The sequence below is a fragment of the Sminthopsis crassicaudata genome, chromosome 1 (assembly GCF_048593235.1).
Source record: "Sminthopsis crassicaudata isolate SCR6 chromosome 1, ASM4859323v1, whole genome shotgun sequence".
Taxonomy (NCBI): Eukaryota; Metazoa; Chordata; class Mammalia; order Dasyuromorphia; family Dasyuridae; genus Sminthopsis; species Sminthopsis crassicaudata.
The window spans coordinates 371,634,228-372,787,660 of NC_133617.1; the positions used below are offsets into that span (position 1 = coordinate 371,634,228).

Here is a 1,153,433-nt window from a genome sequence, read left to right on the forward strand (position 1 = left end):
TTCTTGTTTGTTGGCTGCCACCTACAAACTCCAGGACTCTCTGTGGCCCTAGGTTCCCAATTTACCTTTCCTGAGCCAGCTTAGTCCCTCTTCCAAAATTTGTTCCATGTTCACCTCCTCCAGGATCCCCTTCTGGAATACATCCATGCAGCTTTTACGTGCCTCAGCTCTTGTAAAGCTTCAGAATGTTACTGAGTCCTACATTTAGAGTTTAAAGGGACTCTAGGGATTAAATGCTTCTTGACTGAATGGTCCAACCCTCATTTTACAAGGGAAGAAGCTGAGACCTAGAGGTCACACAACTGTATGTTGTTATTGAGTTGTTTCAGTCCTGTTCTATTCTTTGTTACCCCATTTGGGGTTTTCTTGGCAGAGATATTGGAACAGTTTGCTGCCATTTCCTTCTCCAGCTCATTTTACAGGATGAGGAAATTGAGGCAAATAGGGTAAAGTGACTTGTCCAGGATCACACAGTCAGCAGATAGCTGACGCTAGATTTGAACTTAAGTTTCCTGATTCTAATCCTGGCATTCTATGTACTAAGGTGTCACTCTGGCTTCCGTTAATTCTACGCAAATGTAAAATGTCTAATTTTGAAGTTCTTTTGTGTGTGAGAGACAATTGGGTTTAAGTAACTTGCCCGGGGTCACACAGCTAAGAAGTGTTAAGTGTCTAAGACCAGATTTGAACTCAGTTCCTCCTAACTCCAGGGCCAGTGGTTTATCCACTGAATCATGTAGCTGCCTCTCTGTCATTCCTCTTGAGAGGATTGCACTAAGGCCCCTTCCAGCCCTAACAGTTTATAGAGCTGGCCCTGGAGAAAGAACACTGAATTTGGAGTTGTGAAAGCTGAGTTCATAATCTAGTTCTGTGCCCATTGCCTATGAGACACTAAATAAGTTGTGTTAGCTTTCTGGGCCTCAGCTTTCTCCTCTGTAAATGAAGAGTTTAGAATCCATGGTCTCTAAAGTCCTTCCCAGCTCTAAATCATATGAACCTTTCACAGAAGGTAGAATGGACAATTCTGGTTGCATAAAATATAAATAATCTTGCACAAACAAAAACAATGCAGCTAATTAAAAGAGAAATAAGTATATGGGGGAAATCTTTGCAGAATGATGAAGGTTCAGTTTCTAAGCTATATAGAAAACTGATTAAAATTTACAAGAATGAGAACCATGTTTCAACTGGTAAATAGCCTAAGGAAGAACTCTAAGTTATCAAAAATCATATTTTTAAAATTATCAAAAATCACTAATAATTGGAAGAATGTAAATTAAAATAACTCAGGTTAAAATAACACCAATTGGATTGGCAAAGTTGATTAAAAAAAAAAAAGGAAAATGACAAATGATGGAGGAGTTACATTTGGCAGGATTTGAAGCTTAATACATTCTCTTGGAGAGAGTCCTTAATATTCTGTCCACTGTGTCAGAATGCTACTATTTTAAGTATTTTGAGGGTGGGGGACATAACACAAACACATTGGAGAAGGGGAAAACATCCTGGGGCATTTATGGAGCTGTGAACTAGTCCATTTATTCTAGTAAGCAATTTTGAACCTAACCCAAAAGCTAATGATCCACTGATACTACTACTTGGTTATTGCTTCTAAAGAAATCAAAGAAAGAGGAAAAGGATCTAGAGGTACAAAAATGTTTCTAGCAGCTTCTTTTGTAATGGCAATTGAAAGGTGTCCATCAATTTGGGAAAGGCTAAACAAGCTATGATATATGAACGTGATGAAATGCTAATATGGTATAAAAAACAATGAAGGGGATGGTTTCAGAGAAAACTGGGACAATTTATATGAACTAATGTAAAATGGGCAGAGTGAGGAGAACAAGTTCTACAATAAGAATTTTGTAAAGACAGACAACTTTGAAAAGTTAAGAATGTTCATCAACACAATCACTAGCCATAACTATACCAGAGGACTTTTGATGAAACATCCCACTTCCTGACAGAGAGATAATAAATTCTGGAGGGGTGTGTGTGCATTGATTGCATAGACATATACACCCATGTGAGCATCCACATACCTATACAAATGTAAGTATATATACATATATGCACATGTGTATATTTGTGTATATTGCATAGCTTGCAATATATGTGCATACATATATACATATATGTGTATATACATGACCACTGACTGTATTTCTTGATCATAAATGTTCATAATTAAAGTTTGTTTTTCTCTCTTTCTCACAAAGTTGGGAGAGAAAAGAGGAGTTAAGTCTGAGTTTGTTTAACTTTAAAAAGAAACCCACAAAATTTAATTTTTAAAAGATCTATTTTTTTGGCAGCTAGGTGAAGTTGGGCCTGGTTCAGCAGTGAGTAGATAAAGCAAAGCTTTCTTGAAGTTGGATCTGAAACTCTCTGCAAACAAAAAAAGGATGCTTAATAAAACAAATGTAAGTTGGCTTTTGGAAGATATGAAAACCCATTACTGTCTTTCCTGTATTTGTTTTTCCCTTACTTTCTTTAACTACACAATTCATCTATTAATCAATCACGAAATAATTATCAAGCACCTACTGTGTGCCAGGCACTAGACTAAGCCCTGGGACACTATGAAATAATCCCTGTCCTCAGGTAGTTTACATTCTACCAGAGGACAATGTGAACATAAATAAGTAAATATACATAAAGTATTGAGCCCAGCACTAACAGTTGGGGGGAGGAGGTCAGGAAATAGCTTATGGAAGAGATGGCATTAGGTCATGTTTGCTTGCAAAGTGCTTTAAATACATTATCTATCTTATTTGATCCTCCCAAGGACTCTGGGAGGTAGATGCTATCTTGAACTCCCTTTTATAGAAATAACTGAGAAGATTCTGAAAGATTAAATGACTTAACCATGATCACATAGTCAGTAAGAATCAGAAGTAGGATTTCACTTCTTGAGTCCAAGTCTAGTACTTTATTACTATCCATGCTTTCTTTCTTCCTTGGAAGTACCAGTTCCAGCTAAGCCTGGGAGGTAGAAGACTCCTGCCTCTACCTCCCTATTCCTATGCTATCTTCCCTCCAAATACCATCTCTACTTTATGGAGTTCTCTTAATTACTAAGTAAGAATTTCCCCTAAATATGAGGAAATTAGTAGAATAATCTCCTTGAGGGCAAACATTATTTCATTTTTTGACATTATAGTTCTAGTATCTAGTACAATGCCTGAAATTGGCCTTTAAGAAATGTCTCTGAAATTGAATTGAGTGTAGTGTTGGGTCATTTCTGTGTCCTTCAGTATCTCCATTCTGGTCAGTGGACATCTTACCCAACCCAACCCTGCTTAGCCTTCTCTGATCTTGCCCTAGCACCTGGGCACATAATAGGTATTACATAAATTTTGTTGATTGGTGTTTGACTGAAAGTCATGCAAGCTAGAGCACAGAAGACTGTAACCCATCACTAGGGGCTCCACATAACATTTGATCTCTATGTAGACAATTCTACTCTGAGGGCTGGTCACAGAAGTACCAAGATGGGGAAGCGGGCTGACTTCTAGACAAAAACTAAAGGAATTCTGTGGATTTCTGCATCTATAAAATGTGAGTAAGAACACAAGTAAACCTAGGAGCAGCTTCATGTAATACTTCTTAAGCGTTAGGATCTCATGATGTGGGCAATGTCTCTGCCACGATAGACGGCAGTCTCTGCCATGCTTTGATAGGATTGATTAGTTCCTGATACCAAAAAAGAAATTCATTTCATGGCAGCCAACTCTTGGCAGATGGCCTTCTCTACTATTAACTGGACAGGTCCCCAGAGGAAGGCCCTACGGTTCCCTGCTATGCTCTGGGAAAAGTCATTCTAGCTCAATAGGACCTGCTACAGCTTGACTCCACTAGTATTCCCACACTTTGTTGAGATATCAAAGAAGGAAATAAGAAAGAAGTTAAGAAGGTTACAAAAGTTAGGTATGATAGATCTTTGGAGAAAATTGAATGGAGAGAGAAAGGAGTTTACTTTTTTTTCAGCGGTTCATAGAATCTATACAAAAATTGATTATGTGTTAGGGCACAAAATCATCAAAATCACATGCAGAAAGGCAGAAATTGTAAATGCCGTTTTTTCAGATCATGATCTGAAAAATCATATACAATATAAGGCCAGGAGAAAATAGACCAAAAAGTAATTGGAAACTAAATAATCTCACCCTAAAGAATGAATGGGTGAAACAGCAAATCATAGACACAATTAATAATTTCATCCAAGAGAATGACAATAAGACAACATATCAGAATTTGTGGGATGCAGCCAAAGTGGTAATAAAAGGAAATTTTATATCTCTAGATGCCTAAAATAGAGAAAGAGAAAATTTAGATGCACAAAATAAAGAGAAAATCAATGAATTGGGCTTGCAACTAAAAAAGCTAGAAAAAGAATAAATTAAAAACCCAAATCAAATACCAATCTTGAAATTCTAAAAACAAAAGGAGAGATTAATAAAATTGAAAGTAAAAAAAAATTGAGATATCAGAGAAGGACTTCGGTGAAGAATGGTGCAAAGTATCTACATAAAAGTTGAGAGAGGCAATCTAGAATAGTGGGTAGAGAACTATCCTTCAAAGCAAGGAAGTCTTATCTTGGAGAAAACTGGCTAAATGATCTTGGGATTCTTCCTTTCACTTGAACACTTAGAGGCCATTTAAGGTAATTAATTGACCTAATTTCAATATTGTTGTGTCTCAGAGAAAAGGAAGACCTGAAGAGGGGGAAAAAGAAAGAGATCAAATGGTTAGTCAGGGAAGCAGTTAGAATACATAACAACATTTATCAATTAAATTCACCATCTTATATGGATGTGTTCTATCAGTTCTTTCTCAGGGTATGGATAGCATTTTCCATCACAGGTCCACAGGTCTTTTGGGATTATCTTGGTTCATTGTACTGCTGAGAAGATCTAGCTCCCATTTTTTAAGATTTAGCTAACCCAAGCATGTGGCCCTCTGAAACTGCCAATGAATCATTCACTTCTCTTTTACATGGTTCCAATGGGACATTGGGCACCCTAGCAAAGTTTGTGCCTTATCTAATGGACATTAACAAAAACCAGAACAAATTCTCACAGAAATCTCAGAGTTGGAAGAGAGCTCTAGATCAACTCATACATTGCACATATATACCTATATCAAAAATTGCTTACCATTTTAGAGAAGATGGAGGGAAGAGAGGAATAAAAGTTTGAAACAAAATTTTGAAATGAATGTTTAAAATTGCCTTTATATGTAATAGGAAAAAAATAAAATACCATTAAAAATCCACACATTAGCAATCTCTAAACAAAGCTTTATAGCTAATTATAGCCTGAAGTGATCAACTCAGAGATGGAATCACAGATCTGGACCAAACCTCATCTTAGTCTAATCCCCTCATTTTCACAGAGAAAGGAATGAAGAGAAATTAGTAGTAGAAAGGCAAAGGACAGTCCCTGCTCTTAAGGAACTCCCAAAGTAATGGAGGAGACAACAAGCAAACAGCTATACACAAACAAGCTATATATAGAATAAAAAGGGACTAATCAAAAAAGAGAAGGTACTAGAATTAAAAGAGTTTGGGGAAAGTTTTGAAAAAGACAGTGGGATTTAAGCTGTGGTTTAATGGAAGTCAGGGAAGCTAGAAGGCAGAAATAAAGTTGGATAGTGAGCCAGCAAAGAAGACCAAGAAGGAACATTCAGACATGTAGGAGGAGAACCAAAACATCAGTATACCGGAGCCAAGACAGGAGAGAAGGGAGCCAGCACTGGCAAAAATGCAGAGAGGCCAAGAAATCAAATCTAAGGAGTTTTGTGTTAGGAGCTAAGAGATCGTTTATAACTTTGGAAAGAGGAGTTTAAGCTAAGTGTTGGATTCTACAGTCAGATTAAGTAAGTAAGATGTGGGCAGGAGATGAGAAAATAGAGATTTGATGTAGCACATCATTTTTTAAGAGTTTGGCTGTGAGATGAAGAAGAGATAGATAACTAGGATGATAGTTTGAGGGGAGTGCAATATCAGGTGAAAAGTTTTCAAAGTGGAAGAGACTTAGGAATGTTTATAGATAGCGATCACAGATGCAAGATTGGATGTGAGAGAAAGAGAAGTCTGAATCCAGAGGGCAAGATCTTAGGGAAGATGGGAGGGGAAGGGATCAAGACTATCATGGAGAAAGCACATGGAGAAGGCTTGGTGCTAACAAAAAGTCTTCCTCAAAGACCAAAGCAAAAAAAAAAAGAAGAAGAAGAAGAAGAATCATATTCATACTCTTCCTTTGTACTCACCCTCAATTAAGGGAAAATAAGAAAATGCTACAACTACTTACAAGGTTACCATTTCCTTGAATTAACCCAACATATGGGTCATTTACAAAATTTACAACAGAAAACATTACACACAATATCCTCCTGATATGGGCTGAGAGGGAAACGTTTATATAGGAAGAATTCAAAAGAAATAATGCTGACATTAATTTCTGCACAATACAGCTGAGCCTCTTGTGGCCCTTGACTGATGAGAATAAGGTTTAAATGAATGTTTCCCTAATTAGGATATCAGAGCTGGAAGAGACCTTAGAGACCATCAGAAGTGCCCAATGTCTTCATGTTACCGGGAAGAGAACTGAGGCCCACAGATGAAACGAACTTGTCAGCCAGCCAACAGAGCCAAGTCCCAGCTCCACTCTCTGTAGGCAACCAGTTATTGCTGTTAGTCTTATTAATACTTTGTAATAGCATCAAATTGCTATTTTCAAGGACTTTCACGTATCCTAAAGAGTGGCTCTGTGAAGGAAGAAAAGGCATTTTTACAATTTACAGGAAGGGAAATGGGGCTAAGAAAAGTTGAGATCTACCAAGGCTCATATGGTAAGTAATTGGGAAGGATTTGTAAGATCATAAAAACTTTGATTTTATAGAAATACAAATTAATTATATTTATACATATGAAATAAATATCTGTTTAATAATATAATTTATTTAATTTCATAATAAAATATATAAAATAAAGTATATATAAAATCTCTTTATAGAAGAGATTTTAGAAGTTGAATCCAATACCCTCCTTTTATAAATGAGATAACTGAACCTCAGAAAGGTTAAGTGACTTATTTAAAGTCACATAGGTACTAAGTAGCATTCCTTTCTCCTTAGCCTCCTTCAAATATAGATAAAAGTTCACCTTTTACACAAAGCTTCTCTTTTACCCTTTTTAATCTTTTCCCCTAGTCGATTATTTTCTATTTCTCCTGTTTGTAGCTTACAGTTTTCTCTCTAATTAAGATTGTGAATTCCTTGAGAACAGAAAATGTCCTTTGCCTTTCTTTGTAGCTTCAATATTTAGCCTTGATGAGTTAAGGGATGTCTGCCCTAAGCATGTGAAGATTTTTCTCAGTGGATTGCCTGTCATCTAGGGGAGGGAGTAGAGGCAGGCAGGGGAAAATCTGGAAAAATGAATACAAGGGATAATGTTATAAAAAAAATTACTCATGCATATATACTGTCAAAAAATGTATAATTATAAAATTAATAAATAAAAAAAAAGATTTCTCTCCGTGGAAAGGGCAGATAAGAACTATTTGTTTCAGCGACCATGAAGGCAGGTGGAGAGGCTCCATAGAGCATTTAGAGCTTAGTTATGCATCCACCATGCTCAGGTCATCCACTGCATCCTGAGCCAACCCAGACAACCTGATTTTTGTCTTGCTACTGGACTTCAATACCTCTAGGAGAGAGAGAGAAGTTGACAACTTTGCTCAATTTCATGCACAAGTTAAAATATCACCCCATGATGTCATTGGTCCTTTTCAAAAAACAAAACAAAACAAAACAAAACATGAAGGATAAACAACTGACTGACTGTCTCCCAGAAGTGAAAGCGATTGTTCATGTTTACTATTCTCACCAAAGGATTTCCATCTGGTCCCAGTTTCGTCTCAGAGCTACTTAGATACTTGGGAACTGACCTGTCTGTGTTTAGATTTCTCCATCTCTGGGGGAAAAAAACCTGATTCCTGCTTCCTCCCAGCTTCGAGTCTGGATTGAACCACTGGATTTGACATTGATACCCTAAACTAACAACATGGAGGTCAATGAGCGGGTTCAATCAATGTCAAAGTCACAGAATTGATTGTTTTTCCTTGCCATTTGGTCCAAACTAATTTGTGGCTCTGCAACAGTAACAAAACATTCTCCAAGTGTGATAGAAAGTTATTGAACATTTTAATCCTCCATATCCCAATAGACATTCTCCCCCCCACCCCACTCCAAGCCTGTGCTTGGGAGGAGAGGAAATTGAAGGGCAAGATATTTAATTTTCTTTTTCAACCTTTTTTCTCTCCCAGCTGGTCCAGATGCCAAGGAAACAAATCACTTGAGGGCAAGTGTGAAAGCCTTGTGGGTTCAGAATAGCTCCAGGATTTCCTTCATCCCACAAGATCCTTTAGGAGCCAAAGGAAAGATGTGTGGTGAGATACCAAAATCACAGGGAAGAAAAGGGGAATATCTTAGGGACTACGATTTATCCATTTCACATAATTCTAAGAATTCTAAAAAAGAAACAAACCAATTCATTTTCTTTTCTTCCCCCTAGAACAATATTCCTATCTAGGTGGTATTTTAAAGTTAATAATTGTTTCTAGTTCCCTTATGTTTGTTGTTTTCTCTATTAGAATTTAAGCTTCTTGAGAATAGAGGTGGTCTTCTTTATTTCTATTTGTATCTCCTAGAGCTTAGCCCAGTGCCTCACAAATAGTAAGCATTTAACAAGTTCTTTATCTATCTATACATCTATCCGTGTAAGTATCTTTCTATCTACTTATCTGTTTACCTACCTATTATATCTACCTATAATCTATCAATCATCTAACATCCCCTTATCTATCTACCTGTCATCTACCTATTACCTACCTACCTATTAATCTATCATCTAGCTAGCTACTTATTTATCTGAATACCTATGCATCTGCATACCTATCTCTCATCTATATCTATATCTTGCAACAACCTTGTAACACAGGTCATACAAGCATCAATAGCCCCATTTTTCATTAAATGTCAAAATTCAAAGATGTGAAGTATATTTCTCCTTTGTGATTTTGGACATGGGATTTCACTTTTCTGGACATCAGTTTTCTCATAGGCGAAATGATGGGACTAGAATACATAAATATATAATAAACCTTTTCACTTGCCTAATCATCCAATTTGTAAGAGGTAGAATCTATAGATGAGCCTCGTCTTTCTGATTCCAGGTCTAGTGTCCATCCCATTGCACAACCTTGCCCTGTGACTCACAAGACTTCCCATCTCATTGTTCACAGGCATGGATGGACCCCAACTTGTCTGGAAGAATGTCATTTGGCAGCAAGGGTATTAACGCATTTTCCCCAAAGCTCTCCCTTGATCTTAAGAAGTCATGCATTGCTTCAATATAAAATCATAAGGCAACTCCCCCATTTCCAACACTGAAACTAATTTCCTGAAATGTTCTTTCCCTTAATATTGTGTGTTTATAGAGGCAATAAACAATTTTAGCCACAGTTTCTAACTGGTTTATATGTTATCATCTAGCTGATTCATGTGTTTCTGACAAAAGCAAAGGGTCAAATTACCGTCTTCTGTTTTTGTGATGAGGATTACAAAGTAAGCAAAAGACCCTTGCCATTTCTGATCATGAATGTACTCCTACCCATTATCACCACCAAATTTCATCAACAGAAAATGCTTTTAGACTAATAGATTCCTCTTTTAAAATATAAATGTCCCTCTCAAAAGTCACTCACAGTTTAGTATAAATTATTCTAGTCAGCTAATCATATTTTTTCATAGCTGTTGAGTAGAGAGATGCTGTTAACCTGTAAAGGATATTTAAAAAAAGATTTTTAACTTTTTTTAATATAATAAATTCCTTTGGAAGTCTGATAAAATCCATAAACATCTTCTTTGAATGATGCTTTTTTAAAAATAATAACTTTTAATTTTCAAAATACATGCAAAGAGTTTTCAACATTTACCCTTGTAAACCTTGTGTTCCAAATTTTTCTCCTTCCCTTCCCTTTGCCCCCTCCCCTAGATAGCAAGTAATCTAATATAGGTTAAACACAAGCAATTCTTCTAAACATATTTCCACATTTATCATGCTCCACTGAAAAAATCAGATCAAAAAAGAAAAAAAGAAAAAAAAAGGTGAAAATATATGTTGTGATCCACATTCAGTCCCCATTGTCCTCTTTCTGGATGCAGATGTCTCTAAGTCTATTGGAATTGGACTGAATCACCTCATTGTTGAAAAGAGCCTAGTCCATCACAGGTGATTATCATATAATTTTGTTGTTGTTGTGTACAGTGTTCTTTTAGTTCTACTCACTTCACTTAGCATCAGTTCATGTAAGTTTCTCCAGGTCTTTCTAAAATTATCCTGCTGATTATTACTTATAGAACAATAATAGAATAATATTTTAAATATATAACATATTTATATATAATATAAATTATATTCTATAACTATATAATATTATCTAAATTATATAATATAACTGTATAAGATTTATATCATATTGTAATATAGTTATCATTTTTTTTAAATGAGTTTCCTAATACCAAGTAAAAAACCTCTCATTTAAGACACACACAATGGTAAAAGAACTTAAAATTATACTTTAAAATGATACTTTGAAGGAACTAAGGATCTTTAACCCAGAAAAAAAGACCAGATCAGACTTAGGGAAGGTGTGATATTATCTTTAAGCATTTGGAAAATTGCTTGGCCCCAGAGGGAAGAAGTAGGAGCAATGGTCAAAGTTACCAGAGGGCAGATTTTAGCTCAATATAAGGATATATTTATTTTTTTCTTCAATAGTATTTTATTTTTCCAAATACATGTAAAAATAACTTTTTACATTAACTTTGTAAAAATCCATGTTCCAAATTTTTCTTCCTTTCTCTCTTACCTCTCCCCTCCTCAAGACAGCAAGTAATGTGATATAGGTCAAATATGGGCAGTTCTTCTAAACATATTTCCATATTTGTCATGTTGTGCAAGAAAAATCAAATCAAAAGGGAAAAAACTAAGCAAACAAGCAACAGCAACAACAAAAACCATGAAAATATTATGCTTGGATCCACCTTCAATCTCCATAGTTCTCATCTGGATGAGGATGACATTTTCCATCTCAAGTCTATTGGAATTGCCTTGAATTACCTCATTGTTGAAAAGAGTCAAATCCATCACTGTTGATCAATGCACAATCTTGTTATTATTGTGCACTGTTCTCTTGGTTCTGCTCATTTCACTTAGTATTAGTTCATGTAAGTCTCTCCAGACTTTTTTGGAATCAGCTTGCTCATTATTTCTAATAGAATAATATTATATTACATTCATATATCCTAAAGTGAAGTTGTACCTATGAGTTGTCTCAATTTTCATTTCTTTAATCAATAATGAGTTAGAGCATTTTTTCATGTGAGTAGGAATGGTTTTAATTTCTTCATCTGTAGTCATATGAAAGAGTGTTCTAAATCACTATTGATCAGAAAAATGCAAATTAAGACAACTCTGAGATACCACTACACACCTCTCAGATTGGCTGACAGGAAGAAATAATGACAAATGTTGGATGGGATGTGGGAAAACTGGGATACTGATACATTGTTAGTGGAATTGTGAATGGATCCAGCTATTCTGGAGAGTAATCCGGAACTATGCTCAAAAAAGTTATCAAAGTGTGCATACCCTTTGATCCAGCATTGCTGCTATTGGGCTTATATCCCAAGGAAATCTTAAAGGAGGGAGAGGGACCCACATGTGCAAAAATGTTTGTGGCAGCCCTCTTTGCTACCCTAAGTTATGGTATATGAATGTTATGGAATATTATTGTTCTGTAAGAAATGATCAGCAGGATGATTTCAGAAAGGTCTGGAGAGACTTACATGAACTGATACTAAGTGAAATAAGCAAAACCAGGAGATCACTGTACATGACAACAACAAGACTGTACGATGATAATTTCTGATGGACATAGCCATCTTCAACAATGAGATGATTCAGGCCAGTTCCAATGATCTTGTGATGAAGAGAACCATCTACATTCAGAGAGAGGACTGTGGGAACTGAGTATGGGTCACAACTTAGCATTTTCAGTTTTTGTTGTGGTTTTCTTGAATTTTATTTTGCTTTTCTTTTTTTCTTGTGCAGCATGATAATTGTATAAATATGTATACATATATTGGATTTAACATATATTTCTACCATGTTTAACATATATCGGACTATTTGTCATGTAGGGAAAGGTGTGGGGGAAGGAGGGAGGAAATTGGAATACAGGGTTTTGCAAGTGCTAATGTTGAAAAATTGTCCTTACATATGTTTTGAAAAATAAAAAGCTTTAATAAAACAAAAAAAAATTCTTCATCTGAAAATTGTTCATATCTTTTGACCATTCATCAATTGAGGAATGGCTTGTAATTTGAGTCAGTTCTCTATTCTAGAAATGAGGCCTTTATCAGAAACACTGGCTGTAAAAAAATTTTTCTCAGCTTTCTGCTTCCCTTTTTATCTTGGCTGCAATGGTTTTGTTTGTGCAAAACTTTTTTAACTTAATATAATCACAATTATCCATTTTGCATTTCATAATGATCTCTAGTGATTCTTTGGCCATAAATTCTTCTCTTCTCCATAGATCTATCTTTTGTTCTCCTAATTTACTTATAATATCACTCTTTATGTCTAAATCATGAATCCATTTTGACCTTATCTTGGATTAAGATATTAGATGTTGGTTGATGCATAGTTTCTACCATATGATTTTCCAGTTTTCCCAACAATATTTGTCAAATGTGAGTTTTGATCCCAGAAGCTTGGGTCTTTGGGTTTATCAAACATTAGATTACTATAGTTATTGTGTTTTGTGAACCTAACTTATTCCACTGATTCACTACTTTATTTTTTAGCTAGTACCAGATGGTTTTGATGACCACTGCTTTATAATATATTGTTAGGTCTGAAATGCTTAGGCTTCCTTTCCATCTTTTTCATTAATTACTTTGAAATTCTTGACCTTTTGTTCTTCTGGGTGAATTTTGTTATTCTTTTTCTAGCTCTATAAATTAATTTCTTGGCAGTTTGATTAGTATGACACTGAAAAAGTAGATTAATTTAGGTAGAATTGCTATTTTTATTAGATTAACTTGACCTACCCATGAGCATTTGATATTCTTCCAAATATTTAGATCTAATTTTATTTTCGTGAAAAATGTTTTATAATTGTGTTTATATAGTTCCTGACTTTGTGTTGGCAGATAGACTCCCAAATGTTTTATATTATCTACACTCATTTTAAATGGAATTTCTCTATCTCTTGCTGGTGAGCTTTGTTGGTAACATACAGAAATGTCAATGATTTATGTGGGTTTATTCTATATTTTGAAACTTGGATAAAGTTTTTAATTACTTCTAGTAGTTTTTTTTAGTAATAGCTGTTTTAAACCTAAAATTTGTATAATACTTTAAGATTTATAAAGATTTTGCCCATATTGTGTTTTTTCTACAACCTGTTTGGAGAGATCAGTGTGTTCTTAGTGTTCCATAGCTGCCTCCATTTGAATGAATGAATGTACATAGGTTTCCAGTATGAAGATCAATTGTAAATTTCAGGATCCTGGATGATGCTCAGTTTTCTAATTTGTGTTTTCTCAATATTGTTCCCCTCTCTCATCAACCCTGGCAAGGTCATTTTCTTCATAAAATTCTGGCAACATTGTTAGAATCCATCAATCATCCAATATTTACCAGCCTACCACTATGTGCAGTATTCTGTGCAAGGAGACCCAGTGTGAACAAAAAAGATATTTAGATTAAGCTTCTATAAAGGGGAGTGGGATATTACATGAGGCTGAGACTGAGAATGAGGAGTGTTGCTGTAACTGATCCTTTCCTTCCATATTGCTAGAAGACAGAGAGGACCCAAGTGGCCAAAATGGAAGTATTGATTTTGGCATCAGGGTCCTAGGCTGAACCAAGAAAGGAGTGTCAGATTGCCACCCACAGAAAGAAGGTGCGTGGGCAAGCTGAGCACAAAGCTGGAAGGGAATGTTCCCCAGGAGAGTAGAGTGTGTGAAGGCGACAGACAGATTCAATGTATGTCTCTGTGCTGAGATGGAGAGTTCTCTAACAAAAAACAGAAGTGAGGAGAGGGACAAAAGCAGGCAGAGATAAAGAAAGAAACCAACACAGAGAGACAAAGATAGAAAGAGTGAGAGACAGAGACAGAAAGGTTCATGGAGACAAGGACAGCAGGAAGAGAGGGAGGGTGGAGGTCTGGCTAAGCAGAAGTGAGACAGACAGACAAGCTCACAATCCATTTATGGGGGTGGAGGTGGAGATTTTGAAAGACAGGAGGAGAAATAGTAATTTCTGTTCCTTCTGGGTAACTTATCTGGCATTCTTCCACTCTTTTTGGAACTAATGCAGTCTTGCTTTCTGATGTTTGTCCATATATACCCTTCGATGCATACTTTCCCTCATCCTCTGTTCTCCACTCTAAATTTTCTCAGTTCTTTCAACAAATCCACCACCCTTTATTGGGTCAATACTGCCTCATGCTTCCTGCCTCTATTTAAAACTAGACCTTCAGTCTACCATTCCTTGAGAGCCTTACTATCTCCTAAATGGCAATAAGTAGTAAAATGTGAATCAGATAATAAATCTTAGGATCTCAGAGTTCTAAGAGACTCAGGGGCCATCTACTCCATTCTGGTACAATCAATAATTCCCAGTGAGGAAACTCCCTTCACCAAGGTTAATTTACTATCTTAAAGAGATACCTAAGGTACTAAAAGGTTAAATACTTGCCAACAGTCAAATAGCCATCATGTGTCTGATTCCTCCTCTCTGACTTTTTGGATTCCCATATGGGGTTTTCTGGACAAAGATACACAAGTGGTTTACCACTTCTTTCTCCAGCTCATTTTATAGATGAGGAAACTGAGGCAAACAGGGTTAAGTGACTTGTCCAGAGACACATGGCTGGTAAGTGCATGAGGCCAGATTTGAATTCAGGAAGATGAGAATCTTCAAGCCTGGTTCTCTGCCCAGTACATCACCTAACTGCCCCTTATATTTGGGAAGCAGTCCTTCCTAACTCTGAAGTTAAGAAGCAGGCTTTCTACCTCCTATGCCATATGGCCTCTCACCATATGAGTCAATATAAACACAGGAAAAATGCATCTGGCCAGGGATTTAAAGAGTCCATGTGAGAAGGAGAATTAAAAGTCAATACCTTCACCTTCAAAGACGGAAAGACAGACAGAGACAGAGAGAGCAATCAGCGAAGAAGAAAAAGGAAAGAGAGGGAGAGAGGGAGGGAGGGAAGGAGAGAGAGAGGGGGGGGGAAGATGAAGAGAGAGAGGGAGAGAGGGGAAAGGAGGGGGAGGGAGAGAGGGAGGAAGGGAGAAAGGCAGGGAGAGAGAGAAGGAGAGGGAGAGAGGGAGGGAGGAAAACAGGAAGAGAAAAAGAGAGGGAGAGAGGAAGGGAGGGAGAGAGGGGGGGAGGGAGAGAATGGCTGTTTAAATCATAGAGGATCCAATGTGAGCCTTGGAGCCACTTCAATGCTTAATACATCTAACTGGACTGAACTGCAGCTGTAGTGGGACTGATTCTATAGGGGAAACTTCTCCCTCTTTGCATTCTCACCCTACCCATGGCCCAGCCAAGGCAAGCATAGGCTGGGACAGGAGGAACTCGGGGAGGGATGGTGGGAAGGGGCAGCTGGCTTGTGCCTGACTTGGGTGAGAAAGAGGAAATGCTTAAGAAACCAAGAAAAACAGAGAGAAAATAGCCCCTGAGGTGGCCACAGAGTAAGCCTAGGGCTTTCAGTTGGGCTAGAGGGGAGGATGTTGTAGAAGCAGGTGCAAGTCCTGCACTTTGGCCCTTGAGCCAAAGCATCAGAACAGGCTGACTGACAAATAGGTGGGGAGTTCACAGAATCAGAGATTTCTTAGATATCATTGAATTTTACCCTTTTATTTACAGAAAGTTAATTAATTTCCAAAAGATACCCAGATGACCAAATTGGATCTAGTCACCTGACTTATGCTTTCAGCCTTTACTCACAGCCCACCTCAAAGGAGAAGGCTCAGAACCTTATATATTGCAGTGTGGGCAGATGGAATCAGGTAGGAGACTGGCTCCAGAGAGAGCCCTGGAACCTTCTAGTAGGAGATGTTTTACCTTTTAACCAACTGACTAAGTTGGAGGTCCCATAGACTTAGTAAGACCTTGTAAGATTCTACTCTATGGAGAAATGTTTACCATTTTGCTAGCAATTCATTCATAAAATAAGATTCAGGAATCATCCAATTCAATTCTATTCCTTTCAATTCACCAAATGTAGACAAGTCACTTTCTTTCCTATGTTTATTTATTCTTTTCTCTCTGTGTCTTTGTCTCTGTCTCTGGCTCTCTCTTTCTTGGCAAACCAAGTTAAGTGACTTGTCCAGAGTCACACTGCTAGCTCATGTCTGAGGTCACATTTGAATACAGGTCCTCCTGATTCCAGGATGAATTCTTAATCAGTTTGAAAGGATCATAGGGGCCTTGTGTCTTGAATAAAGACACAATTCTTGAATAAAAAATAAAGAAAGATGGCACCACACAGGAAATATCTTGTAATTATTTAAAGAAGATCAAATTGTGCTTCTTGGAAAAGCTACTTAACAGCAAACTAATTTAAAGTCAGGTAATAAACTGGGAAAGGATTCCAAATCTAGGGAGATGAGCATTCCAGGATACTCTTCCTCCAAGAAATTTCCTTTATGGGGAAGAAACTATTCTTATTTCTCTCTTCATTGACCATGCTGCTGGCGTATGTGGGGTATTCCAGGAGATCTAACACCTCTGCTGTAAGGGAATGACAACCCTTTTTCACAGGGCTGCCCATGTACCATTGGTGTTTCCTTAACATTCAATTTTCACCTATGGCTCTAAGAAGCATGCACAGCAATCATACTCCAGTAAAACCATCTCAGCAGAAGGGCTAAACCAGGCTGAGTGGAACCAACAGGCTTCAAACCCATTGGTGAGTTAGGGGGATTACCTAGCAGAAGACTTCCAATAGATGGCTGAAGCAGGAGCTATGGAGCACTTAGAGCTTAGTCAGGCTCTGGTCATCCACTGCATCCTGGGCCATCATCAGTCATCCTTGGGCCATCATCAGTCTTGTCAATGGACTCTGAAAAAAAGAGTAAGGCTGGTGACTTTTTGTGACTGCCTCCCTTAAATCTACTTCCCTCAAAAGTCAAGACATGAGCCTTTGATTTCATTGTTTCTCTTAATATGGACGAATAACAGCAACATAGAGATTGGACTAGTAGGGAACAACACATCCATTTGGCAGAAACAAGTTGAAAGCAAGCAAGTCTTTCAAGAAAAGGTAACTGAGTGTTTAGAAAAGAGAGGACCAAGTTATGGCCTTGTGTACTTTGAATGATCAGAATGTCTGGTGGACCCCTTAGCACCAGTATCTACTAGAGCTATAACACTGTTCCTAAAGCAATAGTGACTATGCAATAATAGCAGTTGTGTCATCACTCATCAGTGGTCAAGAGTCATTCCAAGGATCAGCTAAACATACTAAGGAAAAGCGGTTTCAAAACTCTGCAAGGGCTTTACCCCCACAAAGTTCAACAACTCAATTCAATAAACATTTATTAAACATTTACTATGTTCTAGGTACCGTGTTAAACCCTGGGAATACACCAAGAGCAAGAAAATAGCTTTTAAAAAGTTATTTTAAAGTAGGCATCACTTAAATACCCTGCCCACAGTGGGGACAAATTTTCCTCTTGTATTTAAGTTGTCCCTGGAGAGAGTGGACTCAAACTTATAATTAAAAAAAAAAAAAAAAGGTTAGTGATAGGAAATGAAGCCAGTTTGTTCTCTCCCTAAGGCCAAAATTCCACTTTGAGACCATCTCCCCCAACTCTTCCCTGATTTTATCCTTCAAGCATCTCCCCAACTCCTCCTGAATTCCTTCAAACATCTTTTATCTCTCCAATTCTTTTCTGGTTTTTCCCCCACTTCCTTCTGTTTATAAAAATTGCACCTTCCCAAAGCATATCACAAAATCATATCTGGATTTTGTCCATGACTTTTTCTCATCAATAAAAGTCCTTTCAGGAGGAAGAATGCCTCACTGTGAATTTTTCACAATCTTTGTGCCTTGACTTTTAAATCAACTGCTTTCCCCAATCATATCATCTAGTGCTCTGAAACCTGCTGGCCTTCTCCTTGCATAACAGTAAGTTCCTCTTCTCCCCCCACCAATTTTAAGTCCCATTCTTCCATGTAGCAGGGCCCTTGGTGAAAACCCAGTTTTTTTCCCAGGGTGCTGGCTAATCTAATAGCATAACTGGGCTGCTATCAATTGAACTTATTCAGGGAATTTTTTTTTTTTTTTGGCTATTGCTGATCTGGATCATACTTTCCTGGGATGCTATATCTATGAGAGTTGGCTACTTGCTACTTGGGGAAATTTAGGCTGAACCAGCTTTAGAGGGAAACCCCAGAATGATCTTTATTTCTTCCTTCTCCCTCATCCCCTTTATCCAATCACTTGTAAGGTCTTATAGGGAGGCATAAGTATAAGGAATCCATATATCAAAGGAATGTTACAATTCTTGGTTTCTAGAAGTCCCTTTATGAAGTCCTTGTAAGTTCCCCTAGACTTTTCAGCTCATTCTACATTTTCCATCCATAGTTGTGCTTGATTTGTACTCTGCTGAACCAGATGCCCCTGGTGTATTCTTCCCCCACTTTCCAGCTTTCTTTTGTGTGTTGTCTTCCCCCCTTCTCCCATTAGATTGTAAGTGTAAGGGCAGGAACTACTTTAAATTTGCTTAATAATCAAAGGGAAACACACTGGTGGGAACTCACGAATGACAACACTAGAAACCTCAGGGACCCTCAGAGTTATCTCTAGAATCCTGGGAAAGAAGAACAGGAGCTGCCCTTTATTCCCCAGACCCACCAATGCAAGTAGGAGTTGGAAAAATGGGCATGGAAAGATACAAAATCTCTGGAAGGCTTCACTCCCAGAGGAGATCAAGCTAGAGGGGAAACATGAAGATCAAATAGGATGCAATGAAGATTAAAGATCATTGTAGGCAGGGGACACAGTGTAAGCAAAGTTACAGAGGTGTGATTAAGGATGCTGCATTTGATGAAACTTGCCTGAGTAGAGTTGAGAGTCTGTACTGAAAAAGAGGGAAAGGTCCTTCCTTTCCTGTATTTATGGGTCAGTTGGAAAATTGATTTTTGGCAGTTGTAAACTCTGACACTTGTCTGTCTAAAGACTACTTCAGATGGGTAGCTAGGTGGCGCAGAGGATAGAACACCAGCCCTGAATTCAGGAGGACCCCAGTTCAAATCTGACCTCAGATACTTAACACTTCCTAGCTGTGTGACCCTGGGTAAGTCACTTAATCCCAGCCTCTAAAAAAAAAAAAAAAGAAAGAAAGAAAAAAAGAAAAGAAAAAAAAAAAGACTACTTCAAATGTGGGAGAAAAATCCATATTTTATTCAATTACTTGATACTCCTCCTCAACTAATTTATTCTGGATATGGGTAAAGAAAGGTTCTGGGGGCAGCTAGGTGGCGCAGTGGATAGAGCACCAGCCCTTAAGTCAGGAGGACCTGAGTTTAAATCTGGCCTCAGACACTTAACACTTCCTAGCTGTGTGACCCCGGGCATGTCACTTAACCCTAATTGCCTCAGCAAAAAACAAACAAACAAATAAAAAAGGTTCTGATTTACACTCTTTACTCCCTTCTTCCCATCAAAAACTCAGAAATAACCAATATGCCCCTAATGTGGAAGAAAAGCAACAGGCTTAAAAAAAGAACTTCTAAATAATCAAAATTTGGGGATCATTTTTTCTGAATCTGCTGGTGAATTTAAGGAATGGGGAGGGGAGCAGAAAGAATGATTAACTTCTACCTGGATACCTTTCAGAATTGGCTTTAGAGTGGGCATTTTTTAACCTATTTTATATCATTGATCCCTTTAGCAATCAGATGAAGTTCTTAGAAAGTTTTAAATGAATGAAACAAAGCACATAGGATTATAAGTGAAATCAACTATATTGGATGCAATTATAAGAAATTTTTGTAAACAAATTCATGCATAAGACTCTATATGATCATCCCTTACATTGCAGATGATGTTTGCATTATATTAATTTATAACTGGTAAACTGTTATTCAATAAATATTTTTCCAAATAAAAAATATATTTTTCATTTTCTCTCCCCACCTTCCTAGAAAGACTTGAAAGGACCTGGAAGGCAAGGAATTTCTCCCATTTCCTATGTATCATTAATCCCACCCCTTCCAAATTATCCCCTTCCTTCCTCCCATGTTCACCACAGACTTCTGTCTACCACCAAATATAACAGTGTTTCTCAGTTCTCTTAAGGGGCTTTATAGATCAATTAACCAATAAATAAGCATTAATGAACAGCCTTCCATATGCTGGCACTGTCCAAAATGCTGGGAATAAAAAAAAAGAGGCAAAAGACAGTCCCTGTCTGCAAGGAGTGTATAATCTAATAGGAGTTTGGGTATGATACCAACCAGAAAAATCCATTTTATGCAAACTATTTACATTGTGAAACCATATATGTAAGTTAATTACCAAATGTTCTCTACTGCAATACTCGGTAAGCCATTCTCCAGGAACTGATAACTTAGTTTTAAATATCAACAAAGTGAACAAGTCTGGCCACTCCTAATCCTGCTGGGTTTCTTTATAGCCTCCAGCAGCCAAGCTCATTTCTGCAGCTGGAAGGAGGGAGATTCTGCTTTTCTAGAGGTCCTGAGCACTTCTAGAGCTAAATTAGTCCCAGATCCCACTGGGAACTTCCTCCGTCTATATGGGAAGCATTCAAAACCTCCTCACTTGGTCAGACATAAGTATAATCAGGAACCAATCAAAAGTGAGGAAGTAGAGAAAGGGAGGAAACTCAGTTACACAAGGAACAAAGCAACCCTTTTGTTAAATTGTTATTATATCAAATTGTTATATTAAATTGTTTAAAAAAACAGCTTGGTTTGTCTTCCCTTAGCTTGCCCAACACGCATCAGTTACATACAATGATAACATTATGTAAACAACATTTCAGGGAGGCAGCTAGTTCTACAAGAACAATGTTTAAAATAGGAAGTGCTTGACTCAGAGATCCACATACTAAGCACATATTCCTAAAGAGGTCATAAGGAAAAGTCCCCTTTACATCTAAAGTATTTTTGTAATGGAAAATTTAAAAAGAAATAAGCTAGATATCTACCCATCAAATGGAGAATAGCTAAACATACTACAGAAAATACATATAAATAAAATATTACTATGCAGTAAGAAACAAATATAAAGAATTTAGAAAAGCATATGAAGATTTATAGTAACTGGTACAACATGAAGTAAGCAGAATCAGAAAAATGTCTACCATATCATTTAGAAATGTTATAGAAATAGAAAGAATGAGGGAAAAAAAGAAAACAAATATTGGAAAGTATAATGACCAAGTTCAGCCCCAAACAACAATAAAAAATGCTCTGTCTCTTTTCTTTGCTCGGGTAGGTATTATGTATTGGTATGGTGGTCAATTTTGCTTGATTGCCTTTTCCCCTCTTTTTAATTTTTTGTTGCAAAGAATAATCTGGAAAGAGGGAATAAGAAGATGAAAATGACAAAAATTAGTTTATCTTTTTTAAAAAAATACATATTTAAATACATTACTTGAGGACCAAAATTTGAGCTACAAAAGGTTAAAATAATTTCCTATAAGATCTTAACAGAAATGCAAGATTAAACAGAGTTTATGGGGAGAGCCAAGCAAATCTTTTCTCTAGCAATCATCCAAAGGATGCTATAATGGAATTTTGCAATGTTTTGATGGGAGTTGGTTAAAATATGTTAAAAAGATGATGTTGTGAAACAGAGATTAGAGTGATAGAATACAACACATGCCTTATTAGGCTGAGATATGTGATTCTAGTTCATACTCAGTAACCTTGGACTTGACCAGAAATATTCTAAAAGTCAAACAGTGGCTATGCCTAACCATCTTCTATGAGACCCTCCCCATTTCACTTGCTGACTGAAGAAACTTAGACTGGACCAGCTCCAGAGGGAGATCACAGAGTCATCCTCATTTCTTCTTTCTCCCTCATCTAATCACTTGCCAAGTCCTGCTGACCATACCTTACAACCTAGTGACCCTTCTCTATTTAGATATTTCTTATCCTAATAATAGAAAGACTTGACGGTGAAGTAAATAAAGCAACCACACAAATTGACACCAAAAGGAAGTAAAACACAGAGTAAGGGTAAGGGTAGTAGCCGATGTTACTTCCAGAAGACAGGTGACAAAACATATCTCCCTCCTCTGGGAGAGATGGGACAGGATGGGTACCCAAACATTCCAATGCTGACAAACAAGTCACTGCATCAGTAGCTTTTGCTTGATTGCTTTTCTTCATGCCAAGGGAAGCTCCCACTTCCACACACACACACACACACACACACACACACACACACACACACACACACACACATATAATGTTACAGTTCTTTGGGGTAAAAAGGAATATTGGGAAAGGTCTGGGGTATAAAACAATTGATATTAATATAATTTTTAAAAGGAAAAAAAGGTAGTTAAATGAAATTATCTCTAAGGTCCCTTCCAGGTCTAACATCCTAAGCTTCTAAAGAAAAACTTTCATCAGGGTGGAGTTATTAATTACTGGGTGACTGAAGGAAGTATTTTTAAGAGCAGTGGAGGTTTTCCTCTGGTCTCAAGAGATGGTAGTAGCACAAACTTGCCTGGAGACATGGAGCTAGACAAAATGACCCCTGATTCATTCCCCCCCCCATTTCCCCAACCAGATATCATTCTGACCTCCACTCCTTCCTCCTCCCACACAAGTGGGCCTGGGAATTACCTGAGGGAAACAGGACTGGCTACAGGTACCTTGAGACAAATATGTAGCTTGTCCAGTGAGGCCACTTTTCCAAGAGAGGGAGTTGGTCATTATTTTAAAGCTTCTCTGTAAAGGCTACTACTATTCAGCTGGGCCAAGGAGACCCTCTGTAGTTAGAAGGTCCTGTTCTGAAGGCCAGCCACTAGTCCCAAGAAGACACCAAGCTCCTCCATGATATTCCTAGACTCTGTTTCCTCCCTTTCCACCACCACTATTCAAACTGAGCTTGGTTGTATCTTTGCCCAATTGTGCCCATCTTTCTTAAATGGTTACTCAAAACAAATTTACTGGGCTTTGGAGATTGCTCTAGTAAAGGAATGCAACTGTTCATCATGCTGATAGAAGAAATAGATTCCTTTTTGAAGTTCTTTGAGAGGGGCACACAAGGAGTAGTGAGAAAGGAAGACTGAATCAAAGTTCAGTGAGATGCTAAGTGTCACAACCAAACTGGCTTCATGTGATTAAAGGGCAGCATAGCATAAGGGATAGAGAGCCTCAGATTTCCCTATATAAAAAGAGGGGACTGATTTAAATGATCTCCAAGTTTCTTCCAACTCTAAATGCTACGAGCCTATGAAAAATCACTATAACTGAAGCAAATGAGGCAACCACAGAGAAAGTAGGCCCTAAAATATTATTTGAATAATGGGTAGAAGGAGAGAGAGGAAGAGAAGGGCACAGCAGATGAGAAAAGTGGCTGAATCAATGTGTTCAGGAGGAAGTGTGTGTGTCGTGTCTATGGTACAGTGAATAGACCAGCCAGGCTGGCAAAGTTGAGTTTTTGTGAGGACACAGTGGGAGATGAAGCCAGAAAGGAGCCCTGTTGGGAGGAGGAGAGGGGGAGAGGAGAAGGAGGGATTAGGAAGAGGAAACTGGCAATCAGGGAATAGGCCAGCTCAATTCCAGTGAAGTCCCAGGGAGTTCTCAAAAACCCAGCACCAGGCCCCTTGTCCCCCAGCCCAGCCCCAGAGGCTTCTGAAGCTCCCCACCCTGGGTGGTACCCAGTACCAACAGGACAGGGCCAGAGGTCTTTTCTCTACTCTGGGAGCTCTGCTCTTCTTGCTTTCATCAAAGGTTCTTGAAGCCCTCTGCAAACACTAATTAGGCTGCCAATTCCCTCCTGGGATAATTACAGGCCCGGAGCAGAAGCGAGCTACAGCAGAACAGGGAAGGAGGGGCTTAGATCCAAGATCTGTGATGGGCAAAAGGGAGGTGGAGGGAGGGCCCTGAGCCTTTCCACTTGGGAGAATCACCCTGAAGAGAGGAAAGGCCCGAGCCAACAGTGAGCAATTGAGAAGGGGAGGGGCTGGTTTTGGTTTTGACTGAGAGGGAAGGGTGTTGCCAGGTAGGGTCCCAACACAGCCAAGCCACAGGGAGCAGCACCTTCTGGTTCAGGTTTTTGGTTTGGTCTAATTTTACTTATTTATTTTATAAAAAAATTATTTCCTCTCCCACATCCCCTTCCTAAAAAACAAAAACCAAAATCTTTGTTAACAAATATGCAGTCAAATAAATCTAATTTCTACATTAGCCAAATCCAAAAATGTCTATCTCATTCTGCATCCTGAGCCTATCTTCATTCTGTGGGGAGGTGGGTAGCATGTCCCATTTACCTGAGTCAGTTAGGTGGTACGATGGACAGAGTGATAGGCTTGGACTTAGGAAAACTAAAGTTAAAATCTTGCCTCATACTTAACTACTTGTATGATCTTAGGCAAGTCATTTAACCTTTGCCTCAGTTTACTCATCTGTAAAATATAAATAATTACATGCCTTCCCTCCCAAGGTTGTTATGAGGATCAAAGAAGATAATAATTGTAAAGCACTTAGCCCAGTGGCTGATACTTAGTAAGGGCTATATAAATGTAGCCATTATTATTATCCCCTGGAATCATGGCTGGTCATTGCCTTAATCAGAGGTCTTAGGCCTTTCAAAGTTGTTTGCTTTTCCAAATGTTATTGTTATTGTACAAATTATTCTGCTCATTTCACTGGGCATCAATTCATACAAATCTTCCCAATTTTTTCTGGAATTGTTCCTTTCATCATTTCTTACTGCGCTATAATACTTCATTACATCCCTATACCACAATTTGTTCAGTAATTTCCCATATGATGGGCATTCCCATAGTTTTCAGTTTTTTGCCACTATAAAGAAATATATTAATATTTCTAGATGTATAGATCCTTTGTCTAATAGCAATAGCTACTTTATCTGGGTCCTCTGACTTTCAATGTTCTTTTCTCAGAAAAAGTGGAAAAAGCATTCATTTCAGGTTGAGCCTTGAGGCAAAGGATACTTCTTCCCTTTGTCCTTCACTCCGAGGCTGGCTTTAATGTATGTAGATATGAGGCTAATGGAAGAGTAAAATACTCTTCTCATTCTGAGGGATCACTCAGAGCCTGGACTGATGCCCCTATAGCAGCAGCAGCATCTCACCCTAGGGAGAGGAGTTTTGAGCCAGTTGCACACATCTGGAAGGGGATCCATAATGTAGCCTAAAGGATACACAGCTTGGGGGAGGAGAGAGTAAGGCAGGGGACCTTGCATAGCCCTCCCTCACCTAAATCCAATTCACTTGCAAATCATGGCATCACCTTCCTGATGCTACGGTTCTCTTCAAGAAGAACAGACAACAGCATCACAGCTAGTAAGCCCCATCTCTGCCACATATGAATTATATGGAGACAATTGATTAGAGCACCAGCCCTGGAGTCAGGAGGACCTGAGTCCAAACTCAGCTTCAGACACTTAACATTACTAGCTGTGTGACTCTGGACAAGTCACTTAACCTCAATTGTCTTTTGAAAAATAAAAATTTCTTGAATAGAAACAATAATTTCATCCAAGGGAATTATAATAATGAGACACCATACCAAACCTATGAGATGCAGGGGAAATCAATAAAATAGAGAAAGAGGAAATCAATGAATTGAGTATGCAACTAAAAAAAGCTAGAAAAAGAACACATTTTAAATTCCTAATTAAATATCAAATGAGAAATTCTGAAAATCAAAGGAGAGATTAATAAAATTGAAAGTATGAATTATATGACCTCAAGCAAGTCATTTAACCCCCTTGAGCCTCAGTTTCCTAACTTGCAAAATGGAAACAAGGATACAAGGATACTTCACAGGGTAGAATGGTTGTGAAGATGAAATAAGATGATATGCTTGAAAATACTTTTGGGAACTACAAATATGATATGAGTGTAAAATAAAATTATCAACAACATCATTATCATTCAGGGTATCACTGTACCTCATCTTTTAAAATATCTTATTTAATATTTTATTTTTCCTAATTACATGTAAAAACAATTTTAATAATCTTCATTAAAATTTTGAGTTCCAAATTCTCTCCCTCCCTCCCCACCTCCTCTCATCAAGAAGGCAAACAATTTGACATAGGTTATATATATATAAAACACATTTCCATGTCTTTCATTTTGTGAAATAAAACACAGACAAAAAATACAAAAAAAAATAAAGAAAATGTATCTATTATCTTTATTCAGGATCTACCAATTCTTTCTCTGGAGAAAGCATCATTAATCATAAGTTCTAGCTAAGTTATTCATAGTAGATCAAACAATATTGTTGTTACTGTGTAAAATGTTCTCCTGGTTCTATTCATTTTGCATCACTTCATATAAGTCTTTCTATGTTTTTCTGAGAGCATTCTGCATATTATTTCTTAAAGCACAATAGTATTCCATCACAGTCACATACAACAATTTTTTCTTATTTCCTAGTTGATGAACATTCAATTCTCTGCCACCACTAGAAGAGCTGCTATAAATATTTTTGTACACACAGGTCCTTTTCATTTTGTTTTTTATCTCTTTGGATAAAGTAGTAGTGATTATGTAGTAGTGATATTGTTTGATTAAAGGGTATGCATGGTATTATAACCCTTTGGGCATAATTCCAAATTGGTGTCCAGAATTGAATTGAAAGAAGTAGTAGAGCCTATGGTCCCCTCCCTACTTTCCCCAAGTTCCCCTCCACTATAAAATCTTCTTCAGGCCTCTTTATATCAGATAACGTATCCCATTCTATATCTCCCTTCTTCATTCTTTTATTTCATTTTTTTAAGATAATCATATGATCACATTCAACTCATACCTCTGTTTTTGTCTCTATACTCCTTTTAGCTACTTTAATAATGAGAAAAATTTTAGGAGTTATAAACATAATTTTCCCATAAAGAAATATAAAAAGTTTAACCTTGTCAAATTCCAATTGCTCAGTTCTAACTTATAAGGAAATATTTTCTTCAGTGAGTTTTTGTACCTCCTTTTGCATTTGGTTGAGTCTAATTTTTTAAGGAGTTCTGCTCTTCAGTGAATTTTTATATTTCTTTTTCCATTTGGTCAGTTCTGCTTTTCAAGGCATTCTTTTTTGCATTGGATTTGTGTATCTCTTTTATCATTTGACCTATGCTGTTTTTTAAGTTGTTATGTTTTTAGCATTTTTTGTACCTTTTTTATCAAGCTGTTGACTTTTTAAAGGGATTTTCTTGCATCACCCTCATTTCTCTTTTTTTCCTCCAACTCTCTTACTTGATTTTCAAAATCCTTTTTAAGCTTTTCCATGGTCTGAGACCAATCCATGTTTTTCTTTGAGACTTTGGATGCAGGAATTTTGATTTTGTTTTCTTCTTCTGAGTATGTGTTTTAATCTTGTCACCATAGTAACTTTATGGTCAGATTTTGTTTTGATTGTTTGCTCATTTTCCAGCCTATTTCTTGATTTTTAACTCTATCCTAAAGGGGAAGGGGCACTGTCCCAAGCTTCAAGTTTTTTGTGCAACTGTTTTCAGAGGTAATTCGGAGGACCTGTAAGAGCTGTAAGCTGGTATGATATAGGAAGAGATGTGTTTCCATTCTCCTGTACTGTACTTGTGCACTGATTTGTGAGAGACCACAAGCACTCTTTTCAACCCTGCAACTGTTACTGGAGTCCTTGGTCCTGATGGCTACAAGCTCTAATGTGCTACTGCTTATCCTTGAAGTGTGAATAAGACCCAGGATTATGATCTATATCCAAGTATAGGCAAAGGGACCCTGTATGGTTCCTCTGACTCATTTTCCTATCTCTTTATCATCTGTGGACTGAGAGATCTGGAAACCTCCACTGCTGCCATTGATTCAGTCACCATAGGCTAAATTTGAACTCAGGTCCTCCGACTCCAGGGCCATTACTCCATCACTGTACAAAATAGGCAATTATTCATAGAGCAAATAGTGAAGGAGGGCAAGAAAAGAGAGAACAGGAGAAGTTTTTAAACCTTGACCACAAACGTTTTATCTAATCTTTGATTTAAGATTCTCTAAGATGAGGCAGCTAGGAGGTGCAGTGGATAGAGCATCAACCTGAAGTCAGGAGGACCTGAGTTCAAATCTGAACTCAGAGACTTAATACTTCCTGGCTGTGTGACTCTGGGTAAGTCACTTAACCCCAAATGCTTTGTCCCCCCCCCCAAAAAAAAAAGAATCTAAGACTCTCTAAGCGGTCTGGGGAAGGACTAAGATGCAGCTACCTCCCCCAGAAAAGAAGGTAACTGTGTAACCTGGGAAAGAAGAGTCTCCATAAGAACTTGGAAGATATTGGGCAAGTCTCTTTCCTCTTCTGGGCCTCAATTTCCATCTGTAAAACAAGAAAGTTGAGCTAGATATTCCCTGTTCTAGGGATAAATTCTTTATTGGTAAGATGACAGTACTTCCCAGGGTGGAAGAAGCATTTAATTGGGGCTTCCAGGGAACAGGAAACCCTTACACTTAACCCTATCATGAAGCATTGAACCATTGGCTCAAAATGCTGTGTAGAAGCAACATCTCCCACGTGGACTACAACACTAAGCTCCGAATTATTCATCTTGCCTCAAATTTTTCCCTTTCCAATCCATCCTCCAAACAGTCACCACTTAGAAGCTGCATGATCTGAACAAATAACCCATCCCTAAAGCCCAGATCTGGCCCCATCACTACTTAGCGTGTAAAACTCCACAGGCTCCCTTTTCTGCTATCTCTATTTCCTCCATGAAGCCCCTCATTACCTAGTCTCAGACTCTAACTTTCCAGACTTCCTGTGTGTTATTCCCTTTCATATAAGATAGAGCCAAACCAGCTTACTGTTAACCCACATGTAACATTCCATCTCCTATTCCCATGCCTAAAATGTATTCCCTCTTCACCATTTCCCATTAGAATCAGCCCAAATGCCTTCTACAGTATTCCTCAGTGTGTATGAGGTTATCAGATTTCTACTCTTAGAAGGTTCCCATGAACTTTTAATACTATCCCCAAACCCAAATAAAGGGCAAAGGAGAAAGAAATAGAGAGATGTTAAACTTTGTCAACATTATGATTCAACAGAAGGCCCGTATTTAGGAAGTATCTTTGTATTCTAATTCATTGGGAAGGCCTCTGGTTGAGGGATGAGAATGAAAGGTAGATCTTTCCAAGAGCCACCATCCTTCAGTAGAAGTTGTCTGTTATTGCTACAAGTCCACTATGTTCTACCACAGGACTTCCATTTCCCTCCTACATGGAAATCCTTTACCGTCATGGTTTCTGCAACAAAAACCTACTTCCTGTCTGTCTGTCATATAATCCCTGTAATTCAAGGGTCAAGAGATCAAAGTGATTTTCCCAAAATATAGGTCTGACTATATTATTCCTCATTATTTAATAAACAGGAGCTCCCAATTGCCTCTGGGATCAAATATGAAATCCTGTTTGTCATTCAAAGCATTTCATAACCTAATATCCTACCCCCTAGTTTTCCAATTCTCTTATAACTTACTTTCCACCATAGATGCCAGTGACATGGATCTTCTTGACCAAATTCCATCTCTTGGCTCAGGGCATTTTTCTTGAAATTACCCATGCCTGAAATATTCTTCCTTCCTTATTTCTGCCTACTGATTTCCCTGGCTTCCTTTAAGTTTCAATTAAAATTCTATCTTCTAGAAGAAGTCTTTCCCAATCCCTGTTACTTTTAATCCTTCAAATCTCTTAATTATTTATTTATTCTGTAAATAGCTTGTTGGAAGCATTTATTTGCTTGTTGTCTCTCTCATTTGATTGGGGGGGCAGAAACTGTCTCTTGCCTTTTTTTTTCTCTCTCCCCTAACACAGTCATTGGCACATGATAAATATTTAATAAATGTTAATTGATTGACTGATCATTGTAAGAAGTAAAAAAAAACTAGAACTAAAAAAAAAAGAACTAAAAAAAAAATTAAAAAATTTTAAAGTATGATAATGACACTAAGAAAGAACCAGCTTCATTCTATGTCACTGTCCTTCAAATCATGTCTCCTTTCTTTCTTTCAAAAAGATAAACTCTTCTCACCTACCACCCATCCTAAGTAGGACCTTAAAGTCCTCCTTTTATAATCCCCTTTCCTCTGAGAATCCCTCCTAATAATAACTTATTTTTATAATGGTTAAAGCTTTAGAAGTAGACTATAAGCACCCTGAGAGCAGAGACTGTTCATTATTATACTCTAATTCCCAGAGCCTGTCATAATATCTGCACAGAGTAAGTATTTAATAGATAGTGTCTGATTGATTAAGTAAAAGACTTTTCTTCTAATAGATCTTGAGAGGCAGGAGTGCTTGTATTATGATCTCCAGATCCCTTACAAATGGGGAAGTTAAGTGATTTATCAAAGTTCATATAATATCACAAAACAGAGATCAAATCCCAGAATCCATTTATATCACACTGTCTTTCCTGGTAATATTATTATCTTCCTTTCCTTTTTCAACTTCCATAGATCAGCTGCTCACCATCATTTTACCTGGCATCATAAAACATTGAGTTCACTACCTCAAAAGGAAATAATAGCTTAGGGAGCTCCACAGTTGTTTTGTACCTGGTGACAAAAGTGAAAATAACCAGAACATCTAAAGACCCTTCCAGGTCTAGCTCTATGAAACTAGAATCCTGTTATAATTCATACATGCTCCCTTGCTTCTACTCAATCTTAACATGTTTATAGAACAAAGGATGCATTTAAAATATCCATCGCATATAAGTACCTATCATAGTTAAGTGGGACTATACTTTTTTTCTCTTTTAAACATTTTTTTATTTTTCCCTGATTCCCTTGTAAAGACGATTTTTAACAATTTAACATTGATTTTTTTAGTTTTAGAGTTTCTACTTTTCCCTCTCCCTCTCTTACCTTTCCACTTCCCTGAGACAGTAAATAATTTGATATAGTTTATACATGTTCAATCATGTAAAACATATCACCATTAGTTATGTTGTCAAAGAAGACAGACCCAGAGGAGAAAGGGCACAAAACATACACACAATAGTGCAAAATAGTATATTTTAACCTGTATTCAGATTTCATACTGGAGGTGGATAGTATTTTTCATCACGAGTCCTTTGGAATTGTCTTAAATCATTGATAAGTCTATCATAGTTGATCATTACACAATGTTGCTGCTACTATGTACAATGTTGTTCTCCTGGTTCTGCTCACTTGCATCAGTTCATATAGGTGTTTTCAGATTTTTTCTGAAATCTGCTTGCTCATCATTTCTTATTCTTATACCAACCCATCAACTATCTGGGAGGCAATCTTCTGAAGCAGGAAACAGGAACTATTTGAAAAACCTTCCCATGATTTTCAAATATTTGTCACAAAGGCTGATATCACAGAATCTAAAAATGGCAGAAGTGAAGATGAAGGGACCTTCATCCAAGCCATTGAAGAAACTGAAGCTGAGAAGAGTAGCCTGCCTAGAATCCCACACTGGTAGCGTTGGGACTTGAACCCATGTCTCCTGACTTCCTAGTCTCCACTCTTACACTTAGTACCCAATTTTCTCTGTAACTTTCTGTTCCAGAAGCTTTTATGGGGACCTTCTTTGTCCTCTGTCTGGGAGATGCTAAGGTCAGACAAAGCTGAGGATGACTTGCTTTCTGACTCATCAGTCTCCTAGATAAAACCTCTAGTTCCCAAGAACACCTGCTCCTTTTAATGCATGACTGTCCTTAAAAGAGTAAAATTAGCATTTATAGGGAGAGGCCACCAATCAGCCAAGGAAGCTGACTTTAAGCCAGCAACACCATAGCAACCCTTGTCCATGCAAAGAACACTAGGAAATCCTTGGGGACCTTAATACTGATCACTTTTTCAGCATATCCTCCTTACCTCACTAACTTGCTCCAGCCTGGCTGGGAGTGTTCCTTTCCTTCATATTTGATACTCTAAAGGCAAAATGATAAACAAAAGCATGACAGTCTTAGGAGAAGAGACTCAAGAATGCTAAAGCCCCAAATGAGCTAAGGCTGGAGCAGAATGCTAATAATAAAAATAGCATTTTAACTCTATTGGGAGTGGGGAGGGAAGAAGACCAAACACAGGACTGTTGGTTGGGTGATCCAAGTAGGTGATTGATTGTGAGCTGCAAAAGATTTGAGCACTTATCTAGTATAACCTTTTTACTTTATGAGTGAGGAAACTGAGGTCCAGAGAGGAAAATCAACCACTTTAAGTTCCAGAACTGTGATTCAAACCTAGCTCCTTTGACATGAAATCCAGCATTCTTTCTACTGTGCCATGTTGTTCCCATGAGAGTACAATCCACTCTTGGAGACAATAATAGCAGATCATGGAGAAGAGACAGAATGACTGACTCAACTCTTATTTTGTTTCTGTGTCTTTTTTTCCTGCCTGGGAAAATAATCTTTGGACTAGAAAGGACATAGCAGAAACTGTAAAATATGATTGCTGAGTCAGTGTTCATGATCTTTGAAAGACTATGATCATTGCGAGAAGTACAGTAGGACTGGAGAACAAGTGTTGATTTGATTTCCAAAGAAGAATGAGAGGGAAATCCATAAACTACTGATTGTTGCACTTGGTTTTGTTTGTTTTTGCTGAGGTGTCCACTACCACCTTCATTATCTTAAGTCAATTGTTTCACTTCTCTGGGCTTTCCTTATCACATCTTCAAAATGAAGAGGTTGAATTATATAGTCTCCAATGTCCTCCCAACTGTAAAGTTATGATCCTTTAGAACTCTGAGAAGTCAGTTGACTTATCAAAAACCACACAGCAAGCACATGGCAAAGTCTATACTAGAGCTGAAGTCTTCTACCCTTCACTAAACCTTTCCACTTTGCACTTTCATAGTACGATTAGAGAAGCAGCAAGAATATTCTTACTTCTACCCTCTAATAATTACTCTTCCCCTTCCCAGTTTGTCATGGATGTCTGGAATTTATTCCTTTGGGCTAAGGTTTTGCTCCCTGTTAAGTATAAATATTCCCCAGAGGAAATAACAAACTTGGTTTCCACCAATCATTAACATCTTAGCATAAATTAATTTATTGGAACTTTTCCAAGGCTTTGAGTGCAAGGGTTTTTTGTTTTGTTTTGTTTTTTGTTTTTTGTTTTTTCAGGGAAGGATAGAAAAATAGGTACAAATCATGGGAGACTGCCTGGCAAGGGCAGACAGGTGTGGTAGACCCTAGACAGTCAAAGCAAAATAGCTAGGGAACATTGCATTAAGCTGGTGGTGAGATGAGGAAAGGGAAGCAGGAGGAGCCAAAAGACTGGTGGGGGAGGAAGCACTAAAAGCATAATTTATTTTTGTAGTTTGTTGAGAAATGTCAGCAAGCCTTGATGTTAGTATAAATGTTTCTGTCTTAAAGCATAAATGCAAAGAGAGGAAGGGCTGGGTCAATATTGAGTAAGAGAAAAAAGTAAGATTTGCCAGCACCTAGATTCTCAGAAGGAAGGATGGTAATTAGTTATAACATTTCCTCAAATGTCTTGCTACATCAGTCAGGAGGCAAACCCCTTGCTGGATGCTGAGCCCACTGTGTGCTCAGCACTGTGGGGGTTTTACAAGGATCTATCAAATATATTTTATTTATTGATTGATAGGGAATCCTCTTTAATGCTTAGCAATTCTCTGACTCTTGCCTTTCAACTCCCACATCCAATCAATTGTCAAGATCTGTTCATTCTACTTTTCTTTGCTCCTCTTCTACACTTGCCCTACTATCAGCCTAGTTCAGACCCTCAGACTCTTTAGTCTGGAGTGCTCTCATAGCTAGTGCCCTTGGTTCTAGATGCCTTTCTCCAGGCCACACTTCACACCACTTTTAAAAGCAAACTCCTTTCTTTACAAATCTGCCCCATCACGCCATTCTCCTGCTCAGAAACCTTCAAGTAGTACCCTATGGATCAAACACAAACCCAAGCTGGCTATCCCTTTCCAGTCTTATTTCATTCTACCATCCTGGATTTCTACTTGAACTAGGCTCCTAGATTCTTTGCCCCACATTGAATTCCCTTTTCAAGGAGGAAGGAAATCATACCTTCTTTATTTCTCCCTGTTGGAATCTTTTCCCTTGCACTCTAAACTGGGATATACATATAAAAAGGAAAATCTCTGTCCTTTAAAGGTTTACGATCTATTGGAAGACAGCACACTTAAGAGAAACTGAAAGGAAGGGGAAGGGGAAGAAAACTAAAGGGATATAGAGATGGCTGGTCTGGGAGCCCTCTTTAGATGAAAGTTTTAGGAGGAGTTCTTGACTCTATTCTCAATCCCTCTAATTATAAGGGTAGAAGCTGCTAATGGTACTGATGAGATGTGGATTCCAAAGTTGATCTAGTCTCAAAGGACTCCTGGGAATCTCCTTAAATTACAAGGTTCTTAAAGGCAGAAACTATAGGCTCATAAATTTGGAGCTGAAAGTCCATATAAGTCATTGATACCAATTGTTAATTACAATTGAAACTAAAATTTGGGGGAGAATGGAAAGTTATCCATATTTAAGTAATGAATCGTGGTTTGATTATGAAGCTGCTTAATCACTTCACATGTTCGAATTATAGCTTTTTGCCACTGTGAACATTAAAACTTTGTAAAATGCTTTACTGTATAAGTACAAATAGTCATTTTTAAGACTTCAGTCACATTCAATTGACTGCTAAAACATCTTATTCTCATAAAAGATTAATTTGTGTGGATGAAAGACCAGAGGATTGTGTATTTTGCAACAACTGTCTTTTTTTATGATATGTAAATTATGTAGAGCAAAAATTGTTTGAATTCTTGTTATCTTGTATACCATTTCACTGATAAAAATCAATTTTTTTTAGAGAGGAGGGGGAAAGAAAACAACTTCCTCATTTGCCTGGATTTATCTAGGAAGTACTGAAGAGACCTTAAGTAAGGCCAGAGTTGGTCTAGGAAAATTCAGAGTGATTCCAGAGGCAGAGTCCAGGCTTCCAGTGGGGAGGAAGTAGAGAAGATGGTCCATGTAAAGATGACATGACTTGAATCCTCAAATCAAGTAACTTCTTTATTGTCACACAGCTGGGAAGCATTTGAGGCAATATTCAAACCCTGGTCTTTCTAATGCCAGAGTCAACATTCTATCTGCTACATCATGCTGCCTATCTTGTTCTATGTTCTTGACTGACTGATTGATTGTTTATAAACAGTACCCAGCCAGGGGACCCTGATTTTATCAGATACTTATAGCAAATGGGTTGAATTTTTTAAAAGTAAACCCATGTTTTGAATTTGAAAAGTGTTCAATCTATAAGAGAAGGAATGCAATTTTTATTACACTCATTTACAGATGGAGAAACTGAGACTCAGAGAGATTAAGTAAATAATCACAAAGCTATGGAAGAAAATGCCAGATCTGGGATTCGGTTCTTTTGACTCCAGGATCATTGCTGTTTTCGCTAGCACCAAGCTGCCTAATTTTTGTGAAAGGAAAGAATGTTTTTCCTAACACTAATAATTAAATTTTTTGTTGTTGTTGCTGGTTTTCTTCTGCCTGTGAGACTGTACATTATACTTTGGTTGTTCTTCAGATAGCTAACTCAGAGCAGATGGGATTGTTTAGAAAGCCCCACCTCTAGCAGGGGCGCTGTGCACCATAGGCAACAGCCCCAAGAGCTCAGGCCCCACCCTGGGTTGGAGAGAGAAAAGAGAACATATATCTGCCAGAATGGCTGCTTTTATAGAAAGGTCCTGGGATCCTGGACATGGTGTCTGAAGAAAAGAAAGAGAGATGGCTGGAGGGGAGAGAACATGAGAAAGCTGCTAGGGAAGTAAGAGCATGAACTTTAATTCTAAGATTTGATGATCATTGAATTCTACTGTATTAGATTGTCATTCAGGACTTCTTTAGCATGGTTCTAAGAAAGAATTCCTGGATCCAGGACAAATAAAAACTGGGGGAGAGGGGAAGGTGAGGATGTGTTAGCACAGTGCCTAGCACAGAGTAAGTGCTTTAAAAAAGTTTATTGAAAACTGGGAAAAGATTTTTACAGTCAAAGGTTCCAATAAAGGCCTCATTTCTAAAATATATAGAGAATTGATTCAAATTTATAAGAATTAAAGCCATTCTCTAATTGAAAATGATCAAAGAATATGAACAATTTTCAGATGAAGAAATTGAAACTATTTCTAGTCATATGAAAAGATGCTCCAAGTCATTATTAATTAGAGAAATGCAAATTAAGACAACTCTGAGATACCACTACACACCTGTCAGATTGGCTAGAATGATAGGGAAAGATAATGCAGAATGTTGGAGGGGATATGGGAAAACTGGGACACTGATACATTGTTGGTGGAGTTGTGAATACATCCAGCCATTCTGGAGAGCAATTTGGAACTACACCCAAAGGACTATCAAACTGTGTATACTCTTTGACCCAACAGTGCTACTGCTGGGCTTATATTCCAGAGATCTTAAAGAAGGGAAAGGGACCTGTATGTGCAAGAATGTTTGTGGCAGCCCTTTTCGTAGTGGCTAGAAATTGGGAATGAATGGATGTCCATCAATTGGAGAACAGTTGGGTAAACTGTGGTATATGAGTATTATGGAATATTATTGTTCTGTAAGAAATGACCAACAGGAGGATTTCAGAGAGGCCTGGAGAGACTTACATGAATTGATGCTGAGTGAAGTGAGCAGAACCAGGAGATCATTATACAACAAGACTATATAATGATCAATTCTGATGGACATGGCTCTCTTCAACAATGAGACGATTCAAACCAATTCCAGTTGTTCAATAATGAAGAGAGCCATCTACACCCAGAGAGAGGACTGTGAGAACTGAGTGTGGACCACAACACAACATTTTCACTTTTTCTGTTGTTGTTTGCTTGCATTTTGTTTTCTTTCTCAGATTTTTTTTTCCTTCTTGATCTAATTTTTCTTATGCAGCAAGAAAACTGTATAAATATGTATATACATATTAGATTTAACATATTTAGCATGTATTAGACTACCTGTCATCTAGGAGGCAGATTGGGAGGGAAGGAGGGGAAATTTTGGATCAATGTTGAAAAATAACCCATGCATATGTTTTGTAAATAAAAAGCTTTAATAAAAAATATTTTGCCTTAAAAAAAAATGTTTATTGACTGATTGACTTGTGGCAATGGTGCTACCACTAAATTGGGGTCATGCCTATGCATGGTTGAATTGAAAGGAAAGGAGAAACTTCAGGAATTCCAAAAGGGAGTGAGTGGACAACAGTGGAAAAGAAGACCATGTGGCACAGTAGAAAAGCACTGCCTTTGCAGTTGGACAACCTGGATTCAAATCCTACCTCTTACCTATGTGACTTTGGTCCCAGATTCCTCAATTGTAAAATCAAGATGTTGGGCTACATAGTCTCTAAGTCCCATCCAAAACAAGGTCTATGAGCCAGGTACTGAAGTTATTGAGGAAGAGGGACAGTGACCCAGAAGTCCTAAAATGGCAACAAGAATCTGGACAGGATTGAACAGAATAAATTTAATGGGTCTATAAGTGAGTCTGTTAGAATACATGGATGTTCAAGAAGAACTAGCACCTCTAACATAGGGCTTGCCAAGTTCTTTCCAGGGCTGCTCATTTGCCTTTGGCGTCTACCTGGCACTTAATTCTCACCTGTGGCTCTCAGAAGCTGTAGCATGTACAGTGGCCACACTCCAGTAAACCATCTTGGCAGATGGGCTAAATCAGACTGAGACAAACTGAAAGACCTCCAACCTATTGGTGACTTAGGGAGTGACATCCCCAAGCATGTGAAGATTTAGCCCAATGGAACAGGCAAAAGAGAATTAACTTGTTCCAGCAACCACAAAGGTGGCTTTGGATGCTTAGAGCTTGGTCAGACACTGAAGAAGCCAAGATCATCCACTGAATCTTGGACCATTTCCAGTTGTCCTGACTTCTGAATTACCATTAAACTTCTATGGCTCTGGAAGACAATGAGTTTCTGCAATTCTGTCTCACTTAAATCCAATTCACTGAGAGTTAAGACAGCACACCAAGAGATACAGTATCTTTAAGAGAAAAGTAGATTTTAATGAACATCAAAAGATGGAAGGAATGTGACAATCAGAGATCTAGGATCACATACTCCTAGATAGAGCTTGTAAACTGTCTAATCCAACCTCCTCATATTACAGATGAGGAACCTTGAGGTTAAGCTCATATAGCCACTAAACAGAAGAATCAATATTCACACTCTCACAATTTTCACTGCACCACAATAGAAAAGATATTCCAGAAGATTCAATGGGAAGGGAGAGTTATGGGAGGAAGGACTAGGACTGAGCTTACCATAAGGGTAGCAATTCCAGATGGCTCATATCTCCAGGCTGGGGGGGCTATATAAGTGCCCTTTGAGTTGTGTCCATTTTAATAAATGGGGACCCTAAGAAGTAGCAACTTGAAAACCTTATAAGGGAATAGGAATGGTCAAATGGTCAGCACTAGTTGGGGTGAAGAAGTAGTTTGGAGAAAGTAAGGACAAAACATTGTCCCCACAGGAGGAATTTCTCTCCCCCCACCCTTGGGATTTCCACCTTTAGGTCAAAACCTCAGATGCCTGGTGCTTGTTAATTATTAGGTCACCTCAACAACCTAGAGAGACAAGTAGAAAAATTATTATTATTTATTTCCATGTTATATATAGGGAAACTGATGCTCAGGATGGTGAAGCTACTTATCCAAGTTTCCACAGGTAAGTAAAAGCACAGCCTCAAACTTGAAGACCTGTGATCTTTCCTAATATCTCAAGCTAAGGGATTCAATGCCCACTCTTTCCATGGGTGGTCTCCTATTTCCCCTGACCATCTGCTTAGTCCCCTGCAGCTATTAGATTCTGATCTTTCCCTAACATACGGGCATGTATAATTTCATTCACTGGACAAATGTCATTAACTGGCCTTTTCACGGGTCATCATCAAAGGCTGCCACCTGAGATAAGAGGGCACTGAGGAAACTACTTAGAGCTTTTGCCTAAATCCCCCTGACCTGTGGAATGGGAAAGGAAGCAGGAAAAGATAAAGAATTTCTATGGGACATCTGTTCCAGCATCTGCCTTATTTAATCAAGTTACTGAGGCCTTCTTCCCCTTGAGCGGACCACAAACAGACTTTTTGGACTGGCAGGAACGGTTCCTCCAAATGACATTCAGATTTCTTTCCAGTGGCTGGGAGAGGGGGGAAGGAGGAGGGAGGAGGGAAAAAGCAGGGAGGGAGGAGGGAAAAAGCAGGGAAGGAGGAGGGTGATTTCCATTTTTCTGAAGCAAAGACAGTGGCTGGATGCCTTGGAAATTCTACTCAGAGGCATCCTGAGAACTGGCCCACTCTGGAAGAGATATCTATCCCTGCTAATTAGCTGTTTTCAATCTGAAAGTCTGTAGGATTTGCTTCTCTGTACCTAGAGAGTTTGTTGAAAGGAATACTAAACCAAGGAAGAAAGAAGACCAAAAAATCTCTGAAATTGTTTCTCTTAGAGGTCAACTGTCTACTCTGGTCAATTTTAGCCTGAGAAAGACTAAGGAGACAATTCTACCTATGTAATGGGGGATTGGGGATCTAGCACTAATGAATGTTGCCATCAATATCCTGAATGTTATATCTAGTCACCAGTCTTTTTTACAGCAAGGGTATCCTGTTCCTTAGAATTCTCTCCCTGCTCTTTCTGTATCTCCAATTCCTCCCTCAGCATTTTCAGCTCCAGTTGACTTCTTCAGGCCTCTAATCTATGACACTTTTTAGGTTAATCTGACCCACACTGACTTCCCTTTTTTCTCCACTCCTACTGCTTAATTAAATATAATAGAACACAATGAACAAAAATAATTAGTCCAGCATATAAATCCTCACCTTCCTCCCCTACACAGACATCATGATCCAGACAACTTCTTCCTTAATCACCTCCCACTAATCCATAGACAGTAGCTGCCCATCAGTGTTCATTTGAACTAGATTTGGCCAGCATCAAATGTTTAAGGTGGGGCAGAGGGAGGGAGAAGAGCTCCCTCCCATCTTCACATTGTGTGATTTCCTCTGAACTAGAGAGGGATGACCTTGAAGAGGGATTTTGGCAGGGCCATTTGAAAGATGAGGGGGTTGGGCTGGATGATGGTTAAGATCTATTTCAGCTATAACAATCTGTTAATCCAAAGCACCTCAGTGGGCCTCTTGGTAGCAGGAACCAAATTAAGATGTTAAATGGGAAATATTTAATAAAATAAATAAAAATACAATTAAAATGGTTAACATTACATTTTAAAACTAAGTCGATATGTGGTCCACAGGAATTCTAATGTACTTGGCCCCTATTTCTATTTGAATTTGATATTGCTGTTCTAGATACAAGTGTGTGTGGGATTGATCAGAAATTCTGTCAGAGAGAATTCTGCCTTGGGGGAAAGTAGGAGGAGGGAGAGAAGATGTCAAAAATAGACCTGAGTTCTAGTTCCATCTCCAAAAGGGATTTTGGCCAACTTGCTTCACCTTCGGGTCTCAGTTCATTCATCAGTAAAAGTACTACTAATAAAAAGAGTCATTTTATCCCCTTGTACACCATGAATATAAAAGAATAATAGCAAAATAAAGACTTATCCTGTGACCTTTTCTTATCTCCAAAAAACACTTTTAAAAGAGAAGTATGAGGTAATAGCAATAATCATAGGAAGGAGAAAAATGAGAAAAAAGAACAGCATAATAGATCCTATTCACATAATTCATTTTAAGAGTTTATAGAGCATTTCATATAAATTACCCAATTTAATATGATCCTCACAATAACTCTTAAAGGTAGGGGTTATTGTTGTTCCCATTTTACAGATAAAGAAGGTGAGGTTCAGGTTAAGTAAATTCCAAAAGTCCCACAAGTACTAATTGTCTGAGGTAGAATTTTAATTCATATCTTCCTGACTACAAATCCAATACTCTATTAGGAACATGAATAGGTGCAAAGACATCAAAATATATAATTTTATTATGTATTATATGTGACATGTTATACCATATTTTATGTTATGTTATGATGTTATATAAGTTATCATTATATAACATATTACAGTATTATATAATAGATTGTATGTTATATAATTGCTTATTATTTTATATATAAAGTATATATTTTATTTCAGATATTATTTACATCATTTATTTATTTATAAGAACCCTATATTTATACCAAAATAAATGATAGCAATACTTTATGGTTATAAAGAACTGAAAGTAGCCGCTCCCTATACACACCCATACACAGGAATAACTAAATTTCAATACATGAACATAAGCTGTAAGAAGTCATGAATATCATAAACACAGAGAACAGAAATACATAATGAACAAATGCAAAGTGAAGTAACAAGAACCAAGAAAATAATTTAAAGTCTACACAATGTAACTAGATGGAACAGCATCCAAAAACAATACAAAATTAATGTTGCAAACTTACAAAGGACAAGCTTGGCCCAAAGAAGAAATGGGAAACCACCTCCCCTCACTACTTTGCAGAGGTGACAGGTAGTGAAGGATTTGTGGATGTTGAATATTGTGTATGTTATCAGATTTAATCTGTTTTACTGAATTGTTTCCTCTTTTTTTTTTTTTTTAAAGAAAAATTATGCTATGAGATAGTTTTCTAGGAAGGGAAGCAACTCCTCAATTTCTGCCTCTCAACTGCCTCAATTTCTTCATCTGTAAAATCCACAAAATAGTTGTATTACCTATCTGAAAAGAGTGGTTGTATATATACATGTAAAGTTGTTGTTTTTTGAAATATGTACAGTTTTGTCTTTCTTTGTGTTATATTTCTTTTGTTTTAATCAGGACTATCTCAGACTCTATGTTCTCCACCAGGCAAGGATCCATCTTGTTACCTAGCATTTCACTAGAGCCGTAGGTGAATAGTTGCTTAATATTTGGTGATGTATATACTAGAACAAAGACTTGAACCCAGATATTCTGCCTCCAAGACCCAAACTTGCTCTCTAACAGAGTAGTTCCAAAGCCAGGATCTATAGACCCACCTGAGCTCTCTGCTAAGATCTCAAGATGTTCATAAAACTTGAATTGCTGAAAACATTATTTTCACTAGCCTTTTGGTTCACTTTATTAATCCTACATATTTTAGTTTTTGCATTTTAAAATATTATTCTAAGTGTGGCTTGTTAGCTCAGTTGCTAATAAAAACATTATTCTGAGAAGAGATTCATGGTAACCAGGGATCTATGACCCCCCCCAAAAAAAGATAAGAACCTTTAATCTAACCATTTCACAAAAGTACCTTTATCAATCTTATTATTTGTGGTCCAATAAACCAAACCAATCCAACAAGTATTTATATTGCGCCTACTATGTGCAAGTCACTGTTCTAGATGTTAGGGATCAAATGGCAAAATGAAAAACAGTCCCTGCCTTGAAAGGGCTTACATTCTAAAATGTAAATAGATAAAATGTAAATACAGCATAATGTGAAGAGAGAATACTAACAATTTGGGAAAGCAGGAAAAGTTTCCCAAACATATGAACTGAGCCTTGAATGAAGTTAAAGAATCTAAGAGTTTGAGTTGAAAAGGAAATACATTCCAGAGACTGGCAGCAGTCTGTGCAAAGGCAGAGAGGCAGGAGGTAGAATGTTGAGTGTGGAAACAACAAAGAGGCAGGTTTAGCTGTAAGAAGAACTCAGAAATAGAAGCTTCAGAAAATAGGCTTTACATAGATTCATGAAAGTCATTTCATGGTAAAATGAGGAGTATGTTATTTCAGAGGCAACAGGGAGTCACTGAAAGCTCTTGAGGAGTGTAATGACATGGTGAGATGTGCTTTAGGAAGATGATTTTAATAGCATTTTGGAGGATGGTTTGGAGAAGGGAATATCAAGAAAGATTCCACTTAGAAAACTATAGTAATTGTCCATGAGAAAAGTGATAAAGTTTTGAATCCCTTCATTACAGAGAAAAGGACAGAGTGAAATGTCTCTTAGGTTAAATTGATAAAACTTGAATAGTATATGGAAGTCTACTAGCTGTTAACATCTCTCACACCTCAATCTAGAATCTTAGGTTTAATAAACATTCTGGTATTGTTTGCATTTTATTGCATTTTCTAGTACTGCCATGGCCATATGATTCAAGGAGTAATCAGCTCAAAATGTTTAAGGATAAGAAATAAAGAGCTGAGAACAGAGGCTAATTAACACAATTTACATTTTAGAAAGCAATGGTAACAGACTGATTAATAACTACTCCAAAATAGAGGAAAAATGCTAATAATTTACACCTAATAATACACTGAGAGGTGGTTAGACAAATATCAGGGGGAAATTCCTAAGAATTAGAGGAGTCTCTTCAAATGAGAGGAGTGGGCCTCGGGAGGCACTCCCAGTTTTTAAAGACTTTGAATGACCACTTGTCAGAGATGTGGTGGAGGGCACTCCAAACCACATAGAGCTGACCAAGACTCCAGCTGACCCTTTCAGCGCTGCTACTAAAACCTGTGTGAACTTGGGAGATCCACTCTTGTGAGTGACAATTTCTTCCTCCTTAAAAGGAGTGGATTGAAATCACTACTGATCAGAGAAATGCAAATTAAGACCACTCTGAGATACCACTACACACCTGTCAGATTGGCTAAGATGACAGGAACAAATAATGACAAATGTTGGAGGGGATGTGGGGAAATTGGGACACTGATACATTGCTGGTGGAGTTGTGAAAGAATCCAGCCATTCTGGAGAGCAATCTGGAATTATGCCCAAAAAGTTATCAAACTGTGCATACCCTTTGACCCAGCAGCGCTACTACTGGGATTATATCCCAAAGAAATACTAAAGAGCGGAAAGAGACATATATGTGCCAAAATGTTTGTAGCAGCTCTTTTTGTTGTAGCTAGAAACTGGAAGATGAATGGATGTCCATCAGTTGGAGAATGGTTGGGTAAATTGTGGTATATGAAGGTTATGGAATATTATTGCTCTGTAAGAAATGACCAGCAGGAGGAATACAGAGAGGCCTGGAGAGACTTAGGTCAACTGATGCTGAGTGAAATGAGCAGAACCAGAAGATCACTGTATACTTCAACAACAATACTGTATGAGGATGTATTCTGATGGAAGTGGAAATCTTCAACATAAAGAAGATCCAACTCACTTCCAGTTGATCAATGATGGACAGAAATAACTACACCCAGAGAAGGAACACTGGGAAGCGAATATAAATTGTTAGCACTAATATCTGTCTGCCCAGGTTGCATGTACCTTCGGATTCTAATGTTTATTGTGCAACAAGAAAATGATATTCACACACATGTATTGTACTTAGACTATATTGTAACACATGTAAAATGTATGGTATTGCCTGTCGTCGGGGGGAGGGAATAGAGGGAGGGGGGGCAATTTGGAAAAATGAATACAAGGGATAATATTATAAAATATATATATAATAAAAAAAAAAAGGAGTGGATTGGATTAGATGATCTTTATATATAAGATAGTGAGAAGCAGTATAACTCAGTGGACAGAGAATGAGTCACCTAGTAGGGAAGATCTGGATTCAAGTCCTGCCCGACACAGACTGTGTGAATCTGGCCAAGCCACTTTTCACCGTTCAGGAGTCGAGGCAAGTCTTCAGGAATATTAATTCACGGAAAGATGCTGTTAGGAATTTTCTCACCTGAGAGTTACCTCAGGTTAAAAAAATAAATAAATAAAAATGTTTAAAAATCCAATTTGATCACTATTTTTAAAAAGTGACTTTACAAAGCTTAGTGCCTCTGAGCAAGTCGTTTCCCTCAGGAGCCAGGGAAAGCTCTGCCGGGGGTTGGACCGCCTAGGAGGTGGAGGTGGAAATGTGGAGGCGGCCTAGGATTTGGTTGAGTAACGGGGCGAGGAGTCCTGCCCGTTTCTGTCGCTGACCCCATCCTTCCTTGGTTCTCAGCCCAGGGCTTCGGGCACTCTAAGTGCCTGGTCAGTGCTCTGAGAGCCGACCCACCTAGCGGCTGGGGATTGGCAGGGGCCTCGGCGAGGCCGCCAGCTATCTGACCTGCCACCTTCGGCTCCTGGTTGGCGCGTCCTGTCGGGGCGTCGGTTCCCAGACAAGCCTCCGGGCTCCTGGCAGGCTGCAGCCATCCATCCATCACCGCCAGACACCGGCTGCGCGCTCGAGGACGCGCGCCCCTCTCTCTATCCCCCTCCTTCCAACCCCCTCCTTCCCTTCTCCTCTCCCCTCCCCCAGGAGCTCGAACTAGATCCCGGGTCTTGGACTAGCTCAGGCCAGACGCACTATCTTTCCTCCCGCCGCAGGGAAGCCCGGCTCAGCCTGTCACATAGATCACCCCAGGAACGCGACGCCAGACCCGTCCAGAAAGAGGCCAGAGTGGAACAAAATGTACAATTTTTTTTCCTCCCTCTTTCCCCTGGGGGGAGGGGGAGGGGAAGGATTAGGCCTGATGCCTAGTTGGGGGTAGTAGGTGGAGGGTGTTCAGAGAAAAAGGATGCTGGCTACCGTATTTACCAGAATACGCGGCACAGCTTCTTTTAATGTCCCAATTTTCACCCCTTCTTCTGTCCAAGGAAATACTAAATTAGAATCATGACATTCGTTTAAATCAAACCCAGTCCGTCCTAGAGTAAAAATGTCTGAAAAGTACTTTTTTCCCTTCTGCAAAATAAACAGAAATCCAGGAGTTTGGTTTAGAAACGACCTCAAAGATTCTTGCTACGAATCTCGTAGATCCGTGGGATTTGTGGATTAGAACAGCTTTGCCACCAACTAGTTGTGAGACCTCGGGCAAGCTGAATGGGAGACTTTGAAGATCATTAACCCCTCCCCATTCCCACCTCCACTCCACCCCCATTTAGAAGGCAAACAAATAATAAAACAAAAATTAAAATTCTTGCCTAAAATCCGCTGGATAGTGGCAGAGAATTTGAGTGAGAAGGCAACTGAGGTCCCAAAAAGCTTCTTGTGCAAGGACATCCTTCACTAAGGAGGGGGACAAGGTTTGGAACTCAGAGCTGCTGGTTCTAGGTTAAATGTTCTTTCCCCCCACCAACTCACAAGCCCAGAGTTGGAAGAAGCCTCGGCCAGGATCAGAGACTCCAAGTTTGCGGACTATTTTATCTGATAGGAAACTCCTCTACACTGTAAATTCAAACCTTTGCTTGAAGACCTTTAGAAAGATGGCTAATTAGCCATCTCTTTGGGGTTTCTCCCTTAGGAACTTTTGCCTTATGTGGACCCTAAATATTCTACTTTACAATTTCTTCCCACTGAATGTTCCCAGTTCTGCCCTCTGGGGCCAAGTAACAGTAATCTAATCCCTTTTTCCCATGACAACTCTTCAAGTCTTGAAAACAGATATCTTGTCTCTCCCCTCACCCCCAGCCTAGTATTGCATTAGCTTTCTTGGCTGCCACATCACTTTGTGGCTCCCTATTGCCTCTAGAATAAAAAACAAACTCCTCTATGTCGAAAGCCCTCACTACCTGGCTCCGACCCCTCTTTCCAGGCTTATTGCACATTACTGCCCTCTATAGCCTAGCCAAACTGGACTGCCTCATCTTCCTGGTACACAACATTCCATCTCCAGTATTTGTGCATTTGCACAGACTGTCCTCCAAGCTCAAAATGCTCTCCTTCCTCATCTCTGATTCTTAACAATCTCTAGCTCCAGCTCCCATTAAAGCTCAGCTTCAGGGCTACTTCATAACATGAAGTCTTTCCTACTTGTGGGACCCTTTCCTGTGACATATTTACTTTATATCTTTGTTGTTCAGTCTTTTCAGCTGTGTCCTAGTTTCAGTGACAGCATTTAGAGTTTTCTTGGCAAAGATACTGGAGTGATTTACCATTTCCTTCTCCAGCTCATTTTACAGATGAGGAAACTAAGGTAATCAGGGGTAGGTGACTTGCCTAGGGTCACACAACTAGCAAATGGCTAAGGTATTTGAACTCAACTCTTCCTTACTCCAGACCTAGCACCCAACCCACTGCACCACCTAAGTGCCCCACATTATATATTTTTTTATTTATTTACATGCATATGTCTTTTTTCCTTCAATACAATGTGGGCTTCTTGAAGACAAGAACTTGTTCATTTTGGGGGTTTACTGCCTCCCACAGTACCTGGTACATAATTAAGTACTTACTAGCTGCTTGTGGAACGATTAATTAACTTATATATCAAACTTGCAGTCCACTAAAACTTCCAATCTTTTTTTAGATATGCTTCTGCCTAATCATGCTTTTCCCACATTATACTTCTGAAATTGATTTTTTTTAAACTACATCTAAGACTTTATGTTTATCCTGTTCCCTATCCTCAATTCCTTCATTTAGCCCATTGTTCTCTGACCTTTTAGCAGCTAAATGATGAAGTAGATAGAGCTGTTTTCATGAGTTCAAATACAGCCTTACCAGCTGTGAGAACCTGGGCAAGTCACTTAACCCTATTTGCCTCAGCTTCCTCATCTGTAAAATGGATTGGAAAAGGAAATGGTGAACTGCTCCAGTATCTTTGCCAAGAAAACCCCAAATGGGGTGACCAAAAATGGGGTGACTGAACACTAACTACCTAGCTTCTTAAGGTCCTTTTGAATCTATAATGAAAAGAGGCATCGAGATACTTTGCAAAAAGAGATTAATTTATTGTCAGAGGGCTTGAATTCTAGTTCTGCTATTTGCAAAACACCGGGTCAAACAGATCCCTGTGTTCCTTTAATGGAGACTTCCTTCCCAGTTGATATCAAATCACTTCAATCTGCTCCAACTCTAAGGTTCTACCATTCCAGGTTGGAGATTAATTACCTCCAGTTTGCTATTTTAAATTGCAAATGCCCACTAGAAGATGTCAGTTGTTCCTGTTTTTACTAATCATTTGAATTCATTTATCAGATCTTTTTATCCAAAGCAAATGGGGCCATCCCAGCAAAAGGACTTTTGTTGCCTATTTGGTATAAAATCCAAGATTAATGTGTGATTTCCACTATTAGAATTGAAATTAGGTGTGTGACCCTGGGCAAGTCACTTTCCCTGTTCCCTCCCTCTCCTCCCCAAAAAAAGGAAGAAAAAGAAATTAATTTAACTGTGTGACTAAACAGATAACATAACCCATATTAACATCCCCCCAAAAAAAATATGAAATTAATTAGAACAAGGAAAATAATTTGCACAATAATGCAAAGGAAAAATAATGTTGAAAATTACTTCAGATCTCTGATCAATTCCTGGTTCAGTCAGGACTTGATAGGGTTAAGGGTGGATTATCATCCCAGTAGGGAATTGGTAAACTAGAACATTTCTGGACTGAGAGGGAGGCCTAACAATTTGCTATGATTTCAGCTCAGAAGATCCTGGATAGAAATAAATGATAGTGAATAATTGGGTTTATCTTCTATAATTGCAGCAAGATGACAGACTTTTGCTGAAAAATCTTGGTGTTCAGATAATATAATCTATCACAACCATTTGTGAACCACAGGAATTATTGGGATTCCCTGATGAGAAGGAGGATAAAAAAGATGGGCATTTAGCTAAACAAGCTCTGAGGATGAGATGGAATCACACAAGAACTCAGATGGTGATCTTCCCTTGGAAAAAAACAAAAAAAAAAGATGCTATATTACAGAAATTTGCCTGGCTGAAGGACTTGCCAGTTCAGGCAAAGAGGAAGGGCTAAACCCAGAAGCAGTATCTTTTTAGCCTAGAACCTTAGCAATAGAGACCCCAAGGCTGCAGAGTCTATCCATAGAGCTTACAAATACAAGTTGAGACATATATTCTCAAGCATAGTCATTGTAGTGATTTATTTTGCTTCACTACACATTTTTTATGAAAAGATATTTGAGGGTTTCAAGGAAGTCAGCTGTGACAGAAATATAAAAAAAGAAAAGAAAAGAAAAAGCATAAGTAAAACATTTATTAAAAATATAATTGATTTTCAAACTGTGGGACTTTTTTTCTTTTAAAAAATTATTCATTAAATTCCAAGCTTAACAAAAATAAAATAAAATGAGCATTTACAAATGCAAAGTAGAAAAAAAAACTGTATTTGAAACTTTTAATCTCTATTACATACATCTCACTTTTCCTTTTAAGTTTATAATAAATTCAACATGTTAATTTTCAAAATAAGTTTCTTTCTGGCCTTCCATCTGATCTCTGTTGTGCATTTTAAAAAAATATTTCAATGACCTCCTCCCCATTTCTTTTTTGTTTTGTTTTGGGGAGTTAAAAATATCCCCTCTTCCTCACATCTCACCTCCTCATTTGAAAAAATAAGAACAAAACCCTCACAACAGATCTGCAAATATGCATAGTCTGTCAATATAAATTCCCACATTGACCATGTCCAAAAACATATGTCTCCTGCACTTTGAGCCTATCATGACCTTTCTGCCAGGAAGTGGGTAATATGCTTCCTCCTGTCCTACAGATTCATGATGGGTCATTTCATTGATCATCATTGTATTTCCAAGTCATTCTTCTTTATAATATTGTGATTGTATGAACTGTTCTCATGATTCTGCTCATTTTGCTTTTTGATCATCAGTTTTTGAAAGTTTCTCAGAAATCATCCTTTATGTCATTTTTATAATATTTATAATTATATTTATATTTTTATAATTATAATAATAGTTTATAATTATATTTATAATAATATAATAATATTCCATTGTATACATGTCCAATAATTTGTTTAAGCAATCCTGAATTTATGGGCACCACTTTCATTTTCAGTTCTTTGTTAATACAAAAAAGAGTTGCTACAAATATTTTTGTATATATGAGTCCTTTTCCTTTTTTAAAAATTAAAGCCATATAAATCAATCAATTAATCAATAAGTATATCTTAAGCTCCTACTATGTATTAAGCACTGTGCTAGGCTGTGAGGATACAATTATAAAGAAACATTTTAAAGGAGGAAACAAATGCATATAAAAAGCATAAGTAGAAGATGAATAAATGTGTATGTGTATATGTATGTGTAAGCGACAGATTTTGACAATTTTGTCTAGAATAGCGTTTGGTAGGACTGAACAGAAAAAAGATAAGAGGACACTAGGGAAATGTTTCAGAGAGGAAGAAAGGGTGTCATATAAAGGGAAAATGGATCTCTCCTCCTCTCCCACTTCTACTCCAAAACAAATTTTTCTGGCTTCCCAATTTTACCATGAACAGAGTCTTTGAGGCATAAGTAGACCATGGATAAGATATCCTCAGTAATCTCTAGGGGATAATTCTAGTGCTTTTTCTAGTGCCTTTCTGAAATTAAAATTATCTTTCTGCCTCCACTATAGCTGTCCATATCACCTTCTTGTTCCCAGGTGTCACTGTCCCCACCTCACATTCAAGTATGTAGTTACTTTATATCCCCCAAAGGCATAGAGGGTGATTAAGTGGAACCATGTGGTATGGTGGGAAGAGCATGTGTATCTTGGTGAATCTTGGATCTCAAGGATCTGAATTCAGATCCTGAATCTTCTCTTTGCTACCTATGTGAATTTAAGAATTATTTCACTTTTCTAGGCCTTAGTTGATTCCTATATAAAAAGATGTTGGACTAGATGACCGGTAAGGGCCTCTTCTAGATCTAGTTGTACATGCCCTAAATCCTGTGACAAAAGTCAGAATCACAGAACTGAGACCCAGGCATTGGCTGGATGTATTCTGTCACAAAGACTCAGACTATGTCCCTACTTCTAGCCAATCATCTCACATGTTTATGACCTTGCCATTGTGGGAATTTATTTTGCTTGACTGTACCTATTTGTTTCAAATGCATTGTTTTTCTTTTCTTTTCTTGCCCCTCCCCACCTAATGATCAAGAGTGCATAGGGAAAGGAAAGCAATTTTTGTTCATTGAAAAAATAATTAAGTTTTCTAAAATGCGTGCCCTTGGTGAGGATAAGTTTACTTACCCTTCCTACTTAGTTCAAGGGCAAAAGGGTGGAAATAGAAGAAGCCTTCATGGACTGCCAGTTGTTAGATAGACAAGACAAATACAACTACTATTCCCAGTGAACAATGTTCACAAGCAAGGGAAGTATTCCTGAACTTTTGCTGCCCAGTGGAATACAGCTTTTGGCCTTTCCCAATCCTAAGCAATAAGCCACTATTGGGAACCAGTGCTAGAACCCAAGGTGATGGGTGATGGACCCAAGGAAAACCCACCCTCATCCTTGGGGAGACAAATCAAAGCTTATGCATACTAAAATAGCTCAGTGGTGCCATTAGTCATACAATGATAGGATTTTTGGAATTAATGTTATTGTTTATTATTGGTCCTCTCAATACTGGAAAGAATTATAGGTATGTATGATTGAACTTTGATGTTTAAAAACAAAAGTATTTTTGGCTCCTCCAGGGTGAAAGATAGTATATGAATATGTGATACAGTTCATCCTCAATTACAAGTATAATTTGATTCAGAGTTTCTATTCCATATAATAGACCTAGAGCCAGAAATGATTTCAAAGGTCCTTCTGTAGATGTGGAAACTGAAGCCTAAAGAGAAATTGGAAAACGTCAGAGGTGAACGGATCTCAGAAGTCATCTTGTTCAGTATCTTCAGTTTAGATGGTAGACACAGTAAGTACCATTGAAAGTTGATAGGGCAGACGTTCGAATGGATCATCGCCATGTGTTTCTCTCCAGAATCGAACCCTGATTCCCCGTCACCTGTGGTCACCATGGCTTCATGAAGGCAAGTCCCCTGTTTAAATTCTACTTTGCTCCTCTTTGTCTTTTTATCCCCATTGCCTACAGAGTGCATGGGAAAATTGTGGGTATTAGAAAATGGTGGGCACATTATTATTATAGCTAATATTTATCAAGCATTTGAACCTCACATCCCTTTGAGGTAAGTTCTGTTTAACAGATGAGGAAACTAAGACAAACAGAAGCACACAGCTTGTTAAGTGTATGAGGCAGGATTTCAACTCAGACTTCAGGATCAAGGCTCTGTCTATACACTGAGATTCTCCACAGATCAGTGAGTCAGACACTATGCTAGGAGCTGGGGAAACACAAGACAGGACAGTTTCAAAGATCCTCAAGTCTAACAGGAGACACATTAGTACAGAAATCAAATAATACAAAGTAGACATTTAAAGTGCTTTAAGAAATGATGAGCAGATTGATTTTCAAGATTAAATACAATATAGCAGCCTTTTGTAGTGGCAAGGAACTGGAAACTGAGTGGATGCCCATCATTTGGGGAATGTCTGAATAAGTTATGGTATATGGATCTTATGGAATATTATTGTTCTGTAAGAAACGACCAGCAGGATGATTTTAAAGAGACCTGGAAAAATTTAAATGAACTGATACTGAGTAAAGTGAGTAGAACCAAGAGAACATTGTACACAGGAACAAGATTATATGATGATTAATTGTGATGGATGTGACTCTTTTCAATAATTATGAAATTCAGGTCAATTCCAAAAGACTTGGTATGGAGAGAGCCATATGCATCCAGAGAAAGGACTGTGGAGACTGAAAATGTATAGAAGTATTTCCCCCTTTATGTGCGTTTATTATTTTTTTCATTCTCATGTTTTTTTCCCTTTTGATCTGATTTTTCTTGTGTAGCATGACTAATATGGAAAATATTTAGAAGAATTTCAATATGTTTAACTTATATCGGATTGCTTGCTGTATTGAGGAAGATGAAAAAGGAGGAGGAGAAAATTTGTAACAAAGTTTTGCAAAGGTGAATACTGAAAACTATATTTGCCTGTATTTGGAAAAATAAAATATTATTTTAAAAAGATTATAGCAAAAAAAAAAGAAAACTTGAGGAGAGAGTGAAGAAGAGGAGGAAGAGGAAGAATATTTGCAATCATGCTTTAAGTTTTACAAAGCTGTTTACATGAAACAGTGTGATCTTCACAACAAAACTAAGAGGCAGATATTATTATTCTCTCCCTTTTACAGATGAAAAAAAAAAGAGACTGAAGGAGGTTAAGTCACTTGCCCAAAGAGCTAAGTGCTTTATGCAGGATTCACACTCAGATCCTGGGAACTTTTAGCACTTCATACATTTCAACACCTAGCTGCCCCCTTTCAGCAGCAATTAATGCAAATGATTTTTTTTTTTTATTAATTTGAGGGGTTGGGGTGGATGAAAAGGGAAACATTTACTTTTCTGACCCTAATCTATTATTATTATTATTATTATTATTATTAGTGAAATTAGTGAATATTAGTGTAAGTTTACATTATCTTTGTTTATCCTGTTGGGGGATAATGCAGGGAGGAGGGAGGAGACAGCCATAGGTCCAGCATGCAGAAGGACTAGAGCAGACTTAAATGTTGCCAGGGTCAATACTCAAGAAAAAACAACTAATAAAACCTTGAAACCTGTAACATAGAGAAGTGAAGGCAAAATGGTGTGCTAGAAAGCGGGAGACCTGGTCCCTGCTCCCAGCTTTGTCTCTACCTCTCTGTTCAGCTTTGGATAAGTGACTTCCCTTTCTGGATCTCAGCCTTTTCCTCTCTAAAAGTTGGGAACTGGACTTAGGTGAACATCAAGGCCTCTTCCAAGGCCGATATTCTTGGGCTCTAAGAAAGATCTTTAACTGTGTTTCCAGAGCCTCCTTGGGGACTCCCACCCTGGATCCTGGGCTGGGCTGGGCTCGGGCTTCCTCCCTGGGACCCTTGCTGACCTCCCTTGCCCTTCTAAAAGGAGAGGAGGTGGAGGTGGCCTTGTCAGCAGCAGCAGCAGCAGCCACAGAAACAACTTTCTGGGAAGCACCCTCCCACCCCCCGGAACCGAGCCCCAGCAGGCTGAGGAGGCCCCGTCTCCAGCCCATTTCCCTTGAACTGAAGCCAAGCAGTCCTTGTGCATTACTCACTGGCTAGGCGGCCCTGGCTGGAGGCCAAGGCAAATATACCCTGCAGCCTGGCCATTTCAAGCTGGTCACTGACTGAGTGCAGGTGAGGAAGACATCTCTGGGTCTCTAGGACACACCTTCCCCACCCATCCACCCTTCTCAGATCCTGCTCCCTCCTAGCCAAAAGGCAGCACCCAAGGTAAGGGGATAATTCCCCATCCAGACGACGGGGCTGCCTCAGGTCTAGAAAGGGGCAGCTGGCATGAGCTGCTGAAGCCCCAAATGTCTTCATCCTGCCACTGCCCCTCCCTTAGGAATATACTTACAGACCTGGAATGTGAGTTGCTAGGGCAAAGCCAACATTGGTAATTCCCCTCATGGGCTCCTTGCCAGGCAGAAAGCAACGTTTCCTGCCCGGGACCTTTTAAAGTTCAGTTCAATTCATTTCAAGGAGTCTTTATTAAGAGCCTACTGGGTGCCCAGTATTGGGTACTATGGAGTGATAGCCTCTTAAAGGGAGAAGAACATTCCAGTCTGGTGGGACAAATACTTCCTCTGTGATGTATGAATTTCCTTTGTACCATCTCTTCTGGAGAGAATATCATCCATCCTCCAGTGAATACTCCTAGCCATAAGCTGGGGAGAGAGTGAGTTCAGGTTACAGGAAAGGCAAAAAAGGAATATATTCCCTACTTCTTGGTAGGAGTTTGGACTAGATGATGTACTATATTCTAAGAATCTGTGGGGCTCACTACTAGGTCTATATCTCAAAGAGATCATAAAAAAATGGAAAAGGACCCACATGTACAAAAATGTTATAGCAACTTTCCTTGTGGTGGGGAAGGAATTGGAAATCGAGAAGATTCCCACCAAGTGGAGAAAGAGTGTACAAACTGCAGGATATGAATGTAATGAAAAATTTTTGTTCTGCAAGAAATGATGAGCAGATGTAAGTCTGGAAAGACTTACATGAACTGATGCTGAGTGAAGTGAGTAGGACCAGGAGATCGTTGTATATAGTAACAGCAACATTGTTTAGATTTTTCAGCTTTGTTTGATATACTTTGTTATTCTCAGCAGTACAATGATGTAAGGCAGTTCCTATAGACTTGGGATGGAAAATGACATCCGCATTCAGAGAGAGAACTATGGAGACTGAATATAGATCTAAAACAACTCCAAAAGACTCATAATGGAAAATGCTATCCATATCCTGAGAAAGATCTATAAAAGATGAATGCAGATCAAATCACATTATTTTCACTTTTTGTTGTTTTTCCTTTCTCATGATTTTTTGCTCTTGTTCTGATTCTTCTTTCACAATATAGCTAATGTGGAAATGTTTAATATGATTGCACGTGTATAACCTATATCAGTTTGATTGCCATGTTGGGGAGGGAGAGAGGAGGGTGGAAAGAAGAAAAAAGTGGAAATCAAAATATCACAAAAATAAATGATGAGAACACATTTTAAAAGATTCTGTGATTCTTTGTCTTCTCTTATTTAACTATATTTATCCCTACCTTTTGTTCAAGTGTAGGACCTCTGGATTCAGTTGATTATCCACCTTGTTCAGGCTTCTTGAGACTACTCCATTTGCCATGGTCTTGGCCCAGTGCCTGCACTAAAAGTCCCCTGCTCTTGCCCCAAAAGACTGGACTCTGAAAATGCAGCAGGGATAAAATATCTTCTATAGAGCCCATGAAGGCTAGAATCCTTCTGACCTGGTTTTCAGACTCTGAAGAGTCTCTGAGCAAAAAAGATGAAAGCTTTGTGTTAGTGAAGTTTTAACTCCTGAGGGGCTCAGACCAAGGAGGAAAAAGAAAAGAAAGAAGAGAAGGTCATTAAAACATACTCTTGAAATGTTCAAAGAGCTAGAAGAAAGACCCAAGGGAATCAGGCAAACAGGACAGTTTTGAAAGCAACATGTTGAATTAATGATATGTGTACTTAAAAAGAAAAGCAATGTCTATATCATAGAGATTAGCAATCTCTCTGTTATATTGTGGATATAGAATAGGTTGTTTTGGTTAATAGTTATACAGTTCAGAATTTTTTTAATGGGGAAAATTTTAAAATAATTTTTGAAAAGAGGCATCTGAATCTTAGACAAAATAGACCTGAAGAACTGGTACTGAAAAGTACTGCCTTTCACAGGTCAGCAGGTCTCTAGTGATGTCATCAGCACAATTCACCGCCTATAGAGAGGTCTCAATGGTTGCTCCTCACTAGAGGCATCATTGGCCTTCCTGCCCTAGCTCTCCTTGAAGAATAACTCTTCTGTCTGCTTCTAGCATCACCCATTGGCTGCACTGGTAGGATCCATGGCCCTGGGTTGCCTTGCCTTCCTCCAGGTTCATACTTCTACAATAACCTTCTCAAACATCACCAGAAATCTGTAACAGCCAACCTCAGAGACATTGCCTTATCTTGGTTTCCTATTTGTATACTGGGTACTTGCACATACTAGTCTGCTCTTCTGGTAGGCAAGTCTCAGAGTCTCTGCCTTGTTGGTCCTGGACCAAAATGACTCTTATCCTTCTTACAGATGCCTGACTGACTCCCCCTTTCTTTCTAATATATTATTTGTCTAGTTCCACTGTAGGTCTTTGATTAGATCCACTTCCTTCTTCCAAAACAAGCAGCTGACGAGGAGAAGAGGATATGGAAAGGCAAGGAGGTAGCCTCCCTCACAAGAACTAGTATTTATATAGCACATTCAGGTTTGCCAAGTGTTTTACATATGCTGTCTCATTGGATCATTACAACCTTGTGAGGTAGGTGCTATTAAAATCCTTGTTTTGCAGATGAGAAATCCAAGACACAGAGAGATTAAATGACTTGCTAGAATCACAGGTCGTAGGTGGTTAAGGTAGGATTATTTGAACCCTGATCTTCCTGACTTTAACCCTAGTATTCTCCCTACTCTGCCATCTACTTCTTAGTGATTTCTACCCTTCTAATCTGTCTGGAGGTTTTTGATTTCGTTTGTTTACTTCCTACCAAGATGGTCTCACATCCTATCCCAGACCCTCCTCAATATTTTTTACATATCAGTTCTGCTGTCTATTACCTGTCCAACATTTGTTCAGGGAAGATGACTCCTCAGATTTGGCTATGTGATCCTGGGCAAGTCATATAATCTGTTTGTTTCAATGTCCTCAGTTGTCAAAAGAGGATAATAAGAGCACCTAATTCCCAGGGTGGTGGTGAGGATCAAGTGAGATTTTTTTTGTTTTTGTTTTTTTGCTGAGGCAATTGTAGTTAAGTGACTTGCCCTGGTTCACACACCTAGGAAGTGTTAAGTGTCTGAGGCTGGATTTGAACTAAGATCCTCCTAACTCCGTGCTCTATCCACTGTGCCATCTAGCTGCCCCTAAAACGAGATATTAATACTAGCACTTAACATGGTATCTGGCCCGTAGTAGTCACTATGTAAATGTGTACTCCCTTCCCTTCCCTTTCATCTCTTTCCTTATTAGCCTCATTTCTTCACTCGTCTACATATTTCTCCAGAGAATACTCAATTCCATTTTAGAGATTGTAATAACCATGACAGGAGGCTGTGAGCTACAGAGGAAATTGCTTTGGCCGTGGAGTCAAGAGACTTGGGGTCCTTATCCTGTCACTTACAGTGACATACCTAGTTTAATCTCTGAGTCTTAAATTCCTCATCTGTACAATGGGAATGATGAAATCAAACTTAGTAATGAACATAAGAGTTCTTTGTAACTTTAAAATCTAGAGAAATGTGATTTGTTCTAGTACAAGGTCACACAGATAATTAATGGGAGAGCCATTAATGGACTTTTGGCCCAGGAATAGATGAGTATTTAGCTCTGTTGCAATCCTGTGGGACAGCTTTACTAAATGGAGCCCTCCCTCAAAAGCTGTCTGTCCTCTGTAACTCACCCTGAAGGAGACAGTGAACAAATGATAAAATTGGAGACTCAGAACTGGGATTCTTATGTTTATTACTGGTCATCAAACCTCCCAATTCCTCCTATATGAAATAAGTGGGTTGGACTAGATGAGCTTTAGGGTCTTTTCCATTTCTAACCCTATAATCCACAGTGCATACTAACATGTTTCTCCAAGGATATATGAAGCTGCTGTTCAGGGAGGGGGTCAGGGACAGAGGTGAGAAAAGACCATGTGTTTTACTTTGTGTATACCCACCAAGGCATAGGGCTGGGTACAAAAAAAGCACAGAGTGAATGAAAGAATGAACAAATGGATGAATGACTATATGATTTAGAAAAATCTTGAAGAGTCAATAACATCATCCCACTCGCAGTATTTCCCCTGATTCATACTCTGGCCTTAGGCAAATTGCTCCACCTCAGTCTTCCCAGCTGGGAAATGGGGACAGTCCCCAGTCCCACCTGACCACAGGAGGACCCTCCCCAGGTGTAATTAGATGTTGTATGATATTCACTTTGAACTTCGTGGAAGACAGGCCACTTAGTGGGTAGAAAGAACAACAACACAACACCCCATCTTGTAATAAAGTTAACACCCAGTATGACAACCCCACAAACAATAACACCAGGCAAAGAGTCTCCAGTATCTCTCCTGGCCAAAAAAAAAAAAAGCCACCAAAATGAAACATTAAACTAACATTAGACTTGACTGATGTCAGCCCGGGAGACCTTGTTACATGCAAACAACCTTTATTGATTCTCTACCCACTTCTTTCCCTGATCCTGGGTCCCCATAGTCTTCCCTTTGTGAGCTGGAGCTTGGCAGCTTTACAGGAGCTCAGGAACCACACCCATGGTGTTGTCAAACACCGGAGCACCCAAAGTTGCCTGTAGGGTACCCACAAAGGGGAAGCCAGAAGTTGGTATGCTGGAGAACAAGCACACCTGAGGAGCTCTCCCATGGCAGGGTGGGTCTTGGAGCCTCCAGAACCCTACAGGATGTCCTGTGTTGGGTCCTGAGTCTGTAGCATTTGCCAACTCCCTATTGATCTAACTGCCCCTAATAAGGAATAAGCAGTTACTTAAAACTGGAGCCTGGATGGCAAAGGGTGGTTTGAAAATATAGCACCATAAAATGTCAGAGTCAGAAAGAGTCTTAGAGATCATCAAATCTAATGGCTTATCTGACAAACAAGGCAAAAAGAGATGTAATAGGTTTCCCAAGATCCCAAGACCAGTTGACACTGATAGTAAAACTTGTATCTAAAACCAGATGTTTTGACTCCATGTCCAGTACTCTTTCTTTTATTTTTTTTAATTTATTTCATTAAATACTTTCTTAAAAAAGGAAAGAGAAACCATGAGAAATCCAAGGGACTGGGTTCTACACAAATAAGTCTGTCATGATTTATTTGTATGTCTAATAAGTTGCCTCTGGTTTCAGTCAAATGGATATAATATAATGGAAATGTTAGGTTCTCTATTCTTTTTTCTATGGAAAGGCTTATGTTGAATCAGTTTCCCAAGTTAATCACAACATATTAAAATAAACATATATGTTTAAAAGAATGGAGATAGATATGAACAATTTTCAGATAAAGAAATTATTTGACTTCTGTATCCCAAAGAAGTCAAAAAAGAGGGAAAAGGACCCACATGTGCAAAAATGTTTGTAGCAGCTCTTTTAGTGCTGGCAAAATTTGGAAAATGATTAGGTGCCCCTCAATTGAAGAATGGCTAAATAAGTTATGGTATATGAAAGTACTGGAATATTATTGTTCTATAAAAAATGTTGAATAGGTTGATTTTAGAAAGGAAATATTTACACGTGAATTAATGCTGAAACAAGCAGAACCGAGAAAACATTGTACACAACAGCAAGATTGTGTGATGATCAATTATGATGGACTTGCTTTTTCTCAGCTGTTCAGTGATCCAAGATAACCCCAATAAATTTTAAATAGAAAATGCCATCCAAATATATAGCGAGAACTATGTAGACTTAATGTAAATCAACACATGCTATGTTCACTTTTCCCCCCTTTTTTCTTCTGTTCTTTTTTCTCTTGTTGCTTTTCACTTTTGTTCTGACTTTTCTCTCCCAACATGATTCATAAGAAAATGTTAAAAAAAAAAAAAAAAAAAAAAAAACGCACACATGTAACCAAAAAAACAAAAAAAACAAAAAAGATGTTTCTACATGTAACTGGGAAAAATAAAAATTACAAAAAGTCATTTACATTAAATATGTATACACATGTGACTCTTCATAATATATGTATATATATAATTTTTAAAAGGATGGAGATAATAAGATCTGCTCTCTTTTTCTCCTAGGGATTGTTGAGATCAAATAAGCTGAGGAAAATGAATCTTGTTGGAATGAATAAAGCACTATACTCATGTAAAAGAGTTTTTATTCTAAGGGAGTCAGCCTAATTTGGAACCTAGGAGAAGCTCCCTCACTCTAACATCAGCTAGAAGCATATCTTGGGCCAGTTGTTCTTAACCTTTGGAATCAAATCAGTTTGTCAAGAGAGGCAGACATATGGGGTAGAAAAGTCCTGAACCTGGGAATGGAAACTAGTGTTGAGTTCTCACTCTTTACTATCTGTGTGCAGGGATGTTTGAAAATGTAAGCTAGACTTTCCTCATGACCACAAGGCATCTCTCCCATTTCATCAGAGTGGGAGGGCTTATGGCTTCCCCTTCTCATACAGGTCCCATATTTCCTCTTTGTCTGTCTCTTTCTCTTAACTCTCTTGAATTCTCTGAGTCTCACTTTATAAAAAGGAAATAATAGTACTTTCAACAACAATATAAAACTAGGTCTATATCCACCTAAACAGAGTAAAAAAAAAAAAAAAAAAAGAGTTTGTAAAAGACAAAAGTATTTACTGCATCTCTTGTGGTGGCAAAGTATTGGATACTGGAGATGCCCATCAGTTGGGGAATGGACAAACAAAACATGACTTGTGAATATAATGGAACACTGTTGTATTGTAAGAATTATAAGGACAGTTTCAAATCTGGAAAGACTTGCATTAATTGCTGTAAAGTATGATGTAATAGAACCAGAAGAAAAAATTTAATAAAACAACAGCATAATAAAGACAAAAAAATTTGAAAAGTGTGAGAGCTATCATCAATGCAACCAGTGTCTCTAGAGGACCCATGAAACATGCTCCTCACCTTCAGAGAGAGAGACAATGGACATGGGGTGCAAAATGAGATATATTTTTTAGATATAGTCAATGTGGAAATTAGTTTTTCTTGACTTTTTTTTTATTATTACATTTGTTTCTTTTTGTAAATTCAAAAAATTAATTAAAAAAAAGAAAAGTTAATTGGTAGTTAAAATGGATAAAAAATAAATGTTTGTTAACTTAAAAATAAAATAATTTTCAAAAGAAAAAAATAATATGTGTGCTGTCTACTTTATTAAACTGTGGCAAAGAAAGTGCTTTGTAAAATTTCAAAGACCATAGATGTGAATTTTATTTCTATGATGTAAGCCATTTGTGTGTTAAGCAGAAAATGCTACAGTACCTCAGGAAAGACATAAATCTTAAAACAAGACAGCATATAAATGAGAGTTAAGATTACTCTTGTATCAACAGAAACACACCCAGAGAGTCTATAATAAAATTAATATTCACATTTCTATAGTGTTTTAAGTTTTACAAAGTGCTTTCTTCATACTCATCCTATGAAGTAGTTAATATAGTATTATCCCCAATTTACATACAGGTAAGAAAATAATCCCAAAGTTGTGATAGAGTCATCTGCATCCAGAGAGAGGACTGTGGGGACTGAGTGTGGATCACAATATAGTATTTTAGCTCTTTTTGTTGTTGTTTGCTTGCATTTTGTTGTTTTTCTCACTTTTTTTCCTTTTTGATCTGATTTTTCTTGTGTAGCATGATAATTGTGGAAATATGTGTAGAAGAACTGCACATGCTTTAACATTAAAAAAGAAAAAAAATAGTTTCAGAGAAGACTAATGACTTTTCTTCAGTCATACAGCTAAGTAACAGTATATGCACCTATTCACACTCACAAATACAAAAATATAGAAACCCACAGACTGGAAAAGCCACAAACTCAGACATACTACCCCCTACCCACCTAATTATATATAGAGAGAAATACAAACAGATCCCTACTCATTCCCTCACATATCCAAACCTGCTTTCTCCAAGTCCCATTATCATTACCCCAAAGGAAGGCCCATATGTCAGAAAAGGATCTGTATTATTTATCATCATCATCATCATCATCATTATTTTTCTAAAAGTCAAAACTCAGCACAAAAAAAAAAAAAAAAACATCAAACATTGGACAGCACCCTTTGATAGCAGGTGATTTTCTTCCAGTGCAGAGTTGTCTTCCTTTTTGCTAAAAATGACTTCTTAAGCTGCAATTGAAACTGTTACAATGCCATCACCTTGCAGAGCCTTGTGAACAAGTTGGAACAGGGAGAGGGCTTGCAGGGATGTTTGAAAATGTAAGCTAAACCTTCCCCAAGATCATAAGGCATCTCCCCCATTTCATTGGGGTGGGAGGGCTTGTGGCTTCCCCTTCTCATATAGGTCCCATGTCTTCTCTCTGTTTCTGTCTGTTTCTCTCACTTTTCTTTTTCTTCTTCTTCCTCCCTTCCTCTTTCTCTTTCATCCCAAAGTCCCTATTTCCCCCTTTTCTAAGGGATAAACATCCTTGAAGCAGGATATAGAGCCCCCACCCAGATCCCATGAATAAGGGGCTCAATTCCTAACAAAGAATATTCATCAGACAACCTACAGTATCATTAATAGACCACATGACATTCCCCTAAAGGCATCACTCCCAGAAGTCAAGGGCAGCAGGGTAGCCCTTAGAGCCAAGGGAGAAGCTAACTTGGTTGGAAGAAAGTTTTCTTGTGATCCTTCTCTGTCCTTCTTTACATGCTGCTCGTTCTTAGCTCTAAAGAGACACAGATAAGATCGTCAGGTAGTCAGTTATACTATTTTAAAAAGCAACAGATTTGAAGAATTCAAAGAACTTAGGAAGCCCAGGGAGAAGTAACAAGAAATGAACAAAGCTGAACCAAAGGATCACTGTACACAGTGGCAAGGACTAAAAAATGAAGACTGCCTTAGGCAGCAAACAAACACAGAACAAAAACATTGGACAATATTGGGACTGACATATAAAGCCCACACTCCTCTTTTCCATTATCATATGGGTAACTCCTAACACTTCTGTATTATCAGTCACAACCCAATTTTGAATGGCTGTGCTTTACCCTTTTCAGGGATTGTATGATGTACAGGATTTCTCCAGGAATCTATGGGATCTTGTATGATGTTGAAACAAAAATTTACTAATAAAAACAAAGATTCATTTGCTTTTGAAAGAAGTCTCACTAGAGTGTGTGTGGGGGGAGGGGGGGGACAGAAATGTCATCAGAATCAGTTTGTGGGAAGTGGTTGTTTTTCCTGACCAGACATTATCTCTTGCTGTTGCTTCATTAAAATTCCCTTCCCTGCAGCCAAACTGGACCCCAGACTATTTCCTGAGCACAACCTTCTTCCTGTTCTTATCTTTGAGTTTTGCTCCCATCATTCATTCTTCTCTAGATACCCAGACTCCTCTCTCCATTTATCATAATCCTGCCCACCCAAGTCTCACCTCCTCTTCCTTGACAATTCATTCTGCAAATCTATCTTCCTCTGAACTGAAATCCTTAATTGGCTCTCCTGTTGTCTTATACTATTTGATTAGAGATTCATGAGCATCCCTTCCTCTTTCCCAATTAGAAAAAAGTTTCTTGGATGCAAAGACTCTACCATTATCTTCTCATATCTCCTACAGAACTTACTTAATAAAAATAGCTTACAGAGAATATCGATATTATATGCATAATATCAACATTACATGTAAGCTACTTAATGTAAGTAGCTTACATATATGTCAATAGATATTATTCTCATTCTACAATTGAAGAATCTGAGGCTTGCTCAACCAAAATATTGCAATTTTTCCTCAATAACTAGTTACAGAACCACCAAACATGAAATTATGATTAGTGTTTCGGAGTTGACAGAGAAGATGTAAGAGGAAAATGGTGGCTTGAGATCCTACCAGGAAATCTTCTAGACTCAAGCATTCCCCTTTCCTTACAGATTCTGTTGTCTTCATTCTCCAAAGTAGGAGAAAAACACTGACTCTAGAATCAGAGGATTTGAATTCACATCTCAACTCTGCTACTACTTAAGCTTAAACTTAAGCAAAAGTGTCCAGGTGAAATGGTTTGCCTAAGGTCACACAGGTAGTTAACATCCGTGCAGGGATTTGAACCCATGTTCTCTGACTCTAGAATAAATAGGTTTTTTCCACTCTTGGAGTAAATGACTTCTGAGATCCATCTACGTCCATGATCCTATGTTTTCCTCTTCTCTCAGCCTGGTTGTTCAAAAGACATGCCTAGACTTGAAAATTATTGTCTGAAGAAATATGTCTTGATCACATAATAGATTTAAATCTGGAAGTAACCTTAAAGACCATCTTGAACAATCTCCTCAATTATAGATGAGGAAACCAAAGTCTAGAGAATAAAGGAATTTACTCAAAAACATATAAGTTGTTGCTGTCTTGGGGATGGGGGGAGGGTAGTGAGGGAAGGAGAAAAATTTGGAACTCAAAAATCTTACAAAAGTGAATGTTGAGAACTAAAAGAAAAAAAAAAGAATATGTAGGTTATCATTGGAAAAACTAAAATCTAAACTCATTCTCTGATTCCTGATCCCTGCTTCCTTCCACTGAATCACCCTTTATCTAGGCTCTACAACAAGCAAATCTGAGAAATAATTGCGACTTCTGGTAACAAGAATAATAGATTCTAATCTCTTTTGGTATGGAGGAAGGAGAAGGTGGAAGAGAGAGAGGGAATAAGGGATTAAGAGGAAATTGTTGACTTACTAGAATTAAAAGACAAGAAATACTATACTAAATAGTAGATAGAGAGATGACTTCTATCTCAGGAAGATACTGATTGTAGTTTCAATCTACTATCTGACATATATTGATGAAGTCTGTATAACTCTAGGCAAGTCACTTATCCTTTCAGTACCCCAGGCTATTTTTCCAGACTATAAATTATAGAGCTTAAGATGTCTAGTAGAAAAACTTCATTCTTCTCCTTATCTTCAAATTTCTCTGCTATTGTGGAGGTCCCTGCCAACTTCTTCATCCCCTAGAGCCATCCTCTCAGTGTCATCCTCACCCTATTTATACAGTCCATTGCCAAATCTTGTCAGTTCTACCATCCCCACATCTCATATATGTCTCTTCTCCATTCACAAAACCTCATGGTTTCAGAAAAACCAGGGAAGACTTATATGAATTGTTCAAAGTGAAGGGAGAAGAATCAGAACATCACACATAGTTACATTATAATGATGATCAGTTTAAAAGACTTCGCTATTGTGATCAATATAATGATCCAAGACAAATCCACAGCACTTGTGAAAAATGCTATCCACCACCTCCAGAGAGAACTGATGAACTCTGACTGTAAATTGAAGCATATTATTTTTCACTTTTCCCCCTGCAATATGGCTAATGTAGAAATGTTTTGCATGACTTCACATGCATAATGAATATCATATTGCTTGCCTTCTCAATGAGCAGAAGAGGGACTGGAGAGAGGGAGAGAATTTAGAATTCAAAAAAAATTATTTTAAATAAAGTTAAACTCATGTATTGGTCAACCTGCCATCTGGGGGAGGGGGTGGGAGGAAGGAGGGGAAAAATTGGAACAAAAGGTTTGGCAATTGTCAATACTGTAAAATTACCCATGCATATATCTTGTAAATAAAAACTATAATTAAAAAATAATAATAAATAAATAAAGTTAAACTATATCAGACTACTAGCTATATTGGGGAAGGAGAAAGTAAGAGGAGGGAGAAAATTATAGAACACAAAGTTTTATAAAAATGAATGTTGAAAACTATCTTTACATGTATTTGGAAAAATGAAATACTATTGGGAAAAATTAATACTAAAAAATTAATTTTTTTAAATGTTAAAAATAAATAGCTTGCAGAAAGAAAAAAAACAAAACCAAAAGCCATCTTTCCATCATCCTAATTCAGGTCCTATCCATCTCTCTTTAGGACTATTGCAATAGACTTCTAAAAAGTCTCCTTATCCCATTTATTAAGTATTGACATTTTTAAGAGCAAAAAAAAAAAAAAAAGTTTCCTTGTCTCAAGTCTCTCACCATTCAAGTCCCAATATAATTTTTCTAAAGTGTGAGTCTAACTATTTCAATCAACTCAGTGTGTTCTAGTGATTCCCTCTTACTTCCAAGAAATATTAAATGTAAATTTCTGCTTGACCTTTAAAGCCTTTCATAACCTGGGCTCTTCCTACTTTTCCCATCTTATACCTTTCTTTTCTCCATGCACCTTTCAATCCATCAGTGCTTCCTTCTTGCAGTTACAATATTCCATCTCTCACCTCTGGACCATTATACATGGAGTACCCCATAGCTGAAATGCTTTCCCCCCTCACCTATAGCTCTTAATCTTTGGCTTCCTTCAGGAGTCAGCTTAAATGCCACCTTTTATAGGAAGCTTTTCTTGGCCCGCCTCTACTATCCCAGCTGCTAAGTTTTTCTTTCTGATTTCCTTCAGTCTAATCTGTGTGTATGTATACACACACACACACACATATGTGTGTATATATATATGTATATATATATATATATACACATATAGTTATTTATTATGTAATGTTAATTTATATATATATATAGTTAATTACATACTAAATAACTCCCCCATCAAACTTTGAATTCCTTAAAGGCAGAATAGATTTTTTTTTTTTTTTGCCTTCTTTTGTATCCTCAAGGCTTAGCACAGTGGCTGGTACGTAGTAAGCCCTTAACAAATACTTATTTGACTGACTTTCAGGACATTGCTGATCTCCTTATATCAGTTAATTAAATCAATAAAATCACAGCTCCAAATTAGAAAAAACAAACAAATTTTAAAAAAAGAAAGTAAGTAAAGATACAGTCTAAAAAGTTAGGCAAGAATCAATTCTCCAATTCTAAAACATAGTCCAATGTGCTGATCACTTCCTTGCTCACTATGGAAATCCAAAGAAGCCTCAGTATCATAGTTAAGTGTTAAGGCTGCTGGTTATCTGGCATTGTAATATAATGAATAAAGCTCTGGACTTATGATCAAGGAGATATGTGTTCAAATCCTGACTTAAAGGACCTTAAAGACCAACAACTCCAATATGGAAATATGTTTTGCATGACTGCACATGTATAATCCTTATCAAATTGCTTACCTTCTCAATGAAGGGAGAGGAATGGGAGGAAGAGAGAGGTTTTGGAACTCAAATTTTTTTTGAAATAAGTATTTAAAACGGTGTTTACATATAATTGAGAGGAAAATAAAATAAAATAATTAGAAATAAAATTTCACCTGATAAGGGGGGGAGGGGAACCATCAACTCTGACCCTAATCTTAATACCACCTTTTTTTCTCTTACTTTTCTTGGATGCCATTCATTACACCACTTCTCCTTCATATGAGAACTGTAGCACATAGCCTAAGACATAGAAGGTATATAATAAATGCTTATTGATTCATCCTTTCATAATTATTTGTTCATAATATGTTAGTCTGTTCAGAATTTTTAGAACCAATATTCTTCCATTAATATAATAGAGCTTCAAATCATGGTAACTATGTTTTATGAATAAATTAATTTTTAAAAAGATTTATTAACCACTTACTATATGCTAGGTATTGTGATAAGCACTGAGGTACAAATAAAAAAAGACAGACCTTATCTTCAAGGAGTTCACATTTTAATAGGAGACAGACCACATATCATTTTATGTTTAATTCAAAAAATTAAAACCCTAAATGGGTGATCTTCATCAAGTAATTTAAAGCCTCAGTTTCCACAGCCATAAAATGGGGAGAGATACTATGTATACCATCTACATCACTGACTTTTCTTCATAGATTTCATATATGTTCCTTCTTATGGCACAATAATATTCCATTATGTCAACATACTATAGTGTATTCAATTGTCTCCCAACTAGAGGCCCTCTGTGGAATTTGTCCTTTTTTTTTTTTTTTTAAATACAATTTCTTAATGATAAAAGTCCCCAGAAGACAATTGATTTGCAGAATTCCAGATTCCAGAAGAATCAAGATTCAAACCAGAAAAGAAGAGAATCAGGGAAAGAGAGAGTAGTAGAGAATTAAGAAAACCCGGACTTAGTGTAGTGAGCCAGAAACAAAAGAGAGTTTACAGGAGATAAAGCATGAAATCATTAACACCTTACTGTGAATTAACATTTTAACTCACTCTCTAGAGACCAAGAGGTACTGAAGTGGGGGAGGGAGGAAACTGAAGGAGAGGGCATCCAGAAAGAGACACTGTGCAAAAACTGTTCCACAACAATTTTGCCTGGGGCAGGCTGTTAAACAGCTAGTCCAGTAAGTACAAACTCCCATTTGCAATTAAAAAAAAAAATTATTCTGGTCTTCCCTTACAACCAGAAACTTGCAGACAGATCATTAACATAATGTATTTTTTTTTTACCACTACAGATATTCTCACTATCCAGACCACCAAGTCTGGTCTGGCTTGTGTCCTCTGTAGTCAGCCTTTGAGTGCAAGAAGGACCTGTAAAATGCCATTCTGATAACATCTTAAGGACTCCCCTAACAACAGACAAGCAGATAATCTACTCCTCCATTTTTGCAGAACTGGTGAATTGGTGCATACAACACTCCAGGGAAGTGGGGAAACTATGACAGAGAATGAAGAGAATTCATGTCACTCTTCCCCACTATTCTCACTCTACCACTGGACTCAACCCAACACTCATCCTTCTGTCTCAGGTTCAGACTTTGGACAAATTTTTGAAGTAGATAGATTTTTTCCGTCCCAGTCTCCCAGCTCTGAGCCCATTTTCTATGCTCCTTAAAAATCATTCTCTCTCTGCCTCTCTCTGTCTCTATCTCTCTCTGTCTCTGTCTCTCTGACTCTCTCTGTATCTCTATCTCTGTCTCTGTCTCTCTGTCTCTCCTCTATCTTCTCTACCTTCTCAATTCTATTCACACTGAGATATGACTGATAACTGTTTTTAAAAGCACTACTTCCAGAAGTCAGATCTATAAAAAGGGAGCAGGATCATCTTTAAAGGATACTAGTTCCAAAAGTCACACTGTCCACCCTTCTTATCCAGAAAAAAATTAATGTCAAGAATAACATAAAGATTGGAAAAAAGTAATCCCACCCTTTCCCCTTTTACCTGAGTGATTTAGTTGATGAGGATTGAGAAATATTTTATAAATTTAAATGCGCTGTCACTTGGTAAGTATATATTTCAAGATAATATTACTTCATCATCAAGTGCTTTTAGGTCTAATGCAATTTCCCTGTTTAACTCTCTTTACATTATTTTATGTTTGTTGCCTTGTCTGAAATCACAACTGAAAGTATGAGAATTGTCTGATGTATGGCAAATTTTTGTTCGTTTCTTCATTTTAATCCTTTATGTATCTTATTATTAAAATGTATTTCCTATATACAGCAAATGCTAGTGTTTGTTTTCTTATTGATTCTGATTTTCTCTTTTCTTTTTTTTTAGGAGTTTAATGCAGTTGCAATTGTTAGGTTTATGTTTTCCTCCATTTAATTATTTTAAATTCATCCCCCCCCCTCTTATTTCATCATCCCTTTATCCTGGTGACCAATTATACTTATATTAATTTGATCCCAGGCTTCTCTTCTCTCATAATTTCTTTCCCTCCCTCTCCTACCTCTCATTTCTCTGACTTATCCCAAGTTCTTGATTTCAATTAAACTATTAATCTTTTTCCTTTTAATATATTTTTCTTTTTAACCTTTCCCCCTCCCTGCCTCCCAAAAAAGCATGGTTCAGAATTTTACATCCATCCATCCTCCTAATTTAGGTAACATTTGTTTATTGTCTCATTTTTAAAGAAGCATTCATTTATCAAATATCCCTCCTTATTTTTTTTACCATTTGATTATTCTGAAACCTTTCTTCCATTCATGTTATAAATCCTCACATGTTCTTTCTCATTATAAGTTCCTTATCCAAGATAAAGCTTTCAGAATACAAAAGATTTGCTTCTTCCTCTATCCCACATTAGCAATTACAGATCTTAACTATCCCTTTCTTCCCCATGTTTTCTTTTGTTCTGTTCTGTCCATATTCTGCAAACCTCATCTTTACAATTATCATTTCATGAAATAATTTGTGTAATATGATAAAAATAAGTTGCTCTGTATCCTAAATCAAGGAACTCCTTCCTAGTTAATCTGTTAGCATCTGGGATGTTAACCTACCCAATAAGAGTATCTATTGTCTTCTTTCTGGCCACTCTCCTACCTTCTGTGTCATAGCCCTGTCACCAAAAACAAAAAAACATGAGATTCCTCCTCCAAAGACTGAGGGCAGACAACCACTTAAGATTTTTCCAGGGTAAGTAGAACCAGGAAAACATTGTACACAGTATCAGCAAGATTGTGTTGATGATCAACTATGACAGACAGCTCTTCTCAGCAATACAGTGACTTGGGATGGAAAATGTCATCCACATCCAGAGAGAGGATTATGGAAATAGATTGAAGCATATTATTTTCACCTGTTGCTGTTTCTTTGCTTTTTCTTTCTCTTGTTTTTTTTCTTTTCTATTTTGATCTGATATTTCTTGTACAACATGATAAATATGGAAATATGTTTAAAAGTTTATTTAACCTATATCAGATTTTTTTCTGTCTTGGAGAGGGGAAAGGTAAGGAAGGAAGGGAGAAAATTTGGAATACAATTGGAATACAATATAAAAAATGAATATTATGTGTAATTTGGAAAAATAAAATACTATTGAGGGGGAAAAAAAGACCTGGATTCAAAGTTGTGGCATATGAATGTAATAGAATGCTATTGAACTTTAATAAATGATGAACAGATGGATTTCAGAAAAACCTGAACTGATGCGGAGTGAAATGAGCAGAACCAAGAGAACAATGTATACTCTAACAGTAACACTGTGCAACAGTCAACTATGATTAACCTAGCTCTTCTCAACAATACAATGATCCAAAACAATTCCAACAGACTCATGGCAGAAAATGCTATCCACATCCAGAGAATGATCTAAGGAATCTGAATGCAGACTAAAATATACTATTTTCATTTTTCTTGCTGTTTTTGTGGCTTTTCCCTTTTCCCCTTTTCCCCTTCCACAACATGACTAACATGGAAATATGTTTACATGATTGCATATGTATAACCTCTATCAGACTGCTTGCCATCTTGGGTTGGGGAATGAGAGGGAAGAAAGGAGAAAAAATTTTGGAACTCAAAACTATTGTATAAAAGTGAAAGTTGAAAACTATCTTTACAATAATTGTTAAAAAAAATATGTATATATATATATATATATATATATATATATATATATATATATATATATATATATATATATATATATATATATATATATATATTTTTTTTTTTACCAAAAAAAATTTTTAAGAATTTGTTTCAAATCCTCATTCTATTACCTTTGGCAAGTAAATTTCTTTCCTGGGCCTCAGTATTTTTGAATATAAAATGAGGAGGTTAAGAACACTATTACAGACAGTCACTATAACCATGTACATGAAAAGGTTATAGAAAAGGAAGTTGAGTACCTGAAAAGCCAATAATGATTCTGGAGAAGAGAAAATAATACATACATTTTATCCTTCCTGGGAAAGGTAGTTCTATTTGGGTGTTCTATTGCAGTTCTACTAGATAGCATGGTGCATCCATGCATTTCAGACCACATATGACCATCCTGCTCTTTTCCTTTAACTGCTTTTCTTTGTTACCAGGGAGGTTCAAGGGAAGGAGGGAGTGGGATATCTGGAAATGACTGTGTTGTAAAAACAAAAAGCATCAATAAAAACTTTTTTAAAAATTTAAATGAGCAGGTTGAAGCTTGTCTCCACAGAAGAGTTGAGAAAATGCACCTCCCTCCTTTCATAGGTGGGGGCTATGGGTGTGGAATGTTACATATATTGTGAGACACATAGATGATGCTTGGGTTGGTTTTGCTGAACTGGTTTCTTTTTCTTTTTGTTAAATCTTTGTCACAAGTCTCCATGGCAAAGAAAAAATATGTTCAGAAATGAGGGTGATACATACATAACCTCTATCAGATTGCTTACTGTCTCGGGGAGAGGAAAAGGGAGGGAGAAAAATTTGGTATTCAAAATCTTATTAAAAATGAATGTTGAAAAATTGTCTTTACGTGTAATTGGAAAAAATAACATGCTACTTAGATTTCAAAAAAATAAAAAAGAAGTGAGGATGAAAGAAAAAACTATCAGTTAATTTTTTAAATTAAATTCTTAAAATTTTTTCAAATTAATTTTTTAAATTTAAGTGAGAGCTAGAATAAGTGGTGTCTAAGGTTCCTACCTATTCTAAATCCAATGACCCTTGAGTACAGAGAAGTCAAGAAGAGTGGCCTGAAAGATTGGAGGGTGCAAGATTCATCCCATCCCTTTCAGTGGCCAAGGAAAAAGTCCTTTTCTGAGTATTCACAGTTGTAAATAAAGACCACTGATTTTAATTCAGTCTGCATTCTCCCTGCTCTGTCTGGCTAAGACCATTGGTTTGAGCATTTCTTACTTGTAACTCTGAAGCAAAAAACAAAACCAAAAAACTCTGTATTGGCCCTTATTTTATTACATCCTCCACAGCAGGGCATCACTAGAAGATTTAGAGAACCTGGGAGTCCCCAACAAAACCAAGATTACAGGTCGAAACAGGAAAAGGGTGATGTGATGCTGCTTTCCAGGAGAGCCATGAGACAATTCTTTGGCTCAGGAATCTTGGGACTCCCAAGGGCTCTGACTTTACTTCCCCTCTACTGGTCCATTCCCTTCATTCCCAAAAGATCAGAGTGCACTCAATACCCATTCCGTAGGTCTATTGCTCTTTTAAATGTTTGTAATGGGAGTTCCAGATTTCTCAGATGATAGCTGATGGGAGAAATAATCATGGAACCACAGAGTCAGAAAAGACACTTGAATTTCAATCTATTAAGTGTACAGATAGGGAAACTGGGACTTACACCAGATAAGTGACTTGTCACAACTTTTATTTATTGTAGCTCTAGGGCTTAAACTAGGTTTCTTGACTCTCAACTTTCCACTATAGATGGGAACAAAAGCAATGAGGCAATAAGAAGCAATCACAATTATTATATGATATTATTCAAGGAAATCACTAACAGCCAGGCAAAAAGATCCCAGGTCTAGATTTTAAAAGGCCAAAGAAATGAGTCTGATAGCCTTCATGGAATGTCTTTCAGGACTGTGGATGTTGAAATAGTATAACTTCTCTTCCTTTCCCACCTGTTCTCAAAACATTCAAAAACTAGCAATATCAGAGAAAGGGATAGGGAGAAGAAATGGGACAGGAGAAAGAAAGAGAAAAAAAAAGAAAGAAGGCATGAAAGAAAAGAAAGAAAAAAGGGAGGGAGAAAGGCAGGAAAGAAGGAAGGAAAAGAGGGTGGGAAGGAGAGAGAAAAAAGGAAAGAAAAAAAGAAAGAAAGAAAGAAAGAAAGAAAGAAAGAAAGAAAGAAAGAAAGAAAGAAAGAAAGAAAGAAAGAAAGAAAGAAAGAAAGAAAGAAAGAAAGAAAGAAAGAAAGAAAGAAAGAAAGAAAGAGGAAGGAAGGAAAGGAGAGAGAGAGGGAGGAAGGAAGGAAGGAAGGAAGGAAGGAAGGAAGGAAGGAAGGAAGGAAGGAAGGAAGGAAGGAAGGAAGGAAGGAAGGAAGGAAGGAAGGAAGGAAGGAAGGAAGGAAGGAAGGAAAAAGGAAGGGAGGAAGGGAAGGAAGGAAGAAGGGAGGGAGGGAGGAAGGGAAGGAAGGAAGAAGGGAGGGAGGGAGGAAGGGAAGGAAGGAAAAATGGAGGGAGGGAGGGAGAAAGGGAAGGAAGGAAAAAGGGAGGGAGGGAGGGAGAAAGGGAAGGAAGAAAGAAGGGAGGGAGGGAGGGAAGAAAAAGAAAGAAGGAAAACAGGAAAAGAGAAAGGAGAAGAGAGAAAAAGACAAGAAAGAGAAATCTCTACAAACTACCCAGGACTACTTGTGAATAAAAATTTCCCATAGAATTTTAACTCCTTGAGTAAAAGACTTTTTTTTATTTTGCCTTTGTAACTCTAGTGCCAGCTCAGGACTAATCTCACCAGACACATTTAGTAAATGTGCGATGAATAAATACTGGAACTCATGTGGGTCCCAGACTTCTCCAGAGGAGAGATCTTAGAATAGTTTTATTACAAAATGATAATCATAATTTACACAGTAATTCCTGGTTTCCAACTATTCGAACAAGCTCTGAAGTAGACTGTATAGCTCTTACTACTTCTGCTTTGTGATGGTGCTACTGCTGCTGATTCATTTAGAGAGAGCATTTCAGGGCTAAATTTAGAGAAATGACAACAAGAACATCAAATAATCAGGGTTTGAACCTTGGCTTTGTTGAGTACTATTTGTGTGATCTTGCAAATCACTTCCCTTTCTCTGGGTTTCAGTTTATTAATCTGTAAAATGGAAAGGTTGGCTGATATGATCTCCTCAGCCTCTTCAATCTCTAAATTATATTTCTAAAAAGGTTTGGGCATCTTAATGACCCCATTTTACAAAGGAGGAGACTAAGACTTGAGTGGTCCAATAACTGAGCTAGAATTCACCCATCTTCTTGTTCTGGTTCTCACTAGGGAAACTTTCCTTTCCCAGAAGCACAAAAGGGTACATACGGTTGGAGGAGACTGAATGGGGTGAGGGGGGTGGGAGAGAAGCAAAGGCAACAAAAGAGCCTTAAGTTGTAAAGGGCTCTGGGCTCCCTGGCCTGGCCCCAGGGGCCCGCCTGCCCAGTGCCCAGTGGAGCCCTCGGTCCCCAGGCCCAGTCAGGCTCCAGCACAGTCTGGAAGCTGCCCTCTCTCCCCTGGGGCAGCCTCCTGGAGGAAGGCACGCCCACGTCGAGGCTGGGGAAGGCCTGCTCGGCAGCACCCGGCTGGCAGGTTGAGACAGGAAGTGAACAATGCCACATTCAGTCAGCAGTCGCTGGAGGAATCTAGGCAGGGCACATGGCAATTACCCGAGCAGGACTCTGGCCAAGCCCAGGGGGCTCCCACCCCGGCCCTGCTCAGGGGATGCCGGTGGGGCTTTCCCAAGGGACCACTCTGGCTCTGAAGATTCCCAGTCAGCTCCTCCGTTCCTCACAGAGGTGATTTGCTCTTCGCTCTGAAGTCTAGAGATGCCTTTAAACCTATTGCAATTCAATTCAGTTCCATTTAATTGATCTCAACTTGCTTCCACCCAATTTAATACAAGTATTGGAAAGAGTTCTGATTGGAGTAGTGAACTTTAGAATCATAGGTGGAGAGCTAGGATGTATCTTAAATCCATAGACTCACAGATCTAGGATAGACCTTTGAGATCATCTGCTATAATACCCCTTGTTTTATAGGTGGGGCAACTGAACCCCAAGGGCAACTAAGTGGAACAGTGGAGTGAGTGCCAGATCTGGAGTCAGGAAGACCTCAACACTTACTAGCTCTGTGACCCTGAGCAAGTAACTTCATCCTGTTTGCCTCAATTTCCCCATCTGTAAAATGAGCTGGAGAAGGAAATGGCAAACCACTCTGGTATTTCTGTTAAGAAAACAACAAATGGAGTCATGAATGCTTGGGTACAACTGAAAAAATAACTGACCAACAACCTGGAGTGCCCAGAAATTAAGAGAATTTTCCCAGGTCACAAGTAAGGTTTGAACTTACCAACCTGCTCTTCATTACCTCACAGTTCCACCACATTTTTCCTTTCACCTCTCCTGTCTTCTGATTCTTCATCTATAAAAGGAGGGGGTCAGACTAGATGATCTCTAAAGATCCTAAGTTACATGCCTTCCCACTTCTGAAGTCCTTTCCAGCATTTAAATTTGGTGACTTATTCTTGTGAGCCATCTACTTGCTATATACACAACCCTCTGCCAAGGGCCCTGCAGGCAACAAAAGAGGGGTTAACAAGACTTAAATTCATGGAACAAAGAACAATACAAGACAGGATGTAACCAAGTGACAAAATGTGCAGGACAGATAATAATGGCTGTGGGAGGGTCAGGATGGGAGCCATCAATGTGGGCTGGAACTCTCTTCATGTGAAGAAGAACTTGAGCCAGAGGGCAGAGCTAGGAGAAATAGGTGGAGGTTACAGGAGGGCAGATATCTGGAATTAAGGGGAAATCTTACTAATAACCAGAGCCAACCAGAAATTTGAATGAAAGGCGTTATTAAGACATCGGACTCTTAATTGCTGAAGGTCTTTGAGGAGACTGAATGATTACTCTCTGGATTCCTATTAAATGTCAAAGAATGTCATTCCTATTAAAGGCAGCAATTTAAATGGATAACCTTAGATCCTTTCCAATTTTAAGATTCTGTGAGGAGTCAAGAATTGAGATGGATCTAGATATAAGCAAAAGGTATTTCATGGGAAAACTGTTCTTCACATTAGAGCACATTAGGTTACAAAGAACTTTAGATAAAAGATCTTAACAGGACAGTCAATACTCCATTGTTCACACACAGAGATAAATAAATGGTAAATGTGTCTGATTGAAAAAAAAAAAAAGATACTTGTGAGGTACTACCTTAAACTGTGAATAAGCAGTATTCTGAAAGTCAAAAACCTTAGGTTTCAAATCCTGAAGTACAGGGATAAAGATTCATTATTTAACAGTTTCAAGGAAAACTGGCAGAAATAGTTATAGATTAGCACTTCACACCATACACCATGATAAACTCCATATGACCTAGATATAAAAGGTGACATCATAAGCAAAATAGAAAAGCAAGGAAGAAATTTGCCCATTAAATCTTTAATAGGGAGAAAATTTGTGACCAAATAAAAGATAGAGAAAATCAAGTGGATAATTTTGATTATATCAGTTTAATAAGTTTTACATAAATAAATCCAATGTAGTTAGAATCATAAGGGAAACAAATAACTGAGGGAACAGAGGAGAAGGCAAGCAATCTTTGTTAATTCCTCTGATAAAGTTTTCATTTACAAGGTATATAGAGATTCAAATTTATAAAAATAAAAATCATTCTCCAATTGCTAAATGGCCAAAAGATATAAACAGGTAGTTCTCAAAGGAAAGAATCTGAACTACCAGCTGCCATATTAAGATACTCTAAATCACTAAAAAGAGAATCATAATTTATAGCAATTTTGAGGTTATATTCTACACCCATCAGATTGACAAAGTTGAAAAAGACAGAAGGAAAGGAAGACAGAAAGACAGAAAGAAAGAAAGACAGAAAGAAAAAGAAAGAAAGAAAGAAAGAAAGAAAGAAAGAAAGAAAGAAAGAAAGAAAGAAAGAAAGAAAGAAAGAAAGAAAGAAAGAAAGAAAGAAAGAAAGAAAGAAAGAAAGAAAGAAAGAAAGAAAGAAAGAAAGAAAGAAAGAAAGAAAGAAAGAAAGAAAGAAAGAAAGAAAGAAAGAAAGGAAGGAAGGAAGGAAGAAAGAAAGAAAGGAAGAAAGGAAGAAAGGAAGGAAGGAAGGAAGAAAGGAAGAAAGGAAGGAAGGAAGGAAGGAAGGAAGGAAGGAAGGAAGGAAGGAAGGAAGGAAGGAAGGAAGGAAGGAAGGAAGGAAGGAAGAAAGATTGGAAGCACCACAGGACAAAAAGCATATTGACTCATTGTTGGTGATGCTATAAACTGGTCCCACCATTCTGGAAAACAAAAACTCTATAAAGAGAGAGGTTGGTCTCCATAACACTACTATTTGTGTGTGTGTGTGTGTGTGTGTGTGTGTGTGTGTGAGAAAGTCATGAGAGGTAGAATAAGGCAATAAAATAGAGAACCAGCATTAGACCTAATGGCCTGGGTTCAAATCCCACTTCTGACACATGCTGATTATGTGACTAGGGAAGTCATTTAACTTCTCAGGGTTCCCAGCCAATGGTGTCCAACTCAAATAGAAACCCAGGGCCACTAAACCATACATAAAGATAAGTGCAGGATGCATATTGACTTAGTTTTAAGATGTGATATTATCTGTGTTTTATTATATTTTTATTTATTTTGTTAAATAGTTCTCAGTTACATTTTAATCTAGTTCAGGCTACACTCAGGAGTGTTATGGGACACATGTGGCCAGCTACTTGTTTGTCTGACACCTCTGCTTAGGCATCTTTCTAAGTCTGAAGGTTGCAGAGAACGTACCCACCTCCATGGTTATATGGGAATTTTTTATCCAAGAATGCTCTCTAACAATAAATCTAATCTTTATCTCTATACAGGTCTAAAATAATATGCTCCTATAATTTATTTCTTGTAAATGCAATAATAGAGAAACTATTCTAGAAAAGCTTGAATTGAAAATTCAAAAGAAATGTTTACAGAGTAAATCAGTACTTCTTAATTTAAGTGTTTTGTTGAGAAGGATCCATTGCATTCAAAGTCAGGAGACCTAAGTTAACTCCCAGCTCAACCAATAATTAGCTAGGTGATATCGGACAAGTCATTTGCCCTTCTGGCCCTTGTTCTCCCTCGTTGTAAAATGAGGGAGCTAGACTCGATGATCTCTAAGGGCACTTCTAGATGTGAATGCTATGATTCTAGATATGTCCAGATGTTTGTATTTTACATTTGCTTAAAGAGAGGCTCTCTTAGCTATGTTAATACATGGTCTGTGAGGATTAGCCTTAGTCTGATTTGACTGCCTCCAATTAAGCCATAATTCTCAGTACAGCAGAACTTCATTCTCCTCGTGCTCTGTAGTCTCACTCACCCAATCCAGGAGTCACCCTAACCCCTGCTGCTGATCGTCAGCAGATATTCACTGAATTAATCAGAGTGTCTTCTCTAGTCCTAACTGTTCTGGGGCTTCCTCCAGTGACCAATTTGTTTTAGGTGAATTAATTACAGCATTGGGCAGGGGGAAAAATCAATTTTTTGAAAATCATTACTTTGAAGAGGGGGCTCTTTATCGTAGGGGTAAAATGCTGAGTTAGCATCTCTGGCTGTCTCTATCCCAGGAGGAAGCTCTGCAATAAATTAGTCTTCTTCTTGGACAACAGGTTCCCTTCCCTTTGCTAGGACTAGGGGAAGGCTGACAGGAGCATTGTTTCCCAGTACACACACACACACACACACACACACACACACACATACACACACTCACACTCACTCACTCACACACACCATCCCTTTACACCCTCAGGATTTTCTTACTGGACCTGGGTCCCTCCAGAGTAAAAGTGTCTGATAAATTCATTCACACCCCACCAAAGTGTTAGAAACTTAATATACTCTTCTTGGAAGATTTCGATTCTCAAAGGGAAAAAAACCCCTAGACTACACAGAAGGCAATGTTGAACCCAAAGAAATGAATCATAAAGGCAGGAGGATCTTCTCATATCTGTCAAATCATCCTATTTAGGCAGCTGGCTACTCCATCCATGCATAAAGCTGAGCATACCCATGATATATCTATATTTATGTGATGAGGGGAGCTGCTATATTCCAGAACTGTTGCTTGATCAGTCAATCATCAAATATTTTTGAGCACATACCATATGCTCTATTATTAACCCCTACAGATGGGAGGTGAACGAGAGTCAGAGGAGTGTCAGACAGCTTGCCAGTGTCAAGAAAGCTGGTTTGACACCTTCCTAAACATAGCTTGCCCTCTCTCTGCCCCACGGAAACTCACTATATGCCAGCCTGTGGTATCCTTCCTTTTGAAAAAAATTTGTATATATACGTATATATACATATTCATGTCTATGCATATATGTGTGTGTGCTTTTTTATTATGAACTTAATAGTCATCACCAAATACAAACACTTCAATATGCAAAGGAAAACCTATGAACCATGAACTTCTCTTAGGTGTAGTTTGGAGGGAGGGAAGGGGATTAAGTACATATTAAATTTAATAAGGGAGTAACAAAATTGATGTCGAGTTTAATCCCGGGTCCCTGCAGCACCTTCTCTTCCTTACCTTCCTCTCCCTTTTCTATTTTCTTTTAATGTGTTGTCTTATCCTTACAACATATGTTTAGAATGAATGTAAGCTGCATGAGGTAGGGAGTCTCTTTCTGCTTGTATTTGTATTCCCAGTGCTTAGCCCAGTGCCTGGTACATGGTTAAGTGTTTAATAAATGCTTGCTGATAAGCAGATTTCCCAGAGAGAAGGAATTGATTGCTTCTTTCTGTAGGAATTTTCCTCCTTTGTGTGGAACTGATATCTTTAAGCAAGGTCCAGATCGAGTCCCTTCTACGCTGTGTGGGAAATGATACTTATCCACGTTTGTCTCCTTTTCTCCTACTAATTAGAAGGTCCAGGAGGGCGAAGGTCATATCATTGAGACTTTTGTTCTATATGGACTCAAAAAAGGCCTTCTAAGATAATAAGAGCTTTATTAATCCCAAATTATTCTAAAGGTGAATAACACACAAAAAAGAAAAACTTTCTGTCCTCAAATTGTTTACATTCTCCTAAAGTAAGCATCATGTGCACAAATTAGTAAGTACATTCATGGATGCATAAGTGTTAACCAGACCTATGATTTAACTGGTGGAATTCCTTCTTCTGTTGGTGATGGACTAATGCTCCATAACTTTTATTCTATGAGCATTTCCAGGAGCAGTAAGAGCTTAAGTGACTTGACCAGGGTCACAGAGCCAGTATGTGTCATAGCCATGACTTGAATCCAGATTTCCTGACTCTGAAGCCAGCTCTCCATCTACTATACTACACTCTATCTTCATGCTTCTGGCATGTATACATATGTAATAATTTTCATTTTGAATATTTTATTTTTCATAATTACAGTTAAAATAATATTAACATTCAATTTTAAAAATTTTAAGTTCCAAATCCTTCTCTCTCTCTCATCCCTAAGACAGTAAGCAATTTGATATAGATTATATATGTGCAATCATATAGCTAATATTGAACATTTTATTCATTTATTAAAGCATTTTATTAAAAATTGTTAAGCAATTATGCTAAGTGTTTTGCAATTATTATTTCATTTGATCTCCACAACAATCCTGGGAAGGAGATGCTATTCTTATCCCTGTTCTACAGATGTTCTGTTATTATCCACTCCCTTCCATATAAAACCTTTATCTTTATTCCTGTGAGATGAGGATTAGAATGTTCTAATTATGAAGCCCCTTTATATCTGGGAACTATGCCTCTGGAGCCATGGAAGACCTGATCTAAAGACAGAAGACCTGATCTAAAGACAAAGTATCTGAAGACCATAAATTTAGAACTGGAAGAGACTTTAGAGAGTTCTCATTTTACATAAGTAAACCATTGCTCAGAACTCTTATGTAATTTTTATGTAATGTGAATTTGTCCCTATCCACTCACAACACTTAGCCTATATAACAAAAATGTATACAAAATAATGCCTTTTGCATGTCATAAAATTCACTAAAATGCAAACATTAAATACTATGTTATGATAAATGAAATTATGAAATGAAAGATAATGTCATTGATAAAATATGCACAGTACTTTAGTAAGGTTAACATAGGTGTGAAGGATGTTGCCACTTCCTTATCCACCGCATTAGGCTTTATCATTGCGAGCTGACTGTGCAACTTTTTTTTTTTTTTTTTTTTTTTTTAACAAAGCTATGGAGAGATTTTTGGATAATGGCTCATTTTTTTTCTTTTTACATCTGATAATAATGAGCAATATTATTCTCTTTTTTCAAAATTTATATTAGTATTTTATTTTTCCCCAATACATGTAAAGATAGTTTTCAACATTTATGTGCGTAAAACTTTGTATTCCAAATTTTTATCCCTCCCTCCCCTACTTCTCCCCTTCCCAAGATAGCAAGCAATCTGATATAAGTTAATTATGAGCAATTCTTTTAAACACATTTTCATATTTGCCATATCATGCAAGAACAATCAGTTCAAAGGAGAGAAAAGTATAAGAAAACAAAAGCAAAGAATAACAACAACAAAAAGGTAAAAATACTATGCTTCAATTCACATTCAGTCTTCATAATTCTTTCTCTGAATGCAGATGGTATTTTCTATCACAAGTTTACTGGAATTACCTAGAATTGGAATTGTTGAAAAGAGCCAAGTGCGTCACAGTTGATCATCACATAATCTTGTTAATTGTCTTACAGAATTAATCATATCTTGTAGTCTTTGCTAGGGGATCAAAATTATCAGAAGTGCTGTCTCCTTGAAAGAAATAAAAGTTTCCCTAATTACACAAGGACAGACAATATATTTTTTGGGAATGGCACCAAGTTAATTTATGGGACTTAAAGATAACAAACCCATATCATGGAAATATTACAGGACTACCACTATGAGAAATAACAATTTTTCTTTTCATTATGATTTTACACTAACTCAGAGGGAAAGATAAATTCCTGAGCTCAACTCAAGGACATGAAAGAATAACATTAAGAATCAAAATAGCATTGATTTAATTTTCTTCACCATAAAGTTGAATTTGCATGATGTGAATTTATATAAAACAAGAAATGTCTGTATATAGATTTTGGGATAACGGTGGAATACAAAGTCTTACAAAAGTGAATGTTGGAAAATATCTATACAAATATCTGGAAAAGTTAAATGCTATTGAGAAAAAAAATTAAGCAAAACATTAACTATAGGAAATTTATCTGACAATGTATACACTAGTCTGTTCTCATATTCCCTCATCTCTCTTCAGGGAAGGGAAAGGTATGTCTTATTATTTCTTCTCTCAAATTTTCCTTGGCTTTTCCATGACTCAGAGCTCAACTTCTTTTCAGGAATGTTTTCTTCTACGTGGTTGTAATCATTGTTTTTTCTTATTTTGTTTTGCATCAATTCATAAAAATCATACAAATCTTCCCACTTTTCTCTGCATTCCTCATATACTTCATTTCTTCAAACCAAACAACTCTAATAGGAAATTTTTCCTAAAAAAGAAATAGGCCTTTCCCCAACTTCTACCCGTGACTCTTTGTACTGCTATTTGGAACCAATCAGAACAATTATAATCTCCCTCTCACATGATAGCCCTCCAAATACCTAATATATAATTTTTAATTCTATTGTTTTCTAAACTATATATCCCTGGTTTCTTCAGTCAATCTGCACATGGCATCATTTCCAATAACCTCACAGGCATTTTTTTTTAATTTTTTATTTTATTTTATAATTATAACATTTTTTGACAGTACATATGCATGGGTAATTTTTTACAACATTATCCCTTGCACTTACTTCTATTCAGATTTTTTCCCTTCCTCCCCCAACCCCCTCCCCCAGATGGCAAGCAGTCTTATATATGTTAAATATATTACAGTATAATTTAGATACAATATATGTGTGTAGAACCGAATTTTTTGTTGCACAGGAAGAATTGGATTCAGAAGGTAAAAATAACAGTTTACATTCATTTCCCAGTGTACCTCACAGGCATTTTCATTGCCTTCCTCTAAATGCAACCAGTTTGTAAAAACTTTTCCTAAAATGTGATACCCAGAACTAAAAAAATAATATTCTAGAAGATTATCCAAGGCAGAGAATAGAAACACTGTATCATAGGCACCCAGGTGGTGTAGTGGTTACTATGCTAAGCCTGGAGTGAGGAAAATCTGAGTTCAAATCTGGCCTCAGACACATGCTAGCTGTATGATCTTGGGCAAGTCATTTAACTTTCTGTCTGCCTCAGTTTTCTCAATTGTAAAATAGCGATAACAATAGCATTTACTTTTAAATTATTGTAAAAATCAAATAAGATAATATTTGTAAAATATATACCAAAGTACCTTCAATGTAGTAGGTACCACATAAGTGTTGTTGTTATTAACTCCATAGTCCTGGGCACCATGTCTTCTCTTCATGTAACTTAAAATTACATTAAACATGTTGTCTGTCAATTGTCTGTTGACTCACATACAATTTCCAGTCTTGCAAAATACTCAGATCTTTTCTCACACAAACTAATGTCAAGCAGGGTAATGTTGATATGATTGTGTTACTTTTAAAACTTATTTATTGAAAACATTTTAAAAACATATTTATTAAAAAATCAGCTGTATGCAATAAAGATTCGTGTCTCATTTATATTCCTCTTTGTAGAAACATACACCTTTGTAAATGAAATCGATTAAAAAATTAATTAATTTAAGAATTAAAGAAGAAAAATAGAAAAATATAGTACTTTGAAGAAGTTTTTTAAACTACCCTTTGTCTAGTGACACATTTCTTGTCATTTATGTGAAATTAACTTTTTAAAAATCAAAGTATTGGATTTTATATTCTATTAAATGTCCACTTATTAAAACAACGTCCTAGGTTGTCAAAGTATTATTGGATTCTGATTATAAAGTATCTCTCCTAGCTTCATGCTATCTGCAAATGTGATCAGTATGCTATCCATTCCTTCAGCATCTGTCATTGATTTAAAAAAAAAAAAATGTTGAACAACCAAGGCCAAGGCCAAAATCATAGGACATTCCATTTCCCTATGTAGGCCCATTAATGATGATTTTTTGTTCACTTATTCAGCCTATTCTTTATTCCCCTCTAACTGTACTTTCATCTAAGCCACATTTATCTATCTTGCCCATACATGCAAGAATGCTAGTAACAAAACAAGGTGAAATTGAAACCCTAATACATTTGAAGGCAGCAAGGTAGTTCAGTTGGATAGAACACTGGGCATGGAGACAGGAAGAATTGAATCCAAATTTGGCCACAAACACTAGCTGTGTGATCCTGGAAATCATTTAACCTCTATTTTCTTTAACCCACTGGAGAAGGAAATGGCAAATCACTCTGTGACCTTTGCCTAGAAAACCCATATGGGGTCATGAAGCATTGAACACAACTAAAAACTAAATAACTGAGCAATATCTGTATACAGAGATCTCATGTCTAGAGTTGTATCATTTGGTTTTTTTTTGTTTGTTTGTTTGTTTTTTAATTGTCTCCTGTGTGTTATAACTTCTCATTACCACCATTCTTCTTCATCTATTATGGCATCTGGTAGGCACTATGTATTCAAAATATAAATCATATTTATATAGTCTCCCTATACTGACTACCACTTTACAATTTTAATCCCTCTCAGTTTCTCAAGAATCCAGACAAATCTATATGTGAGTGTATGTGTGGGGGGAGTGCTGTTTTAAACTGTCCCTCATTAAGTTGCTGTGGTTCAAAAATTCAAATCCCATTTTCAAACAACTTCTTCTGAATTTGCTATTCACTTCCCAAATCTGTCTTTTTCTTCTGATGTTTTTCCATCCAATCAGCAGTATAGATGAAAATATTATCTATGCCCTTAATATTCTCAATTTCTAGCCCAAGCCTCCCTAAGCCCTTCTAAAAGTATTCTTTGTCCCCACAACAATCACCAACAGTGGGTAGTGATCAATAAGTTCAACAATTCTTGGGAGACTTTCCCATACCCTCCATAGATGTGCCCTGAGAAGGCAGCAGATCACTGTATTTTGTTTATATTAGAAAGAGAAATATCAGCCTGAGTAACCATTTGCAAAAAGTCATCATCCATCACTTCTCTCTTCTCCATATGCTGTTCATTATCTCCAAGATGATGTCTTTCTGCATGACAACTTTGTATCCACATCATCACTCCTTGAAATATAATAGGCTTCTCTCTCCTGAGGAGCTCTTGTATCTATTGCCTCCAAATGTTCAATGATTCTTTATTTTTTCCCTTCCTTTAGATAATTATCTGTATGACCCTGGGCAAGTCATGTAACTTTATGTGGGTCTCAATTTTTTCATCTGTAAAATAAGGGAGTTGGACTCAATGGTCTTTAAGATCTCTTCCAGCTGTAGTTCCATCTGGGATCATGTTCTCTGTGTCACTTTCTTGCATCCTCCAACCTCCTGATACAAATTGAAGTGTCAGCCTTTTCAGATCCTTTTTCTTTTCTTTTCTTTTTAAAGCATTTCCTTTACTCTTTCAAGGAACACTTCATTCTGCCTGGTAACCTACAAAGAAGAGAGTCATTTATTTAGCTCTTTCAGATTCTTCTCTAGGAGGAAGATCAGTCTGTTCCTTGTGCATATTGCTTGGTACTTGATACTGTCAGAAACACAATCCATTGCAAAATGCTGCTTGCCCTTCATAACTTATAGTAACCAAGAACCCCAGAGCTCTTTGATTTATATGGATAATTCCCTGGACTGAATTGCTTATTCCCATATGAATGCTAGTTTGCTCAGCTGCCTTTGATTAGCAATTAATAGATTCCTATAAAGCCCTATTGCAAACAGAAATTGGCCTGGGCTTTCTGTCCTCTATGAGGTGGTCTTGAGCAGAAATACAATGGCCTAGGAGGATTTAGACGGTTAGTCTAATTACTTGCCTCTTTTCTCCTCTTCCCAATGATCAACATTAATTATCTATGACAACACTTTTAAGGTCTTTTGCTTCCAAGTCTAATATCCTTTCCAATATACAATGAAAGTAAAGAGGTGGATATAGCTAAAACACAGTTTGAAAGGTATCTTTCCTTGAAGAATATTATCCTCCAGAAACTAATAGAATCTTAGTTACAGTAAAGGGCCCAAATCTTTTCTAATTTTTTTAGGTTGATAAATATTGCTCAAACATACCATACAAAGTATACAAGTCCTCATGATTAAGTTCCCCACATTATGAAATTCCCCCCCAAAATAGTTATATTTAACAGCACAAAAGAATGGTTTGTAGTGATAATACATTCATAGCAGAGTGGGAAGAGTGATATATTTTGGGTCAGGGTACTGTGTTTGGAATCTTACTACCAATCACTACCTTTATTCTTGCTTTTCATAGTGCCTGGCAAATAGTAAGGTTATTTACTTGATTTATTTAACTTCCCCAAGTCTCAGATTGCTCAGACATCAAATTAAGGGACTGCATATTTGAGATCCCTTCCCCAAAGTGACCCCACTAAAAATCTATGATCCTATGAACCTATGAAACCAGTGGGTTTCCATTTACTAAAGAAAAGACAGAAAAGTGCCTCAAAGAGCCCATCACATTTGACCCAGCCATAACACAATTTGGTACTTATCTTAAATATTTTAAAGATAGTTATTAAATTAAAAAAATCTATATCAAAATATCCATAGCAGCACCATCTCCACAAAGAAATAGAAACAAAGTAGGTGTTCATTAATTAGGAAATGACTGAAAAAATATGCAATATAAATGTAATGAACTTACTTATTATAAGTAAAAAAAAAATGATGACTGAGGGATTCAGAGAAATATGAGAGATTTCTATGAATTGATACTAAACATATGCAGAAACAAAAGAACATACACAATGACTGTAAACATATAATCAGAAAAAATCACTGAAGTCCCAAAGAAGAAAAAATGAAACAAACTTTGTTTTTTATTGGGGAAAGGAGAGAGGTATGATGTGCTACTAGAACAGACATTACATGTATTGTGAGGCAAGGTTTCTGTTTGTGATTTTTTTTTCTGAATTATTTTCCTTAGTTTAAAGGGAGGGTTCAATCATGTTTGAAGAGAGTGGGCAAAGATTGTGATATAAAGACAAAAGATTTCAATATGATATGTTTTTAAAAAACATTTACTGGAGGAAAAATAAAATTTAAAAAAAAGAGTAAGTGTGTGATTTAAAAGGTAATACCAAAGATTTTTATCTATTTGGTTGCTATTTAAAGTTTCATTTATCTAGTTGTAGTAATTATGTAAATTGTTCTTTTGGTTCCACTTTGTTTGCACTGCATCTACTAAAGTGCATATTGATTTGCATATTCCCATATTTCTTTGAATTTTTTATATTCAGCATTTAGTACCACATAATAATATAGCATTTCTTTTCCACATCACTATTTGGTCAGCCATTTCCCAATCCTTTGGTACATGTTTTCTTTCAAAATTTCTAGATGTTACAAATAATACTACCATATTTGTTTTCATAAAATGGGTTTCTTGTTATCACTTACCTCCTTAGTGAAGAAAGCCAATATGAAGATTACTAGGTAAAAGAGCACATTTTTTTTTACATGCATATAACAACACATCTATTTTACCATATTAGAATTTTTTCACTTTCAACAATTTGATGAGTGTGAAGTGATATATCAGAGTTATTTTCATTTTCATTTCTCTGATAATTAGACATTTGGAGTACTTTTTAAGATGATTCTTAAAAGTTTATTTTTTCTTTTAATATGTATTAGTTCATATCATTTGATCACTTATCTATTAGGTAACAGCTCTTAATCTTACAAATGTTTGGCATTTCCCATTAGATCTTGCATGTCAATCATCAATAGAGATATTTCATGCAAAGTCTTTTTATCCCATTCTATATCCTTTCTTCATATTCTAGCTGTATTTATTTTTGTTTTTGTTTTTAATCATTTCAATCAGTGTTGTCTTTTATAATATTCTTTATGTCATGACTGGTTATAAGTTGATGCTCTATTCAAAGTTATGAAAATTTTAGTACTTTATACTCGAACAAGCTGTTCAGGATAGAATTTCTCCTGTATAGCTTGTTTAAATATTTGGTATTTGTTATAATAGCACATGCTACAGTTAAAATGCTGATTTGAATTTCTTTTGTGTTAAACTGCAATTCAGCCTCCCAATATTTAAAAATATATATATTTAGCTAGTTTTAAATTTATGGTATAAAGCAAATATTTCCCTAACATAATATAATTTTTAAAAGATGATTGTACATAAAACTATAAATGTATTATGTACAGCTTACTATTCTTTTTAAATATATATTAACATTATTATGTGAATTTATTTTTTTTCTTCCCTCTCCCCACACCAGAAATGGCTCCTATTAGGCACAAATATGTATATGTGTATATGTGTGTGTGTGTGTGCATGTGTGTGTAAAATCAACAGTTGCTGCTTTCAAAGAGCTTCTATTCTATTCTGGTTTTTACACTATTTCATTCTCTAGAATTTTCTAAATAAACTATTATATCTGCAAATAAATAATTTTTGCTCCTTTTTACCAATGATTATTCATTTCTTTTTTTTATCTTATTAACATGATTTCATAGGTATGGGAATCTCTTATTGATACAGATCAGCAAATTTTCTGTGACTTACTACTATGTTAGAGAATTGTCTAAGGTTCTGAGAAGTTAAATGATTTGTCTATATAACTACTTTGAGTCAGAGAGAAGACTAGCATTCAAGTCTTCCTGATTCCATGGCCTGCCCTTTGTCCATAATATCATATGGCTGGTAAAATCATAGGTCTATCTTTCTCTCTTTTTTTACACTAAAAACAAATAAACAAAAAACATGATGAGACTAGCATTTCCAGCATTATACCAAATAATACTGGAAACAGTGATCATCTTTGCTTCAATTCTAATCTTATTGGAAGGCTTCTAGTGTTTTTCCATTCCATTCCATAGCAAGTAATGCTAGCTTTAAATATTAGATAAATGCTTTGGATCACATTGAGTGGTATGTACATTAATTCTAATGCTTTTTAATTATTTTAATGTAAACAAGGGCTGTATTTTGTCAAAAAAGTCTTTTCTGCATCTATTAGTGCAATCATATGGTATTTGTTATTAATATGGGTTATGCTAATTGTTTTTTTAATTTTGACTATTTCTTATATAAATTGAAGTTACACATAATTAATCATTTGGGAGTATACTGCTCTAATATCTGCCAATATTTTATTTAGAAATTTTACCTTTCTTTGGGAGCAGTGGTTAGAACAACAGTCCTAAAGTCAGGAGCATCTAAGTTCAAATCTGGCCTCAGACACTTAACACTTTCTAGCTGTGTGACCCTGGGCAAGTCACTTAACCCCATTGTCTCAGAAAAAAAAAGAAAGAAAGAAAGAAAGAAATTTTACCTTCCTGTAATTTAGTGGCATTAACCTACAGTTTTCTTTCTCTGCTTTATCCCTCCCTGATTAGGGAACTAGAACCATACCTCTTTCATAGAAATGTTGATAAATGTCTTCTCTTATCTCTGAAAATAGTTTAATAGCTTATATAGCATAGATTCTTTAAATATTTGAAAGATTTTATTTCTAAATGTATCAGGATTTATAAACAGAATTTTCTTCCATAGAAATTAATATCTTGCTTAATATTTCTTCCTGAGTATGGGTTATTTATGCTAATTATTTTTTGTTGATTTTGCTCTTTTTGACATTTTCAGTTCAATTGACATATATAATTCAGGAATAGTGATTTCTAATCATTTTCATTGTTTCCTCTCCAGTGGCTGTAAATTCTCGCTTTTCATTTTTTATTTTGTTAATTCTTCCTTTCTTTTTAAAAAATCAAATTAGCTAATAGCTTATCAATATTTTTACCCTTTTAAAAAAAGAATTGTCATAGTTCAAATTGTTTTTATTTTTTAATTCTATTGATCTTTTAATTTTCAAGATATTTTTATGCTTGTTTGAGGAAGATTAGCTTGGTTTTCTAAGTTTTGTAAAAATTGAAGGCTCAATTTATTAATCCTTTCTTTTGTCAGCTCTAAAAGATATTCCATTGAATGCTTATTTAAAGCAAAATAGAGTGATTTTTTAAAAAACAATTTCATAGAAGTCCCTTGTTCCAACCCATTCCTATATTCCATCTATAAAAGGAGATTATTGGGGATATTTGCCAAATCAGAGTTGGGAATACCTTCACCAAGACCTTAATACCTCAGGCAAATCAAGACAGAATTTTTACTATGTTTGCAAAATGTCCAAAGAATCAAAAATAGGATTTGATTAAATAACAACCAAGGTCAATGGCAGATAGATTTTGGTTTAGTGAATTTTATAATAAATGGAGCTACCCAACAATGCAATCAGCTGCTTCATGAAGTCAGAAGCTTTCCATCACTAGAAGTATTCAAGAAGGGGACTGTTGTAAGTGTTGTAGAGGGGATGCTTGCATCAGAAGAAGGGGTGAACAAAGTGGCCTTTTGGGTCCCCTTCCAACTCTTTAGAAAAGCCTTTGCCATTACTGGAACATCTAGAAGAAAAAATTCAGTTTAGATTTGGATACAGGCCTCATCATCCATCCCACTGTAAACTCCTTGGCTATCAGTGTAAATTATATTATTCATGCTCTCTGATGCTCTTGTCTCCAAGCCTAAAGTTTTTCTTCTCTGATCAGTCAGTTAATAAACAATTAGTCAATAAACATTGACAAATAGCCTTCAGTCCTTTAGTCATTCCATTTAAATTCGAAGGAATCAAAAATTAAGAGCCTCTTGGCCAGGTACTAGAGCATCACAGGTGCTTAATAATAAATGTTTGTTCATTGATTTTTTTAAAAAGAAAGTGATTGTTACTCTGATTATTACTTATTAGTTAAAAGAATGATGATCTTTTGTACTTAAAGAATAAAATTTTGAGAAATAAAAAAGTTTATTGGCCTTAAATTCAGAGGAGATCCAAGAGTTGAGTTCAAAGCCAAGATCTGTTAATTATTGGCTTTATGATTTCAGCAAATCACTTAGCTTTTTCAAGTCTCAGGCTCCTTAATTGTAAAATGGAGATAATGGTACCTAAACTACCAACTTCACAAGTTTCTTTAAGGGAAAATTTTGTAACAATAAAAATGTTATAGAGATGTGAATTATTACTATATATAAGGCACTCTGCTAAATACTAAATATGCAAAAATTTAAAAAAAAATGTCACTGTGGTTGTTCTAGAGAAGCTTACAATTTACTGGGGGCAAGAGCAGGTGATACGGGAATATGGTATGTATACAAAGCAAAGATGATTAAATTTAGAATTTGATAAGAGGGCTCTTCCTCTAAAAACATTTGAGGAAGAAGAAATCAGGTTTTATGTAAGGTTTTATAAAGTGTTGACAACCTAGATTGAACCTTAAAAGGACAAAAATTTATATTCATATTCTTTTAATCAATAATAGGGTGGATATTTAAAATATGATTACATTCATTTTGCAAATAATGACAATCAGGCATAGAGTAAAAATAGAGTTGAATGGATAGTGAATTTCAAGTCAGGAAACCCTGGGCTCAGATCTGACTCCCTCATCCTCTCCATGTTCCCAGGCAAATTTCTAAGACTATAAAATACTGTGGGCAATTACTTGGTCCAGTGGATAGATTCATCTTTTTGAGTTTAAATCAGGCCTCAGACGCTTACTAGCTATGGGATCCTGGGCAAGTCACTTGACCCTGTTCATCTCAGTTTCCTCATCTGCAAACGGAAATGGCAAGCCAAACCAGTGTCTTTGCCAGGAAAACCCTGAATAGGGTCACAAAGAGCTAGACGCAATCAGAATGACTGAACAACAACATAAAATAGAGACAGATCACATAAATCAACATGCCTTTGAAAGATAAGAAATCAGTACATAGATGTAAAGTGAATTAAGGTCACACATGTCATAAATAACACAGCCAGGACTTGAACTCAGATCCAGGCCTATAGATAGTGCCAAAAAGCATTGTCTCTCCCCCGACACACACTTTGAGAGTTCTCAATAGGTCTAGCTCAATCAATATGATCACCTAAAATGAGTATGTTTCTAGTGGTTCAGGAAAAAGAATTTTCGGTAAAACTCCCTTTCTTTTCAGCATAAGCTAAGATACCATGGGAATATGCTGTATGCATTTTTCAGTTAACAGATCAGAGAACTGGTTTCCAGCTATTGACCAGATTCTTCACAGCATCTGTGTTTAACAGTTCTTCTGAGTCTGCGTTTATATTTGCTTCCCCTGCCTCTTCATGCCCTTCAATCAAAATACTTTTACTTCTGATGTTCCAACCGTTTCTCCTAACAGAAAGCTCTAAGTATTTCTTTATTCTCTAATAACAACTGACTTTCATAGAATCCTTTAAAGTTTGTGAAACTACATGTGAGTACATGTGCACATGTGATAAGTAACATACATACAAAACACATACATACACATGTACAAAGCACTTTGTATTTATATTTATGAAATTTCATTTAATCTTCACAGCATTCCTCTGAGATATCTTCCTATTCTTACCAATCCCTGGCTTCTTTTAACCTCAAATTCTACCGCCTATAGAAATCTATTTCTGTCCCTGGTTGCTAGTGCCCTCCCTATCAAGAATGACTGTGCAACTATTAGGTGGTTACTTGTCCGTCTGCATAGTTCCCTTTCTATGGAAAGTAAGCCCTTTGAAGAATATTTCTTTTTTAGATTTTGCATCTCTAGTTTTAGATTTTGCACAATGTAGCACCTAGCATATTACAGACACTTCATAAATGCTTATTGAATGTTGAATGAAGATAGGTGATATTATTAGATAACCAATGAAGAAACTGAGGCTCAGAGAATCTAAGATAGGATTTGAACTCTGGTCTTCCTGACTAGATGCTAGAGGGAATGTGGGAAAATTGAGACACTAATATATTACTTGTGGAGTTGTGAACTGATACAACCGTTCTGGGGAACAATTTGTAACAAAGGACTATCAAACTGTACATACTCTTTGATCCAGCAGTATCCCAAAGAAATCAAAAAAGGAAAAGGGCCCGTATGTGCAAAAATGTCTGTGGCAGCCCTTTTTATAGTGGCAAGGAACTGGAAACTGAGTGGATGCTCATAAGTTGGAGAATGGCTGAATAATTGTGGTATATGACTGTTACAGAATATTATTGTTCTGTAAGAAACGACCAACAGGATTTAAGAGAGTTCTGGAGAGACTTACATGAACTGATGCTGAGTGAAATAAGTAGAAACAGGATAACATTGTACACAGAACAAGATTATGTGATGATCAATTCTGACGATGTGGCTCTTTTCAACAATGTGATTCAGGTCAGTTCTAATATACTTGTGATGGAGAGAGCCATCTGCATCCAGAAGGAGGACAATGGGGACTGAATGTAGATCACAATATAACATTTTCACCTTTGGTGGAGGTGTTTTCTTGCTTTTTGTTTTCTTTCTCTTTTTTTTTGATCCTTTTTGATCTGATTTTTCTTGTGTACCATAATTGTGGAAATATATATAGAAGAATTGCACATGTTTAACATATATTGGATTATTTTCTGTCTGTGGAGAGGGCGAGGGAAGGGAAGGAGAAAAAATTTGTAACACAAAGTTTTGCAAGGGTGACTTAAAAATTATCTTTTCATATATTTTGAAAATGAAAAGCTATTATTTAAAAAAAAAAAAAAAAAAAAAAAAGGAAATTTCACAAGTCCCATTTGAGGAAGCATTGATAGTTTTTGATGAACAAAAAAAAACCCTAGGGTTTTAAATTGAACTACTAGCTCAATTTGAGCTAGCAGTGAGATAGAAAGCTTATTCAACCTTCAACTCTATTATGTGTCCTTTATTATCAAAAAGGACTAATAACATCAGGAAGATGTCATGACTTGTAAGTGAACTAGATCTAAGTGAGGCAGGGCTGGGCAAAGTCACCAGCCTTGTTATCCCCACCAGAGCCATCTGGATCCAGTGGCAAAACACAGATCAGGGTGCCTGGGGATGGCCAGGGATGCAGTGGGAAACCTTAGCCTACACTGCTAAAGAACGACTTTGTAAGCAGAACTGGGAGGGAACGTTGCCTGATCTCTGTCCTGGTGATTCCACATCTGGAGTATTATATTAAGTTCAAAGGGCTCCCTACATTTTAAGGACACTGACAAAGTAGCCAGGATGGCGAAGAACCTTGAGTTCATGTCATTTGAAGAAACTGGGAATTTTTAGCCCTGAAAAAAAGATTTACTTGGGGGTGAGATTGAGAAATTATATCTTCTTATATTTGAAGGTCTGTATTTGAAAGATTTAACCCACATTAAACAAAAGACATTATCATCCTTCCAATTAATTCATAGGGTAGATTCAGGTACCTTTTCCCTCCAACTCATGAAATTGTTATTCTACAAATCACCTTAGTTTGTCATAGAATGGGATTCCCATAAATTTGGCCTTAGAATTCCAAGTTGCTCACTTCTCCTCTAGATACCTGATTGGCAAGGAGATTGTAAAAGGTCTGTTGTGGATAGTTTTGCACTTTACCTGAAGGTCAAGAACTGTATCCCTCACCTTTGGAGGGCTCATCAACCCACTCTACCATGCCTCCCCGCCCCATTGGGATTGACCCAAGTTTTTATGTCCCACCTCCCTCTGGTCCCTCAACATGCCCAGTTTGGGGCTTATGATCCACCTCAACCCCAATCAATGAAAGAAAAGCTGATGCACAACATCAAGTCAAGTGTACATTTTAAAAATTGTTTAATGGAACATAAACTCCTTTAGAAAAACATTCAGCTAGGTGATAACACCCATAGAAAAAACACCAATCTTGTGTTTATCTTTTTTTAATTTGGCATTTGTTATTTGCATTTATATTAAAGCAAAGTGCATCTTTCTTTATTTTTCTTGTTTATACACATTGCACAATACATAAATAATGATGCTTATAAAACGTCTTTGTATTTACAAGTAATAATATATTTATATATAACATAAAATACACTTTTTTCTTTAATAAATCTCAGTTTTTTTCAGGAGTCCTTTCTCTCTCACCAAGCACTACAATGCTAAAGTTCCAATGAGAATGCTTCTCTTGTTCATTTAAACCTTTGTAGTTAGAAAAATAGCTTATGTTAAGGTCTAAACATGCTCATTGAGCTAAGAACAGTGTAAAAGTATCATACAAGTGTATGAGTTGTAGAAGAAATGAAAACACAGTATTCTGGGACACAAGTGGTACCTTGATAACCGGCTTTGGGTTAAGATGGACCGTTGAGGGCTAGTGAAAGGGAAGGGGAGGAAAGGGGTGGTGCAATAGGGGTGGGGGGTTAGTTTCCATTCCATTCCTTCCCACTTAGGGAACTTCTCTTTCCCTCTCTTCCCCAACGCACTGGTCTAAACAGTGTGGTTTTGGGGAGGAGAGAGGCTGAGTCAATTTTTTCCTGTGGTAGGAATAGAAGGTCTGGGAAAATGGGCACTTTATAAGCAATACTTCAGGGAAGTCAAACTCACAGAAAAACCAAGATGTCCAAAAAATAGGAAAAAAAGAAAAAATAATAATTATGGCAGCAACGAGGGTAGCAAAAGGTTAGGATGACGAGGGTCAAAGTCTTGGTTCTTGTTCAGAATCTTCTATATTTGTTTCCAAGAGACCTGTGTGTGCGTGGGCCCTTGGCCTTCTATTCCTTGCCAATTAATAAAGGGGGAGAAGTACCTGGGGAGGGGTCAGGTCAAGAGGGCTCTACCGTGGAGGTGGCCTTATTATATGGGAACACCTGACCAAGCCATAGAACCTAATAGGGCACTAACATCCCGACCCCTCGAGCATTTCCAAAGGGCTAAAGAGCTATACACTTTGTCGCTGGAGGCTTCTTGCTGAAGCTCTTCCTTGAAACACCCTCCATCTAGACCACAAAGTCCATGGTCACCCCTTGCCTAATCGGCCCTCTCTTACCCATACAGACTGGACTTATGAAATGGCGATTTGGGACAGGGAAAGCGACTCCCCTCTACTCTCTTCTGACTCATTGGTCATTTATACCTTTTGTTTGGTGTTGTTGGTTTTTACTCCACTTTTGAATTCTCAAATTACCAGGTAGCCCTCCCCATCTTATTTCCCTCCCCCCCGCAAATAATTCTTTCCATAAGCTATTTCTCGAGAACAAAACAAACAGAAAACCATAAACAACAATTAAAAAATAAAACAACCAAAGAGTTTACATGAAAAGCAAGCACTCAGAAGGAAAATATTAGCAGCAAAGTAGTTTTAAACATCGTCTAGTCCCCTCCGTTCCTGTTGCGTTATCGATTGTTGAATATGACCTCCAACCAGCACGGGCAGCTGCTGATGAACTGCCTTGTGTAACACTGGCCCCAGCCTTTCACAAAGCTGATCTGCACGGTGAAGCCCGTCCACGGCTGCTGCATGAACTCATGGTCGTTGGGCCGCTGCAAACTGTACGCTTTCTCATAGTCAAAAGCCTTGATGGAAAAACCCGGAAACACCTTGTGCACCAACAACGTCCTGGAGTCGGGGTTATCCAGTGTGGCCGACTTGATAAAGATGGGGTAACTACTACGGTTATACACCCAAACGCCGTCTACTTCTCTAGTCAACTGGATGCCGCAGCCAATTTTGCTGCGGACTTTCTGTACCAGCTGACTCTTGTTGTCCGAATTGAGCTGTCCGAGGCAAAAGCCATTCCCCTGAGGTAGATCATAGAAGATATCCAAGGAGGGCTCCTGGACAGAGTAGAGCCGACCCACTCTTGTTTTCTCCTCCCAATATGCTACCACGCACCAGTGTGACTGATCCCCAGGCTCCTGAAGAAGTTGGGAATCTAGAGAAGAAAAAAAATCAGAATGTCAGAAGAGAATGACCTTCCCGAAACCAAAACAAACATTTAACTGCAACTTCATCTCTATCTAACGCCCCATTCGGGACAAGGCAACAGCCTTTGCTTTTGTACTCTTTTCATGATGAAACTCAATTTACTTGGATTCAATAAGCAATTATTGAATAATAAGTGTCGGGGAAGCTAGGTGGTGCAGTGGATGGAGCACCAGCCCTGAATTCAATCTGGTCTCAGACACTTAACACTTCCTGGGCAAGTCACTCTCCAGCCTCAAGGGGGAAAAAAAAAAAGAATAAGTGTCTGCTCATATTGTCCTTCTTGTATAGAGAGATATAGATTATTTAGATAGATATAAATATATCTATCCAAATTACATATACATACATACATATATATATATTTGATTTAGAATGTGAACTCCCTGAGGGGTAAGAGCCAGTGTTTTTGCCCTTCTTTATGTCTCCATAGCCGAGCATATTATACAGCACGTGTGAGAGACACACACATTATTTTTCGTGAGATGATTTTCCTTAATAGGGAAACCCCAAGAACTTTGATACAAATGTACACATAGCTAATTCATTCACTACTTGCTACCTCCCTCATTTCTCCATAGTCCCTTGTGAAAGTGTACTGAATCATGGAAAAGGAAGCAGCAGCTCATCTAAGCAAGTCTCCATCCTTTCCTTGATGAGAACCTACAAAGAAGATGTCAGATCCCTAGAGAGAGAACCAGAGGCAATCATCTCTGGCAGAAACCTCCAAACGGTGGGAGACAAAGTTCCCCCAGTTGATTTCCAGACTGTCAGGACTGATGAGCAAAATGCAATTGGAAGGGCCCTATCCTTACAGGGAGCAGCATGCTAAGGCATCACTTCACCCCGTCCCGAGAATGAAAGAGGACATCATTTGGGCTCTAGACAGACACACAACACGGGCACATTCTTATTTCTTCTAGAAATACACTAACATCTGGCTCCAAACCCAAATGTGATCCATATAACTATATGACTGATGAGGACACAGTTCTGGTTAGATTAAGAGTGTAGTTCACAAAAATCAGCTGCAAGGGACTTTTTTGTTTTATTCTAACTGAATCTCAGTCATGCATAGAACCTTAGAGACCATCCAGTGCATTTTACAAATAAAAAATTAAGAAGCTAAGTAATTTGCCCAAGTCACATGAGTAGGAAGTAGAAGAGCTAGGATATTACAATTCATCTAGTCCAATCTCCTCCCCTTACCAACAAGGGAACTAAAGCTCAGAGAGAAGAAATATCTGTTCCAAAATCACACATAGGTAATGAGTTAATGTCAGATTGGAGGCTAAAATCCTGGTCTCCCACAACAGTCGGGTGGTCGAGCCTGCCTGCCTGCCAGGATCCCTATCCTGGCCATCTAGTTGCTTCACCATCTATTTAGTCATGAGAGTTAGATGAGGATGTGTGGCTCCCCCAGCACCAATCCAGTCCCACTGGGAGAGAAACAACTCAAAGAAATAAATTCTATGCTACAAAGAAACCAGTAATTGTTCACAAAAGACAGCCCTAGAACTGTGCTAGGAAATGTTTTTGTTTTTTAAATTTAATCTGGACTAACTGAGACTGAAGATAGCATCCTATGGACTGAGAAGCTTGGTCTGTATCTCAGGAAGTGCACGCCATCGAAATGGCCTTCGAGTCCAACAAATCTCCCTGCGTAGGGAGGATGATTGGAAGGTCCAGAGGAGCAGCATTTCAACATTCAGGTTGCTCTCCCTCCATGCTTTGCTCCTTTCCTCCACCTCCTCTAAGCTCCGCCCATGGGCTGACATGAAGAAAGTTTCCTGGACCTCTCTAAGAAAGTCACCAGTCCAGGAGTGTTTCTGGTGTTTGGGGTGCATGTTTCTTTAAATAGATGTTTGTGCACATCAGAAAGGGGGGATCGTCCGGGTGGCTACAGCTGTAATTTACCTCTCCTCCTCATGCCTGGAGCTGGAGTAATAAATGTAAGGTTCAGACAGAGAACTATAAATCTGCCCGAGCTGCAGGAATAGCTGTGGTTTTTGGCGGCAGGGTGGGGACCGGAAGTTTTGTATTTGTTAACAAAAATTGGGAAGGGGGGGAAGTGTATAGTGGGTTGGGGGAGGGGGGAGAATGGTTTTTCCTTTAACCCTCCCTCCTCCCAAAGCCTTTTCAAGCAACTGGGGGAGAGATTAACTGATCATCAGCCAGACCAGACAGGAGGAAAAAAGGGAGTGGGTTCCGGTGCCCACCCCCCGCCCTTGCAAAGGACTATTGCCGGCAGGGTGAGGATCGGAGTGTAGTTCAGCCCAGTCAACCTTCTTCCAACTTTTACAGACATGTTAAGACCTGGGAACTATTCAGGTCTATAAACTTAAAAAAAAAAAAAAAAAAGATGCAGCAGCATTTAGCCTTGGATTTCAGTCCCTTAGGAATAAGTTGGTAATATAGCTTACATTCCAGGAGGCCTCAAAGGCACAGTATGAAGGGTCCGTCTGTCTGTGTCTCTCTGTCTCACATTGCCCCCAACAAAGGAACAAGCATGGTAGACGAATTCTCAGGACAGTAACTTGTTCCTGAAGAGCATCCATTGGCTGCCACATAGGATGGTGAGCATCCACCATCACTGCATTCTCAGAGGTCCACTTGTGGCAGATAACAAGTTATAATAAAAATACTGCTAGATGGCACATTTGTAGGCTAGTTTTCCCTTGGATACCCCAGTTCAGAAGGGGTGAGATGTGAGAACACAACCTTAGAAAACCAGCTCTCACTGGGAACCAGAGCTTAACCGTGGGAGCTCTGGAAAAGCAGAAGGATGTGAGAGTGAGTTGGAGGGTGAAAATGAGGGAATCCTCAATCTTAGTCTGACGACTGAGAGAAGACAGGAAAAGGAATGAAGAAGTGATTAAGAGAGAATACACAGCCAAGGAATGGGAGAAAATTATTTTTTCCTTTTGAAGGGGAATTCTGCCTCCTTTTAGATTGTTCGCCTTGAAACCTCCCCTTTTCTGAGCCCCACAATACTTTGTTTCATATACTTCTGTCCCACTGAAACCTGGCACCAAATAAACAGCAGGGAAGTAAAAAGCCTAGAGAGAGAGCAGGGGGAAAGGCAGGGAAGGTAGAGGGGCAGGCTGAGAGGAGAGCCAGGGATCAAATTACCTCCAACCCAGTCCTGTGAAACCACCTCAAGGGAAGTTTAGGGAGTTGGGGGTGGGAGGGAAAGATGTACACCAAAGGGAAAACCAGCTTCCATTTTAGAAAGGGGAAGGGGGCCCTTAACTGCATTCCACCAACAAGTCTGTCAGGTACTCTTTTTCTTAAGTTGTAAAGGGCACAGAACACTTTCTGCCTCCCACTTAGAATGTGTGTAAGAGACAGAGAGAGTCTTGCAATCTCAGACTGGATTTTCTTTGTAGACCAGCCAGTCCACCCTGCAATTTTCAGCCAGACATACCCCAGGAAAGGGAAGTTTCCCGATTATGTTAATAGCCTTAACCCAAATAAACTGCAGAGTGTAAGTTATCTGTCTGTTAAGTATAAAGACCTTTAAAGCTAATTCCCTCATGCAAAAAAAAAAAAAAAAAAAAAAAAAAAAAGGGTAGTGGTTATATGTGCAGTGTTGCTTTCTTCTCACCTGTTCCCTATTAAAGTAAGTTTTTGGTAAAGAGTCTCTCCTCTGACCTCTCCCCACCCACAAGAAAAACCCAAATTAAGCAAATGGGACTTGACTACCCTATCCTGGCCTGCCCCAATGAGCTTCTCTGTAGGGCGGTTTAGCAAATCCTTATTTGTATCAGCATTGACATTTCTCCCACAGTTTACAACTTTGGGGAAACCCAATACAGATCCTATGTAGCCAATTCCCTGTGCTTCCTCAGCTCGAATGGCATTTCCCACAATTTGCCTGATTCTCAGTCATGCTCGATAGTTGAAATAACATAGGAACAGTCCTGAAAAGCAGAATCCCAGACAAGGTGTAAGGAAAATGCTTGGCACAGTCTATACAGAGACCCAGCTCTCCTGCAGCAGCTCTCCAAAAGAGGATTTGTATAGAAATCACATCTGACAAGGGGGCTTCGAGAGTCCATTCCTGGAGAAGGCAGGTTAGTAACTAACCACTTCCACTCGACCATCTGCCTTAATACTGTTTTAGGAAGATCTGGTCAATTTGATTATTTCTTTCAACTCAGACCTCCCCTCCCTACCACAAAGAGGTATTGTTATTATTACTGCTGCTGTTTTGTAGTTGTTTTGTTTTTAAACTAGGAAAGAAAGACTGTGCTGTAAAAAGCGATCAGATGCCTGCTAACAATTTTTCATTTTACTATGGTTCAGGGAATTTTTGGAACACCACCAGGAAAATGCTGAATCTGACTGAAATTCCTTTAAGGTATTTTTCCTCCCCACCCCCCACCCCTTAAAATATAAAATCCCCTTTACAAGAAAAGGAAGAAGGGAGGAAGGGGAGAAGGCTATTTTACCTGTGTTTGCACTAGCATTAGTAACAACCACTTAATAAGTAGCAAGTCGCTTGCTCCCACTTACAAAGACTTATTTAATTGCCCTGGTCATGAATGAACAGACCTTTATAGAAGACCAAAAGTTCATGAATGAATCTCACTTGGGGGCTTTTCAATGACATGGGGTGACCAGACCTCAAGGCCACATTTTAGGCAAGGGAGTTGTTTTTCCTTTTTGTCTGATGGTATAAGGAGGGGAAGGTGGGGAGGAGCATGAGGCTAGCAAAGGAGCCCCCATCCCACCGCCACCAACACCACCACCACACTTCCAGAGGGGCCACTGAGATGGAAGCCCGGATGTTGAGCAGGAAAATCCTCAAAGTGTCCAGCCAGATCTCCCTCTCATAGTGCCAAAGCATGGGGCATGGGAAAAGGCTGTGGAGAGCCAAGAGTGGGTTCACGGAACTGTCACCCCTCATTCTCTATATATGCTCCTCAAGAACAACAAATGTTGACTGGGTTATTAATCTTTTGATGTGTCATTGTTCCCTTTGGCACTTTCTTAGAATATTAAAAAGCATAAAATAAAATAAATAAGGTTACAAAGCAAACAGTTATATTAAAATATATGTTTTGCTTGACTAAATTTGTGTGATACAGGGGCTGTTTTTTTTTTTTTTTTTTTTTTATGTGATGGAAGGTAGGATGATGGATAAAAATGGATGCTTGAAGGCAGTCGTAAACTGTGTCCCACAGATTATCCATGGAATCTCTGGGTGTCTGTGGACCCCATATTAAGAACTCCTGCTTTGGAAAGGCGTTAAGTTGTATGTAATCAAGGGAGGGGAGGATAAAATAATACCTGAGACTGGCGAGGGGAGAAATGAGGAATGTGTGAAAGTGAGAGAACCGGCAAATTGCCTATGAGACAAAGTATGTAAAACTCCTGAAAAGTTCAAGTCCACAAGCCTCCCAACCGCCATTTTTCTTTAGAAGTCCTATTCACCCTAAAGAGTACAGAAGGTTAAAGAGGAAACATTTAGTCAGGAAGATTAACTATAAGAGTCAGAGTAGACCCCAACCCTCACCCCAATTTGCCAATTAGTGTATAAAAGCATGAAAGAAAGCTTCAAGTCCACAGCCCTGCAAGTTGATGCCCAAACACAGAAGCTCCAGGGTTTCCCAAACTATACATACACAGGAATCACTTAAATCCAATGACTATTCTGCCCTTACTTTAACACTCACACCAAATACAATACAAATACAAAAACCTCAAAAGATTAGTATCTCCTCCCTTCCAAAAATAATCAGGAATGAGATGTTCTGTTTCACCCAAAAAAATCCACTAATCCATTCATCCAACCCACCAAAAACATTTAAATGTTTCACTTTTAAAATTTTACTCAAAGCACTATGGAATTAAATGCAGTGGAAAATATACAAGTGATGCAACAAGGCCCTTTCTTCAGGAAGCTTCCAGTCAGGTAGGCAGGTGCACACAGGTTATACTATACCAAGAAAGAATGTGAGAAGTTAATCAGTGAGGAATTTGAGGGGAGTTGGAAGCGTGTGGGAATGGAAAAAACATAGGATTTGGATTCAGGGAATTTGACTTTAAATTCTAATTTTAAAATGTCATTTCTACTCTCAGCTGCACATAGCCATAAAATGATCATTTGGCCAAGATGAAATGTAAGGGCTCTATTATTCTGCATTAGAATTGCCAACTTCCAAAGAATAATAATAATTCCTTTTTTCATAGCACTTAAAAAAAGGCTTGCAAATTTTCCCCTCTCATAATAATCCTTTAAAATAGATGTTTATATTCCATGATTGATTGAGGCCCTGAAGAGAAATGACTTGTCACACCAGGTCACCCAATTAGTAACTATTAGAACAAGGCTTCAAATCCAGGTCCTCTCCAAAAGATGTTTGTATAAAATAAACTCAATGCTAAAATTAGCCTGAACGTAACAAAGAGCTTTTAGGGCTCAGAAGTTACTTTTGATCTTGCTGTATTATGGTTAAGAGTCATCATCATCATTTATCACCATGTAGTATTATTGCATGAGGGGAGAAAGTGTGTAGGGGTAGGGGGTAAGTGCCCAGGATGGATATTCTTATATGGAATCCTAGAAGAGCTCAATCCTCTTTTCTTTTACAAAAGCAAAATCTGAGGTCCAAAACAGGTTAAGTTTACAAGAATGTCAGTTTATACTATAAAAGTTCAATCCAAATAAGCATAATTTTTGAAATCAAAGGAAGAAAACAAAATAAAGCTACTTGGGATCTTTCCTGGAGCTAAACCGGAATCAGGCCAATCTCTGCTCACTCTGTACTTCTCAATGATCATTGGTGTTTGAAGAAAGTGATTTCCCTGGAGTGTCTCCAAGATCCTCAAATCACCAGATTCTATGATATTATTAGTATACTCTACTTATCAAGACTGGAAAGTAGATTCCTGTTTTAGAAGTTTCCAAGAAAAGGAACTGGAAGAATCTTTCCTCCTGTGCCTCTTTGTATGTCCCCATAATGCTGGGTGAATATAGTGCTTAATATTTGAGGCCTTTAAATCTGACAGCCCAACACAACCTTGGACTAGCTTTCATTTACTGGTTTTCTTTGCCAAGAACAGGGTCAATAGAAATGCTTCTGGTCTTTCCTTCCTAGGCCCCTGTTAACCTTGAAGGAAGGGACTGCTCAGGACAGGTAATAAAAGGTTAATTAACTTGACCAAGATCTGATACTATAATAGCTTGTGACTTGGGGAAAGCCAATTTCCATTTCTGGGACTCAGTTTTCTGGTCTATAAACTAGAGGAATTTGTCTAGATGATCTCTAAGACTTCCCCTTCCTTCCTGCATTAACATTATTATTGTATTCTAATTTGTGCTAGATTTGTAATAAAGAATGTTGATTTCATTTATTTTACTACCTTGGCAAAAGGGAGGGGAGGAAAGAAAGGTTATATTTAACTAGCTATTTTAAAAAGTTATCAGAGGTAGCAGAGTTCTTGCAATTATTTACCAAAGAAAAGGTGGGAAGAGGGACTAAAAATGGATGAATAGCCACCAGGAAAGCGAGACATGTGGCTTTACTGCATCTTAACACAAAACAAAAACAAAAATAAAAAACTGTTACCGACATGTTTCTCTTCCTTGTCATTCATCATTCTCCCAAGAGGGTCCTAAGAGGAATTCCTTTCTCCCAAGTCATTACATCCCCCTCAACATTTCTCTCCATCAAATCATCCTTTTCATGTGCATTCTTTCACCCCAAAACTTTCATAAGCACAGCCTGAGTAGCTAGCAATGAAATCTAAGCTTTTGCCAGCAAGATTAATTCATAAATGTGACATTACGGCTAAATGTGATGATTAATCAATTATAAGAGCTAACAATTGCCATGTTCTCTCCCACTTCTCAAAACTTCTTAGATGTTCAACTCAAGGCTAAAGTCCTATAACCACCAAACCTTTGAGCCCCCCCCCAAAAAAAAACCCAATATAAAACAGTGCTTTATAGTCAAAGAATACAATTTAGAGGGGGAGGGGCACAAATCAAAACCGCCTGTCTGTCTCCAGTGGTTGGGCTGACTCCGGCTTCCTCTGTCCCAGCATTCAGCCCTCATCAGCCATGCAAATTATAGAGTGTACTGGCTGCTGTCTGAAGGCCGAATTCTGACTTAGCTCAGAGAAAGCCTTAAAGGAAGGGTGGGGACTCCAAAGTCAGCCAAATCCATTCATAATATTTACAGTAAATGGGCCTCTCTGGCTGTTGTTTTGTATGCATCCAGCTTAATTATTTTTTGAAGTCTGAATTTCAAGAATCTTCTCAGTCCTACCAAAGCCTCAACTTTTCTACCTATCCCCCTCTTCACACCCCCCCAACTAGAGAAATCTCACCGAGGTCTTCAGAAAGAGAGCTCCACCTTTCCACGTCCCCTCCTCACTCCTTCCCTCTCTGGATGTGCACTGCATTTGCTTATCTGGCTTTCTGAAGTGGATATGGTCTTGGCTCCCTATCTCTTCCTCTCCTCCCAAGAAAATAACAACCCCACACTGGAGAGATAAGCTCACAGAAAGCCAAAGCCTTCTTGATTCTGTCTTCCAAGCCAGACATTCTCCTTCCCCCCACTTACCCACTCACCCAGTATCTTTAAGTTCCCATTTCACTGTGGGAACAACTCTCTAGTTCCCATTCCACTGTTAAATAAAAATAAAATTGAAAATAATAATTCCACTGCTAAATAATAGAATACTAAATTTTATAACTTTCTTAAAATAAATTTCCAAATGCACTCCAAACAAACAACAAAATCCCAATACTTCTAGATGTAAGTCTTTCTCTTCTCTTTTGAAAAAATTGACAACTTACAGGTATGCTGGCTACATAGAAAGTCTTGTAAAAATTCTCAATAAAAATGGATGCATAAAAGACCAGTATTCCAAGTAGACAGAAGTCCAAGAGCACTGGACAATTTTTTCCTACATACCTAAATGCTTTCCATATAGCTGTTCTTTCGATGTGGGTTTTTAATAAAGCTCTGCACTGCACTGACCTACAGTACTCTGAAAGTTATTACAAGTCCAAAAAATAGACAGTGCCCTTCCCCCCCCATCCCCTCCGCTCCTGAAAAGAGCACGGCTCCAATTCAATACTATTTTTTCTAGAGGATAGGGAAACCATTTGAAGACGTGGAAAAATACAGTGAGAAACAAAAGTCCTTTTCATCTCTACCCTCCCCCGGCTCCTCTTGTTCCCTAACAATTATGAAAACTGTTTGGATGGGATGGCATTTTGAACATTTACTGCATTCCAGCCAATAAATTCCATTCCTGAATCTGATGGAAAAGGCGGTCCAGCAGTCCCCCTCCTCCTTTCCTTTCCCTCTCTCACTCTCTTCTTTTTCTTCCCTCCTCCCTCCCTCCCTCTTTTCCTCCTTTCCTCCCTCCCTCTCTCCCTCCTCCCTCTGCTCACTCCCCGCTTTCATTCCTTCTGTCTTTCTTTACAACCTAATACCCTGTCGACTGGAGGCCAGGGCTGTACTTACAGGGAAAAACAACAGAACGCCAGACTGGAGACAGTATGCAGACTGAGAAAGTTAATCATTACTTCTGTCTGCCTTCATAATCTAATCACTTCTATTCCTAAACTCAAGCTGTCCAGCCAGTTGGGCCCTCCCACCCCTCCACCCCTCCACCCCCAAAAGCACCCATGACCTCTTAGGACCAGACTCCCTCTCCACACTCCCACTCCCCCAGCCCCAAATGTCCATGACCCCAAATGAATGACAAATGAACTAATACCAGGATTAGGGGATAAGGTCACACACACACATACAAGTTCCCCCAGGCCACCAGAGTCCACCTGTTCTAGTTTACTGTGCTCCCATGTCCCAATCTCTCAAGGGAAAAAAAAACCCAAAAGCCCAAGCCTGGGAGCTGGGGCTAATTGTACACGTGGATTTCTTGCTTCTGCAGAGAAACACCTCTTTCTAAATACACAGCCACGATTTGCTCTGTCAGTTGTTTCACTCACCCTGCCATACAGAAAACCTCAATTCAGTGAGTCCTCAGAGCCATCTCAAATTCAGTTCAGTCCGAGATTAAACTTTGTCTGGCATTCCAAATCTGTATGGACACGTGGACACATCCCCTAACTTTGGAAATCAAGTCACACACACATTATTACTCTGATGTGCCAAGTTATCCCTGGAAAGCTTCTGCCTGAGGACTCCCAACTCTTAATAAACTTTGTACAAAATGTAATGTCAATTCAAGATACCCTCAGAGACTCAGTAGTCCTCTTCCCCAATGTTACAAATTCTGCAACCAAGTTACAAATGAGCAAATCCAGACAGGAGGGAGAAATTACTTCAAGGGTCACACATATCAGTTTGTACCTCTGCTCTCTCCCCTCAAAAGACCCCCCAGAAATCCATCATCAGAAGGAACGCAGTAGTCTTTGTGATCTGAACGTAAATGACAGTATAATCCTTATTTCCACCATGGGGCAAACTCTCTGGATTCCTTAGCTAAGGTCATGGGCTGCAAAGAATCTTCACTGACTTCCCATGATTCTCTTCCATGGATAGAAGGCTCAAATTATTTACAGATTATAAAGACTGACTTTCACCTCTTGCTGATGCTATATAGTACCTAGAACTGAGAAGCATCACGTTATTGCTGTTTTCAAAGAGTTCCAAGGGGACTGGGGGCTTTACTTTGGAAAATGCCCTTGACCAATCCCCATTTTAAGGAGCTCTTTTCTGGGTGATTTCAATGACCTAATGATGGGAGGGGAACAGAGCTAAGTTAAATCACTGGAAAGGGGCTGAATTATTTTGTTTTAGTACTTAACCTTTATCGCTAACATGTGAAATGGCAGGATTAAGCAATATAAAAGAATGATGCGATTTGAAGCTGGGGGTACAGGTTCAAGTGTCTAATCACCTGTATTATCTTTCTGAGCCAGTTTTCTGGGTTATAGAAAAAAGGGAGATGACTCCTCTTTAGCTCCTTCCAGCTCTAACTCTATCTGTGATCCTAATCACGAAGTCACCAGGAAGCCACAGGCCTCAATGTCTGAGTTGCACTGAAAAAGAAATTCTCAGCTAAGAAACTACCACAGAATCTTCTTGTCCGCTCCTAAGTGTCTTTGCCTCCCTTGTGAGGATTCTGGAGGGTGACTGGCTGAGTACTCACAGCTGTCATAGAATAAGAACTCAGGGCTTTTGTAAAAGGACAGCAGGAGGTGGACACAAAACTCAAATACCTTGCTGTCTTTTTGTCGTCTCCAGCCTGGAACAAACAGGTGGGAGGTCTTACAGGTTTGGTAGTAACTTCCAGAAAAAGGTTCTTGCCATGGAGACTCATAAATCTTAAAGCAAATTTCATCGCCTAAGAGAACTCCAATCAGATTTGAACAGTTGGACTCCCCAGGTCTTTTCCCTCCTCTCAGTCTGCACTATCGAGGCATTAAATAATACTGTTCCAGATGTTAATGAATATCCAACTATGCCCCATGACCACCACTGGGCTGTACATTTACTAGGATGAGGCTTAGTTCATCACAGCTCCTCACAAATTCAGCATTTAGGACTAATTCTTTTGAAAATAAATTATATTTATTTGTGGTCACCTGATAATCAACAAATGACAGACAGAAAAGAAAGAATGAAGAGGCAGAAAGTTCTGGTGTATCTCTATCTACCCGTCCCTTTACCTTCCCTTAGATACTAAATAATACTAAGATGTGTTAAGGAGCCTCCTCAGTTTAAGATGGAGAACCTAGAGTTTATACAACTCCATTTTCCCACCAATCTGATTAAGAGACCTGTTTGTCCTGGACTTGCAGAGGGGCCCAACATTCCCCTTCTGCTGCAGGGTCCCTTCCTTGCTACTAAAACCCTAGTAACTTAAGTGTCCTCCCAGATTTATCACTTTCAGGTTAGGGAAACTAAATCATTGTCATTCTAGTGATCTTCTTCCAAATGCTGCACAAAAGCATATCCTAAACCTTAATGGCAAATGGCATTTGTCCCACTGTCCCTTTTCCTGCCAGTCTTGACTTCCTTGGGGCCACCCAATACCAGTTTTCATACCAAACCGTGGCTTGGGCCAATGGTAACAAAAAAGCTGGCCCTCGAGGCCCATTTCCTCACATTAATTCTCACCTCATCTCCTCAGAGCCCTAAATGCCATGTTTCCTTGTGCCTTTCAACTTCACCAGGAAACCTACTGACTTCTGCCACTCACCTAGGAACTAGGGCAGACAGGGACCTTGGAGCTAATCTGGTCCAACCCTCTTATCTAACAAAGAAATTTGAGAGAGAGACGGGAAGTGGCTTGCTCAAACTCACAGGAAATAACAGGAACCAGAATTTGAACCCAAACAAATGGATCTACTTAGCTTTAGTCTTCATGCTAGAGTGGGACCTCAAGTCCTTCAAATCTCTCTCAAACAACTCCTTCCATTCTATGTCAGGGTGAATAAAAGCACCTACCTCTCAAGATCGTTATGAGGATCAAACAAGGTAACAGATGCAATGCAAACATTTTGCAAACTTTAAAGCCCTAATAGAAATGTTAGCTATTATTATAGAAAGCAATGACTACATACAGACTGCTAAGTACTCTTCCCACAACTACCCCAGGAGATATTCAGCAATGCTTTTATGTACAGATACCTTAAGGTTCTTGTTGGGCTGTGCAAATAAAAAAGCAAGGGATCCCAAAGCTGACCATGAGTTTAGTGACATGAGAATAAAGAACAGGGATTCCGCCAGCAAACCTCAGAGAAACTATCAAAGTAGAAACAACTGGGTTCTCACACCCAGTGATGTGTAAATTGTTCCTCCCTTCATCACTCATCTAATGGTGAAGACTCGGTTAATTGCAAATAGTCTGCTGCTTCCACTCTGACTGCCAGGCTTTTAGGTGGCTCCCCAAAGCCTCAGTGTACCCTCCTCATTCACTCCCCTAAGAACTCAAGAAATTACTAGGAAAATTCTGGAGCCCTCAAGGTTCCTTTTCAACTGCACCCCAGCTCTACTTGGAGCCCTGGAAAGACTCCTAGGAAACATCAAGGAAATACTGGGAGAAACAAGTTAGCAGGAAAGAAGCAATGTTTAAAAAAAAAAAAAATGCAAACATGCAAAACATAGAGAACCCTGCACTGAAGACAACTTGGAGGTGAAAAGGGTAAGGGCATGAGTGCAAACTCTTACCTCCCTTCCCCCCCCAATCATTTTTGCAAGTTAAAACCAAGATAATGACACTGGGTGGGGGACCAATTTTGAGGGCTGAGCAGCCAAACCAAAATTAGCTCCCAGCCAAGAGCTGGCTTGGCTTCACCATTGGGGAAGGAAGCTGGAAAAGTCATGAAAGATTCTTTAGTAAACTAAGAAATAAGGCTGCAAGAACGTTTCAACTGAAGGTGACCCTTCTAGGAAAATATTTTTTAAAATAATAAAAATAACATAAAGTCCTCAAACAGCCTCTTTCTTAAAGAAAATGACCTGAAAGTTCTCGTGGGAGTGAAGGGGAGGGGGAGAGGGAAACAGAAAGCCTTGCTTTCTCTCTGAGACTACCTTTCTCGAATAGCTGCCTTTTTTTTAAGGTCTTTTCTCATAAAAGGAATGATGCAATTTCCTGTCTTGTCCCAATGTTTCCTGTTAACTTACAAGGTGAAAGTTATCACCCTATATTAAAACACTGTCCTAAATGCAACAGAAAGTCCCTTTTTCCACCTATGTGCCCAGGACAGATAGCACCCCCTCCCCATCCCCACTAAGGTTTGAGACCATTTGTTAGATTTCTAACAAGGAGATAGTTAAAAAACACCCATTCCTATTTATACTAGACAAATATGTAGCATGGGGGAAAAGCCTCTACTACCAGTTACTAATCACTGTCCTAAGAATATTCTGCCACTGGCTCAGATGCTCCCAATGGAAAAATAGAATAGGTTAGAAGTGGGAGAGTAACCCAAGATTTGGGTAGAAATGAAGTGGCCCAAAAGGCTTTTTTTTTTTTTTTTGGTAACTTCTTCGTTCTGTTAACTAAATGAGAACTGTGCCCCAGTTGTTAATCATATCTTCAAGCTGAAAATAAGCTAGAAAAGGAAGCTACTTGTGACAGTAGGCAGGCAGCCCGACTGCTGGGTTGGTTATTCAGTTCAGAAAGGAGAAAGGGAAAGCTGGTCCTGCCAGCGATGACTTCCTAGCAGCCTGTTACAGCAATAGTACTCACTGGGCCAACACAGGCCACAAGGTAAGAAGGTTCAGCTTCTAGAGCCCACTAGAGACATTAGCACTGAACCCTGGGCCCTTGCTCTGTGCAGAAAAGGAGGAGGAGTTGCTGTCGCCCAATTTGAGGATCATCCTGACTCTGGGACTTTTGAAGATAACCCTTCTATTAACCTTAGTTAATGGTCAATGGAGGGCCATCGTCATTGCAGCATGGCCTGGGACAGCAGTGACCTTAAAACCCAGACCGGGCAGAGCTGGGGGGTGGGGGGAAATGTGGAGAAATCCATAAGAGAACAGAACAAAATCTGGTGAACTTCCTCTGGCAAAAAAGTTAGGTTAGAAAAATAAATCCAAGAGAACTTTCCTACTTCTAATGTCTGCTTTGCATATATCCGAAATCCCCTAAGAACACACAACCATCCTGCTCCTGCACTAAAAAGCCTCTCTAAGGAAAATCCAACAAAGAAATCATTTTATGTCTTCCTCACCTCACCCCTCCCCCAAAAGGGCAGGTTAATGAATCTCCTTTGAAAGACTATTGCTGTTCCCGGTGTCTCCACTGAGGTTAAATGATCATATTTGCTGATTTTTAAAAAGAATTATTCCAGCATAAAAACACTACCCAAAACCCCACCCATCCCAGTGTTTCCATTTTCCTTCTTCCCTTCTTCCCCCCTTCCCCAACGGTGCTGGTGAATTCTGGGATTCTGGCTGTTTTCAGAGACTGCTCTTTAAGAAGCCCACCCTGCCTCAGAAAGAACTCTGCCAAGAAAAAGGCCTGTGAGGAGGAGGAGGAGTTAGAATGAAGTGTCAGAGGCCAAAAGCTACACAGAAACCTGGCTCTAGCCCAGTAGCTCCCCCAGTTCACTGGCCTGGCTACATTCTGCCTTAGTCAGATGATGTGTGAGGAGAACTCTGATGCTCTAGTCTGGCCCAGCAGCTGGGTCTGCTCTAGACTCTTCACATGCTGTCATATGGCTGTTAACCCCTGAAAGTCCTACCCTTCTAAAGAGACAACAAGGGGAGAGGCTAATAGGCAAGTCCATGCTAGGAGAAAGAGCCAAATACAACCTCTGCTTCAAAAGGCTAACAAAGAAAAGGCCAAGCAGTGTCACCTCTTGCCTGATTTTCTTTCTCTGTTCAAAGCAAAGGTCTGGCTTAGTGAACTTCTAAGGTCCTTTCCAGTTCTAAATTTATGAGCAGAACCTCAAAATACCCTCAATTCAGCTACTCTCACCTTAAAAGTCCATCTATATATAATTTATCCTCAATAAATCACAACTCACTAGTTGGTGTCCACAAAGATGTACAACTGTGATAAAGAACTCAATTGACTTTATGCCAAATTATATTTTCAGTTTTAAAATTTCCTGTGATTCCTGTAAGGTGGTAGAGTGAAAGAAAACAGAAATGGACCTGAGATATAAAGTAGGACTCTCAAACAATCCTTCTCACTAAGAATTTCTGAGCCCTGGGTTCCTGGGGTTAACAAAGCCATGACCGAAAGCACTTTCCTTGTGAACTACTTTCATTTCTATGTAGTTTCTCATGTTGATATTGAAATATTCATACATGTGAATAAACATGTACATATATGTATATACACATACATGCATGTATCAACATACCAGTGAATTTTCAAAAATATACACACACATGGGGGCAGGGTGTAGTTATCTACCTGAAAGGTACTTCTCCTGAGTTGACACAAATACTAGTATGCCTCAAAGGCATAATGACATATTCCTGTCGTGTATATTGTGGATGAAATGCTGATTAGCCAGACTTGGGAACTTTTCTTCCAAAAGATGAAGCAAAGAGAAATGTACATATTCCATTCAAGAAGTCAGAATATTGCCTTGAATGTGAGAAAACCTGATTGCAGAAGTCCCCAACACAACCCACTAATAATACTTATCCATAAAATTCAAGTTCTACCCCTTTCACATATCCTTCCTTAAAAATCCATCAGGAACCTGTTAAAACACAGGTAACACAGATCTCAGTCTTTATAAATTTAGTAAGATGATACCCAAGCAGAAATAAAGGCTGTTGATTGCTATCCAGTTTCAGAATCTTGGAGATTTGAATAGGGGCCATACCACCTCCCAAATATTCTCCAAGTTGAACCAAGAAAATATACCTAGAATTCTTAAAATAAGAGGGCCCCATTTAACCATCCCCAGATCAAAGGACAGTAAATAATTGCTTGTACTTGTATATCATTTGAAAGGTTTACAAAAGTGCTTTCTTCCTAACATGCCCATCCATGGAGATAGACTAACCTAATGTTAGCAGGTCCCTCCTGGCACAGGTGGATGCAGATAAGTCTATTTTGAACATTGTTCCTTAATTAAGCAATGATTCAAGTGAGGGCTCCCAGAGAAAAGACTTTTCATTCCCTGATCTCGGAATTTAATGAAACAGCTTCCTGTGGTCTCTGGGCCCTCCCTCATAAGATGAGGCTTCTATAGCTGAGCCAAACGTCTAACTTTCCCAATGAATAAGGAGAATGTTCTCTGGAGTTTCCTGACTTTTTGAAAGATGACCCATCCCCACTGAGATGCAACCTACCTATACAGAAACAAGCAGATTTCAGGACTAAAATCCCACTCCCCTTCCCTAAAAAAATCCCTTTAAAAGTTGAGAATCTTAGAAGAGAAACTAACCTTGCTAACAATCTACCCATCCCATTTCTCAGAGGAAAATCTTTTTTGTGAGTGCCAAGTATCATATGTTTGCATCTCTCCTGCATAAGTTGAGCAATCTTTCTGTCAAAAAGATCTGTCAAAAATAAAAACCAACTTCCAGAATGGATGAATACATTAAAAGGGGGGGGCTTTCTCCCCACTAGTAACTTGCTCTCCTCTTTTTGCAATAATGGGTTTGCTGATGACTATAATTTGGGAAAGGAAAGGAAAAAAACCTCATGGTGAGAGAGGAGAGGATTTTCTTTTGAGGAATCTCAAGACAATGATTATTTTCTAAGAAAGCCATCATGAGGGCTGAACTGAACTGAATGAGCCTCCATGTGTAGGAAGGACCTTAGTAATAAATGCTATTAAAGTTATCTGGATATTTGAAATGCATTAGACAAGAGCTCTTTCCTCTGAGCATTACCTTTTTAAAGTGTCACATCCAGACAGAATGAAATGGCAAGAGCATTGACTGGCAGGTCAACACGAGCATGGGACTGCTCCTTTGTAAAGACCTCCCAAAGGCATTTCATTTTCACATTCAGCTCTCCGCACCCCCCTTACCCCCCCCTTCTTCTTCTTCTCCTTCTTCCTTTGCCAAAAGAATCAAGGCCCTGGCTCCGGCCTCCCCGACCTTCCTCCCACCCTGAACTGAGCCCCATTCATTAAGCCTGCTCACGCCTAGGCCAGGAAGGAAAACAGAGCACAAGGCATGTGAAAGAGACAGTCAGATTGGTTATTTCAAGGGTGAGGGAGGTAGAGAAGAACACTTACAGACAACTTTTTACTGCTCTCTCCTCCCTACAAAGCAGTCAACTTCTCCATTAAAACACCCCTTTCCACCCCCACCCCGAGTCCTTAAGATCCTAGGAGACATTATAACCAGGCTACTTTCCTCATCATCTGCAGACACACCCAGCCCAGTTGGAATGGAAAGACAAACTTCTTAAAAGGAGGAGAGGTTTGGGGTTTTTCTATTTGAAAGCACTCAAAGCCCTGGAGATGGGCCATTCAAACAATCTTTTTGATGAGTTCTGACTACTACAGTTTGTGAAGCTGAACTTTCCCCACCCCCTTTCCCCTTTTTAACCCAATAAGACCCATTTAAAAAGCAGTTTCTGCATCCCCATTACCAGCATAATTTTCTTCCCTCCAAAGCTGAGAAGTTACACTTGCAGTCATCCTGACAATGTACCTAATTAATGCTCTATCTCCCTAAGTAAAGAAGAAAGGTGGGTCTGAGTTGGAACTTTGAAGCCTTGGGAATTAGTCAATCAAGACCTAAAATTCAAAACAAGTGCTCTTTCATGTGGAAGCCCTCAGCTTTTGCCTTTGCTTTAAAATCCCCCAAGCCCCTGGCCCATCCCCCTTCTGAAACCCACAACTCTGGTATCAGCTCCTCATTAAACTAAATGGCTGCAATTACCTTCTCTGAGAAGGGAAAAAAAAAGTGGTTAATGATTGTTTAAAAAAAAAAGTTTCTTTGCTGGGTTGAAGAAATCCTTTGGGAACAAAAAGAGCACCAAACCCCCAGAGAACTGGGATTGCCATGGGGGGAGAGGGGGGAGAGAAAGAGGGGGTGGAGCAGCAGGGAGAAGAGATGGAAAATATTTGCTGCCACTTTTTTAAGATTAAGCAACCCTAGAGAGCCCCCTTATTAAGAAGGCACTCAACCAGCCAGTTGTGTCATTTCCTGTAGCCAGGGGCCCCCTCTTCCCCCCTACCCCCACCCTTTCCTTCAGCAGACTAGACAGACAAGATGTTATCAATAACACAAACCTCTCGAAGAGCCCCCTTTCAAAAGCTACTACTTACTTCCTTTGCTTATTTCATGTGGTCCTAGGGAACAGGGCCTCCTCCCTGCATATTTCATGATTTTAAAAACAAAATTATCTAACAACATCCTTACTATGCTGCCTTTTTTTTTTTTCTTTTTGGTCTTGGTTCTTTCTCCCTGGTTGGCCTTCTTTTTGTCTCTAGAGTCCTTCTCCAGCCTTAAAAACCAAAAAAAAGATCCACAAGCTGGATCTTTTACTTCCTTCTCTCAATCCCTACATAACCTACGATCCAATTGCTCCTGCTTTCCCTCCCTTTTTAAACTTCAGTTCTTATTAGGGTCTTTGAGTAAACAATACATTCTTCCCCCCTCCAAAAAAAAAAAAAAAAAAAAAAATCAGTCAGGATATATATTACAGAGAAATAAAAACAAACAAAGGAGACAGCCACACCAACAGCAATTCCTGAAAGAGACTTTAGGGGAGAATGATCCACTGAAGGAAGAGAAGTGTTGGAAGTAAGAGAAGTAGACACCCTCATCCTTCAATCCTACCCCAGGGCAATAAATAAGGGATAATCATGCAACAGAAATCCTGGCAGAAAGACAGGCTGATTGAAAGGGGGAAAGGGTCTCCAGGAGGTGCACTAAGTGGATTTTAACTTAACACACTTGGATCATGAATAGTTAAGATTCCCTTAAGACAGTGACAGGACTCTCAGAATACAAAGACCTGGCAATGCTGGTACTTGCTGCTGGTTAACTTGGCACTTGTTACCTTTTAGGACAAGCAGCTAATGATCTCTTATTGTCCTCTTGATTAATCTTATTTTTTGTCTCAGAGGCAGAGATTTACCAGAAAGTCACTCATAGAAAAAAACTTAAGAAATTGGTACTACACATCTAGGGCCTGCAATGAGTTTTCCCACATCAACATACACAGATAGGAAGATAGAGAGATAGCCCACTGAAATTCATTCTCTTGGGGCCAGGCAAGACAGCAATTATATATTTCCATTTCAGTCTAACATCTCCCATTCAAGAGGGCATCATTCCCCTTACTCTATTGGATCAAACACTCCAAATTCCAGACCACCAGGCAAAATATGTCAAAGGGCCCACCAGTGTCTCTAACCCAACTGCCAAGGATACTAGGCAACTTCCTTGACCAGTCATCTTTTCTCAAAATTTTCTCCCTTCCTTCCTTCACTCAGAGCAACAATGGAGATGGCTAACAGAAAGCCATCCATTTTGCCTTTACTGGACATCTCAAGTACCACAACAACAATCACTGATCTTCAATGTTGATGGGTAGGGACTCTCCCCCACAAACATTGGCAACATCTAGTAAGCTGGCTTGCAAACAAATCAACACTTACTAGAGAGCTACAACTTGAAGCCTCAGTTTCCAATATCTACAGAACTGGCCCAATGATCTAATGATAAAAATGCTCTTCATCACTGCTACCAGGTACCCATCCATCCAGTTAACACACTTAAAAATAAAATGACTAACAATCAGTCTAAGAACCAAAAAGACCATTCCACTTGTCTATTTTTTTTTCCAAGTGGGTCAGGAAATAGTTGGGTAAATAAGGTAACTGGTCTTACCTGAAAGCCCCCCAGGGGCCAGATAATTAGTTCCCCCTGTTTCAGTGGAGGAAGGCACAGCATCTGGACACTCTGCTGCATCAAGGGTGGTAGGAGAGTTGCAAAAAGAAAAAAGAAAGAGAGATTATTATTTTTTTAAGCACTCTCAAACAGTGTTAAAGAGAAACCATACATTCCAAACTGTTTACTCCAGGAAATGATGCTTATCGCTAATTATCTGCTTCAGGATCGCTGTACATCATGAGACGGACCACATTAGTTTGTCACCCCTGTCTGGGCTCCATGCTACCCAGTTAATCATTAGTCCAAGTCATGTAAAATTACAGACTGGCTGGAATCTCTTTTATTACAAGTTCTCCATTGAAGAAATCAAGTCGGCCATCTTTCCTTTTGAGGCCAAGGTCAAAGGCAGTTTAGACTGCTAGCCTCTATCTCTAGATATAGATGGGTACCCATTTCCAAACTACAACTAAATATTAAGTCTCTTCCAAAGGAAAACAGTGGCCTATTGTGCAGCTGGTCACTATTCTTGTGCCTAAAGTTACACACAGAACTCAAAGCTGTCAGATTGAAGCTTCTTTTGTCTTCCTTCTATCTTCTATCTACCTGGGGCCTCAGTTGAATTGAATGAACTATAAGCCCTTCGAGCTTTAGAAGAGAAAGTAAATGTGGGAGAAAAATTCAGTAGGCTTGACCAGTGAACAGATTCAAGTTTTCTCAATGTCTTATTGACAAATAGAGAAAAGATTTATTTCAGAAAATCTCTATACTATGTACACTGCAAAGCCCAACTCATTTCTAACCAAATTATTCTTTGTGAAGCTTTCCTTGGTTACCCCAGTCCTCCCCCTTCTTTTTTAGTCTCATAACATTTTATCAGATCCTGTCTTCACAAGTGTGCTTAATATATTATACAGCCTATCTTCCAGCTAAGATTGTAAACCTTTCATGCTTCTATGTATCCCAAGCGCCCAACACTAACACATTCAATAAATATTAATGATGATGCCAAAGTCACTTATACTTCAGGGGAAACTTGGGCAAAGATCCTCAAAGAAAGACATTCATTCATTAATAAGTGCCTACTGGGAGCTAAAAGCCCAAATTGAGGGACTGAATATAAATGCAAAAATTTATAGACAAACCTCAAAAAAACCTATACCCTCTCCTGTTCCGAACTGGAAAAAAAGAAGGGAATTATGAGTAACAAGGATGTAAGTCAGTGATGGGACCCAGACATGGCCAATTTATAGTTCAACTAATCCCAAATGCAATACTGACTCAGGAGAAATGCTGCAAGTATTAGGTGCCTGCTGGATACTATAGGCCCTCCAAAAAATCACCCCCCCTTTATATGGGTGGGTGATATTCCCAACTTGAAGTGCTGACTTCTGGCTAACAAGTATGATAAGGACATGCAAAAGGACATTACAAGCTCTAGGAGTGCTAACTGAGAATTCTCCACGCTAGGAACTGGGCTTTCCTAAGGCTGGCCCTTTCCTGAAGTACAGAGTTTAAACCCACCTCCAGACTAGAAAGATTACATGCTTCTTCCTCTCTCTCCACTACCCAGGGCTATCATAGGACTGGAGCAGTCTCCTCCTAGCCCACCACAAAGTTCCTTTTCAAGAATTCTCTCCTAAAAAGCAGGAGGTAGTGGGGGGAAGAAGAATGTGTGTGTAATCTCATTTTATCAGGGCAAAGTATAACTAGTAACAGGAATATACAGTTTAACAGGATACACTTAATCAAATGGAAAACAATAGGGGAGACAGGAAATGAAGTTACTTGTGAAATACTGTATACCCTACACTTTCTAAATGCCATAGGCATTTAGAGAGTTTACTATGTTCCAAAGAGACAGGCTCTTTAACCCTTTATAGACTCCCCCCAGACAGTTCTCAAAATTATATCTAGAAACCGAGCAATTCCAGATTTCCTAGTTTTCTTACTACATGATTCCATGTACATATACTACAGGCAAATGTGGACCCTTAAGCACTTCAGGGAAGAAGTGGTACCCTCCAGGGTGTCAACCATGTCTCAGATCAAAGGTAACCTGGCCCTCCACTGGCAAACCACAAGGGTTTTTATGAAATAGTATTTTGCACTTAGACAGCACCTTTGATCTCAGGAAGAGATTTACAAACGTTAATTAGTTCTCTCTACCACCCTGTGAAATAGCCAAGTATACCTGGTTTGACACACACCCTGAAGTAAACTGAGGCCGTAGTGACTAGCCCAAAGGGCCACCCAGTGAGTCAGAACTACAGCAGCTATCCGGACTTCCCACCCCATGGCTCTCTTCCTCTGGTTAATCAAACCAAACATATCACAATCTCTTCCCTTATATATTAGAGGATCATAGACCCAGAGCTGCAACCTAGTCTTCCCTTTGTTGTTGGTTCAATTGTTCATTGATGTTCATCTCTTTATAACCTCCTATGGGTTTTCTTGGTAAAGATGCTGGTGAGTTTTGCCATTTCCTTTTCTGGTGGATTAAGGTAAACAGAGGTTAAGTGACTTGTCTAGAATCATTAGTGAGGATCTGATGCCAGATTTGAACTCAGGTTTTATCCACTGAGACCCATAACTGCCTCACCTTCCCCTAACTCTCCCCATTTTACAGGTGAGTAAACCAAGACCCATGGAAGTCATGTGATTTGCTCACTTTGGAGAGTTCTAATCCAGGACCAGTCCATTCTATCCTGGAATGATATTAAGTTTTAGGTGTTGTCTGAAAAAGCTGCTTTCAAAACCCATACAAAATGGAACTCATACCTCTGGGTTCTCAAAGGCAAGTCTCCAAAGAAAAGCACTGACTTGACCTTGCCTGCTACTGCAACTAAGGACTATGGTCCCCCAAAGCACAATGAAGGTCTGTGTCACTCCTACCTTCAAAACAATCAATATTTATCAAGCAACTAATGTATACAAGAGGCTGTGAGGAAAATAGAAGGCATTTCCTTCCACGTGCCTCAACAGATCCTTCAAAATGCCCTGACCTCTCAGGTCAGAGGTCTTCCTCTGAAGGCAACAGGTCACAGAGGAAAACAGATTTCAGTCGAAGGAGTCTACTAACTAGCCTCTCTTCCCCCCCCCCAATGGGTACCACAGTAGACAATGATGTCTTTTCAACACACTTTCAAAACTTAATGAGAGAAGCAGGGGTCACTAGTTTCTCTCACAAAATTTCTTGGGAGGCCTGAAGAGAAACCCTAAAGCACTGCCAGGGGCAGAAATCCTCAAGCAACCTACAGGTCTATGCAGCATGGACCCAAGCTAGTAAACTAGGTTAATCCATAAAGGGATGTAAGGCATCATGAGCTCTTAGCTGCCTTCCCTGTGACAGCATTCTTCTGATCAGAGGATGCTCCAGTTTTAGCCATAGCAATCATCCTTTCCATTTGGAGAGAGAGGGAAGAGTGAGGATCCTGACAACTCTGGTAAAGAAACTCTTTGTTCCAGAACTTGAGGGTTAAATGACTATTTGCTCACACAGTCAGTCACATAGTCCCTAAGTATCAGAGGAACTGATGAAACACCTAAGCCAGAATCTCTATCTGTACAATTTAGCACACTACCCTAGGCCACCAGCTCAGTATTCTTTCCTTCTTCCCAAGTCACAGGTTTGAAACTCATTCCCTTACAACCAGGGATTAGCAATGAGGGCAAAGGAAAGAGAAATAAAAAACCTCACTCATTAATACTTCCCAACTGCCATGCCTCTACCTCCACTCCCAATGCAGTCCCTTCAGCCCTTCAGAATTCTGTTAGAGATGAAGCAAGAGGCAAGAGAGGACTTGCTCACTCTAGATACAGGACACACACCTGTGACCTTTCCTCCCATCTCATAAATTTAGCCATGCTAAGTAGGTGAAGCAGCCTCGTTCTCTCCAGATGGATGTGCCCAGCATTCCTTAACACCCTCACAACAAATGGCAGCCACCTAGGTTCTAATTCTGCCTCGGATGCCTAACTAGCTGTGTGACCTTAAATAACTCACTTTTCACTCTCTCAATGTCAGTTTTCTCATCTTAAAATGGGGTAAAAAAAACCACCTTGCCTCCCAGGATTAGAGTGAGATAACAAATGTGGTCGAAATTTAAAAGTGCTACATATAAATGCTGACTGCCCCAACACAGGCCAGAAAACTGGACACCAACAGAAGCTGCCCTGTACTCTAGCATTTGTGAACTGCAGTTGATTATTTTTTAACTATAGCAATAAAATGGCTTTCCCCAGCCTAGATGCCTATAGGTCTTCCAAAGAAATGCCTGTCTGCCTGCCTTAGCCAGGGCCCCAACCCTTCCCCCTCACCCCCCAACATCCTCTTCCCAAGCCTGAGTCTCCAGGGTAGGGACTCTTAGTTGTTAAACTGGTTATGATTTTAACAGTTTTCCATTGTAAAACCGTGTTCCTCGTTCTCACCTAGTAACCTAAGACAAACAAATTCAACCTAGGGCTTAGAAACTTAAGAATGTGGGAGAATGAAATTCCCAGGTCAAAGAGACTCAGGAATATACAAGGTGTTGATGAAACCCGGGGACAGCCTGAGCAGGCCAGTTCTCCTCCCCTTCTGTCTCTGTGTCCCTTCACTCACTCCCCAAGAGCTGTCAGTAAAAGGTCAGCTCCGTCCCAGAACTGCATGCCCCTTTAATGGCCATTTACAGTGACAGACCCTTTCATCTGGGGCTTCCCCTCCTCACTGTCACTGCCCCCAAATTCATATGGAATGCGTTCCCTTCTCTCCTTCCCCCCTCCAACTCTCTCACCCACTCTTTCCCTCTTTTTCTGAAAACTTTTTGGGTGAATAACCAATTGTTTTTGAGTTTCCGATTAGCAGAGTTGATTTCCTATTGGCTAATCTTGAGAACTCTTTCCCCCCCCTTTCCAAAGTAGCCCATTCATGTTCTTGTGGCTTGTCTGTTTACACACATTTTGCTACCTAATGTCAACACTTGCTAATGAATAAATGTATCACTCCACTAACTGAAAATGAGGTACTGGCAAAGCAAATTGGATACTCAAATCCAGTTAATAGATTTATCCTAGTCTTTTTGCAAGATGCCTATACACAGGCAGGCGATCACTCCTTTTCTAAAGGTTTATTCGGGCAGCTGCCCTTCCTTAGAAGTTTCAAGATGTTAGTTTGCCCTTTTGCAAAAGGAGGAGGCACACTAAGGTCAAATGGTGATGCTAAATTTTATTAATTAAAAAATAGCAAACCTCATAACCTCAAGAAAAAGCATGAGTGGGATACATTAGCAAAGTGTCCATAAATCTAATGCTAAGAAGGAAAAAATAATCTGAGTTAGAAGGAAAACTGAAGAGACAACACCAAGCGTTCTTTACGTTTTGTTTCAAGGACCTCTTTGGCAGGCATCAGAAACTTAGGTATCCTCTCTTACAAGGACGCTCTTAAAGAAAAAATATATATATAAACTAACAATGGGAACAAATCCCAATTCTACTAAAGTATACTTATCGGAATTATTTTTGAAAAACAAGGTCATGGACTTTAAATACAGAATCATTGACCTAGTGATCTAGTCTTCTGACAGATGAGGAGATTGAGGTTCAGTGGTGAATTCCTAGCACAATGTCACAAATCAAGTATGGGGCATATGAGGGATGAGAATCCTGGTCTGTTAACAGAAGTCCACAGCTTTTCCCATTATATCACACTACCCCCTGATTCTTGGGCACTTAGAAATTCAGTCAAATAACCTTCTTTGGCAAATCGGAGACATGAATTTCAGTTAACACTTTAAAGAATACAATGCTGCTCTGAGTTATCTTCTCATTAATGACCATTTATCTGCATTTTGTAAATCGAAAGCAAAATATCACATGCTTTGTAGGCCATTTATTAGAGGGGAGGAACGCCTCTCTAACTTGAGGGAGATCAGGAGGAGGAGGCCCAAGCTGTGGAATCTGGGCTTCAGGAACACTGTTCATTAAAGTATTTTCATTCATGACTACGCCTCAGCAAAACTTTTAATTAGAAGTTCCATCAGACAAAACGCATGATGTGGTGGAGCTGTTTTAATTCCAGAAGGTTAAAAGATGCTCAGAGGACTCTTTGAGACCTCCAAAGAGGTTGGCTTCCCCCTCCCCCAATTCTGCCCCTCTTCAGATCTTAGGAATCCTTTTCTCACATATACATACATTTGTTCAAGTAAAAGCTTGAAAAATTCCCAGCCTGGGACACAAGCACAAGGAAAACTGTGCTACAATCAATACTTTTAGCCAATTAATCTTCAGAGAGATATGAAGTGGCTCCACGAAACTGGGACTCCTCCCTGATGTTATCCACCATTCTTATTTCCCCTGCTCTTCTCTCCTTCTACAATGCCAGTCCTACTTATCTCCACACGGCCAAGCCTGCTGCCAACCAGAAGTTTATGCAGACAACCGCAACAGAGCTGGTGCCAGCTTCAAATGGGCTTCTGCCCTGGCATCCTGCCATTCAATTATAAAGCAACAGGCATGCAGGGAGAAGGCTGAGAAACTTTTACGGCCCCCACCAAGAATTCTTAAGAAAACATGGAGAAAACTGACTTACAGGTGACTAGGGATAGGAAGGAACACATGAAAAAGGGGAAGGATTTTGTTATTATTGTTTTCCTAAAGACTTAACTGGACTACAAATCACTTTTGCAAATGTAGAAAATAACATCTCCTCTGGCCACTTTGCTTACAAACTGTATCCATCAAAAAGAAAAGTGCTGGAGTCTGTGATCGTTTCTCTTCCCCCGTGTGCCCCTTTGGGTCCTGGCATTTTAGAAATTTGTGAATTCTTCTAACAACCTGTTACCTGTTGATTCCCTGACACTTTCTGGTGCATATCACATCCCATGCATTTAAAAACTTTTAAGTCTCGGAGTGCCAAAACACTTCGAAGGAACGAAATAATATAAGTCTAAAAACCAAACATAATTTAAAAAAAAAAAAAAAAAAAAAAAAAAAAGGCCCTCAGCTCTAAATTGCCGGGAAAAACCCAAACTTGCAAAAATGAGGAACACATTCTATACTCAACAAGCGTAACGATTCCCTGCTGCCCTTACTACACACCCGGCTTAACTATTCTATTCCAAAGACAGTAAGTGTACTTTAAAAATCATCTTACTCACCAGTTGGTTTGAGAAAATCCATTGGGTATCTGGAGTAAGGAGGAGGGGGAGACTCTGGAATTAAAAAAGTAAAGAGAAAATAAGGCAGAGCCATGAGAAAAAGAGATAGAAACTTATGATAACAGTGGCATTCTTTTAGCAAAACTGTTTGTCTTAGCTCTGGGGGTTGGAGGCAGGGCCGGGAGGCGGCGATTGCCTTGATATTTTGCTGTCAGATAAACAAAAGAGGCCGCCTGGCGCCAGACTCGCTGCTATCTGCTACCCTGACTGTCTGATCCGGCCTCCCTGGCTCAGCTGAAACACTCCAGCCCTGGAAATCACCACGGACTCAGACTGCAGGATAATCCTCCCGAGCAGCACGTAGAACATTTCACAGAAAAAAGGGAAATAAAGAAAATCCCCCTTCACTCTCAAGCCTCCCCGTAACCCTGCACTCATCCTTCCCCCAGTTACCCATCCACACAAAGAAAAAAAAAAAATTTCTATCGATCTGCCTGCTCCCGGCCGATATCCACTTCACAGCCCAACCACCCAAGAACAAGAAAGTTTCTAAGTTTCTAGGAGCTGCGCAAAACTCTGGGACTGCTTCAGGGGAAAGGAGGTTTTACATGGAAAAACTCTCCAAAATCCGTATGCCCCCTCGAACACCAAAAGCGACAATGGGGGAGGGAGTAGAGGACTGAATGACAGCGTACATTTATCGTATGGAGGATCCTTTCGGACTACATCTCTGTAAAGGGGCAACAAATGTCATTGATAAAAACCAGAGTCTATAATTGCATGGACTCTCCCTCCCTTTTGGAAAAAAGGAGGGGGAAATTGGAATCCCAATGTCCAAGCGGCTTCTTGTTCTTTCCTCAATCCAGATGGAAATCTATAGTAGAATCTGGATGCAGTTGGTTTTTTTTAATCCCCCCCCCAGCTGCCTTTGCAAGCCCCGTAGCCCAGTCACACAGATCAGACTTGACTTTCCTTATTTACCAAGGGCTAGGAGAGTCACGTCATTCGGAACACTTCCACTTCTCTTGGAATCAATTAGTCTGCATCCTCAGACATCTCACACTCCTTTCTCTTAAGGGGGGAGGAGGGCAAGTGGGAGCAAAGACAACTTTTTTTTCCACTTTCCCCCTTTTTGGGGCTCTAATTTTGAAATGATTTGCATTAATAAAATCGCTCCAAGTCACACTCACGGGCCTGAGCAGCGGAGAAAAGGAAGACAGTAGAGCTCAGTCCAGGACCTTCCCGGGGTTCCCCCGCAATGCATCCTCATTATAAACATTCTCCCCACTAGCTATGCCCGGTGCAAAGCATGCAGTCACAGCTGCAAAAACTCTACGTTCCAAAGCTGTTCGCTCCATCCCGGGGCCGGGGGAAGCGAGGGGAAACTCCTTACCTAGTTCGCAGAGCCTACTAAGGTGGTGAGGGTTGCAGCAGACCAGCTCCGGGTTGTTCTTCCCGTAAGATTCACAGCAACACAACCTCTTGACTTCCGAGGAATGCCTGAGATCTGGCCACCTGAACACTTTGCACAACAGCAAGGGGAGCGAGTAAGACGGCGGCGGCGACGGCGGCTGGGCAGGCTGAGTCTGGAGAGGGGACGCGGGGGGCCCGTGCCCCAGCGCCAGCCTGGAGTCCACTCTGCCCGGCAGGAGGAGGCAGGCGGTGCGGGTGCCCCCGCGGGACTCCACCGCCTGCAGCAGCAACTCCAGCTGCCGCTCCTTCAGTTTCTTCAACACCGAGTGGGTCAGCGCCTTCAATTCCGCCTCCGAGCCCCCGGCCGCGCCGGCGCCCAGAGAGGGGTGGTGGTGATGGTGGTGGTGGTGACCTTTGGCACCTTTGACCGACTTGCCCAGGCAACAGCCACCCCTACCAGCGCCTCCTCCTCCAGCCCCATGCGCCCGGCTGTCCGTCGCCCCTTCCCCCCTCGGCTCCCCTCCTCCTCCTCCGCCTCCGCCTCCTCCTGCGCCCTCCTCCTCGTCCTCCCCGCCGGGCGCACGGCTCCTCCAGAGACGCCGGACGAGCAGCGATCGTTTGGTCCTGAACATGCGGGACGAGGAGGCGAGGAGAAAAGTCGTTCCCCGGCTAAGGAGCGAACATGACCTCCGCACACCATGAAGAATTTGGGCGCCGAGTTGAGGCAGCAGTCGCAGGCGGCAGCAGCAGCAGCAGCAGCAGGAGCCCGAGCAGGAGCGGCAGTGGCCGGAGGGACGCTCCGTAACATGCGCCAGTCTCTCGGAGCCCGGAGGGAGTGGAGGGGTTTGGGGGGGCCTGGCAGGGGAGGGACCGCTCCTCTCCGGCTTCCCCACCCCGCTCCACTGGCACCCGATTCAGGGCGTCTCGTCCGGCCCCGCGGAGGAAACAGACCGAGCCGACCAAGGGAAGGTACAAAGAAAAAGCCAGGAAAACCGGGGGTTCGCGAGGAATAGTTTTCCCTTCTCTCCGCACAGCCCCCCAAACGCTGAAAGAAGAGGAGTAGCTTTTGAATGTCAACACCTCCAGCCTCAGCTCCTTACTGAGGCTCAGAATCTCCGGAGAATGAAAATTAAGGTTTTGTTTCCTTGATTGAATCCAGAGAAAATGCTCTTTTCTCCTCTAAGCAACTTAATTTGGGGGTGAGAAGCTGGCAATTAAAAAAAAAAAAAAAGCAGGCACGCGATTTAATTTTTTTTGCACTATATCCTTAGTAACCGGATCTCCACGAATTCCATCCACGCGAAGGTTCGGGGGAGGGGAAGAAAGTGAATTTCAACCCGCATGAGGTGCCTGGTCAAAGAATTATTTTTCAATAAAAAAACAGGGGGAAAAGCCCAAATATTCTAAATAAAAATTTAAAACAATCACCACCGCAAGGCGCAGCCCTGGAGACGTCCGGTTGTGTTGGAGTTTTTTTGTTTGTTTGTTTTAAAGGAAGGAAAAAAAGACGTTTACAAAGTATCACCAAAAAAAATTTGGTGGAAAAAAAATATATCCACGAGTTATCATCCTTTTTTTTCTTCCAGGAGCTCCTTTCGTCTTCCTCTTCTTTTCTTCTGCCAAAGATATATACATAAATGTATATCTGTCTTTTTTTAATCCAAAGAAAGCTTTGAATCGGCTGCTTCCACCATGCTCGTCTGATTATTTTAAGTGAGTCTCTCGTCTTTCCTACCTCCTACTCGGTACACCCCAGCGAAAAAAGAGGTGGGGAAAGCCACCCACTTCCCCCTCCTCCAAAAAAATACGCCCGCCCTCACTGGCTCTCCGGGTTTTCTCGAGGTGGATCTCCGAGATAGCCTCGCTCCCCCCGCCCCGACCCCGTCCCCACTTCCTCCAGGCCCCACTGCTGGCAGGAGGGAGACGAGAGAAAAAACAGATCGGAGGGGGGTGATGCCGAGGCTGACAGGAGGTGAGACTGGCGTCGGCTTCGCTCTCTAGCTCGCAGGCTGGCTGGCTCTCTAGCAAACGCTACTGCAGCCGTGTCTTCCTCCTCCCGGGGTTGCTTCTCGCCCAGGCTCCTCGTCTCGGCTGCAGACACGCAAGCAAGCAGGAGGAGGAGGAGAAGGAGGAGGAGGAGGAGGAAAGATCAAAAAAAGCACGGCAGGCAGTCGCTTGTCTGGGCTCGGGGCTCCCTCGAGGGTGGCTGCTTACTTTCCGCCTCCTTCTCTTCTCCTCTGGCCTCTCCGACTTTTATTTTCCTCCTAATGCGCCGGGCAGCGAGCGGCGAGAAAAAAGCTTAGGCTCCCTTCTTCTCTCCTGTTTCTCCTCCCTTTTTTTCCTCCTTCTTCTGGGAGGGAGGGGACCAGCAGGCTTTGCCTTGCAGGAGGCAGAGGGAATTTTTTTAAATGCGGGGTGTCCTTCTTCTCAGTCTTTGCCTTTGGCTTCTGGGGCCAGGCTCCGGTGCTTTGCGATCCCGAGGGAAGGATAGGACTCCGGCGGGGCGAGGGGGCAGAGAGGGATCCGAACAGCTCCTGCCTCCCGCCTGTATTGGCTCTCACCTCGTTCTACTCGCGGACCTAGCTCCCGTGTAAGCGTGTGTATGTATGTATGTATGTGTGTGTGTGTGTGTGTCTAAAGCTCGCCGCCTCCAGCACACTCTCCCTGCCTCTCTCCCAACCTCCCCCCTTCTTCTCTTCCTCCTCCCCCGCCCCTCCTCCTCCACCTCCTCCTCCTCCTCCTCCTCCTGCTCCAGCTCCTTCCCCCACACCCCCCTCCCACTTCTCCCTGGCTCTCTGCTTCGCTGGTTCCACTGCGCAGTGGCGCGCCCGGCTCCGGCCTGGACACGTGACCGTCTAGACACCCTGTCGCTTTAAAAAAAAAAAAAGCGATTGTGTTTCGCAAACAACAGATCGGGTTTCTAAAAGCTATTTCTTTTTCTTCTCCTTACCCCCCCCCTTCCCTTCCTACTCCCTGCTCCTTAATTCTGAAGAGAGAAGGAGAAAGAGAAACTGAGAAGAGGAAGAAAGGAAGAAAAGAGGAGGTGGAGAGGAAAAAAGGCTCCCTGTATGTGTGCGTGCGTATAGGTATCTCCATATAGACATACACATATACCTCACTTATATTATGTATATAAAATGAAGCCGGCTGGAAGAGGGACCGCAAAGACATTTTTTAAGGAAAACAAAAAAAAGTCGAGAACGGGGCCGCATCAGCAGGACTGGGTGTAGATCGCCCCCGTACTATGCAGGGTTGTATCACACACGCCCCCGCCCCATCTTCTCCCCCCCTCCCCCGCACTTCATTCATTTAAAGAGATCCTGAGTCCCGACCGTGAGATCCACTGGATTTGTTGAGCAGCAGCCTCCGGAGGGAGGCGGGGGGAGGGGGATCTCTGCCTTCTTTTAAGAAGACATTTAAAACGGGACTCGACCGAAGCCCCAGGAAGTCTGTCCCGGAGGGGAACGGGCAAAGCTCCGGCCCAGGGGTGGGGGCCGGCCGAGAATGTGACCTCAGTCCTCTCGCTCCCCCCGCGCTCTTGTTTCGGTGATTACAGGGGAAGTGTGTATTGTGAACAGCTCCGGAATGTGTGTAGGGTTGGGATGTGTAGAGTGGAGCTTGCCCTGATCTTGGCAACTCCCCGCGCGAAGAGCTGGGTGAATGGAGGGAGGGGCGCTGCGGGCGAAGGAGACCTGGAAATGTCTGATTTCGGGAGTAAATCTATAGACGCCACATCCAAACCCCTCCTCCCCGCGGCTTAACCTAAAGTTAATCGGCTGCCCCGCAGTGTATGGCGCTATAGGAAAAAATACGCAGCACACGCTTAGTGACATGGACGATGAGCTTCTCTGAGCTGTAGTGACGCCGAGGACCAAAACTTCCTCCGTAAGCCAGCTGACTGCACTTATTAAGCGCCTACGATGTGCAAGCATTGTGCCAAGTACTGCAGCCCCGGAGAACTGCACTCCCCGGGCAGCCCGCGCTAACTAACGCGTAAGCTAGAAGTGACGCACTGAACACTCAGATGGTTTTTTCTTTTTTGCACAGGACCTTTGATCGTATCTGGGGAAGGAGCTTCCTGGAAGGAACTCCCACTTCCAAAGCAGATCAGCACCTTCTCTGCAATTTAGAAAGTTGCCTGGGGCACTGAAAGGTTAAGCTGCTTGCCCTGGGTCACTCGGAATTCTGAGAATCTTAATAAAATGTTTACACAAGACCAAGGTTCTATTTGATTCTACAAACGTTTGCTCCGAATACATTTTCTAGGGGTCCTTAGGGTACAAAGGCAAATTTTAAATTATTTTCTGCCCTCCATGGGTTTATAACAACCAGAATGTACTTAAGGAAATACTAAATATCTATTAAATAATCTGGGCGGGAGGGTGTGGAGATGGGTAAAAAGTTTGGAGAAGGGGACCAGAAAGGAATCCTTTCGGCAGGTGACAGTTAAGTTGATATTTTCAAATTCATCTTGAAGTATAGAATTTGTTGATTTAAAAAAGAAAAACAAGGGGCAGCTAGATGGCGCAGTAGATAGAGCACCAGCCCTGAATTCAGGAGGACCCGAGTTCAAATCAGATCTCAGACACTTAACACTTCCTAGATGTGTGACCCTGGGCAAGTCACTTAACCCCAGCCTCAGGGGGGAAAGAATAATAAAAAAAGAAAAACAAACATTAGAAAGTCTGACATGGAATATTGTTGAACTGTCTGACTCTTCCTGACCCCATTCGATGTCTCTCCCAGAGATGCTGGAGTGGTTTGCCGTTTCCTTCCCCAGCCCATTTTACAGATGAGGATCTGAGGCCGACAGGATTAAGTGACTAGTCCAGGTTGACCCAGTTTATGAGTTCAGATTGAACTCATGAAGATTAGTCTTCCTGAGTCCCCGCCCAATGATTTTATCCACTGCTCCAACTACCTGCCCACTTGAGATAGACAGGAAATAAATCCCAATGTGAGTTTTTTAAATTTGAAATGGGCAAATTTTATCTGACCAAACAAGAAAGCTGTTATTAGAAAGCAGGAATTTTATATCTCTCTCATTAGCCTGTTAACTTCTTGAGATTAAGAGATTCAAATATTTTAGTAGTTTCAAATTGCCTTCAAAAAGAAGACTACATGACAGAATGAGATGTGAGTGGAAAAAACTCAGTAGTCAACACACATTATCCTTTTAGGTTGGTGATCAACCTCCAGCTGAAATCATATAATCACATTTCTAAAAGAGGAGTTCAAGAACAGGGAACTTATAAATAGGTAAATCAGCCTACAGAATGCCTAAATAGAGAACATATTTTTCTAAATTATGTACTTTGATTAGCTTTTCACCGAAAACAGGAAAAATATCCTATCATTGTGAAATGGATTTAGAATCAGAAGACTGGGTCACTTTGCCCAAGTCATTTATTTTCTAGATTTTTATTTTCCTCACTTGTAAATCTTCACAGTTTTTTCCAACTCTAACATCTAATGAAATACCTTGGCAAATATAAGGCACCTAGAAGGTGCAGTTGATAGAGCAATGGACCTGCAGTCAGGAAGACTCATCTTCCTGAGTTCTAATCTAACCACTGTCACTTATTAGCTGTGTGACTCTGGGCGAGTCACAACCCTGTTTGCCTCAATTTCCTTGTTTGTAAAAAAGAGAGAAGGAAATGGTATCTTTGTCAAGAAAACTCTGAATGGAGTCACAAAGCATCAACCACAAATGAACCCACAAAATATGTGTGAGTTTTAATCAGAAATCTAGTTAGGTGATTCACAAAGGTGAAGAGGGGAACAAAGAATCTGAACCTTGACAATTCAGATTTTTAGTTCAATCCCCTGCTGGTATTTACAAGAGTATTCTTTAGAATTATGAAAAGAAGACAAGAATACTATTCTTGAGGGTTCAGAAAAAAGAAATAAGGCAGGTTCATCTTCCAAAGGCAACCCATTATGGGAAAGAACACTACGTTTGAAGCCTACATTTGTTACTAATTAGCTGTGGGTTAGGCAAGCCAGTTCACCTATTTGGACCTTGGTTTTTTATCTACAAAATTAAGACATCGGTCTAAATTATTTCTGAGGTCTTTTCCCATCTCTAAGATGTTGTAAGGCTGGCCATCAGATGTTAGGATTGAATTTAGGTAAGTAGAAAACAAATGTCCCAATTCTAACATATTTCTTGGCTAACTTGAGAATCTTAACAAAAAATGTTTCCTCATTTCAAAAATTTTGGAAAATTGTGTTATTTTCTTCTTCTAATAGAAATATATATATATATATATATATATATACACACACACACACACACACATTTATGTGATAGGCAAGTTTCACAGATTTAACAAAAGTTTAATCTGATGTCATCAAGGTGGCAAAGTTCAGAGAGTCCTAGAGTTGGGTTCAGAAAGACCTGAATTCACATTCTACCCCCAGTATTTACTAGTTATGTGACTCTGAGCTGGTCATTTAATGTCTCTCCACCTCAATTTACTTATTTACAAAATGGGCATGATAATAGCACTTATTTCAGAGGGTTGTATTGAAGATTAAATGCTATATTATTAAATCAAGGACTAGACAGCTCACAGGTATTGTACCATTTATATGTAAATGTTTATATGTCCTGTTCTCTTGATGGGTTATTTGGGGAGGAAGGTTATAATTTTTTTTTTTTTTTGAGAGAGAATTTTATTTCCCTGTCATAAGAAATTCCTGATGGAGAAATTTCCACAATCAAAGTAAATTGGCACCTGTCCAGCGATTTGTAATCTTAGAGAGTTGTCTGGGGGACTAAGAAGGTGAGTAGCTTCCATGGGTTCACACAGTTCCCTGGGTTCACACATCAGATGTCAGTGCTGGGACTTGAATACAGTTCTTCCTAAAGAGTCATTTTTTGGACATTTATATCACACTGCCTTTCTTTCTAGTTTACACTGTGTTTTAATCCTGCCTATTTCATCCTGGACATTGCTTCTCCCTTTCCACTGAATTCACTGAACCAAAAACTTTAAAAAGGAATAGAATTATAAGGGCAGGCATCTGCCATTATTAATTTTCTACTCTTTCTACATCAATGAGCCTTCATCTTGATATTAACAATTTCAATTCTCCTCCCTTGTCTGTCTTTCCTCTCCTTTATGGTTCCTTTCAAAGAAACTGGCAGATAAGACAAAGATCTCAAACCAGAACTTTAGGAAACTTAGTGGCTCCCCTCCCCCCCCCATATTATGTATCTCTTTGAATAAGAGACTAAATAAGTGGATTAACAAATCTCAGTAAAGGCAAACAAAGTTTTAGATAGTCGTGTGAATAGATTAGTGGTATTAAACTTAAAACAAACAAGAAATTTGAGTCTGAAACTACTGGGGTAGGATAGGTCCTACTGCAGAGAAGGATTGATTTGTGTTAGTCCTTGGAAAGTTTCCTTTTCATTCTCATTCATAAATATAAATGTGAGGGATATGTGTACCTTTCCTGCTTCCTTTAGGCCTTTTTAAAAAAAGTTTAAAAGTCCCCCTAACAATTATGAATGAATTTGATTCTAATCAGTTGCTGGCAGGGAATATGGAATAAAATATCTCATTTGCAGTTGTTTATTTCCTGTTGTGGCTTCTATTTTCATCTTTTAGTCACTTTGGTGATAGTAATCAAACACTAATCATGGTACAGCCACAAGTCACAGAGACCAAAATAACTAGCAGCAGAGTTATGACAAACAAGGATGGAATCATCTAAAAAAACTGGCTATTTAATCTCCTATACTTCAACTACCCTAAGAAGAATTTGAGCAAGTATCCCATCCCAGCATTCATGGGTCACCAAGCTTCTGCTTCTTTTTCTCCTTTCTTTTTTTAAAAATTCACTTTTTAAATTTTCAGCATTCTCTTTTATAATACTTTGATTTCCATTTCTTTCTTCTTCCTTCCCTCTCCTCTAATCTCTCCAAATTGGCAATCAATTTGATATAGGTTATATACATACAATCATATTAAATATATTTCCACATTAGTTATATTATAAAAAATGAATCAGAATAAGAGCAGCTGTGTTTGGAAATCTCCCCTTTAACAGCAGCAGGCCTCTGACTCTTAAAATCCTGCTCCCAATTCCACCAGAAGGTTTCAACAGAGAGGTTAGGAAGCAAAAGGGGAGAGAAAATGGGACTCTGAAAAGCAGTGGAGTAAATACTGTAATGACAGGTAATGTGTATATTACAAAAATATTTTCCATATATTCTCATTTGAACTCTAAGGTACATATTATAGGTATTATCACCATTTTTCAGGTTAAGGAAACTGAGGATCAGGAGGCTAAATTATATTCCCAAGATCACATAGCTAGTGTCAGATAAAATTGGAAGTTAGTTTTGCCTTGATTTCAGTGTTTCTTCTACTATATATACCATGGTCACACAAATACTAAATGTCAGAGGCAGAATTTGAATTCAAGTTTTTCTTAACTGTGTTCATTGTACCTCACAAAGAGTAAGAAGGGAAAGGGATGGTTCTGGTTTTGGTTCTGGTTAGATGGAAAAAAACTATTTACAAAAAAAAAAAAAAATTAGAAAAATCCTAAACAACAGATTATAAAATGTTAATAACAAAAATTAGGCGATAGAATTCCTGATCTGCTTGCTTTACAATAAATAACTTAAAGAGAAGATAATGGACCAAAAAAAGTGTTATAAAATATCAACATTTATTGCACAATCGTTCACTGAAGCTATTTTATTCTGGCAATAATACAAATGAAAGAAATCATTTCAGAAAGGAAGACAATATTACTGAGACTGTGACTCTCTATACTCTTGACTCTGCTGAATAAGAACTGAAAGTGAATGAAAAATGTATCTAATTCACAATCAAAGCAAAATACTCCAAACCCAAAGTCATCAAATGCTTTTGCACTGCAGATAGAATAAGTCAATAACCACAGCTGAACCCTTTGACCAGAGTGCCCGTCCTAGGCACTTGAGGATATGAAAGAGATATGAAAAAGGATATGAAAAAGACAAAGCAGTAACAAAACTTGCTTTGTTAGTCAGTTCGAAGTTCCTTTTCTAATGGAGGAAATCAGAAAAAATACGCTTGAAACAGAGAAAATTCAACACAATCTCTCCCTCCATTAACAAACATTTCTTAAGGATTCAATATGTACCACATACTAAGTCACAAACAGTCCCTGCAGTCCCTGCACCAAGAACTTACATTCTATCAGAAAGGTGGATGTGTACAAGATGTCAAAAGTGTTGTTGCTGAGCCATTTTTCAGTTATGTCTGACTCTTTGTGAGCCCATTTGGGGTTTTCCTGGCAAAAATATGGGAGTAGTTGATATTTACTTCTTCAGTTATCTTTACAGATGAGGAAACTGAGGCAAAAAGGGATAAGTGTTTTGCCCAAGTTCACATAGGTAATAAATGTCTGGAACCAGATTTGAACTCAGAAGATAAGTCTTTCTGACTTTAGGCCCACCACTCCACCACTTTGGAGAAGACTCTAGTGATTGTAAGAAAGAAAATAAACTATTACAAATCTTCTAAAGAAGATGAGCTGAGTCTTAAAGGAAGCAGGAGATTCTAATCAGCACAGATAAAAAAGAACAATCTGAATGAAGGGATAACCAATGCAAAGTTCATTAAGAAGATCAAAGAATGAATAAATGGCTGAATAATGAATGAAAAAACAATCCTACTGACTAATACATAATAGAAAGTTGGAAACAGTCAGGATGACAACATGTGTTAACAAATTGAATAGAAAGATCCCATAATTCTTAAGGTGGAGTGGAAAAACAGATGGCAATACATTTTCTTTTTTAAAAAAAATTTGTATTTTGAATTTAAACAACAAAAAAAACCTTTTCTTTATATAGAGCAGAACACAAAAAAAGAGAATTATATAGGAAACTATAAATATACTTCTACTTGTATTTATTTTTAATTATGTCATACATTCCTATTATTTTCAAGACTGTCTTGCTAGGAACCAGGAGATCATTGTACACGGAAACATCAATATTATACAACAATCAATTCTGATGAATGTGACTCTTTCCAACAATGGGATGATTGATGCCAGTTCCAATAATCTTGTGATGAAGAGAGCCATCTGCATCCAGAGAGAGGACTGTGGGAACTGAATATGGATCACAACATAACATTCTCACTCTTTTTGTTGTTGTTTGCTTGCATTTTGTTTTCTTCCTTACTTTCTTTTTTTGATCTGATTTTTCTCCTGTAGCAAGAGAATTCTATAAATGTTTATTACATATTGGACTTAACATATATTTTAACATGATTAACATATACTGGATTGTTTGCCATCTAAGAGAGGGGGTGGGGGGAAGATGGAGAAAATCTGAAACACAAGGCTATGCAAGGGTCAAGGTGGTCAAATTATCCATGCATATGTTTTGAAAATAAAAAGCTTTATTTAAAAAAAAAAAAAAAAAAAAAGACTATCTTGCTAGTCTGTCCTTCTTTCTGAATTTGCTTCTGTTCTCCCCTCAACATTAAAAAAAAAAAAGTTTCAAAGGTCCTCCTATTGCTAATACCCATATTCTTCAAACCCCGCATACAGTCCTTAAGAAACAAAAAGAAAAAGAAATTCATAAAAAATAAGCAGTCAACCAAAATAGATCTATATAACGTCCATGTCCAAAATTGAATGTTCTCTGCATGCTGAATCCATTAATTCTCTCAGAAGATAGATAATGTGCTTCGTAACAGATTCTCTCGAGACACTGGTTAGTCATTACATTGATCAGAGTTTTTTTTTAGCAACTTAATTTTGTCAATTAACAAAAAGTGTGTATGTGTATGTGTGTGTATTTGTGTGTGTGCATTTATTCCACACACACCCATCCTTTCTACTTCCCATTGGGGAAAAAAACAAAAACAAAATTCTTGTAATAAATATGCACAGTTAAACAAAATAAATTTCCTCTTTGGCCATGTCCAAATATTTCAGTTTGTTCAGCCATTCCCCTAGTTTACAGTCAGCTGCTTAGGAATAGAAAGGAGGGTTACACCCCCTTGTGACTGGGGAATTAATTTTGCTTAATATAATGAGTATTGACGATACCATGTCTGTATATAATGTTGAAGGTTCTGAATGTATCATGGACTTTGTTAGTAAGGACTTCTTTTTTTTCTGGGGAGAAAAATTGACATTATCAGCTCCCATGGATTTAGTTATCATTTCTAGTTAGATGATTGCCAAATCTATAGTATTGGCCATGTCATTCTTCCAAACTCAACAAACTCCCATTTTATACTATCTCTAGGATCAACTGTAAACTCCTCTAGTTAGTATTTAAAGTTTTTGACAATCTGACTCCTCATCTTCCCGTCTTCTTTACTTACAACTTCCCTCTACCTAGTATGCCTCCAGACATATTAACCACTTGTTCCTGATCTATAGCACCTCTATCTTTGTACTTGCTGCCCATTCTCAACCCTCATGTCTTAAGTGATTTCAATTTTCAACTTAAATGCCAATTTCTTCATGGGACCTTTTTTAGTTCCTCCAGGATCACCCTAGCTAATCTTGTTTTTCCCTCTAAGGTTACATTTCATTTATTTTGCACATATACATATCTTGTATAAATCTAATTATATACATGTTTTTGCTTTCCATTAACAGATAAGCTCCTTGAGGGCAAAGACTGGTAATGCATTTTTGTTTGTTTGTTATGCCCCAGATATAAGCCCAGTGTCTGACATATAAGTGTCTGACAAATAAGCAATAAGATGCTTATTTGATGAAAAGAATCCTAGAGAAACAACTTGATAGAATATAAGTTCCTAGAGGGCAAAGATCATTTCTACTTTTATATTTAGCACCTAGTAAGTAGTAGGCTTTTGATAAATGCTCATTATTTTGATTGATTGATGTTGGGAAAAGAGAATTGGAAGGAGATTCAGGAGATCTGAGTTTGCTGGAGGCTCACCTATTTATTATCTGTTACTATGCACAACAAATCAATCAATAAGCATTTATTTAACTCAAATCCTGGGCTTGGCTCTGTGTCTTCAGAAGAAAACAAAATTACCTTAAAGAGCTTAGGTCCTATGAGAGAAACAACTTATACACATATAAGTACAAAAAATGTATACAAAATAAATGTAGGATAAGTCAGGAGGTGGAATAGGAGGGAGATACTAGCATCAGATAAGATCTGGAAAGACTGAAGATAGAAATATAATGGGTGATTGTTGAGCTGAGTTTTGAAAGGAATTAGAAATTCTAAAAGGCAAAAAGATGAAGAGAGTATATTTCAACCAAGATATATGAAATGTAATATTGTGTATGAGGAACAGTAAAAAAATCAAGTCTGACTGGACCACACACTTCACAAAGGGGAACAATATTAAATAAGCCTGAAAATATCAACAGGAATCAGATTGTGATGGACTTTTGTACTTTATTTTCAGTTCTATAGGAAGAAAGTCAGAACTTTCAGAATCAGAAAATGACACAGCAAATGCTATGTGCAGTGAGACTACATCCTTTTGGTAACTGTGTAGAAAATAGACTATAGCGGGAAAAGACCTGAAACAAGGAGCCCAATTAAGAGGCAATTCCTTTTTCTTTCTTTTTTTAAAAATACTTTTTTATTTTTCCAAATACATGCAAGGATAGTTTTCAACATTCACATTTGCAAAACCTTGTGTTCCCATTTTTTTTCTTCTCCCCCCAACCCCTTCCATAGACAGCAAGCAATCTGATGCAGATTAAACATGTGCAATTTTTCTAAACATATTTTCATATTTGTCATGCTGTGCAAGAAAAATCAAACCAAAAGGTAAAAGAAAAAAACAAAAGAAAAAAATAGACAAACAAGAACAAAAAAAGGTGAAAATACTAGGTTTTGATTTACATTCAGTCTCTATAGTTTTCTCTAAGAGGCAATTTCAATAGTTAAGGAAAGAGTTAATGGGGTAGAAGAGTGATATCAAACTCAAATAGAAGTTTATATAGAAACTATTATGATCCCTGACAATTGCATTTTGACTTTGAAAAACACATCTTAACATTACCTATATCCTAAAGTATTTTTATTTATTTTGTTAAATATTTCTCAATTACATTTTCTCCTAGTTCTGGCTGAACTTAGGAATGTTGCTAGTAACTTACTATATGGCAGAGAAAGCATGTTTGATACCTCCAGAGTTGAGGATAGTGGCTTTGTGAATGGAAAGAAAGGGAAGATGAGGGAAATACAGAGTTAAACTTTACAAGACTTGCAAATAATTCAATAAGAGGATGGTTGCTGTTTAGTTGTTTTTCAGTCATGTTTGATTCTTTGCAATCCCCTTTTGAAGTGGGTTTTTTACTTGTTTTGTTTTTGGCAAAGATATTATAAGGGTTTACCATTTCCTTTTCCAACTCAGAGATGAGGAGCAAGGAAGAATAAAGAGAAGTACATCCTTCTAGCTGGAGGATGATATTCTCCACAGAAGACAAATGAAGAAGGATGGGATGTTTGGGATAGATAGATAATCTTTCATTTAAATTTGTTTACCTATAAAATGAGGTAGCTGGACTAGAAATGACCCATCCCTCAGATTCCTTTTTAGTTTTCTGGTAGATCCATTACCTCTTTGTGATTTTAAATTTTAGCTTAAATTTTTATTTAGTTTGTTTTTTTAATGCAAAAGTGTCCTAATTAAAAAAAAAATTATCCTAGCTTTTCTCACTGGAGTCAGCAGGTATCGGTCAAAATATGAGCAAACTACTGGTTGAAGGAAAGCTGGGCGTCAAACTCCCATTGCACAGAGACCTCTTCTGTTTTTCTGGGGCAGTTAATATAGAAAAACTGATTACATCATAGTCTCCAGAAGGACAACAAGAGTGTAAGGTAGCTTGTCTTCATAGTCAAGACCCAACAATTATTAAAGAATCAAAGTTCACCAAAGAAGTAATTCAGCCCTAGAAATAAAGTTTAATAAAATTCAAAATGTGAAGATGGCTCAATCAAGAGGAGCCTGGACCCTTGATCAAACAGGTAGTTAGTTTGGCTTTCTTTTTGAACGAGAAGTGTTCAGTGATGTTAGTGACAGTGGTGAGAGAGGGAACAACAAAAAAGAATTTTTTTCTATTAGATTGTAGAGTCCTTAAAGGCAAGGACTGACTTTCCATAATTTTATCCATAACACTAACACAAGGTCTAGCACATAGTAGGCACTTAATAGATGTTTATTAATTATTTAATGACTACTGAATCAGTGTTTATTAAATATTTGCTAGCTCAACGCTCACTAGCCAGGAGTGCGAGGACAAAACCAAAGCATTTCTTCATCTCAAGGAGCTTACATTCTGTTCTTTTGGAGAAATAACATATACATCTGTGAAGTCAAACTATATACAAAATAGTTGAGATTATTTGACTATGTGCAGCAAAAGGGATCAGGAAACTCTTTATGTAAGAAGTGGCATTAGATCAGGCTTTGAAGAAGCTAAGAATTCTAAAAAGCTGGGGTGAATAGGAGTACATGCTGAGCACAGGGGAAAACCTTTAGAGAGAAGATGGAATTCTATGTGAATGGACCCCAAGGAGGAAGATACTGAAAACACATTTGACACGCTTTTATCTCATTTAATCGTCAGAATTCCAGGCAGTAGCTATTATCTATATTATTATCCCCATCATACCAATGAAGAAAATGAGACTCAGAGATTAAATTATTGACCATAGTTGTAATGCCGGAGAAACTGAACATGATAGAGATTAGAGAACAATTTAATAATTTATTAAATGGGAGAGATTTACTGGGACCAAATAGATCCATGGTTTGCTCCCAGGGCTAAATGAGACTATCCTCTCAAAGAATCCAGCAGTGAATGTCCCATACAAGATTCTTTTATAGGGTAACAAGAACAATAACATAATGGGGGAGGTACCTGGATGGGGATGGCCTAATGGGGGGAGGCACCTAGGATAACATGATGGAGGGAGGTACTGGAGAGGCTCCTAATATTCTAATGATGTCTAAAATGGATAAAGACCTTTATCCCACCAAACATTAAGAGGGAATGACTATAGCCTAAGGTCTATTATAGTGGTCCTCAAACTTTTTAAATAGGGGGCCAGTTCAGTGTCCCTCAGACTGTGGGAGGGCTGGACTATAGTTAAAACAAAACCTCACACTCTGTCTCCGCCCCTCAGCCCATTTGCCATAACCCTGTGGGGCCGCACAAATGTCCTCAGTGGGCTGCATCCGGCCTGCGGGCTGTAGTTTGAGAACCCATGAAAGTTATAAGACCTTTATCCTAACATTAAGAGGGAACGGTTATAATTTGAGGCAGAGTAACTGAATAGGACAATTAGGGAAACTGGGTCAGGACATTAAAAGGGAACTGTGGCACAACATAGTCACATAGCTATCATGAAACTAATGAAAATTTGAATCCTAGTAGAGAAAAATGAATCAAAAATGTGAAGGTTTGAGGTTAGCTTTAACACTGAAAGTTATTTGGATTCTTTGTTCTATGATAAAGGGAAAGGTTTCAGAAAAACTGAGACGACTTGTGAGTTAATACAGTAAAAAGTGAGCAGAATGAGGAGAACAATCTACACAGAAACAGCAATATTATAAAGATAACCAACTACATGGCAAGAAACTGGAAAATGAGTGGATGAATAAATTGTGGTACATGAATATTATAGAATATTATTGGTCTGTAACAAACAACCAATAGGATGATTTCAGAAAGGCCTAGAGAGACTCACATAAACTGATGCTGGGTGAAATGAGCAGAACCAGGAGATCATTATATACTTCAACAACAATACTACATGATGATAAATTCTGATGGATGTGGCTCTCTTCAATAATGAGATGATTCAAACCATTCCAATTGCTCAGTGATGAAGAGAGCCATGGACACCCAGAGAGAGAACCGTGGGAACAGAGTGTGGAACACAACATAGCATCTTCACTCTTTCTGTTGTTGTCTGCTTGAATTTTGTTTTCTTTCTCAATTTTTTTTTCTTCTTGATCCAATTTTTCTTGTGAAACATGATCACTGTATAAATATGTATGCATATATTTGATTTAACATACATTTTAAGATATTTAACATATGTTGGACTACCTACCATCTAGGGGAGGGGATAGGGGAAAGAGGAGATAATTTGGAACAGAAGGTTTTGCAAGGGTCAGTGTTGAAAAATTACCCATGCACATGTTTTGTAAATAAAAAGCTTTAATTAAAAAAAAAAAAAAAAAGATAACTAACTAAAAAAGTTTAAATAATTGGTAGACACAACAATCCACTCCTTCTAAAGGACTCTTGATAAAAAATGTTCTCCATCTCCAGATAGAGAACTGATATGGTCAGAGTACAAGATTAAGTTTTTTCTCCTTTCTTTCTTTTTCTTTTCTTTTTTTAAGAAAATGAATAAATTATGGTATGTGAATGTTATGGAATATTATTGTTCTATAAGAAAGATCAGCAAGATGATTTCACAGAGGCCTGGAAAGACTTACATGAACTGATGATAAATTAAATGAGCATGAGCAGAACCAGGAGATCATTGTACATGTTAACAAGAAGATTATACAATGATCAGTTCTGATGGGCATGGCTTTTTTCAACAATGTGATGATTCAGGCTAGTTCCAATAGACTTATGATAGAGAGAGCCATCTCCACCCAGAGAAAGGACTTCGTGAACTGAGGGTGGATCACAACACAGCATTTTCACTCTTTTTGTTGTTTGCTTGTATTTTGTTTTCTTTCTCATTTTTAAACTTTTTGATCTGATTTTTCTTGTGCAGCGAGATAATTGTATAAATATGTATGCCTATATTGAATTTAACATATATTTTTACAATGTTTAAACATATATTGGATTAAATGCCATGTAGGGGAGGATGTGGAGAGAAGAAGGAAATTGGAACATAAGGTTTTTCAAGGGTCAATGTTGAAAAACTGTCCTTATATGGTTTGAAAATAAAAAAACTTCCAAAAAAAAAAAAAGAACATGAATAATGTGAAAAAAAATTTTTATAATTTTATTTTGGTAATGGATTTTGTATTTCTTGCCTTTTCAATTGGTGAAGAAAAGTTGGAGAGAGGAAGAGAATTTAGAATTGAAAATAAAATAAAATTTAATGAAAAAAATGTTAACTTTCAAAAAAATTTTAGGGGGAAATTTGGAATTTGACATATGAATCTTAATAATAAAACTTATTTTTTGAGGAGGTGGCTAAGTGGAACAATGGATAAAGTATGAGCCCTGAAGTCAGGAGGATCTGAATTCAAATCCGGCCTCAAACACTCAAACACTTTTCAACTGTGTTATCCTGGGCAAGTTACTTAACTCCAATTGTCTCCAAATAATATATCTGCCTATACTACAATTAATATTATGATGTTATTGTCATTCTTCTGTCATGTCTCAGCTTTCTTGGAGAGAAGAGACTGAGAATGGAGAAGAACAAGAAAGGCTTCTTTTAGAAGGTGGGATTTTGAGTTGTCTTGGAGAAAGCCAGGTCAGTGGTGAAGATGAAGGAGCCAAGAGATGGATGGTCTTCTGGGAGAAACAGCAAGAAAACTAGAGTTGCTGGACAGTAAAGTACATTGAGAGAACGCAAGTGTAAAGAAACTTAAAAACCTAGGAAAGAATGAAATTGTGAAAGATTTTAATAGCAGGAGTTAAGGTGGGGGATAGGGATAGTATGAGATGAAGAATGGAGGGGACATGGAAAGATTGAAATATATATGGTAGATTTAGAATTTTAAGGGACTTTAGAGGTTATTTACTCCAATCTCTATTTTCAAGATAAGAAAAGTCAGAGTTCAAATGCCTTGACTAAGCTCACAGTTATGGTGGCAAAGTCAGAATTTGAAAACAATTCTCTTATTCCAAGCCCAATGATCTTTCTAAAAATTTGCTCTTTCTACTTTGGCAAGAAGAATTGAAGTATACACTTAGTTGAGCATAAGTAGGTACTTAATGATTGATTAAATAAAGGATTGATTAAAGTCAGATAAGGATCTTAGAATAGCATTTCCTAATCAATATGACCAATACTGTTGGTTTCCTCAGATTAAAGATCTTTTTAGTTGGTTTTTAAAAATTACTTATTAAAGCTTTTTATTTTCAAAACATAGGCATGGATAATTTGTCACATTGATCCTTGCACAACCTTGTGTTCCAAATTTTCTCTTGTTTCTCCCATTCTCTCCCCTGGCAAGCAATCTCTATGTATGTGTTATATATGTTAAAATATATGTTAAATTCAATATATGTAAACATATTTATATAATTCTCTTTCTGCACAAGAAAAATCAGATCAAAAAGGAAAGAAAATGAGTAAGAAAACAAAATGGAAGAAAACAACAACAAAAAGTGAGAATGCTATGTTGTGATCCATACTCAGTTCCCACAGTCCTCTCTCTGGGTATAGATGGCTCTCTTCATCACAAGATCCTTGGAACTGGCATCAATCATCTCATTGTTGGAAAGAGTCATATCCATCGGAATTGATTGTTGTATAATCTTGTTGCCATGTACAATGATATCCTGGTTCTGTTCATTTCACTTAGCATCAGTTTATGTAAGTCTCTCCAGGTCTCTCTAAAATCAACCTGCTGATCGTTTCTTACAGAACAATAATATTCCACAATATTCATATACCACAACTTATTCAGCCTTTCTCCAATTGATGGGCATCCACTCAGTTTTCAGTTTCTTGCCACTACAAAGAGGGCTGATACAAACATTTTTACACATGTGGGTCCTTTTCCCTACTTTAATATCTTTTTGGGATATAAGCCCAGTAGTAGCACTGCTGAATCAAAGGGTATGCACAGATTGATAACTTTTTGAGCATAGTTCCAAATTACTCCCAGAATGGTTGGATCAATTCACAACTCCACCAGCAATGTATTAGACTCCCAGTTTTCCCACATCCCCTCCAACATTGTCATCTTTTCCTGTCATCTCATCCAATATGAGAGGTATGCTGTGGTATCTCAGGGTTATCTTAATTTGCATTTCTCTGATCAATAGTGATTTACAGCACTTTTTTATATGACTAGAAATGGTTTTAATTTCATCTGAAAATTGTCTGTTCATATCCTCTGACATTTATCAATTGGAGAATAGTTTGAATTTGCATAAATTTGAGTCAGTTCTCTATATATTTTAGAAATGAGGCCTTTATTAGAACCCTTAAATGTAAAACTGTTTTCCCAATTTATTGCTTCCCTCCTAGTCTTGTCTGCATTAGTTTTGTTTGTGCAAAAACTTTTTAACTTAATATAATCAAAATTATCTATTTGGTGTTCAATTATGAGTTTCAGATCTTCTTTGGATTTATTTGGATTATTTGTCCTATGATAAAGGGAATGGTTTCAGAAAAACCTGAGATGACTCATAAACTAATGCAGTAAGAAGTGAGCAAAATCAGGAGAACAATCTACACAGAAAGGGTCTTAGAATAGCATTCCTTCCTTCTCCACAGATCTGAGAGGTAAACTATCCTATGTTCTTCTAATTTGCTTATAATATCACTTTAAATTTAAATCATGAACCTATTTAGACTTTATCTTGGTATATGGTATTAGGTGGGGGTCAATGCCTAGTTTCTGCCATACTAGTTTTCAATTTTCCCAACAGTTTTTGTCAAATAGTGAGTTCTTATCCCAAAAGCCAGGGTCTTTGGGTTTGTCATACACTAGATTGCTATAGTTATTGACTATTTCATCTTGTGAACTAAACTATTTCACTGATAAGACTATTCTATTTCTTAGCCAGTACCAAATGGTTTTGATGACTATTGCTTTATAATATAGTTTTAATTCTGGCACAGCTAAGCCACCTTCCTAGCATTTTTTTTTTAAAGTAATTCCCTTGAAATCTTGACCTTTTGTTCTTCCAGATGAATTTTCTTATTTTTTCTAGATCTGTAAAATTATTTATTGGGAGTTTGATTGGTATAGCACTAAATAAATAGATTAATTTAGGTAATATCATTTTTATTATATTCACTCCATGAGCATTTGATATTCTTCCAACTTATTAGATCTGACAATTAAAGATCTTCTTGGTGCCTTTGAAGAGAAGAGTAATCAGCATTGGAGAAAAAAAAAAAAACCTTCCAGAAAGAAATTTCTTGTCCTTTCAGTTACAAATTAATACCTCTTCAACCCTTCATTTTAAAATAAGGCTGACTGCTTGGTATTTTCTGTGCAGAGGGGAAAAGGCTTAAAGAGTTCTCCTTCTGTGTGTGTGTGTGTGTGTGTGTGTGTGTGTGTGTGTGTGTGTGTGCATGCGTGTTTTAGTAGCTTTAGAACATGGCAGCAGCAAAGAAGCCCAACTTGAAGGCATTAGAGAGACTGAAGATTCTCAAATGAGGAGCCATCAAATAGGAGGAAAGCTATGAAAACCTTGGGAATAAAAAGCAGCAGAAAGGGGTGATCAACATGGCAAATGATGATGAGGGGTCAAGCAGAGTGAGGGTTGTAAAAAGATCATTGAATTTAGCAATTAAGAAATCATCAACAACTTTTGTAGAGAGCAATTTCAGTTGAATGATGAGATTAGAAAATAAATTGTCCAGCGTTTAGAAGTGAATGAAAAAAGACGAAGAGATAGCTTATTAAAGCTTATTAAAGGAATTTTCCTGAGAAGAGAAAATGGACAATGACTAGAGCAGATAGTAGAATAATGTCCTGAGGTTTTTTAAAATATGGAGGGGACAAAGTTATGTTTTTAGGTATCAGGGAAGACAGAGAGAGAGAGAGAGAGAGAGAGAGAGAGAGAGAGAGAGAGAGAGAGAGAGAGAGAGAGAGAGAAGAAGAAGAAGAAGAAGAAGAAGAAGAAGAAGAAGAAGAAGAAGAAGAAGAAGAAGAAGAAGAAGAAGAAGAAGAAGAAGAAGAAGAAGAAGAAGAAGAAGAAGAAGAAGAAGAAGAAGAAGAAGAAGAAGAAGAAGAAGAAGAAGAAGAAGAAGAAGAAGAAGAAGAAGAAGAAGAAGAAGAAGAAGAAGAAGAAGAAGAAGAAAAGAGGGGATGGGATTAAGAGCATGTATAAAGAGGTTGGTCTTGGCAAAAAGAAGGGCCACCTTTGAATCAGTGACTGGAGTGGATGACAAATGGCATCTAGGTGGTGAAGTAATTAGGAAATTAGGAAGACATCTTTCTGAATTCAAATCTGTCCTCAGACACTTAATAGCTGTGTGACTCTGGGCAAGTCACTTAACCTTGTTTGCCTCAGTTTTCTCATCTGTAAAATGAACTAGAAAAGGAAATGGCAGCAAACCACTCCAGGATCATTTGCCAAGAAAACACCAAAAGGGGTGAAGAAGAATCAGACATGACTGAAAAATAATGAAACATGAAAGTAGGTGAGAATTCAAATTGAGGTACAGAAAAGGAGAGGAGAGGGAATTTGAGATTAGAGGATTTACATTTTTTTCAGGGAAGTTTAGAGGGTTAGGGAGAAAGTGCTATGAGAGGCTTAAAGAGAAAAGAGAAAGTTTGGAAAAATTAATGTGGTAAATAGGATAGAAAATCAATTAGGGAGGAATAGGATTGGCTTACTGCAGTGCAGGCACCATTGAGATTAAATAGCATAAATTTGTAATGGAACCAGTCAGTATGATTTTGTGGCTGCTTCCAACTTTGTTCAGCAGGATATGAGCAAAAGAGATAGATGGTAGGATTAATCCAAAGTAGGAGGTTGCAAAAATGTGGTCAGAAGTAAAGCCACAAAACAAGAGATTTGAGAATAGAAGATAGTATAAAGTTGAAATGGTTCACCAATCGGTTAAATTTAGTAAAGGAAAATAATATATCCAAAAAAGGATTGATAGGAGGGGGAGGCTAGGGGGAGTGTTAAATTTAAATTTAGAAGGATTGTAAGTCATGGTGAGAATGAAGTCTAGGTTTAGGAGTATTAAGGAATAGGGATAAATGGAATGGTTAAAGATTATGATTAAAGAAAGGAATTTTGAATATAATGAACATAGAAATAGAACTCCTGTGAGTGATGGCAAGATATGATTATCTTTATGTAGCTGAAGTAGAATGGAATGAGAGTTTAGTAAATTGAGGAACTAGAAAGTTAGGGTATTCCAGAGAATATCAACATATATGCTGAAGTTCATTAATGATATGATGAAGAGGCTGTTACCTAGGCACTAAACTCATTGAAAATGAGAAAGAATATTCTGGAGATCAGTGAATATGTCCACCAGGATCTGGGTTAGGTGATAAATTTAGATAGAACCTGAAAAGAGAAATAATGATGATAGAAGAGTTTGGAAATGCTCATTGGGAGCAAGGAGTATTCTGATTCCTTTACTGCTACTAGCCATGGAGGCATGAGGTACAATAAAAGATATAATCATTATTTCCAATGAAAGGATGACCAGGGATACAGTGTCAACACGGAGGTTACAAATCTCAGTGACTGAGACGAAGAACAGCGTTGTGACATGTGTCCCTTATTTTTCTCTGAGAAAGCAGCAGGGAAGGAAAGGGAAGAGGCTCTTCCTCACCCCCTATTGCCATCCCAAACCCAGACAATTTAGAATCTTGCAATTTAGCCACTTGCTCAGTAGGAAATAGCCAGGAGCAGAAAAAAACACAAAGACACAGAGTCAGGGGCAGGAAACACCTTCAAGAAACATGATCCTTAAGACTTACATGAACTGATGCTGAATGAAGTAAGCAGAAGCAGAATACTCTACATGATAACAAGAAGATTCTGTGATGATAAACTGTGATGGACTTGGCTATTCTCAACAATGAGGTGATTCAAAGCAATTCCAGTAGACTTGAAAGAAAATGCTATTGATATACAGAGAACTATGGAGACTTAATATATAATGAAATATAGTATTTTCACTTTTTTTTTTTTTTTGGTTGGTTGGTTGGTTTTTTTTTTTCCCTCATGGTTTTTTCCCTCTTGGTCTGATTTTTCTTGCACAACATGAAATACAGAAATGTTTAAAATAATTGCATATATTTAAATTTATATTATGTTGCTTGCTGTCTTGGGGAGGCAAGGGAGGGAGGGAGAAAAATTTGGAACACAAAATCTTTTTTTTTAAATTTTATTTATAAAAATTTTTGATAGTATATATGCATGAGTAATTTTTTTATAACATTATCCCTTGTATTCATTTTTCTAAATTATCCCCTCCCTCCCTCTACTCCTTCCCCTAGATGACAGGCAATCCCATACATTTTACATGTGGAACACAAAATCTTATAAAAATAAATGTTGAAAACTATCTTTATTTGTATTTGGAAAAATAAAATTCTATTAAAATTTTTTTAAAAAGAAGAAGTAAGGATGCTTGCTGAAGATAGTCAAATATGAAGAGAGAACTAGCTCTGACAATTAAGAGTAGAGATGTGGAGAGGAACAGATCCAGAGATACCAGATGAGTAAAGAGATTCTGTGTCCATAGAGAGTGGCATGAAGATTACATAACAGGAGAAAGAAATTCAAGCCCCTATAGATTTGGAGGTGAAGCTTCACTTGGATACATGTGCTCCTTATATGTATCTCTCATTCCATGGTACTCTAAGTTTGTACTCATTCTATATATATACCTTGGAAAAGCACCCCCCACATTTAAGAGAGAGAATGTTTTGTTGCCTTTGCATTGAATTCATTGTGACTATTAAAGATAAGCTTCAAACCTAGAATTAATACTAAACAGTTACCCTTACTCTTTGTAATTCTTCTAATCCAAGAGGATGGAAATGGAGAGTTGTTCCAAAACTCTTTATTTAAGAAAGTGACTCATGCCAATCACTGATTCATTTCCCATCTGGCTGTACTCCTCTGGACTTTGCCATCATTTTTTCTCTCCTTTCTCCTCACCCCCAGGGTTAAGTTAAGTTAAGGTTAGTTAAGTCACCCCCATCATTTCAGCTTCTTTTTGTTTGTTGTATTCCTGTGTTTATCTGTTCTTTCCTCTCTCTTACTCGGGCTTACCACAATGCCTGGTATCATGGTAGGCACTTAATAAACATTTATTAACTGACTCAATGGCTTACCACTGGAAGCTCATGAGCTATAGTTTTAGGAGTGTGGACCCATAGTCATTTTTCCCTTTTTGACAAGTCACAGACTCCCAGAATCTGAGTTGTAAGAGACGTCAGAAACCATCTAGTCCAACTTGTACCTGAACAGGAATTCTCTCTGTTGCACAACTGACAAGTATTCATCTAGTTTTGCCTAAAGACCTTCAGGTGAGGGGGAAATCTATCATTTCCACAGTCAACCCATTCCTTTTTAACTTAACTCTGATAACCAAAAAGTTTTTCCTTGCATCTAAGCCTCAATCTTCTTTTCTGAAGTTTTCCATCATTCAAAATCACAGCTAATACTTGAAGACAATTATAATGGTCTAAATTGTCTTTTTTTTCTGAGTTAAAAAACCCTACCTCATTCTTTCAATTATTTCTTGAATGCTGTGGTCTTTAGCCCTCTCACTATCCTTTGATCCTTCTTTAGATCTTTTGCAATTTATCTCTCTTCTCTTCCCTTTTCCCCACAAAACATTTTTTTCATTGCTCATGAAACATCTCCATTTCCATAGTAATGGGGGTGGGAGTGGGAGGGAATCACAGAACCCTATTCTCTCTCCTTTTTTTTTTTTTTTTTTTTTAATTATTACTTAGCTTTTTATTTTTAAAACATATTCATGGATAATTTTTCAACATTGATTCTTGCACAACCTTGTGTTCCAAATTTTTTCCTCCTATTATTATTGATCATTCTATAGTCTTGTTGCCACATATAATGATCTCCTGGTTCTGCTCATTTCACTTAGTATCAGTTCATGCAAGTCTCTCCAAGTCTCTCTAAAGTCATCCTGCTGACAGATCCATCCTTATTCTCAAGGGACACTCTAATGTGTTAGGAAACAGGACTTACACTCAGGGGAAGGGTTAATAACAGTACAAGATAAAATATTATCAAATGCTAAATTACATGGATATAGGTGTTCAAAAATAATAATCAAACTAGGTGAGAGTAGTTAGGGAAATATTAAGGGAGGTAGAAGTTGATCAAGCGTAGTTGTATGGCAGCTAGCTGGTGCAATGCATAACACGCCAGTTCTGGAGTCAGGAAGACTTATCTTCATGTCAAATCTGGCCTCAGATTCTTACTAGCTGTGGGACCCTGAGCAAGTCAAAATGAGCTGGAGAAGAAAACGGCAAAGAATTCTGGTGTTTTTACCATGAAAATCCAAAAAGGGTTGATGAAGGATTAGACTAGACTGAAAACAACTGGACAATAGGAGTTAGATTGGGGTGTTGAAAAAAAATTTGATAGATTTAGAAGAGAGTAGGAGAGAGAAGAGATAAATAGCAAAGACAGAAGGGACAATCCACAGAATGAAAATAGAGATGCTGAACTCCTCACTCTCACTAATCTCATATAATCAATTTGTTGCTAGATCTTATTGTTTCTATCTTCACAATTGTTATATATGTCTACTTCTCTCCACTTACACAGACAGAATCCTAATTCAGCCCTTCATTACTTCTTGCCTAGCCTTCTAAATGTCACCGTGTTCCCAATGTTTCTACCCACTACAATTTGTGTTCCACTAAAGGGCCAAAATAATTTTCCTCTCATGACCCTCTCACCTTGAATATTCTAGAAAACCTGCCAGGTTCTCCCACTGGTGAATTCCCCTCAGGGTTCTATTTCTCCCTATCCCAATCCCCTCTTCCCTTTGCCTGTAGTCTTCCCTCCATAAGATAATAAATACTTTGAAGGCAGAGAATGTCTTAACTTTTGCTTGTATTTGTATCTCTAGCACTTAACATGTTGTCTAAAACATCTTAAGGGCTTAATAAATGGTCCTTTCCTTAATTCCTGCTAATGAACTCCAAACTCCCTACAACCTCTAGAACCAATTATAAATTCCTCTATTTGCCTTTTAAAAGTTCTTCATGACCTAGCCTTTCCTACCTTTCCAGTCTTCTTTAATTTTACTTCCCTCTATGAACTTTTACACTAATCTATTTTTCAATTATGCTTACCTACTTTCTAATTTTCCCACAGGATATTCCATCTTCTATTTATGTGTTATTATACTACCTGCACCCCACACCTAGAATGGCTTTTAGTTTCCCTTGATTCCTTCTAAACTAAGCTCAAACCTCACCTTTTGTAAGAGGGTTTTCCTGATTCCCCCATCTACCCGAGCCTTTCCCTTCGAGATTGCCTTCCATCTATTCAGTATATGTTATATTTACCCAGCTATTCACATATCTACATATCTCAATTTGTTGTCCCCCTTGGTAGGTGAGCTTTTTGAAGGTATGAATTATGTTTTTGCCTTTCTTTTTATCCTCTCTGCTTAGCATAGATCCTGAAAAAGATTAATAAATACTATTGACAGACTGTAGAACTGTTAATACAAGGAAGCAGATGACTTTTTAGAGAGCTACCTCTGAATAAATGATCAGTATTCAGTGCATTGAGTCCAAAATCTACAGAAGGCTGGCCAACATCTTTGTTATAAACTCTATGATGTTAACAGATAACTCAAATTCTTAGTCACTTCCAAACCTTCTTAATAGCATAATTGCTCTTATTTCCCTCACATTTTAAGAGTTACAAAGTGCCCTCCTCACAACAACCCTGTGAAGGTCAGCAATGAAAGTCTTGTTCTACTTTTAGTCATTGCTAAGGAAGTATAGAAGCTAGGAACTCAGTAAAAAGAATCTATTAACTTAATTCTTCTATTCCCATCCCCCAGTCTTCAATCTTCCACTCCTCTCCCTCTCCACCTCCACAATCTCTAAACCACTTGGAGCATCAATTTCCTTTGGGTCAAATGCAAATAAGAGTATCTGCATATGTACTTCTCTAAATTGTTGGGAGGCTCCAAAGAGAATGTTTGGAAAAACACTTTGAAAAGAACGGATCCTAGTTTTGCAAATCCTGAAGCCGGGTCCAAACTAGGTCTCTTACTAACTATTTAACCTGGAGTCATAGAATGTGTGAGACTTGGACCTTAAAGACCATCTAATCCAACCCTCTCATCTTGCAAATGAGGAAACCCTAAAAGGTTTATAGGATTTGTCCAGAGTCAAACCCAAGTTAGTGAGAGTCATGGGCTAGACCCCACAGTTCCTGAATCTCATTTGGAAAATAAGTGAGGTCTATTCTTTTTTATCTTAATAAACTGAGATTTGGCTATTTACCCAAATGGGATGGTACTGCAGGATGTTCATATGGGCATCATATGTGTGTCATAGTGTCAGAAGGATTAGGTTTAAATCCTGATTGTTCCTTACAGGCAATTTGGCTTCAGTTTCCCCATGCATCAAGTTAAGCTGCATAAGATATTCCCTAAGCAACCATCTACCTTAAACATTTTATGATTTAAACTTCTATTGTTTCTCCCTTTCTCTTCTTTTTATGAAGGTTGAGGTTTGAAACCAATCACATTTGTTCAAAATTCCACAAAGAAAACTCAATCTTAGTATAAAACTCAGGAAAAATTACTTAGTACCAAGTACAGTCTGTGCAAAGATATAGAATAAATTTAAATAACTTCCTTAGTATGGGCAGTCCACCAAAAACAGGAGGTAAAAGATAGAAAACAGGAGGTAATGGAAGGAGCCATCATTTAGAATGCACATATTTACTTTTGCATCTAAAAGGTCCTTATTCAAAAAAGAGACTTGGAGCCCAGAGGCTGGGGTTGATACCAATCTCCTCTCCTCTCTTCCTCCCCTCAGCAGAGACTCCTATTTTCTTTAGCAGTCTGTAGCCCAGCCAGAGACTCCAGGCTTGGCACATCCCTCCCCTTCCCTTATCTCCAGTTGTCTGCAAATTTGCCTATCTTTACCTTTGTAGCTTTGCTGCAGTCTGCGACTACCTTGGCTCCACCTGGCTGAAATCCTTCCCCACCCAAGCTTTATCTTCCCCCTCTTTGACTGTTATTCTTACAAAGCTCTCCTAGCACCGCCTATCCTTTTCCTAATTCCATGCCTCTAGGCTCTACCTGAAAAGAGAATCAGATTTGGAGTTGGTAGGCTTGGAATCCTAGTTCTGATATTGACGAGGTAGGTAGCCCTGGGCTAGTCTTCTAACTTCTTTCAGCTTCAGTTCCTTCTTCTATAAAGTGTGGAAAATAAAATGTGTACTCCCTAGCAGGGTTGTCATGAGATAATGTAAATTTGGGACTTTTAGATTCATTTAAATGGAAGTTATTCTGTGCTCAGCAACCTGTAGTAATTACCACAGTCCATTTGAGCAGTCTTCTTTTTTTCTAGTCTAATCACCAAAATAAAAAAAAGTAGGTGTAAGGGATCCCATTTCAGGTCATTTCTATTGGTACTATGTGGCCCAGAGGGCAAAGTCAGGAGTTTGAGATCCACAAGTTTCATGAAATCAACCAACTGAAAGGTCTAATTCTTTCATTTTACATATAAGTGAATGGAGGTGAAATGAAATCATTTCCATCCCAAGGTCACATGGCTAGTAAAAGGCAGAGCTTGAATTTGATTGCAGGTCATTTGTCTTACAAGTTCCATTCTCTTTCTCCTATCCATACTACTTCCCAGTGAAATTTGTTCTACTCCATTGATTCTGGCTAGCCCAGAATGTCCTGCAGAGAAATGAGCGGGGTCAAGAGTCTCATTTTCTCATCTTTAGAGTAAAAAAAAAAAAAAAATCATTCAATCAACAAGGATTACTGACTATTTATGCAGAACGTCTCCAACTATAATGTCTCTTTGGAATCCTGATCTTACATCTCCAGATGCCTTTGGACATCTTGAACTGGATATCCTGCAGATTTTTAAAGCTAACATGTCTCAAACTGAATACTTTCTCTCCCAACCCCTACACCAAACACTTCCCTCTTCCTGTTCCCTATTGAGGGCACCATCAGTCAGCCAGGCTCACAATCTACTTATTATCCTCAAGTCTTTGCTCTCTCATACTCCCCCCCCCCCCCATAGCCAGTCTGTTGCCACAGCCTGTTGATCCTGCCTTCCCAACACATCTCTTGTACATGCCCTCCTTTCTCCTCTGAAACTGTCACCACTCTGGCACAGGCTCTCATCACCTCATTTCTGAACTGTTGCAATTGCCTGCTGGTGATGGGTCTCCCTTGCCTCAAATCTCTCCCAACTCCAATCCAACTTCAACTCAGCTACCAAGGTCAGTCTCTTAAAATGCAAGTCTAACAATGTTACCCCTCTATTCACAGAACTCCAGGCTCCCTATACTATTCAAGATAAATTATAGAGGCAGCTAGGGTGGCACAGTGGATAGAGCACCAGCCTTGAATTCAGAAGGACCCGAGTTCAAGTTTGGTCTCAGACACTTACTTCCTAGCTGTGTGACCCTGGGCAAGTCACTTAACCCCAGCAGCCTCAGGAGAAAAAAAAAAAAGAACAAGAAGATAAATTATAAAAATCATAAAATATAAATAAAAAAGATTGGTTCATCTACTTGCTCCACATCTTTAAACCCTTATAACACGGCTCCTTCCTATTTTTCCAGTCTTGTTACATACTACTTTTGTTTACTAGATACAATGATACTGTTCTTCCTAGAAGATAGTCTCCCAACCTCTATTAGACACAGTGACACAAAGCACTCTGTCTTTTAACTCTGAGTGTTTTCCCTGAAGTTGGGCTCTCTCCTCCAATTCCTGGCTTCCTTCAAGTCTTCCCTAAAATCCTACCATGTACCAGAAGTAAAGACCCCTTTAATTCCCTGAGACTACCTCCAATTCATCTTGGATATATCTTATTTGTATGGAGTTCTTTACATGTTGCCTCTCCCCTTTGACTGAAGTCCTTTGACAGCAAAAACTGTCTCTTACCTCTCTTTGCCTCACCAGGACCTAAGCACAATACATGGCACAGAATAGGCATTTAACAAATGCTTATTGACTACATGTAATTTGTCTATGATGTATCAGGCCCTGTGTTCCAATGCTACAGATGCAAAGATGGAAAGTAAATACTCTGGGCTCCATTAAGGGAAAACACTATGACCATTCTCTTTGCTCTCTCTTTAATTAGCCCCTTTGTGCAACTGCATACCAGCCTGACACTAAGTTCTCTTGGTTCCATTCACCTACCTCTTCATCATTATTTCACATTGCCTATAATATCAAAGCACCACAGGCTTAAGGATAAGACTTTGGAGACCTCCTCATTTTTTCCTCAATTTCCTTTGGGTCAAATGGGAATCATGGTTCAATAGCATCTGCATATTTATTTTCCAAACTGTTGAAAGGCTCTAAAGAAAATGTTTGGGAATGCACTTTGAAAAGAATGGGCCCTAGTCTTGCAAATCCAGAGACCAGGGTTCTAGTAAGAATCTGGAACTCCAGGTTCTAATCCTTGACTCTCCAACTAACTTGGAGTTTGACCTTGGACAAATCCCCAAAACTCTTCATTTTTTTCATTTAAAAGATGAGAGGATTAGAATAGATGGTCTTTAAGGGCCAAATCTCACCTTCTATGACCCTAGTTTAAACAACTAATAAATAGCCTGGAGAATCCTGTGGGAGAATCAGAAAGTAGGCAAGTGTAATTGGACCACAAAGTTAATGGAGGGGAGTAATGACAGGTGAGGATACAGTAGTTCCCAGAGATTTAAGTAACCTTTAAAGTCAATGGAACCAAGGTCACACAGGTAGTAAATGACAGAGTTCAATTTAAACTTATTTTTAAATGTTTATTTATTAGTTTTCAACATTTACTTTTATAATATTTTTATTTTTTTCCTCTTTTATTCTTTCTCTCCTCCATCTCAAGATAGCAAACAATATTATATAGATTATAAAAGTATAATCATATTAAACATATTTCTATATTAGTCATGTTAGGAAAGAAGAATCAAACAAAATGGAAAAAAAAAAACAAACATGAAAAGGGAAAAAAAGTGAAAATAACATTCAAACTCTATTGTTTTTTCTCTGGCCAAGGATAGCATTTTCCACCTGAATCTTTTGGGATTGTCTTAAATCATTGTATTATTGAGAAGAGCTAGATCTATCAAAGTTGATCATCTTGTACAATGTTGCTGTTACTGTGTACAGGTTCTCCTGGTTCTTCTTACTTCATAAATTCATTTCTTCTGACTCCACATCTACTTCTTCCTTTCAAAAACTCTACATTCCAACCAATAGAAATTATTACCATTTCTCTGAATAAAAGATGCCAATGACCTCAGGGTATTTACCATGCTTGGTATTCTCTTTCTCATTTGTACCTTTAAAAATCTTGACTTTCCTTCATAGCCCAATTCAGATACCACCCAAGTGAAGCCTTATCCAAGCTGTTGTCATTTTCTCTTTCCTCAAGAAAGATTTATCTGTCTAATTTTTCTTTATCACCTTTTACTACGCACCATCTTTTATACTTTTTGGGTTATTTATCTTACCCCATCACAGACCCCAGTAAGCATGAACTTTTTCATTTTTATTTCTTTAGCACCTGATACAATTTTTTGCCCATTATAGGTTTAATCAATGTTTGTTGAATTGAATTAAAATTGACATGGGGAGCTAGGTAGATAGAATATTAGAGTAAGGAGTAAGGAAAATATAAGTTTAAATATGGCCTTGGAAACACTGGCTATGTGATCCTGGGCAAATCACTTAACTCTATTTGCTTCAGTTTCCCCAACTGTAAATTGATCTGGAGAAGGAAATGGCAAACCATTCCAGTATCTCTGCCAAGAAAACCTTAAATGGGGTCAAGAAGAATCTGACACAATTTATATATATAATGGCCATTTCTGCCAACCTGTAATTGTTAATTTAACTATCAGATACATGGAGATTAAAAAAAAAAAAAAAAAAAAGGCAAGATTTCCCAAATTGAAAGTGGGTCTTTTCTAGGGAGTAATGAGGTCTAGGAATCCAGGTTTGGGAATCAGGAGACCTGGCTTCCAAAACTGACTCTTTCATGAAATAATTGTGATTTTTGAGCATCTCTCCAGTTCTCAGTTTCTTCATTTGTAAAATGGGAAGAAAAAAGGATACAAGAGCCTTTTGAAAAGTACAAAGTGTTATTTATATATATGCCACTGAAATGTATATGTCTCCACTTGTATCCAGTGGTACAAGTTTATCTACCAGACACAGTCCAATTTTCAGAAGGATTAAAGATTTCCTTTATCTTTTTGTAACAAGAATAATAAAGGAAAGCGTCTGATTTCTGAACTGAGTCATTTATCATGGAGCCAGCCATCTTTTCTGATGAACCCCACTGGAAAAGGTGAGAATAAGATGATAATAATGACAACTGACATTTATATAATGTTTTAATTTGTTTAAAAACATACATAAAGCATCCCAACTATGTGTAAAGCACTGTCTTATGAAGTAAAAAAACAAACAAAACTTACCTTACATCCATTAGCCAATTTGATCATGAAAGGGCAGTATCCAGGAGGGGGCTGAGACACAAGTAAATAGTTATAGGGATAGGAATAAGAGACTGGACCTGTCATTTCATCATAATAGGGAACTAACTGCTGGGTAATCTACTAATTCTGGTTATCAATCAACTAGTACTGATTAAGCATTTATTAAGTTCAATATGCTAGGCAGAAGTTGGCATCTTCTCCACAGTTTATAATCTTAAAAAGTTTCCTATAGCACTGAGAGATTAAGTCATATGCTTAAGGTCACACAGCCAATAATATATCAGAGGCAAGACTCTAACCCAGTTCTTGTAAGCTTCTTTGAAGCTGTTTCTCATATACAACTATAACATACAACATTATATTAATAGAGAAATTCAAAACAAAGCATTGTGTGAGGCATGAGGGGTTGGTTGTTGCCAGTGAAGAGTCAGAGAGGGCTCAGCATTTGAACTGGGGCTTTAAGGATAGGTATGATTCATAGCATCATAAAATTCTAGACCTGGAAGGAACCTTGCCTTTTGCCCTTGACTGGCCCCTACCTAGTCCAGTTCTATTTTCACTACACCCAACAATTAGATATCTGCATGGCCACACCTACTAAGCACTTCAGGTTTGTGGTTTCATCAATGTGGGTACTGTGGTGTCCGTCAGTACATTTTACTCTTCTTCATCTCTATAGATGTTTTTCATGATGTGTATGTACATTAATACATGCTTACATATATGAACATACACATATATGACCATATGCATATATTACATGCACAATGTAGATACATATGTTCCAGATCTGTGATTTTATCTGTGACAGAAACTCCCTTTTATGCAAATCAGTAAATAAGTGCAATTCTGCAATTAATAGTCTTAGACTATTAATTAATTAGACTATTAATAGTCAGGGGAGCATGGAGAAGCCAGAAAATGAGTTCAAGGTTACACAGCCAATATATGTTAGAAGCAGAATTTGGATTCCATTCTTTCTGACTCTGAGGTTAGCTTCCTATTCCCAGCCCATGCTGGTAAAGAGATAGGTATGGATATATATGCATATGTACACACACATACACAAGATACATTTATACATCAATCAGTAAGCCTCTTATAGCATCTACACTATATCACTGTGATAAGTTCTTGAGCTACAAAGACAAAAGTTCTCTTTTGATGACTCCTCAGGAACATGGAGATCATAGGCATTATAAATTTGAAGCTATCTCCAGCAACCCCTTTGTGTTAAAAAGGATGGAAATGAGGTACAGAGAGCTTTGCTAGTTGAGCCAAGCATGGTTCTGCCAAGGTAGAAAGGCTTCCAGTGAAGCCCAATGATATGCTCTGTTTCTGTGTCCTGAAGGCCAGACTAGCCAAATTCAAAGTAGTTTTTTTTTTTTAATAACTGCTTTTCATTTTCAAAGACTATGCAAAAATAGTTTTCAACATTCACCTTTGCAAAATCTTGTGTTCCAAATTTTTCTCCCTCCCTTCCTCCCACTCTCTTCTCCTAGACAGCAATATGTGTTAACATGTGCAATTTTTCTAAACATATATCCACATTATCATGCTGCACAAGAAAAATCAGATCAAAAAGGGAAAAAAATGAGAATTAAAAAAAACAAGCAAACAATAACAAAAGTTTCACATTCATTTGCCATAGTCCTCTCTCTGAATGCACATAGCTCCCTCTGTCACAAGTCTATTGGTTTGACCTGAATCACCTCATTATTGAAAAGAGCCAAGTCCATCACAGTTGATCATCACATAATCTTCTTGTTGCTGTGTACAATGTTCTCTTGGTTTTGACAGAACTTTTTCAGCCATAACTCATGAAGAGGTTGCAGTAGGAGATGGACCTACACTGATGAAAAGGTGCATTTTTGAAGTATGAGTTTGAGCATACATAGGAAGGAATGTTACAGACACTAACTTTACCAGCCAATAACCCTTTAACTTTCTTTCAATGGGATAAACTGAGGAACTGACTGCTAAATGGATTGTCTAAGGATCATACAGGATAAATGAAACAAAAAATCCCTTTATTGAAATATCTTGGTAGTTATATTAAAAAACAATCTGACTTAGTCAAAAAAAACATCAGCCTCAGAGGCAGAAGAACCTCTCAGTTCAGTCAACAAACATTTATTAAGGACTTAAATTGTGCCAGGCAATATGATAACCACTGGGGATACAAAGAAATGAAAAAAAAAAAAAAAAAAAAGAAAGAAAGGAAAAAAAAGGTTCCTGATCACAAGGACCTCATATTCTAATTCTAATGAGAGACAATCTGCCAAAATTTTTATCTACCTACAACACATGTACAATATAAATAGAAGGCAATCTTGGAGAAAAGCCTGGGGTGAGGAACTAACTAAAGGACCAGGAAAGGTCTGCTCCAGAAGGTGGGATGGGAGCTAAATCTTAAAGGAAGCTAGAAGATCAGGATGCATAGGTGAGGAGATAAATCAGGCATCATTTACAATGGTAAAAAGTCACCGTCAGGTAGTAGACTGTCTTTTGCAAGGAACAAGGAGACAGCATCATTTGAGAGAATAAAGCAGAATAAAGACTGGAAATAAAAATAATTAATTAAACTTTTTTTCATTAAAAAAAAAAAAAAAGAAGAAGACTGGAAAGGCAAAGGGCCAGGTTAGGAAGGGTTTTAAATTCCAAAGAGAGCATTTTATACTTGATTCTGGAGATAATTGTTGTTCGTCCTTCATTTCTCAAACCAGTAGAGTTATAATATGAAGAAGAGATATGTTAAGACCTGTGCTTTAGGAAGAGCACTTTGGCAAGGGAGTGGAGAATGAAATAGAATGGAGCAGAGACTAGAGCCATCGGGACTAAACAATAGGTTTAGCAATACAACTGCCTCCAAGAACTACTGTGGGTTTGAGCAGTTTTCAGTGGCAGAGGTAACTCTCCAAGACTATCAGTTGTAAAAAGTTAGAAGCATTTCCTTGCTTGGACTTATCTACAACAAGAAATGACAATTCTGGACCCCCCAAAAGTTGAAAAGCAACAGGAATTGGAGATACAAAGACCAAAAAGAGAAAGAAAAGAAACATCTCCTGCCCTAAAAGAGCTTACAGTCTATTTGCTGAGAAAATATGCACCCATATAAGTACAATATGTAGAAAATATATACAAAGAAAATGAAAGACCTTTTGGGTTGAGGAACACTAATAATAGATCAGAAAAATCATTTTGCATGTATGAAGGAGGCTTTAAAGGAAACTAGGGCTAGGGAAGTCAGAAGTGAGTCCAGCAGTTTGTACAAAGACACAGAGGGGAGATGACTGTATATGAGAAACAACATACAGTCGGGGCTGACTGTACAGGGAATGCAGAAGGAGCCGAGCCTGGAAGGGTACACTGTAGCCTCTCTTTTTTAATTGAGAGGAGCTATGTCCTCACACCTTCTCCTCCCCCAAATGACTCTGAGTTTGTGCCTATTCCTTTTGGTGCTTTGGTTGTACTGCAGACCCGCCCCAAGTGAGTCAGTGAATCAGTCAGTGAGGCTGGGAAAATCAGCAGGCAAGGCCTAAGGTCAGTCATCTGATCAATGGTAAAGAATACAGATAGATAAGAGAATTAGATCCACAGGTAGATATATACAAAGCTGCACATTCACAGAAGCAGAAAACTTACTAATAGTGAGAACTAGGTAGAGACTAAGAAGGACATTCACTCACTCTTGCAGTGTTCAAAGAAAAGTTTAAAAAAAAAAAAAAGGGAGGCAGGTTCAGGTAATCCTGTAATGCAGGTCTGAGCTAGTCTGGAAAGCACAGGGATTTTAGCAAGGAGGAGTGAGTTCTCCAGAAGAGGCCCAATTAAAATCTTTTAAATAAACTGTTCTCTTGACTTCTTTCAAAGTTTAGTTCTAATAGCCTCGTTCATTTGTCTCAGCCATCTCGCTCTCTCCCCTCCCCCACCTTACTCAGGTGAAATTTATTCCTTTACAGAGAGGCTCATTCCCGGTGCCGGGAAGCCGCCATGGGACAGGTCTGGGGCACGGCTTTGTCCCACACCCCTCGGGCTGTTCTCTCTTGTCTCATGGGGTGGGGGAGTTGCTTAGGGAGAGGGAGAGCAGGAGGAGAAGAGATCCTGAGGATGCAGTAAAGGGTTCATTTCCTGGCCCTGACTCGGGATGTCCACATTACTCAGCCGCAGTGGAGCCACGCAGGTGAGTTAAGGAGGCAGGCGCTCCCTGAGACAGGGCAATAAAACCTTTATGGCACTCCACACTATGACATACTTACTTGACATCACCTGTTGGTCTTCATTCTTCTCACCCTCTATTAAAAAAAAACCTTCCTCACAGTTCTTCCATTTGGGGATCGTGTTCATTTCCATGAGGCTTATTTAGCAGGAAAATCTGAAGCGTTTAAATGATGTAGGAAACCAGGGGGCTTGTCAGCAGAATGCCTTTCCCCAGCGTTTATAGGTGCTCTAGAAATAATGGATGGAACCGAGCAGAATGCGAGGGTTATCATGACCTCGTACCGGTTATAAACACAGCGTCTGTGCCTGCTTACCAAGCATGACGTACAATTCAGAAAGGCAAACAGCTTTAATTTTCTGTCATCTGCAGTGTGTTTTTCCTGTGTGTCCACCTGAACTTAAAGGGAAGCGAGAGGGGGACACTCGCTCACTCACAGCTTTTAAGGTGCCCCGTTTCCGGGGACCTTGCGTCTGGTTTCTCCCACATCACGCAGCCAGACCAGTAAGCGGAGGCACACAGTCCGACTCCGCACCGCTGTGGCCTGGGCCAGTGACAACTAGAATTCGGTACCCAGCCCCAGACAAGCTCAGCCGCCTCCCAAGAGCTCGGCTTTATTCAAGCTGATTTTCAGGGTTGCCCTGGGCCTTCGTTGCCTCTATCCGGGGAAAGACCTGGGAATTTGGAATAGTTTCTTAATAAGTATGTTCCCACTACTCTGGATTTGGCCAGACTGGGCCCCCAGCGCTCAGAAGACGTGTTAAAGGTCCCAGTGTTCTCCGTGCGGCGGGACTATTTTTAAGCTTTTAAGTACCGGTTCCACGTCCTGTGAAGACTGCTGACAACAGCGGCGCGGGCCGCCCCCAGGCCAGGGACCCAGCCGGCAGTCTGCCCCAGCGGGAAGTCTTGACAGCTCACTTCCCTTCCCGAGGGGGTGCTCACAGAACATTCCCTGTCTCCTCCTCGGGGTGACCCGGCTCCCACACAGCAGGCGGCACCAGCCAGTCTGATTACAGGCCTAAGCCTTGGGGATGGGATGTCCTCCGCCATTTCCCGGGGGCTCCCTACCCCCGCCCATCCCCCTCCCCATTACCCAAGGGACATTGGAAGGACTCGGGATAGAACGGCGCTGTGGTCAGAACTCAGACACAAACCAAACAGGAAAGTTAGCTCCCGGGCGGGGGGAGGGGATGGAGGAGCGGGGCCTGAGGGGGAGAAATGGCAGGGCGCGCAGTGACTGGGCTCCCGGCAGGCTGGGGTGGAGGAGAAAGGGTCCGGGTTGGAAAGGGAGGGTGACGGCCCCGGGAGAGAGGGATAGGGACGCGATAGCATCCGCAGGAGCTCACTTTCCTTCTCCACTCCCAACGCTACAAAGTGTCCAGAAAAGCACACTCCGGCCGCAACAATCCCCGGAGGAGGGGGGGGAAGGAAGAGCAAAGCCCTGAACCCTTGGCTGGGGGACCATGTGCGTGTTCCTGTGCGTGCAAGGATTCCTCCTGCGCCCAGGCCTGGGAATCACGTGCGTGCGTGTGTGTGTGCGTCCGTGTGCGCGCGCGCGCGCGCAGTCCCAAATGCCACATCCCCGGCGGCAGTCTGTCTGTGACTCAGCTCCGTGGCGGCAGCAGCTTCGCGGGCCCCGGGTCTCGGCGGCGGCGGCTTGGCTGCGATTACTCAGCTGCCGCAGAGCTTTCTCAATGCGCGCGCTCGCGCTCGCGCTCGCGGAGGCCCGGGAAGCGTAGCTGCAGGGCAGGGGAGGCTCCGGCTGATGGGGGCAGGGAGGGGAGGGGGAGCACGGCTGCTAGGAGGGGGCGGGGCCGGGCTCCCTGCCGAGCCGGTGTCCCCGCCTTCTAGCGCGCCCTCGCCCGCTCTGCGTGCAGCTGTATGAGCATCCCGCGCCGGCTGCGGGCGAGCCGGGCCGGGGGCCAAGTTTCCCCCCGCGCGAGGGAGGGAGAAGGAGAATGGGGGCGGAGCAAGCTGGGAGAGGGAGCGAGGGTCCCCGCCCACCCCCTTATCGCCGCGGGGCCGGGTGAGCTGCACCCAGCGACACCTTTCCCCCGGTGACCTAAGGACTCCGGGAGGAGAGTCGGACCGGGACTCGAGGACTTCTGAGTTCGGAGTGTCAGTGTCTGGGCGGGGGCCCCGCGGCGGCGGGCCAGTAAATGTTAATGACTGCAATCTTGCCCGGCTCCGGCTCTGACTCACCCCGTGACCCAGCCTCGAGTCACCTCCGCTCCTCCCTGCCGCCCTCGGGCCTCAGTTTCCCCAGCGGGTGAACAAAGGACACTTGTTAGCTCATCTCCCCGGAGCGCACTCGCGTTCTGTCCCAGTCCCCCTCTGCAGCCTCCGAACGTGGGGAGGGAGGAGTTGCAGGCACCCCCTTACCGGGGGAAATAATCCTCCCATCTAGGAGATCGGCGGGTTTGTTTTTGATGGGGGGGCGGGGGGAAGAGGGTTAGTATAACATCCAATCTCACCTGAGCGGAGTTGAGCTTTACTCCTTTCCCTTAAATCTAGCCGAACTTTGGTGTTTTATTTTATGTAATATTTATACATAATACATTAAAATCACGTCATATTTTTATTAATGCTTTACAATTATCACAAGAGTCACATGCTCCATAATTTCAACAAACTTGGACAGTCCCCAGGAGAGTTGTTCCTTTTTTCATTTTGTGGATGAAAAACTGATATTCGGGGAGATTTGGACTAATTCGCAGCTTCTCCCGCTATATGACCAAATGATCTCTGAGGCCTTCAGTCACCGGGAGAAGAGGTACCAGGGAACAGGCACATCCAGCGCCCCCAAGCACCGAGAGTGGCTGTGGGACAATTTTCCTTTTTCAGAACTGAAGATTCTGACCTTAGGAAAGATGGTGTTGTAATGGAACAAACACTGAAGTCGAGTTCGAGTGTAATTTACCTTCTACACTCATGTCAAATCACTTCTGCTGTGATCAATCCTTCTCCACTCTCCCACCCCCCTTGCTCCCTCTCGCCAGAGAACAAAATACCTTCAGGTATGGTCTGACTCTTTTTTTTCTTATTATTAATTAATTAAATTAATTTAAAAAAAAAATTATGCATGGGTAATTTTCCAGCATCGACAATTTCAAAACCTTTTGTTCCAACTTTTCCCCTCCTTCCCCCCACCCCTTCCCCCAGATGGCAGGTTAACCAATACATGTTAAATATGTTAAAGTAACAATATATGTATACATGACCAAACAGTTGTTTTGCTGTACAAAAAGAATCGGACTTTGAAATAGTGTACAATTAGCTTGTGAAGGAAATCAAAAAATATGGTCTGACTCTTAAAAGTGCCAAAGGCTTGTTTATTTCTTATGCAGATTATTTCCAAACCTATATAACATCCTGAAATTTCTTTCCCGAATTCCAGCTCTATGTTTCCAAATTCTTGCAAGGCATTCCATCCTAGCTATTCCAGGAATCTCAGAGTCCACATCTACAAGCCCACTGTTTTCCTCCAAACCTAGTTCTTCTAACTTTGCAGTTTTGTAGAGAGCACGACCATTTTCCCAATCACCCAAGTTCCCAACTTATATAGTTCTCCTCAACTCTTTATTCTCATCCTCTACATATCTAATCTCACCTTTCATCATCTTCAATTTACTACAAATATATCTTTGTTGTGATAGGTTTTTGCATGTTATCTTCTTCCATCAGACTGTGGGCTCCTTGAGAATGGAGAGTTTTGGTTTTTTTGTTTTTTTGTTTTTTTGCTTTCCCCAGAGCTCCACACAGTGCTAGATGTGTCTTAGTTAACTAAATAGTTGCTAAGTTTTGTTGATGTTGTCTCCGTATTTCTCACATTTATAACTTCCTGTTTCCTTACACACTTACCACCTTGGTTCAGGTCCTGTTGGAACCATTACAAGAACTTATTTGCTCTCCTTGATTCTGCTCCCTCCTTTCTACAATCCATCCTCTTCACTACTGCTAAATTGATAGACTTAAAACAGATCTTGTTATGCTGCTTCTCTACTCAAAAATCCTCAATGGCTCCTTAAGGCCTTTAGGGTAAAATCAAAATCCTCATCTCCACATTTGTCTTATCCACAATCCAGTTATTGTAAGAGCCTTATTCATTATTATACTCCTTCATGGGGCAGCTAGATGGTGCAGTAAAAGAGAGCAGGACCTGGAGTCAGGAACACTCCTCTTCATGAATTCAAATTTGATTGCAGACACTTTCTAGATATGTGACCCTCTATAAACTACTGTTTGCCTCAGTTTCCTCATCTCTAAAATGAATTGGAGGATGAAAAGGCAAATCACTCCAGTATCTTTGCTAAGAAAACCCCAGTCAGATACAACCAATTGGTGAAAAAACATTCTTTTGTGTATTTCCTATTAAAGTAAAAGGGGCCTGCTAGCCTTTCCCAGAAACCTCAATAGTCCATTAACTCTGCCTCTCTTGAAATTTTTATTACTTTGTATATATTTCATATTAATTTATCTATATTTATATGGTACTGTACATGACATTTTCCCAGTAGAATATAAGCTCCTTGAGGATGGGGTTATTTCTATTTTATCCTTGTATTCTGAGAACCTAGAATAATGCCTTTCACATAATTAGATGCTTAAGAAACGTTTTTCTGGGGACAGCTAGGTGGCGAAGTGGATAGAGCACCAGCCTTGAATTCAGGAGTTCAAATCCGGTCTCAGACACTTAACACTTCCTAGCTGTGTGACCCCTGGGCAAGTCACTTAACCCCAGCCTCAGGGAAAAAAAAAAAAAAAGAGAGAAATGTTTTCTGAATTGAAGAGTTTCATTGCACTATACACTTCTTGTTACAAACACTAACTAATTTAGTACTAATAACTTTGTTATTAATGCTTTGTCTGACTCTCCTTGATCCCATTTGGAGTTGGTTTTTTTTTTTTTTTTTTCAAAGAAAAGATACTAAAGTGGTTTGCCTTTCTCTTCTCCAGCTCATTTTACAGATGAAGAAACTGGGGCAAACAATGACTTGACAATGACACAGCTATTAAGTGCCTGAGACCAGTTTTGATCTCATGAAGATGAGTGTTACTGATTCCATACCCACTGCTTCACCTAGTTGCCTTATTAAATATGCAGCCTGAGATTAAATCAACTTTCTTGACTAGTGGTCCTCAAACTTTTTAAATAGGGGGCTAGGTCACTGTCCCTCAGACTGTTGGAGGGGCCGGACTATAGTAAAAACATAAACTCACACTCACCCCTCAGCCCATTAGCCATAACCCCAAGGGCCGCATAAACATCCTCAGTGCTGCATCTGGCCCATGGGCCACAGTTTGAGAACCCCTGTTCTTGACTATTATGACATATCTGTTCAATCTCTATTAGGTTTATAACCAACTGATGTCCATAGAGGGTTTTTTTTTCTTCCCATAATTTTTCAGTCCTGTCATTCTCAACTTGCAGATGATTTTCTGATATTAAGGACAGAAATCTGTATTTATACTTAAGAATTTTCATCTTATTAATAAGTAAATCTTTTCCACATTTTGAGATCTTTTAAGATCCCGATTTTATCATTAATTTATGTTAGATATCCACCCAAATTTCATGTCTTATATAAAAACTCAAAGAGCATGCCCTCTATGTCTTCAAGTCCTTGTAAAATTGTTGACTAGGTCAGGTCAAAGACGGAGCCTTGAGCCTTCAACTTGATATTGAAGGATTAAACAAAACTCATTAGTTGCAGTTGTTTAACTAGCTAGAACTATGACTAACTGTATCAACAGCCAGTTAACATTTCTTCATCTTGTCCAGAAGGCAATGATGAATGACTTGGTCAAATTACTTACAAACTACTGAAATCAAAGTATACATGAAAGGCATTTGTCTGATCTATCAGTCTACTTAGCCTAAGTGGGGAGTGTGTGAGGAGGAAGAAAATTAGGTTATTTGGGGATGGTTTATTAATTTTTTTTACAATTATACTTTAATTTTGACATTAATTTAAAAAATGTTTAAGTTTCAAATTTTCTCCTTCCCTCCCATCCTCCTTTGAGAAGCAATATCAGTAATACATGTGCTGTCCTACAAAACACTTTTACATACTAGCCATATAGAAAAAAAAAGAGACAAGAAAAATAAGTTTTAAAAATATAAACTTATTTGAATTCAGAATTCAGAACACTAGCAAGGGATATGGTTTTATCAATGGATATGAAATTTAAGAAGATGCATTACCCTTTCTTTGCTGTATCTTAAGAATTACAGAACTTTTCCATGCCCTGGTCTGAAACCTCCTATACAGGTTGTCTCACTAAAATATAAGCTCCTCAAGAAATGGAAAGTTTTTTTCACTTTTCTGTTTGTGTTTCCAATGTTTTGAGCATACTAAAGGCTTAATAATTAAAAAAAAAAAAAAGTTGACTCATTTATTCTTTTATTTAACCCACTTAGTGATTAATCCTTTCGTTTCAAAAATCAAATCAAGAAAACTGTTGTTCAGTCATTTTTCTTCCTGACCTCATCAACTCATATCATGCCAGGCCCTTCTGTCTTCCATTATCTCGCCGAAGTCTGTTGCACACTTTTGTTGTGGCTTCCATGACACTTAGGTATCCATCTTTTCTGCTCTTCTTTTTTTTCTCTAGCCTTCAATCTTTCCCATATCAAGGTATTTTCCAATGAATCCTGTATTCTCATCATATGACTAAAGAATTTAAGCTTTAGCTTTAGTATTTGTCCTTCCAATGAACAGTCTGAGGTAATTTATGTTTCCTGCTTTGATTTCCTTCTTGTCTAAAGGACTCTCAAAGGTTTTCTCTAGCAACATAGTTCAAAAGCATCCATTCTGTAGAACTTAGGTTTCTTTGTAGTTCAACTCTCATAGCCATACATTACTATTGGAAAAAGTGACTATTCAGACCTTTGTCAGCAAGATGATGTCTCTGCTTTTTAGTACATTGTCCAGGTTTGTACAGCTTTCTTTCAAGGAACAAAGTCCCTTAATTTCATGGTGGCAGTTACTGTTTGTGGTGATCTTTGATCCCAAGGATATAAAATCCAACACTTCATCTTTTCTCCCTCTGTTTGACAGGAAGTTATGGATTCAGTTGCCATAATTTTAGCTCTTTTTTAAAAAATGTTAAATTTTAAGCCAACTTTTAAACTCTCCTCTTTCACCCAAATCAGGAGGCTCCTTATTTTTTCTTCATTATCTAACATAAGAATGGTATTATCTGCATATTTGAAATTATTGGTATTTCTCCCAACAATCTTAATTTTGACTTTTGATTTTTCCATCCTGGTATAAAGTTAAATAAGTAAGGTATTATTGTAATTATCATTCATCATCAGTCAGTCAATATAAACATCAAGCACTGTGCTAAGAGCTGAAGATACAAATAAAGACCAAAAAAAAGTTCACAATCTAATGGGGGAGCCAACTTGAAAACATTTATGTACAAAATACATATAGAAAATAACTGAGGGAAGGCACAAGAATTAGGAGGGTTTGGGAAAGGTTTCTCATAATAGATGGGATTTAAGGAAGCCAAGAAAGCCAAGAGGCAAAAATAAAGAGGGAAGAATATTAGTCTAAGAGTGGAGGACAGCTAAAGAAAATCTCATCATGTTCAACTGTGATGGATTTGGTTCTTTTCAACAATGAGATGATTCCAGGTATTTCCAATAGACTTTTGATGAAAAGAGCCATCTATATCCAGAGAGAAAACTTTGGAGACTGAATGTGGATCAAAGCAGCATTTCCAACTTTTTTGTTGTTGTTCTTTGCTTGTTTCTTTTTTCTTTCTCATGTTTTTTTTTTTTCTCTCTTGATTTTTTTGTGTATATGTTCAGCATGATGAATATGGAAATATGTTTAGAAAAATTGCATATGTTTAACTTTTATGCTTGCGGTTCTGGAGAGAAGAAAGGAAATTTTGCAACACATGGTTTTGCAAAGGTGAATGATGAAAACTATTATTGCATGTATTTGGAAAAGTAAAATATGATTTCAAAAATAATCATCATTATTGTTAATTAAGCGATTTATTTCCTTTGGCCTCTGATACATACTTGTTACATGATCCCAAACTGTGCTCCAGGAAACTCCTTAAGATGATAAATTGTAGTAATTGCTTTGGGAGTGGGAATTTCCTCACCTGGGAACCCCCTCTGACTTTGAATGTACAAATCCAGAACGAAAAGGGAAGTGAAAAACAAAGTAATCATGGGAATTGAGTGGGACAAAAAAAGAAAGATGGGGGGAAAAATGGAGGATAAGATAGACTAGAGAGGGGCCCTAATTTTCTACCTAGCTCAACATCTTTCTGATAAAGACTTTAATTATCCATTTCATACCCTCATATACCTCTGTACCTTTGGGAGTAGAGGGAGGGAAAGATCATCAATCCTCTGGTCCAGGCTTTTTTTTTTTTTTTTTCCTTTCTGTCAATGTGTTAATAGGATTATTTTATTTTGCTAATCTTTGGTATCTGTATTGAATTTGGTTGCTTTGACTTCTTCTGGGAAGACTCTCATAATTTATATAATTCCAATAGTACCAGTATCCTTCACTTTTTTCTCTGTGACTGATTCTTCCATTCTACTACCTCTTTGACAGTAGCTTTGGTTTCCTTTTAATCCCTGAGAAATTTTTTTTCTTGGCTTCCTAAATTGTTTCCTTCATTGAATCTAAGGATTCTTCATTTTCTCTTGAAACTGGAAAGAGACATCCTTAAGGTCTTCTCCTCTTGAAGAGAGATCATCTAGCACCTGTTGCCCATATAATTGGCTACTACCTCAAAGAGGAAGACAAAATAACATGTATTTCTCAAGGTCAATGAAATAAATCCCTTGATATTCATAATTCCTGGATATCAAGCCGAATATTCTATTGAAACTTTAAGCTATTCTAAGATTTTGAGGATACCCTGTAACTTGCTGGAATGCTTACAAAACACTTTCCAAACATTATTTTACCTTATCTTCACAACAATACTGCAAGTATGTGCTACTTGTATTATTATCCCCAATTTATAGATGAAGAAACTGGTTCAGAGTGATTAAGTGACTTGCCTATCATCCTATGAGACTTTTCCTAAGAATTCTTATTAAACTACCATGGGCCCTTAATTGTGCCTGTCTCTTAGTGCCTAGCATAGTATCTATGATGTGGCCACACTTAATAAATTCTTACTGTTATCATCATTATAGTGTTATAAATGGTCCTGAGCAGAGTTTTTTAATTTCATTAACCCCATCTTTTTCTACTTTCCAATTGAGCTCCTATGAAATTTACCTAGTATATTTTCTCAAATTCAGAAACAAAACAACCCATAGAATTTCTACCTCTCAAGCATCCAATTCATACAATACAAGTAAAAATTGTTTTATCCTGTATCTTTTTGTTGTTGTTGTTGTTTCTCTAGCTGTTCCTTACTCTTGAATTCCTTCCTTCTTTATCTCTGCTTCCTGGCTTTATTTTTATTGTTGTTTGGTCATTTTCAGTCATGCTTTATTTACTCTTTGGAGTTTTCTTCATATAAATTGGGGATGATAATACCAGCAAGCATTGTTGTTGGGAGGATCAAATGAAATAATGTTTTGTAAACTTCCCAGCAAACACAGTGTGTCCCCAAAATTTTTTGGCCAGTTTCTAAATTTCAAGAGATTAAAACTGCATTAAGACTTTTGGGACATCGTGTATGTGTATAAATGTTAGTGATTATTGGTATTACACCATTCCTATCTTTGTCATAAAAGCCTTTCCTAATTAATCCAGACTTTTTCTGATTTCCTAAGTTTTTAGTGACATCAAAGGAATCGGGTGAAATAGCCTATCAATTCAATCTTAAGATTATTTTTTTGTTTGTCTGTTTTACCAAGACTTTCTCTTAGCTATGAGAGCAGGCCATCTCAGGGGTCAGCACCTATCTCTACTACCTATATTAGGATAAGAATGTTACTGATCTCTCCCTAAATGGCATATGTATGGATAGCATCACTAAAGCTTATAGATTCCAATTCCTTCAACTCACCCACATTCATAACATCAGCAAATTTGGGCAATTTGTGTCTTTTTATATGGTTCTTGGCTGCAAGAAAAAAAAAAAAAAACTTCTATATTGGGAGGATTTATTGTTTGAGTTACAGCTGGCATTCTCTCTGGAGTGAAAATATGTGAGAAGTCCAGTGCTGAGTCTCTGAGAACATGGGTCATCTCTATTGGCCTTTCTTCATCCCTGAAGGACACACCATTAACGTGGCTTTCCCTGATTCCTGTTGCTTCTCCACTGAGATACTTCATAGCAACTGATCCCTACATCCTATCTCTTCTCTTTCAAGTTGACTACTTGTTCCAAGCTAGATTACAAATTCTCCAAGCATACATAGGGAGCATGTCTGAGCCAGGGACTTGAACTGAATTACTGAAACAAAAACCTAAACCGGTCTCACTAATATACTGAACAGCCCATGTACAAACATTATTATTTTTTCTATCTCATGAAGGAGTCAAAATTTTTTCAAAAGCACTCAATGAAATCATAAGAGCCAGAATTGAATCAATATATTTTTTGAACTCAGGAAGATCTGGGCTGGTTAGGTTCAAATTCCATTTCAGAACTTGCTAACTGTGTAACTATGGGAAAATCTTAACCTCTCTGAGCATCAGTCTTCTCTTCTGTAAAAGGGAGAAATAATAGCCCATAGCCTGACAAGATTTTCATGAGGATGAAATGAGATGATGTGAAGTAGTTTGAAAATCTTAAAAGGCAGGAAAAAAAAAAAAAAGAAAATCTTAAAAGGCTAGATCATTCCTATATTATTACTACTATTTTAGAAATAAAATCTCTTTTCTTGAATCCCTGAGGTTTTATTAATTAGTTTTTTCTTGATATACTCCTTCCTTTCTTCCATTTCAAGAAATGGAGCCCTCCATAACCCAAATTAACTATAAAGGACTTATGAAGGAAGATGCTATCTGCTGCCTGAGAAATAATTAATAAATAGAACTGCTATAATATTGATTGGCAAATATATATGCACATGTATAATATGTACATATATGTATATGTATACACATATATTTGTGTTTAATGGTGTCTATATTTAGGGGTATGTGTGTGTGAAATATAAAAAACGAACTTCAAAAAATAAAAGAAAATGTGGAAGGAAACACAGAAAGCAGATTAAATTTGAAAATTACAACAGCATTCTTTCCTTATTCCAAAACAAAGAGTATATTTCATTTTCAGTTTTCTGGGATCATAATTCTAAACCTATATATTGTCCTTTAAAAAGAAGGACAGGGACAATATTAAGAATGTTTGTTCTTTAAATTTTTGTGATTGTTTTCCTGGTTCTGATTACTTCATTCAGATAACCTTGTTTGGTTAAGACCTCTAACCAGATGTTGTTCTTCTAAATTTTTGTGTTCCAATCTATCCTATTTGGGTTACATAGTGACTTTGACTTTTGGGGGGTAGAAGGTGTAAAACGCTGCAAACCTGTGTTTCCTAAAAGCAAATTGAACTTGTACAAATCCAGAACATCATAACATCTTCTTTTCTCTTTTTAAGTACTTGATGAAGACCAGCTCAGTTAAATCTAAACTCACACAAAGTTACTTTATAACACTCAACATTTCATTGAATTCAATGTAATCGGCTTTTATTAAGTGGAATATACAGAAATAAAAATGAAAAAAAAATCCCTCCCTCAAATGGATTATTTTCTACTATGTGGGCCATAAAACTGTGAAATATACAAAGCCTTTCTCTCCCTTCTGAATTTCAAAGTCTTTCCCTGGGTCTTCAAAAGTACATAGCCAAGTTTTCACTCTCACTTCTAGTTGTCTAAGAACAAAAGTAACCTGATCAACTAATTTCCTTAAGATATTAAAAGATCAAGGTATTTTGGCCTTTGAATTCCTTGGCTCTGTCTATTTAAGAGGAAGGAAGGAAGGAAGGAAGAAAGGAAGGAAGGAAGGAAGGAAGGAAGGAAGGAAGGAAGGAAGGAAGGAAGGAAGGAAGGAAGGGAGGGAGGGAGGGAGGGAGGGAGGGAGGGAGGGAGGGAGGGAGGGAGGGAGGGAGGGAGGGAAGGAAGGAAGGGAGGGGAAGGGAAAGAGGGAGGGAGGGAAGAGAGAAGGAAGGAAGGAAGACAGTTCCTGTCTTCCAAACAATGATTGCAATAATATCTAGGGAGGGATAATTTGGAACTTTGAGGAAATAAATTTGACATACTTTTCCTGGAACAAAGTTTATTGATTTGATTTTGGTTCCATAACTGAAGGTGAGGGAAAGGGAAAGAATGAAAAGACTGGTAAAAAGTAGAAGTAGAAGTGAAATAAACTTTAGAGGGTAACTGAGGCAACCCCAAATCAACATAGTAGGGCTCTCAGCACCGAAGCATTAAAGGATTAATTGTGGTCAGTTTTACTTTCTGGATAGGGTGTGAGGAAGCTCTATGGAGAGTGGAGAGAAAATGCAGGACTTCCTAATTATGTACATATTCTTCAACTGTCCCCACAAACCCTGGATCTGGAATGCTCTCTCTCTACATTTCTGCCTTCAGGCTTTTCTGGCTTCCTTCAAGCCCTGGCTAAAATCCCATCTTCCTCAAGAAGACTTTCCCTTTCCCTCTTAAAGCTACTTCCCTGATTATCTCCAAATTTATCTTGTTTGTGTCTAGTTATTTGCTTGTTGACTCCTCCATTAAGTTGTGAACTCTTTTAAAGTGGAGGCTTGTCTTTCACCTTGCTTTGTGACTCCTGAGCTTAGAACAGTGTCTGGCAAATAGTAAAGCTTAATAAATGCTTTTTTCCCCTTTGACTTTTCCTTTATCTACTGTCACTATATAGGTCACTACCTGCTGTGATGAATTAAAATTAAAAGCTGGATTCTGAACACACTTATCCTTGGCTCACTATGGTACCTTTACTTCAGCAACTCATTATTTTTTAAAACTCTTTTCAAGGAAATTAAACATTTAAAAAAATGACATTAATAAATATTAACAACAAATATTGCCTTACATAAAGCAATCACACCAAACTGCAAATAGCTATTACCTATAACTTGCTTTTTACATCCAAGATATAATAATTTTACAATATAACTTTTGGAACTGTTTTATTGTCCATTTATCTGTTTTTTTTTTTTTTTTTTTTTTTTCATTTAAAAAATGCTTAATGACTTTCCTTATTGTTTTTGACATCACTATCATTAGTCTACTTCAGGTAATACTTTCTATAAGGGGAGATTCAAGTGTTTTGTTGGGAAGTGTCTTTTGTATACAAACATAAAATTTCTCTGAAGAGAAAAGTCACACAGAAAGAGAGAGAAGTATATCCTATCAGTGGCAGGGATATACAACATTTGGATTCTTACTTCTCAGTACATGATGTACCATATAAAGAAAAAGAAATGAAAGCGAGCCTTACGTTACTGCATGGTACAAAGTTCTTCTTGTCATTCAGTCCTTAAAAGTTCTGTCTGATTCTTTGTGACCCCATTTGAAGTTTCCTTGGTAGAGATACTGGAATGCTTTGTCATTTCCTTCTCCAGCTCATTTTACAGATGTGGAAACTGAGGCAAATAGGGTTAAATGACTTGTCCAGGAACACACAGGTAAGTTGTATCCAAGATCAAATTTGAACTCAGAAAAGTCTCTTTGACTCCAGACCCAGCACTCTATCCATTATGCTGCCTAGCTACCTTGTTGCCTAATAAATGAAATCAAAAGGTGAATTTAAATTAAACTTAAATTTGTTTATTATTAAATTTAATTTAATGATGAAATTTAAGGAGATAAGGACTTATAGAAAACAGAATATAAAGTGTATGATGAAGCCTATGACTCACTATTGTACCCAAAAGAAATATTTTTTTCCTTGGGCCAAAGGGCAGTGGTCCATGTTCTCAGAACTCTCTACTTGGGGAAAAAAAGACATGGCATTACTGATTCTTTGCCCCATGATAAGGGATATTGCAAGGCATGGGTTAGGTGCCCCATGAATATTTGTGGATTTATTGCTTAAACTAAGGGAGGGCAAGAAGTGTTTTTTGACCTTGCCTTTCAATGTCTCACATGCTGAGGGGCACAGCACTCCACCCTTTAGGAAGCAGTGAGGATAAGGAATCCTTATTTGATTATGAACTACCTCAAGAATTATATAGTATTAGAAGATTAGAGCTAAAAAAGGTTTTCAAGATCTCCTAGTTCAGAGTCTTCCTTTTAGAGATAAGAAATTCTGGACCCGAGGGGAAAAGTGAATAGCTCCAAGTTACACTGATAAGGAGTAACTGAGCTGGAATTCTAACCCAACCCCTTGAATTCCAAATCTAGTTTTCTTTCTACTACACTGAGCTTTTTATTCTCCATGGCTAATTATCTAGATTACTGATAGTTTACATTGCCATTTAATTTTGAGTTTTAACTGAAACACTTTTAAAATATATCATATATTTCCTTGCCTTCTTAGACAGAATGTACCATTGGACATATTTAAATCCTTTTTTTGATAACTCAGTAATTATGAAGAGCTATTCTGTGCTGTTCATATAACATAGTTAATATATAGTGATGACTTAAAGGCATTTTTGGATGTATAGCATCCCCTGCACTAATTAACTTCAATTTCCTTATCTTTAAAGGTAGAGATTTGTGCTGGGTGATACCTCAAGTTCCCTTTCACCCTAACATTCTATATTTTAAAAAATTCATAAAATATTTTATAAATTGTGTATAATTTATTTCTAAATCTCATAAATATTTATATTTCATGGGGGTAAATCCTTCTAGTTATGCCTTTGCAATCAAGAGTCATTTATTAAGAAAAATAGGACAATCTGCAAAAAGCTCCCATATTCTCACATCTCCAGATATTCCTTCTTGATTGTCTCATTTACCATCTTCTGCTCCTGTTTCCTTCCCTATTCTTGAGACCAACTTATTGAAACTACATATGGAGACACAAAGCAAAGAAAATAGAGTAGTAGGAAGCAGGACAGCTAGCCCCCACCCCCAATTCTTCCAAATAGATCTAGAAAATGAATCTGAACAAATTCTGAGGGGGGGGAAATCTATAATAAACTTTTCCCACCCTAGCCTAGAACTTTTCATGAAGTAGAGAACTCTAAATATTCCTGTTGTACAGAAATGTTGAAGTTCAAACAGAGAAGTTGAGAAACATGAATGATGATAAAGGGCTAAATAAGGAAAAATTATTAATTAATATGTGGAGATGATAAATGTGTTTCTTCGAAGCCTTAGCAATGTCAGGGGTCATAAACAGAGTCTTATTATAAGAGAATTGGGAATGGTTGTTACGTTTTGATGATCTAAAAAAAAGAATGGAAAAGGAGAAGAGAAATATGCTAGAGGCAAAAGGAAAAAGAAAGGGAAAAGTATTACTCATCACACTTAACAAATATGAACATATCATTCATAAACAAATAGAAGTCTATATGGCTAAGGAGGGAAGAGGGAGGGCAATGGCAGACACTTGGATCTCATTTTTCATCTGAATTGGTCAAAGAGAAGACTACATACAACCTGTTGGGTATAGAAATACATTTCACTCAACAGGGAAATCACAGAAAGGAGAGAATGGAAATGAGGAATTAGAGGAAGGATAGATTAAGGGAACAATTAGTTCTAAGTATAACAAACCATAAGGCTATACAAAAATACAGACCTTTTTGAGATAGTAAAGAACAAGAATCTGAGGGAGTGGCCACAAATTAGAGAATAGCTGAACAAATTATGGTATGTAAATATGATGGAATACTATGGCATTATAAGAAATGATGAAGGATGGTTCAGAAAAACCTGGGAAGAGTTAGATGAAATATTACAGAATATAGTGAACAGTACCAGGAGAAAAATTTATACAGACAACAATATGTTAAAGACAAACAACTTTGAAAGAATTACAAACTCTGATCTGTATAATGACTAACTACCATTCTGAAGGACACATGATGAAACATACTACCTTGCTCTTGATATGGAGGTGAAGGATTCAAAGTGCAAGATGAGACATACTTTTTTTGGGACATAGCCAATATAAAAACGAATTTTTCTTGATTATATATGCTTGTGACAAGGGTTTTGTTTTTCTTTCATTCTCAATAGGTGGAGGAAATAGTCTTTTAGGTGGGTGGGAAAGAATTTTTGCTTATTGAAAAAAATATATAATTTTTAAAATAACTAGAATAATAAGTAGAATAAGTTATACAGTCTGTTTGAGGGACTTGAAGAGTTTCCTGTGAATAAAATGCAAGGGAGTTTGTGTCTCACTTTGGACTATTCAGAGGCTTCTCCTGCTTTTTTCTGGGTTCTTGGCCATGTCCCAAATAGGTGTCACAGTGACTGCAAAAACTGAAAATTGAAGCAATTTTCATTTCTGGGAATTTCAACAGACATTTCTCAGTTTTCTTTTGGGCAGAGAGAACTATTTTAGGTACTCATGGAGAATGCAATTTAATGCATATATATACAAACAACTCTAAAACACAATAATATATCCTATGTGGATAAAAGGCAAGCAAGGGTCTTTCCCATGATCTTCTACTCCTCCACAGCCATACACAGAAATGGTTGCATCTTTAATCTCCTCACAAGTATTTCAAATCCACATTCAAGAGCTCTGAAATTACAGACCACAATCTGTTGTCGAATGACAGCATTGTCATTGAGACAGAATTGTCTCACTCTGTGCCTTGTAACTCCAAACCCTGGTCATTAAGGTATTTAGTCCCATCAGCCTTTAATCCTTTCCTAGGCCAATACCCCCGTAATGGCAACACTCTCTTTCCTTCCTCAATTTACACCTTGGTGAACTAGTTCTACTGCACACTGTTGTCTCTCAAGTCCCTTGCCTTCTTTTTTGATTCAAGATCTTGCCTTGCCAAACCTCTGTCTAGAATCACTTCCACCATACTTGTGCTGCCAAATGAAACTGAAGAAAAATCATAAAACTGCTGACTAGATCCACTCACTACAAATTTATGTTACATAATCTTAACTGGACCCTCACTGCAGCAAGGCATTCTTTTACACCTCTCTAGTCAATTTACTATCCTATTTACCTTATCATCTTTCCCATTTCATCCCTCTTCCAACTTTCTTAGTTCCCCTTCCCCAATCCTCCCAACTGAGAATCTTGCCTTATATTTCAGTGAAATAACTGAAGTAATTCACAGGGAGCTCCTTTTTTCTCTTTGTTCATTTTAATATTATTGAGGCACCTATCACAACAGACTTTTCCCTTACTCCTATTAAATATGAAGTGGTAGCTATTCTTGCTACAAAGGCAAAATCCTCTATATGTATGAATGATCCTATTCCATCATGTCTTTGTTGGCAGATTGTTCTGTCATCCTAACTCTCACTAACCTTCAATTATTCTTTGTCTTCCAGCTGCTTCCCTTATGTTTATAAACTTGTTCATACCTTCCATATCCTCATTTTCTACATCTATACATGCTGGCTATCATCCCATGTCTCTCCACCTTTTTGTGGTTAAACTCATAGAAGTTATCTTCACTAAGTACTTTTACTTCCCTTCCCCTCTCTTCTGACTGTATTCTACCTTCCAACCTCATCCCTCAATTCAAAGTCTTCTCTTTAAAGTTAAGGATGATCTCTTAACTACCAAATCTAAAGGGCTTTTCTCAATCTTCATTCTTTTTGACCTTTTTAGAGCCTTTTACCGTTTTTTCCTCAATCTCCTCTCTAGGTTTTCAAGGTGCTGCTTTCTGCACAGTATATTAATTTTCTTCTTTTCCCACAGCCCCTCCAGAATTTGTCATCTTTCTTTTTTTTTTTTTTTTTTTTTTTGTCATTTATACATCTCTCTATTGATGGGTATCCCCTCAATGTCCAATTTTTTGCCACTACGAAAAGTATAAATATTTTTGTAATATATAGGTCTTTTTCCTTTTCCTTTGCTCTTTGATGGAATTTTCAGAAGAAGGAAGTGCCTAAGGATTGTCAAATTTAAAAGTACTCTATATCACTGATGATTACAGAAATGCAAATTAAAATAACTCTGAGGTACCACCTCATACCCATCAGATTGGTTAATAGGATTTAGAGCACTTTTTGATCCTGCTATTGATAACAATTAAGACAAAGAGTTACAATTCTGTATTGATAGATAAAAGTTTTCTCATCTGGAATTTCCCTTCATTCATTAATTCACAAGTCCAGTCTGGATCAAATAAGGTCATTGTATGGAAAGTTTTTGCTTATCATCCCTGGCTTTCTTCAACACCTAGTTTTAACTCTACTTTCTGCAGGAGGCCTTTTCCAGTCTTCACCCCCTTGCTATAATCTTTCCCGCTAAGATTATCTTTTCAACTACTCTATATGAACTCTGTGTGTGTGTGTGTGTGTGTGTGTGTGTGTATGTTTGTATATGACTTTTTTTTTTTAATACACATAAAGATAGTTTTCAACATTCATTTCTGTAAGATTTTTATGTTCCAAATTTCCCTTCCTTACTTCCCCTTTGCCCAAAACAGCAACCACTTGATATAGGTTAAATGTATACATTACTTATTTTGATTACTTGAAAAAGAAAAGGTTTTTGCATAAACAAAATTAATACAGTGAAAATTAGAAGGAAATTAAGGGGGGAAATTAATAGAAAATTTTTCTTTAAAGCCTTCATTTCTCAAATACATGTGGAATTGAACCAAATTTATAAAAATAAAAGGCATTCCCCAACTGATAGCCAGTCATAGGATATTACTGATAGAAGTAACTCAAAATGCTGTAACTCACTAATAATTAGACAATTACTAAATAAAAAACCTCTGATGTTCTGTCTCATACCATCTGATTTGGCAAGGTTGACTCAAAATTAATGCACTATTTGTGGAACTTTGAAATGATCTAGCTATTCTGAAAAGGAATTTGGAATTATGCCCCCAAAAGTTGCTAAATTATGCATAACCTTTGACCTAGCAGTATACCAGTAGTAGACCTATACTCTAAAGAGATCAAAAAAAGGGGGAAAGGATCTACATGGGCAAAAATATTTGTATTTTTTTAATATCACCAAAGAAATGGGAACTAAAGAGATGTTCATCATTTGGGTAATGGCAGAATAAAGTATGACATATGAATGTGTTGGAATGCTATTGTGCAATAAGATTTTGGAGGAACAGATTGGTATCAACTGTTGTAAAGTGAGCAGAACCAGGAGAATAATCTATACAATGATGAAATGCCCAGTCACCATTCCAAAGAACTCATAATAAAACATGTTCCTGTCTTCTGGCAAAGAGGAGCAATCATTATTAGTCTCTATATATCCCTTGCTTCCCATTCTAGGTATGAAATAAAGTCTATGTGACTTTGGGTGTTTTTCTATTGTGAATTTTCCTAATCCCTCCCACTTAAAAAAAATTTAATTTTGTTTATATCTATATGTATTTGTGTGTGTATGTGTATAAAATTTTTTCAGCAGCCAGTCTTTTAAGACTCAAGTTTTTGGTTCAAGTCTCAGCTCTATTGTTTATTACCTATGTGACCTTAAGGAAAAAAGGGGAAGGCTGCAAGTATTTTTAAGCACCTGTTATATATACCAGGCACTGTGCTAAGTGCTTTATACATTTCATTTCTTTTTATCTTCAAAATAACCCTATGAGGGGGAGCTGTAGGTAGAGTTCAAATTTGACCTGAGACCTTTGACATGATCCTGAGCAAGTCATTTAGCCCTGATTGTCTCCTAAAAAAAACAAAACAAAACTTTTTAAGGTTGTAATTATTACTTATTTTATAGTTGGAGATACTGAGGAAGAGGTGAAATAAATTGCCAGGTTACATAGCTACAAAGCTCAGACTCAGGTCTATCCTTACTGTATTGTACCATCCAACTACCTCTTTATTTAGGTCATTTAAACTGTCAGGTCTCAATCTCTTCAGCTGAAAAAGGATTGGCTGACTCTTCAAAAATAAATCAGTCCCAAAGTCCTATATAAATGCTAGCTGTTATGATTAAATTAAACTAAATTATTAAATCTGAAACCATGATGAACTAATATTTTTTTCTTCACCAATCTGACATCCAAAAACCATGATTCTTTTCTAGAAGAACTAAGAGCTTGAAGACATAGATAATAGAGTTTCCTAAGTTGATCATCTTCTCCAATGAATGTAAGATTTCTACTGAAGTGACTGACATTTTTTGGAGGAGAAATGAGGTAAAAGTGTGAAAGCAAGGGGAAGGACCTAACCCCAAATGGTATTTTAAACAAACAAGAGGACCCAACAGCTTCTGGCCTTGACCTAAAATAAATTGGCCTTTCTGAGTTTCTCTATTTCTTCCTCCCTCTCTCTGTTTTCACCCCTCCAAACCGGAACCTCTACTTAACGATTTTAAATGGTTTTAACTGGTGGTAGGAAGTTGATTGGCCGGGCAGTGAATTCCAAACCGTGTCCATATCCCACTCAGGCCAAGAGTCAATAGAACCTCTCACTGGGCTTCATGTTGCAGAAGTCTGGACGAGTCATGAAATATTTATTTTCTGTGGCTTTGAGCAGCCCTCTGCAGACAGAGTTTTTATTGAATCTGGCCCTAAAACTGCTGGGATTAGGGCTTGCTACTCAGAGAGAAATAAGTTCTCAGAAAAAAAGCTGCAATCTCCCAGCTCTCCTAGCCTCTTCCTCTTCCCCCTTCTCTGTCCCTGTTCATGTCGGTTTCTGTGTTTTAAAGTTTTCCAGAATTTGGTTTGTATTGAGGAAGAGAGTTCAGAAAAAAGCCTACCGAGGCCAGCTCTACCATAGAACCAGGGTTCAAAAATTCCCTCTGGCCAAGATGATGGAATGAACTGTGGATAGAGTGCTGCTGCCGGGCTCTCCCCAACAAATCCAGGCTGGGACTCTGAGATGCCCTTTGCCTAAGATGTGGTCCCAGCCTTCCAGAAAGATCACTTCGAGGTAATGAGACAACTTTGCCTTCTTTCAGTTTTCACAGACTCCCAGAATCTCAGAGCTGGAAAGGACCTTAGAGAATAACAGGGGGTATCCTGGGAGTGAGCACATGATAACACAGGCATCCTCTTTCACAAAGTATGAATTGATTAGCTACTTTCTGCAAAGTTTATAGAGTGGGGCTATGACCTCAAGGATCCTAAGTTCAAGAAGCAAACAACTCATAAAAGGAAATAAGTTCAAAGAGGGAGGAAACAAGTTATGTCTCATTTAATTCTTTTCACTTACAGATGTAGGGAGTGGCTTATAATGCTTAGCTCTCTGCTAGTCACAGTAGTAACCAAAAGCTATTAATCTGATGATTCCTGCCCTTGAGGAGCCTGTAGTCTATTGAATGGGGAAGTTGGTTTACACAGATAATTCTAAAATAGCATAATTCATGATAGCACACAACAAAGATAAAAGTGTAAGTCGTGTTGTATGAAAGGGAAGAGAACAAACATCATTATTTTTTTTTTTTAACATAATAGTATTTTATTTTTTCCAATTACATGTAAAGATAGTTTTTAGCATTCACTTTTGTAAGATTTTGAGTTCCAACTTTTTTTTCTCCTTCCTTTCTTTATCTCTTCCCTCCAAAGACTGCAAGCGATCTGATATAAGGCTATATCTGTACAATTTTTAAAATACATTTCCATATTAATTATATTGTGAAAGAAAAATCAGAACAAAAGGGGGAAAATGAGAAAGAAAAAACCCTGAAAACACTATGCTTCAATCCAAATTCATTCTCCATAGTGGCTTCTCTGGATAAGAATGGCCTGCTCTATCCCGAATCCATTGGAATTATCTTGTATTGCCACATTACTGGGAAGAGCCAAGTCTGTCACAGTTGATCAACACATAATCTTGTTATTATGTACAATGTTCTGGCTCTTTTCACTTCACTCAGTATCAGTTCTTGCAGGTCTTTCCTTTTCCTTTTCTGAAATCAGTCTGCTCATCATTTCTTTTTTTTTTTGTAAAATGCTTTTTAAAATTTTAGTGGAATATTATTTTTTCTACTATATGAAATGTTTCCAATATTCATTTTTGTAAGATTTTGAATTCCAAAATTTTTTCTCCCTTCTTCCTTTACCTGCTCCCAGACAGCAAGCAAGCTGATATAGGTTATACATGTAATCATTTTTTACTGTATTACCATGAGTTATGTTGGGAAAGAAAAAAATAGAATAAAAGGGGGAAACCACAAGAAAACAAAAACAGCAACAACAAAAACAACAACAAAAGGTGAAAATACTATGCTTCAATCCACATTCAATTTCCATAGTTCTTTCTCTAGATGCAGAGAAGAGCTAAATTCATCATAATTTATTATCACATAATCTTGTTGTTATGTACAATGTATTCCTGGTTCTGCTGACTTCACTCAGTATCATGCAAGTTTTTCCAGGCTTTTTCTCAAATCAGTTTGCTCATCATTTCTTATAGAACAATAATATTCTATTACATTCAAATACCACAATTATTCAATCATTTCCCTGCTACAAAATTTTTGCCCATGTGGGTCCTAGTCCCTCTTTAATGACCTTTGGGATACAGACTCACTAGAGATATTGCTGGGTCAAAGGATATGCACAGTTTTATATTCCTTTGGGTAACAAGCATTCTTAAGTGCCTATTACATGACAGGTACTGTGTTAAGTACTTTACAAATATTATCTGATTTCATTTCACAACAACCTTTGAAGGGAAGTGCTATCAAGATTCCCAATTTACAGTTATATCTGAGGCAGATAGGTCAAATGACTCTCCAAGAGTCACACAGCTAGTAAAAGTCTGATAGAATTTTAACTGAAGTCATCTAGACTCCAGATCCTGGGCTCTATCCATTGTCCCAGCTAGCTGCCTGAGGTAAGTAAAAGTGTGAAAACTAGGAGTCATTAAGGAAGACTGCCAGGAGTCAGTGGCATTTAAAGAATGTATACTTTTGTATTGAATAATCTGATTCATGATCAAATCCTTAATTATTGGCTTTACCCCAACACTACCCAAAACACAAGAACCTGTCTGGGGGTACCCACTTTAGCCTTTCATATTTTCCTCCATTCACCAATATCACCCACTCCTTGTTATCATAGCTCTTTCCCTTCTCCTACCTCCCACCCCAATCCCTTCTAAGGTGACCTTTAATTATCAGTGGAGGAGGTCTAGTCCAGTAACATGACTTCTTAATCAATCAATCAGTTAATCTCAATTAATCAATTAATATTGACTATACAAGAAAGAGGGAAGTCTGCTTAATAGATTTGGGTTATACTTCATTAATAAGGTGTATGACTTCACACTTAGTCACTGCTAATTTCTGAGCTTCAGTTTTCTTCCTAAAAAATGAAGGGTTTGGAGCATAGAGATGATCTTCCAACTTTCAAGTTCTAAGAGCTTTTGATTTAAATATTTATTGAGTAGGGGAAAGAAGAGACATAAAGATATAAAACAGTCTGTAATGGGCCAGAACTCTGGAGAAGTGTACTTGAAACAAAGATTCTTACAAGGTGTTAGTTAACTCAGAGGAACTGATAAGACAAGGGTTATCTAGTTTAGCATGGTGATTAATAGTTCTCTAGTTCAGTACATGTACTTAGTACTTAATATAGTTCTATGAGATTGACACCTACGATGATGTAATTATAATAGGGTATATAAGAGCCAACAAGGACTGGAGAGAGGCATTTCATCTTTGATCAGGCTCCTGGTGGCGCTCCTTCATTTCTCCACTGAAACCAAGTCCCGTCTGAAGGGCCTCCAGAAAGCTAGCCCAGCTCAAGGCAAGGAGACAGACTGTGAAGGAGACACCAAAAACCTCCAGAAAGCTAACCAGAACATTACAATAGTCCCTGCCTTCAAGTGGGTTATTTGAAATCTAAAACTGTTATAAAGCAGCAGTAATGAAAATTATTTGGTACTGGGTAAAAAATGGAGTGGTGGATCAGTGGAATAAATTTGATACACACAGCACAATAATCAAGGCCTATAGCAATCTAGTATTTGATAAATCCCCAAACTCCAGCTTCTAGAATAAGAACTCAATATTTGACGAAAATTGCTGGGATAACTGGAAAAGAATACGTCAGAAAATCAGCATAGACTTACCTCTCACACCCTATACCAAAATAAGATCAAAATTGATACATGATTTGGGCATAAAGGATGATACCATAAACAAATTAGGAGAATAAGGAATAATTTATCTATCAGATTTTTGGAGAAGACAGGAACTTATGACCAAAAAACTAGAGAACATTATGAAAGACAAAACGGGCAACTTCAATTACATTAAATTAAAAAGCTTTTGCACAAATAAAACCAACAGAAACAAAATTAAAAGGGAAGTACAAAGCTGGGAAAAAATCTTTACAGCCAATATTTCTTTTTTTAATTTTTTTATTTTCATTTCTTCTCCTTTTTCTTTCTTTTTTTTTTTTTTTTTTATTATAGCTTTTTATTTACCAGATATGCATGGGTAATTTTTCAGAATTAACAACTGCAAAACCTTTTGTTCCAATTTTTCCCCTCCTTCCTCCCACCCCCTCCCCCAGATGGCAGGTTGACTAATACATGTTAAATATGTTAAAGTATAAGTTAAATACAATATATGTGTACATGACCATACAGTCATTTTACAGACAATATTTCTGATAAAGATCTCATTTCTAAAATATGTAAAGAACTGTGTCATTTATAAGAATACAAGCCATTCCCCAATTGATAGTCAAAGAATATGAATAATTTTCAGATGAAGAAATTAAAGCCATTTATAATTATATGAAAAAAATGCTCTAAATCACTATTGATTATTGAAATGCAAATTAAAACAACTCTGAAGTACTACCTCACACCTCTTAGATCAACTAAAATGACAGGAAAATAATGATAAATGTTGAAGAGGAAGGGGGAAAACTGGGACACTAATGCATTGCTGGTGGAGTTATGAAATGATTCAACCATTCTGGAGAGTAATTTGGAATTATGCCCAAAGGAACTATATACCAAAGTATACATATCCTTTGATCCAGTAGTGCCATTACTAGGTCTATATCACAAGGAATTCATAAAGGAAAGAAAAGGACCCATAGGTGCAAAAATGTTTGTAGCAGCTCTTTTTGTAGAAGCAATGAATTGGAAAAGGAGTGGATGTCTATCAATTGGGGAATGGCTGAACAAGCTGTGGTACATGAAGGTAAAAGAATATTATTTTTTTCTATAAAAAATGATGAAAAAGCTGATCATAGAAAGGCCTGCAAGGATTTACATGAACTTATGCTGAGCAAGATGAGCAGAATCAGGAATACATCATACACAATAACAGCAAGAATGTGAGATGATCAACTATGAAAGGCTTGATTCTTCTCAGTGGTTCTGTGATCCAAAGCAATCCTAATAGACTGGACAGGAAATGCCATTTGGATTAAGAAAAAGAACTAAGGACACTGAATGTAAATCAACACTTAAGTTCACTTTTTTTCTTTTTTTTTAATCTCTCCCGTGGTTTTCCTTTTTGCTCTGATTTTTCTCTCCCAACATGATTCATAAAACAATGTGTATTAAAAATAAACTTACCAAAAAAAAAAATCTACTAGAAGGAGATGAAACCAATGAGAAGAATTCACTTAAGTAGAGCTTTAAAATTCACAAAGCGATTTCTTTACAAAGACTGTGTGAAGTGGGTAGTTCAGGTAGCTTTGTAACCATTTTACAAATAAGATTTAGGCCTATAGTGGTTCAAAGGTTGGCCAAGATCAAACAATTACTAAGTGGCAATGCCATGATACAAATTCAAGTTTCCTGAGTCCAAAACCATCCCACATTGGCATGGATTTGTCATACTTAAAAATACTGGTAAGTGTTAATTAACAGTACTAAATGTTCTAGTCTAGAAATTCTGAGGAAGGAAAAATAAGTACAGACTTCAGTGATCAAGGCAGGCTTCATTGAGGAGGTGTCAGACTGGTTCTTGAAAAACAAGTAGGGGTGATTTATTTTTAAAATATTTTAGATTTTTTTATTTACAGCTAAAAGGAAGCTAAGAGTCCATCCAGTATGAATTCCTGTTTTTGCAGCTGAGGCCCGTGGTGATTAGAACTTTGGGTTAAAGCAAGGAAGAGTTTAAATTCAACCTCACACACTTAAAAGCTATGGGATGCTGGGCAAATCACTAAATTATTGTCTCCAGTGTCCTCATCTGTAAATAATAGTACCTACATTTCAGGGTTATTGTGAAGATAAAAATAAGATAATCCTTGTAAAATGCTTTGCAAACCTTGACAACTTATATAAGAACTAGTTACTATTAATATTATGACAACCTTCAGGTTCAGAAAGTCTTAATAAATTGCATAAGGTCACACACACATGTAGAAAGTAGCAGAACCAAGGTTTGAAACCAGGTCCTTGGCCTCCAAAGGTATTGTTTTTCAAATGTGCCTTTTCTACTTCTCAAAGGTGTTTTTTATTTGTCTTATTTCCCTATAGACCACTCTAGTTCCAACCTAAATTAAACAGTGCATCATAACATCAGGAAAGCCAAAAGAATCTAATTCAAGGATCTACTGTGCCAATGTCTGCAGTGGTCTTCCCTCTGAGACCTCCACCTCTCTGCCAAGAGGAGGCAGGGAAGACCATAGTTGTTTTTTCATTTACCCAGAGTTTGACTTCCCTTTATTTCCTTTTTGGTAGAGTCACTTTATGTCCTGCTCTTTCTGTTTTTCTACTATCTTATCACTTCCTAGAAATCTTCCCATTCCTCTGAACCAAGAAGAGAGGAGAGAGAATCTCAGGTGGTTAGAACAGTTTAAGGAAAATCATGGAAGCAGGAAATAAACCATCCATCTCTGGGGGGACAGTGAGAGACAAACTCCAGAAGGAAGCTTTGCTGGGAAACCCAAAGCCACACAAAAGCATGTAGGTTCAAGGATGCTGTCTAAACCCAGTGACTAGAGGAAAAAATAGGTAAGCACTTTTCTTAACCTTGGGTTCCCAAATTCCTTGAAGAACTTTCCCATTTGTAGGGGGCTCTGCTCCTTAGGGGCTTTTACACTGTTACTGTTTATATCACAGAACGAGGGCCTCTTGGTCCTGGGTGTTTGAGATAGACTCTGTATGTTATTTGTTTCCTCTTTTGCCCACAGGGGCAAATTCCTCAGAGCAGAATGGATAAGATTATGTCTCAAATTCTTTCCATGGACTCCAGGCTTGGGTAATAGTTGACAATTAGTAAAACTTAATTTCTCTCCAAAATATTGACACTAATGCACAGCCTCCACTCTTTTATTCCCCTATCACAGAAATTTCTCCTGTACTCTGTGATTTTCTATCTTTACAACTCTAATTAAGGTTTGGGAAGGAAAGAGAGCTGAAGCAATAGCAGCAGGAAGAACACTTTACTTGGTTGTTACAGTTGTTCAGTTGTGTCTGACTCTTCCTAACCCATTTGGGGTTTTCTTGATACAGACACTGGAGTGATTAGTCATTTCCTTTTCGAACTCTATTTACAGAAAAAAGAGAGAGAGAGAGAGAGAGAGAGAGAGAGAGAGAGAGAGAGAGAGAGAGAGAGAGAGAGAGAGAGAGAGAAATTGATTTCCTTTTCCAACTCTTTACAGATAAGAACACTAAGGCAAACAGGGTTAAGTGACTACCCAGGATCATCTGAGGTTGGATTTGAGCTCAGGAAGATGAGTCTTCCTAACTCTTGGCTTAGTGCTCTACTTCACTATCTGGCTGCTCAGACTACCCAGACATAAACTAAGGGATCCTATCCCAAACTAGAAGGGCTTTTGTCAATCAAAGAACTTTGCAAGTTCAATCTTAGTTTGACAAGAGATAAACTCAGAGGAGAGTGGATTAGGGAAAGGAGCCAAAAAAAAAAAAAAACCAAACCCCCAAAAACATGCTATGAAACCAGTCTCTAAAGAGTTTTATACTTTCCTACCTTCAGTGCTTTGCTTAAGCTGTGTCCCCTGTAGACTGCCTTTGCCTATTCAAATCCTATCATTCAAAATTTAGCTCCACCCCTTTCTTTTTGACTATTTCTGGTCACACTGGTTTCTTTCTCTCTTTTTAAATGTTCTGTATTTTTCTTTGCCTTTATGTTTTTAGTTTTCTTTTTATGTGTGTATTTTCTCTAAGACAAGCCCATAGAGATATAATCCATCTGGTTCCCTCAGTAGTGGAGGGTATTTATTTCTTACTTAGTAAGTGTTCAGTCTGTGTTTGTTCATTAACTGTTCACCCCAGGATAGGCTAGTTGATCCTATTGACCCAGATTATTTTACTGCTAGTATCTTCCTTTACTTTTTAAAATTGAATTTTTTCAGCTGACATCTTCCCATCATCCTCTTTCCTCTCCCCTCTTTATCCCATTAAAAAGAAAAAAACATAAAATCCTTCTAATAAATGTGCTTAGTCAGGCAAAAAAGAATTCCTACATTGCCATTATTCAATAAACATTTGTTCTTCATTCTAAATCTATCACCTCTCTGCTAGGAGGTAAGTAAAATATTTTTTTTTACGAATCCCCAGGATTATATTTGTTCATTGGGTAATCAGAATTTTTAAGTCTTTCAAAGATGTTTGTCATTATAATGTATTATATATTTATATATTAAATATATATTATGTAGATTTATTACATATTATATATTTATTATGTTATATGGATTTATTATATATTACATATTTATTACATGTTTATTATATATTTATCACATATATGCATTATATATAGACAGATTTATTACATATTTATTATTGTATTATCTAGATTACTCTCCTGGTTCTGTTCATATCACTCTGCATCAGTCTGCCTTGGAGTCTCAGAAACTATGCTCTTAATCAATTCTCAGAGTACAGTGTTATTCTATGACATAAATTGGTCAGTCATTCCCAAATTGACAGGTATCCCCTGTGCTTTGCTACCACAGAGAAAACTGCTATAAATATTTTTTGTTCTTTTCCTTTTCATTTGATCTCTTTGGGATGCAAACTTGTATTGCTGGGTCAAAGGTAATGTAGAATTTAGTAACTTTTGGGGCAGTATTCCAAATGGCTTTCCAGAATGGCTGAACCAATTCATATTCCTACAAACAGGCCAACATCAGGTGTCCATGAGCTAGCACACAAGGTACAAAGGCCTTCTAAGAAAGTCAGTGTCTTTCAATCCATCCCAGAGTTAATTTTGTTCTGTTCTCTTCAGTGAAGATGCATTAAATGTTCACTATATGCAGAACACTATGCTAGGCTCTGAGGCTAGGGGTGAGAAAGTTTTAGATGCAACTTAATTGTCCTAGTTCCCACAAGTGCTTTTCACACCTTTTCCTTCATCATTGACTCAAAATCAGCAACAAATTCAGAAGACATCCTCTAAGAGACATCCTTTTAAACCATCTAGTCACCATATTTTGTAGGATTTTGTTAATCTATAAAAGAGAGGGGGATGGCACAAGTGGATTGCCAGAGATGGTGTTGGCTCAGGATTAGGGTTAGGAACTTGGACTTCTGTTCAAAATGACATGAATTGAAAAAGTAGCTGCAGGAGGATGGTCATAGTGATATGTACCCTAAACTAGGTTGTTTTTAGGAATTGCTAAAAAAAAAAAAAAAAAAAAAAAAAAGAGCCCATCTTATTCCTTTATTTGTCCTAATCAGATCTGTTCTAGACCTGTTTGTATAGAATTATGAGAAGCTGGAATCTATAGTTAATTTCATCTAAATGGTCTCCAATTTTTGAGATAATTTTGATGGGAACTCAATTTTCCCAGATTGTCTAGTAGCATCTTTAAAGACCATCACAACATTTCAATACACGATTTTGTCTTTCTCTAAGTCTTGCCTTTATTTCTTCCTTCTCCCTCTGAGCCACCAAGCTCCTTTCTCAGCTACTAAACTCCTTCCCCTTTATCCCTAAATCCTGCCCACTCCCTTCCCATCTTTTCCTCCTGGAGCTTTGAAATTTGTATCCCTCCAAAAGCGAATTACACAAACACTTTTGACTTAGCCTTGCTTTGTTGTGGTTGGTTTGAGGCCATGAACTATTCATGTAATGAAATAACAAATATTTGTTACTTGTGATGGATGTCTTGTCATGGTCTCTCCCTGTTGTGAACCAAATGTCTATTATGCTATTCTTATTCTTTTATAATTTTGCTCCCCCAAATCTATTTCATATTATTACTCCATTACCACTTCTGGTGCCTAGGTTACCACTTCAAAAGTACTGGGGCTGCCCAAGAAGAACTAAGTAGGGAATCTGCCTTGGTGGAATCATTTTAGGACAGCAAGTAATAAAGTTCAAGAAAATCAGCTGAAGGGTGATCACTAGGCCAGTAAGGATTCTTAAGCAAATTTTAGCCTGTTTTAGAATACCATGACACATGAAAGTTGTAGCCAAAGGGAGGTCAGAAGTCTGTAAATAAATTATGCCCCTAACTAAGACAAAGACATATGTTGGGGAAGCTTCACAAAGGGGAGGTTTAAAATAGCCTCTGCTGCCATGCCCCCAGCAAAGGTAGGGCTGATGAAAATTTTTTGGATTGATAAATCAAATTGGACTTTGTGATGAGTTCTTGGATAGAAAATTAGATTGATATTCAAGGCACTTATTCTTCAGTATTATTCTCTATTACTCTCTTATATGAGGTAGCTAGGTGGTACAGTGGAGAGAATGCTAGACCAGGAGTAAGGAAGACCTCTTCCTGAGTTCCAATCTGACTTCAGATACTTCCTAGCTGAGTAACTCTGGACAAGTCACCCTGGACAAGTCACCCTGGACAAGTCACTTAATCCTGTTTGCCTCAGCTTCCTCAGCTGTAAAATGAGCTGGAGAAGAAAATGGCAAATTACTTGAGTATCTTTGCCAAGAAAACTCCAAATGGGGTCAACAAAGAGTCAGACATGACTGAACTGGGACAATCAATGTCCCAGAACTGGGATCATAGGTCTATGGGATAAAATCTAAGAACATAAAAGGAGTTATAACCTCCCTCTAGCCCCAAGCTGCCAGGAAAAGAAACTATTTTCTCCCTCATAGATGAGGAGATTGACACCTAGAAAAAAATTCAGTAATTTGTATAAGGTCAAACAGTCACAGGGGAAGCTGAGATTAGAAGCTACAACTTTTGACTTCTAATAAGTTACTTGGAAAACCTGAGTTCAAATCCAGCCACAGACTCCAGCTGTGTGACTCTGGGCAAGTCATTTAACTCTGTATGCCTCAGTTTTCTCATCTGTAAATGAATTGGAGAAGTAAGTAAATGGCAAATCACTCCAGTATCTCTGCCAAGAAAACTGCAAATGAGGTCACAAAGAGCTGGACATGACTAAACAATAACAAGCTTTATGGGGATAGGAGTCATATCTTACATATTTTTGTATCCATCCATCTCCTCCTCCCAACATTTGTCATGGTGACTATTCTTCACATAATAGATATCCAATTTAAGAGTCAGCCTGGGCATAGTAGTTAGAATCCATTTAATAGATTCAAAAATATTTATTAAGCACTTCCTATGGATTTGAATCTTGACTCTGACCTTTGATTCTGGATAAACTTCTAAATTTCCTTATTTGTAAAATGGGGATAATACTACATCCAGGACTGCTGTGGTGGTAAGAAGCTATATTATGTAAACTATAAAATGTGAGCTATTGATTGGTTCTTCCTCTCAGCTGTCCCTTCCCAACTCTGTGATTCTGATTCTATGACTTGGACTCGAGGACTGAGTCTGGAATGAAAGCCTAAAGAGGCCGCTTTTATGAATGAACTGCTGAAATTCAAAACTGTCACTAAGAAGATGACAGCCTACTGACTGATGCTCCTAGAAAGAAAGGTGGTCTTTAAAGACCAAATCCCTCTGCCTACTCACCACTCACTGTACCTTAGCTTTTATATCCACATTTGTATGTAAGGAGTCCCTTTATTGTCTTCACTGTCCTTTGCCCCCACCCCCAGTCTACATACCCCTTCTTCCTGAGCCGCCCTTTGTAAAATGATATTTCTATATTTACTTAAACATCTATTTAAGGAGGAATTCCTCATAATTACTCAGCCACAGATAGATGACACTGTTTGGCTGTGTTTATTTAGTTTCTATTAGTGATTGGCAAAATGTCCACGGGGGCTTTAAAAAGCAGATCGAGATGAATGACTTGTTGATCATAAAATAAAATGTGATGAGCTTTTTAGTCCTCGTGGGAAATGGCATGTCAAGGGGACACATATCACCATCGCCTTCTATCATTTCATGATAAAAATACCAAATCCAATAGTTCTAACTGAGCTGGTTTAAGAAAGTATGTTTTTTCACATTTGGAAAGGACTTCACATGTTTGGATACATCTGTATATAAACACACGTATGTACTGTATTTCTATAACATTTCACATGTGAACACACACATATGTTCACAATTCACCCTGCCACACTCAGCAAAGGATAAATAGGTTGCTACCAATGGACTGAGAATAGAGATTAAGAAATATAACAAATATATTTTGTCTTGAGTGAAAAATTTTAATTGGCACTTAGCTTCTTACCCAACAATAAAACTAAAATAGTAACTGGCTTGAATAAAAATACCATCCCAGGAGCTTCTTTCTCCACCCCACAAAAGTGCAGCTCTTACAGGGAAAGTCCTGTTTTGACCAAACCCTGTGGGATTGACTGAATTCTTAACTATTGGCTGAAATTTGGTGGCTAGCAATGGGTATCTCCAAAGAGAGAGAGAGAGAAAGAAAAAGAAGAGGAAAAGAAAAGAAAAAAAACAAGTGGGTCCTAAAATCTCTTGTGATAGATTTTCAGGGTGATATATGGTACCATGGCTCTGTAGAAACATGATTATCATTTTAACTATCTTGAAGATTACTTGAGAGATCACATTTATAATTTAGGAAAGAGGAACAGAGAAGGACCTAATCTAATCTCTTTATTTTACCAATTTCCTTGAGGTTAAGTGACTTGCCCAAATCATGCAAGTTATAAATGGTGTAGCTCTGAATCTCTCTCTCTATCCAGAGCTCTTTCTACTCTTATTTATATCTGTCCATTCTCCATTTTTACCCTTTCTTCCCTGGGTTAACAGGGGAATAGGCAAAGATCCTCTTTTCCAAATCCTATCTTCTATCCTCAGACCCTCAACTCTAATTCCTGCTTCCTGCTTTCAACTATAAAACCTCATTTGTGAGGTTAACTCAAATGAGTTAACAAATGTAATTTGTTGTTGTTTTTCAATCATGTCCAGCTCTTCATGATCTATTTGGGGTTTTCTTGGCAACAATTTTGGAGTGGTTTGCCATTTCCTCCTCCAGTTCATTTTACAGATGAGGAAACTCAAGCAAACAGGGTTAAGAGCCTTCCCAGGATAACACAGCTAGTGTTTGAGATAGGATTTGAACTCAGGTCTTCTTCACTCCAGGCCCAGCATTCTTCAAGACTCTCAACTGCCCATCCTTTAAGTATAGTGCTTTGCAACTCTCCACTTTGGCTCTGGTTCTGTCCCATTCATCCCTATGCATCCTTTATATATCCCTCTCAGAAGACTCTCTTTGAGCCAGCAACTAGTTCTGGTTTCCTTTGTCCTAAAATAATTTTTTCTTTGTTCTGTCTCTGTCTCTGTCTCTCTCTGTCTCTCTCTGTCTCTGTCTCTCTCTCTCTCTCTCTGTCTCTCTCTCTCTCACACACACACACACACACACACACACACACACACACACACACACACACACACACACCATCTCTTAATAAATCTAGTGGCTCCCTATTACCTCTAAGATCAAATATAAAATTCTCTATTTCATTTTTAAAGTTTTTCATAAATTTTTTTTTCCCCATAAACTGTTTCTTTCCTACCTTTCAACAGAATTCTTATATTTTACTGTCCTCCACATATTCTGATCCACCAGCTGGCTTGCTTTGATATTCCTTACAAAAGAGATTCCATCTTCTATCTCCACCATATTCCCTGTATGACCTCCAAACCTAGAACTCGGTCCTTCCTTTACTCTGGCTCCTAGCTTCCCTAGCATCCTTCAGTTCTCTGCTAAAGTTTCTATCTTCAAGAAGGCTACCCCAGCCCTCTTTAATCTTAATGTCATCCATTGATTTATTTCCCCTAATTTTTCCTAAATTTACATCTTGTTTATATACCATAATTTCATCCTCTATAGTGAAAGCCTCTTGAAAGTAGAAACTTTCTTTTGCCTTTCTTTGTATCCCTAATGTTTAGCACCATGGTTCTCATTTGATAAACTAGATGACTTATTGACTCTAGTGATTTCCTTATCACCCAATCTCTTTCAAACCTAATCCTCCTTGATCTTTCTGCACTATGCCATTAAAGGCACTTTTTTCTCCACACTCTCTCCTCCTTTAGCTTCAGAGACTTTGAATTATGAGTTATATCTTTCTGTGGCTTTTCTGTTTTCCTCATTCTCTTCCCTTTCTTTAAACTAGGCAAGTCCTATGATCATGGATGCCTCATTGTAGTGTGGAGGTGACCCTGCCTTCTCAAAGAGTTCAAGCTCTGGCAGTTTCTGTCTGGAAAGGCTTTGTGTGCCGGCCAGTATGTCCTCTGAGGATCAGGTCAGCCAAGTGAAACTTGGAGAAGCAGCTCACCAGGTTGGCTTGGGTATGGATGAATTGATGAATTTTTCAGCCCTAGCAATCCTCAAAGACCATCTGTTGAAATTACAGAGAGCTCTCAATCTGCTTCATAAATGCAGTACTCACAGAGATAAAATTAATGCTCTTTAAATGTTGAATTGAAAAAGTTCCCTTAAGGCTCTATCCTCTGTTTTTATCCCCCTAAATTCTTTTCATTGGAGATCTCATCCATTCCTGGGTTTTCCATGATCATTTCAATGCATGTGACCTTCAATCTTATATCTCCATCTCCTGAGCTCCAGGCCTTCTATTCCACCTAGAACTTCTAGCAACACCTTCTAACCCTCTCTAATTTCTCTGTTTCTGTGGATGGTATCACCAGTCTCTCAGTCATCAAGGCTCAAAATCTTAGCTGCTTTTGGCTCTTCTTTGTAAACCCCCAATTCAATCACCATTACTTCCATGGTCATTTTTGCTCTCATCACCTCTCCTTTACATAATTGGAATAGCCTCTTAATTGCTCTTTCTTCTTCCAGGTTTACTCTCATTAACCCATCCTTCTTACCACAGCCCAATACATCACTCTAAATGTATCATGTCACTATTCAGAAGCATTCAATGGCTTACTATTACCAAATGAATTAGATATGAACACTTGATCCTGATATTCAAGGGCTTCTACAATCTGGCTTCAACATATCTTTATGCCATTTTTCCTCCACATACTACTTCACAAATTTTAGCTAAATTAGATCAGAGAACAGTAGATAATAATTTAGAAGATGGCCACTTAAAAAAAGAACACAAACCTTAGTCTCTAAACCTCAGTTTCCTCAGCTGTAAAGTGAATGAACTAGATGACATCTGAAGTCCCTTTTAGCTCTTCCCTCCTGTGATACTCTGATTCTCTAATTCTGTCTTCTGTTCTCATTCTGTCTCTTCCCATCCCTGTCTCCTTTCTCATACTGTCTCTCTGTGCTGGATTTAAGTTCTCCTATTACATTGGTTAGAATCTTATAATTCATTCAAGGCCCAAATCAAGTTCCATCTATTCCAATGAAATTTTCCTTCTCTGATCCCTACAACAAGATGTCATCTCTCCCTCCACAAAAATTTAATAGCATTTTCCCCTGGATTTCTTCTTTGTACTTATCAAACCTCTATCATGTATTATAGCTATTCATATATCTGGCCTATTAGATTGTAAACTTGTGGAAGATAGATAATGTAACTAATTTCATTTTTTTATCCTGGGTCCAATATCTTTCCTTGCAAATGGCAGGTGCCATTTGCAATAAACATTTTGGTTAAATGAATTGCTTGAAACATTTTTGATGTTTTTTTTTTTTACATTGTTATTACTTTTCAAGGCTTCCGGCTTCTTTCCCCACAAAAGAACCTTCCTTTGTGATGAAGAAGCACACTTGAGTCAAATAACTCATTGTATTGACCATGTGTGACAATATACAGCTCACTGCACACTTCTCCAATGGGAGGTAGGAGACACTAGGTCGTCTGAAACCATCACTGACCATTGCATTGAACAGAGACCAAAGTCCTTCCATATTGTTTTGAATGGGGAAAAAAGACACTGGCCTTGCTCTGCTTGAAAAGTAACATGCTTTCTACAGTGACATTTGACTAAATAAGAAAACTCTTTGGAGAAGAGAAATACATTCATCAAAGGATGATTTTACCATAGGAAAAGTACATAGCAGCTGTTGTGACAAGATGGCAAAATATCTCTTAGGAGAGGGAATTTTCTCACTGGGAATTCCCTTCACAAATGAAATCGCAGATCCAACTGTACTTCTCATCCCCAATCTCAATATGACTAAAGGTCTGGGACATAGATCAAATGGTTTTCTTTAATCATATTGAGGGTTAAAAAAAAAAAACAAACTTATTATGAACTAGATCATCAACAAATGTGAACTTTTCCATGTACAAAGAATTCTAGATTTGTATGAAAGTATGTATATTTTATGTACAGCTTAAAAATAGACAGTTCTATATTTATATCTATATAATCTATGTTATTTTAATATAATCCATATTATTTATATATTAGCATTTGTATATATATATATATATATATACATGTGTATATCTGTACACATATATTTATAAGTACATATTGTTATATGTATATAAACCTGTGTACACATGCACACATAAACATAGTAGTGCTAAGATTGCTTTGCCTGCCTGTTTCCCCGTCTGAATTTTCTTCTATTTTTAAAATGCTTTGTTGTCTTTTTTTAAGTTTCAATGTTTAAATAATGTTTCTTAAAAGAAAAAAAATTTCTATGTGTAATTTGAACATATTTCCATATTTGTCCTGTTATGTAAAAAAAATAAAATCAAAAGGGAAAAAAAATAAAAGAAAAGAGACAAAGAAACAAGAAAAAGTGAAAATATTTTGCTTTGATCCACATTCAGTCTCCATAGTTTTCTCTCTGGACACAGATGGCATTTTCCATCCCAAGTCAATTGAAATTGTCTTGAATCATCGAATTAATAGATAAATTTTGATGGGGGAAATAAAGGAGTCAGGAAAGTTCTGAAATTCAGGGTGGAGTTAGAACACTGGGGGGGGAAAAGCAGCATCAGGGGTGGCACAATGGAGAAGGCAGTAGAATGGCAGTCAGGAAAGCTTGGTTTCAACCTTAGATTTGTCACTATTTGCAATTGGTTGTGCAATCATAAACCCTTCTTTTTATCTTCTTCATCTCACTCCTTCTCTGGAAAAATACAGGAATTAATCTAGCTCTCTAAAAACTCTTTTAAATCTAAGACTGGAGGATTCTTTGATGAGCAGCATGGTGTGGAAGATGATGAAAAAGGAACCCAGGGATCAAACCCTGAACATACCTTTGGCTGGAGTTCCATTTTGCCCATTTTGCTAGGTTCCCCTGCTACCATCTCTTTCTCTCTTTTTTTTAGTTTCCAACATTCATTTTTATAAGATTTTGTATTCCAAATTTTTCTTCTTCCCTCCTTTCCCTCTCTCCAAGACAGGAAGCAATGTGATTTAGGTTAAATATGTGCAATTGTATTAAACATATTTTCATATTTGTCATATTGTACAAGAAAAATTAGACCAAAAGAGGAAAAAAAAAACACTAGAAGAAAAAAAGCAAGAAAACAAACAAAAAATATGAAAATATTATGCTTCAATTCACTCTCAGTCTCCATAGTTTTCTTTCAGATGCAATTAGCATTTTCCATCCCAAGTCATTGGAATTGTCTTGAATCAGTGTATTGCTGAGAAGAACCATATCCATCACAGTTGATCATCACATAATCTTGCTGTTATCATGTACAATGTTTTCCTGGTTTTGCTCACTTCACTCAGCATCAGTTCATGTAGGTCTCTCCAGGCCTCTCTAAAATCATCCTGCTGATCATTTCTTATAGAACAATAATATTCCATCACATTCATATACCCTAACTTATTCAGCCATTCTCCAACTGATGGGCATCCACTCAATCTTCAGTTCTTTGCCACTATAAAAAGAACTGCTAAAACATTTCTGCACATGTGGGTCCCCACCTCCCTTCCATGATCCCCCTGAGACACAGACTCAGCAGTGACACTGATGGATCAAAGGGCATACACAGCTCCAAAGCTCTAAATTGCTCTCCAGAATGGGTGGATCACCCCACAACTCCACCACCATGCACCAGTGTCCCAGCTTTCCCACATCTCCAACACCCACCATTATCTTTTCCTGTCCATCATTTATTAAGAGGACTTCTTGCTCTAGACCTTTAGATCACCTCTAGACTTTCTGTAGTCACTGATGATCCTACCTATCTTAAGGGGTGGGTCTTGTCTTCTTCCCTTATCTCTCTTAAGATGAGAGGATAGGACACACACAAGTCAGTTGAATTCCTTGAGCTAGCAGTAACTATTTGATTGGAAAATGGTAGGTGAGACGGAGGTTATCTAGGAGGGACAAATTCAATCCATGCAGGGCTTTCCAGTCACCAGCTGAATTAAGGGAAGATAGTGAGAAGATGGGCTGTACTACCTAGTCTCTCTTTTCCCCATCTCTACCCAGCATTGACTGGATAAAACTTCCCTGTTACATATTCTTTTGGCTGTGTAATTGATAGGACACTAGACTGGACAGGAAGATTGGTTCAAATCCTGCCTCAGAAACTTATTGTGTGATCTCAAGCAAGTCACTTGACCGCTCCTTGTCTGTAAAAGGAGGAGAGTAGACTCAGTGGCCTTTTAAGGTCCCTTCCAGCTCTAAATCTATGCTGTTACATCAGCTTCTCGCTTCACAGCTGCCTCTATTCCTAGCCAGTTCTAGGGCCATGATGTTCTCTCTCCTCCTGGGACCACATAGCTCCCACCTGAACCTGCTTCTCTAGGCTGTCTCCTCTTGCCTTTTAAAAGCCCCCTCCAAATATAGCTCAGAGGGTTTGAAATGGCTTTGAATAAATCTTTTATCCTATGGTATCATGGGCTAACCAACACCCAGGTCGAAGAGAGTTCAGAGATTCTTAAGGGAATATCCCCAGAGCCTCACAAAGTATGAGGTTCATGAGAATATTTGCCCCCTTCAAAAGGGATATATCTTTTAGGCTATAACAAAGCCCCCAAACTGTTAAACATTCTTTAATCTTTTTTTTCTACCTTGTTTTGTTAATAAGATGCTAAGCTAAAACAAGTTCTTCCTGAGCTGTGTTCTTCCATCCCAATTAGGAGATTGCTCTCTTTTCTTTCTCTCCTATCACACTTCTTTCTAAGCCTCATTCTTGCCAGTGGTCCTTAGGCATCCAACTTCATACTGTTGGGGGACCCTTGGAACTAAAGAGGTGCCTGGGCTCTGACTTAGGTAGTCTTTGAAGGTCTTTGCTGGCCAATAATTTTAGAATCTGGAGACCAGACCTTTCCTTGCTAAGCAACCATTGAAACAAACAGTTCATTCCAGGGCTTTCCTCTTTTAAATTGCCTCTGTTGTTTTGGGTGGGGAGATGTGTATACAGATAAGCTCAGCAAAATTATGACATCACAACAATCAAAAAAAACCCTCCATACCTTTTGTTCCATGCTTCTCTTCCAACATAATATCCAAATTAAGTTGAGAACAATTTTCGTTCTTACTAGCTGTAGGACCTTATTTGAACATTACCCCCCACACCCTATATTCCTTTCCCCCCAGCTGCCCTCCCCATTCAGATACTGCTTTCAGTGGGCAAATTTATTGTTAGCAGGAGTTTGGAAATATTTTTGTTATATAGAGTTTCTTTTATAAAGGTATTTGTCACGGTGGAATTTGAACAACAAAACTATTCCTATCCGGGAGCATTTTCTTCTGTAGTTAAAAGCCATGCTTTTTGCCTACTATGTTCCTTGACATTTATAAATGTTTGGAGAGTGAGGGGACCCTTGGAACCTTCACAAGATTCTGGAGTTGACACTTTTCAAACTTAACCAAACTGTGATTTATTCCCTTGTATATAGTGCCCTGTCTGATATTGTGTTTGCCTTCAAACTCTGGTTGCTAGGCAACCATCTATCCTATAGGAATTCACAATCATTCTTCTAGTGCCAGACTCATGATTGAATTTCAGACCCAGAGTGCTTAGTAATGTGTAGTGTTACCATCATCGGCATTCACCAAAATAGATAGAAGTACAGAGTCAAAAGTAGCTAAGGGAATTGATATCCACATTTGATCTTATTTCCTTAAAATAGCGCCCACCCCTGTTTACAGGGTTGCTCGGAGAGAGTAAGGATGGAAGCCAAGTGCTTGCATCTCTCTGCTTCCCAGAATGGTGTTTCCCTTCTCTGTCTATCACCTGAGACATTCTGGATGGTGGTGACATCAGAATGATGTAATACCCATTGCCTGAGGGTGGGTGGGGAAGGAGATCTTGTCATAGTCTTGGAATTTTAGGCAGGAGGGGTTTCTGGTGCCAAGAAATGCAGGGCCAAGTTCAGGTGCCTCTGAGAGCTGGATTCAGAATCTTTGGGATCAGGGAGGCTGAAATCTTGGAAATTAGTGATTCAGGAATTTCAACCCACACACAGATTTACTAGATACCATTGCTAAGGAAGGCTCTTTCCCCTTCCTGCTCAGTGCATCAATCACCATTCATAAAACCTACTGTATTCAGAGCATTGTCCTAGTCATCAAGAGAAGTATAAAGGAAAAAATGTTCCCCATATTCAATCTCCTTACTTGCTTCTCCACTGTAGTCTTCTCTGATTTATTTACCCAGTAATCTTTCCTCTCTGAGTTTAGTGTCCATCTAGTAAACTTTTAGTAAAACTTCCTAATTCCCTGCTTGATTAGTCTGTTGGTTTAAGGAGATTCTGATCAGGAGCCACCCATCCTACCAACTGGGTTCATTTTTGGTTCCTACCTTCTCTTTGTGCCTTAAGTTTTCTTTTCAATTAGCCCTAGTTTTTTTTTTTTTCCAACATCTAACAAGTGCCCAAGTATTGTGTTATAAGAAATAGAAAAAAAATAATAATCCCTGTCCTTAAGGAGGAAAGACTCTGATAGAAGAGATATAAAAATTAAATATGTAGAAAACAATGGCAGACATTGTCTAATAAAGGATGAGATTGTAGGGCATTCATGATAATTCACAAGAATTCCCAGAAAAAAAAATCATCAACATCATCATCTTAATTGTCCTTGAAGTTCAAGATGTGAGGAGGTAGGGTTGGACAACAATCAAGTGAGATAGTTTCATCCAAGGTGAATGTCCTGAGACTATAAAAGTAACTATAAAGGCTTGGCAGAAATCCTGATAAGGTGACCCGGGGACTCCCTTAATTCTACTGATTGGATTAGCATAGCCAATAAGATGAAGCTGCTTCCAGGTATCTAAGAAAGAGAGGTTTGGTTGGATTGCTCTCTGTTCCTTCTTTGAAACCATTGCAATGACCACCAGCTTTGGCTTTGAGGAAAGTGGAATGATGGCACTTCTTTGTACTGTGGTACCACAAAAAATCAAAATGCATTAGAATAAATCAGAAGTGCTATCACCATATCTGGTGAAAATGTTTCTGTGCAATTGAGACTGAATCCTAAGGAAAGCATATAACAAGTGTACAAGAATTAGACTGAAGGCATGAACACTTTCATTTTGAATTAATATTGAACCAAAATGAACCAATAAGAAACATTTCTTTCACTAATAGGCAAGGGCTTCACATTTCTTTTTGTCAGTAGCTCCTTACTCCAAGTCATACAACAATATTCCCAATACTCAGTGTAGGACAATGATTTAAAAACAACAAAACCTAACAAAAACATCATCCATAAGCCTGGATTAGACAAAATCAGAGCTGAAACTGAGGAAATCTGAAGAGTTCCCAACAATCTTTACTATATGCAAACTCCAGAAATTGTACCTGATGACAAGATAGCACCAATATTCTCTAATAACTTTGAAAAGGAGATGAGTATGTTTGAGTAGGATTTCAAAAAAACTCTTTTTGAGTTTAGTTTGAATGATTTCAACTGAGAAAATTCTACAGCTGGTCATTAAAGAGATGGTTAGCAAACATTTAGATAGCACAGGGGCAAAATTAAGAGCCAGCATGATTAAATCAAAAGTAGGTCATGCCAGAATAACTTCACTTTTTCAGAGAACTACTAATTTAGTAGATGAGAATACTGTGGATATAATTTATCTAGATTTTAGCAAAGCTTTTAACAAAATATCTCATATTATTGTTACAAAGAAAGTAGAAGGATATAGATTAGGCTATCCCACAATCAATTAGATTCAGAACTGGTCAAATGGCAAGATTCAAAGAGTAGTTGATGAATTTTGTACTAAGTAGTGCATGCCCCTTGTCCCAACAATACTACTACTAGATTTGTACCTATAAAGAAATTTAAGAAATAGGAAAAGATTATTATTGAGCAAAGAAATGAAAATTAAGACAACTCTGAAGTATCACTACACATCTCTCAGATTGGCTAAGATGACAGGAAAAGATATTGATAAATGTTGGAGGGGATGGGGGAAAACTGGGACACTAATACATTGTTGGTGGAGTTGTGAACCGATTCAACCATTCTGGAGAGCAATTTGGAACTACGCCCAAAGGGCTATCAAGCTGTGCAGTGTCTCTACTAGAAATAGTATTCCAAAGAAATAATAAAAAAAGGACCCATATGTACAAAAATGTTTGTAGCAGCCCCCTTTTTTTAAAAATTAAGGTTTTTTTTCTTTTTTTTTTCATTTTATTTTTTACTATAGCTTTTTATATACAAAACATATGCATGATTAATTTTTCAACATTGACCCTTGCAAAACCTTCTGTTCCAACTTTTCTCCTCCTTCTCACATCCCCTTTCCTAGATGGCAGGTAGTCCCATACATGTTAAATATGTTAAAGTATATGTTAGAAACAATATATGTATCCATATTTATACAGTTATCTTGTTGCACAGGAAAGATCGGATTTAGAAAGAGGGTAAAAATAAACTGAGAAGAAAAAACAAAAATGCAAGCAAACAACAGAAAGAAACAATGTTCCTTCGCTGGGTGTAGCTGACTTTCTTCATTACTGAACATTGGAACTGATTTGGTTCATCTCATAGTTGGAGAGGGCGACGTCCATCAGAATTGATCATCATACAGTATTGTTGTTGAAGTATATAATGATCTCCTGGCTCTGCTCATTTCACTCAGCATCAGTTCATGTAAGTCTCTCCAGTCCTTTCTGAAATCATCCTGTTGGTCATTTCTTAGTATTCCATAGTATTCCATAATATTCATATACCACAATTTACTCAGCCATTCTCCAATTGATGGACATCCATTCAGTTTCCAGTTTCTGGCCACTACAAAGAGGGCTGCCTAGATGTGACTCTTTTCAACCATTAGATAATTCAAGACAGTTCCAATGGATTTGTGATTGAGAAAGCCATCTGCATTCAGAGAAAGGACTATGAGTGTAAATCACAACATAGTATTTTCACTTTCTTGTTTTTTGCTTGCATTTTGTTTTCTTTCTCATTTTTTTCCTTTTTGATTTGATTTCTCTTGTGTAGCATGATAATTGTGAAAATATGTAAGAAGAATTGCACATGTTTAATATATATTGAATTACTTATCACTTAGGAGAAGAGTGGGGAGAAAAAGGGAGAAAAAAATTTGAAACACAAGGTAAAAATTATCTATGCATATGTTGAAAATAAAAAGCTATAATAAAAAAGAAGAAAATAAAAATTAAAAATTTTTGTTTTGTTTTGTTTTTTTATAGCCTTTAATTTACAAAACATATGCATGGGTAATTTTTCAACATTGACCTTTGCAAAACCTTCTGATCCAAATTTTCCCCTCCTTCTCCCTCTCCTAGATGGCAGGTATTCCAATATATGTTAAAATATATGTTAAATCCAATATATGTATACATATCCATACAGTTATCTTGCTGCACAAGGCTTATGTTTTTTTTTCTAAAAATCCAAATACATGTGCAATGTGCAACTGTGTGGGCCTCCCACTTTCATAAAAAAATAGTTTGGGATATTTTTTCATATCAATTCATTTGAGTCATCTTGATCATTTAAAAAAATGTAAATTTGAGTTGATTTTATTGTGTTGTGTTGATTCTATTTCCTCTGTTATATATTTATCATATGGAAAGCCTTTCTGGCATAATGAGGGGGAAGGATAATGAGAATAGCTATGACAATGTTAAAAACAGAAGACATCAATAAAAACTTATTTTTAAAAAATAATCTTATCTTATATGACTATATATGAGTACCAATAAATCTTTTGTATTTCTTCTTTATTTATGTGATTTTATCTTTACATTTATTTTTGTCCTTTATTCCCTCCATTCTGTAATTGTCATATTAGATAAATATTTATCAGTTTTATTAATTTTTTAAAAATAAATAGGAAAAGATCCTATATAAAAAAATATTTATAGTAGCTCTTGTCATGATAGCAAGGAATTAGAAACAGAAGGGATGCCCATAAAGTGGGGAATGGCTAAATAAATTATATGAATATTAAGTATTATTGTGCCATAAAGATATAAAGAAATATTTTTTAAGAAACTTGGGAGGAAATATTAACTATTACAGAGGGAAATAAGTAGAAAACCAGGAGAATAATATATATAATAACAAAACAAGGAACTTTGGAAAATTTAAGAACTCTGATCAGTGCAGTAACCAACTCTTGTTCCAGAGGATTAAGGTTGAAACATGAATTTCATCTCCTAGAAGAAAAAAAGACATATTTAGGGCATGCAAGGAGACATACATTTTGAAATATGACCAGTATCAGGAATCTGTTTTTGCAGTTACTGGCAGACAATAGACACTTAATAAATGTTTATTGATTTAATTGACTTGTTGATATATATTTATTTAAATTATTTTGTTTTTTTCTTTTTTTTTCCCCCAAGGATGGAGGAAGGAAGAAAGGAAGGAGAGAAAACAAATGCTTGTTAATTGAAATAAAATAAGATAAAAGTATTTTAAAATGTAGTAAGGGAGTTTAAGACTATGCTGTAGGAGGATTGTTTAAAGGAATTAGGGATGCTTAGCCTGGGAAAGAAAAGCTTTGGGGCACTCAAGTCTCTAAAGGGCTATATAACATAGAAGAGGAATTAAAAGTTTTCTGTTTGGATCTGGAGAACAGAAGCAATGAGTGAAAGTTAACAGGAAGTCATGTAAAGAAAAACTTTCCATTAATTAGAGCCCTTCAAAAATGGCATGGATTACTTAAGGAAAGAGTGGGTTCTCCCTTCTCAAGCTTCACTTGAAAGCTGGATGACCTTGTAAGAGATGATATTAATAGGATTCTTACTCAGGTGTAGGTCAGGGTCAGTGTTTCCTAGATTGCTCTGTACAATGTGTTGGTTAAAATGTGGTCTGTTGAAAGCCATGTGAGACAGCCTACTATCCATTAAAAAAAAAATCGGAAACACTCTCATCTTCCATTTTCTAAAGGAGTGCACTCATTCCTATTCTCTTCTTCCCTAAAAGAGTCTAGCAAGGAAGTACTTTCGCATTCCCATCCAGGTTCCCACCTGCAAACTGAAGGAAATAGTGTACCATCTTGGTAGCTGTCCGCTGTGCTCCTTGGTCATCATTCTGCCCTCTGTTGCAGCTCTCTTAGTGGTATTAGACAGTCTATGGTCTCTCTTTTACTCAGCTGCCTCACCTCACCACAGTGGGCATCCTCTCCAGAAATCCATCTGTGCCGGCCCTCTGCTTGATTTCTTTGCCCTCAGCATGTCAGGACTCCTCAGGAGTCATATCTAGTCATCTTCACATAGCTCCCTCTGGGTTTACTCCACTTCCTTTTCCTCTTCCCTAGGACTTCCCTCTCTTCCTAGTGATGAAATATTTCCTTTGCCTAGGAAGCAGTCCCCTGAGAAACAAAGTCCTGGCCAAGTAGGTTTTTATATCTGTTGCAAAGCCCATTGCTAAATATTAGCTTGTCATCATTTGTCTTTTAAAAAAAAGTCATTAAAAAAAAATAAGTTCCATATCCCTAGATAGGGAACCAGCAGTTTAATTTCACATTGAAAGGGGGATGTCAAGCAATAGCAGAATCCAGTAACATCACTACAAGTATAATCCATAAAAAGGATCTTTTTTAAGCCTCATTAGGACCTGATTTCTTTGCAAGGTGGCTAATAATTCAGTTTACATTTCACTTCCCCTGATCATATGGGATCAGCATTAAATGTCCTTTTTCTTTTGGGTGATTTCTCTGTGTGTGTGTGTATATCTTTCTCTTTGTCTCTGTCTCTCTTTTCCTCTTCTTTTTCTCTCTATATCTCTTTCCTTTTTTCTTTTTCTCCCTCTTTTTTCTCTTTCTATTCCTCTTTTTCTTTCTCCTATCTCTTTTTCTTTCTCTCCTTCATCTCTCCTTTTTTTCTTTTTATTTCCTTCCCTTCTTCTGTCCCTAGTTCTCTCACTTTTCTCTTTATCTCTATTCCTTCTATTTTTCTTTCTCTTTTCTGTCCCTTTCTCCCACTCCCTCCTCTATTTTTCCTTTTCCTCCTTTTGCTATCTCTTTCTATCTCTCCATTTTCTTTCCCCTTTATTTCTCTCTATTTTACTTCCTGGCTCTTTCCCTTTCTTCTTCTTCTTCTTCTTCTTCTTCTTCTTCTTCTTCTTCTTCTTCTTCTTCTTCTTCTTCTTCTTCTTCTTCTTCTTCTTCTTCTTCTTCTTCTTCTTCTTCTTCTTCTTCTTCTTCTTCTTCTTCTTCTTCTTCTTCTTCTTCTTCTTCTTCTTCTTCTTCTTCTTCTTCTTCTTCTTCTTCTTCTTCTTCTTCTTCTTCTTCTTCTTCTTCTTCTTCTTCTTCTTCTTCTTCTTCTTCTTCTTCTTCTTCTTCTTCTTCTTCTTCTTCTTCTTCTTCTTCTTCTTCTTCTTCTTCTTCTTCTTCTTCTTCTTCTTCTTCTTCTTCTCCTCCTCCTCTCTGTCTGTCTCTGTCTCTCTCTGTTTCTCTCTCTCTCTCTGTCTCTCTCTCTCTTTCTCTCTCTGTTTCTGCTGGAGAAACAGCTAACTAGCTGATAGCCAGGATGGGGAAGATAACAACTGCCTTTCTGTTATTTATTTTTTTCTTTTTTTCTTCCTTCCTTCCTTGCTCTCTTCTTCCCTCCCTCCTTTTTTCCTCCCTTCTTCCTTCCCTCCCTCATTCCTTCCCTCCTTTCTTCCTTCCTCCCCTTCTTTCTTTCTTTATTCTTTCTTTCTTTCTTCCTTTCTTCTTTCTTTTTTTTTTTTTTCTCTCTGTTTCTGCTGGAGAAACAGTTAACTAGCTGATAGCCAGGATGGGGAAGATAACAACTGCCTTTCTGTTATTTTTTTTCTTTTTTTCTTCCTTCCTTCCTTCCTCTCTTCTTCCTCCCTTCTTCCCTCCCTTCCTTATTCTTTCCCTCCCTTCTTCCTTCCTTCCCTTCTTTCTTTCTTTCTTTCTTCTTTCTTTTTCTTTTTTTTTTTTTTTAATCACTCCATGGCTAGCCTAGTGAAAAGGGACTACACAGGGTTGAGCACTGTTTCAAATTTGTGCTCATTTTGTGGGATGTCGTAGCCAATGAATTCATTCTCAAATGAATAACCTGTTGGTGAGAAGCTTCTAGTACTAAGCTAAGTTTTTCTTTTTTTGGAGGGGGATGGTTCCTCAATAATTTTTTTCTTTTCTTTTCTTTTCTTTTTGTCTTTTATAATAAGAGCTTTTTATTTTTCAAAACACATGCAAAGATAGTTTTCACCATTCACCCCTGCAAAACCTTGTGTTCCACATTTTTCTCCCTTCCTCCCCTCAACTCTCACCCCAGATAATAAGCAATCCAATATAGGTTAAATATGTACACTTTTTCTAAATGTATTTCCACATTTATCATGCAGCACAAGAAAAAATCAGATCAAAAGGGAAATAAATGAGATGAAAAACAACAAGCAAGCAAACAACAACAACAATAACAACAAAAGATGAAAATACTATGCTGTGATCCACATTCAGTCCCCATAGTCCTCTCTCTGAATGCAGATGGCTCTTCTCTCCATCATAAGGAATTGGCCTGAATCACATGACTGTTGAAAAGAGCCAAGTCCATCAGAGTTGATCATCACATAATCTTGTTGTTATTGTGTACAATGTTCTCTTAGTTCTATTCATTTCACTTAGCATCAGTTCATGTAGGTCTCTCCAGGTCTCTCCGAAATCATCCTGCTGGTCATTTCTTACAGAACAGTAATATTCCATAACATTTATGTACCACAATTTATTCAGCCATTCTCCAATTGATGGGTATCCACCCAGTTTCCATTTCCTTGTCTCTACAAAAAGGTAAGCGGTTTTTTAGAGTGCAGACACAGTCCTTGGTCAGTATGTCTATGCTGGAAGTCTGTCTAGTTCAGTAGAACTTGTCAGAGCTTGGGTTCCACTGGCATAGCCTCTGAGCCTCAGGATTGACTCCATGTCACAATGAGACATCAGAGTTAGATTCTGCAGCAGATTAATGTCAAGGATTGTTATTCAAGCAAAAGAAGAAATGGGGAAAGACCAGGTTGGAAGGAGAAGGAGTTGCTTGGACTCCCTGAACTTGAACTTTCCAAATAATTCAGTTATTCCTGAGCCGTGAAGTGTTATCGTAAGTAATTAAATCTCCATTGTACAGATTCCCCCCAAAGAGGTGCAGTGGGGTGGGTTTACGGGCAGGCTGTGCAGCTGCATCTCAGTGGAGCTTGTGGGTCAGTTCCTTCAGGGGCTCACTAATCAGCTAAATTGTATAAGGTCCATGGTGACCTCCAGCAGCCCTTGGGAGCTTCTGCTCCCAATAACCAAACCAAAGTTTATTTGACCCTGTACACAGATGCTGAGGCTCCCCTAGCTTAACCCAGGAGGCAGAGGATAGGGCCTCAACTCAAGCAGCTGTAGATCATGACATACCTGGAAACTTAGAGACAAAGGGTGGAACGGGGAACAAGTCTGTCCTTCCTGCCATGATGGGGCTGTTTTGTCTGCCTCCTTCTCCAGCCCACTCTCATCCCCAAGTACATAAACACACATTCACCACACACGGACACAACCTCCACTCCGTCACATTCCCACAGCACACACAGATGCAGCCCTCTTCCCTTCTCTTTCTCTCCCTGTCCCTCTCTCCTCTCTCAGCTGAACAATGGCGGAGGATCCCAGCATTCGGAGTCATACCGAAAAAGGTTTTGTCCAGTATCCCAATGGCTTCAGGCCCAGGTGGCGAGAGGAGCCAAGCTCCACGTGTTCCTTCCTGCTGCCTTGAGCACCTCTCTCTCTCTATACTAAAGAGGACCACAAGGTCTCAGAGGCAACACAGCCGCAAACAAATGTGCTGGTGCCCAGAGGAGTGCAGGGAGTCAGGGAGGAGGCTCCCGGGCAGCACAGATTGCCTCAAATTGATCACATTAAATTGTCTAGAAGACAAAAAAAAAGCCCGTGGAAAAACCTTGGAAGTGGAAGCCAGGAGATGTGGATTCAAATCCCACTTTGGATACTTGCTGTATGAATCTGGTGTCAAACACCAAGCTGCAAGGGACCTGCAATCTTCCCAAGTTCAGTCGGAAACTGATTAAAATGGAATTGGAAACTATTTAATAAGATGCAAAAAAATGAGAAGCATAGATAACATTAATTTTAATAGTATTTTTATTTTTCCAAATACATATAAAGATAGTTTTCAACATTCATTTTTGTAAAATGTTGTGTTCTAAATTTTTCTTCTTCCTCTCCCTTCTTTCCTCCCCAAGACAGCAATCTGATATAGGCTAAATATATGCAATGCTTAAACATATTTCCATATTTGTCATATTGTGCAATACAAATCAGTCCAAAAGGGAAAAATATGAGAAAGAAAAAAAGCAAATAAACAAACAAAAAGGTGAAAATACGGTTCTTCAATCCACATTCAGTCTCCATAGTTCTCTCATTGGATGCACTTGGCACTTTCCATTCCAAGTCTACTGGAGTTTCCTTGAATCACTTCATTCATTGTTGAGAAAAGCCAAGTCCATCACAGTTGACCCTCACATAATCTTGCTGTTACTGTGTACAATCTTCTCCTGGTTTAACTCACTTCATTCAGCATCAGTTCATGTAAGTCTTTTCAGGCTTTTCTGAAATCAGCCTGCTCATCATTTCTTACAGAATGTTATTCCATAACATTCATATACCATAATTTGCTCAGCCAATCTCCAACTGATGGGCATCCACCCAGTTTCTAATTTCTAGCCACTATGGAAAGGGCTGCCACAGACATTTTTGCACATATGGGTCCCTTTCCCTCCTTTAGGATATAAGCCCAGTAATAACAATTGGGTCAAAGGGTATGTACAGTTTGATAGCCCTTTTAGCATAATTCCAAATTGCTCTCCAGAATGGTTGGATTCTTTCACAACTCCACCAACAATGTATCAGTGTCCCAGTTTTCCCACATCCCCTCCAACATTTGTCATTATCTTTTCCTGTCATCCTAGCCAATCTGACAGGTGTGTCCATTCTAGGTTTTCTAAATTTCTATGGCCATTATCTCTTCTCAATCTCCAATACCCACAAGATTGGTCCCCCTTCACTCTTCCTTGATGATGTTTTGCTTCTGAGCTTCTAAATCACTAAAAGTTCTTCACTTAAGTCCTATCTTTCCACCTCCTCCACAGTCCCTTCTAAGTCACAATTATTGGCCTCTTTGATGCATCCTGTTTTCCCAGGCCATGTAGCTTTTATTTCATTTCTCCCCATCAGCTTTTATTTCATTCCGGTCATTGGCCCCTCCTTTGCTATTTTTATCCCTATAACTTCATCTCCTTTAATCTTATTATTTCCCAATTGAATGACATTCATTATCCTCTTAAGGTTTAGAAGCCCATCTGAATGTGAGCTGCCTGAAGGCAGGGCAAGTGATTTTTCTTTTGGTATCCCTGGTGCTTAGCACAGTTTCTAGCACATAGTAAACATTTAATAGACTGACTGATTATTACTTTGCAAGTTTCATTTATTCACTTTATTGTAGTTTTTAATCCTGTCTCTTCCTACTTCATTTTGAAAGTATTTTTATTTTATTTTTTTCTCAATAACATTTTATTTTTACAAACCACATATAATTTCGAACATTCATTTGCGTAAGACTTTGTGTTCCAAATTTTTCTCCTTCCTTCCCTTCCCTCCCCTCTCAAGACAGCAAGCTTTCTGATATAAATTAAATATGTGCAATGCTTTTAAACATATTTGTAAAGTGTTTTTAAGATATATTAATGCTTATTATTCGTATTAGTATGACCATCACTCTGAAGGACCGGAGTAATAAAGTCAGGCCTAGGTCTTGGAGAGAGTCTTTTGCAGCTGTTCAAAGGATGGGTTGGAGGAGAGACTGGAAGGAGACCCAATTAGGAGGCTATTACTGTACTAGGGCAAGTGCCTGAAATAGGTGGTGATTGTGTGAATGGAGAAAAGGAGGCTGATGCAAGGGATGTCTTATAGTAGAATAGACAGGATTTGGCAACTGAATGATGTGGGAGGGAAGGGTTTGAGTGAAGCCATTAAGCAGCTGCATGGCCTTAATTAAATCCCATCACCGCTTTTAGCACCTTGCCATCTTTGTCAAATGGAGTCTTTCTGTGACTCTCCCGCTGAGGTCCCACTCCATCCTTTACCATTTCTGCATACTAGTGCAGCACAAAGGCTGGAGATCTATTATCCTTTGTACTTGTCATTTAGGATCATGTTTAGAACCAGAAGGGACCTAAGAGCCACTCCAGCTAGTCTGTGAGAAATAACCACTCCAGGGCCTAAAGTCAGCAGGCCCTGACTGTACTTGTCTTGGTCAAATCTGGCTTTAGACACTTAACTTGGCAAAATCACTTAACCTCCCATCTGCCTTGGTTTACCTAACTGTAAGATGGGGACCATAAAATATTATGATACCTACCTCACAAGGCTATTGTGAGAAACAAATGAGATAGAATTGTAAAGCACTTAGCATTGTCCCTGACACATAGGAGGTACTTAATAAATGCTTCTTCTTCTTCCTTTAAAGGTCAGCTAATCTACTTTCTCATTTTATTGAGTCTTATTGATGAAGAATCTGATATTCAGGGATGTTAAGGGGCTTGTCCCAGGGGTCACATTGGTAGTAAATGACTGAGCCCACACTCAAATCTCGATCCTCTGAGATTCCAAATCCAGCTTTCTTCTAGCCACAGAATCAGGAACACCATCCTTCTGAGACACTAATGTTCTTGGTACTGTATTGTAACACTGCTCTAGGAGAGGCAAGGTGGGTAGTGGACTGAGCACTAAACGTGTAGTCAGAAAGACCTGGATTCAAATCTCACCTTGATGTTTACTTGCAATGCTAACACGGACAAATGACTTCATCCCTCTTGACTCTCAATTTACTCATTTTTTTTTTTAAAGGTGGTGATAGTGATAATTAATGGCAGCTGCCTCACAGGCTTGTTTCATGGACTGAAGGAGATGCTACATGCAAAACACTATTCAAACCTTAAAGCAATATATAAATATTATCATATTTATATTGTGAATTTATATAAATATTTATATAGTATATATTTATTCAATATTAACATATTATATAATAACATATAAATATACTTATATATAATAGACTTATATATGGTAATATATATTACAGAATTCAACAGAACCACAAATTTGACGTCTAGAAGGAATCTAAGCAGTTGGCAGTTAGCAAGTCTAACCAAACCCCAAAGGAATCTTTCTTTAACCATTACCTAAGGAAGGTACCTAACAATTGGTCATCCAATCTGTGCTTGAAGATCCCCGGCCTCAGAAGGCAGACTTTTTCACAGCTCAAATGTTAAGAAGCTTTTCCTGACATCAAATTTAAAATTTCTTTTTGTACACAAATCCTCACTGATAATATGTAGTGGGGTAATTTATTCAATCTTAATTCAGGAAATCTTTCTTGTGCTAGGAAAGAAGGAGGAGGGACAATAATATGGAGGGTTGAGTGAGTCAGTTCCTTCTTAGGATCATAGACATAAAATTGAAAAGAATCTGTAAGATTATCTATTCTAAACCCTTCATTTTATAGATGATGTAACTGAGATCCAGAGAGGTCAATGTCTGATATTAGATAGATACACTGGCCAGAGCCTCAGTGGTCCAATCTGTAAAATAGGACTAAAAGTAATAGCACTATCTATTGATAGGGAGGGAAGTCCTATGTAAATCTTTAAGGATTATTGAAATGTTATTATTCTTATGCTTGGCTTCCAGGGACAATATGAGGTTTTTGGGTATGGACTGTGGTTTCCAGCTCAATATTCTGAGTCCTCAAAATCTTTTTTTTTTTTTTTTTTAATAGCTTTTTATTTACAAGATATATGCATGAGTAATTTTTCAGCATTGACAACTGCAAAATCTTTTGTTCCAGTTTTTCCCTTCCTTCCCCCCACCTCCTCTCCCTGATGGCAGGTTGACCAATACATGTTAAATATATTAAAGTATAAGTTATGTATAAGTAAAAGTATATGTATACTTGTCCATACAGTTATTTTGCTGTACAAAAAGAATCAGAGTCCTCAAAATCTTTAGTTCCCTCCCAGTTAGTAGACTATTCCTCTGGACCCTTCCAGGCCCATGGACATGTATTGACATTTCCTCTTTTGTACTCATTTCCACCTAGGGCTGTGAAGAGTAAGAATGAGAATTCTTATATTCCTGGTCAGCTTCCCCCAGCCCCTAAGCATCCCCTTTTTGGAATTTGCCTCTGGTCTGCCTCTAACCAGACAGTCCATAGGAAATGCTACCTACTCATCCACTCCAGTCACAATCCTCACATCACTAAAGTCTGAGTAAAGGTGGATTCAGATTCAAATGGAAATGCACAGATAGCAGGTTCTTGCATATATCCCTATCTCTGTGCTTTGGAGTAAGGATAAAGGGGACTCTCCTAGAAGAAGGGCCCTTAAGGCCCCGGTTGGTAGAAATCCTACACAATTCAAGTATTTATCTGAGAAATGTATCGTCTGTTCTCCAGCCTGAATACACAGCGGTAGCAGACATCCTCCCTACCCAGACCATTTCACCAGATTATTCTGAGTGCCAAGTGACATAAGGTTGAAAGTGCTTTGTAAGAACCAGTGGGACTCCGCTGAAGAGAAAAGAGAAAACATCCCCATGCTATTCTTTTACTGAGGTGAAAGATTACACAAATTTTCAGATATTTTTGATGTAGTGATTATTTTGCTGATTTTTTTCCTCTTTAAAAATGTTATTTGTTATATGAAGTGCTCCTCAGAGAAGGGGGAGTTATTGGGAGAAATTTTGGTGATGTTAAAAAAAAGACATCAATAAAAACTATTTTTCAAAAAAGAAAGTCCTTTATAAAGTATAAAAGCACCATCTCAACATCAGGGATTATAAATAATGTGAAAGAAATCACTTTCCTTATCACCACTAGCAACAACTGCTGACAGTCAGTGACAGGCAGAGAAAACCAAGAACCCTGAGAGTATTAGGACACCCCAGGTCAGTGGTTCTGCCTCCAGTCCAGACTTCAGCCTTCATTCATCCCAAGGAGGTGGCTCTTGTAGAGGTGTCCATCAACTACAAACTAAGTGCCACTCACAGAACAGGCAAGTCAGCCTCCCTAAAACATTGGGGGCTTCCTTTGTTACCCATTTCTCTCCCAACACTGAACCCAAGAATTTGGGAATAGCTATGCTTCTAGACCAGTGCCCTCATCCATCATTTTAGGAATTATGGGCCATATCCTGTGGAGATGCAGTTTAGCAACTGTTTCTCCTGCAGGTACTATAATCACATCTGTTAAAGACCTAGAAAAGAAAGTCCTTGTCACTGTCAAATAGCTCATCATCAGAAACTATGATGCTTAGTAACCTATATTGGCTCGCTTGCCATGTGGAGGAGAAGAGAGAAAAATTTGGAAGAAGGTTTTGCAAAGGTGAATGTTGAAAACAATCTTTGCATGTATTTGGAAAAATAAAAAGCTATATATATGTAAAGGAACTATGATGCTATCAGCAAAATTATCAGATATGCCAAAAAATAATCAAAAGAAAAAAATCAGATATGATGTTATCAGTAGATATGACATTGAAGAAGATTAATTACATCTGCTAGACTTGCAGCTGAAACCTTCCCTATGTATTGTCTTCTTGATTAAAAATATGAGCCCGGTCTATCCTTTTCATTTCTATCACCAGGGCTTAGCACACACATTAAGTGCTTATTGTAAATGTTCAATTCATTCATTTAATTTGATTCAATGTTTTTTAACAATATTATTGTTATTATTAGCCACTGTCTTGTACTAAATCTTTAATAAATATTTATTGAATTAATACCTGCATTTAGAGGCAGGAACCTGGGGTCAAATTTTATAGATTTAGAGGTGGAAGGAATTGGAGGTCATCAATTTTAATTCCCACATTTTACTGAGAGATTATATGATTTGTGCAGTACTTTCACCTTTTTTTGTTGCCTTTTTTCCATTTTTTTTCCTTTTTGATCTGATTTTTCTTATGCAGCATTATAAATGTGGAAAAACATATAGAAGAATCATAGATGTTTAACATTTATTGGATTACTTGCTATCTAGGGGAGAGGGTGGGGGGAAGGGAGGGAGAAAAATTTGGAACACAAATGCGGAGACCTGTCTTTGCATGTATTTTGAAAATAAAAAGCTATTGTTAAAACAACAAAAACAACAACAGCAACAAAACCTGCTCTCTCAGAATGTAACTTCCCAGGAGGCTCCTTGATAGCTCCCTGCAGAATTCAGGCCAGTGTCCCTCTCAACTGAAGCAGGTACTCTCTGATTTAATTTTTATGAGCGCGATGTTCAAAAAGAAGTTCCATGATGGTCCCTAGTCATAGAATGCCAGATGAAAGGGACCTTGGACTCTAGGGAGTCCCATAATTCCCTGCCTATGGACTCTTGGCAGGCTGGAGAGTTCTTGGGGAGCTCTTCAGGCATTGTCATAGCTGGTCTTCATTTGGTTCCAATGCAACGTGCAACATGATGAGTAAACATGTTTACTATTGACTGATGAAATAACAATGTCTTACACATATTTATACAACTTTTTTTTCTGATTTTTTTCCTATTTTCTTATTTATGGTCAACATGACATTCCAAAAAATCCTCAAACATTTTAACAGAAAAAGAGGCCTGTGCATGAAATGTTTTAGTATTTTTCAACTTTATGTAGATGGTATTAACATGAATGGAGGACCAATTTTGTTAAAGACATTACTGAATTCATACCATAGAAAGGCATTTCTTGTTCCCCCCAGATGCTCCCCACCAAATGACCTTGTACTTACCTGTGTGCACTTTATATTTATTTATATGTACAAGGGCTACTTGCTTCACCTGCTAGAATGTAAACTCTTGAGGGCAGGGATTACATCATTTTTGTCTCTGTATTCTTAGATTAGCACAGTGCTTCACTTTTAGTAATCCCTAATCCCTAAATAAATATTTGCTGAATGATTGATTCTGTGTTTTCTTTATGTACACTAATAGTATAATTCCTATCACAAAATGCTTTTATGTTAAAAATGGGTTCCTGTTATTTAAAAAACTTGGGAACATATTGAAAGCAGAGAAGAATGGGAAGACTTCCATTAATTGATGCAATAAAGCCAGGGAAACAATATATATAATGACTATAAAATGTAAAAAGAAAAAACAAAAACTTCAAACCAGCTGAAAATAACATTGTAGAATTGTAAAGAACTAGATTGGCCCCCAAGAAAATATGAGAAGCTTCCTTTTGTAGAGGCTAGAGTGCCCATATGTGGGACATTATATTTAATGACAGGTTTGGGTCTTTTTTTTTTTTTTTTTAATATATTATTTTGTTGATTTTTTTTCTTCCTCTTTTTCTTTTTTCTTGTTTGAAAGAAGATTCTTTGGGAGAGGGAAGGAAAACATACTGGGACAAAATACCTCTTTTTTTTTTTTTAAAGGTGAAAAACACGGATCTAGTCCAACTTGTGTCTCCTTTCCAGATTTGACAGAGAAGAAAACTGAGTCACAGAGAGGAACAATGATTGGCTCAAGAGCATATATCTAATTAGTGTTAGAATCAGAGATTAAGCAGCTAGATGTTGGCAGTGATAGAGCACACACATACCACCCAGAGTCCAGAGGTCAAATGTGACCTTAGACACTTACTTACTAGCTGTGTGATGCTAGGTGAGTCATTTAACCTCACTTCTTCATCTGTAAAATGAAGGAAATAGCAAATTACTCCAATTGCCAAGATGGACAAAGAATAGGGTCGAGAAAAATTGAACACAATTGAAGAGCTAGAGACTAAAAGAAAGGTCTTTGAACCCAGACTAGCCCAGGGCTTTCCACTATTTCAGGTCTTGTAGAAAGAGGGTTTTTTGACAGTTAAATACCTCTTTTAGATTTTAAAACAGCAAGAAAAGAAACTTCCCTCCACTGTCCCCTCACTCCCTCCAAACCTCCACAAACCCAATAATCTCTCAAAAAAGCCACAAGACAGCTAAAAAACACTCAGCAGCTAGGAGCACACTGGAACTCTCCCTCAAGAGATGACAAAAGTCAAAGATCTCTTACTCCTAAGACATTCCCCATGACCTGCCCCTCCCTCCAGAAGAACATATGTTCCTTGAGGGCAGGCACTGTATCTTAATTGTGTTTGTCTGTGGCCAGTGCCCAGCCCAAAGAAGGCACTTAAAAAATGCTTGTTAACATACTTATCAATGAGATGATGGAGATGATAATGCACAAAACCAATGGCCCACCTAAACAGGAGATGTACAGAGATAAATACAGAGATAAATAAGCTCAACACGAAACTCTCTAGTGTGTGTGTTTGGGGGGTGAGGGCTCTGGGTGCTGAGACCCAGATCTGAGCTTTTAGACTAAGGTGCTCCCAGCTTTTTACCTGGTGTTCCCCTCTTATCCAGTCTCCAAGCAACAGCATCATCCATCAGTAAGGGGGAAAGCAAGGTTGGGGGGAGGGGGAAGAAATGATACAGTAATGAAATGTTAAAGAAACCTTTCCTAAAAATGATGACACTATCTTCTGAGCACAACCTGTCATAACACCTTCAGTATTGATAAGTATTGATCAGCTCGGGCCAAGCAGACAACGCCCAATGGCTCAGTAGGAAACTGGAACCAATGGGTCGGGTCCCTTCATCATTTACTTCTTTATCCTCCCTTCTCCTTTCTCCTCTTCCTTTTTTCCAGTCCTCCACACTTGGAATTCACCCAGTCTACAACTTGTCAACCAAGTATTTGTGGAGGATCCACTTGAACCAGCCCATCCTAGGAGCTCCTTGAGAGATACCTGGAGGCATCAAGACGGATCTGCCCCCAAGAAATTTAATGGAGACTGAGTGTTAGACTTGGATCTACATTCAAATCTTATCTCAGACTGCAAGACCCTGACTAGATACTTCATCTCACTGAAAACCAATTTCCTCATTTATAAAATGGGGATAATAATTGCAAATGGCTTTCCAAACATGGTCTCATTCCATTCTCCAAACCTAGGCAGTAAGAATTATTTTTATCCCTATTTTACAGATAAGGAAACTGAGGCAGAGAATGGTTAAGTGACTTCCTCATTGTTCACACCCATAGAAGCATCTAATGAGAGATTTGAACTTAAGTTAGTCACTTGACAAGATTGAAAAAAACAAACAGCATTCAAACCCTTAAGAACATCCATCAGTGTAATAGCCAACCAAGATTCCAAAACACCAATAATGGATGGAACACCTGACAAAAACATGATGGACTCATGGTTTACATCAAGGCATCTACTTCTTTATAACATTTCTTATAGCCCTAGAGCCTAAGAAATGTAGGATCATAGCAAACTTTAAAGAGGATAAATAGGAAATAATTAAAAGACAGAAATCAATGGAATTAAGGGAAGCTTGGGAAGAAGGCTTCCTGTGGAAGGTGAGATTTTAGTTGGGACTTAAAGAAAGGCAGCAGTTGGGAACCTTGCCGGCTTCTTGAGCAAGGGAATGAGATGCTTAAATCAATAGGAAAATTACTTTGGCAAGTGTGGAGGATGAATTGGAGAGGGAGAGACGAGGGATGAGGGATCAGTTAGGAGGTTATTACAGTTGTCTAGGCCAGAGGTAGGGAGGTCTGAACACGTATAAGAGAAGACTATGGATGCACAGCTAAACGGCTCAGAGCACTGGGTTCAAAACAGGCCTCAGAAACTTACTAGCTGTGTCACTTAATCCTATTTGTCTTAAATTACTGGAGAAAGAAATGGCAAACTTCTGTATTATCTTTGCCATGAAAACCTCATGGCCAGTATGGTGCCTGGGCTTGTGAAGAACTGGAAATAACTGAACAACAACAGCAGATGCAAGAGATGTGAAGGTAGAATTCATGTGACGTAGAAATTAATTGGATGTGGAAATGGGGCTGAAAGAAGAGATGAGGATGACATATAGGTTATAAATCTTGGTCACTGGAAGGATGGTAGTCCCCTTAAAAGAAATTGTGAAATTAGGCAGGAGAGGATTGGGCTGTTGTTTTTTAGGATTATGAGTTCTGATTTGAATGTGTTTGAGATACCTGTGGGACGCTGAGTTGGAGAAGTTGGGCTGTTGCTGATTAGAAGTCAGAGTAATATAATAAGCACACTGATTTCAGAAAAGCCTGGAAGAACTTATATGAATTGATGCTAAGCAAAATGAGTAGAACCATGAAAACATACATAGTAATAATAAGGTTATGTGATGATCAACGGTGATGGACTTAGCTCTTCTCAATGTGAGGTGATTCAAGGCAAATTCCCAATGACTTGGGATGGAAAGTGCCATCTGCATCTAGAGAAAGAACTATGGAGACTGAATGTGGATCAAAGCATAGTATTTTTACCTTTTTGTGTGTGCTTGGGTTTTTCTTTCTTTTCTTCCTTCCTTTCTTTCTTTCTTTCTTTCTTTCTTTCTTTCCTTCTTTCTTTCTTTCTTTCTTTCTTTCTTTCTTTCTTTCTTTCTTTCTTTCTTTCTTTCTTTCTTTCTTTCTTTCTTTCTTTCTTTCTTTCTTTCTTGTGTTTTTCCCCCTTTTGATCTGATTTTTCTTGTGCAGCATTACGAATATAGAATGATGTTTAGAAGAATTGCATGTGTTTTAACTTATATCAAATTGTTTAGTGTATGAGAGGGGAGGGAGAAAAATTTGGAGCACAAAGTTTTGCAAAGATGAATGCTGAAAACTATTTTTGCATGTATTTGGAAAAATAAAAAGCTATTTAAAAAAGTCAAAGTGATAAGGCTGCATGGATAGATTTATGAGTAACCAAATACAGGGAGTCTCATAGAACTGATGAGGTCCTGGGTCACTAGGTGGGGTTGGCAGAGAAACCTGACTTACTGATAAGATTACTCCCTGAAGCAAGCAGGGAAGGGCACTGATGGGGTCAGCCTTACAGTCCCACCCCATGGGGAGATGGTGAGTAACTCTACCTTATTGTATCTAATCAGAAAACCTAGGTAAGTCAAATGCCCAAGATTAAATTTCCCCTAGCGCCATCTTTGCTGAGCCCTTTTTGGGTTAAGCTCTCCTTGGCACTCTGCCTCCTGGTGCCCTTCTCCTCTCCCTCCCCCATACCTCATAGTATTTTTCCTCTCACCCCCTCTCCATCTTTTATTGTATCTTTCTGCTCAAACTAGCTCCCTCTCTTAGGGTGCTAAACTCCTATGGTCCGCTCCCACCCCAAGTTCGAGTCCCTTTCTCCTGGTTAATTGTCTTTTCCATTGTTCATTTTTATGTGCTCTCCCAACTCTATTTCATATTTACCATTCCTGGTGTCTGTCTTGTCTGTAACCTCTTCTAAATGAATGTCTCTTTTGCCAAAGAGAATGGCCATTGTGAATTCATAATATGAGCAGACCCCAACATTTGGTGACAATTGCTCTCTTAAATCTCATCATTTTATGCCTGAACATCAATCTCTCATCAGAACCGCTATTAGAGAGAAGCACAGAGAGAAGAGCATCTAGGTCAAAGCCTTAGGACATATCCACTGTAATGGGAGATTGAAGAGTGGTCAGATGGATTGGAAGGAGAATCAAGAGGGAGCAATGTGTCCGAGGCTTTGAGGAGCCAAGTAGAACGAGGAGGAGAAAAGGTCACAGGAGAGATGTAAGTCCAGGAGGGCTAGGGAAATCGCCGTAGTAGAGCACAGACTGAGAAGTGAGCTGCGGCACAGAGCCCCACCATCATGGCGATTTCTGCATCTTCTTGAAACTCTGCCCTTTGGGGGAGAATTATTCTAGGACCCAGGGATCCTTGGTTTTTTTGTTTAGGCTTTTGTAGGGTAGGTGGAGCTGGGGATAAAGATCTTCCATTTACCCATTAGACTAGGAATGGGAGTGGGTCACAAGTTAAAATTTCTAGGACTGCTTCTAAGATTATCTCTGTATCTCTCTTTGGGCTGGGTCCTAGGACTAAGAAAAGAGGAGACATGCTAATAGATTTTCCTGAAAGATTAGTCTGGGGTGGGGTGCCTGGAGAGGACTGACTCCAGACAGTTTTTGTGGGAGGGTTTGCCCAATTCTACAAATTTTAGAATTACTTTAGAAAGGGAGTTCCTTGAAGGCAGGGACTGCTTTACTTTTGCCTTTGTCTTTATAACTAGAAAAGTGTTTCTATACCTAATAATAATAAATGTTTGCTGATCGGTTGATTGATTAAGGACTTTGAACTAGGGGTGGGATGGAAAGGGAGGTGCAAAGTTTATAGAAAATGCTTTTTTTCTAGCCTTCTGGAAGCAACTTGTTTACTTTTTTTAAAAAAAATTTTAGCTTTTTGTTTTTCCAAATACATGCAAAGTTAGTTTTTAATTAACATTTACCTTTGCAAAAATTTGTGTTACAAATTTTTCTCCCTTTCTTTCCCCCTTCCCTCTTCCTAGACAGAAGGTAATCCAATATAGATTAAACATGTGCAAGTTTTCTTTTTTTCTCCCTACTTCAAGGAACTTACATTCTTTTTTTTTTTTTTTTTTTTTTTTAAATAATAGCTTTTTATTTTCTAAATACATGCAAGGATAATTTTCAACATTCACCCTTGCAAAACCTTATGTTACATTTTTTTCCCTCCCTCTAGAGTAACTTGCTAGTATTCTAGCAAGTAATCTAATATACGTTACATATGTGCAGTTCTTTACATATTTCCACATTTATCATGCTGCACAAGAAAAATCAGATTAAAAAAAAAGAGAAAGAAAAAAAACCAAGCAAACAACAACAAAAAAAGTGAAAATAATATGTTGTTATCCACATTCAGTCCCCATAATCCTCTCTGGATGCAGATGGCTCTCTCCAACACAAGTCTATTGGAACTGGCCTGAATCATGTCATTGTTGAAGAGGGCCAATGTCCATCAGAACTGATCATCACATAATCTTGCTGTTGCCGTGTAACATGATCTCCTGGATCTGCTCATTTCACTCAGCATCAGTTCATGTAAGTCTCTCCAAGCCTCTCTGTATTCATCCTGTTGGTCATTTCTTACAGAGCAATAATATTCCATAACATTCATATATCACAATTTATTCAGCCATTCTCCAGCTGATGGGCATTCATCCACTCAATGGAAGCATCTTCTTTGGAGAGAGTGAGTCTCTTCTTAGACACCCAGGGTGACTTGGGACTCGAGGTCACCTTCTCCCACCTAGTGATGCTTGGGTCTGACTTGAGCTACAGTTGAACTAATTTACCAGGCCTGTACCTTCTGCTTGGTGCCAGTGGGGTCATTATATGGAATCACAGAATCTCAGACTTGGAAGGAATCTCTAAAATCCCTTAAATAAGAGGGAGAGGGCTCTCTTTTACTTCCTCCATAGCCAGTCCACTTGAAGGCCACTGGTGATGGGGCGCTCATTCTACTTCCCAAATGCATCTTCATGGATGAAGGATGAGAGAAAGTTAAGGATGAGAGATGAAGATGAGAAAGTATTGGAGTGGGGAGATTAGAGACAAAAGTGTAAAATAGGGAATTGGGGAGGCTCAGTGTAATAGGAGAGAGAGTTGAGGGCGGAGAAGAAGGGAGGTGTAAGGTGCCTGGAGAGAGGAACAAAGGAGTGGTGGGCAAAGAAGGAGGAAGAGTTTTTAAGTATGAAAGGAGAAAATAGGGTGGGAGTATGGAATGAGAGGAGGGGGCCAATGGGGCATAGGCTGCAAAAGAGTGATTAAAAGTAGAAGAGCTACTGATCAAAGGTGCATCCAGGGGTGTACTTGTAAAGGTTTAGCAATAACTAGTATTCTGGAGGGGAAATGTGCCCACAACTCACTTTTAGGTTTAATTTGCATTATTAACATTTTTCTCTAGCATTTTCTTAAGGCTAGACTCAAGAAAACAATAAATCAAGTCCTGGTTTATAGCTCTTGCTGATTTCTGAGATGTAAATGCTCACACTGACAATGTCACACTAGCTGAGGTGGTTGCAGCATACTTCTAGTGCTAGTTCACAGCCTCAGTTTCCTTATCTGTAAAGTAGGATAACAGTACTTGCCCTCTCTATTTCATGGAATGTGGTGAGAAAAAAAAAAACAAAAAAAACTTTAAGATCCTGAAGAAGTGAGGTAGTATTACTTTTTAGCAGTATGAGAGCAAAGCTATTATTATGAAGCTTCTCCCCGAGCCAGCGGCCCACCTTTTTAACGCCAGGATTCTTGCAGTGATGATGGATGGCTGAGTCATAGAACACGACAGTCTCTGAACTATTAAAGCTAAGGATCACCCAAAGGTCAATGGAGAGGTCTATGGTGGATGAAGGAGGGTGAATGGGCTAAAACACATTCCAAGCAAGGAATTACAAGAGAAAAGTGGTGGAGAGAATACCCCCAATGAAAGGTGGGAGAGAAGAATATGGGTGTACCGGGACTAGAAGTCAGAGATAATTCAAGAGAGCCTGGGGGGCTACACTGGCATCTTGGTAATACAGGAGAACTAAAGAAAGACCTTTAGCCTTTTTTATGCAGTGAAAGAATACTCTGCAGCAAACTTAAAGGAGGAAGAAAAGTGAAAGGGGAAAGGAAAGGAGAGGAGAGGAAAAGGAAAAGGAAAAGGAAGGAGAGAAGAAATTGTTATTCAGACACTTTTCAATTGTGTCTGACTCTTCTTGGTCCCATTTGACATTTTCTTGGTAAAAATACCTGAGTGGTTTGCCATTTCTTTCTCCAACTGATTTTATAGATGGGGAAACTGAGGCACACAGGGTTAAGTAACTTGTCCAGCTAACAAGTGTCCGAGGCCATATTTTAACTCTTCCTGGCTCCAGGCCAGACACTCTATCCCAGGCTCTGTACAAAGCACTTCACAAAAGTTATTTTATGGTATTTGTAAAGGGGGGCGCTGGATGGCCTGTGACCTGCAAGGTTGGAGGGAATACCCTGCCAAGGAGATTTTAGATGCTCTGGGAGATGAGGGCCTGAGGATGGATCCATCTGGCACTCTTATTTCTAAGAAATGTGCTCATAGTCCTAAAACACAAGGAGATCCTCCCTTAGACTGCCCTGCTGGGCTTTTGAGAAATGATTGTATTGGGATCAGAATCTATCAGTCAAACTAAGTTTTCTTGAGTATCTATTACATATGAGAAGTAGACCAACCAGTAAGTAAGGACATTTCTCTGTAGTTTGTGGGGTGTATGTGTGTGTGGAGGGAGGTGGGGGGTGGTATGTGAATGAAGGAAAGGAGAATAGAAAAGGAAGTCTAAGAGATCTCCACGTGACCCTCCCAAGCGCTGATTCTAGGTGCAGAGGATCTGCAGAAGCATTTCTGTGGTCACCAAAAACCGGAGTCCTCCAGGGTTTGGGAACTTATGGCTATTGCCTTCCCCCGCTGCCTAGAAGGCAGCTGGGGGTACGACAGATACAGTGCCAGGTTGGAAACTAGGACGGTCTGAGTTCCAAGTCCTCAGACACCTTTGGTTTATGTAATCCTGGGCAAGGCCCTTAGCACTGTTTCCCTCAGTTTCCTCATCTGTAAAAAAGGAGAAGGAAACGGCAAAACGTTTTAGTATCTTTGCCCACAAAAAGTCAGATGACATCAGGAAGAGCTGGACCCTCCCCATGAGGTCAGATTTAGGGGAATGGAATGGAGAGAAGATTGCTGCTCCAGACTTTAAACATGCTTCAGAAGTCCTACAGTTAAATTATTAATGCTCATTCCCTAGACACCTCCTCTTTGCTCAATTGCAGCATGAACCCCCAACCTGAAAGAGTAGGACATAGGTTCTGGGAGTGAATATTTGGGAGCTGGGTCCTTGTGTAGTCTGAATGGCCCTTCCCATTCCCCCTCCAAGCCATCCTAGCCCCAGGGGTAACCCTTGCCCAGGTAGGGCTGGAGGAATGTCTAGAATGGAGGCGGCTTGGGTCCATGAGGGAGGCCTCCGACCTGCCCTGCTCTGCCCTCCTGCCCTCCACCGCCCCGATTTTGTTCTTTTACAAGTGGGTAAGAGAAGGGAGGGGAAAGGCTAGACAAGTTACAATTAGCAGGCCTGGGAGGGGTAGGGGCCTGCACATTCCATACCTACTGCTAAGCTGGCCAGATCCCGGGAGGCAGGGGTGGGGGGAAGGGACGGAGACTGATGGACAAAAGGAGACGAGTCTGGGGAAAAAGGACCTGCAAATCTTAGAGAGTTAGGAAAGTTGGGAGGAGAAAGAGAGACAGACAGAGAGACAGAGAGAGATAGAGGGAGATAGAGACAAGAGTGAAAGAGATGGAGTGAATCCTGACTCAGGAGGGAGCCTTATCTGGTCCAGCCTGTTTTTGCACTGGGGAGATTAATGCCTTAAAGGGGAAAGAATTTGCCCAATCCCAGTGGACAGTTGTACCTCTTCTGATGTCTCGCTCAGTGCTCTCTCCACCAAACCAAGCGGCTGAGCAGACAGTTTATAAGCAGTTTTTGCCCTGAGAATGGGACTGGTGTAATGATTAGCACAGGGGACTAGAAGCCAGGAAATCCTAGGCCAGTGGGCCACTTCACTCCTCTGGGTCTCAGTAGTCACATCTGCAAAATGGGAATGATAATTAATATCTTTCTTGCCTAAACAAGAACTTTGTGGTTATGGTAAGATGAAATGAGAAGCAGTCCAATTATTCACAAGATCATTGTCATTCCAACTTGGGAGCTCCTCTGGGGTCAGAATCCACATTTACAGAGCTGCTGGCTTGTAGAAGAATGTAGTTTCTACCCTGCAAAATGGGTTTGGAATCCATTTCAATCAGCTTGGAGACAACCAGTCTGCTGCTGAGTCTGACCAGTGAAAGACAAGATCACTCTGAGATACTCTCCCTGCCCACAGGGAGTTTATGATCTAGTTTGGGGATGGGAGTATTTAGACCTATATCTAATTTTAAAAAGCTGAAATAGCAGGCTTTTATTGCAACAACAGAGGATTTTATTGATTTATTTATTCATATTATTAAAGCTTTTTATTTTCAAAACATATGCATGGATAATTCTTCAATACTATGTTCCAAATTTTACCTTCTTCCCCCCACTGCCTCTCCTAGATGGGGAATCCCTTAGATTCAATAAATGTTATACATGTTAAAATATATGAGTAACAGGATTTTTTCATATATACTGTTTTCTGTCTCAAAAGAGACTGTAGGGGCAGCTTGTTGGCGCCGTGGATAGAGCACCAGCCCTGAATTCAGGAGGACACGAGTTCAAATCTGGTCTCAGACACTTAACACTTCCTAGCTGTGTGACCCTGGGCAAATCACTTAACCCCAACCTCAAAACAAAACAAAACAAAACAAAACAAAAAAGAGATTGTAGCTTCAAACTTCAACATGGCATTCAAAATAATAGTAAAAATTAAAAGTAAACATAGAGCTATATCTATCACACAGCTAACACTAGGGGCTTGGAGTCAGGAAGACCCATCCTCCTAATTTCAAATTCAGCCTCAGATTAGTTCACACAATTAGTTGTGATCCTAGGTAACTTGCCTCAGTTTCCTCATCTGCAAAGTGAGCTGGAGCAAAGAATCAGAAATGGCTCCAGCCTCTGCCAAGGAAACCCCAAATGGAGTTGGACATGACTGAATGACCACAAAAATCTACTTGAAGAGTCCCTAAGAGGTACAGATTGAGAATCTGGCCTCAGAGAAAGGGGCACCTGGAATGACCAGGGAAGACCTCAAAGGGAGAGAGGATCCTGGGGGGACTTTGAGCAAGGGGACATTTGAGACTGTGTCCAGGTAGAGAGCATCATGGACAAAGGTTTGTAAATGAGAAAAAGCAGATAATAAGACATGTTTAGTGCATGTGAGGTAAACCACCGGCTGCAGAGATCATGCAAGGGATTGATGGAGCACAGGCTCAAAAAGTGAGGTTGGGGGACCTTAGATGTCTCTGCCCGAGACACTAAACAACAATATCAAAGGCATGAAGGATCTGTGTTTTTTAGAAAATAGTATTGTATTTAATCTCGAAAAATATGCCCTCGCCAGTTCCAATAGACTTGTGTGGACAGTGTCATCCGCATCCAGAGAGAACTACGGAGCCTGAATGTGTTCAAAGTGTCGTATTTTTGCCTTTTGTTGTTGTTGTTGTTTTTCTTTCTCATTTTTTTATCTGATTTTTTTTGTGCAGCATGATAAATATGGAAATATATTTAGAAAAATAGCAAATATTTAATCTATATCAGACTGCTTGCTGCCTTGGGTGGGGGAGGAAAATTTGGAACACAAGATTTTGCGAAGGTGAATGCTGAAAACTGTCTTTGCATGCATTTGGAAAAATAAAATATTATTTAAAAAAAGAAGAAAAATATGTCCTCACTAGCTATTCTCTTTGAGCTTCAAAAAGGATAGTGAAAAGAGGCAAAGGGATGCATCACTGGTTTACATATGAGGAAACTGAGAGGCCCAGAGAGGTAAATCACCTTGCCTAAGGTCACACAGCAAGTCCTGGCAAAATCCAAGCTAGACCTGGCTTTTGGGGACTGACTCCTAATGCAACATCATTTTTCTCTATACAACACTGCCCCCTCTGGTCACTGGCCCACTGAGCCATCAATGTTCTCTTAGACCTCATTTCCAAAGTCTGAAGATTAGGTTTAAAGATCAAATATGCTAATTTCTGGGAAAGTGCTTTGTAAACTGGCCATCACTCTGCCTAAGTGAGAAATGGATATTATTACTCTGTCATTATTAGGTTTTTCTCCCCAGAAAATGCATTCATTCATTCGTTCATCTATCAGATTTGTCCCAAGAGCTTATTAAGCGTAAAGTCCTATTCTAGAATGAGAATTCAAGGAAAGAATAACCCCAGAGCCTGCCCCCATGGAGCCGTAAGTCACCTTCAAGGAAAATCTACACTGGCAACTTGGAGAGCGATAATAACTTTCAAGCAGCCTTCATCATCTTCATTTCTATTTCTTGTATAATAATTAAAAACAATCGATTAGGTTAATGCAGATTCTTCAAGTTAACAATAGAAAATGGATAACCTAGGACTGCAGCTGGAATAATTTAGCACCAAGCAAATACCTAGAAAGATATAACCAGAATCTGGTACCTTTCACAAGCTTACAGATATCAAATCTTGTATAAAAAATTTTGTTGTTATTTAGTCACTTCTGATTCTTTGTGACCTCATCTACCTCCAAAAGCCAGTTGGAGATGTGGGTCTGCAGCTCAAGAGAGAGATTAGGATTGGGTATATAGGTCTGTGAAGGAAATGTATAGAAATGATAAGTGGATTCAGGGGAGCTGATTAGATCACCATATGGAGTCACTCCATCTTCTGTTTGTCTCCCATGCCTGGAATGGCTTTCCTCTGCATCTCCTGAATCTTATCTTTCCTGTCCTCCTTTAAGACTGCTCCAATTTCACTTTCTGCAAGGAAGCCCTGGACCAGGCCTGGGGACACTCCCTATGTTGTGGATGAAGAACTAGCGAAGGAGGCTGACAAGTGAGAGGACACGAAGGAGAAAATAAAAGTATAGAGACAGAAATGTAAGGAAGTAGAGCCCCTTATGTAGATAGCTACCTTGCTCAAGGAATTTATCTAAAAAACAGTAAGAGAGATGTGGGACAACAATTACTGGAGATTGTAGGGTAAAATGACAGTTGTTTTTTTTTTTTTTTGTTTTGTTTTTACTGAAAACTTTAAGGAAAGTTTCATCATTTCCTTAAAAACAAAGCTGGTTTTATTGACTTTAATGGCACATTTAAAAAAAAAAAAAGTTAACATATTTTTGTTTCAAATAGGAAGAATTTTTAAAAACATAATTAACATAATAGATAACAGTTGTTGTGTACAGTTTATTTTGTATATGTACAGAACACTAATAAAGGTGAATATCCAAGGTGTTCAGTATCTCTTTCAAGATTAAAAAACATTGCCAAGATTGAAAGGCATGATTATAATGAGGCAATATTAAAAAAACAGATCAATGTACATGCTTTTAAAATATCTTTCATCCCCTTCACACCTTCCCTCCATTCTCCCACCCCCCAGTTCTTTTACTTTATTTCTATATGAAAGTTTTTCTTTTTTTTTTTTTTTGTTTGTTTCCTGAGGCTGGGATCACACAGCTAGGAAGTGTTAAGTGTCTGAGAGCAGATTTGAACTCGGGTCCTCCTGAATTCAAGGCTGGTGCTCTATCCACTGCGCCACCTAGCTGCTCTGTTTTTTTTTTTTTTTTTAAAGGATGGAGAAGTGTGTGTGTAGGAAGAAGGGAAGGAGCCAGTTGATAAAAGAGGGAGTAGGAGTGATAATCCAGAAAATTTGCTGGAGAAAACTAGAGGAAATAGGATTAAGGATGACTGAAATAAGCATTTATTTATTTTCTTCCTTTTAAACAATTTATTAGTTTTCAATATTTACTTTATAATATTTTTATTTCTATTTTTCCTCCTTCTTTCCCCTCTTCCCTCCCCAAAATGCCAATCAGTCTGATATAGGTTATACATGTACAATCACATTAAACATATTTCCACAATAATCATGTTGTAAGAGAACAATTAGAACAAAAGAGAAAAACCTTGAGAAAGAAAAAAAAAAAACCAACAAAAAAGTGAAAAAGCATTTAATTAACTCCTAATACATATGAGGCACTCTGTTAAGAGCTTTACAAATATCCTATTTGAACATCACAAAAATCTGTGAGGTAGATGGTATTATCATTCCCATTTTACAGTTTTAAAAAATGAGGCAGACAGAAATTAAGTGATTTGGACAGGATCACATAGATAATAATAGGTGTCTGAGCTCGGGTGTGGAGTTATTTCTTCCTGACTCTTCATCTAGTACTCTGTATGCCATTTCTTTAAGCATATGTAACATTTTAACATGTATAACAGATATTGGATTGCTTGCCATCTAAGGGAGGAAATGGGGGGGAAGGAAGGGAAAATCTGAAAATCCTATGCAAGGATCAATGTTGAAAAATTATCTGTACATATGTTTTGAAAATAAAAAGCTTAAAAAAATAAGTAGAAGAACTAACCTTGGCGAAGAAAAGGGCCCCTTCTTCACACCAGCCTAGAATGAAGAAGGAGATAGTTGGGGAAAATATTTGAATGTTGTAAGTTGAAGAAGAGAGGAAAAACATTTTATTTTTTCAATGAAATATCAGGCTGGGTCTTCAGCAGAGAGGTGGGGGATGGGAAGGAGATGGGGAAATAATGATGATGGAATGGGCAAGGGGAAGCTTCAGGAGATAGAGTTCTAAACCTCCTCATGTCTCCTGAAGAGAGTGGTCCCCTGGGAAAGACCTGAGAGAAGGTAGGACTAGAGATCACTGTGAGATGAAGAACAAGGTTAAAAGCACTAAGGCATAGGAAGAAAAGGAAAATTAAAAGATCATAATTAAATAAAGGGCTTTCAGAGTTCATAAACATGCAAGTGGAACGTTTGTGAAGGCAAAGTCAATGGTTTGTGTAGCAGAGAAGAAACTGGAAAATTAGGGGATCTGAAGGAATATTAAAATATATATTGAAGTCTCTATTAATATAAAGGCAAGAGTTGCAATGGAGAGAAGGAATAGGAGTCAGGTAAGGAATTCACTGGGAAAGAAGTGCTGAAAGCCCACCAGAATGTGCAGCCTTCAGGCTCAGATGCCAGAGCCCAGGAAAGCCTCCTGTGAGACAGCGTCTTTGTTTCTTTCCTTGGCATCTGGACTGGCTAAAATACTATATGTGTGTGTGAGGTCTAGAGGAATGAAGTTTCAGATAAAAATCTTTTTCTCTGCTTTTAGTTCTCCGCTTATCACCTTGTCCACTCAAGTAGCTTATCACTAAGCCCCCTTGGTCTGGTTTGGAAGGCTGTTGCAAGCAGCTATTGCTGGACCGTCTACCCATTTTCCACTCACACTACATGCTGGATGAATGGGTCTTCGGCTTTCTCCAGACGGCATAACCGCCCAATCTCTACAGAAGATCTGACCAAAGGTTGGGGGAAAGGAAGAACTGCTCTTGGTTTAGACTGAAAGTAGACAGCCACTGCCCCAGGAACCAGGGTTTTCTGCTTTCAATTCTTCTTCTCACAGAGAAGTGAAGCACAAATCCCAGAGGAGTGTCGTAATTCATAGCAGCTGCCTTTTCCTAAGCTCAGAGCCATTTGTCTTTAGGGGTACCGGGGTCATCCAGCCCAACTGAGTCAGTAGACTCAGCACTTACTGGTCACAGCCCTTCTAAACCTGCCTCAATTGTGTTATTAAACGGGTGGCTGACAGTACACATAACAACCTCTTCTTTCAGAATCTTTGCATTTTTAAAAAATGATTTATTTTTCAATTGACAGGTAATTGTCATTTTCTTTCTTTTCCAATGTCGTCCTCCACATTGGGGGAAAAAAAGAAAGAAAAATAAAATTTATAACATGCATAGTCAAAGCAAAACAAATTACCACATACACCATGTCCAAAAAAAAAAAAAAAAAAAAAAAAAAAGATGTCTCCTTTTACACCTTCAGTCCATCATCTCTCTGTTCTCAATTTTCTCTCCAATTTTTCCTCTACCTCTCTTATTTGATTTTAAAAGTCCCTTTTGAGCTCTTCCGTAGCCTGAGACCAATTCTTTTTTTGAAGGCTTTGGATGTAGAACATCTCTCTGTTAAGAAGTGGTAGGTAGCTTGGGTTGTCATCAGTCCTTTGGATTGGGAGTTATATGATCAGAGTTCTTCAGTTTTTCAAAGTTTTCAGAATCTTTGAAGAGAATAGTAGAGAAATACAGATCTGATGCTCAAAGCTTGACCCTGTGAAGTCCACACGGCTTCAATGTGAAGGCAGCCGCGCCTTCCGTTTCAGTGTTCTTAATTTCTCCTTTCCTTTCTGATGTTGACAAAGGACCAAATTCTGATACGGTTTTCATTTAATAAACTTTGTAGAATGAATTTCAAAGGAGCAGAAATGATAATAAAGGTAGATTCTGGAAGTGGCAATGGAAAGCCAGGAGCATTCTGACATCTCCCCCTCTCCAGTAAGGTGAGGAAGAAAAAGAAAGTAAGAATGAAATGATATAGAGGGAAGCGATTTCATCAGGAAAGAGCCAGGTCTCCAAGAATGCCAGAGGTAGGAAGGCGAAAGGAGGAGATTCAAGATTTAAAATGAAGGGAGGTTTATTTCTTATGATAAAAGCATTCCAGAGATCACACTGGAAAGAAAGGATGGGAAGATCTGAAGTGGAACATTGAGGCGCTAGGATTGAGATGAATGGGAGTAAAAGAATGGACAATTAATGGGGCTAGAGAATGGAGTTTGTATCTTGGCCATTGGAGGGTTCTGAACTACTGAAATGCGGAGAGGGTGTGAGCTTTTAAGGAATGAGTCTGGGCAGAGTATTAAATGTCTGCTAAGTCCCTGATCTCAGGAAGTTTATATTCTCCGGGGTGTTGATAAATTCCATCTTTATATTTAAAATAATTTCAGGTGGGAAGGAAATACTGAATACTTTGGGAGAGGGAGGAAAATCAGTGGAGGCCTTTTATAGAAAGTGACCCTGGAACTGAACCATCAAGAGGGCTACAGATTCCAAGTTGAGGGGATGGGCCAGGATGAAAAGGCAGAATTTTCAGACACAGAGAGCCATTGAAGCTACTTGAGCTGGGCAGTGGCAAGATCAAATCTGTGCATCAAAATATCACTTTGGCAACTGTGTGAAGGAGGGATCGAAGCGGGACAAGACCAGCTGGGGAGGTCAATTAGGAAGTTATTTCTAAGTAATCCAGTAATCCAGACCAGAGGTGAGGAGTTCTGAACCAGTGTCTGTGTAATAAGTATTTCTTGAGTACTTACCAAGTAGGATGCTAAATTGTAAGAGGGGAATACAGAGAAATTTTTTCCCCTGGTCCTTGGCCTTAGGGGAATTTACAATTTAGTTGGAATTTACAGAAAAGATAATGAAAAAAAAATAGCACTGCTTAACATGTAAGGCAAGTGAAATTGGGGAGTTCATTGGAAGCAGAGGTTGCTGAGAGCTAATGGAGGGGACTGGAGAGCATCCTGGAGGAAGCAGGGCTTTCGCTGTATCATGAAAGCTGGAAGGGTGAAAGCTAAGTAAGGTTTGGATGGGCTGAAGGAAGGAGAAGCTGGCATTCCACATGAGGGGCACAGTTTGGAGGCAGATTAAATACTCCAGGCTTAAAAAAAGTGATGATTTGAGAAGGATCTACTGAATAGTGTGGGAATTAATATTTGAACATTAGATTAGAAAGATAGAGTGGGGTGTCTGATTGTGGAAGGCACTGAACTCAAACTGAGGAGTTTAGACTTTTCTATAGGAAATAGGGAGGCTGAAAAAATATAGTTCTTAGAACTGATTGTGCCCCAGATGTAGAAAAACCTTCTAAGTCCTTACAAGCCTCTCTTAATGTTGCTTATGGTCAAGAGAGAGACACAGAGAGAGACAGAGACAGAGAGACACGGAGAGAAACAGAGGGATACATACAGAGAGATGGGGGAGACAGACGAGAAAGAAGACAGACAGAGACACAGACAGAGACACAGAAGGAAACAGACACACACACAGATAGGGAGAGACAAAGGAGACAGATAGACAGAGACAAGAGACAGAGACAGAGACAGAGACACGGAGAGAAACAGAGGGATACATACAGAGAGATGGGGGAGACAGACAGAGAAAGAAGACAGACAGAGACACAGACAGAGACACAGACGGAGACACAGAAGGAAACAGACACACACACAGATAGGGAGAGACAAAGGAGACAGATAGACAGAGACAAGAGACAGAGACAGAGACAGAGAGATGGATAGAAAAATAGATGATAGATAGAGACATGGATAGATAGGCAGAAAGCAACAATAGATAAATAGCTAGCTAGCTGTAGAGAGATGGATAGGTGGATAAAGAGCTAGATGAATAGATGATAGATAGAAAAAGTCTGCCTCTAGGTCTACTAGAAATCTCTCTAGGTGACTTTCAGATCTAGCCTTGTCTCCCTCCTCAGCTCCACTTCTGAATCATTACCTGCCTTTAGGATATTTTCAACTGGATGTCCTATAACTACATCAAATTAACAATATCCAAAATAGAGCCCGTTTATTGTTTTCCTTAAACCTCTCCTCTTTCCAAATTTCCCTATTCCTGTTACTGTCTACTCACCCAGCTCACAAACCTCTGTCATCCTTAACCCCTTCCTCTTGTTTACTTCACATATGGAATCTTTTGCTAAATGCTAAACAGCAATCTGGACTGAGACACTTACTAGCTATGTAGCCATGTACAAATCACTTAATCTTAATTTTCTGAAATGTATATATCTTGCAGGGTTTGGGGGAGGATTAAATGAGATAATATTTGTAAAAGCAAACTTTGTACACTTTTGTGCATGTTTGTTCTAGCCTCTCCAAATATAATGCCTGGCACATAGTAGGTGTTTTATATATATGCTAATTTTTTCCTTTTCCCCTACTTCCACATTTCTCACATATATCCTCTTCTCTTTATTCACACAGCCAGCTTCTAAGTTCAGGTCTTCATTGCCTCTTTCTTGTACTTTATCTGTTGACTGGCCTCCTTGCTTCAAGTCTCTGTCACTCCAATTCAACCCCCTCCACACAGCAACAGGTTTGATTTTTCTAAATCATAGGTCTGACCATGTCTCTCCCTTACTCAGTAGGCTGTAATGATTACCTCTTGCTCCCAGGATTAAATAAGAAGTTATCTGGCATCCAAAACTATTACAGTTAACAGTTCACTAATATGGGCATGAGAGGCATGATATCCCACAATCTGGAAAATGTATGTAAATGATTTTGGACCTCCTTTCGTACCAGAGAAGTCTGAATTTTTTTCCCTTGGTGCATGCCGTCACTATTAAAAAATAAAATATGTTGACATTATATAATATCATACATATATTTTATACATTTCTGAGTTTCTAAACTTTTTCTGTGTCATTTGCTGACCTTCCCATGCTAACACATCTATAGCTTCTGCAAAACTACCCAAAAATTCTCATTTATTTTCTTATACTAATCCATGATATATTGAAAGTAATGGGGAAAGTTGTGGTTTGGAAGGGATAACTGTACAAATTGGTCCCTTCCTACTTTTCTATTTTTCTTAGAAATTAGTACCCTCTCATGCTTTGAAGTTCACAAAAGATGTTCTATGGATCACCTTATCTGAGCTTCACAATAGCCCATTGAGGTAGATGTCATTCTCTTTATTAAAAAAAAAAGATATTAGTACCTTCTATATGCTCTACAATCCAGTCATGGTGACCTAATTGCTGTTTCTTTATGCCTTTGTATTAGCTGTCTCTCATTCTTGGCAAGCCCTCCCTCCTCACTTCTGCCTCTTGGAATCCATGGTTTCCTTAAAGATTCAGCTCAACCATCTCTATCCCAAAGAAATCTTTCCTGGGAGGACCAGGCTCTTTCCCTCTATTCCCTTGTACATAACTTGTGTACACACACATTTATTCATCTATCTATCCATCCATCCATTTATTTATTCATTCATTATCTATCTATTTATTCATTTATTTGTTCATTCATTCATTTGTTTATTTATTTATATAAAGCTGGAAAGAGCCCTTTCCTCTATTCCACTAGATTCTAACCCTTTCATTTTACAAAGAAGGATATTGAGTCTGAGAGAGGTTCATTTATTTCTTTATTCATTCACCTATTTATTTATTTATTTATTCATTCATTTATCTATTTATTTATTCATTTATTTGTTCATTCATTCATTCATTTGTTTATTTATTTATATAAAGCTGGAAACAACCCTTTCCTCTCTTCCACTAGATTCCAACCCTTTCATTTTACAAAAAAGGATACTGAGTCTGAGAGAGGTTAAGTCATACGCCCAGGATTTAGCTAGTTAAGTGAGAGAGACAAAGTTTGAACTTGGATCTTCCTCCTAGTCCTGTGCTCTCTCCATTGCACCGTCTATGTCTTCTCACCTAGATTGCAAGCTCCTTGAAGGCAGGATCTATTCCCCTTTCATTTGTGCAGTGTTTGACACTATGAGAGATATAGAATAAATGTTTGTTCAATGATTGATCACCAGCCTGTGAGAGCTACTCTACTGGTTTAGGCTTCAAGATCCCCAGAGTTACCTTAATGAAGAGGGTTTTAGAACAAAGTCTTGTAAAAACTGGATATTTATATTTGATGAATTAAATCGGTTAGTGTTCCATCTGTTTCTCTTAGCACTCTGCCCAGATCCCTCCATAGCACTGATCTCATTCTAGATCGCAGTATTTGGATGCTTGCCTTTTCCCTATTAGACTGCAAACTCCTTGAGGAGTTATGGGCATCCTCTGAATCCTGATCACTTGGCACGGTGCCTTGCATGTAGTGGATGTTTAAGGTGTGGGGTTTTTGTTTTGTTTTGTGGTGCTACACCGAGAATGGAGAGGGCAGCGTGGTTGTCAAAGTATGCTGGCTTTGGAACAAGAGACTGGGGTTAGAATCTTACAACTGCTGTGACATTGGGCAAGAAACAGCCTCGAGTCCTCCTAGTGCCCCTCTGTATAACAAGGGGTCCTATTAGATGGCCCCCGAGGTCCCTTCCAGCTGTCAATCTATCAGCCTAAGATCCAGAAATGGGGATGGGTTTGCACTAATCCATCATCCCCCCACAGCAACATATTTATTGAACCCCTAGCACAAGTCTGGGTCAGGTAGAGTGGTAAGTTTTGAGCTGGATTTGGAAAGGGGCAAGAGAAACAAATAGTATGATTAAAGGAGTGGGAAGGTAGGGAAGAGGGAGGTTTGGAGGTCAGAGTGGGGGCGGCGGGGGCTGTTGGGAGACTATCAGGAATGGGGGCTGGGGAGATGAGGTGCCTCCTTCAGCCACTTCTCAGTAGTTCCCACGCTTCTCACCCTTGGGGCTCCATCCTTAGGTTTTCTCTGGTCCCTGGAAGTCCAGCCTTCCATTCATTCTTTTAGAGCGACTCATGCTGAAGTCTCTGAATCTCTCAGTCAAGCCTGGGCTCTCCCTGGCCCTAATGAAGATAATGAGGATGATGATGTATTTATAGAGCGTCTTCCTGGTGAGCAGCTCCCAGTCATTCCCAGACATGACCTCACTGCTCTCCACACTGGCCCCCAAGGCAAAAGGGGTGGAGCAGCCCAATTTTCCAGAGGAGGAAACTGAGGTCCAGAGAGGGGGGAGGGCATGTGCCCAATAGTGCTGATTTATCTGGGTCAAAGTGGATTAAAATCTCTGTGAATGGGGGTGGGTGGGTGGGGAGCAGAGGAGACAGTCTGAGGCCCTCTTCTCATCCCTTGTATTCAGGTAGGGAGGAAAAGGAAAATGTCTTTGTCTAAGGACAGTATAAAGTTGCTGAGCCCCATCCTCCTACTTACAGGCAGCATCCCTCCTCACCCCTGAGCCTCATCCAGATGAACTAGGGAAACCTGTATCAACGCTGAAGACAAATGGTATGGCTAGCCCTGCTGTAGACATTGAGTGGGGGGTGTCAGAAGAAATAAAAGACCCGGGCCCAGCCCTGGACAAGTTGAGGGAGAGATCTGGCCCTGATCATGACACCATGACACCAAGGGAAGGGGAGGAACGTTACGGCCACAATGAAGGAGAACTGCAAACCAGGGCGGGGGGAGGATTGAGCATCGAGAAGCTCTCCCCATGGGAGGGTACCCGGTCCCCACTGCTCAGACAGCAGCTCAGCACACCCCGGTCATCACGTCTGCTGAGGCACTTGGGCCGAGAGGCTGAGCTGAGCCCTTCCGAGACCGTCTGTCCTCTGTGAGTGTGTGTGAATGGACATATACCCGCACAGTATCACCGCTGTATACACTCACATACATTATATACAACAACATATATGCTGTATGGATGGTGTATGTAGTTTATGATGCGTGCATGCATGATGTACACAATATGATACACGCACAGTACATTATATATGCATAGCATGTACACTGCATCGATGTACACACGTGCACACATATGTATGGATGGTGTACCCACAGTAACATACAATGCACATACATACACACTACACACATGTTATATACATAACTATGCACGCACATACACATCATTATTTATACGCCCTCCTCCCTGTCAGAATGAGAGCTTCCTGGGGCAGAGAACATAGTTTTGCCTTTGCTTCCCTAGCATTTAGTGCAGCATTTGGCACACGTTGTTCAGGAATTTCAGACAATCTGCCTCTTCAAAAGCCCATATTAGGTTTTCTTAGTCAAGATACTGAAGTGGTTTGCCATTTCTTTCTCCAGCTCATTTTACAGATAAGGAAACTGAGGCAAACTGCCTAGAGTCACTCAGCTAGTGAGTGTCTGAGCTGGATTCGAACTGAGGAAGAAGAGTTTTCCTGACTTTCAGGACCTGCTCTCTACTTACAGCTCACCTAGCTGACTGTAGTAAATCACTGTCAATGGCCTGGCTTTTTGCAGCTCTGGGGTCCCTGCACGCCCTGCATGGCAGGAGTATGGGGCGAGGCCCGCAGGCTCACATAAAGCCGTGATAGAGTGATAGAAGGGTCCCACGCTTACTGCCCAGCCCCGACCTTCCATGCGTTTCTCCCAACCTGCTAGCTGGGTGGCAGGCCTGGCGTGGGCAGCTCCGGGCTGGAAAGTTTCCTTGAAGTCAGCCAAGCTTTCTTCGGTACTGGCCATCTAAGCTTTAAGTACCTCTAGCTGCCAGGGAGAGGGTGAAGAAAATGGCCATGAGAAAGCTGAGTACAAAAGACTGAGGTGGAGGGCTCCAAGCACTTTACAAACATTAACTCATTTGACTCTCACAACAACCCTGGCAGGGAAGTACTGTTATCATTCCCCTTTACAGCAGAGGAAACTGAGGCAGAGATTGAGTGACTGCCCAGAGCCACATAGCTTGAGGCTAGATTTGAACTTAGATTTCCTTGGCTCTAGGCCCTTTACTCAATCTGCTCTGCCATCTAGCTGCCTCTAAAAACCCAAGGGTTGCACAGGCACTTAAATCCTGGACCCTCAAATTAAAAAGAAAAAAAATCTGATGTTCTCCCAATTGAGCTCTTTTTTTTTGCTGAGGCAATTGGGGTTCAGTGACTTGCCCAGGGTCACACAGCTAGGAAGTGTTAAGTGTCTAGACCAGAGTTGAACTCAGGTCCTCCTGACTTCAGGAGGACCCAGCTGAGCCCTCTAAGCCCTTGGGAATCCAGGCCTGCCAGTGGGATGTGAGGCCTCCCTCCGCTGAGCCGGGGAAAGGGGACATGTAGAGTGAGGCTCCTCGCTGGGAGCCGCCCTGCTCTCGGGCCCTCACTCAGGCTGGGCCTGGGGATGGAGTAAGGGGGCTGACTGGCCAAGCGTTCTGCCAGCACTGAGGACACGGTAAGAGGGGCAAAAGCTTGTCTGGATGGTCCTAAGATAGGACCTCCCAAGTGAAGCCCCTGGGGGAAGGAAGGAGCCTGTTAGTGGGGAAGGCCCACTGGCCTGGCAGAGCAGGCCTGGGCCTAGACCTTGCCACCAGCTCTCCGAGTCCCCATGCTGGGCCTCCTGTAGTCAGGGGATGGGACTGAGGAGCTCCCCTCCTGGAGCAGGGCCAGGATCCTAGCAAGAAGGATAAAGAGCTAGGATGAGTCAGGCGGGGAGAGATCCGTGGGGGCCGGCCTTGCTCAGGAGGCTTCAGAGAAGGGGTGGGACTGGAAGGAAAGCTGGAGCGGCTCCCCGCTCCCTCCCCCAGCCCGTACCCACCCATTCCCCTGGCTGTGCGCAGGACTGTCCTGGGATTGCAGGGTAGGGTCAGGCCTGCTCCCACCGGGCCAGAGGCAGGCCTGGGGCCGGCCGGTGGGAGGCAGGCAGGCAGACAACGGCAGCCAGGGTGCCCTCCGGGACCCTGTGGGCTGGGGGCAGGGGCGGAGAGCTGCTGGCAGGCCCCTCCCCGCCTGGCCCTGAGCTGGTCCAACTTGTCTGCGTTCCCTAGCTATAAATACTGGCTTCCTAGGAGCTCGCCGCCTTGGGCTGGGCTGCTGGGGAGAAAGGGAAAGGGAAAACACCCCTTCACCCCTTTGTGGCTTTCTTTCCTGGAGCAAGAATGGGGAGCTTAGCCCCGTGGGGCTGGGCAGACCAGGCCCCTCCCTTCCAGTTCCCCAAAAAGTGTCAAAGCTTTTCCCAGGTCCCAGCGGCACTGGGGCCACATCCCCGCTGGGCAGCCCTCCCACCCCAGCCAATCCCCTGTGCTGAAGGCCCTCCGGATCAGCGTCCTAGCGGTAACCTCAAAACTCAGCTACTTACAGCTGGCATGGAAAGAAAGGCAGTTCCTGCCCACAACTTAATGATATAAACCCTATGAAAACCATCGTTTCATTTGTTCTTTCTTTAAGTTTAGAATTTCTAAGATGTAGATTTTTTTTTTTTAAAGCATGATCGGCTGGATGGCAGTGGACAGAGCACCAGCCCCAAAGTTAGGAGGACCCTAAAATTCAGGCTCACACACTTAACACTTCCTAGCTGTGCGACCCTGGGCAAGTCACTTAACCCCAGTTGTCTCACACACGCAAATTATGGTGTAGAAAGTGACTGGGCTTTAAGATCTTTGACAAAGGACTTTGTTTCTCTGGGCCTTAATTTCCTGACATCTAAAAATGAATGGATCATAGGAATTTAGACTTAAATTGCAAGTTCATATTTGAAATCTCTGCTTTATTCCCATCTTCTCACTTTCACTCCATCTATCCAATGCAATGCCAGCTCTTGTCCCTTCCATCTTCACATTTCTGATTTATGTAAATGTCCTTCTATTCAAGGAGCAGGAAGACTCCTCTTCTTGAGTTCAAATATGGCTTCAGACACTTACTAGCTGTGTGACTTTGGCCAAGTCTTTTCCCATTTGTCTCAGTTTCCTCATCTATAAAATGAGTTTCAGAAGGAAATGGAAGAACAGAAACTCCCAAAAGAAAAAGAAAATGATATGTGTATTTGGAAAAATACTTTTAAGAAAAAAAAAATGACAGGAGAATTCATGATCAAACAAGGCTAAAAAGGAACATAGAATATAGGACAATTTAGATTACATAATGTTTAAATATTTTTACACAGATAAAATCAATGCAGCTAAAATTAGAAAGAAAATATATAAATGGGAGAAAATCTTGGTAGCAAGTTTCTTTAACAAAAGATCTCATTCCAAGATACATGATTCAAATTCATAATAACACCAACATGTTAAAAAATGTTCTAAATCACTAATAATTAGATAAATGTAAATTAAGCCAACTTAAACCCACCCTTTCATCAGAGTAGCAAAAATTATGAAATAAGGAAAATGACAGAAATTTGTGGTATTGCAGGAAAAGACATATTAATGCACTGTTACATGGGTAGAACTATGAATTGATCCAGCCATTCTGAAAAGAATTTGGATCTATGCCCTCCTTATTACTGTACTATCTTGTATACCCCTTTGACCCATCAATATTGCTACTAGGTCTATATTCCTCAAAGAGATGAAGAAAAGGTCAAACACATACATACACACACACACACACACACACACACACACACGAGGCAACTGGGATGGAGCAAATTGCCCAACATAACAGTGAGTTTTGTGTCTGAGGTCTGATTTGAACGCAGGTCCTTCTAACTGCAATGCTGGTGCTCTACCAGTGTGCCATCTAGCTGCCCCCCCTGTATAGGTTTTAAGAACTTGTCTTTTTAAGGGCGAGCTCCCTCCCATATAGGACAGGCCTCAGGTTCTGTTCCTTCCCTATGTGTCAAACATTCGCAGTCTGTCCCTTGTGTTCAGGCTGCATTTCTCACACTGACTATAGTTCGTTGCTCACGAAGGGGACCATATGGATGGAACTCACACTGACCATCCCCAAAGTAAAAATATACAGATCAGAAGAAAATGGCTTAATGGTATATCTCAGATTAATGCCATTATGTTTATTTGTTTTAAATATCTAACATGTATATATTAGGAAAAGTGGGAGCAGAGTTTATTTTACTCTGCATCAGTTCATACAAATCTCCCTTAATTTCTCTGATTTCTTCATCTTTATCACACAATAGTGATAAATGGCACAATAATATCCCATTACATTCACATACTGCATTTTGTTCCCTTACTCCCTTATTGATGAACACAAACTTTGTTTCCAGTTCTTTGCTACAACAAACAGTGCAGCTACAAATATTTTTGTATATATTTAGAGAGCCGTTCCAAATATAGTCTAATCATCCCAGCCCACCCCGTGGCATGCTGTCTCTTTCTGGACAAGTCTCTATCTCTTCCCCACTGATAATCTAGACCTTACCCCTAGATCCCCTGGCTGTCATAGGTTAAATTTTGTCTTACAAGATACCATTTTCTGGCCAGCTCCATAGTATGTTAATTCATGCATTTCCTTAAACCCCCTTCAAAATCCCTTTTCTATGCTGTGTTCTCCTTTGAAATAAACTCCTTGAGGAGAGAGACTATTATTTGCTTGTATTTGTATCTCCCGGGCTTAGCAAACTGGATGACTACTTAATAAATGCTCAGGCACTCTCTCTCTCTGTCTCTCTCTATCTCTGTCTCTTTTTCTCTCCCCCCTCTCTGTTTGAGAACTTTTTCTTTTTCTTTGACTTACCTAGTAGTGGTTATGTTTGGCCAAAGGGCTTTGACTTTTCAGATGCTGCCCTGCAAAACTCTCAAAATCTTAGACTGAATAATGATCAAAAAATCCAATGAGAACTACAGTAAATGACCTCTTATCACATAAACGCACACAATGTTACTCTTGGTCAGTAAGAAAGGGGGCTATCAGTAAGGTAAGCACCAGCACAAACACACTGATAGACTTATCAGATTGTGACCAACTTGTGATTAGAGACCTGTAAAGTTTGGTGTTCAGAAGCAGCTGGAATGGAGGGAAATGGAGAGAAAACGAGAGAGTTCCAGGGAGTCAGGGACCTTGGAAGGAACCAGGAATGACATGAGTGTATGTTTTCCCAACACACAAATAGTTTCATATAAAAATACCTCAAACTCAGCAGGGTAACAAGCTGGGATATATGGAGAGGGTGGCTAAGAGGGAAACTAATTCATTAATGCATTGTGGGTGGAGCTGTGAATTGGTACATCCATTCTGGGAAGCAATTTGCAACCATGCGCCAAAAGCCACTAACCTGTGCACTCCCAGGGATACCACAACCAGCCTATACGCCCAAATAGATCAAGCAAAGAGGGAAAAAGACTTGTACCTGTGAAAATATTTATAGCAGCCTTTCTTTCTTTCTTTCTTTCTTTCTTTCTTTCTTTCTTTCTTTCTTTCTTTCTTTCTTTCTTTCTTTCTTTCTTTCTTTCTTTCTTTCTTTCTTTCTTTCTTTCTTTCTTTCTTTCTTTCTTTCTTTCTTTCTTTCTTTCTTTCTTTCTTTCTTCCTTCCTTCCTTCCTTCCTTCCTTCCTTCCTTCCTTCTTTAGTTTATTTCTCTTTTATTCATTCATTTTTATTTATTTATTTTTTGCAATGGTAAAGAACTAGAAACTAAGGGAGTACCTATTGATGGGGAATGGCTGAACAAATAGTGGTATATTCATGTATTGTAATACCATTGTGTTGCAAGAAATGACAAAGGGGATGGTTTTAGAGAAGCCTGGAAAAACAGAAAACTAATGAAGAGTAAAGTGAACAGAACTAGCAGCATAACAACATAGTAGAAAGAATAATTTTGAGAGACTTAAGATGTCTGATCAATGCAACGAGCAGCCACAATTCCAGTGGAGCTATGATTGAGAGTTCTGACCTCCTCCTGCAAGAAGCTGATGGACTAAAATATGCAGAATGAGAGCATTTGTGGACAATTTAGCAATTTGTTTTGCTTGACAAAGCACATTTGTTAAAGAAGCTTTATTTCTCTTATTTTTCAATGGGAAGGAAAGAAAAGAAATACTTGTTCGTTTAAAAGAATTAATTTAAAAAAGGAGGCTGAAATTGGGGAATGAATAGTTGTAAGGAAAATAACTTTCTGATCTTGAAGGGGGATATGGGGAGTATAAAATGGATAAAAGGAAAAGCCAGAATCCAAAGGGAGGGATGGTACCTATCTATTGAGGAGTGACTGAATGCATTATGGTCTATGAATGTAACGTACTATTTTTGTGTTGTAAGAAATTACAAAAGAACTGAGTATTTTGGCATAGCCTTGTAATTTCTGCTACTGTGGAAGCTGAGGTTAGTGGATTGCTTTGGGCTAAGGAGTTCTGAGCTGAATGAAGTAAGACTACTGCCAATAAAGTTTCTGGAACCAATATGGTACCCCACAGGGACCACCGAGCTGCCTATGGAGGAGGAAAATGTTCCTGGGTGGGAAATGGAACAAAAGTTCCTGTGATAATCAGTGATGGGATACAACTGATAATGGCCACTATACTTCCAGCCTGGGCAAGATATGGAGACCTAATCTGAAAAAAACTTTGAAAGTGATGACTTCAGAGAACTCTGGTAGCACAACCTGTTGCAGACTAAAGTGAGCAGAATCAAGAGAACACTTTGTATTACTTTGAGAGATTTAAGTCATCTGATCAATAAAACAACCATGTCTCCACGGGTCCTGTGATGTTACTTTCTTCCTAACAGTTGTTGTATTCAAGGTGTAGAATGGGATGCAGTTTTTTGAGCTGGCTGCTGCACGGATTTGTTTGCTTCACTATTATTTATTTGTTATAAAGATGGGTTTTTGTTTCACTTTTTCTTTTTAATTAGGAGTGTTAGAGGAGGGAGGGCTTAGCATTAGTGATATCAAAAAAAGAGGAGTAGAGAAACATTTTAAACAAGGCACAGAACAGAAGTTATGAGGTAAGTACAGACAAGGAAAACAGTTTTACAAATAACATGTGGGATTTATTATATATTTTTAAAAAGCAAGTGTATATTCATAGTTTCTTATAAGACCCTCTTCTTGTGTTCAGTTTATATAGAAATGCTCTTTTTATGGTGATAAAGTTCACAATAAAAATGAAATAAGAATAAAGGATAAGTATAGTTCAGTGATATTTAAACTATAAATTGAAATTGTTTTCTAGAATAGTATAATTCACAGCCCTACTAATAACTCACTAGTGTGATAACCTTCCCATCATTTGTCATTTGTCATGCCAATTTGATAGGACAGCTAGATGGTACAGGGGATAGAGTCCCAGGACTGAAGTCAGGAAACTAAATCTTCCTGAGTTCAAATTTGGCTACAGACATTTAGTAGGTGTGACTCTGGGCAAGTCACTTAACCTTGTTTGCCTCAGTTTCCTCATCTGTAAAATGAGCTAGAGAAATGACAAACCACTCCAGCATCAATGCCAAGAAAACTTCAAATAAAATCAAGAAGAGTTGGATACAACTGAATAAGATACCAGTTTGATAAACGAGGCAGAAGCTTTGCTTTAATGCACATTTTTATAATTATTGACCATTTGGAGCATTTATTCATATGGTTGCTGTAGCTTGTATTTCTGTTTTTGAGAAATGCTCAATCATATCTTTTGATTACTAATTTATTATAGAGTAGCTATCTTAATATTTATATAATTATATAAAGATAATATATATATAAGGATTATATAAATTCTTTTAATATTTTGGAGATCAGTATTTTATATCAGTCATTTAATTTCTCTAAGCAGGCTTTTCTCCATCTCTAAAATCCATGTTGTAGTTGTCAGGGAAGAAGGGTGAACATGTACGGACCCCATGTTCCCCAAATGTTTGGGACCAAGAAAGGTTTAATATTGGAGTCTATCTTCTTTAGACTACATAGCGAGGAAGTTTAGTTAAGCTTTGTAATATGGTGGGGTCATCATTATGGATTCTGGGCAGGCTTGTTTAAAGTATGTGTAGTTTAAAAGACTAGGGAGTCTTTACGAAGTAGGTTTATGAGAGAACTGAGAAGAAAATGTCTAGGGTCTCCCTTCCTCCTCTTCTTCCTCCTCTTCTTCTCCTCCTCCTTTTCTTTCTCCTCTTCCTTTTCTTCTCTTCTTCCTTTCCCTCCTCTTTCTCCTCTTCCTCTTCTTGTCTTCCTCCCCTCTTTCTTCTCCTCTTCTTTTCTTTTTCCTCCTCCTCTTCCTCCTCCTTCTCCTTCTTCTTCTCCTCTTCCTCCTTCATTATTCTAAGACAGCTAAGGACAAGATCTCTAAGGATAGTCAATTAGATTGAGCAAGTTTTTATTAAATGGATAGATCAGACACAATGCTAAGCAATAGGGTTGCATATTCTAGTTAATGAAACTTCTCCTACCCTCAAGGATCTTATATTCAAATAATATTCAAATATGTTCAAATAATATTCAAATAAAACTCACAAGCACCAAAAGAAGAATTAGGAATTGGGGGAAAGGCCTCTGCTGAGGAGGTGAAGCGTGGAGAGTGAGTGGATGGAGCTGCTAGAGAGAGACTCCCTAGTCAGAAGGAGGGGCTCAGGCTGCTGCTGTCCAGGGATAGAGACTGGGGTCCTTTGAGCTGGGGATGCTTCACTTACACTCCCCAATCTCAGCTTTTACAGATGCTTTACTAAAGAGCTCTATTCAGAACTTCTCCCTTAAGGGAGGGGACAAGGAAGGGAGTTATTGGAAAAGGATGAAACAGTTCCTTGAGAAGGAGGAGGAGGCCCAGGGGATGGATCAGCCTGCCACCCCTCGCAGGTCCTCTGCCTCCTTCATTGGCCTTGTGCTCTCCCGGCCCTGTCTGGCCTTGGGTCTCTTCCCCATTCCTCAGTTGGACGAGCTCCCCAAACTGCAGTGTGGCTGCTCGGGTTCAGGCTCTTTAACAAGATCCCAGGGCCTTAAACCCACCGCCTCTCCTGGGAGTGTTTATGGTGAGATGAGAAAAAGGAAGAATTCCATCTTGGTGGGCTGCTGGGAGAATGGCTGCCTTGGGACCATGGATCAGCCAACCGCTTGGAGTGCGTATTCAAATGGCTGGTGGGAGGCAACCAAAGACAGATTTCACAATTTTAGAAAGAGCTGAAAGGGACCCTGGATGTGGGAGCGATGAAAGGAGTTAGGAAGGCCTCCCTCCCATGTGCTCGTGTCCCACTTTCACCGAGGCAGGAGGCCTCCTCAGGTCCCACCCTCAGACTGCTGCCTCCTGGCTGTGTGGGTGGGTCTTCCCTGAGCCCCTCCACCCCTCAGCCATTTCTTTTCAGCTCCAGAAAAGAAACAACTGACTTCAAAGCCTTAAGTCACATTCCGGCCCTCTTCTCCCCCCTCCTACCTCCAGCTGAGGCCACAGCAACCAAAAAGCCCCACAAACAAGAAATCCCCAGCCCAGCCACACACACACACACACACACACACACACACACACACACACACACACACACACACTCCCAACATGTCACCCATTAAAATTCCAGTTTTACAAACTTGTTCTAAAATTGCCCAAAGGAACATGGAACATAATCTGCCTTTGAAGATGTGTGCAATTCAGGAATGACCATGGCCCACATCTGGTTTCCTAGTTTCCCTGTTGTGTGGTTAAGGTTGTGCTTTAATTGTTTTCTGTCAGTGGCAGGGGAAGGGAATGGGGCACTAGGACATCCCCCAGACTTCTACCCCCACCCCCATTGTCCTTCCACGTGTCCACCCGGGCCATCCCTCACTTTCTTTTTCTGGAGACATATCTAACCAGAGGACTGGCAGATTGCTGCAGGGCTCCTGTAAGAGCAGACGCTCCGTGGGGCCAGACTCTGCTTGGGGGAAAAAATCTGAAGTGACTAGTGTGGGCCCAGCCTTCATGGAGTCTCCAACCTGCCTTCCATCCGGACAGCCTTTGGCCAAAGCACCCGAGAACACTTGCTTTTCTCCTAAAGAAATAGGAGCTTTCTTCTCTCTTCTTTTTTCTCCTCAGCCCTGAACTGAGCATATCATAAACGTGCCATAAATGCTTAATGAGGATAAATAATGCTACTTATTCCCAGCTGCACTTGCAGGAGATGGGGGTCTTTGGAATAAATGATGTGGAACGAGTTTTTTAGTCTTCTTCCTGGACTTGGAGCCCAGAACTCAGCACTTGGAAGTCCCTGCATGGGACTGCATGGGACAGCCCCAACCTCCTTGACTTCAAGTGTGGCTGGGGAGGGGTGGACCCAGATTATCTATTTTCCCTAAGCATTTGTAGTATCCTTACTCCATTCCCTGGGCTAGGGTGGGGGGAGATGAGAGAAGAGAGCATCCGTTTCTTTTTTTTTCCCCTTTGTTTTCAAATATTTTATTTTCTCAATATTTTATTTTTTCCAAATACATGTAATGAAAGTTTTCAGCATTCATTTTTGTAAGATTTTGTGTTCCAAATTTTTCTCCATCCCTCCTTTACCTCCCCAAGAAGCAAACAATGTGATGTAGGTTAAATATGGAGCACCTAGTTCTTCAGGAGATTACAATTTAGGACATTAGGCTATTGAGGCCGGGGCCATTTGGGTCTCTCCTCCTCCTGTCTTCAGGATCTCTATGTAGGCTGCTGGCCAGTACTGCCTGAGGATGGGGACTCTGTCCCACTCCCATTTTTGGTTGAGACTTGGGCCTAATCTCCATCCCCTACTCTCTGCAGACTCAGTAAATATTAATTAACATTTATAGTAAGCAGAACCTATTTGCTGTTTTCCTTAAGAAATACAAGGATGGCCTTTGCTCACAAGGAATTCTTTGCTGTTGTTTGTCCTTTGTTCTCGAAGAGGACCATGATTTCAGGGAGGTGATGCTATGACATGCAATTGAATTGGATTGAAATGAGGGAGGGCTATGCAAAGGCACCTGCCTCAGTTTCCCTTCTGCAACTATCTGGGTCCAATGGACAGATATAGAGTAGGACAACTGGAGATGGCCCTGGAGGCAGAGAGAGCTCAAGGGATTCAGAGACTGCTCGGAAAGACAACATACAAAGCCATGAAGTGGAGAGAGTCCTCAAATTTAAAGTCAATCTGGGTTCCAATCACAGTTCTATTAGTTTTCACAATTTCTGGGTCTCAGTTCCCTTATCTGTAAAATGAGATTGGACAAACTGACCTCTGAAGTCCCTTTCCGCTGTAAGTCCATGATGTACTAGGATTCTAATAGAAGACTTCTGTCTTCTGTTAGAATGGAATGAATAAAAACTACTCCCGAGTAGCCTTTTTCTCCTCTGCTAGCCAGCCTCTCTAACAACACTCCCACTGTTCTCTCCATCCCAGTGACACCTCCTCCAACAAAATAAAACAAAACAAAAAACCAAAGGGAGCCGAAGAGAAGACAATAAGATTAGTGACGGAGGTTACTGTACAATGAAACCGGCAAAGGGATCTCAGCCTGAAGACCTGGGTTAAAATCCCAGACCTTCTTGTTGTACACCCTCATTTCAAAGAGCACTTGTGGTATAGGGTCTAGTATGCTAAACTTAGTCAAGCAGACTCAAGTTCAAATCCTGCCCTGGACACTCACTAGCCATGTGATCCTGGATAAATCATTTAATCTCTGTCTTCCTCAGTTTCTTTATTTGTAAAATAGGATAATAATCATATAAGGTTGTTTTGAAGACCAAATGAGATGATATGTAAGATGTTTTGCAAACTTTAAAGTATAATATAGATTTTTGTTATTACTATTATTAATAAAATCATTGGGTTGGACTAAGCTTATGTTACTTTGATGCATTTCAGATCCATCCCAGACTATCTATATCTTCTCCTCCCATCTGTCCATGTTCTCCCATAAATCCTCCACAAGGGGTCAGCCCAGTGTGCTGGGAGTCTTCCCCAATTGCCTTTTTAAAATTTAATTTTATAATAATAGCCTTTTATTTTTCAAAACACATGCAAAAATAGTTTTCAACAGCAAAACCTTGTGTTCTAATTTTTTTCTCCCTCCATTTCTCCCTCTCTTCGAGAAGAAAACAATCCAAAATGGGTTAAACATGTGCAATTCTTCTAAACATATTTCCACATTTATCACGCTGTCCAAGAAAAATCAGATCAAAAGGAAAGAGAGAAAAAAAAACCAAGCAAGAAAACAACCACCCAAAAGGTGAAAATACTATGTTCTGATCACTCAGTCCCCATAGTCCCCTCTCTCGGTGTAGATGTTTTTCTCCAACACAAGTCTATTGGAATTGGCCTGAATCACTTTAACATTGAAAACAGCTAATTCCATTAGAGTTGATCATCACATAATCTTTTTGTTGTTATATACAGTATTCTCTTGGCTCTACTCACTTCATTTAACATTAGTTCATGTAAATCTGTCCAGGCTTCTCTGTATTCATCCTGCTGATCATTTCTTGTAGAACAGTAATATTCCATAACATTCATATACCATATACCAATTTATTCAGCCATTCTCCAACTGATGGGCATCCACTCAGCTTCCAGTTTTTTGCCTCTACAAAAAGGGCTGCCACAAACATTTTTGCACATATGGGTCCTTTTCCCTTTTTTATGATCTCTTTCTTCCCCTATGTGTCTTGACACTTCATGGGAACTAATGGAGTGCATGGACTTTCCATCTGTTAGACAATTCGACTCAACAAAAATTTATTTATTAAGTGCTGGCCATGTGCAAGGTCCGAGAATCCTCAATTTCAGAGTATGACTGCTCTATTTTCTTTTTCTGGTCATTCACGACTCTAATGATGACTTTTAAACCACTGATGGATAGCAGTTCTTCATTAAAAAGATACTTCTGCCTATTTACACACACTGTGAATCCCTTCCTTGCCTTTGGGTGGCCTGAAAGTTTTATTTTTTGTTTTAGCCACATAGCAAACCCAGGAAATTAGTAGTGTCAAAAAATTGGGTCTTTATTTTCAAGGAAAAGCATGAGGCTATTAAAAGCACTGGGTGACTTCCCAAAAGCAATATGGTCCACTCTTTCCTTCCTATTCCTTTCGAAAACCTTGTTTCTCTATAGTATCTGTCCATCCAATTGTATGTTATAATCTGGAAAAGGAAATTTTTCATCTATTTGTTTTGTTCCTTTGCAGTTTTGGTTGAAATGAGATCCATAATCAAACAAGCACTTATTAAGCACCTACTATGTGCGGAGTACTATATTAGATACTAGAAAAACCAAGACAAAAATGAAACAGCTATTTTCTTAATGGAACTTGCCTTCTTTTGGGAGAGAAAATATGCAAATATGTAAGTATAAACACACACACATATAATTACAAATCGGGTATAGCTGGGAGTTGGGGGAAGAAGGTACTAGGTATCAAATTGATGAAAAGATTCTTTTTGTTGGAGAAGGTACTTGATTAAATTTTGACAAAAGCTAAGAATTCTAAGAGGTGGAATTAAGGAATACATTCTAGTTATGAGGGACAGTCAATGCAAAGGCAGAGATAGGAGATGGGATACTTTGTGTGTGTGTATGAGACAGAGACAGAGGCAGAGAGAGAGAGAGATATAAAAGGGATAGATACAAAGACAGAGACAGAGGTACACACAGAGAGCTACAGAGGAATGAGGGAAGAGAAGGGGAGAGAAGGGAAAAGAAACTTAAGGAAAAGAAGGGGAAAGAAAAGGAGAAGAGAGTAATACATCTGGAAAAATAGACGAATCAGATTGTGAAAGATATTTTTAATACCAAATATTTTTTTCTTGGAGTCTAGAATTATTATTATTATTATTTTTTTTTAAAGAGGCAGTGAAGGAAAACCAAGCAACAAGAAGTTTGCAAAAAGCTGGAGCTTTTTGAAAGGCTTTGTCACATTCCAGGATTTGGTACCATCACCACACGCAAACAGCAGCAGCAGGAGAATCTCACTGTCTATAGCAAAGCATCCCTCTTCTGTTTGAACTTCATGCTGGGAATCTGACAGTAGCAAAATCCCTTTTGTTAAATAGGGATAACTCATGTTTTTCAAGGGGTGACCAGCAAGCTGCTCATTGCAGTTGTCCAGGTATGGGGTGCAATGTTATGGGAGGAAAGAAGTGTAATGGAGAGATGTTGCAAAGGTAAAATCAACAGGCATTGGCTACATCCTGGATATGATGGGTGAGGGGTAGTAGAGTCAACAAATAAGAAGCAGAGAGAGATCTTTTATTATGTATTTATTTAATATGACATATTTAATAATATCATATATTTATTATTATATATAATGGGAAAGGGACTTCACTGGGTCTGTGATTTCACTGGCTTAGGAAACCCCCAAGAGAGGTAACCCCTCTGCCAAAACAGGTTGGTATCTTCTGTGCTGCTTATATTCTTCCAGATGTGGCAAACCCACGGGCATCTTGTGGCCCAAAACACTCCTGACTGTGGCCTGAACCAGAATAAAATGTAGTTCCTCTCTGATTTTAATGTGTTGATGTATTAATGAAAAAAGAAATATATAAACATGTGTGGTTTTCTAAGTCAATATGAAGCCCACAGGGATCCTTATGTACAGTTTAGTGGCCCCCGTTTTTATTTGAGTTTGACGCCACTGGTGTAGACCAGTCTTTCCCAGATTATACTGCTAAGAACCTTAAAACACTCCATTTAAAAAAATAAAATGAATTATTTGTTGCTTCTTTTAGGCACTAAAATAAAATTTTTAGAGAATTTTACTAGAAATATTCTGCCAATTTTTTTATGATAGTATTTTATTTTTCCAGATACAAAAATTTTGTTTAAACTGAAGGATTCTATTATTCTCAAAAAGTTTGGAACAATTGGTTTTGTGCACTGAGTGGTTAAGTGACTGTCTAGGGTCACAGAACTAATCTATACCCCAGGCAGCACTTGAACACAGATCTTCTGGGCCAGTCTATCCACTATACCACATTCTGCAAGAACAAGTGTTCTTAATCTGGGCTTAGTTAATTTGAATAGTTATTTTTCTTTTTTGGCAATTGTGTTTCAATGTAATTAGTTTTCTTTGTAATTCTATGTATTTTATTTTATGCATTCTAAAGCATTATTTGGAGGAATCCATCAGCTTCAGAAGTCTCTCAAAGTAGAGAGAAAGAACCTCTGCTCTAGGATAAGATTTGCTTACTATTTCATTCATCATCAATGATACCTTTTGCATATGTGTAAATTATTCTAATAAAGATTTTGTATATGTAGAAAATGGCTGTTTGCTGTTCAGTTGTTTTCAGTTGTGTCCCTCTTAATGACCCCTTTTGGGGTTTTCTTGGCAAAGATCCTGGAGTGGTTTGTGCCATTCCTTCTCCAGCTCATTGTACAAATGAGGAAACCGAGGCAAACAGGATTAAGTGATTTGCTCAGGTCACACAGCTAGTGAGAGTCTGAGACCAGAATTGAGCTTTAAAAAGTGAATCTTCCTGACTCCAGGTTGTGCTTTGGGCACTATGGCATCACTTAGCTCCTTGTCTGGATCTGCAGTTACTGATATTTTCTTGGTCACTTTTTTTCAGCAAGAAGAGCACTGGTGATTTGAGCCTCCCTCATTTTTTTTTCCTGGTTTCTAGCCTTTCTTTCCGATAGTGTGTGGTCTCAGTGCCCTTCCCACTCCCCATCACTTCTATTTATACTGTATCTCGTCTCTTCCCAGCTTTGGGGCATACATGGGTTTGACTATGTTAATCATTCTCTCAATATTGATGTCTCCGAGATCCCACTCCAGTTTCTTTCCTCAGACTGAGTTAGATATCACCAATGATCTCTTAGACATTTTGAACCAGACATCCTGTTCTAAAGTAGTGACCGACTGCGGCAGAGCCTTCCTAGTCCCTATTGGTTTGATCAGCCACAGTTGGACACATGGTAACTCTACCCTAACACAGTGATAACATTTTGGTCCTCTTGAGAACAAAGGACGGCAACCAACCAACCATTTCTATCTAGGGAATCACTGTTCTTACATTCATCCAAGCTCCCACACTGTGTGATCTCCCCCTTCTCAGTCTCTCTCATCCCATATATCCAAATCAATGGCTACATCTTATTATCTCTACCTCTGGAACATTTCTTGCATACATCCCTATTAGAATGCAAGCCTTTTGAAGGCAGGGACTGATTTACTTTTGGGGGGGGGCAGTCTTTGTCTCTTCAACAACACAGCACAATATCTGACACATAAAAATGCTTACTCAGTTGTAGTCTAAATATAACAGCTTTACTGGGGAAAGTTTGCTGTCAAAATCTTTATTAATCTTTTCTATTTTTCATCCATAAACGACATAAGGATGATTTTTTTTTAATCTCCCATCAAGCTTTCTCTAAATTTGCTTTTTCTCTATCACTTTTTTTTTTTTTTTTTTTTGGTGGGTCAGTCATTTTCCAGTTGTGTACAGCTCTTGATGACCCTATTTGGGGTTTTCCTTGGCAAAGATATTGGAGAGGCTTGGTATTTCTTCCTCCAGCTTATTTTACAGATGAGGAAACTGAAGTAAACAGGGTTAGGTGACTTGCCCAGGTAAATGTCTGAAGCCAGATTTGAACTTAGATCTTCTTGATCCTAGATCTTATGTATTATCCACTGAGCCACCTATCTGCCCTTACTTTTTTTTTTTTTTTTTTTTTTTTTGGCTGAGGCAATTGACTTGCTCAGGGTCACATTGTCAGAAAGTGTTAAGTGTCCGAAGCCATATTTGAACTCATGTCCTCCTGACTTCAGGGCTGGTGCTCTATCCACTACATCAACTAACTGCCCTTGCCCTTACTTTTTTGGTAAATAAATATTTTATTGATGTCTTATGTTTTTGTAACACATTCATCTTTGAATATACTCTTCCCCTCCTTCACCTAGGAAGCTATCCCTAGTAATACAACTTTTAAAAAAAGGTATTCTTGCAAAGCCAATTGTATCTGACCTCATAGCTCCACACCCAGGGCATCCCATCTCTAATAATCTAATAAGATATTAGAATACAGGGGAGAGAATAGTGCCTTTGGGATTAGGGGTCCTGGGTTCAACTCTACCTCTTACAATACTTGTGTGATCTTGGCCAAATCATTCTCTTTCATGGGCCCTGATTTCCTCAGTTGTAAAATGAAGACATTGGTGGAAAGTTTTTGAGGTCCTTCCCACCTCTAGATATATAATTTTAAGGGCCAAGCTTGGTCTTTATAATTTATTTTACACATTCAGATTTCTTTTTTTTGGCTATTATTTCTATTTGCATTGGTGTAGTCATTGGTATATTAGTTTCTTGGTTCTACTTACTTTACTTTCTATCAATTCATACAAATCCTCCCATATTTCTCTGAATTCTTCAGATTTATTGTTTGTCAGAGACAATATTCCAATACATTTTGAATACAGTAACTTGTTTAACCCGTCTCCAAATTGATGAACATCTACTTTGCTTCCTCATCTTTATTATCACTAACAGTATTGCTATGAATATTTTAATGTACAGGAGACCTTTCCATTTTTGACTGCCTTAGGGTAAAAAGTAGAATCTCTGAGGCAAAAGGATATGAACATTTTAGTCACTTTCTTAGCATAATTCCAAACTGCTTTACAGAATGATTCTATCAACTCAGATCTCCACTAATAGTGTCTTATTAGTCTTCCTCCAATGACACTGTTTATTAGTATTCCTGTTTTCCCACAGCTTCTCCAACATTGAATTTTCTTATAATAAGCCTTCTTTACCAATTTTCTGGTTGTAAAGTGAACCTTCAGAAATTATAAGTGATTCTCCCCACTTTATCTTTGTATTCCTAGTGTTTTGCACATAGGTACATAATAAATATTCACTGAATTGAATTTTTTAAAAAGTAAAGTAAGGTTAATTTGACATTAATTATTCTTACTTTCAGAGTCTTCACTTTGAGATTATTTGCCTTTTATACTCTATATATAGTGTAACGACTTTTTTTTGTGTGCTGGGTCCCCAATTACAATGTGAACTCCTTGTGGCAGGAATTATGTTTTTACTTTTTTTTGAATCCCCAGTACACCGCATCTAGCACATTAATAAGTGCTTAAACAAGTTATTTACTCTTGGGAGTATGGGCGAGTTTAACATTATTTCTTCTCTGTATAATTTAAAGCTCCTTTTCCCATTTTACTTCTCCCTGTGATCCAGCTACATTGTTCCATTTGTTATGGTTGAGTCATGTCCAACTCTTCTTGATCCCATTTAGAGTTTTCTTAGCAGGGATAATGGAGTGGTTTGCCATTTCTACTACAACTCATTTTTGGATGAGGTACCTGAGGTAGACATGGTTGAGTGACTTGTCCATGGTCACAAAATTAATAAGTACGTGAGGCTGGATTTGAATTCAGACAAATGACTCTTCCTGAATTTAGATCTGACACTCTATCTACTATGCTGCCTTTCATTTCTTATGATTGATATATTCCTTTACATTCATATGCTATAGCTTGTTCAGTCGTTCTATAATTGTGGGGATTCTTTTGGTCTTTAGTTCTTTGCTATTACAAAAACTGTGATCATAAATATTTTTGTATATCTGGGACATTTCCTTCCATCTTTGATTTTCTTATGGTATATATCTAATACTGCTAACACTGACCAGTGGTCTTTCAATTGCTCAGATCTGAATTACTTTTTGTAATCTTTTCATTAATATTATTTTAGCTTTGGGGCAGCAGTGGATAGAATGCCAAACTTGGAGTCAAGGAGACTCATTTTTCTAACTTTTTAATTATTTTTCAAAATACATGCAAAGATTATTTTCAATATTCACCCCAGGAAAACCTTGTGTTCCAATTTTTTCTCCCTCTCTCTTCTCTTCTCCCTCCCCCAGACAATATGTAATCCAATATAGGTTTAATATGTGCATAACTCTGAGCCCTTCTCCCCCCTCTAATGCCTCTGTGTCTATTCTTCCTCTGTAGCTCATTTGTATAACAAAATGACTATTTTTACCTTAACTCTATCCCAATCTTTCTTTTGGGCCATCCTATTATTGATGTCATAAACATATGGTATTCATTTCCCATGTTAAAAAAACAAAACAAAACATAAACAATTTGTCCATGTTGAGTTTCTTGAAATTGATCTTTGATATTGGCTCTTATATGTTAAATTTTCTATTAAGTTTGGATTTGGTTGAAAGTCCTGAAAATCTGCAAGTTCACTGACTGTCCATTTTTTCTCATTCAATATCATAGATATGGTAGATCTGATATTTTTGGCCATAGGCTTAGTTCTTTTGATTGTTGGTAGTTTTAATTCCAGGACCTGCAGTCTTTTATTGTGATTACTGATAAGTCCTGTATTATTCTAATTGTAACTCCAGCATATTTGAATTATTTTTTCTTGTTTCCTGCAAAATTTTCTCTTTGATCTGGGAGTTTAGAAATTTGGCAATAATGTACCTAAGTGTTTTCACAAAAGATCTTGTTGAAGTGGTGATTGATGGATTTTTTTTTCCTGTTTCTCCTTTCCTCTCATGTCCTATCACTCCAGGACAAATTTCTTGGATTATTTATTGAATTATTGTGTCAAGGTCCTTTTTTTGGTCATAACTTTCAGGCAGTTCAATTATTCTTATATTTTCTTTTCTTGATCTGTTCTCTAAATCTGTCATTTTTCTGATGTTTCACATTCTGTTCTATTTTTTCATTCTTTATAATTTGGTTTGTTATTTCTTGGTCTCTTTTAGCTTCACTGATTTATCCTTGCCCAATTCTAATTTTCAAAGAATTATTTTTGTCTTTGGGACTCTGTATCTTTTTTCCCCTAATAATCTTGTTTTTATTGGATTTAAAAAAATTTCCTCAGTGTCTTTCATTTGATTTTTATATTCTTTTTTGAGTTCTTCTATAAATTCTCTCTAGGCAGGGAGCCATTTCACATTACTTTTTAGGATATAAGCTTTTTTTTTAACGTCATTGTCCTCCTACGAAGATGAACCCCTGTTTTCCCTATTCCCATGGTTCGTTTCTATAGTGGGGTTCTTTCTTCTTTGCTGGCTCATTCTTTTCTAATAAGAGGTATTAGTGTAAGCACCTCTAATTGTGGAGTAGGGAGATGGTGCCTCAAGTTTCACCTCAGCTCTCCCCTTTGACCAGGAAACCCAAACCAAGAGCTCCCTACTCTAGCCAGTGCCCACAGGCAGCAGTTTCCTTTCCCCACTGCTTCTGCACTTCAAGTGTGCTCATTTCTTTTCATACAGGATATAATATAGTTTTATGTCTGGTACAGCTAGGCCACCTTTGTTGCATTAAAAAAAAATTATTCCTTTGAAATTCTTGACCATTTTATTTTTCCAGATGAACTTTGTTATTATTTTTTTCTAACTCTATAAAATAATTTGTTGGTTTGATTGGTATTGCACCGAATAAGTAGATTAAGTAGAATTGCCATTTTTATTATATTAGTTCTGCCTACCCATGAGCACTTAATATTCTTCCAATTGTTTAGATCTAATTTTATTTGTGTAAGAAGTGTTTTGTAATGAGACTCATCTTCTTGAGTTCAAATCAAGTCGCTTAAACCTGTTTGCCTCAGTTCTTCAAATGTAAAATGAGCTGGAGAATAAAATGGCAAAGCACTCCAGTATCTTGCCAAGAAAATGTCAAATGGGGTCAAGAAGAGTCAGACTTGACTGAAAAGCAACAAAGTCTGCATGTTTGTTGTCTTGGTTCTATTTATTTTGCTTTGCATTAGTTTTTCACAAATTTTTCCAGTGTTTTTTTGAATTTTCTGATTTTACCATTTTTTTACTGCACAGGAATCTTATGTCAAAGTTTTTCAGTCAACCATACCTGTCCCTATTTCCCAGTTAATTGTGTGTGTGTGTGTATGTGTGTGTATATGTCTGAGATTTCATTGATCTAGGGAACAACCAGTGAGGAATCTCTACTACTTAGATCAGAAAATTTACAAATTAAAGAGTTGCAAAAGAAAAAGGGATGCAGTTATTTGACCAGGATCACACAGTCCCAATGAGTCAGAGATAGGATTTGAACCCAATTCTCCTTGATGTAGGAGCTCTGCTATTCCACACTGCCTTTTCTGAGTTTTTAAAAAATAATAATAGCTTTTTATTTTTCACATATGTGCAAAGATAATTTTCAACATTGACCCTTGCAAATCTTTGTGTTCCAAATTTCTCTCTCTCCCTTTCCTCCTACCATACTCCCCTGGAGCAAGTAATACAATATAGGTTAAACACGTGCAATTCTTCTAAATATGTTTTCACAAATATCATGCTGTTCAAGAAAAAGCAGACCAAAAGGTAAAAAAAATGAGAAAGAAAAAAAAAACAAGCAAACAACGACAACAACAAAGGTGAAAATTGTATGCTTCAATTTTCATTTAATCTCTATAGTTTCCTCCCTAGAGGCAGGTGGCTCTCTCCATCACAAGACCATTGGAACTGTCTTGAGTCACTTCATTGTTGAAAAGAGGCAAGTCCATCACCGTTGATCATCACACAGTCTTGCTGTTGCTGTGTACAATGTTTTCTTGGTTTTATTCAATTCACTCAGCATTAGTTCATGTAACCCTTTCCATAGGCTTTTCCGAAATCAGCCTGCTCATCATTTCACATAGAAGAATAATATTCCAATACATTTATATGTCATAACTTATTCAGCCATTCCCCAACTGATGGGCATCCCTTGCCACTATAAAAAGGGCTGCTACAAATATTTTTGCACATGTGGGTTCTTTCCCCTTTTTAATGATCTCTTTGGGATACAGACTCAGTAGAGACACTGCTGGATAAAGGGTTTGCACAATTTGATAGCCATTTGGGCATAGTTCCAAACTGCTATCCAGAGGGATTGGATCATTTTACAACTCCCTCAACAACGTATCAGTGTCCCAGTTTTCCCACATCCCCTCCAACATTTGTCATTATCTTTTCCTGTCATTTTAGCCAATTTGAGAGGTGTGAAATGTCAACTCAGAGTTGTCTTAATTTGCATTTTTCTAATCAATAGTAATTTAGAGCATTTTGCTGAATAAATTTCTTGATAGACCCTCTCTGACATACTCATAGTATAGGATCACAATACTTTATTCCCAGCTTCTACTAAAAGCCTGCTTTGGTACTCAAAGTCAAATGAAGTGAGTCAAAGGGAAAGTTGGGAAGATGGAGCACTTATTTGTTTCTATCCCTACTTTCCTTCCTTCCTTCCTTCCTTCCTTCCTTCCTTCCTTCCTTCCTTCCTTCCTTCCTTCCTTCCTTCCTTCCTTCCTTCCTTCCTTCCTTCCTTCCTTCCTTCCTTCCTTCCTTCCTTCCTTCCTTCCTTCCTTTCTTTCTTTCTTTCTTTCTTTCTTTCTTTCTTTCTTTCTTTCTTTCTTTCTTTCTTTCTTTCTTTCTTTCTTTCTTTCTTTCTTTCTTTCTTTCTTTCTTTCTTTCTTTCTTTCTTTCTGGCAATTGGGGCTAAACGACTTTCTCAGGATTATAAAGCTAATAAATGTCTGAGGTCTGAGGCCAAATTTTGATTTAGATCCTTCTGACTCCAGGCTAGTGCTCTATCCACTGAACCACCAAGCTGCCCCTTGTATTCCTATCATCTTACAGCTCCTCTGAAGTCTCCAGTCCTGCTGCTGTCCTGCACATATACCATCTTCAAGTTTTCCTGTCTAGAAAATTGGAAACAAAAAAAAGGAGGATCAAGGCATAAACCAAGGGGAAAGAATTGGGATATGACAGAATAGTAATATTAGTAATAACAATAACTAGCTTCTATACAATGCATTAAGATTTGCAAAGCACTTTACATATGTAATTTCATTTGATCCTGACAATTTGGTATGGAAGGTGTTACTATTATTCCCTTTTTAAAGAGGAAGAAGTTGAGGAATTAAGTGCCTTTTTCTAGGTCACATCAAGGGCTTCTCAGTGTCTGAGTCAGGATTTGAAATTATGTCTTCCTTTCTCCAGATCTGGCACTCTAGTTACTGTACCACTTGACTGCCTGAATTAAGAGGAGAAGGAAGAGTCTGAGTTGGTGAAGGAGGGGAGGAAATGAAGAAGCAGGGGAGAAAGTTGTGAAAGAGGGATATGGGAGAGAGGAATTAAGGGAAGGAAAACAAAGCAAGGAAAAATATTTAAGGGAAAAAAGGGAAGAGAAAATGAAAAAAGCAAAATGGAAGAGGGAAAATGATGAGAGAAAATGAAGGAAAGAGGGAGGGAAGAATGAAAAGAAATGAAGGAGAGGAACATGGAGAATGAAAGAAAGGAGATGGAGAAGTTGCATGGAGGAGAGGTATAAGTATTTAGGTTTTTAAATTTGCATTATGTTTTATTAAAGCTTTTTTTTTCTTTTCTTTTTCAAAAAAGCATTTTGCAAACTATTTTTTAATTAAAGCTTTTTATTTTCAAAGCATATGCATAGATACTTTTTAACATTTACCCTTGAAAAACTTTATGTTCCAAATTGTTTTTTCCCTTCCTTCCTGCCCCCATGTCATCTCCTAGACGGCAAGTGATCCAATACATGTTAAAAATGTGCAATTCTTCTACATATATTTCCACAATTATCATGCTGCACATGAAAAATCAGATCAAAAAGGAAAACAAATGAGAAAGAAAACAAAATACAAGCAAACAACAACAAAAATGCTATATTGTGATTTACACTCAGTTCCCACAGACCTCTCTCAGGGTGTAGACAGCTCTCTTCATCACAAGCTCATTGGAACTGAATCATCTCATTGTTGAAGAGAGCCACGTCCATCAGAATTGATCATCATATAATCTTGTTGCCATGTACAATGATCTAGTTCTGCTCACTTCATTCAAGTTGTAAGTATTGGAAGAGGAAGATCTTCCTTTTAATCCTAATTCTGCTACTCACTACCCATGCAAGCTCTGCCCATTCACTCACCTTCTTTGTGGGAGTTCAATTGGGTGTTCTCTAAGGCCCTTCCCAGCTCTAAGTTCTAGGAGGAGAAAGAACATGGGGGGGAAATGAGAGCAGAGGAAAAAAAAGTGAAGGAGTAAGGCAGATAGAAGGAAAATGGGGAGGAGAAGGAAAGAGAAAGAGAAAGAATATTTAAGGAGAAAGAAGTAATGAAAGGTTAGCAAAATGGAGAAAATAGGAGATGATGAAGGGAATGATAAAAGAACCACCTGGAAGAGAGGGAGAGAGAAGGGAAGCAGTCAGCAGAGGAAGGCTCTCTGGGCCGTGGACGGGCCTTCCTCAGCAGGCAGAGATCTTGACCGGCCAGTGACCTGGTCGGAGGGTGTCCACAGCAAGGCGTGGGTCTGATGGGGTGCTGGGTGTGCCCTTGGTGGAAACATGCTGAGCTAAGCTAGTTACTTCTGAGCCAGGAGGAATTGTCAGAGCTGCTCACAGACATGGAATCCAAAGGTCCCTGCCAAAGCAGAGGGTTATGTTTTTTCTTTTTCCTTTTTTTGTGTGTGATTAATAGTAATAATAATAATAATAAAGTCCTGTTTTGTTTCTTGAGGGGGAATGGATTAGCCAATCCATTGGCCCATTCTTTCTTGGACTGCAAGTTCTGGCTGCTTGCTGACGCTCAGGAACTACTCACAGAGTTATGGATAATGGACTTGGGTCCCAGAACGGTATGGGGGGCTGACTCCCAGAGGAGGATTTCCCGTTCCCTGAAGAAGCCGCTTGCCCGTGGCTCTGGAAGCAAGGACTGTGGCCAACCCCAAGGGAGAGCTGGAGCTCTTCACCAAGCGGGCTGCTGCCTACAGACACTTACCTCAGCAGCCTCCCGAGGGAAACTCAGAGCACTAATGCTAGTAATTAATAATCTCTTGCCATGTGTGCGTAACATTTTCCCCCCATCCTTTCGAAAACACTTTCACATCTTTGCAATGTCTCTATGAGGTATGGCAGGGTGGCTATTTCACAACCTTTTACAATGAGAAAGCTGAGTTTCAATGACTTGTCCAAGGCTACCTGGCTTATTAAGTAGCCAAATTGGGGTTGGAGCCCAGATCTCCTGGCTTTCTGTCCAGCAGAACCCCTGACCTGTCCTCAGCTCATAAGTGAAGTTCACTCTTGCTTACTTCTTTCTATTCCTTACACATTTTTTCTGTCTTTTTCCCCCAGTAGAGAACAAGTATGTCAAGGTCAGGGAGTACCCCAGTTCTGGTCCGGAGTTCTGTGCTATCCCTCCCGGTCTGAGGTTGGGGTAGATGGTGATGTTCACACCCCCCCCCCCCCTACTACCTCAGCATCTCAGTTCCTCCTTTTGCTCTTCTTACCCTATATCTAACGGCAACTAGGTAGTGGAGAGCACTTCCCTTTCCTCATGCTCTGGTGGGTGCTCCGTGCTTGAGTTAGCACCTCCTAATTAAAACCAAAGGCTGATTAGGGTCTTGCCCCACAGTGTTGAATTTGGAGGATACTGATGGAATTTGCTGTCTCTCACAAGTAACAGTTTCACAGCTAGTTGGTGCAAGTAGCTAAAATGGGACATCAGATGGCAGGCTAAGATCAACTCCTCTCCTGCCCCATGGAAGCTCTGACACCCCCATTCTAACCTCTCCAACATCAGTAGCTAATCCTGAGGTCTCTGTCTCTCTTCCACCACTGGATAATGTCTTCTCCTACTTACCCACTAAGAGTAAGCAACTTTCCTCTGTTCATGTTTTGTTTTTTGTTTCTCTATATCAACTCATATTATGGATCTTTTTTTATAATAACTTTTTATTTTTCCAAATACATGCAAAGATAGTTTTCAACATCCACCCTTGCAAAATGTTGTGTTCCATATATTTGTCCCTCTTTCCTCCCTCTCTTAGATGGTAAATAATCCAATAGATTAAACGTGTCTTTGGCTATCATTTGTGATTCCTTGGGCACAAACCAACTTCCTAGTTATGGCTCTACCTGAGATTTGAGGTTCAGAGGGATACTCCAAACTCCTTTTCCTTCTCTAGGAAGATTGCTGGCAAACTATCCCTACTATTTCTGAAAGCTCTGGGTTGGGGTGGGGAAGAGTCAAAGCCAGTTCTTCCTGACAAAGGCTTTGTGCCATGGGAAATGGGCTTCACATAAAGAGAGAAATCCTTGCATTTTCTCCTATTTCTCCTAAAGCTTGATACTTGGCTCATTTATTTCAGTTTTATGCTTCTCAAAGCATACTTTTACCTATCATCCATTTGATCTACTCAGCATAGTCCAAAAAATAGATGAAGCAGGTGTCTCCATTTTACAGATGACATATCTATCCAGATGAGACTACTTTCATCCAGAGAATAATTTGGTTGTGACTTTCTTAAAGTCACTTAGGTGGTCAGCGTCAGAGACAACTATGCAATTCACTGTCTAAACCTGGCAGTGGTGGGATCTGCTTCCTCTTAGGCCATGGCAAAAGACACTAGCAAAAGCACAGAGTCCCTGGTTCAGATGTTCAGTTGTTTGTTTGCCCATGCCTTGGCTGCTTGCTAAAAGACCCGGTCTATCCAGCAGGGTCAGGAATGGCTTTCAGGACCCAGCAGTGGATGTAAATCCCTTTTCATTTCCAGTCATAAACTAGGCCAGTGGCTGCCAGATGCTTTATAAAATTTCCTATTTGAGAATTTACAAGTTCGTTTCCATCCCAGGGAAACAGCTGGATTTCCAGAACAACTTTCTCATTAAGAAGACAGCTTACAGAGCTTTGGAGGTGCTCTGCAGTACAGAGGAACACTGGTGGGACTCTTCCAAAGGAGGATCTGCCAGTTCACAATGTTAGCTTTCAATCCAGGTGCTGTTGCCCTCAGAATCAGCTTGTGGAGTCAGAGCCTGCTGGTTTTTTCCTAAATTGCATCCAATGACAAGTGCCAGAGAAGAGGAAGAAGAAATGATGGGTTTATAGGTAGATCCACTTTTTTCTTCATCTTGAGGGATTATATCTATTATAATGAGATTTCAGTGTATTTTACATGACAGATGATTCATTTTTAAAAATTCAGTCAACAAATGTTTACTGAGGACATACTATATATAAGAAACTATGTTAGACCCTGGTGGAAATAAGCACAAGATCTGGTCTCTTCCCCCGAATGCTCTATCAGAGGTGGAGCTGGTTTTAAAGAAACTTTGAATTGATGCAGAGAGAAATGATCCAGAACAATTTATATTATAACATTATAAAAGCAATTCTGGAAGGCTTAAGAATTCTGATCAATTCCAGAGGACCACTTATGAGGAAGACTATGTACTTCTTGACAAAGTGGTGATGGACTAAACACAAAAAATGAGACAAACATTTTTAGGGGTGGCCTATGTGGAAATTTGTTTTGCTTCATTATGCCAATATGTTACAAGGATTTTGTTTTTTCTTACCCTCAGGGAAGTAAGAAGAAAAAGAATTCTTCATAATTGGGGGTGGGAAAGGAATTTATTATCTAGTTGGGAAGATATGTGCTTATGAAAAGTTAAAGAATAACATAAGAATTAAATGGCAATAAAAATAATAATGTAAATGTCTCTATGTGATTTATGGGTTTGGGTTAAGGGTGGATAGTGGGTAGAGACAATGGTGCTTTGGGTTCTGAGGAGGGAAAGGTTCCTGGGCTGAAGTGGTCAAAGAAGGCTTTGTATGTAATCATATGATTTTTGTTGTTCTTTAAAACTAATATGGTCAGTTATGCTTATAATATTGAACCAGTCTTGAATTTCTGGTATAAATCTCACTTGCTTATAGGATAGGATCTTTGTTACATATTGCTACAATCTCTTTGATAGTATTTTATTAAAAATTTTGGCAGCAATATTCATTAGGAAAATTGACCTATGGTTTTCTTTCTCTTTCTTGTTCTTCTTGGTTTGGGTATTAAAACCATATTTGTGTCATAAATGGAACTTAGTAGGACTCCCTTACCTATCTTTTAAAATAGTTCATATAGTATTGGGATTAATTGTTTCTTATTACGTTTAGTAGAATTGACTTGTAAATCCATCTAGTCCTGGGGATTTTTTCTTAGGAAACACATTGATGGCTTAGTCAATTTCTTTTTTGGAGGTAGAGTTATTTAAGTATTTTATTTCCTCTTCTGTTAATCTAGAGAGTTTATATTTTTCATCTATACAATATTTAGTTTATAGTTTTATAAATATATTTATATTTTTCTAAATATATTTATATTTTTCTAAATATTCATCCATCTCATTTGGATTGTCAGTTTCATTGTCATATAATTGAGCAAAATAAGTCTTAATAATTGCTTTCATTTTCATTAGTTCAATGATTTTTAAAACTTTAATTTTAAATATATCTCTCCTTTTGTCAGGATTTTAATTTTGGCATTTATTTAAGGATTTTTAATTTGTTCTTTTGCTATTTTTTAAAAAGTTGCTTTCCTAATTCATTAATCTGCATTTTTTCCCTTTTATTGATGTATACTTTTGTTGTTGTTGTTGTTGTTTTGGCTGAAGCAATTAGGATTAAGTGACTTGCCCAGGATAACAGGAAGTGTTAAGTGTCTGAGACAAATTTGAACTCAGGTTCTCCTGACTTCAAGGCTGGTACTCTATCCACTAATTCTGACTAATTTTTTAATCTATGCTTCCATAGTCTTCCAAAAGAAGATCTGCCAGTTAGCAATGTTAGTGCAATTGCCCTCAGATTCAATATAATTTAAGATAATTTTTATTGCATTATTGTCTGAAAAGGGTGTATTTAACATTTCTGTATTTTTTGGGTGAGGTTTTTACACCCTAATATAAAATTTTTTGGGAAGGTGCCACATATAGCAGAGAAAAGGATACACTCCTTTCTATTCCCATTCAGTTTTCTCAAAAGTCTATCATATCTATTTTTTTCTAGAATTCTACTAAGCTCCTTAACTTCTTCCTTATTTATTTTCTAGCTTTAAGAGGGGAAAGTTGAGGTTTCCCCTCCAGTAGTTTTACTGTTTCTTCCTGTAACTCATTTAACTTTTCTTTATGAATTTGGTGCATCTATGCCATTTGGTGTATCTGTTTAGGATTGGTGATTTTATTTCATTGTCTATGGTGCCTTTTAGGAAGATGTAGTCTTCTTACTTCACTCTTTTATTTGGGTCTATTTTTGGTTTTGGTTTTGCTTTGTTTGAGATCATGATTACTACTCCTGCCTCCCTCTCCTTTTTTAACTTCAGCTGAAGCATAATAAATTTTGCTTTAGCACCTTATTTTAACTGTGTATCTCTCTGTTTTAATATCTTTCTTGTAAATAAACACTATTTTATTGGATTTTTGTTTCTAATTCATTCTGTTATTCACTTCTGTTTTATGGGTGAATTAATCTCATTCACTTCATGATTATGAACTTCATGCACTTCCTTCCATCTTATTTTCTTCCCTTTATTTTACTTGTCCTTATTAAAAAAAAAAAATCTGTTTTTCTTCTGACAATTGCTTCTCCTAATACTTCCTTCCTTTTATCACCCCCTCTTTTTAATTATTCATTTCCCTTCCTATTTTCCTATTCAGTAAGAATTTTTTCTTAATAATATGTAAAGATAGTTTTCAACATTAATCTCTCTCTTCCCCCCCCCCCCCCCCCCCCCCGAGGCTGGGGTTAAGTGACTTGCCCAGGGTCACACAACTAGGGAGTGTTAAGTGTCTGAGATCAAATTTGAACTCGGGTCCTCCTGAATTCAAGGCTGGTGCTCTATCCACTGCGCCACCTAGCTGTCCCCCAACATTAATCTCTTCTTTAAGATTTTGAGCTCCAAATTTTTCTCACTTCCTCCTTTCCTTCTCCCCTCCCCAAGATAGCAAGCAATTTGATACAGATTATGCATTTACAAGGGTAAGATAGATTTCTATATCTGAGTGTAGTATACACTGAACACACACACACACACCACACACAACACACACAAACACATTCTTCCTTCTTTGAATCATTTCAGATGAGAGATTCAAGTGTTGTCTGTTCTTCCATCATTTTCCTCATATTTAAGATATGTCTCTTATATAAGGTAATTTCTTCTGTTTCTTTCCTTTCTCTTCCCCCTTCTCTCAGGGCATTTTTCTTTCTCACCCATTCTTTTTTTTTTTTTTTTTTTTTTTAGATTATCCTAATATAATTGACTCCCTTTTGTACTTTGTGTCTATGTAGAGTCCTTCTAACTGCCCTAATAATGATAAAAGTTCTTAGGAATTACATGGATCATATTCCCATATAGGAATGTATACAGTTTAAACTTATTGAGTTCTTTATAATTTCTCTTTCATGTTTACTCTTTTATGCTATAGTCTTGGATTTGAAAGTCAAATTTTCTATTTAGCCCTAGTCTTTTCATCAAGAATGCTTGAAAGAACTCTATTTCATTAAATATCTATTTTCCTTCCTGAAGGATTATATTTAATTTTGCTGAATAGATAATTTTTGGTTGTAATCCTGTGACTCCGCAATATTTTAATTTTTTTTTCTGGCTACTTGCAATATTTTTTCCCTTGACTTTCATTTTGGGATCCCTTACAGGAGTTGATGGGTAAATTTATTTTAGTTACAACACTGAAAATTTAATTTCTAAAAAATGAGGAAAAATGGATACAACAAAATTCCTTCTATGAGCAAAACATGGTCCCAATGACTAAACAAGGGAAAGATATAGAAAAAAATCCATTAAACCATTATCTCTAATGAATATTAATGCAAAATATTGAGATAAATAGAAGTAATGAAGTTACAATCATGTTAAGAATAATAAAAATTAAATGATTATATCAATGAACACAGAAAACACTTGTAAAAATACAAAACTTATTTATGCTAATAAACATTAAAAATCAGGAATAAATGTACCTTTTATTAATATGGTAAATAGTAGCTATTTAATTTTTTAATAGTCAGTGACTTTTTATTTTTTAATGAAGCTTTTTAAAACATGTGCACAGATAATTTGACAACATTAACTCTTGCAGAGCCTTGTGTTTCAGATTTTCTCCTCCTTTCCCTCACCCTCTTCCCTAGATGGCAAGGAGTCCAATATAAGTTAAACATGTTAAAATATATGTTAAATCCAATATGTATAAAATTATTTATACAATTCTCTTGCTGCACAAGAAAAATCAGATCAAAAAATAAAGTAAACGAGTAAGAAAACAAAATGCAAGCAAACAACGACAGAAAGGGTGAAAATGCTGTGTTGTGATCCACACTCAGTTCCCACAGTCCTCTCTCTCGGTAGAGATGGCTCTCTTCATCACAAAATCACTAGAACTGGTCTGAGTCATCTCATTTTTGGAAAGAGTCATGTTCATCAGAATTAATCGTTGTATAATATTGATATTGCCGTGTACAATGATCTCCTGGTTCTGTTCACTTTGCTTAGCATCAGTTCATCTAAGTCTCTCCAGGTTTCTCTGAAATCATCCTCCTGATCATTTCTTATAGAACAATAACATTCCATTAACATTCATATACCATAACTTATTTAGCCATTCTCCAATTGATGGGCATCCACTCAGTTTGATGAGTGAATTTTTTTCAATTTCCATTTCACCCTCTGGGTTTTGGTTATCAGGGCAGTTGTTTTTTTTAATTTCTTGAAATATGATGTCTGGGTTCTTCTATGGCTTTCAGGCAGCCAAATAATTAAAAAATTATCTTTCATCTATTTCCCAGGTAATTTTTTTTCCTAAGGAGGCATTTCATATTTTCTTCTATTTTTTTGTGCTTTTACTTTATTGTTTCTTGTTGCTTCATGGAAGCATTGGCTTCCAGTTGCCTAATTCTAATTTTTAAGGAATTATTTTTTTCAGTGAACTTTTGAACCCCTTTTTCCATCTGGCCAATTCTACTTTTTAAGAATTATTTTCATTAGTAAATTTCATATCTTTTTTGGACATTTGACCAATTCTGCCAATTTTTCCCAGTATTTTTTGTTCTTTTACCAAGCTGTTGTTTTCAAAATTTTCTTGTAGTGCTCTAGTTTCTTTCCCCATATTTCCCTTGAGTTTCAGTTTGAAAATAATTTTTTAAGCTCTTCCAGGAATTCTTGTTGGGTTTGTGTCCAATTCACAATTTTTATCTTGAAGCTTTGCTTATAGTCCTTTTGATGTCATTGTCTTCTTCCGAGTTTGTATCTTGCCACCAGAGTAGCTTTTTACGATAAGGTTCTTTTTTTAAATTTCTTTGCTCATTTTCCCAGGCTATTTCTTGACTTGGAACTTTAAGTTAAAGTTGGACTCTCTTTCTGGGGTTGAAGTGGCAGAAGGATGGTGGGAGGGATACATTGTTCCATGCTTGGGACTGTTTTGCACCGCTGTTTTCAGAACTAGTTCTGGAGGGTTGTTTGGATGTTTTCAGTACTTTCAAAGTGTGATCCAGGGAAAGGCGTGGTCCCTGCTCTCTTGGCTCTTGCCTCAGTTCTTACTCAGGAAGGGACTCTGATCCCTTGCAGCCACAAGCAATTTTACACCCCAGGGTTCCTGCTCCCTTGGGACCAAAAGCACTATTACTTCTCAAGGTCCCTGCTCCCTTGGGATTGAAAGTATTCCTCTTTGGCCTAGAACTGTGACCTGGAAGTGGGTATAGTCGATGGAGTGGCCAAAAGTGCCTTGTCCTGCATTTAGTGCTGCATGGGAATCCTCTGTAAGCTCTCTCTGACCAGGTGCCAGCTCCCTACTGCCCCTGGCTTGGGAGCTCCCCAAGCTGCCTCCAAAGCCCACAGTTGGTGTTGCTGCCAGGTTGGCACTATGCCAGACCCAAATTCCCAATTCGTTGTGACAGACCTCTTTTTTACTTCCTAGATTGTCTTAGGTTGGAAAAATGTCTCACTTTGACCTTCTCTTGGCTCTGGTGCTCCAATATTTGATTTGAGACATTATTTTAATGTTTTTGGAGGGGAATGTTGAGAGAGTTCACTGCTTCCTATACTCTGCCATATTGGCTCTGTTCTCTGAAGTCTCCAAAGAAGGCTTTGTAGGGAAGGCAAGAAATATCCTTAAAACATGAGGGGCAGCCAGGTAGTGTAGTGGATAGAGCACTAGCCCTGAAGTCAGGAGGACTAGAGTTCAAATCTGGCTGTGTGACCCTGGGTAAGCCACGTTCTCTATGCTCTCAGTTATTTGTGTTTATAGACACCTTGACTGTTTATGAGCATGAATCATACTTTGGATTCTGTTAGTTGGCTGTCTCCTAAGCTGTGGGCAATGTGTAGGAGGAAGGAGCTTTCCAGGGCGATCATGGAACCCTAGTGGGGATTGGGAGTGAAGTGTCCCAGGAGTTTGTTGCTAGATCTGTTCTATCCCACTTTTTAGCAGTGATTTGGATGAAAGTTTAGATGGTATGCTTATTGATTCTGCAAATGATACTAAAACTAATAGGGAACACACTGGATGACAGTTAGGATCCTCCTAAAGTCCAACAAGTGATACTTGGGGCTGATTTGAATATGAAATTAAACACGGATAAAGCAAAAATCCTATCCTTGTTGGTTAAGAAAAAAAATTAGCTGCACAAATAAAGAAGGGGAAGAAATGGCTAGACAACATGAAAACAAAACAAACCTAATCAAAACTGGGTGGGGATTTAGTCAATTGTAACCCATTGAGTTAGTGGGATGACATAGCATTCAAAAAGGGGATCTCAGGCTGCATGCACTATAGAAGCAGAGAAAGCATCAAGTACCACAGAAGTTAAGTCCCACCATACTCCACTTTGATGCTCCAGAAATGGAGCACTGTGATCAGGTCACTGACATTTGGAAGTCCATTCAGAGAAAACAGTGATAACTGGTAAGAGAATAAAAGCATTGAAAAAATTTAAGATGTTTCATTTAGAAAAGACTTAGGACATCATAAGAGGTCTCCAGTACTTGAAGGATTCTCATATGGAAGAGGAATTAAAATTTCTTTAGCCTGACCCCAAGAAGTTAAAATATGAAGCAATGAGAGGAAGTTGGAAAGGGGCAGATTTAAGTTCAATGTAAAGAAAAATCCAGAAAAATTGATATTAGGAAGTGAAACCAGCTGCCTAGGGAGGTAATGGATTTCCCTTCTTTTGCTGTCTCCAAGGAGTCTTTTGCTGTCCAGTCATTTCCAACTCTTCATGTCTTGGCAAAGATACTAGAACTGTTTCCATTTCCTTCTCCAGCCCATTTTGCAGATGAGAATATTAGGCAAACAGGGCTATGTGACTTGCCCAGAGTTCTATCCATTGTGCCCCTAGCTGGTCCTCCAAGAGAGACTAGGTCAGAACAATAATTAGGACAGAGCAGCCCCAGGATGCTGAAATCAGGAAAGGCTGACATTTGACTCTTTTTGTATCCCTAGCATTTAGCACAGTGCTTGGGGCATAGTTGGCTTTCAGAAATGCTCACTGACCCATTTAATACCTGTTTAGTAAGGATGATTAAGATAGTGGTCAGGTGGCCAATGCCCAGGTGAGTTTTTCTTGGGCCATAAGTATCCAGTTCTCTCTTCTGCAGTCTCTCACGGTCCTTGCAGTGAGTGCCCACATGGCTAGTTACAGCTCTGAGGATGTCTGTCAGTGGGTGATGGTAAAGTGAGATGCCTTTTCAGTGGGGATTAGAGTAGATTATAAAAACAGCTGACATTTGTATAGCCCTTTTGGTACCTGAGCCCTTTACAGTTCTCATTTGATTCTCACAACCACCTTGGGAAGTGGGTGCTATTATTATCCCTAGGAAGTGTCTGAGGCAGGATTTGAACTCCAAGCCCAGCACTCTCTCCACTGTTGGATGAGAGCAGTTTCACAATTTGATAATTCAGTATAGAAGTGACCTTGTCTCAAAGAGATGTGATGTATCACAGACCTCCCCCCAAATAGCTGGATTACTAACCTTGAAGAACGGCAGATCTGGCTTAGATCCTGTACTAAATAGACTCCCAAAGCACTATGTCCCTTCATAAGCATGCTTTTGAAGAAGTTCATTGAGTTTTTTATTTTTTCCAAATGTGTTTTTTTCTTTAGCTTGTGTTCCTTCTTTTTCAAAGCTTCTGAAGGGGGTGAGGGAAGGGGGAGGTGCGATACTCTACTTCCCCTCCACTTTCTCCTCATCTCATCTTTCTGGATCTTCTTCCTAGTTCTCCACTCTCACCCCTGAGTCCCTACTCTCTTACTAACTATTGCCAGTTCTGATTCCTCCAGAATCTCATTGATGCCTGGCTTCTTCATCCCTCCTCAGCAACATGTACTATGGATTCAGAGGAAGAAAACTTACATCTACCCAATAAACTTCTGATTGTAAATGGAATTCCATTTAATAAGCACAATATTACTAATCACATTAGGCTGCAGAGGTGAGTTGGTCAGAGCAAAATTTTGCTCTTTAAAAAAAAAAAAACAAAAAACACAAAAATGTCTTGAACTCTTGATAGGGACTGAGCTGCTGAAAGGGGAAGAAAAGGCATAAAAACAAATACTGTGCCAGAGTGCTGCATGGAACAAAAACTACAATCCATCATCACTTCATTCTCTTGGCCAAAATAATTCCCACCTGAGCACGAGAGCCCTGCCCAATGAAAGCAGTATAATTTTATTATCTCCTACTGTGTGTAAAATAAGTAGAAAAATTTCAACTGTTTCCACCCTGTCCTTCCCCCCTCCCCATCATGCACTGCAAGCAAATTGGCATATAAAATGAATACACGAGTAATCTGAGTTCCACCCCCCCTTTTTTTTTTATTTTGAGACAATAAGTCTCTCACACAGAGTATGGAAGGAAGGGTGTCTAGATGGCCAGTTTTTCAGAGCAGAGCGAGGGTGAGAAGCCGGACAGACTCATGCATCTTGGCTCCCAGCCTCCACCACTTTTAAGCTGGCAATGTAGCTCTGGTAATTGTCCCTCTCTCCTGCTTTAGTTGGAGGCTTTGGCCCCAGCTGTGTTGCTGGTCGGTTGAATCCCTCTACTGTGTGGTTAATTAAAAAAGAGAGAAAGATGATTTGCTGGGGCACCGACTTGCTCTTCTTAAGCTCAGGAGAACATCAGCTGGGGGAGGCCAGATGGCAGGGGGAGGGGAAGCTTGGCAGTCCGGCTGTGTCCTGCCTCTCTTAGCTCCTTAGCTTTAATGACCAGCAAGGCCACTGAGCTCCAGTCACGATTTGATTCCTTCTGAAGCCCTTAAGTAATTCTTCTCTTATACTTGAGTGAGGGCCCAACAGTCCCATTCAGGTGGGGTGGGGGGAGAGGTCGGTCTTGCCAAACTTCTTGGTGCCTCCAATGGGGAAAGGCCAAAGCTCAAACCACCACATCAGCCATTCTGCTCATCCTTTTCAAAGCTGTGAACCATTTTCTAAGTCCACCCTAAATGTACTTTTACTTAAGCTGATAATCAGAGGATTTCCTCTTTCTACAGTGAGAGGCCTCTTTCCCAAAGCTAGAGATCGAAGGAGAAAGTAGCTAAGAGCATGATTCTCCCACACATCAATACTATTCGTGCTTACCTAGCATAGGAGCAGGGAAGGAGCCTCGGCCCTTGAAGGGAGGGATGCTGGCTGACTGAGGCCCAAGTGAGGTGAGTGCCGCTGCCTCTGGTCACGCTCAAACATAATGATGCCCACCTGCTCTTAACTCCTGTGACTCTCCGGAGGCTCACGTTGGGGAAGAGAGAAAAGGAGTTTGGACAGCAGATAGAACTCTACGTGAATCTTAACTCTCACAATGTAGCTGATTTTTTTTTTTTTTAAAGTGGGGAGGGATTGAATGAAAAAAGCTGGTTAGAAGGTCATCTGAAAAAGCCCCAAGTCATTCTGACCTCTGATCCTGAAGGAAGGAGATGCTGTTCCCAGAAAGATACCAAATGAGAATAGGTTTGAAAAAGGAGACTCCCATATAACATTAACTGCCAGACATTTTGCTTTTTTCATTGAAAAAAACACAGCAAGTCTAAACATCTTTTAAGAAAAAGATACCAGTCTGGATATTTCCCCCCTTTTCTCCCAAGTCTATAGCTTCTGAAATGAACAAGCTGCAGATGGTAGAGGCTGAAGTTAGACGGTAGCCAAAAGGCCCGCCTCTGTCTCCTTCACCGAAGTTCCTTTCTGAGCATAGCCTTTCTGGCTGAATCAGCTCAATGGGAGGGGAGGAAGGAGGGAGAGAAGAGACGTACAAGCAAGAAGGCTTCCTCATCCAGTGGGAAGAGAAATACAACAGTCTCCCTTAAATTTCTCAGAGCCCTTTGTCTGGCACTGTCCTTTGTCCTTATTCTACCCTGACTCAGTTATCTGTGTACATGGCTGTTTTCCCCATCAGGCATGATCCCTAGGAGGTTGGTGGGGAGGGGAGGGGATTGTGGTAGTTTTTATTTCTGTAACCTTGGCCCAGCAAAGCACCTAACCTAGGGCTTAATCAATGGTCACTGAATTGAATTGAGCTCACTCCCTTCCTCCTGACTCCCAGAAAGCAACAAAATAAGTTGCCTTTAAAATTAACCTCTTCTCCCAATGCCCAATACACAGTAGATCAATTCACAGGCATTCCCCTTGGCCTCTATTTTACTTCCAGTTCAGAGAGCAAGGACAGCTTTAAAGCAAGGAATCCTTTTCTTTCTTTGAGAGGATGATTTGCATAGAAGCAAAGTAAAATAAATACACAAAGCTGGTTAAATAAAAGAAGGCCTCCTTGAAAGGTAACCAGATTTATATGATTTTAAGTTTCATTTCCTTGAATCCCTGTCCAGTCAGTTTGTTAACTTGGCTTTTTGTCATTTACCCATTCTTAGCATTAAAAAACCCCCCAAAACAAAAATCAAACAAAATACTCCAAACGACTTCTTCCCCCATCCCATCCAAAAGTCCCTCTGAAATTTGAACAAGTTGTAAGCAGTATTATGCTGAGTTCCTAAAGCATCAATTCTCTGGATAAGCTCTAAGTTTTCTGTTGAGAAATAAAATTAAAGGTCACATGTCATACTTTTATTCTTATTGTGTTTTTTGTCCTTTTCTTTTTTTGTGCCACATTCTATACTTGGTGCTTTCCTACTATCTGGTGTGAAATGTCAAAGTCAAAAACTATACAAGGGTAGAAAGCTCCATTCTCTGTAAGCCTCAGGTCTAGAGTATGCACAGGCCTATCTCCTCCAGGAATAGGTAACTAGAAGAGTCGCTTTGCATGGGGTGGGATGGGGTAGGGAGGGAAGAAGGCCGGGGTCAGGCCCTCAGCCTGAATCCATTGTGAATAACTGGATGTCCTGGGGGTTCCAGTATAGGGCAACAGCTGAGTTGTACACAAGAGACCAGACGTAGGGGATGAAGAATTCCTCAGGCTGTTCCTCTTCTACATACTTGAACTTCAGCTCTGGAAATTTCTGAAAATAGAACAATATAAATGTAATTCCCTGTTATACATTTGAATACTTTCTGTACCCCTCATCCCCTATAACAAAAACAACAAGAAAAATGACATAATACCAAGCTGTTCTATCAGCCGATGCACCCTCTCAAACCCTCCCTCTGCACAGGGACAACAGTGATGAGGAAAAGAATTAATCCTTTGTAATGCAAGGTTGTCACTGTGTGTAGGCGGAGTAGGCTGTAGCCTGTGTGATGTGACTTGTGGGCAGGACTCAGGCCTCCTCTTTCATTAGAAAGTTATTCCTGAAGATCCTTAAAGCATTTCGGTTTTCAAGCATTTCTGGTGAAAATGTAAATACCTTTGGAGGGATTCAATTACACTTTGCTAGTTTATAGAAGGCGAAATGGCCTGGAGTCAAGAAGACCTGAGTTCAAATCTGGCTTCATATGTTCACTAGCTGTGTGACCCTGGGGAAATAACTTAATTTGTTTGTTTCAGTTTCCTCATCTAGAAAATGAGCTGGAGAAGGAAATGGCAAATCAATCCAGTGTTTGCCAAGAAAACTCCAAATGAGGCGATGGAAAGTCAGACATGACTGAACAACAACAACAAAAGGGATTGGCTGACAGCTAGCTGAGAGCAAGAGTTTAGGAATGGGTACTAATGACTGTGTAGGTACTTTGGATGGGTCAGTGACAATACAAAAAATAGAATTATTGTCTCTCCCATTTGAAGTGTTTACATTCTTGCAGAGGGAGGATAAATAGGTGAATATAAAATCGATTCAGAACCATTCAGGATAATTAATATATGAGTTAATATTATATTCCCTATGAAGATGGGGGCGTCAGGAAGAGGCAGGGAAGTGCCAAGAAGAGGAAGCAGGTGAAAGCTCCAGTATATATCATGGATTCTGCAAGTTAGATCTGCTCTACCTGGGAGAGATGTTATTTAGGGCACAACTGGCCTGGAGTTGGCAGGTTTTCTTAGGTCTGAGCTCAAGATAAAGTTAATGTAAGTGTGGCAGTAGGTGGTAAGACTGACAGGGTCTCTGACACCCATCTAGGTCAGAGGCACCCTTGCTGCTACAATTCTGGGTGACTGAGTGGGACCAAAAGGCAGTGACCCCTGCTTTTCAGGTGGGAGGAGACAATCCCACTGCATGCTGGATGGCTGAAAGGGCTGGAGCTGGTAGAGGAGCTCAAAGAGAAATGATGTCCTCATTTTTCTGACAACCAATTTCCATGTGAAAAAATGTGCATCTTTCAGTTCCAATTGTCTGACAAGTGAGAATGTGTGAGGTATAGCAATCCCAAGGTAGTACTTGGGTTTTAGCACCTGATCATGATTTGGGGCTTTTGATTTTCTATTTTTACTGCTAACCTACTTCTGTTAACTGAGTAAAAACTAGAGCAGCTGGATTCCCAGGCCTGGAGAAGGTGGGCTTTTTCTCAGTTGTCTCATGTAGAGGCAGGCTGACCTATACCTAAGGATCTGGAGGACCAGGGGGAGGCAGCAGGGCTGTGGAGGAGTTCCAGGTAAGGTGAGGAGCAGTCCAAGTCACTTAATCTTGTTCCAGGCCCTGAAAGGTGGTGTAGTTGGACTGTTGTGGGTGTTTGTGTAGGTAGTTATTGGATAACTTAGTCCAAGGTGTGGGCCAGATCTTATTCTATTTAACTCTTTGTGGAGAATACGTAATTTAAAAATACTCCCCTAGATACAGAAAGAGAGAATGGAGGCAGGGGGAAAGAGAATATAAAAATGTATATGGTACCTATTATGTACTGTGCCACCAAATGTGGCACTGTGCCACTAAATGCTTTTGCAAATTTTATTTCATTTGATCCTCACAACAGTTGAGGAAACTCAAGGTCACATAGCTAGCAAATGATTGGGGTTGGATTTGAACTTGTGCCTACCTGATTTTATGCCCAACACCACTGTGCCACTGGCTACCTATGGGATGCAGAAAACTTCCTGTCTCACTTTGTGCTCCTAAGCACTTTTAGGCCTTCATTTAAGAAATGATTATGTCCTCCAAAATTCTAATGACTGTATAGGTACTTTGGATGGGTCAGTGACAATACAAAAAATGGGAATATTGTCTCTCCCTTTGAAGTGTTTACATTCTTGCAGGGGGAGGATAAATAGGTGAATATAAAATTGATTCAGAACCATTCAGGATAATTAAAATATGAGTTAATATTATATCAAATAGTGATAAATGTAGTGGGCACCAACAGTACACTATAAAGAATAACAATAGGAAAAACAACAGATAACATTTATATATGGCCTACTATGTGCTAGACATAATGCTTTGCCTTTTTACAATTATTATCTCATTTGATATGCACAATGATCCTAGCAGGTAGGTACCATTATTATCCCCATTTTAGAGATGAGAAAACTGAGGCAAACGGTGGGTAAGGCAAGGTTTGAATTTGGTTCTTCCTGGCCCACAGGTCTACCTGCTGCATCATGTAGCTGCCCTTTAGAATGGGGAAAAGCTTTCAAAGGAAGTTGTTTTAAGTCAGATCTTAAGGAAACTGGCCACAGGTTGCCAGAGAAGAGGGCATTCCAAGTGAGAAAAAAAAGACCTGGGTAGAGATGACCTCTAAAGTTCCCTCCAGCTTTAAAATCATGATCCTACCAAGTAGCAAGATGTATGTATAGTATGGAACTCTTCAGATCCCTAAGTCACATACTTTAGGAGTATCCTCGTTAATAGTAAGAGATAGAAGCAGGCTCTTCTGCTCAGCCACAAGATACTTTAGACTACAGTCCCAGTTCCTGGATGTGCTCACAGGCTTGGAAGCACTCTAGACCAGGGCTTCTTAAACATTTTCCACTTACAATCCCTTTTCACCCCCAAATTTTTATATGACCCTTTTTATAGGATATATGGATATATAAAATAGATATACAAATCAAACAACTACTGATAATAAATCATAATTTCATGAACTTCACTTTCAGTTACATGTTCCCATAAAGGGTCTCAATCCACAGTTTAAGAAACTTTGCTCTAGGTCAGTTCTCAAACCATGTACCTACAGTGTAGATGATCAGCTATGTAGTGGCAAGTGGGCAGTCACTTGTTCTAGAAAAGCCAGGATTGATTAGGGTCCTAGGTGAGAAAAAAACATACAACCAGACTTCTCTGTCCTGCCTATTGCCTCTACCTTGTAATAACCTGCTTCCACAGAGAAGAGTTCCAACCTGTTCCAATTGTTTGGCAGAAAACTCAACTCAAAGCTACAAGGTCACCCGAAGATAAATTGCAGTCATTTCATTAGTTATAAGGATATGGTTAAGACTAGAGATAAATGGTGCAGCTAGATGGCACAGTGGGTAGAGCACCAGCCCTGAAGTCAGGAGGTCCTGAGTTCAAATTTGATCTCAGATACTTAACATTTCCTAGCTGTGTGACCCTGGGCAAGTCACTTAACCCCAATCGCCTCAGGAAAAAAAAAAAAAAGAGAGAGAGAGAGAGAGAGAGAGAGAGAGAGAGAGAGAGAGAGAGAGAGAGAGAGAGAGAGAGAGAGAGAGAGAGAGAGAGAGAGAGAGAGACTAGGAATAAACTATCACTTGTGACTTGGAGTTAGATAAGGAAGAAAAGAGACTATGAATGGCAATGGAGTTCCTTCTGGCTTCCTGCTAGCTCAGTGTTTGTATAGCTTTTTGCTGGGCCAACAGCACACTCCTTTGACTAACTGGTATTCAGATTTATTTTTACATGGACTCCTAGTGCTTGTTTGTGCCTGAGGGAGCAACAAAAACATGGAAATATGTATTTAGACATCTTCCTTGTGCATTCATCCATATTAATTTAACACATCAGCTTAACACAAATAACACCTACCTATACAACTACAATTAAAACCAAACCCAGATGACTCTAGGTATGAGCTTAGAGAGTATTCTGTTAAGATTTTAAAGCTGGCCCACACCCAAGCATTCTCTTTGCCCCTATCTCCATTCTTCCTTTCAACATCAATATTTGCAAAACCCCGGGCTTTCTTTACCTCAAACAAGGTTATAACTTACTTCTTATTATGAAAGGTAAGACAAATTTTAAGGATCACAGAAGATTTTTAGGGAAATTTTAAGAATCACATTCGATATTGTTCTTTTAACTGCATTTGTTCAGGTATTCTTCATTGTTTTTAGCTTGCTTACTGAGAAATACCCATCAACTGTAGTATCAGCAAAGCCCCTCCCTTGAAGACCCCATTCACACCCTGGATTAAAGAATTTTTAGATGTTCATTGGTACCCTAGATTTTTTCTCTCTCTCCCCCTCCCCAACTTTTCAAGTGAGAATAACTTTTTAGGGCCAAAAAATTATTGCCAAATTCTGAATTATCACCAGTTATTACCAAATTCTGAATAAAATAACACAGATATAACCATAATAATGAGATCAATAAAGAAATCTTGAGGTATCCTACATTTGAAGAGGGCAAGTTATATTCCTGTTATAAATGGAAAGGTTAATAAGTGTTTTACTTTCCCCTGTACCTCAATTCTTCCTGTGAACAGGAAGTGGTTTTGACAGGCAATATGTATAGGGAATAAACTTCAATAGTTTTTCTTTTTCACTTAGAATATGAGCATCCTATAAATTCATAAATGAAAGATCCAAGAGTTTTCCTCCACTTCACACTTTCTTACAAGGTGTTAAGTCAGTAAAATTGATAACGGTTATCTAATTTCTCTAAATTCAATATTATTGATCTAATCTTACAACAAATAATGGTTTCCTAGTGATAGAATGATTGGTTTATACTCAGTGTAGAGCATATAAGCTGGGAGCTCAAGCTCTTGGAGGGTAGGAGAGAGATTCAGTTCCATCCTCAATCAGGCTCCTGATGGCTGGCCTCCTGCACTTCCCCCACTGAGACCAAGGCCATCTGAAAGGGTATTTAGAAAGCTACCCAGTCCCAGGCAAGGAGGCAATAAGAATCTGGACTTTAACACCTGGCTATTCTCGTGGTGATTACTGAACTGAAAAGAAGGCTGCTTCCAAGACCTCCAGAAAAACACTAAGAACACTACAAAAGGTATTTTTTGAAATGAAATGACTCAAGAAAATGAAAGATCTTTTCCATCCAGTGATATATTTGGGGAAGTTTCCTCTGAAGGGTTTTTTTCAAAGATGTGGGAAAACACATGTAAGCCTGCCATATGTAGTCTCCAAGAGCTGTAAAATGGGGAACTCAAACAATTTGAAATTGCTTATACAGAAATTATTTGCAATGAAGATATGTTAGCAGAAAATATTTAATGATCCAACATGGAAAACTGTTCGTGTTCCTTTATGATACTGGAGGAAACACTCATTAGCTAATTAGAAAATGCTAAATAAAAGTGTATATGAATGAAATATTTTCTGGATCACTAAAGATGGAGCATCTCTGAAAATAACTTCACCTCTCAAACAATTAAATTCTTCCAATATTATGGTGAAAAGGGAGGTGAGACTGCCTTACTCTTTACTTTGGCTTGTGTTTATATCTGAAATAATATTCATTTTACTATCTATGGATAGCCCACAAAGGGAAGGATACTTCTTAGCAGCAGCAAGAATGACTTCATGGCTTCATGACTGTTACACTAATCTGAAAGTAAATTACACATTTCACATTGGCTGGTTAAATAACTGCTATAGTTTTTTCAATAGCCAAAATCTTTTATGTTGGGCAGTAGTGAAAGGGACCTTTCTCCATATTACTTGGTTTCCACATTAAAAATTTTTTTAGAAAGTATATTCTAGTTTCCATTCAGTTTTATCTACCAGTAATCATCATATGCTGATTTTACTATCAATTCTTCACATTGATCAATGATGATATCTATGGCAGCTTTTCAGTGGTAATTTAATAATCAATTTAGTGATCATGGAAAGAATAGTGAAGCGGGAATCAAGAAATATGGGATCAAGTCCCAATTCTTACTTAGCTGAAAGAATAATACTTCTCTCGGTAGCATCAATCTTGTCTAATTGACAGTTTTGTGAGGATCAACTGAAAGAGCATATATGTGAACTTACTTGGAAAATTATAAAGCATTATTCACATATGAAGGGCTGGTGTAGTGAAAAAAATGCTGAGTTTGAAGTAGAGTTAGGTTTGAATATAATCTTTGGTAAATCAAAATCTTTGCGTCTCAGTTTCATCATTTGTAAAAGTTAGACTAGATGATTTCTAAATTTGAAATAATATGCCTAACATCCAAGATCTCCTTTAGGTTTAACTTCATGATGCTATGATCTTAAAGTAATCAAATTTAATGGTTCTGTTGGTTTGCTAAAAATTGTATCACAATAGTCTAAAAAATGAGGTATCCAATTTCCTATATTTTTCAAGACAGTCAAAGGTACATTTTGGCAGCCTCATTTGTACACCCGTGTGAATAAAGAAAAAATGACGGGCATGAATCTGGAAATTTCCTGGCTGAAAACTTAGATAAAAGAACTGAAGAAGTTTAAATAAAACTTCTTGTTTTGTTCATTTGTTTGCTTTCTTCTTAACATTCATTTAAAAAAATCTTTGATGTCAAATTCTCTATCTCCTACTCTCCCCCACCCATATAAGAAGGTAATCAATATGATATTAGAAATGTGAAGTAATGCAAAACATTTCTAATGGAAAAAAAAGGTTAAGAATCTAAAGAAAATTTAAAAAAATCCTTCAATCTGCACCCAGAGTTTACTGGTTCTCTCTCCTGAGGTGGAGAATATTTTTGATCACTGGTCTTTGGAATTGTCTTGGATCATTACATTGATCAGAGTAGCTAAGTCTTTCATATTTGATCACTGTTACAAAAATTTTTGCTATTGTGTACAATGTTCTGGTTCTCACTTTACTTTTCATCAATTCATTTAAGTATTTCCAGGTTTTTCTAAAACCATCCTGCATGTAATTTATTTTTTATTTTTATTAAAGCTTTTTGATTTTCAAAAGATATGTATTAACCTTTGCAAAACCGTGTGTTACAATGTCCCACCTCTTCCCCTAGATAGCAAGTAATCCAATTTATGTTAAACATGGTGAAAATATGTGTTAAATCTAATATACACATACACATTTATACAATTATCTTGCTGCATAAGAAAAATCAAATCAAAAAGGGAAAAAAATGAGACAGAAAACAAAATGTAAGCAAACAACAACAAAAAGTGAGAATGCTATGTTATGATCCACACTCAGTTCCCACAGCTCTCTCTCTGGGTGTAGATGGCTCTCTTCATCACAAGATCATTGAAACTGGTCTGAATCATTTCATTGTTGAAAAGAGCCATGTTCATCAGAAATAATCATTGTATAATCTTGCTGTCTGTCTGCATGTCACTTCTTAAAGCACAATAGTATTCCATTAAAATCATATATCACTTGTTCAGCCATTCTCCAATTAATGGGTATCTCCTCCTCAGTTCCAATTCTTGGACACCGCAAAAAGAGCTGCTATAAATACTTTTGTACACATAAGTCCTTTCCCCTTTTCTTTGATCTCTTTTGTATTCATAGACCAAGTAATAGTATTGTTTCCTCAAAGGGCACACATAGTTTGACTGACTTGGACATAGTTCCAAATTGTACTGAGGAAATCTAAAATAACAAAGTCATTTATACAAATACCTTAGAAAGGATAAAACTTTTCTAAAGGGTAAAAGATAAGTGAAATTTTGGTTTTGCTGTTGAATAAAAGAGGGCTATATATCATAATAATAACAATCAATTACATTTACATAGCACATTAATTATGTAAAGCACTCATTAATAGTAGCTCATATTTGTATTGCACTTAAAAGTTTACAGAGTGCTTTGTAGTAGGTAAAATAGGTATTTTATGTACAAGGAATCTGAGGCTCACAGAATTTCAGTGACTTCTGTGGAAACATACTAATGCCAGAATTCAGATTTAAACTCACACTCCTTTCTTTCTTTCTTTCTTTCTTTTTTTTTCTATGCTCTCTAGTATTTTTTTTTTAATACAGCTTTTTATTTACAAAATATATGCATGGGTAATTTTTCAGCATTGAGAATTGCAAACCCTTTTGTTCCAATTTTTCCCTTCCTTCCCCCCCACCCAATCCCCCAGATGGCAGGTTGATCAATACATGTTAAATATGTTAAAGTATATGTTAAATACAATATATATATATGTACATGTCCATAGAGTTATTTTTGCTGTACTAAAAGAATCAGACTTCGAAATAGACTTATATTCCTTTCTACTTCATTAATCACTTGGACTGACCATGGGGTATGAACTACATGTAAATTACCTTTTGGTGAGATTATGTGATACATATACAGAAAAAGAAGATAACTGAAGATAAGGAGCTAGAAACCAATGCACATTTGGAACTAAATAGTGAATTGGCAGTAAAGATGATGATTCTTTCACCTGTTGTCAACTGAAGCAAACCTTCAGCAGGAGCTCAGGGCCTAAGCTTACCATCAGGTGAGTGTGACAGAATTCTTATAAGAATATTCACAGTATTATTTTATATATTTTTGTGGTATTTCTTAATTTCTCCTTCCCAATAATGTTTGTTTTTTCTCCTTACCACATCTATCCTGACCCCCTCTGAATAACAACAAAAAAATAGAAAAAGAAAAAAAAAGCAAAAATACCACAATAAATATGCATAATCAAGTAAAATAAATTTCTTCATTGGTTATGTCTAAGAATGTAGCTTATTCTGAAAACTGAGTCTAACACCTTTCTGACAGAATGGTGGCACATATCATTAATATGGAACTATGGATATCATGTTTTGAACAGAATTCTAAAATCTTTCAAAGTTGTTTTCTTTGTAAACTTATCACTGGATAAATTTTCTTCTGGTTCTATTTGCTTTAATTTGTATTAGTTTGTAGAGGTCTTTACAGCTTCCACTGAAACTATCTGTTTAGTCATTTCCTATGATGCAACAATATTCTATTATATCCATATATTATAATTTAATTATTTCCCAGTAGGTGGATATCTCATTTTCCAGTTCTTTATCACTACAAAAAGAGCTGCTACACAGATTTTTGTACATTTGGGTCCTGTCCCTCTTCTTTTGATCTCTCTGGGGTCCAGGCTAAGTAGTGGATCAAAGCATATACATAATATAGAAATTTTGGGAGCATAGTTCACATTATTTTCCAGAAAATTACCAATTGACAACCTCACCAATGGTGCATTAAGTAACTGTTTTCTGAAGCCCTATTAAATATCTCTCATTTTCCTCTTGTACCATGTTTGCAGATCTGAGTTTCTTCAATTTGCATTTTCCTAATTATTAGTGAATTGGGGCATTTTGCTCATAGGATTGTCAATTGCTTGGATTTCTTCCTTTGAAAACTGACGATTTCATTGTTCTTATTCTTATATATTTTAATGAGTTTTTAATACAAGTTTGATATGACACTTTTGAGAAGCTTGTTGTAAAGATTTTTTCCCCAGGTATATGTTACCCTTTCTAAATTTAACCGCATTGGTTTTGTTTGTGCAAAGCTTTACATTTTATATAATAAAACTTTTTCATTTTATCTTTTATGATCCTCTCCACCTGGTATTATTTTTAGAAAAAACCAAAGACATAATATGTTTGTTTAGGATTTCAATATGATTTGCCTATTTTCCATTTACTGTCAAGATTCCCTACAGCTTTTTTCAAGTCCCTTGGTAAATAATTTGATCTTTCTCAGTATCAGGCTTTTTACCTGCAAAATGAAGGATTCAAGTCAGAAACAGCAGAACATTTATTGCGGTATGAAAACCAAAACTGAACAGAAAGTGACGGCCATCTGTTAGGAAATGGTTGAATAAACTGTGATATATGAATGTGATGAAAAAGTACTATTCCCAAAGAAAATATGAACATGAGGAATTAAGAAAAAGAAAAGATGTGTAGGAACTGATACATAATGAAATAGACAAAGTCAGAAAAAATTTAAATGATGAAATAAAGAAAAACTTCATAACTTTGATCAATACAGTAATTAATTTTGACTCAGAAGATGGACAGAAAAACCACGGCAGCATCTTCTTGGCAGGGAGATGGTAGACTATAAGTAGGGAATGAAATATAAACTTTTTTCAGACATGGCTAGTGGAATGATTTGTTTTGTTTGACTATCTTTTTTTTTTTTTTTTTAATTACAAGGGTAAGGAAAATGAACATTGGAAAATACCATTGAAGTTTTTTTAAAAAAAGGAAAAAGCATGAATAAAAATTAAAAAAATACCACTAGTTAACTAGCTTTTACCTACTCTCTTCTGCAACTCTGGTGTCAGCTTAATTTATTAACTTGTTATTTAATTTATATTTTAATTTATTATTCATAACTGCATTTGTTCAATCTTAATGTGGCGATCTTGATCCAGTGGGCAAGTTGTATGTGTTACATAGTTGTTATAATTACATGGTTGTTATATGAATTAATTGGCCACAAACTTCTTTAAAAGCAAAGAATTTTTTCCCTCTAAAACTTGAAAAAAAAAAAAAAAAGATAAAGCTTCCTCATCTATAAAATGAATGGGGTGGGGAAAGGTGGCCTTCAAGGTCTCTTCCAGATCAAATGCTATGATTCTATAGTTTTTGTATAAATGGTCTGTAGCTTGTTAACTTAGTTGTTTAGAGAACTAACAAAGCCAAAGTCACAAGTTCAATCCTTGTATATGCTAACTAGTTTTGGACTGTTCTCTGTTACTTTTAAGTATATCTTGCAAGTATATATCATGACTTACTTGACTAATGACTGGAGTAGTACCAATTCATCCTTATTTCAGAAAAACAACTCAAAGTTTGTGCCCTGAGCTTTGTTTAGGTCACAGTGCTACACTCTATTTTTACTTTCCCCTGGAAGAGTCCTAATGTGCTAGGAAAAGCTGTTTTTCCTGGATTTTTTTGTAAGGCATTTTTCAAAAGTATTTAGAACCATTAGGAAAATTCTGAAACAGTCCCCCCCCAAAAAAAAAAAAAAACAGAAAGGAAAAAAAAGACCCCAACATGCTCTCTGGGGTTAATCATCCAACTTTTGATGGCACAATGAGTTTGCCCATTTTTTTCCTTTTGCAACAAAGCATTTTTCAAAGGTGTGCCATATGCTTTTTAAAGTAGATATAAACTATTCATAATGGAAAAAAAATACTCTTTAGCTAATCTGATTAAGAATGCAGCTTTAAAAAAATTAGTTCAATTTAATTCAATTCAAGTAGCATTCACTAAATGTTTGGTATGTACTCAGTGTTGGGAATATGAAGACAAAATGAAACAGACTGCCTCCTGGGACCTTGCATTTCTCTGGAGGAGAAATATATATACTATATACCAAAAAATACAAAGTAATTTTGGGGTGTTGGTGTGACTATGGTGAAAGCACTAACAATTCAGGGGAATCAAAAAAAGCCAATTCTGGAAAGTGACACTTGTGCAGAGCCTTGAAAGGAGCTGGGGAGATGACATTTAAATACTAAATAAAAGCATCCTTCATAAAATTATAGGATTAAGTAAGAATTTGGGAAAATATCTCAAAGCTTTTCATATGTCCCAGGAAGTTGAAATGTTCAGAGGAAGAAAAAGACAAAAGCATTTAGACATGTCTTATCATAATGTTTCTCATGAAATCCCTTTATCTTATCACAGGATCATGGCTTTAGAGATCATCTAGTTCAATATTCTGCCTCCTCTCATTTTAGAGATGAAGAAATTGAAGTTCAGGAAGGTTACTGGTTAAGGTCATGCAGTTAAGTAGTAAAGCCAGTATTTGAATCTAATCTTCTGCTTCCAAGTCTAGTACTTTCTACTATACCATCTTGATAAAATCAACAAAAAGCCATTCTTTCTTTATTCTGTTCTTCAGCTCAGTTAAGAATAATGAAGCATGTCCAGGGATGTCTTTATCATGTAATCCTCTTAGTTCTTGACTACTGGTTTTATATGCTGGTTTTGGGAGATGGAAAGGAAGGAGGTCTGGTTTTGAGGGTGGGACTGGGGAGTTTTGATCTGACAGTTCTAAAGTAAGAATCCTTTCTCTAACTAATGGGGAAAACCCAGCATGTCTATTCCCTGCTACATTGAGGAAGTTTGCCCCAGGTTTCCCCAGCCAGTCTCTGTCTCTCTTCAGTGGGGGGCCTTTGCTTTATCACTCATCTCAAAGGGAAGATAACCCATCTCCTGTATTTGGTCTCAAACCAAAGCTATTTATAGTAATTTTGTTGTTCTGATTTTTGGAGCCAGAGGTAATGCTAGAATCTCAAGCTTAGGCCAGAAGATTTTATTAGCCTCAGTGAATCAACCTACCACAGTAGGACATCCTGACTCCTGTCTCATAGACAAAGCAAAGGTCTGATTTAGTGGTTGAGATTTTGATATAACAAGACAAACCAAAGGCTTTAAAGACTGTCTGTGCTGTCAATCATGTGATCAGATGAAAACCCACAGGAAGTTCAATGAACAGATGGAGAGCTAAACTGCAATAAGTTTATTACCATAAAAGTTCAATGGAGTTTTTCCTCCTTCCACCTAAAGAGTATACAGATAGCACTGGAAATTCTAGCAAGCACCTGACATAGCTCCAAAAAGTTTAATGCAATTTAAAATCAAATAGATATGTCGCACATTTAAAAAAATTGAAGACCAGATTAAGATCTTTTACTGACATGTTGATGGGTGATCCTCTGTGGATAGCAACCCATATAAACTAATGGCAGATCGTACTGGTTAGGATTGACTAAATAAATTACTGTAACTAGCAAAAGGGGAGTCTTATGGTATGTATGTTGGTACTTGCTTAAATGAAAAATCACAGTTTCAAGGTATTGCCAGAAAGATGACAATGTAGGTATTTAGATACAGCTAATTCTTGGTTATCCAGAGACTCGTTCTAATACTCTCTTAGGGTTCCTCAGCTGATTACTAGAATGCCAATAGAGAAGGTTGTGTTTCTAGAGGGAGGAGGTTATGAAGGCTGAAACTAACTTGAGTAGGAAAATTTTTGGATTATGAGAATTTCAATTATATCCATGTAATACTGCGCAAATGCCAAAACTTAATTATAAACGAAGAACTTCTACTTAGAAAATAGGAGAATTTCTTCAACTTCAAACAAGTTAAATAATCAATGATAAATGGAAACATAATACATAGTGTTCATCTTTTAGGAGAACATAAAGGATTAGTCACAAAAGCAGGGCAATTGTGATTTCAGTGGTGGAGATGGGAAGAGTGGTTATGTGAATGTCACATCAATTTTTTTCCCATTTCTAGTACATTAAAAAAATTCCTCGCTATTTATTATACATTTTTTTAATTAATAAAATTTATTTTCTCTCTTTTCCATCTATCATTTCTCCATTGGGGAAAAAATCCCAAACCAAACCCTTGTAACAACATGCATGATAAAAAACTCCAAATTTTCTTATTGGTCACATCCAAAAAAAAAATCTTATTCTGTGCCCTGAGTTTATCACATCTCTCTGTTAGGAGCTATATAGTGGGTAACATATTTGACCATACAGATCAATATATTTCTAAATTTACTCTGGACTGTCTGAAGAGGTATTATTAGGTTTTTGAAAAGATTTGACTAAGAAAATGAGAATGAGAAGTCTTCAGTAAAATTTGGGTATTAAGTAGTAACGGAGACTCTACCCTCAAACTTATCAAGGAAGATGAAGTGTTCCCAAACTGGAGAAGATAAGATTCAAAGAGTATAATTTTAAAAAGAAAGAAGAATCCAAATCAGAGTCAGGAGGACCAAGAGGTTACCAGTTAGATGAATGAACCACAGAGAATGAAGTAGGGAATATTGGCTTCGATACACAAATATAAGGTTCTTCCCAGAGAAGATAATTTCAATACTTACTTCTGAGTAACAAATAGCTTCTTGAATTCTATGGACATAGGGACAAACTAGAAAGTAAAATTGTCTTTTGCCAACTTCAAGAAGAAAAGATGGATTGTGGTAGTAGATGATTATGTTTAAAGTTGATGAACAACTGGAAAGTGTACTTGTTTTCTAAGTACATGCATTTAGGATGTGGCAGAGAGCTTTTTGGGACTTATTAAATTTTAGATCCATGATCCACTTCTGGGATTCATGTCATAACAAATGACACATCATAAGGAGATTGGAAATAATTTGTTGGGATATGAAGACCTGGATAGACAACAGTAAAGATACTGTTTTCCTTCCTGATCTTAAGGAAAGATAAAAACTTTTAAGGGAATGTAGATTATGGTCTGTGAATAGCTGGCTAGGAAGATGGCATTAGAAAATAGGAATTAGGATTCTGGTCAAAGATAGAATACATTTAAATAAAGCTGAGAAGACTGGCAGATTTTGTTTAAAAGGCTATAACCTGAAAAGGAAGGGGAAAAAGTACCTAGGTACAGAAACAATTCCATAGGTATGACATAGAAAAAATGATAAAACAATGATAAGAAAGAGAGGAAAGGAGTTGTATTTAGGCTTTTATATGTATGTGTGTGTATATGCATATATGTGTGTATAATACCACCCCTCCCTCAATATATAGAGTAGGGGTAATAATAAGATCAAGACCTTCAAAGAGATAAAGTATTGCTGACACTTGATGGGATATGACTAGAATATACCAGTGGAAAAATATATAGTGTTCCAAAGGAACAGATTACATCAAAGTTATTTTCTTATGTAGAAATCCATGAACTTACGATGGGGAAACACAAAGGTGAAGATCAAAGCATTAGGGATGAGTATCAAAGAAGGAAGATACAGAGCTTATAAAATGCTGTGAGGGTACACAATATCAAGGCTTTTAAAACTTTTTCCACTTGTAATTCCTTTTTTGCCCAAGAAATTTTTATATGACTTTGGGTATATAGGTATATAAAATAGATATAGAAATTAAATATTTACTGATAATCATAATTTCACAAACCTCACATTCAGTTAGGAGACCCTACCTAAATGGGACCATGACCTATGGTTTAAGAAGCTGGGTACAATAGGCATTCAGGCCAGCTGGAGGAAATTTATGAAATCCTTATCCAAACCACAAAGTTGAAATGAAGGCAGGATATTATGATGGAAAATTATAATTATTTGGACATCCACTGGCAAACTTATAGAACTGTCAGAAAGTAAAACAAACAAGTCTTTTATAAAGTTCTAGCTTCCTCTTCCTTGGATGTCTTCAAGAAAAAACTATTTGGCTATTTGTTGGATAGATTATGATGGGGATTTCTTTGGGTTATCAGTTGGGCTAGATCACCACTGAAGTTCATTCCAACTTTCAGATTCTGTGAGATCTCAGTAACTAGTGGATTCATATAATACCTGAAACAGTATTCCTACTAGGATCACTGGATCATAACTGGAAGGGAAATTTCTGCAAGGAAACAAATTCCTGGCAAATGATATTTCAACTTCTTAAAAACTCCTAGTGAGAAAGAACATTTTAGTTTTCTAGGTGACTCATTTTATATCATCAGGCTTATATTATTAAAATTTTTTTTTCTGATATCAAGCCATTTGCTTCTCTGCCACTTCCGTTTACTGTCTTTTGGGGCAGTGAACTCCTCCACATGGTAGACTTTCACATCCTTGAATAGAGTTATCTATCCCCCTAAACCTTTTATTTTTTAGGCCAAAAGCTTTTTTATCTGATCCTCCTATGACAGATTCAAGGTTCATCACTATCTTCCTTTCCATCTTCTGGACATCTAGCTTATCATTCTCTTTCTTAAGTTATGGTAGACATAATAGAACAGTACTTGAGATATTTTATAATCAGGAAAGAGTACAGATGGATTACCCTTCTAATTCTTGTAATCTCTACCTTTCTTGGTGCTGCCCAAGAACACAGTAACTTTTTTGATTGCCACATCATAGTGCTAGCTCATTGTGAACTTGCAAACCACTAAAACCACAGATCTTCAATTCCCCCAGATAAAATGCTCTCTTAACTATAACTCCCTCATTTTGTACATAGGAAATAGATTTTTTTTTGAGTCCAGATATAAGACTTTACATTTATCTCTACTGAATTTGATCTTATTACATTCAGCCCAATACTACTGTTTCAAGAGTTTTTGTTTTTGTTTTTTGATTCTGTCATTATTAGTATTATTCTTCCTGGCTTTGGGTTGTTTGCAAATTTATAAATATACTATTTATGAAGTTATCTACAGATCCCAATGGGACTTGATTCCATCCACTGAAGATCTCCTACCTGTCACTGAATTAAATTAAAGATTTCTTTGAATCTATTTATCCAAATAGCAGCAGCTGGATGCCTCAGTGGATATAGTCAGGGCCTGAAGTCAGGAAGACCTAAGTTCAAATACAGCCTCAGATATATACTAGCTGAATGACTCTAGGCAAGTCCCTCAACCTTGTTTGCCTCTATTTCCTTATTTGTAAAATGAGCTGGAGAAAGAAATGGTAAAAAACAAAAACAAAACCAATAACAACCCCTCCCCCATTTCAATATCTTTGTCAAGAAAATCTCAAGTGAGGTCACAAAGAGCCTGGCACAACTGAAACAATTAAACAACAACAAATAGTTCTGAATTCATCTAATTGCATTATTGTCTGTTCCACATTTCTTTGACTTTTCCACAAGGATAGTATGAAATGCTTTATCAGATGCTTTCCTAAAATTTAGGTAGACTAGCAGATCTGTGGAGAAGGGAGTAATTTATGACCAAAGAACTAGAGAACATTATGAAATACAAAATAAATAACTTTGATTACATTAAGTTAAATGTTTTTTGCTTAAACAAAACTAATGCAGCCAAGATTAAAAGGGAAACACACAGCTGGGGAAAACATTTTACAGTCAGTGTTTCTGATAAAGGCCTCATTTCTAAAATATATGGAGATATGACTAAATTTATAAGAATATAAATCATTTCCCAATTGATAAATGGTGAAAGGATATAGAGACAATTTTAAATGAAGAAATTAAAGCCATTACTACTCATATTAAAAAATGTTCTAAATCACTGTTGATTAGAGAAATGCAAATTAAGATAACTATGAGATATTATTTCACAGATCTCAGATTGGCTAAGAGGAAAGGAAAAGATAATAATAAAAGTTGGAGGAAATGCTGGAAAATTGAGACACTTGTACATTGTTGGTGGAGTGAAATGATCGAATTATTCTGGAGAGCAATTTGGAACTATATACTCAAAGGGCATATCCCTTTGGGATATATACATATATATATATATATATATACATATCTATATATCTATATCTATATCTATATATACATACCCTTTTGGGTATCCCAAAGAGATCATAAAAGAGAGAAAAGGACCAACATTGCAAAAATGTTTGTAGTAGCCTTTATTATACTGGCAAGGATGTGGAAATTGAGTGGATGCCCCTCACTTGGAGAATATCTGCATAAGTTATAGTATGTGGATGTAATGGAATATTATTGTTGTATAAGAAATGATGAGCAGGCTGATTTCAAAAAAGCCTGGAAAGACTTATATGAGCTGATACTGACTGAAGTGAACAGAACCAGAAGAACATTGTACAAAGTAATAACAAGATTCTGTGATGATCAACTGTGATGGACTTAGCTCTTCTCAACTATATGGTGATTTAAGGCAATTTCAAAAGATGTGGGATGGAAAATGCCAATCTCATCCAGAGATTCTGATTATGGATTGAGCATAGTATTTCACTTTTTTTTTTTTCTTATGGCTTTTACCTTTTTGGTCTCATTTTTCTTACACATGTGACAAATATGGAAATATGTTTAAGCGAATCGAACATATTTAACATATCAGATTGCTTGTTGCCTTGAGGAAGGAGGGAAGAGAGGGAAGGAGAGGAATTTGGAACACAAAGTTTTACAAGGATGAAATATTGAAGACTTATCTTTACATGTATTTGGAGAATAAAATACAATTGAAATTTTTATTTTTAAAAATTTAGGTCAACTACTCTGAAAGTATTTCTCTGACCTACTAATTTAGTAAACTGGTCAAAAAAGGGAAAAAGGGTCATTAAAAAATATAACAAGACCTGTTCTTGATGAAACTATGTTGATATCAAAGCTTCCTTCTTGACATCTTTCCTATTCTTTAATGAGTCAATTGAAAATTATCCTTAGAATTGAATTCAAGTTTACTGATTATTATAGTTTATAGATTCTATTTTCTTCTCCTCTTCCCCCATCCCTGCCCTTAAAAAATTAATTCATCTGAGCTTTCACAATACTGTAGTGCCCTCTTCTACTCTCTGTAATCTTTCAAATATCATTGACATTGGCTTTGTCAGCCAGTCATAAAATCAACATTTATTAATTGCCAGGCACTGTACTAAGTGCTGGAGATACAAAGAAAGGCAAAAACACAGTTCATGACCTCTAGGAAGTCACACTGTAACGGAGGAGACAACATTGAAAAAGTTGTACATACAAGAGGATACACAATGCAAATGGAAGATAATTTCAGAAGGAGGGCACTAGCAGAGAAGAGAAGGAAAATGAGGGGGAAGAAAGGAAAGGACTTTGAAGGTCTCTTGCAGGAGCTTAACGTTACCACTGCCAGTGCTTTCAATACTTTCTGATGTCTTTTATCTGGGCCAGACTCTGATTCCTCTCTTATAATCTCCTTACTTATCTGGATATTAACTGTCTGTTAGTCATTTGTATTTCAGCATTTCTAGCCTAAAAGGTCATTTTCCTTGGCAGAGACTAACAATCCAAAAAAAAAAAAAAAAAAAAAAAAAGCAAAGGATTTGGAACTGGAGGACCACTGTAATGGCTCTGCCACTTAGAGCCTGAATGACTCTGGCCAAAGTCTGCTCTGAGCCTCACTTCTTCCCCTGTACAATAAGGATGTGAGGACTAGGTGATGTCTAATCCACCCCACCCCGCTTTTTGTTGTATTAGTTTTCCTCTCCCAGTTGAGCTCATTCTGGGTGTTAGCACTCCTAACCCTACTCTTATAGGGCTATATCATACTCTTATGTTTACCCTCTGACACCTGTTTTTGTTTCCATCTTTTGAATAATTGTTTTAAAAAATCTAAGTTACTTGGTGAGAAATTTAGTTTCTTTAGCTTATTCTTTTTTTTATTTATCTTTGTTGAAATTATTTCCTTTTGTGTCTTCAGAATTTCATCTTCAAAAAGTTTATATCCTTTTTCTGTGTTGCTTGACTATATGTGTTCATAACAAGAAGTTTTGTTTTTCTCTCTTAACTAGGGTGGAGGGAGACTGTAAAAGGGAGAAAAGTTAGTGTTTTTTTAGTTTAGAAAAATAAACTTTGATTTAAAAAACAAAAAGAAAAAACAATTATGGGACAATAATGTATGTATGCACTATATCATAAGACATTCTCTGGTTGAATATATTAATCATATCATTGGTTCAAAAGGAAATATAAACTTTTAAAATAAAATTATCTGAGAAGCAAGAAAGGTATGCTAAAAACTCCCATGGGCATAAAAAACAACCCACTTGGAAACTATTGAACAAGAAAAGTCTATAGCAAAATGGCCTACCCTGATCAAAGCCTCTTATTCAGTTTCATACTCACAGCTTGTTCAAAATATGCAAAACCGAACCCAGGATATTGAGAATACTACAATATTTAGTGTCAACATGGAAAACTTCTCTAAGTCCTTAATGACTGTTGTGGTTCAGTTGTTTCAGGGCCTGACTTTGTGACCCATTTGGGGTTTTCTTAGCAAAAATACTGAAGTGGTTTGTCATTTCCTTCCCCAGCTCATTTTACAGAGGAGAAAATTGAGGCCAAAAGGGTGAAGCGACTTGTCCAGGATCACACAGCTAGTTAGTATCTGAGGCAATTTGAACTCAGGAAGATGAGTGAGTCTTCCTGACTCCAAGCCCAGCACTCCATGCACTATGGCGCCACCTAGCTTCCCCATTGTGGTTATACCAAGTCTTAAATGTATCACTGTTAAATATAACTATAGTCTCCAAGTTAAAGAGGTAGTTGAACCAAAACATCTTACAAATCATAATATACATGAATGACATCAAGTTAAAAATGGACTCATTGAAAAACCTGTTAAACAGCTCTTTCATCTTGTGAAATCTTTCTCTGATAATATAAAATGTTATTTGAACTAAATAAGTGTAAAATTCTTAATATAGGCCAAGGAATGATAGAGACTTAAAGGCTTTTGAGCTTGAATCTAGACGTCAAATTGCCCAATGGACAAAGGTGACAAGACACACAAATAACAAAGAGTTATACAAGCAATAAGGTGAGGATTAAGGTACATTTAAAATTGCAAAGTGTTTTTTACTTCATTTCATTTTATTTAATTTCACCTAATCCTTACAATAACCCTGAGAAGTAGGAGTTATTATTCTCATTCCTTTTTCAAAGATGAGGAAAACTGAGGCAGACAGAAAACTGAGACTTGCTCAGGGTTACATAGCTAGTAATTGGACAAGGCTGCATGTGACCTCAGGTTTCCCTAACTCCAGGTCCAGCAATCTATCTATTATGCCATCTAGCCATCAAAACAGCTTGAAAGAGATCAATTGGCACTTGAAATCAAAGCTTAAAGGGAAACATAAGATGGAATCATAACATTTTTATTCATTTACAAAAAGCAGTTCTTTTATTCACCTATACAACAAGATGCAGAATATAAAAGTATAATAGGAGAACAGCAATTTGTCCCAGGACTATTTCTATCTGAACTCCATCAAACAAGGTGAAACAAGATGACGATGATGGTGAAAATTAGTCCACAAAGCAGTTAAGATTGAATAGTAGAATCAAAAGGTGCTCTATTCACATGAACTTAACCAACAAAATTCTGACCAAGAGGCACTCAACAAACACCTGAGTCATACAAATTTGCTTATAGAAATGGAGTTTATCTATATCCATTCATATGAAAGTGTTCCAAATCACTATTGATCAGAGAAATGCAAATTAAGCCAACTCTGAGATACCACAACACACCTGTCAGATTGACTAAGATGAATGTTGGAGGGGATGTGGGAAAACTGGGACACTGATGCATTGTTGGTGGAGTTGTGAAAAAATCCAGCTATTCTGAAGAGCAATCTGGAATTATGCCCAAAAAGTTATCAAACTGTGCATACTCTTTGATCCAGCAGTGCTGCTATTGGGCTTACATCCCAAAGAAATATTAAAGAGGGGAAAGGGACCTGTATGTGCCAAAATGTTTGTGGCAGCCCTTTTTGTAGTGGCTAGAAATTGGAAGATGAATGGATGTCCATCAATTGGAGAATGGTTGGGTAAATTATGGTATATGAAAGTTATAGAATATTATTGTTCTGTAAGAAATGACCAGCAGGAGGAATACAGAGAGGCTTGGAGAGACTTACATCAACTGATGCTGAGTGAAATGAACAGAACCAGGAGATCACTATGCACTTCAACAACAATGCTGTATGAAGATGTATTCTGATGGAAGTGGATATCTTCAACATAAAGAAGATCTAACTCACTTCCAGCTGATCAATGATGGACAGAAACGACTACACCCAGACAAGGAACACTGGGAAGTGAATGTAAATTGTTTGCACTACTGTCTTTCTACCCAGGTTACTTATACCTTTGGAATCCAATTCTTACCGTGCAACAAGAAAATTGGATTTACACACATATACTGTATCTAGGTTATACTGTAACACATTTAATATGTATGGGATTGCCTGTCATCTAGAAGGGAAGGAGGGGAAAATTTGGAAAAATGAATACAAGCAATAATGTTGTAAAAAAATTACTCATGCATATGTACTTCAAAAATTATAATTATAAAATTAATAAAAAAAAGAAATGGAGTTTATGATAGTGTTTCAAGATCAGGACATTGCTAACAGAAATAATAGACAGATTATACTTAAGGCGCTCAGACCTACTGTTTGATGAGAATGTGTAATATAATAGCATAAAAACTGTGAAAAATATCCCTGTAGATTGCAAAAGTTAATCTAATATAGGAGGAATAGCTAGGTATCCATAAGATACTTAGAAAGTCATGATTAGGAGGCTAGAAATTATACAGTACAAGGTCACTACTTTTTATTAGCTAACAGATCTCCATACTACATAGACAAACCTCCAAATATAGAGTTCATCATAAACTATATTGGAACAGGTGTGGCATTGCTGAGAGAATTGTTGTCCACAAAAACCTGGCCACAATTGTGATCCATGAAAATATGAGAATAACATTTTTAATTTGATGTTGCCATTCTGAATACTCACAACCTCCAAACTGCATGGATAAAAAGTTTTTAAAATATAAAGACCTGGCAAATGAAATTAAAAACACTTGGGAAAAATTGAGTTACATGTTATCTTTATCAGTCTGCTTGCTCCAATAGGAGCAATAGGAGTCCCCAAAGATGCTTTTAGTGAATCTACAGATGACTTTACATCACCACTGCTAGTGATTTTTTGGGACTTCACAGACCATACTGTCAATGGATTTTCTTGGCAAAGACACTGTGGTTTGCCATTTCCTTCTTAGGTGTGTTTAGGCAAAGAGACAGTGTGAGAGGTCACATTCAAACTCAGGTCTCCCTGACTCCAGGCCCAGTGCTCCATCTACTGAGACATTAATTAATTATGTAAAGTAGTCATTTTGTTCACTTTAGCAATAGCATACAATATTAAATATAAGAGTAACAGAATAGTGACTTGATCTTGACCTGTTTCTCTCTTAGTTTAAAAAAATGAATACAATAGCAGTGATGATGATAATATTGTCATTTTCATAGTACTTTAAAGCTTGCAGAGTACTTTGCATAAATGAGTGGGAGTCTTCAATTGTTTGAAGGATTGCTAAATGGAAGCAGGATTAGATGAGCTACATAGCTTGGGGGGCAGAACTAGGATAAATATGTGGAAGATTCAGGAAAGGAAATTTTTGTTCAACATAAGAAAAACATCTTTTAAAAAAATAAAGCCATCTAAAAATGGAATAAGTTGTTTTGAAGAGACAGTGAGTTCTCTGTCACTGCAATTAATAAAGAAGAAAGATAATGGAAATTTTAGAGTAGAATTCATGTTTTGAGTGGGGGTTGAATAAGATTAAAAGTTCTTAACCTTTTTTGAGTCATGGAAGCCTATGGCAGTCTGGTGAACAATGTTTTTATATTTTACTTTAGTTTTACTTCCACTCATAGGCCCAGTCTTACTCTTGATTGGCATGAAGGCTCTGACCCATTTTGTTTCTGATTTAGATCTGTTTGCCCCTACATGGGTATCCTGGTGGTCCTCTGCTCTAAAAGCTCACCATGTTAGTACCGGCTTAGGATAGACTTAGTATCTATATACTGTGGTCCTACTGTAGCACAGTACTCTCAAAGAAATTATAGAAATTTCTCCCAAATTCAAGAAATCAACCAGCCTTGGCCTACCCAGAAGCAGAGGTTTCCAATGTGTACTACCATGTTCAGTTTAGAATAATGTTTGTTTGTTTGTTTGTTTTTTTAATGGATAAAATTACATAGGAAGCCAATCATATTGAAAATGCTATTATAAAAAATATTTTTATAAGTAGGTTTATGGACTCAAGTTTAAGAACCCCTAGGCTAGATAATTTCTGATTAATCTTATTATGTCTGATAATCCCTTATAATTTTGAAATTCTACTATTTGTAAAAAAGGCAATGGGTTCTTTTCTTTTTTTTTTTCCCCCCCTGAGGCCGGGGTTAAGTGACTTGCCCAGGGTCACACAGCTAGGAAGTGTGGCAATGGGTTCTTGATTGCTACTAGCAAGATGGAGATAAGAGAGTCTAAAGATTACAATATGCAGATTACCTGTATAGAAGGCAAGCCTGGGACTAATTCAGAATACTGGTGGGAGAGACATTTTTATTTCCAGAAATGAAAAAGTGGAAAAGACATAGAGTATAAAAAGGAGGCCTTTTTCTAATAGCAATCTGGACAGGAGAAGTGCCAGGTGAGAAGACTGTGAAAAAGCAGGATCTTTATGGCACAGATTCTGGATGGGAAAACAATGATTTAAGTAAATGATCTGTACTAAACAGATAACTTTGTAGCCTATGGCTAAATCTAGAATTCTGGCATGAAAAAGACATGAATAAATGCCCTGGGTTGTGAGCAAAAGTAGAATGACTTTGTACTGCAACAACTACAACTCTGGGGTTACCAGTAAGTCACAAAGATGTTAAAAACAAACTCCAAAGCCTATATCCAAAGATGTTTGCAAAAAAACAAAAAACAAAAAACAAACCAAAATCCCCCCAAAAACCAAAAAACACTCTCTTAGAACACTACAGCACTATTTCTACTAATTTTCAATTGTAAAAGGTAAGGGGAAGAGCTGGTTCCTTTTGATGGGAGTTGAGGTCCCTTTAAGAAACCCCCACCATGGCTGACCTTGATTTACAAATCCTGGTCACCGGGCTGTCCCAGCCCCCACTGGATCTGAGCTAACTTAGGGCATCACAAGCCCCTTTAGGTATAAAAGAGCCAAGCCGGAGCTCTCTCTTTGCAGGAGCCCTTCCCCCCAAACATGGTATCCTTCTGGCCATGTAGGGCTTCCTGCCTGCCCAGCGACCACCTCTGATCTACATAAAAAAGGGGAAAGGAACCACATGTGAAAAATGTTTGTGGCAGCCCTTTGTGTAATGGGAAGGAACTGGAAGCTGAGAGGCTGCCCATCAATTGGAGAATGGCTGAATAAGTTATGGTATATGAATGTTATGGAATATTATCGTTGTATAAGAAATGATCAGGAGGGTGATTTTAGAAAGGCCTGGAGAGACTTACATGAACTGATGCTAAGTGAAATGAGCAGAACCAGGAGATCATTGTCTACATGGCAACAAGTTTATACAATGATCAACTCTGATGGATGTGTCTCTTTCCAACAATGATCAATTCATTCAGATCAATTCCAATGGTTTTATGATAGAGAGAGCCATCTGCACCCAGAGAGAGGCCTGTGAGGACTGAGTGTGGATCACAACATAGTATTTTCAGCTTTTTTTGTTGTTTGCTTGGTTTTTTTCCTCATTTTTCCCCTTTCTAATCTGTTTTTCTTGTGCAGCATGGTAATTGTGGAAATATGTATAGAAGAATTGCATATGTTTAACATATATTAAATTGCTTGCTGTCTAAGGGAATCAATGGAGGGAAAGGAAAGAAAAATTTGGAATACAAGAATGAATGTTGAAAACTATCTTTGGATGTATTTTGAAAATAGAAAGCTATTATTAAAAAATAATAATAACTCCAATCTAGAACATTTCATTATTGATAGGAAATCCCCCTCATCTTGGTCTCTGTATTAGATCTGTCTTTTTATCCCCAGTACTTAGCATTTAATAAATGTATGTTAATTGATTAATCCTTTCTACACATGGCAAAAAAAAAAAAAGACACTTTGTCATCTTGAGCATCTAGTTGGACAGTGTCCTGACAGGTGAAGATGAAAATAGGGAAGTGCAGAGAGTGCCTCAGACCTTGCCACAGCACCCTTTGCCCTGTGTGCAATGTGGGTGTTCGACCTGGTTGCTAATTAGTCTCACTGCAATGCATGCCAGCATGAAGCAGGTGGTGATAAAACTGGAAGAGCAGATTTTTGCCTTTGTATTTCCAGTGCTTAGAACTGACACATAATAGATACTCAATAAATGTTGTTTGCTTGCCTAATATAATTTGATTTGAATTATGGGCATCTCAGCTTGCTTTTAGATTTCTGACCCTGAAGGAGAGTACCTGTCAGGTGGAGGGGGAATATAGTGTGAAGAAGGATGACTAGGAGATATGTTTCTTGCTCACTATCATAGTGAATAGTGATGATGGTGTAACAGAGCCTAGGGAGCAACTCAAGTACTTCTAGTTTAATATTGAGTACAGACTAACTTGAAAAGTTTAAAAAAAATGGATTTTTTCAAAGAAGAGAAACTGTGGATATGTTTGAAGAGTCTCTTCCTTGACTCTAGGTTTTCAGAATCCCACTCTCTCTTAGTTCTCCTCCTACCTGATTGCTTTTCCACTTTCTCCTTTGCTGGATCCACCTCTGGATCACATACTGTAATCATAGGGCCCTCTTCTCTTTTCTCTCTATACTATTTCCACTGGTGAGTTCATCAACTCCCATGGTTTTTAAGTACTACCTTTTTGGCCCTAACCTCTCAGTTGACCTCTGATTTCACATCTCTGCCTTTCAGACATCTTGAACTGGATATCACAGAAGACATCTTTAACTAAACATGTCTAAAAACTCTTATTCTTTCCCCTTAATCCACTCCCTTCCTATTTTCCCTATTACTTGGAGGGTAACACCATCCTCCCAGTCCCTCAAGTTTGCAATCTAAGAATCATTCTGGATTCCTCATTCTCTCCCCACACCAACTCAATAAACTCCAGTGGCTCTCTAATGCCCCCAGGAGCAAACACAAAATCCTCTATTTGGCATTTTTCAACCCCTTCTTAATTTAGCCACCTCCTACCTTTCCATTCTTCTTACACCTTACTTCTCTCTTTTTATTTAAACATGTTAATATATATATTAAATCCAATATGTATAAACATATTTATACAATTCTCTTGCTAAACAAGAAAAATCAGATCAAAAAAAGAAAGAAAATAAAATGAAAACAAACAACAAGAAAGAGAGGGTGAATATTATATGTTGTGATCCATAGTTCCCACAGTCCTCTCTCTGGATGCAGATGGTTCTCTTTATCATAAAATCATTGGAACTGGCCTCAATCATCTCATTGTTGAAAAGAGCCATGACCAACAGAACTGATTATCACATAATCTTCTTGTTGCTATATACAATGATCTCCTGGTCCTGCTCACTTCACTCAGCATCAATTCATGTAAATCTCTCCAGGCCTTTCTGAAATCATCCTGTTGGTCGTTTCTTACAGAACAATAATATTCCATAACATTCATATACCACAACTAATTCAGCCATTCTCCAATTGATGGGCATCTACTCAGTTTCCAGTTTCTTGCCACTACAAAAAGGGCCGCCACAAACATTTTTGTACATACAGGTCCCTTTCTTTTATTTAAGATTTCTTCGGGATATAAGCTCTGTAGAAACACTGCTGGGCCAAAGGGTATGCACAGTTTGATAACACTTTGGACGTAGTTTCAAATTGCTCTCCAGAATGGCTGGATTCTTTCATAACTCCACCAACAATGTATCAGTGTCCCTGTTTATCCACATTCCCTCCAACATTCATCATTATCTTTTCCTGTCATTTTAGCCAATCTGAGAGATTACACTTTACTTCTCAATACATACTCTTAGATTCAGTGACACTGGCTTCCTGGCATTTCTATCTCTTGGCCTTGGAAATTTTCTTTGATAATCCTCCATGTCTAGAATGCTCTTTGCTCTGAATACTAACTTTCTTGGCTTCTTTTAAATCCCAATTAAAATCTGATCTACAGAAAGTCTTCCCCAACCACACACTTTTTTCTTTTTTAATATGTAATATTTTCTTTTCCCCCCAATTACATGTTAAAATGATTAATTTTTTTTTTGTAAGTTTGAGTTCTATATCCCCTCTTCTCTGAGATGGTAAGCAATCAGATATGTTATATATGTGCAATCATATAAAACATTTCTATATTAGTCATTTTGTATAAGAAGACTCAAATAAAAAGAATGAAAGTGAAAAATAGTATGCTTTAGTCAGTATTTAAATAATATCGATGCTTTCTCTGGAGGCTGATAGTATGTTTCATTCATTATTAATCCTTTGGGATTCTCTTAGATCACTGTACTTCATTGTATAAAACTGCTGTTACCGTGTACAACAGTTTTCTGGTTCTGCTTGTTTCACTTTATATCAGTTCATGTAAATCTTTCCAGAAATGATCTTGTCATTTCTTATAGTAAAATAAAATTCCATCACAACAATATACCACAGCTTATTTAGCCATTTCCCAATTGATGGGTATCCCTTCAATTTCCAATTCTTAGCCACCACAAAAGGAGTACTATAAATATTTTTTTGTACAGATAGGTTCTTTCCCTTTTACAAATTTTACAAATAGATTCTTTCATTACACTACTCTTAATTACAGTGCCTTTACTCTTTTAGTTATTTCCTATTTAATCCTGTTAATAGCCTGTTTTGTATATATTATGTTGTCTGTCCCATTATTGTAAGCTCCTTGAGGCCAGAGACTGTCTTCTGCCTCTTTTTGTATCTCCAAAACTTAGCACAATCCCTGGTACATAGTAGGTATTTAATAAATATTTATAAGTAGAATGACTGAATAAAAGACTGAAGTTTTTTGAAGAGTCTATATCCTCAGGAATATGGAAGAAATGGAACTTAGAATTTCATAAGAATCATATATAAATTTTAAAAGAGCAAGAAAGTACCAATCACTTTAGTTCTAGCTCACTTTTTTTTTAAACTAAAGAGACTGAAGCCAAGAAAAATAAAATGACTTGCTCAAGTCATTGGCAAATGACTGTCTCAAAGAATTCAGGGCACAGGCAAGATCCAGCCCTCTTGAGTGGTGGAGCATCATCTTCTTTGGACTGTGAGGAAGGAGAGGATAGAGAGAGTCTGCACACAGTAGGCACTCAAATGTTTGCAGAATTACATGAATTGAATATGAGGAGACAGATAAAAGAGCTCATCCTGAATGTCTTCTCCTCCTAGTAATGGAGGATAAGGTTATTTACTTAGAATAAGTAAAAGAGAGCTAAGATGAAGGGTGGTATTTAAGAGAGGAAAATGTGTTCAACAGCTGCTGTGGAGAATACACTAGGAAATCAAAAAGAATAGATTTGTGATCAGTGGCAAGGGCATAGAATTGGAGAGCATGAGTAAATGATATTTTCTGCCATAAAATACTAGACCTATCTTTGTAACATATGACTTTCATCATATCACAACCCCTATTCGGAAAGCTTCCTATAACCTTCCTCTACTTCCTCTAATTCCTATAACCTATATTTTCTCTAATTCCTATAATTAGGCCTATTCCAAGCTCCTCATCCTGATAAGGTTTAGATTTGGTGAACCCAAATGAAATTAGAGTTTCTGGTGGTGAGGGAGTTAAATGAGGTCTAGTGGCAGATTTGGGGTTCAGGAAGTCAAATGGAACTCCCCTGCAACCCCTTAGGATTCGGTGCAAGGGGTAGGGAGTTTTGGGGACTCCCTTCTGGAGGTGCAGAAGTTCTCTATAAAGGAATTTACAGACCTGAAAATCTATATTGATAAAAGAGGTTTATTATGGGGATTGGAAGTAAGATTAAAGTCTGGTTAGGGAAATAGGTAAAGAGAGGATAGTACTGGAAAGAGTATTCCAGTGGACAGAGGCTCCTTGGGGTGCCAAGCATGGTAGGGCTGGCATGTTTAGAACCTCTGCAAAGAAAGGATTTTAGTTTGGCTCTTTTTATAATGAGAGATTTAGCTAAAGGGGGCCTGTAGGTGGCGTCCCAAGTTGGCTCCTCACTGGGTTTCAACAGGACTAGAATTTGAATTGAATTCAATGGGTTTCAGGACTAAGCCGACCCCACCCAGATATCAGATAAAACCGTTTGTTCTTGGGGTGGGGCAGAGTTGAAGATTTTCTCCTTTAAGGATTTTCAGAGTTTTGGGGTCCCCTCTTCAATCCTGGACTCTTTGTAATGTCTTTATTATATCCTGTCAATTTTATCTCTTGTTACTATACAGCATGAAATGTCTTCTCTACACACCATGCTCATTCTTCTGCCACAATTTTTGGCTCATTTTATTCTCCTCGATTGAATTGTCTTGGCTGTCCATCTGAAAAAAGGCCCAGATCAAATTCCCCTTTCTTCATTATGGCTTCTTGCACTGTTTTTAGTACACACTGACTTCTTTTACTACTAATGAACTTGGCAAAAATATTTAGGACAACATGATTTTTTTTTTTTTTTGTGTGTGTGCTTCCAAGCATACCTAAAATAAGCAAATAAGAGCACAAAATAAACACTTGTTGAATTGAATTATTTATAATCTCATAAGTGAATGAGATGAAGTGAGATCTTTCAAGACAGCTGTGAAAATCGAGTAAGGCTTCATCTACTTCAGAGTTTGAGTAGGCCTGAAGGACTTTGAAGATTGATTCAAGGGCATACTTAAATCCCCTTCCTGCTATACTCCCACTACATCATTTTCTCCCCATTTCAGTCAAATATGGGCAACTCTGTACTTATTGGTCAAGTTCAATTCCTTGGGTAATTCCCATGTTTAGATTGTAAGACCCTCAGCCAATGAGGATGAGAGTCAGTGGTGGGAGGGGATATTTGTGTTAGGGATTAAAATGTTAATCCTGCCCCAGAAGGTGCTTCCTCCCTTCTCCTGAAGGGGACACCCTTCTCACAAGAACATATAATAAACTTTGCTTTGCTTCTAGAGATCCTTCCAGCTTTTTTATTAAATGGTAACCCCTCACCATTTCTGATCCACACATAAGTGATAACTAGAAATAGGGAATAATGTTTAGTTGTGGTAACTGTAACATATACTGTGCTGCATCATAGGGGAAAAAACCATCAAAACCTATTTCTCATGGGGGAAAAGGGAGTGAGGAGAACTATTCCAGATTCACCAGAATGAAATTTACCATACAATCCCAAAGATGATGCTGGTGACCACAACTTTAATATATGCAATTAAGAATCCTTTGTGTGCTTATATTCAGAATACTCAGTTTGGGGTTCCAATTGGTTTTAGGAAAGGCTGCAATTGTTTTTTCACTTAATCTGCTCAAAGAGAGCTTCCCCCACCCTGCCATTTATTATAACTAAATGTCAGGTTGGTTTATCTGTTGCCACTGTTTCCCAGAAGTTCATATCTATGCCACAATGTGACCAAAAAAAAAAAAGCACAAATAATTTTACATTAATGCAATCCACTGAAATAGTATATTTGAGAATCTCAAGGGAAATAATTTCCATTCTCACCCTAGGAAAAATGTCTATCTAATAATGACTATGGGAAGGTAATGCAATTGGGATGCTTCTGATACAACAGATGAAAGCTGGTTGAAGAAAGGTTTCCCTTTGGAGTACTGGGAAAGCTCCTGAGAGAGCTTTATATACAACAAATAAAAAAAGCAGCAAAGCAGATGACTAAATGATTAAAAATGGCTCAGTTGCTACTAATCATTGACCTTGCTGGTGCCATGCTCTCCTGAAGCTGAAACTGACTCAGTGCCTAAACAACAATGTGAGTTGGAGTTAGGAAAATTATAGGGTGTTTGTGTGGTGGTTGGATGTTGGGAAAAAACCAGAGAATCAGAAAATCATTGTTGACATGGGGAAAAAAAACAACCCTTAACTGATGATTTACTGCTCCCTCTTTCCAGAAGTTTAAGTAGGGTGATAAAACTAAACAAGAAAAAAACCAAACTCCCATGGGTGTTTAACTCATGAATAGCTGTGAAGAGACTGAATTTAGACAAGACTGTATGTTCCAAAAGTAACACATGCTCCAGCCTCATTTATCCATCTCCTTTCTCTAGGATTGTTCACAATACCTAATCAGTTGAATAGGTAGCTAGGTGGTGCTCTCGATAGAAGTAAACTGGAGTTAGGAAGACCTGAATTCAAATCCAGCCTTAGACACTTAGTTAGTGTGACCTTGGATAAATTAATCTGTTTGCCTCAATTTTGTCAACTGTAAAAAAGGGATTAATAATAGCATTCTTCCAGGGTTGTTGTGAGAGTAAAATGAGATAATATTTGTAAGGCACTTAACACAGTGCCTAGAACATAGTAGGTACTACATAAATTCTAGCTATTTTTATGAGGCACGTAGGTGTTGCAATGGATAGAGTGCTTGGCCTGGAGTCAGGAAGACTTGATTTCAAGGCTGGCCTTAAGATATTCACTGACTGTGTGACTTTGGGCAAATTAATTAATTTCTGCTCCTCTCAGTTTCCTTAACCATAAAATGCAAACAATAATAGTACATCCTCTGCAGGCATGTGGTTGGCACTATTTAAATTCTGATTCCCTTCCCCTTTGCCCTTAGAACAGCAGTCACATACTAAAACAATGACTGGAATATAACACATTTAGAGACAGCAGGTCAAAAAAGGGCAAAGTGAGATGGTTGGGAGATGTATAATGACGCTAATGAAGATAATGTCAGTGTCCATGACAAGCTCCTTGAGGGAGAAAGACTGTTTTATTTTCATTGTGGCATCTCCAGAACCTAGCTCAGGGCTGCTGCAGAGTAGAAGCTAGATATGGGTTAAAATGGATTAAGTGGTGACAGAGCAGTGTGTTACAGTGGAGGATATTGGTCTAAATTAAGAGTGTGAGCACTATCTGTAATTATGGACAAATTAACATCTTTTTGAGTCTTTCTGTAAAATGAGAAGTTTTAACTAGGTAATCATAACATTCTCTTTTAGCTCTAACTTGCTAAGTTTCTATAAGGAATGGACTTGTAATGATATGGAACTCCCCAGGAAGTGGAAATTCTCTTTGCCAATGTAGGTAGACAACTTTTACATAACCTTTTCATCTTAGAAAATTGTCTAGAGCACTGAGGTGTCCCAAGGAAGGACCTGAATAACCCAGTTTTTCCTGATTTGAAGGCCAGCCCTCTAACTGTAACATCATACTGTTTCTAAGTTTATGAACATACATTTCAGTACCACTTATTTCCACAGGCAATATAGAAAAAGAATATTTGACAATGAATACATTAAGGATCATAAATTAATCATGTTTTAAATGTTGAAGTATATAATATGTGCTATACTATTTGTACATTTTTTCTGTTCTCAATGCTTTCATGTATAGAAACAGAAAATTTGCATTGCATTACATACTATGTTTTACAGTTTAAAAATCAGTCTCTTCAGATTCAACCATTCTGGAGAGTAATCTGGAACTATGCCCAAAAGGTTAGAAAACTGTGCATACTCTTTGACCCAGCAGTGACATTACTGGGTCCGTATTCCAAGAAAATCTTAAAAGACTTTGGCTCCACATGTGCAAAAATGTTTATAGTAGCTCTTTTTGTGGGAACAAAGAATTGGAAAAGGAGTAGATGCCCATCAATTGGGGAATAGTTGAACAAATGGTACATGAAGGTAATGGAATATTATTCTATAAAAAATGATGAACAACAAATATGGCCTCAGACACTTAACACTTTCTGGTTGTGTGACCCTGGGCAAGTTACTTAACCCCAATTGCTTCAGCAAAAATTAAAAATTAAAAAAAAAAGTAAAAAAAAAAAAAAGATGAACAAGCTGATTATAGAAAGGCCTGGAAAGATCCACATGAACTGATGCTGAACAAAACAAACAGAACCAGAAACACAGTGTTTACAATAACAAGAAAGTGCAATGACCAACCATGAAAGTATTGGTTCTTTTCAGTGATTTGGTGATCCAAATCAATCCCAATAGTCTTTGGATAGAAAACACCATCTGCATCGAGAAAAAGATCTAAGGAGACTGAATGTAAATCAATACATGCTATGTTCACTTCTTTTTTCTGTTTTTTAATCTCTTCCATGGTTTTTCCCTTTTACTTTGATTTTTCTCTCCCAACATGATTCATAAAGCAATGTGTATTAAAAATAAAAATAAAAAATCAGTCTCTTCTAAAACTCAATTTAGAAGTCTAAGACTTAGGTAACTTCTTAATAAGAACTCTCCAGGAAAGATTCATTCCCTTTCAATGAAGATAATATAGGGATAGAGCAGACCTACCTACAAATATATTTTAATTTATGTTGGCTTTTCTTAACAACAAACATCTCAAACTAACCTTTGTTATTTGTTAACATCACATTGAGTTTTTGCACATTCATGTGCCCAATACTGTTTCTGATTTGCTCAGCTCCCTTCCAGACTCACTTAGCTCAAGTTCAATGTCCTCTGGAAGGCATTTCCTCATCTCCTTAGGTCTGACCCATATTTCCTCCTAAAATTATCTTGTATGTATTCATGTTTATTTGTCTCGGGATATGAAGCTCTTTGCTAAGGTCAGGGACTATTTTGTTTGGGTTTTTGTAAATGCCTAGTAGACATAGTAGGTACCTAATAAATGTTTCCTGAATTAAATAGAAAGAGGAGAAATTTGATTACATCCACTTAAATTCCATTGGTTTGAATTTTTTATTTTTTTGGTAAATGAAACTTTAAAGTCTTACAATTTTACAAATAAATTAGAATTCTATAATCGAGCTGAAATAAAGTCAGCTAAGAGATGAGGAACTGTTCTGTAGTGATTCGAAGACAATGATGCCACAAAAAGGGAGCAAACTTAAATGTTGTGAAGGCTTTCTCCTACTTACTCCAATCTCAGCCAGCCACCCATCTATCACTTCCCTCTGGCACTCACAAATGGGTCAGGCAAAACAACAGGTGTAAATCCAAACGTAGTCTCGAAAACCAAAGAACAGAGATGTAGGAGAATCAGAAGAGGCAAGGCAAGAAGATCTTGGGTCACACTTGCTGTCCCCTCAGACAAGCATGGGCTCAGAGAGGGAGAACATGTAATATAATCATCATTTTGGAAACCTGGATAAAAATTTCCCCTTTATAATCAGGACTAGAGAAGGCAGGCATATGAATCTGTAGAACTCACTGGCCATTAAGCTCATATGGGTACTGATGTGGCACAATTTGTACTGTTACTTTACTTGTTATCCATGTAATCTAATGGAGTTTTTATGTCCTTGAGGTTAGAGTTTACGTTTTCTACCCTTCTGTATTGCCAAGAAAGTACATAGTACAGACGTTCCAAAACTATTTGTCGATGACAATAAAGTGAGTTCTATAAGTATAAGACTACTGCATTGGAAACCTGACAATATTTGACTCACACAAAAGGTAGGATGGGTTGAAGATGTGTAAAAGAGACTGGTAGGCCCAGTGTCAGTACATTGTCTGTGCTTTTTAAGCTGTATCACTTAGAGGTTATCAAGAACAGCCTATTTTGTGCCTCACAACTGTTGATGAAAGGCTATCATTAATAAGAAATAATAAGTGAGATAAATCCCCTCCCCTCCACTTCCCCCCAAAATTATGTGGCTGTTTTTTCAATTTTAAGCATTAGAAACGGAACCAAACATCTGTTAGTTGACATCATTTGAAGACCTAGGTCACCTGCAAAAAACTTGAATGTTCCAGAAGTAGATGCCTCATATTTTACACTGTTAAGTTTCTTTATATGGATTTAAAATGAAAAATAACAAACGGTATTCACATTTTATATTTAATAATCTGTTCAATTTTTCAGAAGACTCATCTAGTTATTAAAGATAACTCAATTTATGTGTACATCATAAGCATGAAAATTAAACAAAATCTAAATTTACCCTGAAAATTTTACAAAGCATGTTATAAAGGCTTTTCAATGTAAATGTAAATACCACACTATAGTGTAGGATTTGGGTACAGGAAATACTTGAATAATGAAAATGCTTTTCCATACATACGTATTTATTCAGAGAGAATGTGGTTTACATGCCTTTTCTTAAAAAACAACAACAACAACAACAAAAAAAAAACTCACGAGTTGGTATAAAGAAGAAAACCATATATTCAAAGTCTCATCTATAGACAAGTATTTTATATGATCAAAATGAAAGGAATGATAATATGTGAACTCTAAATAATTTTAAATACAGCTTTTAGAATTAAGATTACTTTTGAATACATAACATTTTTAGAAGAGAAAGGTAGAGAAGATAGGAAGATTGCTTACTGCAAAAATATCTTATATTGCAAAGCCATTTTTGAGGGTTATCCTATTGTGATAAAAATATATTCACAGATGAAAATAGTAAAGTTACAAGAGCCAAGCTTAGTTTTGCATTGGAAGTCCTCCATAATCTGGTTTCAACTTTCCTTTCTTCAGTCTTGTTTAAAAAAAAAAAAAAAAAAAAAAAAAAAAAAAAAAAAGCTTCTTCCCTTCATATAGTTTATCTCCAAAACTAGGTCCTCTTAACAAACATATCTATTTCACTTACTCTAATTCCCTGGGTTTGAATTAAGTTACTGTGCATTATGTTTAGTGCCCTTGCTTTGACTTCCTTTTGTTCAAATGTCTGCCTTACAAAACTCTTTTTCTGATTCTCACTCCCCAAGTCAGTATAGTGATCATATCCTCTTCTGAATTCTGATAGCTTTCTGTCTCTTCTCTACTTATAATTATATTCCATTTTGTTATATATGTGTGTATATTCATAAATGTGTGTGTATGTGTATGTATGTGTGTATATATATATATATACACACATATATTATTTGTAATTTTATATCTCTCCGATTGTTTGTAAACTAAGGGTAGAAGCTTCAGATGGCTTCATTTATATTTATACAACTCCTTCAGAACCTCACCTAGTATCATCTATATGATAGGTATCTAAAATAAATGTATTTCATTTACAAAATGAAGGAATTAAAAGATCACACTCTTCAACTTTTGCAAGCTGAACTGCTCATCCATGTGTCTTTCTTTCTTAGCTATTTATGCTATCACTATTATCACAGATACTTTAATATGTAATTTTACCAGAGATTTTTCAAAAGATTATTTTGCCATGTATGATCACTAAAACAGGATTGAGTTGAATAGAACAGATGACATGATTATCCAAGAATATTCAAAGACCAAACTAAACAGCTTAATCTTGTGCCTTTGTCCAAATATCCTGGTAGTTGCTGGGGCCCAAAGGTCTCACAATTAGTAAGGGGAAAGGAATATGGATTTAACATACAATGATAATCAAGGAACTAAATTTCTGATAATTGTTAATCAGACTTGTCTAGTATCGGTACGTGTGTGTCCCAAGTTGAAGGTGTCTTGAGATATTTGAAAAATAATGAAATCAGGGGTAAATCTTTGAAATGCAAAGGATTCATAAGCAAAAAATTTTAAAATGGCAATTAAAAAAATCTACTGTAGTTGGTAGACAACTTCCTCAGAATAGTTTCTCACAACAGTTATATAAAGTGAGTTTAACCTATAAGACAGAAACATTTAGTGTGGTAAGGTTTTCCACTTAAAAACTAATTTATCTTTTTTAACCAAACTTCATCCCTTCAAAACATTCCTTTCTTTTGGTAGAGGGAATGAAAGACAAATGACTTGCCCATCATATAGGACTAATTCTTTTTTTTCCAAAGAATCAACCAAATGTCAACAAATATTTAATCATTTATGATACACAAGGTACTATGGTAGATGACTCATGGGATTTAAAATGAAGGATTAAAACATGGTCTCTGACTGCAAGGACTTCAAATCTGACCAGAGAGAAAAGAAATGATAAAATGCAGAAATAAAGGTCTTTTTATAGCTAAACTTTATAATAAAAGGTAATCTAACTGCATATACACACACAAACACATACATATGCACATTTAATAATGGCAGGAATGTGAGCCAGGTGAGTAGAGAACAATGAACTGGGCTCCCTTGACTAGATTTTGCTTTGCTGCGAATTCATTTGCATTCTGGAAAGGATCTTAGAAAATTTTGAGCCTATATCAGATGACATAATATCTATTATAAAGAACTGTGTGCTATAGTTTTAGATGTATGAGATTAAGAAAAAAGCCTCTCTTCTTAGCCTAGGAGTCCTCTGTAAGTTTTTTTTTAGTAGCAATCTCATGGCCTCTAGTTATGACTAAAACACTGTTAATCTCACCTTGTCAGAAACTGACTTTTCAGACCTTATACCCTAGAGGAATAGAGCCAAGCTAGCTAGTATGTGCCCTGAACAGTAGGAAGTCCCAGGACAGAACATCACTCTGATCAACACAGCAAGGTATCCACATAGGAAGTAATGGTGACACCCAACAGGAATTAATAGAGATACTGGGATGCAAGACTATGTGCAAGACTAGTGAGAAGTGTGATGAAATTACCAGAATTCATCATGGTGGCCTTGCAGTGCTAGAGCTGCCCTTTGTGTGTAAGCTCTGCCATGTACTATCTATATCTTGCTACTTTGTACATACTTTTCACAATTGTGCTCCTGTGCATGACTGGTATGTGTCTAAGCTTCCCACTGAATTGTGTGTATATTTTCTGAAGAATGTCCTCCAAGTTGGGGGAGGGGAATCATGTGGTATGATTGGGTAGAAGGTGGAAGGGAGAGAATGTTTGATTACTGTTTCTCTAACTGTATAATTTCATTAAATGCTTCTGCATTTAAGTAATTGTATCTTCAGGTTGACTAGCAAAAATCAGTCTGGTAGAGGTTAGTGAACTAGTAGAGTGAATAGCATCTTTGAACCTACAATAGCTTTTCTGGAAGGATCCATGTGGGAGAACAGAATATCATATGGGACTACATTTTTTTGGGTTTGAGATATTCATTTTGGATATTCTAATACTTATTGCAGGTCTTATTGAGATTCCCCCCCCCCCCCCACCCTATTTCTTTAGGCTGTGATTAGATAGCAAAGTTTCTGGATGTGTGTGTGTGTATGTGTGTGCATGCATACATGTGTATTTATAGCTCAGACTCGCTACTGTAAAATCAATATTGTGCTATTTTGTATTAAATGCACTGAAGTGTTTTGTTTATCAACATTGTTGAATTGTTGGGAAGACTGTGACTGAGCATCAGGTTTAGTTTTGCCATGGATATTCAGGTATGACAAGTCTGGTGTTCTTCCAGTTGCAGTGAACTGTTCCAAGGACTACTGGTTGTGGGAGTAACTGTTAATCGTTGCTGCTGCTGACATTGTGTGGGCTAGTCTAATGTTGTACTGAAAACAAACCAATGAAATACAAAGTGGGGGCCAAGAAATGCAAGGACAGAAAAACAAGCAATCAACAAGTATTCATTAAATAGCTACTATATATATACACCAAATACTTTGCTAGATAATTAAGATTCAGAAATAAAAGTGAAATTGTTCTTGTCCTCCAGGATCTTATAAGTCACTAGGAAAGATAACATGCATATATTCTCAAAAGAGATGCAAGATTTTTTGTTTTCCTTCTCATATTTTTTCTTTCTTTCTAGATCTTTCTTGTGCAGCAAGATAACTGTATAAATATATATATGTACATATATATGTGTGTGTGTGTGTGTATATATATATATATATATATATATATATATATATATATATATATATATATATATATATATATATATAGTATCTAACATATACTTTACCATATTTAACATGTATGGGACTATCTGCCATCTAGGGGAGGGGGCGGGAGAAGGAAGGGAAAAGCTACCAGAAGGTTTTGCAAGGGTCAATGTAGAAAAATTACCCATGCATATGTTTTCTAAATAAAAAAGCTATAATAATAATACAAAAAAAGGATGCAAGATAATTTTGGGAGCTAGAGCAGTAACAGCCTGGGGAGGGAAATTAAAAACTTCATCATTTATTTGGCCATTCTCCAATTGATGGGCATCCATGTAGTTTTAAGTTTCTGGCCACCACAAAGAAGGCTGCCACAAACATTCTTGCACATACAGGTCCCTTTCCTTTCTTTAAGATCTCTTTGGGATATAAGTCCAGTAGTAACTCAGTACGCACAGTTTGATAACTTTTTGAGCACAGTTCCAAATTGCTCTCCAGAATGGCTGGATGCATTCACAATTCCACCAACAATGTATCAGTGTCCCTGTTTTCCCATATCCCTTCCAACATTCATCATTATTTGTTCCTGTCATCCCAGCCAATCTGACAGGTGTGTAGTGGTATCTCAGAGTTGTCTTAATTTGCATTGAAATTATATTTTCTAAGAATTACATGAACTGATGACTGAATGAAATAAGCAGAATCAAGAAAACATTGTACACAGTAATAGCAAGATTATGTGATGATCAATTGTGATAGATGTGGCTCTTTTCAGCTGTGATCCAAGACATCCAATAGACTTGGGATAGAAAAAGCCATCCAAATTCAGAGAGAGAACTATGGAGACTGAATATGGATCAAAGCTTAGAATTTTTTTTTAATAATAGCTTTTTGTTTTCAAAATATATATAAAGATAGTTTTCAATATTTAACCTTGCAAATATTTTCCCTCCTCCTCACCCCCTACCCTAAAGATCAAATAATTCAATATAAGTTAAACATATGTAATTCTTCTATACATATTCCCCCAATTATTCTGCTGCACAAGAAAAATCAGATGAAAAGGGAAAAAATGAGAAAGAAAACAAAATGCAAGCAAATCACAACAAAAAAGTGGAAAAGTTATGTTGTGATCCATATTCAGTTCCTGCAGTCTTCTCTCTGGGTGTAGTTGGTTCTCCTTCATCACAAGATCATTGGACTGGCCTGAATCATCTCATTGAGAAGTCATCTTTAATTTGATAGAACAATAATATTAAAAATATTAAAAATCTTTCAATTGCAAGTAAAGGGGGAAATAATAAATTACAGAATTTAAAAAAATCTCTACTTCCCCTTCCTCTCATTGTTGAGAGCTATGTCCATCAGAATTGATTTCATATAATCTTGTTGCTGTGTACAATGATCTCTTGGTTCTGTTCATTTCACTTAGCATCAGTTCATGTTAGTCTCTCCAGGCCTCTCTGAAATCATTCTGCTGATCGTTTCTTATAGAACAACAATATTCTATAACATTCATATACCATTAACTTATTCAGTCATTCTCCAAAAAATGGGCATCTACTCAGTTTCTAGTTCCTTGCCACTACAAAAAGAGCTGCTACAAACATTTTTGCACATATAGGTCTCTTTCTCCTTTCTTATGATCTCTTTGAGATATAAGCCTAGTAGAGACACTACTGGGTCAAAGAGCATACATACAGTTTGAAAGCCCTTTGGGCATAGTTTCAAATTGTTCTCCAGAATGGTTGGATCATTTCACAACTCGTCCAACAATGTATTAGTGTCCCAGTTTTTTCACATCTCCTTCAAAATTTATCATTATCTTTTCCTTTAGCCAATCTGAGAGGTGGGTAGTAGTACTTTAGACTTGCCTTAATTTCCCTCTCTCTGATCAATAGTAACTTAAGAGTATTTTTTCATGTGTCTAGAAATGGTTTTAATTTCTTCAAATGAAAATTGAATATCCATATCCTTTGACCATTTATCAACTGGAGAATGGCTTGTATTCTTATAAATCTGAGTCAATTTTCTATATATTTTAGAAATGAGGCCTTTATCAGAACCCTTGGATGTAAAATTTTTTCCCAGTTTTCTGTGAAGCAATTGCCCAATTTTTTGATGTTTGCTTTTTCTTTCTCCTGGTTTTCCTTTTCTGATTTTTCTTTCACATGACAAATATGGAAATATGTTAAAAATGATTGTACAAGCATAAGTTTTATATATATATATATAAGTTACATATATCATATATATATATATGCTTGCTGTCTTGGGGAAGAGGGAGGAAGAGAAGCTTAAGTGGCTCATATTCACAGCACTCTAGCAGAAGAGAGTCAAAGGCAAAGGTCCTTAGCAAATGAAGTGTATAAGCTGATAGCAGAAAATAATATCTAGTATAAATCAGGAGACCAGCAGAGTGACATGTAGAAAAGGTTTCAATAACTTGGCTCTTTTCAATAATGAAGTGATTCAAGGCAATTCCAATGAACTTGTGATGGCAAGAACCATCTGTATCCAAAGAAAGAGAACTATGGATACTGAAAGTGTATCAAAGCAGAATATTTTAATCTTTTTTTTTTTTTTTTTTTTTTTTTTTTTGCTGCTGCTGCTGGTGGTTTCTTGATTTTTTCTTTCCTTCTTATTTTTTTCTCCTTTTGATCTGATATTTTTCTGCAGCATGACTAATATGGAAATATGTTAAATATGTAAAAAAAAATTACACATTTAACCTATATTAGATTGCCTGCTGTCTGGGAAGAGGGGAAGGAGGTGGAAAAATTCATCTAGTTTGCAAAAATCATTGTTGAAAACCATCTTTGAATGTATTTGGAAAAATAAAAAGCTATTATAAAAAAAGAAGTTCCATAATCAGAGGAGGAACAGTTATGACACCTAGCAGGAGAAATGCTCTGTGACCCCAGTCTGTAGAGAGCAGTGTTCAGCAGGGAACATCACTTTCTACATGATGTTGATTCTTTCAGTTTTTATATGCCACGCCATTCCTTGAATTACTGATATGTATATAGTATCCAATGCAGTGCCTTGTATATAGTAGTGCTTAATAAGTGCTGGTTGAATTAAAATGACAATAAAAGAGGCTTACCCCCATTTTATACTATAATTTCAAAATTTATCACAGAGGAACCACTACATTTGAATGTTAATATCTCAGATTATAATAATAGGAGAAAGCAGAAATGATACTTATAGTGGATGAGGTTGGAGAGAAAAGATATATCTGATGTAATATGCACAGAACAAATTTATGTTGGAGGTGAATGAATTTTGATGATAATGGCAGATCAGTTTCTTGAGTTATCTCAAAGATAGGAAGATACTAAAAGAATAGAAAAATATCATTGGTTCTCCAAATTAAGGTGCCTGAGAAAATATCAATAATTATTGACTATTCTAGAATAGGGGCCGAACTCCCTATCTCGAGATCTTTTCTACTGCCACAATTTCTAGGGAAGGATCAATTTCAAGCGTCACCTTCTATATATTTTTAATTAATTAAATTAATTTTTATAAAAATGTTATGCATAGGTAATTTTTCAGCATTGACAGTTGCAAAACCTTTTGTTCCAACTTTTCCCCTCTTCCCCCCCCCCTTCCCTAAGATGGCAGGTTGACCAATACATGTTAAATATGTTAAAGTATAAGTTAAATATAATGTGTATGCATATCCATACAGTTATTTTGCTACAAAAAGAATCAGACTTTGAAATATTGTACAATTAGCCTGTGAAGAAAATAAAAAATGCAGGTGGGCAAAAATAGAGGGATTGGGAATTCTATGTTGTGTTTCATAGTCATTTCCCAGAGTTCTTTCGCTGGGTGTAGATGGTTCAGTTCATTACTGCTCTATTGGAACTGATTTTGTCACCTTCTATATTAAGGCATTCCTTATTTCCTTTGCTGCTAGTGCCTTCATCTCTCTGCTCCAGGTAGGCTGTAAGTGCCTTAAAAACAAGAGATTGTTTTGTATCTGTCTTTGTATTTCTTGACAGCCCTTCACATATGGCAGGTGCTTAATAAATAATTTTAAAATTGAAAGACTAAGAGTTATTAAAAAGAAACTAGTCTAGGACAGAGGAACTTGGCTTGTTTTTCCTTTTTCTGATGGACAAAGTGACCAAGGCTGTGAAATCTCCATGGCAACAGCAGTTTCAATATGATAAAGAGAAGAGATCAAGGAAATATACATGTGTATGCAGAGTGCATACTTAACAGAAAGAAAGCTGCAAAGGGAAATTATACAACTGACATGACATGTTAATTTTTGGTGTGTTTCAAAGTGGGTTCTCAACTACTGATTATTATGTTCAGAAAGATGAGTGTCTAAGTATCCACCTGTCATTTATTTAATTATTCCTTTCCCACCAATAACTAAGGACTAAAGATCTTATTCTATTCTCTCTTCTTCCTATTGACTTCATTCTAATGGATCCCTATCTATCTAATATGGTTTATTCCAGCTGGTTGGCATCTGGGAAAGGGGATCTGTTTAACTAACTTCATATTACTTTTACATTCATTTCATTGGTAGTTGCTGCTGAGAGTAGCTGCCAGTTCTGATATCTTATTGCCTCCAGAATAAATATGTTGCCTGGATAGCTTGCCAAATTTATAGTCTCTTGTCCCAACTTCTTAAAATGTAATAGAACTAGGAAAAAAAAAAGCCTGGGACAAAGTCTGTATAATTGCAGACGAAGATATGTTACTTAAATGTGAACATTTCAATCTTATATTGCCAATCTGGAAAGTATTAAATGTTAACGATGACTTAGAAAAAGAGACAGACTTATTGTCAACAATTGTTAACTTTTTGATAAGAAAGTCTAGGAAGTAAACTCTTATTATCTATGTTCAGTTCAGGATATGCAAAATAATGCCCCTATTCAGTTTCTGGACCTTTGGCTCTGAAGTCTTTGAGGGCTGGGCAATGCACACAGTTTCTGATTACTGTATTTCAGACCCCCTGAAATTATGATAAAATCTCAATAAATGATGAATTTTGTAGTTGGGGATAACTAGCTGCTCATTAAAATGCAAGATACAAAAATTAACTGGTATTGTGCTATAGATGGATGATGTCAAAAACAAAGTCTCAACTACCCATGTATCCTATATGTAAAAACATTCAATCAATGGTTGTATGCTTTGTTGGCATTTATCCCAGTCATTAACTGTCAGGATTCTTACAAGGTACTAAGTAAGTGGAATTGAGGAGACAATGATTAAATCTAGTTTAGCATTGATTTAATCCTACAACAAATAATGGTTTCCTAGTAATATAAGGATTGGTGTATACTTAGTGTGGAGCATATAAGGAGGAGTTGTCAGGGCCAGGAAGGAGAAGCCCACTAGAAGCTCTCAGAGCCTCAGCCAGGATTCAGTCGAGGAGATTCAGAAGCCAGAGAAGGTAGCTTAAGCTCTCAGAACCAAGACTACAGATAGACCTCTAAGAAAGCTAACTGGGCCTCTGGAAAAAAGACAAGACTTTGAAGGAGATAAAGAATTTGGACTTTAATCCCTGTGATTACTGAACCGAAAGGAAGACTGCCTCCAGAAGCCCCCCAAGAAATTTGCTCCCAGAGATCATTATATTTTAGAGAAGAACATTACAATTAACTTTTTGAAAAGCAAATGCTGGGGCTAATGGTTAGTATTTAGAAAGCATGAACTCAGTCAGTTTGCTCCTTCAGGTTCCAGAGACAAGGAAGACTATCCTGAGCCTTAAGTATAGTTCAGTAAACAAAAAATATTTATAACTTGCATGCATATATTCTGGGTCTAGAAAACCAAAATTAAAACTGTCTTTGCCTATCTTCTTCTGCTCTGTAGTGGAAGATTATTCAGTTCTTATTGCTCCACCAACTAAAGGAAAATTGCTAAAATCCTTTGGGCACAGACTTAGTCTGGAAGGGATATTAGAGGTTATATACTCTAACCCTCTCATTTTGCAGATGAAGAAGTGGAGGCTCAGGATGGTAACTTGAATTTTTCAAGGTTTCAAGGAGTAAAAATAGACAGAACTGGGATTTGAAATCAGGTACTATGACTTATCACTCTTTTCTTTGCACCATGTTACCCTTGATTATCTGGAAACTTTTATAAGACTTTTTTTTTTCTTTGAAAATGAAATGCAAATCAGAGAAAAAACTAGCCTTGGATAAGCTATTTATTGAATGAAAACAAAATGCTTTTGAAAATAAATGTACAGATCAAATAATTTTTAAAGTCAATTTTTTCTTTGTTAAACTTCACATTGTGATTTTATATTTCCAAAGGTAAGCATAATGTAGAGGAGAAAAAAACAGTATATTTTTTCATAATCTTCATTTTGAGGATCAGTGAAGACATTAGGGTAAGTTTGCTTTCTAGTACTTCAAATCCTACTTAAAACTTAAAAATAATAAAGAAACCTTTATTATGTCATTATATTATTAGTTACAGCAAATATTAAAAATCCTAAGCAAAAAGTAAAGTTAGAAATCAGGAAGGACACTGGGCCAAAATCTAGTTGAAAATTTCAGAAGCACAAAGTTCATTTTTGAAATGAAATTAACTTTTTTAGGCAGCCTTTCTGAAATGATCAAAACTGAAATAATTTTTGCCTCAGCTTCTCTGGTCTCTTTACCTGTAAAAACAGTTTTACGACACATATTCATTATATAGTTATCATAATGCCTTCTGGTAGCTATTAATTTTTCCTTAAGTCAATTTATGTCCAAAGATTGAAACATAACAAAACAGGTACCACATCACTGGGGGTTGTGATGCATATCTGTATATTTGTAGGAAATGAGACTTTTCTTAATCGTATTTTTATTGTATCTGTTATAGTACAAGATTGGCTATGTTCCTGTTTGAAAGTACTGAATAGTTTAAGCTATACTGAAAACAGTGTGCAAGTTAGACAAATCAATGCTAGACTAAATAGATTGATGGAATTAACCAAACAAAAGCACTGCATACAATTTTTTCTTCTGTCTTGGTCATTATAAGATGAGGCTTTTTCATGTATTTTACAAGAGTGCACATGTATATAAATTTATACATTTATACATGTATAAATTTATATCATATTGCTTAAAGTCTCAGGGAGTAGGAAGGGAAAAGGAGGAAGGCATAGAAATTGGAACTTAAAACTTAAAAAAATACCAAAAATTCTTTTTAGCTGTAATGGGGGTGTTATTTTTAAAAAGATAATTCTTTATTTTAGCACACTACTCAAAATACAACCAGAAAACTAGCTTATGATATTTGTACAGTTTGCTAAAAAAAAAATAGAAGACTTGTTTTATCTTTTTCCTTTCCCACACACTCCCTTTCAAAGGATTAATTGCTAACTTTTCATTCATTATGATGTTCTCTCCCTCAGTGTTATGGTAACATTTGCAATTACATTTAGAAATTTTAAAGACACAAAATAGTACCTTTTATGTGGGATGTGGAAGGGGAGGAGGCTTAGATGATAAGAATTCATGCTTCCATTTATGGAGGAGTGATTCTTCACATAGAAATTTCATTCACTAAAATTTCTATCACTTCTAACACTAGAAATTTCAGTCACTTAAAAAAAAGCATAATTCAAAATTGCTTCCCAGAACAGTTGGACCAATTCATAACTTCAATAAGTGCATTAGTGCCTGTCTTCCCAAAGTTCCCCCAGTATTGACTATTTCTATTTTTTGTCATTTTGCCAATTTGCTAGGTGTAAGGTGAAATTTCAGGGCTGATTTGCTTTGTATTTTTCCTATTAATAGAAATTTAGATCATTCTTTTATAAGAATGCTAATATCTTGAAAATTCTTTTAATTAGTATTTATTCATCTTTGCCTACTTAATCATGGTTTTTGGTCATACAGTTATTTCCTATACATCCTGGAAATTGAACTCTTATTGGAGACATCTGATGTAAAGAATTCTACACAATAGAATTTCCCTTTTAAAACCTAATTGATTAATTTTGTTTTTGCAAGAGCTTTACAACTTTACAAAATTTAAATGATCTATTTTGTCTTAAGTATTTTCCTGTTTCTAGTTTAGTTAAGAATTCTCTCCCTAGCAGTGTTACTACTGGGCTTATATCCAAAGAGATCTTAAAGAAGGGAAAGGGACCTGTATGTGCAAAAATGTTTATGGCAGCCCTTTTTGTAGTGGCTAGAAACTGGAAATTGAATGGATGCCCATCAATTGGAAAATGGTTGAGTAAATTGTAGTATATGAATGTAACGGAATATTATTGTTCTGTAAGAAACAACCAGCAAGTTGATTTCAGAAAAGCCTGGAGAGACTTGGGTGAACTGATGCTCAGTGATGTAAGGATGCAGTTCCCGCAAAACAAGAGAAGGGAATTGTAAGGGTCCTTTAAATGGGCGGTGCCACAGTGCATCAGGAGATTTGAGTTTCCCAGAAGTAATCTCTGTGGATATAGGACTGCCCTGTGGGTGGGATCCTGTCCATATTGAGATAGCTTCATAATGGGTGACGGCTCTCGCTGGTTGGCTGTGTGTGTGACCTCACAGGCCCTTTATAAGCCCACTGCCTACAGCAGTTGCTCTCTGGCGCTCTTTAACCTGGCTCCTTAGCCTGGGTGGCCAAGCCAAACTGATGGATAGCCGAGAGGTAAGGAGTTTGGTAGTGAACACATGGGTCTTCAGACCAGGTGTTCACTTGGGAACCAACAAGTCAGGGCATCAGTCAGGGCATTATGTGAGTAGGTATAATAAAGGCTTTTAATATTACACATGGCTGTTCTTGAGCATGCTACTGGTTATTAAACTATAGATTCAAGAAATCATGGCCAGAGACCTTCGAAGGCCTCAAGAGGAGGCGAGCCGGGTAGAGTTGACACTGCAAAGGTCAGTGGTCAAAGGTACTCTGTTGGGCCTAGGACAGACTGGTAATTGTAACTGCCAGGAGAGCACGTTACAAATGGTGCCTGAACGTGGATGCATCAGGAATTATCAGGTTTTGAAAATATTTAATATTCAGAATTAAGATTCTGAAAGATCCGGTAGAAACGCCACTTAGGAGGGAAGGCAGGCAATATGGACCCAAGTAACTCTGGGATTGGGCTCAAGGACACAGCTGAACATAATGCTTATATAAATAGGTTAAAGAGCCAGATGGAAGATCTTTTAACAGAGATCACCACTGAAGAACAGCAGGAAGCTTGTAATCAAGCTCCAAGAAGGCTATCCCCACACCCATTAAATATAGCTCGGAGAGGGAGCAACCTAGAGCTAATGTGTTTGTATGACAGTATAGAGTATAAAATTTGACAACTAGAAGTTGAGTTAAAAATATAACGACAAATAATTTAAAAAGTTACTGGAATTGCAGGTTAAATTACAGGTTGAGATAGAGAAAGAAGAAAAAGCTAGGTTACTACAGATAAAACAGGAAAAGTTCAAACCAGTGGCTGAAGCTAAGGAGGGAAATAAACGAACCACATGGACTTCAGTTGGAGAAATTCTTCTTAGCATTTTGTTGGTTTACCTTGTGTATTATTGTTTTAAGGAATTTATTGATTATTCTTCCATTGAGAAGAGGTTTAGTTCTTATGTGCAAAGCTTGGATTGGATTCTAAATCAGCCTTTGGGGAATTTTCCAATTCCTGACCCTCTTCCCTCAGCCCCACTTTCGTGGGCCAAGGGAGAAGGAGAAGGAGGAAAAGATAGGGCGATAATATCATCAGCACTAGCCATTAATCCATTCAAAACTCCTGTGTCTTCATCTCAAAAGACAGGAGTAGGCTTTATGGCCAAAGGCAAAAAGGAATTGTGGTGTATTGACTATAATATTCAGAAAAAAATTTAAAAATACAGTTCAGTTAATTTCTAAGAAACCTTACAAGGATAAGACCTTGCAGTTAGAGAGAGTGGAGTTTTATACTTGTAAAACTGCTAGAATAGTCTTTGGAGAGTTCGAACTCTTCTTTTCTTACCTCATGGAATTTTCACTTCCACAGGTGGGTGATTTCCCAACCCCCTATGAGTACTTATAAAACAGTGTTTATGTTTAGAATGGTTTGGAAAATTGCTGTTTTAATCACTAGAATAAATAGACAGTGTGTGATCTTTGATCCAGGAGGAAAAGTAATATCAGATGTATTGATTCACACTCCTGAAGTACAATTTGGTATCAGAAACTCAAACTTTGATTTTAGGCAAAAGAATTCAGGGATATAGCCGAGTGTTCTTTTTTCATGAACTGTATGAGTGGCAGACCACTGAAAAGGTATCAGCTCTTTTAAGAACTTCGAGAGTGAGTGAGAAAGTGCTCAGATAAATATTATACCCTACATGTCCATTTTCAGAGTGGACCTTCAAATCATTTACAATCAGGCTGTTAGAGCCTTATATTTGCAAATTGTGATAACTAAAGAGGAAGCTAAGAGCACGGCAGAAGGCTACACAGCATATCTTTCTCTCACTCTCCTATACTCCCTATAGGACAAAACCCTTATGGTTTGAAATTTAATGTTTTAAGACCAATGGACATTATGGCTTCATTCTAATCTGGAGAAGCAGCTAGACATGTGATCAACCATTTTTCCATTGTAGAAATTTCATATGTATTTAAGACAGTTTATGGATTGGCTTACAAATATTTTGCCTTTAGGTGTTTTTGCATTGAATTTGACTTTGCCCATTCCATTGGCATTTCTTATAATCCTACTAGTAAAGTCATTACTGCACAGACTATATCCCCAAGATCTTCTCTTCTAAACAAGAGAAGGGAATTTTGGGATATGCACAAGATGTGGCAATACATATATGTGATTGCTTGCAATTTTAAAATTTTGATTTTACATTTTTAAACACTTTTGATTTTATATCTTTAAAGTATTTTGATTTTACATTACTAAGTTATTTTAATTTTATATTTTAAAGTTATTTTGGTTTTACATTTTAAATCTATCTCAGTTTTACATTTTAAAATTATTTTGCTTTTATATTTTTAAATTCTTTGCATTTTACCTTAGCAATGCACTTCGGGCATACACAGAAAGTGCAGCTAAGTGACAGACTGATTTTTGTCTGACTTTGTTCATCTTTTTGACAAGAACTTTCCTTCCACTGTGATGTGGAAAGGCCTGGATGACATTTGGAAAGGCCCAGGGTTTGGGACCCCGAGTACATTTTTTCCTAGATGCTGATCCTGCAGCAGAGGAGTTGATCCCCACCAGAGACATTTGTGAACTGGGAATCCAAGAGAGGGACCAGACAACAGTCCAGAGGGACCAGCCAGATGTCCGCAGCCCTTCAGACGCTGATGGCAGCAATGCCCCTCCTGACCGTGACACCAGAGACACCAGACACAGTTCCAGTGTTGCAGCTGAAATGGACTGTTTTGGGTGATATGCAATATAAAGACTGTAAATGGACAATGGGCCTGCTTGCTCTTCCTGTGGCTACTTGCCATATGGTGGCCTGGGGAGAGGCTTTGCCCTATGCTTTCTATTGAAGGACTATGCTTTTAAATTAGTGGGTGAAAAACCAACACACCCACCTGCCATTGTTATTAAGACAATGTTACTGGACATGACTTTGCTTATGTGCACCTGTGAAACTAGAATTGTTCTAGAATTGTGAAAAATGCAATAGAGAATTGTGAGGAACTAGAATTGGTCCAGAATTGTGATAACTGTAACTAGAATTGTGACAACCTACCTCACTATATTTAATTGTTAACTAGAATTGTGATGTTTTACCTTGTTGACTTCCCACCTCAGTGTTGACATCCTACCTCACTGGCATCCAACCTCTTTGGCTTATTATCTCCTTGAGTATGACTTTAATGAATGGGCTGAACACTTGGGCCACTGTTGAGCCTAGTTCTCATTGTCATACTTCTATTTACTGATCTGCTGCTTTGTGCCTCCTTGGGCATAACACTGTCATCTCATGGATCAAGTGAACTATAGCTGATGCTAAAAGTTTAGCTTGATGAGATGTGCGGTTCCCGCAAAACAAGAGAAGGGAATTGTAAGGGCCCTTTAAATGGGCGGGCACAGCTCAACAGGTGATTGAGTGGCCCAGAAGTAATCTCTGTGGAGATAGGACTGCCCTGTGGGTGGATCTTGGCCATATTGAGATAGCTTCGTAATGGGTGACGGCTCTCTTGCTGGTTGGCTGTGTGTGTGAGACCTCACAGGCCCTATATAAGCCCACTGCAGACAGTAGTAGCTCTCTTTAACCTGGCGCTCTTTAACCTGGCTCTCTGAGCCAAGCAGATGGATAGCCCAGAGAGGTAAGGAGTTTGGTAGTGAACACATGGGTCTTCAGACCAGGTGTTCACTCGGGAACCAACAAGTCAGGGCATCAAGTCAGGGCATTATGTGAGTAGGTATAATAAAGGCTTTTAAGATTACACATGGCTGTTCTTGAGTGTGCCACTGGTTATTAAACTATAGATTGAAGAAATTGTGGCCAGAGACCTTTGAAGGCCTCAGAGGAGGCGAGCCGGGTAGAGTTGACACTGCAAAGATCAGTGGTCAATGGTGGGTCTAGGACAGACTGGTAATTGTAACTGCCAGGAGGGCATGTTACACAGTGAAATGAGCAGTACCAGGAGATCATTATACACTTCAGCAACAATACTATATGATGATCAATTCTGATGGACATGGCTTTCTTCAACAATGAGATGAACCAAATCAGTTCCAATTGTTCAGTAATGAAGAGAACCAACTACACCCAGAGAGAGAACTATGGGAAATGAGTGTGGACCTCAACATAGCATTTCCACTCCCTCTGTTTTTGTCCACTTGCATTTTTGTTTTCCTTCTCAGGTTACTTTTACCTAATTTCTAAATCTGATTTTTCTTGTGCAGCAAGATAATTGTATAAATATGTATACATATATTACATTTAACATATATTTTAACATATTTAACATGTCTTTAGTCTACCTGCCATCTAGGGGAGGGGTGGGGGAAAGGAGGGGAAAAGTTGGAACAGAAGATTTTGCAAGGGTCAATACTGAAAAATTACCCATGCATATATCTTGTAAATAAATAGCTATATTATATTTACATATATAATATATAATAAAAATTAAAAATAGCTATAATTAAAAAAAAGAATTCTCTCCCTAAGAAGGAAGGAATTTATGATCGAAGAACTAGAAAACATTATGAAAGGTAAAATGAACAATTTTGATTACATTATATTAAAAGGTTCTTGCACAAACAAAACCAACAGAAACAAGATTAAAAGGGAAATACAAAGCTGGGAAAAAAATCTTTACAGCCAGTGTTTCTGATAAAGGTCTCATTCTAAAATACATAAAGAACTGTGTCAAATTTATAAAAATACAGGTCAGAGAATATAAACAGACAATTTTCAGATGATGAAATTCAAGCCATCTATAGTCATATGAAAAAATGTTCAAAATCACCATTGATTAGAGAAATGTAAATTAAAACAATTCTGAGTTAGAAAGGCCTGGAAATATTTACACAAATTGATGCTGAGAAAAACAGGCAGAACCAGGAGTACACTATACACAATAATAGCAAGAATATGTGATGCTATGAAAGATTTGGCTCTTCTCAGTAGTTCAATGATTCAAAGCAATCCCAATCTGCATCAGAAAAAGAACTATGGAGATTGAATGTACAATAAAGAACATGCTATACGTTATAAAATTGTATATTATATTATATTTTTCTAATGTATTATGGTATAATAAGAAGAGTACAGGCTAGAACCACTGTATTCCTTCCCTTTCAGGAGCCCAAATTTCTCCTTGTAATTTGGAAGACTAGGTCTATGGAATTTAAAGTGCAGAAGATAGAAAGCAAGAATGTTATGTTAAATACCCTATCAGTGGTAGAGATAGCAATTACTACAGAAGTTTAGAAGTGATCACCAAGACAATTCCAATAGAATTGGTCTGGAAAATGCCATCTGCATTCAGATTGAGAATGATGGAGACTGAATATTCTCCCTTCCCTCCTTTTTTGTTTGTTTGCTTTTTCTTTCTTGTCCTTTTTGGTCTGATTTTTCTTGTACAACATGGCAAATATGGAAATATGTTTAAAAGAATTATAAATTTTTAATCTATACCACCAGATTGCTTTCTGCCTTGGGGAGGGAGGAGGCAAGGGAGAGAAGGAGAAAAATTTGGAGAGGAAAATTTGGTCTTACAAAAATGAATACTGAAAACTATCTTCACATATATTTGGACAAATAAAATATTGAGAAAAAAATAAACAAATAAACAAGCAAACACAAAGAAATAATCATTAACATTATTAAGAGATGGGGATGACTGAGGAAGGCCACAAGGAAGAGCTTAAGAAGAACTTAAAATAAATCCTGAAAGGTAAGATTTAGATGAAAAAAAAAAAGAGGTAGTGATGACATTCCATGTAGTTTACAAGCACATGATATGTTTGTGAAACAATGAGGAGGAACAGGAATCAAAACAATCTATACAATAACAACATTATAAAGCCTAACAGCTTTGATCAATGCAATGACTAGTTATGATTTCAGAGTATCAATAATTTCAGAGTACCAACTTTACACACCTCCTGAGAGAGAGAGGTAGTGAATTCAATATACAGACACAAATTTATGGACTTGACAATGAGGCAATTTATTTTGCTAAACTACGCATATCTGTTATAAGATTTTCTTTTTCTTTTTCTCTAGTAGTTGGGGGGGGGTAGCTGAGGGGATGGAAGAGAAAATAAATATTTATTCATTTAAAAATGGTTACGGGGAAAATTTGGTCAAGGGAACAATAGGAAATACAGCTAAAGAGGAAGATATGATTTAGATAACGAAGGCCCTGTATGTCAGATATAAATTGGAATTTGATCTTGTAGGAAATGAGGAAGGATTTCCAGCAGAGAGATAGGTGGGTGGCACATGGAAAGTGGACAGTATCTTCTGAATGTTGTGATGCTCATGATGTCAACATTACAATTCTTATTTTCTTTTCTGTCAAAAAGCTCAAGCTTCTAACAATTTGAAATAAATATCTTAATAACAGTACTGTATTAATTACTAGCTTATTTTAACCTATATAATTTTGAATACTAAAAAAAAATTCTTCAGGAAATAAAATCTAACTCTACAAATAAATGCATAATTGACATACCATGTGATGCTACAGTAAGAATGCCAGATTTGGAGGCTGAGGACTCAAGGTATTCTAGCTCTATCTAGCTCTATCACTTATTCTCTACCTCTGTGACCTTGGGCAAATGACCTTTTCTTTGTGGTCTCCATTTTCCTCATTTACTATGTCACAGATAACCTATGGGGTCCCTTTGAGCTCTAAAGTTATGCCTTCCTGATTAAATTTATTTTCCCATTGTGAATATAGAGAAATGTGGTCCAGCAGAAAAAGCAAAGCCATGACAGCTCAAGTCACTCATACTTTGTCTCTCTGGATTTCTATTCCTCATCTAGAAAAATAAGGATAACAATTGCTCAATCTCATTAGGGTTGTTAAGAAAGCACCATGTAACTATAAATTTCTATTATTAATGTTTTAATTCTAATTGAAAACACATTGGGGGTTTGAGGGAGAAAGTTCATAATTTTCATCCCACTTCATTTTGTCACTTAAGTCTGAAGAAACTAACAAAAATTTTCATAGATTGATATGCATGGGAATTCCGAGACTTCTCAGAACTATGAAAACTATGCAATTTCATTACCACACTGAACACTAGTTAACAAAATTAAATATTCATGTTATCAGTTTTTCTTATTATGATGGAAAACATGGCACATAGGTGTCTGAACTTGAGGAAAGAGGGATATAACAACTTACAATACAACTAAACCTAGGAATCAGAATGGAGAGACATTTACTGAAGCTAATTTTCTCTCTAAATTCAAGAGGTAAAATTCAAAAATTCTCCAGAAATCAAATATCATCAGTTACCAACAGAATATTAATTATATTGTATTGTAGATAGAAGTCTTTGATTCAAATAATTAAAGTTGGTCATAAAGGTATAAATTAATTGTTTTTTTACTGAACTGGGGAAGGCACTAGTACAAGAACAATGAATTTGAAGTCAGAAGCCACTTAGTCCTTATTATCTGTTACCTTAAGCAAATGATTTCATGTCTCTGTGTTGTGCCATAGTTCTCTTTTATTGTCCTGACTCAGTTTGCCTAAATTGTCCAGTCTCGGTTTCCCTGAATTGTTCTGCCTCAGTTCCTAATTGTTCTGCTCAATCCTGCAACACCAGCCCTCCCTTCTAATCATGATGATCCAGATAAGGAGAAAGACCTTCTATCTTAGACATCATCAAAATGTCCTTGGCTCTCCCCATTTTGTAATCCCAATTTATCAAAATGCCTCTCCCCCACGCTGTCAGAACCCCTTGTTAGTTCAGTTCAGCTCTCAGCACTCTGACTCCACCCCTGCCTCAGTCTACTCTTGTATCTGAGCCATGTGTATATATATGTCATTGAGAACTCACATTGTTTGCTGAATTCTTGGAGATGATAGTCTCATTCAGCCCTGGGACCAAACTATGAATCCATTTGGTCCCAGTAAATCTCTCCCTTTCAAATAAAATATTATAACTCTTTAATCTCTATCTTGCCTCAGTTTCTCCAGCATTACATCTGGACCTCAACCTCCTTAGCAATGAAATGAATAGTCTGGCTTTTATGATCTTTAAGGTCCCTTCCCTCTAAATCATGCCTCAAATACAAGAAGTCTCAAAGTGAACTTATAATCTTTCTTTCCTCTGTTCCTTATCCTAATTTTCTTGATTCTGTTCATGAGGACAATCATTGCTTTAGTAACCTCAACACAAAATCTTGAAGTCATTTTTACCTTCTCCTAAAAAACTTTCTTATCTTACCTCTTCAAGAGCTTATTAGCTGTTTAGTTTTGTCTCCTTAATATCTTTTATCTTTCCCCTTCCTCTTTTCTACTCCCAGGGCCTTTCTAAGGATTCTCCACTCCGGCCTTCTTATTATTCAAGCCCCTTATTATTTCTAACCTAGGCAATGATAATAGCCTGTTTATTGCTTCCAATCTCTCCCTTCTCTAAACCAACTTCACACTACTAAAAAATAAAAATCTCTCAGTGTGTAGATTTGTTCATATTCCTCCTCTATCAGAAATCTTTCAGCAAGTCCTTGCTGTCTATCAAATGAAACCCCAATTTTTTATTCTGGCTTTTTTCAGAATCACAGACTCTCAAAATGGGAAGGGACTTCAATGTCATCTGGTCCCACCTCTACCTGAACAGAAGTCCTGTCTTGCGCCCCATAACCTGCCTTCAAACTATCCTTTCTAGCTTAAGGTATTTTACTGGACCACTAGTTATTCTCTGATTTTGTTGTGCCCTCTGGCGCCTTTCTGAATTTTCATAGTCTGTCTAGTCCAGGATGGCTTCCTTTGTCTTTCAAGGGTCAGATTAGGTGCTATCTTTGTGACAATGCCTTGCTTAAGTCTGCAGCCAGAAGGATTCTTCTTGTCCACTCAGTACCTCATCTCTGTGTCACAAACTTTCCTAGGCATTTGTCATCCTGTCTGGTGTTCTGATTATCTATGTTCAAACTTTATCCCCTGTCTGCAAGCTCTCTTCATCTTTCATCTCTGTATGTTAAACATCCAGCACCCTACAGATGCTTGGTAAGTTTTGAATTAAAGCTAATTAATAAGAATGATTCTCCCATTCTGACTCCATAGAATAAAATGATATGTCCCATGAGTCACATGAATAGTCTTCCTCCAACTGAAATCCCCAAATCCATATAAATGACGCCATACCACTATCCCAACTGGAGATCAGAAAATTGGGCTAAAATGAGCATGTGTTCAGGGTTATTATAAAAAAGACAATTAACATCAGTATCTGCATGTCAAGAGAAAGTGAATAAGACCTCCATCACATTTGGAGGAGTCCTTGGGGTAAACTTATGCGAGGACTAGTGTATGCAATGGACTATCCCAACTGATTAGATAAAAGATCCACTTTAGCATCTGAGCATTCACCTAGGTAGTCGGAAGCTTAGCTAGAAGATGAATCTTGTGTCTGTATGTGAAAATGAGCTTCATCTTAGGCTTTAGATAATTACATACTCACTTAGAAAAATTAAATGTTCAAAACACATAGCTAAGGGGAAAAAAAGAAAGTCTCTATAAACAGTGCTGGATAGTTTTTTTTTTGGAGGGGAGAGGGAAGAAATAAGTTAAATTAGTAGGTAATTAGCATATAAGATAAATATCAAATTGGAATTACAAATCTATGAGTGAGGTTTGCCAGTAATTCCAAATATGCCTGCTAATTTCCATATTGAGTATATATGCATTTGTGCATATGTGTATTTATTTATCTTGATTCTTTTGTCTCCTTTGAACTATAAGCTTCACAAAGGCTGAGATAAGGGGTTCCAACAGGCATATATATACATAACCATGCCTATTACATGAATGTGTGATAAATGACATTATTGTTCAAATAAAACCTTAACTATCCAGAACCACAGAGTAATGAATTGCTCTGGGACAGTTGATTTTTTTTTTGGAAAGTTGATCTAGAAACTTATTTTAAATACAAATTTTTATTTCATTTTAATAATTTTACATGGAATCTTTTTCAAACATTATTATATACTTCTACAGAACATACATAATATTTTCTTCATGGCACACAGTATTTATAAGCATCTATTTTTACACTATCTAGTGATGTCTCAGAGTATCTTTAAGTGGTCAGGGTTTTGTTTTCCTTGTTCCAAATGGTCCCAGACTGTTGAGATTTTTTTATTTTAGGAGTTTGCCTTTTATAGATTTATTTTAGTCTCTTCCCTCACTATCAATCAACCATCATTTCTTTCTGATGTTAGTGTGTTTTGCTGTATGTTGACTTCTCTTAATCTGCTTGAAGATGTCAAAAGATCAAGCTTATCAGAATTTATTAGGACTGTGCATAAAACAAGAGTGAATATGAACAGAGGGAAATTCCACAGTAAAGTTACTTAACTGATTTTATGATATCTATTCTGGATGATGATAAGATTTTTTTTTTTTTTTTAATTTTCTTTCTCACCCTTGGTTCTGTTCTGGAATAGTTGAATTCCAAACAGGTGATATATGGAACTATCCACAGGGCTCTAAACCTTTATTAAATAATCTAACATGCTAAAATTAGACTACTGTCATCAGTTCTTCAAGAGAATATCAGACTGATATGAAATAGTATAATTTATGGGCTTTAAATGCTGGTTGTGTGAAGCATATTTTCTATATAAGGAATTGCTATTTCCTCACAATTACAAATTAAGGTGCTTCACGACCCTCTCTATCTTTGGCCCAAGTAAAGTTCTGTTGTCTCCAGAGATTGCTGATTGCTCTCTGGGAGGAGATCTGCTGTCTCAACTCAATCCCAAACTTGACCCTTCTTCCTCTAGAGTGCAGTCCCAACTCTGACCTAGAGTAGAGACTTCTCCTCCTCCAGAGTGCCGCCCTCTTTTATCCTCCCAGAGAATGGGCATGGGATAATGCAAGGGCTTGTGGGAAGATTACTTCTACCAATGAACTTGCTCCTTTTAAACTTTAAGCTCCTCCTCAGAAGTTCAAAGGGGTAAAACTCCCCTTAAAGGCCGGAACTAGAGAATTGTTAAATACCGATTTAGCACTTAGTAAGAACCTATCATCTCATTATCTCATTAGCATTTAGTAAGAACCTAACAGGCCCAATCCCAATTCTAACTGTGTATCATACCAGTTAAAATCAGTTACAGTTCTCTTAAAGTTACCCATAAGCAAAATTTGAAGAGAAAGGGAGGAAGGAAGTTTTTGAGAAAGTATAAGTTATCCTCTAGCAAGTATTCTTGAATACTTGCTTAGTGAATGGCAAAGAAACTTAGCCTGCAAATATTTGTATTTTTTAAATGAGGATTTTAAACGTCTGGATTTAGTTAAAATGCTGAAATAATTTATTCACAATGTTCAGATGTCCAAGGGCAGTGGGAACATTGTAAATAAATAGGAGCCCACACTCTTTCCTAATATAACACATTGTGTCCTATATGCAACATCCACAATATTATATTTGTTGGATTTTCTTCAATGGGGTTGTTAATCATGTCACAGTGTATGGTAGAATATGGGGAAATATATGAAAAGGGCTGGCATTAAAGTCTGCAAACTTCATTTTCTTGTGTCATGTAGGTCAGGGATGGGAAGCAGGCCACTGGAGATGAAAGCATCTCTATGCACTATTATTTTTTATGTCTAATAACAGGAAGAATGTCGAATGCACAGTGTTGATAAGACCTATATTTACTTGATAGAAATATTTGCTGCAAACAAATGAAAAGAAAGGATAAAGCAGTCTGATACTTTCATCAGTGAAATATCTCTCAAGTCCCTTTTTAAAAGACCCTGATTTAATTTCCAGGAATGTATTCTTTTGCTACGCATATATGAAAAGTGAATGGAAGAAAATGAGAGCACCCCAAAGGAAAATAACTATCCACTTCAATCTGGGAACATTTTGGGATACAATGGAAATCACAGATCCAATTCTCTGACTGCAATTGAAAATCATAAAAGCTTATCTTCCAGTGATGAATGGTGGGAATGATTCATTCTTCTACCCTTTATGAGACCAGTTTGTCTCTTTAGGAGACCACTGGTTTTCATAGGCTAAAGTTTGGTTTTGTGATTATAAAGGCTTTTTTTTTTTTTTTTTTTTTTTTAAAGAACTAAGTCTTTAAGAAGAAACCCTAAATGCAAGGTCTAAAAAGTTATAGAAAAATAGAGAATTTTTTGCAAACAGTAGTCCAAGAATTCTATTCCTAAGTATTTTTAATCCTGCTCATCAGATATCTCATAATTAATGAAAAAGAGAGAAAGAATAATAATTGTAAGATTACAAAGAATCTTGTTTACAGCATCTTGTCATGAAAACTAATGATAATTAAATAAGGCTGTTTCTAGTTGCTACTGCTATCAATTAACACAGCCACCATTTCCACACTCCTAATAGCTGCCACATGCAGCCTGGGTTACCTCTGGGCCTGTTAATTCCAAACATAGAAGCTTGCAGCTACAGATTGTACTGAACATAGAGATCTATAACAGAAATGCTCTCCTGTCATATTCTGTTTTACAGAATGAAATGATTCAATATGTCAGAATATTTTAGATAATTTAGCCCAGTTCCGTTCCTTAAACATATGAACTAGATTATATACTTCGTAATAATTTAACCTTCCCATACCCAAACATTCTGTGTTATTCAACTACATTCTTCTGCTCTTCATTTCTGTTCCTTTTACTTTCAGCATAAATTAAACAATGATCAATGGTATAAATTACAAGGTTATTTTGGCAATCACCTGACTCATTTTGTAGCAAAGGTTTTAGTTTTTATACAAATAAAATCAACTGAAACTTTATTATATATCAGTATTGTATATCAGACTGACACAAAAAAAAAATCCCCAAAGTTGTTCTTTGGAAATAACCCTTCCTCTATTCTCCTACTGCTCAAAACCCTATTAAAAACATGGGAGTCCATTGTCAAAGACATGAAGAGATGAGCAGCACTAAAGGGTTAATATGTCCTTGCTACTCCTGAATTTAGGAACAAACCATATTTCGTCAGTGAGGTTTGGCAATGTGAGAAATCCTGTAACCAATTTCATTTCCTGATAAATGAATGGTCCACAGGGGAAAGTCAGCCAGCGGGTTTCGGAACTGTCGAGTGCTTAGACATTATTGAAAGACTCCTTGAAGGAGCCAGCCTGTCTCTTGCTTATCACTGCTGAGCCAAATAGTACCATGCAAACAGTGGAACTGCCAGATTCCATTTACAGCTTTTCTTGAAGCACAACGTGACAGTACTTCACAAACATGTGGTATCTCTTTAAAAAAATGAAACTTCTTTAGTATACCCCTTCTATTATATACTTCAACCAGTAGAGCCAGAAACACATGGCTGTTAAAGTTATATTTAGAAAAAAAAAACCTAACAGTCTTCATCATTTAAACGTAAAAATCTAAAAAATTTGATTGTCTTGATTTAGGCATTTTTTTCCTACCCAGGTTGGAGTGTGTGCTGAACAAAAATAAATGAGATACCTAGATAAAAGAAAACTAAAAGTAGAATGTCAATTCGAGTGGCCAATACTGTTTATGAAAAGCCAAGACATTTCCAAAGGGATTTTTATTTAGTAATTTTAAAATGAAAGTAAAGAAAAACTCTACTTGAAACTTTAATAAACTAATTAATTGGTGAGATAATTTTACCATCTAAGAGAAGTTATGAACCGGTTTTACCAGTTAAAGAAAACTATTAGAAATTTCACTTTTATGTGAGGTTAACACATGAGGTCCTCACAAAAGTTGTCATTTGTTCTTCCATAAAGAACTGTATATATTGTTTTTCTGTAGTTTTCTTTTAAAATTTACTATCTTTTATAGGTGATCTCTCAATGGTCCATATTTCTAATCTTTTTTAGGGGACAACATGAACAAAAGTTTAAGATTTAAAATTAAAGATTTTAGTTTGTTAAACAGGAAAACAGGTCAAAGCACATTAAAAAAAAAAAAAAAACACCACATGATCCCTCAAGGAAAGGAAAAAAGGGAAAAATATTCTTGAATAATAGCTTCAGGCTCTTTGTTATTAAAACACACACACACACACACACACACACACACACACACACACACACACACACACACACACACACACACACACCCCTAAACCAATGAGCTTTTCAAGTGGCTTGCAGGCTTAGATTAGCAGGAAGGAATCTGCAGTTGATTAACTACACTCTTACAAACATATGTCACAGCAGCAGTGAGAAAAGCGCTGCAGGTTCTAGGGTATACAGGGAAGGAGAACATGAATTTCATCCTCCAAAAATAATGTTTAAGAGAAAGAAAGGAAATCAAAACAGTAAATTATTATGTTTTCTATTTAACTAAGAATCTGAATCCATTTTCTTTTTTCCTATGGTTTTGGGATGATAAGATACATTTTTTCTTTGCTTCAATTTTTGAATTTTTTGCTGATGATAAATCAATGTTTTGTTCCCAGGCCTAGACTGGGGAAATGACTGTGAGAACATGTTAAAGGTAAGGGTGGTGTGATTAAAGTGAAGTTTGCTTCATCAGAGTAAATAATTTGATAAACACAAGGAAAACATATAGAAGGGATAGGGAGTTTCCTAGGTTACTTTAAAATCATCTTAACTGTGACTGTGACATCAGCAAAAAAGAGAAGTAACTGCTTTGGTACAAAGGCCCATCTGCTGTCTCCATTTCATAAGAAAGGAATGAAAAAAAAAGGTTTACAGATATCATGATTATGAACTATAGAGTGTATTAATTATCCATAATATATAACATATATGCAGTCTTTTTAAATTCAGAAAATTTTCAAATGATGGAAAAATTATAAGTTTTAATTAAAAACCAAGGATCATTACTCATGACATGAGAATAATATGCTACTAATATAAATCAGTCTTGTTCATTCAGCAAAAACTGGGTTATTTAAAGGACCATCTTCAATCAACCTAGTAGCATACATGGCTAAAATGACAACCAACATAAATAGCCAAAAGAAAATTTTAGACCCTTTGCTAATCTCAAGAGTTATGTAAATATCTTGCAAAGCACAAGAGTTTCATATATAATCACCTAAAATACAAGTAAAAATTTTCCTCTGGTTTCTCTTCAGCACTGCCCCTTTTTAGCGACTCTCTAGGGAACTCTGCACTATAGTGAGGTAGGGGAAAGAGGAATACTGTAGTACAGAGGCAAAGAAGGTTGCTTTTAAGAGTGATTATTAAAGGTGTTTTTGGAAAAGTCCTGACGTGACTGGATTCATATAGCTCTGATAAGAGTTGCCGTTTTTTGTCTTGTGAGGGGAGGAAGCCAAGGTAAACGGGACAGGATTTCCCTTTGATGCACACCAACTAAAATCCCAGGCAAGTCAAGCCAGGCTTGAACATTAGTTTCCCCCTTCTAGATGTGGTAGGAGAAAACAGGGCTTAAAAAAATTATACATGGACAATAGATGAGGACCTATGATCCTAAGAGGCTGGACCATTAGATATTGGAGATATTTATAGAGAGGAGGAACCAGGGAAATTCCCTCTTTAAGTATGCTTTTCCTTGGCTCCACAGAGGCTTTTTAATCGTTCAGCCAAATTCTTGTTGATCAATGTGACTCACAACTGTTCCCCTGGCAAGGGTGAATCATGTTGTTTTCACAGAACAGAATTGCTGGCATAAGGCATATTAGGCCCAAATACTATTTTCCCCTTACCACTTCACCTTAATTCACAATTTCATACCTTTGTAGAAACTTTTATCAAAGCAGGAAAACACACTTTACATCTCTCTTCCGTTCCCCTCTCCCCAAAAGCCTATTAACTCACTTATGAAAAAATGGAGACACAGAAAGATTAAGTGATTTTCTTAAAGTTAAACAGGAGAGGCATAAATAAATAAATAAACAAACAAACAAACAAATAAATAAATAAATAAATAAAAGATTTCCTGGGCCTAACCACTGGAAACTGGCTTTCATAGATGAACTAAATAATTTGCATGCAATTTCATCCTCATTCTGAGAGAAGCGGCTGTAAAAGGAAGGTTATTTCTACAACATAGTAAATGCAAACCCTTTTATACTGAATCTGGGAAACAAGGAAAAGCAATCTAAGTGTTGGAGGGGGGCGGAAGGGGCGGGGGAGATGGCAGAAAGGGTTGAGAGACTGTTTACTTTTTTCTGTAAAGAAAAACTTTGATGAAGTGCTCTTTCCAGTTGAAGACATAATTATTATTTTCTGCTGGAAAACATTTTGGCTAGTTTACAGTAAGAATATGATATTACATGGGAAGAGTTTAAACTTTAGACACTTCAGAGCTTGCTAACACATATTTTCCTCTGTTAGTGCTGTAGTAATGTTTAGACTGTTTTGATAGGGAGGTGTCAGAAAAGCATTAGTATGTTTTTAACTTCATGCCAGGAAGACACATAAAATGAAAAGTGCTTTTTCCTTTCCCTGTTAGATATCACTGCAAATTCCTCCCTGATTTTCTTTATGCTTCCCTTCCCCTTTCCCATACTATGAAAAATATGCCAGAAGGAAACTCTTAAAATATGTTTTATTGAAAATGCTATTTTGATTCCACAAGCAAATGGTGGTTATGGTACAAAAGCAAACCCAATGCTTTTTTAGATTTTGAGACTACAGTTTGGCTTAGTGTTTTGGGAAGCCATTTTAGTTTTTCATGTAAAGAACTGCCTTCTGAAAATGGAATGTAATAATAATATAAAGTATATAGTACTCATAACCTAAAAATATCTGAGGAAAAGTGATTTGTACATCTCACTTGAAAAACCTCCTTGAAGGCAATTCATAAATATGGTATCAGTTACAACACTAATTCTCTTTGGGAGCTGAACAGAGAGGTAATGAATGTCACAGGATATACTGCTGCTCTTAGACTGGGTTGGCTTCTAAGAAGAAATAATATGCTAGAATGCTTTGGTACTACCACCTAAAGAAGCTCAATTATTGGAGTAGGGAGGAAGAAGTGAGTTGATTGGGTGTGAAAGATGCGGTTCTCAATTTCTGGTTCATGAAATATTATTAGAGTGTTTGGGAAGAGATAAAGAGTACTCTTAAATCCTTTGCACAAGCTTGGCTTTTATAATTCTTTTTTGAAAAAAAATCTCAGGTCCTTAAATTATGTAAATGTAAACTGGCTTTTCAGGTAGTGAAAATGACTTCTTTCTGTACAACTGGGAAGGTCCACAAATGTAAGCTTCCTTCTCTGCAGTGCCCTCCTCTCATTACTCTTCAATTTCTATAAACTGGAGAACACTTGTTAGGTACAAATAGCCAAAGTGATTTTAGAAGTAAATCCTTCCCTTTCTTTACTCTATAAATAGCTATCCAAGGACAAAATGTCTTGGTATTTGGAGTCAGAGGATTTGGATTCCCAATGCTACAGGATACTTGTGTGACCTCAGGCAAGTCACATAATTTCTCTCCTTTACTTTTCTCTGGTAAAATGAAGGGGTTTGACTAGATATTCTCAGATGAACAATCTCCCTCAAGAAGTTTATAATTAAGTAGGGAAGTGTGTGACAAGTATTTTAAGAGATGTGAGTAAAGGGCTTTTGGGAATCAGATTGGACCTACTTTTCCTTGGGAGATAAAAGAATATTTCATTGAGAAAGTGACTTTGGAAATGTGGGTGAGGTCTCAAAGAATGGGTAGATTTCTTTTTTTTTTTTCCTTTCTTTTTTTTAATTGTAGTAAGTTAATTTATTTTTAATACACATTGCTTTATGAATTATGTTGAGAGAGAAAAATCAGAGTAAAAGGGAAAAAACATGGGAAAGATAAAGAAAACAGAAAAAAGAAGTGAACATATTCTGATTTATTATATTCAGTGTCCTTAGACCTTTTTCTGGATGCAGATGACATTTTCTGTCCAAAGTCTATTGGGACTGCTTTGGATCACTGAATCATTGAGAAGAACCAAGTCTTTCATAATTGATCACTGCATAATCTTGCTGTTATTGTGTATAATGTATTCCTGGTTTTGCTTGTTTTGCTCAGCATCAGTTAATATAAATCTTTCCAGGCCTTTGTATAATCAGCTTGTTCAAAGGGTAAATTTTTTAATAGAGTTTAGGGCCAAGCCAGGAGGGGATAGGGGTGGGGTGGGGTGGGGTGTGTGAGGCATTATTCTAGGAGAAGGCAACAGCTTCAGTAAAGGCATGGAAATGCGGCAGCAAAGAGAATGGGAGCAAGGTCAGAGGGGCCAGTTTGGCTGGAGTGCAGGGTCATGAATAAGTGAAGAGTGGAAGAGAAGACCTAGGTCACCATCACTATCACTCAAAAATGCTGAAGAAAATATAACACCTTTTGGGTTAAGAATGTGGAGACAAATCCAAGTCATTACTGTACCCTAGATTAGGTTACCAGTAACTTGATTTGCCTCTCTAAATAAAAGAACTAAACTGTGCCCCCTTCTTTTTCTACGAGAACCCTAGAATTTCTGGATAAGAGGTACTTGTAATACAAGCAATCAGAACCACAGTGTTTTGTGTTTTTGTTTTTTTTTTAAATTTAATTTTTTAATTTAGTTGAGGACTTTACTATTTAATGAAATCTGTGGCAAATACTTTTGACCATTTTGTGACAAATAATTTCTGCCTAATTTGCTTTATAAGCGCAAATCTTTGTACATATTTAAAAGTGCTACGTTTACAATGATTTTGAAAAACATAATTGATATTATGTCATCCAAGAACTAAGAAATCCCCTGAAACATATGTTCTAACTGATAGTTTAAATTAGATTACGGCTAAAGAACTTGTTACTCTTTTTAACTTTTCAAAATACACAAGGTATCTGTGAATTTTTAACACAGATGATATAGTGGCCATAGATGCTTTTCATTTTCCTTAAAAGTCTTTGGAAATGCTGTATAGTACCTGTATAGTTCCCATTGCCAGGAAAAAGGAAATTATGTTAATTAATTATCTAAAACTCACTTCCAGGCATCAACAGTATTCATACTGTCTGTAGAGTCAGGCTATGCTCACAAGGATTCAGATCCTGAAAAACTAACAAATTTGGTGCCAAGAAACTTGTTACTGACAGAGCCGGATGCTTAAGGGCATCTTTGGTATGATTATTCATTCCACATTTTACCAGCTGCCCCCCAAATGAAACCTGGTACAAAGAAAGCAGTCATGTACACATTTTCCCTCTGTGAGCTCATTTTTATATATTCCCCCCAAAGACCAGTTTTGCAGCATGTAAAGAGCACATCTGTATTTTAGGTACCAGACTTGAGTCTCCTTCAAAGTTTGACATGCTCTGGTAAGTTTCTGGAAGCTTTGGGTAAGTGTGCTTGGTTAAGAACACCCCCACCAAAACAAAACCCACAGGAGATGGAAATTTTGTGGGGTTAGGTGGCTTCGAAGGTTTCATCTAATTCTAAAGCTTTTGCCCTATGGATGCAAAGAACACGTTTCACTCTAAACAAAAAAAGTCTGCCAAAACACCAAGACTCTCTAAGTTACAGTGGATATCAAAAGGAAAAATTACTTAATAGTGTCACACTTCTAGGAGGAAGGAACCATCATTTTCTAAATCTGAAGGAACTATCACCTTTTAGATATGAAGAAACTGTCACAATCTTCTAGAAAGAAAAAATTCTGATTTCTGCTGCTATGGAGGGCTGGAGTTAAGTAAATATATATTTACAAAGGCCTTTGTTCTCTAATTTATGCCCTTGGTTAAAGACTTGGGAGGAGAATTACTTTGTTAACTTGGGTAAATACGCAAATCATCACATTATATTAAAACTTATAAAATATAAAAATGAATATATTTTTTAAACAAATATGTTAAAATAAAAAGCTTTTATTTTAACTTGTCATAAGTAAAAAGAAGAAAGTTGGATTAGTTTTTCCTTTATTTTCTCCACGTGAAAGAAAATCTATAAAGATTTTTTAAAAAAATGACTAATACTGAGAAGCACAATGAATATAAGACACTCAAACTGAACATATTAAGGGTGGATATTACAAATATTTATATATATATATATATATATATTTTTTTTATCAATGCTTTTGAAAGTGAATACAACATAATGTCTAGCACAACTTCAAAGGGTATATACAAAAGAAGGCTCAAAATCTCTCAAAAGAAACAAACCATGCACAATATAGAATTAAATTTGGTTATTCATTATGTCAAACATCAATTTAAAACGACTTGTAGCAGATATAATTGATCTAGATTTTGAGAAACTTTAGTCATCTTCATTTGAATTCTTCCACAATCATATTTTAATGCCTCATTGTAGCATGGAGAAAAGAATAAGTTTTCAAAAAGTATGCCAATAGAGCAAATGTATATATCCTGGCTGGTTCAACCATATTGGAAAATTTTGGAGTATTGTTCCAGTAATTATAACAAATCTTCTATCCCAGCCTACTTAGGCACTAAGTATGGAGAGACTCAGCATTAGTATGGAACACTTGATTCTTTGATAAAAGCAACATATGAAACAAAGAAAAATATAAGACTAATCTTTTTCTGTGTGGTTCCCTTCTAATTTTACAATGATGGTAGCAGAGTTATAGAAGATGATGCAGAGAGTGCTAAAACACATTATTTTCATACAATTTGCAAACAATGTAGCTATTGGCATTTTAAATGTAAAATCAGTTATTTAATGATCAGTTAGTAGATATACTATTAAAGGAACTGAATCTTAGAAAAATTGATATTGTATCTAAAGTCAAAAGATAAAAGGAAATTGTAAGCCAGCTCATCAGTTTTCCTTGGTGAGACAAATAAAAGAGTTGATGGAGGTATTTTTTTAATTGCAAGAAGAAACAATTTTACAGGCTCTCTATTTCAAAAAACATCTTGATTACACCTCTCAGATTGACTAAGATGACAGGTTAAGATAATGAAAAATATTAGAAGGGATGTGGAAATGCATTGTTGGTGGAGTTATGAAAAAATCCAACCATTCTGGAGAGCAATTTAAAACTATGCCCAAAGAGCTATCAAACTCTGTGTACAGTATTGATCCAAGAGTATGTCTACTAGGCCTGTATACCAAAGATATCATAAAAGAGAGAAAAGGACTCACACGTGCAAAAATGTTTGTGGCAGCCCTTTTTGAAGTGGCAAAGAACTGGAAACCAGGTTGATGCCCATCAGTTGGAGAATGGCTGAATAAGTTATGGTATATGAATGGTATATGGAATATTATTATTCTATAAGAAACAATCAGCAGACAATTTCAGAGACACCTGGAGAGACTTACATGAATTGATGCTAAGTGAATAGAATCAAGAGAGCACTGTACACAATAACAAGAAGAATGAATGATGATCTACTGTTATGACTTGGTTCTTTTCAATAATGAGATGATCCAAGGCAATTTCAATAGATTCGTGGTAGAAAGTGACAGCCACATCCAGAGAGAGAGAACTATGGAGACTGAATGAACCAAAGCTTAGTATTTGTACTTTTTGTTGTGTTGTTTACTACTTTTTTTTTTCCTTTATGTTTTTTTTTTCCACTTTTGATTTGATTTTTCTTGCGTAGCATGACGAATATGGTAGAAAGCAGTAGAGCTGAGATTCAAACCTAAATCTTCTAAAATCAAATTCAGTACTGCTTCTTTATACCATCTTTTATCACATATGAGAAAGAAATAAATCCAGAGTAAAGGATGACTGAGCAATCTTTGATGTGAAGAGTTTGGAGAAGCAGGAACTAAATGAGAATAAAGGAAAATGAACTGAAGAATATAAAGAAAAGGGAAGACTTAGTGGTAGAGCCCCATTCTATCATCATTCACTCAGGAATTTGGGTTACAGATAAGTAACTGATGCTAAAAGAAATTCTAATTCTATAGAGAGAAGAATACCACTTAAAGCATTAGAAATTATGAATAAGTTCAAAAATTTCTCCTATTCTGATATAGTACAACTTTGAGTGGCAGTTGAAGGCCAAAGTTTGGAAAGAAACATTAATGTTTCGAAACATTGAGGGGAAATAAGGGACACTAAATTATAGTTGATTATAGCTGATATGATATTGGGAACCAAGATAATTAATTTTATAATTATAACATTTTTGACAGTACATATGCATAGGTAATTTTTTACAACATTATCCCTTGTACTCCCTTCTGTTCCGAATTTTCCCCTCCTTCCCTCCACCCCCTCCCCTAGATGGCAGGCATTCCCATACATATTAAATATCTTATAGTATATGCTAGGCACAATATATATGTGCAGAACTGAATTTTGTTGTTGTTGCAAAGGAAGAATTGGATTCGGAAGGTAAAAATAACCTGGTGAGAAAAACAAAAAATGCCAACAGTTTATGCTCATTTCCCAGTGTTTCTTCTCTGGGTGTAGCTGATTCTGTCCATCATTGATCAATTGGAATTGGATTAGCTCTTCTCTATGTTGAAGATATCCACTTCCATCAGAATACACCCTCATACAGTATCGTTGTTGAAGTGTATAATGATCCCCTAGTTCTGCTCATTTCACTCAGCATCAGTTGATAAGTCTCTCCAAGCCTCTCTATATTCATCCTGTTGGTCATTTCTTACAGAACAATAATATTCCATAACATTCATATACCATAATTTACCCAACCATTCTCCAATTGATGGGCATCCATTCATTTTCCAGTTTCTAGCCATTACAAAAAGGCACAAACATTTTGTCACATACAGGTCCCTTTCCCATCTTTAGTATTTCCTTGGGATATAAGCCCAGTAGTAGCACTGCTGGATCAAAGGGTATGCACAGTTTGATAACTTTTTGGGTATAATTCCAGATTGCTTTCCAGAATGGTTGGATTCTTTCACAACTCCACCAACAATGCATCAGTGTCCCAGTTTTCCCACATCCCATCCAACATTCATCATTATTTGGGGAACCAAGATTAAATAAACAATGACACTAAAGTTAAGAAAAGAGACTTCCCACTCCTCAAAAAAAAAAAAAAAAAAGCAACAAAAATTTTGAGAGCCAATAAAAATATGGAGTTTTAAAAAATGCCTGAAATTTCAGTTTAGCTGATTTTTGTGTTTACTTTGTAGAATAAAAATTTAAAATTCTCTGAGATGTAAAAATAATTTCGTATGAAATTGGCTACTGAATTTTTCTGAAAATGATGAGTGCATTTGATTTCTGAACTGAAATAATTTATTTCAAGTAATCAGTTAAGTTCCTATCAAGTTTTCCTACTTAATACAAAAGGGATTATTCTCCTAGCTACTAGTCACTGAAGATCAGGAGTTAATTCCCAGGCACCTGAGTATTACCTTTCTCACATTCCTAATCCTCAAACTAAATAGATGATTCACTAAAAGTGAAAGACTATAAGTGAAGTAAGTAAGTGAAAGATTGTAAACTTCACAAAAAAAGGAGGTGAGAGCAGTAGTGAAGAAGAATCAATGAGTACTGGGGGTCAATTTTCACATATCCTAGTGATTTTTAAATTGCTGTTAATAAACATAACAGGAGCCTGAATATACACTGCTTGCCTATAATGAAAACAATGGTATCTTTGAGATGTAGCTTCTATGTTAGTACCAGGAAGGTCCATTAGCTTCATCTATTTCCTTCCACAGACTAAGGAGAAATAAGCAACTTATGATTTCAGTGCCTGTTCTTTATGTCTCTATTTACGTAAGAGAGTCTGAAAAAAAACTACCTAGATTTGCCTGTCCAGGACTTTACAATATAGCAGTAAGAGGAAAATGTTTAAAATGATATTAATTCTATTTATTCTGAACAGCCAAGTTGTTTAACTGTATAGATGGACTTATCCAAAGAGAATATATTACTACACAGGAAATTATATAAATATTTTACAGGGTTATGTCAAATAACATTTGATTGAAAAATATTTTATTTGGTTGAAAGTCAATTACTATGACAGGGTCGTCCAAATCTTTTTGTTTATCTCCCTCAAGTTGGAAGAGATTCTTCCATGAATGTGGCTTCCAGTTCTCCAAGCTGAATGGCATTTAAAAGTTTTGGCAAATCTACTTTTAGTGCCCATCAGCATACCAATTTCTCATGTGTAAGGGGTAAGAATAATTCTCTCAGAAATCCAAATTGTGGTTGGAAAAACTTTGAAATTTTCCATGTTTAATTTATGCCCTAAGAAAGATTAAATCAACAAGCCATACTATATTCCAAACTTTGAAAGTAGTTTATTAAACAAGCATTTCCATTTTGAAGTTACTTCTCTTTTATGTGAATCTTACATATGAAGTTGCTACAATATGCTCTATAATCTTTTTTACTGATATGTTTTAGTTATTTATTAATAAGATTAAAGTGTTGATATGTTGGAATACTATAAACAGAAGGATGGAATAGTGGGAAAAAGGCTGATCTTGGGCACAAGAGAAATGTGGATTCAAATTTCACTGCCAATATCAGATCTAGAAAGGAAGGTCCACACTCATCATTTTTATAGGCCCAGAAAAGTGAAATGTCTTACGCAAAATGAGGCATACAGTAGTTAGCAGATGGTATGACCAGTAGAACAACTCAGGTTTTCTGAATTGTAGAAAGAGGCTCTTTGAATTAGAGCACACTTTGGTTCATATATTATATGTTGGAAGCTGTGTTAGCGGGAGAGACTGAGAGAAGACTAGGCAGGCAGGAGAGTTCAGAGAAGAGAACCCAGGAAGGAGAGTTTCTCTCCCAGTTCTACATCTCACTTTTCAACCTCCTTACCCATAGTCCTGTTCTCAGCATGGGAGATGCCTTCTCCATTTCTCTGGCCCACTTGGATTTTTGAGTTGCTGGCAAGGACTACCATTTCATGAACTATCCAGGCCATATAAACTCACTTCTCTCCCAGCTCTGCTGCTGATTCCCACTCTCTCCTGAGCAGCCTTGTACCACATGGGTACCCTCTCCCTCCATTCCAGTTCCCCTTTATATGTTGCTTTCTTCCAACAAAATATGAACTCCTTGAGGATAGAGATTATTGTTTTTGCTTGTATTTGTATTATCATTTCTTAATATAATGCCTAGTATATAGTGAATACTTAATAAATGTTACATCTATCTGTCTAGAAGAAAGGGATGGCTAATATTAAAGTGAGGTCAATAAAGATGATGAATGTTAAAGGTCACTGGATTAAATTAAAATTAAATTAATTAATCAAAAGATCATAGATAATATAGGGGAGAATAGTTTTTTTTGGTTAAATGGTGAGATAACCAACCAACCAAATTGGAAGTGAAAGAAGCGAGGAATGGAGACAAAGAATACTGTTTTTCCTGATGATGTCCTGAAAAAAAAGGAGAGAATATAGGATGATCTCTAGGAGGATTGTTAGGGTAAAGTAAGCACTTTTAAAGGATGAGGGAGATTTTACTATGATTGAAGATGGCATGAAAGAAGCCAGTAGATGGGAAGACACAAAGGATGAATGTGAGAATGAACTGAAGAAGACAAGCAGGGAATGGGACCAAAGGGCACAAGCAGATGGGAACAAAAGAAAAAAGGATAGGGAATAGTCAAGAGGTTCTGAGATAAAGAATAGGGGAAAAGAAGTTCAAATCGTTTCCTATAAGGTGTGGTAACAGAAAGAAAAGCAATAGCATGGGAGCCTGGGACAGGGAAGAGAAAAATCTGGAAGAGTCACTGGGAGGAAGTGTGAGAAGTGCAGAAGTACTGCTCTGGATCAGCGAGAGCCCAGGCAGCATGGCAGTCTGCCTTCTTCCAGGGGCATGCAACAGCATTTAAGAATGGACATGATGAAGGTCATCTGGGGTAGCAGCATGACAAGCTGTGAGCAATGCCAGGACAAGAAGGCAAGGCAACTCATGGAGAGAATTGTTCAAGAATGCAGAAAAAGTAAAGGGAAAGCAGAATGTGGGTAATGACCTGAAGGAACACTGAGGAATAAAGGAACTAGAGACCATGGTGTTGTCATTAATTCCCTTGAAATTCTTGACCTTTTGTTCTTCCAGATGAATTTCGTTATTACTTTTTTTTTTTTTTTTTTTTTTTTTTTTTTTTTTTAGCTCTATCAAGTAATTTCTTGGCAGTTTGATTGATATGGCACTGAATAAGTAGATTAATTTAGGCAGAATTGTCATTTTTATTATATTAGCATGTTGTTTAGATCTAACTTTATTTGTGTGAAAAGCATTTTGTAATTGTGTTAATATAGTTCCTGGCTTTGTCTTGGCAGACTTGAGACCATGGCAGTGTTAAAGAATAGGTTTAAGAATGAAGACTAGGAAGAGATGGAAGGATAGGAAGTTATGATTATATGAAGAATTTCAGAGTTATTGAACATGGAAACAAATATTTATGATGATGGTGAGATTAAAGGTATGACCAGTCTTGCTAAGGTGGAGTCAAAGTATAGGACATGGAAGTGAAAGAATCTGATAAACTTGGAGGACAGGATGACTGAAGGGTCATCAACATTTACCATACTGATGTTTTCAGTCTCTTTTGCTGGTTCATCATTAATATCTTGCTACCTAACCGTAGGTATTTGTCAAGGTTCTGTATTAGATCCTCTTCTTTTAATTCTACACATGTTCTCTCTTGGTGACTGCATTAGCTCTAAGCAAGTAACTCTCAGATGTATAATATAATTCAGTCTCACCCCTGAGCTTCTGTCTGGTGTTACTGACTGCCACCAGATATTTCAAATTATATATGGAAGATAACTCAAATTCAAAAGGTCTAAAATTGAACTCAATCTTTCCTTCCAAATCTACCAAATCTCTAAACTTCCCAAAGATGCCACCCATTCTTTCAGTCTCTCAGATTTATAACTAGGATATTATTCCTACCCTTTCTTACTCAAGCACCATAAAATGGACATCTGTCATGGAATCTTCACAGGTTAGGCCCTTACTATCACTAGTCTACAATACTGTAATAGCCTCTTGATTTTGTCCTTCAAGTCTTTCATTGCTCCAATCCATCCAATCAGTTATCCACATGATTTACCTTTGGCAAGGATCTGACCATGTCTCTGCCCTACTCAACAAAATCTTTGGCTACTTATTCCTTTTGGGTTAAAATAAAAACTCCTATTTGGCTTTTAGAATCCTTCATAACCTGGCTTCAGCCTGTTTTTCCAGCCTCTTTATACATTTCTCCTTTTCCTGTCTCTATGGTCTAACTAAACTGGCCCCACTCTGTTCTTCATATATGGCCTTCCATTCCCTGCCTCCATTGTCTTCATATTTGTATGCTGGTTTTCTTGATGTTCTTTACACTCTTGCAATATTTCAACTCTATACTATGAATTTTCATTGATTGTCACCTATATCTGGAATTCTCTTCCTTCTCAGCTCTTTAACCCTTTTTGTCTTATTGCAAGATCAAATTCCACCTTCTGGAAAAGGTTCTCTCTCCTTCTCTCACTGTTTTTCCTCTTAGAGAACTTTCTATTTGCACTTTCTTGTATGAACATAATTTTATGCATGCTGTGGTGGACTGTGAGCTGCCTGAAGGCAGGGAATAGTTTTTGCCTTTCTTTGTATCCCAGTGCTGAGCACAGTGCTTGGTCCATAGTAACAGACCTTAATAAAGGCTTGTTGACTGACAGACTAACTGCTCAAACACAAATATTTGCATAAATGTATCTGAACGAAGTTCTAATAGACTTTTTTTCTTTGAAAGCTTTTACCCTATTGTGGTATATGAAGGTTATGGAATATTATTGTTCTGTAAGAAATGATCAGCAGGAGGAATACAGAGAGGCTTGGAGAGACTTACATCAACTGATGCTGAGTGAAATGAACAGAACCAGAAGATCTCTGTACACTTCAATGTTGTATGAAGATGTATTCTGATGGAAGTGGATATCTTCAACATAAAGAAGATCCAACTCACTTCCAGTTGATCAATGATGGACACAAATAACTACACCCAGAGAAGGAACACTGGGAAGTGAATGTAAACTGTTAGAACTACTGTCTATCTACCCAGGTTACTTATACCTTCAGAATCTAATACTTAATGTGCAACAAGAAAATGGTATTTACACACATATATTGTATCTAGGTTATATTGTAACACATGTAAAATATATGGGATTGCCTGTCATCAAGGGGAAGGAGTAGAGGGAGGGAGGGGGTAATTTGGAAAAATGAATACAATGAATAAAAAAAATTACTCATGCATATATAATGTCAAAAAATTTACAAATGAAATTTAAAAAAAAAAAAAAAAAAGAAAGCTCTTACCCTCAGCCTGTCTTTGGGCAGTGCAACAGCTCCTTGCTTGATGATTTCCAGGACTCTTTCCACTGACAGCTCAGCTCCAGCCTGTTGTAGTCGTGAGCTAAAGAAGGTGATCACCTGGAATAGAAACCAACATGGTTTAAACAAGTTGATATAGAAAACACCACTTCAGCAAATATAACTCTACCTCTAAAGGAAAGTGATCTTTGCCTCATAATCCTGAAAGTATAGTTCTTTGGCTACAGGGCTAATGACTGAACTATGGGTTTTCAGATTATTCCAATAATCAATCTATCAATCAACATTTATTAAGGTCTTACATCTCTGGTGCCAGCTCTCCTTTATATCTTCATTTGTTTGGTCTTCCCCATTTCATTTTCCCCAGAAGGTAGGTAATAAACAAATGGGTTAATTTAGTGGTTCAACAGTAATTCCAAGAAAAGAAGCATAAGCTACAATTATGTTTTCAGAACTGTCTCTGAATTTTATTTTTTTATCTCCATCATTCACTCACATACCTATTAGAGTTAATTGAAAATTTTGGCAGTCTACATCCAGTATGAAGCAAAACCATACCAGAATTTGCTAACATAGTAGCATCCTATAAGCAACAACTCTTTCCTGATATTTTTTTTTACCTAACACAAATCATTTTTAAACAAAAGTCTTTTAAAACAACAACTTAAATGTCATAATTACATCATGGATGTAAAATTTTATTCAGGGGGAAATCTTAAAGACTTAGATGTACTATTTTATTAGGAAACACTAGATTCTAATGAGTAAAAAAGTTTATTTTTTAAAAAGTAGTAGCAATTTAATTTTTCATATAAACCCATGCAAATTGATACGCACAATTTCATGCATGTTTTCTTTTTAAACTTAAAAGGTTATTCTATTTTGAATATTAACTTTTCACCAGTAATTTTTCCCCAACGCCCATTCTAATAGAACAAGTGAACTGCATCCCATAAACTCTGTAGAAGTGCTTTTGTTCTGGAAAACCAAGAGACCCAGCTGGAGCCAGGGACCATTAACATAATTATGTCTCACAACTCCACTGCAGTTAGTGAAAACAAAAGCAGCTGATGGCTCGATTACTTTTGATTCTACTAAGTCATTCTTTTATCTTAAGCAATTTGCTAGCACCAGCTCCTCAGCAACGTGGGAGAGAAGTTTGTTTTGTCTACACAGTGATGGTCTTTCGATGTGGGCCAGTCATTACTGCTTTCCCCCATTTACCATAGCTCCTTTGGGTATGATATTGGTCTAGGATCATGTCCATAGTGTGTAGGACTGGCTATGTCTTGCCAGAAGTGGTTGACAAATTGTATATGGTATAACTGAAAAGAGAAGCATAATATAGATGAAAGATAATGTAATAATAAAAACTATCAAAATGTTGTCTATGATATCTAGGATTTCTTAAGATCTCTTTAAAGCAAAATTTTAATGATTAGTGTTATAATTTTATTTTGCATTTAATTTTTGGATAGTTTGGATATTTTAGAGGAGAACACACATATGGCACAGTTAAAACTAACCATTGCTTTTAAATGAAGTGATAAGTTTCTTGGGGGAAAAACATAACACCTCTGCTCAAAACTACTTGATTTGAATACAGAGATTGAAAAGTGGACAATACGAATACCAAAACAATGTTAAAAGTGAAATTTTATATTTTAAAGGTTTCTCTCTGTTTGAAGCTCATACATGCAATTTCTACATTTTTAAATTTAAACATTAAATTACACTTAAATGTAACAATAGTCTTAAGATACTCTTCAAACATCTTTTATGTATATTTTTTAAAAGTTAAAATTATCATCATTCATTTAACTGACATGAACTACACAGTCAAATGGATTGTAATGAACATTTTCTTGCTGAACAAAGTTTAAGGTAAAGCTCTTTAGATTTTTTTAGCTTAGTCAAAACATTTCAAATGGAGTAAAACTGTGAGGTCAGGATATACGTATCTAGCAAGCTCATTCATTCAAGGACTTCAGCCTATTTTTGCCAACCAAATCAGATATTGTAGACAACAGTAATTTTAGTGATTATAACAATACTGCTCTAGCTATTATCATTTGCCATAGCAACCCAACAAAACTGTTCAAGGAGGTCACCCCTTCCCTCTAATCTCCCCCACCTCAATAATTGCCAAGAATAGAAAAAATTTAAAGTAAAATGAAAATGAATGCTTTGTTAGTATAACTCAAAGCCCACATTTCAAAGGAACATACTTTTCCACAGTGGGTGTTTTACAACCTTCCTCTGCCTACCATATTTCAGAGCAGACCTTGGCTGCAACTCATGAAACCTAAGTACAGTACATTACCTTCAATTATCCTTTTGGCTTTGAACAGTAATTGTTCAATGTCATGTTCTGATTAGTCAGCTAGACCTTTCGAGTAATGTCAAAGTCACGTTTAACCCCCTGTCAAGAAACCTGTGGATGATGTTCACCAGATCACAGATTTACAGAAATGTGAAGCTTTGTGCTTTTCTGGGGAATGAGTATATATAAGGGAGGTTAGAACATGCCAGGCAAGCCCTCCCTCCTGGCTGGTAAAAGGTTATTTTCTCAATAGAGGGTTGGATATTTAAACAATGGTAGTGGAGTTTGGAAAAAAATGAAATGTTTGTGAGAGTTGTATCACTATTCTTTTCTTTCATAAGTTCTCAAATTTCATTGAACAGAAGTTTTGAGCACCAAGTCAGTTGTAGCCACTGTTCTAGTATGAAGAATTCCAGAGGTAGTTAGCATATAATTTTTATATATGTATTCCAAAGGTAGTTGGCATAAAGTGTGTATATGTGTGTGTGTGTGTGTGTGTGTGTGTGTGTGTGTGTATATGTATCCGATTGGGGGGAGAGAGAAGAGAACACAATGTGGGGAGAAGAATGGGACACAGAACTCTGCATCAAAACAAAAATGATGAAACACAAAGTAACATACAAACAGGTAACAGATGAGCACACTGATACACACCTTTTCATACTGAGACATGAAAGAGCTAGTGTTGAAAGAAATGAGCTTAATAATAAAGGTGATTTAATCTTACCATGGTACAACTGGGATTCTATTCAGAGGAAACTCATGAAAAGATGACACATAAAAACAGAATAATTCTGGTACTTAATGGCTCAATATACTAAAGAATGCCAGGCACAAATGCCTTATTTTCAAAAAATGCTAAAATATGTGAAAAATTTCTGTTGTTTAGAGTGCTCAAAAGATCAATGCATTTCAATGTTCCATTCTGAACAGGCATCCTTTAGTTTAATTTCATCCACTTGCCTAAATTAAAGTTTTATCTACTAGCTTAAATTAAACTACTAGGTTACTTTATATTCTACTTATTATCTTTACCTGAGGCCAGGACTTAGAGAATGTCTATTTTGATCATGGCATAAATGAGAACTTTATATAGGGTACAGAAGAAATAGTCCCTGTCCCTTATAGATAGAAAAATCAAAAGCACTGATTCCACATAAGGTTACCTTAAGAACTAATTTGGGAGAAGATAAGATTTTAATAGGATTAAGACCACTTTATTTTTTTGGTAGCAGGAATGGAAAATGACTTAATTTCTCATGGATTAATTATAAAATTCAGAATTAGTGTCATGGATTGAATGATGGGATTTGGAGTCAGAGGACCTGAGTTCAAAACCCATGTGAGTTTGTGTTAAATCATCTTACTTCTCTGGGCCTAGTTGCCTCATTTGAAAGATCAGGTCTGTAAGATCCTTTCTGGAACTGGAGTGATAATCCTAGAGTGGCTAACTTCATTTGGAACCTTATAACTATTTCGGGTATTAAGGACAATATACAATATGAGTATTGCTTCTACTAGCATATTCATCTATCCAAAATCATTTATTACTCAAATAATGAACAAATATTTATTAAATGATTATGTGTGCTAGGCACTGGAAGGCAAAAGACAAAAAAAAAAAAAAAAAAAAAAAACCCACAAAAAAACCCCCAGTACTTATTTCTTACATTCTCTATGGCAAGAAACATATATAAACATATAAATATATACAAAGTAAATAAGTAACTACAAAATAATTTTGTAGAAGAAAGCTTTGGCCACTGGAAGTGAGTGCCAAGATGTAAAAGATAGATACTACTGCCTTACATTTGGACAATGGGTTTTTTAGAAGAGTTTCAAAGTGCTTTTTCAGCTGATGTTATCTAGGGTACATCCAGGCTTGCGCTAGGAGTCATAAGAGCTAGGTCCAAATCCTCGTTGGGGCACTCTCTGTTTGACTATGGAACAGTCACTTATCTGCTGATCCTCAGAGTCTTTATCTGTAAAGGGCATAATACTGCCTGGACACCCTTCCTCACAAGGCTGATATAAGTAAAGTGTTTTGTAAATTATGAAGTGCTATATAAATAAGGTACGTAAAGAACCATTGAAGTATGATTGTTGAGGGCAGGTGATGGTGTCTCCATCTTTGAAGAAGACTAAGAACCATATTAAGTGATTTATTGGTCTCAAAGTTGGTGGGCAGTGGGGTTACCTCTAGACTCCTTCTTAATGCTCTTCTTAATACTTCTTGTCACCTCAGCAACCCCTCTAAACTGCGTAGTAACTATAGCCTATGGAAAAATATATTGGGTAAAGTGGTGATGGAATAAAGTGGAAAGCACTGGGCCTGGAGTCATGAAGACCGGAGTTGAAGTTCATACTTTGGACAACTACTACCTCTGTAACTCTGGACAATCTGCTTAGCCTTTCTGAACCATAGTTCCATCATCTGTAAAATAGAGAAAATACTTTTCTCAAAGAATTGTAAGGATTAAATGATATAATGTATTAGTAATATGCTTGGAAAACTTTGAAGCACTATACAACTATCCATTGTGATTATTATTATTATTATTATTTTAATTTCATTTTTAATCATCAGGAAATGGTAGTGCCCAGTGAATACAAATTGAAATTATCCCCTTTGCAAATGACAAAGACATCAAAAACAGTATAAGTCTGCACTGTTATAAAAACAGCCATAACTTGGAAAATAAAATTTAGATTAAAGGATATTTCTCAGGCTTATCTTTCTTGTCAAATTTAGAGGTAGAATGTAAATTTTAACTTAAAATATGGCTTTTTTCCTCTGAACTATCATAACCTTTTTACATGTAGTAAAGCTAAACATGTCAAATTCTATCTGATATGGTATATAAACTTCTTGGAAATAGGGTCTGGACCTGTGATTTCACTGGCATAGGAAACTTTCATATTAAAAAGCTCACTTTAAAATTACACAATCCTTAAAAAGGATAAACATTTTAAAAATGTTTTCCTTGAAGTATGGGATGCATTTTGAAACCACAAGATTCTTCAAATGGAGGAATAGACAATTATTCCTTCAAAGTGTCTGTAATTTGTAGGTTAACAATTAACTAGTGTACTATCTGTTGTTGGGATTTAGTATTTATTATTTTATAAGGCAGACTGACTTTTAAAAGGATAAGTCAGAAAAATTCAGCAAAATAAACTTTCTTAATTTTACTATTTATCTAATAGTTTATATAACATATGCCATCCTTAGAAGTTGTAAACCTCTCCATCTTTAAAAATATTACATATGTAGGCTTTCATATAATTCATATTGCACTGTCTGCCCATTATTTTCAGTTAATAAGGTTTCCTTGCAGTATTCTTTGCCTCCATTTCTCTTCAGCCCTGCTGCAGAATTCAGTTAGGTACTGAAATAATCTACCAAATTTTTCATCTGAGATAGATAAAATGGAGATAAACATTTTCTATTATCAACATATTAGTCACAATCTAATATTTATTGAATAGCAATTCTGTGTAATGTGCTGTACAGGATAAGACCTGGTTCTTATTCCATAAGCTTTATTGGTGATAAGCTGCAAGTCCTAACCATTCTATGGAAATGGCACTGCTACAGGCTGGATACCAAGAATGACAAAAGAGTCAAGGTTAGTAAGAAAATAAATGCAGATATTTTATGTCTGACTCTTTTAAGAGAAGTTAAATGTACTTCAAGGCTAGAGTAAGTATTACTGAATGCCTTAACTAGTAATGTCAACTCTCAACTTCCAATTGGCTAAAAATGATGGAAGACATTTGTCCTCTTCCACTACCCATTCTTTTCAAGGTTAGGTCTGTGAAAGAAGAAAATAGCCAGGGTAAACATAAGCAAACATTTCAGGGATGTTTTGAGGCAGAAGAAAATAAGGAAAATAAAGGATGAGAAAGAAAAAAAAGTGCTTGGAAAATGTTAAAGAAAAATAAATATTATCAGGAATTTTAGTGAATTGGATGTCACGAATGCTTGCTTATCTATTTTAGGCATTCAGAAATGATTGCTGAATTTTAAAAGAACTTTAGGCAGTTGGTTTATCACTTTTTGATAGCAACATCTAAAAAATATGCAAGAACTTATTGACAAGGATAACAACAACCAAAAATTAGGCAGAAGAGATGAAGACAATGAAGAACTTTTCTCAATTGTCTTAAGCAAGAGAAAGTTGGATATATGGAGATATAAGTGAAAGATATGGGTAGAACTGACAGAAAAAAATATCTAAGCCTGAAGTATAAGAAAATAAGATGATAAATTAAGAAAATGGAACTTTCAAAAGTCTTGAAGGAAGGAAGAAATCCAAAAGAAAGAACAGTTTTGACTAGTAGGAGCACAGGGGAAAAAAATCCTTTTCCCCTCCTCACAACGGTAATCTTCAGGGCAGACCAAGTAAAGAAGCTTTTTTATATGACTATTTAAGACACCTGGAAATATCAAGAACATGAAAATAGAGACTCGGAACATTATAGATTCCCCTTCTGGTATTGTTAAGCTGGCATTATGGTCTAAGATAGAAAAAGATATGTAAAATACTTTGCAAGTTTTATAATGCTCTATAAATGTTATCTGTTGTTATGATGACTATTTCATAAGAGATCTGGAAGAACTAATCATCACATATAACAAGGATAGAGATGCATGAATTAAAGCTATAGAGAGAAAAGTTTTTAGATTTGTTTTTAGCAGCAACTCAGCTATTGGCATATAAATGTGAGAACCTATTCAATGAATTTCTTTTGGATTTAATTGTAAGGGCCCTTTAAATGGGCGGACACAGTGCATCGGGATTGAGGCCCAGAAGTACTTTCTGTGGATATTAGGACTGCCCTTGGGCGGGATCCTGGCCATATTGAGATAGTTTTGTAATGGGTGACTCTCTCGCTGATTGGCTGTGTGTGTGACCTCACAGGCCCTATATAAGCCCACTGCAGGCAGCAACCGCCCTCTTTAACCTCCTGCTGTTCACCCTGGCTCCCCAGCTGGGTGGCCAAGCCAAGATGGATAGCCGAAAGAGGTAAGGGTTTTGGTAGTGAACACATGGGTCTTCTGACCAGGTGTTCACTCGGGAACCAACAAGTCAGGGCATCAGCTAGGGCATTATGTGAGTAGGTATAATAAAGGCTTTTAAGATTACACGTGGCTGTTCTTGAGTGCGCTACCGGTTATTAAGCTATAGATTCAAGAGATTGTGGCCAGAGACCTTAGAAGGCCTCAGAGGAGGCGAGCCGGGTAGAGCTCACACTGCAAAGGACAGTGGTCAAAGGTACTCTGGTGGGTCTAGGACAGACTAGTAATTGTAACTGCCAGGAGAGCACGTTACAAATGGCGCCCAACGTGGTGGACGCATCAGGAATTATCAGGTTTTGAAAATATTTAATATTCAGAATTAAGATTCTGAAAGATCCGGTAGAAACGCCACTTAAGAGGGAAGACAGAGAAGCAATATGGACCCAGGTAAATCTGGGATCAGACTCAAGGACACAGCTGAACATAATGCTTATTATATAAAGAGGTTAAAGAGCCAGATGGAAGATCTTTTAACAAAGATCACCACTGAAGAACAGCAGGAAGCTTGTAATCAAGCTCCACAAAGGCTATCCCCACACCCAGTAAATAGAGCTAGGAGAGGGAGCAACCTAGAGCTAATGTGTTTGTATGACAGTATAGAGTATAAAATGCCACAGCAAGAGTTGCTGGAATTGCAGGTTAAACTACAGATTGAGCTAGAGAAAGAAGAAAAAGCTAGGTTACTACAGATAGAACAGGAAGAGTTCAAACCAGTGGCAGAAACTAAGGAAGGAAATAAACGAATCACATGGACTTCAGTTGTAGAAATTCTTCTTAGCGTTTTGTTGGTTTACCTTGTGCATTGTTGTTTTAAGGAATTTATTGATTACTCTTTCATTGAGAAGAAGTTTAGTTCTTTTTATGTGCAAAGCTCAGGTTGGATTTTAAATCAGCCTTTGGGGAATTTTCCAAATCCTCTTCCCTCTGCCTCACCTTTTTGGGCCAAGGGAGAAGGGGGAGGAGGAAAAGGAAGGGCGATAATACCATCAGCACTGCCCATTAATCCATTTAAAACTCCTGTGTCTTCATTTCAAAGGACAGGAGTAGGCTTTATGCCCCAAGGCAAAAAGGAATTGTGGGGTATTGAGTATAGTCAGAAAAGTTTTAAAAATACAGTTCAGTTAATTTTTAAGAAACCTTACAGGGACAAGATCTTGCAGTTAGAGAGAGTGGAGTTTTATACTTGTAAAACTGCTAGGATCGTCTTTGGAGAGTTGGAACTCCTCTTTTCTTACCTCGTGGATTTTCCACTTCCACAGGTGAGCTTGATTTCCCAACCCCCTACGGGTACTTATAAAACAGTGTTTATGTTTAGAATGGGTTGGAAAATTGTTGTTTTAATCACTAGAATAAATAGACAGTGTGTGATCTTTGACCCAGGAGGAAAAGTAATATCAGATTAATTGATTCACACTCCTGGAGTACAATTCGGTATCAGAAACTCAAACTTTGATTTTTAGGCAAAAGAATTCAGGGATATAGCCGAGTGTTTCCCCAAGATCTCTTCTAAACAAGAGAAGGGAATTTTGGGATATGTGATTGCTTACAATTTTTAAATTTTGATTTTACATTTTTAAACATTTTTGATTTTACATCTTCAAAGTATTTTGATTTTACATTTTAAAGTTATTTTGGTTTTATATTTTTAATCTATTTTGGTTTTACATTTTTAAATTCTTTGCCTTTTACCTTAGCAATGCACTTCGGGCATACACAGAAAGTGCAGCTAAGTGACAGACTGACTTTTGTCTGACTTGTTAATCTTTTTGACAACAACTTTGTTTCCACTGTGATGTGGAAAGGCCTGGATGGCATTTGGAAAGGCCCAAGTTGGGCCCCGGGGACATTCCTTCCTAGGTGCAGATCCAGCAGTAGAGTTCATCCCCACCAGAGACATTTGTAACCTGGGGATCCAAGAGAAGGACCAGACAACAGTCCAGAGAGACCAGCCAGATGTCAGCAGCCCTTCAGACGCTGATGGCAGCAATGTCCCTCCTGACCATGACACCAGAGACACCAGACACAGTTCCAGTGTTACAGCTGAAATGGACTGTTTTGGGTGATACGCAATATAAAGACTGTAAATGGACAATGGGCCTGCTTGCTTCTCCCGTGGCCACTTGCCATATGGTGGCCTGGGAAGAGGCTTTGCCCTATGCTTTCTATTGAAGGACTATGCTTTTAAATTAGTGGGTGAAAAACCAACACACCCACCTGCCATTGTTATTGAGACAATGTTACTGGACATGACTTTGCTTATGTGCACCTGTGAAACTAGAATTGTTCTAGGATTGTGAAAAGTGCAATAGAGAATTGTGATAAGCTAGAATTGTTCTAGAATTGTGAAAAAGTGCAATTGAGAATTGTGATAAACTAGAATTGTTCTAGGATTGTGACAAATGCAATTGAGAATTGTGATAAACTAGAATTGTTCTAGGATTGTGACAAGTGCAATTGAGAATTGTGATAAGCTAGAATTGTTCTAGAATTGTGAAAAGTGCAATAGAGAATTGTGATAAGCTAGAATTGTTCTAGAATTGTGACAAGTGCAATTGAGAATTGTGATAAGCTAGAATTGTTCTAGGAGTGTAAAAAGTGCAACAGAAAATTGTAAGAAACTAGAATTGGTCTAGAACTGTGATAAATGTAACTAGAATTGTGACAACCTACCTACTAATATTTGTTAACTAGAATTGTGATGTTTTACCTTGTTGACTTCCCACCTCAGTGTTGACATCCTACCTCATTGGCATCCAACCTCTTTGGCATATTATCTCGAGTATGACTTTGATGAATGGGTTGAACACTTGGGCCACTGTTGAGCCTGATTCTCATTGTCATACTTCTGTTTACTAATCTGCTGCTTTGTTCCTCCTTGGGCATAACACTGTCATCTCATGGATCAAGTGAACTACAGCTGGTGCTAAAAGTTTAGCTTGGTGAGATGTGCGGTTCCCGCAAAACAAGAGAAAGGGAATTGTAAGGGCCCTTTAAATGGGCGGACACAGTGCATCGGGATTGAGGCCCAGAAGTACTTTCTGTGGATATTAGGACTGCCCTTGGGCGGGATCCTGGCCATATTGAGATAGTTTTGTAATGGGTGACTCTCTCGCTGATTGGCTGTGTGTGTGACCTCACAGGCCCTATATAAGCCCACTGCAGGCAGCAACCGCCCTCTTTAACCTCCTGCTGTTCACCCTGGCTCCCCAGCTGGGTGGCCAAGCCAAGATGGATAGCCGAAAGAGGTAAGGGTTTTGGTAGTGAACACATGGGTCTTCTGACCAGGTGTTCACTCGGGAACCAACAAGTCAGGGCATCAGCTAGGGCATTATGTGAGTAGGTATAATAAAGGCTTTTAAGATTACACGTGGCTGTTCTTGAGTGCGCTACCGGTTATTAAGCTATAGATTCAAGAGATTGTGGCCAGAGACCTTAGAAGGCCTCAGAGGAGGCGAGCCGGGTAGAGCTCACACTGCAAAGGACAGTGGTCAAAGGTACTCTGGTGGGTCTAGGACAGACTAGTAATTGTAACTGCCAGGAGAGCACGTTACATTTAATGGATATGAAAGAACAATAATAATTTATATAGTGATTTATAAATATTATTTCATTTGATCTTCACAATATCTCTATGAAACAAGCATGAACGTGTCCATTTTATGAATGAAGAAACTAAAGAAGACAAAGGTAAAGTTATTTGCTCAGAGACACATAGCTAGCTACCAATTGTCTGAAGCTGAATCCAAATTCAGGTCTTCTTGACCTTATGTTTAGTCCCCTATCCACCTCTATTCACCACTTAGCATAACATCTGAAGTAATTCAATTGCCTCAATTTTGACATTCTCAATTTAAATAAAACCAGACAACTAAAGAAAGCTGTAGCTAAAGAAAAGGAGGTTCACAAGTTCTTCTTGATGAGGCAAAGACATTGGAAAAATGATTTCATTGTGTGACCAAAGGCAACAGGAAACAGTTTGTGGAGTTTATGGTAGTTGCATATTGCCAGCCTCACTCTAAGTATCTACAGAAAGACCACAGTGAACACAATTTCAGTTCTCAAGAGGATGGATGAAGAGGAGCAAAGAGGAGGAACCAAAGGGCAATGAAGAAGTGCCTACTGGGCATGAATACACTGCAGCATGGGATGAATGAAGAATTATATAGAAGTAGTCTAAAGAATGTCATCAAATAAATGTTATATAAAAAGGAAGATAAGTTGCTCACATGTGAAAAAAAAGTGATAAAAGATGGCATGTGCTACTTTGTCTGATTTCAACTCTACCACCATCATCATCCCAGATAAACTCAACATTAGGAAATTCAGCCTTGATACTCACATGCCTCATCAGTACCCACATTTCTTTTCCTCTGGAGAAGGGAGCAAAAAACTTCTCCCAGAGCCTCTCTTTACAGAGGGCTCAGAATCCTAGTTGTCTCTTCTTTTGCCACCAGCTGTTCTGCTTGGTTTTGAAGTCATCATCATCATCACTGATGTAATATCCACATTAATGAGATCATAGATATGGATCACAGATCTATTTGAGTAAGATTTATAATGCACCTTCTTTACAACAACTTTGATATCTAAATAATTATACCCATGAGAGTATATTTTAAATGCTGGAATTTTTATTTTATCATAATAAACTGATAATAGAAATGGAGGCCCCAGATTACTTTTTAAAATTAATTTTTAAATTAAAATTTTTTGATATCTTTTGTGTTCCTATCATCTTTATTTCTGAATATAGCTCTCTTCCTTCCTTCCTCTGTGAATTCTCCCTTCTAACAAAGAATTAAAAAAAATTTTTTAAAAGCAGTTCAGAAAAACTAATCAACATATCAACTAATTCAACACTATTTGCAATATTCTATACTCATAATCTTCCACCTCTCCAAAGAAGGCAGGAAATTGTTTTCTCATATCTTTTTTTTCAGGGACAAGTTTATCAAGCTTACTTTTAAAGACTATCAAAGACAATTTTACTCTGTAGGCCAGTTCAAGTTTAGAGACCCCTCATTGGGAAATATATGGCAAGGACAAGAATCAGTGAAAATTTTTTTTAACTCAAAGGATTTCCAAGATGATAAATTCACTCATATTTCAAATAAAGGGTTTGAGATCCTGAAAGAAGCCACTAGTCCAGAGTCTCTTAACTCCTCATCTAGGTACAGCAAAGGTAACTGACTTCTCAGGATTACATAGCCAGTAAGGTGTAGAGCTGGGATTACAACCCATATTATTTGAACCCAAGACTGTTGCTCTTTTCAACATAACAATAATAGTGTGCCTGCTATTGTCTAATACTTCAAAGGCCAAATGGAAAAAGACCAGACTCATTACTGGTATAACTCTTTGTGACTTAGTCTATTAATTTAAAATATGTTTCTTGAGTTTGACATGGTGTAAGTAATGCTTAAGTATTATTACAAAAAATGTCAGAGTTCTTAATTCTAAAACAAGCTGCAATTTTTTTTAACCATTTGTCCTATTTCATTTAAAAAAAGGACAAAAACTGTTCTGAAATCCTTAGAGACAAGACACAATAATAGACTTATGGAGAATAATTATTAGTTTCTTGAAAGTGAGTTTTAAAATAGCAAAAATTAGACAAGTTATTGATCTCCTTTATTTATTAGCTTTATTATTAGTATGAAAGTCCAGTATAAAACCATTTTCAATTTAATAAAATTCATTTAGCTCAAAGAACAAATAATTGCTAAAGTGTGTTAATTTTTGAAAGGAATGAACATTGTTAAAATGGTCATTAAATCAAAATACTATTTTGTAAAAATGAAAAACTAACATCCACAAATATTTGTAGTTAAAAGTAGTTAGTAGTTAAAAGAAAATATGTAGTTAAATTTGTAGTTAAAAGAAAATATGAAAAATGCAAGCCAGTCAAACTATGAAAATTCACAAGAAAGACTTTGACTTTCTGCAGCTTAAAATAATCTGAAGGGGAATATTAAAAGTGCACCCAGCATACAGTATCATGGCTTATCATTTTACCTTGATCTTTTTCAGACATGAAATATGAGAAGAGAATTTGACAAACTAGTATGAAAGTGACAGAATGGTTTTGATTAATAAAGCAAAAAACAAAATAAAACAAAAAACCAACCGTTTCCTTGAGGCGATTGGGGTTAAGTCACTTGCCCAGGGTCACACAATTAAGAAGTGTTAAGTTTCTGAGACCACATTTGAACTCAGGTTCTCCTGACTTCAGTTCCCGTGCTCTAATCACTGTACCACCTAGCTGCCCCAAGATATGTATATATTTGTTGAAATATGTACTGTATAGTGCAGAGCACACTGGGGCTAGTATCTCAATAGTTTGGAACAGCATATTATCACAGTATAAAGCTGCATTAGTCTTATGGGTAGCCACTGGTTGTTGGTTTATGCTGAACTTGACATAAATAAAACAAAACAAAATTCTTATGTACAAGATTACACATTGTTGAAGTAAGCCATGTTTCTTCCACATAGCATTAAAAATATAACCAAGTATCTAGTTAAATAAGGAGCTTAGCAAAAAAATGAATTATAGTCATATAAGGACTGATTTTTTTTTTAGAGTTACTTTAAATAAATTTTATTTCTATGAAGAATTCAATAATTCTCTAATTATTTCTTGTGTGTTAGAAAATTCTTTGAGGGTCTCTGTCTTCTTTCTCCTTCACCTTCCACAATATCTTTTTTTTTTAAATTAAATTTATAATTATTTTTTTTGACAGTACAAATGCATGGGTAATTTTTTACAACATTATCTCTTGCACTCACTTCTGTTCTGAATTTTCCCCTCCTTCCCTCCATCCCCTTCCCTAGATGGCAGACAGTCCCATAAATGTTAAATGTTATAGTATATCCTAGATACAATATATGTGGGCAGAACTGAATTTCTTGTTGCACAGGAAGAATTGGATTCAGAAGGTTAAGATAACCTGGGACGAAAAACAAAAGTACAAACAGTTTACACTCATTTCCCAGTGTTCCTTCTCTGGGTGTAGCTGATTCTGTCAATTATTGATCAATTATATATATTTATTAGATCTTCTTTATGTTGAAGATATCCACTTCCATCAGAATACATTTTCTTATAGTATCGTTGTTCAAGTGTATAATGATCTCTTGGTTCTGCTCATTTCACTAAACATCAGTTCATGTAAGTCTCTCCAAGCCTCTCTGTATTCATCCTGTTGGTCATTTCTTACAGAGCAATAATATTCTGTAACATTCATATACCATAATTTACCTAACCATTCTCCAATTGATGGGGATCTGTTTATTTTCCAGTTTATAAGCTGGATCAAAGGGTATGCACAATTTGATAACTTTTTGGGCATAATTCCAGATTGCTCTCCAGAATGGTTGGATTCTTTCACAACTCCACCAACAATGCATCAGTGTCCCAGTTTTCCCACATCTCCTTCAACAGTCATCATTATTTTTTCTGTCATCTTAGCCAATCTGACAGGTGTGTAATGATATCTCAGAGTTGTCTTAATTTGCATTTCTCTGATCAGTAGTGATTTGGAACACTCTTCCATATGAATGGAAATAGTTTCAATTTCATCATCTGAAAATTGTCTGTTCATATCCTTTGACCATTTATCAATGGAGAATGGCTTGATTTCTTATAAATCAGAGTCAGTTCTCTATATATTTTGGAAATGAGTACTTTATCAGAACCTTTAACTGTAAAAATGTTTTCCCAGTTTATTACTTCCCTTCTAATCTTGTTTGCATTAGTTTTGTTTGTATAAAAGCTTTTTAATTTGATGTAATCAACATTTTCTATTTTGTGATCAATAATGATCTCTAGTTCTCCTTTGGTCAAATTCCTTCCTCCTCCACAAGTCTGAGAGATAAACTATCCTATGTTCCTCTAATTTATTTATGATCTTGTTCTTTATGCCTAAATCACGGACCCATTTTGATCTTATCTTGGTATGTGGTTAAGTGTGGGTCCAGTTAAGTGTGGGCCCATGCCTAATTTCTGCCATACTAATTTCCAGTTATCCTAGCAGTTTTTGTCAAATAATGAATTCTTATCCCAATAAAGTTGGGAATCTTTGGATTTGTCAAACACGAGATTGCTATAGTTTTTCACTATTTTGTCCTGTGAACCTAACCTATTCCACTGATCAACTAGTCTACATCTTAGACAATACCAAATGGTTTTGGTGACTGCTGTTTATAATATAGTTTTAGATCAGGTACAGCTAGGCCACCTTCATTTGATTTTTTTTTTTCATTAATTACCTTGAAATTTTCGACCTTTTGCTCTTCCATATGAATTCTGTTGTTATTTTTTCTAGGTCATTAAAATAGTTTCCTGGGAGTCTGATTGGTATAGCACTAAATGAAGTATTGTCATCTTTATTATATTCGCTTGGCCTATCCAAGAGCACTTAACTGTCTTTCCAATTATTTAAATCTCACTTTATTTTTGTTGCAAGTGTTTTGTAATTTTGCTCATATAATTCCTGACTTTCCTTTGGTAGATAGATTCCCAAATATTTTATACTATTGACAGTTATTTTGAATGGAATTTCTCTTTGTATCTCTTGCTGTTGGATTTTGTTGGTGATGTATAAAAATGCTGAGGATTTATGTGGATTTATTTTGTATCCTGCAACTTTGTTAAAGTTGTGAATTATTTCTAATAGCTTTTTAATAGAATCTCTGGGGTTCTCTAAGTATACCATCATATCATCTTTAAAGAGTGATAGTTTGGTTTCCTCATTACCTACTCTAATTCCTTTAATCTCTTTCTCGACTCTTATTGCCGAGGCTAGCATTTCTAATACAATATTGAATAGTAATGGTGATAGTGGGCAACCTTGTTTCACTCCTGATCTTACTCAGAAAGGTTCCAGTTTATCCCCATTACATGCTTACTGACAGTTTTAAATATATGCTCTTTTTAGTCCATTTATTCCTGTACTCTCAAGTTTTTTTTTAGTAGGAATCGATGTTGGATTTTGTCAAATGCTTTTTCTGCATCTATTGAGATAATCATATGGTTTTCTTAATTTGGTTATTGATATAGTTAATTATGCTAATACTTTTCCTAATATTGAACCAGCCCTGTATTCCTGGTATAAATCCCACTTGGTCATAAGTGCATTGCCCTGGGGATGATTTTCTGTAATCTTTTTGCTAATATTTTATTTAAGACTTTAGCATCAATATTCATTAGGGAGATTGGCCTATAATTTTCTTTCTCTGTTTTCAACCTCTCTGGTTTAGGTATCAGTACCATGTCTGTGTCATAAAAGAAATTAGGTAGGACTCCTTCAATCCCTATTTTTTCAAATAGTTTATATAACATTGGAGTTAATTGTTCTTTAAATGTTTGGTAGAATTCACATGTAAATCCATCTGGTCCTGGGGATTTTTTCTTAGGGAGTTGGTTGATAGCTTGTTCTATTTCTTTTTCTAAGATGGGACTGTTTAACCAATTTACTTCTTCCTCTGTTAATCTGGGCAAGCTATATTTTTGAAAGTATTCCTCCATTTCCTTTAAGTTATCGAATTTATTGGCACAAAGTTGGGCAAAGTAACTCCTAATTATTGATCTAATTTCCTGTTCATTAATGGCAAATTCTCCCTTTTCGTTCTTAAGACAAATAATTTGATTTTCCTCTTTCCTTTTTTTAATCAGATTTACTAAGGGTTTGTCTATTTTTGTTGTTTTTTTTTCAAAGAACCAACTTTTAGCTTTATTAATTAATTCAATAGATTTTTACTTTCAATTTTATTAATCTCTCCTTTTATTTTTAGAAATTCAAGTTTCATGTTTGTCTGGGGATTTAAAATTTGTTCCTTTTCTAGCATTTTTAGTTGCAAGCCCAATTTATTGATCTTCTCTTTCTCTATTTTATGCAAGTAAACCTTTAGAGATATAAAATATCCCCTTATTACTCCTTTGGCTGTATCCCACACATTTTGGTATGATGTCTCATTATTGTCATTTTCTTGGGTGAAGTTATTATGTCTATGATTTGCTGTTTCACCCAATCATTCTTTAGTATGAGATTATTTAGTTTCCAATGATTTTTTGGTCTATTTTCCTCTGTTTTTTTATTGAATGTAATTTTCATTGCATCATGGTCTGAAAAGGATGCATTTACTATTTCTGCCTTACTACATTTGAGTTTGAGGTTTTTATGTCCTAATATATGGTCAGTTTTTGTATAGGTTCCATGAACTGCTGAGAAGAAAGTGTACTCCTTTCTGTATCCATTTACTTTCACCAAAGATCTATCATATCAAACTTTTCTAGTATTCTATTTACCTCTTTGACTTCTTTCTTATTTATTTTGTAGTTTGATTTATCTAATTCTGAGAGTGCAAGATTGAGGTCTCCCACTATTATAGTTTTGCTGTCTATTTCTTCTTGCAGCTCTCTTAATTTCTCTTTTAAGAATTTAGATGCTGCACCACTTGGTGCATATATGTTTAATATTGATACTGCTTCATTATCTATGCTACCCTTTAGCAAGATATAGTGCCCTTCCTTATCTCTTTTAATTAGATCAATTTTTGCTTTTGCTTGATCTGAGATGAGGATGGCAACCCCTGCTTTTTTGGCTTCACCTGAAGCATAGTAGATTCTGCTCCAACCTTTTACCTTTATTCTGTATGTATCACCCTGTGTTTCTTCTAAACAACATATTGTAGGATTCTGGCTTTTAATCCAGTCTGCTAACCTCTTCCTCTTTATGAGGGAGTTTACCCCATTCACATTTATGGTTAAAATGACTAATTCTGTATTATTTGCCATCTTATTAACTCCTGCTTATGCTTTTCTCCTTTCCTTTTCCCTTACCCTCCTCCCCAGTATTAAACTTGTGAGCACCACTTGCTTCTCACAGCCCTCCCTTTTTAGTATCTCTCCTCCACCTTAGAGTCCCCCCTCCCCATTTTACCCTCTTTCCTCACAATTTCTGTATTCCCTTTCACTTAGCTTACTTCTTCCCTTTTCACTTTTCTCCTCCCACTTTTCAATGAAGTGGAAAGCGTTTCACCATAAACCAAATATGTCTATATTTTTCTCTTTAAGCCAATTCTAATGAGAATATGATACACACTACATTCATCCTCCTCCATTCTTTCTCTCAGATATGATAGGTTACTTTTGCCTCTTTGTTATATATGTAGTACCACCACTTGACCCTTTTTCTGGTACAATTTCCTTTTCACCTCTAGTTTCTAGTACAAATTATGCATGGGATTCTTTATATATCTTTATGGCAGAAATATAGTTCTCAAGATTTCTTTTTATCTTTTTAACAATCTTTTGAGTTCTATATTTGGAGAGCAAACTTTTTGTTTAGATTTGGTTTTTTCATCAAGAATAGATGGAATTCATTTATTTTGTTGAATATCCATCTTCTTCCCTGGAAAAAGATGCTCATTTTTGCTGAGTAAATTATTCTTGGCTGCATACTAAGTTCCTTAGCCTTTCGGAATATCATACTCCAGGCTCTTTGATCCTTTAATGTGGACGCTGCTAGATCCTGGGTTATCTTTATTGTGCCTCCTCCATACCTGAATTGTTTTTTTTTTTTTTTTTCCCTAGCAGCTTGCAGTATTTTTTCCTTCGTCTGGAATTTGGCCACTATATTTCTTGGGGTTTTGATTTTAGGGTCCCTTTCCATAGGTGATTGATAAATTCTTTCAATGTCTATTTTACCCTCTGTTTCTAAAACATCTGGGCAACTCTCTTTGATAATTTCCTGGAAAATAGTGTCCAGGCTCTTTTTTTCATCATATTTTTCAGGGAGTCCAATTATTTTCAGATGGTCTCTCCTGGATCTATTTTCCAGTTCTGTTGTCTTCCCAAGAAGGTATTTGATGTTTTCTTTCATTGTTTCATTTTTTTGGTTTTGCTTGGTGTCTCCTCGAGTCATTCAATTCTATTTGTTCGATTCTGATTTTCAATGAAGTACTTTCTTCACTCACTTTTTTATATCTTTTTCTAATTGTCCAATTGAGTTTTACGTGAGTTGTTTTGTTCTATGGAATTTTTTCCATTTCGCCAATTTTATTTTTTTAGAGAGCTATTTCCTTTTTCCAACTCAATAATTTTGTTTTTCAAGTATTTGATTTCTTTATCCACTCTATCTTTAAATGAGTGGGATGACTTATCCAGACTCTCTTGCCAAGTTTCCCTTTCCTTTTCCCATTTTGCTTCTAGCTCTCTCGTGAGAGCCTTTTTGATTTCTTCTATGACTGTTTTATGTACTGAGGAGCAGATCATATCCCGCTTTGGGGATTCCTCTGGAGACAATCTGTTTTTAGTCTCCTCAGGGTTTAAAGTCTGCTCTCTATCCATATAGAAGCTATCAATGATTAGAGTCCTTTTAAATATTTTGCTCATTTTGTTAGGTAAGAATCAAAGAAAACAAATTAACAAGAAAAACGCAGTCTGCTTTTGGTGGAGGGTTGGATGGTGTTACTGGGCTTCCTCTACAGACTGGGAGTGTTGGAGGGGCAGCAGCGAGGCACTAGCAGGACAGCAATGGCCACACTGCATCTGTGCTCTGAGACTCTGAGGCTCTAAGAACACACTGAGTCACTCTGGGAGGGGGGTGGCCAGATCCCCAGAGACACTAGCTTTTCGGGGTTATAGTCTTCACCTCCTGTGTTTACACCTTCTCTGCTGATTCTGGCTTGCTGCCAAGACAGAATATCCATACTATGGTAAAGGTCTTTCCAAAGAAATGGCAGAGATTGCACCCCTCCCCCCTCTGGTCTGTGCAGTGTGAGCTGTCTGCCAAGCTCTCACTGCTTGCCCTTAGCTGTGCCAGATCTGGTCGTCCCTGCCCCCAAGCAAAAACAGACCTTTTCTAGTAAATTTCAAGGATATCTTCTGTTGGTATTTATTTGTGGGTATTTTTTTCTGGTCAAGCACTAATTCTGAGACTTTTCATGAAATAAATTCTGAGAGAAAACGCGGAAACTTAAGCAGATGTGTGCCTCCTCTCTGCCATTTTGGCCGGAAGTCCAGGGCTGATTCTTATATGTTATTCTGGATTGGACTGTTGTTTTTAAAAATTTTTTTTTAATTTTTCGCATTTATTTTATTTACTTTTAATTCCACATTCTCTCCCTCCTTTTTTCTATTCTATTTTTTCCTGAATTACATGTAAAAATAATTCTTAACATTTTTTTTTCTAATTTTGAGATCCATATTCTTTCCCTCCCTAAGAATTCTTAAATAGATATCTCAAGAACCCCAGGTCCACATCACCAGAAGCTCAATACCTATGTATATTTTTTAATTGGCTGTCCTTTTGGAATCTCAAACCCAGCAAGTTGAAAACAGAATTCAGTTTTTTTCTCCCAAATTCATCTCTCTTCCTAACTTTCCAATTTCTGTTAATGGCACTAGGACCTCAAGCACAACCTTCTATGTGAAACCTTTCTTGATTCCTTCAGCTGTTTGAGCCTTTTCTCCCAAACTACCTTAATCTAACTACTTTATATGTATTCTCTACATACTAGTTTATGTACTTCTTGTCAGTCCTGTTAGAATATAAACCTCTTTATGAGCAGGGATTGTTTCATACTTTGTATTTGTATTTCTAGTGCCTAGCAGAGTGCCTCTCACAGAAAAGTCATCAATAAATGCTAGCTGATTCACAATTATTCCTTCTGGCTATTCAAGTTAACAACTCAGTCCTCTGCTCAAAAAGTTTCAGTGGCTCTCTTTGGCTTTATGATAAAATAAAAACTGTTTCGCATTGAAAATGCTTCACCATCAGCCCCCCTGTCTTTCTAGACTAGTTTTCTGCGTTGGCCATCTCTGCAATAGATAGAGTACTGGCCCTGAAATCAGGAGGACCTAAGTTCAAAAGCTGGGAAAAATTTCCCTGGGTTTCAAATTACTTTTAAATCCAAAGAATATTCTTAGGATAACAATGTTTCTAGGTAAATAAATTAATCTATAGATCAGAGATTTTGGTAGACAATGAATGTTTATGTTGTAAAGTTTGTTACATGTTTAATGCATTTTTAAAATGGTTCATTTCATTTGTTTTTTAATTTTATTAAATCTGCTGTCTGGTAACCACACAGTGTTCTTACTATTACAGGTCAAGGGCCCAGTTTAATGCCTAATGGACTAACAGTAAAAAGATTCACTTAATAGCATTAAATATAAAACATTCAGTTCACAGGTCCCTAGGTGCAATGGTGGCAAATCTAATAGAAGCCTTTGGGGGAAAATATGTTCTTTCTATAGTCTTTATTACAGTTCTGTTTTATCTAACTCAGTGCTTTCCAAGGGAGAACTGGGTACTCTTCTGTGTAGATAAGAAGCATCAGAAAATGCTATAAGGAAGAGGACCAATGGAGTAGAGTAAGATAAATACAGTAATTTACATGTGACAGGGTCAAATAAGATAGAAGAATAAGAAATTTATATATAGGAAAAATCAAAAGGAGAAAAAAAGAGGGGTGAATTTGTAAGAGACAGGACAGATGCCAAGCCTCTTAGGCAGAGGGAAGAAAAAACCGTCTGGAAACCATGATTCTACTTGATTCTACCTGAGTGAGCTAAAGGGACATAAAAAAAGACATTTCACAAATAAAGGGTAGAACACTACTGTGGTGAAATTCTTGTTTTCCTAGAATTGAAAAGAGTGGATGCAATGTCATTGCTATAGTTCTGATCAAGGTTTGCTAACCCAAACCTTCTTTGTAGTCTAAACATGTCTCCACTTTTAAAAATAACCTCTTGTAAAATGATTGCAAGCTCTGTTCATACTTACCAGGTCTATGTTTTGCATTATATCCTGAAATGAAGGGTGAGTTCGAAACTGTTCAAAGAGGTCCCGTTTGTAAAGCAACGCATATACCAGGTTTGGGTTGTGGTGGAGAGAATTTGTCAGGCAGGAATTGATGATCTCTAACATCATTCGAATCACTTCCTCAATCACATTCAGGTCCTGTGCCTTTGAAAACAAAAGGAAAATATTACAAGTTAAATGAAATAATCTTAATATTTTTTTTCCAAATATATATAAAGATAGCTTTCAACATTCACTCTTATTAGATTTTGTGTTCCAAATTTTTTCCCTTCTTTCCTTTTCTTCCCCTCTCCCCAAGACAGCAAGCACCCTGATATAGGTTAAATATGTGTACTCTTTTAAAACATATTTCCATTACTGAAGTGGTCTTTAAAATAAAGAGTTCGAAAGAATGAGAATAACCTTTTTATATGTAACAGCAGTAGAAAGACCATTTCGGAGAAGAATTTAGTGATTTCAAGTCCTTTTTTCAATAAACTTATAACTGGGGTTGTCAATTTTGGCTTAAAAAATAGACTTGTTTCATTCTTAAACTCAAAGTGGAAATAATTTCGGATGCCATAAAAATAATAAAAAGTCACAGAGTTGTGAGGAAACATACAGACCATCTTTTCTCATATTTTGTGTGTTTGAAAACTGGGTCCCAGAGAGGTTAAATGACCTAGTTAAAACCATGCAATTGAATAGTGGCAGAGTTCTTAGACTAAGACCCAGGTCTTCTGCCTCCTAGAGAAAAGCTCTGTATTACTCTGAAGGAGTTAAGTTCCTTTTTTGTAGAAGGAATTAATACTCATTGATGGGTAATGAGAAAGACATTTTCACATGAAATAATAATAAACTCACTTCCTCCCATCCCCCAAGTTAAATTAACTAAATCTCTACCTCAAGTAGGGCCAAATACAACATTATTATAATAGAAATAACATAAGTGATAACCAACACTTATTAAGCAATGATTCAGTGCCAAGTTCTGCTAAGCAATGGGGATATAAAAAGAGACAAGACACTCCCAGCCCTCAAGACACAATCTAATAAGAGAGACAAAACAAAACAAAAAAACCAAATATGTACAAACAAGCTATTTAGATGATAAATAAAAATACTTTTAAAAAAGGTAGGCACTAAAATTAACAGGGTTTGGAAAAGACTTCCTGTAGAACATGGGCTCTTAGCTGGAACTTGAAGAAAGCCAAGAGGTGGAGACGGAGAAGCATTGGAGACAATATGAGAAAATGACCATAGATGAAGGAGAAACCATCTAGTTTGTGGAACAGCCTGAAAGCTAATGTCATTGAAAAAAAAGGGCATATAGTAAGGAAGAAAAAGTAAGAAGCCTGGAAACACAGGAGGGGGAAGGGCTCTGAATGTCAAGCAGAGGATTTTGTATTTAATTCTGGAAGTAATAAGGAGGGAGAGTCATGAGAGAGGGAAGAAAAGCTTTGGGGAAGGGTGAAAAAAATGGCTATTGTGGAGAATAAAATAGTGATTTAACAAGCTAGGTATATAGAAGGATTATATAACAAGAGTGAGGGCTCAGTTGAGATTGTGTAACATAAATTGGTAGTGGATCCAGACAGAATGGTTGTATGATTTTTCTCTACATTCGTTAAGCTGCATCTGTGTTGAAGTAAAGATGGCAAATGGTAGGGGTGGTCCAAGGCCAAGGATTGGCAGGGCATAATTAGACAAACAATAAAGGATCTAGGGATTCAAGAAAGGAACACAGGCGAGAGCTGAATCAGTTCACCAACAGGTCAAGAGGAGAGAGTGGCTAGGGCAGGGAAGATAGCTTGGGAAAGATCAGATCGTGGTACAGACACAGTCAAGTTTTGTAAGGGAAGATGGGGAGCAATAAAAAGCCAACAGATAATGGTCAGAAAAAGGGCTTTTAGAATTTATGAACTCGTTAAAGGTGAAACCAATTTTTTGTGTGGCTAAAGTTGGGGGGAGGAGTGTAGATCACAGGAAGTAAGTAGGTATAGGAAGGGAATGGTCAGGTTAGTCAAAGGAAAAATCCTTGAGTATGAGGGCAGGTGTTGGGGAGGAGAGAAAAACTAAGTCATATCCTAGACTTACTGAGGAAGGAAAGCAAGCATGGACGTTTAGAAGGAATCCCAACTGGGATTCTGACTGGGTCACAATATATGAGTAGCCTAAAGGTGAAAAGTTACTAAATGATGGAGCATGGGGTAGGGAAGAACCTGAAAGTAACAACTGGGAGCCAGAAGTGTTTCGATTCCTCCATCTTGACCAATAAGACTAGGTAATGAATGGAAGTACAGTCAACAGTGAAAAGGATGGCTAGGGAGGTTGTGTCCTTGGAGGGAAGGTTCAGTAATGGCTAATAGATGGAAGAGATAAGGAAGGAAAAGAATAAAGAAGGAAAGTTGGTTAGTATCTGAGGTCAGATTTGAACTTGGATCCTCCTGACTTCAGGGCCAGTGTTCTATCCACTGTACCACCTAGCTGCCCCATTACTATATTTTTTAAAGTTAATTTTCATTAATTCTAAATTAAACATAGGAGCCTTAAAGAATACTATTCAAGGAATTTTTATTTTTTACTTAGTATTATTGAATAGTTGCTATCAGATGCATACAGATACACAGACATTCCTTCCCTTCAAAAAGCTTACATTTTAGTGGAGATTTGGGATTATGGTAATGAGGGTGGGAGTTGAGATGGTAATGGTCAATAATAATATGCTCTATCTAAATATTAATTAATTAATTAAATAATATAAGTAGCATAAAAGTTACACATGTAGTGTATTAGTAAGTAGAAATTTGAGGGAAAAATGTGACCTATATATAGATTAATGAAGAACATGTTAATAGCTTCCTTGCTATTCTTTAACTGTTATTAATTTGTTTGATTCATTTCTGGTTTATGCCTAAGTGTGGATGGAACTCTCTTTTAACTCACTTTGAATCCTTAAATTGAAGTTGGACTGTTCCCAGGATAATTCTGGAGTTTTAATTCAGTTTGGTATTAAAATGCCATAAGGTTGTTTTCCCACCTCAGAGCTAAAATCTGTTTAGGTTTTTAAAGCTAATTGAGGAGGATAGACACAGCCTTTAGATTAGCTAGAAGACCTATATCTTTTTTTTTTTTTTTTTGACAAAGTTTTCCAGTAAAAAACAAAAAACAAAACAAAACAAAAAAACCACAATCTCTTCTTTTTTGCATTCCCTCTCACTCATGGAAGAGAGTTATTAAAAGTCATAATAGTACAGAGCTAAAATCACTTTATTACCTCTGTTTAGGTTTTTAAAGCTAATTGAGGAGGATAGCCACAGCCTTTAGATTAGCTAGAAGAACTATATCTTTTTTTTTTTTTGACAAAGTTTTCTAGTCAAAAACAAAAAACAAAACCAAACAAACAAAAAAAAAAAACCACAATCTCTTCTTTTTTGCATTCCCTCTCACTCATGGAAGAGAGTTATTAAAAGTCATATAGTACATCTGTGTCATTCTCTTGTATACTTGGGCAAAGAACACCACAATTAATAATGAAAAAGATAAGAATGCTACCTTAGCTATTTATGTTCATTCCAATATTGACAGAAAAGTACTAAGTGCTCCTTCAAGTCTCAGAAATGATAGGCTGGCTGCCCTGTGCATACTATATTAGGTTAATGAATTGGTAAAGCAGAAGCCACAAATGGGTGCCCTTAGTCCATCATGGTAGTTTAGGAGACCTGATGAGATTATGGTCTAAGAAAATACAAATTATCAGAACTTATGCTGCTGAAGGTTGGGAGGAAGTTGAGGAATGAGGAGAAAGATGGATAGAGGATAAGAAAGAAAAAAGGGAGAGAAGAAAAAAACTGAAACCTCAAACCATTAAATTTCAGTGAAAATTAATGTTCAACTACATTTTTGCCCTATCTTGTAATCTATAGTACTTTAAAAAATAAAGGAAATTATATATTGTTATGAACAAGATGATAAACTTCAGAATTCCAACTGGTGAGCATTTAAGAAAATTTGCTGAGGTATTTTAACTGATTTCACCATTAATTAAGGAATATGTATACATATAATACACACACACACACACACACACACACACACACACACAAACCCTTAATTTTCTTAAAAAAATTGTTGACATCAACAGGATTTTTCCTCTTGCAGGACCTGAAAGATAATCCTTTTAAATCAAAATACTGATTCTTATTTCTCTGGCATAAATATAAATCTCATAGATATTCTACTTTCTCTTAGCACTTATTATTTTAGTTGATGGGTCTTTAAGAATTATATCATCTATGTTTTTAGGGATTGCAAAAGTTTTATCTAAATATTCAATCTCATAAACAATTCTTGTGACAAACTTTAGTTTTAGAGGTCTAGTCTAAATGTTTTTCTTAGTCACTTTTTATATGTAGTTTTTTTAAAACCATATAAAAGCAATTATCAGATCTGTGGTGTTATTTACCATTGAAAATGATGTGGTTAGACTATTAAAGGCATTTTATAAAATATCAGTTTTGTACTGAATACTGAGTAGCAAATTCTTTATCTTATTCTTGAAGAGCTATTTAGGGGAAAAAGACAATTTAAAATAACTTAAAAATTGAAAAATAGCAAAACTGTAATAATAAGTCTATGACATTTTTAATTGATGAGTATTTGATAAGTAAATTTAGATCACCAGGTACATACCCTCACATCACAACAACATCCTTTCTTCTGTAAGATTTCATTATTTTCTAGTTATTATCTACATTTATCTGCTATGAAATATATATATATATATATATATATTTCACAGAATGAAACAAAAAGTTTTCTCTAAGCTGAGAGAAAAAAAAAGGTCTATATTTATTGGCTTAATAAAAATATAAATCTTGAATACTAAAGAATTCAGTCTCGATCTATGTAGCTGGAACTTAGCATATCTATCCAGAATTCCAACTCAAACATTATTTCAGGTACAAATTTCCATACATTTGTAAAATCCCTAGAAGTGAGAAATGATTATCCTTTTTTAGCATTCCAAATAATCAGCACACAGTAGATGCTTAATAACTAATTGTTGAATAGAATCCATTTCTATTAGATCTCTTTCTACCTTTGTAACATCTTCTACATCTAATCTCTTCTCTCCATTTAAATCATTCTCTCTTTAGTTCAGCTTCCATCATTTCTTGCTTACATGATTGCAACAGCCTCCTAATGATGAGGTTAGTGCAGGTTCGGGGTTCAGGGAACCAAATGAAGAAGTTTGATTCCCCTAGGATTTGGAGCAGGGCAGGGAGTTGTGGGAACCCCCTTCTGGTGGGGCAGATATCCTTCATAAAGAAATTTACGAACCTGAAAAGCTAGACTGGTAAAAGAAGTTAATTATTGGCATTGGGAAGTCATCCTTTGTTATGCATGAATAGAAAGACTGGATTCCTTGTTGGCAAGGTCTTGACAGAGATGTAAAGTTTCTAGCAAAGAAATCCCAACAGAGAGGTATAAAGTCTTGTTAGGGAAATAGGTAAGAAAGATATAAAGAGGAGGTAACATTGAAAGAGAATATCATTTCAGTGGGCAGAGGGTTGTAGCTTATTCCAAGGGGAGAGAGAGGTTCCTTGGCATAGCATGGCATGGCATGTTAGGTCCTCTGCAAGGACTGAACCCCAAATTGGCTCATTTTATAATAGAAGCCTAGGCTAGCAGCTTTTGATGGGGGCTGGGAACAGTTTGAGCTGGAATCAGAATAGAAAATCTTGGAATTGAATGAGTGTCTCTGGGCTGATCTACACCTCAATTGGGAGCTTAATCAGTAGTGAGTGTTATCAATGGGGGTGGTGCCCATCTCTCAGGATAACAGAATGAAGCTGTTTATCCTGCTTCCCTTGGTCGGGGTCTTTTGTAGAGTCCAGAATTCAAGGAGACTTTCTCCTTGAAGGAGTTTCAGAGTTTTGGGGTCCCCCCTTCAGTTTCAGACTCCCCTCATCATTAATTGGTCCTTTTGACATCAGTCCACCTTATACACTATTGTCAAAGTAATTTTCTTAATGGGCAAATCTGATTATGTGATTTTCCCTATTCATTCAGTTCCAATGATATTTTTATTGCCTTTAGGATGAAATATAAATTCTTTTCTTTCCTCATGCCTGGAATGCATTCCTTCCTTACCTTCTAAAGTGCCTTTCTTCTTCTAATACAGCTTTCCCTACTAAACTACCTCGTGCTTAACTATTCTGTATTTAATAACTTTATATTTTTGCTGTTTGTATTTTTATTTATAAGTACTGATCTCTCATTAGAATGTTACCTCATTAAAAGTAGGGATTCTTTCTACTATTGTATTCTCAGTGTCTAATATAATAACTAACATATAACAGATCCTTAAAAAATGCTTGTTGATTGCTTGACAAAGATGAAGGTGCATTTCTATATTTAAAAAACACAACAGCTAATTCAATGCTATTATTCAAAGAGCCAGTTATTAATTAAATGCTAAACATTATTTTAGCATTCATTTAATGGGCAGTCAGAACTTTTGCTGACTAGTTTACTTCCTGTAAGGTGGGCACTTTGTGTAGCTACATTAGTGACCTTAATGACTGACTATAGCTACATTTATGACTTAGTAGCCTTGGTCAATTGTCACTGTAATGTCTGAAAATGTACATAAAAGAGTTAACTTCCTGAGGAGTAATTTTTGTGCTAGAAGATTTTGGTTTCCCAGGAAAACCCCATGTAAAAATTAGTTCTTGCCAGAGATAATTTAGACAAATAAAATGCAGCAACTCATTAAATAGTTTAGATTTGTTAAACTGCGCAAGGAATTATGTCTTTATGCTTCAGAGTATTCCCTTTTCAGTTCTTACAACTTTCATAGTATGAATGAATTCCAGATCAAATAGCCTTCTTAAGAAATTCACTTCCCTTTTCCCTTTCAGCTTATTTTAGTAGCCAAAAAAAATGCCCAAGAGAAAATGATCACATTTTCAGATGTTCCTAATGGCCCTTCTCTACATGTTGGCAATGCAAACCCTACATATTCTTTATCAACCTGTAATTTAATATCAAATAGACAAGTTGGCACTTGCAGGAATATTTTACCTTGTTAACAGCATTTACAATTGCTGTTCCCAATATCTAAACTTCCTTTTCCTTTTTAGAGGGAATTTATATAGTTAAATGATTTTGAATAATTTATTTTTAGGTACTTTAAGAGAAGCATATGTATCTTGTTTGTATTAGTTTTGGGAGAATTCCAAGAGAGTTGTCTAAATTTCCTGCATTTTCAGCAGAAAATAAAACCTTCAACAAAATTAATGGGACTTTGCCAAGAAGGGAAAAAAAGAAGGAGGAAATGTACAAGAAAGCCCCCTTTAAAGTTAATGCACAAATGGCCTCCAAAGCCAAGCATTTGAAATGTGCTGGAGTTCTATTATCTGTGGGTTACTAATTTGCTGTCACGAAAACTGCATTGTTCCGTGGTTATTTTACTCCAAAACAGGCCTGTATGTCAGCCATGAGACTGAGCTTCTGCTAGGAAGAAGATGCTTTATATTTTATGCAATGTCACATTTGACGAATGAATCCCATCACCTAATGGAGATAATGAAGGCTGCCTGAAAAATGTGTCTAGGAAAGGGAGCTACACTGGATAGTCTTCTTATTTTATGAATATCTCCCTATTGTATTTCCTGTGTCATAAAATATTGATTTGTGGAAAGGTTCAAAAATCTGTTCTGTTTCTCCCTTCCTTTGTATCATTGTTTATGACTCACTAGACTAAATGAGAATCTTAAGAAAGAAACTCTTGTCATCGAGATGATAGGAGATACTTCATTACAGGAGGTAAACTACTTGTGGCATGGCTACCGTATTTAAGTTTTAAATATCTCCTTTTCCTCTCAAGAAAGTTGATGAGATTTGTTGTGGTTCAGTCATTTCAGCCATGTCTGACTCTTTATGATCCCATTTGGGTTTTTCTGGGCAAAGATGCTGGAGTGGTTTGCCATTTCCTTCTCCAGATCATTTTATAGATGAGAAACTGAAGAAAACAGGGTTAAGTGATTTAGCCAGACAGGATCATACAGGTAATAAATGTTGGAGGGCTGATTTGAACTCAGGAAGATAAGTCTAAGATTCTTTCCTATTCCAAATCCTGATTCTATTAAGAATGTGAAAACTTTTTCCCTCAAGGAGCTAAGTTAGAAAATTCATATTTGAGAAAAGACCCTATAAGACCATAGGAAAGCCTTTCTAAATAGTTAAGATTTTGACACTGAAGAAGCTTTAGTATTTGCAGCTAAATGTGCAACCCTCTTTTTCTGTTCTGTTTTGTATATAGAAATGCTCATCTTATTTGGTGTTGGTTAAGAATAAAAAAAATTAAATTAACAAAAATAAAAAAGAATTGATAAGAGACAGATTCCATAAATGTAAAACATGATCAAGTATTCTCTTAGCATTCTAAGATTATAAAGTATCAAAGAATTCGTAACAGAAAGTATGACTGCAATTAATATGAGAAAACTTGCGGTTTCTTTTCAATCTTCAGAAAACTTCAGAGAATTCACACAATAGGAAGGGTCTCCTGAATGAATTTTTAAAGTGAAAATTCTTTTTTACAATTAATGAAAAAAAATCTACCTCCTTTTTCTATTTCCACTTCCCTAATGAGAAAAATCAAAAGCTATTTACAGACGTGCATAATCAAGCAAAACAAATCCCTTCATTGCTCATGTTCACAAAAGATGTCACTGTATTTTGAAAGGATGAGTCTTGTAGAAAAGATAAAAAGAGTCATTCTTCAACTCTAAGTTGGATATCACACACTAAAATTCTATAGTAGAAGTCTGCCCAGGAAGGATGGGAAACTCATAAGAATGTAATTCTGAAGATACAAAGAGAAAAAAAAAATTGGTGTGGAGGGAAAAAAAAAAAAAAAAAAAAAAGTAAGTTGTTTTAACAGACCAGTACAGATGCACAGGGAATTCATTAACTAGGTAACAAGTATAATTTATCCTTTAAAAAAATGCAAGCAGTGCAAAATAGAAATTCATGGTTTCCTATAGAAAGCTCTTTTATGTTATGCTGCAAATATGGAAATGCTCTTTTTTTTAGTGTTTTAGTTCAGATTACAAAAACTACTCAAGAAATGTGCAGAAGACTGAAAAATGGGTAGATAATGAAGGATGAAAATAAAAGTGTGACAGTCTTCCTGTAAGAGAAATGGTGAAAATATCCCTCAGAGTCTAGAAGAAGCATCACACAAAAATTGCAAATTGAACATACCTTCATTAAATTAATGAACATCAGGAAAGGAAATTCCAAAGTCAATAATAAAAGTTGTTTAAATACATGCAAAGTGAGAAACAAGCTTGAAAACTAGATAATATGATTTTCCTTTCTCAATGTGACTAATATGGAAATGTTTAAAATGATTATTTATGTATAACCTACATTAAATTGCTGGTTGTTTTGGAGAGGAGAAAGGGAAAGGAAGAAAAAAAATTTAGAACTCACAATTTTACAAAAATGAATGTTAAAAATTATCCTTATATGTAATTGGAAAAATGAAATACTACTGAAATTTTTTTTAAAAAAGATTAGAGAGTATCTGAGTGTAATGGAGGCAAAAGGTCAGGACACAGCAAAGAGACTGAATTTTTGCTTGACTTTTTGGTCCAAAGAAGATGTTACTGCTGGGAACTCCTATTTCCAAATAATTTTTCATTTGTTGTGAAAATTTAAATTAAGTTAAATAATTGAAAATTCATATTATGTCATGAATCTCATCAATAAGTTAAAATAACTGCAAATATTTCCACAACATGTTATGATTTTCAAAGTGTTTCCCACATATTATTATCTAGCCCTCATCACAACTTTTTGAGATTGGTACTATAGAAATTATCCATCTTTTTACACATCAGCAATCTGAGTCTCAGAGAATTACATGAATTCTTCCAAACCCATGAGGCTATTAAGTTTTAGGCTTTGACCCTTGAGTACAAGTCAAGTTCTCTATTCACTATACCATGCTCTCTCCATATATGTATATCACTAATAGTAAATAAATAAAAATTACTTATAAAATTTAATAACAAATAATAAATTACTTAAATAATTACAGGCTTATATAGAAATTCAAGAGTAAAATTTAGGAATTGTTATGTAAAATGTGTGAATGTAACCATTAGAAAATTCACAAATTCCTAATAACTTATTCTATTTACAGGAAAGGATTAATGAAACTCATGGCTGGGGGCATAAGTCATACAAAAAAAAAAAAATCAGAATTTGCACTCTCAGTCCATTCCTCTCTATTTGAAGGTGATTACCATGTTTTAACATGAATCCTCTGGAATGGTGGCTTCTCAGTCTTTCAAAGTTGCTGTCTTTATAGCATTGGTATTATAACATGTTCTTCTTGTTTTGATTTCACTTTGCATCAGTTCATATAAGTCTTTCCAAGTTTCTCTGAAATCATCTCCTTCATCATTTCTTACAGCATAATAGTATTCTATCATGTTAAGATAACCATAAATTGAACTGTTATTACACAATTAAAGAACACTCCTAAAATTCCAAATTTTTGTTCTCAGGAAAAGACTCTAAGGCCTTTTTGTACATTTGTACTCTAGTGTATTTTTATACATATAGGCCCTTTTCTTTTATCTTTTTGGGATGCAGACTCAATAGCAATATTGCTGAATCAAAGTACATGTAAGATCTACTAGCTTTTGGAGCAGATTCAAACTGCTTTATGGAATGGTTCAATTGGTTAATAGCCTCACCAACAGTGTAGTTGCTTTCCCATAGTTCTCTAGCTTTCATTTATTATTTTTTAATTTTGTCAACTTTGCCAATTTGATGGGTATGAGGTAGTGCCTCAGAGTTATTTTAATTAGCATTAATTATTAATGATGTAGAGCCTTTTTTTTTTTTTTTTTTTAAAGCATGAGGGGGGGGTGATAATGGAAGGCAATTAGGCTTAAGTGACTTGCCCAGGACCACACAGCTGGAAAGTATCTGAGGCCATATTTGAACTCAGGTCCTCCTGATACCAAAGCAAGTATGCATTTTTTTCTTTTACCTATTGATAGTTTCATTTTCTTTTCCTCTGAAAACTATCTATTCATGTCCGTTGGCCATTAGGGAATGTGTCTTATTCTTATATTTGAATCAGTTCCCTAAATACTTGTAAGAACTTTATCAGAAAAAGTTGCTGTAAAGATTTTTTCAATTTCCTGCTTCTCATTTAATTTTAGAACTTTTTTTTATTCAAATAATTTTAATTTTTTGCAACCAAAATTGTCCATTTAACCTACTATTAAGCTTTTTAATCTCTTGTTAAGTTATGAACTCTTCCCCTAGATTCAGATCCCACAGTTAATGTCTTCCATTTTTGCTGACTTGTTTTCAGTTGTGTCTCTCTATTTGGAGCTTTCTTGGCAAAGAAAAATTAGGAAGAGAATTGAGAGTGATGCAAAAGGAAATATAAAAAGCTAATGAAGGGAAGAATGACTTAAAAAGCAAAATTGGCCAAATGGGAAAGTAAATACAAAAATCTCACTGAGGAAAATAATTCTTTGAAAATTAGAATTAAGTAAATGGAAGCTAATAACTATGATAAATCAAGAAACAATCAAACAAAACCAAGAAAATGAAAAAAAAGTGAAATATCTCATTGAAAAAACAACTGACCTGGAAAATACATCCAGGAGAAATAATTTTTGTTTGTTTTTTTTTGCAATTCTTCTATATGTATTTCCACATTTATCATGCTGCACAAGAAAAATCAGATAAAAAAGGAAAAAGATGAGAAAAAAAAGGAAGCAACAAAAAGGTGAAAATACTATGTTGTAATCCACATTCAGTTCCCATAGTCCTCTCTTTGGATGCAAATGGCTCTTTTCATAATAAGTCTATTGGAATTTTTGTTATTATAGCTTTTTATTTACAAACTATATGCATGGGTAATTTTTCAGCATTGACCCTTGCAAAGCCTTCTGTTCCAACTTTTCCCCTCCTTCCCTCCACCCCCTTCCCTAGATGGCAGGTAGACCAATACATGTTAAATATGTTAAGGTATATGTTAAATACAATATATGTATACAGTTATTTTGCTGCATAATAAGAGTCGGACTTTGAAATAATGCAAAATTATCCTGAGAAGGAAATCAAAAATGCAGGCAGACAAAAATAGAGGGATTGGGAATTCTATGTAGTGGTTCATACCCATTTCCCAGAGTTCTTTCACTGGGCATAGCTCGCTCAGTTCATTATTGAATAAATGGAACGGATTTGGTTCATCTCATTGTTGAAGAGGGCCACGTCCATCAGAATTGATCATCATATAGTATTGTTGTTGAAGTGTATAATGATATCTTGATTCTGCTCATTTTACTCAGCATCAGTAAATCTCTCCAGGTCTTTCTGAAATCATCCTGTTGGTCATTTCTTACAGAACAATAATATTTCATAACATTCATATGCCACAATTTATTCAGCCATTCTCTGATTGATGGGCATCCATTCAATTTCCAGTTTCTGGCCACTACAAAGAGGGCTACCACAACCATTCTTGCACATACAGGTCCCTTTCCCTTCTTTAAAATCTCTTTGGGATATAAGCGCAGTAGTAATGCTGTTGGATCAAAGGGTATGCACAGTTTGATAACTCTTCGAGCATCGTTCCAAATCGCTCTCCAGAATGGCTGGATGTATTCACAATTCCATCAACAATGTATCAGTATCCAGTTTTCCCACATCCCCTCTAATATTCTGCATTATCTTTTCCTGCCATCCTAGCCAATCTGACAGGTGTGTAGTGGTATCTCAGAGTTGTCTTATTTTGCATTTCTCTGATTAATAATGACTTGGAGCATCTTTTCATATGGCTAAAAATAGTTTCAATTTTTTCATTTGAAAATTGTCTGTTCTGATCTCCTCATTGTTGAAAAAAATCATAGAGGAGAAATAATTTAAAAATTATTGGTCTACCTGAAAATGAAAACCATGATCAAAAAAAGAGCCTAGCTATCTTTCAAGAAATTATCAAGAAAAATTGCCCTGATATTCTAGACTCAGAGGGTAAAACAGAAAATTTAAAGAATCTACCAATTACCTTCCAAAAAAGAATCCCAAATGAAAACTCCCAGGGATATTATAGCCAAATTCTGGAACTCTCCGGTCAAGGTTAAATAATGCAAGCAACCAGAAAAAACAAAAACAAAAACAAAAAAACAAAAAACAAAACAAACAAACAAACAAAAAAACCAGTTCAAGTGCAGTGGAGCCATAGCCAGGATAATAGAAGATTTAGCAGCTTCTATATTAAAGGACCAGAGAGCGTGGAATATGATATTTTGGAGAACAATGGAACTAGGATTACAAACAAGACTCATCTACCTACCTACCTGAGTATAATTCTTTGGGGAAAAGGTGGAAATTCAATAGAGAACTTTCAATCATTTGTGATGAAAAGCCAAAAGCTGAATAGAAAATATGATTTTCAAATATAGGACTCAGGAGAAGCATAAGAAGGTAATCAGGAAAATGATATCATATAGGATTTAATAAGGTTTATCTGTTTACATTCCTATATGGGAGGATGATACTTGTAATTCATAAGAATTTTCTCATTATTGTGGTAATCAGAAGTAGTGTATATATATATACAGAGAACACAAGTGTAAATTGAATATGAAGGGATGACATCTAAAAAAGAAAATAAAATTAAGGAATGAATGAGGAATGTATTGGAAAAAGGGGAAAGGAAGAGTTGGAATGTTATAAATTATGTCCCATAAGAGGCCAAAAAAAAAAAAAGTGCTTTTACACTGGAGAAGAGAAGAGAAGGAAGGGAAGGAGAGTGAGTTAACCTTACTCTAATCAAAATTGGCTCAAAGAGGAAATAATGCATTCAATTGGGTATAACAATGTATCTCACCTTGCAGGAAAACAAGAGAGAAAGGGATATGGGAAGGGAGAATAGAAGGGTGATAGAAAAGAGCATATTAGGGAGAGGGAGTGGTCAGTAGCAAAACACTTTTGCTACTAACAAGGGGGGAAATGCAGTTAGCAATAGTAATTGGGGAAAGCATTTTGAAGCAAATTTCTCTGATGCAGGCCTCATTTCTCAAATGTATAGAGAGCTGAGTCAAATTTATATAAAAAAGATCCATTCCCCAATTTTGATCAAAAAATATAAACTATGCTTCAAAATCAATTAAATGCTAATTTTAATTAAAAGATAAATTAATCATTAATGAAGGTAAGGCATTACATTAAGTTGAAAAAATTTGATCAATGTAAATGTTGAGATGATAAATAAAACACTCAAAGTGTTTAGTAGGCCGCACAAACCCTTATATTATGCCTGTTACAGGATAACAAATATGGAAATAACTAAATATTTCAAATCTTCTGAGCATATAATTTACCACACATATTTCACTGAAGTAGTGAAAGTGGATACAGATGCAACATAATTTTTTTTTTTTGTTTCTAATAGTATGTCCATATATAGAAATATACCATCTAATAAACTAATATACTGGGCAAAATTAATTAAAAATATGTTGAATTAGAAGATGTAGTACATTTCAAATTAAATGCTGCACTTATGTGGTATGAGGTTTTACAAATGAATTATAACCCAATTATAGGAATTAAGTTGAAAAGGTAACAGTTTTTTTTATATTATATATTTTTTAATATTATTATCCCTTGTATTCATTTTTCCAAATTATCCCCCCCCTCCCTCTACTCCCTCCCCCCGATGACAGGCAATCCCATACATTTTACATGTGTTAAGGTAACAGTTTTTAAAGAATCTTGAATTCTTTCCATTTGCAAAGACACACTTAATTGTAGTACATGTGTGTGTGTATACATGTGTATGTGTGTGTTTTAAACAAATTGAAGGTCTGAAAATCTTGCATCAAGCAAGGGTTTTGGTACCATTTTCCTAAGAGCCTATGTGCATATTGTGTCTCTATCACATTTAGTTAATTCTTGCAATGTTTCAAATGTTTTCGTTATTTAAATTGGTATGGTGATCTTTGATATTGATTATTTTGGTGTACCATGAATCATATAAGACATCAAACCTAATTGAAAAATGTTGTGTCTGTTCTAACCACTCTACTGAATTGCCATTTTCCTATCTCTCCCCCTCATGTTGGGCCTTCCTTTCTCTAAAACACACGATATTGAATAAAAGCTTATAAAGGAGTGGAAGGATTTGAAGAAATTGATTTCAACTTTGAAATAAATTTTACTGTTGGTAAAATTCTATCAAACAGTATCACATGCTATAGAGAAATCTTCCTTTTATGGAAGGAGTAGTGAATCGATGTGGCAATCTTCATTGTTCTCTTACACAATAACTTCATTCTTCAACAACTACCACTCTGATCAGTCAGCAGCCATTGATATTGAGGCTAGACCTTCTATAAATGCAAAAAGATCATAATGATTAATTTTTTTAGCTTTTTTAGCAATAAATTATTTTGTAATGAAGGCATGTGTATTGTTTTTCTTAGATATAGCATTACTGCACACTTAGACTACAATAAATAACATAATTTTTATTTGTATTAGGAAACCAAAAACTGCGTCTAATTCTCTTTTCTGTGATATTCACAAAATATGCCTGTTCATTAAAAAAATGGTTGATAATGATCTGGATTGTTATGAAGGAAAACTAAACTGGTAATGAAAATCCTAACAAGATTTAGGTTGTGATTTAAAAAAATTTTTTTTACAGCAATAACTCCATTCTTATAAATGGATAGTCAAAAACCAAATATTTAAATGAAGATAAATGGCCATGAGCTATGAAAATAATAATTCAAATTTTAAAAAGATTAAGATACCACAACCTTAAAATTTAAAATTTCATATGACAAAATTATGAGACATTGGAAGATACAATCCTTTACTCATATGTAATTGGCTTAATGTTGATTAGGATTAGCTTTCCAATTATGCTCTTTTTGTTAATAAATATTAGCATGCTGATCATGTGACTGTCCTTCTGGGCATTCTGCCCTCTGCCCAGCTCTGACTCTAGGGCCCTACATACTTCTCATTGATGAGAGTTTATCCCCCAATCTACTACAATGCACTCTGACCATTTTTATGCTATATCTGCACACACTTTTGTCTAGCATTTGAAGTATTCCACAATTAGGCATTACTTTTCCAGTTTCATACTATATTATTTCTTTTCAAGCACTCTATATTCCAGGTAAGTTGGAATATTACTAGTAGTTCTCTGAATTTGAAAAACCAAGACCCATCTTTGGGTCTTCATCTCATGCCTGCAACATAATTCTTTCTTACCTCTGCTTTTCAGAGGTAAACTTAAGTGCTGTGGGTCTTATCTTCATTTCTCAGCCATACTGTTAACTTGAACCAAATTCTTCCTATAAGTGTTTGAGATTGGTTTTGCACTCAGATAAGAGGTGATGAGGAAGTGCACTGCAGGTATAAGAGACACCGAGGAAATAATGTATTTGCTTGTAAAATAGTCACACACATATACAAAAAAAAATAAAAATCAGTTTACTTAGAATCCAGAATATGTGAAGAGAAACAAGAGTATAAGAAGTCTGGACAAGTAGGCTGAGGTCAGATTGTAATGGAGTTTTGGAAGCCAGACAAGGAGCTTATTTTTTAAATAAAGAAGGAGCCATTGAAGCTTTGTAAGCAGGGAAGTGAAGTGATTAGACCTCTCACAGGCTTATCAATCTGGTGGCTAGAAGATAGGATAGGTGAAAATGAAGGCAGAGAGACCAATTGGGCATTACTGCAATAATCTAGACAAAAGGCAAAGAGGACGTGAGCCAGGGATGAGCAGAAAGAAGAGGGCAGATGAGAGATATAGTAGAGGGAGAATCTATAAAACTTGGCACCTGACCTAATATGAGAAATAAGGGAGAAGGAGTTGAGGATGACTTTTGTCATAAACTAAGGCAAATATAAGAATTATGGCACCCTTAAAAGGGGAAAAAAAAAAGTCAAACTAAGAACAGGACTTCAAAAATAAACAAACAAAAAAAGATAATGGGTTTTCTTTTAGAAATCTTTTAGATTGAGATATGTTAGTTTAGTATGTCTGATAAGGCTCTGATGGCATAGGATTAGAGCTCCAAGGAGACTGAGGCTAGATATACCCATCTGGAAGCAATGTGCAGAGATAAGAGCTGAAACCCTAGAAGCTGATGTGATGACCTAGAGTACAGAGACAGGAGGGAAGAGAACTAAAGACAAAGCTGAGATATACAGCCATAGGGAAAAAGTGTGACATGGATAGTTGTTGTGTCCTGCTTTCTAGAGCCCCCACGCTGAGGTCATCAAAATATACCTTCATAGAGGAGAAGTGATGAGGATGGTGGAAAAATGGAGTCCGTTTATTTCAAGGGCTTTCCCCTTTTTATAATGTAACAAAAACAACACTGTGCACGTGCAACCACATAAACAACTTGCTATAGTACGTAGTTTGCTACCTGGTATCCCTCTGCTTCAAATCTCAATACAGTTGTCACCACCCCTTGACTGCTCAGGAAGGCTGAGAGCCCTTAGAGGAGATGGGGAGCCAAACCAGCTATTGTTAGCAGGTTCCCTCTGGGCTGAAGGTTCTTATATCTTACCCAGAGTTCCCCCACTGCCTGTGACCCTCTACAGATAGTGGCCCAACAAAATATACTAAGGAACAGCCAGGTAAATAGGAACAGAGACAGGTGAGAGTGATGGCATGAAGAAGGGAAGAGATTATTAAGGCAGAGGGGGTATCAAAAGTCTCAATCACTATAGAGAGGACAAGAAAGATCGGGACTGAGGAAAGGCAATAGGATTTGCCAATTTAAAGATTACTGATAATCACTTGAAATGATGAGGTATGAAACCAAGGTGCATGGTGCTGACAAATGAGTGAAAAAGGAGAGACTATGAAAATAAACAACTTTTCCCCCCCCCTGGAAGTTTGGCTGTGAAAGGAAGATGATAGATAATTAGATGGATAGTAGGGCTGGGTGAAGTCTTTTGGTGTGTATGGGAAATGTGAGGATATTTATTTCTAAGTTATATAGAAGGAATTATGGAATAAGGAGGAATTGAAAATTAAGAGACAGTGAAGGAGTGACTGAAAGGGCATTCTTATAGTAAAGGTTGGAGGAGTTAGAATTGTGGAATCAAGTAGAGGGAATATGGTTTGCAAGAAGAGTCAATACTTTCATAGCATTGGAGCAAAAGAGGAAAAAATGAGGGATGATATTGAGGTGATATGAAGTACAAAGGTGGAGAGATGAGGGAATTCATTCTCCAATTCCAACAAATAATATACATTTCCACATAGCATCTTCTTTCATAATCACTCCAAAATCACTTGTCTAAAGACAAACTACTTTCCTCCATATTTAGTTCCTCCTCTAAAATTTACAATTGGCATTACTGTTACAATTCTCCAAGTCACTCAGACTTGAAATTTTGCAAACATGTTTGACTCATTACTTTCCTACATCACCAGAAACCAGACATTCAGCTCCACTTCTGTCCCTCTCATCAGTCACCTGTCTAAGTTTAATATTTTCCTGACTATAAAGCTTCTGGGCTTCCTTCAAGTCCTGCCTTCTATAAGACATTTTTATTGATCTTTCTTGATGTTAGTGCTTCACTGTTGATTTTCTACAACTTATCCTGTATATAGCTTGTTCGTAAACAGTTGCTTATATGTTGTCTCCCCCATTAATCTTTTTGAGAAGAGGGATTGTCTTTTGCCTTTTTATGTATTCCCAGTGCCTGGCATACAGTAAGTACTTAATTGTTTACTAACTGCCCTGACCCTCAGTTTTCTCTTTTAATTCAATTTGAATATCGCTGCCAGCTGATCCCTGCAACATTGTTAGGCTGCAACATTTTTTTAGGGGATAGGATGCTAAACATGGAATAGGAAACTCTTATGTTCAAATCCTCTCCCAAACACTTATTAGTCATGTGGGCCTCAGCAGGACATTAATCCATTTTATAGAGGAAGAAAGCTTAGTTTGGCGTTTGGACTTCATAATATCCAAAATATTTTTCTCCCTTAAACCTCTGAACTTAAGAAAGAATTCACTAAGTGACTAGTTCCATGCTAGACTCTGTTCTCTACTGTAAGATGAGAGTTCAATTGCTCTGCTCCTTAAGTTTATAGTCTTAGGTTTCAGATGATAACCATAATACGGAATGTTTCATTATTTGTATCTTCAATTTCTAATACAGTGTCTGGCACATAGTAAGTGCTTAATGAAATATACTTGGGCAAATGATTAAAGTAGACCCAAATACCTGATTTTGATGTAAAGACTGCTCCCTTGTGGGCCTAGAAATTGGAGGGAGACTTAGGACAGAAGACAGGGTTATATAATGTGTAAGAAGGGAGATCTGAAGCTAGGAGAGCATGAAAATATAACTTTTCTCTCTTTGGAAACTACCTTGATAAATCTGGGAAGAGGACGAATGCAGGCTATTCCAAGAGAATAACTACAGCCACAAAATGATAGTGGAATGTTAAAGTGTATTAATGCAAGGCTTAGAGTCAATCAGATTTGGGTCTTGCCTCAGACACTTAGTCTTGACATGTTACTTGGTCTCTCTGTGACTCAGGGAGGTGCCTAAAGCCTCTCTATGAACATATATACATAAATTAGGTTTGCTGAATAGAAATCATTTGTTTTCTGGTTACTTTATACTGCAAATGGTTCTTGTTCTAGTGTGGAAATAAACTGAAAGTTCCAAAATGAATTCAGAATTTTCAGAGGGAAGCTGGCCCACACATTCTACCCAAACTAACCCTTCTTCTGAAGAGTTATTAGCAATTTAGAAAATTGTTGAACTAGTCTTGGACATTAGCAATGTGCCTTATTAAGAAGCCAAACTCAAATCTTTTGAAGTGGCTACAAAAGCAAAATGCCTACAGGTATATCCTTGTAAAGGGCTGCTGATGTGGTTTTATTTCTTTACTAAAACCTTTTCACCTCTTCAAGCAGTCTCGGTTTAATTACACTTTTTTTTTTTATCATCTCAGTCAGGGACTGATTTGAAAAATAACAACAAAAGATAGACAAATTCCAATATTTCACTGTAGATCACAATGCAAAAACAGAAAAGATACGGAAGGGAGATTTCGAAGAGGACACATTTTTAATTAAAATATTGCAAATTTTACATTCTACAACCCTCTGTAAGAACAAGATCAGCATATTACAAAGAGGAATGCATGCTATTTACTTTTGAATGGGTTAATAACACATACCAATCAAAAGTCAAAGAGCAAAAGACAGATAACTTTCTCCCAAATCCAACTAAAAATTACTAGTACCAATAAATCAGTAAGACTTATAAAGCACTTACTCTGTGCCAGGAAGTGTATTAAGTACAGGGAATATAAAAAAAGGGGGGGGGAACCACAAAAACAACAATCCTTGCCCTGAAAGACTTTATAAGCTAATGGAACAAATAACATGGAACAAACAGGTACATACAAGATACACTCAGATTAGAAGGGAGCCCCAAACTAGAATGAGCAGGTGGGGGCTATCAGGAAGGGCCTCCTGAAGAAGGTATCATTTGAGCCGAGTTTTGAAAGAAGCCAGAGATTTCAAAAGGGAGAGATGAGGAGGGAGGATGGGGGACAGACAATGCAAAAGCACAGAGCTAAGAGGAGTGCTGTGTCAGGAATGGCAAGTAGGTCACTGTCAATCAACAGATCAAAAAGTACATGGAGGAGTGGAGAAGAGTAAAAAGTGAGAAACTGGAAAGGCAAGCATGGGCCTGGTTGTGAATTGTAAATGGCAAATATAGGGCTTTCTATTTAATCCTGGCCATAACAGGGAGCCCCTGGGTTGTACCTGTCCAGGGGTGAGGGGAAGAAGGGTCAGAGCTAGGCCATAAAAAAGTCACTTTTGCAGCTGGGTGAAGAATGGCTCAGGGTGAAGAGAAAGTGTGCAGGTGGAGGCCCATCTTCTCTTACTGCAGCACTCTAGGCTAGAATGGGTGAGGGTTAGCATCAAGGGTGTCTGTGAGTCCAAGGAAAGATGTACATTAGAGAAATTGTGAAGGGGGAAGTGTCCAGTCTGGCAACAAGCTGAGAATGTGGGATGAGAGAAGTCACAGCACGTGAGCCTGGGAACCAGGAAATGTTGTAGGATCAAAAGTAATGGGAAAATTTGGGAGAATGGCAAGTTTGGATGGAAAGATGACTAAGTTTAAGATGACTAAGGAATATACAATTTGAAATGTCCAACAGGTAGCTGGGGATACTGGAAATGTTTTTTTTTTTTTTTTCTTTCAAAATTTGTTTATTTTTATATGTATTTATAGTCTGTCCTTCCTATTGCTCTCCTCTATTAAGAAAATAAGGAAATTTAAAAAAACTCAATATACACATGCAGTGTCTAACAGAACAAATTTCCACATTGGCCATGCCCCCAAATATATGTAACTTTCTGCATTGTAAGTTCATCATTTTTATGATAGGAGGCAAATAGCAGGCTAAATCTTTAGTCGTATGGATTCATAGTTTATCAGTATATTGATCAGAGTTCTAAATTCCTTCAAATTTGTTTTTCTCTATAATATTGTCATGATATATTCTCTTAGTTTTGCTCACTTTACTTTGCATTATTTTGTAGAGATATTTCTTCCGAAATTATCTTCTCATTGTTTCTTATGGTACAATAGCCATTTCATTACATTCTTATATTATAATTTATTTGGTCATTCCCAAATAGATGATAGCTATTTAGTTTCTAATTTTTGGTTACTCTGAAAAGGCGCCAGCACATACATGTGTGTATGTATGTGTGTGTGCGTGTGTATACATATTTAGAAATGCAGATCATTTTTTTTCTTCCTTTGATCTCTTGGGATATGACCTACTAGTGGTATAGCTAGGTCAATATAGACATATTTTTGTGATATTTTTTGGAATTGTTCCAATTTGTTTTCCAGATGCCTGGAACAATTCAGAGCTATACCACTAGTTTTGTGAAGGAGAAACAAAAAAATACTGAAGAAAATTACCTTTAAAAAAAAAAAAAAAGACTAGGTCAAATGGTAAAGGAGATACACAAAAAGCCAATGAGAAGAAGAAGGTTTTAAAAAGCAGAATTGGCCAAATGGAAAGAGAAGCATAAACATTTTGTTGAAGGAAAAAACTCCTCAAAAAGTAGAATTGTCCAAATGGAATAGCAGATACAAAAACTCAAGAAGAAATAATTCCTTAAAAATTAGAATTGAGCAAATAGAAATAAATTACTTTTTGAGAAATCAAGAAACAATCAAACAAAACTGACACAATGAAAAAATAGCAAACAACGTAAAGTATTTCACTGGAAAAACAATTAGCCTAGAAAACAGATCCAGGAGGGATAATTTTAAAATTTTGGACTATCTGAAAACCATAGACATAGAAAGAGACTAGATATATTTCAAGAAATGATCAATGAAATTGACATTCTGACATTCTAGAATTAGAGGATAAAATAGAAATTGAAAGAATCCATCAATCATTTCCTAAAAGAGATCCCAAAATGAAAACTCCAGGGAATATTATAGCCAAATTCCAGAGCACCCAGATCAAGGACAAATGCCAGAAAGAAACAATTCAAATGTCATGGCTTCACAGTCAGGATTATACTAGAATATTAGCTTCTACATTAAAAGATGGGAGAATTTGGAATGTGATATTATGGAGGACAAAGAAGTTGGGATCACAACCAAGCAAAATTGAGTATAATCTTTTTGGGCAGGGGTGTATGGCATTTAATGAAATAGAGGACTTTTCAAGCTTTCTTGATGAACAGATCATAATTGAATAGAAAATGTGACTTGCAAATGCAAGAATTAAGAGAAATATAAAAAGGTAAACCAACAAAGGGAAATAATAAAGGACTTAATAAAGTTGAATTGTTTACATTTTTAAGGGAAGATGATACTCATTAGAACTTTCTCATTAGTAGAGCAATAAAAGGAGTAAATATAGACAGAGGGCATAGATGTGAGTTGAACATGAAGGGATGATATCTGGAAAAAAATAAAATTAAGGGACAACAGAGGAAGATATTGGGAGAAAAGGAAAGGGAGAGGTAGAGTGGGCTAAATTATCTCACATAAAAGAGATAAGAAAAAGCTTTGTTAGAAGGGAGGGGCAGATTGAAGGAGGAGGTAGCCAGAAGCAAAACACTTTTGATGAGGAATAAGGTGAAAGGAGAGACTAAGTAGAATAAATAAGTGTGTGTGTATGGGAATAGAATGGAGGGAAATACAGTTAGGAATAGTAACTGAAAAAAATTTTTGAAGCTTTTTCTGATAAAGGCCTTATTTCATAAATATATAGAGAACTCAGTTAAATTGGTAAAATAAGAGCCATTCCCCATTTGATAATGATCAAAAGATATGAACAGCTTTCAGATGAAGTAATCAAAGCTAGTTAGTCATATTAAAAAAGGCTCACTTTTGACTGTAGACATTAAAATTTAAAACAATTCCATTCCTATTAGATTGGTTAATAGGTCACAAAGGAAAATGACAAATAGTGGAGAAGATGTGGGAAAAATGAGACATTAACATGCTGCTGGTGGAGTTGTAAATTGATTCAACCATTTTGAAGAGCAATCTGGGACAATATCCAAAGGGCAATAAAACCCTGCATACTTTTTGACCTAGGAATACCACTAGGTCTACATCTCAAAAGAGATTAAAAAAATTAAAAAGGATTTTTATATATAAAAATACTTATAGCAGCTTTTCCCCCCCTGAGGGCAAAGAATGTTAAATTAAGGGAATGCCCATTAATTGGGGAATGGCTGAATAAAATGTGGTATGTTATTACGATGGAGTACTATTGTGCTGTAAGAAATGAGTAGGATGCTCTCAAAAAAATTAGAAAGACTTCCACAAACTGATGGAAAGTGAAGTGTACTGTGTACAAAGTAGCAGCAATCCTGTAAAATGATCAGCTATAAAAGACTTAGCTATTCTCAGTAATACAATGCTGAAGCTTTTTTTTTTTTTTTTTTTACTTTTTTTTGGCCTATTTTTTCCCACATGACTATTATTGAAATGCTTTGCATGATTACACATGCATACCCTGTATTGAGTTGCTTGCCTTCTTAATGAGGAGAGTGATGTGGGAAACGAGGAAGAAGGAGAATTTGGAGCACACAGTTTTTAAAAGGAATGTTAAAAATTGCTTTTACATGTAACCAGGGAAAAATAAAATATTAAATAAAATTTGAAAAAGAATAAGAACCAGCAGAGCTTTCCTGCTGATTAAATGGCTGAGACCAGCAGCAGTGTACTGAAATTCTTCTACATTAGAGGATGGGAGAGTTTGAAATATGTCTCCGATCAGAGGCATGTCTACAGGTATGTTGTTTAAATCCAAACCCAGATCAGAAACTTGCAGAGCTCAGATTAGGAGGATAGGCAATTAGATCCTACCACAGATGTAAGACCATTCTGTAAGCACTCAAAGCTTGTATGTTCCCATTCTGAACTGGACTGGAGAGAGTAGGATAATACAAGACTCAAGAACATAAGAAAACAGCAGCAGTACCCTAGAGGGCTCAAGTTCAGCCCAAAAATGCACAAATGTTATATTTATCATAACCTCCTACCCACTATGGTAGGAAGTAGTTGGGAAGAAAAAGCAAACGAACACAAACAAGAAAAATGCCACCATATAAAATTATAATGATAGGGACATTAGAGACACAAACCCAGAAGAAGGGAATGAATCAAAAAAATTTGTAAGTAAAGCCTCAAAGAAAATAAAACCACAGTTTGAGAACAAATTTAACTAGAATTATTGGGGGAAATGAATTTTTTTCCCTGAGGCAATTGGGATTAAGTGACTTGCCCAGGGTCACACAGCTAGGAAGTGTTAAGTGTCTGAGGCCAAATTTGAACTGAGGTCCTCCTGACTTGTAATGTAGGGATTAAAAAAATTAATTAATTATCATTTATCATTAATCCCTCCTGTAATGTAGGGATTAAAAAAAGCTAAAAGTCAAGATGAGCTGAGAAAAAGATAAGAGATTAGGAGCTTATTTATTTAGGGAAGGTTGGGCTTGTGTAAAGAGGTATTAAAATATCAGAAATATGGTTTATGAGTCATTTAAATTAAGGCATCAACAGCCAGAACACAGGAATGTGAAACTGATGTGGAAATGAAAATGAAGGTTATCTGATCTTGGAGTTCTAGGCACACATTTTTACATAGGAAGAATTTTCTATCATGAGGATGTGGGCAGACCTGGCCCTGAAGATGTGATAAATTCAGTAGTTGTAGCTAGTTGAAGAATAAAAGGTAGGATGCAGATAGGTTCTGAAGCTGGCTGAAGAGTCAGAATATTAGTATTCTAAGTCAGTTTTGATAAAATCCTGAGAACCATCAAAATTCATCCATTCTACCTCTACATCGAAATCATTTTAGAATCTAACCAAACTGGCTCAGCTCCATGATGACCTTGTTTCTTCTCTCATCAAATCATATCCTAAGAAGAGATGACCATCCTTGGTATACAAAAAACATCTAAAATTCTCGTATTTCTTTTTTTTTTTTTTTCGTTTGTAGTACTCTTCTATACACAGCAGTTCTCTCCCTTATTGTGGTCTTTGATACTAAAGCTGCCATTTCTATTTCAAATCCTCCCAAATTTTCCTAGAAAATTTAATATCTTCCATTTCAGCCTTCCCTGAACATATCCCTCTATTTGCCTGCCCCAAATCCATATTGAATGATTCTTACCAAGTCAATAGTAGTATGAATTGTCTGGAGAAACATTCAGCTTATATGTATTATTTCAAAGGGCATACTTTCTAAGATGTTAAGCTATTTAATTTCATTGAATTTAATTCTCAGGAAACCATCCTAAAGATCACGAGCCTGGTAAGTACCAGATTCCCTAGTTCCACAGACTGTTCCCAAAAAACTTATAGTTTGAGACAAACTTAAAACATAAACTAGGGCTCAAAAAGCTTTAAGAGAGTGACAAAGAAGGAAATGATCTGGGAAATAAAGAAGCAGAGTAGTGTAGCAGAAAGAAGAGCTTTCTTCACACATATCCATTTTCTCCCACTCCAGAATGTTGGCTCTTTTATTTTCTACTGTGGTGTCTTCTCTGGGCCCCAGTTTCTTAGTAAAATCAAGGGACTGAACTAGCTGATTCCCAAAAACCATTATAGTTCTGATATTTGCGATTCTTTATTATTCATATTTAAGGATTCATTCTAGAGCTGTTATATATATGTACTTAAAAAAAGTAATATTGACTTGAGGATGAAATGCCAGTGATATGACTTTTTTTGTTCTATTAAATTTTGAAAGCAGCAGCAGGAAACTTTAATTTTTCTTAATAGCAAAACCAACTTCTCTCTAAGAATGATTGTTTGACAATATAAATTTACACAGGCAGGCTTAAGTGGAATAATCTGCATGTACTATATTACACAAGAGCAAGAGGCTGTTTTATAGTGGGTATCATATATGTCATAAGCAGTCTACATATTAATTTAACTTCAGCTTGACTTTTATAGAAAAATCACTTCTGGAAAGAACTATGCTAAATCCTAAATATTAGGGAAAGCCTTTCTAATTTTGAATTTGCTCTACTCACAACAGCTACCATCCTAATGCAAGCCCTAGTCACTTACTGCCTGAACTATTGCAACAGCCTTTTAATGGTTTCTCAGCCTCAAGATTTTTCTCTTTCTGATCCATTCTTTATAGAGCCATGGATGCGATGTTCCTACAGCACAAAAACAGGCACCCAACTCTACTGTATTGACCCCATTTTCTAAATCCTGGTGGCTCCTAGTTACCTCTAGGATCAAATATAAATTCCTTTTTGTCATTTAAATTTCTTCATAATTTGGCCTCTCCCGACTTTTCTCATTGCTAGATTGCTTTCCTTCCTCAACTTTCCTGCCCCCCTCAGCTGATAGAATTTCTCATTTAAGGCACTATTATCTATTTTGTTTTCGTATTCCCAGAGCCTATTACAGTGTCAATATACATTAGGTAGATAAATAAAATTACCTCAAGTACCATATTAGTCTGGAAAAAATATATATATATTTGGGGAGGCTTTAGAACTAATCTAGTCTAGCACTACCCCTCCGCTTTCTTTTGCCTTTTCTCGACAGATTGTAAGATTCTTGAGGGTAGGAACCATTTTTTACTTTTCTTTCATGCTTAGGATAATGCCTGACATAAAGCAGATGATTAATAAACGTTTATTGACTGCCTGCTCAATGGGAACCTTGCCTTAGGATTTGTTGTTGTTGTTGTTTGTTTTTAATATTTTATGGATGCCTTTTGGGATATCAATTTGTTGCCCTTCATTATTGTTAGGTTGCCCCCTCCCTTTTTCTAGTCATAACTCTCTTCAATTGACTATATGATATTAATTGATGATAAAGAAATCAGAGCCACCCAATTTCTATTCTGCTTTCATTTTCTCAGTGAGAACTATCTTAATCATATCTTGCCAAAAGGGGGATATGATCTTGGTCAGTAATTAACAGAAATGTAGTACCCACCACTTTCACTGTTATCTGTGTCAGCCTGCCCACCCCAAGAGCACTGTGTCCCGATGTAGGGAAAGGAGTGATAAAGTCCTTTATGAAGTTTTAGTTCTAATTAGGTAAGATGGCACAGAGAGTCTAAAGGATAGCATTAGGATAGTGAAGAGTCTGAAAACTGTGATTTAAAAAGTAGTTAAGTCAACTAGGGAAGTTCTCTTTAAACTCAAAGGGATTTTAACTATATGTCAGAGGGATTAGATTGATCATGTGGTTTCTAAGAGTAGAAGTATGAGCAAAGGGTGGAAGATAAAGGGACACAGATCTTGATTCAATATAGTATAAGGGAAACCTTGCTAGTAAATGAATCTGTTTAAAAAATTGAATGAGCTGCCTTATGAGGTACAGAGTTTTTCATTATTATAGTACTCAAATGGATAACCCTTAGAATATTATAGAGGAGAGTCCTACATCAAGTTAGAAGGATATGGTGCTGAACTAGATTACATCTTTCTAAAGTCTCCCCAACTATGACATTCTATTTTTTTAGACTAATAGGGTACATGAGGTAATTTTATTTATCCATTCAATGTATATAAACTGTCTACCACAATGTCCCTAGAGATCCCCTTTTTAAATAAAGATTAAGAATAAATCCTAGCCTTGAGAACAAGTTACTTGTTCATATTGATTGCTAGGTTACATATAATAATTTCAGGAATTTAATAACTAATTAATGCTGATTGAAACAATTTCTTTTCTTTTCTTTTTCTTTTTTTGGGGGCTGAGATAGTTGGGGTTAAGTGACTTGCCCAGGGTCACACAGCTAGGAAGTGTTAAGTGTCTGGGACCAGGTTTGAATTCAGGTCCTTCTGACTTCAGGGTTGGTGCACTATTCACGGTGCCACTTAGCTGTGACTGGTCAATTTCAAACATAAAGGGAAACATGGACAACAGATAACAAATAGTGATCTGATAATTTCATGTAATGATTATTAACAGTTTTAGCTAATCTACCTACTCATATTTTTGACATTCGGTAATAACAGTCTAAAAACATTTCGAAAACTGAGAAACTATGGCTTTAAATTTAAATTTAAAGATCCCTCCAAATATCTTTATTCCACATAAAAACTTTAATTCTCTCCTCTCATTCATACTTTCTTATATGCTTTTTCATTCTCCAAATATGTCTCTGTATTGGCTGATTGACACCCCTCATTCTCCTTTCACTTAAGATCTAACTGAAATCTCACTTATTTCAGAAATCATGCTGAAGTTGATTTGGAAAGATTAAGAATTCTCTGGTCTTCAGGTTAAAATAATGCATAACCTTTTTTCAGCAGTTGAGAAATAATGAGAATAATTATTAAAGAAAAAAACCTTAAAATTATATAGTAGTTTATATTTTGTTTAATCATTCTGAATTATAAACTTTCTAGAAAAGACTGTGTGCTTTCCATTTTCTATTCTAAGTACATTATGGGTGTTCAAACAAGCATATACATACAAATAATCAAATTTTATACTATTACCGATGTAACTTTCAAGGCATGAATTTCTAAAGAAATTTCCCAAAAGTCTTTTGTCTGTTGCTGTCATCATCCCAAACAATTTAAGACATGCTAGTTTTGTTATAGTGATATCTTTCTGTTGAGAATTCATATTCTATCCTTTTTCTTGATTGGCAAATCACTGCTTAAAGGAAATAACTGAAAAATAATGTATGGGTGATTTCTTTTAAGAAATTATTGAATCAAGATGATACAATTACCTTATTAAACTATTGGACAGGGAGATTAGGAATAAAGATTCTATTCTTGATTTCACCAAGTTATTTGGTAACCTTGGAAGTCAATGAACCCCTTTGTATTTCCATTTGTAAAATGGAAATAATATCACTTTGTTTAAACTAAATTTTGATTCCATTATCAGTATATTCTCTGGCTTAAAGTTTCTAGATTAGAATCTGGATTAACAGAAGCAGGAAATTTCTTAGAATATGTCTTTGTCTTTAAATTTAAACATCCCTCCTTTGCCTTAGTCCCAATTACTTTTCCTTTTGACCAGAGTCCTCATTTTTTTTTAATCCTTCAGGGTATGGTACAAGGCCCATTTTTTTCTTTCTTTTTCTTTTTTTGGTCTGGCATTCCCCAACAGAAAGAATGATCCTGCTGGCTTTCTATCTTGCTGCTGTACTATTACATTTAATTTGTGTGTTTTTATAATACTGTGCTTATGCCCAGAGGCTTTTGGACAATGGGCACACATTCAATGAATCTAAGAAAGAAATGACTTGATGTTTGTACAAGCTTTGAATTCAAGAGACAGAAAGCTCTACATATTTAACAACCCTGACAATTCTGAGATAAAAGATTAAAAATAAAAAAAAAAAACCATTTAAAGATTTTCCTAAAAGCCTGAAAACACATACACACACATACATACATAGTAGCATTCATCCTTTGTTGCACAGTACTCATTTCCCTCATTTGTGTTCAGTTCTCAAAATCTCCTTCTCAATGTATTGTGAGGGAAAAAAATAACAAACATTTGTAAAGTGAAAACATATTTATGGATGCTTTTAAGGAGAGTTTCCTCTGAACCATGCCCGGCATTATGATTTTTAGCTCCAGTTTATTACATAATGTGACAGAGATTCTAAAATATACAATGCAATCTCCATGTCTCAAGACACATGGAAGCAGGACAAACTGCTATGTGCTGCTTTTTTTCTCCACCACTGCTACAAATACTATGAATGATGGGACAGATTGAGGCTTCCTACAATGTGAGTAGTTATAGCATACTTTTATCTTGGTCTTTTTCATTTGGCTTTGTCAGCACATGCTCATTTAAAATCTGAACTGCTTGTATAGGCTTAAATGAATTGAAGTGTTCAATTAAGAACTTTATTATGATTAGCAATAACAAGCATTTGCATTTGCAAAGAGTTAATCCATCATCATTTCTCACAAGGATTCTGTGAAGTTGGTTATGAGGAAACAGAACCAAAGAGATGTTATGTGGTAAAGAAAGATATCACATAAAGTGAAAAACAGAATCTATTTCATATTTCTCCCAGCCAAGAAACCAACTCAAAATTCAACATCTGGTTTAATTTACTGCCACCAACTGCCTCACATCTTCCAAAATATTTCCACTTTGGGCTCACAATCTCAATGTCATCTTTGACTCTTCCTCATTTGACCTCCCTCCATATATTCAATCTGTTCCAAATTCTTGTTGCTTCTACCTTTCCAGCATCTTTCCTATACCCTAGTGCCACCCTGGTGTAGGCTATACTACATGCTCTGGATTACTGCCTTACTCTTCTTATTGTTTTCTCCCCAATCCAATCTATCTTCCACTCAGCTGTCAACCTCTCCCCCCCCCCCCCCAATCAAATGTCTCTGTCTTTGTCCTCAGTAAATGGAAGTGAATCCTTATCACCTATAAGACTAGATAAGACAGACCACTTAAATTAGTTATTTCCTACTATCCCAGTCTCCTTAAGGTTTTACTCTATGATCCAGACACTGACCAGCCTGTCACACATGATACTGTCTAATGACTCTGCCTTTTCAATAGCTGAGCTCCTCTGTCTGTAATGTTCTCCTCTCACCTCTACCCTGTGTCTTCCTTCAGTTCAAATGCCACTTTTTTTAGGAGGCCTCACTGGTTTTCCCACATTCTCCTTGCTAGTGCCTTCTCATTGAGATTACCTTTGATTTACACTGTATAAGTCATGTTATCTTCCCATCAGCATGTGAGCTCCATGAGGGCAAGAATCTTGGCTTGTTGTTTTGCATTTTTCTTGTCTCCCTGGAACTTAGCAAAATGTCCAGCACAGAGTAAGAAATTAATGCTAATTGATTAACTATCGAAATATATATACATGAGTGGGGGGATACCATGTAGGATAGTCCTGTCCCAGTATCTCTCATATCTCATAATCAATTCTAAAATTCTTCAGAGAGACTTTGAGAATGCCCTTGTAGCACTTCTTCTGACTTCGGTGTGAGTACTTTCCTTATGAGAATTCTCTGTAAAATAGGCAAATGTATGTTTGAATTCCAACAATATGGGCAGATCATCTGAGTTGTGCTCTCTCCAACAGATTTTTAATGCTTGGCAGTTAAGCTTGAAAAAGGACCTTAGTGTTTAGTACCTTATCTTGCCAGGTAATCTTCTAAATCTTCCTAAGACAATTCAAATGAAAATGGCTCAATTTTAAGCACAGTTGACTGTCCAGGTTTCACAGAAATACATCAATGAGATCAGCACAATGGCTCTGTAGGTCTTGCTAGGCAATCTAATACTTCAAAGTCTGAGCTAGCTTTGGCAATTCAAGCATCCATCTCATCATCTATGTTTACATCCCTGCAAAATAATAATGAACTTATCCAAAGTATTCAAAATTTCTCTATTTGCTATAACCAAAGATTTCAAGTATAGCTCAAAGAAGATGCAATGCTCTACAAGTAAAAGAGAATTGCAGTAGCTCAAAAGAAATGTGAGATGTGCAAGTTTTGGGACATCTCCCTCCCAAATGATTATATGGACTATTTGTGCTCAACTTGTGGTAGAGCTTTCAAGTTCATATGATCAATCATAACCAGACACATACGAGCTGTTATCACTGGCAAGCAAATTGACTTCTCAGTGTGGCAAGCAAAAATCAAATTTATAAGTTACAAAGTTAACAATCTGAATCAGTGAAAGGTGTTTTCACATTAGGAGCTCTTTATACCAATGAAATTCCCCCTCTAAAAATTGTTATTCACTACAGTTTCAGAAAGCATTAATAATTGTCTGATACTTCAATAAATAGGGGACAAAACTAGCTTATGAGTTTTCCCATAGGTTCGTAAACTTGCAGGTAGCAAAACAAACTCTAATTTCATTATGTGTTTATTGATCCATTTTAATTAAGCCAACTAAAAACAAAAACAAAAGCAAAACCAACTAGACTCCTAAAATTTCATGTAGCAGAGCTAGATGGAATTTAAATTTTTCTTCCTTTATATAACTAAATTCCTATAACAAGCTATCTACACTTGTTGCTTCTTCTTCTTTTTTTTTTTTCCCTCAACTTCTTTCCATCTAGCTTTTGACCCCGTCCCTTGATGAAAAAGGGGTAGTATGGTGTGCTGGGAAGCATGCTGAGTTGGGATCTTGATGATCTGTTCCATCACTTAATTTTTATATGACCTTAAACAAATTATTTAAGGTCTTAGGCTTCAGTTATCTTTCCTCTAAGGGAACTGAGGAGATGGCATTCTAACTTGGCATCCATGAAGCTATGAAAATGCTCTTTTTAAGGTTGCTATCTCTTAACTGAACTTTCCCAATCTCCATCATTTCTTGACCTCCCTTTAGCCTTTGTTATGATGGACCACTTTTGTCATCTGTACATTTTTCTTCCCCTGGCTTCCTTGGTTTTATTATCTCCTTTGCTTTATCACCATTTATAACCCTCACAATAGGTATCTCTATCTTTCCTGTCCTGGAAAGGATATCCTGGCTCTATCCTAGACCCTCTTCTATCTTTATATCCTCTCTTTGGATTATATCATTAGCTTCACTGGTTTTAAAATTTAGTTCAATGCTGATAACTATCACAACTACATATCAGGCTCTAAGTTTGATCTTGAACTCCAGTTCTACATCACCAGTTACTTGACTAATATACATGCATCTCCATCTAGATATTAAGTTGGCATCGCAAACATCAACTTCAAAATAGTACTCTACAACATTATCTCTTAACCAATTCCAATTCTGAATGGAGAGCAACACCATTCTTCTAGTCATGCAGATTCATAATCTCAGAGTCATTCTCAGATATTCTGTGTCACTCATCATATCTAATAAGTTGCAAGTTCATTAGCTATGTACATGGCCTCTCTACTTTCAGCCTTTGCCTTCTGAAAATCATTCTTCACCCAGTTGCCAAAGCAATCTTCTTAGAGCAAAGGTCATATCATGAGATCAAAAATTAAGAGCTAGAAGGGATCTTAGAGGCTATCTAATCCAACTTATTTATTGAAAGCCATGATCTAGAGGGCTTAGGCAATGTGTCCAAGGTTGTACAAGGAGTACATAGCAGAGCTATCCTTTCCCTTCAAACCTAGAAATCTTTTTATGACATCATGCTACCCATTTCTTCTGCTCAAGTATCTTTAGTGGCTCTCTATTGTTTCTAGAATAAATTCCCAACTCCTCAATTTGGCTTTTAAAGTCCTGTACAAACTGGACTAAGTCTCCCTTTCTAGATTTATTTCACATTACTTCCCTTTAAGGATACTCTAAATTCCAGTCAAACTATTTGTTATTTCCTCAAATCCTTACTATGTTGCATAGCCTCAGGAAAGCCATATTTGAATCCTACCTTAAAGACACTCTAGCTGTGTGATCCCAGAAAATTCACTTAACCTATCTGTGCCTCAGTCTCCTTCTCTATAAAACAAGGAGCTTTTAGTCAGCCTGGCAAGTCTCTTCCAGTTCTAAATCTAGAACACTTTTTCACCTTTGCTTTCTAGAATCATTAACATCCTTTAAAGCTCTACTAAGGTGTCATCTCTGACAGGTGACAAGCCTTTCCTGTTCTGACTTATTACTATTATTATTATTCTGCATGTGTTGACTTAGCTTAGTATTCTTTTCCATACTCAAATTAGGTCTGATATTATGAGTTGTATTCCCTAGACAAATGTAATATTCCTGAGGGCAGGGACTTTCACTCAGTCAGTAAGCATTTAATAAATCTTTACTAAATTCCAGATACTGTGCTAAGTTCTTGATACAAAGAAAGACAAAAAACAAAAATAAAAAGAAAATATAATCCCTCTCTTCAAAGAACTGACATATTAATGAGAGAATCAACATGTGAATGACTATTTACAAGACATATAGTATAAATGGAAGCTAATGTCATAGGGGAAGCACATGGTGGGTTGGTGATGGGCCTCCTGAAGAAAGGATTTGAGCTAAGTCTTGAAAAAAGTCAGAGAAGCCTGGAAGTAAAAGTGAGGAGGGAGAAAATTCCAGGCATGGAAGTCATCAGTGAAAGGTCAAAGAGATGGCAGATGGAATACTGTGGGTAAGGGATAGCAAGGACAACAATGTCTCTGGTTCACAGAATATGTGAAAGAAACATAAAGTATAATAAAAATGGAAAAGCAGGAAGGTGTTAGATTGTAAAGAGCCTTAAAAGCTAAACAACATTTTATATTTGGTCCCAGAAGTAATAGGGAGCTATTAGAGCTCAGTGAAGGACTATCAGGGAGCAGCCCTATAGGAGTATGTTTGGTGGGTGGAACAGGCAGAGAGGCAGGAGGATTTTCAGGAGAAATGAAGTTAGAAATGATAAGACTTGATAACAAATGGACTATGAGGTCTAAGTATGAATGAGAAGTTGATTATTAGATCAAGATTGTAAGTCTTAGTGAGTGGATGGTGATTTCCTTAAAAAATAAAAGGGAAGTCATGGGCTTATGGAAGATTCATTTTCCCAAGTTCAAATCTGGCCTCATACATTTACTAGTTGTATGGCCCTAAATCAGTCACTTACTCTGCCTCAATTTCCTTATCTATACATTGAACTAGAGAAGGAAATGGAAAACCACTGGAGACCCCGAACGGGATCAGGAAGAATCAGACTCAAATGAAATGACTAAACAAAAAACAACAAAAAGGAAAGTTGAGAAAAGGAGAAGGGAAATAAAAAATTCAGTTTAAAATGTCTATGGGAAATCCAATTTAATATGTCCAGAAGGCAGAGGATGGTATAAGAGTGCAGATCAGGAAAGAAATGTGGGCTATGTATACAGATCTGAGAGTCATCTGTGTGGAGCTGCTAAAAAAGATACATGCTTTCATTTTTCATCATAAGACCAAATAAGTGAAACTTTTGGTATTTTTTTTAATCAAAAAATTATGATGCTTATTTTTTAACAGTCATTTAATAATTCTGAGTTCCAAATTCCCTCTTTGCAACTTCACTCCACCCCTAATTGAGAACGTAAGCAATATGACATCTATTATACATGTGAAGCATGACTATACATAACTGTAACAGACTTTGTTTTTCTTAACTTCTCAATGGATAGGAGAGGATGAGGAAGAGAATTTGGAACTTAAAGTAAAATACAACTTAATAAAAAAATAAAATCATGTTAAGCTAAAACAGTTTACACAGTAAAATATGTATGTAAGAGGAATACAAACATATTGCTTTTTAAGGCCAGCAGAGGGAAAAGGTCATAACCCACGGGTGGGATCAGGGAATATGAAGCTCGATGAGATGACATGTGACTAGGATTTTAAAAGATAGTGGAAAATTAAGAGAGGAAGTAGTTGAAGAGAGGGTATGAGACATGAAGAATACTATGAATAAATCTATGGAAATGAGAAAACAGGTAACATCAGGGAGACAATGAGTTGTCCAACTTAGTTTGACTAATCAATAAAGAGTGTAATAAATGTCCACCATAAGCTGAGGATAGGAAGAAAAAAAAATGAAATACAGAACAGTACAATTTTGTTAGATCACAGGATGTTGAAGAACAATATTTATTAAGGCAGAAGCCAAGGGATCCAAGTTGCAGAGAGCTTTAAAAAGAACAAGGGAGTTTATAGTTGTTTTAAAGCTAAGAAGGCATTTGGAATTCTTTTCTTGACATGGTTAGGCCTATGCTTTAGGAATATCACTTTGGCAGCCTTTTGAAGAATGGATTCAAAAAGGGAGGCACTTGAATCAGGGACAAACTATTAGAAGGCTTTTGCAATAGTCCAATGAGAGGAGATGATAGTTGTGCGAAGAGAAAGAAAGAGTCTGATGGAGAGATACTATGAAGATGGAATTGGCAATATTTGGCAAGTGACTGTATATGTGTACAGTGTGTGTATGTCTATAAGGCTGGAAAGAAAGAGAGGGTGCAGTGAGGTTGAGGAGGATTTTGAATATGAGAAAAAGGAGGCTAAATTCCAGTTGGCAAGGAATAAATAGGGAGACACAATATTTTTGAAGAGAAGAATGACCTGAGCAGATCTCTGCATAAGGATGATTGATTTGGCAATGGTATAGAATTATGGATTAGAACAGGGAGGGAGAAGAATTAAGTATTCAGTAGGAAACTTGCAATAAATAGTCCAGAAAAATAGTTAAAGGCTTGTAATAATGTGGTGGTAATGGGAAAAGAGAGGAAATGACTCCAGGGGAGAGATACTACTTAAGTTGATCCAGTTCTACTTGGTGATAAATTGTTTTGTGAGAGATGGGGGAGAAGGGAGAATCAAAGATAATGCCAAGATTTTAAAATTTGAATTTTATGTTATAAACAATTCCCTATACATCTCCATGTCAATTTCATCTACTACCATAAAATCTCTCTTCATTTAACCTTAATGAATCACCAGCTAGTCTGTCAATATATACATATACCATAGATATACATGTGTGCAAATATTATATGTGTAAGTATGTGTACCTATATATATGTATATATATATATATATATACATATATATATATATATATATATATATATATATATATACACATGTACATATGTATATATTAGAGATATTGAAATTCTTTAGATTGTTTCTTTGTGTTCATAAACTGATCTACAACTATTCTTATTCTTAATTCTTCTTTTAAGCATTATTCAATGCTCCATGGAATTTTCATTTTAAAATTTAAAAATTTAAAAAATTAAAATGAAAAATGCAGAACTAAATTCTCAAATATAACTTGTTTTTAGAAATTAATCAAAGAAAGATAATTTCTAATCACATAGTAAAAGAGAAGATTACTAGTCCTTTGTATCTCTGTTGGAGGAACTAAAATGAAGGACCATTTATAAAGTATTTTCAGCATTGACTATAATCAACTATAATAATAAGATACTAGCTACAAAAAAATTCCTTTCGTTTAAACCACTTTTGTAATACTGCTTTTTAATAACCCTCATAATGGCCGAATTAAAGGACCCCAACTGAAATCATTCATCCCACATAAAACAAACATTGCTTTTTCTTCTTAGCTTTGTTTTACAAGTTACATTATTTCCAGATGATGCTCGAGGGGCCTATGGTTTCAAGAATTAGATGCTTAAATAGACAGCTGCTTTCTATTTACCATATAAATCAAGGATAAATCAAAGAAAACTCTAAATAGTAGACTTGATTTGCTCCTATGATGGAATACGAACTGAAGCAGAAAGGGAAGAGAAGGAGAGAAAAACTTCTTCAAGATACTAGCAAAAATGGTATTTCATTAAAAGGAAGGCAATTTGGTGACACTGTAGGACATGAGGTTTTCAAACAACATTAGCTCTGCACAGCAGGTAAGAAATTTTTCACTGTAATGTTAAGAAGCCAAGAAAAATAAGCTTCTGATCAGTGTTTCTCACAAATCCATCACACATTGCTACTGAATTTAATATGCATGGCTTATTTTGTCTGTATTCTTTAAACTCTACTTGGAAAGTTAATTAATCATTGCCAGACTTCAATGCAGAAACATCCTATTTTCTTTTATAAGCTGGAGGAAAGAACATAAAAGTTCTTTCAGCATTTTAAAAGATAATTAAAAAGAAAAATCTTGACGAGAGGGGGCTAAGTCAAAGTCATCTCTGTAGATGGTAGGATTGGCCAACTTCCAGCCTAGGTAGGAAAGAGAAGAAAATTATTTTTCTGATCTTACATTGTATAAGTTAACAAGACAAATTTTTAAACAAATGTACTAACATATGTATGTTATATTAGTACTTTTATATACTTAATTGTCAGTGCAAGTTACAAGTAAACTAAGAAAATAAGTCTTGCAGATACACACACACATACACACACACACATACTTTCCCCAACTTGTCCATCTAGATATTGGTCCATGTTATTTCTAGTTATTTAAAGAAAAAAATCAAATGTAAAATTTTGCTATCATGAAGATATTCAATTTTTAAATTTTGTAATTGGGCCCTGGATCTGTAACTTTGCTTCTCATTACTTTTCTTCCATGTTGTGTCTTGGGCTTCAGTTGACTTAAGACTAACCACTGTTCCTGGAGGGGCCCTCTGTTTTCCTACTTTTGTACCTTTATTGTTGCTGATTCCTTTATCTAGAATATCCTCCTCTTAATGTCTATGTATCAAAACTTTTCAAGGTCCAGTTCAAGTGCTGTTTTCTCCATGAAGACATGATAATTTTAGATCCCAGAATATTCTCTTTACTCTGAACTCCTATTTAACTTGTTTGAATGTAGAGGTAGCATGGCACAGCGTGGGCAGAGAGTATTCCTTGAGGTCAGGAAAACCTGTGTTTTAAGATCCATTTCTGAACATAAACTGGCTATGTGATTCATGATAAATCATTTAATTAATAATCTCAGTATTTTAGGCAACTTTCTAAGACTACAAATTGTAAAGGAGCTGCTGAAATGAATTGTTTTGGGGGAATTTTCAGCAGGAATTTTCCATACTAATGAAATAAAAAGTTCAGACCAGGTCCTTTGTACTCATCACATTCTACTCTGTACCATCTTTATTTATTTAATTGTCCTATCTTCTCTCATTAGACTATGCTCCTTGAGGGCAGGGATGATACCCCATTAATTACTCCCGCTTTAAGTGCTTAATATATTTGCTGATTTAGCTAGAGATATCTTTTTAAACATTTAAAAAGGAACAAGTTCTGTCAATAATTCCAAAAGAAAAATTAAAAAAAAAATTTAAGTCAAGATAGCATTTTTGGAATAAATATGTTATCTGGAGACAAAAGTAAGTTCAAGGTATGTTATATAGTTATATAAACATGTCTAATCTCTCTCTTTACATATATATACATACATATAATTATATTTTTGCTCTACATATTTCAAAAGATGTATCAGACTTATGCTAATACACTGTTGAGACTTCAAAGATACATAGATAAACATCCAAATGGCAGTTCCATTAAATAATTAAAACTGAGAAAGATAAAAAATGCATATGTAGGTGCTATTTATTTTAATGTTAACTAAAAAGAAAGCAATTATAAGAAACAAATAACTGGATGAATTTTCTGAAGATCTGCCCATTCAAGAAAAAATCCAAAAAGTTAAATTATAGAGTAACCACAAGAAACTTTTATGGAAGAGTCTCAAGAATTAAGAAGAGATAAAAGTAAAAATTAAACATCTTTATTTTCATAGGATTAGTCTGAAGAAGATATAAGCATAATAATCTAGGGAGACTAACAGGTTACTAATAGGAAAAAGGAATATTTAACTTTTGTCCCTTAACTTTTGTTGCATTGCTTCTTTATGGTGTGGATGTAATCCTAGGTTCTCCATTGTGAGTGATGACAGTAGAATACCAGCTCTGGTAGATTCTGTCATATTCCTGATGAAATAGGAGATTCACTAGTTACTAGTGATGGAATTTTTTTGGCTGTGATAACCCATGAAAAAAAGAAAAAATTTAAAATGGATGTCAGTCCTCTACAGTCCTCTTTAGCTCCTACAGGGATAGTGACATAATGGTAAAAAAGGGGTAAAAGGTTATTAAGAATAAACACTACTTTTAGACAAACAGTACTTTTCTATTTGATTACAGGTACTCTAAAACTGAGATACAAGTCTAATGATCAACTAGTGGACATACTACAGGAGGAACTGGACCATGTAGTAAAAATTTATATAAAGTATTTACATAAAGACTATCATGAGAAGAAATGTTGCTTATGTACCAACAGTGGTTGCTGAAGATGAAGTGATAGAGAAATTCTATGAAGAACTTGAAAAGATGCTCCAGTTCAAATCAACACACACACTCTGATATTTAGTAACTTCAAGGCAAAGACAGAAAAAAGAGAACATGGGGAAAAATCAAATAGGAACATATAGATCAAAAAGAAGGACACAAAGACTTGTAGCTTAAATCTCTGTCATGAACACTATCTTAAAGAAAGAAATTGATAGGTACTAGATATGGAAAATATCCAGATTAAGTGGTTGCCTATCACATGGGGAATAACTGAATAAGTTATAGTATAGGAATGTAATAGAATATTATTGTTTGTTTGTTTGTTAGCTGAGGCAATTGGGGTTAAGTGACTTGCCCAGGGTCACAGCTAGGAAGTGTTAAGTGTCTCAGACCAAATTTGAACTCAAGTCCTCCTGACTTCAGGACCAGTGCTCTATCCACTGCGCCACCTAGCTGCTCAATATTACTGTTTTTTTTTTTTTTTTTTTAAAGAAATTAAAGCAGGCGAATTCCAGAAAAGCCTAGAAAGATTTGCTTGAATTGCTCCTGAGTGAAGTGAGCAGAACTAAGAAAACATTGTACACAGTAACACCAAAATTATGTGACAATCAACTGTGATACATTTGGCTCTTCTTCACAATGTGATGATTCAAGATAATTTCAATAGTCTTGGTATGGAAAATACCACCTACATCCAAAAAATAACTAGGGAGAATGAATGTAGATCAAAGCATAATATTTTTACCTTTTTTTGTTTGATTTTTCTTTTTCATGATTTTCCCCTTTTGGTATGATTTTTCTTGTACAATATGATATATATAGAAATATATTTCAAGGATTGTATAATTTAACATACATCAGATTGTTTGCTGTTTGGGGGAGGGGTAAGCTAAGGAAAGAAGGGAGAAAAATTTATAACACAAAATCTTACAAAAATAAATGGTAAGAACTATCTTTATGTGTATTTGGAAAAATAAAATACTATTGGAGAAAAAAAATAATAATTGTTCTTCAACTGAAAAATATTCAAAGGCTATGATAGGGCAGATTTCAGAAGAAGAAATAAAAGCTATTTGTAGTCCATGAAAAAAAAATGCTCTATTACTATTGCTTAGAAAAATGCAAATTCAAAGAACATTGAGGTACCTCACATCTATCACATTGGCTAGCACATCAGAAAAGGAAAATGACAAATGCTAGCATCGTTACAGACAAATTGGGACACTAATGCACTGGTGGTGGACTTATAAACTGTTCCAGTCATTCTGGAGAGTAATTTGGAACTATGTTCAACGGGCAACCAAACTATGTATATCCTTTGATCTAGCAGGACCTTCAAAGAAAAGTAGAAATATCAGCTCCTTTTATGGTGTCAGAGAAATTAGAAATTGTGAGGAATGGCTGAACAGGTTGTGATAGGTGGTTGTGATGGAATACTCCTGTGCTATAATAAATGTCGAGTAGGATGATCTCAGAAAAACATGGGAAGATGTGTATGAACTGATGCAAAGGGAAGTGAGTAGAATCAGGAGAAAAACAGTAATATATCAATTGACTGTATAAAAGTTAGCTGTTTTGATCAATACACTAACTCAAGATCATTCCAAAGGACTCATAATAAAAAATGTTATCATCACCAGAGAAAGAACTGATGAAGAGTGCAGAATGAAGTATATTTTTTAGGCTTTCTTTATATTTTGTATGATTTCACACATATAATTGATAGTATAATGTTTGCCTTCTCAAGGGTCTGGGAGGGACGTGAGAGGAGAGAATTCAGGACTCAAAATTGAAAAAAATGAATATAAAAATGATTAATTTAAAAAAAGAAAACTTCAATGTGTTATAAAATGATAGATGGTATCATCAAATAAGAGCTTTAAAGGTAAAAACAGGTTACAATATAAAATTCACCAATAAAATCTTATATAGAATGATGATGAATGATTACAAATGAAATCCTCTCATAAAGCAGAAAGAAATAATGGTGAGTAAAACCATTCTAAAAAAAGTAAGATATCTAATGAAATAAATTTATTTTAGGGGCATTCAAGGATAAAAATGGAAGAAAAACTATACACAGAAGAAAAATGGAAAAGATTTGTAGAAACTATTTCAATAAACTATTTTCTTTATTAGTGAGAGTAGAACTACCACATTTGGACCTTAATACCAGAGTTCTTGAAAAGTGCTTAGAGAACAGGTAATAATAGCCCTAAAGTGAACAAAGATGGGAAAAGCAGCCACATTGGACCAAGTATATAGAGAAAAGATGTCTGTTGAACATGATACAATATTGAGGAAATGATATATAAAGTATATGATAGAAGGTAAGATAAAAATCTTTATGAAAGTTATTACAAATAAAGGATCTCTTCTAATTTTGATTATAGTAAATTAAAAAGTTTTTGTACAAGCAAAACTAATGCAGACAAGATTAGAAGGGAAGCAATAAACTGGAAAAACATTTTTACATTCAATGGTTCTGATAAAGGCCTTATTTCCAAATTATGTAGAGAAATTGACTCAAATTTGTAAGAAATCAAGCCATTCTCCAATTGATAAATAGTCAAAGGATATGAACAATTTTCAGATGAAGAAATTAAAACCATTTCTAGTCATATAAAAAGGTACTCCAAATCACTAGTGATCAGAGAAATGCAAATTAAGACAACCCTGAGATACCACTACACACCTCTCAGATAGGTTAAGATGACAGGAAAAGATAATGACAAATGTTGGAGGGGATATGGGAAAACTGGGACACTGATACATTGTTGGTGGAATTGTGAATACATCCAGCTATTCTGGAGAGCAATTTGGAACTATGCTCAAAAAGTTATCAAACTGTGCCCTTTGATCCAGCAGTGCTACTACTGGGCTTATAGCTCAAAGAGATCTTAAAGAAGGGAAAGAGACCTGTACAAGAATGTTTGTGGCAGCCCTTTTAGTAGTGGCAAAAAACCAAAAACAGAGTGGATACCCGTCAGTTGGAGACTGGCTGAATAAATTGTGGTATATGAATGTTATGGAATATTATTGTTTTGTAAGAAATGACCAACAGGATGATTTCAGAAAGGTCTGGAGAGACTTACATGAACTGATGCTGAGTGAAATGAGCAGAACCAGGAGATCATTATACATGGTAACAACAAAATTATACGATGAACGATTCTGCTGGATGTAGCTCTCTTCAACAATGAGATGATTCAAACCAGTTCCAATTATTCCGTAATAAAGTAAGTCAGCTACACCCAGAGAGGACTATGGAAAATGAGTGTGAACCGCAACATAGCATTTCCAATTTTTCTGTCATTGTTTGCTTGCATTTTTGGTTTCCTTCTCAGGTTTTTTTCTTTCTTTCTAGATCTGATTTTTCTTGTGCAGCAAAAACATACTATAAATATGTATACATGTATTGGATTTAACATATACTTTAACATATCTAACATGTATTGAACTACCTGCCATCTAGGGGAGGGGGTGGAGGGAAGGAGGGGAAAAGTTGGAACAGAAGATTTTGCAAGGATCAATGTTGAAAAATTACCTGTGCATAAATAAAAAAGCTATAATAATAATAATAATAATAATAATAATAACAATAATAACAAAGGATATCTTCAAATAAGGATATTAATAGAAAAAATATACTTTTGTAAGTAATAAGGCAGAATGGGGGCAGCAAGATGATCCCATAGGGCACAGTGTTGGGCTTGGAGTCAGGAACCCTCATCTTCCTAAGTTCAAATCTGGCCTTAGACACTTATTGGCCATGTGACTCTGGGCAAGTCATTTTAACCTGTTTGTTTCAGTTTCCCATGTGTAAAAAGAGCTGGAGAGGGAAATGGCAAACAATTCCAATATCTTTGCACAGAAAACCCCAAATGGGGTGACAAAAAGTTGGACATGACTGAAACAACTGAAAAACAGCAACAACAAATCAAGAATGAACCACATCTTTATCATTTCATAATTCCCTAAAAGATGGAAATTGCTTAAGATCCCACTAGGCTTACTGTTTATTGACCAGGAAAAAGCATTTAAGTTGGTAGAAAAAAAAAAAAGTTGCCACATAGAATCTTTTTTAAAGCAAAGTGTATCCCTATTCATATCACATGATCATTCAGGATCCCTTGGAAGATATAACAACAGAAAAAATTCCTGTATAATGATCCTTTGAGAATAAATTTTAGGAAAGGCATAACACAGGAAGCTATATGTTTATAAAAATCATTATAAAAATGGAGTTGCGGGCAGCTAGGTGGCGCAGTGGATAGAGCACCAGCCTTGAACTCAGGAGGACCCAAGTTCAAATCTGGTCTCAGACACTTAACACTTCCTAGCTGTGTGACCCTGGGCAAGTCACTTAATCCCAGCCTCAATAAATAAATAAATAAATAAATAAGTAAGTAAATAAATAAATAAATAAATGGAGTTGCAGAGTTCAAGGCAGGGAGAGTCTCTATGGATGTTAAGGGAAGAATTAATACTCCTATTTGTGGATAAGTCCCCTGAAAGAATTCTGTAATGCCTCAAAGAAAGCTATTACAGCACAACGGAAACACCAAGTGGATGAAAACTATTCCATTAGACAGATTTCAATATGCTTTTGGGAAGAGCCCAAACAACATATCTATTTTAGGGACAGTAGATTTTAGTGGACATGGACAATAAGTTCTACCCAGAGTAGAAGATGAGGAAGACAAGAGTGTGTTGGATTATCTTCAGGAATCCTAAGATTCCCATAACAATAAAGGACTATCCTTTCAATATTAACATTTTACTGCTATGTAGCAGCATTATTGTGGAACATTATTTCCCCCAAAGAACTAAAAATAAATAAGCCTCCTACAGAGGACAATAGAGGGAAAGTTCAATGTAAGTACATTATAACATATAGTCAATGAAGAATTCTCAAGAGCCAGAATCAAAGATGCCACAAAAGAATTGTGTACAGTAAGAGAAAAATGTGGTCATGTAGAAAGAACAAAAGGATGACATATGGACAGGAGAGTAATCCATTGATACACATGTCTTTTACATAGGATGTAAAGGAGGCTGTTAACATGAGACCATGAATCATATGAAGGACATGAACAGATGGATTATGATGAGCGTCCCTTAAGGAAATACTAAATTAGTAGGATAACAAATACAAATATTAGGTTTTAAAGGATTTTCTCTGGATTTAGCAATAACTTAGTTCACTATTATCCTTTTATGTGGATAGTTGGACCATATACCATTTTAAAGATTTGGTTCCTGATCATTTGGAACTTCACAATCAAAAGTAATACTTTTAAAGTGGGTTCAGGGGCAACTAGCAGGTTTAGTGGATACAGCACTGGTCCTGAAGTCAGGAAGATCTGAGTTCAAATCTGGTCTAATACACTTAACACTTAATAGCTGTGTGACTAGGCAAGTTACTTACCCCCAATTGCTTTAAAATTTTTTTTTTAAAAAAGGTTCAACTAGAAACTGTACAATTTCTTCACGTGTTGGACTCCAAAAAAATTCATATTGAGATCCTGAATATAGAAGTATATTGTTCTTAATTAAGTATTCTACTGGGGAAAGAGTCTCGGGTAAGTGAAGGTGTAAAAGAGATACATTTCATAAAAATCTGTCAGATATTATGACTTAGTGACTTATTGTGGCCAGAAACTGCAATTGCTGTTTTGGGGACTTGGTTTTACTTTTTTTGCTTTTCTCTAGAGCTAAATATGCATAGCTGGGTGAACTAGATTACTTTGTTAGATAATATTTCTTCTTCAATATGTAAATCTCAATGATTTCTTTTCCTATTTTTAAAACTGAGAACTGATCCTAGTTCTAGATCCTAGAGGATTACTTCCATTATGGTGGCAAATACCTTTGGCGAACATAAATCTTATTTTATGCCTTTTACATAGTTTATTCTCAAAGAGTTATTAAACTGGAGTTATTTTTGATGTTATATTTTCTAGGAATGTAATGATCCTGAATGATCTTGAGGTATGAATTGGGATATACTTTGATGTAAAAGATCCTATAAGGCAATATCAGAAACTGGACTTGTTTTTTGTTTTTTTTTTGTTGGTATAAGGAACTTCCAGGTGAGGAAATACCCTGTAACAATGCAGTTATATAACTCACAGTATCAAGCAAAGTCTTACCTTCTTCAAGAAACTTTTTCCAATAATTTTTCATACTCCTGCCTTTTTATGTGATTATTTCCAGTTTTACCTGTTTATATGTAGTTGTTTATATGCTGTTTTCCCCATTAGACTTTGAGCTTCTTGAATTACAAGTATCATCTTCCTGTGTGAGCATGTAAACAATTTATCTCTTTTGAATCTCTTACATTTTCCTTTTTACTTGGTTATGCCTCTTTTAGATCTTGATATTGGAGGTCAAATTTTTAAGTTTAGTTCTAGTCTTCTAATGAAAACTTGAAATCCTTCTATTTCATTGAATGACCATTTTTTCCTCCTTGGCATATTATGCCTAGTTTTGCTGGGTAAGTAAATTTTGATTGTAATCCTAGGACCTTTGCCTTCCAAAATAGTATGTTCCATGCCTCTGATTCTTTAATGTTGCAGCTGCCAAGTCCCATATAATCCTGATTATGACTCCCCGATAACTGAATTGTTTCTTTCTAGCCACTTGTAGTATTTTTTTTCCCCCTGACATGATAGTTCTTATATTTGGCTAGAATGTTCCTTGAAGTTTTTATTTTGGGATGTTTTTTCTGAGGTGATTGATGGATTCTTTCAATGTTTATTCTGTCTTCTGGTTATAGAAGATCAGGGCAGTCTTTAAAAACACTGGTCAGACCTCCTTTTGGCCATGGTAATCCAACGATTCTAATATTGTCTCTCCTGGATCTATTTTCCAGGTTGGTTGTTTTTCCCATGAGGCATTTTACAATAATCTGGGTTGCCTAGAGGTAAACATGGGGAAGTGCTAGCAATTCACTGCTTACTCTGCTATCTTAGGAGTTCAGACAATGTATTCTGTGAGCTCCTTAAGAGCAGGGACTGACCTTGCCCCCTCCCCCTATATATATATATATAATATTAAAATATGGGATTGGTAAAAAATGTGGGACTTGAGTAAAGTCATTAGTGGCTGATAGGAAAGTAAAGCATTTAACTGGGATGAGGATCATTGTGAGAATTTCTTATTAAAACTGGGGAAGAAATAATTTGTAACTAACAAAATCATCTTGTGTAAATTTTTTTTTCTCTCTGGATGTAGATGGCATTTTCCATCCAAATTTTATTGGAATTACATTGAATCACTGAATTTCTGAGAAAAGTTAAGTCTATCACTTTTTAAATTTATAAATTGTTAGAATTCTTACAATGTGCTAAGTCAGTGGAATTGATAGAGACAATGGTTGTTTAGCAGGGTGCTTAACAGTTCTCTAAATGTACTTAGTACTTATTAGAGTTCACACCTTTAAGAAAGCATATATGAGCTAGGAGCCTCAACCAGGATGCACTTCGGGAAATTCAGATCCAGAATTCAGTCGAGGAGATTCACAAGTTGGGCAGTATGAGGGAAGACAGAAGCCCACAAGCCCATAAGCCCACTCTCAAAGGTGGAGTCAGATTCATTCCAACTTCTACTCTTGTGCTGACTGGAGGTTTTGGATTCAGAGGGAACTAGAGGCAGAAGTTGGAAGAGACAAAGAACTAACGGCAAGAGCTCTCGGAAACCAAGGAAATAGGCCTCTAAGAAAGGTAACTGGGCTATTTTGAAGGAGACAACAAAGGATCTGGACTTTAACTCCTGGCTGCATCTGGGGTGATTATTGAACTGAATTGAAACTAAGGCTGCTCCCAGAAGCCCCCCCCAAGAAACCTGCTCCCAGAGAATATTATATTTTAGAGAACATTACAATAAATAGAATTCAGTACTGTTTTAATATCAGTGAGACAATGTAATATCAGCAAGAAAAAATAAAGAATGAAGTTCAATGTAAAAATGAATTTTACTTTCAGAAAGTTTCCTCTAAAATGACACACTGTATTATTATTATTAATCTTAGCTAGTCTCTGACAAATTCTTAGCATTACTAGCAAAGGGAACCTACCAAGTTAGCTTGGTCTTTTAAGATAAATCCATTATCATTATTAAGAAAATAATTCAAAAGTCCCAGGATTACTGATAGGGTTGTAATAGCATCATATTTACTTTATAAGGTCAGGAATCAGTATTTAAGTAAGTAATAGATTGAGAGCAATACTATTGGGGATTCTTGCATACTATTTCTATTTTTTCTACTGATGCTGGGTGACTCAGATATACTTATTGAACTTCTCTAGGCCAGGCCAATTTACTTCTTTTCCTTACTGGAAAAGACAGCTGGAGTAAAACAAATGACAGTATTTATTTGCTCTTCCATATTTTCATATAATATAAGATGATAAGATTCATCTCCTTCATATATTTGTTATGAGGTCTGTTGGAATTGGTTGAGGAAAGATATATTACTGATATAATAAAATAACATTATTATTAATAACATAATAAGAACGAAGATCCTGAAGTATCAGGCATATGTTCCATATAATATAATCTTCAAAGTTAAGATTCTATACATTATGTGATAAATTAATTCACATTTCTATAGGGCAAGTAATAACATTTATGCAAGGTAATAATTTATAGTTGTAATACACTAAGACTTTTGGGACACTTGATTCAACACTTTAAAGATTTAGATAGCATTTGCAAGAAACTTAAGGAGGTTGAGCAAATATCACTGTACCCATTTTAAAATATGAGAAAACTGAGTATTGGAGGGCAAAGAGAGATAGAGTGCTTGATGGCTTATGGGAGAGAAATTTGGATCTGAATTTACAAGTTTTAGATTTGAGTCCTGGCTTTTTTACTATCTTGGACAAGTTAACTAACCTGTCCAAAGTGAACAGGTCAGACTTGATGGCTTTTAAGGTCCCTTGCAACTCTAAATCTATGGTCTTGTGACTTGCTCCTGGTTGCATAGCTAGCAAATATTACAGCTCAGATTCCAACCTCAATTTTTTGACTTCAAATGCAGTGCTATTCTTCTCCTCCACAGAGGTTCTTTCAAAGTTTACAAAGCATTTTTCTCACGGCAGTTTTATGAGGTAAATAGAATAAGATAATGTATATGAAATGACTTGTAAACTCTAAAGCAATCCTATGTGCAAGGTGTTCTGATTTCAAGGAGCTATAATTGAGTCTGTGCGGACACTCATTTAACTGATGTATATGTCAACTCTTCTATAACTCAGGAAGAATTGTTGGGAGCAGCTGTGCTCTATAAAATACATCATTCCATGGCTAACCTACTAATAAGACTTCAATAGGTAGGCTATCTTTGAAAGACCAATAAGCAAAACTGTCCTTAGCGCTTTACTGGAAGCTTTTCCTCAGTGAGCAAAGCCCACAGATCCTATACTTTGCTGATATGCTAGTCAGAACTTGGGGTTGTTTGTATTCTAAGATGAGACCTCTCATAGTATTATTGTTACTACTAGAGAAAACATCTCTTTCAATCTCACAAACACATAAGTATACTCAAGTTAATCAAAATTTGGTTATGTTGTCAGGGGATATACTAAAGGAACTTGCTTTCCCAACCTCTCTGACTTGCACCAGGTGGAGGGGAACCTAGAGTGGAAATGTAATTCTTGCCCTCATTAACCTAGTTTTCTCATTATGCAAGGCTCAGTTGAGATGACAGCTTCTGGTGTTCCCTGAGATACCCAGTAAAACATAGTTATGCTAAAGCGTTGATACTAATGTTTTTGTAACTTGGTACCTGTCTTCTGGATTGTTACTCAACTGCCTTGTGAATTATACAGTGTAGTGCAGATAAATATTTTCTTAAAAACTAAAAAAATCTTTGGGTACAGTGAAAGTACTCTATGTACTGCAGTGAAAAGGAAAACATATAGTTATTTTTAAGCACTTGTTTGAACTCTTTCCTAATATACTTCATTCACTCCTGGTGCAAAAAGTATGCAATCAGGAACCCAAATATTGAAGAACCTTTCATTTCTTTTCCATATAAAGAAAAACAAGACAACAACAATAATTTAATTAAAGAATTAATATTAAGAAAAAAGTTCATTGGATACTATCAGGTAAAAATTCTGAGTAAAAATAGTTTATTTCATCCAATTTTTAAAAAGAGAATGATGAGAATGTGGGTTCAAAAATGAAATTCCCTCATGCAGTTTTTGAGTACTGAAATTTATCAATAAGACATTTCATTATCACTGAAAAAGCCAAAATTTCAGTGCTTTTTAAGTGCTAAGTTTCTTTTGAAATGATTAATGTCTCCCTTTATCATGTTTCAGATCAGAGAAACATGGAATGTTTCTTAAGGACTGTCACTATTCCTAAGCTAATGTTGATGACTTCTCTCTGAGATGTTGTAGAATTCAAGTTCACAATCTGAAGCATCTCCCATTTACAGAGTGCCTTCTGTCCATAACTATCAAAAGTAGAAATTTTAATGACAGATGCAGAATAGAATTTGAAATATCATCTTTAGAAAGCAGATACTCTTAAGAATCCCATTCACACTCCATGAAAATTTTTTCCTTTTGTTTTCGACCTAGAGAAAACAGTTTTAAGTAATTCAAAGTATGATAAAATTAAGTTATTTAATTTAAATATCTGCTAGAAGTTCAAATTAACCTGCTGTCCTTTTATTAATAATTACCTTCAGAGTTCTCAGTGTACAAATGCCCCATTTTTTGGTTGACTAGAGAAACCAAGTGGTTTCATGGCTCCCTGAAATAGTAACAAATGCTGATGATGCATCTTCAGGATTTTAGTTTACTTAAGATAAATAAACTAAAGAAATGGAACATAGGAACACTATGATACTCCAAATAACTATAAGTGAAAAGAGCAAACACAATATTATCAGGCAAACAAAAGAGAAATTCTAAGTTGATACTTTCTTCCTAGCCTTACTCACTTATTTCCATCAAGAACCTATGCAGTTTGTCAGAATACAGTTATAAAAATTTGTTTTATAACCAAGTCAACACAGGTGCAGAATGAACTGAGAGATTATATTGGTCTGAAAACAGCTTAGTATATGTGATGCAGTTGCTGAATTCCTACAGAAAACCTCAAAAATAGTTTCCATGATTTATAGAAGAAAGGAGACACATTGGAACCATAAACATAACATCTCAATAGGATGACAAAATTACCAAAATTAAAAAATGAAAAAGAAAACTCGATCTAGTCAGGTCATAGATGCACATAGCAAACTGTTTATCAACAGTTGATATCCAGACTGAGTATTGTTGCCACAGTCTTTTATCAGTACTGCTCTAAGACTCAGAAATATGAAGTAAACACAGGAAACAAGCAAAATAACTTTAATACTGCCTAGTATGCATGAGCATTTCAAGTGAAGACTTTACACATCATTTTTTATGAAGTTACTAAAAGGCAATTAGTTTTAATTTATCTTTTTAGTGCTCTCTGACTACTAGTTTCTTACAGAAAATGATGGGCTTTGGCTGCAGGACATTTCTGGCTACTGGATTTAAAAATCCTCCTTTATTAGGTTTAGAACAAAAGACAGGATTTTTCATTCCTTTTGGGGGGAATCTTTTATGAGTTCCAAGCTAAACATAACTTCCTTCACATGCCACAAGGCCCTAAGAGAGAACTAGATCTCAGAAACAGAATCTCAATTTTTGACCTAAGACAGTTTAAAAACTCAAGGCCTACTGTAGATTTCTTACCATCATCCCTAAAGTTTGTTTATGATGATTTTGCTTCTCCTTAAATAACTAATTTTGTTTTAAACTTCTTTAATCTTCTCTAAACCAGGTTTGTTGTTCTCAGCCAATAAGTCATTGTTGTTCGGTCATGTCTGACTCTTGGCATCACCATTTGGGGTTTTCTTAGCAAAGATACTGGAATGATTTGCCATCTCCTATTCCAATCAATAAAATCTTTTGACTATTTTACAGGTTTTATCTTATCATTAAGTGAGTCTCTGAGACATTAGGTTGTCTTGCCTTCATCCATACTTTTATCTATCATCTTTTAGGTGCATAATCTCCCTATCTTTTCACCATGGGCCCCATCATGCCAACTTTTAGTCAACAAAAATGGAGAAATATCTTTGATTTATGTTTGATCTCATTTAGCAGCAATGAAAACCAATAAAAGGAACATTCACAAATGTATTTTGTTCAAGAAAAAGGACTTTGATGATTATGCTTGTATTATCAATTAAAGATAGATATTTTAAGCAGAAGTGTGCACCTTCTCTTACAAAATGTAATCATATTTCAAGAAATTTATATGCATATTCAATTTCATATTCATATTTAATCATAAGTTAAAGAAATAATTTCAAGAAAAATTTCCAGGGATCCTTATATTAACCATAGATATATTCTGCCTGTCTTCTTGCACTTGAGGCTTTTAAGAAATCCCTGTATTAGCCTTGGATCCAAGTATCAAGCTTCTGTTCCAAAGTATGTTCCTAGATCAGATCTAATTGCCTACTCCTGCCTCACCTGGATTTTCTCAAGGTGTTCCTTTACCTGCTGATTGTTATCTTGGCCTCCTGAACCTCATATTCAGGTTGACTCAAATTGTTGCTAGGATGGATGTTGAGGAAAGACCCTAAATAGTTTAAACATCTTTCTTCCTTAGAGAACCACTGAGAATGTGCCTGAACTCAACTCTCAGCCTGAACTCAACTCTCAAAGGTTAGCATATTCCTACTCTGTCACACTCTCTCTACCTCCCTACTTAATAAACTCCAGTGGTACCTTATCACTATCAGGAATCTCTTCCCACTCCATTCCATTTTCCAGGCAGCTGTCCACATGAGTTTCCTAAAATGCAAATCTGCCCCCCAGACAAAACTCCGGTGGCTCCTGATTACCTCCATAAAACCTTTTGTTTAGTTTTTAAGGTCCTTTACAATTAGGCCCTTTCCAATTTCACCAATGTTGTTCTTATATATTTCTGTTCTCCTATTGCTTCTTACTGAGGACATTCCAACTCCTAATTCTGCCTTTTCGCTGGCTATCCCCCATGCACAGAAGGTTCTTCCTCCCCTTCTCAGACACTTGGCTTCCTATAGGCTCAGTGCCAATCTCATTGTCTAGAAGGGGCTTTTTCCCCTTGCATATATATATATATGTGGCTCTGGAAAGCAAGCACTGTTTTTGCCTTTCTCTGGATTCCCAGTGCTTAGTATAGTACTGGGAGGAACTTAAATGTTTGTTGACTGTTATACCAAGCTTAAGGCATTATATGATTAGCATTTCAGCCATATTCATTCCATAGCCCAAAAGAAATTAGTCTAGACCTAGAATAAAAGAGACACTAGACAAGTGACAGTTTAAATATCAAGTGAAAGCACCATCAACTTAAACTAGAGGTTCTTAACCTTTTTTTGTTTCAAGGATTCCTCTGGCAGGTTGGAAGTCAATGAATCAATACTGCTTTTAAATACATTAAGTAAAATGCACAGTATTATCAAACAAATCAGTTATATTGAAAGACAATTGTAAAATACACAAATATATATATATATATATATAAAATGTAACATAACATAATATTACATAAACAGGTAGATAGATAAATATATTCATTCATTCATTTAAATCTTTGATTTAAAGGATTAGGAATGGATGAATCCATCTATGGATAGAGGAGTATGACTTTTGCTTTGTCTACTTGTTACTTCATAGTTTATTATCATTTCCATTCATCTTTTTCAGATGCTTTCATGTCCAGAAACCATAAAGATGACACAGTGAAACATTAAGGCACTGTTTGCCATTGCTTTGAGTATGCACTGCCCAGAGACAGTTCACAGCAGCTCTATAAGCTGTTTAATTTCTTTATTTCCCCAAATGGGCAAAACAAAATACATTAGAATTGTTTCCATCTTCTCAAAAGCACAAAGCCATAAGTTCCTTTCCTTCCTTTTTCAATTGGGGCTGGAAGACTATTTATATGATGTAAAAGGAAAAAAAAAATGAGGACTCTACTCTTAGAGCCATGAAGAAAATCCTTTCTCTCTCTAGATAATTTTCTTCTTGGTGATGATTAATGCTTTCTATTAATTTGCATATGATTTTTTAAAATGATTTTTATAGATACTGGTTTTTAAATCTATAATGATAATTGGCTAAAATTTTTTGGTTTAAATGATAAGCTATTAACATGCCAAGAATTTGGTCTTTAAAGTTGAATATTCTGTCAGTGAACTATGACCTCTCTTATATTCTGTATATTTGTATTGTGAATTGAAGAAAAAATTGATTGAATAAACTATAGATAGATACTATACTATTCCAGATGACTGATATTTCTGTTATAGAAATCATCTGAACAATGATTTGTGCATGGTCAAGATCAGTTCTGATGATTGTATGCTAAAAGAGTGATAGGGAAGAAAGCATAGTGCTAGCATAATACTCAGTGAGCCAGGAAACTTAGTTTTTATGCCATGACTCTAAAAGATGGATAAGCCACTTGTTATTTTGATTTTTCTCATCTAAAAAAATCTAATAAAAGCTTTAACAACAAAAAATGTCCAAAGACATAATGGAAACATGAATTTTAGCCTGTTACAAGTTTTAATTTTCTGTGTAATGATATAAAAAAATAGAATGTTTAATAGATGTGTTGCATAATTACAGGTGGCATAGAGCTGGAAATAAATTACACTTTTTAGGCCTCTGATTATCCATAAAAACTCTTTATAATGTAATGCTATGCTAAATGCTATCTTTAAAAAAAAAAAAAAAAAGGCAGAATAGTCATATTGCTCCAGAAGCTGATAACTTAAAAGCAAAGAAATATGAACCAGGGATATTAAGGTACTATAGTAATTCAATCAATCAATAGATTACTAAGTGCAACCTAGTAATATAGTTAGGCCTCAGTATTCTCAACTTTCAAGGGGTTAGACAGGAGACATTCTCTAACCTCATAATCTTGTAAAACCTATGAAAGTCATGTATTTTTCTATCAATATCATTTGAAAACTATGAACTTACTGAATGAAGCCCCAGAAGGTGCCTAGTTATGAAGTCTTGTTGGTTTAGGGTTGTTGGGTGGTGTTGGATCCCTCCTCCCCCCCATTTGTACATTCATTTTTCAGTTTTTTCCCTTATTTTTCAGATATGATATCATTCCTTCAAAGTTCCCTTATTTGGCTATTGGTGGTTGCTGGGTCATCACAATTTCAGACATTTTTTAGAGGAAAAGAGATGTTGCCATTTGTTCGTTTGATGTTTAAAAGAAAATAATTTAATACAGTTAAGGTAAATACTTACATAATCTGGCAGAGGAACATCATCAGAACTCAGGGAACCCCTCAGGGATTGTGTGGCTTGTTCCAGAACTTTGTTGTGTTTTTTAGACAGCAAAGAAAACAAACTAAAAAAAAAAAAAAAAAAAAAAAAAAGTAAAAGAAAAAAAGTTTAAGAAAACCAAAGTTCAAAAGATCTAGTTTCTAGATAAAACCCCATTATTTCTTATATGGCAATCTTATAAAATGTACATGTCTATTTAGGTTTCTGTTAGCTGAATATTAATACTTTTTATGTAATAAGAAACTAGATATATGTTTAAATTATAAGGGCACAATGACAATGGGAAGAAGTTTGACAGATTACAAATTTTATTGCATATTTGGGAAAATTATTTACTAGAGGTTTAAAAGGTTATAGTTTTATGTTTACAGTTCAGAATCTATGTATTAAAATATGCATCAAAACTATAATGATACTTTAAAATAATTTAGTTAACAAAAATACTTTTCCTTTTGACTTAAAGAAGATGGCAGATTAATAGCCAGAATGGCTTTGAAAATGTGATTACTTTTCTAGGAAATGATTAACTATTAACATGCCAAGAATTTGGTCTTAAAGTTGAATATTCTGTCAGTGAACTATGATCTCTCATATTGCATGTGTGTGAGAATTAAGCTGGAGAAAGGTGTAGGTACACTTACCTAGAGAATTTTTAAAAATATATTTTAAAAAAGTCCAACAAATTATCCTCACCTTTTCAATTAAGCATATATTTTTTTCCATCAATTGAAAAATATATTTGTTACTTCTTGACATCTTTCTTCAAAATACTACCGGGGCTTTATTTTAAAACTGAATTTAGTATTAGAATCGTTAAATATGGCTGTGAATGTTCTCTTCTAGGCTTGTGAACTGTTCTTAGAAAAAGCCTTTATATGTCATGTTATGGTAGATATTACCTAAATAAAAAGCAAAACTAATCAATGCTCTAGAAACTACTTACTTAAAAATCAATAAGTTTGAGCCAGATATTAAGGTCAATATTGTAATTATGCAAAAAAAAAATACATGCTGGGTACCAACTAAGTATCCAGGAACTCTAGAGAATTAAGAATAAGTAAAAGACATAATTTCTGCTCTGAAAGAACTTATAATTAATCAGAGACAGACATAATACACACAAAAGTACTAGAGAAGGGGTGTTAAATGGAAGATGACAAATTATAATATTTCTAGAATTCAGGTTCACAAGAGCTTTGATCTAGAGTTGGCAGAGACCTTAGAGGTCATCTGGTACAGTAAGGTCAAATTCAAATGGAAATGTTCCCCAATGGGTTACACAGACTTAGAAAACCTCAAATTAACATCACTTATGTGGTACTGTATTTTACTTATTTGGTTAAATATTTCCATTACATTTTAATCTGGTTGGGATGTACTCCAATTTTGATACCTTTGAACTAGTCCTACCTTCTTATTTTATAGAAAAGAAAACTGAGATGCAGAAAAACACACTGATTTGTCCACAGTCACTATTGGATACTAGTCACTTTGGGTCAGACTCAATTTTCCCACCTATAAAATGGGAATAACATTATAGCACCTATTTCTCTGAGTGGTGAGACAATATATACGAAGCACTTTGACAAACCTTCTGATGTTGGATACTTGCTAGCTATTGTTATTAAGCAGGAGTTAGATAAAGGAGTCAAGAAAGGTATTTCATGAAGTAGCAGCCCCCTAAACAAGTTAAGAATAAGCATGTTCTGTGCAAAAGATGATAAGCAGATTAGGGAAGATATCATAAGTTAAGAGCTAAGGGGATAATAAGGATGGATATGGAATTTATACACTTTATATACAGAAACGCAGCCAACATATCTTATTTACATGAAATAAAAGCAAAAAGATTATATAGGGAATTTGTTGAATGAAGAGGAGCAACTAGAACTATTTAATAAGAGAAATGGCTATCACTTTTCAATTTATTAGTGCAATGAAATTCAACAAGCATTTGAACTTGCTATGAAAAGGCACTCACTGTGTTAACTGTGAAATGTATCCTGGAATGGCTAGAATTTCAAGAGTACCTTAACTAATGGGAACAAATTTTTAAAGATCTCAGAGGCATGAAACATAGCTTGGGAGGTTTAGAGTCAGTACTGGAAAACACAGGCAAAAAGAGGACTTTGAATAAATTGACCTGGAAGAAGTACATGTGAATGGGGGAAAAGTAGAAAGAAATAAAGAAGTAGTAGGTCTTGAGCATATTTCATTGATTTAATGGAAAGTAAGATCATACTATTTAAAAAGAAGAAAAAAGAAAATTGGAGTCAAAAGAACTAGTTCTAACTTCTGACTATCGAGGCAAAAACTAAGGCTTTGTAGGTCAAAGTGACTTTCCCAGGGTTACAAAACTGGTAAACTGGTACATCTTAATTTCAAATCCAGGATTTTTTTTCACTATATCACAATTACAGTCACTGTAGGCAAATTATTTTCCATGTCTTCTGAGATGTCAAATAAAGGTCAATTTCTCCCCTAGAAAGAGGGGCTCCAGATTCAAACTATTCCTCTCCTTTATCTTTCATATATAAATATATTCATATTTAATAGCATTGTGTGATGACTTTTAATAATAAATATCAAAATAACATCTGTAATAAAAGTTCCAGAATATAAACTGAAAAATCAATTTTGATAGATACTAGATAAAATAACTCAAAATAAGGGGGAAAAACTGTTATACTAAAAGATACTTTTATTTTCACATATGCTTTGATATCATTACCATGGGTAAGAGAAACAAATTTTTGCCACACAAGATACCTGGCTAATTGAACAAATCTTCTGTGGTTTCTGTGGCACTAGGAGAATCACTCTCTTTCATTAAAAAGAGAATAAGTTTCAAACACTCAACAAAACTAAACTCCTGCTTTCATAGTTTAACTTAAAGAATTTCACAAGCGGTAAAATAAAGATGCATTGATCTTTTAAATCAGAACATGAGAAACTGTATTGACAGTTTTTAGAATTGTAGAGTCAGGAGGCTATGGGCTATGGGCACATTTTCTTTTTAGATCTGAGCAACAAAAGAAAAAAAAAGCCGTTTCACCCACCCACCCATCAATAAATATCTACTATGTATGCACTGTGCTAGGTGCTGGGGATACAACCAAAAAAAATGAAAATTATTGTCCTTAAGGAGTTGATATCTTATGAGGGAAACAATAAATACATCTAAAATCCATACAAAAATATGAAAGTAAATACAAGTTAATTTGCAGAGGAGACACCAGCTGAAGTGATCAGAAAAGGCCTCAGATAGAAGGGATCTAGAACTAAGCTCTAAAGGAATTTGACACCCCAGAGGAAGAGGTGAAGGGGGTATCCATTCCAAGCATAGAGGATAGCCCAAAGGTAGGTGAAGTTGAATGTTTGCTATCTTCCTTGAGTAATATGCTATTTTTTGGGTGCTAGGCAAGGCTCTCACATTGATAGTGTAAAGAGTATATCAAATGTTTATTGTACTGCTTTTCCATTATTTCACTACAGTCACTGGAGAAGCTGAAGCAGAGCATATAGTCCATTTAGTATTTTTTTTTTCATGGGATGCCATGCCCCAAGAATTTATTCCCTAATGAATAGTCTGGTTATGAATCATGAGAAAATGTAATCCAGACTATATACAGAACTTGATTGAATTTGTTTGAGTTTATACCCTGCAAGCAAAGATCTGGAGTACTCAGGGTTGTTTCTATGTATTATAATGCATCAGAATGTTACCTTTGTGAATGGAATGGCCATATTAATATTGAAATTCTTGCTATATGTGAAACTAGAAGATATAAGGAAGTTGCATCAAATAAGAACATTCTTACAGAATTACATAGCATATTAAGATTTCTGAAACACTTTACATACATTTTTTTATTTGCCTCAGAGTGTGAGACAAGTATTAAAGATATTATTCTCATTTCAAAGGTGAGGAAAAAGACAGGAAAATTGAATGATTTGTTCATGATCATACAGTTAGTAAACTATATTTGGGTACCATTAACTATAACTGCAATTGGCAATAAAGTCTTCCTGATTCTAAACCCCCAACTTAATCCATTCTGCTCCACTGCATTTTCTTCCAGCATGGCTCCTAGATCCTCCCTGTTGAGGTGCAGCACAGTGCCTAGCACTTAATGAATGTTTTCTGACATACTGAAAATGAAGGAGTTGATAGAGTTGACTTCATTATGTGCACAAAGGCAACAAAAATCGTCACTCCACAGCACAATGTCTTCTAATCTTGTGGTATATATGAAGAGCATATAAGAAAAAGATATCATCATGAAAATAACAGCATTTTATTCAACAATACCTACTGTAAACAAGTGAATTTCCCTACCTCTTCAGGACTTTAATAAGATCCTCCAAAATAAGTCAATATATACCATGGGGCTTAGGGATGTCAATGAAAAGGTGGAGATAGAGGAAGATGGTGAAAAATAAATTGGAAAACATGATTCTGGATTAAAAAGTGAAAGGGGCCAAAGCGTGAACTTTTATGTCTCCAAATCATGAATACTTTCCTAATATAATAACATTCTGGACATGGAAGCACCAACTGACATTAAAGAAAATGGAGCTTGCATATCATAAGCAGGAAATACTTAGATACTGAATGGGACTGATTGGATGAAGTATTTCTCAGTATTGAGTCACATGATCCCTGTTTCCAGAACTGGGACCCTGGGGAGGTCATGATCTCTGAAGAGATGAACTTTGAATCCTGGGATACAGGAAGTTGCAGGAAGAGACATGACCTGTAGGAGGCAGCCAACATTGGTGACCATTAGTCAAGAATGGTTACATCCTTTTAGTCTATCTAATGAGAAAGCTCAAGTCTTTTGCTTTTAAACCCTGGACAAGCTGGAAGTTGGCCAGGTTCCAGGAGCACAGTGGTAGAGCTGGGATGGCTCCCAGGTGTGTCTGGGCCTCTCCCTGCAAGGATTAAATCAGTGTTTTCTCTTTGTACCTGATGATGTCTCTGATTAGTTAATTGGAATGGGGGTCTTGCACCCAACTTGTCCCACCCAGTACCAATGTGGGAATCATTTTTGAAAAATGGTATAAATGTAGTCAGAACAATGATTAGTTCAAATAAAGGTCAAACTCAATATCAAACTTGAAGGATTAAAATGATATCACTTGCAATTATAATAGCTCTAACCTGACCTATTCAAATAAGCTCCTGATGCAAATGGATAAAGAAGAAAACACAGACTCGGATTATCACCATTTCCTCTAGAAGTTTAATTGATAAAAAGCTAAAGCCAAAAGGGGGAAGTCAAAAGAGCCAAGAAACTGCCTCAGAAAGGAAACAATTTCTTTGCCAAGTAGCAACACTGGTTTAGAATAGAAATTCATTTGGAAAATATTATGGAGAATAATGCCTCATAAAATAGTAAAGAGCTATAGAAGGAAAAATGAATCTATGGAAATTTGGTGTGAGGCACAATTAAGCTAGCTTATACCACGAGTTTTTATAGGCAAAAAGGAGAACAACAAATGAATGAAAAATGTAATGAAAATGCCAACATGTTTGCAGACAACTAATTTTTACCACTGATGATATGGAATGTTCACATCTGGATCTCAAACCCTGATGTGCTATTAATATGAGGAAGTAGAAATGGCATGTAAGAAAATGAAGTCTGGAAAAGCAGCTAACTAAACCAAGCACACAGAGAAGAGTTATAGGGGGATACAAATTTTCAGGATATTTAGGGGGGGAGATGGAAATAAATACCAAAAGACTGAAAAATCACATTCAGTTTAGTTACTATAAAAGGCAAATGAGAACATCAGTTACAAAAGACCTATACCTTTTAATAACTACAAAATTTTTATGAGAATAATTTAGACTGGTATCAAAGACATTCTTTGATGAGAATACGAAAAGGAAATAGATGTTTTTTCACAAATCATTTTCTACAATAGACATTTTCACAGCCATACAATTAATGGAAAGGATGTAAAAGAGTACAGGATTCTACTGTGATTATACAGTTGAAAAGCATTTTCCAACCCAATCCAATATGCATGTATAAAATGCCTACGTGCAAGGCATTTGAGATACAGAGAGAAAATTAAAAACAGTTCCTGACCTTAAGGAGCTTATGTCTGGCTGTTTAGAGCATGTAAGCAGTTAAGTATACACATAATAATTTGAGGAGACAGAGAGAAGAAACAATCAAGAAAGTCTACCATGGGGAGGTGGCACATAAACTAAATCTTAAATGAAGGGAAGGATTATAAGAAGTGGAGGTTGGGAATGGGAAGCTGAAAGCATGTGGTCGATCTGAAAAGAGAAAAGAAAGTAGATTAAAGACAAAATTTAGGGAAGTATGTGTAAGATACTTTGTTTGAATGCAGAGTATGTGAAAGAAAATAAAACCTGTAAAGATAAGCTAGAGTCAGAATGTGTAGGGCTTTAAATGGCAAGCTGATGAGTGTAATATATTCTATTGGCAATGGAAAGCTCACCATAATAGCAATTATGTGCAAGAGATAAAACAATTTCAGCTGTCTTTACAATTTAGAACATAATAAAATCTAATGAAATAACAATTCAATGAACTGATAGTAAAGAGGAGAAAAATTTGGAAAACAAGGTTTTGCAAAGGTGAATATTGAAAACTATATTTACATGTATCTGGAATAAATAAAAAACATTTTAAAAAAGGATTAGAAGGGAAACAGTTAAGCAGAAAAAAAATTATCTGATAAAGGTCTCATTACCAAGGTATATAAGGAACAGATTAAAATTTATAATTCAGTTGGTAAATGAGCAAAGAATATGAACAAGCAGTTTTCAAAGGAATAAATCCTAGCTATTAATAGCCATATAAAAATGCCCCAAATTACTAAGAATCAGAGAAAAGAGAAATGCAATTTCACCTTATACTTCTCAGATTGATAAATGTTGAAGAGCTGGTAGTAAAATAGGCACAATAATGCCCTGTAGATGAAAATGTGACTTGGTCTAGCCATTCTGAAAAGCAATTTGGAATTATGTCTGCCATGAAAATAAACTATGCATATCCTTAGACTAAATGATAAAACTACTAGGCCTACATTACAAATCAAAGAAAAGGAAAAGAACTGATATGTACATATATGTCACAGTACTTTTTGTAGGGACAAAGCATTTGAAACAAAAGAGGTACTCTTCAGGTGAGGAATGGCTGAATAAACTATGGTATACAGGGTATTCCAAGTCTTAGTGCAATTTTAAGCTTTAAGAACTTCAGATGTATAAATATGACAAACTTACAAAAATATTTGAAAGATTAATTATTTGAAAATTTAAAATACCAATATATTCTTTTTACTCAAATTCAACATAACTGCCATTTTGTGTTTTCATTGCTCTAGTTAATTTTCAAACTTTGTATTACAAACTTCAGTCATATAGTGACTGACAGGAATGCAGTAGATCATCCAATGTGGATGTGATCTCATAAGAAAAAGTCAAATAGAGATCAAGTAACTAGAAGGGCCAAGCATGAGAACCTTGTCTACAAATCCATCTCAGATCTGAAAAGGTGTCATCCAGAAACTGCTGCACATTAATGACATGATCCTAATTTGTTAAAATAAAAAGTTCATTATTCAAAATTAATAAAATGATACATTTAAGTAAGTCTTTAAATAATGTTTGTTTTTGGTAAGTCTGCAACATTTATGCTTTTTGAAATTATTAAAGCTTAAACCTGCACAGAGACTTTCTGGACATCCTATGTGAATGTAATAATTATCATTGTACCATAAGAAATGACTAAAGAGATGATTTCAGGAAAAACCTGGAAAAACTCATATAAACCAATACAAAGTGAAGTATGCAGAACCAGGAAAAAAAATTATATAATTAAAAAGACTCCAAAAAAATTGCACACAAATCAATGCAATGACTACCATTCCAGAATTTTATAAAGTATCTACATAAAAATATTTTCTTTGTGTTTTATGATTTTCTTCATCATAATACAGGCAACACTACCCACTTATTTCCTGATTTTGATAAAGAAGGCATATTAATCTCTTAGGAAAATTATAGATTTCTAAGTTCAATAACAATTGAATACATATAAGGGATTTAGTCATAGTTTTAAATACTCTGTTTTTTGCTTAAGGAGTCAATTTGGTGCTTTTAAAAGGGTACATCCCTCAGTATAATTATATTTTTTCACAGAATGTCAAAATTAAAATGATGATCCAGAAGACTTACCCTTCATAGACTTCATACTTGTACAAATACTAAATCTCATTTAACTTATAATATTTGAATGAGTTTGAATGACATAAAGTTTCTTTTAATTCACACCTTCAGGATAGTTAGGGAGAATATATATATTTCACACTACATCCAATCTTGAAGTATAAGACCCAAATCATAAATTATGATATTTCTCATTAATGAGGATTAAATGACCATCATGTTCAAAAGTTGTCCTCATAACTACCAATATGTTTAGTACTTTGACTTTAGTTGCATAATGTCAATTATTTCAAGCCTAAATTATAAGTCAATTAAAGATTAGCATAATGTGTGGGGAATATACTATGTAAATATTTAATAACTTTGGTTATTTCCCATGACTATATAAAATTTCCAATTTTACAAAATACCTTCATAAAATTCCATTCTTTGTGTTCCCTCTACTGTTTCCATAGCTAAATTAAATCTCAAATTTCATCACAGAAATCCATTGTACCTGTTGTAATGGAGGAGAAACTAAGGCGAGACAGAGATTAGAGAGTTTTTAATATTTTATTTGAAAGAGAGAGATTTACTGGAACCAAATGGAACTTTGGTCCCAGGGGTGAATGAGACTATCATCTCCAAGAATCCAGCAAACAATGTGAGTTTTCAATCACACACACACACACACACACACACACACACACACACACACACACACACACACAAATGGTTCTAAGCTACCAGGGGGTAGGCTGAGGCAGAGGCGAAAGCAGTGCACTGAGAGCAAAATGGATTATCAATCCAGTTCTGACAGGGTCAGGGGAAGCACCATAAATTCTTGATGACTTAGGAGGACTTGGGAGCCAGGAAGTCTGAACTCCTCTTTATCTTGAGTTTACACATTTACAATTTATAACCTTAGAGTAACTAGCCCTAAGTTATATCAGTCCCAATGATCAGGGGGGGGGACGCAAACCAGGGGGATTAAGGCAGAACAATTCAGGGAAACTGAGTCAGGGCAATAAAAGGGAACTGTGGCACAACACTGTAAAACTCCATTACAATAAATTGTTAGGAACTGACTGAAAATTAGCGAAATTAAATGACTTGCCACAGTAATTTCAAGAGGAGCAACAGTAGAACTCAGATTTTAAGCTTTGTGTTCTTTTGACTATATAATACCCTTCTTCCTATTCTATACCTTTTCTTTTACTTGAATATTATAGTGAGCTCAATTGTGAATGACTTATTCTCCGCAATAAAATGATCTAAGACAATTCCAAAGGACTTATGATAAAAAATGGTATCTATCTCCAGAGAAAGAACTGAAGTCTGACTTCAGGTCAAAACATATTTTTTAAAACTTTATTTTTCTTGCTTTGTTTTTCTGGTTTTGGTCTGTGTTTTCTTTCATAACATGACTAATAAGGAAATATGTTTTGGATGACTGCACATGTATAAATGTTATTAAACCGTTTTCTGTCTCAGAAAACAGGGAGAGATGAGGGAGAATTTAGAACTCTAAATTTAAAAAAAAACCCAATTAAAATTGTTCTTACATGTAACTGGGGAAAATGAAATCCTAAATTAAATAAAAAAGAATATCCTAATGATGCATGGGGCTTGAACTAGCTGAGTTAAGAATCATGTCTTAACCTCTCTTAAGTGGCAGTGTCATATAGTGACTAAAGGTCTGACCTGGAGTCAGAATGTAAATTGCATCTCTAATATTTGCTAATTGTATGATATGAGCAAGTTATTATTCTCTCTGAGCCTCAGCTTCCTTAGATACAAAATGGGGGTAATAATACTTAAGTATTTAAAAAGATTTTTGAGGAAAAAGATTTCTAAAATATAATATAGTATGGAAATGAATTATTATTATTATTATTATTATTATTATTTAGAGGAAAACACTTTCAGTTTAAAATTAAGTTATTTTCTCCTGACATTAAGTTTAATGATACTGGAATACAGATCTAATGAGATAAGCTACCATATCATCCAGTCAATAAAATTTTTTTTCTAAATGTGATTATTATTATTTTTTTTTTGGGGGGGCAACTAGAATTAAGTGATTTGCTCAGGGGCACACAGATAGTAAGTGTTAAATTTCTGAGGCCGGATTTGAATTCAGGTCCTCCAGGGCCAGTGCTGTGTCCATTGAGCCATTCATTTAGCTGCCTCTCATTAAATAACTTTTAATTTTTGAATTGAAAAGTTTTGTACTAAATGCCTTTATATTTGATTTTGTGGTCATCCTCAACTCCCATACTTAAGCTCATTGTGGGTAGGAATGCTTTTCTTTTGTCTATATACTATCTAACACTAGCTATTTTATCAATATTAAATAAACATCATCACAGGAATAGTTTCAACATGGTAGCAATAATGAAGACGGATTGATTCTATTCTAATTGTCTCAGTTTCAAATATGCCTTCACTTAGTCTGATGAGGGAGAAACAAAAACACTATAGCTTTGGAACAATATCACTATTACTTGAAATGGAAACCAACAATCTGGACAGGATATGGAACCCAAGAATTTGATTTGGTTAAATGACAATTATTTATTAATTTAGAATATACAAGCCCCATTTTCAAAGGAAAAGGCATTTATTTTTCAGTAAAAGATGCACATAGTCATCTAGATCATGGCAATTTTCCATACAATTTTCAAAGCATGGTTGCTTAGATTCTTTTAATATTTCTGAAAATCTAGACTCAGAAGTTTCCAAAGATACTCATTTATTCCAATTCTCATTGGAATCAACAGTATCCCACCTACAGCTTAATAGCAACTAATATTATACACATAGCATTTTAACATTTATAAACTGCTTTACATAAACACATCTGATCCTTTCAGTAACACAGAAAGTATTAGATAATGGAAGTATTATTACTCCTATATCTCTAGATGTAGTTAGTGAAGTTAAGTGACTTTTTGAAGGTCATATTGCTAGTTAATGATGAATCTAAGGCTTTGAACCAGACTTGGCCTTCTTCCAAAAGCAGGTCTCTTTTTGTCTTGTTATTTCTCTAAGAAGCTACATCACAAAAAAGATTTTTTGAAAAGACGTTCAATAGGAAAAACATCAGTGTTTAAATGTTTCCCCTATTAACTGTAATAATTTGGTTTCCTCATTACCTATTCTAATTATTTTAATCTCTTTTTCTTTTCTTATTGCCAAAACTAACATTTCTAAGGCAATATTGAAGAGTTACGATCATAGTGGGCAACCTTGTTTCACCCCTGATCTTATTGGGAATGGCTCTTCTTTGTCCCCATTACATATGATGCTTGCTGGTTACCTTATTACTTGTAAATGAAAACTCATTTTAGCTCCATAGACAACAAGACCAAACAAATAATTTCAACAGCTCAGAAATGATATTATATTTAAGGTTATAGGTAGTTTTAAGGAATCTGATTGGAAAGGATGACAATTATCAACTAATGTTACTCAGTTTACATTATTTACATTACATTAGCTTTTCTGTCACAGATTTACTATATTGGAATAGAAAGACTGTCAAAATCTAGGGAGAACTTAAGGCTTAGTTCTGGCTATGTTAATAAGATATTTTTGTAAAACTATGAAAGTCACAATCTCTAGATTGTAGTTTTCCTTTTATAAAATGAAAGATATAGACCAGACAATGGCTTTTAGCTCTAAGCTTTTTGGTTAGACTTTTTTTTTTCCTACATACTTTTAGGAAATATTCTATAATGCAAATAATCTACATTATAGGTTATTCTATAAATGACCTATAACAGCACATTATTGGTATTAAGAAATTCCAATCTAACAATAGTGTAACACTGAGATTCAAAGAAGAAGGAAGTTCTAATTTTTATTAACACTTAAATGGTCAAACATTTAATAAAATAGCATTGAAATAAAATATAAATTGAAACTCCAATTGCAAACTGAAGATATTTATCACTTTTCCTCAGCATAAGGCAGTGCATCTGAGACCCCTAAGGCAGATCACTGAGGTGCAACAGCATTAATGTGCTATATAAATGCTAACTATTATTATTAAGATAATATAGAAGATTCAAATTCCAAACTGTTTTATTTAAAGCCAGCAAATATCTATTAAGTTCCAATTATGTACAAGGCATTGGTCTTAGAAAATTGAAATAAAACACAAATTCTTCTTGAAAAGAAATCTGTAACAGAACATAAGTAAAAAAACTTTCCCCAGAAATAGCTGATATAATAGAATTTTATGAGTGTAATGCAGAGATTCAGACAAGGTGCTATAAGAATTTTGAGAGATTACTTTTAGAAGAGGGATTTTTAACTTGGGATCCAAAAATAAATTTCAAGAAATCTGTGATTTTTAAAAAATTTTGATTACTGTGGCAATATAGTTGATTTTCTTTGCTATCCTATGGATTTCATTCAATTAATTTGAAAACATTATTTGGAGATGGAATCTAGAGGCTTTATCAGACTTCTGAAGGTCCAAGACCCATAAAAAAGATGCAGAACTCCTGAGAAGGGCATCCTGGAAGACTCTGTGACAACAGCAATGATATCAGGTTTGGATTTGTAGGGACAGACTTCAACCAGCAGAAGTGTCTTAACTTTCTAGATCAGAGGCGTTCAAATACTGCCCACAACCCAAACAAGTTAAAAAACGTAACTGGGAAATGTTTAACAAAATAACTTCAAATATAATATAGAACACAGATATGTTAATTTGTGGTCTTCTAAGTGGAACTGCAGGGATCCTCTAGGATTGTGGCCTCATTGCTCTGTGACTTTAATCTTACTACTCTTGAGAAAGACAAAGAAACAGGAGGAGGAACGATGATAAGGAGTCCAGTTTTGCTGGAATATAGAGAATGTAAGAGGAAAAATATGTGACAAAAGTTTGGACAAATAAGAGATAGCCACATTTTAAATTTTGTTGCTCAGGTTTTGGGATAATGGACTGATATTAGATTTTTTTTCTAGTTCATAAATTAATATAATCTTTTAATTTCCCACAAATGATTAAATGTTGCCTCAGAATTTCTTTTCCTCTTTCCTCAGATTTCTGTAAAAGAAGAACTAATAAGAGAGCTCTGAGAATCAGAAAAACAAGATAAAGAAGCTTGAACAATATTTTCACTTGAAATATTATTCTCAAAGGAAAAGACTCCAGTATTTACCAGAAATTATATATCTGATGACATAGATACTATATTTTAATCATTTTGTTTTCCTCAGAAAGAATGGCTGGCACACTTGAATTAGCCCCCTTTTAAACAATTACATATTATTTAATGAATGAATACTTTACTGAAACTATAGCTGGACAGTTCTGTTGTCACCTTTGAAACTAATAAAAACAATGAAACACAGTCTTAGTTTACCCAGGAGGGAACCAAACACAACAATTATTAGTTAACCTTAGAAAAAGGGGAAAAGAGGGCAGTTCAGCAATACTACTGAAATCTGCTGTTGAAAATATCAACCTCCTTATCTTCAATAGCAGTTGTAAACATTAAGTGTCTACTATCTTACAGCTTTAAATTTCACATTTAATATTTTTCATTACAGTTTATTAAATTAAATTCAACTAAACGAGCAAGACTCTCTGTTGGACATTAGGAATAAAGTTGAAATAAAGCATTGATGTTGCCCTTGAGGAGTTATACTCTAAAGGGGGACAGAGTAAAATATGTGTACTATGACACAAAAAAGGGGGGAGGGAGATGTGACTAGGTCTCTCTTACACAAGCACTCACAAGCTGATACCAATATAGAACGGCACAAACGTTTTAATACTCTTTTTTTTTCTAATAAATTCATCCCTCCTTACTTAGCGAGCCTGGTAATCTCTATTCTCATGGGCTCAATTACATTGATGTCAAATTTAGCACAGGCACCAATCAGCTTTAATCCTAAACTCAGAACCTTCAAATTTAATCAGTCTATCAGCCTCAGACTCTTTGGAAGCAAGTTTGACAGGAACAGGCCCCCCATACTCAGGATTGTTGTTCTATCTTTTTTAAGTCTTGTTTGACTCTTTGGGGCCCTGTTTGGGGTTTTCTTGCAAAGACAATAGGGTGGTTTCCATTTCCTTCTCCAGCTCATTTTACAGATGAGGAACTGAGAAAAGCAGGGTTAAAGGGACTTGTCCAGGGTCACACAGCTCATAAAAATTGGAGACCAAATTTGAACTTATGAAGTATTCCTGACTCCAGGCCTGGGACTCTATCCACTGCACCATCTAGTGGCCTGTTATACCTAGGCAACGGAGAAATTGCTTTAAAGGTCAAGACACAGTACAATGAGAAAGATAAGTAGGGATACATGATTTTCAAGGCTTCGTGAATATTTATATTTGTTTGACCTTAAAGTAAAATGATTACACAGATAGAAAGATGAAGAGTAGATGTTCCATGCATAAGGAATGGTTTGTATGACTACATAGTTGCAAAAGAGGGCAGGGATATATCAGATGTTCCATTTTGAATTGGCTGTAGGAAGCATGATGGAAAGCAAGGTGGAGTAAGATTGGAAAATCTTCATCAATTGTGAATCAGTGTCAGGCTAAGGGATCTGCTACCCAGATAGTAAGGATTCACTAAAGAATTTTGTTAGCCACATTGTTTCATGACCTTAGAAAAATAATTTAATTGACATGTGAAGAATATAATCTGCAGTGATAATGGCAGAGTAGAGGAAAAGGGGACAAGACTATGTTATGAATCACACTTTTAGGCCATCTACAAACATTAACTGTTGGCACTATAAATGTGAGGTCTTTGGTATTGGACACTGAGACCAATGAACTGAAAGTCTGCAGAATAAAGCCAAAATGGCATATTATTAATGAAAGCAGAAGGCAGTAAGCACTTGCTGTTAGTGAGTTCCACTTAAGATAGTAAACTGAAGGACTTCACAAGAGCTAACTCTTTCAAATATAATACAACAAAGCTTTTAAAGGGTATTAGTTTGAAGAATGAACAAGAAATCTAAAGAGAAAAAATACTATGCAACTTTATCTACCCCAGGTCTGACTGAACTCAGACACCTAGAAGCCTAAGGGCATTGAGAAAAGAATGTCAGAAGTCTATCAAAATTCTGATCAGAGATGCTATAGAGGTAACTGAGGCTTGTAGTGCTATTTTCCCAGAGGAAATAAAAGATCCCCATATGATTCTGAGTATAGTCCCATGTGATAAATTGGAAACCAGAGGAAAGGAGCTCAGGAAATGATAGTGAGGAGCAAATAAAGTGTGAGCCCCTTCCTCTCCCTTTCCAAGAGTGCTGGAGGAGGTAGAGCCTGGTTATGGCAAAACATCCCAAATTTAAAAATGTGGCTGGAAATAGGAATAAGCAGAAAAAACCAAACCTGTTAAAGAAATATTATGGTTGCAGGTTAAGTGGAATTCCAAAGCAGTTAGAGAGAAAAATAAATGGCTCAGGATGCATGAGTACCTGAACAAAAAAGGAAAACATAAAATATTAAATTATAAGTGAAATAAAGAGCTCTGAAGGTAAAAGCTAGAAGGAGGATAAATAGGTCTGAACAAAGGATGGACAATCTTATGAAAGTAATGAAATCTTTGAGAATAAGAATAGAGCAAAAAGAACTTGTGGACTTCCTGAAACAACAACAACAACAAAAAAGAGAAATAGTAAAAAACAGAAACTGTAAAGTATATACTATAAAAAACAACTGGTCTGGAAAATAGCTCAAGGAGAGATCAATTAAGAATCATTAGTTTCCCTGAAAACAGTGACCAAACCAAAAAACCAAAACCAAAACCAAAAACAAAACAAACAAACAAAAAAACAAAAAAACACCTGACTTTCATATTTCAAAAAAATCATAAAAGGAAACTGCCCAGATATAATAAAACTAAAGGGCAATGTGAAATGGAAATAATTAATTTACACTTCCTAATACCTCAAAATGAAAACTCCCTAGGAATTACATAGACCAAACCCTGAGCTTCTACATGAAAGAAAAAAAAAAATTAAGTACTAAGGAAACAAGTTAACAAAAAACTTGGCAGGAACTATAAAGTAGAGAATATCTCAAAATGCAATATTCCAAAAGGCAAGAGATAAAAGATTATACAATAAGGATATACTCTATAAAAAGCTGAGCATAATATTATAGGATGGGGAGAAGGTTGACTTTTTTCTGAACTAGAGGTCTTTCAAGGATTTCTGCTGAAAAGCCAAGAGCTGAAATGCAATTTTGAAATGCATATTTCAGTCAAGAAATTTAGAAAGGTAGAAATATTTGAGTCAGACAGTGAACAAGCCGTTAGTAAGTGCTTACTATGGAGCAGATGCTATGTTAAACACTGGGGATTCACAGAATCGCACAACAGTTTCTGATCTGAAGGACTCTTGAGTTCTCATGAGGGAAACTTTAAATAAGGACTGGGTCTGTGTTAGGTCTACGTGAAAAACACACAGAACAGAACAGCCTGGAGAGGTACTACCAGCAGCAGAAACCAGCAGAGGTGTCTTGCAGAAGGTGGGATATAAACTGAGTCTTGATGAAAGGCAAGGAAGCTAAGAGGTAGAGGTGAGGGGAGAGTATCAGAGAGATAGGGTTTGAGAAAGATTAAGTATACCAAGGTAGATCAATCTCAGAGAGTGGAGGAGGTGTAGGGAGGTCAACTATAAGACTGGAAGCATAGGAAGGTGCCAGATTATGAATAGCTTTGACCTTGGTGGAAATAGAGAGCCACTGGAACCCTTTACTGGGAGATGATGACAGGGGCAATCCTATGCTTTAGAAAAATCACTTTAGTGGTTTAATGGAAGACTGATTTGTTGTAAGCAAAGACTTGAGGCATGGAGACCAGTTAAGAAGGTAAAGTGCCATTGTCCAGGTAAGAGAGGAAGCAGCTGGATAAGCAGAGATAAGGTGATACATGTGAGAGATATTTAGTAGAAATGACAAGACAGCATTAATTTGGATAAATGCTACTAATGCCATTGAGGAGTGGAGGATAATATTAAGATCATAAATCTAGTGAGTGGAAGAATGGCGTTGGGATTTTGGAAAAGAGGAGGATTTGAAAACAAAGATAATGATTTTTCTATCGGAAGGAGGTGGAGCACTTATTTATTAAATACCTACTATGTGTCAGATGCTGTGCTAAACATTTTACAAATAATATCTCATCTGATCCTCACAACATTTGAATGGAGATGTTATTGTTATAGCCATTTTACATTTGGGGAAACTGAGGCATTTGCTAAGGTCATACATCTAGCATCTGAGGCCACATCTGAACTCAGATCTTTCTGACTCCAGCCATTGCCCTCCACAATTGCCTCTCACCTGGTATTTCCTTACTCCTCTATTTATGGTCTGGATTTTTTATTAATAATTTTAAATTCATTCATACCAGAGAATATTAATACTTTACAATAACAAAACTTTTAGGTCTGTTGAAAAAAAAAAGTATGCTAACTTGAAACAAGGCTGAAATTAAGCATGATCTCCCAAAGAATATGAGACATGGCATATTTATGAGGATGTAGAAAAATGGCTTCCTTACTGTCTTATAAAAAAATAAGATTTATTGGTAGGACAGAGAGAAAAGTGAGAAAATGAAGGCTGCTAGAAACCACAGAATTAGGTGCCTCATTTAAACCAATTTTTCACTCATCATCATCTTAGCTAGCATGTATATATACTTAGTTTGCAAAATGCTTTACAAATGTAAATTCATTTAATCCTCACAAATAACCCTGTGATATAAGTACTATATTATTTCCATTTTAAAGATGAGAAAAACTAAGAGACAAAGGATCACACAGCTAGTAAATACCTGAGACCAGGAGGGCTTAGGTCTTGCAGACTCCAATAGTGAAGGAATTAACTGCATAAAGCAGAGCCATGTTTGCTTTCTACACTCTCAAGACATAAGGCCCCAAGAATGAGGCCTTCTTCCCCTGGATAACATTGCTCTGTTCTTTAGTCATCACCACTGATCCCTCCTCAGCTACTTACACCAAAATGAGCTTTGGTTTTTTGTGTCCTCTCCCCCCCATCTACAAAGGATTTGTTACACAGAATATTTACAGTGTAAAAAAAGCAACCTTAGAACTGTAGAGAAAAAGATGATGCTATTGCCAATTGTACTTTAATATTAATAATGAAAAAATGTTTCATAGTGGGAGTATTTATATCCATATTAATATACTTAATTAAAATCAGTTTATAAATTTCTGCAAGTCTTCAAAAGTTAGGCAAGCTATTAAAAATTTGAATTACCAGTAATTATCCTAAAATTCTTTTCAAGTGATCATTTCATATTTAATATTACATACTATTTTTACTACATTGTTTTAATAATTTTTTCCACAAAAAAAATTACTCAAGAGTTTCATTTTCTCCATATCAAAGAGAAACGAAATGATTATTCTTCAGTTTGAACATAGTATATCATTCTGCCTGCCCTGATGTTAACAGGTAGCTTCCCTTGAAGCTCTATTGGAAGGAGAACAGGTATAGGATTCAAGAAACATCAAACTGGAAATTCTAGCTCAAATACTTTTTTTCCCCAGAAGATGAAGTAAGTATGATAAATGGTGCCCAAATGTAGAAGAGTCTCCCAGTTCTCACATTTTGGAATGTGAGAACAAGTTTAGAGGAAAAGAAACTAAACTGGGAATAATGAAACATTAAAATGGGATGAGAAAAATATATTTCATACTATCAGAAAATGTTCTCATTTTCAGAATTTCTTCTTAAAATCCAGGACAGATAGTACCTTTAGCATCTGCAAGAGGCTTTAATTGTATTCATTCTCAAAGGCACGAAATGAACTGAATTAATGCAATGAAAATACCAACATTACCTTTATGAAATGTGTGTTCTAGTGTGGTCCACAAACATTTAATTATTTAAAGTTTTCTTAAGTGACTTTTTTCTCTCCCAGAACTTTTCTTACCAATATGCTGTAGATAATACTCTGTAATTGATTATTAACATTTTTGTACCACCTCTCTGGATCATCATTTCTTTGCCTGTTTTCCAGCTTTTCTTAACAAAGATGCCTACCAACCTTCTGTCTTCATGTGCTCGCCATATTTTTCTCTCTAATCAGAGTAGTGGCTCTCTCAACATAGAAAGTTCAAACTTTTTTTCTCCTTTTTAATGGTTCCACAATTGTACTCTAATTTATGTGTCTGATCTCAGTTTCTCCTACACCCTGCCCCTCCTCATTCTTTTCTTCTAAATGCAGTCTTTGTCTCTTGCCTACTCTAGCCCAAGTCTTCTTTCAAGACTGGAACAGCCTACTGAATCTACCAAATTGTCCTCAAATCACTTGTAGAAGCCACTTTTTTTTTTTTCTTCCCCCAGTGCTGCCTACTTGACTTACCTTCCACCTGATATCCCATCACTTTTATTTCTAAACTGAATTCTTTAGACAATAATTTTAAAAATTGGGAACTCAAAAAGAATGCTATCAAATTCATCATATTTTAATTCACAACAGAGATGTTAATACAGATAACTTTAAAATAATAAAACTTCTAAGTCTACTTGATGGGGGTTGAAATCCCTTTAAGATTCCTTTTTAATTGCCCAACCCATGGCTGACCTTGATTCACAAATCCTGGTCAAAGGCACCCTTTGAATATCCGGGCCCAGCCCCACTATCAGCTCAGCTTCCCCCAGCCCTCACCTGATTTGAACTAACTGAAAAGCCCGCCGAGAACTTGAGGGGTACCGCCCATCATCTTCTAAGGGTTCCTGCCTGCCCAGCGGCCACCTTCGGCCCTGGCATCTTTCTAACTGAGCTTTACTTCCAAACTTCTACAATAAACCTTTTATTTATCAATCTAGGTTTTTGGGCCTGTAAATTCATTTACAATGGACACTGCGCCTCATGAGATTATCTGTGCGCCGAGAAATGGGGTCCCACCTTTCCTTTCCCTCATTATACTGAGAAAAATATATTGATAAAGTACGGCTGAAATTAGGCATGATCTTCCAAAGAATGCTAGATATGGTATGTTTCAAAGGATGCAGAGAGGTATTGAGAAATGTCATATTAATATATCTCTGTCATATAAATATGAGATTCATTGTTAGGGCATAGTTTATCACTCCACTGGGATGGAAAGGAACAGAAAAGTAGAGGGGGAAAATGAGATAGTAATGCTAGAAACCATTGGATTAGATGCCAAACCTAATTCAATCTTTCACAAATTAATTTCAAAACAATTTCAAAATTGCTTATTTCTCTGTGCCTCAGGTTCTTTATGTAAAATAAGGATTAGAAGATTTTGAACTGGGATAAAATCATATTTTTTAAGATCATATAATCCAATTATCTCATTCTACTGATTAGGAAACAGGAGTATAGAGGTTAATGACTCATCTAAAGTAACACTAGTAATAAATGACAGAACTAAGACACTGGTTCTTTTGAGTCCAAATGGATTTCTACATTCCAGATGTCACTATCCTGGCAGATACCTCTACATAATAATCCTGAGAGAGTAAATAAAGCAGTTGATATGAAGCTATCTTTTTAGAAAAACTACTAAATATGAAATCACTACATAATTGTTCTGAGTGAGAATTCCAATGAAATAATACTTTAAAACTGCATTAATCAGGTAAAGTAGAAGTTAGCCAAAGCTCAAAGATGAAACAAACAAAATTACCATATAATAAAAAAATCTGCAAACTCAAGTTTCAGCCTGAACTCATTTTCTTTCTCACTAAACTTCAGCCCTCTTCAAATTTCCCTATTCTCTCTCTCGTCTCTCTTCCTCTCTCTCTCTCTCTCTCTCTCTCTCTCTCTCTCTCTCTCTCTCATAATCCTCAGATCTTAGTACAGTGCCTGATGCAAAACAGGTGCATCAAGATGCTTGTTGACTGACTAAGGCACCGTTACCATTCTGTTTTCCTCCCACAACACTGATTAAAGACTAATTCAGGAATTTCTTATCTCCACAACAATTTCTCATCACTGTCTCCTCTATACTCTTGCAGCTACCACTTCAGTTCAGGTCTTACATCACTTTTCATTTAGATGATCCCAATAGCTTCCTGCTTCAATCTCTCACCATCTTATTCCATCCTACACAGTGATGCCAATATAATTTATGTTCAGTATAGATCTGATCTCTTGCTCATGTCAACTGTAGTGCTTTCTTACTGTTTTTAGGAAAATATACAAACTTCTCCCTGTTTAACTTTTTAAAGCCCTCAACAACCTTTTCCAGTGTTAATTAATAATAATATGAATTTAAGTATGAATAATATAGAAAAAAAATATATATATGAATAATATAGAAAAAAAAGAAAGCAATTATAAATATATGTATGTATGCATGTCTAGGACTATCTGAAGAAACATTATTTTAATTAAATACGATGGAGAAAATGTCTCTTTTAAAGATTATTATAAAAAGACATATTCAAAGTCAGGGTATAATCTGAGAGAAGGGATTTCATAGGGTATTTAGTCCAACCTCCTCATTTTAAAATAGAAACCGGGCCTTAGGAAACCTAAAAGACTTGCCCAAAGTCATACTGATAATAAGTGTTCAAGGCAGGATTTGAAGTCTACTTCTCTGATTTGACATTGATTTCTTTTCCCTATTGTACTATGCTGTCACATTAATACATTAAGAATATAGTATGCATATACTTTATTAGTCTTAACTGGAAAATGTAACTATGAAATCTATGAATGAAGTCTATAGTTTTGATTGTGGACAGACATTTCATAATAAAATGAGGCCATTTCACCCTTTGCAAAAACTTAATTTATCACTTTTTTTGATCTTCTAATTCAAAAAGTTTTTATTTCATTTATCTCTGGAAAATTTAAAGAGCTATAAAAGCCTTAATAAACTATCAGCACACTGAGTGTCAATTAATCAGAGTCAATAGGTCAGCGGATTAGTAAAGCATTGGTTTCTTTTTATTCTTTATAGCTTTCCTAGGCTGGTAGAAGGGAATGATTATTTTGGCAGGACCCCCGCCATGAAAATATACTGATCTGGAAACATCTGAATAGAAGATGAAAATGTAGCAGTGGGGTACATAGAGTTGAGAATATGCTTCTTGTCAAATATGGCTTCCCAAAGCTCTCCATAGGCAATCAGAGGAAAGGATTTATTTATTAGGCTGGATGTTGTGATCCTTTTGATTGAAGAGCAATGGGAGCAGTGAACAAGACTGAAAGAGCTTAAAATGGACTCCAAGAACATGATCCCTTTTTGGGAAGGGTCAGAGGGGAAAGGGTACATAGTGGAATGTAAAGTTCTTGGATTGTGAGGGTCCGCTCGTCTGCTCAATTATAATCCTTCTCTGGGAGGAGATCTGTAAAATCTTTTCCTCTGTGCGCAGGTTTCTTGGGAGCTCTGAATCTCCTCCAGCTCTTGTCCTTCCCCAAATCAGACTGGTCTCCTTTCAGCCTGCCTGGCGTCAAAACTCTATCCCAGAGTCGATTCTCTCAGACCCAATGCTGCCCTTCTTTTATCCTCCCAGAGAATGGGCATGGGATAATGCAAGAGCTTCTGGGAAAAATTACTTCAACCAATGAACTTGCTCCTCCTAAGCATGCAAGCTCCTCCCCAGGAGCTCAAAGGGGTTAAACTCCTAGTAAAGACCAGAACTAGAGAATTGTTAAGTACTGACTTAGCACTTAATAAGAACCTAATATCTCATTATCTCATTAGCACTTAGTAAGAACCTGATAGTGGAAAAGTTCTGTTTTACTGGAATGAGGAAACTTCTAAATGATTCACAAATATTGAGAGTGCAACAAATTACCAGCAGAAGATGATTTTGAAGATTGTCAGAAAAGGTCTGTTTTAATCGGTAATGGAGGGAGGCAAAGGTGTAAGCTGGCTGAGCATAGATACCAGTGCAGACAGCACAGAGTCCCAGGTGGTGCGGACTGTGCATGGTGGAGAATCTACACAGAGGAATCTACAGCAGTGTAGGCCACTCTGCCCTGGCTGCTAGCCAGTAGATCCGCAGAGAAGTTATAAAATATTCAACACAAACACAAAAGGTAAATAGTAAATCCCAAAACACCAGAATCTCACAAGACCGTGGCCATGACCACCCAGCACCAAGAATGAGTTAGTACTAACTCAGCACATCTGGTACCCACTTATATAGGAAGCTGCTTATACAGGAAGTTTGGAAAACCTCCCCAGCCTTAAAAGTAGACCTTAACTTTTTTTTTTTTTTAAATGAGTAAAAAAGCAAAGAGAAGTCTGACAATAGATAGTTTTTATAATGAAAGAGAAAAACAGATTTCAATCCCTGGGGAGACTAAAAGCAGATCATCTCTAGATGAAGTCCCAAAAGGTGATATAACCTGGTCCCCACCACACAAGGCTCTCCTAGAAGAAATTAAAAAGGATCTTAAAAGAGAGCTAGGAGAAAAATGGTGAAAAGAAATGAAAACTTTGCAAGAGGGTTTGGAAAAGGCATATAACTAATTAAAAACAGATTTGATAAAGTGGGAAAAGAAAACAATTCCTATAAAACCATAATTTGTGAAACAGAAAAAAAAAGAAAATAACTCCTTAAAAAACAGAATTTGTGAAAATGGAAAAAAATTCCATAGAACAAAACAATTCATTTAAGAATTCAAATGGACAAATAAAAAAAAGTAAATGAAGAAAATAATTCACAAAAATTCAGAACTGAACAAATGGAAATGATTGCTCAATGAAACAACAAGAATCAGTAAAGCAAAACCAAAAAAGGAAAAAATGTAAAATACCTAATTGGGAAAACAACTGACCTGGAAAACAGATCTAGGAGAGACAATTTAAGGTTTATTGGACTCCCTGAAAGCCACGATGAAAAAAAAGAGCCTAGACATTATTTTCAGGAAATCATCAAAGAGAACTGCCCAGATGTCATAGAATCAGAAGGTAAAATAACCACTGAAAGAATTCAAACACCTCCTGAAAGAGACTCCAAAATTAAAACTTCAAGGAATTCTGTGGCTAAATTTCAGAATTATCAGACCAAGGGAAAAAAAACAACTCAAATATCAAGGAGCCATAATAAGGATTACCCAGGAACTATCTGCTTCTACTTTAAAGGATCAAAGGGACTGGAATCTGAATTCTAAAAGGAGAAGGAACTTGAAATGCAGCCAAGAATAAATGACCCTGGCTAAACTGAGCATTTTCTTTCAGGGAAGAAGATGGATATTCAATAAAACAGGTGATTTCCATTTATTTCTGATGAAAAGACTAGAGCTAAATAAAAAAATATGACCTCAAAATATAGAACTCAAGAGAATCATTAAAAGGTAAAAAGAAAAGAATTTTTGAGAATTGTATTTCTGTTATAGGTATATATAGAAAGTACATGCATAATCTGATTTTATTGTTATAATATAAAAAAGAAACCAGAGGTGGAAAGGGGAATGTACTGGAAAATAGTGGAAAGGGTAGGTAAAATGAGGGAAGTTATGTCTCAGGAAGAGGCAGAGAAAACCTATTATAAATGAGGAAAAAAAGGGAGGGAGATGAACACTGTGTGAATCTTACTCTCATCAGATTTGGCTCAAAGAAAGAATATTAGACATGTTTGGTTTCACCGAGAAATTTCTCTCACCTTATAGAAAAGCAGGAGGGGAAAAGGGAAGGAGTAGGCTACATAGAAGGGAAAACAGAAATAGTAGGGGTAATAAAGGGGAAGGGTCTCTAAAGGAAGAGGACTGCTTGAGGCAAGTAGTGCTCATAAGCAAAATGCTGGGGAAGAGGAAAAAGGGAAAAGGAAAGAGCAAAGTATAATTTGGGGTTAATAAGATGGCAGGAAAGAATGTTTGTGGCAGCCCCCTTTGTAGTGGCCAGAAACTGGAAACTGAGTGGATGCCCATCAATTGGAGACTGGCTGAATAAATTGTGGTATATGAATATTATGCAATATTATTGTTCTGTAAGAAAAGACTAGCAGGATGATTTCAGAAAGGCCTGAAGAAACTTAACATGAACTGATGCTGAGTGAAATGAGCAGGACCTCGAGATCATCATATACTTCAACAACAATACTATATGATGATCAATTCTGATGGAAGAGGCCCTCTCAAACAATGAGATGAACCAGTTCCAATAGAGTAGTATTGAACTTAACCAGCTACACTCAGCGAAAGAACTCTGGGAGTTGACTATGAGCCACTACATAGAATTCCCAATGTCTATATTTTTGTCTGCCTACATTTCTGATTTCCTTCATAGGCTAATTGTATACTGTTTCAAAGTCTGAATCTTTTTGTGCAGCAAAATAATTGTTTGGACATGTATACATATATTGTATTTAACTTATACTTCAACATATTTAACATGTATTGGTAGACCTGCCATCTGGGGGAAGGGATGGTGGGAAGGAGGAGAAAAGTTGAAACAAAAGGTTTTGCAATTGTCAATGCTGGAAAATTACCTATGCATAAATTTTTTGTAAAAATTAATTAAATTAATAAAAAAATAAGATGGCAGGAAATAACAATTAGTAAATTTTAACCATCAATGTGAATGGGGTGAACTCTCCCATAAAGTGTAAGTGGATGGCAGACTGGATTAAAAGGCAGGATCCTACAATATGTTGTTTACAAGAAACATATTTAAAGCAGAGTGATACATACAGAGTAAAGGTAAAAGATTGGAGTAGAATCTATTATGCTTCAGGTGAAGTAAAAAAAAAAAAAGCAGGGGTGGCCATCCTCATCTCAAATCAAACAAAAGCAAAAAGAGATAAGGAAGAAAACTATATCTTGTTAAAGGGTATCATAAATAATGAAGCAATATCAATATTAAACATATATGCACCAAGTGGTGTAGCATCTAAATTCCTAAAGGAAAAGATAAGAGAGTTGCAAGAAGAAATAGACACCAAAATCATAATGGTGGGAGACCTCAACCTTGCACTCTCAGAACTAGATAAATGAAACTACAAAATAAATAAGAAAGAAGTTAAAGAGGTAAATAGAACACTAGAAGAGTTAAGTATGATAGATCTTTGGAGAAAATTGAATGGAGACAGAAAGGAGTACACATTCTTCTTGGCAGTTCATGGAACTTATAACTGCCCATATATTATGACATAAAGACCTCAAAATCAAATGTAGAAAGGTAGAAATAGTAAAAGCATTTTTTCACAATGCAATAAAAATTACATTCGATAAAGGTCAGGAGAAAATAGACCAAAAAGAAACTAGAAACTAAATAATCTCATCCTAAAGAATGAATGGTTGAAACAGCAAATCATAGACACAATCAATAATTTCATCCAAGAGAATGACAGTAATGAGACAACATACTAAAATTTGTGGGATGCAGCCGAAGCAGTAATAGGGGGGAAATTTATATCTCTAGATGCTTACTTGCATAAACTAGAGAAAGAGAAGACCAATGAATTGGGCTTGCAACTAAAAAAGCTAAAAAAAAGAACAAATTAAAAACCCTCAATCAAATACCAAACTTGAAATTCTGAGAAAAAAAAAAAAAAAGGAGAGATCAATAAAATTGAAAGTTAAAAAAAACAAAACAAAACAAAACTGTAGCATTAATAAATAAAAGGGTTGGTTTTATGAAAAAAAAAAAAACCAACAAAATATATAAACTGTTAATTTGATGAGAAAAAGTTAAGAGAAAAATCAAATTGTTAGTTTCAAAAATTAAAAGGGAGAACTTTCCACCAATGAAGATGAAATTAGAGCAATAATTAGGAGTTACTTTGCCCAATTTAATGCCAATAAATTTGATAACCTAAGTGAAATGGAGGAATATCTACAAAAATATAGATTGCTCAGATTAACAGAAGAGGAAAAAATTACTTAAATAGTCCCATTTTAGAAAAAGAAATAGAACAAGCTATTAATCAACTCTTAAGAAAAAATCCCCAAACCAGATTGATTTACATGTGAATTCTACCAAACACTTAAAGAACAATTAACTCCAATATTATATAAACTATTTGAAAAAATAGGGAAATGAAGGACTCCTACCAAATTCCTTTTATGACAAAGACATGGAAACCACATAGGACAAAAACAGAAAAAGAAAATTAAAACCCAATCTCCCTAATGAATATTGATGCAAAAATCTTAAATAAAATATTAGCAAAGAGATTACAGAAAATCATGCTCAGGATAATACACCATGACCAAGTAGGATTTATACCAGGAATGCAGGGCTGATTCAAAATTAGGAAAACTATTAGCATAATTGACCATATCGATAACCGAATTAATAAAAACTATATGATTATTTCAATAGGCGCAGAAAAACATTTGATAAAACCCAACACCCATTCCTATGAAAAAAAATAGAGAATATAGGAATAAATGGACTTTTCCTTAAAACAGTCAGTACCAACTATTTAAAACCATCAGCAAGCATCATATGTAATGGGTGTAAACTGGAACCATTCCCAATAAGATCAGGAGTGAAACAAGGTTGCCCCACTATCACCATGACTATTCAATATTGTATTAGAAATGCTATCTTTGGCAATAAAAGAAGAAAAAGAGATTAAAAGAATTAGAAACCAAATTATCACTCTCTGAAGAGGATATATACTTAGAGAAGCCTAGAGAATCAACTAAAAAACTATTAGAAGTAATCCACAACTTTTAATAAAGTTGCAGGATACAAAATAAATCCACATAAATCATTAACATTTATCCATCACTAACAAAAGCCAAAAGCAAGAGATGCAAAGAAAAATTCCATTTAAAATAACTGTCAATAGGATAAAATATTTAGGAATCAATCTGCCAAGGGAGGGTCAGGAACTATATGAGCAAAACTACAAAACACTTTCCACACAAAGTCAGACCTAAGCAGTTGAAAAAATATTAAATCCTCTTGGATGGGGAGAGCAAATATAATAAAAATGACAATTTTACTTAAACTAATCTATTTATTTAGTGCTATACTAATCAAACTCCCAAAAAACTATTTTACTGACCTAGAAACTATAACAACAAAATTCAACTGGAAGAACAAAAAGTCAAGAATTTCAAGGGAATTAATGAAAAGCTAAGCAAATGAAGATGGCCTAGTTGTACCAGATCTAAAACTATATTATAAAGCAGCGGTCACCAAAACCATTTGGTATTGGCTAAGAAATAGATTAGTTGACCAGTGGAATAGGTTAGGTTCACAGTACAAAATAGTCAATAACTATAGCAATCTAGTGTTTGACAAACCCAAAGATCCCGGCTTTTGGGATAAGAATTCACTATTTGACAAAAACTGCTGGGAAAATTTGAAATTAGTATGGCAGAAACGAGACACCGATCCACACATAACATTGTATACCAAGATAAGGTAGAAATGGGTTTATGATCTAGACATAAAGAATGATATTAGGAACAAATTAGAAGAACATACGATAGTTTACCTCTCAGACCTATGGAGGAAGAAGAAATTTGTGACCAAAGAAGAACTAGAGATCATTATTGATCACAAGATAGATAATTTTGATTATATTAAGTCAAAAAGTTTTTGTACAAATAAAACTAATACAGATGAAATTAGAAGAGAAACAAACTGGGAAAACATTTTTTACATTCAAAGGTTTTAATAAAGGCCTCATTTCTAAAATATATAGAGAATTAACTCAAATTTATAATAGTTCAAGCTATTGTCCAATTGATAACTGGTCAAAGGAAATGAACAATTTTCAGATGAAGAAATTGAAACTATTTGTAATTATACGAATAGGTGTTCCAAATCAATACTGATCAGAGAATTGCAAATTAAGACAACTCTGAGGCACACCTCTCAGAGTAGCTAAAATGACAAGAAAAAATTATGACCAATGTTGGAGGGGATGTGGGAAAACTGGGACACTGATAAATTGTTGGTGGAACTGCGAATGGATCCAACCACTCTTGTTAGGATTCTTACAAAGTTCTAAGTCACTGGAATGGATAAGAGCCAATAATAATCTAATTCAGCATGGTTGATCTGATCCTACAAGGAGATGTTATGGGCCAGAACTTGAAACAAGGTACTGAGTGTAATTGAGGAAACAATGGTTAAATCTAATTTAGCATTGATTTAATCCTACAACAAATAATGGTTTCCTAGTGATGAAATGATTGGTGCATACTCAGTGGACAGCATATAAGCAGGAAGCTCTCAGAGCTCTCGGGACTTTTGGGAGAGAACTTCAGGTGAGAACTTCCGGAAATTCAGAGTCAATATTCATTCCCATTTCAACGGTTGTGCTCGCTGGAGACATTCTGACAAGAGCTCTTGAGAGCCAAGAAGAGAGATAGGCCTCTATTAAAGCTAACCGGGTTCCAGGAAAAGATTCAAGATTTTGAAGGACACAATAAAGGATCAGGATTTTAACCCCTGGCTACATTTTGGGATTATTGAACTGAAATGAAACTAAGGCTGCTCCCAGAAGCTCCCCAAGAAATCCTGCTCCCAGAGAATGATTACAATCTAGAGAAACAGAACATTACACATTCTGGAGAACAATATGAAACTATGCTCAAAAAGTTATCAAATTGTGCATACCCTTTGATCCAGCAGTGTTTCTATTGGGATTATATCCCAAAAAGATCTCAGAGGAGGGAAAGGGACCCACATGTGCAAAACTGTTTGTGGTACTCCTTTTTGTAGTGGCTGGAAACTGGAAACTGAGTGGATACAAATCAATTGGAGAATAACTGAATAAATTATGGTATATGAATACTACGAAATATTATTGTTCTATAATAAATGACCAACAGGATGATTTCAGAGAGTCCTGGAGAGACTTAAATGAACTGATGCTGAGTGAAATGAGCAAAACCAGGAGATCATTATACATGGCAACAAAAAGACTCAACAATGACCAATTCTGATGGACGTGACTCTCTTCAACAATGAGATGATTCAAATCAGTGCCACTTGTTCAGTGATGGAGAGCCATCTACATCCAGAGAGAGAACCATGGGAACCAAATGTGGAGTACAACATAGCATTCTCATTCTCTTTGTTGTTTGCTTGCATTTTGTTTTCTTTCTCAGTTTTTTCCCCTTCCTTCTTGATCTAATTTTTCTTGTGCAGCAAGTTAACTGTATAAATATGTATAGATATATTGGATTTAACATATCTAACATGATTGAACTACCTGTCAGCTAGGGGAAGGAGTGGGAGGGGGAGGAGGAGGGGAAAATTTGGAACAAAAAATTTTGTAAGGGTCAATGTTGAAAAATTACCCATGCATGTTTTGTAAATAACAAGATTTAATTAAAAAAAAAAAAAAGAATAAAGTCCTCCTGTACAGTCCATTTCAAGAGATCATTATCTTATTTTATAAGATGCCATTCAATAATCTGAAGCCCTGGTTCAAAGTCTGGATTTTATAGAAAAGGGCTCTACTTCTAGTTTGCTATGTGACTCTAGGCAACCATTTAATTTCTCTCTAGCTCAAAATCCCTTTTTTGGGTCAAGTGAACATAAAATGACTTTGCAATCACTTGGGCTTATAGCACAAGAACAACTTTGATTCTGTAGTCAAAGGTGAAGGATATTATATATCAGATTTACCTGAATAATAATTTAGTTGCTCAATGCTAGAAATTAGAACACTGGCTTCTGATTTGGTTTATAGCATTTAATCTTTTAAGCCATAGAAATCAAATCATTGTGTAAGGGCCTGCATACTTGCAGGGTAAGACATGGAGAGTGGATGAGAAGACATTCATCCACATATATATAAGAAATCTTGCATGTATAAGTGTGTTAGACATTTGGAAACCAAGAATATTTCTATGATAAACAGTTATGCAAGTCTGCATATCTGATATATGTGTACAAAATTCCTTGCAAATGGTAGCCTCAGGGGAATGACTAAAACCAACTTGGAGAATTCTTCTCAGCCCACCAAAAATTCCCCATGATGACAGTCTGAATTTCATGGGAAATTTTTACTTTTGTTATTTATATAGTTCACCTCTGGGAACCCTGATGTGCAGACATTAAAATAATCTGGAGCCTTTTCTGACTTACACAACCTGTGGCCAATTTGGAATATAGGCATATTACCATTTGGCTCAGATTCAGATTTCTTGTTCTTCTTTTATTAGATTGTATCAGTTCTTTACTCTTATATTTATGTGCCAACAATCTGGTGAAACTCTGCTCACAGATTATAATAACAATTTGTTTGGTAATATCTTTTTTGTTTTGTTTACATATTTTATTTTTATTCTGTTTCCTTTTTTTAAAGATAAAGAGTATAACATGATTTTGTGCACTCTCCGTGTAGATTTCCACAGCAGGCAAAAAAGCATGATACTGTATAATATTTGGTGGTTTTGTTTCATTTTTGTTTTTTTTTTTCTAATTGTCTACAGTAATTACAAAATTTTCTGATTTTCTGAAAAAAAAAATCATCTGCTTTACATAAATACTTTTGAAAATTTAAAATAATTCATGATGCAATAAACCAAAATAGTCTATTATTAGGTAATGTGATTTTTTTTTTTCTTTTGGAAAATGATTAGCATAAAGTCTGAATTTTCAGCAACAGGTGATTCATTTTGGTTTTGCTATTTTTCATATACTTCTAAAACAATTTTGCTAGAGCACTTGGGGACTCCTAAAGGGGATATTTCACTATTATATTCTGAGTTCAGAAATATAGTCATGTTTCAAAAGACCTACATTCAAAAAATACCTGTTGGAAACCTTCAAATTAAAGAGAAAGGTTTTAGAAAGTTCATTAAAACCACAAAGCCAAAATAGAAAACTTTCCAAGACAGGTCATATCCATAACAATTAAGGTAATATATCATCAGTCAGATTTCTTCAGAATTTATAAAGATGTGGTTTTATAGGTATGATATGAAAGAGGAGTGGGGAAGGGGGACAATTTAGAACAGTTGGAATTTTGGTTTAGATATTCTATTATAGTTAATAGATGCACCAGTAGTTTGGAGTTACTTTATTGTAACTTTTTTCAAAAGTACTATCTTTTTATATTTCTAATCAAACCATTTTGAAAGGAAATACTTGTCATTTCTCGTAAGTTTCTTAAGTTTTCTACATGAAAGCATGCTAAATCTGTCTGAAGTCATTAGATAAAGTGTTACATTTCTAAAGATAACTGCTTAAAATCAAAACCAACAAGACTGTGGGAGGTAAGTCCTCTTTAAGGGTGCCTTTATCCTGACCTGAGATAGTAATTGTGGAAGTGAGGAAACCCCAAATTAATTATCCTAGTTAACAGAAATGTTAATTGGTCAAGAAATTAGATCTGCCAGTTAATTCTCTGTATTTGATCATTATTTTAAATATATAAGAAGATTAAGAAAAAGAATATGACAGAATTACTCTACCCACTGCTGGTCCAGAACAGCATGGAAAAAGGATTTACAAATAATTTATACTTATAGCTTAGTTCGGGCAGGTAGGTGGGATAGAGGATAGAGAAATGGACCTACAGTCAGGAAGACCTGAATTCAAATACAGCCTCAAACAGTTATGAGTTCTATAATCTTGGGCAAAACACAACTTCTATAAGGTTCAATTTCCTCAATTGTAATATAAGGATAATAACAGTACCTATCTCTCCAAGTAGTTGTGAGGATTAAATAAGAATTAATGATGCTAATTAGATAATAATAAATAAAAAATGAGATACTAATGCTTAACACAGTGCCTGGTAGACAGTAAACTTTTCATAATTGTTAGGTGTTAGCTATTATTCTTAACCTTTATTGAATTGAAAATAACTTAAAAACAACCAAAGGAACTATCAAAAATAAGCTTTTATTTCTCCTTTAAAAGAAGGTACCAGTTTATGCCTCTAATTTTTGTGAACAAGTGACCTTATAAGATCTATGAAAACTATTTTTATATCAATTCAGAATGATTTTATTTCTACTCTATTTCTACATCAATCTACCTTCTAACTCCATCTTATTTAGTTTATACTATGCCAAACAAAATGCAAATGACTAAGGCTGTGCAGAGAAGGGGAAATTTTTTTTTAATTTAATTTTTATTTTATTTTATAATTATAACTTTTTTTTTGACAGTACATATGCATGGGTAATTTTTTACAACATTATCCCTTGCACTTACTTCTATTCAGATTTTTTCCCTTCCTCCCCCAACCCCCTCCCCCAGATGGCAGGCAGTCTTATACATGTTAAATATATTACAGTATATTCTAGATACAATATATGTGTGTAGAACCGAATTTTTTGTTGCACAGGAAGAATTGGATTCAGAAGGTAAAAATAACAGTTTACACCCATTTCCCAGTGGGGAAATTTTTTTTGGGGGGAAAAAAGAAACCTGATGGTTAGATCACCCAGGGAACATGTAATTCAAAGGGAAACCATAATGGTTTAAGTGGGATGATAAATTTCATTTTATTCCTTAGAAATGGCCCTGAAATCAATAACTCTCATAGCCACAACAGAATTATTAAGACAGCATCAAATGAGTGGAAAATTATTACTCGGTTTTTAAACTTGCATGCATTACTAATATTTAGTAATGAATAATATGAAGGGTTTATCATCAATTTTAAAGAAGTGTTCAAAAAATATCAGAATATACTTCTTTTTAGAATCAATTGAAACAGCATTCTCTTGAAAGCATTAAGTATGTTATCAAGTGTGTGCATCTATTTATTATACTGAGCTAATCTGTAATAAAGGAGTAAAAATATTTTTAAATCCTAAGATTAAATTTATATATTTATCTAAAATGCTAACCCAGGTTCTATGGAGAAGAAAATCTAAGATATATGTATTAGGAGGTGATTAGATTTGTGATGGAGAGAGCTATCTGCATCCAGAGAGAGGACTGTGAGGATCCAATGTGAAATACAATAGTATTATCACCTTCTTGTTGTTTGCTTGCTTTTTATTTTTCTCTCTCTGTTTTTTCCTTTTTGATCTGATTTTTCTTGTGCAGTACCATAACTGTGGAAATATGTTTAGAATTGCATATGGGTTCAACTTATATTAGATTACTTGTTGTCTAAGGAAGGGAAAAGATGGGGAAGGAGGAAGAAAAATATGGAACAAATGCAAGGGTGAATGCTGAAAACTATTTTTTCATGTATTTTGAAAAATAAAAAGCTACTATAAAAAAGAGAGATGTATTAGATTTTTGAAACGATCTAAGGAAAAATTTGCAAAGAATAAATATATAGACATTTTAATTCATTTTTCAAGTAGCTTTCTTTTTACTGTGCCTGACTTGGATGTCATTTACAAACTCCCTGGTCTCTTTCGCTTAAAATATCTTGATATAATTTCCAAAGTAATAATTATATTTATTTTCACAGTGATTAAATATAGTAGAGTGAAAAAGCTGATGATCTGGAGGCAGAAGATGGCTTCAAACTCGGGTTTTACTGTTTATACTTATGTAAACTGGGCTAAGTCACAATCTTTCTTGATCTTCTCTTTATCATTTGTCAAATGAGGGGCTGGATAAAAGCCTCTCCAAGATTCTTTACCATTCTAAATCCTATAGTTCTGATTTTTTTCCTCTCAACTTGCCTCTTCAAATCATGATGTTACTTTAACTGGAATATAGTAAAATTGGTGAAGAGATGTGATCAAGCCAACCCCTTCCCCTCTGAGGAGTCTTTTATTAAACTCAGAAATCCTGATTTCTGTTTACTCAGGAAAAGTGACTCCTTCAACAATCAGCAGTAAAACTAACTGAAATCTAGAACTACTAATATTTCTTTCTCCCTTCCTATATCAACTTTGCTTTATGCTAGGTTTCCCATATGAGAGGAAGGTAATCTATATGTATCTAAAAGGTAGAAATAATATTAAAAGATGTTTTCCTTTTAGGTTTCCCACCTTTGCTTCAACTTCCTTTATTCCAGGAACACAGTAATTGTTACAACTTCAGTTTTTTACTAGCAACTAAATAATCAGTAAACATATGAGAGGTCAAAAGTCTTACTGATGGGGATTGAGGTCCCTTTAAGATTCCTTTTTGATTTCCAACCCTCCCCTTCCCCCCCCCTCCCAAGAAGCTAGGTTCTTTTGATTCACAAATTCTGGTAAAAAAAAAAAAAAACAAAAAACAAAAAACAAAACACCTTTTTGAATTCCAATGATATCCGGGCTTTCTTTCCCCAGCCCCCAACGGATCTGAGCTGGCTTGGGTTTTCCCAGCCCCCCACTATCTGCTCAGGTTTTTTCAACTCCCACAGTTTTTTCCTTATCTAAAAAATCATTGAATTCTATTCAATGCTGACACTGGCTGAAAACCCACCAGGAGCCTGGGACTTCACCCACCTTCAAGATTATAAAAAGGGAAACCCTTTGAGGCCAGTCTTTGCAGGAGTCCCCCAAACATGGTATCCTTCCGGCCATGTAAGGGTTCCTGTCCACCCAGCGACCACCTCTGGCCCTGGCGTCTTTCTACCTTTACCCTTACTTCCAAACCCCAAATAAACCTTTTTTTTTTTTTTTTTTTAATCAATCTAGGTTTTCGGGCCTATAGATTCCTTTATAAGGGACTCTGCGCTGTCACTAGACTATCCTTGCGCCGACCAAAAGGGGTTCCCCCTTTCCTAACTCTCATCATTGCAACCCTAGCACAGTGGAGATTAAGATGGAAACACAAATAAAGAGGGAGAAAGAAAATAGACAACTTTAGGAATGAGTGCCAATTGCTTTTATTGCTCAAAATTCAAAGAACTGAGTTCTTTCTTTGACAAAAACATCTCCAAGGTTATGTTCACAGTTTTAAGGCTACCTATGCCCAGGAATGAGTCAAATGTGTTTGCCCACACTCAAATAGACCTCTCAAAGTCTCAGCCCTTCATAAGCTGAAAAGAATTACTCCAAGTCCCTTAATTTCAAACAATAAAGTTCTGGCTTTTCATAGATATATTTGACTCTGAAATGACAGTCAAGTTTTGTGGATTGTTCATGGTTGCTAATTCTCTTCCTAATTTTTTATAATGATACCTTAATACTTTTACAAGGAACCTAAGAAAGGCCTTGGACACACGTTTTATATATATGCTCACACATACACATAGCAACATACACACACACACACACACACACAAATATATGTATATTTTTCTATACATTTTTACATCTACATTATGTAAGTTGGTGTTTATTGTATAATACAGCAATTGATACATTAAAATAAACCAAACTATTATACCAGTAAGTGAAAATGTGCTCTACCTTCTTTTGAGATATTAAGTTGTGAAAAAGCAGAAGGGTAGTGCACATTCCTTTTTATCCCCAATCTCTTTGATGGAGGGAATCCTGAAACTGTCCTCTGATGGGGGAGGAGAGGCCTACTCAGGGAATCAAGATAAAGTGACTTCATTCTGTTATCTTGATGGGACTAGCTGCACCCTCTATTGAGTTGAAAATTAGTCCAGGACCACTCCTACTTAGCTATTACTTAAGTGGTCTCATTCTACTGGAAATGTAGGCCTGGGGGGCAGTAATCTTATTCAATTGAAACTTCAGTCTCAGATTTCCTGTTAAAGGGCAATTTTAAACTCATTTCTTTGCAGAGGCCTAAAGCAGGATCATACCTTGTCAAGGAACCCGTCTCTCCTTGGCATAGCTGCCTGTCAGGACCCCTGATTGCTGTAAAGACATTCTCTTCTCAGTGTTAACACCTCTGTTTACTTCCCTGCCAGGGACCTTGCCACCGAGGAAGTCAGTCTCCTAGCAAACTGACTTCTGCCAATAAAACTTCCTTTTGCCAGACATACTTATCGGGTTCGTGAATTCTTTCATGTTAAATCTGCGCTGACCAGAAGGGGATGGATTCTCATATCTCAACTCTCTGCACTACCACTAGCGGCATTATCTTCTTTAACACATACAAAACCAAAGTCTTAATTTTTCTCCCTAAATGTATTCCTTTTCCCAGTTTCCTAACTGGTTGAAACATCAAAATTATCTGACTTTTCTTGTTCCCTTCCAATAATTATTTGCTCAGACTTCATAGGTTTATAGATTTCCAGATGGAAGGGATCTCAGCAGTCAAGCTGAACTTCTTCCTTTCCCCTCTCACAGTATCTCTCATCAATACCTCCTCCACTCAAGTGCCTCCAAACTAGGCCTTCACCACTTCCCTTTAGAGGTTCTGTTAATAGTTTTCTAACTGGTAGGCTTTCTCTCTTAGCCTTTTCTCTTGTCAATCCATCATTTACACACCTGGCAGAATAACAATTTTTGTGGAAAGGATTGTTGCTCCTCTGGTCAAACACCTTTTGTCATTGCCTCACTGTTGTTTCTAAGACATTATTATCTAACTCATATGGCAGGGCTCTTAACCTGAGAACTAATAATTAAAAAAAATTTTGATATCTTGTTGTTCAATCATGTTTGGCTCTTTTATGATTTTATTTGGGTTTTTCTTGGCAGGAATACTGCAGTGGTCTGCCATTTCCTTTTCTAGTTTATATTACAGATTAAGAAAATGGGGTATCTGCAGTCAGTATCTGTTAGTAAGTATCTGAGGCCAGATTTGAATTGTTCCAGGTCTTTCTTCCTTATCCACTGTGCCACTTGGCTACCCATAACTGTATTTCAGAACAATTAGTTTCTTCTGAAATTCTATGTATTTTATTTTATGCATTTTATATTATTTTGAGAAGGGTCTATTGGCTTAATCAGGCAATTAACTGCCAAGAGAGTTAATTTCACACAAAAAAATTAAGAACATCTGTTATAAGGTCTGGCATTTAAGGACATTTATATTTTGGCTTCTATTTTCCTTTGTCAGACTTGGTTCTACAATATCAATATTCTTGTCAAACAAGATTATTAGCTTTTCCCCAAATGTGATGTTCTATCTTCTCTCTTCAAACTTTCATATAAATTTTTCTCCATGTTTGAAATCCCCATCCTTTTTCATTTTTATTTTCTAGAATCCTTCACTTCTTTTAAGGCTTATTAAACTAAGATGCCACCCTTTGGTGAAAACTTTTTTTGATGATTCTCTAGCTGAAAATATGCCCTTCTTTCTCAAATTCTCCCAGCTAAATTTGTTTGTTTTTTTCCTTTGCTCCCCATTTTACCTTACTTAAGATTACATCTAAGTGTGAATGTATACACTCTCCCTCCTTCTTTCCCCCACTTCTCTCTTTCCTACAATTCTATTCTCCAAACCCATTAGATTGCAAGATTCTTGAGGGAAGGCACTACTACTTTAAAACAAAACAAAATAAAACCTAATCTTTTTATAGTTTTGAATTGCTAGAATTCCAAAATATGACAACATTTGTTGATTGCATTCTTGTCTTATTTCTTTTTGTTGTGTAGTGGTTATGAGTTAGCTTCATTAACACAAAACCTGGATTCAAGTCCTGACTCTGACACATGAAGGCTGTGACTCTTCTGCACTCAAGTCTTTCAGGGTTCTAGGCCATCTTCTTAAGGAATGAAAGAATGAAAAACAAAACCATCAGAAGCAAAAACAGTTAAACATTTTCTGAATTTTACACTTTTTTTTTGCCCTCCTTCCTTTCATTTTAAGCCTTCCTGGGCTAAGGAGCAAAGAACACATTTCAAAACTTTTCTATCTCAAAGCATTCAATTAACCATTGGGCAAACATGGACAAATGCATTTGAATTATTCAAAAAGAACAGTGAGAATATTTTATTTTGAGATAATTATAGTTTACCTGATAGGTAGTTTCTTGATAGCAAATATGACCTCTTTTTTCAAAATATTATCTAAAAGGTAATTTGATATATTTTATTTAAGAGTCATTAAAATGACATTCTTTTTCACTTTCCCTTTTTGAATACATGAAACCTAGTTATTAGAAAATCATGTTGCTTTTATTTAGAATATTTTTTCAATAATTCAATAATTATTTCAAAGATAATTCTGGGAACAAATTTATTTTATCTAAATACTTTGCAAAGTATTTTATGTTACTTATTGATAAGAATGTAAATCTACTGTTATGCTATGGAACCTAATAGAGGTCTAGACATGTGAAGCCACTTAATAAATACATGATTAATGATGGATAAGAATATAAACACAACCTTAATGATGATATATAAGCACTTTTCTGTAAGTTCTTATTTTAACAGCATGTTAGTTTTGCTTCCTCAATACAGAATAAACTCCGTTAAAAATCAGACTCCAAATTACTTGGTAATGGATTTAGGGCTAGACAGGAATTATGGAGGTCATCAGATGAGGAAAATGAGGCTCTGAGAGATTATTTAAGTAGACTAAAGATGATCTGAAACAGTGAGGGTTCAACTAGATATAGCTCAACCCTCCATTTTCTTGTCTGTAAAATAAGAGGGTAAGGCTAGATGATCTCTAATATCCTTTCCAGTTCTAGAAATACAACCTTACCAATCAGATCACACGAGTTCCTGTTCTGCATTTTCAAATGCTTGATGTATACTTCATTGTCACTAAAAACCGAACATATTAAAAACAAACAAACAAACAAAAAAAAAAAACCCTTACTTTATGCTGCAAAATAGACTCTTAGAACTATAATGGCCATTTAGTTAAATTAATTTTCCTTTTCCCTATTTCTTTTAATGGTATCATCATGTTTCATCACTTTAGTGTGAAGCTTTGGTCATCTTTGACTGCTCACTCTCCTTTGGCCTTCACATCCAGTTCCCAATTACTGTCTATTCTCTCAGTATATCACATGCATTCATTCTATTTTTAAGTAGCATTTTGATCATATCACTATTCTCTTCAAAATTATTAAATCATTCTAAATTGCCAAAAGAGTGAAGTTCAAATTCTTTAGCTTGGCAAATCCAGGCAATCTAGAATCTGACCTTAACAGACTGGCACAGAAACTCTCTTTTTGGCCAAAAGAACTTTTTTATTGTCCCAAGACCAAAATTTATTCTTTCCTATTTCTATTCACCTGCATGTGTAAGAATTTCATCTGGAAAGCCCCTGATTTAGATTTCCTACAATCATCTTTAAGATTAAGTTCAGATCTCACTTTTATGAGACCTTCTCTGGCATCCTAAATGGAAGTGATTTTCTCTAGTTCCTCTAACACCCACTGTCTATACAACTCATTAGTTATCTTTTCATGTTTATTTGTCTTATCTCTCTGTCCATGTTATTAGTCTTAGTTATTAGTATACTTCACTAGTTATGTTTTTTAGTACCTCCATTAGCATCTAAAACAGTGATTCCTATTCATTTAATGGCAAATATTTTTTAAACACGTAGGCAGACATGTGCAAGCAACTGGAGATAGAAGACAAAAAACAAAAATGAAGTAGTTTAAAACAGTTACATGGCACTATAAGGTACTTTCCTTATAACAACAGTGTAAAGGAAGGAATGGAATCACTAATAAATTGAGGCAAAGGGTGGTAATGTTAATAGCCTAGAGATACAAGTCAAGTGAAAAGGCCCAAACTCAAACTCCAGTTATCTATCATCTTTAAATTCAAAGTGCTCTCACCTCTACCAGCTTTCTCCTTGCACATAATAGGTACTCCAAAAATATGTGATGATTGGTTCACTTAAGCCAGGATTTCCTAACCTAAAGGATTTAGTTACCTTCAAGGCTTGCCAAAGAGTTATAATGAATATATGGACAGTAACTACACACAATCCTACTGAAATATTCCAAAAGTAGTAGCATCAGTGAACAAATTGGTGAACTGGATGGAGAATGGTGATAAGATTGGGGCAGAATAGAAAGAGGAAGAAAACTTTAAAAAAGAAAGTTGAAGAAATAATTATTATTAACCAATACAAATAAATAAGATTTAGATAGAAAACTTTTTTCATACTGAGCTACAAAAAAAATGATCAACAATGAAACAAATGAAAGATGAGCTAATTGATCTCTGTAATAACCAGAAACTCCAAAATGATTTCTAATTAATAAAGTTACAAACATTTTGCTGTACCCTTGAAACATATCTCGTCCTTCCTGAACATGTGTCCAAGGCTTTAATTCTATTTATAACAAATTATCTCTATGAATTCAGATCATCAGTCCCAGTGGAATGCTAGTTAATATTTAACGACTACTTTTCTAAATCTCACAACTTTTAGAACTGGTTGGAGAACATTTATACTGTTAATTTTAACTTAAATTATTAAAATTAATTGTCTAGTTTAAAAATATAGACAATCAATTAACTATTAAAATAGTAAATCAAGCCCTAATTTGTAATGGCTGCCAGTTTTCAAGATGCTAAGGCTCACACTGAAAATTTAACAATTGGCTCTTTCTAGCTAATAAGCACTGACTCCAGCATGTGCCTACTCAGATTTATTCTTAATCAAATCCAAAGTAAGAAACAAACTAGAGGCTGAACATGACTATGTGGAATTGAAAAGTTTATAGTTTTTAATGCATAACAATCAGAGCAGAAAAATGCTGGGCCCAAATAGACATTTTAAAAGCGTAACAGAAATGAACATTAAGTACAACATTTAAAATATTTAAAAGTCCAAGCACAAGCACACTTTAACTAGAGGCTGTCTGGCCTGGCATCAATGGGAAGGAGATGGAAGATAGAAAGTCTGCAATATGAACAATGAGTATTTATTAGGCTGTTTAAAAATTTAATATATTCTAAAGACCATTTTATTTATTATTTTAATAGTTTTTATTTACCAGATATATGCATGGATAATTTTACAACATTGACAATTGCCAAACCTTTTGTTCTAATTTTTCCCCTCCCTCCCAGATGGCAGGTTGACCAATACATGTTAAATATGTTAAAGTATAAATTAAATACAATATGTATACATGTCCAAACAGTTGTTTTGCTGAACAAAAAGAATCGGACTTTGAAATAGTGTACAATTAGCCTGTGAAGGAAAGCCAAAATGCAGGCAGATCAAAATTAGAGGGATTAGGAATTCTATGTAGTGGTTCATAATCTCCTAGAGTTCTTTTGCTAGATGTAGGTGGTTCAGTTCATTACTGCTCTATTGGAACTGATTTGGTTCATCTCATTGTTGAAAATGGCCACATCCATCAGAATTGATCATCATATAGTATTGTTGAAGTATACAACAATCTCCTGGTCCTGCTAACGACCATTTTAAAAGAAGCATACTAACCTCATCACAAGCAATAATTCTACTCATCTCAGGTCTCCAGAACACAGCTGGGAAATAATGCTTAGTTCTAGATACTATATTTTAAAAAGCAATATTAACAAACTAGACACTGTCTATAGAATGGTGGCCCACACAGTGGGAGATATAGAAGCTGTCTCATAGGAAAGCTGGAAACATTTAGCCCGGGGGGAAAAAAGATTAAGGGGAAATATAATAGATATCTTCAGGTATCTTAAAGTTGTCACATATAAGGAATAAATTAGTTTTATATTACTCTAGGGAATAAAATTATGACCAATGGATAAACTGTAGTTAAAAATATCACACAAGAAGAGCTATTGTGTAATGGTGTAGGCAGGAAGAGTGACTTACTCTGTCACTGGAGATGTTTAAGAAATTGCTGTATGAACACCTTTCAAGGATGCTGTAGAAATGACTGCATTGGTTGGAAGACAGAATGAAATGCTGGTTCTAAGTTCTAATCCTTTTCTATGAGTCCTACTTTTAGGAATAGGGACAGTTGGTATAGACATAGTACTGTGAAGAACAAATGCGCATTTTCTCTCAATAACTAATTCTATTTCATAATATTCTTTAAAAATAAATGATATTGATATCTTTTGGTTTTTTCTTTCAGAACACTCCTGATAATAACCAAAAGGCTTTTTTACACTTTGCTTTTTAGAGTCAATAAATTGAGCATGTGATAGCTCCATTTAGATATTTGACTGAGTTTGTTCTTTTTTGTAAGTATTATTAGACAATTTCTCAATTTCAGAGACCATATTACATCTATGTATCACTGTGCATACAGGATGTTAGTCATTTGCAAATGAATACTTATGTCTTGTTTTAGTCATGGTACACCCACATTCCAGCTGGGTGGCCAATAAATTGTCTTTAATGCAAGCATGGGATGGAGTATTTATTTCTTATAGAATTATAATTTCTTAGATAGAAACTGAGAAAATTCAGTTTGCCCCTTCATTTTATAGATAAGGACACTGAAGACTTAGAAAGTGATTAAATGGCTTGCTTAAACTCACAATCTAGTTGGCAGGACTGAGATGAAAATATAGGTCTCATGATTTCTGGTCCAGTTTTACTATATTACCTCTTTTTCTATCCCACTACAGCCTCATTCCCAAACCTCCTCCATATCCAAGGGGGCATAAAGACTAGCAAGAGACTAAGTAGACCAAAGAAAGAAAATTAAAATAGTCTACATGCAGAAGAGAAGGAATCTCAAAGAATGAAGGATCACATCTCCCTCAATGCCAAGTTCAAGAAGCAACTGTAGTCTAGAAGACAAGTGAGCAGGGAGAAGAGGCACAGGGAAGAAAATGGGGGATTGGGGAACAAATGGCAAGGGATGGGCTTCAGCACTATATGGCTCAGCATGATCAAAAAACAAAGTAATTGTGAGAAGTTTAGCAGGGTTGCAGGAGGAGGCCAAGAACCACAAGACATGTAAAGTTGTTAGGAAGAAGAGGGAGAGGGACGGGAAGCTGACAGTCAGGCTTGTCTCTAGGGACTGATTAACAAAGGTTTCCCACATATATATCATGCTCTGCTTTTTACTTCTTACAGAGTTCCCTACTAGATCATAAAAACAGAGGAAAGTAGTTCTTAAAAGCATTTTAGGAGGATTACTTAAGAATTTTTTGATACTTAAGGATAAAATAGGTCTACATTTGGGAAAGAGGCACAGGAGAATGAAGGGATGCCATGAGAGGGAAAAGCAATGCTAAAAGGGGAAGTAATAGGGTGGGAAACACAAACTCCATTCACCTTACACCTGAGGACCAAATGAAATAATGCATACTAAGCGCTTTGCCAACCTTACAGAGTTATATATAAGTGCTACTTATTCTCCCCCCCCCCCCCCCATAGAATTAGCCCTAGCTGCCAGGACTCAGTGAAGAGGGTTCAGAGAAGGCAAACAGTTAAGGCTGAGGCAGGACCAAGCCAGCAGCACTCAGCAGCCTGGGCAAGAAACAGGGGTCAGCTCTGCTGCCACCTGGAGTGCTGCTCTTCCCTTTTCTCCTCTATACTTGTCTTTTGGATTCTCTTAAACTTCATGCACGTCTGGTCTCTCCTCTACCACAATGACCTACTTAACCGACAAAGAAATCAGAAAGTGTCAGTGCTATCTGGAAGAGGCAGAAGAAGCAAGTCAGTTATTGTACCTACTATAGTGCCTTTAGGGCAGGTTTTTCTCGGCATCCTTCCACCTATTATAACATTCACCAGAAGTGTTTCAATTTCCCAGTCCTTTCCTGGCTTCTCTGAAAAGTTAGTCAGGCCATAAAAGGTCCACTCAAAGAAGATGTATTTGCTTGAGTCAACTTGCTGTGTTTTTTTCAAATCCATATTTCAGAGTAGTATATTTCTAGATTTATTAGCAAGTTTTCTCTTTCTAATTAGTTTTTCAATGGCTTATAATCATTTATCTCCTCAAAAAACTAATCAATACTGTGGAATACTACAAATCTTCTTTCTTATAAACTGAAAGTTTTGTCCATCTGTCCGACACTTGATTGTTTTTTCCTGAAAATAAGCTGTTTTATTCTATGGTCTATTAATACTGTATACTTCCCCCCCCCTTCCCCCCCCGGAAAGCCGTACTTTTACTTTGGAGGATTTCTATGTACTGGTTAAGTATATCATGTGATTTTTTTTTCCCTCCAGTTTCTAAACATTTGGCAAGGTGAATATTATATTAAATCATCTATCTTGCTAATAGTATAGAGTAAGTATAATTTTTCTTGATTTATAACAAATGCTTATTAAAATGTTATATGCAAAGGATAATGCATTAATGCTATGGTGCTGCTTTCTTCTGGCACATGTAACACTATGCAGGAGGTATTGACTCTGATATTTGAGTTTGATGGCTTGTCTCATACTTGTTCATGTTTCCCACAATTGGTACTCCTGATCTAAATTCTTCTATTTTATAGCCAAGCCATCAGTCTTTTAAGTGAATTATATGAAATACAAGAAACCAAAATGACCATTTCTTCATTCTTATAAATCAAATCTGCTCAACCTCATTAACTTCCATCAGAAAATAGAATCTTGCTCCAGCTAAAAGGCATGCACTCTGGGCCAGGTGCATGGTTCAAAATTAGATTGTAATTTCTATTAGTAGTAGAGTTCATTTAAAATGCAGAAAGGTAGAAGAATTTCTGTTGTTATAAACATAGTCAAAGGGCTTCCAAATGGCATCACTGCATTATAATTCTGGCAAATACTATCTGTGCACACATACATACATATGTGTATATATGCCTCTTTCTATATGTATAATATGCTGACCCTAAATGTTTTTCTCTCTACTGTGAAGCATGGTATGAAGTACTCAGTGCTACATTTCTAAGAAAGCAAAATCCAATAATTATCCATAACATATCAGCTAGAATTAATTTACAAATCTCCCCCTTTAAATATTTAGTTATCATCTATCTGTTCCCTTAAAAAGCATGCAAAGATCCATCCCACAGAGCATGCAGCATGCAGTCAATGGACAGCAGAGGTTAATAACCTGGAAGCATAGGATCTGAGAATGTGAGAGCAAGTTAAAGACAGGAGTTCTTCTCCATTGTCACTGAGGGTCGAGAAGCAATGCTGCAGCGTAGAGCAGTGAGAGTGGGGGAAATATAGTTTGTCCAGGACAGAGACATATCTCCGCAAGTGGCGGCAGGTATAACTGAAAGACAAAGGTGAAGGGAGAAAAAAAGAAAGAGAGGATATTTCCTTTCAGAAATTAATGTTTTATATCTAGAAAGTTTTGTGCCATCAGCGGACGATGCTAAAGAAAGCAAGTAAATGGTTTTTAAAAAGAAACAAATTTAAAATGGCAGGGAAAAATAGATATATTGATGCTACTGTTAAACACATAAACCTCTAGGCAAAACTGTTGAAGCTACTATTTCTCTCTGGTATTCTAAAAATAAGTTTTCCACACAGGCAAACTGACCCATTAAGATAGGAAAGAACACTGGATGAAAACAATCTAAAAATCTGGTCTCTGATTCAAGGCTCTGGAAGCAAAGTACTTAACTGCTTTCAGGTCTCAGTTTCTTAGTTTATAAAATGAAAATTATACTACATCACTTAGACTGCTACATGGGGTTATTGTGAGGACCAAAAGAAATGTTTGTGAAAGCTCTTAGAAAAGTCTGCTCTATTTTTTTCTCTCTGCACACACACATAATACAGAAATACACAGGAGAAATTATATTAGAAATATTCTGATCAACCATTGCAGGATATTCAAAATCAACTGCATTTTGAAATAGGTCCATGTTAGCAATGCAAATATGCTGTCTAGCTGATAGGCAGAATAAATAAACAAGGAACATATTAGATGATCCTCTTGAGACATTCAATCTTTGAGAACCTGCTTTGATAATTATGAAAGGCAGTAGAACTCATTTCAACATGGCCATAATTTTTAAAATCTGCTTATCTCAAAAGAGATAGTCCAAACGATTCTGAAATCTGCAAATAGGCAAATTCCCATATATGGACAATATTTATGTGTTTAAATTAATTTGATCATATCAATCATTTAAACAAATATAAAGGGGGAAACACTAGATAAAACTATTTTTTAATGCTGACTGGTCAATTAAAAATCCTTTAAAACAAGATGAAATTAGGCAGCATTAATTACCTCCTTAACATTGAGTTGCAGTTCAACTCTTTGGTCTTGCCTCCTCCCTGGCTTAATATTCTCAGGGATATGTAAATAAAGTGCTTCCTGCATTGTTCCTCGGATTGAGGATTAAGATTACAAATGGCCCAGGCAGTTAACAGGCAGAAGAGAGACAGAGTAGCTTTTTCTGTTCATTAAAAATCGGTTTGGTTCCAAGTTGCATTATAAAAGGAAGGAATATTATAACTTTTTTATAATTACTTTTCAATTTCATATAATTACTTGTATACATTTCTTTTAATCCTGTACAATGCTGGTATTAGAAACAAACTTTAACAAATCTCTCTAACTACTGAAATAACGTACTCATCTCTAATAAAATATCGAACAGCAATTTTATTAGAAATTTACTTACTGTTCAGCTTCATGAGCTTTTTAATCATATGAAACTGTTTACCTAGGATTTCTCTAGAGAATCTTTCTAGGATACTTTTAATCCTTACTGTACTTACACTATACTCTCCCATTATGAAAATAATAACCATGAAAAACAGAATCATCAGGATGAGAGACATCTTGTATCATGTTTTCTATTTTCAAATATGGCAAAAAGAACTTTACATTAGGAAAAGCATTTTATACTTCTGCACACCATAAAACCAATATCATATGTCAAACTTTATTGGACTCCATCTTACAGAAGAGGAAACTGAGGCTCAGAGATAAAGTGACTTGCCTCCGCAAAAGTCACCAAGTGAAATGGCAGTCCCAAGTTTTGAACTTGACCTGTGAACCCAGGTCATCTGATCCCAAACCCCAGTGTTCTTTTTACAATAACTACTTCCTCACACAGGAGAAAAAACTGCCCTGAAATCTTGGTACAATACTTTTTTTTCACATCTGGAACAACTGGTTGCTGTTGTTCAGTCATTTCTACCATGTTTGATTCACCATGACCCCATTTGGGGTTTTCTTAGCAGAGATTCAGAAATAGTTTGTCATTCCCTTCTCCAGCTCATTTTATAAATGAGGAAACTAAGACAGACAGAGTGAAGTAAGTTGCCCATAGCTATGTAGTATCTGAGGCCACATATGAACTCAGATCTTCCTGAATCAAGCCTGGCATTCTGTCCACTATGCCTACTAATACAGTAGATAATTATTTCTCAAATAAAAATATTTAAGATATATTGCATAGTTTTTTTAATAGCTTAATCTGGTGCATTTCGACTTTATTTGAACAAAAATTGTTCAATTTCCAAACATCCTCAAATGTTTTTCTTAGAAAAATACAAATCAATATGTTTAAAGGCTAATTCATTTTAATTTAATATTAATTGCATTTTTTTATTATTTCAAGAAATGAAGATACTGAACAAGATGATTTCTGAAGTTCCTTTGATGAAACTGATATGTAATTCGCTATGAATGTTTCTTTTTTTAAAAATTTAATAGTTTTTATTTATTTATATGCATGGGTAATTTTACAACATTGACAATTGCCAAACCTTTTGTTCTAATTTTTCCCCTCTTCCTCCCCTCCCTCCAGATGGCAGGTTGACCAATAATGTTAAATATGTTAAAGTATAAATTAAATACAATATATGTATACATGTCCAAATAGTTGTTTTGCTGTACAAAAAGAATCGGACTTTGAAATAGTGTACAATTAGCCTGTGAAGGAAATCCAAAAAGCAGGCAGACAAAAATAGAGGGATTGGGAATTCTATGTAGTGGTTCATAGTCATCTCCCAGAGTTCATTTGCTGGGTATAGCTGGTTCAGTTCATTATTGCTCTATTGGAACTGATTTGGTTCATCTCATAGTTGAAAATGGCCACATGCATCAGAATTGATCATCATATAGTATTGTTGTTGAAGTGTATAATGATCTCCTGATCCTACATATTTCACTCAGCATTAGTTCATGTAAGTCTCCCCAGGCCTTTCTGAAATCATCCTGTTGGTCATTTCTTACAGAACAATAATATTCCATAATTGAATGTTTCTTTTGATATTTATATATCATTGCTACACTGGTGGAGTTGATTCAATCACTAATTCAGGCAAATATGGAAACTGATATTGCCATTCTGTATTTATCTCATAATCAATTGGAATTTCTTAATGGTCCTCAGTTTTCAAAATTAGCTTTTGATACAATATTTTCATTAACAAATGATATGTAAAAAGATCTACTAGGTTTATAGAACATTCTCAGTTAATACATGTTTTTAGCAAAGTTTTAATTAAGACTTTTAAATTTTTAATTAATTAAATCAATACAATATTTTCTATTTTAGAAGTTTTTTTAATCTTTTATTATCTTCATTTTCAAAAATATCCTTCTACCTTCCTGCTCTCCACAGAGAACTATTCCTCTGAAAAAGAGTAAAAAACAATAAAAAAGGGGGGCAACAAGGTGGTACAGTGGATAGAGCACCAGCCCTGAAGTTAGGAGGACCTGAGTTCAAATTTGGCCTCAGACATTTAACACTTCCTAGCTGTGTGACCCTGGGCAAGTTACTTAGCCCCAAGTGCCTGAACAAAAAAAAAAAAAAAAAAAAAAAAAAAAAAAAAAAGGCAGTTTAGCAAAATTATTCATATTTTCAAATATATTTAAGGTACAATTATAAAATTAGGGATAACAGTGCCATATTGTCTTTATTCTCACTGAACTCAAAGTTGAATTATAAAATTTTAGGACTGGAAGGAGTTGTTAAAGTTTAATTTAACTTCAACAACAAAAAAATTTAGCATCACACAAAACCTATACTACAAAAACTTGTTAGAAGACGGATTTGACAGAAAGAATCCCTGAATATTTTTGCTTGTTTACAAGTCAAAAGAAGCCCACAAAAAAAGGAAACTAGATCAATATGCAACAAAAAAATTTAATTACTATGAATATAAAGAGGAAAAGAACATCCACATCAAGGGAAGTACCTGAAATTCTAGGATCTCTAAAGAATTGGAAAGTGGTAGTGGCAGATAATATTCAAAATTCAAAAAGATCTTCTATAAAAACCCTTTCTATAACATCCCTAAAAGATTAATCATCCAGAATCAACCTGAATAGCTCCACTGAGAGTTAAGTAGCCCATTTCATTTTTGGATACTTTTAGCTGTTTTAAAGTGAATATATTCTTTCCATCCCTTGTGGGTTTTATTTGTATGAGAACTGTGATTGTTGAAACTACTTCTGACAATGCAGATTGTCAATTTATCAGAAATTGAGGAGTTTAGCAACTTTTCTGGAGCCTCAGAAGTTAAATGATTTGTCTAGGATTACATAACTAGTATGTGTCAGAGGGAGGCCTTGAAGCAAGACCTTCTTGGAAGTTGACTTAGCCCTGAAGTCCCTTTCTCTTGATCAATTCCTCCCAGAATCTCAATTTCAAGGAAAATGCTCCCAGGCTAGCCATGTCTAAATTTCTCTCTAGAATCCACTCCTGAGTAAGGATATTCTCCACTAGAATCTCTTCCCCCATACCTTCTTAACTACGGGGTCTCTCTCTCTCTCTTGCCTACTTTTTAGCTTCCTTTTAAGTATTGTCTTCCCCAATTAAAATATAAGCTCCTTGAAGTTAGGAACTCTTTGATTTTGTTTGATATTGTTTGATAAAACTTGGTACCTGTCACATATTAAGTACTTAAAAAAGGTTTCCTGACTGGAATTTATAATTCTTTGGCCAGTCTTCTACCCACCAGGTGAAGCTGATTCTTTTTGCTTCCTTGTACCATTGTTCTCAGTTCTATCCTTCAGAGCAACACAAAATAAGCCTACTTCTTTGACAATTCATTAATTATCGAAAAACATCTGACATGTTTTCCTTTACTCTTCTTTTTTCTAGCTTAAAGAAACATATTTGGGTTTTATTCAGTCATTCCTCTTAATACTATACTTTATAAATCTCTCATCATTCTTGTTAAGAATTTCTTCTAGTTTGTTAATATTTCTGTGCTATAACAATACCTCAGATGTGGTGTAATGGGTGTGTTGAGCCAACAGCATTATTGCTTCCCATTATCTAGACATTATGCTTCTCTTAATGCAGCCTAAAACTACATTAGTCCATTTAACAACTGCATCTCACTCTTTGATTATATTGTGCTGCGGTCAACTAAAATCCTAAGATCTTTTTAACCATGAAATTCTGTCAAGTTAGGTGTATCCTCATGTTGTACTTATATGATTTATTTTCTTTAATTCAAATCTAGGACTCTGTAGCATGCTACAAATATAAAGCACATGAAATTAACTCTCAGAAGCCCTAACTTCTAATAATTAGGCTATGTTCTTTAAGAGTCATATGACTAATTAGTCATATGAGTAAATTAAGAATCAAGTTTGTTAATTTCTTTGATCCTCAATTTTCATCTCTATAAAAAGGGAACAACATCGTCTGCCTAGTTGAACTTTTGGGTATTTTGTGAAAATTGAGCACAATATAGTGTGATAAAGTAGTTTTAAAAAACCTGCTGGATTCTAGATCAATATAAGCCATTAAGCATTATAGTCATCTTTTTGTGTTGGCTTTGGCTTTCAGTTGGCTTTCACTTTATAATCTTGTTCTATGAATTTCATATGGAAAGATTATGAGAGTATATCACAAGAGAAGAATAGGATGTGATGATACAAATGGGTTTTGATTTGTATCTTTAGAAGGAATAGATTTACCAATGAGATCTCAGGTTCATTTAAGTTATTTTACCATTTTCACAATAAATTATCTTTTCTAGCTTTATGTCATCTTCAAACACTAAATACAAAATACAAAAATATGTCTTTACAACAATTTTGGTAAACATATCTAAGTCTTTAATGCAATTGTTAAACTATGCAAGGGCTGAATGCTATTAAAACAATTGAAATACATTAAAATAATGATAATAAAAATCTCTTCAGATTCAATTGAATAATCATTAATTGAGGTCTCCTAAGTGATTTGTGCTCTGTAGTAGATTGTCATTGTTTATTCAGTTGCATCTGACTCTTTATGATCCCATTTGGGATTTTCTAGGTAAAGATACTAAAGTACTTTGCCATTTTCTTCTCCAGTATGTTTTACATATGAAGAAATTGAGGCAAACTTGCCTAGCTAGTTTGTCTGAGTGTCTGAGTTCATCACTCTATCCACTCTGCCAGCTCTGTAAAGTGTCAAAGCTGTCAACAAATGCTTTTTGAATACATTTATTTAACCAGCTACCCATCCATATAACAGCACTATAACTCAGTTCACAGTTTAGCCCCAATTCACAAGGAAATCATGGAAGACTTTGTTGAAAGTTTTCTTTCAAGTCCTATGTTTTACCCTCACAATATCTCTATGAATTAGATATTATTGGGAATAATAATTCCCATATTAGACAGAGAACTGTGAAAAGATATATTTCTTGTTCAAAGAAAACTTTCAATCAGTGATAAAAAGACTTTGAGATTAAGCTATTATATTTATTAAAAACACCTTGCCATGCTTGGAAAAAGGACAAATTGAATTCATAGGTAAGAACTAAACAAAGGTCCAATTTTCTATAGCAAATCTTTTGTTATTTGAGGGATATTTCAGGTCCAATTTCATCAGGAAAATGCTTTAGAAGCAGAAAAGGTTGGTGAAAACAATCTCCCTTTTCCCCAAATCTCCTCTGTTCCTTTTAAAAGTTCCTCTTTTTTTTGGCAGTAATAGTGCATTGGGCACCAAGCCTAGCAAAGGAAAGCAAGGATACTTAAACAATAGAAACTATACTTTTAAAAGCAAATGAATGCTTTAAAGAAAAAAAAAAGTTATGGCATAATTTTCATTCTTTATCCAAATTAGAAAAAGCAGATATAAGTCAACATTTCTTTACGATAAAAACAACATGAATCTTAATATAGTGAGATTCAATACTAACACTCTAAGATGTCAATTTGACCTTTATAGTTAATGTCTGGAAAATCAGGAAAATTAGAGCCTGGGAAATCAGTAAATGTGGTCTGGAGTTATCCCATTAAAAACATTTGCTATTTCTTAAGAATGAAAGAGAAAAACAAAATTTTCTTCATGTCTCTCCTGAACAAAATTTCCAAGATTATGCAATGTATAGATCCAAACTGTTTTTAAATCTTGTCATTCCCAACTAAATCAAATAATGAAAACATATCCCCTTAAAACAGTGCTCAACTCCACTAGACAAATAACCTGAAAATGTTGCTTAAGAAGATCCTAGTAGAAAGTTATTTAAATAAAACATTTTGTCATTTTTATTTTATACTAAAATGCAATGAATGTGTGTGGTATAGTGGATACAGTCAGGGAAGACTTTAATTTCTATCAGTTCCAATTCATACCAGCAAGTTAACTTAACCAACAACCCAGGTCAGAGGTGTTTCAATACATGCATATCTTAATCTAATATTACTTATATAGTATATAATACATAATATGTATATATTACATAAGACATAATATGTTGGCATACATAGACATTACATGCAAGAAAACAGATCAATTAACCTATTTTTCAGCTGGGCTCCAAGAAGCTGTAACAGTAAAACTGGGCATTGCGCAGCTAAACCAGGTTGAAAGAAACCAACTTCATGTTAGTGAATTAGGGAGATGTCTGCCCTACGCATGTGAATGAGGACTTTCCCCAATGGAATGGGCAGATGAGAACAATTTCTTTCAGTGGCTAGAGCAGGTGCTGTGGAGCACTGAAGACCCCAAGGTCATGCATTGCATCCTAAACCATCATGGGGCTTTTTGGCTATTATTCTGCCACCAGACTTCAATGATGTAGAAAAAGAGTGTTGCTGATGACTTTGTATAACTAACTCTGCTTCATTTTAATCCAAATCATGGACAAGTCATCCACCAGGGATGTTACTGATCCATCTTGAAAAGGAAGGACAAACAACAGTATAATGCTATGTATTAGAAGGACACAAGACTTGAGGTCAGCCCAATTTAGGCTTCAACTCTGGGCCCAGTGTGACCTTAGGCCAACCATCTCTGCTGGCTTCACTTCCTTCATTTGTAAAATGAGGGATTTGGATGGAAGAGTGTCTTAATCTTATCATATGCAGGCTAAGAATTAGGCAAAGACCTTTATTTCTTCTTACATTTCCCTTTCTTTGGCTTCCGGTTTTTTTTTTTTTGTTTGTTTGTTTGTTTTTCCATTTCATTACTAAGTAGCAGAGATAAAGAGTTGCCTCATTTATTTTATGTAATTGAGAGAGATAGAAAGATGATAGTTCCCTAAATATATATATATATATATATATGTATATACATATATATATATATATATTTTTGTATTCTAGATCAGCACATTTTATAGTTGAAAACAGTTTCTTATTATCCAGTCAATAGTTTTTTCCCCTGACTTCATTACTTTCTTCTTCAATCTCTTTTTTGAAGTCCACATTCTAGCAAATCACTGTTAATTGATACCTCTGATAAACATGAGACGTAGTAGAGGGCAAAGAGAAAGTGAAATACAGACTACTCATTTTCTTTTCTAGAGCTCTTACAAATAGTAAAGCAAAAAGAATGAAATAAAATAGCTAGAGTTGGGCAGTCTCTGGCACAAAAACTGACTACTTGCCAAATTTATCTAATATGCATTGTGTTCACAAGGCACTGCTCTTGGCAAAATAACTCCTAATTATTGTTTTAATTTCATCTTACTTGGTAGTGAATTCATACTTTTCATTTTGATACTAGTAATTTGGTTTTCATTTCTTTTTTTAAAATTAAATTAACCAGTGGCTTATCTATTTCATTGGATTTTTCATAAAAATCAGTTCTTTGTTTTGTTAGTTCAAGTGGTTATTTTACTTTTAATTTTATTAATCGTTCTTTGATTTTCAGGATTTCCAATTTGGTGCTCAACTTGGGGTTTTTAATTTCTGCTTTTAAAAGTTTTTTAAATTATATGTGAAATTCAGTGATCTGATTTCTTTTATTTTTCAGGATTTCCAATTTGGTACCCTTTATTAAATATTATACATACATGCATAAATATATTCATATTTTACTGTATCATGATCTGAAAAGAATGCATTTACTTCTGCCTTTTTTTTGCACTTGATTATGAGATTTTAATGACCTAATTCATGGTCAATTTTTGTGCTATTGCTGAGAAAAAAATTAGATTCCTTTCTATCCCTATTAATTTTCTTTATAAGTCTATTTTGTGTAATTTTTAAAAAATTCTACTCATCTTAACTTCTTTCTTTTTTTCTGAGGCTGGGGTTAAGTGACTTGCCCAGGGTCACACAGCTAGGAAGTGTTAAATGTCTGAGACCACATTTGAACTCAGGTCCTCCTGAACTCAAGGCTGGTGCTCTATCCACTGTGCCACCTAGCTGCCCCTACTTCTTTCTTTTTAAAAAATTTTTTTAAAATTTATTTATTTTTTATAATTTTTTATTATTGCTTTTTATTTACAAGATATATGCATGGATAATTTTTTAACATTGACAATTGCAAAACCTTTTGTTCCAATTTTTCCCCTCCTTCCTCCCACCCCCTTCCCCACATGGCAGGGTAGACCAATACATGTTAAATATGTTGAAGTACATGCTTAACTTCTTTCTTGTCTATTTTGTGGTTAGTTTTATCTAGTTCTAAGAAGGGAAAGTTGAGGTCCCCAATAGTATAGCTCTATTATCCATTTCTTTCTGTAGCTCATTTAACTTTTCCTTTAAGAATTTGGATGCTAGTAATGAACTGAACCAGCTACACCCAGCAAATGAACTCTGGGAGATGACTATGAACCACTACATAGAATTCCCAATCCCTGTATTTTTGTCCATCTACATTTTTGATTTCCTTCACAGGCTAATTGTACACTATTTCAAAGTCCGATTCTTTTTGTACAGCAAAATAACTGTTTGGATATATATACATATATTGTATTTAACTTATACTTTAACATTTTTTAACATGTATTGGTCAACCTGCCATTTGGAGGAAGGGATGGGGGGGAAGAAGGGGAAAAGTTGGAACAAAAGGTTTTGCAATTACCAATGATGAAAAATTACCCATGCATTTATCTCGTAAATAAAAAGCTATAATAATTAAAAAAAAGAATTTGGATGCTAAATCATTTGATGCATATATGTACGGTATTGATGTTACTTCATTGTCTATGGTACTTTTTAGCAAGATGCAGTTTTCTTCCTCATCTCTTTTTTTTTCTCAATAGTATTTTATTTTTTCAATTACATATGAAGATAGAATCTTATAAAAATGAATTTTGAAAACTGAGTTTGAAATTTTTTTCTCCTATTCTCCCTTATCTCTTCCCTTCCCAAGACAGCAAGCAATCTGATATAGGTTATATATTGTAAAGGACAGGAATTTTGGAGAAATATATTTAAGGCTCAGTATGATTAATTTAAACAAGGTGTTAATTCAGTGGAACTGATAAGACAATGGTTATCTAGTTTAGCACGAGAGTTCTCTAGTTCAGTAAGACCGATTTAATTTTACAACAAATAATGGTTCCCTAGTGACATAAGGATTGATTTATACTCAGTATACTATAATGATATAATAGTAATAGAGAATATAAACTCAGCCAGAGATTTCTTCAAGACAGAGACCAGATGTGGTGGTTCTCCTGCTTCCTCCACTGAAACCAAGACTCATTCTGGAGGATCTCCAGAAAGCTAGCTGAGTCCCAGGTGAAGGAGACAGACTGTGAAGGAGACAATAAAGACTTTTGGACTTTATTCCTGACTATTCTTGTGGCGATTATTCTGCTGAAATGAAGACTGGTCCTAAGATCTCCAGAAAGCACACCAGGACATTACAATATATGTACAATAATTATAAACATATTTCCATATTAGTCAAATTATGAAAGAAAAATCAGAAAAGGAAAAAAAATCATGAGAAAGAAAAAAAGCAAACAAAAAAAAGTGAAAACAATACTTCATCCCTTTTAATTAAGTCCTATTTTTGCTTTGTCATGATTTCTACAATCCTTTTTTTAAAATTTTTCTTACCAGACATAATAGATTTTGCTTTAGTCTCTTTTCTGTGTATGTCTCTTTGCTTCTAGTATGTTTCATGTAAACAACATGCCAGATTCTGGTTTTTAATTTACTGCACTATTTGTTTTATGGTTGAGTTCACCCCATTCATATTCACAATTATGATTACTGCTTATTTCCCTCTATTCTATTTCTTCCCTATAATTATTATCCTTCTCTCCCTCTCTTCCTCCCTTCTATCTTTCCTCAAGTGTTTGCCTTCTGCCCACTGCCTCCCCAAACTTGACCTCCCTTCTATCTATTAGATGATCACTTCTGTTATCCCCTTTCCCTCCTATTTCCCTGTTGTGCATAATAGATTTTTATCCCTAACTTTCTCTGTTTGAGCCAATTCAAATGAAAGTAAGCTTCAAGTATTATTCAATATGTCCTCTTCCCATCTTTCTCTCCATTGTAAAACTTCTTTTCATGCTTAATTTATGTGAGATCATTTACTTCACTATACCTCTCTCTTTTCCCTTCTCCCAATGCATTTTAAAAATCATCACATCATTGTCAATTTACACCCATGCCTTCTGTTTATATATATCCTTTCTAACTGCCCTAATCATGTTAACATTTTTAACAGTTATAAGTATTTTCCCTTATAGGTATGTAAACAGTTTAACATTGATGAATCCCTTATGATTTCGATCTTTATCTTTTTAATACTTCTCTTGAATCTTATATTTGGAAATCAAATTTTCTTTTCAGTTCTAGTCATTTTAACAGGAATACTTGAAAATCTATTATATTAAACATCCATTTTTTCCCTTTGAAGGATTATACTCAGTTTTGCTAGGTAATTAATTCTTGGTTGTAATCTTAACTTCTTTGCCCTCCAGAATATTTCAAGCTCTCTGATCCTTTAATGTTTAAAGTTGCTAAATCTTGGGTTTTTCTGACTGATCTATAAATTCTCTCTTTCTGGATGTTTGCCATTATTTTCTCTTTGCCATGAAAGTTCTGGAATTTGGCTATAATATTTCTGGAGGTTTTCATTTGGGGATCTCTTTCAGGAAGTGGGTTTTTTCAATTTATATTTTACTCTATTTTTTAGGATATCCCAACAGTTTTTCTTGATAATTTCTTGTAAGATGATCTTTAGGTTCTTTTTTGGATCATGACTTTCAGACAGTCTAACAATTCTTAGATTCTCTCTCCTAGATCTATTTTCCATTGTTTTTCCAATGAGATAGTTCACATTTTCTTCTACTTTCTTCATTCCTTTGATTCTGCTTTATTGTTTCTTGATGTCTCCTGAAGTCATTAGCTTCTACTTCCCCAATTCTAAATTTTAAGAAATTATTTTCTTCAGTGGAATTTTGTATTTTCTTTTGTATTTGGCCAATTCTTTTTCTCAGTGAATTTCTGGTGCCTCTTTTACCAAGCTATTGACTCTTTTTTTCTTGATTTATCTGTATCACTTTCATTTCTTTTTCCAATTTTTGCCTCTAACTAATTTGATTTTTAAAATCATTTTTGAGTTCTTCCAGGAATTATTTTTCAGCCTGCAAACAAATCAGTTTTCTTTCAGCACTGCCCTTAGCTGCTTTTGATTTTATTGCTTTACTCCAGGTTTGTGAAGTTCTTCCCTGTCACTATAGTAACTTTTTTTCTTGTTGAAAACAAACATTTCTCATTTTCTTAGTTTATTCCTTGACTTTCAACTTTATGTTAAAGTTGGTTCCTGCTTTTGGGGTGGAGGAAATACTATCCCAAGTGTCAGGAGTCTTGTTCTGCAGTTTTCAGCACTGTTTTCAGGGAGAGGAAGGCCTATAATTCCAAATTTTCCAAGGAAATAATCAAAGGAAAGGTGCGGTCCCTGTTCAGCTCACCTATGTTCTGGTCAGTGAGTGGTCATAAATCCTCCTTTTCACCTTAGCACTGTGAGGGTCCCAGGTACCCTGGCCCATAAGTGCTAAAACTCTAGTGCATCTCTGGATGGTTTTGTCTGGGCAATACAACAGAGTTCTGATTCCAGTGCCAGTAAAGGGTTTCCTATAATCTTCTGGTCAGTTGTCTTACTATCTGTGGGCTAACATCTTTATAAGCCATTGCCTCCATTACCTAAGATGGACATGATCTCAAAACCTCCTGCTGGCTTTCAGGGCAAGGCTTATCTGCAATGTTTTCCACTCTCACCCTAGTGAAAATGATCTTTCCTGCTCATGTTCTAAATTGTCTTGGCCTGGAAAACTGTTTAACCTTGCCTTTTAGGGGTTCTGATGATCCAAAATTTGTTTTGAGGCATTCAAAATTGTTTGAAGGAGAATTTGGGAAACCTAAGATAAGGAATCTCTGGCCGAAAAGATAAGTGACTTATCTGGGGTCAGAGAGCTAGTATTTGGGACAAGATCTGAATTCATGTTTTTTTGGCTCTAAGCCACTTTAAAAAATGTCTCCCCATTAGAGTAAGTTCTTTGAGAACAGTGATTGTCAAATTCTTTGTATTTGTATCCAAAGTATATAGCACCATGCTTAGCACATAGTAAACCCTTGAAAAATACTTGCTAATTGATTGCTATTTTCTCTCAGTATTTCCACATATCTGACCACTTTATTTTCCCCTTGTCTGGCCATAATTACATTCAGACTTATGGTTTCCCATTGGAAAGAACGCTAGATTGTTACTTTTACAGACAACAAAAACAAAATGCAATTTTACTAGAGTTACCCTCTTAAGATTAGTCCATTGACCTTTACACATAGTTTCTAATCCAACTCAACGTTGGGTTAAAGCATAACAGTTCTTAATTACTTAATTTCATTTCAAAGTCCTAACATAATAATGACTATAAAATTCCTGTCATTAGTAATAATGTATTATCATAAAATGCAAAAAATGTAATGAGATACTAAAATATCTAAATGCTTAAATACTAAATATCTAAACACAAAAAAGCAATAAAATACTAAAATATCCATGATCATAATCATTTCAAATAAAGTAGTTCTTCTATGTTTTTTCCTTTAATTTCTCTACACATTCCATTCTAATTAAGTTCAAAGTTATAAGGGAAGAGTTTTAAAAGATTGAAAATTTATAAAAAGTTTCTCAGATATAAAATTACTTATTACATGGGTTTTCAATAGTAAAACTAGAATGCTATGACAAAATTAAGCAAAGCAAATCTGGATGAATATCATGAAAGTTGTCCTAACAGTGGTGAAACCTCTATAATTTGAGCCATTTAGCTCCTTGGCAGTAGAAGCAATTTTCCTGAACAAAATTCATTGCCAACAATGAAGACCCTGGGAATCACCAGCAAATAAGGATTACCATCAGACTGGCCTAGGCATTGGAAAATGTATCCATCATTGGCCCAATGGAGAAGAGATGACCTAATAAACCACTGCCAGGTCTTAAAAAATAAATCTGTGGACATTCTGGATTTTTTAAAAAGGGGAAATTCAAGCAAATAAATACACAAAACAAGACCCCCAAAACAACTCATCATAAATAAGATTATGTCTTTAATAATATATTTTCATTATCTTAATAATTTCAATTTTTTTAAAAAAAGTAATTCAATATGGAGTCACTTTGACCATAACTATAAAAAGATCAACTAAAATACATAGTATCATATCATTTTGAACATGAATCAAAGCTGTGACATAAGATTACAGAGCAATATCATCCCAAATCAGTATTTTTTAAACTTAAATTTTGAAATGATCTGTATATCAAATCACAAAAGTTAAAAAAAGTCATTGTTTCACATAGTTTTCAAGTAAGGAATAAATAGTTTAGCTAACCCATAAGCCTAATGCCATTTTATCAAGTTAATTTTTGCTCATATAAAAGTCAATTCTGCAATATTCAATGGAATCCATATAAATCTGGTTACATAATATAAAAATTTATGCTGGTTTATTTTTATTTTTAGGTTGTTTTATAAATTCCTCAAATAGAATATCTCCCTTTGCTAGGCTCAAGTGCATGTATAACTACATAACTACTGTCTTTTGTAAAGTAGCTGCACATATAAAAAAAAGAGTATGTTCAACATTTCCAGAATAACTAAGACAAAATACTCAGAAATATATTAGCACAATCTAATTTTATAAGTTGTCAGGAGTCTAGATAAGAAAAAAAGGATAAATATATTCAACTAGACTGATAAGTAATTGGGGCACATAAGAACTGCATTTCCTTTCTCTAACATTATCTTTATGTTTAAATATAATGATCCTAATAATCATCTCATCTATACATGCAATTCTGGTCAAGAAGTTCCATGGAAGAGAGGACCCCGATTTTTCACTAAATATATATATAATAAATATTCTTTGGAGAGTGATATAATTAATATGTGACAATACATGGCCCCTAATACAAAATTATTTCTATGTATATGGTGGGTTTGATTTTTAAAAATAATGAAATAAAAAGAACTAAACACATTCTCAATTCTAAAATAACTTTTGATTTCTGTCTAATTTCACTTATTATAAAACATGATTTAAAGAGACTTTTCTTAAAAATAATCTTCTGAAAAATTAATGATTTTTAATACTATATGATTTCAAGTTATATGATTTAGTTTACACAGAAAAAACTGAAACATAAATAGCAAAACATTAGGGAATCTAAAAATTTATATTTACTGATGAATAGTTATCAACAAAAGTCCATCAAAAACTAAACTGTAAATGCCGATCTAGAGCCATAATTTTTTTGTGGTTTTTTTTTTTTCTGAGGCAATTGGGATTAAGTGACTTGCCCAGGGTGACACAGCTAGGAAGTGTTAAATGTCTGAGGCCAGATTTGAACTCAGGTCCTCCTGACTTCACGGCTGGTGCTCTATCCACTGTACCACCTAGCTTCAATCCTTGACTATATATTCCACACATGTTAAGTCAGAGAAGGTAAAACATGTAAAGCCACAAAAGGGCTAATGCTGCTAAGTGTGATTAAATATTTACATAGTAATAGAGTGATATATCCTAGATAAAATGGCTTGCAGAATTAGAACACTTCTTAGGGTCATTAAAGAATAACTGTTCTGCATCAACGAATATGGGTTGATGCTACCAATCTACTCTCAGTAGAACATCTATTAGGGGCTGTTCTTTTTCTGAATGGTGAATTTAAGAAGAGTAATCTGACATAGGAAGAGCTGGTTGAGTCTAGGAAAATAGTCCATTGTAGCATGTAGTCACAGTTGAAGATTTTCTCAGCTATTAATCAACAGGTACAGAGATGGTCCTTATGATTCTGGTCTCATTAACATCAAAATATTCTACCCAATCTAGGTAGAATTTCATCCAGCCACCATGGAAATTGTCATATTCGCTGTATTTCCTGGAAAAGCATATGACAATAGTGTTGTTGTATGTACAATATCCTGAAAGGCCTGTATTTTTTTACGTGGTTATTTTTGTCTTCATTGTTATCAAATATTGCTAACAAATATTATCTCATTTGATTCTCACAACAATAGGGAAATAGATACTGCTATTATATCCATTTTATAACTGTGGAAATTGAGGTAAACAGAAGTTAAGGCACTTAACTGGGGTCACACAGTTAGTAAGTGCCTGAGGCTGGATTTGAACTCAGGTCTTCCTGACTCTGTACCACCTAGGTGTCTAAAAGAAAAGTCTAGGGAAAAATGGGGATGAGAATGGGAAAGGAAGAGAAGGATTAACCCCCCAAAAGGATAGCAAGCTGGAAGACTTTATGTGTAGGAGAAAAAGTAGTGGTGGAGGTGAAAAAAGTAAGTAATTATAGTATCTTCTAAACCAGGATGCTTCGGCTTCAGAACTGATTAAAGTAAAAGAAAAAATGGGAGTAGGGAATGAAGAGTGGGGGAAGCTATTGATTGGCAACTAGAATGAAACAATAGGAATAGTAGGAAGATGTTGGAATGAACATTCTGGCCTTTTTTTCCTATTTATTTCAATTTCTGCTACCATTTTGAATTAAGGAATCTCTCCCAATCTCTTCTTTTGTAGATGAGGTAAACGAATTGAAGGAGGGAGAGATTGAAGGATTTGTCTAAAGTTACAGAACTGGGCAGTAGCAGAATCAGTCAGTTACAGGTTACTTGTTCTGCAGCAGCTACAACTTAATCAATCTTCCTTAGCATAAGCTCCAGGTGTAGGAAAGTATGACAAATATGAACATCACAATCTTGGCAGAAGTCAAGCATCAGAAGTCAAGAAATCAAAGCAGATTTCTCTTCAGCTGCCCCAAATGAATGTTTATATGTACCTATAGGCTTTGATATACAAGATATAGAACTCATCAAATAGCACTGTGCTATCTGTGGTCCAGATTGTCCTGTGCAATAAAAAACAAATAAACAAACAAAAACCAGAGAATTAGAAATATCATCCTTAAATATGAATCTCCACAAGTATTTTTGAGATTAAACTACAAACTTCCAGAATTCATTTCTTCTGCTCAATGGTTCAGTATTTACCAGCATGGAACATATATCAGCATTGCATTTAACATCATACAATATAGCCACTGCCCTTTAACAATAAAATTTAAAAGATGATATGAAATTTACTACACATATTTTGACTTCTCAGATAGCATAAGATTGTTTATTTCAACATCAATCTGTTTCTCTAGGAATCATGCTCTTTCCAGTACACACACACACACACACACACACACACACACATACACACACAAATACCCCATTCTCCTTGTCGGTAGATATTCTAAGAGATTTCAGATTTAAAAAAAAAATTTTTTGGTCCAGACTTGTAATTTCATTGGCATGAAGAATAATGAAGATGGTCTCAACTAGTTTTAATGTAGTTTCATGTATATTTCATGATTCAATTTTACACTATGAGAATAAGGATTTTTTTTTATAATGACAATTAAAAAAAAAATCAATCCACACAACCCACCACAAATTGCAAAAGAAAAAGAAGAAAATTAAAGTGATTTTTTTTCTAATTTCTCACTTTTTCTCCTACATATATTTGCTACATTTTTGAAGTAACAACAACCCCCCCCACATAAATAGTATGGATAAATTCACATCCTTATATATTCTAAACTTTGACTTAGTGTCATAACAGAATAATTTAGTCCTGTAAAATTTGCTCAAGCAAGAAAATTTTGCCCCAAAATCACAGTATCAAATCTCTTAATTTTCACAAAAATTCTCTCATTTTTCATTTGAGCATTCAGAAAACTCTTATAATTCACTACTTCAAAACAGAACTTATGTCAGAGATCTGGGAACAAAACCAAATATTTCCACATTATTTCCTGCAATGACAGAAATTGTTAATGTCACAAAAAGAAATTACTTGCATTGCAGTCAGACAAGTTACTGAGAAAAGATTACCACACCCTAACTACTATGCCAATGGTTCATGCCACATAGGTCTGCAGATTGACCCACAAAACAAAAAACTTATCAGATAAAAATTATTTCTAGAGATTCTTAATGGAAGTAAAAAAGGAAATGGTCAATGACACACTAAATATTTAATCAAAACACTCAACGTATTCTCTTTGGTAGCTTAAAACACATGTCTCATAATTAATAAAATAATTTCTCCATGAATTCATGCTTTATTTGCTAACAAATGAAATCCTATTAAAGCACTGGTAAATCTTAAGTAGAAAGAGAAAAAGGAAGATAGAAGATTTTTGTATCATATAAATATGCTAGCAAAAGCACATAAAGTTTGATTATGGGGGGAACCCCTTATTTGGAAAGTGTGTTTCTGAATTAGTTTAAGGATGCTATTAGAAAGTGTTAATTTTTTAATATATTGAATCTATCCACAGTTTGGCTAGGAATTAATAGCAACTCAGAGTTAAGAGTCTTATGCAGGACTGAAGAATGTTTTAAAAATATCTATATGTATCGTTTTATCTCTCATCACTATATTCCTATTATCTGAATCTTCCTGAAATCTGATTTCTTTCATCATTATTCTACTGAAATTCTCTAAAGTCATCATTGATGTCTTAAATCCCCCAATAATGTTTCCTTTGATTTCATTTTCCTTAACTTTCTTCAACAATTCCATCTGTTTATCACCTCCCCCATTACTTAATATAATCTTTTCTCTTTGCTTTCATGATATTATTCTCTCCTTATTATCTGACTCTTCCTCTTACTGATAATCTATTCAGTGGTTTTTCCTCAGCTTTCTATCTTCTAAGAGTGGGTGTTTGCAAACCTTTGTTCTCATCTACATTTTCTTCTTTCTCTGTATGCTAGCTAAATCAAACCAACAGACCAATCATCTTGACTACCATGTCTCCTCACACTGATAGAGAAAGCTTAGGACCCTATTCCCTAGAGCTTCTGAAATATCACTGTTTCCCAGTCCAAAGCTCCACAGCCACCATCCAGGGATGGTGAAACTGCAGCCCAGTGATTTTCCCTGAGAATACTATGGCTACATCTACCCAGAAAAGAAAGTTCTTGCCATCAAAGTCCCAGGTACTGCCAAGTGGTTCAATATCAGACACTGATATGACTTTAACAATGAAATGACATTAAAAAGAAAAGTCATTATTAGCAGCTTTGCTGTTATGCCTTAAGGATCACAGGCCATTTCTATCCGATTTGCTGCTGGCACCTTCCATATATGTTGTCTCTCCTTTAGAACGGGAGTTCCTTGAGGACAAGGCTGTTTGACATGTCTCCCAGCTAATAAGTCTGAACTCAGGCAGGCTTGAATTCAGGAAGATGAGTCTCCCAAATTCCAAGCCCACCTAGCTGTCTTATTTTATAGAAAGTAAGTGCCTAAAAATACTTTGTTCACTAAAGTTAAAGCCAATCAGATGTCTACATTAAATTTTGTCCATACTAAGGCTGCCACCAAAATGATGCCTTGCAAACAGGGGGGCACGAGGATCCCTAAGGAGGGGCAAATCAGCCTATGTTGGAAATGGAAAACAAAGCTTCTGTGCTGCCCAATAGTGGGGCAAGTCTATGAATGGCCCCTGCCTTTTTAGCATGGGCAAAATAAGGACACTGTCTCTTCTCTCCATCTTCAAAAAGAAAAAAATTAAGGAAAATAAGATATGAAAGAAGTCAAAGGCTTATATAAATAGAAGCTGTAAATTTATATATCATAAAAACTTTCCTCAAGAAAAGACTGTAGATAAACTCTATATGATGACCAACAAAAAACATCATTAAAAAAAAAGAAACTGATTATATCTTAATAGAAAGTGATAGATTATCCATATATGGATCATTTCTGAGTCAGCTATACAGACAGGTTGTAAGGGCAAAGTCAAAAATCAATGCCAAATTAGAATACTAAAAATAAAATAACCCATACAAATTAGAACAATTCCAGACTGACACATTTAAATGAGTTACTACTGATGGTCAAATTTTTTAAAAAACAGATATTGACATTATCATCATATCCCAAGAAAGTTTAAACCATTTAAGTCAATTACCATAATTGTAGCAAAAGAATCTATCACTACCTCAGCCAACAAAAACCTATTTGCCAAATAGAGAAAAATGGCACTTGAAAGCAGTGCTGATTTAGAATATAAACTCATCAGTAAAATCTTATGAAACAAGTCGGTAGATTATGAATTATATTGCATCAGTGAAATTAACAGGAGAAAAAATAAGTTTACAGAAAGTTTACCAAGACACCTAATTAAAGCAAGTAATACTGAAAACATTTAAAAGCTGAAAATGAAAGGGAAATGTAAATAACTGGCAGAGTTACTATAAGTAACTATTTTCTATATCTGTGATAGTGCCACTATATTTAGAACTTAATATGATAGTTTTTTTTAATAATTTTTATTTCCCAGATATTTGCATGGGTAATTTTATAAAATTGACAATTGCCAAACCGTTTGTTCCAATTTTTCCCCTCCTTCTCCCCCGCCCCCCCGATGGCTGGTCGACCAATACATGTTAAATATGTTAGAGTGTAAATTAAATACAATATATGTATACATGACCAAACAGTTGTTTTGCTGAACAAAAAGAATCGGACTTTGAAATAGTGTACATTTAGCCTGTGAAAGAAACCAAAAATGCAGGCGGACAAAAATAGAGGGATTGAGAATTCTATGTAGTGGTTCATAGTCATCTCCCAGAGTTCTTTCCCTGGCTATAGCTGGTTCAGTTCATTACTGCTCTATTGGAACTGATTTGGTTCATCTCATTGTTGGAGAGGGCCACGTCCATCAGAATTGATCATCATACAGTATTGTTGTGGAAGTGTATAATGATCTCCTAATTCTGCTCATTTCACTCAGAATCAGTTCATGTAAGTCTCTCCAGGCCTTTCTGAAATCACCCTGTTGGTCATTTCTTACAGAACAATAATATTCCATAATATTCATATACCACAATTTATTCAGCCAATCTCCAATTAATGGGCATCCATGTAGTTTCCAGTTTCTGGACACCACAAAGTGGACTGCCACAAACATTCTTGTACATCCCTTTCCCTTCTTTAAGATCTCTTTGGGATACAAATCCAATAGCAACGCTGCTGGATCAAAGGGTATGCACAGTTTGATAACTTTTTGAGCATAGTTCTAATTTGCTCTCCAGAATGGTTGGATGTATTTGCAGTTCCAACAACAATGTATCAGTGTCCCTGTTTTCCCACATCCCCTCCAACATTCTACATTACCTTTCCCTGTCATTCTAGCCAATCTGACAGGTATGTAGTGGTATCTCAGAGTTGTCTTAATTTGCATTTCTCTGATTACTAATGATTTGGAGCATCTTTTCATATGACTAGAAATAGTTTCAATTTCTTTATCCGAGAATTGTCTATTCATATCCTTTGACCATTTATCAATTGGAGATTGGCTTGATTTCTTATATATTAGAGTCAATTTTTTATATATTTTAGAAATGAGGCCTTTATCTGAACCTTTGACTGTAAAAATGTTTTTCCAGTTTATTGTTTCCCTTCTAATCTTGTCTGCATTGATTTTGTTTGTACAAAAATTTCAATTTGATATAATCAAAGCTTTCTATTTTGTGATCAATAATGATCTCTAGTTCTTCTTTGGTCATGAATTCATTCCTCTTCCACAGGTCTGAGAGGTGAACTATCCTATGTTCCTCTAATTTATTTATAATCTCATTCTTTATTCCTAGGTCATGACCTGACCTTGGTGTAAGGTGTTAAGTGTGGATCAATGCCATTTCTGCCATTAATATGATAGTTCTTCATGTGATACTTAAGGAAATAGAAATGGCACTAAGAAAACAAAGAATATGTGGAGTACAAAAACAGGAAGCCCATGTGGTAGGTATCACAAGAGGGAACTGAGATATAAGTGGTTGAAAAGAAAGAAAAGATATTAAATTGGTAGAAAAAAATCATGATTGTTATATTTTGGACTGGACTGGTGATTCCATTGATTTCTCCTAGGGAAATGCCTCCTCTCCTAAAACAAATTGATACTTTCCCTCCAATTTACAATCATAAAGAGTTGCTGGGTGCATTGAGAGGGACTTTTTCAGGGCTACATAATGTAGCCAGCAGATGTCAGAGGAGAGACTTGAACTTCCTTAGTTTGAGACCACTATCTCAAACCCCCTTTCATAAGCATTATTATTACAACTAGAAAAAAAAATCCAGAAACCAGTACTAATTACTGATACATATTCTTACTTTTCTATCTCTAAAAAATCTTTATGAGAATAATTCATTTATATGTTTAGAGTATCTTTGAAGAAAGTATGAGATGGGAACTTGCAGGCTTCTAAAATCCAAATGAAAGAGATATTGCTTATGGATGAGGACGCTCCTGTGAACAAATTTTTTGTTGCTGAGTCTTTTCAGTCATGTCCAAATCTTTATGACTCTGTCTAGGTTTTCTTGGGCAAAGATACTGGAGTGGCTTGATATTTCCTTCTCCAGTTCATTTTACATGACAAACTGAGGCAAACACTGTTGTGACTTTTCCAGAATCACAAGCTAGTAAATGTCTGAGGCCAAATTTGAATTCATGAAGATGTATCTTCCAGACTCTAGGCCCAGCATTCTATGTACCAAACCAGCTAGTTGCACTCTGGACAAATTACATTAAGCTAATTGTACCAAGTATTAGAACAATGAAGACCCTTTTAAAGTAAGATCATAAACAGTCAAAAGAAAACATTTTATCTACACTAGAAAAATCAAATAAAGAATGCCTTTTTACAGATGACAAAATATGCATTTAGATGGATAAGCCCATAGATCTGATCTCCCCCCCTATTATTTTTTCCATATTCATACTGGCAAACATTAGCTGGACAATCTCCAGGATTCAAAATTAAATCGGAAAAGCAAAGTAGGATGAGTTATTGTTAGGTTTTTACTAAGTGCTAATGAGAAAATGAGATGTTAGGTTCTAAGTGCTAAGTTGGTACTTTATAATTCTCTAGTTCACACCTTTTGGTTCCGGTCTTTAAGGGGAGTTTACCCCTTTGAACTTCTGGGGAGGAGTTTACATGTTTAAAAGGAGCAGGAGGTAGGGAGGGCAGTATTAAGGATGATAGCTACAGTCATACTTGGGGGAGCATTTTTTCTTCTCTACAATATGCACTTTAAATTGTCAGGGCTTTGGGGGAAGGTGTAGAGAGGAAAGGCAAGCTGAAACTCAGAAGTGGGTGATTGTAATGCTCTGTTGTCTCCAGAAACTGCCGATCACTCTCTGGGAGGAGATCTGCTGTCTCAACTCAATCTCCCGGCCAAACTCTTCTTCCTGTAGAGAGCCGTCCCAACACTGACCTAGAGTAGGCTCACTTCTCCCGGCCCAGTGTTGTCTCTTTTATCCTCCCAGAGAAGGGGTGTGTGAGAACTCAAGGGCTTATGGGAAAATTACTTCAACCAATGAATTTGCTCCTTTTAAAGGTTGTGTAAACTCCTTTTCATATGTAAACTCCTCCTCAGAAGTTCTAAGGAGTAAACTCCTCTTAAAGGCCCTAATCAAAAGGTGTGAACTAGAGAATTGTTAAGTACCCATTTAGCACTTAGTAAGAACCTAACATCTCATTATCTCATTAGCACTTAATAAGAACCTAACAAGTTATATTTGGGAAATTATATGATACTTATAATGACCAGGATCCTCCCTGAAATGAAGACCTATATTTTGAATACCAAACCTTTTTGGATTATTCTATGACTGGCAAAGCAATTTACAAAGAATTTAGATGACAGGTTACTTAAAGAGCTATAGAGACATACATGGTGGGCATCAACAGATTGCAGCATATTAACAAAAAAGTAACTGTATAAGAGAAGTGGTATATTTTATCAGAAAAATATGTGATTGAAAGAGGAGGTAGGTCATTTACTGGAAGTGAGGGACTGCCAATGAGAAGTCTATGTACTCTACTAGCATCTATACAATAAGAGACTTAGGGAAGTTCCCAGTATATGCTGTAGAACTTTTGTGAAGTATTTATGGGAGGTCATGGAGAGTCATACAGAATAAATAGAATAGTTATGACCGATAACATCTGAAGAATCAAAAATGTTGAGATGACAGGTCCATCAAAATATTAGAGTATATATCTCATTTTTATTACTTCTTCCTCTCATTTAAACTTCAGTTTCTTCAGGATAAAGTTTTGTGATTTTTAAAGAGTCTTTTTAGCGCTAGAATGATTCTTTCATATAGTAGTTATTTAATGTTGAAATACTGCAGCAAAGAGGCACAAGTATTGGAATCCTACACTGTCAAATTTAAGAGGAATTTTAGTCACTTAGTTTAACTTTCTCATCCAATATAAAATATCATGCCCCTTCCTGTTGTGGAGGGGCTAACTATTCTAATGCTATTTTATAATAAACTAACATTTCTACTGTCCTAATTTTCACCTCTTGATTCTAGTTCCATATTATGGAAGAACTTCTGTTTATATAGGGAAAACCTTTGAATACCTGAAAGCAATCATCATAATTTTTTAATTTTAGTGTTGTATAATTGTTCCCATTTCACAAGCTGAGAACTGAAAACACAGCCAGATTAACCATCCAACAGTAAGTGACAGAAAAGCTGTCCAGACTTCAGCAACCAAACTATTTTATTATTTCATAGATTGTAAAAATTTTAATTGCTCCTTACTGAACGAGGTTATAGTTTAGCATGTGCTTGAACAATAAAAGTACAGTACAAAGTATAGCAGTCAGCTAGTATAAATGTATACTCCAAATCTGATCATCTTTGCAATTTCCAGGAGGATACAATAGCTATCTTCAAGAATTACGTAGAAGAGGGATTTGTTTGGCAAAAGAAGGGCAAAATTTAAGAGAGTGTGGAGAAGCTGAAGAAGCCAATAAAGGTTTCTGTAATCAGAAAACAAACAAACAAACAAACAAAAACCCCAAAACTTCCTGATGACTCCAGATCTCGTCCCAAAGTAGACTAGGCTGCCTCAGGAGGCAGGGAGACTATCACTTGCCTAGGATGTAATATAGGGGATTTCTGTTTAGGGATTGGTTGGACTATATTACCTCTGAGTTCTTTTTAACTCTGAAAGTAGTAAAGGAAGCATTGTTGAATTTGCTTCATTGTTCTGGTTCCATCATGAACACAATCCTAGAATTTTAGACTTTAAGGCATGCGGCTTAATGTGCTGGATAATTTTATAAAATGCAGATCATCCTATTTTAATAAGATATAGTGTTAAAATTAACTGTAGTCTTTACATGTTAGTTTTCTAAAGATTTTAATGCTTTGGCTATAAAAACAGTGTCATAGTGTTATACAATGCTTATTTCTTTAAAAAAATGCATATATCCATGAATATTAAACTCAAATTTCTATTAAATATATTTTACATAACATTACTTTGAGCACCTGCTGTACATTTTTAAGTTTTAATGATTAAATAAGTGCTTGTGAAAATTGAAAAATCTATGAATCTTCAGATAGGCATTTGCTCTTCATTGTCAATCCAAGTAGGATGATGAAATGTAAATATAGGGACCCACCTTTTTTGCTTCACTAATACAGACAATTCAAGTGATTTTGGAATGATTTTTCTTCTATCTCAAACTGAATTAAAGTATTTAGAACAAAGGTTACAGTGAGTGTCACTAAATTAAAAATTAATTAAATTAAATATCTCTTTCTAAAGTGAAAAAAAAACACCTTCTCTGAATTATTACTATTTTTGTTCTTTTGTTCTTCATTTCCTAGATGTTGCTAGGACATTAGAGTCAGCGAATATCAGAGGTGGAGTGAGGCCCTTGGAAAAGAAGCTACCACTGCTGGGGTCCAGGGCACAGTGTTTATTCAGGGAATTCTTTTAATTTTGTCCCTTACTGCCTATGCATTTCTTTCCCTTTTGAATAATTACTTCCCTCTTTTTTATATATACCAACTGCAACTGATTTTCATGTCTTTCTTGATGACAACTGGCAATAGCACAAATCTTTCAACATCACCATATCACCTGTATTAAAAGGTGAAGAATAACAGAGACACAGATAAATATTGTTCTAAGTAGCCAAGAACATATTCTTTACATATACATTTAACTGTATACTTGGATAGTCTTGAAGGAAACTCATGAAGAAATTCAAGTTAGATCTTCATTTATGACCTATATACCATAAATATAATGCAGATGCCATACTTCAAATCATACCTCCTGAGATATGCCTCCTGCCAATCTCTGCTTTCACCCATTTCACAAAGTGAAACAGCCCTTCTTTCCAAGGCAAAGCCCTTCTCATGCCAGGGGATCTCAGGTCATCTCATCTTCTCCAGGAGATTGGGTCCTCGGACATCCCTAATCTCTCACTGATCTTTAATCTTTCCCTATTCATTGGTTCTTTCTCTATTGACTCTCAAAAGATCCAAGTCTCTACATTCAACTAAAACTGCTTTCTCCAAAGTTATCTCTATATTGTCAAAAAGAATGGCCTTTTCTTGATTTCTCAGTAAACTGTTAATCATCTCTCTTGTTTTCTGGGACACCCACCTCTCCCAGATCTCCTCCTAACTATCTGACTGCTCTTCAGTCTCCATTGGTGTATTTTCAAAGGCCTCTGTCCTGGGCTCTTTTTTTTTTTTTTTTTTCTCTCTCTCTGTACTATTTCACTTATCCATCTCAAGGATTTCGATGCTTTCCATTATATCAACACTGATGATTCTCAAATCTACTTATCTAGCCCTATCCTTTCTACTGATATCAGGTGTCACATGTCCTATTGAACACGGGGTGGGGGGGGTGACCTCTGTGGCTGGAAAAGTTATAGAGACGACTCTGCCACAAGCTGACTGCTCTGCCTTGATTAGAAAGCAGTAGACCAGCAAAGAAATTAAAGCCAAAGGTAGAGGTTACTCTAAAAACACCAAAATTTAACAAGATCTGGTTATACCTACCCAAAACCAGAAGTGACTCAGAACAGATCACAGCATACCTGTGCAGCGGCAATCTGCAGCAAGAGGCTCTAGAGGGCAGTCACTAATCTGCTAGGCAGGGGGGCACAGCCCAGGGCAGCCTCTAATCTGCACAGTGGGAGGCTTGGCCTGGGGCAATAGAACTTCCCCAGTGCCACTGTGCTTCCTTAGGCAAAGCCACTTCCAGAATTCCCTGGGCAATTGCTAATACTCACAGTCCCACAGTGGGCTTTGGCTTGGGATAGTGACACTTTCACTGCTCAGCCTCTAGCCCCAGGGTAGTCACTAATCCGCACAACAGAGTTCTTCACTGGGCACTTCCACAGCTCATGAATCACTCCTGGTTGTTGGGAACTCTTTCCCAGAGCACTCCCGTAACTCACCACTCTTTATAGACGGTTACTCGTCCATACACCTCTCCCTGTTCTGCAAAGGAAGCTGGTAACCTCCTGGTCCTGAAGACAGACCCTACAGGCTTTAAAAAATGAGTAAAAAAATCAAAAGGACAATGGATAGCTTCTATACAGAAAGAGAGCAGGTTTCCAACCCCCAAGGAGACTAATAGCAGACAGTATCCAGACAATTGTTGGTCCCCAATACAAAAGGCTCTCCTACAAGAGACTGTTAAAAATCTTAAAAGAGAGCTAGAAGAAAAATGGGGAAAGGAAAGAGAAGCTATGCAAGAGAGTAACAAGTTCCTGAAATGTGAATTGGAAAAGGTAAATAACTCTCAGGAAGTGCAGGGAAACAGAATTTGTGAATTGGAAAAGGTAAAAGAACTCCCAGGAAAGTAGGATTTGTGAATTGGAAAAAGAAAATAACTCACCTAAAAAAAAAAAAAAATTAGTGAAACGGAAAAAATTCCATAGAGCAAAACAACTCATTTAAAAACTCAAATGGACATGTACAAAAAGAAATAAAAGAAAGTTAATGAAGAAAATAACTCATTAAAAATTAGAAATGAATGATTCATTGAGACATCAAGAATCAGTCAAGTAAAACCAAAAAAATGAAAAATTAGAAAAAAAAAGTTAAATATCTACTTGGAAAAAACAACAGAACTGGAAAATAGATCTAGGAGAGATAATCTGAGGATTATTGGACTTTCTGAAAATTATGATGAAAAAAAGAGCCTAGATACTATTTTACAGGAAATCATCAAAGAGAATTGCCCAGATGTAATAGAACCAGAAGGTAAAATAGGCATTGAAAGAACTCATCGAATACCTTCTGAAAAAGGCCCTCAAATAAAAACTCCAAGGAATATTTTGGCCAAATTTCAGAACTATTAGACTAAGGCAAAATATTACAAGAAGCCAAGAAAAAACAATTCAAATACCGAGGTGCCACAATAAGGGTCACTCAAGGTCTGGCTGCCTCCACATTAAAGGATTGAAGGACTTGGAATCTGATATTCCATAGGCAAAAGAACTTGGAATGTAGCCAAGAATAAACTACACAGCTAAGCTGAGCATTTTCTTCCATGGAAGAAGATGGACATTTAATAAAACAGATGAATTCCATTTGTTTCTAAGGAAAAAACCAGATCTAAAAAAAAAAATCTGATCTCCAACCATAGGACTCAAGAGAAACAGAAAAAGGTAAAAGGAACTCTTGAGAAATGTACTTCTGTTGTGGATATATATAAAGTCCACATGTATAATTTGATTTTACTGCTATAACATAAAAAAGGGAAGTAGAAATGGAAAGGGGAAAGGGGAGATAAAAAGAGGGAAACTACATCCTACGAAGAGGAAAAGAAAACCTATCATATCTGAGGGAATTTAGAGAGGGGGAAGAACATTGTGTGAATCTTATTCTCATCAGAGTTGGCTCAAAGAAAAAATAATTGACATATTTGTTTTACATAGAATCTTCTCTCACCTCATTAAGAAGTGAGAGAGGAAAAGGGAAAAGGGAAAGAGTAATAAAGGAAGGGTACAAGAAAGGGATAGGAATTCAAAGGGAGGAGAGAGGGATCCTAAAGAGGGAGAGCTGCATGATTCAAGTGGGACCCATAAGATTAATTCTGGAGAAGGGGGAAGGGAGGGCAAGAAAAAGAAAAGCATAATCTAGGGCAAATTAAGACAACTCTGAGATACCACTACACACCTGTCAGATTGGCTAGAATGACAGGGAAAGATAATGCACAATGTTGGAGGGGATGTGGGAAAACTGGGACACTGATACATTGTTGTAGGCATTGTGAGTACATCCAGCCATCCTGGAGAGCGATTTGGAACTATGCCTAAAAAGTTATCAAATTGTGCATACCCTTTGATTTGTGCATACTCAAAGAGATTTTAAAGAAGGGAAAGTGACCTGTATGTGCAAAATGTTTGTGGCAGCCCCCTTTGTAGTGGCCAGAAACTGGAAACTGAGTGGATACCCATTAATTGGAGGATGGCTGAATAAATTGTGGTATATGAATGTTATGGAGTATTATTGTTCTGTAAGAAATGACCAGCAGGATGATTTCAGAGAGGATTGGAGAGACTTACATGAACTGATGCTGAGTGAAATGAATAGAACCAGAAGATCATTATATACTTCAACAACAATACTATATGATGATCAATTCTGATAGACATGGCCCTCTTCAACAATGTGATGAACCAAATCAGTTCCAATAGAGCAGTAATGAACTGAACCAGCTATAGCCAGGGAAAAAACTCTGGTGAGATGACTATGAACCACTACATAGAATTCTCAATCCCTCTGTTTTTGTCCGCCTGCATTTTTGGTTTCTTTCACAGGCTAAATGTACACTATTTCAAAGTCCGATTCTTTTTGTTCAGCAAAACAAAAGTTTGGACATGTATCCATATATTGTATTTAACTTAAAGTATAACATATTTAACATGTATTGGACAACCTGCCATCTGGGGGAAGAGGTGGGGGGAAGGAGGGGAAAAGTTGGAACAAAAGGTTTTGCTATTGCCAATGCTGAAAAATTACCTATGCATATATCTTGTAAATAAAAAGGTATAATAAAAAATTAATTAAAAAAAAAGAAGGTAAGTCCCAACTGCCTCAGAAAAAAGGGAAGTATATTTGCTCTTTAAAACTGGTAATGTTCATTTTAGTTAAATTTTGTTTAATTATCACTTTGTGATGTTCCAGTTTATATTATTGGCATCCTCCTATTTTTTCTTTGTTTTCTTTGCATCAGTGTTTCTATGTTTCTCTGAATTCCTCACATTTATTATTTTAAAACATATTTTGATATGCTATTATATTCATATACTATATTTGATCCTCATGGATATCAACTTTATTTCCTTTTTTTTTCCTATCACAGAAAGAGCTACAAATCAAGATTCTGATTCATAATTATTATTTAACCTCCATGGGGTATACTGTGGATAAAATTTTGCTAAAACTAATTTAACAGAAGTCTATTTATTTGTTTTCTAATATTATTTTTATTTTCCCCAATTATATATAAAACATTTTTAAATTTGTTTTCAAAACTTAGTTCCAAATTCTCTCCCTTCTTTGCTTACCCTACCTCCTATTAATGTACAGATTAAGTTACATAAAACATGTCCATAAAATTCATGTCATTACAAAAATACAGATTTCCCTCCCCCCCCAAAAAAAAACCCCTCAAGAAAAATAAAGTTAAAAAAAAAAAGAATATGCTTCAATCTGTATTCAGACACTATTAGTTCTTTCTCTGGGAATGGGTAGCATTATTCATCATAAGTCCTTCAGAGTAGTCTTGCATCACTGTATTGCTGAGAATGGCAAAGTCCTTCATTCATAGCTGATTGTCCTACAACATTTGCCCAGTCCTCCTTCACTTAAATCAAATTCACTTATGTCATGGCATCACTTCTCTAATCTTCCTCTGAGAATAAAGGACAAACAGCAGCAGCAACAATCCTACAACACTGCTATTACTTTATACTAAGTACATTTCACATTGATTGAGTTGAAGGTAGACTTTCCAGGTTTTCTGAAAGTATCCTGCTTATCATTTCCCAAAAAACAGTAATATTCCACTGAGGGCCCTCTCCTCAATTTCCAAATCTTTGCTCTGAGAAGAAAGCTGCTATAACTATTTTTGTACATATATAAGTGCTTTCCCAGAAGTCTATTTATTAAAGGAACTTTTACACATAAGGAAATCTAATTTCTATTTGTTAAAGTAGCATAACTTGCACAAATATGCTAATTGCCTTTTTGGTACACTGTATTTTGATGAATTATGTGGAAGGTCTTCCTTTTTAATATGTCCCAGTTTGTCAATCTCCTGATTATATGGGGAAAGAGATTATAATTTACAAGAATTTACTCTAAAAAAATTCTAGGTCTCCTTTTGTCTGAAAAGGTCAAGTTTCTATATGTCTATTTCTGAATATTTACACACACACACACACACACACACACACACACACACACACACACACACACACACACACACACAAACCTAGTCTCACTTTTATTAATTTGTTTCTTAGGATGATATTAATGGTAGTTCAGTAAGGATATCTCCTACTTAATTAAAACAAAATATAAATAATCCAAACATTAAAAAATCTAACTGAAGGAAGAGGGAGAAGAGGAAGAAGGGAAGAATACAAAGAGGGAAGAAGAATGAGGAGAGATGTATAAAGGGAAAGGGAAAAGAAGCAAAGAGAAGCTAAATTGTTAAAATGCTTACCTATTAAAGAATGATAAAAAATTAATGTGACCATTTATTTTAGACATTTTAGTTTTATATAAAGAAATGGAAAAATCTGGTTTGATTAATTCTTCTCTTTTTCCATGGTCCCTGACAATAGAATCAAAGTTTGAGAATGATTGCTCAGCAGAAAGCCCCAGGAGTATTTTTAGAATATCATTGATAGTTAAAATGGTAAGAATTCAAAAACATGTTTTGTAAAGGTCACTGTTGAAAAATTACCCATGCATTCGTTTTTGTAAATAAAAAGTTTTAATTAAAAAAAAAGAATTCAAAAACATATGACCACTTTATAGGATTGATTATTTGTACTAATTATGACTTAGTAATGTTTTTCTTAAGTTATCCCTTAATTTATGTAAACCCAATGAGAAAAGGTTAATTTATATAGCAGAGTTAATTCTTTTCTTATTTTTTTCTTTTAAAAAAATCAAGCTCTTCTAATTCATTTCAAATATTGTTTTTTAAAAAATTCCATATACAAATATTTATGAACTCAACAAATGCACAATTTATACCACTACTGTATAAAGTAAACCATGCCACCAATGTTCCCATTATTACAATGAGGAAAGTGGGACAAAGTCAGCAACAAAGTTGGACTGAAGAATCTACTTCTGAAAAATACAAGATATCATATCATAAAATTTCACCACTAATTTTCTACAGCACCATGGTATAGATTATAGGACTTGAAAATACCTTTAAAGAACATCTAATTTAAATCTCTTCATTTTTATGAATGTAGAAAGTAAGGAAAAAATACTTTACATGTCTGCCAAATTTAAAGTGCTATACAATGTTAATTTTTATACTATTATTATCCAAGAAACAGAGATTTAAAGCTAGAACCTGAAACTTGGCTCACTGTTCTTTTCATACAATGTTCCATCTAGATTAAAACTAACTGTACCTGGAAATCACTGAGGTCATGGTAAATGAATTCTGAGTTTCGATTAGAGATATGTCATTGAATGGGTACCATTGAATGGAGCAATTGATCATTTAAACAACTGGGATGATAATAAACAGAGGTAGTTTGTGAAACAACATATAATTGAAAGCTGATTTGAACTTGATCACTCAGAGAGAAGCTCCAAGAATATTTTTTAGTTGCATCTTCATTAGCTTTCTCATTAAAGTCTTTACAGGAAAAGGGAAAAAAAGATTATAATATTGACAACTTCTACAATGTATTAAAATACATATTAGACAGCTCCTTCCCCTTATATTTTTAGCAAAAAAAAATCACCATTGACCAGGTAAAAAAGATTTGATGATAAGTAGTTCTAAATCAAAGGAAAAAAAAAAGAGGTTGCTGCGTCTAATAAATTAATTTGACTTAAAGATGCTCCCTTTCATTTGAAATAGCCATTTACACTGATACAGAAAATGGCCCCCTACTATCATACCAACTCTTCTCTAATTAAGAATAAATAAAAGAATAATGAGACAATTAGGATGTATCTGTAGGCTGTGGAAACCTTGAATTTACAAGGTTTCATTCCTCTTTTCTTTATAGAACAAGAAATTAATGCAAGATTTTAGTTGCAAAAAACAGCTAACTGACATTTGCAAACTAATTAATGCAATTGCTTAATACAACACACAAGCAGGTTTTGTTCTCCACAGAAAAATGCCTCCAAAGACCTGGAATTTAACCCTATGCCTCTCACAAGTATAAAGAAGGTAAGAGTTTCTTCCCTGTTCCCCTCTTTATGTGGAATCTCCTCAAATCTATTTTTGTAATAGCTTCTGGTTTTAATAATCAAGATTTGGGAATATACTAGTAGGAATATTGTTTAAAAAAACCCTAGGATTTTTTTTTTTCTGTAAATGTGGAAAAAAGGCAAAAAAATTTCACATTTACAGGCATTTTGTAATTTTTACAAAGTAATTTCCTCACAAAAGGTGGCAGTGTGACAGAATGGAACCTTGTCTTTGGAGTAAATTCAAGCTCAGCTTCTAACAAATAGCTTAAGACAAATTCATTTAACTCCTTAGTGCTCAAGGTAGCTCTCTAAATCCATCAAATGCAGAGAGAAGTCAAACTGCTTGTTTTCATGTTATATATCGTTCCTTAAAGAAATAAGCTCAGTCTTGATTTCTATACTTATACCACGTTAATCCAGTGAGCTAGGGAGTATATTATTATTATTATTATTATTATTATTATTATTATTATTATTATTATTTTAGAAATGAAATCTGGGTTTGAGGGGGCTATGGCATTTGGTAGAAGCAAGACTTACATTAGCCTTCTGCCTTTTAAGTCAAGAGCACCAAGAAAATATTATGACATTGTTATCCCTAGGAAAAATGACTGCTAAATCTATTAATCCCAATCTAATCTGTCTTCGGAACTATAGACCTATATCCCCATAATGCTACATTTCTGACCAAAAATTTCCTGTGATCTCCTATTGCCTCTAGGAGTAAATACAAATTCCTCAGTTGGACATTTAAGACTTTTTACATTTGACTACACACTATATTTCCAGGTTTATTTCATATTATATTCCCTTTATACAAACTGCATTTGAGCCAAACAGGATTACTAGCTATCCTCAGAATTGGACCAGTCTTGTTTCTGTTACTTTACATAAACTGTCCCCCATGCTTCTGATAGTATTTTTTCCCTGTCAAATTCCTTACTCTCAAAAACTCAGCTCAGGTGCCACCTCCTGTATGATTAAGAAACTTTCCCTGTTCTTCCTTCTTCAAAGTACTTCTTAAGTAAATCTAACACTGTTTTGTGTTCTTCATTTTTTGAGGGGACTTAAGGATAACTTATGTCTCCTGTACACCCCTACTTTTTCACCAAGCTAGCAACAAAGCTTCTGGAGGGCCAGGATTATTTCTGCTTGCCAGAGACTAGTCCAATGGTTCATATAAAGTAGGTATTTAATAAATTCTTTTTTAAGCGAATTGAAGACAATCACAAAGGCAACAAGCCACAATAGTAAACAAAGTATAACCCCATCTGGATGGCTAAGTCTTTTTTCATTATGGACACCTGGTTAGCTATCCTTATGATGATAGTCAAGAAAGTACAGGAGAAAGATTTGGAGTCAAAAGAATTTATCCTGATGGTCAGATCTGTGATTTACTGTGTTACTTTGGGCCAATTAATTTTACATCTCTGGGCCTCAGTTTCCTTATTTATAAAATGAGGGGATTGAATTAGATGACTGACAAAAATCCCTTCAAGTCCCAGATCTATTATCCTATGAGATATTGTCCTCTGGAAATTTTTAGAATATGTAGAAAAGAAGCTTTGCAAATGCCAAAGAATAGATAAGAGCCTGATTTGGGATGTTCAAGCATAGATGTATGTTCACTGACACTCAAAATTTCTGTTTTTCAGTTTCCATATTTCTGCTATATTTGGGTTTAAAGAATTTCTCTCAACAATAAATATTCATAGTTTTATAGAACCAAAACAAGTCTTAGAGACTATCAGGTCCAACTTACTCATTTTATAGATGAGGAAGAGAATAACAATCCCATCAAATCACTAATTACACACAGCTTACTGAAGGATGGTCATAATTTAAAAGGATTTACCAAATGGATCAAATTTTCAAAGTTTGTTCTTTCAAAGAAAGATTCATACTTAAGACAAATAAATAATATTTCCATATCTACAAATCTAGTGTTTAAAACAAATTTAGCGTTAAAAATGTTTTGTTTAAAGGTTTTGCAACTGCTAATGCTGAAAAATTACCCATGCATATATCTTGTAAATAAAAAAGCTATAATTTAAAAAAAAAAAAAAGAAATATAGATTAGGATTTCAAGCAAAAATTTCACACTAGTAAATTTTACTTTACCTTATTTTTTAATATTCTTATTTAGTATGTATGCAAATTGCAAGGCCTGGTAGCAAATTTAGGATATTGCAATTGACCTTACTGAAATATTTTTATGTAATCAAAAAAAAAAAAAAAAGAAAGAAAAAAGAAAAGAAAAATATTTTGTTTCAGATAGCAACTAATAATAATGGTAGTACTAATTAGTACTATAAGTTAGTACTAATAATAATGAACAACACACTTTTCAGTTTATAAAATGCCTTCCTCAAGGCAGCCAGTGCTATAAGAGTTATCACCTTTATTTTATTAGATAAGAAAAGTATGGCTCAGAAAACTGAGCAGCTAATAATAATGACTACTCCTGGGTCTTGAATCTAGATGTTCAAAATCAAGGCCTCACTACACACACACACACACACACACACACACACACACACACACACACACACACGTATGAAAAAAAAATTAATGTTGGTTTTTCCAATCAGAATGTCAAAACCTTGAGGGCAAAGACCATGTTTTTTTTTTTTTTTTTTTTAAACTTTTTGGTATCCTCAGGGTTTAGCATAGCACACACAGCATGATGTTTAAAAAATGCTTGTGACTGATTACAGAAGACTGTCTTCCTAAGTGGAATATGATGATAATTCTGACATAAAACATTTTCTGGGGAAAAGAAACATCTTTAGAAAAGAATTATCAGTGAACCTCTTCAGTATTAGAATTAATAGCCAAAAAGCTAAGATAGGAAGTAAGAGAAAGGATCATTAAAACTACAACTGTGCTCAACATCTGTTAATTTTGATGAGTATCTCTTACAGGAACAACAAGGAGGATTCCAGACTTCAATCAATTGTCTTCAATTAATAAATGAGTTTAGAGAACTGAGATGCAGGTAATCTTATAAATAAAAAGGTCCATCGAAATCAACTTTAACTGTCTTTGGCAGTATCATAATTCCTATTAACTCATTTCCTCACTTCTCATGGCTCTCATCTGCTACCTAATATGAATATATCACCTAATTGTTGGCAGAAATAGTAACATGATTTTATTGATATTTCTTAGAAATAGACAAATAAAATAAAAATGTACTCAGGTCACATTTATCAGTCATTTAGCTAGCATTTATTAAATGCCTATTTTTGTGCCAGCATAAGCTCTAAGGATACAGAAAAAGAAAAAAAAATCTTCTTCTCAAGGATCTCACCATCTATTGGAAAAGACAATATGCAGACAACTATGTACAAACATGTCATATATATAACAAATTAGGTTTAGTAATCCCAGAAGAAAGACCTTAAAATCAAGGAGCCTGGGGGAAGTTTCTTGAATGAAGAACTTGAAGGAAGCCAGGGAAGCTAGGAGGGAGAGCATTCCTAATGTGAAGGACAACCAGTGAGAATGCTTGGAATCAGGAGATGAGTATCATGTGGAAGGAAGAGCAAGACATTACAGAGTATGTGGCTTTGGGGGAGGGGAGAGTATAAGTAGTGAGAAGCCTGGAAAAGTAGCAGAAGAATATTTATGTTCAAAGTCCTTAACTTGAAGATGTTAAAAAGACAAGACTTTCAAAGGACAAATATTTGCAAAGATAATCTTATAAAAGAGGGAAGAAACTTTTCTTTCTTGCTAAAGCAGATAGAGAAAAGACTAATTGGTAGAAGTTTCAGGAAGGTTTCAATAATACATTAGGAAGAATTTCCTGACAGAACTATACAAAAATAAAATAGGCTGCCTCAAGAGGGAGTAAGTTCCTCAAGAAGCAGAGAAGGCTAGATCCTTTTCAGGTATACTGTGATTGGATTTATCTTCCATGTACAGGACTGACTAGATGATTAGGTTCCCTATAACTTTGAGATTACCTAATTAAATTTTTTTTCTCTATGTCTGCTAAGGCCTTGCAACTGAATAAATCCCATATTTAGCGCCTTTGTAAGGCATTGGAAGGAACAATTCATAAAGGCAACAAATGATATAGAGTAAAAAGGCAGGAGATTCTCTCTTAAGTTCCTTCCTTCTTTAAAATCTGTCATTCATTCCTTCAGCAATTATTTACTTGGTAACCAGGATGTATAAAACGTTACTTTAATTCAAGCTCTTTAAAACACTGATATTAAGAAAATTTAACTATTATTTCTCTTTGACAAGTATTGAGATGCTTTCTCATTCACAGACATATTGATAAAATAAATATCTGTAAATAATACTGAATATTCCAAAAATATTTTACTAAGACACTAGTATTTCTCAGTATTATATTCCTCCTGATGGTCTTAATCAGGTAGTCTTAATGTAACATGGAGATAATTTAGTGTTCCCAAGGCAATGACAACAGAGTCTCAACTTCAGCTACTAAAGCATGAGTTCTATGATGAACAACATGCCTGTCATTAGAACACAGGCCTGGCTTAGTTTAATTCACCTCCATGTTGGTCCCTAAGTGGAGGAAAGGGGGAGAATGAATTTTTCAGTCAGAATAAGTCTTAAAACTTTCTCCAAATTTTTACAGAGCCATGCTATTGACATCTATATTGATAAAATAACAGGTGCTTAAAGCTTTGAAAAAACATTAAAGGTATGAATCAAATACTTGCTCATATAACAATCCAGATATATGTCAAGTACATAGGGAGGCAGTGTGATATAATAAAAAGAATGTTGTAGTAGAAGTCAGAAGATAGGCTATAGTGCTAACTTTACCTTTAAACAGCTGTATTTGGTATTTTGTATTTGGTAAATTATTTTACTTATTTAGGCCTTAATTTATTCATCTGTGAAATAAAGGAATTAGATGATGATCTTTAAGGTTCCTTCCAAACATAGGATTATATTATTTATTTTTGAAATTTCCAATTTACTGAGTATGTTGAAGTAATGTTTATAAGGTTCAGTGTTCTTATCAATGATTCTTGTGCATTATGATGCATAGTATAGACAATGAAGAAACCAGTTAATTTTTTACTTTATATTACAAAAATTTCATGCAATAGCAACTAGCTATCTTAAAAATAGCAGTTTGACATGTTAATAGTTGTATATAATTTCCATATCATATCCTTATAGAGCTGAGATAAAAGATTAAAAATTCATGATTAAATGCAGAAAGTGTACATTATAATTCCCCAACTTGAACCACATTATAAGTCACTGATATTATAAAAAGCTCTACTACTTAAACACCATGTAAAATATTTTGTTACTCTAAAATGTGAAATAAAAATTTAATTAAAGCACAATGCCTCGAATATATGCTACATTAAAAAGTTTCTGAACAAAAAATTAAGGTGCAAAACACCTGAAATTAAATTGATTCTTCTAGTTGTCAAATTTCCTATCCAGGCCTACTTTGTAAATACTGTGCATTTCTGAAAGTTGAAAAAGTTTTAAGCTGATCATAATCCAACAACTGTCTAAATGCACCTAATCTGGAAAGCAAGTTAAACACATTTATATGATGATTGAGCTGAAACTTCAAAATTTAGCTGCCTTCAAAGTACTATTGGCTTCAGGAAACACAGGAAGCCAAAATTTTAAAGGCCAGCCCAGTGCTATGCCAACATCAAACGGGAATCACCAAAGACCAAAAAAAAAAAAAAAGCAGAGAAACTGGAATCCCTTTATTGGCTAGGCAATGAGCAACATTAAGTTAATTCTGACTTTTAAAAAATTAGTCATAAGTTCAGAAGAAATAGTTGCATTGTAAATCCATTGCTCAGAATGCCTCCTTGCCAATCTAAGATAAAACATACTATCATTAAATCTTGCCTTCTACTTTGCATGAAGTCCTCCTCAGATATCCTTACTAAAATAGCTGGAAATAGAGATAGTTGGATAACCCATTGGCAAGAACTGAAGAATAACAGATATTAGCTCATCTAAACTTTCATTTCACCATCTGTTTTCTTGCATCTTTCAGGACACTAATTTCTTTTGCATATATATTACATAGCCAATTTAAAACTTACAAAATACGCTGGTACACAAACAAAATGGAACATTTCTCTGCTATAAGAAATGATAGACATAACTGATGCAAAGTTCATATATAAAGAACAGAGCCAGGAAAATAATATGTCCATGACTACCAACAATATAAATGTTTCCAATTATAATAATAGCAACAAAATAATTAAAACTAAAAGTCAAGGAATTATAAAGACTAAGTTTTGCTCAAAAGAAAAGATGAGAAGATCCTTTGAAAAAAAGAAATTTTGTGAGTGTATATTGGACAGAACATCAGATTTTTTAATAGAGTTTAATTTTGCTGAACTTTTTTTCCTTCTTCCTTCTCTCACATTTTATTTAAAGAATTTGCTTCTGGGATAAGAGAAGCAATGGAGTGGGAAATATTAATGATGTCAAAGTTAAAATATAACAATAAAATTTTATTTTAAAAAGTCATAAACACTAGGCAAATACTAGAGCAATTCATTTGATGAATGCAAACTTTTTTTTTTTTTTTTACAACACTCATTAACTCTTATGAAGTTCATGTAGAGATGGAGAATAGAATTTAAATACTCAGACCAACAGGGTAACTATATTCATAAATCAATTTTTTAAAACCTTATTTAATCAGGCTCTTATTTTCTATAAATGAAGAACTATTTCACTCCTTAATTCTGAGGATAATTCAAATTTGCAATTTTAAGAAAATTAACAATACAACTGCTGATATGACCAGTGACATTAGTTTAGTTTAAAATTAAAATATGGATGGAAAGAGTTACAGGCATATAACTAACTGACATATTGAATTGACCTTAAAATTTATTATGGAGATCACTGTGAAGAAGGTGTAATACTGTTAAACTAAAAGAAATACAGATAAAGGAATCTCTGTATAATAAAGTCCTCAATCAATAATAAATGTATAACTATGTCATTCATATATCAATAACCAAATCTCATCATAATTAAACAAAATTTAGTTGATCACCAAGAAACAAATTAGAAGATGGATAATAATTTGATAGTCCCTAATAGCACTGCTTTCTCTAATACTGTATTTTCACAAATATAATTAACACTGTTAACTACATAATGCTTTCTGGAATACCTGAATCTAGATTCATTTGTTATCTTACTTTATTTTATTTTATATTTTTGGTATTTGATTTATTTACTTAATATTTCCCCCCAATTACTTTCAAAACTTTTTTTTAAACATTTGTTTTTAAAATTTCTGAGTTCATGAACCACTACATAAAATTCCCAATTCCTCTATTTTTGTCCGCCTACACTTTTGATTTCCTTCACAGGCTAATTGTACACTATTTCAAAGTCCGACTCTTTTTGTACAACAAAATAACTGTTTGGACATGTATACATATTTTGTATTTAATTTATACTTTAACATATTTAACACATATTGGTCAACCTGCCATCGGGGGAGAATGTGAGGGGAAGAAGGGGAAAAATTGTAACAAAAGGTTTGGCAATTCTCAATGCTGCAAAATTACCCATGTATATATCTGGTAAATAAAAAGCTATAATTAAAAAAATAATAAAATTTCTGAGTTCTAGATTCTCTGTAATCCCCACCCACAATTAAGAAACCATGTGAAGTCATCATTTTTTATTTTATTCTACTTATTGCTTTAATATAGATCTAAAATAGATTTTTATTTCATCCTTTCTTTTTTTGCTCCCTCCATCTTCTTGCAATCACTGAGACCTGGTTCCCTCCTGATTACATAACCTTCCTGGCTGCCTTGCCCAGCACTGGCTGCATTTTCTCTTATTAGTCCTTATTTACTAGTCATGGTAAGGGAATTGAATTACTCCTTGTTTCTTATAATTACTTCAAAGGTGTTTTTTTTGGGGGGGATGGTTTTCTTTGAAGGTTTACATTCAATTCTTATTTATCACCTAATCAAGATTCTGGTTGCTGTTGTCTACAAACTTCCAGAATATTCTTCTTTCTTCTTCTTTAAGTTCAATTTCTTGCTCACAGTCTTTTTTTTCTCTCCAAAGGGAAGAAGTCCCCTTCATATTAGGGACTTTGAACATAAATATTTTTCTGCTACTTTTCCAGGCTTCTCACTATTTATACCCTCCCCTCTCCCAAAGCCACATTCTGTAATGTCTTGCTCTTCCTTCCACATGATATTCCATCTCCTGATTCCAAGCATTCTCACTGGTTGTCCTTCACATTAGGAATGCTATCCCTCCTAGCTTCCTTCAAGTTCTTTATGCAAGAAACTTCCCCCAGGCTCCTTCTAAGAAATGTCAATAAAATCAGGTTTGCTATTTCTGCAATATAGTTTAGGTGATGTATTTATATTAGGGGCAGATGGGAGCAGTGAGAAGGGAGGAAATGAGTCAATAGGAATTGCTGACCCCAGGACTGCCCAGGACCTCAGAGATACAGCCTACCTCAGAGCAAACCTCTAGAAGAGATCACAGCAATATCCTTGGTGAACTACTTTCAGAAGTAATTTTCACCATTCATGCTGTGATTGGGTCTTCTATGTTACTGTTGCATCTGTGTCACTATGTACCATAAATTTTTCCTTTCCCTGGGGAAAGGCATGAGGAAAGTTAAGGCAATAAAGGCACAATTCCAATGGCTCATGATACCAATTGTCTTGCTATTTAGTTGTGCTCACTCAATAATAAGCCTCGCTGAGAAATGATCAAAAGAATTAGAATAAAAGTATTAAAGAGACCCCATATCATCCCAGCTGTTTCTTACAAAATCATCACAAAGGTAGTTTTTTAAATGCCTAAACATGGAGTGCAGCTAGATAATGTAGTGAATAGAGCTCTAGCCCTGAAGTCAGGAGGACCTGAGTTCAAATCTTTTCTCAGATACTTAATACTTTCTAGCTGTGTGACCCTAGGCAAGTCACTTAATCCAATTGCCTCAGGGAAAAAAAAAAGCCCAAACTGTAGAATACTCTAAGTATGTAAAAAGAATCTGATAATCATAGTTAGATGCTCATGTATATTTGTTTAGAATAAATGTGGCTGCTTAGAGATTTAAAAAAAAAAACAACAAAAAACTTTTTTTTTTTTTTTTAACTTTCTTTTTAGTACAGTTCCAAACTGTACCAATTTGGAATAGGGAAAGAAAATCCTGAAAAATTAATATAAGAAGTAAAATAAATTCTAAACATTATAATCTACTATGAACTTTTCTATAGATAATTCTAATTTGGAGGTGGGAAAGATAAAAAGCATGAATCACGGCATCAAAAATTTAAAGTAAAATTTCTTACTGAACTAATTTTACAAAAGACTGGGATGCTCCCTTTAAAAAAAAAAAAAATATATATATATATATATATATATATATATATATATATATATATATATAAAACATACCCCAAATTATATGCCTTCTATATAAAGAGACAGGATGAGCAGCCTAACAAAGTGCAGTGCAGTACAGGGTGGTAAAGTCAGAGTAGTAGGCCCAAATCCCAGTTTTGCTATTTAATGCCTATGTGACCACAAATTATCTCTGGGAGTTAGTCTCTTTATAAAATGAGATCAGACTAGATATCTTCTAAGGCCTCCTCTACTTCTAGTTAGGCAAAACTAATTTCTCTCATTATATGGCATCTTATTTCAAGAGGTTCAAAGCAACTTAAGAACGTAAGATCATGAAATTTTACCATGTTCTTTTATTGAGAGGCAAGTACAATAAAGAGTTTAAGCTACTTGCACTAATCATACTGAAAATATGATCGTGTATTCCAGATTAAAAATCCAAGAAACCACTTCCATTCTCTTCATTAATTAATAAATGTTTGTTATGATTATGCGAAGCAGTATGACTTACTAATAAGAGTAATAGACTTAGGGACAAGAAGACCTAGATTTGAATTGTGCCATTAACCCCAGGTTATCCTTAACTCATAACACCTTCCTATATCCACAAACTTTCTCACATGCATAGCTTTTTCTCTACCTCCAGGACCCCAATAGGGTGGTTTATACCCTTATCTTCTCTTACTTGGATTGATCTCCTGCCTTAAATCTCTCCTCTCTCTAATCTATCCTTTACATAGTCACCCAAGTGATTTTCCTAGAGAATAAGTCTAATCATTTCTCTACTCAGAAAACTCAATTAGCTCCTTATTGTTTTTAGGAATAAAATATAAACTTTTTTTGGGGAGGGGGCATTTAAAACATTTTGCAACTTAGACCTACCCTTCCTTTTTCAGCCTTATTATCCTTTTCTCACAACCTATATGGTCCAAGGTAAATAGGCCTTTATAATACTAAATGTTTACTTTCTTTATGCTTTTACCCTGGCGATGTCCCTTACCCTATCCCTGTTCATCTTGTCTAGACTGTCCTCTTTTTTCATCTTTCTTAAAAATCAATCCTTGTTTATTTCAAAAGTCAGTTTGCACATCCGTTTCTACAAAAAGACACTTTCCAGGCGCTGGTATCAGACCTGCCTAATTGTTCTTGCTTTATTTTGCACATATTTTATAAATTCTTTTTCGAATTGTTTTCCCTAATACAATGTAAGTTTCTTGAAGGCAAAAAAGCTGTTTGTTTTTACATTTGTATTACCTTTAGGCCTGGTATGTGGTAAAGGAGCTAAACAAATTGGTCTTATGTTGATTAATGAAATAACCTAAACCTTGCAAAGTAAATCAATGACAATTGCTAATTTGACAATTTCTTTATTGTTCAGGATATTCTTTTAAGAAGTCTTATGGTTAATTTTAAGATTCATTTTAATTTTAAATTCTTAGATCACTAAACAAGAGTAAGGAAGAAAGGAGAAGATGATTTTTGAAAACTCAGTTCAAATTCAGCTAGGGACATTGGACAAGTCACTTAACCTCTGTTTGCCTTAATGTGCTAGAGGTATTGCTATTGTTCAGTTGTGTCCAATCCTTTGTGATCCCATCCCATTGGGGTTTTCTTGGCTGAGAAACTGAAGTAGTTTTCTGCCATTTTCTTCTCCAGATTATTTTACAAAAATGGAAACTGAGGCAAACAGAATCAAGTGACTTGCTCAGGGTCTCATAACTAGTAAGTATCTGAGATCAAATTTGAACTCAGGGAAATGAATTTTGCTGACTCCAGACCCAGTGCTCTATGCACTCTGGCATCACCTAGTTGCCTCAATCTTCTGGAGAAGGAAATGGCAAATTACTACAGTATTCTTTCCAAGACAACCCCCAAATGGGGTCACAAAGAGTCACAATTGATCTACTGAACAACAGCAAGGTAATCAGGATTCTTCAGGCCTCTAAAAGACCAACTTTCTTAAGTGACAGTATACTTTCACTATCTAAGACAAGAATCCTAAGGTCCAAGGATTTTAAGGAGTCCATGAACCTGAAAGAGAAAAAAACCTGCATCTTTATTTCACCAAACTTCAACAGAAATTTAGTATTTCCTTTTGTTATGAATGTAAGCAATAAACCATAATGACTGTTGCCAACAGAAATAACAGATATTTTTATAACATATTACTATTGCTAGATATATCTCAGCTATGATTTATGCTCATCACTACTTAAAAATTATTGTAGTCACTAGACCTGCTACTAAATCATATATGGTTGCTGTCTTTTCATCTATTGGTTGTATTTCAATATCACTGGTTTTCTGTGCAATCCTAAATATTTTATTTTATGCACTTAAGACCACAAAGTTCCATGACCCAGAAAGGCAAAGAACCCCTAGGAAAGGGGAGGGAAGAGAATAAACATTTCTATAGCACCTACTATGTGAAAGGCAATGTGCTAACTGCTTTCCCCCCCCACCTTTTAAAAAACAAATTTTATCTCATTTGATCCTCACAACAACTCTGAGAGATAAGTGCTATTATTATTCCCATTTTGCAATTCAGGAAACTGAAGTGTAGGGATCTGCCCAGATTTACATAACTAAAAAAGCATATAAAGTTGGATCTGAATTTAGTCCTTCCTGCCTCAATACTCAGTGCTTTATCCAATGAACCACACAGAGGCCCAATTACCTACAAGTCTCTAAATGGACTATTAAGTATTTTTTAAATCTCTAAATGTAGGTTAGAACTAAATCATCCAACTGTGTTATCTCTTAAACTAGTTTGAAAGTCACAAGCATTAGTCTACATTTAACCAAGAGGTATGGCAGATAGATTAACAGATGTTTCAGACATGGAATCAGTCAAAGCAATTGTCAAAAGAAATCCAAGTTAACTAAAGGTAAGATTTTTCTATAATGGCTAGAAACACAAAGGTGAGGAGTCACGAATCATGAGATTGTAGGTTTCCCATTAAATTGTAAGCTCCTTGGGGACCATTTTTTGCTTCTTTCTGTATCCGGAGGTAGCACAGTGCCTGGCACATAACAGGGACTTACAAAATGTTTACTTAGTGAAGGATTATTAGGAGGAAATCCACAATTCTCTCAAAGCAAGATATATATACTATGCGTACATATCCACTCTTATTTAATTGAGCTATAAAACATTTAATTTGGAAAAAATAAAAATTATAATTAGTATTTCGGGAGAAAGGGAAAAGAATCATGAATCATCTCATTATTAATTCCTCAGATTTATAATTTACTTGATAACCTTGTTAACTTAATATAAGTCTGAGGGGAAAAAAAACTAAAAAAGATTATCTTTCAAAATAATTACAAGTAAATATTTCAAGTGCTGCATAAAATTAACAAAAAACACAGATAGCAAATTTAACTTAGATTGCCACTGAGGAATATAGAATTAATAAAAGTTATCACAAACAAAAAAGGGGGAGAATTATTAAAAGCAATTTAATACTGTTGTATTTAAGGAAAAATTTAGAGACAAATATAAAGATGAAGTTTCAATCCAACCCCCAAATACAAACAAGACTGAGAAAACGTAAAGTTTAATATAAGTGTCAGTTTTAAGATGAAATTTCACACTTTTACAAAAACTTATTTACCTGATAATTCTTTGAGCAGCATATTGATGAAGTGAACGAAACTGTGCTGACATATTTGCTAAAGCTGCCAAACAATTTGTGTGAAGGTATTTGTCCTGCCAGAAAACAGAAATGCAAAGTGTACTTAGTTAAACTTTATAAAAAGTGAATTATGGAATAAGTCAGTCCAACTGTAACCACATTTTACATTTGTCTACATTAGGGGAAATAATTCTGAATTCATCAGCACTTAAAGCTATCTTCAGAACTACTGTAAATATAGCTAACTCAAGGTATCTTGAGCTACAAATTTTCCTTTTCTTCTTGAAAGTTCCTGCTTTCTACCTTCTATTTCCCCCATCAGCATTTTTTCCTTTGGACATTTCGTTGCTTACACTTGGTAAAGGCAAATTACCTTTCTTAGTTCACCAGTGACATCCTACACAAAATAAAAAGAGGAATAGTCTCTCAGCATTCTTCACAAATATGTTTATTCATTCTTCCTTCTAAGATTAAAATGAATGCTTCATCCCAACTCTTGTGTTAAATCCTTTTAATCAAGTATTATTGATTAAAGATACTGAAGATAATTGTTGAATAAAGGCACTGCATATAGCCATTACCCTCAGGAAAGCAAAGAATCATGTAATAACGTGATCATGAGACAATCTTTCTTCTATATATATATTTTATTTGTTGAAAGTGTTATCATTTTAAAAATTCTAGTTTTACTTGGAGAAGCAAAAAGATATGTTAAAGGAAATTGTCGAAAATGCATACCCTTGTTCTTGTCATGTTGTACTGAATGGTTCTTATTACCACCAATATCAGAAGACTACCCAGTGAAATCTCTGTTAAAACTCGTTCTGAATACCAGGTAATATTTTTGAGTATCTGAAAAAGGAGGGGGAAAAAGTTAAACATAATGAGATTAGGAAAGAGAATTTTCAATGTTCAATTTTCTATTGGTTGTTGCTCTATTCAACAGATTAATACATTTGTGAACAACTATATTTAAGAGTAGATTTGTATGACAGCATTAAAGAGAACTATGGTGGTATTGTAAAATTTAGGAGTCTTGACAGTCTTACTTTCTTACTCTTACTCAAATAAGTGAAGTAAAAAGCTAGAAATAAGAGGATATTGTAAATAAACATATTAAGAAAGCCTAGTATGGACTGAATTGAAAATTAAATATATTGTTTTTTCAATCAATTGGAGCTATAAAGTTTCATATAACTTCTCAAGTTTTTGGTTTGTTTTTTTTTTCTTTTCTGTTTCATAATCATATATAGACATCACCCATAACAATGTCCCAATCTATCTTATAAGTGATGTATTAAACCAAACTCCATTATTATAAAAGTCATGTAGTCATTCACTTATTTATGACATTTCTATAGCACTGACAGTTCCGTGCAATATCATTTTACCTAAAGATATTGTGTTTTCATGAAACCAATTAATAACATCAGCAGAACATGCCTTTTTTCATGACTATGAGAAATCCTTTAATACAAAAATGCTAGGAAGAACAAGGGGCAAGGAATGATAGTTAAATTACATTAAAACAGGTTTTCAGTTGTAGGAATAGATTTATATATTAAAATGTTTTTCTTAAAATAGTGCTTCAACATATTTTCTAAAATCAGCAAGAATATATGGAAGAAACACTATATTGGCAAAAACCTTTTATCATCATTATATATTCTTCACTACCAAATATAAATAATTAAACTCTATTTATGAATTTTATTTAAATGGAAGTGAAAAGATATGATCTTTGTCTATTATATTCATAATGATACTAACAAAAACATAGACCTGATCCCCAAACTCCAAGGGAAGGAACAGATTTCAGTTAACACTCCTTTGAAGTGAGCTTATACTAATACACTTTGGCTTCTTCCCTGTCCTGGAACTTATCAATAACTCAGCTATCCTTAGATTTCTAATCTGCATACCCTTCAGCCAAACTTCACACATATCTCAACCCAACACTGCCCATTTCTTTCACTATACTCTCTGAAATTCTCATTTTTCTTTATGTTGGACCACTTTCTTTCATACTCCTTCGATCTTTTATCCTTCAGTCTTTGCTGAGACTTGGCTCCTATATAATGACATTGCATCACTGGCTTTCACCCCAACACTAACTATATCTTCTTATAGCCCTGGAAAAAATGGTCCTTAAGGAAAAGTAGAAACATTCCTTACTTGCTAGTTCTTCCTTCTGTGAAGACTACTCAGTCAAAATTTTCCACTCAATTCAAATTACAGTAGTTATAGTAAATTGATCCCAGATAATCTTCTCTCCTTTCTTAAAGAGTACCTAGCTTAACTTTTCCCATTGCTCTGAAATTCCATTACCGTCTAATTCCTAAGTCTCCTTAAATCCCATGAGCTTCATTCCACCTCGGTCACTTACAGGGATGTTAATCTTTGGTAACAAAGATTTGATCTTGCCAACACCTAATTACCTACACGTGTTTTAGTTTCCTAATTAGAACCTCCTAGAATTCCACCCTTCATAAACCTGTTCTTACATTCATTAGCTTTTGTCTCTCTTTCTCCATATCTGCCAAACCTCAGTTCTAATTTACTCTTAAAATCCAATTGAACCCACAAGCTGCTGAATACGATGAAGTCTCACAATCATGCTGACAAGGGTATATTACAGATTCATGTTACCAAAACTCAACTAGAACAAGGCAGACTAGTCTTTTGTAAATCCCTAATAATTCCTTATCTCACTTTCCTCAGAAGACATTTTGAATTTTCTCTTCCTTCATCAAGCTTCCCATACTTTCACCTCAGCTGAGGATCTCAGCCACTTTTCTGAAATATCTGAGGCCATATGGCTTGAGCTCTCTTCCACATAACCTCAAAAACCCTTAACATAACTTCCTTTTTTTCCATTTTTTCTCTTAGGCTCTGACAAAGAGATGGCACTTTTTGCGAAAGTCATTTCCATTAGATATACATGTGATACCATTCCTTCCTATCTTCTCCAACAGATTTCATTATTAATTTCCCCCTTTTCTATGAAATCTTCAACCTTTTCATTATTTCCCCTTCTAAACTTTCCCACGTCACAAAGTTCCCTATTATTATCAAGGGGACTACCACTTTCCTATCCTCCAGGTTCAAAACTTAAGTATCATCCTCAACTTCTCACTTCCATCCTCATATTCAACATCACACAGGCCAAGGCATGCTGATTTAACCTTTGTAATCTCTCCTGCACATATTCTTTTCTGTGACCATTCTCATGAGGTATGGGGCCTCATTAATTCATACTTGGATTATTACAACATCCTGTTGGTAGGTTTCTCTACCATAAATATTTCCCAAATCTAATGTATCCTCTGTGCAAAAGTGATTTTAAGTACAAATCCAACTATGTCACCCTCATATTCAATAAACTCTAAAGCAGTGGTCCTCAAACTTTTAAAATAGGGGGCCAGTTCACTGTTCCTCAGATTGTTGGAGGGTAGGACTGTAGTAAAAACAAAAACTCACATTCTGTCTCCACCCCACAGCCCATTTGCCATAACCCAGTGGGCTACATAAACGTCCTCAGCGGACTGCATCTGGCCAGCCGGGCCATAGTTTGAGAACCTCTGCTATAAAGGCAGATATCATCTTTGGGATCAAATACAAAATCCTCTGTGTTTAATCTGTAATATTCCTGGAAATTTTCAATTGGATTTTTTTCCCCCCAGGAGGCAACCAGGGAATTTTTCAATTTCCCCTCCCTTTTTATCTTAAGTAATGTGGGTCATTTTATGATTTCTTGAAATAATATATTTAGGCTCTATTTGGGTTCATGGCTTTCATGCAATAGATTAGTTATTTTTCCTATGAGATTTCACCTTTTCTAGTCTGAAGATTTTGTTTTATTTCTTGATGTCTTGTAGAGTCATCAGCTTCCATATTCTAATTTTCATGGTTTTTTCCCCCTCCCTCTGCAATGTTTTCTGCCTCTTTTTTGTTGTTTTAGTTGTTTCCAACTGTTTCCATTTGGGTTTTCTTGGCAAAGATACTGAAGTGGTTTGCTATTCCTTCTCTATATACTTTTTTTTTTTTAAACTAAGTGATTAGTTCTCTTTTTAAATCTTTTCCCCATGGTTCTTCTATGGCTTTAAAAAAACTTTTTTTTTTTTTTTTTTTTTTTTTTTTGCTCTTTTAAAAAACTTTTACTTAGAAATTTTTGTTGGTTTTTTGGCCAATACACTTTTTTTTTTCCCCCTTTGAGGCTTTCCTAGTATATGTTTTCAAGTCATTTCCTCTTTCTGTATTTTTGTGTTGAGCTTCACTGTTTCTAAAGTATCTGTTTATATCTAGGTCATTTTGTTGTTTGTTCATTCTTCTAGCCTACTTCTTGACACTAGTTTATGTTAGTGTTAGGCTCTGAACCCTTCTAGAGGAACTGTCTGGCTTGAACTTCTGTCCTCTTAGACCCTTCTGCTATTTTCACATCTCAGTCTTGGGAATTGAAAGCTTATACTATTCCCAAAATGGAATAATGGAGTCTGTTCACTGACCTTTTTTTTAATGGAGAATATGGGCTCATCTAGGTCTTGCTAGCTACCAAGTATATCTTGAGTGCATATTGGTAGACTACGCTGACAGACTAACTGGGAAGCTAGATAGTGCCATAGAGCCTAGAGCCTTGGGCCTGGAGTCAATTAGACCTGAGCACAAATGAGTCCCCAAACATTTACTAGTTGTGTAGCCCTGGGAAAGTCATTTATCTCTGTTTGCCTTAGTTTCCTCATCTACAAAATGGGGATACCATTACCTACCTCTCTCATAGTGTCTGAGAGGATTAAATAAGGTAATAATTGTAAAGCACTTAGCATAGTGCCTGGCATTTAGTAAGCACTACCTAAATGTTAATTCTTATTATTTAACGAATGAATAATTTCTAGATATTTTAAAATTATTTTGAATGAGATTCCTATACCACCTTTATGGTTTTTGTTATAGCTACACAAAAATGCTAATAATTTCTGTGGTGTGTGTGTGTATGTTTAAATTTATTTTATAGCACATTTCTTAAATTAAGCTATTAATAGCATCTATTAGTTTCTATGCTGATCTGAGGATTTTATTTTATTTTTTTTAAGTAAACCATCATGTAATATGCAAAAGGGGATAACTTCATTTCACTATCAATAATGCTTATTATGCCTTTAATTTATTTCCTGTATTATTGATACCACTTATATTTCCAGAACTATGTTAAATAATAAAGAGGAAAATACTGGCTTTGACCTAATATTAATTGAAAATGAGATTAATTTTCCCCAAAACACTGATATGTGCATTCAGTCTCCAACTCAAAAACCTTAGTGACTGTCTCCTAGTCAGCAGTAGAAGGTATAGCATTCCAGTCCTCTATGATCTTCATTCTTATTTCTCTTCTTCCAGCCTTTTCAATCTTTGGGAGATAGTTAGGTATAGGTGGCCCTGCCCAAAAAAGGTAAGCACACTATAGACAGGAAATCCAATTGGTCTCATCTCTGCCACTAATTTTATGTTAAGGAAGTCACATAAATTCCATGAATCTCTGTTTCAAAATCTAGAAAAAATAAGATTTAAATCTCTGAGGTTCTTTCCAATTCTAAAATTCTATGTGATTCTGCATATATGAATTTATATAGCCTTTGGGTAATAATAAAATAAAAAAATTAACAAATTTTCATTTGGTAGATTATTTTGCCTAAAGAAATAAGAAAATGCTGAATTCACTGCAAAAATAATTGAAATTTTTGAATCTTTTATTCACTAATTCTAGTTAGATGATATTTAAACCACTTAGTTCAATCCTGCTGATGAAATCAAGTTCCAACAATTCAAGAGAGGATTCAGAGTCAATTTATCAATTTTATTGGTCCCATTCTTAAACATTTTCTTCCATCTCAGACCCCAATCAGGCCATCTTGAATTAATTTATTTTGTATTAATACTTTGGGAGTATTCTAAAAGAAACAGAAACAATTTGGGTAATGTCAGTAATGTGGGTAAAAGGGAAAATTAGCAAATGCATTGTGAATAAAAAAAATAATAGGATTGATCCTCATCTATAGTTTAGCACACTCATCACTGCTTTCTATTTTGGGGGACTTTGAATATGTAATGTGACGGGAGCAAATGTTTTAAATGAAATTGTTCTTATAGTTTTACTATGGAAATTAAAAATCAATATAACTTGAATTTTGCAAAAATCTCTTAATCCAATGAAAAATAGATTTTTTAAAAAAGAATATTTTGATTTACTTTATTCAGTTCAATTTTAGCTAATTCAAGTAATAGGACCATAGTACTTCCTGTGGGGTATTGTTCCACAGTAGTCAAACAACCAATATATTTTTTACTAAATACCTACTAAACATCAGGCACAGTGCTAAGCTTTGGGGACCAAAAGAAAAACGCTCCCTTTCTCAAGGAACTTAAGCAGCTGAAACCATCTATATGAACTCTCTCTTTAGAAAATGAAGTACTTATAAGCAAAGATTGTTTGTTTTTTTAATTTATATCTCTAGCACATAATTAAGTGCTTTGCTTATATACATAATGATTCTTCATTCATCCATTCTACTAGGAGGATCTATACACACACACACACACACACACACACACACACACACACACACACACACACACACACAGACATAAACTAGATATAAAATAATCTGAGGAGAGAAGACACTGGCAGATGAGAGAACACAGAAAGAAGGTGGAGCCTAAGGTTAGTCTTAAGGCAACCAGAGATCCCAAGTGGTTGAGATGAAGACTGAGGGCATTCAAAGTCTGAGGGATAGCAAGTAAAAGACATAAAGGAGAAGAGGGTTATGTTTGAGGAAGGCTAGTATAGAAGGAGAATAATGTATAAGAAGATTGAAAAGGCAGAAGAAAAGGGCAATGCTGTAAAGGTTTTTAATGCCAAAAGAAGAATTTGTATATTGGATCCTGAAGGTAAAGGAAGCCCAGGAATTTACTGAGTAGAGAATAACATGTTTGGGTAAAAAAACACAATACACACACACACACACACACACACACACACACACACACACTTTAGGAAATTCATTCTGACATTTGCAAAGAGGATCAACTGGGAGTAAAGAGACACTGGAAGCAGGGAGACTAATTAGGAGATTAAAGAAATAGCCAAAGAAAGGTGATGAGGATTTGATCATAGGATAATAGTTATGTAATTGAAAAGGAGCTACATACATGAGAAATAGTATAGAGAGCTAAAAAATTTCAGCAACCATTTAGTTATGTGGAGTAAAAGTGACAATTATGCGAAAGTTGCAAACCTATTGCCTGGAAGCATTTTAATTCCCTTAACAGTAAAAAGGATATTTTAAGAGGTATAGTTTGGGAAAGATTATGAGTATTGTTTTTAAAATACCAGTTCAAAATTGGTAAAGTGGAGCTAGAACACAGGAGAGAAATTAGAACTAGATTTATAAATAAGGGAAATCATCTTCAGAGGAAGAGCCCATGGAAACTATTGAAATCACCACAATAAGAAATTTTAAAGAAAAAAAAGACATAAGAGCATCCTACACAGAGGCTTGGGTAGAACAATAGGTGGAAAGCAAAATAGGGATGAAGATTCTACAAAAGAGACAGGAAGGAATGGCTGAACAGGTAGCAGAGCTCAAGAGGGCAGGATCACCAAAGTGAGAGAGGTCAATGGTGTAAAATATTGTAAAAAAAGTTAATACAATGACTTGAAGGAAGGTCATTAGATCTGGAAATCAAGAGATCATTGGCAATTTGGAATAAACAGTTTCAACTGGGTGATGAGACCAGAAATCAGAGTATATAGGATTTAGATAAGAATGACAATGAAGAAATTAGAAATGCTACTTTTTTTTTTTTTTTTTTTTTTTTTTTAAGGAGTTTCTCTGAGAAGGGGCAGAGAAGCATAAAACTGAAAATGAAGATGGTAGGATCTGGTGTGAGTTTTCAAAGAATGAGAGAAGCATGTATTTATTGAAGGGAACATGTAAAGAACCAGCAGAAAGGGAAGTACACAATATATTCTGAAGAATATGGGAAGAGATAAATAAGATAAGGTGGGATACTGTTAAGGGATGTGAGATGGTAAAAAAGTGAAGACATTCTTAGCAAAGATTCTGGATTTTCTTAGTAAAGAATGAGGCAAAGCACTCAAATAAGGTGAGAAGAAAAATATTGTAGAAGACTTGAGAAGAGAAAATGTGGAACAGTTGCTCTAGTATAATGGAGATTAGGGAAGAATTAATGGCTTGCCTTGCTTTAGTGACAGTCCAATTGTTATGGGCCAGAACTCTGAACTTGAAAGGATTCTTACAAGGTACTAACTTAGTGGAATTGATAGACACAATAGTTATCTATTTTAGCATGGTTCAGTATGATTGATTTAATCCTACAAGGAGATGCTATGGGCCAGAACTTGAAACAAGGTACTAAATGGAATTGAGGAGACAATGGTTAAATCTAGTTTAGCATTGATTTAATCCTACAACAAATAATGGTTTCCTAGTGATATAAAGATTGGCTAGTACTCAGTGTGGAGCTTATAAGCTAGAAGCCTCAGCCAGAGAGCTTCAGAGACAAATAGACAGAAGGCTGGAGGCTGAAGCACAAACCTTTGGACTCAGACAGATTCATCCCATCTCATACCTTGGTGACAGGCTCTCCTCCTTTGCTTCTCCACTGAAACCAAGACTCTGAAAGGCCTCCAGAAAACTAGCCGAGGCCCAAGTGAAGGAGATAGGACTTTGAAAGAGACTAACACCTGGCTGTACTTGTGGTGATTACTGAACTGAAATGAAGGCTGCTCCTAGAGACCTCAAGGAAACTGAAACAGAGAACATTACTTTTAGAGAGAATATTACATCCAATTGTGGTTAGATAACAAATTTGTAGAGTGACCAAAAAAAATTTGGTTGAGCTCTTCAGTATTACGTGTTGGAATACAGGATTGGCTGATAAGCTAAATTCAGAGTTGGGATTTGACATGATATGAGGATTAACGTGATAAGGGGACATGGGACTTGAAAGAAAATAATGTAGAGATGAAATGCCTCACTAGAGACCTAAGATTATGTATCCAGAGTAGGGTTAATGAAGGGTGGAAGACATGGATGTCACGTTGAGAATAGAGAATAGGTTTAGAAGAAGAAAGGCATAAGAGAAGATGGAAATTAGAGAACATTTTGATCTATAAAAAAAATTTCAGAGTTCTTGAACAGGAAAGTGGAACACCTGTGGGAGATGGTCATATTACAAGTATTATTAACCCTGTGTATTGAGGAGTAGAGCAGTATGCCATGGGACTGACTCGACTGAAGAACTGAAAAATCAAGTTAGAAAAAAACAATTGAGAAAGCATATTTGCTTAATTTCTTTTCAATTCATCCTGCTAGTCTATTTATTCCACTCATCCCAACTTCCTTTTTAGTGTTTATACTCTTTAGGTGGTTTTATTGTCCTGGAGTTTTTAATTAATTTTTTAATCTTCTAATTTGCTGATATTTTTCCTATTGCCAAGCAGTTCAAAACTGTAAACAAGTGTTACAATATAGTCTGAGAAAAAAGAACAGCTGGTCTGATATTTTTTCTGTATACTTCCCCATTTATAAAATAAGGACAATAGTATTTGTGATACCTATTTCACTAGGCTACCAGTGCATAGTGAGCAACCTTAGATACAAAAGAAATCTGAGAGCTGACTTTTATTATGATTTGAAAAGTTAAATTGGATGAAAACTATCACAGCTCCCTAGTTCTTTCCCTACTACTACTGTTTTCTCTTCATTTTCTTGCCATTGGAAACACTGAAACATCTCTCATCATAAAGCATTCAGGGAATATCCCTAATTGACAGACAAAATCACACGCTACAAGGTAAAATTTATCCTATCCAGCCCTGCAAACCTCTAAAGAAATGAGAAGACAGTCTTTATGAGATGGTAAGAGATAGGGAATTTCTTGTAGATATTTTTCTTTCTGTGCCTTATTTTATTACATGTTGATATTATAAATATAAAAGATCAAAATGTCTTTTTGGGGTCCATTTTAACATGTTATATGTTATGTTTACAGATATGTGTGTATGTGAGACTAAGCACTGTCTTAGATCCTTGTTCTCTTATTTATATGGTCTTCTATTCTGACACTGATGTGAATTGCTGTGAAATTCTCTTCAAAAGGTTAAATTCTTGATAGGTTTCAACTCACTTAAATGATGAATGAGTGAATATAAAGCATTTATTAAGTCCAGATATTGTGATAAGCACTAGGAACACCAATACCAGAAAGCCAGTCTTTATCTTTAATAATTTACATTTGAAGACAGAAAGGGGAGCTAGCAAAGGATTCAGATACTATCTTGTGGAAATTGGCAAGATAAGGCTTTGGATACTCTATTAGTTTGATTCATCATCACCATCACACCTGATATTTGTATGATGCTTTTAGGATTTGCAAAGTGCTTTATAAAAATTCTTGCTTAATGCTTACAGGAATATTATGATTTGTAAAATGAGAGATGGTCTCTGATGTCTCTTCCCACTCTAAATCTATGAATCTTATCAAGTGAAAATTACTATTTTCATATTCTGCAGATGGAAAAAAGTGAGATTTAGGAAAGTTAAGTGACTGCGACTACCACACAAAAATAGAAAGTAAAACCTTTACTACAAGATTTCCTGATGATTGAGGATTTTTAGCTAGTTCATATATTTGAGCTGCACTCTTAGGGCCTGTCTATTAAAAAAAAAAAATCAAATCACTAGAGATCTGGACAAAAGACTCATATATAGCCATGTGAATCCTCAAGAGAACTATGACTTTCAAAAGCAAGGTAATTCTAGGGTCATTAGTAGAGGAGCAGAGAGAAATTCCTGGGATGAGCTAAGTATTATAAGAATTTGGCTGCTGAATGACAGAAGTTGTGGTATAAACTTCCCCAACTGCACCTGGGGAGTTCTTGATTTACATGAGTTCCTCAACTAAACCAAATTTTGGACTATGGGGTGAAGAAACAGTGAGAGAACCAGGATGGGAATGAGCAAAATTTGACTTAGCCTTAATTGGTTCCCTGACTTATAGAAACTGTAAAAAGTCAAGAGTAGGTGAGAAAGCTAATTATCAATCTGCTTTTCCCCTTTTTGGGAAAAGAAGATATTCAAGATACAAAAATTTCTCTGAAAGCTAAAATCCAAATGTCCCTAGCAAGTGAAGCTTAAGCAGAGAGCTTATTTGATCCTAGAAATCCTTTAAGAAGGAGAATACTCTAAGGCTGAAAAATTCTAGATGTCTGGGTATACCAGTGAGAGGAGGATTTTTTTTTTTTTTTTTTAAATTTGTGGTATTAAGTGTGAGCTATTTGATTTTTAGGGAGTTAAGTTAAATAAAGCCTCTTCTATATTCAATATTTTGTTAACTTAAGTGTTTGTCTGAGAGTTGAGGTCCCTAAACCCAACTTCTCCCTTTTTAGTGAAGACGTATATATGAACTGAACTGATTTATTCCCAGGTGAAATTCTAGAAGAGGAAAAAGCAAAAAAGATTTAAACTGGTCTGTATACACTCAAAGGCATTTCTGAGATTAAAATACATGTTGTTTTCTTCCATATTAACTAGTTATTTGGAAGTGTTCCAGATCTTAAATCAATTAGTTCTTCTAAAAACTACTAGGTTACTTTATTTCTTATATTAATAATATCATTTTTAATCTAAAAAGACAAGATGATGGACAGAAATTTAAAATTATCTTTGGGATACACTGTATGATAATTTTATAATAAATTTACTTTCCAAATTATAAATTTCTTAGACTAATATTACAAACTAATTAATTTCTAAATTAATAATTAATTAATACCAGATACAATCTACTGCCCAACTGGCAATTGGTAGCTGTGTTCGTATAAAAAAGATATAATGTTAGAGTTCGGCAGGGATCTTAAATATCATCCAGTCTTATTTTCCAGATTTGGAAACAAACCCAAAGAAAGAAGTAACTACACTGATAGTTAATGGCAGAGACAGAAATAGAATTTGGGTCATCTGATTCCAACACCAGTATTGGGAAATCAACAGGCATCAGTAATTAACTGTGGATAGTACAAAAAGTGAAAGATCAATATATTCTTTATTTCAAATGTTCTTAGCATTTTACCAATAGGCCCATGAATTTGTCTTTTCTTGGCTTCCAAATTTTGCCTACCCAGACTCTTTAAGAGAAAAATGAATATTTTTAAAATCTTAAAAAATTTTTTTTTATTATTTTCCCCCCAGATACATGTAAAAATAATTTTAATGTGTTTTAAAAACTTTTGAGTTCCAGATTTGAGAATGCAAATACACGTGTAGTTATACAAAATGTTTCTGTAGTAATATTGTCAAATAAAGCATAAATAAACAAACAAAAAAAAACCTCAAGAGAAAATTTAAAAAAAAGTATGCTTTAATCTGAATTTAGATACCATCAGTTCTTTCTCTGAATATAGATAGCATTTTTCATCATAACTCCTTTAGAGTTGAAAAATGAACATTTTTATAGGAAATGTTCACGGTCAGTCATTTAATATTTATGGATTAGTACTATGAAGCATTTTCTTTTGTTATCTTCTTATTCTTGAAAAGTTTTAAATAGTGGCACACTTTCAATTTTATTTATTTATTTTTTTTTTTTTGGAAACTCTTAATCATATATGCATTTTTTACATATATGCATTTTTCTACGTATGTTCAAAATACACTAAAATCCCCTTGTAAATGACATAAAGATAATTGTTGTGATAAGTCTATAAACAGTTAAATGAAAAGATCTACTTTCTAAAATAATAATTGACCTAAAGAAGTTATTTATGAATTACTCAAAGTCACCTGCATTCATTAACAAGTATGACCCAAATGTCAAGAATAGAATACATTAAATCAAATGAGAATTAAGGATTTGCAGTATAAGGCTGTTGTGAATTTCCCTTTCTCCTCCTTAAATGGATTTGGACTTTGTTTTTGTCTTTTTATATTAGGACAGAATATTATCCTTTTAGATATCTTACATTTATATTAAATTTAAATACTTCTAATATTCTAATTAACTTATTTTATTCTCCCCTAGGATTACAGCATCATGGTAGATCTGTTCTTAGGTTTTTAAAATTTTATAACGGGATTTAATTTCTAAGCTTCCCAGAACACATCTATCTTTTATTTCCTGGGATTAAGAACTAGTGTGAAAGACCATATTAAAAAAATTTTTTTTCAAACTGAGATACAAAAAGTCAAAAGAAATGCTTGTGTTCTGGAAGAGCTAAGAAGGCAGAGTCCTCTCCTCTTTAGCTCATTGTTCTGGACCAGAGCACTAAGTGGGGACCCACAGTGTTTGTTATAGCACAGAGAAGATAGGACTTAACAACAAAAGCCTTGTTCTCTTATGGATTTTATTTGTTTTGGTGGTGGTGAATATTTTTTTCAACAATAGTGGTACCCTTCATCCTGGTTGTCATGTATTCCCTTTAAACTTTTCCCTTGAACTCACTGGGGGGATTGAAATGATCAATGTACTTCAATGCAGTTACAATTTACAATGTTTTACTGAAAAAAAGGGACCATATCTTATGCCAGTAATCCTTTTAAATCACAAATACTATAGACTGAAGGCAAGTGAAAAGGAGTTCTAAGGCTCAGAATTTTGATATCCCCAGAAGAAATCTATAAAAATTTGGGGATCCTATGACTCCAAAATCTCTACATTAAAAAAATATTATAATTACACACTACAACTAACTTTCTCCCCTCTTTGTTCCCATTACCTTCTGGCTATTTCAATAAAGAAAAGTAAAACTTCATTCTAAATTCAGGCTCAAACTGAGATCAAGTAATATAAAGTAAGAGAAAGACAGTCAATTTCTTAAAATTATGAGACTACAACCTTTTACTATAAATTATCATAGAGAGAAAGAAACAGTGACTCTGTCTAGACTAAGGATTAACGATTTCAAATGGAATAATATGTAGAGGGAGTTGTGAAATCTTATATTTTTGTCAATTTTCAATGGAGAAAGGGAGTGCTGCTAATTTGTTATTGATTCCTAATTCATCCTTAATATGTTCACTGAGAGCATCCTTGGTATACTTCCAGTCACAGATAAGATAAGAGGAACAGTGCACCTCTCAATCTCTTCTAATATAATAATCATTTCACTGGCCAGTCCTCTATAATTTGATAACTTCTCATCCCATGTATCTTGAAAATTATTAGATATCACTTAATTCCTAATACTCATAAACACACTGCTTTTTAAAAATTTTTATAGATCAGTAATCTCTCTAGGCAATTGTGAGTAACACTGTGATCTGTGAAGATAGCAGAATTCCAGAATAGATTAATGGTTGAATTTGCTTGGACATTTAGTACTTCTTTGGGAACTTGATGTCAGTCCTAGAAAGAGAACAAGTTTCTTATATTTAATTCTAAACTCAAATTGGTTAATTAATCATTTATTAAGTAGCTGCCACGTGCTGAGTATTATGCTAGTTACTAGGAACAAAAATAGAATGAAACATTCTCCCACCCAGAAGAAGCATATATTCTACTGGAGGAGAGGATGGACACATCTATAGCATATACAAAACACACAAAGTTCTTAAATATAAAATAGCTTGGGTACTAGGAGCTGGAAAGAAAAGGAAAAGGATCATATAGAAAAACGGCAGTGTATGAACTGTATCCGAACTGTATCTTCACAAAAAGAAAAAAAATAAATTCAGTAAAACTAAATAATGTCATCAAAAGAATCTGACAGTATAAAGCAATGTTCTATATAGCCATAGTAACTAGCTCTCCTCTTCAAAGAAGGCAAGGAAGTGCATTTTCTTTTCTCTTTTCCAGGATCAAGGTTGGTAACTATAACTTTAGAACAATCAGTTTCATTTCTCTTCTTTCCATTTACATTTTTGTAGTCACTAGACTTGTCTTTCTCACTTCACACTACAGCAATATACACACTTTATCACACTTTTCTAAATCTTACATAATTATAATTTCTTGTGGCTGCATAATATTCATGCATGACAATTTGTTTAGTTATTATCTATTCAATGAGCATCAAAACTGTTTCCAGTTCTTTGCTACATTACAAAAAATAATGCTACAAATATTTTTAGTGTATAAGGGTCCTGAACATATGCCTATTAGTGAGATCTCTCTGCGCCCAAGGATAGGAAATATTTTAATGACTTATGTAGCATAATTCCAAATTGAATTCTAGAATGGCTGGACCAATTTTGTGTGTGTGTGTGTGTGTGTGTGTGTGTGTGTGTGTGTGTGTGTGTATACCTGTAGTATTGTGGTCTTTTTGGGATATGAGGTAAAACTTCAGTAACTTCATTTGTATTTCTTTAATGAATAATTTTGAGTAATATTTCATGAAATTAGAAATAGGCTGGAGTTCTTTAAAAATGCCTGTTCCTAATGCTCTGACCACTAGGGAATAGCACTACACATTTGTGTTAGTTTCTTATATTTTAGATTTCAGATCTATAGCTCTGAGAGAGATAAATGATGAAAAGTTATTTTCCTTCTGTGGAAAGTATTTCTTTTTAAACTCATGACAATGATTTTGTTTCTGCAAAAGCTATTTTATACATTTTATATGATTATGATATTGACAAACCTAATTTCTGCCAAATTGCTTTCTAATTTTCTCCTCCCTCCCTCCCCTTCTCCCTCCCCCCTCTGCTCTGACATGAGAAGAATGGGAAGGACAACAAGGTGTTTTGTTCAAGGCATGACGATGTCCTGTAGTCAAGTGGGAAAGGAGGAATTGGCTGATCTGAGCACCCTCTTGAAACAGAGGATTTGGAAGAAATTCTCCTATCTAGCTTCACCCTTTCCAGTCAGAGGGTTCGAGGTTTTATGTAATCTTTTATGATCATTGTTTTGGAAACCATGGTTAAGTTCAAGAGAACATACTGGTAAAAGGGAAACTGCTAATTTGCTTTCATTTCTATTATTTCTCTTGATATTTCTATACTTTCCATTCTTCCAAGTGAATTCTGAAAATTATTTCATCTAATTTTGAATTAGCTTTTGATATTTTGATAGATATAATATTAAATCTATAAATTAATTAAGGTACTATCACTTTTGTTGTATTAACAAGGTCCAATCATGGGCCAATGAATAGCTCATACGTTGTTTAAAATTGCTCTTTATTTCTTTAAAGAATGCTTGGCAAATGTATTTATGAAGTTTTAAGTGTGCCTCGGTAGATAGATTTGTAGATGTTATTTTGACATTTTTAAATATATCAAAAATTATCTACCTGTGCTTAAATGTGCTATCTGTGTTTAAAATACAATGATAACTGTCTTTTTGTCAAAGGCTTTCCACTCATCTATGAACATAATCATTTGTTTTGGAGTGCTTTCCTTTTTAACATGATAAACAATGTTCCTAAAGATCATGATCATAGTGAAAAAGCAAGCTTGAATGTATTGTTGTACTCTTTTTTTTTCATTAGAGTTTTATATTTAAAGATTCATTAGTGACAATGGTCTATAGGTTTCTGTCTTTCCCTTTTTATCCTTGGATTTGGTAATCAATACTAACCAAGAAAACAATTTATTTATTTTCTTAATACTAGAGACTTGTAGGATAATAGTTCACATGTAAAAAGCATTTTAAGGTTTATGAAAATATTATTCCCATTTTTGAGACTATAGGATTATAGATTAAGAGTTGAGATCATAAATGCCACCTGGTCATTTTATAGATAAAGAAAATGAAATTGATAGTTAAACCTAAATTTCCACAGGTTATACTGGTTAAGTAAGGAGTCTAGAGATGTAAATCTGGAAGACCTCTGACTATAATCAGCTGCATGATTTAAGCACTGTACTCTAGATTCTTCATCTGTAAAATGGAGATAATAATGCCTACCCTCAAAAGTTTTTGGGAGGCTCAATTGGGAAAATGTATGTAAAATGTTTTGTAAACTTTAAAGCTCTATTAATTGTCATTATTAGCATTATTGTTATTAGCAGTAAGAGGGTCTAAAAAAATCACATCTAAGGTTTTGGCTGACATAGAAGTTGCTAAACTATTTTTAACCTTCCATCATTAACATATTTCCCTTAAAATAATGTATCATCCACAAATATAATGTTAATTCATAACTGCACCTGTCTATGCATTTTTATTCTTTAGACACTTTTTCCTATATAATAATTTTTTTTAACCATTCTGGAAACGAAAAGGTAAAATTTAATAACTTTGGGGATTTGGGTGTCTGAATAAAGATTTGGATATTGACTCATCTGATTTCAAGAAGTTTTAAAAGAGTCATGAGTTAGCCTAGAACTGGACAAAGGGGTCTGAATCATAGTGCAAAGCCATTCAAGGAATGACTTGTTTGATGGCAGGCCTAGTCAGAGAGTCTGTGCCTCCTCAAGTAGCTTTCATTATTTATAAAGCTTAAGATTTAATCACAGAATAGAGAACAGAAATTATATGATTTGTGGGGTCCACAACACCAGACTCTCTGAAAACACCAAATTAATCTAAAACAAATATTTTGTATTAAAAATTAACTTTCAATAAAAGAGATTTTAAAATGCATTTAAAATGGAAGGCATTTTTCCTATCACTTTAGATTTAAGTCAATCAGAGTAGTAGCAGAGTACCTGATTTTTACAAGTAAAGATTTTTGGATGGTTAATAAGGTACACTCAATCTTTATTAAAAGTTATAAGATTTCAGGTGTCTTATACTATTCAACAGCCTGACCAAATGCTTTAAAATATATGAAATCAAAGTCTATTAAGATATACTTTTGATAAATAAAAACATCAATTATATTTTAAAAATCAATGAAAAAGTCAATACTATGTCTATTCATTTTCAAATAGTGGATTTGGACAAATTTGAAAAGGGTGAGAAAAAATGGTTACCAAAAATAATATATTCAGTTATTAATAGTGTATGAAACATTACTAAATAATAAATTTGCATCCATATGAAAATTTGATCTTGATACTTATATTCATACTTTGTAAATACAATTTATCCTAGTTCTTTCCTTCACCCAACATAAAAGTTGGAATTTTTGTGAACATGGTATAAGTATTTTAAAGTTTGAAGTTTTATGAACATCTTCTGTCTTTACTCTCTAATATATTGGGGGGTAAGCTGCAATATCTAAATTGTAAAGACATAATTAAACTTACAGAAAAAAAATTAGTAAACCAAATTGGAAAGCAAGTACAATAGAATGAGCTGTTTCTCACTAGAAGCCGATTATGAAAAAAATTTTATGTAAATAAGAAAATGAAATAAATTCTTAAAGTTTAAGTTAGTGTGAAAGACAATTTTAGAGAAAAAACATTTAGAAAAACATTTAGTACATTAGAATAAGAAAAACAAGGAGAAGAAAACAATACTCTAGTCAGTTTTCTGTCAACACCCTTTGAGGCACAGATTGTAGTGAACCATAGTGGACAACCAATTTACATCATAATGTTCAACAAAGGTGCAAGCCTGGCTAAAGGATATATCACTTGGGAGGCAGTGAAGTATGAATTTTTCTGGAAATATTTCATGCTGAAAGTGCTGGAAAAGAAAAAGGCAAAAAACTAAAGGAAATTAGAATTTTGTTAGAAATCTCGCCAAAGCTAAGAAAGTAGTAGGAAGAAGTCATCAAAAAAATGTAGAGTTCAGAAGACCAATATTTGGGCTAAGCAAAATAAGACCAGAGGAAAGATACAAATTTAAAATCATCAAATCACTACCATTTGAAGAACAGGATAGAATTGAATAATTGTAAAGTAGAAGGAATATCATTATAGGCAAAAAGAAATAAATGTATATGAATGTATATGTATGTACACATAATGCATGTGTGTATGTAAGAAAAGAGTATATATGAGTTGCTGGGGGGTGAAGCCAGATGGCAGAGTGAAGCCAGGAAGCTACTCGAGCTCTCCCCGTTTCCCTTGAAAATGACATGAAACCAAGCTTCTGAACAGAATCTGATGTAATGAGACCAATCTCCAGCTCAAGATAGCCTGGAAAAGATTCAATAAAGGTCAGTCTCACTGGGGTGAAAAGTGTACTCCAACCCAGCTCAAAAAGACTCTGGGAAAGCCAGTAAGAGGGTCTTAATCACAACAAATCAGCAACTGAGACCCTCAGTCCTGGCTCAGTAGAGAAGCACAGCAGGAGAACAACTTCCAGTCCCAGCATGCATTTCCCTCCCGATGGGTGGAAAGAAGGAGTATGAGCATTGTCTGATGCTTGATGTCATTAGTTTTAGATCTAAGAGGAAATAATCATTCAGTGAGTGACATATAGCAATTTATCTAATCCTGTAAAGAGAAGAAAGAGGAAAGAAAAGGGAGGGCAGAAACACTAGGGAAAAAAGGTAAGAGAAGGGGGGAAGGGTTGATAGAAGATAAGACAGTGGGTGGGGTAGGTAAAAAAAAAAACACTATTAAGACAGGAAAAAAGGATTAAGGAAGAAAGAGATGATTTTACATTTTATTTTAAAGATGATAGTGTCATTGGAATTGATCAAAAAGGATAGGTAACATGGTCGTACTTATATGAAAGAATGTGATAGCTCAGTGGAGGATGGACAGGAGTTGGAAGGAAGAGTTGAAGCAGAGAGACCAATCAAAAAGCAGGAAGTAATGAGAGCTTACACTATGATTGTGGCAGTATCAGAAAAGAGAAGGGGATATATCCAAGACATCGGGCTTGGAGGAGAAGTGAGATAAAGTAGATGACACTTATGTTGGAACTTGGGGTAATTCTAAGGAGGGTGATTACCTTGACAGTAACAGTAAAGACAGGCAGAGGAAAAGGTTTCAGGTGGTGGCAGGGGGTTAAATTTTGGACATATTGAGTTTAAGATGTCTATGGGATGTCCAGTTTGAGATGGTTGGAGATTTGAAAATGGAAGTTGATGATAGCATAGTGCTAGGTAAAAAGCTCTGAGAGTTATCTGCAAAAGTAACTAAAACTACTCAAACTAAGGAGGTCACCAAGTAAAATAGTATAGAAGAAAGCAGGCATGATTTGAATGAAGAGGTTTAGATTGGTTCTCTTTGGCCCAAAGAGCAGAACTCGGATCAAAAAATGGAAGAAATGGACAAATCTAGGCTTGATATAAGAAAAAGCAAACTAACATTTGGAATTATATTAAAGCTGAATGGACTGCCCAGGATAGTCATTTCATCCTCACAAGGAAAAAAAAAATCTAGATAACTAACTGTTTGGTATATATATTGCAAAGGGAATTCTTGCCCATGTATAGATTAAAGCAGATGGCCACTCTGGTTCTTCCAAACTTCCAGATTTATTCATTTTTGTGATTGTGTGACCAAGCTTTCTGTTTTCTCAGAAATAAAATGATGTGACTCTCAGGCATTTATCAGCTCCAAATTTCTATAATAAGTTCCATTAACATTCTCCAATATTTTTAGTTCTTAAAAATTCAAAATACAGCAAATAATTCTAAGTTCTTATATATTTTATATCTACAAGTGGGTAAATTGATATGAATATAGAGAAGAAAAACTGGGAATGGAAGAATCATGCTTAAAATACTGTTCAAAATGAGCTCCCAAGGTTTTCTAATGGAAAGCAAGCAGAAAAAAAGTTTTAAGTGGAGAACTTTTGTGAAATTTGTGATAAATAAAATTTGATTTATTGCTAATATTTTATATTTTAAAGAAAAATGCTTCAGAATTTTTAGTAATTTTTAGCATCTTAATACAATTAAATATTAGTTATAAATAATAGTTCTCCCAAAAGCTGTAGATAAACGGAATTCTGGTAGCTCAAATTATACTTTTATATTATTATATTATGGTTAATCTAACATAATTCAACCTTTAAAGAACTTATTAAAACTTTTTATTAAGTATTTGTTAACACTGCAAATCTTTGCAAACAATCCTTAGTCTTTCTTGCATTTGGAGATATCTTGGAATACATTCCAACACTCAGATTATAAGATTCTATGTTATAATATGAATTTCTATACCTCAAATTTTCTTAAGTTTAAATCCCCATACATATTGTGATAAAGTACAAATTTGTTTTTGCCTTCAAAGACATCTTGGCAAGATTTATCTTCTCTTTTTTATATATACTTGTATTTTGAAACATAGGTAATTTACTGTAAGTTTTCAAAAGGGACATTTGTTTTCTAACCAGGAAAACAAATGCAGTACGAGATTTCAAAATGTTTTTTTCTATAATTCATATTTCCATCATTATAGATAATTCAGATCCTGAGTCAACATACTTCAATCTTTTTGATTCAGTTCACTGTTGTTCACTTTATGATCATTTGTCATTGATGGTTGATTGAGACAAGAAGTTTAGGATACCTAGCATGTTAGATCAACATATGATGGACCAAATTCACTTACAAATGTCAAACAGTTCCAGTTACCTAGAATCAAAGAATTTTCTCATTAAGATATCATCTTATCACATTGACATTTTATGTTTTCATCCATCATTTCAGAAAGTTTTTTTATTTAATTCTTTATATGTCTCAAAGGAGTCAAAGTATTATTAGGACTAAGAAATAAAAAAATAAAAAGTTTTCGTTTACAAATTAACCTTGGGACATGTTGACCCCCATATACCACAGGTAGAATTATCATGTATATGCATGTCAGGTATAGATGTTTCTATCTTCCTTTTTCTACTTCCTCTATAAACTTTAAGAAGGAATCAGGAAGACAGGTAAGATTCTCTATAAGAAAGTCTGGTTCTTTAGAGGAAAAGTATTACAGGATTACAGAATGTAAGAATTGAAAGATATATAAAGGATCATCTTCTCTACAATTCTCAATTCATAGATAAAGAAAGTAAAATCAGTTTGTCAACAATCATTAATACTTCAACAACAATACTACATGATGATCAATTCTGATGAACATGGCTCTCTTCAACAATGAGATGAACCAAATCGGTTCCATTGTTTAATAATGAAGAGAACCAGCTACACCCCTCGAGAGTACTATGGGAAACATAAAGCATTTCCACCCCCTCAGTTTTTGTCCGCTAGCATTTTTTATTTCCTTCTCAGGTTATTTTTACCTTATTTCTAAGTTCGATTTTTCTTGTGCAGCAAAATAATTGTGTAGATATGTATACACATATTGTATTTAACATATACTTTAACACAGTGGTCCTCAAACTTTTTAAATAGGGGGCCAGTTCACTGTCTCTCAGACTATGGGAGGGCCGGACTGTAGTAAAAACAAAACCTCACATTCTGTCTCTGCCCTTCAGCCCATTTGCCATAACCCAGTGGGCCTCATAAACGTCCTCAGCGGCCACATCTGGCCCGCAGGCCATAGTTTGAGAACCCCTGCTTTAACATCTTTAACATGTAATGGTCTACCTGCCATCTAGGGGAGGGCATAGGGGGGAGAAGGGGAAAAGTTAGAACAGAAGGTTTTGCAAGTTTCAATGCTGAAAAATTTCCCATGCTTACATTTTGTAATAAAAAGCTATTAAAAAAAAAAAAAAGTATTATAGTGCCAAAAAAAAAAAAAAAAAGTAGCAGTGCCTGATGACATTAAGCTCAATGGTCAACTCAAAATGGAAGATTATAAATTCCAAATTCCAGATGGGTCTGGCTCTGAAGCCTACTGTTCTTTACTTATTAATAAAATGATACTCTGCAGTCAAAAAAAATAATTTTGCAACCTGACTCCTTCCTTTATTTTAGAAATACCTTCCAGCCTTCTTAGACTTTATTCCCCTCCATAAATTCTGTGACTCAGCTCTACTCAGCTCCTTGCCATCTCTCATCTCTATGGCTTTGCATTAGCTGTACACTAGGCTTAGAATACTCTTTTCTTAACCTGTTCATCCTGGCTTCCTCAGTTTCTTTTAATACAATTTAAATCCAACCTTCTATAAAAGTATTTTTACTTTCTTCAACACGGCTAGTACCTTCCCTCTGATATTACTTTCTATTTATAGGTATTTGCATGCTTTTTCTCCCAATAGAAGGTAGAGTACAGGGGACCATATTTTTACCTTTCTTTACATCCCTATGAACCATAGCTTAGCACAGTGCCTAGTATATAGGCCTTTGAAGCATAAACTGCTCAGCATGAGAGAAGACTAAAATAGCTTTGAGGTCCTATCTCCAGGGAAACCTTAATGAAAGGTGAAAGAGTCAAAAGTAAAAAATAGGAAAATTTATGACTTATACAGTAGAAATAAATGTGAGAATTGAGAAATGTGAATCCATGATGGCAAATCCCAACAGGTAAGTCAGTTAATAAACATTCAATGAGCATCAACTATGTGCCAGGCACTACGTTAAGTTCTAGAGATACAAAAAAGAGGCAAAAACAGTATTTGTCCTCAAGGAGTGCACAGTCTAATCAAACAATAATACTTATTAAACTCCTATGTACCAGGAAATGTGCTACGTGCTAGGGATACAAAAAGAGGTAAAAGACAAACCCTGCCTACCAGGAGTTCACAGTCAAATGAAGGAGATAAACAAGTATGTACAAATGAGCAATATGGGAGATAAATAAGAAACAATTAAGAAAGAAAAGGTACTATAATCAAGAAGAGTTGGAAAAGGCTTTCTGTAGAAGATGAAATTTTAATTAGAACTTGAAGGAAGCCATGGAAACCAGCAGGAAGAGATGAGGAAGGAGAACATTCTAGGTATGAGGGATAGCCAGAGAATATGCCTGGAGCTGAGAATGGATATAGAGGATCCACTGGATCCAGAGTAGGTGGTAAAGATGAAGGTATAAGATGGAAAGTTTGTGATGGCATGGTATATGGTAGGTGGGAGAGTTACAAGGACTTGGAGTACCAAATGGATTTTGCATTTGATCTCAGAGGTGATCCTTTCACCAAAGAACCAAAAGACAACAACTGATTGGAAATGCATAAATACAGAAGCAAAAGACAATCTTGAGTAGAGAAGCAAAAAAGCAATACCATTAAAAGAAAACATGATATCTATTCAAGCAAAATACAGCAATCTTGAGGACAAGATGCATAGAGACAACTTAATCTTAAGAACACTAAGTTAAAAATCATAAATACCAAAATGCACAACCAGTTACAAATTAAACAAGTACCACACAAAAAATATCTCCCTCTCCACTTCAAATCTAGGATATGCTTTCAAATACATAGAGCATCAGTGGGAAGAACAAACAGTACAGTAACAGGAGGAAGAAAGAATGCCAAGGCAATTCACACTCAACATCCTTTTTCTTCTGATATAAGTCCTCCTGATGCTCCTCCTGTGTACATACAATTGCCGGGTAGGATGCTCCAAGGAGCCCTTTACCTCACTCTACTCTTGTCCTCATAGTTGCACAATCAAGTCACTCATCTCTTGGTTCTGGGAATTTTCTTTGGTTGTGCTTCAAGTCTGAAATGCTCCCCTTTCTCATCTTTACCTACTTCATTCTGTAGCACTTTTAAAATCCCAATGTGTGTGTGTGTGTGTGTGTGTGTGTGTGTGTGTGTGTGTGTGTACACATACATTTTTGGTAATTGATATCCTCTATTACATTGTGAACTATTTCAGGGAAAGGAGGTATCTTTTCTCTTTTTGCCCTTAATAAATGTTTGTTGACTGACTAATTGATTTTTAACCACTAGAAATAAATGACTTGATTAAAGAAAGTCTTCCTAACTCAACTTATTCCTTAGAGTAAGGATTGTTAAACTTTTAAAAAAATGTCATGATAACTATTTCAATATAATTTCCTTTTCTTTACAATCCTTTATTTTTTAATTTATGAAATTAAAAACCTTATTTTAAGAAGTCCATACATTCTACCAGTTACCAAAGGGATCCATGACACGCCCAAGAGTAAGAACTCTCACCTCAAATGCTTGCCATGTCTATAGTCAGTCAAATGTTTTTTTCAAAGTTACCAGATGTGTGGCCAATCCTTTAACCAATTAATGTTTACATGCCTTAAAATTTCATCAAAATGGCAGAGGAACTTTTTCATACCTCCAAAAAAAAGTAAACACTATTTTATACTTCCTTTATAAGCTATGACTAGATTACTCCCATTATCTCACCCTTTGCAATCTACAAAATAGATCATTCAATATCTGAACCATTTAAGTTCTCACACTTTACAAGTTACAAAATCCACTCAAAATCTGAAAGAGCTTTCTTTACCTTTTTCATGTACCAATGGAAACATGTACCTTAACATATTATTGTTTCTATTGTTTGCCACTTACATATTGTGAAATTTCATCATGTAGACTATGAGTATTTCAATTGATTAAGGGTTGGAAATACTATCTTAAAAAATTAAATTAATTAAAAACAAAATTGGTTTTAACAAATTATGCAGAGTTAAGCAAAAACAAATTCCAGCTTAGGTCACATGCAGAAGATACATGTTATATTCTGTATCCTTCATTTCTCTGTCAGGAGGTAGGTAAACCTGTTTCATTATCAGTCTTCAGAAATCATCACTGGTCATTATGTTGATCAAAATTCTCAAGTCTCTCAGTCATTTGCCCTTAAGAGTACTATTATTCTTGTATATATTGCACTTCTGATTCTATTTCCATCATTCCTATCAGTTGAAATAAGTTTTCCCAGGTTTCTCTGTAACTATTTATTCAATCTTTTTTATGGCACGATAGTACCACATTACATTAGTATACCACAATTAGTTCAGTCAATCGTTAAAATGTTTTTGTGCTTATCAGTCCTTTTCCTCTTTCTCTGATTTCCATAGTGGATATGCCCGATAGTGTTACCACTGAGTCATCCACAGAGTTTCATCCAAATTTTTAATATTTCTTCCACAAAATGAGGTATTACTAGAGCTAAGCAGTTCAAGAAGTTTAGTTATTTTTGCATGGTGATCATTTCTTTCTTTTTTAAAAATTATAGTTTTTTATTTACAAAACATATGCATGGGTAATTTTTCATCATTGACTCTTGCAAAACCTTCTGTTTAACTTTTCCCCTCCTTCCCCTTACCTCCTCCCCTAGATGGCAGGCAGTTCAATATATGTTAAATATGTTCAAGTATATGTGTGTGTGTGTGTGTGTGTGTGTGTGTGTGTGTGTGTGTGTGTGTGTGTGTATATATATATATATGTTAAATATGTTCAAGTATATGTGTGTGTGTGTGTGTGTGTATATATATGTAGTTAGTTATTTTGCTGTACAAGAAAAAATTGGATTTAGAAAGAATGTAAAAATAACCCAAGAAGGAAAATAAAAATACAAGCAAACAATAACAGATCGAGTAGAAATACTATGTTGTGGTCCACACTCATTTCCCATATTCTTTCACTGGGTATAGCTCACTCTCTTCATTATTGAACAATTGGAACTGATTTGAATCATCTCATTTTTGAAAAGAGCCATTTCCATCAGATTTAATCATCATATAGTATAGTTGTTGAAGTGTATAATGATCTCCTAATTCTGCTCATTTCACTCAGCATCAGTTCATGTAAGTCTCTCCAGGCCTTTCTGAAATCATCCTGCTGGTCATTTCTTACAGAACAATAATATTCCATAACATTCACATATCACAATTTATTCACCCATTCTGCAATCGATGGACATCCATTAGTTTTCCAGTTTCTAGCCACTACAAAAAGGGCTGCCACAACCATTTTTGCACACACAGGTCTCTTTCCCTTTTTAAAGATCTCTTTTGGGGTATAAGCCCACTAGTAACACTGTTGGATCAAAGGGTATACAGTTTGGTAACTTTTTGAGCAAAATTCTAAATTGCTCTCCAGAATGGTTGGATCCATTCACAATTCCACCAACAATTTATCAGTGTCCCAGTTTTCTCACATCCCCTTCAACATTTAGCACTGTCTTTTCCTGTCATCCTAGCCAATCTGATAGGTGTGTAGTAGTACCTCAGAGTTGTCTTAATTTGCATTTCTCTGATCAATAATGATTGGGAGCATTTTTTCATATGACTAGAAATAGTTTCAATTTCTTCACCTGAAAATTGTCTGTTCATATTGTTTGACCATTTATTAATTGGAGAATGACTTGATTTCTTATATATTAAGAGTCAATTCTCTATATTTTGGAAATGAGACCTTTGACTGTAAAAATGTTTATCCCAGTTTATTGCTTCCCTTCTAATCTTGTCTGAATTAGTTTTGTTTGTACAAAAACTTTTTAATTGATATAATAAAAATTTTCTATTTTGTGATCAATAATGCCTCTAGTTCTTCTTTGGTCACAAATTCCTTCTTCTCCATAGGTTGGAGAGGTAAACTATCGTATGTTCTTCTAATTTATTTATAATCTCATTCTTTATGCCTAAATCATGAACCCATTTTGACCTTATTTTGGTCTACGGTGGTAAGTGTGGGTCAATGCCTAGTTTCTGCCATACCAATTTCCAATTTTCCTAGCAGTTTTTGTCAAATAGTGAATTCTTATCCCAAAAGCTGGGGTCTTTGGGTTTATGATGATTATTTCTTGAAAGAACTAATTCTACCTCCTTCTTTCACCATTATTAATATATAATATAGCCCATTACTTTAGTTCAAACCCTCATCACCTCTTTCTTGGTCTTATGCTATAGATTTTTAATAAGGTTTCCCAACCCAAGTCTCTCTCCACTCCAATTGATCTTTAATGAAGCAGGTAAATACTGCCCTTTTGCCCCAAGAAGTTCCATTAGTTTCCTATTTTTTATAGGACCAAATAAGTTCCTTCATTTGGCAATGATAGCCCCCTTCACTCCCCGCATTCCTTTTCATTCTTTTTATACTTTACTACTCCCCTTTATCCATTCCACTGCCTAGCCATATTGTTCTATTTCTTGCACAGATGACATCATCTCTTGTCTTTGTGCCTTTGGAAATATTATTGTCTATACCAGGAATACTTTCTCTTTTTACCTCACCTCTTAGAACCTCTGCCTTTCTTTGGGCCTCAGTTCAAAATCAACCTTCCATAGCAGGCCTTTCCCTAGTTCCATCATGCAATGGCCTTCCCCTCTAAAGTTATCTTCCATCTATTTTGTATCTATCTTACTTAGACCTTTTTATGTTACTTCTCCATATAGAATGTAAGCTCCTTAAGTACAGAGATTGCTTTTTTATTTGTATCCCCCAGAACTAATCATAATTTGGGGCTTAATAATCTGTAATATATTAATATAAATATATAAGAGGGCTTAGTGGTTTTCTGACAGAAGTCATTTTGATATGGATTTTGCTCTGGTTCTATTACTAAATAATACATATCTCTTCTCAAGTCAAAATGGCCTCATTTTCCTAAAATGTAAAATTAAATGAATGGAGCAGATGAGCTCTAAGATCCATTATAAGCCTAACATTCAAGAAAATGATTTCTTTGTACAACGTAAAATTCTCTTAGAGATTTAAGAAGTTGGATGCAGATGATTCAGTTTTTGAAATTAAATAGTTATACTTTTTATGCAGTTACTTATTGATAAATAAAATTTATGGAGAGAATAAACATATGTAGTATTAAATGTTAACGTATAAAGTTTAAATTTTCAGTCCTAAAACTAATTTTCACTTTCATAAATTTAGGGTTTAATTCTTCTTGTATATCTTAACTAGGTCATAGTGTTTTGTGACCTGAGGCTTTGTATATTAAAAGGCAGTTTGTACCTAATATATATGCAACCAATAAGAAAAAACCTATTTCATTGACTAATTGCCCCAAAATTTTACATCTTTTCCCAAAATAACATTTTCTATTTTCATATAAAACTAGATAACCTCTTGAACAAATAAGAACTGATGAAAATAATTTCTATCTTGTGATAACTTTACCAAAAATGAGAACCACAGATATTTGTGCTTGTTGTCCTCTACTACTACTACCTAGTTGAAATTTAGTATATAGCTGGCATAAAAAAGATTTAAATTAATCTAGCAGAGAAGAATAAAAGTTATACAAAGAAAGAAGCAATATCTAGTTGGTAAACAGGAATACTCAGAAAAGAACTTTAAAGTGAAATGTATGTAACATTACTGAAATCATTTAAGGATATTACAATGGCATAAAACAGGTAGCTATTCATCTCCTTCTGTTCTCCCCAGTCACTTTTCTCTGACTTAGTAAGCATACATGAGTCAACCTTCCTTGGAACTGGAAAGTTAGATTCTCAATTGAAAAGAGGAAATGAACTTCAGAAGAAAAGATAAACATTTGCATATATCACTAATAAAACAGTTTTGAAAGGAAATTTATGCCACTGGTTAATACTATGCCTAAAGAAAATAGAACTTCATTAATCTAGAGAAACATACTGCATTTCCCTGTCAGGTCCCCTAAAAAACATCTCCCAAAAAGAAGGGAAAATAGAACAAAAGCTACTGCAGCAGTTAATTTCATAGTGATACATTTATACCTTCATTAAATGAATAAATATTAAGGGAATCCCTAATATGTGTAAATTCAGACAGAGAAAAGAGTATTAATAGTAAGATAGCTGTCAATGAAATGGAATATTAATAAAGTGCTATATGATCAATATTCCTGAAAATAAAAACTGATTCTATAAATGGACCCAAAGCAACCATGCCTCACCACTTCATGAATGGATCGATTAAACCCATCATCTTCTGTCAGGATCAACAAAATAATTAGAGCCATGTACACATGGTGTGAATTTCTTTCTTCAACATGATATAGAATCTCAAGAATTGGTACAACCTGTGGAGGAGAAAAATGATCAACATCATTATTTCAACAACATTAGCTTATAAGTATAAACCTTCTTTCTTTACTTTCTCCTTTAATATCATAAAATTATTTTTTCTTTGGAGAAAAACTAACCAAAATACCTGAGAATTTGGAACCATTTTCCATCTTTCTATAAACTGGTTATCATTCTCCTTTGAACTCAGATGTAATTTACTATCTCATTCAAGCATATCTGAAGACTTTCCCACATATATTATATAAACAGAGTTGTCTTTGAACACTTTGCTTGCAGTTACTACATACAACTTGATGCTATTGACAATAGTGATTGGAATCTTACATTTAATTTCCCTTCTGGGACATCTAAGTGGTCCAGTGCATCTTTCCCTTCTGGGACATCTAAGAGGTCCAGAGTTTAGACTTGGAGAGACTGATCTCCCCAAGTTGAAATCTGGTCTCAGTCATTTACTAGTTGTGTGATCCTGAGCAAGTCACTTAACCCTGTTTGTCTTAGTTTCCTTATTTGGAAAATGAGCTGGAGTAGGAAATGCCAGTAAATCTGGCAACAAAACCCCAAATGAGGTCAACAAGAGTGGCATATGACTGAACAACAATTTCCTATAAACATTGCACCTCAGTTCAATTCACAATTGTGTTAGATTCACTCTTTATACACTGTACCAAAGGGAAAGGTTTGTTAAGAATATTAACTCTGTGAACAGAACCAGAAGATCGCTGTACACTTCAATGCTGTATGAAGATGTATTCTGATGGAAGTGGATATCTTCAACATAAAGAAGATCCAACTCACTTCCAGTTGATCAATGATGGACAGAAATAACTACACCCAGAGAAGGAACACTGGGAAGTGCATGTAAATTGTTAGCACTACTGTCTAACTACCCAGGTTACTTATACCTTCGGAAGCTAATACTTAATGTGCAACAAGAAAATGGTATTTACACACATATATTGTATCTAGGTTGTATTGTAACACATGTAAAATGTATGGGATTGCCTGTCATCGGGGGGAGGGAGTGGAGGGAGGGAGGGGATAGTTTGGAAAAATGAATACAAGGGATAATATTATAAAAAAAAAAAGAATATTAACTCTGTCTTGACAGATTGGTGACTAAAGTTTAAAATCTCAGCAATAGTATAAAAATTTGGCTCTTATGTGCTTCTGGTGAAATTGATTGAAACAGATCAAAACAGTCTATCAATTGCTATCATAGGTATAGTTATTTAGCTATATTGGTGACTGGATGAGCACCATCCTGTACACTTTCTGGTCTATCTAGGCTTTGATTGTGTCACCCTTCTAAGGTCAGGCTAACATATTTAATTCTATTTTCTTCTTCAGTCAGTTATAGGATTGCTAAATAACCTTAGTTTACCAAAGAGCTATCAAAATCTAAGAAACTGCCTTCTTATGACAGAATTTCACATTCTAATAAGAGTTCCTACCTTAATCAATTATCACAGCTCTCAAACTTTTATATAATCACCAAACAATCAAAATCAAATGCCAAGACACAGAGTTTGTGTGTATCTAGTTTTTGGCTCAGAGAATACAAAAAAAAAACACATAATTTTCACATAACATCTTCAATAGTACTAAAACCCCCAGCTTCTATTTTTTTTTTTTTTAGCAACATAACTGAATATGGAAGATGAAAGCCAGAACAGTCTTCTAAAATAAATGCCAAGAGCTCAAAAGGATCATGTTTGATTTTTTTTTTTAATTACCAGAAATGTTCCATGAGCTCACTCAATTCTAAGAGGGCTTGTTTTGGCAGAATGTACAGAAGATCATTTTCACAAATTTTCAAATAAAATTTATGGCTTTATTAACACCATAGAAGTGGTAGGACCACAACATCCACATTTTTGGAAACATTTTATAACAAAATATCATCTGACAAATGTAGATATCAAGGATACAAAAAACCAGAAGACTCTTTGGGGCTGCTATAAGAAATGCAAATTGTTTCCCAATCTGGTCATTGTCCTTTTGAAAAATACTTAAAATGTCTTTACCCTGAGGATTGGGGACCTAGAAAAAGAACATTAGCTCTAACCAATAAAAATACCACAAAGTACACCTCCATTCTGTACCAACCACAAGTCCAAGGTCCTATTTTTCTGGCTCAGAATCAATGAGAACTCCCCAAATCAGTCTTTCTACTTCCATAGACAGAAGGTGTGCTAGGAATTTCTTACAGAGGTTTAGAAATGGTCACAAGTCATTGAGGTTTTCAAATCTCACTCCTACTGTCCTACCCATTTTCTCTATTATCTTATGCAAAATATTAAGCTTTTTGGTTCAATTTCTACATCTCTAAAATGGGAATACTATCCTGTTCTAAAGAACAAAGATTACTAGTTAGTGGAATGAATGATTATTCATTTCAATACTACTCCACTGTTGAGTTTCTGTTTGTTCATTTTTACAATTTCTGAAGTTGGCTGATATAAACAAAATTTGAAACAAGGTATGCATAAAATATGATTTAGAGTTTACTTTATCACTCACACAATACAATGAGAAGGTTTTTAATATGATTATCTTCTGTAATAAATGAATAGTGAAATTTTACACACTCTTAGGGAAGAAAGATGTAACTTAAAATTAATGGCAGACAAAAGAAAATTTTCAAGTATTTTTAAACATATTTCAATGGCAATATTGAAAGAAATCTACTAAAAAAACTACTAAAGTACACACACACATATAAATGCATTTATATTTATTTTTAAAAGTTTCAGAAATATTATGATGTTCATTTAAGGTACTAAACATGTTTTCTAAAAATTTTAGTCTGGTAAACACCTTTGACAAAAGTCAAAAATGTAACTGACACACATCAGTTGGTCTTTATAGACACCTCCACCTAAAAACAACTAAATGAATGTGCTAAATTTTAACATACAGGAAAGCACAGTCATACTCTAAATGAAATAATTTTATAGGTTTAAGCCTATCCTTCAGTTCTGAATGAACTTCAGAGTGCATAATCTCTCAACAGAGGCCAAAGCCCATGCTTAGCCATATAAACAAGCTGCTGCCTGCATAACGGGTGCATGTGAGTTTTTGTGGCACACCTATTGCGTGAGCTTTTAAAAATGTCACCCTAGGGGTTTTTTCTTTTACAAGTTCTAGCTGAAGCTCCCTATAAAGTGTGAACCTTACTGCATTAGCCCAGAATTGCTCCAATTACATCCAACTAAAACAATCTTTTTTGAGACTGCTTTATGCTGAATATCCTCAGTGCCCAAGTAATTTCCTAATCCTCAAACTGCCATGAAACATAATTCTCCATATAACTTAAAGCAATTTAAAAATGTTTCGTTTGCTTCTAGATTTCAAAATGAAATCAGGCAATGAAAAATTTCCAAAAGCCTACTGAGTATACTGAATTATTAGCTAAAGAAATGTTGTAATTTTTTTCAATTTTACAAAATTTTTAATAATTAAGTAAAAAACACATCATTAGTTTCATGAAGAGATCAAATTCCCACTAAAATGGCATTATAATCAACTCTTGGCAATTCTTGCTAAAGTTATTATGCCACTTCACTTAAGGGGCCTGTAATACATCAATATATCCTAAGAGAGAAAACATCAAAATTTGATGAAACACTGGCAGCTTGCTCTCAATGTAGCAAGCTTGGTAGCAGACCAAGAGGTCTTGTTATTTCAAGAGTTCAATCTAAAAAAGGAAATATTTTAAATTAATTTATATCTATAAAATCTTGAGAGGTTATAGATGAAAAATATACTTAAAAGTACATGCCTTTATAATGCCTACATATAACTGCAGATTTGGGAGAATATGGCTTTCTGAACAATGATTTAAAAACACAGGTGACAAACTGCAATGTGGAAAAGGAAGTTAATTGTGGAGGACTTTTTTAAGTTATGTAGAGAAGGATCAAGAAGCTTAAACCCATCTGGAACACTGAATTCTATTCTGGGCACTAGAGTTTAAAAAATACATTAATATATTCAAAAATTTCCAGAAGAATGAAGAGATTGTGACACATCAATATCACTTAAAGAAACAACCAATGTTTATATTGGAGGAGAGAATAAGGGGGGACATAACAACTGTTTGCAAATATGTAAAATGTTGTCATACATGGTCCCTTAGGGAAGAACTAGGAACAAGTGGGGAAGTTAGTCCTGAGGTAAGGAAAAGCTTCCTAAGAGCTAGGATTATACAAGCTTTTACCTCAGTAGACATTTTGATGCAAAGGGAAGATAACTCCTTATTGAATATATTATTGAGAATATGCTGTCACTGGTCAGGTATAAATTGGATAGGAGGTTTCTGAAGTCTCTTCTAACTAGAACATGGCTATGACCCCATTGGTCTTCATATGAGCAATTTGTGAATTTCTTGAAAGTTGAGTTTTATTAAGGACATTATTAATGTATTAAATGTGAGGGAGTGTAGAATACTGGATAAATAGTTGGTTCAAATATTGCTTCTGCTACAGACCCTATCTGTGATATCCTGGACAAGTTAGTGAAATGCCTCAATCTCTCAGGCCATTCTTTAAGATTGCAAGGTGGAGAAAATTTGCCAGTCTAGTTCTGTAGTAAGAGTTTTTTCATTAGGAAATTCATCATCAATGAAACAGCAGTACAAGGCACATCAAATGTACAATTTTTTAAAGAAAATCCACTATAGATTCTTCTAAAGGGAAATTGTTGCCAAAATCATCTTTTTAAGAAAATCTGCATTTTCACATAGCGTATTTGCTAAAATCTGGGTAGATCTATACTTTTAACTAGAGTCCTTTTTTTTTTTAAATTTTAATTTTATTTTATAATTATAACATTTTTTTTGACAATACATATGCATGGGTAATTTTTTACAACATTATCCCTTGCACTTACTTCTATTCAGATTTTTTCCCTTCCTCCCCCAACCCCCTCCCCCAGATGGCAAGCAGTCTTATATATGTTAAATATATTACAGTATATTCTAGATACAATATATGTGTGTAGAACCGAATTTTTTGTTGCACAGGAAGAATTGGATTCAGAAGGTAAAAATAACAGTTTACACTCATTTCCCACTGTTCCTTTTCTGGATGTAGCTGATTTTGTCCATCATTAATCAATTGGAATTGGATTAGCTCTTCTCTATGTTGAAGAAATCCACTTCCATCAGCATATATCCTCGTACCGTATCATTGTTGAAGTGTATAATGATCTTCTGGTTCTGCTCGTTTCACTCAGCATCAGTTGATGTAAGTCTCTCCAAGCCTCTCTGTATTTCTCCTGTTGGTCATTTCTTATAGAACAATAATATTCCATAACATTCATATACCATAGTTTACCCAACCATTCTCCAATTGATGGACATCCATTCATCTTCCAGCTTCTAGCCACTATGAAAAGGGCTGCCACAAACATTTTGGCATATACAGGTCCCTTTCCCTTCTTTAGTATTTCCTTGGGATATAAGCCCAGTAGTAGTATGGCTGGGTCAAAGGGTATGCACATTTTGATAACTTTTGGGGCATAATTCCAGATTGCTCTCCAGAATGGTTGAATTCTTTCACAACTCCACCAACAATGCATCAGTGTCCCAGTTTTCCCACAGCCCCTCCAACATTCATCGTTATTTGTTCCTGTCATCCTAGCCAATCTGACAGGTGTGTAATGATACCTCAGAGTTGTCTTAATTTGCATTTCTCTGATCAATAGTGATTTGGAACACTCTTTCATATGAGTGGAAATAGTTTTAATTTCATCATCTGAAAATTGTCTGTTCATATCCTTTGACCATTTATCAATTGGAGAATGGCTTGATTTCTTATAAATTAAAGTCAATTCTCTGTACATTTTGGGGATGAGGCCTTTATCAGAACCTTTAACTGTAAATTTTTTTTTCCCAATTTGTTACTTCCCTTCTAATCTTGTTTGCATTAGTTTTGTTTGTGCAGAAACTTTTTAATTTGGTGTAATCAAAATGTTCTATTTTGTGATCAATAATGGTCTAACTAGAGTCCTTTTCAAATGAACAAGTGACAAGAAAGTTTATTTTGTGAATGAAAGTATATTCTGTTGTCAAAAACTATTGATCATAGAAATCCTATCAGTGAAAACTAAATGAAAAAATAACTAAAATAGAATAAGTGATACAACATTGTATTTATAAGCATCCTCATAGAGATTATAAGACACAGGTTAGCTTAAGGAAAACCATGTAAAAATAAATCCAAATCGTTTTTCAACAGCATATTTTTCATTTTATAGTTATATTTAGTAAGAAATATAAATCGAATATGCAATCTTTTCCATCTTAACCAAGTGATTTTTGAAGAGATAAATTAAAACATAAACCAGCCTTACAGCAAGGGATTCTGTCATGACATTTTCATAATACTAAAGGGACATCTAACTGCTTCCTATAAACATCCAAAGCTCCATACCCATAAGTAGGGCTCTAAATTATGCCTTTATCATATATGTGTGTGTGTGTGTTGTGTGTATACATACACATATACATATACACATAAATGTACACAAATACTATTCTGATTTATTGAAATAAGATGAAAAATCACTCAACCATAATGCAATGAATAATAGTAATTTTCATGTTCCATTATAATTAATTAATTCCACAAAGCAAGTTTCCTGATGGCAATTTTTAAATACCATAACTATATATATATGTATGTATATATATATATTTATTCATATATATACATAGATAATTTTAATTCACTTATACATTGGAAACATTCAGTTTTTTAAAGTTAACCTATGGTTTAATTTGATAATTTATACTCTGTACAATTGGGCTTTGTTTACATACATTTGATCAAACAACAATAGTATCAAGTATATTCACTCAGATAACAAGACTACAAATGAAGGAATGAGCATCTTTAATTCAAAGAACAGAAAGATATGGTTATTCTTGTAAATATTATATCTTCCCCACTAAATTGTAAGCTCTATGATGATAAATACCATGTCTTTACATCTCTACTAACATTTTCTGCTCAGTTTTATATATAGCAGGGGGTTCAACAACATTTGTGAAAGTGAATTGGTTTTAAGTTGATTCCAGGGTTGTAATTTTCTGTTGTCTCTAGATTGCAATCGTTCTCTATGAGGCAGGTTTCTTTGGGAACTTCTGGGGAGGCAGCCTTGGCTTTAGTTCCAGTTCAATAATCCCAAAATGCAGTCAGGAGTTAAAAGTCCGGATCCTATATTGTTTCCTTCAAAGTCTTGAATCTTTTCCTGTCAGAATGTCTCCAGCCAGCTCCAGTCTCTAGCTCCCTCTGAATCCAAAGCCTCCAGCCAGCACGAAGGTAGATGTGGGAATGAATCAGACTCTGCCTCCAAGTGTGGGATTGTGGGTTTCCCAGAATTCAATCCTAGATATGAATCTCCTGGAAGCCCATGAGTAGGCTTTTCCTTTAGACTTGTGAATCTGCTGGACTTGAGAATCCATGGGAAGTCTTCTCCTTGACCCAATCTAGATTCCTTCCAGACTGAATCTCCCCACTGAGTCTTGGCTCCTTTTATCCTCCCAGAGGATGGGCCTGTGGGAACTCCTTACATAACCAATGAGCAAGCTCTTTTAAAGGTGTTAACTCTTTGAAAGGTGTAAACTTCTTTTAAAGGTGTGAACTAAGCACATTACCTTATCTCAAGTTCTGGCCTATAACATCTGCAAGGATCCTAACACAGGGTAATGAAAGTTTAGATCCAAGTTAAAGGTCACAGTGATTCCAAAGTAATCAGCACCTACAAAAAAGGACCTAAGCCCCTGGACTGGAAGGCATACTTTTCACAGATAACAATTGAATCAAGGTTATATATAACATAGAATGATTTCAAAGTCACTTTAAATGACAGCTAACGCTAGTCCAATTCAAATCCAGATAGACTTAGATCCAAATCTCCTGAAAAGGGCAACTGTGCGAGAGTGTTCCAGGTTAGGCAGTGTCACTGGGCAGCAGCTCATGCCCGAACTGAAAAATATAGTATTCAATTCAAAAGGCAGGGGAAATCTAAATGGAAATACTGTAATTAGCCAATCTGAATTTGACAGATATGGCATCAATAAAAGGTCTTGTTCACAATGTTTTCCTAAAAGAAGAAAAATACTACTTCCCAGATTATTAGCTAATAAAATCTTGTAATATTACAATGAAGCATATATATATGAGTGTGTGTAGGGGGATAGATAGAAATCCCATTTAATAAATATTCATCTGAGAGTATTTGTCAGGACTGGGGATGTTCTGTGATTTCATTTATGAGAAGTTTCTGTTGAGAAAACAGTCCTTGAAACCAATTCAGATCAACATGTTTTTTGTATCTTATTGCCTAGAACACTGAGAAGTTAAATGACTTGCACAGGGATATACGGTTAGTATGTGTCATTGCCAAGGCTTGAAACTCAAGTAAGCTCTTTGCACTATACCTCACAGCTTCTCATTGTATATGGAAAAAAAATCAAAGGGATCCATTTATATACAATCTAGTATAAACCTTATAGGCACAATAAATCACCTTTGTGAACAAGGTATCTCCCTTGACAATTTTTTTTAGTTATCTTTAAGTATTTTAGAATACAGAGATTTCAACAAGTGTGCAGGGATTAAACTATTTCTTCAAGATGCCCCATCTTCACCTGAGTGCACTAACCTACCAGTAGTTCAATTAGTATTTATTGAATCAATATGACTATTTTCTTCAGGAACTTATGAAGGTCTCCAATGCTATTGTATCCAACACTGATCTTCTAAAATTTATGATATTTGAGGAGATCATAATTTGTATAGCTGTATAAACAAAATCTGGAGACTACTGGGATTATTTTTGAACAATTCCACTTAGTAATCAATTGGGGGGAAAAATGATACGCTGTGGTTTTAAACTAAAGCATTATATTAAAAAAAAATTAGAAAGAGTAGAGGGCTTTAATGTAAAACAAGTATAATTCACTTATTTCCAATTGAGAAACACTGTGACTTAAGACAGACTAAACTGTGATATAAGTACTTATACACACTTGGATTTGAAAGAGAATTAGGCTATATTCCAGTTTAAAACATACTGAAATAATTAAAAAATTTCAACTAAAAATACTTATGAGTATGTGAAGGCTCAGGCCAAAAAAAAAAAAAAAAAAATCATTCTCAAAAGTAAGAAAATCATATATAAAGGCTGCTGTTGAGGGCGGTAGCCCCTTGATATTCTTTGTTTGATCTCCAACTTCCTTTGGGACTTGGACCTTTGATACAAGATGTGGTCAAACTAGTTTGGGCTATCTGAGCTGGCCAGGGTTTTACAGCCCCCATTCTAATCTTCTCAGATAGACCAAATGGCATCAGGAAATTCCTTTTTGGGAAGAGACTTCTGTCTGTCCCCAAAAGATAACAAGAGAATCCTTATCTTATTTACATCACTCTCAGGCTGAATGATTGTGCTCTGGTATAAAAGAGAGAACTCAAAAATCTACTCTTTGCAAAATGGGCCTTGTACCATGCAGCCATTTTGCCTACCGGCTCTCCGGTGTTTCCATTCTAATCAATAAAGACTATGTTTCCATACAGCATTAAGTAGCAAATTCCTTTGCTGTCGAACCCACCCTTGGTTACTTTAGGGAAGGAAGGAGAGAGAGAAAAGGAACTGACCCATCTTTGTTTAGACCACAGTTTACTCCTCATCATTTACTCCTCATCAGCTGCCAATTATGCTTCCCAGGCAAAGAAGGAGTAAGAAAAAGAGGTAGAAATATGCAGCTCGTGGTATAATAAATAAATTACGTGAGACTTTTGAGAGTGGGAGAAAGCATTCACAAAAAAGGTAGAAAATAAGGTACCCCCAATACATAAGTAATCAGAAATCACTCAATTCTCTGCACTAGGAATTATGGTTTTCATAAAGCACATATAAACCTAAAATTTCATTTTGGCTTTTCCTTTTCTATAGTTTTCTATTTTGTTTATTCTTCAAGGATTTTATTTGGAATGTTTCTTTGTGAAAATGCTAATGAAAATAAATTATAGTGGCAGTTAGGTGGTGCAATAGATAGAGCACCAGCCCTGAAGTTAGGATGACCTGAGTTCAAATTTGACCTCAAACACTTAACACTTCCTAGCTGTGTGACCTGGGCAAATTGCTTAAACCCCAATTGCCTCAGCAAAAAAAAATAGAAATAAATAAATTATAATTTAGTGTGAAAATTATATTAATTTAAAATACAATACTGGGATTCCCATATCAAGTTCTAGATATCAACTAGTTTTTAGACAATGATAATTCCTCACAAGAAGCCTAAAATGGAGTAAAATAACTTTACCTTCTATCAGTATTTGCAACGTGATTTTAACTCCAAGTCATAAACCATGCCTATTGATAATCATGAACGAGATATCTCATAGGCACCTCAAATTCAACATGTCCAAAACAGAATTCATTATCTTTCATCCAAAATACATATGTTTAAACTTCTCAATTTCTGTTAAGAGCACCAAGATCTTTTCAGTCATCCAGGTATACAACTTAAGCATCATCTTCAACTCTATATACCCTATAAATCCAAAGTCAGATGCCAAATTTTAATGTTTCAATTTTATATCGGTTAAGTCTCCTCCCTTCTACTCATACAAAAACGTCTTTGTTCAAGTCATTAGAACCTCTTACTAGGACTATTGCAATATTTTTGTAATTAGTATTCCTACTTCATCTCTTTTCAATTAATGCATCAATCACACAAATTCCAAAGAGATTTTCCCAAAGTATAGACTTGCCCATATCACTTTTCAACCCCCCAAAATTTGATGGCTCACAGTTGTGTTTAGGAACAAATAAAAATTATTTTAAAGCCTTTCACAAAAAAGTGTATGTGTGTGGGTGGGGAGGTAATATGTGCACTCTTTAGGAAGATAGGGAGGAGCTGAGAGAGACAAAAGGAGAAGGAGGGAGGGAAAGAAAAAGAAAAAGGTGAAAAGGAAGAAAGAATATATACATGCTATCTGCCCTAAGAGAATGTAAACTTGCTGAGGGAAACCACTCAGGAACTTTCTTTTAGACTTGGCTCAACTAATGTCTTCTCTAGGAGGTCTTTGAATCTCCATAATTGCCACTGGCTTCTCCTCTAGGGGTATCTTCCATCTCTGTTGGATGTTTTTACTTTGTGTATAATGATTTCTATTGCATTGGTTTCCCCCAGTAAAATATAAGCTCCTCAAATCCAAGAATTGTTCTTGCTTTTTCTTTTTATTGCTAGTGTCTGATACATGGTAGGTGCTCAGTAAGTGTCTATTGATAAAATGAACTGATTTTGATTTGCCCAATTAAACTTCTAGCTTTCTAAAAATGTAAAACTAGCAATTAGAGGTTTCTTCCCAGTACAGTATGCCAGGAAAAAAAAAAAATTTATTCTTTGACTTTTCAGTTAACACGACAAATAACTTAGTTTCCTAATCTATAAACAAAAAGTAAACTGACCTTTGTGTTTCTCATGATCTGAACTGAAATGTCAAAAGATGATCAATTCGGGTCTGTACATCCAAGGACAAAGTCATATTGTGATCCATATAGGTTTTTTTTTTGTTTTTTTTTTTTGTCCTCATGGCAAAATGTCCCATATTCTGTCATTACAGCTCACAAATTAGAATGAGAAAATTTAGTAATTTTAATGACAATGACCAAATGATCAAGGAATATAGGTCTCTAAATCAATTGGAAAGATCTAACAATAATTATCTAATTCAATTGATACTATTGCCAGCACACTGGATATATGGCATTATAAAGAAAATCATATTTTCCCCCCTGTGGTCATTAAGCACAATTTGAATTTTAATCATTTTATAACTCAAGTATCTGAAAGTGGGGCAGCTAGGTGGCACAGTGGATAGAGCACCAGCCTTGAATTCAGGAGGACCCCAGTTCAAATCTGGTCTCAGACACTTAACACTTCCTAGCTGTGTGATCCTGGGCAAGTCACTTAACCCCAGCCTCAGGGGGAAAAAAAAAAAAAAGTATCTGAAAGTAGTTGCATAAGCTAAACTGAAACAATAAGATAAGATGCCAGAATGAAACACATTGCTCAAAACTCTTATTTAAATTTAAAAGTACTTAGAATTCCAGGTCTAGAATCAGGAAGAAACAAGTTCAAATCTGATCTCAAAAACTTACTGTGTAACTTTGGATAATTCTGTTAGCCCCTGTTTGCCTCACCTTACTTATCTGTAAAAAGGAAATAAAAATAGCACTTTCCCCCCAGGGTTTTTGTGAGGATCAAATGAGATAAACATAGTCAAGTATTTAGCAAGTCTCGGATCCCTAATCAGTGTTATGTAAATACTAGGCATTCTTATAACAAACAATGAAAGAATTTTAAAAAATTTAATTGAGGGAGAAAGTATTGTCCAGTAGAAACAATACTATCTGAAGATACAAAACCTGAATATAAATTCTAGCTCTACTTATCAATTTGATAATTTTGGGAAACTCAGTTTCTCTGACCCTCAGTTTCTTTATCTGTAAAATGAGATGATTGGACAAGATGACCATGAAGGTCCTTTCCATTTCTAAATCTATGATCCTATGAACTATTATTTGGCATGACTTGATCTGTTAATCTCTGTCTGATTTACAAAGATTTGCTTATGATTATGTATCTATAAAAATATAAACATACCTACAAAATGTAAACATTTTGTTTCTTTCTTTTCTTATGTTTATTTTTTCAACTTCCTTTTCTTGTTATATTGCTATGACTAGCTTTTTAAGACTTATTTTATTAAATAATGGCGACAATTAGCATCCTTGTTTTATCTCTGATCTTAATGGAAAACCTTCTGTATGGCCTATCTCTTTTACATAAATGTTATAATATTGAGAAAATGTCTAATTATTCCAAAGCTTTTTTAGTGGGGTTTTTTAAAACAGAGATGATTGTTGGATTTTGTCAACAGTTTTTTTTTAATATCTATTGACATAATTGTGATTTTTTTTTATTAATACAGTCTATGATGTGTATGAGTTTCTTCTATTGAAACAACCCAAATTTTGTTTTCAGAACATCTTCATTTCTCAATATATTGGTTTCCCCTCTCCAAACCAGAGGATCATCCCTGAAACAAAAAATTAACCAGAAAGAGGAAAAAAAAAAAAAAGGGGGGGGGGAAGCAATTGAGAAGAACTAAGCAATAAATCAATCAATTCCAAGAATATCAAGTAGGTTCCTTCTCTACCAAAAAAACGACTTACATTTTTTTGTTTCTTATTTAGGACTAAGCTTGGTCATTAAAACATAACATAATATTTAGATCTGAATTGCTGTTCAATTTATCTTGATGTAGAAACCATGGTAAATATTGTTTTTCTGGTTGTGACATTTGTTCCAACATTGTAGTGATTTCCATTATATTCAGATAAAGCATTGTTTGTCTAACTATTCCTTCACTGATGGATATCAATATGCTTTAAGTTTTTTGATGATATACATTTTGTGGCAGCAAAAAAACTGGAAACAATGTAGATTTGGGAATATTTAAATAAACTGTGGTACATGAATGGTATAGAATATCACTATGCTGTAAAATATGATTAATATGATGAATATAGACTTACATTATATCAACTTTAATATGATGAATACAGACTTACATTTAATGCCAATAAGCAGCCAGGAAAACAACATATTCAATAACTACAACAATATATATGAAAAGAAAAATATCACAAAACATTTTAAAATGCATATTACAAAATTATAAAGAAAAAGCTTGGCCCCAAAGAACAGACAGATATGAGAAGATACTTATTCCTTTATTTTTGTAAGAATAGAAGAATAGGAAAGGATTTCTATTAATGTATTAACAATGCATACAAAATCAGATTTTTTGGGATATATTTATTTATTTTGGTTTGAATTTTTTTTTTCTTTTAAAGTAAGTCTTTGTTATTTTAAAAAATGGTTCTTTGGGTTAGGGAAATAGGCAAGATTGAAATCTAAGTGATAGAAAAATAAAATATGCCAATAAAAATCTATTTAAATTTTTTAAAAGCATGAGATAAAGAGGAAACAAAAATTATTTTAAATAAAAAGTAGTGCTACAATTATTCTAGTGTACTCTGGAACTTTTTTTTTTTTAATTCTTTATCTTCTTAGGACATATGGCTAGTAGTAGATACTTTGGGTCAAAGGGAAGGGATATTTTATTCATTTTTCCTTTTTAGCATAATTCCAAATACCTTTCTAGAATAGCTGATATAATTATTGCTACACTAAATATATCATGACGTTTCCAAAATTCCTCCAATAATGAATATTTCAATCTTTTGTCATTATTACCAATTTTCTGGGTGCAAAATACTTTATAGTTGTTTTGAGTTGAATTTTTTTATTACTAATAAATTTGGAGTAGTTGTTCATGTGGTTGATAACAGACTGCAATTCTTTTTATAATTGTTGCCTTATATTCTTTGACAACCTGTCTAATAGAAATCTTAATCTTTTATATTTGTATTAATTCTGTAGCAATTTTCAATATATCTCATCAAAGACATAGGATACAAAGATCCCTCCCCACAAACTACTGTTATCTTTCTTATCCTAGTTGTGTTTATTTTAATAGAAATATTTTGTCTATATCCTAACATGGAACTTAAGTGATCCCAAGTATAATACCTTTGTGACTATATAGTCTCTTACCACACTTGACAGTTAAAAATGGCAAAAAAGCACTGGTCAGCTTACCATTATGAAATATCTTTGTTATATTTAAGATATGTTTTAAAATAATGATAATTCTCTAACTTAAAAATTATAATTCAAAAGTTTCAAAAAATATATAAGGTATGAAACATGAAGTATGATACTTACAAGATTTTCCATATCTGTGCGAGCCAACATGTATGTCCTCACATTACTATTTTGATGTAGTAACATATACAAAAGAAGAGTTGCTTGATCTGACTTCTGCTGCTCACACAGAGCTGTATACAAACTATTAAAGTTAATCTGGAAAGCATGTGGATTTGAAGAGGGAAAAGCAGTGCTGTCTGAAATAAAGAATACAAACCCAAATTATGCAAAGGTATATATCATGGTACAAAGGTACAATGGAACAACTTTTTCTGTTTAAGTATATTTTGGTCTGAGGAAAAGATTATTATATTTGAATATATATTGACTTTGTTCATATTATAGATCAATTCAAATGTATTTGCTATAGAAAGAAATATCATCTTCAAATCCTTTGCAAAAGTCACAGAGAGTTTTGGATTTGAGCATCAGAAGACCTGGGCTTGGATTTAGATTATGCCATTTAATTGATCTGTTATTATGGACATATTTATTGAGTTTGGAAAGAAAATTGTTAAGACCCTAAATTCATATTAAAATGAGAAACTTAGGGTCTTGGTCACATACTAATCAAAAATTAAATAATAACAATACAATGATGTTATAACCTAAAGTATGAATCTTAGACCATCTGGTATTTTCTATTATTGACACAACTATTTATTAGTGGATATATCCAAAGTCGACTTAATTTTACAATTATACAGAATGTCTTCAATTTTGCTATTACTCAAAAAGGTACAAGAGTAAATCAATATATTTTAATTTAATTTAAATTTAATTTGAATTTAAAGAACTACAGTCCTCAAATCAGATTCATGTTATTATTTCAATAATGGAGATTTATTTGGTTTAATAGTCTTTAAAATTTCTCATGATTATGACTGCATTGCATAGTTAAAATCTCCAGTATCAGAAATAAAGAGATGGAGAACAAAACAAAATTGATAAGAATCAGAAAAGCATCACAAACCTTGCGTATTCTTAAATGACATAATGGCTTGTCTGTATGGGTTTGGTGTATCAGGAGCATCAGTGAGATTGGCCAGCACAAGTAGGAGCAGGAGGCTCTGACTAGCAAGAGGTGAAGACTGTTCCTGATGAGGTGCTGGTTTACTTCCTACTCCACCCAGGGTGAAGACTGTCCAAAGGCCCGCTAAAAAGGAAGAGATGGTACTTTAAGTCATAACTTATTGAAGAATACAAACATTATGATATATAACATTTTATAATCAGAAATACTTTTTTTAATTTTAGGAAGTTTAACTGACTATGATATTTTTGTATTATTCAACTCTGCTTTTTCTGACCAATGAAAACACAACCAATAAATAATTCAATTTGTTATATCAGAAGATCTAAATTTAGTTCTTTTGTATATAAACTCTTTGATGCAGTATAATGTCTAAATCAATAAAGAAAGTCAGGATCCTAAACTGCAATCTGTTGACATGGTCACAAAGAAATAGAGATCTAGTGCCTCAGGAATACAACTGAACAAATTTCAAACCAAAGTACTAGAAGCAAGGGTGCAAGTCCAATAAAAACAAAGGTCACTAAACTGTACTTAAGAATCCATACGGGCATATATTGACTTGGAAATCCACATATTAACACTGTTCTATTTATTTTGTTAAATATTTTACAATTTTATTTTCATCTGGTTCACTTATACTGAGAAGTGTTGAATGTAATGTCTACCCAGTGCATGTTTGACATCTCAGCTCTAAACAAGCTCCTGGAATTAAGAATCCAGTCCTTTAAATTTCTCATAAAAAAACTGGTTCCTCATTGTACACAGCAAGAACAAGATTATGTGATGATCAATTCTGACAGACATGGCTCTTTTCAAATACTTCAAGTCAGTTCCAATGGTCTTGTGATGAAGAGAGCCATCTGCATCCAGAGAAAGGACAGTGGGAATTGAGTGTGGGATCACAACATAGTGTTTGCAACCTTTTTTATTGTTTTTGCTGGCATTTTGTTTTTCTAAAAAGCATCCCTACCACTCAGCACAGAAATATTAATTGTATAAATTATATCTTGTTATCTTTGAATTTGTATTTTTTACTTTTAGCTATATTGGAGTTGTTACTTATATTGTTTGATAACTATAAGAAAATTTCAATAAACCTGAAAGTTCTGACAAATTATGATTACATGACTCATGTTCTAGATACAAACAAAAGACAAATTTCTTGGACAAAATTATTTTTAAGAACTTTCCTCAGTAATTTTTTTTTTTTACCATAGTAATGATAATCCTTTTATGGTCATCTAAGTTTTAAAAAATGCCCCAAATGGAATAATTAAATGGAAGCACAAAGTCTTCTCTCTCATTATTCCTAATAATAGTAATAATATTAATAATAATGATTACCTGACATTTTATTCACTACCTTTCTCCAGAGTTTACTGTGAATTCCATTAAAAGGGAAGTGGTTATGAGTTTTTTATACTCACTTTTCATTTTATCTTTTTAAACCAAGCAAGTTAATACTGAAAATTTCTCTTAAAATTAGGCAGAGATAATTGTGAGATAGCGAGAACAATCTGCCTTAAATTACCTTCAAAAGTTTAGTTTTAGAAATGAGATACAGAATAGAGGAGGGAAGAGTAAGGGAAGGGAGGGGAGGGAAGGGAAAGAGAAGAGAAAGGAGGGGAGGAAAGGGGAAGAGAAGGGAGGGAAGAGAAGAGAGGGAAAGAGAGAGGAAGGGAGGGGAAGAGAAGGGGGAGAGAGAGATTATCAGACTATTTTAGAATATTTTGACATACTGATATTTCTATCTAATTTACTGCATTCAGATTTACATCTTTCCATTACCATATATCATTAGGACTTTTTAAAAAAAGCCCCATATTCGATAGTTTCTAGTTTATGTACAAAATTTAAAATCCATTACTGTTAGGATTACCAGGTAAGAATTCAGGTTGTCTGGACAGTGACAAGGTGAGAATTCAGGTTGTCTGGACAATTACAAGGTGAAAACTCAGGTTGACTTGACAATTCTCTGGCTCAGACCTTTGGTTCAGGCCTTTAAAGGGAGTTTACACCTTAGGAATTCTAGGAGGAGCAAGCTCATTGGTTGAAGTAATGTTTCCCAGAAGCCCTTGCATTATCCCACGCCCATTCTCTGGGAGGATAAAAGAAGGGCAGCATTGGGTCTGAGAGAATGGACTCTGGGATAAAGTCTTGATACCAGGCAGGCTGAAAGGAGACCAGTCTGATTTGGGGAAGGACAAGAGTTGGAGGAGATTCAGAGCTCCCAAGAAACCTGCGCACAGAGGAAAAGATTTTACAGATCTCCTCCCAGAGAAGGATTATAATTGAGCAGACTACCAGACCCTCACAATTCAAGAACATTACACATTACCTTATTCTAATATTCAAAAGCACAATAAGTACCATATAACATTATCATATTTAAGAAGGAGCCACACTGCCATGTACTCCTAACACTTTAAATATAGTCTTCATTTTCAAAAATGTCTACAGAGTCTTCTTTTACTTTATTTGGTTGCTAAAATTACTAAGGCAAAAGTAATAATTATGATGATAATAGTTAACATTTCTATTAGTGTTTACTATGTGCCAGGACTAAGTATAGGTTATTTCATTTACTCTTCATAGTAAACCTGGGAAGTAGGTGCTATTATCTCCATTTTACAGACAAGAAAACAGAGGTAAACAGCAATCAGGTAACTTGCCCTGGGTCACACAGCAATTCTTAACTTTAGACCCAATTCTCTTATCTACTGTGCCACCTAGCTGTTCCCAATGACTTACAGTTGCTCATTAGGGCTATTCCTATTTAAACTACCGTAAGTGATACACTGCAAATAATAAGTTTGTTTGACATAGTACCTGGCTTGAACTCTGCAGCCCTATACCAAAAGTGGTTATATACAACATAAAGGAGGTAATTCCTATGTGAATATTGGACATTTGATTCAATAGAATAAAAACACTAAAAGACTTTTACTACCAAGGTGTGTCCTAGATTTACCTTAAGGTCATTCAAAATTATCCAGAATGAACAACAACAACAAAAAAATTATGTCATTTCTTAAGTATTGTTAAACACTGGAAATATATAAATTTTAAAAATTAGACAATACCTACTCTCAAGAAGCACCCTCTCTAATTGAAGAAGCCAAAGATATGAAAGAGTTTAGCTACAGGGAAGGTGAAAAGGGCCCAGAGATACAACAAAAACAGGAGATTTGGACAACAAGGGTCAGGTATCCTTTAGTTGTACAGATGACAATGGCTAACAACCTAGAGACTACTGCATCAGGACAGACATTAAGAACTACTGATATTCTATTTAACCAGAAGGTCTGTAGTTGATGACTGAACATATCTATGTATTTTAACTCATTTTAATAATTGGATGAAAATCCATGCCACTCTTTCCAACCAGTTGCTATTAGCAAAGGGAAGGCACAAAAGATCAGAATTAACCCTGTTAAATGACCTTGTTAACATCAATGCATTTGTTCAGTTCTTCCAATTGTGCCTGACTCTATGAGCTCTTCTGAGGTTTTCTTAGCAAAGATACTGAAACTATTTCCATCTACAGCTCATTTTACTGACAAGGAAACTGAGGCAAACAGGGTGAGATGAGTTGCCCAGGGTCACATGCTAGTAAGTATCTGATACTAGATCTGAACTGAGGAAAATGAGTCTTCCTGACTCTGGTTCCAGTGCTAGTCTGACCATTATGCCACCACGTGCCCCAATACAAATATATGGAACAACTAAATGGCACATTATAAAGAATTGGAATTTTGGAATCAGAAAACTTGAGTTTGAATCCTTCCTCAGATACTTATGAGCTATATTATCTCTGCTGTTGTTTCTCCTTCGTTTTTGAAGAGGACCAATTACATCATAGGGTGCTATCCTTGACTTGCTTGTGAATTGCAGAAAGTTGCCAACATCATTCATCCTTCCAAAGTTATTTGAACCAGGGGCAAGATGACTAGCAATGGCCTGGAATGTAGTAGACCTTTATGTCTTCAAAGACTGACCAGGCTCCAAGCACTCCATAGTGTTTTGTAGCCACTGGGACAAATTGTTCTCTTTTGCCACTCTACTGGGAGATGTCCTCATATGCTTAGGGCAGACATCCCTTTAATTCACAGGGTTTGAGGTCTGTCAGTTATTCTCAGCCTGGTTCAGTCTCTCTGCCAAAAGAGTATTTCAGGGGGTGACCACATGCCAGCTTTTTGGAGTCACAAGTGAGAGCTGAGTAACAAGTAGACACCAAAGGTGGTTGAGTGGCCCTGAAAAGGGTTAGGTCAGCCCTCACACCAAAGCATAAAGAAGCTGAATCCCAGGAAATTCTCTCAATCCAAAGAACTCTGACTAGAAAGGAATAGCAATAATGTAAAATATTCAAAAGGACAAAAATAAAATCTAAATGGATGACTTGACCGGCTTGATGGAGTAAGGGTCTAGAATGATAAGATAAGGAATTTGAATTTTTCTCAGGAGGTAATAGCTCTAAATACAATGAAGTTGTTTTGAGCTGAAGAGTGATACAATCAGGCCCATAGATTAGAAAGTTCACTTAAGAGCAATGTGAAGAATGAAATTATCTAATGAAAGAATAAAAGGATAGCATTTACAATAAGAGGGAGGAGGAGGAAAAACAATGACAACCACAAGAAAAAGAAGAAAAAGAAGGAAGAAGAGGAAAAGGAGGAGGAGGAGGAGGAGGAGGAGGAAGAGGAACAACAGAATCAGGCGTGAAAGATGGGAAATGAAAAAAAGAGGGTAGATTAAATTAAATTATTGAGGATAAACAATTTGATAGATTATTGCCAGATAATCACTTTTTTTCTCTACATAAAAGGTATTAACCAGATTATCATAACTTCTTCATAAAAATTAGTCATTCATCACTACATCTACCAACTAGTTATACTTTGGCAATATTTTCCCATATATGAGCGATACATAGACATTTTTCAATAAAGAAGGAGGCAAATAATAACTGTAAAAAAAATACTAGGGAGTTTTGGCATGCAATCTTAGAGACCAACATGAATGGGATTTGGAAAAACAAAGCATTGCCTTTAGTTTTAATGACTTAAGGGGTCTAGGGAGACAAGAATTTTACTAGAAATATGGGCAAAGGAAAACAATTTCACCTTGTACTTGAGATAGATGAGGCAGAAGAATTGGTTTTACATGCAGATAAGTTTTGCAATTTTTTAAAATCCCTTTGAGACATGATAGGTTTCAGCAGTAGAACCTGCTGAGACATCAGAAAAGATGTCCTTTCCTCCAAAATTCAAATTTTTTTAAAGTCTGAAACTCCCAGGATGATTAAGAGATCCATGATACTCCTTTCTGAGGATTTACTCTATCTTATCATCATATTACCATAATTTCTTATCACCATATTAAAAATATTGTAAATTATCTCACATATTACCAGAAATGTTATTTTCAAAATTAGAAGGCAACAATCCATATTTTCCTGGAAATATTAAAATATTCCAAAGAAGAAAGAGTCAGCATTTAAAAAAAAAATTTTTTTTTTTTTTTTGGCTGAAGCAATTGGGGTTTAAGTGACTTGCCCAAGGTCACAGAGTTAGGAAATGTTTAGTGTATGAGGCCGGATTTGAACTCAGGTCCTTCTGACTTCAGGGCTGGTGCTCTATCCACTGTGCTATCTAGTTGTCCCCAGGTCAGCAATTTTTAAAGGAATCAAAAAGGTTTCCCCTCAAAATCTCTAATCTCCATTCTTTTCTTTCTGGTCAAAATTATTTATGCTTAAGTAACAGTGTTGATGAGAAATAAAATATTTCATTCAATTTTTCTGCTTTAACTACTGTTACTGTAACACCAGTGAATCGAATCAACATTAGTATGGTCACCATTTCCTCAGGGAAAAGTCTTAATGACAATCCTCATTGCTACTACCAATGGGCGAGACAAGTGAACTGACCATAAGTGAAAAGACATTTTTGTGGGAAAGACAGAAGAGCAAAATGAAGAAGAAAGGCCAAACCGCCACTGCCACAACTACCACCTCAGATCATGATGGACACAGCCCATAAGAGCTCTGGAATAATAGCCACTACAAATGCTGTCTTATGTACCCTCCCCACTACCCCACCTCCATCATCCAGGGAAGCAAGTCCTGTTGAAATTCAGCCAGGTACCTCTTCTGCTGGTGCTACAGCCACTGCCTTTTTAAGAGACACTCTAAAGACCAAGGAAAAAGAAAGTTCTTGCCACCAATTCCTTTATACTGTTAAATACTTCAACATCAAATAAATATGGATAAAGCAATGGAAATGATGTGGAGTAGGGTGTATTCTGGGAAAAACAGTAACTGGTGTAAAGGTTGCTGAACCTTTTACAAGGCAACTTATCCAGCTTTGGCGTTGACCCGATTTACCCAAGTCTCTCCTGTGGCTCCAAGAAGCTATAGTATGCATAAAAGTCATAACTTGGGAAACCATTTCAGCAGATGGGCTATACCAGACTAAAAGTAAATGAGGGATCTCAACCCCTTTGGCAAGTTAGAAAAATGTCTAGCCTCCATATATGAAGACTTCTCCTAGCAGAGTGGATGGATAAGAACAATCTGTTCTGACAGCCACGAAGACAATGTGACTGCCATTTGTGGAAAAGCACCATGCTATCATCATCATGCCCCACTCCCCCAAGACAAATCCTGAGAAGGTCAAAGAAAAATTTCATAAAGACCAGGAGATTCTCATCATTCATGTGCCAAGAGGTTAAGCTTATAATCCTGGGTGACTTTAATATAGAAGTAGGCACAGACTAACAGACATGGAAGGGAGTCCTTGAGAGGAATAGAGTCAGAAATAGAAATAGCAATTGTCAATTACTCCCAAAGACTTATGCTTTATTCCCTTTTCATCACCAAAACTTTCATTAACCTAAATGTGATAAACTTTATGGATGTTTATGGATCAGCAAACAATGGCATTTAATAGAATATATTATTTTAAGGAGAAAATATGGGTAAGATATGAAAGTGACAAAGGAGACTCAAATGCTCAGAATGCCAAACTGATCACATATTCATCCTCCAAGTTAAACATTTGCACCCAACAAAACAGCAGCCCCAAGCCACAAGTAGACTTAATGTCAATAGCAAGAACAATTCATGTCTGTCTTGGAGGGAAAGTTAAACCAAATACAGCTGGCAACAATGGAATAGAAAATGACTGGGAAGTTTTCAGAGATTTGGTGTATAGTACTGCATTTACTCATCTGGGCTAAATGAAAAATCTACTCCAGAGAGTTTACCAACATGATAGCTCATTCATCTCTATGAAGACAACATTTAATTCCATTAAAAATAAAGTACAAAGTTTAGAGAGATTTGGTATTCTTGGCTCAGTAAGAAGACAGATGAAATTCAGTTGTATGCTGATAGAAACAATCCAAAGCACTTTTATGACTCCCCAAGGGCTAATTATGGGTCAAAGACATATGCTACATCTCAACTACTCAGTGCTGATGGAGCCACATTGATCAGTAATATAGACATGAACTTGGAGAGATGGGCTGAACACTTCCATAGTTTTCTCAACATCACCTTCAATCAATGCTGAAGCCAGTAACCATTAACTCAGGCTGAAGTCAATCACTCTTTAGCCAAATTTTCAATTGAAGAAGAGACTTTGAATGCCATCAGGCTCCTCTTCTGTGTCAAAGCACCTTGTGTTGATTCTACTCTGGTTGATATTTATAAGGCAGGAGGTCCACTCCTCATATAAAGACTGACTGGAATTTTTTGAGTTACATGGCAAGAGGAGGGTAGCACTCTGGGATTCAAGGATGCCTCCATTGCCCATCACTATAATGGCAAGTTTGTCTAATGACCAATCACAAGGGTGGTGGCTTTCAGTCACTGCTAGCAATATTCTTGCCAGTATCTTCCTTAATAGGCTGATCCTTCACCTAGAAGATCTACCTAAGAGTCAGTGTTGTTTCAGAAAGGGCTAAGGACCGACCAGTTGATGTGCTGTTTGCTGTTTGACAACTCCAAGAGAAATGCCAGGAGTAGAACAGAGGTCTATATACAATATTCGTAAATCTGATCAACACTTTTGACACCATCATTCATTAGGGCTTATGGAAAAGTAGGTTAAATTTGATTGCCCAGGGAAGTTCATTACCCAGAGAAGTTCATCAGTATTGTAGGTCAATTTTATGATGGCATGCTTGCCTGAGTTCTGAATAATGGATGATGCTCTTACACTTTTCCAATCATTGACAAAATAAAATAAAACTGTATGTCTGCTCCCATGCTCTTTTTGCATAATGTTTTTTAGCAATGTTGTCAAATGCCATCAACAAGCACAAAAATAGCATCAAGGTCAACTATCACAATGATGGTAAATTATTTAACTTGAAAAGGCTACAAGACAAGATTAAAGTAAAGGAAGAATTGAAGCATGATTTCTTTTTTTGCAGTTAAACATGCATTTAATGCAACTTCTGAAGCTGCACTGCCACAAAGTAGGTCCTTTTTTGGTCAACAATTAAAATCAAGAAAACATAGCTTCTTCACCAGCTACCATCACACCATGCACAAATGAAACCAATGGTTATGGCAAGTGTGAATAATGTGGATAAGTTCACTTACCTTGTTCACAATTTTTGTGGCTATGTATATGTTAGGAACTTTTAAAATATATTGAATATATGCTAACAATACAAAGCAGGGAAATATACATAGATGATGAGGTTGGATCACACAATTCCAGAGTAAGCTCAGTGTTTGTGAGGCTCCCCCTCAAAAAAAAAAAAAAATCACAGGAGAAATGAAGCATTAGACTGCCTACCAAACTGAAGGTTTACAGAGTCGCTGTACTGACCTCACTGTTGTATGCCTGTCAAACTTGGACATATAGCAGTGCCATGCTAGGAAACTGAATAACTTCCATTTGAGTTGCCTTAAAGAGATTCTAAAGATTACCTGGCAAAATAAGGTACCAGATGGGGGAAGGGAAGGTCTTTTCTCAAGCTAAACTGTTAAGCATTAAAACTTACAGCAGAAAGCACAATTTCAGTGGGCTGGCCATACTGCCTGAATGCCAAATATTTTATGGAGAACTCACATAAAGCAAACACACCGTAGTTGGAAGAAGCAATACAAAAATACTTTCAAGGTCTCCCTGAAGAACTATGGAATTGATTGCGTGATATGGAAGACACTAACCACCTAGCATAGCATGCTGTATCAAAGGCACTATGCTCTGTGAGCAAAGCAAAATTACAGTAGCTCAAAAGAAATATGAGATGTGCACATTTAGAGACATCTTTATTCCAAATGTTCATATGGACTATTCGAGCCTGAACTGTGATAAGAGACCTCAAAGTTGATATTGGTCCAATCAGTCATAGTTGGATATACCTTCACTCCAACATAGTGATGTTATTTTAGTCTTCTTCAAGAATGAATTAAAACAGCAAACTTGACAATACAAGTCAGGCTTTTCTCATTTCTACATAGCAGCTTATTGGAATCTATATTGGGCCTTATCTTTCGTCAGTTGATTCAAAGGACAACTGGGCTTCTTATCAATCCTGCAGCTTCACCCTCTTCCTTTGATTCTTATTAAAAGGTGAGCTGCTTTTCAACAATGAGGTGATTCAAGGCAATTCCAATAGCTCTGTGATAGAAAAGTGCTATCCACATCCAGAGAGCGAGAACTCTGGAGACTGAAAATAGATCAAAGCATAGTATTTTCATCTTTTTTTTTTTTTTTTTTTTTTTTTTTTTTGGTGATGGCTGTTGCTATTTATTTAATTATGCTTTTTTTCTTTCTGACGTTTTTTCACTTTTGATCTGATTTTTCTTATGCAGCATGATGAATGTGGAAATATGTTTAGAGGAATTGCATATGCTTAACCTATATCAGATTGCTTTCTGTTTTTTTCTGGGTGGGGAGGGAGACAAACTTGGAACACAAGGTTTTGCAAAAGTGAAAGTTGAACACTCTTTCCATACATTTGGAAAAATAAAATACTATTTAAAAAAAGAATGTGATTTATTTGAGAACAGACATTGCTTTCCCACTTGTATTCATGGTGCTTTATACATAAAAGGTACTTAATGATTTTCTTTACAAATTAATATTTCAATTACATAATGAGTGGAATTAATGAAACATTAATTGTTTGATTAGGCAGTTGTCATTTATTATTTTTTTTCCTATGGAAAAATGTTACTAGTTCTATATTATACATTATACATGAATTTTTTATTCACAATTTTTGTGACTATTTGTACATTAGGGACTTCATAAACATATGAAATATATGCTAATAATATAAAACAATGTGTTAGCTAATAGGATTTTCATGGCTGCATTATAATCCTTTAATTTGCTTCTTACTGCCTATTGACTACTAATTACATTCTTTAGTGCCTGTTAAAAGCTTATTCCTCTCTTCTCAAGATGCTTGACTGGGATTCTGCCTTCTCTTTCAAAAGATATACATTTTACTAATAATCAGAGGAATTCAAATTAAAATAGCTCTGAGGTATCATCTCATACCCACTAGATTGGCTAATATGACAGAAAAAAATGATAAATGCAGGAGGGAATGTAGGGAAAATAGAAATACTAATACATTTTTGATAGAACTATCAACTGGTCCAACCATTCTAGAGAACAATTTGGAACTGTGCCCAAAGGGCCATAAAACTGTGACTGAGGCAGTAATACCTCTACTAGACCTGTATCCCAAAGAGATCAAAGAAAAGGGAAAAGATTATATGTACAAAAGCATTTTCATCAGCTCTTCTTTTGTGGTGTCAAAGAATTGGAAAATGAGGAGTTGCCCATTAATTGGAGAACACTTGAACAAGTTGTATTATATGATTTTGATGGAATATTAATGTGATGTAAGGAATGACAAAAGGGATAGTTTCAGAAAAACCTGGGAAAATTTATATGAATTGATGCAAAGTAAAGTGAATAAAACTAGGAGAACATTGTACATAGTAGCAGCAATATTATAAAATGATCCACTATGAAAGATTTAGCTAAAATAAAATAATCCATGACAATTCCAAAAAGGACTCATGATGAAAAAAATGCTAGCCACTTCCAAAGGGAGAACTGATGAACTCTGAAAATAGATTGAACCATATTTTTTTCACTTTTTAAAATTTTGATTCCTCCCACACATACACATACACAATATGGCTAATGTGAAAATGTTTAGCATGACTTCATATGTATAATGGATTTCATATTTCTTGCTTTCTCTATGAGAATGGGGGAAAGAAGGGAGATAATCTGAAGCTGAAAACAAAAAAAGTTTTAAAAAACTAAAAAGACATCTCCTATATTATAATTATTATTATAGCTCATATTGATAGAGCGTTTTTAGATATATAAAAATGTTCATGAGAGTTATGTTATATTATGTAGGAACATGGAGTTTACACTCTGAAAGGGGTGCAATTTTCATGCATTGATTAAATGTTCTTCTCAAATGTGCATAGATAAGCATAAAGGTCTGAGTCAACTGTGTGATATCTGTGGTAGCCATTTAAAATGCTGAAATATCTGAGAATGTACTGAATATATAGATATGCTACAGTTTTTGACATGTAATGCACTGATTTAGTATTCACATATCTTTCTAAAGACATCAAAAATGAATACTCCCAATTTTAAAAATATCTGTTGCCTAATTTTTTTAGTATTAAGATTTGTCTGATGATGAAAATAGAAAAGTAGGCCTGATGTCATAGAAATTTATTTTCTCTTTTCTCACTGTGATCATAATATAACAAAATGTGCTCCAAATTATCTTTAAATGTCTTGTTCACATGAAAGCTTACAATGAACGAGCAGAATAAGACTAGTTATACTCAGAAATGAAAGGTGTTACAATGATAAAATGGTGTTGTTTTGCTATAGTAATAAAATGACTAAGTGCAATGCCTTGATTTAATTAATCAACTTTCCAAAGCTGTTGCTATAAGTACTTTTAACCATAAAATGTCTTAATCTAATGATGCATTTCTTTCTCTTTTGTATATTATATTGAGTTTGATGAGTATTCCAACATTCCAAAATGTGATGAATTCAAAAGTCAGTGTAAACATATTCTTGTGTTTACAGATATTGTAAAATGCATGTTTTCCCTGCAAAAATTCAAATAAAAAGAAAATACGGCTACTAAAAAAAAGATGTAAGAAGAGTTCTTCCTAACTCTATACAGTATGTATTATTGTAGTGATATTCCTCTTTAGAAAAATGAAATTAGGAGAAGTTAAATGATTTTCTCATGGTAACAGAACTAGACTCTGACTTCAAATACCGTGTTCATCATTGCTGGGAAAACTGAAGCCAATTAGATTTAAACTTCTTTATTTTCTCTACATCTCAAAATTCCTTTATTATATTCAATTATGGTCTCTATTCTAAGATTAGATTGCCATCCTCCTTGCCAAGGCTAAACCTTTCTATCTCTCCCCCATGTCTCATAACCTATCTCCTCTAGTATCTTATAACATATATCATTTCATCTCTTATATTCAGTTTTCTCTTCTCTAACTATAGAAATATTCAATAAACAAGCATTTCTTAAATGCTTAGTATGAGCCAGGTTTAGATATTTTTCTCCTTCATATTCTGCCATATCTTCTTTTAACACTACAAACCACTCTACTATCATATTTCTTCTCTCATTCACTGTTAAACTTCAAGAAAGAGCAATCTTAGAAGGACAATTCTTCAAAGTTACTCTTCCTCACCACTTGCCAATTCCACAAATACTTTGCAATTTGACCTCCACTCCCAGTCACTCTACCAAAACTGCCTTCTGTTAGATTACTGATGAACAATTATTAAATCAGTTACTCTTACTCTTTACATCCTTTGAATCTGAGGCTGAATTGGGTCACTCTCTCTTTTGGCTATTGTGACACTGCTCCCAGGAAACTTCCTTATTCTCTGACCACTCCTTCCTGAGCTCTTTCAAAAGTTCCTCTTTTTTCCTTTATTTGGCATCACTCAAAGTTCTGTCCTTGGTCCTCTTTTCTCTATAATCACTGGTAATATCATCTACTTCTCTTACTTCATTACCTCTATTGAGACAACTCCTGCATTTATATTATCAGTTTAGAATTTCTCACAATTGGTAACTTGAAGGATGAAAAAACCAACACTATTGATTAGTTACAAATCAGGAGGGGTATGCAGTCATTTCCTGTCATGGCAGTACACAGTATACACAAACACTTGGAGCTAAGGGTAAGATGATACCGTGTTTCCCCGATAATAAGACCTATCCTGAAAATAAGACACCCACATACTCTTTAATATTCCGCTAAAATAAGCCCTCCCCCGAAAATAAGCCCTATCAAACTTACTATGAAAACGGTCATCATGGTGATCCCCTGCGCTATATGCTGCGTAGCGGTACCTTCAGTAAGCAGCGCCGCCCTCCCCTCCCGGGTGAAACGCACGTCGCGCTCCGAGCTGCATCCAATCAGAGCTGCAGCAGTGAGCGCGTCATCCTCTTCTTCCCTGGTGATTTGCTTGCTGGCGCTACTGAGAGCAGCGCCGCGGAGTAGAGCTGAGACAGGACCATCTAAAAACTCGGTAAGTTCAGTAAGCGATGGAGAATAAAATAAGCACTCAGGGGGCATGATGGAGGCTAAAAGGGGCATGATGGAGGCTAAAATGGGCATGATGGAGGATAAAAGGGGCATGATGGAGGCTAAAATGGGCATGATGGAGGATAAAAGGGGCATGATGGAGGATAAAATAAGCCCTCCCCTGAAAATAAGCCCTCTGGTGTTTTTTAGTCCCAAAAAAATAATAAGACAGTGTCTTATTATCGGGGAAACACGGTATAATGAAAGGTGGAATATTATGGTTTGATTAGGATATAAATTGAACAAAGAACATGAAGAATGGTACAAAGAATGGGAGCCATATCCTTCAAGGCTATTGTTTAGATAAGAACTGAAAAATTTTGATCCTCCTATATAGAAGTGATTCCAGAACTTTAAAATTCTTAGTCCTTTATATACTTAATCATTTTCTAACTTGTATTACACTTATTTTGTAACATGTAAGTATTAGAATTATTCTCTTAATGTAGATTGTAGATTATAATTTCCTTGCAAGCATGAACTAACTACATTTTTGATGTTTTTGTTTTAAATGAATAACACAGTATCTTGAGCACAATAAGCAATTAATAAATATGAGATGGAAAAAGAAAAAATGAGGAAAGGATAAGAGGGGAGGGGAGGAAAGAAAGTAGGAAGGAAGGAAGAATGGATAGAAGGAAAGAAGCTTTATTTAGTACGTTCCTTGGTTATATGTTCTTTTCCCTTCCCACTAAATAATCAGGAAGTTAAATTTTGCTTTACAAAGCAAAACATAAAATTTTTTAAAAATTTAATTTGCAACACTGCTCACCTTCATTAGTGTGATTCAATAAAAACTGACTACATATTATTGGATGAATCTGACCAAAAGAATCTCATTTTTTAATGTTAACTTATTAGCTTGTTTCTTTTTTAAAAATTCATTTGAATCTTGGTATAATTATAAGTTTTTCTACATTGCACTGAATCATCCTGTTTTCTATGCATTTTATTTGAAATCCCTTTTCTTGCCCTTTTTTTTTGGGGGGGGGGCAAATGCAACTGAGGCATCTACTTTCACTGTAGGGGAAAACTTGGCAACCCTCCATTAACTGTCCACAGTATAAGCCAGCCTATAGATGAGGCTAGAATTATTCCCCTTGCCAAAAAAAACAAAACAAAAAAAAAAAAAAAACGAAGTTCATGTCTTCATATGATCCAAGTGTATGATCTCTTACCCAAGAATTCTACTAGAACTACATTTTCCTGTTGGCAAGATTGCTTTAAAAAGAGAGAGAGAGAAGGGAAAATTACAGTATTTTCTTGTGCTTCAAAGACTTTTAGTTTGGGGCCAAGAAAATTTAAAGTAGTATCTCTTATGTTCTTGGAATAAAAATAACACTTCAAATTAAAATAAATTTGGAATTTCAGAAGTGAAAGAATGAAAAAGGCTAATTCAATATTTACTAAGGGTTAAAGAATAAAATAATTTAGGGACATTTAATCTTAGGGAAAAAATCAGAAGGATGATTTGCAGGAATGATAAATACAAATCTAATGAGACAATGATTATTAAGTACAAATAATCAATCATGGAAAACACATTCTGAAGACAGAAAAACAAAATTATCAAGAGCACAATAACTATACTTATAAGAATATTTTAATTGAATATATATAAAAATCAAATGATAACTGTATTATATAGCATTAAGTATGTTACCAGCCAAAGCATGAGAGACTGTATTAATTCATTCACAATTATACTTAGCAACTCTTACTTTATAGAAATTCATGCTCTGCCTTCTGAAAGATACAAAGATGGACAAGACATTCCTACGTACATGGAATTTATCAAGTAGCAAGGAAGATAAAACATATAGAATTAGCATAATATATAACAGAATGTGAAATTTCAGTAATTAGGATCCAAAACACCATTGTAATTAGAGCATAGAAAAATCACTTGAAGTTGTGGGAAATCACAAAAAAGTTTCATAGAATGAGTAACATTAGGGCAAGGTTCTGCAGGAAAAATATATTTAGAAGAAAGAGAAAGCAAGCAAAAAAGTAAATAGCAAGGAATCAGCAGACATGTAGGGAATGCCTCCCTTTTTTTGACTGATGGTAACTGTGGCACATGTCACCCAGGCATTTGATCTAGTGGTCTACTATGAGTTCACACTATCATTTGGCAAAACTGCTTTCTATAGGACATTACATTCCAAGTTTCCTAAATTATAGTACTCCTCTTGTGGATTTTGTTCCTACAAAACTTGTGGGTTTGAGAGTCAGACCCTTCTCTATACCAAATCTACTACTAGACCACTATAGCGGTCTGTCTTTGCTCTCTGTCCAGCCTTCTCACCCAGGTGGAGCTAATGTGATTAAGTTCATTTTTCTTTTCTCCTGAAAAGTCCCTATCATGTTTCTCCATCAAAGGTCCACCGTTATTGTAGTTACCAGCAAACCATAGAGACATCAGGGACCTCAGAGGTCATTTAGTCTAATCAGTACTTAAATTAGAAATCTCTCTGGAACATCCCCAGCATCCTCCAATATCTGACCTTTACTTGAAGACCTCCAATGAGGTTAAGTTTATTGCCTTTACAAACACACTGCTCCATTTTAGGATAACACTAATTGTTAGAAAGGTTTTCTCTTTGCAACCTAAGTGTGCATCCCTGAAACTTCCTCTCATTGCTGCTAGTTCTGCCATGTGAGGCAATCTTCTTCAGAGCAGTCCTTTGAGTACTTGAAAATACCTCTTGTCCTGGACCCTATGACTTACTAGCAGTGTGATACTTGCCCTGCAGTGTTATAGGCCAGAACTTGAAACAAGGTGCTAAGTTACTGGAATTGATAGAGACAATGATTATGTACTTAGTACTTATTAAAGTTCAAACCTTTAAGAGAGCATATATGAGCTAGGAGCCTCAACCAGGATTGACTTCGGGAGATTCACAGGTCAGGATTCAGTTGAGGAGATTCACAAGTCGGGCAGAACTATAAGCAAGAAGCTCTCAGGGCCAGACACAGAAGCCCATAAGCCCACTCTCTCAGAGGCGGAGTCAGATTCATTCCAAGTTCCACCTTTGTGCTAGATGGAGTCAGAAGGACAAACCTTTGGATTTGGAGACATTCGGAAGGAGCTCTTGGAACCAAGAAGAGACATAGGCCTCTAAGAAAGCTAACCAGGCCCAGGAAAAGAGACAAGACTTTTAAAGAAAAAATAAAAGATTTAGACTTTAACTCTTAGCTGCACTTGAGGCGATTATTACTCTGAACTAAAACTAAGGCTGCCTCCAGAATCTCCCCAAGAAACCTGCTCCCAGAGAACAATATATTTGAAAGAAGAATATTACACTGCAGGAAAGAGATCAAGGCAAATGAAGAAAGAGAAAATGGCTTGATGTTCAGAGAGTCTATGGCAACCTTTGAAAGGATAAGTTTTGGTTGCGGTAGAGGTAGAAGGAAGGTTTGTTGTTCAATAGTTTCAATCACGTTTGATTTTTTGTGATGCTATTTGGGATTCTCTTGTCAAAGACACTGGAGTGGTTTGCCATTTCCTTCTCTAGTGGGTCCATCTTGTCAGGCAATTAGAAGTTAAGGAACTTATCCAGAGGCCTACAGCTAGTAAGTTTCTGAGATTGGATTTGAACTCAGATCTTCCTGACTCCAGGCTCCTTTCTCTATCCACTGAGCTACCAGTGCACGGTTGGGGAATTCAAATAAAAAAATATTAGGCTACTTTCTTAAATTTGGGAGAGAAAAGAAGTAATAGCATAAGTGGGTAGCAGCTCTTAGATTAGGTTTCATATTTACAGGTAGAAAGGAAGGAGCTGAGAAATACAGTAATATTAAAACTGAAAGAATAAATAATTTATGAAGTAAGGACTTGGAGAATGGAGAAGGTGATGGAATTAAAGAGATGCTATATGGGGTGCCCCAAAAGTCTAAGTATTATGAAATTTTTAAAATTCTTCAAGAGCAAAAACTTAGCAGTTGTGTTTTGGTGGCTTGATCATCTAAAAAAATCATAAATGAAAATGAACTAAAAACATGCTTGTCCAGACTTCCAACAACAATAAAAGAAAATTTTGTCATAAAAAGGAAACTTCCTAGATTGGTTAAAATTGTTTTAAACATAAAATATTTACAAATAACAGTCTATCTGAGAAACTGCATATATTGGCAATTCCAAATTATTTATGTAAAGTCAAATCAATCTTTTCTCTCTTTTTTAAAAAACATGGACACCTTTCAGAGAAGTCATATGGCTATAAATAATGGAATGCAGCAATATTTTTTTAAAATTCAGTTAGTTTTTCCTATAAATCTAAGTAGCCTGGATATTTTGGCTAATCATTTTTCACCTTGCTGTATTATTTGGGACTTTGCTTATATGTCTCAGAAACCTCACTACTGGGGAAAATATCATCATTGTGAATGATCCTAACCAGCCTTGGTAACACTCATCATCCCTTTTATCCTTTTGACTGGAGTGAGAAGCCATGATAAAATCTTTACTTAAGGAGGAAGAATATCTGCATTATTTGGGATTTCTCTGACTTTTCCACTATGCTCTTATGTCAAGTATCTTCCCTTCCCTCCCTTCTTTCATTAAGATCTTAAAGATCTTGTAATCTAAGAGGCTGGCTTTCCTTTTTTCATCTTCAGAACTTAGCACAGCATCAGACAAAAATAGGTAATTAACAAATGCTTAGTGACTTGAGGCAATCAGGTCAACATAATCTACAACTGAATGAGAACAATTTGGGATACTGCAGTACATGTGTATATCTAGAGAATCACTGTCCTTTTGGATTCTACACTGGATATCATCTGTGAAAGCTTGAGCACTCAACAAAAAAACAAAACAACAGATAGCATGTGTTTAATAAATGCTTATTGACAGACTTTTTGGAAAACATTCATCTCCCTGGATGAGAGTAATAAAGCAGAAGGTTGAAGAACAAAGTGACCTTTGATTTTACATCTATCAAGGTTCAAGGATGTACTCAAAGCCCATGTAAGATTAATTTCATAAATGCTTCAGTTATGACCCTTGATGATACTAGAATCAATACATTGAGAACTTATCTTTACCCTGAACTACTAAATGGCTACTGGATATCTCTATCTTGATACCTCTGGAGTACTTCACATTCAACGTGTACAAAAGAGAATTCATGCTTTCCTCCCAAACCTGTCTCTCCTTGGCACTTTCCTATTCCTATTGATTGCACCATCATGCTTCTTTCTCCCTTAAAATACCATAGCAAATCAGTTGTCAAATCCTCTTACTCCTACCTTTCCAACTCTTCCCACCCAGTCTTGATACTGAGAGCTTCATATCTCTTATCTTGACTATTGCAATCACTTTCTAAGTGATTTACCTTCTAGCCTTTCCCCTTTGCAATTCATGCAAGATATTGGGAAGTTTGGGGGTTACACTTACCAAAAAATGGTGGTTTCTCTCATCAAAAAACAATGAGAAATAGCAAGAAAGGTCACAGATTTCACTTGAGGACTTGGTTCTCTGTCACTTCTGAAAGTGGTAAGTCTAGGTAAGTGGTAAGGCCTAGAATAAGTCACTTAATTAAGCTCTCCAGGCCTCAGTTCCCTCATCTAGAAAATGAAGGAGATCCTTGTAGCTTACAGCTGTGAATCTACCAGGAGAGATTTTATTACAGAACTTTCTGATGGCTTCTAAGTTTCAATTTTATGCATGTTCAAGATGATCTGGTTTATGTCTCTTTGCCAAACTTTCTATAAACTTGTATTTTTTCTCCACTGATTTCTTGCTGTTTTATGACATGATACTGCTCATAATATTCTACCGTTCTCTTCAATAATATATTATAAACAAGTTTATATACTCAAGCACTGTTGCCTTTGGAAGCCATATTACCTTCATTAGCAAGAGCATCAAGTTTTTCCTGGCTAAGGTGGTTCTCTAATCTTCTCATTGTGGCAACTTATTTATATTTGTTAAATTTAGAAAATGATCACAATCTACATTAATGCCTGTTCATTTATCCATTCCCTAATTTCTCAGCTTCTTTAAGTACCATTAGATTTGGAGTTGCCTCAATACTTTATCTTCTCAATTCTTTCTTTTAATGTTTAACATTGTTCTATTAAGTTGATAGGATGACAGCTCTTTTGGAAATTACTTTCACAATGGCAAGAAGTGATTTCCAGTCTATCAAAATATAATCAATTTTATTTTTAATGTTATTTTATGCTTGCCAAGACCAGCACCTCCCAACTTTCTGCTTGGGAAAATATTTATGATATAGAAGTATGAGTTTTTTTATACCCTATCTGTTGCCAAGGCCTAGCATACATTCTCTTTTCTCTTTTGAAACTGCTACTATCCTGGTACAGGCCCTCCCTACCACCTCATACCTGTATAAGTGGAATAGTTTGTTGGTTGGTCTCCCTGACACAAGTCTCTCCTCATGGGAGCCTAACCTTCACTCATCTGTCAGAGTGATAATCCTAATGAACACATCTGACCATAGGACCCTCCCCCTAATTTACTGAATAATCTCCAATGATTCCTCATCATAAAGCTGTTTGCATGTAGTCTCTTCAATTACAATAGGAACTTCGTGAGGATAAGGACTGGTTTTTGCCTTTCTTTGTATCTACAGTGCTTAGCATAATTCCTAACATATGTAGATATGATATTAATAATCACTATTTAATGACTCATTGATTTTGTTTAGTCACGAAATATTTGATCTCTTGAATTTTTTACTCCTGATATTTATTTCGCAACACATTTTTAACCACCTTTCCCAATTTCTTAGTTCTGTGACAAATCAAATGATAAAGGACAGATAGAGTAAACTAAATGTAATTAATTAAATGTATTTAAATTTTCATTTAATCAAATGGAATTAAAATGTTTCCTTACATTTTAATAAATTTTTATTCATATAATAAGTGTCAACAATCTTGAGAGGCATTTCAAAAAAGAGGATTTTTCCCCCCACTAAATATTAATAAATTAAACTCCTCCATGTTCTTTACTAACTCACCATCTTCATCACCTAATTGTTTTTCAAAGTTCTATCCTGGATCCACTTCTGCTTTCCCTCTATATTTTGTCTAAATCACTTCATGAGCTCTCGGGTTTAACAATCATCTCTATATAAATGACTGTCAAATCTATAGATCCAGATCTAGTCTCTTCCCCTGAACTCCAGCTACCTATTACCAATCACCTACTAGACATTTCAAACTGGATGTCAAGAAGACATCTTAAAGACAGCTAGGTGGTATAGTATTCCATAAGACAAAAAAGATAGGTTTAAGATTTAGAATAACTAAGTGTCATTCTATAGGGAAGATGGAGGGCAGAGGAAGGAATAGATCTTTAACAGAATAAAAAACTTTTAAGCATTTCTTATGAATAAAAACTTAAAAATACAAACACAGGGGACAAGAGAAATCTAGAAAGAAAAACTTATTTAAGTCAATTGAAAGAAGTTGTATAATAATGTAATGCTAACATACTAATATAGAAGAAGGGGAAACAAGTGTCCTTTCAGGACTATAATGATTTCAAAGAAAATTTAGAGAATAAAAAAGATAAACTAAGTTCCTGGGAGGAGACTGGTTCTTAAAATCATGTGCTCAGAACATAATAGGTACATAATAAATGTTTATTTACTAACTGTTCTGAGGATTTGGATGAGAAAAAGAATGGAGGATAAAAGGAAGAACAAATGTAGAAAGAAGTAAAAATGAATAGTTGGAGAAGGAAACAATGCAGGGGTAGGGTATCATATGAACCTCATTTTTAAAAATACATCATACTTAACTTGGAAAAACAGGGAGAAAGGCAACGAATATTAAAAAAAAGGACAACAGAGGGAAGTAAATAGTTACATGCAAAGCATTCTTCCTGATCCTAAGGGAGGAAGTAAAAAGGAAAAAAGAAAGGTATTAGAATCTAGCAGCATGTCTTAGATTATTTCTAAAACAAATGAGGAGCTAAACAAGCTGTGTAACATGAATGAAATCGAATATTACTGCACTATAAGAAGTGACCTAATAGGAAATTATACAGAATCCTGGGTATATAATCAAAGTGAAGAGAAATGAGGAGAAACAGAAGAACAAGTTATGGCGTGAAAATGCTAAACAAAGATCAAAGTCTTCTAGGAATTTCTGAAGAAAGAAAGAATAGTATTACTGGCAGAGATAGAAGAAGGCTGTCAGAAAAGGTGACTCCTAATTTGAATCATAAGGCAAGATAAGATATTTGAAAGTCCACCTAGTTCCAGCCAGGAGGCATCTTTGGCAAGTGTAAAGAGGAAGGAAATGGTCTCCTTACTTCAGGGAAGAGAAGATATTCCAGTCCAGCTGAAAAAAGCAAATGCTTCAAGGAAAATTATGCAAAGTAAGGTTGAAAAATTAGACCAGAGACAGACTGGGGATGGCCAAATTTCAGACAAATAAAAATCACTATAAGGAGAAAAAATATGTTAAAAGAGGTACAAAGTTTAGAAAGAAGAGCCTTCTGGTCAAGAAGTCCTTCAATGACATTAAAAGCCTCGGGGGTATTGGCAGATACCGGATTTTAAAAATAAACAAGGCTACTATCCATTACAAATAGGAGGGGCCGTTTTTCTTAAGTATTTTTTAGTTACATGAAAACAAGGTTGTAGTTAAATACGCAGACTAACTGAAAGAGTGAACAAAACTTCCTCAAGTAGCCAAAGGGCAAGAAGCTCTTAACACCTTAGGAGATGTTTGGCAAGTCATTTGTTGGAGGCTGGAGGGTGGAGAGAGGAGAAAGAAGGGAGAAGGGAGAATTAATAGTAATTAGAGTGTAGCTGCATAGTGGGGAAGGAGAGGAAAGGATAATGAGGGAACAAGTAACCTGCCATATAGGGATTCTGGTCATAAGACTCTGATTTTGGAGTTTGGGAGTGTGACATGCTCTTTTTGAGATAGCATTAAACAAAACTCCTGTGATCTACAATCATCTTTATAACCCTGTGCTATTTCCCCTTACTATTTGAATAGTTTTAGATAGTTTAATTTTTTTCTCCTCTGTTTCTCCATTTGTAAATAAAGGAGTTCCTTTCAGCTATAAAACCTGTAATCATGTTAGGTATAATTTTTTAACTTAAGTCTTGAAAGATGACGAAGATTTTTAAATGATAGAAAAGGTGAATGGACATATTCCCCGAAGAGAGAATGAGAGAAGGCAGTAAACTCATTGTTTAGAGAAGAGTCAATTACCACTTGGCTGAACTAGTATAAGAAATAGGAAGATGCAGTGAATAGAGTTCAAAGTCAACATTCACTAGCTATGTGGTCCTGAACAAATTATTTTACTGCTGTCTGCCTCAGTTTCTTCATCTGTAAAATAGGGATAATGACAGTACCTACCAAAATTGTTGTAAGAATCAAATGATAAAAATATTTGTGAAGTATTTCACCCATGAGAGGCTTTATATATATTACCTATTATTGTTGTTATTAATACTAGTATAATAATAATTATTATTATTAGATAAGACCAGAAAGGTAAGTCAATGTCAGATTAGGAAAGGTCTCAAATTCCAGCTAAATAGAGAAAATTCTTTAAGACAAAGTAGTAACTAGTAGTTTAACTACTAGGGTTATCTGCACTAAAGTAGATATTATTTGGGTTTGGTTTTTTTTTGGTTGGTTTTTTTTTTTTACAATATAGGAGTCTTTATCTTTCACATCTATATATTTTGGCATAGCCTTCCTGTCTTGACACATTCCTGTCTTGAAATCTTTTTTCTGTCTCCCCCTGACAGATTCATCTTAAAAAGAACCAATTGGACTCTTTGCAGATGATCTGATGGTATACTTAGAAAACCCCAGAGATGCTAATAAAAAGTTATTAGAAATAATTCACAACTTTAGCAAAGTTGCTGGATACAAAATAAATCCACATAAATCCTCAGCATTTTTATACATTACAAACAAAATGCAACAGCAAGAGATGCAAAGAGAAATTCCATTCCAAACAAATGTTGAGAGTATAAAATACTTGGGAATCCATCTACCAAAGAAAAGTCAGGAATTATATGAGCAAAATTACAAAACACTTGCTACAAAAATAAAGTCAGATTTAAATAACTGGAAAGGCATCCATTGCTCTTGGATAGGCCGAGCGAATATAATAAAGATGACAATACTCCCCAAACTAATCTATTTATTTAGTGCTATACCAACCAGACTCCCAAGAAACTATTTTAGTGACCTAGAAAAAATAACAACAAAGTTCATATGGAAAAATAAAAGGTCGAGAATTTCAAGGGAATTAATGAAAAAAAAAGTCAAATGAAGGTGGTCTAAGTATACCTGATCTAAAACTATATTATATAGCAGCAGTCACCAAAACCATTTGGTATTGGCTAAGAAATAGACTGGTCGATTAGTGGAACAGATTAGGTACAAAGGACAAAAAAAGGTACAACTATAGCAATCTAGTGTTTGATAAACCCAAAGATACCAGCATTAGGGATAAAAATGCATTATTGGAAAAAAAAAACTGTTGGGAAAACTGGAAATTAGTATTCCAGAAATTAGATATGGACCCACACTTAACACCATATACCAAGATAAGATCAAAATGGGTCCATGATTTAGGCATAAAGAATGAGATCATAAATAGATTAGAGGAACAGAGAATAGTCTACCTCTCAGACCTGTGGAGAAGGAAGGAATTTATGACTGGAGAAGAACTAGAGATCATTATTGATCACAAAATAGAAGATTTTGATTACATCAAACTAAAAAGTTTCTGTACAAACAATACTAATTCAAACAAGATTAGAAGGGAAGTAACAAATTAGGAAAATATTTTTATAGTTAAAGGTTCTGATAAAGATCTCATTTCCAAAATATATAGAGAATTGATCCTAATTTATAAGAAATCAAACCATTCTCCAATTGATAAATGGTCAAAGGATATGAACAGACAATTTTCAGATGATGAAATTGAAACTATATCCACTCATATGAAAGAGTGTTCCAAATCACTACTGATCAGAGAAATGCAAATTAAGATAACTCTGAGATATCACTACACACCTGTCAGATTGGCTAAGATGATAGGAACAAATAATGATGAATGTTGGAGGGGATGTGGGAAAACTGGGACGCTAATACATTGTTGGTGGAGTTGTGAAAGAATCCGGCCATTTTGAAGAGTAATCTGGAACTATGCCCAAAAAGTTATCAAACTGTGCATACCCTTTAATCCAGCAGTGCTACTACTGGGCTTATATCCCAAAGAAATAGTAAAGAGTGGAAAGGGACCTGTGTGTGCCAAAATGTTTGTAGCAGCTCTTTTTGTAGTGGCTAGAAATTGGAAGATGAATGAATGTCCATCAATTGGAGAATGGTTGGGTAAATTATGGTATATGAAGGTTATGGAATATTATTGCTCTGTAAGAAATGACCAGCAGGATGAATTCAGAAAGACTTGGAAAGACTTGCATGAACTGATGCTGAATGAAATAAGCAGAACCAGAAGATCACTATACACTTCAACAACAATACTGTATGAAGATGTATTCTGATGGCAGTGGCTATCTTCAACATAAAGAAGATCCAACTCACTTCCAGCTGATCAATGATGGGCAGAAACAACTACACTCAGAGAAGGAACACTGGGAATTGAATGTAAAATATTAGCACTACTGTCTATCTATCCAGGTTACTTATACCTTCGGAATCCAATTCTTACCATGCAACAAGAAAATTGGATTTACACACATATATTGTATCTAGGTTATACTGTAACACATGTAAAATGTATGAGATTGCCTGTCATCTAGGGGAGGGAGTAGAAGGAGGGAGGGGAAAATCTGGAAAAATGAATACAAGGGATAATGTTATAAAAAAATTACTCATGCATATATACTGTCAAAAAATGTATAATTATAAAATTAATAAAATAAAAAAGAGAAAAGAAAAAAAAAAAAAGAACCAATTGGGAAGAAGGAGGTAAACAAAGGAAGTGACATGCCCAGGAAAACACAAGAGTCTAAGATCAGAGATGAATTCAGATCTTCCCGACTCTGGACCCCAACATCAATCCTATTTCTCATCTGTTAATAAGTATTGTTAAACTCAAGCAAATATCAAAGAAGAAGTGGAATTCAGTGTGACTTTATATAACTGTTTCAATTGAGCTTAACAATGTTCATTTTACAGATGAAAACTCAGAGGAACAAGCTCAGGATCACAACTTATGGTAAATCTGGCAAAAGGACATGTATGTTCAAGACCGGAACATGAAGAACAAGGCTATGACAAAAGTACAGATGTGATGGTCAGAGACTCCTTTGTTGTCAAAAAAACAAAGTTACACTATTGTTTCTCTTAAAGAATACTATCCAAATAGCATATATAATGAATAGTACTTTAGAAAAATGCATTAATGTACGTATAGTGTACAGATTAATTATATTTGCCAATTTTGAAATAGATACCCAAATGTTAAAATTAATAAATCTTAGTTTTCTTAGTTAGTTAAATATATGAGATTTGAAATGGATGTATGAAATCTAAAATTACTGCTGTTTTATTATGTCCAAACAGTAAAACCTTAACATAGGGTACTTTAAAGGAAACTAATATGGACAAATCATTAAACCAAGTGATCTGGCTAAACTAAAAGGGTTTATAACAAAGGAAAATCATTTTAACATAATTTTCTACCTGTGAGTAAATCTCTGGAGAGTAAAAAAGCCTTTTAGGCTAAAGAGATCAGTTTGTCTTTGAAAGAATTGGACATTGAAATGATCAGGTCAAAAAGAGATAGCCTAAGATAAAAATAACAGGAAAATTCTTGTCTTGGGAGAGGTAAAGGGAGAAAAACTTGAGATACAAATGATTAAAAGAAATTCCTGTCTTATTTACAAATATCTCCGGAATCTCTTGGATAATATCTCTGTGCAAACATTGTTTATGACCCTTGTTATGTACAAAAGGAATTTCTAAAATTGTTTTCCTTGCACTTGGTTTATCCTTGCCTTGTGCCCGCCAACTTGTTCTGGTGTCCGGCCCTTGCCAGGCAGAGTTTGGCCTTTCTGGAGGCCAAATGCCTGTCTATCCCTTTATTATCAATAAAGACTTTGTTTTAATACAGTATTGATAGCGAATTCATTCCGGACCTGCCCTTGGGTTACTTTGGGGAAGGAGAGAGAGGTAATCAGACCAAAGAACTGATCCATCTCAGCTTAGGGCCTCAATTTCTCCTCATCAAAAATAGAAGCCTTTTTTATGGTTTAAGGCTTTGATAATGGACAAAAGAACCTCACACTATTAGCCTAAAGGACTGAAGTTTGAGGGATAAAATACTAAGAACTTTTCAATCTAAGTACCTTGATAAAAGCTGCTGGTGTAAACTGAAGAGAGGATCACCTCCTTGGCATAAGCTAGGCTGCAGGCTAGGGCTGCTAATCAGCAGCTGCTCTTTCTGAACCCAATCATAGCTTCTCTTCTGGGGTGGTCAACCAAACTGAGAATAGGTTTTATGCTCTGGAAATTTTGCCATGGAGTGAATACAAGTTCTTATTTGTCCAAACTGGGAGAATAAGAAAATACTCACTTCATGGCTTCAGTGGAAATCACCAGCAGGGCTAAAAGAAAAGCATCTATTCACCTTGAACTGACCACCACTGCTTGTGCCTGTATCAGGTTCCAGCCAGCACTAAACCTGGAAAGAGTTATGGTGATATTTTCTATTTTGGACTAGACCTGTGAATTCAATGGTATAGGACATCCCAGTATGGAAACACCCTCCACCAACCAAGAAAAACAAATGCTAATGCTGACAGGGTTATAGAAAAGACCTAAAGAATGATAAATGGAGAAATAGAAGATTGGGGTTTTTTTAGTGATGGAGAAGGATAAGTCAAGGGGAATTTTTAAACCTTAATTTAGCAATCCATGCTAGAGTCAACAGAATTTGAAGAAATATAGGATAAAAGTTGAATAATCAATAGAGTAAAAAAGTGACTCAGGAGAATATAGGGATGAGAGGTAAACATAAGAGGAGGGGGGAGAGAGAGGAAGGGAGAGGAAGGGAGAGGGAGGGAAAGGAAAGGAGAGAAGGAAAAGGGGAGGGATGTGAGGGAGAGGGAGAAGGAGAAGGAGAAAGAGAGGGTCCTTTTCAATGAGATGAACCAAATCATCTCCAATAGAGCAATAATGAACTGAACCAGCTACACTCATCGAAAGAACTCTGGGAGATGATTATGAACCACTACATAGAATTCCCAATCCCTATATTTTTGTCCTCCTGGATTTCTGATTTCCTTCACAGGCTAATTGTACACCATATCAAAATCTGATTCTTTTTGTACAGCAAAATAACTGTATGGCCATGTATACATATATTGTATTTAATTTATACTTTAACATATTTAACATTATTGGTCAACCTACCATCTGGGGCGGGGGGGGGGGGGGAAGGAGGGGAAAAGTTGGAACAAAAGGTTTTGCAATTGTCAATGCTGAAAAATTGCCTATGCACATATCTTGTAAATAAAAAGCTGTTTAAAAAAAAAAGACTTCATTCCAATGAAAGAAAATTTCATGTCCACAGAAAGACCCATTCTATTTTCATATCACTTTGATAGCTAGGAAGGCTTTCCTCAAGGTAAGCATATTCAGCCAATTCTACCACTGCTCCCAGCCATGCCTGCTGGGGTTAAGCAAAAAAAGCTCAATTAGGCCTCTACATGATAGGCCTTCAAGTACTTGAACATGTCTGTTGTAATCTTCATGTATCAAATAAATCTCTCTTTGAGTAAAGTATTTCTAATTCTTCCAAGTGATTCTTCCTTAAGCATGAATACTATCACCACCCTGGATTTCATTCTGAGGGCACAAGTTAACCAGTTTTCTTATATTTAAATAAGAAAGCATATTTAAATACCTACCTAGAACTTACTGCAATTAAATTACAGAGGAGGTATCACCTGAAAGTTCTGCCACTCAAACAATAGCCTGAGTTCACATTAATCTTCTCTTCCATTTCATTACATAGTTGATTCATGTTGAGGTTACAGTTCAATAAAACCCTAGATCTTTTTCAGAGAAACTGCTATCTAACCCTTCCTTCTCCATCTTGGACTTAAAATAAACTTCAGAATAAACTCCAAAAAGTTTTGATAGGCTTGAGCAATGGAACAAAGATAACGAGATGAAATTTAATAGGGATAGTCATAGTAAGTGAGTTACAGAATCAACTAGGAAGAAGAAAAAATGCCTTAATATGGACCCAAATGAAATAAGATAACAAATTTTAATGGAAACAACCATCAGTATCTTCTGTTAAAAAACAACAACAACAACAACAATACATCATTAATCTTTTTCTGATCATATCTATCAGTATACATTAAATATAATATGTAATTCCTATTATATAATATATTGTATATTATTGTATCATATTGTATTACAATGATATATATATATACATATATACATACCAAAATATAATATATAGTCCTATTAAATTTCATCTCATCTTTGTTCCATTGCTCAAACTGGTCAGACACTTGTGGATTCTGATTTAATAATCCATTTTTAGCACTCATTTTTACAAAATTTTGAGTTCCAAATTTTTCTTCTTCCCTCCTTCCTCTTCCCTCTTTTAAAAAATGTAAGTACTTTGATACAGATTATTCGTATGCTATCATGTAAAACATATTTTGATATTAGTCACAGTTGTGAAAGAAAAAAACAGATCAAAAGGGAAAGAAACAAAAACAATAAAGTGAAAGAAATATGCTCTGATCTGCTTGCAGAATCCATCAGTTCTTTAATCTGGATGTGGACAATATTTTCCTTTACGAGTCCTCTGCATTTGAGTCAATCATAGCTCATCATTATACAATGTTGCTGATACTGGTTCTGCTCATTTCACTTTGTGTCAATTCTTACAAGTCTGTCTAGGTTTTTTGGAAATCTGCCTGTTCATCACTTCTTACAGCACAACAGTATTCCATTACACTCATATACCACAGCTTGTTCAGCCACTTCTCAAATGATGGGCATTCTCTCAATTACCAATATTTTACCACCATGAAAAGGCCTGCTATAAATATTTTTATACATGTAAATCCTTTCATCTTTTTTTATGATCTCATTAGGATACAGACTTAGTAGTGGTATTGCTTGAACAAAAAATATGCAGAGCTTAATTGCCCTTTGGACATAGTTCCAAATTGCCTCCAGAATGATTAGATCAGTTTACAACACAACCAACTGTGGCGTACTATTCCAATTTTCCCCACAATTTCTCTAATAATTATCATTTTCTCTTTCCATCACATAAGCCAATCTGATAGCTTTAAGGTATTATCTCAGGGTTGTTTTACTATGCATTTCTCTAATCAAAAGTGATTTAGAACACTTCTTCATTTCTTAATCTGAAAACTTCCTGTTTGTATCCTTTGACCATTTATCAATTGGGGCATGGTTTGTATTCTTATAAATTTGACTTAGTTCTCTATATTTTTGAGAAATGAAGTCTTTATCAGAAACACTAGCTGTAAAGAATTTTTCTCAGCTTTCTATTTTTCTTATAATCTTGGTTGCACTGGATTTTTTTGTACAAAAGTTTTTCAATTTAATATAATCAAAATTATCTATTTTCTATTTTGTAATGCTATCTCTTATTTGGTTCTGAATTCTTCTCCCTATAGATATGACAAGTCGTATTAATTACTTGCTCTTCTAATTTACTTATGATCTTATACTCTCTGTCTAAATCACACACTCACTTTAACCTTTTTTTGGTATACAATGCCAAATGTTGGTCTAGACTTAGTGTTCTATTGTTTTTCCAGTGGTTTTTAATGAGTTCTTGGGATTATCAAACTACTATATCTTATATACCTAATCAATTTCAGTGAAATACCACTTTATTTCTTACTCAGTACCAGATACTTTTGATGATTACTACTTAATAATATACTCTGAGATCTAATATTGCTAGGCCATCTTTCTTTGTAGTTTTTTCACTAATTCCCCTTAATATTCTTGAGTTTTGTTCTTCTAGATTCATTTGTTATTTTTTCTAAACTTATCAAATAATTTTTGGGTAAGTTTGAGTGGTAAGACATTGAGTAAGTTAATATTGTAGTATAGTATAGTATAGCATAGTATAGTATCATATAGTATAGTACAGTATAGTAATATAGATAAATTTGTCATTTTTATTATGTTGGGTCAACTACCCATAAGTAGTTAATATTTTCCCAATTGTTTATATCTGACTTTGTGCAAAAAATGTTTTATAATTTGTTTATAGTTCCTCAGTTTGTCTTGGCCGATAGACTCCCAAATATTTTATATTGTTTACGGTTATTTTAAATAGAATTTCTCTCTTTTCCCCTTACTGCTGGGCTTTGTTGGTCATATAAAGAAATGTTGATGATTTAATGTGACTTTACTTTATATGCTATAACTTTTGAAAATTTGTTAATTATTTCAGGTAAATTTTTAGTTAATTCTCCAGGTTTCCCCAAGTATATGCCATCATGTCATCTGCAAAGAGTAACAGTTTTGTTATCCCTCTGTCTATTTTAATTTCTTCAATTTCTTTTTCTTCTTTTATTGCTATACCTAGAATTTCTAGTACAATAGTGAATAATAGGAGTGATAATGGGCGTCCTTATTTCATCCCTGTTCTTCTGTTAAGGTTTTTATTTTTAAAACATATGCATGGATAATTTTCAAAATCCACCCTTGCAAAATCTTGTTTCCCTCCCTTCCCCCAACCCTCTCCCTTAAAAGGCAAGTAATCCAATATATGTTAAACATGTGCAATACTACTATACATATTATAATTATAACAATTATAATTAGGAAGAAAATAAAATGCAAACAAACAACAAAAATTGTGAAAATGCTATGTTGTGATCCACCCTTAGTTTCCACAGTCCTCTCTCTGGGTATAGATGGCTCTTATCACCACAAGATCATTGGAACTGGTCTGAAACATCTCATTGTTGGAAAGAACCATGTCCATCAGAATTGATCTTCACATAATATTGCTATTGTTATATACAATGATCTCCTGGTTCTGCCCATTTCACTTTGTGGAATGAACACTTTGTGTTCATGTAAATCTCTTCAGGCCTCTCTAAAATCATCCTCTTGATCATTTCTTATAGAACAATAATATTCCAAAACATTCATATACCATAACTTATTCAGCCATTCTCCAACTGATGGGCATCCACTCAGTTTCCAATTTCTTGTCATCATAAAAAGAGCTGCTACAATCATTTTTGCATGTGTGGGTCCTTTTCCCTCTTTTATGATCTCTTGGCATTCCTGTCCTTATTAGGAAGACTTTTAGCTTATTTCCATCACAGATCATGCTTGCTCATGGTTTGAGATAGATATTACTTATCATTTTAAGAAATGGGTGCTGTATTTTATGAAAACCTTTTTCAGCATCTACTAAAATAATTATGTATTTTCTGTTGGTTTTGTTATTGATATGGTCAATTATATTGGTAGTTTTCCTAATATTGAACCAACCCTGCATTTCTGTTATAAATCCCACCTAGTAGTCATGTATAATCCTTGTGATATATTGATATTATCAACTTGCTAGCATTTTGTTCAGGTTTTTTCCTTTGGAGGAGCGAGGTAGGCAACTGGGGTTAAGTGACTTGCCCAGGATCATACACTTAATAAGTGTTATGTGTCTGAGACCACATTTGAATTCAGGTCCTCCTGACTTCAGGGCAGTTCTCTATCCACTATGTCATCTAGCTGCTCCTGTGCAAAATTTTTTGTCATCAACATTCATTATGGAAATTGGTTTATAATTTTTTTACTCTATTTTAGCACTGATTTAGGTATCAGCACCATACTTGTATCAAAGCTGATAGGATTCTTTCTCTACCTATTTTAAAAACTAGTTTATATAAGTATTAGAATTGATTGTTCTTTAAATTCTTTGCAGAATTCACTCATCAACTCATCTAGTCCTCGAAATATTTTCCTAGAGAGCTCTTTAAAGTCTTGTTCAATTTTTTTTTCCTAAAATGGGATTATTTAGACAATCTATTTCTTGATCATTTAATTTAGGTAATTTATATTTTTGTAAATTTTCACTGATTTCACTCAAATGGTTGCATTTGTAGGATTATAATTGGGCAAAATATTCCCTAGTTGTTTTAATTTCTTCTTCATTGATGGTGATTCATTCCTCATTTTTAGTACTAGAAATTTTTATTTCTTTCTTTAATCAAATTAACTAATGGTTTATCTATCTTGTTATGGTTAGAATTGTTTTTTTTTCTCCCCCATAAAACAAGTGTTTAGATTTATTTATTAGATCAATAATTTTTTTTTAATACTTTCAATCTTAATGTGATTTTCAGGATTTCCAATTTGGTGCTCAAGGGGGGGGAAGGGAGGGGAAGGAAGGCATTAATTTGATGTTTTTCTAAATTTTTTTAGCTGCATGCCCAATTATTGACCTGCTGTTTTTTCTATTTTGCTAATGTAAGAATTGAGAGAAATAAAATTTACTCTAAAGACTGCTTTGACAGTATCCCATAAATTTTGGTACATTATCTTATTTCCTTTAATGAAATTATTGTTTCTATGATTTGTTCTTTGACTCACTTATGTTTAAGAATTAGAATAAAAATAATCTATCATTCCACTGCCCTTTGTTGATTGTAATTTTTATGAATTGTAATCTGAAAAATACATTTAATATTTCTGCCTTTCTATATTTGATTTTAAGGTTCTTATTATGCATGTTCAATTTTTGTACCATGAACAACTAAAAAAAAATGTTTATTCCTTTTTGTTTCTATTCAGTTTTCTTCAAAGGTCTGTCATAACTTTTTAAATATTTTATTTACTTCCTCTATTTTATTCTTGTTTATTTTTTGGTCAGATTTATCAGGTTCTGAAAGGAGACAGTTGAGATCCCCAATACTATAGTTTTGCTGTCCATTTCTTCATATAACTCACTTAAGTTCTCCTTTAAGAATCTGGATGCCATGTCACTTACTACATATATGTTTGTTATTGATATTGCTTCATTGTCTATGATATTGCTGTCATATGTCTATGTACCTTTTAGCAAGATGCAGGTTCATTCCTTATCTATTTTAATTAGGTCTATTTTTTTGCTTTGTCTAAAATCAAGATTGCTACCCCTGTTTTTTTTTTTTTTTTTTTACTTCATCTGAAATATAATTAATCCTACTCCAGCCCTTTAAATTTATTTTCTGTACCTCTCTCAGCCTCAATTGTGTTTCTTGTAAACAATATATTGTAGGATTCTGGGTTTTGATCCACTCTGCTATCCATTTTCATTTTATGGAAGAGTTCACTCCATTTGCATTCACAGTTATGATTACTATGACAATTTTCAGATAAAGTATAACCATAATGAAAAATGCTCTAAATCCCTACAGATTAGAGGAAAGCAAATTAAAACATCTTTGAGATATCATCTCATATCCCTCAGACTAGCTAAAATGACAAGTAAAGATAATGATAAATTCTGGAGAGGATGTGGGAAAACTGGGAAACTAATATATTGTGGAGGGAGTTACAATTATTGGGTCTGTATCCCAAAGAAATCAAAAAAGAGGGAAAAGGACCTGAATGTGTAAAAATATTTGTAGCAGCTCTATTCGAGGTGGCAAAGAATTAGAAAATGAGTAGATTACCAACAACTGGGGAATGGCTGAATAACTTAGAGTATAGGAAAGGACTGAAATATTATTTTTCTATAAAAAATGATGAACAGGCTGATTTTAGAAAATGCTTAGAAAAATTTACATGAATTAATGCTAAGCAAAACAAACAAAACTAAGAAAACACTGTATACAGCAACAAGATTATACAATTATCAACTATAGTGGACTTCTCAGTGGTTCAGTAATCCAAGGCAATCCCAATAAATATTGTATGGAAAATACCATTCAAACAGAGAGAGAACTATGGAGACTGAATATAAAACACATTATGTTCGCTTTTTTCCCCCCTTTCTCATGGTTTTTACTTTTTATTCTGATTTTTCTCTCCCAACAAATTTCATAAGAAAATATGTTAAAAAAAAAAAAAAAGAATATATATGCAGAACTCTCCCCCCAAAAAGTTGTTTCTACATGTAATTTGGGAAAACTAAAAACAAAACAAAAAATGATTACTGTGTATTTCTCTCCATTCTATTCTTCTTCCAATTTGTCCTCTCCTTTCATCCTTGTCCCCCTCACTGGTGTTTTGTTTCTGTCTACTACATCCCTTGACCTCCTTTCTATCAGTCCCCAATCCTCACCAGCTTTATTTAATTTCCTCCCTTCCTACTTCCCTGTTGGGTAAAACAGATTTCTATATTTCCTCTTGGAGGAATATACCTTTGAAAATAAGTTTCAAGTAATGTACACTGTCCAACCTTCCTATCTTACCCTCCTCCATAACATGATTTTCATGCTTCTTCATGTGGAATAATTTACACTATTCTACCTGTCCTTTCCTCCTGAACTCAGTATGTTCTTCTCATCCCTTAAATTTTTTTACATAATTCCTTCAAATCTGCCTTAAATCCATACCCTTCAAGTATTAGTTGTATTATTAGTGATACACTTTTTAAGAATTACAAGCATCATTTTCCTATATAGGGATGTAAAGCATTTAGCTCTATTGAATCCTTTATATTTTCTTTTCCTATTTTAGCTATTTATGCTTCCCTTCAATTTGATTTTGAAGAATACTTTTTTTATTTAATTCTTTTCTTCTCCTTATAAAAACTTGAAATCCTACTTCACTGAGTAACCATTTTTTCCTTCGATGTAACTTAATTTTCCTGGGTAAGTGATTCTTGGCTATAGTCCTCTTTTGCTTTCTGGTATATCACGTTTCATAATTCCCAATATTTTAATGCTACAGCTGCCAAATTCTGTGTAATACTGATTGTGACTGTCTGATACTTGAATTCTTTCTACCACTTGTAGTATTTTGTTCCTGGACCTAATAGTTCTGAAAAACGGAGAGAATGCTCCTTGAAATTTTTATTTTGGAATCTCTTTCCTGAGGTAATTAGTAGGTCCTTTCAATGCCTATTTTGTCCTCTGGTTCCAGTATATCACTGCATTTTTCCTTGATAATTTTTTGAAAGATGTTGTATAGTTCCTTCTTTTAATTATAACTTTCAGATAGTACCGATAATTCTGATATTGTCTCTTCTGTATCTATTTTCTGGGTCAATTGTTTTTTCTCATGAAGAATTTTACATTTTTGTCCACTTTTTCATTCTTTTGAATCTGATTTATTCTTGATGTCTCATAGGGCCATTAGCTTCTACTTGCACATTCTAACTATAAGAAGTTGTTTCCTTCAATTACAATTGAAGTAGTTTCCCTCAATTCCCTCAAATACAATTTTGTATTTTCTTTTCTATTTGGCCAATTGTGCTCTTTTAAGGAGTAGTTTTCTTCAGTGGATTTTTATATCCCCTTTTTCGTTTGGGCAAGTCTACTTTTTAAGCCATTTTTTTCTAAGCTATTGCTTCTTTTTTAATAATTCTCTTGTACTACTCTCATTTCTCAATTTTTCTTCTACTTCTTTATCTGATTTTTAAGCTCTTTTTTCCAGCTTTTCCATGAGTTATTTCTGGGCATTCACTTTCATTTTCAATATATTCACTAACCATCCTTTTAATAACAGAACACATTTAAAAGAAAAAAATAGATATAAAAATTGGCAAAAGAAAAAAATGAATCAAAAAAAAAGAAAAAATAATATAATACAGTCTAGAATTTTGTCAGGAACTAAAATTAAACTCTGGTCTGCAAAGTGCAAATTTCATTCACTTATCTTATTTGAAAATCAATAAATTTTCTATCCTTCAGGTCTGGAGTACCTCAACTACTCTTCATAATCTTTTAACTATCCCTGATAATGACTCAGCAATTATACTTTATAGATCTCCAAGTACTTGAGGAAATAGGTACCTGAGTCAATTAATTTTAACTCATTAAAATCTCAGTGCTCTCTACTTATCCTGGGCATCAGCTCCCTATCATCTGTTTTTGTTCTATCCTTTCCAGTCCAAAAGTCATTCACTTTTTCAAAGAAAAAATTGGCAAAATCAAAATCAAATAGCTCTGTGTTCTTTCTGTCTTCAGTTGTTACTGATCCAACCAGCCAAAGCAACAATGCAAGTCCTTCTTTGATAAGCCTCTTTTACTCCTTTGGTATTAGAGTGAATTGAACAATGAAGTTTCCAGTGTGTTTCCTTTATAAGCCTTAAGTTTTTTGAGATACTTTCTGTATGGTTTAATGTTTAAATAGAAATATCTATCTTGTAATTGTGAATCTTATGATATTTCCTAGGAAGTTTTTCAGAGATCCTTATGGACTACAAATTCATAGAACACATGATATAAAAATCCTAAACTTTGAACCCCAAATACCTAATTTCTTTTTGGGAGTCTCATACCATTCTTGGACTTTTATAAGTTTAAGTTTTTTTTTTTAAGTTGACTTGCTAATCCTTGTAAGAAGGAATGGGAAGACGGAGAAGAGGGGAATGAATTCTAACTTCTACTTGGAATACTCTAGCTGTCACTGTCAACACTGATCATCTAGGGAAATTTTAGTTGCATTGTGTGCTGAACAAAATCACTATCTTTTTAACCTTCTGATATTGTATATTTTAATCTTGCTAGCAGTAATTTTAGTTGCATTAAATTATCTACAACAATCATATTGCTTTCCGAATCACTAAATGGAATGCAGAAGTTAGGGGAGTTACCAAGGGGTAAGAGAAGAGTGGACTTCTCTTTTTTTCTCCCTTTCCCCATTAACCTTGCCATTTAGCAGCAGAGCTAGTCACTTAGTAGTAGACAAAGGACACCACAACCACCAATTCAAAAGTTAAATCAATTTGAGAGAGTTCAAGGCATACTTGAGGCTTCATTCAGTTATCTAGGTGGGGCTAGTTGAAGCTGAACTGGAGATTCCAACCCTATTGAATTGGAAATTACCCCAGAGACACTAATCAATTCCAAAATTTTCTCTGATTCCAGCTCAAACTGTACCCAGCCCCCATCAAGAGCTGCTAGTCTAGGCTTCTATTATAAAATGAGCCTACTTGAGGCTCAGTCATTGCAGAGGACCTAACATGCCAAGGAACCTCTCTCTCTTCCTGGCATAGCAGCAACAGCAACTTCTGTCCACTAAAATGATATCCTCTTTCAGTGTTACCCCCTCGTTTATCTCTTTCTCACTTATTTCCCTAACAAAACTTTATACCTCTCCCTTAGGATTTCTCTGCTAGAAACTTTACTTCTCTGTCAGGACCTTGCCATCAAGGAATCCACTCTTTCTCCTCATACATAGCAAAGGCTGACTTCCCAATGACAATAATTAAAAACTTCTTTTACCAGTCTAGCTTTTGGGGTTCATAAATTCCTTTACAAAGGACTTCTGTTCCATTAGAAGAGGTTCCCACACTTCTTGCTCTGTGCTGAATCCTAGGGCAATCTAGGGGAGCTAAATCTCTTCATTTGGTGCACTGAACCCCAAAACTGCCACTAACCTCATCATTTGGTTCCCTGACCAGTAGGAACCCTAAACTTCATCATCTTTACCAGGCTTAAGGGCATTTGAACTTTGGCAACTCTGACATTATTTTACATTATCACAGTAAAATTCTGTATTCCTTCGGTTACCTTATTTCCATCTTCTCTCCATCACTTTTAAAAATATCAGCTAATTGGTGAGTTTCCTGTGAATTGACATTGATCTCAACCATGTTTTAATATAATACTATTTATCAATATGAAAAATGAAAAAATAAAGGAAATAACATTTGAATAATACTTCTGAAAGTTGTGGGGAATAATTTTAACCACATTATATGTATATGTATAACATAATATGTATTTCCTGATTTCTTAAGAAAGTTAAAAAAAAATGAAGTAAAAGTAAGAAATACACAGGCATGTTTTATTTCCCATCATTATTCAAACAACACACTAATTATTTTGGTAAAATTCTCAGACGGAATTAAAAATCTCTTTTTACATTATAACAATCGATAATTACAGATGGGGGGGAGGAGGGAGAGAAACTGAGAAATAGAGACAGCATCTAGGTTATGAGGCTTAGCGATTGGGAGGATGATTATTTCCTTGAGATTCATAAAATAGTAAGATAGATGAGTTTGAAGGGAAAATAATGAATTTATAAGATATCCAATTCTAGATATCCAAAACACAATAAGAATGCCAGAAAGACAAGAGAATTTCATTGTTCAGTAATTATACAAGTCAAGAGATTATCAGTAAAGAAAAGGTGCTCAGCAAAAAAAATTTTTTAAATGAATTTTTCTCCCCCCTAGTTAAGCTTTTAGAAATAAAACAATTATTCATCAAAATGACTAATAATTTTTATCAGAGCAATGGGGACAAAATTAAGACTACAAAAGTGGTAAGGAATAGAAAGAAACAAGAGTTCACATTACTGATACCACTTGCTCCATCTTCTGTTCTCAGGGCTATCATCATATAGCCATGTTTCCTCCACATGGACCATAAAGAAAGTTCACCTTTACTCAAAAGATATTATTTAATCTATGTTGTCTCTTTGTAGATGTCATTTATTATTATTATCATTAACAGCTAACTTTTCATCTAGTGTGCTAAGGTAAGGTTTACTAAGTACTTTATAAATATTATCTCTTGATCTTCACAGCAACCCTGGGATATGATAGCTAAGCGCTATCATTACCTCTCTTTTACAGAAAAGGAAGAGCAAACAAGTTACATGACTTGCTCAGGACCACAAAGCTTGTAAGTGTCTGAGGCTGGATTTCAACTTGGTTCTTAATTCCAGGTTCAATGCTCTTATCTACTATCCCATCTAAACCAGAACTTCAACATTTTTTTCCACTAATACTCTCTCAGTGTATAATAAGTGTTGTTGTTTTTTAAATATATAAGCCACAAAAATATGCAGATTGACTTCTTTTACTTCAAAATGAAGATTCATTGAATACATTTTCAAATAATATTATAATGGGGGAAAATTTTGTGCGGTAAAGGAAGAGGAAGAGAAATTTCATGAAATATTCTGGCACACAAAAGTATGCTTTTTTTCTTTAAAAATTATTTAGGAAAGACACACAATTGAAAAGACATGTACTAGGTGATACATTTTAGTAAAATTATCATAAATACGACAATTTATTACATTGAACAAAAGAATCTCACTTTGAACAAACTCAAATTATATTACAGTTAGTTTAATCATAAGACCATGATTTATCAAATAAAATTTTTAAACAGAGCAAAACTCTAATATGCAAAATGCTAGAACATACTCCTTTGCTGATCTTGAATTCATAAAATGATACTATTCACACAAACAATGGAACTAAAGGGGAAGAGGGGAATGGAAATATTTTTCCTTTAAAATCACTATAATTTGGTGTCTTTTGGGGAATTAATTTATTAGGTCATCAGAGTAAAGAGAAAGTCAGAGTAAAGAAAACAAATCAGTCAATATACATAAGGAAATTTAGGAATAAGGAAGCTCAGAAGCATAACAATTCATTCTGCCAATGAATTAATGATGGATCTGATGTAAATAGTGTCCTCTTTAACCTTTGGGAGGGATCCTGAAACTGTGTCCTCTTTAATCTGTGGGGAAAGGGTAATTCAGGTCTCAAGCTCTTCCCAGGGAAAAGCATACCTTTTCCAGACTACACCCTTTCCAAGTTAAGTGGTCTCATTCAAATGGAGATCTTGGCAGGTACATAATCACCAGGACTATTGAATTGGAGATTAATTCCTAGAAGCACTTACTCCCAGCTAGGAGGGGCCTGGGAAAACCCAAAAAAAGCTTCAGAAGGCTAAATAAAAGGCAACTCTGAACCTCAAATCTGGGCAGATGTTCTAACAGGACCTTGCCCACTGTTGTGAAGATATTTTCTTCCCAATGTAACCCACCTATGCTATATTGCACACTAAGAAGTCTGTCTTTCTAGCAAGCTGGCTTCTTAGTGTAATTAAAATCCCATTCTCCGCCACAAATCTCATGTCTGTATTCACTGGGCTTTGTGAATTCCTTCACAAAGCCTATCACCAGCCAAGGGGATCCCTCTGCTGTTAGGAGATCTCTTCTATTTTCCCATCACATCATTTGCACCTCATCAGATCCAAATGCTCTAATATAAGATGTTCTTCCAAATGCCTAAAAGTTTCATACAAGAGTTGATCAGTTTTAAGGAAATAAAAACAAAAACAGTGTTCAATCTACTGCACAGATATAAATAAGAAAGATTACACTTTCTGAAGTAATAAAGTATTCTCCACATATTATAACCAGATAAATTTTAGAATATTAACTACTACACCTTAATACTTTTTATTTTTTTGGCCACCCACACTTCTGAAATGGAGAAATGACAATTTGTGGATAAAGATTCTCGCATATATCCATGATTACAATTTGTGGATGATAGCTCATGTTCAATTTCAATTGGAAATATTTGGGATTTCAAACATATGAGATTATTTTCTTCTCAATTCCAGACATTCTTATAGCAAGTCCTACTCCTGAATACAATAAAAAGACACATACAATTTGGCTAATATTTAACTATTCCCATACATCATTTTGCTATTTGGTTTTCTTTCTTCAGAAATATGCCTACAAGTCATCTCTATTCTCTACTTCTCAGTCTCTCTTCCTCCTCCCCTCATCTGTAATTATTGATTGTTATCATATAAGAAGAGATACTTGTTAATTTTCCTTGAAATCCAATTGTATAATTTAGCTCATCATATTGAGAGTTTGTAAGGTATTAATTTCACATCTTCCTTAAAATGCTATATTGTGTTAATTATAAAATCAAATGAGTATCCATTAACTTCATATAAGAAATCAGGCAAAGGAGTATGAACAATTCAATACAAAAATATCAAAACAACTGGGCAAATACTTGAAGGTATACATACACATACTCATTGGAGATGGGCAGCAATAACTTAGCATGCAACTCTGGCCACATTTCACATGTAATGCCTATTTGTTACTGTAAAAAGAAAAATTAAAGGAAAATAGTCGAAGAAACTGGACTCTTACTGAGAGAGATAGGACAAACAGTATATGCAACAAAAACATAATAAGGTGTTAACACAATAATTTTATGAATGACAAGCATATGTGAAACACTACATGAACTGATGCTTAGCATAATTGCATTATTTTCATATATTGATTTGTAATACTAGTCAATATTTATACTTCAGAAACTTTTAGATTGAGAAAAATGAAAAACTAAGCTATCAGTGCTGTTCTGATCATCTATATGGATTCAGTTTTGTACATACCTAATCCCATTACCCAGACCAACTAACTCTTCCAATGTATTTTTTTTTCCATTCCCTACCACAGGCTACCTTTACTCTTTATAAATTATCTCAATTTCTGCTTTCCAAAAAACATTGAGGTTATTAGTTGCCAATTGCTTCAAGTTCCATCCTCTCCACTTTAGAACTTTTCTCTATGTTCTACTCTTCCAATGCTCCTACCCAATCACTTTAAAAAAATTTTTTTTAAAGCTTTTTAAAAAGTGTCCTTTCTCTTTATAATATTTTATAGTTGCTTTTTCCCATCAGTCATTTCCCAATAAATAACTCCTCAATCCCTTAATACAACCCTCCTCTGTAACAAAGAACTACAGTTAAGCAAAGTGAATAATCATGTGTGACAACACATGCTTCTTGGAAGACCTGTAGTCCACACCTTTCCCATCAACAAGAGTATTCATCTTATATGAGCTGATGCAAACTGAAGTGAGTAGAACTAGGAAAAAACTGTACACAGTCACAGCAGTTTTGTAATGATAACCAACTCTGAAAGACTCAGCTACTCTGATCAATATAATGATCCACAACAATTCCAAGATTAAAAAAAAAAAAAAAAAGCAATCTGACTGAGAAATAACTGATACATTCTGAGTACAAATTAAAGCATTTTTAAACTTTATTTTTATTACTTTTTTTCTCCACAACATGGCTAATATGGATATATGTTTTACATGACTTCATATGTATAATGGGTATCATATTTCTTATCTTCTCAATGGGTGGAGAATGGGTGGAGGAAGGAATAGAATTTGGAACTGAAAATAAAATTATTCATTGACATTAACTACAGTTCAGCTATATTTAATGTTGTTTTTACTTATACTATTAAAGTCAGTGTATATTGTGTTCTTGATTCGGTTTACTGTATGCTATAATAGTTCAAATTAATCTTTCCTAGGTCTTGTCTCATTTTTCTTTTTGTTTCTCACTATTTAATAATATTTCATCAGAATGTTTTGCATGTGTAAACATACTTCAGCAGAAATCTAGTCCAATCTACACTTGAAAAGAATATCCCTACATTCGTTTGGAGATTATTTCAATATATGGTAAAAGAAAGCATTTCTTAATGATGACTGTTGGAGGGGCTGTGGGAAAACTGGAACACTGATACATTGTTGGTGGAATTGTGAAAGAATCCAGCCATTCTGGAGAGCAATTTGGAACTATGCCCAAAAAGTTATCAAACTGTGCATACCCTTTGATCCAGCAGTGCTGCTATTGGGCTTATATCCCAAAGAAATACTAAAGAGCGGAAAGGGACCTGTATGTGCCAAAATGTTTGTGGCAGCTCTTTTTGTTGTAGCTAGAAACTGGAAGATGAATGGATGTCCATCAATTGGAGAATAGTTGGGTAAATTATGGTATATGAAGGTTATGGAATATTACTGCTCTGTAAGAAATGACCAGCAGGAGGAATACAGAGAGGCTTGGAGAGACTTACATCAACTGATGCTGAGTGAAATGAGCAGAACCAGAAGATCACTGTACACTTCAATGCTGTATGAAGATATATTCTGATGGAAGTGGATATCTTCAACATAAAGAAGATCCAACTTACTTCCAGCTGATCAATGATGGACAGAAATAACTACACCCAGAGAAGGAACACTGGGAAGTGAATGTAAACTGTTAGCACTACTGTCTATCTACCCAGGTTACTTATACCTTCGGAATCTAATACTTAATGTGCAACAAGAAAATGATATTTACACACATATATTATATCTATGTTATATATTGTAACACATGTAAAATGTATGGGATTGCCTGTCATCGGGGGGAGGGAATGGAGGGAGGGGAGGGATAATTTGGAAAAATGAATATAAAGGATAATATTATAAAAAAAATTACTCATGCATATATACTGTGGGAAAAAAATTCTAAAAAAAAAAAAAAAAAGAAAGAAAGTATTTTTCTAATTCTTCTTGGTCACCACATAGCCTTGGCTTCTTTGTGGTGTTCTCTCCATTTTGAAAGTCAGATATGTGCTTTAGAAAAGTCACTTTACTAAAATATATAGAGAATTTACTCAAATTTATAAGAATTAAAGCCATTCTCCAATTGATAAATGGTCAAAGGATATGAACAGATAATTTTCAGATGAAGAAATTAAAACTATTTCTAGTCATATGAAAAGGTGCTCTAAATAACTACTGATCAGAGAAATAGAAATTAAGACAACTCTGAGATACCACTACACACCTCTCAGATGGCTTAAGATGAGAGAAAAAGACAAGACTGGATGTTGGAGAGGATGTGGCAAAAACTGGGACACTGATGCATTGTTGTTGGAGTTGTGAATGGATCCAATCATTCTGGAGAGCAATCTGGAATTATGCTCAAAAAGTTATCAAACTCTGCACACTCTTTAATACAGCAATGTTACTACTGGGTCTATGTACCAAAGAGATCTTAAAGGAGGGGAAAAGAACCCACATGTGCAAAAATGTTTGTGGCAGTCCTTTTTGTAGTGGGTAGAAACTGGAGATTGAGTGAATGCCCATCAATTAGAGAATGGCGGAACAAATTATAGTATATGAATGTTATGGAATAATATTTTTCTATAAGAAACGATTAGGAGGATGATTTAGAGAGGCCTGGAGAGACCTACGTGAACTGATGCTGAATGAAATGAGCAGAATCAAGAGATCACTATACATGGCAACATCAATATTATACTTGGAACAATTCTGATGGACATGGCTCTCTTCAACAGTGAGATGATTCAAACAGTTCTAATTGTTCAGTGATGAAGAGAGCCACCTACACCAGAGAGAGGACTGTGAGGACTGAGTGTGGTTTATAACATATTATTTTCACACTTTAGTTGTTGTTTCCTTGCATTTTATTTTGCTCCATTTTTTCTCTTGTGCAACACAATAACTTTATAAATATGCATGCATATATTGCATTTAACATACATATCTAACATGTTTAACATATATTGGACTACTTGCCATCTAGGGGAGGGTGTGAAGGAAGAGGAGGAAAATTGGAACACAGGGTTTTGTAAGGGCTAATGTTGAAGAATTACCCACACATATCTTTTGAAAAATAAAAAGCTTTAATAAAGAAAAAAAAAAAAAAAAAAAAAAAAAAAAAAAGAAAAATCACTTTAACACTTAAAAATGAATGGGAATGGAGAGAAACGAGGCAGAGAGACCCGCCAGCAGACTATTGCAACAGTCCAGGTGTGAGATGATAGGATCTCTAGAGCAAGGAGATGGAGTATCAGAGGAGAAAAGAAGGAATATACCAGATTTAAACTCAGGAAAGTGAGTCTTTCTGATCCCAGGAGCATCTTTCTTTTCATAGCACTGGGCCATCTAGCTAACCATCCTGCATTTAGCATGTATTTAATAAATGTTTAATAAACTTAGTTGAAATCTCAGTTCTAGATTATAACTAGTTCCCAAAAATATGGGATAAAGAAAATCTATTCAAGTTAGAGGGAGAGAAACTAGGATTCCATTTTTAAAAAATCCCTATTGAGTTAAGGGTTATGAAGGATATACTGAATTATATCTAGATATTTATTTTTTTAAAACATTCTAATTGTATATGATTTCTATACATACATTAATATTACTATTGAATCTCTACATTTGGCTTTTTTGTTAGAAAAACTAAGAGGGAAAACATATGTCAAACCAAATGGGAAATATTTGTGCGAGAATCTTACTCATCTGGCAGCAGTAAATGAGCCATCATTCCATTTAACTATAACTTTGTTTTGTAAAGTGCTTTCATCTATGGCAGAACTTTCTTAAATTGTATCATGAACTTCTCTATCAGTATGGTGAAGTCTAAGGATTCACTTTTGAGAATAGTATTTTTAAATATATAAAATAAAATTTATAAGATTACAAAGAAAACCAATTATGCTGATATAAGATTATCAAAATATTTAAAATATATATAAAAGTTCAAATTCTCCAGGCTATAAGAAGCCTTTATGTGGTGAAAATATTTTAAGTCAGTTTGTCTAATAGTATTCCTTGATCACAAGGAAAAAAGTCTCACGTTTAGAGTATCAAGCGCTAGGTTATTATTTTGTACTGTTCTGTTAATCTTAAAAAAAATAATTATCCTTTTTCTTTCTTTTTCATTTCATGAGGTGCCATGATGGTCAAAAATTCATCACCAAAAAGACATTGTACTAGTGAGAAGAATCAAATGTAGTTAGACTGATCCTTAAAGAGTATGTCTTTAATCATAGGAGAATCTAGAAAAATTTATATTCTCTTGACATGCCCATCAATAACACAGAAAAATCATCATATCACAATGAAGCATCACAATAGTCCTTTGCAAATGTATTTATGTACACTCACACACTCTCAGACACACACACACACACACACACACACACACACACACACACACACACACACACACAGAGCAATTACATCTCTATTTGTAACAGCAGTAAATTAGAAACAATATATGCACCCAGTAATTGGGGAGTGGCTTAGAAATTGTGGTATGTGAATATAATGTAATACAATCAAGTGATAAGGAGTATAAATAAGAAGAATTTCTATTAAAAGGTATAATGAAGATAATAAAATCTAAATGATAATATATAAAATGCTTATAACAATATAAAGGACAACAGTACTAAAAGAAAACAAAATTCAGTCATGTACTAAAGAATAATGTTCGAAGGTCAGTCATTTAAACCATTTTTTCAAAGTACATTACATTATGCAAAATTTAATTTTATAGAATAAAGCATTTCTTGAAATCTAAAGAACATTAGAAGCATCTGAAAGCAATTGTTTTGCTGTCCCACTATGTAAATACAGCCAAATAGATTTGTTTCTAAATTATTTTAAGAAAGAAAAGCTCAACTTCTGAGATAAGGCTTTGGAAGCCAAAGCAATTTTTTAAAAACTCAATTTACAATGGAAATTCTGAAAAGTTTAATAACAGGGGAACAAACCCTCAAGTATGAAGACAACCTTTTGAAATATTTTTCAACAAAAATACAAATTAAGTAATTATTGGGCACTATGCCATGTGTTTTTTTTAAAGCCAATTAACTAGACTGTTGAAAGCATTGTTCCATATTTGCAACAATGATTTTTTTTAAATAAATCTTTTTTAAAAGTCATGTTCATTGCATAACCTGTTTCATTTCTTCTAAATACTAAAAATTATTTCAATTTTAGAACTTAGCCTTTCTTCTGTGGTTCTGTACTATCTGATATATTTCACATTACATTTTTTTTAAAAATTAGTATTAGCTTTTATTTTCAAAATACATGCAAAAATAGTTTTCAACATTCACTTTTGCAAAACCTTGTATTCCAGATTTTTCTCCCTCCCTCTCCCCCACCCATCTCCCCTAGACAGCAAATAATCCAATAAAGGTTAAACATGTGCAGTTCTTCTAAACATATTTCCACATTTATCATACTGCACAAGAAAAATCAATTCAAAAAAGAAAAAAAAATGAAAGCAAATAACAAAAAATGAAAATACTATGTTGTGATCCACATTCATGCTCCAGCGTCCTCTCTCTGGATGCAGATGGCTTTCTCCATCGCAAATCTATTGAATTTGGCCTACGTCATCTCACTGTTAAAAGAACCAAGTCCATCACAGTCAATCATCTGTTGCTGCAGGGTACAATGTTCTTTTGGTTCTACTCACTTCATGTAGCATTAATTCATGTAAGTCTCTCCAGGCTTTTCTAAAATCATCCTGCAAATAGTTTCTTATAGAACAATAATATTCCATTACATTTATATACCATAATTTATTCAGCCATTCCCTGATGGGTGTCCATTCAGTTTCCAGTTTCTTGCCACTACAAAAAGGACTCTATAAAATTTTTGCACATGTGGGTCCCTTTCTCTTCATTAAGATCTCTTTGGGATATAAGCCTAGTAAAAACATTGCTGAATTAAAGGGTGTGCACAGTTTGATAGCCTACTGGACTTAGTTCCAAATTGCTCTCCAGAATGGCTGGATCAGTTCACAACTCCACCAAAAATATACATTACCTTTTTTTTTTTTTTTTTTTTTTTAAAGCTAACTAAAAGTAAAATCTTCTAATAATCTAGAATTTTCACTCTTTTGCTGCAACAATTATTTCTATAAAACTAAAGCATCAGTGGACTCAGGTTAGCAAAAGTTTAATTCCTAAGCTATAAAAGACTATGTATTTGTTTGAACTACAAATATGTCAATTTCATAGAAGCAGTAAGATAAAAGCAATGTTCCTAAAAACCATCATATCTGTCACAAGTACTTCACTAAAATTCAATGGTAATGGTTTCTAAAGATACAATTCAAATTCTGTCAAGTCCTTAACTCCCAAAAATTCCAAATATGAACCAAAGAATATATAGTATTTAAATTAGAATAATAAGAACTAATTTGGGGGACAGAGATGGGACATAAATAATTCATGAACATCCATTGCTAAGCATGGAAGGGTTATGATCTTCATTTGGAGACAGAACTCCCACTGCTAAAACCAGAGATCACTTCGAGGACAAGTAATTACTACAGATAGCTTTATCCTGTATAAAATACTAAATGGGAATAGTTGATCAAGTTGTGGTATATAAATGTAATGAAATACTATTGCACTATGATAAATGGCAGATTTCAGAAAAATGTAAAAAGACTAATGTGAACTAATACTTAGTGAAATGAAGAGAACCAAGAGAACACTGTATACAGTAACATCAACATTGTATGATGATTAGCTATGACTGACTTGTTCTTCTTAACAATACAAATGATCCAAGACAATTCCAAAAGACTCATGATAGAGAATGCTATCCACAGCCAGGGAAAGAACTGATGGAGTCTGAATACAGATCAACCCACACTATTTTCACTTTGTTTGTTTGTTAGTTTGTTTTTCTTTTATTCTGTTTCATTAGTCCCATCATGACTAAGATAGAAATAGGTTTTATATGATCAATCAGATTGTTTACCCCTTTGAAGATGAGGGAGGGGAGGGATTGAGATTGAAAAATTTGGAACTCAAAAAATTATAAAAATTGAATGTTGAGAACTGTCTTTACATGTAATTGGGGGGAAAAAAACTACATGCGTTCCACAAAGTTGGATGTATCACAATTTAAGTGAAAGTTTACTTTCCCATGTTTTCTACACATCCTCTAATTGGAGGAAAGGGACATCTAGGAAACCTTAATGGAGTAGAGTTTTGAGGAAAAGCATTTGAAAAGTGCTCATACAGGGAAGGACAGGAAAAACACATTCCAAACGTGGGAATCAGTGTGAATAAAGGCAAGAAAAAGAGTAAGAGAAAATGAATTAGAGAAAATGAGAATAAAGGAACAAAAATAATCTGAAATGTAGAGTAAATGACAGAAAAGAGGATGTGAGAGAATATGCAAAGATAAATTTGAGAGGTGAAGAAGGGAAAAAGAAGCAGTTCACTGAAAATGGTCTCTAGTTTCTCAGTAAAGTATGAGACAATTATTTTTCTGATGGAGAAAAGGAAGAGAGTGGCATGGGAAGACATTTGAGGAAAGAAGAGGTTTGGAACAACCTTTGTTATATAGAGAGTGATTTAAACAATGTACTGGATAGAAAAACTGAAAACAAGAAAAAGCTGTATTAAAATAATCTAGGAGAGAAGGTAAAGGTAGGAATTCCTATTTCATCATCTTCTCCAGAGAGAGATCAGTTAAACTACCTTCAACTATAAAGAAAAAAATAAATGGAACAAAACAAAGAAAAAGCATAATTTCAAATTCTCATGGGAAAAGATTTAATGTTTTGAGTTCTATGATAAAGTACTGACATATATAGATGTGTATATGTAAGTGAATATACACACATGTATAAAAGTTATGACAATTAAAATATATTTAAATATATATGCTTAAAATTGCCCTAGGACTTTTGGGACACTCTATATAATACATTGTGAACTTTGTTGACTTGAAGGACAACGGTGATGTCAACAGAAAAAAAGGACATAAAAAAAGGTTTTTGGGGAAAGACAATTAAGTTCTATTTTGAACATATTGGATTTGAGATGTTTAAGAAACCATCTATTAGAAATGTCTAACTGACAGTTGATGATATGGAACAGTAATACAGGAGAGAAATCAGGACTGGATAAATAGGTCTGAGAGTCACTGGCATACAACAGCTAGCTAAAGCTATGAAAACTGAGAAGAGGTTAAAGAGAAAAGAGGACCCAACACAAAACCCTGAGATATAAAAGAGATGAAAAAAGCAATCAGATAGCTAAGCTATAATAGTGGGAGAAAGTAGTATCTTGAAAATTTAGGAAAGAATGTCTATAAGAAGGTGACTAACAGTATTAAATACTGCTAAAAAGTTTAAGGGCTGAGAAAAGGTATTTAAATCATATAATTAGTAAGTTTGGGGAAAAAGTGTCACTTGAGTGAGGAGGCCAAAAACCAGATTATAAAATATAAAGGGTTGAGAAGTGAGAAGTAAGAAAGAAGAGGTTGCAAGTATAGACAATGTTTTCTAGTTGTTGGTGAATAAGAGAAAACCCAAAGCAGGGAAACTTTAGAATGGCCAGTTGTTTGCAGGCAATTTGAAGAAACCTGGTTAACATTGATGGTGGTGGTGGTGGAAATGGTGCTTTAAGTTTGCAAAGCACTTTTTATATGTTAATTCATTTTATCTTTACTATCCACACTGTGAGCTAAGAGGTATTATTGGAACTATTTTACAGAGAGGAAACAGAGGCTAAGAAATGCTAAATTTCTTGTCCAAGGTCACATAGCTAAGTAATTTTCTGAGGCAGACCCTGAACTCAACAATATTTACTGCAACATCTGCCTGGAAAATGGAGGGACTAAGCTTTCCAAAACAAAGGTACCACTCTCATGATTTAAAACAAGCAAATGAATTGATAAAGAAACTTTTCAGTCTTTGGAGGACCCTGGCTCCAAGCTTACTCTACCTACTTCTACCACCCCCAATGCTATCCTAATACAAGGAATGTTTAAGCTGTTTGAGGAAGATAAAATCTTCAGGGAAAGAAAAGTCCTTGGGATGGAAAAAGATCTCTTAGCTGGGTCTAAAGAGCTGGCCCCTCCATGACTTGCCCTGCCTTAAGTGTTATCATCTGACTGTCTCTCTGGGTATATTCTGCTTAGAGGTGACAATGAACTCTTAGCTCTGGAAAAGAATTTTCAACTACTTGGGGCAAATTAGATCTTTTAAGGGTGAGAGATATTAGAAAGATTCCTCCTTCACCTTTCTCAATGCAATCTACCAACATCTTCAACTTAGTCTTTCTTCACAGACTTACACTCCAGGCCTCAGATTACAAAAAAAATTAAAAAAAATAAAATTTAAACAGGGTAGATAAAACATGAGGGAAAAAAGTTGCCCAGTGTAGGAGAGATTAGTTATTTCCAGGAAGGAAAAGACTACCAACAAAAGCAAAAACACTATCTTCCTTTCTCTATTTCCAAATCTTTCTTTAAAAGTTCTCCCTACTACAATCCAATCAAGTATAGAGATGGAAAGGCCCTTCACAGACTAATTCTGGTTGCTAAGCATCTTTCTCTCTCATTTGTTGACAATGAAAAGGATCCACTCCTGGATGAAGTTTCTAGCTTTCAAAAGTTGCAGTAAAAAAGTAAATTTAATTAATTAAAATAAAATAAAAGCAGTCTCAATAGCAGTCTGATTTCAACTGAATTCTCACTTTCCAGTCTCAGATTTATGTCACAGGTTTCACACAGAACTCGAGTGCTATCTAAAGTTCCAATTCTCAACCCAAGGGCAAAATTTCCAGCTTTAATTCCTTAGCCTGATAAAGTCTAATTGGCTCCTTGAGTCAACTCAGCTAGGAAATCTGGCAACAAGGGGCAAAAAAAAAAAATCAGACATTTGTGGCTACAATGTAAAGTGGTATAGCTATAATTTTGTAACTATGTATCTTAAGTAAAATTTCTGTTCGAAACAGCAAAGAAATTTCAATCAAACAACAAAAGTTTACATCCCAGTTCTGCTATTCCTTAGCTATGCAGACTACTTGATTTCTCTGAAGTCTCATCTTTCTATTGGGAAAATGAAGAAGCTGGTCTAGAGGACTTAAATTCCTTCCAAATCTAACTCAGTGGTCCTGTGAATCTGGCTTTCAAAGTAATAGCATATGTATAAGTTCATTTTTAAACACAAAAAGGCAAAAGGGAAGTTTCCACTGCAAAAATTAATTGTCATCTTGTTAAACTTTAAGGAGAGAATGTTTTCAGATGAAGCAATGCATAGGATTTCAGGAAGGAAGAGAGCACTAACGATGCAGTGTTATAAAAAAGAACAGCAAAATACACACAACACAGAGAGAAACTATTTTACAGGACTCTCATCAAGCTAGCAACAAATCTATTAGGAAATGAGGTGGAAAGTTGTTGAAATGAGTAATTTTGATATGCTTATAAAAAAATTTGTCTCTCTAAATAAACTTATAAATTTACTTTTTGAACAACTCTTAGCATACAGTGAAAGCTTACATACTCAAATCACACTCATTTCCTCCTCCAATTTAACTACATTATGCAATTTTTCAGAAAATAAGAGCCAGGGGAAAAGACCAGAAGGGAGGCAGCTGAGTATGGAAAAAAGCAGCTTGTTCTCTATTCTAACTTCATGCTGTTCTATCCTAATTTCCATTCTCCATTTCCTCCTCACTCATTGCTCCCAAACACAGTGTGCCATCACAGAGCCTAAGCTAGCTCTAGGGAAGGATAAGTAATGGTTTTCAGGCTAGTCCAGAGCTATACTATCAAACTCAAAGTCTCAACTTATGCCAACTCAAAGGTAAGCCACTGTGCCAATCCTAGACTTCTTTAAAGCTAGCCATACTGACCACAGTTAGAAGCACCAGGATCCAGCTATATGGAATTGTGACTATTAAGAACCAAGAATAAGTGAGTTAGGAACAAGTGGAACAAGCAGAAAGTTATAAGGATTTAAGGAGAAAAATGTATGTTCATAAGAGGTAGTAGTTTAGGGAATTTTCAAAACTAACTGCATTTTTAAATATCTAGATAACATTTTTCTTCTGAATACTTTTTAGTACCTAAGATCTTCAAATACATTGTATATTATTTAAATCTAAAAGTTAATAATATAAATATTAAAAATGTCTGTCATGTAAATTAAATCTGAATTTATCAAGGATTACTAAAACCAACAACTATTGTTAAAAGAAGGGGGAAAAAAAAAGCCTGACACCTAAAGAATAAAGCAAGCATTAAAAACAAATAAATGTTTTGTTACTATTGTGTTTTTAAAAATCAAGGTCATTAAAATAATGGACTATAGAGAATGCAGTATGTGTTCAAATATAAGAAAACATGTGATTTGGCTTCTCATGAAATTTTTAACTGCAAAATTAGCTCAATTTGGCCTGGATAAGAAAACAGTCAAATGAACTAAAAAGAGTAAAGATAGCTGGCAAGACATCCAACTGGCTGAAGTTATCCTAAAAAGGCCAATGTTGGATCTGAATTTATTTTAATATTTTTTAATGATCTGGAAAAGATAATAAATATCACCTTAATTTTACAGATTATGCTGAAACTAGAAAGAGTAGAGAAAATTAATATATTGGCCTGCAAACATAAGAAGAGAACAACTGAAAAACAGGATTGTAGGGAAATTATCCAAAATACAAACTATGAAAAGAAAAGAATGAGAAAAAAAAATAACAGTTAAGGCCAACATAAATTAGTGGCCACCAATGCAAATTAGGAACAGGAGCTTGGACCCTATCCTTTCCTGACCTCTCTAACTTAAAATGGCCTCTCTTTCCTTTGACATCCTACAACAATTCTTAACAACAATTCGTTTCACAAAGTGGAAAAAATCCATTGCTTTGCACATGTATATAGATAAATATTTATTGAATTGTGTATTTGTTGAATAGAAATGCTACTTAAGAAAACAGAACTAGAAAGAAGAGCTAAACCAGATCAAATACCCAAAAAAAGAATTCTGTGATACAGGCAATGCAATTTTTATTTTATTTTATTTATTTTAAGTATTTATTTTTACTATGTGTTTAAAAAAACTTTTAGTTCCCAATTCTAGTTCTCCTTTCAGTCCCTTTCCCACCAACTGAGAAGGTAAGCAATAGGATACCAGTTATATATATAAAATCATGCAAAACATATTTATATGTTAGCTATGTTGCAAAACAAAAATCAATAAAAAGCAGGGAGGAAAAAGAAAGCAGAAAAAATGTGCTTCAATATGTACTGAGATTTCATCAGTTCTCTCTTTGGAGATAGGGGGCATTTTTCATGAGTCCTTTGGAACTGCCTTGGATCATCACAAACTATTTTTCACAGTTGATCATCATAACAGTATTAGTTACTGTGTACCATATTTTCCCGGTTCTATTCCCTTCAGTTGTATCAGTAAGTTCTCCCAGGTTTTTCCAAACCCACCCCCTCATTATTTCTTATAGCACAATAGTATTCCAACACAATCATACACATGTTCAATCATTCCCAGCTGATAGGCCTGCCCTCAATTTCCAATTCTTTGCCACCACAAGAAGAGCTGCCATAAATATTTTTTTTGGTGTAAATAGGTCCTTTTCTTGTGTCTTTGATCTCTTTGGGACAAAAATCTAATAGTGATATTGCTGAATATGCACAATTTTAAAGGCTTTTGGGCAAATTGTTCTTTAGAATGTTTGAACCAGTTCAAAACTCCATCAAAAGGTACATTGGTATTCCTATTTTTTCTCTATTCCCTCTAGCATTTATTATTTTTCTTTTCTATCATATTAATCAATCTGACAGATAGGTGGCGATATCTTAGAGTTGTTTTCAATAAGCAACACAATTCTTTTTTTTTCAGTATTAAATTTTTATATTAGTTTTTTTTATAATTATAATTTTTTGACAGTATACATGCATGAGTAATTTTTTAAAATAACATTATCCCTTGTATTCATTTTTCCAAATTATCCCCTGCCCTCCCTCTACTCCCTCCACTAGATGACAGGTAATCCCATACATTTTACATGTGTTACAATATAACTTAGATACAATATATGTGTGTAAATCCCATTTTCTTGTTGCATGTTAAGTATTAGATTCCGAAGGTGTAAGTAACCTGGGTAGATAGACAGTAGAGCTAACAATTTACATTCACTTCCCAGTGTTCCTTCTCTGGGTGTAGTTATTTCTGTCCATCATTGATCAACTGGAAGTGAGTTGGATCATCTTTATGTTGAAGATATCCACTTCCATCAGAATACATCTTCATACAACATTGAAGTGTACAGCGATCTTCTGGTTCTATTCATTTCACTCAGCATCAGTTGATGTAAGTCTCTCCAAGCCTCTCTGTATTCCTCCTGCTGGTCATTTCTTACAGAGCAATAATATTCCATAACCTTCACATACCATAATTTACCCAACCATTCTCCAATTGATGGACATCCATTCATCTTCCAGTTTCTAGCCACTACGAAAAGAGGTGCCACAAACATTTTGGCACATACAGGTCCCTTTCCCTTCTTTAGTATGTCTTTGGGGTCTAAGCCCAGTAGTAGCACTGCTGGATCAAAGGGTATGCACAGTTTGATAACTTTTTGGGCATAGTTCCAAATTGCTCTCCAGAATGGCCAGATTCTTTCACAACTCCACCAACAATGTATTAGTGTCCCAGTTTTCCCACATCCCCTCCAACATTCATCATTATTTGTTCCTGTCATCTTAGCCAATCTGACAGGTGTGTAGTGGTATCTCAGAGTTGTCTTAATTTGCATTTGTCTGTTCAGTAGTGATTTGGAACACTCTTTCATATGTGTGGATATAATTTCAATTTCATCATCTGAGAATTGTCTGTTCATATCCTTTGACCATTTATCAATTGGAGAAAGGTTTGATTTCTTGTAAATTAGGGTCAGTTCTCTATATATTTTGGAAATGAGACCTTTATCAGAACCTTTAACTGTAAAAATATTTTCCCAACTTGTTACTTCCCCTTCTAATCTTGTTTGCATTAGTATTGAGCGACAATTCTGAAAGCACTGAGTAATTAAGTCTAGAAAAATATCAAAAAATTAAAGAGGAAAAATACAGACTACATAAGAGTGATTATGGATCAAAGGATAATATTTTCATCTTTTTGCTTTTTTTTCCTTTCTCTTGGCTTTTCTCTTTTGTTTTTATTTATTTATAACATGACTAATATGGAAATATGTTTAAAATGATTATATATGTATAACCTATATTACATCACTTGTTGTAAGGAAGGAAAGCAGGGAGAAAAAAATGTGGAACTCAAAATCTTACAAAAACTAATGTTGAAATCTTTACAATTGGCCAAAAAAACAAAACAAAAAAAAAAAAAACTATTAAGTGGGTGTGAGAGGGGGAAGAAAATCACAGGCTATTGTAATATCCCCAAAAGAAAAAAGAGGGCAACAATAATTTCCCATTCTTATGTGTAATTTTTTTAAAATCTTTATGAGAATAAATTAATGAAAATACATATATGGAATAAGGATATTTCTGTAAACAATGTTTTAGTCTTCCTTATTCATAATCATAAAACTGTTTGACAGTTATAAAGAATAGCAGATTCCATTACTTTTACTATTTCTTTTTAAAAATTTGACAAAGTATGACAAAATGCAATCTAAAAGCTCTCGCTCCACTAAGCAAGCATATGTGAAGAAAATACAGGATTCTCTACTTTCCTCCTACCCCACAAAATGCAATCTCAGAGACAATTTTGTTGAATAATTTTCTACCAATATAAGAAGAGTCATAAACTCTGTGTTATTCCTGTGTTTTGAAAGATGTCCCTCATTAAGTCTAAATGGATGAAACCACAGATTTTGAGGTTCCCGTTTGTAGAGGCTATTGTAATGACTTCCATCAAGACAAATACTAAATAAATTCTTCAATTAAATTCATTTGAGAGTGTTCTAACAATCTATACAAGGAAAAAAATGGATAAAGCATACTTATAGCCTTGAATAAACCATGCAATTGTATAGGCAATTCATTGAATTAGCCCATCAATGTATCTATATTAGACAAGCACTGAAGATGGGCAATGAACTGGATCTAGAAGCAGTAGGAAAAAGAGAACAAAGTGAACTGCATTCACAAATCCATGTAGTATTTTTAGTAACTCCAAGTTCTTCCCTAATTGAAAAACTTGTCCTTTTAATAATATTTATGAATCATGGAATACCATGTTCTATGAAGGTCAAAATCCTAAGTGACACAAATTACCCAGGATATCTCTGATAAACATAAGCAGGTTACATTAAATTATCAGTAATGACTTGCATGTAATAAGTGGCATAAAAGATATCGTATAGGATATTTATTATCTAAAAAACAGAGAAAGACTGGTCACAGATACATCAACGACACAGACACACTGTGGATAGAGCTGTGAATTTCTACAACCATTCTGGAAAGCAATTTGGAATACATTCTTTAAAAATCACTCTGAAAAACAGGTACTATTATTATCTCCATTTCAGAGATGAGGAAAAAAATGCTTGCGTGAGATTAAATGACTTGCCCAGGGCTGCAAAGGTCCAGTCTAGCTCCTCTAAAGGGCTCAGAATAAGTCCTTGTTAGGATAAGCAAAAGTCCTTGCCCCACGTTGGGTGCCAATATGCTAAGTTCTGTTGTCTCCAGAAACTGCTGATTGCTCTCTGGGAGGAGATCTGTCTCAACTCAATCTCTCAGCCACACTCTGGAGGAGGAGGAGTCTACTCTAGGGTAGAGTAATCTCAGAGTAACCAGCAATCTCTTATAGCTGAAATGGGGCAGATGTTAGCTAAAGACATTCCCTCGACCTCAGCCAACTCAGCCCCAGCCCCACCCCCAGCCCCAGCCCCAGCCCAGGAGTGGTACTATAGAGAGTATAATTAAGATAATTGAGGAGCAGAGTTTACTTATAACCTGGGTACAGATTGCTAAACTCTTGGCTGCATTAAGACGCACGTCCCCTTGGTTCTTAGAGGAAGAAAAAATAAATGTAGATAACTGGAAGCTAGTGGGACTTGAAATGAAGGAATTTCACACGAAAAAATGGGCCTCGTTCAATTTCTGCAGAGGTATTTTATATCTACAACGTAGTTCAATTAGCTTTAAATTATCGAGCAAGTTGTAGGAGAAGGAAAAGTTTTAAAAATGAACAGAGGAGGAAGTGTGAGGAAAAAAGGAAAGATCAAGATCTTGCCCAAGGGCAAAGGGATTTAAATGAGGAATTAGGGTGTGATGACTCTGATTCTCTTGAAGAAGCTTCAACCCTGCCTAGAGAGCAGATTATTGACAGGCCCACATCAACTCCACCTTCAGGGGTGGAGGAAGAAGGAGGAGAGGAAGAGGCAGAAACACAAACAGAATCACCTGTGAAGCAGCCTATGACAAGATTAGAAAAAGCATTGGTTAAAGCTAAGAGAGAAGGACAGGATATAAGTGATTTTATACATGCATATCCTGTGATTGACTCTGTAGGTCAAAAAAGGAGAAAGTATGCACCTTTAAATTTGAATAAAATTAAAGATCTGAAAAAAAGTTGTACCCTTTATGGGGCTAAATCAGCTTATGTTAAAATGTTACTAGATGGTTTGTCTTATGAAGTCCTAACCCAGAATGATTGGAAATCCATAGCAAGGACATGTTTAGAAATTGGACAAAACATATTGTGGCTTGCAGAGTTTCATGAATTATGTAAAATCCAAGTCAGATGCAATTTAGAAAAGAGAGTTAACACACAATTAACTTTTGAGTAATTAGCTGGTGAAGGTCAGTATGGAGAGAATTCAGAACAGGTTAAATATCCCATGACAGTGTATGAGCAAATTGCTAAGGCAGCAATAAAAGCTTGAGGTGTCCTCCCCAGACAGAAAGATCAGTGGGAGGCTTTCACTAAAATAGAGCAAGGTCCTAATGAACCTTTTGCAGATTTTGTGGGACATTTGCAAACTGCTGTCAAAAGAACTATTGGAGAAAATGCAGCTACAGAAATAATGACCAGACATCTGGGTAAGGAAAATGCCAATGAGATTTGCAAAAGAATTATATGGGAATTAGACAAAGATGCTACTTTAGGGGAGATCATAAGAGGATGTGCCACAGTGGGAACAAATGCTTTTTACACCCGGACTATTATGAACATGGAAAGACAGGGTCCTTCCTGGCAAGGGACTTCTAGAGAAACTTGCCGATGTTTTCAATGTGGAAAAATTGGACATCTAAGAGCTCAGTGTACATATGGCGATAGAGTGAGAAGACAGGGTGAAAGAAGACCTAAAACTCCATGTCCAAAATGTCACAAAGGCTTTCACTGGGCCTCAGAATGCAGATTGACCCAGGGAAATGAGAAGTGGGGCCCAGCTCCAAGGAATCAATCAAAGGATAGGTGGGGCATGATTGCAATTGAGGTTACACCCAAAGAGCTTTTAAAAGGTCAGGACTCTGATGTGATCTATCAGCTGAAAAGCAATCACATGGAAGAAAGGGATTACTTCATCAGTTAGCCAAAAGGCAATCAGATACCAAAAATGGATTATACTTGAGGAGACTACAGGCCTTTTAAACCAACAGGGCTGTGTCCAGTGCAAACAACTCCAATGTAATCGCCAGGTGATGTGGAGAGACCCAGAAAGCGGTGAATGGAAGGGACCAGATAGGTTAACTGCCTGGGGGAGAGAGTTTGCTTGTATTTCTTCAGATGGAAAAGGAATCAGATGGATGCCAATGAGTTGTATTCACCTTGTCCATCGGAGAGAGACAGAAAAAGAGAAAGACCTCAAAACAAAGGAGAAAATCTAAGAAACATCTGACACTGAAAGAGCATGGCTAATAAGAAGATTGTTAAAGAACTTTAAAACCAGCAGGAATCATTGGATTTCCTAACATAAGATGAGACTAATGGACAATGGACTTATGGACATTTATAACTTCTCAATTTATGATTATTTGATCATGATATTTGTTACATACTTCTAGCATGTATTATGTTATATGTGTTTATGTACTCTATGTAATTATGTGCAATGCCTCCCATATTGATGGATTTATGTTTCAAGGTCATGACCATCCTATGTTCTAAATCAAAAGAAAGGGGGAGATGTTAGGTTCTTACTAAGTGCTAATGAGATAATGAGATATTAGATTCTTACTAAGTGCTAAGTCGGTACTTAACAATTCTCTAGTTTTCCCTCTAGGGAGTTTTACCCCTTTGAACTTCTGGGGAGGAGCTTAATATTTAAAAGGAGCAAGTTCATTGGTAGAAGTAATCTTCCCATAAGCCCTTGCGTTATTCCACACCCATTGTCTGGGAGGATAAAAGGGGGCGGCACTCTGGAGGAGGAGGAGTCCACTCTAGGTCAGAGTTGGCGGCTCTCTACAGGAAGAAGAATCTGGCCAAGAGATTGAGTTGAGACAGCAGATCTCCTCCCAAAAAGCGATCAGCAATTTCTGGAGACAATAGAACTTAGCACAAGGCCATACACATAAGTGCCTAAATCCTAATCTTGTCAAGAATATGGAAATCAAAAAACGTAATGTAATCTTAGGTTTCACTAAAAGAAGAATGCTGTCTAGAATGTAGGAAATAATCGTTTCACTGAACTTACTTCTGGTCAGACCATATCTGGAAGGAGTATTGAATTCTAGGCACCATGTTTTAAGAAGGGTACAGACAAGCTAGAAAATAAAAGCAAGATAGTGAGAAATCTCAAGAATCTTCTGAACTGAAAATGTCTTAACTTGGAGAACAGAACACTTAGGGGAAGACCAAAACAGTTCTTAAGCATCTAACAAACTATACCTATAGATCTTAAAGCATGACCTTTTTTTTTTAAAAAATAGCCTACTAATTAAGAAACAATAAAATTTTATTGCATTTAAAAATATAAAACCCATTCTTAACTCACAAGCCGTACAAAAACATGCAGTGAGGTTAGATTTGGCTCTAATTGCTGATTCTGGATCTAAAAATCTATCACAAGAAAATTAAAACCACACTCTCCAAAATTATCAATGACTCTTAAGTTGACAAATTCAGTAGATTTTTCTCATCCTTCTAAATCCCTCTTCAGCTTGATACCCTTCAAAGCCCTGAAAATATTTTTTTCTTGAATACCATCTCTCTTCTAAGTTTCTAAGATATGCTCTCTCCTGGTTTTCCTCCCATCTCTCCAGCCACTTCTCAGTCTTCTTTTCTGGATCCTTTTTGAATCCTACCTCTGTTATCTGACATGCAAAGTAACCCTTCCAGTGTTGTGTGACATGTATATTTTACTAACCATATCACTTCTCACTTGAATTATGGAAGTAGTTTTCCAATTTCTTTTTGCTCTTCCCACTTCCTTTCTTCTATCCTTTCCTCCTTCCCTCCCTACTTTTTTCCTTCTTTCTTCCCCTCCTTTCCTCTTTTCCTCCCTTTTTAATCTGTCTACATACTCTTATCTATGGGTGCTCTGCTCAAAGAAATACAAATTTTGATCTTTAATTGCTGAAACTTTGCAAGATTTCTTAGGGTTTGTGGGCTAGATTTCTTTTTTTTAAGGACCATGCCTTAAACCCAAAATGCTGTGGTTCTCAGTGATTAGAACAATTAAAAGTCCCAATCCAAGCTTTACTTGACCATTGTTTGGGTCCTGATGGCTCTTAGTGGGTGTAAATAACAACAGTTTCCATTTGGGCCAGTAACTCTGAGGATCTCCTTCTCCCAGACTGATTTTTTTTTTTTTTTGGACTAAGTAAAAGAAGCCATCTTTTGCCTCATTTCTTACCAACCTAACTCACTGAATGTGCCTTTATTCAGTCAAACTGAGATCTGGGAAAGTCCTTAGCTTAAAAAGATCTAGGTTTTTCACTGCATCTGGGGCCTCTACAATCATCCTGATCTATATCTTGCCATTGGACCCAAATGGCTCTGGAGGGGAAAAATCTATAATCAGTTTCCAAAATGATTTTCCTAAAGTACATGTCTGACCATAGCACTCCCCTTCTCAGTAAATGACAGTAGCTCCCTGTTATCTCTAGGATCAAATATAAAATCCTAAGTTTGGCACTTAAAGTACTTCAAAATGTCATACCTTCCTTTATTCTCAGTCTTCCTATAACTTAATCTCTCCACTGTATGAGTTAACCATATTATTTGGCATTTCTTTGGCAGGATACCCCATCATCTCTGGATTTTGTGGTTCCATCACCTCCACCTCCTGGTTTCCTTCAAGATGTACTTCAAAGCCTATTTTCTGCAGCAAGCTTTTCTCAGTGCCCTAGTTTGTTAGTATATGTCTCTAAACCTTCCATCTCTAATGTTTACATCTTGTATAAACATAATTATTTGTATGAAATGTAAGCTCCTTGAGGGAAGAGACTTTTTGCCTTTCTTTGCATCGTCATACTCTGCACATTCACAAATACATTAAGCACTTAATAAAGGCTTGATGACTTCAGAGAACAGAAGAAGAAATGGTTAAGAAATCACAGGACATTTAGGCTTAACATAAAGAAAGATTTCCTAATGCAGCTACTCCAGAGTACAGTAAGCTCCCTAAGGAGGAAATAGATTTTTCCATATTTGAAATCTCCAAGCATAAACCAGACAACCAATGAAATAAAAACAGAAATTTTTCTTTGGTTATATGTTGAACTAGATGGAAGGTAAATTTATTCCTAACATTGTTGGTGGAGTTGTGAACAAATCAAACCATTCTGGAAAGCAATCTGAAATTATGGCCAAAAAGGTATCAAACTGTACATACCCTTTGATCTAGCAGTGTTACTATTGGGCTTATATCCCAAAGAAATACTAAAGAAGGGAAAGGGACCTATATGTACCAAAATGCTTATGGCAGCCCTTTTTGTAGTGGCTAGAAACTGGAAAATGAATGGATGCCCATCAAATGGAAAATGGTTGGGTAAATTGTGGTATATGAATGTTATGGAATATTATTGTTCTGTAAGAAACGACCAGCAGGATGAATACAAAGAGGCTTGGAGAGATTTACATGAACTGATGCTGAATGAAATGAGCAGAACCAGGAGATCATTATACACTTCAACAACAATATTGTATGAGGATGTATTCTGATGGAAGTGGATATCTTCAACAAAGAGAAGATCTAATTCAGTTCCAATTGATCAATGATGGACAGAATCAGCTACATCCGGAGAAAAAACATTGGGAAATGAGTATAAACTGTTTATATTTTTGTTTTGTTTTTTCCCCCAGGTATTTTTACCTTCTGAATCCAATTCTTCCTGTGTAACAAGAAATTCGGTTCTATATACATATATTGTATCTAGGATATACTATAACATATCTAGCATGTATAAGACTTCCTGCCATCTAGGGGAAGGGATGGAGGGAGGGAAGGAAGGGAAAAATTGGAACAGAAGCGAGTGCAAGGGATAATGTTGTAAAAAAAAAAAAAAATTACCCATGCATATGTACTGTCAAAAAGAAAGTTATAATTATAAAATAAATTTTAAAAAATAATTAAAAAAAAAAACCCAGGATGTTTGATTATGGAGCTTTTAAGATGCCTTTTTTGGCCTCAATCCAGTGAAAATGATCCAATACAAAGTGGATATCTTCAACATAGAGAAGAGCTAATCCAATTCCAATTGATCAATGATGGACAGAATCAGCTACATCCAGAAGAGGAACATTGGAAAATGAGTGTAAACTGTGAGCATTTTTTTTTTTTTTTTGGTTTGGTTGGGTTTTTTGTTTTTCTTCCCAGATTATTTTTACCTTCCAAATACAATTCTTCCTTTGCAACAACAACAACAACAACAAAATTCAGTTCTGCACGTATATATTGTACCTAGGATATACTATAAGATATTTATTATGTATGGGAATGCCTGCCATCTAGGGGAGAGGGTGGAGGGAAGGAGGGGAAAAATTCGGAACAGAAGGGAATATAAGGGATAATGTTGTAAAAAAAAAAAAAAAATTACCTATGCATATGTATTGTCAAAAAAATGTTATAATTATAAAAATTAATAAAAAAAGAAAAAAATGTTCCAATACAAATTACTAATTAAAAAAAAAATTTCCTCCTAACACGAAGAACCTATGATTGATTCTTTGTTTTTATTTTTAAAATAAATAAATAAAAATCTTTTATTTAAATAAAGCATTTCACTTTAGGAGTTTTAGACAAAACTCTTAGAAACATAAACTGACACGGATATTCAAGGAATGGCACTTCATTCAAAAGACTAAATATTTATTTCCCACAATTCCTTGTTTGAGTATGAATTGATTAGCTCATTATTATTTTAGTAGTCAATGTTAATGAATCTGCCACTTATTTGAGAAAAAGCATGTTGATCATAATACCAAAAAATGGTCCTTTTGTAATTCTTTATTTTGCCTGAAAGCTAGGTATAACAAGTAATTTGACTGTGATGAAATGAAGAGAGACAATATCAGTTTTCAATAACCTTCCTGAAAAATCTCATTGGAGTAAAGAATAGTCTTAGATCATATTCTATTATTAAAATTCTTTAAATCAAGTGTTGGCAAACTTGGGCCAAATCTGACCATTGCCAACTTTTGTACAAACCAACAATAATTTTTATGTAAATACAATAAAACTTTGTTAGCCAACTCCTAATTTAAGTGACTGGGAATTTAATAACCACTATTTTAAAAATTATCAGGATACTTATTATTTTAGTCAATGGATTAATGGGGAACTAAAAACAAAAAACTCATTCCCTTACCTCTCTTCCTTTTTCTCCTCCTTCTCTAACCAACTAACATTTATATAATACTTTATAATTTACAAACCTATACATGCGGGTATGTATATATGTACTTAAGTGTATGCATATATATACATATACATATACATACACATACACACACACACACACACACAAACACACATCATCATCATCATCTGATCGTCACAATAATCCTTAAAATAGTTGTGATTATTGTCCCTATTTTACAGATATGGAAACCAAGTCTGACAAAGCGGAAATGATTTGCCATGAGCATTCAGCTAATAAATATCTGAGGCAGGATTTGAACTTTGATCTTCTAGTCTCCAAGTAAAGCCTGTTATCTACTGTGCTGTCTAGCTACAAGAGATAAATATACAACAATTTTAGAAATTAGTTCTTATTCTTAAATCAAAATAATTTCAAAAAAGACACTTGGTCCCTTTATCTTGATCCCTTTATCCTTAGAAAAGCAGCTGCTTTGAAACTCAGCTAAAGGATTCCCAAAAGATCCCTCTGAACTAGATATTGGGGACTTATGATAAGAATTAAAAGGTTGGGGCATCTAGTCGGTGTAATAGATAGAGCACTAGCCCTGAAATTAAAAGGACCTGAGTTGGCCTCAGACTATTACCACTTCCAGGCTGTGTGACCCTGGGCAAGTCACTTAACCCTAATTGCCTTAGCAAAAAAATTAAAAATTAATAATAACTAAAAGGTTAACCAATTTTTTTAACTTTCCTGCCTAAATTTATGCAAAAAAAAAATTTTTTTAGAAGTGGAAGGTCACTTTTTGCTAAAGAATAGCTAATAAGAAAACTATTAAATGGCAAGACTAAAACAATTGGTAACAAAATAATATTGAAAATTGAGCATTTAAACTACAAACCTATTCTTTTCATGAATATATCTATTACTAAATACACCATTCCTTACAGAGAGGTTTGGAAAGACTTACATCAACTGATGCTGAGTGAAATGAATAGAACCAGAAGATTGCTGTACATTTCAATGTTGTATGAAGATATATTCTGATGGAAGTGGATATCTTCAACATAAAGAAGATCCAACTCACTTCCAGTTGATCAATGTTGGACAGAGACAACTACACCCAGAGAAGGAACACTGAGAAGTGAATGTACATCATTAGCACTACTGTCTATCTACCCAGGTTACTTATACCTTCGGAATCTCATACTTAATGTGCAACAAGAAAATTGGATTTACACACATATATTGTATCTAGGTTACACTGTAACATGTATATGTATGTAAAATGTATGGGATTGCCTGTCATCTAGGGGAGGGAGTAGAGGGAGGGAGGGGATAATTTGGAAAAATGAATACAAGGGATATGTCAAAAAAATTTTATAATTATAAAATTAAAAAAAATTAAATAAATAAATACATCATTCTTGTTCTTTTACTGTAGTTTCTCTCCTCCTAAATAGTAACTCTTGAAACATACTAAAACTGACAAGCAAAACCACTGTCATATAAATCATCGTTACTATATATCATAACCACAGTGGTAATTTAATAATTTCCTCAACTTATGACAGTTTAATATTTAATTGCTAAGTATTCCTACACTGCTACCTATTTGAAAGAACCACTATTTAGGCCTAATAATTGGGCTGGGATGTCCATCACAGGAGAAGAGTAAAAAATGTTTTTGATAAACTCTTAAAAAAGGGGTTGGGAATGGGGGAAGTCATATACCAGAGACTATTATGAAAAGCCTTAGTATTAGTGATGGAACTTATAGTTTGGCAGAACACATTGGCACTCTTAAATACTAAGAACTTAATCACATTTCAGTTTTGTCTTAAATTAAGAAAAACAAGAAATTTTAGTTAAACCCTTTATTATATCCTTACTTCACCCTTAAAACTTCTTAAGAATTACAGGGCCTCAAAGACCTTGAAAAATCCAAGTCCAAAACAGTAAGGCTAGGACTTCACAAGAATTCTAATAAATGCCATCCATCCCATCCCCTTTTTCTGCCATACAACAATTCAACTTCTAGCCTAACAATTTTCATTAATAAATTATGGCCTGAAAGCTAGCTATAACAAGTAATTTGACTGTGATGAAACAAAGGAGGAACAATATCAGTTTTCAGTGACATTCCTGGAAATCTCTTCGGGTAAAGAATAGGCTTAGACCATATTCTATTATTAAAGTTCTTTAAATCAAGTATTGGCAAACTTAGGCCAAATCTGACCACTGCCAATTTTTGTACAACTCACAATCCAACAATAGCTTTTATGCAAATACAATAAAACTTTGTTAGCCAACTCCTAATTTAAATGACTGGGAATTTAATAATCACCATTTAAAAATTATCAGGATACTTATTATTTTAGTCAATGGATTAATTTAATCAAAACAAAAAACTTATTCTCTTACCCCCTCCCTCCTCCTCTTTCTCCTTCTCTACCACCAACTAGCATTTACACAATACTTTATAATTTACAAACCTATACATGTGGGTATGTTTTATCAGTTCATAAGTATCTGACTATATCAGATGCTTAAGTATTTGTTAACATAAAAACACTCAGGAAAATTTATTGTCCTTCCTTCTCAAAGAGGAACAAAATAACATCACTATGTTAGAGTCAAACTAGAGTGTCCAACTGTGACTGCTCAGACCTATACAAGCTCAGAATGCTTTCCCACAGGTCATATACAAATAATGCCTATGACCATTTGAGGTAGATTTTCTAACTTTGCACAGCTTGCATTTTTTTTCTGAGCTAATTTAATTTTACTTTGCTCATAGAGCACAGCATCTTCTCCCATGGAGGCACAGTCTTGTACCAATGTGATATGTGTCATACAATCATTTCTAAAGTTCTTAAGAGAGACTTTGAGAGGTCCTTTGTATTGCTTTTTTCTGACAATCTTTTATAGAATCTGCCCTATGTGAGTTCTACATAAAATAATCTTTTTGGCAAGCTTACATTTGGCATTAGAACAATGTGGCCTACCTAATGCAGTTGTGCTCTCTGCAGTATAGTTTGGATGCTTGGTAGTTTAATTTGAGAATGGACTTTAGTGTCAAGACAATTTAAATAGAAATTATTCCATTTCCTAACAGGGCACTAGTAAACTTTTCACAGGCATACAACAATGAGGTCAGCACAACTGCTTTGTAGACCTTCAGTTTGGTAATCAGTCTAACACCTCTCCTCTCCCATACTTTCCTCTGGAACCTCCCAAACACTAAGCAAGTTCTAGCAATGTGTGTGTCAACCTTATTAACAATGTGTATATATCCCTGGAAAGAATATTTGCCAAGGTAAATAAACTTGTCTACAGCATTCGAAACTTTCTCACAGATAAATAGATATGAAAATATCTATCTATATCTATATATAATAACAAAAGCAATTCCTAAATAGACAAGTAATCAAAGGATACTGTTGTTGTTTGCTCTTCATTTTTTAAAAAATTTATAATAGCTTTTTATTTTTCAAAAGACATATAAAGATAGTTTTCAATATTCAGCCTTGCAAAACTTGTGTCCAAGTTTTTCTCTTTCCCTCTCCCTCACTCCCTCCCCTGGATAACAAGCAATCCAATATAGGTTAAAAACATGTGCAATTCTTCTAAACATATTTCCATATTAATCATGCTATGCAAGAAAAATCAGATCAAAAGGGGGAAAGATGAGAAAGAAAAAAAATAACCAAATAAACAATAACAATAAAAAAGGTAAAAAATACCATGCTATGATCTGCACTTAATCTCCATACTGCTCTCTGGATGCAGATAGCTCTTTCTATCACAGATCTATTGGCACTGCCTTGAATCATCTCATTGTTGAAAGGAGCTAAGTTCATCACCACATATTTTTATTGTTGCTATGTACAATATTCTCTTGGTTCTACTCACTTCATTTAGCATCAGTTCACATAAGTTTCTCCAAGCTTTTTTTGAAATCAGCCTACTCATCATTTCTTATTGAAAAATAATATACCATTACATTCACATACTATAATTTATTCAGCCATTCCCTAACTGATGGGCCTCCAGTTCCTTACCACTACAAAAAGGGGCTGCTACAAACATTTTTGCACATATGAGTTCTTTTCCCTTTTTTATGATCTCTTTGGGATACAGACCTAGTAGAGACTGCTGGATCAAAGGATATGCATAGTTTGATAGGCCTTTGGGTAGAGTTCCAAATTGCTCTCCAGAATGGTTGGATCAATTCACAATTTCATCAACAATGCATTAGTCTCCCAGTTTTCCATATCCCCTCTAACATTTATCATTCTCTTTTCCTGCCATATTAGTTCATCTGAAAACTGTGAAGTGGTATCTGAGTTGGTTTTGCATTTCTCTCATCGATAGTACACTAATAATGCACTATTACTACAATGTATGCCTTTAATTTCTTTGTCTGAAAATTGTCTGTTCATATTCTTTGAACATTTATCAGTTGGGAAATGGTTTGCATTCTTATACATTTTAGTCAATTCTCTATGTATTTAGAAATGAGGCCTTTATCAGAAACACTGGATGTAAATTTTTTTCCCCAATTTTCTGCTTCCCTTCTAATTTTGGCTGCAATAATTACACTTTGAATTTTAAAATGTTCTTTAGTTCTTCTTTGGCTACAAATTCCTTTCTTCTCCATAGATCTGAGATGTATCCTTTTTCTCCTAATTTGCTTATAGTATCACTCTTTAGGTTTAAATCATGTTCTTTATTCTTAAAAAGGACCGTGACATTACAGATAGGAAAATGAACTGGATTTAAGTAAAGGTGGCTGTGCTAAGTCACTAGCCTTATTTATTTTCTCCTTCAGAGCCATCTGGATCCAGTGGAAAAATATAGATCAGGATGACTGGAGATAACTCTGGATGTAGCAAGGGACTACTGATCAAAGGATTTGAATAGTTCTTAAAAGAAAAATACAAGCTATTTAATAGTAATATAAACAAATGTTCCAAATCATTAAGAGAAGTGTAATTCAAAATAACACATGTTTTACCTTACACCCTACAAATTGACAAAGATGACAAAAATAGCAATAGTTAATATTGGGGGATTGTAGGAATATAAAGCTACTAGTGCATTGTTGCTGGAGATGCGAATTAGTATAGCCATTTTGGAATGCAATATCCAATTCTACAACTAAAGTGACTAAAATTTCAAGACTGCCTGACCTAAAGATTTCATTACTGAACTTATAACCCCAAAAGGCCATTGATAATGAGAAAGTCCCCATATATGCCAAAATATTTATGGCAGCATTTTCAGTGATAGAATGAAATTAGAAACAAAATAGATGTCCATCAACTGGGGGGATGGATAAACAAATTCTGGTACACAAATGTAATGGAATATTATTATGTTATATGAAAAGGTAAATATGATAGATACAGAAAATAGAACAGCATGAACAAAAATGAAGCAGAGTCAAAAAAGCATTACAGATAATGGAAACAAAATATAAACAAACAAAAAACAACAGAAAAAAAATTTAAGTAAATATTGCAAAATTATTAAGCAGTATGGGTAGAAAGGAAATGAGAAGACTCTCATCTCTTTATAGAGGTGGGAAATTCACAAGTATTGTATACTGCATATTATTTCTCAGACATTTTCAATGTGTTGATAAGTCAGTTATACTGATTATTTTTCTTTCTGTTTTTATGTCTTAAAAAAAAACACTTTTTAAATATGAGATGGCTCTCTCAGAGACAGAAAGGGCAAATAGCAGAGGAAAAATGGTACTATTTTTAAAAGACAATAAAAACTTATGAAAAAGAAAAGAAAACAATGCAATTCATTCTATTTTTTCCTTGTATTAAATTCTAGTTCTGGCTTATTGTTCATCTGCAGTACCAAAATTTTGCATATTGGCAAACTGATTCAAATGACCTGGTGCCCCTTCTAGCATCTGGACAATAGTCAGTCTGGACAATAAGATTTCCTATTCATTTTGGTATTTCAACATGGACAGTCAGTAGGATCTGCTTTGAGTAACTGTGACTATCACAAAGGTTTGTTGAAGTCAGTAGCATGTCATCTTCAAAGAAAATGATCTGAAGAAATTTATGATTTATAGTGAATTCCATTTCCATTTGACTCCAAATAAGATATCCTTTAAAGAACAATGACTAGCATATCTAGTAAATGTGTGTATATGTATAGATGTATGCATGTATTCTTGCTTTATCCATGGAACAAATCACCTGCTTCATTAGTTTCTTTCTTCCAGAATCTTTTTGCTTCATTTTCCATGAATATGAAATGTTTTATCATTAAATTAATGAGCGTGAAATGAATTTCATGTTATCTAGTTCCTTCCTTCTATCCAACCCTAACCTACTAACTAAGCAGAAGTACATTTAATATTGTAGCATATTAGAGCTGGAAGAAATTTTAATTCTAATATTCTAAAGGGTTTAGTGGCTAATGAATTTTAAAATTTAAGAGAAAGAGATGTCACTATGATACATTCCAATTCTTTATAAGAGAAACACATAGTCTCTAACACACTATCCTTCACCAAAAACAGACTGACAAAAGTAGGTACTTCTAAGAGACAACTTCCTTTCTCAAACATATTAATATAAAATAATGTTGTAATTTCTAGCTCCTAAAGATTTAGAATTTACAAAATTAATTCAACACTGATTTACACAGAGAACAATTGTTAAACATCTATGTACTCAAAGCACTGTGACTGATTCTCAGGAAGATAAAGAAAATTAATGCATGGTTTTAAATAGCATTTAATATACTGATTTAACAACTATAAGTATGTTTCATATTAATCATTTCAATTATGGCTAACGATAATTTTGAATATCATTAGACATTTTTGTGCCTATATAGTAACTACTAATTACTAATAGATATGATTAATATTTAATGCAGCATAGTTAACATGTAAGCTTCAAATATGGTTTACTTTCAAAATGGAATATCTTATATCTCATTTCTTACCAGGCTGTATGACTTTGAGACTTCCTTGACCCTACCCCAGGAAACTCATTATTTGGAAAACCTCATCATCCCAAAAGATTCTAGCAGCCTTGGTATTCTGTCTCATTATCAGCTACTGTATATCCCACTGGAAAGTGAAGACATGAAATATAAAACTTACACATAAGGAGAAAGCTAAGCAAAGAAAATCTCCTCCTTTCTAAATCTTCTATAATACACTTTGGGACTTCTCTAACTTTTTGTAGCATGTCCCTACATTATCATTTTTTTTTTTGAGAGAGAGAGAGGTTATCTCTAACACTCAGCATAGTGCTTGAAAATGGTAGGTACTTAATAAATGCTTATTGAGTAAAATTTAATAACTATGACACTTCTAATTACATTATATAATCCTAAGAATTAGGTATTCCATAAGTATATGCAAATTTGTCATGTAATTGAATTTTATTCCTTTAAAGCTTATTATATTTTTATAATTATTATAACTTTATAACTAATGCACATGACAAACTGAAGTTATAGAATACATTATTAATATAATAAAATAAGGTGCTATAGTTTTATTCTATTTATTTTAAATATTAGGTTATTGGCTGTTAACTTTTTTTATCACCTATTTGCTTCTCTAACCTCTCTTCTTCTATATTATTGTCACTAATCTTCCAACAATTGAGAATACAGATAATTAATTAAATTGTTTATAAATTGATAAAGTTCAGAATAATGCCCTAAGAAAAGTGAAGTGCTTTAGTGCAGTTTTTTTCCCCCAATCAGAGGACTTTTTGTATACTTGTAAGGCTAGCAAAATGTTTTGAAAGGATTGAGGCTGCTAGAAGATAACTCCTGTGTTTCTACATTTACACCTTTTTAAAAAAAAACATCTTTTAGAAGTTATAATTTAATCTCTTAAATGACAACTTTGATGAACTCACTACTAACTGAATTTATCTGTCATATATAACTTTTCCTGTTCCAAAATAGCTCTAAGAGAAAATGTCTATATCTAAAAACAATCTGTTCTTGTCCACTAGAGAGAGCCCTCCAAGTTGGATACCAATGGTGGGGAGAGGGAAAGGTAGATTCCAAGTTCTTTCTCAATCAGACTGGACTCTATATTCATATTAAAAGTACAAACAAAAAAAAAAAAAAAAAAAAAAAAACAGACTTAACTATGTTCATATACAAATACCAGACCAAAATATATTTCAAAATCAATAATAAGAACTAATATAGAGACTACATCACTATCTTATTCTCCCTCTGTCCAAATTAAAAATTAAGATTCTCACAAAAATTAATGAAAATTCTATAAATTTTTTGTTTTAAATTATCTCAGTAATTATACATTCATCTTGTATATCTTCTCTATTTATTTAGATATAAGCATATCCTAATCCCCTCCCAACTATAAAACATCTGCTACTTGATAACAGGGGATATATCACTTTTGTATTTGTAGCTCCAATAACAAAGTGTCTGACATAAAATGAGTGTTTAGATGGCACAGTGGAATAGAGCAACAGCTCTGAAGTCAGGAGAACCTGAGTTCAAATTTGACCTTAGACATTTAATACTTCCTAGTTGTGTGATTCTGATGACCCTTAAGTGACATAAATAAATAAATGAAGTTTGTTGCTTAATGAAATCTGTAGTTAAAATAGGATAGCCTCAAGATATAATACTACTAAATGTCACTGTTTAAAGGAATGGATTCAGGTTCTAAAATAAGAGACTTTCAGAGGTGGGGGTGGGGGAAAACCACACCAGAATATATGAGGGATATATCCCATTAGTAATAAATTTAGCAAACCTAAATCATAAAACAATTTAAAAGTTTATATTTGGCCTTGTACAATATCAGTTGAAGCATCAGATCATCTATTGTTTTACCTAGCCCAATATAAAAATTAGTTAATATTAAACTAAAAGCAAACTGGTGGTGGTAGAAAGTGATATAGAAACTTATCTGGGAAGAAGCAAATATCTTAAGCTTAAACAACTGTCCCCCTGTGGTGAAAATTTCACACCAAGATGACAGAGCTAACTACTGTAGAATTATATTTACTTTTGAAAGTGGATTGTTCTTTATATGCAAAAAGTTCACAATAGCTATTTTCTAATATCTTAGTAGCCTAATAGAAGTACTTTGAGGAATGGTTTTGCTATGTTTCAAAATAGTCTAATTAAAATTATGTGATTAAAAAATTATGATTATTTCATGACAGAATTTTAACATAGGCTTTTTAAAAGACTGTTGAAGGAGTCAGCTATAAAAAACAACTTGTCATAATTTATTCAAGTACTCACTGGCTAGATTTAATATGGGAATTATTTATACTGGAAAAAATTATCTCCATAACTAATTTACAAAAGGAGCTCTCAGAAGAAGTTACCAAAGTGGATCCAGTGATAACTATGTATTTCCTATGAATGACTCAGAGGAAAGATGTGAAACAAACACAACAGAATCAAAACTCACTTTAAGTTAATAGGCCTGAGCTCTTGTCTTACTTTGCTACTACTGAATCATTTTAAGCAAGTCACTCAAAAGTTTTTGGACTTTAGGTTTTTCAAACATAAATTCAAAGGGATAGGATCTAATGGGATCTAATGGGAAGGGGGTCCATTCTAGCTCTATCATTTATGATTCTCCATTTTCTACTAACAAAGATGATGTGATTAATATTAAATATATACTATAAGATATGAAAACAAGTAAAGAAAATATTCAGATGGCTTCATGAATCCACACAATCACTATTAAAGTACATTGAGTGGATCTGTATTTTACTGTTATGGGATTAATTCACAGAACCTTTTTCTATTTATAAAAACAGAAAAAGATCATCCTTTCATTTTAGATGTTAAACTGGTCAAACGCATAATCTCTGTATGGCAAGAGAAAAATGTCTCCAGGTCTCAGGATATGCTAAAGTTTTCTATAAAAGTTTTTTTTATTAGATAGAAACAAGTGGCTAGTTTAGGAAAACTGAGTTAAGGCACAACCTAATAAGTATCCAAACACTTCAGTAGACATTTTTTTTTTCTTCTAGAGAAAGCAACAAGTAGAAATTCATTTTGTAAAACCACATGTGACTGCTTCTTGCCATTTTCTTTAAGAACAATACTGAAAGGATGGGAGGTAGCCTTAATGAAAGAGAAACAAAACCTTATCTGAGAAGGCTTTGATTATAAAATTCACTACTAGTGGCACACTCACTTTAGGAGTCCAGAAGAGCTCTGTCCTGGACACTCTTCTTTTCTTGCTTGCTATTATTTCAATTAGTGACCACATAAGCTCCCACAGATTCAATTATCATCTCTATGTTAATAATCCTCAAAACCAGTTTACTCTTTTCTAACCTCTCGGCTGACTTCCAATTTCATATGCTCAATTGTCTATTAGACATCTCAAAGTAGATGTCCTGTAAGACATCTTAAATTCAACAAGTCCAAAACTGAACTCACCGTTTTCTCCCCAAACTTCCCTATTATTGTTGAGGATGCCATCATCATCCCAATCTCCCAGGTTTGCAACCCAAGTTTCATCCTAGACTCCTCACTCTCTCACACCATATCCGATCTGTTGACAAAGAAGGTCAATTTTACCTTTGTAATACTTCTTGTATTTGCCTACTTTTCTCCTCTGACCCTGGGACCACCTGATATAGGTCCTCATCACCTCACACCTGGATTAAAGCAAGAGCCTGTTGGTTGCTCCATTGCCACAAATTTCTTCTGACTTTAGTCCATCCAACTGTCAAAATGATATTCCCAAAGTCCTAATCAAATCACTCTCCTACTCAATAACCCTCCCATTAGCTCCAAGATCAAATATAAAATGTTCTGTTTGATGCTCAGTGTCCTTCACAATTTAGTCCCTCCTCCATCATTCCAGTTACCTCACAACTTATAACCCACCCCCAACATATTCTCCATTTCTTTGATGTTAGTCTTTTTGTTCTCCAATCAAGATGCTCCACCTCCCAAATCCAGACATATCTAGAATTCCCATCTTTCTCTCTGCCTTTTAGCTTCCCTTACTTACTTCAAGCCTCAGCTAAAATTTCATCTTCTATATGGAAATTTGTACTAATTCCCCCTTCTTCTACTGAATATCCCCAATTTTTACTTTCTATATCATATTTGTATATAATTGCTTGCAAGTTGTCTGAGAATGGGAATTACCTTTTCCCTTTCTTTACACTTTAGGACTTAGCACAGTACCTGTCACATAATAGATAAATGTTTACTGATTAACTGATAAAACCCAAGTTTTCTGATATTCAGAATTCAGTAAAAATTACTCAATTTATTAAATTAGTATCTATTTGAGGGACCTAAATACTATATAATAATGTAATATAAATGGACTCTATATCTGGAAGTCACATACGAACCTTTTACTGATCAATTTAGGTTTCAGCAAAGACTATCTGTTTATACAGCTATCCAAATATAAACAGCAAGCAAACTTTGTTTTCAATGATTGATTTGATTGTATTACAATAATACTAATATCATCATTTACACCAGGGATTCTCAAACTACAGCCCTCGGACCAGATGCAGCCCGCTGAGGACGTTTATGTGGGCGGAAGGGTTATGGCAAATGGGCTGAGGGGAGGAGACAGAGTATGAGCTTTTGTTTTTACTATAGTCCAGCCCTCTAACAGTCTGAGGGACAGTGAACTGGCCCCCTATTTAAAAGTTTGAGGACCAGTTATTTACACAGTATGTTAAAACTTGCAAAATGCTTTATAATTATTATCACATTTGATCTTTACAACAACCCTGAGATATAGGTACTATTATCTCTTTTACAAATGAAGCAACTGAGGTTGGGAGAGGAAAAATGAGTTATTCAAGATTGCAAAGCCAGAAAGTGACTGAGGCAGGTTTCAAACTCAAGCCTTTCTGACTTTAGACTTGGTGTTCTGTCTATCCACTGTACTATTTACATGCCTCTCTCAGTTACCTAAACATAAGGAGGAAATTTATTTACCAAAAGTCTTTTTCAAACACCGTTTTAATTATAGGCAAATAATTTAGTCATTAGTTAGGATCAAAACTACAGAAAATTAGAACAAAAAAATTATACTTATTTTGAGTATATTTATATTCAGTTAGATTCAGACATTATACAGCTACAAAGGAGGCTTTCCAAATGAACAAATATTCTCAAATCCAGAGAAAACACCAGAAAACAGTATGTACAATTATTTCAGTATTTAATAAGTCTTATCAAAAACTTACTTGCTACTCCTGATGCAAGGCCATAAAGCAATCCTCCACCATCTGATTGCTGCTCAAAGATATGGGTTCCAGGAGGAGGTCTCTTTTCTTGTCTGATAAAATTATACAATAAGGTCTTCACAAGTCTGCTGGTGTAAGGAAGACTGTTTAAAAAAAAAAAAAAAAGAGGAACATTTTAACATTTATCCAATTTAGGATCAAAGTATTGCCACAAAAAAAAAAAAAAAAATTTAGTCATCATAAAAAGAGGCATGATACTGGACATGGCTCATATATTCTGAAAAAAAAGACATAAAATGAATTGAAAAAAGAAGAAAACTCAGTAATTTGCAAATAGATAATAACATGAATCTCAATATTGCAGAAAGCAATGAACCAACATTCAAATAGTTGGGAAAGAATATGAAGTCCATCTCATTGTCTTTTATCAAATCTGAAACTACATCCTCCCATCCTCTTATTTGTGAAAAATATATGAATTAGATGCTACTATCTCTTTTGATAACTCATCAGTTAACAATTATTATATAACAGAAAATTTTGTTAATGTCTAAGATAAATCTCCCAAACTACAATTTAAATTTATCCAATTTGGTGGGGGGTGGGGTGAGGGCAGGGAGCTTATACTTGGTGAAAATGAAGAATCAGCTGCTAATATTATCAATTAATGAAGTTGCATTTATTAAATGCCTATTACATGCCAGATAAAACAACCAGAGGGTTCATTGGATAGAGCATGTAGCATAGAGGCAGAAAGATCTGAGTTCAAATCTGACCACAGACTCTTACTGGCTAGGTGACCCTGAAAAGGTCACTTAGCTCTAACTATCTCAATCCACTAAAGAAAGAAACTTCAAACCACTCCAGTGTCTTTGCCAAGAAAACCCCATGAAGTATATAATGCACAGGATCACAAAGTCATAATCAGAAGATTCTGGAAGAATCAGAAAAGGATTTTGAGGTGAAAACAAAGAGATGGGGATGGGGCAGAAGTACTGCTAGATATACTCTGGCCCTTAGGGAAGCTTGGAAGTAGAAAGTGGAATGCTGGGAATGAGCAAAGAAGGAGGCAATCAGATTGAGCAGCAGAAAGAGCCCTAGAGCTAGAGTCAGGGAGAACAGAGCTCAAATCCAACTTGAGACATTTTCAAGGAAGCTACTTAAACTTGGCTTCCTCATCTGTAAAACAAAGGGTATAAATAGCAACTACTTCACAAAGTTATTGCAAGGATAAAATGAGCTGATATCGTAAAGCATTTTGTGAACTGTAAAATATTATAAAAAGCAAATTATTTTCACTGTTATCATTATTACTTACAAGGAACATCAAGAAGGCCAGTTTGGCTGGTCTACAATGTGCAGAGATAAACAATATACTTTTTAATAAATCAGACCAAAGTTTCCTCAGTTTCCAGTAAGAAAATTCTCTTACCAGTGTGGACTGACACCTTTTCTGCACTTTGTAGTTTTAAAGAAGTGAAAATACAGTATCTCTGTATTTATAAAATATCATCCATACAATATCTTTTCCCTTTCTCAAGAGCCAAGAATGCCAATTCCTTTCCACTGTAAGCTACTAAAATGGCAAGCAGAAAATATACTTGTGACTCTCTAGAGTTTTCTACCACTTTGTGAAGGCATTTTACCATAAAGGTGTCTTCTATCCAATGGTCCCCTGCCCTGATCTATCCTATCTAGGACCATTCTTTCATAAACAATCCAAGCCATTTATGCTCAGTTCTCTTCCAACAGAAATGCAGGAAGAATTACTGAAGACATCAGTTCAAGGTCAGCAAAAACAATAGTGGCTTGTGCACAAATGTGCACAAGGCGATAGGGATGAAACTCAACATCAGGTGGAGGTAACAGTGAAGAGGTGGAGAGAGGGCAATGTAGTGAGAAGCTGGCAACACCCTGCAAACAGATGAATTGATGTTTTATGGGACTGAACTGCAACAGGGAGGGTACATGAAAGGTAAGCAAGAAAAGGGAAACTAGCAATGAAGGGAAGGTAAACTTTGTGGTCACAGAGCCTACAGAAGAGTAGGTAAGGAGGAGAAAAACTGAGAAGGGGGAATGCAGAGAAAGGAGGCCTTACTTTGATAGTGGAAGAGGGAGATCCTATATAAATGGTCATATAATGAAGAGAGAAGATCTGTGAGGAAAAAAAAAAGGAGACTAAAGTGTTGATAAAGAGGAACTAGAATTCATAGGGAAACTGGTAGCTGGGGAAATGGAATATCATGAACCCAAGGAGGAGATTTTGAGGCAAATGTATCAAAGGGGAGAAGGGAAGGGATAAAATCAGTGGGAGGAAGCCCAATCAAATACATGATAGGGGAGGGGGCCTAACATAGGCACCCTTACACCTGAAATAACTGGCATTGTTCTGGGAACACAGTGAAAAAGGGAAATACAAGCCCAATGATAGAAATCATTTTCAGGGGAGGGCCTAGCATACTTTGGATACTTTGATTCTATAAGGAATCTTCTTCTCCAGAGAAAAAAGAAAGACTAGGTGATTATTATAGAGCTCATTAATTAGAGAATGATGGTCTGGAATAGAACAGAAAGAATGGATAATGAAGAGACTAAGAGAAATCATAAAAAAACCAAAATTTTAAAAACTAATGATGAGGGCTAGTTGAAGGGAAGGAGAGGAATGAAAAATCGCTTAACAGAAAGAGAAAAAGAAGGAAAAAAAATTATATAACCAAATAAAAACAAGAGTGGAAAAAAGAACTAAAAAGCAAAACCCCAAAGGGAAAGGGGTAATAAATAAAAGCTAGGGATCAGGGATGAGGGGAAGAAAGACAGGGGGAATAAGATAATCTTAAAATAAAGACCAAAGTAAATTAATTGGATGAATATAGTACTTTTAACATTATAGTATTTATAGCAGAAGGAATGGAAATCTTAACTTTATAAATTTAAAAAACAAAACAACAGTATTTGAAAAAGATGGAGGAAAAATATAAACCTAACTTTCTTAACCTTAGATGTAAAGGGATTAAATAATCCAATAAAACTAAAAAGAGTAACAGTTTGGAAAAGAAAACAAAATTCTACAATTTATTACTTACAGGAATCATATCTAAAAAATAAAGACATAATAAAAATAAAAACGTGGAGAAAAATTTACGATGTATCAAATAAAAAAAAACCAAGAATTGCAATCATGCTATTTGACAAAGAAAAAGCAAACCAAAAAATTGCTCAAGTGTTTACTGTAAGATAGATATTATGCCAAACACAGGGAATACCAAAAAAAAATTTTTAAAGGTAGGAATTAATAGGAACCAGGAAAGAATTTTAAAGAAGGTGAGATTTTAGCTAGTACCTGAAAGGATCTAAGGGAGCCAGGAGTTGGAGAGGAAGAAGGGGAAGAATTCAAGGGATGGTGGACAGCCAGTGACAATGTACAGGTAGGAGACAGAGAGTCATATTCAACAAACAACAAGGAGACCAGGATCACTGAATCAGCAAATCCATGGAGGAATATAAAGTATAAGAAGATTAGAAAGGTAAAAGGGAGCCAGATTATGAAGGTCTTTAAAAATCCCACAAAAGGATTGTAGATTCTGATCTTGAAGGTAAAGGAGAGCCACTGCAGTTGATAAATGGGAAAAGTGACATAGTCAGAACTGTACTTTGGAAAGATCATTTTGGGAAGTTAGTAGAGGATAGAATGGACTGAGGAGAGACATGAAGCAGGGAGACTATCCAGTAAACTTGCAAATATCTTGCAAATTGATCTGTTAACACTTTCAAGATCTTAACATCTCTAACATGGATTGCTGGCACAGAGTACATTTTCATCTGCTCTAGTTCCCTCAAATACCATTAATACCCTGCTGATGTTACAAAGCTAAAAATCAAAGAAAGTCAACCAAAATTGTAGATGACCAATAAGACAACATAGAGATGAACAGAGAGTGGTGTCAGGAGACATCACATTGCAGTGACTTTGAGATGAGAAGTGATGTAAAAAATATCCATCAAGAAACTCATGCTCAGAAAAGGAGGTATGCCACTAATGACACTACTTTACACTAGACTGCAAAGAATGTTAAAAGATCTAAAGAAAGCCTATAATGGGTTCAGGAGGTTTTCATTAGAACATTTATAGAACATAGAAGAGAATCACATGGGATAAAAACTACGTATAGATTTCAACCTGGACCAATAGATCCACACAAATGAGACAATGAATCTGTAAAATATAATGAAAAGAGGGATAGATTTAGAATTGGAATAGCTATGTTCAAATGTCATCCATGTCTCTCAGATCAAGCTGGTTAATATCTCTGGGCTTTAGTTTGATCCTAAGTAAATGAGAAGGTTAGAAGAGATCAGTGGCTCTCAAAACTTTCTCATCTCAAGACTTCTTTATACTATTAAAAATTAATGAGGAACTCAAAGAGCTTTTTTTATGTAGAATGGAGATACACACATACACTCACACACATGTATATGTATGTATATATGTATGTATGTATATGTGTGTGAGTCTGTCCAATATGGGAGGAATAAAAGGAGAGGGATAGGAGAGAAGAGGGGAAGAGAAGGATTTATCACATTAGAAATTTTAAAATATCTTTTCCAAAACAAAAACATTTACTGCAAAGAATGTAATTTTTTACATATCTTCAATGTCTGGCTTGAAAGAAGTCTGCTGAAGTCTTTTTTATTTATTTATCTTTGGCTGAGACAATTGGGGTTAGGTGACTTTCCCAGGGTTACACAGCTAGGAAGTGTTACGTGTCTGAGGCCAGATTTGATTCAGGTCCTCCTGACTTCAGAGCCATCTACCATGCCATCTAGCTGGCCCAGTCTGCTGTATTCTTATATCTCCTTCTGCATTCAATCTATTGCATTATGTTGTTATACTTGAAATATATGAAAAAAAATTGATCCCACACAGGTAAGTAGTTGGAAAAAGGAAGACTAAGGTGTTTTCATGATGAAAATAATTTTGACTGTGCGGATTCCCTTAAAGAGACATAGGGACTCCAATATATCCATTGATCACATTTTGAGAACCCCTAGGCTAGATAATCTTTAAAGTAATGTTCTAAGCCTTTGATCCTATAAAGTAACAACTTACATATAAATAAGACTCTTAGGTTACAAGATAGAGATAAAAAAAATCAAGTTAGATAAAAATCCATGGTCTAAATGAATTTACAATCCAAGGAGAATGAGCCAGTAAAAGATAGTCAATATAAATCTAATAAATATCTACTAGAAATAAAATTGAATATAAATCCAAAAGAATGGTCCAGTGAAGCCTGGGGAAAGAGATAAAGTCCAATGATAAGGCACGTTTTGTAGATAGAAAAGGCTCTAAAATAAGCATTGACTGAAAGAAAAAATTTCAAAAACCAGATGGAGCAGAAGGAAAATAATTCATGTCCAAGGAAAGGAGAGAGAGTGAAAAAAAATGCAAATACAAAAGGTGGCAGAACATGATCATAAGACAATGACTAGTTTAGTTTGGCTGGAACATAGTGTACATGGAGAGATTTAAAAATTAATTCTTTTTGGCCCACTAAGAACTTAAAAGACAACACATAGTCTGGATCTTCAAAATTAACTTATTTTTTCTCAAAATACACTTGCTAAATAAATATAAAACTAATCAAAGAACAAATCTGTCTAAGATCATCAGTTTTTTAAAAAAAATAATAATCAAGATGGCAAAAGCTGAAGAAGTAACACTACCCTCTCCTCTCCCCCCACCAAAAAGAAAAAACCTACCACCACAAAAAAACTTTCTCCAAACTAATTCTAGAAAATAAAAGAAACTGAATCCTGCAGAGAAAATCCAAGAATAAAATTGTTATGAGTCATTTTTCAAGCCTAAGTCATCACATATAAAAAACAGAGTAGCCTGCAGACACTGAGGAAGGGAGTCCATATTCAGGAGCCTCTCTGTGGAGCATACCAGCTCCCAGAAAGGGACAACAGAAAGTTTATACACTCACATTGGGCACTCTAACAAGAACTCCTGTCATCTGGCAGCTTTATCAAAGGTCACAGATTCAAAGCAGACAGAACCTGAACTCAAGGATAGTATTCAAGGCTAAGAGCAGTCTATAGGCCCCAGGATATGTACTTAGAGAGGAGCCAGTTCAGAAACAACCATAAGTCCCATGGCTCAAATCCCAGAAACAGAAAGAGTTCTCAGATTCACCTTCTAGCCCGGTCTGCACCCTGAAAATGAAGAATCAGTGTTAGGATTACTAAGTGAGAACTAAGGTTGTCTGGATGGTGACAAGGTGAGAATTCAGGTTTTCTGGACAATTACAAGGTGAGAACTCAGGTTGACTTGATAGAGGGGGCAAGCTCATTGGCTGGGGTGGTTCTTCCCAGAAGCCCTTGCATTATCCCACGCCCATTCTCTGGGAGGATAAAAAGAGACAGCACTGGGCGCAGAGAGCAGATCGGCCTGGAGAAGGATAAGAGCTGGAGGAGATTCAGAGCCAGGATTCAAGAAGGAAGACTCTGAATTGCATCAGGCTTGACGGGGCTCTCTGCAGGAAGGGAAGTCACTTCTTTGGACAAGAGTTAACAGCAACTGCCTGGAGACAACGGTTCGTTACAGGAAGAAGAATCTGTCTGAGAGATTTGAGTAGACACAGCAGATCTCTTCCCAGAGAGCGATTCAGCAGCTTCTGGAGACGACAGCTCGTCACAATTGGCGCCCAACGTGGGGCAAGGACTTTTGCTTATCCTGACAAGAGGAGCTAGACCAGACCTTCGCAATTTGGCGCCCGAACAGGGACAGACACAGTCCTGATTCCAGTGGAAAAGCTTCTGATCTAGATCTCAGTCTCTCTGACCCAGAACCGTGAGTAACGAGGAAACTTTGTTAAAGATTAAGTGAGCGTGCTAATAGATAAATAAGGAACTTAACTTGTTAAGGGCTAAACCAGGAATCTCTTATAGCTGAAATGGGGCAGATGTTAGCTATATTCAATCCCTGGACCTCAGCCGACTCATCCCCAGCCCCAGAAGCAACCTCAGCTCCACCCCCATTCAGGAGTGGTACTATAGAGAGTATAATCAACATAATTGAGGAGCAGAGTTTACTTGTAACCTGGGTACAGATTGCTAAACTCTTGGCTGCATTAAGACGCACATCCCCTTGGTTCTTAGAGGAAGAAAAGATAGATGTAGATAAATGGAAGCTAGTGGGATATGAAATGAAAGAATTTCAAGCAAAAAATGGGCCTCGTTCAATTTCTGCAGAAGTATTTTATATCTACAACATAGTTCAATTAGCCTTAAACTATCAAGCAAGTTGTAGGAGAAGGAAAAGTTCTAAAAATGAACAGAGGAGGAAGTGTGAGGAAAAAAGGAAAGATCAAGATCTTTCCCTAGAGCAAGAGGATTTAAATGAGGAATTATGGTATGATTCTCTTGAAGAAGCTTCAACCCTGCCTAGAGAACAGATTATTGACAGGCCCACATCAACCCCACCTTCAGAGATGGAGGAAGAAAGAGGGGAAGAGGCAGAAACACAAACAGAATTGCCTGTGAAGAAGCCTAAGCCTATGACAAGATTAGAAAAAGCATTGGTTAAAGCTAAGAGAGAAGGACAGGATATAAGTGATTTTATACATGCATATCCTGTGATTGAAAATACTGATTCTGTAGGTAAAAAAAGGAGAAGATATGCACCTTTAGATTTGAATACAATTAAGGATTTGAAAAAAGGTTGTACCCTTTATGGGGCTACATCAGCTTATGTCAAAATGTTACTAGATGGTTTGTCTTATGAAGTCCTAACCCCGAATGATTGGAAATCCATAGCAAGGACATGTCTGGAACCTGGAGAAAATTTATTATGGCTTGCGGAATTTCATGAATTATGTAAAATTCAAGTCAGATGCAATTTGGAAATAGGAGTTAACACACAATTCACTTTTGAGCACTTAGCTGGTGAAGGTCAGTATGGAGAGAATTCGGAACAGATTAATTATACCATGACAATATATGAACAAATTGCTAAAGCTGCAATAAAAGCATGGGGTGTCCTCCCTGGACAGAAAGATCGGGGAGAGGCTTTCACTAAAATACAGCAAGGTCCCAATGAACCTTTTGCAGATTTTGTGGGACGTTTGCAAACTGCTGTCAAAAGAACTATTGGAGAAAATTCAGCTACAGAAATAATGACCAGACATCTGGCTAAGGAAAATGCCAATGAGATTTGCAAAAGAATTATATGGGGATTAGACAAAGATGCTCCTTTAGAGGAGATCATAAGACGCTGTGCTACAGTGGGAACAAATGCTTTTTACACCCGGACAATGATGAATGTGGAAAGACAGGGTCCCTCCTGGCAAGGGACTTCTAGAGAAACTCGGCAATGTTTTCAATGTGGAAAAATTGGGCATCTAAGAGCTCAGTGTAGATATGGAGATACAGTGAGAAGACAGGGTGAGAGAAGACCTAAAACTCCATGTCCAAAATGTCACAAGGGCCTCCACTGGGCCTCCGAATGTAGATTGACCCAGGGAAATGACAGGTGGGGCCCAGCTTCAGCCCCCCAAGTGGGGCATGATGGCAGCCGAGGTTACATCCAGAGAATTTTAAGACATGATCAATCAGCCAAAAGGCAATCAGATGGAAGAAAGGGATTGAAATTAGGAAAAATAGAGTTGTGTGCAGTAGAGACTACCGAGATACTCCCTGGAGAAGTGAAATCTGTTCCTGTTGAGCCTATGGATCCTTTGCCTCCAGGCACAGTAGGCTTGACCATTTCACCTTCTGAGAGTGCCTACAAAACAGTGTCCATCCATACACTGATGTGGGAGACTGGAGAATGTGTATCTAATATCCCAGTCACTAACACAGGCAGACAACGTGTGATTTATCAACCAGGAGAAGTAGTAGCATCAGGCTTATTGTTACGGACCCCTAATAAGCAACCTAGTGATAGTCGCCTAGATTTTGACTCCAATGAACAAAATCCAGGAATATATTGGACAGCAGCTGTGACAGCTGACCGACCTATGCTTACTATTTATATAAACGGAATACCATTTGAAGGATTGGTAGACACGGGTGCAGATCGTACAGTTATTAGAGGTGCCAATTGGCCCGGTCACTGGCCAAAGATTAAAGCAGACACCTATATGTCTGGGGTGGGAGGATCAATAGCAGCAGAAGTTAGTGCTAGGCCTTTGAGATGGGTATTTGAAGGAGAAACAGGAGCTTTTACTCCTTTTGTGGTTGAAAAAATCCCCATCAATCTGTGGGGAAGAGACATTTTACAGCAGATAGGATTACAAATAAGCACTTCGGCTTTTTAGGCAGGGCTGCTGTTGAAGGCCTACCTGCACTTTCACCAGTTCCTATTCAGTGGAAGACTGATTTACCAGTGTGGGTAGAACAGTGGCCCTTAAGAAGTGATAAAATTCAGGCCTTATTAGACATAGTGCAAGAACAACTTGACCAAGGACACTTGCGGCCTTCTCTAAGTCCTTGGAATTCCCCAGTATTTGTGGTGAAAAAGAAATCTGGAAAATGGAGGATGATAACTGATCTAAGAAGAGTAAATGAACAGATGGAAACTATGGGAACTCTTCAGCCTGGACTTCCATCTCCTACTCAGTTGCCAATAGAATGGCCTCTATGGGTTATAGACATTAAGGATTGTTTCTATTCTATTCCTCTAGATAAGGAGGATATGAAAAGATTTGCTTTTTCAGTGCCTAGTGTTAATTTGGCTGAGCCTTATAAAAGATATGAATGGACAGTTTTGCCACAGGGAATGAAAAACAGCCCTACTATGTGCCAAATGTATGTTGCAGCTGCTCTTGCTCCAGTAAGAAAAGCCTTTCCAAAAGTAATATTGTTACATTATATGGATGATATTTTGGGATGTGCACCTGAGGAACAAATGTTAGAGGCATGTCTACAAAGGACCATGGAAACATTAAAGTACTACAAACTGCATATAGCTACAGAAAAAATTCAAAGACATGCTCCTTTTCAATATTTAGGATATGAAGTATATCCTAAGACACTCACAGTACAAAAGCTTTCTTTAAGAACAGAGAAGTTGAACACCTTAAATGACTTTCAAAAATTAATAGGAGATATCCAATGGATGCGTCCAGTGTTAGGCTTAACTACCAATCAACTACAACCTCTCTATGACATTTTAAGGGGAGACAGTGCTTTAAATTCACCACGCCAGCTTACAAAAGAAGCACAAAAGGCTTTGAGAGAAGTTGAACTGGCTTTATCCAATGTGGTTGAAAGAGTCACTCAAAAACCCTTGGAAATATCAGTTTTTGCTACAAAAGAGGCACCCACAGCAGTCCTTCATCAAGGAGACAGAGTGATTGAGTGGGTGAACCTCCCAGCACAACCAGAACAAAGCCTTACCCCTTACCCAGTGCTTGTGGCTAGGATTTTATTAAAAGCTATTAAGAGAGTAACACAATTATCTGGAATAAGTCCTGAAAAAATATACACATTCTATACTAACGCACAAATTAATGTATGCTGTGAGACCATCCCAGAATGGCAAATTTTATTGGCCACCGCTCCAAATTTTGCACATGGATCTCCATTAAAGATTACCCGGCTACTACATAATTGGCGATGGATTTTTGAAGAAAAGGTTTCTAAGGTTCCTCTTAAAGGACCAACAATCTTTACAGATGCCTCCAAAGAAAATATTTGTGCCATATACTCTCATGATTTAACCATAAAGAGAGTAATCAGGACTCCTTTTCAATCCACTCAACAGAATGAATTATTTGCTATCATGCTAGCTCTTACTTATTACCCAGGAGACGTAAATATAATTACTGATTCAGCCTATTCAGTAGGTGTAGTACAAAGAATTGCCACAGCCCAAATAAAATTTGCAGCCTCTAATATTTATCAGCTCTTTAAGGAACTTCAAGAGCAAGTGAGAAAACATCCAGGCAAGATTTATATCTTGCATGTCCACTCACATAGTGGACTTCCAGGTCCCATTTTTGATGGAAATTCAAAGGCAGATAGCCTTCTAACCATGTTAGCCAGTAGTCCTTTATTTCAGGAAGCACAAGAATCTCATTCTAAATATCATCAGGCTGCTCGAGCTTTACGTTTACAATTTGGAATCACAAGAGAGGAAGCTAGGAGCATAGTAAAAAGCTGTACAGCTTGTCTTCCTTTCCATGCTCCTACACTCCCTCCAGGGAAGAATCCTCGTGGTTTGAGACCCAATGAAATCTGGCAAATGGATGTGACCCATTATAAGTCTTTTGGTCGTCTATCTTTTATTCATGTCGTGCTAGACACCTTTTCAGGATTCACATTTGCAATGCCAGCAGCAAAAGAGACAGCCCGAGTGGTCACTGAATTCCTTATACAAGCTTTTGCAATTATGGGTGTGCCACAAGCAATAAAAACAGACAATGGACCTGCATATACGTCCAAACATTTTACACACTTTTGTGCACAGTATAAGATTTTACATACCACGGGCATACCCTTTAATCCTCAAGGGCAGGCAATAGTAGAGAGAAGAAACAGAGATATTAAGACACTCCTCCAAAAACAAAAGAAAGGGGGAGCCACAGGTAGCCCTAGGGAACTTCTAAATTTAGTTCTCTATACCATTAATTTTCTAATTTTTGACAAAGATGCACTGGCTCCAGCAGACAGGTTTTATAACCCACCAGAAGAGCAGTGTCCAGTGAGAGCATCTCCACTGTCCTTAGATAATCGCCAGGTGATGTGGAGAGATCCAGAAAGTGGTGAATGGAAGGGACCAGATAGGTTAACTGCCTGGGGGAGAGGGTTTGCTTGTATTTCTTCAGCAAGAGAAGGAATCAGATGGGTGCCAACGAGTCATATTCGCCTTGTCCATCAGAGAGAGACAGAAAAAGAGAAAGACCTCAAAATAAAGGAGAAGATCTAAGAAACATCTGACACTGAAAGAGCATGGATAATAAGAAGACTGTTAAAGAACTTTAAAAACCAGCAGGAATCATTGGACTTCCTCACACAAGATGAGACTAATGGACAATGGACTTATGGACATTTATAAATTTTCAATTTATGATTATGATTATGTATATACTTCTAGCATGTGTTATGTTACTATGTGCTTATGTAATTTATGTAATTATCTGTAATACTTCCCATATTGATGGATTTATGTTTCAAGGTCATGACTGTCCTATGTTCTAAATCAAAAGAAAGGGGGAGATGTTAGGATTACTAAGTGAGAACTAAGGTTGTCTGGATGGTGACAAGGTGAGAATTCAGGTTTTCTGGACAATTACAAGGTGAGAACTCAGGTTGACTTGATAGAGGGGGCAAGCTCATTGGCTGGGGTGGTTCTTCCCAGAAGCCCTTGCATTATCCCACGCCCATTCTCTGGGAGGATAAAAAGAGACAGCACTGGGCGCAGAGGGCAGATCGGCCTGGAGAAGGATAAGAGCTGGAGGAGATTCAGAGCCAGGATTCAAGAAGGAAGACTCTGAATTGCATCAGGCTTGACGGGGCTCTCTGCAGGAAGGGAAGTCACTTCTTTGGACAAGAGTTAACAGCAACTGCCTGGAGACAACGGTTCGTTACAGGAAGAAGAATCTGTCTGAGAGATTTGAGTAGACACAGCAGATCTCTTCCCAGAGAGCGATTCAGCAGCTTCTGGAGACGACAGCTCGTCACAAATCAGAGCAAGAATCCTAGATCAATGGGAAGTCTACAGTTCTTTTACTATGAACCAGCATAGATTCTCAGATGTCGAATTGTGACAAAATTCTACTAGAAACTGCTGTTGCTCATACCCACCCAGCTCAGAAACTTGCAGAGTTCAGACTAGGACAAGGCAACCACTAGACTTTGCCTTGGATTGGACTACTTTGGGAGTCCCAAAAGTTTGAAGATCAATCCCCAGTTTTAGGTGTCTCTGTGGTCCATGAAAAACAACAATCAATACCTCCAAAAAGTAGCAAAACAAAACAAAAAGTTTACCTGACGCATTCAACAAAAGAGATGGTCAAGGCTGACCCTAACATGAAATTCTAAGTCATCCTTCAGATGGTTGGAAAAAAATGCAAAAAACAACAACAAAAAAAATAATACTATAAAAAGTTATTAAAAGTGATAGGGAGAGCCAGAAAAAAAATGACTCCAAAATATCCATAAGCAAAGCATCAATGAAAAACAAAGTTTAGAAACAAATGAAAGAGATGAAATAAGAGTTGCCTTTTTTTTGTTTAAAAAAACCTTTTTTTATGAATGAATGAAAGCACTGAAGCAAAAAAGAAATTGGAAAAAAAGTAAGATCTATGGAAGAAAGGCCTTATAAAAGATGTAAATGATAATATTCCTGAAAATAAGGACACATCAAAGAAAAGAAAATGACTTCATGAAGCAACAAAGAATACTGAAACAGTCAAACAACTGGGGTGGAAAAAAAAGAAAGAAAATATAAGGATTCACGTGGCAACAACAACTGACCTAAAAAAAAAACACGGAGAAGAAAAAATTTTATAGCCAATGAACTAGCTGAACACTATGAAAACATCATATTTCAAGAAATACTGAAAGGAAACTCCCAGATATCTCATAACCAGAGGTGAAAAACTATCAATCACCTTTTGAAAGAAACCCCAAGATGTAAAGGCCAAGGAATATTATAGCCCAGCCAAAAGCAAGAAATTCAAAATTTAAAAAAAAAAAAAAAATACTGCAAGCAGTGAGTAAGAAAGAATTCAAGGAGTCTCAATCAGAATCAGACATGACTTAACAACCAGCTGTATAAAGAAGAACAGATCTTGGAATACATCTAACAAAGGACAAAGGATATTGGAGAAAGTGAAGGATGGGAATAAACATTTACATAATGTCTACATATAGTGCTATGCATTAAGCAAAGCATTTACAAATAATTATCCCATTTGATACTACCACAATATTTAGCGGTAAATGCTACAATGCTCTTATTTTCCCCATTTTCAGTTAAGCAAAGAGAGGCAAAGAGATGCTAATTTACTCACCTAGGTCACATCTGAACTCAGGTCTGCCTGATACTAGGCCCAGTGATCTATGCATTATGGCACTACCAAGCTTCATCTTCTCCCTCAAAGTTCAGCTCAACTCTAAACTTCTTCACAAAACTTTCCCTGCCTATTTCAACCAACACTGATTTCTACTATATCTACTGGATATAAATTCAGAGGACCTAGATTTAGTACTGGGTAACACAACTATGGCTAGATTGGTACTCAGTTCTTTCTAACTCTAGGCCCAGTGATCTACTCCCTGTGCTATCTAGCAGGCTATTATAACTAAGAATAAATACCCAGCAAAAATAAATATAGTTCTATAGGAGAATAAATGGGACCTTTAATGCAATAGAAGCAACCCAAGCATTCCTGATGAAATGATAGGAGCTATATAAAAATATGAATCTGAAGCATGTCCATCAACTTTGGAATGGCTAAACAAATTACAGTATCAAAATGGTAATAGATATTTATGCATAAATATATGCATAATACCATTTTTTTAATGACATGGATAGTTTCAAAAAATCCAGGGAAGACTTGTGTGAATTGATGCTGAGTAAAGTAAATGAAAGTAGAAGAACAATTTACAAATAACAACAATATGGTAAAGATGAACAACCACGAAAGAATCAGCGACTCTGATAAGTGTAATGCCCAATTACATTTCCAAAGGATTAATGATAAAACATACTACCTACTTCCTGATAAAAAGTAAAAAAAAAAAAAAAAAAATTAAACAAAGTAACAAATAAGTACAAAATTCTAATTTCAATGTAATTTTTTTCAAATGAATTCTTTGTAAAATATTTAGCACAGTACCTGGCACATAGTAGGCACTATATAAATGTTTATGCCTTTCCTGACCCACCCTTCCATGTTTTTGCCTTTTTTTTGTAACACAGTGCCTTGTCCACAGAAAGGATTTAGCTTGTTGACAGATTACTGACCTCCATATTACTTGTCTCACATATTACAAAGCACACTTTGACATAAAGGGATTTAACAAGTGATCTAGTCTAATTAAATATAAAAATAAGCCACAGAAAGCTTGTGGTTCATCCAAAGTCCCTGGTAAGGAGTGGTATGACAGGATTTAAAGCACATCCTCTAATTCTACTGTGTCGTGCTACTTTCTTCTCCTTGAATAAATTTTCTTTGATTTTTTTTACCTTTTTCTTTTCTATTTAATTTTGGAGACAATCTTCCTACAAAGAACTGAAGTTACACATTTCCTTAATCTCTGTAAAAAATTTTAAATTTGTAAAAGATTTCTCATTTTTTTGAGTCAGCAAAAAATGACTACATCCTTAACTACTTCTCACTCACCCTTTTCAACCTCTTGCTGAACTGGTATCTATAGGGATAATGTTCCTACTTTCCTACTGTTCACTGCTACTTCACTGCTCCCAATTCTTAGCTCCTAATTAAATTATTTAGAAAACTTACCACTTCAGATATGAAAGTTACAGACCAAGACTATCTCTACTAGTAATTTTTCTCCTTCTACTGTTGTCACAAAAATGTTTGTTAAAACTATCATCTCTGCACTAGTGATCTTCATCTGATTTCAATTGCACTTCACTAACATTTTTTTTTTCTTATTGTGTTGTAAACTGAGATCTTTTGGAGGGAAATGATGGGGACGAATCCTGAAACCGTCCAAAACTCTCCTCTGAAAGAGATCCACCCTTCAGGGAAGCCAGTTAGTGGTCTTATTCAGTTGGAGATGATGGCTAGGGACCTGGTCACACCCTCTATTGAGTTGAAGATTAGTCCAGAACCACTCCCAGTACCTCAAACTCCCTAGATAAGTAATCTTTTTTCAATTGGAGATCTAAGCCCGGAGTATTGTCAATACTGAGTGAATCTCATTCAATTTTGAATTGAAGCCAGAGCCTTAGATAGCTAATAAAAGACAACTCTGAACCCAGAATCTTTGTAGACATCTTAAACAGGACCTTGCCCACTGTTAAGATATCTTCTCAGTATAACCTGCCTTTGCTATATTGCCCACTAAGAAGTCTGTCTTCCTAGCAAGCTGACTTCTCAGTGCCAATAAATCCCTTTTTGCCACAGAGATTTTGGGTTTGTGATTTCTTTCACGTAGGATCTACACCTCCAACTACAGGGGATCTCCCACCCCAATTCTAGCACCTCATCATTATGACTACAGCAACATGACACTAATAAATTTTTACAAACATTCTATGTCAGGACATGCACTAAAGTCAAGTGAGTCCTTGTCACAGTAGAAATAAAATCCTGAAGTAATTAAGGGATTTTAAGAGGGGAGATAAGCAAGACCAGTCTTCAAGCAGGGGTAATGATAATGATATATGTGTGTGTGTGTGGGTGTGCAAACACACACATGTGCATGTATAATGTATACATGTGCATGTATACATGTACATTATACATTGTAAGAATCAAAATATATTCAAAGATTTAGAATAAGAATAAGAATAATCAGAGAATACAATCATACCACTGACAAAGATGGCAAAGGCAGAAAAAAGATCTAGTTAAAAGAGAATGATCAATTTGGTTTTGAATTATTTAAGGTAGACATGAGAGTGGCAGACTTGAGTGAAAATGTATACAAGAGATCTGCAGTTACTGAGAAAAAGATTTACACAACAGAAAGCTTAAAAAAATTTCTAAGACAAGCTCTTCAAGACTGAAACATACCATTGCCCATGCATCAGGTATTTGTGGCTTATGCTCTGTCTCAAAATTTCCTTATGGAAGAGCTGGCAGGAAAGGAAAACAACCAGTGTTGACACGGCCTCTAATGATATTCCATATGTTATATCTCTGTGGAGAAAAGAGATAGCAAGATATTTATCATTTTGAAGAATTAAACTATTTCTGATTTCTAAAATGAATTGTACATTTTAAAAACTGAAGAAAATACCAATGTCAAATTTGAAACTTTTTTCCTAATTCACAAATATTTGATAAATCTGAAAATCAACAAAGAAAAAGATGAAAATCTTTTTCCAGCTTTTAATTTTTACATAGGTTTCGATTATCTCATCATTCATTATTTTGATAAATGTAGCTCCTGGGGAGAATGTAGCCATTTCTGAGAAACTCTCAAGCCTTGGGAGTGCCACAAACAGTGTTGTTTGTTGGAGAACAATCATAGTAAGCCACAGAATTTAATGATGGGAGCAGTTTCATCTCCATTCAATATTCTTCAAAAAGCCAAAGAACTCAATGAAGGGTGCAACCCCCCCACACACACACACACACCATTACAATTGTACTGCTAAGCCATAAAATTAGCCTATCAGTGACTTAAACCAGATCTTTGTTTCTCATTCAAATTATCACTCAAATTATCTTCTGGTTTCTGGCTCTTTGCTAAATTCCTCTGGAATTCAGCCTTCTATAAGCAATATAATAAATCTTTGCCTCTTAACTTGGAGACAGTTTGTGAATTCTTTCATCCTGCGCCTGACATCAATCTGGGGACCCTAATATTGTTGGGGTGTTTCCTGCCTCAACATTTTTATAGGTTCAAAATTCCTTTAACTATTAATGTGAGAAATGGGTGGGACTTAGTAGGTTTCCACAGAATTATAAAAATTAAATTGGAAAAAATGAAACAAATTAGAAAACTGAAATCCCACGAGGACAAAGAATAATTGGGCTGGAGGTTTTAGATTTGAAAAGAAGCCTTTTGAACTTTGGCTCCATAAGAAGGTAAGTACCTTGGGGGATTAGAGGCTATCTTTTGAAATCAGGGGTGAAAGCCTGAGATTTTTTGGGGAAAAAAAGAATCCTTTGGACTTTTGCCATGCCTTTGGTCTTCCCCCTGAAAAAGATATACTCTTTAGGGGCAGGGACTGTCTACATACTGAGAGGTGAAGATTCACATTCTGTAATTTCAGTAACATTCAATTAATGGAGAATAGGAGGAAGGATTCCTCTTCAGGACAAGAAATAAAACACTACCTTTATGGTTCCAAAAGTAGGTATACTAACCTAGGCACTTATTCTTGCAAATAAATCTTTCCTGTATTCATCAGTGAGGCAGTTGAGTTTTTGATAAATTATTTTGTTTTTTATATTAGTAATGGGAATTGAGCTTTGGGAATGCATTCTAATATTTATAGAAAGTCTACTCTTTATTACACTTTTATGACTTCTTTAAAGTAAAAAATAAATAGAATCCAAAAGATAAAAAAAATTACAAAAAACTCCAATGATTTTTAAAGATGATAATTACTAAATAAACCCATTTCTCAAACACCTCTAATATTTGCTTTATCAAGACTAATTGCATCACAAACAAAATACCTCAATGTCCTCTTTCCCTAGGTATATGTTACAAAAAATTACCCTGGATTATAAGATGCTACCCAATCATTAAGGCTTTTAGTAACACTGCTTAAAAAATTAATTATATCAATACTATATGATGATCAATTCTGATGGATGTGGCCATTTTCAACAATGAGATGAACCAAATCAGTCCCAATAGAGCAGTAATGAACTGAACCAGCTACACCCAGCAAAAGAACTCTGGGAGATGACTATGAATCACTACATAGAATTCCCAATCTCTCTAATTTTGTCCACCTGCATTTTGGATTTCTTTCACAGGCTAATTGTACAAAAGTCCGATTCTTTTTGTACAACAAAAAACTGTTTGGACATGTACACATATATTATATTTAATTTATACTTTAACATATTTATCATGTATTGGTCAACCTGCCATCTTGGGGGGGGGGGAAGGAGGGGAAAAATTAGAACAAAAGGTTTGGCAATTGTCAATATTGTAAAATTACCCATGCATATATCTGGTAAATAAAAATTATTAAAATATATATTAAAAAAAAAGAATAAATAAAAACAAAAGCTCAACCTTAAAAAAAATTTTAATTATACTATTTCTTGTCCAGGTTTTACCACCAGAATCAAATAAAAAAATTTCCTATTTTCCATTTAAAGCCCTTTATAACTTTCCCCTCCCATGCCTTTCTAATAGAAACTCTCATTCAATCAATAAACATGTATTAAGCATCCACTATGCGCCAGCAAAAGACAATCCTCAGGAAGATCACATTCTAATGGCAGCAAACAAATATATACACAACAAGTTACATATAGAACAAGTAGGAAATAATAATAATTACAGACACTGTAAATAACAAGACTACAGAAAGATTTCCTGTGAAGGGTAGGTTTTTAGTTGAAACTTAAAAGAATCCAGGTGATATGGTATAGCTTCTAGGAGAAATATAGCAATAATTTTAAGGTCCCTTGATCTTAGAATGCTTCTGTTCGTTTAACAACCTGTCCATGAATGATTGTAAAAGTCTTGTGGCCTAGGAATATAATAATATTTCTTCCCTTAGACTTTAGGGAAAATATATTAGTAATCCTAAGACTTGCTAACCTTAGAAAGCTATTGTTCTGACAATCTTGTCTGTCAGTGATTCTAAAGTCTTCTAGTTTTAGGATAATCCTAGATCAGCTAGTCAATGATAACCAAATTCCTAAGACCACTCCTCAGTTCTACCTCTAGGCTATAAAATTAGATATCAATAACATGAAGAACTGGATAAATGCTCCTCCTTTCTCAGGGTCCTTTGCTAAATTCTTTTGGAACTTAGCCTGCTTTAATTAGCATTACAATTACAATAAACTGTCCCTTGGCTTGGATATAGATTCAAGCCAGCAAATTCTTTTGAGACACTTCTTGACACTTGTCTGTGACGCTCAATCTTTTGGAGTTCCTTTCCAACTTGAACATTTAGTGGCCCAATATGGGGAGAGCCTGGCCTCCCTTAGCTTGATTCCCTCCTTATGAAAGTAAATCTCTCATTTTTTTTCTCCCTCAATCCTATAACAGGGACCCTCCAAACAATTGGGAGAAAGTTTTCCTGGATCATCATGAGCTCCACACTTAGCCTTGATTGGGAACACTCAGATTTGGAAATTCTTGCAATTTTTGGTAAAGTTTTTAGAGAATTTTTGCCACCTTTTCACCTTCTCTAGGACGCCAGAGGAGACAAAGTACTATAGGACGGCTTTTGCCAATGATGGGACAGTCCACTTTCATGATATTTTTGTCTGTGTGCCTGTGCAGAATATCTGTGTCATTTTGTTCTGTGAGCTAGATTTTGTTACCTGGAAAGATTTAAAATGAAATAAAAAAGAAAAATCTTCTATGCTGAAGTTAGAATGCTGGGAAAGATTACTCAACATCCTTGATTCCTACCTTTAAAAGGGAAAAAGTCTAACTTTTTCCTGTGGACCTCCATCTTGGGGGCTATAGAAATAAAATTAGCTAATTAAAATTAAAATAGCATCTTAGCAGATTCTCAAAGTTTTAAGAAGTTTTACAATTAGTCATTTTAAGATTGCAAGAAAAAATTCCTGAAATATTGGGGATAATTCCAGGAATTTGCCCCACTCTGAAAGAAAAGAAAAAAAAAACAAACTAGGTAAATAGCAACTTTTTGCTAACCCTTCCTTGATTCCTATCTTGTTCAGAATCCCCTTCTGCTCCTTTTAGAATGCACTCCAGAAGATATTAAGGGATCTTATCCACTCCACTCCCCACAGTCCTGAGTATATATAAGTTGTGGGGATTGCTAACAAGATAAATAACAGCCCAAGCCCATTGCTAACTCCTCTCATCTCAGCATAGATTAAGAAAAAAGAATGCTAAGAAACTATAGGGAAACTCAAATTCTGCCTCACCTGTAGAAATAGTGGAAGCAGCAAAATGTGGAGACCCCACATAACCTTGCCCAAATACCTCCCTAACCCAGCTTAAAGGAATGGAGATGGAGTGAATGTCAGGCTCCATAGTCAGCATTCCCTAAGCCCTAACATCTGAAATTACCATCAAAGGGAGATAACCTGGTACCAGTCATCCAAGTCTTCTATAGGTTCTGTCCAACAACTGCATAGGAAGAATTTGGGTACTTGGTACCACCCAGCATGGCAATGTGAGATGAGAAAGCCAATCAACCTCTGCATTTGGTAAGCCAACCATTCTCTGTTTCAGTTGGGGATATGTGTCAGCTATCTAATTTATGACAAATTATTTTATCTCTGCCCAGTTTTCTGATTTGTAAAGAGAAATAAAAATAATTTTTGTTGTGAAGATCACGATTGCAAAAGTGCTTAGCATGAAACATGCTATATGAATAAAATAACTGCTTCATATTTGTTAACTTTTTGGGTTTTTTGATATGACCAATATATAATGCCAATGTTGAGATAAATGATTTCTAATTTGTTATTTGAGATATGATAGTAAAAATAGTTTTAAAGGAATTCTAATCAAAGCCCACTAAAGGGATATGTAACAGAAAATTTAAGAATTTGGGAACTTTCGGAAAACAAAAGCAGGTTCCTACTACTTCAAAGACTGGCAACAAACAGCCTTCTTTTGAATTATCTAGAGTCAGACTTCTGAGGGCTCCCTCAGTAACAACTGGCACCTTAACCCTTTTCCTGGCTCACAAAAGAGAAATAATTTGCATAAAATGGAAATAACAAAGGCAATTCAGTTTGTCTAGCACATTTAATCAGAATTTAAGAAATCACATTAACTCAATTTAAGTCAATTTTTAAAATCTATTATCTCAATTTTAAGAATTGTCTTGTTTTCTCTCTAAAACAAAAGCGAAACTTATTTAAAGGAATAGAAATTATAGCTAAGACTATTTGGCTATTAGGAAAATTCTAAAATTGTTAACTAAATTATTTGGAATTATTGCCATCATATTAAACCTAAAATTGGTAATCACTGTGTGTGGAACAAGACGGATGAGGTGAAAGCTTCATCAGTTCACCTCCAAGTATGAGGTGTATAACACCTTTTCTTCTTTCACAGAGTGAGAAGAGGTATCAAATAACTCAATCCATGACAACAGTAAGAATTGGGGTGGGCAATAGCAAGCTCAGCTCCTTCTCTGGAGTTTGTCAAGACCCCTTAATTTGTAAGCTTGCCAGTTCTTTTGAAACCATCAGGGTAAGCAAGGTCATCAGCCCTGAGAAATGAGTCTGTTTAGGATTTATAGTTCTTAAAGAATGTATTTACTAAGCATCTATAAGCTTGGTTAATGATTGATTCTTTGCACCAGGATGAGTTTAAATATATAAAACATGTTAAAAACAAAATCTCCTATGTAATTCCTGATAAACTTTTAAAATAATATACGTAGCCCTAAACTGCAATTAGTAGAATATGCTATTTGAGATAAAATCTCTTGGGACTGTAACTGATATTCTTTTAAAGGAGTTTTGAATTGCGTTGCCTAATCATTAAGTCAATAACCCACCATTCGAGAGAAATGCTGTTACTCAGATGAATACCTTCCTGAACTGTCATAAGTGGATGTCATATCTGGGTAAGAGATGGAAGGACAACCTTAACTTTTGTTCAAGGTGGGATCCTTCTGCCTCAGTTTCCCAGTTCTATTTCTTGGTTTCCTACCTGATTATTCTTGAGCCTGGCTATGAGTTGGAATTATTATTGCATAATTGGTTGTCAAACACAATTAAGCAAGCTTTATTCTGTCATGTATGCGCTCTCAATCTGAAGGTTGAAGAAACTGTTTTTAATACTATTATAATCATGTACCTGCTTTTTCCTCTTATACCAAATTTCTATAATCAAATCAAATGGTCAGTAGGAGCCATGACCCCAATACCAGATATCCTAGGGGATAAAATGGTTTTCTATCTTAGATTTTAAAGATGCTTTGCATAAAGAATCACAATTTCATTTTGCCCTTGAAAGGGCAAATGCAGGAGAATGTAACCCCCACTAATTAACATGGGCAGTCATGTCCATAAGATGGAGGTAGCTCAGGGCTTCCATGACAGCCCCCACCTATTTGGACAGGCCCTGGCTATCCAGGATGAAAATATCTTGATCTGCAGCCCTACTGAGAGAGGCTTCTCTCGCTCCAGCCATACAAACCCCTAATTTGCAGCTCTCCTCGCCTACACAGGGCTATGAAATTTCTTTGTCTAAAGGCCACACAATGTCTATCAATTTGTTAATCACTCCCTGAACTTTCCTGAAAGAAGCAGCTATATACTTTCCTATGCATGCCTGACTTTTATACCTAACTTTAGTTATTGCCAAGCCCCTCTGTGATTCTATACAAGGCCCTGACTCATTCCCCTCGAATGGTGGTCCTTATCAGGCCAAGGATTTAAGACCCTGAAAGCTAAACTGATCCTAAAGCCTTTTAAACTGTACATTGATGGAAGGCAGGGTCAGGTCCCAAGGGTACCGACTCAGTCTCTGGAATGTTATCCTATACCCCTTGCTTACTTCTCAGAGAAACTGTGTATCTTTGGACAAGTGACCCTCCTGCCTGAAAGCAATGGCTGCCATAGCCCTTCTAATTGAGGAAGCCTCAAAGTTCACCCTAGACCAACTACTGGAGCATTCTAACCCTCCTCCGGGTTCAGAGCATTTTTATCCTCACAAAGTTTTAGAATTGGGGAAAGGAATGACTCCAAATATGTTTTTCATGCTCTTGGAGCTTTATGGGAAGAAAAAGCATTTTTGATAGCAAAAATAATAATAATAATAATAATAAATAAAAATATTCCCCATTAAGTAGGCAGGACAAATTCTAAAATTATTGCAAGCTTTGCATGGACCTAAAGAGGTTTCTTTTGTATTTTGTAAAGACACTAAAGAGGGATTCACTTGTAAGCCAAGGGATCCAGGCTTGCAGATTCAGTTGCTTATGGTCTTTTGCTTTTAAGTCCTGGACAAGCTGGAAGCTGGCCAGGTTCTAGGAGTACATGGCAGCAGTTGGGATGGCTCCCAGGTGTGTCTGGGCTTCTCCCTGCAGGGATTAAATAAATGCTTTCTCTTTGTACATGAAGATGTCTTTGATTAGTTAATTTGGGAAAGCGGGTCTTGCACCCATCCCAAACACTTGAGAAACCTATTTTCACTGGTCACAAGCTAGGACAAACAATTAAACAGGTCTGTCATTCCTGCCCAGATTGTGACCAAGTAAATCGTGAGAGGGCTTTTAAACTGCCTTCCCTTCATGGGGTCTATCTGGAGAAGGGGTAAACACTCAGAATAGTATGGCAGATAGATTTTACATACATGTGCCCTCTTCTCAGGGGCTTCAAACTGCTTTTGGTTTTTGTTGAAACCTGTACTAATTGGGTAAAAGCCTTCCCTAAAAAAACTGAAAAGGCTCAGATATTTTTTAAAAAGTAGATCAAACCCATTTAAGATTAACTATTATCTCCACTCTTCATATCATCCTCTGTACCCAATGCTTAATGTCTTTTAAAACATTATGGTGTTTGCACCTTAGGCCACCTGAGTACTCCTTTGACTGTGTATACTTATTCTATTCTACCCATTACCCCTTCTCCTTTCGAGACAAAATGGGGTTATTGGGGAAATGTTCTTTGGTATTTATACTAGAAAAAGCTGTCTGGATGTGAGAAAATCCTGATAGCCTCATCTATGGCGGAGACAAGATGGTGGAGAAGACAGATGCTTCTTTCTGAACTTCTCCCTGGATCCTCAACTAATTACCAAAATCAGCGCCTGAATTAGTTCTACACCTACAGAATTCACAAATATTCACAAATTAACAGCACAAGATAATTTTGAAGACTGCCAGAAGACGTCTGTTTTGGTTGGACACAGAGGGAGGTCAGGTGCATGACACCAGCCCACACTGTGCAGACCCAGGGCTGATGCAGTCTCTGTGGGGTGGTGCAGACTCCCTGCAATGGAGGATCTATGGGGAGGACTGCATCACAGTGTTGGCTACTCTTGTTGTGGTTGCCAGTAGATAAGTACAGAAGTTATAAAACATACAACACAAACACAAAAGTTAAATAGTAAACCCTGAAATGCCAGAATTTCACTAGAGACCTGGCCACACCCATCCAGCACCAGGAGCGAATCAGCACTGATTCAGCACAGCTGCTGCCGCTTCACTACCTCTTTACTGATGCTTGTAGAGGAAGCTTGGAAAATCTTCCTAGCCCTAAAAGCAGATCCCAACATTTTTTTAAAAATGAATAAAAAGGCAAAGCAAGCTCTAACTATAGACAGCTTCTATGGTGAAAGAGAAGAACAGATTTCAAACCCAGAGGTGACTAAAAGCAGATTGTCTCCACATAAAGCCCCAAAGAGTGATATAACCTGGTCCTCACCAAACAAGGCTATCCTAGAAGAAATTAAAAAGGATCTCAAAAAAGTACTAGAAGAAGAATGGAGAAAGGAAAACTCTGCAAGAGAATTTAGAAAAGGCATATAACTCATTAAAAGATAGATTTGATGAAATGGAAAAAGAAAACAACTCCCTGAAAAACAGAATTTATGAAATGGTAAAAGAAAATAACTGTAAAAAATAGAATTTATGAAATGGAAAAAAAAATCCACAGAGCAAAACAACTCATTTAAAAACTCAATTGAATACAAAAATTACTAAAAAAAAAAAAAGTAAATGAAGGAAATAATTCAGTAAAAATCAGAATTAAACAAATGGAAATGAATGACTCGATGAGACATCAAGAATCAGTAAAGCAAAACCAAAAAAGAAAAAAGAAAAAAATGTAAAATACGTACTTGGGAAATCAACTGACATGGAAAATAGATCTAGGAGAAATAATCTAAGGTTTATTGGACTCCCTGAAAATATGATGAAAAAAAGAGCCTAGACACTACTTTTTCAGGAAATTATCAGAGAACTATGCTGATGTCACAGAATAAGAAGGTAAAATATCCATTGAAATAATTCACCAAACACGTCCTGAAAGAGAAACAAAATTAAAACACCAAGGAATATTGGGGCTGTTTCAGAACTATCACACCAAGGAAAAAATATTACAAGCAGCCGGAAAAAAAATAATTCAAATACTGAGAAGCCATAATAAGGATTACCCAGGATCCAGCAGCTTCCACCTTAAAGGACCAAAGGACCTGGAATCTTGATATTCCAAAAGGCAAAGGAACTTGGAACACAACCAAGAATAAAGTACCCTGCTAAACTGAACATTTTCTTCTAGGAAAGAAGAATGGGCATTCAATGAAATAGGTAAATTCCATGTATTTCTGATGAAAAGACCAAAGCTAAACAAAAAAGTTGAACTCTAATATAGGACTCAAAAGAAACATTAAAAGGTAATAAGAACTCTTGAGATCTGTATTTCTGTTATAGGTATACATACAGGGTGCATGTATAATTTGATTTTATTGTTATAATATAAAAAAGGAACTAGAGGGGGAAAGGGGATAGTATCAGAAAAAATGAAAAGTGAAGGTAAAATGAGGGAAATTACATCTCACAAAGAGGAAAAAAAAAAACCTTATTCATTCAAGGGAAAGAAGGGACAGGGATGAACATTGTGTGAATTGTGAATCTTACTCTCCACAAATTCGGTTCAAAGAGAAAATATTAGACATATTTGGTGTACACAGGAAACTACTGTCACCTTATTAAAGAGGAGGGGAAATATGAAAAGGGAAGGGGTAGGCTAAATTAAAAAGGGAAAACAGAAATAGTAGGAGAAAGGCATTAAGAAAGGGGGAGAGATTCTAAAGGGGGAGTGCTGCTTGAGACAAGTGATGATCTAAAGTTAAATACTGGGGAGGAGGGAAAAGGGAAAAGGAAAGGGAAAAGTTCAATCTGGAGATAATAAAATGGCAGGAAATATAGAAACAGTAGTTTTAACTGTAAATGTGAATGGTGTGAATTCTCCCATAAAGTAGAAGTGGATAGCAGACTGGATTAAAAGCCAGAATTCCACAATATATTGTTCACAAAAAACACATTTAAAGCATACAGAGTAAAGGTAAAAGGCTGGAGCAGAATCTATTATGCTTCAGGTGAAGTAAAAAAAAAAAAAAAAAAAAAAAAAAAAGCAGGGGGGCCATTCTGATCTCAGATCAAGCAAAAGCAAAAATTGATCTAATTAAAAGAGATAAGGAAGGGCACTATATCTTGCTAAAGGGTAGCATAGATAATGAAGCAATATCAATACTAAATATATATGCACCAAGTGTTATCACATGGAAATTCCTAAAAGAGAAGTTAAGAGAGCTACAAGAAGAAATAGACAGCAAAACTATAATAAGGGAGATCTCAATCTTGTACTCTCAGAACTAGATAAATCAAACCACAAAATAAATAAGAAAGAACTTAAAGAGGTAAAAAGAACACTATTAAAGTTAGGTATGATAGATCTTTGGAGAAAAATTAATGGAGACAGAAATGAGTATACTTTCTTCTCAGCAGTTCATGGGACCTATACAAAAATTAACCATATATTAGGACATAAAAAACCTCAAATTCAAACGCAGAAAGGCAGAAATAGTAAATGCATCCTTTTCAGATCACGATGCAATGAAAATTACATTCAATAAAAAGCCAGAGGAAAATAGACCAATAAATAATTGGAAACTAAACAAACAATCTCATCCTAAATAAAGTATGGGTGAAACAACAAATTATAAACACAATTAATAATTTCATCCAAGAGAATGAGAGTAATGAGACAACATACCAAAATTTGTGGGATGCAGCCAAAGTGGTAATAAAGGGAAATCTGAATTGGGCAAGCAACTAAAAAATCTAGAAAAACAGCAAATTTTAAAACTCCAATCAAATACCAAACTTGAAATTCTAAAAATAAAAGGAGAGATTAATAAAATTGAAGCTAAAAAAACTATTGAATTAATAAATAAAATAAATAAAACCAAGAGTTGGTTTTATGGGAAAAAAAATAGAAAAACCTTTAGTAAATTTGATTACAAAAAGGAAAGAAGAAAATTAAATTGTTAGTCTTAAAAATGAAAAGGGATAACTTTCCACCAATGAAGAAGATATTAGAGAAATAATTAGGAGTTACTTTGTCCAACTTTATGCCAAAAAATTTGATAACCTAAGTGAAATGGAGGAATACCTACAAAAGTAAAGATTGGGGGGCAGCTAGGGGCGCAGTGGATAGAGCACCAGCCTTGAATTCAGGAGGACCCGAGTTCAAATCTGGTCTCAGACACTTAACACTTCCTAGCTGTGTGACCCTGTCCAAGTCACTTAACCCCAGCCTCAAAAAAAAAAAAAAAAAAAGTAAAGATTGCCCAGATTAACAGAGGAAGTAAATTGCTTAAATAGTCCTATTTAAGAAAAAGAAATGCAACAAGCTATTAATCAAATCCCTAAGAAAAAATCCCCAGGACAAGATAGATTTACATGTGAATTATACTAAACATTTAAAGAACAATTAAGTTCAATACTATATAAACTATTTTTAAAAATAGGGAATGAAGGACTCCTACCAAATTCCTTTTATGACACAGAGATGGTACCTAAACCAGGTAGGACAAAAAGAGAGAAAGAAAACTATAGACCAATCTCCCTAATGAATATTGATGCAAAAATCTTAAATAAAATATTAGCAAAGAGATTACAGAAAATCATCCCCAAGATAATATATGATAACCAAGTAGGATTTATATTAAGAATGCAGAGTCTGTTCAATATTAGGAAAACTATTAGCATAATTGACTATATCAATAACCAAATTAACAAAAACCATATAATTATCTTAATACATGCAGAAAAAGCATTTGATATCTAACACCCATTCCTATTAAAAACACCAGAAAGCATAGGAATAAATGGCCTTTTCCTTAAAATAATAAATAACATGTATTTAAAGGGGGATGTGGGAAAACTGGGACACTGATACATTGCTGGTGAAATTGTGAACGAATCCATGAAAAAAACCATTAGTAATATCATATGTAATGGGGATAAACTGGAACCATTTCCAATAAGATCAGGGGTGAAACAAGGCTGTCAACTATCACCATTACTATTCAATATTATATAAGAAATGCTAGCTTTGGCAATAAGAGATGAAAATGAGTTAAAGGAATTAGAGTAAGTAATGAGGAAACCAAATTATCATTCTTTGCAGATGATATGATGGTATACTTAGAGAACCAGAGAATCAACTAAAAAGCTATTAGAAATAATCCATAACTTTAGCAAAGTTGCAGGATACAAAATAAATCCACATAAATCATCAGCATTTTTATACATCACTAACACAAAATCCAATAGCAAGAGATACAAAGAGAAATTCCATTTAAAATAACTGCCGATAGTATAAAATATTTGGGAATCTATCTGCCAAGGGAAAGTCAGGAATTATATAAGCAAAACTACAAAACACTTTCCACACAAATAAAGTCAGATCTAAACAATTGAAAAAATATCAAATGCTCTTGGATAGGTCAAGCAAATATAACAAAGATGACAATACTACCTAACCTAATCTATTTATTTAGTATTATACCAGACTCCCAAGAAACTATTTTAACTGACCTAGAAAAAATAACAACAAAAATCATCTGTAAGAACAAAAAGTCAAGAATTTCAAGGGAACTAACTAATGAAAAAAAAAAAAAAATCAAATGAAGGTGGTCTAGCTGCATCAGATATAAAACTATATTATAAAAGCACCAGTTGTCAAAACCTTTTGGTACTAGCTAAAAAATAGACTAGTTGATCAGTGGAATAGGTTACGTTCACAGGACTGATTATTTAGTCAGTAACTATAGCAAAATAGTCAGTAACTATAGCAATCTAGTATTTGACAAGCCCAAAGACCCCAGCTTTTGGGGTCTTTTACTTGACAAAAACTGTTATGAAAATTGAAAACTAGTATGGCAGAAACTAGGCATTGACCCACACTTAACACCATATACCAAGATAAGATCAAAATGGGTTCATAATCTAGGCATAAAGAATGATATTATAAATAAATTAGAAAAACATAGGATAGTTTAACCTCTCATACCTTTGGAGGAGGAAGGAATTTGTGACCAAAAAAGAACTAAAGATCATTACTGATCACAAAATAGATAATTTTGATTATAATAAGTTAAAAAGTTTTTGTACAAACAAACCTAATGCCAACAAGATTAGAAGGAAAGCAATAAACTGGGAGAACATTTTTTACATTCAGAAGTTTTAATAAAGGCCTCATTTCCAAAATACATAGAGAATTGACTCAAATTTATTAGAAATCAAGCCATTCTCTGTAACGTGCTCTCCTGGCAGTTACAATTACTAGCTTAATAACCGGTAGCGCACTCAAGAACAACCACGTGTAATCTTAAAAGCCTTTATTATACCTACTCACATAATGCCGTGACTTGATGCCCTGACTTGTTGGTTCCCGAGTGAACACCTGGTCAGAAGACCCATGTGTTCACTACCAAAACCCTTACCTCTTTTGGCTATCCATCTTGGCTTGGCCACCAAGGCTAGGGAGCCAGGGTGAAGAGCGCCAGGTTAAAGAGGACCGCCTGCTGCCTGCAGTGGGCTTACATAGGGCCTGTGAGGTCACACACACAGCCAATCAGCGAGAGAGTCACCCATTATGAAGCTATCTCAATATGGCCAGGATCCCGCCCAAGGGCAGTCCTAATATCCACAGAAATTACTTCCGGGCCTCAATCTCCCGATGCGCTGTGGCACCCATTTAAAGGCCCCTTACAATTCTCCAACTGACAAATGGTCAAAGGATATGAACAATTTTCAGATGAAGAAATTGAAACTATTTCTAGTCATATGAAAAGGTGCTCCAAATCACTAATGATCAGAAAAATGCAAATTAAAACAACTCTGAGATACAATTATACACCTCTCAGATTGGCTAAGATAACAGGAAAAGGTAAGGATGAATGTTGGAGGGAATATGGGAAAACGGGGACATTCATTGTTGGTAGAACTATGAATGAATCCAACCATTCTGGAGAGCAATTTGAAACTATGATCAAAACTTTATACCCTTTGACCCAGCAGTGTTACTACTGGGTTTATATCCCAAAGAGATCTTAAAGGAGGGAAGGAGACCCACATGTGCAAAAATATTTGTGGCAGCCTGTTTCATAGTGGCTAGAAACTGGAAATTGAATGGATGCCCATCAATTAAGAGAATAGCTGAATAAATTATGGTATATGAATGTTGTGGAATATTATTGTTCTGTAGGAATGATTTCAGAGAGTCCTGGAGAGACTTACATAAACAGATGCTGAGTGAAAGGAGCAGAATCAGGAAATCATTGTACACGACAACAACAAAACATTAGGATAATCAATTCTGATGGACATGGCTCTCTTCAACAATGAATTGATTCAGACCTGTTCCAATTGTTCAGTAATGAAGAGAGCCAGGTGTTTACTCGGGAACCAACAAGTCAGGGCATCAGTCAGGGCATTATGTGAGTAGGTATAATAAATGCTTTTAAGATTACATGTGGCTGTTCTTGAGCTTGCTACCGGTTATTAAACTATAGATTCAAGAGAACATGACCAGAGACCTTTGAAGGCCTCAGAGAAGGCGAGCCGGGTAGAGTTGACACTGCAAAGGTCAGTGGTCAAAGGTTCTCTGTTGGGCCTAGGACAGACTAGTAATAGTAACTGCCAGGAGGGCACGTTACAAATGGAAGAGGACTGTGGAAAATGAGTGGACCACAACATATCATTTTCACTCTGTTGCTGTTTGCTTGCATTTTTGTTTTCTTTCTCAGGTTTTTTTTTTTTTTTTTCTTTCTAGATCCGATTTTTCTTCTGCAGCAAGATAACTGTATGGATATGTATACATATGTGGGATTTAACATATATTTTAATATGTATTGGAATACCTGCCATCTAGGGGAGGGAGTTGAGGTAAAGAAGGGAAAATTTGACCACTACACAACTGTCAGATTGGCTAGAATGACAGGGAAAGATAATGCATAATGTTGGAGGGGATGTGAGAAAACTGGGACACTGGTACATTGTTGGTGGAACTGTGAATGAATCCAACCATTCTGGAGAGTGATTTGGAACTATGCTCAAAAAGTTAACACACTGTGTGTACCCTTTGATCCAGCAGAGTTACTACTGACCTTATATCCTAAAGAGATCTTAAAGGGAAAGGGACCTGTATGTGAAAGAATGTTTGTGGCAGCCTTCTTTGTAGTGGCTAGAAATTGGAAACTGAATGGATACCCATCAATTGGAGATTGGATGAATAAATTGTGGCATATTAATATTATGGAATATTATTGTTCTGTAAGAAATGACCAGCAGGATGATTTCAGAAAGGCCTGGAAAGACTTACATGAACTGATGCTGAGTGAAATGAGCAGGACCAGGAAATCATCATATTCTTCAACAACAATACTATACGATGATCAATTCCGATGGACGTGGCCCTCTTCAACAATGAAATGAACCAAATCAGTTCCAATAAAGCAGTAATAAATTGAACCAGCTACACCCAGCAAAAGAATTCTGGGAAATGAGTGTGAACTATTACAAAGAATTCCCAATCCCTCTATTTTTGTCTGCCTGCATTTTTCATTTCCTTCACAAGTTAATTGTACATGATTTCAAAGTCTGATTCTTCTTGCACAGCAAAATAACTATGGACATATATACATGTACTGTATTTAACATATACTTTAACATATTTAACATATATTGGTCCACCTGCCATCTGGGGGAAGGGGTGGAGGGAAAGAGGGGAAAAATTGGAACAAAAGGTTTTGCAATTGTCAATGCTGAAAAATTACCTATGCATATATCTTGTAAATAAAAAGCTATAATTAAAAAAAGAGGGGAAAATTTGGAACAGAAGGTTTTGCAAAGGCCAGTATTGAAAAATTACCCATGCATATGTTTTGTAAATAAAAAGCCACAACTAAAACAAATAAATAGATGGATGAATAAATAAATAAATAAATGAATGAATGAAAAAATAAATAAATAAATAAATAGACAAATAAATAAATAAATAAATAAATAAATGAATGCATGAATAAATAAATAAATGAATAAATAAGTGGATAAATGATTAAATAAATAAATACATAAATACATAAATAAATAAATAGATTGGGATAAAACTCCACTAAGATTAGTGGAATGCCCTGTGACTGCAAAATTTTGTTATTCAGTCATGTACCCCATTTGGGAATTTCTTAATAAAGATACTGGAATGGTTTGCCATTTCTTTCTCCAGCTCATTTTACAGATGAGAAAACTGAGGGAAACAGGGTGAAGTGACACGCATAGACAGCTGGGAACTGTCTAAGGATAGATTTGAACTCAGGACGAGAAGTCTTACTGAGTACAGGTCCAATACTCTTATTTACTATATCATTCATGATATCAACACTATGACACTTAATTTTACAAGTCTTTAAAAAAAAAAAAAAGCATTCTTCCTTTGGTTTCTACATCTCATAGTAGCATAATACAATTTTCATGCTGGAAAGCATCTAGGATTGACTGCCTCCTTTCAATTATTCAACCTTTGATTCCATACTTTTATTTCTAGTAGACTATCCCCACAGTAATCCCATCCCTTCCTCTCTTTAATCTTCAATCTCTAACTATTGGTTTCTATAAAACCTAAAAAATACCACTTTCCCCAACATATTCCATCCAAACACACATATACACACACACACACACACCCCTAACTAAACTATGAAAATATCATACTTTTTCTTCCCTTTTACTACCGTATTCCTAGGGGGAAAGCTGCATAAATACCTTGTTTCCTCTTCCTCTCCTCTGATTTACTACTCTTAATTCTCCATAATCTAGCTTCCAATTTCAATGCTCAACTAAAACTAATGACTTCCTAATTGACAAATCTAAGGGCCTTCTCTCAATCCCTATTCTTCTTGACTTTGCTGTAACCTCAGGCACTACTGATTGCCCACTCCCCTTGGATACTTATTATTTTCTGGACTTTTGTGGCACCAGAAATTCTGAACTGGTTATCTTTCTTACCTCTCTTCACACTGTTTTTCAAACTCATTTCCCTAAACATTATATACAGAGTACTCCAAAAGTCTTAGAGCAGTGGGAGCACAGCAAATAGAGAGTTAGCTTCCAAGTATATCAGGACCAAGTTCAATTCCTACCTGTGACATAAATGACAAGCGACCCCATGCATGGCATTTAACCTTTGTTTTCTCACTGAAAGAATATAAACTGAAGGGCAGGGACTATTTTATTTTTGTCTTTGTACCTCCACAACATAGCAAAATAGGTTCTTAATAAATATATGTTGATTGAATCAAAGAAAAAAATCTTAATATTTATCAAGTTTAATTTTTCTGGTATTAAAAAAAAAAAAAACTTCTGTAAACAACCTCTGTTGGCTAAGTGGCCAGATATATCTGTGTAGACATCATATCATCTATGAGCTTTACAGTTTATCCAACAATAAAACTGGACTCTGGGTAATATTTTGGTCTGTAAATCCACTCATCCACTAAAAATGCTCCTATCTCTGTCAATAACATCAGGATTCCTCTAGTCACTCAAGATCACAAATTTGATGTCAACCTCAACTCCTAACTTCCCAAATATCCAATCAGTTACCAGCTTTCTCTCTACTCACAGCCTACTAACTTTCTAGACTACTATAACAGTTTCTTACTTCTATCTTGCCTGCTCCCCTCTTCAATGCATCCTCTACAAAGCTGCCAAAAGTGCACTTGTCTTTAAGTGCAAATCTGATTTGCCTCCCACTGCTCAATCAGCTTCAGTGACTCTTTACTTATTAACTCTAGGATCAAATATAATTGGTACAACTGGGCTCCAATCTATTTTTACAGTCTTATTATACAGGACTCTCCTTCATGCTCTCTATTATCTGATCAAATTGAGGCTTTGGTTGTTTATCACAAAGCATTGCATCTGCATGCCTTCACCTAAGGTGGCCCCCATGCACCTCTTCTTCTTCTTAGTCTTTTAGAATCCCATTTTCCCCAAAAAACTCAGATCAAATGTTTTCTTCTACACAATTCCTGAACTGAACCCCAACTGCTAGTGCTTTTCAGCTTTTCTTTAAATGTTTTGCAGTCACTTTTCAAACTAATCTGACACTTCATGACCTCATTTGGGATTTTCTTGGCAGACATTTTAGAATGGTTGTCCACCTTCTGCAACTTATTTTACAGATAAGGAAACTGAGGCAAACAGGGTTACATGATTTGGCCAGGGTCACACAGATGATTAAGTGTCTGAAGCCAGATTTGAACTCAGGAAGATGAGTGCTCCTGACTCTTGGCCTGGTATTATATCTACTAAACCACCTATTTGCCCTTCAACTATCTAGCATTTTTCTGAATATTCTGTTATATATGTACGTGTTGTCTCCTCATAACACTATAAAATCTTTGAGGGAAGGGATTGTTTGCTTTTTTGTGTCTTTGTAAATCCTGCCTCCCTTCCCCATCCATTTAGCATAGGGCCTGCTGATGACATAAATCTGATGACATAGTTTCTTAATATAAGAAATTTATAATTTATTTCCACCACTGACCTGTATGTGATCTAGGACAGATAATAATACAATGTAACCAGAACCATGAAATTTTCCAAAATTTTATCAACTTTTGGTAACACCCACTTAAGGCATAGACAAAGATGGAAACACCTTCAGATCCTCTATGATACTTGCTACCCGGTAATGCTCAAGAACATCTAGGAAAATTTTGGGTTTTTCAGGGACCTATGCAGCTACTGCAGGTATTATTTCAAAACAGAAAATAGCACACATTTTCATTCAATATTGACAATGTTGAAGTGCAAAATCTCTCAATTAACACCTTGGTTGGGGGCAGCTAGGTGGCACAGTGGATAGAGCACCAGCCTTGAATTCAGGAGGACCCCAGTTCAAATCTGGTCTCAGACACTTAACACTTCCTAGCTGTGTGACCCTGGACAAGTCACTTAACCCCAGCCTCAGGGAAAAAAAGAAAAAGAAAAAAAAAAAAACAACACCTTGGTTGCTCTGAGGGGGGATATTATCATTCCTAAATATCAATTCTTTTTTATGCAAAGTTTTATAAAATAGAATTTCCTAATTGAGGTTAGCAGCCAAAAAAAAAAAAAAAAAAAAAAAAAAAACGTATTCATTAATTTTAAATTCTACTGAACTTAAGATTCTGTCTATGTCATGTCAGGACTACTCATCAATAATGCAAAAAAAAAAAAAAAGTTTTAGTTCTGAGACAAATTTTGAACCCTCAGAAATATCTGGTTATCAGTTTCAGAACATAAAATACAAAAGCTAGAAAAAGAACATATCATTTCTCTTGGATTCGGTCCCAAACACATCTGCTGATGGCAAATATTGCATACTGGCAACCATATAATAAACCAAGAATAGCTGCCTAGAAAGAGTTGGGAAATATCCCAAATATGTACTCAAGAATCATTGACTGAAATCAAAGAACACAGTTCTTGACCCTCTTATTACAATTCCTGATTCATATTTCTTAATGCAAACTATATACACACATACATCCTTAGAGAAAGAGAGAAATCGATATAGCAACCCTAATTCTATAGAATATAAAATGAGCATGCTACTGAGAAATGCTACATTTCAAACAGACCTCTGTAAGCCTCCGTTTCCAGGGCTGCAAAATAGGGAAAACTTGCATTTCCTTCATAGAGCTGTTAAGGCCCAAATGAAATAATGTATGTAATAGTTTTTGGTTTTTTTGTTGTTTTTTTTTAAGATGCAATGTAAATTTTGAAATAGGAAAATCAATATCAACACAATTGTGACAAAAAACAATGCTATAAAGCAAATGACATTTTAGTTACTTTATATGTCCAAGATAAAAGAATATGAACATGATAGACAATTAAGAGTTGTTAAATTACTGTGTGATTATGATTTTTAAAATCATTCTTGCACCACTTTATGCCTTTTAAACTGTTATCAATGATTTTTGGGGGGGAAGTGATAAAAGAGAAAATTTTTAAAAGAACCATAAATGTATTAACATAATTTGAGAAAATCTATAGTATCAGGCCATATAATCTAAAATTAGATGGTAAAGGCAATTTCACCAATTCCAACTTTTTCAATGTCATCTGCTATATATATTTTCTTCTCCTTCAGTTTTCCTGACACTAATTTTCCAGTTATCCTCCTATCTTTCTGAATGTTCCTGTTCATCTCCTTTGTGGTATTATCATCCATGTACTCACTAACCTTTAACCATGAGTGTTTCAAAGTCTCTGAACAAGGCCTTCTCCTCCTCCTCTACATCCTCCATCTTAATCATGTCAGTCCCGCTCCTCTTCACCCCCCCCTTCCCCACCATCTCTGTCTCTTTCTCTCCCCTGCCTTCTCTCTCTCCCTTCCTCTCTCAATCTTTCTTGATTTCTCTTTCTCTCAATTTCTCTCTCCTTTTTCTCTCCCCCTCCTTCCCTCCTCTACTTCTCTCTCCTTTCTTCCTTCCTTACCCCAGAAAAACCTGAAAACCAAAAAAGACCTAATAATGATTTTTTTTAAATACAAGAAGTTATAGTAACCATTCGAAGACCGCACAAAAAAGTCACCTAGAAGTTTACAAATGGTTTAAAAAAAAAAAAAAAGAAAAAGAAAAAAAAAGAATCAGCAAAGCCAGTGACATCCCAGGCAAACAAGCTTAGCCTCCAGAGAGAAGTAGGATGAAGGCCTTAGAAGTTTAGGGGAAAGATCATAACACCAGGCCCCTCAGAGCTCTGACTTCCTCTAGTAGATTATCTGTGATGCTTTAGAGGTTCTTGAAGATCCAATACTTTGAACCTCAAAAGATTCAGAGAGGATTTCCAGGTAAAATTTTTAGCAATATTCAAGAAAGCTATAACTAACTCTAAATCCAATTTTTTTTCCAGTTCTACTATATTTGAAAATGCTCGTTTTATTTTATATTTGTGAAGTTTTAAATAAAACAAAATTAAGAGATCATACCCAACTTCTCTTACATTTTCATTGATGTCTGTTATTGGTCATATTTAACAGTAAGTATCAAGTGGTAAACTTCTCATAAGCAGCCAACTGACAAGCATTAAAATATTTTTGCAACTAGACACTCAGCTAAATACTTAGATCTCATGACATCCAAAGAACAGTTTTAACTCAAGCTAAAATGTTATAACCAAAAAAACTGGATGGAAGAAATGTTTCTAAAATATCTTGCAAGGTCAGCTTGAGAAAAAGGCAGCAGCAACATACAGAACAATTTGATAAACAACATTAATGCCTACTTGTACACAGGCATTAGGAAAATTTTGAATCTGGTGAGTAAACGATACAGGAAGTTTTCTCTTCCTGCACAGGAATTATAGAAACATTCATCAAATCCTGGAGCTCCATCTATATGATCTGTTGAACTGAATAATAACTATCAATATACCTAAAGTCACATGAGATGAAGGATGATCTGCATATGATGTCCATTTTCAGTTTAAGGCCAGAAGCTTTGGTACTCATTTCGTAATTCAATTTCTCACTGAAATCTATAGACTTTCCAGCAAAAAACCAATTAAGAATCTACAAAAATTAAACTAAAACAATGCTGAATATACCCAATTAAATTCAGTTTATTATCTGGATTAACCACAAAACAAAATAATTAAAATCAGTTTCTACCCATTAGAAACTGAATCGTCTCTAGATTTGTAATCAATCCTTCTCTGGGAGGAGATCTCTTAGGGAGCTTCTGGGGAGGCAGCCTTGGCTTTAGTTCTGTATTGTGTCTTTCAAAGTCTTGAATCTTTTCCTGTCAGAATCTCTCCAGCCAGCCTCACTCTAGCTTCCTCTGAATCCAAAGCCTCCAGTCAGCATAAAGGTACAATCTCCAATCCTCTCCTTCCAGAATTCTGGCTCTGAATCTCCTCCAGCTTCCCTGAAGTTCTCCCAGGAAGTCTTTCCCTTGACTCACTCCAGACTGACCCTTCCAGACTCTTCTTCCAGACTGTCTCCTTCCAGACTGCTTTCTTCCAGACTGACTCCTAGACTCAATGTTGGCTCCTTTTATCCTCCCAGAGAATGGGCTTGTGGGTACTCTCATGGGCTTGTGGGAACTTCTTACAGACTAAAGAGCAAGTATGCACATGCACACACACAAGTGAAAATCCCATTAGTCAAACACTGACAAGAATTAATAGTTACTAAATAGCAGTAACACAGAATTAGTGACTTTTTTCTCTAACAATGTTTCTTAATGAAATCGAAAGACAAAGGGCATGTTTACTAAATTTGCATACCCATAGTTGACAGAGATGGCTAACAGAGATCAGTATTCAAAATGATTAGATAAAAGCACTAAGCTGAATCTATAGAAAGAAATTTAATTGTAAAAATGTAGTCTTATTACACTTGGGTTCCCAAAATCAATTTCACCAGGACAAGATGGAGAAAACAAAAAAACATCAATTCAACTGAAAATGAACTGGTCATTCTATTGTATATCAAGTTCAATGTGAGTAACATGGCAATCAAAAAAACTGATGCTCTTGGGCTACATAATAGGAGATAGCTTCTAGGAATAAGGAAGTGATGGCCCTGCTATTCTCTGCACAGGTCAAAATCACATGTAGAATAATGTATTCCACACTGCCTAGCTAAAATAAAGGAAGAAACAGATGATGTTGCAAATTTCAGGGATGCTTATGCTATAAGTTTTGTTTAACTATTTTTCTTTGTTGTACTTGCTTGGGGGCAGGGGAAGCGGGTGGTAATGATAGAAATTATATGCAGAAATATGGTAATATAAAATGATATAAAAATAAAAGACAGCAAGAAAACCTATTTCAAATAAACAAATAATATATAAGATTTAAGGACAAAGGTAGACAAAAAGGCACAGAGGATGTTAAAGAGAATACAGAATAGATCCATATAGATTGGATTCTATAGAGTTTTTTAGAGGGATGTGACGGGAAACTATGGCTAGAAATGTTGGTTGTAGATCTACTGATATCAAATATGTCAAGAAGATATATTTGAATGCCAGGCCAAGGGATTACATTTATTCTAAAGGAATTATTGAAGGTTTCTGATCAATTAACATTCTTTCTTCTACTCTTCTTCCTGTTCCTTTTTTTTTTTTAAAGCCATTTACACATAACTCATAAAAAATACCTTCTTTATGGTATGAAATTGTCATACCTCCAAAGATCAAATTTGGTACACTGAAACATTAATAGGGATAGACAATATTATGAGAGCAGCTTGCATTACAATAGCTATGAAGGAGGGGAACCAAGCTTTTCTATTAAATTGATATTATAATTGAAGCAGAGGGCAAGAGAAAGCCAGGTTCATGACATATAAGGAAGAACAAAGTAGGGATATAAGTATAAGCCTGGATTTGTATTGGCTTCAAATAAACTTGGAAAAAAATTAGTATATATATATTAGCAATAGTTTATTCAATTTTCTCAACAAAGCATTTCATCAAAAAAACTACTTCACACAGATATTTAGGGAAATTTAAGGATGAAAGTTTTATGATTGCTTCAACATCTTAAAACCTTCTACCTAGATATCTTTGGTGCCAAAATACTGATTTCTTAATGGCACTAAAATCAAAGTTAAAACTAAGATTCTCAATTAAGGCCTTTTGAAAAATTGACCTAAAGGTAAATAAAGAAAAATTTCAACTACATGAATTTAAAAGCTGTAAAATAATGTACCTAGGGATGGGAGTTAAGAACAAAGGATTCTTATTTACCAAATTAAGCATATGACTGGCCATTTTACCCATGTAGGCCTTAGTTTTCTTATTTAAAAAATTGGAGTGGGGACAGCTAGTTGGTGCAGTGGATCTAGCACTAGCCCTTAAGTCAGGAGGACCGGAGTTCAAATCTAGCTTCAGACACTTAATACTTCCTAGCTGAGTGACCCTAGGCAAGTCACTTGACCCCAATTGTCCCAGAAGTATAGAGAAGTATATTTGAAACAAGGATACTTACAACAAGGTGTTAACTCAGTGGAATTGATGAGATGATGGTTCTTTAATATACCAATACTTAGTACTTAGCATAGTGATGGAATAGTTCTCTAGTTTACACATAATCAGTATGCTATAATGATGTAATTATAATAAGGTATATAATTGCTAAAAAGGACTAGAAATGAGACATTCCATTTTTGACCATCCTCCTGGTGGCTCTCCTGCCATCATCACTTCTCCACCTAAAGATCAAGGTCTGTCTAAAGGAGCTCCAGAAAGTTAGTCCAAACATTACACAGCACCCCACCCCCCAAAAAAAATTGGAGTGAAGTTACTTAAGATCCCTGATAGCTCTAAAATGATATTTTTAGTAAAAGTCATGTTAGGGAATGTTAGATTCCTATAATTCAGGATGATCAAATTCAAAGTGTGATTACTGGACTTGTATATGGGCCAACCAGTAAAAAAAAAAAAAAAAAAAAGAAGAAGAAGAAGAATTTTTAATCATTAAAAGTATGGTGTGCTTAAAATGTAAAATTTAAATCAAAAAAAAATTTAACGTCATGTAAAATCTTCAGATTTCCATTTCAACAAACCCCAAAACAAAATGAACTTAAAAAAACCTATTTTGTCTTGGTTGCCATATTTATCCGAGAAACTTTCCACCATCTGGTCTGGAAATATTCTAGCATATTCTTACTACCTCTGGAGCAAAGTTATTAATCTCATGTGAAGAAAAAAAGACAGTCATTGTGACCTTGTACTGCTGCCTGCTAAGGAAGAATGGAGTACTTGGATAAGGACAAAAGCTTTCATGAAACTAGTGTTAGTATTGGCTAAAAAATGATTCAACTCCTTTGGAGGAGAAAATATGCTCCTTTGACATGCCACTGTATTAGAGACCCAACTCTAAATGAAATGTAAATTTAAAATATGTACTGTTTGATTTCAAAAATTATGTCCAAATTTTAGAGACAACAATGCCAAGACAACACAAAGGTATTAAGTAAATATAAAATAAAATTAGCTCTATTTAAGTTTCAAAAGATCAGTAATTTCATTGGTAGTAATAATACTTCCAAGAGAGGAACTTCTCCATACTCTAGCAGTCTTTATGAATGGCTATGGTTTAAAAAAGTTGTAATCTGATAGCAGACTTGTAAGAATAACTTCTTAAATTTACTCAGGTTTATAATCAAATAATAATTCGTCATTGAATATATACTCAAAGCTTTTCCAGCTAAGCAAGAACTATATAAGCTTACATTCTGTTGGCATAGCTTTGAAGAAATTGGTGTCAAATTTTCACATCAAAGTGAAGCATGAAAAAAGAGAAGGGAAGGGTAGGGAGGAAATAAGAATTTACAAAGTGCCTACCATGTGCCAGAATTGTACTAAATGTTTTATAAATATTTCATTTGATATTATTAAGAAGCTCACAGTTTAATCATGGATATAAAAATATGTAGATACTAAAACACATATACACAGTGTAAATAGAAGGTACTCTCAGCAAGGCACTACTGACTGAACTGGGACTACTAGTCCCCTTACAATGGTGATATCTGATCTCAATCTTGAAGAAAATCTGGGAAAATAACAGGCAGAAGTGAGAGAAGAAAACATTTCCAGCATAGGGTATAGCCAGTGCAAGGGGTTATAGACTGGACCTGAAGTATTATATTCAGGGAACAAGAGACAGGTTAATAGAAGTGGGTCATAGAGGCCATAGAAGGAAGTAAAATATAGAAAGACTGGAAAAGTAGGAAAGTATCAAATTATGAATGCCTTTAAATGTCAAACAAAATTTTCTTTGACAGAACATATGCATGGATAAATTTTCATCACTAACCCTTGCAATCACTTCTATTCCAACTTTTCCCTTCCTTCCCTCCACCCCCTCCCCTAGATGGCAGGCAGTCTCATACATGTTAAACATATTAAAGTATATTTTAAATACAATATATTTGTACATATTTACACTTCTCTTGTTGCATAAGAAAAATCAGATTTAGAAAGATAAAAATAACTTAGGAAGAAAAACAAAAATACTAGCAGTCCACACTCATTTCCCAGTGTTCTTTCACTGAGCATAGCTGGTTCTGTTCATCACCGATCAATTGGAACTGAATTGGATCCTCTCATTGCCGAAGACAGCCATGTCCATCAGAATTGATCCTCATGTAGTATTGTTGTTGAAGTATATAATGATATCCTGGTTCTGTTCATTTCACTTAGCATCAGTTCATGTAAGTCTCTCCAAGCCTCTCTCTATTCATCCTGGTCATTTCTTACAGAACAATAATATTCCATATCATTCATATACCATAATTCACTCAGTCATTCTCCAATTGATGGGCATCCACTCAGTTTCCAATTTCTTGCCACTACGAAAAGGGCTACCACAAACATTTTTGTACATACGGGTCCCTTTCCCTTCTTTAATATCATTTTGGAATATAAGCCCAGTAGAAACACTGCTGGATCAAAGGGTAAGCACAGTTTGATAACTTTTTGAGCTTAGTTCCAAATTGTTCTCCAGAATGATTGGATCTGTTCACAACTCCACCAACAAGAAACAGAATTTTCTATCTGAATTCTTATTGAGTAGGGGAGGTGATATAGTCAGGACTTTGTTCAGTCATTTCAGTGACCCCATTTTGAAGTTTTCTTGAAAAGATACTACAATGGTTTGCCATTTCCTTCTCCTGCCATTTGAATTCAGATGAGGAAACTGAGACAAGCAGAGTTAAATAACTTACTTACCCAGGGTCACACTTAAGTGTCTAAAGCAGATTTGAACTTAAGAAGATGCATCTTCTTGATTCCAAATCCAATGCTATGTCCATTATGCTGCCTAGCTATCCCTATGGTTAGCCTACACTTTAGAAAAATTCTCTTGGCAATTATATAAAGGAGAATAGGACTATGGAGCTGTGAGAGACAAGAAGACCAATTAGAAAAGTCTACATCAATAGTTTAGATGAAAAGTAATGAAGAGCTGCTTCTAAACCTTTTGTAAACTGTCTTTTCCCCCCCTGAGGCAATTGGGGTTAAGTGACTTGCCCAGGGTCACACAACCAGGATGTGTTAAGTGTCTGAGACCAAATTTGAACTCAGGTCCTCCTGACATCAGGGCTAGTGCTCTCCACTGCACCTACCTAGCTGCCCCTGTAAGTTGTCTTTTGTCCACATCATTCAATTATATCTACCCTCTCCAAAATTACCAATGACCTCTTAAGGACCTTTTCTCAGTCCTTACCCTTTTTCATGTCTGCAGCTTTTGAAAAAAAAAAAAAAAAAAAAAAAGACAGTTTACAAAAGTTTTAGAAGCAAATGAGAGTAAAACAAGTAAAGGCAACTAGTATAGAAGGCTTAAGCGGAGACTTTTTTAAGGATTAGAGAGTCATGGGCATATTTGAAGGCAGTATGAAAGAAGGCAGAGAACAGAGAATGAACCCTAGAAAGAGTGTGAAGGTAATGCTAGAAAAAACAAAATGAAATGAGATCAAAGGTGCAATTCAAAGTCAGAAGACCTGGCTTTATAACTAATTAGCTATAAAAGGCTTTAAGCAGGAGACTGAAGTTCTCTGGGCTTTTCTCATCTGCAAAATGCAACAGAAGTATTAGAAGATCTCCAAGTTTACTTTCCAGTCACAACATTCTAGGAGTCTATAAAATAATAATTAAAGTATCTTTCCAGTCTGAACTTATTCTATGATTACAACTTTATTATGCAAATCACAAAAAACCTGTTTCTTGAATGAAAGTGAAGATAAAGCATTTCAAAAGTTATAATCTAATTGATATTTTTAGCTGATAATGATATTTTATATATGCAAGCATGAATAAGTTAAGAAAGATATGATGTTTTGCCTATCAGCAAGAGATAGAGAAATTGTATTTAAAATTAAAATTAAACAAAATAAAATATTTGGGAGTCTTTCTGACAAGGCAGACCCAGAAACTAAATGAATATAATTACAAAACACTTCTCACACAAATAAAGTCAGATCTAAACAACAGGAAAAATACCAACTGTTCAGAGCTAGGCAGAGCTAATATAATAAAAATGACAATTCTGCCTAAATTGATCTGCTTGTTCAGTGCCATACCAATCAAATTGTTGAAAAATTATTTTATTGAACTAGAAAAAATAATAACAAAACTCAGCTGAAAGAACAAAAGGTCAAAAATGTAATGTTTTCTTCTAAAATATAATCTTCTCTGGGAGCAGGTTTCTTGGGAGCTTCTGGAGGCAGTCTTCCTTTCAGTTCAGTGTAATCACCCCAAATGCAGCCAGGAGTTAAAGTCCAAATCCTTTATTGTTTCCTTCAAATGCAGCCAGGAGTTAAAGTCCAAATCCTTTATTGTTTCCTTCAAAATCTTATCTCCTTCACTTGAGCCTCCAGCCAGCACAAAGGTAGAAAATGGAATGAATCTGTCCCCACCTCCGAGATTGGGCTTGTGTGTTAGTGTCTTGTCCTTTAGTGGGCTCCTCCTTATATATATGCTCTCTTAAAGGTGTGAATCTTGTGGAACTCCAATAAGTACTAAGTACATTAGTGAACTAGAGAACTGTACTATGCTAAATTAGATAATTATTGTCTCTATAATTCCAGTGACTTAGCATCTTGTAAGAATCCTAACACAAAAATATCAAGGGAATTAATGAGAAAAAAAAATACAAAGATTGTGACTTAGCAATATCAAACCTAAAACTATATTACAAAACAGCAGTCATCAATATCATTTGGTACTACCTAAGAGTGGTGGATCAGTGAAACAGATTAGATACATACAACACAATAATCAAGACCTATAGTAATTTAGTATTTGATGAACCCCAAACTCCAGTTTCTAGAAAAGGAATTCACTATATTGTAATGTTCTGTTTCTCTAAGTTGGAATCGTTCTCTTGGGGAGCTTCTTCAGTTCAGTTCCATTAATCCCAAAATGCAGCCAGGAGTTAAAGTCCAGATCCTATATTGTGGCCTTCAAAATCCTGAATCTTTTCCTGGGGCTCAGTTGGCTTTAGTAGAGGCCTATCTCTCTTCTTAGTTCCCCGACGGCTCTTGCCAGAATGTCACCAGCCAGCACGAATGTTGAAGTGGGAATGAAATCTTGACTCTGAATCTCCTAGAGTGTGGGAATCAGACTCTGCCTCTGAGAGTATGGGATTGTGGGTTTCCCAGAAGTCAATCCTAGTTGTGAATCTCCCGGAAGTCCATGAGCAAGCTTTTCCTTTAGACTTGTGAATCTCCTGGACTTGCAAATCTATTGAATCCTGGCTCTGAATCTCCTCAAGCTTCCCTGAAGTTCTTCCGTTGACTCCATCCAGACTGACTCTCCCCACTGAACCTTGGCTCCTTATATCCTCCCAGAGAATGAGCTTGTGGGTACTCCCTGGGCTTGTGGGAGCTCCTTAAAGGACCAATGAGTGAACTCCTGTAAAGGTGTGAACTTGTGTAAAGATGTGAACTCCTTTAAAGGTGTGAACTAAGTACATTATCTTGTAAGAATCCTAACACTACATGACAAAAATTGCTGGGAAAACTAAAAAAAATAATATGTCAGAAATTTGGTATAGACCTACATCACACACCAGATACTAAAATAAGGTCAAAATAGGCACATGATTTAGGGATAAAGGATGATTCTCTAAACAAATTAGGAAAGCAAGGGATAATTTGCTTATCAGATCTTTGGAGAAGGAGGGAATTTATGACCAACAAACAAGATTAAAAGGGGAGTACAAAGCTAGGAAAAAATCTTTACAGCCAATATTGATGACAAAGAATTGTCTCAAATTGATGAGTATAAGTTATACTCTAATTGATAAATAATCAAAGAATATGAACAAACAACTTACAGATGACAAAATTCAAGCCATCTACAGTCATATTAAAAAAAAAACAGATATATCTCAGAAATGTATAGCTGCTCTATATATCCTAAGGTCACTATCACTAAATTTGCTGTCAATGACAAGTATCAGCATCCAAATGTGACATTTGTGATTATACCTAGGAAAAAAAGCAATCACTCTGAAAACATTATGATGCATTCTTTGCAATTAATTCTTAAAATATTAAGTTGATCACTATCTGACTTGATCTTGTTAAAAATTTCTATTTGAAATCTTGAGATAGCACTTTCCATATAAAAATGCTAATAATGATGAACGTTGCTTATTAGTCTTTTGTAAACAAAAAATTCTTTGAAGATGTTCACTAAGTGAACAGTATCACATTCAGGGGACATTTGGTCACCTTTTTTTTATGGCCCATCAAGTTATCCTAGGCAATTTGCTTTATCTCTTTTGGCCTCAAGTGTCCTCATTTATAAAGTTAAAGTGCTGGATCCTTTTAAACAGTCTACAATTTTCTAAAAGTTTTAGGTAAATGGGCAGAGTGGTAACTTCTATCAAGTTCTACCGCTACAAGAAACAGATATCCCCATCCTAAAACATCATCCAAGGTGTCACCTATCTCAGGAAATAGCCAAAGTTTGATACAACACACTTTTCACAAAGAGATATTCAGTTTTGTTCTCTTCAACACAGAGGAAAGAGATGTAATTATGAGTTAGGTACAATTCTGGCAATAATTACCTATATAAACCTAGGAAAATCTTTTAATTCTTTGAGTCTCACTTTCCTCATATGAAAAAATGTTAAAAAAAAAAAATGAGGATTGAATTAGATGAAAACAAAAGTTTCTTCCAGTTTCTAAATCTAATAATCCTGTGATCTATGATCTGTACTTAGCTAAGCAGCTGTTATCTATAGACCTCTTGGACACTCTCCTTCCTTCATCAGAGTTCAACATATGGTTCAAAATCTTTTCTTTTCAACTCCTGCCCTCTATGAGGGGACTTCAACATGAATACTAAAGCTCCTTCAAATACACTAACTTTCCAATTCCCCAACTTACTCATTTTCCATGACCTATTCCTCAACTTCTCCTCAGACATACAGAAGGTTAGTCACTCACAAAGTCATTACTTCCATGTTCATGAATGCTGTATCTGATCAAATGTCCTATTGGGTACCCACTTCTTCCTCTGCCTTCCAATACCAAACCCTGCTCTTTTCTCACACTGTGATCTCCAATCCCTCTCCCATTACTCCTCTTCTTCTTTCACCATGCAGTTCTTTTGGTAAACTAGTTAACTCTACACTTTCCTCTTCTCAAATACTATGGCTGCTTATCATTCTGCTGATTGTACTCTGTCAAGTCTTAGCCTTGGATCTTTCCCAATAACACTGCCTTAGTTCTTATGCACATATTTATAAACAAAAGCATAAAAAAAAACCTTTATAAAACCCTGATGACTACAGCCACTACAAATTTATGTTACATGACCTTCAAATGGCTCCTTACCTCCTAATTAACTAACTATCCTACTTATGCATCTTATCCTACGTATGCACTTACTACAGCATCTTTTTTAAATCTTTTTGAATCTTTTGAATCAACCCTCCTCAGACTTTCCATGGCGACTTTCCTCACCCTCTCAGCTGAGAACCATGACTTAATTTAACTGAAAAACTTGAAGCCATTCATCAAGGAACTTTTTTTCTCCTTCTATCACTACTTCCTTGTCTCATGTAAAGAGTTTTTCCTTTGTCAAAGCCTTATACACAACAGATCTCATTTCATACTATTTTCCCCCAGGAGACTGCCCCTTTTATTACTACTCTTTCAGTTATCTTCAATCTCTCCCTATCAATTACTTCCTTAAGATCCACAAATATGTTCATGTCTCATCCATTCTCAAAAAGACTTTATTTTATTCATTTATCCCTGATAGTTATCATCCTATATTGTTCATGTCTTTTATAGCTAAACTCTTTGAGAAGATTATCTACAATAGGTATCTCCACTTCCTCTCCTTTCATTCTCTTCTTAAATCTCTGCAGTCTAACTTCCAACTTCATCATTCAAATGAACCTGCTCTCTCTAGTTATCTGCGATTTCTTAATTGTCAAATCCAATGGCCTTTTCTTAATCTTCATCCTTCTTGACTTCTCTGCAAACTTTGACACAGTCAATCACACTCTTCTCCCTTCTGCCATTTTTGCAAGATGTTCATATAGCTGTCATTATTCATGGGTATCCCAGAGGACTCTGTCCTGAGCCCGCTTTTCTTCTGTCTCTGTACTATTTCACTTGATGAATTTATCACTCCTATGAATTCAATGATTTTTTACATCCAGATGATTCTTAAGTTTATTACTACTATTACCATTACTAGCTAACATTTACATAGCATTTACTATATGCCACACTGTGCTAACTCATTTGATCCCCACAATAACCCTAGAAGGTAAGTGATATTATCTTCTTTTTACAGATGCATAAAATAAGGAAAACAGGTTAAGTTCATATAGCTATTATCTGAGGCTAGATTTCATTATTAACACATATTGTATTATGAATCATGTTGAGAGAGAAAAAATAGAGCAAAAGGGAAAAACTATAGGAGAAATTCCTATAAATATTTGATAAACTCAGGGTTAGTACTACAAACCAGTAAATATAGTTTATAATGTTCCATATATAACATTTAAGCAAGAGATATAAACTGAGATCGCTTCCCTTACAGACTAAGGAATATATACATACTTCAAATTTTTTATATGATTAAACATACATAAATTGAATCTCTAAAGAGAGAATTTTTTCAACTCTGCTTGTGTTTACTGCAGCCTTTTCAACAGTAAAAAATGAATGTGTTTTTTAAATCTTTATATTCATATGCAGTTACACTGAATTTAACCAGAACTGTTATAAAATGAGATGAAAGACATAAGTGAAGTGTTCAGCTTCCAAAACAAACCATTTTAATCAATTGAACAAAATGCAGTCTTTAATCTAAATCATCTCAGTGCATCAACTCCATTTACCACTTATCACTACCAAATTAAACTTCCTAAAGTGGTCACTTTGAATTTCCTTACTGTCCTTAAGCATCTGGCATTCAAAACTAAAATCAACAATCTACCACTGTTAAAAATTAAGTTGTCATTTATGAATAGTGGAGGAAACTAGTATACCAGGTTGAATTCTAACTGTGAAGTGAACAGAATTGTTAAAATTTACCTTGTTAGTAATTTGGTAGGAGAGATGACTAAAAATTTAAGAGACTGTGTATGGCAATTTGGGTGACTGTCACAATCCAAGATATTGGGAGATTTCCTGAGTGGCTAAAAATGAACCTGAAAATGGAAAAATGATCCAATTGCTCAGAGGAACAGTTCAAAGATTCAGTTTGTGTGTGTGTGTGTCCTGAAAAGGAGAACGTCTCATTTCATGTAACAGTGGAGAAGAGCAGCAGAAGGCCACCTGACTTAGAAAAAATGAAGATGGTCAGGCTGGGCCTAGAGAAATATTAGCATAAGAAAGCTTAAAGAAGCATAGGGTCACCCTAATTTAGATTGAGGTAGATCAACTTTCTATACAATTTCTAATTACTCTACCAGTGATTTATGAATTTGCATTTTCTCTTTGCCCTTGTAAACAAAGCCCACAAAATGAATTCTTGTGGAATAGATGTATAGCAGAAGGTGAAGGGGGAAAAAAAGATGCAAATCTGTATTGGGGAAAAAAGAAGATAAGTAAATGAGATCTAAGAAAAGAGGAAAGTGCCAATGGCCCAACTACAATCAGTAAAGTTTATGAAGGAATATAAGATGAAAATTCCCTTGAGACATAGGCAAAATGACCTATGCTGTCTCTGAGACGATCTGAGAAAGGAAGCCTGAATCCTTGCATCCATAAACTCTCCAGTCTTACCTCCACCATTATCCAACCTAGAGAAACCCTCAGATCAGCCAAACATTTCCTATTAGGGAATTTACATTAGTAATATGGGATATTTTAAGATGAATTCTAGAAGGAAAAAATGAATTGTGACAAAATTAATACATTATAATATGTCAAGGGAAAAAAAAGAAAGAAAAGAGGAGGACTTATACTTAAAGTGACCATTTAGTATTCTGAAAACTATTCTGAATAGAAAAAAATTCTATATAGAAGTTAAAATTTCTCCAAATTCATGAAGAGGCAATAACTATATTGATCTTAACAAAAAGTTTTCTAAGAAATTTCCACAAAAGTGCTATATTTAATCCTACACACTTGAAAAATGACATGACATAATATAATGTTAAGACTAGAACATGGAATACAGCCAAACAATGAAATGGTCCCCCAAAAGGGGAGGCGGGAAGGGGGGGAGGAGGATGAAATTGTCCTGGATTCCACTTGGAAATCTGTGCAATGATTTCAATGATCCAAAGCTTCTCAATGCCACAAAATTTCATACCTTTAATGTCAATTTTATCCTAGTAATGCTATCTTGTTATGAACCATGAAATACTATAAAAGGAATTAAAATTACAAATTTTCGTGCCTCTGGTCTAACTCTCTCCAATCCATCTTTCATATTGGTAACTGAAAAATCTCCTTATAATGAATTACTATCATCCTGACAACCCAATCCCCAAAATTCAATGGCTTCAATGATTTAGCAATCACCTAGGAAACAAAATGGAAACTTCTGATGCTGACACTAATCTAAAATAAACATTAAAGAAGAAACTTGTGAACTCAGAGGAAAGACAGATAAAAAGTGAAAAACAAAAGCTTTTCAAAACTTATTAAAATCAATAAATTCCTAGTTAATGTTAATCATAAAAAAAGAGAAGAAAATAAAGTTGCGTAAATCAAAAATGAATAAGATAAAGTCACAACACAGAAAGAGAATTACAGGAAACACCTATACAATTACATTAGCAAAACCAATAATTTAAATAAAATTAAAGAAACTTTAAAAATTAGAAATGCAAATTATTATATATCAGAACTACCAAAGAAAGAAAATAACATACTGGTCCAGATGAGTTTACAGATAATTACATCACACATGAAGGGCATAATTAATACTTATATTCTAAAAATTGCTTTCAATAATACAAAAGAAAGGCCCATACTAAATTCTTTTTATATAAACATAAACTTGAAACATAAAATAAACAGTGGGAAAAAAATGCTAAACATAGCCTCCTTTACGGACAGGAACTATTACATTTTTGTTATTTTGTTCTCAGTGTTTATCATGATGCCATGCATGTAATGTGTTACTGAGAAATGTCTATAAAATTAGTTAAACTGACTCTGTTCCCTATATCCATCTCAGTTAAACACTCAAAAAAATTAAAATAAGCATGTCCATGAAAGCCCTTGCTTTGGTTTTTAATATCTAAAAATAAAATATGATATTATTTATAGCAAAAAAAAAAAATGGAAGGACAGCTTAATAATAACTATTGGGGAAATGGGAAAATACTTTGTTGAAAAAAAGAAGGTTTAGATAAGCATAAGATATTGCCTACATGCCAAAATTATCTCAAAATAGCTAAGCAGTCTAAACATAAAAAGTCATATCATAACAAATTATGAGATTTAAAAGAAGTACTTTTTACAATGAAGATTGGTGAAGAATTCAAAATCTGAAAAAGAATAGAACCGATTACAAAAAAAGCTAGTTAAGTGATTATATATGAAATCAAACCTGAACAAAATTAATTCAGAATTCTTTGTAACATTAAAAAAAATGGATATCTATCAATAGAGGAATAACTGAATAAACTCAATATTTTGAGTTTATATATATAAATCATATCATATTTATATCATATAACTTAATGAGCAGTTAAGTTTTGTTCAATTATTTTTCAGTCATGTCAAACTCTGTGATTTAGTTGGGGTTTTCTTGGTAAAGACACCAGAGTGGTTTGCCACGTCCTTCACTTCATTTTACAGATGAGTAAATTGGATAAACAGGGTTAAGTCCTTTGATTAGGATATTTATTGCTTTTAAGTGTTTAAAGTAAGATGTGAATTAATGAAGAGTCTTCCTGGCTTCAGACCAAGCACTAGGAAATAGAAAATGTAGGAGGTACACCAAGCTTAAGAGGAAAGAAGATAATGAGATCTATTTTGAATATTATGAGCTTACTATGCTTAGGGAAGATGTAAGACTAGAGCTTCCAAAGAAGAAAATAAGCATTTATAAGTGCAAGGCACTGCTAAATACTTTTAAAATATAATGGCATTTGATCTTCACAGAAATGATATAAGGTTGGTGCTATTATGATCCTCATTTTACAGCAAAATTACAGGAAAGTGAGGCAAGCAGAAGTTAAGTGATTTGATTAGAACACTTACAGCTATTAAGTGTCCAAGATTTAATTCAAGCATGCCTGACTAAAAAACCCAGTGTTTTATCCACTGAGCCACCTAGATACCTCTAGAGAAAGATAAAAACTGAAGATGCTGATTTTGAACTCAACTACATAAAGATAATAGTTGAAATGTAGAAATATTTTGTATGATTGTACAGATATATCAAATTGCTCGCTCTCCTGGGATGGGGGGGGATAAAAGAGAGAGGAAGGAAGAAAATTTGGAATTCAAAATTTTAAAAAGTTAATGTTAAAAACTGTCTTACACATAATTGGAAAAAAATAAAATATCATTTAAAAAAACATGAAAGCTCAATCCAGGGTTACTGATTAAAAGAAATCGTAGAGAGAAAAGAAAGAAATGTTAGGGCATAAACCTGAGGTATATTCATATTTAGGAAGTAGACCCTGGATAATAGACATCATCATCACCACCATCACCATCACCACTACCACTACACTTATATGGCACTCACCATGTCCCAGGCACTATGCTAAGCACTTTACAAATACCTCATTTGATTTTTACCACAAGCCCTGGAGATAACTGCTGAATGACAATAGCATTATCATTTTACAATTGAGGAAACTGAGATTGAATCTTGCCCAGACTCACCCAGGATACTACTCTATCTCTCCTGGCACCCAGGCAAAGGAGAACAAGAAGGAGCAATCTGACCAACAAAAAAGAAGAGAACTATGACAGAGCAGTGTTGTAAAAACTCGGGGAGAAAAGAGGACTCAGGAAGTAGGATCAACAATATTAAACAAGCACAGAGGTCAAAAGGTACAAATTCTGAGATTCAGTAATAAAGAGAACAATGATGGCCTTGGAGAAGGCAATTTCTGTTCAGTAGTACAAAAGAAAAGCAATTTTAAAACACATTAAGAAGTATATGTGAGGAGAAAAAAATAGAAGGCAACAAGTGTAGACACATTACATTGCAAGCCAATGAAAAGATCCTAAAAGGACACCTAACTCTAAGTAATAGAAAATCCAATAATATTCCAAGAAAACAGATAATAAAGCCTATCTCTCTCTCTCTCTTCCTCTTCTTTTTTTTTTTTTGGCTGAGGCAATTAGGATTAAGTGACTTAGTCAGAGTCTCACAGCTGGGAAGTGTTAAGTGTCTGAGACCAGATTTGAACTGGGTCTTCCTGACTTCAGGACTGGTGCCCCACCTAACTGCCCCTCCCTCCCTTCTTGGCAGAGAGACAGGAAATTAACAAAAACAGAATACTGCTTCCATTTTCAGATGTGATACTTGTGTCAGTTATTTTTGCTTCATTGCTTTTGTTTTTTAAAAAGTAACATTCCATTCAGAAGGAGGAGAAAATATCCATGATGACACTGGGAAAACTAAAGGAATCATCAAAACTTATTTTTAGTCAATGCAGTTAGAATAAAAAGAAAGTTATCAATTGGGGAAAAAATTTTTGCATCAAGAATCTCTGATACAAAGTCTGTCATCTAAAATAATATAATGATTTGTAATCCTTCTCAGGCTTTTCATGCATTTCTCTATATCCCTTTGCATAAATCCCAATTCTAATTCTTCAGAATGAATCACAGTACATGATAGTCATACAACATGACTGAAAGAATTCTGATACTAAAAAGATGAAACCAAATGCTCTAAGATAAAATGTGAAGTGCAGTTGGCAGATTCCTAGTCTTCCAGCAAAATACAGGAACACAATGATTGAAATAGGCTGAGATATATATGACTTACTAAGCTTGAAGGCATCTCTGGCTTCATACCTGCTGCTACCACCACTAGTGTAAATGCCAAATACAAGAAAGAAAGCAGTCCTTGAGCTACATTTGTAAAGAAGCATGGAAAGCTGGCATGGCTTTGGGGATCAAGTACTAGATTGGGACAAGTGGTTTAACCTGAGTCTCACTGATAAAATTGGGATAATAAGGGGACCAACATCATATACCTATCATAAGAAGTACAATAAAAATTTAAATATTATCCTTTGCTTCACATGTGCAATAATGTTTGAAGCAACTCTTTCTGTAGTGTCAAGGAAGTGGAAATTGAGTGGATGCCCATCAGTTGGGGAATGGCTAAATAAGCTATGTCTGTATCCAAAGGGAGAGCTATGGAGATCGAGTGTGGATCAAAATAGAGTATTTTCATCTTTTTTTGTTTGTTTGCTTTTTCTTCCCTTTTGGGTTTTTTCCTTTTGGTATGATTTTTCTTGCACAACATAACAAATATTAGAATTATGTTTAAAAGAATTGAACATGAATATCAGACTGCAGTCCTGGGGATGGAGGAAGTAAGAGAGGAAAGGATTTTATGAAACATAAAATCTTACAAAAATGAATGTTGAAAACTATTTTACATATATTTGGAAAAATAAAAAATGATTAGAGAAAAAAGTTATCCGTTTTTGATTTGCTTTGGGGCTATAGATCTAATAATGGCATTGCTAGGTTAAAGGTAATATACACAGTTCAGTGACTTTTTAGATACAGTTCCAAAACTGCTTTACCAGATGGTTAGATATTCCACAGCTTAATCAACATGGCATTAATGGTTGTCAGAGTTCCTCTAATAATTTAATTTCTACATGGTTATCATCTTTGTCAAACTAATAAGTATAAGGCAGAATTCCAGAGTTATTTTAATAATTAATACTTTTCTTGTTATTTGGTATTTGAACTTTTTCCTTATGGTTATTGATAGCTTGGTTTTCTTTTGAAAACCTCCTATTTGTACCCTTTCCTCATTTATCTATTGACAAATGGCTCTTATTTTAAAATATTTGAAGCAATTCCAAATTCATCCTAGATATGAGGTGCTTATCAGAACTTATTGCAAATATTTTTCCTTATTATGTTTCCTTTTTAATTTTAATTGCATTAATTTTGCTTATAGAAAAATGTTTCAATGTTCTGTAATCAAAATTATACATTTTAATTTCTGTAATCATCTTGATTAGTCGTTACCCAACTAATGTTTATTAAATAGCTACTATGTACCAGGAACTGTGTTAAACACTGGAGTACAAAGAAAGGCAATAAAGAATCCTTGCACTCAAGGAGCCCATAATCTAATGGAGAAAGTCACTTATGTAAAACAACTATGTAAAAACAAGATATTGAATATATTGGATATAGTCTCACTAAGATTAAGAAGGATGGGAAATGGTTTCTTGTAGAAAGTGGGGCATTAGCAGATACTTGTAAAACAAGGCAGGGAAATAAAAAGCCTCTTTAGAGAAGAGAAGGGAGTCTTCTTCTGAGTTATGAAAAGCATCTCCTCTGCTATTCTTATTTGTTTGTGATACTGATTTTTATACCATGATCTTTAATCCATTTGGCATTTATTGTGTTGTATGATGTGAAATGTTGGTCTCAACCTAACTTCTGCAGAATTGTGAACACTCAGATCCTTACCTTATTTGTTAGAATAAGATATTTCTTACCTGGGCTTATGAAAGACTATGCTACTATGTTTGTATCTGGGTATTATGTATGTAATATGTTCCACTGATGAATTTTCCTATTTTTTAACTAGTTCAAGATAATCTTCATGATTACTATGCTGTTTTCTTTCCTGCCTATTGGTGAGGATGGTCTCACTACTTAACTAACCTGATCCTTTGAATAGCAGACTATCTGTTAACAGAATTATATAATATATGTATTTTCAGCATGGTAGAATCTACAAGGGTTTGTGCTCTGTATTGATATAGTTTTCAAGATCCTCTCATCACTTCTACAACACAATTAGGCATCAGGCTAGACTCTGTAGATCCCAGGAGCACACCAAGGTTAGATACTAACAAGGAATTAGTTGATAATGTTACAATAAATAACTCAGTATTTTAATGTGTTTATACTTTTTTAATGAACTAAAAATTCTTAGCCAGCCAGATGTCTTCTATTACATATACTCAGCTTTAACCAGCTGTTGAAAAAAAAGTTCCTGGGATTTAGATTCTTGGAACTCCTTCATGTAATAGGATTTGTCTTGGTTACTGTTGCTACATAAAACATTGCTACTTTTTATGTGGGTCATTCATTACAATGATATATGGAGCAATGCTGATCAGTCTATAACTTAAATATAAATGTAACATAAGAGGATAAACAGAAAGGGGCTAATATCTGAAGAAATAAAAAGGCAACCCTCTTCAAGCTCATCTCCCACTGTCAACTTCCCAAAATAAATTTACACTATTTAACAAATGCCCAAAATGTATTTCTATAATAGTATAGATATCTCATTTAATTGGCAATGAGAGCAAACTGTAAGAGAACATATATTTTGTGTTAAATCATTCTATTCATAAAAGGAAAATCATTACTAGTAATTTATATACTAAATCTAAATGATACTCTATATCAAGATAACAACTTAAAGATCTGAATAAGACATTAAATTGCCAACATGCAAATATAAAATAACTTTTAAATAATAATGATAGTAATTATCTTTGAGTTCTGTCATGATGATAAAACGATCATTCAAGCAATATACATAATCTCTTTCAAAGTCTAGTTCAAGGAGGAGTCTAGATGGCAGAGTAGTAGAAAGGAAAACAATGAATTCCTCTCTGCCAAAGAACTCTTTCAAACAATCTCAAAAATACACCAAACTGATTCCTAATCAAGAAATCCAAGGGGAAAGAACCAATGAAAGTAACTTTTCCAATTGAGACTGACATAGAGCGATGGACAATGATGGGGATCCAGTTAGGAAGATAAGAGTATTTTAGCAAAGGAAATGGCTATGTGTCAGAAAAAGATGATGTCACAGATGCAGCACAGAGAGAACTAAATATATAATTTAGAGTACCCTACTCTATTAGTATGTACCGTAGTATATTAGTAGTACCATATAATAATTCACTCCCAGTTTGGGATAATAGATACAGGGAAAACTGAGGAAGAAAACTCCACACAGGAGTAGAATTCAAGGGTTAATGAGAGGATGACAAAAAATCTCAATCTTACCTGAACTCATTAAAGCAGCAAAGAATACATACACACATACAGCTAGGTCAGAAAAACATGGAAACAGAGTGAAAAGGAATAAATGGGATAGGAAACTGAGATGAAAGAGATATTAAAGAAGAGGCTCATCTTATACAAAAGAAACACTAAATGAGTGTAGACAAAAATAAAAAGAGATCTTTTTGAAATGGCAACAAATGAAAATCTGAAGAGGGTATCTATCAATTGAGAAGTTGCTAAACAAGTTATGGGAAAGAAATGGGATGGAACATTATTGTGCTATAAGAAAAGATGATAGGGGAATGTTTCAGAGAAATATGGGAAGATTTTTTTATGAGCTGATGCAAAGCGAAATAAACAGAATTAGGAAAATAATTTATATAATGACAATATGGTAAATAACTCTGAAAGACTTAGGAACTTTGATCAGCATAATGATTAACCATAATTCCAGAGGACTAAAGATGAAATTTGCTACACATGTCCTAATAAAAGATGCATAGGGCAATCAATGAAGAATGAGAGTATGTGTGTGTGCTTATGTGTGTGTACACACATATTTGAATGTGGGTAAAAATTTATTTTGCTTGATTATGCACAGATAATAGGGACTTTGTTTTCTTTTGTTTTCAACTAGAAGTGAGGCAGAAAAATAAGTCAGATTTTTGCTAATTGAAAAAAAAAATAAATTTAAAGAAGATGTGTTTAAATTTTAATTCTTTTAGGAAGTCTCCCTGATAATTTTCTTATTCCTTATGTCAGTCTAAACTATTTTCATGTTCTTATTTTTTTATCGTCTCATATTATTTTAAAATAACTACTTCTAATTAGCATTAGGTGGGGAAATGGATAGAATTCCAGGCTTGGAGTCAAGAAGAATTATCTTACTGAGTTCAGATTTGGGCTCAGATATTTACTAGGTGTGTGATCCTGGGCAGGTCACTTCACTCTGTTTGCCTGGAAATAAGCTGGAAAAGGAAATGGCAAATCATTCCAGGATCTTTGTCAAGAAAACCCTACAAAGGGGGTCACAAAGAATTAGAATGGCTGAAAAAAGGATTGAGCAACAACAATTTCTAACCAGCTGAGCAAGAATATCCATTTTATAGAAGAGTTTTTTAGTGAACTGCTTTACTTTTTTTAAAAAATTGATGCCTTTTTTTTAAACCACCATTTCCTGACATTATCACGGCCTCACTGAACTCTTAATCATACTAAAGAAAAGCAGCCAGCCAAGCAACTATGTCTGTCAACAAAGAAAACTTTTCCCTCCTCTCCAACCTTTATAATGATGAGAGGAAAGTAAACTCTTACTTCATACATGGTGCTTATGTTTAGGTATTATAGTGAATAACAAAGATGAATAAAACCCAATGCTGCCTAATAATAATAATAAATTTATACTCTAAGAGTGAAGAGACGATTTATACAAATAATTAAGATACAATGTGCCCAGGAGACAAATAACATAAAAGGATGTACAAAGCCCTATGGAAATAAAGAAGAGAAAATTATTATTTCTGGTAAAAGTTGTAGGGGTCAAGGAAATCTCCATGAAGAAAACATTTTAGCAAGAGATACAAAGAGAAATTCCATTCAAAATAATGATCGATAATATAAAATATTTGGGAATATATCCACCAAAGGAAAGTCAGGAATTATTTTTTTTTAATTTTTTTTTATTATATATATATTTTTTTATAATATTATCCCTTGTATTCATTTTTCCAAATTACTCCCCCTCCCTCTATTCCCTCCCCCCGATGATAGGCAATCCCATACATTTTACATGTGTTACAATATAGTCTAGGTACAATACATGTGTGTGAATATCATTTTCTTGTTGCACAATAAACATTAGAATCCGAAGGTACATGCAACCTGGGCAGACAGATATTAGTGCTAACAATTTACATTCACTTCCCAGTGTTTCTTCTCTGGGTGTAGCTACCTCTGTCCATCATTGATCAACTGGAAGTGAGTTGGATCTTCTTTATGTTGAAGATTTCCACTTCCATCAGAATACATCCTCATACAGTATTGTTGTTGAAGTGTACAGTGATCTTCTGGTTCTGCTCATTTCACTCAACATCAGTTGATTTAAGTCTCTCCAGGCCTCTCTGTATTCCTCCTGCTGGTCATTTCTTACAGAGCAATAATATTCCATAACCTTCATATACCACAATTTGGAAAGTCAGGAATTATATGAGCAAAATTACAAAGCAATTGCCACAAAAATAAAGTCAGATTTAAATAATTGGAAAGACATTCAGTGCTCTTGGATAGGCCGAGCGAATATAAAGATGACAATACTCCCTAAAATTATCTATTTATTTAGTGCTATACCAATCAGACTTCCAAGAAACTATTTTAATAACCTAGAAAAAATAACAACAGAATTCATATGGAACAACAAAAGGTTGAGAATTTCAAGGGAAGTAATGAAAAAAAAAAATTAAGTGAAGGTGGTCTAGCTGTACCTGATCTAGAACTGTATTATAAAGCAACAGTCACAAAATCATTTGGTATTGGCTAAGAAATAGACTAGTTGATCAGTGGCATAGGTTAGGTTCACAGGGCAAGATAGTGAATAAAAATAGCAATCTAGTGTTTGACAAACCCAAAGATCCCAAATTTTGGGATAAGAATTCATTATTTGACAAAAACTGCTGGGAAAACTGGAAATTAGTATGGCAGAAACTAGGCATGGACCCACATTTAACACCACATACTAAGATTAGATCAAAATGGGTCCAAGATTTAGGCATAAAGAATGAAATCATAAATAAATTGGAGGAACAGAGGATAGTTTACCTCTCAGACTTGTGGAGGAGGAAGGAGTTTGTGTCCAAGGGAGAATTAGAGACCATTATTGATCACAAAATAGAACATTTTGATTACACCAAATTAAAAAGTTTCTGCACAAACAAAACTAATGCAAACAAGATTAGAAGGGAAGTAACAAATTGGGAAAACATTTTTACAGTTAAAGGTTCTAATAAAGGCCTCATCTCCAAAATATACAGAGAATTGACTTTAATTTATAAGAAATCAAGCCATTCTCCAATTGATAAATGGTCAAAGGATATGAACAGACAATTTTCAGATGATGAAATTAAAACTATTTCCACTCATATGAAAGAGTGTTCCAAATCACTATTGATCAGAGAAATGCAAATTAAGACAACTCTGAGATATCATTACACACCTGTCAGATTGGCTAAGATGACAGGAACAAATAACGATGAATGTTGGAGGGGCTGTGGGAAAACTGGGACACTGATGCATTGTTGGTGGAGTTGTGAAAGAATTCAACCATTCTGGAGAGCAATCTGGAATTATGCCCCAAAAGTTATCAAAATGTGCATACCCTTTGACCCAGCCATACTACTACTGGGCTTATATCCCAAGGAAATACTAAAGAAGGGAAAGGGACCTGTATGTGCCAAAATGTTTGTGGCAGCCCTTTTCATAGTGGCTAGAAGCTGGAAGATGAATGGATGTCCATCAATTGGAGAATGGTTGGGTAAATTATGGTATATGAATGTTATGGAATATTATTGTTCTGTAAGAAATGACCAACAGGAGGAATACAGAGAGGCTTGGAGAGACTTACATCAACTGATGCTAAGTGAAATGAGCAGAACCAGAAGATCATTATACACTTCAACAATGATACTGTATGAGGATGTATTCTGATGGAAGTGGATATCTTCAACATAGAGAAGAGCTAATTCAATTTCAATTGATCAATGATGGACAGAATCAGCTACATCCAGAAAAGGAACACTGGGAAATGAGTGTAAACTGTTATTTTTACCTTCTGAATCCAATTCTTCCTGTGCAACAAGAAATTCGGTTCTACACACATATATTGTATCTAGAATATATTGTAATATATTTAACATGTATAAGACTCCCTGCCATCTGGGGGAGGGGGTTGGGGGAGGAAGGGAAAAAATCTGAATAGAAGTAAGTGCAAGGGATAATGTTGTAAAAAATTACCCATGCATATGTACTGTCAAAAAAAAAGTTATAATTATAAAATAAAATAAAAATTAAATTAAAAAAAAAAAAGAAAACATTTTAGCTAAGGTGAGACTTCATTAGGAAGCAAGAAGAAGAAAGGGTCTATGTGTGAGAAAACAAAAAAGCAAAACGCATAGATATAGGTAGGAAAGGGAAAGAAACAAACATTTAAGTAACTACTATGTGTCAGGCATTATACTAAGTAATTTATAATATTTCATTCAATCATTTCATTTGATCCTTTCAATAACCTCAGGAAGTAATTCTTATGATCCTCATTTTATAGCTAAAGAAACTGAAGCAGCTGATTTTATTAAAATACACTTTATAAACATGCAAAGTCCCTAGAAGGACAATAAGTATCTTATTTGGCTAAAGGAATGCAAAAGAAGAAGAAAGAAGAAGGTAGGAGGAGGAGGAAGACTCAGGTCACAGAAAATCATCAAAATTCTGACAATGACTTTGAATTGCATTCTAATATGATCAGAGCTCTATTTCCAGTATTGCTCATCTTTTCTTTTTGAAGATCAATGATGGATATCCAAATGTACAGCATGCTTGGTTGTGCCTGATCAGTATAATAGAGACTACAGATTTCACTACAGATTGGGCACAAGTACTTCATTAGAATATCTGGAATGGAGACTTTTCTAGACCTGTGCTTCTCAAGAAGCATACCTTCTTTGAAGAAGGCCATCATTCTGGGTGGACCTGTGTCAGCATCTCTAATGTCTCACAATCAATACTAAAGTTCTGTAGAGACACCTAAGAGTATGGCTTCTTCTGACCACTATGTGAGTATCTGATTTGGGTAAATTCTCAGTAAAATAGTCCTTTAGGTAAACATGGGTTTGGTATTCATGCTATGTGACCAGTCCATCAGAGTGATGCTCTCTGCAGCAGAGTTTGAATGCTGGCAGTTCAGTTCATGAGAAAGCCTCAATGTCTAATACCTCATCATGCCAGTTAATCTTCAAAATCTTCCTAAGAAAATTCAAGTGGACGCAACTCGTTTTCTGGCATGGTGACGATAGACTGTTCAGATTTCACAGGCATATAATAGAGAAGTCAGGAAAATGAAGGTCTGTAGACTTTCAGTATACTATTGTCAATCATATGTAGGATAGATTGGGAGAGGAAGAGACTAAAGGAGAGTCAACAATAATCAAAAAGCAATGATTGCAGGTCCTCATAGAAGAGCAATGTACAGTGGAGTTGACTACCACTCAACTTGATTGGGCCTCTAAGTATAAAAACCTTTATTTGGGAAGAGAGGCAGGTATATCTACCATATACATTTCTTCATCATTTATTAAGTATCTACCATACTTAGATCTGGTGTTAAATCTATTAAGACTACTACTACTATAGGAGTTATGGGGGATACAAAAGAAATAAGAAAGTATCTAGATGACAATAGAGCTGCAGAGCCAGGAAGAATCATTTCCTTGAGCTAAAACCTGACATCATACATATTAGCTGTGTGACCCTGAGCAAGTCACTTAACACTATTTGCCTCAATTTTCTTATCTGTAAAATGGGGCTAGAGAATGGCAAAACACTCCAGTATCTTTGCCAAGAAAACCTCAAATGGGGTCATGAAGAGTCAGAATGACTGAAAAATGACTAAACAATAACAGAAATAGAGGTGAGAGATTTTCTCTGTCTTTAGAAAGCTTAAAATATTCTTGAGAAGACAAAAGGCAAAGAAAGATGATACAATATTTTGTACAATATTCTATACATGAGGGTTTCAATGTTTATTTTTTGATTTTGTCTTTTCCACAGAACTGAACTTTCACAGAACTTTTTCACAGATTTTAGATGAATCAAATTCACAAAAATTAAAACTAGCTTTCATATTTTTCTATGGAACCCAAAACATCATTTTCCCACCAAAAATTCTAATAGTTCTAGAAATCTTAACTATGAAATTTTATGTCCCATAAGTAATGAAAGGAAAATACATTCTTGAGGTCCACCTAAATAAATTCTTTTTAAAAAATTATTTTAAAACAGGAGTATTTCTTTTCATTATCAGTTCACTTATGTTTTTCACCCTTTTTGAGATAATAAAGAATATGAAAAGGATAATTCCAAAGACTTTTCAGGGAGAAAGTCACAAGTCATGGATCCTTTTTCTCCTGGCTAATCTCTAGTTCACAAACTAAAGCCAGTAATTTTTGTGTCTAAGACATATTTATAAATAAATACAGAAATGATGAAGCAAAGAGACAGAGAAAACAGGCAGAGAGAAAGGAGGGAGGGAGGGAAGAAGAGAAGGAGGAAAGAAGTGAGGGAGAGATGGGGAGAGACGGAGAGAGAGAGAGGAAGAGAGAACAAGTACTTTTTTTATGAGTCAAATATTTTGGAAAGTATGTAAGTTTCTACCACTTCATCTAAAAACCAAACTTTTTTTTATTTCTGTTTATGTAGATGAGACTTTGAATAGCTGTTCACATTCAAATCCAGAGAACTCTTGAAAATTTCAAATTTGTCCCCCCCCAAAAAAAAAGTTAAAACATTCACTTATTTTTACAGAATGCTTAGATTTTGTGAACTAATGTCTTAAATTTATGGCACTAACCACAAAAGCACTACGACACCTTACAAGAAAATAATATATCTAGATATTTCAGCCTTTATCCTTAGAATAATTTCTCTCATCTCTTTTTATCTTTTTAAATAACAGCTTTTTATTTTCAACATCTATGATAATTTTCAACATTTACCCTTTTAAAATCTTGTGTTCCAAATTATTTCTCCTTCCCTTCTTCCCACACCCTCCCCTAGACAGCAAGTAAAAATGCACAATTCTTCCATATATATTTCCACAATTATCATGTTGCACAAGAAAAATCAGATCAGAAAGAGAAAAAATAAGAAAGAAAACAAAATTCAAGCAAATAACAAGAAAAAGAATGAAAATACTACATTATGATCCACACTCAGTTCCCAATTGATGGGCATCCACTCAGTGGATTTCCAGTTCCTTGCCACTACAAAAAGGGCTGCCACAAACATTTTTTCACATATGGGCCCTTTTCCTTTTTTTTTTAACAATCTCTTTGGGACACAGGCTTAGTAGAGACACTGCTGATCAAAGAGTATGGTATACACAGTTTGATAGCCCTTTGGGCATAGCTCCAAATTGCTTTCTAAAATAGATCATTTCACCACTCCAACAATGTATTAGTGTCCCAGGTTTTCCACATTCCCTCCAACATTTGTCATTATTTTTTCCTGTCATCTTAGCCTATCTGAGAAGTGTGTAGTGGTACCTCAGAGTTGTCTTAATTTCCATTCTTCTGATCAATAGTAATTTAGAGCATTTTTTCATATGACTAGAAATTGTTTCAATTTCTTCATCTGAAAATTGCTGACTAAATAAATGACCATTTATCATTTGGAGAATGACTTATATTCTTATAAATTTGAATCAATTCTCTATATATTTTAGAAATCTCATCAAAGAAACCATTATTCTGCCTAAGCTTCTTTGTTTGCAGACTGCAACAAAACTAAACCATACCAGTCATTAATTATATAATGACTATAAAATATTATGTAAATGTTTTACCTTTAATAGAAATCAGATCTTAGACTGAGTATCCAGGAAGAGATTTCTTCCTTGAATTTAGTCTAGTTACTTAATTCTATTTTAGTTGGATCCCTTACAACTTAAGATAATTATGGCAATTATTTTCTGAATTATTACAAAATTCATTGATCCTATAAAAATGTAAAGTTAATTCATTTTTGGTTTAGAATGTATTACCACTCTTAGATATTTTTTTCTCTATTCGCTAATCAAAAGAAAAACAATTAAAACTCTAATATATGATTTCACAAACAAGGTACCTATAAGCTTAAGGTACCTATAAGGTACCTATGTTCTATTATTATTTTTTAAATGTCTTTTATCACTTAAGCCAAAGAAAAGTATCCTTTTAAATGAAGTTTTAAAAACAAGCATATGACTTGCAATAATGATCAATGGACTGATTAAGTATTAAGTATAAATATATAAATTAACAAGCAGAAAATATTTGGAAAGAAATAACATGAAGAAAAAGGAGAAATTCTTCAGAGTTAACCATATTATTTACATTGAAGGACTTGTTTAAAACAAGAGAAAAAAAAGCATGAATCTACCTAACATGAAACATTTTCTTTTGACGAGGCATATAGACAATAGAGCAACTGCAAAGAAAAATTAAAAAACAATTTAGTAACATATTCAGACAGAAAGGCATAGGATAAGGAAGGGTGAAGCGAAACAGGATCCCAACTCCAGGAAGACAGAAGTAAGAAGCAGCCTCCTCCCCTTCAAACCATACACTTAACTTAAATACTATAAAATCTCTAGAAACATCTGCTGAGCAACAACAGACTGATCTTGACCTCTAAAACAGTCAGATCCTGATTATATTTTCTATGTTACTGTTAAGATTGGTTTTTAAAAATTGCAAAAGATGATTTTAGTGTTTAAAACAAAATAAAATATGTTTTTCTTAATTCAAGAGGAATTTTTAACTTTTACTTTTAGTGGATATGAATACTCAATGTCTCAAAGAAATAGATCTTCAGATGTTTAAAAGCAAATCATGTACAAAATGAGTTACATGCTTTAAGATGAGGATAAAAGGGCATCAAACAGTAATTTCATTATGTTTATTCCCAGAGCCAGATACTGAAGCTGCACTATACCTAACTCAGGGAAAAGAAGGGAACAAAAAATCAAATGTCAACATCTTTGGTATATATGTCAGCCTTATCAAAGGTAACAGATAGAAGAGCAGAATTATAACTCAACTAGATTCTAAGAATGCTAATGTAATCCCTATCTTGGTTTTTACTTCAAATATATGGTGGGAAGGGTAAGTCCAACCTCTTTATTTTACAAATTATGAAACAGAACAAAAGAGGTTAACTGAGCTGCAAATGGTCACAGCACTAATGTAGCAGAGCCAGGATTTTATTCCAGCATTTGTAACACTGCCCCCCATTCTGCCTACTATGAAAACTCCAGACACAATATTGTGAGAGAAAGAAATTAAACCTTTAATTGATTACAATTTTCACAGAAACAAACTATAAAATGTCAAACCAATGCCACTCAACACTGAAATTTTTTATTGGAAATTATTTTTAGAGAATATAAATTTCTGTGGTAAAGATGAAGGAACACCACAGAAATATGAATACATGAATATTAGATGAAAAAGAAAAACATGAAAACCACTATTTGACTCTTCAGCTCCGCAGAAAAAGCCTAACACCAAAAAAGATCACAAGTTGGTAATTGAGCTCCAAAATTTTTCCAGTCAGCCAGCATGGCCTTAGAACATCATGCTGGCACATTACAAAATTATAAGAGAAAGTTACAAACAGCACTTTAGACTCGTAAATTATTTAATCTGTTCAATATGTCAGGCTCAAAGAACTTGTACTCATCAACTCCCCTGATACAGCTATAGTCTATGATTTCTTCAACGTTTCTTTCTGGATATACCCATTACCAAATAATTCTAAGTCTTTGCATTTTTTCCAACTAAATATTATTCTTCTAATTTTTTTTCTTTTAATTGAGTTCTACAAATTTGATCCACATAAGACTTAACAGTAAAAGAAGAATCCATAAAAGTGGTATATGAAAAATTCAGATGACATAAAACTGGGGGTATAACTAAAACACTAAAAGGCAGTTTCGATACAAAAAAAAAAATCATGAACAGTTAAAAGTATGCACCAAATTGAATAGAATTAAATTTTAAAGATAAATGTGAAATTCTATACTTAAGTTTAAAAAAAATCAATTTAAACTCCTAAACTCTCTTCCATCTCATTCTAGAATCCCTAGCCATTTATTGGAAAATTCAAACTGTATATGGCTTGTAGACATCTTAAACTCAGCATTTTGAAAACTGAATTCATTAAGTGTGTGCTTCTGTGTATGTAAATATATATATATATATATAATATATATGAACCATATATATTATATATATATAGCATATGAAATTAAAACGTATATTTATTTGGAACACATATTCATGTTATTTGTAGATCATAAATCTTATTAAGCATAATTATAAATTTATTTTTAATTAAATATACAATCATAGGCATCATTGTGTGGTACAGAGAGATATACCCTAGAACTCAGGAAGACCTGGGTTGAAACATCACCTTTGATAAAATAATGGAGGTTGAAATATCACCTCTGATAAAACACTGGCTATATAATGACATGTATGTGTCAATGTCCCAGACAACTCTCTAAGATCATAAAGTTGCCAAGGAAGTGCTCATCAGCACCAGTTCCTCATTGAGAAACTACTTAAATCAATTAAATCATCAGACTAAAAAATGCCCTATCTCTTCATGAATATAAATATGATATCAAGATGTCTTCCTCTATCCACTACTGAATCACCTTTAGATAAAAATTTAAGACATTTACACATGCAAGAAAACATACTACATGTTATTCTTATACTAACACTTCCACAATGTGAAAATATAAAATCTATTTTCTTTCCTACATATATAAAAAGTTAGATATATTTCTTAAACATATAATTTTCACTGAATTTAAAACAAGAAGCAATTTTAGAGACCAACTAGCCCAAACTCCTCCATTTACAGGGAAACAAATACCCCAAGCACATTAAGTGGGTTGTCCAGGACCACACAGATCCTAAATAAAAAATGAACTTAGATCTGTCCAATTTCAAATAGAAGGCAGTTTCCAAAACAACATGCTGAGGATTAATTATCTAAACTTAGTGAAGTTATCACTGAATTAGGAAGTAAAGTAGGTGGGCAATGAATGGCATTTCCTATGGCAGGTCTATTATAGGTAATAGTCATAAGCAAACAACCAGACAAAATGTACATCAGAGACCAATTTTTTCCCAGAACTACTCCATAAACATATAGTTACTGCCATTTTCAGGCAAAATAGGTCTAGAAGAAAGAGGCCTAGTGACAAGGAGAATGGGGCCAGCCCAGATCCTTTCCCATATGGAGTCTAAAGCACAAAGACTGAAGTGACACCTGGAAAAGTTCACTAAGGCAAGAAGATGGATAGAAGCCAACATTGATAGGCCTAACATTGTTCAGAGAGTAGGAAAAAATGACAACAGGCTGTTGTGTCATTGCCATAAGGCAATGGTTATCTGGAGGGATGGTTGTACAGGGCAGAGAGAAGTCACAGGACCTGAAGCTTCAGTGTACTGACCAAAGATAAAGAACAAAAATGAAGAACAAGTATATGGCTATAATCTTGGAAAAGTCAATCTCAGATGTTGCCATGGGCACAGTCTGAAACCTGCAAATAATCAATCATATTGGGTCACATCATGACATATATCATATCATATCATGTTACATTACATCTACAGAACTTCTTAGGTAATAGACAGTGACTAAGGCTAGCAATAGTTTACCAGAGCTCCAAATAGAGGCAGTTCTATAGTTGTTTTGTCAAGATTAAAACTGGGATCAGAAACTTGCAAAAACTCAAACCAGAAGGGCTACAATCATCTTTGATTCAGTTAATGACTCGAGTATTCTGAAAGCTTGCACAGACTAAGCCACCTCTTAAATCCCTGAAGAACACAGAACTCAATATTCCCAAGAAATCAGGACCCAAAAGAATACAAAAGAGATACAAGCTGCTCCTTCTACAATGAGTGAGCAAATACCTTAAAAAGCTATTATGAAGACACTGATGCCCAAGACGCAAATCCAAAAGAATAAAATATCTTCAAAATATCTTTAAACAAGGCCTAAAAGAAAAGCAAGGCTTGGACATAATTCCTCCCAGAATTCCTGGAAGAAATGAAGCAAGAATTTAAAAAGAGAGTTAAAAGTTATTTTATAAAAAACACTAGTGCTACAAAGAAATAGAAAAGAAATAAGAGCAATACACTAAAGATTTATGACAACTATGATAATGCAAAAGATGCAACAGTTTAGATAAGCAATAAGAGTTTATGAAAATTAAAATGGGACAAAAAGAAATAAATTATTCCACTTACCAATAAAAAAACACATTAAAACCAAGTTAAAAAGACTTAAAAAAGCTGAAAAAAATGTTATGAGAGAAATAAAATTCCCAAAACAGGTGAAAAAGAAAAAAATTTAAGAATCACTGAACTACCTGAAAATGACCCCCCCCAAAAAAAACACAAATCCCCAAACAACACACATCACATTTCAAGAAATAATAACTCTTCTTGTGCAGCATGATAAATGGGGAAATATGTTAAGAAGAATGGCACATGCTTAACCTATATTGGATTATTTGCTGTCTAAGGGAAGGGGGGTGGAAAGAAGGGGAGAGAAAAAATTCAGAATATGAGGTGAATGCTGAAAACTAACTTTACATGCATTTTGAAAATAAAAAGCTATTATTTTGTTTTGTTTTGGTTTTTTGAGGCTGGGGTTAAGTGACTTGCCCAGGGTCACACAGCTAGGAAATGTTAAGTGTCTGAGACCACATTTAAACTAGGGTCCTCCTGCATTCAAGGCTGGTGCTCTATCCACTACACCACCTAGCCTCCCCATAAAAAGCTATTATTAAAAAGTTTGAAAAAAGAAATAATGAAATAAAACTGCCCAGGTTTCTTAGAAATAAGGGACAAAGTAAAAATAGAAAGCATCCACCAATCATCTCCTGAAATCCTCATGGAAAATTCCCAAGAATGTCACAATTAAAAAAAAAAAAAAAATCAAGATCTTCTATTAGTAGGATAATGCACTATAACCAAGTAAGAGAAATACCAGGAATGCAGGGTTGTTCAGTACCAGAAAAACTATTGCTATAATTTACCATATCAATAACAAAACCAACAGAAATCATTTGGTCATCTCAATAGATTCAGAAAAAACTTCTGACCAAATACAGCACCCATTCCAATAAAAACACTAGAGAGCATAGGGACAAATGGAGTTTTCCTTTAAATAATAATCAATATCTATCTAAAACCAACAGCAGGTATTATTTGTAATGGAGAGAAGCTAGACACATTCCCAATAAAATCAGGGGTGAAACAAAGATATCCATTATCACCACTATTATTTAATATTGTACTAAAAATATTGGTTTTAGCAAATAAGAAAAGAAAATGAAATTAAAGGGATAGACAATGAGAAGATAAAACTGACTCTTTGCAGATGATAACGATATCTTAGAGGATACTAAAAAAAGTCATCCAAAAACCTACTTGAAACAATCAACAACTTTAAGAAAATTGCAAGATATAAAATAAGCCCATACAAAAAAATCAAAATCTTCCTCGTCAAAGAAAAAGTACTGATCAGGAGCCAAAACAAAAAAATCACAACAAAGGAAGCATAGTCAGAAAAATGTAAGAGAAAGAAGTTTAAAACCAATAAGTTAGTCAAAAAAAATTAAATATAATCTCTACAAAGGGGGAAATAAACCTAATTTGAAATAGAGAACTTCAAATCCAAATATAGGAGTCAACAAACATAAAAAGGTAAATAAGGGTAAAAAGACAGCTAAATTACTCAATAGACAATAGACTCAATAGCTGACCCTCAAGACAAGAAGACCTGAGTTTAAATCCAGCCTCAAGACACTTACCAACTGTATGATTCCCAGCAAGTCACTTAATATTTCTGTTTACATTAACCCAAGAGAGAAGAAAATGGAACTCTAGTTCTTTGTCAAGAAAACCCCACAGATAGTATGGTCTACAGGATCACAAAGAGTTGGGCAAGATCAAATGCCTAAACAACAAGCAAGGGTGAAGTAATTAACATTCAAATAAGAAAGGTGACAAATCAAAACCCTAAAATATCTTCAAGATTCATGGAAGGAGTTTAAATGAGACAGAATCTAGGAGTACTTTGGCTATGTTTTGATGATCTTAAAAAAAGAATGGAAAGAAAGGGGAAAAGACATAAAACAGGGAAGAAAGTGAGAGAGAAAAGGTATGAAAAAATCTCTCATATAACTGGAGTATTCAAGTAGAATACTATTCAAAGAGGAGGAAGAGGTGGAAGAATAAGCAACACTAGAATTTCATATTCATTTGAATGGTCAAAAAAGGGTAAAACATACATACATATATATAAACATACACATATACACATGGACATATGCAAGCATATGTACACACATAAAATTGGGTGCAGAAGTAAATTTGCTCACTAGGAAAATAGGAGAGAATGAGGAGAGGGAAGAGGAGAGAATGTTCAGGACATTCCTTCTTAATTACCACCCTTTTCTTCTTTGTGAAGAAGGGTGAGAAACAAAGAGAGGAAAATGTATAGGAAAATAAGTTGAAGAGGTATATACAATTAATGACCAAAATTATAAATGTGAAGACTGGAGGAAAATCTTTGTAACAAGTTTCTCTAATAAATATCTAATTTCCAGAATATATAAAGAACTAATTCAAATCTATAAAAGCCATTCTCCAATTGATAAATGGCAAAGAATATGAAAAAGCTGTTTCAAAAGAAGAGATCCAAATCATCAATATCCAAATCACTAATAATTTAAGAAATGCACATTAAAGTAACTCTGAGGTTCCACCTTGTACTAATTAGATTAATAAAACTGACAAAAACTTAACATCTTTATATTGAGTAACTTGTGAGAAAATAAGCAGAGCATTATTTTGAAAGATACTAAGCTATACCCTTTGACCTAATAAAACAACCAAAGAGATCAAAGAAATGAAAAAATTTGACGTATATGTGCAGAAGTATTTATAACAGTTCATTTTGTTCTGGCAGAGAAATGTAAAATAGATGGTGCTCATCAACTGGGGAACAGTTACACAAATTACACAGTTTTATGTATTGTGCTATACGAAATGATAAAAAAAGAATCAATTCAGGGACCTGGGGAAGCTTGTATGAATAGATACAGAGTAAATTACACAGAACCAAGAGAAAAAAATGTCATGAAAACATTGTAAAGACAAATAACTTTAAAAGAAAATCAATCTGATCAATGCAATGACACCTCACAATTCCAGAGTACACATAATGAAACATGCACCTCCTGTCACAGACATAATGACATAGGATAGAGAATGAGATATATTTTTTGGAAATGACCAATGGGAGAATTAGTTTTGTTTGATTATGCATAATTGTTACAAAGGTTTTTGTTTTTTGTTTTTTCATGGTTATAGTTTAAGTTTTCTAAAATGAAGAAAAAATAGATACTTATAAACTAAAAAACCTAAAATAAAATTTCTTGGAAATGAGTTAAAATTCCAATTAGTTCATCAATATTAATTGGGCATCCATTATAAAAAAAGCAAATTATTAAACACAATGGGATATATATAAAAGAAAAGAAATATTTAATATACTAGGAAAGTTTTAAGATCTATTGATGATATTATTTGAAAATTTTTTTTAATGAATAATTCCCATTTGGCAATAAAGATAAATATAACACAAGGTTGTTACAAAATTCATACTTGTTAATTGATGAATTTCCTTTAGTTTTGAGGTCTAGCCAAAGCTAACAAATGACTTGGCATCTCCATGGCTAGAAATGATTCACAATAACTCTTAACTCTGCTATCCTCTGATACATTCAAAACAGTTTTCAGTGAAGCCTACGCAATACATTAACCTTGCAGCTTCAACTCACACAAAGATGATAGAACAGAATATAGAGTAGCATAAATATTTCTGAACTATAATCAAACAATAATATTCAGACATGAGTTGCTAAGTTATTTAACTAAAGACCCTAAGACATATCCTTACCCCCAAAAAAAATTGCTAAAAAAAAAAAAAAAAAAAAAAACCACACACACACAGAGAACAGATTAACAAAGACTGGGATCAGAATTATTATGACAAAGTACCTGATTTTTAATTTTCAAATAATTATTCTCTACAAAGAAGAGAAATATACTAAAGTCAAGAAGACAACTGATGACTTAACTGAATAAATCTGAGTGGAAATCAAATGCCAAATTTAGTCCAAAAATTGGTTTAACTTTTTTTTTTTTTTTACTCCACTGAACATTCTAATCTAGTGACTGGGTTGACCAATAGTTTGTATATTATATAGACACAATTAGAATGCTCCTGGGCCAACACACAAAAAAAAGAGTACGCTGTGAATATAGGCTATGAAAGACAAAATAAAAGCTCTATATCTAGTTCTACAAAATATAAAATGCTACCAAATTCATCATTTTGAGAATACAAAAAAAAAAATAAATAAACAAATCCTGATTATCAAAACTTACAAGAGAGGGATGTCAATGATTAACTTGATTAAGCAGCAAAGCAGTTCTTCTATGAGATCTTCAGAGTCAGCTTCTGGTAAGATACATCAAAGATTCATCAGAAAACAAGAATACAGGCATCTCTCATCTCAAAGTCAGATTATTCTTCATTCAAATACAAAGAGCTACAGGTTAATTTTACCTTATTTCTAAGTCTGATTTTTCTTGTGCAGCAAAATAACTGTATGGGCATGTAAACATATTGTATGTAACATATACTTTAACATATTTAATATGTTTAAGACTACCTGCCATCTAGGGAAGGGGGTGGGGAGGAAAGTTGGAACAGAAGGTTTTGTAAAGGTCAATGCTAAAAAATTACCCATGCACATATATATATATCTTGTAAATAAAAAGCTATAAAAAACAAAAAACAAAATAAGAGCTATCAAAAGCATGTTCACCCTTTAATGAAACCCAAATTATGAATCTAATTAAAACCTATGATAATCAATCCCTGGTATGGGAATTTAGTGTCATAAATTAAACCACTTGTATTCTCCAAAACTTTGAACAATTCCTTTTTTTTTTTTTTTCTGGATGGGCACATATATGTATATTTTGGTTTTAATTGCATTCTGCCTCACCATGAATAGGACTTGGACAGTAGTCTTCTGAGAAGAAAATGTAAGAATTATGCTGTACAACAGCTGAGTCAAAGAAAGACAAAGGACATAATTTAGCAGATAAGAAAATGTATAATCAGCATTTGCTCCTACTATGACAGGAAAAGCAGTTAATAAACAGATTTTTGACGAAAAAGGCTCTCTTTATTAAAGCTGCCCAGTTTAAGCCACATGACTTAATAATCTATTTCTAAGTTGATTTGTTATAAATGTCACCCTCTGGCTCACCCTCCCAAATGCAGTGACCTAGATCTGAGTAGTAACATTTAAAAATCACTCACTGAATCCCTAAAGGGGATTTCAAACCAAATAACTTAGCCAGTTTAATACATCCCACTAGTCAGCAAAGCAGCCAGAAGAGCTTGTTTATCATCAAAGGTGAAAGAACAGACTCTGGAAACCCAAAGACTGCCTGATTGAGTCTTTTTCTCCCAAGAGGGGAAAAAATCCTGATTTTAAACATTAAAATGGTGGCAAGGATTCCCTACTCTGTATTCCAAGCATCACTCTTAAATCATGACCTCACCTCCTCATGAACAAAGTTTACAGCTGAGTCAATTAAGCAATGTAACCACAGCTTTAGTGCCACTTTTTAAAAATGATAATGAAAAATAGATTTAGTGCAAATGAAATGTGGAAGTTAAAGGCCAAAACTATAACAGCAGTTCATGTCAAAAAATAAACATTTTCCAAATTAAATTATTAAAGGCGTTCTTTTGCTAAAAGAACATTCCTTCAAAAGATCAAGTTTCTCCTCTTATCTGGGGGGCAGATAAGTGGTAGACTTCAATTTCTATGTAAAGATCTTCAATTACTGAATGTTTCTTGAGTTTACAGGAAAACACAAATACCATTATTTTTAAAGGAACTTTCAAAGCTTTCACACAAGGTCAAATATATATCTTCCTTGGTTCTAAGAAAGGCAGTATGGTACAGTGCACAGAGAACCCTGGACTTGGCATTAATAAGATCAGGACTCAAGTCTTGCCTCTGACAATTACTAGCTGAATCATGCCTGGAAAAGTCACTTACCCTTTGCAGACCTGCAACAGTTCAGGTAGGAGGGGCAGAAATGCCTCTTAGACTTTTTCCTTCTTTCTTAGACTTGACTCAATCCATTTGAATACACAGGGTAACTAAATTTTCAGTTCATTACACAGCTCTTTGGAAGCCAAGATTGGCCTTTGCTAAGACAACAGAACAATTAGCTTCACAAAAGAAAATTATTCTAAAGCCAAAATAGCCCCTTATCTAAGCCAGTTATCCCTGAAGGTATGCTCTTGGCTAAAGGAAAAACTCAGGACAAACCCAAAGTGACTATCAGAAAAAGGAAACCAAAGGACACAACTTAGCATTATCATGACATTTGAAGAATAGTTGATTTTCTTTTCATGAAAGAAAACTGAACAAACATCGAAATCTAAACTTATGATCTAATTCCTCAAAAAACAGATGGTTATGGTTTCACAACACTCAAGAATAAATTACTGAAACTATTCAATCCACATTTACTGTATATGCCTACTGGCGGTTCAGGAGATCCCTTAAACTCAATGTATCCAAAACATAACTAACAATCTTTGCCCATTATTAACCTACTACTTTGCCAAATTTCCCTATTTTCATTAAGGGCACAACTATTCTTTCAGTCATCAAGATTCACAACCTCATAGTCATCAATTTTTAACCCTCTCTCACCCAACATATTCAATTGGTTACAAGCTTTGTTATTTCTGCCTCCACAACACACATCTCTCCCTTTCTTTTCCATTAAAAGTTCATCACCACAAGGAGTTTCCCAGTTCCTACTCTGAGAGCAGACATTATTCAGACACTATCCTGAGAAGGGGCCCTTAGGCCTCCCTAAACTCCCAAAGGGGTCCATGAAATGAAAAAAGTGAAGAAATACAGAGATAACTATCTCTTAGATCCCTTTAGATTCAATCTATGATTTTATATATAATCCTATGACATCCTTTCCTTGGACAGAGAAGGAGGAATTATCAAAAAGGTGAGAAGTAAAGAAGAAAAAGAACATGACCAGAGGAAAGAAGTATGTGATGATATAAGTTAGGCTAGATGCAATAATTAAAAAGAACATTAAATGAGAATGAGCTAATTGTTATTTTCTTTAAATTTGCATTCAGAAACTCAAACTGCCAGTTATTCACACTATTGGTCATTACTACATAGTGCCAAGCATCATAAATACTGAAAAACACACCATGCAATGACAGAATTACATTCCAAAAAATGTTAATAGAGTGTCTGACAAGCTCAGAGCACAACTTAGTTTTCTTGAAATTAAAACCAAACAGATATCTGGCTGACATTCACTAAAAACCTGTATTGAGAAAATCATGGTAATATGTACTAGGTTGCTGCCAATCTTAATAGTAAGTTAAGAATATGTAAGTAACTCAAAAGCAATTGATTTTAAGTTAATTTTTGCCCAAAACAAAATTACAAATTATTCTTTGAAAAAGTTATGCCATATTTTAAAGTACCTCTGGAAATAAAATTGATTTAATCTATAGATCGATCTATATTCTACAAAAACACAAAAAAATACAGCAACTATAAAATCAGGTTTAACTACTTTTATTGTTGTTTTGGAAAACATGACCCTTGATTTAAATGTTATAATCAATTACATTTTAACCAAAATCTTATTAGTCCCACATAAAGGAAGTGATTTCATAAGACAGACTGATTAAATCATGGAGCTATTTTGTTTTGTATTTAAATTTATATATACATATACATATATAGAGATATATTTTTAAATTTATTTTAATTCAATTTTATTTTATCTTCAATTTTTTCTGAGGCTGGGGTTAAGTGACTTGCCCAGGGTCACACAGCTAGGAAGTGTTAAGTGGCTGAGGCCACATTTGAACTTGGGTCCTCCTGATTTCAGGGCTGGTGCTCTATCCACTGCGCCACCTAGCTGCCCCCTTATGTTCAATTTTTAATTTTCTCCATCCCCATTCACTCTAAATGTAAGAAATACAAAACCCATGTAAAATATTCATTCATGCAAAACAAATTCAAAGAGAAGGAAGGCAAGAGGGAGGGAGATAGAAAAGAAAGAAGAGGGAGAGAGGAAGAAAAGGAAGAGAGAAAGGAAAGCAAGAAAGCAAAGAACATAGGTTTAAACTATGCTCTAAGTCCATCAGTTTCATCATGAGTCTGTTGAACTGTGGTTAATCATGGTGTTATCAGAGAATCTAAGTCTTACAAAGTTTATCTTTAGAATATTGCTGTTACCTTAGAAATTTTTTTCCTTAGAGGCAGAGGCAGGATGGCAAAGTAAAGACATGGATTTGCCTAAGCTTTACTCCCCCAAATACCTCCAAATATCTTTAAATAATAATTCAAAACAAATTTTAGAGCTTAAGAACACACAAAAAGACAGTGGAACATTTTTCCAACTGAAAACAACTTAGAAGGTCAGAAGGAAAAGTCTGTTTCATCTAGGGGTAATACAGTGCAGTCCAGGACAAACCTTAACAGCATACCCCTGAGCCAGCCATTAAACCAGGAGTGGATTTTGGGGCATCTGAATCAGTAGCATCAGCAACAGTTTCAAGATTTCTCAACCCATAAACACCAAAGACAACTTGGAAGGTAGCAAGGAAAGGTTTGTCACACTAGGTTGTGAGGAGAACCCCAGCAAACCAGGAGCAGGCCACTGACTCTACAGTAGTAGTGACTGCTCACTAGAAGCAGCATGTCAGCCCACAGATAGTAAGGGGGTCAAACAACTGGTCAGAAGGACATTACAGGGGTCTCTTTACTAGCAATGAGGCAGGACTCTGCTGCTTTGCCCATACGCAGATTCAGGTTGCAGTGCTAGCTCACAGTCCCAGGGTGAGAAGGAACACTAGCACACTGAAACTTATAGCCACAGTGGAGCAGGGACCTTCTTCACAGTTCCACGAAACAAGTATTCATGGTCATTCACAGACCAGAGTATAGCCAGGAGAGTAGTAAAGACACTTCTCTTTGGATCAGGCTACATACTAAAAATTTACAAGTCCCCGGAAAGATCTCTGAAGATAGCAGCACAAAACCACTGATGCTTGGGACACTGCACCCTCAATCCTGGAAACAGAGTCTGATTTTAACAGAGTTAAAAGTTGAGTAATTGACTGGGAAAATGAGCAAATAACAGAAAAAGATTCTAACACAGAAAGTTACTATGGTGAAAAGGAAGATCAAAACACACAAGAAAATAACAAAATCAAAGCTCCTACATGCAAAGCCTCCAAGCAATTATTCTCCTGAGTCTGTTTACATTGTTTTGTATTAGTTCCATTAGTCATCCCAGGTTTTTCTGAAAACTATCTTCCTTCATCATTTCTTCCTGCACAATAATATTCCATCATATTCAAATATCTGAAATTGTTCAGCCATTCCTGAATTGATAGGCATTTCTTTGGTTTCCAATTCTTTGCAACCACAAACCAAGTTGCTAGAAATATTTTTGAAAATACAGGACTTTTTCCTCTTTCTTTGATCTCTTTGATACAGTTTATAGAATTATTTTTCAAGTGATATTTTTGTATCTTCCTCTGTCTAAAACTGCAATAATAACTCTTTAGTGAGATCATGTTTAAGGTTCCTTCCAGCTCTAAATCTCTAATTCTACAACCATATGAAGACGTTTCATTAGGCAAGGAAGCAAACATTACCAAAGAAGGCTGAGAGGGAACAAGGGGAAAAATAGAAAGGAAAAGGGGGAAACAAGAAATAATTATGTGCTGATTATATAAATAATTAATTGTTGCAGGCACAAATTGAATTAATATCATTCACAATAAAACTCTAAATTTACATCTTCATTAATTCTTTTTGTGAACTTTTTCAACATGAACATTAAAATATTGCCTTTCTCCAGGCCCATCTCTCAAGCTATCATCTCATTTCTCATTTCCTCTGCAATGTCAAACTTGAAAAAGAGTCCAAATCCAGTGTTTCCACTTCTTCCTATCTATTTATCCTCAACCAATTGCAATCTGTTTTCTATCATTACCACTTAACTTTACCACTTAACAGAAGCTGCTCCATCTCAAATTAACAAATGACTCTTAATGGTGAATTTTTTTTTCTTTTTTTTTTTTTTATTCATTTTTCCAAATTATCCCCTCCCTCCCTCCACTCCCTCCCCCCGATGGCAGGTAATCCCATACATTTTACATGTGTTACAATATAACCTAGATACAATATATGTGTGTAAATACCATTTTCTTGTTGCACATTAATTATTAGCTTCCGAAGGTATAAGTAACCTGGGTAGATAGACAGTAGTGCTAACAATTTACATTCACTTCCCAGTGTTCCTTCTCTGGGTGTAGTTATTTCTGTCCATCATTGATCAACTGGAAGTGAGTTGGATCTTCTTTATGTTGAAGATTTCCACTTCCATCAGAATACATCCTCATACAGTATTGTTGTTGAAGTGTATAGTGATCTTCTGGTTCTGCTCATTTCAATCAGCAACAGTTGATTTAAGTCTCTCCAAGCCTCTGTATTCCTCCTGCTGGTCATTTCTTACAGAGCAATAATATTCCATAACCTTCATATACCACAATTTACCCAACCATTTTCCAATTTATGGACATCCATTCAACTTCCAGTTTCTAGCTACAACAAAAAGAGCTGCCACAAACATTTTGGTACATACAGGTCCCTTTCCACTCTTTAGTATTTCTTTGGGATATAATCCCAATAACAGCAATGCTGGGTCAAAGGGTATGCACAGTTTGACAACTTTTTGGGCCTAGTTCCAAATTGCTCTCCAGAATGGCTGGATTCTTTCACAACTCCACCAACAATGTATCAGGGTCCCAGTTTTCCCACATCCCCTCCAACATTCATCATTATTTGTTCCTGTCATCTTAGCCAATCTGACAGGTGTGTAGTGGTATCTCAGAGTTGTCTTAATTTGCATTTCTCTGATCAGTAGTGATTTGGAACACTCTTTCATATGAGTGGAAATAGTTTCAATTTCATCATCTGAGAATTGTCTGTTCATATCCCTTGACCATTTATCAATTGGAGAATGGTTTGGTTTCCTATAAATCAGGGTCAGTTCTCTATATATTTTGGAAATGAGACCTTTGTCAGAACCTTTACTTTTAAAAATATTTTCCCAATTTGTTACTTCCCTTCTAATCTTGTTTGCATTAGTATTGTTTATACAGAAACTTTTTAGTTTGATGTAATCAAAATCTTCTATTTTGTGATCAATAATGATCTCTAATTCTCCTCTGGTCATAAATTCCTTCCTCCTCCACAGGTCTGATAGGTAGACTATTCTCTGTTCCTCTAATCTATTTATGATCTCATTCTTTATGCCTAAATCATGGACCCATCTTAATGGTGAATTTTAAAAACATATTTTTCTCAATTTTCATCTTCCTTGACTTTTCTGCATTATTTAAAATTCATTCCTACTGGATATCTTTTCTCTAAACTTCAAAGACACTACACACTCCTCTGGTTCTCTTCCTACCATTTGAATTGCACCTCCCTTGTTTCCCCATTTGCTTTCCAATCTCTTTTACAGATTAGTTCTCAATAATCTTTACTCTTTTTAATCATCTCTGCCTTGATAATCTCATTCCCTGCCACAACGTCAACTATTGCTTTCATGCAAATTATTCCCAAAATTATATCTCCAACCTTGACCTGAATTCCAGACTCAAATCTCTTCAATCTCCACTTAAATATCATAAATACCTCAAACTCAAAATGTTTAGACCAAGTCTCTGACTTCATCATTTCTTTCAGTGATGCCACTATTTACATATTGTCCCATTTTCTTTCTCTGATCTTCTGTATTCAAATAGTTACTGAGCCCTGCTGATTCTATCTATAGCTATCTGTTCAACTGTCTCACTACATCTAATAAGACCTTTAATATTAGCTTCCTCTGGTAATATAACACGCTCTAAAAAGGTTTTCTCTGCTCTTCTAATCATCCTCCATATAGCTTCCAAATTAATCTTACTGGTATGGCGGTCACAATTCCTCTTTAATTGCAAAACCAACATTCCTATACATACATATATTCAAGTTATTTCTATGCACAAAACTCTCCAATGGTCTCTTATTGTTTACAAATTAAATTTCAAACCCCTTCATCTGGCATTCAAGTACTCATAACTATGCCGCTCTAACTGTCCAGCCTTATCTCCTACTTTCCATTTCCTGTAATCTATGTTCCAGCCAAAATGAACAACTAGTCATTCTATCACCTTCCTATCTTCCTACTGCCGTGCCTTTAATTATACTGCTCCCAGTGCCTACCTCTGTTCTCAATCTGCTGAATTCCTGTTTGTTATGGTCCAGAACTTGAAACAAGGTGCTAAGTCAGTAGAATGAATAGAGACAGGGATTATTTAACATGGTGCTTAAGAGTTCTCTAGTTCAGTACATGTACTTAGTACTTACTATAGTCCTACAAGATTCACACCTTTGATTACAGAGCATATATAAGATAGGAGCCTCAGCCAGGATTCAGTCAGGGAGATTCAGAAGCCAGAGAAGGTAGGTGGGAGCTCAAGCTCTTGGAACCAAGGCCAGACTGAAAGGCTCTCCAGAAAGCTGCCCAGCCCCAGGAAGGAGATAATAAAGGATCTGGACTATAAGAAAGCTAACCAGGCTGCAGGAAAAGAGACAAGATTTTAAAAGAGACAAGGATTTGGACTTTAACCCCTGGCTACTCATCTGGTGATTACTGAATTGAAATGAAGGCTGCTTCCAGAGACCCCAAGAAAACCTCTAAAGAAATCATTACATTTTAGAGAGAATATTACACCTGTTGACCTCTTAAAGTACAATTAAAATGTCACTTCCACAAAGTCTTCTTTGAGCCTTCACCTTAAATGATAATGATCTTAGGCAAATAGATAGATACAAAGCATTCAGTTTATATCTCTCTTGTGTGATTATTTTGTAATTATATGTATGTCATGTTATCCTACCAGGCTATAAGTTTCATGATGTTAAAGGACCCCATTTCATTTAAATTTTGCATTTTGTTTAAGCACTTTGAAAGCTCAAGTATGGCAAAATATCCATCAAACTTTCTATTTTTCATTGTTGCTTTCTGACCACCCAAGGAACATAACTAAAGAAAAAGTGGCACTCACTGCAGCCCTACATTAAAAGTAACATAAATAGAGGCCACTGATGGTCCAGCTAATGGATAATCAGTGGGGGCCTAGAATCAAAAAGAGCAGAATCAACCTTATTAAAAAAAAAAAAAAAAAAAAAAAAAAGTTAATGTTGAAAGTAGTAGAAAGGCCTTGATATAATATTCTTATTTTTGTAACTATCTTTTGATGTTAAAATCCAAAGATAATATTTAAATCATGTTCAAGTATAACCTCCCTTCATTAACACTGATTTTTATTTCAGGTGTTTAAAATTATTGTGTGTGTTGAAATATTAATTGTTCCCAGGTTAACAGCAATGTGACAACATATATCTTAAAATAACCCAAACTGAAAAATAATAACCCCACTGCCACCTAATGAAAATCTTGTATTTGTTCAAGTCCTTAAATTTTTAAAAAGGAATTTTAAGATGATTCTGTACATTAAAATTGGCACTATATGGCACATTAGATAGAGTGCTAGACCTGGAGTCAGGAAAACTTATTTTCCTGAGTTCAGATAAGGCCTCAGACACTTACTTAGCTGCATGACACTAAGAAAGTTATATAATCCTGTTTGACTTAGTTTCTTCATCTGTAAAATTAACTGGAAAAAGAACTGGCAAACCACTTCAGTATCCTTGTAAAAAATCCCCAAATATGGTCATAAAGAATTAGACATGATTTAAAAATGTATGTACAATAACAATGTATCCTAAATGATTCTAGTTTTTCAATGGTTGTTTCACCAAAATCCCTATTCAGTAATGGAAACAACTAACAATGAGGGGGCTTTATGGCTTTAGGGAAAAGGAATAGAGTTTTGGGGGATAGACAATTTACAGTGGATGGGCAACAAAACTTGATTTTGAACTTTTAACATCTATTCATCTGAGGTACTTAGCATATCCCTTGTGACTAGTTAGGTTCCAAGGGTATTATTTATATTTTGAGCATAAGCTGGGAAAGGAAGTATGAAATAGTATAGATATAAGACTTCAAAGCACTTCCTTTTTTTCTTTCACAAAATTTTATGGGAAATTGGGATTACTTATATTATTCTGTAAAATGATAGTAGATTGGTAGATTCTTGTGTGTATTTCATCACAGAAGTAACTAGTTTTATCCTGGCTCCTTTTTCTTTGAGGGCATTGGCTTTTTGTCAGGCATGTGAATATATTGATATAATAATGAATTTCTGGTTCACTTGGTAAAATGTCAGATAGATGTGGAGGTCCTAGGCATGGAAAGTATTTATATAGTTCTTACTATATGTCGGGCACTGTACAAAAGTTTTTATAAACATTATCTCATATAATATATACATATACAAGTACACAAATATAGAAATATATATTTACATATCCTCTAAACTTCCTTTTAGCTCTAAATCTATGGCCTTACATGTCATAAGGCTGATTTTTTTAAAAACAAACTTCCTAAAAAGTGCCAGTGTCCTTCAGGATTTTAAAAGCCTATTCTTTGAGCTATGTCAAAATAAAAGGACCAGTTGCCTTTTAAGTTTTACATGAACAGTATAAATTCCCCAAAACACATTTAAGCAGGATCACAACTGCTCAGCAAAAGCATAATATTAAAGTAATTCCTACCATAAACACCAGGGTGTGAGTCCATTTTCACCAACTTCTAGTTTCTCACACATGACTAAGGCTTGGTTTTTTTCCTAAGGTGAGAAAAGCCTGAACTGAGTACTATACTGGGCAAGAAAAGGTGGAGAAGAGAAGGCAAAAGCTTCTCTAGAAAAATTTATTTGTCCTAGAGGATCAAGTTAATGGAACTCTTTTAAAATCATGACTAGAAGTTCCTTGAAGAAATGTCTGGTGACCTTCTACTATTTCTCAACCATCCCACTGGACTAAAAAGGTGACACTGGAAAGATTTAGAAGATATGATTTACTCTACCATGAGTGCTCTGCATGAGTATCCAGTGTTCTATTAGTTCTGAAAGAAAACTATTATATCTTCATATTCCTGAAATTCAGAACTCAGAAAACCCATTCTATGATCAAGTTTCCTGAAGTTTCTATGACACAAAGAGAATAATGGCCAAGCAAATTGCAGGCCCATGTGAAGTGAGGCCGTTTCCCAAAGCCTTCTCAAATACTGTTAGAGACCAGCCCTGGGAAAGACATTTGAGGTAAGGGAGTTTCCAGCCAGCCACTTTGAAATTATGTAAATGAATGTGAGGCTTGCAAAAAATCTAGCAACAGTAAAAAATTTCTAAATATAAAGACCAAAAATCTTATTTGAAATCCAACATGTAACGAATTCAAAGTGTATTTGGCAGTGCTTGCCCATGTTATATTGCACGACTTCATTGCAGCTTCACTGCAGCACATGCAGTGTACATGCACGAACACTGCCAGAAATACCTTGGCTCAGATTTGTGATAGGATTGCATAAATATTTCTCAAGATAAAAGGGATTGTAAGTGGGAAAAGTTTAAGAAGCTCTGGTTCAGAGTTCTTGCAGCCAATATTAAATGCCCAAATACAAGGAGAGAAACTACTTCTACACAATTTTCAAGTCATTAAAATCAAACATTAATACACTAATAATAATGATAATAGATAAGAAGAAGAGACAGTGATAGTAGTGTTGATTCTAGTATTACACATGGAAAAAGGAGAAAAGAAAGAAACTAGGGCTATCTTCTTCTTAACTTACCTGCAGATTGTTTGTAATCTCCCACTTCCCATTACTCAAGTGACTCAACACTAATCTTCAGGGAAGATTAAGAGAAAAATATTTAGAAGTTCAAACAATAAGTCTGAGGAGAGAACTAGTTTTGGAACAAATCATGAATTATCTATTAGAATTAATCACTACAAAATTCAAATAGCTTCCAATAAATATGAAGATTAATCTTCCCTTGATCTACTTCTCACTATTACCGATTAATTTACAGATGGCAAATGCAAAGAAAAATTTACTCAAAGTTAATTTGAAACTATGTCCAAAGGGTATAAAACTGTGCATACCTTTTGATCCAGCAATACCACTGTTAGGTCTCTATCCCAGATATAAAAGGGAAGGAGAGGAGAAAAAGGGATCTATTTGTACAAAAAATTTTCATAGCAGTTTTTCTTGTGATGGCTAAGAATTAGAAATTAAGAGGATGCCCATCAATTGGGTAATGGCTAATTGATACCCAATTGATGGCTAATGGCTAAACAAGCTGTAGTATATGATTATTATTGAATATTATTGTGCTATAAGAAATGACAAGCGAGATGATTTCAGAAAAACCTGGAAAGACTTACATGAACTGATGCAAAGTGAAGTAAGCAGAACCTGGAGAATGTTGTACACAATAATAATAATATTGTTCCAACAGGATGAATATAGAAAGGCTTGGAGAGACTTACATGAACTGATGCTAAGTGAAATGAGCAGAACCAGGAGATCATTATACACTTCAACAACAATACTGTATGAAGATATATTCTGATGGAAGTGGATATCTTCGGCAATGAGAAGATCTAATTCAGTTCCAATTGATCAATGACGGATAGAATCAGCTACACCCAGAGAAGGAACACTGGGACATGAGTGTGAACTGTTTGCAGTTTAGTTTTTCTTCCCAGGTTATTTTTACCTTCTGAATCCAATTCTTTTTGTGCAACAAGAGAACTGTATGGTTCTGCAAACATATATTGTATCTAGGATATACTATAACATGCTTAACATGTATAAGACTGCTTGCCATCTAGGGGAGGTGGTAGAGGAAGGGAAGAGAAAAGTTGGAACAGAAGTGAGTGCAAGGGATAATGTTGTAAAAAAATTACCCAAGCATATGTAAAAAAAAAAAAAAAAAAGAATAGCATAGGTAAACAAAAAAAAATTTTTAATGAATATATTCATTATGGCTTAATACAGTGATAATCAAAGAATCTGCTATTAAAAAAAAAAAAAAAAAAGATCCTTGGTGACCAATATCTGAAGAAAAATTTCCTTTACAACAAAGCAAGCTAGTTGCAGGTACATTAACTCCCCTATATGTCAGTCATTGTTGTCCCCATTCCATTTATAACATTCTTACAAATTAATCTACCTCTCTAATAGTGTTTCATCTAATGTCAGATTTTTGCAGAACCAGTTAACAACATCAGGGAGGGTAAGCTACCCAGTTTCTTTTATCCTGACAAAAAGAAAAATAATTCTACAATTGTTCCTAACAATACTTGCCTACATTTCTGAACTACAAGTTAAAATTTTTTTTAATGAACTACTAAATAGTAGAGTAAACATGGACACATCACTCAACCTCCCTGGGCCTCAGTTTCCTCATCAGTCAAATGGAGGAGTCTGTTTAGCCTAGCATTCATATTTACTTGTACTATAGAGGTTATGATTATAATCACCACTACTCAGGCGTAATATGAATAAAAGACAAGATTTTTTTTTCTATTTTCATGACACTGTTTTCTCTGGGCTCTTCTCTTGAACTTAACTAATCATTCCTTCTCAGCTAGAATCCTATCATACCTCCTATAAGAGGCTGAAACTCTTGGGTCAATGTACTGAGGTGGGACAATCAAGCACTTGAGGCTAATTACTGATTGGACAATACTCTATAAGAATATGCTTGGAAAATGGCCCTTCCCACTATCCTGTGTGGGCCCAATTGTTTGGTGAATACAGAGAATTGTGGGAGGAACTAGGAGGTGCTGGGAGACTAGCCAGGGTCACTTCGGTGAGAGAGATGAGGAGGTAAGGTCACAAAGATCCAATGTGTCCACTCTCTCTTCACTTCTACCGCTTAAGACCAAGAATAAAGACTTTTGCTTATCCTGACTCTGGCTGATTCTAAGGTACCCAGGGCTCTAATGTAGTCGCCACAATCTCCTAACTGAGGTATACCTTATTTCTTTCTTCTCTATACTTTTTTTACTTGATGATATCATATCTCATGGCTTTAAGTACTATCTTCTTGCAAATGATCCCCAAATTTATATATGAAGCCTTGGATAAATATATGAATTCAAAACACAAATCATGATACTATTCCCTGAACTGCTATTATAACTATCTAAGGAAGCATATTATTAAACAGCAAAAAACTAAGCTATATTAGGGAGATCTCTTTCTGAGATCCAGTACTGTATCACCAATTTCTTATTGAACATCTGAAACTGGATGTCCCATAAACATCTCAAATTCAACAACTATAATACAGAATTCATTCCCTTCCCAATCCCAGTCCCATCCCCATTCTACCCTTGCCTTATAGACTTCCCCATTACTACTAAGAGAGAGCCATACTTCTAGTGACTTAAGTTCACAAGTGCAGTGTCATCCTCAATTCCTCATCCCACATATTAAATAAGTTGTCCACAACATGTATTCCCTTTTCTTCATTCATATATGCCACCACCCTACTTCAGGTTCCATCAGCAATATCAATAGTCTACTAAGTGGTTCCCTTGCTTTAAGTCTCTCCCCATTTCAATCCATACTCCACACAGATGCCACAGTGAGTTTCCTAAAGGGGAGATCTGACCATATCACTCCCATACTCCACAAACTATCACCACTAAGATCAAACAGAAGGTACTTGATTTGGCAATGAAATCTCTTCATTGATGCTCTCCATTTTCTTCTTCCGTGCCTTTGGTCTGTGGTCCACCATGCCTAGAATGTATTTCCTTCTCATTTTCATCTCTTACAACATGTAGTTCTTTCTCAAGACTCAAGCACTGTCTTCAACACAAAGCCTTTCCTAATACTTCCAACTATTAGAGCTTTCCTCTTTATTCTGCAGATGTGTGTACGAACATGTGTGTCTCCTCCAAAAAATATAAGAACTCTGAGGGAAAAGACCATTTTTGCTTCTGTCTGTATTTCTGCCATCTAACACACTTGGTAAATTGTGGGACTTTAATAAATATTTGTTGAGTGATAGCCTTAAAATTATGTTACCTTTATGTTAAAATTATGTTACCTATTCATCACAGAAATCTAGAAACTGAAAGAGACATAGCTTACACTGTTAACAAGAGCAGATTTTTAAAAAAGAAACTAAACCTTCATGAAAATACTTCTATGGTAAAACAATGTACATTAAATGCTTCTTTGATCCAGCATAGAAAAATGAGGAGTTGAGAAAAAATGAATTTCACAAATCACTAAAGCTATACAAATATCCAATTTTTTTTTATTACCTTTAACATTTGTTAAAAATCTTTGTTTAAAAAAAAAATTCCATTTGAAGGCAAATTGAAAAGAGACTAACCATACTGCCTTGCAAAAGCAGAGTTTAGAAATAAAACATACCTCCCCATTCTTTGTAGAGATTCAGAATTATGGGTGTCAATAGACATATACTATCAACCTTTTTTGATTTCTTAATTTTGCTTAACTTTTCTTCCTCTTATTGGTTCTCTGGGAAAGTATGGGGAAGGGATAGACTAAGAAATGCAGATGGTGTAAAACAAAAGAAAACAATAAAAATCACTTTAAAAAATTTCTTTGGCTTCTTAAAAAAGTACAGATTGAGTCCAATTGAACCTTTGCCCGGTGATCCAGGGTCATTATTATAACTTTTCTTTTATGTTACCAAATATAAAGAGATGTCCTGAAGAACTGCTGCAATATGTTGGACAAATGAAATCTATACTAAATAGCCAAAAACTATTGAGCTTTAACTATTACTGTATGCTTTTCATTATTTTCATGCTTCTTTCACTAAAATCTTATTCTAATACTTTCTGGTGTGGAAGTGATCATTTCTTAAAATTATGTCAGAGAACTATGAGTACTGATAGAGTCTATTAAATTGAAAAGATTAAGAATTGTAGGTGCATCCCAGAGTACCACCTTAGTTCAGTGTATAAAAAGTTCATAAACAGAAAATTGATCATCAGGAACTTTTCTTTTCTTTTCTTTTTTGGTGGCTACTATAATTCATAAAGATTATTTGCTTAGACAATAAAGAACCACAATCTGCATTGCGTAGTGCTTGAACATAGTAGGCACTTAATAAATGCTTTTGCAAGCCTGCTTCTAAATTTCTACTTCAAATATGCCAGAGTAGAAAAACAAAAGCAAAATTATTTGAATTATGGATAACGGACAATAAATGAAGATCTTTCCTATGACTAAGGTATGTAGATTTTGTAACACTTATTTTTGTTGTAGTGTAATATAATGGAAAAAAAAAAAAACTGGAGCTGCTGAACTCTACCATATCAGACTACATATGGAATATTGTGTATGTACCTGGGTGTTATGTATTAAGATGGATTTTGATCAATTTGAAAACATCCAAAAGTTGACTAGATTATGAAAGGACTTTCAAGTACAAAAACAACATCATGTGAAAAAAATATTAAGTTTGTTTTGCCTGAGAGCTTACCAAAGTGTCTCACACATAGTATTTTAATGCTTTTTTGATTCCACGAAGCAGAACAAAGTAAAAATTATAGAGTGTCAGATTTCAACTTGATGGGAAAAAAAGAATCTTCTAGAAATCAAGGCATTCCAAAACATGAATAAGTTGCCTCTCACCAGCTATCTTCAATTACCAGTCCCTCATTTCTTAAAAGACTTAATACTGGAATAAGTTGTTATGGTCAAATATAATTGCAACCTGATGACCATCTAATGATGAAATTAATAAAAACATCTGTCATTATTATTAGATTAATAAAAATACGCCTTGCCAATCTAAGCATACTATTCATTTAGCTACAGTAGTCATGTTAATTCTCTCCATATTTTATAATCATAGAATTATTGAGAAGGAAGAACTTAACTTCTTTTAGGGTCAATATGACAGAAAAATCTGAATTTTACTATCTTTAAGGAGACTAGAAAGTAGTTTCTAATGTCAATTAATAACAGTTTGTATCTACATAACAATTTAAGATTTGCAAAACACTCTTCTTACATTGCCTAATTTAAGCCTAACAATCATGCTATCCAATGAGGATATATAGACAAAAAACAAAAGTCTCTCCCATCAAGGCACTTAGAGTAAATAATATGTAAATAATATGTACAAAGTAATTTCCAACAATTGGGCACTAGTGACTAGTGACTTGATACAAGTATAGTTGTACCAAAACTACACCTTGAAGAAGTTAGGGATTCAAAGAGGAAGAAATAAGAAGTTTTATTTTAAACATGAATTTCTCTAACCACTATACAAAACTGATTCCCAAATAAATTCAATACATATATACAAAGTATCTAAAACTTCCCATTATTTGCATTTATTTCAACACTTCAAACACCTATTATTTCATCATTAAAGACACTCCCTTCAATAACACAGACTGAAAAAATCTCTGTTCCTTAGTATATGTTCTTCATCCCTAGTTTGGCAGTGATGAACTACATTTAGCTGGGATCATCTGAATGCAAAAGCCCTGACTCAAGCTCATACTTCATGGAAGCCTCCCTCTTGGAAAGACCTGCCAACATTTGGATTCCTTTGGCACAAGGCTTTCATAAAAGTTATATAAATATTTGAGAGAAGCTAAAGATATACACCTTTGTGTTTTAGACTTTTAACATTTCTACACTGTTGTAAAATCTAATACCTTTAAAAATCTAGTATCATTTTAAAGTGATGATGCAACTATTCAGTAGTAGCAGTCTATAATTAACAACCAAAAAAATTTAAATTAATACTTGGCAGATTCCTTTTCTTGTCAAATAGTAAATTCTATATTTTCAGGATATAAAATAATTATTTCCCAGCAAATCCTATTTGGAATATAAAGCATCATCTCTTACTCCAGAAAAAGATGGGAAATGGAAAGAAAAGTATTATGGGCCAGAACTCTGTACTTGAAACCAGGATTCTCACAAGATGCTAACTCAGTGGAATTGATAAAACAATAGTTATCTAATTTAGCATGGTGACTAATAGTTCTCTAGTTTAGTACAGGTACTTAGTACTTAATATAGTTCTATATATATATTTCTATAAGATTGACACCTATTCTACAAGATTCACTCCTATTACAATGTAATTATAATAGAGCATATAAACTGGGACAAACTCAGCTAGATTCACTCATTTCATCTCACACCCCCTTGGCAGCAGGCCTGTCCTCCTTCATTTTTCCACTGAGACCAAGGCCTGAGTGAGACTCAGACAAACTCAGAAGGGCTTGGGTCAGACTCGGAGGGGGCTCAGAGACAAACTGGGAAAAGACAGAGAGTTGGAGACTGGAGCACAAGCCCTCGGACTGAGGCAGACTTCAAGAGAGAAACTGTTGTGGGGTCCTTCTGCTTCCCCCACAGAAACCAAAGACACATTTCAGAGGACCTCAAGAAAGCTAGCCCAGGCCCCAGGCAAGAAAACTAGACTTTGAAGGAAATAATAAAGAATTTGGACTTTAACACCTGGCTATTCTCGTAGTGATTACTCTGCTAAAACGAAGGCTGGTCCAGAGACCTCCAGAAAATCAACCAGAACACTTCAGAAAAGGAAAAGAAAATTAAAAAGAAAGGAAAGTAAGTCCCTAATCTGATCTTAGACAACTGTTGTTCGTTTCAACAAAAGGGAGAAAAATATTTTTTTCTTGTTGCTGAGGCTTTGTACACAAGCATGAAAGCTTCTATTTCAATATTAAATCTAGGCAGATATATAAACATATACATACATAAATACATACATATATGTATAAATATATAATATTATGAATCAGACTCAAAGAAGAAGAAAAGAAAAATGAAGACAGTCTTAAAGCTGAAAAGCAATTCACTTACATATGGTGGTCATTAGAGAAGAGGATACTGCCAAGTCCAATCCCTTTCTAAGATTTCCAGTGAAAAAGTATGACTTGACACTAATAAAAACCCTGAAATCCACAACTGACCAAAATCCAAACTCCTCTTGAATTGACATCAATTTACCACCCTTCCCATTCAAGGATTTCATTATACAAATGCCTATCTATAATCTCTCCCTACCAATATATTTAAGTTTCAGAAAGGAAAAAAAAAACAAAACATATATCCTACCCACAAAAAGATAAGGCTTTACTGTTATGGCATATTCCCTAATAAATGAAAGAAATACAATCAATATTAGTTAAATCCTAAAGCAAGTTTAGCAATACTGATATTGTAAGAGGAAAGGAAAGGTGCAGAATGCAGATGTTGTAGGGGATAGGAATGTAACATATATGCAGAACTGAATGGATATAAGAAAAATAGCCTTTAACTATCCTTTCTCCTCTAATCTTATGCTTTTCTTTTCTTTTTTAAAAAAATGTCTTGTTTATCCATATACTTTTTATCCTTTACAAAGCAATACTTACGATAAGTGACTGGAGATCTTTCTTCATAAGTAAAATGAAGCTGCATTTCTTCCTCGGGCATCTGAGAGATGAAAACTTTCAGCAAACAAGAAATAAGAAACAAAGCGTTGTGGGCCTGCCAAATAAAGAGGTGGCTACAAAGAAAAGGAGAAAAAAAAAAAAAAACATGAGCAAAAGACAACTTATGTCTATTCCCTGAATCCTTCTCATTCTATCAAGCATTGTACCTGTTCTATCAACATTTGGGATAGTCATCCCCTGTTAATTACATTTATTAATTATAAGGCCAAAGATATCTTTTATGCAGAATCATAATTCTGCAACTGACATGAAGTGATGCGAGTTTTCAAAAATGATTCAAAATGAATTCAGTCTTTGGTGAGGAAGCTTTGTTCTTTTGCTTTTGATTCTTTAATTGTTTTACAAGTATTCTCAGCAAAGGCAATGAATAGCTGAACACACATAATAAAAACTCAGGAGAGCATCCAAAAATGATCACATTAGAAAGATAGTTCATCAAAAGAAAATCCTAGACTGAGAATAGTAATACAGTTAATGAAGTCAAATTCAACCCAAAACAAAAAACTCGAAAGTTTGATTGAGTTTTTTGTTTTGTTTTTTTAAGTGTCAGCAGAATAGTCCCTAAACAATCAATGACAATAATTTATTAGAATCCAAGACCTAAAGATAGTAACTGAGATGCTGTGATCAAACAATTCATTGATCAGAAAAAGGAAGATTCTTGACATAAAAAACAACTAACAAAAAAAAAGGATGCAGAGGAGAGAACAGGAAAAAGTCAACAAAAGAATACATCCAACAGCATAGACAGTAAAAAGGAGCAATAATACACAGAAGCAGCAGCAATTATAGCAGCAAAGATTAAAAATTAAGAGACTGGCAAGCAGCAGAACTCTGTCATTAGAGAAAAACAGAGAATGGTTTAAAAAAAAAAAAAAAGTTCAGTCAGATAAGAAGGTGGAAAGTACACACATATATCCCTCTACACACAAACACACCACCTTCACTATAATATATAGTCAACTACGTCTCAATAACCATAAAGAATATAAAATGGTAAAACTGCAAAGAAAACATCTCTTTAGAGCTCTCTTTCCAGATCTCCTCTATCCACTTAATGAAATTCTACTTTCAGAACCTCCTCATAAAATCTCTACAAACATCTTTTCTGCTGACAACTACTTACAACTTCTCTTCCTTATTTGAATTTCTTAGCTCACTTTTTTTTCTATTCTTTTCTGCCCAGTACTGAAATCATTTGCATATGCTTTTCTCTCAATTACCATATGTTCAGTACATATAAATGTCAGCAATTTTGGAAGGCATCCCTATGCTAAGAATGGGCATAAGTCACTCAACCTTTAGCAGCCCTTTGGGATGAGAAGGATGATTTTTTAAAAGACGAGGTTTTCACTTCTGTAATCTTGTACAGCATCAATACATTCAAGTAGCAGCACACAAAGTACAGAAATCAAGACAGTATAGTTTTCAAAGAGATTATATATAATGATAAATGAAGCTATAATACAGCAGAAGATTCTTACATGTACAATATTAAATATATGAAAAAAGAGAACTAGATAGAAGTCATTCTAAGATATATTCCAAAAGTATTCAAATGAAATGTAAAAGGGAAAAAACAAAAAACAAAATAGGAAAACTGGAGAGGAGGGAGACACATACAAAATTATCTAAATCTTGAGAAAAGAAAAAAAAAGAATTTTGTCCACAACTCAAAACATAGGAAAATGATGTTAGCTACCATACATTCATATTTTACTAAGTTTCAGGATGCTTGGATGTTTTTTAATACACCAACTAAAAATCATTGGGCACCACCACATAGCAGGTCCCCAGACCAATCAGGACCTCTAGTCAGTGTTTTATAAGAAAGAATCTCTGTAAAGAAAATAAAGAAAACTTAAATGAATTGATGCTAAGCAAAATTAGCAGAATTAGCAAAAAAATTTATTTTAAAAACTAAGATAATATAAAGGAAAACAATAGACTTCTGAACCCTGATTAATAAAATGACTAATCTTGACTTCAGAAGACTGATGGTGAAATATGACCTGCCATCCTCAGCAAAGAGATAGGTATACTACAAGTGCAGAATAACGCAGATGTTTATTTGTTTTGCTTGACTGTATTTATTTGATATAAAGGAAAATGGAAGTGGAAAGGAAGAAAGAAGGGAGGAAAGATAGTCACTGTAAAGTGACAAAATATTTTTAAAATTTATTTATTTAACTTTTACAAAAATTTTATGCATAGGTAATGTTCCAGCATTGACAATTACAAAACCTTTTCTTTCAAATTTTCCCCTCCTTCCCCCCAACCCTTCCTCCAGATGGCAGGCTGACCAATACATGTTATATATATTAAAGTGTAAGTTAAATACAATACATGTATACATGTCCAAACAATTATTTTTCTGTACAAAAAGAATAGGACTTTGAAATAATATACAATTAGCCTGTGAAGGAAATAAAAAATGTAGGCAGACAAAAATATAGGGATAGTCAACTCCCAGAGTTCTTTCACTGGGTGTAGCTGGTTCAGTTCATTACTGCTCTATTGGAACTGATTTGGTTCATCTCATTGTTGAAAATGGCCACATCCATCAGAATTGATCATCATATAGTACTGTTGTTAAGTATACAACGATTTCCTGGTCCTACTCAGTTCACTCAGTATCAGTTCATGTAAGTCTCTCCAGGCCTTTCTGAAATGATCCTGTTGGTCATTTCTTACAGAACAATAATATTCCATAATATTCATATACCACAATTTATTCATCCATTTTCCAATTGATGGGCATCCACTCAGTTTCTAGTTTCTGGCCACTACAAAGAGGGTTGCCACGAACATTCTTGCACACACAGGTCCCTTTCCCTTCTTTAAGATCTCTTTGGGATATAAGACCAGTAGTAACACTGCTGGATCAAAGGGTATGCACAGTTTGATAACTCTTTGAGCATAGTTCCAAATTGCTCTCCAGAATGGCTGGATGTATTCACAATCCCACCAACAATGTATCAGTGTCCCAATTTTCTCACATCCCCTCCAACATTCTGCATTATCTTTCCCTGTCATTCTAGCCAATCTGACAGGTACGTAGTGGTATCTCAGAGTTGTCTTAACCTGCATTTCTGTGATTAATAATGACTTGGAGCATCTTTTCATATGACTAGAAATAGTTTCAATTTCTTCATTTGAGAACTGTCTGTTCATACCCTTTGACCATTTATCAATTGGAGAATGGCTTGAATTCTTATAAATTAGAGTCAATTCTCTACACATTTTGGAGATGAGGCCTTTATCAGAACCTTTGACTATAAAAATGTTTTCCCAGTTTATTACTTCCCTTCTAATCTTATCTGCATTAGTTTTGTTTGTACAAAAACTTTTAAATTTGATACAATCAAATTTTTCTGTTTTGTGATCAATAATAACCTTTAGTTCTTCTTTGGTCATAAATTCCTTCCTTTTCCACAGGTCTGAGAGGTAAACTATCCTATGCTCTTCTAATTTATTTATAATCTCATTCTTTATGTCTAGGTCATGAACCCATTTTGACCTGATCTTGGTGTATGGTGTTAATTGTGGGGCAATGTCTAGTTTCTGCCATACTAATTTGCAATTTTCCCACCAATTTTTATCAAACAGTGAGTTCTTATCCCAAAAGCTGGGGTCTTTGGGTTTGTCAAACACTAGATTACTAAAGTTATTAGCTGTTTTTTCCTTTGAACCTAACCTATTCCACTGATCAACTAGTCTATTTCTTAGCCAATACCAAATGGTTTTGGTAACCGATGCTTTATAATATAATTTTAGATCTGGTACAGCTAGGCTCACCTTCATTTGATTTTTTTTTCATTAATTTCCTTGAAATTCTTGCTCTTTTGTTTTTCCATATGAACTTTGTTGTTATTTTTTCTAGGTCATTAAAATAGTTTTTGGAGAATCTGATTGGTATAGGGCTAAATAGATTAGTTTAGATAGTATTGTCATATTTATTATATTTGCTCGTCCTATCCAAGAGCATTTAATATTTTTCCAATTGGTTAGATCTGACTTTATTTGTGTGGAAAGTGTTTTGTAGTTTTGCTCATATAATTTCTGATTTTCCCTTGGCAGATAGATTCCTAAATATTTTATGCTATCAGTAGTTACTTTAAATGGAATTTCTCTTTGTAGCTCTAACTATTGGATTTTGTTAGTGGTATATAAGAATGCTGATGATTTAAGTGGATTTATTTTGTATCCTGCAACTTTGCTAAAGGTGTGGATTATTTCTAATAGCTTTTTAGTAGAATCTCTAAGGTTCCCTAAGTATACCATCATATCATCTGCAAAGAGTGATAATTTTGTTTCCTCATTACCTATTATAATTCATTTAATTTCTTTTTCAACTCTTCTTGCCAAAGCTAGTATTTCTAATACAATATTGAATAGTAATGATGATAGTGGGCAACCTTGTTTCACTCCTGATCTTACTGGGAATGGTTCCAGTTTGTCCCCATTACTTATGATGCTTACTGATGGTTTTAAATAGATGCTACAGATTATTTTAAGGAAAAGTCCATTTATTCCTATACTCTCAAATGTTTTTAATAGGAATGGATGTTGGGTTTTATCTGCATCTATTGAGATGATCATATGGTTTTTGTTAATTTGGTTATTAATATGGTCAATTATACTGATAGTTTTCCTAATATTAACTCAGCCCTGTATTCCTGATATAAATCCTACTTGATCATGGTGTATTATCCTGGGGATGATTTTCTATAGTCTTTTTGCTAACATCTTAATTAAGATTTTAGCATCTATATTCATTAAGGAGATTGGTCTATAGTTTTCTTTCTCAGTTTTTGATCTACTTGGGTTAAGTATCAGTACCATATCTGTGTCATAAAAGGAATTTGGTAGGACTCCTTCATTCCCTATTTTTTCAAATAGTTTACATAACATTGGGGCTAATTGTTCTTTTAATGTTTGGTAGATGGGGGAGCTAGGTGGCGCAGTGGATAGAGCACCAGCCCTGAATTCAGGAGGCCCTGAGTTCAAATCTGATCTCAGACACTTAACACTTCCTAGCTGTGTGACCCTGGGCAAGTCACTTAACCCTAGCCTCAGAAAAAGGAAGAAAAAAAAAAAAAAGTTTGGCAAAATTCACATGTAAATCCAACTGATCTTGGGGATTTTTTCTTGGAGGGTTGATTAATAGCTTGTTCTATTTCTTTTTCTGAAATGGGACTATTTAAGCAATTGACTTTCTCCTCTGTTAATCTGGGAAGTCTATATTTTTGGAGGTAGTCATCCATTTCGCTTAGGTTATCAAATTTATTGGCATAAAACTGGGCAAAGTTAACTTCTTATTATTGCTCTAATTTCCTCTTCATTTATAAAGTTCCTCCTTTTCATTTTTAAGACTAACAATTTGATTTTCCTCTTTCCTTTTTCTAATCAGATTTAACAAAGGTTTTATCTATTTTATGGGTTTTTTTATAAAACCAACTCTTAGTTTTGTTTATTAATTCAATAGGTTTTTTTTTACTTTTAATATTATTAATTTTTCCTTTTAATTTTAGAATTTCAAATTTAGTATTTGATTGGGGATATTTTAATTTGGTCTTTTTTCTAGCTTTTTAAGTTGCAAGCCCAATTCATTGATCTTCTCTTTCTCTATTTTATTCAAGTAAGCCTGCTTTGGCTCCATCCCACAGATTTTGATGATGTCTCGTCATTGTCATTATCTTGAGTGAAATTATTAATTGTGCTTATAATTTGCTGTTTCACTCAATCATTCTTTAATATGAGATTATTCAGTTTCCAATTACTTTTTGTTCTATTTACCATTAACTTTTTGATGAATGTAGTTTTTATTGCATTCTGCTCTGAAAAGAAAGCATTTATTATTTCTGCCTTCCCGCATTTAATTTTGAGGTTTTTAATGTCCTAAAATATGGCCATTTTTTGTATGTGTTCCATGAACTGTTAAGAAGAAAATATACTCCTTTCTATCACCATTCAGTTTTTTTCAAAGATCTAGCATACCTAAATTTTCTAATATTCTATTTACCTCTTTAATTTCATTCTTATTTGTTCGGTGCTTTGATTTTTCTAATTCTGAGAGTGCAAGGTTGAGATCTCCCATTACTATAGTTTTGCTGTCTATTTCTTCTTGCAACTCTCTTAACTCCTTTAGATGCTATACCACTTTGTGCATATATGTTTAGTATTGATATTGCTTCATTATCTATGCTACCCTTTAGCAAGATATAGCTTCCTTCCTTATTTCTTTTAATTAGATCAATTTTTGCTTTTGCTTGATCTGAGATAAGGATGGCCACCCCTGCTTTTTTGACTTTACCTGAAGCATAACATATTCTGCTCCAGCCTTTCATTTTACTCTGTATGTATCTCCCTACTTTAAATGTGTTTCCTGTAAACAACATATTGTAGGGTTCTGACTTTTGATCCAGTCTGCTATCCGGTTCTGCTTTATGGGAGAGTTCATCCCATTCACATTTACGGTTAAAATTACTAATTCTGTATTTCCTGCCATCATATTATCCCCAGATTATGCTTTTCTTTTTCTTGCCCTCTCTTACCCTCTTCCGCATAATTAAACTTATGGGTCCCACTTGAGTCACGGAGGTCTCCCTCTTTAGGATCCCTCCTTCCTCCCTTTGAATTCCTTCCCCTTTCTCATACCCTTCCTTTTATTACTCTTTCCCTTTTCCTTTTTCATTTCTTAATGAGGTGAGAGAAGATTCTATGTGAAACAAATATGTCAATTATTTTCTCTTTCAGCCAACTCTGATGAGAGTAAGATTCACACAATGTTCCTCCCCCTCTCTAAATTCCCTCAGATATGATAGGTTTTTCTTTGCTTTTTCGTGGGATGTAGTTTTCCTCTTTTTATCTCCCCTTTTCCCTTTTTCTGACACTATCCCCTTTCCATTTCTACTTCCCTTTTTTTATGTTATATCAGTAAAATTAAATTATACATGTATGTGGACTTTAGGTATATCCACAACAGAAATACAGTTCTCAAGAGTTCGTTTTACCTTTTTCTGCTTCTCTTCAATCCTATGATTGGAGATCAAATTTTTTGTTTAGATCTGTTTTTTTCCTTAGAAACAAATGGAATTCATCTGTTTCATTAAATGCTTAACTTAGTTGGGTAGTTTATTCTTGGCTGCATTCCAACTTCTTTTGCCTTTTGGAATATCAGATTCCAGGTCCTTCGATCCTTTAATGTGGAGGCAGCCAGATCTTGAGTGACCCTAATTGTGGCACTTCGGTATTTGAATTGTTTTTTCCTGGCTGCTTGTAATATTTTGCCTTAGTCTGATAGTTCTGAAATTTGGCTACAATATTCCTTCGAGTTCTTATTTGAGGGTCTTTTTTCAGAAAGTGTTCAATGAATTCTTCCAATGCCTATTTTCCCTTCTGATTCTATTACATCTAGGCAGTTCTCTTTGATGATTTCCTGAAAAATAGTATCTAGGCTCTTTTTTTCATCATAATTTTCCAGAAGTCCAATAATCCTCAGATTATCTCTCCTAGATCTATTTTCCAGGTCTGTCGTTTTTTAAAGTAGATATTTAATATTTCTTTCTCTTTTTTCAATTTTTTGGTTTTCCTTGACTGATTCTTCGTATCTCAATGAATCATTTATTTCTATTTGTTCACTTCTGATTTTTAATGAGTTATTTTCTTCATTAGCTTTTTTTAACTTCTTTTTATACATATGCAATTGAGTTTTTAAATGAGTTGTTTTGCTCTATGGAATTTTTTTCCATTTCACTAATTTTTTTTTTTTTTTTTAGTGAGTTATTTTCTTTTTCTAATTCACAAATCCTACTTTCCTTGGAGTTCTTTACCTTTTCCAAGTCACAAATTCTGTTTCCCTGCACTTCCTGGGAGTTGTTTACCTTTTCCTATTCACTTTTCAGGTCTTGTTACTCTCTTGCATAGCTTTTCTTTCCTTTCCCCATTTTTCTTGTAGCTCTCTTTAAGATTTTTAATAGTCTCTTCTAGGAGAGCCTTTTGTGTTGGAGACCAACAATTGTCTGGAGACTGTCTGTTATTAGTATCCTCGGGGTTGAAAACCTGCTTTCTTTCTGTATAGAAGCTATCAATTGTCCGTTTGATTTTTTTTACTTATTTTTTAAAGCCTGTAGGGTCTGCCTTCAGGCCAGGAGGTTACCAGCTCCCTCTGCAGAACAGGGATAGGTAAATGAACAGCCTGCCAACCGGCTACAAAGAGTGGCCAGGTACAAGCGTGCTCTGGGAAATAGTTCCCCAATGGAAATGACTCAGGCCTGCACAGCTGAGCAGCATGGGGAGGAAGGGTGCCCTGTGAAGAACCCAACTCTGTGGATCAATGACTGCCCTGAGGCAAGAGGCTGAGCAGTGAAAGTGTTACTACCCCAACCCAAAGCCCACTGTGGGTATTAGCAGCTGCCCAGTGAATAGTCCCCCAAAGCACTGGAAGTAGCTCTGCCCAGGGAAGCACAGTTGTGCTGGGGAAGTTCTATTGCCCTAGGCTGAGCCCCCCACTATGCAGATTAGAGGCTGCCCCGGGCTGCACCCCTCTGCTGTGCAGATTTGCAACTGCCCTGGCCATGCTAGAGAATGCAGCTGCACAGTTGTTCTGGTCTGTGCTGAGTAACTTCCAGTTTTGGGTGGTTACAGCCAGATCCTGTTAAGTTCTGTTAAGTACCTCTGGCTCTAAACTCTCTGCTGGTCCACTGCTTTATACTCAAGGCAAAGCAGTCAGCCTATGGCAGAGTAGTTTCCACTACTCTTCTTGAAACAGAGGCTACCCCTGTCTCTGGTGCACTCAGTACACCAGTCTTTTCTATCTCCCTGCCTGCCCAAGTCTATTCCCACCCCTCAGGATAAACCTGCTCTGGCGGTCTTCCAGCTTAACTTCGGCTGGTAAATCTTTGTACCTTTAATCTTCGTGAATTTCACCAGTCAAGCGCTATTTTTGAGGCTGAATTCAAAGATTGGTCCCGAGTTATAAGAGAAGCTTAGAAAGTCACGTGTGCCTTCTCCACCATCTTCTCCCAAAATAATTTTTTTTTAAATCAATGAAACATTTAAACAGAAAGAAAAATGCCGCTGACCAAGCAGTCTATATTTTTAATTGGGAGGCTTTTATTTTTTGAAAATGAGGCAAAGCATTAGAATTCTAACTATAGCTGGTGAAAAAAATCAACAAATTGCAGTATCGTGCTAATGAATATTGTGTCTTTTTCAGAGGACTCATTTTGGACATGATCTATCCACACAAGAGTTTTATAATGCTGACAAAACTGGTCTACTTAGCAACATTTCCCAATTTCTACTCTTACACGTAACAGTAAATCAGATCCTCCTAAGTTTAAAAGAAATAATAGACTATTCGTATATGAACTAATGCTGCATATTTCTATGAAATTGAACTGTTAAGAAATTTTCAACATCCTGGAGTGCTAATATTAAATAATTATAGGTCTCATCCTGAAGAAAGATCAGTGTCCGGTAATATTTTTACCATTTTCTTTCCTGCCAATGTTACTTTATTGATCTAAATTCAAAACATTAAATGTTAACACAGAAGAGATTTCATGAAAAAACTGATCCATCATGGATGCTTTTTGCAAGTGTTTCATAGTTGCTATTAACACTGAAGATTTAATTTGTAATCTGAAATTCTGGCAAAAATTAAACGTTCAGAAAAGATTAGAAAAACCTTCACCTAGGTATCAAGTTGGCAGAAGCATTTTCTTCTCTGTGATTCTGTAAATGTTTAAGGTTTATAGTAAATGTTCCCCAAACTACTCAAGCACAAATTCTTGAAATGGTAAATAATATTCCCCACCTTCTCTAACAACTAATAGTTTAAGAGAAAGGAATGAATACAAACTGAAAGGGATCTCCAGTGCCTGATTTGTTAGTGAGTCAGAAATAATAGGTTATTCTTTTGAGTAACAACAATAAGTCAAAAATACTGATAATAATAGCAAAGAAAAAGGTTTTATGGGAAGGCAAGATGACCACTTGGGAGAAGCTGGATTGCCCTTTTTATTTCAATAATTACTTTTGCAGAAAAAATAGTTAGAAAGCATGTAGCTTGGTATGCTTCATTTCAGGGGGGGGTTTTGTTTGTTTGTTTGTTTGGGTTTTTTTGGGGTTTTTTTTTTTAAGGCAAATAATTTAAAAGAAGTGATTAGATGACATTAGGGACTTTTTGAATAAAGCTGGTATCCAGTACCTTCCTGGTATTAGAACCTAAAAACCTAGGTCATACATCACCTCATTTAGCACAACAATAATTACAAAATAGCTACAAACTGGTTTTACTAAGATAACCCTCTGTCATTAATAAGAAACACGAAAGCATATTTTTTAAGTGTTCTTCAAAAAGTGGTTAAAATCAGCTTCTAAGAAAAGGATTAAATTTCAGTTATACTAAATATTTACTTGTCTGGGTTGTTGCAGTTCTTTTTAGTACTAGACAACTAAGGATTTACTTTATCATGAATAAATTCTAATTATTTAGTATGAAAAGTTCCAAAGAGTTTTCTGCTATATCCATTAAGAAGTTCTGCCATAAGAACCAGAAGATCACTGTACACTTCAACAACAATACTGTATGGGGATGTATTCTGATGGAAGTGGAAATCTTCAACATAAAGAAGATCCAACTCACTTCCAGTTGATCAATGATGGACAGGGGTAGCTGCACCCAGAGAAGAAACACTGGGAGGGGAATGAAAATTGTTAGCACTAATATCTGTCTGCCCAGGTTGCATGTACCTTCGGATTCTAATGTTTATTGTGCAACAAGAAAATGATATTCACACACATGTATTGTATCTAGACTATATTGTAACACATGTAAAATGTATGGTATTGCCTGTCGTCGGGGGGAGGGAATAGAGGGAGGGGGGGTAATTTGGAAAAATGAATACAAGGGATAATATTATAAAATATATATATATATATATAATAAAAAAAAAAAAAAAAAAAAGAAGTTCTGCCATACTTTATATTTTACAGGTCTTATACACTTGTGAGCATGCATCAAATTGAACAGAAAAAGTATTCCCACAATTTTCAAAATAAGCATGTTATTTTTTTTCTTTTTTGATCTGAATTTTCTTGTGCATTACAATAATTGTGAAAATATATAAAAGAATTGCACATGTTTAATATATGATCCAATGATCACTTGCTATCTCGGGGAGGGGAAGGAGAAAAAAATTGTAACACAAGGTTTTGCAAGGATGAATGTTAAAAATTATCTATGCATATGTTTTGAAAATAAAAAGCTAAAAAAAAAATCTAAAAAAGTAAAATAAAATAAAAATGTTAAAGGCAAATCAATAAATTAGGCTATTGACAAAAATATGTTTATTTTATAAAAATAAGGCCTTAACACTCTCTAAAAGATAGTCTAATTTTTACAAATCCCTTAATTAGCAAAATCATCTATAATTCCAATTATTTTCTTATAAATTTGCCCATACAAAATAATCAATGACAATGCCCCAAAATGCTCAGTTTTTGAACTTTGCAGGACAGTTCTCTTTATAAAGCATCTGACAGAACACAAGTAGGTTTAGTTAACAATTCTAAGCTGATGCTGCAAAACATCTTGCTATTTGGCTTGTCTTCTTAAACACAGGCACTTTCTTTATCTTTCTAATTAAACAACAACAACAAAAACAAACAAACAACAACAAAAAAAAAAAATATACATATATATCCCAATGTGAAAGAAAGCATGGAAGCAGATTTACAAGTTATTTTTCAATTTTGAATCTTATTAAAATAAAATCAATGCATCTATGGCAATGACAAATCACAAAATTCCAAATGTCATAAATGTTACTATTAAATCTACTACCTAAAAAGTGTGTGTGTGTGTGTGTGTGTGTGTGTGTGTGTGTGTGTGTGTGTACTATATATACTATAAACACTAAAGGATTAATATGCTAGGATGCAAAAATATTCCAAAAATTACATCAATTCCATTTTTTTTTCTGCTGTTTATCTCAGTTGATTATATCTTTCTTCTTGTGCTATTCTCTTTACAATAGTAATGGCATAATGCCACCAAATGGGCAAAAAAACAACCACAGACTATTTCAACAAATAAACAAATAGTTAAAACCTTCATGGCATTATGTTAAATATTAAAGCACCACAATTTTATTGTACAACTTACTTTTGACATTCTGCTGAAATTTTTAATTCTTTGGTTCTAGAAAGGAAGACCTTTATGAGTGCTCCAAGGTTGCCTGTTCGAGGATTATTTTCAACTGCAAAGGAAAAAAAATAACATCTAGGAATCAAAACCCATTCACAATAATATAAAATTTCAATTAAGGACTAGCTGTTATTTCATTGGTATGAAATTCTCAGCTATGGAAATTCTCTCTATTAATGAAGGTTGGGCACCTTCTCTACAGCTTATAGTCTTAGATGCTAGAAGCACTCTGAAAGGTTTAGGTCAGTTGCACAGGGTCTATGTGATGGAAGAGAGAGAAGCCTGAACCCACATGTTCTCTATCCACCATAGAATGCAGGTGAATTCCAAAATTAACACAAAACCAAGAGAACCAAAAGGAAGTTCAACTGTTAAGACATATGCTAAAAGTCTTGTTCACCTCAAATCTGAGAATCTCGGTGTCTCTTACTGAAAAATAATTTCAATACTCAGAAGTGAAAGGGAACAACAAGAAAAACTGCTACTCTAGACATAATGCTAGCCAATGTGGGGAAAACTGATTAGAGATATGAAAATGTATGGAAAGAGGATTGAAGGTGCTAGGGAGAAGGTGGGAAATACAATATGATCTTATAGTTTATATAAACCTACAAAAGGATTGCTGAGAATTTCAATATGTTCCCCAGCTTCCTTTTGAAGCCATATAAGTTTCTTTAAATAGTTTTTTGTTGTTTTTTTTTTTAAACAAAGGCAATTAAAAAAAAACTGGCACTAACCTATATGAATGTTAAAATGACTAATACCAATGGGAAGTTCTAAAAAATATTATGACAATAAATGGGGCTTTGTTTGTTGGTTCATTTGCTTAGAGTGGAGTATGACTGAGACAAAGGGGAAAGAAAGGTATACAAGGAGTAAGAACAACAAAGAGACAGAAGCTTAACACAAGTGAAATATTATCAACATGTGAAAAAAAAGGAATTATATTGAAGCCAGAAAAAATAGAATAAACAAGCACAAGGGTCAATCAAATCTTTAAGATGGAAAAAAAGTGTTTGGGAAATGAGTTCTGATTTCTTGGCTCAGATAAACTCTATCCTAGAACAATGAAAAAACCTACACATATGAGAACTGACTGAACAGCTGTTAATGATCTTTGATTAATCCTAAAGAATGAGAGGTACCAGTAGACTGAAAATAGGCAAATATTGTCCCAATTTCCAAAAGAAAAAAAAAAGCAAGAATTTGGAAAAGTATGAAAAATTTTGAACATATTAGACATGACATTTTAACCAAAGTAAATGTTTACAAATACTTTGATATAATGCATGTTAAGGAACAGAAATTGTGATGATTAGATATCATGACAACCTAAGTGATGAATTATAATCATAAAATTTTCTTTTTAAAAATGCATCTATAGGTCAAAATGGGTTCATGACCTAGGCATAAAGAACAAGATTATAAATAAATTAGAGGAACATAGGATAGTTTACCTCTCAGACCTGTGGAAGAGGAATGAATTTATGTCAAAGAAGAATTAGAGATCATTATTGATCACAAAGTAGAAAACTTGGATTATATCAAATTAAAAAGTTTTTGTTCAAACAAAACTAATACAGACAAGATTAGAAGGGAAGTAATAAACTGGGAAAACATTTTTACAATCAAAGGTTCCGATAAAGGCCTCATCTCCAAATATATAGAGAATTGAATCTAATTTATAAGAAATCAAGCCATTCTTCAATTGATAAATGATCAAAGGGTATGAACAGACAATTCTCAGATAAAGAAATTGAAACTATTTCTAGCCATGTGAAAAAGATGCTCCAAGTCATTATTAATCAGAGAATTGCAAATTAAGACAACTCTGAGATACCACTACACACCTGTCAGATTGGCTAGAATGACAGGGAAAGAATGTTGGAGGGGATGTGGGAAAACAGGGACACTGATACATTGTTGGTGGAATTATGAATACATCAGGCCATTCTGGAGAGCAATTTGGAACTATGCTCAAAAAGTTATCAAACTGTGCATACTCTTTGATCCAGCAGTGTTACTACTGGTCTTATATCCCAAAGAGATCTTAAAGAAGGGAAAGGGACCTGTGTGTGCAAGAATGTTCATGGCAACCCTCTTTGTAGTGGCCAAAAACTGGAATCTGAGTGGATACCCATCAATTGGAGAATGGCTGAATAAATTGTGGCATATGAATATTATGGAATATTATTTTTTTGTAAGAAATGACCAACAGGATGATTTCAGAAAGGCCTGAAGAGATTTACATGAACTGATGCTGAGTGAAATGAGCTGGATCATTATATACTTCAACAACAATACTATATGATGATCAATGCTGATGGATGTGGCCATTTTCAACAATGAAATGAACCAAATCAGTTCCAATAGAGCAGTAATGAACTGAACCAGCTACACCCAGCGAAAGAACTCTGGGAGATGACTGAATCACTACATAGAATTCCCAATCCCTCTATTTTTGTCCACCTGCATTTTGGATTTCCTTCACACTATTTCAAAGTCCGATTCTTTTTGTACAGCAAAACAACTGTTTGGACATGTATACGTATATTGTATTTAATTTATACTTTAACATATTTAACATGTATTGGTCAACTTGCCATCTGGGGGGGAGGGAGAAGAAGGGGAAAAATTAGAACAAAAGGTTTGGCAATTGTCAATGTTGTAAAATTACCCATGCATATATCTGGTAAATAAAAACTATTTTAAAAATATTTTAATGCATTTATAATGCAAGCAGATCACAGAAACAATTTGACACAATCTCATACTACCCTTATGGACAATATGGAGAAAGGAGCCTTGTATTTTCACTGGATAATAATTTTTAGAACAGGAAGGGATCTTAAAGGTCATCTAGTCCAACCTTAACATTTTATAAAAAAGGGAACTAAGATCATATAAATATTAAATTACAAAATTGGGGTTCAAAATCAATTCTGACTCCAAATTCAGCGCTCTTTCCACTAAACCTTACTGTTTTTCCTATATTTAACTCGTTAAAACAACTGTCCACAATGGATACCAATGAATAGATAAGTATGAACTCTTACATATGGCTTCAGAAAGGAAAATGAACAAAAATAAGATGGAGGAGATATGGCTTAATAGACATTCATGAAATTAAGGTTTCTATTTGACTTCAAGTTCATGAAATCAAATCTGTTTGATTGATATGGCAAACAAAAACCTATGCCCTTCATTAATAGATGTCCAGTACCTCTAATAAAAAGAGAAATTATGATGCCTTTGGTCTCTAGGCTGATCACACAAAACCTGAAATACTATATGTTCAATTCTTGGTATCACAATTTAGGAGAAAGCTGAAAAAAATGGTTTCAACTAGAGGAGTGAAAATGAAACATTAAGGGGTCTGGAACTAGCAATAAACATGATCATGGACATGAGTAAGGGTTATATAACTATTACAAAATATTTGGAAAACTGTCAGGCTGCTGAAGAATTGATTTGTTTTGTGCAAACAGTAAAAGAAGACCCAAGGGATAGAAATTTCAGGGAGGGAAATTTCAGTTCAACCTAATACCAACAAATCTTTCAAATATTTTGTACTATCTAAAAATTGCTGGACATTTGGACATAGGCTGAATGCTTATATGGCAATTTTTGCTCTAGATAAAGAAAAAATTCTTGCTCTAGGTTAAACAAAAAGATTTCAAAGGCCTTTAACATTTTCATTAACCTACACAGGATTAATGTAAAGTCAACAGACATTTATTAAGTTTATTAATCCAAAATGTTTTGCACATAGTAAAGATTTAAAAGTTCTTCAGCATTCATTAAGCACTGATTACATGCCCAGGCATTAATGCTACAAAGAGAAGCAAAATAATTCCTGCCATCAATAAGCATATATTTTATCAATGAAGATGATAAACACACATATATACTGAATGGTGTTAGAGGAAATCAAGCACTCAATCATGGACAGTAGGCCTACTGCAAATTTCTTTGTTGTTGTTTTTGTTGTTTTTCAATCCTATCTTCTGCTTCATGATCCTGTGGACCAAAGCACACCAATGCTATCTATGGGGTTTTCTTGACAAAGCTAGAAAGATTTGCCATTTCCCTCTCCAGTGGATTAAAGCAAATAGAGGTTAAGTGACTTGCCCAGATGTCATACAACTAGTAAGAATCTGAGACCAAATTTGAAGTCAGGGCCTCCTGATTCCAGGCACAGTGCTCTATCCAAGGAGCCATCTGGTTGTTTCTTAATTAATAATCTCAATTAGGCTGTCACTGAAAAAAAAGGCAATCTTTTGATCCTCTCCGTAAATGATTCTTCATCATTCTTTCTGCAGTGGCTATTTCAAATCTATTTTCCTTCCCAAGTCTCCTATATATCTCCTAAGCCTACTGATTTCAGCAGACAATCTGGTCTCAGATTTTAAAAAAATAAAAGCCATTCACATGAGGTTCCTTTTCTCTTCTCTTCATCTCCCAACCTTATAATATCATAGTCCATTCTCTTCTCTTTTACTGTCATCTCTGATGAAGAGGTGGCCCTTCTCGTTGCTAAGGCCAACCTTTCTATGTGTAACCTTAACCACAAAGCTCCATGTCTTTTCCAGGGTCTACACAATCCTGATCTTCTTAGCTTCTAAAACTCTCTCCTCCCAAAACATCTTGTGGGTATGTATATACCCACACATAGACATATACATATGTGTATATATATGTATACATTGTCTCCCCCTCATAGAATGTAAGCCCCTTGAATGCAAGAACAGAATACACTTTTCTTTATGTCCCAAAAGTCTAGCAAAGTACCCCTTCCCCTTCCTTTTCAGTTATACCCTCTTGAAAATTTAAGTCCATTTCTGACTTCCAGACTTCAAAGCACAAGCCCTGACCAAATACCTTCATTTTTTCTCTCAACACCATTCTCTTTCTTTTTGCTTGTATTTCTATCTTTCAAAAAATTAGCACAGTGTCTGGTATATATAGTGATTAATAAATGCTACTTTCCTAGCTTTTTTCTCTTCTAAGGCCAAAAATTCCCGGGGGATATTGCTAACCTATCTGAACTTCTTAGACCAGGGGTTCTCAAACTACGGCCCGCGGGCCAGATACAGCCCGCTGTGGATGTTTATGCAGCCCATATGGCAAATGGGTTGAGGGGTGGAGACAGAGTGTGAGGTTTTGTTTTTACTGTAGTTCGGCCCTCCAACAGTCTGAGGGACAGTGAACTGGCCCCCTGTTTAAAAAGTTTGAGGACCGCTGCCTTAGACTATTAGTTTCTTGATGGCAAGAGCTATCTTTTGCCTCTTTTTATATCTCCAGTGCTTGGCACAGAACCTGATGGTACTTAATAAATTCTTATTCACTATTTATCCAATTTTAAAAACTCTTACTCAATCAAATCCCAGCACCCATTATTTAAATCCTATTTTCTATTTCTTTCCTGTCTATGCCTCTACTGTGTTCTTCCTCAACTCAATTAATGTCCTACTCTAAAGTTACCCACCCCTACCACTATGCTTTTTGGAATGCCTGCTCCATAGATAATAAACATACTTTCATCAAGTCTTCTTTTCCCTCTCCTTCCATCTTTCTGAATGGACTAAAATCTGGATTCTTTCCTGATAACAAAAGACTACACAGTCTTCTTCAGTAACTATCCCCACGCCTGAAATTCTCCCTGTCCTCCTCTGTCTCCTGGCCTGGTCTTCTAGCCTCCTTAGAAGCCCAGTCAAAAAATCTCACATTCTTCAAGAAGCCTTTCCTGACCCTGATCCTAAGATCTACTTGATCCTAAGATCCTAGGATACCTACTTGAGAAAGCATATTATTTTATGAATGGGTACATAATCCACATCTGAGGAATCCTGTATGCATACTGTATGTATGTATTTAAAAGTTGAAATAAGACCTGCTCATTTAACCAATATTAATTCTCTTACCTAAAGACTTGCAGACTGAGACCGTGGCTTCCTCCAAAAGCTTCAGTTCAGCACTGGGAAGGATATAAAAGAAAAGTGATTTGTTGGAGCATAATAGGTATACAAAATATTTGATGGGCTTTTCTTAATACTTAATTTTTTAGAAGTTTATCATTTTACTGGAATATAAATATTTCAAAATTATTTACTGTATGGAATTGGAACTGAAACAGGAAAACATAATACCCACAGCAAAAAGTATGCTTAGTGTTTTACTTAAAGCCACTATTCATCAATTATAAAGATTGATTAAATAATCACTATGTGCAAGGGTACTTTGATATTTTCATATAAATAACTGTGGTTTTATAGTAAGTAGAAAGGTCTCTGCTATCAGTAAGACCATATTGCTATTAGTTTGTTAACTAGTTTGTATATCTCTAATCAGATAAAAGTTAACTGACCTTTATTAGAAAAACAGAAAAGGAAGGAGGGGGAAGAAGAAGAGAAAGAAAAGAATTTGGGGGAAGAAAAGGCAAAGAGAGATGACATGTAAATAACTAGAAATATACACACATGCAGGCATGCACACACACACAGAGTCACTCATTCACTAGGTAACTAGAAGGTTAATCTTTGAGAGGAAACAGCACAAACAATAGAGAATAGGAAAGACTTCTTGCAGAAAGTAGAAATTGAGCTGAATCTTGAAGGAAGCCAAGGAAACTAACAGATGAAAATAGGAAGAAACCAATATAAAGTACCAGGGGCAGGAAATGGAGTAGAGCTACCATTCTCTATTTTTTTAATAATAAATTTTATTGATGATTTATTTTTATGTCATAGTCATTTCAACATATACACAAGCTGCCCCCCTCCCAATAAACTCTAACTAGTAAGAAAAAGAAAGAAGGGAAAAAAAAAAAAAAAAAAGACTCCAGATGATCACATCCTGAAGATTCTATTCCCAGAAAGACAATTGCTACTAAAAGCAGAGAGGTATATTTTGTTATCTCTTCTTCCAAGTCCAAAGTGGTTATTAAAATTACTCAACAATCAGCTTCATTTTATATTTCTTTCATTTACATTATTGTAATCATTGTGTATAATGTTGTTCAGGTTCCTTTCACTATAGTCTACCAGCTTATCGTATATTAAACCACATCAATATTCTAAGACATTTACATACCACAACTTGTTCAGCTATTCCCTCAAATAATGAGTACCCAATTTGTTTCCAGTTTACTGCCACAAAATGTTTTACTATGAAAATTTGAGTACATATGGCACCTCTTTTTCCTTTCTTTGAACTATTTAAGATATACACCCAATAGCTGGATCTCTGGGTCAACAGTTTAGTGATATTGCTTACATAATTCTAAATTTATTCCAGACTAGTTGGAGCTCTTTGAGTGTAGAGGCTGTCTTTTTCTTCTTTTTTGTAATCTCATAATTAAAGCAGTGCCTGGCACATAACAGTTCCTTAACATATAATATATGTAATTACTTACTGACTGGCCAATTCATAGCTTCACTACTATATCTGTTTTCTTATAATCCTCTGAACACTATTTTTCATTTTTTATCAATTTTTCGCAACTTGTTACATGTGAGATGAAATGTTAAGAGTTTTTAAAGTAGCATTTCTCTTAATATGAGAGATTTAGCACAATTTTTCATATATGTATTGATAGTTTATGTTTCTTTTTGAAAATTATTTATATCTTACATTTTGGAGAAAGGCTCTTAGTCTTCTATATTAATTCCCTAAAAATGTTAGATATCAAATTTTGTCAATGATGAAAACAGATTTAAGCCAAAATTCTCTACCTACAAATCCTATACTCAGAACAATCATGATGATGATGACATACACACTGTCACTTTTCTTCCTTGTTTCACAAAACATTTTCCCACTAGCCATAATTATGAAAGACTCTTCTTTTATTCTCTTCTAATTGTTAAGGCATGTATCCATATGGAACTTATGTTATACAATGCAACATACTAATTTAAACCTATTTTCTGCCAAACCAAAAGTCTGTGAAATAGAGTTCTTTCCTCAATTAGACTGATTAAACCCTGAGATACTGAATTGCAGCATTTTTTTTTCTTGCTCCATTTAATCTTTCTGTCATATACTTAAAAAAAAAAAATTAAGTTGGAGTAAGAAGACCTGGGTTTAAATCTCAGCTCTTATTACCCACATAACCTTGAGAAAAATAATTTTTATTTCCTGTGCTAAAGTTCCTTCATCTACAAAATGGAAGGATTGGATTTGATGCCCAAATTCCCTTCCAGCTCTAAATCTGTGAATTGCCATAATTCAAATTTTGTATCATGGTCATTTTTATTTTATCAGTGTGGTATGGTGGATGGAAGAAAGTTTTAAAAAACCACACTTTGTTTTCAAAGACCAAGGCTTAAACCTCACATCTGACATATGCTAGCTGTATGACCTAACAGAGATCACTTGTCCTTTCAATACTTTTAGCAATTCCTTAAAATTCTAAGTTTCAGAGAAGGCGCCAACTTGCACTAATAGTCGGAGTTTCCTTATCTGGTTTCTGATTCTATAACAATTCAATACCAATCTCTCCTATATTGACAAATTCTATCCATAAACAGTTTATTCTCCTATTTTCTTCTCCATTTCCAAAAAAGTTTTAAAATAATATTTATTTGAGTCTTTGAATATAAATTGTTATATACCTAAATCCCAAAGCAAGCAATATTTGTAATAGAAATAGTCTATGTGCTTTCCTAATAAATCTGAGGCAAACCAAAGTTATTACCTCTCCTCACTGTTACTTGACAAGCTTGTTTTATCCCAAATTTATTATGAAAAAAAGCAAATGGTATAAAGATAAGCTAGCTTTCAGGGTTTAGATAAATTCTATTTAATCACATTTTACAAGGTCCTTTCCATGCTTGTGCTGTTTTAAAAGTCCGAGTATAAATATTATAATTTCCCCCCATACTTTGTCCATCTGCAGTTATGATCAGGTGATTTTAACTATCATCTCTATGTAAATGATTCACAAATATATTTATGCATCCCTAGACTCTTCCTGCTTTCCAGTCTCACATTGTCAATGGTCTATTTATTGGAAACGGAAAACTGAATGTACCAGAGATATCTACAACTCAAAATGTACCAAACTAAATTCATTTTTATCTTTAAACCTTCCTCTTTTCCAAATTTCCCTTTTTCTGTCAAAGACATCATTCTTTCAGGTGATGAGATTTATATTTTTGGCATTGTCCCCAACTCCTCATTCCCGCTTACATATCCAATCACTCCAAAATATACATCCAACATCTTCTCTCAACCCAGGCAGTAATCACCTTAGATCAGGCCCTCATCACCTCTCAGGATATCTGCAATAGCTTCTTAAGTGATCTCTCTGGCTTAAATTCCTCATCATTTCAACCCATACTACACAATGATGCCAAAGTAATTCTTCTTAAGTGAAGATATGAATATATCATCTTCCTACCCTCAATCAACTTCAATGACTTTCTGTTTGTTATGTCTAAGATTAACTCCTGTGTTTAGCTTTAAGCTTTTCACAACTTGGTTCCTAACTCTTAATTTTTAATCTTTTATGCTTATTTAACACTGCTATCCTTCCCACACTCTGTAATCCAGTCAAACTGGCTTTATCTCATTTCCACTGGCCATCCCATATGATACAATGTGTTTCCTTGTTACCTCTGCTACTCCTCTCTTTCTTTTAATATATATCTTCATGAAGCCTTCTGTGATCTTCCTAATTCCTAGTGTTCTCCTTTACTATTATGCATTTATTTATTTACTCTCTTAATATCTATACAGTATACAGTACTCTCTCTACTCTATTAAATTATAAACTTTTCACTTGAATATTTTTTTTTCTTTTTATCCTCAGTAACCAATAACAGTATCTGATAGACAGTAGGTGTTTAATGAATATTGCTGAATGACTGTTAGAGATAACATTTTAAAATCTCTACTACTGAATAAATTAGTTTATTTTATTGTGCATGGTCTGCTCAAGTATTTACAAAAAGACCATTATAAAAATAACTGAAACTTATGCATCAGTATCATTTGCTGAGAACTGAAATGGTTAAAATAATGTGTGAAAAATATGGTTAAGTCTTTCCATATCAAATCATATGTACTCTAATCAACATATACTCTGATACTTGGTGACTTCAATGCAAAAGAGGGGAAATGTGAAAAATGGGGAGAAATGGAAAATATAGTTCCTGAAAACAAGGATTATATGGAATATATATTTGCAGATTATATGGAATATATATTTGAATTTTCATATCTCGAGTTAAATTTTTTCCAGAAAAAGAAAATACACACACACATATCCCTGACATAGACTACAAATAAACAATGAATTAAGCCCAGAGTTGAAAAGGAAGAAGGGATTGTTTCCTATGTATTGAAACACTCTTTTTTCAAGACCATTCTTTTAAAACTTCACATTTTACTGGTGTTGCTATATGGCAGCAAGTCAGTGAACAGTACTATGTCTAAAAATCTTAAGATGAATATCACATGCAGGACAATGGAGAGGCACATGGTGATTTGAATAGGCTATAAAAACCAAGTAATATCTCAAAGAACAATAGGAAAAAAGATTGGATGACAGAAAGAGAAGATGGATATGTCAGATGATAAAGATGAAAGAATGCTATCAATATATGGAAAAAGAAAAAAAAAAAGCTTTCAGTTTGTTGACTAAACCTGAGGCAAATATTTTTGAGCATGGGAACAAGAGTCTCAGTGAACAGAAAGGCACAGATGTGGTTGTGATTTCTATCACTGAAGGGAACTTCCAAATTGATGGGACTACAAATCCATTTGAGAATTTTGAATCTGACCTACAGAGCTCAATTTTTCTGTTCTTTAAAAATAATTTATCATTTTTCTATAGTCTATTTTTGTAAAAGGATTATGTAAATGTGAATTTTACCAAACATTTAAAGAATAATTAATTCCAATACTATGTAAACTATTTGGAAAAACAGAAAAAGGAGTCCTACAAAATTCCTTTTATGACACAGATATGGTGATGATACCAAAATCAGGAAGGGTCAAAATAGACAAAGAAAATTATAGACCAATTTCCTTAATGAATATTGATGCCCAAAATCTTAAATAAAATATTAATAAAGAGTTAAGTTACCTCCAGGATAATACACCATGACCAAGTAGGATTTACACTAGGAATGCAGGACTAGTTCAATATTAGGAAAACTATTGGAATAATTGATTATATCAATAACCAAACTAACAGAAATCATGATTATCTCAATAAATGCAAAGAAAGTATTTGACAAAATCCAACATCCATTCCTATTAAAAACACTAGAGAGTATAGGAATAAATGCACTTCAAATGATCAGTAGTGTCTATTTAAAACCATCAGCATGTATCATATATAATGGGGATAAACTAGAACAATTCACAATAAAATGAGAGATAAACAAGGTTTCCCCCAGCACCATTATTACTTAACATTGTATTAAAAATGTTAATTTTAGCATTAAAAGAAGAAAAAGAAATTAAAGAAATTGGAGTCAATAATGAGGAAACCAAATTATCACTCTATGCAAATGGCATGATAATATGCAGAGAATCCTAGAGAATCAATTAAAAAACTACTAGAAATAATTCACAAATTTAGCAAAGTTGCAGGATACAAATAAATTCATATAAGTCATTTGCATTTTCTATATATTACCAAAAAAGTCTAGCAGCAAGAAATACAAAGAGAAATTCTATTTAAAATAACTGTAGATAATATAAAATATTTAGAAGTTTACCTGCCAAGACAAAGTCAAGAAATATATGAAAATAATTACAAAACATTTTCCACACAAATAAAGTCAGATCTAATAAATTGATAGAATACCAAGTGCTCATGGGTAGGTCAAGCTAATATAAAGAAATAACAATTCTATCTAAATTAATCCACTTATTCAGTGCCATGCTAATCAAACTCCCAAGAAATTATTTTACAGAGCTAAAAAAATAACAACAAAGTTCATCTGGAAGAACAAAAGGTCAAGAAATTCAAAGGAATTAAAGAAAAAAATGGAAATGAAGGTAGTGTAGCTGTACCATATCTAAAACAAAGCAGCAGTCATCAAAATCATTTGGTACTGGGTAAGAAATAGAGTAGTCGATCAGTGGAATAGATAAGGCACAACAGTCGATCTAATGTTTGATAAACCCCAGACCCCAACTTCTAGAATAAGAAATCGCTATTTGACAAAAATTGCTGGAAAAATTAGAAATTAGTATGGCAGAAAATAGGCATTTACCTACACCTAACATCTTATACCAAGATAAAGTCAAAATGGGTTCATAATTTAGACATAAAAGTGACATTACAGGCAAATTAGAACAAAGGTTAGTCTACCTCTCAGATCTGTGGAGAAAGAAGGAATTTGTGGCCAAATAAGAACATTACAGAATTGTACATTATAGAATGCAAAATGGATAATTTTGAGTATATTAAGTTAAAAAGGTTTTATACAAACAAAACTAATGCAGAGAAGACAAGGGAAGCAATAAACTGGAAAAAAAAAATTTACATCAAAAGGTTCTAATAAAGACTTCATTTCCAAAATATATAGAGAGCTGACTTGAATTTCTAAGAAAAAAGCCATTCTTCAATTGATAAATGATCAAGGAATATGAACAGACAATTTTCAGATAAAGAAATCAAAACCATTTCAGGTCATATGAAAAAATATTCTAGATCACTATTGGTCAGAGAAATCCAAATTAAGAAAACTTTGAGGTACCATTAGACAGCTCTCAGATAGGCTAAGATGACAGGAAAAGAAAATGATGGATGTTGGAGAGGATGTGGGAAAACAGGGACACTAATACATTGTTGGTGGAGTTGTGAACTGATCTAACCATTCTGGAGAACAAGTTAGAAAGATGGCCAAAAGGCTATCAAACTGTGCAGTGTTTCTCCTGGGCTTGAACTCCAAAGAGATCATAAAAAAGAGAAAAGGACCCACATGTTCATAAATGTTTATAGTAATCCTTTTTGTAGAAGCAAGAGAGTAGAAACTGAGTGGCTCCCCATCAGTTAGAGAATGGCTGAAAAAGTTATGGTATATGAGTGTTATGGAATATTATTGTTCTCTAAGAAACAATCAGCAGGATGATTTCAGAGAGGCCTTGAGAGACATAAATTGATGCTAAGTGAAGTGAGTAGAACATTGTACACAGCAAAAATAAGATTATATGATAATCAATTCTGATGGACAAGGATCTTTTCAACAATAAGGTAATTCAGACCATTTCCAATTGTCTTGTGACGGAGAGAGCCATCTGTACCCCAAGAAAGGACTGTAGGGACTGAGTATGGATCACAACATATATTTTCACTTTTTGTTACCATTTGCTTGCATTTTGTTTTCTCATTTTTTTTCTTTTTGATCTGATATTTCTTGTGCAGCATGATAATTGTGGAAATATGTATAGAAGAACTGCACGTGTTTAAGATATATTAGATTACTTGCCATTTAGGAAAGGGGGTAGGGAGGAAGAAAGGGAGGAAAAAAAATTGAAACACAAAGTTTTACACAGGTAAATGTTGAAAACAATGCATGTTTTGAAAGTAAAAAGCTCTTAAAAAAAAAAAAAGGATATGTGATGTTGCGGAGAAATATGTATATGTTCTTTTATGTGCCCATTCAAAACATACATTGTCTTTCAAATCTGTTTATTTCTATGTTTTCCTTTTTGTTTTTAGATTTATGCTCTGAAAACAATATCATAGTCAATTATGGTATTATCTGTCACTGTGTATTTCAGCTAGCTTTGCCTTTATGAATTTAGATGCTATGCCATTTACTGAACAGATATCAAATAATGATATTATTTCATGGGCTATGTTAATCTTTAAGCATAATATAGTTATCTTGTTTGTCTCCTTTAACAATGGAAATCTTAAATTTGCCTTTTCTGATAGTTTACAAATCTGCTGTTTTAGAATTTATATATTTTTTTAAATTGTTATTCCAGTCTCTTATTTCCCTACTGTTCCTACCCTTATTTTTTCAGTGATTCTTTATTCACCAAATTGTTTGATTTGTCTTCTTATTCAAAAGCAATGTTTTCCTGGGGAGTTTAATCACACATAAAATATAACTGTTAAGTTTGCATTTGTCTGTATATTTCTTTTGCACTGATTTATTCCTATTGTTCCTTTAAGACAATTCAACAAGTATTTTTAAGCATCTACATATATGTTCCAGGCACTATGATAATTAATCCTTGTGATTAATTTTGTTAACACTAATTTGATCCTAGTCCTTTTTTTTGGGGGGGGGGCCTCTGTGAAGCACTTATACTAATATACTCTTTTATTTGCACTATCCCAGGTTGCTTGAGTTTATTTAAACTGTTAGTTTGTCTCAATTACTTATTCATTTGACTCCTTTGACCCTTATTTCTTTCTGGATAAGAATATAGTTTAAAAGCCATTCTTGCTTCTCCTATTCACCTCACTTCCAACCATCACCATGCTTCCACTGGTGCAACCATTTAACTTGAATTATATTTGTATTCAAATATCATATACCAGAAGAAACTCCAAATAGATATGAAACATAGTTTTGAAAAGTCATACCAGAAAGCAGAGGCCAGCAAACTATCACCAAAATTGACCTGAAAACCGTTTTTTGCATGACCAGATCTTCAAACTATCGTTCCCTGAAATACAAATATTTTAAAATGCAAAAAAAAATGTGGGAAGAAGTCACAAAATTATGCTTTGTTATTTGTAAATGTTTGATATATATAAACCTATTTTATATACCTACATGGCCATGGTAATGAAAAAATTTCTTAGGTGTAAAGTAGTTATAAATGGAAAAAGTTTAAGAAACCTGATCTAGAGAATCATTCCCCTAAGTCTCCTCATTATGATCCTTTGCTGAATTAATCAAAAAGACTAGAGGCAGAGCCAAGATAGTAAAGTTAATGCAGGAACTCAATTGAGGTCTCCCCCAAATTCCACCAAATACTTTTAAACTAATTACTTCTAAACAAATTCTAAAGCAGCAAAACCCACAAAAAAGATGGAGAGAAACAATTTTGTAAACCAAAACAACTTAGAAGGTCAGCAGGAAAAATCTATCACACCTGGGTAAGAACGGAACATAGTCAAGCATAAGTTATGCCATAATAGCCTCATCAAATCCGAAGCAGGCCTTGGAGAACCACTGAATCAGCAGTAGTAGCAGCTGTTTCTGGCACTCTCTACTCAGAGAAGGCAGTCAAATTGCTCAGAAGAATGTTACAAAGGTTTCTTTCCTAGCACTGAGTCAGGACTACAATGCTTTGCCCACACACAGATCTCAGTAGCAGTCCAAGACTGCATTCCCTGGGTGAGGGAACAGTTGTATACTAAACTTTGCGGCCACATTGGAGCAGGATTCCTCCTCGCAGTTCCAGGGTAAAAAAATAGACCAAAACACAGGTAAACACACCTCTCCTTAGATCATATCACCTAGAAAGAACTGAAAACACACAAGTCCCTAGAAGAATCTCTGAAAACAATTGCATTAAAATCTTGAAGCTTGGGTCAGTAAACCCTCTGCCCTGAAAGCAAAGTCTTACTTTAACAAAGAGTTAAAACTCAAGGAAAAGTCAAGGAAAATGAGCAAACCACAGAAAAAAATTCTGACTGAAAAATAACCTCTTAAAAAACAGACTAGTATCAAACTGTGCATACCCTTTGACTCAGCAGTGTTACTACTGGGCTTGTATCCCAAAGAGATCTTAAAGAAGGGAAAGGGATCTGTATGTGCAACAATGTTTGTGGCAGCCCTCTTTGTAGTGGCCAGAAACTGGAAACTATGTGGATGCCCATCAATTGGAGAATGGCTGAATAAATTGTGGCATATGAATATTATGGAATATTATTATTCTGTAGGAAATGACCAACAGGATGATTTCAGAAAGGCCTGAAGAGATTTACATGAACTGATGCTGAGTGAAATGAGCAGGACCAAGAGATCATTATATACTTCAACAACAATATTATATGAAGATCAATTCTGTTGGATGTGGCCATCTTCAACAATAAGATGAACCAAATCAGTTCCAATAGAGCAGTAATGAACTGAACCAGCTAAACCCAGTGAAAGAATTCTGGGAGATGACTATGAAACACTACATAGAATTCCCAATCCCTCTATTTTTGTCTACTTGCATTTTTTATTTCTTTAACAGGCTAATTGTATACTATCTCAAAGTCTTATTCAAACAACTGTTTGGACAAGTATACATATATTGTACTTAATTTATACTTAAATATATTTAATATGTATTGGTCAATCTGCCATGGGGGGGGGGGAAGGAGAGGAAAAATTTGAACAAAAGGTTTGGCAATTGTCAATGCTGTAAAATAACCCATGCATATATCTGGTAAATAAAAACTATAATTAAATTTAAAAAAAAACAAACAAAAACAAAAACAGACTAGGCCAAATTGTAAAGGAAGAAAAAAGGCCAATGAAGAGAAGAATGCCTTAAAAAGCAAAAGTTGTCAAATGGAAAAAGAGATATAGAAATTCACTGCAGAAAAAAGCTTACTAAAACACAGAATTGGACAAATGGGAAAAGAAGGTACAAAAGCTTACTAAAAAAAAAATACTTTAAAAATTGGAGTTGAGCTATTCACTTTATAAGAAATCAAGAAACAGTTCAACAGAATCAAAAGAATGGAGGAGAATAGAAGGCAACATGAAATATCTCATTGGAAAAATAAGTAACTTAAAAATTACTTTTAGGAGAAATAATTTAAAAATCATTAGATTACCTGAAAGCCATCGCGCGTGTGTGTGTGTGTGTGTGTGTGTGTGTGTGTGTGAGAGAGAGAGAGAGAGAGAGAGAGAGAGAGAGAGAGAGAGAGAGAGAGAGCACTCAAGACATTGTCTTTCAAAAAATTATCTAAGAAAATTGAGTAAAATAGAAATTTAAAGAATCTACCAATCACCTCCTGAAAAAGATTCTAGAGCTTCCAGGTCAAGGAGACAAAATTACAAGAAGCCAGAAAGAAACAATTCAAGTACTATGGAGCCACAGTCAAGATAGCACAAGATTTAATAGTTTCTACATTTAAAGATGAGAGGAATATGGTATTCAAAAGGAAAAATGAGTTAGGATTACAATCAAGAATCACTCATTCAGCAAAACTAAATATAATTCTTCAGGGGGAGGGGGGGAGTAACATTCAATGAAACAGAAGACTTCAAAACGTTCTTGATGAAAAGACCAGAGCTCCCCAGAAAATTTAATTTTCAAATATAAAAATCAACAGAAGCATAAAAAGGTTAAACAAGAACGTGAAATCATAAGGACTTAAAGTTAAACGTAACATTGGTACATGGGAAGATGATACTTGCAACTCATAAGAACTTTCTCATTATTAAAGCAAACATAAAAGTATTTGTGTATGTGTGTGCAGACAAAGAATACATGTGTGAGTTGAATATGAAGAAATGATACTAAAAAAATAAAATTAAGGAGGTAAGAGAGGAATGTACTGGGAAAAAGGGGAAGGGAGAGGTAAATTGGGGTAAATATTTCACAACAAGATAAGAATAAGTTTTTACAGTGGGGGAATGAAAGAGGAGAGGTAAAAGAAAGTGAGTGAACCTTATTCTCATTAGAATTGGCTCAAAGAGGAAATAACATACACATTCAATATAGAAATCTATCTTACCCTACAAGAAAGTAAATGGAGAAAGAAATAGGTGAATGGTGACAGGGCAGACTGAGGGAGCAGTCAGAAACAAAACACTTGTGAAGAGGGACAGGTTGAAAGGAGAGAAAAAATAGAATAAATGTAACAGAAGAGGATGGAAGAAAATACAATTAGCAGGTTGTGAATGAAAAATTCTGAAACTAGTTTTTCTAATAAGGTCTCATTTCTCAAACACAGAAAAATGAATCAAATTTATACAAATAAGAGCCATTCCCCAATTGATAAGTGAGCAAAAAACATGAAATTTTCAGATAAATTAATCAAAGCTAGATATAAACATACTTAAAATGCTCTAATTCACTACTGATTGAAGAAATGCACATTAAAAAAAAAATTCTAAAGTATTACCTCATGCCTATTAAACTGACTAATAGGATAGAAAAAGAAAATATTAAAGAGGTGTGGAAAAATGAGATATTAATGCATTGTTGGTGGAGTTGTGAATTGATTCAACCATTCTGTAGAACAATTTGGAACTATACCCAAAGGGCTATAAAATTGTGCATGTCCTCTGACTTAGCAATACCACTACTTGCTCTGTTTCCAGAGATTTTTTTTTAAAGTATGTTTGTGTGTGTGTGTGTGTGCATGTGCGCGCGTGCGCACACAAAAATATAATTGCTCTTTTATGGAGGCAAAGAAGTAGAAATTGAGGGGATTCCCATCACTGGGGAATGGCTAAAAAATTGTAGTTTGTGATTATGATGGAATATTATTGTGTTGTTAATGACCTAGCAAAAAGTTATCAAACTGTGTATACCCTTTGACCCAGCAGTGTTACTATTGGGCTTATATCCTAAAAAGATCTTAAAGGAGGGAAAGGGACCCACATGTGCAAAAACATGGCATCCCTTTTCATAGTGGCCAGAAAATGAAAACTGAATGGATGACCATCAATTGGAGAATGGCTGAATAAATTATGGCATATGAATATCATGGAGTATTATTGTTCTGTAAGAAATGACCAACAGGATGATTACAGAGAGGCCTGGAGAGATTTACATGAACTGATGCTAAGTAAAATGAGCAGAACCAGGAGATTATACATAGCAACAAGAAGACTATAAGATGATCAATTCTGATAGAAGGATGTGGCTCTCTTCAACAATGAATTGATTCAGACCAGTTCATCAATAAAGAGAGCCATACACAGCCAGGGAGAGGACTGTGGGAACTGAATGTGGACCACAATTAGCACTTTCATTCTTTCTGTTGTTGTTTGCTTGCATTTTCGTTTTCCTTCTCAGGTTTTTTTTTTATCCTTTCTAGATACGATTTTTCTTATAGAACAAGATAATTATATAGATATGTAAACATATATTGGATTTAACATATATTTTAACAGGTACTGGAATACCTGCCATCTAGGAAAGGGAGTGGGAGGAAGGAAGGGAAAATTTGAAGCAGAAGGTTTTGCAAGGGTCAGTGTTGAAAAATTATCCATGCATATGTTTTGTAAATAAAAAGCTATCATAATAATAATAAAATAATAATTTAAAAAAAAAACAATTTATCACTGTTAGACTTTAAGCAGTTTTCCAAAAATGAAAAAACAAACAAAAAGAAACATTTACTTGTGACATACTTGGTATGTCAACTGAGCTGCAATTGAAAAATTCTAGTTTCTATAACCAAAATAAAGTCAACCAACAAACTAAATATTTCAGAATACTATCCCAAATGAGATGAAATTTATTTTCTATTTCTATGAACTTGTCCAGCAGCTCAATTAATAGATCATCAAAAAGACACTCAGGTTGGTAAGAAAACTACTATTTGAACTTAAAGAAGTAATGCCCTAAAGTAACATACAAAATCAATTGTAGGCAACAATCACTGTCCCAGAAAGTAATTGCTGGGGCCCTCAACCACTTCCCTTCACATGTACCTTTCTTCTCCTTGCTTTTCTTTTCTCTTTATACAATCTATCCTTCTTTGTCCTCTCTCTTTTCCCCTGTTGTACTTACTATACCTTAGTTTTCAAATGAATATACACTGTGGCATCCTTACAAATTGTTTGGTCCCACTATTGACCCTTGGAGTCAAAAGGACTATTGATTTGAATTACAACTATGAAACAGAAGGAGTCTACTCATGCTTTAATTGGTTACAGCTTACCAATGGTCATGAAGCAATTCTGAAGACTAGGAAAAAATGTCTTTTTTTTCTCTGAATCCGGAAGGATTTAAGGTGCCAAAATAGCTTTCTTTCTTTCTTTTTTTTGCAAAACCACAAAGATGAATGAATCACAGAAAAATGAAAAATAACACATTAACTTCAAAGTATATATGAAGCAAAGCATCACTGAGCATTTGTGGTAATGTGTCTAGATTTACTTCTAATAAAAATAAGTGTGCCATAAAAATTAGAATAAACAATATTTTACAGTTTTGCTTAACTCACTGTATTAATCTCTTTAAGATAACAAAATACTTAAGGAGTTTTTATGCATGTAAATCAAGTCCTTATTTTTCAATAAGGACTTTAATCTCCATTATTTCATTTGATGTTGACAAGAATTTAATATGCTGATAAAACTAGTGTTATCTACTTTTTTTTTTTTAACAAATAGCAACAATGTGTCAGAGAAGCCAAATAATCTATTATAAACAGAACGAAGGTCTCTAAAGTCATTGGTCAGGAGTACTCTTTCCGCTATTCAAAAACAATGAAATTTTAATTAACAACAGCCAAAACAAAACAAACCTTCTTCTTAGAAACATTCAGCAATTAATTACAGTTACTGCATATACTTAAATATCTTAAAATTTTCTCAATTTCTTATAAACAAAATATGTGAAAAGAAACAAAAGATGTTAAGTCAATCAAGTATTAAATGAGAGACAATATCCAAGAAACATAAAAAAATCCTAGAGCAAGGCCTCTAGGTGGGGTAGACTGTGTAGGATTTGTAGGAAAGCATGGACAAAAACAGCACAGGATTGGATTGTGAAATCCTTGAGGGGAGGTTTTCTTTTGCCTTTCTTTGTAACCTGATTGCCTAGCATAATATCTATAGCACAGAAGAAACATTTTTAAAATGCCTAATTAAGATAAAAAAGTATGGACAGGGTAAGATAGAAACAATTGTTATTTATATTCACTTTGTTAATTGTGTGGAAGATGTATTCAAGCAGGAAAAACCTTTGAGGCAGACGCCCAATTATGAGACTACTGAAAAAGTCCAAGCAAGAAAGTTGAAGAGATTGGCAACTAGATGAATATCCAGGATGAGCATATGTAAGGATAACATCAAGACTGTAAATCTGGGTGACTAGAAAGATCACAATGGCTCTAACAATAATAGAGAAACATCCCATGGGACCTATGATAAAGTATTAGACCTAGATCCTGACAGAAAGTTGATAGATTCATGACACAAAATGAGGCATATACTTTTGGATATGATGGGATGAATAACCCCACAGCTACTCCCTGGGGCAAGCAGGGAGGGATATAGATTATCTTGTCCTTAAGTGGGCTCAAATTGAATTCCTAGCTAATTCCTTATATAGGCAAAATTATCACAAGCTCAGTTACTATATCCAATCCTCAAGGTTATTTTTCTACTATAATAGAATGTACAGATACTCCATTTCTTTGTTTTTTAGAATCTTAGTTCCCTTAGTAAGCATCCCAATGGCTAGTTCATTAGGAGCTTAGTCTCACCTACCTCCTAAGTAAATGGCAAGTTTCCTAGAGAGATTAGCACAAGTCTTTTCCCTAGTTAATAGCTAAAATCCCTTTTGAAACTTATACCACCAGACAACAGCATCATAATAAAATCTTTGCCTTTTGATTTGGAGGTCTAAACTTATAAATTCTTCTGAAACATAAGACAATGGCCCCAACAGCAATATATTTGGAGGTTCATCTTATACCACAATATTTGGCAATCTATAGAGTGAGCCCTGGGACCCCAATATATTTCGAAGGCTTAACATTTCTGCAGTCCCATTTTCTATCAGATATGTACAATTTGGAAAAAAAAATTTCTGCTTGACTACCCACACTTTTTATAAGGATTTTGTTCTTTTTTCCCCTTTCCAATGGGGATAGACGAAACAAAGAAAACAACTACCTATAAATTTAAAAAATTAAATTTTAAAAGATAATAAATTCTTAAAAGAGATGGGTTTGGGGAAAAGAATGCAACACATTTTAAATATAATATTAAGGTGCTAGTTTGTATCCACCTAGTTAAAAAAAAATCAAAATTGTATGGGAACTCAAAGCCCAATCATAATAAAAAATGGGTGAAAAACAAGATTCTTATCTTAGAAAAGAGAAGCCTTAATGGGAATGTGAAAGCTATTCTCAAATAATTTTTTATGTGAAAGTACAATTAGATTTATTCTGTATAGTTAGAGAAGGAAAAATAATAATATTTAGGCATTGAAACAACAGAGAAGTAGACCAGCTTAAATTAGGTGTTGAAAAGTGAGAGGAGTTGTACAATGAGAATAAGATTTTTTTATCATTAGAAATGTCCAATTCAATGTACAGACAGTATTAGACAAATTACTACAGTTGTACTTTGATACCCACTAGTGAGATAGAGAGGACCTTGAGTCTTCAAAAGCTTTTTCAGCAAAGAACAAGGCCTTCAAAAGGCATGATCACTGAGGTAGTCGTCTATTTTCTAATCATCAGCCCAGCTTAGCTGAAAGGAAATTGTCACTAAAAGTTAGAACACTAGAAGACAGTTGTTGTTTTTTAATCATAGTGATAAAGTCTAGATTTATAGAACCAAAATGAGATTATGATTTCTGGTGGTCAGGGAGTTAAATGTTAAGGTCTACTGGCAGGTTCAGGCTTCAGGGAACCAAAGGGAAAGGTTTGGCTCCCCTGCATCCTCTTGGGATTCGGCACAAAAGTAGGGAGTTTTGGGGAACTCCCTTCTGGCTGCACAGAGGTTCTCTTAAAGGAATTTACAGACTCAAAAACCTAGATTGATAAAAGAAGTTTATTATGGGGATTGGAAGTAAGGTTAGAAATCCTGATAGGCATAAAGTCTGGTTAGGGAAATAGGTGAGGGTAAAGAGAAGGTAGCACTGGAAAAGAATATTCCAGTGGACAGAGGCCCTTGGCAAAGCAAGCATGGTATAGCTGGCATGTTTAGAACCTCTGCAAAGAGAGGATTTTAGTTTAGCTCTAAACTAAACTCTAAATAAAATGGCTCAGACTCTGTGGGGCCTGGGAGAGCCTGGATCTCCTATTGTTATTCAAAGGGATGCATTTTGACCAGGATTTGTAATGAGGCAAAGGCTCTGGCATCCTGGAAAGACAACTAGTCTGGGGAGGATATGCCTCAGCCAGGAGGGGCTGAGAATCTGAAAGGAATCACAGTCAATAGAAAATGCAGTTTCTTAAAGGGACCATAACCCACTTCAATAGTACTTCATGATACTCTAATAAGAGAACTAGTGGATGAATGGAATTTTAGTTGAAGGAGTAAACCCATTTCACACCAGTGAAATCTAAGACGAAGTATTTAATAAGTGTACATACTTCAAATGGTTCACAGTAAATCATAATGAAAACATCAACTGTTTTAGAAAATTTTCAAATACAAGAAGATTTCAAAATGATGCGCACAACTGAGCAACAATTACTACACAACTTTTACTTCTTAAAAAAGTAATGAAAGAATTATAACAGCCATTCACTAAACTGAAAAGAATCAGACCATTCAATAATTAAGCTGTGGAATGTTGGCTTTTTTTTTTTTTAAAGAACCATTCACAAGAAAAAATTCAAAAAACAAGTCACATAAAATTAATTGCAGCAGTGTAAATGCACCAGAGCAGAACCTAGAAAATATTAAGATTTGTATCTTTATGTAGACAACTGTCATTTAATTGCTAAAATCTGAGGAAATATAGATAGTAAAAGTTTAAAATTTCAGAAAATGTTGTGATACTTCTCATATCAATCTAATAAAGAGGATGAAATAGGCAGTTACAACTATAAGTCTTCCCATTCATTCTACCTAATGCTAATGATATTTATCCCTTTTAAAAAACAAACTACATAGTTATAGTATTTATAACTCAGGAGGTATTTGCACTTTTATACTGAAAGCTTGTTTTTGGACAAACTTTGTGTCCTAAGGTATTTTTTTTTTTGCATTCACTAAATATTATTAAAAAGGAGAAACTAACAAATTTGCCATTTATATTGGGGGAAAAAAAAAAAAAGAGTAGTTCTCCAGATTTTTATATATGATTCCATGAGAAATCTTCAAAACTGGGATTAGAGATAAAAGAAAGGTTTTACTCTTTAATTTCAGAAAACATCACAAAAGAGGCAATCTATTTACTCTCTCAAGTGAAATAATCATGACACTTTATTACTGGTCATTAATTCAAGCAAAGTCTGTAGTAAAATAACTAAAAAAGGGTAATGCCTGTCCCAAAAAACATTTGGGAGGATTTTATATATAGTTTCAACATACAAAATCTGTATATAAATATATTTATCCCAATAGGAACAAAATACTAAACACAAACAGAACTTCCTTTCCTTTAGAGTAGGACTTCTGAGAAATAGACAAAATTTATCCAGAAAGTAACAAAGCATTTGTCTAAATCTCTGGTTCTATTCTTATGGATGAGATTGAGAGAAGTGGGCTAGACCACAGGATCAATTAGTTAGAATTAAAATGGGTTAAATGGCTAGACCTAGAGAATAGTCATTTAGGAAGGACATATCCTAGGCTCATAGCATAGCCCAATAAGGCTTAGCATTTTTACCAGGGACTTAGCTAATTTTCACTTTCATTCAAAGAAACAAGTAGCTAGGGGAAAGAATACATAACAAAAGTCAAAATCCCAAAAGCTCTTGACAGACTAGAACACGGGTCCAAATCTAGTAAGATGATATTTAATCAAGATAAATGTAATATCATATACATGTTCGAGAAAAATCAACAAGTGAAGATTGGAGGGAGAAGTGGCTAGAATACAGTATGATACAGCAACCAAAAGAGCTAGTGCAATCTTAGGGATGCTCTGAAAGGCATTGAATCTAGAATTAAGGAAGTAACAGCCCCTCTGCATTTGAGCCCTGGTTGAGCTCACATTTTAAAGTAATACTGAAAAGCTGAAGACCATCCAGGAGAAGGAAAGTAAAATTGTGAAATACCTAGAGACTGTGTCCTATGAAAATCAGTAAGAGGATGTTTAGTGGGATGATTTGTCACCCAGAGAACGTAAGAATTGGTCTACACAGTTAATAATAATTAGAACAATAACAACAACATTCACATAGCATTTTCACTTCTGCAAAGCACTTTACATGTGTTCTTTCATTTAGTCTTTAGCACATGCCTTTACACTGGATGTATTTTTTTCATGTTATAGATGAAACTGAGACAAAGAAATAAAGTAGCTTGCTTAGGGGCACACTGTGAAGTAACCATACTAGGGAGAATTCAAACTCAGGTCTTCCTAACTTCCAATCAAACCCCCTTATGTACTGTACCACTTAGCTGGCTCCTGATGTCCCTTCCAGCTCTTAAGATCATCAGGATTTCAGGGCTGTCACAAGGAAGAGGCAGTGTAATGTATGGACAGAAAAAAAGTTGGAATCCAAACCTGGACACCCTAATCATCCTTCTAGATACAATGGCTGGGCAATCCTTTTCAAGACTCTAACCTACACAGTTCTCCAGACAACTCACTATATCTCTACGGTACAGAGAAGGTATTCACCAACTGGAAAGAGGAGCTCCCTATACCAGTGGTATATACCTTATACCTATTCCTATCACAAGAAAAAAAGAATGGATTCTTTTTGGCCAAAGTACAGAACTAGATACAACTTACAAAGAAGCAAATTTAGATCTGATCCAAAGAAAAAACTTCTTAATAATAAGAAATATCCAAAAATACAATGATCTGCCCCAAGTATAAAACGCTATTTGAAAGTAACTTCTTAAGGTCACAGAGTCTAAAAGCAAGAGAACTTGTTAGGTTCCAGTCCAGACAATCATTTTCTAGCTGTATGATCGTATGTGAATACCAATCCCTCTAAAACTCAGTTTCCTTATCTATAAAATGAAGATCATGGTATTTAAGCTATCTACCTCCCAGGAACCCTCTGAGAACTAAATAGGAAAATGTATGGATGGTATTTTGTAACTGCAATTAAAGTATTTATATAAATGTGAGGTACTATCAATACTTTCCTACCTGAATAAAAGAGAATATAATCTTACATTTATTCATTCAATAGTATTTCAAAAAAGGAAGATAATTCAAAAAAGTCTTAATCATAGTTCGATGTTGAATAAAGTCATGAATGAATGAATAATATGCCAACTGAATTAGAATTTTTTTAGTCATGTAAGGTTTTCATGAAGCAGACATTAAAATGCTAGATAAATTTTTTTCCAGCCTGTACGTATTTATCAGCAGCTGTCAATGATGTAGTCATCACCGAAAGCTTATTAGGTAGACAAAATAATAATATATGAATATGCATATGCAATAATATATGCATATAATTGCACAAATTGTGATTCTTTTCCAAACATCTAAAAAGGTAAAACTTGCAGTTTGAGGCCTCATATGTCAGCTTCCCCTGTTTGTGATACATAAGAATAGCTTGAAAAGACTGAGATTATTTTAAAAATTTTTTTAAATTTTAAATGTAAATAAAAATATTAAAATATTTTTAAAATACTAGGTAAAAAACAACTAGAAACTACTAACAGCTACTACTAACAGACATCTTAAGGAACCTAAAAATCTAAAATTATTGAGTGATAGGAGATGGAATTTGGGAGAAATAACGAATATTTCTACTTTAGTATATAATTTACTTCATAAATTACATATTGCTATTCATTTTCATCCAACTTTTTAAAAATTACTCAAAACATGCCTTCTTGCCTTACAAGAGCACCACCTAGTGTTGAATAAGTTGAATCATTTTACAACCTTGTACAAGAGATTTTATTTTCTAAATCCTGTCACAAAGCATGCATTTACATTCCAACCACTATAAAAGGGATAAAATATTAGAGCTAAATGGAACTTCATACATTAAGACCGACTCTTCATTCTGCAGCTATAGAAATTTTGGCCAAACAAGATAAAGTGATTTGCCACTCAACTAGTTTGGTTGCACTAGACTATTATCTTGGTCTTATGACTCTTTGCTAAATGGCTCTTTCTACAATACTATACTATTCTCCACTTAGAAGAATGCTCTTTTACATCTGGGGATTTTATTTTTTTTATTGTAAATAAATTATTTTAAAAGGATCATTTTCACATACATAATAGAACAAAAAAGTATAAACTCCATACTTATCTTTTTTAAAGATGTAATAAATTTTCTCCCTTACTTTCAAAACTGTCCTTCCTGTCCATGCTTTTTTCTGAACATTCTTTTGTTTGCCTCCATACATGCTAAGAAATATTTCAGTCCCCATCCTTTTTTCTTTCTTTCTTTTTTTTTTTTTTTGAATCACTATTTCTAACTCTTTTACTCCCAATTAATTAAAAGGGAAAAAAATCTGTTATAAACATGAATACACATGGTGGGCATGTCCAAGAATATTCATTCTGATCACTCACTGATGAGAGTGCTTAAAAGGCTCTCATGTTTTTCTCTTTCATTTCCTTTTTTTAAAAATTAAGTCACTATTCTTGAATAAACCATTTTCCTAGCTCTGCTCACTTCCCTTTGTATCAGTTCCTACTACCCAGGTTAATTAGAAACCATTTCTTTTTTTGAACCTCAAGATACAATAATGTTGCATTACATTCATTTACTATAATTTATTCCCCAACTGTCCAGAGGTAATAAAAGTTGTAGTTAATTTCTTTTCTTTCCCCATTTTAATCCCCTTGATGACAGATAGTTTGTTTCACATGTAGCTATTCCCTCTCTGAAACAACAATAATAATAATTATTATTTTTGGCAAAACAATTAGGGTTAAGTGACTTGCCCACAGTCACATAGTTAATAAGTGTCTGAAGCTGAATTTGAACTCAAGTCTTCCAGACTTCAGAATCCATGCTGCAGTTAAGATAATCCATACAGTAGATAAGAATCTACTGTACCATCTAGCTGCCCCTCTGAAATTATTCTTTTACAATTTTACATATGTACACAAATATCTAAAATAGTATATTCAGTCAGTCAATAAATAAGTTTTCACCTACTAAGTGCCAAGCAGTGTACTTAAGCACTAAGAGGAATACCAATTTTTTTTTTAAAAAGACAACACAGAACTTCCCCTCAACGAGCTCACAATCTAATGGAGCCCACAATAAATAAACAAATATCAATATGCTATATATGGGGGAAAAAGAAAAAGAATTCAAAGAGGGGAAGTATTGGAAACATGAGAGGGAAGGTTAGGAAAGGCTTCCAGTAGAAGATTAAATTTTAGTTCAAACTTGAAGAAATACAGGGAAACCAGGAAGCAAAAATGAGAAGAGGATTACAGCAAAGAGGGATAGCTACCAAAAAACCCAGATTTAAAAGATGGAGTAGAATGAGGAATAAGAAGACTAAAGTTTTGGGCCACATAATAAACATAAATAAATAAATGTACTAGGCAGTTTCTCTGATTCCTTCCACCTTTCAAACTTCTTCAAAATAGATAAAAGAATCTTCAGCAGTCTCCATGACTTGGGACATCTAGAATCCAAAAGATTAAAAAAAATTGAACATATAGCTACACTGAACTCACTCAGCACCATTTCCCAATATGCCCATGTCATTGATAGCCAGGCTATACTAGCCAAATAACATAAGTTCACAATGAAACCCAATCCCATACTCCTTATCTGTTCCCTCTTTCCCATGCCTTAGAGATCCTGACAGAACCCACAAAAAGACAGAGTAAAACAATTTTCCAGATGAGGACAACGTGGAGGATCTGCAGAACACTTTGTTACACTAGAGTGAGAGTGGGCTGGGCTCCACCAGCACAACCCCTGCCCCAACAAACTAGAAACAGGCCAAGTGAATCAGTAAAAGCAGTGGTGGTTTCCAGACTTCTCAGACTACAGAGGCCAAAGACAACTTAGAAGATAGGCAGGATAGGTTTATTTGTACTTGGGTGAAAGTGGAGCACAGTTTAAACAGGCCGAGCCAGCATAGTCCCTACCCCTGCAAACCAGGAACAGGCCTTCAAAGCCATTGAATCAGCAGTAGCAGTGGCTGTTTCTGAAGCTTTCAACTCACTGAGACAGAATTCTATACCTGGATCCAAGATGTAGTTCTAGGTGGCAGTCCCAGAATGAGGAAAAGTACTAGCACACCAGAGATTGTGGCCACGATGGAGCAAGAACCCTGTTCACAATTCCAGAGTGGAAAAGAGTGTTTAGTCATTCGCAGACCAGAGCAAGGTCAGGAGAGGAGTAAACATACTTCTTAGATTATACCACCTTGAAAGAATTAAAAACTTACACATCCTTAGAAGTATCTCTGAAAACAAGTACATAAAACCCCTGAAACTTGGAACAGTGTACCCTCTAGCCTGGAAAAAGAGTTCTAATTTAACAAAGAGTTAAAGTCAAGTAATGGCTAGGGAAATGAGCAAACAAAAAAACATTCTGATCACAGAAAGTTATTATTATGACAAAGAAGAGTAAAACATATACTAAGAAGATAAATCTCCTACACCCAAGGCCCCCAAGAAAAAAATGAATTTATCCAATATACTTATGATGGAAAGACATGTGCATCCAGAGAGAAGACATGGGGGATTGAATGAGGATCACAATATAATATTTTCACTTTTTATTGTTATTGTTGTTGTTAACTTTTTATTTTCCTTTCTCATTTTTTCCCATTTTAATTTGATTTTTCTTGTGCAGCATGGAATAAATGTGGAAATATGTATTAAAGAATTGTACATATTTAAGATATATTGGATTACTTGCCATCTAGGAAAGGGGGTGGAAGGAAGGAAGAGAGAAAAATTTGGAACACAAGGCTTTGCGAGAGTGAATGTTGAAAACTATCTTTGCATATAATTTTGAAAATAAAAACTAGTATTTTAAAAAATAAAACAGAACATAATTAAAAAAAAAAAAAAATACCAATCACTTCCTGAAAGAGATCCTAAACTGAAACTCCCAGGAATATTATAGTTAATTCCAGAGATCCTAGGTCAAGGAAACAATATTGTAAGCAGCCAAAAAGAAGCAATTCTAGTATTGTAAAGCCACAGTCAGGATAAAACAAGATATAGTAAGTTCTACATTAAAGGACAGGAGGTCTTGGAATATGATATTCCAGATGGCAAAGAAATTAGGATTACAACCATGAATTACCTACCTACCAAAACAGTATAATCCTTCAGGGGGGAAAAAAATGGATATTCAATGAAATAAAAGATTTCCAAGCATCCTTGATGAAAGGCTAAAACTGAAAATTTTACTTTCAAATTTAAAATTCTAGTGAAGTATAAAAAGATAACAGGAAAGGGAAATCATTAGAACGTAATAAGGTTAAACTGTTTACATTTACACATGGGAAGATGATTCTTGTAACTCATGAGAACTTTCTCATTATTAAGGCATTGAGAAAATGCCTTATATAAGACAGAGGGCACAGGTATTAGAGTAGAATGTGAAAGGTTAATATCTAAAAAAAAAAAAAAAAATGAAGTGGTGAGAGAAGAATGTACTAGGAGAGAAAGGGAAAAGGAGAGATAAAATGGGATAATTTTTCTTATATAAAAGAAGAAAATAATTTTACATTCAAGGAGAAGGAAGAAATGAGGGAGAGTGAGCGAAACTTACACTCATCAGAACTGACTCAAAAAGGGAATAGCAAATACCCTCAATTAAGTAAAGAAATATATCTTACCCTACAGAATAGTAGGAGAGAAAAGGGATGGGAGTCATGGGTGACATAAGAGGGCCAACTGAAGCAAAACACTTTTGATGAGAAACAGAAGGAAAGAGGAGAGAAAGGGCAGAAATGAAAAACATTTGAAGTCGCTTTCTCTAATAAAAGTCTCTTTTCTCAAATATATAGAGAACTGAGTCAAATTTTTAAAATTAAGAGGCATTTTCCAACTGATAAGTGATCAAAAGATAAATGGTTTTCAGATGAAGCAATCATAACTATCTATAACCATGTGAAAAAAACTAACTCCCTTTGGAAAAATAAAAACTACTTATTAGAGGTATTACCACTTATTAGATTGGCTAATGAGACACAAAGAAAGGTAAAAAAGCATTAGAGAGGATATGGGAAAAATGAGACAAACTATTGGTTTAACTGTGAACTGACAAATAATCTCATAAGGCAATTCAAACTATGCCTGAAGAGCTATAAAGTCATGCATACCTTTTGATATAACAAATTTTTCCAACACATTTCTTGACTTTGAACTTTATGTTAAAATTGGGATCTGCTCACCTAAGGGTGGTGAGGCATTGTCCTAAGCTTCAGGTTTTTTCTTATTGATATTTTCTGAGCTAGTTCTGGCGGAGTGGGGAGGGAGAAAGGGAGGGGTCCTGCAACTATTTGATGCTTCCAAGATGGTATAATCGGGAAAGAGGGAGAGAGTAATAATAGCTTTTTATTTTTCAAAACACATGCAAAGATGGTTTTCAACATCTACTCCTACAAAATGTTGCATTCCAAATTTTTCTCCCTACCTCCCTATGCTCTGGTCTATATCCAGAAAGAGATCCTGATCTCTTGTAGCTGCACGCTATAGTGTTCCTCTTTGCCTTAGAATTATAACCAGAGCCCCTGCCCCCTTGTGACTAACCACCAGCATTATGCTCCATCCTGGAATTGTGCCCCAGAAGGAGTATGGGCAACAGAGTTGTCAACCAACCCTAGTTGTACTTGATGCCAACAAGGGGTCCCCTGTAATCTTTCTATTTCACAAAATCTATTTTAAAGAGTTTTTTTTCAGATAATTTCTGTGTTTCCTTTTCCAAACTCTCTTGTTCTCATTTCCTTTCCCCATTTTTCTTCTAACTCTTTTAAGATCCTTTTTAATTCTTCCAAAAAGCCTTGTGAAATGGGGACCAACTCATATCACCCTTTGGGGCTTATCTGGAGATGATTTATCTTTAGTGTCTTCAGGGTTTGAGGTCTGTTCTCTGACTCCATAAAAGCTATTTATGGTCAGAGCTCTTTTTACGTTTTTGCTCATTTTTTTAAAGGTTGAAGTCTGCTCTTAAGGCAAAGAGAAGCTTGTCCCAAGCTTCCTCTACAGGCTTTATGTTGCTCTGGGCCAGTGCTGCTGAGTGAACATGGCCAAGTCCCACTTATTCTGGGGTTCCAAGGTTCACTATTTGCCTTTTGTATTTGCGCTGGATGTCTAACAGCTAATCTGCTGATCCACTGGCTTCTGAACCAAGACAGAGTAGTCAATGATGCTGTATTTTGGCTAAGAGCCAGTAGATTCCCCTGCATGCAGACACAAAACCACCCTGGGTCTCTGCAATGCACTTGTGCTCACCTTCCCCACCTTCCCCAATCCCTGCCCAATTAAAACAGATCTGTTCTGAAGTTCTTCCAAAATATCTTCTGCTGAGATGATTTCAGAAAGGCCTGGAAAGACATGAACTGATGCTAAGTGAAATGAGCAGGACCAGGGGATCATTATATACTTCAACAACAATACTGTATGATGATCAATTCTGATGGATGTGGCCCTCTTCAACAATGAGATGAACCAAATCAATTCCAATAGAGCAGTAATGAACTGAACCAGCTACACCCAGTGAAAGAACTCTAGGAGATGATTATAAACCACTACATAGAATTCCCAATCCCTCTATTTTTGTCCGCCTTTATTTTTTATTTCCTTCACAAGCTAATTGTACACTATTTCAAAGTCTGATTCTTTTTGTGCAGCAAAATAGTTGTTTGGACATGTATACATATATTGTATTTAATTTATACTTTAACATATTTAACATGTATTGATCAACCTGCCATCTGGGGGAGCGGATGGGGAGAAGGAGGGGAAAAGTTGGAACAAAAGGTTTTGCAATTGTCAATGCTGAAAAATTACCCATGCATATATAGCTTATAAATAAAAAGCCATAAAATAAAAATAAATTTTTAAATATCTTCTGCTGTAAATTTGTTATACTTCAAATATTCGTGGATTCTGACACTCCAAAACCAGAGGCTTGATCATGCTTATCTGAGGGATGCCAGGAAGAGCACAGATGAAGATCTGTCTACTCTTTGCCATCTTGGCTCTACCTCCCCGTAATCTTTCTGAGAAGTTGTTTGACACCTTTTCCATCTCCAGGCTGAGAGCTCCCAAAGCTGCTGCTGCTATGGCCAATGTTGCTGTTGTTCCATGTGTAGATTCCAGATAGCCCTCTACCCCAATGTCCTTTCATAAGGCTTCTTGGGCTGGAAAAATGTCTCACCCTGACCTTTGCTGGTTTTGCCACTCCAAAATCTCATTTGGAACATTACTTTCTAGTTGTCTAGAGGGGAATGTTAAAAGAGTTCAGTTAGGTGGCTGTCCCTAATTAATTATCATGGCTTTTCCCTGATAATTAATTTCTAGAAAATATACATCTTTGTTCCATCTGCCATTCAACTACCAATGTGATTTTTCTCAAGTGTAGATCTGATCCCCTGCTGTTATCCTTCTGTCAAAGGAACTCCAGAGATTCTGAATCAGAGAACCTGTGTTTGAATCCTGTCTTTACAACAGCAAAACACTGAGTAAGTCTTTTACCTCACAAAGCCTCAGTTTCCTCATCATACATTTAAGGGTTGTGGCTAGAGGTCCCTTCTACATTCCCTTCCAGATCTATATAATCAAGAAATTTCCTGAAGATAAAGAAAATTTTATCTAAGAACTTAAAAGCATATTTAAGAGCTAGCAGGATCTCCAAGGTCACCTAGACCAAGCCATACTCAAAGGTCAGCCTATATTTGAAATATTAATAACTTTTAAAACCTTAAGTAAAGTGTACCTACAGCTTCTATTTAAAGATTTCCAGTAGCTGGGACCTCATTACATACCCAAGGAGAATTCAAACTCATTACGACCTAAAAAGAACCTATTATCTTTCCCCAGAAATTTCCTTGGAAGTCACATCATTTAAAGGCCTCATTTCCAAAATATATAGAGAAATGACTCTATAAGAAATCAAGCCATTCTCCAATTGATAAATGGTCAAAGAATATGAACAGACAATTCTCAGACAAAGAAATTGAAAATATTTCTAGCCATATGAAGATGCTCCAAGTCATTATTAATCACAGAAATGCAGGTTAAGACAACTCTGAGATACCACTACACACCTCTCAGATTGGGTAGAAAGACAGGGAAAGATAATGCAGAATATTGGAGGGGATGTGGGAAAACAGGGACACTGATACGTTGTTGGTGGAATTGTGAATACATCCAGCCATTCTGGAGAGCAATTTGGAACTATGCTCAAAGAGTTATCAAACTGTGCATACCCTTTGATCCAGCAGTGTTAGTACTGGTCTTATATCCCAAAGAGATCTTAAAGAAGGGAAAGGGACTTGTGTGTGCAAGAATGTTCGTGGCAACCCTCTTTGCAGTGGCCAGAAACTGGAAACTGAGTGGATGCCCATCAATTGGAGCATGGCTGAATAAACTGTGGTATATGAATATTATGGAGTATTATTGTTCTGTAAGAAATGACTAACAGGATGATTTCGGAAAGGCCTGGAGAGACTTACATGAACTGATGCTGAGTGAAATGAGCAGAACCAGGAGATCATTATATACTTCAACAAGAATACTGTATGATGATCAATTCTGATGGATGTGGCCCTCTTCAACAATGAGATGAACCAAATCAATTCCAATAGAGCAGTAATGAACTGAACCAGCTATACCCAGCGAAAGAACTCTAGGAGATGACTATAAACTACTACATAGAATTCCCAATACCCCTATTTTTATCCACCTGCATTTTAGATTTCCTTCACAGGCTAATTGTACACTATTTCAAAGTCCGATTCTTTCAGTACAGAAAAATAAATGTTTGGACATGTATACATATGTTGTATTTAATTTATACTTTAACATATGTAACATGTATTGGTCAACCTGCCATCTGGGGGAGGGAGGTGAGGGGAAGGAGGGGAAATATTGGAACAAAAGGCTTGGCAATTGTCAGTGCTGTAAGATTACCCATGCATATATCTTGTAAATAAAAAGCTATAATTAAAAAAAAAAAAAAAAAAAGTCACATCATTGGCTTATTGTAACTGCCTACATTTTTAATTATCCTTTCCATATTGACAGTTTGTTTATCCTATGTGTAATAAAACTGTTTTATAATTCCTAGATAGATAGATATCATGGATAGGAAACAAAAATATTTTCATAAAGGGCACTACCATTCTTTTAGTCTCTTAGGTTCACAAAATCAGTATTTTCTTCAATTCTTCCTGCAACATTATCTTTCACATGTCTACTTCTTGCTACTCATGCAATCACATTAGTTCAAACCTTCAGCTCCTTTCACTAAAACGAACGTAATTGCTCCCTAGTCTCCCTGATTTGCTTCCCTCATCCTAATCCATTCCCTCCATATTAGCTGCCAATCTGACTTTCCTTAAACACAAGCCTATATTGAGAAAAAAAATTATTTATGTTTTCTCTATCTAGGAGAATGATATGATTTTCATAAAATAAATGGAAGATTTGATAAAAGAACATCTACGTCATAAACTCCAGTTGTTCCCCATTGTCTCTAGGGTAAAATACAAATTTTTCTATTGAGCTATTAAGGCCCTTCAGAACTCAGTTCCAGACAGTATTTACAAAATCATTATACATGACTTCTTTTCTCACATTTTGACACTAGTATGTAGGCCAAATAAAATGGCCTTTCTGTTCCTAACAGAGTACTCCCTTTCTTCTCTGGGTCTTTATACTGACTCTCCCATATATTCCCTCCTCACTTCAACCTCAGAATCCCACAGTTCTTCAAGCCCAAGGTCAAACACTACCTTCTCAGAAAGGCTTTTGAGTCTCTCAACTGCTACTGCCCTACTCCTCAACTATTCTGTATTTAACTACCTTGTAACTGTTTTTGTATTTCTATTGCATATACATATCTAATCTGTACATTCTCACATATGTAGTAGATATTGTCTTCTCTAATCAAAAGTAAAACTCCTTAAAGAACAGGAGCACTTTCATTTTTTGGCCTATCAATGCTGATACACAGTAGGAACTTAATAAATATTTGTTGATTAATTGACTGACTACTATGGCAACCCATTCCACTTTCAATCAGTAATAAATATTATGAAATTTTTCCTTATCCTGAGCCAAAATCCGCCTCTCTTAACTTTCAGCTATTGGTACTTATTCTGACTCCGAGGGCCAAATAAAATAAATCTAATAAACCTATACAAACTAGCTTTTAAAAGCTGAAGCCAAGCGATCATATTCCTTCTAAATTTTTTCTCTTTCCAATTAAACATTTCCAGTTCTTTCAAGTAATTTTTATCATTTTATTCCAAGTTCATTCACCATCACAGTCACCTTTTGGTGGAAAAATTATAGCTTGTCAACTTCCATCCTGAAATACTTTAAAGTTCCTAGAACTGATAGGACAAAACTCCAAATAGTTCAACTATAACATAATTCATGGATATCATCTCCCCAATCTGTATTTCTAGTCACCTGACCAAAGATCACGTTAAATACTGCTACAGTAGTCATGTAGTTCCATTCATCAGTATTGGGCTTACAATTCACTAAAACCTCCAGACTTGTTTCACATGCACTGATATTTAGCCACATGTTCTCCCCCACACTTCCTTTGTACAGATTTAAAACCTAGACAGTGAACCTTTCCCTTATCCCTATTCAATTCTATTTTAAATTTGCCCCCATTGTTCTACAATCTGAGATCTCTTTGGACTCTGGTTCTATATACCTAACAGATTAACTATCCCCCCTAGATTCCTGTCATCTTCCAAGTGAAAATGCAATACATACATACTATGCTTTCCTCCAAGTTGCTGATAAAAATGCTGAACAGAATTAATGACATAACTTTCAATTTCTCCACTAGTGATCTCCCTTTAGATGGACAATGATTCATTACTATTAAACTGTAAGGGTCGGGGAAGGAGCCATGTATGGCGCAATAGGAAGTACAAAGGCTTAAGCCTGAGATCCCCAGATGTGGTTTTCTGTGATCAGCAAGGACCACCTTGTGGGTGGGAGCTCAGTTGGTATTGAGATCCGCATCATCAACAGGAGGTGTCTCCTTCTCTAATTGGCTGTGCATGTGACCTCATAGACATAGATATAAGTTGTGGGGACCAGGAAGGAAGTGGAGTTCTACTAGCAGTTTACTAGTCAGGAGCTCACTAGGAGTGAGCAGGAGGTCAGAAGGATAAGATGTGAACATGTGGAATAACAGATTGCTCTATCATACATTAAACCATCGCTAGATGAAGTGGTGGCCAAAGATCTCTGAAGACCTCTGAATGAGGTAAGACTGGTATAAGCACTGTGCTAGACAGTGGCCAGAGATTTTTCTGAGGATCTGGGAATTAGGAATGACTGGTAATAGTGGTTCCTGAGTGGGGAGTCATATCAGACAACTCAAATGGCCCAGTCATTTGACCAGCTCAGGATCCATACACCTGCTTTTGACACTACCTGTGTGACTATTATCAAAGGAGATATGTAAAGCATTTTGCAAACCTTAAAACCTAGCTTAATAGTTAGCTATTATTACTACCAATCCATTCCATATTTTTCTACCTTGTCCATAAGAATATCTGAAACTATTGTGTCAAATACTTAATATAAATTCTCTTAACATACCTTAGTATTCTGAGTTCCAATTTCCTGTTAACCACTTTTGTCCTTTACTTTTTCCGTTTGTAAATCATTCTTCTTGGTGGAAAAAACACTGATAAAAATAGCTCTACCTTCTCAGTCTGTCATTGCTCTAGACTGTACTGTCTTTGTTTTGTAAACTAGGACTGGGATGTGTGATTACATTGGTATAGAAACTACTGGATACGGAAACTCCTTCCAATGTGGGTCATCAATTTATACCTTTAGAGAGTGCTAAGTACACTAAGAAGTAAATTCAGGGTATGATCTTCAGGGATCTACAAAACTTCTACAGGTTTAATCAGACTGAATGAAATGAACAATCTTGGAGTCAGAGAACAGAAAATAAAAAATAAACTCCCTTCTTAGAAAAGAGGGGACTAAAAGTGGAGAATGTTATATGCACTGTTGAACACAATCACTGTGTAAACAAATTTTGGTACTTAAAAATTATTTTATGTGTGATAACATTTCTTTGATGATTCTGGAATCAAGTTTATTTATTCATATAAAATATTATTCATATAATTCATATAAAATATGAAAAATCTTATGATAAAATGAAAGTGACCATTGTGGGCTTTGGTGTTTTTTTTTTTTAATTAGTCAACATTCTATGATTAATGTTGGAATTACATTGTGATACATAATTAGCTCATCATTTAGAAAATTAAGCCGAATAACTACATAGAATAAAAGTAATATTCTAGCTTATACTATTTTTTTAAAATGCTGGTAACAATGAAAATATTGATAGCACAATATAATTACTGCTTAAAATGATGACCCTAAGTAATCAAGAGCAGCAAAGTAATGTTTGCTATCTTCTGCTTATGAAAACAAAGAAGCATATAATTAATATATTTTAGAAACATTTTTATTAAAATGAACAACTGGTTTTTTTAGGTCCTTAGAAAAAGTGTGGTTTTCAAGTACCTATAATAGTAATATATGGAGAACAATTTATTTTCTAATGATGCCTAATAAATGAAGGGTTACCAACCTAAAATGATTTGAAACAATACAGAAATACAAGGGCATTACTATTTTTAATAATTATTAATGCACAAATAATTAAATTTTGAGACGCAGAATAACTGCTTTCTTCTACAAAATAGAATATGTGAAGTAATCTGAGTTTTTCAAAAGAAATGATAGCATAAATTAAGATTACTATTGTTAACATTATTTCAATGTAATTAATCTCTTCTTTCTATAGCACAAACTAGAATACATTGCTAACTTATTAAAATTATAATATAAAGCAATCAAATAGGAAATAAACTGTCCAAAGTCTGAACTCTGTCAGATCTAAAAGAAATTTGGCAGGCACTATACCTCAGTATTGTTTAGTTTCCATGAAAGTACATATTCTATGAGAAGGGGTGGTAGACCAATCATGGCCTCTGAAAGTAGTCAACTAGGGAGCTACAGAATAGAACAAACTCTGACTAACAAGCATTTGATAGGTTTGTATTAAATCAGAGAATTTGTAAAGATGATAGACTAATTTCTAATATGATATTAATCAATATAAGTGCTTTCTCAAGCATAATTAAGTTCAATTCTTTTTTTTTCCTCCCAAAGTTAACAAGAATTTAAATGCCTACCATGTGCCTGCAAGTATGATAAGGTTTTCTGATACAAAAGGCCAAATAATCAAACCAAAACATCAAACAAAAAGTCCTTGAAGAGGTTCACTTCTAAAAGAAAAGATATGTTGCTTCTTACTTGGGATCTGAAAATTAATTTGTCATTATTAATGTACTACTAATTATTTTATAATACTGTGTTAATAAGAAGAGATGGAAGCCTAGTGGTTAGAAGGCTGGACTCAGAATAACCGGGTCTTCCCAGATCCTTGAGGACAGGCTTTTGCATTCCTCTTATATTCTACCTGAATTTTGAATCGTGTACATAGTAAGCATTTAATAAATGCTTGTTAACTTATGACTTCAAATTTTGCTTTGGACCCTCACTAACTAGAGAATCAATTTAACTTCTATATGCCACATTCAACTTCCAAAAGACTTATCTACTAACTCATAAAGAGTGATTCCCTCCCCAATGGGAGTAAGTTCTCAAAGAATCATTCAGCTAAGATCCAGAAAATTAAGCACTTTTAAAAAACATTATCTAATTTGATCCTCACAACAATGAAATAAGTACCATTATTATTCCCATTTCATAATTGAGGAAAACAAGGCAAACAGAAGTTACTTTCCCAGGATCATACATCTAGTAAATATGTCATGTTGGATTTGAACTCAGTTCTTCCAGTGTTCCACCATTCACCATCTGCCTTACAAAGTTGGCTCATAAAAGACTGAAAATTCACTTTGAAATTGCTCAGAACAGTATTATTTTCCTGATATAAAACTGGACTAAATGCTGGCATTTCCAAATTTGAAATAGTTTAGTTATACTCTTATAAAGCTTTCTGTATCAACCACAGGAATTAATTTCAAGCCAAAATCATGGTGATGTAAGCATAAGCAAAAGCGCAATTGTGATCTTTTCAAAAAAAAAAAAAAAAAAAAAAAAAAAGCAGATTATGACAATGATATTCTTGTCAAAAAAAAAAAAGGAAAAATTATTTTTGTTTAGAATACTGGACAAATGGAACATAAGTGATTTCACAAAGCATAATCTAATAACTATTTAATTCTAAAGTGTCTCAATTTTATTTAAAAGGCACTATAGTTTTCAAAGATGAGAGAAACATATTATTCTGGCCAACTACTGATGCTGCCAACTTTGTTTTGTCTCTCTCTTTTCACAGCTTTCCCACTTATAATACAAGTATTTGTGACACTGGTGTTTCCAAAACAGGGTCATATAACCTGTGCTTCCAGAACAGCAATTACCCCAAGGTCTGGACCTCCCAAGGCTCATCTCTTCATCATAATAGTGTCAACATAAGAACTTTAATACTGATCCCAGAATCCTTTAGCTATCCAACTCTGACTGTCTCCTCTTTCTGGCAGATTCCATCCAAAACAAATTAGGGGATATGATCTTTAGATGGTATTCAATTGTTTCACCAACAGTAAGTCTAATCTCCAAAAAGTTTCCAAATAAATGTCTCACCAAGTCCAGACAAGCCATGAGAATTGGACTAATTTACATAGGATTCTCAAAGTTTTTGTACCATTTTAAGCATTAGTAAGTTATGAGCAAAGCTTTTATAAAATTTAAGCTTTAGTAGTAGTTTAAAATTGCACAAATATAGGATACCCTGTATTTACAAAGTTAACCATGAAGGAAGCTAACCTCTACCCATTTCTTTCTTCCTTCAACCAATTACAATGTTCATATACCCTTAAATCCCTAGAAATCAAGGAAATCTGGCAAATCATTGTTGATATATATCAGAGATGAGCCATTTTCTATATAAAAGGGAAAACTGATAAGCCATCCTTATTGCAACTTCTCCATAAGCTCTTCTGACATCACAAGTGGCCATGAGCTCTTTGGCAGCCTATATCAAGTCACAGGGTTGAAGACTTTCAATATGCTCCAATTTCAACTCTCCTGAGGCCTCAGTATCCGATAAAGAATATCTTTCAACAAATCTTTTTTGAATAGGTAAGTTTTATATGGGAACTATTTTTTTCCCTTCCCAAATATTAACACTGACTTATGACAAAAGAAAAAGAAAATCATTCTTTTAGCACAACATTGTACAATTCACTAAATTATGACTGACATGATTTTTCCACAGTGCTTAGTTTATGGTCCTTACAATCCTTCTTATGATGTGCAAGTAGACATATTTGCTTCTTAGAATTCTGTAATTGAAAATACCATCCATCCTTCCCTTTGGGGGATTTGAATATAATTTATACATACAAAAAATAAAATACTATAATTGAGGTCACTGTCCCTATGCTGGGACCTTATTCTCTGCTTCCCTATAAGATAAGAACTAGCATACATACATAGAATTTTACCAGGGAAAATTCTCTTAAAAACTGCATTATAATTTTTATCTTAATCTGAGAAAACAAACTAATATCCTACTGCAATGACCAAGCAATTTAGAGGTTCTTTCTTTAATATATGAAAGCTCAATCCCATATTAATTGCTTATTAAACTGTATATTTGTATGGTTATGTTTTCTGCTTTCTTTTGTTTTGATATCTAAAACCAGTCAAGAAGATTGCTTCCCCAATTATAGCTTCACAAATAAATGTCCTACAGCTCCCAAAATATCCCATAATATCTGAGATCATTGATAAAATACCTCAATTCTCCCTTATTAGCCCTCCTTGAATGGGAGAAAGGGGAAGATAAAAGAAATATTCTAATCCTATGATTCTTATCCCCTCAACCAATTTCAGTACTCAAAAAACCCAAAGTGTAGGTATGAGATAGAAAGTAATTGATAACACTGTTCCCTACCAATCACCATGATGGAATCTTGGAAAAGAAGGGAAAATTGCACCTAAAAAGTAAGTAGGACTTTGTTTTTGTATAAAAAAGGAGAAAGCTGAGAAGCCCTTCTCCAGAGCTGTCCCACTCAAGTTGAATGCTAACTTGTAAGACCATGATCACTCTCTACCTCCCCTCATCACTCCTTCTAAAAGTCTTAGTTGATCATAGAGAATATGCTTTAATAAAATTCTTTTTTTTTTCCCCCCTGAGGCTGGGGTTACATGACTTGCCCAGAGTCACACAGCTAGGAAGTATTAAGTATCTGAGACTAGATTTGAACTCGGGTCCTCCTGAATTCAGAGCTGGTGCTCTATCCACTGCGCCACCTCGCTGCTCCCAATAAAATTCTTTTGAACACCTAAGACATACATGAGGTTCCCCCCCCCCTTTTTTTTTCCTACTATGTACAGTGAATTAGAGAAGTCATTGCTGACAAATTTAGGAAGTAAAATGGAGATGAGAAATTAATCAAGTCCTTTCTGATTTCAAGACTCACAATGACAGCAATCATTCAAACTTCAACAGTTAATAATCCTAATTCAGGCAGTATCTGCTATTAATCATAGCAAACATGGACAAAAGAGATTAATCATTTCTTTTCTTTCAACTCTATCAATTTAATGTAATACTGACTCAAATTTATAATACAAATCATTCTCCAAATGATAAATGGTCAAAGGAAACGAACAATTTTCAAAGGAAGAAATTAAAACTATTTTTAGTCATATGAAAAAATGTTCTAAATCACTATTGGTTAGAGAAATGTAAATTAAGACAACTCTGAGGTACTACTACATACCTTTCAGATTGGCTAAAATGACAGGAAAAACATAATGACGAATGTTGGAGGGTATGTGGGAAAACTGCGACACTAATATATTGCTGGAGATGTGAACTGATCTAATCATTCTGGAAAGTATTAGGGAACTATACCCAAAGGGCTATCAAACTATGCATACCCTTTGATTCAGCAGTGTTTCTACTGGGCTTGTCCCCCAAAGAGATCATAAAAAAGAGAAAAGGACCCACATGCTCATAAATGTTTGTGGCATCCCTTTTTGTAGTGTCAAGAAACTAGAAACTGAGTGGCTTCCCATCAGCTGAAGAATAGCTGAATAAGTTATGGTACATGAATGTTATGGAATATTATTGTTCTCTAAGAAACAATCAACAGAATAATTTCAGAGAGGTCTGGAGAGACTTAAATGAACTGATGCTAAGTGAAGTGAATAGAACCAGAACATTGTACACAATAACAAGAAGATTATGCAATGATCAATTCTGACACAGATAGCTCTTTTCAGCTACAAAGTGATTCAGGACAATTTCAATGGTCTTGTGATGGAGAGAACCATCTGCACTCAGAGGACTGTGGGGACTAAGTATCGATCACAACATAGTATTTGCACCTTTTTTGTTGTTGTTTGCTTGTTTTTTTTCTTCCTCACTTTTTTCTTTCATTTTTTTTCCCTTTTTCATCTGATATTTTTCTTATGCAGCATGATAAATGTAAAAATATGTATAAGAAGAATTGCATATATTTAACATATATTAGATTACTTGCTGTCTAGGGGAAAGAGTGAGGAGAAGGGAGGGAGAAAAAAAATGAAACACAAGGTTTCTGCAAAGGTGAATGCTGAAAACTATGCATCTGTTTTGAACATAAGAAGCTTTTTTTAAAAAAATTTAATGTAATACTAAAGTAACTTTCCTTTTTTCTTCACCATATTGAAGTCTCTTCTCACAAAAGTACACCTTACACAATAATCTACAAATGACAGTATGAAATGTGAGTAATTCAAGAAGCATTATCTATTTTACTTTTTCATATAAAACAAACAGCAAAAATGCAACTTTAAAATAATTATACATGAATAATGTACTTTAATGTTCACAGAAACCTTTGCAAGTCCAAATGAAACGATCTCAAATTGACCATATTCCAAAGACTACCAAAGAAAATGTAGCTCACAGATAAAAATCTTCAGAACTTTAGGAAATATCTTACCTGTTAGTTGGTGTAGTAAAAGAAAAAGAAAGAAGTTGATTCCAAAATGGGTCATTCTCAGAGATAGATTCTGTTCCAGATAATCTTTTTAGATACTCATTTTCTGAAAGGTCACTAATGTTGCTGCTGTTTGCTCCCATTTTTTGATCTGGTAGATAAATACTGCTTAAACCTTCATTTCTTCAAGAAAACCTACAAATTTAGGAAAGACATTTTAAACCTATTAAAAAACTATCATAATTAAATACATTGAAATGTCCAAAGCAAAATTATAGGTCTCTTTGATAAGAGACAAATTAAGAAATCAGAAATTAAAATGTTAAAACCTTCTTTAACCAACAGCAATGAGGAATCAGGAATAGAGATCAAAGTGATGCTGCACACACTATAGGTAGAATTCCATTGTTCAAAGAATATTTCTCATACAATAATCTCTTGAAAACATATTTGTATATTCAAATTAATGACTCCTCTTTGAAAGAAAATTCTTTAAAATGAAGTTAACCATGTTCTTTAAAAAAATTACAGAAAATCAAGGAAACCTAAATACAAAAAGAGTCAAAGAAGAAAATATGCAGTACCAAAATGCAGTACCTGTTGTGAGGAAACATAAACCAGCTTGGCTGCTGAGGGTTTGGCCCAGCAAGAAATAAGAAGATGCTAGTTATTTACCATGTAAGAGAATGAAACTTAGTGATCACCATCATTAAGTTTAATTCTGACTTTCATGGCAAAAGTGGCAGGCTGCTATTAGACATCTAATTGTCCGACCATATTAATTTGCCACATAAAACAAGAGAGAAAATGATCTTCACAAAGAGATAGGAGTCCTCCTCCTTCAAACAAACTTGCTAGGGAATTTTCATCTCCTTAAGTTAATGAACCAATTTGATATAACATATAGGTAATACTGCAGATAAATATAATATGGAAGTGACTCTGGGGTTCTCAAAGGCTGTCAGCAAAGCATAAATACTGAAGCAGGTTCCATATCAAGCTGAAAAGGTTTCCAGTGTATTCCAGGAGACAGAATGGACATCAATTGTTTAAGGAACAACCTAGCTAAATTCAAGACAGTTAGTCACTAAGTTAACCACACAGTGATAAATGTGATATCCATAGGAATGCTTCAAAACAGGTGTGTTATAAACTAGACTGATGGAGGGGCCACATCTACTGAATTAAAAAAACAGTTAAGGTTTGGAATTAATCTCATTATCATAAGATAATAGATTTAGGCTTAGAAAGTACTTTAGAGTTCATCTATTTCAACCCTCTCATTTTACAACTGTGATAAATGAGCCCCACCAAAAAAAAAAAAAAAAAAAAGTGCATAGTTGTCCAAGTGTCACTAGAGACAAAGTGTTTTTATATACTTGAATTATAAAAAAGCTGCTTCACACTTTGAGAATATAAAATGCTTCTGTTATTTTTTTAGTGCTTACATATTTTCATGCTTACATGATCAGTTTTATTAATTAGTATTGTCAGACACCATCACATTAGAAATACATTCATCTTATTTTCTAACTTAGCTTTTTTAAATGTATATAACAAAGTCTAAATCCATTATTCTATTTTTTCTAATTTCTAAGCCAAATTCACAGGTCACAGAGAAATATACAGAAATCACTTCCCAAAAAAGAGCATTTAAAAGAAATTAATTTTCACATAATAAAATTAGCTGAGCTCTTCAATATTTACTATTTATTCTTAGCCAGCAGAGGGCAAACTAGTAACTTTAGTGACCACTGAATTTTTCCATTATGATCAACAAATCCATTTTAAAGCAGTTACAAATCATGTTTCATATGAATTTGATCAGAAAATTTCTCGTATTGATAACAATATACTTTGAGATGTATGACATAAAAATTATTCCAGTTATAATCATCACCAATCAACTTTATTCCCCTTCCAATTCCCTAAGGTCCAACCAAATTGGCCTTTCCCACACACATCCTCTCATTTCTATGCCTTAGCACTGTCCATCTCCCTGATACTATATTCTAACATCACTCTTCTTTGTAAATGTACTCTCTTACTTTAAGATATAGATCAAATATTGTGGATATTTGTTGTGATTTTTTCCATGATCCTCCCAACTGTTTGTGCCTTACCTGTAAAACTACCGTATATTTATTTTCCCTGCACTCATATAAATTTTCCTCCTATAAAAGCTAAGTTCCTTTAGACAAAGGATTGTTTCATTCTTTGTAATTGACCCCCAGAATCTACCATGGTATATGGTAAGTGCTTAATAAATGCTTATTTTGCTTGGTTTAAATAAACTATGTTCTCAGTTGGTAAAGAACACTAAATACTGTATAAATCTGGAAGCCTACATATGTGAACACAAATTAGAACTTTAAGGAACTTTAGTGTCACAAATTTGATCACTTTTCATTCTTCTTTGCCACCACCCTTGCTCAGGTAATCATTATCATTTACCTAGCTCTACTGTAATAGATTCCTTTCTACCTTAAACCTTTGCACTCTGCCAAACAATCCTACAGAATACTAACGAGACTGATCTTCTTGATATAGAGCTCTGTCTGGTCATGTCACTTCTCTATTCAAAAGTAGCCAATGGGTCTCTATTCCCTCACATTTATATGAAACTTCTTGTAGTCTGTACTATAAGTAGCATTATAAATTTGATTAAGTCAAACTAATGTATTTTATTCTAAGAACAATTAGATACCTCCATTCAACAAACATCTTCTAAAAAGGATGTTATGAAATCCAACTGAGTTCTCTTGCCTCCAAATACAGATAATATATGTAACCAAGGTTTATGGACAAATTTGTCAGATTCAAGTAAATGTCAGATCCTGTATGAAATTTATCTCAATTTTTTCTCATTTCTTTTTCCAATTTCATTATAGGATTCACTGAACATTTTTCAAAAGCCCCTCAATTTCTAATACTGTATGCATAAAAATATTTTCACGTTTTATGGCACCAGAAATTTTTTCTCCCATTTGGAAGTTTTCTTTATTCAATTTTATTTTAATTTGGAAATGTCCTCTCTCTCTTACCCAAAAGGCAAAAAAATAAAAAATAAAATAAATACAATAGCCATTATACATATGAACTCAGACTAAATATATTTCCACATTAATCATATTCTAAAAAAGGAAAAGAAAGAAAAAATTATGCTTTAATCTGTACTCTGAGTTCATCAGCTCTCTATTGGAAGATGGATAGCCTTTCTCAACATGAGTCCTTTGGAACTATGGTGGATCATTGTGTTACTAAATCTTTCACAATTGATTATCAATATGATATTTCTGTTAACTGTGTAAATTATTCTCCTAGGTCTACTCATTTCACTTTGCATCAATTAGTTTATGAGTCTTCCCAAGTTTGTCATTTTTTAAAGAACAATACTGTTCTATCGTGTTCATATACCCTAACTTGTTGAGCCAATTCCCAACTGAAGAGTATTTGTCATTACAAAAAGAGCCGCTAATTTGGAACTATGCTCAAAAAGTTATCAAACTGTGCATACCCTTTGACCCAGCAGTGTTACTGCTGAGCTTATATCCCAAAGAGATCTTAAAGAAGGGAAAGGGGACTGTATGTGCAAGAATGTTTGTGGCAGCCCTCTTTGTAGTGGCCAGAAAATGGAAACTAGGTGGATGCCCATCAATTGGAGAATGGCTGAATAAATTGTGGTATATGAATATTATGGAATAATATTGTTCTGTAAGAAATGACCAGCAGGATGATTTCAGAAAGGCCTGGAGAGACTTACATGAACTGATGCTGAGTGAAATGAGCAGGACCGAGAGATAGTTGTATACTTCAACAATACTATATGATGATCAATTCTGATGGGTGTGGCCATTTTCAACAATGAGATGAACTAAATCAGTTCCAATAGAGCAGTAATGAACTGAACCAGCTACACCGAGCAAAAGAACTCTGGGAGATGACTATGAACTACTACATAGAATTCCCAATCCCTCTATTTTTGTCCGCCTGCATTTTTTATTTCCTTCACAGGCTAATTGGACACTATTTCAAAGTCCAATTTTTTTGTACAGCAAAACAACTATTTGGACATGTATACATATATTGTATTTAATTTATACTTTAACATATTTAACATATATTGGTCAATCTGCCATCTGGGGGTGGGGGGGTGAAGGAGAGGAAAAATTAGAACAAAAGGTTTGGCAATTGTCAATGTTGTAAAATTACCCATGCATATATCTGGTAAATAAAAACTATTAATAATTTTAAAATAAATAAATAAGTAAAAAGAGCTGCTATAAATATTTTGGTATATATGGGTCCTTTTCCTTTTTCTTTTATCTCTTTGCGATACTTGTCATTCATTTTCAAAGAGGATCAAAATGACATCACTATGTTAAAATCAAGTTACAATGTGTCCGACTATGGCTGATCAAACCAATGCAAGTTCAGAATGCTCTGCCACAGAACATTTGGGGTGGCTTCTCTAATTCTGCATGTTTCGCATTTCCTTTGGGGTAATTCAATTCTTCCTTGCTTTGCACCTTCTCTGATGAGGGCACACCATGCAGAGCAGTCTTGTGCCAGTGTCTCCCATGTCATACAATCAATTCTAAAGTTCTTAGGAGATACCTTGAGCATGTCCTTATATCACTTTTTCTGACCATCTTATTATGAATGCTTGTCTTGTGTGAGTTCCCCATAAAATAATTTTTTTTTTTTTGCAAGAGTACATTTGGCATTTGAACAATGTGGTTAGCCCAACAGAGTTGTGCTCTCCGCAATACAACTGGAATGCTTGGCAATTTAGTTCGAGAAAGGATCTTGGTGTCTGATATTTTATCCTGTCAGGAAATCTTCAGAATCTTCCCAAGACAATTCAAATGGAAGCAATTCAGTTTCCTGTCGTGGCACTGGCATACTGTTCAGGTTTCATAGGCATATAACAATTGGTGGGTAGTCCATTGCTCATACAAATGGTTCTATAAATGTTCAATTTGATAATCTAATACCTCTTCTCTCCCACACTTTCCTTTGAAGCCTTCCAAATACTGAGCTCGCTCTAACAATACATGTGTCAATCTTATCAATGTAAACATCCCTAGAAAGTATTCTGTCAAGCTAAGTGAACTTATCCACAGCATTCAAAACTCCATCATTTACTGTAACTAATGGCTTCACAAATGGACAGTGTAGTGCTAGCTGATGAAGCATCTGGGTTTTCTTGGTGTTAATTATTGGGTCAAAATTAGCATAGGCAGCAGAGACTAATTGTTGCATCTCTGCTTTGGAGGTTACATTGAGTATACAGACATCTGCAAACAAAAAATCATGCACCAACACTCTCTCCACTTTGATTTTCACTAGATGCCTTTACAAGTTGAAGAATATACCATCAATGCAATAGCTGATTTTGATTCCATATTTGTCCTTATTGAAGGCATTTGACAACATGGCTGAAATCATGGTAAAAATCACAGGAGCAAACACACAGCCTTGGTTCACGCCATTGTTGAGTGGGAAAGCTCAAGAGTATTGCCTATTGTCCAGAATTCAGGCAAGCATCCATCATGGAACTGACATACTATACTAATAAGCTTCATGGGGCAACCAGATTTTAACATATTTTTCACAAGCCCTCACAACTGACAGTATCAAAGGCCTTGGTCAGATCTACAAATGTTGTACACAGACCTCTGTTCTGCTCCTGGAATTTCTCCTGTAATTGTCAGGCAGTAAATACCATTTAATCTGTTCCTTGGCCCCTTCTGAAGCCACACTGACTCTCAGGTAGATGACTTTTTTCTAAGTGTAGGGTCAGCCTATTAAGGACTCCTAGAAAGAATTTTGCCAGCAATGCATCAGAATGGGACTTCCCCTATGATTGTCACAGGATACTCTATTCCCTTTAACTTTATAAAGATGAACAAAGGAGGTATCCTTGAACTCCTAGGGCATAACTTCTTTCCATCCAACCTGGAAATTTTTTTTCTTTTTATTATAGCTTTTTATTTACAAGATATAGGCATGCGTAATTGTTCAGCATTGACAATTGCAAAACCTTTTGTTCCAATTTTTCCCCTCCTTCCCCCACCCCTTCCCCCAGATGGCAGGTTGACTAATACATGTTAAATATGTTAAAGTATAGGTTAAATACAATATATATATACATGTCCATACAGTTAACCTGGAAAACTTCAATCAGCTTTTGTATGAGAAAGGGACTACCCACCTTGTAAATCTCAGTCGGAACCAAATCAGCACCCAGTGCGCTTTACCACATGAAAGTAGCCTAATGGTATTCAAAACCTTTTCTTCAATTGGAACTTCATTCAAAATTAGAAAAATTTTTTTAAAGATTTGTACAAAAGATGGAAAAAGCAAAGAAAGGAAACAAAGGTTGAAAACACAAGTGTGACAAGGTCCTAATACAAGCAGTATTAGATGACTGAATGATTCCATTACTGATCACATACTACAAGAAGGTCAAAGGCAAAAAACAAAAGTCATTAGCAAAATACTCATAACAATAGTTTTTGTGGAAACTGGAAACAAAGTAGGCTTATTATCCAGTGAATGATGAACAAACTGGCATATGAATATAATGTAATATTATTGTGCAGTAAGGAATGGCAAATAGGATTAATTTAGGAGAATATGCAGTTTTTTTTAAGCTTTGTGGGCATAGTGCCAAACTCTTCTCTTGAATGGTTGAATGAACTATTTCACAACTCTACCTACAATATGTTAATATATTTATTTTTGCATATTCCTCCAGTATGCCTTCTTGACCAATCTAATGTTACCTTACAATTGTTTTAATTTGCATTTCATTAACTATTAATGAGTGAGCATTTTTTTTCATATATCTCTTGATAACTTTGATTTCTTCCTATGAAAACTGTTCATATTGCTCAATAATTTATTAGTTGAGGAATGGTTCTTAATTTTCTGCAATTTGTCTCAGGTCCTTCTAAATATTTGAAAAATTAATTGTTTTATATTGGACTACTTGCTAGTTAGGGGTTAGGGGGAACACAAAGTTTTGCAAGGGCTAATATTGAATAATTGTCCACATATGTTTTGAAAAATAAAAGGCTATAATAAAGAAAAAAAAAGAAAAGAAAAGAAAAATGAGATACTGCCAAAACAAAAAACAAACAACAAAAAACAACTTTTCCCCAGTTTACCAATTTTATTTGTACAAAACAAACTACAGAAAAACTTTATGTAATAAAAATTATCCATTTTTTTCTTTCATAACTCTTTTTATCCCATCTGATCATGAACACTTCTTTCAATATATCTGACAGGTAATGTCTTCTAAATGCCCCTTACAATATTATTCTTACTATCTAAATCATGTGCTCTTTTTGGAGCATTCACTTCCAGGTAAGTATACATTTATTTATAAATTATATACATGTACTACTGTATATATTATATAAATTTACAGATTACAAAAATAAACTTTATAATACATTGTTAGTTATACATTAATATACTGGTCTACCTGCCATCTGGGGGAAGTGGTGTGGGGAAGAAGGGGAAAAGTTGGAACAGAAGGTTTTGCTGAAAAATTGCCCATGCATATATCTTGTAAATAAAAGGCTATAATAAAAAAATCAATACATTTGTTAGCGAAGCTATGAAATGGCATAATCATTTTAGAAAATAATTTGGAATTACGCAAATAAAGTGACTAAAATGTCTCCATGGGCCAAGAATAAGAACAAAGTCCCCATATATACCAAAATATTTATAACACTATTTTGTATTATAGCAAAGAATTGGAAATAAAGTAGATGCCCCTCAATGGTGGAATAGATAAAACAAATTGTGGGACCTTAATGTAAAAGAATATTCTATTTAAGCAAAGTTAAGTATTATAAATACAAAGAAGCATGGGAAAATCTATATAAACTGATATACAGTGAAACAAGCAGAGCAAAGAAAGCAATATACATACTAACTCCAACAATGTAAACTGAAAGAACACTACACACCAAAAAAATCAAAAGTGAATACAAAAATAATAATAAAAATAATAAATATATATATGTATGTGTGTATATGTATATGTATATATACATATATATATATATATATGAAGCAAGCCAGATGCAAATTTAAAAATGAGAGGACATGTCTCACAACCCACTCCTTCATAGTGTACATAGTTGTTATCGACTGCACATATTTTCAGACTTTTTCAATGTATCAATCTGTTGTGATTATTTTTTTCTCCTCCAAAAAAACACTAGTGATTTTATGGGATGGCTCACTGGGAGAGATACGTGGGATAACTGTAACAAAGTAAGAAACAGAAGACAACAATAAAAACTTAATTAAAAAAAAAAAAAGACTATGGTGAAAGTACAGGTGAAAAGAGATAAGGACTTGTACTAAGATAGATGGAAAGAAGAGCAATAAATTAGAGAATTACAGGAAAGAAAAATGAAAAAAAAAATTAAGGGGCAACTAGATAGAGAGCCAGCCCTGGAGTTAAGAGGACCTGAATTTAAATCAGGCCTCAGATACTTAAATTAATTATCTAGTAAGAGAATGGCTTTACTAACTGTGTCCTGAGCAAGTCACTTAACTTCAACTGCCTCAGAAAAAAAGAAAGAAAAAGAAAAAAATCAAGTTACTGATTGGATATATAGGATGAGAGAGGAGTTGAGGATGCAATAAGCACAAAAACCAGTGAGGGTGGATCATAGAGTATATGAAGGGAATTGATGTTTAAGACTAAAAAATTAAGAAGAGGTAGATTCACTGAGCAGATATTCACTAATATCATAATCCTCAAATATTATTTCTTTGAAAATATGATCCATTCAATGATAGACAGAATCAGCTATACCCAGAGAAGGAACACTGGGAAATGAGTCTGAACTGTTTTTCTTCTCAGGTTATTTTTACCTTCTGAATCTAATTCTTCCTGTGCAACAAGAGAACTGTATGGTTCTGCACACATATATTGTATCTAGGATATACTAAAACATATTTAACATGTATAAGACTGCCTGCCATCTGGGGGAGGGGGTGGAGAGAAGGAAGGGAAAAGTCGGAACAGATGCGAGTGCAAGGGATAATGTTGTAAAAAAATTGCCCAGGCATATGTTCTGTCAATAAAAAGTTATAATATATATATATATATATATATATATATATATATATATATATATATATATATATATATATATGAGATCCATTGATTTCAGAGTGTCCTGGAGAGACTTACATGAACTGACCCTAAGTAAAATAAGCAGAACCAGAAGATCATTGCACATGGCAACAACAAACGATGATTAATTCTGATGGACATGGCTCTCTTCAACAATGAGATGATTCAGATCAGTTCCAATGATCTTGTGATGAAGAGAGCCATTTGCACCCAGAGAGAGAACTGTGGGAACTAAATATGGATCACAACATAGCATTTTCAATCTTTCTGTTGTTGGCTTGCATTTTGTTTTCTTTCTCATTTTTTTCTCCTCTGGAATAACCACGATGCTTCAAGGATAGCAGCACCAAAAAACAAGACAGACTGTCCAAGTCAAACTTTTAAGTCAACTACTACAATAAACCACAAAGGAAATGGGGAATAGAAATAACTGTTCAATTCAGCACCACTCTGAAACTGTCATTGAATAAGCAACATAAGGTAGATCAAAAATATAAAATGGATTAAAAAATGAAGTCTCCAAAGCTATATCTACTATTTCCACATATTAGAAAAATTATTATTATCTCTTCACTTAAAGTCTAACAATATTAACAAGGAGTGATTTTTTATTGATCCATTCCTTTTTCTATAGGGTTCAACTTAAGCTGGATTAAAACTAATCCAAAAATAATGTGTCAAAAAGGAGTTTACTTCATCATATGCCTATATCAAACTGACAAGTTCTCTCAACTTTCAAAAAAATCCTTTAAGGAAATGTGGGGCTTTTTAAATGCTAAAACAGAAATGTTAATTCCACTTTTGCAGGCTACTGTCATCAAAGTACTTAACTTGAATATCTTCTCCAGCAGAGAAATTGATTTGTATGTAAAGAAAGACATTTCACTCTTGTCTTTGTAAAATTTGACTTAGCTACTAACATTTTTCTTCATATATTAGCATCTTCTAAGCATTTCTAACCACTTAGCAAACCGCAGAGATAACTACAGAACCTACCTTGAAAGCCTAAGATTGAAATACATTTTAATTTTCATTTTCCTGAACTTTATTTTATTGCTCACAAGTGAATTTATAAAGACGCCTCCCTATCACATCATCTTACTAAAGAGTCAAAATGAAATAAAAGGCAGGATAAAATCAATAAAAACTTGGTCTTCCAAAAATCTCTACTCTCATGTCTTCAACAATTTCTACTATTTGACTTAAAGAACTATATCTCCAGTCCTAATCTGTCCCCAAATCTAGTCATAAATGACTTCAACCTGCTACTGAATTGTTTCCTCACTTCAAAATCAATACCTCTAAAACACATAATCTTTTCTCCCAAACAACAAAACATTTCCTTCCCAAAATCAATCATCAAATCCAATGAAGGGATTCATTCCACAAACTGTCTCTTGAAGCCACTTGTTTTTTAATTCCCACTAGTACTATCCTACTCTAATCTCTTGTCACATGTCTGGATTACAGTAACTTCTTCTAATAACATTTCTGGCCTCTAATCTCTCATACTATATAGTTGATCTTTCTAAAATCCTCTCTTCCAAATTTCCTCCTACTCTTCAAAACCTTCAATGTCTCTTTACCATTTCTTTATTCAAATCCTATCACAATTTTACCTTTCCAATCTACCTCCTACAATCATCCTCCAACAGCTTCAATCTAAACAAGTGGTCTACTTACTACAAAGGCCACCAAGTGTTGCAATAAATAGAGTGCCAGTCCTGGAGTCAAACTTAAGTTCAAACCTGGCCTCAGATACTTACTAGATGTGAACCTGGGCAAGTCACTAAACCCTGTTTGTCTCAGTTTTCCCATCTAAAATGAACTGGAAAAGGAAATGGAAAAGCCCTCCAGTATCTCTGCCAAGAAAACTCTAAATGGGGCCACAGAGTTGGACATGACTGAAATGACTCAATATCAACAACTACTATTTATGATCACCCAAATACACCAGATTCATTTCCCCTCTTACCTTTACTTACACAGTGCCTCATCCCTTGATTCCCTCTATTCCTATCCTAATCCTTCCTATTCCAAGGAAGCATTTCAGTGCAGTTTTCCAAACTTCTATCCCATGCCTACTATACTTAAGAGTTTATGTTAGACATTGAGGATATAAGCACAAATACAATCCCTAAAAATGTCCTTGCCCCCACAGAGCTGATATGCCACAGGCTGGTATCTCATAATGTCACTGTTGTTTAGTCTTATCCAATTCTTCATGACCCCATTTGGGGTTTTCTTAATAGAGATAATGGAGTGGTTTATAATTTCCTTCTCTGGCTTACTTTTACAGATGAAAAAATTGAGACAAAAATAATGAAGTAACTTGACCAAATCACAATGCTATCCAGATTTCAACTTGGGAAGTCTTCCTAAATTCAAATCTGGCACTCTTAATTACTGGGACACCTAGCTGCCTACATCTCATGTACATAAGATAAATAAAATTAAAGTAATCTGAGAAGGAAAACTAAAGTAACAACTAGATAAGACTGAGACATTCTTTAAGGCACAAGAGAGGAGGATGCATAGGATATTTTGTGCAAAAATGAAGACAGAAATGGAATGTAGACCCTAAAAGGTACCTAGTAGACAATTTAATAGAACACAAAGAACATTAAGAAAACTAATGAAAAATCAAGGCACAATTTGTGACAATCTGAAGAATTTATTTTATCCAAGATGCTTAAATAGGGACTGTTATTCAATTCAATCAGCATTTATTAAGTGTCTACAATGCAGGACACTGTGCTAAATAGTAAAGATAGAAAGAAGGCCTCAATTAATTTATAACTTACTGAAGAATAGAGTGGTATAAAACAAATTCTAAAATGTACCTTCACAGCTAAACTTATTTGGAAAAGGTTCTCATTAGTAGGATTTAGCTGAGTTGAGCTATGAAGGAAGCTAAAAATTCTAATGTAGAAGTGAATTCTAGGCCTCAACGACCTCTGTGGCAAACGCAAAGTTTAGCAATTTAGCTGTTTGGATACCACAGAGAAGGCATAAATAGAAGTAAAGAAAAATTAATCTAGAAAAGGAGACTGTAGGACAGACAGACTATGTTGGGCTTTAAATAAATATTAAGCTAAGGAGTCCATACCTTATCCTGCAGGCAATAAAGAGGCACTAACATTTCTCAAGTTGGAGAATGATATGGTCATAAATCATGCTTTAAAAAGATAATTGTGATGTGGAGAGTGAATTGAAAAGAGACAGACAGCAGAGAGATCAATCAGGGATCTATCATAATAGAAGCAAGAAGTGATAACGGCCTATGTTAGAATAGTGGAACTCTGAACAGGGAGAAGGGGTTTACATGAGAGATGTCCTGCAGTTAAGATTGACAAGACTTGGCAAGTGACTGGATACTGAAGAGAGGAAGGGTTGAAGAAAAGTGAAAAGCTGAGAATGACATAATCAGCAGCATTTATTAAATACCTACTATTTACCAGGATTATCCTAGGCACTGGTACATTGATGCATCTATGACACTAACACAAATGATATAATCAGACTATTTGTCTTGCATGAATTATATATAGAATAGATTGAAAAGGGGAAAGACTTGAGACAGAGACACCAAGCACAAGGCTATTGTAACAGTCCCAGATGAGGGCAGATGAGGAACTGCATAAGCATAATGGCAAAGATGGAAAGAAAGTGATGGATATGAGGAATGCTGTGGAGGCAAAACTAATAAGAATTGATCACCGATTATTTATAGGAGATGAGAAAGCCTTGATAAGGATGATAATGAAAACAACAAAGCTGATGCTTAAAGTTTAAAAAGCACTTTAACTACATTAAATTATTGGCCCTCAATCATGTAGAGCACAATTGTCAGCATTATTACTCCTATTTCAGAGATAAGGAATCTGGGGCTCAGGGAAGTTTCTCTTAGAGGCACACAAATAACAGTCCTAGAGGAAGGATTCAAACCCAGACTACTCTTCCAACTTCAAGTACAGCGATGACAGGGAGATTTCAAATCTAAGTGACCATAACAGAAAATGGTGCCAGTAAGAGACTTAGGGAAATCTTCACAAGAGTTTGGTTTATAAGGAAAGATAATCAGCTTAAACATTTGGAAGGAAAATGGCACTAGGATAACCAGAAATAGACACATAACAGACAGTTGATGACACAGAACTGAATTTTGGGGTAGAAACTAAAACTGGACATTGAGAGATTTGGGATTTCCATGCCTAGAGAGGTTCTAATTTCTCTTCTGAGCTCCAAACTGGAATTATCTATTAATTAGCTTTTTGTACTTCTTAAACTAGAAAGATCCATGAGCAGCTCAAACTCACATACCAAAAGCAGAATTGCTTTTCCCCCAATCTTCTCCTCTTCCCATTTCTTCTAATACTATTATGGTCTCCACTACCTTCTCAGACACACAGATACATAACTCCATTGAAATCCTTTATTTCTCAGTCACACTTACCCTACAGACGCAATCTATTATCAAACCTTATTGTTTCTATTTTCTAAAATTCCCCTTATATATGCCCTTTCCTCCACTTACATAGCCACCACTTTGCTGCAGGCCTTCCTCACTTCATACCTAGATTACTGCAATAGCCTACTGTTTAGTCTCCCTGCCTCAAGTCTTTCCATATTATAATCCATTCTCCACTCCATTATTCAGAAAATATTCAGAAAAGAATTTTTCAAAGCTATGGTCATACTCCTACACACACACACACACACACACACACACACACACACACACACACACACACTCTCTCTCTCTCTCTCTCTCTCTCTCTCTCTCTCTCTTCTTTCCTCTCTCTCTAACTCCAATATTACTTCTAGGAGCAATATAAAATTTTCTGTCTGTGTTTGACATTTAAAGCCCTTTACAACTTGGTACTTTCCTACCTTTCTAGTCTTCTCATATTCTCACAGTCCCATCCTGAAAGACACAGTGACAGTGGCCTACTTGCTCTTCCCAACACATGGTATTCCACCTTAAGACTCTGGGCCTTTTCAATGCACATGTCCCAAGTCCTTGAGATGATCTTCCTTCTTTCTCTGTGTACTGGCTTCTCTGGACTCCTTCTAGATTAATTCAAGTCTTATCTTCAGGAAGAGGTCTTTCCCAAATCCCTTTCCTCCCACTTCTTAAAGTCTTCTCACTTTGTATATATTTGTGCACCTTGTATGTTCGTGGTTATTCACATGCTGTCTCCTCAGTGCTTGATTGTTGATTGACAGAACAGATATGAGATAGATCAACATAGGAGAAAGACTATAGAAAAAGCTTTGGGAGAACACCATAGTTAAGGGGCAGGAGATTGACAATACTATAGTAAAGGAGCCTAAAAAAAATAGTACAACAATACAAAAGAGCACTAAAATGAAATCAAACTGAGCAACTTGTAAAAGCAGAGGACTATCAGGATCAAGCACTATATCTATATACAGATCTGCATATATCTATCTAGATAGATAAATAGATATCTACATACTGTCTAGATATGGTCTCTAATAAAATGTTTTAATTCAGTCATATAGGAAGAATCAACCAGTAGAAGTGAAAGAAATAAAATAACAAGGGAAAAAAACTTCAAAAAACATTTTAAGGAAAAAATAAAAGTAGTCAAAAGGACAAATGAAGAACCAGGAAATTAAAGTATGGAAGCTAAGGGAAGAAAGAAACAATATTAAGGAAAAGGAAGTGGTAAAAAGTCAAAATCAAACGAACTACTTCTGTTAATACATATTTTTAACAACCGTTAAGTGTTTTAGAGGTTAGAGATTTCTTTTTCTAGGTATGATTTCTTTTCATTTTTCTTTAAATACTTGTTTTTGCTAATAAGAGGTGTTTTTTTTATTTTAAAAATATTTTATTTACAAATATTCTTCCTCTCATTTAAGGGCCAATTTCAGTCCTATCTCCATCACAAAGCCTTTCCTGATTGTTCTAGTCTATTAGGATCTCTTCTTCTTAACTCCTATAGCGCTTTTTGCCTAACAGTTAAACTTAGTATAGCGATAGTATTATTGTCTTATTTTTACATATTTGCCTTATTTTTACATAATTTTATACTTATGTCTTTTTTCTCCAATTAGGTTATAAGCTCCAAAAGAGTAGAGAATAAGAATTAGCCTTTTTTTATCCCTCATTAGAACTTAAACATTTTATATTTAATACTCATTAAATTCTGTTAATTAAATTGAAAAAGTATCTAAATTGTTTGTGAAGCTCTTTGCAAACCTGAAAACACTATACAAATACTAGCTATTATTATTATTACCTAATAAATGAATATAATTGTAGCTTAGTGATCTCCACAATTTACTTAATAACTTATCCAAGATTTTTTTAAAGTCTTAAAACTGGAAGTATTTTTTAAAATTTGAAGGGCACATAATTGTTGAATTCCATTCCATCAAAGACATATAAGGAAAAAAAAAAAAGATACATAAGAAAAAATACATTGTTAATATAGAATATCATTGCATCAAGCATATTTCCTACACTAATCACATTGTTGGCAATTCTCCCTTCCATATCCCTTATTAACATTTTTCTCCAAGTGAAATGAAATTTAAATGATCAAGGACATCCATAAAATAATAAATAAGTCCCAAAAGGATGGTTAGAGGTATTTACATGCAAGTTGGGAAAGACAATCCCATCTCCATTTGCCTGTGTGATGATGCCAGTAGGTTCACAGAATGAACATATTTAAGAATATGACTTATTTTCCTCATCCATTACTTCCTTGAGTCATGGACCAACTACCGAAAGCTGAGGAAAACCCTTCATTATTCAGCATCTAAAGTGATTAGTCGGATTCACTATATCCTAGAGATGACTCTAATAACAATTCAAAATTCAAAAGTGGCCTACCAAAAAAGTTTAAATTTTTCATCATTTTTAAAGGGGAATGAGCATAATTTATGAAGTTACATATCAACTTTAAGACAATTGTAAAGGTACTAAAATAATCCAATTTGTAAACATGTATATACAAAAATATAGTAAGATTTTTTCTTTTGTCTAATAAGACATTTATAATCTACAAATGAATGGCGCATAAGCTGGATCTCACAAATCGGACAAGTAAAAAAAAAAAAAAATAAAAAATCATATCCACAGAGTGATGACTAATATTCTTCAAAGTCAAATCAGATATACATATCAAGAAGTGCCACCACACACACACACACACACACACACACACACACACACAGATATTTTCTTCTTTTACCTAGAGGATGAAATTGACCATACCTTCAAGTATCTAAGTGGCACAAAATTGGGAATAATTATTAACATTTTAGGAGACAAGAATCAAATTCAAGATGACCCTGATAAATTAAATATTTTTTAAAAATAGAACGATATAATATAGCAATTCATGCAATGGCGTTTTTTGGTTGTTTGTTTTTTAGGATGAGAGATAGGCATGATTCAACAGAAAAAGTCTTTGGGATTGGGGGGGAAAAGAGGTCGGAAAGGTCCAGGAAGGATTTAAGGGACCAACCATGATACTGAGTTTCATATATTCATTCTGCAAAAAAATTGTTTACTGCCACCTATGTATATATATAGTATTGAGCAGGAGGGGAAAAGAGATAAAGGAAATATAAAACACATACATTAAAACCATGAAAAGCTGTAAAAAAAAAAAAAAAGCAACATTCCAAAAGTCTTAGTGAAATTTTAAACTTTATTTATTAAAGCTTAAATAAGCTTATGAATCATTCACATTATTTATAAATAAATATAAATTAGTTAAATAAATCCTAATAAGTAATGCTTAAAATTTCACCAAGGCTTTTGAGACATTCTATACAAATAAAGGTCAAAAATTATATACCAGCAATAAGTTCAGAGGGTGAGTTGTTCACTATGGTCTGAAGCAATCTGATGGCTTTATGGAAAAAAGTAAGACTAAAGCTTTTTGAAATAATGGATAGGTTTTTGAAGGGGTAAGAATAACACAGAGAGAGAAGAAAAGGAGGGGAGGTAATAAACATTTTATTAAGTGCCTGCTTTATGTGCCAGACTGGACTAAGTATTTTAAAAACATCTCATTTTATTTTCACAACAATCCTGGGAGGTAGTTGCTTTATTATCCCCATTATACAGCTGAGGAAATTGAGAGGAAATAAAGGTTAACTGACTTGCCCAGGATCACACAAATAGGAAGTATCTGAGGCTGGATCTGAATTCATTCTTCTTGTTCACAGACCTAGCACTTTATCCACAGTAGTACCCCACCTCTAGGCAAGGAAGACTGACCTAAGACAAGACAACCAGAGCACTGTCCCTGAGTGTCAAAATTTAGAAGAACACAATTCTTCTCCAGGCAATTTTCATGTGGTTTCCAAGCCTGGTGGCCTTCTACCAGTCCCCTACTTTCATTTCTGGCATTCACATCAACTTCGCCACTACCCCCAACAAAGATTAAAACACATCATTGCCTCAATAGCCTTGTGATTAGTGCAAGGATCAAGGATGATAGTCATCTCTGCCCTTCTCTCCTGTCTGTAGCCTCTTCCCCTTCCACTTCCTTTTGGGGAAGAGGGTAACAGTATTAGCTGGTGGAGGTAAGACTGAGTGCAAGATCACCACTTCCCTACCATAAATGGCTTACAAAAATTCCAAATATTATCACAATGAAAATAAAGGCTAGTATATACTGGAGATGGAGGAGCCAAAGGTCTTCCAGAACTCTCTGAGAGTTCTTTCCCTGATCCCATTTGCCCTGCTCTTTCCTATAGCAGTGCCCTTTTGGCAACTCCCCAAGATCTCTTCCTAAAGCTTCTTCCCTCAATCAATCCATTCCTACTAAGGTGCCAGAATTTATACTTACAGCTCTGCTTTAAAAAAGAAAAGGAACAACATGAGCAAAATCTTCAATTACCAAATGAGGATAATGGCTTGAAAGGTCTATGATAAGTATCTGACTCATATAGAAAATTCATATTGAGAATCAATTAAGAAAGAAAGATAGATGGGGAGAGGCTGGATCATAAGGATCCTTGAAAGCCACATTGGAATTTTGAAACTTTTCTTGGCTCAGAAGTCTCCATTGGTCTCAAGAGAGTCATGTAATGAAACCAATGTTTTGGAAAGATTAATCTGATAGCTCTACTTATGATGGACTAGAGGAGAAAGAGACTGGTGATGACACCTCACCTGCACTGCAAGAAGAACAAAGTGGAAAGAATCGAGGTGAAGGATATTGGATAAAGGAAGAATTACTAGCAACAAACATTCAGACAAAACTGAAGGGGAAAAGAAGCTTTCTGGTAAGAAGATGAACATTGAAATTGACTACTGAAACCATGGAACTAAATTCCTGGAGATTTTTAAGAGGAAGACAGACCTGTGAACTAGAAAATACAGTCCTATCAGGAAGCAAAGCACTGAGCTGAATGACTTTTTAAGGCTCTTTTCTTTTTCTTTTTTTCCATTTATTAAAGTTCTGCTATGTGTCAGACACTACACTAAGCAACGCAGTACAAGCACTAAGAATACAGAATAGATATCAGGTGAATAAATACAAACAAAATAGTTGGGTACAAGATAGGCAGTACAAGAAAGTAGAGATCGGGAAGGTAGCACTGAGTTTTATTTATCTTAAAAGAGAAGAGGTAAACTATGAGGGCTATATTCTGGAAATCATAGTTTAGAGTAAATTTAGTGTTAACATTTACGTAGGAAGGAATTTAGTTCCTAATTCTGCCACTTATTAGACTTTGGCCCGTCTCTTCACCTCTCTGAGAGTCAGTTACTTCATCTTGAAAATGAGTTGTTAAGATCTTTTCACCTTTGGGAGTCAGTGAATTCTCTCCCTGCCAAAAAAGCAAAGAAGCTGATGCCCATTTTTCTACTTGGCTTTTCAGGATCAATGAAATCCTCAATTAGGCTAACTCAGGTCAGCTAAGGAGAACTGAAAAACTTGCTGTGGATGTCTCTTATCTCCATCACCCTACTTTACACAACTTATCTTATCCCTCCTGTCTCATCTCTAGTATGGAGGCTATCATATCTCCTAAGTGGTCGCCATGTTCCACAGAGGAGCCAGGCTACCCGCGCCAAACATTCTGCCACAAAGACATGTGGCAGCCCAAACGACAGGAATCACACTATCGTAATTTCAAGAATGCGCACATAGCAACGCTATATACATTCAAAATGTGTAAATCTCATCCTTTCTTATAAAATGTTTCACAAAATAAAACTACCTTTACTGGCTTTGGCGATCCCATTCCTACTCACATGAAAAGATGACACCATTACAAAACAGGACTGAAAGAAATCATCTACAATACTTCTCTCTAGACCCAACTGTGGAGGAAAGGACATTAAACAACGTATACAAGTAGCCTGCTGTTCATTATCATCTAATAGAGAGAGAAACAACCAACGTTTAAGGTAGCAATGCGCCAGGTCTCTTTCTCTCCAGGGCTTTTCCTTCACACCTAGGACTACTAACGGGAGCGAAGTTCTTGCCCTCCTCTTACAGATGTAAACAAAATGGAACAATAAGGTTAGCGGGACCAACTGGAAAGACTGGGAAATCATGAGATGAAATATTTTCCTCTGGAGAATTTATACCATCTCCTCATCTAATACTCAATGGATTGCACATTCTATGCAAATCTATTTTTAATATTGCTAACAACTTATTTTCTGTTCTCCAAGGTTGTCCCGGACCAATCAGATGGATTCTCTGCATCCAGATCAGCCGCCGTAGCCTCGACAATTTTACAAGCCCCCGCGGCACTTTAATATTACTGGTTTAGTTTCCCTCAATTCCGTGCCCATACCCCCGTAACCACTGCATCCTCTACTGAATACGAGGCATATCCGTTACTTTCTCCATCTCCATCCTGAGCTCCCCTCAATTCCAAAAGCTGTCCCTCCTTTCTCCAAATAACCCCCACACCTCTCATAGTTGGGATTCTCCCGCACCTCGGAACGCTCTTCTATCACCCTTCAATCACCCTTCTGAGCTCCGCCCCTCTCTCTCCTACTTTATAAACTCCTGTCACTGCCTTTCCCACTCATTTCAGAGCAGCAGCCCCCCACCTACTCTCCTCCTTCGCTCTCCCGCTCCCCCGTCTGACGACTCATCCCAAGCAGTCTTCAAACCGCCCAATGCACCCAGGTCCCTTCAGCACTAATTCAGTCCCTCTCCCTTTTCCTTACAGCTCTCCTCAGTCCACGACCCCGGGAGCCAACGTCAGTCCTTTCAGCCCATCCAGTCCCGCTTCTATCATCCCTCCACATCTGCCTCCTCGCGGACTTCCTCCATCCGTCTCTGTCTCCTCGGCACCCTCCCCCTCCATCCGCCTCCTCCGGGCCACCCTCCTTCCACATCTGCCTCCTCGGGACTCGGGCTCAGCCCTGCCCGCTTCTTCCCCCTCCCCCCCGCGCCCCGCTGGCGGGGTGACAGGTCCCGGATCCCGCAGGCTCCGCCGCCACCGCCGTGTTCCCTCCTCACCTGACTCGGGTGCGTCCCGCCAGCCGCACCGCGGGCTGAGAAGGGTAGTTGAGTTAGAGGCCGCCGACGCCACCGCCGGCCCGAGGAGGCGCGCGCCTGCTCAGTCCTCCATCTTTCCACGTAGCCCGGCTCCCTCTCGCAGCCCGCCCGCCTGCCTGCGTCCACCCGTCCTGTCCCTCTCTCCTAAGGTCTCGGTTTCTCCGTGGGGAAGGGGGCGGGCCGAGCGGAGGGAGGTGACGACGCGGACAAACTGCCGGAGAGGCTTTGGTAGGCGGGGCTTGGGGTGTCACGTGGGCGAAGCGCCGAGCTCCGCTCTCTGTGCCCTGGAGGATGCTGGGAAATGGAGTCCGCTTGGGAAGGTAGCCACGTGTGCGTGGCACCTGTCATAGGATCCCAGGACCACAGATGACTAGGAACGAACAGCTGCGTGCCGGTTGATGTTAATCATCCGGTTCTTGGCGGGTGCCTTCCTTTTCACTTTTCCGTTTCATCTGCACTATTAACCTTGTCTCCATCCCATTCTTAAGTCTGCACAATCAACAAAGCTGTAAATGAAACCCCATTTGTAGTTTGCCGATTTCCCTGTTACGAATGCCTAGAAACCACAACGAGCTGGAGGCGTAGGAGCTTACTCCCTCCCTCCCTCCGCACCCCCCCCAGCAAGAGCCCTCAAAAGCCAAACTGGACCCGTTTCTCACTTTACAATGGAAGAAAACGGAACCCACAAAGGCCAAGTGAATTTCCTAACCAAATCTTCAGGAAGTGGAAGTTCTGAATCTGGAGGGAACGAGATCTAGATTCAATGTCACCCAAATGACGAGGAAAGCTAGCCCCTGAGTGACGGATGGGTGATGGGCTTAATATGCAGATGAACCACACATGTTGTGGGAGCGGGGTGGATAAAAATCGATGCTAGCCATTTTTAAATATTTTAAAATTCCACAGGGCACGCTCTTCTACCTGTTTCCTCCTCTATAAAAAGAGAGCAAAAAAAAAGTCCCCTGGATTGGGAGAACGTGATTTGGGATCTCAGCTCCGCCAGTGAACCACAGTCACTTAGTTACGTTGATTATTAATTACTCAAAAAGTCCGTCTCTTGGGTTTTTCATTGGTAACTGTGGAGACAACCATTTCAGGGTCGGAAGCTAGAATGTGAGTGAGACAACTTTTAATCAAAGACCACCAGTGAAACTTAGAAATGATTCTCAGTTTATTTGCTGTGCAATAGACATTCGTCACTTTATATTCAGATAGCTTTTGTTTAACGTGCCACCCGTTTGCCCTCCTGTACCTATGCAATACTATATTCTTCCTAACCTTTTCATCCTCCTCAAATCTCCTAGGGTTCCCCTCCTCCCATTCTCTCCGCTGATAGATGCTGCGCCATTCTGATTTTTATTTTGGTTGGTTGGATCAACTTGCAACACTCATAACATTTGAGAAGTTTGCTAAAAATGATACCAGTGTTTCTTCCAGTTTCATCTCAACTATGATACCTAAATATTTTAGATGTTTATCAAAGGTCTTTTATTGGGAAGAAAGTAAGTGTATGGGGGCAGCTAGGTGATCAGCCCTGAAGTCAGGAGGACCCGAGTTCAATATAATCTCAGACACTTAACACTTCCTAGCTGTGTCACCCTGGGCAAGTCACTTAACCCCAGCCTCAGGGGGAAAAAAGAAAAGAAAAGAAGTGTATGGAATATATGGGTGACATTTATGAGTAATGTTTGCTCTAAACAAACTTGGAAAGCTTCGTTGATGCAATTTTTGGATCAACTAAAAGCATGACTTGAAATCTCTGAATGCCTTGGTTCTCAGTATTATCATTCTTTTTAAATTTATTTATTAAAATATGTAGGTTTAGGACTTTTGTTGTATATCATAAATTTGTAGGTGACAATCAAAACAGCAACATTATTTCCTCTATCTTTGTTCAGTAAAGAAGGTGAATGATGGAAACAATCTAAAACTGTCTTAGCTGAGCATAATTACTGATATGATAAGATGGCTACTAACTTAACAGAGGACAGGATATAGTTAAAATGGATCACCAAGATGGGGAAAAGAGAGAGTACCTAGTACAAGGGAAGGTGGCTTGGGAGAGAATTGAAGGGGCTCAAGGTATTGAAGAGGGCGAATGAAGAGGGTGGTAAACTCTGGGCAAAGATGGGTCAGTGGTTCTTTTCTGGTTGGCTGTCTCTCTATTTCTCCTACTCCCTCCAAAGTACCAAGGCCGGATTCATAGTGAATGAATTTGCTTACTCAATGCTGTGATAAAATAAAAATCTTTATTGATTAGAAAAGCGACGCCTCAGCTAGGTGGCGCAATGGATAGAGCACCAGCCCTGAATTCTGGAGGCCCTGAGTTCAAATTTGGTCTCAGATACTTAACACTTCCTAGCTGTGTGACCCTGGGCAAGTCACTTAACCCCAGCCTCCCCCCCCCCAAAAAAAAAAAAAAAAAAGATATTAAAAAAAAAAGAAAAGGGATGCCTCACAGAGTCAGAGAGCAAAGGTTTCTAAGTAGGAAGCCTAGTGCAAGGAATAGAATTTTGGAGGTTCATTTTATACACAAACAGGATCATAAAAGAGTTTGTATTTGCAAAGGATTCTTCTGCTTCCTTCAGATATAGAGAAGTTTGCATAAGAAAGAAGTTCCTCAGGAGGTTTGTAAATCCTTTGAAGTTTGTATAAGAAAGGAATTTCTCTTGAGGATGTAAGATTCTGTTAATCATTTATGTCTTGGGCTATCTACTTCGACCTCTTCAGTATTAGAAGCTAAGGTGCCAATGAAGAGTAGAATTTTATAAGGGAAAAGGGAGAGGAGAACATAGAGCTGATACATTTGTGAGTGATAGCATGATCGAGTGTGTGATCATCTTTGTGTATGACTTCAGTGGGATACAGGAAGTGATGAGGGGAGCCTGAAACTGAAGGGGGAACCCCAAAACTCTCTGAAACTCCTTCAAGGAGAAAGTCTCCTTGAATTCTGACCTCTGTAAAAGACCTCACCCAAGGGAAACAGGACAAACAGCTTCATTCTGTTATCCTGAGAGATGGGCACCACCTCACTGACAACACTCACTACTGATTAAGCTCCCTATTGAGGTGAAGATCAGCCCAGGGACACTCATTCAATTCCAAGATTTTCTAGTCTGATTCTAGCCCAGACTGCACCCAGCCCTCATTAAGAGCTGCTCCAGCTTCTAGCCATAAAATGAGCCAACTTGGGGCTAAGTCCTTGCAGAGGACCTAACATGCCATGCCATGTTATGCCAAGGAATCTCTTTTCCTGGCATAGCAGCAATCCTCTGCCCGCTGAAATTATATTCTCTTTCAGCATTACCTTCTCTTTATCTTCCTCACCTATTCCTTAACGAGACTTTATACCTCTCTGTTGGGATTTCTTTTCTAGAAACTTTACTTCTGTGTCAGGACCTTGCCAACAAGGAATCCAGTCTTTCTATTCATGCATAGCAAAGGCTGACTTCCCAATGCCAATAATAAACTTCTTTTACTTCACCATTTGGTTCTCTGACCGAACAGAACCCCAAAATCTGGATAAGGTAAAAAAAAAAAATAAAGTCTTTCTTTTTGTTGCCTATTCTATAGCTAAGACACTCAAACTTTGAATCGTCAGACAATTCTTGCTCAGGGAGCATTTTGTCCTTCTCCTTCTCTAGAGAAGGATGAGGAGCTGTAGAATCAAGAACACTAACTTTTTTTTTCCTAGAAAAAATGAGGCAGAAACCAAGGAATTCAGTCTTTCTAATGAAGGCTGACTTCCCATTTGGTGGCCCATTCACAGGTTTTTTTTCTGAATGAGGTAAGTACATCACCCCACCCTTTCTATAGCTGGGGGGAAGGAAGGGGAGAACAGCTCAAACTCCCCAGGGCATAGTTGAGCTGTCTGGGGCCTTGCACCTGTGCAAGGTTGTCTTTTGGGGACTCGAACAGACAACTTCTGTGGGTTGACAAATAGTCCTCTTACTGAGGAGAGCTTTTGTCACATCTTTCTCTCTGTTAGGGATGCCTATAGAGAATGAAAATATTATAGCACTGGGAAAGCTTGGGACCTGGGGCCTGTGGCAAGAATGGGACAGTTTATTTCCTCTATCCCAAAAGATTCTGATGAGGAAACCCCAAAACTCTTACAATCTCCTTGGACTCTGCCTCAGGGAGGGGACTCCACCCTAAATACAAAGTTTTCATCTTTGTTATCTGGTTCAGTCCAGAAACCCATTGAATTCTATTCAAATTCTAACCCTGGCTGAAACCCAGCACAGAGCCAATCTGGGAATTCATCCACAAGCCCCTTTAGCTTGCAGCCAGTCCCCTATTATAAAAGAGCCAAGCTGAAGTCCTCTCTTTGCAGAGATCCCAAACAGGGCAGCCTTATGCCTGCCGCGTCAAAGGATTTCTGTCCATTGGAACCAACCCTGGCTCTGGTGTCCTCCTCTCTTTACCTAACACCTTTTAACCTTACTTCCAAACCCCATAATAAACCTCTTTTAACTCTGTATCCTTGCACAAATCCAAAGAGGTTGCAGGGGAGCTCCATTTGACTTCCTATACCCCAAACCTGCCACGACCTCAATTAAACCTAATTTCATTTAGGTACTCCTTATCTAGTTCTCATCAATTTAACTTTACTAAACTAAAGTTTGTCTCTTAAAAAAGCAGAGACATACTGCTTGAGAAAAACCCCAAAATTTAAAAGCTTAAAATTATGTTTAGAATAGCAGAAAAGGACTCAGACTCCCTCCACCCAGCAGACCTCTAAAGACAAAGAAGCCTTTGCATCTCTATGCACTCCTAAAGTGCCTTTTTTCTCTCAAATCCTGGAATTGATTTTGACCTCTGCCTTCAGGTGAATGGGCTGGTGGAGACACTCCTAGAGTACCTTTATTCTGGGGCCCCACCCAACTTTTTCAGAGGTCCAATTTTGAGCCCTCAAGTTTCTCCCACTCTGCTGTTACAAACTGTTGGCTCTTTAACTCTATCTCTCTCACCTGAACTAAAACCTGAGACTTCCAGCTTTTTTTTTCTTCTCCTCGGGGCAACTTCTGCCTCCTGGATAAAACACTCAGAGCAGAGGTATCTCTTTAATGCAAATCCCTCCCAGACTGAGGCTGGGAACCCCAGACTTTCCTGATCTAGGTGTCATGGAAACTATCCAAGGAGACTCCCCAGTTCCTGTCCTGAGTTCGAGCAGGAGGAACATTGGAGGGACTACCTTTCCAGCGAACACCTGGTGGCTGCTAGGTACAGGAATCGAGCTATCCCCCCAATGTCCTGCCCTCTGGCAGAAATTTGGGGCTTGGTCAAGTTCTCCCTTGCTCCACCAGCTGAACACCTGATGGCCCCTGGGTGGGGCTTCTTCACTCTCACTCTGGACCTCTGGTCTCTCCCACCCCTCCCCCATAGAGTGGGGATAGTAGGGGGGAGGGGTGCTCAGGAGCTGTCTTGAGATCTCCCCTCTGCCTAAGCCAGTTTGGTGATTTTATGGTGAGACCCAACTCTTTCTCCGACTTTCAAAGGAATTTTTTTTTTTTTAAAGCACAAACTTTTAGTTACAGTTCAAAGACTTGAAGAAGCTTAACTGCATTCTTATCTTGATCTGCAGCCCTGGCCGGCAGGCATGCCCATCCTCCAGACCCTGACTCACAGCAGCTGTGTACTTTGCTGGGTTTGCCATCCTGCCTTAGAGCAGTGGCTGCTTTTGATTGAAAAGGCTTTTTTGATTGAAGAGGCCTCAACAATTAACCCTGGGATAGCCATTAAACCTCCTACCTGACCTGACTCTCTGGGTCCTTCACCTCAATCTCACTACCCTGCTCCCCGACTCTACCCCAGGAGAATTTAGCTTTCCTGGAAATCAAAAAGAAAGGGCGGTTTATTCAGTGGTGATTCTCAAATGACACCCTAGAATGACTCTAGGCTACTTAACACTTTTACTAAAGGCAAGAACTTTTTGATCCTAGCATTTTCTCTCCTGTTTTTCCCATAGCAGCTACTTTTCTTTGATTGGCATTCTATACCCCTGCCAGCAATTAACTCCTTAACTACCTTCAGTTGGGGAGCTCTGTGGGCAATGGGGGCATTCATAAAGGCGGCCCACAGATGGGACTTGATGCATTTTCTGCAAAAGGCCCCATACCTAAATGTCACCTTCTTAACCCTGGATAACACCCCGCTTTTAATCTGCTCCTAAAATGTTTCCTCTAGGCTGCCCTCCAGCCTGCAGGCTGGGACTGATTGGGACACACAATACACAATCAGATGCTCTACTACCTTTTTTCCGACCTCTCACCTCCCCTCCTGGCATAAACCCCAAGTGAACTAGGGATAGCTCTATGACCCTTCCAGCTCAAAGCAGCTCATGGGAAGTAAGCTAAGTAGCTAAAGAATTTGAGGGAGAGTCAGTATGTATGTTGAAGTCTCCTAGTATACGGTCAGTATTTAGGAAAGAGAAAAATTGTGAACCAGGTACTGAACTCATTAAGGAAAAGAGTAAACTGGGATTTAATTGTAAATATGCATAGTATGACTCTCAGAGGAAAAGAGGTAACTGATTGATGGAGGTAGGCAAGAAATTAGAAACATCCGTGGGGGACAGAGAGTATTTCAAGTTCCCTAACTCAGCCTGAAAGGAAAATGAGTAAAGGTGCAGATAGTAATAGAAAGGATAGCCAGGGAGACTGTGCCACCTGAGAGAATCCCCATTTCAGTAACAGCTGGTAGATAAATAGAATGGTAGAAAAAAATTAAACAATTAGGGAGGAAAGGAAATATGTTGCCTATGGAAAAAATAATGCACAGAATACAGTAAATAGGTTAGATAATATTAAGGTGGGAAGGTTGAGGATGGGAATAAAGAATTAGATGATGGGGGCTGGGCAATAGGATTTGAAAGTTGGTCTACAAGTATTCAGAATCACTGGAATATGAACAGTATATCTAGAATGTTCATCAGTGAGTGAAGGACACCTCTCCAATGAAAGTTGGAGATCAGGCTGGAGGCAAATACAGCATAAGACATGATCAGATAGTTTATATACATAATGTATATGTATTTATGATTCACTACTCCTCTTCCCTCCAAAGAGTGAAGATTAGATAAGAAAAGGATATAGCAGAAGATGAAAGTTAAATCTACACAGTTATCAGAAAGAAATCCCATTCCCACCAACTCTCTTCTTCCTTTTCCCTCAATGGACAGGAAGACATGAAATCAAAGAGTAAATCGTTCCTTTTTATGCCAGAAGAGTTCTCCACACACCAGGTGGGAGATGTAGTTGATACCAGGAGGTTCCAGAAGTTGCCTTGTATTACCATAGATGGATCATGAGCTGTGGAACGGGGGAAACTGCTTTGGAGAAGATGGAAGACAAATAATGTAGCCCCTTGCTGCCTCAGAGGATGAGCCCAGGGGGAGATGGAAAACATGCAGTTACCTGAGGAGGCCAGCTAGGAAGTAGGAGCAGGAAGTGGTAGAGTCCTTGTGACCCTGTCTCCTGTACAGTGAGGGAGCTACACCTCATTAGTTGCAAATTCATCCAAGTTCTATCTCCTCCATCCCCATAAGGAAAGAGTTAAATGAAGAGAAGCTGATTTTGTGCCTGCAAAGCTATTGGCTTATCCAAAGTATTGTCCATTCCATATTCCATTCTCCCACCCAATTGTTCACTATTCTCTCTATTTTTAAATTTTTTATTTTATTTTTAACTTAAGGAATAAAATAAGCATTTCTATAACAGGATAATAAGGAAAAATATGTACATGAAACTGCAAATCTATTATAAACAGCTTACTATTCCTTTAAAATATATAATAGTTATCATGTAATTGTGTGGGACAGGTTGGGTGACATCCCCCCTTCCCAATTAACTAATCTGAGACATCATCAGGTACAAAGAGAAAACACTGATTTAATCCCTTCGGGAGAGGCCCAGACACACCTGGGAGCCATCCCAGCTCTACCACTGTGCTCCTGGAACCTGGCCAACTTCCAGCTTGTCCAGGGTTTAAAAGCAAAAGACTCAAGCCTTCTCACTGGATAGACTAAAAGGATAGAGCCATCTTTGACCAATGGTCACCAATGCTGGCTGCCTCCCACAATTCATGTCACTTCCTACAACTTCCTGTATCTCCAGGCTCTCCCTCCAGAGATCAAATGACCTCCTCAAGGTCCCAGTACTGGGAAGAGAGATCATGTGACTCAATACTGAGAAATACTTCATCCAAACAGTCCCATTCATAATTTTTTTTCTTTTTTCTTCACTCCTCTCCCACCCTAGAGATGGCTACCATCAGTCACACGCATATATGTATATGTACGTGTGTGTGTATAATCATATCTGTCAATTCTTTCTCTGGATGTAGACGGAATCTTCTGTCATATGCCCTTTATAGTTAATTTGAGTACAAAAGAGATTTATTTGTTGTTGTCCTTTCAAACTTTTGCTATATTCCCTCTTAAATAAAAGAAAATTGAGCAACATCTAGATCCTTATTTCCTTTGATTAAGGTTATCATGAACAGATATGAGGCAATCTCTAGAGAAGGGCAGCAGAAAGATTCTCACTTTAGTATAGCAGAAGCACAAGCGAAGGAAGAATAGGCGCTGATTTCATTTGAAAGTCTCAAATGCCGGGAGGCGTATTAAAATCACATACCTAGTTAAGAACAAGTTTCTATGAATAGGATAACCTACAAGCATAAGGAATATATTAATATATGCTGTATATACATTCACATCATAAATATACAATAGTTTATGCATATATCTACATATGTAAATTGATATGCATACAGAGACATCTCTAAACCTAATAGCAATAAGCTCTTGAGGCTGTGGAGGGTTGAGAAATGTTGAGGGGGGAGAAATACCCTAAAAGAGATGGGGTCCCCAGGCCGGTGTCACAGGTTTTTGAGAAAGAATTCACAGTCCCAATTTGCAAGTGAGGTTTTTGGCAAAAATGGGTTTATTCCATGAAAAACTCTTTCCCTCATGGGCTGCTTCCTGATTAGGAAGATAGCAAAGGTTTGAGTACAAAATCTTGTTTCTATGGTTTGGGGCTAGAGAACAATTGGGGGCTAATTTCCAAATCAATAAAAGGTGATGATTCTTTTCCAGGCCAAAATTTCAGATCAATTGAAAAGTGAAAAATTGAAAAATTGAAAAAATTGAAAAAAATTGAAAAGAGATTCCCCTGGGAATCAGGTTGGAGGATGGGGATCATTTTTAGGAATTTCCCCAGGCCAGGTGGCCTGCCCTCCACAAAGATCAGGGAGATACAGTTCTATTACGTCAAGGCAAAAGTATCCCAAGCCCAGGAAGGGGGTAGTCACCTATCTAGAAGGATGATAACACTCCCCACAAGAGCCACAATTATGTAACCTGAAAAAGGTCAGACTTGTGGCCCTTTCTTAGAAAGGATACCTGAGCATCCTCTTACCCTAACCTAGATTGGCACCTAGATATGACATAAATCCACTTGTTTCTTATAGTCATGAAGTGGGTAATCCCCTACTCCATGTGTGGAATGTGGGTAATCTCTCCATTAAAATGATACATATATGATCACTCATAGACAACTCATTAAGAGCTTTTCAAATATCTGCTAGTTTCCCTTTAACATTTAAAGTATAATTTTAAAATTTAAAATATAATTATATTAATTATACATGCTACTCAAGAGAAAAGGAAATGGCACAAGAAATCCAATAATATATTTTATTTTGAGGCCTTGTGATATTTTTAGAGTGCTAGTTTTAAAATTAGTTTGCATTCCCTGCACATACATCATCTGATTGCAAAGTGCTAGATCATAGGAGTAGTGTGCAGACAAATGTTTAACAATCAGATGGGGGAGAGGAGGGAAGAAATATACCCATGAAACACTTTTAAATTTAATCTGCATTATTAATGTTTCTCCATCACTTTCTTGAGTTCAGACTAACTAATGTGTTCATTTGTAGTCTTTGTCTAATTCCAAGGTGTAAATGCATACACAGAACATTTACTAATCTTTTCCTGAGCCAGTTTGAACTGATTCTGTAATGCCAGAGAAACTGAGCATGATAGAGATTAGAGAATATTTAATAATTTATTAAATGGAGAGATTTACTGGAACCAAAAAGATCCATGGTTTGGTCCCAGGGCTGAATGAGACCATCATCTCCAAGAATCCAGCAAACAATGTGAGTTCTCAAAGACATATATACACAGGGCTCAGACTCAGGGGGTTTGTAAAGGGCCAAAACTCTGAGTTGGTGCACTGAAATCAGACAATCGAGCAATTAAGGCTAATTATCGATTGAACAATATTCTATTAGCATATACTTAGAAAATGGCCCTTCTCACTATTCTGTGCTGGCCCCATCGTTTCCTGTATACAGAGAATTGTAGGAGGGATTAGGGGGTGTAGTAAGACAAGCCAAAGTCACTTTGGCTGTGGACAAGGAGGAGAGAGGAGGTTGTGGAGAGCTCCTGAAGTTTTCATCCATCTCCTCCACTCCTCCCCTTAAAGACTAAGGACTTTTGCTTATCATGACTCCGGCTGATCCTGAGGTCTCCAGGGAGCTAACACCATTATCACATTTGGCACCCAATGTGGGACCAAGGACCCTAATTTCACTGAAGAAGCCCTCGGGGACCAGGAAATTGGGTGAGTATTTTAATATAGAAACAGGGAACTTACTTTGTAAAGGGCTAAACTAGTAATCTTTTCTAGCTGAAATGGGGCAGATATTAGAAAAAGATTCTCCCCCAGCCTCACCCCCACCCCTACCCCGAGGGAGTGCTATAGAAAGCATGCTTAATTTAATAAAGGGAAAAAGTTTAATTATAACTTGGTTGCAGATCACTAGACTTATGGGTACATTAGAACGCACAACACACCTCCCCTTGGTTCTTAAAGGAATAAGATATGGGGCTAGATAATTGGAGGCTGGCAGGAGATCAACTATGTGAATACTACAATGTTAAAGGGCCTGATTCAATTTCCAAGGAAATATTCTATATATACAACATAATACAATTGGCCTTAAAGAATCCTGCAAGTTATAGAAAAAAGAAAAGTTTTCAGAACAGCCAGATGAGGAAATGTGAGGAAAAAGAGGAAGACGATGAATAGATTAATAGCAATATCCCTAGAAAGCATGTGGAGTTAAGTTAGAATAAAGGGTGTGGTGATTCTCTGACCAGGCAGCTTTAATCCTGCCTAGGGACAGATTATTGACACGCCCCCATCAACATCACCTTCCAGGATGGAGGGTTGGAGGAGTAGTGGGAGGGGCAGTGAGATCACCAGCACCTCCCCCCAAGCAATCACCCCCTCCTATGACTCCTATGCAAAAGTCACTACTTAAAGCCACAGAAGAAGGGCAGGATTTAGTTGATTTGAGAATAGAAATGTATCCTGTGATTCAAAAGTTTAACTCTTCAGGTCAAGAGAGTAGAAGATACACTCCATTTGATCTAGAAATAATTAAAGACCTGAAAAAGGCTTGTTCTTTGGGGCTACATCAGCTTATGTTAAGATGTTATTACAGAATTTGGCACAAATACCTTTTATAGCCAGGCTATGGTGCAGACTTCCCAAGATCCGAACATGGGAAGACAGGGTCCCTTTTGGCAAGGGACTTCCAGAGAGACTCGTCAATGCTTTCAATGTGGTAAAGTAAGGCATCTGAAAGCTAAATGTTGGCATAGAGACAGAGTGAGAAAACAGGGTGGGAGAACAAGACCCAACACCCCATGTCCAAAATGCAACAGAGGGTTCCATTGGGCATCAGAATGTAGACTGATTCAGGGAAATGGGATGGGGGGCCCATCCCCAGGGCCCAAACAAAAAAAAATAAAGGCATGATGGCAGCTGATGCCACACCCAGAGAGTGCCTAGAAGTCCAATACCCAGACATGACCAATCAGCTAGGAAGCCATCTGATGAGAGAAAAGGATTACACAATCAATCAGCCAGGAAGCAACCTGATGAGAGAGAAAGGGATTACAATTGGGGAGAATAGAGTTGTATGCAGCTGGGACAACTGAGATACCCCCTGGAGAGGTGAAATCTGTTCCTCTCCAGCCTATGGATCCCTTGCCTCCAGGCACAGTAGGCTTGACCATTTCACCTCCTGAGACTTCTTACAAAACAGTGTCCATCCATACACTGATGTGGGAAACTGGGGAATGTGTAGATAATATCTGATGTGAGAAACTGTGGAATGTGTAGATAATATCCCAGTCACTAATACAGGTAGACTATGTATAACTTATCAACCAGGAGAAGTAGTAGCATATATGCTACAATATGATATATTGGGATGTGCACCTGAGGAACAAATGTTAGAAGCATGTCTACAAAAGACCATAGAAACATTAAGGAACTACAAGTTGCACATAGCTCCAGAAAAAATTCAAAGACATGCTCCTTTTCAATATTTAGGATATGAAGTATACCCTAAGGTGCTTCCAATACAAAAACTTTCATTAAGAACAGAGAAACTAAACACCTTAAATGACTTTCAGAAATTGATAGGAGATATCCAATGGATGCATCCAGTGTTGGGCTTGACTACCTGTCATTTGCAACCATTATATGACGTTTTAAGGGGAGACAGGGCTTTAAACTCACCACACCAGCTTACAAAAGAAGCACAAAAGGCTTTGAGAGAAGTTGAACTGGCTTTATGGTTGAAAGAGTCACTCAAAAATCCTTGGAAATATCAGTTTTTGCTACACAAGAGCAGCAGTCCGTCATCAAGGAGACGGTGTGAAAGAGTAGGTGAACTTCCCAGCACAACCAGAACAAAGCCTTACTGCTTACCCAGTGCTTGTGGCTAGAATTTTATTAAAAGCCATTGAGCGAGAAGTACAATTATCTGGGATAAGACCTGACAAGATATACACCTTTTATACTAATGCACAAATTAATGAATTCTGTGAAACCATCCCAGAATGGCAAATTTTATTGGCCACAGCTCCAAATTTTACACACGGGTATCTGTGGAGACCACATTAGCACCCTGGATATCTTAGAATCAGCCGGAGTCAGGATAAGCAAAAGTCTTTATTCTTGATCTTTAGAGGTAGAAGTCAAGGGGAATGGATGAGTAGATCTCCGAGACCTCACCTCTTTGTCTCCCGCCCAGAAGTGATCCTGGCTAGTCTCACTCCACCCCCTAGTCCATCCCACAATTCTCCTTATACAACAAACAATTGGGCCAGCACAGGATAGTGGGAAGGGCCATTTTCTAAGCATATTCTTATAGAATATTGTCCAATCGGTAATTAGCCTCAACTGCTCAATTGTCAGACCTCAGTGCATTAACTCAAGAGTTAGCCCTTTATAGGTATCCATTAAAGATAACCAGACTATTACATAATAGGCGATGGATTCTTGAAGAAAAAGTTTCTAAAGTTCCTCTTAAAGGACCAACTATATGTTCTTGGATAGGCCGAGCGAATATAATAAAGATGACAATACTCCCCAAACTAATCTATTTATTTAGTGCTATACCAATCAGACTCCCAAGAAACTATTTTAATGACCTAGAAAAAATAACAACAAAATTCATATGGAAGAATAAAAGGTCGAGAATTGCAAGGGAACTAATGAAAAAAAAGTCAGAGGAAGGTGGTCTAAGTGTACCTGATTTAAAGCTATATTATAAAGCAACAGTCACCAAAACCATTTGGTATTGGCTAAGAAATAGACTAGTTGATCAGTGGCATAGGTTAGGTTCACAGGGCAAGATAGTGAATAAAAATAGCAATCTAATCTTTGACAAACCCAAAGATCCCAAATTTTGGGATAAGAATTCATTATTTGACAAAAACTGCTAGGAAAACTGGAAATTAGTATGGCAGAAACTAGGCATGGACCCACATTTAACACCACATACTAAGATTAGATCAAAATGGGTCCAAGATTTAGGCATAAAGAACGAAATCATAAATAAATTGGAGGAACATGGGATGGTTTACCTCTCAGACTTGTGGAGGAGGAAGGAGTTTGTGTCCAAGGGAGAACTAGAGACCATTATTGATCACAAAATAGAACATTTTGATTACACCAAATTAAAAAGTTTCTGCACAAACAAAACTAATGCAAACAAGATTAGAAGGGAAGTAACAAATTGGGAAAAAATTTTTACAGTTAAAGGTTCTGATAAAGGCTTCATCTCCAAAATATACAGAGAATTGACTTTAATTTATAAGAAATCAAGCCATTCTCCAATTGATAAATGGTCAAAGGATATGAACAGACAATTTTCAGATGATGAAATTAAAACTATTTCCACTCATATGAAAGAGTGTTCCAAATCACTATTGATCAGAGAAATGCAAATTAAGACAACTCTGAGGTATCATTACACACCTGTCAGATTGGCTAAGATGACAGGAACAAATAACGATGAATGTTGGAGGGGCTGTGGGAAAACTGGGACACTGATGCATTGTTGGTGGAATTGTGAAAGAATCCAACCATTCTGGAGAGCAATCTGGAATTATGCCCAAAAAGTTATCAAAATGTGCATACCCTTTGACCCAGCCATACTACTACTGGGCTTATACCCCAAGGAACTACTAGAGAAGGGAAAGGGTCCTGTATGTGCCAAAATGTTTGTGGCAGCCCTTTTCATAGTGGCTAGAAGCTGGAAGATGAATGGATGTCCATCAATTGGAGAATGGTTGGGTAAACTATGGTATATGAATGTTATGGAATATTATTGTTCTATAAGAAATGACCAACAGGAGGAATACAGAGAGGCTTGGAGAGACTTACATCAACTGATGCTGAGTGAAACGAGCAGAACCAGAAGATCATTATACACTTCAACAATGATACTGTACGAGGATGTATGCTGATGGAAGTGGATTTCTTCAACATAGAGAAGAGCTAATCCAATTCCAATTGATTAATGATGGACAGAACCAGCTACATCCAGAAAAGGAACACTGGGAAATGAATGTAAACTGTTATTTTTACCTTCTGAATCCAATTCTTCCTGTGCAACAAAAAATTCGGTTCTACACACATATATTGTGTCTAGAATATACTGTAATATATTTAACATATATAAGACTGCTTGCCATCTGGGGGAGGGGGTTGGGGGAGGAAGGGAAAAAATCTGAATAGAAGTAAGTGCAAGGGATAATGTTGTAAAAAATTACCCATGCATATGTACTGTCAAAAAAAAGTTATAATTATAAAATAAAATAAAAATTAAAAAAAAAAAGGGGCCAACTATCTTTACAGATGCATCAAAACATAATATTTGCGCTGTATACTCTCATGCCTTAATTATAAAGAGAGTAGTCAGAACTCCTTTTCTGTCCATTCAGCAGAATGAATTGTATGCAATCATTCTAGCCCTTACTTATTATCCAGGAGATATAAATATAATATCTTATTCGACCTACTCAGTAGGTGTGGTACAAAGAATTACTACAGCCCAAATAAAATTTGTAGCCTCTAATATATATCTGGTCTTTAAGGAACTTCAAGAGCAAGTGAGAAAGCATTCAGGTAAGATTTATATCTTGCATGTCCACTCTCATAGTGGACTTCCAGGTCCTATTTCAAAGGCAGATAGCCTTCTTACCATGTTGGCCAATATTCCTTTATTTCAGGAAGCCCAAGAATCTCATTTTAAATATCATCAGACTGCTGAGTGAAATGAGCAGGACTAGGAGATCATTATAAAATTCAATAACAATACTATATGATGATCAATTCTGATGGATGTGGCCCTCTTCAACAATGAGATGAACCAAATCAGTTCCAATAGAGCAATAATTAACTGAACCAGCTATACCCAGTGAAAGAACTCTGGGAGATGACTATGAACCACTACATAGAATTCCTAATCTCTCTATTTTTGTCCACCTGTATTTCTGATCTCCTTCACAGGCTAATTGTACACTATTTCAAAGTCCGATTCTTTTTGTACAGCAAAATAACTGTATGGACAAGTATACATATATTGTACTTAACTTATACTTTAACATATTTAACATGTATTGGTCAACTTGCCATCGGGGGAAGGGGCAGGGGGAAAGAGGGGAAAAGTTGGAACAAAAGGTTTTGAAATTGTTGGTGCTGAAAAATTAACCATGCATATATCTTGTAAATAAAAACCTATAATAAAAAATAAAGAAATATCATCAGGCTGCTCGAACTTTAACATTTACAATTTGGAACCACAAGAAAGGAAGCTAGGAGCCTAGTAAAAACCTGTACAGCTTGTCTTCCTTTCCACACTCCTATATTCCCTCCAGGGAAGAATCCTTGTGGTTTGAGACCCAATGAAATTTGGCAAATGGATGTGACTCATTATAAATCTTTTGGTCGTCTGTCTTTTATCCATGTTATGGTAGACACTTTTTCAGGATTCACTTTTGCAATATCAGCAGCAAAAGAGACAGCCCAAGTTGTCACTTATTTTCTTATACAAGCATTTGCAATCATGGGCGTGCCACAAGCAATAAAAACAGACAATGGATCTGCATATACTTCTAAACATTTTGCATACTTCTATGCACAATATCACTGGCATACCTTTTAATCCTCAAGAACAGGCAATAGTAGAGAGGAGAAACAGAGAGATTAAGATGCTTCTCCAAAAACAAAAGAAAGGGGGAGCCACAGGTAACCCTAGAGAACTTCTAAATCTAGCCTTTATACTATTAACTTTTTGATCTTTAACAAAGATGCACTGGCTCCAGCAGAAAGAAGGGCAGTGTCCAGTGTGAGCAGCTCTGTGTCTTTAGATAATAGCCAGGTGATAAGGAGAGACCCAGAAAGTGGTGAATGGGAGGGACCAGATAGGTTAACTGCTTGGGGGAGAGGGTTTGCTTGTATCTCCACAGATGGAGAAGGAAACAGATGGGTGCCAATGAGCCGTATTCTCCTTGTCCATCAGAGAGAGATGGAGCAGACTCTTGAAATGAAGAAGACCCAAGAAACATTGGGTAGTCCCATTACTAACTGTGCCCACCACTGAAAGAACATGGCAGCTATGGTATTTGACTCGTGGACATTAAGAATTGCTGTAGGACTTGAAAACCCTCAGGAATCATTGGATTCTCTGAGACATAATAAGACTGTTGTAGGACTTGAAAACCCTCAGGAATCATTGGATTCTCTGAGACATGATAAGAGTGTTGTAGGACTTCAAAATCTGGAGGAATCATTGGATTCCCTAACATATAAAAAGACTGTTGCAGATCTTCAAAAACTTGTGGGGATCATTGGATTCCCTGATATGTGAATCAATGGACAATAGATTGGTTTTGGACTATCTCTTGGCTACTGAAGAAGGTGTATGTGTTACTGATGTTTACATACCCTCCTTCTAGGACTTCTGGAAATCTTTTACAAGACCATGTTGATTTATATTGTTTGTTATATCACTCCTTGCATGTACAATTCATGTTTGTTACACCACATCGAGCCTGCACTGACTGTGGGGAGAGTTATCACTAATAGCCTGTGTGTTATTGCTATGTGCTTGTGTAATACCTCCCATGCTGATGGGTTTGTGCATACCTGTCTCTAGTAAGACCCTTCAGCCTAGAAACCTGCTGTCAATCCCCACTTCCTTTTGGTGTTTTTCATCTCTCTTCTTGAGAAGTCAGGGAGAGTGTGATCATCTCCTTTTTAGTGCTTTCACCTCCCTTTCTGAGAAGTTGGGGGGAGAATGTGATCGCCTCCTTTTTGAGGTTCTTACCTCCCTGAGAAGTCAGGGATGGTATGACCACCTGTGTTCTAAAACAAAAGAAAGCAGAGATGTAAAGGGCTGAAACTCTGAATAGGTACATTGGAATCAGACAATCAAGCACTTAAGGCTAATTACCAATTGGACAATACTCTATTAGAATATGCTTGAAAAATGGCCCTTCCCACTATTCTGTGCTGGCTTGATCTTTTGGTGTATACAGAGAATTGTGAGGAGGATTAGGGGGTGGAGTAAGACAAGCCAGAGTCACACTGTCTGTGGACAATGAGGAGACAAAGGAGATTGTGGAGAGCTCATGGTGTTTTCATCCATCTCCTTTACTTCTCTCCCTAAAGACCAAGGATTTTTGCTGATCCCGACTCTGGCTGATCCTGAGGTCAACAGGAAGCTAACTTGGATTTCACAGAGATAGATTGAGGCAGTGGGAACAAGATTCTGACAGGGTGGGGTGAGCTACAGGAGATGAGATGACATAATCAGGGGGAGACACCCCAGACATGGGGAGAGGCATCTTGATAAGACCATATCTAACATTCTGATAGTTTGGGATGGGGGGAAGCATTCTGATATTCTAAAACATAAGATCTTTTCTCCTTATCAAATATTCTGATAAAGATTCCAGTGACTTATCACCTTGTAAGAATCATAACAATTTGAAATTAGATGATATAGGTTAAAATACTGACTCAGAATCCTGGTTCTTCTATTTAATACCTATGTGATCTTGACAAGTCATGTAACCTCTCTAGTTCTCAATCTCCTCATCTTTCCTACAAAAGGTTCCTTCTAGCTATGACCCTTATGATAAATTGCTTCACCTCTAGAGAGGAATTCCTTTTTCTCACTTATAAAATGAGGGGCTTAGATGATATAAGTTCCTTCCTCCTCTAAAGCCATTCTATCCCACAGCTCTCCAGTACAAATTACTGTGCCTAATCTTTGGTCCAAGTAACTATGCCTGTTAAACTTGTTCACTCCTTTTTTTTTTTTTTAACTGTGGGCTAGAGATCCAGAAATAGCTCAAATGAGAGTTAGTAAAAATCACAAAGTTAGATTTTTGGCTCTGGTCAAATCTATCCATTTGGCTCATCCTGAATCCTTCCTAAAGCAAAGGATGCTGACATCAAGCCCCAAGTGGAAGAGATTTCCAATGATAAATGGTGAGAATTAAACCACTGAAGACCAAATGTGTATTAGTATATATACATAACATGACTGCAACAAAACTGAAATTTCGCCTGGTATGCAAGAATCTGCAGAGATGTCACATATAGTGCCCATGTGCTGGGTGAGGTGTAACTGACTTTGTGTCCTTTGGAAAAGAGGGACTCAATGACTGGCCAATAAATCTCAACATATTTGCCTAACTTGGGAAGGATAAAAAACACAGCAAGTTACAGAATGAGGCTATTCTATTACTTGTTATTCTAATAGAATCTACTTAGTAATAGTTCACATTTATATAGCATTTTTTTATTTTAAAAAGCAATTTTAAATATATAACAGAGGGACTAGCCAATGGAAGCCCCATCTCCTTAGCTTGCACAGTGAGCTCTTCATTCTGCCAATCCATATGGAGGAAGAGGCAGGGAAACCTGTTTCCCAAAAGATATGATTCTAATGGAGGAGATAACATATAAACAACAGAGGTATAAATAAAAATTCGATTGAAGCTAATCTATGGCACCAAAAGCTATAGGGAGGATCAGGAAAGCCTGCTGCATAGGATGGAATTTGTGCTGAGTATTGAATGAAAACAAGGAAGCTAGGAGTAATGGGTAAAGTGTGTGTGTGTGGAGGCGGGGTGGTAATTTGGACCTGGAGTCCATGAGGGAGAGCTGGAAAGGGACACCAGACTAAAGACATAAAGACAGGAGATGAAACATACCAAGTGTCAGTTTAACTGGAATGTAAAGTGTATGAAAGAGAAGTAGATGCCATGGTTTACAAAGTTCTAAATTTCAAAGAAAAAGCCTGACATGGTCAGACCTGTGTTTTAGGAATAATAATTTGACAATTTATTGGAAAACAGACTGAAATGAGGAAGAGACTTGAGGTAGGGAGACCAGTAAGTAAGCAACTGCCCTCTTTCTCTGACTTGCCCTATACTCTGTATCTCTGACCTCCTATCCTAAGTCAAAAGTGAAATAAATGATTTCCACTCAGCCATTACAGAGAGGAAACATGAAGAGATAACTATATGAACTTAAAAGGGGAAAGTAGAAATAGCTAGATAATGCTCCTAAAGTGTAGTTTTAGCTCTAAACCCATAATCCATAACCTGATCTCTAAAAAGCTAAAGAGCTAGTACTATTTAGGCAAGATGTGAAAATTATAATTATTTTTAACCTAACATTTTATTTCTCTTCCCCTCATTATGTATAAAAACAATTTTTGACATTATTTTTTTAAAAATTTATTTGAGTTCCTGATTCTTTCCCTTCCTTCCGCCTCTCATTGAGAAGGCAAGCGGCAAGCAAGTTGACATAGGTTATACATAAGCATATATATATATATATATGACATATTTACAGGTTAGTCATATTGTGAAAGAAAACCAAAAAAACCCAACAAGAAAAATAAAGAAAAAGTATGCTTCATTCAGAATTCAGATTGCATCAGTTCATTTGATGAGGTACAAATGATGATGTTAGTGGTAGTTGTGATGAGGTTTGAGAATTGGGGTGGGAAATCCCCTCTGGTCTCTGCAGGTCCTATGTGAAAGAATTCACAAACCCTGAAATCTGTGTGACAAAAAGAGATTTATTGGCACTGAGAAGCCAGCTTGCTAGGAATCTGTCTTCCTTTAGTCTGCCTGCCTTTAGGCAAAAGGTCCTGGAAAACAGCAAAGGTTAGCACTGAGAAGAGAATATCTTCACCAGTGGACATCATACAATTTTGCTGTTATTGATGAGATGCAAATGATGAAGTTAGTGATGAAGTGCAAGGATTGGGATGGGAAATCTCCTCTGGTCTGCACAGGTCCTATACCAAAGAATTCACAAACCCCAAAATCTATGTGGCAAAAAGGGATTTATTGGCACTGAGAAGCCAGCTTTACTAAGAAGACAGACTTCTTAGTAGCAAGGTCCTGTTAGGAAGATAGCAAAGATTAACACTGAAAAGAAGATATTTTAAGTGTGAGCAAGGTCCTGTTTTAGGATATCTGCAAAGATATCTGGGCATATAGCCCTATGATATATTGGGATTTGCTTTGATCTTTGGCCCAGAAAGGTGGAGGGGCTGGGGGAGAGAAGAAAGGGGAGGGCCAAATCCTGAGAGACTAATTTTCAATTAAATTTAAAATTGAATGAGTTTACTTAACTGGGAGTTTGAGCCACTGAGAGTTGTTTGTGGCAATTCAATGGAGGGTGATTGACCCAAGATCTCCAATTGAATGAAATCCCTTAACTGGGAGTTTGTAGGCTTTTTCCAAGGTCTGGGAGCTCCCCAGAAAGGTCCCCCCAAAAGATCTCAGTTTATGTTATTTCCCCCTTGGGCCTCTTTCAGAGGAGAGTTTGGACAGTTTCAGGGTTCACCCCCATCATTTCTATACACAAAATTCTCCTGGTTCTACTCATTTTACTTTGCATCAGTTCATGTAAGTCTTTCCAGATGAAAATTACAAATATTTTTTTCCTTCCCATTTATAACCTACCACAAACTTTGATTCTTTATTATGATACTGATAACCTAATATCACAAAATGAATTTTGTACTATGGAGTATATTTTCTAGCATTAAAATAATATTCATTTCCAAAGTATGAGGGAGCTTGTTGCATACATACATTACATAATAAAGGCAGGAATACAATTATGTTGGAGGAAAACAACAACTTTCTGGGCTTAATTTTATTCCTCTGCCTTTTCTTTTCCCATTTTATTTGCAAGAGAGTGTTGAGGTTAAGAAACTGCAACCCCTGAAAACCAGATCATTCATGACAATTTGCAGGAAGGACATCATACAAAGTAATGATGATTTATACAGTTTTTGATTTGTTGTTTTTTGAACTGAAACTCCCTCTTTTAATAAAAATCAGCAATTGTCTCATGGAACTGGGAGGTTAAATGATTTATGGGGGATTATTCAACCAGTGTGTATCTGTGATGGGACCTTGTCTTTGGAGCATGTTCAGATTTCTAACATAGAGGCACTTGAAGGTACTTAAACTGAGCATGTCCTCTCCTAAAATGAAGGCACTCTGTCTCCTGGGGTGTGTGTGTGTGTGTGTGTAATCTTCTTTATTTGATTGCATAATTTGACAGAGTAAACTGAATCTTTAAAACTGGAGAAACTAAGACTGTAACCCCTTTCTCACATCTTTCTGGCTCACGTTTACCCACAGCATGAGCACTATGAACTAAATTTCCTTCCCCTTTTTTTAACTCCAGCTTAGAGAAATGGGTCAGGGTGTGTGCTTTTATTTTGTTTCATTTATTCTTCACAGTTTCAGGTGCCAGAGACCTCTATCAGGCCAGGTATATTGACTCTGAAAACAGGACTTCAGAAAGGATGGCATAGCCAACTATCCCAGAAGGAAAATCTTGAGATTTTAGGGTTTCTGGCATTCAACCCAAAATGGGAGTGGGGTAGGGCAACTGCTTGGTTAGATTGTACTCTATAGGAACTGAGTTAAACTATGAACTTAATCCCCTTCACATTCCCAGAGTATGAGATAATACTAAAGGAAAGCAGCCTCCTTTCCTCCTACCACATGTGAGAGGCTTAAATGTGTGAGGTAAATATTTCTTTGTAAAAGTTAATTCAACTGTTTAGTGACTAAATGAAATTGGGGAACAGGAAATTTGCATCCTATAATTGAGGGAATGCTATCTCTTAGGACAGTAATTGCTGATAGAGAGCCTAAATGTCTCTTATTCCCTTAAGGGCATTGGAGAATCTGGGAGGGAGGAAAAAAAGCAGTCTTCCGGGCCTTTTAGGCTTGTGGGCCAGAATAGTTTACAAGTGGTCCACATCAAAAGCAAGACTTGAATTGAGGCCGACCTGATTCCCACTCTGGAAATTTAGTAGTGGGAGATTAAGCAGGAAACCACAAGTAATTTCTAATCTTAAATCAAAAGTAGCTCTTCATCTCCTTTCTCTACTTCTTTACCAGTCACTCCAGTCTCTGGGAGGCACTAGCACAGGACCATCCAGCATGGTGTGCCCTTATCAGAGAAGGCACTGTGCTCTATAAACCAGGCAGGATTAAATTAGCTCAGAAGAAATGCAAGATGCATAAAGTTAGAGAAACCACCCAAATATTCATAGGGACTATTTGTGTCCAACCTGTGGCACAGCATTCCTAGCTCATATTGGTCTGATCAACCACAGTTGAACACAAAACATGATTCTAACATAATGATGTCATTTTGGTCCTCTTCAAGAACAAAAGACAAAAACCAACCAACCACCAATGACACTAATTATTGTATACTGTAATTGTCTGATTTTATTATTGCCTAATCTTATTCTGTTGTAATCTCCATGAGGTTTCCATGAGTTGCAATATTCATTTTATCCAGACTTCATATATCTTTAGCACCTTGCTCAAGGGTTATGCACCTAGTATACATTTATTTTTTGTTGAAATATAATTATCCTTCATCCCCACCACTGCATTAAAACTTTTCCCAAAGTAACAAATGACTTCCAAATTGACGAATTCAATAACTATATCTTCTATGATCTCTTTGCATCATTTGACATTGTAAAGCATTCCATCCTTCTTGATACATTTTTATCCATTGCTTTCCTTGTCACTGATCTTTCCTGGTATTGTTCTTTCCTTTCTTTCTGTTCCTGTCCTACTTTCTATATCTCTATATCTATTGTTCTACCACTACTCTCCTATAAGCATAATCATCCCACAAGTTTCTCTTCTTGACCTCTTTTTTCTTTATCCTCCCACTCTTAAAATTTTTATAGAATCATCCTATATCTAAACAGAAAGGTCGTATTTCCTCTTAGGGCAGAGACCGGAGGAAGGAAACTATTACAGTAATCCAGGACAGAAGTATCAAGGGACCTTTCTGTGCATTTGTCTTAGAACAATTCACATTATGCGTTTATGTACATGTATATGTATGTATGCATACATATGTATTATTTCTACCACCACCATTAAGTTTCCAGATAGAGTAGAAATTTACAAAGTATTTGAGTACAGATACCGTATCTTTTTATCTTTATATCTATAGCAGCCTGAACAGTTCCCATTACAAAGTAGGTATTCAATAAAAAAAGTGAATGGTGGAAATTTAGTTCAAATCTGCTCCAAACTTTGCCTCAGATCTTCAATATTGATATTCCATCAGCTTGCATTTCATTAGTATTGTGCTTCCTCTATGTGCAAACTTCCAATTAGCACTTGAAGATTGGTCTCATGGGGACAGAGACCTCAGGTACCTTTACTTGTGAGTCAGAAGACACAATTAGCTCGGAACAAAAGCATCTCATAAGAGATCATAGCATGAACAGCCATGACAAAATATTCTCTTCCAAATAAGAAGCACATGCTTCATAACTATCCACTGCCAATGGAAAGGGTAGTCCTATACATAGAGTTTACTTATAAAGAAATACATGTGACTAAGGTAATTTGTGTTCATATCAAAATGTGGTATTGATGCTGGATAAATCTTCATCTCAACTACCATTGAACTTGCTCTGCGAGATCATTCCTTGCTCCTCTACACATTAATGCAGGACTTTTAGCAAAACCCCATGTGACTGGACTCCCAAGCTTTAGACTGCTGATATCCGTGTTCTCTCACTCTCCTGACTTTAAAATTTGCAAATTCTTAAGTTCTATATTAATCCCCTTTATCTAAAGAAAGGAAAAAAAAAACCACCAAGGGAAAGGACAGAAAGCACATATTGTTCTTGGATGGAGAAGAGACCTAAAGCCTTCTTTCAGCACCGTCTCTCACTGGATGCTGTCAGAGAAGAGTCAAACAAAGAAAAGAAGTTCAATCAACAATGAGAAGTCAAGACTGAGGCTTTTTGAAATCTCCTCCAGTCACCATTTTGCATCTATTGCCAATCAAAGAAACTGCCATTTACATGTGGCTAGTTTATGAAACACCTATGCACACTCCAAAATCTCTCCAACTCCTCTCCTACCAATCAGTTGACAAGCTTGTATTCAGTTCCCATGACTTAGAAACAGGCTCTCCAGTTTCTTCCACATGGGAAATTGTCCTAGCAGTATCCTGTACATGCTCTTAGGGACTGAGTTTGTTGGGAAGTCTCTCATTGCATTTGTATAATCCTTTGAGGTTTATAAACTACTTCTCCCAGTTCTCAAAGGGATCTAGAATAAAAGGGGTCCTAAGACAGTGGGGTCCTTTGTTAATCAAAGGTGGTTTGTTCTTTGTTTTGTTCTAGACTAACTTGAGAGAAGAGACCCTCATGTTATCTTCTGGATCTGGTTTTCCCAGGCTTCATTCCAAGAGTACACTTTTCAATGCTAATAAAATTCTATTTGGTAAGTCAAATCTAACATGGAACTTTGTCCCCTTGTTTTGATCATTCTATGGAATTTGCCTTTTATTTACTGAACATTATAAGTTGTAAAGAAAAATGAGTCAGGTCAGGTAGAATTTCAACAAGGAAGAAGAAACTCTATACTTGATTATCTCTCTAAATGTAAAACTCTCTAGAATTTAGTTAATAAATTTGTTTTTGACAAATTTGAGCCTAAATGGCAGAAAACTGAGTTTTTCTTCCATATGTCTGAAGTAGGCATTACTGATAGTACTTTTTGCATTTTGTCCACAAGGAAGGGAATGAGCATTTACATAGTGCCTACTAAGTCCTAGACCTAGAACAACGGGAGGTAAGATAGGTGTTGCTATTATCTCCATTTTACAGTTAAGAAAACTGATACAAACAGAAAGACTCATCTTCCTGAGTTAAAATCTGGCTTCAGACATTGACTAGCTATGTGATCCTTTTTGTTTCAATTTCTCCATCTGTAAAATGAACCAAAGAAGGAAATGGCAAACCATTCTAATATCTTTGCTAAGAAAACATCAAATGGTATCACAAAGAGTCATACATGGCTAAAAATGACTAAACAACAAATTCGGAGTTTTATCACCCAAATTTCCTCTAATATTTCTCCCCATCCCCATTCCAGAGATCCCATCCCATATAATAAATTATCTTTTAAAGAAAAAAAGAAGAAAATCAGCAAAACTGATCACTCTAAGAAAAGTCTAAAAATCTAAGCAGCATACCCCTGCTATATAGAGCTCCCATCTCTATGAAGGACTGAGATTGCTGCATCTTCTCATCTTCTTTTCTAACCATACTTGTTCTTTATAATTTTGCAACATGCAGTTTTGATTATTTTGTGACTGTACTTTCCATATATTGCTGTAATCATTGTAAATATTGTTTTATTGCTCTTGCTTACTTTATCCTGCATCAATTCATGTGAAGCTTTTCTATGTTTCTTTGTATTTATTATTCCCAATCCATGGACATTCACTTTATTTCCAATTCTTTACAATCACAGAAAGTCTTGCTGTAAATATTTTGGTGTATAAGGAGATTTTCTTCTTATGGATAGCCTTCTTGGCGTACATGCCTATTGTTTTCTCTAAGATATCACTGTCTATTTAATGTGTCTTTGATAAGATAAGCAGCAACTGAGTGAGTCTGTGGTTGTTCAGTCATAGAGATCAGAGTCACAAAGGAGAGAGAGACAGAGAGAAAGAAAAAGAGAGCAAGGACTTTCTAAATTCTGAGATTACCAGGTCCGGGACTGGGACAAATCAAATAAATTTTACTGATACTACTATCATAGCTGGTCAAAAGCAAGATATGTTAAAATTACAAAAAGGTAGAATTTACCATCACTACCACCCCTTCTATAGGAAGTTTATGAATAGCCAAGTTAAAGTAGCAATAGCAGGGAATAAGATTGCAAGGGGGAACCTAGAAGTCACTTACTGACTGTTCCTTGGATAAAGGGAACATTTACAAATTGTCTTATAAATTAACTAAAAGACATATCCTAAACCTATGTGCTAAATCAGGGAAAGCCAGCAAGCCCTTTGGCTCTGCTAATTACCTCAGGTAAGCCAGAGATCCTCCGTAAGACCAACAAAATGCCAGATGTTGCTGATAAATTTGAGATGATGTGGATATGTTAATGAATTCACCAAGATGTTAAGAAAAAAGTCTGTCTCTCACCAAAACTCTACAAATGAGACCTCAAACTTGCTGCCTATCTCTGTGCCCATGCTCCCCATCTCTGTGCCCATGCTCCCCACCTCTGTGCCCATGCTCCCCATCTCTGTGCCCATGCTCCCCACCTCTGTGCCCATGCTCCCCACCTCTGTGCCCATGCTCCCCATCTCTGTGCCCATGCTCCCCAAGTGGTTCCATCTCTAATCCACGGTTACTTAAGAGATCCTTAGTGCCTCCCTATTGTCTTTCACAACTGCCTGCCTCCCTCCACCACATCATTCATACCTATCCCCATGACTTCTGCCTCTCTGTCCCACTGCAATGTTTGTTTTTGTGTCTTATTAATTGGAACATTAATCTAAACTTGCAGCTATCATGAACTTTCCTTGCAAATATCCAAAGAATTTGGTGTACTTGCCCCCACTCAACCTAAAGGGACTCCTTTGTTGCCACATTCCCTTATTTAATTAATAATTCTATAAATTAATTTGGAAGTCACAAGGAAAATATTAAACTAATTCAAAATGTCTCAGATGCCCCAACACAAAATGACTCAGCAACTTTCTGGTGAGAGAGGTTAATGGAAACTGGAAAAACCTGTTATGAGACTGTGTGTCCTCAGGTACATTTTCCTTGATTGTCTTCTACCTTGCAGCACATTCCACCCTCTCCATACTGAGCAATAGAGAAAGATTTCACTAAGAGAAAAGTCATTCTTGTGGGGAAGTTTGTAAGGAAAGCTAGGGAAGAGTATTGTCTCCCCCATTAGGATACAAACTTCTTAGAGACAAACTTCTTATCTTTGCATTACTGTCTGACATATGGTAGGCATTTAATAAATGTTTGTTGATTGATCCAGAGTCTTGGCAAGTCACTTAACCTCTGAGAGCCTCACATAACTCTAAGATTTTAATTAAAGAGTAGACACTAAGTTAAATTAGTAGGGAAAGTTTTATTATTGGGATCCCATCTTGGGAGACAAAAAATCAAGGGCAGGAGGAAGAAAATGTGGGGTAGGCCAAGTCACTCACGACCTGAACCCCAAAGAACACATGGTGAGATAGACATGGAGTAGCCAGGAGATAATAGAGAGTGGCAAAAGGCTACTTCTTCAAGTGACTTTTCTTTTGCACTGACTTGGAGGATCTTTTTGCAAGAAGGGGGTGTACAGAGTGCAAGAGGCCAAGAAGTGTGCAGCTGAGGGGCAAAAGCAAAGAGAGAGAGAAAATCGTACTATACAGTGAAGTTAGCATAGTTTGTTTTTGGTTTTGTTTGGAATTCATATTTCTTTTAGAATTTTTATATGATGCTTAATTTGCATAATGCAAATTTACTTAGGCAAAAATTATCTTACTAAAATGTGTGTGTGATTTTGATGGGATACAGGGATAAAGAAGTACTGAACCTTCCAAAATAGGTTGGGGGTCTAGGATCTCCCTACAGGGGCCACCAAATGTTGGGCACAAGATGAACCCCAAAATATGTTGGGTTTTGGGGCTAGTGTCTTGAGGTGTCTCAAAATAATTTGTAGGCTAAGACCATCTCCAAATCAAGAGGCAAAGATTTGATTATGCTGCTGGCAGCAGGCTAAGTTCCAAAAAGAAATTTAACAATTAATAAGGGGACTCAGGCTAAATTTCCTAACAGAGCTCACTATTAACAAGGGGGATGATGCCATAAAGCTGGGCTAAATTCCTATTGAATTGGCCATTGTGATGCTTAGTAATAGAGGTAACTTTCTAAAAAGGAGTTAGCAAAGAATTAGGGCACCAGTAGGTTCATTTATCGGAGAAAAATAACCAGAGGGTTGACATCTATTTCTGAGTGGATACAATAACATATAGGGTTATGATGATTTTTGTCAATGTAAGGAATGCAAGGAGTTCAATAAGGGCCCACTTAAATTCCACTTAAAGTCAAAGAAAGTCTTCTTCAGTTCTGCCTTTCCTAGGGTCCATCTCACTACCAAGGATCTGGGGTCTTATTCATCCCATCGATCTCACAGATTCTTGAGTTTCCTCCATGCCTGCCCAGCCTGGGAAACTCTTTTGCCCATGTTCTCACAAAAGTTCGACATGGTGAGAGGGAATTTCTATTGAGCACATCCAGTTTGTCTAGCATGGAATTTATTGTCCCCTTTCTGTAGGTGGGAGTAGTCTCCTTGATTGGCAGCTTCCTTAAAACTGAAGAGGCTGAATATATCTGTCCTTTCTAGCTATGTTTCTTTTCCTCCATCTTTCAGCTGTATTCTTTGGGGTGATTCCTATTTGCTAGCCTGGTGTGGACGTCGTGATTGTCCTGGATCTGAGAACTGGTCCTGTTGTGTTATTTTTCATGAGTTTCTCTTAATCTCAAATACTTAAGTATCACCTCATGGGACCTGGAATTTCAGCCATGGCGGTCTTACAACCAGGATTTCAGGTGGAGTGGTACAGTTGGATAACTTGGCATGGAAGCCTTGAAAAGTCAAGATACCTGGAACTTGAGTCTCAGGTGCAGTTTACATTTGGAACTGGGACTGTTCTATAAGAATTGAGTTAAACTATTAACTTAATATTCCCTTCCCTTTCCTAGAGACTAAGACAGAATGGAAAAGAAGGATTATGTCTCCTACATGTTGACCTTGGGGGGAATAAATTTATATATTTCTGACTATACTTTCAGAAGTAAATATGCCTTTGTTTTAAATAAATACATATTAAGCTATTATTGTCATTACCTTTGCCACAAAGGACTGAAGATTAGAAAATGGAATTTTATTTGAAGATTGAAGATTCCTTAAAATCAATAACAAAGTCACTTTAGATCAAAATGGACTAAATGGAGGCAGACCACCTACTACTCACTCAAGCAATAAACATTTATTAAGTGCTACTCTTTACCATGAGTGGATAAGAATAAGGGAAGAATAGGCACAGGAGGTGGTTGAGGGGAAGGTTGCTTTTCTTTGTACTGGAGTTTTTCCACATCAACGTTAGGACATTGGGCTATCAGAAAGAGGTGAAAGATGACTTGTGCTGGCACAAGTGTAAGTGATTTCTGGTATATGGAAGATGCCCAGCTTGGCCCCAAATAAACTTTCTGTGGGGGACAAGCTGAGCTGAGCAGCAACTGGAAGACTTGGGGTGCTAGCATATGTATGGTCTGAAAAATCTCACCTGTGAGGGTAGCAAATACATCTGCAAAACTCCAGAACTTACACCAGAGAAAATAATGATCAAGAAATCCAAAAAGGGAAAATTGGAGGCACTTGTGAGCGGCTCCCCCACCACCACCAGGAGTTTCTTTTCTGAAGAAGGAACATCAATGAGATTGCAGAGGCAGTCTCTTGAAGCCACCCTGTGAGTGTGGCTGCTGCTGGACAGCACCTGTGCTGGAGGTGCAGAAGCCCTGCCCTATTGAGACCTACTTCCCCATCCCCTGCAGTGCCATGCAAAGTGACCCACTCCTTCTCCCACTTAACTGGCTCATGCAGGGAGTCAACTACTTTGTTTTCCATACTAGCTGCTTCCAAAATCCCTGGTACAATCTGGGCCAACAGGATAACTTCATTGCTCTCAAAGTAATTGACCTTGGCATTCCAACTTTATTACATATATTGGGCTCTTGGTTATTTGCCAGAATCACAAAAACCATGCATGCCAGTTATGGTCAATAATCATTTATTTTCTAAATATTACTAAAGTGTTGTGCAGTAAAATTGTGTATTGAAGAACACAACTGCTGGTGGGTTTTCTCATATGTATAAATATAATGTTTATTTTTGATCCTTTAAAATAAACCTTTTTGGGAAAAAAAAAAGAGAGATTTCATGAGAAACTATAGTAAGAAATTTCTTCTGTACCAGAACTGTATAAGCTGTCAACTGGAATACAGTAGGAAAAGGGCTCTACAGCAAAACCTGAGTTTCCTGACCATGGATGGCCAGAAGCATTTGTGGCCTGCAAAATTCTGTCTGAGGGCAGAAGAAGCAGAGGATATCTCAGAGGAGGCAGAAATCCTTGGGGTGGAGACTTGGGAAGTGTCCCTAAGTGGTGGCAGTGGTCAGCTACTGGTTTGGCACAGAGAGATAGTGTGACCAGGGCTCTATGGCTGCTAACATTCTGTCCTGGGATGGCAGAAAGGATCCCTAATCAGATACGAGGCTTTGAACTTTAAAGGTCCAGGAAGATTTAACTCTTGGGAACCCAGAGAGCCCAGGACCAAGACCCGCCAAATCCCACATTCCAAATAATACTCTAAGAGTATTTGTGGTCTCTCTTCCCTTCCAGTAGCTTAAGCCCTCTTCAGCTATTTCTTTCTTTTCTTTGGTATAACTCTTCCTGACCCCATTTAGAGTTTTCTTAGCAAAGACACTAGTGTCCCTAAGGCAAACAGGGTTAAGTGCCTTGGCCAGGCAAGTCAGTGTGGGAGGCTGGATTAACTCAATTAGATGAGTCTTCCTGGCTTCAGCCCAATACTGTAGCCACTGAGCCACCTAGCTGCCTTTTTCCCTCTTTTGAAGAGCCCACTGACCGGCACCCTAGTTCCTTTTAATCACTTAACATCAGACTAACTTTTACAAAGGAATATTTACCCAAATAACATACACAAATATACACACATTTCCCCAACATTTTGGGTATAATCAACCCCTTCTACACATCAACTTGGTCTTTGTAGACTGGAAGAGAACGAAGCTCACAGTTTTAGCTCAGTTACTACATAGCATTAGTCTCACAAAGTTTAAGTCCAAAATTCTGCTGGACTGACATTTCAAATTAGTCTTCTTCATGGCTACCCTGCTGAACTCACTTCAACATCTGACCTGGAATTCTGGGCTCCAAGTTCCGGTTGTCTCAGGTTCCCAAGTCAGATACTCTACCACTATGCCTAAAACTGAATAGGGACACATGGAAAAGATCAAATCCACCAACCTCTTTCTTGGGACTGCATAGTTGGATTGAAGAAGATGGGCCCTTAGATCTCTCACTGCCCCCTCCCACCCCCTCATTACTGAGTGTTTTTATTGGCTGTGAGTGAAGGATTCCTTTACTTTTGTTAGCTGTGAGAACAAGCCGCACAACCTGAAATAGTTTTAGAAAGGATTTTATTAGGTCATTTGGCAAAGGAGATAGCCATAAAAAAGCTATGGCTCCCTTCTGAATCTTTGTGGGGTTAAACTATGTAGAGTTCAGAAAAGAGCTAAGGGATATTTGTCTGATTAGCTGCCTGTAGGCAGTAGGAAGTTTCTAGAGAAGGGCAATTTGAGATGGAAATCAACAGATAAACATAAACACTCAAATTCTGGGAACCCCAAAATAAGATGTACGTGAGATCTAAGCATTCCCTGCCACCTTCCCCAGAGCTTTGAAGTTTGTCAACCTGAGCTTTATTGTAACTTTGGCTTAGATAAAATTTCTAGTTGCATAAATCTAAGTTCAAGTAATATTAGCAAAAGATAAGCAATAAATTATTTTTCTTAAACTTTCATTCTTTTGGATTTCCAAAAGCCCAGGATTTCCATAAGCAAAAAGGTGGGTTAAGATCTCAAAGAATTTAAAATATGCTCAACTCAAGAGAGATATCCTCCTCAGTACTTATTTTTATCTTGTATGCAGCTTGACAAAATGCTTTTTTTTTTTCACTTAATAGCATTCCCTCTCCCCCAATTACATGTAAAGATAGTCTTCAACATTCATTTTTATAAAATTTTGACAGAATTCTTTTAAGAGTTAGAATGGTGACAAACTTATACAATAACAGGGAGCTTTCTCAGGCATGGAAAGCAAAAGTTGAGAAAAATGCACACAGCCACAAGTGTCCATAAAAATTGAATAAACTTAAAGAGAATCATAACCTCATTTGTCCCTTAAAGACATATATCCTGTTAAGTAAATTCTATAGATAAATTAAAACAGATTCAATAGGTAAATAAATTACATATTAAATTACATTTAGAGGATTCTCAATGGATTAATTGAGAAGGGAGATGTATGTCACCAAGGTAACCAAGAAAACTCCCATGTCAGGGAAATCCTTCTTACTCAGCTAGGGAAATAACAGGATCACTTCAGGAAACTGAAACTTCCTTTTGGCATTTACCTGAGAAATATCAATTAGCATTATTCTATAAGTAAGGTTTTTGTCAGATAAATTCTAAGAAACATTAATGCCAAAGTAATATGATAAATATCATGAATATTCAATAATATTTTCCCCTGGCAATCTGCTCTTAATCCATTTAAACAGCATATTTCTTCTTGAGTCCCAGCTGTCACAGGTAATCATCTAGTTCCTGGAAACCTCTTCCCTTGGAAATTCTGGAATAGGCCTCATTATCAGGGAACCTCTGGATAGGGTTCTTTCTACTTAGTAGATCTACTTCTCTGGTTTCAAGTCACTCAAAGAGCTTCCGTAAGAAATTCTGCTAAACAGTAATGAACTGAACCAGCTACACCCAGCAAAAGAACTCTGGGAGATGACTATGAACCACTACATAGAATTCCCAATCCCTCTATTTTTGTCCGCCTGCATTTTGGATTTCCTTCACAGGCTAATGTACACTAAAGCCTGATTCTTTTTATATAGCAAAACAACTGTTTGGTCATGTATACATATATTGTATTTAATTTATACTCTAACATATTTAACATGTATTGGTCAACCTGCCATCTGGGGGGGTGGGAAGGAGGGAAAATTTAGAAAAATTAGGAAAAAAAAAAGAAATTCTGCTAAAACCTAAAACTTTATTGAACTGATCTGTTAAAAAGCATAACTATAAGAAGAACCCCTCATTAGAAACCTATCATTCACCTGTAAGTTAGAGAATTTCAGTTTTTACATACCACTTACTCTTACTCTATCTTTGTTTAAACCCTTTACTTGATATGGATAATACTACCTATAGGTTGAAGGAAGAATCTTTTTTTTTATTTTTAAAATTAATTTTATAATTATAATTTTTTTGACAGTACATATGCATGGGTAATTTTTTTTTTTTTTACAACCTTATCCCTTGTACTCACTTCTGTTCTGAATTTTCCCCTCCTTCCCTCTACCCCCTCCCCTAGATGACAGGCAATCCCATACATGTTAAATGTGTTACAGTATATCCTAGATACAATATATGTGTGCAAAACTGAATTTCTTATTGCATGGTAACAATTGGATTCCAAAGGTAAAAGTAACCTGGGTAGAAAGACAAAAGTGCAAACAGTTTACACTCAATTCCCAGTGTTCCTTCTCTGGGTGTAGTTGATTCTGTCCATCATTGATCAACTGGAACTGAATTGGATCTTCTCTATGTTGAAGATATCCACTTCCATCAGAATACAGTGAAGGAAGAATCTTAAAAAGGATTCATGAGGACAAGACTTATAAAAACGAGTCCTTCTGTCTGTTAATATTAGGAGAGACCAAAACAGAAAACTCATGATTTAAAATGTTCTTTATGCAATTATTAACACAATTTTTAAATATAAAATCCTTAATCCAATTTGAAAACTTATTAAAACATATTTACAGACTATTATGTATATGCCATTAGAAACATTTGAAAGCCAAATATGTACATATGTGTGTATACATACATACATGTACAAAAACAAATATATATATACACATATATGTGTGTATAGTACTAGTTCATAGAGAAAACAGAAATCTTATTGATTTCTCAGAATGAAGTTTAGTACTCAGTTAAAATTGAAAATGTTTATATTTTTATCCTTCCCACCTTTGAGAACATATGTTGTTAACTCATAACATCCTGAAAGAATGAGATGCTTTAGGTATCCAATATTATGCATGAATATCCAGCTTAAAAAGGGAAAGATAAATCTACATAATCTTTACCTAGTTGCTTAGACTTGGAGTTGACCACAAATTCAGATTTAAAAACCGTAAGATCTTTCATACTTGCAATCTATCACAATGACTCAGAGATGTTTTAATGTTGTAAAACAACAACAAAATTTCTACAATGCACCTTCCCTGATTATAAATATTTGCTATGAAAGGAAAGGGAAGGATATAATTATAACAATAACAAGACTGTCCTTTCAAGGGTATAGGCTTACCTGATATAAGCAAAATAGGATAAAGCTTCCTTAACTCTGTTTCTAGATAACATTTATTTTGGGATAACCATGTATGTACTAAAACTCCACTTTATTCACAGGATATAATATAGCCAGGCTCAGAATTAACCAGATGGGAGAATTTCCCATTCAGAAAGAAAATAACACAATGGAGAAACTGAGGCAAGAGGCCCTTACCTTTGATGCAAGAACATCCCCTCAATTTTTCCAGAAAAAGAATCCACTTATGCAGTTCTCAGACCCCATACCATTTGGGTAACATGTGGCATTTCTATTAGATTATTGGTTTAATGTCAATTCAGATGCTCATACCTGAAATCAAAACTCTGAATAATATTAAGTCCCAAGAGCTTTTACAACAAATATCAAATTTTACTAATCATAGCTTAGAAAGAAGTAATTATTATTTTTCTCATGTTGTAATAACAATTAACAATAAGTACATATGAGGACATTGTTGTTTCATTTTTAAAGAGGATCATTGACATCAGAATGTCTTGACTTGCAAGTGAATTGTATTTAAGTGAAGCAGGGCTGGACATTCCCTCTTCCAGTGTCATCTGAGTTCAGAGGCAAGACAATCAAGACAATTAGAGATGACCCTGGATGCAATGGGAAAACTTGGCCTTAAGATCTGAATTTGTCTCAGACAACACCTTTTCAATGATTTAAGACTAGGTAAGAAATGAGGCAAAAGATGGTCTAGTTTGCCTACTCAAAAAAAAAAAAAAGTTAAACTGGAAGGTAATGATCCTCAACATTTCTGGCCAGAATAGAAAAAATTGATATTTAAAATCATTTCTTTATAAGAACATATAAATACTTTAAAAGTTTTATATTATTTATCTATAAATTATTATCTTTCTAATGTAAATACATCCTGAAACAGAAATCAATCATATTGAAATGAAGAATATTTACATTCTCGAGCTCTACACATATAGTAAATACATAATAGTTCATTCAAAAAAATAACCAAACCAGAAAAACTGCTGACTATGTAAGCCTCCACATTAATAGATATCTCTATTGCCTATTAATCCCAAAGGAAAAATAAAATCTTTAAAACCAAGGTCTGTTTATTTTAAGTTGGCTCAAAGATATAATTTTAAAGTGTGCTATTCCAAGTATAGTTCTCATAAGTAATGACCAAACAATCTACTAGATAAAAACTTAATTTTTTTTTAATTTTGTAGGCAGTTAGGGTTAAGTGACTTGCCTAGGATCACACCACTAATAAGTATCTGAAGCTATATTTTAACTTAGATCCTCATGTCTCCAGAGCCAACCCTCTATCTACTGCCCCATCTAGTTGGCCTAAACTTATTTACTATAGGCAAATATCTACATTCTCCCCCCTTTGAGAATGGTCCCAGTTTTTCAAACCACTTCATTACTTTAGGACTTCACAATACGTTCTCAGCAGTTTCTCTCACAGGCCCTTATGATCCTGCCCAAATAAAGTAATCACAAAACTTTATTCATTTTAAAGCAAAATATATCCAATTAAATACTTAAGTTTTCAAACATTGTGACTACATTCTTTAACAGCTCAACTCATAAACTAATAGCATCCATATTAAGAAACAAGTTGATTTTCTAATGAGATATCCGTATTACCCTTTGGGTATCATTTTTCTTTTTTTAATTTAATTTTAGTAATTATTTGTAATAATAATATTAGTTAACTTTTATATAGGGCCTTACTTGCGCCAGATATTATCTACAACTATAATCCCAATTCAAGAGAATTCATTCTCCTCCCCTTCAGAAAGACAAAGTTGATGTGTAGTGGGGATTGATTATGCCCCAAAGTGTTAGGAAAACGCATCTTTCTGAGTTCAAATCTGAACTCAGAAACTTACTAGCTGGATGACCTTGGTCAAGTCACTTAATCTCATTTGCCTCAGTGTCTTCATTTGTAAAATGGGCTGAAGAAGTAAATGGCAAACTATTCCAGTATCTTTGCCAAGAAAATGCCCTCTAAATGGGGTCACAGAAACTCAGATACAACTGAAATAACTGAACAACAATTTCTATAAAAAGTCTTTCTCATCCTTTTCTCAATGATATAAAAAACCTTTTCAAACTTCTTTTTTCCAAAGCTCCAAATCTTTATTTCATGTTACCCTCTATTCATACTATCAGTACACAGAAATTTCCCCCCTTTTTTCTTTAAATTTTGCCTATTCTCTTCTTCTCTATTTCTTTAAACTTCCTTTGCATTTCTTTTTTCCTTCCAGTGAACTTTAAAGTCCTACAAACTTCTAAATAACATCTCTTTTTTTTAACATTCTGATTCCACACTTCATTTTATCTTTGCTACTTTCCCAACAGCATTCTAATATGACATTCCACTGAATCTCTCCTAGACAGATTTCCTCATACAATACAAATTAATTGCCAAAGTTTTAAAAATATCTTTTTATGTTTAAAATGCAGGCAAAGATAGTTTTCAACATTGCAAACCTTGTGTCCCAAATTTTTTCCCTCCCTCTTAGTCTCTTCTTTAGACAGCAAGTAATCTAATAAGCACGTGCAATTCTTTTATACATATTTCCACAATTATAGTGCACAAGAAAAATCAGATCAAAAAGGGGAAAAATGAGAAAAAAAGCAAGCAAACAAGAACAAAAGAGATGAAAATACTATGTTGTGATCCACTTTTAACTCTTTCTGGATGCAGATGGCTCTCTTCATCACAAGTCACCTCACTGTTGAAAAGAGCCATATCCATCAGATCAATCATCACACAATCTTGTCATCTCTGGGTATAATGTTCTTTTGGTTCTACTCATTTCACTTAGCATTAATTCATGTAAGTCTCTTCAGAATTACCAAACTCTTGCTTCTTGAGCTACATAGTCTATTTCAACTTACAAGTCTATTCAACTTCACTATGAATTTACCTAAACGATTAAGTTTCATTGAATCATTTCATATTAGCTTCAATTCTGTTTATTTTCTAGTCAGTAAAATTATCTTCTATTAAAACAATACATCTGTGTCCTCCAGGTAGGGGAGAAAGTAATAGAGAACTGTACTATTTGCATGTAATCTTTAAACAAAATTTTAAATGGTATTTTATTGGTCCAAATACATGTGAAGATAATTTTTAACATTCAACTTTGCAAAACCTCATGTTCCAAATTTTTCTCCCTCTTTACCTCTTTCCTTCCCCAAATAGCAAGCAATCTGATATAGGTTAAACACGTGCAATTTCTTCTAAACATATTTCCATATTTGTTATATTGTATGAGAAAAATCATACCAAAAGGGAAAAAACAAGTAAACAATAACAAACAACAATATAAAAGGGGAAAATACTATGCTTTGATCTACATTCAGCCTCCATATTTCCTTCTCTGGACGTGGATGCCACTTTCCATCACAAGACCTCAGGAATTACCTTGAATCACCTCATTTTTTAAAAAAGCCAAGTCCATCACAGTTGATTATCACATAATCTTCTTCTTGTTGTGTACAATGTTTCCTTAGTTCTACTCACTTAATTAAGCGTTCATTCACACAAGTCTTTCTAGGCTTTTCTGCAGTCAGTCTGCTCATATTTCTTATAGAACAATAATATTCCATAACATTCATATACATACAATTTATTCAGCCAATCCCGTGGGCATCCACTAAGTTTCCAATTCCTTGCCATTACAAAAGTGGCTGCTGCAAACATTTTTGCACACATTTTTCCCTCTTTTATGATCTCTTTGGGATACAAACCCAGTAGGGACTCTGCTGGATCAAAGGATAATTTGCATATAATCTTAATCTTAGTCACAAAGTTCCCCTAAATCCACCAAAATATTTTAGTAATTACAAAAACTTTCAAACTACAATGCAGAAATTTACAGTAAAGATATTACGTTTCAATCACAATTTTAGACTCTAGTGTCTAATGCCATAAATTTCACAAATCAGGAAAAGGATTTCCTTTCTTTTCTCTTCTGCTTTTTCTCTTTGCAATCTGTCTAAGGTTGTTAAGGCAACAAAAAAGAAGACATCTTGAGTTTTTCCCCCTTATCTCCCACTGAAAGTCTAATCCAAGAGTTAGTGGAAGTAAGTCCCTGCTTAATATTTTAGATAGCTGGGAAAACTATTTTAGATCTGAGACTCATCTTCTCCACCCTTCTAAGCTTCTTTTTTGTACTTTTTTTTTTTTTTTTTAACAGCAGTCTTTATAGGTGTCCTAGCATTCCTCTGCAAAATTCACCAAAATCAAAATGAACTTATAGGCAACTATGAGAGTTAAAATTAAATTAGTCCTTTCACAGAACTCACTGTGGATCAAGTGTAGATTGTGGATTAGAGTAGCATGGGCTAATTCTAACTCAGCCAAGTCTTTGTTTTGGTTAAAGTTAAATATAGCCTTTAATTTTTTGGATAACTGTAGTCTTCAGTCCTAATTCTTGATGGTGTTTGACCTGAACCTTAGGGGATTCAGGGGGCTCTCACCACATCCAAATTGATCCTGTGTTGGTCAAGTCTTGGCCATGCTCAGTCCTAAAATTATAGAGACTTACTTAGCTTTCAAAGTCTTAAAGAGTCTTTGGGTTTACTCATGGGAACCAACAGAGAATCTCATTGGTTACAAAATCGGAAATAGTTTTACAAAGAATTTTATTCATTCATTCAAGTAAAGAGAGAGTTGGACAAATGAACAACCCCCTTCCTAGTTTTTGTGAACTTATGTTATATAGAGTTCAGATAAGGATATGAAGACAATGATATTAGGTAATTTCCAGAGAAGGGCAGTTTGGGATGTATACTACTAACAAATAAATATAAAAAATCAAATTTGAGAAATCCAAAACACAGACTTTGGTTAGACCTGCAACAAGATCTGAATGGGATCTAAGCATTTATTGCAGCAATCTAGCTTCTGGGAGCTCTGAACTTGCTAAGTCTGACCTCTGCTGTAAGCTTTGGGTTGATACAATTTCTAGCGATGTAAAGCTAGGTTCAAACAATATTAATAAAAGATAAATAATAAAGATCCTTCTGTGCAAATGCTGGGAAGAAAGAGACTGTCCAGTCAGGTAGTTTTAAAGATGCAATCAATTTTGGATACTTAGCCAGAGCAAAAGGTAATCTTTGTGTTAGATTTCCACATATACATCTGTTCTCTTACCTCCCAGAAACCAGCAAATCATAATTCCTGTGGATGGCATCATTTTGGGTCCCAAACTTACTATAGGAATATTATTGTGCCTTAAGAAATTGCAAAAGAGACAATTTCAGAGAAAACTGGATAGTATGAACTGATGCAGTGTGTAAAGTGAGTAGAACTAGAACAATTTACACAAGGACAGCAACTTTGGAAGGAAAACAACTTTGAAAGACATTTCAAAACTTTGATTAACATAACAACCAACCACGTCTCTAGAAAATCTTTGAGAAATTATATTACCCACTTCCTAACAGAGAAATGATACTCACAAGATTCAATAATGTTCTCTTTTGGACATAGCCACTGTGTGAATAAATTTTGCTTGCCTACGTTTATATGTTACAGTGATTTCTATTTTTTTTCTTTCTGTTTTTGATTGGGATAGGGGAATGAGCAACAGGAAGTTAGCAATAATAATGGGGAGAAAAAGAAGAGATGCTATTGTAATATTATTTAAAATATTTAAATACATGAAAAAGAACAGAAATAATTGCAGAAGGAAACACAGACAAGGACAGTTTTGAAAATAACATATAGAATTTTTTCAAATTGGTTTTATTTTCATATCATACTTTGTTTTTTATGTTAAATCCAATATATGTATACATATTTATGCAGTTATCTTGCTGCACGCCAAAAATCGGGTCTAGCAAGAAAAAAAAAAACAAACCTTGAGAAGGAAAACAAAAATACAAGCAAACAACAACAAAAAGAGTGAAAATGCTATGTTGTGATCTATACTCAGTCCTTTCCTTGGGTGTAGACAGCTCTCTTCATCACAAGATCATTGAAACTGGTCTGAGTCATCTCATTGTTGAAGAGAGCCACATCCATCAGAATTGATCATCATATAGTCTTGTTGGTGCTGTGTACAATGATCTCCTGGTCCTGCTCATTTCACTCAGCATCCGTTCATATAAGTTTCTCCAGGCCTCTCTGAATTCTCTGAATTCAGAATTTCTCTTAAATCATCCTGTTGGTCATTTCTTACGGAACAATAATATTCCATAATATATAGAATTTATCATGTATATTTAAAAGATGAACAATATTAAATGTAGATTTCTAGTTTCATAAAGAATCTTCCTTTTTACTACTGTGTGCTTGGAAATATTCTTTCATTTTTATGTTTAAAATCAAAATAAATAATATGATGATAGTAGTAACAAGAGTTATCATTTTATAAATGATAGCACTTTATAAATATACTTCATTCACCCCCTCACAATAACCGCAGGAGGTAGGTACTATTATTATTTTGATTTTACAGATGAGGAAACTGAAACAAAAAGAGATTATAAATGTCTTACTTAGGGAAACACACAGAGTCTGATGCCAAATTTGAACTAGTCTTCCTTACTCCAGATGTAATGCTCTATCTACTGTACAAATTGCACCTAAAGAAATACAATAAATAATAAATAAAATATAAAAACAAAAATAACAAAATGTTTATAAATAAAGATGAAAAGAAAAAATTAATAGGAGGGTACAGAATATTCTAGTCACGTATATACACAGTACCTTGTATAGGTTGGTACAATCTTTGCCTAGAACCCAGGAATTTTAGCTCCAAGGAATCAGGAAGGCTTAATATTAGTGGAGTCAGTTCTTTTCAATCTAGTCTCAGAGAAATTCCCCTCAAGGGGATTAATTTTCCAAAGGTGCTGATTGATCCAAGTTTGGGGAAAAGAAGGAGAGGAAAGCCAAGGACTTCTTAATGAGCTCGGAGACTAAACAAAGCACTGGGAATATATCATGTAAACATCAACTAATTACCTGGGAAAACGAATCTCTCTTATCAGGGCTTAATCAGCAAAAAGAACCCAAAAATGTCCTTACAATTCACTGACAGAACTCAATTACAGAAAATATGAGCAAAGCAAAATAAGAGTTAGCCTTGGTGATTTTCTGAGGTCAGCACAATTAAGACTCAAAAATAGGTGAACAGGAAATTCATTAGGAACTTCGGATAAAACCTGGAAATTTCCTCAATTTCCTCAAGAAAGACAAAACAAATACACAATTCTATGAAACCATGAACCTAAATGATGGGGAGGTCCCAAGTAGAGCCCTATGTTCTTTATTCAATTCCTCAGTGAAAACTGCTTTTTCCATAACATATTTTCAGTCAACTGCTAACTTGGAAATCTTAAAGGCATTAAGTGATCTGGGAACAAGTTTATTCCAATCTCAAGAAAAAAAAAACCATTTTGCCAAATGTGTTATGAATTTTTAAAGTTGCAAAGATAGATGTATATGTGACACCAAAAAATTCTTATCTGAGAAAACTTTAAAACTTTAAACTGATTGGAGAGAGCTTTAAGAACTGTACTCAAATGTGTTTATAATTTATAATCTACTCATTGTACTTGAGCATTATTCATTATGCTGGCCAAAAATGCATCACTGAAATTGAAATGAAGTATGTTATAGAGACAAGAACAGAAAGGTCTTCAAGCAAAGGCTAGATGATTCCTTGTCAAGTATAATGTGGAGGAGAATGTTGTTTGGGTACCATATGCACTCATGATCATTTTGGTCTCTTACAACTTTGAGATTATAATTATTCATTCCACATTGAGGCTTTCCCCAATCATGGTTTTAATATATCACAAGTCAGCAAAAGAAATTAAATGGGAATTTTGGGGGAGTTTGTGAGTTGCAGATGACATGAAGATCATTCAAATGACAGGAAAAAGTTTAGAAACTCAGAAATACATAAAATAAATGTATGGTACTGTATAATAGTCACATATTTTATCTTTTGATACCATAATAATTCAGACTGCTTCTCTGGTATGAGGAAAAGGCCAAAAAAATTTTATATGGATTTTCCAAATGGGATATGAGCACTCTGTCCCTTACTCTGCTAATGTGGAAGAGATAACTTTGTATGATTTTATAATTTAACTTGTAGCCAAAGGACTTTGATTTCAATCTTGGCTTTACCTAAATTCTGTGACATTGGACAACCATTTCAATTTCAGGTAATCAATCTTCTCTATCTCTTGTTTGTATAAGAATTCCAACTATAAGAATTTTTTTTTAATGGTGTTCATCTGTTACATTTATGCTGTGTATTCATTTTAAGCTTATTTTTGTAAAATGAACTTAATTTCTATCAAATTGCCTTCCTAGCTGTTTTCACAACATAAAATTCCAATTTATTTATATTCTTAGCAATGAACTTAATTTCTATCAAATTGCCTTCCTAGCTGTTTTCACAACATAAAATTCCAATTTATTTATATTCTTAGCATTTTTAATATTGGATTACTGAATTCAGATTTTTTGATCCTTTCCTATCTACTCTGTTCCACCAATCTTTCTTTCTCCACTCTATTTTTTAATAATTACCAAATCCTTTTATTATTGGCATATAATTGGAAGTCTAGACATACTATTCCTTCTATTTGCTGTTCATTTCTATTTTCCTCCTATTATCCTTTGGATGGTCAGTTCCATATTTGGAGCAGTTTGTTCCAGTGGCCACAGAAGCAGGGGAAGTGGTGTTGTGGAGCACTTGGAGCTGCCAGACACCCAGGTCATGGGAAGCATCTTGAGTCATCCCCAGGGTCTTGACTGCCCCGACCCTGGACACGGGCTGACTCATTCACTCCAACAGACCCATGAATCAGAAGTCCTCGGCTCTGGGGCTTGTGAAGCCTTTCTGCTTTCTCGCTCTTTTTCTCTGGAATGCTTTTTGTTGCAGCCTCTTACACAATACCTCTGTCCATAGTTTTTCAGGTCTAATCCCTTAAATTTATTCATCAGCTCTACTCCATATTCCTAAGGGAGTAATGGGAAGGTATGGGATCATAGGACATATGGAGAAGGGTTGATTTTTGCAAGAAGAATCAACTCGTTAACAAAGACTATTGGAGAAGAAAACAAAGTGGGGTTTGTATCAAACATTAAAATTTTTTTTTATTTCAAATTTTTTAACATTGTTATTTAAAGTTTTGAGTTCCAAATTTTATCCCTTTCTCCCCTCCCCTTTCCCAGATTGTAAGTAATCAGATATGTCACACATGTGCAAATTATGTAAAACATTTTCATGTTAGTAATTATGTACAAATAAAAGGAAAAAAAAGTGAAAAATAACCTGCTTCAATTTGTATTCAATGTCACCTCTCCAGGATTGGGTAGTATGCTTTATCATCAGTTCTCTGAGATTGACTCAGATCATTGCACTGCTGAGAATAGCTAAGTCATTCACAATTCTTCATGGAACAGAGTCCTACCCATCATTTTTCTGAACTATTCATAATCTTTTTCCCTATTGAGGACACACGTCACAATGTTCCCAGTTTTTCTTTGCTCTATCATTAATCTCCCACGGTTTAAGCATTTCCTTCACAACAACTATTTTCTCTGACATCAAAAATTGGATTCGTAAACAAGGTTTGTTATTGTGGTTCAACAATTAAATTTTCATTAAATGTCTATAACTGGAGATAGTTTATACTATTGAATCTTGTTGATTAGTTTATTTGCAAAACTGGTAGTTCTATACTTAGCTCTGGGCTTTTGAGAGTTGTCTACAACCAATATATCTTAAATATTGAAATGTAAGCAGATAATCTATAAACATAGAACAGACATATACTGTCTGTAGGTATTTTTTTTCCTAAAGGGAACTTGTTGCTAGCCTATTACTTTCCCTTTTCTTTTTCTGGAATATTAAGTAAATATTCTCATAAAGATTATTTCCTTCTCTGTAATTAGTCAAGGAAATTGACAGTCTGCTGCTTTGCAGATGATCTAGAAGGCTTCCAGTGTATTTAATAACTGTCGTTAGAAACTTAGGAAAAATATTCATTCCAAATATGCTAAATGATGTGAGAAAAATTTTCATTTTACAAGTATCTAAACATTGGAAGAGAAAGTATAAGCTATGAGAATGTTTACTAAATTTCTAGGAAATGTAATCATGAAAACAGAAGTGGATTTTTATACTTCATACTGAATGTTTATACAAAAGATGATTCTACATTTTAGGATTTCCTAGAAGATTTATAACCATTAAAAAAGTATTTAGCCACAACTATCCACATGGGAAAACCCAAATAGATGCCAAATATCTCTTGTTTACATTATGACATTTAGTCAAATGCAAAAATCTGTGGCGCTTGTCCATTTGTATGTGACAAACACACCCACACAAATGAAAAGGGTAGGTGAAGCCTAGAATTAGGAAGTGGAGAACTGGCTTGATTGCCTCTGGGAAATTGCAAAGCTTTTTTAATATCCTCAGACTTCTCCCAGAATCAAAAGTTTGTCATCTTAATATCAATATTCTATTAGTTTCATATTGAGTTTTGGAATACTAGGATCTGAAAAATTTAAAATGAGTATAAATCATAGAGCAATGAAAAAGTACATGGTGGGTTAAATAGAGAGGATGAAATACATTAATAAGTAACTTTGAAGAATTGGCATAAAATATATCATTAGGAAATGGTATGAAAAATACAGGGCTAGTTGTGTGATGACAATAAGAGATAACTAACAAAGATCCCCATTTGCTTTGTTGGTTCTCTCAAGATTTCAAGTGAAAATGAAGAGAATTCCCAATACACTAGATTCACTGCTTCAGGGAATTTACTTGTAAAAGATGGGTTGCAATCTGTATCACTGGAATCAACACCCATGTCCAGATCCATAATACATGTTTTCCTTCTTAAAGCAGTCTCTCATTCATCCACATTATCTCTTTGTTCCCAAAGCAGCAAAAGACTCAATCAAGTTCTATATATCTCACTACCCTCTTCACAGGTAAACTGGGCAATAATTCCTTTTTTATTCTTCAATAGCAAATTTTTCCACATCATTGTATTTCATAGAAAAAACTAGCATACACCTCAAGTGCAGTTTCAAAGTCAAACCTTTTATCATCTGAAACTATTTCCAACTATGTTTCATGAGAATCTTAAGTGGTAGGTTGGGTTGTGGTTAAATTCACATGAATGCAAGTGATTTGAGGATTTATAAATACTGAGAGGCAAAGTATTATTAAAGTGAATTTCTATTTATTTATATTGTTAAAACAAGTTAGCCTAAAGTAGAAACTTTAGGTTATTTGCAATAATAGAGATGAAAACTATTTCAGTAAGGAAAAAGAACAGGAATGAGGTAATTAAATATAATTTAACATTTAAATAGAAATACTATGTATATTAGGGAGATCTCTAAAATATCTACCCCATATCTGGTCTCAGAGAAAAGTGTGAAAGACAATATCAGAGTTGTTGATGCATATCATCAGTTCCATTTTAAAGCAAAGATATCCTTTGGACAAATTGCTTTAATCTATCTTTTTGTTGCAGCTTTCTGTTGGTTCTGGTGTAGAGATTCCATTTGTGTCTGCAATCTGTAAGAAGAAACAATGGTATAAATTTATTACAGCATCAATACTTGCACAAGAGGCTCCTTTAAAAATAAATTAGAGCAGTAAATCTGAACAAAATTTTACTTCCAAGTAGTTAACACTGAAAAGCTAAAAATGATTCAATACAGCACAGGCAACTTAAAATCATACATGGTAATGACTAGTATTAAGTATAAGCATATATGCATTTGTGCAAGAAAATATAAGATCCAGAAATAATTTAATCATTTCAATTCAGGAAAATTTCTATATCTTACTCACTCAACCAACCATATAGTTACCACATAGAAAAATTGATTAATTGTAATATCATTTCTTTTACTTCCCACTAACCAACTAGGATAAATGTAACTAACTTTACATCTATGTATGGCTTTTTTGTGGAAATCAGCAGAAAACTGATGAAAAAACAAAAAATATGCATATTGTTTATTCAAAGATATTCATCTTTCAAAGAACAATTCTTGAATAAGGAAATGGTAAATATTTTTAATGCCCAATTTCTGCTTTCTAGTAGATATTTTACAAAGAAAATGAACTGAATTCAAAACATTATTGAAAGTTATTAGAGAAAACTTCTAAAACATGTCTTTAAACAAGGTCAAAAGACATTTGTTTTTTCTATTTGCTCTAGTTGTCATTTGTATATTATTATGATTTTACCTTATAGTCTCCTTTGCTTAGTTTCTCAGCAGGACTTTCTTTTAGAGTTTTTTTAGGCCATAGACGACTAACAAATGGTGAGATTAGATGATATACATATGGCTCCAGGAATTTTTTGTAGACCCAAAGGAGGACAGGAATGACGATACAAGGAATGCACACCATTTCCTCAGACTTGACTGCTCTTAACTGTAGATGTAAAAAAGTGTAAATGATATAATTTGTAATGAAGTAAATGCTTTGATTGTTTTTCCTACATTTATACTTTTTAAAGCATAATATTATTTTTGAAGGAAAAGAAACTAGATAAATCTAAAAATAAATTGAGTTAAAAACAATAATTCTATCTGCCAATTAAATATAATACACTGTTACTTAAAATGGTTATGGAGTGTCCTGTTAAATTCTGGTTAATCAAGAATAACCATAAATGTATTGTATGTAGAAGCAGATAACATTAATGCCATAAGAGACCTTATGGGATTACCTACTGTATTTTACAGATGAAGAAACTAAGATTCACAGAAGTTAAATGACCTATGGTCACATGAGTATCAAGAGGTAAAGCTTTAAATCTATGTTTTACTACTCTAAGTCTAATACACTACCTTTTATGCCAAGCTCAGGAAACAGAAGTCTAAAGAGATTAATGAGTTATTCATTTTTTTTAAATGTGAATAAAATCAAACATCATTAATAGAATTTTATGTTTTGCTGATTCAGGGAATAACAATTGGTTCAACTAGCACTAATTAAATACACACTATATTCCTGGTACTGTGAATACAAAGACAAAAATGAAAACTATTTCTTCTCCTCAAGAAGTTATTCTATTCGGGGAAAAATATAAAAAAAAAATATTAAATACAAAATATGTATAGAATAATTTCCAGAGGAAGGTATTAGCAAACACCTGTGGGGAGAAGGGGAGGTTGGATCAAGCTCTGTTTCCTCTAGCTTGTAAGCAGCTAGAAATTTTAAGAAAGAAGAAATTTAAGGAATGGGGATGGATTGTGCAAAGACATAGAAATGGGAAATGGGATGTTTCAAGAGAATAGTAAGAAGGAAAAATTGACTATAATAAATATTGCATGAAGGAAAATAATGTACAATAACCGTGGAGAAGCAGATTGGAGACAGATTTTTAAGAGCTTTAAAAATGATAGGAGTTCATATTTAATCTGAATCGAGGGAGTTTGTTGAAGAGAAGAGTGATATAATTAGACTTCTGGTTTACAAAAATCAATTTGGCAGTTATACAGAGGATGGATTGGTAAGGAGACCATCCTGACACTGAGGAATGAATTAGAAAACTACTATATCATCTTAGGATGTCTAGGGATTATCAATGTATTTGAAATGATTTTTTTTATTGTAATGAAATTATGACTTTTCAATAAGCTAACATGTAACACTAACTCAATAATATACCATAACATTATATTTGGAAATTTTTACAAAAAATTTTTAGTTTCCTGGGAATTTTTCAGTTTCATAAACAAAATTTGGGAATTCCTACCAAGATTTTTTAAATTTCAAAACTGTGGCTAAGAAAGCATTAAAAAGCATTTTTAATATTGTATAACACAAGTAGCAAATGCAAAAATACTATAAGTATATAATCAATGGTTGCATATAACAGCAGATTTGAGGCTTTGGAAAAAATATTACAGGCAAATCTAAACCAAAACATATGAATATCTATCTGGATTTCTAGGGAGGAAAAAGAGGAAGTGATTATTTACTTTATAAAAGTATTGATTTCTTTACAAAAGGATTCACAAGAGAATTATTTTTAAATACTGTATTCCCTTAGCAATTTGTGATAGTTCAATTTACACACAATTTTGAAGAAATATACCCATGTATGTTTTTTCCAGCATACTTATCTTCTCATTAAATTCTTTTGGATTGCTACTTATTGTCACTGAATCTAATTCTCAGTTTCCTCACATGTAAAATGAGGGGATTAGATTAAAAGATCTCTAAAGTTCCTTGATTTGCTTAAAATACCCTGATCAAGCCTATATTTTTGCCTCTTTTAAAACAAAGCTTCTTAAAACAAAATGTGTAGTTGGAAATTAGTGTTAATAGAAAGCATGTTTTTCAGAACTTTGTAAATATGATTGTTTCGATTTTTTACCTACTTAAAATATCAGAATCTGAATCTTCTAGAATCTGAAAACAGTATCTTTCTCTAAGAGTTTTGTGACATTTTTATTTGAATGACAACAATCCACATAAAAAACAAAACAAAACAAAACAAAAACCCCAAACTTTATATGGAAGTAAAAAAAAAAAAATCACCTTTAATTTAGTTTTCTGTGGATAGAAATATTAAAATCACTTGAGTTTACTTAAGGAACAGGAGTATAATACTTTAATAAACATAACAAATTATTTTCTTTCCCCTAAAAAAGCACTTTATTAAGAAAATGAAGTTAATTCAAAAAGGTAGTAAATAGTGGAAAGAATCCTGAATATGGAATCAGAGGCCCAACCCAACACTAATTACTTGTGAGACTAGGAAAAGTGGTTTTAACCTCTCTATATTCAGTTTCCTCCTTTAAAAAATGAGGACTTAACAATTGATTTCCCCTGAGCCTAAATTCATGATCCAATTAACAATCCTATGTTATTCTGATAACATGCCAGATAAACATGGCGGAAAAGGGGGGTGGGTGAGTAGAGAGAAAAATGAAAAAAAAATCTTCAAAAAAATATAGAACTGACCATAACAGGAGAATTTAGGTTTCATAAACAAAACTCATTCAATCCTATGCCATATTTATGTCAAGAGATGCTTCAGAAAGATTAATGTCAAGTAGAAATAGCAAGTAGATGGTTATTTGAAAGAATCTATAAAGGTCTGTCTTCACCAAAAACAGAATCTAGAGCAGAAAGGAACCTCCAAGGTCATTTAGTACAACCGTTTCATTTTAAAGTGGAGGAAATTAAGGGCCAGAAAAATTCTAGTTTTCACGGTAGGAACAGAACAGAGGAATATTTTTGAAAAAAGGTGATAGGTATGTGTACATACATCCATATATACATGTATACGCATATACACAAGAGATAGCTAGAATATTTTTTAAATAGAAATATATTTTTAAGATGGAAAAGCTAATGAATAAGATAAAATTATATACTTTAATGTAAATTTCTGAAACTAGTTATTAGGCAGATTAAGAAAACTGAAAAGAACCTATCTTTATATTTCTCCACAAATGCGTCGGTACCAAGGAGACTTCTTGCTCTGTCTGGGAGCAGCATGGCAGAAAAGGAAGGATGCTAAACCTCAAACCTTTAGTTGGGGGGGGGGGTGGTGTTGTACTGAGGGCAGGGATAGAGAGAAGTGGCTAAGAATTTTAAACATAAAATATCTCATAATTAACATAGAAAACAAAATCATTTTATCACGTAACTAACACTATATCCAGAATTTGAATTCATGTTTATAGAAAGTATATAAAATGATATTATCTAGAGAGTCACAGTTGGGAAAAGGAAATAAATTTACTACTAAGTGCCTTTGATTAAAATCAGTTATAAAGATTTCTCATATGTGCCAGGAGTTAGAATTTTAAATGGGTGATACTTCTAAACTTGTAAAAAAGAAGTTTTCTTATTCAGCACCCATCTCACCAACAGGAGAAAGTAACAAGAGAAAAGCTATGTTCTTCTTGTCAAAAGCAGAGGAAAAGTTCTGCTTGGTATAGAACCAAAGATGCCCCATGCTCTTCCCTACTTCCCAAAAAGAGATCAAGGGAGAAGAGAGAGAGCTAAGGCTTGGTCTATACCTGATTTCACAGGATCTTAAAAATTCAAAAACGATTTTTTCCCCAATGTGGGCAAATGGAAAGAATACTGATTTACAAGCCTAAGACCTAGATCTGAGTACAACTTCTGATACTTAGTAGCTTAACTAGCCCTTGAGCTCATTCTTATCTGTAAAATGGGATAAGAACTGTACCATTTACCCTTTCAAGGATGTTCATAGGGTTAAATACAAAACACTAGAAAAATTAGCTATTTTTATTATTTAAAATTACTTTTTTCTACAACCTCGAACCTTTAACTCTATCTTATGGGTTATTAAGAAATGCGGTTCTATGAAAACTGACATGGGAGATTTAAATTTTGCTGTTTCAGAAAGCCCAAGGATTAAACTGCATTCAGAATTACAGAAACTGTACATGCCGGATTCTTTCCTTTGTTAAAGGTGCAGGTGAAAACTTGGTAAAAGTTAAAAAATAAAAGTCTGCCTTTTACATTGGGTTTGCACGTACTATTCTTTTAGAACTGCCACCGGGGGCACCTCGTGCTCACGGAGAAAAGCGTGGCTGTCCCTCGGGCCCGAGCTCAGCCTCTGCAATGACTATGGGTTACTCGGATCCCCAGGAGTGTCCTTCCCTATAAAAGGCACTGCCTGCGCCCCTCCCCGCAAAGGAGCGTAGTGAGGAAAACGATTTAAATACCACAAGGTACGCTAAGCTACCAGCAGCTCTCGGTATGGAACGGAAGGCGAGAAGCTGGGCTAGCTGATGGGGAAGGAGGAGGGGAAAGGCGGAGTCCTCGGCCTCCGGAGGGCTCCAGGAGGGACGAGGGAAGACGAAAAGGCGCCGGTGAGACGCGGGGTAATGGGAAGCAGGAAGATGAGACATGGGGAGGGAGGCAAGAGGCAGGCCTGGCAGGGACAAGACGGGGCGGCAGGGAGATCGGAGCGAGGGGGCTGGAAAAGGCCCCGGTGACAGGCTGCCTGAGGGGATTGTCAGGCCAGCGGAGAAGGCTCCTTCGAACCCCCCGCGGAAGGGGCCCGGGCCCGAACAACGGCCGAAGCCGCGGCCTGCCCGCTCCGGCCGCGGCCGCCTGTCTCTAGGGCTGAGGCCGCCTCTGCTCTCTGCCACCCTGCGGAGCCCACACAACCCCAACCCCCAGCCCCCGTCACGCACGGACCCACCGACAGACCGAATGAACCGCTTGCCCCAGCCCAGTTCACCCAGGAGACAGTAAAACAGGAACGGAAGCGCCCCCACTTCCGGGACCACAGGGAGCCCAATGGGTAGCCGAGAGGAAGAAGCCGGTCAGACCGCTGCGCCCGCCCTGCTCCTGTCACGTGAGCTGAGTCAAGTCTCCCTCCGTAGTCTTGGTGACGTTCCGGGAGCCCAAACGCCCATAATGCTCCGGCCCCTCTGGACTTCCATTCCCTGACTTCGGAGCACGTCAACAGTGTGGCAATCTGGGACACACAGGATGGCAGCCGGGAAAGGGCTAAACAAGGATTTCTCGGTCGTGCGCATCTGGGTTTCCAAGCCCCAGGCCTCTCGGGCGTCCCCCGAAACTTTTACCGGACCCCCGCTTCCTACTTGGAATATATCACTTTCCTTTCGTTCCTTTTTGAGAACCTTAGAGCTGGACGGAACCTTAATACTTTCCCTCTCGGATTAGTTTGGTACCTCTCGGGAGTCGGAGAAACGCCCGTCTCAGCACTCCTTTCCTCCCTTCCCCCGTGGGTGGCCGCTTTTGTGCAGCCTCCTAGTTAGGAAAAGCCCATCCTCAGCTCTACCCACAACCTTGGCGCCCAGGGAGGCGCCCCTTCCCCCCCCTTAGAAAAGCAGAAACATGATGCAGACAGTTCCTGGCTGGAGTGAGGTCCTTCCACTCATGGTTTCTCTAATAATTCCAGACCCATGTGTCCTCTCTGGGTCTCCATCCCCGACTCGCCCGCACCTTATGTATACCCCCAATGCACTAAGTGTTTTTTCTGTCCCGCCTACTGGCAAACAAGAAAGTCAACAAATTACAATGGATGTTTTGGGATAGGTCACAAGCATTTTAGGGCAAACTAATTGGCCTTGACGGAGTTAATGGTCTTTATGGATAGAATGGAATTAGGAGAGTGTAAGGGACCACATGAATAGAAATCTCTGAAAATTAAAAAAATAAATAAAATCACTTTTGGTGATTTTTGGCTTGATAATCTCTAATTATATGCTACCCCTTTGTAATTCATTATAAGCAAATGACCATCAGAAACTTAATTATGCAACTTGCAGAGGTCTAAGGGGTCTTGGTCCTGGCTCACCTTGATAGACAATGGCCCTCCAAAGGTTGTCTTGAATTATATTTAAGTGAGGTAGAATTGAGCAAAGCGGTCAACCTCACAGTCTCGAGTTAGGTTCATCGAGTGTCAAGACAAAATTCAACACAAATGGTCTGGCACACAGTGCATGATCTTGGTATCTTTGATGCTTTTTATGAGGGAGAGAGGAAGGAGTCTTTACAGCTTTAGGCAAACAACTCAAAGGATAAGGTGTCATCAATCAGTAATTTTTTTAGGCTTTCTGCAGAACTTCCATTGTGCCTGCTGTTCCCAATAATACTTTTGGAAGTCAGAAGTGTCAAAATCCGACAGCAGAGGTGGTTGGTTGAACAGCCTGAAAAGGGCTCTTGCAAGTAAGTCCTCATAGCAGAGTTGCTAGTTCTCTTGAGTTTCCCATCCCTCATTTTGGGGAGATGTCAGAGGATTGATTACCCTCCAGCCAAAAGCAAGAAATTACCAGAGGAAGATTTGAGAAAAGGCTCCTCATTACTCAACAAAGTAATGGAAAAGGATTTGAAAGCAACATAGACTGAAATAAGGTTTTAGATGTATAACATACTGAATAAAATTTAAAATCTTCAAGGTTATGATTAGGGCAAGTTGAGAGGAAAAGGTACAAAACCATAATTCACATTCAGTATTTTAGAGGAACTGAAACTGGATATGGGAAGAGCAATTAGCTTTGATAATGATAGTCTTTGCCTTTTTGATCCTACACTGATATTAGCACATAGGTCTTAAAAGCTGGACAAGACTATTTTCAACAAAATATATTTCATCACATTCTTAAGCAGAAAAAAATTGTTTATATAAAACTTTGTGGCAAAATGTACATAAATTGCCTTTCTCCAACTTGATGTTGCCTGTGCATGCAATCTCCATTAAAACCATTTCAACATTTTCCCATCACTCACTTTCACTACTCTATACAGTTAAAGTGCAGAGTATAATCAGTAATAAAGGGAAGATTACAAACAGAAGTCAGCACCTTTCAGACTGACTACTCTGATGACCTGTGACTTATTTTTAAAATTCAGTTAACCCAAAACCCAGAGATTATTCCCAACTATTTTATGTCAACCCACCTTTATTGTTATGCTTTTTCTACTATACTAGTAACATGGTAGGGTACAGTAGTCCTCAAACTTTTTAAATAGGGGGCCAGTTCACTGTCCCTCAGACAGTGAGGGCCGGACTATAGTAAAAACAAAAACTCACAACTGTCTCCACCCCTCAAGCCCATTTGCCATAACCTGGTAGGCCACATAAACATCCTCATCAGTCTGCATCTGGCCTGAAGGCCGTATTTTGAGGTATAATAGTATATACCACATATATATTATATATAAAGCATACCCCCCCATATATATGGTATGAGCCAATTCAGGATATGAATGATTTGCCAATGCTAGATTATACATGTGGTTAAAAAAAAAAGTAAACACAAAAACACAATAGGGTCAAGTTGCAACCCTCAAGTTTACCTCTCAGAATTCAATATTCTATCACATAACATTTAACAAAACTTGAGAAAACCTTTAAAAAAAACACTCTTAACACATGTACAACATTACGACGTAAGGAAAACAAACACTTTAAAAAAAGGAATAAATACTTAAAATATCTAGTGTAACATTTCATTTCATTTATTTGCACTGTCATATTTACTCTCGTGCCATAAGCTTTTGCTTCTTCAATTTCTTTTGGGATATCTGGAAAGGAAAAAAAAAAAAGAAACCATCAAATACTTTTTTCCCACTATAAAAACTGACTTCATTCTTTTATGCTCCAACTTTAAACCAAAATTTTAATCTTCACAAACCAGAAACTAAATGATGTTTCAATGTAGTTTAAGAATGAAATCAGGGTTGCTCAGAATACAAGTTTTTTTCATGGTTATTCCAAAGGTGTCCTAAGATTGTCATCATAGCAACCAGTAACCTAACAATAATGAAATTTTTTTTTTTACCTTTTTCTTTTGAGCAACTTCCTCTTCTGGTTTAGGAACAATTTGTTCCTTTTCAGTAAGGATCATCTCAATGTGGCAAGGAGAACTCATGTATGGGTTGATTCGACCATGAGCCCTGTAAGTACGCCGTCGCATTTTGGGGGCCTTGTTAACCTGAATATGCTCAATGACAAGAGAATCCACATCCAAACCCTATGTGGGGAGAAAATAATGAAATTCAATTAATGCCCTGAGTTAAAATTGACATAAAATGAGTAAGGTTCAAAGAGATGTTCAAGATCAAACAGATCTATAGAATGAGGATTCAATTTCAGTTTGTTCTGACCAAGTTGCTTGTGTTATAGAATCACTTAATTCCCATTTGGACCTCGAATTAGACTGACTTCTTCCAGAAACTTATGCTACCAATTTGATGGCTCAGATTGTGATTATTTTCATTGTTTAATCCAAAGGTGTCCTAAGAGAGTCATCACTGCCATCAGATCAACTTTCTATCTTAACCACTAGCATGACCATTATAAAGTTGAGTTGCTACTCCCCCACCCCCAAAATAAGGAATTTTTAGAAGCATTCATTTGGCATGGGCATAATGTTTTAAGCCTACCTTCAGTTCTGCATTACTCTCTGCATTTTTAAGCATATGCAGCAAGAACTCAGCACTCTTTTTGGGCCACCGACCCTGTGTCCAACCCCACTGCTTAGCCTGAAAATTAAAACAAAAAATAAAAATCATTGTCATTCTATTCAGCAATTTCCCTGAAAATCACAAATTTGCTTAGTTTTCAGATAATTGCTTTTATAAGTTGCTCAGAACATATTTCTTTTCATGATTTATCCAAAGGTGTCCTAAGATTGTCATCACAGCAACAGGTATTTAAAGCAAAGCTTACTATTTAAACTTATTCTACCAATTTGATTACTTAAAATTCTTACCTGAGCACATCTGCCAACTCCACCATTATATCGGCGGAAAGGCACACATTGTTTTTTCAATGTGACATCTTTCAAATACTTGGTAGCTTTTCTGATATGCATGCCCTTGATAGCTTGGGCTGTTTCACGGGTATTCTGTAAAAAGACATTTTTAATTGGTGAGTCAAGAGAAGCAGTTGTAAAAAAAGATTACTTTCCAACAAATATTCAACTAAAATCCCACCTATAGAATGCTTTTCCTAGTCTATTAATTCCATTGCTTTCACATCCTATATATAGCGTGCTTTGTAGATTTTCATTTGTTCTAGGTAAGTGCATCTTGAGGGCAGAAAGGACTGACATGAGACCCAAAATTTTCTACACATCACTGTTCAGATACTCGTTTTATTTTCCTAAAGAAGTATATTAGTTGGCCAATATATTATATGGTTGTACTGCATTATGAGTTTTTGTAGATTTCTTCTCATTACACTGTCGAAATCATTGGCAATTATGTAGCACAAATTGAGCTCAGTGTTTGTCCAATGTTCAAAATTACACATGTTAGTGTGTTGGTGCTATCAAATAGAGCAACTAACTTTCAGTCCAGTGTTTTTCTTCTATTACTTTTGCCTTCTTAGTTCATCAGTTTTCAATATTTTGATTAAGATTAATGTAGCACCTACTATAACCTTAGGGACCTCAGTACACAAAAGTGGCTGCTCAGTGTTGTTTTATTTTCATTGTTAATCCAAAGGTGTCCTAAGAAAACTCATCATTGCAGCTTCATATACATAGTCATAATTCCATGAAATATATGCAAAATATAAAGTTACTTCAGAATCTAACTATTTCACATACCTTGAAGTGGACCCGGAGATTTGAGCCCCTTGATTTGCATGCTGAAGATTAAAAACAAAAAATTCAAATTAGTAGAGTGCAAAACCTATAGAAGGTTTAGTGCTACAGAATTCTCTCATCTGAAGGAAGCACTACAGATTCTTAACGTTTGAATATGACATAAAAACAAGACATTAAATAAAAACAAAACACTTTAAAGTATCTTATGTTCCACTTACATTTTGTGGGGTTCTCTGGATCAAGAGAATACCTCACCATTTTTAACGATTACCTAGGGGAAAAAAACAATTCATTTTTCTTAAGACAATTTCACAAGGCTCACAAATAGGCACCTGGGCAAATATACCGGGGGAGGAATCACACGACGTTTTGTAGCTATTTAAATGGCCAAAATGAATTTGTGGAAACAAAACGAAACCCCAACATCAAGCTAAAACGAAGCAGCTGCTCAGAAAGTGATTGTTTTCATGGTTAATCCAAAGGTGTCCTAAGAATAGTCATCACTGCAGCCAACTATTCCAGAATATCTATGCATTCATTCTTCAAGCTGTAACTGCTCTGGGTACGCTCCCAGCAAGTACTACCTGCACAACGAATGCAGACATGCAGAGCCTCAGCCACGGAGTTACAAACACTCATCTTCCTGAAGCCCTGGGAGAGTCGCTTTTAACCTCCGTTTCTAGTTTACAAAACGAGCCGGAGGACGAAATAGCAAACCACTCCGGTATCTTTGCCCAAAAAGTCCCAAAATGGAGTCACGAAGTTAGGCACGGTTAAAAGGCCTTAATTTTAGCCTATCTCGAGGCTTAAGGGCCGGTAACACTGAGATCCGGCAAGCGCAGGACACGGGCTCTCCTCGCACCAAATTTTCAATTGCCCAAACGGCGCTAAGCCCTGGAGTCCAATCCACCCTCTCCCTTGGTAAGCAAGGGAGAAGCAGTAATTTCATGCTCTCCAGAAAATCTTTCTCACCACGACGCGGGTGAAACACAGATTCCTGCCGCCTGCCTTAACCCCCCTCAGGGACCCACACTAGGTCCGAGAACGAAACCTTGCCTTCCTCCACGCGGCAGGGACGCGGAGCCCGGCGGGATCCCGATGCGAGGCCGGCAGTACCGGCTGCTCCCAAGAGGCTCCAAAGGTCGCGGGGGCAGGGAGAAAGGCCTGGAATGGGGGGGGGGGAGGTGGCCGAGCGCGCACTCCCCTTCTCCGCTCCCCCACTCTGCCCGCTCCGCCCGCGGCGGGAGCGGGATGCACCCGGGAGGCCCGGCTTTCCTCCCCTTCCTCCACACCGCATCCCAAATCATTGGGAGACAAATAGGCGGCCCAGAAGGAAGCCTCGGGTTTACCCTTTACGGAGACCTTCGATTCGGCCGAGTTGAGGGGCCGATGGGGGCGATGCCCAGCGGATTGAAGACGCGTCTCAAAAAGCGGCGCTTCACTCACCTAGGACGGTTCAAGGGAAGAGGAAGAGCAAAGGCTTTCGGGAGCCTTGAAGAAAACTCGGCTATCTCGCGAGAGTTCTAGTTCCGGAACGAGAGGGCTGGAGGCGTGGAGGAGGGAGGAGAAAGAGGAGGAGACAGGAGCAAGGGAGGAGAAAGGGAAGATGTAAAGTGTTTTTTAAAAACCCTGTACCTAAAGTAATCTGAAGGGATTATCTCAAAATTACCTTTAAAAAAAAAACAAACCTAGAAAAACTGGAAAGTGAAGCGGGGAGGCGAGGGATGGGGGTGGGGGGTGGGGAAAGGATGTAGTTACTGGTTTGCTTTTGTTTTTGTTTTTTGTTTTTTAAAGAATCTTGTTGGAAAGGGTTCTACTTTTTCTCAAAAATATAAATTTTTTTTAAAAGTAGGCATTAGGGCAGATAGGTGGCACAGTGGATAGAGCACCAGCCCTGAATTCAGGAGGACCCGAGTTCAAATCTAGTTTCCGATACTTAACATTTCCTAGCTGTGTGACCCTGGGCAAGTCACTTAACCCCAGCCTCAGGGGGGGAAAAACAACAACTAGGCAGTACTAGAAAAGTAGTAGGATAGATGTTCTCCCACATTGGAAAAAAAAACAAAAAAACAAACAAACAAAAAACATTAAGCACTTAGTTCAAGGCCAGAGCTTAGCTTTGAGTTCATGATCTCATATCTTTTCAGGGGAAATAGAGGAATAATGAACTTAGAGGAGGACATTTAAAAAAAAAACCCTACTTTTTTATTTTCAACAATCTTTGGTTTCTGTTGTAATTCATTGTAATATATATATTTTTTAAATGGATGATGTACTTGGATGGCTGAATGGCTAAAGAAACTGTGGCCACGAAGGTTGCTCTCCACAAGAAGTTAAGACTTCAGAGAAGCATGTGAATACACAGATGATCTGATGGAATGGGAGAAAGTACAATTAAACATAACTGAAACCTGTGCACTGAGCTTGGCCTTGGAGAAAGAAATGAGAAAGTGCACTTGGCTCCCTTCATTTCAAAGGGGGGGGGTATTGAATATAGTATTTGCTCTCAGATGTGGGGGTCTGCTGGTGCATTTTGCTGAATTGTTTTGTTTTGTTTTTTCTTTTTAAAATCATTGATTAAAGGGAAGACCTTCTGAATAAAGGAGGGTATGGAATGTATTTAGAAATGAATATAGCAAACAAATAGAAAACCTCAATTTAAAAATTGTGATAGAAAGGGCTTCTTTTAATGCTCATTTGAAGTAAGGAGAGACCTGGGTTTCTGAACCCCACTTTCAGCATCTTTGAAATGGATTGGATGCTTAGTCTGCAATTGATGGTTTTAGAGAATTGCTTGCAGCACTGAGAAATTAATGGCTTGTTCCCAGTCAGAGAAAGAATGCGTACCTTGGTCTTGAATCCGGCTTTCTACTACTGCAGGATGCTTCCTTAGCTATTTTTAATATTGTTACTAACAATGGCAATCTTTTGTAGTCAGAAGCTGCCTAAACACAATTGGGAAGTTGGGATGTTTCCTCACCCTTCCCTTTTCTGGTGGATTTCAGGGTTCTGCAGATTTCTGATGATTCAGGCCAGGTTCAGACACTGTTTGGCTTAGTCAGAGCATGCCAGACCTGCACACCTCCTCCCCCCCCAAAAAAAGTCACTCTTCTCTCTCTCTCTCTTTTTTTTTTTTTTTTTTTTGCTGAGGCAATTGGGGTTAAGTGACTTGCCCAGGGTCACACAGACAGGAAGTATTAAGTGTCTGAGGCCACATTTGAACTCAGGTCCTCCTGACTTCAGGGCTTGTGTTCTACCCATTGCGCCACCTAGCTTCCCCAGAAAGTTACTCTTAATGGCTTGGCTTCTGGGAAGGCTCCACTCGGAAAGTTCCTGCAAGCAGCATAAAAGGCATGACTGCTCTCTATTTTCAAGACTATATCTTCAACCTGTTCTTGTTTGTCTATCCCAGGATCTCTGTGGGACTCTCTGGATCCCTTTCGGGGATTCTTGGGTTGGATGGAGGAGTCTAGAGGTGATTCTGCTTCCTGCTAGAGGGTTTCATCTCTCAGTCCCAGTGGAGTTTTTACAGGGGATCTGTGAATGTCCGTATGCTGCCATCTTCCCACGACTGCCCTTTATATTTTGTTTTATATGGTCATCTAATTGGTAAGTGGCTTCAAGTAGGTGGGAAGGAAAGTCATTTTGTTGAGGGTGGTAGCCCCTCGATATTCCTTGTTTGATCTCCAACTTCCTTTGGGACTTGGACCTTTGATACAAGATCTGGTCAAACTAGTCTGGGCTTGTACCCAGCCCCCCACTGGATCTGAGCTGGCTTGGATAAAGCCCGCCAAAAATCTGGCCTTCTAGGAATTAACCTGAGCTCCGCCCATTACTTCTTCAAGCAGATAAAAAGAGCAAAGCTAGAATCATCTTTGGTTCAGAGATTTGAAAGATGCCAGTTAAGATGCTTGCATCAGAGATTCTCTGTCCCCGCCGCTTTCCGCGTGTATGTTCCTCTATCTAATGCCTTTTACTAACCAGACCTTAACCTTGCTTCCAAACCCTGCAATAAACATCTTTTACCCATCTAGGTTTTCGGGCCTGTAAATTCGTTTACAGGGGCTCTCGCCGCCACTAGACCTGACTTAACTTTGTATCCTTGCGCCGAATCCTAAGGGGGTTGCAGGGGGGGCTCCATGTGACTCCCTGTACCCCGAATCCTGCCACTAGACCTCACTTAATCCTATTGAGGTATATACCTCATTATTAGATATTTATCTCATGATTTGGTTCAAGTTACCTCATCATTTTGAGGTTCCCTATTACCTCATCAATTTGATTATGTTTGAATGTTTTTATCATGTTAATTACCAATGATGCTATTATCTGAAAAATAAAATTTGCCTCCATTAGTGTTACACAGAAAAAAAGTTAGATATGCCATATAAAATTTTTTAAAACCTCAAATTTGTTTTACTTGAGGAGTGCCTCTTAAGTTATAATCACTTTTATATTATGTAATCTTAGTCTGGAAAGCTGAAGCAATCCAGAGCCTTTCCGGATCTCCTTTCTGCACACTTCTCCTTTTAGACCTGGATTGACCCTTGGCTGCCACTTCATTGATACATTCTTTCTCTTTGAACCTGTTCATCCTCAGAATGACTGATTTCTGTTTTGGGGAAGCTGTATTTTGGTGTCTTGCCCATACACAATGGGAAACACTTTGCTAAAGCAGTAGAAAGGCCGCCATTCAATAGTTGTGGTAGCTCTCTGCTGCCCTCTGCTGCCACTGGCAATAAGCACTGGCTCCTTGGTTTGTTCAGAGTCTGGGATAAAAACCATTACCATTCTAGCTTGAGTTGCAAGAGGCTCCACTACAAAGGTAGTAAGTACTCAGTCTGCACCCTGAAGAATTGATAGCACTTCAGTATTCATAGCAGCACTATGTGGTAACTGGGAAAAGAACAGGAACTAAAGTGGGCACCCTTAATTGTAAGAATGGGTGAAAAAAAAAACCTATGCCCTATGGATGTCATTGTAACCAGAGCTCCAAAGTCTGTTGGTATGGGATTCTTTCCTCATCAATGGAAATTATTGCCATGTGTGAGGGATGGGAAGGAGCTGGGAGAGATTTAGATTCTCTTTGGGAAGTTCTGGATTCCCTGTTTGAGAGGGAAGATGTAAAATGTCAGTCTCACTTCATTTTGCTCAAGGGAGAAAAAGACGGAGAAAAAGCTGACTGGAGATGAGCTAACAGTCTCCATGATGTCCCCATCCCAGCTTCTTACACTAAACACTGGGGAATTTTCCTGTAAGTGAGATCTGGAACTTTCTTTGGTTACTAAACACTTTGGGGAATTTTCCTGTAAGTGAGATCTGGAACTTTCTTTGGTTACTAAACACTTTGGGGAATTTTCCTGTAAGTGAGATCTGGAACTTTCCTTGGTTAAGTTGAGTAATTTTGCTCCCAATAAGAAACCTCCTTCAATTTGATATTTGTTTTGATGTTAACTAGGATAAATACATTTATTTGCTATTTTCTATCTGTGTTGATTGTGGAAATAATACTTTGTGGAAAGGAGGTCAAGCCTTGGATATACAGTTTTTTCATAAAGAAACAGTGATAGATTGGTGTCTTGGGGAGCGGGAGGTAAGGTAAGGAAGAGAGAGAAAAAATTGAAACTCAAAATCTTATAAAAATGAACTATATTTACAGATATTTAAATAAGATGTTGAAATAATAAAAATAAGTACAAATTATTGAGCTTTAAAAAAAAAAGGAAACTATGATAAAGAGTTTAGCTTGAACTTAAAAATTATATCCCCTTGACTAATATTTAAGGGAGTAGATGGATATAATCCTAGCCCAGTACCCCCTTTCTCTAAGAAGAATAGAGTGGCTTTTCTATAGGGTCATGGAGCTCTTAGAGAAAGGGGAAGGAAAGAGCCACAATCAACAAATATTTCTTAAGTGTCAACTATGTGCCAGGTACCGTGCTCAGCACTGGGGAATATAAAAAGAAACAAAAGATAGTCTCTGCCCTCAAGGAGTTTATACTCTAAAGGGGATGACAACATAGAAACAAACATACAAACATGCTAAGGAAGAAATAATATAAATAGGATAATAATGAATTAAAAGAGAGAAAGCACTGGAATTAAGCTAGGTGGCTCACTGGATACAGAATTGGACTTGGAGTCAGGAAAATCCAAGTTCAAATCTAAACTCAGCCATTTACTATCTGAGTGACCCTGGACAGGCCATTCAACCCTATTAGTCGAAGTTTACTCATCTGTAAAATGAGCTGGAGAAGGAAATAATAAATCACTGCCAAGAAAACTTCCAAATGGTTTCACAAAGTGTTAGATGATGGCTCAAAGGACAGAACAATGAACTAAGATTAAAAAGAGTTAAGGAAAGTTTCCTGTAGAAGGTAGGATTTTAATTAGAACTTAATAGAAGCCATGGAGCAGAGGAGGGAGAACATGCCAGGTATAGAAGAAATCTAGAGAGTTTTGAAAAGATCCAGAGCCAAGACATAGAATGTTCTGTTCATGGAACAACCCCCAGGCCAGTATCAAAGAGTATGTGGTGGGAAATAAGGTGGAAAAAATAGGAGGCTGTAATAAAGGGCTCTGAATGTCAAACACAGCATTTTGTATTTTCCCCTTGAAGTAATAGAGGAATTTACTGAGTAGAGGGTCAGCATGATGTGTTTTAAGAAAATCATTTTGTGTTTGTGGCCCCCCTTTTTTGTAGTGACAAGAAACTGGAAAATGAATGGATGCCCATCATTGGAGACTGGCTGAGTAAATTATGGAAATGAGTGTTATGGAATATTATTGTTCTGTAAGAAACAACAGGATGATTTCAGAAAGTCCTGGAGAGACTTACATCAAGTGATGCTGAGTGAAATGCGCAGGGCCTGGAGATCATTATACACGGCAACAACAAGATTATGTGATGATCAATTCTGATGAATGTCACTCTTTTCAACAATGTGAGGATTCAGACCAGTTCTAATGATCTTGTGATGATGAGAGCCATCTACACTCAGAGAAAGGACTGTGAGAACTGAGTGTGGTTCATAACATTGCATTCTCACTCTTTTTGTTGTTGTTTGTTTTATTTTGTTTTCTTTCCCAGTTTTTTTTCTTTCTTCATCTGATTTTTCTTGTGCAACAAGATAACTGTATAAATATGTATACATATATTGGATTTAACATATATTTTAACATATCTAACATGTATTGGATTACCTGCCAGCTAGGGGAAAGGTTTGGGGGAAGGAGGGGATAGTTTGGAACAGAAGGCTTTGTCAATGTTGAAAAATTATCTATGTATATATCTTGTAAATAAAAAGCTTTAATTAAAAATTAAAATTAAAATTAAATCATTTTGATGGCTGCACGGAGAAGGAAGTAGATATACACACACTGATATGTCTCCTCCCCAGTTCATCCCTCCCACCCCACTCCCTCCAAGTAATGTGATGGAATGAAATCCTAAATGATGAATATAGGAAATTTAGGGAAATGTGAGATTGCTATAAACTGTTGAAGAATGAAATAAAACTAAGAGAACAGAATACAAAATTATTTCAATAATGTAAAGAGAACTTATAAAGTGAATAATGGAAAACTATGAAGGATTTGGAGAAGAGATTATGAATCATAACATTTCCTTCAAAATAGGGAGGTAGAGTACTACTAGAACATAATATTGTATATATTATCAGAAAACATTTCTATCTTGGATGCTTTTGTTTAATTGTTTTGTTACAAGGGAGGGCTCAATCCATAAAATAATGAGAAAGACTGATATAAACACAAAGAATTCAATAAATACACAGACAAATACATTACACACACACACACACACACACACACACACACACACACACACACACATACATATGAGGCCATTCTTTGCCTCATTTCTTAATCATTGATTGAGCATTACCTTAGCCAAACTAGAAAGAGTTTAACTTAAAAAGGCCAAGGTCTCCCACTGATCTGGGGCCATCTCCAGTCATCCTGATCTACATCTTGCCACTAGACTCATTCAGCTCTTGTGGAGAAAGTGAGCTTGATGATTTAAATCCAATTCCTTTGCATGTCAAGATATCACTTTCCTGATGTTATGGTGATCTTAGACAAAGAAGGACAAAAACAACCTAGGAATAGTTGGAGCTACCCCACTGAGGATTCAAGTAGCCTATTCTAGTTGGGCAATGAAATCCTTCCTTCCTCCCTCCCTTCCCTCCTCCCTTCCTCCCTTCCTTCCCTCCTTCCTCCCCTCTACCCTTCCTCTCTTCCTTCCCTCCTTCCTTCCTTCATTCATTCCTCCCTTTTTTCCTTCCTTCCTTCCTTCCTTCCTTCCTTCCTTCCTTCCTTCCTTCCTTCCTTCCTTCCCTCCTTTCTTCCTTCCTTTTTTCCTTCCTTCCTTCCTTCCCTCCTTTCTTCCTTCCTTTTTTCCTTCCTTCCTTCCTTCCCTCCTTCCTTCCTTCATTCATTCCTCCCTTTTTTCCTTCCTTCCTTCCTTCCTTCCTTCCTTCCTTCCTTCCTTCCTTCCTTCCTTCCTTCCTTCCTTCCTTCCTTCCTTCCTTCCTTCCTTCCCTCCTTTCTTCCTTCCTTTTTTCCTTCCTTCCTTCCTTCCTTCCCTCCTTTCTTCCTTCCTTTTTTCCTTCCTTCCTTCCCTCCTTCCTTCCTTCATTCATTCCTTCCTTCCTTCCTTCCTTCCTTCCTTCCTTCCTTCCTTCCTTCCTTTCCTCCTTCCTTTCCTTCCTCCCTTTCTTTCTTCCCTCCCTCCCCTCCTTCCTTCCTTCCTTCCTTCCTTCCTTCCTTCCTTCCTTCCTTCCTTCCTTCCTTTCTTCCTTCCTTCCTTCCCCCCTTCCTTCCTTCTTTCCTTCCTTCCTTCCTTCCTTCCTTCCTTCCTTCCTTCCTTCCTTCCTTCCTTCCTTCCTTCCTTCCTCCCCCCCTTCCTTCCTTCCTTCCCCCCTTCCTCCCTTCCTTCCCTCCTTCCTCCCTTCTTTCCCTCCTTCCCTTCCTCCCTTCTCTTCCTTCCTTCCTTCCCTCCCTCCCTCCCTTCCTTCCTTTTTCCTTTCTTACTCCTCTCTGTCCACATTGGAAATCATGCCTTTACCTATAGGTGCTCTGCTCAAATGAATATAAATTTTGATTGCTAAAACCCCACAAGATAGCTTGAGTTTTGTGGTTTAGATTTCTTTCTTAGGGATCATACCTTAAGCCCAAATCATTCTGGCTCTTGTTGATTGGCCAACAATAGGCCCCAGCTCACACCTTACTTGGTCATTGGGCCTAAATAGCAATTGTTTTCTATTTTGGCCAGAGATCCTGAGGGTTTTCCCTTCCCAGATTGATTTTTTTAAAATTAATTTTATAATTATAATTTTTTTTGACAGTACATATGCATGGGTAATTTTTTTTTTACAACATTATCCCTTGTATTCATTTTTCCAAATTTTCCCCTCCTTCCCTCCTACATGACAGGCAATCCCATACATGATAAATGTGTTACAGTATATCCTAGATACAATGTATGTGTGTAAAACCAAATTTCTTGTTGCACGGTAAGAATTGGATTCCAAAGGTATAAGTAACCTGGGTAGATAGACAGTAGTGCTAACATTTTATACTAATTTCCCAGTGTTCCTTTCCTGATGTAGCTGATTCTATCCATCATTGATCAATTGGAATTGGATTAGCTCTTCTCTATGTTGAAGATATCCACTTCCATCAGAATACATCCTCATACAGTATCATTGTTGAAGTATATAATGACCTCCTAGTTCTGCTCGTTTCACTCACCATCAGTTGATGTCTCTCCAAGCCTCTGTATTCCTCCTGTTGGTCAGTTCTTACAGAGAATATTCCATAACATTCATATACCACAATTTACCCAACCATTCTCCAATTGATGGGCATCCATTCATTTTTCAGTTTCTGGCCACTACAAAAAGAGCTGCCACAAGCATCTTGGTACATACAGGTCCCTTTCCCTTCTTTATTGTCTCTTTGGGATATAAGCTCAGGAGTAGCACTGCTGGATCAAAGGGTATGCACAGCTTGATAACTTTTTGGGCATAATTCCAAATTGCTCTCCAGAATGGCTGGATTCTTTCACAACTCCACCAACAATGCATCAGTGTCCCAGTTTTCCCACATCCCCTCCAACATTCATCATTATTTGTTCCTGTCATCTTAGCCAATCTGACAGGTGTGTAGTGGTATCTCACAGTTGTCTTAATTTGCATTTCTCTGGTCAATAGTGATTTGGAACACTCTTTCATATGAGTGGAAATAGTTTCAATTTCATCATCTGAAAATTGTTCATATCCTTTGACCATTTATCAATTGGAGAATGACTTGATTTCTTATATAGATGGGTCAATTTTCAAGATGTAAATGCTCGTAATGTAAATTTAGTGATGGTTTTCACCCTTCATCTTGGTTTCAGCATATCCCTCCCAGAATAGGTTGGTTTTGGTTTGTATTTTTTTTAAGCTCCCCCTAAACAGAAGAAGGGAGGAGACAGTAGGTAACTTTCAGCTACAACACTTTACAGCTAGGTGTATATATATGGGAACAGGGCACTACTTAGTTGTGGCTATCCAACATACCTGTGGCGATCAGTGACCCTGGCTGCCTCTGAGAGGAGACCCTGTCCTTTTTATTCCCATTGAACAGTCTTTGTTCCGAATACTCATTTCTCCAGGTTTGGCTCCTGTTAATCCCATGTGTGACTCCTCAACTACAAGCCTTTATAATATTCAAATTCCCTCTTGCCAGATCTACTGCCCCAAAATACAGTGGGATATGTTCTGTTTTCTACCTGACAAAGTGTACATGCAAGGAACTATAATGCCTTGGTAAGCTACAACCCAGAAAACATCCTATTCTTTTTTTTTTTTCTTTCAAAACACATGCATAGAGTTTTCACTGAATATTTTTTTAATTTTTATTTTATTTTATAATTATAACATTTTTTTGACAGTACATATGCATGGGTAATTTTTTACAACATTATCCCTTGCACTTACTTCTATTCAGATTTTTTCCCTTCCTCCCCCAACCCCCTCCCCCAGATGGCAAGCAGTCTTATACATGTTAAATATATTACAGTATATTCTAGATACAATATATGTGTGTAGAACCGAATTTTTTGTTGCACAGGAAGAATTGGATTCAGAAGGTAAAAATAACAGTTTACATTCATTTCCCAGTGTTCCTTTTCTGGATGTAGCTGGTTCTGTCCATCATTAATCAATTGGAATTGGATTAGCTCTTCTCTATGTTGAAGAAATCCACTTCCATCAGCATACATCCTCATACAGTATCATTGTTGAAGTGTATAATGATCTTCTGGTTCTGCTCGTTTCACTCAGCATCAGTTGATGTAAGTCTCTCCAAGCCTCTCTGTATTTCTCCTGTTGGTCATTTCTTATAGAACAATAATATTCCATAACATTCATATACCATAGTTTACCCAATCATTCTCCAATTGATGGACATCCATTCATCTTCCAGCTTCTAGCCACTATGAAAAGGGCTGCCACAAACATTTTGGCACATACAGGACCCTTTCCCTTCTCTAGTAGTTCCTTGGGGTATAAGCCCAGTAGTAGTATGGCTGGGTCAAAGGGTATGCACATTTTGATAACTTTTTGGGCATAATTCCAGATTGCTCTCCAGAATGGTTGGATTCTTTCACAACTCCACCAACAATGTATCAGTGTCCCAGTTTTCCCACAGCCCCTCCAACATTCATCATTATTTGTTCCTGTCATCCTAGCCAATCTGACAGGTGTGTAATGATACCTCAGAGTTGTCTTAATTTGCATTTCTCTGATCAATAGTAATTTGGAACACTCTTTCATATGAGTGGAAATAGTTTTAATTTCATCATCTGAAAATTGTCTGTTCATATCCTTTGACCATTTATCAATTGGAGAATGGCTTGATTTCTTATAAATTAAAGTCAATTCTCTGTATATTTTGGAGATGAGGCTTTTATCAGAACCTTTAACTGTAAAAATTTTTTCCCAATTTGTTACTTCCCTTCTAATCTTGTTTGCATTAGTTTTGTTTGTGCAGAAACTTTTTAATTTGGTGTAATCAAAATGTTCTATTTTGTGATCAATAATGGTCTCTAGTTCTCCCTTGGACACAAACTCCTTCCTCCTCCACAAGTCTGAGAGGTAAACCATCCCATGTTCCTCCAATTTATTTATGATTTCGTTCTTTATGCCTAAATCTTGGACCCATTTTGATCTAATCTTAGTATGTGGTGTTAAATGTGGGTCCATGCCTAGTTTCTGCCATACTAATTTCCAGTTTTCCCAGCAGTTTTTGTCAAATAATGAATTCTTATCCCAAAAGTTGGGATCTTTAGGTTTGTCAAACACTAGATTGCTATTTTTATTCACTATCTTGCCCTGTGAACCTAACCTATGCCACTGATCAACTAGTCTATTTCTTAGCCAATACCAAATGGTTTTGGTGACTGTTGCTTTATAATATAGCTTTAAATCAGGTACACTTAGACCACCTTCCTCTGACTTTTTTTTTTCATTAGTTCCCTTGCAATTTTCGACCTTTTATTCTTCCATATGAATTTTGTTGTTATTTTTTCTAGGTCATTAAAATAGTTTCTTGGGAGTCTGATTGGTATAGCACTAAATAAATAGATTAGTTTGGGGAGTATTGTCATCTTTATTATATTCGCTCGGCCTATCCAAGAACACTGAATGTCTTTCCAATTATTTAAATCTGACTTTATTTTTGTGGCAAGTGTTTTGTAATTTTGCTCATATAATTCCTGACTCTCCTTTGGTAGATATATTCCCAAATATTTTATACTATCGACTGTTATTTTGAATGGAATTTCTCTTTGTATCTCTTGATGTTGGATTGTGTTGGTAATGTATAAAAATCCTGAGGATTTACGTGGATTTATTTTGTATCCTGCGACTTTGCTAAAATTCTGAATTATTTCTAATAGCTTTTTAGCAGAGTCTTTGGGGTTCTCTAAGTATACCATCATGTCATCATGCATAGAGTTTTCAACATTCACCCTTGCAAAACCTTGTGTTCCAAATTTTTTTTCTCCCTCCCTTCTTCCCATCCCTTCCCTTAGACAGCAAGTAATCCAATATATGTTAAACATACATAATTCTTATGCACATATTTCCACAATTATCAGAAAGCATCTTATTCTTGCAAAGAGTCATTTTTGTCTTCTCTGTGATGCAGCATCTGCTTCTGTTGTGACTGCTTGTTTCTGAACTCCATCTCTAGTTATTCATGATTCCAGGCTCCTGTTCCTTGACCCTTTTTTGACTTACCCAATTTTGACTTTCAGCTCTGTTTTGACCTTTGATTTCTAAATTCTTCTTGATCACTAACCTTGATTTGATTTGCCTCCACATCTTATTTCTAAAATTTTCTTGACTTTCCTTTCAGACTTTTTAACTCTATCTCCTGGATCTACCACTGTTAAGACTCCACTGTGAAATATAACAAAAGTGAAATTTCAGGATGATTTTCTGGCAAGCAGGTAGAATATACTGGAGAGACAAGAGACAGAGGCAGAGAGAAATAAGAAATATTGCAATAACCCAGGTCTGAATAATGAGGATCTGGACTGGGATGATAGCAAGAGAAATAAAATAGCAAAGCTCCCTTGTGCATTTAAAATAAGATTTGATTTATAAAAACATGATTTATACCCTCTATTTTGTACTCTTTAATGGTGACCACTCAAGCTTCACTCACTTTGTGTATCTCCAGGGATCAATTAAAAAAAAAAAAAGTAATACCCTGCCTTTTTCCAAAGCTGCAGTGTTTCTCCTAGACAACCATAGAGGTCAAGGAAGACCCCTGCAAAAATGAAATACTCTGTGCAAACAACAGTTCTCAGTTAAGGTTATAAATCCCTTTCAGGAAAGTACTTGTCTGCTGAACTGCCACAATGGTATTATGTTGTGTAAATCAGTTAACATATATGGATTAGTCTAACTGCCCCAGACAGTGCATTTCTGTTGAGATTTTTGGAAGAACCTTCATTATATTTTCCCCTCTTAGCTTTGTCCCTTTCCTCTCTCTTTTTCCCTGTCCCATTTTGCTGTCCCTAGCCTTCATGCAACAGCAACAGGCAACTTTTTTTTTTTTTTAAAATAATGAGAGAAGCTAGCTTTTGAGTATACAAGGAATAAGGAGAGGAAAGACAATCTCTTGAGAGAAAATTTGGTTCTTCAGAGGGCACTGTATAATCTGTATGTCCTATCCATGTAACCTTTTGAATTTACCACAAGTCCCTTCATTAGGGCAAAAAAAAAAAAAAAAAAAAAAAGATGAATTTTCGTGATGATATAGATAACAGAATCTCTTCTTTCTGAGACTGATGTTTTGAGGTGGGAAGAAAGGTTGAGTTATTTTGTCAGTGACTAAAGAAAAAAGGATAAATACTATAACATTGTTCTTCCTTTCTCAGTTCCCTGTCCTCCTAAATCCTCTAAGCCAACAGAGCAGAAGAAAAAAGCAATGTAGGCTCTTGGGTTGGAAGGAGTCTTCAAGTTCACCTGTCCAACTTTTCATCTGGTACAGAAATCCCGCCCACAACACTCTGTCTAGTCACCTGTTGCTCTTTTGGTCTCTCAGTAGATGAGAGTTTATAGCTTAACAAGGACGCTCCTTGCCCCTTCAGACTGTTCAGGGACAGAAGCCAGCAATCTTGTAGAAACTAGAGGTTGAGATGGAGCAGGGGCCAGAGCCAAGCAAGCATTTGGAAAGTTAGCTAACTTATACTGAAACAAATGACTGAAGAATCTGCAAAGTAAAACCACTAGATACCATATAAGTTTTACTAAGCCGGGTATATGTTTTTATCTGGCTTACTCATGTGGTGAGAGGAGTGGACAGTGAGGGCCCAGTCCTGGGAGCATGGGCTCCCCAGTGGAAGCATCATGTAGAGTGAAAGCTATCTGATTCAGGGCACATGCAGGTATTTTATGACCGTTCCCTGACTGCTTACTGGATGGTGAAGAAAATATCTTTTTGTTGATTGCTGAGCCAGCACTAGGGTGGCTAGGGGATACAGTGGATAGAGCTGTTCCTTCATCTTCCTGAGTTCAAATTTAGCTTCAAATAGTTACTAACAGTGTGAGCCTGCGCAAGTCACTTAATCCTGTTTGCCTCAATTTCCTCCTCTGTGAAATGAGCTGGAGAAGGAAATGGAAACCACTCTGGTGTCTTTGCTTAGAAAACCTCAAATGGGGTCATGAAGAGTCAGATATGACTGAAATGACTGAACAACAAAAGACAAAACTAACAGTGCATTCACAAGGTTCATCTCATTTAAAAAATAATAATAATAATCCTGCTAGCCAAAAGGTCTAAGAGTGATTTTCTGAGCTTAGAGAGTAAGGGAGAGCTGCACTGAACAAAAAATGGAAGAATGGAGGGAACCTAAGACCATGTCATACATTTAATTTAAAGACTTGAAAATGTATAGTCTGGAAAAGAAAGGGATATGAGCTCTGTTTTCAAGTATTTGAAGATCTGTCATGTGGAGCCAGAAGCCAGAACTAGGAGCAATGGATAGAAACCATAGAGGGAAAATAATATTAATTATTACTATTATTTATTATATGCAAGTGCTTTACAAATTATTATCTCATTTGATTTCCCACTAACCTTAGGTGGTAGATATTATTATTCCCATTTTACAGATAAAGAAATAGTGAAATAACTACCTTATCCAGAGTCACAGAGCTAATAAGGAGTTAAAGCTGGATTTGGACTTAGATTTTCCTGACTCCATGTCCAGCACTTTATTTACATACCTAGCTGCCCTCAGATATATATATAAATACCATTTAATGAGAAATGGATAGTTTTTAAAACAAAAATTTTGGTGATAAAAATGATAATTATTTTACATATTTCTATAATTTTTAAAGATATCCAGCTTAATGCAATATGCCACAATCTATTGGGATATTGTTTTGGTATATGAATAAAATCTGGCCTCACACAGATATGTAGTTGGAAAAGTAGAAATATTTTAATAGAAAAATGACATTTTAGTATTATTATGAAAATGGTTTTGACTTTATAGGTCCCCTGGGAGGGACTTGGAAACTGCCAAGGGTGAATGGAACATATTTTGAGAACTGCTGTTCTACACCATCCCTACCAAGTAGTCATTTACTTTCTCATTCTTAGCAATTAGAATTGTTTAAATGTGAATGCTCTGCTTTGGGAAGTAGTAAGCATAATTTTGCTAACAGTTGTGTTCACTAAATACACACACAAAAGGAAATTGAAAAAAGCACAAGATACAGATGAAATAAATCTGAACCTATAGTTAATAGGAAATTTAATGAGTATGGACATGGACAGACCTGTGCATTAGGAAAACCATTCTATTTACTTTTTGGATTAGGTGGAATAGTAGATAGAATACTACTAGATCTCCAGTCAGGAAGACTTATGTTTGGGAGTTCAATCCGGCCTCAGACACTTACTAGTTGTAAGACCCTGGGTAAGTTAATTAACCTTGCTTGCCTAAGTTTCCTCATCTACAAAATGAATTGGAGAAGGAAATGGCAAACCACTCTATTATCTTTTCCAAGAAAACACCAATTGGATTCACAAAGAGTGGGACTGGACTGAATAACAAAACAATTTGGAGGACTTGGTATGAGCCTCTCTGTCCAAATCTACTTGTGAGCTAGCTCTGCCCAATGGTTGCTTTAAAAGTATTGCATTAGTCAAAGTACAAATACAACCAAAATGAAAAACAATTCCTGCCTTCAAGGAACTTACATTCTAAAAGGGGAAAATAACATTAAAAAATGAAAAAGGGTGCAAGGAAAGAAGAATCTCAGCAGGCCTGAAGGAAGAGTCTGGAGACAGCCTACATTTAAATGACTTTGCTGAGAGTCTCATAAGCAATGTATATCAAAGACAGCATTTGAACCCTGCTGTTTCTTACTAGAAAAATAATGGTGTTTTTTAAAAAACAATTTAAAATGGACCTTTGTTTCAGGAAATCATGCAATGGGGTAATTAAAAGCACTGTACAATTTCCCAGCTGCAATTTGGTCCACTCTCAACTTCCTATTCAAATTTGAACCTAGTTTTTTGCCCATCTGGTTTCTCTCCTGCCACCTACAAATATTCCCAAATTTCCCACATCCTTTAAAAAAAAAACAACACTATTTTTATATTATTTTCAGTTCTGAATTCCTTCACCTGTCCTTCAAAACGACAAGAAAAACAAAACCTATTACAATGTGTAGTCATGCAAAATAAATTTTTGCATTAGCATCCTCTCTCCAAAAAAAGAAAAAAAAGAAAGAGAATAAAATAGACTTCTGTTTGTAATTGAGTCTATTAGCTCTTTATCTGGAGGTCAACAGCAAGTTTCATGGCAAGTCTTTTGGAATTATGACTGGTCATTGTGATCAGAGTTCTTAAGTTTTTCAGTTGTTTGTTTTCAAAATAATATTTTTGTATAAATTGTTCTTATTTTGTTCACTTCACTTTGCATCAGTACATACAAGTCTTTTCTGAAACCATCTCCTTCAATACAAGATTATTCCATCACATTTAGATATGTTTTTCAGCCATTCCTCAATTTTTTTTTGTTTTGCTACTACCAAAACATTTTTGTACATGTGAATTTTTTTCCTCTTTATTTGATATCTTTGGGAGTATAGACCTAGTAGCAGGATTGTTGGATCAAAGGTTAGGCATAGAAAACAACAGTTTTTTGTCTCCCTCCATCATATATTTCACCATTGTTTCAATTATTCTTTATCTCTTTTCTTTTTCTCAACCAACCTTCTTGAAAAAGCTCTTTATATTAAGAATTTTTATTTACTTTTCTCTTGTTTCCTTCTTAATGATCTTCAATTTGGTTTCTAGGATCATAACTCAACTGAAACTACTCTCATCAAAGTTACCAGTAATTTCTTAATGGCTAAATCCAATGACCTCTTCTCAATTTTCCTCCTTCTTGACATCTCTATAGCATTTGGCATTATTGACCACCATCTCTTTCTAAATATTTTTTCTCCTTGGCTTTCCATAATTCTCCTCTCATTTTTTTCCTACTTATTTGATTGCTTCTTCTTAGTTTTCTTATTTTTAAAAATTTATTTTATTTTTTAAATTTATGAAGTAAAACAAACATTCCTATAACAGTAGGATGATGAAAAGCTTCTTGTACACATGAAACTGCAAATCTACTATGTACCTTTTAAATATATATTTAAATATAATACTAAAATAAAAATAATTCTTTTAAATATATAATACATTTATCATGTACATTTCTTTCCCCTCTTTCCCACCCCTCACAGCTTCTTTGCAGTATATTCTTGCAGTAAATTCATCTGTCACATTTATTAACCATCTATCCTGAGTCCTCTTATTTCTTTATAATCTTTTACTTGGTGACTTTATCTTCTTCCATTTGTTTAATTACAAGCTCTGAGCATATGACTCATATCTGTATATCCCATCAGATTCTCTCTTTTGAGTTGTAGTTCTATTATCATCAGCTGTTTATTGATCATTTAGAAATAGACATCCTATAAGCACCTCAAACTCAACATATCCCAAACAGAACTCATTATTATTTTTTTTTTCCCTGAGGCTGGGGTTAGGTGACTTGCCCAGGGTCACACAGCTAGGAAGTGTTAAGTGTCTGAGTTCAAATTTGAACTCGGGTCCTCCTGACTTCAGGGCTGATGCTCTATCCACTGCGCCACCTAGCTGCCCCTGAACTCATCTTTGACACAAACCTACTCCTATTTCAAACTTCCCTATCACTATGGAGGATGTGAACAACCACATAGTTACCTAGATTCACAGTCTTAGTTTTGTCCTTACCTTTTTTTTATCCAAAATATCCAGTAGGTTGCAAAGCCTTTCCAATTTTCTCTCCACAATATCTTTTATTGTTTTTGTCCCATTCTCTTTATTCATAAGAATATCACTCTAATTCAATCCCTCATCACTTCATATCTGTACTACTTACTATAATTGACTTCTAAATGCCTTTTTAAAAAAATCTCAAGTCATTCCCCATTCCTATTCATCCTCCACACAGATGCCAAAGTAATTTTTTGGGAAAAAAGTACAATAATCTCTAGCATGAGCTGCTATCTCTAGCATATAATCTCTAGGGCAGCTGTATTTTTCTAAATTTTGGATCAAATATAAATTCTAGCTGGCATTTAAATCTTACAGTTTTAAATTTCTTTTATTTATTTATTTTTAGCGGGCTACATGTATTTATTATTTTTATGTTTTTTATTTTCAAAACCGATGCATGGATAATTTTTCAACATTGACCTTTGCATAGCTTTGTGTTTCAGATTTTCTCCTCCTTCCCCCCATCCCCTCCCCTAGATGGCAAGCAATCCAATATGTTATACATGTTAAAATATATGTTAAATCCAATGTTTTAAACATGTTTATACAATTCTCTTGCTGCAGAAGAAAAATCAGATCAAAAAGGAAAGAAAGTAAGAAAACAAAATGCAAGTGAACAACAACAAAAAGAGTGAGAATGTTATGTTGTGATCCACAGTCAGTTACCACAGTCTTCTCTCTGGATGTAAATGTCTCTCTTCATGACAAGATCATTGGAACTGACATCAATCATCTCATTGTTGGAAAGAGTCACATTCATCAGAATTGATCATCCTATATTATTGATGATGAGTGGGGCAACTAGATGGATAGAGCACCAGCCCCGCAGTCAAGAGGACCTGAGTTCAAATCTAGTCTCAGACACTTAATACTTCCTGTCTGTGTGACCCTGGGCAAGTCACTTAACTCCAATTGCCTCAGGGGGGAGAAATATATATATGATGATGACTGTTCATTTCATTTAACATTAAATCTATTTCAGAAAAGGGCTTGAAAGTATCTAATTATTTTTTTTTATTTTGAACATTTCCATATACAAAGTAGAACAGAAAAAAGATAAATGGATATGAAAACACAAATCACCATTATGGACAGTTTTCCTTTTCTTCCTTGTATATAATAAATTAAACACAATAGTTTTCAAAACTGTCCTTCTTGTCTATGTTTCCTTCTTTCATTTCTTTTGTTTTCTTCTCTTTATTCGTTTAAAATGTCTTTCCCAATTACTCTTTCTTTTCTTTTTCTTTTTGGCAATCCTATTGCTAGCTCCCCTCTCCATTCTATGTCCCATACATTTAAAAAAGAGAAAAGAAAAATAAAACCTTTGTAAAAATATGAAGTTAAGCAAAATAAATGTTCACACTGACTATCTGAACATGGAAATTTCATTCTACATCTCAAATCATTCAAAGTTGTTTTTCTTTAAAGTATTATTGTTATAGAAATTGTCCTTCTAATTCTGGTTTTAGGGAACTGAATTCTGTATCAGTTCATATATATCTTTACATGAAATCATTCCTTTCATCATCTCATATAATACAGTAATGTTCCATTATAGTCATATGTCAGAATTTGTGGTGTATTTTCTTAGTTTTAATGGTCATTTCCTTAGTTTTCAGTTCTTTTTCTAATAATAAAAAAAAGAGTTGCTACAAGTATTTTTGAATATATGGGTCCTTCTCTTTCTTTGATATCTTTTTATGATTAATTAAGCCTCAAGTACTTGTAGAGAACCTGTTCTAGTAGCTTAGGAGTAAAAAGGATAAAAATATATAAAATAATAGCTAATCAGGACAGCATGAGGAAGGAGAGAAAGGATGATGAACTTAAAATCAATGAAACATGGGTTGAAATATTGTTTCTGGCAATTACTATGATAAATCATTTAACTTCTCTGAACCTCAGTTTCCTCATCTGTAAAACGGGGAGACTAACAGACCCAGGCACAAATAACTTTTCAGAAAACTCAATCATTTCCATTCTCTTTCTCTTTACCTCTTTCTCATGTATAAATGCCAAAATTTATACAACCTAAATTAAATGAACATCCTTATGGGATAGAAGTTTAAAACATATTTGTGCTAATAAAACCAACAAATGAAATCATACCTGAGAATTCACATTGGATGAACTTCCAGAAAGGGATAATATGTCCTCCAAATAAGTCTAAATTTCAGAAAAATAAATCACAGACACTACCTCATTCCAGATCCTGGATCACAAGATAGCGAAGGTTTGTTAAATACCAAGCTTTTATTTCAGTAACTAAGTTGAACAATCCACAGCTGCTGATCCCAGTCACATTCCCAGACACAAACCAGTCTTATATTTGATATTTATATATTTCAGACATCCCCAATTCTTATTACCTGGGTCATTTCCCAGAGATTCATGATATTCTTACATCAGAATCTTTGAGCATTATACATTTATTTCACTATATAATAGTCACTCTTCCAGATTAAATTGCTATCAGATGGGAATGATTTTGGAATCAAACTAGGTATTCATAAACCTTTGTAGTTACTTTAAAAAAATATTCAAAGCATGAAATACATCTATATATTGAGAAATAATAAACATCTTGTTTTTATTTCAATTTATGCCAGTCTGTTTTAACATCTATGAATATAAACTTAAATTTGGAGAAAACCTCTGGATTAATATTACATGAAATCTCACATCTAGGAAAGTTGATCCACTATCTCAATAAAATCTCTTTTTAGGAAATGGCAGCTAAAACATTATTATTATTCAATTCAAGCGAATTGAATAGAAATAGTGCACAATAATAACAATATTGTAAGGATGATCAAGAAAATTATCCAAGATAATTCCAAAAGATGCACGATGGAAAATGCTATCTATTTCTAGAGACATAATCTAAATACAGATTGAAGCATACTTAAAAAAAAAACTTCATTTTTCTTGTTTCATATTTTTGTCTGTTTGCATTTGCAACATAGCTAATGTGGAAATGTATTTTGCATGATTTTATGTATATAATTGATATAAAGTTGCTTGCCCTTTCAAGGAGGGATAAGAGGTAGGGAAGGACAAAATTTGGAATTCAAAATTTTAAAAGTTAATTGTTAAAATACATTTAAAAAAAATTCATGTTTACCAGCAAAATTTAGAGCCTTGTAATCAAGGTGTATAGGGCAGCTAAGTGGTAGAGTGGATAGAATGTAGAGCTTTAGTCAAGAAGACTCATTCCCCCGATTCAAATCTAGCTTCAAATACTACCTATGTGACTCTGGGCAAGTCACTTAACCTGTTTGCTTTAATTTCTTCATCTGTAAAATGAACTTTAGAAAGAAATGGCAAATCACGCTAGTCTCTGGCCAAGAAAACCCCAAATGGAGTCTGAAGACATGCCTCAAAAATGATCCAGTAACAATAATCACAACAAAAATTGAGGTATATTAAATCCCAGGTCATCAGTAAGAATGACCTTTGTGTCCACTGGCTAGTTCTATCCTGAACATCTTTGTATAAGTCCTTTTCTTCTGTCCTTGAAAAATGTGCAGATTCCTTTCCCCTTGGTTTTCAGATCCCCAAAGTCTTGCTCTGAATCCAGATTAGATAACCTGTGACCCACAGCTACCTCTCTCCGTTTTAAAATGTTAATCGTTAGGATTTCTAGTTTCTTGTGAAGTGACTACTCCATATTACTAAGAGTGTTTTGCCAAGTTCCTATCTTTATACCTAAGTAGTCTCAGTCTCTAATTTCTGAATTATGATTATGTTTACTTATTCCTTTTTTTCAAAGACTGAAAACACTATGCTACCTCCTCTGAATTTTTTTCTTGGTATTCTTGAGACCAGTATATTTGTGACCCTTATGGAAGGTAATAAATCTGTTCTTTATACTGGTCTTCTTGTCATGAGCATTTAGAGAAGACTTCTAAAAAACTGCCCAAATTGGATATCTCTCTGGTACATCTCTCTAAACCTAAATCTTTAATTATGTGGAGAAAACCAGATTGTTCATTCTGAATGTAGTTGTTTTCCTTCTTCCCCAATTTGCCTGCTTTGTCCCTTTTTGTCTCCTCATTTTTTTGTTTATAGAACTTCAGTTAGGACTGGATATTCTTAGCTGGACCCTCAAACAAGTATTGATGGTCCTATTTTTGGGGGGGAGGGAAATCCTTGATAATTTTAAGTTATTGCAGAGTCAGTATTCCCCCTGAGGGGTTTGTAACTTTGTTATTTTATTAGCCACTGCCAGACCTAAGATTATTTTTATTGATTTATAGCTCTATACTTAATTTTTTTTCCTCCTTTCTGTCAAATAGCTTTCAGCAGAGGTTACTTTTCTAGACCTTGGGATATCTAAAACCTTGGAATGTTCTCCTCCCTAATCAGTTCTTCATCTGCTCTTTTTTTCTTTTGCCAATTTTAATGGACAGTTTTAGGGACTGACTCTCTTCCCTTCTTTCCTTCCAGTTAGTATTTATTCTCTTTCTTCTCCTGAGATATGATACTCATTTTCAAATCTTTATATTAAGAGATATGTGTATAATGTTGAGGAAGAGTCTAAATTAAAAAACATTTTTAAGCTCCAATTTTAAAGATTTTTCCTTTTCTTGTGAAGTATCTGAAATTCTGTTACTTTTGCTATCAGTTGCTCCTACAGACAAATATGCATTGTTATTTTATGTCCTTAAGTCATCAAAGACAGCCTTTGTCTTATTCAACTAGTTCTCCCATTTCTTATCCAAACCCAATTTCTTTCTCTAGAGTTCTGCAAGTCTGGGTTTTCTTCAATGAATCTTATTTGCAGGGAGACCAAGGGCCTCATCCAGTTTGACTTCAGAAATCATCTCAGGATCAGATGGTTCAAACCCTAGTTTTGCCATTTACATCTTTATTGACCTTGTGGGAAATATCATAATCTTTCTGTTTTTGTTTAGTTGTTTTCAGTCATATCCAGCTTTCTTGACTCTATTTGGGGTTCTCTTGGCAAAGATATTGAAGCGAATTTGCCATTTTCTTCTCCAGGATATTTTACAAATAAGTAAACTGAAGCCAACAGGATTCTGACTTTCCCAGGGTCACCCAGCTAATAAGTATCCTAGGCTAGGTTTGAACTCAGAAAGAGCAGACTTCTTGACTCCAGGCCCAGCACTGTGCCATCTAGCTGGCCCATAATCTTTCTAGGACTTTGTTTTTTGTTTCTAAAATGAGAGTCAGAATTAGTAATTTCTGTGACTCCTTCTAGCTTGAAAACTTCTGATCTGTGCCTGGAAAATATTCCTCCCCTTACTATCCTTTCCCAGGTCAAGTCTTCCTCATAGAATCTTTCTTTTCTTTTAAGATGCATCTCAGTAGAACCAAGAGAATACTGTACACAGCAGCAAGAATGTGATGATCAACTCTGACAAATGTGGCTCTTTTCAATAATGAGGTGATTCCGGACGGTTCCAATGGATTTGTGATATAGAGAGAGCCATCTGTATCCAGATGGACTGAATGTGGATCACAACATAGTATTTTCACCTTTTTGGGGTTTTTTTGCTTGCTTGTTTTTTTTCTTTTTATCTCATGTTTTTCCCTTTTAATCTGATTTTTCTTGTGCAGCATGATAAATGTGGAAATATGTTTAGAAGAATTGCACACATTTAACCTATATTGGATTATTTGTTGCCTAGGGGAGGAGGGAGATGGGAAGGGAGAAAGAAAAATTTGGAACACAAGATTTTGTAAGGCTGAATGTTGAAAGCTATCTTTGCATGTATTTTGAAAAATAAAAAGTAATTTAAAATTTAATTTTAAAATTAAATTTTAAAATTTAAAAAAGAGAAAAATATACACATTTCAGGCATCATCTTTTGCAGGAAACCTGCACTATTCCCTCCCCTTATATTTATTTACCTGTGTTGTATATATCTTTGTATATATTAACTTTATATTTATGCTTTATGCATCTTCTATGTTTTTGCTGTCTTCCTCATTAGAATGGAAACTGATATGGAGAGATTATTTCATTCTTAATATTTGTATCCCAAAGTGCTTAGCACAGTGACTGACTCAGAATGGCCCTTAATAAATACTCATTAGCTGATTGACTGTGAACCTCAGAGACTATTTTTGTAACCTTCCACATAATGAAGAATATACTTTATGACAAGTGATCATCCAGTCTTTCCCAGAAGACCTCTCATGGGAGGCCTGGCATAGACTGCTCCACTTTTGGATACTCTAAATATTAAAATTAAAAAAAAAAAATCTTTAATCTGCCTCTCTACAACTCCCACTCAACTTTTTTCAGTTGCCCCATTCTTCCACATGATACCTCTGCAAATATCTGAAGATGACTATCATTTTTACCACTAAGTCAGGGGTTCTTAACCTTTTTTTAATGTTCTGGACCCTTTTGTCAATCTGGTGAAGCTTGTGGATGCCTGACCAAAATAACATTTTAAAATACATAGAACAAAATGTGTAGGATTAAATAGGACACCAATAATATTGAAATACAATGCAATTATATTGAAATGCAGTTATAATGAAGCACAATGCCCTCAAAGCAATAACTTTTGTGGAGAAGGGGCCAGTCTTCCTCACAATTGCCAACCAAATGTCACACAAAAAGCAAACAAATCAGCCTACTTGAAGCAGCAAGTATTCCTGAGGAAAAGAAGAGAAGCAGCTCTTGTCAGACAAATAAAACTGCTACCATCTCTTTGGCCGTGATCTCCCCTCAAGAACTTTCAAATAGTAGTGCTTTCAGTCCAGTGCTCTTGGACATTATCCTAGGGAACATTCCATGGAGATGTACCCGGCAGCTGTTCCTGCAGGGCCTGTAAGCATATTTACTGAAACCCAGAAAACAAAGTTCTAACTGTCCCAATCCTTGAATCAACTGATATGATTTTATTAGTGGAAATGAAATTAAAGAAGAGACATTACATCACTTTTGTGGTTGTACTCTAAGGACCATGGGACTTTCCCATCTGATCTGTAGTGCAAGCCTTCCTTACATGTCTACCATTAGAAGGTGAACTTTTTGAGAACAGGGACATCCTTACTTTTCTATTTGTGTTCTCAGCATTTAGCACAGTGCTTTGCACATAGTAAATACTCAATAAGCTCTTCATTTATTTATTTTTACACATATATACACATATAAACAAACAAATACATACAAATTAGATATCTTCGAAATATCAGGAAAACTAGAATCAGGCCAATTCAGGGACCAGATACTTTAGAAATCTTGCTGACAAATCACAAAAATATCGCCCTAAATATTTACATGGGTTTCTGTACTCATGTACTCTCCAGCTGCTTTTATTTAATGTTACTAACAATTTGGATTTTCATTTATTAACATTTATTAAGCTCTTACTATTTTCAAGGCCTTGTAAAAGTGTGCAATATATGAAGAGAGGTAAAAACTTTCAAGAAACTCACATTTTAACTGGGTAGAGAAAACCTATGTACAATTAAGCCATATAAGATCTGGATGCAGTGGCCAGATATAGGTCAGGACAATAGGAGATGGACCTGGTTGCTGTGGGAGACCTTGGCTTGTTTAAAACTTAAAGACCTTAGTCTTCAACAGGTATCAATTTGACTGAGGTCACACCCATTCAGTGATTAAGGCTAAGTAAGAAAGAAATGAGGAAAAGAATGGCCTTTTTACCTCGTCAGAAAAAGCAATCTTGGGATTGGGAGAGAGGAAGACCATCAGGATCTCTGGCCAAAACAGGAAAAAATCCTGTTTACATTCATTCTGAAGCAATCAGGGCCCAAATAAAGACTAAGTAGGACTTGGCCTGGACCCTTATGTTGACCAATTAATGGTAACCAGAGTGTTTTGTGTTTAAGGAATGTTCCAAGAAAGAAATCTAGCCTGTGAACCCAAGATATTTGGTGAGGTTTTAGTGATCAAAATTTACATTCCTTTGGGCAGAACACCTGCAGGAAGGAAAAGGAAAGAAGAAAAAGGGAAGGAAGGAATGAACAAAGGGGGAAAAAAAGAAAAAGACAGAAAGAAAGAAGGTAGTAAGAATAAAGGAAGGGAGGATGGAAGGAAAGAAAGAAGGAAGACACAAGATATACATAGGATGGATGAAAGATATTCTAAGAGCAGATAGCACTAGGATTTGGGGAGATTGGAAAAGATGTCCTGAGAAAGGAAGGACTTGAATTGTCTTTAAAGAGAAGGTGAGGGGTCAGAAAGTATTCTCAGCATTCTAAGCTAGGACAGCACAGAGACTGGAGGCAGATTGTTGAAAAGTCATGAAGGGAAGGAGGCATAAGGTCTAGGTTAAAAAGAACTTTAAATACCAAACAAAAGATGTAAGGATGAGGGAAAAGTACCGGAGTTCATTGAACAGTGAGGTGAATCTGATCAGACCTAGGCTGGGCAAGTCTAGTCAACAAGCATTTACCAAGTGCCTTCTATGTGCAAGAGATACTCATAAAAGCAAAAAAATAGTTATTTTTTCTCAAAGACCCTCCCCTCCCCATGTTAAAACAGGTTATATACAGGTTAAATTGGAGAGAATTTAAAAGAGAAGGAATTAGCATTAAAGGAGAATGGGAAAGTCCTGGAGAATGTGAGATTTTAGCTGTGACCTGAAGGAAGATAGGGAAGCCAGGAGAGAGAGAGATGAGAAAGGAGAGAATCTCATGATGGAAGCCAGTCAGTAAAAATGCATTAAGTTGGGAGATGGAGTTTTGGGGGAAAGATAATGAATTCAGTTTTGGATATGTTAAGTTTAAGGTATCTGTGGAAACTCTAACTTAGGATGTCCAATTGGCAATAGAAGATGCAAAATAAAGTCAGGGCTGAATCTATAGATCATCTATATAGACATGATAGTTGAATCCATGGGTGTTGATGAGATCACCAAGTAAAATAGTATAAAGGAAGAAGAGAAGAGGGCTCATAACAAAATACTAGTGCACCCCAGGATTAATGGGTACAACCTGGACAAACACTGAGAGGGAGAAGTCAAACAGAATGAGATCCAGGGTCATGAAAGCTTAGAGAGAAGAGAGAATCAAAGAGAAGATGGTGATCAATAGTGTTAAAGTGGTAGAGAGGTAAAGAATGAGGACTGAGAAAAGGAGATTAGATTTGACAATTAAGAGATCACTGGCAACTTTGGAGAGAACAGTTTCAGTTGAATAATGAGATTGTTAGCCAGACAGCTCAAAGTTAAGAAGGGACTAGAAGGAAAAGAAGTTAGCCTTCTATTACTATTCTATTATTCCCTAGGACTTTAATCACAAAAGAGAGGAGAAATATAGGACAACAATCATTGACAAGTGTGTAGGCTATGGAGAAGTGTGTAGAAAGGGACATTAAAGATTCGTGAGAGAATGATGGAGGCCTAATCTGCTGGAGAAGAAGGAAGGAGAGAGATCATTTATGCACATCCAGGTGTGTTTTAGCAAGAAGAGCCATCTCTTCATGTGAGATGGGGCAGAGGAGGAAATAGTGGGCTTTAGGGAACCACCTTGGCACCTGGATGGAGTATGGATTGAAGTTGGGGGGAAGACCAGGCAGAGAGACCAATTGAAAGACTATTTTAGTAGTCTAAGCCAGAGATGAAAAGGTTTTATATTATAGCTGTGGTTGAATGAATAGAGAAAAATAAAGAAAAGCATGAGAAGAGATTTTATGAAAGTAGAAGCCATGAGATTTGGCAACAGAATGGATATGTGGCCCAAAGTAGTATGATGGAAAGCAGTAATTCATAATGTGAAAAAAAAAAAAGATTAATTCACTTGTGGAGCAGAGTTCCCTATGACACTACCACATGTGTGTGTGTCAGTGAGTATATGTGTGCATAAGTGCACATACATGCAGTAGGGAAGAGACCCCAGGAGGCTGCTGCTGGGTAGACCAATGCTTGGACTGCTGGGGGAAGGAAATGAAGTATATGTCTTATACCTTTCTAGTTTAATAACTCTCATTAATAGCCATTTCCATGCAAAAGATGAACAATTTCTTAAAATTATTATTTAGAATTTTTGTACTCTTTAAGTATACTACTCCAGGGCAAAGCCCTGATCCCTGTTGTCCTACATAGGGTACTGATTCAAGATCAGAAAAAGTGATCTTGAAACATAGGGAAGATCAGAACCTGATCTAGTTAGTGACATTGGAAGCTTGGAAAATTTTCACATATATCAGATGTGAATAAAAAAGTTACTAGTCTTCCAATTTATTACTTTTTGGCTTTCAATGAACTTAAGAATAAGAATACTATATATTTCAAATAAGAAACCATAATGATTTTTCCCCCCTAACCCCCATCTTTCACTTTGGTAGAATGTAAATTCTTTGACAGACAGACAGTCTTTACACTCTAAGTACTTATCATGGTGACTTATATATAATAGATGCTTATTAAATAATCGTCAAATTTAATCAACAAAACACAAATAATTTCTTGGGAATAGTTTATTATTCTAACTGAATCTTAAGTATTCTTTTCCTCTCATAATATCATAGAAAAGCATAATCAGAAACATTCATTCCCTTCTTTACTTTCTGAAAATTGCATTTCTGAGGCTCAGATGGACTGTTGAAAAGTAAGCAGGATGAGAGAGAGTACAGAGTGATCCTTAACTTCCTATTTGCCTACAGAGAAGGTTCAGAAAAATGAATTTGAAATCTTTTAACTGAAGCATCCTCAAGAAAGCCAAAACTTTATCACCATCTTTAAATTTTATTGAGAGGACTCTTCCACCCATGCTGAGGACGCAGTGTACATACTTAATGTTAGAAATAATAACTATTGATGACAAAGATGGGCACACATCCTTGAGATCACAGATGTTCCTCTAGAAATGTTGCCCCCATTCCTTCCTATAACCCTGGTTCACTGGAATATACCAAGAGACAGAGATAGCTGTCTCATTTGCTAATGAGTGGTTGGTTATCTGGATGGCCCCTTTTTTCTTAGTATAAATCTGACCATTTTTTAGGTTGTAAATTGTCTCTCATTATCTCTTCTGGTCAGTGTCCAATCCCTAGACTTTGTAGGTAGTCAGTATGTGACCCTATAAGAACATATTAATTCCTTAAATAATTCAAAGGAGTGAAAAGCCAGGATACAGAAAAGGGAAAGGTCTTCCTTTTCTACGGTTCTTTGTTTAGAGTTACTAAGATCTGAATGACTTCCTGGGAGTAGAAATCTGATATTTTGTTAACTTTAGGCCTTTATCTTTATTATTTTTTAAAATAAAAGTAATTTTATATTTTGTTTTTCATCATATTTATTTCATAATGTATAACAATAAAAAAGAAAGAAAAAAGGCAGTTTTCTTAATTTTAAAAAAGTTTTAAAATATTTTTCAATTAATAGGCATTTTAAAATTATTAAATATTAATATTCCACCCCCTTCACATTGAGCAAATTAAAAAAGGAAAGCCCTCAATACATAGTTTCATAATCTTCAAAACAAACTCCTACATTAGACATGTCTGAGAATGGGTCCCTTTCTGCTTTTTAAGTTCCTTATCTATTTAGTAGGAGGTGAGAAACATGTTTCATCTTCATTCTTTTGGATTTGTGATTGATCAGAGTTTCAAAGTCTCTCAAAGTTGTTTTTTTTTTTTTCTGTGCTATTGTTATGCATGAATAAACTGTTCTCTTAATTCTGTCCACAGTGCTCTGCATCAATCCTTCTAAATCTTCCTATTTTCTTCTGAAACTGGAACAAAAACATTCTATTACCTTTCTAGACTATAATCTGTTTAGTTATTTTAATTTCCAGTTTTTTGACTATTATGTGTTATTATATGTGATTTTTGACTTGCAAAGCTTATCTTATTTGTTATTTGGCTATAATTATCCCCATTTTACAGATGAGGAATCTGAGGCTGAGAGAGGTTAAGGGTCACAGAAGTAGTAATGGACTAAGGATAGGCTCAAGATGTTAGCTAGTGCTTAGGGAAAGCAATCCCTTCACCATTAGACATGTTTGGGAGACTCCTGGGAATAACTCTTATGGAAAGTTCAGGATCAGAGGCAATTTTATAGCCATGAAACTGAAACCAGATTTAGAGAATATGAACCAGAGCATGAAAGACTAGTCTCTATATTGGTCATCCTATCATGGTAACGGTAAGCTATTTAATTCTCCATGTATAACATAGGCTTTAGCTGTATCGAGGCACTCCCTGCCCAAATGGAACAATCATGTGGCAGTAACTCAGTTATAAGCTGTAATAAAAATTCGTACGTGACAAAGTTGCAAGTCTCAACTTTTTCCAAGTTGAAAAACGGAAATATGATACTTTAGAATACTTACTTCTGCTTATTTTTAACCTGATCTTGGGGTAGGGAACACGGGGGAAAATGTGATACCAAATTATATTAGAGTTGAGGTTGAACAATGAACTCTTAAACTGGTCATTGAGACAGGATCTCTTTCTTTCTTTTCATGGGATCTATTTTTGTGTCCTGTCAGTGTTCCAAACATGTTTGATATGATTTAAAACATACATCCTATAAGCAAATGATATCTGTTTCCCTATCTCTGGAAACTACGTCAGTTCTCCAAATCCAGGGCCACTATGAAATTAATTTAATATCAATATGATCCATCAAAGCAATCTTGAAAGACTGATTGATTCATTATTGCATTCATTCATTCAAGAGAATGTTACTAGGCACAAGACATTCTACTAAGTAGTAAAGGAAATATAAAATAAATTTTAAATTCAGTTTCTAAACTCCAGAAGCTTAATATAATTAACAGGATAAGATTTCTATAATTTTTTTTTTTTTTAAACAGCTATGTAAGGCAGCTATGGCAATAGGAACCAAAACAAGTGGTCAATAAATGCTTTAGACATTCAGAGAGAAAAGGAATCCACTATGAACAGGGGTGGTCAGAGAGGGCCCCTTAAATTGCTGCCTGTCTCTTCAGAGGAGCTCCTTATCACTTCAACTTCTTCCCTGGGCTACTAATCTCAAGTTTCTCTTTTTCACCAACCCACTCTGTATGCCATAAAATTAGAACATTATTTAGAATATCTGAAACAACATGTAAAAGCCAAATCTCTGTGTAATCCAATCAGCAGTTCTTCAAATGCTACCTTCATCATGTTTCAAAGGTTTCCTTTACTTACAATAAATAGTAATTGTGAATTCCTCCTCCAAACATAAAAACATTTGAATGGTAACTTTTAGTCTGTCCAGTGTAAGATGTGATGTAGAAGGCAAGAGCTGTGGTACCCGTCCTCATTCATTCAAATAGTGAATAGTGACAGGCAAGACATCTGATGGGCAAAGCATGTTCTGTGCTGAGTCAGCCTATTGCTGCCCTCAAAGGAGACATTTTTGAACTCCAAAATAGGGAGTTATTGAAAAAATATTGTCAGTGTTTTCAGCTCATTCTGAGGGACAGTCTTATGTAAGGTACTGCAGGAGGAAGCAAGAGACTAGATGAAACTAGTGTTATGATATATTTATGTTATGTCTGGGAGAGTTCTGCAGAAGCTGAAAATGATGGATGGCAAGCTGTCATGGTTTCAGGAGAGTGGTGAGAGTAGCATACTTCTTTTCTTTTTTAATGTACCTCTTACTTCTTGGTAAAGAGTTACAGAAAGAAGTGATGGGGGTGAACCCTGAAACTGTCCAAATGATGGGGGTGATCTCTGAAACTCTCCTCTGACAGAGACCCACCCCTCAGGGCAGTTAAGTGGTCTCATTCAGTTGGAGATCTGGCCAGAGATATGATCACACCCCTATTGATTTGAAGATTAGTCCAGGACCACTCCCAGTAGCTCCAACTCCCACTCAAACTAGAGTGACTTGAAACTCCAAGATAAGTATTCTTTTTTCAACTGGAAATCTAAGCCTGGTAGCATTGACAACATTGAGGGATTCTCATTCAGTTTTGAATGGAAGCTCTAGCCTCAGACTGCTATAAAGGACAATTCTGAACTCCAAATCTCTTATGCTTTGCCAAGGGAGCTCTCCTCTTGGCACAGCTGCCTGCCAGGACTCTTGACCGCTGTGAAGACATTCTCTTCTCAGTGATATTATTAATTAATAGTAAAATTAATTAATAATAATTTTATTATTTCTCTGACAGGACCTTGCACTGAGAAATCTGTCTTCCTAGCAAAGCTGGCTTCTCAGTGCCAATAAAAATCCCTTTTGCCATTCAGACTTTTGGGTTCTGGAATTCTTTCAGGTTGGACTTGCGCTGACCAGAGGGGATTCTCATACCTCAATTCTCTACCACTAGACCCGAATCAGAAGCATTCTCATAAATACAGTCACTAATCATCTAAGACCTAATCAGTAACATTTCATTGAATCTAAGAGAAAAGCACTCCTTTTGTATTGATTTGTTTTAATGGCTCTTCCTTATAGATTACAAAGGAGGATTTCTGGGAGGGGGGACAAGTTGATGGATAGTGATAATATAAGAAAGAGAGAAATTTTTTAAAAAATGAAAAATTAAGAAAATATAGAATAAAGAAGAAAAAGACTTTCTGAAGGGGACAGAGAGATAAGCAAGGCATTTTTGTTGCTATCCTGTTAAATTTAGTGTATGGTTAAAAATACCAAACTGCCTGTGAAAGTTCATAACTTCACATACAATTCTCTTTTCTATTCTTTGTATACTGAGATATTTCTGTTTGCTGTTTAAGTTCATAGTAAAAAGGAAACTTGGATTAAAAAAAATAATAACCTGCAAAGTCCCCTTCACTGTTGATCATAACCTCAAGCTTTCTAAGACAATGCAGGAGTTACTTATTTGCAGCCATTTCCAGGCATGGGACAGAAATGTAATAATATTATCACTGTGAATGGGATAACCTGGGAAATGGGAGAGGTGTGGCCTTGAGCTATGCCCTAATTATGACTTGAGACTTTGCAATAATAAATTGAACTATAGCTAAAAGCTGGAGCTATTTTATTATCTTAGATAAACAAACATTTCCTCCTTCCCCCCTCCCAAATTTTCATTAACATTTAAATACGTAATACAGTAAGAGAGTGTGTTATTGACTAGTATTCTTTGTTTCTGGGTTTGGGGTAAATGAGAACTCCCCAGCCGATGGGAGAAAAAGTCAGAAGGGGAGTGGGAGCTTCTGGTCACACTTTACACTCTTCTACTTATACTTTGTATACTAGGAATTGCCCTTTCTTGTGGGATCTTTATAAGTCCTTTTTTTTTTTTTTTCTTTTTTTTTTTTTTTTTGAGAGTCTCTGGTTTCAATTTGAGTAACAATTACTGTCTCACACAGTTTTGGCGGCTTGTTCTGGGATATTTCCTACTTATGGAGGGTCTCCCCATCCCAAATCCTTGGGCATTCACGCTTGGGAGAATTCTCAGGTGGTCCTTGCACTCACTCAGGAAGTCCTGCTCTGATCAGGTAAGTTCCTGAAGAGAGACGCTGGGAGAAAGCAAAAATGGAAGTGGGCAAACCAGGGAGAAAAGTTTGAAATCGGTCAGGGAAGTTGTGCACAACCCAGGTAGGGCAAGAAATGATGAGGGACGGGAGCCGGTGAACCGCTTGACAAGAACAGTCACTGTTTTGGTGAGTGGGTCTGGGACTGGAAGACTTTAAATGGTTAGAGTCTGTGAAAGGCTCTTATTTCCCTTTGAAACTGGGTAAGACCCAAGGAAAGTAACCAGTTTTAAAAACTTATCTTTAGGAAGAATTGGAATGAAGTATCAAAAACTATAGGGATTAATTAATGTTGTTTTATTTGGGCAGGCTCCTGCTGGGAGGAATTCTTCATCCCCTGAGGGCTGGGTGTAAAATCAAAGGAGCCTTCTATACCCGCTCTCACTGTACTCCCCTCCTCACTTCCACCCTAGGTGGGGCTGAGATTGATTGATTTAAAAAAAGGCTGTAGGCTTTTGTGCATATGTGACCCTATGTTTTGTCTTCCCTTGTTTCTCTCACTCAGCTGAATTACAAAGGAAAAGATCTGACTATTTGGGATTTAAAAGTGCTTGATTCTGTACATAATTAGACTTATGCAAAAACTTTTTAACTAGAGAGAGGAAGGACTAGCTCTGAGACAGGGGAAATTTTTAACTGCCACATCAAAGAGGGGGGAAAAAACCCTGACATTTCTGTGGACTGGCCAATTTGGGTGTGCAGAAATGATTAAAGTTATTGAATTGCTAAAACATTTTAGCAGATTCTAGGGTTTTTGAGACTAATTATTAAGTTGCTTGGCACTGTCTCTTTATTGGGTAACTTGAGTTAGTGTATTGTATTTTTAAAATATGTCTAATTTACATAAATAAAAGCCTTTTCTCGACCTGAATCTGAGGCTTACAGGAAAACTACAAAAGGGAAAAAACTGCCCTCTCTGGGATTTTCCAAGATCCTGTCCCTTGGAGAGGCTTGTGGAATCTGTCCTGGCTGGGGCTGAGCTCCCTTGCTGGCCTGGATTTTTCTGGGGTGTGTGCTGGTGCCCCAACATCTTTGACCTCTGGCATTTCTGGCACAAAGGGTGGGCTAGTCCTCCCGACTTCAGGGCTGGTGCTCTATCTACTGTGCCACCTAGCTACTCCTTGTGTTTAACATTTTGTTAGCCCTGCTGGATATAATATAAATTTTGTGAAATTTGGTCCAAAATCAGTTAAATATTACCTATATTATGAATTCTAAGGTTTATCTTGCTTTTTCTCTTTAACAAGAAGTAAAAGAAAGAACATTTGGTATATAGGAATATGTGTAATTGCAAAACATTATATCTGAAAGATGTGTAATATGTCTAAAGATAAATAAGAAAGCATTGAGGAGATGTCCCTCAGGAGGGAGGGAACCTGGCTCCAGAATATTTAAGTTAGATTTTGCTGAAATGACATCAGGAGGAAAACTGTGATTTTGCTTGTCTGCTCATGTTTTCCATTTGTTTTTTCCATTAATAGGTAAGCTCCCTGAGGACAGAAATGATGCCATCTGCTTTCATTATAAATTATACCTAATGGAGTGTTTTTCTCTTAGATTCAATGAAATGTTACTGATTAGGTCTTAGATGATTATTGATTAAATGCAAAAATATAATTCATTGCAGGTAAGTGTAAACATATGGCTATACAGTAGGCTCTTAGAATGATGAATGACTTAGTATAACCAAAAGCCAAAAGGAAAGAGAATGTATTGTATATGTGATTTATAGATTTAAATACAACATGATAATTAATCAACTCTATTAAAATATCCAATATAAGGCACAGCTTTTACAAATATTAAATCTAGAGCTCTGATTTTGACATTTTAATTTCTCTTAAATGTACTTACTCCCTGTAACAATGAAATAATAGCCTATATTAGCCAAGCTCAGACTTATTAATTATAGTGAACCATTTGATAGGATGGGTGGAAACTTTCCCTTGAGCTCTACTGCTTTAAGGATTAATAGAATAACATTGGAACAAATTGTATCTAAGTATGGATTAGTAGAAACCAATGATTCTGATAACGGAATATTTTTTACTTCTAAGGTTTATAAGAAATAATGTAGAGGGATTGCAAATTGAGTGGTAATTCCATATACCTGGCATCTCATCAAGGAAAGTGGAAAGAATGAATCAGATTCTTAAGAAATGGATTGCTAGGACCTCAGGAGATCATTATATACTTCAACAACAATACTATATGATGATTAAATCTGACAGATGTGGCCCTCTTCAACAATGAGATGAACCAAATCAATCCCAATAGAGCCATAATGAACTGAACCAGCTACATTCAGCGAAAGAACTCTAGGAGATGACTATGAACCACTACATAGAATTCCCAATCCCTCTAATTTTGTCCACCTGCATTTTGGATTTCCTTCACACTATTTCAAAGTCCGATTCTTTTTGTACAACAAAATAACTGTATGGACAAGTATACATATATTGTTATTTAACTTAACTTTAACATATTTAACATGTACTGGTCAACCTGCCATCTGGGGGAAGGGATAGGGGGAAAGAGGGGAAAAGTTGAAACAAAAGGTTTTGCAATTGTCAATGCTGAAAAATTACCCATGCATATATATCGTGTAAATAAAAAGCTATTAAAAAGAAAAGAAAAGAAAAGAAATGGATTGCTAAATTGAGGTTAGAGACTAAATTGCCTTGGACCAAATATTTGTCTATTGCTTTGTTAAAGAATTAGAATATCCCCAGAATAGATATGGGATTTTCTCCATATGAAATTGGTTTGGTTTTTTTTAGGAGGAGAAAAGGAAAGACCCTCTACTGAAACAAAAGATAAGTTTTAAAGGAATTACACACTGGCAGTGTCCTCATCCCTTTTAGTCCTTAGGAAGCAAGGATTGCTGGCTCAGGTAACACCTTTGGAGTCTGCAGTTCCAAGAGAGTGAGTGCTTATTAAATCCTGGAAGAAGTGGAGTGGGAAGGACCTTACTAGATGTTACACATGACTGAGACTGCAGTCTGGAGGCTGAGAACACCAGGGTTAAGGGACCTGTGGAGGAACCTTAAGAATGGACAGTTAAGGACAATTTATAACCTCTAAAATTGACTTTGTACCAGGACAATTAGGAAGGTTTTGGTGAGAGGGGAGATTAATTGTACTTCGAGGAATTTTTAATAATATTGGTGTTGTACCTGTCATTTATATTTCCAGAAAAGGTTATAGGGATTCCTTGATTGGAGAAAGTTGAATTAACATTTTTTAGGATGAAGAAATTATTAATGTTAATTCTGATAGGGTTCATTCATGTGAAATTAGGACAGTATTTTCTATATTCTATGCGAGTTTTAATTGGTTGTAGTGTGTCATCTTAAAGTTGTTTCCATTGTATAGGGAGATTATGAGAAGGTGCTCTAGGTCTTTGTCCCTTAGAAAATGGTTAATACCTGAACATATTTTGATAGAGATTGTTTATTGGGCATCTATAGTAAAATGATTTGTGTAATGTTGAATTTAAAATCGTCTACTTAGATATGAAGATAAGCTGTGAACTTTCTAGGATGCATCTCTTATTGTTATCTAGGTAAGATTAAAGTCAATACTTATTTAGAATATGTAATCCTTGAGAGTTAAATTCCCCTGAAGCTTTGATTAATGAGACTTGCTATTTGAGATAAAATGTCTTGGGACTGTATCTGATATTATTTTATTATTTGAAATTTTGCATTCATATATGATTGTCTGATGGATCATCAAGCCAATAATTCATCATCTGAAAGGAATATGCCAGAAGCTACTCAAAGGAATGTGATTCTGAACTGTTACAGGTGGAGGTTAATATTTGGGCAAGAGTTGGGAGGACAATCTTGGCCTCTGCTTAAGGTGGGATCCTTCTGACTCATTTTCTCAGTGGTGTTCCTTCAAACAAGAACCCACCTGGTTATTCCTGAGTCTGACTATAGGTAGAATTGTTATTTCATACAATTAGCTAAGGATGCTTTATCCTGTCATGTATGTGCTCTCAGGCTGAGGCCTAAAGGACCAGTTTTTGATTATAATCACATTCTTGCTTTTTTCCTCTTATAGCAAATTTCTATTATCAGGGCAAATATTCAATAGAAGTTCATAGCTTCTATGAGCACATTCATATATATAAGATCTTGCAGTTTCCTATCTGAAAATAAATGGTCATTATTTCCTAAATAAGTAGATAAGTGTGTATTTGTTCTAGTCATCCATCTGTTGCTAGATGCATATGTCTGTCTGTTTCTTTTAGCATTTCTGTTGTTGCTGACTTTCCTGGTAGGTATCTTTATTTGTGAAGAGTTACCTACTCTAATTACTGGGGACACAAATGGTTGGGATGATAGATGGTTCCCCAGATGAGAGTTGGGGGTAGAGAACCTCAATTTCTATGCTGAATAAGGTCATTAGACTACAGGCCATGGTAGAAATAATTACTAACCAGATGACAGACACTGGATTTGTTAGCAGACCAGGCCATTTAGACTAGAGAAGCAGTACTCCAGCATAGATTGGTATTAGACTACTTGTTGGGTGAAGAAGATGGATCCACTTGCTGTATGAAAATTGATAATAATGGGCAAGTAGAGAAGAAAATTGCCAAAGACATCAGAAAATTGGCCCATGTCCCATTCCACACCTGGTCCTCCCCATTTAATACCTCTTGGTGGTCCTGCTCTGGAGGCAGCTAGTGGAAACAGGCTCTTTGGTTCCTGCTGATTGCTTTAAGTGGAATCATGTTACTACTCCCTGTCTGCCTTCCCTGTGTGATGCAGCTTATCACAATGGTAGTACAGATATTACTTGTCAGGATGGTAAAGATTGAACAGCCTGGGCTGCAGGGGGGGAGGGGAGGAAGCCCAGTTAGACTTGGAGTATTAAAAAGGTAAGGATGGACTTCAGGAGAGAAAAAAATTAGGTCCAGAGGGATTGGAAACCAAACAAGAAGAATGAGAAACTGTATCAAGAATGGTGTGGGAGGTCTTGCAAGATTAATAAATAAGAGGAGGGATTGAATGGGGTAAATTGAATGAAGCCCTCTCCTAACAATAGAACCTTGACTTAAGCCCTAATTGTGACTTGAGACTTTGCAATAACAAGTTGAGCTATAGCTAAAAGCTGCCAGTTCTTGATTTTCTTAGATAAACAAAGATTTCCTTCCTGCTTCCTCTCCCCCCAACTTTTCATTAGCATTTAGGTACTTATTAGAGTAAAGAGGAGTTACTGACTAGTTTTCTTTGTTTCTGGACTTTGGGTAAATTAGAACTCCCCAGCCAATGGGAAAAAAAGTTAGAAGGCAGGGTGGGACCTTCCAGTTAGGATCTTGTGTTTTGCAGTTTACACTTTACACTCCTCTACTGGTACCTTGTCTGTTGAGAGTTGCTCTTTCTTGTGAGATTGTCATAAATCCTTTTTTGCTTTTTACCTTGAGAGTCTCTGGGTAAAGGGTCCTCATTTGCTCAAAAAAGCCACCTCATTCAGCTAATTCCGTATGATATGACCTTTATATGTCCATAGATAGATGGAAACAATATTCTATTAGTCTCTGGGAAGGTTCAACTTGAAGGTAACTGAGGCAAAAAGACTTAAAGCTATCATGATGGTATATTGATTACTCCAGACAGTCTTCTAATGATGTTACTCAGAGGAGCAGGAATATTTGAAGTTATCTTCTGGTTTTTTAGTGTGGAGTGTACTGGAGAACTGAAAGTGTGTGGAAACAAGAGCAAGTAGATAAGTGTGTGAGCCCTAGCACTTGTGATTTGTGACTGTGGGTGTGTATGAGAGAGACAGAGAAACACAGACACAGAGAGAGGGAGAACAGAAACAGAGATTTAAGCTTTCTAATGAGAAGTTTTGGGGTGCCCTATTGGGATTACTTATCTTAAGGGGGTTTAACTGGTGTAATTGGTGTGGAACTTGGTAATTTGCAAAACTTTAGAAGAGGTTGCTTAAATTTGATTTATTTGGAGTTGGGGAGCACAAAAGAACGGAGGTAGTGAGGTACATCATAGAAAACACTGGCTCTGGAGTCAAAAGACATGTATGCAAATCATACATCTGAGGTATACTACCTATGTGACTTGGACAAGTCACAGGGGCAGATAAGTGGTGCAGTGGATAGAGCACTGGATTTGGAATCAGCAAGACTCATTTTCATGAGTTCGAATCTGATCTGTGTGACCCTGGGCAGGTCATTTAAACTCTGTTTATCCCTGTTTCCTCATCTGTAAAATCAGCTGGAGAAGGAAATGGCAAATCACTTCAGTACCTTTGTTAAGAAAATCCCTTATGAGGTCACAAAAAGTCAGACATGACTGAAAAAACTGGGCAAGTCTCAACCTCCCTAAAACTTATCTTGGAGAGAGATGTTCAATTCATTGTCAATGGACATCTCTCTAGACCAAGATGATTCAAGATAACATTTATAGGAACAGGAAAAATCTTATGCATTTGTTAAAATACAATTTGTGATTAATTTTCCAGGATGGTAGTCACTATTCAAGTCCTTCCTAGATCACTCCTCTTCCTCTTGCTTTCAAGTGTTGTATAATTTTACATATATACCTCTTTGTGCCTAACAGTAGCCACCTCTGGGTAAAAAGGGGAAAGAGGAGGGAAAGAAAAAAAGGGAAATTTACATGGTGAACTTTATTATATATTTTAAAAGAATAACAATTTATATACAATAGATTTGTAGTTTCATAGAAATGCTTAATTTATTCCATAACCTAAAAAATAAAATTGATAAATGTGAAAAAATAAGTACAAGTTCTCCTTTGAGCCATTGATATTGCAATTACTTCTGAATAACAATTCCCTTGGATAAATCATAGGAAAATCACTTTTAAGTGACTTGTCCAAGATCATAAACTAAGTAGTAGCAGAATCTGATTCAGCATTCTCTCCACTCCAACATTCTGGTGAAGGATGAGCTATGTATAAAGGTTGGGGTTGGGAAAGGAGAGAGCATTTGTCTAAGGCTTCTTCTCTCTCTCTCTCTCTGTCTCTGTCTCTCTGTCTCTTTCTCTCTGTCTCTCCTCTTATCCTCCTTTCTTCCCCCTCCTCCTACTTTTTTCCTTTTCTTTCTCTTCCTCTTCCTCCTTCTGCTTCTTCTCTTCTTCTCCTCCTTCTTTTCCCTCCTCTTCCTTCTTTTTCTTCTCCTTCTTTTCTTAATCTTCTTCCTCATCCCTCAAGATTTAATACTGCACAGGTCCCCAATACTGTTTTGAAATGTTTGTCTGGAAAAAAAATGGAAGCAAAGCTGTTCCATTGGTGTACATTTGGAATCAGAAGATAGGGACTTGAGTTATATTTCTCTCATTTACTACCTGTGTAAATTGGCCAAGATACTTGGACTTGATGATCCTTAAGCTGTCTTCCAGCTGAAATCCTGTACAAATTAGAGGTGGGATAGTGGATATGATTTTGGGAACCAGTAGGTGGCACTTAATGTATTATTTAGTGTTTGTAATATAAATTACTTAGTGTAGTAATGAGGTGCTCTGTGACTCTGTAGCTACTATCCCTACTATCTCAATAGATCGTTTTCATTCCATGTCAATGACTTAAAAGTGAAATTTGGTTTAATCCAAGTGTATACTTGTTATGCATTGTAGTGGTGACAATGGAGGTTTCATATGCTTCATAAAATAATTTTGTAAAGATGACCATGTTTGTATTCCATCTCTTAGCCCTAAGGAGGATTTTTTTTCCCCTTGTGAACTTTTAAGAAAATATATTTGAAAGATGTTTTTCAGTAAGTTCTCTACTCTTGCTCTAGTTACTGAGCATTGCTGGAGCCATGTTGTTGGAGTTGGTGGGGAGGAAGAGAGGAGATATATTCAGAAATAGTAGATGTAAAAACAAAAGGCACCAAAGCAACTTATTTTTTTAAAACTATTTTTTAAACATTTTTTTAAAAAAGTCATATTTCTTAGGAGGGCTACAAATTCAACAGATCATAAATCGAAGGTAGCTAGGTGGTATAGCAAATAAAAGAGCAGAATAGAGCCAAGAAGACCTGAATTTTACACATTTGCTAGTCATGTGACCTTGCACAAACCAATTAACCTCTTTCACTATCTGTAGCCTTATTATTAAATGAAGATTTAAAATAGCATTTACCTCACTATGCTATTGTAGGAATCTGCCACTCAGTGAGTGAGTCAGTAAACATTTGTTAAATGCCTACTATGTGCCCAGCATTGAGCTAAAAACTGAGGACACAAGGAAAAGCAATAGAAGGTCCCTGCCCTCACAGAACTTAGAGTCTAACAGGGGAGACAACATGAAAAACAAAACAAAACAAAAAACTATGTACAAACAAGCTCTGTACAGGATATATTGGGAATAATCAACAGAAGGCAGATACTAGAAGTATGGAGGAATAGGGGAAGGCTTATGTGAAAGGTAGAGTTTTAACAGGGACTTGAGGGAAGCCAGGAGATGGAGATGAGGAAGGAAAGAATTCCAGGCTTTAGAGGTGGCCAGTGAATGTGCTGGAGTTGGGGGATGCTTGTTTAAAGAATAGAAAGGAAACCATTGACACTGGGTTGGAGAGCATTTGGGGAGTGGGGGATAGGAAGAGTATAAAGCGTAAGAAGACTGCAATGTATAACAAGCTGGGAATAAATGAGGGGGTTGATGTAGCACTAAATGTTATTTAGGTACCAGGTGAGGTGCTTTAGGAGAAGCACCAAAAGTTGGGATTCGGTCATGTGAAGAATTCACAATGGCCATTCTGGCAAAAGATTTATTTATTTAGGGGAATGGGTTACAGACAAAATGAAGGGATGCAATAGACACCAGGAATGGTAAATATGAAATAGAGTGGGAGAGCACATGAAAGACAAATTCCTCAGTGGAACTCACAATTAGAAAGGGAGCACCCCATGTAGGTGGGGCATGTCCTTACCAGGCTAAATACTGAAAGGGACTTAGCACCCTAAAAGAGTTAGTTAGCTGTAAGGAGGAGAAGTGGGGTTAGGAAGCATAGTGAATTAGGAATGATATCACATGGTTTGGGGGAAGAGAAAAGACACAAGGCAGAGTGCCTGTGGCAGACTGACCAAAGAAGGGAAACCATGGGCCATAAGTTATTTTATAGAGGACTTGACATAACTTGGATTTCTGACTGGATTAACTGCAGAGAGTGGGACCATGGAATTAAACTGATCATTATTAGAGCCTTCTTCCTGCTTGTGTTAGGGAATAATTTTTTAAAAATCTATTCTCCAATTTCTCTCTGCCCAACTCACCCACCGTGTAGTACTTTATCATAAGGGCATGATCAATAATGTATATGTTGGTTTCTTCCCAGAATGTTTTTCCTGAAGACAGATTAGAATCTCACACATTTTCTGTTTATGTGGTGGAAGCCAAAAGAGCCAAGAACAGACTCAAGAGTGCAAAGAGACTGGAGCCCACAGAGACTACAGAAATGAGGTGCCTCCTTTCTCTTGCTCTGGACAGCTCTGCCCTGCTCCTCATTTGGGCTCAGCACACTGATTTCCATTAGTGAAGTGTCTCATACTATTGGGCTTTGTTTGGGGCTTGGGTTGCAACTTAAGACCATAGTCTTCATCTTTACTAAATTGTAAGCTCCATGAGGATAAGGCCTTCGTTTTATTTATAGTTTCATTAGAGAAATAATTTGAAGTGGAAAGAACACAGTTCTAAGAGTCTGGAGACCTAGATTCTAGGTTTGCCTCTTTCATTCAATGGACCACATGACCTCGAATACATTGCTTTGCTACTCTCAATCTTAGTTTCAACATTTGTAGAATGAGCCATGACCATTTCAGAATTCTTGTGAGAAACTTACAGTTTAACTAAAAGCTATTCTGGTTTATTAATGTAAAACCCGGGACATTCCCTCTCATTCACAGGGCACCCAGAATGGCTACACCTTCGCTCTTTTTGTGTAGCAGAGTAAATATTTGTTGGAATATTTTGAATAGCATTAGTAACAACGTCTTCTCTAACTTCTCTTTTTCTTTAAAGTCAGATAACCATCTTTTGTACATACTTATCCCCGCACTCAGACAAATAGGAGGGGGAATTAATATTTTAAAGAGTTTAGTTTTCCTTTGTGTTTAATTCTACCTATAAAGATAAGCTGAGTTCCTTACCAAATTCTCACTGAGCTCTCTTGAGGAAGCCCAGGAAACTGATGTCTTTTGGTCCCCAGTTCCCATTGAACATATCCTTTCTCTAATTGACCTCTGCCTTCTGCAGTCCAGTAGTCTGGATTCTGCTTTGATCTATTGTTTCCTGACCTCCAGATCAAATTTGTCTCCCTCCGAAATGGAACCATTTCTGCTTTTCCCCTTACAACTGTCACCAATTAGCTGTAGTCTTTTATCATATTCCACAGTCATTTAGCATAGATACACAGAAGGCACAGCATAATCACTCCGAAGAGATCTCCCATAAAGAGGTTTCTGGGGTGGAGAGAATTCATTACACACCCCATTGGTGTTGTGTAAACATAAGCCCTGTCTGGTAACTCTGGGAAGTGGCTGCTCTAGGTTTTTTTTAGGGTTCTTATTTGGCAGTTCAACACTTGGCTGGGAAAGGATCCTGGCTGCCTTCCTCTGTGGCTGGGTACCAGGTTTGGACAGCTGCAATGGGTAGTGAGACAAAAGAGGGTTAATGGGGGGCAGAAGAAAGGCAGAATTGGATATGAACAAACTGATCAGAATCTAATTTGAAAGTTCATGGTTGTGACTGAATTAGTCCCCAGGAGCAAAGTGTGCTTGCCAAATAGTGTAGGCTGACCAGAAAGCTTCTACAAATCACCTTACCCCCCAGAGCATATGAACAGGGATTTAATGGAGGAGAGATGGTGGTAAAGGACAGAAGGAGATGCTTTGGAGGGGCACAAAGATAATTTTATTCAGGCATCCACTCATTAAGACCCATACAAGTAGTTTCCAGTTTCTGGCTAATATAAATTAAAGTGATTTTTTTTAAAAAACAAATTGGCCTCTCCCCTATATTTGAACTTGGTGTTGTAGAAAATACACAGCAGTCTCTTTCCTTTCTCATTCTGAAAATACAACTTTCTCAGACGTTTCTCAATCATACCCACTGATTGATTGGTTGATTCAATCCACAAATATACATTGAATATTATGTAAATACTTTCACACTCCACTTCTCGGCCATAAGAGGAATATTTTTGCCCTAGTGAAATTTAAATAAAATATATTTGAAAGATAATTTAAAATGAGAAGTTCTGCATTCTTGCTCCTGGCTATTGAACACTGCTAGAGAAATAGGAGGTAGGTGGGGATAAGGATAGGAAGTATCATACTATAATCATACCCATGTCAAAGGCCACTCTGATTACTCTGCATAAAAAAGGGTTATGTAAGGCTATGGTCATTCTTAGGCTTATATGGAGGAGGCAAGTGACCATGTAGCTTATTCCAGGGGTATCTTATAAATGTGAATTTCTTTCAGTCCAGACTTTAAACTTTTGCCATTTTCTGATGAATATGTATCTCCATATTTTCTATAGAGTTGCTGTAATATTAGGGAAATATGCTCTTAGAATGTTAGGTTTATAATCTTTTAATGTTGCTGGAGTCATATCCTATAGTGATTTTAGATGATGGTCAAGTCAGGGAAGTTTTACAGTAAAACGCAATGGAAAGAGCATTGGATTTGGAGATGAAAGACCTCAGGCTAACCACTGGGGTCTTCTACTTATCAGCTGTATGAGTTCAGTCAGATCCCTTCATGTTCTGGAGTTGTAATTTCTACATAGGTGAAATGAGGATAATCTTGCACAACATATCAAAGGTTATGTGCAAAGTGCCTTGTAAAGTGCTATCTGAATAAAAGCTATATGTATTTCACAATAGAGGGGAATCATGTTGAAATCTCATTGTTCACTTGCCTGCTTTCACTGGAATATAAGAAAAATAAAGTCCTATAAAACTAAATTATTCTTCCATAGATTATATAACTTTACTCTCAAGGACTGATAGGGCTACATAGGGGACTTAGCTTCTTTTGTGGCAAGGCTACTTTCAGTCTGGACAGCCCTCTAATCCAACTTTCTGACCCTTTTCTGGAATCTTTTACCTGCAAACTGCTATGATCCATGCTTGTGACATTGACTGTCGATTCCCATCTCCTTACTGTCTGTGACAGCAAATGGGAAACTAATCAGTTGTGCTTGAGGAAGAACTTGTTCCAACTCTATAAACCTCTGGCCCTCACCATGAAGCAGACTGTCATTGAGCAAGCTGATGGTGTCACTTTTTGCCCTGGTTCTGTCTGTCTTTTTTGCCCTTCTCCTTCCCACTTCCAGTCCCTGGGTATGTGTGTTTCTTTTGTGAAATCTCCTGTAAGACTCCAAACTACTAAAATACATGAGGAAAAGCACTCTGGGAAGAAAGTGATTACAACCTCCATCTGGAAGCCAAAATGAACCCAAAGAGACTGCTTTTGGTATATTATCAAAGAATCAGCTAACTAACTGAAGTTTACATGGTGAGAAACTTTCCTTCTGTTTTGAAGCAAATACACCCTAGAGACCTGAACAAAACATACTCTGATCCTTACCATCTGGGGTACCTAAACCTATGCCAGAGTAAGATTTCAAACTGCTCCTATGAGACAGATCTTTAGTGAACTCAATGGATTAATGAAGCTATTTCTCACCAGTCTCTACCAGTCATTGTGCAGAGATTTAAACTTCACACAATCTTTGAATGGTTAGGAACTGGTGAGCCAATTTCCCCCTCCCCCATCTCATTCATGCTATTTCTATTCTCTTATTGAGTTCCAGCCTCAACCTATCCTTCTATTCTTGTGATGTAGTTGTTATTCATTTCTTTCAGTTATTTCTGACTCTTTATGACTCCATTTGGAGTTTTCTGGGCAAAGATACCAGAGTGGTTTGCTATTTCCTTCTCCAGCTCATTTTATAGACGAGGAAACTGAGGAAAATGGGGTTAAGTGATTTGTCCAGGGTCACAGCTAGTGAATATCTGAGGTATTTAAATTTAGATCGTCCTGACTTCATGCCAGGCATGTGAGGGCTCCTGTTTTATTACTAGAACTTCTTGCTTCTACCTTTTTTGTAAACTCATGTATAGTCTTCATAGATGGTCAAAGGTCATAGGAGGCAGATATGAGGTCCCCGCTTGTTGCAATATCCTTCTAGAATTTCTGTCTTCCAGCTTTGCTGCACAAGAAAAAAAGAGAAGCAAAATAAAATGCAAGCAAACAAACACCAAAAAGAGTGAAAGTGCTATATTGTGAGCCATATTCAGTTCCCACAGCCCTCTCTCTGGGTATATATAACTGGTTCTCTTCATCACTGCACAAGTGGAACTGCTTTGAATCATCTCATTGTTGAAGAGAGCCACGTCCATCAGAAATGATCATCGTATAATCTTGTTGCTATTGTGAGCTGGTCCTGCTCATTTCACTGAGCATCAGTTCATGTAGGTCTCTCCAGGCCTCTGTGAAATCATTTTGCTGATCTTTCTTACAGAACAGTAATATTCCATAACATTCATATACCATAATTTATTCAGCCATTCTCCAACTGGTATCTTAAAGTTATCTTAATTTGCATTTCTCTGATCAATAGTAATTTGGAACACTCTTTCATATGACTAGAAATAGTTTCAATTTCTTCATCTGAGAATTGTCTGTTCATATCCTTTGACCATTTCTCAATTGGAGAATGGCTTGATTTCTTATAAATTTGAGTCAATTCTCTGTAAATTGGAGATGAGGCCTTTATCAGAACCTTTGAATATAAAAATTGTTTCCCAATTTATTGCTTCCCTTTAATAGAAATTTTAATAAAAAACAATCTACCATTATAAGACCTAGCAGTTGTTACAGTACTTCACACTACCTTATCTCAGATGATCTCAATTATTCACAAGACTCCGTCATATCACTTTAATCCAGTTTAATTCAACCAGCATTTATTAAGCATTTAAAATAGGGACATAAAAAGAAAAAAATGAAATAGTACACTTCAGAAACTCTCCTGTTAGGAAAGCCAATCACTTCTGAACACTAAATATTTACAGTAGTCCTCTCCAATGGCTAGAAGCATGAGATGAAGTCTTTCAGATTGTACAGTATATATCCCTCCATTCCCACGCACATACATACACACAATCACATGTGTGTATGTGTATGTATATGTTAAATTCATTCAAGATGTCTTCTGTGGTATATTCTCCCAGGGCCTGTTGACAAAATTATTGAAGACATTATGTACTTTAAAAAAAATTTTTTTTCTGAGGATGGAGTTAAGTGACTTGCCCAGGATCACACAGCTAGGAAGATTTGAACTCGGGTCCTCCTGACTTCAGGGCTGGTGCTCTATCCACTGGGCCACCTAGCTGCCCTTGTATTATGTACTTTTTAAGATAGAACCAATCACCCCGTTAATTTTAAGAAGCTGGGCTGTGAATGTCAAGTATTATGTAGCTCTCAGTGTCTGTGCAGCACTCTAGGTGGGTGGAAGCCTGGGGGCAAGGACGTTAGATTTTTGGATGTACAGATTCAGCTTACTGATATGTGGAGATTGCTCTGTGTTTTATACACAGCACCAATAATCCAGGGACATGTGCCAGGTCTTCATTGTCAGATTTTCCCTTTACATTCAGTCCTGCTTTTTTTTCATTGATCTCATTGTTTAGGGACTTTGGTGCCTCTTCTTTCCCTCCTCCCACTCTCCTAACTCTCTCCATTCTGACTTCTAATTTCTTCATTGAAACAAAACTACGCACTTGCATGTGGTGATCATGGCCATGATTCTCTTTGAAACAAAGGGTGAACAACAGCAACCAAAGAAACTGAGGACTGTTGAATTGCCAAATTCAATTGCCTTTTCTCAGTCTTCATCCTTCTTGATCTCTCTGCAATCTTTAATGCTATGAGTCATCCTTTTCTCCATTATATTCTCTTATTTCCAGGTCTTCCTGAATCTAATGCCTCCTGCTTCTCCTGCTTTTCTGACAGCTCCTTCTCAGATTCCTTTGCTGGGTCCTCAGATCATACCCACTAGCCATGAGTGTTCCTCAAGTTTCTGTCCTGGATCCTCTTCTCTTCTCATTCTATACTACTTCACTCAGTGATCTCATCACTTTCCATGAATTTAATTACTATTTAAATCTAAGATAATGATTCTCAAATTCTCCCCAACTTCTCTGCTAATCTCTAAATTTACATCTTCAGTTGCCTATTGGATGTGTTGATCTGGTTGACTTAAGCATTTTAAAGTCAACACATCCAAAACTGAACCCATCATCTGTCATGGGCCAGAACTCTGAAACAAGGGTTCTTACAAGGTGTTAAGTCAGTGGAATCGATGAGACAATGGTTATCTAGTTTAGCATGGTGATTAATAGTTCTCTAGTTCAGTATGACTGATTTAATCTTACAACAAATAATGGTTCCCTAGTGATATAATGATTGGTTTACACTGAGTGTAGAACATATAAGCTGGGACAAACTCAGCCAGAGGAGAGACAGATTCATTCCATCGTCCACCTTTGTGGTGGCTGGAGGATGAAGCAAAAGCCCTGGGACTCAGACTCAGGGCCAGAGAAAGTAATTGGAGCACCAGGAGATGGAGAATTTTGGATTTGGCTGTTCGACTGAAAAGAAGGCTGCCCCAAAGAGCTTCAGGAAATCCACAAGCACAGTACAATCTTCTTTTCCCCCCAAACCTCCTCCCTTTCAAACTTCCCTTTTACTGTCAAGAGCAACATCCTCATCCCAGCCACCTAAGCTCACCACCTTGGTTTCATCCTTGATATTCTCTCACCCTTTCATATCCAGTATGTTCCCAACGCCTGTTGGCTTTTGCCTTCATAATAACTCTTGCACATACTTCTTGCATACTTGCACGTACTTTTTCTAGTCTTCAAGCACCTTCTCCCCCTTAGCTGACCCCCAGTCTACTCCCCCCAATACTCTTCATCTCGTGGCCTCCTTGCTGTTCTTCACCTAAGTCACGCCATCTCCTGGCTTTGGGCATTTTCACTGTTTTTTTCCCCCCATATCTGGAATGCAGTGACTTCTCATCTCCACCTCTTTACTTTCCTGGCCTCCTTCAAGTCACAGCTAAAATTTCACCTTCAAGAAGAAACCTGTCCTGATCCCTCTTAATTCTAGTTCCTTCCCTGTATAATGACAGTTATACCTCGGTAGTTAATTGTTTCCAGAAGGCACAATGAGTGGTGAAAATGACAAGTACCCAACAAATTTTTCCCATAAGAAGTATACCTCCAGTCTGCAGCCTAACCATCCCTCCCCGTCCAATACCCCAAAGAAGCAAGTAGGGTTTTTAGCTGCTGAGAAACAACAGTCCAGTCCAGCCCAGCCAAGTTACTCCCTTTTTGACCCAGCTTACTTTCTGAAAGGAACCATGACTTTTACACTCTCTCTCCCATCCCATGGTCCTGTCCTCTGAGGTTCTAGATACCAGCTGGGGCTAGCAGCAGTCTTCGGTGCTTTGCTCCACTGCCTCTGCAGATGACTTCAGCTGGGTTCTGGGCTGCATCTGCATCACCTGCTCCTGCTACTCCTGCTTCTCCAGTGGAACAGACAGGGGAAGGTCTGTGCCCCTTCTAGTACTACTGTTTTGGGAGCCTGGAGATTACATCTCTGCAGCTACATCATCCTGCACTATCTAACTAAGCAACTCCAACCTGACAGTCCTGCACACTGCTGCTGCTTTTGATGGGGAGGAGCTGTCCATGGCCAAGTGGCAATAGCAGCATCAGTGGGGCTGGGCAGTATGCCCTGCCAACCTCACATCCCTTCTGCCCAGCCAAGACAACAATCAAGTGCAACAAGTGCAGAGCAAGTGTCAAGTGCTGAAGTAGTTTTTTTTTCCTTATCAAAATGCATCAAATACTGAATTCAACAAGTTTCAAAGCCGACAAGGGCCAAGGTAGCATTGTATTTCCAATTTATCTTGTATACAGCTTTTTGTAAATAGTTGCTTGCTTGCTGGATCCCTTATTAGACTGTGAGCTCCTTGAGAGCATAGTGTGGCACATTGTAGTGCTTATTAAATGTTTATTTGTTGACTGCTTGATGAACAAGTTCAAATAATGTGAACCAAAGTACATGGCCTCAAGCTTCCAAGACTGGTAGCTACCAACCAAATGGAGGAAGCAAAACAGGGGAAATTGATAGCCAGGGTGGGGTATTTTGGATAGGAACGTTATAGGACGGCGAGTGGGGCTATAGAAGAATAGATTCACAGACCTCATGTAGGAACAATAGTAGCGCTGATTTAATCACTGCTGGTATTTCATGCTGGACAGGGTGAAAGGAATAAAAAGAAAGTGTACACAATCAGGAAGCAAAGTTTTTGGTGAGTAGACTCAGAAAATGATAGGAGACAAAAGAGTAAAGTGAGACATACCTGGGGGTTTTCTCAAATAATGGGCTGGAAAAAGCAATCACTAATTAGGAAGTTCCTTCAGGGTCCATCATGATCTCTGACGAGTAATAAAAGGCAGTAACCTGAAAGGAGGATGTACATGTCCAACTATACTTGGATTTTTTCACTTTTATTACAATTTTTTTGGTGAAAAAATTCCTTCTCCCTCCATCTCACAATTCCCCATCATTTCTATCTCAGAAGTCAGTTCGTTATTGGTAAGAATTAGATCTAAATTAAATATTCTCCTAATTAGTTATGCCATTTCTTTGAAGAATGAAATTCTTCTATAGCTCCAGCCTAACATTAAGCCAGGCCAAGAAATTATCTTGCTTTTGGTAGACAGAGTTCCAGTTGGATCTGGGTAAGTGAAGGCTTCTATTCACTACTCCACACCAGGCTTGTTGCCTATTGAAGAGACCTGATCTTTGACTCTCAGCCCAGAGTGCGATCCTAATATAGTAATGAGATATTTAATTAACCATAGAGATAAATATAAACTTTAATCCCTTTATGATGTGTGAACATTTTATCTGATAGAATTAGAAAGAATATAATTGGATAAGAAAAAAATAGATGCTACTATTCAGGGTTTTGAATGTCTCAAGCATTGATTCCTAAGGAGGATATAAGAGAAGATTATTCTTTCCTCTCCATTATTTTAGGTGCTAGCAATGACTTATGTTTGACACTATATTGGCTTTTATATATTGGCTTATAAAAGCATAGATTTAATTTTAACCTGGAGCATTCTGGTTTGCTTTTTTTTTTTTCAGTAGTATGATTGTGGTGACATAGTATAGAGAGTAATAGAGCAATAGCTAGCCCTGGCGACTTGATAGATGAAGCCCAGTAGATAGTAGTTGATTGAGACCATGATTGAGACTAAAGGAGGTTCTGTATACATCTATATGCACACATTTCCCCCCCCCCCCTGAGGCTGGGGTTAAGTGACTTGCCCAGGGTCACACAGCCAGGAAGTGTTAAGTGTCTGAGACCAGATTTGAACTCGGGTCCTCCTGAATTCAGGGCTGGTGCTCTATCCACGGCGCCACCTAGCTGTCCCCATATGCACACATTTAACTGAGGAGATCTTATTTAGAGCCCTTGACCTTGGGAAATTCTAGAGGAAGAAGCTGAAGATGACAGTTACTAGACTTTCCTCAATCAAATCAGCAGAACCAAAAAACAAACCGCCATTCACACCACCACACACTTACTTGAGTGAGTTTCACATTTTGATTAAGTGGTGCAGGATGGCAGCATCCAGACAAGCCACAGAGAAGGCAAAAATGCACCCATGCTTATGTTAACTAAGATAACAAATTAGTGAGTAGTTCATTTGTTATATGCACAGAACTGTTTTAGGTTTGGTGGGGTAGGGGAGAAGACAGGGGCTAAGAGATACAAAAATAACCTAAGACATGGATTGTTTCTTCAAAGAGAGAGGGTTGTGGGGGGGGGGAAAAAGACACACAGTAAAGAAAAAGACCATTTAGTAAAGATTCCAGTAGTCTTAATTGTGGGTGGGTAAGCAGGATTGCACTCCAGAATCTCCAGAATTCCTGCTCTCTAAATCCTTAAATCCTCTGATTGTTTTGAAGAAAGTGTAGATCCCAGAATGGGTTTTGCCTTCTTGGAATCCTGTGCCATGTAGAAATGTAATGAAGCCCCATTTTACGGTTCTTTAATAACCCTCTATTTTTGACATCCCAACTTCAAGTGCCTTCAATATCTACTTTCCCCTCCTTCATCCTTCTGTCCCATCAACTCTTTGGTTTACTTTAGAGTCTAGTCTTTCCACATGATATTTTCGTTCTTTTCATCCTTCTCTTATCTTTTGCTCATCAAAACTTTCCTTTTTCCCAATCTCTCCTGACCTTGTATTATTTTCCAAAACTGACAGCTGGTTAAGATGACAAATGAGTCTATGATAATCTCCCCGGCCCTCCCAAGGTAACACATAGTATTTTTAACAGGAACGTGCCAGAGATTATGTCTTCACTTGAAAACATGAAAAGATTTCAGACATCTCAGTCAGCAGGAACTTAGGGGCCAATTTATATGATGGGGAGCTGATGTTTTAGACAGCAACACCTTTAATAATATCTAAGAGGAGACTTACAATCATCCCCAGGATCATATATGGATTCCACTGACCTGTTATCCTCTCACCCACAGACCCATGCATCCCAGTAACAAAGGAAAGGATAACAGACGACTAGTCCCAAGTGGAAATTTCTTCTGAAAATTTCTAAGCAAGTTGGTTTGAAGCTTTATGAGCTTTGCAGATAAGGAGGCTGAGAGAGTCAGAGGCAGTTGCTTGAAGCCACTAGTCAACCTTTCTGGGAATGACTTGCCCTTTTATTCCCCATTGGTGCTGCATTGGCTCTGAGAACCCTGTGTCCTGTATTTGAGAATGTCATCTGATGTGGAGACCACAGACTAATGAGAAGAAGAACACCTCTCACCGAATTGCCTCCCACTCCTGGAACACAATCTTTGTGGTCCTGAAAATTCAACTTGCACAACTGAAAGGTGGACAACTTTTTCTAATCCTAGAACGGTTTGGCTGTGAAATTAAATTGTTTCTTTTTTAAAAATTAAATTACCCTTATTTTCTTTACTGTTTCTGCATACTATAATACAAAATGGAGCCAGGCCAAACTCAAGCAGTTTAGCACAATGGATGGACAGTTGTCTGGGAATAGGTGTTCAAGTCCCAACTTCAGACATACTAAAATATTGTGGGCACAGGCAAGTTATTTAACCTCATTTATAAAATAGATATTATAATAATTGTAACTCCTACCCGATTTCTGTGAGGTGGATAAGAAGGAAACTGGAACTGATGCTGTTATGGGAATAATAATAGCATCTAATTTCTGGGTCATTGTAAAATTCAAATGTTGTAATTGTGAAGTGCTTATTTGTATTTTTATGTTTTTAAAGTGCATGACCTTTAATTGTTATTTATATCCAGGTCTAGAAATCAGTACTTTGGAATGGAGAAAGGGGAAATTAACCAAATGAGAGCAGAGATTTTACCCAGTACACATTAAAACAAACCAAGTGATTAAAGAGAAAGTTTTCTATGTTTTGATTAAGTACTGAATATAGTTATACTTGTGAGATTACTTAAGATGGAGTATGGGGGTTGGTGAGCTTTAAGAACCACTCTATTCCATTTTAACCTTGATAACTGAGAAAGAACATATCTTAATAAATCAATCAGTCACAATTAGGCCTTAGATTAAGTGCTAAAAGTACTTTGAACTAGAATTTATGTTTTGAGGAATAGGCTAAGAAAATCTTATGCCAGGGGGCAGATGATCAATTATACAATCATTAAATATAAATTATACTTAAATATAAATATAAACAAATATAAATTATACTTAATATGTCATATATATAAGTATGTCATTAAATTTATTAAATTTAAATTATCAATCAAACTATCAATTGCATTTAGAACAGATTAAATTTCAGAAATTGAAACGAGTGATTTCAGCGTATTTCTGAGGAGGACTACCTAGAGGAAAGGAAAGGATCTAGTGTTATCACTGGCTAGGTTTCCTCTACCCCATTCCCATTCTCTTTGAGCAGAGGAGTATCTTGAAAATTTCAAAGGGTAAAGATGTGGGATCTCTCACCTTCCCTAACATCCTAACATCTTGAATCAGCTGATGGCAGATACACCAGGAGATAAAAACACAGATTCACCAAATTTAAGGAGAACTTTTTGAGCACCCAATGAAAAGGAGAGAGACTTTTAGCAAGTAAGAGCTGGTTTTTGCCACATATGCTTTCCAACTTCAAGCTCCTTTGTCCTAGACTTTCTATGCACTTAAAAGTATGTTTTGTAGCAACTGTTCTTATTGTACAGAGATATTTCAAGTTTCATTCCAGACCATCAAAATAAAGGGAATATCTCAATAAAGTGAGTCACGTGAATTTTTTGTTTTTCCAGTGAATGTAAAAGTTATATTTATACTATATTATAGTTTATTAAGTGTATAGTATAGTATTATGTCCAAAGAAAAGGGGGGAATGACCAGTTGGAGGAGCATTCAGAACACATACAATACTGTCTTACATGGGCATGGTTTATGGTGTCTCAAAACTGTTACAACAATAACATCAAGAATCACTGATTACGGATCATTATAACAGATAAAAATAATGAAAAAGTTTAAAAAGTTATAAAAATGTAACACATAATGTGAATGCATGCTGATGGAAAAATGGCACTGATAGACTCATTTGATGCAGGGTTATCAAAATCACTAATATGTTAAAAAATGCAATTATTTTCAAAGTGTAATAAAATGAAATGCAATAAAGCAAGGTATGTAAATATCATATTAGTAAAACCATTTTTACTGTCTCTCTCTCCCTCTCCTTTTTCTCACATTCCCCTATTTCCTAAGATATAGCAATATTAAAATTAAACCAGTCAATAATCCTACAATGACTTCTATGTGTTCAAGTGAAAGGCAGAATCAGTCAATGGGAGCTGTCGTTGCTGTCTTATTTTAAGAAATTGTGGAGTGAATAGAGCAACAGCCCTGAAGTTAGGAGGACCCGAGTTCAAATCTGGTCTCAGACACTTAATATTTTTTAGTTGTGTGACCCTGGCCAAGTCACTTAGCCCCAATTGCCTCAGCAAAAAAAAAAAAAAAAAAAATTAAAAATCGCCACAATCAGCCACTGACACTGAGGAAATAGCCTCCAACAGCAAAAAGATTACTTTTTTCAATGAAGGCTTAGATAATGGTTAGCATTTTTTAGCAATAAAATATTTTAAAATAATATATGTACATTTTTTAGACCTAGACCAATAAACTATTGGTAACAAAAAAGGGCCCCTGCCCTTTAGATAAAAAACAATTTAATTTTATTCTCCATAAAATAGTCTTTTGGGTAAGCCTGTATTTGGCATTTGAAATACTTGGCTAATCCATTAAGAGTTGCATTCTCTGCAATTAAAGCACAATAAATTAGAAAAAAAGGATTGTGGTATATAAGCCTAAAGGAAACCTTAGAGATCATTTTATCCTTTCTCATTTTGCAGAGAAGGAAACAGATCCAGAGAGGCAAAACAATTTGCCCAAACTCATATAGGTAATAAATAGCAAAACTGGGATTCTAGACTTATTCAGTGTTACTTCTTTGATATTCCTAAATATAATTTTGATCCTGTCATTCCCTTGTTAAAAATCACCAGTGGATTCTCACTATCTACAGAATAATATCCAAGCTTCATTAGTCTGGTATTAAAGGTCCTCCACTATCTAGAATTTATCTGATTTTTCAATCTAATCTCTCACCACATCCTTACATAAAGCTACTTTCCTTTATTGACTTAATTGTTAAACTACTGAGAGAAGGAGGAGAATGAGATAATCTCAAAGGTGATTTCCAGAGCTCAACTTTATGATTTTATAAACACTCTGAATCAGCCAGGGATCTATTCATCATTTTCTAAACACAGCTTTGTGCTTTTATTTACCAACGCCTAGAATACTCTTCTTCCTTTTCCTCTTCTTTTACAGTAGATAGGGCACTGAAGCAGGAGTCAAAAAATCTGGTACTTGGCTGCTGCTTACTTGTGGAATGATCTTATGAATGTCTCAGCACTCTGTAAATTTTAAAATATTTTATTCTTAAGTATTATTATTATTATCATTACTAGTAATAGTGATGGTGAGGATGGCAATATAGCAGTGATAGCTGTAGTAATAGTGGTAGTAGTAGTTGTAGGGGCAGTAGTAGTAATAGTAGTAGTAGTAGTAGGAAGAGAAGAAGTAAATAGTATTGACTGGCTACTGCTCTGAGAATCATTTCCATATCTGCTACTATATGTATTCTTGTACGAAGATAGCAATGATAGAAATGAACTAAGTTAAAAGAAAAAAAAACAAAACAAAAAGATATAGTGTACAATCAAAACAACTATCATATGAAGGATTTAAATAAACTATTGGTGGCAAAAAAGGGGAGGGAAAGAAATGGATAAAAGAGAGAGAATTTAAAAATCATGAAACTCCATGAAAACCATGATTAAAAAATGTTTAGACATTATATTTCAAGAAATCATGAACAAAAAAAAAATTGCTAAGAGCTGTTAAAACAAGAAGGCAAAATTAAGATAGAAAAAAAATCTATCAATCTTCTCATGAAAAAAACCTCAAAAGGAAAAGTTCCGGGAATGTCATAGGGTTTCTTTGCAAAGAAGTGCAACATTTTTCTGGAAAGAAGTTGTTCAGGTTGGAATCAGGATCACCTCAAATTTGGCAGTTTCCATTATAAATAAATGGTTAAGGCAGAATATTCACAGTAGTGTCTAGATTATTGCTTTCCAAAAATAGTCCATGGTGTCTCCCATGTGGGTGTCTCTGTATCTTAGTGATAGGGGAATGCACCCAACACTGATTCCAGAAGGAAAAAGAAAAAGAAAAAACCTGGTGTTTCTCTTCAAGCAACCATTTTGACTGAATTGTTGAGTACAACAATTAGTTGTATCATTGGTTGACATTTTGGAGATAAAACAAATGGTCTTGTCTGGATGGTCTGAATTTTTTCATTTCTTAGTATGGTAAGTGAGTATAATGTGGGTGGTCCTAGGCAGACATAGCGGGAAGATAAGTCTGATAGACTTCCCTTGTTAAAAATCACCAGTGGATTATCAATATCTCCAGAGTATGGATAAAAGAGAGATAATTTAAGAATCATGAAACTCCATGAAAACCAAAATGCCTACAAATAAAGCCTCAAATGAGGTATGAATTGGTTTCAAACTCAAAAAGTTCTTTTGGAAAGTTCAAAAAGGATCTTAAAAGAAAGACAGAAGAAAAATGGGGAAAAGAAATGAGAGCTATGCAGGAGAATGATAAATTTTTTTTGGGAAAAAGCCAACAAGTTGGAAAAAGAAGCACAGGAATTGACTGTAGAAAACCATCCCTTAAAATATATATTTGGTTAAATGGGGAAAAAATATACTAAAGAAAAGAATTCTTTAAAAAATAAATTTGGCAAAATGGAAAAAGAAAACAACTCCTTAAAAATCATAATTGATAAGAGGTAGCTAGGTGTACAGTGAATAGAGCAACAACCTTGAAGTCAAGAGGACCTGAATTTAAATTTGGTCTCAGACACTTAACACTTCCTAGCTGTGTGACCCTGGGCAAGTCACTTGACCCCAATTGCTTCAGCCGAGGGAAAAAAAAATAGAATTGGTAAAATGGGGGAAAAAATCCATTGAATAAGACTCCTTTAAAAGTATAATTGTCTAAAAGCAAAAGGAGATAAAAAAGCTAACAGAAGAAAATAATTCACTAAAAATTAGAATTGGACAAATGGAAGTGAATAACTCAATAAGATATCAAGAATGAAACAAAATAAAAAAATAAATAAATAAAATAGAACTTCCTATATGACAAAGACAATTTAAAAAGTGAAAAAAAAATGTAAAACATCTTATTGGAAAAACAACTGACCTGAAAAATAGATCCAGGAGAGACAATGTAAGAATTATTGGATTACCTGAAAGCCATGACAAGAAAGAATGAGCCTGAGCAAAATCTTTTAAGAGGTCATTATCTTAGAACAAGAGATTAAAATAATAATTGGAGGAATCCACCAATCTCCTCCTAAAAAAGACCCCAAAAATTAAAACCCCAAGGAATATGGTAGTTAAATTACAGAATTATCAGGTCAAGTAGAAAACTGCCCTGCAGTCAGAAGGAAACAATTTAAATATCAAGGAATGGGGGGGGGGGGGGGGCGGAGCCAAGATGGCGGAGAGGAAACACACGACTCAGTGAACGTCCTCACTCCCTCACAACCAATTAGATAAATTAAGTCTCAAAATTAGCTCAGGACTGATAGATACCACAAGGACTGGAAGCACGACTTACCAGCTGAAGAGAATCTGGAGTTTCAACAGGAAAGGTCAGTTCTCAGGGGAGGAATAAGAAAGACCAGCACAGACGGTGGGGTAGGGGCACACTGCGCCCATTGCGCTGGGAGGGGCTCTGGGATCAGAGAAGCCACTGAGGTAAAGGAATCTGGCACAGGCTGTTAGCTCTTCTCTGCTAATTATTTAGCAGTTCAGAAGAGAAAGCCAAAATATTTTAAAACTCAGATTAGATTTTCCCCCGGACCCTGGGGGTGACTCAGGCACCAGGGGGTGTGGCCTCAGCTACCTCCTGAGAATAGTTAAGAGACTGACAAGTGGGTGGATACGGCCCAAGGCAACACACACTGCCTAACTTAGCTGGAGGGAGTGGAACTCAGCTCCAGGAAGTCCCAGAGAAGCGGAACCTTTGAACTAGGGACCGTGGTTTCTGGCAGACACTTCCAGTTTGAGCGCAGGGGCTTCTTACGTCACCTGCTGCAGACACCCACTCCCCACCCGGACACATAGCCTGGGCTTCCTGCAGTCTTCACTATTCTACGCCCTCGAAGCACAGCAGTGCTAATCACCTCTGAGGCACCTCCAGGGAGGGGGTGGGGAACTCTCTCCCAGAGCTCTCTCTTAGCGCGGGCGCAGGGGCGGCTGCATCCATCCGGTCTGGGAGGAAGCTGGTAAAGAAGTAAATAATTTCCTACCCCAGAGACAGACCCCAAAAGATTTTTTTTAAGTATGAGCAAAAAAGCTAGAAAAACCATAGATTCCTTCTATACAGAGAAAGAGCGGGTATCCAACCCCGAGGAAGTTAACAGCAAAGATTCAGAAGATAACAACCTAAAGGGGAACGATTCCTGCCCCCCATCACATAACTCTCTCCTAGAAGAAGCTCTTAAGAAATTGAGGGAGATCGAAGAAAAATGGGGCAAGGAAAGGGAAGTTATGATAGAGAATAATAATGTCCTGAAATTGGAGTTGGAAAAAATAAAGAATTCACAGGAGATGCAGGGAAACAAAATTAGTGAATTAGAAAAGGTTAAAAAAACACAGGAAAGTAGGATTTCCGAATTGGAAAAGATAAAAAAGTCTCAAGAAAATAGAATTTCTGAATTGGAAAAAGAAAATAATTCTCAAAAAAAAAAATTAGGGAAATGGAAAAAAACTCAATAGAGCAAAATAATTCATTTAAAAACGAAATTGGGCATTTACAAAAAGAACTAAAAACTGTGAAAGAAGAAAATAACTCCTTAAAAGTCAGGATGGAACAAATAGAAATGAATGATTCACAGAGAACCCAAGAATCAGTCAAACAAAACAAAAAAAATGAGAAGCTGGAGAACAACGTCAAATACTTACTGGGAAAATCTATAGACCTGGAAAATAGATCTAGGAGAGATAATCTGCGGATTATTGGACTTCCAGAAAACTATGACCAAAAAAAGAGCCTAGATTCTATTTTACAGGAAATTATCAAAGAGAACTGTCCAGAGATAATAGAAACAGAAGGGAAAGTAGATGTGGAAAGAATTCATCGAACTCCTTCTGAAATAGACCCTAAAAAAAGAACACCACGGAATATTGTGGCTAAGCTGCAGAATTACCACACAAAGGAGAAAATCCTGCAAGCAGCTAGAAAAAAACAATTTAAATACCAAGGTGCCACAATAAGGGTCACCCAAGATCTGGCTGCCTCCACATTAAAAGATAGAAGGGCCTGGAACCTGATATTCCGAAAGGCAAAAGATCAAGGACTGCAACCAAGAATGAACTACCCAGCTAAGTTTAGCATCTTTTTCCATGGAAGAAGATGGTCATTCAATGAAACAGAGGAATTCTATATGTTTCTAAGAAAAAAACCAGACTTAAACAAAAAATTTGATCTACATCCACAAGACTGAAGAGAAACAGAAAAAGGTACACAGAACCCTTGAGAACTGTAACTTTGTTGTGGGTATATAAAAAATACTCAAGGATAATTTGATTTTACTGATATAAAAGAAAAAAAGGGGGGTGTGGTAAAGGGAAGGAGGTCGGTTCAAAAAAAGGGGAAGGAGTGATAAAAAGAGGGAAACTACATCCCAGGAAGAGACATAGAAAATACACCATATCTGAGGGAACTTAGTGAGGGGGAGAATCATTGTGTGAATCTTACTCTCATCAGAAGAGGCTCAAAGAGTAAATAATTAACATATTTGTTTTTCAGAGAATTTTCTCTCACCTCATTAAAAGGGGGGAGAGGAAAAGGGGAAAGGAAAAGGAGAATAAGTGAAGGGACTTGGAGGGAGGGGGGAGGGATCCTAAAAAAAAAAAAAAAGAGGGAGGGTTGCGCGTCACAAGGGGGGTCTGTAAATTAAATATCGGGGAGGGGGATCAGGGGGGTCAAGGGAAAAAAGTATAATCTGGGGATAATACGATGGCAGGAAATACAGAATTAGTAATTTTAACTGTAAATGTAAATGGGATGAACGATCCCATCAAACGGAGACGGATAGCAGATTGGATCAAAAAGCAGAACCCTACAATATGTTGTCTACAGGAAACACACTTAAAGCAGGGAGATACATACAGAGTAAAGGTAAAAGGTTGGAACAGAGCTTATTATGCTTCAGGTAAAGCCAAAAAAGCAGGGGTGGCTATCCTTATCTCAGATCAAGCAAAAGCAGAAGTAGATCTCGTTAAAAAAGATAAGGAAGGAAACTATATCCTGCTGAAAGGTAGCATAAATAATGAAGCCATATCAATACTAAACATATATGCACCAAGTGGTATAGCATCTAACTTTCTAAAGGAAAAGTTAAGAGAACTGCAAGAAGAAATAGACAGTAAAACTATAATAGTGGGAGATCTCAACCTTGCACTCTCAGATTTAGACAAATCAAACCACAAAACAAACAAGAAAGAAATTAAAAAAGTAAATAGAACATTAGAAAAACTAGGTATGATAGACCTTTGGAGAAAACTGAATGGCAATAGGAAGGAATATACTTTCTTCTCAGCAGTTCATGGATCCTATACAAAAATTGACCATATATTAGGACATAAAGATCTCAAAATTAAATGTAGGAAGGCAGAAATAATAAATGCCTTCTTCTCAGATCACAATGCAATAAAAGCTACATTCAGTAAAAAGTTAGGGGTAAATAGACCAAAAAGTAATTGGAAACTGAATAATCTCATCTTAAAGAATGACTGGGTGAAAGAGCAAATTATAGAAACAATTAACAATTTCACCCAAGATAATGATAATGATGAGACATCATATCAAAATCTTTGGGATGCAGCTAAAGCAGTAATAAGGGGAAATTTTATATCTTTAGAGGCTTATTTGAAGAAAATTGAGAAAGAGAAGATTAACGAATTGGGCTTACAACTTAAAAGGCTAGAAAAAGACCAAATTATAAACCCCCAACCAAAAATTAAACTCGAAATACAAAAATTAAAAGGAGAAATCAATAAAATTGAAAGTAAAAAAACTATTGAATTAATAAATAAAACCAAGAGTTGGTTTTATGAAAAAGCCAATAAAATAGATAAACCTTTGGTAAATTTGATCAAAAAAAAGAAAGAGGAAAATCAAATTGATAGTCTTACAAATGAAAAGGGGGATCTTTCCACCAATGAAGAGGAAATTAGAGAAATAATAAGGAGTTACTTTGCCCAACTTTATGCCAATAAATTTGATAACTTAAGTGAAATGGATGACTTTCTCCAAAAATATAGGCTCCCTAGATTAACAGAGGAGGAGATAAATTGCTTAAATAGTCCCATTTCAGAAAAAGAAATAGAACAAGCTATTAATCAACTCCCCAGGAAAAAATCCCCAGGGCCAGATGGATTCACATGTGAATTCTACCAAACATTTAAAGAACAATTAGCCCCAATGTTATATAAATTATTTGAAAAAATAGGGGATGAAGGAGTCCTACCAAACTCCTTTTATGACACAGACATGGTACTGATACCTAAACCTGGTAGATCGAAAACTGAGAAAGAAAATTATAGACCAATCTCCTTAATGAATATTGATGCTAAAATCTTAAATAAGATATTAGCAAAAAGACTTCAGAAAATCATCTCCAAGATAATACACTATGATCAAGTAGGATTTATTCCAGGAATGCAGGGCTGGTTTAATATTAGGAAAACTATTAATATAATTGACCATATTAATAATCAAATTAATAAGAACCATATGATCATCTCAATAGATGCAGAAAAAGCATTTGACAAAATCCAACATCCATTCCTACTAAAAACTCTTGAGAGTATAGGAATAAACGGATTATTCCTTAGAATAATCAGGAGTATATATTTAAGACCGTCAGTAAGCATAATATGCAATAGAAATAAACTGCAACCTTTCCCAGTAAGATCAGGAGTGAAACAAGGTTGCCCACTATCACCATTACTATTCAATATAGTATTAGAAACGCTAGCCTCGGCAATAAGAGCCGAGAAAGAGATTCAAGGAATTAGAGTAGGAAATGAGGAAATCAAACTATCACTTTTTGCAGATGACATGATGGTATACTTAGAGAACCCCAAAGACTCTGCTAAAAAGCTACTAGAAATAATTCAAAATTTCAGCAAAGTGGCAGGATACAAAATAAATCCACATAAATCCTCGGCATTTTTATATATCACTAACAAAATGCAACAGCAAGAGATACAAAGAGAAATTCCATTCCAAACAAATGTTGAGAGTATAAAATATTTGGGAATCCATCTACCAAAGAAAAGTCAGGAATTATATGAGAAAAATTACAAAACACTTGCCACAAAAATAAAGTCAGATTTAAATAATTGGAAAGACATTCAGTGCTCTTGGATAGGCCGAGCGAATATAATAAAGATGACAATACTCCCCAAACTAATCTATTTATTTAGTGCTATACCAATCAGACTCCCAAGAAACTATTTTAATGACCTAGAAAAAATAACAACAAAATTCATATGGAAGAATAAAAGGTCAAGAATTGCAAGGGAACTAATGAAAAAAAACTCAGAGGAAGGTGGTCTAAGTGTACCTGATCTAAAGCTATATTATATAGCAGCAGTCACCAAAACCATTTGGTATTGGCTACAAAATAGACCGGTAGATCAGTGGAACAGATTAGATACAAAGGACAAAAAAGGGTACATCTATAGCAATCTAATCTTTGACAAACCCAAAGATTCCAACATTAGGGATAAAAATTCATTATTCGGAAAAAACTGTTGGGAAAACTGGAAATTAGTATGGCAGAAATTAGATATGGATCCACACTTAACACCATATACCAAGATAAGATCAAAATGGGTCCATGATTTAGGCATAAAGAGGGAGATAATAAATAGATTAGAGGAACAGAGGATAATCTACCTCTCAGACTTGTGGAGGAGGAAGGAATTTATGACCAGAGGAGAACTAGAGATCATTATTGATCACAAAATAGAAGATTTTGATTACATCAAACTAAAAAGTTTCTGTACAAATAATACTAATGCAAACAAGATTAGAAGGGAAATAACAAATTGGGAAAATATTTTTAAAAACAAAGGTTCTGACAAAGGTCTCATTTCCAAAATATATAGAGAACTGACCCAAATTTATAAGAAACCGAACCATTCTCCAATTGATAAATGGTCAAAGGATATGAACAGACAATTCTCAGAGGAAGAAATTGAAACTATATCCACTCACATGAAAGAGTGTTCCAAATCACTACTGATCAGAGAAATGCAAATTAAGACCACTCTGAGATACCACTACACACCTGTCAGATTGGCTAAGATGACAGGAACAAATAATGACAAATGTTGGAGGGGATGTGGGGAAACTGGGACACTAATACATTGCTGGTGGAGTTGTGAAAGAATCCAGCCATTCTGGAGAGCAATCTGGAATTATGCCCAAAAAGTTATCAAACTGTGCATACCCTTTGACCCAGCAGCGCTACTACTGGGATTATATCCCAAAGAAATACTAAAGAGCGGAAAGAGACATATATGTGCCAAAATGTTTGTGGCAGCTCTTTTTGTTGTAGCTAGAAACTGGAGGATGAATGGATGTCCATCAGTTGGAGAATGGTTGGGTAAATTGTGGTATATGAAGGTTATGGAATATTATTGCTCGGTAAGAAATGACCAGCAGGAGGAATATAGAGAGGCTTGGAGAGACTTAAATCAACTGATGCTGAGTGAAATGAGCAGAACCAGAAGATCACTGTACACTTCAACAACAATGCTGTATGAGGATGTATTCTGATGGAAGTGGAAATCTTCAACATAAAGAAGATCCAACTCACTTCCAGTTGATCAATGATGGACAGAGGTAGCTGCACCCAGAGAAGAAACACTGGGAGGGGAATGAAAATTGTTAGCACTAATATCTGTCTGCCCAGGTTGCATGTACCTTCGGATTCTAATGTTTATTGTGCAACAAGAAAGTGATATTCGCACACATGTATTGTACCTAGACTATATTGTAACACATGTAAAATGTATGGTATTGCCTGTCGTCGGGGGGAGGGAATAGAGGGAGGGGGGGTAAATTGGAAAAATGAATACAAGGGATAATATTATAAAATATATATATATATATATAAAAAAAAAAAAAATCATCTAGTCTATCATGATGGAAAATGCTATCCACATCCAGAGGAAAAATTATGTAGTCTGAATAAAAATCAAAGATTATTATTTTCAAAAAAAAAAAAAAAAAAAAAAAAAAATAAATATCAAGGAATCACAATCAGGATTTCTCAAGACTTCTACATTAAAGAATCAGAGAGGGCCTGGAATATAATATTCAGAAGGCAAAGGAGCTTGGACTACAAGCAAGAATCAATTGCCCAGCAAAATTAAGCATTATCTTTCAGAAGAAAAGATGGACAGGGAAAATAGAGAATCTTTAATCATTTCTGATGAAAAGATCAGACCTGAATAAAAAAAAAAAAAAGTTATCTACAAATACAAGACTCAAGAAAAGCATAATAGAGTAAACGAGAAAGAAAAAAAAAAACTATATATATATATATTGGTTTGTTTGTTTTGTTTTTGCTGAGGCTTGTCCAGGATCTCAGAGCTGGACTGTGTTAAGTGTCTGAGGCTAGATTTGAACTCAGGTACTCCAGACTTCAGGGATGGTGCTCTATCCACTGCGCCACCTAGCTGCCCCAACTCTATGTTTTTTAGGGTTAAAATGTTTACATCCCTACATGGAAAGATGATATTTGTATTTCTTGAGAACTATATCTCAGTCAGAGCAATTAGAAGGGATATACTTAGAAGATATAGGTTTAAGTTGACTTTAATGTGAGGATATTAAAAAGATTAAGGATTGGAAAAAAAGAGACGAGGAAAGGGGAGGTAAAATGGGGTAAATTATCTCATTTAAAGAGGCACAAAACATGTATTATAGTCGAGGGAAGGAAGAGAAGGTGATGAGTATTATTTTAACTTTAATCTCATCACATTTGGCTCAAAGAATGACTAGCATACATAGTTTGGCATGGGAATTTGTCTCACACTATATGGAAATAGGAGGGGAAAGGAGAAAGAGAAAGGGGGAGGCTATTAGAAGGGAGGGCAGAAGTTGAAGTGAAAAGGAATAAAAAAGGGGGGGCTGGAAAAAAAGGGGGGAAACTAGCATGATTGAAAGCAGGATTACTTATTGAATATGTTGTTATTGTGGAAACTCTTGGGTATGATTAGACCAATGATTCTCAAACATTTTTATTTTAAAAATGATCCAGAACATCCCAAAAGTTTTTGTTTGCAATAACATTTATTAAGAATTTCCCATATGATAATTTACTTATCAAATCTTTAGAAAAGAGAAGAATTTATGACTAAATAAGGACTAGAGAATATTATGAAAGGTAAATGAGTTTTTGCACAAACAAAGCCAACAGAAACAAGATTAAAAGGGAAATATAAAACTGAGAAAAAAAATCTTTGCAGGCGGTATTTCTGATAAAGGTCTCATTTCTAAACTATATAAAGAACTGTATCAAATTTATAAGAATACAAGACATTCCCCAATTGATAAATGGTCAAAGGATATGAACAATTTTCAGATATGAAAAAATACTCTAAGTTACTATTGATTAGAAGAATGAAAATTAAAACTACTCTGAAGTAGCACCTCATACCTAAATTGGCTAAAATGACAGGAAAAGATAATGATAAATATTGGAGAGGATGTGGGAAAATTGGGATACTAATGAATTGTTGGTGAGGTTATGAAATGATCCAGCTATTCTGGAGAGCAATCTGGAACTATGTTCAAAGAATTATAAAACTGTGCACCTTGACTCAGCAGTGCCATTACTGGGTCTGTAGCCCAAGGAAATCATAAAAATGGGAAAAGGATCCACATGTGCAAAAATATTTGTAGCAGTTCTTTTTGTGGTGACAAAGATTTGGAAACGAATGGATGCCCATCAATTGGGAAATGGCTGAACAAATTGTGTTATTTGAAGGTAATGGAATATTATTGCTCTATAAAAAATGATGAATAAGTAGATTTTAGAAAGACCTGGAAAGAGTTACATGAATTGATGCTGAGGGAAACAAGCAAAACCAGTAATACATTGAACAACAGGAGTACATTGAATTGCAAGAATGATGGACTATGAAAGACTTGGTTCTTCTCAGTGGTTTGGTGATCTAAAGCAATCCCAATAGACTTTGGGTAGAAAATGCCATCCAGAAAAAGAACCAAGGAGACTAAATGTAAATCAACACATGCTATGTTCACTTCTTTATTCTGTTGTTTTTTTTTTTAATTTCTCCTGTTTTTTCCCTTTTGCTCTGATTTTTCTCTTCCTCTATGAACATGATTCATAAAGCAATGTGTATTAAAATTAATTAAATAAAAAAGTTTATATAAAAAAAGAATTTCCCATATGCCAGACATTATGCTAAGTGCTTGGGATACAAATTAGAAAAAGAAAGGCTCTGTTCTCTAGAAGTTTACAATCTAATGGGGAAAGAAAACACACAAAAAGAAGTTAGAAGAGGAAAGCTAGAAAAAGGAAGTAGAAGGGAAGGGGAAAAAAAAAGTATCCAGAAAAATGAAGTTGAATCCAAGCATTGCAGCTGATGGGAAAGGAAGAATTGGCTGGGCTGTTGAGTCCCTTTAAATAGGGGATTTGGGGGATTTTTTTTCTCTGTCTTCTAGGGTATTGATGAAATATGAGTACTAAAGCTGATGCAATCTCTGTGATGATGAGTTTCCTGGTGAGCTTTTCCTATGGGTGGAGAATAGGGCATGATGATGATGGAACTGAATCCAAGCGGTACAGCTAGAAGAGTAATGTTTTTGTGACATTTCTATTGATATTTATGGTCTTAAAAATTCAAATGTCTTAGTATTATTATGAAAATACTTTTGACATTCCTGGCCCCTTGAAAAGATCTAGGGAACTCTTAGCAGCCCCCAGATTCTACTTTGAGAATTACTGAATTAGACTATAAGGACTGGGAGGCCCATTAAAATTCTAGAATTGTGTGATTTTATGAACCATTTTAGCCTCTTTTTTCTTCCAGGAAGTTAGATGAGAATAAAAACAACAGTTTTTGTTCACCTCAGGGGTTATTATGAAGATCAAATGAGATAATATATGTGAAAAGGAAGTGATCTATAAACACAAGGTATTAGGATTACCTTTGCCCCTACTCTTAACAAAACATTATTCTTCTTATTAGTATTTAGCTTAGTCAAGTCAATACAACTTAATAAGTATTTATTCAGGACCTATAATGTGGAAGGAACTAATTTCTAGGAATACAAAGACAGTCTTCTAAGAGCTTATAATAGAATAGGGAGGTAGAATACATTCACAAATACTTTTGATAAAAGGCAGAATATGATAAACGTAAAAAGGATAGTTCCTAAATGCTGAAATCTGAAAGAAAAAAAAAAAGACCTCACTTGTCTATGGGGGATCCAGAAAGATTTTTGGATGTAAGCCACATCTGAGTTCATCTTTAAAGTAAGAGAATTCTAAAAGAGTTGTTGAGATAATGCATTTCAGTCATGAAGACTGGTTTAGGTAAATGCATGGAAGTGGGGGACTACAGGTTAAGATTAGGAAACAAGGAGCTCAATTTGAGTGGACTAGGAACATGTAAAAGGGAAAAGCATGAAACAAGATTGGAAATATATGTTGCAGGCAAACTGTGGAGGTCCTTAAATGCCAGCTAAAAAACTTTACCTTTGACCCTGTAGGGAATAATGAGCTCCCCTAAAAAGATTCTAAGTGAGAGAATGACATGGTGAGTAAGTCATATGAACTAGAAAATTTATTTAGACTCTTGTGTAAAGGATGGATAGTACTAGGGAGAGTTTGAAAGCATAGGGAGAAATCAGAATGGTGATTCAGATTGATGTGGTGCAACCTTTGACAGGAATAATGTGAACTCTAACTGAGGTCACTGTTTCTATTGTCAACTTTATCCCACATAAAGAGAAGCCACATTCCTGGGACTGGTTTTTCACGGAATCAGTAAAGACCCTGCAGATAAGGGACCCTTTCTTCTCTGAGTAAGGGGACCAAACATATTCTTACCCAACAAGTAATCTTTATGACCAAAGCACTTCATTATCCTGTATTAGCACATCTCTCTTCCTGTGCAATTGCTGACATAGACATAATGTGTATGTGAGTTCATCCTTGAGTAGGACCCTTCTCTAATTCCTCCCTAACTCTCTAGACCCTGCCCTTCCTTCCCATCTTTTTTGCCTTTTTTAAATAATCCCTTTTACATACAGCCAGCAATTAGGTCATCTTGATTTGCTCTTTTGCCCTCTTTACACAATAAAAGGATATCTCATGACTGCACTAGTGCCTTTGTGAGTTTTTCACTTTTCAAACCATTTTTCCAGAACGTGGTGCTTCATCACAGGTAAATAGCAATGAATTTATTTTATTTTTATTTTTATTTTTTCCGAAGCTGGGGTTAAATGACTTGCCCAGGGTCACACAGCTAGGAAGTGTTAAGTGTCTGAGACCAAATTTGAACTCAGGTCCTCCTGAATTCAAGGCTGGTACTCTATCCACTGTGCCACCTAGCCACCCCCGCAATGAATTTTTTTTTTTTTAATTAAAACTTTTTTTTAAAGCCTTTTAATTTTCAAAACATGTATGGATAATTCTTGCAAAACCTTGTGTTCCAATTCCTCCCCCTCCACTCTATCCCATAGATAGCAAGTAGTTCAATATATGTTAAACATGGTAAAATATGTTAAATCCAATAAATTCATACATATTTATGCAATTATCTTGCTGCACAAGAAAAATCAAATCAAAACGGAAAAAAATGAGAAAGAAAATAAAATGCAAGCAAATAACAACAAAAAGAGTAAAAAAAGAGTGCTATGTTGTGAACCACACTCAGTTCCCACAGTCATCTCTCTGGGTGTAGATGACTCTTTTCATCACAAGACCACTGGAAATGGTGTGAATCATCTCATTGTTGAAGAGAGCCACTTCAGAATTGATCATCATATAGTATTGTTGTTGAAGTATATAATGATCTCCTGGTTCTGTTTATTGAACTTAGCATCAGTTCATGTAGGTCTCTCCAAGTATCTCTGAAATCATGCTGCTGATTGTTTCTTACAGAACAATAATATTCCATAATATTCATATACCACAGTTTATTCAGCCATTCTCCCATTGATGGGCATCCACTCAGTTTCCAGTTTCTGGCCACTACAAAGGGGGCTGCCACAAACACTTTTGCACATACAGGTCCTTTCCCTTCTTTAAAATCTTTTGGGGATATAATCCCAGTAGAAACACTGCTGGATCAAAGGGTATGCATAGTTTGATAACTTTTTGAGCATAGTTCCAAATTGCTCTCCAGAATGGCTGAATCAGTTCACAACTCTACCAACAATGTATCAGTGTTCCAGTTTTCCCATATCCCCTCCAACATTCGTCATTATCTTTTCCTGTTATCTTAGCCAATCTGAGAGGTATCTCAGAGTTATTTTAATTTGCGTTTCTTTGATCTATAGTGATTTGGAACACCTTTTCATGTAGCTACAAATACTTTTAATTTCTCCATCAACTGTCTGTTCATCTACTTTGACCATTTATCAATTGGAAAATGGCTTGAACTATTATATGTGGTGACTGAGTTAGCCCCCTGAATATCTTAGAGAATCAGCCAGAGTCAGGATAAGCAAAAGTCTTTATTCTAGGTCTTAAGCAGTAGAAGTGAAGAGAGGGGACGGGTAGGAAGTCTGCGACCTCATCACCTCGTCTCTTTCGCAGAAGTGACCCTGGCGAGTCTCCCTCCACCTCCTAGTCCCTCCCACAATTCTCTATATATACCAAACGATTGGGCCAGCGCAGGATAGTGGGAAGGGCCATTTTCCAAGCATATTCTTATAGAGTAGTGTCCAATCGGTAATTAGCCTCAAGTGCTTGGTTGTCTTACCCCAGTGCATTAACTCAAGAGTTTCAGCCTCTTACATTATAAATTTGAGTCAATTCTGTCTATATTGTAGAAATGAGGCCTTTATCAGATCCTTTGAAGATAAAAATGTTTTCCCAGTTTATTCCAGCAATGAATTCTTTATTTTTTTTAATTTTAATTTTATTTTATAATTATAACTTTTTTTTTTTTGACAGTACATATGCATGGGTAATTTTTTACAACATTATCCCTTGCACTTACTTCTATTCAGGTTTTTTCCCTTCCTCCCCCAACCTCCTCCCCCAGATGGCAGGCAGTTTTATACATGTTAAATATATTACAATATATTCTAGATACAATATATGTGTGTAGAACTGAATTTCTTGTTGCACAGGAAGAATTGGATTCAGAAGGTAAAAATAACAGTTTACACTCCTTTCCCAGTGTTCCTTTTCTGGATGTAGCTGATTCTGTCCATCATTGATCAATTGGAATTGGATTAGCTCTTCTCTATGTTGAAGATATCCACTTCCATCAGAATACATCCTCATACAGTATCATTGTTGGAATGTATAATGATCTCTTAGTTCTGCTCATTTCACTCAGCATCAGTTGATGTAAGTCTTTCTGTATTCATCCTGTTGGTCATTTCTTACAGAACAATAATATTCCATAACCTTCTTATGCCATAATTTACCCAACCATTCTCCAATTGATGGACATCCATTCATCTTCCAGCTTCTGGCCACTATGAAAAGGGCCAGCAATGAATTCTTAAAGAAAAAGGATGGCTGTGAGAGTGGAGAGGAGACATATTTGGCAGATATTGCTGAAATAGAAGCTATAGAACCTGACAAATGTATATATATGTATATATATATGTGAATGTATGTATATGTATATATACACATATATGTGTGTATACTTTCCTGACTTCTTTACTAAACTATGTTCCCTAAGAGAAGTCTCTGAAATCAGCAAAAGGAAAATATCCTCTTTTATTCATATACTGTTTTCTATCCCGGAACAACTGTCTTTTTTGCAAAACTTCTCATTAGTGAAAACTTTTTGCTTCTATGACGGGAGCTAATTGAGTTTTCTCAATGTAAAACTTATTTCTATGTCATGTTGTAAAAGAAAACACAGTCTTAAAAAAACCAAGAAAAATAAAGTTAAAAAAAGATATGGTTCTGATAACTGTGGAAATATGTATAAAAGAACTACACATGCTTAACATATATTGCATTAATTGCTGACTGGGGGAGGGGAAGCGAAAGGAGGAAGAAAAACTTGGAACACAAAGTTTTGCAAGGGTGAATGTTGAAAATTATCTTATGTATATGTTTTGAAAATAAAAAGCTTTGATAAAAAATTTAAAAAATAAAAAGCATTCTTCAATGTGCATTCATTTCCATCAGTTCCTTCTCCAGAAGTGGATAGCATTTTTCATTGTAAGTCCTTCAGAATTGTCTTGGATATACTATATTGCTAAGAATAGCTAAGTCATTTAAAGTTGGTCATCATATAACATTGCTACTACGATAATCAATGTTCTTTTTTTTCTGCTTATTTCACTTTACACCAATTAGTTAATGTATTTCCACATTTTTCTGAGAGCATACTGCTCTCATTTCTTATAGGACCAGTAGTATTACATCACAATCATATACATCAACATGTTCAGTTTCTGAAAGTCATACACTCAACTTCCAATTCTTTGCAACCACTAAAAGAGATACTATAAATATTTTTGTACACATAGATCATTTTCATTTTTGTTTTTATCTCTTTGGGATAAAGGCCTAGTAGTAGTATTGCTGGATCAGAGGGTTTTTATAATTCTTTAAACATAATTCCAAATTGCTTTCTAGAATAGTTGCACATAACAGTGCATTAGTGTCCCAATTTTCCCAAACCCCATCTTAAATTTGTCATTTTTCTTTTCTGGTATATTATCCACTCTGATAGGCATGAAGTGGCAGCTCAAAGTCATTTTTAATTTGCAATTTAATTTGAAAGTCTTAAAGGTCCCTAAAATATGTCTTATCACACAACTAGTTTGTAAGCTCCTTAAGGCCAAGGAACAAATCTTACTCAAACTGTTGTTTCAGGTTCTAGATGCTAGAACAAATAAGAACCTGAAACATAATAGCTACTCCATACTAGTTTGAATTAAATAAATGTCTGTTTTCTCAAGGACTAATGTTGTTGGATTGGACTTCTATCCAAAATCATGTTAGATAGTGTTACTCTATTCTCCAACCATCATTCACTATTTTCTTTTTGAATCAAGTGACCTATAGAAGAATCTGGGAAATCACACACAGCCCTTTTGTTTCCTCTCACAGATTACTCACCAGGTTGTAGGTGCTGAATTAAGCTTTGTGGCTCTAGAGTTCAAACAGAACAGAGAGAAGGTGTAGCCCTGGTCTTGGGGAACTTATAAATCAACTAAAGTCCATACAACCTAGAAGACTGTGGGAATATACCTTACAGATAAGGGATAAATTTTGAATTGGGGTTAATTGTTCCCTCCCAGAAACATTTGCCTTTGAAATTATCTATCAAAGATTTTGAAAGAAGTAAAGCTAAAATGTCAAAAAAAAAAATAGGCAATGGAGCATATTTATGAGCAGAGATCACAGTTACACTTGATTCATTGTTCAAAATTTAAAGATAAATAAGATCTTAGAGATTATTTAGTCCAAGTCCCCTATGTTATAGATAAAGAAACTGAGATCCCACTTAAGGTAAGGCAAAGCAACAAACATTTATAAAGCACTTACTATGTGTCAACCACTATGTTAAGTGTGGAGGACACAAATATAAGAAAAAAAGAAATAGTCTGCCTTCAAGGAACTTATATGATGGGGGAGCAGCACACATAAGTAATTGGGAAGGGGAGAGGAGAGGGAGACATGGTATTGAAGTTCAGGAAGCCAGAAGCACAGTTGGGAAGGGAACAAAGGTGGGCCTCTTTCCAAAATAAAAGGCCCCAGGAGGAATTTAGATATGATAGAAAAGGGTCAGTATAGCAGATGGATGTTCCAAGGTAATAAGACAATGAGAGTTGATGGGTATTCCAGAGAAAAGAAGCCCTAGATCCTGAAGGAATTTCTAGGGTGAGACTGCAACTGAGGCATGAAGTCAAAGTTAAAAAAAAAAAAAAAAAAGAAACACTGTTGGGAGGGGATTGCAACTTGTCCAAAGTCCTACAAATAGTAATTAATAGAAATGAAACTTGAAAAAAGAGAAGATAATTGAACAAGAGACTTAGGTGGCAGTTTTCAAGTACTTAAAGTCCTTTCACAGTGAAAAAGGAATTACATTTGTTATACTTGGTTCCAGAAAGCAGAATGTGAAGCTACTGGTAGAAATTTCAGTGAGGGGGATTTAGACTCAAGGGAAGGAAAACTCCCAAATCGTTAAAGTTCCTTAAAAGTGAAATGGGCTTCTTGGGGAAGATTTACTTGTTGGAAGTACTGGTCAGTCACTGCTGAGCTAGCTGGCCTTGATAACCTGTGAGTTCCTTCCTACCTCTGAGACTCTGTGAGCCCCAAGTGCTCTGGTTCCCAAGCCAAAGGTCTCTCCACTCTGCCATGTGTTCTCCAGCAATGTAGCAGCAGGCAGCCGGGTGGCCCACCTAAACAATTATCCCTAAGTGCCAGAGTCCCAGGAGAGGTGAAGTCCTGATTCAGCACAATTAGTCAATTAGTGCTTTAAACATCTTTCCAGTGCCCCTGAATAACAAAGGTCACTTCGATCGTCTGCTTTGCTCCACCTTCTCCTAGACTTTATTGCTGGCCCCAATCCAAGGCATTTTCCACAGGCATTCTTCCTCCTCAGGATGTCCCATTCTAGGGCTCTCTAACAGGTCCTTAGACATCCCCATACAAGCTCCTTCTTATACAGATGAGGCCTGAAAATAAATCACCCAATTCCTTGGAAGGTCAGAGACCAAGACTGGGATTCAAACTCCCCACACATTCCAGGGTTCTTTCCATTATACTCTCTACCCCTCTGTTCTCAATCATTTCAGCATCTATTTACTTTAACATCCACTATGTTCAAGGATGGCTGAGATATGGCATATTTATAGTACTTCAGTGTCTGGAAATACTTCACACATTATCTCATTCATTTGATTCTCACAACATCCCCCAAAAGTACATACTATTATTATCCACATTTTACACATGAGGAAACTTGAGGAAGACAAAAGTTAAGTGACTTGTTCAGCACCACATAGCTATAAAGTGTCTCTGGCAAGATTTGAGTTAGGTTTTCCTAATTCTTGGTCCAACTCTAAAACAGCAATTTCTGTTTGCCACTAGAGAAGGAACTCCAGGAACTTTGCCAAGAAAAACACTCCTACCTGCCCTGCCCCTATCTGCTATAGAAGCCCCAATCATCCTGGTTCAAGTCAATGAGTATATTCATGGCTATCCCCTTCTCTTATGAATTCCTGAACAGGATCCTAAGGCTGTTGTGGTTCGAGCTCTGAAATCCAAAGATAATTCTTCTGACAGTCAGATTGACTCATGCTGGGTGGGCTGCAGAGTGTCCTAGAGATTGAGAGTGTCCATTTGAGATGCACTTAAGGAGTTCACTACACAAAAGAATCTTAGAGAAAATGCACGTGGTAAGCCTCCTGTGATTTATCTTTTGTTTTGTGTTTACATTCAAATCAAAGATGTCTTGATCCATGAATTTGACCCCCAAATGGGGTTTCTACAAAGGTCATAAATTTTCTTTGGAAGCTGGAGATTCAAATCAGCTAAATTCAACAAGTATTTACTTCCTAAATGTTAAACAGAACAATCAGATGGCATGATGGCTAGAGTACTGGACATAAGAGTTAGAAGACCTGAGTTCAAATGTAGCCTGAAGACAGCAAACCTTTCTTTGTTACCAGAGAAGGAAATGACAAATTTCTCCAGTAACTTTGCCAAGAAAAACTCCATGACAGAGGTCCATGGAGTCATGAAGAGTAGGATAGATTGAAATATTTAAACAAACAAAAAATATGCCAAGCTAGAAATACAAGAAGTCAAATAAGGAATTTATAGCCACTGAGGAGAAATAGCATGAGTAAATACAAATTAAACAACAAAGTTAATAATCAGATAAAGACACACAAAATAGGAAGGAAGTGAAGGTGTGAGTCAGTGGGAGAGAAAAGCACTAACAACCAAGGGGAATGGGAAAAGACCTGGAAATTACCTACACTGAGCCCTGAATGGTGCTAAGAATTCCAGTAAGAGGGACAACCTTCCAGGTATGGATTGAAGAAGGAACCAGATTGTGAAGGAAGCAGTGGGTAGATCCATTTGGTTGAAGTATAGCATGTGGGAAAAAGTTAGAATCTAGAACGATATATCTAGAATGACAAGGATTTATATGCTAATGAGATGAGTTTGTAGTTGATTCCAGTGGCAATGGAGTGGGCTTCTACAAAAGACAGGGTTTTCTTATTCTTGTGTCTTCTTGTTCTTGTTCTTGTTCTTGTTGCTCTTCTTCTTCCTGTTCTTCTTTTTGTTCTTGTTCTTTTTTCTTCTTCTTTCTCCTTCTTATTGCAATTGGGGTTAAGTGACTTGCCAAAGCACACACATAGCCAATAAGCGCCTGAGGTTGAATTTGAATTCAGGTTTTCGTGACTCCAGGGCCAGTTCTCTAGCACTTATCCATCTAGCTGGAGATTGTTTCTTGACAATTTCTTGAGCAAGTGGAATGACTTTGTCAGCTCTGGTTTAGGAATATCAGTTAGGAAACTGTAAGGAGGAAGAATTAGATAAGGTGGGGACTAAATGCAATGAGATAAATGAGAAGCTTGAGGCTATAATCCCAGGAAAGGGGACAAATGAAGACTAACTGGTGTGGTGATTAAGGCAATAAAGAGAAAGGGACATATATATATATATATATATGAATAGAGAAATGGTGGACAAGGAAACAGACAACAAAGCTTAGCAACAGATTGGATATGAAAAGATGAAAGGAAGTGAAGATTCAAAGATGACTGAGGTTGAGAACCTCAGTGAGTGGAGGAATCATGGTGTCTTCAACAGAAATAAAGAAATTTGGGAAGGGATTCATTCAAGAAGGAAGGGGAAATAAAGAATTTTGTTTTGGATAGATCCAGTTTGATCTACCTATGAGATTGCCAGCAGATGGTCAACAGGCATTTGTTAAGGGACTGAGAGGGGAAGGATTGGGAGACATCTACCTAGAGACATTAATTGGAGCTGGTAAGATGAGATGGGAGAGAAGAGGTCTCAAGAAACTATCCTGAAGGTATATTCCTGAGTAGGACAAGGACCTGTGGGGGAAGAAGAAAGAAAGTCAGGATAGAACAGTATTACAAACTTGAGGGGGGGGGGGTCTACATGTAAAAGCAAGGGAAGGACCAGTTAGGTGAGGAAGTGGATAGATCTGCCCTGGAATCAGGAGGACTAGAGTTCAAATGTGACACTTTTGTCTAGCTGTGTGACCCTGGGCAAGCCACTCAATCTGATTGTCTGGCCAAAAATAAACAAACAAATAAATAAAAGTAACTGTTCCAAATACCGAAGAGAGATCAAATTAGATGAAAACAGAAAAAAGGCTAGTGGATTTTAACATTGAGACTTGGTGGAAGCAAATAATAGTGGGGTTGAAGACTCCCTGCAAAGATCTGAAAGTGAGAGTGAGGTGAAGCTGTGGAAGCTTTTTTGTTTTAAAGAAGATTTTTGTTTTAAATTTTGTTTTGGTTGTAGTTGTTGTTTTAGGAAGTTGGCCCTAGGGGATGCTAGAGACTTGAAAGATAGAACGAGTAGCGTAGGGAGGAGGAAATTAGAAAGTTGGTTCATTGTCAGTGGGTAAGTGAGCTCTAGCTTTATGAGTTCTGGGAATTATAGCCAAAGTCATGGTTGATGCTAGAAGAGCTCTCCTTAAACCAGACTAGGAAGCAACAGTAGTAGCCTCTCAGCTTAAGTCACAGGAACCTGTAGTGCCTTCTTAGAATTCCTGTATCACACAGGGCCTGGGCAGCATAATCCCAGACTCAAAGCCCTGCCTTTGTTCCCCACTACCCTGAGTATAGAGTCCAAAACTTCTCTGGAAGCATTCAAAGCCCTCCATAATCTGCCCAGTTCCCATTTTACCCTTTTTCCTATTTCCCCCCTAGAGGAACCCTTAGTTCACACTAGACTAGTCTAAACACAGTTTCCTTAGGGTATTATGGGCATCCCTCTTCCCTGATTTTCCTTATGTCCCTCTTCTTCCCCAATCGAATCATCCTTTGTGGTCAAGCTCAAGGTCCACTTAGAGAAGGCTGAACTACAAACAACAACAACAACAAAAAGGTGAAAATACTGTGCTCTGATTCACATTCAGTCTCCATAGTTCCCTCTCTGGATGTGGGTGGCACTTTTTATTACAAATCTATTAGAATTGCTTGGAATTACCTCATTGTTGAAAAGAGCCAAATTACCACCACATTATTAATCATGTTAGCAGATCTAGATTTGGAAGGGTCCCCAGAGACCATTTAGTTAAATTCCCTTTTTACTTTGCTATTAATTACATTTAAGTTTTCAATTAATATTTTTTTCTTTTACCTCTTTCATTTGGAAAAAGAAAAGAAAAACAAAATTGTATAAATAAACATGTATAGCCAAATGAAGCAAATTTCTCATATTGCCCATGCTGAAAACTGTATGGCTCATTCTGCATATTGAATCTATCACTGATCAGTCAGGAGGTGGGTTGCACACTTCATTATTGGTCCTCTGGAATCACACCAATCTCCCCAATTTTATGGAAAAATCGATTAATCAATCAACATTTTTAAATGCCTGCTATGTGGCATGCACTGTGTTAAGCTGTGACTTAAAGTGACTTGTCATTTAGGGGGAATATTTTTGACCAGATTAAATTTCTCTGGCAGAAAATTCTTCAGGAGGAAATTCTTTTTTTTTTTTTTTTTTTTTTATCAAAACAGATAAACAACTGTTTTGCAATTTAGAAGGTTGCTTGAGGCCCTGAGATATTTTGTGATTAGTCCAGGGTCATTTGATTAGTATGGGTCAGAGGTGGAACTTGTATTTCTTTACTTCAAGGCTGACTTTCTATTCACTAGACCAACGATTCTTTACTTGGGGTCTGCAAACCTTTAAAAACAATTTTTATTAACTTATTTCAAAATAAGTTATTTCCCTTACAATTCTTTGCAATTTATTTTATGTATTGAAAAACATTATTTTAAGAAGGGGTTTATAGGTTTCCTCAGTTTGCCAAAGGGGTCTGATATTAAAAAAGTAGAGAACTTCTGAACTAAACTGCTACCACCAGAGCCTAGCTAAGTACAAAGAACTAAGTACAAAGCGGGGTCTATAAATGGTAACTCATTAGAGTCACAGTTAGACACTAAAGCTTTGTTGTTGAAATTGTGAACTGATTCAACCATTCCAGAGAGTAATTTGAAACTATGTTGTTACTGGACCTGTATCCTAAAGAGATCATAAAAGATGGAAAAGTACCTACATGTGCAAAAATGTAGCAATTCTTTTTGCAATGGCAAGAAACTGGAAATTGAGTTGAATGCCCATCAGTTAGGAAATGGCTGAATAAGTTATTGCATATTAATATTATGGAATATTATTGTTCTGTAAGAAATGGTGAACAGGCTGATTTCAAAAATGCCTGGAGAGACTTACAGGAACTAATACTAAGTGAAGTGAATAGAACCAAGAGGACCTTGTATACAACAATTATAAGATTATGTATGATCAGCTGTGATGGACTTGGCTCTTTCAACAACAGTGATTCAAGGCAATTCCAATAGACTTGTGATGGAAAGTGCTATCTGCATCTAGGAACTATGGAGACTGAAAGTGGAACAAAGCATAGTATTTTCATCTTTTTGTTGCTGTTGTTTGTTTGCTTGTTTTTTTTCCCCCTTTGATCTGATTTTTCTTGCATAGCATGATGAATATAGAAGTATAGTTAGAAAAATTATGCATGTTTAACCTGTATTGAATTGCTTGTTGTCTTGGGGAGGCAAAGGGGGGGGAAAGGGAGATAAATTCTGAACACAAGGCTTTACAAAGATAAATGTTGATAACTATCTTTGCATGTATTTGAAAAAATAAAATGCTATTAAAAAAAAAAAAAGAATTTGATAGCAATAGCCTAGGTGTGAAATCAGAGCCTGAACTAGGAATATGGAGAAGAGAAAATTGTTTAGACAGATAAACACACAGATACAAATATGTATCTGTGTGTATTTGTGTGTGTGTGTGTGTGTGTGTGTGTGTGTGTGTGTGTACACAAAGAGAGCATGGCACAGAGATATATGTGTATATGAGATGTGAATGAAGGTAGGAGTGATATGATTTGATAACTGATTTGATAGTTGAGATGAGCTAGATAGTGAGGGGGGTTGCAACCTAAATGAATGAGAGCATGGTGGTGACCTCAATCGTAACAGGGAAATTTGGAAGAGAGGATTTGGAGGAAAAATATATGGAGTTCCATTTTAAACACAAGTTTGAATGAAAATAACTTATCCAAGACCATAGAACATATTTCTAGACTTTTAATTATTTGTTCAGAGATAGGAGGCCCTCAAAGATGGATGAATGCTTGCCTTCCCTTGGGGAAATCTTTTTGATGTTTTGGATTAGGGTTAAAATGAATTACTCCAATTTGCAACAAATTTCTTCTATTTCACTGATTTCTATGTAATTATCTTATCCTTTCTGAAAATCACCCTCATACCTGATATTTAGTTCCTACCCCAGAGACTTAAAAATAGTTTCAGTTGAGCAATTGAAGGCTTTAGGCAATATAAGGTTATGTGATTCCCCCCCCCCCCAATTTGGTGATATTAATTGAAGTGTTATTGGTGCCTTTTAAACATCTGAGTTTCTTACTATTTCCCTCTCTCACCTCCCCCAATGTAAACCTTCCCTTATTACCTAGAAAAATAGCTAAGCAAAACCAATTAACACAATAATCATATTTGATATTTTTTGCATGTTTTTTAAAACCCCAAGTTTTGATCTTATTTGCACTTGCTCTTTACTTTCAACATGTCCTTGGAGTCAGAATTGCTAAATTCAGATTCCATTTCTCTTACTTATTTCAAGTCATTACACCGTTGGGGCCTCAGTTTCCTCATTTCTTTTCTTTCTTTTTTTTTTTTTTTAATTTTTTTAAATTATAGTTTTTTATTGATAGAACATATGCATGGGTAATTTTCCAACATTGACTTTTGCAAACACTTGTGTTCCAACTTTTCCCTTCTTTCCCTCCACCCCCTCCCCTAGATGGCAGGCAGTCTCATACATATCCTCGTTTCTTAAAAGAAGAGATGTAGACAGATGTGATCAATAACTTGTTTCAGATTTGGGGGTTATAGGTTACAGAATAAAACTTACATTTGGTAGAATGAGCAGTAATCCACTGGCGTAATCCAGCCAGATGTTAGTGGGAGGAACTATGATACATCTCAGAATGCCAAAGTTTTGCATAGTTCTCATCAATGATTATTTATGATACAAAATAAAAGCTGATAATCTGGACTAAATTCATCCATAGAGGTGTTTTTTTTTTTTTTTCAAATTGGGGAAATAAATTTGAAATTTGCTTCTTGAAATCTATTCTCTGGATTTCATCCCCTCTGTGACTTAAGCTAGTATCTGTTTGAAAGTCTCCCAGCTATCCCTATTTTGTTTATTGCAGCTCAATCATTTTTTATGAATCACTTGGCTCACTTTAGATGTCCCTTAGTGGTGGTGGTGGAGTTGGGAAACTTAAGTCTGTGGATCATAAGAGATTAGAAAGAGAATTTTATTTTATTGCTCCCAAAGATATAGGAAATTGCTAAAGATTAATGATCTGACCCACCTCCAGATGTTGAAGGTTAAATTGCAAGGAAAAGTAGGATTTTAATTGAGAGGCAACATGAGTTCCAGTGGATGTATCTCTAAATTTCCCCATTTTGAAAGAAGTCTTGAAGAAATGAAAAGTAACATTCCAGCTCCTGGAGACTTGGGTTTTTTTATTTGTCATTGATTTTCTGGAGCAGATTCCTAGTTTCCTTTGACAAGTGCTAATTGTTCCGATAAGCAAGCAGACAATGCCTGATTTACTATGAATTAGGTACTATGATGACAGGAATCATATATTGTTTAACTCTTATCTCTTTCAGCACTCCTATCTTCGAATGAAAGGTGTTTACATATCAATAGTATCACTATTGGCCCTGAGGGTCTGTAGGATACCTTCTTCCAGTAAGGAGCCTCTCAGGAGGGATTCAACTGGGCTAGGTTTGATTTTGGCTTGTAAAGAGAGAAGAAAGGCACTTTTTTCTCCATCTCTTTTTATCCTGTCCTGGATCTACAGGGAAAGCCATTGAAAACTTAGGTTTGGCTAGAGTGTAGGTCTTCAAAAAATGAACAATGTAGATTAGGTATAGGCTAGCTATTTATTCTCTTATCTTCCACACAAAATAAATGCTTAAAATTCAAAAGACTCAGCACTTTAACAAACAATACATGATTCCTTAACCCATAACTTCTATTAGAATCTCCTAGGATGCTGATATTTAAAATATTTAAATATAAAATATTTTATGGGACTGCTAAACAGACATTTCACCCTTACCTTGGCACTGCTCCCCCAGAACCAAACCTCGTTTACAACAAATCCTAAGCACAGCTCACGAATATGATTAATAAAAAATTGAGGTCAGGTTTTATCTATTTTTTAAATTTGTGGCAGAATTTAATTCCAGGTTTTTGCCTAAACCTATCCCACACCTATTTGCCAATCTCTAATCTAGCTCTTAATTCACTTAACTCACTATTTGCTTGAATCATTAAATTGATACTTAATATCCTATCTTGTGCATAATTGGATTCCATATTGTTGATTGATTAAACCAAAAGTCCAAAGGTGATCAAATAGAGGTCAATTTCTGTCAGAGATGTCACTGCAGAAAAATAATGGTATTGATGCTGTGATTAAAAGTAGTTTTGGGCAAACTGAAAATGATGTTACAATGTAGAAACACTAGGTGGGGCTCTAATCAACTGGCAAGCAAAAAAATTTTCATACGCTGATGGTCAAGGATCTTTGCAGCCCTTCTCAGCTTCTCTTGTGTGGCAAGAACCATATTTGCTCAGTTCAGCTAAGAATTGATATGGCTTCTGTTTGTAATTAGTGGTGTGAGACTTTGAAAAGTCATTTAAGCCATCTGAGCTTCAATTTTCTCATCTGTAAAATGGAGATGTTGGTTTAGATTTCTCTAACACAGGGGGTTCTAAACTAGGTTAAAAGGTGCTTATCAGGAGAATGTGGGTAACATTTGGTAAATAACTATATTATCCTTTACAAATTAATCTCTTAATTTTATCTTTTTATGTGCACATGTATGGTCACTTTAGAATTTATTTCTTTTCATATCATCTAGAAGGCACCATAAGGTTTATCACAATTCAAGAGTATAGGGACCCACAAAGGTTAGTTTTCTAGCTCTAGTTTGTCACTTAATGAAAAGGTGAATGCCTTATTCATGTGGTTATAGGCACCAAGTGCTGGGGTTTGGTCATGTGAAGAATTCATAACTGCTATTCTCTTTGACAAAAAGTCAGTTTAGTTAGGAGAAGTTACAGACAAAAATGGAAAGATACAACAGGTACCAGGAATGGTAAAAATAAAGCAGAGCTGGGAGAGGATAGCAAAGATGACGTGATCTATTTTTTAGGGGATTTTTAGGGGAAATTCCACCTCAGGGATTTGACAACTTGGATTTCTTGGCTGGACACAACAAGGTGGGGCCAGCCACTGAGGGGGGACCTCCACAAAGGGTAGTCTTGAGGCTAAACTAAAAGTGCTCCTCAATGCCTGCTCCAGGGAACAATTCCATCAATGCTCCAGTCGAGCTCTCTGCCCACTGCAGCCAGTTACTGAGGACCTCATCATTATGGTGTAGTTGCAGGGGTTCTCAAACCAGATGTGGCCTGCTGAGGACGTTTATGCAATCTGCCGGGTTATGGCAAATGGGCTGAAGGGCAGAGACAGAGTGTTTTTACTATAGTCCGGCCCTCCCACAGTGAGCTGGCCCCCTATTTAAAAAGTTTGAGGACCACTGGGTGGAAAGATCTGGGATAAAAGGATTCTAAGTTTGAATTTTGTTAGATAATTTGGACAAGTTATCCACCTTCCTTAGACTTTACTTTCTTCATCTGTAAAATGAGAGAATCAGATTGCAGCATCTCTAATTTCCCTTTGAGATTTAAAACTTATGTTTGTACCCATAAATTATACTAAGACAATCTACACCTTGATGCTAATATACGGAACAAAGACAATTTTTTCAGAGGATTTAGATTTTTGAGGATGAGTCTAAATAGGGTAAGGAAGAAAAAAAGAAGAAAAAAGTCAGGAATGGGAGAAAAGAGGGAGTGTAGTAGTGGAGCTGGAAATCCAGTCCTAAATGGTACTCTTTAGAGTAGAAATGTTAAACATCTATGTATGTGGACCACAACACTGCCAAGAGTCACGAAACTCAGATTAAAATGTATTTGAGAAATAGTTAACAGAAACATACAATAAAACATAAATAATATTAATGTGTGGTTTTCTAAATCAGTATGCATCCATTGGATGCTTATATACAGTTTAGTGCCATCCATTTTTATCTGAGTTTGAAACCAATAAAACAATGTACAGTGGCTTAATCTCTACATACAAAACTGAACTGATTGTAAGAGTTTTCCTTTGATTACCTCCTTGTTTGTTTATCCACTATTTATTTATTTTAAATATTCATTTAAAATCATTTTTGAGTTCCAAATTCTCTCCCTATCCTGCCCTTCCCCATCCATTTAGGTGGGGAAGTAAAAGTCATTCAAAACATATTTCCACATTAACCATGTGGCAAAAACAACAAAACAACAATAAAAAAGCAAGAAATATAAAGTAAAAAAAATCTGCTTCAATCTAGTTCAGGAGTAGGGAATGTCCTGCCCACAAGCTATATAAGGTTGGTGAGAAATCATTTGGTATGGCCTTGGCAAAACAACTGCAGATAATAGTGGGCTGAAAGCTAGGTACAAAAACCTCTCATTGCTTGAGTGGGCCCTGAATGATGTTATAAATATCAAAATGGCCCTTGGCAAAAAAAAAAAAAAAAGGAATCCTCACTTCTGCATAGTTGGAATCCATCAGTCTCTTTCTCTGAAGGTATATAACATTTTTTTCATCATGAATACTTGGCAGTTTTCTTGGATTATTGTATTGCTCAGAACATTGAAGTCTTTCACATTTGGTCATCCTTACAATACTGCTGTTACTGTGTACCTTGTTCTTTTAATTACTTTTCCTCTCCTCTTCCCTCCTAACCTCTTGAGCCTCTTTGCAGGTGACAGAGAGATCCATAAGGGACAATAAGAGTGATCTGGAGTGGACTGAGTAGATCTGTTTGCATCAGTTCATATAAGACTCTTAAGATTTTCCGACACCATTTCCTTCATCATTTCTTACAGCACAAAATCTCATTTGTATACCATAACTTCTTCAGCCATTCCCTAATTGATGTGCATACCCTCCATTTCTAACTCTTCACCACCACAAAAAGAGCTGCTATTAATATTCTTACACATATAGGTCCTTTTTTTCCCCCTTTCTGAAGCTGGGGTTAAGTGACTTGCCCAGGGTCACACAGCTAGGAAATGTTAAGTGTCTGAGACCAGATTTGAACTTGGGTCCTCCTGAATTCAAGGCTGGTGCTCTATCCACTGCGCCACCTGGCTGCCACCTGGCTGCCCCCTAGGTCCTTTTTAAAATTTGATTTCTTTGGGATGTAGATCTAGAAGTTATTGCTCGGTCAAAGGGTATGCACAGTTTATTGAACATAGTTCCAAATTGTTCTCCAGAGTGGTTGAACTAGCTTACAATTCCACCAACAGGACATTAGTGTAACTATTTCCCCACAATCCTCCCAGCATTGTCATTTTCCATTTCTATGCGATACCATAGAATCGTTTTAATTAGCATTTCTCTAGTGATTTAGAACATTTTTATTTTGACTATCGATAACTTTGATTTCTTCTTCTAAAACTGCCTATTTATATATCCTTTGACCATTTATTAGTCAGAGAAAAGATGATCACTATTTATGAGTAGCTTTGAGCAAAAGTGTCTGCAGGTTCCTGGAGTTACGGATTCATTTGTCACCTATAGCATACAGTGCGTGTGTGTATTTGTTTGTGTCCCCGATTTCCTCTGCTCTAGATCCTTTCTCGCTCCTGTTTTCCTTTCTTTTTCTTCTCTGCTTTCCCCCCACTTGTTGAGCTCTTCTTCATTCTTCCATCTACTCCCTTCTTCGGGTTCACGGGAAAGCCGAGACCCGGAGTCGTGTGGGGAGCCCAGGAAGTTTTGGATAGCTGGCCGCTTAAGCGCCCAGAGCACATCGCAGTCACGCGGGTAGGGTAAATGGACTCGGGGGCGTGGACAGGAGGAAAGGCTCTCGTTCCACCAGGTAGGCGGAGTGGATCTCGGTGGGTTACTTCTCTCCTCTATCTCCTTCCCAGATTCACCTCTGCTCCCAGGCTAGGTCCAGAATCCCGCCCCCTGCTTTTCCAGAGAAGGGTTACTCGCGGTCAAAGTCGTTTTTTCTGAGCCGCTCCACGTTTTATTTTCCGGGCTATCTTCTCCTTTTCGGGTAGCACCTCTGCTCAGGGAGAAAAAAATAACTCTTCTCTCCCGGATACCCCAAAAATGTTTTTGTTTGTTTTTTAAACTGGGTTTAACCTGCTGAACCTTTCGCACTTCCTCTCCGCGGAAACTGAGGGTCCCAAGAAGAAGCCAGCGGCGCTGTTTTCTCAGGATCGGAAGCCCCGGGAGGGAAGGAAGAGAAGATAGTATACGAGGAATCAGGGAGAGAAATGGGAGAGGGCTCGAAAAAAGAGGGAAAGGCAGAGGAGAAAAAGACAAGGAAATGGGGAGAGAGGGAGATCCAGCGAAAGAGAGAACGGTGTGTGCGTACGTGCTTGGGAGATTTGCTCCTGGACATTTTTACTTCCAAAGTTTTGGAGTTGCTGTAAATGATCTAGTGGGCCGTGTTTTCCAATTCGGTTCCTCAAGGTTTTTTTTTTTTTTTTTTTTTGACCGGCACTGTGTTAATCGTCCTACAAACTGCTCAGGGCTGGGAGAGAGGTTCTGCTTGTTGAGAGTCGACCTGGAATGATCGCCACTTCCCCTCCCCCAGTGTGCCTGGCAAATAGAGATCGACCCAGTCCACGCCAGCTCACTCTTATTGTCCCTTATGGACCCCTCTGTCACCTGCAAAGAGGCTCAAGAAATTGGGGGGGGGGAGAGGAAAAGAAATCGGCTCAGTGTAAGTATTCCCTTTCCCTCCCCCAACGCTCCCTCCACTGCCTCCCAAGATATAACGGAGATGTCGAGGAAAACTGTGGGGCTCGGAAGAGAAGGGAAGGCTTCGGAAAAAGAGGAGGAAGGTAGCTAATCTGGGTGGCCTTCTTTCTCCCCTGAAGTGAAGGAAAGCATTGTTTCTAAGGAGCTAAAGAAATCGCACTTCCGAGGGGGATAATCTTTAGGATTATCCACGTGCAAAATTCTTCCTAGGTGGTGAGGGGTGAGAGAGAGAGAGAGAGAGAGAGAGAGAGAGAGAGAGAGAGAGAGAGAGAGAGAGAGAGAGAGAGAGAGAGAGAGAGAGAGAGAGAGAGAGAGAGAGAGAGAGAGAGAGAGAGAGAGAGAGAGTGTGTGTGTGTGTGTGTGTGTAAGCGCGGAGCACCCAACTCAGCCTGGTCCAGCCACAAGAGTGTGTCATAAGGTGGGTGTGCGGCTCTTTCATTCAAACTTTGGCGAGTTTCTGCCCTCGAGTTGGAGAAGGTGTGACCAATCAGAGCTCGGGACTCCGAATAAATTAGGCAAATTACCATCTGGCGATGGGTCAGATGACTCCGATACTTTTAAAAACTACAACTTCTCCCACCCGGTCCTCCTTCCTTGACAGCAAGTCATCCCTATGGCCCCTGAGGTGTAAGGAGAATATAGATCTAGCTCCTTCACCGTTGGCCCTACACACACACACACAAACACACACACACACACACACTCTCTCTCTCTCTCCCCTTACTTGCTCATATTCCCCTTTTAATTTTTTCCCCCCAATAATTTCTTGACTTTCCCCTCATTTTCTTATCTCCCGGAGGAAGAAAAGGCAAAGTGCAGCTAAGGCTCGCAAAGGATTTCCTTCCTTTGCTGAAGAAATATCCCTACCTTTTCCCCCTCCTCCTCAGCGGGAGGGGCAGCAGCGGGGGGAAGCGATGCGAAGCTTCTTTTTTCTGCTTTGCCTCTGCAGTCTCTATTGTTCTGTTGCCGCGGGAAAGACAGACCCGGATGGTCCAGAGGGGCGACTGAAAGGTAATGCTCATTTATTTTTATTTTTCTTTCTGGTTTATTTCCCCCAAGATGCGCTCCTTAGCTTCGCTTTCTGCCTCGAGGTCTTTTTCTCATGCTTCTTAACTGCTCTCTGTATCCACTTGTTCTCTGGATTTAGACGCAGTCCTCTAGCGTGACAATAGAAAGACCACTGAGGTCAATCTAGTTTTCCATGCTCGACCTTCCCCCACCACCATCTCAGATCCCCGAACTTCTAAAAATTACACTTTCATTTTAACTAGTGTTTGTTCTGCAAAATTGCCAGTAACTCGTCTTGTCTTTATTGTTTATTCCCCCCCCCCCCCCCAGGCTTCGGTTCTTCAGGATTAAGGGGAAGAGGAGAGTTTAGCTACCCTCGCTGGTTTATTTTAATCTAGCATAAATTCCTGGAAAGATAGGAGGAGAGAGGAATGTCACTTTCCAATTTACTTTGCTCTTACTTGACTAGCGCATGGTTTGGGAGTTTGGAAGAGCAATCATTCACAGGGGTTGCTTGGCTTGTCAGTTTTTGATGCACGAGCATCATCTCCGGTTTTTCCTTTTTTTTCCTCTGGTTCCTCCTCCTCTGCCCTTCTCCACAAACGCTCTCCAGTTATAGCTCCTAGAGTTTCTGTGGACAAGTTGCCTAACTTTTGAGTATTAGGATAGCAGCAAATACCTTTGAACTTTCTAAGTCAATTTAGAGAGACAATTGGGAAGGTGTGGTGGGGAACTCCCAAACAGCACCTTACTAATTTGAACTTTAAGACTGCCCTGGGTTAGAAAGCTAACAGGAAATGACTATAGGTTCTTACAAATTTACTTTTTCCAGAGACTCATGAACTTAATTTTTTTTTTAAATTGCATTTTAACATAACTGGTTTCCTTTGTAATCCTACATATTTTGTTTTCTTTATTTAAAACCGTTATTCTGAGAATGGGTCTCCTAATTTAGGGTTGGGCAGTGAAGGTGTTGAACTGCTAATAATTCTGGTCCAAAATTCTGCCCATTGGGGCTTATTTATTGTACAGATATCAAAACTAAGCTTTTCTAGGACAAAGATGATGTCTTCCCGGGTGTTCTCCACACAGGACCTAGCACAGTACACTGAGCTGAAAATTCTTTTAGGAACCTTCTTCCTCTTTCTTTCTGGTTTTCTGCTTCCTTTCCCTCCTCAATCCTTTATTACTTCTTCATCTTAAATTTGACTCCAGCATCCTAGCTGCTATGCAATGACAACTTTCCAGCCTGTTATCAAGATAATTCTCTGAGAAATCCCAAGAGATGACAAGTGAGGTCCATCTACAGTCTGAGTTGCTGTTGTTACTGTTGTTAAGAAACTATAGATGGATATGGGACACAGCATCAACTCCTATATTAAACAACAACAAACAAACTGATATTACTGGTACTGGTGGAATTATAGGGAAGACTCACTTCCAAGAGTTATGTACTGTGAGGAAGCTTGTTGAGGAAGAAAAGGAGGGAGAGGGGGAGACAAAAAGAGAGGTAGAGAGAAGGGAGAACAGACCATAGTATCTTTGCTTTGGCTTTATCACAACATTGCCAAAGTGCTTTCATTGGTTCATTCTATCTATGGGACAATCTAGTGAAGAGGATAGTTCAGTGTCATTTGCAGAGGCAACCATTTGGAAGAGTACTAAAGAGGAAAAAAAAATGCACTACAGGTCAGAACATCCTGACTTGTTTCCTTGTTCTGCTCTTTATTCCTGTAGGAAGAAAAGTCCTCCATGGGGGGATCTTTTGCCTTAGTCTATAAAATGGAGATTTTTATTGATCTCTCTTTCCTGCATCATAGAGTTATTGTGAGAATCAAATGAGATAATATATGATAAACACTTTGAAATCAGAAAGCATGTTGGTTATTTTTATCATTTGACAGATAAAAAATATGAGGCCACAGTGATAAAATATATCCAAGGTCACACAGCTAATTAGTAGTATACCCTAGACTAGAACCTTGACAGGCTAATTGCATTCAACTATGTTCCTTTGTCCACAGATAGAAACTTAACCGAGCATCCCCAGTCCAAGACAGTGCACCCTCCTTCCAAGCCCTCAGTGCGGTTTAATGTCAGAACCTCCAAGGACCCAGAGCATGAAGGCTGCTATCTCTCCAGGGGTCATGACCAACATTTAAAAGACTGTGATTTCAATACAACAGCAAAGACCTTTTTCATCATCCATGGATGGACGGTGAGCTTCTGGGGGAGGAAACGCTGTGTTACATGGTATCGGGTTTCTTTTGTGCTGTTCAATTAAAGTGAACATCTAGACTTGTCATCCCTTTCCCCCTCCCCCCTCCCGTCCTCTGGCTTGCTGTTTGCATTTCAGGCATCTGTAAAGAAAGAGTTCAGGCCCTGAATTGAAAGACTTAGCTGTATTACAGCTCTGCTCTGGGGTGGTGGATGGCAGCCTTTACCCCTGGCACATACCAGGTTTACCCGTGGAGCTCCTCAAAGCAGCAGCAGTGGAGCCCAACCACTACTTAAGAAGCCCTTTAATTGTGCTTAATTACATTGGTCAACCACTGCCTCCCAACATCCCTCTTTGCATGTCGAGTTGGCTGGAGTCACTTGACTGACTCTGAATCTGAGTAGGAGCCAGAAGTATTGGCTGGATTGGGTAGGGGGAGGGGAAAGAAGGAATGGAAGCTGCTGGCTCTGTTCCCTTTTCCCCAGAGAGATGGGCTGGTTCAAAATTGCTGAAGCTCTTGGGGACATATTATCAGAGCAGCACATGTTGAAAGGCCCACTCATAACAGCCTTCAACATAAAGGGCTTTAACATGGATTTTCAGAGACTTTAGATGAGTGAGTGGTTAGGTTATCTCTAAGCCATGTTTGAGCTCTAATACTTTATGATTCTGTGACTAGGGAGGTTATTCATTCATAAAATAGCCATTTGCACTAAAAATTCTAAGTTAAGATGGTAATTTTTTTAAACAAACCAACAAAAATATTTTCTTCAAGTAAAATGAAGCCTTGAACAAATAACAATTGCTAGCATTTATATGGTGTTTTAATGTTTGCATAACATTTTATAAATGTTAATTCACTTGATAGTTACAACAATCTTGACAGGGAGGTGCTATTAATAATCCCATTTTACAAAAGAGGAAATTGAGACAAAAGGCACTTGCCCAAAATCACACAGATAGTTTATGAGGCTAGGTTTGAATCAAGTCTTCCTGATTCCATGTCCAATTCTAGCTGCAGTGCTACACAGAACAAACATGACCCCCGTCACAAACAACAAATCACATAAGCAATTAAGCAAAATATCATTAAAAAGTGGTTGCCAAAACCTGTAGTTCCAGTGGTCCTCCATTCTATTTACCATGGGTTTTATTATTGTTTCATGCTGTCTTCTATTGAAGGATCAAAATCTATGAGTGTTTAAGTTCCTTGAAGTCAAGCACTGTGTTTTGTTTGTGTTGGCACCCCCAACAGTGCTTGTTCCTTAGGAGATAATTAATAAATGCTACTAGAATTGCTTCCTAATTCTACTAGCATTTATTAATTATCCCTCTCTTCTCCCAGCTGAGCAAGGCTCTGGTAGTGCTGATTGTGAACGGTAAGGAAGAAAAGCTTTTATAAATTGATATGTTCATATGAGCTTTAAATGTTTATGACAGTAGTGTGAAATTCATCTATTTCACACAGTATAGGTGTTTTGACATCAGTCACCAAGTGGTAAGATGTAGATGCTAGAGTTTCTCCTTTTTTCTTGACTGGCCCTGTGCAGGGGAAATATAGACATTTTTCTATCTGGTAAAGATTTGAGGAATATAGAGTCTCCTGCTTAAAAATAACAATAGCTAGCATTTATATAGCACTTTAAGATCCCTGAAACATTTTGCAAAATTCATAAATATGTTCTCTCATTTGATCCTTACAACAACCCTATGAACTAGGTGCTTTTATTATCCCTATTTTACATTGAGGCTGGGAGAGGTTTCATGGATCAAATACATAGTTACCATAAGCTCTCACATTGGGCTTTTCTGAAATTCAATAACATTTAGATAAAGATTTATTAATTAACTACTGTTTATTAGGAGATAGTCAGATAAGTCCTCCAACCCTCAGAATACATGAGTCAAATCAATTTGCCAAATAGTCCTCAATTTACCAAGAGTTTGATGTCTCCTTAAAAGTTGTAAATTGCTATATAGAATAGAAAAAGTAGAAAGAAAGTATTACCTAGTAGTTACATTCCCAGGCCAGCTCGAAAAGATCTAATTAATCCATAATGTACTGGAAGTGACTTTTCAATAGGCCTAACTTTTATTTATAATATTGCTTTTTTGAGAAAAATATAATCTACATTTGACTTTGGAAACTCATTACCTTATTTCTCCTGATCTGGTTCTGGTAATACTCTCCCACCTTCTTTCTGGCTCTGGTAGATAGTGACTCAGACTGTAGTAATTTGTTCTTTTCCTACATTTACATATGAGAAAATACCTCCCTACATTTTTTTTTTTTTTAATCAGAAAAGGGAATTCTTTAAATCATCTACTCTCAGAGAACACCACACCAGAATTCAGACTGCTTTGAATGCTTTGCAAAAGATGAGGACTGGGACAGAAAGAACCTTAAGAAATTATCTTTCATTGACACTTTAATATGGATTAATTTTTGAGTTTAAGAGGCATCTGTGGTGTAAGGATTAAAAAGCAACCATATCTGGAAGCACAAAGAACTGGGTATAAGACCAACATCTGTCACATAATGGCTGTGTGTCCCTGGGTAAAACACTTAAATTCTTAGTGTCTGGGTCAACTGTAAGATTATTAATTACAGAGGAAGTAAAAGATCTGTTTTGGTAAATGGAATTTCCTGTTGGGGAGCTCCCCTATCACAGGTCCAGTCTAGTTTCTGAGATTTAATCTAGCACTGGAGCTGAGTTCTGAGAGATTGAAACATTGAGAAGGAAAGTTCTTTAAAAAAAATTAAAAAAATTTTTTTTTCATTCAAAATTCTCTCCTTCCTACTACCCCTCCTCCCTGTCTATTGAGAAGGGAAAAAAAGAAATTGACACGGTAACTTTATTATATATATTTAAAATACTAACAATTTGTATATAATGGATGTACAATCATCTCTCTCTCTCTCTCTCTCTCTCTCTCTCTCTCTCTCTCTCTCTCTCTCTCTCTCTCATTTATTATTTTTTTTGGCTGAGGTAATTGGGGGTAAGTGACTTGCCCAGGGTAACACAGCTAGGAAGTGTTAAGTGTCTGAGGCTGGATTTGAACTCAGGTCCTCCTGACTTCAGGACTAGCATCCACTGCACCATTTAGCTGCCTCTACAATCATCTCTTTAAAAATTCTACCATGTTATGGAAATGCTTGTTCTATTTAATAAATTGAAAAAGAGAGAAAGCAAGAAATATGATACCTATTATATATTTGAGATCATGCATAACATTTCTGTCTTGGATTGGTTTTCCATCCCATCTTCCTTTTCCCCTAAAAACAAGAAAAACTATGCTTTAATCATCAGTCTTAGGCTATTATTTATCAATCTGGAGATGGATAACATGTTTCATCATGAATCTTTTGGAGTTGTCATGGACCATTGTATTGATCAGAATTACTGAATCTTTCACAGTTGATTATCTTTATAATATCACCATTACAAGCAAAGATAATTCTCCTGATTCTGCTTACTTCACTTTGTATCAGTTCATAAAATTCTTCCTAGGTTTTTCTGAAACCATCCCCCTCCATTATTTTTTACTGCACAATAGTATTCCACCATGTTTATATGCCATAACTTCTTTGGCCATTCTCCAATTGATGGACATTCTCACAGTTTCTAATCCTTTGCTACCACAAAAAAACTGCAATACATATTTGTGTACATATGGGTCCTTCTTCTTTTTGTTTGATTTCTTTGGAGTATAGACCCTGTAGTGATATTGTTGGGTCAAAGGGTATGCACAATTTTATAGCCCTTAGGGTATAGTTACAAATTGTTCTCCAAAATGATTGAACCAATTCACAATTACACAAAAAGTATTTATTTTCCCAGGATCCCTCCAGCATTTGTTATTTTCCTTTACTGTCATCTTAGCCAATCTGATGGGCATGAAGTGATATCTCAGAATTGTTTTAATTTGGATTTCTCTAATTGTCAGTGATTTAGAACATTTTTTCATGTCACTTAATAGCTTTGATTTCTTCTTCATCTGGAGGTAACTGTTCATAATCTTTGATCATCTATCAATGAGAAATTTTTATAAATTTGGTTTACTTGAGACAGGAAAATTTTGATGGGAGAAAAAGAGTTCCATTTATTGACAAAAATTTTGTTTGGAACTGTCCTAATTACTGACTTATCCAGAAAACACTTTTTTTTTTTTTAATAGTTTTTATTTACCAGATATTTGCATGGGTAATTTTACAACATTGACAATTGCCAAACCATTTGTTCCAATTTTTCCCCTCCTTCTCCTCCCCCCCAGATGACCAGAAAACACTTTTTAGATGCCTAATGTATGTAGAGTGCAGGGGAAGATACATTTTTAGGTTAAACTACTATCCTTGCTCTTATGGAGTTCAGTCAAGATTGTGACAAGTTTAATTTGTGGGTAAGCAGTGTAAGGGATTCAGAGTAATCTTTAATTTCTGTTTTTGAGAGAAGCTTTCATGAATTAAAGGGAAAATAACAACACCCTGTCTTCTTTCTTGTGCAGATGAGTGGTATGTTTGAGAATTGGTTGTTCAAGCTCGTTTCAGCCCTCCAGATGAGAGAGAAGGATGCTAATGTAGTTGTGGTGGATTGGCTGCCATTGGCTCATCAGCTTTATACAGATGCCGTCAACAACACCAGAGAAGTGGGCTCTAAAATTGCCAAGATGCTGGATTGGCTGCAGGTAATTGTGGGAGAAGGAGGAGTACATTCTAAAGTTAGAGGAAATGATGTCAGTTCCTATTACAGTGAACTCCAAGGACCCAACAAAGTTTTTTTTAATTGAATTGGAATTGTAGAATCATTGTTTGGAGTAAGCCATTTTTTTTTACTTAATGCAGAGGAAACCTTTTATTGGTGCTAAATAGAAGTATTCCTGATTAATGTATTTGGCAAGAGAATATTTAACTTGTAATATGTCCTGGCTCAGGGGAAAGAGTGTGGTATAAGATTCAGAATCCCAGACCTGAATATGAATCCCAGATCTTTTGTTTGTTAACTGTTTAGGCTTGGGAAAGTCACTACTCAGGAAAGCTAGGCATTGCAGCGGGTAGAGTGCTGACTTCAGACTAACTATGTAACTCTGGGCAAATCACTTAACCCTGTTTGTCTCAGTTTCCTCATCTGTAAAATGAGCTGGAAAAGGTAATAGCAAAATAATCCAGTATCTCTGCCAAGAAAACCCCAAATGAAGAATTGGATATGACTGAAAAATGCTTGAACAACAACAAAAGTCTCTCCTCAAGTCTCTCATATGTAAAATGAGGGGGATCAGATTAGATGGCATTTAAGGGTCCTAAGATTTGATTATATACTATTTGCTGATTTTATAAACTCATATTTTAGTTCAAGGCAGCATGTAAACCATGTAAAAAAGCAAAAGAAATTTAGCAGGGACCTGGGTTTGAGTCCTAAGTCTGAAATTACCTGTATAACCTTAGATAAGGTATTCACCCCTCAACTTCCTCCTTGGTAAAATGAATGACTTGGATTGATGCCCAAAGTCCCTTGAAACTAGCTCTAAATTCCATGGTTTTATTAGCAGTGGCTGGAAGCCAATGATTTCTTATAATTTTAAAGGTGTTCAGGAGGCTATACAGTTGTAACTGCTGATCCTAAAAAGCTGGATATTAACTCACCTTCCAAGGGAACAATTTGAAGCAAATTCATGGAAGTACATCTAAATAAGTAATTTAGAACACTGAACATGAAGAAGGTCTTGAATCCCCTCTTTACATGTTAACAATTTACCAGACATCCATAAGATAACATCTGCACTAGCAAAATGAAGCAATTATCTGGATCATTCAAATCCAAACCTTAGTTTTGCATCAAGAATCAGGTGAATTGGCAGAGGATTCTGAATTGTCAAGACCATTTCCTTCAACTTCTACTACTCAAGTCTGTGGAGATCCATTCCTTGGAACATGGGAATAATGGCCTTTTCACAGCAACCTGTTTCCTCAAAGTTAGGCTTTTTGCAGAGATGAGTGACTCTCCTCTTTACTTAGCTTGGTAGTACACTGGAGTGGGGGTGGGAGCCCAGAGATTCAGAAGATCATAGACTTAGAGTTAGAAAGGCCTTTAGATGTCATTGAATCCAACCTGTTTATTTTATAGATGAGGAAACTGAGGCTTAGGGAAGTTAAACAGTTTGCCCAGGGTCACATAGCCAGTGTCAAGTTTGGGATGTGGACCCAAGTTTTCCTGACTCCAACTTTGGTTACTCTGTTTATGATATCAGAAGAAATGTGGTGAAGGAGAACTGGGCATGGGGAGGATGCAGAATTGATGGGAAAATCCTATCTTTGAGCCAATTGGGGAAGACAATGATCAATAGTTTCAAGTATTTCTATTCCATTTTCCATTTCATTTGATTCAACAGGTATTTACTAAGTATTTTCTATGTGCTTGGCAATGTGATCAGGTGCTGGGAGATATAAAGATAAAAATGAAACAATAATTATTTTCACATATAGCCCCATTTTGCCATGCCTTCTTCCAACCTGAAGTGACCAAGAGGTGCAGGTAGAGGATCAGTGGTCCCTACTGGTAGCTTCTAGCCAGGCCTTCCTCACAGTTCTCTGATATTGGAAATTGGAGTCATGGCTTGGCTCTTTTCAACAATGAGATGCTTCAAGGCAATTCCTATAGACTTGTGATGGAAAGTGCCATTTGCATCTAGAAAGGGAACTATGGAGACTGAATGTGGATCAAAGCAGAGTATTTTATTATTGTTTGCTTTTATTGTTGTTGTTTGCTTAGTTTTTTTCTTTTGATTTGATTTTCCTTGAACAGCATGATGAATACAAAAATATGTTTAGAAGAACTGCACATGTTTAATCTATGTCTGATTGCTTGTTGTCTTGGAGGGGAGAAAAAATTAGAATGCAAGGTTTTGCAAAGGTGAATGTTGAAAACTATCTTTGAGTGTATTTGGGAAAATTGAATACTACTAAAAAACTAAAAAAAAAAGAAATTGGAGTCATGAGACATAGCCCCTACCTCCCCCACAGTCCCACGTTTCTGTGAGTTTGAGAATCAGAAGCTAACATTTCAAATGTCCATGAATCGTAGAGAGAGTAGTCTTTCTGTCAAGGACCAGATAGGACTTTGCTTGACCAATGATCTTAATTGACCTTTAAAGACTCAGAAGCCCACATTTCTAATGAATATGTTTTTGTGACTTCAGGAGAAGGAGCATTTTTCTCTTGAAAATGTTCACTTGATCGGCTATAGTCTTGGAGCTCATGTTGCTGGATATGCTGGGAACTTTGTGCAGGGGACAATAGGCAGGATCACAGGTAAGTATTGCTTCCGTAAGTCCTTGTAAACTCTCCAATTCTCCATCCTATTCCAAACTCCATCTTCTTTTTCATCCTCTTGATTACCTGCACTTTTTTGAAGTGAAAAAATTTTCAAACACTTTGGTTTATTCTATAAATAATATGGGAGTTGGAAGGAACTCAAAAGTTTATTTTGCCCATCCTATCACTTTACAGATGAGAAAGTTGAGACCAATAAAGATAAAGAAGAATTCTAATATTTGGTTCTATAACTAATCTTTGCTTTTGCCACCAAAATGCTTCATAGAGATTAATTCTAGGGTATTTCTGAATTCTGGGTGACATTTCATATCCTTGTGCACTAGTTTTCCTGTCTATAAACAGGACATAATAAAACCTCATCTTGCATGTAGAAGTTAGAACAGATAAAACAGAAGATTTAACATATCCCTAAGGTTAGAACTGAAATGATCCTTAGAAATAGTTTAATACTTCCATTCATTTTGTAATTGAGGAAATTGAGGTTTAGGAGTTTTTTTGTTCAAGGACATATTTAATTCAGTTAAATAAACATTAAGTGCACACTATGTATAAAGTACTTTTCTAGTTTCTGGGACTGCAGACAAAAATGAGGCAGATTCTGTCCTTGGGGAGCTTACATTTTATTGGGGTAAGCAGGATGTAAATGAATGAATGAACAAGTGAATGAAGGAACCAATAGCTAAATAAATAATTAGGTAAACAACAGGTACAAGATATAGAAGGAGACATTAGGACCTGGGTGGATGAGACTGGAATTTGGAACCAGGGAAAGCTTCCTGTAAGAGGTGGTTGCTTGAGGCCTGAGACTGAAGTAAGAGAGAGAGAGAGAGGCTTTTGGGACAACCTTTGCAAAGTCAGAGAGATGAGAGATAGCACTTCAGGTTTGGGGAGCAGCTAATAAGCCAGTCTGGCTGTAACTTAAGAGTCCATGAAAGGGAATAACAGAGTAAGTGACAAAATTGTAGCCAGCACCAAAGGGGTCCCAACATTTAATCCAGAGTTCTTTTTCCAGCATCAAACTATCACATGACAAAACATGCTTTGAGGAGTGAAAGCATTTTGTCAGTCTAATGCATTTTTAAGAAATTGTTGAGCTTGATTCTTCCTCTTTGATTCTGTTCTCGCTTGGATTTTGAATCTCCACTGCAGCTGAGCTCAGGCCCCTCTTTAGCTCAAGGAACAGCCAATGGTTATTCGGAGCTGTGTTTCCTGGGTGATGTGTGGTTTGGAACAAAAATAGGCGAAACAGTGTCTGACCCCTGAATAAAATGGAAGGCTTAATCTTTTGGCAGCTTTATTTGGGAGTCCCCTTTGAGGGCAAGGAAAAGAAGGAAGTGTCACTTTAAATTGTGTGGATGATTTTTGTAATTAAAATAATCTGGTTTATGTTGGAAGGCCAGGCCTGCATCATTAAGATGTAAATTGATTGGCACAATTAATGAGATCTTTCTCATTCTGGATGAGTACAATAAGAAGGCTGGATTGAGTTTTATTCTTGAAAGTTTAATTGTGCCTCAATTTAAATTTGGTTATTGAATAATCATTAACCTGCATGATGTAGTGGATTTGTCATTGGAGGCTATAGGTTTTAATCTGGCTGTCAGTTAAGTTAGTTCACACTTCTTCCTCTCTCCTCCCCACTCCTAGTTTCTTTATTTGTAAAGTTTTCCTTCCATCATTTTTATCCTTTTAAGTCACATACACAGTGTTAACTCTAGGCAAAATTGGAAGATACTGACACTTCTCTGTCTATCTATCCAGGTCCAATGGGCCCATCAGGTGCCTGTGGCTCTCCAGCTTCCTTATTTCCTTTATTAGGTGGGAAATATGTCACATCTCCCCTACTAGACTTGTAAATTAGAAGTCTAATTTCATAACTTTATATTGCTTTTCACTTTGTATCTTCAAGTTGTTTGGTGCTTAAAAAATGTTGAATAAGAGATATAGGATAAATCCACACTGATGTGTTAAGGACTTAATTTGTTAATTCCCCCATGGGCTTTACCTTGGAAGTGTAGGCCACAGGATGAGTCTTAATATTGATATTTCAGGCATCGCAGAGTTTTATTGGTTGGGACTTGGAAGTTCATAGGAAATTGTAGCAATGGTTTAGACCTAAAGAGAAGCTTTGAGCTCGTTGAGTGCTTGATCGATGCAGAGACAGGTCTGGAGAATTTAGGTGACTTAATGTCTCAGAAGTGGGCAAAACAGGATTTGAATTCTGATCTCTGTGTCTAAATCAGCTACTTTCCACTGCACCATGCTGCCTTGGTCCATCTTGGTCAAAGCATACAATTGTGGAAAAAGCTGGGACTTGAAACAATTGCTAAGTGTGTATTAGGACACTAGTCTTGGAATCAGGAAGGCACTTACTACCTGTGTTACACCTGACAAGTCACTTAAATTCTTTTCTTTTCAATTTATTCTTGTGTAAAATGAGGGTGTTGCGTTCTACGACTTGTAAGATCCCTTCAAGCTCAGAATCTATCATCAATGATCAAGGGCTTATGAAGAAAAGCTAAGAAGTCCCTGCCTTCAAGGAGGTTACATTCTAAAGAGGGAAATATATATAAATTGTGGTATTTGAGACATGTGCAGAGTAAGTGGAAAAGCAGTCTCGGAGTGAAAGGCATTTGGGGTATTGATTCAGCATCCAAAGCCCATACGACATAACTGAGAAACCAAACCCTGGGGGTGGGGCTAGATGAGGCCTTCCTGGCAATTTTTACATCACACCACCTGTGCAAAAGGATATCTCATTCCTTCCCTCCCCCACCCCTTAGCTCAACACAACTTGTGGAGAACTGTCGTTTCACCAAGAGATGGGAAACATGATCTTGTTCCCGGCTTTGCCTTTATTGTCCAAACTCACAAGGATCTGCTAATTAACCCTGTTTCTGGAGCAAAGCGGTTCCCTACTAGGCCACTCTGGGGCCTATTGTCTGAGGGGCTCCCCTGCTGAATGAGCTGCATGTGGTTGGAGGGCCAGGCCAGCCGTTTTTAAATGTTGGCTCACAGGAGGCTACTGTGAGCACACTGTGCTACCCGTGTGCAGAAGTCTGGGCTTATTGTGGGGGGCAGGAAACCCCACCAAATGAAAACAAATCATTGCAGCGGTCCAGGATCAGGGGAGACTATGGGGCCCTTTTGCTCAAGGCTTCTCCCTCTTCCTGGCCCAGGCCAAACCCCAAACCAAAGGGTGTAAACCCCAACATTAGGAGTCTGTCTTTTTGGCTTGTTTGGGTGGCAGCTGCTGACACATATCATTTCCCTTTTTGTCCTGCCCCGTGGAGTGGGCAGAATGCTAATGAATACATTGTACCCAGAGCCAGGATCTGCCCCTTGCTGGATGACAGGCCCCTCCTACCAGCTGAAGGGGAGAATGCTTGGCATAGGCTCAGCAGCAGGGATGGGAGATTTTCCTTTTTTCAGAGAGGTGTTTGTCGTTGCTAAATAGATGCACTGCCCTCTGATATCATGACAAATGCTACAGTAATTCCAGTAGGGCTATTTGCTCTCCATCTTTTTCCATCTGATGATTTCCTCTGTGTTGGTCTATAAAATGATTAGGATGGGGATGAGGACCTGAAGATGCTATCATGTTTGTTTTCTGAAGCTGATGTTGGTGAATAAAGGTTAGACAAGTTTTCAGCTTGGGGAGGCATTTGGAGAAGCAGGATGTTGAAGCAGAAAGGGCCTTGGCTTTGGTGTTAAAGATCCCGAGTGCAAATCTCAGTTGTATTCTCTTCTAGCTGTATGGCCTGGTGCCAGTAGAAAATAATCTATGGAAAATAATGGGGGTGGTGACCCAGGGACTCTTTAAGATTCATTTTAGCTCTAAACCCATGATATCTATGTTAAATTGGGCCAGTATTTTCTGTGTGATCATAAATAAGCTACTCTTTCTCTCTGGCCTCAACAATAAAATAGGGTTCAATTAGGTGTTTTTTTTAAAGCCCCTTTTATTGGATTCTTTGATCTTTGTTCTTCTTAATTTTTCTTAACTCTGGCTGCTAGGAAAAGCTTTCCCTAAGATTATAATTTTATTTTGAATCAGTAGTTGACAAGCTCTTTGTTGTGGCTTCCTTTTTAATGGAAGAGGTAAAGCATGGACTTTCTTTGAAAGGGGAATATATAGAGCTTTAATTTTTCAAACATTCATTCATGACCTTGCAGACCCACAAATGTGTCATTACACTAACAGTGTGGGGACATAGCCCGTCCCATCAGACTGCTCCCAGAAATCCCAGCAGTCTAACTGCTGCACTGTAAAGTCCCATCAATCCCCCTCACATTCCTCTCGCTCAGCTTAGTTTCCATGACACTCACTATTTGGTGGGTACGTTTGTTCAGGCCAAGAAAAGAACCTTTTTCTTCTGTTGGTGGCAGAGGAGAAATGTTCTCTCCTTTTTCTTTTTGGAGGAAGGGGCATGGTAGGAGGCAATGGAGGGTCTCTCTCTGGGCCCACTCCATAGTCTATAGAACTCTTTTTTCCTCCCTCTCTGAAAGGAAGAGTAGGAGGTGCGCATTTCAAAAAGGGTCGGGCTATTCTTGGAATCAGAATCTGCCTTATTCTTGTTTGGCATCTTCCTTTTTAGGAATAATATTTAGGGGAGTATCCCCAAGCATCCTAGCTTCTCTTAATGAATCTGTTTTCCATGAATTTGACTAAACCAATTCAGAAGCTACTTCTCTTTTTTAACTTATATCACCATTTAGAGGTGATGAATTTCAAACGTGTGCTATCCACTGTGTAAAGTAGGAGCTTAGAACTGGGTCACACAAATATGTCCCTAGTATGATGGGATAGTTTTAGAACAGTCTCTTCATCAGATAGGTAGTCTTGGCTATATCAGAATGGCCCATTATCATCACTCAGTTGACCCTTACAAAAAGAAAGGTTCCTATCCCTGGAGAAGATACCATGCACAATCCCTGCACAAAAGAACCCTGCTGGGAGAAGAATGCAGATACAACAATACCCTGCTCTCCTCCCATTCCCTGGTACTTTCCATAGGTCTTCAGGGAAGAGAGGCTATAGAAATACAGTCATGTCAGAGAAAATTCCTGGGGAATTTAGACAATGTGGTTAATGTCTTCCCTTTTGTGCCTTGCAGCTACTTTACAAATATCTTGTTGTGTACCTCATTGTTTTTGTTTGTCTCTTTTACTAGAATTTTTTTGTTTTACTTTGAATCCTCAGAGCATAGTATCCTGACACATACTGTTGTTGTTCAGACATTTTTCAATTATGTCCCCATTTGGGATTTTCTTGGCAAAGATACTGGAGAGGTTTGCCATTTCCTTTTTCATTTCATTTTATAGAAAAAAAAAGGAAACTGAGGCAGGCAGGGTTAAGGAACTTGCTCAGGTTTACAACTAAGAAGTGTCTGAGGTCAGATTTGAATTTAAGAAGATAAGACTTCTTGCCTCTAGGCAGGTGGGTCTGACCTGCCACTCTATGTACTTTACCATCTATCTGTCCCTTCTGACACATAGTAAATGCTTAATAAGGGTTTGTTGTTTGATCTGTTTCTGATTTGAGTCCTGGATGCTTACTCGAGTAGATTTCTCACTTTAATTGACTTAAAAAGTTAGGTTGGTCAGGCTTATTATTTGCCAGTGGTGGAAATATTGTGTGATGATGCAAAAATTGAGAGTCAGAGTGGATGTCTAATTATATGGGGAAGGGATTGTGGAGTATCGGGATACTGCGTCTTGGATTGCCTTCTAGTTTGCATCCAACTCTCATCAAGGGAGACACTAGAATAGTCTACTTCAAACAATTATGTTTTGGGGATGCGGGCTTCCGCTTAACTCTGTAGTTTAAACCCCAATGTCAGAAACAAGATGTGGCTATGGCTGAGTGGTAAAGGACCTAGATTAAGAAATAGGAGCCCTCGTTTTAAATTCTGATTCTGCAGTGAGTCCATTCAGATGCTCATTTATTCAACAAATATTTAGTAAGCATTAACCATTTGTAAGGCACTCTTCTGATAAGAGCTGGGGGATAGAAAACTGAAAAAAAAAAAAAAAGGAATCCTTGACCTCAGGGAGTTTACATTTTACTTAGGAAGAAGAAGAATATCCTGTGCCCAAATAAGTAGATATATAAAGTAATTCTAACAGAGAGAATGCTGATAATTTGGGAGGGGGATGGAGAGAGAGAAGGAAAGATAATAGATGGTAGCATGTAAACCTTCCTTGGATAGAAGCTAGAGGTCTTTGGAGTGAATGAGAGAAGTCATTTCAAAAGTAACAGGCACTTTGGAAAGTAGTATTTTATGGGAGCAGTGATGGGTCAAATTGTGCTGTTACCAAATATTTACTTTTTGTCATTGTTGTATCTATTTCTAATAACTTTAGCAACTGCTTTTAGTTATACTCCCTGCAACTCAGTACAGAAGGCTTTATGAAGTCATAAAACTAGTGAGATGTAGGATTAAAAGTAGACATTTTTGAAGTTGAATGATAGGTGGGTGTGAGTGTGTAAGATAATAGGCTTTTTTTTTCTTTCAATTTTGTATTTTTTTGTTGTTTTAATGATTTATTTTTTCTGGTTATACATGTATATTAACTTTTTTTAGTGTAATATTTTGTTTTACTTTTATTTGCACTGTCATATTTACTCCTGTACCATAAGCTTTTGTTTGTTCAGTTCCTTTTGGGATATCTTTTTCTTTTGAGCAACCTACTCTTTTGGTTTAGGAACAATTTGTTCCTTTTTTGCAAGTATCATCTCAATATGGCAAGGAGAAACTTATGTATGGGTTGATTCGATCGTGAGTCCTGTAAATACACCATTGCATTTTGAGAGCCTTGTTAACCCAAATATGCTCAATGACAAGAGAATCCACATTCAAATCCTTCAGTTCTACAGTGCTCTCTATACTTTTAAGCATATGCAGTGAGAACTCAGAACTTTTTTTGGGTCACTGACCCTGTGTCCAACCCCATTGCTTAGTCTGAACACACTTGCCAACTCCATCATTATATTGGTGGAACGGAAAACATTGTTTCTTCAATGTGACATATTTTCGGATGTGCATGCCTTTGATAATTTGGGCTGTTTCATGGGTGTTCTTGAATTGGACCTGGAGATTTTAGCCCTTTGACTTGCAAGATTTTGTGGGGTTCTCAGATCAAGAGAATACTTTAAATGATTACCCTTCATGGAGGCCTTCAATTTGGCTGAGGGGCCAATGGGAGTGATGCCCAATGGATTGGATATATGGCTCAAAAGTCAGAGCTTCCCTTACCTAGCTATGTTAACTTTTTAAATACAATTCTATATGAATCATGTTAAGAAAGAAAAATCAGAACAAAAGAAAAAAAAAACCTCTGGAGAGAAAAAAAAAAAAAAAGAAGTGAACATAGCATGTGTTGATTTACATTCAATTTCCATAGTTTTCTTTCTGGATGTAAATGGTGTTTTTCTATCCAAAGTTTGTTGGGATTGGACCAATTTTGTATTAACTAGGGCCTAGATAAACTCAATAATGGGTGCTATAAGAGATGCAATTCTACCTCTTTGTAAAACGAGAAATTTGGACTTGGTAGTCTACAATGGCACCTAGCTGGTAAAGTGAGTAGAGTATCAGATCTGGAGTCAGGAAGACCATGATTCAAATCCAGCTTTAGATACTTACTAGCTATATGATCGTGCGCAAATCACTTAACTTTTGTATGCTTCAGTTTCCTCATCTATAACACAAGGGAAAAAATAGCATTTACTCCTGGGGTTGTTGTGAAGACCAAATAAGATAATTGTAAAATGCTCAGCATGGTACCTTCCACATAGTAAATGCTATACAGTTATTTTTATTATTATTGAAGTCTTTTCCAGCTCTAACGTTCCATAAGATGAGGAGATAGCCTGGGTACAATGGAATATGCACTGGTTTGGAATGAGAAGACGAAGTTCAAATCTCATTTCTGAGATTTTTTTACACACACAACCCCACTCACATATATGCATTTTACAATTATTATCTCATTTGATCCTCACAACATCCCTGGGAGCTAAGTACTATTATTATCCACATGTTCATGAGTCAGAAGTAACTCCCTTTTTCCAAGGGGAAAGCCCCATGGAATTCCACAGTCACAGTCACAACTGCTCTGGGTTACTTTATGATTTACTTAGGTAGCTGAGGGGGCCAAAGCCATCATGGAAGTCCATGACAAGAGTGTAAGATGCTTAAGGGCAGGGACTGTGTTCTCCCCCTCTTTTCCATGACCATCCAAGTGCCTAGCCCAATGCAGTTTTTTAATATATAATGTTTAGTAAGTATTGCTGATTAGGCTGAAGCTGTTCTCCTATACATACTATCACTACCTTTTCCCTTCTATCTAGGCTTGGATCCTGCTGGCCCCATGTTTGAAGGGACAGACGTGGACAAGCGGCTCTCACCGGATGACGCAGACTTTGTTGATGTTCTCCACACGTACACTCGTTCCTTTGGCTTGAGTATTGGAATCCAGATGCCCGTGGGCCACATCGATATTTATCCCAATGGGGGTGACTACCAGCCAGGTTGTGGGCTGGATGACGTTTTAGGATCAATTGCTTATGGAAGTGAGTTTCTTTGCCCACTCCCTCCTTCCATCCCATTTCATCATATACAAAGACTGAATTTGAGTGATCATATTTCCTTGAGAGGACTGCCTCTCACTCAGCCCTATCTTGCTTGGTCCTAGCCCCTTTGGTGGTATCTTTCATGCTGGTAAACATCTGTTGTGCCTTGTTTGAAATGGCTTAATATTTTGCAAGCCTGTTAATGATTGGGGTGCCCCACCATGCCTGCTCTGTATGCACAATCTTTGTTCTCACAGTATTTTATTAGCTACTTTAATTATTCTGTAATCAACCTAAATTATTTCTCAGAAGAGTTTTAATTAGTCTTTTGGCAGACAGAATGGGTTCATGGATAGATTGGGGTGAGTTGAATTTGGTTTTGAAGATGCTTAATACCTGATAAGCTGAAAAGACTGACCAGTAGGGGCTAACTTTGGCTTAAGTCACTCTGTCAGGTTGAACTAAATATCTGGAAGGTTCATTCCAATTCTCCCATTAGCTCAGAGGCTGATTTTATTGTTGCTATTGTTTTGGCCCTAGCAATTCATGAAACTCAAATATAGATGGAGGGATCATGGCTCACAGAACTAGAACCATATCTCTAGGGGGGGACATTCATAGATGTTTGAAGTCTTGACCTTAATGAAGCTCAGGTCTTCCGCCCACTTCCCCTCATTCACTTTTCTCTTTCATCTTTCCCTTAGCAATCACTGAGGTGGTGAAATGTGAGCATGAGCGGGCTGTGCATCTCTTTGTGGACTCCCTGGTGAACCAGGACAAGCAAAGCTTTGCCTTCCAGTGCACAGACTCCAATCGTTTTAAGAAAGGCATCTGCCTGAGCTGCCGGAAAAACCGCTGCAACAGCATTGGCTACAATGCCAAGAAAATCCGGCACAAAAGAAATAGCAAGATGTATTTAAAGACACGAGCCGGCATGCCTTTCAAAGGTAATCCTTCTTCTCACTTCTAACATTACTGTGTAGTTTAATAAATATTTCTTAAGTGCCTGTGCTATGTGGCAGCCACTGTGATAAGCATTGATAAATGTGCATTGTTATGGGTACAGCTGGAGTATTGAGGAAAATTGGCTATTAAATTAAACTCCGGTAAATTGAATTACATTTTAGTCAGGGGCTATTGTGGAAAGAACAGGAGACTTTGGTTCAAATACTGGCCTACTTACCACCTGTGTGATTTTGGTTGAATATCTTCACTCCTCTGCTATCTGTAAAGTGATAGGGTTGGAGTGAGTATTGTTTTAAAATAATAATAGGTTTTTATTTTTCAAAATACATGCAAAGATAGTTTTCAACATCCTTTTTTTTTTTTTTTTTGAGGCTGGGGTTAAGTGACTTGCCCAGGGTCACACAGTGTTAAGTGTCTGAGATCACATTTGAACTCGGGCCCTCCTGAATTCAAGGCTGGTGCTCTATCCACTGCGCCACCTAGCTGCCCCTCAACATCCACCTTTGCAAAACTTTGTGTTCCAAATTTTTCTCCCTCCCCCCTTCCTTAGATAGGGAGTAATCCAATATAGGTTAAATATATGCAATTTTTCTAAACATTCCTCATTATCATGCTGCTCAAGAAAAGTCAGGTCAAAAGGGGAAAAAATGAAAGACAAAAAATCAAGCCAACAATAAGAGAGATAAAAATACTATGTTGTGATTCACATTCAATCCCCTTAGTTTTTTTCTTTGGATACAGATAGCTTTCTCCATTAGAGAATCTATTGGAATTGGTCTGAGTCACTTCATTGTTGAAAAGAACCAAGTTCATTACAGTTGTTCATCACTGGACTGAGTATCTTTAAGGTTTTTTATCCTCTTCCTTCTTCTATCAGTAAATAGCTGGGTAGTTTTAGAGTTAGTAGAGGATTATGGATAGGTTAACAGTCTCTTTTTCAAAGGGGGCACAAATTCTACCTGGGCCTTTTCAATCAGAAAGACATTGTCCAATCAGGGAATTAGCTTTCTTTTTCCCCTATCTTTCTCCTTTATTCTAGAGAAACTTCAGAAGGAAAAAAAGCATTACTTTTGGTGACTTCACCATGGGCTTAACAGGATTATAAACAGTTCTCCTGTTTGGTCTCTAAATGTTCATGTCCTGACAGCTGCCCCATTGTTTTCAGTTGTTAATGGCTGTAGGTTGTTGTTGTTGTTGTTTTAAATAACAATAATGGTAGAGCTTATGACACTAATAAGGCTGACTTGAGAAAGAAGCAAATCTACTGCATATCTACTGCATCATGTTCTTTTATGGAAATGACTTCACCCATGTTCAACCCAGTGAAACAGAATGATTCAGATGTTCCTAAAGTTGGCAAGACAGGTATTTTTCTATTACAGGTAGGGAGGATAGTGGATTAAGGTAGTTTGAGAATAGTGCTAATGAGATAGTTTAGAATAGTGGAACGATTAGTACATTTGCATGTAGGAGACCTGAATTTGAATCTTGGCTCTACCGTGGTGCTATCCATGTAAGCTTGGGCAGGTCACTAAACTTTGATAAACCTTAGTCTCTTTTTCTATAAAACAGGGATAATAGTAATAGAATCTATTACCTATGAGAAGCTCTTTGATATTGCTTTTATTGCCAATGAGTCTAAGGTCATGTGTTTGACCCATGGATTTTCCTGTTTCTTTTGTTATGTCCTAAGACCACAGATAATACCCATGTTATATAATAATAGCTATTTTTGATGTCAGTGTGTACTTTTTTGGTCAAAAGGAGGTGAGAGAGAATGTGGATGGCTCTATACTTGTGGATGTGTTGTCATTATGTAAGAAGGACAGTGAATACTTGAAGGAGTTATAGTCTCATCAGAATGAGAAAATCCTTATGTGGAATTTTTTTCTTCTATGAAATACCCTAACCCATTTATGACTTGGTAGACAATTCCCAGGGAGCTGTTTGAGGCACATAGAAATTAGATGATTCATTCTAGGTTATCCAGCTAAGAAGACTCAAGAGAGGGATTTGAACACAGTTTTCTTTCAGATTGCAAGCCCATCTTTTTATCCCACTGTTCCACATTATGCTAGTAGAATGCATATGTCAGAAACTTTTGCCACAATGTTGCCTCCCACAGATCAGCAGCATCAGGCCACAAACGCATGAAATTGTCGTGTTCTACCACTGAGTTGCATCCTTTAATTGATTTATGTTTTTTGCCTTAGTTTGTTTTGTAATACGTCTGTACTTTGGTCCATTGGCAGAGGAACCAAATCCATCAATGTCAATATACAACTAGGCAGCTTGGAGAAAAAACATTGAGTCTGGAGATAGATAGAGCCATTTGCTGGCTCTGCTCCTCATTACTTGTGTGTGACTTTGGAAAATTAGCTTTTCCTTTCCAGACCTAAGGTTTCTCCTGTGCTAATTGAGGGTGTTGGATCAGGTTAGCCCTCAGCTTCTTTCTAGCTTTTTGGGGTTTTCAATGAAGGCCTACTCTTGTCCAGGGATTTGCAGTTGAAAAGTTGATAAAGGCAAAGAAATGAAACTGGCTTGGCGGAAATGCTAGCATCATCAAGAGGGATGGAGAAGGAGTATCTTACTGGTGTCTCAGAACTCACTTCATGTAGGTGGTCACCTTTTTTGTTTATAGCCTCGGGCTTAAAGGAACTATTGTGAAAGAACATGTTCATAATCTATGGTGTCAAACTTTAAAAGTTAGGAATGTCCTCTGAATTTCCTTAGTTTTCCTCAGTACCTTTTATAGAACCATCAAACATTAATTTATTCAAACTCTTTTTGAACCATCTTATAAGATTATAGGATCATACATTTGGAGCTGAAGGGACATCAATTTAGTGTTCAAGATTAGAGAATTCAGCTTAAGTCTATTTTATATCCATTTTACAGATAAACAAACATCTAGAAATGTGAAACAATTTTTCCGTACATAGTAGATGGAGGATTTGAACTCAAATCTTCAGACTCCAGACCAAGCATTCTTTCATGGTACCATATTAGTTCCATTTTCATCTTATGTTGTCTCTCAGAATCATGATTTCCACACTATATTTTTTATAGCATAAACTAAAATCACCTTCTCTTTACCCTAAAACAAGTTCTTAATGATACAACGTTGACAAAGAAGAAAAGGGGAAGGCCAGATTTCATAGGTCAGGACTGATTGCTTTTGGTACATGACCCAGATCTGAGATTCTGGTCTTTTGTAATTGATCTTTAAATTTCAGTTTGCCAAATCACTCCTTTAGTGGGACCAGGAAATCATGAGCAAGGCTTTGTAAATATCTGTGCTCTTCTTGTGCCCACAGTTTACCATTATCAGATGAAAATCCATGTCTTCAGCTACAAGACCATGGGAGAAACAGAGCCCTCGTTTTATGTTACACTTTATGGCACCAACACGGATTCCCAGTCTCTTCCTCTAGAAATGTAAGTCACATTATGCTCTTCTTATAGTCTGGATCAAGTCTCATGAGGAACCTTAGAGGAAGGAGAGAAGGGATAGAGAAGCTGCTTGTGGATGAATATATACATGCATATACATATAAGAGTTGGTGCTAGGTAGCTCAAGTCAGTCTTAATTCTTACATAGATCTTAGAGGTCATCTAGTTTAGGCCATTGGAGGCACGGGGTAGAATAAGTGATTTGCCCAGCATCATCTAGGTAGTAGATGGGATTTGAACCCGAGTTCTTTGCTTCCAGATTCTCAGCCTCAGGCTACCTCTAGAAGAATCACATTTCAGAATTCTAGCTTCCCCTTTACCTGAGCAGAAATTCCTCTCTCCAGAATTCTTGATACATTGTTATTTAACCTTTGCTTAATGACCTTTAATGAAAAGGCCTCTGTTACTTCTCAAGGCAATCCATTTTTCTTTGGAAAAATGCATTAGGAAGATTTTCTTTATATCAAGCCTAAAACTGCCTCCCTATATTTCTACCCATTTCTATGTTTTGGAGCCAAGCAGGATAAATTGAATCTCTCTTTCTCTCTTTCCTGTTATAATGCTTCAAATACTCCTTCCTTCTCTTCCCCTTTCTCCATTTAAATTTTCTCTTTTGCAAGCTAAACAGGAACAAATTAATGAAAAAGCCTTTATTAAGTGATTACTTATATTCAAAGCAGTTTGCTAAATAGAGAATAATAAAATAAATAAATAAGTAAATAAAATAAAGTAGAGAATAAATAAGAAACAAAATAAAAAAGTAGAGAAAGCTACCGCCTTCAAGGAACTTATATTTAAATGACAGGCAACATTTATAGGTAGTTTCATTTACAGGATCCATGGGCTTTTGGATACAGAGGCAAAGAACATAGTAATACATCTACCAATTTCCATCGATTAAAAAATACCCAGTTCTTTTAATCAATCCTTCTGTGGCATGCTCTCCAGTCTCCTCCTCGTCCTCTGCCCCATATCCTTTTCTGGATATGTTCTATGATCTTCCTAAATGTAACACCCAGTTACCCAAACGTAGCTTCCTAAAATGTAAATAGTGCTTCAGATCGGTCTGATCTGGGCAGAAGCAGTGTGATCACCTTCTGACACCAACCTACTCTATTTTTTTTTCCCCCCCCCTGAGGCTGGGGTTAAGTGACTTGCCCAGGGTCACACAGCTAGGAAGTGTTAAGTGTCTGAGATCACATTTGAACTCGGGTCCTCCTGAAATCAGGGCTGGTGCTCTATCCACTGCGCCACCTAGCTGCCCCCTCACCAACCTACTCTAAAGGCACCTAATATCACTCTAGCTTTATTGACTGCCATGCCCCATTGTCTCAGTGTGACCATAGTATTTTTCATGTCTACTCAGGTCTAGCCTCAGTGCCCTATGCTCTTGATTTTTCTTCTTGTTGTTCAGTTGTTTTCAGTTGTATTTGATTCTTCATGACCTCTTTTGGGGTTTTCTAGGCAAAGATAATGGAGTGTCCTGACATTTCCTTTTCCAGCTTCTTCTCTCCACTTGATAGCACCTGTGGCTTAATATCATTGTTCCTTAGAGAAAAAGAAGCTTCTTCCTCCTGAGAAGATCTCGTTCCCCCACTATGGGAAGAACCTTAAACCTTAAATAAAGACAGCTTTGCTTTTTCTCCACAGAGTGGAACGGATATATTTAAATGCCACCAACACCTTTCTGGTATACACAGAGGAGGACATGGGGGATCTGCTGAAGATCAAGCTCTCCTGGGAGAGCAAATCGCAATCCTGGTTCAACCTGTGGAAAGAACTGCGCAGTTATCTGTCAAAACCCCACAAGCCTGTGAGGGAGCTTCACATTAGGCGTATTCGGGTCAAATCTGGGGAAACCCAGAAGAAGTAAGTCACTTGCTGACCTTCCTTCTCTCAGAGCATTCATGTCTCTTGTGTTCCTCTTTCCTTCCAAACAGCTTTCCTTACCTTTTATGAGCTTCTCCAGCATTTGGGTAAAATAGCAATTATTAAAAAATGCCTTAATGGGGAAGGTTCACTTTGTGAAACAAGGTGACTCCATCAGCCTGGGGTAGGGGTTTCAGCCACTTTTAGGAAAGCGGGTCTATTCCACTATTACCACAGCCCACCACTGACAATGTGTATGCTGTGTGTCAAGGGCTAAGGCTGATGGCTTCCTCCTAGTAGCATTTCATTTTACAAGCCTCATGCTTTCCCCTAGTGTCCTGGGATGGGATTGCTGTTTTCTGTCAATCTTTGAACATCCATCTCTAGCTTCAGAAAGCTATTGCCCACTTCCAGGAAAGCCAGATCCCACCTGGAACAGCAGGGTCAGATAGATGGAGAATGCACTATAGGCCAGAGGGTGCTGTGCTGCCCCTCCCCAGGAGCAGATGCCATTCTCCTCTCAGGATGGTTGGAAGGAGCCATAAGCTTGTATAATACCTCATAATGCTTTGTGGCAAATTTTAAAATGTTAACCAGTTTTGTGTGTGTCTGAATGTCTGTCTGTCTATGTGTGTGAGACTGGGGAAATCTAGATCTTGAATAAGAGGGGAGAACTCTTTTGTGGTGACTAAAACTTTACAGAAGTCCCTGCAACATTAGGAGAGCTGAAAACAGCTTTTGCCTTCTTTTGGCCTTTTGTATTATGTTTAAGGGAGATTGTATACACATAACTGATTTGTATCCATGGCCTTTAAATGCTCCAAAAAATCAGAGCAGAGAAGAAGCTATATGTGCTGTGCTGGTTAGGAAAAGCTTCTTGGAAGAGCCAGAACATGAGCTTGGTCTTAGAAGTTATGTAGGATTTAAATGGGCAAGGAGGCAATGGGAAGGCATGTTGGAATGTTGGAAGAACATTTTGTATAAAGTACAGAGATAGGAATGGATGTGATTTATTCATGTAACTGAGGATCCTTGCCTTACATTTTAGGGAAAACTGAAATATGAGATTATATTGAGAAAGGGCCACATTATGAAAGGTTTTCAAAACTAGGCTTTTGATGCAATTGTTGTTTGTCCTTCATTCCCAAAGAGGACCAGTGGCATCAGGAAGGTGATGTCTTGACTTGCAAATGAATTGGATTGAAGTGAGGGAGGGCTGTGCATAGTCATCAGCCTCATCTCCTCCAGAGTCTTGTGGGTCAGCTGGCAAGATTGAAATCAGGACAACTGGAGATGGATGCAGTGGGAAATCTTGGCTTTTTTTTTTTTTTTTTTTTTTTAGTTTTGATGCAATGGGGAACTATTGAATACTTTTGGGGGGCATAAAGTAGATTTCTAGACTCTTAGAGCTAGTAGGGAACTGAGAGATCATTGAATTCAGCCTGCTCATTTTGCAGATGAGGAAACTGAGGCCCAAAGAGAGGAAGTTCAGGGTCACGTGGTTAGATAATTAATGCTTAATTGCTAGATTGATGGCTGTGTCTCCTTTTTTTTTTCCTTCTCCCTGTTCTCTCCCTCCTTCATCCATCTAACCCTGATACATCCTGTCTGATTGATGCTGATCCACATTCTTGGGTTCTGGTCCTACATTCTGATTCTTTCTTCTCTTTTTTTGTCCAGATTGACTTTCTGTGTTGAAGATCCTGAGCAAACTAGCATCTCTCCTGGCAAAGACCTCTGGTTTATCAAGTGTCGAGATGGCTGGAGAATAAAAAATCAGACCAGGTATGATAGCTCTGCTCACTGTCCCTCAGTTTTTGTCCCTTGGGGTTTTACTCAAAAGGTTCTGAGACATGATGCTGTGCTTGGGGTCTGTAATGAATCTCAGAGGTCACCTACTCTATCCCTCTCAATTGACTGACAAGGAAACAGACAAAGCTCATATATAGAGCCTTGGGCTGGGTCACACAGCTGGGTGTCAGAGTTGGCATTTTAGCTCGTGGCTTCTGTTTCTAGAGGCAGTGCTCATTCCACTGGACCACACTCTTAGGATTTTTTTTTTTAAATTTAAAACCTGTGTAGCTAAACAAGATTAAGTGGCAAAATTTAGCCTAGTTTCAAATATGATTTTTGCTATAATAATAATGACAATCTCTTCCATTCACATCATTTTGTGATTTTAAAAGTACTTTTACTCTTATTGTTTTATTTGATCCTCAAGCAGCCTGTCCTGTGGGACAGGTAAAACAGGCAGCACATCTTTATTTTACAATTTGAAATAAACTACATATAAATAATAATACTAATTATTAAAACATTAAAATATTTTATTCATATAAAAGTATATAATAAATATACATAAATAGGGACGACTAGGTGGGGCAGTGGATAGATTGCAGGGTTGAGAGTCAGGCAGTCCTTTATGTAAATTTGGCCTCAGATTATTACTGGTTGTGTGACCCTGGGCAAGTCATTTAATCCTTTTTGCCTCAGTTTTCTCATTTATAAAATGATCTAGAGAAGGAAACGACAAACTACTTCATTATCTTTACCAAAAATACTCTAAATGAGATCATGAAGAGGTGGACATGACTAAAAATAACTAAGCAAAAAAGTATACAAATTCATAAAAATAAATAATAATGTAATAAATATAAATAGACTATATATGAAAGAATTGTATTTTATAGTTAAGGAGATTCACATTCAAGAGATATTAATGGGCACCTTAACTTAATGGGTGAGTTGGAGCCTGTCACCAGTCTCTTGATTCTTTTCCTCAGAGTTCTTTCCTCTGACCCCATCTCTCAAGAGGAAAATATTTTTATAGAACTTTATAGAATATTTTTTATAGATTTCCTCCAGATCTTTGGGGATGAAGGTGTGAGTTTAGTGGAATGAGTGAGTGAGTGAGTGTGTGTGTGTGTGTGTGTGTGTGTGTGTGTGTGTGTGTGTAGCTACTACTGTGAAGATTTTATACATGGCAACCTTGAACTAACAAATCATAGCCCTCGGGACTACGTGGCCAGATTATCAGTTTTCTTTTTCAAGAAATTATAATGTAATTAAAAGTAATTATAACTGACATTAGTTCTGCATTCCTTGATCCCTCTCTACTCACTCATCCCATCCATCTGACAACAAACAGCATTTAATCTAAAGTTCCAAGCTTCCTTTGCAAAATAGAAAACCATAGAATGTTAAAATTGGAAGAGCCTTTGGAGATTACAAGAGAAACTGAGGATGGGAGAGATTTCTTGATGGCATGCAGAGCATGTAACCCACTTTCCTGATGACTTCCATTTCACTGCTCTTTCTATTCTCTTAGTTACTTGCAAATGTTAGTATTTTTTAATGTAACACCCAGTTGTAAGCTTGGGATGATTCCCTGAAAGACAAACCAAAGTCTTTTTCATAATAGATGCTGAATACTCCCCCTTCCCTTCAAAAACAAAACTGTGGAAATATCTATGAAAATATTTTTCTCTATGAATTGGGAAGCAGAGGAAAGAACCCTGAATAAGGAGTTGGAAATTAGAGACTTTTGCTCCAAAATAAATATGGTGATACCTACTCTACCTGTTTCACATGACTGAGTGAATATAATAGTCTGCCCTACGTGGACTTGGTGGATGGGGTGTTACACTTTGTATGTGGGTGTGTTGCTTGTACATGTGTATTTATGCAAGCCTATTGCTCATGCATGTGTAAGTATGTTTGTCTGTTGGTTAAGGGGAGAAGAGAAGGATATTGCTAAGTCCTGGTGTTTTCTGGAAGCTAAATAGAATTCACATGACTCCTATATATGGTACATTTTATATTAGGAATGAACAGTCCCAGGATGTTTATTATCGTTTCATATTCTCCTGATCTCTCTCTTTTCAGTTCAGCCACGGATCTTCTCTAAGGGTCCTTTTGGAGAATTTACCCCCAATATCCACTGCCATCCAAGTACATGGAGAAAGTTACTGCTGAGATCTACCCCGAGGGAAGGATCTCCTCTTGACTGTTATCAGGAGGCAGTTTACCACTGGGCTCAGGCCCTCTTTTCCCACAACTGCTATAATGGCAGTCTGGAGGGGAACTCATCTTTTACTGCAACTTATCACAGCTATTTAGGCTAGCACTAACCCTAACTAAATGCTCAGTGGATTCCATGTGGAGGCTGAGTTCCAGTTCTGTCTACAAGCTTAATGTCTGTGTGCTTCTCAGTGCTGGTTTGAAGTTCCTTGGAGAATACCCATCTACATTTTTAGCCAAGGGAAACTTAGCCATTCTGAAGAGACTCTTAATGGATGAGGTGCCATAAAGGTCACACACACCCCAAGGATTCTCTGGATGGTGGTCTTTCCTCTCAGGGTCATTTCAGAAAAAAAAATCTTTTTGACCTGATGAGACATATGGGAAACATTCTGTGTTTCTACAAAGGGAAGAAATCACCTCAGAGGGGGATGCTGAAGGGTTCTGGGCAGCTTTGGGTTGCATTGTCCTTACTTTCCATATTTGAGAGGTCTAGTCTCTCTTCTCACATACTCTTGCAATGTCCAAAGGATCAGTCATTTGTTTCCAACATATATTTATTGAGAGACTACCAGTAGTTGGTTGCATGACATTGACCAAATCAGTGCCTTTGAGCCTTGGTTTCCTCATTTGAAAATGAGTGGGCTAGATCTATATGATCAATAAAACTCTGTCTAGCTCTGGCATTCAGTGGCTGTAGGAGATGCAAATATGTAGAAGATATACCTTGGGGACCATAAATGATCTCCTTATATAACCTATGCCAAATAATATATTGACATGTTAATTGCCATCAAAGCTATTTTATTGGTTTTTCTATATACTAGAGAATATAGCTGGTTACATTTCAAAGAAAATTTTTCACTATTCTGAGATATTAAAAACAGTGCATTTATTAAGCATATTTATATATGCAAAGGTCAGCATAGGTCAAGAAAACTTGGATCCAGGAGCTACAGATTGGGCATATTTTAATCTTGATTTTACTTTGCACTTAAGACTCCTATTTCAAAGATTGTATATTTCCAGTTGTGCCTCACCAGTGTAAAGCTTCCCAAAAAACCTCTCCAAATTCATCATTTTTATACTTTTTAAAGAACAGCACCATATATGACCTTATTTGATTTTTAAAAGAGTTGGAGAGAACAAACACTATTTCCTCATTTTACAGATAAAGAAACTAAGATTCAGAGAGATTGTGTCACCTATCATTTGACAGTGGTACCAGTCCTATATCCAGAGATACTGGTCCATCATTCAGGGCCTCTGTCTTTACACCTTAATGTTAAGATTTGGGATGGAATTATTGAGTCTTTCCCTCCTGAAATGTTCCAAATGTGATGGGTAGGAGCTCTTTTCCATTGAATTCTGAACCTCTATCTTCAAAAAGAAAGAGAATTGTGTGTGTGTGTGTGTGTGTGTGTGTGTGTGTGTGTGTGTGCGCGCTTGTATGTGAGAGAGAAACAGGGAATCAGAGAAACAGAGAGAAAGAACAACCGACAGACAGAGACAGGAGAGATATTGTATGGAGCTGGACATTTTTTCTCTAGCTCTAGTTTCTAAAAGATAGTGAGTTAGCCTGCATAATGCCAAAGGTGTGTTTTTGCTTAGTGCACAGGCTTTTAGAGACCCCTTTCAGTCAGTTTTTCATACCTGCTGGGTTTCCCAATTTGTATGTCTCTCTGTTGATAGGTTTTGTGTTTGCTCTCTAACCAAAGTCAAGCTTGCATTCCAAGCTTGATAGGCCTTGGATGATGGAAGTCTTTGGAGTTGATTTCCAAGAAATGGATCTTCACCGGCCATGTATTTATGCAATTGGCTTAAAGCCTTATTTGTATATAACGATGTTTTGTATGCTGCCTAGAACTCTATTTATTTCTCAGATGTATATAATGTACAAAGAAGAGATAGATGTTTTGGGTTAATTAGTTAATGCTTTGGGACTAACATATTTTGGTAATTTTTTTTTATAAAGTCCTGCAGGAAAATAATAAAACATTATTTGATTCTAAAAAGTCTGGCTGTTCTCTTTTTAAAAGTCTGAAATGGATTGTGGTTCCTACACTCAAGTGTGAATTGCCATAAAGGGTACTTTTATCAAAATTGTCTTAAATTATTTGAATTATGATTCATTGATGGATGAACCTTTTGTTGTCTTTTACTTCCTCTGAAGACAGGATAAAAGAACAATATGGGAGCCTTAGATTAGATACAAGGAAGGACTTGACAATGTTTTTGGACACTGAAAAGTATGTAATGCAGGAGAAACTGAGGCAAGATAGAGATTAGAGTTTTTAACATTTTATTTGTATTGCTGAGAGGGGGAGATTTTCTGGGACCAAAGGTTCCATAAATTCTTACAAATTGGGAGTTAAGGAGGTGTCCAACTAGAGTCAGGAAGTCTGGAGAGATAGAGGATACCAATTAGGTATCTGAGATAGGACATCTGGAGTTTTATCTTTTGGAATACCAGATCTCTATCTGGTAGCCCTATTTATATATATATATATATTTATATATACATACATATAGGGGGTTGTAACCAGGGGAATTGAGGCAGAACAATTCAAGAAACTGAGGCAGAATAATTTGGGGAAACTGAAGCAGGACCATTTAGGGAAACTGAGGGAGGACCATTTAAGGAAACTGGCACAACAGGTATAAATGAAGGTGGATCTCTTTCTAAGGAGTTCTTTAAACTGGGGGATCAGTTATCTTTATATTTTTTTAATGACGAGTTTGTTTTGTCCTGGAGCCACCAGAGGCAAGAGATTAAAATAAAATTTGTTTGGGACCCCCTCTGATATCCCTTTTTTATAACCCTTGCTCAGGTTCTAGTGCTTCCTTCCCAAGCTCCCCAGCGTCTTCATGTTGCTTAAATCTCCTCCTGTGACTCTATTCTCAGATCTGTCCTATTCCCTAAAGTGCCCCTGGAACTAAGATGATTCTCCCTCCCCAACTCTACCCAATCCAGTTTTTTATTCCTTCCATATAGGGAAGCAATTTGATTGGGAACAACTATTTCCCAGTCATTATGATCCCTAAAAACTCTCAATGTCACTTTCCTCCCTTAATTGAATTTTGTTTCTTTTTATAAAAATGAACCTGACAATCACTGACTTATATGAAGAATAGAAAAGAAGATTGCATATGAAAATGAATATTGTATAGGCTTCATTTTTTAATGTATACAATGAATGTAATATACAAATAATAACAACACTGATCTGCTTGTTTATATCTTCTGAACTTCCTGCTATTCTTCCCTTCTCTTGTAACAATAATTGTAGCTAAATGTACATACACATACACACACATATCACAGTACATCACATCATATGTTACTTGTGTGTGAAAATATGTCTCCTGCACCTCTATCTCATCAATCAACTCTCTGCTACTGTTCTCTTGGCAATCTCATTTTTTCTTAGCCACCTTGTGGCTTTCCCCATCATGGTTTTGATATATTATGGGTGAGCATAAATTAAATGGGAATTTTGGGGGAGTCTTGTGGAAGCCACAGATGACACATGATGGCCAGCACACAACACAAAAAAAGTTTAAAAATTCAGAAATACCTAAGATACATGTATAGTATTGTATAATACTATCTTTTAATATATCTTTTAATATAAGAATTCAGACTTCTCTGGTATGAAGGGAAGGCCAAAGTTTTTATATGAATTTTCTCGATCATGGGGTGCTATGATCCTAACTTAGATGATATGGAAGGATAACTGTTTATAAGTTCTCAAAGGCATCTAGATGGCTCAGTGATTAAAGCTCTGAGTCTGAAGTCAGGAAGCTTTGCATTCAAATATAACTTCAGGCTCTTACTGGCTGTATGACTCTGGCCATAGTCACTGTTTGTCTCAATGCATTGGAAGAGAAAATGGCAAATTATTCCAGTACTTTTGCCAAGAAAATCCAATGGACAGTATTGACTTGCTGTGACAAGATCTTAGGCTAGGTTTTTTCTAGCACTTTGAACTCAAAATATAGCTAGGTTGAGATTAATGTAACTTTGAGTCAAATTTGAATTGAATTTATGTAATGACATATGCAAATTAGTTAAGGGTTTTATCACGCTGGTAAAATGTCTGTCTGCTCTTGACCATGATCTTGAGTGGATGTGTTATATTGCTGTATGATATTGACAAATTAAGACAATTAAAAACTTTGTTATTTTTTTAAAGAGCTCTAAGAAAAAGGACAAAAGGAATAATACTTCACATGGAAACACCAGACCCAAAAGAAGAGACTTGTTATTACATTAGAATAAAAATTTGATGTAATTAAATAGTATGAACATAACCAGAGCAACTCTAAAATAGATGTTGGAATGGCAGAATTCATTGTAAGAAATAGGATAAAACTGAATAAGGAACAAAGGAAAAGTCACATAAGCCTTTGGAGATTTGTGAACAACCTGCCCAGAGGAATGTACATTTGGATCACTGAAACCTCCAAGATGTCTCATCTAATCACCATTAGCTCTCAGTTTAGCTCTCTTTGACTGCCCAACTGTCCCAAGGTAAGTCCTACTTGATCATTTGATCTGGTTGACTTAGAGTGAATGTAAAATGCCATTACTTCTGTTTGGGCCAGAAACCCTGAGAGTCTTCCCCTTCCAGATTTACAACACCCACATATACACCCACACCTATATGCATATATATATGCATATATATATGCGTATATATATATATATATATATATATATACACACACATATATAATATATATGTATGTATGTATATAGACATTTATATATGTATATATTATGTATACATACATATACATATATACATATACATACATACACATATATACACATATACATACATACACACGTACATACATACACACAAACATATACATACACATATATACACATATACACACACATATATACATACATACACACATATACACATACACACATATATACACACACACATATATATATATATATACATACACACACATATATATACATATACACATACACACACATATATATACATACACATATATATGCATATACATACACATATATATACATACACACATATATATACATATACATACATACACACACACATATATATATATATATATATACATACACACACACACACACACACACACACACACACACACATATATATATATATATATATATATATATATATATAATAGGCTATTCTGTGCTTTATTTCTTACCTAGCCTTAATCACTGATTGAGTATTGCCTCAGTCTGACACCTGTTAACGAATGACTTTAGCTTAAAAACACCAAGGTCTCCCACTGCATCCAGTCACCCTCCAGTCATCTTGATCTTTATTTTGCCACGGAACCCAGATGTCTCTGGAGGGGAAAGTGAGCAGGTGACCTTGCACAACCTTCCCTCATTTAAATCCAACTCACTTGCACATCATGGCATCACCTCCCTGATGTCCTGGTCTCTTCAAGAATGAAACATAAACAACAATGAATAGAAGTGCATTACAGTGATAGAAATGGAGTGTCTTTTTAGCTGTATAGATTGAAATTGCAATAATAAATGCATTCCACTTAGCAAAGCAGATACTTAGACCAAAATTTCAAGTTTATTTAAGGCAATGAAAAAAATGGAAATGAAGTATATGGTGAAGAAACTTTTTTGATTGCTTAAAAAATAAATTTCAATCGTATGATGTTGAGACTCCTGGAGACCGAGGTAGTCAGTAGAGGGGATGGCCAGTGTAGATATGGGTATACAGATAAATGTCCTATATTTTGAAGAAAATTATTTAAGAAATGTTTAATGGAGATGAAATAAGATTTTTTTTTGGGGGGAGAAGGATGCCTTCTTGAACTTACATTTCTAAAAGCAAAACAAAATCCAACAATATTCAAACAGGATTTAAAAGGTCTAAGAATTATCCTATATTTTTATTGGGAGATAGTACAAAAGGGGATTTAAAATAAAAACCAATATTTGTTTTTATTCAGTAATGTCCAACTCTTTATGACCTGGTAGAAAATAGCACATCAATACTATCCATGGGATTTTCCTGGCAAAGATATTGGAGTAGTTTGCTATTTCCTTCTCCAATAAATTAAAACAGATAGGGATTAAATGACTTGCTTAAAATCACTCGAGGTTGGATTTGTATTCAGATCTTCCTGCCTTCAGATCTTTGGGGCCTACCACTCTATCCAATGAGCCACCCATCTGCTTATTATTCCTGAGCTCTGAGTTGCTACAGTCATCAATCTTATGTTCTTTGGTAGTCAAACAAGTAAGCATGGGTATCTGAAGTTGTGTTCAAAAGTTTGGTATTCAAGCTATTTTAACCAAGATGTTGAAAAATATTGCAAGGACAACAATATTGGATTTAAGAAATTACAAAAATTAAGAAATTTTTACCTAGTGCCCCAGCAGCTCCCCCAATTATACATGTTCATTATGTGAGAATGTGAACATGAACATTTTCTGGATGAAGATAAAGCTCTCTGTACCTACCAGAATATATATGAAGATTTAAAAAAAGAGAAGATTTTTCAGGTTATTCTGCTAAAATATTTTAATGACATTAATGATATTTTTATCATATCCTTTATATAGCCTAATATTTAGGTACAACATTCAGTAGTTTAATTTTTAAAATTTTATTTTCTATATTACTTTGTCATAAATTTGTGTCAGAAATTTTTTTCTTCTCCTTTGTTGTCATATTACCTAATAGACAGATACAAAATTATTTTTAAAATTTCATTGCATATTTCCTTTCACTTGACTGTAACCAATGACCATATTTTACATTTACTTATAACTTCAAGTAGTGTGATTTTGAATATTTAATTACTTCTCAGGATTCATTATTCACACTAATCAGGATTTAGTTGCATATTTAAACTCAAGTTTATTATCTTTGTCCAAAACATGTTCTTTCTTTTGACTTCACTGTCAGGAGTACTGCCATTTATATGATCTTTCATTTAGAAACCTTGTTCTTCTCTTTTTCTCTTCTCTCACCTTTCTTGGTTACTCGGTTATAATTACTTATTGTCTGCCATGGAGGCCTTATGCTTTCTACCCAGCATGTAATTTCCCTCTTGTCTCCATCTTCTGAAATACTCTAAATCATTAAAACTGCTTCAGATACCACTTCTTTCTCCAACTCCCCCACCAAGTAGGAATAACCTTTTCCCTCCTGATCCTCACACAGCGCTTATCTGATCTTATTAAAATACTCAAATTATGCTTCTCAATTTGGGAATTTCCTCCAAGTATATAGGTTGAAATCCATCTCTGAGTGTCTATCTGTGTGATTATTGTTCATGTTCTCATATACATTTTGTCACAGAGTTACTCAGTATACAGAAGCCTTTCTTATTTGAAATTATCCATCTGTAAAATGAAAAGGCTGGACTGTAAAATTTCTAAGAACTCTTCAGGTGATCCAATAATTTGATATCCCCCAATATCAATGCAGGGCAATAATATATATTACATATGCATGTGTGTGTGTGTGTGTATATATATATATATATGTTCCCAAACAAGCAGGAGGCATGTTATCTGGATTTTTTTCCAGTGGACTTCAACATGCTTCAATGATGAGACATAGAAGCCAAAAAAAGAATGCATTTTTTTTCTTGTGGGGGAAGGAAGAAATCGTCCATAGTTGTCATTTCTCATTGGTGCAGATCAACTCATTTTAGGGAGCTGTTGGGACACAGAGATATTAAATGACTTGCTCCTTTTGAATCTCTTCCACTCCCATCCCAACATATAGCATAGGTCTTTGTTTTCATTTGGACTTTAATACATATTTGTGTTGAATGGTTGTCCTTTCTAATTTGAGGAGAAAGTTGCTCTATCTCTTCTTTTTTCTTTTAAATTTCCTTTTTATTTTTAGTTCCAGAATTTCTCCCTCTCTCCATTCCTTTTCCCAAAAGATTAAAAATATGATATCCATTATATATACATAGTTGTGCAAAGCATATTTTCACGTTAGCCATCTAATTAGCTTATTCATGATAATGATAAATTTCCCCTTTTTTGAAACCTTCTTTTTCAATTTTTTGCTTAGTTTGAGTTCCTTCTTTAATCTAACTATATGATTTGTGACTTGGCTTTCTGCTGAAAGAAAATCTTTCTTAAAGGGATTCTGCCTTACTTTTTTTTTTTTAAAAACATTTTAAAACTAGTTGATACAAATCTAGAAGGGACAGTGAACACATTGGAATCCAAAAAAGATATTGAAAGAATAGAAGGAGAGGTTGAATCCAATAAAATGAAATTTATTAGGGGAACACTTGGTCTCAGAATATCAACATTACTTGTACAAGATTGGAAACATGTGGCTGGACAATATATCCAGATGAAAAAGAGCTGAATTTTCCCCCAGTGGACTTCAAGGTCAATGTGCGTCAGTGGTGAGATATGGCAGCCAAAAAGAGTAATGCTATTTTTTTTTTTTTTTTTTTTTTGGTGGAGGAGGGGGAAGGGAGAAATGGCCCCTAGTTGTGATTTCTCATTGGTGTAGATCCACTTATTTTAGGGAGCTGCTGGGACACTGAGAAATTAAATGACTTGCCCATAATCACCTAGAGCTAGAATATAATGAGGGCAGAACTTATCCTTGAGTCTTCCTGATATTAAGGCCTGTCCATTACCCATGCCAGCCACCTCGTTGCAAGTGCTGATTATATTAATGGCAACATAGTGCCTTGAATTAGGGAGATAATAGTCCTACACATTAAGAGAGTTATTTTTAGTTTTGAGTGTCAAGTTTCAGGAATGACGTTGGAAATCTCAAGAGCAGACATAGGAGGTCAACTAAGATGGTGAGAGGACTGGTGGCAAGGCTATAGCAGAAGGAGCTAGAGATGTTTAGACTGGCAAAAAGAAGGTTGACAGCAAACATTTGGAAATCTGTAATGCTGACTAGCAGCTTGTTTGGTCCTAGAAAGCAGAATTAGAGGCAATGGGTAGAAACTGCAAAGAAGCAGATTTCAATTTATGTAAGGAAAAATCTGCCAATAGTTAAGAGCTGTCCAAAAATGAAATGGACAATAAGAAATGAATTTTAAAAAAGAGTTTGGATGACTATATTCCAGGCATGTCATATAAAGCTTTCTTGTTCAGTTGTGGATTATAATAGATGGCACCTAAGATCCCTTCCACCTCTAAGATACTACAGTCAGGATTCTATTGAACATTTATTAAGTGCCTACTGTGTGCTAGAATCTAGCAATACTAATATAAAGCTTTCACCAGGGCTGCTTCTCAGCTTTCACTCACCTTGGCAGAGTAAGTATCCTGAAGTTACCTGACTACTATGTTTAGAGTTCTAGGGACCTTTAGTCCCTAGATTTCTAGTACTGTCATTCATAAGCCCCCACAGTGTGCTTTCTGCTAATAATCAGCTACATAATTGACCTTTTAGTAAAGATGCTTGCTAATATGATATAGTAAGAGCAGGAAGAATAAAAGCATTCCCCCCAAATTCTGATACATTCAGCACTGATACATAACTATACACAGAGTCAATGGGGATAGTGAGCAGAAAATACAAAGGTAATGAATGTAGAGAGTGCATGTGATGAAGAAGTAACAGAACCCTTTCCTCCCTTTTTAATCCTCATAAAGTTCCTCTTTGGTATAGCTCTCAGTTGAGCTTTTGGGTCATAGGGTTCATAATTGGTACTTTTCTCTACCATGAAGGAATATACTTCCTGAAGCTACCTTTCCTCTAGTGCCTACTTTTTAAAGAAATTATTTTATTTTTAATTTATGGAATAAAACAAGTATTTCCATAACATAGTATAATAAAGAAGATGTTTGGAAATGAAATCTATTATGTACTACTTTCTATTTCTTTTAAATATATAATTTATAACATATAATAAATAATATAAATATATTAAATAAATAAATAATATAATATAAAATATATAATAAATAATATAAATTTATCATGTAAATTTTTTTTATTCCTTCCCTCCTTCCCTACCTCCTATTCCCCACCTTAGAAATGGCTACCATTAGATACAAATAGATGACTTTTTGATTCTGACTAATTGCATTATCACTTACTGCTCTAATTTCTCTGATCTAGTTAGGTGTACTGTTTATTTCTGCTCTGGTCTCTGATGATATGGTCATTGAGAGAGCATATCATATGGGGGAGAGGGGTTCTCTTTCACCTTCCTCAAGAGTAATTCTTCTTTAGGGTTTGGGTCAAACAACATCTGCCATCTACATCTACCATCCTGGAATTCTTCCACTTCTAGGCAAATTCATCATTTGACAGAATTTATTGCTGAATTTTTTTCTATTTTTTACAGAGACCCAATGATTGACTGACCCTTTCAGCAAAGGTATTGCTATTTTTTTTTTTTTTTTGTCTAACAAAGAGGTTCTTACCTTCTAAAGAGCTCATAGAGTATAAACTATCTTGTTCATACATTTAAAACTTCATTATGCCTACTGAAGGGTAAAACTGAAATATTTTGACCTTTTATAGCAATTGGGGTGAAAGTGCAACTGTACCCATACTAAGAAAAAAAATAAAAGTTTTGATTCTTAAGGAACTTATACTTTATTGTGGGAGAGCAGCAGAGTAGTATAGGTATACAACTAGTTAAATTTGAAATAATTTAAGGAGGGAAGAACACTAATTATTAAGGGGATCAAGAACCATAGAAAGTAGCATGTGAACTAAATCTTAAATTTAAGACAGAAGTGAGTATAAAAGCATAAACAGTGGGTAGAGATTAAAACTTTCAATTTTCTAAGTCTTAGAAAGCTAGCTTTCCTGGAGTAAAGAAAATTATGGGAAATAGTTTTTAGAAAGTAGGTTGAACTGAGGTTGTAGAAAGCATTACTGCCATATGGAGGAGTTTTTGTTTTGTCCCAGAAGCATGAGTGAACCCCTAAAGATTTTTGGCACAGAGGAGGGACATGATTAAACCTGAACCTTAGGAAGAGTTCTTTGGCTGCTATATAATGTATTGGAGAGGGAGAACTTGGAAACCAGAAGATCAGTCAATCAGTCTGTTAAAATAGCCTAGATGAATGATGATGGAAGCCTGAACAAGCTGTGTTAATGGAAAAAAAATAGAAGTAATAGTAGTAGAAGCAACAAAGCTTCAGTAAGTAATTAGATGAAGGGAGTGAGAGATCAGGAAGTATCAAGGACTCAATTAAATTCAAATCAATTCAACAAGCATTTGTTAAATATCTAATATATGCCAGGTACTGTGTGAGGTTCCGGGTATACAAAGACAAAAATGAAATAGTCCCTGATCTCAAGAAGCTTATTTTCTATTAGGAGCAAATCTGGAAGAAAGGATGTTGATATTTGTGAGAAAAATAGTAAAATTTGGAGAATGTGGATTTAGGGAATGAGAGAAATGATGATTTATCTCATATAATAACAACCAATTATTAATTAAGATTAATATTTTTTCTTTTTTATTTCTTTATTCAGATACAACCCCCTGTAGATTATACAGTCTTTGAAAGACATTACTGATCTTACCCAAAAATTTTACGCTTAGACAAGTTATCTAGGTGGAATCCTTACCTTACCCAAGTAGAAAAAACTGGATGAATTCTGTCCTATTGTGTTTTATTTAGAGAGACTGGGGATAGGGGCAAGGATGGAGAATTGCTAGTCCTAATTAATAAAATGATTGATTACCCGGAAATTATGCCTATCAAACTTTTCATGTGCCATAGGGAATGGATAAGAGTTCTGTTTTGGACACGAATTTGATAGAGCATCTGCTAATGCAGATATCTAGCAAGTAGTTGGTGTTGTGAGACTGGAATTTAGGAGAGCTATTTAGACTTGTGCATAAACATGGTGGTTGAATATTTGGGAGCAGCTGAAATCACCAAAAGAAATAGTATAGGAAAAAGAAGAAAAGAGGCCCCAAGAGAATACCCACTTTAGGATTAAGAAGTAAATGGTTGTCTAGCAATAAAATAAAAGATTAATCAGACATATCAGAGGAGAAAAAAAGGAGCATGCTGGATCTTGGAACCCCAGGAAGGAATGGTTAATTGACAGAATTTACAGAAGAGGTTCAATGGAATAGAGACTGAGAAAAGGCCGTGAGATTTAGCTAATAAGAAATTGTTGATAATCTTATGGAGAGCAACTTCAATCAAGTCATGGAGTCAAAGATCAGATTCTAAGATTGGGAGAAGAGGGAGAGAAAATGGAGGCAATAAGGGCAATGAATTTTTCTGGAAATTTCCTGGAAATAATGATGGGGAATAGAAGCAAGAACACTGGCCTAGGCAATTAAAATGATTACCTCTTCTTCAAAGCCTGAACAAAGGGAAAGAATGGGGGTGATGAGGATGGGGTTAAAGTGTAGAATAGAGGAGAAGAGGAAGCATAAAGGAGATAGACTTGGTTTTATTAGTAAAATAGAAGATTTGGTCCTCTGATGAGATGAATGATGGTGAGGACTCTAAGGTTTGAAATAGCTGCTTTTGGAAGTTTTTCAATTAATCTGGAAGGAATAAAATGATTGCTTTGACTCAGTGAAGAATCACAGGATCATAGATTTAGAATTATCCAGGGTAACAGAGTTAGTAAGTGTGTGAGATAAAATTTGAATTCCAAGCCTAGGGTCCTTTTCAAGACAGAAGTTAGAATAGGAAAGAGGAATTTAAACCAGGAACCGAACTCCTTGAAAAAGGATAGAGAATAACCTGGAGGTCAATAAGTGATAGCAATCCTATGAATATAACTGAAGTGATTAATTTTTTTTTCAAAATAAATTTTTATTGATATCTTTTTTAATCATCTAAATTTTCCAAAGCATACCTCCCTAAGAAAGCCATTATTATTCTATAAGAAATGATGAGCAGGCTAATTTCAGAAAAACCCCAAAAGACTTACATGAACAGATGCTGAGTGAAGTGTGCAGAACCAGGAGAACATTGTACATAATACCAGCAACATTGTGTGATGATCAACTGTGATAGACTTAGCTCTTCTCAGTAATATAGTGATACAATATAATTTCAATAAACTTGTGATGGAAAATGCCACCTGGATCCAGAGAAAGAACTCTAGAGAGAGAATGTAAATCAAAGCATACTATTTTTACTTGTCTGTTGTTTACTTTTTTCTTTCTTGTGTTTTTTCTCCTTTTGTTCTGATTTTTCTTTCACAATATGGCTAATATGGAAATGTTAAAAATGATTGTACATGCATAACCTATATCAGATTGCTTGTTGCTATGGGGAAAGGGGAATTAAGGGAGGGAGGGAGAAAGAAATTTGGAATGAAAAATCTTACAAAAATGAATGTTGAAAACTATCTTTCCATGGAATTGAAAAAAATAAAATTCAATTAAGTGAGAAAAAAAATTCCTTAGGACAAAGAATAAAAAATAGGAAAAATAAGCAATTTAGCAGAACTAGTCAATACACTGGAAAAGTCTGACATTATCTGAATAGTTTTGTATGTGTAGTGCCCTACTTCAAAGAGAGAAGAAGATACTTTTTCATATCACTTCTTTGTGATTTATCTGTCATAAAATTCCATAGTGTTCAGTTCTAATTTCCATGGACCTGGCTGTAGTCATTGTGTTTACTATTTTCCTGTTCTACTTACTTTGAATCAGCTAATGTGTCTTTTCACGCTTCTCTGTATTCACTATCTTCATTGTTTCTTATAGCACAATTATAGTTTATTATATTTGTGTACAAATTTGGTTTAGACATTTCGTAGTTTATATATATATCTTCTTTGTTTTCAATACATTACTACTATTAAAAAGTACTACTATAAATTCTTTGGATATAACTATGTATGGCTTTTCTTTCTTTCTTTGACTTCCTAGGGGTACAAACCTAGTAATAGGATCTCCAGGTAACATGTTATGGACATTTTAATCACTTCCTCAGAATATTTCCAAATTGCTTTCAGAATGGTTGGACCAATTCATAGTACCTGAATATTTTAAAGGAAATAGTAGTTTGTTCACATTCACAGAAGTGAAATACTCTAAATTTTAAGTTAGCTTTTAAAGACTTTTATATTTTTACAAACATCACAATGCCTCTTAAGATAGCTATCAGTATAAAACCTAGGTTGGCAATCAATGTCTTTGAGGCCTTAAAAAAATAGGAAGTGAAAGAAAACTCTATTTGTGCCAAGGGAGGAGATGTGGTTTAACTGGAAAGCCAAGGAAATAAAAGACTGATTATTGCTGGTGATTCAAGATCATAGAAAGTGTTAGTTAATTCATTAGAGACACTTTCCATCTTTGGGTGTTAGCCTTTAAATTCTACTAGACATAGACTGAGGAGGAAGTGGAATATCTACCCATATGAGCATTAAAACTCTTGCCTTGATTCTCCAATTGATAAATGGTCAAAGGATATGAACAAACAATTTTCAATGAAGAAATTGAAACAATTTGTAGCCACATGAAAAGGTGCTCCAAATCACTATTGATCAGAGAAATGCAAATTAAGACAACTCTGAGATACCACTACACACCTGTCAGATTGGCTAAGATGACAGGAAAAGATAATGCAGAATGTTGAAGGGGATGTGGGAAAACTAGGACACTGATGCATTGTTGGTGGAGTTGTGAAAGAATCCAATAATTCTGGAGAGCAATTTGGAACTATGCTCAAAAAGTTATCAAACTGTGCATACTCTTTGATCCAGCAGTGTTTCTACTGGGCTTATATCCCAAAGAGATCTTAAAGGAGAGAAAGGGACCTATATGTGCCAAAATGTTTGTGGCAGCCCTCTTTGTAGTGGCTAGAAACTGGAAAGTGAATGGATGCTCATCAGTTGGAGAATGTCTGAATAAGTTATAGTGTGCGAATGTTATGGAATATTATTGTTCTATAAGAAAGGACCAGCAGAATGAATACAGAGAGGCTTGGAGAGACTTACATGAACTGATGCAAAGTGAAATGAGTAGGACCAGGAGATCATTGTACATGGCAACAAAATTATATGATGATCAATTCTGATGGAAGTGGTTCTTTTCAACAATGAAATAATTCAGGCCAGTTCCAATAGATCTCCATCCAAAGAGAAGACTATGGGGACTGAGTGTGGATCACAACATAGCATTTTCACTCTTTTTGTTGTTATTTGTTTGCATTTCATTTTCTTGCTCCTTTTTTTAAAATTTGTTTTTACTTGTGCAACATGATAATTGTGGAAATATGTATCGAAGAATTTGGAAACTGTCTCTTAAAATTTTTTTTTGATAACTTTTAACATAGTTAATTTTTCCTTTGTAATATTTTAGCATCTTTCCTTTATGTATTTTATTGTATGCTTTTAAAAAACTTTCTGAGAAGGGTTCATGCACTAAATTGCCAAAGGGATGTGCGACAAAAAATGATTAAGAACTCTTACGTTAGATAATCTCTAGATAAACTCCTTTTAGCTCTTCCCTTTATGAGTCTATAAATTCTTTATAAATTGGAGAATCTGCAATTTACTCTTTGTAAATTAAGTTTTCCACATATTGAGTTTATTGAAATTATTTATTTATTTTGTTTACATGTATAGCCTGCTACTTTCTTATAGGAACTATTTCCTTTGCACTTTTTCCAAATAATTTTTCATACAGAAAAAGAAAATTTAAAACTGAGCTATCTCTTGAATGTTCTAGAATGAGAGATTTTGTGAGCACTAAGATTTCCAAACTGGCTGAGCTGGCTTGCTGTGGGAAATCCAGTATTACAAAAACTTCCGGAAGATGAATTGTACATATTATATGAGCAGAACCACCCACCTGAAGAGGAGGAGAGGCTGGAGTTCTTGTAGTGCCAGAACCTAAGAGCTGTGGGCGGTAACTAGCTGTCAGTTAGTCAGACTGAACACATTTTGGCTACCTTCTCTGCCTCCTTCCTCCTCCAGGATCTGATAATCTTCCTAAGATAGGTTTTAGGTCAAGGTTGCCTTCTCCCCACAGTGCAAGTCACTCTATAGGCCAATGGAAGGGGCAGGTCCCTCCGGGGATGGAACATCAAGTCCTTCGGACTTGGCCAAAGCAAGTTTCTGCAGATGTCTTGTGGGCCAGAAATCTGGAATTCTTGCTTCCATTGGCCAGAAACAGGTCTGCTAAACACTCAGCTGGATGGGCTCAGGCTCAGTTTTGCATAATCTTAGGAGTTTGGCTTCCTTTCTTCAAAGGAGAACTGGAGTCAATGAGGATGAGGTTTATGATGGTTTAAGATTTAAGCCTTAAGCAATCTTTATTGGTGGTTTATTTCCAGGCTGTTCCTGACAACATTCCCCCCCCCCCTTTGCATTATGTGGAGCCCCAGTAACAAGATATCAAAAGTACAGTTTTTTCTTTAATTTGTATTTCCAGCTGTTTAATAACATGCCCATTATTAAAACTTTTGTCAGACAAAAGGTTTGGATTACTCTTGGAAAAACACATACATGTAAAAGCAAATAATCAGTAACTTAGTCCTTGTAATAATTACCTGGAAATAAAAGGTACTTGTATATATGTGGGGGGATAGGAGGGGTACAGGAGGTGATAATACTGTGTGAGAAGCTAAAGCCTGGCCCTTCTTGGTTGGTTGCAAGTTGCTACCAACCCTACCACAGATTGCTATAAAAAGAGATAAGTGGGGAGGAAAGGGGGGAACATTTGCTAAAATAGGTGGTAGAAGCACTTCCTGATAGGTCCATGAACACTGATGATAAGCACAGCCAGCTGTCAAAACTAAGAATGGGATGGACAAACCAAAGAACTTACTTGTTTTTGAACTTCCATGTCAAATAGGGCTCTTTCAGTAAGGAAACTCTTCTTTGTCTGATTTTGATCTTTGCCACCAGAATGGCAGGAAGAGGCGTTCTGGGAGAGTAGCACTGGGTCACAGGCTGCTCAGTTGTGAAATTTGGATTTAGCTTTATCATATTCATTCTACTGGAACTGCCTTTTTCCTGGGGTTATCCCTTAAATTGATTCACACTTAAAAGTCTAACATATTTATTCTTCCCAAAAACAATTATATTTTGAAAGAGTACTATTTTGAGAGCAGGACTCTTTCTTGAAGGAATTTAGGCAGGGGATAGCTTTCCTGTGATATCTCAAATCATGCCATAGTTATCAATTCACTTCAATGATCTACCATTCAATTAAATAAACTTATTAATCACCAGAGGTGTACCATGTACACAACATATTGCAAGGCCTGGGGATATAAAAATTAGAAATAATATGGTCTTTGTCCTCTAGAAGGGAACTCATACTTACAGAATTAATTCTAGTATTTTCCCTCTGTTAATTGTTTTCTATTTGTTCTGTACATATCTTGTTGGTAAGTATTTTGTGCATGTTTTCTCCCTAATTAGAGTGTAAGGTTTTTGAGGGCGGAACCATCTATTGCCTATGTTTGTATAGCTTAGCACAGTGCCTGGGACATAGTAAGTGTTGAATAAATGTTTATACATTTACATTTTTTTGCTGGCAAATGGTCATAAAGCCTGAAAACCTAAAGAAGGGCTATTTCCAAAGATAGTGCAATCTACTTTTGGATAGCTCTAATTATTAGAAAAAATTTTCAGGTATAAAGCTTAAATGCATTTCTCTCTAACTTTCAAACACTGCTCCTTTTTCTGTCCTCTCAGACAAAATAGGACACATGAAAATTCTTGAAATTCTTTAAAACAGTTATCATGGCTCCTATGCCTGTTTTTCTTAGGCTAAAATTTCTTAAATCCTTCAACCAAGTAGTATGAACTCCAGTCTCTTCACCATGTTGTAGCCTGCCCACTTTGGATCCATTCTCCCACTTTGCATTTGCACCATTTAGATTGGATTCCCAGAGGAGCAATAGCTGTCTTGACTTCTAGTGGGAAAATCTTGTATTGGGTTTGAAAATGAGCCTACACTAGTGGATGGGCTTCATATTAAATCATTCAGGAAACCCAATCAGCTTTTTATAAAAGACATTTACTCAAATGACTAGCAAGAATAACAGTACCTAAGCATTTCTCTGCCCCTCCTACTCCAACCTGGGGTACACTTTGCCACAATTATAAAGTGATCAGGGTAGGGAGTGGGCATAAATGTAGAGCACAGTAGTATTGAGGAAAATAGGCAGGTAGCACAGGCGACCAAGGCAACTCACAACTCTGGAGTGGCAGGACCTCAGTATTCTTATATCTCCTTAATCTTTGGAGGGTTCTCACAAGTTTCCTCTCAGGAAATGATGTAGGTGACTGTCAAGTTATTCCACTATTTAACAGGTTTGGCTCCTTAAAGGAATTATTGTTTCAGCTGAGTTTGCTCTTCTTGGGGCGTGGTGTCTGTTACATGGCTTGTCCCGCTGATGGGCTTAGTCAAGCACATTGCTCAGCTGCTGGTTTGGATCTCCATGGGCCTTGGCTGCTACTAGATTGGGACCAACAGGTTGTTCAAATGCCAGGCAGAGCTGCCAATAGGCAGGGATCAGCCATGGGGCTTAGTCTTCAAAAGGCTTGTTCTTTCTGTGAGGAGGTTCAATTCACTAGCCTCCCTGGGTTTACTATTTGGTGGTTCAGCTGCAGTGTTCCTCATCTCCCAACTCGAGCTTAGCTGGGCACTTTTTGTGTTCACTTGTTTCAGTTGTGTCCCTCTCTTTGTGACCCCTTTTGGGGTTTTCTTGACAAAGATACTGGAGTGATTTGTTACAGATGAGGAAACTGAGAACAGCATTATGTGACCTGCTCAGGGTCACAGGCTTGTATGTAGTTCATAATCTGGACATTAGTGTGCTCTTTTCATTTGTACCATTACTGTTCTCATTAATAAAGAGCAGAGACTAATTAATTAATTTAGGGACTGGTGAAAGCCTCTCACTGTTGGCTCCCTTAGGGCTGTGATTCTGAGGTTTGTTATTTTCTACCATGGAGATAGGAGAGGCCCAGCCCTTTCTATTTGACAATTATTCCTGGTTTAGAATAAGTGAAGAATCCCATACTTTCTTATAGTGCCTAACTTATTACATTTCCTATATAATTCCTATTGTATAGATAATGGTGGAGGAGACAGAAGGGGCAAAGGTGCTACCTCTTCCAGTATGTGGAATGTTTTATTTACCATTGAAGAGACTGAACTCTTATATCTTAGTGTTTCTGTTCTCTAAACTTTAAGCACAAATATTTCTAATTGTTCTTTCCTGGACATTCTCTAACTCATCTTCATCCTTCCTTAAAAAATTTCTCCAAAATGAATACTCAAATATAACTTGGACAAACATAACTCCATCATTAGTTATTTTTTTCTTTTTTTTTAGCTTATTTGAGCTCTAATACTTACTAGCTGTGTTAAGCAAGTCATATAACTTCACTGAACCTTAGGAAGATCCTTCCCTTTTAAAAATGTGTTGAAATTAGAGAAGCCTTTTAAAAGATAGTTTCATGTCTTCAAGGCTGAATATTTCACTTTAGGATGAACCTGGAGGGAATGTTGTCTACACTCTCTCTAAATTTTCATGAAAATGTTAATATTTTTAAATAAAAATGCACTTTTGTTGATATCTTTTGTATTACCTACATTTCTCAAAGTAACACTACCCACTTTTTCTCCCAGAAAACCACTGATTATTATCAAGAAAGAAATTAAAAAAAAAAAAAAAACAGTCCAATAAATCAAAGAAGGCTGACATTGTATACCGTGTTTCATTCCTAGAGTTCCTCAACCCAAGAAACAAGCAAGGTGAGGTACTTTTTTTCTATCTCTTAGCCTTGGAATAAGCTTGGTCTTTTTAACCTGGCAGTATTCAGTTTTGATGAATTTGTTGTTGCTTTGTCTATTTATATTGTAATCATTGTGTGCAGTTTTCCTAATTATACTGACCACTTTGTGTGGTGGTGGTGTTTAGTTATTCATTTATGCCTGGGACTCTGGGACCCCTGGGTCATGCTGTCTATAGGATTTTCTAGGCAAAGATATAGCATGGTTTGTCATTTCCTTCTCCAGTGGATTAAAGCAGACAGAATTTAAATGACTTGTGTAGGGTCATACAGCAAGGGTCATTTTTCCAGGTCCTGCATTGAGGAACTGAGGACCAGTGAGCCACCTACCTAGCTGCCTCCTTTACTTTATGTAAGTTTATACAATTCTTCCCATCTTTCCACACACTCTTAATACTTTTTTGTTTTTTATGGCATAACAATATTCATGTGCCACATTTTGTTTAGCCATTCTGCAATTGATCAGCATCTTCTTTGTTCCCAATCTTTGCTGCTACAAAAAAGAGGTGCTGTTATAAATACTTTATTGTATATAAAGTCTTTCTTTTTGTTCCTGATCTCCCTGGGGCATATGCAGAGGTGTGCCAGTGCTAGCTCCATATAACTAGTGAGAGTTAATTGTTAAAATTTCAGAATGAGCATTTACACCTCAGAGATCATCCAAAGTTACAAATCAGGATTTGATTTATTTTACTAATTATCCAGACTTTAGAAAGTGATGAAGAAACTGTTAATGATGAAGGTTAAATGTAAAAGTGTGTAGTGGGTACATTTTTATGTAGACCTGGCTGTTAAACATTTACCAGCAGATGCTTTGCTTAACAAAGCATCCAAGAAATGTTTATAATTGATGGATCATCACTTGCAAAGCCAATGTTGTTGTGGATGTATAGTCATATGTCCAACTTCTCATTTCAATCTATCTTTAAAAACTTTAGGAAAAAAAGAGTACTCTGACAAGCAATAGAATCTCTGGATCAAAGTTTGTATCAATATTTTATGCAAATCTTTAAAAAAAAGAATCTAGCTTGGCTCTTGTTTCTTTTTTTTTCCTAAATTGGCTCAACTTGTCTATACAAATCAATGAAATAATAATAAGAGCATTTATGGATGTGAGATGTATACTCTTTGTTTCCTGAGTGGTCGGTGTCATTCCAGTGTGACAGCAATATAGGAAACTTCAAGCCCCTTCAGGATCTGGTACTCTCGGCTCCTCCCTTTTTGATTTCTAGGAAGGTGGAAGAAACAAGGGAAACACATGAAATAGAATGAAGGGGATGTTCTAGATGACGTCTAAGGTCCTCTCCCTTCCATCTCCAAAGCATGTGACATTTAGGGTGTTCACAATTTATAGAAAGAGCCCTGAATTTGGAAATAAAGCATCTTTCTTGGAACCTTGACTTTGTTTTGTGCTATTTATGTGATCTTAGGAAATTCATTTAACTTCCCAGACCTTAGTTTTCTCTTTTGAAAGGGTTCAATAAAATTGCCAAATTTTCTTTTGGCTTAAAATCCTTTGATCATCAGTGGAAACACGAACCATTTTTGAATGATTCACCACAGTAGAGGATTGTGAGAGACAGACACATCAGTGAGGAACATTAGTGAAAGCTGGAATAGTTGGAAAAGACTTCATAAAAGAGGTAAACTTGAGTTAGGCTTTGAACAATGAGTAGAATTTGGATAAGCTGATAGTTTAGGGTAAAAGGAGACATGCTAGGTCAAGACAGCAATGTGAATGAAGAAAAAAAAAGTAAGAATGAGAACAAAGAAGAAATCTAATAAAGCACATAGAGCCCTAGAAGTTGGTTATTTCATCTCCATTTTCCCATCTGTAAAATGGGCATATCAATAATTGCACTTCACCTTTTACAAAAATAGTAAGACTTATTCTTCCTGATTGCTTCCTATTGGGACTGAGAGGAATAGAAATGGATTCTGGAAGCCAGGCATGGAAATATAGACAGAAAAAGAAGAAAGGTAGGAGAAAAAAAGAGAAGAAAATAAAATTTGGGGTTGCTAGTCTGAAATAAATCCTCATAACATAAGTCTGATTCATCAGACTGATATTCTTTTTTATGTATAAACATGTTGGATGTGTGCTAGCAGAGTGAACCTTATCTGTAAATAAATTAAAAACAACAGCAATAACAACTCATTACATGGGGCTTTATAGTTTGTAAAGTACTTTCATAGATATTATCTAATTTAATTCTTACAATAGCCCTATGTGGTAGGGAGGGCAGGTTTTATTACCTCTGGTTTACAGATGAGGAAATTGAGGTTCTAAGAGCTGAAAATAGATTAGTTTGCTTGAGGCAAACATCATCCTGTTATGATCTGAGGGGCAGAGGCAAGGCATCTCTCTTCCTTGACTCAAAAACTCCACTATCACTCCAAGGCATAGGATTACAAAGGAAGGGAAGAAAAGGAGGTGGAAGAATGTTTCTTTTACCCTTTTAAAGAACTTGTGTCCATTATTTAAACTATATGTGTGGGGACTTCCTCTTCTATAACACATTGAATGACAAAATCAAGATCTAAAGAGACAGCCAAATAAATCAGGCAAGAATATTGAATCAAATTTAACAAGATAAAACATAATAGGGGAAACAAACTTTTACATTTCTATTTTAAAAATCTTCCCAAGTATACAGTGAGGGGAAACATGGCTAGATAGTAGTTTGGAAAAGATCTGGGGACAGGTTTTATTGTCTCCAAAAAAAGTGTACTGTGAAGCTGTAGAAATCCATTACTGAATTCCTACTTCAAGGTCACATTGTGGCACTGAAGATGATGTTAAGATGACCTTGTGCTCCTGAAGGTTGTCCTAGTGGAGATTAAGTTCCAACAGGTTCTATGAAGTTGGAAAGATGGGCCTAGGGATAGATTTTATAACTTATTGCCTCTTCCACAGGAACCCTCAAATGTTAGAAGATAGTTAACATGTTTATACACAATTTTTTCTACTGATGCTCATAAGGTCTCATCATCCTCATCCCCTTTCTCTGACTGCTTTCCTTCTTGTTAATCTTCTCCCTAAAATGTGAAGCCCAAAACTCAGCACAAATATCAGGATATATTCTGATAAGGGGGATACTCTTGTTTTTTCTGAATTCTTTGCCTCTTTTACTGAATTTAACAATTATATTAGCTTTTTTTGTATGGCATGTGACACTATTGGCTGAGAATTTAGTCCATTAAAAACCCCAGATCTTTTTCAGATTAATTCTGTCTAGACATACCTCCCCTCATCTTGTACTTGGGAAATGGATTTTGAAAATCTAAATGTAAGAGTTTATATTTTTCCTTATTTTTTTAGCTCATTAGATATGGCTCAATGTTCTAGCCTGATCTATTTGAATATCTCTTTAGATCCTGAAATTGTCATCCAGAGTATTAAGTCTCCTCATGTGGGGTTATGTGCAAATCGATCATTAGTTCATCTATGCCTTTATTCAGGGGGCTGAAAAAATAATAAACAACTCATTTGGACACTGACTCCTGGGGACCTCCCATAGAGAATCCTTTCCAAGTAGGTCTCAAAGTACTGATGAAAATGTTTTGTATTGGACCATACATCTGGCTCTGTATCCAACGAATTATTCTATTGTCTCTCCTCCTCTTTTCCACAAGAGCACAGAAGATTTTATGCATGCTTTGCTAAAAATTGATGAAAAGTATGTACCTATCATTTCTATTATCTACTAAATTAAAAATAAAATAAGGCTAGTCTGACATTACCTGCTCTTTTTTTTTTTTTTGAGACAATTATCTAAATGTTTATTTGAATGATTACCTCTATTTAAAAATAAAAACAATTACAGCAATGCAACGGAAGAGTATATAATTTCAGTTCTGGTCATAGATTTATAGTTAGAAGAAATGTTATAGGTTATGAAGTCCAACCCTCTAATTTACAGATGAAGAAACTAAGGTTCAGAGATACAATTCAAAGCAATATGCTCCTGAATCCAAATCAAGTAAGAAAGCATTTACTAAGCACTTACTACATTGAAGTTATTAATCACTCATTCTGGAATTTATTCTCTGTACTATGTTATTAATGGTATATAATGAAAAACTAGATGACATTTTCACAGAATGGCTTTCACAAGTCACTGAAAACAGCCCTATGCTGTTACCTTCCCACTTTCCTATCAAATACATGACCTTCCTTCTAATTGGAATTAAATCAGAATTTTTCTTTAAAAAATATACATCATCTGTTCTCTATGAAATCATGATAATTCTTTGTGATCACTCCTTCTTTCTTGAGATACTCACTAAATATCCCTTTAAAAATACTTTCAAGAATATTATTGTTTTATAAGAAAAGATAAGCCCGCTGATTTCAGAAAAGCTTGGAAAGACTTACATGAACTGATACTAAGTGAATTGAGTAGAACTACAGACTATTGTACACAGCAACAAGCTTATGTGATGATCAACTGTGATGGACTTGGCTCTTCTCAACAATGAGGTGATTCAAAGCAATTACAGTAGACTTGTCATGAAAAGAGCCAGAGAGAGAACTATGGAGACTGAATGTGGATTGAAGCATACTATTTTCATATTGTTGTTGTTTGTCTGTTGTTTGCTTGTCTTTTTTTCCTTCCTCATGTTTTTTTCCCCTTTTGATCTGATTTTTCATGTGCAGCATGATGAATATGGAAGAATTGTATGTGTTTAACTTATATTGGATTGTTTGCTATCTAGGAGGGGGGGAGAAAGGGAGAAACAGAGGGAAGGAGAAAAATTTGGAACACAAGGTTTTGCAAAGGTGAAAGTTGAGAATTATGTTTGCATATATTTGGGAAAATAAAAAAACCTATTAAAATAATTTCAAAGGCATTATTTAAACTTCAAAGGACTATATCCACAATTTATGCAAAACACCCACATTCTTAGTGATTCTCTTAAGCATTTATAGTAGTATATGGAATCCAAGTCTCCAAACTTCTTTGACTTTCAGTGTTAGGGGTCTTTTCCCCCAAGAATTGTACTATTATATTAAAAAAAATTTTTTTTTGTTGCATTTTAAATTTTAAATTGTTTCCCTCCTCTCACACTAGAGAAGACTACCATTTGGCATTACACATACACACACATATAGGTCTTTTGTAGTTGATTTGAGTCTTATATTACAGTATATTATATTATATATATTATAGTATATTAGTTTGCAGAATAACTTAGTCAAACAATATTTCTACTGTATGCAATATTCTTTTGGTTCTTCTGGTTTTGCTCATTTTATTCATTTACAAAACATTATGATCTGCTTCCAAAGCATAAGATAACAGAAACTTCTGAGTAATATTTCCTCATAAAACAGAGGAGGAGAAAATGAGCCTTGTGAAAGCTAGATTTGAGGTCTAACTAAATAATCTCAAGAAAATCAATAGATGTAGCTTGAAAGGAAGACAACAAATTGATGTGAATTGGAAAGTGTAGAGGGCTGCAGATAGTGAGGGAACTCTGGGTGAGGTATAAGACCCTTCAGTATAGAGGGAATCTGCTGACAATGTCTGGTTTGGCTCCCATTTCCCCTAAGGGCTCTCATCTTTCCTTAGAAGTCAGGGCATGACCACCTGTGTTCTACTTGAAGCAAGGGATACTTAGAATAAGAAGAATTTCCATATCAATAGCAGGGTGCTTATAGTTAGCACTTGCACTGTGTGCTGTGGTGATATAATTGTATTAAGGTATTTAGGGGCTGAGAGGACTTGAAATAAATGGACTCCATCTTTGACCATCCTTGTGAGTCTCCTGCCTTCATCACTCCTCCACTAAGACCAAGGACTCAGGTTGGCCCAGAGAGCTAGTCCAGACGGTACATTTTGGCACCCCAAAGTGGGGGCTCTAGAAAGCACAGTACCTTTCTATAGTTATCTATTGTTGTTTTAAATGCTAGTATGGTATAGTGGATAGAATACTGGACTTGGAGTCAAGAAGATGTGAGTTCAAATCCTGATTCAGATTCTTACTAGCTGTGTGACCACTAGCAGGTCATTAAACCCCCTCAGCCTCAGTTTTTGTTTTTTTTATGAGGAAAATAATACCATCTATCTCTTACTTTGTGAGTATTATTATGGAAAGTGCTTTGCAAATGCTGAAATTCTATGCCATATATTATTATGATTATGATTGGAGCCCCAAATTTGGATTCTATGACATCAGCACCTGATACTTTATTTTTGGAATAGGAAAGGCACTAAAATGACCCAGAAAAGGGTCAGATTCAACTAAATATAGAAAAAAAGGAAACATATGCTTGAGGTAACCATTTTAAAGGCAATCAAAAAGTTAACTTAAGATATCTCAAAAAAGAGAACATTCCACAATACTAGAAAAGATACTGGAAAAGATTTACTGTCTCCCCTTCCCACCATAAACTATGGATTCTTAAGCCTATTTTCTTACCACTATAAAATCTCTATGAGAATGGTCTATATGTATATCAAAGAAAATATGAGATAGAAATGGGATATTTTCACAGACTTTCTTTCTTTTTAAACTGTAGACCACATTTTCAAATTTCAAAACTGACTTTGTCATAAAGAGAAACAAATACGCCCTTCCCTCTCCAACAAAAACAAAAACATTTGACTCAAAGTAAAATTCAACCTTATAAAATTTCTTTCAATAGGGTACTTTTTCATGAACATTTTAGGATCATACAAAGCTCATTAATTGATGCAACTATGGAAATTACTTTGTTCATCCTCCCTCTGCTTATCTTTGGCAAGTGAGGCACAAAACAGAGAATGTCTGCTTGTTAAAGATGTTCTCTGCTTCTAGAGGATGTCTTTCCCAGAATCCAAATGAAAAGGGAATTCCTATAGATGATGTTATCTAGATGCTCATGCTTGTGACTGCCATTGTATTGATTGCACTGAATCCCAGAATACCACAGAACATCCTTGATGTAAGCCTTGGCCAGTAATGTATGCAGGAAACAATAAGAACATTTAGAATGTATATTGCTTATGTTGTGACATTCATTGAATGAGCAGCCTATTGAATTAGTGGTCATCATTACTTACATCTTGGAAAGACTTGCAGAAAGTACAAATCTAGAGTTGAATAGAAAGTGCTGAGTGGGCTAGACTATGCATTTGCTCTTTACTGCCAAAGTACATCTTTTGAAGGAACATCAGCATTATCCTGCTTATATCACATGACTGTGGATCATGGAATGTCACAAGCTCTGAAGAATAAAGATTTCATTGGGGAAATATAATGGAAATATAGATTGTATATGAAACTAGGCCGCAGCCTTTACCAGTAAAGACTTATGGGTAAGGATTATCATAAGATACTACATTAGAATATTTAACATCAGAGGAAGTAAACTGGTTGCATAGTGACAGAAAGGAATAACAGATAACTCAAATGATGCACTGATACACATAAACTTTTAAAAATTGTTACTCTTCATTTCTTTAAAACATTTCTTATTAATTTTAAAATATTATCTTTATTTCTTATATCCCTCTCTCTGCTCCCACATTTACCAGTGAGCAATAAAATATAGCAAATTATATAACTGTGGCTGGGCTCAGGATGACTGTGACACTTAACTTCTCCTTTTTAGTAAGGCTAAAGAGAGACGTTAGAGTCCTTATTTTTGTTGTCTCTGCTTCACTGTAGAACCTTCATGGAAAAATGATGTTAAGCTTTGGTTTGACTCATAGAATATTCTTAAAATAAGAGAATAGAAAGACACTTAATATACACTGGAAGTAAGATATAGGACAGCTATTTATTTCCTCCATACAAAAGAACTGACAAAAACTTAAACGAGAATAACTTACAACTAATATTATACTCTCCTTGGAAGTAAAACATGAAAACATGAAGCATTTTGTGACAATGCTAGATCAGTATTTCACCTTCATCTTTGCTTTGCACTATCCAAACAAATCCCTCCAGGTCCATGTCTTCTGGAAAGTCAAGCCAAAAGTTGGACTGCTCTTCTTATCCGGGTTATTTTTTCAAAAAAGTTCCGGAGTAGTTGCATTTCCAAAGTATAGCCAATACTAATTGAAGACCCAGGAGTTTCTAACCTTTCAAACTCACAAGGTTGGTTCCAAGGCTGGGAATATTCATTTCAGAATTAATGCTCAGAAAAGATACAAAACAGAAGAGGTAGCTGAAGATCTAAGCACAGGATCATTGAAGGACACGTACCTTTTGTTTTGTGTCCATAGCAGTTATGCTGATGGGTGGGGGAAGGTTAATCTCTCCTCACTCCTCATTGGGAAGAAGTTTGAAGAATCTTGACACAATTGGCAGATAGGAGAGAAAGATCTGAGATTCTTTCCTTTGAGGTCCAATGTAGGAGCCACTTCCTCACTTCAGCCCTTTATGATTTATCTTTTCCTATCCTTCCCATCAGGATCAACCTGAATTTACTGGGTCATCCAAAGCCCTTAGTCACATGTTTTCTTGGAAGAGAACAAGGCATAGTCTGGGCAGTCCATGGGATCTACTTTACCAGATCAGGGAACCTGCTTTTTATTCTCTCACCTCATTACAAATGAATTTTTGAAGGAGGGAAAGCTGCTTTTCTGTAGCACAGCAGAATCAGGACAAAAATCAATTGAACCTGACAATGTTCAGTAAGAAATGGAGAGTGGGTGCAAATCAATTTGGAAAAGATGGACAAAGATGGAGGAAAGGGGTACGGTTGAGTCTAATCAATCATGAAAGAGGTGTGGATATTAAGCATATTTCTCACATATGAAACCAAAGGGAATTCCCTCATAGCTTAAAAAAGATTAAGGGCAAATAGAAGGTAGTCTTACTTTACTTAGCAGTGGGTAGATTTCATTATCCCAAAAGGTAGACCTAGTTTGTAAATATGAATATATTCAATACAGATAGAGATGAATTAGCAAATGCCAGAGCCATAATGATTATTAAAAGCAGTTGGGAACTTTAGGAAGATGCCATGGAGGACCCTGAAGGACCCTGTCAGAGATAGTGTCCAGAGCAGAATGGACAAAAGGTCTGATTCAAGGGAATATTATTTATGGATGCCTAACTTTGAATAGTTGTCCCATTGATATCTAACTGTTTCCTGAACATTTGTTTTCTCTATTCTGATTCCAAGTCTCAGGAAAGACAAAAAGGGGTTAACTTTTCTAACAGTATTTGTAATTGGCTGGCTGTTTGCTTAGAGGGACTGGTGTTACTGTGTAAATTGTGAATTTTGCAGCAAAAAATAGGATACCTCAGACAAAACCAGGATTAAGGAAACTAGAGTAAGATAGCTTCTCTGGCGCTACTTCCTGAAAGCCAAGCCCATTACATTTAAAACTCCCTCTCACCCAGTTCTCTTGAAGGAGGGGGCGAGTTGTTTATCTCTTCTGACACTGGCTCAAATCACCAATTGTGCTCCCCTTATTTTTTGGGGGGCTGGTGACTAACACCTTGATTCTATTTAGCCACTTAACATCGGGTTAGCTCTTACGAGGATATGCAATAATTTCACAAGAATAAATATACATTTTCCTCAGCACTTCAGGAGCATGATCTCTCTCCAACATACTCCCTCAGTATATGCATATATCATCCGGGGAAAAATGGAAACACAAAGGGAATTTATAACCAGGACCCATTGTGGAACAGCATAAGTTATATATGGGGCCAGAGTAAGTAAAGATGTAGAATGGCTGCCAGAACCTTGTTTCTACATAGCATTATTTCTACCAAGTTCAAGTACAAAATCCCACTGAGTTAGCTTCCTTGTGCAGCTGGGCTTGCTACAATGTCCTATCTGAATTCTGAGACTCCTGAATCCTCATGGCTTGAACTCCTGGGATAGATATTCCTCTTCTTGTACCTGCAATGGAAAATGATGAAAGAAAAGATCAGGACCCATATGCTCTAAAGAAGGAGGGGGAGGAGGCAGCCTTCTTCCCTTTCTCCTTATTTCATGATGTCTTAGCTGTGAGTGAAGGACTCTTTTCCCCTTAGATGTGAAGAGGAAAAACTGCTAACCTTTCAGACTATGCACTCAATGGAAAAAGTTGCTCTTAATCACATGCTAGGCTAGCCCAGAATGACCACATATGGTCTTATTCTCCAGTCTCACAGAAATAGGTACCCAATGTCTTCTGTGTAAATGACTACATTGTAGGTGGCCTAGAGAGGTATCAAACCCCTATTACATTGGTATGAAGTCGAAAGTTGGCAAAAGGCTTTATAAAAGCTTTCATTAGCTTCATTTGCATATGAAATGCTAAGAATATGAAATGCTAACAGGGGAGAAGATAAGGATCTCTTGGGCTGGTTTTGTCTCTTTTGAATCTTTTGAAAGAAAATAGAAGAAGCTTAGAAATGTTGAAAACAGGAGACCTTCAGGCACATTGTTAGGAAAGTATCACCTAGAGTGATTAGGTATAATTTAGGTTGGCCTAAGGAATGTCCACCCTAAACTTAGATAAGTGTCTTATACTCTATCCAAGCCCTGAGGATAGGGAGGTGGGAATACTAGATAGATGGGAAATACTTGAAGTGTCTCTTTGCTCTAAAGTGTTTGGTGTCTGTGGCAAAATAATCTCTGACTGGAGAGGAAAAACCTTTTTATTTTGGTATTTTAAAAATCTTCAATAATATTTTACTTATATATATATATATATATATATATATATATATATATATATATATATATATAGAGAGAGAGAGAGAGAGAGAGAGAGAGAGAGAGAGAGAGAGAGAGAGAGAGTTTTCAACATTCATTTTTATAAAATTTTTGTGTTCCAAATTTTTCTTCCTCTTTCCCTTTCTTCCCTCCTCCCTACTACAGTAAGCAATCTGATATAGGTTAAATAAACATAATTCCATATTTGTTATGTTGTGCAAGAAAAATCAAACCAAAAAGAAAAAAAAAAAAAACTATGAGAAACAAATGAGCAAACAAAAAAAGTGAAAATAGTATGCTTTGATCCACATTCAGTCTCATAGTTCTCTCATTTTCCAAACCAAGTCTCCACTCACAGCATTGTTGAGAAGAGCCAAGTCCATCTTAGTTGACCATCACATAATCTTGTTGTTCCTGGGTACAGTGTTCCTTTGGTTCTATTCACTTCACTCAGAATCATTTCATGTAAGTCTTCTCAGGCTGGAAAAATCTTTTAAATAAGACATACCATTACTATTATGATGACCCATGTTTCTCTTCATAACCTATTTGTGATTTTCTTGGCAAAAATACTGGAGTACTTTGGCATTTCCTTCTCTAGTTCATTTTTCAGATGAGAAAAATGAGGTAGACAGGGTTAAGTGACTTTTCCAGGATCACAGTTAATGAGTATCTGAAATTGGATTTTAATGTAGGTCTTCTTGACTCCAGGCCTGGTGTTTTATCCACTGAGTTTCTTTGTTGCATGTAAAGGGCTGAAACTCTGAGTTGTTGCACTGGGGTTGGACAACAGAGCACTTAAGGCTAATTACCAATTGGACTATTAGCATATGCTTGGAAAATGGCACTTCCCACTATTTTGTGCTGGTTCAATCTTTTGATGTAGACAGAGAATTGTGGGGAGGATTAGGGGGTGGAGTAAGACAAGACAGAGTCACCTTGAGCAAGAGAAAAAAGAGAGGAGAGGTCGGTGCAGATTCAATTCACTTCTACCCTTAAGACCAAGAATAAAGACCAAAGACTTTTGTTTATCCTAACTCTGGCTGATTCTAAGATATCCAGGATGCTAACTCGGTCTTCACATTTGGTACCCAACGTGTGGACCAAGGACCCTACTTTCACTGAAGAAGTCCCCAGTGACCAGGAAATTGGGTGGATATTTTAATAGATAAACAGGGAACTTACTTTGTTAAGGGCTAAACTAGTAATATTTCCTAGCTGAAATGGGGCAGATGTTAGGAAAAGATCCTCCTCCACCCCCAACCTCACCCCAAAGGAGATCTACGGGAAGCATACTCAGACTGATAAAGAAACAGGGTTTAATTATGACTTGGGAGCAGATTGATGGACTCTTGGATACGTTAGAACACACGTCCCCTTGGTTCTTCAAGGAAGAAGATATAGGGGCAGATAATTGGAAACTAGTAAGGAGATCAACTATGTGAATATTATAATGATAATGGTTCTGGTTCAATTTCCAAAGAAACATTCTATATATACAATGTAATACAATTAGACTTAAAGAATCCTGCAAGTTATAGAAAAAAGAAAGGTTTTCAAAATAGCCAGATGAGGAAGTGTGAGGAAAAAGAGGAAGACAAAGAACAGATTACTGGCTATATTGCCAGAGGGCATGGGGACTTAAATGAGGTTCAAGGATGTGGTGGTGATTCTCCCTATGACCAGGAAGTTCCACCCCACTACGGAGCAAATTATTGACATGCCCTCATCAACTCCACCTTTCCGGATAGAGGGAGGAGGAGTAGTGGGAGGGGCAGTGATGCCACCAGCACCTAGCCCCTACCAATCACCCCCTCCTATGACTAGATTGCAAAAGGCAATACTTAAAGCCACAGAGGAAGGGCAGGATTTAGCTGATTTGAAAATAGGAATGCATCCTGTGATTCAACAGTTTAACTCTTCAGGTCAAGAAAGGAGAATACACTCCTTTTGCTCTAGAAATCCTTAAAGACCTGAAAAAGGCTTGCATTCTCTAAGGGGCTACATCAGGCCTTCACAAAAGTAGCACAAGGGCCAAATGAACCCTTTGCTGATTTTGTGGGACATTTGTAGACAACTGTCATATGAACTAATGGTGAAAATGCAGTAACAGACATTATGATAAAGAAAATGCTAATGAGGTTTTTAGAAGAAATATGCCACAGTGGGCACAAATACCTTTTATAGCCAGGCTATGATGCAGACTTCCCAAGATCCGAACATGGGAAGACAGAGTCCCTTTTGGCAAGGGACTCCCAGAGAGACTCGTCAATGCTTTCAATGTGGTAAAGTAAGGCATCTGAAAGCTCAGTGTTGGCATAGAGACAGAGTGAGAAAACAGGTTGGGAGAACAAGACCCAATACCCCATGTCCAAAATGCAACAAAGGCTTCCATTGGGCATCAGAATGTAGACTGATTCAGGGAAATGGGATGAGGAGCCCAGCCCCAGGGCTCCAAAACACACTTGGGGCATGATGGCAGCTGATGCTACACCCAGAGAGTGCCTAGAAGTTTAGTACCCAGACATGACCAATCAGCCAGGAAGCAACCTGATGGGAGAAAAGGATTACAATTGGGGAGAATAGTGTTGTATGCATCTAGGACAATTGAAATACCTCTGGAGAGGTAAAATCTGTTCCTCTCCAGCCTATGGATCCCTTGCCTCCAGGCACAGTAGGCTTGATTATTTCACCTCCTGAGAGTACTTACAAAATAGTGTCCATCCATACATTGATGTGGGAAACTGGGGAATGTGTAGATAATATCCCAGTCACTAATACAGGTAGACTATGTGTGACTTATCAACCAGGAGAAGTAGTAGCATCAGGTTTATGGTTACAGACTCATAATAAGCAATCTGGTGATAATTGCCCAGATTCTGACTCCAAACAACAAAACCCAGGAATATACTGGACAGTAGCTGTGCAGCTGACCGACCTATGCTCACTATCTATATAAATGGCATACCATTAGAAAGATTGGTAGACACAGGTGCAGATCGCACAGTCATTAGAGGTGCCAACTGGCCCAGTCACTGGCCAAAGAAAAAGGCAGACACCTACATGTCTGGGGTAAGAGGATCAATAGCAGCTGAAGTTAGTGCTACCCCTTTAAGATGGGTATTTGAAGGTGAAACAGGAGTTTTTACTCCTTTAATAGTTGAAAAAAATTCCCATCAATCTGTGGGGAAGAGACATTTTTTACAACAATTAGGACTAAAAATGAGTACTTCAGTTTTTTAGGCAGGGCTGCTGTTGAAGGCCTGCCAACACTTTCACCTGTTCCTATCCAGTGGAAAACTGATACACCAGTGTGGATAGAACAGTGGCCCTTAGCTAGTGATAAAATTCAGGCCTTATTAGATATAGTACAGGAGCAACTTGACCAAGGACACTTACAACCTTCTCTAAGTCCTTAGAATTCCCCAGTATTTGTTGTAAGAAAGAAATCTGGAAAATGGAGAATGTTGACTGATTTAAGAAAGGTAAATGAACATATGGAAACTATGGGAACTCTTCAACCTGGACTTCCATCTCCTACTCAGTTACCAAGAGAATGGCCTCTGTGGGTTATAGACATTAAGGATTGCTTCTATTCTATACCTCTAGATAAGGAGGATATGAAAAGATTTGCCTTTTCAGTGCCCAGCGTTAACTTAGCTGAGGCTTATAAAAGATATGAATGGACAGTTTTGCCACAGGGAATGAAAAACAGCTCTACCAGGTGCCAAATGTATGTAGCTGCTGCTCTTACTCCAGTAAGAAAATCATTTCCAAAAGTAATGTTATTACATTACATGGATGATATGTTGGGATGTGCACCTGAGGAGCAAATGTTAGAAGCATGTCTATAAAAGACCATGGAAACCCTAAGGACTACAAATTGCACATAGTTCCAGAAAAAATTTAAAGACATGCTCCTTTTTAATATTTAGGATATGAAATATATCCTAAGGTGCTTACAGTAGAAAAACTCTCCTTAAGAACAGAGAAGCCAAACACCTTAAATGACTTTCAGAAATTGATAGGAGATATCCAGTGGATGCATCCAGTGTTAGGCTTGACTACCTGTCAATTGCAACCATTATATGATATTTTAAGGGGAGACAGTGCTTTAAACTCACCACACCAGCTTACAAAAGAAGTTCAAGAGACTTTGAGAGAAGTTGAACTAGCTTTATCCAATGTGGTTAAAAAACTCATTCAAAAACCTTTGGAAATATCTGTTTTTGCTACACAAGAGGCACCCACAGCAGTTCTTCATCAAGGAGATTGTGTGATAGAGTGGGTGAACCTGCCAGCACAACCAGAACAAAGCCTTACTCCTTATCCAGTGCTTGTGGCTAGAATTTTATTAAAGTCCATTCAGCGAGCAGTACAATTATCTAGGATAAGGACTGTCAAGATATACACCTTTTATACTAACGCATAAATTAACGTGTGCTGTGAAACCATCCCAGAGTGGCAAATTTTATTAGCCATGGCTCTGAATCTTATACATGGGTCTCCAGACTATTACAGATTTGGCCATGAATTTTTAAAGAAAAAGTTTCTAAAGTTCCTCTTAATGGACCAACTATCTTTACAGATGCAACCCAACATAATATTTGTGCTGTATACTCTTGTTACTTAACTATTAAGACAGTAGTCAGAACTCCTTTCAGTCCACTCAGCAGAATGAATTGTATGCAATCATTCTAGCCCTTACTTATTATCCAGGAGATATAAATATAATATTTATTCGGCCTATTCAGTAGGTGTAGTACAAAGAATTGCCACAGCCCAAATAAAATTTGTAGCCTCTAATACTTATCAGCTTTTTAAGGAACTTCAAGAGCAAGTGAGAAAACATCCAGGTAAGATTTATATCTTGCATGTCCACTCTTATAGTGGACTTCCAGGTCCTATTTTTGATGGTAATTCAAAGACAGATAGCCTTCTAACTATGTTGGCCAATATTCCTTTATTTCAAGAAGCCCAAGAATCTCATTTTAAATATCAGGCTGCTTGAGCTTTATATTTACAATTTGGAATAACAAGAGAGGAAGCTAGGAGCATAGTAAAAGCCTGTCCAATTTGCATTCCTTTCCATGCTCCTACATTCTCTCCAGGGAAGAACCCTCATGGTTTGAGACCTAATGAAATTTGGCAAATGGATGTGACCCATTATAAATCTTTTGGTCATCTGTCTTTATCATGGATAATGTTGTGGTAGACACCTTTTCAGGATTCACTTTTGCAATACCAGCAGCAAAAGAGAAGCCCAAGTGGTCAATGAATTCCTTATACAAGCATTTGCAATTATGGGTGTGCCATAAGCAATAAAAACAGATAATTGACCTGCATATACTTCTCTTTTTTATTATAATTTTTTATTGACAGAACATATGCTTGGGTAATTTTTTTTACAACATTATCACTTGCACTCACTTCAATTCCAACTTTTTCCTTCCCTCCTTCCACCCCCTTCCCTATATGGCAAGCAGTATTAAACATGCTAATTATATTATAGTATATCCTAGATACAATATATGTGTGCAGAATTGAACAGTTCTCTTGTTTTACAGGGAGAATTGGATTTAGAAGGTAAAAATAATCTGGGGAGAAAAACAAAAGTGCAAACAGTTAACACTCATTTCCCAGTGCTCCTTCTCTGGATGTAGCTGATTCTGTCCCTCATTGATCAATTGGAACTGAATTAGATCTCTTTGTCAAAGATATCCACTTCCATCAGAATACATCTTCATACAATATAGTTGTTGAAGTGTATAATGATCTCCTGGTTCTGCTCATTTCACTCAGCATCAGTTCATGTAAGTCTCTCCAAGCCTCTCTGTATTTATCCTGCTAGTCATTTCTTACAGAACAATAATATTCCATAACATTCATATATCACAATTTACCCCACCATTCTCCAATTGATGGGCATTGATTCATTTTCTAGGTTCTAGCCACTACAAAAAGGGCTGCCACAAACATTTTGGCACATACAGGTTCTTTTCCCTTCTTTAGTATTTCTTTGGGACATAAGCCTAGTAGTAGCACTGCTGGATCAAAGGGTATGCACAGTTTGATAACTTTTTGGGCATAATTCCAGATTGCTCTCCAGAATGGTTGGATTCGTTCACAACTCCACTAGCAAACCTACATATACTTCTAAAAATTTTGCACACTTTTGTGCACAGTATAAGATTTTACACACCACTGGCATACCTTTTAATCCTCAAGGACAGCCAATAGTAGAGAGGAGAAACAAATACATTAAGATGCTCCTCCAAAAACAACAGAAAGGGGGAGCCACAGATAACCCTAGAGAATTTTAAAATCTAGCTCTTTATACTATTAACTCCTTGATCTTTGACAAAGATGCACTGGCTCCAGCAGACAGGTTTTATAACTTACCAGAAGGGCAGTGTTCAGTGTGAGCAGCTCCACTGTCTTTAGATAATCACCAGATAATATGGAGAGAGCTAGAAAGTGGTAAATGGAAGGAACTAGATAGGTTAACTGCTTGGGGGAGAGGGTTTGCTTGTATCTCCACAGATGGAAAAGGAATCATATGGGTGCCAATGAACCGTATTTGCCTTGTCCATCAGAGAGAGATGGAGCAGACTCTTGAAATGAAGGAGAAGACCCAAGAAACATCGGGTAGTTCCATTACTGACTATGCCCATCACTGAAAGAACATGGCAGTTAAGGCATTTGACTCATGGACATCAAAAATTGTTGGACTTCAGGGGGCAGCTAGGTGGTGCAGTGGACAGAGCACCAGTCCTGAATTCAGGAGGACCCAAGTTCAAATCTGGTCTCAGACACTTAACACTTTCTAGCTGTGTGACCCTGGGCAAGTCACTTAACCCCAGTCTCAAAAAAAAAAAATTGTTGGATTTCAAAATCCTCAAGAATCATTGGATTATCTGAGACATGATAAGACTGTTGTAGGACTTGAAAGCCCTCAGCAATCATTGGATTCTCTGAGACATGATAAGACTGTTGCAGGACTTCAAAATCTGCAGGAATCATTGGATTCCCTAGCATATAAAAATACTGTTGCAGGACTTCAAAAACTTGTGGGGAATCAATGGATTCTCTGACATGTGAAGCAATGGATAATAGATTGGTTTTGGACTATCTCTTGGCTACTGAAGAAGGCGTATATGTGACTGATGTTTACATACCCTCCTTCTAGGACTTCTAGAAATCTTTTACAACACCATGCTGATTTATATTGTTTGTTATATCACTACTTGCATGTACAATTCATATTTGTTACACCACATAGAGCCTAAACTGACTGGGGAGAGTCATCACTAATAATAGCCTGTGTGTTATTGCTATGTGCTTGTGTAATACCTCCCATGCTGATGGGTTTGTGCATACCTGTTTCCAATAAGACCCCTTTAGCCCAGAAACCTGCCAGCAATCCCTACTTCCCTTTGATGCTTTTCATCTCCCTTCCTGAGATGTCAGGGAGGGTGTAATCATCTCCTTTTTAGTGCTTTCACCTCCCTTTCTGAGAAGTTGGGAGGGGGGAACATGATCACCTCCTTTTTAGGATTCTCACCTCTCTGAGAAGTCAGGGATGGTGTGACCACCCATGTTCTAAAACAAAAGAAAGTGGGAGATGTAAAGGGCTGAAACTCTGAGTTGATGCACTGAGGTTGGACAACAGAGCACTTAAAGCTAATTACCAATTGGACAATACTCTATTAGCATATGCTTGGAAAATGGCACTTCCCACTATTTTGTGCTGATTCAATCTTTTGGTGTATACAGAGAATTGTGAGGAGGATTAGGGGGTGGAATAAAACAAGACAGAGTCACCTTGGGCCGAAGAAAAAAGAGAGGAGAGGTCGGTGGAGATCCAATTCACTTCTACCCCTAAGACCAAGAATAAAGAGCAAGGACTTTTGCTTATCCTGATTCCGGCTGATTCTAAGGTATCCAGGGTGCTAACTTGGTCTTCACAGTTGCACATGTATTGTTTCAATATTTTAATTCAATTACAAAAAGTAGTCATTTAAATATAAAATAATAAATAATAAGTTAATATTACATATAATATATTATATTATTTTACATATTTTATACATATACATATATATAAAACATAAATATGTATATATATATATACATATATATATATATAATATAATAACTTGCTCCAAGACCACTTTTATATGCATTTCACTGAAAAAGTTAAGAGGAATGAAATGAAAAAAACTCAACACTAATAATAACTTCATATACTGCACTTATATAATAGTTGGAAATTTTCAGTTTGCTCTCCATACATGATATAAGTAGAGTCTTGCAATGATACTGTGAGATAGATATTATTATCCTAATTTAGTGATGAAGCTGAATTACTGAATTGAAGCTCAGAGAAGAAATCTGCTTTTCTAGAGCTACATAACTAGGAGATGTCAGAGGCAGAATTTGAATTCAAGTCTTCCTGAACAAGTCTAACACTTTGCTGGGGTACATTTTGTCCAGTGATATGCTGCTTGACTGGACAATGATGAGTGTTTGTGAGAGGTCAAGATTAGTGGGGTCTTTTGCCTTGGTATAGAGAATAGTTTAAACTTTTGAAAAAAATTAAACTTGATTTTTTTTTGTTATTCTGTAATTGACAGTCATCAATAAATATGACCATTTCCCACAAAACAGAACAGAAGAAAGAAGATTGCTTGTATGTGAAACCACAAAATCTCTTTTGTGTGTTATTTATTTATTTAATATATCTTAAGTATTTTTTTGAAATATAGAATGAATTCAACATGTAAGTTTCAAAGCTATCCTGTTTGTCTCCTGAACATCCTTCAATGTGTTCCTCTTCTATAATTCTCTTCTGCAATTAAAAAAAAAAAAAAATATATATATATATATATACACACATATGTATATTTACATACATATATGTTAAAATAAACCTTTAGATTTTTTTCTTCTTATTCTTTTTTTTTTTTTTACCATTACCATTGCTAATTCCTTTTCCTTCCCAAATCTTATCTCCAAGTGATAACAACAAGAAAATCATCCACCACCACCACCTCAACAAATAAATCTAGTCAAGCAAAATAAATCCATACATTGTCCAAACACAAAGAGAATTTTAGTCTGTCTACCGAATCTTCTGCTTCTTTCTCTGGTAGGAGGAAGCATACTTTATCATCATTGTACTGCAGTAGTGGTTGGCATTGTCTTATGACAATGATCAAATGTCTTAAGTCTTTCAAACTTGTTTTCTTTACAATGTGTAGTTACAGTAAAAATTTTCTTCTGATTCTGCTCATTTCACTTGGTACAAAGCATAGTTAACCAGCCCATATGGAAGTTTCAGTTCAAGATCATGATCTCATCAAACCCAGTTCTGATTTCTTGAATCATGGGTCAGATTGAATGGTAATGTAGCTTCTTCAAAACTGGTTATTTAGCTGTGGTTCTCTGAAAGCCTCCATTCTTGACAGTTACAAGTGAAATTCTAATTAATGGTATTTCAATAGCTTTCTGATGGGCAGAATCTTGAGTGGTTACATCAACTTTCTGCTCTTTCACTTACTTCTTATGGAGTGAGGGTATGTATAGAACATCCTCCTTCATTTCCCAACACTGGAGTGTCCAAGAGCATGGAGAGTTTCCCTTAATAAAATTTCCCGAGTTTCCCTTAATAAATAAGGGGTCAAAAATATCATGACCAATTCTTCTCCTCTGAACTGTGTATACATAAGAATGGACCTAGCATTTTTGGTGCCAGTGGATTATAACATATTTGGTTGCTTAAGATTCCTCTTGAAATAGAGAGGGCACTATGAAGATGGATCTTGGTTCTGCTTTTTAAGAAATGTTTTTTTTTTTTCCTTAGTAAATAAACAGTTAATTAGCCTTTTTTTTCTTCCCTTAGTGTCACCCATCATCATTAGATTAACATGTGAGTGGCTGAATGTTTGTAGATTGTAAAGCCCATACTATATATTAGACTATTTTAAAATGAAGATTCACTGGGGATTTAATGTTTAGGATTTAACATTCTTAGCGAAAGAATCAGGATTTGATCTGGGTCTTGAAGGACAGACAGAATATGAATACCTGGCAGGGTTAATGTGCTGGCAGGATCATTCAAGGTTTAGTAAGAAAAGCAAGGGAGAGTAGCCCAGGAATTGAAATTACTTAGCTTTGACTCCAAGTCTTTCTACAGGACTATGCAAGGCTGCTGGAGTCCACAGTGGCCTTTCACTGCCCTTGCCCATGCTGTCCCCAGTGACAAAAAAAATGCATGAGCGTGGCAATGAGTAGCATTTTAGACTTAGTGCCCAGCCATTCTCGTGCCTTAGAAGCAAATAGTGGCTGGGCTCTGGCTGAGTGCCTACAGACTGACTACTCCTGCCATTCTGTCATCCTGCCCTGGCTCAGAAGACAGCAAAGACTGTACAAGGGAGGTATTGAAAAAGCTTGGTTGAGATCGCTGGGTAAGGCAGCCAGAGAAGAAACAGCCAGCCACAGGCTGACCTGGCACTCTAGATAGCACAGGGGAGGCTGGCTGAATTCTGCTAGAGATGGGAGACCAATTAGGTACACACTTTATTACCAATATAAATCTTTTACCCCCTGGGCAGCCTTCCCAGCTGCCATTACTGCTGAGGAGTGAGCATGGCAATGCTTTCCCATGATGGCTCACCACACTGGAAGAACCAGAGACTGTGTGGTACAGTCAGAAGACTGCCAGATTTAGAATGAGAAGATCTTAGTTAAACTTCTTGCTCTTCTGCGTATTCTAAGAACCTTTTTAGGCTTCTGTTCCCTCCTCTATAAAAATGAAGAGATTGACTTAACTGAATTCCTCAATGGGGATACAGTCAGCAGGGCAATCAGATTTATGTGTGTAGCCTTTGGCCTGGCACCTCTGGCTGGCTCCCTCTTTAGAATTAGCAGTCTGTCTAAAGGCAACTGGTCCAGTCATTTCCTGGCAAATAGAGGGGGAAGAAATGGAAAGAGTGTCAGATTTTATATTCTTGGGTTTAGAGATCACTACAGATGGCAATTGCAGCCATGAAATTAAAAGATATTTGCTCCTTAGAAGGAAAGCTATGGGAAATCTGGACAATATACTAAAAAGCAGAGACCACCTTGCCAGCAAAGGTCTGTCTAATTAAAGTTATGGTTTTTCCAATAGCACAGTATCGCTGTGAAAGTTTAACTATGAGGAAAGTTGAATTAATGCTTTCAAATTGTGGTGCTGGAGAAGACTCGAGTGTGTTGGATCACAAGGAGATCAAATTGGTCAAGACTTAAAGAAATTAATTCAGGCTATTCACTGGAAGATTAAATAATGAAACTGAAACTTAAATACTTTGGTCATACAATGAGAAGATGTGATTGATTGGAAAAGACCTGATGTTGGGAAAGATTGAAGGCAAAGGGAGAAGTAGCAGAGCATGAGATGGATAGTGTCACTGAAACAGAAACAGACTTTGAAAGATAGTGAAGGATAGAAAGGAAAAGAGTTAGACATGACTGAACAATAAAAGCTAAAGACAACAGAAGTAGCAATATTTTAGGATGTTTTTAGGCTTTTGCACTTTTTATAACTAAAATGATAGAATGTAAGGTTCTCAAGGGCAGGGGCTGTCTCACTTTGGGATTTGTAACCCCATTGTCTAGTATAGTGTCCAGCATACAGTGGCTTTATTAATCATGTTGATTGATTAATATTTTAGCCACATGTGGGGAAAGTCTGAAGGTCTTTCCCTCTCAGTCTGATTCTTTTGGGAAGTCAAACTAGGCCATCTTTTGCCTAAATTCTTATCTAGACTTAAATCACTGAATGGATGTTACCTCAGACAAATTGAGATTTGGGAGAGATTTTTTAGCTTAAAAAGTCCAAAGTCTCCTGCTGCATCTGGACCCATCTCTAGTTGGCCTGACCCATGTCTTACTGCTGGACTCACATAACTCTGAAGAGAAAGTGAGGCTAATAATTTGCACAGCTCTGTATTACTTGGATTTACAAGTCAAGACATCATTTATCCGATGTTATTCGTTATTATTCTTTGAGAATGAAGGATGAACAACAGTCATATGTTGTCTTCTTCTCTAGTTGCTGTCTGTGTAAATTTTGTGGAATGGGAGAATTTGATCAGGATGCTCTGGATTGATTAATCTTGCCTGAGTTGATATAATCACAGGAAAAAATAGGCTGGTGATAGAAGTAACAAGGTTTACATATCTTAAATGAAATACAAAGAAGGGTTTTTTACTTTGTTACCTCTTTAAGTGATGTGAAGAAGTTTTCTTTGATGGAATTAGAGAAAAGCTTACCATTGGCTATGGGAAATCACATGCCTGGTGGAGTATGAAAATGCAAACTTGTTAGCTCTGAATTTGATGGAGACAAGAAAATTTCCCCTTTCCTCACTTATTGAACCCTAACCCTAACCCTAGTATCCCATAGATAAAAAAAAACCCTGAAACAAAATTTTTTTTAAAAGCCTCAGAAATACATCTGTGGGACTCTCAGTTTCATACAATTGACCTATGATTCCATTGATCCTCCAACAGGCGCTTATAAAATACCAGATAGTATTAGTTTTGAAAATATAAATACAGAAAACCGAATTATTTGTACACACATAAACACATATAAAGAATAAACAAAATAAATACAAGATATTTTAGGGAGGGTAAACTGGGGAGGGTGAACTTGCTTGAGTTTCAACTTCAAGAGGATGTATTCTAGGCAAGGGAGATGGCTAGTGGAAAGGCAAAGAGGCTATGTATAAGGAATAGAGAGTATGAGAAGGGAAAGATTTACAATGAGACTAGAAAGATAGGTTGGGGCCAGGGAGTGTATGGCTTTAAAAATTAAACAGAAAAGCTTATATTTTATCCCAGAGGCAATAGGAAGCCCCTGGAGTTTATTTTTTTCCTCAATAGTATTTTACTTTTCCAAATAGAGAATGGAGAAACAAAGAGAAATTGAAAATGATGTCAAGGTGTTTTGAGATGAGGAAAATGGGAGAAAAGGGAGCCCATGGTGAATATCTTCCATTTTCTCAGTAAATAAGAGGAAAGGAGGAATTATGGGAGGTATGAGTAAAGAAGAGAAACTTTGAATAGCTTATGAGGTAGTGAGATAAGAGAACTCTCTGTGACTTCATCTGGAGTTTTCTTGGCAGAAATACTGGAGTGGTTTGCCATTTCCTTTTCCAGCTCATTTTACAGATGTGGAAATTGAGACAAAAAGGGTTAAGTGACTTGCTCAGAGTCACAAAGTTAGTAAGTGTCTGAGACCTGATTCCAGACCAAGTATTCCACCCATTGCACCATCTAGGTGCCCTGAATTATTGTAATGAAAACTATTTGAAGGTGGATAACATGAATTTATAGTATTAAGAGAAAATTACTTTTTCAGGCCTCTCCTCAATCAATAAGGCAACATCAGGAAAGAAGATTAAGGAGATTGATGACTTGATTCTAATTGCAATCTGCTTTTTATAAACAGGAGTAAACACCTTCCATAAGAGGACAAAAGTATATTGATTAGTACATGTAATCAAGGAGAAGATGAGACTGGTGCTTCTTCAGCTCCTTCCTTATTACGGTATCATAGGGAGTTGGGATTAGAGCACATGTAGACCACCATCTCCTGTCAGACATCATATGTCTTGTTTTATATTTGAGAGGAGATTCTATTCTCAGAGGAGGTTCATAGACTTTACCAGGCGCCAGAGGAATCCACAACACAAAATTTTGAAGAACCCTTGGAATAGAGCATTACTAGTTCTTGTTTAATAGAAATTGGGTAGTGCCTGACCTGGCCAGCATCCAAATGGCAGCTCACTCTCACCTGTTTTGGTCAGTAGAGCTGGGCACAGCACTCTGTTCTGTAAAGTGAGGGATTTGGAACAGATAGTGGCTGCAGCATTCCATCTCTATATTCTAAATATTGACTTGACTACTTTGCTTTGCATTCATCAAATTTTGTGAAGCTGGTGGCTGGCCAGACAGTGATTAAGAGAGTCAGATTTCTGAATAAAAGTATATTGCTGTGGTATTTTTTAAAAGCCAACTCTGGATATCTTTTTTACATATTATTATGTCCCCTTTTAATTAAAATAATATTTTATTTTTTCAATTACATGCAGAAATAGTTTTCAGCATTCATTTTTGTGAGATTTTGAATCTATTTTTTTTCTCCCTCCCTCTTTTTCCTCTCCTTCCCAAGATAGCAAACAATCTTCTACAGGTTATACATGTACAATCAGCTAATGCTCCTTCCTAACCCTTCTGGAAGTCAGTGGGTAGATTGGTCCTTTTCTCATATATATATTTCCCACTTCTAATGTACATCCTTTGGCACTGGGTCACCTTCTCTTTGATTTTACCAGCCTGGAATAAAGCGCTGGAGAGCAGAAAGCACTCAGTGTAATTTGCAATCAGGGCTCCTGGGGACAATGTCCTCCTTTCAGAAATGTTCATCTGCTGGTCTCCAAGAGGACAAAATGTGTTGCAATCCCCGCAACAGGGGTTTGGGACATCAGGAGCATGTGGCCCTTGAAGGAACAATCAATCTATCAGGTCAGAGCACTCAATCATCTTTCTATCAAGCATACATTGGGAAAGCTTCTGAGCTCCTCAGTCTAGCATTAAAGGACCATCGATCTAGAGCTGGAAAAAACCTCAGAAAAGCAGAAGGTCAACCCCCTTATTTTACAAATGAGGAAACCGAGGCTCAAGCAGAGATGTGAAGGAACCATCTGAACAAGTGAGAGTTGATTCTTAAATTTTTAGTGAGAATATTTATATCTGGGACATTAGCAAATGCTATAAATTGGAGTGTCATTTTTATTGTATGGATTTAAGAACATAATGGAGAAAATGTTAGCAAAATAGATTTAGCTCAAAAATATGTTATATATATTAGGAGGCCCTATTTTAAAATAATTACTAGAACATCTTTGGAGAATGGAAGAACCACCATAAGTCATAAGTATCAGAAGGTAAGATTTGAATCTATTTACCAGGCAGCCTTTTCTGGTATCCCCCATCGCATTCCCCTTCACATTCCCTTTCCTTTATTTCTAACTGATAGTACCTTCCTTCTGAGATTCTCTTTCATTTACACTATTATTGTTGTTGTTGTTGGTCCTTCATTTTTAAAGAGAATCAATGATATTACAGTGATATCTTGATTTGCATATGATATATTTTATAGGTTCATAATCATTTTTATATTATTTTTTTTTCTCCCTTTGTCAAAAGTTAGGTATGTTTAGGAGTAGAGATTACAGACAATATGAAGACGTAAAATAGGAATCAGGAATGCTAAAAATGAAATAGATTTGGGAGAGCAATAGGAGTCTGGAAGAATCCATTAAAGGAATATGCATGAGCATGCCATTGACTGGCACATAAATCCATAGAGGAGTTTAGGAAATTATATGTTACCACTATTAATAGATTGTGCATTTTTTGAGGGCAATAATGGTTTTCTCCATCTTCTTTGAATCCCTGTCATTTAGCACAGAACTTGGCACTTATGGGCAAAGTGGATAGAATGCTGGTCCTGGAGTTAGGAAAACTCATGTTTCTGAGTTCAAATCTAATCTTAGACACTTACTGTGTGTCCCTAGGCAAGTCACATAATCCTACTTGCCTTAGTTTCCTCCTCTGTAAAAGGAAATGGCAAACCACTCCAGTATCTAGAGAAAATCACAAAGGGGTTCACAAAGTCAGCCATGACTGAAGTAACTGAACAACAAATGGATTAGCTTGCCAGATTAGCACTGCCACCTAACAAAATTAGAAAGAATAAGAAATAGTATAGGGTTGCTTTGATGGAATGTTTGGGATCAGAAATCATTACCAAGAAGGCAGACCTTATGGTTGGGCAAAGGGAGGAAGCTCTGAACAATCAGATATTGCTACAGCAACAGTGGGTGTCAAGGTAGGGACAGGACCCCCAAGATAAACTCTGTGTCTTCCATAGTTTTATTGAGGGTATATGGACTCTAAAAAGTCTGAGGACACAATTACGAAATCTCACTTATGGAGGGAACCTCAGTCATGTCATCCAAATTTTACTTGAATAGAAGTCCTCTATCTAATATCCCTGAGAAGTAATAACTTTTCTTTAGGAGGCCTTTTAAGGGGCAGTTAGGTGGCAAAGTGGATAGAATATCACCTTGGAGTAGGAGGACTTGGATTCAGATCCAGTCCAGTATGACCCTGGACAAGTCCCTTACTCCTATTTGTCTCCTCTCTCCCCTTAAAAAACCCAACAAAGACAAAAGACATCTATAGTTGTAGTAGTCCCTACTTTCTGAACTACTCTATTTTATTCTTGAACAGAATTGATTTTTTGTATGATGTTTTCCCTTATATCAAGTCCAAATCTGTCTTTAACTTATGCCCATTGTCTTTAATTCTTCCCTCTGAGGCCAAAAAAGAATAAATGTAATTTTTTTTAGCACAGCTGTCCTTCCAATATTTGAACCTTGCCATCCAAAAAAACACAAAAACAAAAACAAAAACAAACTCTTCCTTTCCACTAAGATAAACATCCCTGGTTTATTCTACTGATTCCTATACTGCAAAACCTTCGTTTTCTTCTTCATCCCTATCTCCTTCCTCTGGAGGTTTTCGTACTGGACAATGACCTTCAAATGTGATTGCCAAAACTGAACAAAATACTTTGATAGTCTGATCAGGAGGAAAAGATCACTTCTCATTGTAGATGCTATGTTTTATTATTATTATTTTTAAGTGAACCTAAATGCCTAAAATGCCACTAATATTTTAAACTGTCATATAAAGTTTATTGTGGCTTACATAAAACTCAGACCTCCAAGTCTCATTCATGTTAACTGTTTGTTGTCTAACTCAATGCCGTCATTATAAATATCATATTTAAAACCCCGGAGTACTTAAAATTTTTTCCTTATCAATATGGGATTTCTGCTGCTCTCCTCTCCCATGTAGAATTTTTCAGAATCCTACCCTGAGTTCAAAAAGTACTCTTTGGATTCACATCTATTTAACATGATACCTTGTAAGTTTCCATTGATGTATTTACATTTTTTCTGGTTAGGCAGAGAGCAAGTTAGTTCAAAGAATTATAATAATAAGATTTGCACTAGAATCTTCCAACTCTCTTCTGTAAAAATAAGGCACACTTTTCTACAACATCTGCACTACAAAAGGAGAGAGTGAGCATAGGGATCAGGCAGGAGGTCCAAAATATGGGGAGCATGCCCAGAAGGAAACATCTCTGATGGTACTGAATGCTTGTACCTACTCCTCCCTGGGCGTGGCACCTCTGCTGGGCTCATTACTGGGTGTGGTGTTTCTGCTTAGGGGAAAGCTGTGTCCATTCACTCTTTTTTGACATCACAGAGTAGAGGCTCTTCCTCTTTTGGTTGCCAGGCATCTTCAACCCAACTCCTTAGAGACACATAGGGATCAATTAGTACTTGCTGTATCATCCCAAAGTAGGTTTTTCAAATGCTACATGTGGCAAATGCCTCCTTTTGACAAAAATCTATGGTCTTTACTTTTATTTCTTTAGCCAGGCAATTGGAGTTAAATGACTTGCCTAGGGTCACACAGCCAGGATGTGTTAAGTGTTTGAGGTCAAATTTGAATTCAAGGTCCTCCTGACTTCAGGGCTGGTGCTCTATTTGCTGTACCATCTAGCTGCCACTGGCTTTTACTTTCAATAATTGGACTGGAGAACTCAGTTGATCATGTGCTTTCCCAATTACCTGCCCTCCCCCTTACTCCATTAAACTTTACAAATTAGGTTTAGATCATTTTTGTAGTCCCCTGAGACTGGAACTAGATTCTATCATCCAAGTGGTTGTTTCTAGTCATACACATATCATAATAATTGATAAGTTGAATAAAAATGGGTCACAATAACCTTTTGCTCATCATTAGAGCATTTCCTGTAGGTTGAGCTTATTAATCACCACTCTTTGGGTCAAACAACTTCAAAATAATCTTACTGTGTTGACATCTATTCTACAACTCTCCACTTATCCAAAGAAGTCATGTGGTACTGTCAATCCCAAATCCTGATATGTTAGCTCTACAGTTATTTCCTACTCTCCTTTTAAAAATTTAATTGTAATTTTATTTTTTCTCAATTATATGCAAACAAAATTTTTGACATTTAAAAACTTTTTGAATTCAAAATTCTGTTCTTTCTTCCTCTCCTCCTAAAGACAAGCAATTTGATATAGACTATCCATGTGCAGTCACACATATGTGCTTTTAAAACATTTCCATATTGGCCATCTTAGCAATCCATTAAAAAAAAAAAAAGGAAATACGATTTGTTTAAAATCACTTATTTTGATACATCCATGCTTGTTTTTAGTGACCACAGCTTCCTTATCTAAATGCTCATAAAACATCCCTTTAATGATGCATTATAGAATTTTGCTAGGATTAAAATCAAATTTACACATCTATAGTGTAAAATAACACTTTCTTTCCAGTATGAAAAATCACTCATTTGCTTTTTTCTAGACTGTTTTAGTATGTTGCTTTTTTTTTTTTTTTTTTTTTTAAAGAAGATCATGGTATCACAGATTTAGAGCTATATTGAACCTTAGAGGGCATATAGCCTAATACTCCTATTTACAGATTAGAAAATTAAGGGTCAAAGATAAGAAATGATTTGCACATGGACATACAGGGATAAATATCAGGGCCAGGATTTCAATTTAAGTCTTTTGACTTCCAATCTAGGGAGCTTTTTACTGTGTTGTACTATTTCTAATAGTAATAACTGAAAGACTTGAATCTAGCTAACTCAACTCTTTTAAATTTCCTTTTTTATGTCCCTCAATTTATTTTTATATGACATGATTTTGAAATTCTTTACCATATTGATTAGCCTTCTCTGTTTTGCATGCACTTTAGTTTGTTAAGTAATCAAACTTATGGACCTTTATAAAACACTTATTACATGTTAGGCTACATGGTGCAATGGATAGAGTGCTAGGCCTGGAATCAAGATGACTCATCCTCCTGGATTCAAAACTGGCCTCATAAACTTACTAGCTGTGTGACCCATGGCAAGTCATATTAAATGACCTTTTTTATTTGCCTCAGTTTCCTCATCTATAAAATGAGCTGGAGAAGTAAATGGCAAACCACCTCAGCATCTCTGCCAAGAAAACCCAAAATGATGTCATGAAGAGTGGGATATTGCTGAAATAATTCGGCAAATGTGCTAGGTACTGTGCCAGATGCTGGGGATATAGATACAAAGAAGGAAAGAAAAATTTTAAGCTTTTAGCTCAAAGATCACACTTTATGTAAAGCATATTTTTAAGGAACTTGTATTCTATGAGGAGAGGCAAAAAAAAATGATGACAAACTCAGAATAAGGTATTTAGATAAAAGATAGGTAGGGAGGAGGGCACTAACAATTTGGAAGATCAGGAAAGGCTTCCTGTAGATGTGATAGTTGTGTCTTGAAGTAAGGGATTTTATGAAGTATAGGTGAGGAGAGAGGGCATTTTAGGCATTGGGGACAATCAACAATTATTTAAGCTGGATATACAAATCTGTGAGTTATTTGTATAGATAATTGAATCAGAAAAAGTTGAAAAGATCTCTGGGATATGGATCTTTACAACTTTATATATATATATATATATATATATATATATATATATATATATATATATATATATATATATATATATATACGCACACACATACACAGAGAGAGAGAGAGAGAGAGAGAGAGAGAGAGAGAGAGAGAGAGAGAGAGAGAGAGAGAGAGAGAGGAGGGGGGGAAGGGGGGAAAAAATAGCATAGATGATGATTCAGCAAAAAAAACTGAGGCCCCAAATTGAGACCTGTCAGGAAAAATGCAGAGGAGAAAGAATTACCAAGGAAGAAAGAGTTGCCGACAGTGTCAAATACAGCAGAGGAATTAAGAAGAATGAGAATAAAATTAAGTGATTATTGGTAACTTTGAAGTGAGGAGGCTTGAATTCAGAATTTAAAGAGTTGAGGAGCAAGTGAGAGGAGAGGAAGTGGGGAGATGAGTGTAAACAATTATTTTTAGGAGTATGAGAAATGAGGAGAGATGGAAGAGATTAATTTGAGGGATGGAATGTTAGAAATTTTTTTCTTTTTTTTCCCTGACTATACATGTACATTAATTTTTTAAAATCCACATTTATGAACCATGTTGGGAGAGAAAAATCATAACAAAAGGGAAAAACCATGAGTAAAAAAAAAAAATAGAAGAAAAAGAAAAAAAGTGAATATATCATGTGTTGAGTTACATTCAGTTTCCATGGAATGTTAAAATTAACTATCTAAAATAGAAAAGAAACCAAGGACAAAGTTACCAGTTATCTATGATTTAATTTGCAAAGCTATTATTTGCATACCAAATCAGGTCACCTGATTTCTCAGAGATCAGAGACAAGGAGTGTTTTACCGGGATGATTTTTTTTATAACAAGAAAAGAGGAATTGGGAAAATTACAGAAACTTATTTTGAACATAATTCAATTGGATAAAGCAGGTCACCTGACTAGATAGCTTCTCCTAGACTTTCTTAATCCTATGCTAGTCATCCTTTCCTCCAGGTAGTACCTTTTATAACTAGAAAACCCCCCAGTAACTATACTGGGAACAAGGAACTTGTGGTCAGTCAGTGGTTAGCAATCATATCCCACCCCCATCCCCATAGCAAAATCCATGACTCAATTTAGACTTTAGTTAAAGGAGGAAAAAAAAGCGCTTAATTTATGGCTAACCTTTCTCCAGTTGCCAGAAAGGGGAACTTGAACTCTGATCAATTCCCTCCCCCTTTATTTTGGAAAGTGAAATTTAGCCTTTTAAAAAACCTTATAATCTTGTGATTATTTGCTTCTATTATTATTCAATTAATTAATATTAATTGATGTTGTTTAATATTAATTTATTTTAATCTAGTTTATCAGCTACTAAATGATAGAATTTAGTATCTATCTCAATCTATCCACTAAATCTATAGGTAACCTAGACTTAAAAGACTATCTTGTCTAGTTTAACTTCAGGCTTGTGTTTTCTAAAAAAGGGAGTCTAATCTTATAATCAAACTAAAAAGAAATCAAAGGGTTGATTTTTTTTTTCAAGAAGGATCTAATAAAGATTTTTTATTAAGGATGAAGGACACAGGTATTTTTAGAATCAGTAAAGAAGGAGAAAAGGAGACACTGAAATTAAAGGGAGGGGATGATTAAGGACACAATGTTTTGCATATAGTGTGATCTTAATTAAAGTGAATTGAATGGAATTAAATTAGATGTCCCTCTCAAAATGTGGAACCCATAATTGAATGCAGTGGGATTATTACTTCATTTTATCAGGACACTTTTTAATAAAATAGCTTTAAACCACACTGGGGTTCTTGTTTAACTTTCTGAAAATTGTAGTTCTTTCCTCTAGGAACTGTTGTTAATGTAGGCATTTCCTATTCTCACACTCTACTTTTTCACCTGATTATTGGAAGGTTAAATTAATCTCTCTTAAATTTCATTTCAATAATGCTGACTAACTTTTTAATCTCTTGATCAATTACCTTATTAAACTTTCCTAGCTTTCATTCATCTGTAAATTGGATAAGAACAGCTTTGATGTCTTATTCAAACAATTGATAAAATGTCCAAAAGGATAGGGCTAAAGGCTTAATCCCATGTCATGGCACTTGAGCCTCTCTAAGTTAACATTGATCCACCAATTGATACTTTTTGGGGACAGTTACTCCACTGGATATTGTGTATATTGGGAAAAAGGCGATTTTCCTTCATTGGATTCAATCGCTAATAATTAAAACATATTTATAGAGTGTTAATGTTTGCAAAGTTATTTCTTTTCAAAATTCCATCGAGGACCTTAGTAAAAGTATTATTTCCCTTTTTTTACAGAAGGGAAAACTGAGACTTGGAGGTTTCACTGATTTGCCAATGGCAACATAGTAAAGTATTTGTTGGAGCCACAATTTGAACCTAGTTTTAATGGCTCTGAGACCTAGATTCTTTACAATATTGTCTTGGTTTCCTTATCTATAAACTATTACAATTCCTGTACAACCTACTGTCCAAATTTGTTGTTAGGAATTTGATGTTCTTAAACTGGTGTAGAAAAATAAGTCATTATCATAGTTACAAATCCTCCTAATATTGGCATCTAACTTCCATGATGTCCACAGTGACATCATGAGAAATTGTTGATTATCTAACTGATATCAATCTAACAGTCTAGCGACACTATTAGAAAGGGAAATGAGGTTAATCTTGCATGACTTGTTTTTAATGTAAAGAAGTGCTCCAAAGCCTCTCTGAGCTGTAAGCTGACTTTATAAATGAAAAAGTCAGGAATGCAGTTAGTCAGGTATCAGAAACAATGAACTCAAGTGTTGGGCTTAATTTTTCTATTTCCTTTCCTCCCTCCTCCCTTCCTCTCTTCTTGTCTTCCTTCCTCCCTTCCTCTCTCCCTTCTTTCTTACCTTTTTTTCTTCTTCCCTCCCTCCCTTTCTTCTTTTTTTCTTCCTTCCTCCCTTCCTCTCTCCCTTCTTTCTTACCTTTTTTTCTTCTTCCCTCCCTCCCTTTCTTCTTTTTTTCTTCCTTCCTTCCTTCCTTCCTTCCTTCCTTCCTTCCTTCCTTCCTTCCTTCCTTCCTTCCTTCCTTCCTTCCTTCCTTCCTTCCTTCCTTCCTTCCTTCCTTCCTTCCTTCCTTCCTTCCTTCTTTCCTTCCTTCTTCCTTCTCTCCCCTTTTCTTCCTTCTTTCCTTTTCCTTCCTTCCTTTCTTTTTTTTCCCTATTTTGCCCTGGTTGGAAGTACAGCAGTCACAATTCTGACTCCATTTCTGCTTAGTGCCATGGAAACTTTGATCTATTCGATTTCTGGTCAGAGTTGGTTTCTTTATCCACTCACATTTATAGGAGAACAAAGTAAACTTAGTTTAAAATTTGGGAAATTAAACCCCTAATGTTTTGTAATTATAGGTAAAAAGCCACAATCTGTTTTATAGTTTAGCTTTCAGAGACTGAAAATTAGGAAATATAAGTAGTGTTTCATAATGTGAAGCTTATGCTCAACTGCACAAGTGAGACTGAAGCCTGACCAAAGGATTCAATCCTTGAATAATTCAGAGAAGCCCAAAGAAAAGACTAAGTTTATGGGCTTTAGATAGATAGGAGTACCCTTTTCTTTGTTCTAAAGAATACCTGTTGGCACCTGACAATCGACTACAATAAACTTGGTTCTTCTCAACAGTCAGTGATTCAAGGCAATCCCAATAAACTTTGGATGGAAAATTCCATAATATATCCAGAGAGAGAAATGTGGAGACTGAATATGGATTAGTACACAATATTTTTACCTTTTTTTTTTTTTAATACTTTTTCCCTTTTGTTTGATTTTTCTCTCCCAATATGATTCATATGGAAAAATGTAAAAAATGAATGCACATGTATAACAAAAAATGTTTTTTTTAATGTAACTGGGGAAAAATAATGGTAATAATAATAATAATAAAAAGATCTTGGAACCTGAATTGAGAATTTCTTGTTGGGAATATGAGGAGTCTCAGTAGCCAAAGCTTTGAAGTAATAATTATAGGAGAAGCTATTTATTTTTCTCCCCGCAACCCTGCTTCTAGGATACCTTACAGGAGTGTTGTGAGGATCAAATGACATAATATTTATAAAAAGAGCTTAATATAGTGCCTGGCACATAGTAGGTGCTCTACAAAAGTTTTCTCTCTCCCTTTGTTGTCCCCATTTTCTAAAAGAGCTGAAAACATTCTCTGTGCTTTAAACTGACAAGAGCATCTGCTTTTTCCTTAGGGAAGAGATAGCCAAGAATTTTAGCTGAGCCAAAAGCTGGAGGCTGTGAGTGAATATTCAGCAGAGCAATATCTGGCAGCAGTTACATGCTCAATGGAGATTTGTGGAGACTACATGTCCAAAAGAAGAATATCCAGCAGAGACTATGAGATTAGCCTGATCCTTGACTCCATTTGTTTTTCAAATGTGTTCCCCTTCGCCTATACCTTTGCTATACATACACATACATCATCCATTTATATGATTTGATCACATATATTCCTCATGTGAATTTACAGTTCCCCTTGATACTCTGTATATTTGTGGAAAAGTGTCCCCCAGATTTAAGGAGAAAATGTTTTGTTGCTACTGTAAAAATAGAATTAGAAAGCCTCACTCCAAAGAATGTAATCACAGACAAATCAAATTTTTTTTTTTCCCTGAGGCTGGGGTTAAGTGACTTGCCCAGGGTCACACAGCTAGGAAGTGTTAAGTGTCAGATCAAATTTGAACTCAGGTCCTCCTGAATTCAAGGCTGGTGCTCTATCCACCTAGCTGCCCCCAAATCAAAAATTTTTAACTAGCTGTGCATAGTTCCCATATAACTTTAGAGGAATAAAATGAAACAAAGAATAATTTGTGATTGGCTTGAAGAATTAGATATACCTCTGGACTTCATTCTTTCTTTCTTTTCTTCCTTCCTCCCTCCTCTTGCTTCCTTCTTCCCATTCAAAAATCGTTCCTATTCAAAATCATATATATATATATATATATATATATATATATATATATATATATAGCTCTTACTCTGTAATCTGTTGTTATATGATCTGTGTTCAGATTTTTTGTGATTTCCAAGCAACACCTAAGAACTGAAGAAAAAAGTTGAAATCTAGTTTTGTCTTTGGGTTGTCCATGGGTTACTCCATGGGGGAGCAGTGGACAGAGTGACAGACCTGCAGTCAGGAAAACTACTATTCTTGAGTTCAAATTTGATTTCAAATATTTACCAGCTGTATCCCTGGGTTTGTCACTTAATATATTTGCCTCAGTTTTCTCACCTGTATGGAGAAGCTGGAGAAGGAAATGGCAAACCATTCTATTATCTTTCCTAAGAAAATTCCAAATAAGGTCATGAAGAGTTGGACATAACCAAACAACAATAACATCCATTTACCCCATAATACCCTTGGGAAGGACAAAGATGTATATTTTGGATATCCAGTTAAACTTACAAGTAAAATCCAATCCAAGTAGTCAGAAACTTGGATCTATGTTATATAAAAATGTGATTAAATTTAAATGTATCATATAATTTTATAGCAGCTGAAGATTTGGTTCTTCTAAGTCTTATAGTAGAAGAAATCTAGATGGAAGTTAGGAAAAGAAACGGAAAGATACTAAAGTTGTGTGGACATAGCAACCAAATAATTAAAGCATCTTCTTCTTTTGAGCAACATTAGTTTGATTGTTTATGCTGACTATTGAACCAGATACTTTCTTTCCCTAAGTTTCACTGTGACTCAGTCATTTCACTGTAACTTTTCATGATGTAGATCCATATTGCATCAGAGAAACTGCTCAAGGGAAAGAAAACACCCATCTGCTAGGAACTTGTGGTCTGGTTACTTCTTATACATTGGATCCTAGGTTTAGGACTGGAAGGACACTTACAGACCATCCCTCATTATTCCTTCCCCACAAGAATGAATATCTCACAAGTCTAGTGTCTGTTGTTTCCTGGAATAACTATTATGGTGAAAGGCTCAATCCTTCCTGTGGAAACCCTTGGTTATGTGGTACCAAGGGTTGCAATTGGTTTCTCTGCTTAGTTTACATCTTGGGCCTCAGGCCTGGAAAATGTCAGTTGGTGACAGGCCATTGCACAAACAGTCTTCAGGCTTAGTGTGACTTTCCCATCACCTTCCTTATGTTTACATTCCATGGTGCCCTAGAGGAATCAGACTGGAGTTTTCTGCTCCTGAGAGCCTTTATCCCATCTCTGCCAGCATGGTCAAGACAGGGTTTGTAGGTAGGTGGTGGCTCGCAGTCCCTTTAAAGGGCCCTGAGAGGGCTGTCTTAAGGTTTATGAGCCAAAGAGTCACATTTTCTGAGGGTCAGTGTGGTTCACTGGGCTGGGGCTTTGAACTGGAACCATTAGGAGTATGTGGAGTTGCAAATAGCAAGTGACCTACTTGGTATGATTTGTGGGCGACAAAAAGTCCCTCCTTCCTTCTCCCCTCCCAATTTAGGTGAGCAAGCATTCTTAATTATTCTTATACCCGAAATAATTATTGATATTTAATGATACTTAATTATTCTCAATTATTAATCAATTACTCCTTGGGATAAAGATCTTGTTAGAAATGTAAATAGTTTATCTAGAAAGGGTGATATAATTATACAAGCTATTGTTATTAAGTTTTTAGTTAGATTAGTCAGCTAATCCCCTAGAGCTATTCTGAGGTTCTGACCAGAGGACAAAGGAACTTTAAAGTGAGGAGAAAGCCCAGAGAAGTTTTGGAGGAGAGTTCACTGCCTGTGTGGATGCTATAGTGGCAGATCCAAGAGAGCTAGGAAGATGGGTGAAGCTGTTAGGCACAAGGAAGGGGCAGGGTGAGGAGAGGTTGGAGAGAAAACTGAAAACCAATTCCAGTTCATCATGTTGCTGGTTCTGGGCTGGTTCTGGGTCTGGAAATCAACAGAACAGGGGACCTTTAAATAAGTGAATAGGAATATTTATCTGACACACACTGGGAAGAGAGGCTGTCCTCTTCTTCTCCCACTGGTCAGTCCCTCCCTGCTGAGGTTAGTTCTGAGATTTACAATCCTGGGAGGATGTAGTGATCTGGAAGAGTAGGCTGAGAAAAGCGAGAAGGAAGGTGGGCAGGGAGCAAAAGAAGACTTGGTCACTTTATACCAAGAGGTCTTTGATATCCAAGAAAACATCACGGAGCTGTGGCTGAGGGAAATTACAGAAATACAGAATTTGGAGAGTTGACAGGGAGCTCAGCAGCATTTAACATATACTCAGAAGGGATTCTTGCTATAGCATGCCTGACAAGTGGTCATCCATATAACCTCTGCTTTGAAGATCTGCAATGAAGGGGAAGCAGCCATTTCCTAAATTATCCTGTTACATTTTTGGGCATTTTGAATGTGAAGTTTTTCCTCCTATCAAGTCTGAATGGGCATCTTTGAAATTTTTATTCATTATTCTTACTCCTTCCAAAAGACCAAACAGAACAAGTCTAGCTTATTAATACATAAATCCTTTTTAATGCTTGAAGAAAGCAATCATGTCCCTGCTGAATCTTCTCATCTCCAGGCTAACAATGCTTAGCTTCTCCAACTGATCCTCATTTGTTGCAGAACCAGAGATCCTTTATCATCCTAGTTACTCTCCAGTTCACCAATGTCCTTCTTAAACAGCGGTTGCTGGAACGGAACACAATACTTCAAATAAATTTTGAAGAGAGCAGAATATAGAGTACAGAATACACCTCTGTAGTCATGGACCTCAAATAAATCTTTTTTTTTTACATTCATTTAACATTTTAAAAAATAGCTTTTTATTTTCAAAATACATGCAAAGATAGTTTTCAATATTCACCTTTGCAAAATCTTGTGTTACAAAATTTTCTCCCTTCCCCCCCCACCCCCTTCCCTAGACAGCAAGTAATCCAAAATATGTTAAATATGTGCAATTCTTATGTACATATTTCCACATTTATCATGTACACAAGGAAAATCAGATCAAAAAGGAAAAAAATGAAAAAGAAAGCAAAAAGCAAGTAAACAATAACAAAAAAGGTGAACATACTATATTGTGATCCACAATCAATCCCCACAGTTTTCTTTTAGGACGGAGATGGCTCTCTCTATCACAAGTCTATTGGAATTGTCCTGAATCATCCATTAGAGCCCACATCCATTAGAAATGATCATTGTATAATCTTGCTGTTGCTGTGTACAATGTTCTCTTGGACTTCATTTAGCATTATTTCATGTAAGTCTTTCCAGGACTTTGTGAAATTATCCTGGTGATTGTTTCTTATAGCATATAATATTTTATATTTTAAAAAAATGCTGGAACTCTATCTTTCCAGAAATCTGCAGGAGTCAGGACCACTAAATGTCTTTATTTTAGATCTTTACTGTCACCTCCAATGCCAGGTCGCGAGTGCAAGTGAGCGTGAGTTCCACCACCCAAGTTTCTCTTACTCCTCCCACACACATCACTTCCCCCTCTTTGTCCCACCAAGCAAGTCAGCACAGAACAGCTGGGGAGGGTCAACCTTCAAACAAGTTAATAGGGAACTGTCCAATTGGCAGTTAGTCTCATGTGTTTCATTATCCAAGTGTATTGCTCAGTTCTAGCCCTTTACATCTCCCGCTTTCTTTTGTTTTAGACCACAGGAGGTCGCGCCATCCCTGACTTTTCAGGGAGATGAAAACCCCAAAAAGGAGGTGATCACGCCCCCCCCCAACTTCTCAGGAGGGGAGATGAAAGCACTAAAAAGGAGATAATCAGGCCCTCCCTGACATCTCAGGAAGGGAGATGAAAAGCACCAAAGAGAAGTGGGGATTTGCTAGCGGGTTTCTGGATTGAAGGGCCTTATTAGAGACAAGTATGCACAAACCCATCAGCATGGGAGTTATTACACAAGCACATAGCAATAACGCAGAGGCTATTAGTGGTGACTCTCCCCACAATCAGTGCAGACTCGATGTGGTGTAACAAACAGGAATTGTACATGCAAGTAGTGATATAACAAACAATATAAATCAACATGGTATTGTAAGAGATTTCCAGAAGTCCTAGAAGGAGGGTATGTAAACACCAGACATACATACATGCCTTCTTCAGCAACCAAGAGATAGCCAAAACCAATCTATTGTCCATTGCTTCACTTTTAGGGAATCCAATGATCCCCACAAGTTTTTGAAGTCCCACATCAGTCTTTTTATATGTTAGGGAATCCAATGATCCCCACAAGTTTTTGAAGTCCCACATCAGTCTTTTTATATGTTAGGGAATCCAATGATCCCCACAAGTTTTTGAAGTCCCACATCAGTCTTTTTATATGTTAGGGAATCCAATGATCCCCACAAGTTTTTGAAGTCCCACATCAGTCTTTTTATATGTTAGGGAATCCAATGATCCCCACAAGGTTTTGAAGTCCAGCAACAGTCTTATGATGCCTCAGAGAATCCAATGATTCCTGAGGATTTTCAAGTCCTACAATAGTCTTATGATGCCTCAGAGAATCCAATGATTCCTGAGGACTTTCAGTCCTACAATAGTCTTATGATGTCTCAGAGAATCCAATGATTACTGAGGATTTCAGTCCTACAATAGTCTTATGATGCCTCAGAGAATCCAATGATTCCTGAGGATTTCAGTCCTACAATAGTCTTATGATGTCTCAGAGAATTCAATGATTCCTGAGGATTTTCAAGTCCTACAATAGTCTTATGATGCCTCAGAGAATCCAATGATTCCTGAGGATTTCAGTCCTACAATAGTCTTATGATGCCTCAGAGAATCCAATGATTCCTGAGGACTTTCAGTCCTACAATAGTCTTATGATGTCTCAGAGAATCCAATGATTACTGAGGATTTCAGTCCTACAATAGTCTTATGATGCCTCAGAGAATCCAATGATTCCTGAGGATTTCAGTCCTACAATAGTCTTATGATGTCTCAGAGAATCCAATGATTCCTGAGACTTTCAAGTCCTACAATAGTCTTATGATGTCTCAGAGAATCCAATGATTCCTGAGGATTTTCAAGTCCAACAGTTTTTGATGTCCATGGGTCAAAGGCCATAACTGCCAGGTTCTTTCAGTGGTGGGCACAGTCAGCAAAGGTGATTCTTGGGCCTTCTCCTTCGTTTCAAGGGTCTGCTCTGTCTCTCTCCGATGGACAAGGCGAATACGGCTCGTTGGCACCCATCTGATTCCTTCTCCATCTGTAGAGATACAAGCAAACCCTCTCCCCCAAGCAGTTAACCTATCTGGTCCCTTCCATTCACCACTTTCTGGGTCTCTCCACATCATTTGGCGATTATCTAAAGACAGTGGAGCTGCTTGCACTGGACACTGCCCTTCCGGTGAGTTATAAAACCTGTCTGCTGGAGCCAGTGCATCTTTGTCAAAAATTAAAAAATTAATGGTATAGAGAACTAAATTTAAAAGTTCTCTAGGGTTACCCGTGACTCCCCCTTTCTTTTGTTTTTGGAGGAGTGTCTTAATATCTCTGTTTCTTCTCTCTACTATTGCCTGCCCTTGAGGATTAAAGGGTATGCCCGTGGTATGTAAAATCTTATACTGTGCACAAAAGTGTGTAAAATGTTTAGATGTATATGCAGGTCCATTGTCTGTTTTTATTGCTTGTGGAACACCCATAATTGCAAATGCTTGTATAAGGAATTCAGTTACCACTCGGGCTGTCTCTTTTGCTGCTGGCATTGCAAATGTGAATCCTGAAAAGGTGTCTACCATGTCATGGATAAAAGATAGATGACCAAAAGATTTATAATGGGTCACATCCGTTTGCCAAATTTCATTAGGTCTCAAACCACGAGGGTTCTTCCCTGGAGGGAGTGTAGGAGCATGGAAAGGAAGGCAAGCTGTACAGCTTTTTACTATGCTCCTAGCTTCTTCTCTTGTTATTCCAAACTGCAAACGTAAAGCTCGGGCAGCCTGATGATATTTAGAATGAGACTCTTGTGCTTCTTGAAATAAAGGAGTACTGGCCAGCATGGTTAGAAGGCTATCTGCCTTTGAATTACCATCAAAAATAGGACCTGGAAGTCCACTATGGGAGTGGACATGCAAAATATAAATCTTACCTGGATGCTTTCTCACTTGCTCTTGAAGCTCTTTAAAGAGCTGATATATATTGGAGGCTACACATTTTATTTGGGCTGTGGCAATTCTTTGTACCACACCTACTGAATAGGCCAAATCAGATATTATATTTATGTCTCCTGGATAATAAGCAAGAGCTAGCATGATAGCAAATAATTCATTCTGCTGAGTGGATTGAAAAGGAGTTCTGATTACTTTCTTTATAGTTAAGTCACGAGAATACACAGCGCAAATATTATGTTTGGATGCATCTGTAAAGATAGTTGGTCCTTTAAGAGGAACTTTAGAAACCTTTTCTTCAAGAATCCATTGCCAATTATGTAGCAGTCTGGTTATCTTTAATAGAGACCCGTGTGCAAAATTTGGAGCCATGGTTAATAAAATTTGCCACTCTGGGATGGTTTCGCAGCACACATTAACTTGTGCATTAGTATAAAAGGTATATATATCTTGTCAGGTCTTGTCCCAGATAATTGTACTGCTCGTTTAATGGCCTTTAATAAAATTCTAGCCACAAGCACTGGGTAAGGAATAAGGCTTTGTTCTGGTTGTGCTGGGAGGTTCACCCACTCTATCACACTGTCTCCTTGATGAAGGACTGCTGTGGGGGCCTCTTGTGTAGCAAAAACTGATATTTCCAAGGGTTTTTGAGTGACTCTTTCAACCACATTGGATAAAGCCAGTTCAACTTGTCTCAAAGCCTCTTGAGCTTCTTTTGTAAGCTGGCGTGGTGAATTTAAAGCACTGTCTCCCCTTAAAATGTCATATAATGGTTGCAATTGACAGGTAGTCAAGCCTAACACTGGATGCATCCATTGGATATCTCCTATCAATTTCTGAAAGTCATTTAAGGTGTTTAGCTTCTCTGTTCTTAAGGAGAGTTTTTCTACTGTAAGCACCTTAGGATATATTTCATATCCTAAATATTGAAAAGGAGCATGTCTTTGAATCTTTTCTGGAGCTATGTGCAATTTATAATTCCTTAGTGTTTCTACGGTTTTTTGTAGACATGCTTCTAACATTTGTTCCTCAGGTGCACATCCCAATATATCATCCATGTAATGTAATAACATTACTTTTGGAAATGCTTTTCTTACTGGACTAAGAGCAGCCCATCATACATTTGACACATAGTAGGGCTGTTTTTCATTCCCTGTGGCAAAACTGTCCATTCATATCTTTTATAAGCCTCAGCTAAGTTAACGCTGGGCACTGAAAAGGCAAATCTTTTCATATCCTCCTTATCTAGAGGGATAGAATAGAAGTAATCCTTAATGTCTATAATCCCCAGAGGCCATCCTCTAGGCAACTGAGTAGGAGATGGAAGTCCAGGTTGAAGAGTTCCCATAGTTTCCATCTGTTCATTTACCTTTCTTAAATCAGTCAACATCCTCCATTTTTCAGATTTCTTTTTTACAACAAATACTGGGGAATTCCAAGGACTTAGAGAAGGTTGTAAGTGTCCTTGGTCAAGTTGTTCCTGTACTATATCTAGTAAGGCCTGAATTTTATTGTTATCTAAGGGCCACTGTTCTATCCACACTGGTGTATCAGTTTTCCACTGGATAGGAACAGGTGAAAGTGTTGGCAGGCCTTCAACAGCAGCCCTGCCTAAAAAACCGAAGTACTCATTTTTAACCCTAATTGTTGTAAAATGTCTCTTCCCCACAGATTGATGGGGATTTTTTCAACTATAAAAGGAGTAAAAACTCCTGTTTCACCTTCAAATACCCATCTTAAAGGGGTAGCACTAAATTCAGCTGCTATTGATCCTCCTACCCCAGACATGTAGGTGTCTACCTTAGTCTTTGGCCAGTGACTGGGCCAGTTGGCACCTCTAATGACTGTGCGATCTGCACCTGTGTCCACCAGTCCTTCTAATGCTATGCCATTTATATAGATGGTGAGCATAGGTCGGTCAGCTGTCACAGCTGCTGTCCAGTATATCCCTGGGTTTTTCTGCTTGGAGTCAGAACATGGGTGACTGTCACCAGATTGCTTATTAGGAGTCTGTATCAATAAACCCGATGCTACTACTTCCCCTGGTTGATAAGTCACACATTGTCTCCCTGTGTTAGTGACTGGGATATTATCTACACATTCCCCAGTTTCCCACATCAGTGTATGGATGGACACTGTTTTGTAAGAAGTCTCAGGAGGTGAAATGGTCAAGCCTACTGTGCCTGGAGACAAGGGATCCATAGGTTGGAGAGGAACAGATTTCACCTCTCCAGGGGGTATCTCAGTTGTCCCAGCTGCATACAACTTTATTCTCCCTAATTGTAGTCCCTTTCTCCCATCATGTTGCTTCCTGGCTGACTGATTGTGTAATCCCTTTCTCCCCTCAGATGGCTTCCTGGCTGATTGGTCATGTCTGGGTATTGAACTTGGAGGCACTCTCTGGGTGTGGCATCGGCTGCCATCATGCCCCAAGTGTTTTAACAAAGATCACCGCTGAAGAACAGCAGGAAGCTTGTAATCAAGCTCCGAGAAGGCTATCCCCACACCCATTAAATATATCTCGGAGAGGGAGCAACCTAGAGCTAATGTGTATGTATGATAGTGTGTGGTACGGAAATGGTGAGGGGTCAACATTTAATAAAAAAAAGCTGGAGAGAGCTCTAGAGAAAAGCAAAGTTTATTGTACATTCTCGCGAGAAGGGCGTCCCACTCTTTGAGTAGACTATCGAAGAGAGGAAGCGCCTCCTGTGGGCAGGACAGCACCTTTAATCCCTAACACAAAACGCCCCCTCCCACCACTGACCCTCATCCTCATTGGCTGAGAGTCTTACATTCTAAACGCGAAATCTACCCATGAAATTGAACTTGACCAATAAGTACATAGTTGCCCATATTTGGATGAAATAGGGAGATGTCATAGGAGGGGAAGGCAATGCCCTTCAGAGTCCTTCAGGCCTACTCAAACTCTGAAGTAGATGAAGCCTTACTCGATTTTCACAACTGTCTTGAAAGATCTCACCTCATCTCATTCAATAGTATAGAGTATAAAATGCCACAGCAAGAGTTGCTGGAATTGCAGGTTAAACTACAGATTGAGATAGAGAAAGAAGAAAAAGCTAGGTTACTACAGATAGAACAGGAAGAGTTCAAACCAGTGGCTGAAACTAAGGAAGGAAATAAACGAACCACATGGACTTCAGTTGTAGAAATTCTTCTTAGCGTTTTGTTGGTTTACCTCCTGCATTGTTGTTTTAAGGAATTTATCAATTACTCTTCCATTGAGAAGAAGTTTAGTTCTTTTTATGTGCAAAGCTCAGGTTTGATTTTAAATCAGCCTTTGGGGAATTTTCAGATTCCTCTTCCCTCTGCCTCACCTTCTTGGGCCAAGGGAGGAGGGGGAGGAGGAAAAGGAAGGGCAATAATATCATCAGCACTGCCCATTAATCCATTTAAAACTCCTGTGTCTTCATTTCAAAGGACAGGAGTAGGCTTTATGGCCCAATGCAAAAAGGAATTGTGGGGTATTGAGTATAATCAGAAAATTTTTAAAAATACAGTTCAGTTAATTTCTAAGAAACCTTACAGGGATAAGACCTTGCAGTTAGAGAGAGTGGAGTTTTATACTTGTAAAACTGCTAGGATCGTCTTTGGAGAGTTGAAACTCCTCTTTTCTTACCTCGTGGATTTTCCACTTCCACAGGTGAGCTTGATTTCCCAACCCCCTACGGGTACTTATAAAACAGTGTTTATGTCTAGAATGGGTTGGAAAATTGCTGTTTTAATCACTAAAATAAATAGACAGTGTGTGATCTTTGACCCAGGAGGAAAAGTAATATCAGATTTATTGATTCACACTCCTGAAGTACAATTCGGTATCAGAAACTCAAACTTTGATTTTTAGGCAATAGAATTCAGGGATATAGCCGAGTGTTCCTTTTTCATTAACTGTATGAGTGGATGTTTTAAGACCAATGGACATTGTGGCTTCATTCCAATCTGGAGAAGCAGCTAGACATGTGATCAACCATTTTTCTATTGTAGAAATTTCACATGCATTTAAGACAGTTATGGATTGGCTTACAAATACTTTGCCTTTAGGTGTTTTTGCATTGAATTTGACTTTGCCCATTCCATTGGCATTTCTTATAATCCTATTAGTAAAGTCATTACTGCAGACTATCCCCAAGATCTTCTCTTCTAAACAAGAGAAGGGAATTTTGGGATATGTGATTGCTTACAATTTTAAATTTTGATTTTACATTTTTAAACACTTTTGATTTTACATCTTCAAAGTATTTTGATTTTACATTTTAAAGTTATTTTGGTTTTATATTTTTAATCTATTTCGGTTTTACACTTTTAAATTATTTTGGTTTTACATTTTTAAATTCTTTGCCTTTTACCTTAGCAATGCACTTCGGGCATACACAGAAAGTGCAGCTAAGTGACAGACTGACTCACTTTTGTCTGACTTTTGTTAATCTTTTTGACAACAACTTTGTTTCCACTGTGATGTGGAAAGGCCTGGATGGCATTGGGAAAGGCCCAAGTTGGGCCAGGGTTTGGGGCCCCAGGTACATTCTTTCCTAGGTGCAGATCCAGCAGTAGAGTTCATCCCCACCAGAGACATTTGTAACCTGGGGATCCAAGAGAAGGACCAGACAACAGCCCAGAGGGACCAGCCAGATGTCCGCAGCCCTTCAGACGCTGATGGCAGCAATGCCCCTCCTGACCGTGACACCAGAGACACCAGACACAGTTCCAGTGTTGCAGCTGAAATGGACTGTTTTGGGTGATATGCAATATAAAGACTGTAAATGGACAATGGGCCTGCTTGCTCTTCCTGTGGCTACTTGCCATATGGTGGCCTGGGGAAAGGCTTTGCCCTATGCTTTCTATTGAAGGACTATGCTTTTAAATTAGTGGGTGAAAAACCAACACACCCACCTGCCGTTGTTATTGAGACAATGTTATTGGACATGACTTTGCTTATGTGCACCTGTGAAACTAGAATTGCTCTAGGATTGTGAAAAGTGCAATAGAGAATTGTGATAAGCTAGAATTGCTCTAGGATTGTGAAAAGTGCAATAGAGAATTGTGATAAGCTAGAATTGTTCTAGGATTGTGAAAAGTGCAGTTGAGAATTGTATTAAGCTAGAATTGTTCTAGGATTGTGACAAGTGCAACAGAAAATTGTAAGAAACTAGAATTGGTCTAGAATTGTGATAAATGTAACTAGAATTGTGACAACCTACCTCACTGATATTTAATTGTTAACTAGAATTGTGATGTTTTACCTTGTTGACTTCCCGCCTCAGTGTTGACATCCTACCTCATTGGCATCCAACCTCTTTGGCATATTATCTCGAGTATGACTTTGATGAATGGGTTGAACACTTGGGCCACTATTGAGCCTGGTTCTCATTGTCATACTTCTGTTTACTGATCTGCTGCTTTGTACCTCCTTGGGCATAACACTCTGTCATTTCATGGATCAAGTGAACTATAGCTGGTGCTAAAAGTTTAGCTTGATGAGATGTGCGGTTCCCGCAAAACAAGAGAAAGGGAATTGTAAGGGGCCTTTAAATGGGCGGACACAGTGCATCGGGAGATTGAGTGGTCCGGAAGTAATTTCTGTGGATATTAGGACTGCCCTTGGGTGGGATCCTGACCATATTGAGATAGCTTGGTAATGGGTGACTCTCTCGCTGACTGGCTGTGTGTGTGACCTCACAGGCCCTATGTAAGCCCACTGCAGGCAGCAATCGCTCTCTTTAACCTGGCGTTCTTCACCCTGGCTCCCTAGCCTGGGTGGCCAAGCCAAGATGGATAGCCAAAAGAGGTAAGGGTTTTGGTAGTGAACACGTGGGTCTTCTGACCAGGTGTTCACTCGGGAACCAACAAGTCAGGGCATCAGTTAGGGCATTATGTGAGTAGGTATAATAAAGGCTTTTAAGATTACACGTGGCTGTTCTTGAGTGTGCTACCGGTTATTAAGCTATAGATTCAAGAGATTGTGGCCAGAGACCTTTGAAGGCATCAGAGGAGGAGAGCTGGGTGGAGTTCACACTGCAAAGGACAGTGGTCAAAGGTACTCTGGTGGGTCTAGGACAGACTAGTAATTGTAACTGCTAGGAGAGCATGTTACAAAAAAAACCCAATAAATTTTGATGAACATGACTCTTTCCAACAATGAGATGATTCAAGCCAATTCTAATGGTCTTGTGATGAAGAGAGTCATTTACACCCAGAAAGATGACTATGGGGACTGAGTGTGGATCACAACATGGTATTTTTACTCTTTTTGTTGGTGTTTGCTTGCATTTTGTTTTCTTACTCATTTTCTTTCCTTTTTGATATGATTTTTCTTTTGCAGCATGATAATTGTATAAATGTTTACACATATTGTATTTAACATATATTTTAACATGTATAATATATATTGAATTGCTTGCCATCTAGAGGAGGAGGTGTGGGGAAGAGGGGGAAATCTGAAACACAAGGCTATGTAAGGGTCAATGTTGAAAAATTATCCATGAATATGTTTTAAAAATAAAAAGTTTTAAAAAACATAATTTTCCACAACATTCACATACGATATTATTCAGCCATTCCCCAACTGATGGGCATTCACTCAGTTTCCAATTCCTTGTCACTAAATAAGAGCTGCTATAAACATGTAGCCTAGACAATCTTAATGATGCCCAAGAGGCCACATTATTTTGAGGTCTCATGCTGAATCTCCAGCCTCTAACCCAGTCTTTCCCTCATCCCTTGGTATTAGAGGGAATGACCTATTTGGTGATACCTAGTCACCCTAATGATCTGAGCAGTATAGGATTAGTTCTACTGTCAGGTTGCCCTATCAATAGGAGTTTTGAAATGTTTTTTGTACTCTTGGTTTTTTTTTTTTTTTTTTGGCAGTTAAAGCTATTTATTATTTCATCATCCAGTGTTCAAAAGTCAGAGTCTTGCAGTGAATGTGTTTGTAATTTCAAGTAGGGAATGATAACAGATCTTCAAGAGAGGCCATGTAATACATCATAGAGAGCACTGGCCTGGAACCAAAGATCTGAGGCCTGTTCTCAGGTCTGCTATTGACTCATGGTGGCAATTATTTCATCTCTCTGGACTGAGGTTTCCATATCTACAAACTGAATTGGACTAGATAATCTTTTAAGCTTATTTAACTCTAAAATTATATGTGCTATGTACAAAACTCATGTTTCACACTCAGCAATTTTAAATTTATTTATTAAGCATCTCTTATGTATCAAACATTGCTCTATGTGCTGGGTACACAATGGCAAAAATGAAAACAGCCATTTTCCTCTGCACTCCTCTCTTTAGCCCTCAACCTCCAAATACATAGAGTGTTTCTACTCTGGGTCTCCTATCCATTTACTTTGTATATGGGACAGCTAGGTGGTACCATAGTGCACAGAGTATCAGCTCTGGAGTCAGGAGACTCAGTTCAAATCTGGCATCAGACTCTAGTCTTGTGACCCTGGACAAGTCACTTCACCCTGTTTGCCTCAGTTTCCTCATCTGCAAAATGAGCTGGAGAAGGAAATGGCAAATCACTCCAGCATCTCTGCCAAGAAAAACCTAAATGGAATCATGAAGAGTTAGACATGACTGAAATGACTAAACAACAATTATACATTTATCTTTCATAGATATGTATATATGTACCTATGTGTATAATTATTTGCATGCTGCCTCTCCTATTAGAATGTGAACTCCTTGAGAGCAGAGACAGGGATTTTGCCTTTCTTTGTATCTCTAATTCTTAGTATAATACTTGACATATAGTAAGTGTTTAATAAATAAATGCTCATTGATTGACCTCAAGGAGCATACATGCATCTATTTTCTTTCCCCTAATTTTCTGGGTTTTTAAAAAGACCTTAATGTAAAGGGCTGAAATGCACTGAGGTCGGACAATCGAGCACTTGAGGCTAATTACCAATTGGACATTACTCTATAAGAATATGCTTGGAAAATGGCCCTTCCCACTATCCTGTGCTGGCTCAATTGTTTGGTGTATACAGAGAATTGTGGGAGGGACTAGGAGGTGCCAGGAGACTAGCCAGGGTCTTGCAGAGAGATCCTACCCATCCCCTCTCTTCACTTCTACCGCTAAAGACCTAGAATAAAGACTTTTGCTTATCCTGACTCCGGCTGATTCTAAGGTACCCAGGGTGTTAACATGGTCGCCATGCCTTAAAGACATCGATATAAACAGAAAAGGAGGATTGTATATGAGACTATGACTTTTTATTACACAGTTTAAAAAAAGGATATATTACATAGTAATAACACTTTCCTGCTTGGTTGTGTTCTCTTCTGTATTTCTTTCTGTTCTCTATATTTTCAGTGCTTCATTGATGCTCTAGTGTTTCTTTTCTTCTTTTTGTGTCTTTATCATTACCCCATTGCCCCTAAACTCTCCCTATATTATATAACATTTCTTGAGAAGGGCTATGCTATCATTTGATCCAGCAGTGGAGACACTGGACCTGCATCCCAAAGAATTATGAAGGAGGGAAAGAGACCTACATGTGTGAAAATGTTTGTGGCAGCCCTTTTTGTAGTTGTTAGAAACTGGAAATTGAATAGATACCCATCAGTTGGAGAATGGCTGAATAAATTATGGTATATGAAGGTTATGGAATATTATTGTTCTGTAAGAAATGACCAACAGGAAGAATACAGAGAGGCTTGGAGAGACTTACATCAACTGATACTAAGTGAAGTGAATAGACCCAGGAGATTATTGTATACAGCAACAGCAAGATTATATGATGATCAATTCTGATGGACATAGCTTTTTTCAATAATGAGGTGATTCAAGGCAGTTCCAATAGTCTTGCGACAGAGAGAGCCATCTGCACCCAAAGAGAGGACTGTAGGAACTGAGTGTGGATCACAACATAGCATTTTCACTCATTTTGTTGTTTGCTTGTTTTTTTGTTTCCTTTCTCATTTTTTCCTTTCTGATCTGATTTTTCTTGTGCAGCATGATAATTGTGGACATGTGTATAGAAGAATTGCACATGCTTAACATATATTGTATTATTTGCCACCTAAGGGATGGGGGGAGAAAGGAGGGAAAAATTTGGAACATAAGGTTTTGCAAGATAGAATGTTGAAAACTATCTATACATATTTTTGAAAATAAAAAGCTTTAATTTAAAAAAAGAGAGAAGGGCATATGTCCAAAGTATGTTTATCCAGAAGAGCAGGTTTGGGAGCTTCGAATATATAGACAAATGGGTCAGAGGGGCTCTATTAAGATACAAAGGAGAATAACCTGGAGATTGGGGATGCTAGAGATAAAATCAGGGTTGGTCCTTCAGTGGCAGTCTCTGTTTCTGGCCAGCTGAAAGAAAAGAGGACTTTAAGTCCATTTACCTAAGAATCTCCACAATTTGGTCTTGCTTTATTTCACTGATCTAATACAAATCCTTTCTCCAACATGGTTGGCTTTTGTTCAGTCCACAGGCATGTCATGTTTATCCTTGCCTGCATCCTCTTGGTTAAGTTATTTTTTCATCCAGAAGAATGTAAATTCCTTGAGGTCAGGTTTTATTTTCATTTTGCCTTTGTATCTCCAGAACATAGCACAGTGGCAGGTACATAATAACAACTTATTAAATGCTTGCTGAATGCATGAATTCTTTCTCCTCTCCTTTCCACCTATCCAGAGCTTCCATCTTTCAAGGCCCAGATCAAATCTTGAATCCTTCAGGAAGTTCCCATACTATTTTAGTCCTTACTGATCTTTCTCTTCTGAATTCATAAGACATTCATAGGCCATGGCACACAATTTAGCACTCATTCTGAATTCTGAGTATATGTGTGTGTGTGTGTGTGTGTATTGTGTATCCATGAAAATTTTCCTCAACTTGATTGTAAAACTGCATCAAAGCAAACAGCGCTTCTTCTTTTATTTTCTCCAGAGGCATACAGTAGATGCTCAATAAATGTTAGTTGACTGATTAATTGATTAAAAGCATTATTGTTGCATCTCTAGTAAGTTAGGTAGAAATGGAGATTACTTGCTGCAAACATAATCAGAAGTTGAAGGGTTCTTTCAAATACATAATACTCTCCTCCCCATCTCTTCCCTTTATTCCTGCACCTCAGCCTGTACACTTAGTTTAGAAAAGAAAGGAGATCTGTTTGTGGAGGTCCTCAGCAGACCAAGCCTAGTGCTCATATTAGTAGCTACTGGTCCAACAGGCTTTGGAAAGGAGCTGATTCAAGGTCATGTTTTGATGCCCTCTTTCATGTTCTCAGATATATATTGCTGCCCCTTGACGTCAGTGATAGGAGATAGGACACCCATTTTTTTTCCTGATGAGTCATTTTTAGTGAGCTCATGCTTGACATGGACAACATTGCCTGTGTGGTCTGGGACATAAAGTTTTTGTAAATAATAGGCCTCTAGGCAGTCTACATTCTCCTGAAGGTGGGAGATAGTGGATGGTGGGGGATAGAGATGAGACTGATGGTGAGTATTTGATTGGTAACTGTTTGAAGGGAGAGGGCCATATTTGCTACTCTCAGGATCTGATAAGATAAAACCTTCATGGTTGTTTCCTCGTGGCTACCAGTACAAGCTTATGTAATGCCACATTGAGGTGAGGATGATCTTAGGGACCAGATGAAACCAGGTGCTTTACTGTGGGACCTTTAATCAGAGAAAGCTTAAAGCAATTGTCCTGCTCTTCTTTCCCAAGTTGGCTTTGAGCTCAGGCCCCATTCTTTGTATGGGAATGAATAAGAGGGAGATGTGACCTCCCTTGTGTGTTCCCCCCTCCCTACTTTCCAGGACTCTATATCAGAAAAATCAACTTGCCTTCCTTCTTCTCAAATCATTCTGAACTCAAGGTCATTGACCCCAGGAATTTGGATGTCTTTAGGGGAAAATCTCTTTTATTTTTCAAATCAAAATTTCAAAATTTTCCTTTCTCAAATCTCCATCTTTTCTGTTCCATGAATAATGCCTGCATTAGCAGATCCAAGGAGGAGAAAAAGGAGAAAAATAATTCTTCTTGAATGTGCAAGTTTTTCAAGCATTTGTTTCCCAAATAGAATCACGAGAATGCTTCATTTGGCTGGTCCAGTTTTCTTTTCTTTTTTTCTTTTTCTTTGTTTTGTTTTTGCAGGCAATTGAGGTTAAGTGACTTATCCAGGATCACATAGGTAGAAAGTGTCTGAGGTCATATTTGAATTTAGGTTCTCCTGACTCCAGGGCGCCATCTAGCTGCCCCCAGTTCAGTTTTCATGAATCTGATCATAAGTTCCCATAGAAAGTACCCACTACCTTTAAAAAAAAAATGGAAGTTGACCAGTGCTCTTCAACAGAGTCAAAGAGAGAAAGAGAAAGATGAGGGGGGGAAGGGAAGAAAGAAGAGGGGAGGAGAAAGAGAGAGTGGGGGAACAGAGAGAGAGAGGGAGAGGGGGAGGGAGAGACAGAGACAGAGAGAGAATGAAAATTTAATTCCTTTAGCATGGAGGAAAGGAACAATGGTCAGAAACGATAGCTTCCAGAACAAAAGCCTAACCATCGTAAAGAAATCATAAAAGAAAATGGCCCAAATTTATTGAAACGGGGAAAATTGGAAATAGATTTTGCTGGCCACCTAATTACAGAAATCCCCAAATGAAAATTTCCAGAAACATTAAAGTCAAAATTGAGAGGTTCCAGAACAAAAATCTACGACAAAAAGTCAGAAAGAAATTTAAGTACTGAGGTGCCACATGATTTAGCAGCCACCACCATAAAGGAGTAGATAACTTGGAAGGTGATGTTCTAGAATACAAAGATTTGGGTTTATGGCCAAGAATGATATACTTAAAAAACAAAAACAAAAATCCGAACCTGAATATAATCTTACAGAGGCAAAAAATGGATCTTTAATGAAATAGAAAACTTCTAAGAAGTCCTAATGAAAAGGTCAAAGTTAAAGTTCAGAAACAGGAGTTAAGAGAAACATAAAAAGGTGAATATGAATAATGATAAAGCATGAATAATGATAAAGGATAATTGCTTACATTCTAATATGAGATGATACATGTGTTTCCACTGAACTCTTTGTCTTCAGAGGTCATAAAGGAAATCTAATTAGAAGAAGACTTGAGATTAGTCTTGATAAAACTTAAAGAATGAAAAGAGAGGAAAGAAGAATACACTGGAGTGGAAGGGGTTGGAGGAAAGAAAAGGAGAATAGAGGAAATGATCTCATATAATCAGGTGAACAAGTGGACAATTATACAAACAAGGAAGAAGTGGGGGAGTTCAATTGACATTTAAATTTCATTTTTATCTGAACTTTTCAAAGGAAAGAAAAATGCAATACAAAGAGTTGAGAACAAAATACATCTCACCAAGCAGCAAAAAGGATATAAAGGGAAGAAGATAGAAGGGGAAATTAAAGAGAGAGCATGCATATTAAAGGAGGGATCTAAACAAAATAAACTCTAAAAATGTACAAACATATTTATATCTCTTTTGAAGTGAGAAAGAATGGGAATCTGAGATGGTGCCCACGAATTGGGGAATGACCGAATAAATTGTGGTATATAAATGGATGAAATATATAAAATATTATTGTTCTGTGAGAAAAGGTGAAAGTATGATTTCAGAGACACCTGAAAAGACTTAAATGAATTGATGCAGGATGAAATAAGCAGAAACAGGAGAACAATTTATATAATGACAATGATATGATAAAAACAAACAATTCTGAAAGAATTAGGAAAACTGATTTACCAACTATATATATATATATATATATATATATATATATATTCTCTACATATATATATATATATATATATATATATACTTCTCTACAATTATAGTTGGTAATTAAACCATATATACATACATATATATATATATGTATATATGGTTTAATTACCAACTATAATTGTAGAGAAGTGATGATGAAATATGCTACCTAGCTCTTAACAGATAGATGAATTCAAAGTACAGAACGAATCTCTTCCCTCCCTCTTTTTTTTTTTTTTTTTTGGATGTGGTCAATGCAGAAATTTGCTTTGGGTGATTATACTTGTTTATGACAGGAGTCCTTTTTTTTTTTTTTTTTTTCTTTTTGTTTTCAAATTGGGAGAGCAGTGAGATGGAAGGGACAGAAAACAGACTGGGAAAACATTTTAAAAAGTAGTGATGGGTGGTAGCTAATGGGAAGGGAACAGTGCAATTAATCTTGGGGGACCATGGGAAAGGAGAAAGATAATAATAGGGTTGCAAGCTTCAGTCTAAGAAAGGTCCCCAGGGGTTTACATTGATAAGAATCCCTCTTTTTCTTGTTCTCCTGCATTTTTTTAATTAGTTGTATTTGACTCTCTGTGCCCCTACTCAGGAATTTCTGGTAGATACTGGAAAGGTTTGCCATTTCCTTCTCCAGTTCTTTTTGCATATGAGAAAAATGAGGCAAATAGGGTTAAGTGATTTGCCTAGTGTGAGGCAGTTTGTAAGTATATGAAATCAAACTAGAACTCAAGGAGTCTTGACTTCAGGCCCTACACTCTTCATTGTGCAACCTGGTTGCCATATCTATATCCAAATCTATCCATTCATGTATCCATCTATCTATCTATCTATCTATCTATCTATCTATCTATCTATCTATCTATCATGTATCTGTCTGTCTGTGTCTGTCTATCTATCTACACATACACTCACATCAGGAATAAATTACTCCAAACAAATTTTCAATTAAATTTTGTAATGAGGATGGTAGACAAAATTTATACTGAGATAAAATTTTACTTTCAGTTTTCAGGTCAAAATTGGAAGGTACCTCACCATATCTAGAAATTGATTACATTACAGTTTTAGTGAACAAAAAGCAGCCCCAGGAGCTATTCTACTAATATTTTATGGATAAATTTATTCTATTAATAATAATATATTATATTATATAACATTATAATATAATATAATAATAATAATAAGTTCAGTGGACTTTTCAAATTCATCTAATGTAATGTATTGGTTAAACTTGCCTATAGAATTTGCACATTTAAAAAATGGTTCTAAATATTGGTTCATTAAATAAAATTTGAAAAGAACTAATGGAATTTTTCTCAGTGACATAAGTTATAGAATATTCAGTACAATCACAACAAAGTATAATGATATTAAGCTGTTTTAAGTATCTTTATATCATTTGAGAAATTGTCATTCATTGCCAAGAAGAGCCATCTTTGCCTTTCAGACATCATGACTCCTCACCAATTTTGTCATGAATTTGGGTCTGATAAAAATCATTATTGCTCATTATTTCTTATATTATCAATTGTATGAGGAAATCCTCTTGGACTCATCATTTCTGTCATTAGAGGAGAAATATGTTTTTTTCCTACCTCATGTATTACAATTGTAGAATTTATGATATCAAAATAATTGAAAATTTACTCCTGAATGAGTTGGATAGATACTTACTAGTTCTAAAATCTGTTCATTAGAGAGTATTTCAGACATTTTATCAGTATGGATGAAAGTAAAACTATAGTATCATGACAACCAAACTATGATTTCTGAAAACCCTGAAAAAAATTTAGAAAATAGTGAACATTTCATGCAGAAATAAAGATGCTGTTTTATTTTATAAATGCATTATTCAAATAGTTTTTATAGATGTCTAAAATTTTTTATTGATGCTCTAATGTGAAAAGAGTTATATAGACAAAGGAATGACCCATGAAATAAATATAGGAACATTTCCTTTTATTTATGACAAAAGTATAAAATTTTAAAATATGTCATTTGATGCATCTACCCTTGTAGGTAGAACTACACAATTCCCCTCATCCCCCAATTATTTGAAAAGCCTTTAGAATGCTAAGGAATGGTGCTAACAATGATATAAAGTCAGGGATTATGAACTAGAAATGTCTAAACCTTTTTGGGTTTCTAGTGCCTAGAATTAGTTTTGCATCACTTGCTAGTCCTGTCCTTCTAGGAGTGACTGAGGAAAAACTCTCTTCTATATGTGTCTGTCTGTTAAGAGGAACTGTTATATGATTTTATTATTATTATTATTATTTTTTACTGTTCCTTGAAGCCATTATTTCTTTTCCTTGATGTTATTTTATATAAAAAACCAAAGCAAAACATGATGGGCTGATGATGGGATGCCAGTGACCAGCTGGAATAAATAGAACTAAGAAAAATTAGATCAGAACCTCAGGACCCTGATTGGTTAGAATTTGATTCTGACATGGGGACTCTGAGTTTTTATAACTTTTATGAATAATTTTTGTCTTATAAGCACCCTAAAATCATTGTGAAAGTTGTCTATGTGGATTTGAGGGCCATTTTTCCCTAGGGCCAGAAGTGAGATTTTTGTTGTAACAGATATGAGGACAAAGGGGATGTTAGATCTCCTGGCTTCTCAGTGAAAGGAGAAAGGATTAATCTAGGAAAAATTAGCTCCTCCCTAAATTCCTGAGGGAAAAGTTGAAATGTGTGTGTGTCCAAACAACTTTGCTCCAAAGTGACACCTACTGGTTTCAATAAAATCTTCTCATTTCTTAAGTGAAATAGAGAAGAGGTAATCTGTAATGGTAGAAGGATTAGCTTCATTGGTTATTTCCTCTACCAATTAAATCACAGGTTTAAATCAAAGGAAAAAAAAATTTCCAAGGTAATTAAAAGAGGAGGGGCTAAAAGATTTGTCTGCCACCACTCCTTAGATAGATCAGTCTTCAATTGCTGTAGCCAATCCCAGAACATAGAACTTTTGACTTCCTCCAATATGGTTATGTCTGTGCTCCTGGCAGGCTCATAGGCAAAGCTCCCAGCTAATCGTGGAGAACTCTCCATGATGAGGAAGAAATTGCTACTCAGGAGGATGTACTATCCCTGCTCCCCATTAATTTGCATACAAATATCTTCTATAGTTTACACTTCATTCTTAACAACCTTAATAGTTTTCTTCTAGGATGATATCTCCATTCCATAAATCAAAATTATACAAGCTTCTTTGAAAAAAATGTAACAGATATAACTTTGATATCATTCTGATTATTAATAGCCTGTAGGGTATGAAACAGGAAAGTATGTGGTCCTCAAAGATATTTGTCACTGTCATGGATGGTTTCCAGCACAAAATTCAGATTGAACAGGATTTTCTTAAAAATGGCTTGGTCTCCAAAAACTTATATTTACTGATGACATTGTGCTGATTTCAATCAACCCTATTATCTTTCAAAGCATCCCAAGGAAGGGCCCAAAATCATTTTAAAAAATCTATAATGAAAAAACCAAGTGGATAAAAAGTGCTTATTGTCCAGAGAGGTGGAACAGTAGATAGACTGTTGGACTTGGAGTCAGGAACACATAATTCAAATCCTTTCTCAGGTTTTTACCAACAATATAGGTAAACCATTCCATTGGCTTCTAGCCTTAGTTTTTTTCTATGTAAAAATAATTATAACAATTTCACAGGGTTATTGTGAATATCAAATGAAATAACATGTCTAAAGTGCTTTATAAACCTTAAACACTATATAAATGACATTTATTAAATATTATTATATACAGTCAGCCCATAGAGCTGGCATATCACAGAAACATTGACCTGGTCCTAGAATTTAACAGGAGGAGGTACTTTAAAATGTTTATTGTATTGAATTTATTGAGTTGAATAGAGCAGTCTGGATTAAGCTTTTCCCTTAAAAAAAAAAAAAAAAAAAAGGACCATATTTTTACAGTGATGCTATATTGGGAAATGCCTCATTTTCTGAAGGATTTAAGTTGTAGATCACCCAAAGGTTAATGAAGAGACAGGCAATAGGTATGAACAGTTTGCTAAATATTACCAATGAAGAATGTCTATCAATTAGAGAATGGCTCAATTAGTTATGGTATATCAAAGTAATGGAATATTCTTGTTCTAAAAGAAATGATGAACAGGCTGATTTTAGAAAAGCCTGGAAAGATTTACATGAACTGATGTTGAATGAAGTAAGCAGAATCAGAAAACATTGTACACAGCAAAAGCAAGTTGGGTGATGGTCAGCTACAATAGACTTGGCTCTTCTCAGCAATTCAGTGATTCAGGGCAATTCCAATAAACTTTAGGTGGAAAATGATGGCTGCATCCAGAGAGAGACCTGTGGAAACTGGATGCAAATGGAAGAGTACTATTTTCACTATTTTCCTCTGATGTTTCTCCTTTCTCATGGTTTTTCCCTTCAGATTTTTCTTTCCCAACATGACTCATGTAGAAATATGTAAAAAAAAATGAATGTACATGTATAGTCTAAAAAAATTAAAATTAAAAAAACTTAGCAATGAAGAAATACACGGGAAAAGGGTCACAGACAAGCAGAGAGGTTTATGGCCAGAAAGGAAGGCTAAATCATTAAATAATGGAATGTAACTGTTATGCAGTTATATGTTCTATGTGTATCCACATAAGATCAAGAGATCTAGGCAGAAACTAGACATTCACCCATACCTAACACTGTGTACCAAGATAAAGTTGAAATGTGTTCATGATTTAGACATAAAGATTGCTGTTATAATCACATTAGAAGAACAAAAGATAGTTTACCTGAGAGATATATGGAGAAGGAAGGAATTTGTGGCCAATGAAAAACTAGAGTTCATTACTGAACATAAAATAAATAATTTTGATTATATTAAGTTAAAAAATTTTTGTACAAACAAAACTAATGCAGACAGGATTAGAAGGGAAGGAATAAGTTGGGAAAACATTCTTTATATTCAAAGGTTTTTATAAAGGCCTCATTTCTAAAATATATTGAGAATTGACTCAAATTAAAGCCATGCTACAATTGATAAATAGTTAAAGGATATGAACAGGCAATTTTCAGATGAAGAAATTAAAATCATTTCTAGTCATATGAAAAGGTTCTCTAAATCACTATTGATCAGAAAATGCAAATTAAGAAAACTCTAAGGTACCACTACACACTTCTCAGATTGGATAAGATGACAGGAAAAGATAATGACAAATGTTAGAGGGGATGTGAGAAAACTGGGACACTAATACATTGTAGGTGGAGTAGTGAACTAATCCAACCATTCTGGAGAGCAATTTGGTTGCTCTCCTGAGCAACTATGCCCAAAGGGCTATCAAAATGTGCATATCCTTTGATCCAGCATCTTTCTATAAAGGAGGCAAAGGGATCCACGTGTGCAAAAATGTTTGTGGCAGCCCTTTTTGTAGTGTCAAGAAACTGGAAACGGAGTGGATGCCCATCAATTGGAGAATTGTTGAATAAGTTATGGTATATGAATGTTATGGAATATTATTTTGTTATAAGAAACAATCACCAGGATGATTTCAGAGAGGTCTGGAGAGACTTATATGAACTGATGCTAAGTGAAAAGAGCAGAATCAGGAGATCATTATACATGGCAACAACAAGACCATACAATGATTAGTTCTGATAGATGTGGTTCTTTTCAACAATGAGATGATTCAAACAAATTCCAATTGTTCAGTGATGAAGAGAGCCATCTACACCCAGAGAGAAGACTGGGGGAACTGCGTGTGGACCACAACATAGTATTTTCACTCTTTTTGTTGTTGTTTACCTGTATTTTATTTTTTTCTCATTTTTTTCCTTTTTGATTTGATTTTTCTTGTGCAGCAAGATAGTTGTACAAATATGTCTGCATATATTGGATTTAAGATGTATTTTTACCATGTCTAAATCCATGTTTGGATTACTTGCCATCTAGGGGAGGGGTGAGAATAAGGGGGAAAATTGGAACACAAGGTTTTGCAAGGGTTAAGAGTGAAAAATTATCTATGCATATGTTTTGAAAATAAAAAAGCTTTAATTAAGAGAGATCTAGAGAAAGGTCCTCAGAATAGTGAGTGGACCACTTGTGGAAGATTTATGAAAAGACATTGTTAAGAGTTCCATAGGATGGGAAAGTATCAGATGAGCTTCAAACTGCTTCATTGGAGGGATATTGATAAGATCATAAATCTATCAAAGCATCAAAGTGGAGCTATCTATCATCAATTTTCAGGCCAATTTATGCTATAGTAGAGTTCTATAAAAGTTGACTTCAATATCCGATATACTACATAGTTCATATGCTATAGTTCCATTTGAAAATTTGCTGTCTTAAAATGAAAATTTGTTATTTTTGTTTATATATCATATACATTTCCAATATTTCATTCTCTTCTTGTTCACTGAGGCAGAATAAAGAGGATTATAACCCTTTTCCCAAAGCTCCTTTTTGGTGGAGATGAAGCCTCTGTCTGCCTGAGGAATGAGAAGAGCTGATAAGAAGCAAGAAGACTTCAGGGGTAGTTCCCTTTAAAGACTCATCAAAGTGCTTTGAGCACTTTAAGGGCTTCCAGCTTTGAGAGAGAAGATGGTTTCTGGTTGCCTAAGGAAAAGATTTTAGGAAGACATGAGTGCAGTTGGGAGGGAGTTTCTATCATGTCCCTATTTCTAGCTTGCTGACCTAAAGACTTCAGGGAATTTCTTCTTGGATGAGATATAGAACACTTTCTCTTGGCTGAACTGAGTTATCTCTGACAATGGGAGAATTCCATTTTGTGTTATCTAGTATATACTGTCCTATGTATATCTTTTTAGATTTCTATTTTGCTATGATTTTAGTAAATTGATTTCTTTTCTACTTACAATGTAAAATTGATATTAGGTAAGAAAGGGTTCAGACCTTTGATATAGAGCTTGAGCTCTCCCTTTCTTTCCTCCCAAATGATAAGTAATGAGAAGTTAGATGGAATCCAAAATTAGACCCTAGTCTCCCGGACTAGTAATATTTAAGGGAACAGAAAAAATTTTAGTCTGTAGCTCCTTTTCCCTCTGGAGAGAACAGAGTGGAGGCTTTTGGTTCCAACTCCCTGCCTTCCCTTCTTGCAGGAATGAAAGATCCTCTTGGAGAAGGAGGAGAAGAGGCTAGAGATGTCTGTTCTGCTTCCCTTTTAGTCACCCAAGGTGAGATTTTTCTACACATGAGGAACTTACACAGAATACAAGAGGGAAAAAACCAGTTCTTTAAGTGTAACCAATTTGTAAAAAAAAAAAAAATCTATTATTGTATTCAGCATTCTGCAATTTTAGTCTCTCACCTCTATAAAGAAATGTACAAATTCTTCTTTGGAGCAAAGAGAATGAACTGAGAATCCAGGTGAACAAAAGAGAAGGCAAAAGCTTTCCTTGATTTGGACTGTCCTGAACTTGTTACAGACCTCTAATTTTCTCTGGCTATAACTAACTCATTCTTATGGAGGAGAGTGTACATTTCTGAGTATGTGTATTTTTTTCTCTCCCACCTAGATAGTGAGTCTGCCTTTAAGATCAAAACAGGGACAGCTAGATGACACAACAGATAGAGAAAAGACCCTGAATTCAGAAGGACTCAGATTTAGACCTACTAGCTTACTACATTTATTAGCTGTGTGACCCTGGGCAAGTCCTTTAACTACAATTGCTTGTCAAAAAAAAAAAAAAAAAAAAAAAAAAAAAAGATTAAAAAGAAAGGGAAAAAAAAACCCCAACAACTGGACAAATCCAACCAATTCAACATGCAATATTCCATACCTGTAATTCTTTGCCTTTGAGTAGGCGAGGACATACCTTCTTTTTTTAGTATACCAAGCCTTACTTCCATCTTCTAGTTCTCCACCTTAGCTGAGAAAAAGTGAGAAACTAGAAAAAGTAGGTCAGAAATTTCAGAAAAGTTCTGAGCTACTTTCTTGGAAACCAGAAGAATATAAGCAAGGAGTTTCCAGGAGAAAAATCACCATGAGTAGGTAAAGTATAGAGAAACTAAGTATTCTACCCTTAGTAGCAAGGGAATATGGATGAATTTGGGTGAACTTCACCTTGAAGTTGAAGAAGGTTAATACTACCATGGGTTCTTTGGTCCAGTAACCAAACAATCAGTTTTGGTGAGTTATTTGGAAGTTTAGTCTAACAAAGCCTAGGTACACTGGTAACTTTCCTTGAAGAGTGAATTACTGACTCAGGTGGAGCAGGACCCAGGCCAACACTTTCTCTTCATTAACAAAGAATGTATTTGTTTGGAGCTGTCCCACTTTGGCAAATGTGAAAGTCAAAATAGTCATTTCCAAGAATATGCAGAATGCTTCTCTCTTCCCTCTCCTCTTCCCCCCAAGGAAATCAATCCCCTAAATGTTCTAATTGTCTTCTTGGCCCAGACCCAGGGCAGCAGCCTTAGCTGGCTTCTGTCAACTTTAGGTGATTTGTCTGGAACACGCCACCTCACCAAACTTGCTTTGACTTTTGACACCATTTGAAGAAGTTCCAACTTTCTGTCTGATTTTGATTGAAGAGTGAAGAAATAGCAAAGGCATCTAGCAAAGGGAGAGCCAAACTAAGAATCAATCCTTCAGCTCAGCCAGTGACCTGTTGTGTGACCTTGGGCAGACATTTACCCCTCTCTGAGGTTTTATCACTTAATCCTATTTTCTGAGCAGTTGCCCCTTGAAAATTAGGAAGATAATAAGGTCTCAAAGAGCTTTATGTATATTATTTCATTTGACCTTCACATTAAATCCTTTGAGGTAAAAACTATTAATACCTCTATTTTATAGATGAGGCCATTAGACCAAAAAAGGTCAGATCATTTGCAAAATCTTATAGTCACATAATATAAAGTAAGATATGAACTTAGACTTTCTATTTCCAAGTGCCTCATTCTATCCACTAGCTCCATTGTCTTTTCTTGAACTTGCAGGTAAATTCTTAAGATAAAGAGAATTAAACAGGAGAGAATGTTTTGAGTGTGTGATTTGGGAATATTACAGTTATAACCTTATAATCCTTTTAATGTTCTTGGATTAAAAGAGTGGGAAGCTTCCTTTTGGCAGTTGGCTATCCTATAGTGTTGGCAGTCTTGTAAATGAGTGTGCCATGCATAGAATGGCAATTGCCCAAGCCCTGATGTTCATAATCATGATGATCATGGATGATAGAATGAACATTGCAGACCTTGAAATTGGTAGTAATTATTTCTCTTACCATTTGGCATACCCAACACTTAACAGACACTTAGTAAAAGAATAAATTAGGAAAAAATGAACAAATAGACAAAGAAACCCTAGCTCTATCACTAACTCTTTTTTTTTTTTTTTTTTTTTAGGCAAATGATTTCTCCTCTATTCAGGTTCCTCATTTATACCACAAAAATGGATTCCCTTCCTAATATCAAATACCTGAAGCAGACTACACCAAGTGATGATGAAACCTTTTTTTTTCTGGTCAAAATTGATTCTTCCTATAGAGTGATTCAGAGACTTTCCTCTCTACAAACCAATTTATTACCCACTTCCTATGTTCTTTACTCATTTAATGTAGCTTTAAAACAACCAGCCTGTGACAATGATGATCAGAGAATGAGTTACTTTTTCAATAACATTTGCCACTTTCAATCAGTGGGACTAAACAGAAAGCTAATATTTTAAAAATTATTATTCAAAATATCTAAAACTCAACAAGTTTAAAAGAAATTTAAATAATCACTCTTTTAGATGCAAGTTTGTAGCTTTTATACATTTGAAGGCTATAAAGTTTAAAAAATACATTAAGAAGAAAGTTTTACTTACATCCTGTATTTGAAGACAGAACTCATATTGCCACTAAACCTTCTTTTATCTAAGCAGCACAAATCATTTTCCTCATGAAAAAATAAAATAAAGGACCTCTTTTGAGGTCCTTCACCATCTTGGATACCTTTCTCAGGCTAACCAATAGCTTATCAATATCTTTCCTAAATTTTGCTACTAAGAATGGAATATACCATTGGTGTAGGCTGATAGATTAGAATGCTGCAGTATTGTTGACTTCTTAGTTTTCACATTACATTTCTCTTAATTAAGCCTATGAACCAACCAATTTTAAAAATTAATTCAATCATTTTATCTCTGTGATTCCCTTTGACTTACATGGAGCCTATAGCGTACTCTAACCTTCTAATCTTTTCAAAATGAAATGTTTTTTTGACTAGCAACCATTCCTTTTTAAACTTGTACTTTTGAAACTGATGTTTCATACCCAAGTCTTTATTTTATAATCTTATAAAGTTCATTTTATTACATTCATGCAAATGTTCTTACCTGTTGACATATTTTTGGATCCTGATTTTGTTTTCTAAATGTGCTAACTGTCCCAGCCAGCTTGGTACTGGTCATAAATTTGATAAATATACCCTCCATATCTTTATCAAAATAAATAATTAAGAAAACATTAAATAGTAGAAGACAAAGGACAGATTGATGGGATTGTAAGTCTAGAGTTGAAAAGATCTTCAGGTTTTTTAGTTTAATCCTCCATTAAAAATTAAATATCTGTCATTTAAAAATACCAATCATATGAATATAAATGAAATTTTATGGAAAATAGCTATATTTTCCAAATCAAAAAATTAAAAAGATGAATAGAATTGTTTTACATGTTTTTGCAAATCTCCTTAATGTTTAGCTTAACAAATCAGCTAGATTCTCATATCTTTTTACAGGTGAGGACACTGAAACCCGGAGAGGTGAAGTTACTTTGTTACCTTATAAGTGCTAGTAAGTGGCAAAGCAAGGATTTGAACCCAGTTCCTCTTGTTTCTAATACATACCTACTATAGCATACTACCTTCCATGCATTTTTCTTCTGCCTTGTGATTCACTCTTAAGTCACCCAAGAAAACAATAAACAAATCCAGAAATAAGTATTTTGTGTGTGTCAACTAGTCAGTCAATAAACATCTATTAAGCTCCCCCATTAGGTACTATGTTAAGCTACGGGAATATAAAGAAAGAAAAAAGAAAGTCTGCCCTCATGGAGTTCACAATTTAGTGGGGGGGGGGAAAGAATACATAAAAGAGAGCTGAAAAAGAAGAAAGGAGGGTGCCCAGTGATGGGAGGGATTGATGAAAGTCCAGAGGAGTTCAGCTAAGTAGGAAGTTTGTGTGAATGAGTAGGTGAGTGTATGTGTTTATGTGTATATACACATGGCATTTTCTTAATTTCCTTACCTTAAATCACTTTGGTATGGTGGAAATAGCATTGAATTTAAATTCAGAAGAATTGCGCTCAAATATTTTTCTGCTACTTGATAACTTGGGCAAAATACTTTATATTTATGGGACTCAATTTCTCCATCTATAAAATGAGGTGATTAAATTCAAAACATTTATAGATCCCTTTCTCCTCTGAATTCCATGTGTTCAAAACATTTATATATTATAGGGCTAGAAGAGATGTTCTTTAGGGGTTTTAGAGATTATCTAATTGTGGCCAATATCAAGCGTCTTAAACTTTTTTCACTAGCAACCTCTTTTCTCCTGAGAAATTTTTGTGTGACTCTGGATATATAGGCACACAAAATAGGTATATAAATAAAATATTTACTGATAATAAATCATAAATTCACAACTTCCATATTCAGTTACATGACCCCATATGGGGTTGCCACCCATAGTTTAAGAAGCTTTGGCTTATTGTTAACATATGGGATCCAATTCTAGTGACTGACTCAAATGTGAATTTACTTCTTGGTCTGTTGCTTGCAGGCAGAATTTACTCTGGTAAAGTGACTGACTAAATGTTGCTTAGGTCTAAGTTTTAACAACTATGGGTAACAAAGGTCGCCAGCACCTATACAAGTACGGTCACAAAAAGAATATTGTTATAGTGCCTTTATTTCACCACAAAGAAAATGTAGAAGGAAGACAGAAAACAGGAAAAACAAAGGAGGTAATTACTGAAATTCCCTTATCAGAAATTAATTTCATGTTGTTATTGGGATAATATATAAATCCATCTTAGTAAAATTTTACTAAGAATGATTATAAGCAATATTGGCTCATTAAAGAACTAGAAGCTAGGCAAGGAAAGATAAATTTAAAGAAAAATTAGGAAGATTTCCAATTAAATTAATCCTGAAGGCCTGTAGGGATAAAATTAGAAAGAAGAAAACAAACAGATGAAAGATGGAAAAGATAAGCAAATATGTGTATAATAAGCTCTTTTCACCATCAAGAACAGTGAAAGTATAACATTTTGACTCTAACAACATAATTAGAGGAAATAAAAATAGCACTAAAGAAAACAAAGACAAAAATTATTCCAGTATTGGTATTATTACCATAAAAGATAACTAAGAGAATGTCAATAACTACTGTTTATTTTCCCAAATATCTAAAATTCTTAGAAGAGTAGTCTATATACTCATCTACAGCATCCTTGGTAATACTATTAAAAGGGAATAGGCAAATTTTCAAAAGTCATGTTGCACAATAGACCAAATCTTTACTATTTTATAATTTCTTTAAATGTAGAGAATACAGAATTCTACTATACTTGGTTTGCTGACTATAAAGAACCATTTGTGAGAGAAAATGCCATCTATCCTTCAACAAATTTTTTTTATACACATAGAAAAATTTTAAAAGCTCACTTGCTAGATATAGCATCAATAACTTTGCTCAAAAACACTGAGTGCTAAGACCAGGAAAGGCATAAAGCAGAAAGAGTTATGTTTGCCATAAGTATCTGTCATTGTCATGGAGGAGATGAATGAATGAACCATTTATTAGGCACTTACCATTTGCAAGACATTGTGTTAAGTTCTAGGGATACAAATAGAAAAGAAAGAAAGTCCTCATCTTACAGAAAATAGCATTTTATTTTCTGGATTTAGAAATTCTGGGAAGCTTTTTTTTTGGGGGGGGAGAGGGTATTATTTCTTCCATTATGGAGTTCAAGCTTTTTAACTTGTTATACATTTCTGTGATATCTATAATCTTTAGGTTGTTTCTATGCACTCTGAATTCAAGATAAATAAATTTTGTTTGAATAGAGAGCAAGTTTTCTTTTAGCTATTTGCTTTTAGATACTCTTCTAGATTGTTTCTTCACTTTTGTATATTTGCATTTCCAATCAGTGGTCCTCTTTTTCCCTCAGGCTTTAATGAAGGTATCACATAAACTCCCTCTTCTTCTTTGTTCTGTCCTATTCCCTCTGTCCTTTAGTTCTCTGACCCAGCAGTAGAAAGCACTGCAAAGTTTGTGTTATAGCAGCCATGATTGATTCCTATTCTTTGGATCTTCAAAACTCTGGAAGAGGGATTGAGTTCTACTTCAAGATTAGAGATGAATCCTGTTCTTTTTCTTCTGTTTTTCTTTTCTTTTACAGAGATCTTTTGTAGCACAGAACACTGATGTGGATCTGGCTTTTGAGGCCCTAGCAAATTTTTGCAATTTGGATCTTGGATTTCTATGGCACTGGAAAGAGGGAGAAGGAAAACCAGGGAGTGGGGTTATATTTTGTTCCAAGTTCTTGGGTCTAGTTGGCTAGTATAGTCATGCTATTGGTAATGTGGTGTGAGATGAGGTAGAGGGAACTGGGTAAACTCAAACTAGGTGTAGTCTATGCAAAATTTTCAAACCTTCTTTTGGATTCCTGATGTCCTAGACCAGTAATGTCAAACACAAATAAAAACAGGACCACTAAACCACATATGTTTTGTTGAATTTTTATTTATCTTATTAATTATTTCCCCATTATGTTTTAATCTGGCTCTAGCAGTAGTGATGTCTACAGGAATGTTTGACATCTCTGTCCTATATTATAGAGGCAGCTGAAGTTGCTTCATTTTGGAGGCCTAACCTATTTTTTGGAGAGGTCTGAAAGATCACAGGATCGGTCAGAAGTATAGTTCCTCACTTTCTTGGTCACATGACTTTGTCCTTTTATAGAACTGACCACATATTGGGACACAAATGTATCATACATCCAGAAAACCAGAAATATTAAACACATACTTTATTTTTTTATTAAAGCTTTTTCTTTTCAAAACATATGCATGGATAATTTTTCAACCTTGACCTCTATAAAACTTTGTATTGCAAATTTTCCCCTTCTTTCCTCTACCCCCTTCCCTAGATGGCAAGTAATCCAATATATGTTAAACATGTTAAAATAAATGTTAAATCCAATGTATGTATACATATTTATACAATTATACAAAAAATATACAAAAAAATCAGATCAAAAAGGGAGAAAATGAGAAAAAAAAATGCAAGCAAACAACAACAAAAAGAATGCTATGTTGTGATCCCCAGTCAATTCCCACAGTCCTCTCTCTGAATGTAGATGGCTCTTTTTATCACAAGATAATTGGAACTGGTCTCAAACATCTCATTGTTGGAAAAATTCATGTCCAGCAGAATTGATTTTCATATAATCTTGTTGTTACTGTGTATAAAGATCTCCTGGTTCTGCTTATTTCACTTAGCATCAATTCATGTAAGTCTCTCCAGACCTTTCTAAAATCATCCTAGTGCTCTAAACACATGTTTTATTGGCAACAATGCAATAAATTATATTTAATAAAGATCATTTAAAGGAAGAATTAAAATTAAAAGAATTAAAAATTTGAGTCTAAATAATTTGATCCTAAGGAATGGTGCTGGAACTCTATCTTTCCAGAAATCAGCAAGAGTCAGGATCACTAAACGTCTTTATTCTAGATCTTTACCTTCGCCTCCAACGCCCGGTCACGAGTGCAAGTGAGCGTGAGTTCCACCACCCAAGTTTCTCTTGCTCCTCCCACACACGTCACTTCCCCCTCTTTGTCCCACCAATCAAGTCAGCACAGAACAGCTGGGGAGGGTCAACCTTAAACAAGTTAATAGGGAACCGTCCAATTGGCAATTAGTCTCACGTGCTTCACCATCCAAGTGCATTGCTCAGTTCTAGCCCTTTACATCTCCCGCTTTCTTTTGTTTTAGACCACAGGTGGTGGCGCCATCCCTGACCTTTCAGGGAGATGAGAACCCCAAAAAGGACGTGATCACGCCCCCCCTGACTTCTCAGGAGGGGAGATGAAAGCACTAAAAAGGAGATAATCACGCCCTCCCTGACATCTCAGGAAGGGAGATGAGAAGCACCAAAGAGAAGTGGGGATTTGCTAGCGGGTTTCTGGATTGAAGGGCCTTATTAGAGACAAGTATGCACAAACCCATCAGCATGGGAGTTATTACACAAGCACATAGCAATAACGCAGAGGCTATTAGTGGTGACTCTCCCCACAATCAGTGCAGACTCGATGTGGTGTAACAAACAGGAATTGTACATGCAAATAGTGACATAACAAACAATATAAATCAACATGGTATTGTAAGAGATTTCCAGAAGTCCTAGAAGGAGGGTATGTAGACACCAGACACACATACCCCTTCTTCAGCAACCAAGAAATAGTCCAAAACCAATCTATTGTCCATTGCTTCACTGTTAGGGAATCCAATGATCCCCACAAGTTTTTGAAATCCCACATCAGTCTTTTTATATGTTAGGGAATCCAATGATCCCCACAAGTTTTTGAAGTCCAGCAACAGTCTTATGATGCCTCAGAGAATCCAATGATTCCTGAGGACTTTTCAGTCCTACAATAGTCTTATGATGCCTCAGAGAATCCAATGATTCCTGAGGACTTTCAGTCCTACAATAGTCTTATGATGTCTCAGAGAATCCAATGATTCCTGAGGATTTCAGTCCTACAATAGTCTTATGATGTCTCAGAGAATCCAATGATTCCTGAGACTTTCAAGTCCTACAATAGTCTTATGATGTCTCAGAGAATCCAATGATTCCTGAGACTTTCAAGTCCTACAATAGTCTTATGATGTCTCAGAGAATCCAATGATTTCTGAGGATTTTCAAGTCCAACAGTTTTTGATGTCCATGGGTCAAACGCCATAACTGCCAGGTTCTTTCAGTGGTGGGCACAGTCAGCAACGGAACCACCCGATGTTTCTTGGGCCTTCTCCTTCGTTTCAAGGGTCTGCTCTGTCTCTCTCCGATGGACAAGGCGAATACGGCTCGTTGGCACCCATCTGATTCCTTCTCCATCTGTAGAGATACAAGCAAACCCTCTCCCCCAAGCAGTTAACCTATCTGGTCCCTTCCATTCACCACTTTCTGGGTCTCTCCACATCACTTGGCGATTATCTAAAGACAGTGGAGCTGCTCGCACTGGACACTGCCCTTCCGGTGAGTTATAAAACCTGTCTGCTGGAGCCAGTGCATCTTTGTCAAAAATTAAAAAATTAATGGTATAGAGAACTAAATTTAGAAGTTCTCTAGGGTTACCCGTGGCTCCCCCTTTCTTTTGTTTTTGGAGGAGTGTCTTAATATCTCTGTTTCTTCTCTCTACTATTGCCTGCCCTTGAGGATTAAAGGGTATGCCCGTGGTGTGTAAAATCTTATACTGTGCACAAAAGTGTGTAAAATGTTTAGATGTATATGCAGGTCCATTGTCTGTTTTTATTGCTTGTGGCACGCCCATAATTGCAAATGCTTGTATAAGGAATTCAGTGACCACTCGGGCTGTCTCTTTTGCTGCTGGTATTGCAAATGTGAATCCTGAAAAGGTGTCTACCACGACATGGATAAAAGATAGACGACCAAAAGATTTATAATGGGTCACATCCATTTGCCAAATTTCATTAGGTCTCAAACCACGAGGGTTCTTCCCTGGAGGGAGTGTAGGAGCATGGAAAGGAAGGCAAGCTGTACAGGCTTTTACTATGCTCCTAGCTTCTTCTCTTGTTATTCCAAACTGCAAACGTAAAGCTCGGGCAGCCTGATGATATTTAGAATGAGACTCTTGTGCTTCTTGAAATAAAGGAGTACTGGCCAGCATGGTTAGAAGGCTATCTGCCTTTGAATTACCATCAAAAATAGGACCTGGAAGTCCACTATGGGAATGGACATGCAAAATATAAATCTTACCTGGATGCTTTCTCACTTGCTCTTGAAGCTCTTTAAAGAGCTGATATATATTGGAGGCTACAAATTTTATTTGGGCTGTGGCAATTCTTTGTACCACACCTACTGAATAGGCCGAATCAGATATTATATTTATGTCTCCCGGATAATAAGCAAGAGCTAGAATGATTGCATACAATTCATTCTGCTGAGTGGACTGAAAAGGAGTTCTGATAACTCTCTTTATGGTTAAGTCACAAGAATACACAGCACAAATATTATGTTTGGATGCATCTGTAAAGATAGTTGGTCCTTTAAGAGGAACTTTAGAAACCTTTTCTTCAAGAATCCATTGCCAATTATGTAGCAGTCTGGTTATCTTTAATGGAGACCCGTGTGCAAAATTTGGAGCCATGGTTAATAAAATTTGCCACTCTGGGATGGTTTCGCAGCACACATTAACTTGTGCATTAGTATAAAAGGTATATATCTTGTCAGGTCTTGTCCCAGATAATTGTACTGCTCGTTTAATGGCCTTTAATAAAATTCTAGCCACAAGCACTGGGTAAGGAATAAGGCTTTGTTCTGGTTGTGCTGGGAGGTTCACCCACTCTATCACACTGTCTCCTTGATGAAGGACTGCTGTGGGGGCCTCTTGTGTAGCAAAAACTGATATTTCCAAGGGTTTTTGAGTGACTCTTTCAACCACATTGGATAAAGCCAGTTCAACTTGTCTCAAAGCCTCTTGAGCTTCTTTTGTAAGCTGGCGTGGTGAATTTAAAGCACTGTCTCCCCTTAAAATGTCATATAATGGTTGCAATTGACAGGTAGTCAAGCCTAGCACGGGACGCATCCATTGGATATCTCCTATCAATTTCTGGAAGTCATTTAAGGTGTTTAGCTTCTCTGTTCTTAAGGAGAGTTTTTGTACTGTAAGCACCTTAGGATATACTTCATATCCTAAATATTGAAAAGGAGCATGTCTTTGAATCTTTTCTGGAGCTATGTGCAATTTATAATTCCTTAGTGTTTCTATGGTTTTTTGTAGACATGCTTCTAACATTTGTTCCTCAGGTGCACATCCCAATATATCATCCATGTAATGTAATAACATTACTTTTGGAAATGCTTTTCTTACTGGACTAAGAGCAGCAGCAACATACATTTGACACATAGTAGGGCTGTTTTTCATTCCCTGTGGCAAAACTGTCCATTCATATCTTTTATAAGGCTCAGCTAAGTTAACGCTGGGCACTGAAAAGGCAAATCTTTTCATATCCTCCTTATCTAGAGGGATAGAATAGAAACAATCCTTAATGTCCACAGAGGCCATTCTCTAGGCAACTGAGTAGGAGATGGAAGTCCAGGTTGAAGAGTTCCCATAGTTTCCATCTGTTCATTTACCTTTCTTAAATCAGTCAACATCCTCCATTTTCCAGATTTCTTTTTTACAACAAATACTGGGGAATTCCAAGGACTTAGAGAAGGTTGTAAGTGTCCTTGATCAAGTTGTTCCTGTACTATATCTAGTAAGGCCTGAATTTTATTGTTATCTAAGGGCCACTGTTCTAGCCACACTGGTGTATCAGTTTTCCATTGGATAGGAACAGGTGAAAGTGTTGGTAGGCCTTCAACAGCAGCCCTGCCTAAAAAACCGAAGTACTCATTTTTAACCCTAATTGTTGTAAAATGTCTCTTCCCCACAGATTGATGGGGATTTTTTCAACTATAAAAGGAGTAAAAACTCCTGTTTCACCTTCAAATACCCATCTTAAAGGGGTAGCACTAACTTCAGCTATTATTGATCCTCCTACCCCAGACATGTAGGTGTCTGCCTTAGTCTTTGGCCAGTGACTGGGCCAGTTGGCACCTCTAATGACTGTGCGATCTGCACCTGTGTCCACCAGTCCTTCTAATGCTATGCCATTTATATAGATGGTGAGCATAGGTCGGTCAGCTGTCACAGCTGCTGTCCAGTATATTCCTGGGTTTTTCTGCTTGGAGTCCGAACATGGGTGACTGTCACCAGGTTGCTTATTAGGAGTCTGTATCAATAAACCCGATGCTACTACTTCCCCTGGTTGATAAGTCACACATTGTCTCCCTGTGTTAGTGACTGGGATATTATCTACACATTCCCCAGTTTCCCACATCAGTGTATGAATGAACACTGTCTTGTAAGTACTCTCAGGAGGTGAAATGGTCAAGCCTACTGTGCCTGGAGGCAAGGGATCCATAGGTTGGAGAGGAACAGATTTCACCTCTCCAGGGGGTATCTCAATTGTCCCAGCTGCATACAACTCTATCCTCCCTAATTGTAGTCCCTTTCTCCCATCATGTTGCTTCCTGGCTGACTGATTGTGTAATCCCTTTCTCCCCTCAGATGGCTTCCTGGCTGATTGATCACGTCTGGGTATTGGACTTGGAGGCACTCTCTGGGTGTGGCATCGGCTGCCATCATGCCCCAAGTGTTTTTTGCTTGGGGCCCTGGAGCTGGGCCCCTCATCCCGTTTCCCTGAATCAGTCTACACTCTGAGGCCCAATGGAGTCCTCTGTTGCATTTTGGACATGGGGTTTTGGGTCTTGTTCTCCCAGCCTGTCTTCTCACTCTGTCTCTGTGCCAACATTGAGCTTTCAAATGGCCTACTTTACCGCATTGAAAGCATTGACGAGTCTCTCGGGAAACCCCTTGTCAAAAGGGATCCTGTCTCCCCATGTTGGGATCTTGGGAAGTCTGCACCATAGCCTGGCTATAAAAGGTATTTGTGCCCATTGCGGCACAGCGTCTTATGATCTCCTCTAAAGGAGCATCCCTCCATAGTCCTAGTATAATCCTTCTACAAACCTCATTGGCATTGTCTCTAGCAAGTTGCCTCACCAAAGTGTCTGTTACTTCATTTTCACCATTTGCCTGTATGACAGCTGTCTGCAAACGTGCCACAAAATCAGCAAAAGGTTCATTTGGTCCCTGTACAATTTTTGTGTAGGTCTCACCCTTGTAGTTTTTACTGGGGAGAGAAGCCCATGCTTTGATAGCAGCAGCAGAAATTTGCTCAAATGCTGTTATGGAGTAATTAATCTGTACCAAAGCGTCTGCATAAGAACCTATACCCATTAGTAGGTCATAGGTGATGGAAGTATTAGCTGCATTTTGACTATTTTGTTGGGCTTGAATTCTACAGAGCTCAGTAAATTCAGAAAGCCACAACAAATTTTGTCCAGGTTCTAAGCACACTTTTGCAATGACTTTCCAGTCACTAGGGGTTAAGGTTTCATAAGCCAAATTGTGTATTAACATTTTAACATAATCTGATGTAGCCCCAAAGACAGTGCAAGATTTTTTCAGGTTTTTAAGGACATCCATATTAAAAGGAGCATATCTTCTACTCTCTTGACCTGCAGAATTACGCTGTTGAATCACGGGAAAAATTTGAAGTTTGAAATCATTATCTACTTCTTTTCCATTTTCAATTGCTTCAATAAGCCCTCTTTCTAATCTAGTTACAGGAGTGGGCAGTTGTTGGGAGGGGGGGCTCTGTGTGGGAGGAGGGGGGGGCGCTGATGAGGTCACCGCCCCTCCCACTACTCCTCCTCCCTCCGTCCCTGAAGGTGGAGTGGATGTGGGCTGATCAATAATCTGCTCTCTAGGTGGGGTTGAAATTTCTTCAGGACAATCAGAGTCTACACCCTCAGATTCCTCATTCAAATCCCCTTGCCCTCTGGCAATGTCCTGAGTTTGCCTATCTTCTATCTTTTGTTCCTCACGCTTCCTTCTCTGAGCCTTTTTAGAACTCTTCCTTCTTCTAAACTCTTCTTGATAGCTTAAGTCTAATAGAATCAAGTTGTATAGGTAAAATACCTCTGGGAAAATTTGACAATTCCCATTTTTTGAGTAAAATTCTTTCATTTCAAGTCCCACTAGCTTCCATTTATCTATACGTAGTTTTTCTTCATTTAAGAACCAAGGGGACGTGCGAATCAATGAGTGTATGAGATTATTCATTTGTGGGATGGGAACAAGTAAACTTTTCTCATCAATTATCTTAATTATATCCTCTATAGCATTGCTAGATGAGGCAGGGGCTGGGGTTGGAGCAGGGTCAGCTGAGGCCCAGGATTTACCTAACATCTGCCCCATCTCAGTTACTAGAGATTGCTGATTTAGTCCTTAACAAGGTAAGTTCCTTATTTCTATTAGAATACTCACCTAATCTCCTGGTCACAGGAGGACTTCGGTGGAAGTAGGGTGCCAGCCACACGTTGGACGCCAAGTGCTGGAACTCTATCTTTCCAGAAATCAGCAAGAGTCAGGATCACTAAACGTCTTTATTCTAGATCTTTACCTTCGCCTCCAACGCCCGGTCACGAGTGCAAGTGAGCGTGAGTTCCACCACCCAAGTTTCTCTTGCTCCTCCCACACACGTCACTTCCCCCTCTTTGTCCCACCAATCAAGTCAGCACAGAACAGCTGGGGAGGGTCAACCTTAAACAAGTTAATAGGGAACCGTCCAATTGGCAATTAGTCTCACGTGCTTCACCATCCAAGTGCATTGCTCAGTTCTAGCCCTTTACAGAATGGTTTGCCACAGAACTTTTCTATTAAATAATAGAAAACTTCACACACCCCCAATAGCAATAGCAAGATAATTACAATTTAGACAGCAACCCAGCTGAGCTTATCCTAAATTCTCCACAAAACAACTTTTAAAATAATGCCATAAAATCAAATAAAATGTCGCAAGAGGAGACATTTTTGTAGTCCAAAACTAAGAGTTTGAAAGGAGAGCTTTATCACACCATAGTGGGACTTGACCCAGAGCAAGTGGTTGCAATACCAGCTGTGCGTCTTGGAAGTGACAGTAGCAACTCTGAAAGTTCAGCCCAGAAAAATTCCAGGGATGAGAGGAATGCTAGTGTGTGCAGCTAAAGGAGAGCCAGGGACCTTCCTGTGTACATAATGAACACAAGGAGATTAGCAGCCACACCTCTCCTTGAATCATAGTGTCTTGAAAACTCCTAAAATGTATACTACCTGCTGCCACCAGAACTAGCTCTGAAAACAGCAATCCAAGAAAGCCTGAAGTTTAATTTAACATAAAGTTTCAAGTCTAGAAAGAGAACAATGAGCAAACAATAAGAATAACAACAAAAACTCACCATAAAAAGCGATTATGGTGGTAGGGAAGATCAAAACACAAACTCAGAGATGGCAACAGGCCATCTTGAGGCAAAACCTCAAAATGCAAATTGTACACAAGCTCAACAAAAATTTTTGGAAGATAAAAGAAAGAGGTAAGAGGAGTAGATCAACCAATCAATCAGCCAACAAGTAGTTATCAAGTCCATGCTATTTCCAAATACTGGAATGCTGGAATACAGATGCTGGAGATACACAGACTAAAAACAATATTGACTTTCCAGGAGATTACATTTTATCAGAAGGAGAACCAAGAAACCACACATGGTCTTTTCTAAGAGTGATGCAAGAAAATTACAAAAAGATTGACTAAAAAAGGCACAAAAATTCACTGAAGGAAGAATTCCTCAAAAAACAGAATTGGTTAGAAAAAGAAAAACTATTGAACTCTGAGTGCAAATTGTTTTGTTTTGTTTTGTTTGTTACAACATAGTTAATATGGAAATATGCTTTGCACAATTCTCTGTATATAATTGATATCATTTTGCTTCCCTTTTCAATGGATAGGGAGGAGTTGGAGGTAAGGAGAGAATTTGGAACTCAAAATCTTTAAAAATGAATATTGAAAATAAATAATAAATTTTAAAAAAGAAAATAACAATATTTTTATCAATAAATCAGTGACAAAGAATAAATTGAATTGTATATTTTTAAAAGCAACAAGTAAAAACCCCTGAATTCTACATCAAAATTGAAATTGAAGATCAAGGAAGAGATTAACAAAATATAAAGCAAAAATATATTGTATTAATAAAATTAGGAGCTAATTTTTTTAGGAGGAGGAAAGAACAAAGGATAAGGAGCTAGTTCATTTTTGTAAAAAGAGAGAAAAGCCAAATTGTATAAAAATGAAAGAAAATACACAATTAAAAAAAAAATTAAATATAAAAAGAAATCATTTTGTCTAATTATAGACCAACAACATTGAAACTTGGATAAAATTGATGCACATTTATAAAAATATAAATATTGAGATTAAAAACAATAAATTATTTAAATAAGCTAATACCAGAAAATTGAATGAGACATAAATGAATTGCCAAAGAAGAAAAAAAAAAGGTAACTGGATAGATATATAATTGAATTCATTCGAACTTTCAAAGAGATACTAATTCTAATATTATAAAATCTATTTGCAAAAATAAAAGAAGGAATCACTTTATGTTCTTTCTATGATACAAATATGATTTATAAGCTCATATTAAGCTTGTAACCTATGTTGTTAATGTGTTAATATCACTAGACTATAAGCTTCAAGGGAACAAGTATTGGTTTGTACTCTTATAACCTTAGTTTTAAAATTAGAAAGGAATATGTGTGGTTTCATGGTTCTCCTTTTGATAAAATGTAATTTCCTTGAAAGTCAAGATAATTTTATTTTGTTCTGTGCATCTCAGCATCTAGCACAGTGTTTGGCAATAGTAGGTACTTGAAAACGACTTGTTGACAGATTGGTTAATCTAGTTTTACCCCTTTATTTTATAGATGAGAAAATGAAATATTTACAAAAGTTAAAGCAATCTGACAAAGGTTATAAATGCAGGAATGAGAAGAATAGTTATTTGAGACTAGGTCCTGCGACTACAAATTTATTGCCTTTTTTTTGGCCATTCTAGGTTTTCCTATCACTGCCTTATATAGTTTCTTACTCGAACATAGGAGACCTCAACAAATGTATTTTTAATAAATCAATGTGTTATCCTTCTTAGGTAATGTAAAATTTAACAGGAATGTTCTAAAGACAATGCTTTAAGCTAGTGGAATGACAATGTGAGGACCATGGCAATTTGTGAGTGGTCACTCTCTATACAGACAGCTTCTTATTTTGTCTCTGTAAAAGACTAAAACTGAGCAGATGTACTTAACCTAGATAACTTAGCACTTTAGGCTAATTACCAATTGAACAATACTCTATGCTTGGAGGATGACCCTACTCAATTCTGTGAAGGCTAGATCTGTGGGTGTGGACTGAGAAGTGGACAGAGATGAGAGGGTGGAGTAGGACAAGCAGGATCATTCTTTAGAGGTGGAAAGAGAGAAAGGAGGTGTGTAGATTCCTATATCTAATCCCCTGATGGCAACTCCAAAAGACCAAGAATAAAGACTTTTGCTTATCTTGACTCTGCTGATTCTAAGATACTAATGCAGGCACAACATTTGGCTCCTAACATGTGGGCCAAGCACCCTATTTTCACTGAAGAAGTCCTCCAGTGACCAGGAAATTAGGTGAGTATTTTAATAGACAAATAGGGTTAAACTAGTAACCTTTTCTAGATGAAATGGGGCAGATGTTAGGAAAAGATTCTTCTCCATCCCCACCTCTACTCCTACCCCAAAGGGGTGCTATAGAAAATATGCTTAAGTTAATTGAAGGACAAGATTTAATTATAACCTGGGAACAGATTGCTAAACTCTTGGGTACATTAGGATTCACGTCCCCTTGATTCTTAGAGGAAGAAGAAATAAGTGCAGATAATTGGAAACTTGTGGGAGAACAACTCTGAGAATACTACAATGATAGAGGTCCTCATTCAATTTCTACAGAAGCATTCTATATATACAACATAATTTAATTGGCCTTAAAGAATCCTGCAAGTTATTGAAAAAGGAAAAGTTTTTAAAACATCCAGAAGAGGAAGTGTGAGGAAAAAGAGGAAGACAATGAACAGTCTAAAGACCATATAGCCAGAGGGCATGGGGATTTAAATGAGTTTCAAGGGCATGGTGATTCTGGCTCTTTTGAGGAAGCTTCAACACCACCTAGAGAGCAGATTATTGACTTGCCCCCATCAACTCCACCTTCCTGGATGGAGGGAGGAGGAGTGGTTGGAGGGGCGGTGATATCATCAGCACCTTCCCCCCAACAATCACCCCTCCTACGACTAGATTGCAAAAGGCAGTACTTAAAGCTACAGAAGAAGAGTCAGAAATAACTGAAGTGAAAGAAAACAGCAATTTATGGGGTAGTACATAAGTTCAATTCAGTTCAACAAATAAATCCTTATTATACATAAAGTGCTGATACTGGAAAGAGTGTTTGTTCTGGAGTCAGAGGACCTGGTTTCACATCTTCCTTCTAGTATAAAATATTTAGGTTCATATCTTCCTTTTAGTATAAACTGCTAAGACTATATAAATACAAACTATATGAATACAATGATTCACACAAATAAAATCATATCTAAATAATTGAAGAAATATTAATTGTTCATTGGAATATAAAAAAGATAATACTGCTTAAATTAATCTACTTATCCACTGCCACACTAGTTCCTAGAAAAAAGTAACAAAATTTATCTGGAGAATAAACAGGAATAACAAGGGAATTAATGAAAAATAAAGGGGAAGAAGGGGACTTAACAGTACCAGATATCAAATTATACTGCAAAGTGGTAATCATGAAGGCAATTTGGTATTGGATAAAAAATAAAAAGGATGCTCAATAGAACAGATTAGGCACACCATACACAGAAGTCAATAAAAATAGTAAATTAATGTTTGATAAACCCAAAGATATCAGCTATTAAGACAAGAATTCACTATTCCACAAAAACTACTTGGAAAACTAAAAAATAGCCAGACAGAAACTTGATAAAGACCACTATCTTGTACCAAAATAAGGTCAAAACAAGTACATGTTTTAGTCATAAAGGATGATATCATAAGCAAATTAGAAGAGTATGGAAGAAATTACCCATCAGATCTATCGATAAGAGAAGAGTTCATGACCAAACAAGAAATCGAGAAGCTCACAAAAGGTAAAATAGGCAATTTTGATTACCTAAAATTAAAACATTTGAACACACAAAAACAATGCTGCTAACATTAGATAAAAAACAGAAATCTAGGAAAATATCTTTGCAGTAGTTTTCTCTGTTAAAGCTCTTTTAAATATATGAGGAACTGAGTCAAATGTATAAGAATATGAGCCATTCTCCAACTGATAGTCTAAGGACATGAAGAAGTAGTTTTCAGAGAAATAAATGTAAGCTATCAGTAATCACATTTCAAAATGCTCTAATAATGAGAGAAATGTAAATTAAAATAATTCTGAGATACTACCTCACACCCATCAGATTGACTAAGATGATAAAAAGTAAAAGTGAAAATGTTAAAAGAGAGATGGAAAAAACAGATACTTTGTTGCACTCTTGGTGGTTTTCTAAATCAAAGCTTCTTAAACTGTGGATCATGACTCTATCTGGGGTCATGTAACTGAATGTGGGGGGAATTAAAAATTTGACAGCACTAAAAGGTATCCAATATTCCACCAAAATTTGATTCCTTTTTAAAGTAGTATTTTATTTTTTCCCCAAATACATACAAAGATAGTTTTTAACATTCACCTTGGCAAAATCCTGTGTTCCAAATTTTTCTCCTTTTCCTCTTCCCTTCACACTCTCCAAGACAGCAAGCAATCTGATAAAGGTTAAACACATGTAATTCTTCTGAATATATTTTTCATATTTGTCATGCTGTGCAGGAAAAATCAGATCAAAAAGAAAAAAAAAAGCATGAGAAAGGAAAAAAAAAAACCCAAGCAAACAACAACAAAAAAGATTAAATTATTATCCTTTGATCCACATTCAGTCTCCATAGTTCTTTCTCTGCATGTGAATGGCACTTTATATCACAAGTCTATTGGAATTGCCTTGAATCACTTCATTATTGAAAAGAGCCAAGTCCATCACCCTTGATCATCATATAAAAGATGTAATTCTTTATGTAAAAATAAACAAATTCATCTCTAGTATGCACATTTGCTGTCATATTTAATAAGTGATAAAATTATATATACCTAAGAATTCTTTTTTTTTTTCTTTTTTTTTCCCTGAGGTAGTTGGGGTTAAGTGATTTGCCCAGGGTCATACAGCTAGGAAGTGTTATGTGTCTGAGACCAGATTTGAACTTGGGTCTTCTGACTTCAGGGCTGGTGCTCTATCCCTAAGAATTATCTTAAAATAAATTTCTTTATGATTTATTATCAGTAAATGTTTGCTTTGTGTACCTATTTTATGTACTTACATACTTTGGGTCACTTAAAAAAAAAGATGTTATGAGTAGAAAAGATTCAAGAAGCCCTGCTCTAAATTAATTGATCCAGCTATTCTGGAAAGTAATTTGGAACTATGCCTAAAAAGCTATTAGAGTATACATACTCTTTAATCCATCAATACTTCAATCTAAAAGCTCAAAGAAAGAGATAAAGGATTCAAATGCACAAAATGCTTATAACCATTCTTTTTGTGATATAAAATAATTGGAAATAGAAGGGATGTATCTCAATTGGAGAATAGCTAAAGAAAGTATGATAGGTGAATGGGGACAACTATTGTAGTATAAGAAATGATAAAGAGAATGTTTTCAGAAAAACCTGAGAAAACTTGGATGAATGGATGAAGAGTGAAGTAAGCAAAACCAGGAAAACAATTTATATAATAAAAACAATCGTAAGGACAATAGTTAATAAAATGATCAAGCACAATTCCAAGGCATTCATGCTGAAACATGCTATCGACTTCCAGGTAGAGAGGTGATAGACTAAGAGTTCAGATTGAAGCAGAAGTGACTTCTTAATTGGTTAATGTGGGCATTCAGATGAGGAAGGGAGAGAATTCAGAACTAAAAATAAAATAAAATAGACTCAATCCTCTTACACTATGTATGACTTTGGGCAAGTCACTGAAAAAAAATCTCTTTGAAACACAGTTTCCTTATCTATAAAATAAAGGAGTTGGATTAAATTTACACTAACGTCCCTTTTGGCTCCAGATCTAGGATATAAAAGTAAGAATGAAACAGTTCCTATTCTCAAGGATCTCTTATTTTACTAGGATTATTGGCAATGGATATAGTATATACAGAAATAAGTATTAATAGAGATAGAACAAGGAGAAACATACTGGTGGAGATGGAATCAGGAGAAGTTCAAAGAGCTGAACCTCAGAGTTAGACAAGGATTCTGAGAGGCAGAGAGAGAAGGGAGTAAATTATAGGCATGGAGGAGAGTCTGTGAAAATGCATGAATTGGAAATGGAATATTGAGTTTTGGAAACAGCTAGTAGTCTATAGGGTTTGTGAAGGTAAGTAATATGTAGCTACTTTATGGAAGACCTAAAATTCCAGACTGAAGAATCTGCATTTTATAATGAGATAATAGAGAACCACTGATAGTTGTTGAGCAAGGAAGTAACATGGCTGGATTTGTGGCTGAGGAAGATTATTTTGGCAACTATATAAAGAATGATTTGGGAAGGAATGGGTGTCTAGAATCAGAGACAAATAACTTAGTAGGATACTATAGTAGTCCAGAAGAAAGGTGAACCCAACAGGCCATGTAGTATATTGGATAGAGATTTGATCTTTAGATAGAGGGACTTGAGTTTAAGTTCTAGTTTTGCCATATGTTAGATAGATATTGAGCTAGTAATTTAATCTACTGATTAATCTACAATTCAGACTATGAGTTGTAGATTTGCATTAAGAAAAAAGTTTCTTTATGAGAAGTTTTCTATACTAGTAAAATCACAGGTCTGTTTAAAAGAAAAGAAAAAGATGGACCTATATTTTTATGAGAAGCAAGGGGAACTGATTGGTTACCTGAAGACAATTTAATCTAGAGCCTTCCTCCTGCTTAATTCTGGACTCAGCTTAAAGAGCTTCCCAGCATCTGTTCAAGTTTTATATACTGTTGGATCAACTCCATGGGATGCCCATTCAATAGTCCGGACAATAGGCACTGGGAAAAATGAATCTTCAGAAACAAATAACAGTGAAATTGTAAAGCCTGAAATACCCAGCAATCAAAGGCAATTCCTGTGTGAGACTGCTAAGTGTTTTCAAGAGTACCAGCCTTGCAAATCCAATTCTATACAGTGAAAACAAAAACCAGAGGCATGACCCTATAGGCCTTTTGAAGGTCCTAGCATGTGGTATGAGGGAGGTGACCTGATATAGTTTAGAAGATTGGATTAGAAGGCATGACTGGAAAATAGTTCATGTAGGGGGAAAATCCTAGATGTTTTACAGCTCTATATACTTAGTATGAGCCTATAGTGTGATGGGTAAGCTAAAAAAAAAAAAAAAAGCTAATGAGCACAGACTGAAGTAACAGAACAAGTTCTCAAACAAAGGATTTAACATACCTTAAATATTGTGTCAAGGTGTGAGGCATAAATTTTGTTAGAAACTTTGATAAGCAGACATGGGTCTAGAGGAGAGTACTTAGAAAAATGGCATAAAAGGATTAATTTAAGGAACCAAGAGTATTTAGCTGAGAGAAGACAGGAGGCTCATAATCCCTGTCTTCAAATATTTGAATGATTGACTCATGGAGAAAGGTTAGATTGATACTGCTTTGTTCTTGAGGCAGAACAAAGTACAGAAATTATAAGGAATCAGCTCAATACAAGGTCAAAAAAAATTTTTTTTTTAAATTAGAGCTTTATGAAACTAAAATGTGTTAGCCTAAGAGAGTATAAGCTCCTTGAGGGAACAATTTCCTTTTTGTCTTTATATTTCCAGTATCCTGTATAGTGCATGATACATAGTAACAACAATAATAACAACATTGCTAGCATTTATATAATGTTTTAAGGTTTACAAAGTGTTTTATATTTAGTTTTTCTTTTGGCCCTCACAATAATCCCAAGAGGTAGATGCTGTTATTACCTCCGTTTTGTAGACAAGAATACTAAGTTGAGAGAGGTTAAATGATTCTGGGCCACATAGCTTGTCTTTCAGGGTCATGTAGTTAATCTTCTTAACAGTTAGTGTTGTATCTAGCTCTTCAGGCCCATAATAAATAAATTGATTGATTAAAAGTTAGTGAGACTGACTGGACCTGATGAACCGTGAAGTTCCTTCCATCTCTCTGATTCTATGAAAAGAGAGGAGGGACTGTACTTTTTTTCTCTTCTAATTTGAATATCATTGCTTCCATCTTTCCTTCTAGACATTTTCCCAACTCCCCCCTCTGGATTCAAGCTCTCTCTCCCAGTGTTATCCCATGATTTGCTTCACATTCATTTGCTGGGGATGGGAAGGTGAGTCAGGCCAGTGCAAAACTGAGCCTTGTGTGATCCAGAAACTTTTGCTAGATTTGGAGTCAGGAAGATATGAATTTGAATCCTCTCAGACAAATCACTTAACCACTCTCAGCCCCAATTTCTTCATATGTAGAGTGAGGGGATAGTACTCAATGGTCTCTAAGTTTCCATTGGGCTCTAGATCAATAATTCTATAAAAGAGGGGCAAGAGAGAAGTTGACCAAGAGATTGGCTGAGGAAACGAGATTTCTTGACCTCCCACAGTTCTGTGCTCCTTCTGTCTTTCCCTTCCCCCCTTCCCACCCTTTCCTATACCCATTTTCTAGACTTCACTCTCTTTGAGGAACAGCCAGTGATGTCAAGGCCTCCTTGTCCAAAGTCAGATTGTACAGAGAGCTAATATTGACAGCCCAGTGGGTGATGCTGGCTGGATCCCACTGAACCATAGAGCTGACTCAGCTCCCAGGCTTGATTCTTTTAAGGAAGAGCACTGGGCTTCATTCTTAGAGCCATAAAGCTTCTTGTTAAGAGTTTGGCTCTGTACCAAAGGATTCTGCGGAACTTCCAAATAAACTTCATGCAACTCTTTAAATTGAATCAGGAGAGGGGGGGTGGTGAGAGGGTGGAAGGGGGAGCCAAGCTTCTCAAAAGCTTTTTGAGTGTGTCAAGAGATGAACAAAGAATTGAGGCAAATGGGGAAAAAATAGTAACATTAATCAAATGCAACCAGCTGGTGCAGATACAACATTAAAGACCCAGGACTCTTGGACATGCTGAGGAAAGTCTTCTATGTTAGTTTTTTTCTTCTTTTAAATGGATTAGGTACACTCAGCAGTTTGCACCTGTAGCTCAAACCAAATTTCTTAGACTAAAAGACTAATAGCAAGTGTGGACTTTAGAAACCATGCAACTATTTTGTCCAAATCACTTTGCAGTATAAATTCTCCTTGTCCCTAACTTATTGGGTGACTTTGTAATAGCTACTTAATCTATCCTGGCCTTACTTTTTTTCCTCTATAAAATAAGGATGAGCTTGTTTGGGGCTATATTTGTCATGGGCTTGCTTTTACTAAACCAATGATCTATGAAAAAACCCAGAATTTCCAAAATAGATGAATCAAATGATGATTTTTTTAAAAAGAGAATCCATAGACTTTGGAAAAGATTTACTTCAGAGTTCCTTTAAATGAGGTTCATTTCCTGGGTACTTTACAGTTTACAAATGCTTTATTTGAGAGATAATGTATCTGAATAGATAGGAAATTGCCCCTTACAGAAAGGAAATCTTGGGTTTGTGGTCTGCCTCTGACTGGTATTGATTGAGAGCCTCAACAAGTCATTTCTCACTGATCTGGACAGTTCTCTCTCTACAGGTGATAATCCCTTCTCTGAAACTTATTGGGGATATGAATACTTTCAATATTTACTTGTAGTAAAACTAGAATTAAAGAATATAAATTATTGCATAAGTAAATCAAATTATTAAGAGGATTAGGACCAGATCTATAATTTCATTGGTATATAGAATTTAAGAAAAGGAATATTTCCATTTAACAGATGAGAAAACAAGAGTTCAAAGAGGTTAAATTTCTTGTAATGTTGTATCCCAGATTCCTTTTTTAACCATATCTTTTAGGTAGTCCAATATGATCTCTCCTCAATCTGTTTTTCAGGTCAGTTGTTTTTGTAATGAGATGTTTCATATTTTCTTTAAGTTTTTCTAGTTTTGTTATAATTATAAACTATATAGTGAGTAAAAAAATTTAAGAATTCAGAGATTATCTGCTTCTTCATTCTATTTATTATCATCAACCAGTATTTTTTCAAGTCAGTTTGGTACCTATGGCCTCATCCTCAGAGTTTTGATGTGTCCAGCAGAGGGAAGAGCTTTGAATTTAGTGTCAGAATTGTTTTTTAAATTAAAAAAACATTATTTATTGTTAACATTTGCTTAAAATTTTTTTTGATTACTGAAGTCTCTTCTTCCCTCCTAGCCCTCCCAAATTCATTGAGAAGACAAGAAATGCAATATCAATTATGAAATAATGGAAAACATTTCTATATTAGCCATGTTAGAAAAAAAGCAAGAAAAATAAAGTGAAGAAAATTATGCTTCAGTCTGCACTCAGGATCCATCATTTCTCTCTCTCTGGAGCTGGATAGCATTTTTCATCATGAGCCTTTTGAGATGATTTTCATTCATTGTATTGCTAAGAATCATTAAGTCTTTCACAATTGATCATTATACACTATTGTTACTATCTGGTACAACATTCTCCTTGTTCTGCTCAGTTTACTTTGCATCAATTCATGTAAGTTTTTCCTGGTTTTTCTGAAATCAGCTTTCTCATCACTTCTTATAGCACAATAATATTCAATCACAATCATTTACCACAACTTAATCAGCCATTTCCTAGTTGATAAATGGTTAGAGAGTATGAACAGACAGTTTTCAGAAGAAGAAATCAAAACTATCTATAGTCACATGAAAAAGTATCATACATCACGATTGATAAGAGAAATGTAAATTCAAAGAACTGTGTTTAAAATCCAGTACTACCACCTCCTATCCTCTGAGCCTTTCTTTTAAGGACAATGAATCTCTGTTATGGAGGATAAGGACCTTAGAAAACGCCTAGGCTAATCCCTCTCATATTATAGATGAGCAATATTGTTTCTCTTCTTCCCTTCCTCCATCCTCATCACAAGATTTATAAGCAATCTCATTTGACCACTTCAATCAACAAAATGCTTACTAGTTTGGTCTGTGTGGGCTCCAGCTCTAAATTCATTTTATTTCATGTATCAGCATAATCTTACAGCTTGCAACTGCCCTAGAATATCAAAGGAAGGTTATCCAAATATGGATGGTCAATCAATAATTTGCTTTTTTTTTTTTTTAATTATTGGACAGACAATTCTAAATCCTGTCTAATGTTAAGACAGGAAGGGTTGGCCAGTGATATACGAGAAAGTTATACTTTCTTAAAAAGTTATAGCTGTAGGGTGTTTTTCTCTTAACTGTATTTGTTGCTTTTTAATAAACTACATATGGTGATTCAAAAGGCTGTGCCATATTACAGAGTTTATGGAATCTCCATAAAGAGTCTTTGTAAAGAGCTCACAAACAGCGCCAGGGCAGGGCAGGATGTGAAGTTCATCAGAAACTTTGGAAATTATTATAATGCTGGAAGTTTTTTAAACTCTAAAGAGACTTAACCGCTCATTAGCAAGTTAATAAAATCCACAGGATAATGCAGATACCTCAGAGAAAGGAAGTGTACAACAATTTAACAATTTTAATTATTTTGGATATTTTCTTTTTCTGATCTGGGATTTAATTCAAAGCTAGGAATAGGGATAGGGTTCCACTTGAGCAAATAGCTTGCTGAATAGGGTTGGATTACTGGACAAGATGAAAAACTCAGATTTTAGGGAAATTTAAAAAATACTATTTTTAATTTAAAAATTATTGTCATAGCAGGGATAATAGTGGGCTTGGAGATAGAGAGATCTAAGTGAATTCCCAACTTGGATGAATATTATTGTATGGTCATCAACAAATCGCTTTGTCTAAGAGATTCTAAAGAAGCCCTAAGGCGGAGTTTCTAAAACATAGCTAGATTGTAGTTTGTGTCAGAGCAGGGGATTCCCATATGCAACGGGACAGTCTTCATACTAAAGAAATTGAATGCCTTTCAGATTTTTTTTCCCTCAGTTTAGAAACTTCCACATTGGTGGAACCTTCCATGATCATAATGCTTTTTTCCTCCAATAGGATCCTCTGTCTGATATTTTATGGTATATTAGAAACAAGACTGGGGAGTGGTTGTGTGGGAGGTCAAGAGCCTTTAAGGGCTACCTCACACATCATGCTCTCCATGAAGTTTTCCCTAACTTATGAAGTTGAAAATCATCTCTCCCTTCTCTGCTCTCTTATAATGTTCTCTGCTTCTCTTACTGCACTTTTTCACTCTTCCTCATGTCTTAGTTATTTGGGCATATGACTCATATCCTCTACTAAATTGCTACCTCCTCCTGGAGGGCAAAACCTAATCTTGGAGGAAAAGATTCCAAAGATTTTAGAGAAAGAACAGATGGGATCCCAAGACCTAAAATTCTACAGTAGGAATTTCCTCAAGGGCCATGAAGGACTATCAAGAATGGAATTTCAGTAGAGCAAATACTATCTGTGTGATTTTGGGTAAGTCACATCTCAGAGCCTCAATTTCCTGCTCTATAAAATAAAGTGACTGATTAGGAATTATAAAATTAGGAGGTGGGGAAACTTTTTGCTTTTCTATAGCCCTTGAACAATAAAATTTACATTTTAAAATACAATAACCAAAAAAAAATTGTGGACAAGCATAGTTTGCTGACCCCTGGAATAGTGGGTCTCTAAGGACCTTTACAATTCAAAATCTGTGATTCTTCTCTACTATCTTATTCATCTTTATAGCACTCCCCACCAGAGTACCCAGCATTAAGCTTCCCAGAAAGCAGCTAGCTACCACTCAGTAAAGGTTTGCTTGTTGTTGTTCAATCAGACAGGACATATAAATACATTTTGTAAATAGGAAAAACAACTTTGAATAGGGAAGAAGGAAAACTCCTGACTTCAATCTTGTTTCATCACCAGAAGCAGAGAAAACATGGGTGTATTTTCATGCCCACTGCACTACTTCATCTTTAGCTTGTCTCTGTTGCAATGAAGAAATCAACCCTATCTTCTTTATCTGAAAGACATTAAAAAATTCACCTCTATACCTCCTTGGGATGTGGCAAGAATAATTGTTATTTGAAGTACAATACATAGAGATTTAAGGATAAGACCCTTGAAGTGTGTAATATTTCTCCTGGTTTTTAGCCTCTCAGATATAAATGGGGAAAAGAGAATCACTTTGCTTTTATTCTTGCAATTGGGCAATCCAGAGGCAAAAGGTTAGGTTTTCACTAAAATAAAATAACAAAATAATTTATACACACATGCATATGTGTATGTGTGTGTGTATATATATATATATATATATATATATATGCATGTATATCTATTTTTCCCAGTGTGTATATGTATATATAATTTTGTTTTTGTGTGAACCGATGATTTCATTTGGGTAGGGACTTCATATCAAGGAACTTCCTCTATTGATGAAGATCAACACCTTCTCCCCAACTTTAGAGTTTTACGGAGTTTCTTGGAGACAATGAGAGGTTAAGTCACTTGTTCAGAATTACATATAAGAGGAAAGACTTGTGAGAAGATGATCCTGCTTCTGAAGTCAACTTTCTATCAAACCATACTATACTTCTCTCAAAATGAATTAATATAATAAATGTGACATGACTATATTATATATGAATTGATATACTTAACAAATACTACATATGTATATATGCATGCATATATATATACATATATATATATATTTGTTTATATATCGTATACCCATGTAAATGCATAAATTAGGAATAGGATATCCACAAACTCTTAGGGCAGTTTAAAACTTGAAAACTTCAAACTGTGGATTCTGATCCTACATGGGCTCTCATAACTGAATATGCCTTTTTTTTTTGTAAAATTATGATTTATTATCAATAAATGTTTGATTGGTATACCTTTTATATATCTCCATATACTGAAGATTACATAAAAATTCCCAGGCAAAAAGGGGTCATGAGTGGAAAAAAACTTAAGAAGTTCTGATATATACAATGTGAATGATCACGGGAACTACTCATTTTATGAGGTCTCTGAGGGTCAAACCACAAAACATTTGTAGGGATGAACTTGTACTTTATTTCCCTTTGGTGAGAGTGCTGTGTCAAAGCTGGTTGTAACTGAGCAAGAAAAATTGATCATTTGGAAGATTTAAAAGAAGACACAACTTCTAATATTACTCTTTCTCTTTTTTGAGTTTGTAGCTTAGGACTCTGATAGCCCTCTGACTTCTAGCTAGAGGCTGGAAAGGGGGATTTACAGGTAGCACCAGGGGATTAATTAGAATCAGAGTTCTTCAATGATTCTAGGCCTCAAGAGCATGCAGTAACTACCAAGGAAGGGAAATGTGCATCTCAGAATTGCTGTTTGGCCACCTACACACAGGGAAAGAAATCTAAAGCAGAAGCATCTGCAGACTTGACTGAGGTCCAACCTCAAACTCATCCAGACATGCACATACCCTCATTTCCATGGTTAGACATGATAATTGTTTTTGGGAAGAAGAAAAGGAAAGGAAATCTCTTCCCACACCCCCAGAATTCCAAATAAGAGTTGTTAGAATATCAAGGAATAAATTTGAAAAAAAAAAAAAAGGAGAAAAGAATAAGAACCAAATTTGTTTCCATTTTAAAACTTGCTAGATAAATGGCTCTTCATTTTACACATAGCTCTCAGTGATTAATATTGTGGCAAACAAGGAGTCTTTGTACATATGCTTTGTATATATGCAAGACATTTACTAGAAGAAGCTAGAATACAGGCTCATCCCCATGCATTTATTCTTTTGGGCATGGTCTCTGTAGGCCTCATTCAGTAGATAAAGGTAGCTTATTTAATTTCCCCCATCTCTCTTTCTTTCTCTCTGTGTTTCTCACATAATACCACACCACACAAAATCTAGTTTAGATTTGCATTGCCTGGGAAGTTATATTGAACAATAACAGTTTTTGCCATATATGATACGTCAAGGAAGACTTGGAGATGAAAGGAGTCATATACATCATAAGATCATCAATTTGGAGCTAAAAAGCAACACAGAAAAGTAATCTATCAATCCCCTTCATTATACAAGAAGAGGTAACTGAGGTCTAGAGAAATAAAATAGCTAGCTAAGAATCACAACTTGGATTTGAATTTATTTCTTCTGATTCCAAATTTAGGATTCTCCCCACTGTACCAGAGTCATATAGAATCATGTGAAATTAGAGGCAAAAGGGACATTAGAAATAACATTGTCTATGTGGCCAATTGGCAGTTTAAAAAAAAAAAACATTCTTAGGCTGTTTGGAACTATGCCCAAAGGGCTATAAAATTGTTCATACCCTTTGATCCAGCAGAAACATTAATGAATCTGTATCCCAAAGAGATCATAAAAGAGGGAAAATGATCCACATGTGCAAAAATATTTGTAGCAGCTTTTTTTTTCTGGTGACAAGGAATTCGAAATTAAGGAAGTGCCCATCAATTGGGGAATGACTGAATAAGTTACAGTATATGAAAGTAATGAAATGCTATTGTTTTATAAGAAACCATGAGCAGGTGGATTTCAGAAAAACTTGGAAAAACTTACATGAACTGATGTTGAATGAAGTGAATAGAACCAAGAGTACATTGTACATAGTAAAAGAAAGATTATTTGATAATAGACTTAGCCCTTAGCAATATACTGGTGCAAAATAATTCCAAAAGACTTGTGATGGAAAATGACATCTACATCCAGAGGACTATGAAATTTGAATGTAGATTGAAGCATACTATTTTTGCTTTTTTAAAATTTGTTTTTTACTTTCTTGTGCTTTTCTCATTTGTGCTGATTTTTTTTCACAATATGACTAATATGGAAATATGTTTAATGTGATTGTACATGTATAACCTATATTGGATTGCTTGCTATCTTGAGGAGAGAGGAGGGAAGGAAAAAATTTGTAACTCATCTTTAAAAAATGAATGTTAAAAACTATCTTTACATGCAGTTGGAAAAAAAATAAAATACTGTTAAGATTTTAAAAAAGAAAAATATTCTCAGGACTATATCAAAAGAATTAGAAAGTTATTGTCAGAATTTTTTATCATAGTGAATGAATCACAAACATGATGTTATATTTTTCAAATAAAAAGTTGAGAATAGCCAGGTGTAGGTATAATCCTTGCTCTGGGGAGGCTGAAACTGGTAGGTTACTTCAGCTCAGGATGAGCTGCAGCAAGGCAAAAGCTGATTAGATATCTGTACTAAATCTGGCACTAATGTGGTGAACCTTGGGAAAAAGAGGTTTTATCAGGCTGCCTAAGGAGGGGTAAACTAGGGCAGGTTGGGACTGTAGTGACCACTGTATTTCTAGTCTGAGCAAAATGGAGAGACCTAGTCAGAAAGAAAGGAAGGAGAAAGAGGAGGAGAAAAAGAAAGAGGAGAAGAAGGAACAGAAAGAGGAGGAGGAGGAGGAAAAGAAGATAATATCTATTCTGGAAAAGGCTTTTTTAAACTTAGATGGTTTGACTGCTTCATTTTGGGGTTAAAAGCTCTCAGATAAAGCTCCAAATTGTCACAGAATTATAGAATTATAGACTTAGAGTTGGAAATTAATTTTAAGACATTTTAGCTCAATTTACCCTCTCTGCCAGTTTACAAATTAAGAAATTGAGATCCAGAGAGGTTAAATACTGTGTTTAAGGTCATACAGGTAGATATGAGAGCTAGGTTTGAACATGAGTCATATAACTTGAAATCCAGTCCATTGCTCCATACTGCCTTTTATTTTCACTGGGCTCTCTGATAATAGGAGCTGGTGATAACATGTTTCTTGTGGGCTGACTTTATCCTTTTGCTTCTTGAGATCCCCAGCTCATCTTCTTTCTCCTTGGCTTAGAGGGATGATGAAAGAAACCTGAATCCTCTTGATTAATCTCCTCTAAAATCTTTTTGCTTTCCTAAGGCTCAAAAGGTACCACATTAATAAGGGAACTTAGCCACTTGACATCATGGTTTTTGGCTTGGATTCTCTCTGCCAACCTAATGCTTGGCAACTATTGCCCAATAATTTTGTGTGCCTATCCAGCCTATGTTGGAACAATGTAGTCAGTGTTATAACTTCATGAATAGAAACCCTGGTGCTATAATTCTGCTTACTGCCCAACCCCCAGGCATGGGAAAAGGAGGGCTTCTTTTGGGGCAGACAGGGAAACATTCTCATCCATTCTCCTCCCAGGGCTGAGGGTGAAAACGTTGTCAATGGCTGGTAAAACTATTACACTCTTAGAGAGGTTCTCATGACCTTAGCGTCTCAATGCTCCTGCATCTAAGCTCAAAGTGACCTGTGGCCTTCCTGAAAACCGTGGAAAGTGCACCAAGCGATTTCACAGTGGGTAGGTTCCTCACTGATCAAAAAACCTCGGGCAGGATAATAGGAAGCTTTCCTACTCCTGAGCCTCTCCCCAAGTGATGCCTGAGCAACTGGGGCATCCAAGCAATACAGCCAATCAGCCAGGGAAGCGCCTGGGCCAGGAGAGTATCCAGCCTCACTCTAGGATTGCTTGAACCAGGCAAAGAGATCAATACAATTAATCCTGGAGCTCCTTTGAGGCATGAGTTAAGGGGTTTTCTCTAGCTGGAAGTTTGCCACAGAAAACTTCTGCCTGTCCTAGCCAATGTGTGCAGCCCTGTCTTGTTTCTGCTCTTTTGCTAGAATCTCCTTTATTACTGATTTTGGGGGACAAGATAAGATCACCCACACCTAGATGCATATTGTGCTAGGTCAAGGTTTCTGGGAAATCAAATTTGTTTTCAGGAAAGATGTTTGACCTGTGGTACTATTAGCAACCTGCATTAGATAAGGCCTTTAAATAGATTTTCCCTATCTAAATTATAGGATTTTTCAGCTTTAAAGGAATATTTAAACTGTTATCCCCAATATTCATCCAGAAGATAATGTTGTTCTTTGAGGTTTGTATCATGGAACAATAAGGAAGCAGGCTAATTTTACAGAAACCAGACTTCAAGGAAAAGATTTTTTTTTTTTTAAAGCATTGTATTATACCACTACTTGAAATGATCCTGCAGAATTTTTTGCTTATGTGAATGAGGCAAATTGGCTAATAAATACTGATGAAAAATAAGACCTTAATAAGTGTTTGAAAGATGGAAATAGATCATGGATGTGAGCAGCACATTTCATTATGGTGTGCATACAGGGACCTTTTTTTTTTTTTTTAAAGGTAAATGAACATTTATTAAATACTCAAGGATATTATTCATAAAACTAAAAACTTAACTAAATTTAATTTTTTAAAATGAATAATTAAGCTTCATTTAAAATATAAATTTGAAAAATTAGATGCAAAATATCTGATTTCCCTATCCCTTTTTTATACATTAGATTATTTCTGGACATGCTAGTGTCCACTAATAAGAACACACACTAAAAGACAAGAATGGCTTAGTCTGGTATGTGAAGAAAAGGCATATTTGCAAGTCATCTGTGAATTAAGCATTAACAGTTCACTTCTGTGTCCTGGGAGACCAAAGCCCACATTTATCTCACTTAACTCTAACAGCTGTCCATAGGATGGGTAAGGCCTGTCTTTTCCATTATACAGATGAAGACATTGAGGTTCAGAGACATGACGATTTGCTTACAGTTACATAAATAGGAGGGCAACTAGGTGCATTACAATGCTGGGCAAGACACCACCCTGTTTGCCTCAGTTTCCTCAGATGTAAGATGAGCTAGAGAAGGAAATGCTAAATCACTTCAGTATATTTGCCAAGAAAACCCCAAACAAGGTCACGAAGAATCAGACATGACTAAACAATAATAAAAACAAGGAGTAAGTGTCCAAAATGGGATTTGAACAAAGATCTTTCTAACATTCCACTGCCTAGTCAAAACAATCTTTAGTTTGGACCGCAATGTCCCTATTCTTGATCAGTTGTTTGTATTCAATTCAGTGGCCTGCCTAGAAGAGTTGTAAATAGCAATTTTGGTAACCGGGGCTAGTATCATGAAATACACTTTTAAACAAAGGAGGAAGAGACACATACTTATATACATATATATGTATATATATATACACACACACACACACACACACATACATATATATATATATGTATGTGTGTGTGTGTGTGTGTGTTTGTGTGTGTGTGTATATGTATTTATGTCCATTGGTAGCCATCTCTAGGGCAAGGTGGGGGTGAGAGAAGAAAAAAAGGGAAATAAAAAAAGTTACATAACTTTATACTTAAAAGGAATAGAAAGTAGTGCACGATAGAATTGCAGTTTCATGTATAATCATCTTCCCCCCCCCCCCCATTTTATTATGCTATGGAAATGCTTGTTTTACTTCTTAAATTCAGAATGAAATCAATAAAAATTCAAAAGTGTTATCAAAAAAATTTTTTTGTACTAGACGTGATTTCAACATTTCCTCCGAAACTCATAAAGCTTAGAACACTGAGACAGGATTAGAAACCAGGTATTTCTGACTCTGAAGCCAACTCTCTATATAATACTTTTCAATGGTTCTCAAATGTCAAACGTAAAAGTAACGAATTTAGAACTTTTGAGAAGATAATGCCGATAGGACTGTTATGAATGTTGTTCTGTTATGTGCAAACAGTGTGATTTCTGGCAAGATGACAAAAACTGTTGAATTTACTATCACATAAATATTTTTATCTGTCTATCTATCTATCCACCTGTCTATCTATCCATCTGTCTGTCTGTGTCTGTCTATCTATCTATCTACCTATCCATCTATCTAGTGTTCAGAAGACTAGAATCTCTGCTGTGAGGACTTGCTGACCCATTTTCAGGGCTGCACATCTATCTTTGATGTTCACCTTTACCCAGCTCTCACTCAAGAAGCTGTACTATGTACAGCAACCATAATTCAGTAAAACTCTCTCAGTAGATGGGTTAATACAGGTTGAGATTAATGGAGAAGCCTCAAATCCCATGCATGTGAAGATTTTCTCCAGTGGAATGAGTGGATAAGAACAATTTGTTCCAGTGGCCATGAAGGTGACTGAAGTAGACCCTGTGGAGCCAAGATATTACCTTGTGATGTCACTGGTTCGCTTTGAAAAAAAAAAAGGACCACCAACAACAGTAGCAAAACTAAGACTGAGTGGACAGGATAGCTATCCTGGGCACAGAGCCTTGCCAGTTGGTCTGCTTAACAATGTTTGAATTTTGCATCTATTTCTCATTATTTCCCAACATACTTTATTCCAGTCAGATTGATCTTACTATTTTATTCAACAAACTTTTATTGAGAATTTACTATACAATACTCAAAGCACTGTGCTAAGTATAGTAGGAGAATAAAGATGAATCCAGTCATCAAGGCACTGATAATTTTTTTGGTTCTTGCTGTTCAGTTGTTTTTCAATAATGCCTGCCTCTCTGTGACCCTGTTTGGAGTTTTTTTGAGATCCTCCACAAGTATAGTTGTGCTGTCTAATTCTTCTCCATTTGGAGGGTTTTTTTTTTTAATTTATTTAGAATTTTTTTTTTACAGTATATATGCATGAGCAATTTTTCTCCACAACATTATCCCTTGTATTCATCCCTCATTTGGAGTTTTCTTAACAAAGATACTAGAGTGGTTTATCATTTCCTTCTCCAGCTCATTTTACAGTGGAGAAAACTAAGGCAAGCAGAATTAAATTATTTGTTCAGGATTACACAGCTAGTAAGTTTCTGATGCAAGATTTGAAGTCAGGAAGATGAAACTTCCTGCTCCACCTAACTGCCACTTATAATTTAGTAGGGAAGATAAATCATCTACCAAAAATAACTTTAAGGAGTGGGAAGAACTAGCTCAAGAGGCCAGTCCTTATGAGCATGCACAACATGCTCTGCTGATATAGTCCTCTATGGACTTCAGAGAATGAACAAATCTGATTTTCACTCTAATTACCACATGAAGAAGAATCTTTTGATTGTTGTGATGAGCTGGAATGAAGAATGCTTACAAAAAGACACTAACCAGCTAGAAAGAACCAGTGTTCTTTCCCACCTGGCTACCAATGAGAAAAAAACATGCTATCAGCCTCTGGTTGAGGAAATTTGAGTGAGAATTTTGTAAATTATTTAACCTCCCCTTTTAGGAGATAGAAATAATAATACTTGCACAGTCTACATCATACTTTTTGTAAAAAAAAAAGTGCATTATACACCTAAAATGTTATATGAATGCATTTATTATGATTAATTGTGATCCTGTCATTCTAGCAGTTGTGTGAGGAGGAGAAAGAGATTATAGATGGGAAACCTAGTTGGGAAGTTTATGCAAGTAAAAGTCTTGAACTAGAATAGTTACAATAGAAATGGAAAGGAGGGATGCATCTCTAAGAGTCTATGATACTATGGATGGCAATATCTTGAGTGATTATCAGTGACAATACCTCTTGTGCAAAGATCATGAATTGAACCAAGAAATTAATAAGAAGAGAAGTGTGATCTACATTGACTCTGGGAAATTGTTCAGTGCTTTTACTGATCCCACTTTTTCTTCAAAGAAAGGACTAGTTATTTAACAGCAACATCTCTGATAATGTTACATGAATATGAGTCAGGGGATATCTAGTTACTAAATATTAAATCCACACTACCCAAAAGGCAATGGAAAGGCATGTGATGGGCATAAATAGACTGTGATATATTGCCAACTAAGAACCATGCAAGGAAAGCCTGGCAAAGGGTATTTATTGTAGAGATGAATGACTGGTAAATAAGACTGGCCAGTGAAGGAATGAGGGCAAGACATAAGGAATAGATGGCCCATAATAATGCGTGGTATCATGCAATTCTTTTTTTTTTTTTAATTTTTATTATAGCTTTTTATTTACAAAATATATGCATGGGTAATTTTTCAGCATTGACCCTTGCAAAACCTTCTGTTCCAACTTTTCCCCTCCTTCCCCCCACCCCCTCCCCTAGATGGTAGATAGACCTGCATGTTAAATGTGTTTACACATTTAATACATGTTAAATATGTTAAACTATATGTTAAACACAATATATGTATACATATCCATACAGTTATTTTGCTGTACAAGAAAAATCGGACTTAGAAATAAGGTAAAAATAACCTGAGAAGGAAATCAAAAATGCAAGTGGACAAAAACAGAGGGAGTAGAAATGCTATGTAGTGGCTCACACTCATTTCCCAGAGTTCTTTCACTGGGTGTAGCTGGTTCTCTTTATTATTGAACAAATGGAACTGATTTGGTTCATCTCATTGTTGAAGAGAGCCATGTCCATCAGAATTGATCATCATACAGTATCGTTGTTGAAGTGTATAATGATCTCCTGGCTCTGCTCATCTCACTCAGCATCAGTTCATGTAAGTCTCTCCAGGCCTTTCTGAAATCATCCTGAACGTCATCTCTCACAGAACAATAATATTCCATAACATTCCTATACCACAACTTATTCAGCCATTCTCCAATTGATGGGCATCTACTCAGTTTCCAGTTTCTGGTCACCACAAAAAGAGCTGCTACAAACATTTTGGCACATACAGGTCCCTTTCCCTTCTTTAGGATCTCTTTGGGATATAAGCCCAGTAGCATCACTGCTGGATCAAAAAGTATGCACAGTTTGATAACTTTTTGAGCATAATTCCAAATTGCTCTCCAGAATGATTGGATGCTTTCACAATTCCACCGACAATGTATCAGTGTCCCAGTTTTCCCACATCCCCTCCAACATTCAGTATTATCTTTTCCTGTCATCCTAGCCAATCTGAGAAGTGTATAGTGGTATCTCAGAGTTGTATTAATTTGCATTTCTCTGATTAATATTGATTTGGAGCATCTTTTCATATGGCAAGAAAGTTTTCATTTCTTCATCTGAAATTGACCATTTATCAATTGGAGAATGGCTTGATTTCTTATAAATTAAAGTCAATTATCTATATATTTTGGAAATGAGGCCTTTATCAGAATCTTTAACTGAAAAATTGTCTTCCCTTCTAATCTTGTCTGCATTAGTTTTGTTTGTACAAAACCTTTTTAATTTGATATAATCAAAATTTTCTATTTTGTAATCAATAATGATTTCTAGTTCTTCTTTGGTCACAGATTCCTTCCTCCTTCATAGGTCTGAGAGAGAAACTATCCTAAGAGAACTAGAAAGATGCTCTTTTCACGTTCCTTAGAAATCTTATAGAAGATTAAGAGGAGGACATGGACAAAGCAGCACAGGAAAAGAGGACAGGAATAGCTTTTGTAAGTACCATAGAAAAAACATTGATGACATAACAGATCATCATTGAAATACCAAGTAAAGTAATGGGGAATAAGACAGTATTCTCATATAAAATGAAAACTAAACATTTGCATACATTCCCCTATGACAAATATGTAAATTTCTTATTTTGGATTCCTGTCAATAACAATTCCAATTTACTATAATCAAAGAACAATCATAAGAGATAAAATGAATTTTTAAAATGGCAATAATAAAGATCTTGAATTCAATACATCCTGGGGATATATATTTCATCCCAATATTATTTTGTTATTCATACCATTGAACCTCCACATAATTATTTGGTGGCAGATCATAGACAAAAAGTCTGAGCTACCCTTCATATTTTCTTTCCTCTAGATCTCCCTGTCTTTTAAGCTTCTTGTGGGAAGGGATCATTTCTTACACTTCTGTGCATCTTCCATAGCATTGCTTACAGACCTGGGAGCCTAGTAGATATCCAATAAATCTTAGGTGATTGATTTGTCTGTATCTTATGATCCATATAAATAGAATTTAATATGCTAATTCAGTGGATCTGGGATTTCAATGAGATGAGTATTCCTTCCAGTGGTGCACATAATGACCCATCTATTTCTTCCCATCCTTTGCAATGCTGGTCTATTATCAAACCCTCTGTTGAGAGTGGACCTCTATCTAATAAACTGAAAACCTTCTAGGTCCTTAAACGTAATGTGAAGTGATACCAGGACAACACCAGCTGTGCATCTATTATACTTTGCTTTTGCTACCCCACTATCCCACCTCCTTATCCAGTCATTTGTTTTTTAGATTTCTTCTTAAGCTTTTTCCACTTGTGACCACTTTTTGCCTGAGAAATTTTTGTGACCCCAGTTATATAGGAATATAAAATAGATATGCAAAACAAACATTTGCTGACAACAAGTCATAATTTTGTGATCCTCCCACATTTAATTATGTGACTCCACATGGGATTTGCAACTCACAGTTTAAGAAGTTTTGTACTACATGATACTTGCTCACTCCATTTCCCTTCTTAAAGTTCTCACTGGCAATATGCTGCAGTCTATTCATGACCATCATAAATCTCTTCAATGCTCTTTGGGTACCCTACAAGTTAGATTGTTCAGGGATTGCGCTGTCCATAATTTAGAAAAAGATACTAACCAGCTAAGGCATTTGTTGTTTCCCACCTCGCTGCTACTGAGGAAAGGCATGTTGCCTTTAAAAATTGGGGGGTTTGTTTCAAGGAGACTGCTGGGGTTGTTGAAAGTACAACATTTCCCAAATATAATCTAGCCCCTCTTTCTTCTTCCTATTCAGTTTTGTATTTGGCTTATTGTCCTGTGGGGTCTGTCCAAGACCTAAGTGAGTACTGATAGATTTCCTTTATGGAGTATCTCAACTGATTATCATTGTTTGAAAAAAAAAAACATTAATTTTCCATCCACTTGATTTTTACTGAGTAGATTATTAAACTCTTTTAAATGGTTACAAATCTCATTTAAGAGGGTCTGCAATGGTCTTTGTCTTGATGCAAGTTGCATAATGTTATTTGAAGACAGAAACATCTGGAAGACCACACCATCTATAAGGAATCCCTATGCCATTTGAACTCTTTATTGGACAACTTTTAAGATAGGGAAGAAGAACTTTGGAGAGCATGTAATTTATTTTTATACTTTACTTGACATTAATAATCTGAGGACCATTAAAGTTATTTCTATTATAATATGTCAAAGAACCTCATATGACTTTAATTAATATCTATGTGCTAATTAACATCCCCAACACTTTATTGGGGAAAGCCTTTAAAATTGTATTGTCTTCTACTAAGTCAAATGTCTTTGTACTGTTCACCGACAACACAGTGAGTTCTCTGAATTTTTCTTTCAATCATGTGACTGCAACAAACTTAATGATATCATTTTTGAAAGCCTGTGCATGTTTCCTTCTTAAGTTTTCATCAAGGATACACATAATATGTAGGAAGATTATTTTTGTATTTTCTACTGATGAAAAAGTAGGGATATGGATTAGTAGTTAGTGCCCTTTCAGTATTTTCCTTTTTCAGAAGTAATATTGCCTTTCGAATCATTTGATATTTTACAGATCCAATATGAACTTCCTGTATCTGGCTGCTCTAGTCTAGTCCAGTGGGTCTTTCTGCCTTCATTTTATTTGGAGCCATTTGTATTTCCCCATAAATCCCATTGGGAACTGAGATGTTAGCTTTCAAATACTATGACTCTACTGTCACAAATGAAGAAATGAGTTTGTTATAGAAATATTGACATCTTGGTTTGCTGTCCTCCTTTCAGGACAAACTGTTATTTTTTTTTTGTCAAGTTTTCAACAAAATTATTTCTCCCTTAATGTTTTATGAGGTTGTGATGTTTATAACAATCCATTGATGTTTTCCAAAAGACTTTTTAATTTATAAATTAGTGTTTATTCTAAACAAGGTTTTGCCCTTGGCTGCAAGGTCTCTTCATTTGGTAAGAAGATCAAGCATTTGATGATTGAGCCAGTTTCTGTGGGTGTCTTGTAATAAACCCTTATTGTAGTAATTTCTTTACAGCAATAAAACTTTCTTTTCTTTTTTGTCCTGTTTCTCATTTTCTAGTATCAGTTGTTTGCTTGAATATGACAGATTGATATGGATTTAATTGCACATTACAGCTTTTCTTCTTTATCCCATTCTTCAATTCAGTTTTGATTTTTATCTTTGCTGTAACAAATTGATGATCTGGCTTATGTAAAGAGCTGTGCTGAAAACAACTCTCTTTATTTAATTAGCCATTTCCCATCTTTTAAGTTATAGTTAATTTTGTTTTTGTGATGTTGTTTAGTGTTGTGCTTTTTTATGAAACCAGTGTTCATTCCATAAATGAAGGATACTTCTTGACCTCTTTAGATTCTTGATTCTGAGACCTCTCTCTCTCTCTCTCTCTCTCTCTCTCTCTCTCTCTCTCTCTCTCTCTCTCTCTCTCTCTCTCTCTCTCTCTCTCTCTCTCTCTCTCTCTCTCCCTCCCTCCCTCTCTCTTTCTCTCTCTCTCTCTCTCTCTCTCTCTCTCTCTCTCTCTCTCTCTTCTCTCTCTCTCTCTCCCTCCTTCTCTCCCTTCCTCCCTCTCTCTCTCTCTCTCTCTCTCTCTCTCTCTCTCTCTCTCTCTCTCTCTCTCTCTCTCTCTCTCTCTCTCTCTCTCTCTCCCTCCCTCTCTCTCTCCCTCCCTCCCTCCCTCTCTCTCTCTCTCTCCCTCCCTCTCTCTCTCTCTCTCTCTCTCTCATCTCTCTCTCTCTCTCCCTCTCTCTCTCTCTCTCTCTCTCTCTCTCTCCCTCTCTCTGTCCCTCTCTCTGTCCCTCTCTCTCTCTCTCTCTGTCCCTCTCTCTCTTTCTCTCTCTCTCTCTCTCTCTCTCTCTCTCTCTCTCTCTCTCTCTCTCTCTCTCTCTCTCTCTGTCCCTCTCTCTCTCCCTCTCTCTGTCCCTCTCTCTGTCCCTCTCTCTCTCTCTCTGCCCCCTCTCTCTCTCTCTCTCTCTCTCTCTCTCTCTCTCTCTCTCTCTCTCTTTCTTTCATCTTTCCCTAGGTCTACACTTGTTTAATTTTGAGAGGTTTATTAAGTTCTGAACTCTTTTGAGTAACATTTTTCTGCATTTTTATACTTTGTAAGAAATGTTGGTGAATATGCTGAAATTACCTACTTACAATGGTCTTGGGATCCTATAAGCACTACAAATTGACAAAATAATGCAAAGTGAAAATAAAGATGTAATATTTTCTTTATCCAACTTCACAAACCTTTTCATATCTATACATAGACCCACCAGATTAAGAATTCCCGAGTTAGAGTGACATAACTCCTACTTAGTAACTTCATGGTTAACAAAGTGCTTTCTCCATAACCATTCTGTGGGGTTGGTACAAGTTTTATTATAAAAATTTTCAGAAACATCAAGTGACTTGTCTAATATTACTTAGTTAATTAGAAAATAACATGTTTTGGAAATAGAATAAAAGGCAGTCATAAGAGCCCAAATTAAGTAAACTCAGATCAAGGGGACTAACGCAACCTGTCACTGTAAATAGTTGCTAAGCCTTTGAAAACCGTTTTTCTTTAAGAAGTTAACATTTGCCTTTCTTGAAGCCTCAGGTTCCAGGGAAAACTCTTCAAGCATGAGGTGCAATTTGGGGGTGGGAAGGGACAAGACCTAAGCGAGGCTTCTCTCTGCTTCGCCACCAGTCACCATGACAACCAGCCTTTGGCTCAGCAACAAGAACAATGGGAAGATGTTAACCTTTATTCTCAACTCAATGGCGTTTCAGACTATGAGCCTGTCTAGGAAGGTGATGAGCCAGACAAGGAGGCTGATAACAGAAATGCCTTTCACAATGAAAGGAAAAAAATTTTCTTTTTCTTTTTTACATTTTTCAATCCTTCCTTCTGCCAAATAAAACAAAATAACTTCTTAAATAAACATATCCCAGACCACCTTCCTCTCTCAGAAAATTTCTATTCAAAATTTTCTTAGACTTTATTAAGAATCATTCTTTCCTATAGCAAAACTTTTAAAATTGTGGGTTGTGAACATATATGAGATCTTGTAACCGAATGTGGGGATGCAAAATTATGATTTATTATCAGTGAATGTTTAGTTTGTAAACCTACTTTATATGCCTATATGCCCAGGGCCATGTAAAAATTTCTCAGGTGAAAAGGGAAAAGGAGTGGGAAAACTTTAAGAAGCCTCCTGGAGGCCTAGAAAACTATTGGAAAATTCAATCTAATTCAATTTAAGGTAATTCAACAAGCATTTGCTATGTCTTTACCATGTGTGGGCTCTGATGATATAAAGACAGAAAAGATTCTTTGACTTTAAGGACTTTCGAACAACATCAGGCATATGGTAGGTGTTTAATTAATGCTTATTGGTTCCTTAATTGACAGGGGAGGGGCAGGGGGAATTACTTTCAAGTCTGTGGATTATCATGAATCCTGGGCTTTTCTCTATGTTGTCCATTTTTCATGTATGTTTATGATACCCTTCAGAGAACCCAAGGAAGGCTTCTAGCACATGAAGCACAAAGGTGGTGATCAGGATGTGATCTACACTAGTGGAAGAAGGATTCACAGTGATGAGATCCATCAAGCAGCAAGCAGTGCCAGATACTGTGTTGGGCACTTGAGACATAAAGATAAAAATCAAAGTCTTTGCCTTCTAAGACTTTACCTTCCTTTAAGTACTGTGACAATTCTTATGTTTTATTTATTTATTACTTGGGCTAGCAGGCTTGAATCTTGCTAAGCTCCAAGGGTGTGTCAGTTCTTACACTGGAATTAGTTCTTTGGTTAATAATTTGAAGATCCTCCCTCTTTCTTCCTGTCCCCTTCCCTATGCAATATCCCTGGGAAAGCTGTTGGGAATAGCTGAATGTCTGTGCAAGGTGGGGAGGAACAAAAGGGCCTACTTTGGGTTAGGTGAGGGCCATCTCTAATAGTCCTGATCTATACTTCGCCATTTCCCTGATAATATGCTATATTCCAAGAACAAAGGAGAAACAATCTCTGTGAGTAGGGCTGGCCCTCTGTTTTTTCCTCCCTCCCTTCCTTCCTTCCTCTCTTCCTCCTTCCTTCCCTCCCTTCCTTCCTTCCTCTCTTCCTTCCTTCCTTCCTTCCTTCCTTCCTTCCTTCCTTCCTTCCTTCCTTCCTTCCTTCCTTCCTTCCTTCCTTCCTTCCTTCCTTCCTTCCTTCCTTCCTTCCTTCCTTCCTTCCTTCCTTCCTTCCTTCCTTCTTTCCTTCCTTCCTTCCTTCTCTTCCTTCCTCCCTCCTTCCTTCCCTCCTCTGTCTCTCTGTTTCTCTCTGTTTCTCTCTGTCTTTCTGTCTCTGTCTCTGTCTGTCTGTCTGTCTGTCTCTGTCTTTTTGTCTCTCTCTCTATCTCTCTCTCTCTCTCTCTGTCTCTCTCTGTGCCTCTCTCTTTCTCCCTCTCCATTAGAACCCATGCTTTTTTCAATAATATTATGCTACTTCTCAATGGGTCAGGTTTTGGCTAGTGGCAGACACTAGGATGGGAGTAGGAGGAAGTGCCAAAAAGATTTAAGAAGACAATTATTGGAGTTGACAGGTGCAAGAGATGGGCCATGTAGATGGACAAAACTATCAAAGTTCAAATCAGACAGTGCCCACAAATCCAGTAACCTTGATAGAGGGACTTAGTTCAGTTGGTCACAGTCTAGGCTAAGAGATCATAGGATCATATATTTAGAGCTGGAAGGGCTGTCAGGAGTTCAGGATTCTTTTGTGCCATGATGAATCCTCTTGGAAAGATTTTAGTAGAGAATAGATACAATCAGCACTAGAGTAAAATTGTGACTCTCCACTACTCAGATTTCTAAATGGATAGGTGTCTATCATAGCTCTGCATGAATGCAGAAATAACTCCTGAGCACCTAGCAATAAATAAATGCAGCAAAGTCTGAAAATGTTCTTTTTGGCTTATTGTGAAAATGAGGAGAGGCATTCTGATTGAGTGGTTCTAGTTATAAAGGAGATCGATCTTTTCTTTTGGGAGATAGAAGAAGAGACAGTGAAGGGAAAGAAAACAGGGAGAATTAATAGCCACAGCATCAGAAATTGGGACAATGATTAGCAAAGGAACCAGCCAGGAGAGTCAATTTCTGAGAGGTCTCCAAGGCCACATGGTACCTACATTCACAGGATATATCTTCTGTATATGTGTATGAAAAGGGGAGGGGGGGAGAGAGAAAGAGAAAGACAGAAAGAGAGAGAGAGAGAGAGAGAGAGAGAGAGAGAGAGAGAGAGAGAGAGAGAGAGAGAGAGAGAGAGAGAGAGAGAGAGTTTGTGTTGGTATGCACTTATGTGCTCATGCACATGTTTCCTCCATAGCCTTTGTGATTTAATATTGTGCCATCTTGAAGTTCTGCCTAACATCTACTTCAGTTCAACAGTCTGAGAGCTTTATGTCCCTCAAGCTCTAGCTAAAAGATGTGTTTAGTATATTGGTCCGTGAATACGCTGATTTTAGGGAATCTGTGATCTTGGATGGAGGAAAAATTATATCTTTCTACTAACCTTTGGTGTCTTTTGTAAACTTGAGTTTTATTTTATGCATTTAAAAATATTGTTCTGGAGGAGGATTTTTAATCTTTACCAGAATTCGAGGGGTACAGGACAAGTAAAAGGTTAAGAACCTCTCATTTAGTTGAAACAGCATGGGGTCTTTCAGAACAATTCAGTTGTAGGGTTAAACTAAAATGGATGTTGGAAAGCACTAATGGAACAATTCCTGCACATAAAATATACTTTTTTCTAAAAGTTGTAAAAATTAATTGGTCTCTTCCTCTACTCCTACCCCCTACTATTGAACAAATAAAAAGAACTTTTATCCCTGTATATCCTCAATATATAGAAGACTTTTCTAGGGTCCCCTCAATTCTAAATCAACGATTCTAACTATATAATCCATCCCTCTGAAGTTACTGTTCCTCTTTACTTCTGGTTTCACAGAAGTTGTCCCAGAGGTTCAAAACACTTAAGATTCTTTTTCCTTTTTTTCCCCTTTTTTAGTTATTTACATTTTAGAAAAAAAGTTTAGGAGATAATTTATCTGATTTTGAGAAACATGATAAAATGTAGTACCATAATTTCACCACAGTTTAATGATTTAAATCATTAATAGAACTATTTCCTGTGCATAAAATATACTTAATATTTTTATTTATTTTTTTAACACACATTGCTTTATGAATCATGTTGGGAGAGAAAAATCAGAGCAAAAGGAAAAAACCATGGGAGAGAAAAAAAAAAACAGAAAAAAAGAAATGAATGTAACATGTGTTGAATTTACATTCAGTCTCCTTAGTTTCTTTTCTGTATGCAGATGGCATTTTCTGCCCAAAGTCTATTTATCGGGCTTGCTTTGGATCACTGAACCACCGAGAAGAACCAAGTCTTTCATAGTTGATCAATGCACATTCTTGCTGGTATTGTGTATGATGTATTTCTAGTTCTGCTTGTTTTGCTCAGCATCAATTCATGTAAATCTTTCCAGGCAGCTTGTTCATCCTTTTTTATAGAACAGCAATATTCCATTATCTTCATATTGTTCAGCCATTCCCCAATTGATGGGTATCCACTCATTTTCCAATTCTTTGATGCCACAAAAAGAGCTTCTATAAACATTCTATAAACATTTTTACATATGCTGATTCTTTTCCCTTTATTATTTACAATACAGACCCAGTAATGGCACTAATGGATCAAAGATTATCCATAGTTTTATAACTGTTTGAACCTAGTTCCAGATTGCTCTTCAGAATGGTTGGATCATTTCACAACTCCACCAACAATGCATTAGTATCCCAGGTTTCCCACCTCCCCTCCAATTTTTTCATTATCTTTTTTGTCATCTTGTCACAATTCCACCAACAATGTATTAGTGAAACATATTTATTTTAAAATTTTAATTTGTACCTTCCTTTACTCCATCCCACTATTAAATAAGGAAAAAGAATCCTCCCCATAATTCCTCAATACATAACTACATACTCCAACAAAACAAATTTTCACTTTGACCATGTCAGTCAGTCAATAAGCATCCATTCAATGACTATTATGTGCTAGTCACTGTGCTAAAGGTTAGGTAATGTCCTTTAGAAAACCCTGAAGGAAGCTAGAGAAGCCAGGAGGCTGTCATGAGGTTGAAGAGAATTCCAGGTATAGAGACCCACCAGAGAAAATGCTAAGAGTTAGTGCCACACAGAAGCTAAGGGATCCCATTCTATCCCAGCTTCTCCAACAAATTGTTTTCTCTGTCATCCCCAACAAATTATGGTATATGTTTGTGATGGAATACTATTGTGCTATAAAAAATGTTGAAGTTGATGATCTTAGAAAAACATGGATAGACTTGCACAAAATAATGAAGAGTGAAATGGGCAGAACCAAAAGAATATTGTATATGGTTATAGTAATACTGTTTTAAGAATAACTTTGGACAGATAAAACATATTTTTTTATTTTTTAAAATTTTATAATTATAAAATTTTTGACAGTACATATGCATGAGTAATTTTTTTTATAACATTATCCCTTGTATTCATTTTTCCAAATTTTCCCCTCCCTCCCCTAGATGACAGGCAATCCCATACATTTTACATGTGTTACAGTATAACCTAGATACAATATATGTGTGTAAATCCAATTTTCTTGTTGCACATTAAGTATTACATTCCGAAGGTGTAAGTAACCTGGGTAGATAGACAGTAGTGCTAACAATTTACATTCACTTCCCAGTGTTCCTTGTCTGGGTGTAGTTGTTTCTGTCCATCATTGATCAGCTGGAAGTGAGTTGGATCTTCTTTATGTTGAAGATCAGATAAGGCATCTTGACTATTACAAATACCCAAATTAACTACAAAGGACATGTGAAGGAAAATGTTATTTGCATCCAGAGAAAGAACTGATAAATAGAAGTATGTACAGAATGGTTTAACATACATTTGTCTCTCTCTATGTATGTATGTGTGTGTATATATATATATATATATATATATATAGATAGATAGATAGATAGATAGATAGATATAGATATAGATATATACACACACAAATTTGTATCTAATGATAAACATCTCAAGCCCAGGGGTGGTGGTGAAGGGAAGAAAAAAAAGGGGAAAAGAAAGGTACATGATAGCTTATTATATATTAAAGGAAAAGCAAGTTGTACCTAATAGATTTGCAGTTTTATTTTTCCTGTTCTATTATGGAAATGCTTGTTTTATTTCTCAAGTTCAGAATAAAATAAATAAAATAAAATAAAAAGATTTTCAATAGGATAAATGGCCAGGGACTTGAGAGAAGAGAACATTATAGAGTTGAACTGGTTTACCAAGGATCAGGATAGGGAAGTATAGTGTAGTCAGTATAAGGATGAAAGCCTAGAAAAGGGATCAAGAAATTGGAGGTCTCGGTAAGTGAATAACTGGGTTTGGGATTACAAGGCAGAGAGACAGAAAGAAAAGGAAAATGCCGATAGATTGCGAACGGTTAAGGAAATTTCAGAGTTAATGAAAGTTAAAGTGGTGTACTTGTGGGTAATGGTAAGATCAACTCTACTCTGTGCAGTTGTGATGAGATATGGAAGAATACGTCATAGGAAATGGGTTGAGAAACTGAGAAGTTAAGATATATCTATAAAATGTGGAAATCCCTAAGTATGCAGACATGAGTTTAAAAGAAAAGAAGGGTGGAATTAGTATTTATTAATCATTTCCTATGTGCCAGGCATTGTGTTAATCACTTTATAAATATTATCTCCCAAATATCAAAATGTGTTTAAAAGAATTGTGTGTTTAACCTATATTAGATTGCTTGCTGTCTATGGGGGGAGGGGAGAAATATATAACACAAAGTTTTGCAAAAGTGAATATTGAAAACGATCTGGCAACGATCTGAAAACGGACAGGCAAATGTAGAGTGGGACATGGGGGTGGAGATTGGGGTCAGTATGGAGAACAGAGTGATGAAGTTGAATAATGTCAGTTAATTTGGGGTTCGTAGCACAGTGATAGAGAGCATCTTATAGGTGGTGTTAATCTTTGACTCTTCAAGTAATCACCATTCCTGAAGGTGTGCCTTCCAAGTAAAGTCCTTTTAAGGACGCTAGACAGCTCAGATGATGAACCAGTGGAAAGAGCCAGGTGCAGTTAATAGTTTTTATTTTCTGCAGATAAATCAGACCAAGCTGAGCCACGGGATCATTGAGGAAACCTGATGGAATGGTAAAAATGTATGTCTCTTTTTGCATCTTAAGCTCATCACCTCTGTCGGGAGATGACAGGTGTGGTTCATCTATATTCTTTTGAACTTGTAATCTGCCAATATTCATTGGTCTTTCAAAGTCTTTCAAAGCTGTTTTTCTCTACAATATAATTGTATAAATTGTTGCATTTCTTCTGCTCACTTTATTTCTGCATGAGTTCATGGAGATCTTCACAATTTCTTCCAAAACTATCTACTTCATCATTTCCTATGGAATAATGATACTCCATTGCATTTACAATAAATGCCCTAGTTTTTAAAAGCTATTTCCCAATAGGAGAATACTCCTTTAGTTTCTAGTTTTGGGTTACCACAAAAGTTTCAATAAAATTTTTTTGTATAAATAAATCCTCCTTCTCTTTCTTAAGTTTCTCTGGACATAATCCAAATAATAGTGTAGCTGGGTTAAAGGATTTGCACATTTTAGTAACTTTCAGGCATAGTTCCAAATTATTTTCCAGAATTGTTAGACACATTCACAGACACATTCACAGGGCACTAATATACCTATTAGCTTCCATGACTACTCCAGCAATGATTTGAAATCTAAGGAAAAAATAGAGTAAGTTTATTTTTCTAGGCTAGGTTTGTCAAATGAGGCAAAGACGCCTGTGGGCACGAGAGAAGGGCCCGGACTAAAAAACCCATTTCTGGAGTAAGGTTCAGAGAAAGCTTCCAACTCAGGGATTAAGGGCAAATCAGTGAAACTTAGTGTCTAAAGTTTATCCAAGGGTATGTGTTCATGTTGTCTGTCCAATAGAAAGTAAATTCCTCAAAGACAAAAACTTTTTCATTTTTACCTTTATAGTTCCAGCTTGTGGCACATATTTCTGGCATAGTATAAGCATGAAAAAATACTTGTTGAGTGAATGAGTTTGATTCCTACCTTCAAGATAATGATACATTACTGGGTACTCGAGCTATGATTTGAAAGGTTTCTTTCTTTTTTTTTTTAATTTTTTGTACTTAATTTTTTCCAAATACATATAAAGACACATTTTAATATTCAATAAAAATTTTTGAGTTCCAAATTTTCTCCCTCCTTCCCTATCTTCCCCATATCTAAGATGATAAACAATTTGATATAGTTATACATGTGCAATCATGTAAAATATATTATAAAGGTTTCTGACCCATAAAGTAAGGAGACCCTATTGGGTCTCTTGGGGCCCATAGGTGAGAGAAGTACATATGTATACTTCATATTTCTTCTATTAGATAGTAACTCCATGAGGGCAGAGGTCATATCACATTTTCTTTGTATGTCTTTTTATTTTTTTATTGTTAATTTTATAATTATACATTTTTGACAGTATATATGCATGAGTAATTTTTTTATAACATTATTCCTTGTATTCATTTTTCCAGATTTTCCCCTCCCTCCCTCTACTCCCTCCCCTAGATGACAGGCAATCTCTTTGTATGTCATTTTAGCACAGTGTTCTTCACATGTGAGATTCATTACATGTGGATTTATTTTTATTTTGGGTGCTCAATATTTACTGTTTTAATCAATATAGTCCTATGGAGCACATATTCCCAAAACAAAGACAGGATTTAGATTCAACTATGCATCAAAAGTACAACCATTAATAATATAACCCTAAATAAGAAAGTTGTCTTAGAACTTTTCAAAGTCCAGTGTAGGAAAAAATATTTTTGTGCCTACATTTTTCCCAGAGGAAGAGAGTCCTTGAAATTAATCATTAAAGATTTGTCATCACAATTTGCAGCTGCTCTAATAATAGAAGTAAAAATATGATAAAAAGTGGATTATTTTAATATGCTTTTATTTCCCAAATCTTTGCCTGACAAGTCCCTGTTTCTTGACTTTCTAATTTTATCAGATATCAGCAGTGAATTTATTGATAACATGAATAGGAAATGAATTAGTGGTGATTTGGTCTGCCATAACTATAAGGGAAGAGAATAGAAGTGAAATGAGAAACAATCCTGCTTTCTTCCTCCAAAGGGTTTATTCCATTCCACAGGAGGGATATGCTGCTTTTACACTGTGATAGAGTTGGAAATATTGTCCAGTTGTTTTATAAAAAGAGATTAGACCACATGTATCTCCTTACATGGCCCCATGCATGGGGTTAGGGGTCAGTCAAGCAGTTTTTTAAACAAGACAAATTTCTGCCCCCTGGAGACTTTTTGTTCTGAGGAAAAATCAGTTTTATATCCTTACTGGGGCTCAGAACAAGGAATTAGAGTTTGGCCGAAGTTGGGTATAAGAATATCAAGGAAGAATCCTGTCAAATGTCTGTATGAAACTCTATTATAAACAGATTACCACTGAGAAATCTACCAGGATAAAAGATGGCTCAGACTTTTTCAAGAGTCTGATCCTGGAGGCCAAGCAGGGACTGCCAGCCTGGAAAGTAGACAGCTGCAACCTATATAGTGTGAAAGGATAAGACGTAAAAGGGTCCAATGATCAAACACATCTCCCCTACTGGCTTGCCACAATGCCTGACATTTCACAATTAGAACTTTATTCCCTTGAGCTCAGGCTTTTGTCCCCTGTTAAAACGCACATGCCTCTGAGAGGGGTGATATATTAAACCATTATTAGTTAATAATACCTGAATCGGATTAGTTATCAGATTACATTCCAAACTGATATTTGAGAGCAAGACCTTATAAGAATTGGTTACAGGACAGATCAATTTTGTAAACAAAAAACCAGAACTTTATGTCAATCAGCCAACTAAGATTCTTATGTAAAGAGACTACGTTCTATTTTGTAGACTTGTGGAATTATGGGATATTAGATCTGAAAGGGAAATTCAAGATCTTCTCATCCAACCATCAGATTTTGCAGGTGAAGAAATGGAGGCCTAGACAGATAAACAGGTAATTGCAAAGCTCCAAATATGCTAAAATAATATCCTGCATTGTTTCTGCTTTATTTAAAATTTATACCAATTTGATTATCTTGTTAGGCAGTTGAAAATACATTTCTCCTTAACATTATTCAGAAATTTATATTTTGTATTTGCAATCAACAAGCTGGTGAGGCCCTAGGATATATTAAAATAGTGGAAAGGTAACTAGGACTGATGATGAAACACTCTTCATTCAGCACATCCCAAGGTGAGATACATATTTTTGGATCTGATGATTATGGGAATTTGTTTTTAATGACTATGCATATTTGTTACAAAGTGTTTTTTTTCAGTAAAGAAAGGAAGTGAGAAGGAGAAAAAATAGATTTTTATTAATTAAAAATAATACTTCTTGGAAAGAACCATGAACTCTCAACTCTCCATGACAATAAAGATCAAGAGATATATCCTATTCAGAGGGTCAATGGCAGGGAATTTCAGGACATGGCATCAGTTGCAGCAGTCTTTACTAATGACCTCAAGCCCAGGACAGAAGTAGACCTATGAAAAATAAAAATATCTTCTGCAGTATTTCTCACAAGGCAACGTCCAAAGGAAGGAGGAAGGATAGAGACAGAACTTATGTAAGGGGACAATTTCAGATGAGACATTGCAATAATAGATTATGGACAGCTCAAGGGCACCACAAAGACAGAAGTGTGGCAGGAAATGGGATAAATGTTTCTGGAAGAGAAGACTGGCAGATGTCAATCTTTTTCATTGGTTTTGCCAGAACCAACCTTGGAATTGTGGAAAAGTTGGATCCTCACTGGCCATTTTTGAGTGGGCAGCTCCTGTTAGAATAATCAGAGTGCTACTTTTGCATCAGGGAAATGAGTGAATTTTTATAAGGTTAAGGAAAAAAGGAAGTTTTTACATACATAATATTATTTTATATATGTAATTATTTAATAAATGTAAAACATTTTTATTGTTCAATCACGTCAGTTATGTTCAACTCTGACTCCATTTGGGATTTTCTTGGCAAAGGTAATAGGAATGATTTCCCATTTTCTTCTCCAATTCATTTTTCAGTTGAAGAAACTGAGGCAAACAGAAGTTAAGTGACTTGCCTAGGTTTATACAGTTAGTAAGAGTCTGAAGTCAGATTTGAACTCAGAAAGATGAGTCTTCTTTACTTCTGGCTTGGCACTGTGCCACCTAGCTGCCCCTGTATACACATATGTATGTATTTATATATAAATGCATATATATATATATAGTTTTATTGTTTATTTTATGAACATTTATAGATAATTATTCTTGCTTTGTGAGAGGTCTCTTATAACAAAGTAAAGCAATTAAGTAAAACTAATAATATAGTAATTTCATCTGAAATGCATATAGCTTTTCACATCTATTGCATCTCCCACTTCTTTATTTTCTAAAAAATTAACCAAAATCTATCTTATTTCCCTCCCATCTCCACTTCATTGACAAAAAAACACAAAAAAACTAAAAAGCAAATTCCTTGAAAGTAGACTCTAGCAGAGAACCCGAGACTGAGATTAATGGTTATTTAGGGCAAAGTTGTGACTTTGCCTCTTGCTTTGCTTCACTACTTGAATGTCTCTGAAATCTCATGAAAGTGGGCACTTTCTCTTCACTGACAATCTCAGCTCCTCCTCAATTTTACGTCCTGTTGTCATTCCCCATATTCTCCATAGAAGATTCCTTTCCAGGCCAAACTATAATCTTTTAACCCTCCATGGATATCAATGTAAGACTGGACCTGTCTCTAATCCCTTGCTCCCATTACATGACCAGACCATCTCTTCTTTTGACCGTGATGTCTGAGCTCTTTTGCGTCATTTCTTTTGTTGACATAGTTTAAAATTTGCTTCTAACTAATGATACCCTCCATGTCTTTTTGTTGCCCTTTAGGTTACTGGCAGTTTGTATTTATTCAAAAGAGTTGTGTTCCCTGATCCTCAGTCATATAGCATCCCTGAGAGAATGCTGCTGTTAAAAGATTTTCACAATTTAAGATTTTTTGTAGTTTGAAAGAATCATACAATTTCTTAAAAAAAAAAACCCACTGATTCTCGTCCTCTTGTTCAGTTTTACGTCCAGCTTATTGTCTGTCTGCAGTGACAATCTAAAATGTATGTACTAATGGACTAATTCAGTTGGCTGCTTGTCAAACTGCCTGTCACATCTGAGTAATGCGTTTTCTTCCTCTACTTACTTTCTTTAAAACATTTTAAAGAATACATATCTCTTGAAAGTCTGTCTTTTCCCCCACTCCAAAAACGGTTATATGGCTGCCTTTGGTTTTATACCAGAGTAATTTCTCCTAGAACTCATTGAACTCCTTCTTGTGGCTATGACACATTTTAAGCCAAGCCAACTGGCACAGCAATAACATCTGATACTTTCCAAGCCTTGTACCTGCTTTTTACCCTGGAGAGGGAAGTTATGCTTCTCCATCATTTCTCCGGCACCAAGATTGTTCATTACAATTCATCACAGTTTGTCTGCTTTCCAATGTTATTGTTGTAGTGGTTGTTTATAATGTTCCTGTCTCTGCTCTCAGCTTGATGTATCTCTTCATACAATTCCATCCATGCTTTTCTGAATACTACATATTCATAATTTTTACAGGGCAATAATATTCTATTGTATTCATATGCTGCAATTTCTATAGACATTCCACAATTGATTAGACAGTCATTTTATTTTCGGGCAGCTAGATAGTGCAGTGGATCGAGTGCCAAGCATTCAGTCAGGAAGACCTGAATTTAAATTTGGCCTCAGACACTTACAAGGGACTCTGGGCAAGTCCCTTAACACTGTTTGCCTTAGTTTCCTTATTTGTAAATCTCTTATCTGAAAAATCTGATCTGAAGAAGGAAATAGCAAACCACTCCAGTTTCTTTGCCAAGAAAACCCCAAAATGGGGTTATGAAGAGTTGGACATGACTGACATGAAACAACAATGACAAGAACATCATTTTATTTCTAGTTTAGATATATGTGTGTATGTGTTATTTACACACATATAAATATATGTATACATATATATACATATTCATATACACACATGTATACAATATACATTAATCATTTTATCTCTCCAGGTCTTAGTTTCTCCATCTGTAAAATTAGGGATTGAATTAGATGGCCTCTGAGGTCCCTTCCCCATATGACTCTGCATATGTGTATATATGTGTATGCATATTTATATATATGCACATCTGTTTCAGTAATGTTCATATGTTCAAAATGAGGATAACCACACTATTTTGTCTGCCTTGTTTGCAAGCTGGGGTCTTTTGGGGACATGGGCAATGTCCTTTTTAACAGCCTTTAAAAAATTTTAATAGTATTTTATTTTTCCAAATAAATGCAAAGATAGTTTTTAACATTTGTCTTACCAAAACCTTGTGTTCCAAAATTTTCTCCCTCTCACCTTCCCTCCCTCCTTTCCAAGACAGCAAGGAATCAGATAAAGGCTAGCCATGTGCAATTCTTCTAAACATGTTTCCATATTTGTCATGCTGCACAAGAAAAATCAGAACAAAAATAGAAAAACAAGAATAAGAAAAACACAAGCAAACAAACAAAAAAAGCATAATATTTTCATCTCTTATTTTAAAATAAAAGATAAAAATATTATGCTTTGCTCCACAGATAGCTTTTTACATGTAAAGCACTTTAGCAATTAATGTTGATTATTTCTGCATAGAGTACATTTTTCATTTTCACATTTAACATGTTAAAAAATTCTTGATATATATGCATTTTATATAGAGAAATACAATACATATATTTCCCTGAAATAACCATATTTTTTCCTATCAATAATAACCCACATATCTGAGGCATGGTTACTATAGAGTTTAGTTCACATTCATTTGGGGTAAGGAATGGAAAAAAGAGGGGAAGAGAAAATGCCTTTCACACTGGTGAAAGGTATATCTGACAGTCCAAAGACTTATGTTGTTGATGGATTCTGAGTGTATTCTGTTGCTTATAAATTTCCAGAAAGCTCCCTTCCAAATTTAGACCTGAAATCTCCAACCAGGATTTTAGTGTTAACAAGATGAGTTCTCTCAACCACATGTTCATACTAAAAACTCCAGATTTATAAGCAGAGTGTTGACTTCATGGAAAGTATCATATTCTGAAGCTTGTGCAATAAGGAAGAAAATTAACCAATTAGCAAGTGGCATGCCTACCATGGGCAGGACTTTGTAGGGAGATGGAATCAATGATACAGGGCCTGCCCTCAGAGAGCTGGAAAGACAAGATTAACACAGCAGAAAAGCCTAAGAAGGGCTTGATGAGTAGTTTAGACAATTTCTGCTATGGGAATTCTGCTATGGGAATTCAGAGAAGGGTTGGGCTGTCAGAAAAGCTTTCAGAGAGAGGGAATTAATGTTATTTAAAGACAGGTAAGATTTAGAGAAATGGAGAATATGATGGAGGGGAATATGGGGAGGACTGTAGTATTTAGAGCTGGAAGATAATTTATTATAACACTCCCATTATATAGCAAAGTAAGACTCTTTAAGAGTAAGTAACATAGGCAAAGCACTAAGCCAAGATTTCAAGCCAGATCCTCTCACCCCACATACAATTCATTTTCCATTAGACCACTAGGAGATAATTCAGGGAACAACTATGCAACCTACTATTTGCCTTGGATATCCCCCTGCCTTTTGGGATGGTCTATAGACAGATACTTGGATCTCCTGCTTTGCCCTCAGGGCACTGGGCCTCAGGAACATGAGTTCATAGAGAAGAAATCATGAATCCTCCTGATGGGCCAGGTAAAGCCAACTTTTGTTTCTCTATTCCAAGACCCCATAGAAAGGAGAAAAAGAGGAAACACCCTGAAGTTTCTAGGAACTCACTCATGGGGTAAGACAAAGGACCCTATGGTTTGCTTTTATTCACTTTAAACCAATGAATAAAAAATTTAAACTTTTTATTGTTACTTTTTACAGTTAATAAGCATGCATTTTTACTTCTCGGACCCAAAACAAAACAAAACAAAAAAAACCCCCATGAAATTCCTCTGGTAAATATTCAATGAAACAAGATAACTAACCACATTGGTCATGTCTAAAAATGTGTATTTCATTCTACATCATGAGTCTATCTCTTCTTTGTCAGGAAATAGCATGCTTCATCATTGGAAATCATTTGAAATCATAGGCTATCACTGCATTTTATCAAAGTTCTTAAGATTTTTTTGAGTTGTTTTTGTTTAGAATGTTTGTGTAAATAATGCTGCCATTTAGTGCTGGCTAAGAAATAGAGTAGTAGATCAGTGGAATAGATTATATTCACAGGACATAATAATCAAAGCCTATAGCAATGTAGTATTTGATAAATCCCCAAACTCCAGGTTCTGGAATAAGAACTCACTATTTGACAAAAATTGCTTGGGAAACCAGAAAATATGTCAGAAACTTGGCATAAACCTACATCTCATAACCCATACCAATATAAGTTCCAAATGCATGCATGATTTGGGCATAGAGGATGATATCAAATCAAAATTAGGAGAACAAGGGATAATTTAGCTATCAAATCTTTGGAGAAGGGAGGAAATTTATGACCAAAGAAGAACTAAAGAACATTATTAAAGGCATAATGGACAACTTTGATTACATAAAATTTAAAAAGTTTTTTGCACAAACAAAACCAACAGAAACAAGATTAAAAGGGAAGTATAAACCCGGGAAAATATTTACAGCCAACATTTCTGATAAAGGTCTCATTTCTAAAATATATAAAGAACTGTCAAGTTTATAAGACTATAAGTCATTTCCTAATTGGTAAATGGTCAAAGGATATGAACAAACAATTTTTAGATGCAAAAATTAAAGCCATCTATAGTTACAGGAAAAAATGCTCTAAATCACTATTGATTAGAGAGATGCAAATTAAAACAATTATGAGGTACCACCTCATACCTTTCAGATTGGCTAAGATGACAAAAAAGATAATGAAAAATATTGGAGGAGAGGTGGGAAAACTGGGATACTCATGCATTCATTGTTGGTGGAGTTGTGAAATGATCCAACCATTCTGGAGAGCAATCTGGAACTATGCCCAAATGGCTATAAAACTGTGCATACCCTTTGACCCAGCAGTACCATTACTGGGTCTATATCCCAAGCAAATCATAAAGGAAGAAAAGAATCCAAATGTGCAAAAATGTTTGTAGCAGCTCTTTTTGTGGCAGCAAAGAATTGAAAAATGAGTGGATGCCCATCAGTTGGGGAATGATCGAACAAGCTGTAGTATATGAAGGCAATGGAATATTATTGTTCTATAAAAATGATGAGCAAGCTAATTTTAGAAAGGCCTGCAAAGATACATGAACTGATGCTAAGTGAAATGAGTGGAGCCAGAAGATCACTATACACTTCAACAATGATACTGTATGAGGATGTATTCTGATGGAAGTGGATATCTTCAACAAAGAGAAGATATAATTCAGTTCCAATTGATCAATGATGGACAGGATCAGCAACACCCAGAAAAGGAACACTGGGAAATGAGTGTAAACTGTTTGCATTTTTGTTTTTCTTCCCAGGTTATTTTTACCTTCTGAATCCAATTCTCCCTGTGCAACAAGAGAACTGTTCAGTTCTGCACACATATATTGTATCTAGGATATACTATAACATATGTTTAACATGTATAAGACTGCCTGCCATCTAGGGGAAAGGGTGGAGGGAGGGAAGGGAAAAGTCGGAACAGAAGTGAGTGCAAGGGATTATGTTGTAAAAAAATTACCCATGCAAATGTTCTGTCAATAAAAAGTTATAAAAGAAAAAATATTTTTGTGTATATGGATCTTTTCCCTTTTTCTTTGATCTCTTTGCAGGCATAGACCTAGTAGTGGTCTTGCTGGAGCATAGTTTAATGTCTGGTTACATTTCCAAACTGCTTTCCAGAATGATTGGACCAACCCCTGAATAAATCTTTCAGGGAGACCACAGGGAGCCAGTTCTTCCCATAAGCATTTTAGCACTGATATTTCCTGACTAGAGCTGGGCCTGATATTGGGGTTTTTCCCATAGCTAGTTTTTCTCAAACCCATGCTGTAGCTGAGATTGTGAATATTTTAGGTATACCCTCTTCTCTTAAACATCTAATTTTTAAAATAATACTTTCCCCCCAATTACACATAAAAATACTTTGTATTTTTTTTTTTGAAAAAAACTTGAGTTCCAAATACTTTCCCTTTCCTCCCTATTTCCTGAGACAATAAGCAATTTGATAGCGATCATACATGAAAACATTTAATCTTCTGATTAGCTTCTGATAAGGCCTTCCTGTTCTATTCTGCCCTAGATAGCTAAGGGTCATTATTATTATATATATTTTTTTACGCCACTGCTAACCTCTCTACCTTAGAAATAGAGTCAGGTTCTTCTCACTTCTCATAGCATTTCTTATATTATTTTTCTGGGTTTTAAAAATTTTGTTCTATAATCCTTAGCTTGTTCCTGAAACTTCTGTCTTTGAGACAATCTTTTATTTGGAGAGCATGCTTTTCTTTAATATTATTGCTTTTTGATTCTCTTCTTCTATATTGTCCTCCATTTTTGTGTATTTGTATTCCCAGCTATTCTCTTTTGTTTCTTTGGTAAGACTTGCCATCACAGATCGAAATTTGTCTATTGTGCCCATTATTTCTGCTATGGAGGACATAATTCTCATTTCTCTTTTAAATGCTTCAGGAACAATGTGTTGTGGTTTCATGTTCTCAAAATCTACTGAGACTTCTATTTCATTGGTGTTGAATTGTTTTTCTTTCTTTTGAAGCATTTATTCATAAATGCCTGATGACCAGATCTGGAGACCATATTTCCTTTGAGAGTTAATGTTTTCACTGTCAAGTTATTTGATTATGCTCAAAGTCTCTGACAGAACTTATCCTAGCTGTTATGCTAGACTCTTTCCTCCAGGCTTAGTGGAGTGCCACACAGGGTCCTATTCTTTTTATTTCTTGGTTCTCTGCCCCAGTAGTACAGAGCACTGTCATACTGCTGATATTGTAGCCTGAGTAGATTTCTGTCATTTTTGGAGTTTAATTTCTAAGGCTTTGGGAGGAAGGAGAGCTCAGATGTAGGGTTGACATTTATTTCAAGCCCAGACAGACATTGCACTTCTTTCCTTCTGTTCTGTCACTCTCCTGAAGAGTTCTTTTGAAGCACAGAATGTTTTCATGATGGGTCTACGTGGGTCTCTGCAGATTTCTTACATTTTGGAACTTGGATCTCTGAGGCACTGGAAAGAGGAAAGGGATTCAGAGCATGGGGTTAATTTTGTTGCTCATATGGGTTAGGTGGCTAATGCAGCCTTCCTACCAGTAATTGGTGGGCAGTGCTGAATACAAGTTAGACATTATTTCATGGAGTTTTAAACCTTCTTTTGGGTTTCTAGTTCCTAAACCAAAGAGAGCTCAAATTGCTTCATCATTTATGTTTCTGATAGGTTTAAGAGATCATGGGGAAAATTTATCTTATCTGCCATCTTGGTGGTCATGTAACATGACAACTGGTTAATGTGACAAACTATTTTTTGTGGTCAGCTGTAGGAGAGAATTATGAGAAACTTTCCAAGGCCCTCTGTCTCTATCCTCTCCCCCCAGGCAACACTAATATCACATATGGACAGAAATGTTCCGGAAAGATTTGCTCCTGCTCATTTGGGGAATAGGATTTCCTCTTTATGCCTATCACTTCTTCCTAAACTAGCCTAGCATTAGGGGAATTAATGTATTACATAGGTACTTAACTTTTAGTGCATGTATGGTTCATTTCTCCACTAGACTGTTAGTTTCTTAAGGGGAAAGACCATGAACGGTCTAATTCACCAGTGATGTCAAAGTAGGCCATTCTGATTGCCCTTGCCTCCCTCCATACTTCCACACACATCACTCAGATTACCATTTGGAACCATTCCGTCATTCTGTTAACCTTTCAGGATACTCTGAGATGTTCCTTTAAATGCTGAGAATGGGGGGCAGGGAAGATGGAGGAATTGCCTGAAATTTTGTTTGCAGACAGGAATAAACGTCTGAAGCAAATTGTTGCTTCTGGGGTCATGCAGCTTTGCCTCAACTAGTCTTATTTAAAAACACAGCCCAGCAGAGCCCAATGTATGGGGTGGGAGTGCCAAGTGCCAGGATGAGCTCAGCCTAAAAAAGATCCAGAGATTATTCAGACTAGGAAGAAACAACAAAGCCAGCCTCCAAGAGAAACAAAAGACCTGATAGACTTCAGACAGGCTCCTTGTGCCAGGGTATTCAGCCTCTGCATATTTCTTACTTGTGGTAGGCAAAGTGAATCAAGGTCACTCTGGCTCCCTATTACTATTTGGGGCAAATTAATGCAATAAGTATGCCATTTTCCTAGCCTAATGCATGCTAGATGCTAATTAGTTGAATCAAATTGAAATTGGATTTTTGGGGTGCCTGTTATATATTGGCCCCTAGCAAAACACGCCAGGGGTTCCCTTTGGAACTAGGTTAGGGTACCTGGCTTTAAGGAATTTATAGACTCATTAAGGGACAGGGATTACACAACTAAAACAATGGGGAATGCAAACCACGCCATATGTCCACTAACAGGATTTTCCCCCTTGTAGGTACTTAACCAAATTTATGGATTGTTTAACTAAGACAGGTTTTATACATAAACCTGAAGTCAGTTCAATCCAGTTCAATTCAACTTGATTTAACAAGTGTTTATTAAGGACTTGAAATATGCCCAGGATTGTGCTAGGTCCTAGAGATATACAGCCAAAAATCCAAATAGTTCTAAAATGTACATTTTATAATGGGAAAACAAAAGTCACAATTTTTAAAAGCCAATATGATTTCACTGGTATAAAGAATTCCCACTGAAGAAACTTCCTTTGCCAATGCATATTGCTCTCCTTGCTGAATCTTGTAGTTTCTAGTTAGAATGTTCCCTGGGTTCTGAAAAGTTAAGTAATTTGCTCAGGCTGACAGTCAGCATGTCGGAGACGGGACTTGAGTCCAGATCTTGAGTTAAGGCGAGCTGTCTATATTCTTCACCACAATGAACTATGCCCCAGTGCCTCCTCATCCAGCCCTTTGCAGCCAGTCCAAAGCCCTGGTCCTTAACCCCGCTGCGTTCCCCATCCCGTTTTCCAGGGCAGGGGGAGGTGGATGGTCTGAGCCCGTGCCAGCTCTGCCCGGTGGCCTGACCCTCTGGAACGCGGGCTGTTCTGCCTGCAGGGGATCATCTGACACTTTCTGCACGCACTTCTTTGGGCTTTGCATGTTTCCACTCAGCTGGTAACCAGAGAATCTCCACATTAGATGAGAAGAAGTGTTGTCGGGAACTTATCTGCCTTTCATCTGAAGGGGAGGCAAGGGCTCTGGGGACAAGTGTGCAGCGCCTGTCAGGGACATAATCTCTCGGGGAGATTACGTTGGTATGACAGTCCTGCCCTCAAGACAGGGAGCAAGACTCATGTTGTAGGTCACTGCTGTCATTTCACCCACTTAGCTTTCAGCCAAGGGTCTAAGGGAGAGGTGAAATGTCAGCAAGATTTGTCTCCTCACTGCAGTAATCAGGCATTGCAAGCCAGGACGCTAAGGACCCAAGAATCTCAAGTGTGACTGGACATGTGGCCCAGGGATCCACCAAGGGGAGGGAGGTTCTTAGAGCACTTGTTTGGGATTTCAATTTTATAATTTTACTCATTTTTCAGGACAGGAAACCAAGTTCCAGAAAGGTTAAGTTATTTTCCCTTAAATACTTAAATTACTAATTCATATAGTAGGAAAGCTGCAGCACTGAAGTTTCAGAAGTCTCAGAAGATAGATCAGATCTTTGTTAGGTCGGTGTCGCATTCCCTAAATAAAGTGTGAGTCAGTTAATTGGGTGCCATTAGCTCAATTAGGGACTAGAGAACTTTCACTTCCTCTATCATTTCTTCTTCAATATTTGTCAGTCAGTAAACAAATTAAATTCAGTAAACATTAAGTGCCTGCTTTGTTCCAGGCACCGTGATAAGTATAGGAGATTCAAAAAGAGGCAAAATATAGACCTTGCCCCCAAGGAACTTACAGTCTAATGGCATTATATAAATGCAATTACATAATGGCAATATATTAATATATATATATATATATTAATATATGTATATATAATTAATATATATGATGGCAATGTATTCTGTGGTGATTTAACTTTTAGTGTGTGTATGTTTCAACTCCCCATTAGACTGTCAGCTTCCTGAAGGTAAAGAGTATGTATTATACTTTTTGTTCTGCCATTGTTAAAGCAAGGCTGGGTATAGAGGAGTAATTCGGGACACAATTGTTAAATGAATGTGTAACTGAACATTGGTGACATCCACAGAAATTGTAGAACTTTTATGACTATAGAAAAATTATGAGACTAGGAATATAGAAGCCTTAGATTCTAGTCTTATCTAATTAGCTAAATGTGAACTTGGGTAAATCGCTTTTTCTCTTTAGTTATCTCATCTGAGAATGACTAGAGCAGGGATTCTTCCTGGGGGGGGTCTGTGGATAGATTTCAAGGGGTCTTCAAACTTGGATGGAAAAGCATATATCTTTATTTCAATATAATGTACTTCCTTTATAATTGTATGCATTTTATTGTATGCACATATAATAGGCTCTGGCACACATGTATGGACCCCACCAGCTTGCTCAAATATTATCTCTCCATTTGAATGCTGGGAATATGACACCTTGGAGAAACTGTGATGCAAGAAAGGACACTCTGTAACTGGCTCTGGATGGCTGGCTGCATTATTGAGAAGAGTCTTTTTGCTATGGGCTACAGAATTCTTCAGAAAGGCCTGAATTAGTTTTGGCCATTCCTTTGTCTTTAAAGGTAATCTACTGGGGATGACAGGATCTGGTGAGAGACCATGCTTTAAAAGGAAATTCCTCAAGATCTCTTTCTTTCTGAGGCTTTATAGTCCTTGAGAAATAGATCTCTGTCCTTGGCCATTTTATTCCTTCTTGTTCTAAGTACAGGGAATTGAGTCTCAGACTTGGTTAAGAAAGCGAGCTATATAAGTGAAATAGAAACAATAGAACATTGTATAAAGCCACAAGATTCTGTGACCATCAACGTGTTGGACTTGGCTCTTTTCAACAATGAGGTGATTCACACCTTAGCTTAAAAAGACCAAGATCTGCCATTCCATCCAGGGCCATCTCCAATCGTCCTGATCTGTATCTGGCTACTGAACCCAGATGACTCTGGAGGGAAAAGTGAGGGAGATGACCTTGCCCAGCCTTCCCTCACTTAAATCCAAATCACTTACATGTTGTGGCATTTCCTCTCTACTGCCTTGATCCTCTTTGAGAACAAAAGGCAAACAATAACATTTTCATCTGATGATTCAGATCAATTCCAATAGATTTGTGATGGAGAGACTATAGGGATTGAGTGTGACATAATTTCACCTTTTTTGTTGTTTTCCTGCTTGTTTTTTTTTTTTATTTTTCATTTTCCCCCTTTTGATCTAATTTTTCTTGTTGCAGCGTGGTAAATGTGGAAATATGTTTAGGGAATTGCACATATTTAACCTCTATTGGATTACTTGCTATGTTGGGAAGGGGGAGGAAGAAAAGAGAAAATTTGGTTCACAGGGTTTTGTAGGGATGAATGTTGAAAATTATCTTTGCATGTATCTTGAAAAATAAAAAGTTATTATTATTTTTTAAAAAGGGAAAGTGAGCTGCAATAACTTGAGAAACAGAATCCAGGCTCAGTGTTGAAACCATCCTCAATAGCTTAGAGAATGATTTTTGTGAGTGACCCTCAGGACCCCCATCTGATAGATTTATCTGACAATTATACCCTTTTTGAATGTGAATTTAATAAATGGCAGAGCACAGCTGATGGAGTTTCAAACTGATAGAGAAAAGTAATAATATACCACAAACTCCTCAGGGTGCCCTGGAGCTCCGAAAGGACATGTATCAGTCCTGACCTTGAAAGAATGGGGCACATGTTATACATTTAAAAACATTATTCTGAGAAGGGGTCCATATGTTTCAGCAGACTTTCAAAGAGAACTACAACACAAAAAGGTACCCAGCAATAGATTATAATAATTACAACAATTTCCTCACAACATTCCTGTGGATATTATTATCCCCATTTTACTAATGAGAAAACTGAGGCTCACAAAGTGACCCCTCCAAAGGTTGAATCATTATCAGCTGTCCTAGTCTGGCATTAGGACTATTAGGACTAGTTTTCCATATAACACACCACAGCTAAACTCTGTTGGAGTTCTGGCAATCCACAATTCTATTATTGTCATTAATGGGCTAACAGAGTAAAGGAGAAAGAACGTCTCTAACATTGTCAGTAATGTCAAAGCCACATAGAGTTTATGTTTGAATTTGTATTTATAAAGGAGAGATCTTCCTTTCCCAGTCATAGACTTCACAATGTTCCTGAAAGAAAGGAAGTCACAGACAACTGTTCTTACTAAGTTCCAAGGGACTTTTTTGAGTGGAGAGACTACTCAGATTTATATTATCATAGATTTAAAGAAAGGACAAATAATAGTGATTAATCAGGAAACTGAGGCTTTAGGGAATTTAAGTGATTTGCCCAAATTCACACATATTGCAAATTGTAGTTGAAATTCAAATTCAAATTCTCTGACTCCAAATCAAGTCCTTTTAGCCCATAAAAAAACTAGTTTAGGGCCTCATCACTTCATCTGGACTACCACAATAGTCTCTTAATTGACATGCCTGCTTCCAGTCTCCCTCTCTAATCCTCCATACAACTGCCAAAATAAACTTCCTAAATCGCAGATCTGCCACCTTCATTCCCCTGATTAAGAAACTTCTGTGATGCTGTTGCCTCTGGGAGCAAATACAAATCCTCCTGAGTTTAGGTTAAAATCTCTTCATCATCTGGCTTCTACCCATCTTTTCATACTTCTGGCTGATGAGTTTTCTTTCTTCAAATACTCTACATTCCAGCCAGATTGATCTATTTGTTTGTCTTTAAACTCAATATTCTATCTCCTACCTCCATGCTTTTGCATTTGCTATCTCCACTCCCAAATCCACCAAGTATTTTCTTCTTACCTTTGGCTCTCAGAAGCCTTAGTTTCCTTCCAAAAATTCAACTCCCATGCCTTTGACTAAAAGCCATTTCCTAATTCCCCAATACTGAACTCCTTCTCCCTCCTCAATTTATCTCGTATTTATTCATCTATCGAATTATTAAATGTCCTTGATTAGTAACATGAAGGCAAAGACAGTGTCCTTTTTGTCTTTATTTCCCTGAATGTCTAAAGCATTTAATAAATTCTTGTTGAATTTAATTGAATTGAGCTATACCAGGCTTCCTCCAAGCAGCACTAGTATTAGTGCAGTAGTCCCTTGAATGAACAAAGGAAAATCTAATTTCAAAACGCTGCCCTTGCTCACTTTGCTGTTGGTGCCAAGTGCCAAGCATGCAGGTTAGCTGGTTGCTGCTTGATAGATTAGTGGGAAATTTCTGGAAGTGATTATTTCCTCACTTTCTTGCTTCAGAAAGGAAAAACAGTGTGCCAATGTCCAACTTTCTTTAATGAGCTCCACCAAGCCTTTATTTTGTAATCCCTCAGGGAAATACCTCAAAGAACTCTTGACTTAGTCACTCTTCAGCATTAAAATTTGCTCAATTAGTAACAAGACTCCAGCCAGACAATGTCTGAGATAACACATACCACCTTACTCCAAAGATAGTAAAAGTCCTGTTATGAACTTTCCCTGTCTCTCTTCTCCAAGTCTATCAAAGAACTGATAGAGAAAAGGGGATTGTTAGGATTACAAGGTGATAACTCAGGTTGTCTAAACAATTCTCTAGCTCAGAATTCACACCTTTGGTTCAGGCCTTTGAAAGGAGTTTGCACCTTTGGACTTCTGGGGGAGAGTTTACATGTTTAAAGGAGTTTGCACCTTTAAGAGGAGCAAGTTCATTGGCTGTAGGAGTTCTCACAAGCCCAATCTCTGCTAGGATAAAAGAGGAGGGCAGTCGGGCAAGGAGGGTCTCACTGGGAGATTGAGTTTAGATGGCAGTCAGGAAGAAGCAGTCTGGATTGGGGAAGGACAAGAGCTGGAGGAGATTCAGAGCCAGGATTTTGTGGAAGAAGAAGAAGAGGCTGGCTGGAGGCTCCAAAAGCCTCCCAAGAAATCTTCACACAGAGGAAAAGATTATACAGAAAAGAAACCTCCTCCCAGAGAAGGATTACAATTGAGAGATGATCAGAACATTACAAGAGTCTGACTAGAAGAAGCAGTGGCAGAGATTTAAATGTGTGCAAGGGAGAATCCAAGCATATTCACCTATAATGGCTGCACCAAGAACGCAAGCCTTCTGAATTCTCAGAATGAGCAGCAAGATCTTAGCTTGGATTTTATCCAAGAAGCAATAGAGAGTCTATCAGAGTAGTGGCAGGGGTAGATTTGGGATTTAGGAAATTTACTTTGTTAGCTAAGAGGAGGATTAATTGGAGCAGAGACCAATCAGAAGATCTGTAAATTTTAATGCCTATCCCCTTTGTTTATTATTTCTTGTTTATCTCATATATAACTTGTTAGTTTGCTTATTGTCTCTCCTCATTAGACTGTAAATTCCCTGAGGGCTGGCTAGGACAATGTTTTGCTTTTAATGCCCCCATGTACTTATCACATGGCACCTAGTAAGTATTTGGTGTAGAGAAGGAAATGACAAATGCACTCCAGTATCTTTGCCAAGAAAATCCCAAATTAAGTCATGAAGAGCAGGACATCACTGGGTGATAATAATGACAATAAATGTTGATTGATTGAATGACAACTGCAATAGTTCAGATGAAGATGGGACTCAAGTAGCCTGATAGGTCATTATATTATGTGACCTCCTTCTAGTGCCTGTTCTAACATAACTAGCTGAGAGATCTCGAGCAAAACACTGTGTTTTGTGTTCCAGTTTCCTTATTGGTTAGCTAGGGAAGAGAACAATCATAATATGAGAAACAATCAGGAAAGATGTGACATGGGGTGTCTAGATGGCAAAGCAGATAGAGCACCTGCTTTGAAGTCAGGAGGATCTGAGTTCAAATCCAGCTTCAGATCCTTCAGAAGCTGGATTTGAACTCAGATCCTTGGGCAAGTTACTTAACTTCAATCGCCTCAATGGAAAAAAAAATAACAAAAAACAAAAAATGTGACATGAAAGTATAAAGAGCTATGTAGATATAAAGTAGATATAAAAACATGCGCTCCCCCAAATTGTAGCAGATGTTCTGATCCAAGTGGCAAAATAATTCAGGCTTCTTTCCATTCTGCCTCATTAGAGACATCTTGAAAGGACAGGGGATAGAGTCAAAAATTTCAAATCCAGGCTCAGATCCTTACCTGGGCAAGTCACTTAAATTGTTTTTCCCAGTTTCCTCAGCTATGTGTAAAATAGGGATAATAGCATTACCTAACAAGGTAAGTTATGAGGATAAAATGAGATCCCATTTATAAAAGTGCTTAACACAAATCCTGGAACAAAGTAGGTGCTTAATAATTGCTTGTTTTCTTCCTTCCATTCAAAATCCTAGATTTAGGTCCTTATCAAGATCTCATGAAGTAATAGCCACCCAATTTAACCTTTTTTTTTGATTGTTAATCTTGGGCTAAGCTGAAAACATCTTCTCTTTTCCATCTCTTATACCAACTCCTCATCTCACCTGAAATTCCATTATGACAGCTCCAATGCTAGCTGTAAGTCATTGATTAATGGGATTGTATCTGAACTTGGCAGGACTTAGGCTATGTAGAAAATGAGTTGGATTGAACCTATTGCCTCTACTCTGAGATTAAACTGATGTATTAAAGTACTGGGAGCAAATGTGTGTACTTTGTTCACTTTATATCTTGGAAATAAACATACTTTTATTAAAACTAATCAGTGCTAAATAGAACTAGGGTACTAGTTTCTGGTCACCCAATTGTGGAAAAACAGCCAATGGGGGCTCAAGCTAATGTCAATAGAGCTCAAAAAGATAGCCCATAAATCCCTCAGGATTACAGCAATGCTGGCGCCGAAAGAGAATTGTACCAGAGTGCAGTCATTACACAGTAATCTATGGGAGAGAATTGAAGCTGACCATCACTTTTTTTCATGGAGATTACTGTCCACTTCATGGGTTAGCAGACCAGAACCAGTTATAGAGTGTCTATGCATGGTCCACACTTTCCTTTACATGTTATCATTATTTTCCCAGAATCAGGCTCCCAGACATGGGGAATTTGCATCAATTAAACAGGCTGATATACCCATATGTTGGTCCATCCCTATTTATCTGTTATGGATGACCACCTCTTGATGAAGATACTTCAGATTCTATTATCTCCATTTCATAAATGAGGAACTGAGTTTGACAGAGAATCAATGACTTTATCATGATCACTTGATTATTAAGGGCTGGAGGTAGGAGTCACACCCAGGTTTTTTTCCAATTCCAAATCAGATTCTCTTTCTAGTTAACCATATAACCTATGCTAAACATAAACTCTGAAAAGTTACATTTCAGGTTTTGCTGTTGACCTGCTCTGTGGGACACAGATAGGGGCCCTCTTCGGGAGGTTTGGATTTAGAGGTAGTTAAATTAATGGATTCCATAATGCAGAGAGAAGTCTCTTCTGAGCCCTAGCCACCTAGTCTGTCCAGATGCCTTTATTGAAAGCTGAGCAGAGGAAGTAGGGCTTGGGAGGGAGAGATCAAGAGACATCATTGTCATTGTCCCTTTTGTTGTTATTCAATTGTTTCAGTCATGTATGATTCTTTGTGACTCCATTTGGGGTTTTCTTGGCAAAAATACTGGAGAGATTTTTCCATTTCTTTTACCAATTCATTTTACAGGTGAGGAAACTGAGGCAAACAGAGTTAAGTGACTTGCCCGGGGTCACATAGCTAGTTAGTATCTGAGGCCAGGTTTAAACTCACTAAGAGGAATCTTTCTGACTCCAGGTTTGGTACTTTGTGCACTATGGCATCACTTAGTTGTCCCAGCAGTAGTCTCCCTGGCACTTAGTAGAGTGCCTGTCATATAGTAGGTACTTAATAAACACTTATTGATTAATCAACTCAGCATATTTCTGGAATATAATTGCAAAATACATTTCCAATAGAGAAATGGATACAAGCTTAGACAGAGAAGCATTCCTCTGGGCAAGCTTTGAGTGATGTAGTATTGTGAGCAGCTTCATTTTGTGAGAGAAGATTTTGGCTCTTAATCAAAGGCTGAGGAGAAGCCATCAGAATAACCCTTCCCCGAACAGGGATAATATTAGTTCTGAATCAGTGCTTTGTGAAGAATTTCCTCCTAAGTGATGCCCAATAAACTGATGGAATCTCCCTGCTGAGAATTTTCCCCTGACTTCTTGGCCTAAATTGTGCACTATATCCGGCTTTGCCAGATTGTAAAGGAAACTGAGTATTTAAAATAATATTTTATCTGAAGCCAAAAACCCACTTGAAACTTCCAAATCTTTCTCTGGAGAGAAGGGGTGACGGGTGACCTCTGAGAAGAAAAAGGAAAGGCTGACCAACTCTTGTTCAGGAGTGATGGAAAGAGCAGTATGCTGAGAAAAAAATGTATTTCCTAAATTTACAGTGATTTCCTGAAGCTCAGAGCCAATTGTGCCTTTCCCGCAGTATCTTTGATGGCTCCGAAGCATTTGATAATGTTGACAACCCCTTCTTTTTAAATACACTCCTCCCTTGGGCTCTTGATGTTTTCCTTATCTTACTTACTGGTTCTTTCATCTCCCTTCCTGCTCTATGTATTCTTTACATGTCTCTTGTGCAAATCCATTCACCCCTCTATAGTCATAGTTTTCTCATATCTAAAAGGAGATTGTTGAACTCTGCAAGACCTGAGGTTCCTCCCAAACCAAGCATTCTGTATGGGTCTGGGAGCTGATCATATGCTAGTGGACATGCCCAAAGTTTCATTCTCATCCTCTCCTCTCTCTCCATCAGTTGGTCAGTGAGGATGGGCTCCAAACCCACATGTGGAGAGCACCCAGATATACACTTGGCAAAAAGACTATTTCATAAAGAACTCACACAGGGCAAGCACTCATGTGGTGGTCAGAAAAAAGCAGTGCAAGGATATTTTCAAGATTTCTCTTAAGAACTTTATGATTGCTCGCATGACATGAGAGGCATTTGCACAGGACTGCTCAGCTTGGTGTGCCCTCATCAGAGAAGGTGCTGCTCTCTATGAGCAAAGCAGAAATGAATTAGCTCAGAAGATATATGAGACATGCAAAATTAGAGAGTCCATCCCAAATATGAATATGAATTATTTGCGTCTGACCAGTGGCAGAGCATTCTGGGACCAAATTGGTCTGATCAGCCACAATTGGACAGACTGTAACTCAACTCTAACATAGAGATGCTATTTTGTGTAAGAATAAAGGGCAACTGACCAACCATCACTTATTGGTAATATCATCTCATCTTCCTTCTAGTTTGGCCTTCGGAAAGCCAACTTTGAGCATCAATTTTCTTATATGAAATCCTAGAAAATCCTTTGAGTTCCCATGTTTGACTCTCAAGGCTTCATTAATTACCTCTGAGCAGATGATTTCCAGACTTACATTCCCAGTCTTGATCTCTAGTCCTGCATTGCCAACTGCCTGTTGTACATTACATATGAACAATATATATTTCCTTATATTTGGGCTTAGGGACAGCTGGTGATGCAGTGAATAAAGCACTGAGTCTAGAGACAGGAAGATTTCAATTCAAATCCAGCTTCACATATTTATTAGCTATGTGATTCTGGGCAAATCACTTAACTTCTGTTTGCCTCAGTTTCCTCAGCTGTAAAATTGGGGATCATAATAGCACCTGTAAGGTTGTTGTGAGGATTAAATAATATTTGTAAAAAGCACTTGGCATAGCACCTGGCACACAGTAGGTGTTATGTAAATGTTTATTCTCTTCTTTTCCATCAGAGTTATCAAAAATGGGCTGCCTTGGACATTAGTAGGCTTGTCCTCACCAAGAAGTCCTCTCCAAGCAAAGACTGAAAGGCTATCTAATCTTTTATTGGAGGTCTTGTCAAAGGGATCTGTGGCTAGCTGAGGGACAGACTTTATGGCTGCTGATGTCCCTTCCACCTCTAACATAGGGAAGTGAGCATGTGATCCTACCTGTAAGATAGATGTAATGTACCTGTAATGTAGATGTAATCATCTCAACTTCAGTTAGTCTAAAATTAAACTCATTATCTTCATTCTATTGCAGCCAAGTTAGCCGAAACATTCATCACCTTTCTTTATGATAGCTTCATTTGCCATTACCGGTTATCCAGTTCTGAGTCTTATTCATCTTCTCTCCATCCATTTTCTCTTAGCTGTCAAGTACCATTGATTCTACCTTTACAACATCTCTTACAGCTCTCAGCCTTTCCATTCCCTTAGCAACTACTCTAGTTTCAGGCTTTGTTAGTCTTTTGTAAATTTTAGAATTGATCTTCCTGCTTTCAGCATCTTACCTCTCCAATCCATTCTTGCCATAGCTGACAAAAAAAAAAAATAACTCTAGAATATGAATTCAATTACATTACTTCTCTGGATAAAATTCTCCAATTGTTCCCCCTTCTTCTTAACCTATCTATGTGATTCTAGGCAAATCACTTTACCTTTCAATCTTAGTTTCCTCATTTGTAAAATGGAGATGGTAATAATAACACATATCTCACAGGGTTGTTAAAAGGATCAAATGAGACAACCAAAATAAAGAACTTTTTAATCTTAAAATGCCATATAAATGATATAAATTTTATGATCAATTTCATTATTATTATTCAAGATCACTATTGCTTATCATCTTTGAGAGTATCTTGTCCTCTCCTACTTCTATGACTTTTTGCACTTTAGAGATTACGCAGTCAACACCTTTATTTTAGAAATAAAACTGAGCAATTATAGACACCTAGCTAATTGGTGGCAGATCTAGGTCTGACTAGGATTTTGCCTCCCTCATTCTGGGTACTATCATTCCATAATATAGTTTAGGATTAATTAGTTCTACTATTATTGTAGTTTCTATTGATCAAAATTGTAGTTCTCAGACCCCCCCCCATTTTGTTTCAGAATGCACTTCTAAACTATTGTTGTTGCTGTGGTGATGTGGCTCCTCAAAAAGGTCAATGTGGGAAGAAAGGAGGGGAGAGGGGAATGAGAAGTTTTAAGATAGTGATGACCAGTTCAGATAGGAAACTTGTTCAGGGAATTTGGAGGAAGAAATTTGTCTCCAAAGAAGATATTATCCTTATTAAAATCAACAACAAATATTTACAGAATGACCACTATTTCCTAGACAACATTCTTCTGAAGTTCTTTAAAATTCTTTTCTTTTTGAAAATTGTTTGTTACCATAAAATAAGATTCTCAATGACCCAAACACAGGAAATAGAACATGTATTGAATCCCAAGCTTTTAAAATATGAACTTTAAAAACAGAAATAATATCTTATAATTTATATCAATGTCTTAGACAAAGTTATAGAAGACATGCCAGTTAGATTTATAAATGGCACAAAATTTGGAGGGATAATTAATACATTAACTAACAAAGCTAAGATAAAAAAAGATTTCTTTAGGCTACAACAAAGAGCAGAATATAAGAGATAAAATTTGAGACAGAAAAATATCAAGCCCTACATTGAAGCAGCTGGTAACACAGTAGTGGAGCTCTGCACCTGGAGGCAGGAATTCAAACCAAGCCTGAGATACTTCCTTGTGACATGGTCCTGAGGAAGTCACTTTAATCTGTTTGCCTCCATTTCCTTAAATGTAAAATGGATATAAACATAGCACATACTTTATAGGATTGTTATAAGGATGAATCAAGATAATATTTGTCACAGTGCTCTATGAGAGCCTACTCTTATTATTATTATATTTCTTATTATTCTCTTCCTATTCTATTGGATTAACAAAATGGTACTAGTAGAGAATGAAAGAAGCCCATGACCATGACCTAGACCATGGTTGAGTGAAAATGATCTGGAGATATTAGTAAAAGGCAGATTGGCTGAGCCAATAGCTGGTGTGGCTCTCAATAAAGCCAATGTAATCTTAGGTTGCTCATGCCTTAGGTCACACTATGGATTGATTCTACCAGCCCCAGATCTTTATCCAGAAGTTTTGCCTTACTCCAGCTTTGTTTTAATCCCATTCTCTCTGATCTCTCTTGTCAATGTGTCCTCAATCATTTGCTCTCTCTCTTTCATCTTTAACATTTCTCCATCCATTGGCTTATTTCCTACTTCCTTTGAACATAATTAGATCTCTCTAATCTTGATGAAACTCTACCATTCACTCAAGGTGGTGTCCTTTGTCTTTTCTTTCTTTTACTCACAGATTCCTTAAAAAAAAAAAAAATGCCTAAACTTGTTGCCTACATTTCCTCATCTCCTACTCATTTCTCAATGCTTATCAATCTTATTCATAACCCTACTACTCAATAAAATTATTCTCTGCAATGTTAATAATGATCCCCTAATTACTAAATCCAATGGACCTTTGAAAAAAAGGCTCCTCCTTCTTCACTTCTCTACAGCTTTGAAAATTTTCAATCATCCTTTCCTCTTGAACTCTCTTTCCCTTCATTTTTGTAATACTGCTAGCTATCTCTTGCTTTTTCTCTTTTCTCACTACTCCTTCTGGTCCTCCTTTGCTAGCTCATCATTCGCTAACTGTGGATATCCCCCCAAATTTTGTTCATAGCTTTTTACCTTGCTCTTTCTACACTCTCTCCCATGGAAATCTCATCCATTCTCATGGCTTCAGCTATCATATCTATGCAGATGACTCCTGAATCTACATATTCAGTCTTGCTTCTTCTGGAGCAGCTGGGTGATACAGAGAACAGAGCACTGGGCCTGGAGTCAAGAAAATCTGAGTTCAAATTCAGTCTCAGATATTTATTAGTTGTGAGATTCTGGGCAAGTCACTTAACCCTCTTTGCCTCAGTTTCCTCATCTGTAAAATGAGCTGGAGAATGAAATGGCTAAATCACTCCAGTATCTATGCCAAGAAAACCCTTAAAGGATTGCAAAGCATTGGACACAATTGAAAACAATAACTTTTTGAAATTATTTTGTATGTTTTATAATTATCTATTTGTGTATATTCTGTATCTACCTAGAAGAATATATTTTCCTTGAGTGTTTTGTCATTGCATCTTTAGTCACAGTAGATAATAAATCTTGTTTATTTAAATTGAATTATTGAATCACTCTTGTTATTCTATGAACAATCCCCTTTATTCCATACCTGCCTTTTGCCACAATGCTTTGAGTAGTGAAGGACCTTGGGCTGGGTTTCAAGATAAGGGTTTCAAGGTTTTACTGGAAGTGAAATTATGAAGATGTGGCAAGGAGGGGCTTACTTAAGGCCAAGATCAAAGAGAGACAATGGAGCAATAATGGTGACAGGTTTCTCTTCATTGGAGCTGGCTCTTGATACTTCTCAGAATCATAGACTCTTAGAGATTGTTGGTTCACTTTCTACAATAGGGCAAGGGGCCATCTATCTTTTGCTGAAAGACTTCCATGAGAAAGCAGCCAGCCTGTTCAGCTTTGGATAGTTCTAACTGCAAGGAAATATTTCCTACATCAATCTCAAATCTACTCTGCAAACTTCTTTCCATTGCTTCTGGTTCTTCCCTTTGAGGACAAACTGGTCAGGATTAATCCCTTAAAACAACTATAACATTTCCATTAGGCCTTATCTTCTTTTTTTCCTCAGGATAAATAAATTTCATCATGTTTTTTAGCTATTCCTTTCATAGCATAAATTCTAGTTTTCTTTCCATTTCCTCTCCATTATGTAGATACTTTTTTTAAATGTGCATTTAAAAAATTTGTATATCATATTATATATTATTATTTTAAAATTGTATATAATTTTATATTTTATTATTTTTAATTTAAGATATTTCTGTTACACTTGAGGACATAATGCTGTAAAAAATAAATATGGCATGAAAGACTGACTTATGAAAGCAGTGTTTTTTTCTACATGTACCTTTATATTGATGCAACTAGATGACACAATGGACCTGGCATTAGGAAGACTAATCTTCCTCATCTCAAACAGATGGCTCCGGGCAAATTACTCAATCCTGTTTGCCTCAGTTCCTCCTCTATACAATGAGCTGAAGGAGGAAATGGCATACCACTCCAGTATCTGAGCAAAGAAAATCCCAAATGGGGTCACAAAGAGTAGGATATGACTCAACAACAATAACCCTGTTTCTTAAAAAAAAAAAAAAAAAAAAACATTTATGTTTAAATTTATAGCTCCAAATTTTCTCCTTCCTTCCTAAGGAAAAATTAAGAGTGTATCCTGGAAACGAACGAAGATATGGATAGCCTGGATATTCTCCTTCTGGGAGGAAGATCCAAATAGAGGGATGAAGAGGTTTTATGATAAAGATCTGAGGTATAGTAGAGAAAAGTCTAGCGTGCAGCAGCCCAGGGAGGAATTATTAAACATGGCTTCCTGCAGGCCTTCATTATCTGTAAGTTCTGGGGGAAGCCAGAGCTTGAAGGAGACCAGTGTTATGAAGCTGAAATGAAATAACAAATGTAAAGCACTTTGAAAACCTTAAAGCATTATATAAATGCCATTTATTGTTGCTATTTTTAATAGCCTCTAATCAGAAGGCTTCTAATCTGGTGATGATTTTATTCACTGAACCTTCTATTTTATTCCTGCTGAGCTAAAGCAAAGTTTATAGCACAACATAGAAGTGTTTTGATAAATGCTTAATAACCAGACTCTCAGAAATAAAAAAAGGATTCACTTTAAAGTTTAATTTGAATTATTACAAGTTATTATGATGAAGAGAAAGACATAAGCAATCACTTTTAGAAAACAGAGAGAAAAGGGACTAGAGTTTGGCAGATGACTACAAAAAGAAGTTGGTCTGGGGTGATAGAAATAGATGGAGTGAACCTCAAAGGAAGAGGTGTTGCTCAATATGATGGCAAAGGAGCAACCTGGAAGTGGTTCTGGAAAGTGTGTCTAGACTGCCTTGTAGTCTATTGTTTTGGGGGGGAATGTGAGAGAAGGATTACTCAGCATTGAAGAGTGTGGCCTTTAACAAATAGTTTTGCCTCCCCTTCTGATCCCTTTTAACTCTGTGGACTTGTTAAGATTTGTCATTATCAATTGTCTAATTCCATTATACTCCCTTTCCATCATTTTACATATCTTTCAAATTATATTTCTTCATCTAGAAGTAGAATATAAACTCCTAGAAGGTAGGTGCAGTTTAATTCTTGTCTCTATATTCTCAGGGTCTGCTATATTGTGTCTTGTACATAGCATATATTTGATAAGCATTTATTATAAATTATTATTTATTATAAAATTCATATTTCTAAGCATTTTATTATATTGATATTTTAATACTAATGTTTCATTGAAATTTTATTCAGTAATTATTTAATTATTTGACATAGAAGTTATTTATTTGGGTTTTTTTAAAGCACTTTTTCTATTTCAAATAAAGATTTATGAAAAATATTATATAAGAAAGCCTTTTCCCCTTTTTTGGGGGGGGGTCCCTTTCAGCTTTACTGATGTTTCAATGTTACAAACATTCACAATTCTATTTTTAAAATTTTAATTAATTATTTAATTAAATTAATTTTTACAAAAAATTTATGCATAGGTAATTTTTCAGCATTGACAATTGTAAAACCTTTTGTTCCAACTTTTCCCCTCCTTCCCCCCCCTTCCCCCAGATGGCAGGTTACATGTTAAATATGTTAAAGTATAAATTAAATACAATATATGTATACATGTTCAAACTTATTTTGCTGTACAAAAAAAATCGGACTTTGAAATAGTGTACAATTAGCCTGTGAAGGAAATCCCAAATGCAGGCGGACAAAAATAGAGGGATTGGGAATTCTATGTAAAAGTTCATAGTCATCTCCCAGAGTTCTTTCACTGGGTATAGCTGGTTCAGTTCATTATTGCTCTATTGGAACTGATTTGGTTCATCTCATTGTTGAAGAGGGCCACGTCCATCAGAATTGATCATCATATAATATTGTTGTTGAAGTATATAATGATCTCCTGGTCCTGCTCATTTCACTCAGCATCAGTTCATGTAAGTCTCTCCAGGTCTTTCTGAAATCGTCCTGCACAATTCCATTTTTAAAAAAAGCAACAGGAATCTATTTTCTCCCCCTCTCATGAGGGATGGGAATGAGGAGGCAGCAACAAATAACTTTTTAAAAGGTTTTAAATTTTATGTAAACTTAAATAGAAAATAAGAAAAGAAAAAAATTGTCATGTATGCAACAGAACATAAGAGGGGTTTAAGATAAAGCCATAAATTTCTGTTTCAAGGAAACCTATATAATAAACATGATACAATGTTTCTATAGCTGTCCAACTTTTCTTTGCT

The 1,153,433-nt window shown here is 36.1% G+C and overlaps 5 protein-coding genes, 2 long non-coding RNA genes and 5 other non-coding genes across 20 annotated transcripts; 3 read left to right on the forward strand and 9 right to left on the reverse strand.

Moving 5' to 3' along the window:
• Positions 1–95,427: 95,427 nt before the first annotated feature.
• On the reverse strand, positions 95,428–129,068 carry SMAD7 (SMAD family member 7). Of its 2 annotated transcripts, none has more exons than XM_074279348.1 (4): positions 126,382–129,068; positions 124,989–125,042; positions 117,853–117,924; positions 95,428–97,532 (listed from the first exon to the last, which is right to left on the reverse strand). In XM_074279348.1, exons 1-4 carry the CDS (start codon positions 127,031–127,033, stop codon positions 96,994–96,996), a joined length of 1,317 nt encoding a protein of 438 aa, XP_074135449.1. In that variant the 5' UTR covers positions 127,034–129,068; the 3' UTR covers positions 95,428–96,993. The 2 variants fall into 2 exon arrangements, with proteins under 2 accessions (XP_074135449.1, XP_074135448.1); XM_074279347.1 differs by having other exon boundaries at positions 117,853–117,927.
• A 124,346-nt stretch (positions 129,069–253,414) lies between these two features.
• LOC141554336 (uncharacterized) lies at positions 253,415–255,328 on the forward strand. The gene is made up of 3 exons (XR_012485839.1): positions 253,415–253,542; positions 254,498–254,654; positions 255,158–255,328. It is a non-coding gene; the product is annotated as an uncharacterized LOC141554336 (long non-coding RNA).
• Positions 255,329–278,875: 23,547 nt separating this feature from the next.
• On the reverse strand, positions 278,876–819,395 carry DYM (dymeclin). Of its 3 annotated transcripts, XM_074279349.1 has the most exons (17): positions 819,064–819,395; positions 798,409–798,600; positions 760,360–760,412; positions 754,394–754,487; positions 742,138–742,271; positions 723,008–723,080; positions 665,376–665,501; positions 648,655–648,797; positions 571,581–571,763; positions 570,626–570,804; positions 555,624–555,749; positions 526,781–526,894; positions 526,022–526,116; positions 433,290–433,392; positions 377,630–377,812; positions 355,417–355,530; positions 278,876–279,580 (listed from the first exon to the last, which is right to left on the reverse strand). In XM_074279349.1, the coding sequence occupies exons 2-17, from the start codon at positions 798,546–798,548 to the stop codon at positions 279,431–279,433; spliced, it is 2,010 nt and encodes a 669-aa protein (XP_074135450.1). In that variant the 5' UTR covers positions 798,549–798,600; positions 819,064–819,395; the 3' UTR covers positions 278,876–279,430. The 3 variants fall into 3 exon arrangements, with proteins under 3 accessions (XP_074135450.1, XP_074135451.1, XP_074135452.1); XM_074279350.1 differs by lacking the exon at positions 798,409–798,600 and having other exon boundaries at positions 819,064–819,353; XM_074279351.1 differs by lacking the exons at positions 278,876–279,580; positions 355,417–355,530; positions 377,630–377,812; positions 433,290–433,392 and adding an exon at positions 479,047–479,296.
• Positions 819,396–865,297: 45,902 nt separating this feature from the next.
• On the reverse strand, positions 865,298–871,545 carry C1H18orf32 (chromosome 1 C18orf32 homolog). 3 transcript variants are annotated; one of them, XM_074279356.1, is made up of 3 exons: positions 871,302–871,545; positions 866,342–866,530; positions 865,298–865,660 (listed from the first exon to the last, which is right to left on the reverse strand). In XM_074279356.1, exons 2-3 carry the CDS (start codon positions 866,504–866,506, stop codon positions 865,595–865,597), a joined length of 231 nt encoding a protein of 76 aa, XP_074135457.1. In that variant the 5' UTR covers positions 866,507–866,530; positions 871,302–871,545; the 3' UTR covers positions 865,298–865,594. The 3 variants fall into 3 exon arrangements, with proteins under 3 accessions (XP_074135457.1, XP_074135455.1, XP_074135456.1); XM_074279354.1 differs by having other exon boundaries at positions 871,310–871,402; XM_074279355.1 differs by having other exon boundaries at positions 871,298–871,391.
• Positions 871,546–874,067: 2,522 nt separating this feature from the next.
• Positions 874,068–877,718, reverse strand: RPL17 (ribosomal protein L17). Of its 2 annotated transcripts, none has more exons than XM_074279353.1 (7): positions 877,633–877,718; positions 876,405–876,457; positions 876,187–876,227; positions 875,347–875,481; positions 875,018–875,116; positions 874,414–874,605; positions 874,068–874,156 (listed from the first exon to the last, which is right to left on the reverse strand). In XM_074279353.1, the coding sequence occupies exons 2-7, from the start codon at positions 876,442–876,444 to the stop codon at positions 874,109–874,111; spliced, it is 555 nt and encodes a 184-aa protein (XP_074135454.1). In that variant the 5' UTR covers positions 876,445–876,457; positions 877,633–877,718; the 3' UTR covers positions 874,068–874,108. The 2 variants fall into 2 exon arrangements, with proteins under 2 accessions (XP_074135454.1, XP_074135453.1); XM_074279352.1 differs by having other exon boundaries at positions 877,536–877,639.
• On the reverse strand, positions 874,312–874,377 carry LOC141552349 (small nucleolar RNA SNORD58). The gene has a single exon (XR_012485145.1). It is a non-coding gene; the product is annotated as a small nucleolar RNA SNORD58 (small nucleolar RNA).
• On the reverse strand, positions 874,826–874,891 carry LOC141552350 (small nucleolar RNA SNORD58). The gene has a single exon (XR_012485146.1). It is a non-coding gene; the product is annotated as a small nucleolar RNA SNORD58 (small nucleolar RNA).
• On the reverse strand, positions 875,216–875,280 carry LOC141552347 (small nucleolar RNA SNORD58). The gene has a single exon (XR_012485143.1). It is a non-coding gene; the product is annotated as a small nucleolar RNA SNORD58 (small nucleolar RNA).
• On the reverse strand, positions 876,044–876,109 carry LOC141552351 (small nucleolar RNA SNORD58). Its single transcript, XR_012485147.1, has one exon. It is a non-coding gene; the product is annotated as a small nucleolar RNA SNORD58 (small nucleolar RNA).
• LOC141552348 (small nucleolar RNA SNORD58) lies at positions 876,630–876,695 on the reverse strand. Its single transcript, XR_012485144.1, has one exon. It is a non-coding gene; the product is annotated as a small nucleolar RNA SNORD58 (small nucleolar RNA).
• A 32,367-nt stretch (positions 877,719–910,085) lies between the features above and the next one.
• On the forward strand, positions 910,086–914,207 carry LOC141549646 (uncharacterized). Its single transcript, XR_012484408.1, has 3 exons — positions 910,086–910,465; positions 912,059–912,128; positions 913,282–914,207. It is a non-coding gene; the product is annotated as an uncharacterized LOC141549646 (long non-coding RNA).
• Positions 914,208–964,416: 50,209 nt separating this feature from the next.
• LIPG (lipase G, endothelial type) lies at positions 964,417–996,164 on the forward strand. 3 transcript variants are annotated; one of them, XM_074279358.1, is made up of 11 exons: positions 964,417–964,669; positions 965,657–965,718; positions 967,740–967,933; positions 972,440–972,619; positions 975,128–975,239; positions 983,620–983,841; positions 984,546–984,788; positions 988,125–988,245; positions 989,911–990,129; positions 991,810–991,914; positions 994,015–996,164. In XM_074279358.1, exons 4-11 carry the CDS (start codon positions 972,440–972,442, stop codon positions 994,034–994,036), a joined length of 1,224 nt encoding a protein of 407 aa, XP_074135459.1. In that variant the 5' UTR covers positions 964,417–964,669; positions 965,657–965,718; positions 967,740–967,933; the 3' UTR covers positions 994,037–996,164. The 3 variants fall into 3 exon arrangements, with proteins under 3 accessions (XP_074135459.1, XP_074135460.1, XP_074135458.1); XM_074279359.1 differs by lacking the exon at positions 965,657–965,718 and having other exon boundaries at positions 964,418–964,673; positions 967,668–967,933; XM_074279357.1 differs by lacking the exon at positions 964,417–964,669 and having other exon boundaries at positions 965,485–965,718.
• The last annotated feature ends 157,269 nt before the right edge of the window (positions 996,165–1,153,433 follow it).

Bases quoted from the DNA above. Each gene is read 5' to 3' on its own strand.
- SMAD7 (XM_074279347.1), bottom strand. From the start codon at position 127,033: ATGTTCAGGACCAAACGATCGCTGCTCGTCCGGCGTCTCTGGAGGAGC. The intron at 125,043-126,381 runs GTAAGGAGTTTC...TTTTAATTCCAG, and splicing joins TAGTAGGCTCTGCGAACTAG to AGTCTCCCCCTCCTCCTTAC. The intron at 117,928-124,988 runs GTGAGTAAGATG...CCCTTGATGCAG, and splicing joins GGATTTTCTCAAACCAACTG to CAGAGTGTCCAGATGCTGTG.
- RPL17 (XM_074279353.1), bottom strand. From the start codon at position 876,444: ATGGTGAGGTATTCTCTTGATCCAGAGAACCCCACAAAAT. The intron at 876,228-876,404 runs GTAAGTGGAACA...TTTAATCTTCAG, and splicing joins TCCAGAGAACCCCACAAAAT to CATGCAAATCAAGGGGCTCA. The intron at 874,606-875,017 runs GTAGGCTTAAAA...CTCCCCACATAG, and splicing joins AGAGTAATGCAGAACTGAAG to GGTTTGGATGTGGATTCTCT.
- DYM (XM_074279349.1), bottom strand. From the start codon at position 798,548: ATGGGAGCAAACAGCAGCAACATTAGTGACCTTTCAGAAAATGAGTAT. The intron at 555,750-570,625 runs GTAAGTATCATA...TCTCCTCCACAG, and splicing joins GCACAGATATGGAAAATCTT to GTTGTACCAATTCTTGAGAT. The intron at 526,117-526,780 runs GTATGCATTTTC...GTTTTCTGGCAG, and splicing joins ACAACATGACAAGAACAAGG to GACAAATACCTTCACACAAA.
- LIPG (XM_074279357.1), top strand. From the start codon at position 965,622: ATGCGAAGCTTCTTTTTTCTGCTTTGCCTCTGCAGTCTCTATTGTTCT. The intron at 983,842-984,545 runs GTGAGTTTCTTT...TCTTTCCCTTAG, and splicing joins AGGATCAATTGCTTATGGAA to CAATCACTGAGGTGGTGAAA. The intron at 990,130-991,809 runs GTAAGTCACTTG...TTTTTTGTCCAG, and splicing joins TCTGGGGAAACCCAGAAGAA to ATTGACTTTCTGTGTTGAAG.
- C1H18orf32 (XM_074279356.1), bottom strand. From the start codon at position 866,506: ATGGTGTGCATTCCTTGTATCGTCATTCCTGTCCTCCTTTGGGTCTAC. The intron at 865,661-866,341 runs GTAAAATCATAA...TTCTTCTTACAG, and splicing joins TAAGCAAAGGAGACTATAAG to ATTGCAGACACAAATGGAAT.